At 36.1% G+C, this 1,153,433-nt stretch overlaps 17 protein-coding genes and 4 long non-coding RNA genes across 44 annotated transcripts; 7 read left to right on the forward strand and 14 right to left on the reverse strand.

The window, feature by feature from the left end:
- The first annotated feature begins 47,202 nt into the window (after positions 1-47,202).
- On the forward strand, positions 47,203-50,378 carry LOC150096112 (uncharacterized). The gene is made up of 4 exons (XR_016549931.1): positions 47,203-47,304; positions 48,739-48,872; positions 49,367-49,505; positions 50,247-50,378. It is a non-coding gene; the product is annotated as an uncharacterized LOC150096112 (long non-coding RNA).
- Positions 49,582-83,772, reverse strand: LOC150096113 (uncharacterized). Its single transcript, XM_090409614.1, has 6 exons — positions 83,708-83,772; positions 83,232-83,291; positions 74,026-74,119; positions 67,769-67,874; positions 62,542-62,681; positions 49,582-49,612 (listed from the first exon to the last, which is right to left on the reverse strand). Exons 2-6 carry the CDS (start codon positions 83,287-83,289, stop codon positions 49,582-49,584), a joined length of 429 nt encoding a protein of 142 aa, XP_090265740.1. The 5' UTR covers positions 83,290-83,291; positions 83,708-83,772.
- Positions 83,773-192,563: 108,791 nt separating this feature from the next.
- LOC150096114 (uncharacterized) lies at positions 192,564-196,774 on the forward strand. The gene is made up of 7 exons (XM_090409663.1): positions 192,564-192,700; positions 193,267-193,326; positions 194,499-194,544; positions 194,872-194,965; positions 195,461-195,582; positions 195,861-195,989; positions 196,655-196,774. The coding sequence occupies exons 2-6, from the start codon at positions 193,269-193,271 to the stop codon at positions 195,949-195,951; spliced, it is 411 nt and encodes a 136-aa protein (XP_090265789.1). The 5' UTR covers positions 192,564-192,700; positions 193,267-193,268; the 3' UTR covers positions 195,952-195,989; positions 196,655-196,774.
- A 10,981-nt stretch (positions 196,775-207,755) lies between these two features.
- LOC150096115 (uncharacterized) lies at positions 207,756-234,297 on the reverse strand. 4 transcript variants are annotated; one of them, XM_090409384.1, is made up of 5 exons: positions 234,202-234,297; positions 222,996-223,058; positions 222,063-222,129; positions 220,262-220,403; positions 207,969-208,202 (listed from the first exon to the last, which is right to left on the reverse strand). In XM_090409384.1, the coding sequence occupies exons 1-4, from the start codon at positions 234,287-234,289 to the stop codon at positions 220,298-220,300; spliced, it is 324 nt and encodes a 107-aa protein (XP_090265510.1). In that variant the 5' UTR covers positions 234,290-234,297; the 3' UTR covers positions 207,969-208,202; positions 220,262-220,297. The 4 variants fall into 4 exon arrangements, with proteins under 4 accessions (XP_090265509.1, XP_090265511.1, XP_090265512.1 ...); XM_090409383.1 differs by lacking the exon at positions 220,262-220,403 and having other exon boundaries at positions 207,756-208,202; XM_090409385.1 differs by lacking the exons at positions 220,262-220,403; positions 234,202-234,297 and adding an exon at positions 230,443-230,464 and having other exon boundaries at positions 207,756-208,202.
- A 5,286-nt stretch (positions 234,298-239,583) lies between these two features.
- On the reverse strand, positions 239,584-249,247 carry LOC150096116 (uncharacterized). Its single transcript, XR_016549955.1, has 5 exons — positions 249,093-249,247; positions 246,852-246,906; positions 244,441-244,525; positions 243,593-243,692; positions 239,584-239,684 (listed from the first exon to the last, which is right to left on the reverse strand). It is a non-coding gene; the product is annotated as an uncharacterized LOC150096116 (long non-coding RNA).
- Positions 249,248-250,125: 878 nt separating this feature from the next.
- On the forward strand, positions 250,126-255,548 carry LOC150096117 (uncharacterized). The gene is made up of 6 exons (XM_090409382.1): positions 250,126-250,465; positions 250,573-250,693; positions 250,866-250,980; positions 252,560-252,683; positions 253,329-253,373; positions 255,444-255,548. The coding sequence occupies exons 1-5, from the start codon at positions 250,417-250,419 to the stop codon at positions 253,346-253,348; spliced, it is 429 nt and encodes a 142-aa protein (XP_090265508.1). The 5' UTR covers positions 250,126-250,416; the 3' UTR covers positions 253,349-253,373; positions 255,444-255,548.
- Positions 255,549-263,053: 7,505 nt separating this feature from the next.
- Positions 263,054-339,019, forward strand: LOC150096118 (uncharacterized). Of its 15 annotated transcripts, none has more exons than XR_016549896.1 (9): positions 263,054-263,226; positions 263,684-263,842; positions 274,066-274,189; positions 290,755-290,824; positions 297,723-297,867; positions 298,070-298,160; positions 306,487-306,601; positions 317,738-317,838; positions 338,731-339,019. It is a non-coding gene; the product is annotated as an uncharacterized LOC150096118 (long non-coding RNA). The 15 variants fall into 15 exon arrangements; XR_016549892.1 differs by lacking the exon at positions 298,070-298,160 and adding an exon at positions 310,029-310,110 and having other exon boundaries at positions 297,723-297,834; XR_016549897.1 differs by lacking the exon at positions 298,070-298,160.
- LOC150096119 (uncharacterized) lies at positions 284,792-288,913 on the reverse strand. Its single transcript, XM_090408825.1, has 6 exons — positions 288,812-288,913; positions 288,204-288,258; positions 287,610-288,003; positions 287,033-287,129; positions 286,774-286,906; positions 284,792-285,919 (listed from the first exon to the last, which is right to left on the reverse strand). Exons 2-6 carry the CDS (start codon positions 288,250-288,252, stop codon positions 285,810-285,812), a joined length of 783 nt encoding a protein of 260 aa, XP_090264951.1. The 5' UTR covers positions 288,253-288,258; positions 288,812-288,913; the 3' UTR covers positions 284,792-285,809.
- On the reverse strand, positions 330,601-343,462 carry LOC150096120 (uncharacterized). Of its 2 annotated transcripts, XM_090408826.1 has the most exons (7): positions 343,358-343,462; positions 339,420-339,521; positions 339,272-339,326; positions 338,364-338,451; positions 334,664-334,892; positions 331,250-331,376; positions 330,601-331,034 (listed from the first exon to the last, which is right to left on the reverse strand). In XM_090408826.1, the coding sequence occupies exons 3-7, from the start codon at positions 339,318-339,320 to the stop codon at positions 330,868-330,870; spliced, it is 660 nt and encodes a 219-aa protein (XP_090264952.1). In that variant the 5' UTR covers positions 339,321-339,326; positions 339,420-339,521; positions 343,358-343,462; the 3' UTR covers positions 330,601-330,867. The 2 variants fall into 2 exon arrangements, with proteins under 2 accessions (XP_090264952.1, XP_090264953.1); XM_090408827.1 differs by lacking the exon at positions 331,250-331,376 and having other exon boundaries at positions 343,358-343,460.
- Positions 343,463-343,641: 179 nt separating this feature from the next.
- Positions 343,642-344,158, forward strand: LOC150096121 (uncharacterized). The gene is made up of 2 exons (XR_016549904.1): positions 343,642-343,703; positions 343,903-344,158. It is a non-coding gene; the product is annotated as an uncharacterized LOC150096121 (long non-coding RNA).
- Positions 344,159-349,174: 5,016 nt separating this feature from the next.
- LOC150096122 (uncharacterized) lies at positions 349,175-485,153 on the reverse strand. 3 transcript variants are annotated; one of them, XM_090408823.1, is made up of 12 exons: positions 485,028-485,153; positions 377,657-377,698; positions 375,210-375,288; positions 372,538-372,655; positions 371,502-371,631; positions 364,111-364,207; positions 359,850-360,159; positions 358,433-358,559; positions 357,978-358,197; positions 352,827-352,941; positions 351,982-352,111; positions 349,175-349,503 (listed from the first exon to the last, which is right to left on the reverse strand). In XM_090408823.1, the coding sequence occupies exons 2-12, from the start codon at positions 377,688-377,690 to the stop codon at positions 349,319-349,321; spliced, it is 1,545 nt and encodes a 514-aa protein (XP_090264949.1). In that variant the 5' UTR covers positions 377,691-377,698; positions 485,028-485,153; the 3' UTR covers positions 349,175-349,318. The 3 variants fall into 3 exon arrangements, with proteins under 3 accessions (XP_090264949.1, XP_090264948.1, XP_090264950.1); XM_090408822.1 differs by lacking the exon at positions 485,028-485,153 and adding an exon at positions 410,490-410,636; XM_090408824.1 differs by lacking the exon at positions 485,028-485,153 and adding an exon at positions 379,316-379,456.
- On the forward strand, positions 411,036-426,125 carry LOC150096123 (organic cation transporter protein-like). Its single transcript, XM_090409616.1, has 7 exons — positions 411,036-411,043; positions 411,607-411,754; positions 415,438-415,532; positions 419,626-419,840; positions 422,055-422,236; positions 422,571-422,781; positions 426,088-426,125. The coding sequence occupies exons 1-7, from the start codon at positions 411,036-411,038 to the stop codon at positions 426,123-426,125; spliced, it is 897 nt and encodes a 298-aa protein (XP_090265742.1).
- LOC150096124 (organic cation transporter protein-like) lies at positions 447,314-552,212 on the forward strand. Of its 2 annotated transcripts, XM_090408820.1 has the most exons (11): positions 447,314-447,424; positions 451,367-451,783; positions 503,717-503,820; positions 521,111-521,265; positions 521,523-521,691; positions 527,759-527,906; positions 532,961-533,049; positions 536,015-536,229; positions 537,678-537,859; positions 537,976-538,115; positions 551,696-552,212. In XM_090408820.1, the coding sequence occupies exons 2-11, from the start codon at positions 451,367-451,369 to the stop codon at positions 551,709-551,711; spliced, it is 1,635 nt and encodes a 544-aa protein (XP_090264946.1). In that variant the 5' UTR covers positions 447,314-447,424; the 3' UTR covers positions 551,712-552,212. The 2 variants fall into 2 exon arrangements, with proteins under 2 accessions (XP_090264946.1, XP_090264947.1); XM_090408821.1 differs by lacking the exons at positions 447,314-447,424; positions 451,367-451,783 and adding an exon at positions 485,295-485,459.
- Positions 552,213-557,951: 5,739 nt separating this feature from the next.
- LOC150096125 (organic cation transporter protein-like) lies at positions 557,952-685,900 on the reverse strand. The gene is made up of 11 exons (XM_090408946.1): positions 685,644-685,900; positions 653,067-653,477; positions 652,161-652,264; positions 651,213-651,367; positions 643,194-643,362; positions 627,427-627,574; positions 611,208-611,302; positions 590,403-590,617; positions 573,324-573,505; positions 560,847-560,986; positions 557,952-558,248 (listed from the first exon to the last, which is right to left on the reverse strand). Exons 2-11 carry the CDS (start codon positions 653,475-653,477, stop codon positions 558,188-558,190), a joined length of 1,680 nt encoding a protein of 559 aa, XP_090265072.1. The 5' UTR covers positions 685,644-685,900; the 3' UTR covers positions 557,952-558,187.
- Positions 685,901-690,175: 4,275 nt separating this feature from the next.
- Positions 690,176-846,180, reverse strand: LOC150096126 (organic cation transporter protein-like). 2 transcript variants are annotated; one of them, XM_090408869.1, is made up of 11 exons: positions 846,133-846,180; positions 818,296-818,399; positions 808,586-808,740; positions 787,285-787,453; positions 780,174-780,321; positions 767,275-767,369; positions 743,790-744,004; positions 730,133-730,314; positions 714,629-714,762; positions 700,836-700,988; positions 690,176-690,922 (listed from the first exon to the last, which is right to left on the reverse strand). In XM_090408869.1, exons 1-11 carry the CDS (start codon positions 846,139-846,141, stop codon positions 690,856-690,858), a joined length of 1,431 nt encoding a protein of 476 aa, XP_090264995.1. In that variant the 5' UTR covers positions 846,142-846,180; the 3' UTR covers positions 690,176-690,855. The 2 variants fall into 2 exon arrangements, with proteins under 2 accessions (XP_090264995.1, XP_090264996.1); XM_090408870.1 differs by lacking the exons at positions 808,586-808,740; positions 846,133-846,180 and having other exon boundaries at positions 818,296-818,361.
- A 34,197-nt stretch (positions 846,181-880,377) lies between these two features.
- On the reverse strand, positions 880,378-924,520 carry Fdx2 (Adrenodoxin-like protein 2, mitochondrial Ferredoxin 2). 2 transcript variants are annotated; one of them, XM_090408872.1, is made up of 4 exons: positions 924,210-924,520; positions 914,532-914,641; positions 902,122-902,254; positions 880,378-882,417 (listed from the first exon to the last, which is right to left on the reverse strand). In XM_090408872.1, the coding sequence occupies exons 1-4, from the start codon at positions 924,428-924,430 to the stop codon at positions 882,312-882,314; spliced, it is 570 nt and encodes a 189-aa protein (XP_090264998.1). In that variant the 5' UTR covers positions 924,431-924,520; the 3' UTR covers positions 880,378-882,311. The 2 variants fall into 2 exon arrangements, with proteins under 2 accessions (XP_090264998.1, XP_090264999.1); XM_090408873.1 differs by lacking the exon at positions 880,378-882,417 and adding an exon at positions 901,541-901,592.
- A 46,344-nt stretch (positions 924,521-970,864) lies between these two features.
- Positions 970,865-990,720, reverse strand: LOC150096128 (superoxide dismutase [Cu-Zn]-like). Its single transcript, XM_090409657.1, has 5 exons — positions 990,568-990,720; positions 979,680-979,776; positions 973,969-974,038; positions 973,083-973,200; positions 970,865-971,151 (listed from the first exon to the last, which is right to left on the reverse strand). Exons 1-5 carry the CDS (start codon positions 990,718-990,720, stop codon positions 971,041-971,043), a joined length of 549 nt encoding a protein of 182 aa, XP_090265783.1. The 3' UTR covers positions 970,865-971,040.
- Positions 990,721-1,005,241: 14,521 nt separating this feature from the next.
- On the reverse strand, positions 1,005,242-1,017,143 carry LOC150096129 (putative superoxide dismutase [Cu-Zn] 6). The gene is made up of 5 exons (XM_090409656.1): positions 1,016,982-1,017,143; positions 1,010,989-1,011,085; positions 1,006,088-1,006,157; positions 1,005,775-1,005,892; positions 1,005,242-1,005,645 (listed from the first exon to the last, which is right to left on the reverse strand). The coding sequence occupies exons 1-5, from the start codon at positions 1,017,108-1,017,110 to the stop codon at positions 1,005,541-1,005,543; spliced, it is 519 nt and encodes a 172-aa protein (XP_090265782.1). The 5' UTR covers positions 1,017,111-1,017,143; the 3' UTR covers positions 1,005,242-1,005,540.
- A 32,146-nt stretch (positions 1,017,144-1,049,289) lies between these two features.
- Positions 1,049,290-1,064,335, reverse strand: LOC150096130 (superoxide dismutase [Cu-Zn]-like). The gene is made up of 4 exons (XM_090409617.1): positions 1,064,311-1,064,335; positions 1,062,722-1,062,791; positions 1,053,856-1,053,973; positions 1,049,290-1,049,412 (listed from the first exon to the last, which is right to left on the reverse strand). Exons 1-4 carry the CDS (start codon positions 1,064,333-1,064,335, stop codon positions 1,049,290-1,049,292), a joined length of 336 nt encoding a protein of 111 aa, XP_090265743.1.
- Positions 1,064,336-1,091,439: 27,104 nt separating this feature from the next.
- On the reverse strand, positions 1,091,440-1,140,009 carry LOC150096131 (superoxide dismutase [Cu-Zn]-like). The gene is made up of 5 exons (XM_090409284.1): positions 1,139,767-1,140,009; positions 1,126,800-1,126,896; positions 1,103,528-1,103,597; positions 1,099,675-1,099,783; positions 1,091,440-1,091,683 (listed from the first exon to the last, which is right to left on the reverse strand). Exons 1-5 carry the CDS (start codon positions 1,139,956-1,139,958, stop codon positions 1,091,579-1,091,581), a joined length of 573 nt encoding a protein of 190 aa, XP_090265410.1. The 5' UTR covers positions 1,139,959-1,140,009; the 3' UTR covers positions 1,091,440-1,091,578.
- Positions 1,140,010-1,147,544: 7,535 nt separating this feature from the next.
- On the reverse strand, positions 1,147,545-1,148,546 carry LOC150096132 (uncharacterized). Its single transcript, XM_090409618.1, has one exon. The coding sequence runs from the start codon at positions 1,148,544-1,148,546 to the stop codon at positions 1,147,545-1,147,547; it is 1,002 nt and encodes a 333-aa protein (XP_090265744.1).
- Between the last annotated feature and the right edge of the window lie 4,887 nt (positions 1,148,547-1,153,433).

Here is a 1,153,433-nt window from a genome sequence, read left to right on the forward strand (position 1 = left end):
TGAGCTGCAAGGAGAATAGAAGTTGAATTGCAGGATAGAAAAAAGAGCACATTTGAGGCCATTTGGTGTGAGATTGTGGCTAGCAGAACAAAATATACAATGGAAAAGATGGTGGAGATAGTATGCACAAGCAAATAGAAGAAATGAATGGAAGGAGGGTAATTATTATGGGAGATTTCAACTATGGTCACATTGATTGGAGTGAGGAGAGGACACGGGAGGAAGGAATTGGATTTTATGCAGTTATTAGGGGATAACTCTCTGTGACAGCATGTAATGGAAAATACTAGGGGTCAGAGAGTGCTTGATCTAGTAATTGCATCTGAGGATTTGGCTGTAACAAATATGACCACATTGCCACCAATTGGTGAGAGTGATCATAGGGTCTTGACTTGGGAGGTGGCTAAAGGTGTGGAATTTACAATTAAGACAGGGTACATGTGGAATTATCGGGCTGGTAAGTATAACAAGCTTAGGAGTTTGATTTGATTAGTTCAGTGCCATGGCATATACGACTGCAAGGGCCAGAAGTTGATAGTGCATGGGAGGCAGTTAAGAAGTGTTTGCATGAAGCAATGGCTGACTGTATACCTAGAGTCCGAATAATAAATCAAGTAGGGGTTAAATGGATGAATAACACCATTAAGCTTGAGCTGCAAAAAAAGAAACAACTATGGGAGGAATTTAAGGAGAAAGAGACCTGCAGGCACATGAACGGTATAAAGCTCAGGCCAGAAGGGTAACGAGTGTGGTAAGAAAAGCAAAAAAGGATTATGAAAGAACATGGCCATGCAGGTTAAAGAGAATCCTAAACAGTTTTTTCGATATGTTGCAAGTAAAAGAAAAAATGTATATGGCAGAATGATTTTAAAGAACGCCAATGGTAGGGAGGTAACTGAATCAGTTGATATAGTTAAGTTACTGAGTGAGCACTTTGCAAGAATATATCATCCAGGTGGCGACATTGCAGAAATGAATGAACCAATAGATTATACAGGAATTGCGGTGAATGAAGTGGAGGTGAGTAGTCTATTGCATAACCTCAATGTCAATACATCTGTGGGATTGGATAGTATACTAGCTCGTGTCATACGTGAAGCGGCTAAAGAATTATCAGTACCCTTGACCATTTTGTTTATTTTGAGTCTTGGGTCTGGGTTAGTCCCGAGGGGTGGAAAGAGGGGAAAATAGTTCCACTGCTTAAAGGAGGTTCCAAGACTGCTGTTGTAAATTACCGACCAATTAGCATATCAGGAATCGTTGTCAAGGTCTTGGAGAAATTAGTCAAGAAAAGAATACAGGATATAATAGATGAAAATGGGATATTGTGTGTGGGGGGAACAACATGGTTTTGTGAAGGGTAGATCATGCCTCAGTAACTTGCTCACATTTTATAACACATAGATGGCTGAAATGGATAAGGGTAATGGGTTTACAGTGATTCTACTGGACCTTGCAAAGGCCTTTGACAGGATACCACATGGAACTCTAATCAGTAAACTGGAGCAGATGGGGATGGATATAGGGTTGGTGTGATGGATAGGAGGATGGTTGATGGAGAGATACCAGAGAGTGGTTTATTCAGGAGTTGAGTCCAAAAGATGGCTTGTGACGTGGTGTGCCGCAGGGCTCTGTTCTTGGACTGATATAGGAAAGGATCTGAGAGGAAGTGTTCATGTGTTTGCTGATGATGCAAAGTTGGGTAGAGCAATTGTGAGTGCACAGGATGTCAAAATTTTACAGGATGATTTGGATAGTTTGGAGGACTGGGCTAGGGAAAATGGATGTCAATTTAATGTGGCAAAGTGTAAGGTTATGCATTTTGGGGTGAAAAGAATAGCAGCAGTATATCACATTGGTGGAACCTTACTCTAGGAGATTGACGAGGCCAGGGATTTGGGAGTGTTGGTGGATAGGGAATTGAAGTTTAAGGGGCACATTGCAAAAGTGACTAAATCAGCTCATCAAATCACTTGGCTTCTGAAAAATACTTTAACAAGGAGAGACAAACAAGTTATTGTTCCTCTATATAGAGCCTTGATAAGACCCCATCTAGATTACTGTGCCCAGATATGGGCGCCAGGGTTTCTTCTTGATGTGGAGGTGGGGAGGATCCAGAGACGAGTGAACAAGATGATAGCAGATCTATGGAATGAACCTTATAACAGGTTGAAGATTTGTGAGTTGCAAAAATTGGTCGATAGGTGGAAAAGCGGTGATATGATTGAGACATTCAAATTACTGAAGGGTTTCTATAAGATTAATCCAGAAGATATTTTTGAGAATAGGACTGGTGGTGGGAGGACTAGGGGCCATACATGGAAGCTGGGCAAGAATGTGGTTAGCAGGGGTGTTAGAGCTAGGTTTTTTACTTGGAGAGGTGAATGAGTGGAATAAGCTGCCAGAGTCTGTTGTGGGTGCTACAACCGTGAATGAGTTCAAGGCGAGGTATGATAGATACTGTGTGAATGTCGAATAGTTGTTCTTGACATGATGTTAGGGCCTCCCTCGATGAGTGTGTAGACTCCTTAGAGTTGCCCGGAATAATAATAATAATAATAATAAACTTCGAAATTTTGACCAGAGTACGTATGAGAATATAATCATTGACATTGGAGTTGCCTTGGCTTGCACTACTTAAAATACACGAGTGCTGCCAGGCGTTATAAGTAGTATAAAGCTAGCGCAACTCTGAAGCCAAAGATTATATTCTCATAACTACTACTCTGGTCAAAGTTTCGAAACTTCCGAACTTTCTACATATATTCGGCTTTGAAATAACGTTGGATCATAATATCCACTATTTTTATATAATATACGTCAACGAAATGAAGCCATATGACTCTTTCTTTGATAATTTCTTAATTATCATTTTCTAAAAACTATTCGCTGATTTATATTTCACATTGCTATTAGTCTTTCTAAGTTGGATTTTATACTATTGAGAGAAAGCACAGATATCAGTTGACGAAATTCAGTTAGTTTTATTAGTTTTTAAATTCATTTGTAATAGAAATGTATGTAATATGATATGATATGAAGTTGCCGCACTAGGAAATGAGTTCTTAACCTCAGCCTCGTAAAAGCAGTGTTTTATTATTATTAATTAATTAATCCACGGAAACAACACTCGGATCATTTTCCGATAAAAAAAACAAACACATACGATATGTATTAGAAACCCAAATGACACTGCCAACCAAGAGCTTGCCCACTTTTACCACGAGTTGCCATTCACAATTGTAAAATATACACGTCAAGGCAACTCGTAGCAAAGGTGGTTCTGGCTCTGTGCACTATCGCTATAATTCGTCCGCCCTCCCACAAAATAAAAATAAAAAAATTAAATAAATAAATAATAATAAAATCCCACGAACTGCTGTACTTGCATCTGCAGCAAATGCCGAAATCGTCTCCACGGGCGCACCAAACCATCTAATCATAAGCCTCATACATGGAGGAGGTGGTGGTCAAAACCAAGAAACCGGAACCACAGCGCCCAACTAAATCTATCAAAAGCTGCATTCATCAAGACAAAATGTTCAACGAATCAGTAAAAACAAATTCCAGACATGGCTCCACTAAGAGTTTTGTAAGGTATTGAAAGAGCAATCCTTACTGCATCAATCAATGGTTAACATACATAGAAGGTACGAAATTCACTTTCAATCAGCTAACAATGCAAGGCTCAAAGACACTTATATTACTTTCCAAACACTAGAGATGGATTATCTAAAATTGTAGACATACATGCAGAACCACAAATCAAAATGCTAAAGTCCCCAGCTATTTTGCTACTTCCAGGAACATTGCGATCCTAGGATCTCCAGAACCACAGTACAGGACTTTTGATATCCTAGACATAAGGATGTGTTCAAAATATTGCACAGCAATACTAAATAATCGAGATTGACAACCTCGGCTCCGACAATCACATTTTGCTCTAACGAACACGAAAATATCCTAGATCGGTTTTCAACCTTTAAATGGACAAAACTAACAACCGCCCTGCATGAAACGATTCGCTCAGTTCCCACCATCATCTCAAAGAAAACAATTGATGATACAATTTCGAGCCTAGTAAAGAAGATAACAACTGTCCTTGCAGCTGCAACAGGCGTGCAAGCGAACACTCCGATCGAATCTCAGGTGCGATTTAAAACAGTAAAATGAACAGAGTTGGATGCCAATACCATGGAAATTCCTAGCCCCAAAACACAGACAAGCGTTCAACAGAATCACGTTATATATGCTTTAAAACTATCAGAATGAGAAAAGAGAAACGAATCTTTAATACTTAAATGAAAATGACCAGATGATTTGGATAATCGCATAACGTTTATGTACAGACAAAGCTGAAGCTTTTCTCCATGGCCTAAGAAGAGTGTAATCCAAGCTATCTCCACGATGACAGACTTTATCAGTAAAGTACACACCTGGTGCGTTGTAGCTAAAATGCTCAGACTATGAAAAAAGGTTACTAATCCGACCGACTTCTTCCACTGAAGCATGAAATCATCACCAAATTAAGAATAGGAAAATATCAGGCCCCAACGGGATCTGTAATAAAATCAATCTTGCTGCATAAGGCTATAATGCAGCAAGATTGATTTTGTTGTTGTTGTTGTTGTATTGTTGCTATCATTGAGGCAATATTAAGATTGGAAGTTTTATATAGTGGAAAGTAGCTGACACTCCTGGAATGAGAAGAAGGAGTACTGTTTTTCCCAAATCTATCGCCCAATCAGCCTGCTTTGCTATCAAGGAAAAATAGCCTACATGATAATATTAACTAGAATGCAGAAAATCAAGAAGTAATTAAATCTCTTCCCAGATATGCGACTTAGATTCCGGGAGAATTACTCCACCAAACAAGTTCTCAGAATCATGAAACACATCAGCGTAAGTTACAAATGGAGGTAGCAAGACGCATTATTTCTAAATATTGCGAAATTATTCGCCAACAAGTGACACAACAGACTTCTTTCAAACTGAGGCCAAATTCCTTCTCTTCAGGTCAAACTCACCAAATCATACATTCAGACAATGACATTCCCTGAAGATGCTGGGAATGCACACTGCAAAATGCTTCTCAAATGCTGTTATCTATCCTAACCCAGTAGGCAGATTGTGAGCAGATGAGTTATAAACTTGCTACCAGCAGCTCACAATCGGCTTGCCAAAGGCTCCACAATATCGTAAGTCCATTGTGGTCTACCACCTAAGAGTAGATTACAAGAACAAATACAAAGCAAATACCATCGGGATAAACTTCCAAAAACCACATCGAAGAGATAAATTTTTAAAACACATTCGCCAACAGCTTACAGAGAGCGAGCCATTCTCCATAATTAAAGTGCTCAATAGCCCCCTGATCCAACTATTTCTTTTACATATCCGACAATAAGTAAGGTCATTGATCGAAAGGGTTAGTTCCTAGAAAAAGGCTGTTCCATACAGTACACTTCAGGACGGCTGATTTTTACTACTTTTCCAAACAAGGATAGATGGAGTTTGGAATTTTTGTTAGTTAGAGATTGCGTTTACGTTCTTTCCCTTTCATTTATTAATCAAAGAGAAATTTGTTTATTAGGAAAACATTTATGTAGTTACATCCGTCTTGGAATGTGACATTCTTACACTGTCATTATTAAGAGGCAGGATATTAATGTACTTTCCAAACAACAGCATTAAATCGATAAACTATGCAATGTTAAGAATTTCGATCGTTAAAGACAAATTAAAAAAAAAAAAATTCCGTTTACAATTTTAATCATTGATCTTTCCCAGGAAAATTCTATCAGAAGCAATCTGAAGATTCTAAGAGAAGTTTGAAGATTATAGAAAAGAGGAAGGAGTGCGTTCTGACTAAAAGACATGTGATAGGGATTCGTTGATAGTAATCCCGTTATCTGAATAGTAATTTTTGTAAAAGAAGAAAATGTAGATACGACAATATTGGAATGTCGACAAGTAGTAGACGAATTTGGAAGAAAATTGTTGACAAGAGATTAATAACGTAAGCTTAATCATGTAATGTTGTCTTGCCTGAACATTCCACGAGGGTACATATGAGGAAAGTGATGATGAATATTTCTGATTGGTATTTCTTAAATGATTTATAACATGGATCGCTGGTTAAAAACTAAAGGTTTGTAACGCACAACAGAAAATGGTGAAGGAAATGAAAATGATTATGAGAATAACTGTATGAAAGAACACGATGCATCAAGATCAAACATGTGTAACAAAAGCAAAAAATTAATTTATTATATCGCAATTATTAAAAAAATAAATACCTTTATAATTAATCTCATTTGAATGAAATAATATTATAACCTCATAGCCAGAGGCGGGGGTGCGCGCTTATAGTGGAAATTTGGAAAACACTACTTTAAATTATTACAATGTCTTTGCTGGAGAAATAATTACTACCACAGAGTAGAATAAACTCCAGCAATAAAAATTCATAATTTTTAGGATAAAGTGCAGAAAATTATATTATAAAGACGATAGCTTGTCTCAGCCGGAATCTCAAGCACCTCAGCCAGCCTTCGCCAAATATGCTGTACTAGTGGACAATGGCAGAAGAGGTGCCCTATAGTTTCGACTGCACGACAGACATCGCAAAAGGGGTCACAAGGTCGCGAACTATATCCTGGCTTAACTAATTTCACATGGAGTCTGCTGTAAGCGATTCTCCATGCCAGGTCCCGGTGAAAGGTTGTCCCCAGCTGTTTTTAATGTTGGCGAAGAGCACCTCTTCATTCGTGCCCAGATCGGGCTTTTCCCAGCCAAAAACATCAAAGAATTTCCAGTACAGCTTGTTTGGGCTGAATTGAAGCACCCGAACTTCATCTGTTATGAATCTTTTTACCATTTTGCATACTGTGTAATGACACTTTGGTACTCACCGCGCATGGTCCGGCGTGGCCAATGATCCCGAAGTAGGGTAGGAAATGCCCTATGAAATATCTAATCAGATTGCCAGATGTGTGGTTTGATGCCAATGCTTTCCGTATAGTTTGAACGGTGTTGGTGAGGTAGCAGTATTTGAGGATAGGCAGGGCAATTAGTTATTAGTTTTTTGCGTTGGTAACACCGGGGTCGCGAGGAAAAGAATCCCTATTATCATTAACGGACCGGGTAAAGGTGTCAAACCATATGGAAGATTAGTAGGGCCGAATTTTCCGAAAATTTTGATTTTTGTTTTGTCGGGATTTGCGCGAAGACACTGAACACGCTAAACTGTCGCAGTAGTCAAAAAAGATGTAGATGGAATCGGAATTCGGAAGGGCTCCGACAATATCATCAGCATACACGACAGTCTTGCTCTGTTTGGAGCGTATGGGCAGCGGTATTCCTCTCACTGCGTGTGAGTCGTCGATTTTTTTTAAAAGAGGTTCAAGTACTGAGAGAAAAGAAGGGGGATGGGGGGGGAGGCCATGCCGAAACCTTCTGCGTACGGGAATGGATTCAGAGAGAAACCCATTAACGGAGATACAGGCTGTTGTTCTGTTATAAATACTTTTGATTGTTTCCCTTACGCTTGCCCCCACACCGACTTTCTCTAGGATATAGTGCAGGAAGTTGTGCTTTGCACTATCGAACGCTTTTTCCAAGTCAACTGACACGAGTGCTAGTGGGAGTTCCTTGTTCGTCACGAGGCGAATAAGATCTCTTATCAAAAATAGGTTGAGTTCCATCCACCTGCTCGGAACTCCATATACTTGAGTGCTGGTTAGCACAATCCCAATGTCCAACTTCAGATGGTTACAAATCATCTTGCGAATAGTTTGTAATCCGTGTTGGTCAAGGAAATGGGCCTCCAGCTACCCATGCTATTGAGGTCTCTCCCCTTTTTAGGGATGAAGATTGTGTACCCACTGACAAAGTCAGCAGGAACGTGTCCGGTGGTTAAAAAGGTATTGAACATCGAGACCATAATAGGCAGGATGAAATTCCAGACTGACCGGTAAAGCTCAACGCCTAGCCCATCTAGGTCGGGTGTTTTCCCGACCTTAAGTTGTTTATAAGCCCGAGTAACTTCTTCCGAAGTAATACGTCTACTCTGAAGTGTTCAAGGATGCTGGTTTATTCCCAGCGTCGAAATCGCCTGTCTCCCCGGCTTCGTCGGAACAGGCTCTCGCATAATGGTGAGAAAATTGCTGCAGGATGTCTCCCGTAGTCTTGAGAATTTGACTGTTGGCGTGGATTTGCCTAACTGTTTTTCTCGTCATATGCTGCTATGCGCTGCCGATTGTAAAAGGCGGCCGAGGGCGTTTCCGCCTGTCTCAGAAACAGCCTGGTGCGGAAATCGAGCTCATCAACTCTTTTTCCAGCTCGATTTCCACGGCTTTGATTAGCGAATTACTGGGAATGCCGTTTCTATGGTTTGTGCGGTACCATCCTAGTTCTCGGTACAGATCTCTCTTTTTTTTTCTCTGCGAATAAGCCCTTTCTCTCGAGATGTTTTGAAAGAACTCTTTTGCCTCGGTTTTGAACCGGGCCCAAGCGTCCCAATCCCAGTGTCGGAGTTTTTCCATTTTTCACATAGCAGCTGCAAATCCTTGTTATAAATTTTAGGTATGCTTGGAGGCAGTTTCCAATGCCCTTTCCATGTGTCCACGACCTCGGGTAGTTCGATGTTTAACAGAACCATTTTGTGGTCTGTTGTTGAACTGCCAACCGCTATATGCCTCACTTTAACAACTTGTGGCTCTAAGTTTCTGGAGATGTAGGAGCGGTCGAGTTCGTTGAGACTCTTCCTCGCGACCATGTGTTACCTACTGTGCCTGGATTATGCTCCCTCCAGATGTCAATGAGGTCGACATTATCGCAGCACAGTTACAGTTACAGTCTCCCCCCCCCCGCGATAATATATTGAACTCCATAAAGATAGGGTTCTAGGGAAATAAAGAACGTGCTTCGCTGGTGGCTATTATTAGAGGTATATACATTAAGGAAGCGGATGGTTCTACTCCCAAACTTCCAGTCTATAGAGACTAGACGTCCTGCAGCATCTTTCTGTACATTGAAAAACCCGCCTAGAATAGGCTGACGAACAAGGATCCCCCCCCCCCCCCCTCGCGCAGGGTTCTCCAAAACACCAGAAGCTCTGTACGGGGAAGCTTCTGGAAAAAATTTCTGTCTCAGAATTGATAAAAGTGCGTCGCCTGGAGAAATAGTACGTGAACCTCATGTAGTAAAAATAGTCTCCAGACAGCGAGTTGTGAGGAGATAGAGCGTAAACCGTTGATGTTTAGAGTGGCGATGCGAAAATGGATGTTGTTATTCAAGTCAGTAATTAAAAAATTAATATGGTACCCTTTAACCATATCAACTAGTGTCTTGTGTAGTGTCATTTTCATGTAGACCCATATTGGCGGCTAGGATGGGGTTCTGAAAGGAGTCTTGTTGCACAGTTAAGATATCGGTCACAGAGAGAGAGTGGTCCATTCCACATTGACACAGAGGTCGGCCGAACCTTCCTTGTAGAAGGTGTAAAAGATTGACTCGCTGAACCTGTCTATTGCGGAAAGAAGCCTTTCCAATTCGTCAGACGTTCCTTGGTAGGAGCAGATTATAATTGCCCCCCCCCTTTTATCGTGCTGGGGGGGTCCTGCCTATTTCTCTTTTAGAGGAGGTGGTCGTGTTTTCGCCGTTAGCGGGTAGTCTTTTGCATGTAACATGATCTTCGTCTACATGCTCACTTTGTCTCTTAACTGTGGGTGTCACGTGTTCTGCAGCTACTGCGTCGGTGTTTGTGGGGGGGGGGATCTCACTCTCTGTTTTCCGTTGTGGCCTATTCCTCTTCGTTTTGTCGAGAGAAGTTTTCTTGAATTCTGTCTGTTCCTCCCCCCCCCCTTCAGGTTTAGCTGTTGTTGTGGGTAGAGGTGGAAAGGCAGGAGCATTTTCTTTTTGTTCTGACGTTTCCATGCTGTCTGAATTGGGAGGGTGGTGGAGAAGTTGAGAGTGCTTCTATCGCATTGCAGTTGCGACATTTGGCTTTCACGCATTCTGCTCCTAAGTGGTCATCGGAGCCACCTAAAGCACTGTCTCCTGACACCTGGATAGCTCACCATAACTCTTGCGGAACCAACTGACACGAAATTTGGAACAGGAGTTTTCATTTCCATGCTGAAAATGACTTCTCCTGATTTCCACTCTGGATTGTCATTGTTGATGCCTCTTTTGATATCTTTCACAGCTCCCCATTTGGAGAAAAATTTCTGGATGATGTCGTCACTGTTCTCCACACATTCCAAGGGGAACATGTCGATTTTTACACTTCTTAATAAGCTGCCTACAATGAATGGGGTAATTTGAGTCCCTGCGCACTTGAAACCTTACAAGAGCTTGTCTCTTGTTTAAAATTTTTTAACCATTATCTGGAATCTTCCCGCCCCATAAGGGGTAAAACTATAAATGTTTTTCGAGCCTACTGCCTCGCACAACGCTTGGCAGATAAGCCACTTCTCAAGCTTGGGGTCTGTTTCAAAACCCAAAGCTCTGACCCTAGGAAGGACCGAAGCCATAACTAGAGTCTTAAACTTTTATAAAGGGAAAAGTAAAGAAAATATAAAAAGGGAAAAGGAAATAAAATAAAATAATCGTGGTGGTAAAAACTAATAAGGTAAAATCTTGTTAGCAGGATACTTGTTAACAGATTTTTGCTTTCTCTTTAGCCTCTATCCCTTACAGATGTCATATTTCTGTTCTGCAACTTCTTATGTAGTACGCAGTTAAAAAATAATGGAGGAAACAAAGTAGGGACTAGCATCTTTCCCTAGGGAGAACCATCTCTAATTTAAACTAGATTACGAGGGATGTGAAATTTTCTATCCTCCCTACCTCTATTTTATCCTACTCTGAACAAAATATCCAGTCATCGTTCTCTTTATCGAAACCCTAGTCTTAACTACGGTTTCGATAAAGAGAACTTCTAGTCTTATGAAGAGCCAAAGGCTTCATTAACGTTTCCGGATGAATCTTTTGGGAGAAAAGCTATTACGTAGTTTGTACACAAGTTCATAATAATTGCTATTATTTTTAATTAATTAATGAAAGGAGTCTCATGATTGAAAAGAATTCGCTTCGGATATTTATTTCAACCCGTTATTTACTCAAAAAAAAAAAAGAAAAGAAAAGACAAAAGAAGATAATTGATTTTAAAAAGTATAGAAATTAAAACTGTACCCCGTTGTCATTTGTCAGTGTAAGTGGTTTTAAAATTTCATCTTATCACAAATGGGGCTCTGGCTAGGCGACTATTGCCGCCTTAAGCGCATACTTCCTTAATTGGAGGAAGTGTGATGGATGGTGGATGGTAGGTGGTAGATGTCCTTCATCGACCGGTGAAATACCACTGCTCTGCTTTTTTGGGGGTATGAAGTGGCTATTGTCATGTTTTATTTCAAAAACAGGGTCTCCGATTTCTGTTTCTCTTTGTTCCCATGATAGCCTTGCAGGGCATGCTCAACGTACACTGTAATTATTAGAACTACACTGATGTCCAAAAAGTAAGGATGAATTCTATTTCTGAAGAATAGAACCGCAAATTCAGACCAACCAGCTTGTGGCAGTTTGTATAATTAACGATTTCGAGTAGAAAGCGGATACACATTGATTTCGAATCGCGAGCAAAGGGAGTTACGTGGTAACACTCAACAGGATAAAAAACAAAAGGCTTTTCTGAGCGAATTGTGTATGAAGGAAGCTCTTTTCGTGAAGAATAAAGTTTTGCAAACTAGGATGTCTTGTAATGTCTCAAACACATCATCTAGATGATTTCACGCTGGGAAGAACTATTGGAAAGCTTCAAGAAGGCCACAGAATTACTAATATTGCCAAAGAGTTTGGAATCTCACATAACGTTGTATGCAGGTCTGGGAAGCCATCAAATCAATGGAATCGCTCTACCACGGAGCACAAAGAAAGAGTTTTGGTTATGACAGTAAAATGTAATCGACGCGCCACGACAAGTCAGCTTGCAAGTCGGCTCCGTTCAAGCACAGATATAGTCTTGACAAACTGTGTCAAGACGTCTACAATAAGTAAGCCTGTACCCCGAGAAGGACTGTAGTCTTCGACTCTTTATCAACAACTCATCGTAGAACACGTTTTCAGTGATGTCGTATTCCATAAAAATTGGACAAGACGCCAATGGGCTAATGTACCCTTTACAGATGAGAGTCGTTTAAGTCTTTCCTCCGATTCTAGAGGACAATTGATCTAGCGTGAAAGAGGTACTGCTTACCATCTCGAGAATGTTTTTAAAAGGGATAGATAACGGCACTACTGAGGTCATGGTGTGAGGAAGCATTATTCTTAATTGACGCACCGAGCTAAAAGTGCTGGGAAAAGGGACTATGACTGGCGAACGACATTGTAACGAAGTTCTTCATGGTCATGTTCGGTTGTTCTGTGGTGCTGTAGGAAAATTTATTTTTATGGATGACAATGCCACACCACATTGTACATGAGCAGTGGAAATACTTCTGGAGACCGGGATATTAATCGAAATCGAGTAGCCAGCACACTCCCCAGATCTCAGCCCCATAGAACATGTTTAGGATACGATAGGCAGATGCTTTACTGTTCGAATTTCTCCCCCAGAAAACTTTATCTTTGCTCTGAAGGAGAAGAGAGCCAGTTTCTCTCAAGAACTCCTGAATCACTTGTATAGTACGACGTTCTGAAAGCTGCATCGCAATTTAGGTGGACATATTCCATACTGAAATGTCTCTCCGTATAGTTTTCTATAAGCACTCTACATTAATTCCTTAACTACGTCCTCAGGAAATTTCTAACTTTTGCCAAAAACGTATTGCAATTTACTTGGTACGAAATTTATTACACATTTTTGTGTAATATAATTTACTAGTATGCTGGCAATAAATTTATGCCCGTATTTGGTTGTACTGATGAAATGTTTTTCAGTAGTTTGTCCTTAGCTTTTAGACACCAGTGTATGTAACCAGTGCAGTACACGGAACCGAACCCAATGGTAATGCATCTGTTTAAGGTTTCCCAATCATCTTGCAACTAATACTGCTGCCGCTTACTCTTCCAGGTGTTGCATGGAGCGAGATCAATTTAGTGTTGTGTATGCGTACTGTCCGAGGCCATCATAGAATTGAAGTCTTGGTACTCCCTGTGAGGGAGTTGTGTGCACAGGTCCCTCACCCCAGTTGCATTCCCTTGCTGTTTAAGTTTCCTGAATCAACATCTCTAATATGAAAGACAGTCATAGAAATACTAGCGCTTTTACGACGGATATAAAAAACCTGCCATAAAAATAACAAAATAATAACAAAAATATGAAAATTAGAACAAAAAAAAAAATAAAAAATACGAAGCATTTAGTGATGTCGGGCATCAAGACTTGCTGAGTAAATTACTATCTTTTGGTCAACTTGCCACTCGTTGTGATTGAGTAGCTAGCTTTCTCTCGGGTCATCATTTTTCACCTTTCACCATCTCAATTCTCCCTAACTTTATCCGGGCTAGGGACCGGCATAGCTGACGAATCAGTCCTATGGCTGTGGTCTTAAGTATTCCTGACTGTAATCCGTGTGCATGATCCCAGGCCGGTTTGCCTGGGATCACATAAGTGAGCTTCATTAACAACATCATTCTCATACTGTATGTTTTCGGCTCAATCAAGCTTGGTTCCGAATATCTAATCATCTCCACCTTCTAAAATACACAACCAGGTATATATTTTTAATTACTGTCGTTTAACTTAGCCTGTGGTTAGACAAGTGGGTGAGCTCAGTTGCACGGCATCTTTTTTTTTTTTTTTGGTTCATTTCGAAAATATACACAAGAGACACAGTAATTGATCATTATTGATAACCAGAAGGTTGTTAATGCTTGATTTTTAAGATGAATGATAAGGTTCTTTCTGAATTCCAAACTGAATAAATTTGTTAATATCGAATACGAACACTTGCAGATTATCGTCAAGTATAATCTGAGATTGAGGAAGTATAATCTACATGTAATTGACGATACGTCTGTATAGAACATCTGACGGACAGCAGTTAGAGAGAATGAACGAAGAGGAAGAAATATTTGTTGTGTGTTTCGAGACAAATTGTAAAGAAGTGTTCAGTAGCTGCTTTAAGTATTTTAACAGATTTATAGGAGAATATATAAAAACCCGTGGTGACTAAAAATATTAAACTGGCAGGGGAAAAAATAAATGAAAATTTGGAAAAATATTAAATCAGCAATGAAAATCTTAAGACATGAGGCTTTTCCACAAACTACTGTATTTTAATCTAAAATCCAACAAAAACTTCACTAGATGGCGCCACTATTCCTTACATTAGATTATACGAATTTGTAGGATCATGATCTGCACGATGACTGAATAAATAAGAGATTATACTAAATTATATTAATAAATTACTATAAAATAATAAATAAATCAGCTAATGCATATTACTCCCTTATAGGCAGTAGGCGAGGACTTTATACCCTATCTAGCTTTTTGAGACTGAGTGGGCAGTTCAATCTCCACACGCAGCCAATCAGAGATGGCTTCCCCATGTGTATTACTAATTATAGGCGGCCACCGATGAAGAGATTATTATTATTATTATTATTATTATTATTATTATTATTATTATTATTATTATTATTATTATTATTATTATTATTATTATTATTATTATTACGGGCAACTCCAAGGAGTCCTTAGACTTATCGAGGGAGGCCCTTATAAGGTTCGGCATTCCCACACTATCTATCATACTTTGCTTTGAACTAATTTACAATCATGGCACCAACAACAGACTCTAGCAGCTTATTCGACTCATTCACCACTCTCTAAGTAAAAAAACTAGTTCTAACACCCTTGCTAACTACACTCTTGCTCAGCTTCCATGGATGGCCCCTAGTTCTCCCACCACCAGACCTGTTCTGAAAACTTTTCTCTGAATTAATCTTGTAAAAACCCTTCAATAATTTGAATGTCTCAATCATATCACCTCTTTTCTGCCTATCAACCAATTTCTGTAACCCACAGATCTTCAACCTGTTCTCGTAAGGTTCATTCCATACACCAGCTATAATCTTGGTCACTTGCCTCTGGATCATCTCTACCTCCTCCCCATCAAGAAGAACCCCAGGGGCCCAGATCTGGGCACAGTAGTCAAGATGGGGTCTTATCAAGGCTTGATAAAGAGGAACAATAACTTGCTTATCTCTACTCGTCAAAGTATTCTTCAGTAACCAAGTGATCTGATGAGCTGATTTAGCTACTTTTGCTATGTATCCCCTAAACTTCAACTCCCTATCCACCAACACACCCAAATCTCTGGCATCGTCAACCTCCTGGAGTACCGTTCCACCAATGCGATATACTGCTGCTAATCGGAAAACAAGTGCTGCCATCTCTTGGTACCTAACCCTAACAGGATATGTTACTGTCTAAAATAATGTGAGTACTACGGTCGATTTTCTTGAGTTTACGGGACATAAAACCCAAGTTTCCGGGAGAAAAAAACTCGCTTGCCCGTGCCAGAGATCGACTAACTCGGGAACCGGTCGAAGATAGGGTTAGAAAAAGTCAGTCCAGTTGGCGACTAGACTTGAACCTAAGTTTGACTTCGAGCGACCAAAAGCAGAGGACGCAGATTACGATAATAGTACTATATATTGAAAGAAAAATTTTTGTTAGTAATTTCGCTGTGCTAATTAACGCACTGCATGTTTGGTTTTTTCTAGAGCAGTGCTTCTGGTTTATGTATCTCTTAATTCGTCCATGCTGTTAAATGTATTGCCAGTTTAAAACTTGTAGTGGATAGGATTCACATTTAAAAAAAATTTCTTTCGTTTTTATATGTTTATTTTTCAATCCCAGATTTCCATTTGTACATGTAATCAGCCACCTGTTTAAACACGTCTCTTGAGCACTAGATGGCGCTTGTGATCTTGTTAAGCAATTCATACTTGTAGCCACATCTAACTCATCGCTCATGATGTCAATTAATTCGCTGATGATATTAATATCATTAAATAATTATTATTTATTTCAGTAATTTTACAATCGAAATCTTATTTAATGATGTTGATTACAGATGTAGTTGATAGAGATGTTCGTTGTTTTAAGAAAAATATTTTGTTGGTTTTATGAAACAGTTTGGGCCCAATCATATCGAAAAGAATGAACAACTAACATATCTACTACCGTATGTTCGTATGACGTCAAAAACGCAGCAGTTCAAAGATGTCATTGCCAATAGCAATGACGAACACAGGACGTGACGCAATAATCAACTTCTGGTAGGAGTTACGTATTCTCATATGAGGAAAAACTATCCCAAAATATCATCTACCACTGATTTGAATTGGTTAAATTAATTAATAACAAGCTAACTGCTGATTAACCTGTTATTTATATTGTAATTATTCATAAGCGCTTTTTTTTTCTTCCGTTTTACTAGACAGTGGAAATGAAACGTGTAAGATATTTCACACTAATGCGTAATCACAGATGTTTTATATAGTTAAACAGATGTTTTATATCTGGTTTTGTAAATTCTAAATTGTAGTACCGGATTAATTTCCCTTAGGACTATTGTATCCAATTTCATTATGATAATGTTTATTTACTAACAACGAAATGTTTGTAAAGATTACTAGTAAATACTCGCTGTAATGTAACGGAAGGAAGTTAACAAAAAAAAAAAAAAAAACGATTTCAGTAATAAAATACAAAGACAATAAATTTACATTATATTTTGAAAATGAGATGTACAAACATCAGGGAACATTCTGCTTCTCTTCTGCAAGGCATCCCATTTTTGTGAAACCTATTTAAGTCTGGCGACAGACAAGCTTTAATATTAAAAAATAATATCGGGAGATCATTAGTCACGGATCACATGGGAAGGACGGGTGGAACTTTCCATGCCTTTTTGAAAAGCACGATTAAGTTAGCTAGTCTCAGGGAAATATGATAGTCTTACTTTCATAAACTTCAGGTCTTTTCCTTGCAAAAGCGAAAAACTTGCTAAGAGCACCCACTTAGTTACTTTACAGTAATGTAACTACAACTAACCCGCCCACGTGTTTATAATTATTATTAGTAGTAGTCGCAGTATTAATATTATAAGTAATATCATCACCAAGGCTTTGAGTGAAATAATTCTCACCCTACTTGATGCTTTCTTTTTGCAAGAGAAATTTCTAAATAATTTCCCATGCATTCCCAAACGGCACGATGTCCTATTGTAAAAAAAAAAAAAAAAAAAAAAAAAACTGCGATTATGTATAGTACATTAAATCCCAACTTTTTTTTTTTTATTTAGTTTAATGTTTTATTTATTTTTATATAATTATTTTTTTATTATTTTTATTTATTTTCTTTTAAGTTATTTTTTTATTCATTTATATTTTTATTTATTTACATGTTTTTATTTTATTTTTATTTATTTATGGTAGGTGGCGTGTTATTTCGACAGCTGTTGTTGTGACCCTTGAATGAATTATTTCTTTTTCTCTAATATTTACTTCTATCATATCATAATCATATCAATCTCCATTACTCTTTCTCTCTACCCTATGTTTGCTTTCTATCCCATTCAAAACGCCTGCGTACTCCATATTGTACTCCAGATGTGATTTCCGGAAGTTGCGCACAATTACTCCAACTTCATCCTGCATGTTATAAAATGTTTCACCTCAGCTGACTGTATTTCCATCTCTGGAGCTGTTAACAGGTAAGAATTGATTTTCTCTTGTGACACCGAAGTTTTTATAATAGACGGCATTAAAACAGCGATACTAATGCTAACAATCGAATTGTAAATTGAACCAATTCACTCAATCAAATAAACCAGAATAGTCTACATAGAACACAGAGAAATATTATAAGCAAAATAACCAGAACTTGTCTCTTTTTAATGGTTGTTTTAAACACCAATTGAATAATAGAAAATGCTAGCTGAAGATAACATAAAAAATATAGTAAGAATAAATAATAATAATACAATTTCTTGTAAAGTATAATATGTTTCTTAATTATTTAAAATTCTTTAGATAAAATTTAATGATTCTAGAGTACAACCAGAATACGTTGATATACCATTCTAAATATAACATATTACTTTTCCAAATAAAATTATTTCCCCTGTATGGCAGATCTATATCTATAAGTATAATCTCTCTGTGACGGGCGAAATGTCAGCGGTATCTTCAATACAAGTGCATGATGAAAGATAGTAAAATTCAACTAGAAGAATGTAAAACGCACCTCCACAGTTCTAGTAAAACAACAGTCATATATATATATATATATGTATACATATATATGTGTATATATATATATATATATATATATATATATATATATACACGTAAAAACATCTCCTCACTGAGGAAAACAATTCATGATGGAATTAAGAACTGTTTTTCAGCTTATCTCCCTCGATTCTTCAAACAGGAAAGATATCCCTTGGGTGAAGGACGGTTCCTAAAGAAACGGTGTAGGCCACAAACAATTTGGCATATAACAAGGAAAGATTTGTTCAAAGGCCTTTTAAATTCAGATTTTAATCTCATTGTCATTTTAATGTAATCTAAACTGATTTTATTCCAAAGTAGGGGATTGACTGAAATAAGCCTTGGCTGTGAAGGCCAACACTCTGCATGCAAAAAATCTACTCCTCACCCTATTGGTCACGCACTCCTTATACAGTTTCCAAGAATGACCTCTTGCTTTCCCTTTGTTCTTCCCCGTTCTATGTAAAACATCATCCGCATTAATCTGGTAACAACCCCCTTAATAACTTATATATTCCCCTCCTTATACCCACTGCTCTCTGCAATTTAACATTTCCTGAATCTGTTTTTATACTCAACATTTCAGAGACTAGAAACCACCTTAGTCAATCGTTTCTGGACATTTTCCACTATCTTCTCATTCTTTTGAAAACCAGGTGACCAAATTTGTGCACGAAAGTCCATATGTGGCCTAATCAAAGTCTTATATAGTGGAACCATAACATTTTGACTTCTGCACGTAGTGTTCTTCGCATCATCGCCATAATCCGTTGTCCTATCTTCACGATTTTAGCAATGTGTCCCCGAAATTTTAGGTCCTTATCTACAATCACTCCCAGATTCCTCACCTCCATCACTTCCTCCAAGATATTGCCATCAATTGTATACTCTGCATTCCATCTTTGCTTCCCAAAATTTAAAACTTTACACTGTGCAACACTGAACTGGCAATCCCAATTACTTACTCATTTAGCCAGCGCATTCAAGTCCTCTTGCAAAGCCACAACATTGGCTTCCTTTCAGATTGTTCTTCCCAACTTTGCATCATCTGCAAACAACTAAATATCACCATTCAGACCGCTCCAGATATCATTAACATACAAGTTGAACAGCAACGGCCACAAAACAGACCCTTGGGGTACATCACTAGTAACTTTCCTCCTCTGGGATATCGCTCCTCCATACACAACTTGCTGATAACTATCAGACAGCCAATCATTTATCCAACGTTATGTTTGAGCACAATCGAAATACTTAATTCCTTGTCATACGTGACTATATTTTAATAAATATTCATAACCACTGATCATGAGAAGCAATTTCGTGCCATTCTTAACTGATTTTAATTTTAATAAAGGCGAAAACGATAATCAGTAATATATATATATATATATTTCAAATATTTTATCAATATTTTTAAGTTAACGAGTTTACATTCTTAACATTAATATTATAAGCGAACATTTTTAACAGGTCAGCCATGGTTTGCAAAAACGTTCTGAAAAATATATTTTTATGCGTTGTTGGTGGCGTCATCGCAATATCAGCAAAGGGTGAGTGTTATAAACTTATTTTTAGTGAGTTTCAATAAATAAACTTATAAATTAAATGAATCTAAATATTTTGGATTTGAAAACTATTTATTTATAATGAATTAAAGTCGAATAATGAATTAAAATAGAACACGTCTTATGAGTAAAACAAAAGCTTCACATAGACAGCAAAGTATTAGATAATGTTCAGTTTGTATCCCGGAAAAAAAAAAAAAGTAAACCAGAAATACCATTTATTCTATAGCATATTAGTGTGTACAGAAAAACAACATGTTTTTGTCATGGGGTAGAGTTGTTTTTTTAGCCTATTTTGATGCAGGAGTGGGGGGGGATGGCGTAATGACACATTTACAGATACAACAGATAGCTCTGCAAACAAGTATGGAGAAATGAATGTGTGTGTGTGTGTGCCCTTTCATAGGTAGGATTCACATGTAAAAACATTTTAAGCCTTTCTATTATTTATAATTATACTACGATAAAGAAATCATAGTTAAAGTTCAAATAAAACGAGTTATAAAATGAAATAAATAATTACATTAGAAACGTGCCTAAATTTAAATCATTGAAGTGAATGCATTGTACCTTTATAAAAAAAAATCTTTAGCCCATCTACGGTATGAAATGTTACTGTAGCAAAAAACCTTCCGTGGACCGAAGCAACATAAAAAAAAATAAAAAAAAAACTCGGCTTTTTTCATCCTAGGAAACAATCAAACAGGCCTTGGAACAAACATAACAGACTGGTCTTATAGCGTGGCATGGATTCTTTAACTTTTTCTGAGATTGCAGGGAAAAAAGAAAACTTATTTTCGTGCACAGAAATGAAAGAAATAAATACTTATATATAAATATATAGAAGTGGAGGAACCGTAACTACAATTTATTTAAAGTATTATATTTTTGACAAATATTCATAAACGTAAAATATTCATAATCTTCAGGCATTTGTTCTGCATCCTTTGCCGTTTTTGAATATTTGTATTCGAGGTATGACTTCATGCAGGAGATGAGTAAGTGATGACCGGGCGTATTACCATGTTATACATAAGTAGTTTGTTACGTACATCCAGCTTGCTTCTGCTGTTGATCATGGGATAGAGTTGCTCGATTGCTTTAGATGTCTTCGAGCCAATGCGTTGTATGTGATTGCTGAATTGAAGTTTTTTGTCAAGCAGCGCGCCGAGGTATTTAATTTCAGTCTGCCATGGAATCTTGACTCCTAATAGGCGTATGTCCATGCTCTGGATCTTCTTTTTGGAAAACATTATAGCTGTACTTTTTCGGGGTTTACTTGAATCCTCCATCAGCCACTTTTCTAGTACATGAATACTGCTTTGGAGTCTTCTGATTGCCAGTTGAGGACTGAAAGATCTTGCTAGCAGAGCGGCATCATCTGCATATAATGCAGTGATGGTTGTACTAGGGTTTTGGGGGATGTCAGCTATGTAGACTGAAAATAAAAGGGGGTCCAAAAGAGAGCCCTAAGGCACTCCAGGCAAAACTTTCCGTCTTGTTGATGGAAAATTTTGCCTGGAGTCATATAGATGGGTGAAACAAGAATGCTCTTCATATTCCTCGTTATCTGTAGAAGAAATACAATCGAAATACTTAATTCCTTGTCATATGTATGGATAGGGTAATATAGGGCTATAAAAGATATGGATAAGGTAATATAGGGCTATAGGATCTAATCTCTAATCATGGCAGGAGGGTAACAGCAATAGGGATAGCAGCCACAGTATATAATATTCTATTAAGATAACTGCTAGTGTACATTATTATAGTAAGAAACTTACCTAGTATAAACATATAACTGAAGACAGCTCGAGCGAATGAGTTGCAAACTTGTAACACCTCGTTGTTTCCATAGGGTGAAAGGTACTCGATACAGTTAAATAGCAGACTTCATCTTTATGTCTTAATAGCTTATATGTCTTAATAGCTAACAGAATATCAATAGATTCATTCTTTCTTAACTCCTGTTCACACACAACATTAATATACTTCTGTTCTGTAGCCTTTCATTAAATTTATGTCGTTGATTTATCTTCATTGATTTATGTCATAATGATCAAGTAATGTATTCACCAATTCACCAATTATTATCAAATTCTATTTTTGAACTAAGATTTAATCATTGGCAAATTATTAATTATTTTAAAGTTGTTTATGATTTTTTTGGTAATATTTTTTCTCTCCGTTCAGCTGGATTAAACCAAACTTAAAAATTCAAGTTTCTAATATATAGTAACCACAATAACTTATCAAAAAGTGTTAGTTTTTATTCTATGCAGTAGGAAATTGAATTAAATTTTGCAGAGTATATCAGCATAAACAAAAATGTTATCCTGTGTCAGATCTTAAATTATTGATCGAGCTGTCGATGTTATCTTTCACATTCGATTTATGAATCATAATGCTATATTTTGCTCCTTCGTGAGCGTATTATTGAGTGACATTAGCCTACCGATGAACTTGTTACGCTTACATAGCATTGTATTAAAGAGAGAGAAAAATATCATAGAACAAGAGAGTAGAGGTAGCGCTTTTGCAAACATAATCTCCAACTGTGATTTGAGTACTTGTTATACTACCACCTGTTTTGACGTCTGGCTCCTGTGTGCTAACAAATCCAGATCCACCACTGAAAATCATCAAACGTAACTCATTTTTATAATGGCATTCATTTAACCACGAGTATCTGTTAATTTTAAACTACGATTAATTTTAATACAGTGTAATCTTGCCAAAAACGTTAGTTGTTTATGCATTTCGAAGAGCATAATAGCAGACGATAGCATTCAGTCTAATTTGCATTACGTACGTAGTGAAATACCCCGCCACCTGGACATAGTTATGTTTAACTGACACGTCTGATTTATATTTTGAAAGAAAACGTAACACAAAAATGTCTGACGAACACATAAGCCTATCCACGCGTAACACAAAACGGAAAGATTTACAATATAATTAATATCCTACTGTAAAATTTTGAATTTAATTTATAATTTCCTCGATAAGTATCTATAATCATACATTAAAACTAAGATTCATATGTAATTACAATACCAATGTATATTGTTGATTTTTTACATAGATATAATTTTTTTACGCAATCATATTCATAGATTTCACTTACACGCAGATGCAAATGAGTTTATAGGGGGAAAAAAATCAACAAAATTTTATCGATTTTTTTTTTCGTAATTACATACAGACTGAGAAAATTCAGTATAATATTTTAAAAAATTATTTTCAGAGCCCAATCTACAGAAAGATGCTCGTAATTCCAGATATTCTATGAATGCGATTGATGGACCTGGTAGAGATCATGCCGAGGCTTACCCGTATGTATAATTGTGTGTATGTGTGGAAAGGATAAAGTCCCAATTCTTTATCCTTTCCCTTTGTCCTACCATTTGAAAGATTTTTTTAATGGGAGCATGTGGTGAACTAAATCAGTCTGTTTTCAGCAATGACAATCAGATTAATAATAAATTTTAATTTAACCAATCTTTTTTTTTTCTTTCTCTCCTCCATTTCCCCGTCCACACACCCAAATGCTATATTGTTGGATTAAACTTATTGAAAGGTCATTTCTCTTATAGGCTTACCGATTTCAAAGTCTGTATTTTTAATTTGGCCTCAGTTATTATGAAATTTATTCAAGACGAATCGTTCCTAAACACGAGATCTGTGGTAAGTGTGTTCAAACTGAAGATATATTTTATAGAACTTATTTCTGTTATATCATATAATAATCTAATACCTAATTCTAATAACATGTAGTCTAATATACTGTAATATTTAATTTAAGTTTAATAGTGTGATATGTATATAATTGCAATTTATTTATTTCGGTGTCTATGTGGGTGTGTGCCAGTACACGAACTATATATTGCTATATGAACTACAAACCACTGGGATTTCTTAACGGTTAACATGTTGAATGCTACAATGTATAGATCTGTTATATTTTTAACTGATTTCACTCTTTGTTTATAGTGAAATAACACGATGTACAAATTGTAACATAAAATTACTGTGCACAGTTAGTAACTCCACTGTACAGTAATGTGATTATAACTAATTTCAGTAATAAATAATGAAACAAGAATGTACAGTGCCTCTGTGTAATTACAAGTAAAATAATCATAGAAACACAAGGTGCAAAATTAATTCTTCAAAGTTGCTCTATTAATTGAACCATTCATCAGTAAAGGAGAGGAGCTATGTGATCAAGAGAAAATTCAGAAACTGCAACAAAGTGTGCTGAGGATGGTTTCCTAGATCTATAACTTGTAAAAGATCGAGGCTCATCTTCGAGAGGGGGATAGGGAGGTAAGCGCAGGAATGGGCTTCTTTAAAAATCTGTACATCGCGTACAACTTAGTTTTTAGTTTACGTTTCTTTCTCTGCACAAATTTCTCTTTAGCAAGTAATTGCAGCTTGCTCTGTGTACTTTGCTAAATCTTTCTCCGTGTTAGGATTCATTTCTTCAAACATCCGAACTGCTGTATTAAGAGAGGCAAATACCTCTGCCAATTTTTCATTATAAACTTTCTTGGGGCTCAGCTTCTTCTTCTTCTTCTTCTTCTTCTTCCTCAACTTTCTTGTGCTTCCGTAAAGTCTATAGAAGCTCTACATCTGCTCTACATTTTAATTTTCAACCTCAACTCCAACTCTTTAGCTAGTCAGAAGGTTCTTTTGCAAGGCTTTGTCTCTATCGGTTCCTGTGAATGTAGTTTTCAGTTGCTTCTTCCAAACCCCACACATTCCATTACTAACTCACTCCAAGCTGTGCTTAATTCTTTGTGCAATGCAAAATATTATATTCCTTTCAAAGTCCTTGAGAGATCTCACCCTCAGCAACAGTAATAGCATCATGGTCCATGGGCTGTATGAATGAGGTATTCGATGAATCTTAGGGTGTCCATCGTAAGTTAAGGACGGAGTATATATAATTTATTTATTTGTATAACATATCAGATTTAGTACTTCTGCATTACGTATATTTATATTACACTTTTGAGCTCCACCTTGTGTTTTTTTATCATTTATAGGTTAGCGGAATAAAAGATCTGTTTATCGAACTAGACAAGATTCTTGGAATAGACCCTTCCTCGTTGGTAGATTGGGCAAACAGCTTGGTGGTTACATTTTATAACCAGCTTCTTCTAGCTATTTATAAAGTTGTGTAAGTTGCAAGTTTATTGCTATTTTACGCTGGTGAAATGAAGGCATGATGTGTTTATTTCAATAACCTTTACCCTACTCGATAGGTAGGACTACAATAATAACTTGTCTGTAATCTAGCTAATATCATGATAAACTTGAAAAATAACTTAAAACAAAGGAATCAAAAATGTCGTTAATATTTTTTTCATTTTTTTATATCTTGTCACGATAAAATTTCACGCATTATTTCATGGTTACGTTATTACTAATAAAGGATTTTATATTTTATATTTTATATAAAGGATTTTATATTTTATATGCAAATTAATAAACGCATAGTTAATATTTTAATTTTTAAATAAATTTTGGTTTTCTTTGCAGGACTGGAGTACCTTTTGGAATGGCTGCGGCATCTTTTCTCAATGGCATGATGGCATTTCTTCTGCCCTGAAACCTCAATCTTCCACAAAGTAAGATTCAAAGCGTTTGGAAAATTTTAAAATAACTTCGGTTGTTAACTAACTCTTCACAAATGAGAATAACTTATTACAGAACTCCGTAATGAAAAGACGAGAACAAATCTGAAATTTCAACACACTATCTCCTTTTTTTTAACGAGATAAGCTCGTTAACTTGTCCCGCCCAAGTAATTTAGCTTATATACACTTAATTAATACTACGAGAGGGCGTTTGTTTCTATCTGCTTAGTCTGTTACGTCAGTCAATTGCGAGGTTGCTGGCATCATTTGAGTTTGAATGTTAATTTCTATTGTACTTGTACAGTGGCGCTCTCTACAGTTTTGGAAATAATAATTCCAACCTTTTTTCTACCTCTGCTTTAACAAAATCGCGGTCTAGTCCGAAAATATCATATTTTTTGTTTCAAATAATATACAACTAATTAATAATATTTATTAAAATGAATTTTCGTAAATTTAAAATTAAACGAATAGCTGAGTATACTGAAAAATATTTATTTTAGATTTATCAATGATTTTCTTATAATTAATTTCAATTTAATGAGAATAATTGCGTCATTAGTAATAATGAGTCAATATCAGTCATTGAAAAATTATTTAATCGTGGTGATCAAGTATGAATTCCGTCTTTTATTTATTTCGAGATTAACAAAAAGTGAGAAAATTTGTTCTCTCAAACTTTTTGATTTTCAGTGAGATTATTTTTGAACCCATCTTCACAAATGTTTTTCATGTCCAAATTTCTAGTAAAATAATAATAATAATAATAATAATAATAATAATAATAATAATAATAATAATAATAATAATAATAATAATAATGTTTTTTTTATTGATCTCTCAAATATTTACATATATACAATTATCATCTTGAGTAACATTCAGTATATTATTTTACAAGGTTCAGCACTAAGTGCTACATATAATGAGATTTCAATAATAATGATGATAACAGTTTTTTTTTTTTGCTATTTTTTGAAATTACAATCACAGTAATAATTTACAATTATATAGTTCAGGGTTACACAAGTCATATAATATTACATGTAGTTTACTATTTTTCCCCCAAATTTTGAGAAAGATTGATTATACAAACAGTATTTACACATATGGAATTAAAATATTATATTTCCTATTTCCCACAAACGTACAATGTAAACTCATTATTTACATAACTTTTTATTGATAAGAATAGTTTATTACATTATTTTTTTCATGTTTCATAGCAATATTATATTAATGATATTATCACATAATAATCAGTATCTTCTTTATTGTTATATACTTTACTGACTGTTTTGTTACATAATTTGCATTCTTTGATTTCTCACTCATCTACAAGGATTACTTGTAGATGAGTGAGGCGTTTTAATCCCACCTACTTCGAAGCTTGGGTTAGCTTTTATGAAGAGAGTGGGATAAATTAATATTATTAATATTAATAATTTAATTATTATTTTTTTTTATTTATAATATATAAGTTTATTGATTTCTAAAATATTTACACATATACAATGATCATCTTGAGTGACATTCTAACTTGAAGTTGAGTTGATCTCAAGTTGATCATCGTATAAATGTAAATATCTGAGAGATCAATAAATAAAATATAATAATAATTATTATTATTGTTATTTCTTTCTTTCTTTCTTTCTTTATTTATTTTTATTTTTTAACATTTTATTATTTCTCAGATAAATTACATACATACAATAATAATTTTTTTTTCTTTAAAATTATGATTAAATATTGTGAGTACATATTTAAATTATATATGATATATACATTACATACATTGATTATTATTTTTTATAAATTCAATCCTTTTTTATTATTAAAATTATGATTACATATTCACCAAACATATAATTACATATTTACAACAGGTTTAGTTTTTTTTTTTTTTTTTTGTATAATGTATTAATAATAGTTACTGTAGTTGGTAATTTATTGTTTCTGCAGTTGAATAATATTTTTTTTTACAGCATTTATACATTAAACAGTGAGTTATATATATTTCTCAGATTTCATCCTCAAAGCTTATTTATGAAGCTTATCTGAGAATGACACTGGTTAGTTATTATTTATTGGTTTGTTTGTTGTGTTGGGATGTAGGCTGATGTTTGATTAGGTCTGATTTCCACTACAGCTATAGTTTCAGAAATTCACACACACACACACACACACACACACACACACACACACACACACACACACACACACACACACACACACACACACACACACACACACACACACACACACACACACACACACACACACACACACACACACACACACACACACACACACACACACACACACACACACGATAATGTGGAATATCTTGAAGCGTCGCTGAACTGGAAAGCCTTAACTAATATAATATTGTCTTTCATTAAGTTTGTATGGTACATAGGGTTCGTGTTTCTTGTTCATAGAATGTCCGCTCTTTTCAAGCTATCGTATTTGTAAGATTCCTGTATTCAAAAGGTAATTTAATTAGCATATCTGGGATAATCATAATAATAAAAATAATAATCTTACAATCGGGTTGATGACATCTATTTCTTATATTGTAATTCTAAACCAGTAAACTCCTACTGTCTCATTTCAAACTTTTTAAAGTCCCTTTTTCAGCCAGCCAATTTCAGATTTAGTCAATTTTGAATAAACTAGGATTTTTTTTATTTTTTTTATTTTTAAACCTTGTAACTCAAAACCGGCCACTTATATTTCCAGGTACCTACAATTCATGGACCTTCACTGAAGTAATGTAGAAGAAACTTATCTGAATTGTTGCAAAATAGTTTAAATTAATATTGAAGAAGGCAGTCTACACGATGTGGATATTCTTGGTCTGAGATCCCAGTACTCTGAATGGATGATGTATTGCTAAACATCCTTACACCTGTCATTTCCAAATAATTAATTTACATGTTTGGAATTGTATCTCTGCTAAATAAACCGTTCTGCAAAAAACTGTTTAGTAAGAAATTTAAAAAAAAAATCTGGTATAGAAAGACAAATGTCTTTTCATTTTTATCTTTGTTACAATACAAATAAAAAAAAAAAAGATATATTTAAATGTTGAATGCTAAACTTCAAGGTGAAAATTTTTAACTATTTGAAGCTCTAATTTGAAATAAAAATTTGAGCTTAAAACACTCATTTAAGATGATAAAACTTACTTAAAACGTTTAAACGTATCCAAACTATTTTTAAAACAATTGTAGAAGGAAAAAAAACCTGGATTAGAAAAAATATAGGGATTATGGTAAATGGGAAGGAACTAAATCACCTATGATTTGCTGATCACATTGTACTTTTAGGAAACTGCAGAACTTCGACAAATGATCACTTCGTTGAATGTAGAAATTAAAAAAAGAAAGGATTAAATATAAACAAAGACAAAACAAAAATAATGTAGAATAAATACATTACCAAAAAGCCAATTCAAATGGAACACTAGGAAATTGATATAGTAACCTGTTATGTTTACTTAGGAGAAAAGATCGCAATACAGGGAGGCTGTGAAGAAGAAATTATAACGTGCAATTCCATTTGCATGGATAGCCTTTGGAAACGTTGGGAAGCACGCAAAGTAGACATCCTAATCTGCCTTAAAAGAAAAATATCAGGTAGCTGTACACTTCCGGTTATGATATATGGAAGCGAAACGTGGACTTTGATGAAAAAATTAACCAAAAAAAGTTGAGGATTATCCAGAGGAAAATGGAAAGATCACTACTCTGTATTACCATTCTGGACAGTAAGCTCAATATTTGGGGCAGATCTCAAACTTGAGTAAGAGACATTATAACAGCCATTAAAAGATCCAAATGGCAATGGGCAGGTCATATTGCATGAAGCAACACTCAAAAAGGACAAAGTTGATATCAGAATGGTATTCTAGAGATGGAAAAAGACCTACAGGAATACCAAAGAGACGGTGGGAGGACGAGATTAAAGAGATAGCTGGAACTCTGTGGCATACAAAAGCTCAAATAGAAGACTTTAGGGGAGGCCTTGGTCCAGCAGTGGATAGATAATGGCTGATAAAGAAGTAAGGCAATATCTGTCTCTTTCATTAAAAGCATTGACTTTTCTGTTAGCCTTCCACCAGAGAATTATCACTGAAGCATTTTGATTCAATACTTCAGTAGTCAGTAACTTTTCTAAAAAAATAAATAGTCTTTTCCAGACACTTTTAAAAACTCATATTATATTTTAATAACTAGTAATATTTATGATGTGAAAAAATTACTTTGGTTATTAATTTAGTCTTGGAATAAGTTTAAACCGTCTCTATAAATCTGTCTTAGTAAAAGAGATTACAAGCCATTATACAACTTCAGGGTATTTGCTCTGAATAGTAAAACAAACTTGAATACAGATTCATCGTCAAACGAGGTCTTTCAAAAGTTATTATTAACCAGTTATAACCAAGAGGTAATCATTGCTCTCCACTTTTTATACGCATATAACAGCGTTATTTCTGGTTGAATAAAATTGATAATAAATTTGGTTAAGTTGACTTAGCGAAGTGGTTATGATTTGTTATGATCACCGATGTTCTTGTTTAAATCGGTGACAATTAAATTATTTCTCTGGAATACAAAAGTAATAATAATATAATAACCACAATAATAAAATTCAGCACTCACTTGGTGCGATGACTATCGCATATTTGCAATCTATAGATGCATCGCATTATTGTGTCATCCCCTCCACACGAAAGATTTTTTTTTTTTTCATCTGAAAGCGAGTAATTCCTCTCTTTAACGAAAGTCATACTGGTTTTTCAACAAGCATAGCATGCAAACCGGCCATAACACACAACGTATAAACCTAAAACGCTGGCCTCATTGCCTAAGTTGCTTAGGCCGGAATTCACACCAATGAGCCAAATTGTCGATGCAGCAATTTAAATCAACAGTTAAAAAGAATTCAACTGTAATCTTTTGCTTATATGGTAAATAAATAAATAAATAAATCATACATGAGTCAGAATAATCAATATCAATTATTATTATTATTATTATTATTATTATTATTCGTGACACCTGCAAGGAGTCCAAAGACTCATCGCGGGAGGACACTTACAACTGTCTCAACCACTACACCGAACCTCTGCTACGAATCATCTCCATCAACGCCATCTACCGCCCACCCCCACCATTACCACAACTAGTATTTTTTGTCTGTAAATTGCGTGTGTTCTGAAGGGCCGATTTGTCTGTATGCGGGATGAAAAACCCGAGTTTCCGGGAGAAAAAATCCTGCTATATATTCCAAGTTGGAATTCTTTCTCTTTACCCTTTATTTATATATTAAATAAAACTAATTAAGAAAATAAATATCTACTACATGAAAAAAGAATCAGAGAAATTAGTTAAAAATTCCTTAAAGCCGAATTTGCTTCATGGTTCACGTCAAATTTCTGTCACATGATTTGTGGAAAAGATTTTAGCTGACGCACAAGTATCTGCTGCTCAATTGTTTTTAGTGCTAAATTAACTAATGATTTATTATTATTATTTTAGCTTAATGCGCACTAAGGAACTATAAAAAGAGAACTTAAAAAGAATTCTTAAATCACTAACTAATAAAAATACTTAAGATGATTGCAAAATATTTTCTAAAACCGTTTTCTTATTTGTATAGCATTATTAGTTATATAGCCACTAAAATACAATGAAGCTTTAACTGCTTCATTGGCTACAGCTTTAACTTTAATTCAGATGACGGGATAAAGAGTCAAGGATTCAGTCCACTGCCCATTTCTTTTTATAACTGTTTAGAAAATCGAACAGCTTTGATTCTTTCTGTGCAGGATTGAAGTGCTTGCTCATCGCAAACTGAGGGCTGAATGCTGTAACCAATGAAGTTCTAACTGAGGCTCGGCTATTGCTAATGCAAATAATATGAGTACGCCCTCTTAAGGTTTTTGCCCTAAGGGAGCAACTTCAGTCTCCGGGGAAAGTGTTTTCCGGCACGGCCCAGTGAGGGGCTTTGTCGGTGAATGCTTTTCTTCGGAATTTGAGCGGTTCTGCTCGGTGGTGGTGGTAGGTGGAAAGCCATCACTGAGTGGAGCCACCGCTGAGATGGACGGTCTTTCGCCCATGATTGAGTGGCTTAGGGATCGTCCGAATTTTTAGAGACGGCTTTACCTTTAGATAGTCCTAAAAGACCATACAGAGTGTGGTCTTTTAGGACTTCCAGGGTAACGAATGGCAATGCTGTAGCCAATGAAGTTTTTACTGAGGCTCGGCTGTTGCTGTTATCCCCCGGGCTGAGTTTTGAGAGGTTGAGTTTCGCTCTCTTAAGGTTTTTGCCTTGAGGGAGCAAATTTGAGTATCCGGGGTGGGTGTTCTCCGGCACAGCCCAGTGAGGGGCTTTGTCGGTGGATGCGTTTCCCTGGAATATGAGCGGTTCTGCTCAGTGGTGGTGGGAGGAGCCTGTCACTGAGCGGAGCCAACTCTGAGTTGGACGCTATGGAGTGGTCTAGGGATCGTCCGAATTTTTAGAGTTGTCTTTACTTGAACATCGGCTCTGTGTGGTCAGCAAACAGTCCATAATTATGGAGACATACTACCATGTTAGCGAACTTTAATTATGAATTATGTTAAAATAAATTCAGCATTTCGATCTTTGTTTATTTCCGGGGAAAAATACACACACACACACACACACACACACACACACACACACACACACACACACACACACACACACACACACACACACACACACACACACACACACACACACACACACACACACACAAAGCTGCATTTGTACATGCTACAGTGGACTGAGAATAACTGCTTTGGTCAACCATTGGCCTTAACTTTGGTAAAAAAAAAATTAAATAAAATCCATAATAACATTGATAAAATGACATTAGCAGATACTAGTTTCCTATAGTCTTGTTATTTTAAATTTCTGTTTGTTAATTGAGGGTTCATTATATCATTTACTATCCATTTAAATTGCTTTTTTTTGGTATCCGCTATGTAGATTTTCTTCTTTTTCCGGATGATATGCGGGTGAGCCCTTCAAATCCTTAGATCCTTTAGGTAGTCATTTTTGTTGAGATTTGATTGATTGATAAACATTTCACAGCCCTCCTTGGATTTACGTTTATATCATGTTTTGGTGAATGTAACGAAATGAGTGCCTTTTCAGTCAATCCGCTGACACGTTTTAAGCTGATGGCCAGAAAGTCCTGCTTTTCGTTAACTAAGGTACTGTACTTCATATGTGGTTTATATATATACTCGTTTATATATATTTTCCGTTTTGGAATTGTACGACCCGTTTCACCCATGTAAGGTAGATTACGGGTGCAAAGGACGTTATGTTTAATGTTGTATTTTTGCAGTGTGTTGTTTTTCTATTCTTTCAGAGAATCCTCGTAACGTTTAAAAACACAGTCCTTTCTTAACGTTCCCATGTTTTTTTCTGTCAAAATCGGTTTCGTCTTTTTTGGGCTGACTTTCACATTTAGCTTATCCTAACATGCTACATCCTTTCCCCTCCAAGAAATGTTGTATTTCTTTCGTTCAAAAACTACGTCTGTTTTGCTCAACTCCTAAACGCTTCATAAATCTCAGATCCAACCAACTATACAATATTGTTTCTCACATTTGGAGAAGTCCATTCAAACCTCTCTAAAATTCTTGAACGCAAATCAGCCATGAGAACATGCAATTTACAGACAAAAAAAAAAAAAAAAAAAAAAAAAAAAACCTATTGTTAGTGGTGGTGAAAGAGGACGGTAGATGGCGTTGTGTGTAGTCCATTGGAAGATTGTGTTGTGAGATGTGTGTAGAGGAGTAGAGTAGTGCCCTCCCACGATGAGTTCTTAGACTCCGTGGAGGTGTTATATTTTTCTATTAATTGGGGAGAAGGCGTTTTCCTTTCGTTTCATTTATTTTAGAGATTTACAAACCAGACGGCCTATTTAAATTCCATTTTCTTCGTTAGTAACAGTGCAAATGCTATAGGCTGTATTTTTTATTTATTTTAAATTAATTAATTCAATTATATCATAATTTCGTTAGTTGATTGTTGTGAGTTGCTGATATCACAAAGAAGTAGCACCCCCCCCCCCCTTGGACAAGTGAAGATTTTGAAACAGCCCAGATAATAATCACAGTTCACACACAGGATTAAACCCAAATGTGAAAAAAAATATATATAAGAGAATATAGGTTTACGAAATACTAACTTGCATACTAATTTACAAATAAGGAAGTTATTTTATTTATCTCTTTATTTCCGTTATCGTTTTTGCATTTCTATACCAAAGTTTCAGGTACCTAAATAAGGAATCTTCAAAGATCCATATACACAGATGCACCTCCCAAACCTGAGCTTTGCAGATGGTATAGTCCTCATTGACTCCAACATTAGAGATACCCCAAACCACTTCAATAGCCTTAGAAGAACCGTAGAAATATTTGGACTAAAAATAAACTCCCAAAAAATAAAGATATTAAAAAATCAGATAGATGAGCACATATACAAAGTCCTCTACTTCGATCTTTTTGAAGTATAGAACGTTGTATACCTGTTGAATCTGAGATGCGTGATCATCACGCATCTCAGATTCCTTAACAGACATTAAAACTAGAAAAGAGAAAGCACTCCAGTTCCACAGAAGTCTTAATAAAGTATGGAAGTCGAGTCTCATCTCAAAGGAGACTTACAAGTGCACCAGCCAGTCTATCTTTCTGTACGACCTGGAACATCTCAACAAAAGCAGCAACCAATATTATAAACAGCTTTGAAACTAGTTGTCTAAGAAATATCGCGATTACTCTTGGGAAGACCACATTCCCAATTCTACTATATTAGATGAAACCCAGCAAGATCCTCAGGTCAGCACTGTTCAAAGAAACCAAATAAAATGGCTCGGACACCCACCCTCTGCACATTTTGATGCTCTGGTCCTCTACGCCCTTACAGCTGGAAAAAGAAAAAGAGGCAGACCCGGACTCAATATTGGAAATACATCAGCAATATTCTCCTCGCTTTCCCCCAATTGTCTGCATCAGAGATCCGTCAAATTGGCATATGACAGAGAAACCTCCTTTTCCTTCATATCATAAGAACCTCGAAGTCCTATCTTCGTGTACACAGACTACTTAATTGTATTGATTGGTTTCCCTTTTTATAATCGCAAAATTATAAAAACAATGATGATGATATGTAAAACAATTAGCTTACATTTACAGTTAGGAGAAATTACTATTTAGATACGATAGTTTATTTTTAGAACGCTATTTGCACACAGCTTTGTGCTTTTTATACTCCCCGTTGTTTGTTGTTTTGGAAGCACTGAAGAGAAAAGGTTTGTGAGCGTTTTAGCTCGCCCTATGGTGGCAGGAGCGGTTATGTGTCATATTTTTGTGTTAGGATGGCTTTAGGTCTTTTGTGTTTCCAGTGATCCTTTTTTTGTTGTAGTTTCCAGCTTGCTGTATCAGTTGGTTTGGGTGCGTGGACGTCCTCATGAAGAATCTCTTCTAGGGAGCGTAGTAGTGAGGAGTTATGAGGGATATTTGTGTCCCGGTTGATCTGGTCGTTTCTGACGAACCATGGGGCGTCCAGGATTATCCACAGTCATTTGTTCTGCAGTCGTTGTAGTTTAAGTATATTTGTTTTGGAAGTATTCCAGGCTGGGGAGGCGTATGTAATTATGGGACGAAAGTAGAATTTTGTTTCTTGTGTTTAGTTTGTTGTGTCTATTGATCAGGGGGTAGAGTCGGACGATTACTTTAGATACCTTGGTGCATGTGTTCTTGATGGTTATTGAAGCATAATCTTTTGTCAAGTAGTTCCGAGTTATTTGGTTTTAGTTTGCCAGGGGATTTTTGTGTTAAACAGAATTGTATCTCCTTTGGGGGATACCATTCTTCTGGTGAAGAGCATGGCTGCGCTTTTCTGGGGGTTGACTTATAGTCGCCAGTCAGCAAACATTTCTCTAGTTTTTGAATTGTGTCTTGGAGTTTTTTCGTTGCCAGGTGCTGGTGGCGTGATCTAGCGAGTACTGCCTGTTATCTGTGTAGAGGGCTAGAGTGGTCGTTATGGGGTCATGTGGGATATCTGCCATGTAGATAGAGAATAGAATCGGGATCAGCAGAGAGATCCTTAAGGAACTCCGGCCAAAATTCGTCGTTGTGTTGAGACTGTTTTGCTTATATTCACTTGCATTTTCTTGTTTATGAGGTATGATTTAATTAAATGTATCATTTTAATGGTATGTTCGAGATGATAAGTTTGTATAGCAGAACGTAGTGCCAGATTTTGTCGAAGGCCTTTGAGATGTCGAGGAAAACGGCTCCGGTGTGCTAGTTCCAGTTATATCCCGTGATGATGTGTTTAATAAGAATGTGGATCTGTTGGAAGATGATGTGATTTTGGCGGAAGCCAAATTGTTCCTGTAAAATGATTTTTAGTTTGTTGACTGATTTATGAAGTCTTGTGAGGATGATTTTCTCCGCAATTTGTCCAAGGTTTGATAGCAGGCTGATGGGGCGGTAATTTTGCGGTAGGTGTGGACCTTTGCCTGGCTTGTGAATTGGGACTATGTCAACAATTTTCCATGAGGGAGGGAAGTGGCTGCCATTTCAGGATTGAATTTATGATATTGGCTAGATGTACAATGGCTTTGCGTGGTAATGCTTTGATGACTTTGTTGGTGATGCCATCGGGTCCTGGGCTTTTTTGTTCTTGAGATGCTTGATGATACCGATTATTTCCGTGTGTGAGGTGGGGTGGGAGTGATTGGACATGAATTATCGTCAGGTTGATTTAGTGTGCGTCTGACATTACGGTGAATTTTGTATATATGGCTGGTGTTTAGGTTTTCATATGCAGGGTTGCATTGCTTTTCTAGATTCCTTACTATGGCTTCTGGTCTGGTTGGGGAGGGGGGGGGGATTTGCGCTTATTTCTGAGGTTTTTTAGGAGTTTCCGGATGGAGTGATCTGCAGAAGAAATAGATGCGAGCTTATCTTCCGACTGTTATTCCTGTAGTTCCTGAGGAGTTTTTTTTTTTTTGTCTTTGAAAGAGTGGGTGTTGTGGTATCTTTTCCTTGCTTTTTTTTTTCCTCTTATTAGGTTCATGATTTCTTCAGGGAGACGATTTTGTTTGTAGGCGGTTGTGATCACGGTGGCTGTTATTATGGCTTTGTTGATCTGGTTGGTTAGATTGTTCTTTTGCATTTATGCGGGGAACCTGTCCTATATATTCTGGAAGCACTTTTGTTAATTTTTGCAAGACTATGAAGGAGTGCGGGGTAGTTGTTCTGTTTTTCCTAGGAAGTAGAATGGGGTTATGGTCTGATGATAATTCGTTCAATGTTTGGAAGCTGTACTGATATTTGATGGTGTGTAGGATTGCGATGTCTAGGATGTCAGCTATGCCAGTTGGGCTGTGATGGGTTGGTTCAGTGGGTTCTATCACAACGGCATAGGTTAATCTTGTATAACTAAAGAGGATGCGGCCATTTTTGTTGGCGTTATGCTGTTCCAAGATGGATGTTTTGAGTTTAGGTCCCCGGCGATGATGACGATGATGGATTCTTTTACAACGAGGATGGCATCCAAATCGGTAAATAGCAGGGTTTTTGCGGGAGAGTTGTAGGCAGCGTATATTTTAAGTTTGCCGGTTGAGTTTGTATGGACTTCAATACTGGTGATCTCTAGGTTGGTGGTTGGAGGATTAGGTATCGAGTTGTGCTTGATGTGATTTTTGATGAATATGGCTGTGCTGCCGCCTCAGTAGTCTAGTTGGTCGTTCTTGTGGAGTAGATAACCTCTACGCTTTGGTTTGTCTGCGGATCTTAGTTGGGTTTCACTGATTAGAATGATGTCTGGGCTGTATCTGTGAGAGAATTCTTGGAGCTATAGTATCTTGGTTTTTAGGCTGTTGGCGTTCCAAGCTGTAGGGAGTCTGGGAGGAGTCTAGTTATGTTCATTTGAGAGTGCGCTGTTGCTGGGGAGGAGGGGGTTGTGTTTCTTGTAGGAATCTTTTTGTGGAGTTTGGTGAAGGGTTTGATTTGCTGAAATTCTTGGAGCATATTTGCATATTTACGAGTGAGGCTGTGATGATTGCAGTCATGTTTGGGTGAGATTGGTCCTGTTGAGTTTCTTTTGACGGGCCAGCTACCTCGGTGCATGTTCTGCTTTGACGGTGGTTTTCCGCTCTTCTGGTGATTTCCGTTTGCGGTGGCGGGGATTTCGGTGTCTTTTGCTGGGCGTTAGAAGGGTGGGGAATCGCAGCTTCCGGTGCTTGTAAGTGGGGTTGAGAAGTGATCTGATTCTTTTTATAGTCGCCATTTTGTTTCTTGGGTAATGGCTGCATCCTCTGTGGTTCGCTGGGTGAGGGCCTCCGCAGTTTGCGCATTTGGCCGGCGCAGTTTTGAGCAGGTGGTTCTGGGGTGGCTTTTGTCATATTTAAGACATCTATAGTCGGCTCTGCAGAGCTTCTGTGAGTGCCCATACTTCTGGCATCTGTGGCACTGGCCCAACGAGGCTCTTTTCCTTAGAGGTTCGGGTGTGCACTTGAATCCACAGATTGTTGTTATGTCATCGATGTTTTTGTAGGCATTGTGCATCTCCACGAGGACTAGGGGCATTGGGTTGTTGTCAGCCCGTAGCATTCTGCTGACTTTAACTGGGGGAAGGTCTTGAAGGCAGAGATCTTCTGTTATTTAAAGAACGCCTAATGCGTTCTTTATAACAGGCACATTAATCGAAAACGCACTAATTATCATACAACGGTCATATATCATACAATTATTATACATACTTTATCATACAACTGACGGTATGGCCCTATTGCCTCTTCTGCAATTTTTACTGGTTCTTTCTTCACCAGGGTCAGTCTCTCAGCATTGCTGCTTAAAATCTTCGATTGTACGAAAACTATTTTCAAATTGTTTCTGTGAAACCTCTTTGGGCTTGTCAGTGATTAAATTTTCTTCATATTCTTCAGGATCTTCCCGCTGTGCATCTAAATTTAGCAGGTTGGAATCACTCAACTTCTCAGAATGAGATTTAATTAACTTAGATTCATTTGAAAAGCCTCCAAAATCATTTGACCAATGTGGAAGAATGTGCTTCCAAATGAATCGCATATTGCTAGCAGAAATGTCATTCGACTTTGAGACTTTATAACCAGGCTGAGATTTCTCTGATTTGGCCAGAACAGTCTTGGAAGGCATTCGCTTCCAAAAAAAGGCGTTTCATCGACATTAAATATTTGTTGATCACAATAGTCCCCTTCTTACACAATTTTCTTCAAAATCTCTTGATATCTCCTTATCTGCACTTGCAGCTTCGCCTGTGATTAGAACATTAAGTAGGCTATTTCTCTTTTTGAAACGCTGAAAATCACCCAGCACTAACGTGGAATTCTTCTTCATTTCCATCATTGATAGCCCTTTCTTTCCAGGTTACAAAGAGACTTAATGCTTTTGATTTAATAAGGTCAGTGTTTAGCGGGATCCGTTTTTGGTTACAATCTTCTATCCATGTAGAAAGAAGTCTCTCTAATTCAATCATTATAATACTTTGATTTCGAGTGCATTGCATGATGAACTTGAAACAGCCTTACCTTTCTCTTTGTATTCAGCAGTTGATTCCCCCATTTTTGTGTTCTTGTCCTATCTTTGCTCTGGACTCGCCTCGTTCATTTTTCTTTATCATTTCAAGTTTTTCTTCCATTCAGATTACTTTTCGAATCATTTTCACACTTTTATTTTTTGCTCACTAATTCTTTTACTCATGATTAAAGGATAGAAAAATAATTTAAAATAAAAAAAGTAAGGAGAACAATTGTACGAGATATGATCAGAAAAACTACGTAAAGCAAACGACATAAATTTTGGCGGTAAATTTGGAACATGGCGTACATGGAAGTAGTGTAGTATGCCATTAAAAAATAACTTTGTAAAATGTTTCAAATCGGTAACTAAATTATTTCATCTTGGTGAGTGATTATTTTAAATAGTTAGCCATAAAATATGTATAGATCGAAAATTTTTAAAATCGGTAACATTTACTTAAATATAAAGAGCCAATAGGCTTCATTTCGGCGATATAAATATTATTTAAATTAAGGGGATATTAAATCCCACATTGTTTTAAAACAATTCGCTTTTAAAACAATGTTTAAAATTAATATCCCCTTAATTTAAATAAGGTAACATTTACTTTTAAGATGTATATAGGCGCACTAACACTAATCGAATTTGGGTATCGAAAAAAATTGACGCACTAATCGGGTGCGCATTAATCGAGGGATTGCAGTATTTTATACCGTGGTTGTCCATTGATTTGGTTAGTTCCCGGTTGTCTCCCATTGTAGCGGGCTGAATTTTTATTCCTTCGTCCACGTTTTCTGCCCATGTGTAGGTTATCTGTTGGTCTTTCATGATTGAGATAAGGGTCGTCCATTTGTCTTTTTCTCGTAATACAATAAGGGGGACATTTTCATTGTTGGGAGTAGAGGGATCAGTATTGAGGGATGTTTTCCTCCATCTCCTCGTTCCGGTGAATCTTCGCTGTTTTGCGTTTTTTCCCATGTGGGTATCTTTGTAATCTGTTGGTGCGGGTGGAGAGATCACCAAGTCAATATATATATTTTTATATATACAATTTTACACCATTTTATGGTTCTTTAACAAGAACAGATGAATTTAACAAATTAGTGAATTTTATAAATCAGAAATTAAAATTATAATCTTTCCATCTCTTTTATATGGAACTACAAAAGATACAGAGAGTATATATACAAACCAAATACAGGATATGAGAGAAATTTTAATTTCGCATGTGATTATTTTAATAACTACAGGTGACTGAGTTATTTTTAAAGGCAAATGTTTTTTTTATTTATTATTAATTAATTAATGAAATAGTTTCTAGATTAAAAAAAATTAAACTTGTACGTAGTAGAGATAATGTCTATGTGAAACATCGTGGAGGCAAAATGAAGTATTGAAATAAGCGAGGTAAATCTGTCCAATCAGAATGGAGTCTTTTATATGCGTACAAAAAAAAAAAAAAAAAAAAAAAAAAGATGGAAAATTGTTAAAAATTCCATTATGAAACGAAATTTATGAAGTGAGCGGATTGTCTGCATTGTTACAAGTTGTTAATTCTTCCAAGTTAAGAATTTTCGTATTCGCAATTAACCAGATTTTACTCTCATTAAACACGCGTCAAGTATCTGTAGATAAGAAGGAAAACGTTTATATTGTCGGTTTATTTATAACTGATATGATCTGAATGGGATACAAACAACTTCTTTTAAGTTGTTTGGTTTGAATCATCGTTCTTATTATATAAGTATGATGCCAGTAGATGGAGCCACGAGTTAGAAAGTAAATAATTTTAATTTTGATACAATACTATCCAGCATTATTTCAAAGCCTTTTAAAAATTTAAATTGTTATTTAAATGTTCACCATTAAGGATGATTTCTCTGGACTCCACAAATTGTGAACATTTAAATAACAATTTGAGCTACAACATTCCTGATAGTCACTCTGCTGTTGTTCGGTACTGGCGTTCGCGAGAGTTTGCAAGCACGCACTCAACAAACAATGGCACGTTTGTAAGAACAATTTAAATGTAAATACGACGTTTTTTCATGTCAATTATGGAGTGCAATTTTCCTGTGCTTCACAGTTTTAAACTTCAGTGTTTTTATCACTGTTTCCTATTCTTAGAAGACACCCGAAGAGGGCTATCAAAAGCCGAAACTAGTTGTGTTTTTATTTCAATAAAGCCTTACTATTATTCTCGGTTTTAGTCATTAAATCCTTTTATTAAATATATATATATATATATATATATATATATATATATATATATATATATATATATTTCAGACATATATATATATATATATATATATATATATATATATATTTCAGACATATATATATATATATATATATATATATATATATTTCAGACATATATATATATATATATATATATATATATATGTCTGAAACCATTTTGTTCTTCTGCGAGTAGATTGTTTGCGATATTTCAAAATCTTTTACTCAAGATTTTATTGTAATTAATACATGTTTTTTTTTTTATTTCTAAAACAGGACTTTTACCATACTTAATGCATAATATACTATTTATTAGATACTACTAAGGGCCAAGAAATAATTTTTATTGCTACCGATTTTGGTATTGCTAGCATCGAAATATAAAAATGCCACCTAGGCAACTATTTAAGTTTTGAAAAGATACGCATGCAGTTCTTAAGTTGTCGCTAAGTTTTGGATGATCATGTGCACAGATGGTGGAGTAAACCTGCCTTTTGACAATATGTTTTTGGGCGTAATCCTGACAGGATGTGCGCAAGGTGGTTTCCTGGAAGTTTTACGTCATTTTACAATAACAGATGTGGTTAGACATAGTATGGTAAATGAAGCTTAGGATGATCAAGACGTTATTTTTTTATGACGTAGACTTTACAGCTAACGAATGTACTTTATTGAGGTAAGTGAATAATTACTCTTGTCTACGTGTATTAATATTCATAAAGTTGAGAGAAATATGTGGAAAGCTAAACTAGTTTTTGTTTCGAAATTCGTATAAATGGGCACGTTTTATATATCGAAATTATTTTAAATCTTTTTTTCATTAATAAATTATTTGCGAAAATATTTTCAATGGCATTGTTTCTTAGGAAGCAATTTCTGAAAGGTTTAGCAATTGATAAAGATGCGCCCTCCAAACTGTTCTGGGACTCCTACTGCAATCAAAAACACCCTCAACAGGCGATGTACAAAAGTCATATGGTAGATATAGAGACTTCTGATTAGATGCAAATCTCTCTCTCTCTCTCTCTGGCTAATTCATTTAGTTAATTATACAAATAGGATAGTTTACCCTCTCAAGAAATCGACCACAGAACACGAACACACACACACACACACACACACACACACACACACACACACACACACACACACACACACACACACACACACACACACACACACACACACACACACACACACACACACACACACACACTGTTTTGGACAACAATACAAGTTTTAAGGTTTGGGATTATTAGATGACGATGCTTGTCTGCCTTACTCTTAGATAGATCCTCCATAGCTCAGTTGATACAAACGAAGCGCCCTTTGGTCGGAGGGATCTGGATTCGATTCTCGTCTATGCCGCGCGAGGAACTATTATCAGACCTTTTCGACTAAACATGATCAAAACTCGTGATAAAAAATCAGGTTTTTATCCCTCAAAAACAAGCAAACCGGCTGGCGACCACACAAATGTATAGACATAGAGCACTTCATGGAATGATGGCAACTTGCACTGGCCCCCGGCTAAGAAGTAGTAACTTCCGACCAATACTCATCTCAAATCTAAATGCCAGTATTGGTCTCATGGATACACCCATATGCTAGCAACAATCCAGAGGTATTAATAATCATTGAGAGCTTATTGAATGACTAAAGTTGAAACTGGCTGCTAACCGATTTCGAAAAAAAGTTTCTTAGACTAAAGTAATTTTCATTACTCCCTTTTGGGTACAAAAAGGGGGTGAGATGATTTATTTATTGGATAGGAGTCTCTTGCAAATATTATATTTGGAAATATCCTATGGAAATAGAATCCACTCAATTTTTTATAAAATAAAATAAATAAATAAAAATCAGTCTAAAAATAAAATTTTAGATTATGTTTCTTTTATTTATTATTATTTTTTTTCGTAAATAAGCCATATTTCTGTTCTTCTTAAAATCAATTTTTTAGTCTTAAATTTCAAAGAATTAAATTTAAAAAAATTAAGAAATAAAATTAGAAAACACTTTTTTTTAAAGAAATTTAATTAAAATCGATACTCTATTAGAATAATACAGAAACATTTTTTTGTAATCTAGATATATTTCTGTCTTCTACTGTATCATTTTCTAACATGGTCTTATCTTCTATCCTTTTATTAATGTTTCCTTTGTTCTTACTTCTGAGGCAAACGAAAACCCAGAATGGCATTGATAACTGCATTTGTAACATTTAAAAATACAGTCATTATTATTATTATTATTAGCTAATGTTTTTATTATTAAATGAAATAATATCATTTATTTATTTATTTATTCTTATGGCAAAAGGAATACTAAACATCTACAGGTCAATGTCCAATCTGGAAAGTCAATCCAGGGCCTCATCAGTCACCTTGTGGATGTCGTGAAGGCAACCATCATTAAATTTGCATCTTGGGAAGTCGTTCACAATATGAGTAATCGTCTGGGCCACGAGAGAACAATCACGATAAGGGTGGTTTAACAGCCTCCAGTTATGTAGTAGGTAGCCACATCCGCCCTGGTTGGTTCTGATCCTGTTGATTGATGACCAAATCTTCCTAGGAAGAGCAAAACCAGGCTGCAGAGCACAGGGATCTTCTACCAGGCAGCCGTTTGTCGGAAGATTGTTGGACCAGTATCCTCTCCACATGTCAGATGTTGATGGCAGTGCAGCTGAAGAGAGTTCGTCCATGGACCAGAAAGGCTTTCTAGATTTTAGGCGAAGACCAGGTGGATTTATGAGAGTCTATGCAGGGACAGTAGTGGGTTACTCATCACTTTATTAAATTCTTTAATCGACGCTTGTCTTCTCCGTATGTTTGGTGGAGCAATGTTAGATAGGACAGCCAAGAGAGAGAGAGAGAGAGAGGGGTGCTTCTCACTGTCCCACTAATTGAGCACATGGTAGAGTTTAGCTGGATGTCTATAATGTTAGTGTGTGTACTTCTTTCCCAGACAGGGGCACAATATTCTACTGCAGAGAATGCGAGGGCTAGTGCAGACGACTTAGAACTTCTTCACTACAACCCAAGATTGTTCCAGCAAGCCTTGAAATGATATTGTTTCTCGTTTTAATTTTGTTGGACAGGTTGGTGATGTGCCTTTTATAGGTTAGGCTTCTGTCCACATACCAGCTTGAGCTGGTATGTGGTAAGTCGTACACGTAGATGTTAAAAAGTAAAGGGGATAACACAGAGTCCCTCAGGACTCTGTGTTATCTCCTTTGGAGAGAATGGATTCAAAAAGCTGGAAAGGTTTTTGCACCTTACATATTTCCTAGCTTTAGGAGGAGGCCCCTGATCCAGACTGTGTCATAAGCTGATGTTAGGTCAATGAAAGTGGCTCCAGATTTAAGTTTCTTTTGGAAGCCTGCTTCAATTTGAGTTGTCAGGGTCAGGACCAGGTCACAGCAACTTCTTCCTGGCCTGAAGGCAGCTTGTTTAATCGGGAGTGCTCTTTCGATGAGTGGTGAAATTCTTTTAAGGAGAATTCTTTCAAAGAGCTTAAAGGTTGAGTAAAACAAGGAGATAGGTCGTAGATTTTTCACATTATTTGGATCTTTTCCCTTGTTTGGGCACGGCAATTATTTTTGCTTCCCACCACAGATTTAATAGTTTACCAGTCATTATAATTTCTGAGAAAAGGATGGCCAGCCATGTTTGGCCTTGTTGATCGAGATGTTTTAGAAACTCAAGGAGGATGCCATCCGCTCCTGCAGCCTTGTCATTCTTGGTGAGTTTTAAGGCTACCTGTACCTTAAAACTCACCAAGAATACTGGATGTACAAGTTCAGAAAACTCGGGGCCCGTCTCCAGGATTTGTCCGATGAAAGATATTAATTTTGTGGAACCAATATGTTAAAACAACTTTATTCGCCATTTTTGTGAAACTTATGGTTATAGAAGGGGGGGTTAACTTTATGAAGTTTTCTAACGGAGGCGAAGTGAATAAAAAAAATAGTATTAAATAATTTGTAGTTATTGTTATCTATTGTGTTCATACTTAGGTGTTTATAAAAATCCTCTTCTATCTCCCTCTGAGACTTTTTACATTACTTTGAGGTTCTCTTATCTTTGTGATTCGAACCCAGGTTAAAACTAAAAGGCACGTCCTCTACCTGCTACGCCAGAAGATGCATGGAATACATCTGTTGTAATTGCTGAAATTCTTATAAGGACCAAATTGTGAAGATATTCTCCAAGAATATCTTGCCAGATACGAAGATGAGGGAAAATAAAGTGTTCGTTTTCAAGATCTTCCATAAAAGAATCACTTAAAATTCGTGGGATAGGACTACCCATAGTCCCTGCATTGATGGTGGATTAGAACAAAATAAGAGTGTCTTCAAGGAAATCAACTTGTAAAAATTGAAACTCCAATTTTTACATGCTTTCGATGCCATTGACTCATCTGTTCCTTGAAACTTAAAACCTTATGATATTCAATATGTATAGCTCAACAATGAACGAGACACATGCTAGTCAGCACATGCTACGCGACTCATATCGTGTGATTGATGTTTGGAATACAGTTTACTATTCTTCCATTTCCTCCCTGACAATGTCCATGTCACAGTGGACAAAATATAGTTTAATTTTAATAAATTTTATTTTTCACGTTTTAACAATCGTAAATTTACAGGTGTTTCTCATGGATATTGATAGAAAATATATATAGATAGAAAATATCAATAGAATGGAAAGAAACAGGGCGATATTCACAGGCGTAATTGTAATGAATAATAGATTATTCTTGATTACAAGCGAATATTTTCAATTCATTCTTCAGTCTAGTTTACTTATGGTAATTTATATCCGGTTCCTCCCTCATTCAATGATTATAATACCACAACCCGAACATTAACTATAAGGAAATGATAGTGCAAATAATTTTATTATTAAAACATTTTCGTTCATAATGGTACCGTCATGATGACATGCAGAGCAAATGATTGACAGCGATTAACTTTTATTAAGTAGAGTCAAAGACCAACCAGCTTATTATTAACTCATAGTTGATGTATCTCATATTAACGTGTAATCTTTCTGTGTTCTCTTTCAGCCATGAAAATATCTATCTTCTTATGTTTAATTCTGTTTGTTGCAGTCGGTTCCTTACAAGGTAATGAATGCTATTTCTTTTCTTTAACATTAGATTTTATAACAACGCATGTTTCCATTTACGTGGTTTAATTTTAATAATTGTGTTATTATTTTGAATAATATTTTGTCCTATTTTGAATTTCTAATAATTTTTTGTTAATTTACATCATTTTAATCTATGGACGTTGATTTTTATAACATTTTAATCACCCCATTGTTATGTTACTAACCTAAAATATTTTAAATACTTAATTTAATTATAATTATATTTAATTTTAATTTTCAATTTATATACTTTAATAAAAATAGATTTTGTTAATATATTAATACGTTTGAATAAAATTATTATTTTTTGAAAGTATTTATATTAGATAAATTATTAATCAGATCAGTATCATTAATATTTGATCATATTAAGCGTAAAACTTAAAGAGATTATTGATATTTTTATCGCGTTGTTAGTTTTTGACGAAATCAAAATGGCATTTACATGTATGTAGCTGCAAGACTGGCGCATGTGCAGAACGTAGAAAAACGAATGAAAAGAGCAGAGGCTTCTGGGTAAGTCTGATTTTTATTTTCAATTAGTTTCATTAGTGTAGCATCTAAACAATTTTGTACGGTTGGATTGTGTTTACTTTAATAATTGCAATGCAAAATATTTGATTTCTTTATCGGTAGTTATTATTCCTATAGATTCAATGAGCTCAAAGAAGCAATTCAAGGGTTACTCCAAAGTCTTAAGAAGATTATACAGGGCATACCATGGGACGGAAGTGAATATAAGTTCAACTACATGCAGCTATTGCTACTGGTAAGGCTTTCCATTTTATTCTTTATTCAAATTTTAATTGTATTATTATTATTATTATTATTATTATTACAAAATATTATCTACTTTTTTTTTAACATTTAACATTTTATTATTTCTCAGATAAATTACATACATTATATGAAGACAATTATTCATAACAAATACTTTCTCGTACATAACGTTTTTTTAAATAATAATAATAACAATAACTGCTTACAACGTATATTATTATAATATTCAAATGAGGATTATTACAGATTTTTTTTAATTATTAATTAACATTTTTTTAACATTTTATTATTTTTTTTTATTTTTTATTTATTTATTTACTTAATTTTTTTAATTTTTTTTTTTTTTTAGTTTGAGAAAGAATGATTATACATACAAATTTCTGCATTTGCTTATAAGGATTACTTGTAGATGAGTGAGGCAAGTTAATCCCACCTACTTCGAAGCTTGGGTTAGCTTTTATGAAGAGAGTGGGATTTAGCTTTCACTATTTTGTGTTGTTGCTACTGTTTACGTATGGGATGTAGGCATTGGATGCTAGTGATTTGTGATGTGTATATTATTGTTAATGGTTTCTTAACTTTGTTGGTATATTTTCCAGAGTTCGTTTTTTAATGTTCTGTAGTTATCTACGCGTTTTAACTTTCTTCGTAGGTTGTTGAGTTGCGTGGGTATCTGATGTGATCTCACAAGAGAACCGTATGAGTTGTTGAAGGGTGTGGGGATGTAGAGGGTTGTTGTAGGTCGTGTTATACGATGTGTCTCTGTTGTTTCGATAGATGATATTGAAGTAATTCCTTGTTAATGTCATGTTGTGTTTCAGGTTTTTAATGCTCAGAATTCTGTGTATCGCCATGTGCTTGTCGGATATTGGTTGTTGCGTGTAAGGTGTCCAGATCACTGTTGACACGATTTTCCTGTGTAGCGTTTCTAATTTTGTTAGGTGGCCGTTTGATGTATTTGCATAGACTGTTATTCCGTAACGTCTTTTATTCCCACTATAAGGGAATAAAAGACGTTAGCTGATTTATTTTATTTATTTATGTTATTCCGTATCTGAGTAGGGATTCGCAGATACCGTGATATAGAAGTTTTTTTATGTTGGGTGGAATGTAAGTAATAATAATAATCGTATGTGATACACGGCCGTGAGTCCCCTTTACGGGGAGGTTCGGCATTATCTCAGTCCCCCCAAATTTTATCCGGACTCCGGAACCCGGCATAACTGACGAATCAGACCTATGGCTGGGTCAGTATTCCTGGCTGTAATCCGTGTGTGTGTGTGTGTTCAATGGACCGGTTATATATATATATATATATATGTATATAATATTTGAAAAATTAATAAATAATTATACTGACTAAGAACACCGAAAAATAAAATAATATAAATAAATAAATTCGTTTCTTTTTCTTGCCACACAGGTTGGTGATATCAGTAAAATAGCTGCAGCTTCGAGTAACCTGCAAGTTTCGGAAGACCAACGTCCTGCTCTCATTAACACCAGTGTCAAGTTTCTTTTGTCAAGCTTGCAAGATTTACTCTTCAGATTAGCTCGGTGAGTATTGGTTCTATTCAGACCTAATGGTTATTATTTTTAAAATCATAAAAATAATTTATGATTTTTATGATTTTTGTTTTAATATTTAATATCTATATTTTAATAATTTTGTACGATAAAACGTAAAGATGACAAATAGCCGTTAGTTTTATAATTCAATTTATTTATTCTACACATCTTTTGTGATTTTAAATAGATTCGATTCTCCACAATAGTTTTATTTCCACAATATAGATTTCCACAATAGAATACGAACATGAAAAGTTTTCTCATTTATTTAATGAGAAAACTTTAAATAAATGAGAGAGAAAAAAATTCTCTCTCATTCTCTCTGAATCTAGTTTCAAATGCACATTCTAATGTTTGAAATATACAAATCATAAATTAATTAATGCATTTTGATTTGATACTGAAAAAATAATAATGTATTTTAATTTTTAAAATATTATGTTTATTTGCTTTTTATTATTATTATTTTTTTCCCCCAACAGAACTGGAACTCTGACGCAATCGGATGTTGAAAATTTTATAGATGAGTTGAGTAAATCACTAGAGAATTTGTCACTGTCTTCTTCAGAGCAGATGAATATGATTTCTGACACAACTTCTCATTAGAGCGTTTCTATTTAGGTGAGTTAGGTTGCGGAAATATTGGAAACCCTCCCATTTTTTTTTTCCGGAAAAAAAAATTAATTATTGACGTGCTTCATTGGTTTGTTTTGCGTTCGTAATCATACCTAAAAACAATAAAAAGTAAACATATGAAAAAAAATAAACAAAAGGTAATAATAATAATAATAATAATAATAATAATAATAATAATAATAATAATAATAAGAATTTGCAATCCTCTAATTAAAATCGTTTTTTGTTTTTTTTGATTGTTTAACTAATTTATCTCTGTGTGTGTGTGTGTGTGTGTGTGTGTGTGTGTGTGTGTGTGTGTGTGTGTGTGTGTGTGTGTGTGTGTGTGTGTGTGTGTGTTTAAAAATGGAAAGTTGTAAGCACCCTCTTTAGCGATGAAAAAAAAAAAGACTAAATTTATTATGGTTAATAATAAATGTCAAACGCGTACTTCATTGGTAATCTGTGCTCTGTACCGTTTGGTCCAAAATTCGAATTAAAAATAATCCAAAACGCTATTGGTGAGCGGTAGCGTAATGATGGTGTAATGCGCAGAGGGCGTGATGTAGTGTGTCCTTCCGCGACGAACGCTTGGCAACGAGAATCACGTAATAACATTATTCATGTAAACACTCCATGTAAAGCACTTCAGTAGTGTGTAGGAAACCAGTTGAATAGATAAATATTTTTTCATTTACTTATACCGGAATGAATCATTAAATTTAATTGTATTTCACTTATTTTCAGTAACTTCATACGCATTGCAGAGATAGCACTATGGCGACATCTAGCGGAAATTGGATAATTTAATATTGCCGTCTGCTGAAGAAATAAGTCGAATACTCGATGTGTACAGAAAATTTTATCGTTTGAATAAAGAGCATTTGCTTCTAAAATAGGATTTTTGTTTGTTTGCTTATTTGCAGCTATTGATTTTTAGATTATCTAACATGGAAGGCTGTTGAAACTAAAACATTAATATTATGAATAGGTTAAGAGGCGAGTAAAAAAAAAATCTTTTACAATGAATTTAAATATCTGTAGGTTATAATTTTCAGTAAAAAGAAAGGTAATTGTTCCAGGCGGAAACCGAAGGAATAAATGAGAAAGAAGAAACCTAGCATTCGAATATTGGGAATTCAGTGGGAAAGGAATGGCTATTAGCACTGTTTTAAGATTTATGAGATAGATAAATGACTTACCATAGTGTGAAATTAAATCGTCATAGTTTCATCATAGTTTATTGACAATATGATACAATGTGAAAAGGGAAAAGAGATTTATATTAAAAATTAAATATTGGAAATTATGATTTTCCAAGGCTCTCTATCTTGAGCTAACTGGTTAATGTCAGATGGAGTTTTACAGTTCAGCCTACTGTTGAAAGGAGATAAAATGGAAATGATAGAGGACCTGAATGAATTGTTTGAGGTAGCAAAAGAAAAGAGTGAGAGAGTTAGGATGATTAGTCTTTTCCGCCGTATGACAGTGAAGAGTTTAGAAGGAGAGCCATAATTGCAAATGACTTTATGCGTGGGTTATGCAGGATGAGTGGTGTGGAATTTGTGGACGTGTGGAGTGAGTTCGATGGGCGAAAGGATCTATATAAGATGGATGGTTTGCATTTGAATGGATTCGGTGTAAGGAGACTTGAAAAAGAGTTGTTGAATGAAGTGGATATGCAGAATCAGGGAAACTAGATTTATTAAGGGGGGGGAAGAAGTATGCAGACCTTAGGGAGGCAGTTGAGTGTATGAATGAGTATAATATGCCCGAGCGAATAAGGACAACAAATCAGAATGGGACAGTTAGTATAAGCTTATACTAACTGTCCCATTCTGATTTGTTGTCCTTATTCGCTCGGGCATATTATACTCATTCATACACTCAACTGCCTCCCTAAGGTCTGCATACCTTCTCCCCCCCTTAATAAATCAAAGTAGGGATGGGGCTAACGGGGGTTTGCAATTCATGTACACTAATGCTAGTAGTATTAGGAACAAGAAGGAAGAATTTTTGACCTTAGGGAGGCAGTTGAGTGTATGAATGAGTATAATATGCCCGAGCGAATAAGGACAACAAATCAGAATGGGACAGTTAGTATAAGCTTATACTAACTGTCCCATTCTGATTTGTTGTCCTTATTCGCTCGGGCATATTATACTCATTCATACACTCAACTGCCTCCCTAAGGTCTGCATACCTTCTCCCCCCCTTAATAAATCAAAGTAGGGATGGGGCTAACGGGGGTTTGCAATTCATGTACACTAATGCTAGTAGTATTAGGAACAAGAAGGAAGAATTTTTGGCCTTCGTTAGCACTTCCAGACCACAGGTTATTGGCATTAAAGAAACATGGCTGACTGAAGATGATATAGCTAGTGGGATTGAATGTGATGGGTATAGTGTGTTCAGAAACGACAGGGAGAATAAAATGGGGGGGGGGTATTGTTGATGATAGCTGATGAGCTGCAGTCAAGCAGAATAGAAGTTGAATTGCAGGATAGAGAAAAGAGCACATTTGAGGCCATTTGGTGTGAGATTGTGGCTAACAGAACTAAACTAAATATACAATTGGGTGCTGCTATAGACCAGGTGATGGAAAAGATGGTGGAGACAGTATGCACAAGCAAATAGAAGAAATGAGTGGAAGGAGGGTAATTATTATGGGAGATTTCAACTATGGTAACATTGATTGGAGGGAGGAGAGGACAGACACACGGGAGGAAGGAATTGGGTTTAATTCGGTTATTAAGGGATAACTATCTGCGACAGCATGTAATGGAAAATACTAGGGGTCAGAGAGTGCTTGACCTAGTAATTTCATCTGAGGATTTGGCTTTAACTAATATGACCACATTGCCACCAATTGGTGAGACTGATCATAGGGTCTTGACTTGGGAGGTGGCTAAAGGTGTGGACTTTGCAATTAAGAAAGGGTACATGTGGAATTATCGGGCTGATAAGTATGACAAGCATAGGAGTTTGATTGGTTCAGTGGCATGGCATGTAAAACTGCAAGGGCTGGATGTTGATAATGCATGGGAGGCGGTTAAGAAGTTTTTGCAGGAGGCAATGGCTGACTGTATACTTAGAGTCCGAATAATAAATCAAGTAAGGATTAAATGGATGAATAACACCATTAAGCTTGAGCTGAAAAAAAACGAAACAACTGTGGAGAGAATTAAAGAAACTCATGAACCGTATAAAGCCCAGGCAAGAAGGGTGACAAGTGTGGTAAGAAAAACAAAAGCGGATTATGAAAAAACATTATCCATGGAGGGTAAAGAGAATCCCATACAGTTTTTTCGATATGTTGCAAGTAAAAGAAAAAAATGTATACTTCAGATTGATTTTAAAGAATGCCGATGGTAGGGAGGTAACCGAATCAGTTGATATAGTAGAATTACTTGAGTGAGCAGTTTGCAAGAGTATATCATCCATGTGGTAACATTGCAGAAACGAATAAACCAGTAGATTATACGGAAATTGTGGTGAATGAAGTGGAGGTGAATAGTCTATTACAAGACCTTAATAGACTATTAAGGTCTTGTAATGTTAAAACCAAGATCTTCTGTGTCGATGGTCAAGATGTCGTCCAACCATACTAAGAACAAATAAGGTACATCACTTTGCAGGACTCCTGTTGTCACCAGAAAGCATTCAGATGTTTCTGTTTTAAAGATTACTGTAGCATTGTAATCTTTATAAGGCGCTGAGATTGCTTGTATGAGGTCCGAGGGTAGACCAAAGCAGCTGAGTATTTTAAACATTGCTTCTCTATTAATGAAGTCAAAGGCTTTTTTGAAGTCTATAAAGGTTAAAATGAGGCAAGTTTTTATCAAGTGAACCTTCCATGATTCTTCTGATGCAATATATCTGTTCTATTGTACATCGTTTTTTTTAGAAATCCAGTTTATTGTTTTCTTAAAAGTGGTGTTAAGTAAGGTTCTATTCTATTGAGTATCATCCTATTGTAGATTGTAACTGCGGTTGATAGCAAAATAATAATACCTCTGTAGTATTACGACTGCCCTTTTTGGAAATAGGGAAAAATAAGGCCTTGTTTCCATTGTTGAGGTGTTATTCCACTTTTTAAAGCTTGATACGTTATGGCAAGGAGATTGTAATATATACTGTATCCCGAATTTTTTGAAAACTTCTGCCCTCATTCCACAAATCCCTGAGGATTTATCTATTTTGGTTTGATCTATGCTATTTTTAGTTCCTTTTCAGTGAAGTCTTCACCATTTATTGGTAGAGCAGTGGTTAAATGCAGGTCCACTAGCTGACTTGAATGTTGGAGATTATCAACATTCAGTAATTCTTGAAAGTCGTTTCTCCATTCTTTCATCGAATATACTGATAGCTGTCTACCGTTTTTGTCATGTTTGACAATATTTCCACTTCTTTTTGTTTTGTAGTGACATATATAACTTATCGTTTGAAAAGTGTTTCTAGTATCCTCAGTTTTATTATAATTTTCAAGTTCTTCGAAGTATTTATTTAGTTGATTTTCTTTGTCTCTGGTCATTAGTTCATTGACTTTGTCATTTAAAATATCTAGTTTATTATTATTATTATTATTATTATTATTATTATTATTATTATTATTATTATTATTATTATTATTATTATTATTACAAGAAAGCACGGACAAAACACAAAATATTTAAGGTGAAACACTTATGCCACTACACAGTCATGTTAAAACATTACTACAGCCCAACCTGTAGAGTAACCAGAACAACATATCAGATAACAAGACCACAGTCAACAAACTAGATAACATATAAGTACAACAATCATACAGCAAAGCCACCCGAAACTTCTATGTACCTGACATCATAAACAAACTGCTGTTCGACAACAGAAACCTAGGAACATACAGAGAGCTGAAACAGGCGCTATATAAATATTATAGCGAGAATGAAAATTAGAGCAATTTTTGTTTTTCTCTCTCCCCCCGCACAAACCTATGACAAATCCCCTCTCAAAAACCATCACTGCAAGAACACAAAGAAACAAATACACCACGTCTAAATCCATCCCTATTTGCAAAAAAAAGTTAAACTGTAATAGCAGTCGAAGTCTTCCAAGCACATACTAACAAACAGTAAAATCAACACCTGGTTTGTGACCAGTATAGGAACATAACCATGAAACCACCACCCTCTATCATCTATTATCTTCCTCAGATAAACTCTGCTAAGCTTCGAGGAAGAAAATTATAAACTAGCAAGTATCTGTTAACACAATTGTAATGTGTTATAAATATTATATATATATATAATTATTGCAGCATCTATGTATGCAATTTATCTGAGACATAAAAAAATTATTATTATTATTATTATTATGTATATTCTATATTCAAAAATTCTGTATAATCTTTATTGTTAATATTAGAAGAACATGTGTTGTAAGTACATAATATAGAGGCAAGAAAGTATTTTTAAACATTTTAATTGAAATCCAATGTAGAAAATGTAGCACTTTGTGCTGAATTCTGTAAAACTATAAGTAGCAATGTCACTCAAGATGTTTATTGTATGTGTAAATATTTTAGCAAATCAATAAATTATTATTATTATTAAAAAAATATTCTGTTAAACTTAAAAAAAATAATAATATTATTACTTAAACATAAAGAGCTAATAAGCTTCATTTCGGCGATAAAAACAATATTTTAAATTAAGGGGATATAAAATCCTCATTGTTTCAAAACCGAATAAGAAACCTCCATAATGTAATAACAGCATGCATTTCCTAGGAAATGTGTTCTTACATTATGGAAAATACCTAAGAATAGCGATCTGAACTTCCCCCACCTTTGCAACGAGTTGTCCGGTTTAGTACTACGTACTAGGGTCACTTGCATTAGCTCACGCTAGTGTTCGCCAATACTTTTATAGTTTACTATATTCGGCATGAAACTCTCTGATTCCAATCTTTGAGCTTCTCATTCGGTTTTGAAACAATGTGGATTTTATATCCCCTTAATTTAAAATATTATTATTATTATTATTATTATTATTATTATTACGGGCAACTCCAAGGCGTCATTAGACTCATCGAGGGAGGCCCTAAACATCATATCAAGAACAATATCGTATTGGCATTCGTACACTATCTATCATACTTTGCTTTGAATTCACTTACAGTCAAGGCACCCACAACAAAATCTGGCAGCTTGTTCCACTCATTCACCACTCTCCAAGTAAAAAACCTAGTTCTAACACCCTTGTTAACTTCACTCTTTCTCAGTTTCCATGGATGGCCCCTAGTTCTCCCATCACCAGGCATGTTCTGAAAAATTTCCTCTGAATTAATCTGTAGAAACTCCTCAGTAATTTGAATGTCTCAATCATATCACCCCTTTTTCCGCCTATCAGCCAATTTCTGTAACCCACAGATCTTCAACCTGTTCTCGTAAGGTTCATTCCATAGACCAGCTATCATCTTGGTCACTCGCCTCTGGATCCTCTCTACCTCCTCCTCTCCCATCAAGAAGATATCCAGGGGCCCAGATCTGTGAACAGCAGTCAAGATGGGGTCTTATCAAGGCTCGTTAAAGAGGAACAAAAATTTACAGATCTGGGCACCTGGATATCTTCTTGATGGGAGAGGAGGAGGTAGATTTTGACATCATGTGCATTCACTATTGCTCTACCCAACTTTGCATCATCAGAAAATAAATGAACCATTCCTCTCAGATCCTTTCCTATATCATTAATGGACAAATTAAATAGCAGTGGTCGAAGAACAGAACCCTGCGGCACACCACTAGTTACAGGCCTTCTTTTAGACTCTACTCCTGAATAAACTACTCTCTGATATCTCTCCATCAACCACCCTCCTATCCATCTCATCAACCCTATATCCATCCCATTATGCTGCAGTTTACTTATTAGAATTCCATGTGGTATCCTATCAAAGGCTTTAGCAAGGTCCAGTAGAATCACTGTAAACCCGTTACCCTTATCCAGTTCAGCCGTCACTGTGTTATAGAACGTGAGCAAGTTACTGAGGCATGATCTACCCTTCACAAAATCATGCTGTCCTTCATACAGTATCCCATTTTCGTCTATCCAATCTTGTATTTTGCTCTTGACTAATATCTCCAAAACCTTGAAAACGATTCCTGATATGCTGATCGTAGGTAATTTTCAACAGCAGTCTTGGAACCTCCTTTATGCAGTGGAACTATTTTCCCCTCTTTCCACTCCCTCGGGACTACCCCAAAGCTCAGACTAATTTAAGCAATATAGCCAAAGGAACTGACAATTCCTTTGCTTCTTCACGTAAGACTCGAGCAGGTATACCATCCAATCCCACAGATGTATATACATTAAGGTTCTGTAATATACTATTCACCACCATTTCATTGACTTCAATTCCTGTATAAACCATTCGTTCTCTCATTCGTGCAATATCACAGCCTGGACGATAAACTCTTGCAAAGTGTTCGCTTAGTAATTCTATTTCAGCTGATTCAGTTACCTCCCTGTCATTGGCATTCCTTAAACTCATTCTGCCGTATACATTTTTTCTTTTACTTGCAACATATCGAAAAAACTGTTTGGGAGTCTCTATAGCTTGCATGACTAATTCCCTTTCATAATCCGCTTTTGCTTTTCTTACCACACTAGTTACCCTTCTGGCCTGAGCTCTGTGCTTTGTACTGTTCGTGTGTCTGCAGGTCACCTTTCTCCTTAAATTTCATCCACAATTATTTCTTTTTTTTGCAGCTCAAGCTTAATGATGTTATTCATCGATTTAACTCCCACTTGATTTACTCTATGGACTCTAGGTATGCAGCCAGCCATTAGCTCCCTCGAACTCTCCTTAACCACTTCCCATGCAATATCAACATTCAACCCTTGCAGTTTAACATGCCATGGCACTGATCCAAGCAATCTCCTAAGCTTGTCGTACTTACCAGGCCCAGTAATTCCACGTGTCTCCAGTCTTAATTGAACATTCCATACATTTAGCCACTTCCCAGATCTTATGATCACGCTCACTATTTGGTGGCAATATGGTCATATTCATAACAATCAATTTCTAAGATGCAATTACTAGATCAAGCACTCTCTGACCCCTAGTATTTTCCATTGCATGCTGCCGTGGATAGTTATCCCTTAATAACTGCATTTCTAATTTAATAATAATAACTAATTTTCTTGTTTTATTTCTTTCATCTATATGTTTTTTCAGTTTCATTTTTGTTGGTGTTTCCAAGAATTTTGTTGGATCTTATGTTTATTGCTTCAATGATACCCTTATAATTTTCATTGACTGGATCTTCAAGAATGTTTTTATTGTCTTCTAATGTGCTGTGGAAATATGATGCAATTTGTGGGTTATTTAGTTTGTCCCAATTGTATTGTTTCTTTTTAGGCCTGTTATTTTTGTTTAGGGACTTTTAGTGAAAGTTTAATGTGGGCACTGATTATTCTGTGGGCAGAGTTCAACCGTATTATATGCTCGACATTTCTTGATCGATCTGATCCACTCTCCATTGATTAGGATGTAGTCTATTTGGGAATTAGAACAGGGATGTAGTCCTAAAAGGAATAGCACCTTGGAAACAAAATTCCAGAGCACGAAGTGCGGCATTATTATTATTATTATTTATTATAATAAATTTAAAAAAGGACCGGGGTGTCTTTTTTCTAGTTTTCTTGAGTGTCCGTACGTTATATGTTGAGAAGATGAGATTAGATTTCCATAATTTTATTTGATCACACTTTCTCGTACCTTTATTCAACCAAGAACTTCCTGGAAGGCTTTGATCCTGGGTATGCATAGTATGAGCAGTTGAGGCACAAGTCTGTGTGGAAGTAGCTGATATTATCTCGTTTCTTTTCGTAATAATTTAATATGCATGTATGGGATGATTGGCCCTAATATGTTTTACCAGTCACGTTAGCCTACTGGGAATTTACCCAGTGTTTCTCAAGGGGCACCGCGAGGTGGTGTGACTTGGATTAACCCCCCGTGAAATTAAACACAACTTGAAATTCAAAATTACTTTTGCCATATTATTATTATTTTTTTTTTAAACTCACACTGAGTAACCTTGTATCACTTTACCAATGTCTTCCGCTTTGATTTAAACAAAAAAACATGCGGATAAATTAATTTCAAATATAATTTAGAATTGGGTTTCTTTATCATGTTTTAATGATCTTGAAGAAGTTTGAAAACCATATTACGGGTGTGTCAGTTAAAAGAGATGCCCTCTTTGAAAACATTCAATACTAGTTTTGTCTTAAGATCAACTGCTTCTAATCCTGAGTTAAGTTCTTCAGATTAGCGACTGAACCACCTCCATGTATGAAATGATAACGTGATATCAAAGTAAATGCATCGATGGGCTTCAAAGTTATTTGTGCGCGATCTTTTTATTCTGCTTTGATTCTCTTCCCTGCTCCCTCTATTCGACTCTCTCATCGTTTCTTTTTGTCTTTCCTCCTGTGCCTCTCTCTCTCTCTGTCTCTCTCTCTTTTCTTCATTCCTAATATCGGCATTATCTCAATCGCACATAAAAGTTTTGTCATTGGAAGAATAAATTAAGAAATAAATTGAAAAAATAAATCTTTCATTTCAATTACTACTAGTTATATACCCATAACGGCCGCTGAATTAGAACCCTTTATGCTGATGTGTGTAAACGTCACTTGCGCAGTGTATATACAAAATATTGGTCACGTGCGTCACTACTCGTTCTAGGCAACTACAGAATGCTGCCGACCGGTCAGTAGTCGTCACTAGTGTTAATCACAATCGGAAAAACAAAGGATCTTTCGGAGTTCGATAAAAGTCTTTTTATGGGTGCCCATCCGACTGAAGCCACGGTTTTAAAAACAGCAGAGCCGACTGGTTTCTCAAAAGGTGAGGTACCGTGTTCAATCAGTGGAAAAATAACCCACTTAGCTTACCGGTAGGTGTATCATTATTGTCTTTAATTAGGATGATGATTCTCCCACTTTTATAACAGTATCATTAAATAATGTGCAGCAAAACAGAATAAAATACTTCTTTTTCTTATTTATTATTATTATTTTTTATTTCATTTTGAGTTCAAAGACATAGCAAAGATATAGCTGAACATAACTATTAGTATCACTAATTAAGCAAATAATTATTACACATATGAGATTATACTTCATTTTAAACATTTAGAAACGGCAAATAAATTCTCAATTTATTTATGGTTTTTAAATGATTCAAGTAATGGCAAAGCATTAAAATTAAGAAAAGATGTGCAGCAATCGTTCTTTCTCCCCAAGAGAATTACAAAACACCATTGAAACAATTCGAGATCTTCTGGGTTGTCTCCTTTATGCCTATAGATACACAAATATTACGCATCGTGTTATATAATTAAAAGAGTATGGATGCATTTAAGATTGCGTATGATTACACAAGTGATTTTTATTGTTGGAATTGATTTCCACTGAAGAAAAACATCCGAAGGTCAAGGATCTTCTTAAAGGAATTGATGACTCCTGTAAAAAGATAACTATGAATATCTAGTTCTAGTCTGACACTTCTGTATTATATAATAAGTTAAAGAGAATCTCTGGAATGGCTGCTTGCGTTTTTGCTTTCATTTGTTTACATTTGGAGGCTTAATTTTAATTAGTAATAATTTGACAACATCAAAATTTATAACTGCGCTCCTGGAGGGTTTTTTTTTTCAGTATATCATAAAGAAATATTAGTAATAACAATATTGTTAACTATCAACATTAAAAAACGCGAAAATATAAATACAATGCTCTGATAACTGAGAACTGTTACAATAGTAGAGTTTATATTGCTTAATAAATGGGAAAAATAAATAAAAATTACGTAATATATATAATCGCTGAAATTTCAAGGAAAGCAACCATACCTACTTAGGGATACCACTGAAGGTTACGATTAAAATTTTCTGTCAGAAGGTCAAAGAATTCCGTGATTATTTTCTCTGTGCTGTCTCCTCTGAAAAACAAGAAAATGTTTTACTATTTTAATGATAAAAATTATAAGAAATAAGTCTATAAAGGCCAATGTATTATTGGGTGTCTTTTTCTGTTTTTTTTGTTGGGATGATAAACCACAGGAGGAAAAACCCTGTCACCTCCGCATGAGACTAGCTAACTCATATTTATTTGAACTCCTCCCATAAAGGTTTTTCGCTTACTACATGGGATCTGAACCCCGATCTTTTCGATCAAATGACATCGCCGATACTTATTAACCTATGAAGGCGCTAACTATTCGTCAGGTATTGTTGTGAGTTTAGCAGAAATGGGAAGGTGGCGGAGGGGGGGGGAAATGGTATGGCTAAGATATTGGACCGAGTAGGGAATAAAGATCTTCATTCCAACATGGATAATTTCTGTAATACGTTCAAAACAAGTAATGTGGATCATTACTTAATTACAATTACAATTAATGTGGATCATTACAAGTAATGCGAAAACAGTACTCTGACCATAGAAACGAAGTCTTGTAGATCTTCCCACTTAGCACTGTTGTCGCGTCAAAGGTCCAAGGCTGGGAATGGCTGAGAAGAGAATGTTCCACTAGAGATGAAATTCAGAAGCGATTGTGATCTGAATTAACATAGCGAAGTCATTTGATTAGTGTACCTGGAAGGAGAACTAATTAAGATAAAATCCAGTGTTGCGTGAGTGATTTGCTTACAGGAATTAGCTTTTCTCCCAGCTTCGTTACCATAACATTAATTTAGTAATTACAACAGGTATTCATATATTCCTATTTACAGTTTAAGTTCTTAAAAGAACTGGGCGATGGACTGAGTCCTTGACTCTTTATCCCGTCATCTGAATGAAGAAAATCTGTGTGGATGGGGTGCTGCTATTGAGCTAAAAGCGCTAGTCATGGCTGGGTAACGGCAATAGCCGAGCCTCAGTTAAAACTTCATTGGCTACAGCATTGCCATTTGTTATCCTGGAAGTCTTAAAAAGGACTCCCTCACTCTCATTTACAGTTTATAGTCCTTATAAAGACTGGCTTAAAGGGTCGAAGCAAGAATGCTTTTCATCTTCCCCGTTATCTGTAGAGGACAGTGTAGGGATAAGGTGCTATTGAGCTATTAAAGCTCTGATCATGGCAGGAGGGTAACAGCAATAGCCGAGCCTCAGTTAGAACTTCATTGGCTACAGCATTGCCATTCATTACCCTCCAAAGGTATGGGATTGAATGAATCAATCACCGCATCTCACGGTCGATTGATTATTCTTCCTCTCCTAGCTTAGCCAAATAAGCAAATTGATAACTTAAACTTAGGAATTATATTATTAGGTTTCAGAAGAATATTGTAATTTTTTAAGTATTTTTTTAAAAAAATTTATACACAGAACTTTTATAAAGAAATTAAAAAAGTGAACAAAATATTTTGTTTTATAAATATTTTTACCCGATACATAAATGAAAAATGTCTTTTTTTGAAATATGAAATATTTCATTTATATTGAGTAAAGTAATATTAGATGAAGTGGAACCGTTCACTCTATTTAACACTACATAAACCGTAGGAACTTAGGCTACGAGGCTCGTGTATTATGTCTGCTAATTGCCTGTGTTCTTACAGTCGGTTTGTCTGTTTGGGGGATTAAAGAAAACCGAGTTTTTGGGTTTTTCATCCCGCACAACAAGGAAGGATCTACCCAGTCAAAACGGGATTCGAACCCAGATCTTTTCACCCAAAGGGCATCGTCGAAACAGCCTAAGCTCGGGAAGCTGGCTCTGAGCACAGAAGCGTAACTACCATATAGTTTTCAACGAATGCTTTAATGATGGACGGGGAAAAGAGGGACAATAGAAATTCTCAAGCTCCCCAAGGAGTTACTAAAAGCTTGCACGAAGTTCAAAAATCGTGGTTACTCTTCACTGTGAGATTTGTTTGGGAAGAAAATAACATTTACCACAGTTGAATGATTTAAAAACATAATGACCTCGTTTTATGTTAGGTATATTTTATACACAAAAACTTATTAAAATACAAACAAAAGAGTCTTACAGTAGAAGAGAGCAGATCATATTTTGGAGAGGTTCCCAGATGCACATAACCCAACAGTTAATTTCTCTGGCAATCCCATCTCTTCGATTGAGCGGTGGAAGGGTCATTGCAACCATTGCTACTGTTGTGCCTTGTCCGATCTGAAATAAAGAAACCATTATTAACATACACACCTGTCCGTAGGATGCTTAAGGGTCAAAGCTAGATTAGTGGATGGAGATCTGTCATGAGAACCCATCAGGGCTTCTGACCTAATCTCCCATCCTCGCCTTGTTGTGGTGTACCCTGTTAGTATCTACTTGGATACTGAACGAACTAGGATGAGCTGGTGATTTGGGATTTAGCCAATCAAATTTTATTCTGATTTCGATTGAACTGTAATGAAAAAATGATGGTACAGCATAACAGAATTTCATGGCGGATGGCAAGTTTCAGGGTTAAACAAGACTGTCGTTGTTTTTGTCAGGAAAGCAGGGCCAAAAGCGAAAAGTCAGATACTGGAACAAATCCTAAATCAACGTCCACAGAGATAAAGATCGGCACAATCGACATAAGAACCATCAATGGAAACGAATAATTGGATTAGCACCAAATCGACGTGGCAGGTGTTACCGGAACAAAGAAGATAAAAACGAGTGAGAGCTTTCTAAGCAACAAATAGAAAATGTTATATTCAAGCAATAATAATCAGGGAAAAGAGAAAGTAGCCATCGTATTCAACACCTAAATATGAGGATAAGTTTCTTGAATGGCAGGCAATATCAAGTAGAGTGATGTGGGTAAATATCAGAACGAGATTATTTATGCCTATGGCCCCACAAAAGGAGCCCATAATCATATCCAGAGTAGAACATGATTAATAGATATACGGAAATGTTTTGGGAAGATTTGGAGAAACCCACAAAACTAATAATAATGGTAAATATCTGTTGGATTTCTGTTCAAGACATGGACTGGTTATTACTAACACCATGTTCCAACATAGAAAAGTGCACAAATTCACTTGGAGAGAAATACAAGAAACAAGAAAAGTCTCATTGACTATGTTATTGATGACAGCGATGTTTTCTCACTGGTTCAGTACACTAGAGTGTACAAAGGATTTCAAATAGGAAGTGATCACTATTTAGTTTTGAGCAGGATAAAATCGAATTTCATACTGAACAAAAGGGCATGTAAGAAAGTTTTGAAACGAATCAAAGTTGAACAACTATCAGATATGAACTGTAGACTCAAATACACAAACATTATTCCAGAAAAAAAATGAAAGAGTTTGAAACCAAGAAGCAAACCTTAGAGATTCAATGGCAAACCCTAAAGAAAACATTTATTCAACTGGAAGATAGAAAATCTGCAAGGATAGAAAAATGAGAACTCCATGGTGGAAAAGAAGAAAGCATATCGAAAGTTCCTGGCTAGTAATCAGCTTGTGCTCTTAGAGAATACAAAGAAAAATGTAAGAAACGGAATAACTGGGTAAAAGTAGTTAAACATAAGTCATGGGAAGACTTTGGAAAGAAATAAATATCAGGAAGGTGAAAATATTCTGCAAAGCATTGGAGAAAAATTGGAGGAAAGAATAATTTAAAAGGAATCAGATGAGAAAGGTAGCCTGAAAAAGATAAAGATAGTCTAGATATCTGAAGAATTACTTTTGCTAAATGACATAAGCAGTGACAGCACAATGGTAGAAAACTTCCAACAGGATTGCAGTCAGGAATACATATCCATGTTTAAAGTAGAAAAAGCAATAAAAAGCTTCAAATGTGGAAAGGCAACTGGAGTAGTGATATTCGACCAAAAATGAGCAAGTGTGGAGGTATAAAAGTCTTACAGTTCCTACACTGCATAGTTCAGAAGGCCTGGACACAGGGATGAATTTCAGATGATTGGAGTAGAGCTCTCATAGTACCCATATATAAAAAGAGAAATAAAACTGAATGTGAGAATTACAGAGGTATTTCCCTACTGAGTGTTCCTGGCAAGATTTTGAGAAATGGGCTAAGAAAAATTATAGAGAGGGGGTGAAGCTTGAAGAAGAGCTGACCAACCTCTGTTCGGATCACACCAAACAGAGGTTGCAAGATCAGATTTTCACTTTAAGAGAAGAAGTTGAGAAATCACGGGAATATAACAAGGATCTGTATTTAAGTTTTGCAGAATTGTAAAAGGTATGACAAGATGCCAAGAGAAAAGATCTTAAAACGCTTCAGTTATGTGGTGTAAATGGAATATTATAGTAATTCATGTTCTATATTTGGGTTCTAAGTTCAGCGGTTAGAATTGAAGGAAGTATAGAAAGATGGTTTTAATGTTAAATCAGATGTGGCCCATGGTTGTACATTATCTCCGTTGTTACTCATCACCTATATGGATCACGTTATGAAAGAAAATAGCATTAGGCCTGATATTAGAATTGGGGATGTCAAACTTAGCTCTTTGATTTATACAGATGACCTCTAAGTAAATCCATTACAAGTTTGCAGTATTCCCTGATCAAACTGAATAACGGCTGTAATAAATTTGGGATAAAATCAATAGCAAAAAGACGAATGCAATGAAAATAGCCAGAAATATTAAAAGCATCAACTGCATCCTGAATAGTCAACCTATAGAACAAATAAAGAAAGGCCATAGATATGAGAGTCCTGAGAAAGGTTATAGGACTAAACAGGTGGTCAGTGGCAGCATCGTATTAAAACGAGGTTATTGGAATCTTGATCGATTGGTTAATTTAGAGGAAAATTGCATATCGAAAGTTAGTAATGGTGTAAATGTTTTATGTAAAGCTTTCTTAATATCCTGTGTACACCACACTGAAGGTATATGTCCGTATTCGGATTCAAATACGGAATTACGAAATTGGTGACGATTATGATGATGACACCTCTCCATCTCTGCTTTCTAAATTTGTAGGTTATGGTTTCAAATTCCACCGTGGCATGGAAGTTTATGAACGTGTGTTTAGACGGTTTAGATGATTTTTAACGGAAGGCATGACACCCATCCTTCTACCCTTCTAGAGTAGGATTTCTGGATTATGTAACGCTTATCCCATTCATCCTTAATCCAGAATCTCTGTGAAAGACTTTCGAAGGATGAATAATAAAAAAATAAATAAAGATAATAGTGCCCTATAAATCGAAATTATCGCACGTGGGGGAGAGCCTATTGGAATGATTTATTTATGCCAAAGATAGCAACGCTGGTTTCTGAAATGATATACACTCTTTTTTTTTTTTTTAATCTACATACGGAATTTTTACGAGGTCTATATGTAATACGCATTTTTGACAAATTCTGTAATTATTTTATTTTATTTTTTGTATTTTTCACACTCCAGAACCACCACAAATAAAACGAAATCGGAATGTGTGTAGACTATTCACACAAATGTCTGGTAATGTAATACGCAATAACTAAATGAATAGACTCCTACCACTATCAGCCAATCAAAGAATAGCTGGCCCAAGACTCAGTGATTTTAACTGGCATCATGGGATGAAATTCCTGCAAACAACTACCTCCATCTCCTTCTCCCTAACTTTAACACTATATTTGTTGTCTGCAATAATGTCAGTACTAGATTAGATTTTCTTGAGCTTACGGGATGAAAACAGAACGTTTTATTAGCGTTTTTGGAGAAAAACCTGCTTGGCAGTGCCAAAGATCGACTAACTCCGAAAAAGGTTTAGAAAAGTTTCCCGAGTCGTCGACTAGAATTGAATCTAGAATCAAACTTAGAAAGGTCTTTCTTCAGGCGGCCTAGCACATTGGACGCAAAGCTTTTATTTATTCCCTCCCCAGATCATATACAGTATGTAAACTTGTATGCTATTAGTGCAATTTAAAGTGTAGTCTTCTGTTTCTTTCTTACTGTTTTACCAGTAAGCTATGTTTTATGCCAAAGATTGCATGTCTTGATTGAAAACAATTCCATTTCCATTTGGTATCGTGTTCTTTACTTGTCTTTAACATTTATTATTCTTTTTTTTTATCATTTTTCATTTTTTTGGATCCATTAATTTATTGGCTATATTTATCGAATTTTTCTCATTTTCTTTAATTCCTAATTTTCTTTAATACTTACACCTTCAATTTTTTAAATGTTTTCATGTAAACAGTTTTATTCGTTTGTTGAAGCTTTTTATATTTTCTCATGTAATTCTTCTGCGTAGTTACTGGTGTTACAATTCGCTTGTAGAATCCTATTTTGTTTCTTTACTTATGTTCTTGATCTTTGAAATGAGGCTGTTGAGATATCCAGATATTCCACAAGGTTTTATTGCCTATTCGTGGACTCCGTTTTGTGTGATCCCGTAGTTATTCAGTTTTATTCCTAAATATTTATTCTAATAACTTGTTCAACCATTTCCTTTTGATTTCTAGATTATCTAACAAGTGTCTCATGATTTTTAGTTTTTTTAAATGTTCACGTTTTCTGATCTTTCTAAACCATCTTCACTTTCTGATAGTAAAATTGAATCATCCACAAATCCAATCATTCTTAATTTATTATTATTTTTTTATTTTCATCTGATACTTCTCCATTTTGTTCACTTCTTTTTTTTATTATTTCGACCTAGGTAGTTCTGTGAAAATGACGTTTGCATCCATAGCTCTAGGCCTCGCGGAAAAAAGCCTTCTCAGTTCGAATCTGATTAGTCTCCGACTAAAGGAACTTTTTCTAATCCTTTCTTCGACCGATTCCCAAGATAGTCGATCTCTGACATAGGCAAGCAGGAGCCGGTTTATCCCCCCCCACTTTATTTGTCAATCATTTGGCATTTTTCTTTCTTTAAATACTACATTTAGGATACACACACACACACAATCATTTACTAATTGTTTATCCGTGTATTTTAATATTTTATTTGTATTTTACTTATTTCATTTTCTTTTTTTTTCTTCTATTTTTTTCTTTTTTCTTTTTTCTTTTTTTTTTTTAGTTATTTAAGAATTTTCCGATATCTTTTTTCTGTCATTTCAAAAATTATGTTATTTTAAAACAGTCAATTTTCTTCTACTGTTTATTTATTTATTTTATTTTTTCCTGTTTATTTAATAATCTTCCTCCCCCCTTCAGAGTTTCTGTTTGTTTCGTTGTTCGAAATAAAAATATAGAGTAGATTATTACGCTTCATATTATTTACTTATTAAATAAATAATAGTGTATTACACTATTACATGGTTTATTGTATTCAAGGGATAAATTACAGATACTCACCAAATTAAGTATTTCTGTGGCTTCTACTTGGCTTTTGAGACCATTCAGTGTAATATTCTTAACAGTTTTCGTAATCTGTACTATTGCCAGCCGTATATTAAGAAACCTAGCCGATGGCGAATAAAATGATTGTGTTATGTAAAATAACAATTTTCAAGCATGTTTATGAAATGTCATTCTGAACGTTAAAGTGATACATTGGAATTATGAAGATCTAAAGATTGCCAGAAAACCAGCTGATCTCAGGAAAACTTTTAAATGGAATTTTATTTAAATTAATACAGAAAATTTATTTTATAGCAGATAATGAAAAGTAATTATAAAAAATATGTTAATTTATAGTACTATTTTTTTTTAAGATAACAAGTAAACTAAGAATGATGTTTGGCTTTTAGTTTAGCACACCTAATTTTATTTTTTGTCACTCTGTTATAAAACACCAATTATATACCGATGGGTATACCGATGGGTACATAGGAGGATTGATTCATTCAATCCAATACCCTTGGAGGGTAAGGGATGGCAATTCTGTAGCCAATGAAGTTCTAACTGAGGCTCGGCTATTGCTGTTACCCTCCTGCCATGATCAGAGCCTTAATTGCTCAATAACACCTTATCCCTACACTGTCCTCTACAGATAACGGGGAACATGAAAAGCATTCTTGCTTCGCCCCTTTAAGCCAGTCCTTATAAGGACTATAAGGATGGGTACATAGATTCAATCAGCTTGGATAGAATCAATCGACCGTCAGAGATGGGTACATATGATATATGATAAGGATAATGAAAAGATGGCGGCTTATGTGTTAGTGTTTCGTGTCTTGTATTATTGATGATGAATTGTAAATTTGATTGATATGTTTTTAGAGATTTATTTATGCTTATTCGTTAGTAAGAGTAGTTAATTACTTGCTACCATAAACAGTCACTTTATTTTCCATAGTGCTTTATCCAGGTAAGTCATTTGTAATTACAAGGGCGATACGCTAGTATCGCCTTTGTTTCTTATAGTGACATTTTATTGCTGGTAGACACCTAAGAGTGTCTATGGGATTTGCTAGTAAACCCTCAAAAGTCCACAGGATTATATTTACCTGCTGGGGACACCTGAGAAATCTCCACTCTTTCTCCACCTGTGTCTTAACATATTTTAAATTATTGAAATGGCAAAACTTCTGAATGAGACCAAATTCGAGGAAGTATACATGGAATTCTTCAGACTAGGAAAGCTGCTGAGTGATAATTGGCCGGGAAAAGTGAAATTATATGACACTTCCCCCCCCCCGAATGTGTCTCAGACGTTGTCGCTGAAGATCAGTTAGAATCGGTGCCTTCTACTCCTTCAGACTTTGTAGAAGTGCGCGCACGCAAAAAGTGAAGAACAACAGACGAACCGCACAATGACAATACTGTAATGGAACAGGAGTCTCAGGGTTCGGACGCCGCTATTTCTCCCAAAGAAAAGGTGCCTCCGATCATCCTTAGAGAAAAGCAGAAGTGGGCAGCTTTAAGATCCACAATGTCCAATCTGCACATTGGCTTCATTAAGGCCAAAAACATGGATGAAGGCATAAAGATCCAAGATCCAGCCAGCAACAGTGACAGACTATAGAAGGTTGACCAAATAACTGGACGATAGAGGCATCCAGTATCATACCTTTGCGCTCAGCTCTGAAAAAAACTTAAAAGTAGTCCTTCGTGGTGTCTGTGAAGATATTGACACAGCAGAAATAGCTGCTGACTTAAATTTTCAGAATCTGCCCCCAGTCAAAGTCAGCAGACAAGACTCCCATGCCATTGGTCCTTGTCGAGATTCATAAAATATACAACGATATCTACAACTTAAACACAGTCTGTGGTCTCATCGTCACACCGGAACCACTCCGTAAAAGATCATCTTCTGGGCACTGCCAGAAGTTTGGCCATGCCCAGAATCTATGTAGAGCGGAATATAGATGTTTGAAATGTGGGGACAGCCACCCAACCAATACCTGCACAAAGCCGAGGACCACCTCGGCCAAATGTGCCAACTGCGGTGGCCCTCATCCTCTGAACTACAAAGGATGTACTCAGCACCCAAAGAACAGACGGATGGAAGCAGTCAATCAGCCCTCCTCCTACAGTACAAGAACACCAGAGGCCGAGACATCAAAACCGGAGACTCAGCGGCCACAGTCGGAGACCTCCAATAATAGAGATACCCAAAAGCAAACAAGAAGTTATGCCGATGTGACCCGTACAACTAGATCAAATCCAGAACAAAATCAACCAACAGCACCTAAAAACCTAACAGCTGTTATTACGGCCTCACTAGCAAACATGCTACAAAATTTCAGCCTATCAAACCCTACTGAAACCTCCACTAAAAGATTTCTTCGTGAAACGCAGGTCATTCTCACAGCTCTCATAAATGAATAGTAACAAACACATTCCAGCATCTCTTCAGTTCGTTGCTTGGAACGCAAATGGCCTGAAAAACAAAATTCTGGAACTCCGAGGTTTGACATGTAGGTATCAAACAGATGTTATTTTAATCAGTGAAACTCATTTAAGACTCTCAGACAATCCTACAATAAGGGGCTATCACCTATGCAGAAATGACAGACTACTCTACAGAGGCGGCGGCACTGTTATCCTCATTAAAAACTACATTAAGCACCACTCTGTGAGCAATCCTTCAACCACTAACCTTGAGATCACAGCCGTGGAAGTAGTCACCAGCTCCACTGGCAAAATGAAAATCTACTCAGCTTACAACCTTCCCCAAAAATCTCTACTTGACTCTGACCTAAATGCCATCTTATGCATCAGAGAGCCCGCCATAATTGCCGGGGATCTGAATTCCAAGCATCCTGCTTGGAATTGTACAACCACAAACAAGAATGGTTGCATCCTTTACAATCACTTAGGATCAAGCAACGCTGTTGTGGCAGGCCCCCACCGAACTAACTCATCTCAGTACGTTCGGCACTGCTGACATCCTGGATATAGCTATCATGCAGGATATTAAACTTCAATAGCATCATATCTATGGATGACCTATCATCCGATCGCAATCCAATTCTACTACAGCTGGGAAAACAAGAATACCTGTGTCCTCCTTCTCATTCCTACATTGCATGGGAAAGACTGTCAGCGGCACTCAAGGATTATATTTGACCTGTTCCTCACATACGCACAAAAGAAGAAGTAGAAACTGCAGTCACAAAATCTCACACAACAAATTAATTCTGCTAAAAAGGTAGCTTCCCCCTACAAATCTGCCCGCAAGCCAGATCGTTTGCCTGAAGACATCATGAACTTGATCAGAGACAAAAACACAGCTAGGAAAAGATTCCGTAACACGTGTGCACCACAAGATAAAATAAATCTTAACAGATTAGAGGTACATTTAATCTGTTAAGATTTATTGATTAAAAGTAAGATTAACAAGTAAAAAGTAAGAAAACAGATTAAAGGTAAGAGATGCACTGAAAGCTCATAGAGACCAAGTATGTGATCACTCCATCTGGAGACTACTGAAAAATATCAAAAACAAAGACAGATCCCTTCCCCAATATTCTCTGACCAGGGCCTTGATCACACAGATGTAGACAAAGCAGAAGTTATAGCATACACTTAGAGGAGCAATGCAGGCCTTCGTTTGGAAACCTTGACTTTGACCACACATATATAAGATTCACAGCAAGGTCAGACACTCACTCAAACTTCCTATCACCAGCACTGACCATATTGCACCAACATCACCTGCTGAAATATATGACATTATTAAAAAAATAAAGAGCAAAAAAGCTCCTGGGCCAGACGGCATTACTAATCGGGTGATTAAACTTTTTCCCCGAAAAGCAGTAGCGCACCTGACCAGTATAATAAATGCAATTTTAAGATTTCACTATTTTCCTTCAACCTGGAAACTGGCTGAGGTAATTCCTATACATAAGCAAGGCAGGGACCACCACACCTACCGCAAAATTATCATCCAATCAGTCTCATCTCCAATCTGGGTAAGGTTGCAGAGAAGGTGATCCTCTCACCACTCCAAACCTCAGTAAATGACCTAAACATCCTCCCTAAAGAACAGTTTGGTTTTAGGCAACACCATAGTACTAACTAGGAAATCCACAGAATTGTCGAATACATCACCACCAGCTACAACTGGCGCCAGTGCATAGGCGCTGTTTTCCTAAACTTATCCAAAGCATTTGACAAAATCTGGCATTTTTGACTCCTACACAAACTTATCTCAGCCGGTACATCACTAAAAATGTCTCATCTAATCCATTCATATGTTCATAATAAATCAATGCAAGTAAAAATCAACGGTTCTACATCCTCCCAGCGCCACATCTTTGCTGGAGTGCCGTAGGGATCTCTACTGGCTCCATTACTGTTCTCTATATACATTGCAGACATCCCGCACAATCCGATGTCTTCCATTTTGGCCCTGTATGCGGACGATACGGCAATACTAACCAGATCTCTCTCAGACCCCATTTCATTACCAGAAAGCCTCAAGAAAACATTCTAAAGCTGGAGGGTAACTCCCAGAAAAGCTCGGCCGTTCTTTTCTCAAAAAGGCCATTGTCTCCTGTAGGAGATGTGTTACTATTTAATACTAAAATTCCCTGGCAGACAGAAGCAAATTACCTGGGTGTGATTCTCGACAAAAAGCTATCTTTCAATCAGCACACCAAGTTTGCGTGCACAAAGGCATCTAAAGCCATAGCTCAGATCTATCCGCTAATTAATAGAAATTGCAAGCTCAGCAACAGAATCAAATTGCAACTATACCTGATGACAATTCGTCCTATAATCACCTATGCCTCTCCGGCCTGGAGCCACATCTCTAATACTAACATTATCAAAATACAGCGAGTGCAGAACAAGTGCTTGAGAATGATTCTGAAAGCCCCGTGGTATGTTAGAAACAATCAACTCCACAGAGACACAAATATTCCCTATATTTTCTCTTTTCTACAATCCTTAGCATCCAAGTTTTTCCTAAAGACGTCCATACACCCCCAACGATTTGGTTCAGCAAGCTGCAGCATACGAGGCAACGGACATATTCAAATATAGAAGACGAAAAGCTATATTAGCCTCCTATAGCGATGCATAATCACCATGCCCATTCAGGGCGAGCAAATTGCTCGTAAATTTTACCCTCACTGTAACTACAACAGATAGCAGGGAATATGAAAATCATCTTGCTTCACCCCTAAAGACATAAATGTCAATTGTCAAATGGGTACATATAAAATTATTAGCTATAAATATGAAAATGAGGAAATATTTTCCTCACTTTCAAGAAAAATGTTATGAAGTTTGGTAACATGTTTATGTTATTCAACGAGATCTACTGAGTGGTGGTACTTTGTTTAAGATAAATCCTACTAGTATGTTAAAATTAATAATGAGGTTTGTTAACTTTTGGTCTATCTTTAGGTGAGTTTCGCAAAAATGCATCAAGTAACTTATAAGATTACATTTTTTATTTTTGGCATTTCAAATTCAAAAAAAATTGTCTAATCATTAAAGTTTTTAGTTCCATCGCACTGTTTTCAAAGACATAGAGAAACACAGTCAAAATTATATATTGCAATAACTCTGCTCGGACCTGATGGTTTTTAATCTAACTTAGTATTTAGAAAGAACATAAAATCTGTTTACGTGGTTTTATTTTGGTTTGAAGTGGCGCATTTTTGTTGGTGAACTTTATCGAAACGTTTCAAAATAATATTCATAATTCCTTATCAACTGGGTTAGTTTATTTTGGCCTGGAGAATATTTAATACAATTGGTTAAGTTATTTCAGTTTTAATCGTGTCATTTGGAGCAGGAAAATTAGGTAAAACAAAATTACTTCTGGAATACAAAAAAAAATAATAAAATAAAATAAAATAAATATATATTTTTTTCATTTGCGTACGGAGAAGGGGAAGAAATAAACGGTGTACTTAGCATTTTTGCATTTAGTTTCCAGTCTCTTGCTAATTTAACCATTCTTTTTTGTGTTCATTATGTTAACATGCTTACTCCATCGTTATGTTTTTTTAATCCACATTTATGAGCTATAATTGACATTCTTCTAAATATTTTCATTTTTTTATTCTATCAAATTTTGTTTTATTGACTATTATTCTTAGCGTTTCCCTTTCGCACGTAACATTTATCTATCGTATTAAATGTTTTTGATGTACGAAAGATAAAGAAACCGATTCTTCCATGATGTCCAAAACCTCATTTTGTCTACTTACGAATCTCCTTCGGTATTGACAGTCAAAGCTCTTTGAACACTGTCGACCAAATGTTGATAGTACGTCTTGGTATGACGTTCTACAGTATAAAACTCTGAAAAGAAACGAATATTGGTTTAGAAAACATCAAGAAAGCGCACTCGTGTAAGAAAGAAAGTAAATATAACCATTACCTTGCTCATAAGGTGATTTTTTCCCCAAGAGCTTAAGTCAGCCTATCCCAAGCTACTTCTAGTTATTACTGAGTTGTTCAATCTTTAGTGCAGTTAAGGAAGGTTCCCCTGCGCGTACGCACGCACGGACGCACGCACACGCACGCACGCACGCACGCACGCACACAGCACCGACGTGCTATAGGTTTCGCAACTTTATGTTGCGAAATAAAGAAAAAAATAAATTTTTTCTTTATTTCTGAAGAAATTGCCTCTCCTATTCCCCAAAGGGAATAGAAGAGGCAATTTTTCCCCAACGTTTTGAAAACTAGTGAGAAGATGCCTCCATTCTTGAATAATCACAGGATAGGTTGCCCACGACTATCAATGATTTCAGTTGCCACTCACGGAGGAAAGCACGATAGACAACTACCATCATAGCATTTCATCTAACGATAACACTCTATATTATTGTCTAAAATAGTGTTGACGTGGGATTAATTTCTGAACCTTCAGTTTTCGTATGGTATAGAAACTAGCTGTATTTTATTGAAAACATTAATAATAATAATAATAATTATTATTATTATTATTATAATAATTATAATTATTATTATTATTATTATTATTATTATTATTATTATTATGCACAGACAGATGCACATACGCTGTATCGCTGCTCCTGGTTTTATAGGTTTAAAGTGTTAATTAACTCATGTTTCTAACTTGAAAGTGCTACTGTTTAATTCTACTAGTCACGCTGAAGACAGGGACGTTCAAATTACCAAAATCGGATAAGTAAGATTCAAATTTTCAGTGTTGGAATTCCATAGAGTGTACTGCAGTCACCAGCCAACGAAAAACAAAGGACGTCGCCATTTTAAAAGTCGCACTATAGTCGCTAACGGGAAGAAAGGCCAAAGGTCACCGAGACAGCGAAGTTCAAGCAAAATGAGCTGTAACAAATGCAATAAGCCATTAAGCGATGAAGGGGACGGGCCGCAGTGTTCCGGATTTAACAAAAAACAATAGTTCCACTGTTCAGGGATCTCAGAAAGCACGTGGAAAGCAAAAGGAGCTGTGAAACGGACCGAATGGCGATGTCAATAGTGCTGTGAGAAAACGAAGAACAAAGACCAGACACCAAAGAAAAGTAACGACGCACATCAAGGTAAGCCGCTTCCGGATCCTAAAATTACAGATAACTTTGATTCATTTAAACTCATAGTGAAAGACTTATTAAACACACATGGAACAAATTAACAAAAAATTCGAGGAGTATGAACATTACATACAGTTCAATAACGAGACCTCTGAAGAAATGTTAGGAACCGTGCGAGAAATAAAGACGAAATTAACGGTAGCGATAGAAACGCAAGAAACACTCCAACGCGAAAATCAAGAATTGCGGAAAGAAGTACACACATTCAAGTGTTAAATGGAACACATGATACAAAAAGAAAGAAAAAAAGAACTTCAAATTGAGGAAATAACGAAAGAAAATACAGAAGACTTAAGCAACATAATGCAACTGATCGGCAGCAAAATTGGAATTCAAATCGCAACCACAGATATCACCTATATCAACCGAGGCCCACAAAAAAATAAAGAGAGACCGCCACCACTCATCGCTCGTTTTACTAACAGAAATCTGAGAGACTCCATTCTTAAAGCAAGCAAGAAAACAAGGCCGACAACAACGATCCTAACTGATAAGAAACTCCCAACACCAATCTATATAACGGAACACTGGACTCCTACTTCAAAAATCTTCTATACCAAGCAAGGAAGACAAAAACAGAGAAAAACTACAAGTTCCTGTGGACAAAGAATTCCCAGATATTTTTGAGAAAGAATGAAAACACTCGAGTATACATAATTACAAGTGAATCCGACTTACACAGCCTACCAATATAAAACACTAACTCTTTACATCCTTAAGAATAAGATTAGAACTCATTTAAAAACTATAATGGAGATCTCAAACATAGGCGAACATATCTAGTCAGACAACATAAACCTCAAGGTCTCTGACTCTTTGAAGAAATGGTCAGACAACATTTCCACCAGCACCAACTTCACAATCATACACCAAACATAAGAAGTATAAAAAATCACTGGCTTACATTGATAACACAGCTCAATTATACCATGATAAACATAGACGTGCTAATACTGACCGAAGTTGCAATAAACGACACAGAAATTTACGCATAGAACATAAATAATTATAAAACATACAACTTATGCAGACCAAACAAAAGAGGAGGTGGAATTGTGGCATTTATTAAAGAAAAATACAATGTGACAGAAAAACAAACAAACTTCGAACATGCGGAAACACTAATTTTGGAACTCACAAATAGCCACAATAGTATCAAATACACAATAAACACAATATACAGACCCCCAGATAATAATCCACTCAGTTTTCTTCACGAGTTAGAAATATGGCTAAGCGGCATCGAACCGCGTACACCACACAGGCTCATCCTAATAGGAGACATTAACATAAATACTTTTGACCACGCTTCTTCAACCGCTAACACATATCTTGATATACTAAGTCAGTACAACATAAACCCTACCATTAACTCCCCAACAAGAGAAGAAATGCTCAATAATTCACTAACACAATCATGCATTGATCATATCAATATACGGGCTCCCATCCATACATATACATCATCAGTAATTAACGTAAAAATTGCCGATCACTACTTTGTCTCAACTTCGTTTTATTACGTTTCCTATCCCCCCTCTCCCACCACCACAAAAGTCGACAAAACTCGATCATACTAAAGAGCATTGTCGATAACCAAGTAAAAAATACAGACTGGAATTCTCGACTTAAAGTAAACAATCCTGTAACATTATACGAGAATTTTCAACTAAAGTTCACAGAAATATACAAAAAAGCAACAAAACCTACACAAACGAGGCGACAAACAGACAACAATCCATGGATAAATGACGACATACTAAATACTATTACTGAAAAAGAAAATCTATCGGAAAAAAGTTAAAAAGTCACCCAGTAATACACATTTACAAAAGTTAATACAAAAACACAAGAAATAAACTAACAACAAAAATTCGTAGGGCAAAAAGACGCTACTACTTCCAAAAATTCATGGAATATAACAACAACATTAAGCAAACATGGACTACACTCAACGAATTAGTAACCCGAAAAAAGAAAACCTCAGCACAAGATTTTATTGCAAAAAGCTTCGGTTAGGACACAAACCAAGAGGAACTAGCAGACTCATTCAACCATGCTTTCACAAACAACATCACACAACTCAATAAAGACAAACTACCAACGATCAACAAAAACTACCAACACAAAGTCAACAAACGCTGTATTTTCCACCCATAACAAAACAGGAACTGAAAGAAGCACTCCTAAAACTAAACCCAAAGACCACTCCAGGAATAGACAAAATAAGACTCACAGACCTTATAACACACTTTGAACAAATAAATCCAATACTTTTGAAACTCGTGAACATAATATTCGACACAGGCATTATTCCCAAACAACTAAAAACTGCAGTAATTACGCCAATATACAAACATGGCAAAAGAAACGATACTCAGAACTACAGACCAATAGCTACACTACCAGTCATCTCAAAAATCCTAGAAAAAATAACACACACCAGACTACAGAACTATTTACAGAAGTACAACATCATCTCACAAAACCAATACGGCTTTCAGAAAACAAAAAGCACCATTACTTTATTAGAAGACATCGCCGACACAATGAACAAAGCTCTTGACAAAAACAAGTACGCCGTCCTTAAACTGCTGGACCTAACCAAAGCATTTGACACACTTGAACATGACATACTACTCACCAAACTATACTCAATAGGTATAAGAGGAACACTGCATACATGGTTCAAGAACTACCTCTCAAACAGAACAGAAGTAACAAAAATAGGTACATGTCACAGTCGGAGTATACAAGTAAAACACGGTGTACCTCAAGATGCCATATTATCACCCACTCTATTCAACATATACATTAACGATGTTCATAACATATCCATAAGAAGTCAAATATTTCAATACGCAGATGACACTGCATTACTAGCAATTCACACAGACATTAACACAGCTCTCTGCAAAGCACAACAAGACCTGAACGAAATCACAACATACTTCCACCAAAACGCAATTCTAATCAAAGGCAGCAAAACACAGATGCTGATAATACACAACCCAAGAATCATACGCCCCGCATCACTGTCGATACATTGTCACACATACCGCTGCATTAACAACAAAAATACCTGCCAATGTTCCGAAATCAAACCTGTAACACACGCAAAATACCTCAGTCTGTATATAGATTCCCACCTTAAATGGACAAAACATATAGAATACCTACACACCAAACTCCGGATCATCGCAGCAAAACTCTTCCAAGTTAAAGGCATTATTCCACCCAACATAAAAAAACTCCTATATCACGGTATCTGCGAATCCCTACTCAGATACGGAATAACAGTCTATACAAATACATCAAACAGCCACCTAACAAAATTAGAAACAGTACACAGGAAAATCGTGTCAACAGTGATCTGGACACCTTACACGCAACAACCAATATTCGACAAGCACATGGCGATACACAGAATTCTGAGCATTAAAAACCTGAAACACTACATGACATTAACAAGGAATTACTTCAACATTACCTATCGAAACAACAGAGACACATATCGCATAACACGACCTACAACAACTCTCTACATCCCCACACCCTTCAACAACTCATACGGTTCTTTTGTGAGATCACATCAGATACCCACGCAACTCAACAACCTACCAAGAAAGTTAAAACACGTAGATAACTACAGAACATTAAAAAACGAACTCTGGAAAATATACCAACAAAGTTAAGAAACCATTAACACTAATATACACATCGCAAATCACTAGCATCCGATGCCTACAGTATCAACAACACAAATGGTGAAGGCTAAATCCCACTCTCTTCATAAAAGCTAACCCAAGCTTCGAAGTAGGTGGGATTAACTTGCCTCACTCATCTACAAGTAATCCTTATAAGCAAATGCAGAAATTTGTATGTATAATCACTCTTTCTCAAACTTAAAAAAAAAAAATAAATAAATAAAAATGAAATAAAAAATTATACAAAAAATTCTGTTTAATCTTCATTGTTAATATTAGAAGAACATGTGTTGCAAATACATAATATAAAGGCAAAAAAGTATTATTAAAAATTTTAATTGAAATCCAATGTAGGAATTGCAGCACTTAGTGCTGACCTCTGTAAAATTATAAGTTACAATGTCACTCAAGATGTTTATTGTATGTATAAATATTTTAGCAATCAGTAAAAAAAGTTTATTATTATTATTATTATCCATTATTCAAAAAAAATATTCAGATAAGCTCACAAATAAGCTTCGAGGACGAAAGCTGAAAAAAAAATACATGTCATCTCATCTAAGATAAAAAAAAATAATAAATAAATAAATAAAAATAAATGTATCATATGTAATCAAATGCATGTAATGTTGTACATATGTAATGATAAGTATGTAATGTAGGTATCATATCTTATAAATTATTATTATTATTATTGCGAAACAAAAATTATTGTTATTATTATTATCAGAATACATGAATGTATCAAATGTAAAGAAAAGTATGTTATATTGTATCATACGTAAACAAATGTAAGTAATGTTGTTTCATATGTAAACAAATGTATGTAATGTTGTATCATACGTAATCAAAACTATGTAATGTATGTATTATATGTAATAAATTATTATTAACATATATTAAAAAAATAATATTATTATTATATAATTATAATAATTAAAATTTCCCATCTATTGTATATGGATGACTTGAAGTTATATGGAAAATCGGCCCAGCAAATAGTCTCTTTAATGAACACAGTTCGTATTTTCAGCCAGGACATCAAAATGAAATTTGGTTTAGATCAATGCGCAATTTTATATATTAAACGAGGAAAATTAATGACACTAGCAGTTTTAATTTTGATCAAGAGCATAAAATATAAAAGATACATGATATAAAAGCAATTTCAGCTGACGAACACTATAAATACCCAGGAATATTAGAAGCGAATGATATTCTCCACTCGAATGTTAAACAAGAGGCAGCATCAGAATACACCAAAAGAGTTAGAAATATTCTGAAAACAAAACTAAATGGATTAAACACACTTAGAGCAATGAATTCTTGGGCTCTACCAGTGATCCGATACACAGCTGGCATGATAGATTGGACAAAAGAAGTCCTGGACAAACTAGACCGCAAACTAGAAAACTAATGACCATGCATCATGCATTACATCCACGAAGTGATGTTGACTAGGTTGGATGGGGAATGCTGCAAGTGAGACATATTGTGGAAGAAGAAGATATTGGTTTAAGAAATTACATCGACAATAGCTCTGAGCCAATGCTTCGAGCAATTACACAAGTGGGCCTTCTAAAAGCAACAGGAAACAAATCAGATTACAAAAAGGAACAAAAAAATATCCGATATGTGCGCTGGAAAAATAAACCCTTGCATGGCCAATTTCTTCGGGATACCGAGGACAAAATTGATGTGAGCAAGAAGTGGCAATGACTACAATATGGATATATTAAAAAAGAAATAGAAGGATTTATTCTAGCAGCTCAAGGACAGGCATTACAAACTATGCGATGAAAGCAAAAATGTTGAACATCGAAAATAACAGCCAATGCAGATTATGCGATCAGAAAGATGTGACTGTAGAACATCCAATCAGTGCCTGCAGCAAAATAGCTCAAACTGACTATAAATATCGCCATGATCAAGTGGCCAAAATAGTTCATTGGCATGTATGCAAAAAATATGGCTTTTCTACATCTGATAACTGGTGGCAACATAAAATAGCGACAGTATTGGAAAACGAAACAGCAAAAATTCTCTGGGACTTTAGAATACAAACTGATCGGCATTTGGAACATAATAGACCTGACATCACAATTATCGAACATCGACAGGTTTGGATTATTGATATCACTGGGTACAGTGATAACAACATTAACAACAAAGAACTGAAAAAAAAATACTAAATATCCAGATCTGGCAATCGAAGTTGGCCGACGTTGGCTTAAACACATCAAAGTCATTCCAATAGTTATCGGTGCAACTTCAAAGAAGCTATCCAACTATTTATAGCAATTAAACATCAACGAAGTGATCCCATATGACCTACAAAAAAAAACAGCATTACTTGGAACAGTCCATATTTTACGATGCTACCTGACGGACTATTCTTAGATTCTTGGGTAGAATTTGAATTGTTCTGCATCATCAGTCAAATTTTTGTTTATATGATATCTTGTTTTGACGGTGTATCAATTATGTGAATTATTATTTATTATTATTATACTTCGAGGGAGAACCCAATGTATTCACACAATCTATCATACCTTTCCTTGAACCCATTAACGAAAAATCGCTCACAACTGACTCAGGCAACCCATTTCATTCATTCACAACTCTCAAAGCGAAAGATCCAGTCCTCACACCTCTACCGACCACACATTTATTCAACTTACAGGGATGACCCCTTGTTCTGGTCCCTTTTGCCAAGTGCTGAAACATTTCCCCTGCATCTGCCCTGCAAAATACTTTAAGTAACTTAAATGATTCTATCATATCGCCTCTTTTTTCTCCTATCGTCCAACCTCTGCAGTCCACACACTTCAATCTATCCTCATAGCGAACATTCCACAGACCACTCACCATCTTGGTTCACTCGTCTCTGAATCATCTTCACCGCTACCTCATCAACAAGAAATTTATAGGACCAGACCTGAGTACAGCAATCCAGATGTGGGTGTATCAAGGTCTTATAAAGAGGAATTATAACTGCCTGATCTCTACTTGTTAATGTGTTCTTCAATAGCCAAGTAATCTTTTGGGCTACCTTAGCAATATGTCCTCTAAACTTTAACTCTCTGTTTACCACCGCCCCTAAATCTCTAGCTTCATCTATTTCCTGGAGTAGAGTCCCATCAAAGTGATACACAGCTTGTAATCCATTTTTCCCAAAATGCATAACTTTACATTTTTCCACATCAAAACTGGTACACATTAGCTTTTGCCCATATTGACATCCTGTTTAAATCGTTCTGCAATCTCTCCACATCATCGCCTTGATTAACTCTTACTCTACCTAATTTCTCATCATCAGCAGACAACTAAATATTTCTTTTCAGGTTATTTCCAATATCATTTATGTATAAATTAAACAGCAATGGTCCCAGCACTAAACTTGTGGCACATCACTAGTCACTTGCTTTCGCCTCGATTCTGCTCCTTCTTATACCACTTTTTGATATCTGCCCAGAAGCCACCCTCTTATCCACTTAACCAGTGTCATATCCATCGCCATTTGTTCTAATTTGTGTAACAGTTCCTCGATGTGATATTCTTTAAAATGCCTTTGCAAAATCATCGTGTAGCCATTTCCTTTATCCAACTCAAATGTTACTCTATTATAAAAAGTTAGTAAATTACTAAGGCATGACTAACCCTTCACATAATACATAAACGAAATAAAATAAATATCTTATCTACATGAATGCCGCTAACATGAAGTATAAAGCGTTTTTTCTTCGGTCCTAGAAAACTTGGGAAATCCGTAGGTTACCATCTTAGTCGTCATCTATAAAGACTTGAATTCATGCTACCAGAAATTTGAATACTTCGGATGCAAGATCATAGCAGAAAACTGTTATCTCATATATCTAAACCTAACTAGTATATTACCTAATATAGTGTGGATTGTAAGGCTAATAAAGCTTATAAATCAAATTTATAAGCTGGTCTATCATTATAAAGGATGAAGTGATACCATCAGGTGCACAGACATCTGATGAACTAAACCTTATTAAAATTTCTGTACTATACGACATTCGTAATTAATATTAATAATAACTATTACTACTACTACTGCTACTGCTAACAACAACAAACCATTGATATAAGTGCACTTACCATCTTCGACAGATGCCCGAACATACACCAGCATACACACGCACATAATTATCTTCATGGCTAAGGGAAAAAATCAAATAAAAATGGACAATATTAATACTGTTAAGAAAATTAAACGAGAAAAAAAATTTAAAAAAAGTATTTTCATTATCTTTAAGCCCTTTAGGCCATATTTAAAAGTACCTTATTGAAAGTATTTTTTCCTATCAAACAGTCTGCTCAGATTTCTCTGAAATCAGTAATCTTATAGAATATTAAGAAGCCTGATTATGTTATAAATACGTTTAAGAATCTGATATGCATTCACATGATAATAAACTTCTTCAGTTTAATATGCCAATGTGTAATAATAAGCTAACATTCGATACTTAAGAACTTTATTAAGGTTTATTCTCCAAACATAAGAATAGAAGCGGAGAAAACAAAACAAAACAACAAAAACAAAAAACAGCAACAACACAACTACTTTTTCTTACCTGCTTAGGAAACGTTACCGCTATCAGCGAAGGGTGTGTATAATCAACATTGTCGTTGTAGTTCATATGTTGCTATGATTACGTATTTGGTTTTAAAACGTCACTAGCAATAACATATGTCTTTTCCTAAAACTAATGGAAGGCATAAATTATGATCTTGTATATACTCAAACGAAGCCATCATTCAGCATATTTTGCAGGTATATATCTATTCATAAAAATTTTAACTGTGAGGTAAATTTAGTCAATCTTTATTAACGGATACGTACATTAATTAAAAATAGTAGTGGAAATAATAACTGTAGTAGTAATTTAGTAGAAATAAATCTGTGTATTAGTATATTAGTATCTAATACACCATAAGTGTATTAGTATTCTGTTGTAACAGTTGCAAGTTTGCGTCATAACTTAATCACGAGATCGGCCACCTGTTAGAGAATTTCCGTCGTCTGCTTTGCTCGCGAACAGAATCATCACGTAATATTTTAAATTTCAACCAATGACAGAACTGGAAAAACGAAAGCTTCGATTAGTTTTTTTGTAATAATTCTTTGTTTTTTGTATTTTTTTCATTTATTTTTGTTACAAAATTTAAATATTTTATAATTTTACCCCTTTTCTTTCAACAAAGCAAATATTAAGGAGGTAAACACAATCAATAGACCCTAATAGGCTGGTCATGTGTAATATATATCCTTTCTCAGCTTTAGACAACTACCTTTTCGCAATGCGGACTTTTCCATGTGTCATGTTTTCTAAAAAAAGCGGTAGATATTTCCGTTTAAAAGGCATAATATAATTTTTACTACACTGCATACTCTCCACTCTTTAGTAAATAAATTATATTAGCATCACTGCGTAAAAAAAAAAAATCAAAAGCGAGCGCGCGCACACACACACACACACACACACACACACACACACACACTCCATATCAAAAGACACTTCCATAACTACTTTAATAACCCCGTAGCTTTAACATAATGTGCACCGCCGATTAATTACTCACATCTAAACCCGACCTTTGATTTCACTTCTTTATAATATGTTCTAGTTTAATTTTTTTTTTTTTTCGCATTTCGTTGTATCCACTGCAGCCTTCAAATTCTGATAACCACAATATTATTGATTATACAGCTTTCAGGACCGATGTAGTCTAAATTGGTCTCAACTCAAACTCGCTTAAGAAGTTGTTGGCCTTTATTAAGTTAATTAATAAATACTGTTGGCCTTTATTAACTTAATAAAGGCCAACAGTAATTAACTTTAATAAGTTAATATGTACATTATTAATTTAATAAAGGCCAACCTTATAATGTACATATTAATAATAAAATGTTATATAAGAAAGAAAATTCTGTATTTAATCTTAAAGAATAAATTGTTAAAATTCTTAGTGTATTTGCCTCTTAATGTCATATTAAGAAATTGTATAACTAATACCAATTGTTTATAAACAAAATAAAATATTAAAAATAATAAACTTTGCATTTATGTTAATTGTGTATAGTGAAAAATGATTCATAATGTTAGAACAACGAAGAATAGTTTCTCTTATACAATACCAGATGGCAGTACACATCCTAATTAACTTCGATTTACAAATATCAAATAACGATTTGATATATATATATATATTAAACTGATTTTTCGTGCAAATTAGAAATAATTGACACAGAATTTTAATACTATTATTTTAATTTTTACACCTGTTTTAATCCAACACTGACAAGGCTTTGGGATGTGCTGAGTTTACAGGAAGAGCTGTTTTTATTTTGCTACAGGTGGTGATATCCTCTAAATATAGTGCAAAGTGTGCTGCACCATACAAGTATAAAAATTACTGCAGTGGGAATACTGTTCTTTGCATTTCGAGCGCCTTGCTGTTAATACGGTAAGTAAAGTCTTTCGTCTTTTTGTCTGTGATTACATTTTTCTTTTCTCGAATGTTCCGACGTCGTATAAATGTTTTGCAATGTTCACAGAAGCTGCATTTTTAAAGTTAAATGTATGTCATCTCTAAAATGTAATTATATATGAAAGCACTTGAATGTCGAACGTCGAGACAGTATGCAGAACTGGTATCAAATAATTAGTACCAAAGCAACTCATTTCAAATCTAGTTTATGTAGTGTATAGAAAGAAACAGTGTATACTGTATTTCAAATTAATAATTTTAATTGTTTTATATATTTTATAAATTAAATAAAAAAAAAATTATCTTAACGAAAAAATAAGTAATTTCTTATAGATTAACGAAGTAATTAACTTCGTTAATCTATAAGAACAAAGAATAACGAAGAATTAAAAACTTGTGAAAACAGAATAAAGAAATAACAATTCCTATAGTATTAGTGGTTATGAATTTTACGTATTTTAAGTAACGAATTTCTTATTTGAAATTATAAATAAAACTATAAGGTGTAAAAGAGTTTATGAATGTTACTATTTATAATTTCATTATTATTTTAAAAAGACCAAGATTTATGATATAGAATTTTTACAAAATTAATTATGTTATGTATTTCTTTAGTAAATATGAAGATTATCATGTTTGTCGCTGTTCTAGTGTTAGTTGAGGCTACGGGGTTACAAGGCAAGTATTGTTTATATACTGTATATAAAACTAGTCTGTAATTAGCACACTGATGTCTTTTTTTCAACTATTTCTATTGCTGCCAAAACAAGAGAGAGCAGATAAATTATTTTCATTTTTTAATTAAAATTAATTGAGTTGTAAAAATGTGAATGTAGGTATAATGCACAGATCTTTATTTCGGCCTTTATTCCTGTATGGTCGACATATTTGAATATAGTATAACATATATAGCGATATTATTTTGATCACTATTTTCTATTTTTTTTTTTTTAACTTAGAGAAGTTACTTGAGCTAAAGGACAATACACATTTTCGAGAACTTGTAGATACTGTTGAAAGAGCTATTGATAATAGTCCCGCTAGAGCAGGGTAAGTGGATACTACATTAGATTCAGGAATTTTAATGAGTAATATGATAATATATATTTAAATGTGCAGAATTTTTTTAAACTTCGTTTAGCATTTTATTTATTTTTCGAAATATATATTTCGAAGATTTATTTAAATATAATATAAAATTAAACATCATAATATTTTCTTTATATATTTATTTTGTTTAAGTATGCGATTTTATTCTAAAATTATCTAAGTGGTAATATTAATACATTAATATAATATAAGAAACATTTAAATAAACAAATCGTGGCTGGTACTAGTCATTGGTATACTTCTTAATGATTTTTTCTTAAAATAAACACTCTTTAAAATAATATTTGTGAATAATTTATAATGACATTAAAATTAATTATTAAACATTTTATAAGTTAAAAAAAATAAAAATTAATGGTTGTATTTCAAAATAGACTAGGCAAAGCTTCTGATGCATGATACATGTTCGTTTAATAAATGTAATAATTTATATTAAAGAAGAAAGTTCGAATACATCTGCAATATCTTGATATTGCAGATGTTTGGAACTTAAAAATTACTTTATTTTCAATTAATTGTGCCTATATTTTCTATGACAAACGGGACTGTTATTGCCTTATTTATTTATTTAAAAAAAATTTTTTTTTTCAAAATCGTCGAATTTTAATCTCAAGATCCATATACACTTGTTTTTCATACACTGTTATTATTATATAGTAACAATATCCCATGTAGCGATGAGTTTGAGAGTATCTTGTGTGAAGTGGAGGCTAAAGAATGAACTATATGATGGAATGTTGCTATAGACCTGGCGGCTCACTTGCAGGGGACGAAGAAATGCATCGCCAATTTAACCTTATGAGTACTAAAGGAGTGATCGTTATGGATGAGTTTAATTATCCAAACATTGAATGGTAGAAGAGAAATCTCATGATAAGAAAGAAGAGGAATTTATTGAATTGTTTCGAGACAATTTTCTCAAGCAGCATATGAAAGATGGAACTCGAGGTCAAAGAGTGTTGGATTTGTTCATAGCGCCAGAAGGGGTCTGTTATGAATATGACTATTTTACCACCAGTTAGTGACAGTGATCATGCTGTGTTTTCTTGGGAAGTATCTAATTATATTGATGTTCCCAATAGAACAGGTTACATGCTGAACTACAAAGTTGGAAATTAGGATCATCTTATGAGAATACCATCTTTGGTCCAATGGTATCAGTTACTGAATGGGAAAATATCAGCAATGCATGGGAATCTTTGAAAAAGTGCTTGAATGAAGCGGTATTTCAATGTATCCCTAGTGTTCGAAGAATAAATAGGTTGGGAGTGAAATGGATGTGCAACCTTATTAAGCAAGAGATCCACAAGAAGAAGTTGATGTGGAAAGAATATCGTGAGAATAAGAGTGAGAGGAGTTATGAAATATATAAAGCTCAGGCCAGAAAAGTAACGAGTATTGTGCGAAGCTAAATCGAAGTATGAAACGAAATTGGGCATGCAAGCTAAAGGCAATCCCAAAGAATTTTATCGTTATGCTGCAAGCAAAAGAAAGAATGAATGTGGAAGAATAACTTTATTCAATGCAGATGGTACTCGAGTGTCGGAAGATAATGAGATTGTTCAGCTAATGAGTGCTCACTTTGCTAAGATGGTGTATGTGACATGGTGCACAGTGCTACTGCTATTTTGTATGAAGAGTTAGAGGTTCATGAAAATGAGATTGCATGCCCAATTTCGTTTCATACTTCGATTTAGCTTCGCACAATACTCGTTACTTTTCTGGCCTGAGCTTTATATATTTCATAACTCCTCTCACTCTTATTCTCACGATATTCTTTCCACATCAAGATGATGTGAAGATAGGCAGGGCAATCAGGGATGCTACTGATAGTCAGCACTTACAAAATGATTTGAATATGCTGGAAATTGGGGTAAATGAAAATGGCTGTCAGTTTAATGTTAGTAAGTGTGAAGTTATGCACTTTGGCGTGATGATATTTCCATAAGCATATTATATTAGCCAGGTTATGCTACAAGAAACTGATGAGGCTAGAGATCTTGGCTTAATGGTTAATAGGAAATTGAAGTTCAAAGGTCACATAGCAAAAGTTTCGAATACAACTCAGAGGATAATTGCGATGTTGCAGCGAACCTGGGCTTGTAAGGATAAGGAAGTCAGTTTGCTTCTTTATAAGGCCTTGATAAGAACACATTGGATTATTGGGCGCAGATTTGGTTTCTCCAAGGGGATGAAAAATCTATGGAAAGAGTGCAAAGAAGAGTTACAAAGATTTTATCCAGATTATGGGATTTAGATTATGAGGACAGATTGCTAGTATGTGAATTACAGGCTCAGGTTAACAGAAGAAAGAGGGGTGATATGATAGAGGTGTATATAAACTTCTGAGTTGGTGTTATAGGACATCGTTTGATGAAATTTTTCGTTATATGGAAGGCAGGGAGAGAACGTGGAGGCATCCATGGAAGTTGAGGTTGTTCCCAGTCAAGAAAGGGGTACAGCTAGGTTTTTCTCCCAGAGAGCAGTGAGTGGAATAATTTGTCCTTAGGGGGTAGTGAGTGCATCTAGTGTGAACGAATTTACGAGAAGGTATGTGAGCTGGTTTGGGGAATTTATAGCCTCTCTCAATTACTCTTTAACTTCTTGGATGTGTCATATAATAATAATAATAATAATAATAATAATAATAATAATAATAATAATAAATTATTATTATATGCCCATATGCTATGTAAAAGACTGAAAAAAAATTGGGGGAAAAATCTTATTTCATTTTCTTTTTTTCAAATATTTCAATATATATTTTTTCATTGTTTCTTTACACAGAACGACTGAATTCAAAGCAGCTGTGTGTCCTCTGTTTCAATCACTGGGAGACATAATATACAAAGCTCTTATGAGAGAATACCCCGTGGAATATTACATTGAAGTTGTGAGTAATTATGCGTGCGCGTGTGTATAGCTCGCGTGAAACTCAATTTAGTATCAAGTATGGCTATTATAATACATTAATACAGTATTTATCATATTAATAAAAATTTTAAAATTTAAATGCTTTATTTATTAATCTGGTCACTACTATTTTTTAATTTATCACTTTTTGCATTTCTTTGCAGATTGGAAAGTTAGTGTCATGCATCATGACTTGCTTGAAGCTTCCTCCACTTAAAGCCGATGGTTGGGAATATTTGGTGACCGATTTTGTAGCCATGCTTCCAGAATCTATCACCTATCTGGTGTTTTGCTTAGTCAAGTAAGACTCCTTAATTTCATTTACTATTCGTAAATGGTATTACGCGAAGGAATGGGTAGATTTTTAGTTTCTTGAGAAACTGTAGTTCCAAAAGATTAAGAATTTTTCGGGTTCGGGTGCATTGTATTCCGTTAATTCGACAAAACAAATTGCATAAATTCAATAATATTATGAAAATAGTTATAATATATTAAATGTAATATAAATTTCCATAATTATTTATAAAATAAGGTTGTAATTTATATTTAAGAAGCAACACTTACATATATATATATAATCATCCATATTAGTCATATTATGAATTTGAAGTGTTATGTAAATATATATAAATATATATAAATATAAATATAAATATGGGTGGGAAGGAAGGAGAGGAATTGATCGACCGTGAGATGCGGTGATTAATACCCTTGGAGGGTAATGGATGGCAATACTGTAGCCAGTGAAGTTCTAACTGAGGCTCGGTTATTGCTGTTACCCTCCTGCCATGATCAGAGCTTTAATAGCGCAATAACACCTTATCCCTACACTGTCCTCTACAGATAACGGGGAAGATGAAAAGCATTCTTGCTTCGCCCCTTTAAGCCAGTCCTTATAAGGACTAAGGATTCAACCATGAGCTAGGGAATCCAATACCCTTGGAGGGTAATGGATGGCAATGCTGTAGCTAATGAAGTTCTAACTGAGACTCGGCTATTGCTGTTATCCTCCTGCCATGATCAGAGCTTTAATAGCGCAATAACACCTTATCCCTACACTGTCCTCTACAGATAACGGGGAAGATGAAAAGCATTCTTGCTTCGCCCCTTTAAGCCAGTCCTTATAAGGATATATATGTAAATGTATGTATTTTGATGCGCTTTAATCTGTATCAATCACCAGAGTGCATGTACGTTTATTGTATTATAACTGCATTTTGTTTAATCATTAAAATGGTAACTGTTTTATTATCATGTAGGCAAGCTGTCCCCAGCGCGGAGTGTGTAACTCCTTTCTTTCAGTTGATGAGTGCAAACTGTCAACAATTGCTTCAATGGTATCCATAAAGGTAACGTATTTCGTTATTTCGGTTTAATAAAATGTTTGATTTTATTCGTTTTAATTATATTTCTGCTCCTTGTATTCATTTGTAGGGTTTTAGATAATTCCAGAGGAACTAAAATTTAAATACGAGTCAGAAAAGACTTCATTTTGACAACTGCAACAAAATTAGTTGGGTAACAGAATTTTAAGTTTTTCATTTTATTTTCCCGAGCTCATGCATTCTATCACCAGTTGAAAGCTAGGTTTAATTCTTGTCTAAGAACGAGGACAATTTTTAATGAGAAATACAAGGCTATTTTATCCTATTAAAAGAAAGATAACAATTTAGTCTTTGATGAAAAGGGAAATTATATCAAAATTCTATCTGATGAATACGTCATTGTTATGATCAGCGCGTACTCAAAAACCTCTGATTCTACCTTCGTTCTTGTGTATAAATATAGCCTACAAGCATGGTGAAATTGCAGAGAAATTGAGACATACAGTTAAATACTATATCACAAATATGTCCTCCTCAGCATAAAAGAAATTTAGTTTTTTCTTTCGCTCCAGGTGTTCCATTACATCTGAGTATTCTGAACAGAACAAAATTGATTAGTGGTCAGCCACTCACTAAGATACCGCTGTTCATCAGAAATGACATCAATAATTCCCTCATCATCCCTAAATAACTTAAGATTCGGCTATTGCTTACTAGTTATCTGTTCAGTTGCAAACCCACCAAACCTTTATTTAGTCTTTGTTCATTACCTAAATAATTTTTCGTTCCCACTTTTCTGTCTATACGTTACGTTACCACCGCCCTCTTGCAGGAGATTACTATAGAAGCAGCATATAACTACAATAATTAAATTGGATTTCAACCTAATATTTGGAGTCATCCACCAGATGACTCTGGTGGATGACTCCAAATACTTGTTAATAGTATTTTATTTCCCTTCTCTCTTCCTTATTACATTTCTTCAAATTAGTTTTTGTACTGATTACTAATAATTATATTTCCACTTTTCTTTTTTTTTTTTCCTTGTAGGAAGACACTCCGATCTGGCTACAGTTATTGACAAATGAAGAATGTTGGCCAACTTATCGAAATATACTCAATATATAATCCATAAATACTTCAATAAATTGTTATATGCTATTAAAATGAGATAATTACCAAGCTTTTAGTTCTTGTCTTAGTCACGTAATATTCTTATTATAAATATTTCGTTTTATTTTTTATTTTTTATTTTTTAAATTCTAATAAATTTTATGATGAAAAGTAGTCAAATTCTGAGTCTCAAAAAAAGTTGTCATGCATAAAATAATTGGTGAACAATTTTCATAATAAATATTCATTAATTCAATATCCAAGATAATCAGAAGAAAAGACAGAGCGAGACTCACCATTGTGCAGATAATATTTTACATTATAAAGTTTAAAAGATCTTTTCGGAAATTTTACAACTGTTTATAATATTGCCACATAAATGGTCTTGCAAACTACACTATTTTCTAGAATAAAAGCAATATTAAAGTAACGAGAAATGTTTCCAACTGCATTGTATTTTAATTAACTGAAATGTATGGTATTTAAAGATTACAGTAACATTTAAATATTCCAACAACTACAACCGACTTTATTTTTCCATTTTTTACACAATATGGAACTTTTTCATGCCATTTCAATCCTTATATATATATATATATATATATATATATATATATATAAGGACTGGCTCAAAGGGGCGAAGCAAGAATGCTTTTCATCTTCCCCGTTATCTGCAGAGGACAGTGTAGGGATAAGGTGTTATTGAGCTATTAAAGCTCTGATCATGGCAAGAGGGTAACAGCAATAGCCAAGCCTCAGTTAGAACTTCATTGGCTACAGCATTGCCATCCATTACCCTACAAGGGTATTAATCACCGCCAACAGCGCCAACCATTTCAATCTTTATAGTCCTTATAAGGACTGGCTTAAAGGGGCGAAGCAAGAATGTTTTTCATCTTCCCCGTTATCTGTAGAGGACAGTGTAGGGATAAGGTGTTATTGAGCTATTAAAGCTCTGATCATGGCAGGAGGGTAACAGTAATAGCCGAGCCTCGGTTAGAACTTCATTGGCTACAGCATTGCCATTCATTACCCTCCAAGGGTACTCATCCTCATTTTCCCATTTCAATCGAACAACAACAACAACGTTACCGGCTTGCTGGGTGAAGCATAAAATGCTTTTTATTTTCCCCTTTATCTGTGTCGAGAAGCTTGATGGGGGGAGGTTGTGAGTCTTATGCTCGCACTTTGTGAACTATGGAGTTAGCTCTGTTCTGCTGAAAGCAGGATTGCCTTAGGTCTTTTATGTTTGTGATAGTCATGTTCACTATAACTGGAAGCTTGTCTGATTAGTGAGTTGGGATGAGAATGAGCCTTGCTGAAGAACTTTTCCGCATGGTCATGAAGGAGAGAACGGATGTCAGGGGTTCCAGTTTCTCTGTGGATCTGCGTGTTTCTGACGAACCATGGGGCGTCCAAGATCATCCGCAGGCATTTGTTTTGTATACTCTGTAGTTTCCGGATGTTAGATTTGGATGTGTGACTCCATGCCGGGGATGCATATGTGATTACTGGTCGTGTTACCATCTGATATAATAACAGTTTGTTGCGTTTATCCAATTTGCTGTTGCGATTGATCAGGGGATAGAGTTGGGCTATGGTTCTGGATGTCTTTGTGCCTATGAGCTTGATATGGCTGTTGAAATTTAGCTTTTTGTCTAGCTGTACTCCAAGGTATTTGGTTTCGGTCTGCCATGGTATCCTTTTACCGAGGAGTTGAATATCATCTTAGATGAAGGCTTTGTGTCTGGTGAATAGTATAGCTGAGCTTTTGACGGGGTTTACTTGTATCCTTCAGTCGGAGAACCATTCCTCTAGCTTTGTGATGGTATCCTGGAGACGACTGATCGCCAGGTGTGGGCTGAGAGATCTTGTCATTATGGCTGTGTCGTCAGCATATAGGGCTGTGATGGTAGTCCTCTGGTTCTGAGGAATGTCAGCCACGTAGATTGTGAAAAGTAAAGGAGCCAATAGAGATCCCTGTGGTACTCCTGCCAGGATTTTGCGCCTAGTTGAGATGGTGCCATTTATTTTTATCTGCATGGATCTGTCAGTGAGGTATGATTTTATTAGACGGGTAAGGTTTGTTGGAATGTTGGCCTGAATGAGTTTATAGAGTAATCCTTGATGCCATACCTTATCAAAGGCCTTGGCAATATCCAGAAAAACTGCAGCTGCGTGAAGGTTCCAGTTGTATCCTTGAGTGATATGCTCCACTAGTCGGTGTATTTGTTGCACTGTGCTGTAATCACGGCGGAAGCCAAATTGTTCGTTTGGAATTATTCCTAATTGGTCTGATTTTTCTTGTAGTCTCGAAAGGATAATGTTTTCAGCAATCTTTCCTAGGTTGGAAAGCAGGCTTATTGGACGGTAGCTTTGCGGGAGTTGTGGATTGTTTCCTGGCTTTTTTATTGGTAATGATGTCGGCTGTTTTCCATGCAGTGGGAAAGTGTTGTAACCTCAGTATTGCATTGGTTATGTTAACCAGGTGCATAATAGCCTTTCTAGGAAGTAATTTGATGATTCTGTTAGTAATTCCATCTGGACTTGGAGCTTTTTTGTTGTTTAGATGTTTTATGATGTTGGTTATTTCAACTGGAGTAGTGGGGGTGATGCTGGCGGGTTTGTCTTCGGACTGTCTTAAGGTACGCTTGACCTGCTGGTGGACTTTATATATGTGGGTGATGTTTATATTGTCATATGATGGGCTGCATTGTTTTTCTAGGTTTTCTGCAATTGCTTCTGCTTTTTTCTTTATCAGTGTGAGCCATTCCATGAGCAGTTTGCATGGGCGGTAGGGGGTTGTGTTTGGTGCGCAGAATCTTCAGAAATTTCCATATTGAGTGATCTTCTGGGTTGAGTGATGATAGTTTATTGTCCCAATCCTGATTCCTGTGGATTTGAAGTGCTTTTCTGACTTGGTTGTTCAACGTGTTCAGTATTTTCTTGTCCTGTGGGGCTCTTGTGTTGTGGTATCTTTTCCTGGCTTTGTTTTTTGTTCTGATGAGGTCCATGATGTTTTCTGGGAGCCGACTGGTTGAGTGGTTGGTGGTGGTTTTGGTGACTGCTTCATCTATTTCTTCTTTTTTGTGGATGATGGGTACAGGACCAATGTATTCTGGTAGGATTTTAGCTAGCCTATCCCATGATATGAAGGTGTGCTGGTGGGCCAGTTGGTCTTGCGTGCCAAGTTTGATCAGGATTGGGTTGTGGTCAGATGAGAGTTCACTGATCGTCTCTAGTTTGTATTGATAACTGATGTTTCTAAGTATAGCTATGTCAAGTACATCTGATATGCCATGAGGTCTGTAATGAGTGTGCTCAGTGGGTCCTGCTACCACAACTGAGTTAAGTGTTGAATAGCTGTGTAGTATGCGTCCACTTCTGTTGTTGGTGGTGCTGAACCATGCTATGTGTTTGGCGTTCAAGTCTCCTGCTATGATGGTGGGGTCTGTGGTGCCAAGGACTGCATCCAGGTCTGTTGTCAGTAGAGGGTTGCTTGGTGAGTTGTAGGCAGCAAATATCTTGAGGCTTCCAGCATTGTTTGTGTAGACTTGTATTCCTGTGGTCTCCAGGTTTGTAGTCTGTGGGTTGAATATGGCATTGTGGTGGAGGTACGGTTTGATGTAGATGGCAGTGCCTCCCCCTCTGGTGCTGAGTCTATCCGTTTGGTATATTGTGTATCCTCTCACTTTTGGGTTGTTGGCAGGTCTTAGGTGGGTCTCGTTGATCAGCATTATGTCCGGGTTGTGTCTTTGTGCGAATTCCTGTAGTTTTAGTGTCTTGTTGGTGAAGCCATTGGCATTCCAGGCTGCAATTAGAAGCGAGTTGGGTTTTACCTTTGTTTTATTCATAATTCAGTGTTGTGAGTATGGAATGGGTTCCTTGCAGGAATCTCTTTGTGGAGGATGGAGTTGGGTTTGTTCTGCTGAATTCCTGCAGCATAGTGGCAAGCGAGGCAGTCAGTATTGCTGTGATGTTGGAGCCTATTTGATTGCTTTGTATTGTGTCCTTTGGGCGGGCTGCTTCTGCATAGGTCTTGGTGGAAGGTTGAGCCCTTTCCTGACTTTTCATGATAGGGTTTTGTTGGTTTGATGACTGTGCAGCAGAGATGCTTTGAGTGTCCAGATTGGGGGAGGTTGGATTGGTCTTGTAGTTCCGTGATTTCTGGGGTGGTGGTTGCATCCTTTGTAGTTTGCTGGGTGGGGACCTCCACAGTTGGCACATTTGGCTGGTGTGGTTCTTGGTTTTGTGCATGTAATGGTTTGATGTTTCTCGCCATACTTCAGGCATCTGAACTCGGCTTTACACAGTCTTTGGGCATGTCGAAACTTTTGGCAACGATGGCATTGCCCTGCTGATGCCCTTTTCCTGAGTGGTTCTGTTGTTATCTTAAGTCCACAGACCGCAGTTATGTAATAAATTCGTCTTTGAGTGTTCTGGATCTCGACCACTACTAATGGCATCGGTTGTTTATCGGATCTGAACATCCTGCTGACTTTGATTGGTGTTAGGCCCTGCAGGGTAAGGTCTGCCGCGATCTCCTCAGAGGTAATGCCTTCGGTGACACCTCGCAGTACAACCTTTAGATTTCTTTCGCTGCTTAGTGCGAAGGTGTGGTACTGCAGTTTGTTGTTATCCATCATTTTTGTTATCCCTCTGTAGTTTATGACTGTTGTTGGTTGAATTTGTACTCCTTCGTCGGTGTTTATGGCCCAGGAGTATTCAATTTGGTGTTCTCTCAGGTTTCTTGCAATTGTGGTCCATTTTTCCTTTTCACGGAGAATTACCGGGGGGGGGACCTTTTCCCTTTTTTCCGGGACTGTTTGTGAGGGTGTTTCGTTTTCCATATGATTATCCTCGATTCTGCGTCTTTTATTCGTTTGTTCTTCTGTGAAGACTGTCTGACTGTGGCTCTCGGGTAGGGAGATGGTCGTGTCGTTGATCTCTTCTACTTCATCCTCTATATCTTCGGATTCTTCTGGTTGTGTGTACAGGTTTAGGAAACCTGGCCATTCCGTATCAAATTTTTTAAGCAATAATTTAAACAGTTTTAGTGCTTGCTGTTTGTTTAGATGCTCTAGAAGATCAGTAATATTATCCATGTCTGTTTTATTCGTTGTTATATCTAGTAGGTGGTGATTGGGGAATTGCTTATGATCGCAATTAGAAATCCCGCAGGTCTTGAGACCTGCCAGCAGAAATTTTGTAGCGGATATTGCAGATTAAAAGGATTGCCAGCAATATCGAACGATTAGCTAAATGCGCAAAGCAATAGCATATGAAATTTCAGAAAATGAAGAACGCTTACCTCTATATAAATATAAATATAAATATATATAAATATAAATATAAATATAAATAAATATCATTCAAAACTATCGCACTGATCAAAACGCGTCACTAACACGCGAGCCGCCATTTGCATTTTTTCACTCCCCATTTCAATCCACTCGTTATGTGTATTATATATATAATATTTCGATAATCATTATAAAGGTGTATATGTAACACTTCAAAAATATTACATATTAAAATTCATATATATTTATGAATTAAAATGTTAATTTTATTTTACTATAAACTTTATTTAAATAATAATAATAAAAAAACATCCAATTATTAAAATGAGTAGACTAAAACATATGCAATTATATCAACAAAGCTGGAGAACTCAACGTTCAGATCTATAAATAAAAATTATCAGTAACCAATGAAAAGTGGTTTTATGATCTGAGACCGTAGCGATGAATTAATACTGTTTATAAAAGTTAAAAATGTGTTTTATTTATATAAAAATAATGATGTAACTATATTTTACTAATAACTTAAAATAGAAAATTAGAAAAAAAATTAAAACAGTTAATTTTTTAAAAAAATATTAAATATACCTTAAAATATTTTATATTATAGTACTACAAGTTTTATATTATGTCTGCTAAAGTGTTGCGTTGGAATTTAATTTGGGAATCAATCGACCGTGAGATGCGGTGATTGATTCACTCAATCTGAGGGTAATGGATGGCAATGCTGTAGCCAGTGAAGTTCTAACTGAGGCTCGGCTATTGCTGTTACCCTCCTGCCATGATCAGAGCTTTAATTTAATAGCTCAATAACACCTTATCCCTACACTGTCCTCTACAGATAACGGGGAAGATGAAAAGCATTCTTGCTTCGCCCCTTTAAGCCAGTCCTTATAAGGACTAAAGTGTTGCGGCGGATGGTAGCCGGTAGGCTTTAGACAAGCCAAAAGTCCTTTTTAGGACTTCCAGGGTAACAAATGGCAATGCTGTAGCCAATGAAGTTTTAACTGAGGCTCGACTATTGCCGTTACCCAGCCATGACTACGAGCTTTTTAGCTGAATAACACCCCATCCACACAGATATTCTTCATTCAGATGGGTTAAAGAGTCAAGGACTCAATCCATCGCCTAGTTCTTTTAAGAAATTAAGATTAAAGTGTTGCGGCGGTGATTGGAGGGTAATGGAGTTCGCTTTCTTAAGGTTTTTGCCTTCAGGGAGCAATTTGAGTCTCCGGGATAAGTGTTCTCCGGCACGGCCCGATGAGCAGGGTGACCACATCTAGTACTTTCGTACGTACTAGATCTAGTACGTTTTATAAATTTTTAGTGTTCTAGTACGTTCACCAACAGATCTAGTACTTTTTCCCTTCCGAATAATAATGATAACAATAGCAACATGACAGTTAGACTTATTAGACTTATGAGTTTAATATTTTCTCTTCTCCCATATACCACATTCAATGACACAAGAATATGATTTATTTAAATTAAGGGGATATTAATCCCACATTGTTTTAAAACCGAATAAGAAACTCAAAGATTGGAATCAGAGAGTTTCATGCCGAATATAGTAAACTATAAAAGTATCGGCGATTACTAGCGTGAGCTAATGCAAGTAGTCCTAATACGTAGTACAATCTCGGGCAACTCGTTGCAAAGGTGGGTAAAGTTCTGATCGCTGTTCTTGGTATTTTCCATAATGTAAAAACACATTTCCTAGAAAATGTATGCTGTTATTACATTATGGTGGGAGGTCACTACCCAGACCGGTTTCAGCCTTTTTTGAGACTTCATCAGTGCTAATGCAAATAGTCCTAGTACGTAGTACAATCTCGGGCAACTCGTTGCAAAGGTGGGTAAAGTTCTGATCGCTATTCTTGGTATTTTCCATAATGTAAAAACACATTTCCTAGAAAATGTATGCTGTTATTACATTATGGTGGGAGGTCACTACCCAGACCGGTTTCAGCCTTTTTTGAGGCTTCATCAGTGAGTAGCTAAACCAAATGGATACCAAAGGGTATAGCGAAAAGAACTTACATACTCTACTGTACGAGTTGTCAGAAAGGTGCAACCATTAAGTTACTTAAATATAAATAAAGAGCCAATAGGCTCTTTATTTATATATAATCGCCGAAATGAAGCCTATTGGCTCTTTATTTATATTTAAGTAACAAGAATATGATTTCCCTTTTTTTCCCTACCCCTCTCACTGTTCATTAGTCTTCTCTCCCCATACGATCCCGCATACTCACGCAATCCGACTGGCATTAGTCAATGAAAATATATTCTTCGCTATTCAAACACAAGAAAAACTTTCTAAATTTAAATTTGATTCTAAATCTCAGGGAAAAATGTGTGGTGTATTCAGTCAGTCAAGTACATAAAATTGAAAGTGAAGATCTCAATGCCAGCCCTTCCCACTCACAAAAAAAAAACACTTCTGACACAGGTAATTCAGATAAAAGAGAAAGTGATAATAGTTATTATTCAGATTCAGGTTTACAAGGTTCATCTAAAAAGATGAAAAATTCATATAAGCAAAAATTCAAAGAAGAATGGTTGGAGGATCCCTTTCTTAAATCCTGGATCAGTTCAGGTAAGAGTAAAGGACACACTGCTTATTGTAAATTTTGTGATATAAGCATTAATGGTAGCAAATATTTATTGATTCGTTATGCAAACACTCCAAAACACAAGCAGAACGTAGATTCTAAAAGAAGTCGCCAGGTATAATGTCATTGTTTAAATCTCGTTCCAAATTCTAGTCTGGAAAATAAATTCAAGAGGCAGCATTAAGAATATGTGCATAGATGCAGACAGGTCCCTTCCGTACAGGGGTGCAAACAACCCGGTGTATTATCCAAATATGCACAAACAGTTCAGTCTATTATCCAAATAATACACTGAACTGTTTGTGCATATTTGTCACCTTCGAATGTGAGAGATTTCAGTGAGGGGCTCAGTCGCTGGGTAGTTAAATAAAGGGTATCAGCTTCAACACAACTTACTTTAATCACAGCTCTCAACACAGTGAACAAACATTCTAGGAGTTTCTTGAGTTTTCTTCTTGAGGGACCTGTGTTTCACTCAGGATTTCTCCATGAGTGCAGGTCACAAAGGTGCCTCCAACGATCTCGATCTTGATAATCTCTCTTCCATGTTATACCCATAGATTTCACTAGTGGATCTTCTCATCTTGTAAACGGTCTTCCTGGTTTTCTCTTTATTCTTGTTGCCCGTTGAATATTCTATATGTCCCTCTGTTATCCCTGAGACTGGCTATGTGACCTGCCTATCTAATCCTGCTTTCATATACCGTAGTTACCACATCTTTTATGCCTGATCTCTTTCTTAGTTCCGTGTTTCTAACATGTTCCGTTTTCCTGATGTTACAAATCTTACGTTCTATTGCACGCTGAGTTATTCTGAGAGTCTCTTCATCTTTTCTTGTCGTGTTCCATGTTACATTATAGGAGTATGTTTGTTTATTATATAAAAATAAGGTTTCTTTTTTTTTTACTATTTGTGTTTTTTTTTTTTTTTTAATATACATTCCTCTTAATGTGCAGTATAATAAAACGATTCGTAACGTGTTATTGTACTTTGGGATTCTTTAATTTTTAATGGAAGCGGGAGGGGACACAAAAATTTTGCACTCAGGAGGCGCGAACCAAAGGAACGACCCTGGATGCCGAACACAATCTGCTTTTGTGGCTTATGGATACTCTTCCAACTCTATTGAAAACAATTGCTCCTGATAGTGAAATTGCTAAGAAAATACAGTGTGGACGCACTAAATGTAACTATCTTATAAAAAATCCTTTAGATTCACGCAATGAAATCTCAAAAAAAAAAAAATTCCTTTGATGAATGGACTCCTTTTGACAAAAGAAAAATCGAAACATTCATCGGCTACAGATTTTACTATTTCTGAAGAGTTAATTAATTTTGCAAAATCTGATAAAAATAATGAAATACTTCCATTGTTTTTCTTGTGGGTTGGAACCCATGTATATATGTAAATAGCATATTGAATAATTGAAAATTTAATGTTACATTATTTTAAACACTAAAATGAGACTAAAAATTATATGATAAATTGATACACATGTGAAGTGCTAGAGTTACAGTTGGGACGTCAGTTATGATGATTGACAACTGCAGCTCTTGGACTCATAGATGACTACGGTGAGATGACGTTTGACTTTGTTCTTTTCATTTTTGTCGTACATGTGTTAATTTAGGTTTTACATTGAGTTCGTCTATGATAATAAGGTAGTGATATCGTAAAATGCCCTACATAGAGTGAAACGAAAGCACATGAAAATTTAGTACTTTTTTTTTCAGATCTAGTACCTTTTTCCTGCATAAGTTAGTACAAAATATTTTTGCTGGATGGTCACCCTGCCGATGAGGGGCTTTGTCAGTGAATGCTTTTCTTCGGAATATGAGCGGTTCTGCTCGGGGGTGGTGTGTGGGTGGAAGGCCATCACTGAGTGGAGCCAATGCTGAGATGGACGGTCTTTCGCCCACGATTGAGTGGCCTAGGGATTGTCCAAATTTTTAGAGACGGCTTTACCTTTAGATGAGGCAATGCTGTAGCCAATGAAGTTTTAACTGAGGCTCGACTATTGCTGTTACCCTCCTGCCATGATCAGAGAATTAATAGTTCAATAATACCTTATCCCTACACTGTCCGCTACTGATAACGGGGAAGATAAAAAGCATTCTTGCTTCGCCCCTTTAAGCCAGTCCTTATTATAAGGACTGGCAAAGTGTTGCGGAAAAGTGTGAAACAATTTGTACGAATATAAATATATACAGTGGATTAGTGAAGACATTGAACGCAGTTTAGGCGACAAAACCGTCGTTCTGACTATTTGAGTTTGAAACTTTTTATGCAAATATTTCAAATCATGCAGTGTTCGAATGAAATCGTGCCGTCACCCAAAAAGAATTTAAAACTTCCGTTAGATTTTTTACTTTTCAAAAATTAATTGAAGAATAGATGTTCACTTAAATGCAGCAAAATATAAAACTTAAAAAAAATAATAAAAATTACAAAAACAGAACAGCGAACCTCATCGCTACAAAATCATAATTTGTAGTGGTTTCATGAACATATTGGTTTAATTCTCAACGTTTTATTTTATTCTCCGATGTATGAAAGGGGTCACGTGAAAAATCAAAGATCTGAACCAAGTTTCGTTTTAAAATCGATAAAACTACATCAGAGATCTTTGAAATATTCCAAACAGCATTTACAGCTCATCTATAAACATATGTAAATACCAAAAGCTTCAACTTCCTGTTCACTAACATTCTCAAATCCCCGATGACTGTATTCTAATTTAAATTATTATACAAGTTAAATAATTCCACCTGTTCTCTGAATATGCTTAAAAATCTTACATTTGTCAATACTGAACCATGATCTTAACATATCCAAATGAAATCTAGATAAAAATATCCAACAAGTGGGTTTTGCATATGGAGAAACCAAAACGTAACATTCGGAGGATGATTAAATGATACTGGTTAGAATTTATGCGCAACTATACTACGAAGAGAGAGTATATGTCATTCAGTGTGTTTTCCGGTTGGTTAGTCTATTTATCTTTAGATGATTCTGGAAGGAGCCATGTTTTCTACTTAACCAGCATTAAAGTGAATTCGTTTTTTTCTTCTACAAACTCGGGTGTTATATTCTTGAAGAAGACAGACAGTGCGAGTTTCTTGATAATATCATACATGAATATCTCATGTTAGCCCTTACATAATTCTGTGTAGGCTTTCAGAAGAGAAAAAGATGAGCATGATACAAGTGCAGTTATTATAGTTTAAATAATTATTACCCGATTGTAATCGTTATGAGCAGCCATGAAGTTTCTCGTTTCTACCATTGCAGGAAATATCATTTATCAAATTACGTTCTTGTGATAATCTGGAAGTGTTTTATTCGAAATTTGTTTGTTGACTTGGACTTCATCAACACTTTTGTCCTCTCTAAACTTTCTTAAAACTTCAGAAAAGAAAAATCATAATAAATGAAGTAAAATTCGGCAAATATGGTGTGAAGGTGTATTTCTGATGTAACGTTTTTGACCAAAGACTTCTGAAGAATTGACTCAGATAATCGATTGAAAAAATGAATCTCACGAGCCTATAAAAATCCAGCAACTTCTTTTACTATATATTAATAATTAATCATCGATCATGTCAAACGAATGCAAGTTTTATTTATTTTTTTTTACACACGATTTCGATATTTGTCAATGTTGGTATTTATCAAGAGGGAGGGATTGTAAATTCGCTCCAAAACATGCACAGACATGTTCTGCATTGTTTATAAACAGGATCAGAAATCCGCAGGTGGTACCAACTAAAAGAGGTATTTAGGAATTTTTCAACAGATCTCCGACGTGCCTATTTCTTCGTTATAACACTACATGTATTACAACGAATGTTGCAGTGGATGAGATTTTGAATGGTCAAAATAAACATTTTGAGAATAAGAAATTCACCTTTACACTCTGTTCATTTTAAGAACGTTTTAACAACAACCTATTCATATGTGCTATACAGTCCGTTAAAACATTAATAATTCCAAAGCACAAACTGAACTCAAAATACCATACTAAAAAAAAAAAAAAAAACTTTTTTTTTTTTTTTTTTTTTTTTTTGAGTATGGTAAAATGAATTAAGTGATTGTAGGTGAATGGATTTATATAGCTTTCTTGTCCAAGAAAGCTATATAAATCCATATTACGTATGCCAAGTGTAAAGGGAGAAAATGCAGATTTTATAAGGAAAACTGAGAAAGATTTAGGACATTCTTCGATGAATAATCAGAAGTGATTGCTGTTCTTTCAGGATCATACTGAAAAAACAGAGTAAGCGAATAGCTAATCTTCGTTGCCAATTGGATGATGACACTTTAGGCACATTACGAAAAATTTTAAAAACAACGCCCTCTTGCTAATGCAACTTGTCCGCTTTTTTTTTTTTTTTGAAACCAATAACTACAAGCAAGAACAGCTAAGAAACGACATGAACATTTGGATCTATCAAAGAGTCAACATTAAATTATTGCATTATAATATAATAATGTTCCATAACTACTATAATATGATATAATATAATATTTAATATTCCTTATAGTCCTTATAAGGACTGGCTTAAAGGGGCGAAGCACAATGCTTTTCATCTTCCCCGTTATCTGTAGAGGACAGTGTAGGGATAAGGTGTTATTGAGCTACTAAAGCTCTGATCATGGCAGGAGAGTAACAGCAATAGCCGAGCCTCAGTTAGAACTTCATTGGCTACAGCATTGCCATCCATTACCCTCCAAGGGTATTCATCAGTTCTTACTCCACTAAAATAATATAATATTGACAATTGACATTTATGTCTTTAGGGGTGAAGCAAGATGCTTTTCATATTCCCCGCTATCTGTTGTGGTTACAGTGAGGGTAAAATTTATGAGCGGTTTGCTCGCCCTGAATGGGCATGGAGATTATGCATCGCTATAGGAGGCTAATATAGCTTTTGGTCTTCTATGTTTGAATATGTCCGTTGCCTCGTATGCTGCAGCTTGCTGAACCAAATCGTTGGGATGTGTGGACGTCTTTAGGAAAAACTTGGATGCTAAGGATTGCAGAAAAGAGAAAATATAGGGAATATTTGTGTCTCTGTGGAGTTGATTGTTTCTAACATACCACGGGGCGTTCAGAATCATTCTCAAACACTTGTTCTGCACTCGTTATATTTTGATAATGTTAGCATTAGAGGTGTGGCTCCAGGCCGAGAGGCATAGGTGATTATAGGACGAATCGTCATCTGGTATAGTTGCAATTTGATTTTCTGTTGCTGAGCTTGCTATTTCTATTAATTAGCGGATAGATCTGAGCTATGGCTTTAGATGCCTTTGTGCACGCAGACTTGGTATGCTGATTGAAAGATAGCTTTTTGTCGAGAATTACACCCAGGTAATTTGTTTCTGTCTGCCAGGGAATTTTAGTATTGAATAGTAACACATCTCCTGCAGGAGACATTGGCCTTTTTGAGAAAAGAACGGCTGAGATTTTCTAGGGGTTGACTTCCAATCTCCACTTAGAGAACCAACCCTCCAGTTTTAGAATGTTTTCTTCAAGCTTTCTGGTAATGAAATGGGGTTTGAGAGATCTGGTTAGTATTGCCGTATCGTCCGCATACAGGGCCAAGATGGAAGTCATCGGATTGTGCGGGATGTCTGGCATGTATATAGAAAACAGCAATGGAGCCAGTAGAGATCCCTGCGGCACACCAGCAAAGATGTAGTGCTGGGAGGATGTAGAACCGTTGATGTTTACTTGCATTGATCTATTCTGAAGATATGAATGGATTAAATGAACCATTTTTAGTGAGTTACCGGCTGAGATAAGTTTGTGCAGGAGTCCAAAATGCCAAATTTTGTCAAATGCTTTGGATAAGTCTAGGAAAACAGCCTCTGTGCACTAGCACCAGTTGTAGCTGGTGGTGATGTATTCGACAATTCTGTGGATATCCTAGTTAGTACTATGGTGTTGCCTAAAACCAAACTGTTCTTTAGGGAGGATGTTTAGGTCATTTACTAAGGTTTGGAGTCGTGAGAGGATCACCTTCTCCGCAATCTTACCCAGATTGGAGATGAAACTGATTGGACGATAATTTTGCCGTATTTGTGGACCTTCGCCTGGCTTATGTATAGGAATTACGTCAGCCAGTTTCCAGGTTGAAGGAAAATAGTGAAATATTAAAATTGCATTTATTATACTAGTCAGGTGCACTACTGCTTTTCGGAGCAGAAGTTTAATCACCCGATTGGTAATGCCGTCTGGCCCAGGAGCTTTTTTGTTCTTTACTTTTTTAATAATGTAATATATCTTAGCAGGTGATGTTGGTGCAATATGGTCATTGCTGGTGATAGGAAGTTTGAGTGAGTGTCTGACCTTGCTGTGAATCTTATATATGTGGTCAAAGTCAAGGTTTCCATACCAAGGCCTGCATTGCTCCTGTAAGTTGCATGCTATAACTTCTGCTTTGTCTACATCTGTGTGAGCAAGGCCCTGGTCAGAGAATATTGGGGGAAGGGGTTTGTCTATGTTTTTGGTATTTTTCAGTAGTCCCCAGATGGAGTGATCAGTAGGTGAAATGGAGAATAACCTTTCATCCCATACTTGGTCTCTATGAGCTTTGAGTGCATCTCTTACTGCCCCATTTAATCTGTTTAGATTTATTTTATCTTGTGGTGCACCCGTGTTATCTAATCTTTTCCTAGCTCTGTTTTTGTCTCTGATCAAGTTCATGATGTCTTCAGGCAAACGATCCGCCTTGCGGGCAGATTTGTAGGAGGAAGCTACCTTTATAGCACAATTAATTTCTTGTGTGAGATTTTTACCTGCAGTTTCTACTTCTTTTGTGCGTATGTGAAGAACGGGTCCAATATAATCCTTCAGTGCTGTTGTCAGTCTTTCCCATGCTATGTAGGAATGAGAAGGAGGACACAGGTATTCTTGTTTTTCCAGCTGTAGTAGAATTGGGTTGTGATCGGATGATAGTATAATATTAAATATTCCTTATCCTTATAAGGACTGGCTTAAAGAGGCGAAGCAAGAATACTTTCATCTTCCCCGTTATCTGTAGAGGACAGTCTAGGAATAATGTGCTATTGAAAGCTCTGATCATGGCAGGAGGGTAACAGCAATAGCCGAGCCTCAGTTAGAACTTCATTGGCTACAGCATTGCCATCCATTACCCTCCAAGAGTATTGGATTGAATGAATCAATCACCGCATCTCACGGTCGATTGATTTCGCCCCCTCGGCTCTATAATCTATAATATAATATTCTTAGTCCTTATAAGGACTGGCTTAAAGGGGCGAAGCAAGAATGCTTTTCATCCTCCCCGTTATCTCTGTAGAGGACAGTGTAGGGATAGGGTGTTATTGAGCTATTAAAGCTCTGATCATGGCAGGAGGGTAACAGCAATAGCCGAGCCTCAGTTAGAGCTTCATTGGCAACAGCATTGCCACATTTAAAGGTAAAGCCGTCTCTAAAAATGCAGACGATCCCTAGGCTACTCAATCGTGGGCGAAAGACCGTCCATCTCAGCGGTGGCTCCACTCAGTGATAGTCTTCCACCCACACACCACCACCGAGCAGAACCGCTCAAATTCCTAGGAAAATAATTCACCGACAAAGCCCCTCAGCGGGCCATGCCGGAGAATACTCCGGAGACTCAAATTGCTTCCTTAAGGCAAAAACCTTAAGAAAGCGAACTCAAAAACTCATCGCCCAAAGGGGTAACAGCAACAGCCGAACATCAGTTAAACTTCATTGGCAACAGCATTGCCATCCATTACCCTCCAAGAGTATGATCAATATAATATTCCGTCTTGATAGTTTCTATAAATAAAGATTCATTATTATATCTATTTGGTGTATAAATATAAATTTTCTTTGTTTATGTAAAATTAAAAATTTTCAATAGCTTATCAATTATGATTTTTATACTTTTTTTATATATCATAGTTTTATAGTTTATACTTATCAAATTATTATTATATTAGGTTATTAATTATCTCAATGCAATCTAGCATTCTGAAGTTAGCATTTAGGAATCAGAAATGGAATAAATTTGTAAATATGCATTAAACTTCCCCAGACTAACTTTCGTAATCACAATGTTAGGAAAAGGTGGTTACTATAATAAATTTAGTTTAATCCTTTATCCAAGTGTGTGCAAAGAAAGTTTGCGCCTGAAAGTATCTTCAGGACTGGGGTAAGGTGGTACAACACCAGGCAACTCGTTGCAAAGGTGGAGAAAGATCTCATCACTCCTTATCTCAGTTTCTCCCATAATGCAAAGCACATCTCCTTGCGGATCTGTGTAATGCTATGCATTAAGGCAAGGGCCACTACCCATACCGGTTTCGACCTTTATTGAGGTCTTGTCAGTGGGAGCCAGGCCCAGTAGTGGAGATACAAAGGCAGAAGCAATGAGAGGTCATCCTAACCGATAGGAGTTGCCAAAGGGTGTGCAACCTTATTAATAAATTACTTCGGATTCAGAGAAAGATGTTGAGAGTTTATTTTTCACTTGGTTGCACACACTTGGATAAAGGATTAAACTAAACTTATTATAGTCTGACCAAGTGAAAGATAAACTCTCAATGTGGTTACTGTTATGTCTAAATATATATTTTTGTTTGTAAAATTGCGTGTGTTCTTCTGAACGCACGAAAAAGTACCTGGGTTACGGAGGCTGAAATAATAATCATGTACGTAAAATAGCAACATTTCTGATGAACGCATAAGATGCAGAAGTTAAATATGTGTTTCTATATAACGTATATTTAAATTTCATCTAAAAATACCACGGGTGCATATTTAGGAGAAACGAAAGGAGTAAATAATATGAATACATTAAAAGAAACTGCAAGAAAATCATCGAGGGCTTCTCTGAAATAATTATCGAATTAAATCAATATTATGTGGTACAGAATATTCACACAAAAACAAGCATTTGCAGAGCTATAAGAAATTAGAGAAAAACATTTCACAAGTCTCCAAGAACGGATAATTAAGCAATTTTAAAACATTCATATAATGCAAGAAAATGCATTATTATTATTATTATTATTATTATTATTATTATTATTATTATTATTATTATTAGTGAACATTTTTTAGCAAAAAAATATTATTTTTAGTGAAAAAATTTTTATTATCATTATTATCATTATCATCATCACACACATCAGAAGCCACAATGCCTATAGCAAATCAGTGTATTGTGTGGCAAGGGCCAGGAGAAAAATAATTTGTCCATATTCGTTTTTTGAGGAGTTGGAGGTTTAGTCTTTGGAGAATCCTTCAGCTCTTCAAAAAGAGATTGTAGTTGGCATTTGGCAGTCTAGTTGGGATTTCCATCAATTAGGAGGGTATCCTTTGACATTGATCCCCGTTGGTGGAAATGAAGCTACATCTCGAAAAGGTGGTATTGACTTTACTGGGTACTGTTTAGATTTAGGAGCATTTCGTTCGTTTAGAACAGTGGTTTCCCCACCTTTTTTTTTTCGCTTGCGTACCCTTAGGCAGCTCATTTCCATAAATTGTGTCATTCATATTAGTAAAATGTTTGTAATTAATATAGTTGCTGTTATTTCAGATTTATATGGGATTAAAAAAACAATGGAATAATAAGGTGAACAGAAAGTGCATATATATTTACATTCAAAACTCAAAAGATACAAAATTCAAGCAAACACATCACAGATTACATAAAACGACTTTAATATGTTTTGAAATAATATTTATAAAACACACAACAAATATTTTATACAAAACAAATGTTCAGTGCGATCCTTGACCTTTGTGATACACTATTTTAATTCTGTTACTGTCCCATCAACATCAACAGACATATCCTGAATTGTTCGAAAGACGGATACCGTTTTTTTTTTTTTGCTCACATATTCGTCTTCTTCATGTATACACCATCTTTTACACAAGGAGAAATTAAACTCTCAGCTAGAGTATGATTCTTATCACATCTAGCAATACGATAGGAAGCTTCAAGCGCTTTTTCGTTATCTTTGTTAGCCAACGACAAGAACGATGTCATATTCTGATGTTTCGCTAGGCGGTGAAAACAAAAAAAACTGCATTCCTTGTTTGTATAGCTGCCATGTTTTGTTTGTAAATGCCGTAAGAGTAAATTGGATACTACTTCTCCACACACACACACACACTATACACTGGGGCTGAGGACAGTCCACATGTCCTATATACGATAATAATACGATAATCCATACTTTATGAGTTCATCACAGTATTTTCTGTTTTTACCTGTTCGCAGAACTGAAGACTGTGCCTTCTCACTGTTTTGCGATAAGGCACAGTCTTCTCTAAAGTGTTACACGTGTCCTGAGAAATTATTGGTGATTGGTCACTATGCACGTTATGTCTCACCTTTGTTACTGCGTCAGTTTTCAACCACTGATCCATATCTGATAACACACGAATTGGAATTAATTTAAAACTTAAAACAGTCACAAAGAGAAGAGATGTAGAGAAGACCCAGAAGAACTCCCTCTCCACTCAAAAAAAAAAAAAAAAAGAATAGAACATTGCAGGCGTAGACTTCTGTAGCTAATTGGTTCAAAAGATATATTTCGTTGATTACACCACATTTTTTTATTATTCAGTTCTATAAACCACTGAAATAATAGTTCCCGACAAGTTTCGTAAATCGTAGGATTTACATCTTCAGGGGGTAAATAGTATAACTTGAAGTTTAAACAAGAGAATTAATAAATACAAATCATAACCGTCTGACTAGTCATAAACTCAAACAACAGAATGCAGATATATAACGTTATTGACGTTGAACAATACTGGACGACGTCACGTGTTCTTGTTCTCGTTCATACAGTCCGAGCTCAGATTGAGGTAGATTTTTTATTAGAGCTGACCACACTTGATGGAGAATTAAACCTTGATTTTTATTGCATTGGGTTGGGTTTTTTAGCATATTATCAGCTTCTTTAAATTTTCTTATATAACTGTTGTTTTCTATGTATGACATCGTCTTTTTTGCCAGAGTACATCGTGTCCAGTGGAAGTGGTATGGAAAGTAAGACCCGTTTTTTGTTCTCTTTTGTATTGTACGTCTTTTTGGTGTTCAGCCATGCGTATTTCTCCAGATCTTCCTGTCTGTCCTACGTAGCAAATCCCGCAAGAGCAATGGATTTTGTAGACTCCTAGTTTTTTAAGAGATTGATGAGGTGGTTTTGGTGGATGTAGGAATCTTGAGATTTTTTCCACAGGAAGGAAGACTACTTCCTATGGAAAAAAATAGAACATGACAAATATCGAATTCGCTATCACAATACTATCGCATATGAAGTAGCCATCATTAGACTAGAAATTTCAGCCTTACTTAAAAGCACAAGCCCTATAAGAAGCAATATTATCTCTAAAGATAATATTGCTTTTCAGAGCAATATCACCCGAATATTGCTTCTTCCGAATAATATAAATGATCAGGTATTAATCATCAATATTATTAATAATCACAAATTATCAAACTATTATTATTATTATTATTATTATTATTATTATTATTATTATTATTTATAGACATTCAAAACTTGGCCTTACAAAGTCAAATGTATCAATACACAGACGACATAGCACTGCTAACAATCCACACTGACGTAAGACTGCACTCTTTAAAGCACAACATGACGTGAACAAAATAACTGGCTACTTCTTCCACAGTTCAATCACAGTTCTTTGTTATTAGCATTTGCGTTCTAGTGTTGTTTACTATGATTGAATTGTGGTAGAAGTAGCCAGTATCCAGAAGTAGCCACCCTGCACCACTAACAATATATAGTCACACGTACTATACAATATACAATACAAAGTTTATTATTCTTATCACATATACATAATATTTATAAATATACAATTCACGTATCATAATGTCTGTTAGTTTTTACGTTTATTTCTGGCTGATTATTTTGTTAAAGACAAATAAATATATTTAATTTATATATACAAGTAGAATAAAATAAATTATCAGATAATTTTCGTAGTTTATCAAAATGTTTAAAATCAGTTAGTGAGTTTTTACAACTTTTTATGTGTGCAACCAAGGGCCGTAGCCGTACTGGTTAATTGAGAATTAAATTAGTTAGATACAGTCACCACAAAATCCTGTGACTGTAACTATGAGGGTTCACAGAACATGGTATATACATCTTAATATATTAGAATCATAATTGGACATGATATGTAAGTTATAGTGATCTTATACGGTTAAAATAAATGTCGACATTATTTAGTCCCATGAGGTAGTCTCTCAATCTTTTCTGAAAGCATATTATGAGGTTATTGATTTTTATTTTATTTGGAGTTTACTGCAGCTGCTTGTGGCTAGGTGTTCAAAAGATTGATGAAAATTTACTTTGTTTACCTTGGGAACTACTAGTATCAAATTGTATTAGTACACTTAGAACTGCAACAGTTACCATATATTCGACATAAAACTTGTTAACCACACTAACAAACGCTAATAAAAAGAAAAAAGTTAGTTAATCGTTAATTCCACTGGCTTCAGAAAAGCTAACTTAAGCTTCGAAGTCAGTGGATTACTTCGCCTCATCATCCATTTATTGCGAACATTAGCATCGAACTCATTAACTCATTCATTAATCATTTTTTTTCTTTATTTTATGTATGTTATTTACACAAAACCATATTCTAAATGAACAAAGAAACGAAGTATTTCTTGCATAAAACATAATTAAATGAATACTAATACTAAAATTGCTAAATGCAATGTAATGATATTATTATGTAAAAATATTACTATTACTATATACACCCTCTGTCCAAAAAGAAACCGAACTTTTCGTAAATAGAAGAAACTAGTGGAGCCACCTGTTGTATCTTTTTGTTGTCGAAAGCTGCAACCTTCATTAGTGTTTTGTCAACTGTTTATGACATTTTTTTTCATTAAAAGCCGAGTTATAGTGCCAAGAGTGACAGTGTGTTTTGACAAACGGTCGGAAAATGAGTTTCAAACAGAGAGCTGCGATTGACTTTTATGGTAAGCTTGATAAATGTTTTACCGAAAAGCATCAAATGTTTCAAAAACATTGGGTGATGAATGCTTATCCCGTACTCAAGTTTACGAGTGGTTTAAGCGATTTCAAAGTGGTCGTGAGACGCTTGAGGACGACGAAAAGCCGGGCCGTCCAAAAAGTGGACTGAGCGAAGTTAACATCCAAAAAAAGTGCGTGATTTCTTCAAAGAAAACCCGAAATCATCCGTGGGATTGATTGAAGATGAATTGGGGATTCCAAAAATCAACTCTGCACAACATTTTGACCAAGCGGTTGGGCCTTCGTAAATTGAATTCGCGACTTGCTCCCCACAAGTTGACCGACGACCAAAAAATGTGTCGAATTGAACACTGCAAGCCTGAAGGGGAAAAAAAAATTCCTCTCGTAGAACTTATAACACTCTTTCTTCTGTCGTGTGCCTTCCGCTGTCTAGGGTCGCGGACGGCACACGCTACTTTCACTGACATACACAGACCTCAATTATATTATACATTATACGAGTATACGAATTATACTAGTATATGTTAAATTATCACTGTGATTATCATTAATAATAGCAACGCATGGATAAATATACCAATTAGACGTTATGCAAATTATAAGGATATTTAAACATGTAGTGTCATTGTTGTCTAAAAAAATGTATTAATTTTACTTATTGTAACAGGAAAGTACTCAGCAATGAAACTTTTTTATTAAGATATTTAAAAAATGTGTAACTACTCTGGAAGACCAATAAGATTATTATTATTATTATTACGAAACCGAACTTTTCGTAAATAGAAGAAACTAGTGGAGCCACCTGTTGTATCTTTTTGATGAGTCTTCGATGAGTCATCGATGAACCTTCGATGAGTCTCTGACTCCAGGGAGTCAGAGACTCATCGAAGGAGGCCCATACCACACACACACACACACACACACACACACACCAGCTATCATACTTATTCTTGAATTCATTCACACTGTTTGCACTCACAACATCCAATGGCAGTCCATTCCAATCACAAAAAACACCTGCGTTTCTTCATTTAGTGAATATTATTGATATTGTTATTACAAATTATTGTTATTCTTTTACATATATCAATTATACCTAATGTAAAAAAAATTGTATTACAGTGTTAATTTTGTTTAAATACTTTTGTGCACATGTCATTTCCTTGAAGAAGTATAAAAAAATATTATTACCTACACGCATCAAGATTATACAGCTACCTAAGATCCAGAAATTTGGAATCTGATGGTGGATGCCATAAATTATGCTATGTATATACTTGATCAGTTTGGATGCTACATTGCACATGCTACTTCACCTTATCTCCCTGCGTGACACTTGTAAAAATACCCTACCCGTCCCAAACCAGACAGTACATAAACCCTATCTTACATTATAACCATAACAGACTGGGCTCTATGCTAAAATGCTTCAGATTTAGAGCTTTATAAGCCGCTAAATAAAAGGTTCACCTTCTTAAGGCAAATCAAATCAAATACTGCCAGAATCCTCTCTCTTTTTCTGGGAGTCTACAATATCTCTTGTCGGTATGATACCAATATTTCGGACAGACAGACAACACTGACACTTTAGTCAGAAAAAAAAAAGAACGAAAAAGTACAATCGGTATACAAACAATTTGAAAACTGATTAGCACAACATACGTTGGCATAAAAACCATTTTATTCAGGTGTACGAAAGCAAAGCGATCTACTCCAAGCAGTTCTAGTTCTATAGAACTCTGATAACTACAACAGAACTGATGGTGTGATCCTATACAAACAGATCACACGAGAAGCACTAATATCGCCTCCATGCATGCGATTGTTTTTGTTCTCAAGGTTATTTCATTTTTATTCTTCTGGCTGAGTATCTATGTTTAAAGTGTCTTTGATAATGCTAGCTGGGATTGTAAATAATTAATTTAGATAATAAATGGTTTATTTTAAATCCGTCCTACCTAGATTCCCCCCCCCAGAAAACGTCGACATATGGAAATTTGAATATGGGAACTTCCTTATAAACTATGTTTTGGTGTTGGAGATGCATTTTTAAATAAAATTAAACATTGGTATTAGTTAGTTTTATAGAAAACAATATTTAAAAGACTAAATAAGCCAGTTTCTTTATACTGCAGCCATACAGGGGTCTAATTTATTTTATTTACGCGAATTGTAACATAAGAGTTGCAACACATACGAGTATAACACTGTGCATTCCATTTGAAGCATATAATTTTTGATCGCTATGCGACAGAAATGGTCTTTTTTTTTTTTAAATTTAACACACTCTAGTAAAAATCTGGAAAACCAAATTTCATCAAAATCTGTCTATTCAGAGCGGATTCTTTTCATGCGGAAACAAATTCAAATACACTGATTTGCAATTTCCTGCAATCTGCAAAAAGCACAAGTTATACTCCAGTATGACATTTGCTAAAATACATGATTTCATGCACAGGGAAATATGCATCCAGATGTATATTTCGCTACATCTGTTAATCTGATGATACTCACCGGATATGACATTTGATATTCACAGATGGATCTAAAACACTTGTTTCCTATTGCCATGTACAGACTCAATATTAGCTCATTCAGAAAATAAAACACGTGGCTTTGTCTTGCTCTGTCCCTCAGGTACAACACTGAAGCAAGTTCTAGATAGAACGGTAAGTATAATTTGGTTTTCCTTGTAGTTCTAACATCATAAGTAACTCTTGTTTTAAGAACCTATCTCAATAGATTCATTAACAATTAATGTAATAAAAGGTCACGACTTTTTAGGCGTCCATAATAATTTTATGGAAACGAATATACGCAATAAATTCGTATGATTATTTTTTCATTATATTAAAAATAAGATAAATAAATTCATATATAACTGTTTTGAACAGTTCATGTAATTCTCCTATTTATTATATGAATTAATATTACTTTAAATAGTTATATTACACTTTAATATTGCTTTAAATGATTGTTTTATTTGTCCTTATATATCCTTATAAGGACTGGCTTAAAGGGGCGAAGCAAGAATGCTTTTCATCTTCCCCGTTATCTGTAGAGGACAGTGTAGGAATAAGGTGTTATTGCTCTATTTTAAAGCTCTGATCGTGGCAGGAGAGTAACAGCAATAGCCAAGCCTCAGTTAGAACTTCATTGGCTACAGCATTGCCTTTCAAAGGTATTAATCATTAATCACCGCATCTCACGGTCGATTCTTCCACTCATTCACCACCCCTTGTTTTTTATATATCCTTATAAGGACTGGCTTAGAGGGGCGAAGCAAGAATGCTTTTCATCTTCCCCGTTATCTGTAGAGGACAGTGTAGGGATAAGGTGTTATTGAGCTATTAAAGCTCTGATCATGGCAGAAGAGTAACAGCAATAGCCGAGTTAGAACTTCACTGGCTGCAGCATTGCCATCCATTACCCTCCAAGGGTATTGGATTGAATGAATCTTACCACCCATTGTGTTTTATGATACTTTTAAAATATCCAGAAGATATATTATTTATTTTGGTGTATTAGCCTAAGAATAGTACACTAGTCAAAATATTTTTGTTTTTCTAGATCTAATTATTAAATAATATTAAAAATACAAATATCAATATTTTAATATAATTTGTGATTATTAGTTACGAAATATTTCTATATTAATATAAAATGTTAGCAATACTCACAAATTATATCTCATCTTCTCATCTTCCTTTTTTCTCTCTTTTACCTTGCGGCGTTGAGGATTTTTTTCTATTCATTTAACCACAACCGTTATACGAGGATAAGGTGGACAGCCCTACACCCGGTGTATCCTATGTTTGTAGTGTTGAGTTCTCAAGGTCGGTTTGCCTGCTTTGCGGTATGAAAATCCCACCGATAAACTGGGAGAAAAACCCTGCTGTCCACGCCCAAGACCGGCTAACTTGGCTATGGCTGAGGAAAATCCTTCAGCTCCTCACATCACCGACGGGAATCGAACTTAGGACACTCCTTGCCAAAATATTGGCAAGTAACCGTCTAGAAATGATAATATTTAATTTCTTCTACTACATTTTAATATTGGTAAAAAATAATTAAGCATCAAAATAAGTAGTTATAAAATTGAAAACTTTGTTGTTAAAAATTTAAGATTCCTTATGTGATTAATTAAAATTTTAGACACCTGTTTTTAGTTTGTATTAATCTAAATAAATTGATGTAATTACCTTGGTGTGCTTCATTCAATCCAATACCCTTGGAGGGTAATGGATAGCAATGCTGTAGCCAATGAAGTTCTAACTGAAGGTTGGCTATTGCTGTTACCCTCCTGCCATGACATGATCAGAGCTTTAATTGCTCAATAACACCTTATCCCTACGCTGTCCTCTACAGATAACGGGGAATATGAAAAGCATTCTTGCTTCGCCCCTTTAAGCCAGTCCTTATAAGGATATAAGGTGTGCTGTTCGAGGGTGAAGATGAACATCCCAGTCCTTTTTAGGACTTCCAGGGTAGGTGATGGCAATGCTGTAGCCAATGAAGTTCTTACTGAGGCTCGGCTATTGCTGTTACCCTCCTGCCATGATCAGAGCTTTAATAGCTCAATAATACATTATCCCTACATTCTCCTCTACAGATAACGGAGGAAGTTGAAAAGCATTCTTGCTTCGCCCCTTTAAGCCAGTCCTTATCCTTATAAGGCGGTGATGATTAAGCACCCTTGGAGGGTGATGGATGGCAATGCTGTAGCCAATGAAGTTCTAACTCAGGCTCGGCTATTGCTGCTACCAGAGCCGGCGCTAGGGTCTTTGGCGCCCGCATGCAATTTCTATCTAAGCGCCCCTGTAACGATCTGGGAGTGTGTGGTTCTTTTACGATAATAAAAATTTAAATTATTTGAAATTTCTTAAATACATTTTTACAGAACACGTTGGTTCGCTAAATGTAACAAACCGGGGGTGTTGACTAGGCAGGATAATGGTTAAAAACCAGAATATGCAAAAAATTCTCAAAAGTTAAAGCTAAATTTGATAAAATCCACTTCACTTTAATCGTTGAATATAATGATACAGGGATTATAGCCTTCTCACCGACCCGAATCGCTAACAAAATTAAAATGAATTTTAATTAAAGTTAAAATTTATTTGAACTAAATTTTAAAAAATTCTTGCATTTTACAAGTTACTAAATTCTTAGTAACTTGTAATAATTTTTATAAGTGGAACTATCTTTTAGGAAATTAAAAGAAACTCAAGATAGATAAAAAAATAAGAAAAGAATTCAGAAATGATCAGAACATTTAATATAAGTATTCAAAAATGACATCTTTACAGAATGACAGAAAATAAATTAAATTACATAAATATACTTAAAATTTTTTTTATTAAAATTTCAAGGTTTTTGATTTCATATTCACAAAATTAGAAATAATGGTCTTAACGTCTAATTCCGCACATACATCATTTTCAATAGCTACGCCAAACTAACACGCCTTTTTTTGTGACACTTGTTCTTAAGTAGCTTTTAATCAATTTCAACTTGGAAAAGGAACGTTCACCGCTCGCTACACTAACAGGTAAGGTTAATAGTATTCTTAAAGCAATCGAAAAGTTAGGGAAAGATAAATTATTGGACACAATAAAATTAAGAATATCGAAAGGGTTTTGAATATTTAAATTATCCTTCCGAAAAATATCCCGGAAAGCACATAACTCGTCATATAGTTCTATTGCATTTACGTTTTTATTGTCGCAGTCCTTCAAGAGAATCTCTAAATGGTCATAAATTTTTCCTGAAACTTCGTTATTAATTTGTAGTAATCTATACAAGAAATTAAAATTATCATATCTTTTAGTTGTTCAAAACGTTCTATTAACGAACACATTGCAACGTCTAGAAGTGTATAAAACACATTCACTCTAAATTTATCTTCTGGCGATTGTGGCGTTTCGTCATGAAGCTCGTAGTCAAATTGTCGTGTCTTCTTTAGTCGTCAAACTTCCGTGCCAGTTTTAAATTCTTGTTCTCCACCCACCTCTTCACTCAGTTCTTTTGCCGTTTTTAGAACTTCTTTAAAATTTGTATCTGATCGATACTCTTGTAAGAATATTTTTAAGTTTTCGATAGATTCTAAAGCAAGTGTAATGTTCATATTTTTGTCTTGAAGCATTTTACTCACAGGGTTTATTCTGTTAAGTAAATCATGCCAAGTTATAAGAGAGCAAATAAATTTGTAGTCCTTCATTTTAGCACATAATGTTTGTGCTTCATGCTGAGTTTCTTTATTAAAATTTTCAAAAAGTGCATCGTAAATTTCTCCTAACTGATATCGTAGAGGGCGGATTGCATTAATTTTACTTTCCCATCGCGTTTCTGATGGCTGTTTCAATGTTAATTTTTTTACGAATTTTAAAAGGATTGCCTAACGTTTGTAAGAGAATCAAAAGAAATTTTATATTTCTTGAATAACTGAAAAAGAAACTAATTGTATCTGCATCGTTAATGATTAAATTCAGAGTATGAGCAGCACATGGCACGTAAAACACTCGTGGATTTTTGTTCAAACGCAAATTTTGGAGCTCATATTTTTTCCCTTTCATATTTGCCCCATTTTCATACCCTTGACCTCGCATGTCTTCAATGGGGATGTTCCATTTTTCCAGTTGTTCCACTATTGTTGCACATAAACCACGTCCGTTCGAATCTAATAATCTGATATCTGCAAAACCTAAAACGTTTTCTCTGATCTTGACAATTCCATCGTCACAGGAAACAGAGCGAATACTAATGGCCATTTGACCTGTTTTACTTGCATCAGGTGTGCAGTCTAAAATTATGGAATAATATTTTGATTTTCGAATTGATAATAAAATTGTATCCCTGATTGCGTTACTTAAAGTTTCCAATATTTCATTTTGACTGTCTTTACTCAAATAGTGTACTCTATTGTTTTTGTAGGGCTCTTTCAATATGATTTTTCATAACGGGATCAAACTTCGCAAACAATTCGACTAATTTTAAAAAATTGCCGTTATTCCTTTCATCTAATTTATCAGATGATCCGCGAAAAGCTAAATTTCGACTACCAAGGAATTTTATAATTTCAATCAAGCATTCTAAAACACTCGTCCAATGTTTCTTTTCCATTTCATACATGCTTTGAGTCTGGAAATCAATAGTAGTTTTGTTTTTTTAAATTTTTATCAAGTTCCTTCCATTTAAAGAAATTTTTCATGTGAGTTAAACTAGTCTCATGTCTATGTAAAGTTGTACTTACATTTCTCCAATCGTTATAACCTTCTACTAGACTCAGTGGGTGATTCAGTTGATTCAGTAGGTCCGACAAGTTTGCAACAAAAGCAAAAAACAGAATTTAAAGTTTCGGAATAAATGTGCCATGTTCTTGACACGAGCTCCCTGTTTTCCATTTTTCTATTATAATACGTGTCGCCAAATTTACGACCATATGTATCTCTGGGATATATTATATTTTTATTTTGAACAGGCCCCATTTCAATTAAACCAACTCGTAATTTTTCATCAATATTTCCCCGTTCACATGGATCTTCTAAATTTACAGAGACTGACAATGTGTTAGTTTCGTGGTCAACTACAACTAAATCTTGTTGTAGTTGACTAAATCCTAACTATTTTTCACTTAAATCATGTTCAATTATCTTGTTCAATAGTTGCAATAGTACTTTCATGCAAACTGGATGATGTGCACGGTTCTTCAACTCTGATTTCTGATGTATCGAGTTGGTTACAATCTGCATCAGAATATTTTAATATTTTAACAAATTTATTAAGAGCCCCAGTTTGTTTCTTAATATCTGCTTCTTTCGCAGCATGACGCTTAAGATTTTGTGCACCGAATAACTTTTTTTTAAATTTTTAATTTCATTTCTATTTTATACCCACAAGAAATTATTACACAACACGACACAGAGACGAAGAAATAGTCCGCCCTGCGCTACTGTCAGTAGCCTACTGAGATGCGTACCATATGACTGGTTAACTAGCAACAAATGTTTTGTACGAAAATTCGTTTCTGCACATAGAAACCGTTCACCGTTTCACTTTAGATAGACTGCAGTAGACACAACATTCTTTAGGCAAGCATTTAGCCTGCTCTCGCTGCAAATTGTAAACAGCCGGCTGATCAAAGAGGTGGCAATATACATTTTTTTTAAATTTTTATTCGGTGTATCCGGCCTTATTTATTTTAATATTGATCATTCTAAGAATTTTTTGTTTTTATGATAAAAATTTTGTTTCTTAAAAATTAACTTATGAACCGCTCCCTGGCGGCGGCGCCCGCATGCTCTGCATGCCCGCTTCCGTCGGCCCTGGCTGTTACCCTCCTGCCATGATCAGAGCTTTAATAGCACAATAACACATTATCATCACACTGTCCTCTACAGATAACGGGGAAGATGAAAAGCGTTCTTGCTTCGCCCCTTTAAGCCAGGTCCTTATTATAAGGACTATAAGGTGTACTGCTGAATCGACCGTGAGATGCGGTGATTAATACCCTTGGAGGGTGGCAATGCTGTAGCCAATGAAGTTCTAACTGAGGCTCGGCTATTACTGTTACCCTCCTGCCATGATCAGAGCTTTAATAGCTCAGTAACACCTTATTCTTACACTGTCCTCTACAGAGAACGGGAAAGATGAAAAGCATTCTTGCTTCGCCCCTTTAAGCCAGTCCTTATAAGGACTAATAAGGTGTACTTCTGGAGCTGGACAGAAAACTAATCTTCAGCTCATATACAAAAGCCTCATGTACAAAGGCAGCAAAAGTCATAGCACAGCGCTATCCTCTTATCAATAAGAATAGTAAACCAGATACCAAAATCAAATTGCTCCTCTACCAGTTGATGATTCGTCCCATTATTCTTATGCGTCTCCCCCCCCCCCGCCTGGAGCCACACTTCAAGCACAAATATCCTCAAACTGCAGAGATTACAAAACAAATGCCTACGAATGATTTTAAATGCGTCATGGTATATAATGTTATCTGATGCCTATAGGATCAACAGGTAAAACATGCAGCTTTGACGTCGCTTGGATCAACAAGATCCGCGATACCAATCGAGCGATCGGGGTTGGATCGATAAGTGGGATACCGAAAGGAAACTGAAACTAACAGAACTGTTATCAGTAGAAACGTGGAATGTGTAGACACACTGGATGTCAGGAAAAATTAGAATTACTTCGTGAGAAATTGAAGAGACATCGGTGTGATATACTAGGATTGGCGGAGATGAGATGGACATCATCTGGTGAGATGAATCGATGCGAAGTAATTTGGTGTCAGAACATGACACCGAGCACGAAGCAGGAGTTGGCTTCCTTTTTAACAAAAGAGCTCGAGAGGCACTGTTAGGCTACAAACCCGTTCATGAACGAATCATAGTAGCAAGATTTCAGACAAAACCATTCAACATATCAATAGTCCAGGTATATGCACCCACGCCTGACAGCACAGATGAGGATATTGACTTATTCTGCAAAGATCTGACAGAGATAATAGAAACAATAATACCAAAGCAAGATGTGCTAATTATTGAAGGAGATTGAAATGCCAAAGTCAGAATACATAATGATGGTTGAGAAAGAGTTATGGGAAAATATGGTTTCGGAGAAAGAAATGAACGAGGTGAAAAATTGTTAGAATTTGCTGTGGACCACGAGATGATGATGGTGATCTGTAACACAAGATTCCAAGAAAAGGAGTGTAGAAAATGGACGTGGGAATCAAATAATGGGAAAACCAAGAACATGATTGATATGATTATGATTAAACGAAGATGGATAAAATCAGTAGCACAGCAGTGTCGAACTTTTCAAGGAGCAGATATTGACTCGGACCATAGTTTAGTGATTGCAAACATCAGCTTGAAATTAAAAAAGAAAATATAAACTCCAACATCAGAATAGAAGGGATACAGCAAGAATAAATGAAGCAGAAATAGGAAGAAGGTAGAGAACAGTGCTAGAGGAGAAATTTAAAAGTATGGAGAAAGAAAAAAACTCGAATTTAAGAGTGAAAAGAGTAATGAAGACGATAGAAGATGCAGTTGAAGAAACAGTACCAGAAGAGAGAAGATCAAGAAGAAAGGGATTATACAAGAAACACTGAAGTTAGTACAGGAGAAAAGAATGTTGAAGGTAAGAAGGGATACATCAGAACAAATAGAAGAGAAATATAGCAGAAAGTATAATGAGGTGAAAAAAGCAGTCAGAATGGATAAGATGAAATGGTTAGAAGCCCAATGCAACAATATAGAACAGTACTATGGAGAGCATAAAACAAGGGAGGTGTACAAAATGATCAGAACCATTAATAGAAAGTGGCAACCCAAACAGACCACAATTAAAGATGAAAATGGCAAAGTATTGATGAATAAAGAAAAAATTGTACAGCGGTGGACAAGATACTGTAGTGAGTTATATGAAGAAAAACTAGATTCAGATAGCATTGGGAAACTCACTGAAGAGTTAAAGCAGATATCACCACCAGGTAATGAGCATGATGTGGACATTTTAAGAGGAGAGCTAGATAAAGCAATAGGACGGCTAAAACACAACAAGAGTCCTGGTAACGATAATATTACTGGAGAAATGATTAAATATGGTGGTGAAAGTATGGTTACAGAAATGCACCAACTATGTAATATGGTATGGAAAGAAGGGAAAATGCCAGAGGAGTGGGTGAAATTAATATTAGTAACATTATGCAAGAAAGGAAATAAGCTACGAGAATGTAAAAATTATAGAACAATTGTTTTGACAAGTCACCTTGGTAGTGACCATGATTATATTGATAGAAGGATTGAGAACATAATTGCAAGCATACCTTGCAGACGAACAAGTAGGATTTAGGAAGGATAGAACCACAATTCAACAGGTTTTGATAATACGGATAATAGCAGAGAAAGCTAGGCGAAAAAACAAAAACATATATACTTGCTTTGTTGATTTTCAGAAGGCATTTGACAGTATCGATTAGAAAGTGAAATTAGCAGTACTAGAATCCTATGGAATTGATAAAACAACAACAACTAATAGCTATATTAAAAGATGATGTTTATAAGAATGCAGTTGCAGCAGTTAGAATAGGTGATGATTCGGGGAAATGGTTTTAAACAAGCAGAGGTATACTAGACAGGGAGACCCAATATCACCAAGCATTTTCATCGCACATTTAAAAAGAGTAATGGATGAAATGAAGGAAGAAGAAAAAGGAATATCAGTACACGTGATGAGAATTAACAATCTGAGATTTGCAGATGACATTGTTAATATTGAAGAAGACGAAAGAGAACTACAAAAAACACTGAAACTGTTAAATGAGGAAGGGAAGAGATTTGGACTTGTTATGAACTTGGAAAAAACAAAGACAATGGTATTTGGTGAGAAGAACATGAAACAAAAGATACAAGTGGATGGAATTGATATAGAAAATGTAGAACAATTCACATATTTGGGAAGTAAAATGACATATGAATTGGACTGTAAAAAAGAAATAAAGATCAGGATTGCAAAGGGAATAACAAATCTGAAGGAAATGGATAACATCTGGAAAAGTAAAGTGATCAGTCTGCAAACAAAACTAAGAGTACTGGAAACATGCATCTTCAGCGGTGTACTGTATGGATCTGAAACGTGGGTAATAAATAAGGAATCAAGAAAAAGAATTTTGGCATTTGAAAGAACTTGTTACAGGAAGATTCTAAGAATAGGATGGGTACAGAAAATCACCAATGAAGAGCTCTATCTGAAGATACAACCAAAAGAGAATCTAATGCAGAAAATTATAAAACGGAAGCTGCAATTATTTGGACACATCTGCAGAATGAGTGAGGACCGGAAGATAAAGAAGACATTCATGTTTGGTATTTTGGATGGTTTAAACAGAAGAGGTAGACCATACAGAGAACGGATAGACGATATAAAGGAATGGGTGTACAGAAACTACGACAATGTGCACTGGACAAAGAAAGGTGGAAGAAGATAGTGAAGGAGGCATTGGACACTAACGGGCAGTTAGCCCATGATTCGTGATGATGATGATGGTATATCAGAGATGTTCATCTTCATCGGAATATAAATATCCCTTATATCTACTCTTTCCTGCAATCTTTAGCAGTAAATTTATTCTCAAAATCGTCTTCATATCCAAATGAACTGGTTCAACAAGTAGCAAACTATGATGAATCGGATTTGTTCAAATATAGGATACTTAAAGCCATCCTAGTTCCTAAGGAACTAGGATAGATTTATATATATATATATATAAGTAGGAAACGATTTTTTATAAATATAAATATGTTGGGAAGTTGTTCCCGTCACAGGGTACTTTTTGTGATGGAATTTGAATTAATTAGCAAATGAAACAGGATAAAACATTTGCTTTTAGTGCCAATGTATTAAGAAATACGAATTGTATGCTCATTGTTTATGTTTTCTTTCAGGCAAAATGAAGTTTCTAATGTTCTTGTGTATATGGGTTGTAGTTGCTTCCCAGGAGATGGAGGATGAATACGCAGGTGAGTGATAGTCTAAAACATAGGTGGCCAACAGCAGGCCCGCGGGCCGCATACGGCTCGTAACGTGATTTTGTGTGGCCCGCGACAGGATAAAAACTATATTAAATCATATGTATTTTAATTTAGCTATTAGTTTCGACCGCAGATTTTCTGATTGATATACTAGTTATATTTATTATTTCTGATGACGGAAAGAATTTATATTCTCACCACGGAATCAAAATAGCTTTAAAAAGATTACTCAATTTATAAAATCTACTGCTTCTCTGTGCGAGTTGTAGTAGTGGGAGTGGTAGATGCATATAACTAGGATTACCATATTTTAAAATGCCAAAATGCTGACACCCCCCCCCCCCATCGCTTGACCAACTCGTTCCGGACTGAAACATCTAACACAAAAATAAATACATGTGTTTGAAATCTTTACCTTTGTAAGCTTTTCATTAATTAGATGTGATGAGTATGCTTATTAGAACACACAAAATATGAGATCTTAAGTGTTATCATAAGTCTTATGAAACAAGAGTAGGCCTACATGAAAAAGAATTTGACTTATCAAACTTTTTTACCCCAGATTTGAAGCCATCACGTTCCATTATCTTCAACATGTCCTTTGCTTTCAATGGTACGAAATGTTCATTTTTCCTTTCTTGAAGAGGATCATGTAATGAAGATAGTATTTCCATTACATCAATAAGGGAATTGTCTTCTTTCTCTATAGCCTACAAATATGCGAAGGGAACCCACCAATTAGAGACTGCAAATGCCATAGATAGATTTCACTGAAAGGGTCTTCATAAAGTTTTTTCTTACAGCTGATGGTCTATTTTGAGATAAAAATAATGATTTAAGAGCTGAATACATTTGAATTATTCTTTGAACAGCAGGGTACAAGGATAGCCATCGTGTTTTACTGTGATTTAAAAGTTGCTGGTATTCTATATGCGCAAACTCACACAACTCCTTGAGAGACACCACACCGACAGTGTATATACTGAAAAGTAATTATATATTTTAACTATTAACGCAGTGTTACCAACAGAGGAGAAACGTCTGAGGAAAAATCTAAAATGCTCCCAGAGAAATGCGGACAAAATGTTTTTTTTTTCGAAAATGTATGCGGACAGATATTTTTATTATCAAAATGCGAATATGTTCGCATAAATGCTGACGTATGGTAACCCTACATATAACTATTTCCTTGAAAAAATGCAGATTTTATTTTTATTTAAGTTCTGTCTAAAAGTGTGCGGACCGTGACGCTACCACTCATCATGTATTGGCCCTCGTCTAAATTGAAGTTGGTCACGCCTGATCTAAAGCAATAAAACATCAGTATGCTTGCTTATTAAAATAGATAATCTGTCTTCGCTCTTACTTCGCATCAAATTTCATAATTAACACAAAAATAATTTAATATACACGTTTCTTTTTGGACAGAGGGTGGTGTATTGATACAAATTATCAATATAAGTGTATTAATAAAGTTTTTTTTATTATTTATAAAAGTATTTATAATAATTTTTATTGTACTCAAGTTTACTATATTTTCCCCATTTTATTTCAAAAATAAACTCTTTTAAATTTTTCTTATGTCATTTATTTGCCTAGACATCAAAATATCTACTGTCTTCGCATCTATAATCATAATTTATATAGTCCTTATAAGGACTGGCTTAAAGGGGCGAAGCAAGAATGCTTTTCATCTTCCCCGTTATCTGTAGAGGACAGTGTAGGGATAAGGTGTTATTGAGCTATTAAAGCTCTGATCATGGCAGGAGGGTAACAGCAATAGCCGCGCCTCAGTTAGAACTTCCCTGGCTACAGCATTGCCATCCATTACCCTCCAAGGGTATTGGATTAAATGAATCAATCACCGCATCTCACGGTCGATTGATCCGGGATCGCTCCTTAATCCTAACCATAATAATCATAATTAACACAAAAATAATTTAATATACACGTTTCTTTTTGGACAGAGGGTGGTGTATTGATGCAAATTATCAATATAAGTGTATTAATAAAGTTTTTTTTTATTATTTATAAAAATATTTATAATAATTTTTGTTGTACTCAAGTTTACTATATTTTCCCCATTTTATTTCAAAAATAAACTCTTTTAAATTTTTCTTATGTCATTTACTTGCCTAGACATCAACGAATCCCCATTAAATGCTAATGTGTTACTGCAAAAGATTTTGGATCGCACCCGACGAAATGCACAACAACCATCAACACTAACATCAGATACACTTCAGGATCGCGCTATAGGAGATGCTATTGCTAATGGCATTTCAGGCATTGCAAATATTGCCGGTAGTATTGCAGGAGCACTTAACCCATCACCATCAGGAACTGCTGTATCAAATACTTGCATCTCAGCACAGAATCCTCAAAGGTAAATTACATTAAAATCGAACCCAGTTTAGCCTCTCTCTCTCTCTCTTTATTATAATTTGTTCCCCTTTATGTATATTCTCTAGATGCCTAAAATCTTACCATTAGGAACATATTAATTCATTATTATTTTACGACCATTCCTTAATCCTCTGATAATATAATGATTTTCAAACTAATGACTGTTTTTTTTTTTTAAATTCCTGGTTTTCTTTTTTCTAGCGTTATTGCTTTCAGCCAATCTCTTGGAGAGGTGCTAAAAGATATAGGAAAAATCACTGGATGTGCTTTGACTGATCCTCCATGCTATCCTATTGCTGTCTATACTCAATGTGTAAGTATACATTTACTATTCTCTTCATTGTTTTAGTAAAATAAACAAATAAAGTATAATTGAATTTATTTAAATTTTAACAAAATATAAGTAAAACATATAAAAAAATTCTGAGCATACACTATGTTGATATTTCAGAACAGAACAATGATTCTCTCATGATCCGTGGACTATTGCTATATAATGCAATACACAAGTATATCAATGTCACATTGAGGAGAACATATGGAGTTTGGAAGGGATCTTGCATAGGATGCCCTGCCAGTGATAATTCGTTTGTGACATTGGTAAAAGCCTGAATCGTCAACTTTAGACAACACTATCAGCTCACGAAAATGTGAGGGTGGTTGTGACGATTTATTAATACAGAAGACCTATTAAGTTCTCATCAAGATACCAGAGGAGATTGAAAAAAGTTCAGAAATATGGCTGTCCAATATGGTAACGTTTATCCAAGAGTTATGAGTTTACAGAGGTTTAGGTCAGTAATGGAACACAATACAAATCATTAATTCTCATACGTTTCGCAAGTGAAATAGTACATAAACAAAGCATCTTCTATGGCTAATCAACACTGGTCTTTGTAACATAACTAGTTTGTAGAATATAGGATCCCTGATATGAAGCAAAAATGACTACACTCCATCAAAGAGACAAATGTGGATAAAATTTAATATTATAATATTTTATATTTTATTTTCATTTTATGTCGATATTTTGAGTGTTTAAATAATTATAATATTTTCTATAAAAACAGCAATTTTTTTTTAAAAAAAATACAGATATTTATATAGTTAAAAATACACTAATAATATGATGAAGACAAGTACTGTGTTGTTAAATTTCTAACTTGATTATTGGTGGATTAATTAATATTGGAAATGTTTTAATTAATTAATACAGGTGTCGAGTCTTATCAGCACGGTGATGGCTGGTCTACAGTTGCCGTCGTGCGTAGATGACTGTTGGAAATGTTTAGTTGTGTCCTGCGTACAGTCTATATTGCCTGCTCTTACAAAGCTAATATTTGACCTTGTCGAGTAAGGCAAACGTTTTCTATAAAACTTTAATTAAAATTAACAAAAAGTGTTTAATCATTTTAAATGGTGGTGGTGGTGTTGTTTTTGAATGATTTTGAATTTTGAATTTAAGGAACAATTGAAAATCACTTTACTCTTAAAGAAAAACGTCTAAGTTATGAGAAATAAAGTAATTTTTTGTATATCTAAGAAGATTGCATTTATTTCTAATTGGAACTGACAAAGATTAATATAAATATATAACATAAATGTGAAAAATTATCATTTTATTTATTTATTTTTTTTTAAGGAAGGACATCATCAAATCTCTTCCCGTTATTCTTGATGAGTTCTTCTGCACGTTTGGTTCTGATTTCCAGAGATATTTTCACTGGTCTCCTTGTTAGGTATATATTAAATTATAATCTTAATAATGTCTAGTATTATAACAACAGTTATTTCAAAAAAAGAAAAAAAAACACGATAAAAAACTATTAGATAACTTTTATATATCAGTTTGATTCTTAGGAGAACAAACTAAACAAAACAAGATTTCATCTTATGACAATTTCATCTATTCCTTACTGTTTTTTGTATTTAGTATGAAGAGACAGAAAGAATTAACTTCAATATCAGATATCGTCCACTCATTGATGTTAATACTTAATACTATGAACAAATACAGAAACAGCTGATACTGAGTTATTTCCTTATAATAAATTTAAAGGTATAAAAATTTTAAACTTAATTTGGGATATGAAGAGAGTAGCGGTACAGTTAAAAGAAGTAAATACTAATCTGATCATATGAGTTTAATAAATATTAACCACTAGAGGGCTGTTCGTTTTACGTGACAACTAGCGCCGAGTGTGAGAGGTGGCGAAAATCGTTACTAAGCATCATCATCATCATCATGTCTATCAAGGATTTAGGCCTAGAGCGGCCTGTTCCGGCCATAGAAGTAATCGTTGAATATTTTAAGACGAGGTTCTGGCTTTCTTTTCCCTAATGGTTTGTAATTTAAGGCTGGTTTTGGTAATCTTTCTGTTTTCACTCTTTCAACGTGTTCCATCCGTTTATGTTTATATTGTTTCATAATTTACTGATTTATTACCACGTGAATTGTATTATAATATGACAAAAATATAGCAGAATTTTTGAGCAAGGAATAATTATGATGTATTGAAGAAAACGAACCGTACAATTGGAGAAAATTTCTTTCATCGGTAGCTGAGAGACGTTTTCTCCAATAACCAATGAATTCTGTAATTCTCGTGCATGCGCATCACGCTTCGAGGAAAAAAGAGATGCTTCCAAAAGAAATCATTTCTTCGGCTATCTCTGATTAGTTAGATGGATTTCTGGGAAATTAGCTAACAGAAATCAAATATTTGTTATTTCGTTTATCGTTTAAATGGACTGTTTTGAGAGACATAAGTTGGAAAAGGGTTTAGAATTTATATAAAAATTTTATCCATAGAAGTTCTATGTATTCCTCATACATGTATACTATAAACGCATAACGCATAACGGTACTGACTTGATGGGTGAAGCATAAATGCTTTTCATATTCCCCTCCATCTGAAAAGGAAAGGTCTTTGGGTGGAGAATTATTGAGCTTTAAGCTCGCCCTGAAAGGGCAGTGAGGTTAACTGTGTTCAGCTGAGCATAGAATTGACTTGGGTCTCTTGTATTTGCAGAAATCTGCTTCATTATAGTCTGATGCTTGCTTGATCAGTGGGTTCGGATGATTAATTGTTTTATTGAAGAACTATTCAGCTAGGTCATGAAGAAGAGTTGTGATGTAGGGAATGCTGATGTCTCTGTGGATTTGGGAGTTTCTGATAAACCATGGAGCATCTAAACTCATTCTCAGACATTTGTTTTGCAATCTCTGCAGCTTCTGAATATTTGCCTTCGAAGTGTGACTCCACGCAGGAGATGCATAAGTTATGACTGGGCGTATTACCATCTTGTATATGAGCAGTTTGTTCTGAGTATCTAATTTACTTTTTCTGTTGATCATGGGTAAAGCTGCGCTATTGCTTTAGACGTCTTTGAACTTATGTGTTCTATATGGTTGGTGAATTGTAATTTTTTATCCAGAATTACTCCAAGATATTTGATTGTATTCTGCCATGGGACTTTAACACCTAGTAAATGTATATCTTCCTTGATTTGAGGCTTTTTTTCTAGTGAACAGTATGGCTGAGCTCTTCTGTGGATTGGTTTGAATTCTCCAGTCCATAAACCATCTTTCCAGCGTGTGAATGCTGCTTTGGAGTCTCTTAATAGCCAGTTTTGGGCTGAGAGATCTGGCTAATAATGCAGTGTCATCAGCATATAATGCAGTGATTGTTGAGCTTGGGTTTTAGAGGGATATCAGCAATATAGATAGAAAACAGCAAGGGGGCCAAGAGTGAGCCCTGCGGTACTCCCGCCAGAACCCTGCGTCTGGTTGATACAGTTTCATTTATTTTGACTTGCATGTATCTGTCTCTGAGGTAAGAGTGAATTATTTTAACCAGATTAATAGGTATATTGAATGTGATGAGTTTGTAGAGAAGACCTTGATGCCACACCTTATCAAAAGCCTTTGCAGCATCTAAAAAGACTGCAGCTGTATGAAGATTCCGGCTGAAGCCTTCGGAAATGTATTCGATAAGCCTGTGGATCTGCTGAACGGTAGAATGGCTTTTTCTGAATCCAAATTGCTCATTTGGGATTATATGTAGTTGGTCCGTTTGTGATTGAAGTCTACTAAGGACTACTTTTTCTGCAATCTTTCCAAGGTTAGACAAAAGACTGAGAGGTCTGTAGTTTTCAGGAAGTTGGGCATTTTTCCCCATCTTTTTGATTGGCGTGACATCTGCTATTTTCCATGTTAAAGGGAAATACTGGAATCTGAGGATGGCATTAATTATGCCCGCTAGATGTACAATGGTTTTTCTGAGGAGAAGTTTAATTATTCTGTTAGTAATTCCATCTGGGTCTGGAGCTTTATTGTTGTTCAGGTGGGTTATAATGTTTATAACTTCTGTTGGAGAAGTGGGTGTGAGAGATTCTAGATCATCTTTTTGTTCTGTTATGGCCTGCCTAACTCGGCAGTGAATCTTGTAGATAAGATTGATTTTCAAATTTTCATATGAAGGGTTGCATTGACTTTCAGATCATAATTCATCAAACATATCAACATATCATCATATCATCAAACATCAACATATCAGACCAATTCATAATTCATCAATAATACACGACACTAAACACTAACACGCGATCCGCAATCTTTTCTTTAACTCCATGTATACTATACATAATTCAGAAACGGATCAAGGTTCAATTGTTGTGACAATAAATGGTGTCTATACATATATATCATTTTCATAAAAAAAATTAAAATTTTCTCAATTACTTTAAAAAGTATTAAGTTTATTTTATTCTTTCCGTTATTTTTCTTTAGTAAATTAGTTATATAGATTTCAATTGCATAATTGCGTAACAAAGTATATTGATACTAATATTGTAATTTCTTCTGTTTCAGTGAAATTTCAAGACTTCGCTTTTCAAGTATTGATCAACGATATTATTTGATTCAGAATTATTCAACCCTTTATATATATGCACATATTGATGTTATATTCAAAATAAATTTGCAAAGAAAATAAATTTAATTATGATTTATTTCACAATTGTTGAATAACATTTCTATAATGCAAACGAATCTGCAAATGTACTCGATAGAGAATGTAGAAATCGCTGTTTATTCAGTTTTGCCATTTGTAATTATTTACTAAAATTCAATTATTATTTATAATAATTCTTTGATGCATAGTCCCATTGGGTGGACCAATAATTATTTATTGACTGTATGTGAAACGACAGTTCAACACAACTACAGCAACTAGATACTCTGAGAGAGAGAGAGAGAGAGAGAGAGAGAGAGAGAGAGAGAGAGAGAGAGAGAGAGAGAGAGAGAGAGAGAGAGACTACTGTATGGGCAAGCAGTCCAGCCAACGATCTCCACCTATCGAGATCTGAAAAATACCTTGTGGAATATCTATACAGAAGTTATAAAGCAATTAAACACCCATGATAATCAATTAATAATAAACAACCCGTTATTACAGTATCTTAATAAAAAGCCATCGAAGTAGTATATACTAGTACCAGTTACAATGGTGGTTATAATAATCTTACCTTTAAAATTACAAATTATTATTATTATTATTCATAATTATCAAAAATTAAAGTATTAATATTTTATATGTAACATAATATAACATTTTATATAATATAAATATAATATAATATAATGTCTTAATTATATACATGGGAACACTCTTATGATAAGCTTTTCATTTATTATTGTTATTATTATGGCACACCTATGAATGGAATAGAAAAATTACATTCAAAATTGGTTTGTTCATTGTGCACAAGATAAGTTTTCTATAAGCTGGTGTGAATATTGGTGGTCGCTAGTGAGTCTTCACTGATACGGTTGTGAACTTTCTTCTCTGTAGAACGTGGTAATTAAATATGATGGTTTTGAAGTGTAGCTGCTAGATTAACTAGCAGAGACGCGTTTATTTAAAGTCATTAAATTGCGGACTATACTGAATCTAAGAACATCAGCAAAGGTAAGTGGACGGTAATTGCAACGAGGGCGATTCGTTAGGCCTAACAGCCGATAGAATCGCCATTGTTAGCATATCTATTCCAGATACATTTACTTGCGTTTATACGCAAACTGTCAATAATGAATGTGTCAGATTTGGACGCCCTCACAGATTCGCTGGACGAAGAGCCAGCGTTCATACTTGTAAATAAACTTCAAAGGAAATTTAAGCTCAAATGGCCATCAAACTTGATAGATCCTGATACAATTATAGACTCTCTAGATAAAGGATTGGCTTTCAGCTTCATAAAGAAACTCCTTAAGAAGTTCGAGCGTGAATGGCCCGGCTTCCTGAATCTTTACTCTTCACCTGAGACTGACGATGATCCAAATGAAGACACTCCTCAAATGGAGGAAAATTTAAATCCAGTCACCTCTGAATCTACTCATTCAGATCAAGGAGAGAAGCACGTGCGTAAAAAACGCAAAACTCTCGCCTCGGAGTCAGCAAACGAAAATGGCATGGATGAAGATGCCCCCGACATAGATTCCTCTGCCTCCACCAATGAAAAGGTGCCTCCAGTCATTCTTAGGGAAAAACAGAGATGGACAGCCCTAAGAACCACCATGGCCAACCTGCAAATAAATTACTCCACTGCCAAGAACATAGAGGAGGGCATCAAAATTCAGCCCACTACAGTGTCTGACTATAGAAATCTAACCAAGGAGTTGGACACAAGAGGTATACAATACCATACCTTCACACTTACCTCGGAGAAAAATCTTAAAGTGGTACTCCGAGGAGTATCTGAAGACATTGAAACAGCTGAAATAGCTGCTGACCTCAACATGCAAGATCTGCCTCCCATCAAAGTCAGTAGAATGTACAGATCTAACAAGACCCCTATGCCTCTAGTATTGGTAGAAATACACAACATCTATAAAGATATTTACAATTTGAAGACAATCTGTGGGCTCAAGATCTCACCAGAGCCACTTAGGAAGAGGGCCTCTTCTGGGCAATGCCATAGATGCCAAAAATTTGGTCATGCCCAGAAGTTGTGCAAAGCCCAATACAGATGTCTGAAATGTGGTGACACCCACCCCACATATACCTGCTCCAAGCCAAAAACCACCCCGGCTAAGTGTGCTAATTGTGGTGGCCCCCACCCTGCAAATTACAGAGGATGTATATGCCACCCAAAAAACAGACAAACTGAGTTAATCAGTCAGTCTAGCTCACTGACAGAAACGAAAGCCCCAGAAGCCCAAGTTCATCAGGCTCCTATTAGCTTGAACAAGATGACAGGTGTTCACCCACCATCAACTGAGCCCCCTAAGAAAATAAATCTTCAACACCAAACAAGAACATATGCTGATGTGGCCCGCCCCAACAAAGCAATCCATGACCAGAATATGAAAAATCCACATTCAAATATAACAACCATCATCACCTCTTCTCTTGTAAATATGTTACAGGATTTCAGTAACGCAAATCCATCACTGAGCACTACGAAAAGTTTCTTGCAGCAAACACAGCTCATTTTATCTGCACTCTCCAATGCATAGGAAAAAATTTACCCCAGATTCTCTAATGATTATCTCATGGAATGCCAACGGCCTTAAAAATAAAATACTAGAAGTACAGGAATTCAATGACAGATATAATCCGGATATATTATTAATTAATGAAACTCACCTGAGACCTGCTGACAATCCTAAATTCAAAGGATATCAGCTCTAACAGGAATGATAGACTGGATTACAGAGGTGGTGGCACAGCCATCCTCATCAAAAATCACATCAATCAACATTCTGTAGCCATTCCTACAACCACCAATCTCGAACTTACAGGTATCAATGTCATCACAAACTCTATCGGAAACATAAAAATATATTCTGCTTATAACCCACCATCAAAAACATTGCTGACCACAGATCTGGATGCTATCCTCGGCATTAAACTGCCGGTTATTATTGCAGGAGATTTTAACGCAAAACATCACGCCTGGAGCAGTAGGTCTATAAATAGGAATGGCCGCATCCTCTATAACTACACAAGCTCAAATTGCGCAACTGTGGCTGGTCCCTCAGTGCCAACTCACCACAGTCCTACTGGCTCATCCGACGTCTTGGATATAGCTGTCCTTCAGAACGTTAACCTACAGTACTCCCTGGAATCATTGAATGAGTTATCATCAGACCACAATCCTATTCTGCTCCAACTGGGTTATCAGAGGGATCTTCCCCATTCGCCTCATACCTTCATTCCCTGGGAAAAACTATCCAAAATGCTTCCAAACTACATTGATCCCATCCCTCATATTAATTCCAAGGAAGAAATTGATTCTGCAGTCAATAAACTTACTGATCAAATCAACACAGCCATAGCATCTATCACCTCAAATTCAGTTGCCTTCAAGCCTAAACGACTACCAGATGACATAATGAACTTAATCAGGGAGAAAAATAAAGCAAGAAAAAGATACCACAACACCAGAGCACCCCAAGACAAGAAATATCTCAACAAAATGAACAGTGCAGTGAGAGATGCACTTAAAGTCCATAGAAACAAACTATGGGAAGATAAATTAGCCTCCATATCACCGGTGATCAATCCGTTTGGAAGTTCCTGAGAAACATCAAAAACAAAAACAAATCTCTTCCTCCTCTCAAATCTGACCTGAACATTGTTTACACAGATGCAGAAAAAGCCGAAACTATAGCTAAAAATTTAGAAAAACAGTGTAGCCCTTCATACAATAATCTAAATTTCAATCATATTTACAAAGTCCACCGCCACGTCAGACATGTGTTAAAACGGCCTGATACCTGTACTAGCCAACTCACACCTATTTCCCCAGCTGAAATTTATGACATTATAAAGAATTTAAAGAATAAAAAAGCTCCAGGGCCTGACGGCATCTCCAACAAAGTTATTAAACTGCTACCCCGAAAGGCCATCGTATATCTCACAACAATAATAAATGCTATGTTCAGGTTTAAGTACTTCCCCTCTGCATGGAAGTTGGCAGACGTAATTCCTATATACAAACCAGGCAAGGATCCTCAGCAGCCTCAAAGTTATCGTCCCATAAGTCTGATATCTAATCTGGGCAAAATAGCAGAAAAAGCTATCCTTTCCAGAATTCAACTTTCAGTAAAAAAATTAAACATCCTTCCTTCAGAACAGTTTGGTTTTCGCCAATTTCACAGTACCACCCAACAAATTCACAGACTAATAGAATTCATTATCACAAGTTATAATTGGCATCAATACACCGGGGCAGTTTTTCTTGATTTAGAGAAGGCGTTTGACAAGTTATGGCACTTTGGACTACTATACAAGTTGATTTTAGCTGGCATTCCATCAGATCTAGTTCAAATTATAAAGTCATTTCTTAGTGACAGACGAATGCAAGTCAAACTAAATGATATATTATCTACCCAACGACGCATCTTGGCAGGAGTTCCTCAAGGGTCCCTTCTGGCACAGATACTTTTCACGATTTACATGGCGGACATTCCGCACAATCCAATGTCATCCATCATTGCCCTATACGCAGACGACACAGCTATACTAGCCAGATCTATTAAACCTCACCTTGTCACCAAGAAACTGCAAGAAAATCTGCAGAGATTAGAGCACTGGTTCTCGGAATGGAGACTGCAAGTAAACCCTCAGAAGAGTATTGCCATGCTCTTCACTAAAAACTCAATACTCCCCAAAGATGATATCTTCCTATTTAATACCAAGATTCCCTGGAAAGCAGAAGCCAAATATCTGGGTGTACTGCTGGACAGAAAACTAACTTTCAGTTCACATATAAAAGCCTCATGTTCAAAAGCATCAAGAGTCATTGCACAGCTTTACCCTCTTATCAATAGGAATAGCAAGCTGGATACCAAAATAAAACTGCTCCTTTATCAACTGTTGATTCGACCCATTATCACTTACGCATCCCCAGCCTGGAGTCACACCTCAAGTACAAATATCCTCAAACTACAGAAAGTGCAAAACAAATGTCTCCGCATGATATTAAACGCACCATGGTACGTCAGAAATGTCCAACTTCACCGGGATACAAATATCCCCTACATCTATTCTTTCCTGCAGTCTTCAGCAGTGAAGTTCTTCTCAGTGTCCTCTTCACATCCAAATGAATTAGTGCAACAAGCAGCAAATTATGATGAAACAGACTTCTCAAAATATAGGAGACCGAAGGCCATCCTACTTCCAAATGAAGATCTCTGAATCGCACCCACTCAGGCAGAGCTCTTAGCTCATAAACTTTTCCTCACACAGTAATCCTTATCAGATAGCAGGGAATAAAAAAGCATTTTGCTTCGCCCTTATAGTCAGCAACGTCTTGCGTCTTGCTTGCACAAGATAAGGGATTAGGTGGTGAATCAATCGACCGTGAGATGCGGTGGTTGATTCATTCAATCCAATACCCTTGGAGGGTAATGGATGGCGATGCGATGCTGTAGCCAATGAAGTTCTAACTGAGGCTCGGCTATCGCTGTTATTCTCCTGCCATGATCAGAGCTTTAATAGCTCAATAACACCTTATCCCTACACTGTCCTCTACAGACAACGGGGAAGATGAAAAGCCTTCTTTCTTTTCATCTTCAGTTAAAAAACATTCCTCAGTTAAAACTTCATTGGCTACAGCATTGCCATTTGTTACCCTGGAAGTCCTAAAAAGGACTTTTGGCTTGTCTAAAGCCTACCGGCTATCATCCGCCGCAACACTTTAGTCCTTATAAGGACTGGCTTAAAGGGGCGAAGCAAGAATGCTTTTCATCTTCCCCATTATCTGTAGAGGACAGTGTAGGGATAAGGTGTTATTGAGCTATTAAAGCTCTGATCATGGCAGGAGGGTAACAGCAATAGCCGAGTCTCAGTTAGAACTTCATTGGCTACAGCATTGCCATCCATTACCCTCCCAGGGTATTAATCACCGCATCTCACGGTGGTTTCTATCATCCGCCCCCCCTCAGGAAGGAAGTCTTTCAATAAGAAATTATTAGATCTTATACCGGTTGTATATGGAATATATTTGGGTTTAAATGCTCTTTTATTAACACTAATTAATAAAATGAAATAAAACTATTAATTAAAACCAAAAGAAGTAACAACAACAACAATAATTATTAATTAAACTAAACTAAAAATCCATTGAACCAATAGAAATAAAATAAAATATCAAAATAATCAAATAGTATTAAATATTATTAAAATCTATGCACTAACACATTTGATACTATTTTAGGAAAGCGGTAAAAAAGAAAATTTACTCTTGTAAATTTTCTTCAGTTTCTTTTTGATTGTTCTGAACTAAAATGTTTATAAATTGTTAATGCGTTACTGATAATACTCACTTGAAAATTAATAACTGATTTGTTCAGATTAATTCAATATCCTAATTTGCGAAGAAAATTTAAGTTTTCCTTCTGATTAATTAAATATTGATTTGTAAAAAGAACCAAATAATATTTAATTCTTTCTGGAAGCCTGAATGATTTGTAGAATTCCTTCTACAAATGCGAAGTTGTGGAAGTGTGGAGTGAATTTGAGGAAAGATTGGATTTGTACGAGTATAAGAGGGATGGCCTACACTTCGAATGCGTTTGTTATCAGAAGTTAGAAATATCATTAATTGATATACGACCTAACACAGAGTCAGGGAAACTGAATTGTGATGGGAGGAAATGTGACAATCTGTGTGTAAGTCGACAATGTTTGGTAACTGTCTTAATGATGGGAGCGATTATTATTATGGAAATGATTATAAAGAGAGAGAACGATTTTGTGTTCAAGTTCGGACCTATCAAGCATATTCGAACCTATCACATATTTATTATGTCTGAACACGAATGCTAAGAGTATCAGAAACAAAGGAGTAGAGTTTGTTGACTTGGTTAATATATTGGGAGCTAATGTAGGCATTAGTGAGACTTGGCTATCAGAAGAAGACATACTAGCTGGTATCGAGTGTAACGGGTACAGTGTTTTAGGAAGGATAGACAGGATAAGAGAGGAGAGGGCGTACTGCTAATGATATCAAATGTCTTGAATCCAGTTAGAGTTGAGACCTATGATTGCAATATTAGTAAGAATTTTTCATGTGGCAGAGAGTTTGAAGTCATCTGGTACGAAGTGGAGTCTATCAAGATTAAATATACAGTGACATGTATTTACAGATCTGGTGGATCGGTTGCTAGCGACGAAGAAATGGATTAACGAATAAACACGATGGAGGCGAAAAGAGTAATCATAATAATGGGGAACTTTAATTTTCCTAACATTGATTGGGAAGCTATGAAATCGTATGAGAACAATGAAACTGAATTGATTGAGCTATGCCGGACATTGTCATTTTTATTTTCAAAACTCACTACATGGGTCCAATACTGCAGTAAACAACTATCATCAAAAATTATTTGTATTTTATCTACTGAAAGAGCTATTCCGTTCCCTACGCACTATATCCAAACTAATAGATTAATAGATTCACTCAGCCCCAAATCATGGACTTTCTTCTCAAAGAAGCACACTAAAATCCCATGTAGCCTTAAACTTCTTATAAATCCATGACATTTATAAAGCTATGATACAGATTTTTAAATAGACAAATTAAAAAATTGTCTTCATCATCTGCAACAAAATTTAATAAAAAAAAAACACAGAATCATTACAGCTCGGACCAACTTGTTATTATGGTATAATATTGTTTATAAGTTCAACTTCCAATCAGGATGTAATACCTCTTATATTGGTTCTACCATTCGTTCTACTAAATCTCGTTTAATTGAATATTGTCGAGTTTGCAATATTCCTATACTAGACCACTTACTTTCCACCACTAAGAAAATACACTAGCTGCAACAAAATTCCCGTACCACTGAGATATCTTTACATGCAATAGAATCCAAACACACCCCTGAAGTTTACGGATGTATTTGCATTGTATTCCATGTTCGGAATATCGATTTCCAAGAAAATGAAACAAAATTACGTTGCTCTCAATCTGTTTTCTATTTTAACCCTAATCTAATTCTGAATCTCAGGATTACATGCGTTTGTATGCAACCCTGCTCAGACGTCACTTAAAAACGCAATTAGGATTTGGGGAAAGCAAGTAAAATGCACTGACATTGATGACATCGGATCTCCAACTTTCAGATATCCCCAAACCCACGTAAGACAGATTTCTGAGCAATAAAATTAAGTTTGGCATCAGGTCTGGAAAACTAATAACTGGTATGAGAGCTAAAGCAGAGAGTCAGTGAAAGTAAATTATAAATGGTGTGAATGTGAGTGTAAGAGCGAGAATGGTATATAATTGTGTTAATGACGGGAATGGGCTTTATCATTTCCATGATAAAGCCCATTCATTATTGCATAAAGCTTCCCAAACCCATTCATATTGCATGAAGCCCATACCAGGAGACTACGATTTCGACTTTATGTTCGTCCGGTTCGGACCCATGACGCATGTGCGTCATGGGTCCTTTGGTTTGTGACAGAGATCATGCGAAACTCACTTGCGAAGTGACTAAGCTTATGAATGTCACATTCAGAAAAGCTTACATGCTGAACTACAAAGCAGGAAATTATGACCAACTGAAGAGTATGCTGAGTTCAGTGGAATGAGATCGGTTGATGGATGGAAAGAATATCGAAAGTGCATGAGAAGCATTTAAACAATACTTAAATGATGCGATATCAGAATGTGTCCCAAGAGTTCGAAGAATAAATAGAGTAGGAGTCAAATGGATGTGTAATCTTATTAAGCAAGAGATTCGTAAGAAAAGGATGATGTGGAAGGAGTACCGTTTGCATAAAGATGATGTCCGTTATGATAATTATTAACAGCAGGCTAGAATAGTCACAACTGTTGCAAGGAAAGCAAAGTCTGAGTATGAAAAGAAACTGGTTCTGCGTGCTAAAGAGAACCCACAAGAATTATATCGATATGCTGTAAGTAAAAGAAAGAATGAATATGCAAGAATAACTCTTCTAAATTTAGATGGCTTGAGGGTAAGAGATGCAGAAGAGGTTGTTCAAGTAAGGAGTGACCATTTTGACAGCGAATCTCTACAAGGGGAATGTATCATTGTAACATTGTCATTGAATGTTACAACTGAACTTGTTATAACTTGCTCACATTCAAGTCAGAAAGCAGTCAGATAAGGGGGAATGGATGCACCATGAAACTTTCGGATTTTGCTAAGGCTTTTGACAGAATACAGCATGATAGACTGTTGCATAAACTGAAGAATATGGATTTGGATTATAGAATTTTAGCGGGGATAAGAGGATGACTGATTGACAGATATCAAAAGTAGTATACGGGGGATGTGAATCTGCAAGATTTAAGGTAACCATTGGTGTACCACAAGGATCAGTGCTTGCTCCACTGTTATTCAATCTGTACATTAATGATATTGGAAAGGATTTGACAAGATAAAGATATTTAATTAAGATGCAAATACAGGTAGGGTAATCAGGAATGCTGCTGATATGCAGTCTTCTTCTTAAGTATTCTGCAATTTCAGAATACATAAGGACTGCAGGTTCTCCTTTTAGTAGCAGAAACTTTCCTTCCACTCTCTTCTGTTCTGAGCCTCCTCTTTCAAGGTTGTGTACCTGTCTCCATTCAGAATGTCATCTGGCATTTTTTTTCTCACTCTTCCTGTTGGTCTTTTTCCCTTTTATTTTTCCTTCATGGCATCTCTGATTATTCCATTCCTCTCAGGATATGTCCAATCCAATTTTCCTTTCTTCTTTTTGTCCTTTTTAACAGATTCCTTTCTTTCTTCTTTTTGTCCTTTTTAACGGATTCCTTTCTTTCTTCTTCTACTTTTTTAAAGACCCCTTCATTATTTATTTTACCTGTCCATTTTATTTTTTCCATCCTTCTCCAAATTTACATCTCAAAGCTTTCCAACATTTCAATTTCTTCTTCCCTTAATGTCCAAGTTTCAGCTGCATATAACACAACACTCCACACATAACATTTTATTTGTCTTTTCTTTAACTTTCTATCCATTTTACTTCTGAATAAATTCCATTTTCTATTAAAGGCATATCTTCACATCGCTATTCTTTCTCTTATGTCACTTGTGCATCTTCCATCACTGCTAATCACACTTCCCAGATATTTAAATGTCCTTAGTTGATTCAATTGTTTCCCATTTATTCTTACATCCATAGTTGTCTCTTTCTTTGTTACTTTTGTTTTGCTTGTAGCAATTGTCATTCCATAATTGATACAGGATTCCAGTAATCTATTCAACAAATGTTGTAATCCTTCCTCGGTGTTTGATAATAATGCCTTGTCATTTGTGTATCATATTGCAAATATTGGTCTACCTTCTATCTTTATTCCTTCTTCCAAATTCTCCAGTGCTTCTCTTAACATTGCTTCGTAATATGTTGAACAAAACTGGTGACAGAGCAGCCTTGTCTTACTCCTCGTCCAATGATACCTCGTTCTGTTGCACCATATATGTCTCTGACCATGGCATTTTGTCCCATATATAGTGAAATAATTAATCTTCTATCTTTCCAATCTATACCAACCTTTTCCATTACTTCCTCCATCTCATCCCATTTTACAAAGTCAAAAGCTTTCTCAAAATCTACATAACAGATGTTAACTTCTATGTTCACTTCCAAACTTCTTTCACTTATTATTCTTAATAGTCCAATCGCATCTCTTGTTCCCCTACCCTTCCTGGAACCAAACTGATCTTCTTTAAGAATTTCCTCCACCTTAGATGCAATTCTCCTTGTCAAGATTCTCATAAGTATTTTTGATGTATGGGAAATGAAGCTTATTGTTCTAAAATCCTTGCAGTTCACTGCATCACTTTTTCGTTGGTATAGGTATAAATATTAAGGTCATAAAATATTTTGGTAGTTCTCCTTTGTTATAAATTAAATTTATTATTTTGGTTATTTCTTCAGTTCCTTTCTTTTGAAATTGATTCAGGAATTCTGCGGGTATTTCATCTATTCCTTCTGCCTTTCCACATTTCAGTTTCTTCAATGGCCATTTCTACTTCTGTCTTCAAAATCTCTGGGCCTAAATCACTTCATTTACCTTCTTTATATCTTCTAAAAGCAGCTCATTTGGTCTATATTCTTTGTCGTATAGATCTTCAATGTATGCTTTCAATCTTCCTCGGATTTTATTTCTTCTGTTATAATTTCATCATTCTCATTTTCTATACCTCTAGCTCGAATTCCATTTCTCTTGTGATTCATACTTCTTGCTTTTTCGTACAAAAGATCATGTCTTCCTTCTCACTCATAATTTTCCATTTCGTCACATTGTTTTTCAAGCAATTTTGTCTACTTCTTTCTGCTTCCCTTCTTTGTCATTCAAGGTTCTATATTGTATTTTCCCCTCTCGGTGTCTTTATTTTTCATTTTCTTCTTTCTTCCATTATAGAAATCATCTCATTAGTTATCCAAGTTTTTTTTTATTATTCTTTTACCTCTTATATATCTAATGTCTTCTTCTTCTGCAATCTTCTATATTTTCTCTTTGATTTCTTTCCATTTCTTTTCTTGATCATCAATCTTAATATTACTTGTTTTCTCTAATTCTTTCTCCAATCTATTTGCAAATTCCTTGAACTTTTTCAATTTCTCTAAGTTTCATTTTTTATTGTTCACATCTTCTTTTATTCCCTTTAGTTTCACATTTATTTCTATAAATAGTAGGTTAGAGTCAAATTAAATATAGGCTTCTGGATACGTGCATGCATTTTCACAATGTTTGTATCTTTGCTTTACTATTATTATCATTATTATTACAAGACACCTCCAGGGAGTCCAAAGACTCATCGAGGGAGGGCACCTATTCCACAACTCTCCATCTCCACTGCATTCATCTACACCAACGCCATCAACTGCCCACCACCACCACCACTGATATTTTCACAGACAATCACAAACATCCATTCCCACGGCGGGATTCGAACCAGCAGCCTTTTGGCTGGAGAGCAGATACGCTGACCACTCGGCCAACCTTGCTGACAGTATAATGTAATTTACTATAATGTAATCAATTTGGCACGTGTCTGTATCCTCCTGGTTTTTTCCATGTATATAATCTTTTCTTATCCTTTTTAAACCAAGTATTCATAATTATTAGCTCATTTACTTTACAAAATTCCCTTAACCTTTCTCCTATCTCATTTCGATTTCCTAGTCTATGTCTTCCTACTACACTCCCATTCTCCTTCTCCTCCCACAATTCCATTCCAGTCTCCCATTATAATTACAGAGTCTACTTTTTTTTTTATCCTTAATTAGTTCTTGTAGTTGTTCGTGCATTTCTTCTATTTCCTCACCTTAATGGCCGCTTTTTGGCATATAAACCTGCATTATTATTACGTCTACCGGTTCACCCTTCAATTTTACCATCATAATCCTCTGTCATTCAGACCTTTTATGCTAATGATGCTCTTTGATGTTCTTTTATTAAAAACAATTGCGACTCTTTTTTCTTTTTTCATTTCCACCTGAGTAAATTATTCTTACTTCGTCACTATAAAAATCGCGTATTCCTTTCCATCTCACCTCACATAGTCCTATAATATCAATTTTTTCCTTCGTCCTTTTCTCGTTTGATATTTTATAATTTTCCCCATCTATTCATTGTTCTCACATTCCATGTTGCAATTTTGATTTTCTGACGATCTTTCAGTTTCATTTTTTCTAATATCTTGTTTTCAGTCCCTTTTAAAGATTTTATCGGGAAGAACATCAGCTCCAAGAGCTGATGTTCTTTCCGATATTATATCCATTCTCGCTTGCACCTTCTTTTTCTCTCTGTTCCACGCGACGCCATCTTGGTTTGCCGGGCTAGCAGCTGCTTCTTTATAAATTGTATCCATTGCTACTAACATTTTCAAGGGATGGGATGTTAGTGGAGTGGTTTCCCGTTGCCTTCAGCACCGCAGTATTTCATCAAGTACTGGTAGAGATGCTGCTCTCTATCAGCTGGGATAGAAATAGAAAAGAAAAAGACATCCTCTGGCCTTGATATGCAGTACTTGCAGAATGATTTGAATAGGCTACAATTGTGGCCATGGGAAAATGAATATCATTTCATTGTCAGTAAATGTAAAGTCATTCACTTTGGCGTGATTAGATATCCAATGTCGTATTATGTTGGCGGGATTAGGCTAGAAGAAAATGATGAGGCTAGGAATCTTGGAGTGTTAGTAGATAACAAGTTGAAGTTCAGGGACCATGGAGTTCGATTTATGGAGGGTGGATAAAGGACAAGAGGGCATCCTTGGAAGCTGAGAATGAATGCCGCTAAGAAGGGGGTGAAGGCTAGATTTTTTTCTCAGAGGGTGGTGTGTGATTGGAATGGATTGCCATTGGATGTTGTGAGTGAAAGAAGTGTGAATGAATTCAAGAATAAGTATGATAGCTGGTGTGTGTAGTATGTGGCCTTCTCGATGAGTCCCTGACTCCCTGGAGGTCTCTCTTAATAATAATAATAATAATAAACGTGTCGGATATCCGCGTACTTCAGATATCCAAACTTCAGATATCCGCGTACCCCTTCTTAAATTTTCATTATTACCAAGTACCCCTAATTAATTAATTAAAAAAAATTAAATTAATTGATTAGTTAAAAATTAATTAATTGAAAATAAACGAAAAATAAATGAATTAATTAATTAAACAATAAAGAAATTAATTAATTAAACAATAAAGAAATTAATTAATTAAACACTAAAGAAATTAATTAATTAAACACTAAAGAAATTAATTAATTAAACACTAAAGAAATTAATTAATTAAACACTAAAGAAATTAATTAATTAAACACTAAAGAAATTAATTAATTAAACACTAAAGAAATTAATTAATTAACAAATAATTACTTAAAATTAATACATTAATTAAAAATGTTGATTAAAATTAAATATCTATTTTATTTGAATTTATATGTTCATAAACAAAAAATATGATTTATTTTTAAATTTTGGTTCTCTAGAGATGTCAGACGACACACTCTTATCAATTTCATTTGATCCAGGTGCAGTATCAACGTTTTCTTGTTGCTTACAGCTACTTGTATTTGCTATATTGCTCTCTTTTGGAGGTTTTATAAATTCAATCTTTAACCAATAATCCATACGTAAGAATTGGAAAGCTAAAAAAAAATACTGTACTTACTCGAATATAACTCGAACTTTTTTCTCAAAATTGAAGCTAAAAAATATTGTTGGGAGATATGTGCGGGAATTTTCGGAAACTAAAGTTTTTAGAAAAAAACTGAAAATGGTGCGACTTACCAAGAAGCTCCTACTCGCTATCACTACTTTTGGCATCGAGAACAGTTTGTTTGTGTGCATCGTCAAAGTCATCTTCCCAAATAGCGTCATCTTCTTTCCCATTATTTCAAGCAAAAATTACTAGATTTTTGGTAATTTAATTTACAAAGACTTGAGATACGTAGAGCAGCGAAGAACTGCATATGATTGGTGCGGCATTAACAAAAGATCGCGCGAATCAAAGACAAATTAACATTTCAACAGTTGAGTTGAAATGCTGATTCCCTTCAACCGAATTCCATAATATCTGAAACACATTCACTATATATTTCTTAGTTTTAACACGATAACGACGGGGGTGGTGTCAAGCAAAACCATATGTTCCATCGGTAACACATGGTTTTGCTTGGTCAATACAGCAGTTTCTGTTGGAGAGGGGGATGCGATTCATTAGTTAGTGCCGTTTTATCCCGGTTGTCTGTAATTGCACTGTTTGTTGAAAAATATAATGACTCCTTTAATTATGCATAGCCGTAAATTGCCACGTACCCCCTAACGACCTTTCGCGTATCCCCCGGGGGTACGCGTACCACACTTTGAGAAACACTGATCTAATCTAACATTCGAGAAGTTGGCCGCTGTTCATTTGACTGTTTAGCCATATAAATACAAACCAAACTAACAAAATAAAAGTGATTATTTATTAAGCTGCGAATATTTCGCTGGATACACAACTTGTCACAATGCACAAACTGACAATTTAGTTATGGAAATTTAAAGTAGAGATAATGTGTCTAGAAATGGCAGCTGCTTATTTGATTATTTTTCTATTTATTGCAACGCGTATTTTAAGAAGTTCAGGGTTGTGCCAAAATGAATACAACTTGTTTTAGCCCTAGTGTCTACCTCTATCTCTTCAAGATTAACACTAACAGATTCCTTTTTCTTCTTCTTCTTTTCGTTCTCTCTCTCTCTCTCTCTCTCTCTCTCCAGGTTTTGAGACTTCACATGAGTGTGTGGTTCGTATATGTATACACAAACACATATACACTGGCAGATACATAATCAATCTGTTATCACCCAAATCAACGTAATATTCTCGGAATGTAACTCACAGAGTTAGGATTATTTATTCCAAAAGTACAGCCCCTGTCACAGAACTCAAATAATTTGGGAGATAATTTTAGCCACTGATTACAACCCTATAAAATACATAAAATACAACATTTCCACAATTCCCTCCCCATATACAAAACTCAAAATCAAAACTATTGCTATCAGGATTTTCAGATCGCTCTATGGATACTCTATCACACAGGATTAGTTGAAAGAAAATTTCAGTGCTCCAGATGTCGTTGCAAGTTGGAAGGCTTAATACTGAAGTTAGCGGCAGCAAGAACACTTCGCATACTCAACAAGTACAGCTATATTAATTTAACAAAGTTTTGAGAGATAGTCATTCTAAATGACTTTCAACCTCACAGTTGTAATCCTCCTTCGGAGACTTCTGTGCATTGGGATTATGTTGAAAATTAATGTCTACCATATTTATTACATGTAGACTGTTCCACGGTTTAAGTTTTACTCTTTGCTAGTTGCGTGTGCATTATACTACGCTACTTCAAGCGGATGAAGTAAAAAAAAAACTAAAAAAAACCCCCGGATATTACACTTGTTTACAACAAGCAAGCCAACAGTAACAGCAATACAGAATATTTGACATACACCAACAAGATTGAGCATGCGCAGTTCACATTGTATCGTGATCATTGAGTCATATGGTTTTTATCTAAAATTTAAAATTTTCATTTGTGAAAAAATATATAAAACTTGACTTTCCGAAGTAAATAACATTTGTATAATCTATAGTAATCCAGTTTTAGGTTTCCGATACCATTTTGGGTTTCTTTCTTTCTTTTTCCCTTTTCTTCTTACGTTCTTTTCTTAGCATTTTGAAATATCTACCTCGTGCAAAGGGATCACAATTCTTTTAGGAAGGGTTTTTGTTTGGTTATGGAATTACTAAAATGGACGCTACTGCTCTGTAAATATATAACAATTTTACATTTAATTATTCTCTCTTAAATTGCCATTTTAATAATTTTCAATTTCTTTATGCCTGATGGATGGTTGTTTTTCAATGTGGTATGTCTTATTCTCTAAATATTAATACTAATATCGGGCGTTTTAGAGCATTTTAGATTGTACAAACCGTCTTTGCTACAAGATATGCACTATTACTCGTGTTTGTATTTTTAAATGAGATAATTACGCTACCATTTTACATTTTATGTGAAAAAGTTTATAGAAAACTCAAAGCATATTTTAATATTATGGATGGATTAAAGATTAAATAATCCCCCCCCCCCAAAAAGAAAGAAAGTTGCTCTAGAAACCAAACATAAAACTTTTGAAGGTCACTCTTAAACTCTTAGATAAGCAGAGTGGTCTCACATCGGAAGATGAAAATCATCAGCGGCCGAAATTTAAGCAATATTGAACTACACGTCTTCAGATAAAAAGTAATTGGGAATAATTCAAGAAAGGTGGATTCAAGTAGTATCAATAAAACTATCATATTTAGCTTCGATTAAAGTTTAAGGTAATAGTTCTTTCTCTCTCTCTCTCTCTCTCTCTCTCTCTCTCTCTCTCTCTCTCTCTCTCTCTCTCACACACACACACACACACTCCCCCTTTCTCTCTCTTCATTTCCGTCCTTACATGTGGCAGTCACATGACAAACTGAGTTACCGGCTATGTCATCATATGTTCGTATACCAGCATTTGTTTCAAACGCGTAACAGCTTTAAGTAACATACATATTCCATGATAAGTACTGTAATTTAGCACTTTCTTCTTGATTCGTAGTTTCAGATTTTGTAGACTTAAATAAACGTAAGTGTTCTGTTTGTTGTTTGTATATATAGCATGAAATTTCGTTTAAATTTAGTGTACTATATAACAAAAGGGGAAAAAAAGCATATCGCCCTCTTCTTACTATTACGAATAATAGTTAATGTTATAATAAATAATAAATAAAAACCTGAAAACATCTTTTATGAGGACGTTTTAGGTACTATAAGAGTACTGTATATATAATTAGGCTACTAATGGTTTTATGCTAAATGCACTTTACTTTCCATGCTTTATACTATTATCCATTATTGTTATAATGTGTATTGATGTATGTCCAATTAAGGTATTATAACTATCTTTCTGGTATCTTTATTAGAAAATTCTGAGGGCATTCTTCGCCAATGGCTACTTTGATATCAGGCATTGTATTGTGTTGAGTACAGGGACTCAAAGCTCTCTTTAAGACAGCATATGAAGTTAGGTTCTTTATGTTGTATGGAAGCTTATTTAATCCATTTAGAGTAGTAAGAGCATGACTCTATGAATTACCTAAAATATTATTATTCATATTTATAATATAATATAAATTGATATTTATACTTGATGGCGAATTTAAATGATTATGAACGTTAGCCTTAACCAGAAGTCATATCGATTATTTCTAAGTCATATCAAAGTGACATCTGCCACTTCCTGATCACAACACGTCTCACATCATGGGTTATTTCATCAACAGATTTCACCAACTACGACCACCACTTCGCATCTGGGGTAACTGAAAAGGAAATACAATCATTCCATTTGTATTACGTCAATCAAAACAGATTGTTAACTTTCCACCGATGCGTAAAATACTTTCTAATAGTCCCACTTTGGTGGTTTTAGATTTGAGCATGGTGTTCCTAAATTATATCTGGCAGTACCACTGAAAAAAAAAACATCAGAACGATGACATTTTTAACGGCGTGTCAAAAAGTTCCACTCTTCACAAGTCTAAGTCTGGTCAAATTGCCTGAACAATAAAATATATTTGCATATCATGCATATATGTAATTAATTCCATTTGTTAAATTAATACATTACTTTATTAATTCTACGATTTTTTTTAATGAATCATAATAATTGAGCCTAACCTGTTAATAATAATATCACGATACAATATGAACTGCGCGTGCTCAATCTTCTTAGTTTGAGAAACAAAATTATTATTAGTCACAGAAGAAAGAAATTTTACATCGAAAGAATGAAAATTTCCATAAAAAAATAAAATAAAATAAAATATAAAAAAGTCCTTATAAGGACTGGCTTAAAGGGGTGAAGCAAGAATGCTTTTTATCTTCCCCGTTATCTGTAGAGGACAGTGTAGGAATAAGGTGTTATTGAGCTATTAAAGCTCTGATCATGGCAGGAGGGTAACAGCAATAGCTGAGCCTCAGTTAGAACTTCATTGGCTACAGCATTGCCATCCATTACCCTCCAAGGGTATGGTGGTTCTCCTCCCACGATCATAAAATAAAATATACTAAACGTGTAATTTAAATGTAAAATTATGATATTAAAAACTAAAAGGTGTATGAACTATTTTTAGATTTTTTTATAGATATTTACATAAATATTTCAAGAAATTAAGTAATCAAAAACTTAATTATTTTTTAAAAAACAAAACAAAATTTCATGCTAAACTGAACTGATAATGCATAGTAGTACCAGTTATCAAACAAATTTTGCTCAAACAAAGTAAACTTTGAAAATCATTCTGTCATTGATGAAATAATTAATATTTATTAAGAGAATGCTTTGAAATGCTATGATATTCCTAACCCATTTGTTTTTACTTCTTACAGCCATGAAGATTTTTATATTGATTTGCCTGTTTGGTTTGGTGGTAACTGAAGAGTTGGACGGTAAGTTTTGATTAGTTCTTATAATTTTTTTTTTTTTCATTTTATCAGTTAGGATAAGCACTAGAATTAACATAATCCAGTAGATGGCGCAGTAGGAATATGCTACACAACAATTGTTTTCCAAGTTGAGATTGTACTTATACAGAAATGAAAAAAAAAACTGAATCATTTATATTAGTATGTATTTTTTGCTATTAAATTTTTATGAAAAAAGTAATGAAAAAAATAAAATTAAATATATAATGAAAAACGATCTTTTTTTCACGTCATATATTTATTTATTTTTATTTAAAAAAGGAATAACTAACTTAATTTATGTGTAGGTTTTTCTTCATTTACTTTTTTTTTTTACCATCATTAGCCATTCCAATTGAGGCTCTAAGCAATGGACAACTAGAACAGAAAATACTGCGCAGAATTAAAAGAGGATTTTCACCTAATAATCCAACTGGTTCGCTAAGTGATAGTTCTAATCAGGATCCTCCAGAGTAAGAAAAATTGGATTTATACAATTCTTGTTTAAAAAAAAAAAAGGGAAAAAAAAAAGTCAATTTAAACTTTTCGAACGTTCTTTATAAGTTCCACAGTATACACTATACTTTTTCTGAATTTAAATCGATACTTCTTAAACATAGATCGATTAACATAAAATTAATCTTACTTTATTCACAGACTTATTTCTCTCAGATCGTCCATCACTGGTATTTTTGATGACATCCAAAAAATTATAACGAATTCTGTGACAGGCCAAACTTCTGGAACAGATATTTACATGTCGATTGTAAGTATACTAAGTAAAAAAAAAATCTTTTAGACATAATTAAAGCTAAAACACATTTATATTCGGATGTAATGTTTTATGCGATATCATTATTATTTCAGATTGGACAGTTAATTACTGTAGCTATGAATGTGATGTCGTTTCCCCCACTTCCTCCTGGTTGTTGGCCGTATTTATTGGATGGTTGTTTAGCACCACTGTGGTCTCCGCTAGACATATTGATTTTCCACCTAATACAGTAAGGTTTTATTATTTCACATATTTTATTAACAGACTATATTTAAAGTAAATGGATTTAAAAAAAACTTAAAAGTTCATTCTTATTTCAGTGTCTGTTATTAACACACGAATCTCCGTATTCATATCTGATAGCGTAAATTATATCAAATAGTCGGAAATAATAATAAAAATTATGATCATTAATAAAACAGCAAATAACAATAATAAAAAAGTATAACGTATGGGGAAACCCATTTGTTTTTACTGATCTCTTCCATGTATCTTCTTAACCTAAGCTGAATTTAATATTATTTGTATAGACACAAATCACTACATCGGTAATGTAATATAGATTTTCCACTGTACAGCCAATTATTCAATATATTCGAAAAAAGTCAAACCGGATGTTTGATGAGATCAAGAAACATATTGTTTTAAAAATATTTATTTCATTTTTACAGAGAGTTCTATTATAAATTATAATAAACTATAATATATATTTTTTAATTAATTAAAATTATCTATGAATTTCAAATTCTTTTTTACATTCTAAGATTTAAAAATACACCAGCTTAAATTTACAATAATAAAAAAATAACAATAATCCGACTGAAATGTTTTTCAGAACGATGATTACTCTCGGTGTGGTGGCCAGGAAAAAAATAGCTTCACCGCAACCATGCGTGTCGTAAGAGGCGACTAAAATGGGATGAGCTTCGAGAGTTCGCTCTCTTAAGTTTCTTCCAAAATTTTGCTCCCGGTGTGTGTGTGGGGGAGGGGGCGTATTTCGAGGAAGTTGCCCTGGGAGAGCATTTTGGGTCTCTGGGGAGGGTGTTCTCCGGCATGGCCCGTGAGGGGCTTTGCCGGTGGATGCTTTTCCCTGGAATATGAGCGGTTCTGCTCAGTGGTGGTGGTGGTGGGGGGGAGTCACTGAGTTGGACGGTCTTTCGGCCACTATGCAGTGGTCTAGGGATCGTCCTAATTTTTAGAGACGGCTTTACTTATATATAAGCTCCACTGCAGCTCATGCATGTCGTACGAGGCGACTAAAGTGGGTACCTAGGGAGGGTAATGGATGTCAATGCTGTAGCCAATGAAGTTTTAACAGAGGCTTGGCTATTGCTGTCACCTTCCTGCAATGATCAGAGCTTATTATATTATAGCTCTATTTTGCTGTCCCCTCCTACTATGATCAGAGCTTATAGCCCTATAGTACCGCATCCATACATTTTCTTCTACCGATAACGGGGAATATGAAAAACATTCTTGCTTCCCCCATTTAGCCAATTTTTTTTTTTTAGAATCATGAGGCGATTTCACTAATATATACCAGAATGAATTTCAAATTTGTATATTTTATATTTACGTTATTTACATATTTTATGATTTATATAATGGTGGGATGTGTTCACTAAATAATGAATGAGGTGAATTTTATTAATTATATATTTTATGTTTACGTTATTTACATATGTGTCTACAAGAGCATATGCGTAACAGATCAAATGCTTCCACATTAAATTTTTAGATAAAAGTTTAATATGAATTTTATGGCTACCAATAATATGTTGCTCATAGAATTGCATTTATAATACTGTAGTTAGAAGGAATAAAATGTTTTTCATTTTTATAACACTGGATCTCGATAACATGCAATGCAACATCACGTCCTCAAAGCTTCAGTTAAGTATATCTGATTACATTTATTATTTATTAATTCGTTTCTGTTGCTGCGATGGCAATAATTCGTATAGGATAATAATCGTAAGGATGTCATTTTTATAATACTGCATTTGTTTATAACTAGACTAATTTTATAGTTGATTTTTTATTTGTTTTAACAGGAAAGACCAGACTGGCGCCGAGGCTGCTATAAGCTTTTTAAAAGAATATGGTTTCCTTTTCAAAAGATATTTCCATTGGTGTCCTGCATAGGTACGCGTCTGGTTTTCATATAAGTTTTTTTCTAAATAGATTCAGCATATAAGTGATATCATTGTAGAGCTTTGTAAGTGAAATCAGGGGTGTTTGGGAACTTCATACAAATCGGATTTTGATTTCCTTTTAAAATGTTCTTAATTTAATTAGCACAAGTCAAAGATCTACAAATACATCCCATTTCTTCATTAGTATAAGTTACATTCTATAAGTAACAAAATTTTATTAAATAAAATAATATTATGAAATTATCGTTATCTTTTGATTTCACTTTCTACATTATTATTATTATTATTATTATTATTATTATTATTATTATTATTATATTTTTCAGATATTTATCCCGCAGTGAAAGAAAATTATCGACAAAAAAACTTCCACCAGCAATACCATGTCGACCACATTTGGATGATTTATCCACCTCAGTTTGGATAAGGGGAGCTTTCATTTCTAATAACTGGAATAGTAGATTTGACTGAGAAGTGTAAATCAAGGCTAAAGAAAACTCTCGATTTTTTATGTTGAAAATTATTCATACGAATAATGAATAAATGTATTATTATTACGTACCTTTTGAATTTTTGAAATGCTATCTATTAAACTTTGAATTTAGCAATATGTGTTTGCTGTATTTATTCAAATCTTCAATAGAATATTTATGGGGAGTATGAACATATGTCCGAGCGGTTAGCCGCTTCGCAACCATATGCCTGGGGAAGGAGTGTCCTGGGTTCGATTCCCGTGGCCGACGTGAGGAGCTTAAGGATCTTCCTCAGGCATAGCCAAGTTAGTTGGTCTTGGGCGTAGACCGCAGGGTTTTTCTCCCCAGTTTATCTGGGGTTTTTCATCCCGCAAACAGGCAAACCGACCCTTTGAACACACGCTTCTACAGACATTGGATACCTCCAGGAATAAGGAGTAACCAACCTATTCCGTAGGATTTCGGTTCCGAATGCGTACACAGTAAAAAGTGTAGGTCTACGCGTCAGCGTAAATCAAGGTAGGATATATGAACATACATTTAGTGGATTTAAATATAATATAATTAACAATCTCGGCTAAAATAATGTAAAAAGAACGTTAGCGTATATCGAGGTATATTTTATTCATGAAAAAAAAAACTCAATCTCATATCACAGAATATATATATATACTCCTTTTCACTATTTATATATAGAAAGTACATGAATTCGGCATACAGATATTTGAATTTACTGAATTTGGTTCCTCTTATCACATTTAATAAAATGTCCATTTTTGAGCTTGTTTACTGAACCACCGCGGTTTCCTGTTCTGGAGCGATGAGTATAGTTGTGATCCATTAGGGTCACTCAGTAAGATTTAGAGTGATCTACAAGATCATTCAGAGTTTTTGAGAGGTACTTAAACAGTATCTGAATATAGGTCGAAATCGGTCGCCCCCCTTCCCATAATGCATATCATTATGCATGACCGAAAGGATGTGCACTTTACATTATGGGATACTAAGACAATTGATGGGAAGTCATTAGCCTCTATATACAAGTATCCCAGCCGATAGTGGCTTTACGCGCAAACTTTGCTTAAATTTGAATAAAGAATAAAAATAAGAATATAATTTCTTGACATCTTAAATTTATAGTAAAATTACATGAAAATTATTTCAATATCTTCCTTTAATCCAAAGTATTTTAGTAATAAGCTAGAACACGTTCTAATTATTTGTATATGCAAATATGACTTCTGCATTACTTCAAGCTTGATATCACCCAGGTGGATGGTGGACTAGTTGAACATTCAATCCAATACCCTTGGAGCGTAATGGATGGCAATGCTGTAGCCAGTGAAGTTCTAACTGAGGCTCGGCTATTGCTTGTTACCCTCCTGCCATGATCAGAGCTTTATTTAATTGCTCAATACCACCTTATTATCCCTACACTGTCCTCTACAGATAACGGGGAAGATGAAAAGCATTCTTGCATCGCCCCTTTAAGCCAGTCCTTATAAGGACTTGATATCACCTGATAGTGAATGGATCAATCGACCGTGAGATGCGGTGATTGATGATTGATTCATTCAATCCAATACCCTTGGAGGGTAATGGATGGCAATGCTGTAGCTAACATTCAATCCAATACCCTTGGAGGGTAATGGATGGCAATGCTGTAGCTAATGAAGTTCTAACTGAGGCTCGGATATTTCTTTTACCCTCCTGCCATGATCAGAGCCTTAATAGCTCAATAACACCTTATCCCTACACGGTTCTCTACAGATAACGGGGAATATGAAAAGCATTCTTGCTTCGCCCCTTTAAGCCAGTCCTTATAAAGACTTGATATCACCTGTGGGGTTTTACTTCCACTTATTCTTTTACATTTTGCGTCCAGGATTTTCTTCAATGTTTGCCACTGAATCAACAAGGTTTAGTTCCTGTTCTCAAACTCTTTCATTTTTTCTTCAATAATCTTCGTGTTCCCCGTTATCTGTAGAGGACAGTGTAGGAATAAGGTGTTATTGAGCAATTAAAGCTCTGATCATGGCAGAAGGGTAACAGCAATAGCCAAGCCTCAGTTAGAACTTCGTTGGCTAACAGCATTGCCATCCATTTACTCCAAGGGTATTGGATTGAATGAATCAATCACCGCATCTTAACCACAAGTAGCTGATTACTTTTCCTGAGAAATTACTATCCTTGAGATATGAGCGAGTCTGCTGTGGTGGAGTGAGCCTGCCATTTGGCAGAGCAACCACTAAGGATTCTTTTCGGTGACTGGGTGAACCTGTCACTGAATTAAATGATCCTTCAGATTACTCATTTTTGGTTAATCTGAGGGATCGCACGAGTTTTTGGAGAGGATTCCCGCACTTAAACATACCTCCATAAAGGTTAAAACCAGTCTAGGTAGTGGCTCCTCTCATAATGATTAGCATTATACATGTCTGTAAGGATATGTATTATGGGAAATTAGGCAATTGTTATGATGTCGTTAGCCTCCATATAGAAGTAGGTCAGTCATGGAGTTACTTCACACGCAAATTTTGTTTGCTTACACTTGGATAAAGGATGAAACCAAGAATATAATTTCTTGCCAGCTTTAATTTAATTTCTAAATATATAATGTCATAACTTGAAAAAATTATTAACCCATTAGCAGACGGAAGCATTAATTGCCACAGTAGTGGAAGCAAATTTCTTGTGGGAGTGTGTGATTAAAAATCTTAATTTTCAAGAATCCTGAGTTCACAAAAACTAAAAACACCGAAGTTAAATAAAGGCTTGCTTTCGTAAGTTTTAGATTTCCAAAAGCTCCTATTGGTCATTAGTGCAGTCACCACGTTTGCTCTTCACTAGGTTCGAATCTTTTCTGTAATAAAATAACTTTACAACTTAAACTCATACGGAAATGTTTTTACTCCCGTAAAGTTCGATTTTTGTTTACCGTCAAAACGTGACACATTGCCATAATAGCCTAGTTAATTTGGCTGTAGTTGCAAACAATCTAACTCAACTCTCTTCAAAGCAAACGGTTTAAAAGACCGAAGGCAACATTAGCCAGATCCAACCAATAACCTCTCGACCACGCAGTTCCTTTAATAAATCTGATACATAATTTTTTGAACGATAATTTTCAGTGAGGGGTCATAATTCATCAAAATTAAAATCTTACTCATTCTGTGAAAAAAGTTCTATTTCTCAAAACTCACTGAAACAGATCTGTTCTTAGCAATCTGTATGACCAATCACCAGGCACCTCACATGATAGTTAACTCCATTAGTGTGCGAACATTACTGATAATAAACAGTAATTATTATGAACCCCCTAACACTAACAATTTCAGTGACTAAATATTCAGTAATTTTACTATTAAAATCATTGAATATTCAGAATAAGTTTTTTGGCCTTTTTTTAATATTTGGAAGTCCTTTACGTAGCACTTAAAGAATCTGTGAATTTCTTTATAAGCACAGATTAATTCTACCTGTCAATGTTATTATACTTTGTTCACCGTATTGAGAAAATCTAAAATGCATTGGATTTTCTCTGAATCCGTACAGTGTTTTGCATTCACCAGGGCAATGATGGATGCTAATTCTTCGGAGCGGTGCCTGTAGGACTTCCACTATATTTATTTGAGTGGCCTTTTTTGAAAAGAGAACACAGGCTTTTGGATGTCTCCATGCCATAACATCGTCTTGATTATTCCCACATATACCGCACTACCCACCCTGTCTGCATGCATGATCTGAAGTGTAAGGTGGTAATAGGATTATGAGCTAGCGATCAGCAGATCTCGTAATGTGTCACGATCAAATTCGATCTAGTGATTGGCTTGTGGAGCCACTTTCCCTCCCATGAGACTCTGAATCCCAACATATTTCGCATGTCTTTGAAAGGTATCATCATCAACACCACATTCTGAAGAGAGGGACAATAAAAGGAAGAATATCGGTTCTGGTGACCAAGCCAGCACCAACCATTTCAGGCATCCAATAATCAAAGTGGTGGTGGCGAACTTTCATGGCCAATGAGAGCAAGGTACCATCCAGTAGTTACCATTACCATTGGTGGAAACAGGTCACATCTTCCAAAAGCGAGATTGACAGTTGACCTGGAGAGACTGCACGTTGAGTTTTTTCCGGCCCAAGATATCGCATTCTTTTTTTTTAAATAAAAGATCATAAGTGAATCTTCTTTGAAAATGGGAGTCAAAATTTCAGGAAGAAATCGATCAAGACGAAAGTCTTGAAATAACTCGCATATTTGTTTATAACAAATTTTGGTTCCAAAAATATCAAATATGGCCACCTGATCTGAAGAATGTATACCATGTGGTCCAATCCCGCGCTACATCATACTAATTGAGCCTCAGCAGCCCTTCCATGAAAACCGAGGTCATGAAGTTCTATAAGTAATTTTCTGCAAACCTCTACAGCTGTGGATTCTCTTAACTGTTAAGAGAATATCGCCACCTATGATAACCTCGCTGGAAAGTGGTAAACTCCAAACTATGCTGTTTCTTTCAGCAACTACAGTCATTTAGTATGTCATATCTTTCCTCTGTATCTTGCTCTATTTTACAGTACTGATTCTTATGATAGATAAAGACATGCAGAATCTTCTCTACTTTCATAGCAAGACATTAGTTTATTAGCAATGAATTCATCTGGACATGTTTAGAAAAAATAACATCTGTCTATGAAATGAAACTATTACATTATTGTAGTCGACCATAGGGCTGACACTGTTTCATATATAGTGTTAGGGTTAGGGACACCAGATGGCAGCAGTTACCTACCGTACTCTCCCGATGCTTATGAAATCATTGATAGCCTTGAACCCGTTATGAGTGACAGTTTAAGGGTAGAACTGGCTACTCATGCTTTTCAAAAAAGTTAGACAGTACTGCCTTTTCCCATTGGGGAATAGATGACGTTAGAGAATTTATTTTGTGGTTTATTATATAACATTATTATTGGCGCATTAATAATTGATAACCTTTAGAAAAAAAGAGAAAGCACGATCATTAATGTATCTAATGAAGAAATAGTCTTTTATGACGTGCATAGGGAGACTTGCCACGCAACATAAACGTTTTTCCCGGTCGATGTAGATTGTAAGCAACAGGTGTGACTTAGTGACAACTGCTACTGATCCGTTGCCTTGACAACCTTCGAGATTTGTGATTGCCATGAGTTCATAGTATTCCGATTTTCCACGCCAACTATTTGTTGTGGCGATCTTAATAGTATTGTGTGACAGCGTGACAATTCGTTAATCAGGTAAATTGTCCTATTTTTTTTTTTTTTTTTACAATTGGACTTCTATAATGACTTTAGCAAGTATAATCAATAAATTAAGATTCAATTATTAAACCATCCCAGCTTTTACGAAGTGTCCCAAATTTATACAAAAAGCCTTGTTTCAACCAATGTTTAACTAATCAATTTAAAAATAAACATAGCATGAAAACGAGCAAATTATGTTGAGAAATAAATGACGTCATGCATGAATGATATTTGCATTGTTGTCTATTGAATTGGCGATCAAAATAATTAATTCCATGGAAAACAATACAAAAAAGCGTGAGCACTTATTATTATTATTATTATTATTATTCCTGATACCTCCAAGGAGTCCGAAGACTCATCGCGGGAGGACACCTACAACTGTCTCTACACCTAACCTCTACTACGAATCATCTCCATCAACGCCATCTACCGCCCACCTCCAACACCACCACAACTAGTAATTTTTGTCTGTAAATTGCGTGTGTTCTGAAGGGCCGATTTGTATGTATGCGGGATGAAAAACCCGAGTTTCCGGGAGGAAAAACCCTGCTACCTCCGTATGAGATCGGCTAACTCACCTTCGATTGAAATCAACCAGATAAAGATTCCTCACTTGCAGTATGTAAGAAATATGTTTTTACCGGTGGTAGATTATTATTATTATTATTATTATTATTATTATTAGCAGGGATGAAGACCTATCTTGTTCAGTGTTTGTTTCTCTGTTTCGTTCTATTGGTTCCTAAGCAAAGTAAGACACCAAACGTAATTCTTTGTGTATTTAAAGCTGCCATAGACTGTTTTTTAAATTACAAATTTATTCATTTTTTTTCCTTCATGCCGTTTCTGTCTCAAGTCTCTAAGACGTCATTCTTCAATATACACTTTCCAAGGGGGGGGGGGGGAGTGAAACATTTTGTGATTGAGACAGAGTGTTTCTAGAAAGAGATTAACATCGCAGAGGTCAAAGCATTTTCAGAATAAAAATTGAGTGCCCGATTATAAAATGCAGCATCTTAATACATTTTAAAAACAATAATTCGAAAGGCGCACAATCCACTTATTAATTTATGTTAAGATTTCAAGATATGGTAGCGTGGACATTAAATTACTAAAGTTACAAAATATACATATTTATCTAGAAATTTTAAAGGTAAAAGTTTATGTAATTATATAAAATCTTTATTATTATAATTATTTTATTTATTTATCTTTCTGAGAGTGAGTGGAGGTATCGAGTATTACTTTTATCGTAGAAACTGCTATAAAATTGACATTTACTCGTATCTATAATCTTTAAAATTTAAGTACGACCTATAGTTCAAGTGGAACATTTAATTTAATTCATATAATAATTTCAAAGATTTATTTATTTCTACTGATTGTATCAGAGCCTCCCGAAGCACATATCGAATTCAACAAATATGAATTTTCCTGCAGTTCATCTTAGAGTTAAACGAGCAGACGAGATTTCGATTACACATCCTATAACAGACACTTCAGCAGCGCCACCAACGGAACTTTCTCCAGAGCAGCTCACAGATCTCTTTACAGAAACCACGAACCGTATACAAAATCTCCAGTGATTTTGTATACGGTTCCATTATGTCTATGTTTGTTGCAAACAAACATAGACATAATGCTCTCAATATAATTTCACTTTACAATACTGTAAAATCGAATAATTATACCGTCTTTAATTGTGCATATTGTTATTAATATTCTGGCAATCAGTTATACCTTACAGTTTAATTCTTTAATGTTGACCGGAAGCCATTATTGTTAATCACATTGATATGCATTATTAACTACGAAATAGTTCATAATATAATTATTTCGATCTTTATTATATATATATATATATCATATTATTTTATTTATTGAATCTATAAATCAATAAAAAATACTTTGGGTTTTGGCTTTTTCATATTGATAACATACACAGTTCTTATATATCATGAACGATAGTTCTAGCACATGACGTCATGCGCAGAACCAGCGAGTTTTAGACTCATTTTGTAACATATTACGCTCAACTACTAACAGAACTCGTTTATTAAAAAATAATAATTTAATTTAATTAAAAAAAAAACTTTTTTGACTATTGCTTAGGCAAATAGGACGCTTTGACAAAAAAAAAATAAATTTTATATTAAAGAAAAGTTGTGTTCGAAATACTTTTAAAACACGAATAACATGTACAAATAATTATTGAGACAATATAAACGAAAATCATAGATTTTAATAGTAACAACTAGTAACATTACTGGCTTAACGGGTGAAGCAAAAGCTTTTCATATTCCCGGCTATCTTAACAGAGACTGTGAGTAGAAAGAATTTATGAGCTATATTGTTCGCCCTGAGTGGGCTAGGAGATTAATCCTCAGTGAGGGGGTTTAGGATGGCTTTAGGTCTTTTATGCTTAGAATAGTCCGTTGCATCATAGTCAGCGGCCAGTTGGATCAGTCTGTTAAGATGCACAGTTGCCTTTGAAAAGAATTTGGTTGCTATAGTCTGCATGAAGGTGTAAATATAGGGGACCTCCGTGTCGCGGTGCAGTTGGACAGTTCGGATGAACCATGGAGCGCCCAGGATCATTCTAAGACACTTGTTCTGAATGAGTCTAAAACTCGCTGGCTCTCAGGCCGGTGAGGCATAGGTGAATATTGAACGAACCATCAGTTTGTATATGAGAAGTTTGATTCTGGTGCTCAGTTTACTGTTTCTGTTTATTAGCGGATAGATCTGGGCTATGGTTTTGGATGTGTTTGCACAGAGAATCTTGATATGGGAAAATTAATAATAGAGAAAAGAAGAGAATATAATTTAGAAACACATATTGCATTTATTGAATTTGAAAAAGCATTTGACAAAGTTAAAAGAAACATATTATTCAACATATTAAAAGAAAGACAAATACCAAATAATATCCTAAAAGCTATCACAAGTATATATGAAAATAATCAAATTCAAATAAGAATAAATCATGAGCTATCATATAAGAGAGAGAGAGAGAGATAAACCAAGGAGTTCGACAAGGATGTCCCCTCTCAGCAAATCTTTTTAATATTTACTTAAATGAAATAATAATAAAATGGAATAAAAATTTACATCAAGGAATTAAACTTTCACCTACAGTTAGCTTAAACACTCTCCTCTTTGCAGACGACCAAATAATAATTACAAATTCTATAACTTACAGAAAGCTATTTTACATCTAAATGAGATATCCAAAGATTATGGTATGATAATATCAACGGAAAAATCAAAAACTATGGCCTTTAAAGGACAAGATCCAGCAAGAACTAAAATAGTAATAGATAACAAGATCTTAGAACAGGTGAATTAATTTAACTACCTAGGATGTATGATCACATATGAAAATGAAAAAGATAGAAACGTAAAAATTGCAAAATATTTTAAAATAACAGGTGTAATTAACTCTATATTTAAACCAAACCTAGTTCAAAAGCAAACCAGACTAAAAGTATACAATACATTAGCCCTACCAGTCTTAATGTATGGAAGCGAAATCTGGACAATAAAACAAAAAGACAAACAAAGATTAACAACAGCAGAAATGAAGTTTATGAGAAAATTGCAAAGTATACCCTATTTGATCCTAAAAGAAACTAAAAAATTATGAAAGAATTAAACCAGAAATCAGTAACAAAAAAAAATTAAAAAAATATAAACACAAATGGATGGAAGATGTTGAAAGAGAGAAAACGGAAAGATTACCAAAACAAGCCTTAAATTACAAACCAATAGGGAAAAGAAAACCAGGACGTCCTCTTAAAAGATTCAACGATGACTTCTAAGGCCGGAACAGGCCATGCTAGGCCTAAATTCTTGAAAAGCGTGATGATGATAATTCATTTTTACTTTTTCAGATACTTATACATATTTCAAGATTAACAAAATTAATAAATAATTAATATATTTAATAATACTAAAATTAATTTAAAGTAAAGTGTTACAAATTATGTTTTATTTCAGATTTTTTGCGTGCTATTCGCAGATTAAAATAACAAATAACAGTAATATCACTAAACCAAGTTACTTCTGTAATTAGTTTGTAGGGAAAAAAAATTCTAAATAATTTTTTGTTTAAAGTTTTACGTGAGAAAAATTTTAATTGTATTTAATATTTTATATTGCAGTACTGGAGATAACGTCGAGATAATTCATTCACATGGTATGGTAGTCTTCATATTGAGAATTGTTGAGGTTTTCATGGAGGTAACAACTGCAAAATGATGCTTTAAAACAAGCACTTTTTTCATTTGTGTTGTATAGCAATAAAATATATAAACACTTACCAAAGATTAATTGATTTATTCATTTATATTTTTCAGATAGTTTCGATAGTACAATCTTCATTGTACATTGTCTACAATTCGTAATCCTAAATATACGTAACTTTTGGGAGATGGCAGCTGCTTGGAAGAGTAACCAAAAGAATTGTCGTTGCCAAACAATGACTATGTAAAGAATGATTGTCGATGTATAACAAAAGTGAAGTTTTATTAAATAAATTTATTTATTTTTAACACGTGATTCTGATTTTCATTAAGAGGAACCTGTGCCGGTTCTTAACAAATATCTACATTTGAACATATAGACTTGGCGAGGAGCGTACAAATATTACTGACTGGACCTTTTCCTCTAAATTTGATTATTTACCATAATATATTAATGATACTTAAGAACAAATATTCCCTCTTACATCAGCCATGTTTTTGTATAGGCTAACTAGCAGCGCATAACATTATTAGAGAGATAATTTAGAAAATACAGAGTCAAATCAAAATATTATGACCTTCCCATTATTTTATAATCGGCCATTTCATCCCACCAGGGGGCGCTCGTGTTATAATGAAAGCCAGTATACAAGATACTGAAGGTATGTGACGTACTGTACTTTTGATTCCATAAACGAAAAAAATATGGAATAACTGACCATGAATTTAATTGGGGGGGGGGAATGAAAAAGAAAAATAGGTACCTTAGTACCTATGCTCTTATCATCGACGATTACAATTTTATAATATGCGTAGGTGTGTTCTAGCACGACAGTGGCCATAATATTTTGACCACACTATGTATATAATGGGACATCACGACATATTTTCTACTTATGCTTTTTATTTTATTTTTATGGGTCTTTCACTAATCTTACTTGCAATTGGGTATGAAAATCAAATCCAAAACAGTCTCTGTTGGTTTGTTTGGTATGATATTCCAGCCTAAGCAACCAAGGTAATGAGACATATGTATTCTGTCCGTTAATAGCAGTTCTTGTAGCTTTGTTTGTTTTTACAGGAAATAAAAAATAACCAAAGTTTCTGGTTTTTCACCAGTAAAACTTCCGCCTTTTTTATGAAATAATTCATACCAATGCTGAAAAAGCCGAATGAAGGTTTTGTGTGTCGTAGACTGGATTGGAACAGAATTTCAAGGTTGCTCTTTCCATCTATAGGGCATTGTCGTTACCAATTGAATATAAACATATTCCCCTTTTGTCTGTGAGGGAAGTTCTTTGAGTGGAGAGTTATTGAGCTTTAAGCTCGCCCTGGAAGGACAGTGAGATTAGTTGTATTCAGCTGAGCATAGAATTGACTTGGGTCTTTTGTACTTGTAGAATTCTGCTTCACTGTAGTCTGATGTTTGCTTGATCAGCGGGTTAGGATGATTGGTTGTCTTAGCGAAGAACTTTTCTGCTAGATCATGAAGGAGGGATGTGATGTAGGGAATGTTGACTTGTGAATCTGGGAGTTTCTAATAAACCGTGGGGCGTCCAGAATCATTCTCAGTCATTTATTTTGTATTCTCTGCAGTTTTTTGTTTGTATCCGAGGTATGACTCCATGCAGGAGATGCGTAAGTGATGACTGGGCGTATTACCATCCTGTATATGAGTAGTTTGTTCCGAGTATCCAGTTTGATTTTTCTGTTGATCATGGTGTAGAATTACTCGATTACTTTGGATGTCTTCGAGCTTATGTGTTTTATATGACTGGTGAATTGGAGTTTTTTATCTAGCATCACGCCGAGATATTTGTTTTCATTCTGACATAGAATCTTGACTCGATGTATGTCCTCCTTCGTCTGGACCTTCTTTTTTGGAGAAAAGTATGGCTGAACTCTTCTGAGGGTTTGCTCCGATCTTCCAGTCCATCAGTCACTTCTCCAATGTCTGAATACTGTTTTGGAGTCTTCTGATAGCTAGTTTGGGGCTGAGAGATCTTGCTAATAAAGCGGTATCATCTGCATATAATGCAGTGATTGTTGAACTTGGGTTTTGAGGGATATCAGCTATGTAGATAGAAAATAGCAGGGGGATTCAGAAGTGAGCCCTGCGGCACATCTGCTAGGATCTTGGGTCTGGTTGATACAGTTTCATTTATTTTGACTTGCATGAATCTGTCTTTGAGGTATGTGTCGATTATTTTTACTAGATTAATTGGTATATTGAATTTGATGAGTTTGTAGAGACGACCTTGATGCCACACCTTATCAAAAGCCTTCGCAGCATCTATAAAGACCGCAGCTGTGTGGAGATTCCAGTTGAAACCTTTTGTGATATATTCGACTAGCCCGTGTATTTGTTGTATAGTGCTATGGTTTTTTATGAATCCGAACTGCTCGTTTTGAATAATACCTAATTTATCCGTTGCTGATTTAAGCCTTGTAAGGACGACCTTTTCCGCAACCTTTCCAAGGCCGGATAGGTCTGTAGCTTTTGGGGAGTTGAGAGTTCTTTCCAATCTTTTTTAATTGTCGTGATATCTGCCGTCTTCCAAGTTATGGGAAAATGCTTGAATCTGAGGATGGCATTGATTATGGTGACTAGATGCGCAACATTTCTGGGGAGTAGTTGGATTATTCTGTTTATGATTCCATCTGGACCTGGAGCCTTGTTGTTGTTGTTCAGATGGGTTATGATATTTGTAACTTCTGCTGGAGAAGTGGGTGTGATAGGTTCTGAGTTATCCATTTGTTGTCTTAAGACCTGCTTGACTCCGCGGTGAATCTTGTAGATAAAATTGATCTTCAGATTTTCATAAGAGGTGGCTACGTTTAGTTTCCAAGCTGTCAATTAGAGCTTTGGCTTTTTCTTTATCTGTGTGAGCAATTCCTTCCTTGATCGGTATTGGGGGTATAGGTTGGCATTTAGTGCGGAGCGTTCTCAAGAAATTCCAGATGGAGTTGCTCTCTGGATTTAGATTAGTCAGTATGGTTTCCCAATATTGGTTTCGATGTTTTTGTAGAGCTTCGCGGACTTGTCTATTTAAATTATTCAGAGTTGTTTTATCTTGTGGGGCTCTTGTATAATGGTAACTCTTTCTGGCTTTGTTTTTTAATCTGATTAGGTCCATGATTTCCTCGGGGATCCGACTGATCGGGTGAAAGACTGTAGTTTGGGTGACTGATTTTATTGCTTTTTTGATTTGGCTGGTTAGGTTGTTTACAACATAGTCTATCTCCTCTTTATTGTGAATAACGGGTTGGGCCGATGTGCTCTGGGAGAATTCTAGAGTTTGTCCCAAGGTAAAAATGAGTGCTGTGGAGTGATTTTCTCGAGCGTTCCGAGCTTAAGCAGGATGGGGTTGTGGTCGGAAGACAGTTCATTTAGTGTTTCCAGCTGAATACTGGTATCTAATGTTTCTGAGGATGACTATGGCAAGTACATCTGAGCTTCCAACTGGCAGTGATGAGTGGGCTCTGTAGGTCCGGCTATGACTATTGAGTTTTGGGTTGAGTAATTGTTTAGTGTACGACCTTTATTGTTGATTGTGGAGCTGAACCAAGCTGTATGCTTGGCATTAAAGTCTCCTGCCATAATAATGGAGTCAGAAGAGCCGAGAATGGAATTCAAATCAGCTACTAACAGTCGGATGCCGGATGGATTGTATACGGCGTAGATTTTGCTGCTGCCGGTATTGTCAATGTGGACTTCAATACCTGTTATCTCAAGTTTCTAGGTTTGTGAGTTGGTCAGGACGTTGTGTTATGGCTTAAATAATTTTTGATGTATACTGCTGTGCCTCCTCCACCGGCGGTAAGTCTGTCTATTTTACACATCACACGAAGGGTTATTTGGGGCTATTAGGTGGCCTAAAATGTGTTTCGTTAACTAGCATTATATCAGGATTGTATCTGTGAGTGAACACTTGCAGTTCGAGGATTTTGTTTAACAGACCATTACCATTCAATGCTATTATCATGAGTAAGCTTGGTTTAAGTTTTTTATACATTGTATAGAGCTGTCAGTATGGATTGGGTTTCTAGATAGAATCTCTTTCTGGAAGATGGTGAGGAGTTTGCTTTGCTGAATTCCTTCAGCATGGTGGCAAGAGACGCAGTTAGAACTGATGTTAAGTTGGAGCTTGCTTGCTCATGTGATGAAATAATCTGACTTCGAGCCGTCTCTGCATATGTTTTGATCATGGATGAAGATCGAGTGCCTTCCTGTGCTGCTGAAGGTGAGGTATTTCGAAAAGGAGGGCAACCTGCTTTGTTGCTTGTGGTGTCATTACGTGGAGGAGAAGGGTTCACTCTTGCAGCGATTTTTTGGGTGGAAAAGGCAACCCCTTGTAGTTTGCAGGATGAATCCTCTACAATTGGCACAACAGTCAGGTGTAGTCCTTGGTTTGGTGCAGGAGCTGGTCTGGTGTCCTTCACCACATTTTAGACATCTGTAGGCTGCTGTGGACAAATTTTTGGCATCTAGCCTTGGTCTGCTGATGCCATTTTCCTTAGAGGGTCAGTAGTAATTTTAAGCCTGCAGATATCTGTCACTTCGTATATCCTTTTCTGGGTGTTTCTGATTTCTACTAGTACTAAAGGCATTGGCCTTTTGTCAGGAAACCCCCTTTGAGGACAACTTTAAGATTTTTCTCGCCTAATAGTGCGAAGGGGTGGAAGGTCAATTTTGAATTGTCCAGCATTTTTGTCATTTTGCGATAATCTGAGAGAGTAGCGGGATGAATCTTAACTCCCGCATCTGTGTTTTTGACCATGGCGAAGTTGATGTGTTGTTCACCAAGGGTCCTTGAAACTGATGTCCACTTTTCTTTGTCTCAGAGAATCACTGGTGGGACTTTTTCTTTTTTGTCTTCTGAAACTGTGGTGTTAGATCTTCCATAAGATCTTCAGAGATCCTCCGTCTTTTGGTTGCCTGTGCATCCTGGGAGTCGATCTGTCTAGGGATCTTGGGCGATGGGACCGTTGTGAATTCGTCCTCTGTATACTCATCCTCTCCGTCGTGATCATTGACCTGGCAGTATGTGTTTATAAATCCCGGGAATTCTGTATCAAACCTTTTTAATATCTTCTTGAATAGGTCAAGCAACTGCTCTTTACTGAAGGCTTGAACAATATCGTCAGTGATGTCCATACTGAGATAAAGAGCGCCTTGGTAGATATACCTCTTGTTCAGTTATGCCTGTTTTGGCAATCCTGTAGGCTTATGGCCTACTCTTTGTTCTTGTAGACTCACGTAGAAAGTCTACTAGCTACGTAAAGCAAGTTTGTGATGCTCTACTAAAGGAGTGTCAAGAACTCACTTGTCTACAGAGTGAAAACCTACCTCCCTAAAATACCATAAATCTACCACTGGTCCTCGTTTCGGGTGGGACCTACACGGCCATCAGACCTCGTGCATTTTTCATGCAGAGGGGGAGACAGTAGGAATCAAACTGTGTCAGCACCAGTGCAATGTGAGATTTCTGAAAAACCTTGTATGAAATCTAATCTCATCAGGCTCAATCTAAAATAATGCGTCTGTTCACGTCATAAGTTTAAGCGAAAACTTTCACACTGATGGGCAGAACGTAGAACGATACTGACTTGATGGGTGAAGCATAAATGCTTTTCATATTCCCCTCCATCTGAAAAGGAAAGTTCTTTGGGTGGAGAATTATTGAGCTTTAAGCTCGCCCTGAAAGGGCAGTGAGGTTAACTGTGTTCAGCTGAGCATAGAATTGACTTGGGTCTCTTGTACTTACAGAAATCTGCTTCATTATAGTCTGATGCTTGTTTGATCAGTGGGCTCGGATGATTAATTGTTTTATTGAAGAACTTTTCAGCTAGGTCGTTGAAGGAGGGATGTGATGTACGGAATGTCGACTTTTCTGTGAATTTGGGAGTTTCTGATAAACCACAGGGCATCCAAACTTATTCTCAGACATTTGTTCTGTATTCTCTGCAGCTTTTGAATATTTGTGCTCGAGGTATGACTCCATGCAGGAGATGCGTAAGTGATGACTGGGCGTAGTACCATCTTGTATATGAGTAGTTTGTTCTGAGTATCGAATTTACTTTTTCTGTTGATCATAGAGTAGAGCTGCGCTATTGCTTTGGATGTCTGAACTTATGTGTTCTATATGGTTGGTGAATTGTAGTTTTTTATCGAGAATTACACCGAGATATTTGACTGTATTCTGTCATGGGATTTTAACTCCTAGTAAATGTATATCTTCCTTGATTTGAGGCTTTTTTCTAGTGAATAGTATGGCTGAACTCTTCTGTGGGTTGGTTTGGATTCTCCAATCCATCAACCATTTCTCTGGTGTGGGAATACTGTTTTGGAGTCTTTTGATAGTTAGTTTGGGGCTGAGAGATCTTGCTAATAATGCGGTGTCATCTGCATATAATGCAGTGATTGTTCAGCTTGGGGTTTGAGGGATATCAGCAATATAGACAGAAAACAGCAAGGCGGTCAAGAGTGAGCCTTACGGCACTCCCGCCAGAACCTTGCGTCTGGTTGACAAAGTGTCATTTATTTTGACTTTCATATATCAGTCTCTGAGGTATGAGTGAATTATTTTAACTAGATTAGTAGCCATATTGAATGTGATGAGCTTGTAGAGAAAACCCTGATGCCACACCTTATCAAAAGCCTTTGCAGCATCTAAAAAGACTGCAGCTGTATGAAGGTTCCGGTTGAAGCCTTCGGAGATGAAATCGATCAGCCTGTGGATCTGCTGAAGGGTGGAGTGGTTTTTCTAAATCCATATTGCTCATTTGGGATTATACCTAGTTTATCCGTTTGTGATTGAAGCTTAGTAAGGATTACTTTTTCTGCGATCTTTCCAAGGTTAGACAGAAGAATGATAGGTCTGTAGCTTCCAGGGAGTTGGGTGTTTTTTCCAATCTTTTAGATTGGTGTGACATTTGCTATCTTCCATGTTAAGGGGAAATACTTGAGTCTGAGGATGCCATTAATTATGTTGACTAGATGTACAATGGCTTTTCTGGGGAGTAGTTTGACTATTTTGTTTGTAATTCCATCTGAACCTAGAGCTTTATTGTTGTTCAGGTGGGTTATAATATTTATAACTTCTGTTGGAGAAGTCGGTGTGAGAGGGTCTAGGTCATTTTTTTTTTGTTTTATGGCCTGCCTGACTCGGCGGTGATTTTTGTAGATGAGATTGATGTTCAAATTTTCATATGAGGGGTTGCATTGACTTTCCAAGCTATCGGCCAGAGTCTCTGCCTTTTCTTTATCAGTGTGAGCTATTCCTTTCGAGGTTTGAATTGGGGGTAAAAGTTGTCTTTTGGTGCGGAAAGGTCTCAGAAACTTCTATATGGAGATGTCCTCAGGGTTTAATTTTGTTAGCTTAGATTCCCATTCTTGGTTTCGATGTGTATGGAGGGCTTCTCGGACTTGTCTGTTTAATTTATTCAAATTTGTTTTATCTTGAGGGGCTCTTGTGTTATGATACCTCTTTCTCGTTTTGTTTTATGAAAGAGTGGGAGGGGAGAATTGTTCTTGTGTACCGAGTTGAAGCAGAATAGGGTTGTGATCGGACGAAAGTTCATTTATTGTTTCCAACTGATATTGGTATCTGGTGTTTTTGAGGACGACTATATCAGTACATCTGAACTTCCAGCTGAGCTGTGATGGGTGGGCTCCATGGGTCCGGTTACAACAATAGAATGTTGCGTTGAGTAATGGTCCAGAGTTCGACCTTTGTCGTTGATTGTGGAGCCATGCCAGGCTGTATGTTTGGCGTTAAAGTCATCAGCTATGATGATGGAGTCTGTGAAGCCGAGAATGGTGTCCAAGTCAGATACCAGTAATTGAATGCTGGGTGAATTATATACGGCATAGATTTTGATATTGCCAGCATTGTTGGTATGAGCTTCAATGCCTGTTATCTTTAGGTTATTGGTTTGGGGATTGGTCAGAACATTGTGGCTTAAGTAGTTTTTAATGTATATAGCTGTTCCTCCTCCGCTGCTGGTGAGTCTATCTGTTTTGTACATAGTATATTTCCGTAATTTGAGGTTATTATCTGGCCTGAGATGTGTTTCATTTACCAGTATTATGTCAGGATTGTGTCTGTGAAAGAACTCTTGTAGTTCTAGGATTTTGTTATTAAGTCCATTGGGGTTCCATGCATTGATCATGAGGGAGTTGGGATGGAATTTTCATTTATTCATTATTGAGGGCTGCCAAAATTGAGTGGGTACCTTGTAGGAATCTTTTCGTGGAGGACGGCGAAGGATTTGTCATACTGAATTCTTGTAACATGGTAGCTAGTGAGGCAGTTAGTACTGATGTTAGATTTGAGCTTATATGATCATGAGAGAGCCTGTGTAGCTCAGTGGATGTGGCGTTTGCACACCACCGCACTAGGCCGCACGAAGGAAGTCTTGGTTTCGAGTCTAGTCGGCGACTAGAGGAAATTTTTCTAAGCCTTTTTTCGACCGGTTCCCGAGTTAGTCGATCTCTGGCACGGGCAAGCAGGTTTTTCCTCCCGGAAACTCGGGTTTTTCGTCTTGTAAACTCAAGAAAATCGACCGTAGAACCCACATTATTTCAGACATTAAATATATTGTGTTAGGGTTAGAGACCACGAGATGGCGGCACATTTGAGCCGTCTCTCTTCACTGCGTACCGCTTAATTAGTGATAGCCTTGGGCCATCTGTCTCTGATTGGGTACCAGTGGAGATTGGACTGCCCACTCAGTCTCCAAAAAGTTAGATAGGGCTAAATGGCCTCGCCTACTCCCGTATATACGGGAATAAAAAGGCGTTAGCTGATTTTTTTTTTTTTATGATCATGAGATGGAGCAGCCTTTGTTCGTGCAGCCTCTGCATAAGTTTTAGGCATTTGTTTCCTTTCTTGAGTTGTCCAGATGGAGATAATTTGGTCCGGGGTGTGACTTGCACGGCTGTCTTGAGCATCGCTGAAATGTGTTGGAAGGGTCGTTTTTGCTGACCCTCGGTTCTTTGGGTATGTAATGCATCCCTTGTAGTTGGCGGGTTGAGGTCCTCCACAATTGGCGCATTTAGCTGGAGTGTACACATGACGGTCTGGTGGCCCTTGCCACATTTTAAACACTTGTAATTTGCCTTGCAAAGTTTTTGGGAATGGCCAAACCTGTGGCGCTGCCACAGGTTTGGCCATTCCCAAAATTCCTTAGTGGTTCAGTAGAAATTCTGAGGCCACAGATCGTTGTCAGTTCATGTATCTCTTTCTGTGTCTTATCAATTTCTACGAGTACCAATGGTATTGGCCGTTTATCTGCCCTGAGAATCCTGCTCACTTTCACTGGTGTTAGGCTCCGACTCATAAGGCCTGCAGTGATTTCTTCACAGGTGACATTTTTTTTTACCCCGCGAAGTACTACTTTGAGATTTTTTTCACTGGATAAAGCAAAAGTGTGATATGGAAGACTTTTGTTATCCTTTAATCTTGTCAGCTGTCTGTAGTCAGTGACTGAGGCTAGCTGGATTTTGATTCCTTCATCTTGATTTTTAGCCCAGGAATATGAGATTTTATGTTCCCCAAGGGCTGATGTGACAGTGGTCCATTTGTTCTTGTCTCTTAAAATAACAGGTGGAACCTTTTCGGTCTTCCTCGGGACATCTGATGTTGGTATGTCTTCCATCCATCTGTTCTTCTATAATTCTTCTTCTTTTGTTAGAGTGCTCCCCTTGAGAGATGTTCTGACAGGAGGATTTTGGTGACAGAGCAGCAATGAGTTAATCTTGTGAGATCTCACATCTCCTCCTTCTCTCCATCCTAATCATTAGAGTGAATATATTGTTTTATAAATCCTGGCCAGTCAGATTCTAGCTTGCCTATTATGAGTTTCAGTACCTCTTGGGACTGCTCCTTATTAAGGATCTAGATCTGTTCTTTGTTGTTTTCCATGTCAAAGTGGCGATATAAATAATCCCACAGGGCTTGAATCCTGCCAGCAAGTGTCCTGTAGACTGAGTTGGTCTACTAGCAAAGTCTTGTTGCAACCTACTAATTGGGGAAAAGGAGTATCAATATCTCACTTGGCCACAGTTCAGAAACCTATCTCCCTATAAAACCTTAAATCCACCACAGGTCCTCATTGTGTGTGGGGCCTGCAGGCCATTTGACCTATTGCACGTTTCGTGCAAAGGAGGAGACAGTAGGAATCATGCTGTGTTAGCACCAATGCAATGTGAGATTACTGAGAAACCTTGTATGCAATATAATCGTGCTCAGTCTAAAATAACACGTCCGTTCTCATCAAAATCTCCATTCATTCCATTCACACTGATGGTCCTTTTCCTTATCCAAGGACTGGCTTAAAGGGGCGAAGCAATATTGCTTTTCATATTCCCCGTTGTCAGTAGAGGACAGTGTAAAGATAAGATGTTATTGAGCTATAAAGCTATAATCATGGCAGGAGGGTAACAGCAATAGCCGAGCCTCAGTTAGAACTTCATTGGCTACAGCATTGCCATCCATTACCATTACCCTCCAAGGGTACCAATTTTAGTCGCCTCATACGACATGCATTAGCTACAATGGCGCTATTCTTATCCCGGCAACCACACCGGGAGCACACTGATTGGCCTTAGTCCTTATAGTCCTTATAAGGACTGGCTTAAAGGGGCGAAGCAAGAATGCTTTTCATATTCCCCTTTATCTGTAGAGGACAGTGTAGGGATAAGGTGTTATTAAGCTAATAAAGCTGTGATCATGGCAAGAGGGTAACAGCAATAGCCGAGCCTCAGTGAGAACTTCATTGGCTACAGCATTGCCATCCATTACCCTCCAACGGTATTGGATTGAATGAATCAATCACCGACTATGTAAGTAAAGGTGAAATCTCAAAAATACGGACGATCTCTAGGCCACTCCATAGTGGGCGAAAGACCGTCCTAATCTCAGCGTTGGTTCCACTCAGTGACGGGCTCCCCGACCACTGAGCAGAACCGCTCATATTCCGAGGAAAATAATTCACCGGCAAGTACCCCTCAGCGGGCCGTGCCGGAGAACACTTTCCCCGGAGACTCAAAGTGCTCCCTTAGGGCAAAACCTAAGAGAGCGAACTGATTAACCCAGGATAACAGCAACAGCCGAACCTCAGTTAAACTTCATTGGTTCAGCATTGCCATCCGTTACCCTATATGGGCATCTCATATAAAATCAATCACCGTATGTGTAAGTAAAGGTGATATCTGAAAAATATCGGACGATCTCTAGGCCACTCATTCGTGGGTGAAAGACCGTCCAAATCTCAGCGTTGGTTCTACTCAGTGAAACTCGAGTACCGAGCAGAACCGCTCATATTCCGAGGAAAATAATTCACCGGCAAGTACCCCTCAGCGGGCCGTGCCGGAGAACACTTTCCCCGGAGACTCAAAGTGCTCCCTTAGGGCAAAACCTAAGAGAGCGAACTCATTAACCCAGGATAACAGCAACAGCCGAACCTCAGTTAAACTTCATTGGTTCAGCATTGCCATCCGTTACCGTATATGGGCATCTCATATAAAATCAATCACCGCCTATGTAAGTAAAGGTGAAATCTCAAAAATACGGACGATCTCTAGGCCACTCCATAGTGAGCAAAAGACCGTCCTAATCTCAGCGTTGGTTCCACTCAGTTACGGGCTCCCCGGCCACTGAGCAGAACCGCTCAAATTTCGAGGAAAATAATTCACCGACAAAGCCCCTCAGCGGGCCGTGCCGGAGAACACTTTCCCCGGAGACTCAAAGTGCTCCCTTAAGGGAAAAACCCTAAGGGAGCGAACTCAAAAACTCATCGCCCAAGGGGGTAACAGCAACAGCTGAACCTCAGTTAAACTTCATTGGTACAGCATTGCATTGTTGCCATCCGTTACCTCCAAGGGCATTAATGAACCAATCGACCGACTATGTAAGTAAAGGTGAAATCTCAAAAATACGGACGACCTCTAGGCCACTCCATAGTGGGCGAAAGACCGTCCTAATCACAGCATTGGTTCCACTCAGTGACGGGCTCCCCGACCACTGAGCAGAACCGCTCAAATTCCGAGAAAAATAATTCACTGACAAAGCCCCTCAGCGGGCCGTGCCGGAGAACACTTTCCCCGGAGACTCAAAGTGCTCCCTTAAGGCAAAAACCCTAAGAGAGCGAACTCAAAAACTCATCGCCCAAGGGGGTAACAGCAACAGCCGAACCTCAGTTAAACTTCATTGGTACAGCATTGCATTGTTGCAATCCGTTACCCCCAAGGACATTAATGAACCAATCGACCGTTGATTAAGTAAAGGTCAAATCTCAAAAATATCAGACGATCTCTAGGCAACTCATTCGTGGGCGAAAGACCGTCCAAACCTCCGCGTTGGTTCTACTCAGTGAAACTCGATTACCGAGCAGAACCGCTCAAATTCCGAGGAAAATAATTCACCGACAAAGCCCCTCAGCGGGCCGTGCCGGAGAACACCCTCCCCGAAGACTCAGATTGCTCTCTTAAGGCAAAAACCTTAAGAGAGCGAACTCAAAAACTCGTCGCCCAAGGGGGTAAGAGCAACAGCCGAACCTCAGTTAAACTTCATTGGTACAGCTTTGCGTTGCTATCCATCACCCCCAAGGGCATTAATGAACCAATCGACTATGTAAGTAAAGGTTTAATCTCAAAAATATCGGACGATCTCTAGGCCACTCATTCGTGGGCGAAAGACCGTCCAAATCTCAGCGTTGGTTCTACTCAGTGAAACTCGATTACCGAGCAGAACCGCTCAAATTCCGAGGAAAATAATTCACCGACAAAGCCCCTCAGCGGGCCGTGCCGGAGAACACCCTCCCCGGAGACTCAAAGTGCTCCCTTAAGGCAAAAACCTTAAGAGAGCGAACTCAAAAACTCGTCGCCCAAGGGGGTAACAGCAACAGCCGAACCTCAGTTAAACTTCATTGGTACAGCTTTGCGTTGCTATCCATCACCCCCAAGGGCATTAATGAACCAATCGACTATGTAAGTAAAGGTTCAATCTCAAAAATATCGGACGATCTCTAGGCTACTCATTCGTGGGCGAAAGACCGTCCAAATCTCCGCGTTGGTTCTACTCAGTGAAACTCGAGTACCGAGCAGAACCGCTCATATTCCGAGGAAAATAATTCACCGACTAAGCCCCTCAGCGGGCCGTGCCGGAGAACACTTTCCCCGGAGACTCAAAGTGCTCCCTTAAGGCAAAAACCTTAAGAGAGCGAACTCAAAAACTCGTCGCCCAAGGGGGTAACAACAACAGCCGAACCTCAGTTAAACTTCATTGGTACAGCTTTGCGTTGCTATCCATCACCCCCAAGGGCATTAATGAACCAATCGACTATGTAAGTAAAGGTTCAATCTCAAAAATATCGGACGATCTCTAGGCCACTCATTCGTGGGCGAAAGACCGTCCAAATCTCAGCGTTGGTTCTACTCAGTGAAACTCGATTACCGAGCAGAACCGCTCAAATTCCGAGGAAAATAATTCACCGACAAAGCCCCTCAGCGGGCCGTGCCGGAGAACACCCTCCCCGGAGACTCAAAGTGCTCCCTTAAGGCAAAAACCTTAAGAGAGCGAACTCAAAAACTCGTCGCCCAAGGGGGTAACAGCAACAGCCGAACCTCAGTTAAACTTCATTGGTACAGCTTTGCTTTGCTATCCATCACCCCCAAGGGCATTAATGAACCAATCGACTATGTAAGTAAAGGTTCAATCTCAAAAATATCGGACGATCTCTAGGCCACTCATTCGTGGGCGAAAGACCGTCCAAATCTCCGCGTTGGTTCTACTCAGTGAAACTCGAGTACCGAGCAGAACCGCTCATATTCCGAGGAAAATAATTCACCGACTAAGCCCCTCAGCGGGCCGTGCCGGAGAACACTTTCCCCGGAGACTCAAAGTGCTCCCTTAAGGCAAAAACGTTAAGAGAGCGAACTCAAAAACTCATCGCCCAAGGGGGTAACAGCAACAGCCGAACCTCGGTTAAACTTCATTGGTACAGCTTTGCGTTGCTATCCATCACCCCCAAGGGCATTAATGAACCAATCGACTATGTAAGTAAAGGTTCAATCTCAAAAATATCGGACGATCTCTAGGCCACTCATTCGTTGGCGAAAGACCGTCCAAATCTCAGCGTTGGTTCTACTCAGTGAAACTCGATTACCGAGCAGAACCGCTCAAATTCCGAGGAAAATAATTCACCGACAAAGCCCCTCAGCGGGCCGTGCCGGAGAACACCTTCCCCGGAGACTCAAAGTGCTCCCTTAAGCCAAAAACCTTAAGAGAGCGAACTCAAAAACTCATCGCCCAAGGGGATAAGAGCAACAGCCGAACCTCGGTTAAACTTCATTGGTACAGCTTTGCGTTGCTATCCATCACCCCCAAGGGCATTAATGAACCAATGGACTATGTAAGTAAAGGTTCAATCTCAAAAATATGGACGATCTCTAGGCCACTCATTCGTGGGCGAAAGACCGTCCAAATCTCAGCGTTGGTTCTACTCAGTGAAACTCGATTACCGAGCAGAACCGCTCATATTCCGAGGAAAATAATTCACCGACTAAGCCCCTCAGCGGGCCGTGCCGGAGAACACCTTCCCCGGAGACTCAAAGTGCTCCCTTAAGGCAAAAACCTTAAGAGAGCGAATTCAAAAACTCGTCGCCCAAGGGGGTAAGAGCAACAGCCGAACCTCAGTTAAACTTCATTGGTACAGCTTTGCGTTGCTATCCATAACCCCCAAGGGCATTAATGAACCAATCGATCGCATCTCACGGTCGATTGATTCTGGCCGCTGATTGACACTAATGGTCCTTATAGTCCTTATAAGGACTGGCTTAAAGGGGCGAAGCAAGAATGCTTTTCATCTTCCCCGTTATCTGTAGCGGACAGTGTAGGGATAATAATGTGTTATTGAGCTATTAAAGCTCTGATCATGGCAGGAGGGTAACAGCAACAGCCGAACCTCAGTTAAACTTCATTGGTTACAGCATTGCCATCCATTACCCTCCAAGGGTATTGGATTGAATGAATCAATCACCGACTATGTAAGTAAAGGTGAAATCTCAAAAATACGGACGATCTCTAGGCCACTCCATAGTGGGCGAAAGACCGTCCTAATCTCAGCGTTGGTTCCACTCAGTGACGGGCTCCCCGACCATTGAGCAGAACCGCTCAAATTCCGAAGAAAATAATTCGCCGACAAGTACCCCTCAGCGGGCCGTGCCGGAGAACACTTTCCCCAGAGACTCAAAGTGCTCCCTTAGGGCAAAACCTAAGAGAGCGAACTCATTAACCCAGGATAACAGCAACAGCCGAACCTCAGTTAAACTTCACTGATTCAGCATTGCCATCCGTTACCCTATATGGGCATCTCATAAAATCAATCACCGTATGTGTAAGTAAAGGTGATATCTCAAAAATATCGGACGATCTCTAGGCCACTCATTCGTGGGCGAAAGACCGTCCAAATCTCAGCGTTGGTTCTACTCGGTGAAAATCGAGTACCGAGCCGAACCGCTCATATTCCGAGGAAAATAATTCACCGGCAAGTACCCCTCAGCGGGCCGTGCCGGAGAACACTTTCCCCGGAGACTCAAAGTGCTCCCTTAGGGCAAAACCTAAGGGAGCGAACTCATTTACCCAGGATAACAGCAACAGCCGAACCTCAGTTAAACTTCATTGGTTCAGCATTGCCATCCGTTACCCTATATGGGCATCTCATATAAAATCAATCACCGTATGTGTAAGTAAAGGTGATATCTCAAAAATATCGGACGATCTCTAGGCCACTCATTCGTGGGCGAAAGACCGTCCAAATCTCAGCGTTGGTTCTACTCAGTGAAACTCGAGTACCGAGCAGAACCGCTCATATTCCGAGGAAAATAATTCACCGGCAAGTACCCCTCAGCGGGCCGTGCCGGAGAACACTTTCCCCGGAGACTCAAAGTGCTCCCTTAGGGCAAAACCTAAGAGAGCGAACTCATTTACCCAGGATAACAGCAACAGCCGAACCTCAGTTAAACTTCATTGGTTCAGCATTGCCATCCGTTACCCTATATGGGCATCTCATAATAAAATCAATCACCGTATGTGTAAGTAAAGGTGATATCTCAAAAATATCGGACGATCTCTAGGCCACTCATTCGTGGGCGAAAGACCGTCCAACTCTCAGCGTTGGTTCTACTCAGTGAAACTCGAGTACTGAGCAGAACCGCTCACATTCCGAGGAAAATAATTCACCGGCAAGTACCCCTCAGCGGGCCGTGCCGGAGAACACTTTCCCCGGAGACTCAAAGTGCTCCCTTAGGGCAAAACCTAAGAGAGCGAACTCATTTACCCAGGATAACAGCAACAGCCGAACCTCAGTTAAACTTCATTGGTTCAGCATTGCCATCCGTTACCCTATATGGGCATCTCATATAAAATCGATCACCGCATCTCACGGTCGATTGACCACCTCCCTGACACTAATGGTCCTTATAGTCCTTATAAGGACTGGCTTAAAGGGCGAAGCAAGAATGCTTTTCATCTTCCCCGTTATCTGTAGAGGACAGTGTAGGGATAAGGTGTTATTGCGCTATTAAAGCTCTGATCATGGCAGGAGGGTAACAGCAATAGCAGAGCCTCAGTTAGAACTTCAGTAGCTACAGCATTGCCATCCATTACCTTCCAAGGGATGAATATATATTGGATGAATCAATTATATCTGATTCCTGACACTAATGGGGATATATTTGTAATCCTCTATAGGCGACAGATGAATTTAGTTTGCTGGTGTGAGAATATTACTTCGTTTATTAGAGATTTCAAGCGATCTTTAAATTTTATTTTTGGTATTTATAATAATCTTTATGAATCATATAAAATTATATAAGTGTTATTAAAATATTTAGCTCAGTCATGGAAGTAATATACTGTACAACCTTTCGTGAGTAGTGGGAGTCACATCAAAAAGAAAATTGTATCATGTGGCATCTTTTTTTTTAAAAAAACGTTTTGGAACAACATGATAGTTTTTTTTTGCCCTCAACGATTGATTACGACGTGATCAACGTACGTGACAGTATAAACGCGAAGGAATTATAATATATTCGAATACATGACAGGTTTTTAGTTGAAAAATGGTTCCTAAACTTAACCCAATTGCAAAATAAGCGCATGTGGCTACAGATTGGGAAACCATCTCTGTTTAACCTTTCAAAAAGAACACGACGATCTAAAAATAACTTTAAATTGCCAAACATTTCACAGGTTTTGAACAGTAAACCTAGGATGAATCACAGAAAGGAAAAATACGTATTATGCGAACAACTGATCATTTGATCACTTAAAGGATAACTTTGGTATGCAACAACTAAATGTTGCGTAAACTGTACAAAAGTCGTATTTTCAGATCCGTGGTTTAATGTTCCAATGTAGATATTTAATCGGGTTTTCCCTAAATGACCCCAATTTCTCCGTAACTGTTTATGGATTGTGAAATATCCCGTGAATCAGTCCTATAAAACTTTTTTGTATAACTTATCTCGATTAAATTTTATATTTTTATCCCATAATATAATATAATAACACAATATAATCGTATAATAATAAATAATTTGTGAGTTCAACAAATCTTCATCATCAGCCTGTAGAGTAAGATAGGCTGAGAGTCAGCAGATAGTAGGAGAGGAAATAAAGATAGAATGCATAGTGGTAGAGTATGTGAAAGAGGCCTCGGTTCACCTGATTTAGCTGTTTGCCCACCAGTGGCGTTTCTAAAACGGTCGTTGATTTTTCACTTTGCAAAAAAGGAAAAATCCTAAAAAGGAAACATGTAACAAAACAAAAACAAAAAAGTACACAGAAAAGCAAAAATTGAAAGTTAAACTTAGAGGTGGAGGAAGGATCTGGCCCGAGTGATGCAGCTCACAAGGAACTGCACCGCCTCGCTGTAAGCCTTCGCCGCTCGGGTTCTCAGGTCCTCCCCCATCTGTGATAGCTGAAACCGGTGAAGCTGTGTACAGAAACCCCACAAGGTGGTTACTGTGTCTTTCTTTTGTTGTGGGCAGTTATTATTCTTTTGGCCACCTCACTTCCCTTGGCCATGTCTAATTTGCAGAGAGCTATGAAGAACGCCGAAGCTGCCTCCTCGTCTAAATACTGGGCTACCTTTACTTGCTCAGGGGTGATTTTGCTGATGTCATCAACGAAAATGTCACCCCATTTTGCACTGACGATGTCAGATACATGTTCTCGTGTGAGGAGGAGTTCAGGTTCTCCTATTTTTTGTATCGCTTCTTTGAATTTTTCCGCCATCCCTGGGATACCTCTGATGAGATGGCTGAGAATCTCCCCTGCTTTCGCGTGAGGGACTTCTGGGTGGGCGGTCTCAGATACTTTTGCTGTTTTGGGCGTTACCAACTCTTCTTCCTGTGGGCTTAATGGCCGTTTGGAGGTGTTGGTGTTCACCTCCACCTTTCCTTCTTCCCTATCTATATCATCTGTATTAGTATATATATTGGTATTGATGATTGATGGTTTCAATAGCGACTGTTTCTTCTTGTTGGATTTTACTGCTTGTGGAAGTTTTTTCCCCCTTCCGGTTTTTCTTAGACGTGGAGGTATGGATTTCTGTTATATCAGGAGCAGCCTCGAAAGGAGGAGAAGCTTCCTGTGGTGTGTCATTTCCATTGCTTGGTGGAGTTGCTGGCGTGATTGCACCACCCATCCTCTCAGCAAGGGTTCTGGATGGGCATGTGTCCACTTTGTGGTCAATTACCCCACATTTCAGGCAAGTTGACTCACAGTTTTCTTGGTTGTGGCCTGCTTTGAGGCAGTTTTTACATTTCACTCTAGGACAGTCCGCCCCAAGGTGAGTGAAAGCACCACATCTAAAACATTGTTTTTTTACACCAGGATAATTTATCATTACTCTGGCGGATCCAATAATAATGAAGTTGGGAACAGGCGTTTTCATCTCGAGGGAGATGTGGACTTCACCCGACTTCCACCTTGTGTATAACGCCCCATTTCCCGAATATTTCGTGGATGATCTTTACATCCGTTTCAATATATTCTAAAGGGAATTTGGGGATTCTAAGTAGTTTGGTAATGCTCCCTACCAAAAATGGAACTATTGTTTTTCCATTACATTCGAATCCTGCAAGTAGTTTGTCTCTTGTTTGCTCACTCCTTACTACTACTTGGAAGCGGCCACCACCAAAGGGAGTAAACCCAAAAATCTGCTCAGCGCCGACGCTTTCGATGAGGGCTTTGGCCAAACATCGAGGTAGTAGATCAGCTTCGACTTCGATTCCAAGGGTCCGCGTACGCGGCAAAGCCATGCTGGTGAGGGAGGACCTAAGCTATTCCCACCACCGAGTGTGTTGTTCTTGCCCCAGTCTGGGGTTTATTCTGTATCTGCTGCTGTAGTTTATTATCAAGTGCCTCTATGAGACGCTTTGCCGATAATAACTGAGCTAACATATACTATACTACAATTTGCTAATCACTTATGGGGAAAGTTCACAAAAATGAACTACACACTTGACGTAAGCCAAAAGGCCGAGAAGCGATCCATCACCAAAGGTTACAACCGGAACCTTCATACAGCTCATGGTATCAACATAATGGAAACAAGCCCAAATACATACACAAGAAACACTTAACAGTATGTCATTTATAAGAAATAGAAAATAATTTAAAGATGGTGTTTATATAATAAATCAATTATTAACTTTTTTCCTAAGATTATTTAAGTTATTTTAAAATTTCTCTTTCATAAATTTAATTTTAAATGTTATTTTATAGATTATTAATGAGATTTCAAAATACATTTTAAATGAATGTAACTGGTTGAAAGAACTCCGTTATGTGTATCTAGAACAAATATGTAATTGCTTCAGCTCTCTATTAAGCAGAGGTAGTCTCAAACCGGGTGATAAAAATAATGTCGAAATCGTTGTTACATGTTAACGGATGTTATTGTTTTTGATTTTTTTGCTCTATAAATCAATTCTTTTCATTTAAATTACCAATGGCAGTCCTGTGGCTGTCACAGTGTAATGATCGCGTCTGGCGATGAAAATCACCTCGCACGTAAAGATTTTCTGAAACGTCCATGATCATAATGGGATTGGTAGGATTTGACACTTTTAAGAACCAAAAGTAGTGACGGGAACATACTCGCTATTAAGTAGGCGAACCTAATAAACTGGCAAGTCAGTGTAGATCAAAATCTCTACCTTGCACCTTTTCGTATTATTTTTAGATTTCTAGATAGCCGTTTGGAAATCAAGACGCAGATGGTATGCTTCCTGTTATGAAACACACGTGGAGAGAGAGAGCCACGTCAAATATGTTAGTCATGTGATTTACAACAATAACCACATCAGCCTGATATTGGCATTATTATTAGGAGCAAATATTATTAACTGAAAAAGATAAAATAGAGGTGAGCTTCAGTTTTTACTTTCATATTTAAGAAAATATTATTATATATCCCTATTAATATGGATTAATTACAAATTACTTTTATTAATGTTATAGCAACATACCTCCATATTATCTTAATTATATCGTTCGTAATTGTGAACATAAATATGTTTAAATTTTACATTTGTGATTATGCTGTCATCTCTGAAGAAGTCACAAGATAGGTGACGAAACGAGAGTTGGGTTTCTACAATTAATGTAATATGGTTAGTTTTTTGTCAAAGAAACTTTGACATAAACTAACCATATTTGACAATTATCAACACTATAAAATATAAATGACAATAATTTTTCGTGTTTAAATTAATTTTAAATATTTAAATTAACTGAATTTCTTCCTAGCAATCATGAAGACATTTCTTGTGACTGCCATCCTTACAATTCTTCTGACTTTTGTCCTTACAGGTGAGTACAATCATATGTTCAAACAGCTATGATTTGAGAAATGCTATGATTTATGAATGATTCGTATTTATTTCTGGTAGAAGATTTGCTGAGGTCTGATGACAACAGGAACTTGAATGAACAATTGGCTGACATTGTTGGGAAAAGTAAACGATACATCCAAGATTCGTTTTATGGGCCAATAGTAGAGAATGTGCTGTAAGTGAAATAACAATATTTGATTGTCCTTTTCATGATTTGTTATGTGTTCATTATTAGACTAAGTCATTGTTATGATACTTAGTAACATTAACTCATGACAGTTATTTCGTTTGCAGTATCATTTTATTTTTATTGTTACAGTTTCACTTTTTTTTTCAGTGAAGAAGCAAAAGCCACTGGAAGAGTTAAAAGAAACAGCGGCGATACTAATGTAGTAGTGTTTGCCATGAGAATAGTTGATATTATAGTAGCGGTAAGGGTTTTTCATTTATTTTACTTTCACCTCTAATATTATAACAAATAAAGAGTAAATAATAAATAAAACAACGAAAGTAAATATAAATAAATAAAATAGATATAATAATAAGATATAATCAAATAGATATAAAACAGAGGGGAAGCCACTATAATTCCAGTCGTCAATCAAAGGAACTTTTCTAGTGTTTGATTCAATAATCTATAAAACTATTACTATTAAACGATACCTTAATTTTATTTCTCAAATATACAGACTTCACTCCTGTTTTTAAAACTTTTCAGATAATCGAAATTGTGAAGTCAGCACTGCTAATTTTTTTTGATCCTTAGAACGAAAATGCATGGAGAATTTAATAGTCAAAGTAAGTATCCAGATTTTGATTATATTTTTCGTACAAAGAGTGATTTTCACTTGGAAAGTGTGAAGTGTGTGTGTGTGTGTGTGTGTGAGAGAGAGAGAGAGAGAGAGAGAGAGAGAGAGAGAGAGAGGTAATGCAAATAAAACTTTATTATTATTTTCAGATATGTTAAAAGTTTTGTACTGAGTTTTAAAGATATCGCCAAGATGTCTTGTCATAAATGTTATTCAAACCTCCACCTACAATAACTACACCTTTTATAAATAATAATATAAAAAGCAAACTTGTGTTCCTTGTTCTCAATACTGTAATACTTTGCACTGCGTGGTTAATAGGCGCAGAAAAAATTTCCATGCTATGCAAAATCGCATTGTTTAAACCATTATTATAATACGTTATAGTATAAATGCACTTCGAACAACTACAAAATTATTTTTTCATTAATTCTTTTTTTTTTGTCGAAAAGTTATAAAATTTATATATATATATATATATATATATATATATATATATATATATATAATTTATATATATTTTTTCATTAATTCTTTTTTTTTTGTCGAAAAGTTATAAAATTTATATATAAAATTTCTCCATTATTACAGTAAATATTACATTACAGTAAACAAATATGATGCTGTACAGCCAAGTTTATGTATTTAATTGATTCTTTGTTTTTTATAATGTAGGAACGAAGAATCATATTTTACTCAAAAGAAGTTAGAAATAAATACTTCTCTGCAACTTTGAAAACAGAAAAATAAAATACAATATTTTTTTATTATTCTTTGACGCTTTTATTTAATAATAACTGCAAAGTCTAAATTTCAATAACGATCCATCCGATCACGTGCTTTAATGTGTCATGCAAAAGGATAAAAAATAAGATAAGAAAATGACGTAAATCTGGATTTACATACAATACAATAAAACATTCGAATTTTGAAATACATTAAAAAGATAATAATGTTATATAGAGATCAAATGAAAATTAAAATAAATATCTAAACTAAAATACTAAAAAATATATTTAAAAATTAAAAATAAAATAAAATGTTTAATGAAATTTTAAAAATAAAAAAACACATTAAAATTACATTACAAATTAAATAACAAAAATAATAAATATTACAAATAAATTTAGAAAATAATAAAAATAATTAAAATAACATTCAAAATAAAAAAAAATAAAAATGTTAAATACATTTTAAAGCTGCTATGATTGTTTACAATAAAAGAAAATCTACAGAAAAATCTAGGAAAATCACCATATACACCAAACTGAATTTAGTAGATGAACAGTCTATCTGTGGTTGTGAATAGCTCAGGATTATTAACGGATAGCGGGGAATTTGAAAAGCATCTTGCTTCACCCCTAAAGACATAAATGTCAATTGTCAATGTCAGGATCATTAAATGACAATCGTGAATATAAAAATAAAAATATAAATATAAATATACATGCACTGTAAATATAGAACAACAGCGGGAGCTACAACCTCTTCTCTCCACCTCAGAAAAAAAAAAAATATATATATGTATATATATAAATATATATACGGAGACACCCAAAGAACTCACCCCACCCCTTCCCCTCCAGCCACAACAACAGCCAAATCCAAACGGGGGAAACAGGATGAGCTTAACCAGACCACACTGGGGACAGTTAAGAACTCAGGGACTAAAGAAAAGCAGAAAGCAAGACACCCCCACAAACACAGATGCAGCCAAAGACACTGCTGTAGAGGAAATGGAAACCTCTACAGTCAAACGCCAAAGGGAGCATGTAGAAGAAGAGCAGGCTACATGCAAGTGGCTGCCCGACGGCAGAAACCTAACCAGCTCCCCCTACAACCGAAACGGAAATATACATACACTATAAATACAGAACAACAGCGGGGGGGTGCGGTGCAACCACTTTTCACTCCTCTTCTCCCCATCCCAGAAAAAAAAAAAAAATATATATATATATATATATACGGAGACACCCAAAGAATCCACCCCACCCCTCCCCTCCATAAAACAAACCTACCCCCCTACAACCGAAATGGAAACCCCCCCCCACCACCACCACTAGTTCCTAGAACAATAAAAGGGGGAGCTGCTATTCTCCACTTCTTCCAAAAAGACCACTAAGCTTATGAAAGGCTTGCCTTCTCTATAGAAAGGTGCGACGAGCCAGTTTTCTATACCTTTTACAACGAGGGTTCATCCAAACCCTGTGTTAGCTTGGAATGGGCCAATCTCGCCATGCCAGATATCAATGAACAACAAGACTCCTTCAGGAACTCCATCCTAATCGCCAATATGGGCTTACACGACAATGACATCATAGTACTACGCCAAGCACTAATTAATATAGTTAACAGCGAAGCACTACATATTAACCTTGCCTTTTAAACTCTATCATCAACATGAATAACAATTTTCGCGTAGCAACTCTAAACATCAACGGTCTGCGCTCCATCTCCGCACAAGGTGCTGTTTGGAGATGGAGCGCATGTAGTGAACCTCATGTAGTAGAAATACTACATGAGGTTTCCTTCAGGAGACGCACTTCTATCAGTTCTGGGAGATCGAAAACTTTTTTCAGAAGCTTCCCCCGTACAGAGCTTCTGGTGTTTCGGAGAGCGCTGTGTGGGGGGAAGGGGAATCCTCGTTCTTCAGCCTATTCTAGGCGGGTTTTTCAATGTGCAGAAAGATGCTGCAGGACGTCTAGTCCCTATAGACTGGAAGTTTGGAAGCAGAACCATCCGTTTCCTTAATGTGTATGCCACTGACAACGCCCACCAGCGAAGCAGGTTCTTCACGTCCCTAGAACTATCTTTACGGGTTCAATATATTATTGCGGGGGGAGGACAGGAACTACATCGCAGACATAAGATACGACAAGGTTGGTGGCTATAACTCCGGTACCGGTGGCTCTAGGGAACTGTCACTGTGCTGTGATAATGTCGACCTCATTGACATCTGGAGGGAACATAATCCAGGCACAGTCGGTACCATATGGGCGCGAGGAGGAGTCGCAACGAGACTCGACCGACTTTAGATCTCCAGGAACTTAGAGCCACGAGTCTTTTCAGTGAGGCATACAGCGGTTGGCAGTTCAACAACAGACCACAAAATGGTTCTGTTAAACATCGAACTACCCGAGGTCGTGGACACATTGAAAGGACCTTGGAAACTGCCTCCAAGCGTCCCTAAAATTTATAACAAGGATTTGCAGCTGCTATGTGAAAAATGGAAAAACTCCGACACTGGGATTGGGACGCGTGAGCCCGGTTCAAACCGAGGCAAAAGAGTTCTTTCAAAACATCTCGAGAGAAAGGGCTTATTCGCAGAGAGAGAAAAAAAAAAGAGAGATCTGTACCGAGAACTAGGGTGGTACCGCGCAAACCATAGAAACGGCATTCCCAGTGATTCGCTGATCAAAGTCGTGGAAATCGAACTCGAGGCACTTCAACGGAAAAAAGTCGCCGTGCTCGATTTTCGCACCAGGCTGTTTCTCCGGCAAGCGGAAAAAACTGTCGGCCGCCTTTTACAACCGGCAGCGCATAACAGCACAAGACGAGAAAACGCTTCGGCAAATCCACAGCAATGGGCAAACTCTCAAGACCACGGGAGACATCCTGCAGCAATTTCCCCAGTATTATACGAGAGCCTATTCCGATGAAGCTGAGGAGACAGGCGACTTACAAACAACTTAAGCTCCGGAAAAAACCCGATCTAGATGGGCTAGGCGTTGAGCTTCACCGGTCAGTCTGGAATTTCATCCCGCCTATTATGGTTCTCTATCTTCAATACCTTTTTAACCACCGGACACGTGCCTGCGGACTTCGTCAGTGGGTACACAATCTTCATTCCTAAAAAGGGGAGAGACCTGAATAGCATGGGTAGCTGGAGGCCCATTTCCTTGACCAACACGGATTATAAACTGTTCGAAAGAGTGATTTGTAGCCGTCTGAAGTTGGGCATTGGGAATGTGCTAACCAGCACTCAAGTATACGGAGTTCCGGGAAGGTCGATGAAACTGAACCTTTTTTTTTTTTGATAAGAGATGTTATTCGCTTTGTGACGAACAAGGAACTCCCACTCGCATTCGTGTCAGTTGACTTGGAAAAAGCGTTTGATAGTGCAAAGCACAACTTCCTGCACTCTATCCTAGAGAAAGTCGGAGTGGCGGCCTGCGTAAGGGATGCAATCACCAGTATGTACAACAAAACAACAACACATCTCGCGATTAATGGGTTTCTTTCCGAACCCATTCCCGTACGCAGAGGGGGTTCGGCAAGACTTCCCCCTAAGTCCCCTTATTTTCTCTCTAGTACTTGAACCTCTTCTGAAAAAATCGAATTCCAAATGAAGAAGTGCTCTTCACCAATATAAAAAACAGCTGGGGGACAACCTTTTCACCGGGATTTGGCACGGAGAATCGCCTACGGCCAGGTCATCTCCCATCTTGTTCCCGGTCTTGCTGTTCTCTTTTTGTTCCTCTGCAATTTCTTCTCTAGAGATGTCTTTGCACAGTCCTTGTGATCTATATTTACTGTTGTTAAGTTTTTCTGAGTCTCTTATATTTTTCCGTTTGGGATTTTTCCTTTTTAAAAGTGAAAAGTCAACGACCGTTTTAAAAGCACCCCTTGGTGGTCAACGGCTAAAACTGGTCAGCTGAGGCCTCTTTCCCTACTCTCCCACTATACACCTCGACCTTTTCTTTCCTCTCCTACTATCCGCTAAATCTCAGCACCTTTTTCTCCATAGGCCGATGATGAGACATGTGGAACTCACAAAATATAAAAAAAAAAAAAAATATATATAAATAAAGAAGCCAAAAATATTAATCGAATAGGATTAATATTTTCCCCGCTTCTTTAGTTATTATTATTTTTTTTAGTTACTGCAACGAACCACTTGACTCCGTGTGTCATATTCATGGTTCATTGCTAGCAGAGTGTTTGGTTTCGAATCGCCCATTTTTGTTATGTTAAATTGCTTCATCAGTATAGACAGATAAAATTAATTGTGATCATTCTAGATTCTTGTTGCATGATGTGGGCTATGTAGCCCCTCGGCAGATTTTATGGATCTTCTTGTGTAACTGTTGCATGCAATAAGAGGCACTTGTGTCTCTTTCCGAATGACATTCGATTTTTCTTTCATTGTATGGAATACTAATTCTCACTTTTGTGAACTATTTTTTTTCTCATAACGTCTTTCATGTGTTCACTTCCGAGATTTTTCTCTTCACTCTTTTCGGGCTGGCTTCAAGATTACGGCTTCAATCAGCATCAAATTTAACCAAATTTGATCCACCTTTTAGCTATTACGTGTATCTAGAGCAAAGCGGCGCCGTCTGGTGGCCTAAGTTAAAATTCTGAGCAAATTATGAACTAAAGAGGCTATCTTGATGTCTCTTTCTAGGCAGGCGTCTAACGAGGCTATGGTTAAGGATATCAAATTTAACACACTCCTGAACACGTGTTTGGAATTAAACAGATAATGTCAAATTCGTGAAGTAAATAGTATAAAGTTTAACTGTTTTTATCAACATGATTGATAAAACAGATCCACCGAAAGTTTTTTCAGAAGGACGCTCTTCCCATATTGATACATCGGTACATATAAGTACTGAATGGCAGTAAATTAATATTATTATTATTTTTAGTTTTAGGGCAATTTAATTATTATTTTTTAAAAATGTATTTTAATCACCATGCTTCTTGTCTTAATCCAGTTCAACGAACAAATAATGTTATTGGACTAGAAAGAATATCTTGCCAGAAGATGGCGCTGCACATCCTGACCAGGAAATTTTTTTGAAACTGTGTACAGAGATAAGCATTTCTCTCTCTCTCTCTCTTCATCGTTGTACACGTGGAAAAATCTCAACCATCTGTTTTCCACAGGTGGCTTATACTCTGATGTATGGCAACTATTATGAATACATCAATCTACGATCATTCTATCGAAGCAGGAGAGAGAGAAGTAAATCTGATTGCCACTACACTTCTATATTCCAGGTATGGCGATTTTTTTAAAAATTCAAATTGACCCACGAATGACAAAATTCGTATTAACTATAATCACCAAATGCTAATGACTTAATTAGGGAAGCCACTATGGTTTCTCACAAGGAATTAAGATCGATTTTTTTTAATACTTACGCCTCCCTCCCACACCCTACCTGGAGAAAGAAATAACTAAAAAACTGGTGATAATTCTCTGCATTATCAAACGATAAATAAAAATTCTAATATTCAGCAGTGACATTTTTTTTGCGTAGATCTCATCACTTCGTACACAGAAAATGTTGGGATTTTTGAAGACACATTTATTTGTTTATTTCCACTTGGGAAGAAAACTAATCTGGAACAACAGCAAAGAATTGATCACGATGAAATGTTTATCATATAGTTCAACTTTAATTTTTGCAGGTTGATTTACATAGTGAATCATTGTGTAATATATGAGATGTTTGTGATATCCATTGAACTACATATTATTCTGTTTGTACTTTCTCATATGTGTATTCGTATGCTAGTAAATTATCAATTGTTAATGAGATATTCAATGTTTCCTTTTGTAGACATGAATGTTGCTATGGTAATACATTTATTGGTGGTCGCCTCACCTGTGTATATAAATGGTAGGTAATATCTTAGTGTATATATATATATATATATATATATAATGTGTGTGTTTACGTTTTTGTTTATTAGCTGAAGAATAAGGCTAATTACGTCATTCATTCATTCTACTATTCACACAGTATAAAAGGAAAAATTGTAATATTTTTCTCTGAAAACATAACGTAACTTTTATTTTACTTCAAGTTTTAAGTGTTTAATCTAAATATTTTTAATACCTTTTTCTAAAATTATGAAATATTAAATACACTTCTAAATATTAGATATCACCTAAAAGATCATTTCTTTTGCGTTATGATTATGATATGATATGTATTAGTGACATTATGTGATACCAGATGGATACTCAGGGAGGGTAATGGATGACAAAGCTGTAGCCAATGAAGTTCTTACTTAAGCTCGGCTATTGCTGTTATCCTCCTGCCGTGATCAGAGGTCATTGCTCAATAACACCCTATCCTTACATTGTCTTCTACAGATAACGGAGAATATGAAAAGCATTCTTGCTTCGCCCATCTAGCAAAAAAAAAAAAAAATTAGTTACCCCGTGTGGTGGCCGGGATAAGAATAGCCGACTGTAGCCCATGCATGTCGTAAGAGGCGACCTAAAATGGGACGCAGAGTTTTGCTCTCTTAGGTTTCTTCCGAAATTTTGCTCCCGGTGGGGATCGTCTTAATTTTTAGAGAGGGCTTTACTTAAAAATCCCCGCTGTAGCCATGCATGTCGTACGAGGCGACTAAAATGGATAACCAGGGAGGGTAATGAATGACAATGCTGTAGCCAATGAAGTTTTAACTGAGGCTTATAGATGTATATTTATAGTTATATTTAACCGAAGCTTATAGCACTATATTACCCCATCCATACATTTTCTTCTACGGATAACGGGGAATATGAAAAGCATTCTTATTTGTGAAGTTTGATATTATGAGTATTCTTATAACATGAATGTTGTGGGTAATACTAAGCAAGTAATTCAACATTCAGTAAAAATCAACGATAATATATAATTCCCAGAATAACCTCCCTTCTAATACTTTCTTTGTAAATATCGACTTTTAAGATATTTCATTAGAGACTTCATATTGAAACTGCGAGATTATGAAGGTGCAAATTTGTTTAATTTTAGCATTTCTGTAAAGCGTTTTATTTATCATTTTTATTTGACAGGTTATACCGATGAAAAGCAAACGTCTAATATCAAAAAAACTACACGGTGAGTTTCTTTGAACATTAATTATTTTTAACAAATTTTAATTAGTTTCACATGATTTCAATGTTTTTTTTTTTTAAACATTAATTTTTAGTGCGTTGATTGTGTTACATATGATATTTTCACGTTTATTTCTTGCTTTAGTAAAATGAAAAGCAAACAACAGCACCCTCTGTTAATTATTTTAAGAATAATTCCGGTTTTAAATTCTCAGAACTGGAAAAAAAAAAAAGAAATCGATTACAAATTCGGGATCGTTAACACATTACGTGGGTTTTATATATATATATACTGTATATATATATATATATATTTTTTTTTTTTTTTCAGATTCCAGACAAATAGCGAATGTCTAGGTTCTTGTGAGAATATAATCGATTTATTAAAAAGCGAAAATTATGACGTAGAGACTGTTATGGCTGAAGTAAGTATGGCGTTCATAACTGATGAACTATATATCGTCATGACAACGAAACTTACAATTTATATTATATTTATGTTTTGTTAATTAGTTAACAAAATTTATGTATGTTATTTAGACGATTGCTAATTTTATTAGTAAATTATTTAGACGATTACTAATTAGTTGATTTTTATTTAATTAATTAATTATTTAGATAATATTCCATTTTTTTAATATTAAGCTTTCCTACAAAACATTGCTAGCTTATAGTACATTAAAGCCGTTAATTAAGCTAAGGTTAAATAATGTTGCTGTAGACATCAAACATTGCACTTTTTCTCGAAGTATGTTTACAAAAGCGTATGCTAAGTAGCCATCGATTTAAACACAGACTCTCTGGTGGTTTCTATATTATTTCTGTATTAGTATGTATACTTAAAATCACTTATTAGAGTATGACAGTATTGTGAAACTTTCAAAAAGATGCGTTTGTTATATTTGGTGTGGTTTTTACAGATTTTCAAACTTGTGGAGAGAATTGTTGGAACCCGTGAAGGAGAGAACCTCAATAATCCTTACCAACTGATCCTTGAAATGGTGAAGCAAGCGACTACAAGAATAAAAACAATGAGAGAGCGGTAAGCTTGATCTTGTAGGAAATAATTTAATTTACGATACAGTCCTGTTAAAAAGGTAACACCTTGTATGTGCTATTTGTAGATATTCAGATTCCAGTTGGCGACATATTAAGGGAAGCCTGAATTTTCCCTGGGTTGTTAAGAGATTTTCTTGTCTCCTAATAATTTCAAGGCACTTTACAAAAAAAAAAAGAAAAAAAAAGTAGTTATTATAATATGACTTAACAACCTGCCCATCCCATCCCGAATAATGAAATAATCCTTTTTTTTTTTTAAAGACATTTCCATACTTCACCTAGAAAGTCGAATTCTGCTGACAATAAAAAATACAGGGAGGTCGAGGACGATTTATACAAGGAAGAACTGTAGACACTAATCGCTATGGGAGAACTCAGCAAATAATGATAGTAAGTCTGGTTTCTTCATAAACAATCAAAATGACACGAGTTTTTATGACTTTTTTTTAATGCTAATATCAGTGTTGCAAACCAAACTCAAATTTAAGGACTATTCGTAAACGATGTCTGTTAAAATATAATTAACGTAAATATACCCAGAATTTTCATAATTGCTTCAGGCCGCAAGAAAGTATTTTTCCAAATTCATGGAATATAATTATTTTTCGATTGTCTTTTGATATGGTTTTAAGAAATTTAAACCGTTTAACCTTACAAGGAAAGTAATTTCAAGCCAGTTACTCTCTCATCTTTTATATTTATTTTTATTTATTTCTTAGACTAATTTATCAGAAGTAACTACGCTAACTAAGTTCTTTCAAAGGAAATTCTCGAATGATTGAACACTTTTTAATCCGAAACTAAATATTGTTCAATTTGGCTAAAATAGCAATTTAGTAAAGATGTGCTTTCGTAAAAAATATAATAATAATAATACAAATTAGAGAAATATACGTTCAGCAATATTACATATTCATTAATAATTCTGTTCTCTTATCTAGATATAATTATTTTACTTATAATATAAAAAATTCAATCACCGTTTAATATATTATTTATTTTTAAGCATTTTCATTCCATACATATTTTGATCGATTTCTGTTTTTATTTCACAGAGGGCGCCACAAGAAGGTGACTCATTACATTTCCACGAAGAAATCCCGGTTAAAATTTTGCAGGATTAATAATTGCTGTGTAACTTGCTTTTATTTGAAATAAACCGTTTTTCCTATTTCTAGTGCGTGTAATTTTGTATTTTGGAGAGAATTTTTTTTTGTATATCCCACCAAAAACTTCTTTATGCTATATTAAGAAAAAAATGTTAATCTAGGACAGGGATGGGCAACCTTTTTAAGTGTGCGTGCCAAAATCGCGCCAAATCTTTGATGCAAAATTTTCTCAAGTGCCAACCGAAACTTTGAGGGGAAACACATTCTTATTTGTTGTGTTTTGAGTATTGGGAGAACCTTTTCAAATAATAAAAATCACATCAGAGCGATAAAATCAAAGAATATTGTGAGAGTGATTATTGTAAGTCATGTAAAACTGAATGAATGTAAAAATCAATCAGGCATACTGTTCTTTCAAGCTTTTTTTTTTTTTTCAATATATTATGCACAATCTCATAATCGTTTTACTTGACTAAAACACAATAAAAGAAAAGAAAATTAAACATATATTTTATTAATTCTTAATACCTTAAGAGTAATACATAAATATTACAGATAAAATAAAATGTTATTTTACTACATAATATATTAAACAGAAGTTAATCTTTACCATTTTTTAACAGAAAACATCAGATCAAAACTGCAGAAAAAAAATAATGGACGTTTTATTTATTTATCATCAATGAGACTTCTGCTGCTGCATCACTGATGACAGACAATTTACATCGCGTTTATATTTTGTAACCTTCAGCGATGTGCATGCACTACTAGTTTCATCTGTAAGGCTACTATTATTACGAGACTTAACGATTAATCACAAGAATATGTACATGCAAAAATGGATAGTAATGCTGTTGCAAGGGTTTTTAAACATACAAAAGTTTCTCTTCTAATTCTTTGAACGCAACAAATCGTGGAGAGAACTGCTCAACAGTTGACATAATGACGTTTAAAAATAGCTTTTGAAGTCATTGGCAGTCTGTTTTGTCATTCTTTTGGAGATCATTGATGTATTTCTTTAGGTTTGGAAAATATCTAAATCTCTCACTGTCTACATCCCTCTTTAAAAAAACCCTAGATTAATTTCAGATGCATTTATCTCATCAAGAGTTTTTACCAGAGCCCTGTAGTTTAAGGATCAAGTCATTTAAATGTTCGCAAAAATCTGCAAAAAACATCAGTTTACAAACCCACACGATGTCTTATATTTCTTTATCAGGCATTTGTTGATTAGTCAAAAAGAGATTTATCTCATCCAGGCATTCAACAAATTGTTTTTGAACAAGATCGCGAATAAGCCAACGAACAATGTTGTACATTGTTAGTACTTTGTACACCGCATCCACCTCATTCAATAGATTCTGAAATTATATTTTATTCAAAGCACGTGCAGAAATGTGATTAACAACTATGGTTACTATTTACATTACTTCTTGAAGTTCGTTTAGGCCAGCTTTGCATATAAAGTCTCCTCATGTGCGATTCAATAAAAACCTATCAGAAGATGTTTGATATTTACTTATTTATTTAATTATTTTTAAGGTGAGCCCTGGGTTGCGTGCCGGGAAAAAAAAGTCGTTGGTGTGCCACGTTTGGCACGCGTGCCAAGGGTTTCTCACCCTTGATCTAGGATGAATATCTTATTTTTCGTTTGTTTGGTGGTAGTACGGTTGTTTACTAACCAGGTATGTTCTGCAGATAACATCGCTCATTCCTTGCGGCGAATTTTCAATTGGTGTTACGGATTTGTTGATTTACTATTAAATCAATAATATAACCTCTGCTCTGGTCAAGTTCTAGTACACATTTTTCTTTTATTTTATGGCATTTGGAGAGAGAGAACTCTAGAACTAAGATTACAGTTCGTAACATTAAGTCGTAGCTTCTGATTATTATTGGTATCCCAATAATAATCAGAAGATTATTATTGGGATACCAATAATAATACCCCAGAGTAAGAAAGAAAGGAAAATAACAATGCCTTCTACTCAAATTTACAAAAACAAAACATGAATAAATATATATATATATATTTATTTATTTATTTATTAATTTATTAATTTATTTTTAGAAACCTCCGATCACTTTCCTTGCATTTTTAGGTCTGGATTCCACCGACGAGACCTCAATAGAGGTCGAAATCGGTCTGGGTAGTGGTCCTTGCCTTTAATGCATAGCATCACACGTCTCCGTAAGGGGATGTGCTTTGCATTAGGGGAAAATACTAAGGAAAGTGATCGGAGGTTACTCCACCTTTACCACGAGTTGTCTCAGACTTGAACTACGTTCAGGCGTAAACTTGACTTACTTGTCTGTTTGTTTACCTGGGAAAAAAGGATTAAAACCTAGCTTATAAAATTGCTTGGTATCTTTAATATACTATTTATCCAAGGTTGGTATCAGAGAATTTCCAGCCATTTCTTTTAGTTCCTTAAAACTGAAAATGTCGAACGAACAATTTTCTCTTCTCAAAGGAGGTCCTAACAATGAAATAAGTATTGAGGCAGTCCTGTATTTCACAGAAAATTATTTGCGTCAAAAATCCAATAGCAAACAGTCCTCGTTCCCTAATCGCACTTTTCATCATAGAAGCAAACTCCTCCCCAATAGTTATGATTAGTCAGGTATTATTGACACTTGTTTCTTGAACATGATCATTAGTTCATGTGCTGTTCTTAGAAGGACTGATTTGACTGCTTGACTTTCAAGTTTGCCTAAAGGTTATTCTACTGGGTTCCGTGAAGGGTCAATCAAGTTTTTCTACATCATTTTCCTTCAGCCGTGTCGCTGCTGCACTTGTGGTATGACCTGCTACAGGGGTGGAGAACCGTTGGCAAGCGTGCCAAACGTGACACCCAACGACTTTTTTCCAGCACCCAACCCAGAGCTCACCTTAAAAAATAATTAAACAAATAAATACATATCCAACATCTTAACCTAAAGGAACTTCAAGAAGTAATAGAAACAGTAATCAATGTTGTTAATTGCATTTCTGTACGTGCTTTGAATAAAAGACAATTTCAGAATCTATTGAATGAGATGGATTCGGTGTACAAAGGACTAATAATGTAAAACAATGTTCATTGGCTTAGTCGATGTCTCGTTCTGAAACTATTTGTTGAATGCCTGGATGAGATAAATCTCTTTTTGACTAATCAACAAATGCCTGATAAAGAAATGTAAGACATCGTGTGGGTTTGTAAACTGATTTTTTGCAGATTTTTGCGAACATTTAAATAACTTAAACCATAGGACTCTGAGAAGGCTCTTGGTATTACGTTTGATGAGATAAATGCATTTGAAATTAATCTGGGACTTTTTAAGAGGAATGTAGACAGTGAGAGATTTAGATATTTTCCAAACCTAAAAATACATCAATGATATCCAAAAGGATGACAAAATAGACCGCCAATGACCTCAAGAGCTATTTTTAAACGTCATTGTGTCAATTGTTGAGCAGTTCTCTCTAAGAATTGTTAAGTTCGGAGAATTAGAAGAGACTGCAAAATTTATTAAGATTCCAGACACTATAAAACTATGAATCAAACTTGCAGATGTTTTCGTGGATAAATATGGAGGATTTTGAAATGCAGTTGAATTGATTTTCGAAGTAGCTCAATTTGTAGGCAGAAATTTGTTGTTCTCAGAGTTAACTTGGAAAATATTGAAAACGAGCGAGCGATTAGGGACAGTAATAACAGAGAGAAGGGCGGAAAACAAGGACTTGTAATACTATTCCAGAAACTTTTGTATGTTTAAATACTCTTGCAAGCATTACTATCCATTTTTACATCTTCATATTCTTATGAATCATTCTTCTCAATGATGAACTTTGTTAAGCTAGTAATAGGAGTAGTAGCCTTACAAATGAAACTAGTAACTAGAAACTAGCAAAATATAAACCTGATATAAATTATCTGTCATCAGTGATGCAGCAGAAGAAGTTTCATTGATGCTAAATAAATAAAGCATCCACTATTTTTCTGTCTCTAGTTTGGATTTGATGTGTTCCGCTAAAAATGATAAAGATTAACTGTCTTTATTATATTATGTAGATAATATAACATTTTATTTTATTTCTAATTTTTATGTATTACTCGTAAGGGATTACGAATTAATGAAAGAATTCTTTAATTTTCTTTTCTTTTATTGTGCTTTAGTCAAGTTAAACGATTATGAGATTGCGCACTGTAATATATTGAAAAACAAAAAAAAAACTCGAAAAAACTGTGTCTGGTTGATCTTTATAAAAAAAAAACAAAAACAAAAATTCAGAATTATTGTTTACTCTGTTGCTTATGTCAAATATTGCGGCTTTATATGGCAGTAGAATTACACTTAAAGGCAAATAAAAAGTATTCACGCTATCAACAGGGCAGAAGGACTTTGAAGTAAACATTCCGTCACTAATTTTTATATTCATTCAATTTTACATGACTTACAATAATCACTCTCACGATATTCTTTAATTTTACAGCTCTGGTGTAATTTTTGATTATTTGAAAAGATTCTCCTAATACTTAAAAGACACCAAATAATAATATGTTTCCCCAAAGTTTCGGTTGGCACTTGAAAACATTTTGCATCAAAGATTTGGCGCGATTTTGGCACGCCCACTTAAAAAGGTTACCCACCCCTGACCAAGTACATTGTCGTGGTGAAAGAGATATGAACCTGTCCCATAAAACCACTACAATTAAGGAAGTATCCAATTTATTCAGAAGGATCTATCCTTCAGCATTCGTCTTTTTACTATAAGTAAAGGTCCATGCCAGAAGAATTAGCACAGGACCATTACACCTCTACACCAGTCTTTACGGCTAGGATGATGCCCTCAGGTACAAGGGGGAGCGTTTCTATCTCTACCAAACTAATACTTTTTCATTCAACAGTAAAAGGGCGTAGCTTAATGCTCTCTTCTATAGAACTGGCTTCCGATGTACATTGGGTCATTCATGATGTTCTTGGTCTTTAGTATGGTTGCTCTTCAGCAGACACGAATACCACACAGCTACTTTCAGGTGGTAGGAAAGAGGCAAATGAATGCACAGGAAATAACAATTTCTTAAGCAATCAATATACTATGGTGTACATTCTTGACGGAGTTTATACTATTGGAAAATGAGGTAATGAGGTGAATTTAGATAGAAAGAAAGTAAAGAGATAGTAGAGATAATAAAATGTTTTGCAAGAGCTTTATACCGCACTACAGTGAGTTTCGATGATATTAGCATGTTGGCTAACGGAATTCTGTGGAATTATCTGCGTTCCTAATGTGGTTGTTCAACTTGAGCCTCAACACAAACACAACTTCTAATGGGGGAAAGGCAGTTCCAGCATACGAGGGTAGAGCTAGAAGTAAAGCAAACAATTATAGGCCAATCTGTAGAGTAGTTATTGTGGTATTACAGACACTAGTGAGAAATTATGTAGAGGTGAGTGAGTAGATGATACTTCGTTTCCTTTAACAGTAGATAGAATGATTTTGTTAATTAAAATAAAGTTGTCTTATTCAAAATTAAGTGGATATTGAATACCACATTATTTCTTAGCAGAATAAGAAACTCAAAGATAGGAAATCTAATCTAAGCGTTTCATGCCCGGAGAGTTTCATGTGGTATTCAATATCCTTAATTTTGAATAATTTTACTTCGCCAAAGTGAAGCGTATCGGCTCTTATTTCATTAAAGTTGTCTTATTTTCCCAATCTATTCATTAGGGGAATATATATACAATATATGATACTTTTGGATTTTATTATTTTATTTTTTATAATTATTATCTAAGATTTACAGGAACCTATAGCACCCGACCCACCTGTCATACATCCTCTTAAACTTTTTATATTAAATTCATTCACCACTTCAAGAGATCACCTATTGCACTCACTTATCTGTGAGAGGAAAAATTTGGTTCTTACTCTTTTCTCAGTTGGAAACAAATTTAACTTACATGGATGCCCTCGTGTTCTCTCCCCGCCTTCCATATAACGAAAACTTTCATCAAACGATATCCGATAACACGCATTCAGAAGTTTAAAGACCTCTATCATATCGCCCATCCTTCTCCTGTTAACCAGAGTCTGCAAATCCACATGCTCGCAATCTGTCCTCATAATCTAAATCTCATAATATGGATATAATCTTTGCACGGCTTCTTTATCCCCTTGGAAACTGGGAGACCAAATCTGCTCACAATAATCCAGGTGTGGTCTTATCAAGGCCTTATGAAGAGGGAAAAAAAACCACTTCTTTATCTTACATGTCAAGGTTCGCTTCAACATTGCAATTATCCTCTGAGTTGTATTTGCAATTTTTGCTATGTGACTTTTGCACTTCAAATCACTATCTGCCATAACACAAAGATCACAAGACACATCAGTTTCTTGTAACCCCGCTAATATATCTATGTTGTTGGAAATCCCATAACACCAAAGTACAGCATAAACTCATGGGGATGAGTAATAAAAAATGGCTTGTGATATGATCTGAGAGGTCTCAAATAATGACGTATGGAAGACTGAATCTAAGAGATGAGATTGACTAATGGGGGGTACCACAAGATTCAGTCCTTGGATTATTCCTGTTTAACTTGTGTGTTAATGACATAGGAAATAGTATGAAGGAAAATGTTCTGCTACATGCAGGCGATTCGAAGTTTGGTGGATTTCAAAGGAGACATATCTGAAATAGAATTCTTGTAAACTGACTTGAAAAGACTGATTGTATGGGCAAATATTAATAGTGTAATATAGTTTAATGTTTCTGAGAACAGAATGATTCTCAGACATTTTGGACTGACAACATTGGTGAAGCAAGAGAACTAGCTGTAATGATGGTCAGTGATTTAAAGGCCACATTGCTAATTGATTAAGACATCACATCGGATGAATGCAATGTCGAACAGTACACTAATTTGTAGGAATAAGGAAGTCATGATCCCACCTTACAAGGTAGGATCATAGGTTTAAGAGCCCATTTAGCATAACAAAACAAAGATAATATCTGGCTTGCTGAAGTTTGCATATGAAGATGTGGAGGAGTTTGGTAGAGTTTGAGATTTAGGAGGATGTGAACTATGATAGAAAGAGGTGAGATTTATGGTGAGTAGGGGAAAACTCACCATAGGTTTCAAAGTTTCAAAGGCTCTCTACCAATGAGTCTTGGATTCCCTAATGCCTGTATAATAATAACAAAAACAACAACAACAATAATAATAATAGAATTCTCAGCTCAAGAATACGAGCTTATCTATTACAAGATTAATAAAATATTTTTATCTAACAAAAGATTTCCAAAAAGAAACTAATTGCATTTTTTTTTAATATTTTCACTTTTTTCTTTTAAAAAAAAAGAACAAAGCGAATTAATGTGATATAAATTAGAAATTATTATCATAACATTACAAAACAAAGTTTATATAAAAAGTATCGTGGTGTGTTTTTCATACGAAGTCTACATTATTTCAAATCATTCTCCGCGGCATCAAAAAGGTGTTAAAATCTTCATATGTAATAAAAGATTAATCGTTGACTTTAATATATGTAATAAAAGTAACATTTTAATCTGATAAAAATAATTTCATTCTTCTTCTTATTATTTATTTATTTTATTTTATTTTTTTCAAAAATATAGTAGCAAATTCATACATGGGAATTATTCGGCCGATTATATTATTGAATTTTTTAAATTATGCTTTCAAGGTTAGTGGGCGCTGCATACTAAAGTAGCAGACGATAGAATATTTAGAATATAATCCTACAACTTCTTTTCTTGTTTCTGCTTCGTATAGAAATTGTGTCGTAGTTTGAAAATCCTGTTATGTGTCTAAAAGTAGTCTATTCATATGTAAGTCTTGCTCAATTATTTTTTATTCTTCTATTATTCATAAATTATAAATGAGTACATTTAATACCGTTTATTCACTTGGTTAATTTAGTCGAAAACGTCATTAGGTGATACATCAAAGCTCTTTCAATGAACATGATTTTTACGTTGGTCTAGGCTTCAGTAATTTATGTCTAAACCAACATAAATTTGTCTATATAAGTAAATTCTGTTTTATCACTTAACTATGTTAAAAAAAACTTGATGCACGAGCCATTTTCATTTACATGAAGAAAAAAAAACATTCGTTAATTCTCTGAATCTTAACATAAAATTTTATTATTATTACTATATTGGTATTAATAATATAAAATCGTTATGGCATAAAATGAATATTGCAAATCCAATTTCTGGTAGGAAATTGCGTCATCAGACGGCAGAATGTGTTTGAAAAGATAAGTAACAACACTTATGTCGTATAGTTTATGCACGATGTAACATTACATGAACTTTACTTTCTTTCAAACAAAAATTTAATCCGTATTACACGAATAGATACCAGTTATCAAACTGAGAGAGAGAAAATCAATTAGTATACCAAATACCATTTATTTATTAAGAATATTATTCACTGAAACTTGTATACAGTGCTGGCTGTAGGGGTGCTAGCGCCCCGAATCAATTTTAAGTTGAGAGCATTTTATTTCTTTTTTTTTAATGCAGTTAAAATTTAAAGGTTGCAAATTAAAACACATATATTTTTATGAAAAACTGTGTACTTGGAAAAATATGTATATTAGTCACACAGCAAAAATTGCAGTGCATACAGAAATGCACAAAGACTAGAATTACAGATACATAATTTGCCGATTATTGGCTATGAGCTATGATATTTAGAGATGTACAAGCTAAAAAAATTACAAAATGACAAGAATCGTTTAATTTTTAATGGAAAAAGAAATGTCGGAAAAAATTAAGTGATTTAAAAGTTTACTTTTCTGGATTTTATGGAATCAAATTCATCTAAATTTTCACTGGTTTCTAGTTTTTCGCAGATATCGCTTTCTGTTGTGATCATTGACAGTTCAACTAATCTTTCATGTGAACTAGATCTTAGAGATGTTTTAATTAGTTTCAGTCTTGAAAATAATCGTTCGCCACTTGCTACTGAAACTGGGAGTGTCAAAAATATTCGAAGAGAAAAAATTGTTAAATTAATAAAGACGCTTTCAAAATCATTTGCGTATAAATATATTTCAATATTTTCAGTGGGTCTAAACTGTAACTATCCTGTATGATGTCCTTTAGAATTTGTATTTCTTTACATAATTCGGTGGCACAAATATCCTTTTCTTCACCATCAGTCAGTGTAACTTGTAAATTATCAGAGTGTTTTCTTAACCTGTTCTCATCCATATTCGAAATTTCCTTGAAACTGGATAGAAACTGAAATATGTTAAAAGTGACTTGTCAAGCGATCGAACCTTTCAGCCAAAAAATTAATAATAGTATCCACAATTGGAGGAAAAAATCTAACTTTAAAGTGAGATTGCGGATCAACTGGATCGTCAGGACATTTCTAACAGAACAATCTTTTCTTACGTCTGCGTAATATAGTGCTTTTGAAATCAGGAGAAATTTCTAAATCTAATGCCAAATCATTTGCCGATTGAAGTATAAATTTTCATCCGATCTAAATTATTTAGTAAAGTCGGTTACATTATTAAATGCGTATATAGATTCACTTAAATTTGTGTCAATGTAAAATTGTGATCAATGTAGTGAGTAAAATCTGAAGCATTTTACTACTACATTGATCTTGCAAAATATTTCATACCAGATTACAAGTGAGCACAAAAATTCGTAAGCTTTGTTCAAAGTTAATGTTTTTGCTTCATATTTTGTACTATTCAATTTGAGTACGATCATAAATGTCCAAAAAACAATCTAAAACTTCTCCAATATTACACCTAAGCTAACGAAGAGCGGACTTCCCATCTAGTATCTAATAAAGTGCAATTTTGGTGTATTTTTTTTCAGTACATCCCATCGTTTAGTCAAAGCACTAACGAAATTATAAATTTCTTGTATAGTGCTTAAAAGAACTCACTGTTTCGGTATTAACTTCAGCAGCATCAGCAATCACCAAATTCAATGTGGGTACTGCGGACGGGACAAAGAATCCTCGAGGGTTAATATTCGAGAAGTGTCTCCGAACACCGCTGTGTTTTCCTGCCATGTTCTCCCCGTTATCGTTATCCTCATCTCCGCAAAATTTTAATATCTAAATTTAAATCTTTTAATTTATCCACGAGGTACATCGATAAACCTTCAGACTTTTTGAGAAATTAGTTAGCTTCCCTTTCTGTTTCCTTTTTTTTATTTGCAGATCCGGATAATATTTTTCCTTCTCCATTATATCCAAATTTATTCTGAAGTAAAAAAAATATCTGTTGAACAAAAAAATTTGATAAGACATAAAGAATAAATGTAAATAAAAAACAAAAAGAAATACTGAAAGAAATACATAAATGTTTCGCTAATTTGTCAAGCCTCAGGTCAAATTTTGAATCTACTTACCTCAGTACGAATTAACTACACATTCGCTGTGTTTAGCAATCAACAATTCGATGACTTACAAACAACGCGTAAGGTCTGTTCCACAAAAAATGCCCAAATGTCACTTCGTAATAAAGGTGAAGCCAAATACACGTGAGAGCCTCACTTTCTAACCGGTGAATGCGCGCTGTACATAAAAAACAAAGTCGTAGTGTAAGGAGCCCCTGTAAAAGAACGCCTCGGGCGAGCTCCCGCCTCGTTTAGTGCTTCCGCCAGCTCTATACTACACATAGCGAAAACAAATTGCAGTTTTGGCTAAATGTAATTAAAAGTCGCAATATTTACTACAATATATTTAGTGTATATCCGCATTTAATAAACGCTAATATTAAAACTCGCTTTTATTTTATTTTTTCTACTCACTTTAGCGCCCCTTGAAGAAGGCGCCCCGATGTGACGCATAGTCTGTTTACCATATCGAGTCGGCCTTGCTTGTATATAGAAAAATTTAAAAAATACAAATACTGTCGCTAAAGCAATATAACAATAACAAATGGTAATCACTTGCGTTATGTTATCCCGTTAAAAAGATCTTTTCACTGAGTTTATTGTTATTCTTGTGAAATAAATGAAAATTAATTTTCATTTAAATTTGACTTGACTGCATAGGCAAACAACTGAAATTTATTATTCTTAGAAAATAATATATTTGTGGAGAATGAATATAGTGCAATATTTCTTGATAAAACACTCATTACTTCCATTAAAGAAATACTAGATAAGTTCTTTTACAGGCTCTACCAATTTCAGGTACATATAGCAATTTCGTTATTAATTACTTGGCTGCAGACACGTATTTAAGACACAACTTTGAGTAAATATAATGAGATATTTTTATAAGTCATTCTAGTTTACATTTACAAGGCCAATGAACAGTGAACAATTATTGTCATTATACCTTTATAATTATTTCCATATTTTAAGAAAGTAAGGAAATGATAAACCATAGGTACATATATATTATCAATAGGTTTACAGAATAACAGTTTTTCCAAATTACTGGTTCATGTCTATGCTCATGTTTTTCATCCAAATATGCTGGGGTGGCACTGTAACGAAACGAAAATGAAGCATACAAATGAAATTAAATCAATTAACAGCTGTGAAATATAATCTAAAAATCTATTAATATACTACAAATATAAATACCAGTTTTTGATTATAAACTGTCTGTCAAAGTAAAATTTCTACGACCAATTAAACTGATCAGTTTCCCATTCATAATTTATATGGCACTGCAAACGAAACGAAATATTTATACAGGTACACCATACACCAACGCCACTACAAATTAATTTCTTTAGAGTGGAAAAGTACATGCCACAAAATGTTCTCTTTCTTCTTCCCTTCTTATTTCAAAAATCCTACTTGTTTGACCTATGTATTGTAGAGAGCAATAATAGCAATTGCGTAACAATTTGCTATCTATAGACAAGGAGGAGTTTCGAAATCAGAAAGAAAATATCTCCACGACATGTAACACTGAAGTCGAGAAAAATCTGAACTTGCACATCATACATCCACCACAAATCGCACCGCCGATTGAGACATAAACGCCGTGACTAGAAGCCGTGCCTTTCACTTCGCATCAAACAATCCACTTCTATCATTCAGTCACATAGTCTCTCAATAGAAACCTGGGGTACATCTTAAATGATGCCTGGGAATTGTTAATCACATCATTGTGCATACTTGATTTTCAAGGAATATCTAGAAGACTTGGAAAGATATTCCTATAAAACAGGTGACACGTGCTACGCATTTAGTATCTTGTCTTTGAGTATTGTTAGTATTATTATCTGAGTTATACTTTAATCTTTGCTTATCGCCACGCAGAAGCGTGGCGATAAGCAACTATTATACACTCAATAAAATCATTCCCACCCCCCTATCACTGATCTCGTAATCGTAAATTTCATTAACAAAACTCGATTATCATTTTAAATATATAATACTCTAAAATGAAACAGAAATCACAAAAGAAGCCTATAACTGAAAATCTTTGGGTCTTCGATAGTTATCTCAATTTCGTCCCAGAATCAATCCATATTTTGCGTTGTTCTTATTCACTCCCTTGTATCCATCATCAGCTATTTTACGTGTTGTCCAGATTCAGCCCACTCCTAAAAAGAAAAATCAGCATCTATCTTGGAATAAGTGTCTATCTACATATTAATCAAATCACGATCCTCTTAAAATAATGGGAGAAGGTTATCAACATCTATTTTCATAATTATTTCATCATTATCTGACAGTCCATCAAAAACCAGTGCTTAGTTTTTAACATTTCTCTGGGTATTTCTTCGGGTCCGACAAAAACATTACAAGATCTTATCTTGTCTGCTGTTTTTAGTGGCTAGATGGGCTATGCCTTCTCTAGTAACGTTGTCTTTTAATTTATATTCTTTAATGTGAATCTCAGTCATGAAAGGTTATAAATTTGCATATCCAAAAATGTAGTCTAACGATTAAATAATCTCGAAACCTATTCTAGAGACCGAACATGGAATTTTCTCAATCTACTTCAGGCCTCGAATACGAGGAGCGGTGGTTTCATACCTTGGTAACTTATGGTAACTTGTTTTGGTAAAATATTTATAAGCTCTGTATTACTTAAAACTTAGTATTTCTAACCTGGCTCCCACTGATGAGACCTCAATAAAGGTCGAAACCGGTCTGGGTAGTGGCCCCTTGCCTTTAATACAAAGCATCATACATCTCCTCCAGGAGATGTGCTTTGCATTATGGGTAAATATTAAGATTAGTGATCAGAACTTATTCTACTTTTACCATGAGTTATCTTGGTCTTGCACTACCTGCAGGGTCAGACTTGCATTACGTGCAGACGCAAACTTGACTTGTTCGTCTGTTTGCTTACTTGGGAAATGGAGTAAAACCAGGTTTAAAATAGCTGGGTATTTTATATATATTTATATTTTTTTTTTATTTATATTTATTTATATATATATTTATATATATATATATATATATATAAATATTTATATATATATATATATATATATATATATATATATATATATATATATATATATATATATATATATATATATATATATATATATATATATATCTCAGGGGACCCTGTAACCCCTAGAGAGCGCGTCCCCTGATTGGCGGATAGGGAAGCCCACCATGTGTGTGTGTGTACATGCGCGTGCGCGTGTGTGTATATATATATATATATATGGTGGGGTGGTCCGAATATACTGAATAAGGACTCGTGGACCAACAGGGCCATAAGGGGCAATCATCTTGATAGTAAAGGAAGCGGCACTCCCATGGACCCCTAGCTGGATCTATCCTCTCCTTCTTCTACTTTGAGGAAGACCCACTTACTTTAATCTTTCCTATAAGGCCTTATCAGCCAACTCTTCTTACTTTATGACCCTTGTGATATTAGAGTACTCGAGGGCCATGGGGTCTTTTCATTTCTGGCCTTACAACTATGTCCTCTCTATAAACCTTACTATATTTCTTCTATAATCTACCCTTTCCCCTTCATTATACCCTATTCCTCCTATGGGTTTAAATTCGGAAGAAGGCGAGTTCAGAAGCCTTAAGGTAGCAGCCCTACCACTGAACTATTCCATCGTCAGGCTAGTCCCCTGACATGGAAAACATAACCATACTTGTAAGCTGACAGAAAAAGATAATCGGATTGAATCTATGGGAAACGACCCTGGAATGGAAAAGGGAAAACGAAAATGGAAACGATAAAATATAATACACATAGCAAACTGGAATGTAAGAGGAATAGCATATAAAGAAATAGAATTAGACCAGTTATTAAATGAAAGAAACTTTAAAATAGCAGTAATCACTGAAACAAAAAAGAAATTAAAAGGAACTATGAGAACTGAAAATTTTAATGTGATATACAGTGGAGTCGACAGAGACCAAAGAGCACAAGCAGGAGTCATGATTTGGATTCATAACTCCTTTTCAAAACGGTTAAAACATTATAAATTATGGAATGAAAGAATAATAGAAGCTAGAATAAAAATAGATAGAGGCTATTTAACAATAATTGGTTTATATGCCCCAGAAGAAGGAAGAGAACAGGATAATATTGATTTTTATAATCAGCTACAAAACATATATAATAAAATAAATAAAAATGATTACATAATTTTAGCAGGAGACTTAAATGCAAGAAATGGAAACACAAAAATTAATAATAATATAGGAATACATGGAGAACACACTCTAAACAGAAATGGTAAAAAATTGATTGACTTTGTAGTTTATAATAACCTAAAAATAATGAATTCTTTCTATAAACATAAAGACATACATAAATATACTTGGGCAGCAAGAAGATGGAAATCAATATTAGATTACTTCATATTAAATGAAAAGACATCAAAATTTTCACTAGATGTTAGAGTTCACAGAGGATATGAAATAAGCAGTGACCACTTCCTTGTTAAAATAAAATTAAGATTACTACCTAAATGGCTACAAGTAACAAGAACAGAAAGAAAAATTGAAACATTTGTTTATAAAACTAAACTATTGAATGACACAAATGTACAATGGCTATATGAACAAAGAATTAACCAGTATCTAGATAAAATAAAACAAAATGAAGAAATAGAAATAGAATGGCTTAATATAAAAACGATACTAAATGCAGCAGCAAATGAAAGCTTTGGAAAGACCAAAAAATTCAATAAAAGAAAAAAACTGAAGATCTGGGATGATACAATCACAGAAATAATCAAAAAGAAAACAGAAGCCTATCACAAATGGTTAAGCAGTAAAAGATTAGAAGATGAAATAGAATATAAAAGAATAAGAGCCATAGCTAAAAGAGAAGTCAGAAAAAGACATAGAGAATCACGGAATAAATTTCTTTCTAATTTAGAACATGATTTATATAAAATAAGACCCAATGTATATAAGATTTTGAAACACCTAAATGTAGATACCAAAGAAAACATAAAATTAAACACTGAATTGAAATTAGAAGAATTTCTAAATTACTACACAGAGCTGTGGACAGACAAATATTTTAAAAAAGACAACTGGCAAACAGTTAACGAAAATGAAAAGGAAATAACTGAAGAAGAATTAGAAATCAGCCTGAAAGAAACAAGAAACGGAAAATCACCTGGAGAAGATAAGCTAGGTTCAGAACTATATAAATACGCAGGAACAAGATTCAAAGGAAGACTTATTATTTTTAAATAAAATTTACTCAACTGGTATCCCCCCAATAGAATGGAAAAAAGCAATTGTCATTCCTATCTTTAAGAAAGGTAATAGAGATGACCCTAAAAACTATAGAGGTATCAGTATACTAAATTCATGTTACAAAATATACAGCAGAATCTTAAATAACAAACTAATGAAATATTCCGAAAACTTTATTCTAGAGGTACAAAATGGATTTAGAAAAGGTTGATCATGTATAGATCCAGCCTTCTGCCTAAAATTAATAATAGAGAAAAGAAGAGAATATAATTTAGAAACACATATTGCATTTATTAACTTTGAAAAAGCATTTGACAAAGTTAAAAGAAATATATTATTTAACATATTAAAAGAAAGACAAATACCAAATAATATCCTAAAAGCTGTCACAAGTATATATAAAAATAATCAAATACAAATAAGATTAAATCATGAGCTATCATATACAAGAGAGATAAAGCAAGGGGTCCGGCAGGGATGTCCCCTCTCAGCAACTCTTTTTAATATCTACTTAAATGAAATAATAATAAAATGGATTAAAAATTTACATCAAGGAATTAAACTTTCACCTACAGTTAACTTAAACACTCTCCTCTTTGCAGACGACCAAATAATAATTACAAATTCTGAAGATAACTTACAGAAAGCTATTTGAAATCTAAATGAGATATCCAAAGATTATGGTATGATAATATCAACGGAAAAATCAAAAACTATGGCCTTTAAAGGACAAGATCCAACAAGAACTAAAATAGTATTAGATAACAAGATCTTAGAACAGGTGAATTCATTTAACTACCTAGGATGTATGATCACTTATGAAAATGAAAAAGATATAAACATAAAAATTGCAAAATATTTAAAAATAACAGGTGTAATTAACTCTATATTTAAACCAAACCTAGTTCAAAAACAAACCAGGCTAAAAGTATACAATACATTAGCCCTACCAGTTTTAATGTATGGAAGCGAAATCTGGACAATAAAAGAAAAAGACAAACAAAGATTAACAACAGCAGAAATGAAGTTTATGAGAAAAACTGCAAAGTATACCCTATTTGATCACAAAAGAAACGAAGATATTATGAAAGAATTAAACCAAGAACCAGTAATTGAAAAAATTAAAAAATATAAACATAGATGGATGGAACACTTCAAAGAATGAAAACAGAAAGATTACCAAAACAAGCCTTAAAGTACAAGCCATTAGGAAAAGAAAACCAGGACGTCCTCTTAAACGATTCAACTAAGGCCGGAACAGGCCATACTAGGCCTAAATCCTTGATACGTATGATGATGATGATGATGATGATGATGATGATGATATATATATATATATATACAGTATATATATATATATATATATATATATATAGAAAGTTTAAGCTAAAGCGATAATAAATCCCTCATTATTTTAAATTTAAAGCCGGATACGAAACTCGGAGATCGAAATCTAAACGTTTCATGCCGAAGAACTATCGGCGAGGCCAAGCAACAGCACATCATCACCTAATGCACTGGAGACAAGTGGCCAGTGTCAAAACAGACTTATCCAAAAGTATTACTCAGAATTAATTAAATTTGCCAATAACATCACTTTCCAGTCATCTTAGTGTAAAATAAATTGCACTAGTCATTCTAGTCTAGAATAAATTTTAAGCTAAAGGGATAATAAATTCCTCATCATTTTAAATTTAAAGCCGGATACGAAACTCGGAGATCGAAATCTAAGAGTTCCATGCCGAGGAACTATCGGCGAGTCCAAGCATAATCAACACCTGGGTAGTACAACACTAGGGCAACTCGTAGCAAAGGTTGAGCAAGCTCCATCACTATCCTTAATATTTTCTCATAATATAAAACACAGCTCCTATGATATTTATTACTGTTTTACATTATGAGGAAAGGTTTCTACCCAGACCGGTTTTGACCTATATTGAGGTCTCACATTCGACCTCTTTATTGAGGTATTTATCATCCCCTTAACTTAATTTATGCCCCGGAAAAAAATAGCCTCTTGGCTCTTTATCGCAACCTACAAAGTTTTTTACTTTGGGTGTAAAATACGTTAAAGATACCAAGAAATTTTATACATATATATAATTCTCCATTTACACGGTAAATTGCTTCCAGAAAAATCGTGTAAATAAAACCGTGTAAAACGAATACAAGCGGGTGCTGTATATATATTAATAATTAATAATTTATTTATTAATAGAATTAATAATTTACTGACTAGAAACCGAGGAGTATAATAAAAAAACTTTAATGAATCACAACTAGTTTCATCGGAGTTCCGACTTCTTCAGGTGAATAAGAAATAATGAAAAACTTACAAAACTAATACGGTAAAAAACATGGGCTTTTCAGTTTAACACAAAAGAGTTACAAGAATAGTAGCAGTCATATTTGAATTAGAGACCGTGTGGCATTATTAGCGTGAGTTGATGTTGAGTGACAGCTGATTTTAGATCGCCAGTATTGGATTACTGCGCTATGGGAATCAGGCAAACTGTAACTTAGATTGCTGTTCATGTGTGAAGGATCCAGGACTATTTCTTTAGATTCTGCAATGCGTCTTTCAAACTCATCATTGCATATATACAAATTGGTCGTGTGATCCCAATCGATTTGGTGTTGACGCTCTTCAAGATTAGAGTTGGCGGAGAAAAGAACATGACTGGAGAGTTATTTTATAGGAGACGTGACATCTCCTACAAAAGAACCTCGCTTGGGTTCTTTTATAGGAGATGTCACATCTGTGTTCCTCAAGACGTAGTAAAATAGATTTATATATATATATTTTTTTTTTTTGTTGATTTTTTTACCACAAACTCTGTAATTAATCGTTGAAATCCTGTTTGACTAGATCTTTGTGTAATTCTTTATATCGCACTATACATGACTTCAGTTCACGTTTAAACTGTTCAACTCTGTCAGTCTCAGTGGTCATGTGTAAGAAAATGACTTTGCAATTTTACTAGCCATTTGAAGCCCTTCCTTAATTAATCCTGTAGTAAGTAAACTCTCTTCTTCATCATCATTATCACTTTTTTCTTTTTCATCGAGATTCTCAAGGACAGCTTCTATTATTTCGTCATCACCGACAACTTCTTCAATATCTGCAGACGAAAAATCATCAAATCTTTCTCCACCAACTGCATGTGCTAATCTGATGATATTGGGATATTCAGTTGTATGCAAAGGTTTTTCTTTTTCACATATTCCGGTCAAGTAGCTTTCTAGCATTCATTTAAAGTTGATAGTTTCAATTCTGATAACGCCAACTCAGCAAGTTTGATGCAATCCAAAATAGAAAATTTCTTCCACACATCAATAATTGTCAATAAATTATCCTTACCTAGTTTATCCAAAATGTATTGGGATGTTCTTCTTATGTAGTAAGTTTTGAACGTAGCGATCACACCCTGGTCTAGTGGTTGTATTAGGTGGCAGAAAAGAAAATTCCACATTCAAGTGTTCTAAAACAGGATGACCAGGTGCATTGTTTATAATCAATAAAACTTCAAAGTCCAAATTTTTTCCATCAAATAGCGTTTAACTTCTGGAACAAAACATCGACGGAACCAGTCATTAAAATTTTCTTTTGTAACTCAATCTTTTTTTGTTTGCCTTCCAGCGCATTGGTAACATATTAAAATCCACACCTTTCATTGTCCGTTGTCTTAGAGATCGATTAATGAGTAATGGTTTATATATATACGATCTCCTGAAGTATTGCGGCAAAATAATAGAGTCACCGATCCTTAGCTGCTTTAAAGCCACCAACACTTTTTTGTGATTTAGTATATAAGTTCTACTTGGCATTTGTCTACATTCTGTAGCGTAGAGTAATCCCTGATATTTAAAACATCGAGGGGGGGGGTTCCCCAAAATTCAAGTTTAAGCACAAAAGTACCGTACTAGGAAATGATAATTATAATGGAAATACCCTTTTAAACAGACCTGAATTCAAACAGAAATTTTAAAAATAAGCGCCATTTGAACCGTGTTAAATGAAAATATGCAGTGTAAAAGTAGAATTGCTTTTGTTTTCTAAACCGTGTTATTTCGAAATTGTGTAAAAAGAGAATTCTTCTTCTTCTTCTCTTCCATCTAAGATGGTTTGAGTCTTCCCTTGAGCAGAATTTTCCAGTCTTCTCTATTCCTTGCTGTTCGAAAAATTTCCTTATATGTTCTGCATCCCGAAATGTTCTTTATTAATTTCAGCCAGGTAATTCTTGGTCTTCCAGGTCTTCTTTTTTCAGTTGGAAAAGTATTGATTAGGAAGTTAGGAAGTCTGTCTGCGTCCATGCGTAAAGTGTGGACAAACAGTCTCATTTGTTGTTTTCTATTTTTTTCTGTTATTGTCTTTTTATACAATAATTCTTGTCTGAATGTGCTGTTTGTTTTCTTTTCTGTCCAACTCGTTCTATTTATTTTTCTTAAGCATTTCGTTTCAAATGCCAGCAGTTTTTTCTCCTCTCTTTTCTTAACCGTCCATGCTTCTGCTCCATAGATGACTGCTGGTATAATTATTGATTCATATAAGTTGATTTTGGCTTGCTTAGATATCTTATTTGTTTTCCAGATTTTCTGTAATTTTCCCATGGTGGTCCATGCTATCGCTATTCTGTGTTTGATTGTTTCGAGTTCATCTGTTGTTTCTGTTAGTTTTGATCCAAGATATATGTAGTTGTCTACTTGTTCTATTTGTTCTCCATTTAGGGTGGCTGAGATGGTAGTTATGTTCCTTCTTATTTTCATCACTTTTGTCTTTTGTATATTTATTGTCATGTCATATGTTTTACAGGTTTCGTTTAACTTGTTTATCAAACTTTGTAGTTCATTTGGGGTTCTTGCAATAAGGAGGACGAGATCATCCGCATATTTGATATTATTTGTTTTTATTATAAATAATATAAAAAACAGTATAAATATGATATTATTTATTATTTATATTGACATTGATTCCAGGCTCATTGTCTATTGCCTTCTTTACAATTTGTCTAGATATATTTTGAATAGGCATGGGGATAATGGGCATCCTTGCATTACTCCTTTTTGGATCTCTATGGGTTCTGTTGTGAGTGTGTACTTTTTAATTATTGCATTTGCCTTAGAGTAATATTTTATCAGAAATTGTATTACATATTTGTCTATTGCTTTTTATAGTAGAACTTTAAGAGGAATTTCTCTATTGATGCTATCGAAAGCTTGTTTAAAGTCCACAAAACAATATAGTTCTTTATGGTCTTCCCAGCTGAGATCTGCTAGCTGGTGCAATGTGAAAATCTGGTCTATTGTTGAATAGTTTCCTCGGAAACCAGCTTGTTCTATACCTATCAGTTCTTCATAGGTGTTTATTAATCTATTTTGTATAATTCTTACGAATATGTTATAGGTGTGGGAGAGTAAACTGATTGCACTGTAATTTCTGCAGTCTCTTTTCTTGTATTTCTTGGGATGATATTTTCAATTCTCCAGTCATCTGGGATCTCTCCTGTTTGTAGTATTTTACTGAATAGGGTTGTTAAATATTATATTGATGTGTTGTCTTCATACGACCATAGTTCAGTAGGGATTGTATCAATGCCTGGTGCATTATTGTTTATCTGTTTTATTGCGTAGTATCTTCTTGTAAAATTTTTGGGTGGTCATTAAAATCGTTTGACTAGATTTTTCTTATATCTTCAATATTCCCGGTTTCAGTCAACTTGTTTATCATTGTTACTTCTTTTTCTGAGAATTCCTTTGTAATTTCTCTTATAGTGCCATGGAAGACTTTTAGGTTGTTTTGTTGGCATGCTTTTTGGCATTTCTTAGCTTTTTCTTCTAACCATTTTTCTTTCGCTTTTTTGCACAGGTTATCAACTTTATATTTTAGTGCTCTGTATTTTTCTCTATTCTCTTCATTGTTTTTTGTTGGTTTACAAGTATCTTAGTATCTTGGCATCTCATTTTTCTTCTATTGTAGCTAGAATTTCTTGGGTTATCCACTGTTTGTTTATTTTGGCTTTGGTACCTAGAGTGTCTTTTGCAATTGATAACACTGTTTCCTTTCCTTCTTCCGAGTATTTTCCACTGTTCTGGAAGATGGAGGGTTTTAATTTCAAACACATCTGTTCTAAAATCGACTTCTGCTTGAGCTATCTTTTAGTTTTGATAGGCTAATGTTTTCTTCGTTTCTGATATTGTTTTTCCTGTTGAATTTTATCTTCACTTTGGCAGTTAATATTTCGTGGTCAGTGTCGAAATCAAAGCTTCTTAATGTTTGTACATTATTTACTGATCATTTCCATTGTTTATTTATGATGATATAGTCTATGCAGTTCTTTATATTACCATCTGGGGATGTCCATGTATATTTATCATTAGGGCGTTGATAGAACAATGTGTTTGTAATCATTAGATCGTTTGCTTTACAGAAGTGAAGTAATTGTTCTCCTCAGTCGTTAAGCTCTCCGTATCCAAATTTCCCCATCACATCTTTTTTGTCTGCTGTGAACTGTCCTATTTTAGCATTAAAATCTCCCATCACTATCATGAGCTTTCTATTTTTGGAATTATCTATTTTCTGTTGTAGTTCTTCATAGAAATTTTCTATTTCTTCTTCTGAATGGTTACTGTCTGGTACATATATTTGGATTATTTTAATTGTTTGACCTTTTTCTTTTGCTTAAAGTTTGGTTGTGATTATTCTAGGAGACACTAATTTTATTTCAATTATTGAGTGTGCAAGTTTCTTCTCAATTAATAATGCAACTCCTTCTCTGTGTATGTCATCTTTTCTTCCTGAGAAGTACAGTCTTCCTTCTGGTAAATCCATGAATCCATCTCCGCACCAATGTGTCTCTGATAAACCTAAAATACTCCATTTCAGTCTTTTTAAATTTTCCTGGACTAATTCAAATTTTCCAGGTCGGTGTAATGATCTTATGTTGAGGGTGACTACGTGTTTCACGTCCTTGGCTGACCACATTGCTGATTTCTCACCTACTCTATGTGGTCTTCGAGTAGGCGCGTCGGCTGTCCCGTACGCAGTTGCACTATCTCGGTTTGTAGACTTTCTCCTGCTCATGAAAGTTACTGGCTTAATAATGTAGCCAGCTTGCCATGCCTCTTCTACATCCTTTGATCCGCCACTCTTTATTCCCTATTCAGGGCAACCCATTTGAGTTTCCCCCATCCGCCACCCGGGGAACGCGCCTAGTAGGAGTGTGGTCTCCCCAAGGAAAAAAAAGAATATATATACAGTATATATATATATTGGAAATGGAGTATTTTAGGTTTATCAGAGACACATTGGTGCGGAGATGGATTCATGGATTTACCAGAAGGAAGGCTAGACTATACAAAGTAGCAAAACAGAGTATTCTGTCTGAAATAACTTAGAAGTTTTCAAACTAGAACTTGGATGAAGGGCTGAGCCGATTTTGAATAGGCGGTGGACAAACCAAGGTAATTACTCTTCATAATCAGGATCTGCATATTATATGGAAGTGAAGTGTGGCAGTTACCAGGAGAATAGCATAAAAGTCTGTTTTCTAACACTGAGTGTTAGAAAACAGACTTTTACATCCAGGAATGGGAGAGAAACATTAACTTCCAATTCTGAGATAAATTGTGTTCTTGGGTGTTGATTGTTGAAATGATTAATTTGCAGCCATAGACAGGATTGTTTAAAGGATTTCCTGAATCATCTCAACAATCAATCCCTGTCTTACTTTCAGTTGAAGAAAGTGTTTGTAAAATAATACTTGATCAGTGATATTTTAACCCTTCTAACTGGCACTCTTATAATGTATATTCACTGTTGCCAACATTTTCAGAGGTTTCTTGAATTCAAACATCATTCTCCAAAACGGATAAAGTTGTCGTATTTACTCACCTATTTTTCGTAACTGTCTTCTCTTTTGTTTCCCTTTTAGTCATTTTTCTTTGCTTTGCTTTTCTTACAAATATTGACTTTGCATAGTTTCCCAGTTAGAGATTTTTGTAGAGGTGCTGCTTCATCAACTTCATCATCAGACCTAATAAAATAAAAGAATACCGAATTGTATAGAAAATTGATCTCAATAATACTCACGGTTAGGAATTTCACTGCAATGCCGCCAGGGAAAAGAACTGTGAAGTCTAACATTCAGACACGGGATCGAAAAATGGAAATACACAAACAAACGAAGTAGCAAAACAGAGTATTCTGTCTGAAATAACTTAGAAGTTTTCAAACTAGAACTTGGATGAAGGGCTTTGCCGATTTTGAATAGGCGGTGGACAAATCAAGGTAATTACTCTTCATAATCAGGATCTGCATATTATATGGAAGTGAAGTGTGGCAGTTACCAGGAGAATGGCATTATATTAATATTTTGGAACAGTTCTGTGTTATTTATGCTGCGACCTTTCTATATATGGAAACGAGTATCAACATGACAGTGCACCATAAATATGTCATTGAACTTTAGGAGCTAAAAAGAAAGTTCAAGGTAGAACATCCACTCATCTCCAGATTATAGAGAGAACCAAGATTTTAAGAGATATAATCCAAGTGCTCGTGAGATGGGAGAAACTTATTTCTTTGGAGAATAAAATGAAGGGCGAAAACTAAAATAAGACGAAAGTAGACAAATTAACCGACTTACTTCCCGATGATTCTGCATTTTTGGATAAAAATGATGTATCCTATAGGATTGTGTATAGAACAGAAAGTGATAGACTCGAGGCAAATTCAGAAGGAAAAAACAGCAGAACGTAATGAGGATAAACTGGAAACAAAATCTTCACAGTCTAAATAAGAAATATAGACTAAACGAAAATAAATAAAATGCAGCAAAAATTAAAATGAGAAGGAAGCTACGAAATAGAAAAATATCATTTTCTTGATGTCATCGGCTTGGTAAAATAAGTAGCATTCGCCTGGTTCTTATGTACGCGTTTACCAAGCCGATGACATCAAGAAAATGATATTTTCTATTTCGTAGCTTCCTTCTCATTTTAAAAGAAGTAAAAAAAAAAAATTTTTTTTACTTCTTTTTCTTTACTTGCTCTCATAGTGGAACCAGAGGAGTAAAATAAAAGAAGTGGATAAGATTTGTCTCTAGATGTCCCAGTTTCACGATTTATGTAGTAAAAGCGGACAGAAGTTCGAATTTTATTACGTTTATTACTTCATTAATTTCTAATTTCATTTATTCTCTTTTTCATTTAAAATCAGTATAGTTCCATTTTTTAAACGGAACTAAAACGAAAAAAGGAGATTTCATCAAACCGTCTTGATAGGACTACTTTTTAATTTGAGTTGCAGTGTACACATTAAATAAACATTAAGCCTGGTGGCTATTATAATTGTTCACACTGCCATTTGAAATTGTTCGGAAATGAATTTTCCGATATCTTGAACTACCATGATGTCTGTAACGTGTTATTCGAAAAAAAAAAAAAATCATTAAATGCCGAACAGTGTTGACAATTTTTAATGGATAGGATTGTCCTTGTAAATCGACCATTTGCAGAGATAGACAAAAACGGACTTTTACTCCTTTGCAAACGATCCGATTGAAGCAATGAACTTCTATTTTTTAAAAGGAATTCCTAAAACAAAACAAAACAATCATTGCATATACATTAAAATTGAAAATATGTTAGCTCATTTTGCTTAAATAAAGAGTAAAATTGATTTATGTACTCACTTATCTCTTTTCACTCTGAGAATAAGATTGCCAAGCAATGGCTTTTTAGCTTCAATTTGTTCTATCACTGTAGAAGTAAATAAGTAAAAAAAATGTAAAAGTGTCTTTAAAAACTGTCTGTAAAATTACTTTAAAACAGAAAAAAAATCTTTAAGGAATAAAGTGCATAGTAAAAAGAGTTTTTATATATGAAATAAAATATTACAAATAATAGAAAAGTATTTTTATCCGACTTTTTTTTATCCGACAAACTACTTAGCGCTCATGGCAGGATGTCTGGAAAGAATTATTGTCATGCACAAAAAACCAGATCTAATTTGTACACTTTATAAAAAAGTTACATACAAAAACTAAGCGAAAATCTATGCGATCCAATCTATCAAAATATGACTTTGGTCGTATTTTGATAGCTTCGATCGTGTAGCTGTTGTACATTATGTTTTATAATACTTAGCATGGCCAAATCAATCACTAGTGTGTACCGCCCTTGAAATTGTGGACACATCTTCATATAAATGCAGAGCGCTGAATAAGTGTGTGAAATATATATATATATATATATATATATATATATATATTCCATAGAGATACCAAAATAGCTTTTAGTAATGGCATGGATTTTAGAACAAGTGTTTATATGCACAATATGCATAATCCCATTTAAATTGGATTAATCTCAAACCTGTGTGTGGACAACAGCTTGATTTTCACAGCTTTATTTCAATAGTATTTTTATTTTATTTTATTATTATTGTTGTTTTTTTTGAGCAGACCTATGTAGCTTCTTCGGATAAATTTCCTTTATTAACTACAATAACCTTTTACTGTAGAACTACTTTAAAAGTAAAAGAAATGTGAAATATCCTGGGTTTAGTGTATTATATACATTTATTTAAATTTTGGAATACCACCAAATCGGAAATATTTACTTACCCAACTGGACAAGGAAGCAGAGCAGTCCTACAGTTATCAGCACTTTCATGATCACCTCTAAAACTATTTTAAAATGAATGGTTAGATTTAAATATAAAGCACGGCGATCTGTTAATATCAACGCAACATATATATATATATATATATACACATGCATTTTTGTAATCTAATGGTTTTAAGTAATGAAGTAATGCTCGTTATTCTGGAAAGAGCTGGGTTCGAATTATATCTAGGATAGAGAACCTTATAAGTAATTTTATAAGTAATATGTCACTGGCTACATGAATTCTGTGTCCTATAGAAATAACAGAAATTTTTTAATCTCATAAACTTGGGTATTTTGTTCCACAACACAGACAAATTGTCTGAAGAATACACGCGATCAACATACATTATACGCACCGCATAACTTTATTGCTTCTTCAGTAATTCAACTATCAACAATCTTATCAGTTATTCAAATTGCAGCCGACCACTTTGTTTTTCGAATATTCAAGGGATGCATTTGTTTCTTGTGGAGTATGACAACTCAGTTCTGTTCAGAACTGAGAGAAATACTCTAATATCGAAATACTAAGTACAATTTGGGGAAAAAGTGATTAATCTCCAACAGATACCTATTGTTTTCTTAAAAATTTCAAGTATTAATTAGCCGTATCATTTCAATCAAGAAGCTCCCATATCTGATAATGTGATAATGTATATGATAGTATTGGAAATATTAAGTATGTGGAGTACAAGGGTGATCTGAAACGTTCTCGGCCTAACAATGAAAAAACGAATTTATAATTTCAAAATAATTTCAAAAATAATTTTTATTTTTCAACATTATCTCCCTTAAGACTAATACATTTATTCCAGTGATGCTCCAGCGCCATTATATCGTCCCTGTAGTGGTTATCAGTAAGATATGTAAATACCCCTCTACAGCTACAATCACCTCTTGATTCGAGTTGACCAGCGAGGAAGGGTTTTAGTTTGGGGAAGAGATAGAAGTCAGAGGGAGCCAAATTTGGGGAATAGTGTGGATGTTCCAACAATTCATAGTGCAGATCCCTTAATTTTCCCATTACCAAAACGCCTTTGTGGGCAGGTGCATTGTCCTGATGAAAGATGATATTTTTCTTCTTTTCTCACGAGTTTTTTCACCTAGTCTGGTTAAAAGATCGAAATAATATTTCCCGGTTACTATTTTACCCTTTTCAAGATAATTAATAAACAAAATGCCTTTAGCATCCCAAAACACCGGTGCCATGATATTTCCTGCTGATGGAACCGACTTTGTCTTCTTTGGCACTGAACAAAGAGGTTTCTGTCCACAGTTTTCACTGCTGTTTGGATTCTGGTGTATAATGGCAAATCCAAGTCTCATCCATAATAATAAATCGACGCACAAAATCAGTTTTATTCTTCTTAAAACGCTCCAAGCACTGTTCAGAGATTTTCATGCGAGTGCGTTTTTGATCTGCTGTGAGCAAGCGCGGCACCCATCTTGTGCAAAGCTTTTTCATTTGCAATTCTTCGTGCAAAATATATCCTACACGTTCTTTTGAAATGCCTATAGTCTCAGCACGCACTTTGACTGGCTGATCATCCAATACCATATCGTGCACTTAATCAATGGTTTCTGGTGTTGTTACACTTTTTGGACGTCCTTCACGTGGATCATCTTAAAGGCTGGTATGGAAACTCGGCAGCCCATTTTTTAAATGTCGAAAACGAAGGAGAAGAGTGCTCATAATCTTTTGTGAACTTCGAATGAATTTGGTTTGGCGATAAACCTTCTTTTACAAAGAATGTAATAACCGCACGGTACTCAATTTTATCCATTTCAAGGGATACAGGGAAAGCGTTTCAAGGGAAACACTTTTTGTTCAGACAGCTGTATAGAACAAACTACTTGATAGAATGACTTGCAATTTAACATGGATGCTTATGAAAACTTGCAGCCGACTACTTTGTTTTTCGAATATTCAAGGGATGCACTTGTTTTTTGTGGAGTGTGAAAACCCATGCCTTAAGTAAATTCTGTTCAGAAGTGAGAAAAATACCGTAAAATATACTTCATACACAAAGTAAAATTTGGAGAAAAAGTGATTAATCTCCAACGAAGTACTCGCTTTCTTCAAAATTTCAAATATTAATTAGCTGTATCACTTGAAGCAAGCGTTCCAGAAGTATGTGATAGTACCTGAAATATTAGTATGTGAAGTATGTGCAGTAGTACTTGAAGTCCTTAAAATTTAAAGCCCATAAAAACGTTTTAAACATTCTTTTATGATGCATTAATTCTACAGCAAATTAATTCTACATTAATTCTACATTAATCATCAGCGAGCCATGGGCCAACGAGAAAGCAGAATCCTGTTTATTGGACTTTTTAAACTGTTACTGGTTGTAATCTTTGTGCAACGTAGTGTGAAGAAGGTTGCACTAAACAGCTGATGTCGATTACAATATTGAAGTAATGTGAATTAAGTTGTTTACTTATTTATTATTGGTAAAAGAATTCTAAATTTTGTATAGGGTAAAATATCGAAGTATGCTGAAAACAAAAACCAGATATGTGTCACTCAATCGTTTATTTTTATTCCTTTTTTCCTTTGTATCAAGTGCATCTGATGATTCTCCATTGTATGCCGTTACTAGAAAAACATAATGAAGAGCAGAATTTTCTTTTCAAACGAAGTGTCTTAAAAATTGATTAAGATTCTTTTTAGTTTTTTTCTTTCTTTCTTTCATCTTCTTTTGCTGCATCCTGCATCGTTGGAATTTTCATTTCAACTACGAGTCCTATGGTAGCTGTTCTTTTTTCCCCATTAAAATTGCAGAATAAATAGTTATTGTACGAATTAAAATTTTGAGCAATCAGTGGTATGAATTTCACTTAAAAATGAACTCATGTATTCTGATGATTTTTTTTTCTACGGCTTTACTTTACAGGTTCAGCAAATGGATTTGGAAATTACATTTATAAGAAAACCTATAAAACCATTATTTAGTGATCATTCTGCACCCCCATTCGTTGAAAACGAAAGATGACCACTACACAAGATTTTTGTGCTAGTGCTCGAATATATTTGTTCCAATCCTTTAACTATTAATTGCTGTTATTTAAAGTTCGTTTCTTACATTAAGGTCAGTTATCTCTGTTTAAAAAAAGCTAATGAAATATCTCAGTTAATTACAAGCATTCAGTTGGACGACCTAAAATTTGGAAATTACTTCTAAGTTATTATTTTGTTTGACAAATAGCACACAGAATTAGACAAAAATATATATTCAGGCGTAAGACTACTCACCGTATCCTAAAATTTTGCTTCAGTTAATTTCAATTTTATTTTAATTAATAATGTAAACTAATATCTTTCTTTATTATCTTTTTTTATCATGTCAAAATGAATGATTACTGAACGAAAATCTTATTGGCTCACACGTTTCACAGCGAACTTGCTTTTGTGTCTACTCGTAAAGTAATAAAATACAATTAATCAGATTCTTTGTATTTATTTGTTATATTATATTCATTCTGACTTTTGATCGAATTATATTCGTTATTTCATGATATTTCTATTTTTTTGTGTCACTTTCAACGATTCTCGCGGATACAAGAACTGAATCTTCGAAGCAATAATCACTGAAAGGTGACGGTTGCACAATACCGTTAATAATTCCTTATTAAACTATTTCTTAATTCCTTATTATTCCTTAATTATTCCATATTGTGACCGTCGAACCTGAAGTTCGTTCGTCCCAATATCCACGTTTCCACTTCCGATTTCTATCTTCAAAACGTTATCTTCTCGATACACTGCGCAAAACAATTAGCGGGTATTTCGGTTTTCTTGTAAATGATAAAGTTATAAAAATAATTTACAAATGTAACACATTTATTTTAAAATATTCATAACATACAACAATGTAGAACATGCAAATGCGTACAAAATCATGTTAAGACTTGTCAAAATGGGTCTTAGCCGTATTAGCATGTGAGGGGTAGCGTGGCTTGTTGCCCTCACCTCCACAATGCATAATTATCACTTCAGTTGTAAACTTTTGTAACCTACCATCCATTATTGCTCTGCCATTTTGTTAAAAATGGCAGAGCAACATGATACCCGGAAATCAATGGCTTGGAGAGCCATTGGTCGATTAGAAGCTGGACAAACGCAGCAAGTTGTCGCTCAAGTGTGTCGTGTATCTCAATGCGTAATTTCACGACTTTGGAATCGCTTTCTGGAGATGGGAAATGCTTGCCGAAGACAAGATCAAGATCGCCCATCGTCATCAACATTTCCAAGAGACGATCAGTATTTGTCATTACTTGCCAGAAGAAATCGAACGCTTAACAACTTCGAAGTGAAAGAGCCCGAAGCATTTGGGAACAGGAACACGGCAATTGGTCAAATAAGGATTCGGCTCGTGTACTTTTCAATGACGAATCCAGGTTCAATCTGAAACGAGATAACCGACGTACTTGATATGGCGTGAAATTGGAACAAGAAATAATCCACATTTCTTCTTGAAAGATCCCAACATCAAGGTGGGAGTTTGAGGGTATGGGCTGGAATAAGTATAGGTGGCCATACTGATCTCTATTTCAACAGAAACGGTTCCTTAACAGCCCAAAGGTGTCGCGATGAGATTTTGTAACCTATAGTTTGTCCATATGCTGCTGTAATTGGCCAAGAAGAAGGTATTTAACGAATGGACCGGGTTACCTGGAATGCTTTAGATAGGCGCGTTTCTGCTCGACTGGTTCCACCACGGTCGCTTCAAAAGCTTGAACTTGCTCTCACAGAAGGGTAGGGGAAATAGCCCACAAGAATGTTTTGATCATCTTATCCGTTCCATGCAATCAAAATGTACCGTTGTTTTGGCTGTTAATGGAGACCATACGCCCTATTTAAAAATGAACAAAACGCTTTGGGATATTCTTGATGTTATTCTTGTTAACATTATTTCACGCTAAAACGTATAATTTGTTAAATTTGTAATAAATATCGATTACTTAAACAATATCTCATGAATTATACCCTATCCATAAGTAAGAAATATTTATTCATGTATAAAGTAGCCAGTAGTTATAATTATTTGCAGAAATTTATAATTATCCGACAGAAACTAAATTATTAATATACTTGATAATAATAGGAGACATTAATATAAACATTAGGAACATAAATAACCACACAGAACCCCATCATAACCCCATCCATACAGTCGTATACACGAGAAGAGATAGTCGGAAACACAACAACCTCAACCTGCATTGATCATATAAATATAAGGGCCCCTCCAAACAGCCACACAGCAGCGTCATAACATGCAAACTAGCAGACCATTATTTCACAGCATGGCAGTTACACACTGAACCAGAACCCATAAAAATCACTGAAACTACAAAACAGTATCATAGCATTGTAAACGAAGCAATAGTGAACGATGAAATCAGAAAAACAGACTGGATGCAGATAGCATCTCTAGACTCTGCTGAAGCTGTATATAATAATCTTAAACTTGCATTTAACAAAATATATAACAAAGCATTAACAAAAATAAAAATACGCCCCCAAACGAAACAAAATCCATGGATAACAGACAACATACTAACAGACATACAAAGAAAAGATGCCCTATGGAAACAACTTAAGAAGTCGCCAAACAATATCGCTTTAAAAGCTGAATACAAAAGAAAACGGAATCTCCTAACAACCCAGATTAGAACGGCAAAAAGAAACTATTACAGCAACAAATTAACAACAGCGCAGAATGACATAAAGGAAACCTGGCACCTGATTAATGAAATGCTGGACAATATACACAGAACCACTGCCTCAGAAACAATAAAACACAGCTTTGCCTGCGATCCCAAATCTCAAACAGTTGGCAAACAACTTTAATCAGCATTTCGTGAACTCTGTCCAAAAGCTACAAGAAACAACCTTTCCTCACATAAACGAACATTCTCCACTAGGTCCACGAGCAACCCAGTCGATGTGGTTCCCCACAGTAACAAAAGAAGAACTATCACTGGCAATTCAACAAATTAATCCTAACAAAGGACCGGGGATAGACGGAATCAGACCAAAAGACATCAAGAAACACTCAACCGACCTACTTCCAGTTATACAAAAACTGTTAAATAAAATCTTCGAAACGGGACACATACCTGAAACACTGAAGACTGCATTAATCACACCCATACACAAACAGGGAAAAAGAAACATAATAAGTAATTACAGACCTATCGCCACGCTGCCTGTAATCAACCAAATCATGGAGCGCATTGTACATCAGAAACTCTCCACATACGTTGAAAAATTTCAAATCATACCCAAAACACAATATGGCTTTCAAAAAAATAAAGGAACAGCAACACTCCTGGAAGATTTCACAGATCTAATAAACGCTGCATTGGATAAAAACAGAATAACATTAGTGGTCTTCATTGACCTAACAAAAGCATTTGACACACTAACACATAAAACCTTGTTAACGAAACTTACCCATATCGGAATTGGAGGTCGTCTACTCCAGTGGTTTAAAGCATACACGAAAAACAGAAAGCACATCACACGTATAGGATCAGCACACAGCAAAGACGTACATGTAACCTGTGGAGTACCGCAAGGAGCTGTCCTATCTCCCATTCTATTTAACATATACACACACGACATAAGCCAGCTCCCCCTAAAAAGTAAAATCTTCCAGTATGCAAACGACACGGCCATAGTATCCATTCACAACAATGCAAATATCGCTTACAAAAATATGCAACACGACATCAATCAAATCACTAACTGGTTAACCGAAAACGGCATATATATAAACCCTGGAAAAACAAAGCTAATGATATTCAAAAACCCCCAAACCCTGCCCATAGAAACTAAATATCTCACTATCAAACATTCATCCTCCTATACACAAAGTGCAGAACCTAAAATCACAACCATCACACAGGTGAAAACAACACGCTATCTTGGACTTCACTTCGATGCTGATCAAAGTTGGAATAGCCATACAAACTACCTACATACCAAGCTTAGGATAATAGCAAGCAAACTATACAGATTAAAAGACATTGCCCCAACCCACATAAAAATACTAATCTATAAAGCATTATGTGAAAACATTTTAAGATATGCGATCACATCATACGCATTCTGCGCAGACTACAGACTTAACAGGCTACAATGGTTGCAAGATAAAATGATAAAACTGATATTCTGGGAACAACCCACTCTTATGCAGGAATCACGGACAAAACACAAAATATTTAAGGTGAAACACTTACGCCACTACACAGTCATGTTAAAACACTACTACAGCCCAACATATAGAGTAACCAGAACAACATATCAAATAACAAGACCACAGTCAACAAACTACATAACATATAAGTACAACAATCACCACACCAAAGCCACCCGAAACTTCTACATACCTGACATGATAAAAGAAACTGCCGTTCGACAACAGAAACCTAGGAACATACAGAGAGCTGAAACAGGCACTATATTAATATTATAGCGAGAATGAAAATTAGAGCAATTCCTGTCTCTCTCTCCCCCACCACACACACACACACACACACACACACACACACACACACACACACGCAAACCTATGACAACCCCCCCCTCTCAAAAACTATCACTACAAGAACACAAAGAAACAAACACACCACGTCTAAATCTAACCCTATTTGCACAAAAATAAAAATAAAATAAAAAAAGTTAAACTGTAATAGCAGTCGAAGTCTCAAGCACGTACCAACAAACAGTAAAATCAACACCTGGCTTGTGACCACTATAGGAACACAACCATGATACCACCACCCTCTGTCATCTATTATCTTCCTCAGATAAGCTCTGCTAAGCTTCAAGGAAGAAAATTACTAACTTGCAAGAATCTGTTATACACACTTGTAATGCGTTATAAATATTATATATATATAATTACTACAGCAACTATGTATGCAATTCATCTGAGACATAAAAAAAATGATAATAATAAATAAATGAATAAAATAAATAAATTATTATTATTATTATTATTATTATTATTATTATTATTATTATTATTATTATTAGTATTATTATTATTATTATTATTATTATTATTATTATTATTATTATTATGTATATTCTAAAATCAAAAATTCTGTATAATCCTTATAGTAATTACTGTAAATATTATTATTGTATGTAACTTATACTGAGACATAATAAATTGTTGTTGTTGTTTTTTTAAATAAAAAAAATTTTAAAAAAAATTTAAAAAAAAAATTTTTACTATTATACTCAAGATAACTATTGTATATATGTATGTGTAAATATTTTAGCAGTGAACAAAAATATTATTTATTTAAAAAAAATTATTATTATTATTATTATTATTATAAAGAGACACCTCCACGGAGTCAGATACTCATTGAGGGAGGCCACATACTACACACACCAGCTATCATACTTATTCTTGAATTCATTCACACACTGCTTTCACTCACAACATCCAATGGCAATTCATTCCAATCATGCACCATCCTCTAAGTGAAAAATCAGCCATCATCCCCTTCTTGGCGGCATTCATTCTCAGCTTCCAATGATGTCATCTGGTCCTTTACCAACTCTCCTTAAAATGAAAAATTTAATCAATTAAAATCCTGTATGACCCTTTCAGAAGTTTCTAAGTCTCAATCATATCACCTCTCTTTCTCCTGTTTGCTAGTGTTTGCAGTCTACAAATTCTCAATCTGTCTTCATAATCAGTATTCCATAACCCTCATATAATTTTTAACACTCGCCTTTGTACTCTCTCCAATATATCAGAATCCCAATGGAAACCAGGAGACCAGATCTGCGCACAGTAGTCCAAGTGAGGTCTTATCAAGGCCTTGTAAAGAGGCAAAATAACATCCTTATCTTTACATGTGAACGTTCGTTTCAGCATTGCAATTAACTTTTGAGTTGTATTTGCAATCTTTGTAACATGATCCCTGAACTTCACCTTCCTATCTATTAACACCCCAAGATGCCTAGCCTCATCAGCGTCTTCTAGCCTAATCCCACCAATATAATGCGACATTGGATATCTAATCACGCCAAAGTGAATGACTTTACATTTACTAACATTGAACTGACATCCATTTTCCCATGCCCACAATTCCAGCCTATTCAAATCATTCTCCAAGTACTGCATTTCAGAAGTATTCCGGATTACCCTTCCTATCTTTGCATCATCAGCAAATAGCTGTATGCCGCCTGTCAAGTCCTTCCCAATATCAGTAATGTACAGATTAAATAACAGTGGACCAAGCACTGATGCTTGTGGTACACCACTTGTTATCTGAATCTGCAAGGTTAAACCTTGCAGACTCAGATCCCCCATATACCACTTTTTGATATCTGTCAGTCAGCTATCCTCTTATTGATGCTAATATTATATATCCCAAACCAATTTTCTCCAAATTATGCAAAAGTCTACCATGCTGTATTCTGTTAAAAGAATACAGCATGGCAGAATACCTTAACAAAATGCAAACGTATCATGGCGTATCCATTTCCCTTGTTTAGTTCACAAGTAACATTGTTATAGAATGTGAGCAAGTTGCTAAAACATGACCTTCCCTTAATAAACCCCTGCTTAAATAGAGTTGTTAGTGCTCGCATTCAGAAATGGGTTGACAGTTTCACTGTCAACTCATTTCTGAATGCGAGCCCTGACCAATTTTTCCAAAATCTTCACCACCACTCCTGTGATACTAATTGGTCAATAGTTGGAGACATCGGTCTTTGCACCGCCCTTGTGCAATGGAATTACCATACATTCCTTCCATTGCTGCGGAATCTTCCCTGTTCTGAGACTCATATTAAACATCCTGGTCAAAGGAATGACCAGTTCAGCTGAACACTCTTTTAGCACACATGCTAATATTCCATCAGTCCCTATTGCTGAATTCTTATTCAGTTTGTGCAACAGCTCTAATACCTCGGCCTCACACACCTGCGTTTCTTCATCTAGTGAAGAGGTAGCAGTGAACTCAATGTTGCGTTCACCAGGTTGATAGCTTTTAACGAAATGGGCACTCATTAACTGAACAACCTCTTCTGCATCTGTAATCTCACGCCATCTGGATTTAGAAGAGTTATCCATTCATATTCTTTCTTTCTTTCATTTACTTGCAGCATATCGATAGAATTCTTGTGGGTTGTCTTTAGCATGCAGAGCCAGTTTCTTTTCATGCTTAGACTTTGCTTTTCGTACAACATTTGTGACTATTCTAGCTTGCTGCTTATAACGTTCATAACGAAGTCATCCTTATGCAAACAGTATTCCTTCCACATCGTCCTTTTCTTACGAATCTCTTGCTTAATAAGATTACGCATCCTTTTGACTCGTAAAAAAAAAACAAGACATTTGAGTATTGTTTCAATGCTTCCATTCCTTGTCGATATTTCCTCCATCCACCAACCGATCCCATTCCACTGAACTCAGTGTAATCCTCAGTTGGTCATAAATTCCTGCTTTGTAGTTCAGCATGTAACCTTTCCTGAATGGAACATTCATAAACTTGGTAACTTCCCAGGTGGGTACCACATGATCACTGTCACCAACCGGAGGCAGAATAGTTACGTCTTTAACTGAAACGCTCTAATCAGATCTAACACTCTTTGCCTTCGAGTTCCTTCTGTGACATGCTGCTTGAGGAAGTTGTCCCGCAGCAGTTCAATAAATGCATTTTCATTCTTTTCATGAGATTCTACTGCTACCCAATCAATATTTGGTGATGCATTTCTTCATCACTAGCAAACGACCCACCAGGTCTGTAATAACACCCCACTATGTACTTGATCTTGTTAGATTCCACCTCACACCAGACGGTTTCAAACTTACTGCCACATGAAATATTGTTAGTAGTAGTATTACAATCATAGATAGAAACTCTAACTGGATTCAAGTCATCCGATATCATTAGCAGCACACCCCCTTCTCTCCTACCTCTCTCTATCCTTCCTAAAAATTCTATACCCATGACACTCGATACCAGTTAGTAGGACTGATTCTGATAGCTAGGTCACACTAATACCTACAATCTGAGGTCGCAACATATTGACTAAGGCAACAAACGCTATCCTTTTGTTTGTGACACTCCTAGCATTTGTGCAGACATAATAATCTAATAATAATAATAATAATCTACCTATTTGTTCTTTTGTATTGCCTTGTCTGCAATCTGCCTGACACAGTTGGACAACTTGCTGATCTCTATTCTCTAATGCCTTACACATGTAGACATCTTTGCACACATTTGACGAGTGAGAACCGGACGAGCACAAACCCGAAATCGTACTCTCCTCGTCAATATTACATTACCATGACAAAGCCATTCCTCATTAACACAGTTATATAAAATTGTCGCTCTTACACTCATGTTCTCACCATCCTCCAATTATAATTTAGTTTCCCTGACTCTTTGTGTTAGGTCTCGTACGAATGATTAGTTTTTCAAGAATCCTGATAACAAACGCATTCAAGTGCAGGCCGTCCCTCTTATACAAATTAGATTTCCGACATTTTTATCCCGCTTATTACAGTGTTATGAATCTAGACTTTCCGAAAACTCACTCCACACATCCAAAAACTCGCGTCCATTCCTTCTACACAGCCTATGCAGCGAATCGTTTGCCATCATAGCCCTTCTTCTTAATTCATTAATTCATTTTTATCATAGCGAGGTAAAATACTGACGATTTTCACTTTCTTACTCTTCACTCTCGCTTCTTCCAAAAACCCTTTCATGTCCTTTCCTAATTGTCCCCTAATTGTTTTGAGCAGCCCTCCGTAAATGCAACTTTATGATAACATCTGCACGATGCAACCAAAGGTTTACCGACTTTCAACAAGATTCCTTACAATACAGTAACTCGTATATCTTTTTTCGAATTTCCGGATATTCTCTGATACTGTAATGACTGATATGCTTTTTATAGTTGCTGATATAAGTTTTTGCAAGCTTTAATTATTTACAAAAATCTAATTATAGTACGCATAAAAGTGTAATAAGTAATAGGTAGCTTATAAATCGAGAGTCGAATTTTAAAAGGAAATTCTCTTTTGATAGTCTGCATGCAGAATAGAAAATTGCGAAAAAATTCAATAAGTAAATTCACATTTTTTAAATGAAATATAATTACGCTTCTTATTAACGTTTTGTTAATAAAACCTTGTCTCTTATCTAAGACTCTGTGGGAATGTACTCAACTTCGGCGATGGCAAGAGATTGAGACAGACCATCTAATTTTTTTTTTTAAAGGACGAATTTATTGGAATTATTCAGAAGCAGATAGCAATATTAAAACACGAATTTCACTACTTACCTTTCTAACAAATGCTGGAAATGCAACTAAAACAAAATGAGATTCTTTTCATTGCTCGAGTTAAATATGAGTAGATCTTCCTCTCCTGTTTCAGTTGGAACAATGGAATCTGCTCGTAAGGGATCAGATCAAGTGTCGCAGCTCATATATCATCATAGTGAACATTATTCACTGACTGGACATTTCTTAAGCATTCTTGTAGAGAAATGTATATTTTAATGGGAAATCCAAATACACGCATGTTTTACGAGATTGAAAGCAGCAAAATCAAATTCTCAAGCTATTCTATGACTTTCATTCTGCATTCTTGTTACGGGTTTATGTTTGTGAATAACTGCAGGAATGCAAGAATTTCTTTCCTTTTTTTTCATCTTGAGTCTCGAGAATAAATTATTCAACTGTTATTTGTAGTGGATGGATTTGTAGTGGATGGATGAATCATTACGTAGTGGATGGAACAAGGATTGGAGACATAAACAGTTTAATCTAACTTATACGCGTTATAGCTATGTAATGTTTGAACACAAAGTCATTTCTGATATTTTACATCCCGCTTATTACAGTGTTATGAATATTAGAGAATACACAAATAAAAGAGCAATCGTTGAGCTATTTTACATAACTTTCAAAACTTCTTTTTTACTATTAAGTATAAATGCTTGCAATGCCTCCATTTTCAAAGACCATCCTGCTATCCTTTCATTGATCATCCTCTACTCTCTTTGCCCATCTGTTATCCTGTTATTCTTTCCATATGATATTTTTCATTCTTTTTTTCCGTTTTTGATACTTTTTTCAATTATTCTATGAATTTATATCATTAGCAATTGCTTTGATTTTCAGCTGAAGTGGTTGGTAGCGTTTGGACTACGGACACCACCTATTTATCACTCCTTGTGACAGGTAATTTGTCCCTGTGTCCAGCTGGCATCTGTCGATAAATGTCACTTGATTCTTGGATCATTAGAATTACACAGCACTTCGTTGTTCCTCAAATCTGTCACGTCTATAGATGATCCTTCAGGCTACTCTCTGAACAGGAGTCTTAACTTCCGTACACGATATTTGACATATATCCTGTCTCATTATAGTACACCATGTGAGTTTCATTAGAAAGATATAAACAATCTTCACAGACAAGATATAGCAGGACTCAGTGATACATTTTCGACTTCTAAGTGAATCTGCAAATTACTGCAGAGGCTTATTGGCAATATGATTTCAGTCCACAAAATATTGGTGTATAGCTTCATGATGAGTCAGTGTATTGGTTCTTGCCGTTATAGTTTTTTCTTTTCAAGTAAACCCTTTTTATGACAAAACAGGTGTCGATATTTCTGTAATTTTCTTGAGACAATTATGATGTATGCGTGAAAGTTAAATTATTGTTATTAATACTATAACATGGCATCTCCATAAAATCATCGTTGGAGGCATTCTAGGATACCATCACCCTCACATCCGGTCACCTCTCCTAATGACAAAGACGACTTACTGGTATTACTCTTCTCTCCTTTTCCAATTCCTGCATTGATGACGGCAAAGTTCCCTCCATTCCAAGAAAAATTATTCAAGTCAACCAACGAACTACTGTCGAATTGCAATAACTTCTGTTCTCTCTCTCTCTTTCTCTCTCTAATTATGGAGAAGGTCATCAAGAACCATCTAGAGACCAATCAACTAATCAGTGACCAACAGTACGGATTCCGCCACTGGTGATTTACAGGATCATCTAGCTTTCACTAGTTATGTATCTGTTTAGCCTTCTGTCAACTGTCTTGGTTCGATAATTTTAGAAGAAACACATATGTAGGGTTCTATTCTAGTCATGGACTACAGAAACATTTTAGGTTTTCCATCCAGTTCTCGAGTTACTCTCGATCTTTGAGAGAGAGAGAGAGAGAGAGAGATAGGATTTTTAGACTCTAGTTTTGAACCCCGCAACCCAAAAAACGTCGGTAAAACTTACGCTTTTCGACATCAGTACGCAAATTAGAGTGCAGGATCACGAAATGGCGACAGTTGTCTACGTACGTCACCCCACTGCATTCAGAATGATCGGTGACATGAGATGAGCTATTATCATTCACGGCTAAGGGCGGCGAACACTTCCCACCAATTTCCAAAAGTACGTTGGGAATAAAATAGCTCCTCCTATTCCCTTTAGAAAATATCATTGTCATCATAATCAAATACAACAGGTTTACAAAGTACTCTGATAGTACTATATGCAAAGTATACATCAGTACTGACTTCCTATCGATACCTTTCCTCCAAAGTAGTCTTTCTATCTATTAGAGACTCCAATCTTGTCAGATCTCATATTTCAGTCTTCTAAAATACATCTATCTATGTCTGTCAGCCTCTCCAATATTCATCTTCCTCTAGGTGTTCTTTTTATTCTTCTACTTCTTCCTCTTCTTTTTCTGGAGCATCCTAGGAAAAGACACCAGTTTGTATCTTTTCCTTTCCCACTGATCATACCACCTTAAATTCGGTCTGCTAACGCATTCCTGAATGCTAACAATATCACGTTCCTTTCTAATATCTTCATCTTTAATACGATTCTGTCATTCAAGCCATCGGTTCACTTTCCTATATTACTCAGAACTTTCATATCTGTAATCACCAGTCTTTGGTCAAGTGTTTTATTTCTAGCCCAGTGCTCAGAACCACAAGTTAAAATTGGGTTGAACATTTCTCATATGCAGCTAGTTTAGTGTTGTGACTAATTTCTCTTTTATTCCATATAAATTTGTTCATTTGACTCCCCACCATACCCACTTTGTTAATGTTGTTGTCTATTTTCATAATTTAATTTGCCATCTTCTCTAAACTTTTGCATAAACAGCTCAAATGTTTTGCTTCTTCTAGATTCGCCAATGATGAGAAGAAAATTAATATTTTTTCTTTCATAGTTTTTGTCTTTTCACTGCTGATTTTCATGCCATATTTGTTCAGTTATTCAGTTTAGTTAAGGAACCTGCAGATGCGTACTGGATTTATTTAGGAGTATAACATCAGCTGCATAAAGTAAGGAAGAAGCTGAATATCTTCAAGTTTGATATCAGGCCAGTTTCTTTCATAATGCCAACCATGTAGATAATGAATAACACTGGATATATCACATAACCATCTTCCTGCACTGTCTTCAATTCTAACTGCTAATTTTCAACTTAAACATAGACTATGTATCATCGATATAATGTTCCCCTTAATGTTCCACAAACTCATGCTATGTCCTATTATTTCTCATATATTTCTCTTAAAGTGGAAATCTAATCCTCTAGTTAGCTAGAGGATTAGATTTCCAACATTCCTTGACATTCTCGTAAACAACACAGCCACAAAATTGTCCCCAATAATAGAATCCTCAAAAACAAGTAATTTGGTAGACGAGTGGAAGGTTTAACAGAGGAAATGTGTCTTTAGTTTTCTTAACCTTTCTCAAGTATAATTGCATAAATCTTACTTGGAACATTGAATAAGAAACTGCTTCTGAAATTCTCACATTCAGTTTTATTTTCCTTTTTAGTGATGGTATCACGAAAGCATTACTCCAATTATCCGGAATTCGACCACCTGCCGAAACCTTTTAATTATGCGGCGTAGCCACTGTAAAACTTTTATACCCCATACTTGAACATTTCTGGTCGGATATCTATTCAAGCTTCCTTCCCACATTTCAGATTTCCGATGGCGTGTTCTACCTCAGGTATTAATATGTATTCCTGATTGCATGCCGGTTGAGTGTTTTCTACCACTGTGCTGTTAGTGCTTATTTCATTTAGCAATCTTTCAAAGTAATTACTTCAGATATCTAGAATACGTTTATTTTCCGTTTTCATGTCACAATTGGCATCTAAAAATGTACTGTTTAACATAAATATGAATTTGAGTGATTCATAAAAGAGAATATATCTGATGGTTATTCTAGAAAAGATCTATACAGAATGTTTTCAAGATAATCCAGCCTCAAGCAAGCACAGTGGATTTCACACCGCACCGGGCGATAAAATTCAGCTGTCATCTTAAGGATATTTACAAACATTCACACTCACAACGGGATTGGAACCTACTGCCTGTAGACTGAATGAGCAGAAACTCTATTCACTTATCGGACCTGGCCATAAGAAAGCATTGTAAACTGCATCGCTATAACACATTTAATTACTATGAGACAATCAAGTAAACAAAAGACAAAATAAATGCCAATGTTTTATTTGAACATTTACTGCATTAACAATTCCATAATAGCGAAAGTTATTTTTCCATGTCTGTCAACCACAAGTTTGGTGGAGGTGCCCTAAAATAATAAAATAAAATCTAAATTAATTTATATATTATCCCTTGAAAGATAATGGAATTTTAACTAGCTACAAATATAAGTTTGTTAATATAAACTAATTCTGAATAATATAATAAATTTGGAACTGATTAAATGATTCAGTTTGATACTTCGTGAATGATTATTTATTCAGATAAACGAGTTGTTTTAAAAATACTCTAATTTTACAAGAAAATAAATGAAGCATAGCTCAGAATTTAAGACAGTTACGAGCGAAGAAAATTGTTCATAAACCTGTTCAGAAGTGACAAGTTCATTACTTGACTTTTTTGATGAAAACCAAATAATTATTAGCAACACAGCATGTCGTAGGCCTCCATGCATTCAACAAGTGACCAGTTTATTAGGTGTCCTCCCAAATTAAAAATGGATCCACTGCTTCATCAAAGTCAGTCATACTACTGGTCCATGTTCACGAAGTAAACGCGAAGATGGACCATTAGCGCTAACTCACTGATTATAATTGTAACATGTTGGGACCAAAAGTGTCGGGGAAAGTATTCACAAACTTCCGCCTATTAAGATGTTCATGCACATTGGATACTACACTGCGAGTGCAGCTGTCAGGAATCATGTTGCCAATGGCAGTCATACTTCTAGATTGTTAACATGAAAGACCTAAAAGTAGTAAAATATAGCGTTAAGGAGTATGTTATTGGATAGGATATAGCAGTCGACGATCTCAACGAATTCCACTCTTTCAAGTAAAAAAAAAACGAGTCTGTGGTTATAATGGACAATAAAGAAGTAGGAAACTTAGCCTATTCCGGAGAAATCTGCTACTAGACGTTACAAATTCACGGCAGAGTAAGGGATGGGATATTGAATGTTCTTGTTGTTACTGTTGTTGGTGGTGGTGGTGGTAGTAGATACAGTGTTTCCTTGCACGTGATACACATACCAGCCATTGAATTAGAAATCTTATGACGATGTACATAAACGTTCCTTACTCAGCTTATATATTCAAAACACTTGGTCACGTGCCTCATCTACGAATGTTGTTGGTTAGCAATCGTCAATAGTGTTGATCACAACGGGAAAAACAAAGGATCTTTCAGAGTTCGGTAGAAGACTTATTGTGGGTACCCGTCTGGCTGGAGTCACGATATGGAAAACAGTAGATTACTAGTTTCTCAAAATGTGAGATATCCCGGTGTTTAATCAGTGTAAACATAACCCACATTGTTTGTCTGTGAGGCCTAACTGTGGTCCTAAGAGAGTGTTTCAGGAACCATCGTTTGACAAGACTTGTACGGACAAACAGAACTTTCTGTGTGCAGTAATGGACCGAAGAAATCAGTGGTTTCCGTATAAGGAAACCACTGATTTCTGCAAGGTTTCTATTTCAGTTGCCGGTACGTGTAGGTTTGCTGATATAGGAAGCGACATCAATGCCTCAGCCAATCTAACATTGCTGCCGACCAAGTATTTCAGTTTTTACTTGCAGTTTCTCTGTCTCTAAGAAAAATCAATAAAAGTGACTTATAGATTAGACCAAGCAAATACTCAATCAACAAGACACGTTCCGAATACATATAACTGGAATGGGTTTGTTAGTTGGAAGGTGGTTTTACCATGCCTTGTTTTTTAAAATAGCAGAGTCATTTTGTTATAATCAATAAAAGACGGGAGACTTACGTCGAATTAAATCTTGGTTAGTAGAATTTTCGCCTAAGTACCATAGGCATCATAGGTACAGAAAAAAATGGAACATAATAATACAACTTAACAGAAATAAAAATCAATAAAGAGCTAACAGCTCTGATAAGGTAAAAATGGTCAATAAATGCCTCAAGTTTAAAAAATAGGAAAGATTAGCAGATTGAAGAAATGTAAGAAGTGTTTTCTATAACAGATATAAACGTAGACCATCAGACCTGTTCAAATTAGGAGGATGTAACGTGTTTCACAGCTTTATTTTATCAATCTTTTCATTAATGAAATCTACTCTTATGTAGAAAATTGTGTTTTCCCAAAAGACGCTGTGTTTTGTAGAGATGGTTCTTCAAAGTTAGAATGTTCAGGTTCATGATACTTGATGTACGTTTTATGGTTCTCGTAAACAACACAGCCACAAGATTGTCCCCAATAAGAGAGTCCTCAAAAACAAGTAATTTGGTAGACGCGTGGAAGGTATAGAGGAAATGTGCCTTTAGGTAAACAAAGAAAAGTTATTTCTTTTCTAAATATAACCAATGCTGCATGAATGCTAAGCTGTTTGAGAATTTTAGCAATACATTCTAATGTTCCTTTGACATATGGAATTGGAAAGCGATGAGCAAAAGAAACAGGAATCACAAAATTATTGATAAAGGCCTCGCTTTGTTTTGTTGTAAAGGTCTCACGGAAGCCATTAATTGGAAAATTTGACTTAATGTTTTGTAACTTCTGATGTCAAAGAGAAAGATATCTATCATTCTATTGATAGAGAATTAACGGATAACTGTTTATATTTCCAATATGAACTGTATTCTAGTATGAATTGCATTAATCTTGGAAACACAAAATTCTGAATTCTGGATATTTTATGGTTTATAATAAATTGTAGAAACAAACTGCAGGTACCATGGAAGTCCCTCTCCCACTCTTCCAAACTATTTCATAGAATGATATGAACAATATCTCCTGCCGATATTTCTGCCAAACCTACTGTATAGTTCCTATATAGTTCCTATATGATATCTTCCGGGTTTGAAATGGTTCTTCCTTTGATCTGGATAGTTTTTTGGTCACGATGTTCATCACAGAATACAATTCACATTAGATAAATTAAGAAATACATCAGTTAGCTGTTTTTTTAATCTGTTTGTCAACATGACAGCCTTCACTTCTGTGGATTTCAGAAAAAAAATACAAGATTACATCATCCTTGTAGGAAAAGTGTGACTATTGAAACCTTAATACATCGTGCCCATGCGTGATGCTCTGCATATGGCTTGTTACATTAGGAATTACAATTAAGTCAACTTTTCGAAATAATTTTCAGGAAGACCTTTGTCGATAAATCATTCAGTAATTATAGGATTCCTTCTCAAGAGGAAATTACTCACGTCCCACAACCATATGTCAAATGAATTTAAGATTTAAAGAACTTATTGATAAAACTCACAAGAAGCTTAACGTTTTGTCCATTTTAGAAAAAAAATATTTTTCTTTCTTTCTTTCTTTCTTTAACTAAAGACAAGTTTCCTCCAATAGGGATGGTTTCTTCTCTAGTCTTCAGGAGGAACCATCTCTACGAAACACAGGATCTTTTAGAAAAACATACATTTCTAAATTAGAGTAGATTTCATTCATGAAAAGCTTGATAAAAACAAAGCTGAGAAACATTACATCCTCCTAATTTGAACAGGTCTGATGGTCTACCTTTATATCTGTTATGGAAATAGTATTTATTGAATCTGCTTTATTTTTCATATTTTTAACACTATCAGTTTATTGACCATTTGTTATCTTACCAGAGCTGTCGTGGCGCTTTATTGATTCTATTTCTGTTAAGTTGTATTATCATGTTCCATATTTTTCTGTACTGATGATGCCTGTGATACATAGGCGAAAATTCTATTAATGAAGGTTTAGTGTTGAGTAAATAGTAAATATTCCGTCTTTATTCAATATAATTTATAATACTTGATTAGCTGCTTCAGTCACTAAGCGAACTCTATTACGATAAGGATTATTCGCATGATGATCTGACCGTTTTTTGCACCTTGTGGAGTCCATCTCAAGATGAAATGAGAGTATGCTCAGCACTGATGGCTACTGGTTATAAGTTGATATGCATATTGAACTGGTCATTCATATTAGTGTTGTAATTTATTTTCAAAATTCAATCAACAAATGTATAATGCAGACGTGATGCTTACCTGTTTTCATAGCTATCGTCATCAGCTGCTTGAGGAGTTAGTTAGTGGAATTATTGTGTCTTTGAAATCCTCGACTGCCTTGCTTAAGTCTGACATAAGCCTATTTAAATAAAATATATCAAGCTAAGTAGTACACTGTTAAGATTAAAATATTTCAATAAGTAATTGAAATATTTTAATTTCAATTACAATAAGTAATTGAAATTAAAATATTAATTTCAATTACAATAAAATTGTAATTGAAAGCAAGTTTTTAACTATGAATGCTTGTTTATTTTATTTGTTTTTGTCATGTTTAGTATTATCTGTTGATTTTGTCATTGGAATTGTGGGAGAATCGTTTGCCTCTTGGATTGATTTTTCTATTGCCTTCCCGTCATGTATTCTTATTTCACAAACAAATAAATGCCAAGCATAGCAAACTAATTTTTCAACCTCCATAACATAAAAAAATCGTATTTACCATATATCCTAATTGTAATTTTTGTTTACTGTCTTCTTATTCTGGAGAAATCACGCTGAAAATAAGAGCCAACGCAAAACTCCTTGCAAAATCGGTGTAACTTCGTTACTGTAGATGAAAATGCTGATTTCGCCCACCACTTAAGGCTAAGTATATAATTGTGTGAATTCTCTCGCTGGTTTTTCTGGTGTTGTTCAATTGCTGTGATTTGGAAACCATGGAACACAAGCCTTGTTTAGAGAATGATGTCTGATTCACACGATTAGCATAATATTCGAACTTGTATAACATTATTACGATAATCAGTACACACAAAACATTTACTTAAAATATTTTTGCATCCTTCTTTGCCCTAAAAGCTTAAATATTCAATTTAGGTACTCACGTATCGCCAATGTTATCCCTTTTCTGTCTGAACATATGATCGTGTTGTACATTCTCATTTTTCTTAACTTTACTTCCTTCGACTGCTATAAGAGTAAACATAAAGACATATAGTGATTATTATTACTTTATTATTAATCAATACTCAAGTAAAAAAAGAAACAGTTAATACAGTCTCTACAAGATAGGAAAAATAATAATATGCATCGGCTGAGACGCTCATAGTTGATTGCAGAAAAATTAAATTATGACTTGAATGTTTCTTTTTTTTTTCTGTTGTTTTTCTCCTGTACTACTATTGATAGTCACAGTTACTAACAGTTAAGTAAATTGTTATTAAATGGTTGTGTAGCACTAAGTGAGAAAATTACATTTGCGATTTAAAAATATATAGAGAAAATACGTGTTCTAGAAAAAAAAACGTAAAAAAAAATCTAAAATGTCGTATTATCTCCCAGTCTTCTACTTAATTGGATTTACTGCATATATAAAATCGCGTTTGGAGTTGTATAATTTGGGCATATTTTTCCCGTTCTGGTTTTATTATTTTCATCATATATAAAGCGAGTATGCAAAATACATGCAGGCAACTTATTACGTATGTACATGAATGCTATGTGTTTCAAAAACAAAAGCATAGAATTTATCCTTGGCGAACTTGTTGGACATCAGCATGTAGTCATTGGTGATGATTAGTTATTAGTGGCAGATATACAAACTGGTATCTAGTGTAAACGGTACAGTATTTTTTAGTAAGGATAGGAGAGAGAGAGAGAGAGAGAGAGAGAGAGAGAGAGAGAGAGAGAGAGAGAGAGAGAGAGAGAGGGATGTTCTACTAATGATATCGGATAGTTTGAGTCCAGTGAGGATAGAAAGCTATGACTGCATTACTAATGGCAGCTTTCCATGTAGAAGTGAGTTTGAAGCCATATGGAATGAGGTGTAGCATCACTATGGATTTAAGAAGATTAAATCTGATTTAATCTTGTTAAATCAGATTTAACAAGATTATCTTTGGGATATCGACAGAGAGTAATATAATTCGTACTAATTGAATTTCTAAACAGAGAAGCCACAGGAGTGGAAAAATATATGATAATTCCATTGACAAGGGAGGTGCAAAGCCTAATACGTCCAAATGTCCATCTATCACTATCTCTGGAGTGGTAATGAAGATTCTTGAAAAGTTAGAGCTCCTATACAGAAATGGGTTGACGAAGAATCTCTACTTTGCAATGAACAGCATGGGTTTACTAAGGGAAGTTCATGTTTGAGCAACTTGCATACATTTTATAATAATATTACCACTGAGTTAGACAAGGGGGGAATATATATATGATACTTTTAGACTTTACTACGGTTTTTGACAGAATAAAGCATGGAAGGCTGTTGCAGAAATTGGAGAATATGGGTTTGGATATGAGTTTGCAAAATTTGGGGTGACGAGTGGTGTACCAGAGAGATTAGCCATTGTCATTCCGTCGTTACATTAATGATATTGGGAAGTATTTGATAGTTGACCTACAAATGTTTTCTAATAATGCGAAGATATGCAGTATTTGCAGAATGGAGTAAATAGGCTAGATGGATATCAGTGGAAGTTAGCAAATGTAACGTGATGCACTTTGGTGTGATTGAGATATCCAATATCATATTATATTGGTGGAATTATACTAGAAGAATCTAATCAGGCTAGGTATCTTGAAAGACAGGAAGCTTAAGTCCAAGGGACCATATAGCAAAGATTGTAAGCACAACTCAAATGATAATTGCAAGACTGAAATGAACCTTAACATGCAAGAATAAAAACGTCATTTTGCTTCATTACAAGAGAAGCAGGTCTTGTCTCTTGGTTGCCGGGTGATGCTAATAGAGTGAAAAGGAGAGTGTTAAAGATGATATCGGGATTGTGGAATATAGATTATGAAGACCTATTGAGGATTTGTGAACTGCAGACACTACGAAACAGGAGAAAGAGGAATGATATTGTAGATACATAAAACTTCAGAAAGGTTCATTCAGGATAACAGTAGATGTAGGTCTCTATAATATCATTTTCTTTCTCCTGTTTGCTAGGATCTGCACTCCAAAAATTCGCGATAGGTCTTCATAATCTATATTCCACAATTCCGGAATAGAGGTCAGAAAGAGGACAAGAGGGCATCCATAGAAGTTGAGAATGAATGCAACGAAGAAGGGAATGGGAATTTGAGTTTTGTCACATATAGTGATGCTTAATCGGAAGAGATTATCGTTGGAGATTGAGAGTGTACGTAATGCGAATGAATTCAAGAAAAGGTATGAAAGATGGAGCGGGGGTGAGATATGTGGTCTCATTCGATGAGTCCTTGACTTCTTAATGGTCTCTTGTAATATATATATATATCCAAGAATCCAAGAATATTCACTTACCTAAAATAAGGAAACAGATCACTCCTACAGCTATCAGCATCTTCATGACGATATCCTATTAATATTAATAAGCATGTTGAACTCTCAGAATGGTACAAGACCTAAAATAATTCAGTTTTGAATAAACATTAAAGTATTATACTTTTCTCTTCACGTTTTAATCAGAGGCATAAGATTAATATGAGCAGCAATTATTCTCCATAAAATGCATTAAAGGTCTTAGTCTATAGAAAAAGTTCCTGAATTAAATTTTATATGATACTAATACAAGAATTCTTATTAATTTACATCATCTACGAACCTGATGTATGCAACATTGCTACTTTACTTAGACGAGTAAAGTATGAATATTTACAAATAATTGTAAGTAGTGGGAATGACGCTATTCGGTATTATTCACTTATATAACTCATCTGGTGGTGAATTTGAGTCTTAATACTAGCTAGGATCCCTAAGAAAGAAAGAAAAATAAATTAGTTTCACTGCATATCAGTGGCTTCAAACCGAGTCAATAAATTATTGGCCGGAGGTTTGGAGATGGCGCATAGGAATGTGATACCTGACGAAAAGAATGACATCATTTATGAGCGATTTTGTGTTAGTAATTTACTCATATATAAGGTGACATTTGAATTTTGTATGCGAAATGTCTTCAGATGCTAGAAACAATAAAGCGAGTGATCCACGGTTGGTTGAATCATCTTAAACAATGAGAGCAACCAGTGGTGGGCTGCGAGGCTCTTTTTTTGTGTGCTGTCGCCATTTAATTTGCATGTTAATGATATGGAATGGAGATATTTGTAGGGATATATTTTATTCTTTGTCGATGATGATGAGTTAGAAAAGGTGATAAGGGATAATTCTGATGCGGAGTCCTCGCAAGAGAAGAGAAGTTGAATTGTCTTATGTGCTATGAAAAACTGATAATTTCACCCAATTCAGTGTTGCCAAATGTAGGGTTCTGCATTTTGGACCGATAGTTATAATGAAAGTTGACATTTGGGGGGAATAAAATATCTGGTAATGATCATACAAGGAATTACACTAATGCTGAGAAAGACAGACAATATAAATAAGGCTGAATAGAGAAAAAATGCGACATGTTAGAGATATTCAAGTAACAAAGGGATTTTATAGCACAAATGTAGGAGAGATTTTTAACACATGGCTGATGGGAGAGAAAACAAGGGAAGGAGGTCATCACAGGTAGGTAGTAGAGTAAAATGTAGGTAGCAAGGGTATGTCAGCTAGAAAGAATGATGGACTAGAATTGATCTCCCTGGAATGATCAGTCGCTGAGTGAGTTCAGAGAAATGTACAGTATATGGTTACATGACACGAAACAAATTTTCAAACCGACTATTACACGTTACTTTGGCAGTTTATGCAAAGGTCATTTGTTAGGTATACATAGAGTAACGTTTAAGGGATCATTCACTGCTGAAGTTGTAGTTTAGGTTACTGAGCAGTAGTGTTTGCAAGATGCGAATGTTGTGCTCTTTGCAATTTAAACTTTGTCAAAGAATGACAGACTTCAAATAACAAAATGTTCTGTGATGTTTTTTGAAGTATGAAGTAGTGTAAAACAGAATGTGCCCACAGAATGAACTGGACTAACAGAATTTAAACATCTGCTTTCGAGGTTCAAAACTTAAATTATGTTTGTTGATTGATGATACGGAATACCGAGGACGCCCATCAACTGGCAAAATGGATGAAACACATGACATGGATCAAGGGCTTTGATCCATGCCAAATATCTTCATCCGCAACATATTTTCAGGGAGGGAATCTTATTTGGATTCCTTCCAAAACATTTAAACATAAGATCATAGTAGACAACGATAGCTGTGATGTAATTTCTGGATAAACTTCCTAAGACTGATGATTGATTTTCCACATTCTGCTGACTCCTCTGATCTAGCATCCTGTTTTTTTTTTCTTTTTTTCAAAACTCAAGTTGGCACCAAAGGTAATATATTTGATGATGTCGGCCATACTTTGCCAGTTGAAAACACAGATCTTTTGCAGATGCTTTCGACGAACGCGAACGATGCGACTTCTGTATTTTTTCCTCTTCATACTTCATTATTTTTCATCATCATATTATTATTATATGGGTACCTCCGTAAATTCCACAGAGGTACTCATAACAACAATAATAATAATTTCGTAATTAACGACTAACTTATGCGTGTAACACAATAAAAAGAAAATACTAACGAAAAAATGCTTGCTTACCTTTTCGATTAAATGAGAAATTCAAACTACCTGCGTAAGCGATAAATTTTTGCCCATAAATTTTTGCCTATATATCACGTTTTAATGTTTTTGGACTTTAAAGCCGAAATCAGAGTAGACCTACTGCTGTATATTCTTAATATATTCTAGATATAGCTCCAGGATTTATAAAGAAAGACTCAGCCACTTGATCACTTAGAACATGACACTAATCTGTAACACGAGCAGGCAAGTGTATGTCAAACTGAGAGTTGTATCAAATTATATGTTCTTACACAGCAGCGGTCACTTCAACATCTGGTTTGTGGGAAGACAAATGAAGATTCCGGTTATTTGTTCAAGTAGACAAATAGTTTCAATTATCGTTATTAACACTTTAAAAACGATTAACAGAGCTGTTAATCTCGCAGTATTTTATTTCAGAAGTGCATTGGGGGGGACGGGAGGGGAATACAAATGTTCCGTTAGTGTGAACGCAGGAAAATCATTACGACCTTGAATTAATTAGAATATATTATGAAAATTTTATCAAAACCTTTAAGAGAAGGTTTGGGAAATCACTTTCTTGTGTATTTCAAAATTACATTTTGAAATGTTCAATTTAAACTTCGTCGATACAAAGTCACCAGTCAAGCCATATTTACATTAAATTACTAAGATCGATAAGTAATGGGATCAGTATTCCACGGGATTCTTTCTCAAATGACAACAGTCATTCGAGATGAAAAACCCCCGGTTTGGAATTCCCACCTTTCTTATTTCTCAATGTTTTAGTTTCTAATTTAACACCATGACTTAAGGTAAATACTGGAACAACTGAGTCCTTACCCGGATGCAATACGAGCTAAATATTTATGAGCTAATAAACCTGTCTCACCATGATTGAGTTCATAAGATGATAAATTGTAACTGGAAGAGGCAACACATTATAGGATCATTAGTATTCTTCCTGGTAAAGCATCACCTTCCTATTATGCCATTTGAACATGATACCGAAATGAATGTTTTATGGGACAGTTTCACTTGACTACTCAGTCGATTTAGAGAGGTGAGCAGTAGTCCTGCCGATCCATCTTCGTTCTGATTTCCTGCAATGCATGACTGCTTGTTAACTGATCATCCTTTCCTAGACGAATCAACTAATCAAGAAGAAAGACCAGTTATATTGCAGATTGAAATTCTTTATTAAATTAATGATCATTTCGGATAATTACATTCAGTATTAATACTTCAGTTAACTGAATACATTTTTAAATTCTTGGTTATAATAAATTTAAGTCAATAAGTCATTACAATAAAAAAAGACTATTATTTACACAGGTCCATGACGCTGTTGCAAGTTGCATGTTTGTTCTCTTTTGTTTTTGTATTGGGTAAGTAGTCCATGAGGTGTAATTAGCAGATAAATTTAACATGAAACTAACGAATCTCTGTAAGTATGCATTAGGACATTACTGCATTGCAAATTATTATTTTTCAGATGGTTTCCCAACAATAAACGAAAAAGAAACGAATATAGGAAATATATTTAGTCAGATTTTGAAATCATTAGTCGATAAATACGTACACAGAATGGGAAAGAGAGAAGAAGACAAAGGAGAGTAAGTAAAGAATTTATGCGCATTTATTTGATGCATGAAACTGCTAAAGACTATTCGAAAAAAAAAAACGTTTTTTAAAAATAACTGATGTTAACGAAAATTTAATTTTAAAATATATTGTGATAATATTTCACATTATAATGAAATGAATAACTAAACTTATGTTAAACAGACTTGAAGATAATGATAAAGAAGGACTCATTAAAAATATGGAAAAGCAGCTGGAAAAACTTATGAAAGGTGCTGAAAAAGGAAATTCCAAAGAAAATTCAGAACTTGTGAAAGAGGTAAAAAAATTATTTCATAATCGCATTTAGTTTAGGTTATGTTTGGTCATTCAAATATATAATTAAATTGTAATATATTAATCTTTAATTGACCATGATTTATAAACATCTCATACTAACGAGTTTCGCCGAGGGGGGCTTTCCGGCCCTGAAGAAGCTGGACAGCCTCCTCGGCGAAACTCGTTGGTATTAGATGTTTATAAATCATGGTCAATTAAAGATCAATGTATTACAATTTAATCCCATTTAGTATTTATCGCAGCTTATGGTAATAAGCTAGCATTAAATCGCTTATGGGAAAGAACATAAATATATATTTTTTAATTATTGATTAGATTGATCTCTTCAGTTTACCTTCAGAAGGGTAATAGTACAGACAATAAATAAATAAACAATATAATATATACACTATGAGATGTTCGATCTGTCTTTTCTTGTTACTTTATTAAGCCCCCTCTTATATCTCTTTCTGTTTGCTGTGACAAACAGATCGTGATGTATTTAAATTTGACGGTTTATATACACAGAAAATAAAATAACAAATCACCTAGCGACACAGTGGTGAATTAAATTCAACTTCAGTTTTTTTATGTAAGAGGGATCGATTAATAACGTACTCCAGTGCTTCAAATACTATAAAAGACTGTTGTTCAATGCACGTATTATTTCTGAATCACATTATTCAGAAACATCTGCATTATTAATTGTCACACGTAATACCCTATCTGCGTAGTATGCACCATCTGCACGATGCACTACGTCCACTAAATATTGACTTGAATAAATTCAGCTCCTTTTTTGTTGCATGCTTAGCTCAATTACTAGAAAACTTTGAGAAGTGCTACGACCCTTGAGATTCTTTCGTTATTAACACTAACTGTATCATGCATCTACCACCGTTCATCCATTTCAGTCATTATATGGTTAAAATGGAGTATCGAACTCCAATCAATACTAAATTAAGCAGATATTTTTCTTAAAAAAAAAAAAAGTTTCCATAACATCGAAATTGATTTTCAAGGCATTGGGGAAGAACAACATGGCAGACAACTGCCGCCATCTCGTGATCCTGTCCCCTAACATTTCTATTGTTTGAAATACCGTGATTTCTATGAGCGTTTCTTCTTAGTTGTGAGGTTACAACCCGACGTTTTTAGTGTGAAAACGATACTTGCCTATGCTAAGATTCACTAGCTCGGGAATGACTAAAAAACCTAGAAGAGATTCTTTTCATAGTTAGCGACTTGAATCTGAGCATTATTATATCACAGACAGTGAAAGTAAGGCTACACAAGCACGTAATATTTTTTATTGAAGCCAAAATGGTACTTTTCAGGTTTGTTTGACCTGAACAATCTGATAAAATGTGGAATTTGGGACTGCTACTAAACGTTTTCATAGATTTCGATAACTTTTAAACACACATCGTATGTTTTTTTTTCCATCTTAACCATTTGTTTATACATTTAATTTATATATACATTGCATAACCAAGAATACTTAATATCTTTTCTCTATTTGCGCAGTATTTTTTTAACAGTGTGTTTTTTAAAATACTTTTGTTTTGTTTTTCTTATAGGTTACTTCACTGTGGGGTAAACTGAAAGAAACTGGACAAAGCTTAAGCAAATCAGCAAAACAAATGCTGTCATCTATTAAAAAGAATTCTGCGAATCTTTGGGAGACCCTTAAAGGTCAATTCAGTAAGTTTAAAATTTATTGCATACTGATTCCATATGAGCATAATTCTATATCTAAGTATAAATATATCATAAACACACAGCACTACCATGCTCTATATCTAAATACTAGTTATATTGGCAAGTTTCATGTAGGTGTAAAAATGCAGTGTTACAATATTTTTTTGTAAATAATATTAACAGTATAACTACCTTCGTACGCTATTTTTATTTTTAAATTATTGACGCTCTAATTTCCGTTACTATAAAAAGGATACATCTCACAGTACAGTATAAAAATTGAAAAAAAAAATATGAAAATGAACAACAACAAAAACGCCAACTGGTTAAAAATTGAGACACAAGTTTTAGTGTAGATGAATAGTTGAATATGAAATAGATAATAGTTTTTGAATAAATTTATACGGGCAGTTCTATAAATTTATATGAAAATAACAAGAATCGAAATAAAACATTAATTAAAGACTGGAGACCATTATGCATGAAGTTATAGTGCAAAAAATCGAAAGTAAACAGTTTGAGTGTTTATTTTGATGAGTGTAAACCTTGAAAGGTATTTTTTGAGTAATTTTTAAAATTATTCTCTTTCTGAATGTTTTTATGTATATATTAGTTCTATAGAAATTCATTTCAAATGATTATTTTCAGGTACTGATGGCGAGAAATGAAAAAAAAAATGGACCGACAAAAAAAGTAAGTGACAATTTGAGACAACACAAAAAAGTAATTGATTTATAACTATCCCCTCAATAGGTGTAAAACTGAATTTGAATTTGAACGTAAATTACTATAAACAAACCTGTGTTTACGATAACAACGCGTAGCACATTATGAACTAACTTAACCAAAATTAAAAGAAACACACGTATTAACCACAGTGAAAGTTATTTAATTGTAAATATTTCATCCTAAGTATCTTAGGACATCATCAGTACAGTATTTAAACAAAAATTAGGAATAACATACAGTTAGGGCGCATGATTACAATAGAATCTCATCAAACGTGCGTAACGTGTTGCAGAAGTAAAAAAAAAAAAAAACTAATAATAATTGCTTTGCACAATTTTGTATGACAATTTTCCATACTTTAGGAATAGTAAGAACGTCTTTGCGGTTTCAATTTGGTCTATGTAGTAGGACTTCAGAACTTTCTTTGTATAAACGTTCATGTTTAAATAAAGATCTATGTAAAAGTTTAGCCTTTTCCCAATGGATCCTATGGTTTGGATTTTCAATTCCGTGTTGAGAGAGGCCAGATTTCTGCGGTTTAAGAAGACGAATGTGGTCTTGATGTTCCGAGATGCGTTTCTGAACAGACCTACCTGTTTGTCCAAAGTGAGACAATTTGCATGAGCATGGAATTTCATAAACGCCAGGCAACATCAAAATAGCGAAATTTTTTTAGACAAGCATAATTATTGTTTTTTGTTAATCAGAGGTTCTAGAACTTCTACATTATGTTTGGCTCATCTCCACTACACAAAACTGTGGACGAACAAAAAAGTTGAGGAAAAAAAGAAACTATTTAAACTGAATAATTTTTATAAATAAAACTGTTTTAGAATAAATTACTTGAAAAAGACTTGGTAAATCAAATAAAAACAAAAACAAAAATATTTATTAATATTAAATAAATATTAAACAAAAATAAACGTAAACAAAAACAAAAATAAATATATAAGAGAATTTTAAAATTAGAAATTAGAATAATATATTGCCAGAAAAAAAAAGAATAAAAATTGTAATGTTAGGTTTTTTTTATGGGACATGAGAATATTATGAGCCGTGTACTACATTCGATGAAACGGACTGCAGGAACTTGCAAATGCCGGAGGAGTGTGAGTTCAGAAGTTCAGAGGGCATATTGCAAAAGTGGCTAAAATTAGCTCATCCAATTACCTGGTTATTGAAGAACGCGCTTACAAGCAGAGATAAGGATGTTAGCATTCCTCTTTATAAGGCTTTGATATGATTTCTTGGACTGTGCATGAGCAGATCTCGTTTTCTTGGGGATGTGAAGGGATCGAATCCATATCAGTGACCAAAAAGGTGGCGGGTCTCCCTACGAGGATGGACTGAAGATTTGTGGGTTGCGGAAATTGCTCCACAGGTGAAATGGTGGCCTGGAAAGTTCTGATAAACACCTAGAAGGGAAATGATATTAAAGGAACTGATATAACCACAAGAAACGACATTTTTGTTTTATAATTAGCCCATACACGAGAGGTTGGTTGATCAACCTATAGTACATTAGTACTGTGTACGGGTAACATTTTCGTATGTCCTTTCCTATAACCACAAGAAAGGACATACGAGGATATAAAATATAATAAGTTACCTTTAGAACTTTACTACTAAGATTTAATGAGACGTTTTAATAAATCCATCTATCTGTTATTTTCTTTCATATTTACTTGTCTTTTATTGGTCTTATCTTCTCCTAATTTTGAATATTAATATCACATCATTTTGACAAGTTACACTTCATCATGAAGGAAAGATTGGATATTACCACTGCGGTCCAGCAAGTTTTGTTTTGCTATTAATTCTAAACACTGAAACAAATCAGTGTCGCATACAAACGTAGCATTGTGTTTTGTTAGTTAAAATGTAATATTAAAACAAGTTTGAAAAGTTCTTTTTTCATACTCAAATAATAAAACAATCAAAATACCATAACAATTATCAAATGTCATTTATAAAATAATTTTGTAAGTAATATTTTCAGTTTATTATAACATTTTCTTTCTTTTGGACTATTAGGGAATCAATGAAGGAACAACGAAAATTGTACATTAAATGCGCATTGCTTCAAATATATTGTAAGAAATGTGAAACTAGAATAAAATGTACAATTATTCAAGTCTACTGTCGTTGTAATGCATTATAACTTTTCCAATGAAATCATGTTGTATAATATTCCAGAGATATATGAATATAGAAGTAATACAATAATCCCAAATTTATATAATGCCGTTGAAAATGATACACGTTCATTACACTGTTTGTCCGACATTTTTATTATGGAGTACTACTACGACAAGGATTTAACACCGCTTGCTCCATGAATTGAAGATTTTCATCAATTTCTCCTTTAAAGGCGATAGTATCACAATTCAAATTTATGTTAGTTTTTTTTTTTTGGCTGTTATGCATTTGCGATCACATACGAGGATGGCATTATTCAAAAGACTGAAAGAGGCTACGTGATATTACACTCAACATTAAATCGCTAGAAATATGTAGAACCACATTCCAAAGACCAATGAGAACTAGGTCGCATCAAGTAGATACAGCTCGCGCAAGGAAAAAAAAGCAGGATGCTACAGTTATTTGGACTAAGATGACTATTATACTCGTAATTTAAGAATGATGAAACAAAAAGACAAACAGATCTACCAAAAGAAAGAATTCAGTTGAAAACAAATGTTTACGAAGGCAGAGTTAAATCTGAATAATGCCAAAAACAAAAGTCTGAAACTTTGCTATTCAGATTATATACTGGGTGGTTCATAAGTCACGAAGGGGTTTAAACATTTAATAACTTATTAATTAATTATTTTTATTCATTTTTGTTAAAATGAAATACAGAGCCCGGAGATTTTTTTAATAATAAAAAAAGTTTTTTTTTTTTTTGAAATTTTAAATTTCAAAAACTTTTAACACATTTTTAATCCCTTCGTGACTTATGGTTGCAACTCCTGCTGCTCACTTGCGCTTCTACCTCTCTCTCTCTCTCTCTCTCTCTCTCTCTCTCTCTACAACAAACACTTTCCTCTAAGTCTGTTGTAGCGCGCACAGTTGCTCCTTATCATTCACAATAGCGTCTCCTTAGCTCAGTTTCCTTTTATTTGGGAAGTGTTGGATTTGAATCCCATGTTTGGAGACTACATGCAGTTAACAGAAATATCACAATGGCTTCATATACTTAGTAATTTCAATAAATTCTATTAAAAAATTCCAACAGCTAGTCCATCAAGTCTACGTATATTCTCGTTCATCTACCAGTATTCTCTAGAATAGCATTCCACATGCAAGATTCAAGGACCAAATTTTCTAGCTTTTCGGAAGACCATCACCAGGTTCCTTGTTGCTTCTCAATCTCCGGCTCACAGAAGGCTTGTTACAGGCTTTGCTGCCATCAGTGTGCACGGGATTAATATAAAAAGTAATCAATGTTTAAAACCTTGTCATTTTAGTGAGTAACGTCATAAGATTTTAGCAATGAGTTATAGTCTAATAGCGTAAAATATAATTGCTTGATAATAACCAATCCAGTATTGATAAAAGGGTACTACAACTGGATTGGCTTATTTGCTTTATACGTTTATCGAATTGAAAGAACAAAGAAAAAAGCAAGCAAAAAAAAAAAAAAACTATCAGACCACAATTAAGAACATTACTAAATTTGGATCTTATGATTTTCTTAATACTGTCGAGGCAATGCATAGTCTGTGGCTTCATTACTAGCTTTCATTCAAATTCATCATTTATGTGTAGAGAATTTGAAACCTATATTGTGCTTTTCTAACACCTTCACTGTGGCAGAAAATTTTATGTCAGTCTAAAGACAAAGTAAATTAGTATACACTAGAAACACTCTTCTTTTTTTTTTCATTGTGCAAGTAGTAAGCAGATTTCCAGCTCAAGAAGCATTATTGTGAATCATCATCAGTTTACAGCGATACTGCGCACATTTGAACCGTTTAAGATAAATAAATTTATCTTAAACGGTTCAAATATAAGAGTCACATTTGAGTAGTCAAGCTGTCTTGAAGTATGTCAGTGTATGATGATGCTACTGTAGAAGTGATAATAACATCATTAAAAGGGCTCTGTAAACGTTAGAATTGCCAGATACCCCCCCCCTCCCCAACACACACGCACAACCGAGCTTTTCCACATAATACCAGTTGCACATTAAAAAAGAAATAACCAGTAAAAACATGGAGGAAATAACTGTAAAACACACTGAAAAATTAGTGTATATATATTTCAACGTTGAAGTCTGTGCATTCAAAATTGTTCCCTCGCTGGCTTCATTGTTGAACGTATGCATGCGTATAACATCTCGCGAACGCCAGTATTTGATCGTAGCACAATGACAGTCTGAAAGGTAACTCAGGTTGTTGTTGAGATGTGGGGGGGGGGGGGGGGGTTGAGAATGATTTCCTTTGATTCTGTTATCTTCATTTCTACTTCATCATGGCAACGGAAAATGTTATTAGACTTGTCCCATAGGACTGTATGGACTGTATGGTTTTCTTCATTAAAATTGGCCGAGAACAGAACATGACTAGACAAAGCACAGACTCGTGTTCTCGTTTAAGTGACGTCTCTCTTGTGCTCCTCAATGCGTAACTCGATTGACTTCTCTGTTTGGCCAAAGTAAGGAATGTCGCAGTCACACCAGATCTGATAAACACCAGGATATTTAAGATTATGATGACTAAGTTTTGGATGGCTTATTAGAGAACGGATTTTTGGAAGAGGAGTCAATAAAGTTCTTATGTTGTATTTTTTAAGAACCTTGGCTAATTTGAGTGAGACAGAGCTTATGTATGGAATAGAAATATTGCCTTTTACACTATTAGTCTCTTCATTATGGCGACCGGAAGGATTAAATAGGAATTTATCAGTAATTGTTTGAAAAACATTTAGTTGAAAAGTTGACTTGAGAAAATTGAGTTCTTTATTAAGTTCTATCTCATCATCAAGAAGAGAGCGAGCAAGATGTCCTAGAGTAGAAATGATTCCAAACTTCTGAGGAGGATAATGATGGGAATGACCGTGGAGATATCTGTTAGTGAGCGTAGGTTTTTCTGTAAATCGAGATTTTAAGTTTTTCTGAGGAACAGGTCAGTTTTACTCCAAAAAAGGAAGAGAACCATTAGCTTCAAATTCAGCCGTAAATTCTATGTTTTGGTGTTGACTATTTAGATGTTCAAGGAAGTTCAGGAGAGATTCACGGTCATGGCTCCAAATCAGGAAAATGTCGTCAATACACTATATCTTCTTCAAATTCTTGGTTTTAAAGGATAGGAAGTGATGGCTTTAACTTCCAGATCTTCTTCTAGATAGATGATTGCAAGTACAGGAGACAACGGATTACCCATTGCAAGACCATGATTCTGTTTATTGATGAATTAATTGGTGAATAAGGATACTATGTCAAAGCTTGCCATGATTTCATTGGAAAGGTTGTATGTTGGAGAGTCAATTACGTCTACGATAGGTTGAAGTGGGATATTTACCTTGTGAATTTTAAGGGGGGGATTTTGGAGAGAACGAAGAGAAAGGCGAATGTTTCCAGGTAGTTCAGAGGTAGTTCTCAGTAAATTATTGGTCCGGTTGTGGAGCTCACGAGTGGGATCTCTCTCGAGATTCGAGTAAGTGTCACTCCGTAACAATTCCATCATATAATTTTGATATTCATCAATGTTAAGAATAATTATTCTTCCTGCGGATAAATGCAACGCCACAGTTGTTCTTAACATTGATAAATGTCAAAATAAGATGATGGAATTGTTACGGAGTGACAATTACTCGATCCTCGAGAGAGACACAATAAATGAGTTTTCGTACTTGTATAACTTACAGATGTGGTTAGGGGTATGTCCTCTGAAAACTTGAAAGGAGTTCTCCTCCTTTCAGATATTCTAAAAATGGAATCTGTGAATGACTTTTTCTACAGCCGAACGCAACAGATCTGCATTGATTTGCCTCACATGCTGCGTTATTCTATCTTTCAAGGTTGCTAAATCAGGAACATATCCTTCATACACCACACGGTTCAGATGGCTCCACAACCAAAAAGTCACAGGGGTAAAGATCAGGCGAATGAGGTGGCCATGCTGTAGGAAATGCACGATTAATTAATGTGTTCTGTGAAGTGTTTTCGTAACATTCGCTGTAAAGGCAATCCAATGTTAGGTGATGCTCCATCCTGTATGAATATGGTAGAGTCAAGGCATCTTTGCTGCTGCAGTTACTGCAGCAGCGAAGATTCTTAAACGATACAATGAAACCACAGCATACACTGTAACTTTCGGTGAGTGCAAAGGGGTCTGATGGAACATATGAGGGTTATTCGCAGCCCAAATGCGGCAGTTTTGTGAGTTAATACTGTCATTCAGATAAAGGTATGGCAGATAATGTAGGCGAAAAACCTCAGCATTTGACTTAGAATTTTCAGTTGAGTATGGCACGCCCTGCCTTGATATTATTCAAGCACTGCTGGACCCTTGTGCGTTATTCATTCGTGTTCCCCTACGGCAGTTGCCACTTCGTTGTTGAGGAATAATCTGTTTGTGCCTCGTCCTGGCAACACTGCTAAAGATCTGCTATTTTCAAATCGTAAAATGATTTTTCTAAGATTTGTTACTGTCATTGGACCTTTTCTCTTATCCTTCAAACGCCAAATTCTCGAAGCGCAGCATTAGCGTTACCGCGTTGTTAATAGTAAAGCTTAACTAGCAACTCACGTTCCGGTAAGGTGAAATCCATAGAACGTCAGTCTTATCAGAACGCGAATCCGTTTCGGTCTTCCTTATATCCATCAATCTGTCAGTATAAAGTGAGATTATAAAGTGAGACTATGCAAATATCAGCTCATTAGTGCGAATTATCCCCAGTTGGCAGCATTTGGTACTATTTTGTATCTTCTGTAAATCAAAACCCCGTGTTTCAGGTTTACACCAAGTTTGGTTGAATTTCGTCCAATACATTTTTAGGTACAGGGCTCTGAACACTTCCTTGCACCATCGTCTTAGCATTGACCCCACTAGACAAAGAAAGTTGTTTTCAAGTATTCTGGATCAGGAGCCAGAATAAGGTCCCGTACATTAGCAATCGAGCGAGGAACTAGCGTAGACCGGATGCTGCTGCTGCATTTCACATAATCCCACAACTGTTTATTCCATGGAATTCAAATCAAGAGAATTAGGTGGCCAGGGTAGGGAAAGAAATGTCCGGATATTCTCTTTGAATTACTTCGACAATGTGGGCCTTGTGACATTGAGCATTGTCTAGCTGGAAAGAGTGCAGAACTGTTGGACCACAATGTCACCAGGTAAGACAATCCCAAGGAAGAATTATCAGTAAATTCTGCAGTGTATTCAATGGAAATGACGGGATCCAGTGATGTCCGAGAACAAACCCCATTTCGGGATATCGCCACCACCGGCCTGTCCACTGCGAAACGTGCAATTTGGTTGGTTGGAGTAGTCATAGTGTTTTGGCCCATGAGTGTGTATAAATTAAGTATTTCTAGCTACATTAAAGGCAGTATCTTGTCTTTTTCCCTACTGTCATATTTTGACATAATATTGGACTGACTTATATCCGAATTAAGTTTTCTACTTTTCTTAATAGTTTATCAAATACTAGGGACTCCTCCCCCTGACGCCTACGGCGCCCACCCCCGTGTTCCGGACTGGTAAGCCAGTTCTCCTTGAATTCTGATGACTCGACAACAGGGGGTTCCTCTCCCCCCCTGGCGCCTAACCCCCCAAGTTCCGGACCGGTAGGCCGGTTCTGAATTCTGATGATTCGAATTTCGAAAACTCGAAAGGGGATTCCGCCCCCCCCCGGCACCTACGGCGCCCAACCCCCCGAGTTCCGGATTGGTAGGCCGGTTCTCCCCTTAGTTTCAAAACGTTTCAAATAACTTGAAAAAAAACGTGACATAAAAACGTTACACAAAAAGCCTTATCATTTTATATATAAAGGATAGATATCTGAGGCCCTCTCTTGACTGGCAATCTCATTTGTGCTAATATGGATGATCACATGTTCGTTTATACATTTCAAGGAAATTAGTCTATTTATCAGATCCACAATTCCTTCTCTGATGCTGAAAAACATTCTGTTTTATTCCACGTCTCTATTTTCTTTGCATCTAGCATATCCATTTTTCTCATTAGTGAGTCTCTATTGATATTCGCTGCTCACTCAACTTATTAGATTTACTGTCGGAGTCACTATGATCAACTCACTGTTTTCCCTTTCTAAATAAAGCAGTTTCTTTATACTACATTCTCGCCTTTAAGAGATGCCATTACACTCTGTAGCATTTCTACTTCGTATACACTTTGAATTGGTCCTATTTGTTTTTTAGATCTACGATTTCTTTACACTCAGCTCATGTGTACAACTTTTTAGCTTCTCTTCATTGTTTTGCTACTTGGCCGTTTTCCTTTTTTCCTTGGTGCACACTACTCTAATAATTTTATACAATACTATTTGGATAGGAAGAGAGTATGGACATAATAAAAATATACGTAGTCGCACTTGCGTTGCGTGTGTTCGAGCTCACACTCTTGTTCATATCACTAAAAGATGTCGGAATTACTACAACAATCCAGAATCCAAGAACAACTCTGAAAATTCATACTGATCGTGGTGTATAACTCAAGGAAATAATCATCCATCAATTCTATGCACAGCCAAAAACGCGAAATTAAGAATGCTGTTTTTCTTTCAGCTTGGAAATCTCTCAGCCTCACCCAGTTCATTGGTTTCAGTTTAAGGGAGAACGGTAAAATTCGATTGACGTTTTTTAGTAATATAGATGGCCTTTTGATTGAAAAAGAAGAAAACGAAATGGACGCATCGGTCTGACTGAATGGCTTTTGCTGCAACAGCATCAACAGCGTACATCGACAATGCTGCTATAGTGTCCAAGTTCCGAAAATGTGAGTTTGCAATCTGGTGGCGAACAATCTTAACTTTTATATTTGCTTTATGTATTCGTTTGATCTCAATCCAGCGAAGCATTTGTGGAATGAATTAGGAAATTTATGAAACAAATTGCTGGGTAACTTTGTCGTTGTCTTGTTAAGTCTTTCGTGAACATGATTTCCCCTTGACTCACAGAACATGACACGGCATAGAGTTACCCAATAATTTGTTCCATCTCGAGCTGAACTTTTACATCTCAAGAAGTCACCTGAGATGTAAAAGTTCAGCTCCGGGACGGCTACATTTCATACGTCCTCGTCTTGTCCTTCGCTTTGACAGTTTCGAGTGAAATCCGAATAGCTTATTTCGTACCGTTTTCGCAATACGAACCTTGCCGCAGATATGTAGCCTGCATATCTTCATTTTATGAACTAATAAAAGTAAACATTTCATAATATCAATGCCAAACGAGGTATATTTTATTAAGCAATAAAATATTCATGTGATACCTTGCATTTCAAATGACAATCCCAATTCTTGGAAAGGTATTGATTTCCTTTTGCGAATTAAGTAATACGATATAGAAATGAATGAGATGAGATATAAATAGATTCATCTGGACTACTAAGTTATTTCTAAGATGTCAGAAAGCCATCGCATCTGTAATCCTGATCACATGAAATAAATACGATGTAGGGTTGCTTGTTTGTTATCACCTAAAAGAAATCTGTTCCGCCTCATGCATTGTAGTAAATGTAAATAACTTAAGCCTTGCAAATATATAAACGAAAATTACTCTTTTATGCAGGCTCATCATGAAATAATTGCAAGTTGTATGCCCTGATGTCCTCTGTATTCTTATTTGGTATGTCTGAGTATTTTTGTTTCTTGATCTTACTTGTATTGTGGTCGGACTGGTTGAATAGAATATACCCGCTTTGCAAAAACTAATGCTACTGTCTTGAAAGCAAATACAGTGGATTCCAGTCGATTGGGCAACATTGGGAAAGACATAATTTGGCCCATTTAAGCGACTTCCATTTGTTTATGACAGGACCTGGTTCTTTCCTTTAGATGTTTTTGATTACATAATCTCCTAAACAGTATTCTCGCGCATCTTGTGTCCTTAAATTGAAACAAATGAAATAGGGTCAGTTAAATATTTACATTTCGAAATCCGCAATATTCTACGTGTCACTGAAAAGTTTGTGATTGTTTTAACTGCAATAATATAACAACTTTTATTATCTCAGTTGGCTCAACTGAGTTGATTTCCATTTTATGTTTACACGTCATAAATAGGAATTTTTTTTGGCTTTCAGAAGGCCATCTAGTAAAAAAACGAAGAAGACAAAGGTGTGAAAGGAATAATTAGCCAAATTTTGGACACATTAATCAACGAATACGAACGCAAAATACGAAAGAGAGAGAAAGAATGAAAAAGATAGCGAATACACAAAGCTAGCAAAACTTGAAGAAATGTAAGTAGATGTTGTTCACTTTTCAGACATACTATTCAATAATAAGTGAATTGTCAAGCAACAGAAGAATCTTCTAAATTTATCTTTTTAATTCTTTTCTAAACTTTCTTTTTCCTTTCTTTAAACCTTCCTTTTTTAATTTTCAAATTTTATGTGTATTGTAACCTGGACGATCTCATTACACCTGTGAAATTTAGAATAAAATTATCTGCCTGTTAAGCAGACTTTGCAACTCACACCAGTCTATCTTCTTTTGGAGCAGTTCTAAGACTGTCACTAGCTTTGTCTCTCGTCTTTGTATCACCCCCCCCCCCCTGATCCTTAAGAAATTGAGGTAGCCGAATCTGAGCACACTAGTTAAAATGCAGCCGAATCATAGCGCAATAGGATATAATAACCTCCCGCTCTTTATGAGGCTATGATTCGACCTTGTTTGGGTCAAACACAGAGGGTTTGTATTTGTGTATGTCTTACTTTATATTTTAAAACACTTACTAAAATTAAATAAATTAAAATATAAATATTATTTGTTTTATCTAATTAGATAAAAAGGAACCTAATTAATAAAATTGAATAAAAACAGTTTTATAATCCTCTTAAGATCAAGTAGTCGTGTCTAGTAAACTGATTCAGCTATCATAAAGATATCATAACACTTCATTTATATTCCTGTCTGGATATCATCCTCATTCAAAGTTTCACTGATTGGGAGGCGAATAGACTCGATCAATGCAACGATTTCAACCCTCCCCCCCTTATTTCGGATACTTCTGGCATTGGTATGCAAACATAATATAGACTATTTCTGACTTTAAAACAAGTGTTACCTAAACCGCTTCGAATATGTGTCAGTTAGGCTTACTGACGAAGCAATTCAGTGAAGCTAAGCCTATTATTCTCTCAACAACGTGGTTTGTCATGCGAATTCGTGAAATAGGTTTTGCCGTTTTAAATGAGAGAAAACAATGATTTTTAGTAAACACAACCTTTCATATTTTACTTGTGCGTTCTGTCTAACTAGGCAAAAGTTGTTCGCATTCTGTTTGTTAATATAAGTTTATAATAATGATATTTTTCCTTAATTATATTAAAGTGACTTACAAGTTTGGTAATATTCGCACGTTACGAGTCTTTTCAGAATAGAAATTCTTCGATTACATTTTTGCGAGCTGAGTGAAGACAGGGTTTTTTTATGACAAACAAATAACCTCAGAGTAGTAGAATTCATCAATTAGTTTCACATGTTTCAATAAGCAAATCAGAGACTTTCGTTCGGGAAGTCATACGATATCATAAGCACTAAACGCTCATTCTACTTCGACGTTGAGTGCACAATATTTTCCTAATAGAGAAATTGCAGATGTACAAAATTACTCATCTACGAAACTATCTGAAATGTAAAACGACCAAAACGTTCTACCTCCCTCCAAGGTTCGCATATCGGTGATGTGTGTGTGTGGACAAGTGGATAAGGAAAGCGAAGAATCCTGTTGACGTGTTTCTGAAACAGTTGGAGGTTGTATTCTTTGAGGAAAACTATCTGAGAGAGTGACTCAACTAAAGAACAAATCCTCACACTGTTTGAAGTGGAAAGAAAGGTCCGGAAAGTTGGTTCATAGGTTCGAAACTGGACAATGAATGTTGATTTTCTTTTCCGTCATTTAACAACCATAAACGAAAGTTGAGTAATGAATGACTTGAAAATACCTATCAAAGAGGCACAAACTGAAAGTGATTGGAATGAATCTGTGGGAGTTGGGTCAGATGTAAGAGAAATATCTTCTCTTAGGATTACATCAATTTCTAGGGAGATTATTTTTTACCCACCACAAAATGGGAGAACAGTATTATAAGGCCGAAGAGATTTATAATTTGTAGTGCTAGCAGTAATACAAGTGGAAATAGCTTAAATGAAAAAGGATACCAAGTGTGTCAAAGGTCGAAGAGGGAGGCTGTAGATGTGATACGTTTGAAAGGTTGCAGATCCAGCAAGAGAAGTTTGATCTTGCCTAGAGATTCGATTATCAAAGACAAAGAAAAGCGAAATTAGTTTTTTTTTGTTTGAGGGTAATAAACAGTACTGTATGTTTGGGTAGTAGCACAGAAATTGATAAGTCGCTTTTCGCCTCTTGGAGTATGGCAAGAAGATGAGCTCATTGGGGAAAAAACATGGGTAAATGGAACGAAGGAAGATTATAAGAAGATGGTCCATTTGTTTGACGTTGAACTGTGTACGGATGTTGACCAGCGGATGCTTATTCTTACAGGATTAAAAGGAATGGTAGTAGCTAGTTCAGTGGGGCATTGTCCATGAAAGTATCCGTATAAGAGATGTATAATGCAGAAACAAAGCGAGTATGACAAGTGACTGGGAGAGGTTAGTTAGTGATAGAGAGAGAGAGAGAGAGAGAGAGAGGTCACCTGTTAAGCAGATTGCCTTCTTCTGTATACAATCAAGAATTTTTTATCAAGGTTTTCGTTGAACCAGTGGGCCAGATTTGGGAATAATAATATGAGGGGTTTTCAGTAGGCGAGAAGTAATGTTTTAAAACAAAAATAATACCCTAATTTTTGGAGCTCAGGAGCCCATGGATGTGTGACATATTTGTAACATATTTGTAAACTAGATGTAGCAGAGAGTCCAAGAAAGGTAAACGGATATTGTTTCGAAATCGGAACATTATTAAAAGTAAAAAGGAGGGAAGAACAGAAGTGGAATCTTTCTTCGGGTAATGTGCTTTGATGGGATAGAAATTTACTACCTTATCCTCCTTAATTGATAATAGTAAGACGATCAGTGTTTAAGATATTAGTTATGGAATATCGTCAAGCCCAAATAATGTAAGTATTTAAAAAAGTATTTAATATTTAAGGTGTCTTTATTAAAAGAAAAGGAATGGAAAGTAGTGCCATTAGCTAAACCATGAATATATTTCAAGTTAGACAATAAGAAAGAGAAAGAGGAAGATAGGAGGAAGAGATGGAAGAGAGTAGAGGATAATGAGTTACTTCATCATCGATAAAGAAATCTGATGAAAGGAAAACATCTACCATCTCATGCAGTGAACGATCAGAGAAGAAACTGGCAATCCAGTCACAAAGGGTAGAGGGAGACCACAAAATGGTACCTTGGTAAAAAGACTTCGTTTCCAGGCAGGATATAATGACTTGGAAATATCAAGAGCTATGGCATGAGTTTCTCCCAATCTTTCCATGTTCTGAGTTCAAAGGTAGGTAAGGAAGGTCAGTTGAAAATGACCCATCAGTTAATTGGCTACCACCAATTAACTGATGGGTCTCCATAGTTAAGAAGATGGCTCTTGATGACTTTCTCCATAACTTTCGAGAATTTTGAATTGAGAAAAGAATGGGACAATAGTTTGATGGCTGACTCTTCTCTCGCTCTTTAAGGATAGACTTTATAAAGAGTTGTGTACTTTGATGACAACTTACACAGAGTCTTTCTAAATTGTTTGGCCAAACTCAGGGCACTTGTTCTACCGCCAATTCTGATGACATAATGTCATATAGACTTTCCCACAGAGATATCGCACGTTGTCGGAGATATAACTGCACAGGTAGTCGCACGACATTCTGCTGTATGGTGTATTTGCCATCAGGAACAATGGCTCAATGTTTTTTGCAAGGTTATACCGAACCCCTTTTTTACTATAGCATGGTGCTTTTTATAAATAAATCTCAATCTATCTCCAATGGCATAGTGAACATTCGCAACATGCATGACTAGAGACGGCGTCATCGGTCCATAGTTTTTGCTACCCACACTCGATGGCATGGTTGTCAACACTTCTTGGAGAAGAAACTAATGTGTTGTTGGAGTCATTACCTACCACCGACATTCTGGACAGGTAGAGGCATGCCAGATGAATGGCCACCACGTTTATGCTAGACAGGTTCCTAAAGGATCTCAGTCAGAGGATCGTGCACAGTTGTACGGCTAAGTGGAATCTTCTGGGACTGCTGGAACGTGTAGGGCACTCAATCAGAGATTGATTGCTGTGCGGTTGTATTGCTACTCACACACTCCATTTAGAACATTTGCTGTAATGTAGCCGTAGGTAATTTCTCTCATCTGATGGGCGTTGTTTAATTCTCGAGCACAAGCTTTGATTACCAGTGGAGTATTATCATATTGACCAGGAGACTTATTAGTACCCAATACTAATGCGCATTTTCTGATGTCATTCTGGCGTAGGATCCCTGAAATTAAGAATTCATTATGATGGTTATAAGTGTTTCATTAGTTACTTAATTCAACCTTAAACAGAAGGTCATATCAACGTAGAGAGAACGTGTTATTTTGAATACGCTAAAATTGATTCCTTAAATGCTGTTGTTATTTCAGAAATATCGCTTCAATGATTCCCCCCCCCCCAATCATTCCCCCCCATTTTAGATGGTCCTTCACGGAACTGGTCTGTAAAAGGTGGTGTTAAGATATTGCAAGCTTAAAGCTATAAATCCAAATCGATTACAATAATATATAAATTACTTTTTATGTTCTTTCATATTTGATGAAATTTGGATTATTATCGGTACTAGTTCTCTTAATCAATATTTCTCCGTCTGCCTTTTTTAAAAATTTATTATTGATTATTATTCTTTTTTTTTTTTTGATTGCATATCCAGGAGACCGCTTCGACCATTACATAAATACTTTCGCAACTTTGCAAAAAAAAACCAGATTATTAGAAAAGATGGCGGCTCGCATAGTAGTCTCGCATGATGGTTGTTGTTGCTAAGAATGTTTTTTGATTTCAGTGGTGATTAGTGAGTTTTAGATATTGTGAATCTGCTTTGTTTGCGGAATAGAAGGTAAGAATTTAACTTTTGATACAATTTTCTGGCCCTAGCCCGTTCTATTCGCCATCATACCTATCCGAAATATATCTTAATATTTCGTACACAAGAATGGAGAATGTAAACGATATCAAGGACGCCATTCAACAGCTAAACAATGATATGTCACTTGACATTCTCAAATTCATCCTTAAGAAATTTGATACAGACTATCCTGGTTGCTTTAATCTCTTCACTCAAGTAAATGACACTGAAGATGATGATTTGGACATAGAAGAGGACATTACACTTGTTCTATCTACAAAGATTCCCCGACAGTTCGATTGTTCTCATGAGGAACAATCTAATAAAAGACGCAGAACATCGGGAGGTGAATTGGAAGATAATGTAACAACTCAACAAAATCAGATCTCCCAAGACAGAAAAGAAAAGGTCCCTCCAGTTATCCTTCGAGATCAAGACAAATGGACCTCAGTCTCAAGATCCCTAGGAGAACAAAATATCAATTTTTCCTGGGCAAGAAATACTGAAGAGGGTGTAAAGATCCACCCTACCACTGTCACTGATTATCGCTTGATGACGAAAATGTTTGACAACTCCAAACTGCCCTTCCACACCTTTGCGCTAGCAAGCGAGAAGAACTTAAAGGTAGTTCTAAGAGAAGTGGCTGAAGGCATCACAACTGATGAGATCACAGCTGACCTCATCAATCAAGGACTGACTCCAACCAAAGTCAGTAGAATGTTGAGGTCAGATAAAACACCAATGCCACTGGTGTTGGTCGAAATCTCCAACACACAAAAAAGCATATATGAAGTAACGGACATCTGTAAGCTTAAAATCACAACCGAACCTCTAAGGAAGAAGGCATCGGCAGGGCAGTGCCACAGATGCCAGAGGTTCGGGCATGCCCAAAAACTGTGCAGAGCTGCATATAGATGCCTAAAATGCGGTGAGGGTCATCAAATCAACTCCTGCACCAAACCCAGATCGATACCTGCCTGTTGTGCCAACTGTAGAGGACCACACCCCCCTAATTACAAGGGTTGCCTTTTCCATCCAAAAAACCGTGGATCATTAAGAAGTAACCGCGCTCCTCCAAGAATTGACACAATGCACATCCAAGCAGTTCGCCCTCCAGATCATATTACCTCACATTCGACAACACAGGAAGGCACTCGACCTTCAACCATGTCCAAATCATATGCGGAAGAGGTAAGAACCCAGACTTCTTCATCGCAAGAGCGAACAAGCTCTAATCTCACATCAGCTTTAACCTCGTCACTTGCAACAATGCTGCATGAATTCAGTAAAGCAAGCACCTCACCATCCTCCAGAAAAAGATTCTACCCAGAAACCCAATCCATATTAACAGCTCTCTATAATGTTTAAAAAATTTAAACCAAATTCTCTCATGATAACAGCATGGAATGCCAATGGCTTAACAAACAAAATTCTCGAGCTGCAAGAATTTGCAAAAAGATACAATCCAGACATAATCTTGATCAGTGAATCCCACCTCAGACCATCAACTAAGAGGTTATATTTTATACAGGACAGACAGACTTAACTCTAGTGGAGGCGGAACAGCTATTTTTATCAAAAATTATTTAAGCCACAACTCGCTGACCAACCCCCAAACTCTAAACCTTGAGGTGACGGGTGTGGAGGTGCACACTAATAACGCTGGCAAACTCAAAATCTACCCAGCGTACAATCCTCCCAGTATTCCACTATTGACAGCAGACTTAGAACTATCCTCGGCTCCACGGATTCCATAATTATAGCTGGAGACCTTAACTCCAAACATACGGCCTGGTTCAGTTCGTCAATCAACACCAAAGGCCGTACCTTATACAACTACACATTACTCAACTCATCAATAGTAGCTGGACCCACTGAGCCCACCCACTACAGCCCATCAGGAAGTTCTGATGTATTAGACATAGTTATCCTCATAAACATCAAATATCAATACCAGCTGGAGACAGTAGAAGAGCTTAACTCAGATCAAAATCCCATCCTACTCAGGTTAGGACTTCAAGACCAGCTCTCTCCCCATCATTCTTTCATACCATGGGACAAGCTCTCTAAGGTTCTTCCAATCCACATCGGTCCTCCCCCCTGTCATTCGTAAAAAAGAAGAAATAGATCCAGCTGTAAACAATTTAACTAGGCAAATCAACACAGCAATAGCATCAGTCACTCAAACCACTGTCTTCCACGCTCCTAATTGGATCCCAGAAGAGATAATGGACCTGATTAGGGCCAAAAACAAGGCCAGAAAGCGATATCACAACACCAGAGCCCCGAAGGACAAACAACCTTAAACACTTTGAACAGACAGGTTCGAAAAGCCCTCCAGGTCCACAGGAACTCCAAATGGGAAACCAAACTGAAGGAAAATCAACCCAGAAGATAACTCCATGTGGAAGTTTGTAAAATCTCTTCGTACCAAAAGACAACCACTTCCCCCTTTAAAGACCAATCTTGGAGTTGCACACACAGATGAAGAAAAAAGTAGAAGCCCTAATTGACAATCTGGAAAATCAATGCAGCCCATCTTATGCAAACTTAAATATCAATCTTATTTACAAAGTTCATCGTAAAGTTAGAAATGCACTAAGTCAGCCTAAGGATGATTCAGAAACCATCACCCCCACATCTCCAACAGAAATAATAAATATCATTTCCCATCTGAAGAATAAAAAGGCCCCCGGCCCTGACGGCATTACCAACAGAATAATAAAGCTACTCCCACGGAAAGCCATAATTCATCTAGTTAATATTACCAATTCCATTTTAAGATTCCAATACTTTTCCTCTGATTGGAAAATCGCGGACATTATACCTCTGAAAAAACATGGTAATAACCCACAACTTCCCCAAAGCTACAGACCCATCAGTCTTCTTTCCTGTCTTGGCAAAGTAATAGAAAAGGTCATCCTATCAAGACTACAATCAGCAGTGGACCAACAGAAAATAATCCCAAATGAGCAATTTGGGTTTCGCAAAGCTCACAACACGGTGCAACAAATTCACCGACTAACAGAACATATCACTCATCGTTTTAACTGGCACCTTCACACTGCTGCTGTGTTTTGGGATGTTGCCAAGGCCTTTGATAAGGTCTGGCATCAAGGCCTTATCTTCAAACTAATTGAAAACAATATCCCAATTAAACTAGTGAAACTCATATATTCATATATCAATGAAAGATACATGCAAGTAAAACTCAACGGAATTGTTTCTTCAAGGCGCAAAATCCTGGCGGGAGTACCTCAAGGTTCTCTTCTGGCCCCAATACTTTTCACAACTTACATGGCAGATATTCCTCTCAACCCAAAAACAACTACTACGGCTCTTTATGCCGACGACACCGCTATTCTAGCTAGATCGCTCAGCCCTCACCTAGCAATCACTAGACTCCAAGGAAGTATCAATGAGCTAGCAAACTGATTCACCAACTGGAGAATTCAAGTAAACCCCCTCAAAAGCTCAGCCATGGTGTTTTCAAGAAGAATGATCTGCAACAAAGAAGACATCCTGCTCTCTGGTCAAAAGATCCCATGGCAGTCAGATACCAAATATCTTGGGGTATTGATGGATAAGAAACTCCTTTTCAACAAACACATCAATCTCATTTGCTCCAAATCTTCCAAAGTCATAGCTCAGCTCTACGCATTGATCAACCGCAAGAGCAAATTGAACCTACATAATAAATTGCTTCTTTACCGGATGGTAATACGTCCAGTCATTACCTATGCCTCATCAGCATGGAGTCACACTTCAAGATCAAACATTTCAAAATTACAGAGAATCCAAAACAAATGCCTTAGGATGATCCTGGATGCACTGTGGTTCATCAGAAATTCACAAATTCACCGAGAAACCGGCACTCCATACAACTCCTCCCTTCTTCGTGATCTTGCAGTCGTGAAGTCAAGTTCACATTCAAACCCTCTAATCGTACAAGCTGTCAATTACAATGAGACTGATTACTCCAAACACAAAAGACTGAAGGCTATTCTTCTCTCAACCGATCATAGCTAACACAACTGCCCTCAGAGGGCGAGCTTAATTGCTCACAAATCTCCCATTCCCAAATAACTCTCATTACAGATAAAGGGGAATATGAAAAGCACTTGTGCTTCACCCATCCTGTCAGTAACGTCAATGGTCAATGGTCAAAAAAAATCATGCTTTGTTTAAGCAAAAATTGTCTTAGAATAATTCATCTGTTAAACCATTTGTTAAATACAGCAAATTGTATTCATTTATATGATTTTTCGTTTAAAGATGCTATTCAGAGTAAACAATTTTACTTTTACACATTCTCCTGTTAAATTTGTTATTTTTGTCGAATTTGTTTGATTACCGTTGCCGAGAATTTAAATTTCGTAGCGAATGAAATCAGAACTATTTGCATAAAGCAAACGTTGTCCACCTAGCGGCAGATTTAGTTCTGCCATTTAATTTATAAAATTATTTCACCCTAAACTGCTGACAATAAAAATACTCTGCATATAGTCTTATTCTTTAACTTGGAATCTTGTTAACACAATGGAAATGCCGTATGATTACAGTAATATGATCTTTAAATCTGAATAAAGTTGGATTATACAAAATCCTTTTTATTATTGTAATGTCCATTTATAAATTAAATCCAATTACTCCTTCCTGATTTTAAATCAGTTATTAGTTTTGATTATTATTAATTTTAATCTTAATTTTTGTTTGATTCTTCCTCCTGAAGATCTTATGATACAAACATCACCCATACGAAACAGGTAAATGGTTTTTCCAGTTTCATGTTACCCGATTCATTTTGTTAACGCCAATTAATCATTGACTCCAAACTAGAGTCAATGAATCACAAGGTGAACCACTTTTCAACTGTTAATCACAATTTTTTATTAAAGAAAACAAAGTAGTAATCCCTCTTTAAATATTTTGCATCTACGCATGAATTGCCCACGCATATCATTTTTGAATTAAGAAGTTCTGTTTAATTTCAACGTAATTTTAGATCAATCGCGTTGAGATAGATGTTGATAGCTGATCATATTACTGTAATCTTACTAAAGAGCACCTGTGGTATTGATAGAATGTGATATAATGTCTTTTCAAGTGAACTGCACTTCTACTCACGTTGTATCTTTTTTTTTTTCTCTGCTATAGACAAGGAACAGTTCAGCATCCAACATTTGTTGGTCGCTGAACTATTTCATTCTATATGGTATGATGATTTAAGCATCATCATAGTGTATATGTGTTATTGCATATGCATTTAACCTTTAAGAATAAATTAGGGAATCTTATGTCATCTAATATTTGAAACTGAAGACATTGATAAATCTTTAACTTTGCACATTTATTTTTTTTGTGGATGGTTTTAATAGGTCGGTGATACATGGACCCAAATGAAGACAATATAAGACAAATTAAGTAACACAGCAAGTTTTATTATGCACAGTATCCAATCGTATTCAGGCAGAATTTGGACGTCATTTCTTGATCAGTTCCGTAAGTGCTAAATCCGTTTTCTCTCGTATGAACAAGATTAATTACAGTTTTCAAATAGAATGTGTTCAGCCAAATATCGTATTTACATATTATTGCTTTTTTTATCATAAAATTACCGCAAACTAATAAAATGCTGATGGATTTATTAAGACTTTCTTTTGAAAAACAGCTCACTGTGCGAATTCTGGAAGATGTTGGAAAGAATCTTGATTATTATCTTCCTATTTTGTCATTGATAAAGTTTTCAAATCCTGAGGTGATGTTTGTCAGGTGATTATGTTAACCGATATGTTTTTATAGTTTATTCTTTGCACAAATGAATGATTCCGGAATCAAGCGACATCAGAAAAGGTAAAGTTATTTAAATTTACCTTTTGACAAATGATTCACGATCATTCCTTAACTGTTTTAATAAGTGCTAATGCATTAATTACCAAACTTCTTCCATCCTTTCCAACACTTAACTTTTATGACATTACGCCAGAATTCATTTCCTTTCCATTATTATTTTGTACCCAGTTGGCAGTAATGTGTATGCAATGTAACTTTCTCACTGGAAGAAAGAGGTAAAAAAAAGAGAGAAAAGGTACAAGTGTCCTCAGGAATTCAGTGTCATAATTCTAATCGCAGCGCTGACGAAACTGTCCTGCAGAACTACACTAAAACCTTATACCAAATATGAACATAATCAGAACTCAATCATAAAAAATGCAAATCAATAAAGACTCACCTCAAAAAAATCCCACATTTTCTTGTATTTTTCTGCAGCTAGTCATGACAAGCAAACGTTCGAAATCAGTAGTTGTACAGTATGTCCGATATTTTTATTTGTTCAAATAGCTGGTTTAATACACTACATGACTCTAATATATAAATGCTTACATTATTTACAAGTTCAGATCTGTGCTGGTTACTATAACAATTCCTCAAACAACAGGAAGTGCAGTTTGATACAGTGCATTATCGTATCAGCATATCGTATATAGTTTTAATATTCATTTTTTGTCACATAAAAAAGTTCTAAACCAAGAAAATCATATCCAATATTGTGACAACACCACACTGTGGTTAATACACGAGATAAGTACATTCTAGTAAACAGCATTTTCCTGATAGTCATCATATCCAAATATTTTTAATTGATTTGAAGAATGTGTCTTGGTCGCTCCATAACAGCGCTCCATAATTCAACATCTGCTGTTCAATTACCGCAAGCAATTCACCATGCAACTTGAACCCGAGCAGTCTTGGAAATTAATCTATGGGAATTCCGTATCCCCTGTAACACACAGTATCCCTTGTTCATTACCTGACTATCTTTTTTAGTTTATTTTCATCATCAGGTTTCCACACTGTAATGACTCATTCTCAGTTGATGTTCGATGCTCAAATTGCCTTTGCAGTCTTATAAACTAACTAGTATTCAATATGGAAGCCCATGATAACATGTTTCTGAAGTCGTTCACTCTAACCATACTTCATTTCCAGTAGGCTACAAAAAGACAGTTATTTACTATTCTTCCCATTATATTGACAGCTTCCGCTGTTTTGCGGTTCGTGGTACACACTATTTAGGAAAACTGGGATTGCTCAATTTTTTTTTAATGTGACTCCCACCCACAAAAGGTTGTACATGTAAAATACATTATCAAAGTAACTGGATTAAAGAACGTTTTCTTATTTTTATTAATTTTTATATTGATTTTTTTACCTTATTTGGAAACCCTGCTCTAGAGAGCCAAGCATGGTAATAAAATGGCTGGCGAAGCGTGAATGTGCCTGACATTCTTGTATCAGCTCCTTTATGTCTGTGTAATGTGAATCATACATCCACCCTATGCTGCGTATGTTGTCATTTGGTCGGTCCCATACGGACGTAGCATTTTTTTTTTTTTTTATCCCATAAAGGATGCAAAAGTTTAATATTAGCGTTATAATAACGCTAATGTTAAAAAATAAATACCATTATAATTATTCGTGTTTGAATGAAATAATATTGGAACTTCTTCCAAATTGCCTTTTCCTCATGGGGGGGTGTTACTAAAATTTATAAGGGGAGTACGCAGATACCGATGGATTTTGTAACGTTGGGTTAGAAAATGCAAGAAGTCTGTTCTGCAAGCTGCCTGAATCCTCTAATAAACAGGATCAAATAACAGCTATGCAAATAACTGTCAAACCATACATGCGTGTGCAAGCGTGTAAAAGTACTCTAGTAAGACAGTTAGATAACATCTCTAGTACATCTCTAGTAAGACAGATAGCTAGACAAACGGTATTAACACACGTACTGGGATTTAGCTTTACTACAAGTCTTTTCTTCTTCATTCTCTTGAGTTTCTTTTTGGATTTTATTACATAGGATATTAGAATGAAGAGCAACTTAAAAAGGTTTAAAAATTATCAGAATGCTTATGCGAAAATAACCTTCGAAATCTGTTCTTTTTTTGCCTTAGCGCAATGTGTTCAATATGAGTTTTGAACGCTTCTAATTCCAATGAAGATTCTAGTGGCTCAGACTCATTTAACAGACTCTCGCCCAGAAGCTGTTCTCAGAAATACTTTTCGAACTGTCTGTTCTCGTCAGAAACCAGACAGAAACCTAGAGAAAGAGAGAGAGAGAGCGTGTGAGAGAAAAAGAGAGAATTGTCACTCAGTACCGCAACGTCAATGCCAGAAAGTACCTAATAATAGGTGGACATAGAAGCTCCTGGACAGAGCTTTTGTGTCTTTCAAGTAGTACATTCCAAAGCACCTCTATGCTAGTTTCTCATAAGCTGTCTTGCAAATATTTGAAACGTTTCCCCTTCATATATTTGGCAATAATACACTGCTTGTAAAGAACTCAATGGACACCATAGTGCTAAGAACACTATGGTGGCACAATCAGCCATTGTGCCCACCTTAAGATGTAGGATTTCCTTTCATTGCGATGACTGCAGCAGTCAAACGGGGAAAACTTTCCACAAGCGTACGGTAGCGATCAATGGGAACTTTGGACCATTCTTCCTGTAGGCATGTAATAAGCTCCACGACTGTTGTGGGGCAGACGTTCCTAGACCTCACCAGACGCTCTAGTTCATCCCACAATGTTCAATAGGATTGAGATCGGGTTCTGTGGAGGCCAGTCAAGTGTGGTGACGTTCCTGTCCACAAACCATGCAGTTGCAGTAGCCTTATGACACGGTGCATGAAAGAGAAAATGGTCAGTTCCGTAGAAACACCACAAAGTAGGAAGCACTGTGTTGTCCAGTGCTTCCTACTCTGTCTGGAACATTGCTTCTTTCTACTCATGGAACATTGAACGCCCAGAGTTCAATGTTCATGGAACAACAAACAGAGGTTCCGAACCCAAACTAGGACCATCACACTGCAATCTCCGAATTTCACAGTTAGAGTTACGCACTCTGGTAAGAGATTTTAACTGGGTATCTGCCACACACACACACACACACACACACACACACACACACACACACACGCACGCACCTCTCCATCTGCTCGGTAGAATGTGTAGTGTAATTCATCGCTCAATAACTACAGCCATCTAAGCTTCCGAGTCCAACTTTACATGCTATTTGTGCATGACGACGATGCATTCTGCTTCGGATAATGTGGGGGTTGAATATCACGGTCCTGAGAGGTTGTGAGCGTCGGTTCTGAATGTTTCTGTGCATATTCGTGTTCCAGTCGATGCCCGGAACTCTGCATTCAACGTGTCGGCTAACGAATGGCGATTTTTACATATTATCCTTCGTACGACCCTACTATGACATTCGGTGGGCGTCCACTTGCAGTGGAATCGCTGCGTTTCTATCTCAGTATAGTATCACTGATTGTTGACTTGGGTGGCCCAATTTGTCAACAATTTGCCGAACAGATAAGCCTGCAACATGGCATCCCATCGAAAAGAATCTTTTAAACTCCACCACTTCCATTCTCGCAGCAATTTCACCCATACGCAGTTGCACAGACCTGGGATCATCATATTATCATCATTACTCCAATATATATATATACCGTCAAGAAACACGTGACTCGTTACATGGCACGATGAATTTTCCCCACAGGGATGTCCATTGAATTCTTTCCAAGCAGCGTATCTTTCTAGATTCATACATCAATTATTATTATTATTATTATTATTATTATTATTATTATTATTATTATTATTATTATTATTATTATTATTATAGAAAGCATATCACACGCATCGGGTCAAACCGAAGTTCAGAGCTACCAGTAACCTGTGGAGTACCACAGGGAGCTGTACTCTCCCCAACTCTATTCAACATTTACACGCACGATGTTAATCAGCTACCTCTCAAAGGTAAGATATTCCAATACGCAGATGATACAGCAATAATATCCATCCATAATAACGCAAGTATAGCCCTAACAAATATGCAACACGACATGAATATGATCTCAGACTGGCTCACGAAAAACTCCATACACCTAAACTCAGAAAAGACAAAATTAATGATATTCAGAAATCCACTGACTCGACCAGTTGATAACAAATATATAACCATCCAACATCCACTTTCCAACATAAAAAACACACAAAACAGCAAAACTACTACAATCACTCAGGTTGAAACAATACGATACCTTGGAATTTACTTCGATGTAGATATGAACTGGAATAGCCACATAAACCATCTACACAACAACAAACTCCGAACAATAAGTGGCAAACTCTACAGGTTAAAAGACATAGTTCCCATACGACAAAAAACACTAATATACAAAGCACTATGCCAAAATATAATAAGATACGCTATAACAACCTATGCTTTCTGTGCACCCTACAAACTAAATAGATTAATGTCGCTACAGTACAAAATGATAAAACTGATCTTTTGGGAACAAAGAGAAAATAATGACCTTATATACATTGCAATGTCAGAACACAAAATACTGACAGCAAAACATTTATGTCACCATGCAGCTTTGCTGAAACATTATTTCGATGCGAACTATCAGAAATACATACCGTATAACAAGACCTCAGACAACTAATTGTATCACATATAAATACAATAATCACTACGGAAAGACCACGCGAAACTTTTACATCCCAGACATGATAAAAATATTACCTTTTGAATACAGAAACCTTACAAACTACAATAGCCCGCAAAAGAGCTCTGAGGACATACTATGAACAAGAAACACGCTCCCAAAATACCATACAAACTTCATGAAACACAATATATTCAGGCGTCCAGTTCAGCGACGCATCAATACATTCCAAATCATTGTGTGTGTGTGCGTGCGTGCGTGCTCGTGCGAATTTTTCACTCAACGGCTGTAGTGGAAATCAAGCCAATTAAACATAGATTTGATTTCATAGCTTCCCAGCACAGCGAACAAACCAATAAATAATAACTAACTGGTGTCATCCTCAGATAAGCTCACAAATAAGCTTCGAGGATGAAAGCTGAGAAAATACATCTCATCCAAGATTAAAAAAAAATAAATGTATCATATGTAATCAATAATAAAAGTATCAAATGTAAAGAAAAGTATGTAATGTTGTATCATACGTAAACAAATGTAAGTAATGTTGTTTCATATGTAAACAAATGTATGTAGTGTTGTATCCTACGTAATCAAAACTATGTAATGTATGTATCATATGTAATAAATTATTATTATTAAAAAAACCGTTATTACTACAAACCCGGTTAGCTTGCGAACATAGAAAATAAACATGAACACTTTTCGAGACAACAGACAAGCGGCTGTCTGAAACGAATAAGGAATTGAATGTGATCGTGTTAATGAATCGCATATCATCCTCTGAGCTAAGGTCAAAATGAAAGAGTATCCAAAAGGAATATGTTTCGTTAGGTAAATGAATAAATAATAAAAAAGGGGAAAACTTCCGCTGTGGGTTGAAACGCAAATGCCATAATGTACAGTAGATCGTATTTGATAGATGAGTTTTGGACGATCGGAAGTTCCTGTTGGTCTTTCAGAAATAGACCTCAGACTAGATGGGACTCTTTGACCGAAGCATTGAGATTTACTAAGCTTCTAGTTCAGCAAAGGAGAAACAATGCATGTGTCATGGAATATCAGATTATTTCACTTTTAGAATCAAATACTTTTGCACACGTGCCATTGACATTGCTAGAAAATACAATCAGGGACAACTCACCAAATCGTGTAATCTGATGATCCGTCAGATCACGTGACTTCACTACTTTGTAGGACAGTAAAACCAGTCTATAAGTGAGCCTACAGAAGTGGAGAACAATTTGTGAACAACAGCTTGGTTAGTATACATTACCATTATACTACTTTTTAACTTTATTTATTTAATATTGTTTAGTTATGTAGTACTGTTCATCTTACAGTCCAATACTAACACCATTTTGCTGTATTAAACTGGAATTGCTGTTCTTATATGATGATATCTAAGCTGTTTCTTTTGTCATTGCTGGGCGAAGGTCTCGCCCATTACCAGGAGGGTTAAATCCACTTCTCACATTGTAATCCCTCCATATTAGAAGAGTATATTCACACACATAGTGTTGGAAGGTGAAAAGCAATCACAAATATCTGTACCGTTAGGTTTCGAAGCTGTATCTGTTTGGTTTGAGAGTTGACACGCTAACCATTTGAATGACCAGGGCGGCTGTTATTATGTATATAAATATAATTTTTTAAAGATATTTACTAAGAGTAAACATTTTTAATAAAACTGATTTTGAAAGGGTATCCATAATACGATACCTGCTTTAATATCTCAAGAATTCAGTGTTTCTCCAATTTTTATTCTCAGGGAAAAAAAAAACTTCGCAATGTGTTGCCTTAGGCAGGAACGATGTTGGTTCTAATTCCGAGTAAAATTCTAGGAATCTTTATAAGAACTTTCTTTTCATCGGAAGATAAGTTAGTCTGATATAGACAGTAAGCATTTTTTTCTTCATTAAATTTCTGTTTTGAAAACATTCTCGTGTTTTAAGTAATGAGAAACAAATAAACTTTTGGAGAAAACATACACTCGTGTCTGAGTTAGTCCATCATCATACCAACTAACTGCACTCCCGTAGCTAACCTTTCTTTGAATTATCTGCGCTGCACATATTATTTTTTGCTTTTCCTATTCCTTTATTTTTTATATCAATCACACACACGACTGTTTCAGAAACTATAGCAAATTGTTGACGAATGTCGACCAAAGTTAAGAAACTACTATCTCCACCTGTTCAAAAAAGGGAAGCTTTCAGAGGACAGGTTTTCAAAAAAAAAAGAAAGAAAAGAAAGAAAGAATGAAAAAGAAAAGGAATGTAACGTGCTTAACAAAGAGTAGAATATCAATATTTTTTGAGAACAAAAATGCTATATATGTGATGGGAATATTCCAGGATAGGCTAGAGGACAATATTACTCCAAAAATATAGATCTGCTGTTGACTGTCGAGTTCAACATTATCAAAGAACTTGAAGTCACTGAAAGAATATCGCTTGTGTACTTGAGGAGAAGAGAAAGATATAATAGACTCTTGAGGAGCGCTTTGATTTCTGATGGACATTTGAACATATTCTCAGCAGCTATGTATGCTAGTCCTTTTCAAATGATTTGGTAAACGATAAAAGATATCAGCTCTGTTTCTCCAAACCTTTCCATGTCACGTGTCCACAAATAGATGGGTGATGTGGTTCGGAAGATCAGCTGCGCAGCTTATGTGTCAGAGTTCGTACTGGTGGTCATTGATTAAATGACAACTGTTCAGGTGATGATGAAGTTGATTAATGTTTACCGTCTGTATTTCATTAGACAGAACTACTTTAAGAGCAAAGATGGTTATGTCAATGGCAGACATTTATTTCCTTTTGTTTTTCGAACAGAGGAAATATGAGTTTGCTTCTCTGCTGTGTGATGGATGCCATATAAGTATAATACAATGTGCAGATGAGAGATTAAAGTTCTAGAGTTCATCTCTTAAAGCCTTGTTCGTTGTCTCCTCCCCCCTGTGAACAATACAACTAGTCATAAGGTGTATTGTAATAACTGTCATACTTGTAGGTGATTTGCTTCGGTCATCTTTGTAGGAGATGAAAGAAAATAATGTCCGCAGGTTTGTCTTTAGGTATCGTCACAATATCTTGGGCGCTGTCATCTGGAGGAGGAGGAGGAGGAGAGAGAGAGAGAGAGAGAAAGGGGGGGGGGATAATAGGAAGCGAGATTATTGATTACTCTAATTGCTTTGTAGCAATATACTGTAACATTTTAGGAAAATTCTGTACAGAGGTAACATCTTCTAGAGGGTTCGGAATTGTTCATATGAGTAACGGCTGAAGAAACGTGAAGACTGAAGTGGAATATTGAGACGAATGTAAAATGTTTCAGCCTCAGACAAGTTATTAACAAGAAGGGAGTTGAATTCTTTGATTTCGGACCTGGATGGGATCAATCGTAATAACAGTTTGTTTTTCTCCCCTTTTTCATGAGAAATGATAAAGGATTCAATCTAGATTTGGATTGAAATCTGAACATGTTCCTAATACGAAATGGAATAAATTCTGTTTAATTCTTCGAGCATAAAGCTTCAGACTTCAACGAAACAATAACGAGAGCTTTCTTCCATCCTCATAATAACCGAAATATTCTATTCTAAATACAATTTTGCGTTACAATACAATAAAAAAGTTTTTTTAAAATAAAGAACTTACTAATGTTTTAGTAAGGTCAGAATGTAAAAGCTACTTGTCGGAGTGCAAATTAAAAACACAATACACACCTGAAATAAGTATTTGACCCTTCACGCTTTCTATCCTACTTGGCATTCTGGACTCCTGTTGTGTGATAATATGAGTGAGACAGTCCTACTGAGACTATCACCAAAACATACCGCTAAGCGTTTTACAGCTGAGGTGAACCTTCGCAGTTCCATTGGCTAATAACGTTGCGTTCAGTTCATGTTAGATTAAGTAAATAGTTCAGTGATCCTCTGATAGCAATTCTTTCCAAAGTCCAAAGTCCAAGTCCTCGGCAAGTCTCCGACAAATATAGATGCACAGTTGGACTCTATGGATGTGTGTATTTGTTCATATGGCAATATAAACCAGGTGCGATGGCAGAAATATGTATTAGTATGTTTTAGTTTAAACCTGGGAATATTCTTACTCTTATTTCAATTAGTGTGCGTTGAAATAATAAATGTGATTCGTAATATAAAATTTTCTCAACTTGTATTGCGTGTGTGTGTATCTGGGTAAATGGGTGGGTGCTCGACCAAAGTACAGTTTCCTGTAGGTAAAGTAAACGTTTTAGTTATGAACTAAGGTTTATTATTATATTTGAGTTACATTATAAGTTCAGAGTTATTTAATAAATTCATCTGTCGATATTACTCTGATAGAAAATCTAGTATCCCGTGCGTCCATGTTCAACGCTTTATTATTTTTTATATTCTCAGCATTCCTGTCCTTGTTACTTCTGGCAAAATCTATTAATTGCGATGCTTGAGACGTAAATGCATTCCTGAATTGTACATCTAATTGTGTATGTCTTTAATCCCAAAAATCTGTAGATCAAATCTCTTCAATCTGTAGAGATTAGATTAGAAAAAAAAAACAGATAGTGTGGAAATATATCTAAAAACCAAATGTTCATTTAAATGGCTGCTTTTATTCTCAGTGAGATGAGCTTATTTACATTCCTTCAATTGGTCTATTATGTGTTTAAAGTTTATCGCATCTAAAATAATTAGTTATCATCTTTTGATTGTTTTTCTTTTAAAAGCATTGATCCACTTTTGCTATTGTTACGAGTATGTCCCTTGGTTGTGATGTCCATAGCTTGCGTGGACATTGAAGTCAAGGGACTTGGTTTCCTTATAAAACCGTAAAGCATTTAAAAGTAACTCAATTTAAAAAAAAAGGAACAAATTTTACACTACCATGGTAACCATTGTATATTCCAAGGCAGATTATTACTCGCCTTTCATCTAAAAAAAAAAAAAAAAAAATCAGCTAACGCCTTTTTTATTCCCGTATATACGTAGGCGAGGCCATTTAGCCCTATCTAACTTTTGGAGACTGAGTGGGCAGTTCAATCTCCACTGGTACCCAATCAGAGACAGATGGCCCAAGGCTATCACTAATTAAGCGATACGCAGTGAAGAGAGACGGCTCAAATGTGCCGCCATCTCGTGGTCTCTAACCCTAACACAATATATTTAATGTCTGAAATAATGTGGGTTCTACGGTCGATTTTCTTGAGTTTACAGGACGAAAAACCCGAGTTTCCGGGAGGAAAAACCTGCTTGCCCGTGCCAGAGATCGACTAACTCGGGAACTGGTCGAAAAAAGGCTTAGAAAAATTTCCTCTAGTCGCCGACTAGACTCGAAACCAAGACTTCCTTCGTGCGGCCTAGCGCGGTGGTGTGCAAACGCCACATCCACTGAGCTACACAGGCTCTGCCTTTCATCTAATTGTAATGATATTATCTTTTCTAATTAGTGGCTATCCACTTGCCATATTTTTGGCAAGCGGCTAATTAGAATCTTTATAAATTATTAATTCAAATTACAAAACGTCTGAAGAGAAGAACAGAAAGACCTAAATAAATTAAACAAAAAGTGGTGCTGAATAAAGAATTTTGTTTATTAATAGAGTTATTAATAAACTTACAGAAAAATTGAATATTTAGAAAAAAAGCAAATTTTAATATTTTGTTGGTCTCAATGAAGATGACTTAATATTAATCATTTACAATACTGTGCAAGTAGTAAACATAATGTTTGTAAAGAATCAATGTGTCCGAAATTTCTTGTATTGTTCCCATATGTCCATGTAATGTACATATGGGAACAATATGTTCCATCCACTCCATCTTGCTCATCTGGTCTTCGGGTCATTCTCGTGCGAAAAGTCAGGATGTTGTCTCCAAGAAAAACTTGATTTTTTTTTTTTGATCACAAAACTGCTCAGAAAAATGTGCGTAATTGACAGACATAATACTCTGTTAATTACAAATGAGTGTGTTGAACTCTCGTTCTCAACACTTAAATGAATAATTATGCAAAAGAAGCAACATTCAATCCATTCAGGATTTTTTTCGCATCTTAAAAAAGATTTATATAATGCATGCATAAAATAATAATAAAACAGTATTTAATTATTACTATTTTATTAATAAGCAGTCATGCGCACTTGTATAACTAAAATGTTATTCCGTTATCACAAGCTTTATTTTCAATATTTAATATGCTAGAACGCCATTCAAATATTTTTGCTTTAATGTTTTTGTAACATCGAAATTATCTCTTTGTTGTTGTCATTTATTCTAGCTTCTGTAATATTTTTCTTCACTTGTTTTAATGGTTCCCCTACGACACTAAAAGAACTCCTTGGGAACTGTATAGTCAGAATTTTCTTGGATCGACTTCTTTTTTCAAAGAAATAAAAAAAAACTAAACTCAAGTGTGAAATGTGAATTATGTATTAACGTCAATATAGATGTCAGCATTTATTGCAGTTGACAATATAGCAGTTATTAATAATTAACATTATTATTAATTATTATTAATTCATTAATAATAATTAATAATTCTAATGCAATTTAATAATAAGTAAGTTATAAAAGCTTGATAGAAACTTAAGAAAAAGTCACTAATCTGCAGTCGAGGGTTGATTCATTCTTTTTGCATATGTCTGGTGCTTTGATATCCTCAGGATCTCCAAGGACTTCAAGGCTGATTGAATCATCTTCATCGTCAGCGTAGACAAGCAAGATTTTAAGGGAAAAAATAAGAAGCAAATATTAGCATCGATTTATTGACCAAATATAATTAACTTACTGCACTAAACAATTTTATTTTTGTTTAGATCCTGTACGAGGTGCGATCAAAAGTAATGTTATTCAGAGAGACCACCAGATGACGTTACTGATGTTAGTACAAAGCTCTTCCTATATAAAGGAAGAGCTTTGTATTAACAGTCAATAAAAAATTATTTCAGAAAGTGCACGTGCATTAAGTTCTACTTCATACATAGAATTATTGTACAAAACCTCGTATAAAATTGTGAAACACATTTCGTGATCCCTTCCATGTCTTAAGAAATTATTATCAATGATGCATCTCGCTATATGAATAAACTTGAAAAAAATTTTGATCTCATCTCGTATTTAGTTTATGTTATGTATCTTGTGTATACTCCTTATTCCGTAAATATTACAGACATCACTAATGTTCATGAAAAACAATTTCTATGAAATATTCACACAAAGATTCATCACAGCCAAAGTGAGGCATATTAATCGGATGAAGTATGTTTTGAAAAGTAGCAAGCTGGTTCCTATTGATATACCTCGATTGACGTTGATACATCATTACTGATATATACCAAACAGCATTCTGCTGACATACTTTGATGTTTCATGTACACTCGAATATTTCTTAAAATTTATATTGTGTAAGCCTGCGAAGAGATCGGTTTATAACAATTCGTATACGATAATACGAAGTTAAATTTGTATAAATAACAGACACGCAAAGAATTCTCAACGGGTGCTGCTAGTTTGAAATTTTTCGTGTTCTGTTTGAGAACTATAAACTTACCAATTTTTGTTTTCAATATTTCCCAAACAGCTTTGTATGACGTCTTTATATCCGATAGCAAAGTTAGTACTCTTCCTTGAAGATTCTTTATAGTTGCACCATTCTGTCTAAGTTTTATGTACAACTTCATAGCCTAAATAAAAGTGGTACAACGAAAAAAATATTAAGTTGATTTAGTCCAAGTGATTGACTCGAAAATGTGGTGTAATATTGAGGTAATGTAAATTAGAATACGTGACTAAAAGGAAATATAGTATACCCTTTTGACCGGACGCACTTTAACTTTTGCTCCACTGGAAGCTAATTTGTATATCTCTTCTAATGATTCAGTAAAAGGCTTTTGAAGTGCTTCAACTCTGCTCAAGGAAATATGCATAATTAGTATTTTAAAAATAAATAGGATTTAATTCTAACTTAATAGAATTATCATTTAAATAGCTTTATATTCTAATAAAAATCCTTATATTTATCAAATACATTCAATTAGATAATTACACTCTTATAATAACGTTAATAGGTTGGAAACATACTGTAGTTCTTTCGTGTTGTTGTTGGGCTAACGGTTAGACTGGAGTTTCCCGAAGTGTGTCAAACGTGCAATCAGTGCTAGGGCAAAATTCTTTGGTGAGATGCGAGGCATATTTTTAAAAATAATTGAATAAACTGGGTTAGATAATAGAAGACTTCTGTGCTTGATGCTATCTGAAGCTTCTAATAATCAGGGAAGTGTGATTAATTATTACAAAAAAAAAAAAGCGTCGCAGTATGCATGTGTTTGCATGCGTGTGAAAATACTATTCTCTTCTAGTAAGAGAAAGAGAGATTAATACACTTACTCTGGATTGGGTTTCTTCGTTGACATTTTCCTAGGTTTACCTTTCCTTCTGGATTTCTTCTTGCCTTTCTTTTTTTTACGCCTGGACTTGCTTTTGGCTTTGGGTTTAGCATTCGATCCCTCATCTGGGAGTGGTTCTGGCTTGCTTTCAGCTGCTCGTACGATTTTATCATTGCTTACAGCTTTCTCTGGAGCTAACATTGGCTTACTATCGTCCTCTGCTTTGAGTTCATCCTTGTCATCATCTTTTGTGGCTGTTTCACTTTCTGCAATGTCTACAGCATGACGTTTGGAGTGTCTCTTTTCCAGTGAAGATTCTCGTTGCTCAGACTCCTTTATCTGATTCTCAGCTTTCTGAACAGCGTTCTCGTTTTGTTCAGATCCCGTTACACATCCTGAAAGAAATCAATAATTTTGAAAGACATTAGCGATTACACCAATTTCGTAAATAATCACAAAATTTTTTGTTATTGCAGTTAGTCGATACGTTTACAATAAATTTGATTTCGAATTAGTTTCCTGTTTTTATTACGAAAAAAAATGAACATGTGGTTATGAAATAAACACGTGATTATCTGTTGAATATAAAATTTACCTGCCAATAGTCCAAAGGAAAGAAGTAACAGGACATTCAAGAATTTCATGGTAACCTGGAGAAATACAAAGTTCAAACAAAGTGATTAATGATATTCTAACAATACATTTATTATAAATAGACTGGTGAATAATTATGATATAGAAGTAATATTTTTCTCACATTTAAATGATGTTAGCAAACACAGATTCATACATTTTAATAACTCACATTATTCATTAAATCCATTTTTAATTTAAACTCGTATGCTTATTTAGAATGATAAAATTGCAGTTAATCATTTTTTATTTAATAACTTAAAATATTAAGTTAATAATATTTTATTGTTTTTATGCTTATATGACAATAAAAGAGAGTAACAGTTGAAATTGTAATTATATTGATACTAATAAATCTAATTGTTCAGGAATATATGCTCAGGAACACATATATTCCTGAACATATTAAATCATGTCAGAGCACAATACTAGCATTGTCAGACACTGCAATCAATGGATGAATAAATTATCACAAATCCAGTAATCAAAAATAGAAATTTCTGTTTCATCAATAAGGTTATCTAACGCAACAACAACAAGAAAAAAAAAAACTGAATAAAATCCACTAACCTGATTTACTTCTAGAAAGCCTATCAGAAAATAAACTACACCTCCTTCCTCGAAACAGACCAGCGGCTCTGGAACAAATAAGGAACCGAACGTCTTCGTCTTACTATATCACATATCATCCTCTGAGCTAAGGTCAAAATGTAAGAGTATCCGAAAGGATACGTTTTGTCACGAAAATTAATAAATAATAATAATAAAGGGAAAAGGTTTCTCGGTAGCTTGAAAAGCAATTTGAACGTGTGCTGCATGAAAAAGGTATTAGGATTGCTTTGAAACGTGGCCGAAGTTGGTGTTGATCGAAAGGAATATCATTCTACCTTTCGGGAATTAGAAATCGCCAGCAAGGTAAATAGTAAATGATGTAGTTTTTTATGTGTTTAACAACTTTATCGATATGGGAACACTTAGGAAAACACGATACATATTGAGGTGAATTTTCCTGCTCATTTCATATGGTTTTTATGTGTCTAAGAGCCTACATTCTTTTCGGAAGGTTATTTTTCTTATCTAAATAATTCTTATCTTAGTAATGTAAAGTTTCGTTATTAAAGTTAATGCTGCAAGTAGTGCATTTATTTTTGGAAAGAAATATTGAAACACACACGCGCTGGTGTTGTGTTACATAAAAGGTACTCTGTTCAGAATGCACTTACGGGCAACTTGGATCATTTGGAACTTTGGACTAACAGTGGCTCTGGAACTCTTGAAGAAACTATCAATTCTCGCCACGTGATCAAGAGAAGAGTTTTCTTAGAGTTAATCTTGTGTCATAATGTACAGTAGATCATATTTGATAGATGAGTTTTGGAAGATCGGGAAGTTCCTGTTGGGCAATACATTCAGAAACAGACCTCATGGGACTCTTTGACACCGAAGCATTGCGATTTACGAAGCTTCTAGTTCAGCAAAGGAGAAACAATGCATTACGAATATATGAGCGTAAACATACGTACTATAGTTCACTTTCGGAATGAAATTCTTTGGCGTATGTGCTCTTGACATTGCTAGAAAATACACTCAATACGAACTCACTAAATCGTTTAATCTGATGATCCCTTAGGTCAGATGATTTCACTACTTTGTAGCAGTACAACCAGTCACTGTATAAGTGAGGCTACAGAAGTGGTGAACATTTTGTGATAAACAGCTTGGTTAGGAAACATTATTTACTATTGTTTATTTATTTAGCATTGTTCATCGTACAGTTTAATACTAACACGATTTCACTGCATTCCACTGCAGCGACTCTTCTTCAAATGTGGTAATTAACTCCTTGTTTCATAACGAGCATAGATGACATTAGAAACGCTTCCACTTGCAAGGTTAGCCACCAATTTTCTATGAGCTTTTTCACTGACGTCTCTGGTATAGTTTATTCAAACTTTATTCTGACAGAGTTTATTCAGATGGATTGAAATCTCGTATTCCAGAATGAATCTTTACATGACACATGTAACTTTTATGCATACATGCAAAAGAATATTTTTGTCTAAAACATTAAATACGAACCACAGTGAGTACTGTGGTTCGTAATGACCAGAGTGACTCCCAGTAATTTTTCCACATGCATTTTGGTTCAGCTACTAGAATGGTCTTTTCTTTGTAACAAATGATCTGACATTCATCATTTGTTACAAAGAAAGAGTGGAATCTTCTTTGTCAAGGTTAAGACAATTTTTTCAATGTCTGTAATTAATTAATTTATTACGGATCTGAAAACATGACAAACAACCTTTCAATTACTGTTTTACTGTTAGTAGTTGAACAAACTGTTTAAGAGACAGACGTTTACTGCTTTACAATTGTCACAGTAATTGCAAATTAAATAGTTATAATTTTCACACACATTAATGTTATCGCATGTAAGTCACATCTTACATGCGATAACATTAATCCAATACATATCGATGCTATCAGAAACTTATAATTTTGCTTCCCCTTAGCCCAGAATAAAACTTTCAACAGGATCTACATGAATGTGGATAGCAATCTTTTACTGACTATAGAAATAATGTAAGTTATCACTGACTTTTTATCCCATTTTTGTTCTTTCTTTGTTGATTGTTAAAAGATTATAATACAGAATTCTTTTCTTAAGTGTTTCTTTTATGTTTATAACTGTGGAAACCGGGATATGCTTTTCTGCTAGAAATAGGGGAAGCACTTGTGAGGAAATAAAGATAACCATATTAACCACCAGCGTTCAGAAAGCAAATCTACACTGTTATATGCTTACCATATTAAATAGTAAGCATATAACATTTTAATATTGAAATAGCTTTCCTTTTCTGAAAGATTTGAATATCAGAAATATTGAACATATACAAACTTGTAACTGGAACATTAAAAAAAATAACGCATATTTATATATATTAGTTTATAGGCAAAAGCAGATTGTCTTTATATGAGAATAATATCTAAGCTGTTTCTTCCTCACTGCTGTGCTAATGGACTAATGTGACCCTCTCCGCATTTGGAGAGTGTACACGTGTGTATACATATAGTGTGGTAAGATGAAAGACAATCACAAACATCTACGTCCTCGAGAACCCGCATCCATACGGTTTGATAGCGGATATGCCAACCACTTGGATAACTATTTACTAAGAAGAAATATTTTTAATAAAACTAATTTTATTTGGAAGGGAATCCATAATATGAGACATGCTATCATACATCAATGAATTCAGTGTTGTCTCCCATTTCTATTCTCTGCACATCGCTGTAGAAAAATGGAACTCAAATCTTCCCTGCTGTAGACAGAGAAAATCTGAGTTCGAGTATAACGCAGAGGAATCTTTATAATAACTTTCTTTTCATCGGAAGATATTTCATCATACAGATAGTAAAGTTTTTCAGTTCATTGAATATCTTTTGAGAAAAAAAACTGGGTATTTAATTTATGGAAAACAGATTTACGTTTGTTGAAACTTGTACACGTACCTTAGTTACTTCATCGCAATTCTCCTTCCAGTCCCTTAGCTTTTCCGCTGCACCTCTTGTTTCCAGTTTTCCTATTCCTTTCTTTTTTAAATCACTCTCAAACACACGACAGTTTCAGAGCCCATAGCAAATTGATGTCGAATGAGGATGGGAGTTAAGAAACTACAACCACCAGCTCTTTATAATGACAGATATTGATGCTGGCGTTGAAGAAATCGAGGATGTAATTTTTGGGAAACGCGCCATAGGAAAAATTATTTTAAGGAAGAGACGAAATATATAAGGGGGAAAAAGAACGTAGGAGAGTAGGTTCATTGGAATAGCAGTTGAATGTACACGGATGTTGGGTGGCTGCTGTTCGTGTTTTCGTAAATTTAGCAGAAATATGAAGACGAAGAAGGGATGCCTGTTCTGTTAAATAATCCCATGGAAATACATGAAAAAGGAACAATGCAGAAAGAATAGACCGTGTGTGTGTTTGTGTGTGTGTGTATGTGTGTGTGTGTGTGTGTGTGTGTGAGAGAGAGAGAGAGAGAGAGAGAGAGAGACAGAACTACTTCGACGTTCGGACAGAATTAAGAATTTTTAGCGAAATGTTTGTTGTGCTATCCGATATGTTAACGCAGTCTTGTAAAGATAGCTGGATGTGCTATTTATACAGAGTTATAGCTGGACAGGTAAAAAGTATATTCTAATAACACACATAGTTGTAGGTGATTTGCCTCGGTCATTTATGCAGGAGGTGAAAGCGAATAATGCCAGGAAGTTATCTTTGTTTTGGATATAGTTACTATATCTGGGTGCTGCCATCTTGAAGAGAGAAAGAGAGACGAATTGCACACAACAGTCTTCTCAAGTGCCACTTGTACAAGTGGTGAGTTTCTTGTATTTAGCTAATTCAAGGTCTGATTCAAATTCACTAATCGTTGTTTTTATACAGATTTCAGTCATGCAGTGAATGAGATTAGAGTTTTTGTGTCAAGTGACTTGCAATATGCTCTTTCTTCTCTTTCTTTTTATTTGTTAGATTACCTTCTTATATTTATTGGAAAAATTATAGCTTGGATATGGAGAATAAATGTTGACTGCTCTAACGGGACCTTCATTACCAACATGGATAATATTTGTAACTGAAACAGACCAAGAACTGGAGTGGTAACGATAGTCTGATATTGGACCGAAGAGAATAAGTCATTAAGGTCATCCCTCTTGACCCCGGTAATGTCAAAAGAGAATAGGTTGATAACGGCTCATAAAAGAAGCGCGCACACACACACACACACACACACACACACACACACACACACACACACACACACACACACATGATGTAGCGATGAACATCTCGCCACTCATGTAAGTTTCTTGTTGCCTCATCTCTACATCCTTTTGCAAACCGATATTGTCCGATATTTACTTTGCCAATTAAAATATATGAGTCTTCTTAGAATATACAACTTTCTTATGGAATAATAGCGAGTTTTAAATTGTATCTTGTAAAATGTATCATGATTTGCAATATTACTTATTTTTTTATTATACATCAGTATAGATGAATCCATCATCTATCCAGTTGGTAAATGGAACTGAAATGTTTCATTTGTTTTTCAGACCCCTAAACGACAAAGGAGGATAAAAATAGGGAATGTCGGAGACTCGATGTAAGGTGAACTCAAAGACGTTGTGTTCCATTTCTCATCGTGATTAATTCTGGACAAGGAAACACTTAATGTTAAATGTAGAGTTCTTCTAATTTGTTTTTATTGATAAAAAGTGATTTAGAAAGAAAGGTGATTTCGATTCAGATAGCAAGTTGAAGTTCAGGGGACCATGTGACAAAGAATGCAAACACAACTCAAAAGATAATTGCAATACTGAAACGAACGTTCACATATAAAGATAAGGATGTCATTTTGCCTCTTTACAAGGCATTGATAAGACCTCACTTGGACTATTGTGCGCAGGTCTGGTCTCGTAGTTTCCGCTGTGATTCTGATATATTGGAGAGAGTGCAAAGAAGAGTGTTAAAAATGATATCAGGATTGTGGAATACTGATTATGAAGACATTGAGAATTTGTAGATTGCAGATACCAGAAAACAGAAGAAAGAGGGGTGATATGATTGAGACTTACAAAAAAACTTCTGTAAGGATCATACAGGATTTCAATTGATGCAATTTTGCGATTTATTGAGAGTGGGGAAAGGACCAGAGGGCATCATTGGAAGCTGTAAGGGGTAGATTTTTCTCTCAGAGAGTGGTGCGTAATTGGAATGGATTACCTTTGGATGTTGTGAGCGCAAGCAGTGTGAATAAATTTAAGAATAAGTACGATAGCTGATGCGTGTAGCATGTGGCCTCCCTGGATGAGTCTCTGACTCCCTGGAAGTCTCTCTTAATAATAATAATAATAGTAATAATAATAATAATAAAATCTTTCATGCTAATTCATAATATGTTTTTATCAAATATGCTATAAACATATCACTTTTATAACGCCAGTAAATTTCATCATCCGAAAGTCGAAAATTTTATCTTCTCGACAATAAATTAATAAACGCAGTTATTTCTAACGTTTTGTCTTCCTTTTATATTATTAGTGACCAACGTAGGGACTACATCAGGATAGAATGTGCAAGAAATATAAACTTAAAGAGAAATATAGCGTTGAATATTTTGTGAAAAATGTGAATGATTTTTGAAATAAAATACATAATTTCAGGAGTTTGTTTGTTATTGAGCTACTCCTTCATTTCCTGATTCGTCGGATCTGCAAATCAAAAACAATCCCCATTTGATCATAGGTATTTGACCCTGATCATACTTCCTCCTCTGATGCTCATCTCCTGTGTGCGATAATATGAGTGAGATATTCTGCCTTCAATAAGACTACCAGTGCAAATACAGTTAGTAGACGCACTGGTCTTCCTAGCCATCTGACGTTTTTGAACTGATCCCAGACGCCTAAAGTTGTTTTGTTTGGTGGAAATTAGGACCAGTTCATTAAAGCATGTTGCAATAGTTCCTGCAGTATGACAAGGTGCACTTGTCATGTGGAATGAGACCCAATTCAGTTCCGTGAAAAGTTCTGCAGTGTGTAAAGCATTTTATTATTCAAAATGGTTTCACATGCGTTGGTGTTCATCCATCCATCGATCCGTGTACCGAAAACGAAGATCTATGTCCATATGAGAAAAAAATGCTTCAGACCGTTATAACCCCTGCTTGCAGATTTCAGATGGAATGTTGTACTTGCGCTTATGTGAGCCGAAATAAGTCAACTCCACTTTATATGCTTTTCGAAGGAACTTACACACTTTGCACACTAGTATACTCTGCGAAGTTTACTGTCATTGCCTGTAATTCTCTTATATTCAGGGTTCCTTCGTAGAAACTAAGAGTGCAGCTCTTTTACCTGGTGTTTTCTTATTTCCAACTCCTATATACTTCATGAAGTTCTGAAGGACTATTTGTACATCGGACTGTCCTAATTCTGTACCATTCTTCCGAACACAGTTAAGTTTTTCCGGGATGTGACAAAAGCCTTCTGTCACATCCGCTAGACTTTTTTTTAGCTGAAGCAAAACCCCCAAAGTACAACTGAGTGATAATGTTGCGTTCTATTCATTTGGGATGAACCAGATAGGTCAGTGATATCGAATGATGACAGAAATATGTATTTCCATCTAAAACTGGGAATATTATAACACACTTATTTCTTCGAACTTATTAATAATGATCATTCGTAATGGCACACTTTCTCAAATTCGCCTTGTGCGTGTGTATGAGTGGATGGGGTGGGTGCGTGAGCATGTGGTAGATTCCTGAAAGCTTTGGTAGAACAGATATGGACACCAAATGCTTAAAACAATAGTCAAATCAGAAAATGGTTTTCCACAAGGTTCAAAGATTCACAATGGCCGAGAAGGAACTTTAAGAAAGATAACAGAAGAATTTAATTGCCGAATGATCAATTGTCAGCAGATATCAGTAGAAGGTTTGGAGATTCATAAATTGCTAGAAAAATTAGTCCCTAGGGTTTTCGTCGCAGATTTCATTTAGAAAATTGCTTGCTTGCAGTGACCTCAAGGTTGAGTTTTGTGAGTGTAAAAATGACTACAGAAACAAGGCGTGGAGTGGTACCATTCCATACCTTGTTTCTGGAGATTGCAGGGTACATTGGAATCAGGTTTTAGGTGTAATAAATGATAAGTAGATAGCTAAGTTTCACTTTTCACGACATTTTTTGTCATTTGCATCAACTGTTTAGTGCCTTACGTACAGTGTTAATTGCTATCACGTAATCTATCGATTGGATACCTTCACTGTAAAAGAAGGATTCAGCGATATCAATACAAGATTAGAGATAGTATGGAAATATAACTATAACCAAAGAACTGTTTGATCATTTTCTTTCTGTCACCTTTCATTTAAATGGTTGCTTTTATTTTGTCTTTTATTCTCTTTTATTCTTAGTCTGTTATGCGTTTAAAGCTATCGGATCTAAAATATTTATTTTTCATACATTTAACATATATAAATAAATAAACCAATAAATCTGATATGATGTGATAAAATTCTCTTATAACATAAATCAGAATAAACTTCGTTATGTCTATAGCATGGATATGGACGAAAAGATACGACGTGTGCAGTTTTGTCAAACCCAGCGATGTTTCATCACAGCCGGAAATACATTTCTCGAAATGTTAATTAATAGACATGGGCACATTTTGGTCTATTGCTCTAGCAGAATTGTAGTTAGACAGGTATTGAAGTTGGATTGTTGTTGATTGAGACAAAGACCTCATCCTATAAGTGCTTTACAGGATTCAGATCGATCTACATATGTTGTTATGAAGTCCCACTCAGGGTAGAGTGTACATGTGTAATACATAAAAATGAGTTGGCCAAATGATTTTTCTGTTTTTTATTAATTTTTATATTCATGTTGTAACTTCTTTGCAAACTCTACTCCACAGACCAAAGATAGAACTTTTTTTAAGACATTTCAGGCCACCATTAAGTGAGAAGGTCGTCTAACACCGGGCAATGCTATTTATCTTCCACCTACAACTACTCACAAACATCCATATGCACAGGAGAATTCCAAACCCTCACTCTATCTGTTTAAGTGCTGGTACTCTAACCACTAGGCCAACAAATCCTACAATACTTGCAGCAATGCACGAGGGACGTCCAGAAAGTAAATTCCGATGGGCTGTCAGAGAAACAAAAATATATTTGCAAAAAAAACTTTATTGGAAATTAAAGTAGACATCTTTCACTACTTTTCTAAATAATTTCCGCCATTGTTCAGGCACTTATCATAACGGGGCACCAAGAGTTGTATACATTCGTCGTAGAAGGGTACGCAAACCACGCATTGACTGCTTCTTTGACCTTGTCGTCTTGAAACCGCCGACCGCCAAGGAAAGATTTCAGATGTTTGAACAGGTGAAAATCGCTTGGCGCGAGGTCAGGACTATATGGGGGATGATGGAATTGTTCCCAGCCGAAGGTGGCGAGAAGTTGTTGTGTTACGCTGGCCCATGGGTGGGAGAGCGTTATCATGAATCAAAACAATGCTCCTGGAAAGCATGCCACGTCGTTTATTCTGGATCGCACGACACAGTTTCCTAAGGGTTTGGCACTTTGTACATGCGACGGGCGATTCGATTTTCTTAGATATTATAAACACACACCAAGAAGCATACGCACTGCGTATCGTTCTTGGTGTGTGTATAGTAAACTGTTGGTAAAATGAATATGGTAAACTGTTGCTTTCTAAACCCAACATTCAAAGCACTTGCATTTGAATAATGTGGTTTAATGATAATCGAATATATATTTTAGAACTTATTGATTTTGACAATCCATTCATGTTTTCCACATCTTAAAAACATTTATGTAAGGCGTTTAACAAATAATAATCATATAGTATTTAATTATTACTATTTTATTAATAGGTCATGTACATTTGGATATCTAAAATGTGATCCAATTATCACGACTTTACTTTCAATATTTCATGTGGAAGAATGTCAGAGGCTGATGTTGTCAATTTCGAAATTCTCTGGAGTATGAAAGAGTTTCAAATTATCCTAGTTACAGGTTATTTATATAACATCCTAGTTATTATTTGTTGTCATTATTTATTTTTTGTAATCAATTTCTATTCTTTTTTAATCTCTTTGGTTTGATTTATAGTTTCATAACTTCAGTAATAGTTAATGAAATCGAAATGATCTCCCTGTTGTCATCTCGTGTAGCTATTTTAAAATTTCTTCACTTGTGTTGATGGTGGCTTCCGTAGGTGCACTTAAATAACTGCTCACGAACGATATGGTCAGAATTCTCCTGAATAAAGTTCCAAGAAATAAAAAACGAAAACTCAAGTGTGGAAGGTGAGTACTTGACGTCATTGATCTTAATCGTAAATGCAGATCTCTTAGCATTTTATTACAATTGACAATACAACAGTCTTCTAATAATTCTAATGAACTTTAACAATAAGCAAGTTATAATAGCTACAGCGAAACTTAATAAAAGGCCAGTGCACTGCAGTCAAGTTGTGGTAGATTCATTTTACACATGTCATCTATTTTGATATCATCAGAATTTCCGAGAGCATCAGGACTGATGCTATCATCTTCACCATCATCGTGGACAAGGAAGAGTTTAGGAGAGAAAACGAAGAAAATATTAGCATCGGTGTTTTCGTAAAACATAATTAACTTACTGCACTATACAATTTTATTTTTCTTTAAATCGTGTAAGAGATACGATCAAAAGTGATGTCATTCAATCAGACCACAGAACTCTACTGCAGTTGTGTAAAGCACTTCTGATACGTGCACGTGTAATAAACAGGTAGAGATGCATTGGAAGTGGATGGAAGCAATGAATAGAACTCAAATTGCCACTGGAGGGAAGGATATTTAATGGAATAATAATTACTTAAGAGTAGTCACCAATTGTTTCTCACAATGTTATCAATGATGCATCTCGCTTGGTACGAATCTGTTTGATACGAACAACATGGCATAAACATATCGTACAAATATATAAATAAATAATAACCTTCAATAAACATGTTGATCGCATCTCGTATTTACTCTATATCATGTATTTATTATTTATATTGTCTCATGTATGCTGTGTATAATCTCATCTTTAAACTATTACAGATATCATTAATGTTAATGAAAAATAATTTCAATGAAAGATTCACCTACGATCTTTCGTTTACATTGGTCTTTTTCCAAGGATTGCTTACCAGTTTCTGATATCAGACTGCAGAAATATCACTATTTCCTTTTTTGGTTGCAACTTGCTACGGAATGGTCGAAGTTTAGGCCTGTTTTCTCGCTACCGTTTGGCGTTCAAACCCCCGATAAAAGTGTAATAAGAAATCCAAAACAAAGCTTCAATTTTGTATTTCTTTCATTTTTTGCAAATGTTGTACAGACGTCTTGCTTTTTGCAATGGAACGTGCAAGTATTATAAGTACAACTCGACGCCAAAATATTAGCATGACGTCGATGTGTATTTACTCAAAGGTCTACTAAGGAGTGCACAAACACTGCCAGTTCGATTCAGAACCTTCAGGAAGTGTGTCACGCCGCCATGTAATCTCTTAACACACCTCATTTTTTTGGATTATAGATTGGGATAGAAATCGTCTTCAAATATTATTCAAAACCTCATTACGATAATGAAATAATTTATACTGTAAAAAGAATATGTCCAAAGACAAAAGCGCTTGATGTTTTGAATCTTTTCAGTTTTTTTTATTTCGTTTTTTATTTTAAATATCGGTTACTTTCGAAATTGACTGATTTAAATAGTAGAACTCTTAATCATTTGCGTGCAATCTTTTGAAAAATGGCAAGCTGTCTCCTGTTGATATATTTCAATTGTGTCGTCAATACCACACTGGTTTCTCTTGGTATACTACTATGTGCCTTGTACACTCTAATATGTAGTTAAAAATGTTGTATATGTCTGGGAAGAGATATGTTTACAAGAAATCATAAGCGATGCTATCAAATTCACTAAATAATATAGATGCAAAGACTGATCTACGGACACTACAGTTTTGAAAATTTTCACGTTCTATTTCAGAACTTACCAAATTTTACTTTCAATCCATCCCCACAGATTTGGTACTTTTTTATCTATAAGTGATACCACAGATTTTCTTTTTCGGATAGAGTACATTCAGTTGTTTTTCTAAGTGTTATGTAGCGTTTCATAGCCTAAATAAAAGTGGTACAAAGAAAAAAACATTAACGTAATTATCAGTCATTGAGTACAAAATGGATAATACCGATGTAATCTCAATTAAAAGAGTGCGACTAAAAAAATAAAGTATACCATTACGATTTTATGAACAGGAATTTTACTTTCACAGGCCTTTCAAGCCTCTTCTAAATTCGTTGTCAATGTGTTTTTCATATCTACAACACTGTTCAAGGAAATACGCATAATTAGTATTTTAAAATAATTATAATTTAGATGTATTGAATATAATTCAATTGTTATTCACATCGCTTCATCATTATAAGAAGAATTCTTATTGTGTCAATTACATTCACTTAAATTATGTTTTTTGTTAACCTGATTAAACACCCGGGATATACTCGTATGTTGTCTTTTGAGAAACCCAGGCAGCTCTACTGTTTTCGAAATCATGGCTCCGGCCAAGGGCTTACAGAAGTAGCCCTTTATCGATCTCCGAAACATCCTTTGTTTTTCCCACTGTGATCAACACTCTTGACGGTTACTGACCAGTACCGTTTATTACATAGTTGCACAGAACACGTGTGAAGAACTTGACAATGTACTTTGCATTTCAATGACCGGTATGTGTACTTTGTGGTAAGCCATCCGTCTCTCATTCTATCTCTCTCATTCACCAGAACACACTGTACTGTCACTCGACTCCTTAACGCATCATTCAGTTGTTTAATGGCATTAAGGACCTTCGTACACGATCATCTACATCTTTCTCACATGTTTCTGACTTATTATTAATAGATCCAAAGTGCACTATCTACCAATCCGGGCACTTGTGTTATTTGAGATTATGGAACATTCAAGGTATGTTAATAACAGGTACAGTAAGAAGCAATATTTTATCGCCAACCGTTGAATTTGGATGCTCCATTTGAGCGGCAATGGCACGTATGGAGCATCCAAATTCAATGGTTGGTTGATTAACAAACCGAGACGTTCTGGCGTCACTAGTGAAGGAAAATACCCAGGGAGCCGTCGAAAATGTCTGACAGAGACATAAGGGCGTTAAAATGGGTGGCACGTAAAAACTGGTTATAGTCGGCATAGACCATCCGTGATGAGTTCCAGAGCGCCAGTCACACGATGGTGAGCACTCTAATACTGTATAAAAAGAACTTCATTTACTGGGTTTCCATGGAAGAGCAGCGGCACAAAAGCTGAACATGGCAGCTATCTGGCCTGGTGCAAAGAAAATGTGAACTGGATAATTGACCAGTGAAAACTGATACTCTGGAACCATTAATCAAGGTTCATCTGTTTCCAGTCTAATGTCGCTGTCCGTGGTTCCATGAAAGTAGCTCAGTACCTTGATATTTTGGATAATCAGGTGCTGCCAACCATGTGGAGTTTTTATGGAACGGATCCGTGTTACTATCAAGACGATAATGCTCCATGCCACAAAGCTGCACCTGCCATGGAATAGTATGAGGAGATGGATGATAAACGACTGCCCTGGCCTGCGCAGAATCCTGACTTCAACTCCATGAAACACCTGTGGGACGAATTCGAGTCGCGATCGAGATCCAGAGCAGCACGTCGTCGATCTGTCGCTGAACTCAGTGCTTCTTTGATAGAGAAATGGAGATAAATTTCACCTGATGTCTGCCTCCCATTGATGGAAAGCCCCTCTCAAAAGGTGCAGGAGGTAATCAAAGTCAAAGGTGGACATACCCGATATTAAAGTTTGCCTGCTGGTATCAGTTGTAAATTGCTAAGTGTCAGGACAGTTGGTAGATAAGGTATCTGAAGTGATCTATTGCCTTGACTCTACCAACTGGAAGGTCTAAATCTCTGCCTTCTCCACCAACGATGAAATATTTTGCTTTGGTAAATACTTTCCGACCTCCCATTCTGTAAACATCGACCACAGTCCTTATCATAAAGTCAGTGTCATCTTCACCTCGGTTTTCAATCTCAATTTCAATTTCTCCACAAGAAGCTTTCCTACACGTCATCACTACATCAAAGTAAATCTTAAACAAGGTTAGCGATGTCATCCTTATGTCTATCCTTTAGATGATACAAACTGTTTTACAAACTCATTTGTTTTTGTTACAAACTGTTTTTAACAGCTAAGAAATCTAGAGGAAGTTTAAAAGAAATTATATGTCTCTTGGCAAGCATCGACTGACGTTCGTAAGGGGCCTCATCTGTTAACGGCATTTCAATCGATTAGAATTCGAAACATTTCCTTCAAAAAGTTAAAATTCAAATAGGTCGAATCACGGTTCGGAATTCTGCACTAAATTACTTTCGTCACGTTAAACTTCTGTTTATTTAAAATTTACATTTCAAAATGGATTCATATAACTAAAATATAATAACTAAAAATTATTTGCATGTTTTTAATTTATTATAAAGCAAATGTTAAAAAACAATACCTTTATAATTATTCATGTTGGAATGAAATATTATTAGAACATTTTCTCGAACTGCCTTTACTTCGGGGAACGGGGGGGGGTGGCTATTCTATTCTATCAGTAGCTCTAACAGACATTTAAGCGCCCATGGCCTTCCAAGTATCCTTGGATTTCCTAACCTGTAATGCGATGATAAGGTGGTTAACCCTATTCCTTTAAGTATTTTATTTGTAAGTAACGTGTGTTCTACTGACCAGTTTGCTGTTCTGAGGGACGAAAAATCCGATTTTGCAGTGAGGAAAAAACCCTTCTATCTCCGTAGGAGACTGGCTAACTGATACTGGTTCTTCTCGTTCTAAACGAGATTCGAAACCAGGTCTTTTCAACCGAAGGACTTCGTAAATTTTTAAAGGGAGGACGGTGATACTGAAAGCTTTTGTAACGTTGGTTTTGAAAATGCAGGACATTCTGTTCTGATAAAACAGTTAGATAGATAGATAGAAAAACGGTATTGACACACTTACTTGACATTCACTGTAGGTATCCCATCCTGACAAGGACCCCTGCACCCATGCCTTCCAAACCATGACTTTTTTCCATGTTTGCCTAAATGCCTAAATCGCTTCTCTCTTGTTTTCATCGCCTTATCTGGGGGCATCTCTTTGTTGCTTTCAGCTTCTCGTATGAATTTTTTATTCTTTGGCTTACTATCATCATCTGCTTTGAGTTTATCCTTGTGATAATCTTTTGCGGCTGTTTCACTATCAGCAATGGCTTCAGCATGATTTTTTGAGTGCCTCTTTTCCAGTGAAGATTCTCGTTGTTCAGCCTCCTTTACCTGACTCTCGCCTTTCTGAATAGCGTGCCTATTTTGTGTAGATCCCGTTACAGATCCTGAAAGAAATCCTGAATTTTGTAAGACATTAATGATTTCATTGATTTCACAGTTCATCAAAAAATTTATTATATAACTGTAGTTTGGAAGTGCGAATATAAAATTTACCTGCCAGTCCAGGGAGAAAAAGTAATAGGGCGATCATTAATTTCATGATAATCTGAAGAAATACAAAGTTTAAACAATGTGATTAATGATATTATAACAGTACATTTATAATAAATAGGCTGGTGAATAATTATGATATCGAAGCCATTTGTAACATTCATTTCAGATTTAAATGTAACCTCAGCTGATTTTAATGAACACAGATTCTTACATTTTAAACTTGCATTACTTATTAAAACCGTGCTTAATTTTAAAGTACTGAATCCTGGTGCTTATTTACAATGATGTGATCGCAGTTTATCACTTTGATTTTATAACTTTTATGGTTCAATAATAATGTCTTAATTGTGTTTCATAGTGATATTGTTATCGATGCCCATTATATTCTGATAAGACCACTTTTAAGTTTTTGAATGTTTTTTTTATATTTATCAATGAAATACGGCTGTAAACATAATATCCTCCATTTTAACTATTAATATTATTTTTAAAAAATATTCACCTAAAATTTTTTAATTATAGTAAATTATTCACCCATTTCAATGATAAATATTATTTTAATAAAATATTTTATCATTACAAAATAATTACAGACAAGCCAGATCGTTTACCTGAAGACATCATGAACTTGATCAGAGACAAAAACAGAGCTAGGAAAAGATTCCGTAACACGCGTGCACTACAAGAAAAAACAGCTCAAACAGGATAAATGGGGCAATAAGAGATGCACATAAAACTCATAGAAAACCAAGTTTGGGATAAAAAGTTATCCTCTATCTCACCTATTGATCACTCTATCTGGGGGATTACTGAGGAACATCAGAAATAAGAAACAGTTCCCTCTCCCCATAATCTCAAATGAGGGCTTAGTTCACACAGATGTAGATGAGGCAGAAGCTATAACTAAAGAATCTCGAGGAGCAGTGCAAACCCTCTTATAACAACTTACATTTCAATCACTTGTACAAAATCCACAGACAGGTCAGACACGCTTTAAATCTCCCAGATACCAGCGCTTACTATATTGCACCCACATCACCTGTTCAATTATATGATATTATTAAAAAACTTAAGAACAATAAAGCACCTGGACCAGACGGCATCTCAAACAGGGTGATCAAGCTGCTGCCTCGGAAAGCTGTAGTGCACCTGACCAGTATAATAAATGCAATCTTAAGATTTCACTATTTTCTTTCCACCTGGAAACTGGCTGATTGGCTGATGCAATCCCTATACACAAGCAAGGCAAGGACCTCCACACCTACCGCAAAATTATCGTCCAATCAGTCTTATCTCCAACCTGGGTAAGGTTGCGGAGAAGGTCATCCTCTTACGACTCCAAACCTCAGTAAATGACCTAAACATCCGCCCTAAAGAACAGTTTGGTTTTCTGAAACACCATAGTACTACCCAACAAATCCACAGAATTGTGGAATACATCACCACCACCAGCTATAACTGGCGCCAGTACACAGGAGCTGTTTTCCTAGACTTATCCATTTGAGAAAATCTTGCATTTTGGACTACTACACAAACTTATCTCAGCTGGTACCTCACTAAAAATGGTTCTTCTAATCCATTCATATCTTCAGAATAGATCAATGCAAGTAAAAATCAACGGTTCTACATCGTCCCAGCGCGCCATATCTTTGCTGGAGTGCTGCAGGGATCCCTACTGGCTCCATTGCTGTTTTCTATATACATGTCGGACATCCCGCACAATCCGATGTCTTCCATTTTGGCCCTGTATGCGGACGATACAGCAATACTAACCAGATATCTCCGACCCCATTTCGTTACCAGAAAGCTTCAAGAAAATCTTCTGAAGCTGGAGGGTTGGTTTTCCAAATGGAGATGGGAAGTCAACCTCCAGAAAAGCTCAGGCGTTCTTTTCTCAAAAAGGTCAATGTCTCCTGCAGGAGATGTGTTACTATTCAATACTAAAATTCCCTGGCAGACGAAAACAAATTACCTGAGTGTGATTCTCGACAAAAGGCTCTCTTTCAACCAACACATCAAGTCTACGTGCGCAATGGCATCTAAAGCCATAGCTCAGATCTATCTGCTAATTAATAGAAATAGCAAGCTCAGCAACAGAATCAAATTGCAGCTATGCCAGATGACGATTCGTCCTATAATCGCCTATGCCTCTCCAGCTTAGAGCCACACCTCTAATACCAACATTATCAAGATACAACGAGTGCAGAAGTGCTTGAGAATGATTCTAAACGTCCCATGGTATGTTAGAAACAATCAACTTCATAGAGATAACAAATATTCCCTATATTTTCTCTTTCCTACAATCCTTAGCATCCCGTTTTTCCTACACATCCCAACGATTTGGTTCAGAAAGCTGCAGCATACGAGGCAAAGGACATATTCAAACATAGAAGACCAAAAGCTATATTAGCCTCCTTTAGCGATGCATCGTTATCTCCATGCCCATTCAGGGCGAACAAACTGCTCATAAATTTTACCCTCACTCTAACCACAACATATAGCGGGAATATGAAAAGCATCTTGCATCACCCCTAAAGACATAAATGTCAATTGTCAACAATTACAGACAATTTTTGTATTTTTTTAAAAATATTTTATTATTACCAGAAAAATAATTGTAAAATATTACAAGATATTTTATTATTACCAGACAATTAAGTACATATCAGCGTACGTAAATCTGGCATACTAGCCTCGTCAGACACTACGATCAATGGATGAATAAATTATCACACTTGTAGTATATAAAAATATAATTTTTCTGTATCATAAATAAGGATATCTAAAACAACAAAAAAAAATCCTGAGTAAAATCCACTAACCTGATTTACTACGAGAAAGCCAATTAGAAAATAAACTACAACACCTTGGTCGAAACAAACAAGCAGCCTGTCTGAAATAAATAAAGTTTTGAACATCGTCGTGTATTATATCACCTATGATCCTCTGAGCTAAGGTCAAAATGCAAGAGTATCCGAAAGGAATATGTTTCGTCACTTAAATTAATAAATCCTAATAATAAATCAATAAAAACTATGAATCATAATAAAGGAAAAACTTTCGCTCTAGGTTGAAACGTGTGCTGCAGGATAAACGGTATTAAGATTGCTTTGAAACGTGGTTGAAGTCAGTTGATGGGAAGGAAAATCATTCTACCTTTCAAGAATTGGAAATCGCCAGCAAGGTAAATAGTAGATGATGTAGTTTTTTATATGTGTTTAGCTACTTTATCGAAATAAGAACACATAAGAAAACGAAATAAGGTTAATCATCAGAGAATAACACGATACATGTTGAGTGAATTCTCTTTCTCATTTCATAGGGTTTTTTTTCTGTTTCTAAGAGTCTACATTCTTTTTGAAAGGTTATGTCTTTTTGAAACATAATCTTTATGTTGGGTTACATAAAAGCTGCTCTGTTCAGAATGCTCTTACAGGCAACATCAATAAATTGGAACTTTGAACTAACAGCTGTTCTGGAAATTTTCACGAAACTATAAATTCTCGCCACATGAACAAGGGAGGAATTTTCCCAGGGTTAATCCTGTCTCTCTCTGATGCACAATAGTTCATATTTGATGGGTGAGGTTTGGAAGTTCCTGTTGGTTTTTCAGAAATCGATCTGGGACTACATAGAGCTTTGCTATCTTAGCTTTGGGATTTAGTAGGCTTCTGGGTCCAACAAAGGGCAAAAAATTATATTGGAAATATAGAACATAAGTATACTCTACAGCATCATGGAATGTCAGATTATTTCATTTTTGAAATGAAATATTTTGGCGCAAGTGATATTGACATGGCTAGAAAATACAATCAAGGAAAACTCACCAAGTCGTTTAATCTGATGGTCAGATCACATGACATTTTCAGGACTTGCTGATTGTACTGAGCTACTTGGTAACTCACTGAGCATGCAGAAGTGATGAACAATTTGTGGAAAACAGCTCCGTTAGGATATATTGCTATTTATTATTGTTTACTTTATTGATTTACTATTGTTTGATCTTACAGTCCAATACTAATAGAATAGGAATCTGTTCCACTTGCAAGGTAAGCAACCAATCTCTATGAGCCTTCAGATGCATTGAAATCCCCTATTTCAGAATGAATCTTTATATCGCACTTGTAAGTTTTATGCATACATGTAAAGGAATATTTTAGTCTAAAACATTGAATAGTTTTAGTTGATACTGTTATTCGTGGTGATTACTTTGGCTTCTGTAAGTTTTCCGGATGCTGGAACTAGTTGCTGTTTGAGCTTGTTCCCAATTCAAAACAGCGATCATCATTTTGTTTCAAACAAAGAGTGGAATCTTCTTTGCGGTGGTTAAGACAAGTTTTTCCAATGGCTGTAATTCACTAATCTATTACGGATCACACAACACGACATACAACTTTTCAATTACGGTTTAACTGTTGGTCATTGAACAAACTGTTTAAGGAACAGACGTTTACTGCTTTACAATTGCCAGAGTAATTACAAAGTAATTATAATTTGCATACACATTAATGTTATCGCATGTAAGTCACATCGTACATGCGACAACATCAATCAAATACATTTTGATACTATAAAAATCTTGCAATTTTGCTTCCCCTTTGCCTAAAATAAAATTTCAACATGACCTGCGTAAGCGTGAATGTGGATAGCAATCTTTTACTGACTATAGAAGTGATGTAGGTTGTCACTGAACTTTCGTCCCATTTTTGTTCTTTCTTTGTTGTTAGTTAAACGATTATAATACAGGATTGTTTTCTTAAGTGTTTCTTTTACGTTTGTAACTGAGAAACCTCGGATAGGCCTTTTTTGTTAGAAACAGGGGAATATATATATATATATATATATATATATATATCAGTTTATGGGGAAAAGCACATTGTTCTTAAATGATGATATCTAAGCTGGTTCTTCCTCACTGCGGTGCTAAGTTCTCTTCCATTTGCCGGGACTGTTATGTGTGCTTTTCTCATTGTGACCCTCTCCATATTGGGAGGGTGTACATGAGTATATGTACATATAATGTATGAAAATGATCACAAACATCTTTGCCCTTAGAGAGTTCGACGCCGCATCCATTTAGTTTGAGAGCGATTATCAGCGGCGCATCGCTGTACAAATAAGGGAACATCGCGATATGTTGCCTTTAGACATGAACAATCAGAGCTCTTGTACTGACTAGAACGCAGAGGAAGCTTTGTGTGTGTGTGTGTGTGTGTGTGTGTGTGTGTGTGTGTGTGTGTGTGTGTGTGTGTGTGTGTGTGTGTGTGTGTGTGTGTGTGTGTGTGTGTGTGTGTGTGTGTGTGTGTGTGTGTGTGTGTGTGTGTGTGTGTGTGTGTGTGTGTGTGTGTGTGTGTGTGTGTGTGTGTGTGTGTGTGTGTGTGTGTGTGTGTGTGTGTGTGTGTGTGTGTGTGTGTGTGTGTGTGTGTTAGTAACTGGATAGGTTTCAGGTTTTCGCAAAAGTAACGTGCTGAACAAGGAGTAGAACACCAATTTTTGAAGTCTAAAAATGCCATGTGGTGAGAATATTACTACATTTATGTATTTATATTTTTTATAATCAAAAAAAGACAAAGATATGTAAAATGATATTTTAGAAGCATTGAAAGTAACTTAGTTATTATTGTCCTGTTGCAGAATGGTGATTAGTGTTAAGGATATTTATTGTTGATGATCTTGGAGCTTGCGATATTTGAGTACTACATTTGTCGTGCGACTAAGAGGAATGGAGATGAATGGTCATCAGCAAAACTAGAAACAGAACTTGAGATCAGTCAGTGACGTTCGTTTCTGTAGATTAAGAGGAAAAGGAGAAAATATAACAGAGCCAAGAGAAGCACTTTCATTGGTGAAAAAATTTGATGAGAGAACACGATTACTATGACACACACACACACACACACACACACACACACACACACACACACACACACACACACACACACACACACACACACACACACACACACACACACACACACTGAACGACCAGAAAGAAAACCTTCTGCCCAATTACCAAAATGAAAGGACACCATAACATTCTCAGATTTTCTCAGATCACCATAATTTTCTCAAATGCCACGATAAACATAAAAGGTACCAGCTCGAGTTCTTCAAACCTTTCCATGTTCATATGTTTAAAAATAGATGGGTGACGTCACCCATCTATTTTTAAGTTTCGAAGATCACACGCAGAACTAATGTGCCAGAATAATGTTTACTATGTATATTTCTTTAGAGAGAAGTAAGTTAAGAGCAAATATGGTTATGTCGACGGTAGACATTTATCTCCTTTTTTTTTTTTTTTCGAACTGACTCAATATGGATTTCTTACCCGTCTGTGGGTTGAATGTATAATAAGTATAGTGCAGTGCATACTTGAGAAATTAAAGTTCAGGAGTTCATCTCTTAAATGCAAGAAGAGAGAAACGAACACACTGTTTCGATATATAGCTTCTTCATGATTCTTCCGATATATTCTTTGAGTAAGGTCATAGTCACACCCTTAGGCTTGATGAGTATTGTAATAACTGTCATAATTGTAGGTGATTTGCCAAAGTCATCTATGCAGGAGCTAAAAGAAAATGATGCCCGCAGGTTATCTTTGTCTTTAGGTAACGTTACTAATTTGGGCGCTGACATCTTGAAGAGAGAAAGAAGAAATTGCAGTCTTCTGAAGTGCCGTTTGTAGAAGTGGTGAGTTTCTTGTATTTAGCTAATTCAGAGTCTGATTCAAATTCATTAATCGTTGTTTTAAAATGTTATAAGGTTTCAGTGCATGCAGTGAATGAGACTGGAGGTTTTTGCTAAGTGACTTGCGATATGCTCTTTCTTTTCTTTCTTTTTATTTGTCAGATTACCTTCTTACGTTTATTGGAACAATTATAGCTTGAATATTGAGCAGAACTTTTGAATGCACCAAAAAATAAAAGTCTTTATTCCAACAACAATAATATTTGCAACTGAAACAGACCAAGAACTGGAGTAGTAAATAGTCTGATATTGGAATTGGGGAAAAAAGTCATCAAGATCATCTCTCTCTTCACGCGATTGTAATGTCGGAAGACACGATGTTGGTAATGGCTCATAAAAGGACGTTCTTATTACAGCTGATACTCCTCCATTTCGTGTTTCGTCGAATATGTAAATGAAAAACACAATACTCACCTGAAATAGATATTTGACACACTTCTACTTTACTAGGGATACTCACCTCCTGTGTATGATAATACGAGTGAGATATTCTTCCTTCAATAAGACGTCAGTGGACCAGCTGGTCTTACTTCATCAAATGATGAAGGAAATATTTGATGAAGTAAATTTCCATCTTACTTCATCAAATGATGGAAAATTTTTGAACTCATCCCAGACGTCTAAAGTTGGTTTGTTCGGTGGAAATTAGGACCAGTTCATTAAAGCATGTTGACATAGTTCCTGCAGTATGAGATGCATCGTCATGTAGAATGATTTGGTTCCGTTAAACTGCTCCAGTCTGTAAAACATTGTATTATTCAAAATGGTTTCGCATTCGTTGGTGTTCATCCATCCATCAATCCAAGTACTGAAAACAAAAGTTCATGTCCATATGAGGGAAATTAGCTCCAGTTCTTTACCATCCCTGCATGCAAATTTCACAGGGAATATTGCACTCGCGCTTATGTGAGCCGAAATAACTACAGTCATCCACCAGATGAGAGACTGATGCAGAATGATCGATCACTCTCTATATCAAGAACTTCCATTACACTATTCACCTCTAAGGATGTTCCTTACACCCTGCGCTGTTTATTCAAAGAACTCTAAACATATGTTTAAAGTTCTTTCCTGGGAACAAAAAATGCAGCTCTTTACCTAGTGTTCTACTTCTTATCTCAAACTCCTGCACACTTAGTGAAGTTCTGATGGACTATTTGTACATCGGACTGTTCTTATTCTGTACCATATTTCCTAACATCGTTGGGTTTTTTCCATCGTTAGAAGCTTCTCTGTCACATCCGCCATGCGTTTTATAGTTAAGGTGAAATCCTGAAAGTACAATTTTTTTTTTACAATGACGATGTTTATGATTCTCCTCACATATACATAATGTTGATAAATATACTCAAGTATACTTTAAACATTTTCTGTTGGTTTTGCATTTATTTTAGGCTAATCGCTTCTTATAAACAAATGACAATATGTTCCTTATATATATAAGGAACATATAAGGTAAATACTAAATAAAAATAAAATACATAGGGTAAATACATTATTAGATACTTTTCATAGTCTGTATAAATGTTTAAAATAAATTAGTGAGTTTTTACAATATTTTATTTTATTTATTTGTGTGTGTGTGTGTGTGTGTGTGTGTGTGTGTGTGTGTGTGTGTGTGTGTGTGTGTGTGTGTGTGTGTGTGTGTGTGTGTGTGTGTGTGTGTGTGTGTGTGTGTGTGTGTGTGTGTGTGTGTGTGTGTGTGTGTGTGTAAGAGCAGTAGCCATATTGGTTACTAGAAAATTAAATTTGCGCGATTCGGTCACTGAAAACTCCAGTGTCTGCATCTATGATGGTCCACGTATGGTATATACACTTGGTCATCGACTTACGACCGACTTCCGTTCTGGCTGACAGGTCGTAAGTCGATCTGGTCGTATGTCGGCCATATATTTATTAACAGTATTCTTTAACCTTTCTACTCTTTTTATCGTCTTTATAATTTATTTTTATAATCGTTTAAATTTATAATTATGTATATTGTACATAATGTGAAAAATAATACTGTACGTACTGTACTGTAAATAAACACAAAAATACAATCTAAAATTAATGTAAAAATTAATACAAATGAAATGTTTTTTCTTCATATATCTCACGATTACAACGCACATCATCTTGAATGATACGTTTAACTTTTGTGAATCGTTCGACATTAGGGTCCATTGCTTCGAAACTGGAGAGAGCTTTATTCAGCTGCGAAAAAGAATCTGATAAACTCTTTGCAGTGAATTTCTTTTCTGGCTCCTCTTCTTCTTTCTCTTCTTCCTCTCTCGCTTTTTCTTCTGACACTCTCTGTGCTTCCAATTCAATCAACTCTTCATCCGAAAGTTCTTTTATTTCACAGTCTAGCAACTCCTCTACGTCTTCTATTTCACATTCTAATTTAAGATTTTTTGCAAGTTTAACCATTTTTTCTGTAATCACTTCCAGTTCCTCTCCTTTTTCAAATCCTTCAAATGTATTCGCATAACATTTTAGACACCTTTTTCCAAATTCCTGACATACAATTCTTTGTTACACATTTCCATGCGGTCGAAACATTCTTGATACACTGAAGAATGTTGTACTGCTTCCAAAAGTCTCGCAAAGATAAATCAGCATCAGAATCTATCGCTTCGATGGCTTGTGCGAATGTCGTTCTGAGGTAATGCGCCTTGAACGCTGAAATAGCACCCTGATCCATGGGTTGAATGAGAGCGGTTGTGTTGGTGGCATAAAAACCACTCTAACATCATGCTGAAGGTCATCTAGATAAGGAGGGTGGGCAGGGGCATTGTCCATAATCAATAAAATCTTGAAAGGGAAACCTCTCTCTGCACCAAATTCACAAGCCTGGGGAATAAAGCAGTTCATGAAACAGTCTTCGAACAGTTCTTGAGTCATCCAAGCTTTAGGGTTTGAACGGTAGTAAATGGGAAGTGTGGTCTTGTTGATGTGCTTAAATGCACGAGCGTTTTCTGAACGATAAATGAGAAAAGGCTTCTTCAGCTTAAAACCCGCGGCATTCCCACCAAGGAACAAAGTCAACCGATCCTTTAAAGCTTTGAATCCTGGCATCCGTTTTGCTTCTTGGTGTATGTACGTACGATTAGGCATGCGTTTCCATTGCAAGCCGGTTTCATCTACGTTAAATATTTGTTCCGGTGATAACCTTCTTCTTTGATTAAAGAGTCGAAACTATCAACGAATTTTTGGGCTTCATCTTCGTCTGCACCTCCTGTTTCTCCTGTGACACGTACATTATGCAAAGCAAATCTTTTTTTTAAAACGCTTAAACCATCTAGTACTAGCCTGAAAATCTTCCGTGTAATTGTCTCCGGTGCGTGATTTTAAACTCTGAAACAGACTTCTAGCCTTCGCTTGTACTGTGCAAAGGCTCATGGATGAATTTTTCTGTTAAATCTTCCATCCACATAAACAACAATTTCTCCATTTCATTGTCGTTGTTTGGTTAAAATTGTAGACTTCATAGGTGCGGAACCTTTCACAGCTTCCGGAATTCTTTCTTTGTCCTTAAGTATCGTCGATACCGTGGAATGTGATAACTTCAAGTCACGTGCTATCGTATTCACTTTCTTTCCGCATTCATACTTCTGGATAACTTTCATTTTACACTCTAAACCAATAGTTTTCCTTGACTTCTTAGCTGGCGTATCTGTAGATTAGATGAAGGCATTTTCCTTTTACTAGACATTTTATGGGTAGTATTTCAGTAGAATTTTAATTAATAGACCACACGCAACAGATGCTTGAAAGCGACTGAGTGTATGTGAGAGATAGTTATCGTATACGGATTATCGTACGATGACTATCGTATCCCATAGTTATCGTACGCGCAGCTGCCTGATTTATTATTAATTTATTCATTCATTTTTTTTTTTTTTGTGGTCGTAAGTGCGGACGGCCGTAAGTCGACGACCAAGTGTACTTGTCGTAATACATGAGAATCATAATTGGACGTGATATGTAAGTTATAGTGATCTCTTATAATATACGTTTAAAATAAAGGTCAACATAATTTAGTCGCAAGACGTAGTCTCTCAATATTTTTCTGAAAGCATATTCTGAGGTTATTGAGTTTATTTCATTTGGGAGTTTCTTGCAGCTGCTTGTTGCTAGATGTTCGAAGGATTGATGAAAAAGTTCTTTGTTGCCTTGGGTACTACTGACTGACAAGTTCCAGCCACAGTGTAAACAAGAGTCTACATTATGTTCCGAAATTTTTAAGACGTTCTTTCTTACATATAATAAACAACAATAAAGATAGAATTTTCTGTAATAATCGCAAAATATTATGGATGCCAAACAGATTGTTGGTTGAATGTGTGAAGTAACTAATGGCTATATCACTACTATTGTTACTATTACGTGACACCTTCAAGGAATCAAAAGATTCGTCGAGGGTGGGCACCTACTCTACAACTCTCGGTCATCAACTACAGCGAACCGCCCCATCTACACCAACACCATCTACTGTCCACCACCACCACTAGTATTTCCACAGACAATCACAAACATCCATGCCCACGGCGGGATTCGAACTCGTAGCCTTTTGGCTGGAGAGTAGATACGTTAACCTCTCGGTCAACCAGGCCGGCATATCTAATTATTCTATTTTGTATTCGTATCAAAGGAAGCAGATTGTTGTGATAATCTTCACCCCAGCAGGTGATACCACATTGCAGTGAGGAATTTACCCAGGAATAATACAAGCATCTTAAGAATGCTGCATTTACAAATTTTTTAACATAATATATTCTGTTAATTACGAACTTTAACTTATTTGTTAAAATGTGATGTGGGAGTTCCATTTCGGATTGCTATCGATGTGGAGACCCAAATATTTGACTGATTTTGTTTTTTTGATAAGCTACAGTTACAATTGTGGATATCTTTACATTTCATGCGATTTTATGGCTATATTATGATCTAGCTTATCTGTTAATGTGAAGTACATAGATCTCGTTTTATCGGCATTCATTTTAGGACCATTATTGCTAAACAATAATGATTTGAATCTGATTTTCTAGCTCCTCAAGGGTCGTTTCGGTGTATTCTAATGCCATATCATCAGCTAACGATATCATTCAGACAAAAAAGTTTGTATTTACGCAGATCATTAACATATATTAAACATTGGATGGATCATCGCACCGAACTCTGCAGAACACCTTATTTTATTATTTTTGTTGTGCTATTGAATGTGTCGTAGCTGGTATATTGGTATAGGATTAGAACCAGTCTTTAATAACTCCTCTAATGCTTATCTAGACATTTTCAGTAGTAGTGGGTCATGATGAACACAGTCGCACGCTTCAGATATATCAAGAAAAACGACTGCTGTGTACATTCCTTTATTTATGCCATTATAAACTGTTTTATGGAATTCCAATAGCATTTTTTCGGTTTGGAGATTCCTAAAGTGCTAGAAAAGATCTCAAAAAACTGTTAATAGAACCTTATGTTACATGTTATATTTGTGTTACATTCCAATTTTAGAAGTTATTTAATAAATTCGTCTGTCGATCTTACTCTAATAATAAATCTAGTAGTCTGCGTATCCATGTTAACGATACTTTTTTTTCGTATATTTTTAATGTATTCATTTCGATCTTAAGACGTAAATACATTTCTGATTTGCTGGATTAATGTTAGGTCAATTACGCCGATGATTCAGAATTTTAGTAATAAATTTTATTATCTTTACATTTAGTCTTGTATTTCTTCAACGGCGCAAATCTGCAAAGGCTGAATCTCCTAATTCAAGTTACAGATATTCAATTACAAGATAATATTGAGATATATCTAAAAACGAAAAAACTGTTTGGTTAATTTCTTTCCAATCATGGTTCGTTTAAATCGTTTATTCTCGGTGAGCAAAGTTAATTTGCATTTCCTAAATCGGTCTGTTATGTCTTTAGACTTATTGCAAAATATATACTATTATGCTCCTTGGCTGAAATTTCGATTCTTTGTTTTTCAAGGAAATCTTTCTTGTCTTTAAAATCCATCCATATATACTGAGGCATATACTGTATCACCTCTCTTTATAAGTCACTTACTTAAAACAAGAAAACAAAACAAACTATAGCCTAAACGTTTACTCTTGATGGAAACCATTGAATAATCAACTGCAAATTCTTACTCAGCATTTAAATTATAATGCTACTATGTTTTCTAATTAGGAGCTTTATACATGGAATATTTGACGTGGCTGATAATGACATTATTCCTAAATTATTATACGAACAAATAGGAACGATAAGAAGGCTCGAGCTTCTTAGTTACATTTCTTAATAGAATTAAATAGAAAAAAATTGTTGTTCATTAAATAACGTGTTTTATTCAACATCAGATTTGATAAACCTTTGGAGACTGAGTGGGCAGTTCAGTCTCCACTGGTAACCAATCAGAGATAGCTGGCCCAAGGCTATCACTAATTAATCGGTATGCAGTGAAGAAGGCGGCTAACAAGCGCCGCCATTTCGTGCTTCCTAAACCTAACACATTATTTTAATGCCTGAAAATAGTGTGGGTTCGAAGGCCGATTTTCTTGAGTTTACGCGACGAAAAACCCGAGTTTCCAGGAGAAAAAACTCGCTTGCCCGTACCAGAGATCGACTAACTCGGAAACTGGTCGAAAAAAAGGCTTAGAAAACGTTCCTCGAGTTGGCGACTAGAATTGAACTTACAAGTCTTCCTTCGTGCGGGCAAGCGTCGTAGAGTGCAAACGCTACTTCTACTGAGCTACACAGGCTCCCTAACATAATCATTTATAATAATGTGCAGTTAGTAAACATAATGTTTGTAAAGAATCAATGTGTCTGAATTTCTTGTATTGCTCCCATATGTCTATGCAATGTAAAACATGCGTCCACTCCGTCTTGCTCCTCCTGTCATCTGCTCAGATTCGGGCGAATGTCAGGATTTTGCCTCCAAGAAAAACTCGAGTTTTTTGATCTCACAAGAGAGGCAAATCGCTCAGTAAAATCCTCGCAATTCAGAGACACAATATTTTGTTAGTTACAAATGAGTGCGATAAACTGTCGTTCTCTAAACTTATATTAATAATTATGCAAAAGCAGCTGCATTGAAATAAATTGTTTCATTGTAATCAAATATCCATTTTACAACTTATTGACTCGAGCAATCCGTTCGTGACTTTTTCACATGTTATGCATGCTATAAAATAATAACGAAATAGTATTTAACTATTACTATTTTATTAATAAGCGCTCATGGGCACTTGGATATCTAAACTGTTACTGTATTTGTATTTGTTTTCAATATTTAATGTGGTAGAATGTCAGGGATTGATGTTTTACGTTGAGGGTCAATTCCATAATATTTTGGACTATGTTTTAAAATACTCCTAGTTATAAACTTTATTTATTATCATTTGAATATATTTTGCATCATAAGTTTTTTCCGTCTTTAATCTCTTTGGTTTACTTTAATGTTTTATAAATTCAGTAATAGTAAACGAAATTGAAATTCTCTCCTATTGTTTATCGTTTCTTCTAACTTCTCTATTTTTCATAACTTCTGCTGATGGCGGCTTGCGTAGGTACACTGAAATAACCCTTCTTGAACGGTATGGTCAGAATTCTCTTCGATCAACTTTTCTTCTTTCCCAAGAAATAAAAAATTCAATCTCAAGTTTGAAAGGTGAGTTCTTTACGTCTGTGATATTAAGTGTGAATGCAGATGTCTTAGCATATATTACAATATATAATATAACAGTCTTTTAATAATTCGAATGCACTTACTTCTTTTTAAAGTGTCATGCTATTAAGTTATAATAGCATGACATAAATTTAAAAACGAGCCATTAAACCCCCCTGCGTTCTCCAGTTTACAGGCATATTCTTCGTTGATATCATCAGGATCTAAAGGTTCATCAGCACTGACGTCATCATCTTCGTTATCACGTGGACAAGGAAGATTTTAGAGGAGAAAACGAAGCAAATATTATCATGGGTTTATTTGCAAAATATAATTAACTTACTGCACTACCCTTTTACACTGTACATTATACATTATACTCACGAGGTGCGATCAAAAGGATGTCATTCAAACAGACCACCAGATGACTCTACTGCAGTTGTGCAAAGCTCTTCTGATAGGTGGACGTAGACCAAACAAGTAGAGATGTATTGTACAGAGTCCCTTTTGTGATTTAAGTTCCAACAAAAAATGACTTCAGAAACCACATGTCCGTCAAGTTTCTTCACGCGTAGAAATCTCTTGCAGAACGTAGGATATTAAACTCGCTTTGCGGATTGAAAGCATTGAACAGAACTCAAATTGGCACTGGAGGCTTCGAAGAAGATACTAGTCCAAGGGAAAGAAGTAATACACCCGCTGTCCAAAAAGAAACCGAACTTTTCGAAAATAGAAGAAACTAGTGACGCTACCTGTTGTATCTTTTTGTTGTATTTTTTGCGGCAACCTTCATTAGTGTTGTGTCAACTGTTTATGACATTTGTTTCATTAGAAACCGAGTTATAGTGCCAAGAGGGATAGTGTGTTTTGACGAACGGTCGGAAAATGAGTATCAAACAGAGGGCCGCGATTGAATTTTGTGTTAAAATTGGTGAAAGGTTTACCGAAACGCATCAAATGCTTCAAAAAGCATACGGTGATGAATGTTTATCCCGTACGCAAGTTTACGAGCGGTTTAAGCGATTTCAAAGTGGTCGTGAGACGCTTGAGGACGACGAAAAGCCCGGCCGTCCAAAAACTGGACTGAGCAAAGTTAACATCCAAAAAGTGCGTGATTTCATCAAAGAAAACCCGAAATCGTCCGTGAGATTGATTGAAGATGAATTGGCGATTCCAAAATCAACTATACACACCATTTTGACCGAGAGTTTGGGCCTTCGTAAATTGAATTCGCGATTTGTTCCCCACAAGTTGAACGACGACCAAAAATTGTATCGAATTGAACACTGCAAGGACCTCGTTAAAACCGCTCATAAGGACTCAAACTTCCTTGAAACGATCGTTACTGGTGATGAGGCGTGGTGTTTTGAGTATGAGCCTGAAACAAAGCGCCACAGTGCTGAGTGGGACACCAGAAGAGGGACATCCGAAAAAAAGTCGCTCGGAGAAGTCCAAAGTAAAGATAATCCTGATTTGTTTCTACGATTCCAAGAGCACTATGCATAAAGAATTCGTTCCGCCTGGCCAAACAGTCAATGGTAAGTTTTATCTCGACGTTTTGAAGCGATTGATAGCGAGAATCCGTCGCGTACGGCATGAATATCGTGACGATCGACGGTTCGTCAAAACACACTGCCACTCTTGACGGCAGTGTGTTTTGTTTCATTCTAATGAAACAAATGTAATGAACAGTTGACACAACACCAATGAAGGTTGCCGCTTTCGACAAAACGACACAACAGATGGCGCCACTAGTTTCTTCTATTTTCGAAAAGTTCGGTTTCATTTTGGACAGAGGGTATAGAACGATCCGTAGTGTCATGATAATCTGAATCAACACAAAGTTCAAACAAAGTCATAGGCTGGTGAATAATTATGATATCGAAGCCATTTGTGACATTATTCTCAGATTTAAATGTAACCTCAGCTGATTTCAATGAACACAGATTCTTCCATTTTAAACTTACATTACTTAGTAAAACCGTGTTTAGTTTTTACGTACTGCATCATTGTGCTTATTTAGAAAGATTTAATTACAGTTTATCACTTTATCACTTTGATGTTACAAATGATTTCGTCGTGTTTTATAGTGATATGACAATGAGAGAGTGTAAAATTTGAAATTCTAATTGAATTGTTTGATAATTATGAAAATAATTGTAGTATACATATTGATATTAATATACTAACGTATGTTAATATCAATACGTATACCACAATTATTTTCATAATTAACTAATATTAATATCAATAATATTAATATTAATATTATTGATATTATATACTAAAGTATAGAACCCAAAGGCTTCTTCACCTTAGCACAAATACGATACTAGATTGGAGAACTCAGCGAGAGTTTATAGTCAAATATGAAAATAGAGTTACAAAATTCCAAAAAATTACCAGAGGCTTTATGAGAACATCACCAAGGGAATCAGAGTTGCCTTGGTATGCACTACTTGAAAGACACAAGCTCTGCTCAGAAGCACTTATGTTTGTCTTTTGTTAATGCTTAATTAGGTTGGTTATGTGAGAGCCGTTTTGAGTGTTGGTTCTCAGAAAACCAGACAGAAGCCGAGAGAGAGAGAGAGAGAGAGAGACTTCTGAACTTCCTAGACACACAAGACTATCTCTCCGCTCTCTCTCCATCCCCTCATTCCTCGGTTGTACGGCCTGCCTAAGCTCCACAAAGCTGACACTCCTTTAAGACCTATTGTGGAAGGTATTGACTCACCTACGTACAATCTGTCTAAATATCTTGCAGCTTCTCTAAAACATCTAGTTGGCAATTCCTCCTCCTTCATCAAAAACTCTAAAGATTTCATCTCAAAAATACAAAATTTGAATCTTATAGACTCTGACAGAATGGTGAGGTTTGACATCGTGTCTCTTTTTACGAATGTACCTACAGATGAAGTTCTGACTCTTCTTAAGGACAAGGTTTCTAAAAAAATGTTTGCTCTTCTAACTCACTGCATCAATTCCGGATATTTCTGCTATGAAGATAAAACATATAAACAAACTAGCAGGTTAGCTATGGGCAGCCCTCTATCTCCACTGTTAGCTAACATTTTTTTAGAAAATTTTGAAGAGAGAGCTATTTCTTCAGCTACTTTAAAACCTAAACTGTGGTTATGCTACATTGATGATGTCTTCCTTATCTGGGAACATGGTTTAGAGGAACCTCAAAACTTCCTAAACCATTTAAATAATCAACTTCAGAACATTAAATTCGCATCAGAACTAGAGATTAACGGCATTCTCCCCTTTTTGGATTTAAAGATCAACAGTCTGACTGTCTTAAATTTTCAATTTTTTGAAAGACCACCCACACTGATAAATATTGGGCTCTTCTCATCACTTCCATCCTCAGAAACTTGGCATCATCTCCACCCTCGCCCATCGAGCAAGATGTCTCACTTCCACAGAAGAAGACCTTCAAACAGAGCTTAACTTCCTGAAAAACACCTTAAATAATGGATATTCGTCTCGTAGCATCACTAAACGTCAACATAAAGACCGACTATACTACCCTGCCAAAACTTCGTTCTTTTCTGAGTCGACCAAAACCAAAACACAACCAACTGCATTTTCCTAGTGTTTATAAAGTTTTGTGCGACTGTGGTCGACCTTATTTTGGCCAGACAGATAAATCTGTTTCACTTCGTCTTGAGGAAAATAGACGTGACATCTCCTACAGTAGAACACGAGCGAGCGCCCTTTCCAGTCATGTCCTCTTCTCGGCAAGCTCTAACCTTGAAGAACAGCCACATCAAGTTGACTGGGAACGCACTACTAATTTATATATATGCAAGGATGAATTTGAAAGAAGAATTATCGAATTCTTCTTTCTAATCAAAAGAAATAGTTCCGGACCCTTCACACTTGAACAACAATCTAAGCTACAATTTGCCTGATTCCCATAGCGCAGTAATCCAATACTGGCGCTCTAAAATTAGCTGTCACACATTCTACTCATGCGAACGGTAGCACGCGGTCACCTATTCAAATATGACTGTTACTATTCTGCTTCTTTTTATTAAGCTGGAAAGTCCATGTTTTTTACCTTGTTTTTTTTATATCTTATGTTATTTCTTACTCACCTGAAGAAGTCGGAATACCGATGAAACTAGTCGTGATTTATTAAAAGTTTTTGTTATACTTCCTCGGGTTCTAGTCAGTTAAATTTTAATCTTATAAATGTATATAGCCCGAGTAAATCCTAATTTCAATAATATATATAATGTGTGTGTGTTACAAGTCTGATGAGCAGTAAGCATCTAACATGAGTTTTTCCATGCGCTTAAGTCTTAAATGAGAAGGATTTTAAAGAGAAGAATTTTTATGATAAGTTACAGAAATGTGTGGAACAAGTAGCGAAACATGACATGGTTATTCTTATGGGTGACGAATGCTAAAGTTAGCCAAAGAAAAAAAATGAAGATGAGAGAGCAGTCGGATACAAAGCATGTGGTTTAAGAAATTAGAATAGTGACCCGCTGGTAGCATTTTGCGATAGGAGGGAAGCTGTTTATTTAAGCGTAAAGACATACACAAAATGACCTGGATATCACCTGATGTAAAATCCACAAACCAAATTGTTCATATTACGATCAAAGGGGAATTTTAGGAGCGCACTCTTGGATGTTAAAGTAAGGCAAGAAATTGATGTAGTATCCGATCGTTACTTAGTAACAACCAGAATTAAATTTAAACTGCACGGGATTAAAAATAAAAATTCGAAATCAGAACCGAAGGATAAAATACGACCTGTCTAAATTAAAAATGAATGAAATAAAGAAAAAGTTTTGTATTATGATAAAAAATCGATTTCATGGGGAGAACGTAGAAAGCCAGGAAGACATTGAAATGCAATGAAAAAGTTTGAGGTTGCAAGAGACTGTTAGGGTGCTAAGAAGAGGAAAGAGGACAAGGATGTATTATCAGATAAGCCCTGGAAACTCATAGAAGAAAAAGCATAAAGTTAAAATGACGTTTGAAAGTGCTGAATCCAAGAGAGCTAAAAAAAATCATTTCAGCAATTATAGGCAGAAAGACAAGTTCGTTAAAAGATCTTCAAGAGAGGTTAAAAGGAATGACGTGGGCAGTTTGGCAAAAGGCTGTAACATCAGGACAATTGGAAGATTGTATGACAAGGAAAATACCCTTCTGAAAGACAGAAGCTAGTAAAAATTATAACAGACAAAACGGGAAAGCACATTTTGATGAGATTTTAATGTGTCTTTTTTTAAACATATAACTAATGACGTATTAGAAGTTGAGTAATGGAAGAACCCTCCTGTAAGCATATATTTGAATATTGCATCAGAATCTACATATAAATATGAAGTAACGAACGTAATAGAGAAAATGAAAAGCGCAAACGCTTCGAGCAATGATAATAGAGGAATGGAAAATTTTAAGACAACTAAAGAAACTGCTGATAAACTGCAATTGATTTTAATGTGTTAGAGACTGATATGTAAAAAGGAAAGAAGCAATGATAATTATCATCCCTAAGAAAGGCGATCTCACTAGATGTGAGAATTGGAGGAGAATTAGCTTACTGTCAGTATCTGCAAACGTGTTCTGTAGAATAATGAGAGATAGAATAAAAAACGAAGCACAGAAGTTTGTTTCAGAACAGGTGGAAGTACTGTGGATCAAACTTTTACTTCAACGAACATCATTGAACAAAGCATAGAATTTACAAGCCCATTATACCTGAATTTTATAGATTTTGCTAAAACCTTTCACAATATTGACAGAGAAACATTATGGCTAATTATTAAGTTATGGAATTTCCGACAAATACGTGAGAATTGTGAAAGAAATGTACACTCAATGGACAAAATATTAGAGACCTACCTAATAGCGTGTCGGTTCTCCACTGGCACGATAACAACCTCTACTCTCCAAGGCATTAACTCCACCAGATGCTTGAGTAATTCCAGCCACGCGTGTTGCAGCACTGTCCACAACAGCGCCTTAGATTTCAGTCCCGGATACATGGATCTGAGGGCTCGCTCTACGGCATCCTGATGGCATTTAAATTTGGGGATCTTGGACCACTGGATTGCCCCAAACTCAGACGATTGTTCTTCGAACCATGTCTGGGTGGTTGCTGCCCGCCGGGGCTTGCATTATCTTGCCGAAACAGATCATCGGCTGGGATGCACGAAGGCAATGAAAGTGTGCAGATGATCAGCGCCACCACCTTCTTGAACAGAGCTCACCTGGCACGACCGGGCCATGCCCTTCTGCTGTCAACTCCACACCCGCCTCCTCCAGTCAGCTCGGTATAAATGATAACGGAATTCATCAGACCACACGACTCTGGTCCACTCTATTGAGGTCGAGTTTTGATGGTCCCAACACCAGACGAAGCGCAATGCCGGTGACGAGCTCTCAGTGCTACCCGATTAGGGCGTCGGCTACCGTAGCCCATGGTGGGCAGGGCATTCCGTATTGAACCTGGATGTGATTTGTGCCGTCGTTGCCTTGCGATTAGTCTGTACGAGACTGGACCGTCTACGTCGACCCCAGTCATCAATAGTGTGTGTGTGTGTAGTCGGCCACCACTTGCTCGCTGGTACTTCCGTTGATGGTATACTCGCGGTAGATCCTTGATGCGGTTGCCTTCGAGAACCCTAGGGTCCTGACCACTTCGGTAATAGAATGACCCATTTGTCTTTCGCCGATAATACGTCCAAGATCAAAGTCGCTAAGATCGCCATATTTACCCATGTTCGTCGATTACGATGCACAGTTAGGAAGTCCCGATGTCTTCCTATTTACAGTCTACGCTAGGTTTGGGTACGTTTCACTCTGTGCGGGGGATGCCAGTGTCAACTTCCCATCATTCTAATGTTTTGTCCGTTGAGTGTATAAAGGAAGTAAAAGTGTGCTATTGCATAGCAAAACACATCCGTATGGTTTGAGATAATATCTCATATGAGGAGGGTTGTGCAATATCTGCGTTATTGTTTAATATAGTCATCGATTGGATTACGAGAAAAGTTCCAGGTGCAAGAAGAAGAATGAAAGAGAATTCTAATTCTATGTCAGTCAGAAGATTATGCTATTGACATAGTTTTAATATCATCAAAATACAATGGCATACAAACAAAATCGGAATTGTGTAAAACAGCTGAAATGGTTGGACTTAAAATCAATAGGATTAAAACAAAAGTGCTTAAACTAAACATCCACAAAGAGATCAAAATCAATCAGCAGAAGCTAAGAATTTTATACTTACTTGGGAGCAAATGTAGATACTGAAGGTGGAACTGAAGGAAAAAACGAACGACTGACAAATGTTTTAAATTATCATAATAAAACCAAAACAAAGATCTTCAATAGCAATATTAAGGCCATATTATTATATGCATCAGAGACAAAAAAACAGGAAGCTAAATTAAATGGTTTTCAAAATGCCTGCATAAAATATTTAAAATATTTTAGCCTCAATATATTACAAATGATGACTTATATAAGCTGATTGTGCAAAAACGAATTACCTGTTAAATAAAAAAAAGATGCAGATGGAAATGTATTGGACACATACTGAGGATGGACAGCAGAGAGATTCTTAGAAGCTTTGACATGAATTCCAGAAGAAAAACGACAAAAGGGAAGGCCTAAATTAACTTGAAAGATAATGACAGTAAAGGAAAGCAGGCTGGCTGACTGACAGAGATGGAGAGAAGCTGAATTAGTGGCTCAGGACAGACATATCTGGATGAAACGGATCTCGAGTTTGTGCGCCATGAAACACCAAGAGGATTAGTAAAGATATCCTCCATTTCAGTTATTAATATTATTGTATTAAAATACTTTATTTAGTAAAATATTTTTTATTGTTATGCTATTACTAATAAACTATTAATTCTAATGCCGAAAATGAGTAAATAATCTACCAGACATTAACAAGAATATTCGTATTCTTGTATATTCGAATATATCAGCGTATGTAATCCTGGCATGCTAGCTTTACCAGACAACGAGATCAGTGGATCAGTTAATTATCACACTTCCAATATTCCAAAATAGAATTTTTCTTGTTCATTACTAAGGTTATCTAAAAAAAAGCGTAAATTCACTAACCTGATTTGCTGCTAGCTCAATAGAATATAAACTCGAACACCTTTCGAGAGAGCAGAAAAACGGCCGTCTGAAACAAATAAGGAACTGAATCCTCGTGTTACTGAATTACAGCTCATCCGCTGAGCTAAGGTCAAAATTCAAGAGTATCGAAAAGGAATACGTTTCGTCACGTAAATTAACGAATAATAATAATAAAACAGGGAGGACCTTCGCTCTAGGTTGAAACGCAATTTGATCGTGTCCTGCACAATATCTGGATTGCTTTGAAATTGCATTGAAGCTGTAATTTGTCGTGCTGAATACCATTACAACCCTCAAGAGTCTGAAATTGTAAACAAGCTAAATAGTAAAGCTATCAAATGATAACTATCAAACTCATCTATCAAATGTTAACATTTCATAGACGAGTTATGAAAGATCTGAGAGTTCCCTTTGTTTTCAGAAACTAACCAATGACTAAATAGACCTTTCTGATCGAAGCATCGTCATCTAGAAGACAATCTATTCTCAACAAGGAAGAACCATTGCATTATGCAGATCGTAGCAGGAAAATATACTTTACAACAGTTAAAACTATTGGAATCAAATACGTTGGAAATGCTGGACATTTGCCATTGTCCATCTTTAGAAAATACAGCCAAGGACAACTCACCAAATGGTACAATCTGTTGATTTGCCAGATCCCATAACTCGACTACTCGGTACTCAATAGTACAAGTCGTATACAATTTGTGAAGAACAGATTCGTTACATCGTTATTTACTTCTGTAAATAATTGTTGGCCTAGTTGGTCGAGTGGTTAGCTTATCAGCTCTCCAACCAACGGGGTGCGGATTTGAATTGTGTCATGGGCATAAATGTTTGTAATTGTCTTTGGGTGAGAGATTAACTTCATCGCCGGGTGTCAGACAACCGCAACACTTATTGGCGACCTAAAGTGGCTTGAACAATTCCATGTTTAGTCTCTAATGCAAGTTTTCGGGACAATATAAACATACGAAAATATATTATCAATAAAAATGGGAGAAAATCCTTATTTCGCCCTCATTAAGTCTACTATACTGTAGCTTTACAGATAAACCTTTCGTGGGTGGAACTACCTGAAAAAATAACTAAGAAGTTCCGTTATATTCTGCTACAATTAATCTTCTTCAAAAATGGTGATTAGCATTCGTTATTTTTTATATTAGCCCAAATCACATTGGAAGTTGTTTCATACGCAAAGTTAGCAACCAATCTCTGTGGGCTTTATCACTGGCGTCCCTGTTATACTTTGGTAAAACTAAATGTTTGCAAGCTGGAGTCTTTATATCATTTATTGGAGACCTAAAGTGGTCTTTGCATCTTTATGCATAGATGCAAAGGACTGACGAGAAACAGTCGAAAAAAATCTTTGTGTGTGTGTGTGTGTGTGAGAGAGAGAGAATGAAAGAGGTGGGAACGCAGATGAGCAGAAATTCTCGTCCAGTATCAATCATTTCTAAGGGACCAGAATGCCAGACTGCCATTTGTATAAGAGGTAGATTTCGTGCATTTAGCTGTTTAAAAGTTAGATTCAGATTTATTACTTGTGGTTTACAAACGTTGGTTACAGTGGAGAATGAGAATGAAACCGGATTTATTGACTCAAGTGATTTGTAATACTTTGTTGTTGTTGTTGTCGTTCTTGTTTCTTGGATTACCTTGGCACATTTACTGAAAAACCATTATTTGAATGTTGAGAGGAAATTTTGAATGTAGTGAGGAATAAAAGCCTTCATTCCAACATGCATAATTGTTTGACTTGGGCAAATCAAGAACTTGAGAGTAGAAACAATATCAGTAGTCTATCCATTTAAAGTAGGAAATGAAGTCATAAAGGTCATCCCACTTATCTCTGTTGCAATGTCAACCGACACGAGAGTGAGAATGGCTGAGAGAATAACGTTACATTACAGATGAAAGGACAAGATTATGTCCTAAAGGAAAAGATTCGACTTCAACTGCGCACTTAGATGTAGAACTGGTCGAGAAAGGATTTATTCCAGTTCTTTTCAGTAAATCTTTCAGTTTCTCTAAAAGCTTGGCGGGTGATTTTTTTGTGTGTTCAGATGACAGGCAGATGAAGTATTGATAAGTATCTCCCTAGCTAAGTCTTCTTGACTCCTCTCTACATCTCATTGCAGACTGATAGTAGTGTTATGTTTGTTATATTTCTAAGTTGATATCCTTTGATTGCCAGTTAACTGTACGCCAATCTTCACAGAATAGGCATTTACAACCTCCTTGGGTATAATAGCAGATGAATTTAGTTTTCATTTTTCTCTATGAGTAAGGGATATTTGATTTAGTTGCCAGAAACTTTCGATATGATTTCTTCTTTTATAGGACTGTCATTTTAACTTCTAGAATCTACAACGAAGTTTTGGTTTTCTATCCCTTTAGAAAACTTCCCCAAATACCTGTCTAACTGAAAAACTCACTCAGATTCTATTACAGAATCTCCAGGGTTTTGGTTTGTTTTCAAACGCTTGCAGTTTTATCTTCAATAATATTTGCGTTTACACTACTCCTCAGAAAGGCTTCTAGACTTTAATTGTTTTTTTATACGTTCCACATATTTTATTTTTATGTTCAATGTGATACTCATTTTAACCTTTTCAAAATTACACTGTAGTCACTTCTTTCTACTATACATCCGTATATATGTCTTGGACCACTTTGTAGATATTATTTAAAAAAAAACAATTCTTTTGTCTCTCCGTGCAAGTTTATGCATTTATGTTGGAACAAAGTATTAGTAATGATTACAGACCCTTAAAGAAAGATTATTAGTTTGTTTTCGGGTTCAGTGTAAATTACTTTGATTAGCTACCTTTCATTTTCTTTTTCACTATTACGTTAATCCCATACTTATTCAGAAGTGTCTAACCTGTTTTATTTATTTATTTTTGCCTTCATCTTGGTAATATCAATTACGTTGTAATTTCTGTAATTATTCTCAAAGCTTCAGCTCGTTTCCATTGATGATTCATAATGCTTAAGCCACATATCTTTGATTCAGTTGAGTTTAAGATTGTTCTAGTACGGCTCATTTATCTGTTCTTGCTGGCTCTAGGGGAGCTTGGAACCTTGTCTAACCAGTGATGTTGGGTTTGTTAAACTGAGTTTAAGCCAATACAGAATAAACTTTTGTCCACTAAACCCCGAATTGCCAGCCCATCCTCGAATCGTTCAGTGTCCAGGTGAGTATCATCTAGTAGCAGAGAGCTGTACGTAACGGTGTTGCTCAATTCTCTGATAATTTTTCAAGGACGCATATTGATTTTCTAGAGATATTCATCGCATTTATCTACTATAGAATGTTCAAAGATAAAGAACTAGCAAAATTTTCTATAATAGTTTAATTGCTGAAAAAATGCTCGCCTAAAATGGAACTGTGGATATTTTCCTTGAAAATAGTCAAGGGTCAAGAGAGATTTAAATTTTAAATAGAGTGCTGTTCCAGACTTAGCTCATTCTTGGAAAACTACTAATGGAACACGGATAGAATCTATGTCCTGTTAACCCACAATCTGTATGTTTCTGATTTTTTTCAGTGATATTTATTCAGTACACTTCAAATAAGCGTCTGCCTCCATCTTTAACTTAATGATATTAAGTAGCCTTGAATATACTTCTGAGAGCAAACATAAATTAAGTCATCTTGTTGGAATAAATTCTTGTTGGAGTGAATCAGCGTAGGCGGATAGAGACATTGTGAGTGAATTTTCTGTCTCAGTCTTTCTCCGGTCAAAACCAGTTTTGAACTCCAGAACAAATTCCAAGATTACTTTTCACATTGTACAATGCGAGTGATGATTTTAGTCACTGGACATGTCATGAAGAGGTACACTATTTCCTCTTTTCGAAAGCAACGTAGAGACCATAGTGTGCACAGCTGTAATGTGCAGAGCCAGAAGATTGGGTACGCTTCGAGCAGGTTTCCAGGACAGCTATTGAATGCTTTTGAGAGAGATCAAAATGGAAATATGATGACTTCACATTTCCATCATCTAGTAAAGTTGTCTGTACAGTTAAATCCATATGAGTCCTTCATGTTTACCAATATCAAGCAGTCAGATAGATTGCTGATATAGCTGGTCAAAGTCCCTAAGTTCTTTTCTTTACACATTTAGTCAATAGCATACAAAATGTACATCAGTTGAAGGACACATCGAGGAATATATATAGCAGCACATTACGATAGTGAAGATATAGCTAGATTAAAACTGTGAGCTATACGGCAGACCGAATATTTGTACAGGATATGTCATTTCTCTTCCTCCTACAACCTTAGAATTTAGTTAATTTCTAATTTAATAGAAGTGAATAAAATCTAATTTCATATAAATTACTGTAGTTAAAATGTAATCTCAGAAAGCAATAATCCCAGTGATACAATTCTAGATCAAATCGTCTTGCAGACGGTTCTACCACTCACGCCACCTATCGTTCTTGTTAAGCCTAAGCGTCATTCTACTTCTACAAATGGCTCTACAGCCCAAATCGAGCCTTAGCCTCTTGAATTTGTTGCCTCTTACCCTGTCTGTAATGCCTATAACTCGTAAAGGTCACAGTAGCGCGCACGATGGATGAATATGTATCTTCATACTTTCCGAATCCAAGAATGACACAAGGTTTTGAACAGAATTTTTTTTTATTATTATCTCTCTTGTATTAATGTTAACTACAGCTTTTTCTAGGCCTAAAAAACTATGACGTAAACGACCTTCGATGCCAGTATATTTGAAGCAGGAAATTTCTTAATCAATAATTTCACTCTTTGATAACATACTATTGAAGAATGTAAATACAAAGTCTCTTTTTGAATTCGAAGAAACAAAAACAATTTGAAAAACACGTATAAAAATACATTTTATCACATTTTAATCAAAGTCATCAAAGTCATTGGTTTTCTTTTGCAGTTTTACCATCTCCACCATTTTTTCTAGCATCTTCGTCACTATCTCCATCGTTCTCACCATGTTTATTAGGGTCTTCCTTAATTTGTTTAACTTTTTTATATTTGTCATCTCTTCTACGAGCAGCTTTTTCTTCAGTTTGAGGGGATACTGAAATTAAAACACAAAATACCAATTCAGTCACTATTATTATTATTACGTGGTAAAATATATATGTATAACAAGCTACATTTCAGTTGGTTAACTTTAATAACCATATCCTATCGTCGCTGTCAAGCATATTCCTAATATAAATATTGCCACGGTCATCTCTGAACAATAACTGTCGTGTTCTAACACGTATGAATTATTGATAAAGGACCTACCAGTGAACACGTCCTTTATCCTATTCCACACATCGCGTGCAATGTTTCTTATCTTTTTCACCAGTTCTATTGTTTTATTACCGAACCCTACTCTTATCTTTTTTAAGTCCATTGCGAGTTCTCTAACCTGCAAGAAAAGTCAAAAATGAGTGCTGAACTTTATTGACACCCCAAAAAAATGAAATGTGATCATGAAAATGCTACCGATGTAGCTTATCTCAACTCTATTCAATACGTATATAATTGGAAAACATATAACATAAAAAAGGCATCCATTTAACCAGAAGAATTGTAATCAATACAATACTGTATTCTGATGGCCAAATTATATTACAGGACAATGATGATGACTTTCAAAAAATCAGTTTTATGAATTAAAATAAGCCAACCATTCAGTTTTTCAATTTCACCAAAGAAAAGATATGTCATGGCATTTAAAGGATGAGATCATGTTTGATATAAATAGTCATAGAAAATAAAATAAAATATTAGACCACGTGACATCGTTTAATTATTTCGGCTGAGTAATAATATATCTAAAAGATAAAGATATAGATAAAAAAATTAAGAAATTTCAGAAACTTCAGAAAATGTCACAATTAAAAGGACACTGACCGGAAAAAAAAAGATGAGAAACTCAACTGAAATTTGATAAAGTAAAGACCACTCCCACTTTACTATATAGTTCAGAAACATGGACGGTTAGAAAGAAAGATGAAAGTAAAATACTAGTTGCAGAGATGAGATTTTTAAGAATAATAAAGGATACACAAAATTGGACCATATAAGAAACGAAGACATCAGAAGAGAACTCGATATTTACGACATAAATGAAAAGATCAGGGAATATACACTGAGTTAGCCTTTGATTAGGTACCCCTCATTTATATATTTGGTGCGATAACCAAGTTCTACGTGATATCAACGTCACATGCGGCTACTATAAATGGCCACACGCCGACTATCCTCTGGGCGTAATCAGTCAACATTTGCCAGGAATGGGAAACATGGCGATGTAACCCAATTGGACGGTAGGCAGATAGTTGGGGTCCAGAGGGGGAGGTACTAGTAATTCGGAAACAGCCGCACTCGTTGGTTGCTGTTGTTGAACCGGGAGATGAGCGTCGGGTGTCACGACTGGTATCTCAGCAACGACGTGCAATTCACACAGCTCACTCACCAGTACAACAGACGGGCAGTTCGATCCATTTCCACATGTCGTACCTTGCTTCGCCTGGGGGTTTCAAAGCCGGAGAGCAACAAGGGTACCCAAGTTGCTCTTTGTGATGACGGTCAGGCATCGCGAACAACGGCTTGCATGGGCCAAGGTAACGTCTGCAATTGACCCTGGACAGATGGAAGAAGGTCGTTTGGAGTGATGAGTCCCGATTCCTGATGCACCATGATGAACGGGTAGAGTTGCGCATAAAGGATGTTCGACACTTTGTGGAATCTTTTCCTAGGCGTCTGCGAGCCGTGATTGCACAGAGAGTTGGACCAACAATTATTTGTTTGTTTATCGTTGTTCGCAATACCAGGCTGTCATCGTGGCACCCTTATTGTTCTCTGGCTGTGGAATCCTAGGCGACGCAAGGTACGGTGCACGTGGAAATGGGTCGAATTTCTCCGCTGTCGTACTGGTGGGTGTGCTGTGACTGTTGCACGTCGTTACTAAAATACCAGATCAACCACGCGTGACTGATCCTGAGTAACCAACAAGTCCGGCTGATTCCTAAATACTGGCACATCCCATCCGAGTCCCAACTATCTGCCTACCATCAAATTGGCTTACATCGTCACTTTTCTCATTACTGGCAAATGTTGAATGATTATGTACAGAGGATAAGTATACCCGTTTATAGTAGCCGCACGTGACGTTGATATCACGTGGTACTTCGCTATCGTGCCGAATATGTAAATCGGGGAGAGGGTCCTAATTCAAAGCGAACTTAGTATAGTTCTCAGTTTTAAGGCATCTGAAAAGGATACTGTTAATTCAGTGCAAATCGAGAGACAATATACCCGTATGTTATACAGCTAGTTTGAAACAAACTCGCAATGAGTAATAACGAACATTTCGACAACTTAACAACAACGACAACAACAGAATGACAGCGGGGGGGGGAGTCCTGTGTGTATTCTAAAAATGCTCACTCTTACAGAAATTAAGGTTCCATGAAAATTCATCGAAAACACAGTTAATCGAAAGACAATTCGTCGAAAATGCAATTCATCGAAAAAACAATTCGCCGAAAAATTAAAATTTTAAAAATTTAACTAAAATTTCATTAAATTGATCCAGCCAAAGTGGAATTGCTAATATCATTTCGAAACGTTTTTTCGAAAATGTTATGATAAAAGTGATCCATTTAGAACACAAACTGAACCGTGCAGACAGCTTCTTGTACCAACAACTTCTACAATTCCGCTAAGTCAGAGAGTTATTGTAACACATAATTTGGACACGCTGTTTCTTTGTCGCCCCGAATATAGCTGAACTGAAAAGTAGAAGGGTTCGACATTTTCTTGTAAAAATTTCAAATAGCGAATCTGAGTAAAATTCATCCCATAATAATTGCTGTATTGAAGTCGCATATTACTACCAGCAACAATAATAATAATGGAGCCTGCGTAGGCTGGGCATTTCCTCCAGGAAACAGGCAAATCAGTTCCATGACCAGACATGAAACAGTAATCCGACAAGAAAGACAATAAGAAAAGTTAAACTTTTCGGTGAATTGTCTTTTCGATGAATTGCCTTTTCGATAAACTCTCAGGATACCGAAATAAAAGTGAGAGAAAAGGTAATACCTACAGTATATTTTGTTTATAAAAATATGAGATGTGAGAGATTGTAGTAGCACGAGCACAAGAGCGAAGAAATTATAAAACTTACAACTTTACCCCGAAAGTTGAAACTATAAGTTCCATCTACATAATAGAACCTACACTTCACCTCGAAGCCATAGTGGAAAATGTCATTCTATAGATTTCTGTAGATAAGTGGAAAGATGGTTGTATCGTGAATTTAGTAGCGTGGGTGGGTTCACCGGCAATATAATCAAAGAGCCCTGCTCAACTAAGATGACATTTTTCATGCCGGTTTAGATGTCCGATAAACACTGCGGACGTTGAAAATCATGTACCACTTAAAGACGTATCAAAAACATCTGTGCAATATGCAATAGTGAAATTCCAACCTAAAGCTTGTTGAGTGCACAGTAGAGCGCTATGCAGTCGGTTAACAAAACTGGACAGAGGTTACGTAAGAAGGACCCAACTAATATTTTCTTGAGATTATTAAAGAGGTCTTGATTTCATATTAAAATATCAATTACAAATAGACACCACACTAACTACGAAAACTTAAGTTTCATTTTTGACGAAGATTGTCATGTAAACTGTTTATCTTACCTTTTTAATAGTCATTAAGCTGACTTTTTTCCCTTCCTGAAGTGTCGAATATATTGATTGCAATCCAGTTCGAAGTCTTGTTTTGGTGTTCTTCACCGCTGCTGACACAAGTTTTTTACCTTCTGTCTCCTCTTCCTCAGTTCCTGGGTCTCCCGTCATCGTATAGCGTGGTGACTCTCCTTCTTCTTCGTCGCCATCTGTCACTAATGACGACAATTTTTCAGCGGGCCTATTGAATCAACAAGATTATCATCATCAATAAATTCCAGAACATCTACTTAGGATTCCGAACATCAACTTTTAATACATGATCATAGGACGGAAATGATACAAAGACATGATACCATAGGACCAATATCTTTGGTCCCATGGTATCAGTTAATGAATGAGAAAAATGTCAGCAATGCATGGGAATCTTTGAAAAAGTATTTCAAGGAGGCAGTATCTGATTGTGTCCCTAGTGTTTGTAAAATAAATAGGTTGGGAGTTAAATGGATGTGCAACATTATTAAGCAAGAGATCCACAAAAAGTCGATGATGAAATATACGTGGATGGTCTGAAATGTTCTCGGCCTTGATCATAGATGGCAAAACAATTGGCAAGATTTTTGTTCTAAGTTGGTACATCTGTCTTAAGTATCCGTGTGAAATTTCAAGTCATTCCATCAAGTAGTTTGTTTTATACAGCTGTCTGAAGCAAATGTGTTGTCTGTATCCCTTGAAATGGATAAAATTGCGTATCGTACGGCTATACAATTCTTCGTAAAAGAAGGTTTACCGCCAAACTAAATTCATTCTAGGTTCATAAAAGTTTATGTGCACTCCTCCTTCGTTTTAGACAATTAAGAAATGGGCTGCCGAGTTTAAACGTGGCCGAACCAGCCTTGAAGATGATCCACGTGAAGGATGTCCATGTCCAAAAAGTTAACAATACCCGAAATCATTGATCAGTGCACGATATAGTATTGGATGACCGTCGAGTGAAATTGCTGAGACTATAGGCATTTCAAAAGAACGTGTAGGATATATTTTGCATGAAGAATTGCAAATAAAAAAGCTTTTCGCAAGATAGATGCCGCACTTGCTCACAGCAGATCAGAAACGCACTCGCATGAAAATCTCTGAACAGTGCTTAGAGCGATCTAACAAGTATAAAACGGATTTTATGCGTCGATTTCTTACTATGGATGAGACTTGGATTCACCATTACACACCAGAATCCAAACAGAGTCAAAGCAGTGGACAGAAGCCAGTTGTTCAGCGCCAAAGAAGACAAATTCGGTTCCATCAGCAGGAAATCATGGCATCAGCGTTTGGGGATGCTAAAGGCATTTTGTTTGTTAATTATCTTGAAAAGGGTAAAAATATAACCAGGGGAATATTTTTCCGATCTTTTAACCAGACTAGACACAAAATTCATGAGAAAAGACCCTGTTTTCAGAAGAAAAAAATCCTCTTTCATCAGGACAATGCACCTGCCCACAAAGGTGTTTTGGCAATGGCAAAATTAAGTGATCTGCACTATGAATTGTTTGGAACATCCACCCTATTCTTCAGATTTCGCTCCCTCTGACTTCTATCTCTTCCCAAAACTAAAACTCTTCCTCGCTGATCAGCGTTTTTCTTCGAATCAAGAGGTGATTGCAGCTGTGGAGGGATATTTTGCAGATCTTACTGAGAACCACTACAGGGAATGGGATAATGGCGCAGGAGCATCGCTGGAATAAATGTATTAGTCTTAAGGGAGATTATGTTGAAAAATAAAAAAATAAAAAAATTTTGAAATTATAAATTCGTTTTTTCATTGTTAGGCTCAGCACTTTTCAGACCACCCACGAATAAAGCTCAGGCCAGAAAAGTAACGAGTATTGTGCGAAAGGTTAAATCGGAGTATGAAACGAAATTGCCTATGCCAGCTAAAGCAAATCTAAAGGAATTTTATGTTATGCCGCAAGCAAAAGAAAGAATGAATGTGAAAGAATAACTTTATTGAATGCAGATGGTACTCTAGTGTCGGAAGCTAACGAGATTGTTCAGTTAATGAATGCTTACTTTGCTAAGGGTGTATGTAACATGGTGCACAGTGCTACTGCTACACTGGATGAAGAGGTAAAGTTTCATGAAAATAAGGTTGAAGAGCTCTTGCATAACCTGGATAAGAATTTGTCAATAGGGACAGGTGGAATTTCAGCATGTTTGCTAAAGGAATGTTCAGCCGAATTGGCTACGCCTTACATATGTTTGTATAACTTGAGTCTCAACTCAGAAATGATACCACAGGAATGGAAGGAATGTATGATAGCTCCATTGTGCAAAAGGGGGGCGGGTACAAACACTGATGTGTCTAACTACCGACCCATCAGTATCTCTGGTGTGGTAGTGAAGATATCTGAGAAGAATTCGCATTCAGAAAGTTAGGAAAACAAGCTATACTCTGCAATGAGTAGCATGGGTTTGCTAAAGGAAGGTCATGTTTTAGCAATTTGCTCATATTTTATAACAATGTTACGGCCCAGTTGGATGAAGGGAAATGGATACACTGTGAATAATGTTGGATTTTTCTGACGCATTTGCTAGGATACCACACGAAAGGCTGTTGCATAAACTGGAGAATATGGGATTTGAATATAAACTCTTGACCTGGATCAGGGGATTGTTCACAGACAGATTCAAAAAGTGGTATACAGTGGATGTCAATCTGCCCGATTTATGGTAACCAGTGGTGTATCTCAGAGTTCAGTCCTTGGGCCATTGTTGTTCAATCTATACATTAATGACTTCAAGCAGGGTCTATCATCAGATTTGCAATTATTTGCTCATGATGCAAAGATAGGCAGGGCAATCAGGGATGCTACTGATTTTCAGCACTTACAAAATGATTTGGATAGGCTCAAAATTTGGGCAAACGAAAATGGCTAATCAGTGGTTTAATGTTAATAAGTGTAAAGTTATGCAATTTGGCGCGATTAGAGTCCCAGCGGCATATTATATTAACTGGGTTATGCTGCAAGAAACTGAAGAAGCAAAGGATTATTGGTGGATAGGAATCTGAATTTCAAAGGTCAGTCACATAGCAAAAGTTGCAAATACAACTCTGAGTAATTGCGATGTTGAAGCGAACCTTGACATGTAAGGATAAAGAAGTCATTTTGCCTCTTTATAAGGCTTTGATAAGACCACACCTGGATTATTTTGTACAGATTACGAAGATTTCCGGATTATGGGATTTAGATTATGAGGACAGATTGCGAGTATGTGGATTGCATAACTCTGGTTAACAGGAGAAAGAGGGTTGACGTGATAGAGGTCTATAAACGTCTGAACCGGTGTTATAGGATATCGTCTGATGAAATTTTTCGTTATATGGAAGGTGGAGAGAGAACACAGGGGCATCCATGGAAGTGAAGTTTGTTCACAGTCAAGAAAGGAATAAGAGCTAAGTTTTTCCCTCACAGAGCAGTGAGTGAGTTCCTTTAGGTGTAGTGAGTGCATCTAGTGTGAATGAATTTAAAGAAAGGTATAATAGCTGGTTTGAGTGATTTACAGACTTCCTCGACGAGTCCTGGACTCCTTGGAGGTCTCAAACAAAAAAAAATAATAATAATACTTTTCAAATAATAGTAAAGAAAAATGCATTAGTTTTCCCACAAACAGAAGATAATTAATTCATAATTAGAAAAAAACAAAAAGCCACTCTTACTTTTTATCATCTTCTCTTTTCTTCAGTTGGTGGTCAACCTGATTGACAGCGACATCCTCCGCCTTCGCATAATTTTCATTTGCTTGTGCTGTTGGTGGCAACGAAATCCATGAAACAAAATAAAGAATATTGCGCTAAAGGACAAATGAAAGTGCCTGGACATATTTTTCGCATGCATTTTTATTAATCTAAGAATAATACCATTATCTTCAGAAGCAGTAGATAACTAGTCTTCATATTTCGCATCAGTAATGCGAAATATGGAGACTAGTTATCTACAGTAGTTTATGTTAAAAATTCTAACATTAAATGATGTTTATACGACCTAAATTAGGGGCTTATTTGGCGTTTCTAATTGTCTTCTAAGGAGACCCAACGACCCTGAAGCAGTGCTGTCGCAGTCGGCGGAACTCTAATTACTATTAGGGAGGCATCTGTTGTCGCAGGAGTTCGTACGCACGTTGTAACTTTATTCCTCATCTGTATCAAAATGTAAATGTAATGTTACATCTTTATACAAAATACGAAAATTGTATGTATTTTAGTAATATACTTTAGCTCTCTGTACTCGCCAGTCCTTACATTGATTTTAACTTATCTATCTTCTCATAGAATTGGTTCATGGAATTTTGCTAATAAATAATCGATATAATTAATTTGTTTGGTTGATCAATAACGAGAAATTTTTTCATAAATGAGAAATTTTTTGTCCAATAGATGGCGGTTTTATCATACACTTTTTGGGCTGCTTGTTTGTGTCATACAGATCACGTGTTTTTTTAACAGTTTTTTCAACATGGGAACCAATGCTTCAACGAGTGTAAATTTCTATTTTTTTTTTTAAATCAAGGCTTATTATTGACATTTAATATGACATAATTATTCTCACAATTGTACGTTACACTTACCAGTTAAAAGTGCTGCAAATACGGTAAACATGCTTAATAACAGATTCATAGCGACCTGAAATTATGCAACAAATGAAAACAGTTGAATAGGTATCATTTCTTTAATACATAATAAAAATTCACCCTTTATTAACCTTATTATACTCACTTGGATTTATATGCCTGAAGGGTCTGCTCTTTATCGGCGATTAAGTAAAATCCTACAAGAACGGTCTTTTTTTTTTTCTTTTTTTTTTTTCTTTTTTTTTGACTGAAACGATCAGGTACGTTTGATGAAAATTATACGACAATAAACAACCACTTTAGAAAGATAGAACATTATTATTATATGCAGGGCTAAAATAGAAATATTTTATTAGAAAAAAATTGAAAATAATTCTATTTTGAAATTTTCTGTCCCCAATGGGAAAAAAACAGAAGAATGTGGAGCGGACTTAAAAATTGTTAACGAAGTGAGACACATCCATGTAGTAAAATATAAAATATAAAATAATAATTATAATTAAAAATAAATATAATATAATTTATACTTAGATAATTGGCTATTCAAAAAACCATTTACAGAAAACAGAACTCACCTAACTGCAGTTGCGTAATGATATCTCCGAAAAAATAAGGTCCCCTAAGACACTCCGCGCGGTTAGCCTAGTGGCTTTGCGCTTCGCAACCATATGCCTGGGGAAGGAGTGTCCTAGGTTCGATTCCCGTCGGAGACGTGAAGAGCTGAAGGATCTTCCTCAGCCATAGCCAAGTTAGCCGGTCTTGGGCGCGGGCAGTAGGGTTTTTTCCGCCAGTTTATCTGGTGTTTTTCATCCCGCAAGCAGGCAAACCGGACCATTGAACACACAGGGATACAGCCAAGAATACCTTGAGGCATAGGAGTGACCATTCTATCCTCGTATTTCGGTTACGAAATCCAAGCATGCTTGGAAGGTTGTGGGCCTTAAAAAGGCCTGTTAAAGCCATTGGGATAGATGGATAGAAGACAATTCTACAGTGAGTATCCAATTTATTAGAGATACCTACCCATCAGCTTTCGGAACAGCTTCGACATGATGAGAAATATCAAACGTATCCTATCGTAAACATGTTGAAATCCTTCCATTCAATCAGATTTTCTTACAATGGATCTTTCAACAGCCTATCCTTTTCCCACATTCCGGAGATACATAACTACATTGAGTCAAGCGAACGAGTCATTCAACCAATTACAACACGCCTATTGATACAATCCAGACTGCTTCTAATACCGACACGAATTTGATGTTTTCTATTTACCACACCATTCTAGGTATATCTGAACACTAGGTATCTAATTGCCTGCGGCTGTCCTAGTAGATGAAGATAGCCTGTCTACCGCTTATTTAGAGAGCTTCCGTAGATCAATTAGTATGACGATGCCGTTTGGGTGGAAAATCCCAAGTTCGAATCCAGTGTAAAACGCAAAGAACCTTTAAAAGAACTTTTCATCCGAAAGGTGAATTATCCGGTCTCGATTAGAGGTGGAGGAATTTTCTCAGGAAACTCTAGGTTTTTTGTCCCTGAAAACAGGCTCATGAACACGCATACCCCTAGACAAAGAATACTGTTGGAAGGCAACAGGAAACCACCTTTTTCAATAATACTTTCCTAGTAGAGTAGCATGGTTATCCCCACCAACCATTGGACACACACCTAGTATGTATCCGTGTGCATGAATTCCATTTGGCGTGAGGATGTCTAATATTTTGGCTACTCAGTGTAAATCATATTAGTTTACTTATTTTCAAATGAGGGAGGTTTTCGCCCAAAAAACTTACACTCATATTGGTGTTGTAGAAAAAAAATACTATACTGCACCATCGGTTTTAATTTAAAACTAATCGTAAACATTGAAATTTAAGTGAAAATAGTCCATCAAACTGCTTCATCGTGGTGGAGGGATGACATGGAACGAAATAAGCGAATCACATCGGGAGTATTCACACCCACACCCACCCACCCCTGATGGGGCCACCCTACCAGCATACATGAGTATTCCTGAACGTTGTTCCACTTTGTCGCGCTAAAGCTTGCACGCGAAGACAGAGGAGATGGGTACTCCTTGTCTGATTACCCACTAGACAAATGGAAGAACTCTTACACAAGTAAGGTTTCATACCGTCTCGGTCTTCCTGGACACAGGGTCAACGTTATCTTTTGAATACACCATTAGAGATGGAAGTATGCTACTAACAACGAATTCTCAGAGTACAAACATTAAAACGTGAATTTCGGTTGAGAAATATTTATCATTAGATCATATGACAGTCAGATCAATATATGAAAGCGGCCAACTTAAGATATTGAAACAAGAACATGCTCGTTTTGAATAAGAATGTTCTTGTGTTCATCGAGAAAAGAGGAACTCCAGATGGAGGGCACAAAGCATTTCTTGATCAAAAAAAGAACTAAGCTCGGTGTTATAGACTTTAAACCTGTAAATAGGAGATTTGCAGTATAAGATCAAAGGGTAACTACTAAATATGTTGTTAAATGAAAGAAGAACGATTTATAAAAAAATCAATATAATTTTTTCATCAACTTTCCAATGCTGATTTAGTCTCAATGGGTCTGACCACCAACCAACTTGGCTTCATGAGGAACTTAAATAATACTATGATTGAACGGTTGAGAGGGAAAACTATAAAATCCACGAAAAGATTTGGCTGAAGAGATTTAGGTTCAAATATCTCTAGACAGGATTCAAAGCTAAGTCGTACGAACCATGAGGATTCATTTACTCAGTGAGCTAAATAAGATGATATACATCCTGGAAAAAAGTTTTCATATTATGTTTTTGTTTGTCGTTTCTCATGCAATTCTCGTCCTTCCTTCGACAGGTTGAATCCACTAATTAGACGTTTTAAGAAATTTAATGCAGTCTGCTTGCAAAATAGAAGTTCACATGGAAGAATGTTGAGTACACGGCATTGTCAAAAACTATGACTCATGGCATCAACTGTATGCTAGATTGTTGTGATGCAGCAGGATCATTGAAAAATGTGTTTTTTGCGTGCACTGTTGGAAGGGGAAGCAATACGCTGTTTTCCACTATCTTTCTATTCATTGATTTGGTTCATTTCCACACATCTACGCTTCTTTATAAGTGCATGTGTGAATGCGTTATTCAAAAGAACATACGAGAATTTGGTCTAAAGACATTTTGTTTATTAATTATCTTGAAAAGGGTAAAACAATAACTATGGAATATTATTCCGATCTTTTAACCAGACTAGAAAAAATTCGTGAGAAAAGATCTGGTTTGCAGAAGATAAAATCCTCTTTCATCAGGACAATGCACCTGCCCACAAAGGTGTTTTGGCAATGGGAAAAACAAGGGATCTGCACTACAAATTGTGGGAACATCTACCCTATCCCGCAGATTTGGCTCCCTCTGACTTTTGTCTCTTCCCAAAACTTAAACTCTTCCTCGCTGGTCAGCGTTTTTCTTCGAATCAAAAGGTGATTGCAGCTGTAGAGGGGTTGCAGTTGCAGATCTTCCCGAGAACCACTACAGGGATGGGATAATGGAGCTGGAGCATCGCTGGAATAAATGTATTAGTCTTAAGGGAGATTATGTTGAAAAACAATTTTGAAATTATAAATTCGTGTTTTCATTGGTAGGCCGAGAACTTTTCAGACCACCCTCGTACGTTTATTATAAACAGGTGGGTTCTAATTCATTCCATCTAGAATGCCAGAAATATATTTCTAAATGCTTTTAGAAATATTAGAAATGGAAAGAAATATGCCCAAATTGTACTTATATGGCAAGGTTCTGTTTTTGTTTTTTGTTTTTTTCCTTCCATAAAACACAGCATTGAAAGAAAAATAAAATCCAGGCCATAGTAGAAGCATGTACATGCTGTCCCTGGGAATTGGCTAACGATGCGAAACAGGTCATAGGAATCATTTTCGTCCGACAAAGAAACAAAAGAAGATGTTTGCTAATAAAACGGATTAAGTTATGAAATCCAATCTGTTTATTTATTTTGTAATAACAAGATCTTTTTCGCAAATAAAAGAATGTTTGAACACGAATGAAAAAATGATAAAGATTCTTACCTGTTCCGGTGACGAACTAATCCAATATTAAGCACATTCTCTTGGGAAAAGAATTTTAAGAGAAATATCTTCTCTCTCTCTCTCTCTCTCTCTCTTGTAGATCGTTTTTCACTGGAGTGCTAAATTCCAAATGATACGAAGGATGAAATTCGAACGTAACAAAAGCAAAGTATCCTAACACCACGAACGACAGAGTTCGAAGTGCTCTTCGCCTGTTCTAGTGGTAATTCAATCTATTCCAAGAAAAATAGTAAGATCTAAAACAAACCACTTAACAAATCTTTCGCATAGCGATCAGCTATGCCACTTCACGCCGAGAAAATGAATACAAAGGGCACTTCATTGAGTAAGTACTTCGTAAAATTTCTCCTAACACGTTCGTTCAAGTATAGGATCGTGGTAAGATTGTTGATAAAATACATCCTTGTTTCCTGAAGAGTTTATATTAAAATTTGTCTTTTAGTTCTTTATGTGTATGGGTAAATTATCCTCGCAATTTCCATGTCTCCGTAGGTTAAATGTTCTTTTCATTTTACGATGTTTAGGAAACGGATCTCAAGACCTAAAAGGGATGAAACATCGAACAGGAATTCATAGATTTATTAATAGCGAGATAACTAAGGCTACGAAGGGACTGTGATTGTGTTTTCTTTGGCCTGTTTGTCAGTTTATGGGAAGGAAAATACAACTGTTATTCGCATCTGGTGGGATTCGAGTGTAATTCTTTTTCAAGCAAGGGGTATGTATCCCTTCTTACTGCCCTACAATGGTCGGAAAAATAAAAAAGTGGTATTAAGCCGAGGTTTATGGTATTTTTTTAACAACAATAAATATAAACGGTTTATTGGAATATTCAAATGATCGTATTAACACAGGATTGTGCAAACTAATGGAACAGTGTTTTCCATTTTTAATTATAAGGTTATCTTATGTTTTGAGCTATGCTTTCGATCACTCAGCAATGTGGTTATAGAGGGAACTTGTTTGCCATGATAAAGTATACTACTGCAAGAAGTCAACAAAAAAAAATAGTAATAAACATTTGCTTATTATAATGAGACGTATATTGGAATGGGTGTTGTAGTAATATTTGGTTTGATAAGAACACTCTGAAAAAAAATTAACAATAAGCTACATAGTTAATTCGAAAGGTTGAAATACATATATAAATATACATTACTATTGATCTTTTTAATTTAAAAAGTTTCCGGATTTTAAACAGCTAAGTAGAGGGATCTTACTCTTTTAAAAATAGCTCAGTATTTTCTTTTGACGTTGATCCAACAGATGGAGAGAATTCATTTGCTATTTGTGACGAAGTCTGAGTATGACCAACTTCATTCAAGGTGAGATTGTTCCTGGGAACCTTCCTTGTGTTTTGTTGTTGGAGAGAAGTGGAGGAATAGTCATGGCCAATTCTAGAGTACTGTTTATCGAAGTATATAGAGATACTGGAGTCTTTTGGAAAGTTATTGGAGACTTTGTCGGTGAGAGAAGGGCCATCTATTAAGTGAATCGCTCTCGTGTGAATACAATTAAGCATTCTGAGGAGGACGTTTGACTTGCCATCCAAGATTTGAGAACAATATTCCAAGGTTCTGTGGATTTGGAATTTAGAAAGTGTTCAGGATGAAGATATCGTAAACCGTGATGTGTTTATGTCAAGTAGGTTAGATGTGAAAATCATGCTAAGAAAAGAAAACAAAGATCATTAATAAAGAACTCTTCGTTGCTGAGCAAAATATTATCAAACGTGAGTGAGTGAGGCATGATGTTTCTTCTGAAAATTAAGGTGTCCAAACGTGGTAAGGTAGTTGAGGAGGTCTACTATAGATCAATGACGTCAAAATCGATATCGGTAATTACTTACTGACTGATGAGTCTCTATTTAATGTAGAAGCTGGTTTTTGATGAACTTCTCGATCACTTTGAGAGTATTGAGGTGAGGGCTGTGAGACGATAGTTGGTTGGATAAGTTATATCTTTCTTTTACAAGATCGAAAAACGCTTGCTTCTATGTGGTGGATAGCCTACAGATAGTAGGCTATCTGTAGGCTATCCAGAATGTAAAAAGCGATACAGGGGAGGATCTTAGTTTAGAGCACAAGTTCTTACTACAACTGAAAGGTACCATCTTGACCAGGATATTTATTAGTATCAAAGTTATGGAATGTTTTTTCTGATATCTTTCCTTCAAAAGATCAGGCGAGACGTACTGTGGATGGTTTGAGGAATAGTAGGAGGAGATTTGCATTGGCGAATTAAACAAGATTAGAGGGAAAAGACGGTTCTCTGAGGTCTGCATTATCTTTAGGAGACGTTGTCATTTCTCCACCAGGAGATGTGAAAGAGAGAGAGAGAGAGAGAGAGGTGGAAAATGGACAGAAGTTTTACCCAATAGCCTTGAATTCCAGAAGATCCTCATCGGGATGATGAGGATCTTCTGGAATTTCGGTAGTTTGTGTTCGATCATTAATGAAAGCAAACAATTGTCTTCTATTCCAGATTGGTTTGTGAAGTTAGCAAAGTGGATCGAGTCAGAATTGTGAACATTGAAATCTTCAAGGAAGATTATCTCAAATTAGATTAATTAGACTGTATGTAATCAATTTCAGCGATAGCTACTTAAAAGGGTCAGTATGATAATCAGAATTAGAAGAGCGATGAAGTTACAAATGAAGGCAGCAGAAAATGAGAGAAGGAAAGACCTGACAAAAGCGCGTGATCCACCCTCCTTAAGTAAGGCAGGATGTATGGTGTACTATGGAAAGTTTAGGAAGCTGTTGTCGTAAAGGATGCCAATTGAGGTTCAATGATGAATGACAGGTCGGTTTGAATTTCCATAAGTGGTGATGGTGGTGATTGTGTGTGTGTGTGTGTGTGTGTGTGTGTGTGTGTGTGTGTGTGTGTGTGTGTGTGTGTGTGTGTGTGTGTGTGTGCGCGCTGAACCACGGATATTAGTAAAATCTATGTCCACGTGGTTAGCCTAGAGACTGTGCGCTTCGCAACCATATGCCTAGGGAAGGAGTGTCCTAGGTTCGATTCCCGTCTACGATGTAAGGAGCTTAAGGATCTTCCTCATCCATAGCCAAGTTAGCCGGTCTTGGGCGTGAACAGCAGGGTTTTTCCCCCAGTTTATCTGGGGTTTTTCATCCCGCAAGCAGGCAAACCGGCCCCGTGAACACACACGGATCTACAGCCATAAATCCTTAACCTCCATGAGGGGACTCAACTCGCCCCAATAGGGATGGGGGAGAAAAGGGAGAAAACTCCATATGAATAAATAAATCAATAAGTAAAATCTGTAAGGAAGTATTTTTTTAAAATATGTTGAATTTTTTGTTGCTTTTTGATATTTTTCGAAATTTCTTGTTGAAGACACTAATGTTTATTATGTCTATCATAATAATAAAATACTGAGAATAGTTATAGAGTTGGGACATGCAATAAAGTTGGAGAACGTACGGACATGATGCATATATAAGGAATGCCCAGACTCCATTCCAAGCTGGTTTACTCGGACATACAACCTGGTAAATTAAGCAAAAGCAGGAAGAAAGGGAAGTAAAAAACCGACCGGAGACTCTACTCTAGAGACATAACACAATAGTAACCAGGTCATCTAAAATTCCTAATTGGCATTTCTGCCTTAAAAGCATACCTTCCCTTAGACAAGGTATGCTTTTAAGGCGGCAATACACGCTTCGCTGGCCATAAAGGCAACTTGTTAAAAGCTTGAAAGCTTATATCAAGTGCTGGACTTGGCTGTGAGAGGCTATATAATGTTCATTAGTAGCACTATCCTATTTATGGCTCAATGATTGCAATATTGGTGATATCTTAACTTTACTATCTATGAAGATATCTTTGGTAGAATCAATCATTTGATTAAGCTACTTTTCTATGGGTATCCTGTAAATAAAACAAGTGCTAAATTATGTATTATAATCAGTGACTGTTTGTCATTCGTAGCAATTTACCTCATTTATAACTAATATCATTCTTAGTGCGTATTTACACTAAACGTTTGGGTAGCAAGGTCCATTTTGTTGCTTTTCTTAATTTGTTCCTTTACTTACATGTTGAGATGTAGTGTAGATCTCTAGGTCAATGTATCCGAGATATTTTCTCCATACCATCAAATTGATTTATATTTTTATATTAGTCTTATTGATAAATTCTTAAGATGGCCTAAATCACAAGAGTTTCAAGACATGGTTGCCCAAGGATGACAGACAAATTTGATTTTCTTCACACATTGGGATACTGCCTTAATTACTAAAGTGGCATTTTCGAAACAGTGAAGATCTAATACTAACAATAACAAAGAAAATGGTAAAAAATACTAATTTTGAATCCTTAAAAATATTTTGTAATGAAAACATAATAATTGTGTTACCATCCCTGTTTACATAACGAATGAAGACAAGAGTAGCATTCCAAAAATACTATACCATAGTTTACTTGATGAGCGTTTAATTGATTGATGATTGTAATTAAAGAGATCAGACAGAATTACATTTTATTAAATGCCGATGGTATCCTGAATACTGCTCTGTTATTGTAGAAAGGCATTTATCTAATAAATATTACAATAGTAATATTTATTAGGTAAGATATAGCTTAAATGTTGCCTGTTAATAGAGTTCATTATTTTACAAGGTGTATCACAGCGTGACATTACAATAAGCTATACGCTGGAGTTATACCTTAAAGACTATTTACTTTCAAACGTAGATAGTTTTTAATCTTCTTCTTCTTTCGCTATGCCTTATCCCGAGTTAAACGAGGTCGGATTTCCCATCTTTAAACTTCTTTCAGATTCGATTTAAATCCAAACTGCTCCTCACCAATTTTTGTTTCCTGCCGTATCCTTCCTTCAATCACTCTTTCTCATATCTTCAAAGTGCGTGACCTCAGTTTAATCCCTCTATAGTCTTTAATATGATACATTAATTCAAAAGACCAATTAAAATTTTTTTAAAAAAGTAATGTAATTATTTAATGTTTATGATATCTGATTCCGTGTAAACAACATAATTTCTTTTCTGAATCGATAGCGATAAAAAATATTATAGCAAAATGCATAAAAAGAATAGATGCCAATTAATAGCTGATTCAGGAGACAAGTATAATTTGCAGTAATAAACTTGTTCATGATCATAATTTATCAGACTAGTTCGTAATTTGGAAATGACTTTGTCAATATTTCATACCTTAAGTTCACACTAGAGGTCGCTAAGAGCTGCATATCAAGTTGTTCATATCAATTTAATATATCTGAGTGAAATCATTTTTTTTTTTGCTTTATTGTCATGTTTTTCTTGACATTTTAGTTACGTTTAGAGCAGTTCATTGTTTACAAACATGCATCTACAAATCCTTTTATGATTATTTGTATTTTTAGTCCGTTTTCATGCATTCCAAACTAGTGACGAAGTATACGCATGCGTAGAACGTTTCATGGCAACTGAAAATCAATTTCTCGTCTGCTAACGTAAATAATTAAGATTCAAATCTTTTCTTAATACAAAGAAATACAAACATTTTTCTGCCTTTTATACAGTTAATTCTTTCATATGCCATTATTTAAAATAATGATTATATTAAATGCTGAAATATACCAAGAATATGACGTGTAACTGATAACTTAGAAATTGAAGCTAATATGCATTTCGTGAAATATGACGTCGAAGCTTTTCCAATTTTGACATATGGAATAACAATTTGTCACACTACAATTTTGTTAAATACAAAATAATTAGTAAATGCAAGAAAAAAAAATAAAAGAAAAAATCAGTCCTCAAAAACAAGAAAAAATTTAGACTCAAAACTTTATTTGTTATTTACTGAGGAGCAAAAATATAAATGAAACAGTTCTAAAAATTATGTTCACATTCGTCGATCGTTATTATACCATAATTTGATTGCAATTTAGTGCTAAATGAATAGATATGTGGGTCATTTGTACAATGATGGTGGAAACATCTGGGGCTCCAATGGCTCCATCATTGGATGCTCAAACGCTGGCTCCATCATTAGATTATCGAGACCACGTGACTCAATCATTGGCTTGCGGCGGCGTCCATTCAATTGATCCAAGGGATCAAATGATTCAGACTGGTCTAGTATCAAATTATCAGGTACTGAAAAAGAAACAGTTATTAAGCAATATGAAATTTCCCGCTTTATAAGTCAAATCTTAAAGACTGCATATATTTAATTATATTAATAATTATGGTGTACACAATGATATATATATATATATATATATATATATATATATATTTCTGAAACTGATGTGTGTGTATATATATATACACACATCAGTTTCAGAAATTATTAATATATTATGAATTATGATATGATATAATATATTAATATATATAATTGATAGCTGATAGCGGAAATATAGGGAGAGTAACATATCCTGTTAGGGTTAAGAGTTTAGGTTAGGAACTTAGGAGTTAGGGTTGGTTCACGGGACGAAAAAACTGTTTGCGTATGCCAGAGATCGACTCACTCTGAAACCGCTCGAAGTATAAGTTTCTGCAGTTATCGCCTAGACAGGAACTTAAGTCTATCTTCGGACGGCCTAGCACAGTGACAAAGCCACTTCCACTGAGCTACACACAGGCCTCACTCGTTTGCTTATTAACAATTGTTATGAAATAGGCTTGTTGATAGCTGACAGCTCTTTATTCTTAAACTTTTTTCGAATTGTACGGCAATGCTTATTTATTGTTTTCTTTAGGTATATCAATGATATTCTTCCACTATTTACAGCTCTCCATGGTTTCACTGATTAGCACATTGGATTGTAATTATGGCGGAAACTTCTCCTTAATTAGAATGTGAGGTTCAGTGTATTATGTCTGTTATATTTGGGTGTTCTTTTGGCTGCTTTTTCTATTTTTGCGTGATGAGAAAAATCCCAATTTCAGGGAAGAAAAAACTTGTCTCTTTTTTAATGAGATCAGCTAAGTCATCTTAGCTGATCTCATTAAAATTATGGTCGCGTCCTGTACGTAATTTGAATCCAGGTTTTCCAACCAGAGGGCATCGTCATTACCAACTATAGAAGCTCCTTTGACAAAACAATTCTCATAAAAGTAACACATCAAACCTCAATGTCATATAAATAGTCTGCTTTCTTTGCAAGAGCTCATGGTTTTTGAGTAGTATGCAGTTTAATTTTCTTTTTTTACCAGTTACTGCAATTTTTATAACCCTTACGCAAGGATCACTTTCATGTTTGAAGAAAGTAGTAAATGCTGGGAACGTGCATTAAAATCTACGTATTTCAGTCTGCATCGACGATACCTGGGTTCAAATCCCGTCTACGATAGACGAATTTTTATAAGGGTTTTCAACAGACGAAAAGTAGCCAGTTTTGTGCAAAGATGGCATGGATTTGTTTTCTTCCCGAAACTCTGATTTTTCATCACACATATCAGCCAGGAGAACATATGCAATTATCATACAATATAATAATAATAATAATAATAATAATATAAGGGTAAGCAGGGCTTGACAAATACGCTCGTCGTGGCGAGTAGCTACAGACTGGACCAAATGGAATATTGTTTATTTAAGAAAAAAAGAACTTTCTGAGCAATTTGTTTAACCCTAAGAAACAGAATAATATGCATAATATAAAGTGCCGTTCCAGTAACAAAAACTAATGTAAAAAATTATATTTATCGAAAAAATTCGATTGCTTTGCTGTTCTTTCTGTTCTTCTTATTTCTTGACGTCTTCTTAGAATGGTTATCACACAGTGGAGATGTTCTCCAAACAACAACACCAATACAGTATTTATATCAATAAAAATGGGTGGGTCTAGGGCGAGTAGGGTTTTTGCATAATTTGTCGAGCCCTGGGTATGAGATTAACTAGATTAATCTCATCCATCCATCCCAGCAGACAATTTAGATAGGTTTAGCTGCCCTATCATCTGCAGTTTAAAATGCCAAATTACTTGACAGACCATTAGCCTAACACGAAAAAGATGATAAGGTCAAGTATAAAATTAACTTCTTAATCCTATTAAAATGTTATGATTTGGAAATCAAGAATATCTGAGCGGTCGTAGGCTTGTACGCATCAGTAAGGACGATGATGATGATGGTGGTGGTGGTTCTTGAATCTCCACTTGCCGACTTCATTATAATGTTAATACAAGATTGACGTTTGACATACTTTGGTTTCGGTAACTGCAATGCCATGTATAAGGCAGTTTTTGGTTGTCGTTTCAAAGCACACGCATATTAGTCAGCCCCCCCCCCCATTTTTTTTTTATTTCGATATTATTTCATCCAATAGAATGTGATCTACATTTTGACTGCAGAACAGCAAATAAAAATAAAACTTTCGCTTTTATTTTTCACCTAAAGACATTTACCACACACCCATACCCTCAGCTGGATTCCAATACGCAACCTGTTAATTGGAAAGCGAGTAGGTCATCCACTCGGTTAACTGGATGCAAACCTAAATCAAAGGTAATGGCTTCCAGAATAAATTGCTCGCATGGTTCTGAAGACATCCTAAATTTTCCTGAAAATACTGATAACAAAACTACACAGAAAATAATTCTATATGTATTTAATTATAATTCTTACTAAGATCCAGGGAAATCAATAATCTCTTGAGTTGAGGTCTAGCCATTGACCATATGGTTGAAAGTAAGGAATCAATTTCTCGACCCATGTCTTCATCAAACGCTACGAAAAGTTCTTTACTCTTGGCCAGCTGCATAAAAAATAAGCATCGGGTTGGGTTTACAAAGAGTCACTACTTATTTAATTCGGGATTTATTTATTATTTATAATACTTAATAAATATTATTAAAATATTAGGTGAACAATATTATTCCATATTTTTTAAAGTTAGAATTTAAGTAATATAAAATTTATAATTAAAAGTAATTAAACTTATTAAAAGTAATAATAAGTAATACAAAATTCGAATATAATATGAATAATCATATTTCTCGATTTAATAACTAATATAATAATCTAGAACTTTTCATTATTATAAATAAGGTATTAACTTTCAACTTTAACTTTTTTTTTTATCCTACTTCAGTGGTTACATTTTCTATGCATATAATCTCGAAATAAAATTCTACGATTGTTTAGCTTAATAAAACTATGCAGAAATCACGCCAATAAAAAAAAAATAATAATAAAAATTAATCTGTAACCTAGCAACGGAAATCTAGAATATCACTAAGCAACGACCAATACGACAGGTGCCGAGCCAATCAGTGTTTGCCTGATATCTACCAATCAGATTGTGTGTAATGGATCGAATAGCGAAATGGACTATTTCACTGGTAGAATATTATCTTTAGCTGAGTATGCACATCAACCAAAACTTTTAAGCCTGGTAACTACTTATGAATGTTGTAATACATATATATTTAATCAGGTAATGAGATTATATAATAACTTGTAGTTCTTACGTGAATAAAAAATGATGTGTCAGGTTGCATTCCTTGTGTGAGATACCTTAACGCTTCCTTTAGTCCTGTCGATAGTTTATATCTCAGGTAGGCTAAAGCTTCGGCTTTGGATTGTCTACAAAAATAAAATAAAATAATATAAATGGCATGAAATATACATATTGAAGATTTTTAATCATCCGCATCTTTCACAGGATTCATCAAAACGGATGTTTTAAAATACAGACCAGTTTGCATATAGAGGTCGTATGGGTTTGTTAAAGGGAGGTCTTGTTTTAAAATTTTGTTTACATTTTATAATAAGGTGACTACCGTTCTGGATAGGGGTGATTCATATACAGTGATACTGCTGGATTTTACAAAGGCATTCGAGAGGCCGCCACATAATAAACTGGTGTATAATTTACGCAATTGGGATTGGAAAATCAGCTGGTTGTTTGGATAGCAAACTGGCTTTCTTATCGATATCAAACGGTGGGGTATGGAAGTGCCATGTCTCTCGGGAGGAGAGTTACTAGTGGAGTCATACAGGGTTCTGTTCTAGGACCACAGCTGTTGAATTTGTTTGTTAATGATATTTCAAGTGGTCTGCAAGTGGATATTCAGCTGTTTGCTGATGATGCTAAGTTGGGAAAAGTTATCAGGAATGATGCAAATTTACTGGTGTTTCAGAGCGATTTGAATAAAGTGGCTATGTGGGCAGCCAAGTGGGGATGTCAATTTAACACCAGTAATTGTAAGGTTTTGCGTTTTCGATCTTAAAAAAGTAAAGCTGCGTATCATATTGGAGACGTATTACAAGAGGTGTTGGGATATTGGTGGATAAAGAATTGAAGTTCAACGGACATATTGAAAAAATAATGAAAACAGCACAAAGAAATACCAGTATACTTATAAGAACACTGACAAGTAGAGATACGAATGTGGTCATTCTGCTGTACAAGGCTTTGATTAGGCCACCTCTAGAGTCTGCGCATCATTTGGTCACCTGCGTTTCTGGGTGAGAAGCAAGCTGTGGAAAAAGTTCAGAGAGGAGTAACAAAAGCAATATCAGGGTTGTGGAATACTGACTATGAAGACAGGTGGAGACAATGTAAATTACAGACTCTAGTCAGTAGGCAAAAGAGGGGCGATATGATTGAGACATAAATTGCTAAGGGGTGCTTATCTAATAGATACCGAGGATATTTTTCAAAGGGTTGAAGGAAGGAAGGGGATACAGAGAAGAGGTCATTCTTGGAAGATGTATAAAGGTGTGGTACGTAAAAGAGTGCGACATGACTTTTTTTATGGAGAGTGGTTGGTGAGTGGAATTTTTGCCGAGCACAAACATTGAACCAATTTAAGATGAGGTATGATAAACATTATCTCTGTTAGAATGAATCTTACTCTTGCCTCCCTTGATAATAATAATAATAATAATAATAATAATAATAATAATAATAATAATAATAATAATAATAATAATAATAATAATAATAATAATAATAATAATAATAATATATTTTAGCCACAAAACATTGGAAACCCACAGCGTATGTACCTGGTATGGATGTGCCAAGGAATCGAGCATCTTTTGAACTAATATAAAGTCTCCGGTAAGAGGATGCTGGTGTCCCACCAGGTGATGACAATTATCTACCACTTGGTTTTCTTAGAATCGGATACGCTTTTAAAGATGTTATAAAAAGCTTCACAAATATCGGTGGGACTTGAATCTACAGCCTACACAGTAGTGAAGGAAAAATCCATTGCTTCACAGAGACTTTAACTGACTACTCCACCAAGCAGGAATATGAAGCGAACTTTTGTATTCTAAAACATTTATAGGCTAAATTGTGGTTAGACAGTGAGTTAGACAGACTAACTCACGCCCAGATGAAAGTGTCCTTATAAAGAGTCTTCATATCCTTGACAAAATTCGAACCCAGGTCTTTCCACTCGATACCGATCGAGCTATGGAAGCTTCTATAATTTATAATCTATATAAACCTTTGCTTTTTTTTAAATTAATTATACAAAAATAACCTACAACATACGAAAAAGAAGACAAAAAAGTATCTTTAATTTTGTAGAAATAATACACGGAATGCAAATCCTCTGCACCTATTCTGTAGATAATTCCATAGTTAATTATTTACAGATGTGATTCTCATCAATACCCGTAGTCTGTAATTGCAGTCTTGTAAAACAAATATCAGTAAATACTTAAATATTGCACACATTTAAAGGTACTTCACTACTATAGGAAAAACATTACAATTGTTAAACCAATTATAATTGTAAATATCTGAAACTCTCTTCGAAGCGCTATTGAAAGTGACTGCAAAAATTATAAAGGATGTGATCGGACTTCAGGACGTGCGAAGAAGAGGGAAGCACCTAATTAAATTAGAGAATGGATATTGATTATATACCACTCCAACTGTGATAACAAATCCAGTGGTGCTCTAGGTTTTCTAATACTTACAAAAATTAACACAATATCCATGAAAGAAATAACAATTCAAATGATAGAAATTGGAATATCTAAATAAAAGATATCCAATTAAAAGTTTGGAGCAAACACTTTATTTAAAAGAAAAAAATCACAGAAGCAGTGCGAATAAATATTAAAAAAAAATCAGCTAATGCCTTTTTATTCTCATTACAAGAAAAAAAGCACGTGTAAAGGAGAATATTAAAAATTATAGGTCATTTACTACTAGCAGTATATAAAACATTTACACCAAGCAATAAACAAAAGAAAAAAACAAATAAACAAAGCAATTGATGAATACGCCACCAATGCTTGAGTATATGCAATCAGAGGAGTAGGCCGGGATTAGACGTAATGACAGTCACAGTGATCACACCATAGTCTTAGGAAATTGTAGAAAAGACAAACGAATATAATAAACCTCTCTGATTAGTCTTTGTGGACTTTTAGAAAATGTTTGATTCTGTCCTCGGCTATTCTAGAATACAAGAAACATACAGAGAAACCTTGAAAAAGAGTGTCAATGCCACCTCGTAGAAATAACTTATAGGTTATGGCGTAGTTATTCACCAGCGGACATAATTTAGCCTTTTTTTTCCCCTTCATTACATTCCGGAATTAGGTTTTCGCACGTGTGTCTTCTTTTTGGAAGAAATTCGCGACTTTTGACTGGAGGAAAATCAACACTCACAAAACACATGCACTACTACCAATAATTGTCCGGACACTTTAGCAATTTACAATTGATACTAGCAGGCGAACCCTAACATCGGGTATGTCCACCTTTGGCTTTGATTACCTCCTGCACCCTTTGAGGGAGGCTTTCCACCAATGTGCGGCAGACATCAGGTGGAATTTATCTAAATTCTTCCATCAAAGAAGCACTGAGTTCAGCAACAGATCGAGGACATGCTGCTCTGGACCTCAATCGCTCCAATTCGACCCACAGGTGTTCGATGAGGTTGAAGTCAGGACTCTGCGCTGGCTTGGGCAGTCGTTTAACAACATCTCTTCATACCATTCTATAACAGCTGTAGCTTTGTGGCATGGGGCACTATTGTCTTGATAGTAACACGAGTCCGTTCGATAAATACTCCACAGTGTAGGCAGCACTTGATTATCCAGAATATCAAGGCACACTGAGCTGCCTTCATGGAACCACGGACAACAACAAGTGGTCCCACTCCAAACCAGCTGAATGCATCCGACACCTTTACTCCTCCACGACCAAACTTTATGTGGGTACAACACACTGTGGTAACAAGCGCTCACCAGGGTACCTTCATACCCATACCCTGCCATCAGACCGGAAAAACAGGTGAACCTTCATTCATCGCTCCAGAGTACTCCACTGGTCAATTGTTCAGTTCACACACTGTTTGCACCAGGCCAGACGAGCCGCCTTGTTCGTTGTTGTGATGTTCGGCATGTGTGCCGATGCTCCGTAGATACCTAGTAAATTGAGTTCTGTGCCGATTGTAGCCAGATTATATACCACCCATTTTAACACCCCTCCCGTCCCTGTCAGCCAATTTTGGCGGCCGCCCTGGGTGTTTTCCTGCACTGGTCATGCCAGAACATCTATATTTGTTGGTGGTCACATCGCCAACCGTTGATTTTGGATGCTCCAGTTGGGCGACAATGGCACGTATGGACATGCCACCAATGTGACAGCCTACGATTACACCTCTCTCGAAGTCACTGAGTTCACGTCGTGTTGCTAATCCACCTGTATTGAATTGCTGCGATGAAATATTGTTTACCACCATCTGTACACCGCTTTTTATGTTATTAACAAATAACAGAGTTGCGCGGACAATTATTGGTAGATAGTAAACATAAGTGGTTATTAGCGATTATAACGACTAGCCTAAATGCACTACCACAATAGTCTGCTGTCGTTCTCATTTGGAGAATTAAAAAGCTTTAGAAGATTTTTTTGATAGCTGCTTTTTTTTAAAATAAAGTTTCATAAAGATATGATAGATTGAAGTGCTTCGATTTTAATGCTAATTTAGTAAATAAATCCACTGACGCCTTTTATTCCTCAATGATAAAGCGAGAGTGGCGGCCGTATAACCCAAACTAACTATTGGAAACTCGAGGCAACCAACTCCACCCTTATCCTATCATAAGTAGCAAACCCAAACTTATCAATGATTTTAAATGGCATTCTGGGAGACGAGAGAGAGAGAGAGAGAATCGAACTTTGAACGGTCTCTTTTGGAGCGGCCTAGTACTAAGGAAGCAAACGCTATTTTCTACAGGCTACACAGGCCTAATAATTTCAGCATAATAATTTGAAAATATCATCTTTCCCATCAAAGAAGCAATTTTTTTCCAGTCATAAATTGTCGCCACACCCCCTGAGTTATGGAAATCACTATTTCATAACTTAGCTTACTATAAAGCAATCGATGAATACGCCACCTATTGTGAAATTTTAACCAATGAAACTTTGTACGTAAATCTTGTATAGTTAACAATAAAATATGAATCATCGTTCTCAGCATTCAAATAGTTATTGCATACACGTTTTACAGGTATGATTATTCTTTTTATGGCCATTTAGCCTATTTTTGTAATATGATTGATATGATTATTATTATTTATGCAACTAAAAAAAACACGTGATTTATTATAATGATCAAAAATGTGTATTTTTTATTTACAATTCATCCGAAGTAAGAATATTTCCTGTATCTACTTCGAATCCTCTTCCGAATTGATGTCCTTGTCCGTTGATGAATCGTTCTAAGCCCTGTTCTCTTTCTGCATCACCTATTCCACCTCCAAATGCATAAGCACCTCCTGGAAGTCCATCTTGCCGATACCCTCCTAATGCGAGAGCTCCCAATCCTAATCCTCCAGCGCTACGCGAATTTCGTCCAACTAAGTTAAAATGAAAAGGGAAAACAAAATGCATAACCTACATCTGATTTATTTATTTATTTTTTGCATAATAATGCTACTGAAAAATGCCTTACAAGACGTGGTTGTTACACTTCCAAATGATGTAATACTTCATCGAAACAGTTCACGAGTAAAATATAATTTTTTTTTTCATTAACAATGCCATATCAGAATTTTCAATAAAGGAATTATTAATAACAGAAAATCAACTTACCAATACCATATTGTTTAAACAGTGATTTGACTTGGTTGGGGGATGTCCTAAAGGTGATGGATATCTGTCTCTGTATGACTGGATTCATCATACCACTGTTTCGGACCTTCTGTAACAGGTCTCCAAGCTAATAAAAAATATAATAAAATACTAAGCGAAACTTTGTTATAAAAATAATCGCAACAGATTCTGTTATTATTCTGATGTAGCGTGTTACATTTAAAAGCGAAGTATTCAAATGTACTTAATAATATAACTTTGCTGTGCAATCAATCGGGTTTATTACAAAATGCTTGCATGGTGCATTCAGAAAAATCATGCATTCTTCAGTGTAAAAGGCTTAGATGTGATTCTCATCCATAACGTCAATAATATTTGTATCAATTAAAGGACATTGTCAACTGAAGGAACAAATTAGTCGATCTTATACGGAAATGACAGAAGTTTTCATTTTGTAAACAGACAAACTGACCTTAGAACCCTAGTCAAGAAATTTGTAAATATCGAAAATAGAAGTCGCCTGTGAAAATTATATGGAGAAGAAGTTACGAAGTGATCCAATCGTCTGGTCTAGGAAGGTACTCAAACCTGAATTCTGGACTCAGAGATTGATTAAAGCAGGCATCAACCTGGACTCAGAGAGTAATCTGAACATCTTTTGCAGCAGACAACGAATTCCATGGCATTTATTCTTGTAAAAAGGAATCCTTGAATGTCTGCATTGTAGATAACGAATTCCACAAAGCCTCCGTTAATTCAATAGTTCCTGAATAGTGTATGATGTCATCCCACAGGCCACCTAAAATGACATAAATAATGTAATTTATTTATTTAAGTTAAGGGATATTACATCCCATATTGTTTCATATTGTAATTAGTAATTTATTTATTTATTTGAATACTTGAATAGCCCATAAGACCAACGTTTTAGTTGATGTGACGCCAACTTTCACGTCAGTTGGAACTTAATTCCACGTCTTTGTATGTTTATTGTTATTATTATTTATTTATTTATTTAAGAGTGATACTTGTTTAATCAATTCTCATATGGTTTGAAGGTTAAATCGATCAGTAATGGATATTTGAAATCATTGATGTACTCTATCCTGGTGAGGAATATTGATGAACTGCAGCAACGTATCGAATCTGTGTATGCATCACCATCAGACACTAGCCAGGAATTTTCCAGCATGTGAGACTGTGTTTTTTCATCCTAGAGGGTTTATTTTTAGTAGTTAACAAGGGGGGGGGTTAACTTATTTCTTGACATTTTACCTTTGGTTTGCATTGCACTTTGACGATTCTGTTGTTGAAGTTTTGGAAATGCGCGAGGTTTCGTTGGTTTTTTGAAGTGTAAAATATGCCTTTAAAACAGACAGAGAGAGAGAGAGAGAGAGAGAGATTTCAATCACCTTACCTTTTTAATCATTCCTTCTCTTACTGGATGACCCTCTCGAACATCTTTCCTTATATGGGTTAAAAGAGACATTACAAATTGTGTTAAAGAAGATCCAGACACTCCCATGCCTTGGTCCATTCGTACGACTGGACTTATTCCCATACCTCGGGGTAGTTCCATATCTGGTGGAATTCCCATTTCTAGTGGCATTCCCGTTCCTGGAGGCATTCCCATTCCTGGGGGCATTCCCATTCCTGGAGGCATTCCCAGCCCTGGGTTCATTGGAAGTCCTGATAAGTAGTGGGGCAACCTTGGATAATTCTGATGTCTATAAAAAAACAGACAAAAACATTCATTTAAATGCATGATTATTAACAACTGAAAAATAAATCCGTGACACGTCAAAAAGGTATAATTATTTTTTTGTTGTAATCAGAACGTTATATAGAAACAGTATTGATTTTAACAAAAAATAATTATACTTTTTTGTACCAAATATAGTACAAAAAAAGTAATAATTTAGCTCCAATTTCTTTCCCCATTGGAGATCCATCATAACGATGATACCCTTTTGGACGGAACGACTGGGATGGAATCGCATCTTGGACGCAATCAATTTTATAGGAGTTATTAACAGAAGTCACCCGCACTCCTTGAAAAACAAACTCCCTAACAGGGAACGCACGCACTGACAAGTAGTTAATCCTATTTTCCTGGTAGATTATACGGATATGATTTACCATCCAACAGTGAAAAGCACGTTCGTAGCAGATTAACAGACTTTAATACATAAATCAAGATTGAAGTGCCACTGATCTATTTTTTCACCAGTAAAAAAAAAAAATCTCATGTTCTTTATATTATTTCTTATAATATTTGATCGCATTGACTTCTTTTAAATATTTGAAATGGCTTGCATGTAGACTTCTCATATTTCAAGCAAAAAGGAAATCGAAATACATGTCATAACATGTCTCGGCACCCAATACTCCTTATAGAGACCATTCGTTAAAATCAATCTCATACACGCTGGTGTACAAAATCTAAGGACAAACTACATGTTTACCTGTATAGGAAAAAGATTTCGTGAGTACAGCTATATAGGGACATAAATTTATTGTCAGCATATCAATAAATTATATTACACAAAAATGTGTTACAAACTTCATACAAATTAAATTAGAATACGTTCTTGACGTGTGTAGCTCAGTGCTTGTGACGCTTGACCGCACAAAGGAAGACTCGGCTTCAAATCTAGTCGGCGACTAAAGAAAATTTTTCTGTCTTTTTTCTACCGATTCCTGAGTTAGTCGATCTCTGGCACGAGCAGGCGGATTTTTTTGTCGCGTAAATTCAAGAAAATCGACCGTAGAACCCACACTATTTCAGACATTAAATATATTTCAAACATTAAATATATTGTGTTAGGGTTAGGGACCACGAGATGGCGACCCTTTGTTGACCGTCTCTTCACTGCGTGCCACTTAATTAGTGATAGCCTTGGGCCAGCTATCTCTAATTGGGTACCAGTGGAGATTGAACTGCCCACTCAGTCTCCAAAGTTAGATAGGGCTAAAACGGCCTCGCTACGGGAATAAAAGGAGTTAGCTGATGTTTTTTTTTTTTTTTTTTACATTTTTGGCAAAAGTTAGAAATTTGCTAAGGACGTAGTTAAGAATTAATGTACAGTTCTTACAGAAAACTATGCGTAGAGACATTTCAGTATGGAATATATCCACCTTGAACTGCAAGGAAATGATGCTCCCACAAAATTGTGCCACACTTAGCACCAAGTGATTCAAGAGTTCTTGAGCAAACTGGCCCACTCCTCCTTCAGAACAAGGATAAGGCCTCGTTTGTTTTCTGGAAAGAAATTTCGAGCACCAATGCGTCTCCCTATTGCGCTAATAGTTAATATCCTCGATCTCCAGAAGTATCTCCACTGCTCGTGTGCGATGTGGCTTGGTATTATCATCCATAAAAATGAATTCTTCACCTACAGCACCACGAAAGAATCGAACATGACGTTGAAGAACTTCGTTGCCATATCGTTCACTAGCCATAGTCTCTTTTTCCAACACTCGTAGCTAGTTGCGTCCATTAAGCATAATACCTTCCCACAGTAGCGCACTCAGGATTTAATCTTGAGGGGGGGAGAGAGAGAGAACGAGTTGACTAGACGATTTCAGAATATACTACGCATCGCATACGACCTATGACTGAACATTGCAATGATTGCTAATTCATAAGTAGTATAGAAATAGAAGACACGACACGACATAAATAAAAAAATGAATTTTATTAATTAGGAAAAGATTTTTGGAAAATTTTCTAGTGTTTTTTTCCTTTTTCTTTGGGGAGCCAGGGCCACATGCCCCCCTCCCGGGTGCGCCACTGCCTTCCCACACCATGACCTCAGCAACGCCGTATCTATCTCTTTCAAGAACACTCCAACGATGCTAAGCAGTTTCTCTTTCATGTTAGATCCAGAATCAGGTTCTTAAATCTGAGAAAAGACTAAAATGGCTCTCATGTATAAAGAGTGCATTAGTCCATTGTGTGTCTTATCCAATTTTTATGGACACGTGCTCTACGATGAGCTGTGGATAAAGGATGCAGATGAAGGCCTTCTGGCCTATTGGGCCTACTTGTTGCAGAGGTCTTACCACAGTTTGTCGAGACGTTGAAAGTTTATTTTTCACTAGGTTAGACTATAATGAATAGTCTAACCTAGTGATTAGACACTAGGTTATACACAACACTATATTCAGGACTGAATATAGTGTTGTACTGTCTTACCTGGGTAAGACAGTACAACATTTATTATAGTCTAACTTAGAAAAATAAACTTTCAACATCTTTCTCTAAATCCAGAGTAATTTAAGAAAAAAATTGTGGCAAACCTTTTGGCAACTCCTATAGGTAAAGATGACCTTGCTACTGCTTCTGCCTGGTATCTCCAACTCTGGGCCTGGCTCCCACTGACAAGACCTCAATAAAGGTCGAAACCGGTATGGGTAGTGGCCCTTGCCTTAATGCATAGCATTACACATATCAGCAAGGAGATGTGTTTTGCATTATGGGAGATACTGGGATAGGAGTGTTGGCATCTTTCACCACCTTTGCTACGAGTTGCCTGGTGTTGTACTACTTACCAAGGTAAGATAGTACAAAACTATATTCAGTCCTGAAGATATTTTCAGGCACAAACTTTGTTTGCTCTCACTGGGATAAAGGATTAAACTAAATTTATTATAGTTTGTCGAGACATCCGCGCATCAGTGTTTGAACGGAACCGATTTGCAAGATGACCTGCCGTGGTGCATCGATTACGTTTTGCTGTTATAACCGAAAATCTATCTTTATGCTCCGTATAGACCAAGGGCGACCTCTTAGGAAACGTCTGGAGCACATTCCATTGATTCAGAATGCTGCCCAGAACACGGATACAAGGTTATGTGAGATTCCAACTCTCTGGAAATATCAATAATTCTGCGACCTTCTTCAAGCTTTCCAATAATTCTTGCCTGCGTGAAATCATCCAGATGATGCCTTTGAGACATTACAAGACATCGAAGTTTGCAACTTCATTTCTTCAAGAAATGAAGAAATGAAGTTGCAAACTTCGCTTATCGCAGCCTTTTGTCTTTTATCCTGTTGAGTGCTACTACGTGATCCCTTTGTGCGCGCGATTCGAAAATTCGAAGGCATACTCGAAATCGTCAGTTATACAAATTGCCAGAAGCTGATTCGTCTGAGTTTGCGGTTGTAATCTGCAGAAATCGTGTTCGTCCTTAGGTTTTGGACATCGGTGTATTTATAACCATGTCCTCATATTTTTCATGATACTTAAACAGCTCTCCATTTTAAATATTCACCGATTGTGTTGTTCATGTTTTGTTATTTATTTCCTTTTTTAAACACTGGGTTTGTTTTTAATCTAATTTGGTATTTGAGTATTGATTGTATCACGTAGATTCAACATGAGCCATGCCCAGTTACGATTATTGGGCTTTTACACAAAACAATCGGTTTTGGAGAAATTATACAGTATTAGATGCTCATTTATAATTAATTTAAACTTTTTGCTCTTTAGTTTCTGTCGAATAAATTCAGTTTCAGATATTTTGAACTTCCACACGTATGGATCGCAAGATTTATTACCATACTCAGTTACTGCTGTTGTCTGAATTTTACCTGCGTGTGTAGATATAATTGAAAGTATTTTTTTTAGATGCCCTTTGAATTGTTCAAATAAAGATCAATAGAATTAACTTACGGGACTGGAAATGGTTGTGGCAATCCAGGCATTTCGTCACCTATGTAATTACTCACGAATGCTTGTCTTCGGAATCTGGGACTACGAGATGATTTGCCTACAAAACAGACAAATCAATATTAAGAAGATTATTTCAGACAGAATCTTCAGTTTGTTGGCATTGAAATACAAACAGACAATTGATAATTTGATTTTGCTCGAGTGTTGATCATTTTTATGATTTCAGACAAAGTCCCGTTAGCAAATTGCCTATTAATTACTTTCGTAAAATTACACTTTACGATGAAACAGAGTTTCACAGGAATTTGGAATGACAAGTGTGAGATTCTTCTAATAAATAACTCAAGAAACATTTTCTTACTACCTTGAAATAAATAGGAAGCATACCGATGGGCCGTTTCTCTACGCTTACATATAAATGTAGAAAACGATGCCAATAAAAATGAAAATCGATTTTTCTTCTTTAGTTAAATTTATTTTATAAAATATAATTCTCTTTAAAATTATCTTTCTAAATCTATTTAATCCTAAAATGTTTAACAACAGCTATATATTTTATAATACACCATTATGTTTTTAACATAAATTATTATATAAGACTGTGTAATAGACGTATTGAAATTCCCAGCCTGCTATCCAATTTAGGAAAAACAACTGAGAAAATCATCCTCATCAGACTCCACAAGAACAATTTGGCTTCCGTCAAAATCACAGCACCACCCAACAGATCCATAGACTGGTAGAATACATCACCACAGGATTTAATTGGAATCAACACACTGGAGCCGTCTTCCTAGACATCTCAAACGCCTTCGATAAGATCTGGCACCAAGGCCTCCTCTAAAAACTTATCATCGCTAACCTTCCACTAAATATAATACACCAGATCAAATCATACCTCTCCAACAGGAGGATGCAAGTCAAAATGAATGAAACAGTCTCAATCCAATGGAAAATCCTCGCAAGAGTTCCTCAAGGATCACTGCTAGCTCCGATCCTGTTCAACATCTATATGGCAGACATCCCTCAAAATCCTCTCACATCCACCATCGCCCTTTATGCAGATGACACGGCTATTCTAGCCAGATCTCGCCAACGATATCTCGTTACCAAAAAACTACAAGACACCATCCTGAATCTAGAAAAATGGTTTAAAGACTGGCGACTGCAATTAAACCCCCAGAAAAGCAAAACGATACTCTTCACAAGAAGACGAGCATCCCCCAAAGGAGACATCACCCTGATCAACTCCAAAATTCCCCGGAAAACCCAAGCAAGAGCACATGTACCAAAGTTTCAAAAGTTATCGCCCAGCTGTACACTAACATCAACAGACACAGCAAACTAAGCTCAAGAAACAAAATTCTACTGTACAAGACAGGGATTCATACCACAATTATATACGCCTCCCCAGCCTGAAGCCATACCTCCAAGACAAACATCCTCAAGCTACAAAGATCACAGAACAAGTGCCTGCGAATGATACCGGACGCCCCGTGGTTCATCAGGAACGCCCAGATCCACCGGGACATAAATATCCCCTACATCTCTCCACTACTACGCTCCCTAGCAGAAAAATTCTTTATGAAGACATCTACGCATCCAAACCAACTAATTCAGCAAGCCTGAAACTATGACGGTAATGACTACGGGAAACATAAAAGACCGAAAGCCATCCTAACACCCAACGACGAATAACCACTTCTGCCCACTCAGGGCGAGTTAAAATAGCTCACAAATCTCTCCCATCACTGCTCGCGAAACAGACAACAGGGAATATGAAAAGCATCAAGCTTCACCTTCTGCGCCATATATGTCCTGCGTCCTGCGTATTGAAATTCCGCAGAGACCTGGAGGAATGGATGCGGTGGTTAATACCCTTGGAAGGTAATGGATAGCAATGCTGTAGCCTATGAAGTTTTAACTGAGGCTCAGCAATTGCTGTTACCCTCTTGCCATGATCAGAGCTTTAATAGCTCAATAACACCTTATCCCTACACTGACCTCTACAGATAATGGGGAAAATGAAAAGCATTCTTGCTTCGCCCCTTTAAGCCAGTCCTTATAAGGACTATTGAAATTCCTTTTTAGGACTTCCAGGGTGATGGATGGCAATGCTGTAGCCAATGAAGTTTTAACTGAGGCTCGGCTATTGCCGTTACCCAGCCCAGACTAATGCTTTTTAGCTCAATAACATCCATCCACACATATTTTCTTAATTCAGATGACGGGATAAAGAGTCAAGGACTCAGTCCATCTCCCAGTTCTTTTAAGAAGTTTAAGAACTCATTCGTGGTGGTGGTGGTTTCAAATCGACCGTGAGATGCGGTGATTTGCCATTCATTACCCTTGGAGGGTGATGGATGGCAATGCTGTAGCCAATGAAGTTCTAACTGAGGCTCGGCTATTGCTGTTACCCTACTGACATGATCAGAGCTTTAATAGCTCAATAACACCTTATCCCTACACTGTCCTCTACAGATAACGGGGAAGATGAAAAGCATTCTTGCTTCGCCCCTTTAAGCCAGTCCTTATAAGGACTTGTTGCAGGAGTCCTTATAAGGACTATAAGGTCATTCTTGGTCAGTTCCTGATTAGAAAAGGAGTATTTACCTGGAAGTCAAGTAACTAGTGTTGCGTTTTGATTAGTGTAATATATATTTTTGGGGCTTTCCGAATGATTTTTAGAGGTAAGCTTTCTTCATTTTCTCTATTTTTGCGCCTACATATTGTTTAGCTGGTAGACTCTTGCGTTAGCCAACGCTCGGCATTGCTGGCAGTCCTCTTAACGGCTGCAGAATTCACAACAGAATTTTTGCTGGCAGGTCTCTAGACCTGCGGGATTTCTATTTGCGCTCATACACAATTAAATCGATATGAGCGTGCCTGACCCAGACGTTGTCACTGACTTGCTTGATGAAGAGCAGGCTATCATACTCATTAATAAACTATAAAAGAAGTTCAAGCTGAAATGGCCTACTGACAAATTGATCCCGACATCATCATCGACTCTCTTGCCAAGGAGCTAGCACTCACTTTCATTAAAATAAGCTTCTTAAAAAATTTGACCAAGAATGGCCCGTCTACTTAAACTTATATTCTTTACTCAGGGATAATGATGATGATGAAGAGAATGAAGACTTTCCTCAAATGGAAGAAAAACTCAATCTACTGGTGTCTGCCTCTAATCCCTCTGATTAAGCAGAAACTCACGCTCGTAAGAAGCGAAAAACTCTCGCTTCTGAACCAGCAAATGATGTTGGTGTGGACGAAGACGCTCCCAATTCAGACTCCTCCACCTCTCCCAATGAGAAGGTTCCACCGATCATCCTGAGGGAAAAGCAGAGATGGACAACCCTAAGAACCACCATGACCAACCTACAAATAAATTATAGATTGGCCAAAAATGTAGATGAGGTCATAAAAATTCAGCCTGCCACGGTGGCTGATTATAGAAATCTTACAAAGGAGCTGGACACAAGAGGAATACAATTCCATACATTTTCACTTACCTCCGAAAAAAATCTGAAAGTGGTCCTCCGAGGATATTGACACGGATGAAATAGTCACTGACCTCAACTTACAGGATCTACCTCCCATAAAGGTCAGTAGAATGTTCGGATCAAATAAGACACCTATGCCTATAGTTTTAGTAAAGATTCATAACATTTACTAAGACATTTACAATCTAATGGCAATCTGTGGACTTAAAATCACCCCAGAACCATTGAGGAAAAGATCATCTTCTGGGCAGTTCCACAGATGCCAGAAGTTTGGCCATGCCCAAAAGTTGTGCAAAGCTCAGTACAGATGCTTAAAATGTGGAGAGAATCACCCCCACAAACACTTGTACCAAGCCAAAATCCATCTCGGCTAAGTGCTCTAATTGTGGCGGTCCTCACCCCGCTAATTATAGAGGGTGTATACATCACCCCAAAAACAGATGGACCGATCCAAATAATCAAACTACCTCGTCATCTAGTGCGAGAGTTCCTGAAATTCAAGCTCCTTAGTCCTCCAAAAGTGAGAACATGACAACAGGTGCTTGCCCACCATTAACTGAGCCCCTTAAGAAAATGAATTTTCAACATCAAGCGAGAACATATGCTGATGTGGCCTGTTCCAAACAGATAGTACAAAACCAGAACCTGGCTAATCCACATTCAAATCTGTCAGCTATTATCACCTCTTCTCTTGCAAATATGCTGCAGGATTTCAGCAACTTAAACCCATCGCAAGTGTTACAAAAAGATTTTTACAGCAAACTCAATCCATGTTATCTGCACTCTCTGATGCATAGGAAAACAATCACTCCAGATTCGCTTAGGATTATCGCTTGGAACGCCAACGGTATCTAAAACAAAGTGTTGGAAATCCAGGAATTCAATACTAGATATAACCCAGATATATTTCTAATAAATAAAACTCACCTGAGGCCTGCTGACAACCTAAAAATCAGAGGGTATCAGATTTACAGAAACGACAGACTTGGGTATAAAGGTGGAGGTACAGCCACCCTTATCAAAAACTATATAAATCATCATTCAATAATCAACTCTGCAACCACCAACCTCGAAATCACAGGCATTAATGTCCTCACAAACTCAATTGGAAACCTAAAATTTTTTGCTGCTTACGACCCTCCATCAAAAACATTGTTGACCTCAGATCTGCATGCCATCGTTGGCGTAAAAGGACCGGTCATCATCGCTGGAGACTTCAGTGCAAAACATCCCACCTGGAACAGTAAATCTACCAACAAAAATGGCCGCATACTGTTTACCTATTCAAGTTCCAATTGTATAGCTGTGGCTGGTCCTTCAATACCAACTAATCTCAGTCCAATTGGCTCCTCCGACGTCCTAGATATAGTCGTCTTCAAAATGTCAAATTACAGTACAATTTGGATTCACTTGACGAATTAACCTCTGACCACAACCCTATTCTGCTCCAATTAGGCAATCAGAAGGGACTATCCCCCCCACCTCACACCTTCACGTTGGGAAAATTATCCAATGTGCTCCTAAACTACTTTGGTCCTGTTCCTCATATTAACTCTAAAGAAGAAATTGATTCTACAGTCAATAAATTTACTTAACAAATCAATGCAGCCTTATCATCTATTACCTCAAATACGCCTACTTCTTAGCCTAAAAGACTTCCAGAAGATATTATGAACTTAATCAGGGGAAAAAATAAGGCAAGAAAAAGATACTTTAATACCAGGGCTCCACAGGATAAAAAGTTACTCAACCGGTTGAATAGTGCAGAGTGAGAGATGCACTGAAGGCCCACAGAAACAAACTATGGGAAGATAAATTAGCTTCCATTTCACTTGACGATGAAACCGTTTGGAAACTGTTAAGAAATATCAAAAATAAAAATAAAACCCTTCCTCCTCTCAAATCAGATTTAGGCATAGTTCACTCAGATGCTGAAAAAACCGAAACTATAGTCAAAAACCTAGAAAAGCCGTGCAGTCCGTCTTATGATAACCTGAACTTCAATCAAATTTATAAAATCCACCGCCACGTCAAATACGTGCTAAAACAATGTGATCCTTGTACCAGCCAACTCACACCTACTTCTCCAGCCGAAATCTACGACATCATACAAAATTTAAAAAATAAAAAAGTTCCTGGACCTGACGGCATCCCAAATAAAGTTATTAAACTGCTACCCAGAAAGGCCATTGTACACCTTACAACAATAATAAATGCCAAGCTTAGATTAAAATACTTTCCCTATGCTTGGAAGTTGGCAGATGTGGTCCCTATTTATAAGCCTGGTAAGGACCCACAGCTGCCACAAACTTATTTCCCCATCAGTCTGATTTCCAATTTGGGCAAAATCGCTGAAAAGTCATCCTCTCCAAAATTCAAGTTTCTGTTAACAAGCTGAATATCCTACCTATAGAGCAGTTTGGTTTTCGCAAACTCCACAGCTCTACTCAACAGATCCATAGACTATTTGAATACATTACCACCAGCTTCAACTGGCATCAATTCACCGGAGCAGTCTTCCTTGACTTAGAAAAGGCCTTCGACAAATTATGACACTTTGGACTCCTATACAAGCTGATTTTAACCGGCATTCCACTGGATCTGATCCACCTCATTAAGCCCTTTCTTTCTGGAAGACGCATGCAAGTTAAACTAAATGGGGCGGTATCTACTCAGTGGCGGATCTTGGCTGGAGTGCCTCAAGGATCCCTCCTGGCGCCGATACTTTTCTCGATTTACATCGCGGACATATCGCATAACCTGATGTCACCTATCATTACTCTCTATGCTGACGATACAGCAATACTGGCCAGATCTCCAAAACCGCATCTTGTTACAAAGAAACTACAAGATAACCTTCTGAAACCGGAATACTGGTTCTCCATTTGGAGACTGCAAGTAAATCCTCAAAAAAGCAGTGCTCTTCTGTTCACAAAAAATTCAACATCTTCCAAAGAAGACATCCTTCTATTTAACATCACGATTCCCTGGAAAACAGAAGCCAAATATCTCGGCGTACTGCTAGATAGAAAACTAACCTTCAGTCCGCATACAAAATCCTTATGTGCAAAGGCATCAAAAGTTATCACTCAGCTCTATCCTCTTATCAATAGGAACAGCAAACTAAAATCAAACTGCTCCTCTGCCAGTTGATGATTCGTCCCATTATCACTTATGCGTCCCCCGCCTGGAGCCATACTTCAAGCTCAAATATCCTTAACCTGCAAAGACTGCAAAACAAATGCTTACGTATGATCTGAAATGCACCATGGTACATCAGAAATGTTCAACTTCATCGAGACACAAATGTCCCTTATATCTACTCTTTCCTGCAATCTCTCGCAGTAAAGTACTTCTCAAAATCGTCCTCACATCCAAATGAATTAGCCCAACAAGCAGCAAATTATGATGAATCGGAATTATGCAAATATAGACGACCTAAGGCCATCCTAGTTCCCTTTCAAGATCTATAATTTGCCCAACTCGGGCTGAGCACGTAGCTCAAAAATTTCTTCCTACACAGTACATCAGATAGAATTTCTTCCTACACCTTATCAGATAGAAGGGATTAAAAGCATGTTTCACCCTTATAGACAGTAACGTTCTGCACGTCATTCCTCGTTGTTTGGTTTTAACATTTCAATATTTAAACTTCATAATTAATTACATAATTTTCGTAATTAATTTTATCGTATTATGAAAAGAGCCACCACCTTTCAACATTTAGGCATTTGTTTGTCATAAATGAATATTTACTATATTTACTATACTTAACGACAGAATACATAATTAATTATAATTTGAATTAATATTATTACCTTTATATTACATGCGGTCGTATTATTAAATACAATTAAAATGAATGAATATAAAGACAAATCCACGCACCTTTTCCCAACACTGGCAGTTCTAACCTGAGTTTCTTAGGTGCCAATCTGTGGACATAAGCAAGCAATTGGGCAGCTTCGACACCCATTCCACTGCCTGTGTGATCCAGTTTCTTTTTGGCGTCAACTAACTACAGAGAAAAACCACAATTAAAACCTATATATTCAAAAAAGGAAAGAAATAATTATAAACACATAACTCATTTTTATCTAGGGGTTGTTGGGTATTGCCTAACGTGGAGGCAATGTGGCCCGACGGATCTAAGCGTTTTGGCTCATGAGTTGACATGAGTCGAAACATTAAGACGGTTTACAGCTATCCCTTTTCTTAGTTGCTTTATGAGGTGCGATTCATTGCTTCTCAATTGTCAGTCATCTTCGCACTTCCATGAATTGCAACAGAAATATACACTAGTCCTGAATATAGTTCCATTAACTAGAAAATAAAATCATTTCCTAGAATTGGCTGCGAAGGAATCTTCATCCAAATATTAGAATCTGATAGAAAATGTGATAAACGTTTGAGTCATTTACTCCTAATTAATATTTTTACGGAAATAGAATGCAAAAATAGTGTGCGCGTGTGTATGTGTGTGTGGGGGGGGTGCCGGTCGAGCACAGGCAAATCAGCCAGACAACACACATAATTTACTGGCAATAATATTATTAATGGGTGGTAGATGGCGTTGTACGTAGATGGTGGATAGTGGCGTTGTGGAGGATCGATTAGTGCAGAGGGAAGCATTGTGTATTTTATAAATTCGATTCGAAGAATTTCATTTTTATAACTAAGAAAATTAAGTAAAATTATTGCTTTACTCCAATATTAATTAATCAGAAATTAATTATACACATATTTCTAAACAAACTGGAGTTAACAATGTTTTAAATAAATTGAAGGGAAAGTGCTCATGTGAGACATCGTAACACGACTGGTGATGACTCGTTAAGAAGTTTAACTTAATTGATTTATGACTGAAGGAGAATAAACTACACTTCAAACATTACTCAATATCTACTTACTGATTTATGCTTACCTCCCTCACTAACGATTTGTTGACATTCTTTCCTTCTTTCAGCGTCTTGTGAATTTCACGCAAAGCACTTAAGACTGTGTTTTTGAGAAGTGCTGTTTCTTCTAACTCTTTCGCTGAACTTTGAAAAAAATAAATAAATAAAATAAAATATACACCACTACCATTAGATGTTTAATTTACGTTTACATATTTTAGTTGAAATTAAAATGAATTTTTTTCCGATTAAGACTGATCCAGACATCCGAACTTTATGTATTAACTCCATAAAAGAATACGTGGGGGGGGGGGGGGAGGACTGCTTCGCTTGCATATCTTGAGACCCATTCACTTCGTGCTTCAGGAAGAACCATCTGTGTGTGTGTGTGTGTGTGTGTGGCTGTAAGCTGTGACCTAAATAACTGTTCACCTACTAACCAGAGTACTGGACAATCCTCTTAACTCATCCAACACCCTGGATCTCTGCTTAACATTCTCCGTATAGGTACATTGTTCAGTTACCTTCTCTTAGTAATTCAGATCATAATTCGGATTAATACATGTTGATCTTGTTACAGAAGTTATCTATGTTGGAATAAAATCCTTCATCCCCTCTATTCACAAGTTGTCCAATATCGAATCCATGATTTTCCAAGAAGTGAGTCAGGGCAGTCGAAAAAGCAAAACACAAAAAACTCCCGTTTCATTCCAGCCTACATCGATACACACAAACACCTACAAAACCTCACCCAAATGGCCGTAATTAAATATTATCTAAAACTGGCCTCATGGCATAATTTTTTCCATCTAACTTTAGCATAGATGGCCAAAGAAAATCCCCTCCATCTTTACCTGAAACATTGCAATGCATCCCTCTTATGGCCTTCTGTCAGAAATCCATCAGAAGAATATTGGGAATATTGAACAACTTGGATACCAAAGGGGGATTCGGGTCTTGATGGTACACCACTAGTTGCGTTGAAGAGATATGCTCCTAAACAATCAGCTGACCTTTGTTATGTTATCCCTACAAAGGGCAGCTGGTTGTTTAGGAGCACATCTAATGAGGACATAGAACGGCAATACTTGGCTTGCATTTACCACACATAAAAAAAAGAGAATTGTCTATTATGAAACTATCAGCTTATCACTTTCCTCGATGTTGTCTGAAGTGATGGTCCTTAACGATCAAAATCTTTAACACCTAGAGAACTATCAACCAATCAGTGACGACAAATGTAAATTCCAACGGTCAAGTTCCACAGTAGATCACCTCAGTGGCGCACCCAGAAGGGGGGGGGGGGCAAGGGGCCCGGGCACCCCCCCAAAGAAAAGGAAAAAAACACTAGAAAATTTCCAAAAATCTTTTCCTAATTAAAATTCATTTTTTTATTTATGTTGTGTGCTACTTATGAATTAGCGATCACTGCAGATGCTCAGTTATAGGTCGTATGCGATGTGTAGTGTGTATTCGCAAAACGTCTACTCAACTCCCCCCCCCCAAAGGTTAAATCCTGAGCGCTCGGCCCCCTCCAAGATTAAATCCTGAGTGCGCCACTGAATCACCTTGACCACATCACCGCCTCTGGACATGTGCCAAGTAAAAAAATTGGAAAAACCTGCACTTTAAACTCAACATTTCTAAGGTATCTGATAAGGTTTCGCATACGGATATTACTGAAAACCGTTCAAGATGGAAGACAGATACTTACGATGCGAGCGAGCGAGCGAGCGATTCCGGAGGAAACTGGCACTCCAATTAGAAAGAATGGGAGAGTACTTGCTCTTCTTTGTTTCCTACCAATGCAGGCATTTCTATTGGTGCTACTGTTTCACCCACTCTCTTCCTCATATAAATAAACGACCTTCCAACCAGTGAGCAAACCCCAACCAGTATTTTACAACAAGTGCTCTCACCACTGATCTCCACACCATCCATTCAATTGGCAGTTTCCAAAAAACGGTCATATTGGAATAGAATGTTAATATTGTCCAGAAGATTTTCTAAAATAAGTCAATGGAAGGCTTCTAGTCCTATCAGACTTTTGAGAATTGGTGGGTAGCCAGTGTTCGCCATTATTTCTTATAGGTAGCTGAGCTCATTACATCTATGATTTTAAAAACACCGGAACGAAAGTGTGGCAGACAAGTGGTACACTTTCGCTCCGATGAGAGTGGAATATTGCCTAAAATTGCATGAGTTCTGCTATCGATATTTATGGGGAGAAAAAATCCCTTACTTGACTGTAAACAAGATGTCGATCTTGAGCAAAGGAAAGGGAATCGTATGAAAAATAAAAGTCCTACGATATAAACCCTATAGTACATTAGTGTTAGCACTAAGAGTAGACTAAGGATTACATCACTGAGATGTCCTGCTCTGGAGACGAGGCCAAACATGAAACTTTTTTCAAGGTACTTCAAGACTTCAGAAAGCAATGTAGTGGTGTAGAGGTTTCATTGAATCAGTTCGAATTATGTACATCGAAGTTCTAGAAAAAAAATGGCTTTATGGGGGAGGCCTAGCGAGGCTGTACTGCATCATCATCTAATATTTGGGCTCCAGTTATATAATCTTTATTTGAAACCATTATCGTATGAAATGCGTAAGGTAGTTAATTTGCTGTTGAACTTGATATCTGAATTTGTAAGCCAAATCACTCGATTGGGCAATCAGGGCCCACTAATTTACTTACTTCTTTGGATCGAGAACATTCATGTGAAAAGAGTCTTCGCTGTTTTGGCTTGTAAGAGCTTCTAGCATTCCAGACAGCACTAAATTAAAATTTAATAAGAATAAAAAAAACGAATTAGATTCGAAATACTTTTGCTCAGGCTAAAAGTACAAACCAAGATTTAATAAATAAACATTGTCAATAAATGTCTTATTTAATTTAATGCCGAATGTATAAGATTTCTTGCACAAATCTTAATGACAGTATCTTTTTGTCCTAAGAAGTGCTGAGTCAACACACACACACACACACAAAATGTAATAACTATGATATATTAATTGTACATATATCACTTCTTGGTACACATTATAACCAAGGGCGGCTTGTGCATAGGCACTGCGGAACTGCAGCACCCCCAATTTTTCTCGATATAAATATATTTATTAATTTATTTATATTCGCTTGTAATATTTAATTTTATCATCAACAATCCTATACAATTCTCTTATTTTGTATAAAAAAATAATAAAAATCCATCTTGTAGCACTTAGGAGCGCGCAAGCATATGCACGTCATAGTGAGATGCGAGCTATTAGCGTAATATGTGGCACTGTACTTCACGCAGTTCCACTGTTGTTTATATGCAGTTTGCGCCAGTAGTAGAGTGTTCGTAGTGCTTATCGTGTTTACTCCGTCTCTTTAAATATTTGGACATTACAATTAAAGACATAACATTTGTTATAGTTTTTATTTTAGAACATTATTAGGATTATGATAGTAGATTTTATTTTTAAGTAATTTTGAATTATACTAAACTGTATAATTTTGATATTTTTATCCAAACACGTATACACTGTACTTACTGTGTGTATGTATATTTCGAAAGTTGCAGCACCCCCACGATTTCAAGCCACGAGTCGTCACTAATTATAACAGTAATTACTATTAGCATATTAGTATTTGTATGCATATTCGTGGTCATGCATATATTGTGAATAGTATAAATAAATTTTAAGTTTGAGTTTTTAAAAAAAATAAACACTTCGTGTCACTTCCAAAGCGTTATCGGAAAAGACACTCCACTACGCACATCTACAACCTCCAGTATTTAATTCTATGACTGCACACACAGCGGCACCATCGATCATCTACGCACAATGTAATTTGCATCGCATGAATAATATATTTTTGTTGTCTGTAATTGGTGTGAGTTCTTTGACCGATTTGCCTGTATTATCATTCTGTTATCAACATGATTAGCAATTTTAACTTGATCTCAATGCACGCTATTTGGATCGGAGTTACATTTCATCGTACGGTATGAGACCACCGCCATGTATATATAAGATGGAGATGTTTATAACAAGTCTCATAATATTTTTGATTTCTTTCTTGAAGGAAATGCCTAGAAAACTTCAATTTGGCGTTGTAAAGCTATTAACCATTTATTATTCTTTCGTTGCCAGATATTCTGAAACTTAAAAGTTTCGAAGACCAAAACAGCTTATGAGAAATCAGCTGTAACATTGAGTTACTTTGGTATTGTACTACTTAAAAGATACGAGCACCTAGGCGGTGTATGTTCGCATTTTACTAAGCGCATTTAATCCACCCATAAATCTCCATTTTAAATCTTAAATTTAGAAATTATATGTTTTGGCTTTTTTGTGGATTATTGTAAAAGTCAACTGAATTTTTTTGCGAGAACTTTTAATATCTTAAACACGTTTTCTTGAAGGACACTCACTATTTCCAAATTTCTGTTGATTGCCCATCGAATGAGATCTTTACCTGATTTTCACCAGCTCATTTAAGTTCGTTATTCACTTTAAATTGCAGTTAATTTTTTTTTTAAATTATTATTTCTGCGTTTTTGGATTCTAGTTCTTTTATTTCTTCCGTTAGTCAGACTATGGCGGATAGGAGACTACACGCTTGGATACGTGTAGTCTCCTATCCACCTACACGCAGAGGCACTTGCACGCGCTGTTGTATTTTGCTGGTTACTGAATTTATATGCAATACGTTTCCAGTTCTGCTTTCTCTCTTTAGGTCGTTTTTAACAGTAAAATGACAGTTGTTGTTAAAATTACCCTACACACATTTTATAAGTTACTTGTCAAAAATGAAATAGGCGAACGATCAAAAGTTTCCGGACAAGTTGTCGACCCCTATATCCAACATTTTTAAGTTCGAGTCGAACTCATGACACAAATGACTGTCAATTATTTTAAATCAAATTAAAATAATTGACACGCGGTGTGTACGTTTATCTAAGTTCTTGTTTTATCTAAAAATAAAACGTATTCTGCTATCGTTTCAGGGCATTTAAAATTATATTTAAAGAAATTTCGATTAGCAAATAATATCGAGATGTATCATATAAATATAATAATTATCCATCATCGTAAACATATCAAACTGTTAAATAATATTAATTAACTACTTAATACGTTTCTTCTACTTACCTTGGAAGATGACGTAGGACAACAGGAAATTCATTCTGCAAGCTGATAAAGATAAAAAGATAGAAAAAAAAATTACAAGGATGTTTTCAAACAAGATAACTTCTTAAATGTTCTTCCGCACATCTCTAAATAAAATTAAAAATACTTTCTGTAATTTTTGTTTATTGAAAAACGTACAATAGTTAAAAAAAGTTAGTGAACAAAAGCTGTCATACATTAAATCAGACTAATGAGTGGATAATTAGTATTTTGAGAAGAATGCCTATGAAACAATCTGCATAACATGTAGAAATCATTCACTTGTACGGAATACGCTACTCAACCTTTCTTCATGCTCCGATGATTGATGACTTTTATTCAGAGGAACGGTAATACACAAATCACTAGACATCAGCAGATCTCTCTTCCTTGCGTTAACGTTTACCTCCGGTCTCTCCTGGCATAAACACGTCACATCAATATCCCCCCCCCCGTCAGCATCCAAGAAACTAGGCATTCTCTTTCGTTGAAGAGCCTATTTTACACCCAATCCACTCTTAACCATTCGTAAACAACTCTTATGAATGTAATAACTTAATTTAATTTAAAAATGATAGTTAAACTAAAAGCATATTCAATTTAAAAGTACATTTAAACACAAATAAATTAAATTTAAAAAAGTTACATTAAATCAAAAATTAAAGTTGAAGTACATAAAAATTAAGATTTTAAAATTGAAAGCATCGTTAAAATATTTTTAACATATTACAAAAAAGCCTCAAAATATTTAAAAGATTTTGAATACAAACCAAACTCAGTTTTAAAATCAAATTATTCCTAATTTTCGAAGTTACCGATATAAAAATAAATATATCTAAATTTTATAAGATCAAGTAATTTTTAATGCACTTCTATGTTCGTTTTATGTTTTATTTTTATTAAATTTGATGTTTATTAAAATTTTTCAGGTGATATGAAAGTCAAAAGGAAGTTATGATGTTCTCTGGCACTTTTAACCAAGGAAAATTCGAAAGTCCCGAAAAAAAAAGGGACTGGGTGGAGACAACCTTTAAGAATGACATCTAAGACTAAAACAACTTCAGAAATTAAGAAGAGAACGCAGCATAATGTAATCCAAGATGTTTTAATAAAATAGATAAGTCTTTCAATACTTTCACCATAGTTATAATCCATAATAAATTTAGGGGAAAAAGGCTATTTAGCCTCAAGTCTTACTTCGTTTTATGAACATGCATACCTTTATTTATAGGCCTTTCTTTTGAGCTATTTTACCAACATTCGACTTCATAAAAAAGATGCTACAAACTTATCATTATTACAATATTTAGTTGTTTCTAAACAACCCAGTCTTCCGGTTTTTATGTTTGCTTTGTTCATTGGAATTATTTTCATCGCAACCAATGATAATGCGAAATAATAATCCAATGCAAACAGCGATTAGTATCAACCCGATAACAATAACTTCTGCTAGACTGACATAAGCACAAACACCGCATGCGATCGTGACGTCACTAAACGTTAATGTCAATTATTAAATAAAAAACCTGCACCGCTGATATATTAAGCGTTATCACCTCATATTCCAATACTTACATATATATTTAAATAACGTAATAAAGGAATAATAACGAGCCAAGAAATACTACTTTTTCTTCTTACCTGGTTCTGAAATCTGAAGCTCTACCCCAGGATAGCAAAAGGAGTTAAAGAATGCTTTTGCTTGTAAGTGATACTGAAAGTGAGCACGTTATACTATACTCGCTATCAGATGTCAGATACTTCACCGACGATTGACAAACAATTATTACCCATTAGAAATGATATAAAAAATATAGAAAATATGATCGTATATGATAATTAAACCTACCCGGATATAAATATTCACCTTCATTTCGAATCAACGTATGCAAACAAAACAAAACAAAACAAAAAACTGAATTTTTAGCGAATGCTTTACTTCTGCATATGATATATACTGCTGCGTGCTCTATTCAGAATATAAAACAACACAACACAGTTGAAATCGTCTGCCTGCGATAGTTGCTAATAAATTTTAAGTTACCCTTTCGTCTGCCTTTTATTACGTCATAATTTAGGTCATAGGTACTTCAAAAGACAGCTCAATAACTATGGCAATGTATGACTTCTGAAAAGTAGTTGAATTTATTGTTAATACGAATTAATGTTAATATTGCTAAGGATTAAACAAAGTTATTTACCTCAATAGCTATATTTCATATCTCACTGCATGATTTAAAAGAAACAAGCTAATATGGCAAGTTTTAAATCGAGCTATGAGATTGGTAACCTGTTTCTAGGAGATTTATACATTTTAAGAGCATATATTAAGAAATGGCCTGTTGTTAAAGCTGCCATGGATGTGAATATCAGAAGCATTGAATGTCAGAAACATTGCCGTTGATGTTTAGTTATTATTATTATTATTATTATTATTATTATTATTATTTATTTATTTATTTATTTATTTATTATTATATTTGCATTAACAACAAAAAATACCTGCCAATGTTCCGAAATCAAACCTGTAACACGCGCAAAATACCCCGGTCTCTACATAGATTCCCACCTTAAATGGACAAAACATAGAGAATACCTACACACCAAACTCCGGATCATCGCAGCAAAACTCTTCCAAGTAAAAGGCATTATTCCATCCAACATAAAAAACTCCTATATCACGGTATCTGCGAATCCGTACTCAGATACGGAATAACGGTCTATACAAATACATCAAACAGCCACCTAACAAAATTAGAAATACTGCACAGGAAAATCGTGTCAACAGTGATCTGGACACCTTACACGCAACAACCAATATCCGACAAGCACATGGCGATACACAAAATTCTGAGCATTAAAAACCTGAACTACTACATGACATTAACAAGGAATTACTTCAACGTCACTTATCGAAACAACAGAGACACATATCGTATAACACGACCCACAACAACTCTCTACATCCCCACACCCTTCAACAACTCATACGGTTCTTTTGTGAGATCACATCAGAATCCCACGCAACTCAACAACGTACCAAGATATTTAAAACACATAGACGACTACAGAACATTAAAAAACGAACTCTGGAAAATATACCAACAAAGCAAATTTAAGATACCATTAAATTAACACTAATCACAAATCACTAGCATCCAATGCCAACATCCCATACATAAACAGTAGCAACAAAATATAAAGACTGAAGGCTAAATCCCACTCTCTTCATAAAAGCTAACCCAAACTTCGAAGTAGGTGGGATTAACTTGCCTCACTCATCTACAAGTAATCCTTATAAACGAATGCAGAAATTTGTTTGTATAATCACTCTTTCTCAAACTTTGAATTATTATTAATAATAATGTACTGAATCCTTGTAATGTACAGAAAATATGCCTCATGTATATATACGTAAATACTCTGTATGATAATAAACCTTATCACTGTCAAAAAAATTACTATTATTATTATTATTATTATTAACATTATTATATTAGTCATTCATTATACAGAAAATTCTGTACAATCTTTATTGTTAATAATAGAAGAACATGTGTTGTAAATACATAATATAGAGGCAAAAATTGAAATTTTTAATTGAAATCCAATGTAGAAAATTAATCATATATATGCAGCACTTAGTGCTGAATTTTGTAAAAATTATAAGTTGGAATGTCACTCAAGATGATCATTGTATATGTGTAAAAATATTTTTAGAAATCATTGGCTGTACTGCGTTTTTTCATAAAAGATAACCCACGCTTCGAAGTAGGTGGGATTAAAACGCCTCACTCATCCACGTAATCCTCATAATCCAAGACTGCAAATTATGTAACAAAACAGTCAGTACAGTGTATTATAATAATAATGAAGATATATATATATATATATATATATATATGTGTGTGTGTGTGTGTGTGTGTGTGTGTTTGTGTGTGTGTGTGTGTGTGTGTGAAAAGTGTTTTACCTTGGGGATAATATATATTAAGGATACCAAGTAATTTTATAAACTTGGTTTTTTACTCCTAAGTGAGCAAAACAGTTAAGTTTGCACCTGAATGTAGTTCAAGTCTAAAGGTAGTGCAACACCAGGGCAACTCGTTGTAAAGGTGGATAAAGCTCTGATCACTATTCTTAGTATTTCCCATAATGTTAAACACATCTCACTAAGAGATGTATACTGCAATGCATTATGGGTGGGGGTCACTACCCAGACCGTTTTCAAGGTTTTTTGAAACCGGTCTGGGTAGTTTTGGAGGTCTCCTCAGTGAGTAGCTTGACCGAGTTGCAACAAGTTGCAACCCGGTTGCAACAACGAGTTGCCCTGGTGTTGCACTACCTTTAGACTTCAACTACGTTCAGAAGCAAACTTAACTGTTTTGCTTACTTGGGAGAAGGAGTAAAAAAACCAAGTTTATAAAATTACTTCGTATCCTTAATATATATATATATATATAAATTTGTATCTAAAGAAAAAAAATATTGAAAATAATTAATGTGCCTTAAACTGTGTACAGTATAATGTACAGAGCATCAAGTGTAATATGCATTAATTGTAAATATGTAAAGTACTCTGTACGATGAAAAGAGAAAAATTGTTATTTTATACATAATGTGTAGACATGCAAAAAATTTCTGTATAATCATCAAAGTTATTATTATAATAATATACACTGTATACAATTATTATTATTTAAAAAAGTATTATGTACGCGCAAGTAGCAAGTATCTATTATGAACAATTGTATTCGTGTAATGTATTATAAATATTATAAATAAATAAATAAATATATATATATATATATATATATATTATTATTATTATTATTATTATTACTATTAATATATGTATGTAATTTATCTGAGACATTATCATATTATTATTATTATTATCCATTATTCAAAAATTCCGTGTAATCTTCATTGTTAATATTAGAAGAACACGTGTTGTAAATATAGATGGAAAAAAGTATCATTATCAAAATTTTATTTGAAATGCAATGTAGAAAATTAATCACATATGCAGCACTTAGTGCTGAATTTTGTAAAAATTACAAGTTGGAATGTCACTAAAGATGATTATTGTAATTGTGTAATTGTAATTTTAGAAATCAATAAAATTAATAAATAAATTTTAAAAAATATATTATTATTATTATTATTATTATTATTATTATTATTATTATTATTATTATTATTATTATTATTCTAATCAACGGTACCAAAACACAGATGTTGATAATACACAACCCAAAAATAACGCGCCCCGCATCACTGTCGATACACTGTCACACATATCGCTGCATTAACAACAAAAATACCTGCCAATGTCTGAAATCAAACCTGTAACACATACAAAATACATTGGTGTTTACATAGATTGCCACCTTAAATGGACAAAACATATAGAATACCTAGATACAAAACTCCGCATCATCGCAGCGAAATTCTTTCAAGTAAAAGACATTATTCCATCCAACATAAAAAAACTATATCACGGTATCTGCGAATCCCTACTCAGATACGATATAACAGTCTATGCAAACACATCAAGCAGCCACCTAACAAAATTAGAAACATTACACAGGAAAATTGCGTCAACAGTGATTTCAACATCTTACACGCAACAACCAATATCCGACCAGCACATGGCGACACACAGAATCCTGAGCATTAAAAACCTGAAACACTGAATGACATTAACAAGGAATTACTTCAACATCACCTATCGAAACAACAGAGACACATATCGTATAACACGACCTGCAACAACTCTCTACATCCCCACACCCTTCAACAACTCATAAGGTTCTTTTGTGAGATCGCATCTGATACCCACGTTACTCAACAACCTACCAAGAAAGTTAAAACACATAGACGACTACAGAACATTAAAAAACGAACTCTGGAAAATATACCAACAAAGGTTAAGAAACCATTAACACTAATATACACATCGCAAATCACTAGCATCCAATGCCTACATCCCATACATAAACAGCAACAACACAAATAGTGAAGGCTAAATCCCACTCTCTCCATAAAAGCTAACCCAAGTTTCGAAGTAGGTGGGATTAACTCGCCTCACTCAACCACACGTAATCCTTATAACCAAAGAATGCAGATTATGTAACAAAACAGTCAGTAAAGTGTATAACAATAATGAAGATACTGATATTAAAAAAAAATGTGTATATGTAAATAGGCTGTATATAATAAGCTATGATATTGATATTGAAAAAAAATTGATGTACATTTATATTTTAAAAAAATCACTGTGCTCTACATTTGTACTGAACAGAAAATGTAAAAGTATACATTATTGTATACATGTAAATACTCTGTATGATGATAAATCAAATGTTATTAGAGTTAAAAAAATATTATTCCAGTTTCTGAATGCAGCTCAACATTAACTTGAGATGTTATTGTTATTGAAGTACCGATATTTAACATTCATAAATCAATGGTCTTGCTGATCCGTTTTTGGAGGCTGAAAATGCGTATCAGATACAGAACATTCATCAGACTTACGAGATAAGACAACAGTGTCTTGCTACAGCAATGCACAATACAAGTGCCTGATTCACAAGTACCTGAGGGCAAGGTAACATACAGAGATGCATGTTACAGACCTTGCTCCGTCGAGCTATCATCTGCTCCGTGAAAGTATTCGAAAAGGTTCGTTTTGCTAGTGGTTAAACGAGGAAGTAGACACATATGGCTTACCACCCAGCTGAAAAACAATCCTTAGATATTCAAGTTTGTATACCACTAAATAAACTATATTTAGAACTAATGGGATTACGATGAGGAATGTGCATTCACACGCAGGTCCATACAATATTGTTAGACTTTTTTAAAATGAATTCCATTTTGGATATGATATGTGGTTATTCCCCACAATGAATGGTCACGTGGTTGGTTTAAGAATTGCATAGTTTGTAACGATAACCTGGAGACATTTTTCTTGAAATAGCTCATGAAGGAGTACACCTACCTGAATAAAATGCCTAGGAAAGTGATATTGAGACACTGAGGTCTGTACAGTATATTTTGATACAGCAACGTAGGCTAGCAAACTCTAAATCGTCTACCTGCCGCTTGAAGTGGATCGGCCTGTTAAGACTCCTAGATTGCAGTTTCCTACGCAGGAAAAGTTTACGTCTGGAAAATAAGCCTTTCAGGGGAATAGCCAAGCTAGTATGCTACAAGGTGGATTCATCGTCCTGTTAATATGCTACGATACTTATCCGTGGTGTCATGTGATCAAAAAAACGTCTCGATTTCAGACTAATGTCTATAATATATTATGAATAAAGCTTTTCTGGAGTACGTTTGCACTTTTTTTTTTACTTCTTTTAAGTGGTTGTTCCGCAAAATCGTTCGTTAACAAGTATCGTATACTTGTTAACGAACCAAATATCCAACCAAATGCTAACGATTTGATACTGATGATGACAGCAGATGAATTGGAGCCAAAAAGAATAAGTGCTTGGCGAGAGAGTGGCTGTTCATTTGAAGAGTCTGGTGTGAGATTAATGCCAGTAAGTCAAAATTCAGAGTTGATTGTTGCTATAGGCCAGGGAATCAAAACGAGAATTCAAGATTGGGTGGATAAAAATATGATACTGTATGAAGGGCAACTTGACTTTGTGAATGGTCGCTCATGCCTTAGTAATTTACTAAGTTTTTGTAATATAGCAACAGAGTTGGATAAAGGAAATGGCTACACGATAATTTTGTTAAACGTTCAAAGACATTTGACAGAATACCACATGGAAATCTGTTTCGGAAATTAGAACAAATGGGGATGGATATGACACTGGTTGAGTGGATAAGAGGGTGGATGCTGGACAGATATCAAAGAGTGGTATATGGAGAAGCAGAATCGAGACGAAAGCAAGTGACTAGTGGAGTACCACAAGGTTCAGTGCTGGGACCATTTTCATTTCTTCATAAATGTGGAGACCTTGCAGAACGACTTAAATAGGCTGTCAGTGTGGACAAAAGATAATGGATATCGGTTTAATGTCAAGTTATGCATTTTGGGATAAACAGATTACGAGTTCTGTATTCAACTCATAGATGATTCAATGAATCTTGTCCTAAATTTCATAATTTTATATGATTATCCTCTACGTTTGCTCTTCAGAATGTATTTCTGTTTTCGTGTTGTATTTTATCCTCGTATTCCACTGATATTTATACCGAGTCTTTGATATCAACCCATATTCAATTTCCAAGATCGCTAAGAACAGTAACAAATTTTTGCTATCAAGTTACCCTCCAGTTACCACCCTGGATTTAATCCTCAATAAAGTAATACAGAGATCCAAGAATGGGGTCCAATTCTGCGCTGCATTCGTCTCAATTATTATACCGTCTCCTCTATGGATTCCACCGTTGTTGATCAACATAGGATCCTGGCTTGATTAGCGATGTGTGGACAAATTCCATGGACAACTTTCGAGAGCTTTGTGGTTGATTTTAATAACTCTAAGACATTCGTTAGGATTTGGCATAAAAACTTGCTTAGTAAGTTATTCATTTTATAGTTTATTTATCTTTTGCAATTTCTAGTTTTTCTTGTCACATATTAGGTGATTGTAGATGGATCTTTTTGTCCAAACTTTACAACTCATGCTGGATACTACCGGACCATTCTTTCATGCACACTCTTCATATCAACTATCTTCTATGTTTGATAGAAGATGGTTGATATTTCTTCCACAAATGTCGATGAAGTCATTGTCAATTATTTTAATAGAAACTGTCAGATAAGGTTCAGATGGATTAAAGTTCTTCACTTCTGTCTATCCTCCCATATTCTTTCTTCATGTACACCAACTCAGGTTTCTTTTTTCCAAATCTTCTCGTATCCAATCTCTATATTTTTGTTCTGTTCTCTTTCCTGGAACTTTTCTCCTCAATATTCATTTAATAGATTCTTCTTGGTATTCATTCTAAATATCTTTTCATTATATGTCCAACTACTTCAACAGGAAGTCACAAATACTTTAAAAAAAAAATTCTATTCCCAAAACATTCATAATATTCTCTAAACTTATTCCATCTTTCCTTGCTTTTGCCCACGTTGTCCTCAGAACTTTTATTTCCATTGCTTTTATGTGTACTCTGTGATATTTCTGTCCCTTAGGCAAAAATGGACAGAAAGTAACTGCTGTTAGTCAAAATCGTACACTACGGTGGATTTCACCATCCCAATGTAGACACACTGTTATAAATCATTGGCCCAGAGGTTCGCAAATATTTGAAATCTTTCATTACTTTTCAGTAATTGTGTGTTTAGTATAACACCGTTAACCTTTTAGATTTTCTCTACGATTTAAACCCTCACTCTTCTTGCTATTAATATGTAATCCATACTTCTGTATCACACTGTTCAATTCGCTCTAGTTTCCTCGCTAGTTCTGAATGAGCGAAACATTGTCACATCATCCCCTAACACAGTCGTTTCTCCTTTCTATTAACCATATCTAAGACATCCCCAGAATGAATAGGAATGGAGATATACTTCTTTGTCGCAATCAATTTTAAGTGTAAAATTACTAAATTTAGTTTTTACACAGTTTTATACATTTAAAATGCATATTCTTGTTCAAATGTAAGCAAAAAATGAAGAATACAAAAACATACAAAACAAATTAAAAAAAAGAGACTATCCTTGCCATATTCACGATATGAATGTACTGTAGGTTTACAAAAATCTTTTTGTGGGTGCGAACCACATAAAAAACAAAACTATATCATCTTTTCTATAACTAAGAAGTTCGAAGTTTCTCAGGACCAATCAAATATTTTTCAAATATAGAAAACTATAAATACACTTCTTTCAAATTCCCAGTGTCTCTCTGTCATTCCCCTCATCAAAAATTAAAGCAAAAGTTGATCTCTGTTTTATAAAAGCAAACTGATCTTTGGGCATTCCCCTATTTTATTCCTTGCCCTCATCAGTATCCTTTCATAAATCTTTGCACAGTGACGCGATAATGTTATCCCTGTATAGTTGTTACACTCACTCTTGAGCCTCCATTATAAATTGGAACAATAATCCGCTTGGAGTTTTGTCAGGCTAATCATCTATCTCTCTTTCAAAGGGATTTTCCATTCTTCATATTTTTTAATGTCTCTATGACTTCTTCCAGATATAAATCCCTATTATTTCTCTCATCTCCACGTTCATTCCAATTTATTCCACTAGATTTTTCTTCTTTCTATTATCATTATTAAAGAGCTAATGATATTCAAAATATTCCCAGACCCTACCCACAGAAACTAAATATCTCATTATCCGACATCCATCCTCCTATACACAAAGCGCTGATCCTAAAACCACAACAATCGCACAGGTGAAAACAACATACTATCTCGGACTTCACTTCGATGCTGATCAAAGTTAGAATAGCCATACAAAGTATCCACACAACAGACACAGGAAAATAGCAAGCAAACTATATCGATCAAAAGACATTGCCCCGACATACACAAAAATACTAATCTATAAAGCATTGTGAGAAAACATTTTAAGATATGCGATCACATCATACGCATTCTGGCAGACTACAAACAACGGTTGTGGGATTGCAATCGCTGCAAAATAAAATGGTAAAACGATATTCTGGGAACAAAGATAAAATCCCACACGCATACGGGCAGCAATGACAGAACACAAAATAGTTAAGGTGAAACACTTATGCCACTACACAGTCGTGCTAAAACATTACTTCAGTTCAATCAACAGAATAACATATCAGATTACAAGACCACAGTGAACAAACTACATAACATATAAGTATAATAATCACTACGGAAAAGCCACCCGAAGTTTCTACATACCTGACACGATCAACAAATAGCCATTGGATGAGAGAAACCTAGGGATCTACAGAAAGCTGAAACGGGCTATAGAGATAGTATAGCGAGACTGAACTTTAGAGAAATTCCTCTCTCTCTCTCTCTCTGTCACACACACACACACACACACACACACACACACACACACACACACACACACACACACACAAACCAATAACAAAGTTTATAAGTCTCAATCATATCATCCCTCTTTCTCCTGTTTACTAGTGTTTGCAGTCTACAAATTCTCGATCTGTCTTCATAATCACTATTCCACAATCCTGATATCATTTGAACACTCATCTTTGTACTCTCTCCAATACATCAGAATCACAACGGAAACCAGGAGACCACACCTGCGCACAATGGTCCAAGTGAAATTTTATCAAAGCCTTGTAAAGAGGCAAAATGACATCCTTATCTTTATATGTGAACGTTCGTTTCAGCATTGCAATTACTTTTGAGTTGAATTTGCAATCTTTGCTACATGTCCCCCTCCCCTTATCTAATACTTCAACATCTACTAACACTCCAAGATCCCTGGCCTCATCAGTTCCTTCAAGTGTAATCCCGCCAATATAAAAATACATTGGATATCTAATGCCAACAAAGTGTACGACTCTACATTTATTAACATTGAACTGACATCCATTTTCCCATGCTCACAATTCCAGCCAATTGAAATCATTCTGCAAGCTGCATATCAGCAGCATTCATGCTTACCGAAGCTATCTTGGCATAATCAGCAAATAGCTGTATGTCGCTTGTCCAATCCTTCCCAATGTCATTAATGTACAGATTGAATAACAATGGTCTGACTATACTGTCAGAGGGTGTTTCAGTTAAAGACGGAACTATTCTGACTCCGGTTGGTGATAGTGATCATGTGGTACTCACTTGGGAAGTGTCTGTCTCAGTTTATGAATTTTCCATTTAGAAAAGGTTCCATGCTGAACTACAAAGCAGGAACGTATGACCATATATGGGGTATGCTGGGATCTGTGCCATGGTATCGGTTGCTGGATGGGAAGAATATCGACAGTGCATGGGAAGCATTGAAACAATACTTAAATGATGCGATATCAGAATGTGTCAAGAGAGTTCGAAGAATAACTAGAGTAGGAGTCAAATGGATGTGCAATCTAATTAAGCAAGAGACTCGTAAGAAGAAGATAATGGGGAAGTTACGATAATTATAAGTAGCAAGTAAGAGGAGTCACAAGTGTTGCACGGAGAGCTAAGTCCGAGTGAAATGAAATTGGATCCGCAACTAAAGAATGAAATTGAAAGAATAACTCTAATGAATGCAGATGATATGAGGGTGACAGATGCAGAAGAGGTTGTTCACCTAACGAGTGCCCATTTTATTAAAAGCTATCAACCTGGTGAACGCAATATTGAGCTCACTGCTACCCCTTCACTGGGTGACGAAACTCAGGTGTATGAGGACGAGGTACTAAAGATTTTGCACAAACTGAATAAGAATTCAGCAATAGGGACTGATGGGATATCAGCACGTGTGCTAAAAGAGTGTTCAGTTGAACTGGCCATTCCTTTGACCATGCTGTTTAATATGAGTCTCAGAACAGGGAAGATTCCACAGGAATTGAAGGAATGTATGGTAATGCCATCGTATAAGGGTGGTGCAAAGACCAATGCATCCAACTAACGACCAATTAGTATCTCAGGAGTGGTGGTGAACATTTTGGAAAAATTGGTCAGGGCTCGCACTCAGAAATTTGTTCACAGGGAAAATCTACTTTGCAATGAACTCAATGAGTTTACTAAGGGAAGGTCATGTTTTAGCAACTTGCTCAAATTCTGTAATAATGTTACCACTGAACTAGACAAGGGGAATGGATACATTTTAAGGTAACCAGCGATGTGCCTAAGGATCAGTCCTTGGTGCATCTTCTTGCAACTTATGTGGACACTTAAATCCAACTGTTTGTCTTTCACTGTTTCATTTCACTTTAGTATTTGTTTTCATGGCTCTTTCTGTGATTATAAACAATTATTTGTTCTAGTCTTTATGAACTTCCTGCTGCTACATGCTCTTTCACACACCTCTTCGTCTGTTTCTACTGTTATATCTAGAAAAGCTTTGTATATTTTTGTCTTGGCACATTCACGGTGCCAACACCTTTTGAAGTGCAGTCAAAATAACTAACAGTGGGTTTATTGGTCGTCAAGATTTGATACTACTTTACGACCAAAAAACCCAGTGTTAGTTATTTTTATTACATTAATTTTGTGGTCAAAAATAACATACTTATAACCTTTAACTAATTAATCGGTAATGTTTATTTGAAGGAATGTTTGTGCAAGAGTTTTTGACGTCCAAGTCTTCGTCACTTCCGGTTATACATTTCATTCCAATAAAATGCAAGTTCACATTTGCTAACTGGTTTTATCTGTTGGCAAATTTACGGTTACCATGACAACTATATTCGCGATTTGTTAATTCAGCAGAACTGAACAAAACAAATTGCACATAATATTGTACTTTTTTTCTTGCTATTTATTGACAAAATAGTTAGAATTTTTATCACTTAAAATTCCAGGGTATGCAGTTACATTTTCTTGTTAAAAACATTATTTGAAATTAGTTTCATTGAAAGGTTTTATTTCTAAATTTAAATAATCACATATGGAAATTAATCAAGACAAAAGAAATTGAATTAAATATAAATTTTAATTTAATAAACGTAATCACCAACGTTTACGTTCATTCTTGATCTTGTCGTAAACATGAATGTATACGAATCAAGTCGATTTAAGATGTTTTAAGAACACCTAAGTATAAAGATCTGAAGTGTTTGCTAAGCTCGCTTTAGTTCAACACGATAGTTAGTTGTCAAGTTGTGATGGGGGGGGGGGGGAGACACTTAAACCTGCAGATGTATAACTCATACCAGTCACGGAAAAGCAATTATAATAATCCTCGCAATAACTCGATCGTCTAGCACTTATTTTTGAAGTTGAGGTTCGTATAATAAATGCATACTCGCATAAATTTCTACATTACTTTTGACAGCTTTTGATAATTATCTCAATGAATGCAGTTATAAATGAGACTCAAACTCTCACAATTTCGAATAGAATGATAAATTTATTCTTATAATATGAGCATTTGAGGACTCGTATTCAAGTGTGCTTCTATAACATGCTATGAATGATGATGTATATACAGATGTACAACAATTTACAGAGCTGTTGTGAATTTAAATTATAAATACGTTTCCGGTTTCCTATTTCCGGTGGCATGGTTTGCTCATCCGGGATATTTCGGATGTTTACCCCCCCCCCCGAATCTTGTCAAATGATGAGGTAAGTTCAAAATAATGAAAGTTAGCAAATTTTTACGACGCTAGTGATGTTAAGTCATGCTTCATACTTATGGAACTACACATATAACAAAAGAAGTCCGCGCTTGTAAAGAGTGTAAAGTCCAGTGGCGACCCGTACATAAGCACTGCGACACTGCAGCACCCCCAAGGAAAAAAAAAATGGAAAAATTAAATTTTGTTTGTGTTTATAAATAATAACAATGCTTACAACATTATATAAATGCAGTATAACATGTTAAAAGTTACAGTTTATGTTTCGACAGTGATTGAATAGTTAATAATTGGAATTGTTCGATTAACGATTTATATTACGACACAAATGCACTGCGATCTAACGCAGCGTCAGAATTATCGCGCCAATTGCAGCTAGACTCGCCGATATTCGTTTACGCTTGTCATTGCACGTTACAAGTGATTCCGACACTGCTCTTTTGGGCAGTGTATATCGTATGCATGAGCGCGTTATTTCTGTGAGCTACGAAACTTTTATTATTGGTGTTTGTTCGTGGTGAGAGTGAAATATTTTTAATAAAGCAATTTTTTAATATGCAATTTTTTTTTTTTTTTTTAATTTTGTATATGCAGCACCCCCACTTAAAATTTTCACCGGCCGCCACTGGTAAAGTCACTAAATGTAGAGGCTATGAAATTAAGGAAAAAATAATTTTATAGAGCTCTGAGCATGAGAACTCCAACAGATTGAATTGTGTTACAGCATTTTTTGATGTCAGACAGGTTAAGATGTGTTCAGACATGTTAAGATGTGTTCAGACATGTTCAAACATGTCTGAACATGTCTTACTAACTGAATGAAATTATTCAAAGTCGTAATATACTGAATTTTAATGTTTTAGAGATCATGACTCCTGAATCTGTAACTGAATCAGAAGAACCCACTGGTTCTGTTAGGGTTGAAAGAACTAATGGTACTCGAAGAATCTTCAGAATGGATTAATTAACTAATTTTTTTTGTCCCATTCGGAGACTGTGACGTCCGAAGAAAGACTGTTTTACGTTCTAATCTAACCGCCTACTAAAGAACTTTATCTAAGCCTTTCTTCATCCAGTTTCCGAGTTGGTCGATCTTTGGCATTGGCAAGCAGGTTCCTTTACTCAGAAACTCTGGTTTTTCGTTCCATAAACTCAAGAAAATCGACTGTAGAACCCACATTATTTCATACAATAATATGTTGTGTTGAAAGGTTACAGACCACGAGATGGCGGTACTTGTCTGCTTCTTCACCAGATGCTATTTAAAATTACTAATGGTCTTGGGCCAGCTATTTCAGCTGGCACAAGACCATCAGTAATTTTAAGTAGTATAAGTGACAGTAAGAAAGTAATCCTATTGATGTTGTTATTATTATTTCTGATTGGCTAATGGAGATTTATATTTGTTTGTTCATGTCTGTATAAGTTACTACCTTTGTGTGTGTATTATCTATATAACTGAATGAGCAATGTCAAACAGTTCATGTGACCGATCACAGCGCCACTCACTGTGGTGACACTAGACAATTATAGACAACTATCCACATATAAACGCGCTCAAATAAAAATAAATTAATTAATTAAATAAAATAAAAAATAAATATAATAGTAATAATAATAATAATAATAACATCAAATAGGATTACTTTCTTACTGTCACTCATACTACTCTTAGTACTTTTAAGAAGTTAGCAACAAGCATTTAATTTTTTCAATAGTATATTTGAAGGTATTAGATAACAGTAACCGATATCAACTTGCAATAGCCAGAATAATGATGATGTTTCTGTTTATTTTAAATTATTTGTTAATCAAGTAATATAATTGCATTTATAAGACGTATGCAGCTCATTTTGTATTTGTATGTAAAGTAGGTTTTTTAAAATGAAAATCTGATTCACAAAATATTGTAAATCCTGTGATGAGTCCTTCAGTTACTTGGAGATGTCACATGATGATGATGATAAAAATAATAATAATAATAATAATAATAATAATAATAATAATCGAAAGGTTTGATTATAATATCATATATAATCTACACGAGTTAGTCGATCTCTTCGGTTTTTTCTCCTGAAAACTCGGGTTTTTTGTCCCGTAAACTCAAGAAAATCGACCGTAGTACCCACATTATTTCAGACAGTAACATATCCTGCTATGGTTAGGTACCAAGAGATGGCAGCACTTGTTGCCGTCTCTTCATCAGTGGCCGCCTATAATTAGTGATAGATATGGGCCAGCTATCTTTGATTGGCTACCGGTGGAGATTGAACTGTCCACTCAGTCTCCAAAAGCAAGATAGGGTATAAAAACCTCGCTTACTCCCTATAAGGGAATAAAAGGCGTTAGCCGATTTATTATTTTTTTATTTGATACTGGAATCTAATAGCAAATTGTGGAACTACCTCAGTGATGTCTAAAGCAACTGAGAAAAGTGGCACTTATTAATTATTATTATATATAGCCATCTTGGGGGAATCAAGGACTCATCGAGGAAAGATCTTCGATGAGTCCATAAAAAATAAATAAGATTTTTCCTCCCTCTAAACATTGATAATGTGCAATCGTATATCTTAACGGTAACTTAAAAGTATCTAGCAGCCAAACAAAATATGAAATTGACAATGTGGCGCCATCTGCTGATGCAGGAATGCTAACAAATGATAAAAATAAAAAATAAAAAAACCGTAAGACTATTACACTTTTTTATAAAATCTTTATCAAGTAGCTTTATTTTTATCCTCCTACATGTTTCGCCAATCCGTTTCTATTGGCATCCTCAGGGAATACAAATCAGTAAGCACAAAATGAAGGTTACAGACTAGGTTATAACCGATGGTTCTAAATCATACAAAAAATTGGTATTGTGCGTGACAATGCGCGTGTCTCGTTAACGTGATTTATTCGTGATGACACATGACGTAATTGTTATGAAAGTTCATTTCTTTGATGTTTAATGATCTGATAAAAGTTTTCCAAATTTCTGGTAAAATTAGACCTTGATTCTTGTTTAGGTTTTCAGTTTTACGGGCGACTGTAGCTGCTTCTTTAAAGGCTCTTGAATGGTAGTTATCTTCTATGTAGGGCATAAGGCTCATATCCTACTCAATGTGATGGTTAGTAGAGGCAAAGTGGCATGAAAGGCCTGAAATGTTTTGTCTGTTATTTCTGACATATCCTCTGTGTTCTTTCTTTCTCGTTTCGAAGCTTCTAGATGTCTGACCTACGTAACTAATACCACATGAGCAAGGAATATTATATACTCCAGAGTATTTGTAGAATGGGTGAGGATCTTTCGGTGATCTTAAAAATTTCCGAATAGTATTGATTGGTTTGAATGCCACTCTGATCTTGTATGGTTTTAAAAGGTTAGCTAATTTTTTGGAAAGGTTGTTGACAAAAGGAATTGTAATTGTACTGATGTATTGGACGTCATCGCGTTGTCAACCAATGTATCAACCTATCTGTATACAGAAAACCTACAAATACTGGACGTTACCTCCATTTCAACTCAGCCCATCACATAGCTCAGAAACTTAGCATTATCCATAGTCTCAAGAAAAGAGCTATATAGTATACGACAGACAAGGATGACCTACTAACGGAATTAACCACAATATCCAGAGAACTTTCTTTAAATGGTTAAAAGACTCTATAACAAGATTCTATTTACTGATATACCACATCGACAACGTGATGACGTCCAATACATCAGTACAATTACAATTCCTTTTGTCAACAACCTTTCCAAAAAATTAGCTAACCTTTTAAAACCATACAAGATCAGAGTGGCATTCAAACCAATCAATACTATTCGGAAATTTTTAAGATCACCGAAAGATCCTCACCCATTCTACAAATACTCTGGAGTATATAAAATTCCTTGCTAATGTGGTATTAGTTACGTAGGTCAGACATCTAGAAGCTTCGAAACGAGAAAGAAAGAACACATAGGATATGTCAGAAATAACAGACAAGACATTTCAGGCCTTTCATGCCACTTTGCCTCTACTAACCATCACATTGAGTGGGATAAGAGCCTTATGCCATACATAGAAGATAACTACCATTCAAGAACCTTTAAAGAAGCAGCTACAGTCGCCCGTAAAACTGAAAACCTAAACAAGAATCAAGGTCTAATTTTACCAGAAATTTGGAAAACTTTTATCAGATCATTAAACATCAAAGAAATGAACTTTCATAACAATTACGTCATGAGTCATCACGAATAAATCACGTTAACGAGACACGCACATTGTCACGCACAATACCAATTTTTTGTATGATTTAGAACCATCGGTTATAGCCTAGTCTGTAACCTTCATTTTGTGCTTACTGATTTGTATTCCCTGAGGATGCCAATAGAAACAGATTGGCGAAACATGTAGGAGGATAAAAATAAAGCTACTTGATAAAGATTTTATAAAAAAGTGTAATAGTCTTATGAATAATTGTCAAGAAAAAATTCAACATAAAAAACCGTAAATTTTTATGTTATTGCTTGACATGAAATAAGAAAGATAAAATCTTGGCATTTCTGACCTTACTATTTTTGTCAACAGGTTCTAAACCTAACATTTTTATTATTAAATATTGGCATCCTATGTCTGCTATTAGAGTATAATAATCGATCGCTGTCTTCTTAAACACTTGACCAAAAAAAAAAAAAAAATTGGGGAGGAAAAAAATGGAAATGTTGTATGGGCAAGCTTTTTTGCTGCCTGTCAGTGATCTTTTTCAACGATAATAATAATAATAATAATAATAATAATAATAATAATAATAATAATAATAATAATAATCAACTCATAATGGAGCGAAAATCTGAAAAAAATTCTTTCGGATATTATAAAATTTTCGTTTATGCATTTCAATTAGAATTTTGGCGATTTTTTTCAAAACTAAGTACAGTATTTATTCAAAAAAAAAAAAAATAAATCTACTTTTGGTTTTCGCTGCTCTTCAGAAGACCAAATGTTGGAAATATGTCTTCAGAATATACGACATGCACTGAAACTGAAATCGCTTTATATATATTGTTTATTTTATTTATTTTTTCATGTGAATGGGAATGCGGATATAATCTATGATTGGTGTTGACGGAAGAATGAGATAAGATATCGTGCGTCCTATTTTTTTTTTTTTTTTTTTTTTTTACATAACATATTTGCACATACGTATTCACAAAAGTTCAATGTCCGTTGCGAAATCACGTGACACACTCCTGAAACTAGATGTGTTTCTACACATGCGTAACTGCAGTAACAGGTAATTCAGCGGACATATCTTATTTTAAAACTAAACGAAAATTTAGACGATAATCAATCTTGGAGTTTACATAGATCACAAATATTAGAATATAGAAACCATAACTAATACGTAGTAATTTATCTATACGATGGAAGTGTCATATAATAAAGAATGATAATAAAAAAAACGTTAACAGAAGATATTCGGACAACCGCTTTACATGTTAAATAGTAACTGAAAAAAATAAGATGTGTGGTTATGTTCGTTTGGTTTAGTTTCGTATTTTACTTTTTACTTCTTTACCTCTATAATTTGAACAGTAACTCGGTATAGTAATCTTTTTTTCTGTAAGACATTTTATGAAGATTTCAGCAATAGCGGAGAATTTTTTTTAATATATATAAAAATTACAGAACTTGGACAGATTGAAGATGAGAGACGCTGTTCGTTTGTATTTTAATTTCTGAAACAGTTTCATTTTTAATCACGAGATGTCAGAACAAGTCACCTATCATATATATATATATATATATATATATATATATATATATATATATATATATATATATATATATATATATATATATATATATATATATATATATATCATATACTTCGGTTTCTAAAACAAACACGTGTTGAGTTTTTTTTTTTTTTTTTTAATGTACATGTACGCGAAAGCCGAGATGCTGCGTGGGAAGTTCTTAAACTTAAATAACTTTATAAAAGGGTGGATGTTTCTGGGTAAAGTGTAGCCAGAAGAGCTATGACAAATATAGAAAAAGTTACCCTCCCAGTGAATCTTTACGTGGGATCTCTTCTTGTGATCTGAATGACTATTTTCTGCATATAATTTCCGTAAGATGATAATCTTTTATTTCAGATTTATTTATTCTTTTATTTTTTTTAAGTTAATCTAATAATATTAATAGCACAAAAATTGATTTAATTAATTGTTATCGTAATAAAATATAGTTATATTTTATAATCATTTCTGGCTAAATGCAAAATATGTGATGTATTTCCGAAGTAGATGTCCTTCTTGTCGTAGGGAGTTCTAAAAAATGGAATGACCAATGGAATATTAACTAAAGGTAATTTTAATTCTTTAAGTAAATGTAAATATCAGATTAAAAATTACATCAAATTTCAGCCTTGAGGTTAATTCCATATAATTTATCTCTCGGATAAATAAATATTATTGTAAAAAAAAAAAAAAAACGCTATATATCCATTTTTAGAAATCATTTTTTAGTTTGTATTCTTGCACCGATAAAAAGTAATGCTCTGGCCACGAAGATAAAATTGATATATTTAGGAGATACTTTTTCTTTTTTTTTTTGATGATTTAAAGCAGGGGTCTCCAAACTACGGCCCGCGGGTCAGATGCGGCCCACGATATGATTTTATCCGGCCCGCCAATTGAACTAATTTTTCGATAAGAATCCGGAAAAAAAAAAAAAAAAAAAAACACGGGGTGTTGATAGATTTCAAATGCATTAATTAAACTGTTACGGTCTCTCTGACTGTAAAAGGTCGGTTAAAATGGACTAACGAAGAAAAAAAATTGAATTTTACATGTAAATTTCTTCAAATTTGCTTGTAAATTTATCTCTATTTTTGGGACAACGTATCTTTGCGAACAAACTTTTTCCCGAATGAAATATATCAAGTCAAAATACAGGGCAAATTTATCTGATGAATTTTGAAATCGCTACTTGTAATTAGCATTTTAAAATTTGAACCTTGAACCTGAGTTTAAAGTTTAAAGTTCAAACACAGTTACATCATTCACATTAATGGTTTTATTGTGATAAAAATATGAGAATTTGCTGATAGTGTTCGTTGTCATTAATAGACAATAATTTAATCTCGCATACTCTGTAATCAGTTTTTATCTGCTTTCAATAAAATTCACATATCTAGTTCTAGAGTTTTTTATTACTACGGCCCGCTTGAACAGTGCTGAAGTCCCCAATGTGGCCCTCACGGCGAAAAGTTTGGAGACCACTGATTTAAAGGATCAGGTTATTTCTCTAAGAGCTGTTAGTATGAGCTGTATTTTATGTTCTGTAGTATTGGTTACTAACATACAAATATAAATACGATGCTTTTGAGTGCGCATGAATATCAGTTTGCTATAAGGCATTGCAGTTTGTTTTGTGTATTCGGAAAATTTGTTTGTAGTTCTTCTTAAACCTTATCATAAGGTATTAATTAAAGAACAAATAAAGATGCTACTAATTTTATTATTGTAATTAATTATTGTTGCTAATTTATGCTATTATATAAATATGATAAAAAATATATAATACAAATATATCTATGCCGTATGCGAGCAAGAGAATAAAAGAAAGAAGAAATATGTTGACGTGTTCTAGAACAGCGAGTTCAGCTGTGATAACGTATTTATGTCAGGAAGGGATGGAGGTGGAAATCAGCCAAAAAATGAGAAATCTGATCATGGAAATCGGATATTACTGAAAGTAAGGGAAGTGACGTAAGATGTGTCTTGTGATAAATTAGGTTTTGGTAGAACTAAAAGTCGCAGAGTTATTTTTTGCCCCATTCAAGAATAGCAAGGTGATAAAAGCGTTTAAGACGTGGCTGCAAACTCGGTCAACCAGGCAGGCAGATGAACAAGATGAAGAAATGGATGGAAAAATTCGTCAGATGCTTAATAGAATGAAACAAAAAGGATTAAAAATAATATAATATTTATTACTTCAATACTTCGTATCAATCACAGAAACATCTTCGGATGTACAATGGGCGGACTTGTAACACATACAAAGGGCAACACAGACTAAGTGAAACACATGGATGAAAGACCAGAGTCCTAACTGGATGGGGCGCCCTCTATGGACAGCTTAGGATGTAAACTGGGATCACGAAATATTGATTCTTTCTGTTCTTTTTCCAATTGATTCTATGAGCAATATCCGAAGCATCTGCAAGGACTGGTTGACCATAGGTGGCTACTCTTTCTGTCTATCCATGGCAGGCCAATTTGCAGAAACAGGGAACTGTATATACACCAGGAACTCAAAGAGTAGGGAGTTGATCCTTAGTAGAGCAGATAAAGGTGGCTAGTTTCAAATAGAGCTTGAAAGTTGTACAGAAGCTGAATTTCTTTAAGATTCTAGTTATTTTTTATGACGCGCCTTGGACACAGGGGATGATGTAGCATTATCATCATCCTGTAAAATCTGTTTGAAGAGATTGTGGATTGAGAAAAGCGTCTATATTATGATTATTTTTTTATTAATTTCATTTTATTTATTTTTAATACTTTGCATGACAGTTTATTATAAAGAAAGAGAAAATTATTCATGACGTGTCAACACTAAAATTAATTTTAATTATTTAAAAGCATTTCATGCAAAACTGCAATGAGTTCTGCTAGAAAATATCCCATTAATTGGAATAAAAAAAAAATTGATTTCAAGATTCATTTTAAAATCCAGTAATTAAAATAATTAACTGCATTTTTATTTAATATAATAATAAATAGGAATGATAAAGGAATAATAAATTGAAACAATGTGTATTCTACTCTATTTAATGCAAGAAATAATACGCACGGATACATTTTGCTGTGCTAGCAGGAACAGCTTGACACACACGCCGCACTTTGGCCACTACTTCTGCACCATCATAGAGGATACATGCGCACAAAGTGTGACATTCATTGATTTCCAGAGGAACCAAACAGCTGTCAACAGTTGGTTTATTTTTTGCAGTTTTCGTTTAGCGTCAGAACAGTTTTCGAGTTGGCTGCTTGTATGTTTAAGTAAATCAAGGTAAGGACGGTGCATTTGTTTTCTTAAATAATATACAGTGGTGCGGCTTTTAAAACTTAAGAAGGCAGGTCCCCAATGATCATAAAATAACCCTTTCTCTCACCCCCCAAAAAAATGAAGCGAAAAATCTCAAATATTTGCATCGAGGCTTGATGTTTAGAATTATGTTTATAGATTTAAATATTAAACCTATAAATTTAATATAATTGCGTATAATCTAACAATTTATAATTCATTAAGCTCACAATTTATAATGTTTTGGTCCTTCGAATAACTGTCCTATCGGTCGGCATTTTTACTTTTGCTTTAGCGAAATAAGATTTGTTAACTTATCTCAGCATTCGTTTTTATTGAAAAGTGCCTTATTTTGTGCGTTTCACAAAAATATTTTGAAATTATGCAGACTAAGAGTGTAACATGGAGTTCCCGCATCAGATATTAAGTTTATCTAATACAAAAAGCTGATCAGCCTAAAATTTGATACGCGCCCCAATACATTAAACAGATTTTTGCAAGGCGGCGAAGTGTTTGGAGATTGTTCTACCTTTGTCTCAAGTTTCCTAGTATTACACTACCTCTCGAGTTAGCTCCCTCCCCTCAGGGAGAAAACGTCTCTATTTATGGCTTCACCCCCTTAGGCGGGGATATCTCAGATAATGGTTAATAATATGTAAATGAGAGACAAGCATGCCACAGGCTTTCGAACTCCAATCCAAAATAACCCCAAGAATGATAGGTAACCTTTTAAGAACAGTGAAGATAGATTCCTATTAGAATAGGCGGAAAATTGTGACGTCGTCCACGAAGTTTGCGTCTTTTTTTTTTTTTTTTTTCTTTCAAAATGAGGGGGTTATCAAATACATTAAGAAAATCACTCATAACATCCCCATCGGATAATTTGGAAAGCATGGACACGTTAATACATATAAACGGGACTCAATGCGTTTCTATCGCTGCTACCAACAATAGCTGATCCTGGGAGGTTTGGGGAGGGGGCAGACTTCCTGAAAGAACCAAAAAGAAAAAAAAAAACTTTAAACAGAACCAGAGACTTTCTCTACTACGACTGCAGGGGCAACACTATCATTGTCTATTGAAGAGGGGGAGAAACTGTGGTGTGGAAGCAATTTTTGGAACAATGGGATGAAGGTGACGAAGAAACGAGAAAATCAAAGCGTCAATCTACAGAATTCACAGCATCTATCGGCAAGGAAGAACTGTCCCACCCCTCCACAGACACTTCATCCTCCGAAACAGGTAAAAATCCACAGAGCCCAATACTCAAGTAGCAACAAGAAGTCCCTCCAGTGCAAGTACCATCAAGGAAAGAGTGGCCATAATCCCCCCCTTTCTGGAAAGGCTTCTCTTCCCCAATAGACAAGTTCGGCGAACTCTTCTTCTACATGTTTAACGAAGGAGAGTTTGGCCGACACCTGTGTGAACATGGGATGGTCTAGTTTCTCAATAAATGACATTAACAATCTCATTAGAATCATTTCAGAACTCTCTCTCTCTCGGTTATAGACATGGATCTTCATGAAAAAGACGTAGCATCTTTATATGACACATTAAACAAATTGTGAAAGGGGAAGAGGACCATCCGCTCCTCATTGTCTATGATCCCAATAATACCCACAAGCGACGTAAGGTCTTCACGTCCTTTAGGAATCCTACTTCTACGGAGTTCAATATATCACTCCTGAGGGGGGGGGGGAGGAGAAAGGCAAGAGAACTGTATCGCAAACACATGTTACGACAATGTGGGCGACGACAACACCTGTAGCTCTATAGAAAGATGTTATCACGGCAATTCTACTGTGATTTACGTTGAACCTCAATTTACATCTGGCGGAGACAGAGTCGGTACCACTTGATCGAGGAGGGGGGGATCCCGATGAGCCTCGACCGCTTTTCTATTTTCCCCAACTTAAAGCCACTCGTTGAAATAAGGCATACAGCGATTGGCAGTTAAATAACAAACCATAAAATGGTTCTGTTAACTATCGAACTGCCCGTGGTCATCTACATATCCAAAAGACTTTGGAAACTTCCGCGAGACTTCTCGAAAATGTTTGAGGATTTACAACTACATTGCGAGAAATGGAGAAACACACCCACTGTGACGCATGGACCACCTTTAGAAACGGAGCAAGCCATCTGTTTCAAAGGAGAAAGAGCAAATAGGCGTGGCTCCTAGCATAAGACCAATTATCAAAAATCTACGATAGAACGACATCTATCGTCATTAATCGGTTCCTATCTGAACCCATTCTGTACGCAAAGGGTTAGTGAGGGCTCTTCCCTTTTTGTTTAGTATTGGAATATTGTTTAAATACCTGATAATATTAGAAATACTCATCCTAGAGAGCCGTGTGCTACCGACACAACAACTGTTGGTATCCTGTCGCGACGAACTCGTCCCCTTTTGACGACAAGTTATCCGTCTTACAAAGAAAAATCAGGTCAATAAAACCATTTTAGTTCCACTGTTATTACTTAAAATTAATTTCGTGATGTTTCTTATGTTGAGCCCATGCACGAGAGGTTGGTGGATCGACCTCTAGTATATTAGTACCGTGTATGGGATGTGCGTCTGTGATGTTATTTGCAGACATCTTATTGATTTCTTCTGGAGTTAAAGGAAACATAAGATACGCAGGGCTTTTCGTAGCAAACCCGGTCCGGACACCTCCACTTACAAAAACAATTATATTGGAAACTTTATTTATTTTTTTTTTTATTTCTTCAGTTTTTGTAACGCCAGATCCGGGCACGAACGAAGAGGTGCTCTTCACAAAGATCAAAAACAGGTTACAATCTTTTCACAGGAATTTGGCTTGGAGGATCGATGTCGGCCGATTCCTGATAGAATCTTAATGTCACTCTGAATCTTGTGACTCTTTTTTGTAACCATGGAATTGAATACCATGGAATTGAAACTGTAGGGTACCTCTAGTACAGCGAGGTTGGCTGACGTGTTCAGGATCCCAGTGCCAACTTTCTTTCACGTGATCCTACTATATATACGAATGGCGTAGACTCTAAACCTGCTTTTCTATTACTATGCATGCTGTCCAACGGCATAGCGCATGTACTGAAGGGGTATGTCGAAGGAGTGGGTATTCCACCATGACCCACCTTCAAACCTTGATGAACTAAGGGATAAAATTACACGGTGTGTCCAGCAGATGTGCCAACCCTTGTTCTCCAAGATGACAGAGAACCTTCGCATGTGCTACGAAACCTGTCTTGAAAGACGAGGTGCCCATTTCGAGCACTTTATCTACTACTATTAATGCTTTATTCGACCAAGACTCTATGTCTTGAAAGACGAGGTGCCCATTTCGAGCACTTTATCTACTACTATTAATGCTTTATTCGACCAAGACTCTATCGATAGTTGTGGATGTACATATCATGTGTGTAAACGTGTATATGTGTGTGTGTGTGTGTCGCTGTAGTTCTTCAGTACTTTTTCGTGCCATACTGTAGAATGAAATCGACCGTTACAGAAGGAAAAACAACTAGACTGTGTGGGTGTAAACTTTATAAGAATTCTCCTGCTCAACGTAATATAACATCTGGCGACTTCCTGCTTGCAGCGAAACACGAAATCTCCCACCACCAGATGGAAACGTGTACGTGCTACGAAATCTGTGAGATACACTGATATTTTCCTTGTTATTTGATAGAAAATAAAAAAATGCAATAATTTATCATCATCATCATACGTATCAAGGATTTAGGCCTAGTATGGCCTGTTCCGGCCTTAGAAGTCATCGTTGAATCGTTTAAGAGGACGTCCTGGTTTTCTTTTTCCTAATGGCTTGTACTTTAAGGCTTGTTTTGGTAATCTTTCTGTTTTCATTCTTTGAACGTGTTCCATCCATCTATGTTTATATTTTTTAATTTTTTCTATTACTGGTTCTTGGTTTAATTCTTTCATAATATCTTCGTTTCTTTTGTGATCAAATAGGGTATACTTTTCAGTTTTTCTCATAAACTTCATTTCTGCTGTTGTTAATCTTTGTTTGTCTTTTTCTTTTATTGTCCAGATTTCGCTTCCATGCATTAAGACCGGTAGGGCTAATGTATTGTATACTTTTAGCCTGGTTTGTTTTTGAACTAGGTTTGGTTTAAATATAGAGTTAATTACACCTGTTATTTTTAGATATTTTGCGGTTTTTACGTTTCTATCTTTTTCATTTTCATATGTGATCATACATCCTAGGTAGTTAAATGAATTCACCTGTTCTAAGATCTTGTTATCTAATACTATTTTAGTTCTTGCTGGATCTTGTCCTTTAAAGGCCATAGTTTTTGATTTTTCCGTTGATATTATCATACCATAATCTTTGGATATCTCATTTAGATCTAAAATAGCTTTCTGTAAGTTATCTTCAGAATTTGTAATTATTATTTGGTCGTCTGCAAAGAGGAGAGTGTTTAAGTTAACTGTAGGTGAAAGTTTAATTCCTTGATTTAAATTTTTACTCCATTTTATTATTATTTCATTTAAGTAGATATTAAAAAGAGTTGCTGAGAGGGGACATCCCTGCCGGACCCCTTGGTTTATCTCTCTTTTATATGATAGCTCATGATTTATTCTTATTTGTATTTGATTATTTTCACATATACTTGTGACAGCTTTTAGGATATTATTTGGTATTTGTCTTTCTTTTAATATGTTAAATAAAGTATTTCTTTTAACTTTGTCAAATGCTTTTTCAAAGTCAATAAATGCAATATGTGTTTCCAATTTATATTCTCTTCTTTTCTCTACTATTAATTTTAGACAAAAGGCTGGGTCTATACATGATCGTCCGCAATAATTTATAAACCTAGAAAGATTTGTTACAGCTTCTGTAGCTAGCAGTTTCAAGGAGACCCTTTAGTTTAAAAGATCTGGGTTCAAATCCCGTCTAGAAAACGAAGACCAGGACTTCCATCTGAAGGTAAGTTAGCTGGTCTCGTACGGAAGAGGGGGGAGAAGAGATTTTCCTCCCGTAAACTCCAGCTTTTCGTCGCAGGGAGAACCCACAAGTTGCACACAAAATATTGTATTTAGGCATAAAGCTAACCTGTTTATCTTATAATTAGGGTTACGAAAGTGAAGTATACGTGGCAGATAGTGTGCCTTAAGTACCACGGATTGTTATCATAGATATTTGCCAGATAAATGTTCCCTCAAAAAAAAAAAAAAAAAAATTAGAAAAAAATCTTTCTTTAGATAAATTTATTAGCTGTTAGAATTTTTAGTTGCGAACAATACCACGAATCCAAGATGCTCTGATGTATCTTCTTTTTGCAGATGACTAAAAGTGACATCGAAGAGGAACCAAGCGTTGACGAATTCATCGATATTATTGGTGGGTGCGGACGATGGCAAATTGGAATATTTTTCTTATTCTTTTTTGGTGCTTTCCCTGCAGCATGGAATAATCTCTCCATTACATTTTACGCTCCAGAAATCAACTATTGGTGCTCTTCCCCATCAGATGGTAATAGTGACAGATGGAGAAATTTCAGCATCCCAAGGACCAATGTAGATGCAGAGGAGAAACTGAGTCGATGCGAACAGTATGATTTTGGTAACACAACCGGTGTTTCGAACTTCATGCCAGACCAACTCAATAAGACCGTGCCTTGTACAAACTGGACATACGACGATTCATTCTACTCATCCACAATAACTCAGGAAGCAAGTATTTCTTTTCAGACATTTCGTAAGATTAATTTGCCTGATTGATTTATTTTTAATTTATTTTAATAGGAACTAATATGTTCAATAAATAATTACTACATGAAAATAGTGTAGCGTGCTTCATTGGTATTAGTATTTCTACATATTAATTACGTCATGTTGTTTACAATGTTATTTCTCCTATTTTTTTTTTTCTATCCATAAATGACCTTCCACTTAAAGAGTTACCATAGCCGAGGTAACGATGATGCCTCCCTTGTTTGAAAAGACCTATGTTGAATCCATTTTTAGGACGCAAACCATTTATGAAAGATTTTCAGTGGAAGGCGCGCTTACGGAGTTTCCCCTACGGAAATACAGATGTAGTTATTATTAATCCTGGCAACTCCAAGGAGTTCTTAGACTCATCGAGGAAGCCCTAAATATCGTGTAAAGAAATATTCAGCATTCGCACAGTATCTATCATACTTTGCTTTGAACTCATTTACAATCATGGCGCCCACAACAAACTCTGGCAGCTTATTCCACTCATTCATCACTCTCCAAGTAAAAAAAAACCTAGTTCTAACACCCTTGCTAACCACACTCTTGCTAAGTTTCCATGAATAGTCCCTAGTTCTCCCATCACCAGACCTGTTCTGAAAAATTTCCTCTGAATTAATCTTGTAAAAACTCCTCAGTAATTTGAATGTCTCAATCATATCAACCCTTTTCCGCCCATCAACCAATTTCTGTAACCCACAAATCTTCAACCTGTTCTTGTACGGTTCATTCCATAAACTAACTATCATCTTTGTCACTCGCATCTGGATCCTCTCTACCTCCTCCCCATCAAGAAGAAACCCAGGGTCCCAGATCTGGGCACAGTAGTCTAGATGGGGTCTTATCAAGGCTCGATAAAGAGGAACAATAACTTGTTTATCTCTGCTCGTCAAAGTATTTTTCAGTAACCAAGTGATCTGATGAGCTGATTTAGCCACTTTTGCAATGTGCCCCCTAAATTTCAACTCCCCTATCCACGAACACACCCAAATCTCTGGCTTCGTCAACCTCCTGGAGTACGGTTCCACCAATGTGATATACTGCTGCTAATTTTTTCATCCCAAAATGCATAACCTTACACTTTGCCACATTAAACTGACATCCATTCTCATTAGCCCACACTGCCAATCTATCCAAATCATCCTGCAAATTTAAAAAAAAAAAAAAAGTATTTGCTCTTTCTATAAAACCACCGTCCACAAATAATACTATTGTGCTATGATAAAAAATATATACATATGATAAATTGCATTCAAGTTATTAATACCTAAATTTATATATGTAATAACAACCCAATACTCATAAGTCCGTAAAACCAAGTTCAACTATCCTTGGCTTTCGTAACCATCATTTTAGAAGGTATTATTTCTTATATGTAAATTCGCGTGGATTCTCTTGCCTGATTGTGGGACGGAAAACCTGAATTAAGGATTTTCCGTGAGGGAAAAATTCTCTCACTTCTGTATGAGAGGTGAGAGCCACTTCAGGCCTCCAGTAAACAGTGATGGATACACACCGAGTGACGAAGAAAAGTGTCCTTCGACACGGCCTAAACAGTGTTTAAGCTAACGTAACAATGAAATAACTAATTTATTTAATTTCCTATTATCTTTGAAGGATTTTTTGTGCTAAAGAGTAAAACTTCGAATAATGGTCTCCTTGATGACTGTTTGAAATAGAAACGAAACATGCAGGAGATAATAAAAGCTCGTTCTTCTGAAATAGTGATTAGGTAAGCCACGGTATGCTAAGGAATAATCTCATTTGATTATGATAGTAGCCCATTTGATAGGTTGTTAGTAAAAGATGATCCTGTAACTTAAAAAAAAAAAAAAAAAAAAACATGCACGAAATCGTCAGTTGATTTTAATTGCAGGTGGCTTATGAAAATACAAGTGTTATTTGCAAGCCCATTTAAGCTGACGAAAGATCAATGACCTGGAACAAGAACAGTTTTTCCACAGACGAGCTTTGGAAAAATTAAAAGAAAAAACTTTAGAAGGAAAGGATGCAGCTGGATCCACTTTTAAACCCACAAGCTGTGGCAAACGAATACATGGGATTATCTAAACCCCGCTTTACCCACCCCCACTGCTAACATACTACAGGTTTATAGCCTTTCGTTGAGGAAATGAAAATCTGAACAGACTGTTTCGAGTTTCCAAGCGCTAAATATCAGTAATTCCGTTGTGAGATATTCTCATCTTCCTCTCGAAGCTTATAATCCCGCATCGAACCTCATATTTCAGTCAACATGGGCATCCCTTGGTTGGAAAGACCTGGGTTCGAATCTCATCTAAGATATGCCCGAGAATCCTAACATAGAACATTTTTTATAGAGATTTTCAGTCTACAATGATTCATGTCATATATCGGGAGAACTTTTTACGCGACCCTGGGTATATAAAATAGGTATACAAATCAAACATTTACTAATAATACAGTAAATCATAAATAAATTTATTTTAAAGGTATACTTTAAAATAAATACAATTCTTTGGTATACTTTTACCATTTACATAAAGAATTACAAACAATAGCCTCGAATTTGAATTAACATTTCGTCGTTGCACGTTCCGAAACCTTCTACTGTTGCCAGATTTTTCGCGACCATTTGGGGTCGCGACCCACAGTTTAAGAAGCTCAGGGTTAGTGTATTGGCTGGTACTTCGGCCGTAATCTCAAAACAGTTCCACAGTACATAAAACCAGGGTGGGAAGATTTAGTTGACTGCTAAACATCTTGTCTCCTATTCATAAGTTTTTTTTTTTTTTTTTTTCTCATTCGGACCTTAACTCTTGTATTCCAATGGGATTCTTTTTCGAACTCAAGAGACGAAATTCATCCACACTGTTTGTTTGCAAATGCACTTCTACCTATTTATTCTTTCTCCATTTTCGTACTAGACGAAACTGAAGAGTTTTTTTTTTTTTTTTTTAAATCTTAAATTCAAAATAGCTCGCTAAACAGCATGTACAAAACCTTTAAACATAGAAATAAATTTAACTTAGGTAAAATCTTCTATTTTACTTAATCTTTTGAATTAAGTGTCAAATTACCCATGTATTGTGACACAATTCTTGCCTTGCTAAAATACTGCCGAATCTTTGGCATCGCATCTTTTTGTCATAACATATAACTATATTGGTTGCACTTCAAACCAACTCTAATCGATGAATTTTATTTTTCAGTGGAACCTTGTGTGTGATCGCGAGTGGTTAATTTCTGTGACCAAATCGGTGTATATGGCGGGCTGTTTAGTTTCTGTGTTGATTTTTGGACAGCTTTCTGACAAGTAAGCATACATATATCACAAATTGCATCTCCTATACAGGTTAAGGTGACGTTCATAATTTTTTTATGCACATAAACACCTTTTTTTAAGATTTTTATGTATTTATTCAAAATCAAAATGCCATAATAAAATACTCGCACATTTTTGAATTCTTAAAAATAAGGACAAGCGACATTATAACATTAGATTCTAACACGTTAATATAAAAAAAAAAAAAAGTAAATATAACTGTGAAAAAAAATAAAAATAAAATAAAATAAAAAATAGGAATTTTTTTTATAATGTATAGACTGATTTCTTACGTTTTAACATGTTAGTTTAAACTTATAAATTTCTTAATGAAATGTTTTTTTTTAACCTTTGTGTAATGAAAAAAAAAAAGTTAAACTGATATACAATATTGTGTACAATAAAAAGTATTTTAATGATAGTAGTTTTAATTATAATTTCATTCAAAACTTAAGTAACTGTTATATAAACGTTTGCAATTTTTATATACGTATATTTTCCTGAATTTTCAGATATGGCAGACGACCAATCATATTATTCACCCTCTGCTTATTTCTATTTGGAGGAACGATTTGCGCATTTTCGACATCTTTTGTTATGTTTACAGTTATGCGTGTTTTTATTTCTCTCGGCTGTTGCAGTCTATTTACGACGGGATTTGTAATGTGTAAGTGTTATTCCACCCTTTCTAAAACAGTTTGAATTATTTGCAAATTGATATCCAAAAGATCTATTAAAATCTCATTCGCTTTTAGCTTATTTAGCCGATATTTCGATTTTTTGTTTTATTTAGCCGATATTTCGATTTATCATTTCATGTACTGCTTTGTTTGCTTGTTTATTCATATTGTTCTACTTGTTTTGTTTTTATTTAGTGATGGAAATCGTTGATGCGAAGTATAGAACAATCTTCGGTATTTGTATCGAATTCGGATGGGCAACCGGTTATGTGATTTTACCGGGTATTGCGTATCTCTTACGCGACTGGTCCCATATCCAATTGGCAATTACCCTTCCTTGTTTATCTTTAATTTGCATGTACTGGTAAGTGTAATTAAAACTATATATTAAAATAACGATGTTGAAGTGCACTAATTTAGTTTTAAACAACTGCTGGCCTGGATGATATTTCCTGCGTAATTACTAACGTCACAACAGAGATTAAGCGCGATCATATTTATTTTCAGATAAGTCGTCTGCTTACGAGATTCAGACATAAATGGCGATGAGAACGATATTATAGAGGGCTCTAGTGTCTCAGCTACTGAAAAACAAACAACTAAAGGACTGGTAGTTAACGAATACGATCTTCGATTAATTTTGAATGTTTTTTATTGAAAAAAAAATTAGATGGTGTAAAAAAAATGAGAATACGCTGTTCTCTTAACTTTTATTTCTCTATTTTTTGGACGAGAAAATTGTATTTACTATTGTATTAACTAAAGCCTCAAAGGATTGTTTTATAGTCAGTTTGTCTTAAAATACAAACTTGCTTTAAACATACACCTATTCTATTTGCTGCGAAATACCTTTTCAGAGGTATTTCTGGCATACGGCTTACACTACTGTAACTGTATTTAATCAACTTAACTTTTCTTCTACAATAGGTTAATTCCTGAGTCTCCCCGTTGGCTTCTAACTCACCAAAAACACAAAGAAGCAAAGAAAGTATTAAAACAAGCTGCTAAAGTAAATCGTCGGCAAATAGACAACATAGATGCTGTTGTGACTAAGCTGTGCTGTCGTTTGAAAAAGGTGAGGTTTATTTTCTTATTTATTAATTTCTAAACGAATGTTAATTGTTTCCTACATGAATACAAACTTGTCGAGTCTCCCTTTTCAACTGTATTCTGAAAAACAAATTTATTCTTCACTAAAAAAAATAATAATTATAAATTCACTTATTTACTGTTTTTAGTATTAAATATCTCATGTTGAAGGTTACTTCCAGCAGCAGTGCTGCCATTTACGCATGCGCAACATATGGAAACTTTCCTTGATATGAAAGGCTCTAAATAACTTTAAAGTCGTCTAAGTTTTTTTTTTTTTTATTCCCGTAGGGAGTAATGGAGTTATTTAGTCCTACTTTTGGAAAATCGGGTGTGTGTGGGGGGGGGGGGGGGGGGATTGTGAGGGAAATCAGCTGGTGTTCACCTTTTAGCCGTCACCGAATTGCTGAGCCCATGGCTGCAGATGATTTTTAGAAGCATAACTGCAACCATCTCGTGATCCTAAACCTAACACTCGTACATTGATTTTTTTTTTCCCCCTGAAATGCTGGATTAAACACCAGGAGAAAACCATTATTACAGTTCAAAGTTCGATTGAATCATGAATGGCAAGGTAAAAAAAAAAAAAAATTCTTTTATTTTCGCCTAGGATCAACCTAGTCGAAATTATAACATAAAAAATTCTATTAATTAAAAAAGTATATACAGGTAACCCTCGTATAACGCGGTTTCGATATAACGCGGTCTACAATTTCTAGTAACCCTTTATTTATTTATTTTTTCATATTTTTCAATGCGGGACTTAAAAATCAAATTTATCTTCGTTAAATTTGTGTCTGCCGGTATCGCGCAAGTAGTTATAAGTATCAAATTTAGTTTTATTGCATCACTGAATAAGGTATACTGTACAGAGGCTTTTGCAGTCTGTGTCATTCTCAACAAATAGTGCAATTAGAGACAGATGGAATAAAAACGGCGCTAAGTAATAAATCACATGTCCCCTCTCACAGAAACTGCGCTGTATAGACTTAAGCAAAACCATGTTGCACTGAAACACAGTATCTAACTAAAAATTATTGTCCAATTTTTCAGTTATGAAATAAGTCTTTGTTGTATTGCATTTGAAATTCTCGATGTCATCATGACAGATCACAAAGGCTAACTTAAAAAAAGACTACCAAGAATTGAAACATGCCATATAATGAATGTGCGAGTTCGCCTGCCACCTCAACCGCAAACAAGAAGCCATAAAATTCAACCAAGGGTTGAAACGTTTGTGCGAGTTGAGCCCGCTGGTAACGAGAATTTTCATCGGAACGATAAATGACACCCTGTTGTGAATGTGTTAAAACTAATAGCGAATGTTGTTATGACAGTTTCAGATGTTATGGAATTCGATTGAAGAGAATTAGCATTTCAATCCAACACTTGTCGGTTGCTTTTGTCTTTGGGTCGCGCGATCTTTTGTTAATACCGCACCAGTCATATGCACGTCGTTATAGCTGCTCTCTCGTGTAAAATAAAATTTAACTTGTGCGTATTGTAATAATTAAAAAAAAAAACTTGAATAATTTATAAGCGTATAAAAGGATATCGGAAAAAGCGTATAAATCGTTGACGTGCCAGCAAAATTCTCAGACGTGCCACCTCTGGCACGAGTGCCAGAGGTTTGCCATCTAGGGTTTACTGTATAAAGTGTTTGTTGTTGAAAATTGTCTTCGTTTTCTGCCAGGAAAGAGCATTTAAAATCATAAGTGGGTTAATCTTAAGCTGAGCACTTTATTTTCTGGTGAGTTACATACATATGAGAATTATACAAATGATATCCAAGAGATTTCGAGTGGTGACGACCTCTGGACACTTAAAGAACATCTACGAAATGTTGTTTCTGAAGACAGTGATGACGATTAAAATATGCGCTTTATTTTGTGTCTAAAACATTTATGCATTACGTGCAATGAAATTTATGTATAATTTGTAATGTTTATAATTTTATACTACGTATTATTTGTCTTATGGTTTATGTTTTCTTAACTTACATGAATTAGCAGAATTAAATAAAAATATTGTTTTAGTTGGATATGTCATTGTTGTTTATATAATTAAAAAAAAACGATTTCGGAAACTAACCCTACTTTTTCTATGTGATCTAAGTCTCGTATAACGCGATTTATATAACGCGGCATTTCTATGCAACCTAACATATAATAATACAGGGTTACCTGTATTATTAGACATGTTACCCACTTAAATCTGTTTCTGCCCATTGGTGTTAGGAATGGCGGACCATCAGTTAAAACCCAAAGCAAGCATAACCAGAAATTCACGTTTTGGTTTTTACAACTTCTGTCCCAACACTCTCTCGCTAGATCTCCGTTATATAACGGTGTTCCAAAACAGAAAAAGGTCTCGATAAAGATTCCTATCTAATATATAGTCCCGAGAAAATGGCATTTGCTTCCCTAGCGCTAGAACTACCACCCCAAGCAGAAGAAAAAACAAAATTACTTTCCAATCACTGACCACAGGAACTTTTTCCCTTTGTAAACTCGGATTTTTAACCCTACAACTCAAATCGACTGTAGAATTCCCCCATTTCAGACAACACGAATGTTAGAGTTGAAATGACTGTAGTTATTGCTTACAGCACTTGTACATCATGGAATCAGAAACTACCCCTAGACTGTATTTGGAATAAATTTCTCATATAAATTTTTGTACCCTTAAGTACAATATGATAATGGAAAACTAAGGTTCCTGAAGGATCAGTCTTTCAGCAAAATTATTAGACAAAATGATCATAGCGTGCTCAACATCGAAGGCATTACAATTCTAATAGGCATTTATTAAATTATTTAATCATTAAAATTATTAGACAGTTAAGTTAAATTAAAATACACATTGCTTAAATAGATTAAATGTATTTATTAACTGAATAATTCTAATATAGGCCTGTGTAGTTCAATGAAGTGACGTTTGCTTCCAGAGTACTAGGCTGCCCAAAGAAAGACCACAGTTCGATTCTAGTCGCCGACGAGAGGAACTTTTTCTAAGCCTTTTTTCGTCTAGTTCGAGTTAGTCGATCTCTGGCACGTGTTTTTTTTCTCCTGGAAAACGCGGGTTTTTCGTCTCGTTATCTTAAGAAAATCGATCATAGAACCTAGTATTTCAGACAATAACAGATTATTTTAGGAACCCCGAGATGGCGGCACTTGTTTTTCGTCTCTTCACTAGATGCCGCGTAAAATTGGTAATAGTCTTGGGTAGCTATGTGACTGGCTACCAGTGGAGATTGAACTGCTCACCCAGTCTCTATAAAGTTAGATAGTACTAATATGGCTTTGCCTACTCCCTAGAAGGGAATAAAACATGCCCTTCGAAAGTTCACCTTCAGATAGTTGACAGACATATTAATCTTCATCTTAATTGTTTCGGATATAATTCCAACAAAAAAAAATGCATTCAGCGGAAAACTTTAGATTCTAATTCCATGAAGGATACAAGGTACAGTTCTACGCAATTGTTATCTAGGCTGAGTCGGGTAGTCCCAGACATTGAGATCATACAAAACTGATAGACGTTACAGACGGGCGTTTTATAAATTCACTTATTTTAAACCCAACTGCCCTTTTTTTTCTTTTTTTTTTTGAAAACCACTCCGTTCTTCAATCTGCATTAAATTTATTAATTGCTATCTTACTATTTTAGGAAGAAAAGCATAAGGAGATCAAAAAGGTAACAATACTTGATCTAGTAAGAACCCGAAAGCTCAGAAAATGGACTTTGATACTGTACTTCAATTGGTAAGGATCGAAAAAATAATAATAATAAAAATTGATAGTATTTTTTATTGCAGATCGCAAACGAAAAGTATCACTGCTGCTAATTTTTTTAATCTTCTCTATATATTATTTAACAATGTTTTTTTTTCTTTTTCTGTCGGTGACATTGGTGTTAACGTTTTATTTATATTAATAACCCCAAATTCTTATTCTATGATAATAATAAACTCATTAGATTTGAAATTGCAGATAATGCTCCCCCCCCCCCAACTACCACAATTGAAACGACTGACTTGCTCACAGGATCGAAATATATTTGTGCACTAAAATTTTGTCTTCGAAGGTGTCTGCTGCGTATCCTCGGTAAATTCCACGATGCTGTATGGTGGGGGGGGGGGGGTTACTCAAATAGATGCTTCTGTGGATTGCGGAAACACCTAAAGTCATATCTGATCTCAAGAAAAACAAAGATATACAAAGTACTGAAACCAGTGTTAACTCATGCCTCTGAAAACTGGGTATTATCAAAGGCAGATGAAAGATTGCTGGGTATGTTCGAAAGAAGAGTTCTCAGATATATTTTCGGAGCAGTACAAGAGAATGTTGGGAAAGATATAACCATGAAGTATACGGATTATTTAATGAGCCAGACATTAAGTACATAAAAATAAATAGATTAAGTTGGGCTGGACACATTATATTCATGGATAGTAATAGAATGGTTAAGAAGATGTTTAATGCTAAACCGGAAGGGAAAAGAAAAACTGGAAGACCTAAATTAAGATGGGAAGATTTAGTGATGCAAGATATTAAGGTTTTAGGAGTCAAAAATTGGAGAAGTTTAGCATTGAATAAGAAAGACTGGCAGAAGTTTCTGGAGGCTAAGGCCCACAAGGGTTCTTGAGCCTACGATGATGTCTGGGGGAGGGGCGGAAGCCATTTTAGGATCGATTTTAGTCATCGATAAGGGGACGAGGTAATTTTTCTAGTCCTGTTTTTTACCTTTTAAGAACAAATCTTGCGTTTTTAAGTCCGAAACTCAGATACAGAATACCAAACTACAGTACATGCAGATAAATTTTAGTTAAGAAACCTATACCTTATCCTATCTAGAACATTAGAGGGAATACACACAATCTGATTGGTTACAGGTCGGGATATCATCGCCGCCGGCTCCTCCCATATCGTAATGATTAATCAGTTATAACCAGTGGCGGCTCGTGCCGTGAAATCGTGGGGGGGTGCTGCAACTTTCGAAACATACATACACACTGTAAGTAGAGTGTATACGTGTTTGGATAAAATATCAAAATTATGGTAAAAATAAACATGGAAAAATATTGTTTATTATCGATAAAATTATACAGTTTGTATAATTCAAAATTACTTAAAAATTACTATAACAAATGTTTGTCTTTAATTGTAATGTCCAAATAATTAAAGAACGGAGTAAACACGATAAGCACTACGAACACTCTACTACTGGCGCAAACTGCATATAAACAACAGTGGAACTGCACGACGGACAGTGCCGAATTACGCTAATAGCTGGCATCTCACTATGATGTGTATATGCTTGCGCGCGTAGCTATATGACACTGGTAAACACAGTGCTGCTAAAGTCCTTTGCCCTCCTAAGTGCTAAAAGATGGATTTTTATTATTTTTTATAGAAAATAAGAGAATTGTATAGGATTGTTGATGATAAAATTAAATATTACAAGCAAATATAAATAAATTAATAAATATATTTATGTATCGAGAAAAATTGGGGGTGCTGCAGTTCCGCAGTGCCTATGCAAGAGCCGCCCCTGGTTATAATTATAAAGGCTGCTTACAATTTGTGACTAGGTGGTTGTTCAGGAAGCTAATGCCTTAAGTGTAGAGTGCAAGTACGTTTGAGACCTCATGGGATTACAGTTAACGTCAGGGATAAACAATATAGATGACCCTTTTTTTTTTGGAATGCTTCAAGAATTGAATTAATAAAATATTTTTATGCTATTGCATCACGTAAACGTGTAATACAATTGAAATTAATATAATTTTTAACGTCCTATAATTTTATTTTAAAATATTTTCATTCATTTTCATTTAAAGACATTCATTTTCAACTGATATAATCACAAGAAATCATGTTATCCGGTAAATAATGATATCAACGAGTTTAGTTAGCCCTAGTTTGGCCAATGAAAGTTCTTGCCGTATCCAGCGGCTAAAGGTCGCCCAGCAAGATCAAGAAAGGTTACACTTATTTTAAGTGGTGTTATAAGAGAATCTCAAAAACATCCAGTGATAATAATGATGGAAGCCGATAGTATTTTATTATTCGCTACCGTTATCAGGTTCTTATTAGATTAAAAAATTCAGTGGAGAAATTACTTATAGTTATGTGCAACTGTACTTTAATTGTGAAGGTTCTTTTGCGTTTTAAGATTGAATAAAGTAAAAATTCAGTGTTGTAGTGAAAAGTGTAAAATTCGGTGTGTATGTGTACGAAACTTGTTAATTTTATTTTTAGTATAGAAATTGATACCTTGTTTGCATTCTCGCCGGTTTAAAAGAAAAAGAGAATTTCCTCATCCGGTCCCCCTAACAACAAAAAAAAAAAAAAAAAAAAAAAAACTCGCAATCACTATTATATGGGTATAACAATTTTTTCGATTTATCTTCAAATGTTAATTTTTGGAGAATTTATATCAGTATTTTTTAAACTACCATAACACTTAAATTCTTCTTTAGTTTTCTGCAGACTTTAATTCCTGAATAATATAAATTTACTTTAAATATTAAAATCAGTTATCTCTTACAAAATGCCCCGCGAACACGTCTGATCAACTACTGCGTCATTAAATGTTTTTTTCATAATTACAGTTTATTCCGCTAGATGGCAGCCACAATCAGTTTCTCGAAATCAATTTTTTGTGGAGCTAATACTATATTTTTAATTATCAAAGAGCCATAAAATGGCAGCCATTTTTACATTTGAAATTTTTTGGGGGGACGGGGGTGATAAATTTTCTCCTTTCCTGATAATCATGTTTAGCCAATACCAACTTCATTGCTTTATACTGTTTTGAAATAAATTACATTGACAATTTATTTATCACTAGGTTAGACTATAATAGATTTAGTTTAATCCTTTATCCCAGTGAGAGCAAACAAAGTTTGCGCCTGAAAATATCTTCAGGACTAAATATAGTGTTGTACTATCTTATCCAGTAAGTAGTGCAACACCAAGCAACTCGTGGCAAAGGTGGAGCAAGCTACCAGGCACTTCTAACCCAGTATCTCCCATAATGCAAAACACATTTCCTATGTGGATATGTATACTGTTATGCATTAAAGGGATTGGCCATCTACCCAGACTAGTTTCGACCTTTATTGAGGTCTCTTCAGTGTGAGCCAGGCCCAGAGCTGGAGATACCAGGCAGAAGCAGTAGCAAGTCATCTGTGCCTATGGGAGTTGCCAAAAGGTTTATCACCTTTTTTAAGTCCTGAAGATATTTTCAGGCGCAAACTTTGTTTGCTCTCACTGGGATAAAGGATTAAACTAAATCTATTATAGTCTAACCTAGTGATAAATAAATTTTCAACATCTTTCTCTAAATCCAGAGTAATTTTTAAAAAAGGTGATAAACCTTTTGGCAACTCCCATAGGCACAGATGACTTGCTACTGCTTCTGCCTGGTATCTCCAGCTCTGGGCCTGGCTCCCACTGAAGAGACCTCAATAAAGGTCGAAACTAGTCTGGGTAGATGGCCAATCCCTTTAATGCATAACAGTATACATATCCACATAGGAAATGTGTTTTGCATTATGGGAGATATGGGAGATACTGGGTTAGAAGTGCCTGGTAGCTTGCTCCACCTTTGCCACGAGTTGCCTTGGTGTTGCACTACTTACTGGATAAGATAGTACAACACTATATTTAGTCCTGAAGATATTTTCAGGCGCAAACTTTGTTTGCTCTCACTGGGATAAAGGATTAAACTAAATCTATTAAATTACATTGAACTGAATTTCTTTAAGTTATCATACAAAACAACACTATAATGATATCGTTAATTAGTTTATATACTGATGTTTTTTTTTTTCTTTTTTTTTTTTCCTAGGTTCGTTAACTCGTTTATTTTCTATGGCTTATCTTTAAACACTAATGATTTTGCTGGTGATCCGTTCGTTAATTTTATCGCATCTGGTGCAGTGGAATTTCCAGCCTACTTCGCTTCTATATTTAGCATCAAATACCTTGGTCGAAGAATATCATTAATGGGAACCATGGTGATTGGAGGACTTGCCTGTATGCTGACTTTAGCAATACCACAAGGTAAATACATGAGTTATTGTGTGTTGTACACTAGACTAACATAATACTCTAAAACTAGCGTACTGATTGAACTTCGTCAATGGAGAAGGTAAGAGAAAGAACAATTAAGTTAGCTGAACAAAAAAGTAAAATAAAATAAAAAATATTATATACAAATTCTGCTTAAATGTAATGATGTTGTAAGTTGATCATTTCTGGATTACTTAAATGGGCATCATCATTTTATAACTCATGATACATCAAGAAAAACCAAATGCGTCATGGATTCAAATTGGAGATGAGATGGCCGTATTTCAGTTTATAATACAAGAAGGCCTGAATTATTAACAGAATGGAAACTTGTTGGTAGCAGTAGGCAAAGGTTAACAACAAAGAAGAGATAGCCAGATGAAATTTTTAGGAATGCGGGAATTAATTGGATGAGAAAAGCAGAAAAGAGAATGCAATGGAGAGATCTTTATCCTGCAGTGGACTGATTCAACTTGAGAAAAAACAAAATCAGAATATTTGTTATATCCTCCATCGTACAGAAAACAGGTAGTGTAATAGTATTCCGTATACAATTTTGTTAGAAGCGAAAAAAAAAAAAAAAAACGAATAGGTGAACTCAAATTGTAATGAGTGTGTATTGATGTCCATGGGCCTCAAGTGTCTCCATAATGCAAGAAAACTACGTTTTGAAAACAGCTAGTTCAAATTCTCTGTCTGGGATACAAGGGCAACCTTTATAGACATCGTTCAACTAAAAGCTGGTGTCACACAGAGCTGATAACGTTTTTGCTCTCAGAAGTTTTTTTTCCTCTCTTTTACAATACAAAACACACCATAATTAATACAAGATATACTTCCTTCCCTGTAATCATAAATAGAATACCTTTTTTGAAGGTCTAAATATAAATTGTGAGTTCGTATTGTTGTTCACAGAATATTTCCTAAGAATGAGAACCGATTTCTGATTCTGTTTTCTCACAGAATGCGACGTATTCTGTGAGATGCTGGTAACAGTTGGGTATAGTTCGATCACAGATGAGAGAACTCTCGACAGTTCTGCGCATGTCAGAAGGCGAATCCATTTGGATAATAGGATAATCAATCCGTTGGATTGATTATTCTATATAATCATTGGATGAGTTTATTACACGTCGGAAAATTAGGTTTTATTTTCTGAACATTCTAGTTTTTAAAGTGGTAACTATTTTCCTTGTACAACAGTTGTAAAATTTTACGTATGAAGCACGTGATTTCGTATGTTGGTGACGAATCTTACAACCCTTATTCTTTTCTGCCATTCAACATGAATTGACAGATCCACCGTAGCTCAGTCGGTATAGACGAAGCCCTTTATATATGTTTATTAATCTAACCTAATCGAACCCAGGTCGGAAGGACCTGGGTTCGATTCCCGTCCGTTACGTGAGAAACCTGGTCTCTTTCGACTAAAGGTGAGTTAGCCGGTCACATATGGAGGTGGGGGATTTTTCTTCCCTCAGAAGAGGAAAATCGGCCTATGACCACACACACACGGATTACAGTTCATAAAATACATACTTGAAATACCTCACTGGAGGACTCAACCGATCCTAAGAGACGGTTGAGGATAATTGGTTGGACGTACCCCCACACGACAACAATATGAATTGACTTTTCTTGGCACTCTGCTAGCTACGGTTCTCTCAACTGTGAGCGGTTGAGAGAACGGTATATGTGTATTTATAAGTAGCATCAAGCTCCACAATGATCACGCATTTTATGGTTATTTTAATTCAGTTAATTTTAACTCCAAATCCTCCAATTTTAGGAGGATTTTGAGTCGTCGAGTAGTGTCGTGATGGTTTGAAATGTTTTGTGAGTGCTCATCAGAATTTCAAGAATCTCAACGTTCACTGTAGTGAAATGCTTTGTAAAGAGTTTGTAAGCAGAGAATGACAAAACGATTTAAAAATAAATAAATAAATAAACTAATGTCCTGTCTCTGAATTGAGAAGCATGTCCAAGTACATATCCAAAATACTTATTAATAAAAACTGAATTTCGTTTAACCAATAAGTTATCGGATACTCCAAGTACTTCTTTATAAAGGATAAAACTCTAAAAGTATATTCAAAACAATGCAGTTAATTTTTTTTGTCCAACTTAGCGCTGCTAATATTACCATGACGTCCGCAATGGTAATATTGCGGACGTCATATATAACTTTTAATATTTGTATTGCAGACATTATTTGGGTGAAGAATGCCTTGGCAATGTCCGGAAAATTCTGTATCACAGCATCCTTTGCGATTGTATATGTTTATTCTGCTGAAATCTTTCCTACGGTTGTTCGAAATGTCGGTCTTGGGTCCAGCAGTATGTTTGCCAGAGTGGGATCGGTCTTGGCCCCTTTTGTGAAGGAAATCGTAAGTTTTGTTTTTCCATTAACAATAAATATTTGGTCTTTGGAATTAACGTAAACGAATTCATAATTCATTCATAATTAAACTTTTTTATCATTAGTTTTAAAAAGTATATAATCACTGTATTTTAACTGCAGTGCATGAAAGTAGGTTCACCTGGAATTTTATAAATACAATGGCGATGTTTGATGAGCGACAGAGAATTGTGATGAGATTGTTGGATTTATTTTAAATCAAAAGTATGTGAGATTTTTCTGAAAATGTTTAACTGTTATATTTCCTGTATAATTATCAGTTAGAAATAAGCGTTTATTTATTTATTTTATTATTTTTGTAGGGAAAAGCTACTCATCCATCTGTCCCTCTAGTCATCTACGGAACCATGTCTATAATGAGTGGATTACTCGTCTTATTTTTGCCAGAAACCAATGGTAGAAAAGTGCCAGACACATTGGAGGAAGCTGAAGGATTTCAAAGGTCAGCACATCTTAACACAGTTCGGCCAGAATATATGTACTCTCTCATTTATATTACTTTCCTTGACATAAGTAAGTTACTCTTGCAGTCATAGAAACGTAATTAATGCTAACCACTTTTCTGAAATGCCCATAAGAGGCCTCATTGGCATATGAAGATTGCACGGCCCTTGGACTTGCGTTGAAGACATTCTTAAGGTGGTAGCTAAATTAAGTACTCATTTTATTTTTCTCTTATTTCTTTGAATTAATATCTCGAGACTCGTCAGAAAATCTCCTGATGATACTACTGGTGTAAATAACTGACGTGGGAGACAATTGCCCCTTAATTTTGCTGACATTACAATGTCCTATTGAAAGCCAATATTTGTACTTTTACCCAAGTTCACTCCACAACTCATCTATTTTCCTTATTTCAAAAAAAGTTTATATTCTTTTATTACATTTTATACCAAACTCACGCACCAGAGGGTGCGGAACCTATAGCATATTAGTGCTGTAGGCAAAGTTTAATGTAGGAACCGATTGCTAATCTTTTGTGTTTTAAACATTTAATAGGAGTTAACAAATTTGGGCTTGTTTGAGTTGGGTTAAACATTTTAATATTGGAGAATAAAGTATATCTATATAAATACGTGGCTGGCCAAAATCTTAGTGATATTATAGGCCTTTCCCAAGGAGACTGTCCATCGACGGTGCCAATAGCAGGAACTCCACGAAATACCGAAATTCATATTTATACCAGAATGTACACTTACTAAACCAAAATGTGTTCAGAATTCGGTTTAGGAAAATCTGACCATTCGGAGGACTCCCACAGGCCGAGATCAAGTAACTCAATCTTGAGGTGGGAAATGAGCAGGTGCACTTTATACGAAGCTACACGCGTATATGATGGCCTGTGCAAATTCACTCAACTTATTTTTTTATTTCTCGTTCATTTTCTCACCGTTATTTTTTATTTTCTGTTTCTTTTATTATTTTTTTTTTCATCCACAGACGATTAATGCCAGTGTACTCAACAGTAATAAATTAGATAATTATTACACACAAATATTAATGAATCCCGTCTCCAACCACAATAACTACTTTATCCTTTCTTCAAGTTTTAATGCATAGCATTATACATGTCCGCAAGGAGATGTGCTTTGCGTTATGGGGGATACTAAGGCAAGTGATGAGAAGTCATACCACCTTTACCACGAGTTGCCCCAGTCCTGAAAATACTTCAGCCGCAAACTAAACTGAACGAAACCTAACACTAAGAAACTGTTCGGCATATAAGCTTTTCTTAATGTCCCATTCAGAAAAGGTTGCATGCTGAACAGTAAAGCGGGAAATTATGACCAACAGAGGAGTATACTGAGATCGGTTGCTGGATGGAAAGAATATTGACAGTGCATGGAAAATATTTCAAAAATACTTAAAGATGCGATAGCAAAATGCGTGCTGAGAGTTCGAAGAATAAATAGGGTAGGAGTGAAATGGATGTGTAATCTTATTAAGCAGGAGAGTCGTAAGAAAAGGATGATGCGGGAGAAATATCGCGTGCATAAGGATGATGTCAGTTATAATAATTATAAGCAGGAGGTTAGAATACTCAGAACTGTTGTAGGGAAAACTATGTCTGTCTAAATATGAAGAGAAACTGGCTCTGCAAGCTAAAGACAATCCACAAGAATTCTATCGATATGCTGCAAGTAAAAGAAAGAATGAATATGAAAGAATAACTTCTAAATGCAGATGGTGTGAGGTTGACAGATGCAGAAGAGGTTGTTCAGTTAATGAGTGCCCATTTTGTTAAAGGTTGTTATCAACCTGGTGTACGCGACATTGAACTCACTGCTACCACTTCACTAGATGAAGAAACGCAGGCGTGTGAGCCCGAGATATTAGAGCTGTTACACAATCTGAATAAGAATTCAGCAATGGGGACTAACGGGATATCAGCATGGATGCTAAAAGAGTGTTCAGCCGAACTGGTTATTTCTTTGACCAGGCTGTTTAATACGTGTCTCAGAACAGGAAAGAATAAATAAATTGGTCAGGGCTCGCATTCAGAAATCAGTTGACAGTGAATCTCTACTTTGCAATGAACTAGAGAAGGGGAATAGATACACGATGATACTTTTGGATTTTGCTAAGGCTTTTGACAGAATACAGCATGGAAAATTGTTGCATAAATTGGAGAATACGAGTTTGGGTTATAAAATATTAGTGTTGATAACAGGATGGCTGGCAGAGAGAGATATCAAAAAGTGATATACGGTGAATGTGAGTCTGCAAGATTAAAGGTAAGTAATGGTGTACAAAAGGGATCAGTCCTTGGTCCACTGTTATTCAATCTATACATTAATGATATTGGGAAGGATTTGACAAGCGATATACAGTTACTTGCTGATGATGCAAAGATAGGTACAGTAATCAGGAATGCTGATATGCAGTACTTGCAGAATGATTTTAAATAGACTGGAATTGTGGGAATAGACAAATGAATGTCATTTCAATGTTAATAAATGCAAAGTCTTGAGCTTTGGTGTGATAAGATATCCAATGACGCATTATGTTGGTTGGATTATGCTAGAAGAAACTTTGACATGTAAACATAAGGAACTCATTTTGTCTCTTTAAAAGGCCTTGATAAAGCTTCACTTGGACTATTGTGCAGTGCACAAGTCTGGTCTCCTGCTTTCCTTTGTGATTCTGATACAGTGGAGAGAGAGAGAGAAAGAAAGCAAAAGAGAGTGTTTAAAATGATATCAGGATTGTGGAACACTGATTATGCAGACAGATTGAGAATTTGTAGAACTGCAGACGCTAACAAACAGGAGAAAGAGTGGTGATATGATTGAGACCTACAAGCTTCTGAAAGGCTCATACAGGATTTCAATTTATGGAGGGTGGGGAATGGACAAGAGGGCATCCTTGGAAGCTTAAATGAATGCCGCTATGAAGGGGATAAGGGTTAGATTTTTCTCTCTGAGGCTGGTGTGTGATTGGAATGGATTGCCATTGGATGTTGTGAGTGCAAGCAGTGTGAATGAATTCAAGAATAAGTATGATAGCTGGTGTATGTAGTATGTGGCCTTCTCGATGAGTTCCTGACTCCTTGGAGGTCTCTCTTAATAATTACTTGCTGGCGTATAATTCTCAACTTTGTGGCGAACTACCTCCCCCCTCCCACTCCTTATGAATTGGAGTAATCCTTGTAAACTTCCAAATCAGAAAGGTTATTCCCATTCTCAGCGACACATTTAATACTACTAAAGTATAATTAGCAATTCGAATGGATTTTTTTTATTTATATACATTAGTTCATCTAATGATAGAATTGTTTTATTCTAAATGACTTCATTATTTTTGTTATTTATTGACTAGCTTACGGTGGAATAATTGAATCACCTATACCCAATTAAAAAAAATGAGTACGCGCCTTCAGATGTATTTTAATTTGATGTCTTAATTTCATGACTTTTATTCATTCTTCTCCTTTCAGAAAAAAATTACTGAAGGATGGAAAGAAGAAATCAGAAGAGGTCTTTTTATGACAAGAAGAAAAGAATGAGAAACGTGAAAGAAATTTAACTAGAGGGTTATATTCCCCTCTCGAATTAAAAGATGATAAAACTATAGAGGGTTTCACGTCTGCACCCAATACAATGATGCATAAACGAGAATGGTTGCAAGTGTGATCTGTGAACATCAGGGAAGTGGGCTGATAGTGTCGATCAAAATTTTTTTTTCTTTCTTCCAATCTGTTGCATCCCTAAGTTAACACCACTTGGTATAGCAATTATTTTTGTCGAACAGTTGCCAGAAAATGACACTAATTAATTTCTTCATGGTGTTGTATAGCCGTTTGGTACATAATTAAAACGATTTTTATCGATTTAGGTCTAGCAATTTGATTTTTCTTATCCTGATTTCTTTTTGGACGTTTGACCTGAATCCATTAGAGTGGAAGACAGCATTAGTAGTTCGGATTCAAATTCTTCCATATGCACTTATGTCATTTATAGAGTATTTTTGGAGATTTTACTATATTGGTTACATTTTACTTGGCCATTTCTGTTAAACAAGACATTCTTCAATTGTGGAACTTGAATCCGAACCACTAATACTGTCTTCCACTCGGTTGGATTCAAAAATGTAATAATATTATCTGGAACTGCATTGAAACAAGATAGAATATTATGCTATGTTTCACGTAACGTACGGTCTTTTGCAGAGAATGACAGGTACCGATCGAGGTAATCCTCGAAGGCAGGAGTGTCAAACTGACGACCCGCGGACTGCTGATACCCCTAAAGCAATTTCTTGCGGCCCGTGACGCCTCAAGGAAAGATACGAAAAAAAAAAAATGAATGATATTGGCTAGCAACTGTTCGCATGACGCAGCATGCGTGCCCATGTGAATCCAGGCTACGCAAGTTTATAATTGCCTGCTACATTCAGTCAGCGATCTCTGAAGCACATGTCAGTGCGCCAAACACGAATAAATTTAGTTATAATAATGTAAGTAATTATATAAATACATTGTTATAAAAAAATTGGTATTAATCATATATTTATTCACCCAGACAATGTCGCTTTTTAAGACAACAGGAAAAAGAAAAATTGCTGATGAGGGGATAAAATTGCAAGGAAAATTCGATTGGAATTATTCTGCACTGAAACAATGGGCAAAATTGTGTGCATTATTTGTAACGAAACAGTTAATGTCGTCAAATAATATAATATAAAAAAGGCACCACGATAAAATTCACAAAGAACAATATGCACACTTTAAGGGTAAACTGAAAGAAGAAAAATAAAAAAGTATGAAGAATTCACTTCAAAGTCAACAAGTATTTTCAAAAATTATGAAAGATAATGAATCAGCAGTGAGAGCCAGTTATGAAATCAGCTATTTATTGGCGAAACATTCCAAACCTTTTAGTGACGGTTCCTTGGTTAAGGAGTGTATGATAAAAACAGACGTAAACGTCTGTCCCAAAAATGTGCACGCATTTCGCGATATTTCTTGTCCAGAAATACTGTGATGGAAAGAATAACCGAAATGACAGGATAATCCCAGTTGCAATAAATATCCACAAACGTACGGTTCTTTTCAATTGCACTTGACGAAAGTTTCGATATTCACGACGTGGCTCAAGTTGCTTTGTTTCTTCAGGCTTGCGACGACAATATGAATGTTACTGAAGAGTTCTTGGAAATGATTCCCATCCATGGAACCACTACAGGAGAAAGACATTTTTTGACGCCGTGTGGAGCATTTTGGAAAAATACCAACTTCTTCTGAACAGGCTCATAGCAGTGACAACCGATGGTGCTCCAGCGATGACAGGTAAAAATGAAGGTGTTTACGAAGACACACCTTCGGAGAACCTAGTGATATCAAGGAAACAATCTCCATAGCAGGAATATCATCATCGGCCCGTTTCCAGCTAACCGTTCAGTTTGGTTGGTCATGATGTTTTCGCTCATGAGTGTATGTCTGATAATGCAGATTTTCGACTAGTGTGGTATCCTTCTATTCCGTTCGAGGACGGGTTGAGTCCCCTCCTAATGAGGGATTACTGGCGTATTAATGCAGCCGGTTCCACTGATCTGCTGCATCCCCGTAAGGGCAATATTCGTGACTGTATCCGTGGGTGTTCATCAGGCCGGTTTGCGGGATGAAAAAACCCAGATAAACCAAGAGAAAAACCCTGCTGTTTACGCCCAAGACTGGCTAATGGCTATAGCTGAGGTAGATTGTTAAGTTCCTCTCGTCTACGGGTACCTAATTAAAATTAAACCAGATTTATGACACGATAATGAAACATGCCAAAAAATAAATAACCAATATTGGAGAAAAACGAATAAGTACTACACTATTTTAACTTTAATTTGGAAATCGGTAGATTAACAAACTTTCATCATCGTGAAAGTTGAGTGCATTTCTGCCAAGTGTGCGATTCTATACAGGAAAGAAAATACAATAGATAATCTGCATCCATCTCATGTTATTTTTCTATATCTCATGTACGAGGGTGGTCTGAAAAGTTCTTGGCCTCGACAATAGATGGCAACACAATCGGTAACAGTTTTCTATTCTAAGTTGTTACATCTGTCGTAAGCATCCATGCGAAACTGCAAGTCATTCTATCAACTGGTTTGTTTTATACAGCTGTCTGAAGCCAAAGTGTTGTCTGTATCCCCTGAAATGGGTAAATTTGAGTATAGTGCGGTTATAAAATTCTTTGTAAAAGAAGGTTTAACGCCAAAAGAAATTAAATTCATTTGAAGTTCATAAAAGTTTATGGGCACTCTTCTCCTTCGTTTTCGACATTTAAAAAATGGGCTGCCGAGTTTAAACATGGGCGTACCGGCCTTGAAGATGATCCACGTGAAGGACGTCCAAAAAGTGTAACAACACCAGAAATCATCGATCAAGTGCACGAAATGGTGTTAGTTGAACGGCGAGTTAAAGTGCATGAAATTGTTGAGACTATAGGCATTTCAAAAGAACGTGGGATATACTGTATTTTGCATAAAGAATTGCAAATGAAAAAGCTTTGCACAAGATGGGCGCCGCGGTTGTTCACAGCAGATTGAAAATGCACTCGCATGAAAATCTCTGAACAGTATTTAGAGCGTTCTAACAAGAATAAAACTGATTTTGTGCGTCGATTTATTACTATGGATGAGACTTGGATTCACCATCACACGTCAGAATCCAAACAGTGGACAGAATCCGGTTGTTCAGCGCGAATGAAGTCGGTTCCATCAGCAGGAAATGTCACGGCATCGGTGTTTTGTTTATTAATTATCTTGAAAATGGTAAAACAATAACCGGGGATTATTATTCCGATCTTCTAACCAGACCAGAAGAAAAAATTCGTGAGAAAAGAAGAAAAAATCATCTTTCATCAGGACAATACACCTGCCCACAAAGGTGTTTTGGCTATGGGAAAATTAAGGGATCTGCACTATGAATTGTTGGATCATCCACCCTATTCTCCAGATTTGGCTCCCTTTGACTTCAGTCTCTTCGCAAAACTAAAACCCTTCCTCGCTGGTCAGCGATTTTCTTCGAATCAAGAGGTGATTGCAGCTGTGGAGGGGTATTTTGCAGATCTTACTGAGAACCACTACAGGGACGGGATAATGGCGCTGGAGCATCGCTGGAATAAATGTGTCAGTCTTATGGGAGATTATATTGAAAAATAAAAATAATTTTGAAATTATAAATTCGTTTTTTCATTGTTAGGCCGAGAATGTTCCAGACCACCCTCGTATACTTTATTGCTGGCCTGCTTGGGCGAATGGTTATTATAGCTTCTCTTCGACAAACAATCTGTAAAATCGAAATCCTACCCCCCCCCCCCATAGGCATGAATGTTTGACTGTTTCACTCACACAAGATGGAAGGGAGAAGTAGACCCAACCTTTTTGCATTTTAGAAAGGCTTGTCTCAGCAGTTGAATTGTACAGGATGATTATTATCGCAATCATAGTGCTTTATAGGATTATTATTATTTATTTATTTATTTTATTTTATTTTATTTTATTTTATTTGCGGAGGTGAGATTTAATTGGAATTATGGACGAAGCACCTAGAGCCATTGTGTCCGTTATTTACGTGTCATTATTGCTGGTTAGCTTATTTAATAGACGAGACATGGCTACTCAGTATGCGACCTGCGAACTCAACTTCAGTTAAAAGTGCCTTTATGAATTTCTTTGCGCCTTAGCCGGAAATCGAACCTATGTCTTTCCAACCAAAGGAAAGGCAGACATCCTTAAAAAAAATTACAACATTTAACCCTTAAGGAGTACTTCGCTAAGATCAGACAAAGAAGGTATTGAAATAGCATCGAACAGCATATTTTTTATTATTTTTTCTTTTGAAAGCGTTATATGAACTTCGCATGTTCATCCGTAACAGGCTTTTACAAACATTATGGAGTAAATTGAAATTAAAATAAACATTATGGAGAGGTACGTGCTCTCCAACCCATGGCCTGTTGGTTGGAGAGCAAGTACGCTATTCAGGTCGGCAAACCTACTCTTAACATTGAGCTCTCTGCGTTTCAGGATTCTTTGATCGTTAATGTTTTTTTATGTCATTAAGATTCTGGATTTACCCCAAACACAGTTTTATTGGTAAAATAAAACAAATTCTCAAAGGGAATAGGTGAGCTCGTTTACCCTAGCTTTTTTTTTTTTTTTGAAGATTGGTTGCCAGCCGGTCTCCACCCTTCAGTAGTCACTGATAGAGAGTTGAGGCTATCAATACTTAGAGGGAAGAGATTAAGGCAGAGACATATGTTGCCATGTCGTAGTCCTAAATAGGCATATGTCTGAAATAGTGAGAGTGTTGTGGTCGTTTTATTTTTAGTTGTTCGATTTAAAATCCATTTCCTGAAGGAAAAATCTTATTTTCCTGTTTCAGAAATCGACTTTGTAAACAGCCTAAGAAATGTAATAAATTTAGTTTAATCCTTTATCCAAGTGTGAGCAAACAAAGTTTGCGCCTGAAAGTATCTTCAGGACTGGGGTAAAGTGGTACAACACCAGGCAACTCGTTGCAAAGGTGGAGCAAGCTAACGTCACTCCTATCTCAGTATCTCCCATAATACAAAACACATCTCCTTGCGGATATGGATAATGTTATGCATTAAGGGAAGGGCCACTACCCAGACTAGTTTCGACCTTTATTGGGGTCTCTTCAGTGGGAGCCAGGTCCAAGTGGAGATATCAGGTAGAAGCATTAGCAGGTCATCTCTACCTATAGGAGTTGCCAATTGGTGTGCCAGCCTTTTTTAATAAATTACTCTGGATTCAGAGAAAGATGTTGAAAGTTTATTTTTCACTTGGTTAGACTATAATAAATTTAGTTTAATCCTTTATCCAAGTGTGAGCAAACAAAGTTTGCGCCTGAAAGTATTTTCAGCCTAAGAAATGCTTATAGAAAAATTTCATCTAGGAGTAGAATGGAATTTGGCTTTCTTCAGGCGCTAATAAAACATTCCATTTTCACAGGTACGTTTTATTCGTATATACAACCAATTAATCCCATAAACACTGGTTTTGAGTCATAGCATTCGATAGATTAGTCTTTCCCTTGACTCAACGTCCACTTGAGTTTGAAGTATTAAATGTCGTTTTAAATGGACACAAATGCACACTGAGATTCATAGTATCCTTTGCAATTACTGGCAAAATTATGACTTCAACTTTTGCACCTGTTTCTTTCATTGTATAAAGGGTAAGCATTATCTTTGGAAAATCCCCTGTTTTATTCTAGATTAATTTGGACAGAAAGAGGATGTACAATTAAGTCTTTGAATCAAATAACAGGATCGCAGGGGAACTGTCAACTGTAGCTATTAAGAATATGAATGTCTTTTAAGGATTTCTGTGAATCTTTACTGAAGTTGCATTCTACGCTTATTTCCAGGATAGGAAATGGTCCTTAGAAACTGTAACATACAATTATTTTTGCTTGTTCCTTGTATCTGGATTAACAGTACTCTTCCGTGGCATTCTTTCTCATCACAGCCTTCTCTTTCGTTCTCCATACTTCGCATCCTTAACTGCTTTGCCATATTTTGTAGTACAACTACTTTTTTTTTTATTTTACAATATTGATGCATCGATGTATTCGTGCTTCCGGTATATCTGAATTAGTGATTAAGGTTATTAGAAAAGTTAGCAAAAAAAGAGCATCCGAGAGATAGCACTTTAATGTTTTTTAGAGGATAGTATCTCTTTGTTAAAAGGTAGGTATTGTTTACAGTAGAGGGACAGAAAAGTTGGATAAGTGGAATGGATACGCCGATTCTTTTAGATTTCGCCAAGGCATCTGACAGAATTCCTCACATGAGGCTATTATACCGACTACGCAAAATATACTTGTGGTATGCGCTGAAGTTTCTGTTAGACAACCACGCTAAAGATCTAAAAGGCGACCAGTGGGGTATAGTGAGGGTTCTGTCTTTGGATCATTCCCGTTTACTTGTATGTCAATGACTGGAAATGGTCTGGAGGGAAACGTTCAATTATATGTAGACGATGCTAATTTCGGTCGGTAATAAAGGGACATTTCTGATGCAGAATCCTTGTACATAGACTAGATTGACTTGAACAAACTGATTCTTTGGCCAAATGTTAATGAGTGTGATTTTAGGTTTCATTGCAAAGCATGCATTTTTGGTTGTAGACATTGCAGACTAAGTATCACTGGGTATATTGATGGGACGTGCTGCTAGTGGTTGAGGACGTTCGAGACTTAAACCTCATGTAGTTAACAATGAATTAAAGCTTAGAAGCTACATTACTCAGGTGACTAAAACATCACGTCGAATAACTGCAATGTTAACAAGACTAGAGGATTACTGTGCTCGGATATGATTACGTAAGTTGTTTTATAGAGATGACGAAACTGCCAATAAGAATCCAGCGAACATGAGTACTCTAATATTTTGTCTGTGGAACTTTGTATATGAATATATGAAGCCTTCATATTTTGAGAATTAGACAGAGGGGAGATTCCATAAGAACATGCAAGCTAGTAAGGGTTCATAGAGTATAGATACAGGGGAAAACTTTGCAACTCATGGTACGTGTGTGGTGTGGAGGAGAGAACTTGGGTTCATCCATGGAAACTGAGCAAGTATGTTGGTAGGAAGAATAAGCGGTCCAGACTGTATTCATGGTGAGTAGTGTGATTGGAAGAAGCTATTATTGGACACTGCGAGTGCAATTTCGGTGAATATTTCAACGAATTATACCTTACAGTGGGAGTATCAAGGCCTTGTAAAGAGACAAAATAACATCCTTATCTTTACATGTGAATGTTCGTTTCAGCATTGCAATTACTTTTCAGTTGTATTTGCAATCTTTGCTACATGGCCCCTGAACTTCAACTTCCTATCTATTAACACCCGTCCCTGGCATCATCAGTTTCTTTAAGCATATTTCCATCAATATAATATGACATTGGATATCTAATCATGCCGAAGCGAATGACTTTACGTTTACTGATGTTGAACTGACATCCATTTTCCCATGCCCACGATTCCAGCCAATTCAAATCATTCTGCAAGTACTGCATATCAACAGCATTCCAAATTACCCCTATCTGTCTTTGCATCATCAGGAAATATCTGTATGTCGCTTGTCAAATCCTTCCCAATATCATTAATGTACAGATTGAATAACCGTGGACCAAGCACTGATCCTTGTGGTACACCACTTGTTATCTTAAATCTTGCATACTCACATCCCGTGTATATCACTTTTTGATATCTGTCATTCAGACTTCCTCTTATTCATACTAATAGTCTATAATCCAAAATCTATATTCTGAAATGTATGCAAAAGTCTTCCATGCTGTATTCTGTCAAAAGCCTTAACAAAATGCAAAAGTATCATGGTGTAGCCATTTCCCTTGACTAGTTCAATGATAATATTGTTATAGAATGTGAGAAAGTTGCTAAAACATGATCTTCACTTAGTAAACCCATGTTGTTCATTGCAAAGTAGAGATTCACTGTCGACCCATTTCTGAATGAGAGCTCTAACCAATTTTTCCAAAATCTTCACCACAACACCAGAGATACCAATTGTTCGATAGTTGGATGTTGGTCTTTGCATCACCGTTATGCAATGGAATTACCATACATTCTTCCCATTCCTGCAGAATCTTCCGTTTTCTCAGACTCATATTAAACAGCCTAAGGAATGGCCAGTTCAGCTGAACACGCTTTTAGCACACGTGCAGATATCCCATCGGTCTCTATTGCTGAATTCTTATTCAATTTGTGAAACAGCTCCTCCAATACCTCTTCCATTTATCATTAAATTTATTGGTCCAAAAAAAACCAGTGTAATCTTATTCTAAAATTAATTCAACCTATAGTGCATTAGTACCGTGTATGGGTAGTGGGTTGGGAAAGGAGGAACTTTTTTACATTTGATTTAAATGATTGTAAATTGTATTCCTTTGGAAATATAACAGGGGGGGAGACTATTCCACAGTGCAGCAGTTGAAGGGATGAAGATGGAGGAAAAGAAACTTGTTCTGTTTTGTTTGTTTCTAGGTGTACTGTGAAGGAATGTTGTGCAGTAGCTGCACGTGTTCCAACGAGCTTAGTGCTGAGTGGAGGAATTATTTGATGTTATATCAGATGGGCATTTTCCATGGAAATCTTACCGACCCCCCCATATGCGAAAGTGGTGGGGGGAGAGAGAGAGTTGGTAAGACATTAATAAGTCTAATTGCTCTACTCTGTATTGAGTCAAGCATTTTAAGAGAGAGTAGGGGGCTCCCACCCCATATGTGGGAGCACTATTCAATAGCTGAACGGATTTGAGATTTGTATAATGTTAGCAGCTGTTCAGGGGTGAAGTAACGTCTTGAGTAAAAGAGAAATCCTAGTTTGTTTGTTTTTTTTTTGAAGCTGAGGATACAATGGTTGTGATGTGTTTATTTCAAGAGAGGTTTAGTGTGAGGGTAATTCCAAGAAGAGAGATCTCAAAGTGTCTGAAAATTTGGGTATCGTCAAAAAAAAAATAGTGAGAAAAATGGTTCTTTTTATGGGAAATGGTACAAAACTGGGTTTTATTGAAAATGAAAATTGATGAGGTTATCTGAACCCCTTTGCAGGATGGCTTGGAGGTCGGAATTGAAGATGGTAGTGGTTGATGTTCTGTAGGTTGAGGTTAGTTGTGTAGGGTAAGGTTTATCAAATGAAATCGTGGAGTGTGATGTGGTCTGCAAAACTGTGTATTGGGTTGAAGGTCAACTGAACTAGATCGTTGATATATGACAGAAAGAGGGTTGGTGAGAGAACAGAACCTTGTGGAACCCCAGCATTAGTTGACAAAGTCATCAATCCAACTACAGAAGTCCAGGGTTAGACCAAATTATGGTAGTTTGCTTAGCATGCCTTTGTGCCAGACCAGGTCAAAAGCTTTGGAGATAATCAAGTGTAACCATTTAAGATTCGCCAAATTTCTCCATGGCATTTATCCAGAGATGGGAGACATATATGAGCAGATCTCCTGTTGATCGACTGCGACGGAATCCATACTGGGGGTCGTTTATTATTTGAGTACCTTCAAGGTAGTGTAGGAGTTGGGAATTGATGATCTTTTCCATTACTTTAGACAGGATTGAGGTAAGCGAGATAGGGCGGTAGGTGGACGGCAGTGACTTGTCACCCTTCTTGGGAATGGATTGGATATAGGCCAATTTCCAGTTTATAGGATAGATTCAATGGAGTAAGAGAGTATATAGAGGCGACATAGGATAGGAGTCAGTTCTGGTGTGCAAATTTTAGGACAGCTGAGGGAATGCCATCAGGGCCAAGAGACTTTTTTGGGTCTAATTTGCACAGTATTTTTCTGATCACATCCTTTCAAAAGGATACAGGGGCATTTTATTTTGGGTGTCTGGAATGGTTGGGAGACATTTACCATCGTCAGTTATGCATGCATTGGAAGCAAAGTGTGAAGCCAGAAGATTGGCTTTTTCTGCGAGTGATGATGCAATAGAGTCATCTGGGTATGATAAGGGTGGGTTAAGGCCAATTGCTTTGGCAAGAGGCCAAACAGCTCGGCTATTATTTGAACATTCTGCTAGTTTCCTGCTTTTTGATTTTTTTAACTCTGTTTTGGAAGCATTGATTGTTTTTTTTTTTTTTTGCATATCTTTTGGGCTTCGATATAAGCTCTAAACGAGGATGGGGTTCTTGATTTCAGTCAATTATGGTATGTCTGGTGTTTCATTTGTACAGCCTTGGCATATCTTTTGGAGTATCAGAATTTGGTTAGGGAATGGCAATTCAGAGAATGTGTGGAATGTATGTTTCCATGCCGGTGAGGATTACTTTGGTAATACGTTCGGTGCATATGTTTGGGTTAGAAGGCCGGAAACAATAGTCCAAACATCGGAATGTGGCATAGAAGTTGGGAAGACTGTCCCACTTGGCACTATTATAATGCCAAACTATTCTTATATGGGAGTGTCTGTATAAGAATTGTTGCCGGGGAGGGGAGATGAGCACTCGATTGTGGTCAGAATTACCCAGGGAGCTCACTACTTTCACTGTGTATTTGAAGGGGTCATTGCTGAGGAAGAGATCTAGGGTGTTTGGGGAGTGGTTTGGTTTATCTGATATTATGGTTAGCATCTGAAAGAGTTGTGTAAGGTCGTTAGTAATGGCAAATGTTTCAGCATCTCTGTCTGCAAGATCTGTACAACTGCAAGAGAAAAGCCAGCTGGTGTTTTGTACATTAAAATCTCCTAGGAGGATAATTTCGCTGTTGAGAAAGTGGGATTGGAGAAAATCAATATTTAAGGAGAGGAAGTTAAAGAGCTCAGAGTAGTCGGTTGCTTTGGGGGGGGGGGGGGGAGGGCGATAGAGACAGCAAATGATTTTGATTGAGTGAGGGGAAGGAAGATTTTCAATCAAAGAAGGTCAAAGTTGGGTGATTCTAGGTTGGGTACTCTCTGGCAAGGTATGTCAGAGCGGATATATGCGCAGACACCACCCTTAGGACGAAAGTTGTTAAACAGTCACTAGTTTGGAAGGTTGAGATAAACAGTGCTAGTGAAGCGTAACTGTGAGCTCAAAGTTGCATACACCAGATTGATAGCTTTTAACAAAATGGGCACTCATTAACTGAACAACCCTTCTGCATGTGTAACCCTCACGCCATCAGGATTTAGATGAGTTATTCTTTCGAATTCTTGTGGATTGTCTTTAGCACGCAGAGTCAGTTTCTTTTCATACTCAGACTTTGCTTTCCGTACAACAGTTGTGACTATTCTAGCCTGTTGCTTATAATGTTTATAAGCAGCAGGCTAGGTCATCCTTATGCAATCGGTATTCCTTCCACATCGTCCTTTTCTTACGAATTTCTTGCTTAATAAGATTACGCATCCATTTGACTCTTATCCTATTTATTCTTCGAACTCTAGGGACACATTCTAATATCGCATTATTCAAGAGTTGTTTAAATACTTCCCATGCACTGTCGATATTCTTTCAATCCATTAACTGATCCCATTCCACTGAACTCAGTATACTCCTCAGTTGATCATAATTTCCTGCTTTGTAGTTCTGAACGGAACACTAATAAACTTAGTCACTTACCTGGGAAGTGACTAAGTACCGTATGATCACTGTCACCAACCGAAGACAGAATATTTATATCTTTTACTGAAACGCCCTCTGACTCTGTAATCAAATCTAACACTCTATGACCTTGAGTTCCTTCTGTCACATGCTGCTTGAGGAAGTTGTCCCGCAACAGCTCAATAAATTCATTTTCATTCTTCTCATGAGATTCTACTGCTATCCAATCAATATTCGAATAATTAAAGTCTCCCATTATGATTACTCTTTTCGAGCTCACCTTTTCTATTTGGCGATGCATTTCTTCATCACCGGCAACCGATCCACCAGGTCTGTAACAACACCTCACTATGTAATTAGTCTTGTTAGATTCCATCTCCCACCAGTGAGCTTCAAACTCACTGCCACATGAAAGATTGTTGGTAGTAGTACTACAATCATAGGTCTCAACTCTAAACTGGATTTAAGTCATCCAATATCATTAGCAGCACGCCCCCTCCTCTCTGTCCTTCCTAAAGATACTGTGCCCTCTACACTCGATACCAGTTAGTAGGACTGATTCTGATAGCCAGGTCACACTAATACCTACAATCTTAGGTCGCAACATATTGACTAAGGCAACATACTCTACCCCTTTGTTTCTGATACTCCAAGCATTCGTGTACAGACATAATAATCTACCTTTTTGTTCTTTTGTATTGCCTTGTCTGCAATCTGCCTGACACAGTTGGACAACTTGCAGATCTCTGTTCTTCTCTAATGCCTTACACATGTAAACATCATTGCACACATTTGATGGGTCCGAACCGGATGAACACAAACCAGAAATCGTTCTCTCCTCGTTAACATTTTCACGACAAAGTCCATTCCTCATCATTAACACAGTTTTCCGACATTGTCGCTCTTACTCAAAGATTCTAGAGATTCCTTTCATCAGAATTCAGTTTCCCTGACTCTTTGTGTTAGGTCTTATATCAATTTATAATCTTTCAAGATTCCTGATTCCAAACGCATTCAAGTGTAGGCCGTCCGTCTTATACAAATTCAATCTTCTCTCAAACTCACTTCACACATCCAAAAACGCATCCATTCCTTCTGCAAAGCCTACGCATCGAATCATTTGCCATCATAGCCCTTCTTCGTAATTCATTTTTAACATATCGAGGTAAAATAATGACGATTTTTCACTTTCCCACTCTTCACTCTTGCCTTTTCCAACAACCCTTTCATGTCCTCTCTCATACTGAACTTATCGCCAGTTAGGTCGTTAGTACATACTACAACTACGATTTTGTTAATTTTCTTTTCTATGGGGTCCAATGAATCTGGACTCTTTCAGAAAGGCAAAACCCTATGTCGTAAGGCTTACATTATGGAATCATAGTTCGAGATTATTTGGAACGTAGCATCCACCGATTGACGTCAGTGCCTCCTTCCGTCATTGACCTCCAGGATATTATTCAGTCTATTTGATTCAGAATTCCTCAGTATGCATTCCATGGTCTAGTGGAGTCAATACTAAGCCTGGTGGAAGGAGTTATCTCCGTGATCGCTCAATATGCTACTAAGTAGGTAGGCGGTCGTAATGTTTGGGTCCATGAGTGTATTATACAAATCAGGATCGTCTGCTTCAGTTCTTCTAGGACACGTGAATTTTGGGTATGCCTTCTTCTTCAGTGCACTTGGAAAAATTCGCTAACCTCTAAATAATGCAGTTGCTAAAAAACACCATAAAATACTCTTAGTTCTTTTTTTCTTGAAAGGACAAACTTTTCCTTAAGATTTCAAAGATTTCATGTGGACTTTCTGTGTGTGTGTGTGTGTGTGTGTGTGTGTGTGTGTGTGTGTGTGTGTGTGTGTGTGTGTGTGTGTGTGTGTGTGTGTGTGTGTGTGTGTGTGTGTGTGTGTGTGTAATGCAATCATTCCAAGTTCCACCTTGATAGCTCTTGACATAGCCATCGAAGTCTCAGTTTTTGTCAATTTCCATATGAGCCACATTTTTTTTTTTTTAAGTCTTGGTAGTGATTTTTATGTAATAACGAAAATACCTAAATTTTGAAGAAAAAAGCTTTATCAATAGTAAAAGACATAAAACAAAACGTAGCAATCGTTGACCAAAATAATGCATACACAACTTAATTACAAAAATATAAAGGTAGTGCTTACAAGTTCAAGAATTCGCAGAGTTACATGTACGGGTAATTTGGATGGATCGTACTTGGCATGCGTTTTGTCATCGAAGATTATTTCTTTAACAATGCAGTTGAGCATGTAAATAATCTACTATTGAATGCGAAATTAATTTTTCTTTTTATTTATTTAGTTTTCGAATATATTTATTCCAATTAAAATGAAATTCAGTGTTATGATTATAGCAGTTTGTTAGGTATAGTTTTCTCTCTTTTACCGGCAATTGCCAAGGAACTTTAGACTCAACTATATTCAAGCTTTGGTCCTAATCGATTGAACATATAACTTGAAGTGTCTACAGTAGAAGCACGTTACACTCTTTCCTTTAATTTTATTCATGTTAGACTCAATATTTTCAGAGGAGTATAAGCAAAGTCTGAAACAGCTCATTTTAAACGTAGTTTCTGATAGAACGAATGCTGCAATCTTTTGAGATGTCTGTTCAGAAGCATAAAGAGGGACGAGAGAATTATGGTGGGGTTTTTCTCTTTTCAATTTTTCTTATATTAAATTTAACGCCTCAGATTTGACAAGCAGTATTCCATCGAATAAAAATGGCGAACCATTAATATTCAACTTCGAACCGGACTTACAGCTGCTTGAATATTGTTTCTAATAATGTTTCTAATAATGGATTTCGTATTAAGGGTAATCAGTGACCCGGAACGTGGTGTGGCTTAGAATGTGCCGTCACTGTTGAATGATTTGAACAGCTAAACAAACAGTGGATTTAACACGAGATTTTTTGGTCCCAAATGTATACTCTTTCTCCTTCCAAAAATTAAACAAACCATACAGCTATTTGTCATCTTTAATACCCTAAAATCTGTAGTATCACTATATCCACTATCTCCAAAACTTAATGCATATCATTATGGGGATCCTTCCGAGTTCAACGAAATGTTGCCCCCCCCCCTCTTTGAACTGTAAAAAACAGCTGTATTAACGTATCCAGGAAGAAGAAAAAAAAAACGCGCAGTTTCTCTTACAAAATATAAACGGCTTATTTGACCTTTACTCCGAAGAAAAAGACGTCATGGTATCCCTACTTTTAAAGAGGTCATGTATTATCAACGTCTTATTTTCTCGTTACAGTGAGAAAGAACTCCAAGGTCACGAGAAAACAACCGGCGCGGAACTGGCTGCCTAACACAAATAAAATGAATCAAGTTACTTCGCTTTCTTCTTCAACTAAGAAAGCCGGAATTACAGATGACATTTTTTTTTTTTTTTTTACCATCCGTTGATTTATTCCCAAACGTTTGCTTTATATATGTGCAGGTGTTTTAATTGGATAATCCAATTCATTGCGAGTAGAAATTTCCTTTTGCACAAACTCCAAAATTTGGTATTAGTTTCGTTTTTTTGTGTGTCGTTTCCTTCTATAATATCAGTGGCAATATACTTGACTTAAGCAAGTCAATAAATCCATTCTATATATATAAAAAGATAAGCCTAAATTTGAAACGTTTTTATGTCGCGTTTTGAAACGTCCAACAATGTGTTTGCCTTCATGAGACAACAATTTGTTAAGCAGATAAGCCGAAATTTGTCAAGTTTTTATGTCACGTCTTCATTGTTTTGAAACGTCCAACAATGTGTTTGCCTTCATCAGACAACATTTTTATCATTTCAGGATTACAACCATCAAACTCATTGTCGACCATTAGAACAGTACGTGTGTTAGTATTCATTACTGAAATTAGCATAACGCACATGTCATGACTGATTATATAGTAAATATTTTTTTTTCATTTCGTAATTCTTAATAATTAAAGTGAGGTTCATAAAGAACCGGCCTACCAGGAACTCGGGGGATTGGGCGCCGTAGGCGCCAGGGAGGAAGATCCCCCCCCTAGTGTGTATATATATATGTGTGTGTGTATATATATATTAATATATACACACACAATAATATATATAAAAAAATATATATATATATATATATATATATATATATATGTATATATTAATATATACACACACAATAATATATATATATATATATATATATGTGTGTGTGTGTGTGTGTGTACACACACACACACACACTATGTTCAGGCGCAAACTTAACTGTTTTGCTTACTTGGGAGAAGGAGTAAAAAAACCAAGTTTATAAAATTACTTGGTATCCTTAATATATATATACACACACACATATATATATACACACTAGGGGGGGGGGATCTTCCTCCCTGGCGCCTACGGCGCCCAATCCCCCGAGTTCCTGGTAGGCCGGTTCTTTATGAACCTCACTTTAATTATTAAGAATTACGAAATGAAAAAAAAATATTTACTATATAATCAGTCATGACATGTGCGTTATGCTAATTTCAGTAATGAATACAATTAAGTTTGCGCCTGAAACAAAGTTCAAGTCTAAAGATGGTACAACACCAGGGCAACTCATTGTAAAGGTGGGTAAAAATCTGATCACTATTCTTAGTATTTTCCCATAATGTAAAGCACATCTCACTAGAAGATGTATACTGCAATGCATTATGATTGGGGTCACTACCCAGACCGGTTTCAACCTTTTTTGAGGTCTCCTTAGTGAGTAGCTAGACCCTAAATACCAAGGTTATAGTAATACGGAGCCTTATCAACTTTACTTATAGGAGTTGCAACAAGGTTTTTTATTTTTAATAAAAATCTCTGGAGGAGATATAGATGTAATAAATTTAATAAATGTAATAAAAAAAAAAATAAAAAAAAAAATATATATATATATATATATATATATATATGTATGTGTGTGTGTGTGTGTGTGTGTGTGTGTGCGTGTGTAATAAATTTTTTAACTTGGGGATATTGTATATTAGGATAACCAAGTTATTTCATAAACTTGGTTATTTTAACTCCTAGCTACTCACTGAGAGACCTCAAAAAAGGTTGAAACCGGTCTGAATAGTGACCCCACCCATAATGCATTGCAGTATACATCTTCTAGTGAGATGTGCTTTACATTATGGGAAAATACTAAGAATAGTGATCAGCGCTTCGCCCACCTTTACAGTGAGTTGCCTGGTGTTGTACCATCTTTAGACTTGAACTTTGTTTCAGGCGCAAACTTAATTGTTTGCATACTTGGGATTAGGAGTTAAAATAACCAAGTTTATAAAATTACTTGGTTATCCTAATATACGATATCCCCAAGTTAAAAAATTTATTATATATATATATATATATATATATATATATAATATTCATCAAAGCTTGATTTGCTTCCTCAGTCTTAAGAAAAGGCTGGTTATATTTCACAAATTCGAGCCCTACCCAAGGGCCTATGAGTTGTGGAAATACTTTCTGAAAATGAAAGCTGTGCCGAACAAAGCGGCCTTTTGCAGCTGCCCAATTTTTAGTCCATCTAACTCGAGTGCTTCTAGATGTTTTTTCAATGTTTTCGGGATGGCGCCTATTATTATGGGAACAACTTTCGTTTTCTTTTGCCAGATTCGTTCAACTTCGATTTGCAAATCGCGATATTTTGTAATTTTTTCGTTTTCTTTTTATCAATCCGACTATCTCCTGGTACTGATATTTCGATAAACTTAACGCCCTTGTTTTCACTTTTTTCAACCACTGTGATATCGAGTGTGTTACATTCCAAGCTTTTGTCAGTCTGGACTTTGAAATCCCAGAGTATTTTAGCTTTTTAATTCTCAGCCACTTTCTGGTGATGAACTTTATGCTTCCAATAGTCTTTAGATACTTCAAACCCATACTTTTTACATAAATTGTAAATTGTATGGATTATCTTAGCTACGTTATCATGTCTTTTACGGTACTCAATTTGTGGATTTTGCTGCATCCACTTATAATGTGGTCTACCGTTTCTTCCTTTTCTTTGCACAATCTACATTTACTGTCTTCTTGAATTTTTTTTTTGTATTTTAGCCTTCATTACGTTGGTTTTAATGGCCTGTTCTTGTGCTGCAAAAATTACCGATTCTGTTGCTTTCTTTAGTGCTCCATTTCTCAACCATTGCCAGATCAAGTTGCCGTCAGCGCCGTCCTCTATGCTGTGAAGGTATTTTCCATGCAATGCCTTATTTTTCCATCTTTCGGTTCTAACTTTTACTTGGTTGGTTTTGTATTCCAATTTTGTCTCCATGGGTTTAAATAAACCCTCTTTCCTTACCTCAGTTAGAAAATTCTCCGTTGTTTGCTGCAGATAATCATTTAGATTTCGTTTTTCTTCTTGAATAACTTGCTTCTTGTAATAATCCTCTACCTCCTTTTTTGCGTGATAGATATAGCCTATCAATGTCAATCTTCCACCTCTAGCTGGGTCCATTCAACAATGCCTGCTGAATATCTCAGAACAGATATGGCCAGGTATTAATTGCTTTTATCAAATTTCCAGCATTAAGCATTGACTTAAGGAGTTTTCTTAATCGTCTTATATATTCTGCTCTAGTTCTTTCTTTGATCTTATTGTGCAGAATTTGTGATGCTTCTAAAATTCCCAAATATTTGTAGCTGTCTTCGAATTTTATTGCCTTGATTATTTCACCGTTGAGCAGCTCGATTTCGTTCATATCTTCAAGCTTTCCTCTTGTTATTCCAGCAATTGCACATTTGTCTAAGCCAAAATCCATTGATATATCTTGACTGAATATGTTCACAATGTTTAGCAACGATCCGAGTTCATTCTCTGATTTTGCATACAACTTCAGATCGTCCATTTATAAAAGGTGAGATATCTTTGCACTCTTTTGCTCATTTTGATAACCATGAGCAGTTTTATTTAACATTCTAGTTAAGGGGATCAGTGACAATATAAACAATAGAGGAGATAATGAGTCTCCTTGAAAGATGCCCCTTTTTATGTTTACCTCTCCGATTTCTTCTCTATTTATAACCAACATTGTTTTTCAGTTTTTCATGCTGGATTGCAAAACTTTTTGCACGTTTTCGCTAATACCAAATAGTTCTGTGCATTTTAAAGTCCAACTATGTGGCACCGAATCAAACGCTTTTTTATAATCTATCCAATCCATATGAAGGTTGGTTTTTCTACGTTTGCAATTTTTAAGAATCATTTTATCAATCAGCAATTGGTCTTTTGTGCCTCTTGAATTTTTGCTGTTACTTTTTGTTCAATTGCGAAAACAGAATTTGCTTTAATATAGCTGTATATTTTATCAGCTAGTATGCTTGTGAGTAGCTTAAAAGTTGTTGGCAGGCAAGTTATTGGTCGGAAGTTTTCTGGGTTTGGACCTTTTTCTTTATCCTTTATGATCAAAAATGTTTTCCCTGCTGTGAGCCACTCTTCTTTGCTTTTTCCTTCTTTGCTTTTTCCTTCAAGTCTTTCATGTAAGCCTGTTCGATATTTCAACCAGTAGCCATATAATTCATCCTTCCTGGGTGTTGACCAATTTTTTATTTTTTTAGCTTGCTTTTGAACCATTTCAGTTGTTATTTTCAGTTGGTCAGTATATATTTTCAGTATATATACATACACAATGGCGGCTCGTGGCTTGAAAGCTTAAGGGTGCTGCAACTTTCGGGATATACATACACGCTGTGAGTACAGTGTATACGTACTAGTTTGGATAAAATATCAAAATTAGGGTAAAAATTAAAAAAAAAATTAAACATGAAAAAATATTGTTTATTATCGATAAAATTATACAGTTTAGTGGAATTCAAAATTACTTTAAAATAAAATTCATTATCATAACCCCAATGATGTTCTAAAATAAAAACTATAACAAATGTTATGTCTTTAATTGTAATGTCCAAATATTTAAAGAGACGGAGTAAACGCGATAAACACTACGAACACTACTACTGGCGCAAACTGCATATAAACAACAGCGGAACTGCACGACGGACAGTGCCGCATTACGCTAATAGCTCGCATCTCACTATGACTTGCATATGCTTGCGCGCGTAACAATATGACACTGTGGTAAACACAGTGCTGCTAGCGCCCCTCCCCCCTCCTAAGTGCTACAAGGTGGATTTTTATTATTTTTTATAGAAAATAAGAGAATTGTATAGGATTGTTGATGATGAAATTAAATATTACAAGCAAATATAAATAAATTGATAAATATATTTATATATCGAGAAAAATTGGGACTGCTGCAGTTCTGCAGTGTCTATGCACGAGCCTCCCCTGCATATGAATATATATATATATATATAAATTATATATTCAGCTATATATATTATATATATATATATATTCATATATATATATATATATATATATATATATATATATATATATATATATATATATATATATATATATATATATATATATAAATTATATATATATATATATATATAATTTATATATTATATATATATATATAATATATATAGCTGAATATATAATTTATAGCTGAATATATATATATATATATATATATATTCAGCTAACGCCTTTTTTTTATTCCCGTATACGGGGAGTAGGCGAGGCCATAGGCTAAACAGTATGGTTTATATACATGATAGCCCAAGGCTATCACTAATTAAGAGGTACTCAGTGAAGAGAGACGGCTCAAATGTGCCGCCATCTCGTGGTCCCTAACCCTAACACAATATATTTAATGTCTGAAATAATGTGGGTTCTACGGTCGATTTTCTTGAGTTTACAGGACGAAAAACCCGAGTTTCCGAGATCTCTGGCACGGGCAAACCTGCAGAAATCGACTAACTCGGGAACCGGTCGAAAAAAGGCTTAGAAAAATTTCCTCTAGAAAAAATCGCCGACTAAACTCGAAACCAAGTCTTCCTTCGTGCGGCCAAGCGCCGTGGTTGGCAAACGCCACATCCACTGAGCTACACAGGCTCTATATATATATATTATCGATATATATATATATATATTTTTTTTTATGTATATATATATATATATATATATATTTTTTTTTTTTTTTATGTATTCAGTTTAATTTTGGAACTTTGTACATAATTATTTTATATACATATAATCATGATGCAACTTATACATTATTATAAAATTTTAGTTTTAAAAAAACAATTTTAAAATGTCTTCTAATTCCGTCATCACATATATACGTCACACAATTATTTAAAGTTAAATATGAAAATATTATTGATTGTTATCTGTCTCTATTAATATAAACACTTGTGCTATACATTAAAAAAAAAAAAAAAACTTGGAGAAACCCATACTGTTTAGCCTATTTTCTCTTAAAGTTCACCTTTATTGTCCCACATAATACAAAAGTATGCGTGCGCACGATTCCTCCCCCCCCCCTCCCTCTTCCCCATCTAAGTAGTCTACAACAGTCAAACAAGTTTCAGCTTTTCCGTTTATTTTCCTGCTTCATAGAAGTATGCTAGCAGTTGAACGACACACATCGTGCTCGCTTATTTGCTGTGCTGTTGAGTTGTCCAAATAATTAAAGGTAAGAGATTTACAACATTGCAATTAAATTCTATAAATGTGCTAAAAAAAAAGGTTATAAACATAAATTTCCTATTAAGTATAGATGAACATCTTTTTTCTATCTTTAGAATATAGCAAATCGGTTTCCGATATATTTTTCTGTAAATGGCGATACTTTTGGAAACCAACCGACACGATTCTAGTTATTTTTTTGGCAGACGCGTAAATAATTCCACGTTGTGTAATGTTTGCTAAACAATTTAGTCTTTTGGTAGCAGTCGTGTGTTACTGTATGTTATATTCTAATAGCATAGGCTATTAATATAGGATTGCAACTATTCTTGTCCGGTATTTATCGTTAATCCTATTTTATTATATTTACATTCTACAGTTTACAAAATATATGAATGAATGGATATTTCAAAAGCATATATTTTTATATTGTATTGTATTTTTAATATATTAAAATACAGATATTAAAACAATTAAATCCTAATAATTTTAGACACTAGTTTTATTTATGAAATAAAAATATTTATTTTATGTATAATAATTGTAGTCTGTGATATTCCAGCGAAAACATCAAACATTGGTTAGTGCAAAGTTTACAGTGCGAGCAGTGATGGCTATTTATTACGCCATAGAAAAAGGAATGTGTTACAACAGCGTCTCTTGTTTGTATGAATTTCTAGACAAACTAAACATGTTTTCCATAAATTTCTAGTTCTCTTGATTGGATTTGAATTCTAGCCCTTTTTTCTTACTGAGTAAACACGTGCCTATATCAACAAAATGGCGCGTGTCCAATGTATAAATAAGAAGTTAAATTCATTAAATAATTCGAATGTATGGCATATACATTATTTATTTATTTGTTTATTATTCGCGACATGATGTGGGAAGTTTTTACTGTATATTTTAAAACACCTTGGAGAAATCCATACTGTTTAGCCTATTTATAAACTGATTTAGGTATGTTTGTGAATGATGTTTGGGGACTCATGAGTCTTTTTGGGGATTCCACGGGGGGAGGGGGGACTCGTTTAATAATAATACTAATAGTGACTTCCGGTAACAGATTCCACTTTAAGCCGTTTGGATCGAAAGGGCCCAATCAGTCCCGAAACAAAACAATGAAAATTTTGTAAAATATTTCAAGATTTTACTGAAAAAAAAATCTATTATTATTATTTTTGTAAAAGTATAATCAGCAAATATATTATTTAATTTTAATATTGTTTAATAGCATATATTCCTAATGCTTAATTAACTTAAATTAGGTTTTTCATCCAAAAGAATCTAATTTTTTTCATCCAGTCATACTGAAGCGATTTAAAGTTTATTTATTTGTTTTATTTCGTTTAACTTATTCCTAAAATATTGCTAAGAATGGTTTTTTGTTTTTGTTATCGTTTTTTTCTTTTGTTTATATGAACTATCTTTTTTTTGAAATTTGAAATTAGAAACTATACTCTTAATAAGTTCATGGCATAATAAAACTTTGTGGTTAGTTGCTTTCTTTCCTTCGTACATAACATCTTAAACTTGTAAGAGAATGCGACAAATCAAAGTAAAGCAAAACGTTAGTAATAAAACGATGTTGTCTAACCTATTAATAGACAGGACGCAAGCCCACCAACGATTTTAATTCATGCTACAAACTTATATCGATAAAATGGCATAAAAGCAAAGATGCATGTGTACATAAATTCGAACAATGAAAAAAAGGGCACGCATCCATTCAGTCCCCTATAGCAAATCATCTCTGAAACTCGAATTAAGAAAAAAAAAAAATCTCCCAAATGCACAATCTCAAATCATTGATGTATTTTTCATAACGCAATAGTAATAAGTCATTGTTATCGAATTGCGTTTTGACATATTTTTAAATACGTACGTTGTATTGTCAGCTTTCTTCGGATGCATTTGCCCCCCCCCTCCCCAAAAAAAAGGCTAAACATCACTGCCTTAGAGAGTAACTCTAACTCATATACTGAAGCTAAATGGCTACTCTTATTGTTAAAATCATTAAGTCTCACATTCAACCTATTGCAACTCCAGCGCGACTTTCTATATTATAGATACGTCACTTTTATTCGATAAAGCTATCGAACACGACAAGCTTACAAAATCTAAAGTATTCAGATCGGATTTTGTAAAGGATTAATTGGCTTTGAAAGTATAAAAAAAAATCTCAGGTTGCACTGTTCGACGGATTTTGACCACATAAGGATTATACTCATTTTTCACACTGCGAAATTCCCAATGAACCTTGAGTAATCGGATCTCACCCATTTTCGATTCCTTGACTGGTCTACCTACTTCTAAAAACAAATAAATATCACCTTAAAGTAGGTATAAAAATCTGAGACAACCCTAAAAGAATTAAATTTCATTATTGAAATACCTAGTGGGTATGTAAAGGAAGATCATCATGCCAATCACAGATAACACAGATATTCCATCCTTCTCGATCCACCTGTTGGACACGAAGGAAAGAAGTTAGCAACTCTAAAATGTCTAGTGAGGGCAATGGATGAAGGGTATCGTTTTTCAGTTTTTGTGCGTGTAGAAAATGGCGGAGAAAAAGAAGATCAAGATATAGACGAGTTGATGGAAGATCTTACAAAAAATGTGAGATCAGAATCAAATTTGAATGAAAATTTTGATTAAAAAATAGTAACGAAGTGTTAACTAGATTTTGCTATCATAATATTCCGTACATTCAGGAAATAGCGATTTATTATAGACTTTAAGTTGTTTTTTTTTAAAGTCAACATATCTTCCTTAATTTCAGTTAAATGCACCAGTGGATTTTGAAATTGTCTACTAATTAATTTAATGTGTTTTTCTAAATTTGTTGACTATTTATTTTACAATAATGGCGCGTTAAGGTGTGCAGTTTTTGTGGCGAAAACAGTTGAGAGATAGAGGATGGCATCGTTAGTTTGTAAAAGCAACTCCACCAAGGCCGGGCCAAGGTAGACCACCACCAATTAAGGTGACAGAGTGTTTTTATTTATTTGTGTCACAAGGAAGGAAGTAAAAATGAACATTGCTTTTATTTTCCAGTAAATAAAAAAAGCGTTAAATATTTTTGTTCCAAGCTAAGAATAGTTCCAAGTTCTGGTGGGAGGGGGGGGGGGGCTTAATATAATAATTAGCATATTTTATACCATGAATACATTTTAGTTGCTCATTATCCGCGTCTCTCAGGCTTAATAATTCATCAGTTAGCCAAGAGTTGTCTAATTATTAGTCTTTTTATAGAAATTATTAATTTCTATAAAAGACTTATGCTTTATTTTATTTATATTTTCTACCACGCAAACGAGAAGGAACATTGTTGGAAAAAGTGTTGTAATATATTTCAATAATTTTCGCAATATTAACTTTCTGTGTTTCGTTTCCAGTGCTTTCATAAATTATCCGTTTATGCAAATGAATGCTTATTTATTTTAAATCACCATATGCTTATTTTCGTTGTAAATATTCCTTCATTTTAAAGCACATCATGTAACGACGACTAGCGTCAATACATCACTTTGTTCGTCTGTGCAAATATTCTAGCGCCCTCTAAGTAAAAATCACGATTTAAAGGATATATTATTTTTACAATATGTATTTTTCTATCCTTCTGCGTATATTATAGAAGGTACTTTCAACCCGAGCAATCACATGTTTTTAACACGCTGTCTTTTTGATAACTTATCTTGTAATGTATTGTGTAAAACATTTTTTTAAATATTTATATATAAATATTTAAAAATTAAATATTTATTAAATTAATTAATATTTAATATTTAATAATTTAAATTTAAATATTTATAAATATTTATATTTAATTTTTTAAAATTTATTTTAAACACTATATTGCATTGATTATTATTACATTTATGTATTTTAATTTCCATTCTGCTTGCTTCCAATTCATTAACTTTAATGCACCAATTTTCTTCAGATGGTCCTGAAAAATGACACCAATAAGGAAAGAGAAAAAGAAGAAAGTGTGGAGGAGTTCACTGATATCATAGGCGGTTGTGGGCCTTGGCAAATTGGAATATTTTTTATATTCTTTTTTGGTGCCTTTCCTACAGCTTGGAATAAGCTAGTAGTTACATTCTATGCTCCGGAAATCGACTATTGGTGCACTCCACCCCCAGATATGGTCAATGATACTGAAAGTTGGAAAAACTTTAGCATTCCAAGGATCACTGTGGAAGGAAAAGAAAGATTCAGTCAATGCGAACAATATGACTTCGGCAACACGACATTAGCTTGGGATTCTGATTCCATCCTGAACGAAACCAACAAGACTATACCTTGCAGAAGTTGGGAGTACGACAATTCGTTTTATTCATCCACCATAATTCAACAGGTACGTATTTAAAATTATTTCATTTAAAATGTCTCTCTGTATTTAAGAGGCTGTGATCAAAACACAAATCCGGATTGTATTTTTCCACTCTAAGTTAACGTACTAGCTTCAGTAGCGTCATCTAGCAGTTAGTCATTATAAATATATAACTTCCGAATTCAGACGTATTAGCAATTTTTAAGAAACCATTTTTAAGTGTTCAAACCAAATAATAACGTAAACATACGCATGTAACATTAATTACGAAATCATATTTCCAAATAATCTCGAAACCAAATATTTAATTACAAGATTAAACAGGAAAACGAATCGCGCAATAATGTGAGTAATGATAAAATCAGCTAACACTTTTTTATTCCTGTATATAGGGAGTATCCGAGGCCGTTTTAGCCCTATCTAACTTTGAAGACTGAGCGGGCAGTTTAATCTTCATTGGTACTCAATCATAGATAGCTTAATTAGTGATAGCCTAATTAGCGGCACGTAGTGTAGAGAGACGGCTCAACAAGTGCCGACGTCTCATGGTCCCTAACCCTTACACTCGTATTTAATGTCTGAAATAATGTGGGTTCTACGGTCGATTTTCTTGAGCTTACCGACGAAAAAACCCTAGTTTCTTGGAGAAAAAAACCCGCTTGCCCGTGCCAGAGATCGACTAACTCGGGAACTGGTAGAAAAAAAGGCTTAGAAATATTTCTTCTAGTCGCCGACTAGAAGAAATAATTCCTTTGTACGGTCGAGCGCCGTGGTGTGCAAACGCCACATACACAGCTACACCGGCTCCATAATGTAAGTTGCAAAATAATATCCATCGATGACATGAGTTTGAAAATTCCATCGAACATGATTTCCAAGCTAATGTCCTCTATATTTAACCAATCTGTGAATCCATACAAGCGATTTTTTATTAGCTAAGTATTTCCAGTTAGCACAGAAGCTGATTCTTAATGGATTTATGAATTATGGTAGAAAAGATGAAAGCAAGAACAAGATTGTGGTTGAATGGTAAAGATGCTATAATTTCCAAGTTTTAGGTAAATACCATTGGAATATACGTTAGTTATTTTCAACTGACGTCAATAGGCGCGGTATGGTCACTCCTGTACATCATAGTTTGAGGAGTGAAGCCTTTTGCTAGAAGTGATATGGTGGCCGTTTACCCTTTCCGCACAAAGTTAGTAGGACAATCACATACATCCATACCCATGATGGGATTCAAATCGTTTGGCTACAGAGCCACTACGCTAAACCTTCCTTCAACAAGGCCAGCATTGCAATAGAAAGAGTGTGAAAACAACACTAAAAATATATTACCCATAAAGTACCACCCTTGCAAATAAACAGAGTAATGCCATCGGAACCATGATACTTATCTTTTGCACCCGATGGCATTTTCTTGTGAAACGTCAAAACACTCTGAGACTAATATGGTCTGGAAAGATCTGCTGGAATCATCCGTGCGATAACTGTAAGTATAAAAAAATTATAACGTACTGTTCTCAACTGTTACGATTCAAAAGAGTTCTCCAGATTTAGGGGAAAAAGACAGAAAGGGAAAAAAATGTTACATCTTAGTTGCTGGCTATGGCTTGAATCTGCAAAAACAACTTCTGTGAAGATGGAACAAATTTTCTACATTTGGCTTTCCTAGAAATACGTTTTGGATTGACGTATTTATGACTATTGTAGACATTGGATGATTTACTGAGGATTACGATAAAAGTTGGATCCTTCATTCCTTGTTGTTCTGAAGAACTTTAAAATATTTATTAGGGTGGTAAAACTTCGCTGTGGAATGAAAGTTTCATTTTAAAAAAAGACAGTTGTCATACCCTTAAAAGTTTTTTAGTAATACAACCGATGCTGGTGTTTGTAGTAGAAGATTTAAAATAATCTAGCAAATGTGAAGATTGTCCCACCTGGAGTACGTATAATTCTCCTCTGGCAGTGAAGATTTCGGACAAAAGAAAAGTTGTGATCTGAATTGGCAAGAGTACTTAGAATGATCAGTGATTTCATCTAAAGGGGAAAAAAGTATCGAAGAACCTATGAAGACTGGTTATAAGCCTTCAAGTTACTAGGATTTCTGTTTATTCACCTGTTTCGAATAAAGAATAATCGATCTCACTTTTTTTTTATGTTTTAAAACATTCCTACTTGAACGCATTACTTAACTTACAGAAGAACACGTATAAAAATATTTGTTGAAAATCGACTAAAAGCAAGTAGGTTTGATGCAGTAAAAGGATTATACAGAAACCATGTATTCGTGACAAAGGTTGTATACGAAAATTGGTTGATATTATTACTGTCAGGTACTGCAGGCGTATCCTGTCTATTTCTGTCTCTCTCTCTCGTGAATTTTAAGCATTCACTGACTGCTGAGCTCAGGGCTATTACTGAATCAGGAATATCTGGGTGGAGAGTATAGAAGACAACTCTGCTCATTTCGTGTCCCTAATACCAACAGGTATTTATTATTGTCTGGAATAGTTTGAGTACTTTGATCGAATTTTTGAATCGTAGATTAGAAGTCAGAGATTTCTCGAGAAAGAAAAAAAAAAAAAATTCGTGAGCTAAAGATCACCTTATTCGGGAATCACCGAAGGAAGGCCTAAAAACTGTTCCTCTGCGAATCGCTCCTGTAAAAATTTATCTTCCAGCATTCTAGTGGTGCTATGGAAGAAAATTGCCATTCCCTGAGGGCTACACAGGCACTGTTTTTTTTTCACTGATATGTAGAAATAACTAAATTAAATAAATCAGCTAACACCTTTTTTTAGTAGGCAAGGTCTTTTAAACCCTACCTAGTTTTTGGAGATTGAGTGGGCAGTTCAATCTTTACTGATAGCCAATCCGAGGTACCTGGCCCATGTCTGTCACTAATTATAAGTGGCAACTGCCAAGAGATGGCTAGGTACCATTTCTTGGTACCTAACACTAACAGGATATGTTCTTGTTTAAATTAGAGTGGGTCTACAGTCGATTTTCTTGAGTTTCCAGGAGAAAAACCCACTTGGCCGTTCCAGAGATCCACTGACTCGGGAATCAGTGTAAGAAAGGCTTAGAAAAGGTTCCTCCAGTCAGTAACTAGACTTGATTCTTAAGTCTAGCACAGAGGATGGAAGCTTCATTTCCACTGAGGTACGCAAGCTATGTACAAATACCTCTATAATTTAAATGATCTTTTATTTAAAAAAATCAGTTAACGCCTTTTAATTCCTTGTAGGGAGTATGTGAGGCCATTTTATCCCTATCTATCTTTCGAGACTGAGGATACAGGTCAATCTCCACTGTTAGCTAATGAAAGATAGAAAACCCAAGACATCTAACTATAAGCAGCATCCACTAAAGGGACTATTGACAACTGTTGCTATATCACCATCCTTAACACAATATGTTATGTTCTGAAATAGTGTGGGTTCTGTGATCGATTTTCTTGAGGTAACGGGAAAAAATCCCCCCCCCCCTGCTGGTGCCAAAGATCGACTAACTGGCACAAAAACATATATGGATATGTGTTTAAGTTTTGTAGATTCATAAAAAGACTATTGAGAAGGTGAGAAACTGTTGAAAACGATACAAATATATGCTGTAATTGGGACATTATTTATAGCAATACATGAGAAGCCAGTCTTTATATTGTATCGGGAATTATCCACACAGAGTTAGCAGGACAGTCACAAATATATATACCTCTAGTGGGATTCAACCTATTAACTGCAGAGCGATTACGCTAACACTCCAATCAGGCCGGCAATGGAATGGGAAGAATGTGAAGACAACACTAAAAATATTACCCATAAAGCGCAAACCTTACAAATAAACAAAGTGATTCCATCAGGAGCATGAGACTTATCTTTTTCTCCCAATGGCATTTGCTGGAGAAACATCAAAACAGATACCATGGAACTAATAGGCTGAAAAGATCTCCTAAAATCACCAGTGCGATAAATGTAAGTATAAGAAATGATAAATGATAAATTGGTACCTAACCTTAAGAGGGTATGTTCTTGTCTGAAATTGTATGGATTCTACAGTCGATTTTCTTTAGTTTACTGGTGAATAAAACTGCTTGTCCATGCCACAGATCAACTAACTTGGGAACCAATTGAAGAAAGACTTAGAAAAAGTTCCTCCAGTTGGTAACTAGACTTGAACTTAAGTTCAGGTGGCATAGCTCAGAGGGTGCAAGTATCACTTCCACTGAGCTACACAGGCTAGGTAGAAATACTTTAAATGATATTTTATTAAAAAATATTTTATTAAAACATATTTCCTTATAGGGATTTTTTTTTATTAAAAAACTCCCTATAAGGAAATATTATTTCCTTATAGGGAGTAGGTGAGGCCATTTTAGCCCTATCTTGGAGACCAAGAGGACAGTTCAATCCCCACTCGTAGTCAGAGATAGATGATGCAAGGTATCACTAACTATAAGCAGCATCTGCTGAAGAGACTATTGATAATGTTGCTGTCTCTTCATCCTTAACACAGCGTGTTATTTTCTGAAATAGTGTGGGTTCTGTGATTGCTTTTGTTCAGTTAACAGGAGAAAACACGGCCTGCTGGCGCCGAAGATCGACTAACTGGCACAACAACATATAAGGATATGTGTTTTAGTTTTGTAGATCATTAAAAAAAGAACATATAAGAAGGTGAGAAACTGTTGAAAATGATAGAAATATATGCTGTAAATAGGACATTATTTATAGCAATACATGAGCAGTCAGTGTTTATATTGTCAGGAATTATCCACACAGAGTTTGTAGGACTATCACAAACACCTGTACCCATAGTGGGATTCAAATCTGTTGATTGCAGAGTGATTATGCTAACCGCTCTTTCAACCGGCTAGCATTGGAAAGGAAGGTGTGAAAACAACTAAAAATATTACCCATAAAGCACCACCCTGGGAAATAAACAAAGTCATGCCATTTGGACTATAATTCTTATCTTTTTTCTCCCGATGGCATTTGCTGGCGAAACCTCAAAACAAATACCATGTAATTAATAGTCTTAAAGGTCTGTTGAAATCATCCATGCGATAACTGTAACTATAAAAATGATAAGAGATTGTTCATGACTGTTACAGTACAAAAGAATTATCCAGATTTAGGGAAAAAAGGCAGAAAGAAAATTGGAACAGTTACACATTAATTGCTGGCTATGGATTGAATCTGCAGAACAATTTCCATCTAAATATGCCTCAATTTTTGGCAGATTTTCTACATTTGGAATTGCATTTTGGACTGACGTATTTGCAACTATTGTAGACATTGGTTGACTTACTGACGATTACAATAATAGTTGCATGCTTGATTCTTTCTTGTTCAAAACAATGTCATACCCTTAAAAGTTGTTTAGTGATACAACCGATGTAGGTTTGTGGTAGAAGAGAAAATTGAATTATCTTTTGTCACAAATCCCCACTCCAAAGGAGTGGGGATTTGTGACAAAAGGAACGTTGTGATCTGAATTGGCAAGAGTACTTAGAATAATCAATGATTTCAAATGCAAATGAATGCAAAGTTCATCAGTCAGGTCGAGAAAAAAATTTATTTTTTCTAAAACTCATGGCAGAAAATGCTTGTTCGCAAATGTATGTGCTTCCAAATGCGACTCTCATCTTCTTTGCGAAACTGATTAATCCTTCAAATTCTTTTAGTAAACATCAATAAAATTTTTAGACATTTTCTAACCAAAATGCGTTCTTTAATGTTTCATTGTGTTTTAATTCCAAAACTTCCATCTGTAGTTGATTTGGTGCGTCATCAATGTCGACATTAAAAGGATTCAAAAATAATCGCATTTGGATGCTATTTTTATGAATATCCACAAATCTTGTTGAAAATTTCGTTTGTAAATCTTCAATAGTATGAACAAAAAAAAAAAAAACTCTTTTTGTGTTTGCTAACTGTAGTTGCAAATTTGCAACAAATATATTGATGTAGATTTTCTTCCACAATATATTTTTTCAACAGACATAGTTTGCCTTCAAAAGCTTTTATGTCAGGAAACATTTCTGCTAGTAATTTACCTTGGTCCTGCAGGTTCAAATTAAGTTCATTAAGGTACGTTGTAATATCTACCGTAAATGCAAGAGACATAATCCATTTTTTATTTGATAGTTGTGGGACAGTATTTTCGTGTTCCGTCATGAAAATATCTATTTCTTCACATAAATTTAAAAAATATTTTTAGCACAGCACCTCTGCTTAACCATCTAACAGTTGAGTACTAGATAACGTCCTCATACTCCAATTCTATTTCTATCAAGAATTCTTGAAATTGGCGGTGTTTCAGACCATTACGTCAGATGTAATTTTACAGTTGATATCACAATGTCCATAACGTCTTTCATTGATCACAAAATTTTGCAACAAAGTGCTTCCTGATGAATAATGCAACGAAACACCACTGGATTATCATAAAACCTAAATTCTGTAATTCCGCACAAATTCGATGTACTGCACTGGGGTTAGAGCCACAAATCCATCGGTTATCACACTACATAATTTTTTTCCAGTCCAATTCTAAAGAATCAATATTTTCTTTTATCTTTATGAACAAATCATTGCGGGTTGTAGTACCTTTGAAACCACACAAACTGGCCGATTCTTCATGAACATCAAAGTTATCGATGCCTCGAATAAATATCATTAACTGCGCAATGTCTGTGTACTTTCATCCTTTTCTTGAGCGTAACACTCAAATGATTTTGCTTTAAATTTAATCTGCTCAAATAAATTGATACCGATTTCTTCTTACTCGTCTTATACAAGTCCTGTCAGATAACTAATATTTTGAAATAACGTCTTCATTTCTGGGCATATTTGTTCATTTTCAGGTAATAAACATCGTTTAATAAATTCTGAGTCTGTATAACACCTTCCTTCTTTCGCAATAAGTTCCCTTACGACAGGACTAGTACGAACAATCGATTCATTATGAATACTTCGCTTCCTAAATATGTTTTGCTGAGCAGTCAAAGAAGTCTGTAATTTATTAATTTGATTTTTTCCAAGTTCACGGTTCGAATCCGTGTATTAGGTTTCATTCTCGTGATGACGTCTGATATTATATTTAAATAATTCAAGATACGGGCCACATGCCATGTAAGTATGGTCAACCTTTCATGGGCCCGTATCAAGGTTGTATGTGAAAATTGGTTGATATTGTTACTGCAGGTACAGTAGGTGTACTTTTGTTGCACATCCTCTCTCTCGTTTCCTCTGGTGAAAACAAATTCTACTAGAATTTGTTTCATTATAACGATTTAGCACGATTTACTGAATTAGTTGCATCATCACCATCTAGTCACTCAGCACATAGCACGATTTTGCCAATAAACAATGTCAGTCGTGATATATAATTGTTGATGGCAGACATTGGAGATTTCATTATACAATACGTTTCTTTATATAAATATAAAGTATCAAATTTATTACAATTTTCAACTTGGAAGTTTAAAATTGCTTTGAGTCACTGAAATTTTGAACTTGATTGATAAGAATAATAATTTTAAGATATGAATATATTTCTTCATGCTTTTCAAATAGAGAGAGAGAGAAAGAGAGTATGTAAACAAGACAGCTTCACTCATTTCGTCTCCCTAAATACTAATACGGATATATTATTGTCTGGAGTAGCGTGAGTTCTTTGATCGATTTTTTAAGCCGAAGAAAGGCTTAGAAAACGTTCCTCCAATTGACTAGACTAGAACTTAAGTTTAAGTGGCGTAGCTCAGAGGATGCAAGTGCCACTTCCACTGAGCTACACAGGCTAGGTAGAAATACCACTATGATTTTAATTATCTTTTATTAAAAAATCAGCTGATACCTTTTATTTCCTTATATATATATACTGTATATAAAAAGGCAAGGCCATTTTAGTCCTGTCTGTCTTTGGAGACCAAGAGGACAGTTCAATCTGTCCTCTTGTTCTGCAAGATGATGTTATAATTACTAATGATGCAAGATATTAGTAATTATAAGTGGCATCCGATGAAGTGTTGATTACAACTGTCGCCAGCTCTTGTCATTGACACAGTGTTGTTATCTGACAGTGTGGATTCTGTGATCGATTTTCTTGAGTTATCGATCACAGAATCCACACTATTTCAGATAATAACATATAGGTGCATATAAGAATATAGGTGTTTCTTGAGTTATCGGAAGAAAAAGCCACGTGCTAATGTCAGAGATCGACTAACTGCGGATCCCTTCGAAGAAATGCTTAGAAAAAGTTCCTCTATCGATTTTCTTGAGTTGTAGATCACAGAATCCACACTATGTCAGATAATAGCATATAGGTGAATATAAGAATATGTATTTAAGTTTTGTAGATCCGTAAAAACATATGACAAAGTGAGCAACTGCTGAAAATACAAATGTAAATGGGACATTATTTATAGCAATTCATGAAAAGTCTGTTTAAATTGTGTCAGCAGTTAGAATTGAATAATAAATAGGGAAATAGCATGCAGTTGATTTATATTGAACTGAATGTAAAATTGGATGGTATCTCTTCTATTATTAATCGTCTGTATTGATCACATGAAGGAGGAAGATTGCATTAAACATGATGTGAAAATGGGAGATATCAAATTCAGCTTTTTGTTTTAATCAACGAGTGTTGTACTCTTAAATAAATCTAAAATCTTCAGGATTATTTAACTCAAGTGAATAAATAAGAAATATGACATGAAATCCTGCAATAAAAATATGAAGGCCTGAATAATATAGAAGAACATGAAAACTACATTTTCAACAAATAACTTATAGAAGTAAAATATTTCAGCTATTTAGGAAATCAATTTTAGTATAAATGAAAAATTATATATTGAATTATATAAGAGAATAAGCAGATTCACAAAAGTTCATATATATATATGAAATTTTGTGAAATTATATATGAAATCTGCATACAAATATATATGCCGAGTTAGTCGATCTCTGACATGGGCAAGCGGGTTTTTTCTCCCAAAAACTCTGGTTTTACATCCCGTCAATTCAAGAAACTTGACTGTAGAAGCCACAGTCTTTCAGACAGTATATCCTTAAGGTTAGGTCTAAGAGATGGCAGTGCTTTTTTTGCCTGTCTCTTCATCAAACAAACGCTAACGCCTTTGATATCCTTAGTGGGATTAGGCGAGGCCGATTAGCCCTATCTAACTTTTGGAGACAGGGGGAAGTTCAATCTCCACTGGAGGCCAATTAGAGATAACTGGCCCAAAAACTGTCACTAACAATATCTGGCATCCGGTGAAGGTAGGCGGCTGAGAAGGGCCTCGATCTCGTGGTCCCTAATGCTAACATTATATATTTATTGCTTGAGATAGTGTAGGTTCCACGGCCGATTTTCTTGAGTTTACGGGACGAAAAACCCGAGTTTGCAGGAGGAAAAAAACCCGCTTGCCCGTGTAGGAGATTGGCTAACTCGGGAACCGGTCGAAGAAAGGTTTAGAAAATGTTCCTCTAGTCAGGGAGTAGATTTGAACGTAGGTCAAGCGCTGTGTTGTGCATAATGCCGGTTTGGTTGGCCGAATGGTTAGCGTATCTGCTCTTCAGCCAAAAAGCTGCGGGTTCGAATCCCGCCGTGGGCATGGATGTGTGCGATTGTCTTTCACCTTCATACATTTATCCAGACAAATATGTATACACTCTCCCAAGATGGAGTGTGTTGCCATAGGAGAAGCAGAACCTACTCTCCCATAATTGGGGAGGCCTTCATCCAGCAGTGGGAAAGTTACAGGCTGTTTTTTTTTTATTCATTCATCACATAATAAAAAAAAATTAGACCATAATATTAATGTTAATATTAATTAATATTAATGAACATCTCTATATAATTATACCAATCATCTTTACGTCACAAAACCTCTTTTTTTGTCATGAATAAGCAAAATTAATGCGGAAGTTGTGTGTTAAATATCGTACGCAGAAAATGAGTATCACTTTCGAGATTCAGCATCATGTTCTGCTGTATGAGTTTAACAAGGATCTTGTCATTTGTCACCCAGTTAGGATCTGATTTAGCACTTTTATTATGAGAAATACCAGCTACTGTAGCAAGGTTGAAACGGCTGGATGGTTGCCAGTCGTTGTCATTGCTATCTATTTCTGTGTATCAGTTATATACACTGACGTGCGTCATATTTTTCTGTAAAAAATAGTTGATAATTCATTCATAATAATGAATGCAATCGATGGATTGCATTCGAACACGGAAGGACGCATGCAACTGGAGAGGTTATTGTTCTATGGGCAAGTAAGCATATTAGGATAGAGAAACTAGAGTTGTCAGGTTGAAGGATGGCGGTAGTGATGGCCTCTTGTAGACAATCATTTGGGAAAATCTATGGTATACCGCGGAATCAAATAATCCTGAGAGTATAACAATAAGTTTTGGAATAGTGATAATGCATCGATGTTTCTCTATACAAATGGTAGGAGGAGTATCACAAATAAACTGGCGGTATCAATAGCCGCAGCCTGTCCGAAGACTGCTGGAATCACTGAAACGTGGTTGACAAAAGAAGATGTCCTAATTGGAATAGAAGTAGAGGTACAGCAAATGTCAGGATAGTAAGGGTAAACAGATGGTAATGTATAACTTATGATAAGTGATGAGTTGTGCCTCTGCGAGCGGGGAATTTGTTGGTAAACGGTTGTAATGGTTTTTCAGAATATGGTGGGAAGGACAGGATATTTAATGGGATGTTGCTATAAGCCAGAGAACAAAGAGCGAAAGAAGCAGATATTTAGGCAGTTGAGTTTGGCAAGTGCAGAACGATGCTCATTATGGGATATTTTATGAGCTATATTAGTATAAATTAGGAAGAGGAAACAGCATATAGTAGTAAGGGGACGGAGTATCTAGAATTCTTGAAAAACAAATCCCCCAGACACATGTAGTAGGGAAACATCAGATTCAAGAGTTTTAGATTTAGTCCTAGCATCAGAGAATGTGATTGTAACTGAGATATATGGTCATTCTCACCTTACCACGGTAGGTGAGAATGACCATATAGTCTTGACTTGGAGGATGAAAAATACACACAGGGATATCAAGTAGAAGCACCTTTATGTGGAATTATAAAGCAGATGGATATAATAATCATAGAAATAAGCTAGGGGTGGTTCCATGGATGAAAGAAGGAAGGGATATATCGCTAGTTCACGAGAACTAATGAACAATTTATTAACAGCAATAGAAAAGTTGTATACCTCAAGTGGAAAGTACTCATTTTGGTGTGAAGTGGATGAGTACTGAAATCAAACCAAACTGCAGCTGAAAAAGAGATTATGGATAAAGTATAAAGGGAGGGTTGGAGAGAAGTTGCAAGAGGAATATAAGATTCAAGCCAGGAAAGTGACTAGTATAATAAAGAAGATAAAACAAGTGGAATAAGAGAAGAGATTATCCATTAGAGCCAAGGAAAAATGCAGTGGACTTCTTTCGTTATGTGGCTAGTAGGAGGAGAAATGATTATGAAAGAATGAAATTGTTAGACGAAAATGGTAGCAGAGTGATTGATGCAGAAGACATAGTGGAGCTGTATATTGATCACTTTATTGGGGTATTGCATCCTGGAAAAGTAGGTTTTATTTCTAGCGGGATGGAGAGAGCAAGGCATAGAAGTGTATGAGATTGTGTTTCGAATTCTAAGTACCATGGATCTCCTTTTATTTATTTAGCGTCTGATGATACAAAGACTGTGAGGCCCTTTTTACAGGGAAGTACGGCACCATCTCAATCCCCTTCCCCCCTAATTTTATCCGTGCTTGGGAGCATCATAGCTGACGAATCAAGTCTATGGCTGTCTTTGGTATTCCTGACCATAATCCGTGTGTGTTCACGAGGCTGATTTGCCTGTTCTGGAGAACGAAAAACCCGAGTTTCCGGGTGAAAAAACCCTATCGTATGAGACTGGCTAACTCACCTTCACTTCGAAAGAGACCAGATAAAGGTTCCTCACGTCACTGACGGAAATAGAACCCAGGTCTTTCCGACCAAAGGATTTCGTCTATAGTGACTGAGTTACGGAGGCTCTATGGATCTGAATAAGGCATCGGGACTGGATGGGATTTCTGTTTTGAGAGAATGTGCTAAGGAACTGATAGCTCTGTTCAGTTGTCTTTTCAGTGAGAGTCTGGCTATGGGAGAATTGCCCAAGGAGTGAGAGGACAGTGAGATATTGCCATTTCATATGGGTGGTGGTATATTAAAAGTGTTAAAATAATTTCTTCTGTAGTTAAGAGTTTGGATAACTAGAGAGGGGAAATGTTATCTGTGAGGATCAGCATGCATTTATTTTGTTTTATTTTAGTAATTTGTTTGCCTTTTATATTAAAATAACAAGTGCAAATTTTATTTTATTTTAGTCATTTGATAGGGTGCCTCATGATAAGCTGATATTTAAGTTATTAAGTTACGGCATATAGGTTTAGATAACAGGTTAATGAACAGAATGGACATTGCCTGTCTGATAGATACCAGAAAGTCATGTTCGAAGGAATGGTGTCAAGGAAGTAGAAAGTAACAAGTGGGGTCCTACACGGCTCAGTACTGGGACCACCTGCTTCACCTTTGTACCAATGACATTCTCAGTGTATTGCAGAGGATATTCAATTGATATAAAGTGAAACAGGTGGTCCCAGTAGATTTAAATCCTGAAAGGCCACCGATGCGGTGGCCCTTCAAGATTTGAGTAAGCTGGACTGGACAGATTTGCAAAAAGAATAGGTGTCTGTTTAATGGAACTAAATGTAGGATTGAAATTTGGGATACACCAATGGAACAAGACTGCATACTCTACTGGTGGAACTATACCAGAAGAGGCAAGTACTCTTGGGTGATGATCGATAGAAATTTGAAGTTTGAGGGATAATATAGCAGAGATAGTAATGATACCCTAGAAGATTGGTACCATGTTCAGAAGAACAGTCACTAGCAGAGAAAGAAGAGTGGTGATTCCATTGTATAAAGTTCTGATCACAGCTCATCAGTTATGGTACTCAGATCTTGTCACCTGGATTTGAGGAGGATAAATTAACGTTGAAGAGCGTGCAGGGTATGATAATATCAGGACTATACAATATTATTATTATTATTATTATTATTACTTGACACCTCCAGGGTATCCAAGGACTCATCGCAGGAGGGCACTCTACTCTAATTTGCTAAATACATCTCACCCTCTCCACTACTACTTAATTCTCCTACTACGACACTACTACCATTAACACCATCTACCGTCCATCATCACCACCAGCGACAGTATTTTTTGTGTGTAAATTGCGTGTCTTCTGAAGGCCGATTTGTCTGTATGCAGGATGAAAAACCCGAGTTTCTGGGAAAGAAAAAAAAAACATGCTACCTTCTATGAGATGAGATCGGCTAATTCACCTTCAGTTGAAAAAGCCTATAAAAAGATTCTCCTCGTCACTACTAGAATCGATCCCAGGTCTTTTCCAATCGAAAGCCGCAATGTTCTGCTGTTTTTCCAATTTTGCTAGGGATAAAATAATAATAATAATAATATTTTTTAACATTTTATTATTTCTCATATAAATTACATACATACAATAACTTTTTATATATAATATTTATGATACATTACATGAACACAATTGTGCATAAAAGATACTTGCACATACATGATGATATTTTAAATAGTAATAATAATAATAATTGTTTACGACGTACGTATATTATTATTATATTAACAATGATGATTATTACAGTTTTATGCATTTTTTGCACTCTATATATACTATAAAAAAATATATTATTTCTCTATATAATATTTTTAATAATAATATTCCCCATTATCATCATACAAAGTATTTACATATGTACAATTAAGATATACTGCATTTTCTGCTCTGTACAAAATTCTGTACGCAGTTTATGTACCTTATTTCTTTTTAATATTTTTTTCTTTAAATATAAACACATTTTTTTTCCATATCAGTATCATCATTTATTATTATACACGGTATTGAACATATACATTAGAATAATTTGCATTCTATGATTATGAGGATTAGTTGAATGTGGCGGGCTAATATCCCCCCCTACTTTGAAGCCAGGGTTAGCTTTTATGAAGAGAGTAGGATTAGCCTTCACTATTTATTTTATTTGGTACTGTTTATGCACGGGATGTAGGCTTTGGATGCTGATGATTTGCGATGTGTATATTAGTGTTAATGGTATATTAACTTTCTTGGTATAGTTTTCATACTTCGCGTTTTAAGGTTCTGTAGTTATCTATGTGTTTTAAATTTCTTGGTAGGTTGTTGAATAGCGTGGGTATCAGATGCGATCTCATAAAAGAACTGTATGAATTATTGAAGGGTCTAGGGACGTAAAGAGTTGTTGTGGGTCGTGTTATGCGATATGTGTCTCTGTTGTTACGATAGGTGATGTTGAAGTAATTCCTTAGTAACATTATGTAGTGTTTCAGATTTTTAATGCTCAGGATTCTGAGTCCGCGCGGTTAGCCTAGTGGCTTTGCGCTTCGCAACCATATGCCTGGGGAAGGAATGTCCTAGGTTCGATTCTCGTCGGAGACGTGAGGAGCTGAAGGATCTTCCTCAGCCATAGCCAAGTTAGCTGGTCTTGGGCGCGGGCAGTAGGGTTTTTTCCGCCAGTTTATCTGGCGTTTTTCATCCCGCAAGCAGGCAAACCGGCCCCGTGAACACACAGGAATACAGCCAAGAATACCTTGAGGCATAGGAGTGACCATTCTATCCTCGTATTTCGGTTACGAAATCCAAGCATGCTTGGAAGGTTGTGGGCCTCAAAAGGCCTGTTAAAGCCATTGGGATAGATAGGATTCCGTGTGTCGCCATAAGCAGTTCGGATATTGATTGTTGTGTATAAGGTCTCCAAATCACTGTTGACACAATTTTCCTATGTAATATTTCTAATTTTGTTAAGTAGCTATTTGATGCGTTTGAGTAGACCGTTATACTGTACCTGAGTACAGATTCACAGACACCGTGATAAAGGATGTTATGTTAGATGGAATCCTGTCTTTTACTTGGAAGAGTTTTGCTGCGATGATGCGGAGTTTAGCATGTAGGTATTCTATATGTTTTGTCCATTTAATGTAGCAATCTGTGTAAACGCCAAGGTCTTTTGCATGCGTTACAGGTTTGATTTCGGGACATTGGCAGGCATTTTTGTTGTTAATGCAGTAATATGTGCGACAGTGTAGCGATAGTGATGCGGGGTACGTGATTCTCGGATTATTATGTATTATTAACATCTGTGTCTTGGTGGTGCCGTTGACTACAATTGAGCTTTAGTAGAAGTATGTTGTGATATCATTTAGGTCTTGTGCTTTGGCAAGAGTCTTGTTGATATCTGTGTGAACTGCTAGTAGTGTGGTGACATGTACCTATTTTTGTTGCTTGTGTTCTGTTTGAGAGGTAATTCCATATATGCAGTGTTCTTCTTATCACGATTGAGTATAGTTTAATGAGTAGTAGTGGCGGCCGGTGAAAATTTTAAGTGGGGGGTACTGCATATACAAAATAAAATTTTTAAAAAAATCTTTTTTTTTCTAATCAGTAACCAATTTATTTATAAATAAATTTACATATTAAAAAATTGCTTTATTAAAAATATTTCACCCTCACCACTTACAAACACCAATAATAAAAGTTTTACGTCTTACTTCATTTATATAATGTTATAAGCATTGTTATTATTTATAAGCACAAACAAAATTTAATTTTTTCATTTTTTCCTTGGGGGGGGGGGGGGGAGTGCTGCAGTCTCACAGTGCTTATGTACGGGACGCCACTGGTGAGTAGTATGTCATGTTCAAGTGTATCAAAAGCTTTAGGACGGCGTACTTGTTTTTATCGAAGGCTTGTTTATGGTGTCGGCGATGTCTTCTAATAAAGTGATGGTGCTTTTTGTTTTCTGAAAGCCGTATTGGTTTTTTGAGATAATGTTGTACTTCTGTAAATAGTTCTGTAGCCTGGTGTGTGTTATTTTTTCTAGAATTTTCGAAATGACTGGTAAGTTAGCTATTGATAATATTAATGATCAGAATCAAAATCATGATCATGATAAAAAATAAAAAATTAAAAAAAATAAATTAATTAATAAATAATAATAATAATAATAATAATAATAGGAAGCAAAAATTCCATTAGGTAAGTAATCCGTATTTAATTTTTTTATTACTTTATTAAAAAAATTATTCCTACACAACTAATTTATATTGTTAATATCATAAGAGTCATGCCATAAAGTGTCCGGTAAAACCTATTTCGTGTTATTTTTTATTTTTTGGTCCTGATGAAAAAGGCAATGTTTTCAACGTTATCTTATTACAGCATAATTATAATTGCCGTTGTGCGTGTAGTCCTAACTAGCGCTTGTGACGCATGTTAGAAGATCCGTTGCTTTGCATATTGTTTATTTTTGAAATTCTGAAAACAGGTACTCCATGAGACAATATCGATGTTGGTATGCAAATGTTAAAGGCGTAACTAATTTCTGAATTATCAAGTGCTGTTTATAAAGATTAACACATCAGCGGATATGAACATATGTATGGAAACAACCGGTTTTCTTTTTGCTTTGTTGATAAGGTCACTTACGAATATCCCTGTGTTATTGCAATATAAATGTAAAGTGAACCTATCTCTTAAAGTTAGATTTAACAAATAGGTGAACTGTAAGCAATTAATGCAATTGTCTAGAATTTTCAAAAGAGCTTTATTATTGCATTTTTTTTTATTTTTTATTTTTTTTAAAAAAAAAAGCATTTGCAAAAATGCTATTCGGAGTGAATAACATTTATGAGATTATACATAAAAAACGAACAATCCCCAGATCACGATAAATTTCATTTTTGTGTATAATGAAAAATGAAAAGAAAATAATCCCTTATTTTTGATTCACTCTTAATATTTTTTTTATTTAAAAATGCGGAAGAAAATAATTATGTATTACGCTACCTGTTGGTCGTTTTTAGAGGTTTTTAAAGCAGCTCATGATGTCACAACACTTTGTCAAGATGGCTTATCATTCATATTTACGAAAGACATGATTTAAATATTGTGTTTACATTGTCACGGTCTACGATATTGCGTGTGATTGCTACTTTGTTACTTGCCTATACCCTCCAACAACAAGAAACACAGCAGTTCATCAGGATGTATATGCTTGTGAAATCCTTCATCAACTTAAGGGAAAACCACTCTCTTTTTATACTCTATATGTACATATATAGCAAATTGCTTACACAACCTATACAGTTTTAAGCATATTTTTATTATTATTGTTATCATGCATAGCTGCTAATGAAATATTCGTATATATTCCACAGTACAGAAAATAAAATAAAGAGCAACACACACACAAAAAAAAGAGCAATGCTTGTAATTCATTGATTCATAAACATTATTTAGTTAAATAAAAAACTGAATCGATTCTAATTTATTATAACTAGATTATGTAAAATGGTAGGGAAATTATAAATCTGGACAAACTGGTTAGATTTTAGTGATAGATTTAGTATTCATTTTAATAACTGAAAGAATCTACATGAGCTATTTATAAAACATTTTTTTGGCCTGTCACTATTACCGTTTTAAGTTTTAAATCTAATTAGAAGCTACGTTTAATAAAACAACATATTTCATTTCGAATTTTATATACGTTATCTTCCCATTCTATAAAAGATTTATAAAACAATGAACTCTCATTCTGAGGGCGCTGGTGCGTAATGGCGGTTGCCAAGTGTTTATATATGTGATCAGTGATTTAAATAGTTGTTATGAGCGTTCTTCATTTTCTGAAGAAAAATTTATTTTGTAAAATATTTGCTACTGATGCTGGTAGATCGATTTGATCTACGGGATATTGATATATAGAGGTAAGTGTTCTTCATTCTGTGAAACATTTACTACCTTTGCTGGTAGATCGATTTGATCTACGGGATATTTACATTGGGCTCTAGGACCCAATTCTCAAACTTTATTCTAATAGAGTTGTTGCCTTCTATCAGTCATGACAAAACCTCTCAATGAAAGCATATTCGAAGAAGTTTACAGAGAATTCCTAAGATTAGGAAAACTATTGAGCGACAACTGGCCAGGGAAAGTAAAGCTGTTAGATACATTCCCCCCCCTACAGCAGTCACAGAAGATAGGATGGATGATTTTAATGAAGGAAGTATGCTGACTGAACCAGAATCAAGTCACTCCACGAATATAGAGAATGCTGCATCTCTGGATAATACTCCGCAGTTTTTGGAAACCAACACAGAATTCCAAACAGTCAAAAAGAAAAGGGAAATCTCCTCTACTGCAGATACACCCAAAACAGCGGAGATAGAACCAGATAATGTAATTAAAGAAAGGGTACCCCCAGTCGTCCTAAGGGCCAAGGAGCACTGGACGTCCGTTGCATCCACACTGAAATCTTCAGATATCACCTTCATTAAAGCCACAAACACAGAAGAAGGGATTCGCATACAACCTAAAACATCATCAGATTACAGAAAAATGACCAAACTTCTAGACAACAACAATTTGCCATACCACACTTTTGCACTCAACAGTGAAAAAAATTTAAAAGTAGTGTTAAGGGGAGTAACTGAAACATTACAAATAGAAGACCTCACTACAGACCTCCAACTTAAGGAATTTAGCCCAATTAAAGTCAGCCGAATGCGGAGAGCTGATAAAACACCCTATCCCCTAATTCTAGTGGAAATAAGTAAAGACCAAAAACATATATACAATCTCCAAACCATCTGTGATCTAGTCATAAAAGTTGAGGCATTGAAACAAATCAACTACAACCCAGTGCCATAGATGCCAGAAGATAGGGCATGCCCAACGATGCTGCAAGGCTGAATTTCGTTGCGTGAAATGTGGTGGCAAACATGCATCAAATGAATGCCATAAACCTCGTACACTTCCAGCAAAGTGTGCAAACTGCGGAGGACCACACCCTGCAAACTATAGGGGCTGTATAGCATTTCCCCAAAACCAAAAATTACAACTCAAAACCAGTAAACCTCTTCAACAACAAGCGTCTTCCCATCAAACCATAGTCTCCACAACGGATGGAAGATCGTATGCTGAAGTTACAAGATCAACCTTCCAAAAAGACCCAAAACCAAAGCAGTCACAGCAAACCAACAAACCTATCCTACTGAACATAACAAGCCACTTAGGTGAAATGCTTGCTGAACTACAACAAACCAACCCAACTCAAGAAGCCAAAGATATCATCTTAAGGCATACACAATCACTTTATGGAAATTCTTAATGGATAAGTCTAAAAGAAAACCGAAATCATTACAAATTGTTTCATGGAATGCAAATGGTTTATCTATTAAATTACAGGAGCTGCAGGAGTTTGCAGCAGAAACTCAAGCAGACATCATCCTCATAAATGAAACACATCTTCGTCCAAGTGACAAAATCAGAATCAATGGTTATAGCACTTACCGTACAGACAGATGCTTTGCTAGAGGTGGAGGCACTGCCATCTTTGTGAAAAGAAACATAAAACATAATTCAATAGCAGAACCCCAAACAGAACACATGGAAACTACAGGAATAGAAATACATATGGAAAACACAAGCAGCATTACGATATATGCAGCCTACAACCCCCCAAATAAAAAACTCCTTGAATCTGACTTAGAGGTGATACTAAATACAGGCAGAGCAGTGATTATAGCCGGAGATCTTAATGCCAAACACTCAGTCTGGAACAGCAGAAACTCAAATATTAATGGAAGAATACTCAACTCTTACACCACTTCAAGAAATATAACAGTAATAGGACCCACTGAACCCACACATTATGGAGCTACCGGACGTCCTGATGTACTAGATATAGCTATATTAAAAAACATAGCGCACAGCTATCAGATACAAGCAATCAACGACTTAAGTTCTGATCATAACCCCATCATTACAACTAGGCACCATACAAGATTTAACAGAAAACACCACCACATTTATAAATTGGAAACAACTTCCCTCAACCTTCCAGGAAAACCTTGGTCCAATACCGCATATAACATCTGCTGAAGATGTAGAAAAAGCAGTGAAGACTCTTGAAAAACAACTGCTGACAGCTATAACACAGGTAACAAATATAACCAAATGTACACCATCAAATAAACTTCCACAGGATATAAAACGTCTTATCCAAGAGAAAAACAGATTAAGAAGACAATATCAGAGAACAATGGACCCAGCGGATAAACATGCAGTCAATAGAGCAACAAACCAGGTTCGATATGCCCTAAAGGACCACCGTAACCAACTCTGGAATAACAAAATTTTCCAATTAAACACAGAGGATCAATCATTATGGAAAATGATGAAATCACTCCGTTCAAAGCGTTTTACATTTCCTCCAATCCAAGGTGAATCTAATGTTGTCTACAACGACGAGGAAAAAGCTGAAGCATTTGCTGACAGTTTAGAAAAACAATGCAGCCCCAATTATATCAATACAGATATAAATTTCATAAGTAAAATTCACACCCAAGTGCGTAAAATAACTCAAAATGCCTCAATCCAATCCAATAACAAATCCGTGTCACCAACAGAAGTATATGAGATTTTAAGAAAACTAAATAACAAAAAGGCTCCGGGTCCAGATGGAATAACAAACAAGGTATTCAAGTTACTTCCTCGCAAAGGGGTTATGCATCTAGTAGCCATCATTAATGCCATCCTCCGGCTAAATTATTTCCCACAACGATGGAAAATTGCCGACGTTTTTCTAATTCCCAAACCTGGAAAAAATACACAGTTTCCTGAAAATTACAGACCAATCAGCCTTCTTTCATGCATAGGTAAGATAGCCGAACGTGCTATTCTCACACGGCTTCAAGAGGCAACAGATATCAACCATATAATTCAAGATGAACAATTCGGCTTTAGGAAATATCACTCCACAACGCTACAAATTTACAGAGTTATCGAATATATAACCCAAGGGTATGAATGGCACCAACACACTGGCGCAGTTTTTCTAGACATCACTCAGGCATTTGATAGAGTATGGCATCATGGACTAATTTTTAAACTACACGAAGTTGGTATTCCATTGCCACTAGTGCTACTTATCAAATCATATCTACACAACAGAAAATTTAAAATAAAACTCAACGGTATCAGATCCACAGAGAGGAGAATCACGGCCGGAGTACCTCAAGGCTCTCTACTCTCTCCCCTACTCTTCTCCATATACATGGCAGATCTCCCCAAACTGTCTCCAGCTATCACCGCTCTGTATGCCGACGATACAATCATTATAGCCAGATCCCTCCGTCCACACCTGGCCACAATCAAGCTGCAGAGAGCAGTCAATGAAAATTGGAGGATTGGTACACCAAGTGGCGTATCGCAATTAATCCAAACAAAAGCTCTGCAGTACTTTTCACCAGACGTAAAGCAGAACCGAATACAAGCATACAAATGTTTGGTAAAATCATCCCTTGGCGCAATTCTACCAAATATCTGGGAATTCATCTTGATAGACGTCTAAACTTCAAGTCACATATGGATAGTGTTGCCACTAAGGCAAGTCAGACTATAGCACAGCTATATCCACTTTTGAACAGGAACAGCTTCCTAAGCATAAGCAACAAAATCCTCCTTTTCAAATCGGTAATCAGACCGCAACTAACTTATGCCTCTCCAACCTGGGGTCACACGACTAAAAGCAACATCAACAGACTTCAGATAATACAGAATAAATGCCTAAGAATGGCATTTAATGCCCCATGGTTCATCAGAAACATCCAGTTACATCAAGAAGCCAATCTTCCAGATATTAAGACCACCATGACAAGCATTGCAGAGAAATTCTTCACAATCACGGATAATCACCCAAATCAGCTAATTCGACAGGCAGCGGACTGCAAGCCATCAGATCGTTTCAAACATAAAAAACCGAAATCCTCCATCGCAAGAGAAAGCTGATACAGCCTCAATGCTCACAATGAGCGGGTAAATTACCCACAATAATCTCATCACCCACAATCTAAAATCCAGATGAAGGGATAAAGAGTCAAGGACTCAGTCCATCAACCAATTAAGTTCAAAGTTCAAAGAACTCTCATTCTGTCTCGATCTGTGCATATTAGCAGTGGCGCTTTGATTCGGAAGATTTTAATTAAATTTGGTATTTGTGATATTTTTCCTGCTTCGGTAATTATGTGTCTGCGCGTTCGGGCAGTTGACAGTTTCACTCTCAGATAGTTTTTCATTATTATTAGTTTTTTTTGAACAGAATTGAATTAACCGCTGTAATGGAGGCTAATTTTGCTAAATATGTGTAACACGATTTCAGTTGATACCAAAATCCACATTCCGTTCTTTCCAAAACATTGCTCATGCGCATTTTGGTTTGTCACGTATTGTCTAAAACATTACGCACTTCTGAAACCAAACGACAAACTTAGTCGCGCCCTCTATCTTCTAAGCGTTCATTGCGTTGAGTCCCCATTTAATGATTTTTTTTTTTTTTTTTTTTACAAATACTACCTTAATACTCATTTACCTAAGTTTAATTATAAAATTAAGGGACATAAGATTTCGATTGACCTTTAAAACTACTAATGGTGGTTGCGGCGATAGATGGCATTGGTGTAGTTGCGGTCAGTTGGTGGATTGTGAGTAGTTGAGGGAGAGCTGTAGAGTAGATGTCGTCCCTCGATAAGTCTTTGGACTCCCTGGAGGTGACAAATAATAATAATAATAATAATGATAATGATAAACTTTGAAAGATAGGACAGAGCAAATACTTTATTACCAAACTCTCGTGAGATTTGCATTGTTTTTATACTTGACTAAAATCCTGAATAATATTTATTATTCAGGATTTTAGCCTAAATATTATTCAGGATTTTAGTAAAATTTATTATTTCTTATCCTTTCTTTTATTCAAACGTAATACATTTTATGTCCGAGGTTTTATAAAGATATATAAATAAGACTAATGCAGAAAATTTAATCAATCCGTATTTCGAATAATTATGAACATTATGATATATGTTAAATTGTGTCCATTTACTAATAAGTGTCCATTTGTTCTTGGCAATTTCAGGGACGGAGACAGCATTTGTAAATTATACCCCCCCCGCCCCTCTAAATAAACATTTTATTTGTACATAGCTAATTTATGCAGCTTAAACAAGATACGTTATTAACAGGAGATGGAATATTTTCTCGAAGATGTATCTTTTTACACATATAGTAGGATTTGTTGCCAGTTTCTCATAATGATAAGCAAATATTGATTTTAACTACTATGATAGCTTACACGTAATGGCGAATATAATCCAGAAGGCAAAATGAAATAAAAAAAGGAACAAAAATAGCATGGGACATGATAACCCATATACCTCTTGAAGGTACATATCAGGAATTTCATATCATATTTAGATATATTTTAGTTTGTCAGAAACACTGATGCAAATCGCAGCCCGCAATGCAAATTTATTATTATTCACGTGATACTTCCGGGGAGTGAAAGGACTTATCGCAGAAGGGAACGCTACTCTGCTTCGCTCAATATATCTCACCCTCTCCTCTCCACTGCTACTTAATTCTTCTAGTATGACGCTACTTCCATCAACGCCATCTACCGCCCATCACCAACAACAGTATTTTTTGTCTGTAAATTGCGTGTGTTCTGAAAACCTATTTGTCTGTACGCGGGATGAAAAACTCAAGTTTCCGGGAGAAAAAATCTGCTACCTCCGTATGAGAACTGGCTACCTCACCTTCAATTGAAAAAGCTCATATAAGGATTCCCCTCGTCACGCCGAGAATCGAGCCCAGGTATTTTCCAATCGAAGAGCGCAATGTTCTGCTGTTTTTCCAATTGCTATGCAGGAAAAAAAAAATAATAATTAAAAAAAAAAAACACGTTTGATCGCAAGAGCGGGATTTCTGAATCTCCTCTATGGTCATCTACAGAGTGCATGAATTATGAAAGCAATAACCCCACAAAATTGGGTATAATAGGAGACAAGCTATTATGAGGACAGAAATATAATTGTGGATAGAATGATGAATTTTAAACGAATCGGTGATGTGATTAAGACATTTAAATTATCAAGGGACAGTTATAGGATTGATATTGAACGTATATTTTGTTATTTGATAGAAAAAGTGGAAGTAGAAGAAGAACGAGGGAATTCCTACGATAAACATTATCTCTGTTGGAATGTATCTTACTATAGCCTCCCTCAATGAGTCGTGACTCCAGGAGGAGGAGTTTGTATAATAATAATAATAATAATAATAAACTAATGACCTACGAGGGTTAGTAAAAGACATTTTAAAATAAATAAATAAATGCATATTTATTTATTTATATGCAATTTTATGGTAATTTTAAATTTCATCATTTCCCATGACCAAAATAAAAGTCACGCATCAAATCATTTGCGATTGTGCTATTGTTTCAAATGAAAGAAGATAAACACGTCATACGCGTCATAAGGTGAACGGGAAGATACTTTATGAAACATACGGATGTGGGATTCAGAGGTGAATGTATAAGCTAGCAAACACAGATGGAGATGGCCCGTGATGGCTGGGAAGAGTTTAGGTGTGAGGAAAGTTGTAGAATTGGTGGCAATATAGAGGAAGTAACTGGGGAAGGTATTGAAGAGTCACATCGGAGAAGTGACGTTCGTAGGACTGCTAGAAGCAGTAATGATTTCTTATGTTTATTTACTAGTGCTAGAAGTATTCGAAATAAGGTGATCGAAATTGTTGCTTTGGTTGAGTTTATTCGCCCCAAAATTGTTGGTATAAGCGAGACATGGTTAGATGACGATGACATCCTGACAGGAATAGAAATGAACGGATATGATACTTTTCGTGAAGGCAGACCAGGAAGAAAGGGAGGAGGAGTACTGTTGATGGTAGCAGATGAGTTCTGCCCATCTAAGGTGAATTTGCAAGGTCAAATAATGGCAGCGGTTTTGAGGCAATATGGTGTGAGGTAGAAGTAAGGGATGAAATATTTAGTTGGGTGTTTTATAAACCTGGTAATGTGGAGGGTAATGAGTAGATAATGTATAAGCGAATTGGCCTAGCTATCAAGAAACGAGTGATCATTATGGGCGACTTTAATTATGGTAATATAGACTGGAATCAAAAGACTGCATCTGGGGGGTAAAGAAAATGAATTTTTGGAGTTTTTAAAAGACAGTTACCTTAAGCAGTACGTAACTGAGGGTACACGAGGATCAAGAGTATTGAATTTGATCATCTCATCAGATGATGTTTTTATAAGTGAAGTGTCAAATCTTCCACCAGTTGGTGAGAGTGACCACGAGGTGATCCCTTGCAGGGTGACAAGTCATTCGATGACGTCTGTTAGAAAGGGATATATGTGGAATTATAATACTGGTAATTATGAAAAGCTCAGGAAAGAGCTTGTGATAATAAATTGGAAAGAGGAACTGGATGGAAAGGATATCAATGCTGCTTGGACCCTACTCAAGAACTATTGGGTGGAGGCAATATCAGAATGTATTCCAAAGTTTAAGAGGGTAAATAGAGTAGGTGTGAAATGGATGAATCAAGAGATAAAGTATGCAATCTGGAAGAAGAAGGTATTATGGAAGAAACACAAGATGAGTGGTTATAACAACCAGTTGCATGACAAGTAGAAATAGCAGGCGAGGAAGATGACTCGTTTGATAAGGCTAGCAAAAGTGCAGTATGAGCAGCAGTAAGCTCATGCTGTTAAAAAAAAAATCCTAAGGAGTTTTTTCGATATGTGGCCAATAGAAGAAAGAATGATTATGGTAGGATGGGATTGATGTAAAAATGGAGGAATGATAACCGCTGCGGAGGATATAACTGAGATATTTAATGAGCAATATATAAAGGTATTTCATTCTTATGAATGTGACATCATACAGACCTTGAAAGCAGTGAGAAAGGAGGAACTGTTAGTAAGTGAAAGGAAGTATATGAGGAATTGAATAGACTTGATGTAAATAAGGCTGTAGGATTTCATGTTATTTCATCACGTGTTTTGAGAGAATGTTCCAGAGAGTTAACGACAGCTTTTGCATATCTTTTCAACATGAGTCTTGCACTGGGTGAAGTTTCAAAGAAGTGGAAAGAGTTCCGATTCACAAGGGAGGTGAAAAGAATAGGGCTTAGAATTATAGACCAGTCTGTGTGTGTCTGGATTTGTGGGAACTAACTTCTTTAATTAAGGTATTAGAGAAGTTAGTTAGGACTAAGATTCAGAATTCGGTTGACAACAGAAAAATACTCTTTAGCAGCCAGCATACTATAGGAAGATCGTGCTTTAGCAATTTGCTTAATTTTTATAATAAAGTGACAAATGCGTTGGATAAGGGTGTTGCATATAAAGTGGTATAATTTAGATTTTGCAATGGAGTTTGATAAATTGCCACATGACAAGCTGGTAATTAAATTGGAAGGTATGGGGCCGAACAGTAGATTAGTTCGCTGGATTGGAGATTGGCTGTCTGACAGGTATCAGCGAGTTGTCTATGGAGGAGCGATATCCCACAATAGAAGAGTTACTAGTGGTGTACTCCAAGGGTCTGTTTTGGGTCCATTGCTGTTTAATTTGTATGTAAATGATATTTGAAGAGGTTTGAATCGTGATATGCTGTTGTTTGCAGATGATGCAAAGTTGTGAAGAGCTATCAGGAGTAGAGCGGATGCCGTAGCTTTGCAAGAGGACTTGAATGCACTGGATAAGAGGGTAAATGAGTGGGGATTTAAATTCGATGTTGCAAAGTGTAAGATTTCGAAATTTGGGAAGCAGAGATGGAATGTAGAGTACACATTCCATCTCTGATATGATTGATTGAGTCATATAAGTTATTAAGAGGTTACTATTAGATTAATGTAGGGGAGGTTTTGCACAGTATGGGTGAAAATAGGAAGAGAACAAGAGTTTATCCCCGGAAGCTGTATAAGGAGGGTGTGAGCAAGGGAGTAAGGAGTAGGTTTTTTTGCATGGAGAATGGTGAGTGATAGGAATGCCTTGTCTGAGAGTGCGGTGAGCGCAGAGACAGTGAACATATTTAAGGCGCGGTATGATAAACTGTGCGTATAACAGTGGACTTCTCACAAGATGAGTCTTTGACTCCATGGAGGTTTTTTTGATAATAATAATAATATGAAGCAAAAATTCTATAAATAAAGTGTTATAGTTTTAGATAAATAATCCATATTTAATTTTTTATTACTTTATTAAAACAATGATTCCTACACTAAAAACCTATCTACTAAAAACTTACTAAAAAACCTAAAAACCTACACTAAAACCCGTATTTCATGTTATTTATTTATTTATTTTAGTCCTAATGAAAAAGACATAATGTTCCAACGTTATCTTATTACAGCATAATTATAATTGCCGTTGTGCGTGTAGTCCTAACTAGCGCATGTGACGCATGTTAGAAGATCCGTTGCTTTGCATATTTGTTTATTTTTGAAATTCCCCAAACAGGTACTCTATGAGACAATTTCGATGTTGCTATGCAATTGTTAAAGGCGTAACTAATTGCTGAGTTATCAAGTGTTGCAAAGATTAACACATCAAAGGATATGGAAGCAACAGTTTTCATTTTTCTTTGTTGATAAGGCCACTTACGAATATCCCTGTGTTATTGCAATATAAATGTAAAGTGAACCTATCTCTTAAAGTTAGATTTAACAAATAGGTGAACTGTAAGCAATTAATGAAATTGTCTAGAATTTTCAAAAGCGCTTTATTATTGCATTTTATTTTTTTTTTTAAAAAAAGTATTTGCAAAAATGCTATTCAGGGCGAATAGCATCTATGAGATTATACATAAAAAATGACCAAATCGTCACTCCCCAAGCGTTTGCCGAGATCACAATAACAATTTCATTTTTATTTATAATGAAAAATGAAAAGAAAATAATCCCTTATTTTTATTCACACTTACTTTTTTTTTTCTTTACTTACAAATGCGTAAGAAAATTTTTATGCATTTTATGCAACCTGTCGTTCGTTTTTGCAGGGTTAAAGCAGCATATCATATTACTGCGCCTTGTCAAGATGACTGATTATTGCATATTTACGAAAGACATGATTTAAATGCTGCGTTTACATTGTCAAGGTCTGCAGTATTGCATGTGATTGCTACTTTGGTACTTGCCACCCCCCCCCCCTCCTTACATCAGGAACCCCAGCAATTCAGCAGGCTGGATATGATAGGGAAATCTTTCATCATCTTAAGCAAAGACAACTCTCTTTTTGTGGTGTGAGCTCACTGTATTCAGTTAATGTACATAGATATCAAAATGCCTATTCAACCTATACAGTTTTAAGCAGATTTTTTTTATTATTATTGTTATCATGCATACCTGATAATTAAATATTGGCACATATTCTACATTACAGAAAATAAAATAAAGAGCAACACAAATTAATTAATAAGGATTATGAAATTAATGCTTATAATTCATTTATTCATAAAGATTATTTATTTAAAAAAATGAATCGATTCTAATTTCTTATAACTTAATTATGTAAAATGGTAGAGAAATTGTAAATCTGGACAAAGTGGTTAGATTTCGTTGAATTTAGTATTCAATTTAATAACTGAAAGAATCTACACGGCCTATCTATAAAACTTTCTTTCTTTTTTTTTTTTTTTTTTGGCCTGTCAATATTACTGTTTTAACTTCTGTCTCGATCTGTGCATATTAGCAGTGGCGCTTTGATTCGGATGATTTTAATTAAATTTGATGTTTGTAATATTTTTCCTGCTTCGGTAATTATGTGTTTGCGGGTTAGGATTGCTGAATTTAACAATCAACGGGCAGTTGGTTATCAGTCTGTTTTCACTCTCAGATAGTTTTTAATTATTTGTTTTCTTATACAGCATCAGCCGCCGTAATGGAGGCTAGTTTTGTTAAATATGTAACGCGATTTCAGTTCATAGCAAAATCACATTTCCGTCCTTTCCGAAAGATTGCTCATGCGCATTTGGGTTTGCCATTGACCATTGACCATTGACGTTACTGACAGGATGGGTGAAGCACAAGTGCTTTTCATATTCCCCTTTATCTGTAATGAGAGTTATTTGGGAATGGGAGATTTGTGAGCAATTAAGCTCGCCCTCTGAGGGCAGTAGTGTTAGCTATGATCAGTTGAGAGAAGAATAGCTTTCGGTCTTTTGTGTTTGTAGTAATCAGTCTCATTGTAATTGACAGCTTGCACGATTAGTGGGTTTGAATGTGAACTTGACTTCACGAAGAATTTTTCTGCAAGATCACGAAGAAGGGAGGAGATGTATGGAATGCCGGTTTCTCGGTGAATCTGTGAATTTCTGACGAACCACGGTGCATCCAGGATCATCCTAAGGCATTTATTTTGGATTCTCTGCAATTTTGAAATGTTTGATCTTGAAGTGTGACTCCATGCTGGTGAGGCGTAGGTGATGACTGGACGTATTACCATCCGGTAAAGAAGCAATTTATTATGTAGGTTCAATTTGCTCTTGCGGTTGATCAATGGGTAGAGCTGAGCTATGACTTTGGAAGATTTGGAACAAACGAGATTGATGTGTTTGTTGAAAAGGAGTTTCTTATCCATCAATACTCCAAGATATTTGGTCTCTGAATGCCATGGGATCTTTTGACCAGAGAGCAGGATGTCTTCTTTGTTGCAGATCTTTCTTCTTGAAAACATCATGGCTGAGCTTTTGAGGGGGTTTACTTGAATTCTCCAGTTGGTGAACCAGTTTGCTAGCTCATTGATACTTCCTTGGAGTCTAGTGATTGCTAGGTGAGGGCTGAGCGATCTGGCCAGAATAGCGGTATCGTCGGCATAAAGAGCCGTAGTAGTTTTTGGGTTGAGAGGAACATCTGCCATGTAAGTTGTGAAAAGTATTGGGGCCAGAAGAGAACCTTGAGGTACTCCCGCCTGGATTCTGCGCCTTGAAGAAACAATTCCGTTGAGTTTTACTTGCATGTATCTTTCATTGATATATGAATATATGAGTTTCACTAGTTTAATTGGGATATTGTTTTCAATTAGTTTGAAGATAAGGCCTTGATGCCAGACCTTATCAAAAGCCTTGGCAACATCCAAAAATACAGCAGCAGTATGAAGGTGCCAGTTAAAACCATGAGTGATATGTTCTGTTAGTCGGTGAATTTGTTGCACCGTGTTGTGAGCTTTGCGAAACCCAAATTGTTCATTTGGGATTATTTTCTGTTGGTCCACTGCTGTTTGCAGTCTTGATAGGATGATCTTTTCTGTCACTTTGCCAAGACAGGAAAGAAGACTGATGGGCCTGTAGCTTTGGGGAAGTTGTGGGTTATTACCAGGTTTTTTCAGAGGTATAATGTCCGCGACTTTCCAATCAGAGGGAAAGTATTGGAATCTTAAGATGGAATTGGTAATATTAACTAGATGAATTATGGCTTTCCGTGGGAGTAGCTTTATTATTCTATTGGTAATGCCGTCAGGGCCGGGGGCCTTTTTATTCTTCAGATGGGAAATGATATTTATTATTTCTGTTGGAGATGTGGGGATGATGGTTTCTGAATCATCCTTAAGCTGACTTAGTGCATTTCTAACTTTACGATGGACTTTGTAAATAAGATTGATATTTAAGTTTGCATAAGATGGGCTGCATTGATTTTCCAGATTGTCAATTAGGGCTTCTGCTTTTTCTTCATCTGTGTGTGCAACTCCAAGATTGGTCTTTAAAGGGGGAAGTGGTTGTCTTTTGGTACGAAGAGATTTTACAAACTTCCACATGGAGTTATCTTCTGGGTTGATTTCTTTCAGTTTGGTTTCCCATTTGGAGTTTCTGTGGACCTGGAGGGCTTCTCGAACCTGTCTGTTCAAAGTGTTTAAGGTTGCTTTGTCCTGCGGGGCTCTGGTGTTGTGATATCGCTTTCTGGCCTTGTTTTTGGCTCTAATCAGGTCCATTATCTCTTCTGGGATCTTGGAAGCGTGGAAGACAGTGGTTTGAGTGACTGATGCTATTGCTGTGTTGATTTGCCTAGTTAAGTTGTTTACAGCTTGATCTATTTCTTCTTTTTTACGAATGACAGGGGGAGGACCGATGTGGATTGGAAGAACCTTAGAGAGCTTGTCCCATGGTATGAAAGAATGATGGGGAGAGAGTTGGTCTTGAAGTCCTAACCTGAGTAGGATGGGATTATGATCTGAGTTAAGCTCTTCTACTGTCTCCAGCTGGTATTGATATTTGATGTTTCTGAGGATAACTATGTCTAATACATCAGAACTTCCTGATGGGCTGTAGTGGGTGGGGTCAGTGGGTCCAGCTACTATTGATGAGTTGAGTAATGTGTAGTTGTATAAGGTACGTCCTTTGGTGTTGATTGACGAACTGAACCAAGCCGTATGTTTAGAGTTAAGGTCTCCAGCTATGATTATGGAATCTGTGGAGCCGAGGATGGAGTCTAAGTCTGCTGTCAATAGTGGAATACTGGGAGGATTGTACGCTGCGTAGATTTTGAGTTTGCCAGCGTTATTTGTGTGCACCTCCACACCCGTCACCTCAAGGTTTAGAGTTTGGGGGTTGGTCAGCGAGTTGTGGCTTAAATAATTTTTGATAAAGATAGCTGTTCCACCTCCACTAGAGTTAAGTCTGTCTGTCCTGTATAAAATATAACTTCTTAGTTTTGGATTGTTTGATGGTCTGAGGTGGGATTCACTGATCAGGATTATGTCTGGATTGTATCTTTTTGCAAATTCTTGCAGCTCGAGAATTTTGTTTGTTAAGCCATTGGCATTCCATGCTGTTATCATGAGAGAATTTGGTTTAAATTTTTTAAACATTATAGAGAGCTGTTAGTATGGATTGGGTTTCTAGGTAGAATCTTTTTCTGGAGGATGGTGAGGTGCTTGCTTTGCTGAATTCATGCAGCATTGTTGCAAGTGACGAGGTTAAAGCTGAAGTGAGATTAGAGCTTGTTCGCTCTTGTGATGAAGAAGTCTGGGTTCTTACCGCTTCTGCATATGATTTGGACATGGTTGATGGTCTAGTGCCTTCCTGTGATGTTGAATGTGAGGTAATATGTTCTGGAGGGCGGACTTCTTGGATGTGCATTGTGTCATTTCTTGGAGGAGCGTGGTTACTTCTTAATGATCCACGGTTTTTTGGATGGAAAAGGCAACCCTTGTAATTAGAGGGGTGTGGTCCTCTACAGTTGGCACAACAGGCAGGTGTTGACCTGGGTTTGGTGCAGGAGTTGGTTTGATGACCCTCACCGCATTTTAGGCATCTATATGCAGCTCTGCACAGTTTTTGGGCATGCCCGAACCTCTGGCATCTGTGGCACTGCCCTGCCGATGCCTTCTTCCTTAGAGGTTCGGTTGTGATTTTAAGCTTACAGATGTCCGTTAATTCATAGATGCTTTTTTGTGTATTAGAGATTTCGACCAACACCAGTGGCATTGGTGTTTTATCTGATCTCAACATTCTAGTGACTTTGGTTGGAGTCAGTCCTTGATTGATGAGGTCAGCTGTAATCTCATCAGTTGAGATGCCTTCAGCCACTCCTCTTAGAACTACCTTTAAGTTCTTCTCGCTTGCTAGCGCAAAGGTGTGGAAGGGCAGTTTGGAGTTGTCAAACAATTTGGTCATCAAGCGATAATCGGTGACAGTGGTAGGGTGGATCTTTACACCCTCTTCCGTATTTCTTGCCCAGGAAAAATTGATATTATGATCTCCTAGGGATCTTGAGACTGAGGTCCATTTGTTTTTGTCTCGAAGGATAACTGGAGGGACCTTTTCTTTTCTGTCTTGGGAGATCTGATTTTGTTGAGTTGATACATTATCTTCCAGTTCACCTCCCGATGTTCTTCGTCTTTTATTAGATTGTTCCTCATGAGAACAATCGAGCTGTCGGGGAGACTTTGTAGGTAGAACAGGTGTAATGTCCTCTTCTATGTCTAAATCATCATCTTCAGTGTCATTTACTTGAGTAAAGAGATTCAAGCAGCCAGGGTAGTCTGTATCAAATTTCTTAAGGATGAATTTGAGAATGTCAAGTGACATATCTTTGTTTAGCTGTTGAATGGCGTCCTTGATATCGTTTACATTCTCCATTCTTGTGTACGAAATATTAAGATATATTTCGGAAAGGTATGATGGCGTATAGAACGGGCTAGGGCCAGAAAATTGTATCAAAAGTTAAATTCTTACCTTTTATTCTGTAAACAAAGCAGATTCACAATATCTAAAACTCACTAATCACCACTGATATCAAAAAACATTCTTCACAACAACAACCGTCATGCGAGACTACTATGCGAGACGCCATCTTTTTTCTACTCCATTTGGGTTTGCCACATATTGTCTATTCTAAAATATGCCGCACTTCTGTAACCAAACGACAAACTTAGTCGCGCCCTCTATCTTAGGAAGATGCTTTCTGTTTCTTTTTTTTTCTTCAAGAGTTCATTGCGTTGCGTCACCATTTAATGATTTTTTTACAAATAGCTACCTTAATGCGTATTTACCTAAATTTAATTATAAAATTAAAGAGCATAAGACTTCGATTTCCTTTAAAACTATTGAAAGATAGGGTAAAGCAAATGCTTTATAGCCAGACTCTCGTGAGCTCCCCACAATTTCGTAAGTTTTAAAAGCCAGCATTGTTTTTCTACGTGACTAAATTCCTTAATAATATTTATTACTCAGGATTTTTGTCAAGGTTTTATTTGATATCATATTTAGGTACATTTTAGTTTGTCAGGAACGCTGATGCAAATCGCAGCCCGCAGAGCAAATTTAGTCAGTTAAATTTGATAGTGTGTACTGTATTTTGTATTTTAGGTATTGAGCTCTAATACCATCGTTAACTACATTACTGCATGTGTCAAATAAAATTTTAAAAAAAAAAAAGTTAAAATTGTAAGAGTAATCTCATCTGTCATTTGAAATATGTAAAATTGGCAAAGATATAGTTCAAAATATGTTGCTGTTTATTGCAAACACCTAGTGTATGTTGGAAATGATCCGTTTAAAATTTCCTTGAATGTTGACTTTTTTTTTTTTTTTTTTTTTTTTTTTTTTTTTTTTTTTTTTTTTGAGCCTTTAGTGTACTGGATAGACTTTATCGACTTATGATCTCGCTGGACATTTTTTTTTTTTTTTTTTGACACATAACATTAGTGAGATGCTAATAACCATTCGGCCAACCAGGCCGAGTGGTTAGCGTATCCGCTCGCCAGCCAAAAGGCTGCGTGTTCGAATCCCGCCGTGGGCTTGAGCGTTTGTGATTGTCTGTGAAAATGCTAGTGGTAGTAGTGGGCGTTGGTGTAGTTGTAGTTCATTGTAGTTAGTGGATTGTGGGTGGTGAAAATAGAGAGTTGTTGAGTAGATGCCCTCCCTCGATGAGTCTTTGGACTCTCCAAAACTCCTCCATACTTGACCAAAGGTAATCGTTAGGTCAAGAATTACTAAGAATATTAAATTGAAATTTTCTGCTCGACGTCAAAGTTAACCTCCTCCCCCCACCAAAAGAAAGGGGAAAAAATTACCTTTGAATTTGATCTGTAATTTTCGTCATTTCTGCTAAGTAACGTAGTGAATTTGCATTATTCTTGCGCAGTCATCTCATATTTCCCTCCACCAGCAATAATCGCACTTTGGAAGACGTGCATAGGCATACCGCAAGTTGGTACAAATCCCTAGAAGTTAAGAAAGTCGGTAGAACGGCGAGAAATTATTTACTTTTTTAGTAAAAGAAGGCTTAAAATAAGTTGATGTTTATTACAAAGACTTAAGTGGATTTTGGAAATTACACACTCGAAATTTACTTTAATGTTATTTTTATTTATTATGAACCGTAAATTGCCATTTATCAAATTGTATTTAACAGTCAAGGAAATAAGTGTATAATAGTGATATTATCCATTATAATTTCGTTAAATTGTATCAAACCAGCGAGGAGTTATAATTTCGAACCGTTTTTTCCAATAAAAACGGAATAATAATAATAATAATAATAATAAATCATCAAACAGTCTTGAACGTAGGACAACAATCACCAACTTCCTGTAGTTGGTATTTTAGGCCAACCGAATATTTTTTTATATACAATACAGTTTTAAAAATTTTATAAGTTGAGTTTTTGTCCATTGTTTTTTCTGAAAATTATCATGATGTATGCGATACTTATTTTATTCAAATAATATCGACTGGTATTTCTTGGTTTATCAAACCTTTACGGCTCGATTTACGAAATTCGGTCTAGTTTTGGGCTTATTACTATAGACATACTATGCAACCCCAAAAGTCATTCTAATAAGTGTAAGCATTGTACTACGCTCACTTATAAACTCCTTATTTATGTAAATCGTTAATTTTATTAAAAATTACCATCATTATTTCTTGAATATCTTCAGTTATATCTGAAATGATAGAATAAATGACTTCCCATCTCGTCTAGGACGCGAATAAAGGTGATTAGTTGGTCTCATACTGATGTGGGAGGGTCTTCCTTCCTGAAACTCGGGCTTTTCAACAGGCAAACCGACCATTAGAACACACGCAGTTAACAGACCGAATAACACTGGCCTCATAGCCTGAGTTGCTTCAGCGTAAATCCAAACAAACGAAACTAAAGTACCAAATGTCTTCAAGGTGATTATAAAAACAAGAGCACTGAAGTAAACGAACTTCGCAGTCTTGGGACAGACTAACTTAATGCTGGGAAAAAATCAGATGATCAACATACTAACTAATCATTAAGGTAGTGGCTAAACCGATATGCGTATTCATATGTAAATATGCATATGGCTTATGCGTATTCACTCAGCTTATCTTCACTCTCGCATTCATTCTCTTAGCTTTTTATTTATTATTTCCTCATACATATTTATACATAAACGCGTAACAATATCGAGATGTTCAATATTGTCAAATTAGATAATCATTATACATAAATGTTAATTTATTTTCCAGCCACATTTTTATTTTTACAACTATATTTTTCTTAAAATTATTCATATTTTAATAACCCGATTAAACCATTATTATGATCACATATATATATATATATATATATATATGTATGATCATAATAAAACCTTTTTTACTTAAATCTCGGTTCTAGTCATTTAATTCTTCATAAAACGATATATATATATATATATATATATATATATATGTGATCATAATAATGGTTTAATCGGGTTATTAAAATATGAATAATTTTAAGAAAAATATAGTTGTAAAAATAAAAATGTGGCTGGAAAATAAATTAACATTTATGTATAATGATTATCTAATTTGACAATATTGAACATCTCGATATTGTTACGCGTTTATTTACGCGTTTCCAGCCACATTTCTATTTTTACAACTATATTTTTCTTAAAATTATTCATATTTTAATAACCCGATTAAACCATTATTATGATCACATATATATATATATATATATATATATATATATATATATCGTTTTATGAAGAATTAAATGACTAGAACCGAGATTTAAGTAAAAAGGTTTTTAATATAAACACACTACTAGTTTCGGCCTGTAACAGCCTTCTTAGGTGAACATTATAAAAGAAGAAAAAACACTAAACATTGAGGGTTAAAAGATTATGAACAACATAGACAGTCTTTAATGTCCCTCATGTGTTTTTCCATGTATCGATATTTTGAGTTTACCAGAAGAACGGGTCAGTTTGACATCAAGAAAAGGCAAGGAATTATCCGTTTCAAGCTCGGCAGTAAACTTAATACTTTGATGTCGGCTATTGAGATGTTCGAGGAAAACCATAAGGGATTCATGTCCATGGCTCCAAACAATGAAGACATCATCCACATAACGTTTCCAAACTTTAGGTGTTAAAATAAAGAAAGAGATAGCCTTGGTTTCAAAATCTTCTAAGTAAATATTTGCGAGAACAGAAGATAAAGGATTACCCATAGCCAGTCCATGATTTTGTTTGTACATATTATCTTGAAATTTAAAGTAACCGGACCTGATGCAATGTGTAAGCAAGGCTAACATTTTTTTGGATAACTTGTCCTTGAGTAATGTTAGGACTTCATCTGTTGGGACATTAGTGAACAAAGAAGTTATGTCCAAGCTAGCCATGATGTCATTTTCATCAACTGTAATATCCTTGATGTATGTAACAAATTCTGAAGTGTTCTTGATAAAGGATGGTAACTTTCCTGAAAAACATTTTAGGTATTTGGCAAGGTATTTTTGGCAAGGTATATATATATATATATATGAGGTACTTGTACTGTATATGAGGCTAATGACTTCATATCACTTGCCTTAGTATGCATCCCATAATGCGAAGCACACCCCTTTCAGTCGTGTGTATAATGCAATGCATAATTGGACACTACCCAGACCAGTTTCGACCTTTATTGAGGTCTCTTCAGTGGGAGCCAGGCCCGGGAGAGATACCAAGGTTGAAGTAATGCAGAAGTCATATATATCCCATATACAAGTAGACATTTCTGTACGCAGAGGAATACTTGAGCTTTGTTGTTGAGCAACGGATAAAATTATTGGCTTTTGTCACAAGTGCAGTTCACCCCTGAATATCGTGTTCAGATTTTAGGATTGTAAACGGAATTGTGTACTCACAACATTTTGGTGATCATAATAATGGTTTTATCGGGTTATTAAAAATGGTTACATGTGAATTTCACAAGCATTATCCTGAGTCGTGAGTGATTTTAAAGTTTGTTTATACTATTTTGCTTGTATTTTACTCGTACTTGTTTATACTATTCGAAATAATCGCTTTGCTAGGCCTAATTATATCAATGTTGATTATGGGAATTCGAGTATTCAAGTATGTGTATCTTTTGTGAAGATTACTTTGGAGGAAACAGTTCGCTGAATTTAGGCTAAAAATACGGAATCCTAGCAAATTTATTTGAAATGGGCTAATGATAAGCCGAATATTTTAGCAGTATTTGCGCAATTATTTTTTTTTGTGAAACTGGTGGATGTAACATTATTGTGTGAGGGCTTTAATCTAAAGGCTCATAAAATAGTGTTGCCTCTGTCAAGTTCGTTCTTCTTTAGCTTATTTCTAGAAAATCCTTATTAACAATCGATTGTAACTTTGACGCATATGGCATCCGCTGATCCGAAAGCAATTGTAAGCTTTATGTACAATGGTGGAATTAACGTATCAGAGGACAGCTTTCAACACTTTTAAAAGCAGAGGAAACAGAAACTGAAACTAATAGAACTATTATCAGTAGGAAGATGGAGCATACAGATAATTTGGGTGGCATGAAAACTAGAATTACTTCTCGAGGAAATGAGCTATCGGTATGATATACTTGGACATCATCGGGAGAGATAAATGGATTCGAAGTCATATGGTCAGGGCATGACGCGAAGCAGGAGTCGGTTTCCTTCTTAACACAAAAGAGCTAGAGATGCACTGGTAGGATACAAAAACAGTCAGTTAACGAATCACAGTAGCAAGATTTCAAGCAAAACCATTTAATATATCAATAGTCCAGATATATGCACCAACATCTGACAGCACAGATGAGGATATTGACTTATTTTACAAAGATCTGACAGAAACAATACCAAAGCAAGATGTATTATTGAAGAAGAATGGAATGCCAAAGTTGGAATAGATAATAATGGTTGGGAAAGCGTCATGTGAAAATATGGTTTTGGAGAAAGAAATTAACTAGGTGAAAAAATGTTAGAATTTGCTGCGGACCACGAGGTGATGATCTGTAACACAAGATTCCAGCAAAAGGAATGTAGAAAATGGACGCGGTGATCAAAACCAAGAACATGATTGATATGATTACGATTAAAAGAAGATGGATAATATCAGTACAATAGTGTCGAACTTTTCAAGAAGTGGATATAGATGCGGATCATAGTTTACTGATTGCAAACATCAAGTTGAAATTAATAAGAAAATATAAACCCCAACATCAGAAAAAGAGATACAGCAAGAATAAGTGAAGCAGAAATAGGAAGAAGGTACAGAACAGTGTTATAAGAGTAACTTAAAAGTATGGACAAAGAAAAAAAAAATTCGAATCTAAGAGTGAAAGGAGTAATGAAGGCAATAGAAGACGCAGTTGAAGAAACAGTACCAGAAGAAAAGATCAACAAGAAGTGGATTAGACAAGAAACACTGAAGTTAGTTCAGGAAAAGAGAAGAGAATGTTGAAGATAAGAAGGGATTCATCAGAACAAATAGAAGAGCAATATAGAAGAAAGTGTAATGAGGTGAAAAAAGCAGTCAGAATGAATAAGATGAAATGGTTAGAAGCCCAATGCAAGTATATAGAACAGTACTATGGAGAGCATAAAACAAGAGAGGTATACAAAATGATCAGAACCATTAATAGAAAGTGGCAACCAAAACAGACCACAGTTAATGATGAAAAAGGCAAAGTATTGATGAATAAAGAAAAAATTGCACAGCTGTGGACAAGATACTGTAGTGAGTTATATGAAGAAAAACTAGATTTAAGCATTGGGAAACTGACTGAAGAATGGAAGCAGATATCACCACCAGGTAATGAGCATGATATGGACATTTTAAGAGGAGAGGTATAAAAAGCAATAGGACGACTAAACACAACAAGAGTCCTGGTAACGATAACATTACTGGAGAAATGATTAAATATGGTGGTGAAAGTATGGTTACAGAAATGCACCAACTATGTAATATGGTATGGAAAGAAGGGAAAATGCCAGAGGAGTGAGTGAAATCGATATTAGCGACATTATACAAGAAAGGAAATAAGCTACGAGAATGTAAAAATTATAGAACTATTGTTTTGACAAGTCACCTTGGTAGTATGATGATTATATTGATAGAAGGATTGAGAACATAATTGCAAAGCATACTTTACAGACGAGCAAGCAGGATTTGGGAAGGATAGAACTACAATTCAACAGGTTTTGATAATACGGTTATTAGCAGAGAAAGCTAGGCAAAAAAACAAAAACATATTATTATTATTATTATTATTATTATTATTATTATTATTATTATTATTCCTGACACCTCCAAGGAATCCGAAGACTCATCGCGGGAGGATACCTACAACTGTCTCAACCACTACACCGAACTACGAATCAATGCCATCTACCGCCCACCCACAACTGGCATTCTATGTCTGTAAATTGCGTGTGTTCTGAAGGGCCGATTTTGTCTGTATGCGGGATGAAAAACCCGAGTTTCCGGGAGAAAAAACCCTGCTACCTCCGTCTGAGATCGGCTAACTCTACTTGCTTTGTTGATTTTCAGAACATTTGACAGTATCGATCAGAAAGTGAAATTAGCAGTACTGGAATCCTATGGAATTGATAAAAAAAAAAAAAAAACGAATAGCTATATTAAAAGATGTTTATCAGACTACAGTTGCAGCAATTTAGGTGATGATTTGTGAAAATGGTTTAGAACAAACAGAAGATAGAGGGACTCAATATCACCAAGCATTTTCATCCCACATTTAAAAAGAGCAATGGATGAAATGAAGGAAGATGTAAAAGGAATATCAGTACACGTGATAAGAATTAACAATCTGAGATTTGTAGATTATTTTGTTATTATTGAAGAAGACGAAAGAGAACTACAAAAAAAACATTGAATCTGTTAAATGAGGATTGGAAGAGATTTGGACTTATGAACTTGGAAAAAACAAAGACAATGGTATTTGGTGAGAAGAACATGAAACAAAAGATACAAGTGGATGGAATTGATATAGAAAATGTAGAACAATTCACATATTTGGGAAATAAAATGACATATGATTTGGACTGTAAAAAAGAAATAAAGATCAGGATTGCAAAGGGAAGAACAAATCTAAAGGAAAAGTAAAGTGATCAGCCTGGAAACATCTTTAGCCGTGTACCGTATGGATCAGAAACGTGGGCAATAAATAAGGAATCAAGAAAAAGAATTTCGGCATTTGAAAGAACATGTTACAGGAAGATCTAAAAATAAGATGGGTACAGAAAATCACGAATGACGAGCTCTTTCGGAAGATACAACAAAAGGAGGATCTAATGCAGAAGATTATAAAACAGAAGCTGCAATTATTTGGACACATCTGCTGAATGAGTGAGGACTGGAAGATAAAGACATTAATGTTTTGTATTATGGATGGCGTAAACAGAAGAGGCGGACCATACATAGAATAGATAGATGACATAAAAGACTGGTGGGAAATGGATTTACAGAAACTGCAAACTGTGCACTGGAAAAGGAATGGTGGAAGAAGATAGTGAAGGCGGCATCAGACACCGACAGGCAGTGAGCCCATGGTTCATGATGATGATGAGAGTCTAATGGTGAATGGTTTAATTGAGGTCATAGGCAAACATTGGAGTGTTTCTGATGTAGTGCGACAGGATTAAGAGTCTTTGCATTCTCTTAAGTATTTATCAACTAGTGTTGAGAAATACACAAGTAGAGGAATGTTGTTGCAGGTAAGAGAGGACTGAGTAAAAGATACTCTTGGTAGAGCCAGTTGTCGGATATCAAAGATCCAGTGTCATCATTATTTGAAGATATAGTAGGGAAGTAAGGTCGGATGGTAGTGAATTTAAGCAATGTTATCAGCACTTACTCATCCACAAAATCATATTCCTCAATCAAGTGAGCATTATACTATATCTCAGAATTCATTCCATACAGAGAAACAGCGATAGTTGATGTGTCACTACTGTGTGGTAATCCGAATTTAAGAGGGTGCAATTCGCAGTAACCGACATAGTTCCGATATCCATGAGGCCTCTTGTCTTGGTCCTATGTTAGCTCCAGTCACCACTCACTTATCCTTTTCTACTAATGGCGGATTATTTAACACACAGTCTTTCCTCAGTTTACCAGGTTCTAGTGATGATGCATAATCTCTGGTTCATTTGTCTATTCCATCCAAGGCATCTGCATTATGCAATATTACACAGGATATAACTGACATCAAGCTTGGTGCCTTGGCATTTGGTGGATATTCTCTTGCATCACCTGTTGATTGTTCTTCACACGGTGCTCATAGTTCTAAGATAAAGGATAATACATATGGATTGTCTAGTTACGGCGAAAACGTCAGTTAAGCAACGTCAGTAAGCAGCAACCTTACTCATATATTGCTAATGTGCTACTAAAGGGCATCTGGAACGAGTTCGATGTTGACACAAAGGAGAATAAATCACCGACAATTGATCGCAAATCAGTTCTCGTGTCTTTTGAGATTTCTGGGTTGAAGAGGAATGGTGTACCACTGAACTGTTCAACAAGCAGTGTCGGATTGCCCATTAAGGCAATGAGGCACATGCCTAGGGGCCTCAAGCTTTGGGGAACCCCCAAGCCAAGACATTTTCCTATAGTGTTTTAAAATAGATTAATGTTTTTTCAGTAAACATCATAAAAATCTTGATTATTTTAAGCGAAAATTTTTTCAAAACAATTATTACGTTTTAATATGTATTTTTAACAGCACATACTATCTATGCTTTAAATAATGCCGCAATACCAATGTGGGCGCTAGTTGACAAGCTTCGTGTTTTGTATTTTGAACAGCGCGCGCTATCTACGCTTTAAATTAAACCGCATTACCAATGTCAGCGCACGGCGCTGTTGACAGCTTTGAGGTCACGAAAACTGATTGCATTGCTGAGATAGGAAGTTTCGCCTGGTTGCTCCTTAACTTCATTTGTTATTGAATCGTGTACGAGTGAGGTGTTTGTTTCAAAAATAACTTTTTAGTGTGACTTTTCGTGTTTTCATTGTTTGAGTGTAGTGCAAGTAAAAAAAAACTGAATAAAAAAGGTGAAAAATAAAAAGTTTTATTATTTATCATCCTTTAACCCTTTAACAGGCAGAAAAATCCAGAAGTTCAAAAGCAGAATTGAAGCCGTGATCGATGCTAATGGTGGTTATTTTGAGTAAATCTTGTTGATAGTATTGTAATTAACTCTGCCTGTAATGTTTTTTTGTCAATTCATTAAATTTAATAGATACAAAGAAGATTTTCTTTTTCCTTACGAAACTGTCAAATTTATCCCGAACACCCTGTATTTGTCACCTAACTTTTATATTTTATTATTATTATTATTTTCGGGAGGGGCCCCAAATATAATTTGCCTAGGGCCCCAACTATCCTTAATCCGCCACTGTCAACAAGTACTTATTCTGCTTATTCCATTACTTTTAAACTGCTTTAAGCTACAAACAATTCTTTTGCTACGTGGCAAGTAAAAGGAAGAATGACTTTGGAAGGATAACTTTAGTAGAAGCTGATGGTAGCAAGATGATTGAGTCAGATGTAATAGTAGAGTTACTGAGTGACTACTTTACAAAAGTGTATTATCCGAGTGAGGATATTTCTGTCTCTTATGTAGCAATAACTGATATGAGAATTGAAGTTAATGAATCAGAGGTATTTAGGATATTGCAGAATTTAAATGCAAATACTGCTGTAGGTTTGGATGGAATATCAGCTCGGATATTCCATCCAAACTCGAATGTGCAAAGGAATTGTCAGTGTTTCTTACTTGGCTGTCTAACTTACGTCTGAGCTCTGGTAAGGTCCATAGGGAGTGCAAGGAAGGTAAAATAGTTCCTTTGCATAAAGAAGGCTCTAAGACCGCAGTAGAAAATTACAGATCAATCGCTCTCGGGAGTGGTGGTAAAAGTATTGGAAATGTTGGTTAATACAGAATTCGAGAATGGGTGGATAAGAATATGATACTCTAACGGGGAAAACATGGTTTTGTTCAAGGTGTGTCTTGCCTTAGTAATTTATTAACTTTTTATAATGGAGTGATAACTGAATTGGACAAGGGGAATGGCTACACAGTGATACTGTGGGATTTTGTTAAGGCTTTTGTCAGGATATCCCTTGGAATACTGTTGCACAAATTAGAACAAATGGGGATGGATATTAAACTGGTGATGTGGATAAGAGAATGGCTCATGGATAGATACCAAAAAGTAGTGTATGGTATTCAAAATTTAATCTTGCGCCTCATTTCACCGAAAAAAATAGATAAATAAATAAATAAAATAATAATTATCCATCTCACTTTTCCTTACAGTTAAAATCGCCTGCCAAGAAGGATTTTTTTTTAAATAATAATAATTATTATTATTATTATTATTATTATTCGTGATACCTCCAAGGAGTCCGAAGACTCATCGCGAGAGGACACCTACTGTACAACCCTCCGTCTCCACTACTACACAGAACCTCTATTACCAACCATTACCAACGCCATCTACTGTCCACAACCATCACCACCACAGCTAGTATTTTTTGTCTGTAAATTGCGTGTGTTCTGAAGGGCCGACTTGTTTGTATGCGGGATGAAAAACCAGAGTTCCGGGAGGAAAAAAACCCTGCTACCTCCGTATGAGATCGGCTAACTCACCTTCAATTGAAAAAGTCCATATAAAGATTCCTCCCGTCACGACGAGAATCGAACTTAGGCCTTTTCTAATTGAAGGGTGCACGATACCATCGTTCTTCCAATTGCGCTACGTCAAATATTTTATTTTCTCAAAAGCATCTATGCACATTCGGACGAACTATTTACATATATACAATAAGTACATAGCATGCTTATTTCAGTTAATGGAGGTGCTTAATGGCTGCTTCAATACGAGTATGTAGAGAACAAGACTTTCTTTTCTACTTCCAAGGGTATTTCTCATCAGAGCAACTGCAGACTATCAATCTCCTAGTACAGAACACATCGGTATCGAGAATTGTCCCTTAAGCAAGGTTTGAAATGGTTTCAAACTGAAATAAAATGTTCCTCTTGCAACAATTCAAAAGGATTTTTCCCCCTAATCGCACGGATTAATTAATCCCGGATCGAAAATTTTTTGTTATCGTGAATTTTCACGTCATCGTGAATATATCTTCGGAGTTCCAATCTGGATAGATAAAAAAAATTCACAGTGACAAAAAATTTCTATAAGGGATTATTCATTTGTGCGATTAGAAAAAAAAAATCCTTTTGAATTGTTCATTCTTTATCTATTGCCGGCCTGGTTAGCAGAGTGGGGAGCACAGCCGCCCTCCAACTAACAGGCTGCAGGTTCGAATCCCGCCTTGGACATGGATGTTTCTGATTGTCTTTAAGTGGGAGATGAATTTCATTGCCCACTGTGAGTCCATCTCTTCCGCTTAATGGAGGCCTGAAGTGGTGGCTTGAAAAATTCCATGTTTAACTTTAAAGCAGGATTTCTGGACTATGTAAAAATAAATAAAAATAAAAATTGCAAATATATATATAAATGTGGCAAGTTTTTTACCTTGGGTATATTATATGTTAAAGATACCAAGTAATTTTATAACCTTGGTTTTAATCCTTTTCCCCAAGTAAGCAAACAGATAAGTTTGCACCTGAATGTAGTTCAAGTCTCATGGTAGTGCAACACCAAGGCAACTCTTGGTGGTGAAACACCAAGGCAACTCCTGGTAAAGGTGGAGCAAGCTCTGATCACTATCCTTGATATTTCCCATAATGTAAAACACATCTCCTAGGAGATGTAAGATGTTTTACATTATGGGTGGGGGTCACTACCCAGACCAGTTTCAACCTTTTTTGAGGTCTTATCAGTGAGTAGGCAGACCCTGAAATGCCAAGGTTTTAGTAATACAGAGCCTTATCACTTTTACTTGTGCAAGTTGCCACAAGGTGCTTTGACCTTATTAAGTAAGAATCTCCAGATGAGAGAAAGATGTAGCAAGTTTTTTACCTTGGGTATGATATATGTTAAAGATACCAAGTAATTTTATAACCTTGGTTTTAATCCTTTTCCCCAAGTAAGCAAACAGATACGTTTGTGCCTGAATGTAGTTCAAGTCTCATGTTATGCAACACCAAGGCAATTATGGGTTTCACCCATAATGTGAAACATCATACATCTCTTAGATGTGTTTTACATTATGGGAAATATCAAGGATAGTGATCAGAGCTTGCTCCACCTTTACCATGAGTTGCCTTTGTGTTGCACTACCTTGAGACTTGAACTACATTCAGGTGCAAACTTATCTGTTTGCTTCCTTGGGGAAAAGGATTAAAATCAAGGTTATAAAATTACTTGGTATCTTTAACATATATAATATATATATATATATATATATATTTGCAATTTTTTTTGTTTTTTTACAATAGTATTTATATATAATTGATAAAAATGGGAAAAAAATCCTTAGCTCACCCATGGTATAAATGAACTATAAGTTTACTGATGATCTTTCATGGGTGTCAGTATTATATATATATATAAGCTCGGCATCACTTCAACCATCATATTTCAGGTCTGGCTCCCACCGATGAGAACTCAGTAAAGGTCGAAACCGGTCTGGGTCGAAACCGCTACCTTTAATGCATAGCATCATACATCTCTGCAAGGGGATGTGCTTTGCATTAGGGGGAAAATACTAAGGAAAGTGATTGGATCTTAATCCACCTTTACCATGAGTTGCCCAGTCCTGCACTACTGGCAGGAGTTGCCTCAATCTTGCACTACGTGTAGGTGCAAACTAGACATACTTGTCTGTTTGCTTACTTGGGAAATAGGATTATAAACCAAGTTTATATAAAATTACTTGGTATCTTGAATACATAATATTCCCAAGTTAAAAACTTTCTACATATATAGACTATTCAGGATTAATTTAAGAATTATGATAGTGAAAAAAATATGATTCAAAATTAGTATTGCCTTGCTTATTGTTGTTATTAACAAGAAAAAAGAATATTGATAATTTAAATTTGAAATACAAAATGGAAATAAAAGTTTTATTTATAGAAAAGATATAAGCAGTGTGTGTGTGTGTGTGCATGTTTCAGATGGAGCATTATATTCTGAGAGTAAAATTTTTTGCTCCGAAACGGAATGATTTACTGGAGTGGAAAAATATTTTATTCCTCTGAATAAAATCCTCAGAGATAGATATCCTAGAACTCAAACATCAAGTGTTTTAGTAGGACAGAAATATATTTACAAAAAATATTTCATTCCACTCTGGAATAATTGCTGGAGAATGAAAAAGGATTTATTCTTTGGATATTTATTTCAACCATTGCCCCTAAGACTCTTGCACAGTAGGTAACATCTGCTGAGTGCCTATTCTACAGGTGTATTCCAAATTTTGTTATCATCCAAAGTCTCATTTGTAATTCCAAATATTTTCTGCAAATCTTTTCCAGCTTGAGCTGCAATCAGTCAACATAAATATAGCCAGCCTGGCTATATTTTTCTTTGAGGCCTGAGTAGCTCAGTGGAAGTGGTGCTTGCATCCTCTGTGCTCGTCGCTCGAAGTTAGACTAAGTTCAAGTCTAGTTGCTGACTGGAGGAAAACTTTTTCTAAACCTTTCTTCAAGCGGTTCCCGGATTAGTCAATCTCTGGCATGGGCAAGCGGGTTTTTCTTCCCATAAACCCAAGAAAATCGACCATAGTATCCACATTATTTCAGACAGTAACGCATCTTGTTAGGGTTAGGTACCAACAGATGGCACCACTTGTTTGCCAGCCTCTTCATCGGTGGCTGCTATAATTAGTGATAGATATGGGTCAGTTATCTCTGATTGGCTACAGTGGAGACAACTGCCCACTCAGTCTCCAGAAAGCTACGTAGGATTAAAAGGCCTCACCTACTCCCTATAAGGGAATAAAAGGCATTAGCTGATTTTTTTTTTTAACTGTATTTTGGTCTGTAAGTTGCATATGTACTCTTGCTGATTTGATTTTATATGGTATGAGAAATCTGAGTTTCTGGGGAAAAAAATCACAGCTACTTCTGGTATGAGATGAACTAACTCACCTTCAACTGGAATTCCTCTTGTCACATGAATCAAGATCAAAATCCTAATTGAATTGTGAATGCCATGTTGTTTCTCCATATGCAATAATTGAGGAAAAATAAAAAAAAATGAGTTCCAATATCCTATTTCATATCCAATATCCCGACTGAGAACCAAAAGTTCTCAGTCGGGATATTAGATATGAAATTACATAATTTAGTAAAAAACGTAGATTTACATAATTTCTTCATTATCAATTATTTTAATTAATTTATCTTATTTTAATTAAGTGTTATTAATTATTAATTTTATTATTTACTATTAATTTTATTATTAATTAAAATTATTAATTATCAATTTTTTATTAATTTATTAATTCTGCCTATCGTGTTAAAAATTGTACCTCAGAACTAACATCTATCCTGTATCGCCTCTGCAATCGATCCTATTCAACTGCCATCTACCCTACAACATGGAAACAGGTCCACATCCAGCCTGTCCAAAAGTAAGGTGATAAAAGTCAACTAATCAACTACCATCCAATTGCTCTCACTTCTGTTCTCTCAAAAATTATGAAGGTCATCAACAACCAACTCTTGAACCATCTAGAGACATAACTAACTAATCAGTGACCACAGTATATGGATTCTGCCACTCGTGATCTACAGCTGATCTTCTTCTTTTTGCTTTCACCACCCACTCACCTATGGATTCAGGCCATGGAGAAATTTGGAGAAACTCGTGGTTGCCTTCGACATTTCAAAGGCATTTGATCGGGTTTGGCACAGGGGCCTACTCATCAAACTTCCATCCTATGGTCTGTCTTCCTCACTCTGCAACTGGATTGCCAATTTTCGCACTGGTTGCTCACTACACGCACCATGGTGGATGGTTTACTCTCCTTAGGTTTCCCCAACAATGTAGGAGTACCCCAGGGTTCTGTTCTTTCACCCACTCTCTTCCTCTTGTATATAAATAGCCTACTCTCACAGACTTCCAGTCCTATCCATAGCTCTGAAGATGACATTACACTCCATTCCTCCTTTTCATTCGACAAATATTTTAGTGCTCAAGTATTAGAATCCTCAGGGTGTACCATGACTGGGGACCTGAACTCAGATCTCCTAGCTATATTCCAGTGGGTCAAGGACAACCTTGTAAATTTCAATGCCACCAAAACTCAGTTCTGTCTGATCTCTCATAAGAAAGATCTTGCATCCCACCCTTTATCTTCAATATTACTGAGATATCCAAACACAATCAGATTTCTCTTCTTGGACTGACCTGCACCTCTGATCTTTCCTGGCACAGCCATATTTCATCTATAGCTTCTGCAGCTGCCACAAAACTTGGTGTACTTTTTCACACTACTTCACACTTTTTACAGCTGCTAACTCTATACAAATTAGCCTGTGTAGCTCAGTGGATGTGGCGTTTGCACACCACCGTGCTAGGCCGCACGAAGGAAGTCTTGGTTTCGAGTCTAGTCGGCGACTAGAGGAAATTTTTCTAAGCCTTTTTTCGACCGGTTCCCGAGTTAGTCGATCTCTGGCACGGGCAAGCAGGTTTTTCCTCCCGGAAACTCGGGTTTTTCGTCCTGTAAATTCAAGAAAATCGACCGTAGAACCCACATTATTTCAGACATTAAAAATATATTGTGTTAGAGTTAGAGACCACGAGATGGCGGCACATTTGAGCCGTCTCTCTTCACTGCGTACCGCTTAATTAGTGATAGCCTTGGGCCATCTGTCTCTGATTGGGTACCAGTGGAGATTGAACTGCCCACTCAGTCTCCAAAAAGTTAGATAGGGCTAAATGGCCTCGCCTACTCCCGTATATACGGGAATAAAAAGGCGTTAGCTGATTTTTTTTTTTATAACTCTATACAAAGCCCAAATTTGCCAAGCCATGGAATATTGCTCCCATATTGGTGGTGCACCAAAATCCCCTCTAAGGTTGCTTGATCTTATCCAGAAGAGGGCATTCCAGCTAATTAATGATCCCTCTCTCACAAATCCACTTCAATCTCTTTCTCTCTCTCACAGATGTTCAGTTTCTGCCTTGTGCCTCTTCTAGATAATTTCGTGGACAGTGCTCTGCTGAATTGGCCACTATCATTCCTCCACTCTTCAAAAATCATTAAACCAAGAGCCACTGCTAACCAACATCCTTTTGTAGTCCATCTTGAAACTCACTGAACCAACTTCACTGCCTCCTTTTTTATTCTATCTACTTCTGTCCTTTGGAACAGTCTTCCCCTCTACCTTCCCCAAAGATAGCAATTCTCAGCTGTTCAAGCAAAATGTGAACAGAATCCTCCTTTCTTCTATTTCTCTTGCCTACAAATGGTACTAATGTGCTATTCTGGATCAGATATATATATTAAAAGAAAGAGGCAGGAGATAAATTTCATTGTTCAATGTAAGACCACCACCCTGCTTATTATAGGCCTAAAGTGGCTTGTAAGTTCATGTTTGGTCTCTAGAGCAGGGTTTCCGGCCTATGTAAAAAATAAATTGAAAATAGGAAAAATATATAAAATTGATAAAAATAGAAAAAAAAGTCCTTAGCTCACTCATGGTATGAAATGTGCTATAGGTTTGGAAATAACCTTTTGTGAGTGGGAGCAATATAAAAAAAAAACGTTTTGGTGATATCAATATTTCATTTCGTTTGCCTTATGATTCAAAAATGATTTGAAGCAATATAGAAATTCGTTTCAGTAGTTTTAAAGGACTACTATCTGGTAATGTTTTACATTCCTTTTCACAGTGGATAAAGCTCTTATTAAGTGCAAACATTTTGTTTTGTATGAAAATTTGTCATGTCAAATTTACAATCATCATTGCGATATTTGTTTTTGCATATTTGTGTCTCAGAATACAGAAGATTATCCGAATCTTGAGTTTGCTCATTAATTACATTCATTTTTTTTTTTTTTTTTTTTGCATATATAGCCTATAGTTTTGGGAATGACAGTTGACAAATTCTGGGAAATAAGATTACCATATTAGGGAAGGAGCAATTAAAATATCAATTAATATTTTCTTTAATTGTTTTATTAATATAATTTATTTCCATGCATAATAATATCTACATCACATATAAATTGTAGTCTAATTCAAAAGTGGTAGAAAGAGATCAGTAAAATTATTATTTTTTGGGGGGAGGGGGTATGTAAGAGCAAATGTATGCTGTTTTATGCATTATTTCATAGAGAGGATAACATCCTCCTCTGAATCTACCATTATTTGGCACAGTAGGAGGAAGAGCGGAAATTTTTTTTCTGATGGTAAGCCTGGAGGAGCATACCTTGCAGTTTAAGACAGTGGGAAGGAATATAAAAATATCAAGAATAATGTTAACTAATAGACAAGTCTTTTGCATATCACTATGACAAAAGCAAATCCATCTGCAAGGATTTGATATCAATAAGATAAGAACGAAGGCAAGGATAATTAGTTCTGGTAGAGAATTACTTTAGTGGCTTTTAACCAAAAATGATAAGAAATTAATACTATTTTCTTTATACTTTACATTCTATATACTATTCACTTAACACAATATAAAAATATAGACAACAGAAGTGATTTGTCCAATAACTTAAATTTGAATGAAGTATTATAACTTATTGCAAAGTATTATAACTTACAACACACAAAACTTACTATCACAATTCGCCATTGCATGATGGATAACAGCTTCAAGAAGATTTTATATAGCATGTAATTTTAATGTTTCAATAATATATGAATTAGCAATATTCAGTAAGACGATATATAAGTCCCCCCCCCTCAAACACACAAAAAGAGACCCTGACCTTCAAATGTCAGTGAAATTACCTTCATGACATTTCTAATATCAGTTAGAAAAAACTGATTTTACACAATTCAGTACCTTGGGTCCTAAAATTTTAGCATTTCTTAAATCAGTCACAAAACAGCTTCCTATAGATATGATATACTCATTATTAGAGCAAAAACCACAAAAAAAAAAAAAGATTTTATGGAATAATATAGCATGTTCCTAGTAAATTACTTTTATATATGAGCATATAAAACCTAGGTCTCATGAAAAACTGTATTACAGTGGAATCTGGTTTGCACCTGGGAACATTTAGTGTCTGTTACCAAAGCAGTATATATGGCGGGCTGCCTGTTTGCCGTGCTAATTTTTGGACAGCTCTCTGACAAGTGAGTATATTTATATAGTTTGTAAATTAATAGATAAAATTAAAATAAGATATTGGAACTAAGTGTAAGAAAATACTTACTTTATACCTTACAAGATATGGAATAATTGCTTAATCGAACAAAAAGTTATGTAAATCTTTATTAAGGTAAAAAGCACAACAGAATAACAATTAGAAATCAAGAATGTGCATGCCATAGTATGAGGAAAGCTAGATTCTTAATATTATTAGAATCCAAAGTAAAAAATCCAGTTGAAAAAAAAAAAAATACAAATGGTGTTTTTTTTTTTTTTTTTTTTTTTTTTTTTTTTTTTTATCATGGTGGTCTAAGCTTACAGTTTGCAGATCTTCTCTTCCAGTGTGAAAGACCACAAGTTTAATAGTTTAGAACTCTTTATTGTCAGTTTATATATTTTCCTTCAAAAAACGAAATCACTTCATCAAAGAAGCAAATTTGCTCTGGAATTGGAAACCAGTAATAACAGTTATTATTATTACAATGCATTATTTCCATGGCATTTAACAACTCATTGTTGAAGGGCACTTTACATACCAAAAACTCACATTGTTTAATCCTCTAGCAGGCAAACTTCACAAAACCATCCAAACCACACATATTTCCCAATTATAATCTTTTTTTTTTTTTTTCTGTTAATTGTGCATGTTTTCTGGTTGATTTGCCTGTATGTGGGATGAAAAACTCAAGTTTCCCACAAAAATGCCCTGCTGCATCTATATGAGATCAGCTAATTCATATTCAATTGAAAAAAAAAAAAGTCCATATAAAGATTATTTTTGTTATGATGAGATTCAAATTGTGTTTTACAATTGAAAAGTACATTGTCCTGTCATTCTTCCAACTGCATTATGGAGGCACTAATAGCTTTGCTTTCCTGGTTTCAAAGGAAGTTCCTTCCCTCCTGAGTTCCCCAGGAACTGAGTTTTTCATCTCACAAAAACTAGCTGGACAACACAGATTAACAGACATAATATACTAGCTTCATGGCCTTACATGTTTCAAGGATAATTACATTCAGGGCTTCTTTCCTGGATTCATTTTCCTTGGAGAACCAGATGGTAGCTTCAGTTCTGTTTACGAAAGAAAACCATCACAGAAAGACATATTGAAACTATATCTCATAATTCTCCATAGTGAGGCCATTTGGTTAGAAATACCTGGATTTGAATCTCATGTTGGACTTATAGAACCTTTATTATAGCTCTGCAAGTGGCAATTATTTTTCTCCTGAAGCTTGGATTTTTCATCCAGCAATAAAGGCAAACCAGCCAGGAGAATACACACAATTTACAGACAGCAAACAATACAGATAGGATTAACTGCTGTATCATAAGTGATAATCAGGTCTCTAAGAAACAAGTTATTTGGCTATAATAGGCCACTGAGCTAACATAAAAGGAAGACGGAATGGGATATATCTCATCATCATTCTTCTTAAAAGTTAAGAACTATCAAAATTTTGGTTCATCATGTAGATGTGCTATACTATACTGAGATCTTTTAAAACAAGAACTGTATGAAATTAAATTCATATTTTCTCCAATACCTGTAGCTTCAGTCTCATTGCAAAGATAATAAACAGCTGCAGTCTTCATCCTCAATCCTTGCAAAAGGATATTTTCAGAATTTCTATTCTGTACATCATATGTGGCCAGAAAAATTGTATATGCCTCTCTGTATTTTGAACCTGCATGGTTCCTTCTGTCTGTTTCACAAGTTTGACTACCCTGCACTTTCTGAAGGATGAACTTTTTCCTTTATCCCAAAGTTGGGTTCTGTACTTGCCCATGTTATATAACCCTTCTTATACAGCTTCGATGGATGGCCTCTTGTTCCTCCTCCTACCCCATTCTATGAAAAACCTTATCCACATTAATATGGTAGTAACCTCTTGCCAAATTATGACTCGACCATATTTCTTTCATCTTCTATCCACTAGATGACTCTGTTTGGTTTTGGTGTCCATAGCAAATTCTTAGCTATGTTGCTTCTTTTTTTATTGTGGCAGTTATTATTGTTATCATTATAATTATAATAATTATTATTATTATGCGACACCTCCAAGGAGTCCAAAGACTCAGCGAGGGAGGGCACCTACTCTACAACTCTCCATCTTCACCACTCAATCCAACAACTACAGCAAACTGCAAATACACCAACAACATCACTACTAACTAAAAATTCCACATACCACAGTGATTAAATTTTTAATAATATGTAGATATTTCATCTTAAGTGTGTTAAGACATCATCAGTACAGTTATTATAAACAATACTAGGAATTACATTCAAAGGAACAGATAGTGTGCATGGTTACATTGGAATCCCTCTATACATATAGTAGCGTGTTTGAAGACTTAAAAAAAAAAAATTCAGCTATAATTAAAATTAAATTAAAATATATCTGCTAAATTTCTTTTATACAATTGAAGATAATTATTTCCCAGACTTTTGGGATAGTGAGACAGTCATTACAGTTCAGGTTGGGTCTGTGACATAAGGTTTCAGGCCTTTCTTTATATAAACGCTCATGTTTATATAAGGGTCTATGTAGCAGCTTGGTGTTTTTCCATTGGATCCTATGGTTAGGGGTTTTCAACTCCATGTTATGTGAGGCCCAGGTTTGTGTGGCTTGATAAGACGGATGTAGTCTTGATATTCAGAGATGTGTTTACTTATAGATCTTCCTGTTTGCCCATAGTAAGACATCTTACAAGAACATGGAACTTCGTATATGCCAGGCAGCATCATAAGTGAGATTTGTCTTTTGGAGAAGGTTGCAAATTGTGGATATGGTTGATTGGTTTATAGGTAGTAGCGAGATTGTATTTCTTCATTTTTGACAGCCGTTCCGAGATGCTATGGTATATGGTATAGGAGTCCTATGGGCTTCTTCTTGTCTGGGTTTATGTGTAGGAAAGTGACTGATGATTTTTGAGTTGATTTTGGATTGTATCCATTTAATAAAGCTGTATCTTTAATAATTTCCAATTCTTGTTTTAAAGATCTGTGTTTTAAAATCCTTGTTTTATAGGTCCGTGTTTTAACATGGACCAAGGAGTCTAACATTGTGTGCAAATCATTGGGTCTTGAATTTCTGGCTTGGCTGGTTGAGTGGTTAGCGTATCCGCTCTCCAGCCAAAAGGATACGGGTTCGAATACCGCCGTGGGCATGGATTTGTGATTATCTGTGAAAATACCAGTGGTGGGAGATAGATGGTGTTGGTGTAGATAATGGTAGTTGTGATTCATTGTAGTTGGTGGAGACAGAAAGTTGTAGAGTAGGTATTCTCCCTCAATGAGTCTTTGGACTCCCTGGAGGTGTCACGTAATAATAATAATAACAATAAAGATTCTTCGGAAAGTTTAAACATTCCTCAAAGATTCAAAGAGAGATTAAAAGATTCAAAGGTCTTCAAAGATTCCTCTGAAGAATCTTTAAAACGAGAATTGGAAATTTTTTAAAAGGTTATATGTGGAACTACAAGGATAGTGATTATGAAAAGCTCAGGAGACAGCTTGCAGGTGTAGCATGGAATGAGGAGTTAGCAAAAGAGATCAATGCAACTTGGGGGATATTCAAGAACTATCTAGTGGAAGCAATGTCTAAATGTATTCCAAGAGTCAGAAGGTTAAATAAGGTAGGTGTAAAATAGATGAATAAAGAGATTAAGTATGCGATACAGAGAAAAAGGGCATTATGGAGGCAGCATAAGTGAAGTGGTGATAACCAATTCCATGAGGATTACAAAGACCAGGCAAGGAGGGTGACTTGGTTGGTAAGGGTAGCAACAGTGAAGTATGAGCAGCAGTTAGCTAACGAAGCTAAAAAGAATCTTAGGGAGTTCGTTTGATATGTAGCCAACAAAAACAAAAAGAACGATTATGGAGGGGGGGATGACATTGATTGAAGAAAATGGTATAAGGACAGCTGTTGCAGAAGATATAGTGAAGATACTTAATGAGCAGTTCGTAAAGGTCTTTTATTCTTGTGAATGTGACTTCATGGAGAGATTGAGAGCAGTTGATAATGAAGAGGAGAGACTAACTGTAAGTGAGCAAGAGGTTTATGGAGAATTGAGCAAACTAGATGTTAATAAGGCTGTGGGGTTTGATAATATATTACCATGTATTCTGAAGGAATGTACCAGGGAGTTGACATCTGCTTTGACATATTATTTTAATACGAGTCTTGCACTGGGGTCAAGTTCCTAAGGAGGGCAAGATTGTGCCACTTCATAAAGGAAGTGATAGAACTCAAGCATCAAATTATAGGCCTATCTGTGTGTCAGATGTTGTGGTTAAGTTGGAGAAGCTTGTGAGAACTAGGATCCAGAATTGGGTTCACAACAATGGTATTATCTTTGATGGACAGCATGATTTTCATAGAGGGAGGTCATGTTTTAGTAATCTACTTACTTATTACAATAAAGTAACGGCTTCCTTGAACAGAGGAGAGGGATACACAGTAATATACTTAGATTTCACAAAGGCTTTTGATAGATTACCGCATGATAAGTTGATAGTTAAAGTAGAGTGGATGGGGATTGGATATTAGATTAGTGCATTGGATCAGAGACTGGCTATCTGATAGGTATCAGCAAGTTGTGTATGTGGGAGCAATATCCTGGAAAAGGAAAGTCACTTGTGGTGTACCTCAGGGGTCTATTTTAGGGCCATTACTGTTTAACTTGTATGTTAAAGATATTGGCGAAGATTTGGATGGAGATATTCAGTGCAGATGATGCAAAGTTGAGATGAACTATGAAGAGTAGAGAAGATGTATTGGCCTTACAAGATGACTTGTATAAATTCAGTGACTAGGCACAGGAATGGGGATGCGAGTTCAATGTTGCAAAATGTAAGGTTTTAAAATTTGGGAAAACAAAGATGGAATGTAGAATATATGCTTGGTGGGGTTATGTTGTTGGAGGTGGAGAAAATAAGAGATCTTGGGGTGATAGTGGATAAGGATCTGAAATTTAGGGCACACATTGCCAAAATTGTGAAGATAACACAAAGACTTCTGGGAATGATGCAGATGACACTGACTTGTAGAAATAGTGAGATTCTTGTTCCATTGTATAAGGTTTAGATTAGGCCAAACATGGACTGCTGTGCCCAGATTTGGTCACCTGGTTTTCAAAAGGATGAAGAGATGTTGGAAAGGGTCCAGAGGTGACTGACTAAGGTAGTTTCTGACCTCTGGAATGTTGAATATGAGGAAAGATTGAGAAGATGCAATTTACAGAGTGTAGTGGATAGGAGGAAGAGGGGGAGATATGATAGAGACCTACAAGTTAGTAGGGGGATTGTTATAGGATCAGTGTTGGAGAAGTTCTACAGAAAACAGTGGAAGATCAGTAGAGAACCAGAGGTCATCCCTAGAAACTGTATAAAGAGGGGTGTGAGTAGGGGAGTGAGAAGCAGATTTTTTTGCATGCAGAGTTGTGAATGATTGGAATGCCTTGCCTGAGTGTGTTTAAGGTGCAGTATGATGAGTGGTGTGTATGATAAAAGGACCTCCTTGATGAGTCTTTCACTCCATGAGATCTTGGGTAATAATAATAATAAACCAATCAACCAGATCCATAATTTGCTACCTTCTCCAAAAGTCAAACTCTCACCTATGTTGCTACCTGGGATATACGAATTTCTATGTTCTTATGAGATGTCTTACTACGGACAAACAGGATGATCTATAAGTAAACACATCTCTGAACATCAAGACCACATCCATCTTATCAAACTGCACAAATCTGGCCTCACACAACATGGAGCTGAAAACCCTAACCATAGAAAGCAATAGAAAAACACCAAGCTGCTACACAGATCCTTATATAAAGAAAGTCCTGAAACCTTATGTCACAGACCCAATCTGAACCATAATGACTGTCTCACTATCCCAAAAGTCTGAGAAATTATTATCCTCAATTGTATAAAATGAATTTAGCAGATATATTTTAATTTAATTTTAATTATAGTGAATTTTTTAAGTCTTCAAACATGCTACTGCATGCATATAGGGATTCCAATGTAAGCATGTGCACTAACTGTTCCTTTGAATGTAATTCCTAGTATTGTTTGTAATAACTGTACTGATGATGTTTTAAGTATCTTAAGACGAAATATCTACATATTAAAAATTTAATTACTGTGGTATATGTGTGAATTTTTAGTTATGAATACTTCACAGGTTTCATTCCTCAATAGACCAATAACATCATCTACACCAACACCATCTACTGCCCACCACCACCACCAGTAGTATTTTCACAGAGAATCACAAATATCCATGCCCGCAGCAGGATTCTTTTAGCTGGAGAGCGGATACTCTAACCACTTGGCCAACTAGGCTGGCTAATTAATTGTTATAATAATTAAGATGAAAAGGCAAACGGCTATTTTTTTCTGGCGAAGTTGATAAATTAAGGGGATAAAAATCCCTTATTGTTTTTCAGCCAGTAAGCGAAACCCTAAGATCGAAAACTACGATCTAAGCGTTTCATGCCGACGAACTATCGGCGAATCCATGCGTAAGTGACCACTTGGTAGTACCACACCAAGGCAACTCGATGCAAAGGTGGAGCAAGATCCCTCACTATTCTTGATATTTTCTCATAATGTAAAAACACATAGCTCCTATGAGATGTAATACTGCTTTACATTATGAGGAGAGGTCACTACCCAGACCGGTTTCAACCTTTTTTGAGGTCTCATGAGTGAGTAGCTAGACCTAAATGATATCAAAGTTTAAGTGAAAAGAACTTACATACCTTCGTTATACGGATGCCAGAAAAGTGTGCCACTATATTATATTATAACATATTATAACTAAGATGAAAAGCCAAACGGCTATTTTTTTCTGGCGAAGTTGATAAATTAAGGGGATAAAGGATGAGGAGCTGTGTGTTTTTACATTATGAGAAAATATCAAGAATAGTGAGGGAGCTTGCTCCACCTTTGCATCGAGTTGCCTTGGTGTGGTACTACCAAGTGGTCACTTACGCTTGGATTTGCCGATAGTTCGTCGGCATGAAACGCTTAGATTGTAGTTTTCAATCTTAGAGTTTCACTTACTGGCTGAAAAACAATAAGGGATTTTTATCCCCTTAATTTGTTATAATAATTGTTATATCATTACAAATATAATAATGAGTTTTTTTTTACTCCATGAAGTCAAAAAACTCATTGTGGATGACTTATTATTCACACAGTACCTCCTCTCAACTGACTAAGCTCTCACAATCACCTCTGACAACTCTTTCCACCTATTCACTACTTTCGTAGCAAGAAATCTAACCATGCCTTTACTAATGATGCTCTTACACACTTTTCAGGGGTGACTCTCATGCTCTCCCTTCATGCTATGTGCTGAAAAAGTCTTGAGTGTCAATTCTATAAAACCCCTTTAATAACTTATATGCTTCTATCATGGCTTCTCTTTTTGGCCTATCAATTAATTTTTGAAGATCACAGACCTTCAATCAATTCTCATAAGGAGCACTCCATACACCTGCAACAATCTTTGTCACTCATTTCTGGATCCTCTTCATCTCTCACAGAACCATGTAACTAGATCAATCTGTTCACATTAGTCCAGATGTGGCCTCATTAAAGGCATATACCTTCAATCTATTTTCATAAGGAGCATTTCATAGACCTGCCACAATCTTTATCACTAACTTCTGGATCCTCTTCACCACTTCTTCATCCCTTACAGAATCCATGTGACTAGATGTGACTAGTCTGCTCAAAGTAGTCCAGATGTGACCTTATTCAAGGCTTATTAGAGGAACAGTAAACTCTCTATCCCTGCTTATGTTCAACACCCACATAATCTGGTGTATTGTTTTTGCTACCTTTGCAATATGCCCTCCGTACTTAATCTCGCTGTCCATAATCATCCCCAAGTCCCTTGCCTCATCAATTGCTTGCAGTTCCATCAATATAGTACACAGCTTGTGATTTCTTCTTCACAAAGTGCATCACCTTATACTTGACTACATTAAACTAACAGCCATTTATTTTGCCAAGACCACTACTGATTATTGCTCTTCCCAGTTTTGTATCATCACCAAACAACTAAATATTTTCTATGAAATAATTTCCTTTATCATTGATTTACACATTAAACTTTACACATTAAACAGCACAGAAGAAAGTACTAGGTCCTATAGTACACCATTAGTCATCAATCTGCTTTCTCCTGCACTAAAGTGTCTTCCATAAACTGCACTTTGATATCTCTCCATCACCCACTCTCTCTAATATGAATCACCAGGTTCTTAGCACAAACTTTGTTTGCTTACACTTGAATAAAGGATTAAACCAAGAATATAATTTCTTGGCATCTTTAATTTATAGTATAACCAAATGATAAAGCTTTCAACATCTATCTCCAATCCACAGTATTTTATTAATAAGGTGTCAATGAGTGGAACTTCTGCTGAATAAAATGATCCTTCAGGTCATTCATTGTTAGGTAATCTGAGGGATCACATGAGGTTTTGGAGAGGTATTCAGCAAATTAAACATACTTCAATAAAGGTCGAAAGTGGTCTGGGTAGTGACCCTTCCCATAATACATAGCATTATACATGTCTGTAAGGATATGTGCTTTGCATTATGGGATATTCTATATGAGTTGCCCTACAGCCTTTGTGAAGTTACTTCATGTGCAAACGTATATGGAAATATAACTTCTGCATTACTTCAACCTTGATATCATTTCTGGGTCTGGTTCCTACTGATGTGCTTTTGTGGTGAAGTGGTTGTGGTAGCTCTGTCCAACCATTGGGCAGTGCCACCACTGAGGATTCTTCTTGGTGGCAGGGTGAGCCTGTCAATGAGTGGAACTTCTGCTGAATAAAATGATCCTTCAGGCCACTCATTCTTAGGTAATCTGAGGGATCACATGAGTTTTTGGAGAGGTATTCTGCAACTTAAACATACCTCAATAAAGGTCAAAAGTGGTCTGGGTAGTGATCCTTCCCATAATACATAGCATTATACACGTCCATAAGGATACATGCTTTGCATTATGGGATATTCTATATACATTTCCCAGTTATGAAGTTACTTCATGTGCAAGCTTTGTTTGCTTACACTTGGATAAAGGATTAAACCAAGAATATAATTTCTTAGCATTTTTAACTATTTTAATTATTAAAATCTAATATAAACAGACATACTTTCCACACTCACAAAACCATGTTGTACTTATATGTTTTACCTTATTTTTTTTTCATTCTACACCCTTTATGAATTTCTCCCGTCTGTTTATAAGTTATAGATTTAATGAATACTAGGAAGTTACGAAAGGAAACTGTGAGCAAGAAGGTGAGGAGTGGTTTCTTTACATGAAGGGGTGGTTGAACCATGGAATGCATTGCCTGATAGAGTGGTGAGAGTGAGAACGGTCTATGAGTTTAAGGAGTGGTACGATAGACTTTGTGTTTCCTAGGAGGGACCGCCCACGATGAGTCTCGATAGACTTTGTGTTTCTTAGGAAGGACCTCCCACGATGAGTCTTTTGACTCCATGGAGGCCTAAATAATATTAATCATCATCATCATCATCATCATACGTATCAAGGATTTAGGCCTAGTATGGCCTGTTCCGGCCTTAGAAGTCATCGTTGAATCGTTTAAGAGGACGTCCTGGTTTTCTTTTTCCTAATGGCTTGTACTTTAAGGCTTGTTTTGGTAATCTTTCTGTTTTCATTCTTTGAACGTGTTCCATCCATCTATGTTTATATTTTTTAATTTTTTCAATTACTGGTTCTTGGTTTAATTCTTTCATAATATTTTCGTTTCTTTTGTAATCAAATAGGGTATACTTTGCAGTTTTTCTCATAAACTTCATTTCTGCTGTTGTTAATCTTTGTTTGCCTTTTTGTTTTATTGTCCAGATTTCGCTTCCATACATTAAGACCGGTAGGGCTAATGTATTGTATACTTTTAGCCTGGTTTGTTTTTGAACTAGGTTCGGTTTAAATATAGAGTTAATTATTCCTGTTATTTTTAAATATTTTGCAATTTTTATGTTTATATCTTTTTCATTTTCATAAGTGATCATACATCCTAGGTAGTTAAATGAATTCACCTGTTCTAAGATCTTGTTATCTAATACTATTTTAGTTCTTGTTGGATCTTGTCCTTTAAAGGCCATAGTTTTTGATTTTTCCATTGATATTATCATACCATAATCTTTGGATATCTCATTTAGATTTAAAATAGCTTTCTGTAAGTTATCTTCAGAATTTGTAATTATTATTTGGTCGTCTTCAAAGAGGAGAGTGTTTAAGTTAACTGTAGGTGAAAGTTTAATTCCTTGATGTAAATTTTTACTCCATATTATTATTTCATTTAAGTAGATATTAAAAAGAGTTGCTGAGAGGGGACATCCCTGTCGGACCCCTTGGTTTATCTCTCTTGTATATGATAGCTCATGATTTAATCTTATTTGTATTTTATTATTTTCATATATGCTTGTGACAGCTTTTAGAATATTATTTGGTATTTGTCTTTCTTTTAATATGTTAAATAATATGTTTCTTTTAACTTTGTCAAATGCTTTTTCAAAGTCAATAAATGCAATATGTGTTTCTAAATTATATTCTCTTCTTTTCTCTATTATTAATTTTAGGCAGAAGGCTGGGTCTATACATGATCGTCCTTTTCTAAATCCATTTTGTACCTCTAGAATAAAGTTTTCGGAATATTTCATTAGTTTGTTATTTAAGATTCTGCTGTATATTTTGTAACATGAGTTTAGTATACTGATACCTCTGTAGTTTTTAGGGTCATCTCTATTACCTTTCTTAAAGATAGGAATCACAATTGCTTTTTTCCATTCTATTGGGGGGATACCAGTTGAGTAAATTTTATTTAAAAATAATAAGAGTTTTCCTTTGAATCTTGTTCTTGCGTATTTATATAGTTCTGAAAAATAATATTAATAATAATAATAATAATCAAGCAATAGTATAATAATTAGTCAGTAGACTAATTAAGAAAAAGGGTGCCACAAAATAGAAACAGCTTCTGTTCACTTCATCCTGCCTGCTGGCACAATACTACTAGATATAGAAAATTACTCCTGCTTGGAAAGATAAAGGAGAATAGTGTGACAGGAAGGGTGGTCAGTGTGTTGCCTAGGTATGATTGTGGTGAAATGAGGCGGAGAGCAAGGATTATGAATGATATTCTGGCTGAAATGTGTGAGGAGATGGGAGTACAGTTTGTTAATGTGTGGAATGAGTTTGAGGGACGAAGTGAGCTGTATGGGAGCGATGGACTGCATTTGAGTGGTTATGGTGTGAGTCGCTTGGAGAGACTGCTGCTGGAAGGTAGAGAAGTGAATAGAGAGAATGAATCAGATCGAGAGGGGAGTGATGTGGAAGAGCAGGAGAGTAAGACGGGAGAGATTGAAGGAGTGGAAATGAATGTGAAAGTGAGTGGTATGAGTATAGAAAATGAGAGAATGGGTGTGCAAGAGGAGCAGGGAAACGGCGAGGCTCAGGGTGGACAGGGATACACAGCGTGAGAAAGGTGGATGCTCCAAGAGGAGGTGAGAGCATGTGTAGGCAGGAAAGTAATGGGATGATCAGGGATCAAAAGGAAACAGATGGAATTGCAAAGGGTTCTAAAATGAAGAAGCAGAAAGGGAAATGGCCCCAGTCCAGCATGGAGAGATCACATCGAGTGAGTGGTATCAGTGGAACTAGCTGTAGATCCAGAAATGAGTTGTTGTGTTTGTATACCAATGCTAGAAGTATAAGAAACAAGGCAGATGAAATGGTTGCACTAATTGCGTCTGTGCACCCAGAGATTGTCGGAATAAGTGAGACATGGTTAGATGAGGATGACATCCTGACAGGAATAGAGATGGAAAGGTATGATGTGTTTCGTGAGGATAGAAGGGGTACAAAGGGAGGGGAAGTGCTATTGATGATAGAGAAAGAGTTATGTCCATACAAGGTAGAGATGCAAGAGGGAAATGGGGCCAGTGGTTTTGAGGCAGTATGGTGTGAGATAGAGGTGAATAGAATCAAATACTTGGTGGGATGTTGTTATAGACCTGGTAATGTGGATGGTGGTGATAGTGAAATGTATAGTCAAATAAGCCAAGCAAATAAGAAAAGGGTGATTATTATGGGTGATTTTAATTATGGCAACATAGACTGGAATGAAGAGATAGCAACTGGAAGTAAAGAAAATGAGTTTCTTGAGTTTTTGAGGGATAACTACCTCAGACAGTATGTAACAGAGGGCACAAGAGGATTAAGGGTCTTGGATTTGGTCATCTCATCGGAGGATGTAATTATCAATGAGGTATCAAATCATCCACCAATTGGTGAAAGTGACCATGAGGTGATTACTTGGGTGGTTGCCAGCAGTGCAAGGACCCCTGTGAAAAAAGGGTATATGTGGAACTACAAGGGGGGTGATTATGAAGAGCTCAGGAGACAGCTTGCAGGTGTAGCATGGAATGAGGAGTTAGCTGGAAAAGAGATCAATGCAGCTTGGGGGATTTTCAAAAAATATTTAGTGGATGCAATGTCTAAATGTATACCACGGGTGAGAAGGTTAAATAAGTTAGGTGTGAGATGGATGAATAAAGAGATTAAGCATGCAATACAGAGAAAAAGGGCATTGTGGAGGCAGCATAAGAGAAGTGGAAGTAACCAATTTCATGAGTTCTACAAAGACCAGGCAAGGAGAGTGACTTGGTTGGTGAGAGTAGCTAAAGAGAGGTATGAACAGCAGTTAGCTAATGAAGCTAAAAAGAATCCTAGGGAGTTCTTTCGATATGTAGCCAGCAAAAGAAAGAATGATTATGGAAGGATGACATTGATTGGAGGAAATGGTATAAAGACAGCTGTTGCAGAATGTGTGGTGGAGATACTTAATGAGCAGTTCATAAAGATCTTTCAATCTTGTGAATGTGACTTCATGGAGAGATTAAGAGCAGTTGATGATGGGGAGGAGAGACTGACTGTAAGTGAGCAAGAGGTGTTTGGGGAGTTGAGTAAACTAGATGTAAATAAGGCTGTGGGACTTGATAATATATCACCGCGTATTCTGAAGGAATGTGCCAGAGAGTTGACACCTGCCTTGACATATTTTTTTAATACGAGTCTTGCACTTGGTCAAGTCCCTAAAGAGTGGAAGGAGGGCAAGATTGTGCCACTTCATAAAGGAGGTGATCGAACTCAAGCATCAAACTATAGGCCTATCTGTGTGTCAGGTGTTGTGGTTAAGTTGTCGGAGAAGCTTGTGAGAACTAGGATCCAGAGTTGGGTTGACAACAATGGTATAATCTTTGATGGACAGCATGGATTTGCTAAAGGGAGGTCGTGTTTTAGTAATCTACTTACTTATTACAATAAAGTGACTGCTTCCTTGGACAGAGGAGAAGGATACACAGTAATATACTTGGATTTTGCCAAAGCTTTTGATAGAGTACCTCATGATAAGTTGACAGTCAAACTAGAGCAGATGGGGTTGGATATTAGATTAGTGCATTGGATTGGAGACTGGCTATCTGATAGGTATCAACAAGTTGTGTATGGGGGTGCGATATCCAGGAAAAGGAAAGTCACTAGTGGAGTGCCTCAGGGGTCTGTTTTAGGGCCATTACTATTTAACTTGTATATTAATGATATTGGCGAAGATTTGGATGGAGATATTCAGTTGTTTGCAGATGATGCAAAGTTGGGATGAACCATAAAGAGTAGTGAAGATGTTGTGGCCTTGCAAGAAGACTTGAATAAATTGAGTGATTGGGCAAGCAAATGGGGATGTGAGTTCAATGTTGCAAAATGTAAGGTTTTAAAATTTGGAAAACAAAGATGGGATGCAGAATTTATGCTTGGTGAGAATATATTGTTGGAAGTAGAGGAAATAAGAGATCTGGGAGTGATAGTGGATAAGGATCTAAAATTTAGGGGACACATCGCCAAAATTGTGAAGACAACACAAAGACTTCTGGGAATGATGAGGAGGACACTGACGTGTAGAAGTAGGGAGATTCTTGTTCCATTGTATAAGGCTTTGATTAGGCCACACATGGACTATTGTGCCCAGATTTGGTCACCTGGTTTTCAGAAGGATGAAGAGATGTTGGAAAGGGTCCAAAGGCGACTGACTAAGGTAGTCTCTGACCTCTGGAATGTCGAGTATGAGGAAAGATTGAAAAGATGTAATTTGCAGAGTCTAGTGGAGAGAAGGAAGAGGGGAGATATGATAGAGACCTACAAGTTGGTAAGGGGTTGTTATAGGATCAATGGTGGAGAAGTTCTACAGAGAATAGTGGGAGATCAGGGGATAACCAGAGGTCATACCTGGAAACTGTATAAAGAGGGTGTGAGTAGGGGAGTGAGAGGCAGGTTTTTTTCGTGCAGAGTTGTGAATGATTGGAATGCCTTGCCTGAGAGTGTGGTGTCTGCAGGGACTTTGAATGTGTTTAAGACCCGGTATGATGAGATGTGTGTGAGATAAAAGGACCTCCTAGATGAGTCTTTGACTCCATGAGGTCTTGTTTAATAATAATAATAATAATAATAATAATTTGCCTTTTCTTGATCCCCCCCCCCTTTGCTATCCACAAAATACAACAGAGTCCATCAAAAAAATGTATACACACTTTAACAGATGTCATCTATGAACATTGGATCGAATTACAGTAGCAATGTGTAGTATGATGTTCTCCCAAAAGATGTCGTTACTCATATGGATACTGGCATCAACATGTGACCGGTAGGACAGTTAAACAAAATGGCTGAGGCACGATTATCATTCGAGGAATGCAAGACCATTTTAAGTTCCACCCACATTCACCTGATTTAACACCCTTGGACTTCTACCTATTGGGGACTCTAAAGGATGTATTGTATCGTAGAAACCCAGCTACAGGTGGCCCTTCAGAAAGAAATTGAAACAGCATGCGCAGCAATCCCACTGGACACTTTGGCCAATGTTGTCCAAGCAGTAGTTTGCCTTAATAATAAGTGTCTGGATGCTAATGGTAACCACTTTGAGCACCTCATGTAATTGTAGAAGTCAAAGGTAACTTGTATTCATCCCTTGATGTCTGTATAAATATAGTATTACAATTTTTATAGAGATTTTTATTTTGCTGAAGTGTATATACATTTTTTTGACTGACTCTGTATAACACATTAATGGGAAAAAGAGTGATAAAAATTATGTGTAACCTGGTTCATTTTGAGTCTGCACCTATTGCAATTTTTTTATATGAGATGTTTGAAACATAAACAAAGCTTATGTTTCAACATGACAATAGGTCGAAGTATTCTATTCTTCTTCTTATTATTATTATTATTACAGGAGTCTGAAGACATTGCAAGAGGCCATTGAATATTTCACCAAATGCTAATTATCATTCACATAATACCCAACATAATTCTCTTTGAACTCATTCAACAAAGCATTCATGACAGACTCTAGAAACCTATTCCACACATTTACCATTCTCCATTCAAAAAATCAAGTGATGACATCCTTTTAACCCCAATTTCCAGGGATAATTTCTCTTTCTCCACCCACACTAGTTATGTATATAAAAATTTCACCTATATTAATCCATAAAATCTTTTTTAGGAACTTATGCATTCTCTATCATATCCCCTCACACACTCCCCTTTTCCACCTATCAAACCAATTTTTGTAAATCATACATCTTCAATCTGTCTTCAAGGAGCATTCCATGGACCAGTCACCTTCTTGGTCACTTGTCTCTGGATCATTTCCACATCTTCCTCATCCTCAAGAAACTTGAGTGAGTTTCTTGAGAATGAGGAAGAACACACACACTGACTAGCTTACTTATCAGAAGTAATTATTTCATGATGATATGAGTTAAAAATTTTGTTTCCAGTGATCGCACAAGCAGAGATAAAAAAGATATAATAACCTCCTTATCTCTATCAGTGTGTTCATCAATAAACACTTAATCTTTGAGCAGTTTAGCCACTTTTGCATATGCTCCCTAAATTTCAACTTCTGTCTGCTGGCATTCTCAGATTCTCAGCCTCATTAGTTTCATGCATTCCAGTTCAATCAATGCAGTACACAGCTGGTAATCTTTCCATCCCAAAATACATAACATTACATTTTACCACATTAAACTGATATCCATTCTCCTTTGCCCATACCATCAGTGTATTAAACTCATCTCTGTATCACCTTATCAATATATCTATAATACTGTATATTGTTCTGTATCTATAACTATTGCTCTACCCAGTTTTGTATTATCAACAAATACCTGAATATTTCCCCTCGTATAATTTCCTATTTCTGTTTGACTAGCTTACTTATCAGAAGAATTATTTCATAATGAGATGGATAAGCTAAATATGTTTCCATTGATCACAGCTACTAATAACAACATGAAGGTCATACACAAGTATGAATGTACTTGTTCATAGGTAGTGAATATTATTATTATTATTATTATTATTATTATTATTATTATTATTATTATTATTATTATGTGACACCTCCAAGGACTCATTGAGGGAGGGCACATTATTCTCCCCATCTCCACCACCACTTGATCCACTAACTACACAAAACGACACTACCACATCATTTACACCTTAATGCCATCTTCTGCCTAGCACCACCACTGTTTTCTGTCTGTAAATTGCATGTGCTATCTTGCAGATTTGGCTGTATGCAGGATTAAAAAAAAAAACTTCCTACTACATCCATATGAGCTCAGCTGACTCATCTTCAACTGAAAAATTCCTCTCTGTATAAAGATTCCTCTCATCACAACAAGAATCAAATTCAGGTATTTTTTTCAATTGAAGGGCACAATGTACCATCACTCTTCCAATTGTACTATGGAGGCACTAAATGTAATCAGTCTTTTCAAGTAAATATACTTTGATTCAAAAAAAAAATTATTTATAGTAACTATGCTTTTAACTAATTTGGTGATTCCAGAAACAGATAGCAAAATAGAAATGTCTCTGCTTGAATTTTAAATATGAATAAAAAAAAAAAAAACTTTAATAATAAGCTTTAGTCAGAGCTAGTGTTAATCTTTCTTGTGCATGGTGCGAAAATAATTTTGTACTATCTTACATTATGTTATTTTAAAGCAGAACTTTTTTTTTAAATTGCTTACTCACCTTTGGTGCTGGCCTTGGCTGTAGTTCTTATATATATATATATATATATATATATATATCACAATCAATGTTTGATATTTGTCTTCTTTTCTGATTTTTCAGATATGGCAGACGACCTATCATACTACTGAGTGTGTGTTTATTATTGTTTGGAGGAACCCTTTGTGCCTTTTCCTCAACTTTCATCATGTTTACGATTATGCGTATCATTACTGCTCTTGGCTGCTGTGGAATATTTATGACAGGATTTGTCATGTGTATGTTGACATAGCTTTTTTATTTATTTTTTTGTCATTTCCATAAAATGTAGATATTACTGTAATTGCTATTTGCATAGAAACATAATATACAGCATAAAGTAGTTTCATCTGTTTTAACTTTTTTTTATGATTTTGACTTCTTACAATTTTTGAATAATTGTTGGTTTGTTGGTAGTGATGGTGCACAATATTAAAAATAATATACTCATTTCATATGTCTTTATGTTTCATGCTTATTTAATTTTATTTTTCAGTGACAGAAATTGTAAATACAAAGTATAGAACGATTTTTGGCATCTGTATTGAATTTGGGTGGGCAACTGCATATGTTGTATTACCAGGAATAGCCTATGTTTTGCACAATTGGTCTCATATCCAACTGGCAATTACTCTACCTTGTTTTTCTTTTATATGCATGTATTGGTAAGTATTTTTCAATTACTAATAAAAAAAATGTAAACATGGTATACTGTATGTGAGTGTATTAACTATATTCAGCAATAACTTTATATTATTAAAAGAAAATATATTTTTTAAACATGAGTTAATATAATATTCTAGGTTGCTTCCTAGTCACTGATGAGACTTTGAAACAACTTTCAGGCCATCAACCTTTTAATCAAAAGCACTAATAAAAGACAGGTTTCAGGGCACATTATATTTGCATAAGAATTTGTGCAAATATATGTTGTATTTGCTTAAGTTTTGAATCACTTTTGAAATTTTTTAGTTTCAAAAGCAAACCTAGTTTTGTGCCTATAAAATAACTTCAATGTCCATCATCCTATCTGATTTCTAATCACACTAACAAATTGATGTCGGTGAATATTATTAGTTCAGTTGTAGATGATTTTCATCACCTAGTATTAGTTATATTTGAGAGAAATTTCTGGGTAGATGAGCTCCTAAGAAAATGCTTCATATGTATGGATGACAATATGCGGGGTGTTTCTAAAATGTTTGGCCAAACTCCAGATACCTGTTCTGCCATTGATTCTGACAAAAGGTCATAGAAACATAGAACTGGAAATGCTTACTTACTAAGATATAGCACATTGACAGCAGTATGAAATGTAGCACAAGATGGAGCATAACCAGCATCCCTTTGTATGAATGACTGTGATGCAGGCATGGTGCTATGGAAATTAACATCATTTACATATCACTTATCATTAGGTGTCATGCAAATTATGTTTTTGTCACACTCTTAGAAAACATCTGAATCTTGCCCATCCCAGCTCTTGGATAGATAGAGGTGGAGCAGCTGAATAGCTACCATGGAGAAACTGAAACCCAATGTTTATACTACACTGGTGTTTAATTGAAGAGGCTCTTCATCAAAGGAGCAACAACATGGAATGCTCTGGGACTCCTTGGTGTACAGCACCAAGGAGTCCCAGCAAACACAGAGTCCACAGAGCAGCAAATCTACTCACATCGCCCATTTTGAACATTTATTGTGATGTGGCTATAGTTGCTCTCCTCGATCATTTCCTAGGTACAGTTACTGGAATACCTGTTGCCTTCTCAGTGTGTATAATGTGCAGTTTCACACATGCTATATCTCTGTAGGAAAGCATTACCAGCCTTATGTTTATTAGATCTTTTGCTATCAGAATTGGCATAAGAATAAGTACCCCAAGTTTGACCAAACATTTTAGAAATACCCTGATCAATTATTATTATTATTATTCAGGCCTCCATAGAGTCAAGAGACTCATCGTGGGAGGTCCTTGCTAGAAAACACAAAGTCTATCATACCACTCCTTAAACCCATTGACCGTTCTTGCTCTCTCACCACTCTATCAGGCACTGCATTCCACAGTTCAACCACTCTCCATGCAAAAAATAAACCGCTCCTCATCCTCTTGCTCACAGCTTCCTTTTGTAACTTCTATCAATGAATAAAAAACTAATAATTTCCAATATTTCACCAAAGGTAAATTAGGAACTTGGGGTAATTAATACACTACTATATAGATATGCACATGCGGTCATAATGTGGGAAAAAAGACTTAGGCATGAAAGGAGAATCAGAACCTACAGTCCTAAAGAAATCCTCCTAGCGGGCATAGTTGGGCATTCTCAGCTATGTGTTGAAGGCCTGAGGATATCTTCCAAATATGGTGATTTCCTGCAGCCAAATTTGGAATGGTTGAGGTAATTCTTGCAGTGGCCAATTCACAACAGTCTTTGAAATTTTAGGATCTGTCATCTAGTGAAAATAACATGGTACCCCTTGACGCTATGGAGAAGATAGAGATGATGGGATAGAAGAGATTTTTAAGGATATTAGAAAATGTTAATGGCAGTAGATTGGAAATAGAATTAGAATGTCAGCATATATCTTAAGGATTGTGCAAGCAAATCGGTAATGCTTTTGACTTGTTTGAGTTTTAACACAAGCAGGATCTAAACTGAAAGAGGAAAATATAGTCCAATTGCATAAGAGTAGTGTCAAAAGAGATGCAGCACATTATAGGACAGTATCTCTGTAGTGGTTACTAAGGTATTGAGAAAAACTTCAGTCTGAATTTGGAAATTTGTAGAAGAGTCAGTACTCTGTAATGAACAGAAGTGCTTTATATTGCAAAATTCTGATCTCAGTAACTTGAAATAATGTTATGATGGAAATCAATAGTTTCATTCAGTCACTGTGCGGCTTTTGGAGATTTTCTGCATACAGAGGTTTTTTTTTTTTTTTTTTTTATTTCAGGAACCTGAAGTTAGCTTACTAGTGACCAAACTTTCAGGGTGAGTAATTATGTTTGATTAGAAGGAGTCAGTGATGATTTGGCAGTCATCAAAACTTCCTCTAAAAAAAAGTCAAAACTGCGGGAGTGGCCCTTCTGATACCCTGATAGCTGTGTATTTCGGTGATAACATTATAGGATCGGTACTGGCAATATCGTGAATTAATGTTATTCATAATATTCCTTTAAAAATACATCGTAATGCTCAGAAAACCTCAGTGTAAATCAGTTTCAATGGAAATTTTTCAAAAATCAATGGTGATACTGCTAGACTGTGCTGAGGAATTTGACAGAGTACTGCATTGAAGGTTATAAACTGAACAAACAGGAATGGAAAATAAATTAGTGATATAAACGTGGGAGAATTCTTATCAACAAATATCATAACTTATATGAAAGAGCAGTCAAAGAGACAGGATGATAATCAAGTGCCATAGACTTCTTGACTCAATGTAAAAGAGCAACTTGGTTGATTAATAATCTTTCTCTCACAAATTCTGTCAGTCTGGTTTGCTGCATGGATAGTACCTTTGCTTTCCAACTAACAGGCTGGTCTGGTTTGAATCCATGTGGCTTGAATGATCATGAATGTTTTCAGGTAATAGATATTTATTGTCCAGTGTGAGACCAACATCCTACATATTGAAAATCTGAGGGTCCTTGAAAAGTTTTCTGTCTAGTCTCTAGAGCAGGGTTCAGATTATCTATCTCATAACCTACTATTAGATGAGAATGAAATTTAAAAAAAAAAATCACTCCATTCTCTTTCACACAGATGTTTAGTTGTTTCTGTGTCTGTTTTCTACAGATATTTCCATAGATAACTTCCATAATGATTACTGACATTAATAATTCCCTCATTCTCTTTTAAATCTTTTAAGACATATGCAGCAGCTAGGCCTCATACTTTCACAGTTCAACTACACACTCACAAAACAAGTTTTTCTTTCTCTTCATTCATTCAGGTGGTGAAGAGAGGGCTATGTTCATTGAGATTATGGTAAAAAGATAAGTTTAAAATTTAAAATTGTGTGTGGCATTATCAATAATTAGTTTTATAAATATTTTATTATATTTTAAATATAATAGATATATTTTTAAATATATTTGGTCGCCAGGTTTTCAAAAGGATGATTAGATGTTTGAGAGGATCCAGAGACGATTGACTACATTGGTTTCTGGTCTCTGGAATATGGAATCTGAGGACAGATTGAGAGAATGCAAATTATAGAGCCTAATGGATAGAAGGAAGAGGGAAGGCATAATCAAGAAGTATAAATGGGCAAGTGGTAATTACCGCATTAGCATGGATGACATTTTTCATAGAATATCTACAGACAGGGAGAATGAGAGGCCATCCCTAGATGTTGTATAAGGTGGGTGTGAGCAAGGTTGGTGAAGAGTAGATTTTTTTCATGGAGAGTAGTGGTTGATTGGAATACATTGCCTGAGAGTGTGGTAAGTGCAGAGACAGTGAATGCATTTAAATTGAGGTATGATGAGCTGCGCATGTGAGAGTGGGACCTCCCATAATGAGTCTTTTGACTCCATGGAGGTCTGTTGATGGTAATAATGATAACAAGAATACTTTCCACAGATGATTATATTCTGTGAAACAGCTTCATTTCTTATGTATTTCCTAAAGTGTATCTGCAGATTTCTAAATATAATGTTAACAAGTTTCTTTTTTTTCCTCAACTTTAGCATACCCACTCTAAAACCAACAGACTGTAGGCATAGATATCAGCAATTGTCTTTAGATGGGTGATGAATTTTGTTGCCCATTGTGAGAACACTATCCCCCACTTACTGGATGCCTGAAGTGACTTCATGTTTAGTCTTTAGAGTAGGGTTTCCAGTTTATTTAAAAAATAAATAAAAAAACATAAAAAATTAAAAATGATAATTAAAACGCCCTTTGCCCACCCATGGTACTAAAGGTTTGCAACCCTGCATGGGTAGGAGTCCAATAAAAAATATGTTGAACAGTCTATTGTATGTGAGATCACCATAAAAAATAATCAGCAAATTTTATCATGTGAAAAGTGTGTACTAAAGTTGACTCATTTATCATACGTAGAGTATTTGTTATGTTATTTTTTGAAACAGCCTTATGCTTCATTCAACAAACCTTAGTGCTCAAGTATTAGAATCCTCAAGATCTACCACAACCAGGGACCTGAACTCAGATCTGCTAGCTATATCCCAGTGGTGTAAGGACAACCTTGTAAACTTCAATGGCACCAAAATTCAGTTCTGTCTGATCTCTCACAAGAAAGAGCTCACATCCCTCTCCCTTACTTTTAGTAATACTGAGATATCCAAACATGATCAGATATCTCTTCTTGGACTGACTTGCACCTTCCATCTTCCCTGACACAACCATATTTCAACTATAGCTTCTGCAGCCTCCAAAAAATTTGGTGTACTTTTTCACACAGGACGCTACTTCACACCTGCTAACTCTGTACAAAGCCCAAATCTACCCAGCCATGGAATATTGCTTCCTTATTTGGAATGGTGCACCAAAATCCTCTCTAAGATTGCTTGATTCTATCCAGAAGAGGGCAATCTGTTTAATTAATGATCCCTTTCTCACAGACCCACTTCAATCCCTCTCACATAGACATTCAGTTTCTGCCTTGTCCCTCTTCTACAGATACTGTCATGGACAGTGCTCTGCTGAATTGACCACTATTATTCCTCCACTCTTCTCTAAAATCATTAAAACAAGTTCCACTGCTAACCAACACCCTTTTACAGTTCATCTTAAAACTCACTGAACCAGCTTTGCTGCCTCCTCTTTTATTCCATCTACTTCCGTCCTTGAATAGTTCCCCCCCCCGCTCTGCTTTCCCCAATAATTACAACCATCAGCTGTTCAAGCAAAATGTGAACAGGCTCCTCCTTTCTTCTATTCCTCTTTTCCACACATAGTACTATTGTGCTAGTATAGGTCTTGCAGCCTTTCGTGTGTGCACCAGATTTTTTTTTAAAAAAATGTGATATTGTACATTTGTGCTGAAATACAGAAGGTCCAGAGGGGTGATTAAGACTATCACAGGATTGTAAAATGTTATGTATCATGAAAGACTGAGGAAATGTGCTTTTTAGAGAAGGAGAGGTGTTATGACTGAGATGAAGAAGTGAGAGCAGCCTCTCAGACATATATAGAGGAAATAGAAATACTGCACAAAATAATACATGGTGGGGATATGAGAGGCATCTCTAGAAGTTGTATATAGATCATATGGATAGGTGAAAAGGGATAACTGGAATGCATTAACATAATGTGTAATGAATAAGCTCAATATGTGGTATGACAGGTGTTTTGGTCTATAGAGAGAATTTTGCCTATTATAGTGAATTTTATGACATCATGGAAGCCTGAAAATAAATAATGCTGTAAAAATAATACTGATAAAAATATGGACAAGTAATCACCAATAAATGAAACCTTAATATTCAATACATAGTAGGTATATTAAAGTGATAAGAAATGTCTTTTTTCAAATGCTACATGGTAATGTTTTATTTTATATGCAATTCCATAACACTTTTGGTAATTTTCATCTCTCCTCATGCTAGAAAACTGATAACTAATTGCTATAAAATATATTGTTATATATCTATTTGTATAATACTATAACTTTTTTGGTTTAGTATTGATATCTTATATCACTGTTTATACTGTAGTTGCAGTAAATGAATTCATATCAACTTTTTTCTATGATGAGGCTTGTTCCTGAATCTCCGCGCTGGCTGCTTATTCACCACAAAGAAGAAGAGGCCAAAAAAGTATTGTTACAAGCTGCTAAAAAAAACCATCGGCAAATTGAAAATATTGATGCTGTAGTGGCAAAACTCTGCAGTAAACTGGAAAAGGTGATATTCTATAACATGTTCTAACAAACTTTGTTTATAATTGTTTAAATCTAGAAATTAGACCAGTATCATAACCAACTTAAATGTCTCTATCACATCATCTTTCTTCTCTGCCTGTCCACTAGTCTCTGTAACTTCTCTTCATAACTAAAATTCCCCTGATATCACTACAGAAATTTGGCAACCAGATTTGAATACAGCAGCCCAAGTGTGCTCGGATCAAATCTTGCACAATAATTGAACTACCTACTATTTCTGCTTTTTTATGGTCATCTGTCTCATAGCAAAGATAAGCTGTGTCTTTACAACCCTTGCAGCATACTCTACTCCCATACAATACAATACAATACACTGCATTACACTACTTCTGCACATCGTCATCATCATCAAATTCCTGATATATACCCTCAAGGGGTGTACAGGATATGATAAAACTACATGAAAAATTTACATTCATTACTGACTTCCTATCTACAATTTTCTTCCAAATCAGTCTGTTACCTGTCTCAAGACTCCAATATTATCAGGTCTTATATTTCTGTCTTCTAAGGTACTTTTTACTGTATCAATCCACTTATATCTTGGTCTTCCTCTGGGTCTTTTTCCTGCCAACCTGGCAGAGAACACTTGTTTTGCTAATCTTTCCTCTCCCATTCTGTTTAAGTGACCATACCCCCTGAGATTAGCTTTGTTAATGCATTCCTGGATGCTGACAATGTCGAGTTCTTTCCTAATATCCTCATTTTTAATATGATATTGCCATTGATGCCATCTGTTCATGCCCCTAATCTTTCTCAGGACTCTCATATCTGCAGTTTCTAGTCTTTGGTCAATTTTACTTCTAACCCAGCTCTCGGATCGATAAGTTAAAATTGGTTTGAACACTGTCTTGTATACAGCTAATTTAGTGTTTTGTTGACTTCCTACCATACCAGCTTTGTTGATTCTGTTGTCTATTTCCATATTTAATTTGTTGTCTATTTCCATATTTAATTTACCATCTTCACTAAAAATCGTGCCTAAATAGCTGAAATATTTTACTTGTTCTATATGTTCTTCATTCACAATACATTTTCTGCCTATTTTCATTGTCTTTGTCTTTTTAATGCTGACTATACCATATCTATTACAACAGTTATTCAATTTAGTCAGGGAATCTTGCAGACTTTGTAGACTTGTGAATTTATTTAGAAATATAACATCATCCGCATAAAGCAAAGAGCTGAGATTGACATCTCCAATTTTGATATCAGGTTTAATACCACTTTCCTTCATAATGTGATCCATATAGATAATGAATAACAGAGGGGGGGTAATGTACATCCTTGTCTGACACCAGATTTAATATTAAATCACCTTCCTGTACTTCCTTCAATTCTAACTGCTGACTTACAACTCAAATAAAGACTAAGTATTGCTTGATATAATGACCCATTAACACCATATAACTTGTAGCGTTTTTAATAGCTTTTCTCTTGGCACCTTGTCATATGCCTTTTCCAGATCTACAAAACTTAAATACAGATCTTTGATATATTCTCATGATTTCTCAACTATCTGTCGTAAGATGAATATCTGATCCTAACAGCCTCTATTTGGCCTGAATCCAGCTTGTTCTTCACCAAGCTTCTCTTCCACAATCCTTCTCAACCGTTTCTCAAGTATACTTGCATATATCTTACCAGGAACACTCAGTAATGAAATATCTATGTAATTCTCACATTCAGTTTTATTTCCCTTTTTATATATGGGTACTATGAGAGCTCTACTCCAATCATCTGGAATTTGTCCCTCTGTCCAGGCCTTCTGAACTATATGGTGCAGCCACTGTAAGATTTTTATTCCTCCATACTTGAGCATTTCTGGTCGAATATCATCTACTCCTTCTGCCTTTCCACATTTCAGGCTTTTGATGGCTTTTCTACTTCACGTATGGATGTATTCCTGACTGCATGTTTGGTCATTGTTTTTTACCACTGTGCTGTCATCACTGTGGTAAAGTGTTTTTTACCACTTTGATATGTTTTTTGCCAGTGTTTTTTTACCACAGTTTTTTAGATATTTGGCAACTAGAAGGAAGAATGATCACAGTAAGATAATGTTAATGGATGAAAATGGTAGAATGGTAACTGCTGCAGAAGACATTGTTCAGGTATTCAGTGATCATTTTATAAGGGTGTTTCATCCTGATCATGGTGGAATCATGAGGAACTTATGTGAACAGGGCATAGGAGATGATGACTTAACTGTGAGTGAGCAGGTGTTATTTGAGCAAATAAACAAACTTGATGTCAATAAGCTGATAGGATTTGATGTCGTATCACCACTCATCGTAAGGGAATGTTCCAGGGAATTGGAACTGGTATTGGCATGCCTGTTTAATAAAAGTCTTACAATAGCACAAGTTCCAAGGAAGTGGAAGGAGGGTAAAATTGTTCCACAGCACAAAAGTGGTGATAAGGCTGTAGCTTCAAATTATAGGCCAATCTGTATATCTGGGGTTGCATTGAAGGTACTGGATAGATTTGTGAGAAGTAGGATACAGAAATGAGTTAACGGGATAACAGCAATATTTTCTGTGGTTATCAGCCTGGGTTTGTTAAGGAGAGATCATGTTTCACTAACTTACTTATATACTATAACAAGGTGACAAATACCTTGGACAGTGGAGAGGCACATACAGTGGTGGACTTAGATTTTGCAAACGCTTTTGATAGACTGCACACGACAAGCTGGTAAATAAATTGAAACAGATGGGATTGGATAACAGACTTCTGAGTCGGATGAGTTACTGGCTGTCAGATAGGTATCAGAAAGTTGTATATGGTGGTGCAGTATCCCAAAAGAGAAAAGTCACTAGTGGTGTACTGCAAGGATCAGTTTTCGAAAACCATTGTTGTTCAATATGTATGTTAATGATGTTGGGATGGGTTTAACTAATGATATGCAGATGATGCAGAACTGGGGAGAGCAATGCAGAGTCAAGCAGATGTTATGGCCTTACAAGAGGACTTGAATAGATTGCATGAATGGGCAGGTAAGTAGAACTATCAGTTCAATGTTGCAAAGTGTAAGGTTTTGAGATTTGGTAAGCAATGATGGGATGCAAAGTACACACTTGGTGGGGAAACTTTAAAGTTAGCAGAGGAGATAAGAGATCTAGGAGTGATGGTGGGAAGGACCTGAAATTCAGGGCCACATTGCATAAGTTGTGAACACATCACATTAGATAATGGCAATCATGCGAACGACCCTGACATGCAGAAATCAAGAGGCTGTGATGCCATTGTATAAGACCTTGATCAGGCCTCATATGGATTATTATGCACAAATTTGGTCACTGGGTTTTCGTGGTGATGAGGATATGTTGGAAATGGTCCAAAGAAAATTCACAAAGTTGTTCAGTGGTCTTTGGAATGTGGAGTATGAGGCAGATTGAGAGAATGTAAGTTGCAGAGCCTTGTGAATAGGAAGAAGAGGGGAGGTATGATTGAGACTTAGAAGATAGTCAGGGGTTGTTATCAGGTTGACATGGAAGAGATTTTTCATAGAATGGGAGTCGAACAAGAGGCCATCGCTGGCCTCTTGTTCAACTGTATAATGGGGGGGGGGGGTATGAGCTGAGGAGCGAGGAGAAGGTTCTTTGCATGGAGAAAGTTTAGTGAGTGGAATGTATTTCCTGAGTTTGTTGTGAATGTAGACACACTGAATTAGCTTAAAACATAGTTTAATGAGCATTGTGTGCAATAGTGTGTACTTCCATTGATGAGTCTCTGACTTCATGGAGGTCAGATGTTAATAATAATATTCTGAAATTGTAGTTGATATCTGTGGAGAGTTTAAATGTGCACTATTGATATTTTGCAGTCTTATAAATTGTAGCATATGCTTCAGTTGTGTATGCTAAAGTAAAAAACTATTTAAGTAATATTTTGTCGTGTTTTTTTAAGACGACTGACACTGAAGTCATCTTTTATGTAAGGCATGGAGCTCTTGTCCCATTCAATAATATTGTGGTGAGTGTGAGAGAAGTGGAAAATAGGCCTGAGCTGTCTTCTCTGTTGTTATTAATGTCTCCAACATGCTCTTTTTTTTCTAATTTCCAAACTTTAGATGTTTGCCCTATGTTAGCAAGGCCACAAAAACATGGAATATTTGTAAACTCCAGGATGTTTGTTGAAAGTGTTGTGGTCCTGAGGTGAACATAACTTAAAAAAAAAATATATATATATATATATATATATAGGTTTTGTTAATCCATTCTATCTTATTTGCATGTTTAGTCATCCTCTTATAGCTAAATAACTTGGATTTTTTTATATAAACCTAATTTTGTCATTATAGGGTAACTTAATCAAGCTGCTGAGTGTCTCGTGTGTGTTCTTTGGGTGGTTTGTTTGTTTGGTATTATTATTATTAACAGTAATAGAATGTTGTGGAGTCAATAGACTCATACTTCTTGTGATGAGTCTATGTTAACTTTTAATTTATGTTAACCTAAGGACCACAACACTTTCAACAAACATCTGATCTTCCCTTGTTTTTATTAGATCTCTATTGAAGTATGTTGTTCAGTAGACAACAGTTTCCACATTGTATTTATACCAGGTTTGTAGAACACTACTGTTCTAGTGATATTAAGAAATTGTGATTGATGACAAGCAGTGTGCTCACTAAGGACAACATATGGATCACAACTGGACGGTAGAATCTCCAATTGTGATCTGTGCTTCTCTTTCAGCAGTTCAGTAGATGTCACTGTCACTTTTCAAATCAGCTGTTATGAATTGGTTAATTCATCATGGTTAGTTTTTAGCTTATATACCCACCCCCCTAAAGTTGAATGATTCTTCTATCACTCTTATTTATAAATTACAAGAAAATTTACAAATGTGGATGTTTTCTTGTATGTTCATACATGCTATCCATTTGGTTATCAATTTTTATATTTCTTTGAGTTACAACAACTGCATTTATATCTTAAAAAAAAAAAAGAAAGAAACTCATTTTTAATATCACTAAAACTTACTGATCTTTGCTTTCTTAATTTGCAGGCAGACAAAACAACCAATAAAGGAACACTGTTTGATTTAGTTAGAACTCCAAATATGAGGAAAATGACTTTGATTTTATATCTAAATTGGTAAGGAAAAGTTTTTTTAATCATTTTGTTTTCAGTTTCATAAACTGATATTTTTTCCAAACCATCAGACTTAGAAATGTTCTGTGCATGCATTTTTTAGCTGATGAGCCTCCAGTTTAGCAAATATGTTAATCCTTCGGATCAGCATGACAGACTTAAAGGGTGTTTTATTTTATTGTGGAGATTATCACATATAAAGAAGAAACTGATAGTGGGTGAGCAGGAAGCAAAATTGAAATTAATAAGGCAGTAAGACTTGATAATATAACTCTGTATCTTGAAGGCTCCAGAGTTAGGGGCATACATATGTTGTGATTTTCTGAATTTTGCAAAATATTTCTAAAATATTATCAGTCATTTTTAGAGAGATATTCACTTGTTTGAAGATATGAAAACTTGGGAGGGTTAGTAGGAATGGTGCTAATATATGCATAGAATATTATTATTATTATTATTATTATTATTATTATTATTCAAAGACCTGCATGGAGTCAAAGACTCATTTAGGAGGTCTCTTTGTCATACACAAAGCTCATTATACCACACCTTAAGCACATTCAAATTCTCTGCAGACACCACACTTTCAGGCAAGGAATTCCAATCATTCACAACTCTGCATACAAAAAACTTCCTTTTCACTCCCTTGTTCACATCCTCCTTAGATAGCTTCCAGAGATGACCTCTTGTTCTCCTCTGATCTCCCACCATTTTATGAAAAACCTCTTCAGCACTGAACCTATAACAACCCCTTACCAACTTGTACATCTCTATCATATCACTCCTCTTCCTCTTATCCACTAGACTGTAAATTGCATCTTCTCAACCTTTCCTCATATTCAGCATTCCAGAGATCAGAAATTACCCTAGTCAGTAGCCTCTTCCAACATCTCTTCATCCTTATGAAAACCAGGAGACCAAATCTGTGCACAGTATTCCATGTGTGGCCTAATCAGAGCCTTATACGGAACAAGAATCTCCTTACTTCTACAAGTCAGTGTCCTCCGCATCATTCCCAGAATGTGTTGTGTTGTCCTCACAATATTGGCAATGTGTCCTCTGAATTTTAGATCATTATCCACCATAACCCCAAGATCTCTTATTTCCTCCTCTTTCAACAATATATCCTCACCAAGTGCAAATTAGTAGGAATGGTGCTAATATATTATTATTATTATTATTATTATTATTATTCAAAGACCTGCATGGAGTCAAAGACTCATTTAGGAGGTCTCTTTGTCATACACAAAGCTCATTATACCACACCTTAAGCACATTCAAATTCTCTGCAGACACCACACTTTCAGGCAAGGAATTCCAATCATTCACAACTCTGCATACAAAAAACTTCCTTTTCACTCCCTTGTTCACATCCTCCTTAGATAGCTTCCAGAGATGACCTCTTGTTCTCCTCTGATCTCCCACCATTTTATGAAAAACCTCTTCAGCACTGAACCTATAACAACCCCTTACCAACTTGTACATCTCTATCATATCACTCCTCTTCCTCTTATCCACTAGACTGTAAATTGCATCTTCTCAACCTTTCCTCATATTCAGCATTCCAGAGATCAGAAATTACCCTAGTCAGTAGCCTCTTCCAACATCTCTTCATCCTTATGAAAACCAGGAGACCAAATCTGTGCACAGTATTCCATGTGTGGCCTAATCAGAGCCTTATACGGAACAAGAATCTCCTTACTTCTACAAGTCAGTGTCCTCCGCATCATTCCCAGAATGTGTTGTGTTGTCCTCACAATATTGGCAATGTGTCCTCTGAATTTTAGATCATTATCCACCATAACCCCAAGATCTCTTATTTCCTCCTCTTTCAACAATATATCCTCACCAAGTGCAAATTCTACATCCCATCTTTGCTTTCCAAATTTTAAAACCTTACATTTTGCAAAACGAACTGACATTCCCATGCACATTCACTGAATCTATTCAATTATTATTATTATTATATCACACCTCCAGGTGGGAGTCCAAAGACTCATCGAGGGAGGGCATCAACTCTACGACTCTTCTTCTCACTACTCCATCAACCTTCATCATCTAACACCAACGCCATCTACTGGCGACTACCACCACTAGTGCTTTCACAGACAATCACAAACATCCATGCCCACGGTAGGATTCGAACCCACAGCCTTTTGGCTGGAGAGTGGATACGCTAACCACTCGGCCAACCAGGTCAGCAATGAGTGAGGATAATAATACTAGCTAAGTGTAAAGTTCTGAACATTGGAATTCATAGATAAGGCTGCATACTCTACTGTATTAAGTCAACTGTACTGAAGAAACTGGTGGAGAAAGCAAGAGCTCTTCAGATGATGGGAGGTAGGAAGTTGAAGTTTAGGAAGACACATTGAGAAAGTGAAGACAAAGGATTGTCTTCTACCTTGTCAAGGTGGTGAAGGACACTGAGTAGTGGAGATAAGGATGTGATGATTCCATTTTATAATGCCTTGATACAATATTAACTCAATTATTGCACAGATGTGGTCACCTGGATTTGAGGGAATTGGGAAACTTTGGGTGAGAGATAGAGTGAAGAGGCAAATAACAAAGAAAATATCAGGGCTGCAGAACATCACTAGGATAGATCAAGAGCAGGTAATTTGCAGGCATATAATCTGCAGGTGAAGAGAAGTGTCCCTCCATGGAAGTGTGAAAGTAGTGGTGGTAGTGGTTACATGAGATGCATAGCCTTACAAGGAAGTGCAAATGATAAACGAGTTTTAGGAGTAATATAATATACTCTGTGAGTTCTAGAGCAGTTCTCCAGCAATAACTATCTTGACTCTATGGAGATGTCACGATAATAATAATAAAACAAAGAAAATATATATATTTAAGCACTTTTATTTATTTTTTCCCTGTTTGAAATGTAATAATTTCTCATAATGACATTCTATGAATATTTTAAAGAGTATTTATGTTAATGATGGTTTATTTTTACTAGGTTTGTCAATGCATTCATTTACTATGGCCTTTCTTTAAACACAAATGATCTTGCTGGTGATCCTTTTGTTAATTTTGCTGCATCTGGTGCAGTAGAATTTCCAGCATACTTTGCTTCTATATTTAGTATCAAATATCTGGGTCGAAAGATGTCATTAATGGGAACCATGGTGATTGGAGGACTAGCCTGTATTCTGACTTTGCCAGTACCAGCAGGTATGTGGATATTGCCATATGTAATTTTTTTTAATCATTATCATGTGCTGCTATAACACAAACAGATGCTATATTTGAGTTACATTTGTCAGAGGGTGAATATTCTGTTGGACCACAACAGAATATTGCGATCCAATATACTGAATCAATCAATTTCACTATAGCTGCAACATCTATTGGTATATACTGAAAAATAACAATACCACATACTTTATCATATTAAATCAGTTTGAATTTAATTATATTAAATTTTTTTAATTCAGTGATTGAGTTGTGTTGACATGATCATTGAATCATCAGCACATTAGGTGCTAATGAAAACTTTATATTTTATGTACTCAAGTTTAAACTTGAGTGTCTGTGAAGTATAGTGTATTAAATTTAATGATTTGACAATAATGTATTAGGAAAGAACAATTAGGGTTTATAAATAAACTTATACATTCATATTTCTCTAGTATGATGCTAGAATCATTAGAAAATTTTATATGATTTATGTTAATTGTTTACCATATAACTCTGATGGTGTTAGTGTGCCAATGCTGGACACTGATGGATGATGGAGACTTTGTTGAAAAATGATGGAATGCTTGAGAAAGATGGAGGATTAATTCATGTAAAAGTCATTGTTAAATATATTAGATTTTCTGAAGGAAAAGTAAGATGTATTACTTTCTTACAGGCTCTCATATTTATTTCATTTCTAAAAAACTTATTGTATGCTATACACTCATCGAAAGAGTTATTACATATTATGTTATTCTCACATAATAGTCTTTGGACTCCATGGAGGTGCCCATAGAATAATAATAAGGAAACATGCTGCACTATGAATAACATTGATAATGGAGCAGTCGTGGAAGTTATGCAGTAAGGAAGGATAATTGGTTTGAATTCATGAATAGTGAAAATGGAATATATTTTCCCATTTCATTTTGGGCTGGCCATGGCCAAGTAACTTGGTTTCTTTGAAACCTAATTAATGCCCTGATAAGGTGGTTTGTCCTGTCTGCATAGTGTATTATGGCTTGCATGTATTCTTCTGGCAGGTTTCTCTGTGTTTGTAGGATAAAAAACCCTGCTATATCCATATGAGACTGGTTAACCCATGTTTTCACTTGAAAGCCCATGATAAAGGTTCTTTGTGCCTACATGGGATTTGAATGCAGGTCTTACCAACCAAAGGGCATCATTGAAACTGACTGAGCTATGGAGACTCTTGGGTTGAATTCTTTTTAAGCCTTAATAGGCATATATGCATCCTAAATTAGATGTTTTTCTGTGAACTAGTGAATTTCACTCCTTAAAAAAATTACAATAGTACTAATTTTATTATTATTATTATTATTATTATTATTATAAATTATTGTTATAATTATTATATTAGAGATATTATAAATCCATTAGAAGAGCACACTCAAAATTATTCACAATAATTTATGTTACAGATCTCTTCTGGATAAAGAATGTCTTGGCAATGATTGGAAAATTCTGCATTACAGCATCCTTTGGAATTGTGTTTGTGTACTCAGCTGAAATTTTTCCTACAGTTGTCAGAAATGTGGGCCTTGGCTCAAGTAGTATGCTTGCCAGAGTAGGATCGGTTATAGCTCCTTTTGTGAAGGATATTGTAAGTTTCTTAAATGAGATTAAACAAACTATATTTTCTCATGCTTCTCGGCATTATAATGCTATTAGAAAAAAAACACTTCAGCAGTAACAATAATCATGTTGTTGCTTTTTCAGGGAAAAGCTACTCATGCATCGGTTCCTTTAATTATCTATGGAGCCATATCAATAATAAGTGGTTTACTCATCCTCTTCCTACCAGAAACAAACAACAGAAAAGTTCCAGATACATTAGAAGAAGCTGAACAGTGTCAGAGGTAGGCAATAATATAATGATTATCCTGAATAAATCATTAATAGTTGGATCAATAAGAATTTACATTTTTTTATGATATAATATTGGTGAAAGTTACTAGATGAGTGCACAAGCATTTGCTAGTGCAAAACTTTCAGCATGAGAACTTAATTATTTAGTTAAGAAAACTACTACACTTGAGATGTTAACATGTTAAATATGTGGTTTATGGGAATAGGATGGCCTGGGATGTACAACATGTAGTTGATTCTGAAGAGATAGAGGTGAAGTAAATAAAGGCAACTGGAAATGGTTGGATGTGGGAAAATCACAACCTACAAGTGGCATGGGCAGGATCAGTTATAAACCTACAAGTGAATTACCGTGTTTATTTACAAATGCCAAGAGCATCAGAAATAAGGGAGATGAAATGCTTTTGTTGACTGAGTTTACCCATCCAGAAATGATTGGAATAAGCAAAACATGGTTGGATAAGGATAATATCTTGATGGGAATAGAAATGGAAGGGTGTGATGTTTTCCATGAGGAGAGAAAGGACAAGAAGGGGGGGGGGGGATGCTGTAAGTGATAGAAGACAAATTATGCCCATGCAAAGTGTAGATATGAGTTGTAAATAGTGGCAATTGTTTTGAGTCAATATGGTGTGAGGTGGAGGTTGACAGGAAGAGATATTTAGTTGGATGCTGCTATAGGCAAGGGAACGTGAAGGGTGGTGATGAAGAAATGTATAACATGGGTTAGTGAACAAGGGAAGGATGATTGTTATGGGTGAATTTAATTGTTGCAGTATAGATTGGAATGAAGAGATAGCATTTGGGAATAAGGAAAATGAATTTCTTAAGTTCCTGAGAGAGATAACTATCTCAGGCAGTATCTCAAGGAGGACATAGGAATTGAGAGTTTTAGATCTAATCATTTCATCAGAGAATGTGATTGCAGGTGAGGTTTTGCACTTTGCTCCAGTTGGTGAGAGTGATCACCTGGGTTGTGATTAGCTATATGAAAACTTCTCTGAAGAAAGGATATAGTGGTGCCTCGTAGTTCGTATTTAATTCGTTCCAGAAACCCATTTGAACTATGAATTGTTCAAAGTCCGAATCAAGATTTTACATAAGAAATAATGGAAAGCGAAATAATCCGTTCCGATATCCAAAAAATTTCAAAATATTTTTTTTTAATCTATTTTAGGTGTTTTAATGTTAATAACTTAGAAAAAATTAAACAAAATAATCTTATATTTATTTTATTATTACAACATAAAAATAACAGTGAAGAATATTTTTTTTAATATAAAAACCGCAAAGAAGAAAATAATGCTCCCATTGTTAAGTATCTTCTTTCTGCTTCTTAGCTGGAGCTGAGAATGCTGATTCACGTTCTCTTTTTTCTGCAGAGAAGAATCTATCTAATCTTGTTTGGCGCTGACGATTTTCTTTGATATTTTTAAAATAACCCATCACGTTGTCATTGTAAATTTAGTTTAATCCTTTATCCAAGTGTGAGCAAACAAATTTTGCACCTGAAAGTATCTTCAGGACTGGGTTAAGGTGGTACAACACCAGGGCAACTTGTTGCAAAGGTGGAGTAAGCAACCAACTCTCATATCTCAGTATCTCCTATAATGCAAAACACATCTCCTTGCGGATATGTCTAATATTATGCATTAAGGGAAGGGCCACTACCCAGACTAGTTTCGACCTTTATTGAGGTAGAATGGGAGTTCATGCCTTTCATCACTGGCCTCTTTAGATTTAAAAAAAAAGTTGTGCTGAGAGTCAGATTGATAGTGAGAGAGGAGGAGAAAGGTAGAGTGGATAGTAGCAGATAGTTAAAAGAGGCCTCAGTCGATCTACTTGGCCTGACTTAAATGTCAGCACCAAGCAGATCTCCGACATTATCTCCCTCCATCCGTTCTTTTCAGCTTTCCTCGGTCGGTCACCTCTTCAGATGACCGCCCGAGGAAAGCGGGGGAAAAACAAATGAAAGAAGCAACACATGAAAAAGGAAACTGGTAAATAACATTAAAACGTACATATAACAATTTGTAAGACAGAACCAAAGAAATAAGAAACTAGGTGAATGAATTTCGGAATTTCAAACTAAATGACCAGAAGAGCAGGGGAAGAGCCTGGCCTGAGTGATGCAGCTCACAAGGAGCTGCACCGCCTCGATGTAGGCCTTCGCAGCCCAGGTTCTCAGGGTATCCTCTCCTGTGGAATAGACAAATACCTTTTCATAACAAAACTTCTAATCTGAAATGGAAAGAGAAAAGGGGGAATTTTTTTTTTTTTTTTTTTTCCCCGAGTCTGGTTGCTCAGTACGACGAATCTACTGACTTGTCTGCCTGTTAAGCAAGGCTTACATCCTCCTGCTTTCTGTTGTTGTGGGTTTTGAGGATGTGATCTGCTAACTTTTCTCCGCGGGAGTAGTTTAACATTCCTAGGCCTCTGTACAATGCTGCTCCTGCGTCATCCTTTGCATCAATAAATTCTTCGATTTGTTCTGGAGTGATTTCGTCTATGTCTTCAACAAACATATCGTTCCACTCTGCGCTTACCACTTTAGGCCCGTTTTTCCCTGTGATGATAAGTAGGATATCCCCGAATGCTTCTATACCATTTCGTAAAGCCTTCTCTTCCTCGGGGAAGTCTTTTAGTAGATGTAGTATTGTCGCATTGGCTTTTGCATAAGGGTACTTTGTGGGTTCTGCTATTACCTTTCCAGGTTTTATTGAGGTTTCTTCAGTGGGAGCCAGGCCCAAGTGGAGATATCAGGCAGAAGCATTAGCAGGTCATCTCTACCTATAGGAATTGCCAATTGGTGTGCTGCCCTTTTTTTAATAATTTACTCTGGATTTAGAGAAAGATGTTGAAAGTTTATTTTTCGCTTGGTTAGAGTATAATAAATTTAGTTTAATCCTTTATCCAAGTGTGAGCAAACAAAGTTTGCGCCTGAAAGTATCTTCAGGACTGGGTTAAGGTGGTACAACACCAGGGCAACTCGTTGCAAAGGTGGAGTAAGCTACCAACACTCATATCTCAGTGTCTCCTATAATGCAAAACACATAATGTGGCAAGTAGAAGGAAAAATGATTATGGTAATATGATTTAAAGGATGAAAATGATAGAATGGTAACTGCTGCAGAAGACATCATTGATGTATTCACAAAGTGAATACATCAATGATGTCTGATCAAAAACAATATATAAGGGTGTTTCCTCCTCATCAGGGTTATCTCATGAAAAACTGAAGTGTAGAGGACATAGGAGAAGATAGCTTAATTATGAGCAAGTAGGAAGTATATGAGCTATTGGTGAGAACTAGGATACAGAAATGGGTTGACAACAGCAGTATTCTCTGTGGTTGTCAGCATGGTTTGTTAACGGGAGATGTATATACAGTGGCATACTTAGATTTTGCAAAAGCTCATGATAAAAGTTTAAAGGAGTGAAACAGCACTAGGAAACGATTAAAAATAGTATTTAATGCTTCTGATATTTCATCTCAGTTACACAGACATCATCGGGAAGTATAAAAAAGGAGACTTTACAAGTCTCATATTGTATTCCCCCCACCACCACCACCACCACCAACACACACACACACACACACACACACAGTGTGACTTGTAGCATACATACACACAAAGGCAGCACAAAAGTAACTGAAATACATGGACAAAATACTAGAGTTTTATGCATAAAACTTCCAAAAATATGGGAAACAGTAATACTTCGAGATTCCAGTTTACATCCTAGGCTGCTAACAGGTGTTCATAGAGGGTGCTTCACCTAGTTAGAACTCTAGTCTTTCATCCGTGTTAGCAGCCAAGGATGTAAACTGGGATCTCAAAGTATTACTGTTTCCCACTAACTGGATGTGACACTTTTTCAATTTAGAATCATATCCTCTGATGAAATGATCAAACTCAAACGTTCAATCATTGAATCCCCTCTGTTATGTACCACCTATGTTAGTTGTTTTTCAAAAAGAGAGATTCATTCTCTTTTCCCCTGGATGCCATTTCTTCATTCCAGTCTATATTACCATAATTAAAATCACCTATAATGTTTACTCTCTCTTCTAATTTGCCTGTACATTTCCTTATCCCTCCCTCCACGTTGCCAGGTGTATAACAACATCCAACTAAATATATCCCACCCACAACTCAATACTGTTTTAAAAACTGCTGCCACTCTTTGCTCTTACACCTCCACTTTGCATGGGCATAACTTCTCTATCAACCACAGCGTCGCCCTCTTCCTTTCTGTGCCTTCTATTTTCATAAATTGCACCATAACCCCACCATCCCTATTTCTATTAGGATGTCATTTTCATCTAACAGTTTATTCCAATAATTTTTGGGGAAGTGCATATTATATTTTAAACTCATTCACACTTCACTTTTACAGTTCTTTCTGGCAGTATATCCTACTTATCTTCCACTCTTTTCATAAAAATAGTCTATTGCTTTTCTTGTTCACTACACTCTTGTACAGCTTTCAGAGATGGCCTCTTGTTCTTTTCTTTTTCCCCTTCACTCTATAAATACTCCTCTCCCCCCCCCACACACAAACTTAAATCTCTCCATAATATCATATCATCTCTCTGCTTCTTATTGAACAAACTCTACAAGTGGTGTTCTTCCTCTATTCATAACCAGTATGAGTGAGTAATGCAGTATCTGGGTTTCCTCATTCTGGTGGAAACCAGATGATGAATTATGTGCAGGATAATCCTGATATTGATCTGTTTTAAGGCCTTGCTGTAGTATACAGCTAGGTATTTAATAATGATAGTTATTAGTATAAACTAATAACTATCATTCCAAGATTCTAAATCTCTTTCATCTCTTGGAGCACAGTTCTACAGATGCAACACACAGTATTACACTTTTGCACTGTGAAATATATAACTTTGTACTTATCAACATTAAAATTGCAACATCTCTCATCAGTCCAGGCTGCCAGTCTCTTTAAACTTAATTGAAGCAACACACATCACATCATTTCTATAACTTTTCATTTATCTCCCAAATAAATGGGAAACTAATGGAAAATTATTATTATTTTTTATTATTATTGTTCTGGGCAACTCCAAGGAGTCGACAGACTCATCGAGTGAGGCCCTAACATCATGTCAAGAACAACTATTCGACATTGACACAGCATCTATAATACCTTGCCTTGAACTCATTCATGGTCGTAGCACCCACAACAGACTCAGGAAGCTTATTCCACTCATTCACCACTCTCCAAGTAAAAAAACCTAGCTCTAACACTCTTGTCAACCACGCTCTTGCCCAGCTTCCATGCATGGCCCCTAGTCCTCCCACCACCAATCATATTTTCAAAAATATCTTCTGGATCAATCTTATAGAAACCCTTCAGTAATTTGATTGTCTCAATCACATCACCCCTCCTTCGCCTATCGTCCAATCTCTGCAACCCACAAATCTTCAACCTATTCTCATAAGGTTCATTCCACAGACCTGTTATCATCTTGGTCACTCGTCTCTGGATCCTCTCTACTTCCTCTCCATCACAAAGAAACCCTGGTGCCCATAATTGTGCACAGTAGTCCAGATGGGGTCTTATCAAGGCTCGATACAGAGGAACAACAACTTGTTTGTCTCTGCATGTTAAAGTATTTTTCAGAAGCCAAGTGATTTGATGAGTTGATTTAGTCACTTTTACAATGTGCCCCCCTAAACTTCAATTCCCTATCCACCAACACTCCCAAATCCCTGGCCTCATCAATCTCCTGGAGTACGGTTCCACCAATGCGATATACTGCTGCTATTCTTTTCGCCCCAAAGTGCATAACCTTACACTTTGCCACATTAAATTGACATCCATTTTTCCTAGCCCAGTCCTCCAAACTATCCAAATCATCCTGTAAAATTTTGACATCCTGTGCACTCACAATTGCTCTACCCAACTTTGCATCATCAGCAAACAAGTGAACACTTCCTCTCAAATCCTTTCCTATATCATTGATGAACAAATTGAAAAGCAGTGGTCCAAGAACAGAACCCTGCGGCACACCACTAGTTACAAGCCGTCTTTTAGACTCCACTCCTGCATAAACCACTCTCTGGTATCTCTCCTTCAACCACCCTCCTATCCATCTCACCAACCCTATATCTATCCCCATCTGCTCCAGTTTACTGATTAGGGTTCCATGTGGTATCCTGTCAAAGGCCTTGGCAAGGTCCAGTAGTATCACTGTAAACCCATTACCCCTGTCCAGTTCAGCCGTCACTGTGTTATAAAATGTGAGCAAGTTACTGAGGCATGGTCTACCCTTCACAAAACCATGTCCTCATACAATATCCCATTTTCATCTATCCAATCCTGTATTCTTTTCTTGACTAATTTCTTCAAGACTTTGACAACGATTCCTGATATGCTAATCGGTCAGTAATTTACAACAGCAGTCTTGGAACCACCTTTATGCAGTGGAACTATTTTCCCCTCTTTCCACCCCCTCGGGACTAACTCAGACCCGAGACTCAAATTAAACAAAATGGTCAAGGGTACTGACAATTCTTTAGCTGCTTCTCGTACGACACGAGCTGGTATACCATCCAATCCCACGGATGTATTGACATTGAGGTTATGCAATAGACTACTCACCTCCACTTCATTCACCACAATTCCCATATAATCTACTGGTACATTCATTTCTGCAATGTCACCACCTGGATGATATATTCTTGCAAAGTGCTCACTCAGTAACTTAACTATATCAACTGATTCAGTTACCTCCCTACCATTGGCATTCTTTAAAATCATTCTGCCGTGTACATTTTTCCTTTTACTTGCTACATATCTAAAAAACTGTTTAGGATTCTCTTTAGTCTGTTCTCTATAGCCAATGTTCTTTCGTAATCCTTTTTTGCTTTTCTTACCACACTCGTTACCCTTCTGGCCTGCACTTTATACCATTCATGTGCCTGCCGGTCACCTTTCTCCTTAAATTCCCTCCATAGTTGTTTCTTTTTTTGCAGCTCAAGCTTAATGGTGTTATTCATCCATTTAACCCCTAGTTGATTTATTATTCAGACTCTAGGTATACAGTCAGCCATTGCTTCATGCAAACACTTCTTAACTACCTCCCATGCACTATCGACTTCTAGTCCTTGCAGTTGTACATTCCATGGCACTGAACCAATCAAACTTCTAAGCTTGTCATACTTTCCAGCCCGATAATTCCACATGTACCCTGTCTTAATTGAAAATTCTACACCTTTAGCCACCTCCCAAGTCAAGACTCTATGATCACTCTCACCAATTGGTGGCAATGTGGTCATATTTGTTACAGCCAAATCCTCAGATGTAATTACTAGGTCAAGCACTCTCTGACCCCTAGTATTTTCCATTACATGCTGTCGCAGATAGTTATCCCTTAATAACCGCACAAAATCCAATTCCTTCCTCCCGTGTGTCCTCTCCTCACTCCAATCAATGCGACCATAGTTGAAATCTCCCATAATAATTACCCTCCTTCCACTCATTTCTTCTATTTGCTTGTGCATACTGTCACCACCATCTTTTCCATCACCTGGTCTATAGCAGCACCCAATTGTATATTTAGTTCTGCCAGCCACAATCTCACACCAAATGGCCTCAAATGTGCTCTTTTCTCTATCCTGCGATTCAACCTCTATTCTCCTTGGCTGCAGCTCTTCAGCTATCATCAACAATACTCCTCCTCCCATTTTATTCTCCCTGTCATTCCTGAACACACTATACCCATCACATTCAGTCCCACTAGCTATATCATCTACAGTCAGCCATGATTCACTAATACCAATAACCTGTGGTCTGGAAGTGCCAACCATGGGCCAAAACTCTTCCTTCTTGTTCCTAATACTCCTAGCATTAGTGTACATGAATTTAAGACCCCCATTAGCCCCAACCTTACCTTGATGCCTTATATTAACTATCCCACTCTGATTTGTTGTCCTTATTTGCTTGGGCATATTATATTCATTCTTACATTCAACTGCCTCCCTAAGGACTGTATATCTACCCCCCCCCCAATTATGGCCCTCCTTTTAAACATTTCACTGTCATGCCGTGGCAAAAGACTAATCATTCTAACTCTCTCACTCTTTTCTTTTGCTACCTCAAACAATTCATTCAGGTCTTCTATCATTTCCATTTTATCTCCTGTCAAATCATTCGTACCTGCCACAACAATCATTTCTTTCACCCTTTCCTTTTGCTCTCTAATAGACACAGTTACATCCTTTATGGTCGCACCAGGTTGGTACGATTTTGTCAAATCCTCTACTAACACACCTTGTACTAACGAGTCTCCATACAGCACTCTATCCTTCATTTTGTTCATGTTCACACTCAAACGCCTATTTTTCCTGTCATACTTTTTATTATTGGCTGGTTCATTCAGTCGACTTTTGCTCATATGCTCTTGCTGCTGTTTTGCCCTTTGTATCGCGCCATTCAACAACGTGATCTCACTCATTGCATCTATCTCATCTTTTTTATTCTCTGTAAAACCATTAATACTATCATTCACACTTTCTACATTCACACTCTCACAATTCTCTGGTACAACCTTGCCGTTTCTTGTCATATCCCTATTATCTTCATTCTGAAGTTTGACAAAAATATCACACTCACGATCCGAAATACACTTCAATTCCTCATTCTCCCTACATTTTCTACACACATTCACTCCTTTATTATCATCTAACCACACCCTGACCGCATTCTGCAAAGCATACATTTCGCAGATAGTACACTGAATCATCTCCTTTACATTACCATTCTTGAAAGAAGATGGCGAACTCATTACTGGTTGCCATTTTCCTTCATACTGGAGCCATACTTACTAGCAACATATTTTATCAAATTGTAAATTATAAACACCAAAAACACACAAACAGACGCACTAAGATACGCAAGGCAAACAAAACTACGCAATATTAAAGCAAATTTATCAACGATAACTGAAAATAATTATATCTTATCAGGAGCTTCACGAACACTACACACTACGAATCCCTCTAGCGGCGACTTCCCAACATAGATTATGTTGTAAAACACTTTAGTACACTAACTACACTAATAAAACTACCGATTCAACTAACGATTATTCAACATGCTTTTAAATACTAACATTTAGTATTTATTTCCTTCAGGACATTGTAAAATCACCCTTCCTAGTTTGAAATATACTAACAATGTCATCATAAAATATTAATATGAAAATCACTTATGTTTGATATTTTTATTTGTAAAATTTTTCAGCTATGTTTCATAACCATTGTCAATACAGTTATAAGAAAACTAAAAAGAACAACAATTTAATTGAAAGCATGTTATATTATGTGCACTATAGGCTGCAGGAGAATAGCTCTATCTGCATTAATAGATATTTAAAATAAATTACAATAAATTAATTTAGTTAATAATTATTTTTAAATAAGCAAAATTTAATTACAATTAAGGAACACATGAATGATGAGTATTAGTTAATATCACTTCCAAAAATTGAGAAAGTTTTAGGCAATTGCTTTTGTTCAGGTTCGGGTTGTGAATGTGTGCTTCACAGCTTTCTTTGTAGAGTCTTTCCAGAAGAAAGTTTGTGTAACATTTTGTTTTTGTTCCACTGAATCCTGTGTTTTGTAGATAAAGCATGGCTTGCTAAACCTGATTTGTTGGGTTCTTTAAGTGAAATGTATTCTTTGTGTTCTTCAAGATGAATTTGTACAGATCGACCAGTTTGTCCATAATAACGTAAGCCACAAGAGCAGGTGATTCTGTAAACACCAGGATAAGACAAATACTAACAGCCAAAGAACAAAATCTTGTGGCATGTCCAAATCACTTATCAGAATAGTTGATTATTCATGTGCATCTCCCTCAGCTTGTACATCGACATGCCATCTGGTAGTCTATTAAATGCCTTTACAAAATCCAAAAATACAGTATATCACCACATATGAATCTTCCTAATCCAGCACATTCACCACTTCATCATAAAATGCAAGCAGAATGGTTAAAGTAGAACTATTTACAGATCCATGAGGACTGTTATAGCAAATACAGTAGCTATTAGCTGTCAAGGACACAGTTGACTATTTACACATTCTCTAAAAACAGGCATCAACATATCATTAATACCAAGGATACTCACAACATGCTTTTAAACCTTTATTATTCATTTCCTTCAAGACATTGCACAAAATCACCCTCCCTAATTCGAAATATACTAACAATGTGTTTATGAAAGAATTCTTTCCCTTCCTCTGCTCTGATCACTTGTCGGTATCTTATAATTACTCTCAGTAACTAGTACTGAAACTTCATTCGTAATTACATCCCCTGAGGTTATTAAATCCAACTCCCTAAAACCCTACAGTTCTTTCATCACCAATGTTATCTTTCTGTAATTGCTCTTACCTGCTGCAAAGCAAAAAAATTCCCCCGCACTTCCTTTAACCTAATTCTCATTCTCCTTTTCATATTGCACTTTTTCTTTCCTTACCGTGCTTGTTACTTTTCTAGCTTGCATCTTATGCTCACTATATATCCCTTCATTTTTTGCTGTCTTATACTTCTATAAAGTTTTTTTCTACAGCTCATGCCAAATTTCACTGTTCATTTGTATCTTCCTACTATATTTATTGGCAAGACTCTACAAAAACAAGCAGATATGAGGTACTATCAAAAAGAAACCGGACTAGGCTGATAAAATCTTTACAACTTACCCAATTTAAATTTAGACTCAACCCCCTTCAAAGTAGTCCCCTTCCAAGTTCATGCAGCAATCCCACTACTTTTGCCATACTCCAAACGTTTCCTGGAAGTCTTTTTGTTGAAGCACATCAAGCACCACTTGCAGTACATCTTGTATCTTCTTAACAGTGTCAAACTGCCACCCCATCAGCTTCAATTTCATTTTGGAAACAAAAAGCAGTCACATAGGGCTAAATCTGATAAGTAAGGAGGATGTGAGATGACTTCCAAAAACTCTCACGTTTTTGAGGTGCTGTGGGAGGGAGCGTTATCATGATAGAGGCAGTTGCGACTTTGCCACAGTTCCAGTCTTTTGTGACAAAAAACATAGTCTCTAAGCCATCTTGAAATGTTGCAGTAGAATTCTGCACTGACTGTATGATCAGGTGGGACAAATTCTCAGTTCACAATTTCCTTAACATCAAAAAAGATGATCACCATGCTCTTCGTCACACTCCTGACTTGCCTTGCCTCTCCGGTCTTGGGAAATGTGGATGCTTCCACTGTGATAATTGCTGTTTTTTCTTTTTTTCTTGAGGTTGTAGATTGTAGATGAAAACCCAAGTCTTGTCCCCTGTGATGACCCTTAAGATCAAGGTTGGGTCATCAGTGATGTTTTGATGAAGATCTTGACAGATGTTCACAAGGTACTCCTTCTGGGCAAGTCAAGAGATGGGGAACAAACTTGGCAGCGATGTGGTGTATGTTCAAATCTCTTGTGATGATCGATTGCACTACACTACTCCATATGAAATCCCAACTCTGTGATATCAGCAACTTCCTGGATGGTGATGCATCTGCATGGATGATTTGTTGAATTTTTTTTGACAAATTTGTGGGTTGTGCTGGTGGACGGTTGTCTCAGCTTCTTATTGTCCTCCAAAGTGGTTCTGCCCTTAAAATAAGAGTGCCACTCAAAACACTTAGTTCAGCTCATGGCTTTGTTTTAATATACCTTATGAAGTAATTCAAGGGTCTCTATGGCAGATTTCCCTAGTTTATGCAAAATTTTACATTTTCCCTTTCTTCTAATTTTGCATTCATGGCAAAATCACAGAATTGGCATAAACATGTGATGAATATGTTTTACATGAGTTCCAATGTGCACAGCTCAATGCCATGTGGTGGACTGACTCAACAATGTCTATGCCACTGATACCTGATAGCATAAGGCTGTAACTCAATTTGTCGCTGAGTATCTGGCACAGTCTGGTTTCTATTTGATAGTACCTTGCAAACAATGTTTGAACTACTTCTTTAAATCTCATCATTGTAGCTGATCACCCCATGGTTTTTAATCCACAGAGCTTTCTATAATCACTCATTTTATAACAGATATGCATATCCCTTTTCACTGAAATCTTCTCATGCTTTCCCACCTTCTAAGTTTGTATCTCATGATCACTCTCGCTAAATAATAGTGGTGAAATCTAATTCATAACTACATTATCTGAGGTTATCATCAAAATACAACACCCTAAAACCTTACATTGCTTTCATCACATGCTAAGGTAATAATTGTCTGTCAGGAACCACAAAAAACATTTAGGGACTTTTCAATTTGAGGTGAGTCAGCTAGACTCATACAGAGAGACCGGAATTTTTCCTCCTGTAAACCTAGATATTTCTTCATCCTTCAAAACAAAAGATGGCCAGAAGAACTGGTTGCTTCAGATCCCCAGAAACTACAGTTGCCAAGGCAGTAGGGATGGCTTTATGTGGAGACTAATAGCTTAGATAGTAGGTGGTTCTGTAGGGACTGATTAGCAGTAATGGAGATAAGACTAGTGGGCTCTAGGTACACTGATTCCCCCTGCTGCTCTTCAATGGGCAAAGTTAACCATGTGAACTTAACTGCTACTTAAACACTGTCTTATTGTTTACAAAAAAAATAAAAAATCTTACTTCACTGCTTTCATCTTACCTTTGATTATACTTAGATTTCCAGTCAAGAGCAGATCTTTCCTTTGGAAATGGCATCTATAGCTTTCCTAGCACAAACATGTCATAACCACAGCCTCTTCAACTTTAAAAAATTGGTATCCTTTTCTGTTCAATTTCTCTATTTTTCCTTTTCTGTTCTCATCTGGGAAACTGTTAAAGACTATAAATCCCAATCTTAGAACATAGTTCTTACATTTGAGAGCTGTGCACCAAATCTTTTTAAAAATGCTCAATGCTGTCACAGAGAGGCATTCTAGTTAACAGATGACTTCTTTTCACAGACCTGCTCCAGTTACTTTCTTAGATGTCCTGTTTCTACTTTGTGCTCTCATAGTTACCTATCCATTGAAGTTACCAACATCATTCCTCCAATTGTAATATGTAATAATATGCAAAGAAAAGTGGGAATATACTCGCATTGTCAGAATGATTATTGTTGGATGGCTGTTGGTTAGGCTTTGTAATATTTCATTGATCATGTTTAGGTTGATCACCATAATGTCTGTAAAAAGCAGAAGTTATTGAGAACAATCTAGTTCTTTATTGTTATTGTTTTGAATTACTGTTCAAGTAACTATGGTACAGGGCTAGCATATCATGTATATTAATTGCACTTGATCGTCTGGCTAGTTTAACCTGTAGTTTTAAGTGAGAAAAAATCCTGCCATCTTCCTAATTCACCTTCAATTGAAAGATCCATGTAAAGGTTCTTCATGTCTTAGACAGGATTAGAACTCATATAATTTCCAACATCTAATTGTGTAGAAGGGTTATGAAATTGTCATGAAAATAGAATAAAATTTGTTTCCTTTTTCTATTATACAATCTCTCATTATTACATTAATTTAATCATATGTTGTTTCAGGAAAAATTGTGACTAATGTGACAAATGTGTTAAAGAAACTAATGGGAGAGCCAAAAAAGCATGTTTAAACGCAAGGAAACTCAAAGTGCCTATTGTGGACAATGGTGATGGGGTAGACTGGTGCTGTAGCCAAGAATGAGGAGGATGTGCTACATCTTGTTCATGGATGAAGATTCCAAGTGAAAGATAGTGGATGTGTCTTAGTATATATATATATATATATATATACTGCTCAAAACAATTAGGGGATATTTTGGTTTTCTTGTAAATTATAAAGTTATAAAAATAATTTACAAATGTAGCACAATTTATAAATATATTAATATTAATAAATTAATAAATATCGATTATTTAAACAATATCTCATCAATTACACCCTATCCATAAGTAAGAAATATTCATTCATGTATAAAATACCCAATAGTTATAATTATTTGCAGAAATTTATAATTATCCAACAGAAATTAAAATATCTCCTAATTGTAACTTGAGATTTTTTCTTGCTTTATTGGTAGACCATATATTAATAAATGATATACACAAATTGTCAACAAGTTTCACCAGCTATTCTGTCTGGCTTCTTCAAGACAAGTATGACAGTACAATAACGTTTGCTAGTAAAAAAGAATAGAGTAACATAGTCAAATAAATTAAAATTAATATCTACTAGCTAAATATCTAGCCCGTCTTTTGAAAGATAATATAAAAAAATTGGATTCCTTCATAAAAAATTCTAAGCATTTCACTGAAAAATTTAAAGGCATCACCATCTTAAAAACAGACATCCTTGCAAGCCTAGATGTGGTCTCAATTATTCACCAACGTACCTGTTGAAGAAGTTATCAAGATCATAGAAAATCTCTATCCACATGACATAGCTCAGCTTTTTTGCCATTGCCTCAAATCGAATTATTTCAAAGTGAATAATACAGTTTACGAACAACTTGATGGCTTAGCCATGGGCAGTCCCTTATCACCTCCCTGCACTGATCTGTTCATGGAAAAACTAGAAGCTGACATCCTTTCCAAAGTAAATCCAAAGCCGTTGGTTTGGTGGAGATACGCTGATGATGTATTCATTATCTGGAAAGGCACAGACAATATCTTATTTGATTTCCTTACAAAAATAAATTCCTTTCACAAAAACGTCACAAAACGTCACTTTACACTTTACAAAAGTGTAAAGTCCACTTTACTTTTGTAAAGGCAATTGAATAATCAATTGCCTTTACAAAAGGCAATTGATTATTCTATGGAAAAGAATAATCAATTGCCTTTTCTAAATACAATAGGGGATATTTTGGTTTCTTGTAAATTATAAAGTTATAAAAATAATTTACAAATGTAACATAATTTGTAATAAATATCGATTATTTAAACAATATCTCATCAATTACACCCTATCCATAAGTAAGAAATATTCATTCATGTATAAAGTACCCAATAGTTATTACTATTGGGTACATAAAGACACAAGAGAATGGACAAATCCAGCTCACAATCTATCGGAAACCAACCGACACTGAACGTTACCTTCACTTCAAATCATCTCACCATATTGCACAAAAACTCAGCATAATACATATGCTTAAAAATAGAGGGACCAATATTATCTCAGAAGAAAAAGATCTCCTTGATGAACTCGCTCTCATATCTCAAACACTAGTAAACAATGGTTACCCAAAAAATATAATCAAACAAAAAGATTCTTCATAGAAACCCTCCAAAGCAACAACCTCCTGTCATACAATATACATCGTCCATAGTCATCCCTTATGCAGGCTCAGTTTCAACAAAAATAGCCAAACTCATCAAGTCTTTCAATGTTTGAGTTGCTCTCAAACCTGTCAAAACTATACGCCACATTTTAAGATCTCCTAAGGACATTAATGCCTTCTTCAAATACGCCGGTGTATACAACATCCCATGTTCCTGTGGATTAAATTACATAGGCCAAACATCAAGAAGCCTGGAAATTCGAAAAAAAGAACATATAGGAGATGTGAACAACAACAGAATAGACACTTCAGGATTAGCCCATTACTTCTCGATCTCTAACCATACCATCGATTGGGATAACAGCTCCATGCCTTATATAGAAGAAGATTTTCGATGTAAAACTTCGAAGAAGCCACGGTTGTACTCTGTTCAGGAGAAAATCTAAATAGGAATCAAGGAATGATTCTGAAACACATCTGGAAAAGCCTAATAAATTCACCCAGCTTACCAGAATTTCATTTCGCTAAAAAACTATACAATGCGCTCAATAAACAATGACTAAGACACCCGCTCCATGCTTATGATGTTACGCAGCAGTTTTTAATTTTCATTTATTTGACTATGTTACTCTATTCTTCTTTTTTACTAGCAAACGTTATTGTACTGTCATACTTTCCTGAAGAAGCCAGACAGAATACCTGGTGAAACTTGTTAACAATTTATGTATATCATTTATTAATATATGATCCCCTGATTGTTTTGAGCAGATATATATACACAACGCAACAAAGGAATTATTTCATGCAAAAATATTTGTCTTGTAAATATTATCATTTCTGATAATGATGCATCATATATCTTCCACTGATCATTAAAATTTAAAATTATATATATATATATATATGTTGCTAGTCAAAGTTACTATTTTTTAACATATTTTTTTTAACATATAGAAAAGTAATATTTTCAGCTTGCTGTAATATTTTATATTTTTAAAAGGAAATGGATTTGATTTCACAGAAATTATTATTTTGGATTTTCACAGAGTCACAGAACTCATAAGTCCCCATTAACCTTCTCAATACCTATCATATCATAACTGCCCTTGGGCTCATTTGCTGACAGTGCACTTGCTTCAGGCACCCTTTCACTCTCCATGAAAAAAATCTGGTGCACACATTCCTCCTGAACCATGCTTTTATTCAGTTATAGAAACAACCACTTGTCCTCTCACCTTTGTCATGTACTGAAAAATTCTCCTGCATCTGTCCTATAAAATCCCTTTAGTAAATGATGTATTCCTGTCATATACCCTTTTTTCTGCTCACCAACCAAATTCTGCACAAACCTTTATTCTGTTCTTATAACAAGCATTCTATTGATTTGTTACCAGTTGTAAATTATATTTGACAAGAATTTATATTCTTGTTTTCAATCTAATGAGCAAAGAAAAGTTTGCACATGAATTATCTTCATAAGTAGACTAGTCATGAATATACTTAATATGCAAACTTTTGTTTGCCCTTACTTGGGTGAAGAACAGTGGCAGCTTGTAAGAATTTGTAGTGGTGGGGCTGTAGCAATAAAAGTCAATATGGATTGAAAAAAATTATATCATTAATAAAACTAAAATATATCAAAATTTAACAATATTTTGACAGAATTCTTCTCTTCGTTCATTTCTACAAAGATATAAATTAAATGCTAAAATTAAATAGAAAAAAGAAAATATGCACAATATTTACCTACGACAATGATGTTAATTTGTGTTGTTTGTACTCGTGTAGTAGCAATGTATCTTGGGCTGCAATGCTACCAGCCCAAACTGCACATGTAAATCATGCGTTATCCCCCAATATGCTATCCCTATAGGTAGCAGTTTGGTGAGGTCTGCATTGAATGCAGCTCCGTTGTTGAGTATACTAGCCCTAGCCCGCACAGCACATTGACTATTGCTACAAAATGAATTATATACTATATACTCGATAGTATATATATTATATATTATCGAGTGGTATTGTATTACAAACAAGAAAACAACAGTTTTTAGATAAATATATAAAAATTTAAGAACGGCAATAATAAAACAGGACCTTTCATTTTATACTGGAGGGGCTGCAGGATGAGCTGCTACTGACAAAAAATGAAAGCCAAAATTTAAATTCTTCTCAAGTATAATTTACTTCTGACCCAGTGGGAAAAACTTGCCACAGCTAACTAATTTCAGAGTATTGTAATAATATGGAAATACACAATTTTGCCATTTGGATATGATAATTTAATTTCTTTCATTGATTTAGCTCTCAGTATATCCACATTTCTCTCACTGGTGCAGCCTTTTTTTTTTTTTTTTTTTTTTTTTTTTTTAAGGTGTTCCAGAGGACACTTGTGCTAGGAAAAAAACAGATATCCTGGCATGGTTAGAGCCAAGATTTGGAACATAACATTGTCCAATTCTGGAATGATCAAGATTTAGAATGATTGTTTAGATCAATCATAGTTTTAAGGGAACTCTTTGAGACTTTTTAAAGAAAATTTGAAATTGGCTTGGGAAATGACTCTTCCCACTACACACAGTCTAGTCTGATATTTCACTTGCAACTGTTGTTCGCTTTTGTTAGTAAAAGATGAAAACAAGAATATAATTTCTTGTCTTGTCATTTACCATCTGACCTAGCTAAAAAAATTACCTCTTAATTTGTTGCTTGCCTGTTTATGAACTTCATCACTTCCTCTCTGAACCAATTTGTGTAGTCCAGATGTGTCATATCAAACTTTTAATAACTTCTTTTATCAAGTTGAAAAGCACATCAGTGATTCTTTGTGCTATTTTGCCCATTTTTAATGTATCCCCCCAAACTTCAAGTCTTTGTTATTCCTCGATCCCTAGTCACAGCAATTTCTTGCAATTCCATTAATTAATTTCATAAATTAATTAAGTACATGAATAAAATACATAAATACATACATAAAAACATAAATTACAGAGAGTGCTGAAGTGCTACTTCATTGCATCAACTTGAACTGTAATGATTGCCTTTTGTTACCTGAAATTTGGCAAAGTTTTATTCTTATTTAGTCATAAGCAGTAGTGATTTTTTTTTTCAGGGATTGCCAACTTTTTCTGAGAAGGGCTAGAAACATCATGTGGAGTTTGAGTGCAGTGGGAAGGAAGGAGGAGAGACTGACAGTGAGTGATCAAGAAGTATATAGAGAATTCAGTAAACTTGATGTTAATAAGCTATGAGACTTGATATATTACCATGTGTCTGGGAGTTGATATCTGCCTTGGCATGTAGTACTTGTTTAATAAGAGTCTTATGATGGGCAAAATTCCAAAGGAATGGAAGAAAGTCCAGACTGTACCACTTCATAAGGAGATTATAAGAATCAAGTTCCATATTATAATGCCAGTCTGCATGTAAGTTGTTGTGGTTAGAGTATTGGAGAGGTTAGTGAGGACGAAGATCTCAAATTGGATTTACAACAGTGGCATTCTCTTTGATGGACAGCATGGTTTGATAAAGAACATTCATGTTTTAGTAATTTGCTTACTTTTTTCACAAAAAAAGTGACAGGTGCATTATACATGGGAGATGGATACATAGTGGTATACTTAGATTTTGCAAAGGATTTTGATAGATTGCCCCTCATCACTGGAGTAATAGCATCAATGGCAGAATTATATTAAAAATGAGGATATTATGAAGGAACTTCACATTGTTAGTCTTCAGGAATGTGTGAAGAGTTAATCTAAGGTAGTATGGTCAGGTAATCAAAATGGTAGAAGAAGAAATGTCAGCAAAACAGGTACTTGATGGAATGAAAAAGAGTCGAGAAAGACCAATATCTAGGTGGATTATAATAAGAAGTACTTTATTAGACAGAAATATAAAATCTGACAGTCTGGAAGTCCTGACAGATAGCAGATTAATTTGGAGGAAAATTGTCAATAGGGAGTTAGTAATATTATTATTATTAACACCAGACCTCCATGGAGTCAAAAAAAAGACTCATCACAGGAGGCAAACACTTTTAAACACAAAGTCCATCAAACTGTGCTTTAAACTCATTCAATGTACCTGCATTCACAATGTCAGGCAATACATTCCACAGGCCAGCCAATCTCCATGCAAAGAATCTACTCCTTATATCCCTGCTCACACTCTCCTTATACAACTTCCAGGTATGTCCCCTTGTTCTACTCCCATTCTATGAAAAATTTCTTCCACATTTAATTTAAATTATATCCCATAATTATTATTATTAATTACATGATACCTCCAAGGGGTCCAAAGACTCATTGAGGGAAGGTACCTATTCTATAATTCTCCATCTCCACCACTCAATCCACCAACACAATCATCTACACCAGTGCCATCTACTTGAGGGTACATTTCAAGAATTTGATGATGATAAATTCCTATTTCAGTGTGGTTTTGCTTTCCTCTAAATTTCCTTACTTTTCTTTTCCAGTTGTTTAATATTCTCATCACAGTGTTTACTAAGTGTACCTATTACATATGTATCACATAAATGGAGATATATATTGGTATTTTATTCAGCGTGTTCTGCTCAGAATGTGTACCATCAGAATTATACATGATATTGTCGTGTATAAATGAATGCTAGTTATTTGACAAAATTTGATTTATGTCCCTTCTCAGACCATCATCATATTTACAGGTGTGCTTGTATAATTTACTAGTTCCTCCTGCTAGCTGCTTATCCCAGTTACACTATCAAATAAGAATTTAAGTTCTTTAGCACTCCTCAAGACTTTAGAGATAATACACAGATTCCATCTTTCATTCCATTTTCTGAAGGCAGCTTTCTGAAAGAAAAATGTTTACATTAGCTAGGACAAAATAAAATTTCTATTAGTCTGAAGCATTGAAAATAAACAAAAATAGCCATTCTAATTAGGATTCTCACACACACACACACAGAATTAGCTTTGCATTAGGAATATCTCTCCTCTCCCGATTTACATATTCGGTGCAATAACGAAGTACCATGTGATATCAACGTCACATGTGGTTATTATAAATGGGCACACCTATCCTCTGTACATAATCAGTAAAAGTTTACCAGTAACGGGGAAACATGGTGACGTAAGCCAATTTGACCGCAAGGCAGGCACCAGCATTTTGAAAACAGCGCACTTGTCGATTGCTCCCATACTACTATATCAAGGGTGTACGAGAACTGGATTAACCATGAACAGACATCCAGCAGAAGGGCTCACACTGGTCAGCCATGCATGGTTGATCCTAGACATGAGCATTGGGTATCACAACCGGTGTCTCAGCAATGATATGCAATGGTCATACAGCACACCAACGAGTACAACAGTGGGGAAGTTGGACCCATTTCCACATGCACCATACCTTGCTTCACTTGTGGTTCCACAGCCGGAGACCAACAAGGCTACCCATGATGACAGCCAGGCATCACAAATGCCTTACATTGGAAATGGACCTTCAACAGATGGAAGAAGGTTGTCTGGAGTGATGAGTCCCATTTTCTGCTGCACCATGCTGCTAACCAGGTTTGTTGGCATAAACAACATGAAACCCTTCCCTGGTTGCAGAGTTGGTGTTCAACAGGCTGGTGGAGGTGGTGTTATGGTATGGGGAGCTTTTTCTTGGCACACCCTGAGTCTATTGGTTATCATCCCACAAATATTGAATGGTGAAAGCTACAGGCACCTATTAGCCGACCATTTCCATCCATATCTACAGGAGGTCAACCCTGACCAAAGTGCCATCTTTCAACAGGAAAACGCACCTTGTCATCGGGCTCATACAACTACTGAGTGGTTGGAGGAATATGACAACAAATTCATCACATTGCCTTGGTCCTCAAACTTCCCTAACTGTAACCCAATTGAACATGTGTGGGATATACTAGAACAGGGTGTGAGAACTGCTGATCCTCCACTACAGAATGAGTGTGAACTGACTGAGTTGCTGAAGCAGACATGGGTCAAGTTACACATGGAGGATGTTCAGCACCTTATGGAATCTGTTCTTAGGCATCTGCAAGCCTTGACTGCATAGAGAGGTGGACCATCACATTATTAGGTGAGTGTTCCTAATGCAAAGCTAACTCAGTGTGCACACACACAAACATTTTGTTTGTTTAAAGGCCTGGTGGCTTGCTAAATTTTATTACTGCTTTAGTTAAATTGAGTTACTCAATTAGAAATTTATTTTTTGATTAATGTAATAATAATTATTCTATGAGAATTTACTTTCTTACTCTAACAAAGATAGAGCAAATCTTCATCATTATTTTGAGGAGAGAGAGAGACGGGGGGGGGGATGAACTGGATAAATAAAATATCCACAAATATATTTGTATTCCAAAAAAAAAAAAAAAAAATTAATATTAAACATAAAAAAAGCATAGAGGAACATTTAATAGATGTTAACACTAAGTAATGAACAAAGTGGAGTATCTTCATAGCACAAGTGAGAAAAACTTGTAACCTTTGAAGATTTGGTGCAAATTCTGTACGACTTCAGGAACATTTGCAAGTCTTTTTCAACCAAATGTGAGTTTATGTCTCATGTAAAGGTAGTAGTAGTAGCAGTTTTCCTTTAAGAAATTTCTTCCTAAAATTTCACCTTTGAAACAGACACATTAGCCAGAGTAGTTTAGGCAATAAAATTTGGTTAAAAAGAAGGTATATGATAGAAGCATATAAGTCACTAAGAAGGTTTTATAGGATAGATGTCGAAACATTTTTTCAGTACTGGTGATAGGAGGGAGCAAATAAGGAGGTTTATTCCAGAAACTAAGTTTGCAAAAATATGAGGACTAGAATTTTTTTTTTTTTTTGCATAGTAAGTGGTGACATGAATGTTTATTAGAGGTAGTTATGAGTGCAGTGTAAATAAATGAGTTTAAGGAGAAGTATAATAGTCCCTGTGTAAATAATGGTTAATATAGACTTCTTGATATGAGGCTTCAGACCGGAGATGTCTAAATGATAAGATTTATGCCTTTCTTTCTTTTTAACTTTATTGTTATCGTGTTCTTTAAAACTACCTTAAACATTTTTGAAGTTATCAATATTAATCCTAACTGAACTGAAGTGTATGAAATATCTCATGCATAGATGGAAAGGTTGTTGATAACTAAATAATGTTGACATAAAGATTCCACATATAAAGACAGCAAATTATGAACAATATAAAACAAAGTTGGGGGGGGGTGTAGTAAATAACTGCTGTGCTGAAATTTTTATTAATATGAACAACATAAATTTCAATAAAGAAAGAAAACACAGTATTTATACCATTATTTTAATTCTTGGAAGAATATTCTTATCCCTCAGACAGAAACCATATAGTGATAAACATCACTTACATAATAAATTTAAGTTTGCATAAATTATTTGAGTAGTAGTAATAATATAACCAACCTTCCAAACTGTTCGGCTTCCTCTAGGGTATCAGAAACTTCCTGATTGTGAGTTTCTGCCAGCAAAAGAATTAGCAAACCACTAATTATAGATGAAACTCCATAGATAATAAATGGCACAGATGGATGAGTTGCATTGCCCTGTAGCATGAAACAAAGTATTAGGAACTTTTAAAAACCAATGCTATTGTGCTGTTGTGGTAGAATAATATTATGCTAAGACCATGGATTTCTCACCTTATCGTTAAACATAGGAAAGATGAAGTCTATTGCTAATGTTTAATTAATCCTATCTTGCCGTGCCAAACTTTGTCTAATTTACTTTATATACTACTATATTTAATTTACTATATATATATATATATATTATGCTATATATATATATATATATATATATATATATATATATTTATAAAATTTAATATAAAAAAAAAAAAGAAAGCTTCACTTAATACAGCACACACCTCTATAAGACTAGAGTAGAGCCATACAAGTACAATGCTATGTTAAAAAATTCACTACAGCAAACTAACCACCATAACAAACCATTCCTGCAGTTTGTTATGGTGGTGAGTTGACTGCATATAAATTACTGACTTATTACACACTTATATACTCTTTATAAATATTATTATTACATGACCTCCAAGTCTTTCTTTTTTAAAAAGAAAGGCATCAAGTCATCATTATCATTACAGGAGAGCATTTCAGTCTACACACCCCACCATCTACTCTCCACTAATAGTACAGGGTGGCCCATAAGTCATGAAGAGGCTTAAATATTTAATAACTTTTTTATTTATTAATTATTTTGATTCCTTTTTTATTATAATGAAATATAGTATCTGGATATTTTTTTTATTAGTTATGAAAAGCACATCATGTAAATGCCTTCCATGTTTGGCTTCACAAAGATGAGCCCTTTCTACAGTATGTTCCATGACAGCTGATAATGTTTCTGGTTGCAGTGCTAATTTTTGCATCAATGTTTTCTCCTTCAGCTGTTGAATTGTCTAGGGCTTGTTTACATATACCTTTTCCTTCAGGTAACACCATAGGAAAAAAAATCAGGAGCCATCAGATCTGGAGAACATGATGGCCAATTGATTGCAGATCTTCACAAATTTTGCATTAGAATAATCAAATGCTGATTTTCAAAATAAAATTGCACAATTTTAGTTTATTGTTGGGTTGTGCTTTTCCATGATTAATTTCCCAAATATTCCTTAGAATATTACCTGAAAAAAAAAAGAAAAAAAAAATCATAATAATAAAAAAGTTAATTCACATTTTAAACCCTTTCCTGACTTTGGGCCATCCTATATTTTTTATTTTGATAAATTGCATATGTGCTCTGGATAATTCCCTCATATGCAGGATGAAAAACTGAAGTTTCCAGAAGAAAAAAGCCTTGCTTTCTCCATATGAGATTAGCTAACTCACCTTCAATTGAAAAAATCCATATAAAGATACTTGTGACCAGAGTCAAACTCGGATCTTTTCCAATCAAAGGGTCCGAGGTCAAACTTCTAATACATTTCATATAAATAAACTGGATTGACAAAGATATACACATCTAACTCCAAGAAAGAAGTAAAAAAAATATTTATGAATGCAAACAAATCCTGTCTTTCATTGTAAATCTCTTCCTGGAGATTTTTTGCGAAGTTTCAAAGTTAGCATGTAGCAGGTTCAATTGTTATAAATTATTGCAGAAGCATTTATTGCAAATTATTGTTATTATTAAGACCTACAGGGAGTCAGGGACTCATCAAGGGAACCCACATACTACACACCAGCTGTCATACTTGTTCTTGAATTCACACACTACTTGCAGACACAACATCCAATGGCAATTCATTCCAATCACAGCCCACTCTATAAAAGAAAAATTTAGCTCTCACCCCCTTCTTGATGGAATTCATTCTCAGCTTCCAAGGATGCCCTGTTGTCCTTTCCCCCCACCTTCCATAAAATGAAAAAATTCCATCAACTGAAATCCTGTATGACCGTTTCAGAAGTTTGTAAGTCTCAATCATATCACCCCTTTTTCTCTTGTTTGCTAGTGTCTGGAGCCTACAAATTTGCAATCTGTCTTCATAATCAGTATTCCACAATCCTAGTATCATTTTTAACACTCACACTCTCCTTTACACTCTCTCTCACTCCACTGTATCAGAATAACCACAGAAACAGGAAGACCAGACCTGCATGCAATAGTCCAAGTGAGGTCTTATCAAAGGCTTGTGAAGAGACAAATTGATTTTGCATGTCAAAGTTTGTATGGGATTGGATTATAAAATATAAGCATGACTGACTGACAGATATCAAAAAGTGGTATACTGGGGATGTGAGTCTGCAAGATTTAAGGTAACCAGTGGTGTACCACAAGGATCAGTCCTTGGTTCACTATTATTTAATCTCTCATTAATGTACAGATTAATGACCTCCTGTAATGAGTCTTGTGACTCCATGAGGTCAAAAATAATTAATAATAATAAAGTATTTTTCATTTTCTTCATTCAGCTTTTTTTGAACAAAGAATTCTTCAAGGGAAATAAAAAAGAATGGTAGCAATGCAGCAAAATACTTATATGCAGTTGCAAAGAGTAATTACAGTTCTGTATCTGATATGCAGAATACTTAAAAACAGAATTCTAGATCAGCTTATAAAAATGACTTCAATTATTTTTATATCAATTTCACCACACAAAAAACGGTTTTCAAAGTATCACTTTTGAAAACATAATCAGTCTCTCGTTATGCAAAACTTAGGCACAGCAACATCTATTTCCTTAAATCTTTGATTGTTCAATAATAGATATTCAAAATATGCATTTTTGGAAAATGTCTCTTCTTTTCTCTCTGACAATAAAAAAAATAGCATTTAAAAGCTGATGAAAATAAAATATTGCAGCAAAACTTCTAAAAATTGGAGAAACGTCCTTAACAGTTGAGATTTATGAACTCATCAAGCTAATATGGCTAAAACAAAAATCACAGTTAATTGGAATACAACAATACTCTGCCATATTTTTAAAAAAGGGATCTCCTTTTTTAAAACACTTGCTACAAAACACTATCTACTCTGATCAGGATAAGATTAACGCCGTGGAGGTTGTGGTTGAAAAAATTTCAGCATAGGTTGCATGTATCTGAGAGATACATTTTACTAGTATGTGCTAAAATGCAATAAAACTTAAAAAAAAAAACACTGCAAATATAACACATGATGTATTAATGAAATAAAGAGCCAAAAGGCTTCACTTCGGCGATGTTAAAATTATTTAAATTAAGGGGATATTTAATCCCAGATTATTTCAAAGCCGAATAAGAAAACTCTAAGATAGAAATCAAAACTATAAAAGCTCGGCGAGTCCAAGCGTGAGCAAACACCTGGGTGGTACAATACCGGGCAACTCGTTGTAAAGGTGGATAAAGCTAGGATCGCTATTCTTAGTATTTGCACTAATGTAAAACTCATCCCCTAGGGATGATGAAATAATGTGGGATTAAATATCCCCTTAATTTAAATAACACATGATGGTTTATTTATTTTCAGTTACAATCTAGAAATTATTGCACAAAGAAACAATTAAAAAAACAACACCTGAACCAATACTATACTGACATCGGAGTTCGCATATCTCTCAGATACAATTTACTATCAAATATCACTTTCACAGTCGACTCTATCATTCTCATCATCATAATCGAGTAACAAAATCACTGAATCTCTTCAACATCTGATGGATTATCCAATCGATATATTTTTCCAGCCATTTTCAACGGTAAATAAAAAAACAACTAAACCAATACTATAATGACATCGGAGGTCGCAGTATCTCTCAGATACAATTTACTATGAAATATCACACACCTTCACATAACATGTTAAACTAAAACTGACCGCATAAACAGTTAGGAATTTCACTCGTAATATATGCATGCACAGCTACTCATGACCTCCAAGCTATACATTGTATATGTGTAAGAATATTTATATTAAACAATTTGTATCTGTCAAATCAGCCGCAACCTCTGCAGGGTTAAATAATATCTGGACTCCACCAAGGAGAATACTTTCTCACCAGTGGCGTAGCTAGAGCTTTTGCCACCCAGGGCAGTCCCTGAGTTTGCCACCCCCCTCTCAATAGACACCAAAAATATTACAAAAAGTCAAACGACGTAGGGAAAGAAATTAAAACACTATGTTTATTTTAGTTGTAAGTATAGTTATTGAAAACTAATTATTAATTAAGTAATAAAATTACTTAAGTTAACATAAATAGAAGAATCGCCGAAAAATAAAATTGTGTCTCACGTGAAAAGTCAAGGGGGCATGGAGGCGGATAGAAGAAGGAGAGGTGATATGACTGAGACTTTTAAACTGTTGAGAGGTGGTTACAGGGCTGACAATGGGGAGTTCTTTCTCTTGGTTGAACAGTGGAAGGAGTGATGGAGGCGGCGGTCCGCCCCCTCCATGCCCCCTAGCTATGCCACTGTTTCTCACTGACCCTGTTCAACCTATTATTAGGGTAAAAAAAAAAGCCATTAGAGATCTAAATGAACAAAAGAGAATGTAAATGAATAGGAAGAACGTACTATGGGATTATGCTGATGGCACTGTTATCCTTGGAGACTTGTCAGGATATTATACAAACTACATCTAATTTAGTTAAGGGAAGTAAAGAAGCCTATGAGTTTTGTCATCAACAAGGAAAAAGCTTAAATATATGTGGATTTCAAGGACTCATTAGGATCAATCTAACTTGGTTGGTGACAATTATATCTTTGCGCAAGTGAATAATTTTAACTATTCAGGAGTCCATATTAACAGTTATAATATATATCAAAAAATAGAGAAGAGAATTGAGAAGGCCATGGATATTATGCAATTTCCAACTCCTAAAATCTAAAATGTTATCAATAAAATCCAAAGAAAAACTATTAAAGCTATCCATGATGGACACTGCATACTCTATTGGAGGAAGTAGGGGAGACAATGGATCTGGGGTTGATGATTGATAGAAAACTGAAATTCAGGGGACATATCACAAAGGTGGTGAAGGTAACACAGAGAATTGCTGCAATAATGAGAAGGACGCTGACCTGCAGAGATAAAAGAGTTATCATTCCGTTGTATAAGACCCTGATCGGACTACACTTAGACTATTGTTTTCAGATTTGGTCCCCAGGATTTGAAGGGGATAAATTAACTGTGGAAAGGGTACAGAGGGGGGATAACAAAGATGGTTTCAGGACTGTACAATGTTAGTTATGTGGATCAGATCAGGGAATGGGGACTGCAGAGTTTGGTGGATAGAAGAAGGAGAGGTGATATGACTGAGACTTTTAAACTGTTGAGAGGTGGTTACAGGGCTGACAATGGGGAGTTCTTTCTCTTGGTTGAACAGTGGAAGGAGTGATGACAAGGGGGTCATCCCTAGAAGTTATGAAAGGAAACTGAGCAAGAGGGTGAGGAGTGGTTTCTCTGCATGTAGGGGTGGTTGAACCATGGACTGCATTGCCTGATAGAGTGGTGAGAGCGAGAATGGGCAATGAGTTTGAGTGGTATGATAGATTGTGTTTCCTAGGAGAGACCTCCCACGATGAGTCTTGATAGACTTCGTGTCCTAGGAAGGACCTCCCACGATGTCTTTTGACTCCTTGGAAGCCTAAATAATAATAATATTAACTTACAGTTGTCATCATGGTCAACAAACAAAGGGATATAACAGAAACCTTATCATTTGAAAGAAAAGCACCAAGAAAAATTTTGACTATCTTACAATCAGAATACTGGACTGTGTGAATGAGATATAATGAGGTACTATGACATCAGTCTCAAAGTCCCAACATTCTGTCATTTATAACAAGTAAGAGAATTAGTGGATGTAATGAAAGACCTAAGAGAGCTGGATAAACACTTTTCACCAGATGTCTATGACAGAGAGAGGTGGAGAAACCTACTGATGATAGCATCAGACCTAAATGATCCATTAAGCTATTGAGGAGGAGGATAGTTTCACTTTCTTCACTCAATTATGAAAGTTCTCATCATATTTATTATTGATAAAGTAAATATCATCTGTAGTAGTGGTTAACTCCAGCAAAAACATAAAGCCAAGACCTGTTCGATGATTTAAAAAAAATTTTTTTATCATTATTCATGAACTTCATAGAGTCACAAGACACTGTGGGAGACCTATCTTAGACAACACAGTCTATCATACCATTCTTCAAACCCATTCACCATCTGCTCTTTCATGCAATGTATTCCATGGTCCAGCCATCCACCATGGAGGAATGGGGAGGTCACTTCTTAACCTCTTGCTCACCATTTCATGTGACTTCCAGGGATGGCCCTCATTCTCATCAATGTTGTTCTAGCATATGAAAACCTCCTCAGCGTCAGTCCTGTAAAAACCTCTCGACAGTTTAAATATCCCAATCATATCACCCTTTTCTCTTTTCTACCAAACTATACAATTTGCATTTCCTCAATCTATCCTCATAACCAACCTGATATCATTTTTGTTATCCATCCCTCCATCTCTGTATCCTTTCCAAAGTACTTCAAATGGATGAATAAAGAGATTAAGCATGCGATACAGAGAAAAAGAGCATTGTGGAGACAGTATAAGAGAAGTGGAAATAACCATGAGTTCTACAAAGACCAGGCAAGGAGGGTGACTTGGTTGGTGAGGGTAGCTAAAGAGAGGTATGAACAGCAGTTAGCAAATGATGCCAAAAGAATCCTAAGGAGTTATTTCGATATGTAGCCAGCAAAAGAAAGAATGATTATGGAAGGATGACAATGATTGGAGGAAATGGTATAAAGATGGCTGTTGCAGAATGTGTGGTGGAGATACTTAATGAGCAATTCATAAAGATCTTTCAATCTTCTGAATATGACTTCAATGAGAGATTGAGAGCAGTTGATGATGGGAAGGAGAGACTGACTGTAAGTGAGCAAGAGGTGTATGGGGTAGTTTAGTAAACTAGATGTTAATAAGACTGTGGGACTTGATAATATATCACCACGTATTCTGAAGGAATGTGCCAGGGAGTTGACACCTGCCTTGACATATTTGTTTAATACGAGTCTTGCACTCCGTAAAGTTCCTAAGGAGTGAAGGAGGGAAAGATTGTGTCACTTCATAAAGGAGGTGATCGAACTCAAGCATCAAACTATAGGCCTATCTGTGTGTCAGGTGTTGTGGTTAAGTGGTTGGACAAGCTTGTTAGAACTAGGATCCAGAGTTGGGTTGACAACAATGGTATTATCTTTGTTGGACAGCATGAATTTGCTAAAGGGAGGTCATGTTTTAGTAATCTACTTACTTATTACAATAAAGTGACTGCTTCCTTGGACAGAGGAGAAGGATACACAGTAATATACTTGGATTTCGCAAAGGCTTTTGATAGAGTATCTCATGATAAGTTGACAGTCAAACTAGAGCAGATGGGGTTGGATATTAGATTAGTGCATTGGATTGGAGACTGGCTATCTGATAGGTATCAACAAGTTGTGTATGGGGGAATGATATTCAAGAAAAGGAATGTCACTAGTGGAGTGCCTCAGGGGTCTGTTTTAGGGCCATTACTGTTTAACTTGTATATTAATGATATTGGCAAAGATTTTGATGGAGATATTCAGTTGTTTACAGATGATGCAAAGTTGGGACGAACCATGAAGAGTAGTGAAGATGTTGTGGCCTTACAAGAAGACTTGAATAAATTGAGTGATTGAGCACGGAAATGGGGATGTGAATTCAATGTTACAAAATGTAAGGTTTTAAAATTTGGAAAACAAAGATGGGATGCAGAATTTATGCATGGTGAGGATATATTGTTGGAGGTGGAGGAAATAAGAGATCTTGGGGTGATAGTGGATAAGGACCTAAAATTAGTGGACACATAGCCAAAATTGTGAAGACAACACAACACAAAGGCTTCTGGGAATGATGCAGAGGACACTGACGTGTAGAAGTAGGGAGATTCTTATTCTGTTATATAAAGCTTTGATTAGGCCATACATGGACTATTGTACCCAGATTTGGTCACCAGGTTTTCAGAAGGATGAAGAGATGAAGAGATGGAAAGGGTCCAAAGGTGACTGACTAAAGTAGTTTCTGACCTCTAGAATGTCGAGTATGAGGAAAGATTGAGAAGTAATTTGTAGAGTCTAGTGGAGAGGAGGAAGAGGGGAGATATGATACAGACTTACAAGTTGGTAAGGAGTTGTTATAGGATTAATGCTGGAGAAGTTCTACATAAAATAGTGGGAGATAGGGGGAGAACCAGAGGTCATCCCTGGAAACTGTATAGAGTGTGAGTAGAGGAGTGAGAGGCAAGTTTTTTCCGTGCAGAGTTGTGAATGATTGGAATGCCTTGCCTGAGAGTTGTGGTGTCTGCAAGGAGTTTGAGTGTATTTAAGACATGGTCCATGAGGTCTTGGGATAATAATAATAATAATAATAAATCCTGGTGATCAGATCTGAGCATAGTAATTTAGATGTAATATGATTAGGATTTTATGAAATGGAATAACCACTCTTTTATCTCTACTGGTCGACATCCTCAGTATTGCAGCAGGTAATCATCTGGGTTATCTTCATGATCTGTCCCATAAACTTCTAATTTCTATCAATCATCTCCCCAAGATCCCTTGCCTTCTCCTCCATTTCTCTAGTTGCATCAATAAAATATGCAGATTCCCATCACTGGATCCTAAATTTGAAGACCTTACATTTAGTTACATTAAAATGACATCCCCATTCATTTTTCCACCTCTGCAGCTTATTCATATTCTCCTGAAGTGCCACAATATTTACACTATTATTAACCCACCCAAGTTCCACATCATCTGCAAACAACTGAATATCTCTTCCATGCAGTCACAATATGACTGATGTAAATGGTTAAGCAGAGGTCCTAGTACTGAGCTCTGTGGAATTCCATTTCATGACACTGCAGTGAACCAGATGGGAAATTGGCTCTGCAGTTTCCAATCCAGTTCACTAGCCTGATATCTAAACCCATATGTTGCAGCTTAAACACTTATCATGTGACACCCTATGAAATACTTTTGCAAAATCCAAAAAAATCACAGTATGTAGCTTTCCCTCATCAGCTGCTCTCGTTACTTTATTATAGATAGCAAGCAGATTACCAAAACGAGTACTGCTTAACAAATCCATACTTACTCTTCGTGTATAGAGACTTAAGTGCTGTGAAGACATAATGATGGAGGTTTAATGGATTTTTTACAACACTCAGAAAGGATTAAAAAGAATTTAATACTTCCTATATTTCGTCCTAGTCACTAGGACATCTACGGGGATTACAAAAATAACTAATGTAACATAACACAAATATCATACAATACTAAGCCCAACCACATGGGTGACAACAAAGTCCTATCTAGGTGGAGCACCTTCTAAGGGCCGTTGTAGGTGGCCTGGAATATAAAGTAGGACTCTGGTGATGAGTGTTTCCCAAATTTTCGGAAGCTTAATGCAACCGTATTTATTAAGATTTGGTTGATTTCTAAGAGCTGCTGCTGCTTCCAAGAATAGTCTCTCTTTCTTGAATTTGATGGAGCATGGTGGTTTTCTTCCATGATACTCTGTGGGTGGTGTCCAAGACATGGTCAGCCAAGCCTGAATGACCATAGTTGTGTTTACAGATGTAAGACTTGTGTTCCTCTAGGTGGATGGATGCTGATCTGCCTGTCTGTCCAAAGTACGCCAGCTTACAGGAACAGGGTACTTTGTAAACTCCAGGCAGAGAGAGAGGAGGGAGCTGATCTTTCGTAGAATGGATAAGGGTAGCAAGTTTGCGGTGGGGCTTATATGCTGTGTGTAGGTTGTACTTTTTTAGAATCTTGGCTATTTTTTCGGATGTGCCACGGATGTAGGGTATGGTGATGGCATTTTTAAATTCTTGTTGACGAGAAGGACCGGGAATGGGAGAGGAACTGATTATTTTTTTGATACTGTGATCACTGTAGTCATTGGAGAGGAAAGTGTTGTGTATGTAGTTAAGCTCAGTAGTGAGGGCGGTTCCACTGGAACAAAGATTGTGGGCTCTCTTGGTAAGAGTTTTAATAATGCCATATTGTTGAGCAGGGTGGTGGTGTGAGAGTTTGTGAATGTATCTGCCTGTGTGTGTGAGTTTTCTGTATACAGTGAAGGCAAGTGTATCATTAGGCAGGTGTGTGACTAAGGTGTCTAGGAAGGGTAAACAATTGTTCTTTTCCTTTACCATAGTAAACTGGATTCTTGGATGTAGGCTATTGAGATGACTGAGGAAGGAGTCTAATGTGTCTGGGCCATGAGGCCAAATAGAGAACACATCATCTACATATCTTAGCCAGATAGAAGGTTTGAGTGGGGGTGAGTCTATTTCTCGTTTTTCAAAATCTTCCATATAGAAATTAGCAAGGGGGGGAGAGAGGGGGAACCCATGGCAGTTCCCTCTATCTGCTTGTAAATTTTGTTCTTCCAAGAAAAATACCCATAGTTAATGGCAAAGGAAAAGAGATCTAAGATGTCAGAAGGGAAAACTTTTTGTATGAGAGATAAGGTATCAATTAAAGGAATATTAATAAACAAAGAGGAGATATCAAAGCTTACCAATATGTCTGCTTTATTCAAGGTTAAATTTTCTATGAGGGCTTTAAAGTGGGTCGAGTTTTTTATATAGGAAGTGGACCTTCCAGTGAGGGGGGGTCAGAGAGTTAGCCAGCTGTTTAGACAGTCTGTAGCAAGGTGCATTGGTGGCATCTACTATAGGTCTGAGTGGGGAACTGGGTTTGTGGATTTTTGGTAAGCCGTAAATTTTTTTTTTGGGGGGGGGGGAGCGGTTTTTTTTGTGATGTCGGGGGGCCAGGAAGATACTTTTTTAAGTAAGATTTTTAATTTTTTAACTTGTGTTTTTGTGGGGTCATGTTCTAGCGGGATGTAGGTAGCACAATCGCGGAGGATAATATTCATTTTGCGATTGTATTCACTGGTATTAAGAACGACTGTGGCATTACCCTTATCTGCTTTGGTGATGACGATACTTTTTTCTTTCCGTAATTTAAGGAGAGCTGTGCGTTGGGCATACGCATCACCATCTCAATAGCCTACATCCAAGAATCCAGTTACTATGGAAAAGGAAAAGAACAATTGTTTACCCTTCCTAGACACCTTAGTCACACGCCTGCCTAATGATACACTTGCCTTCACTGTATACAGAAAACCCACACACACAGGCAGATACATTCACAAACTCTCACACCACCACCCCGCTCAACAATATGGCATTATAAAAACTCTTACCAAGAGAGCCCACAATCTTTGTTCCAGTGGAACCGCCCTCACTACTGAGCTTAACTACATACACAACACTTTCCTCTCCAATGGCTACAGCGATCATAGTATCAAAAAAATAATCATTTCCTCTCCCATTCCTGGTCCTTCTCGTCAACAAGAATTTAAAAATGCCATCACTATACCCTACATCCGTGGCACATCCGAAAAAATAGCCAAGATTCTAAAAAAGTACAACCTACACACAGCATATAAGCCCCACCACAAACTTGCTACCCTTATCTGTTCTACGAAAGATCAGCTCCCTCCTCTCTCTCTGCCTGGAGTTTACAAAGTACCCTGTTCCTGTAAGCTGGCGTACTTTGGACAGACAGGCAGATCAGCATCCATCCACCTAGAGGAACACAAGTCTTACATCTGTAAACACAACTATGGCCATTCGGGCTTGGCTGACCATGTCTTGGACACCACCCACAGAGTATCATGGAAGAAAACCACCATGTTCCTTCACAGCAAATTCAAGAAAGAGAGGCTATTCTTGGAAGCAGCAGCAGCTCTTAGAAATCAACCAAATCTTAATAAATACGGTTGCATTAAGCTCCCGAAAATTTGGGAAACACTCATCACCAGAGATCCTACTTTATATTCCAGGCCACCTACAACCGCCCTTAGAGGGCGTTCCACCTAGATAGGACTTTAGTGTCACCCACGTGGTTGGGCTTAGTATTTTGTGTTATGTTACATTAGTTATTTTTGTAATCCCCGTAGATGTCCTAGTGACTAGGATGAAATATAGGAAGTATTAAATTCTTTTTAATCCTTTTTGAGTGTTGTAAAAAATCCATTAAACCTCCAACATTAAACCATACTTACTCTGTATGCTGATCCTCACATGTCTAATTTTGTAAATGATCTCAAAAACTATAGAAGAAATACAAACTAGTATGTTAGTTTCATTTGTTTCTTTTTTACCAGTCTTGAACCCAAATGAAATTCAGACCAGCAGCATACACATTTGTATTTTCAAGTTCTTTTAATTGTTTAAATTAAAATGAATCAATTCTACATTCTACTTAAGTTAGAAATGGAATCTTAAAAATATTACATTATTAAAAGGTTGATTGACACTTAAGTTGAATACAAAATCAGCTTACAATTTCTTTCACAAATGGAGCTATAACAGTTCCTGTTCTGGCTACAAAACTACATGATCCAACTCCCACATTCCTTACTACAGTAGGGTAGATTTCAGCTGCATAGACATACACAATTGAAAATGAAGCTGTTATACAAAATTTTCCACTCATTGAAAGCCCATTTTTTAGCCAAACAAGATCTGAAATAAAGTATATTAATTAGCTTTTAATTTACTTAATAAAAAAACTAACTGCCTGTTTTTATTTATTAACAAAATTGGACAACATTTAATCTGTACACAGATCATGCTGAAATCTTTTCTTTAATGAAAAAAAAGAACAGTTGCTTTGACTTATATTAGCATTGTTTCTAGGCCTCCACTCAGGTCAGTATATTCATCATGGGAGACCATGATGAATATACTGACTAATACAGTTTCTGAGGATGACCTCTCATTCTCCCACCTCATCTCGATTAGTATTATTAACATTTGACCTCCATGGAGTTAGAGACTCATCATGAGAGGTCCACACTATTGCATACAAAGCTTATCCAACAATGCCTTAAATTGATTCAATGTGTCTACATTCACAACATACTCAGCCAATGCATTCTGCTCACCAACCACTCTCCATGCAAAGAATCTGCTCCTCACTCCTCTGCTCATACCCTCCTTAGACAATTTCCAGCAATGGCCTCTTGTTCTACACACTCTCCCATTCTATGAAAAATCTCATCAATGTCAACCTGATAATAACCCCTGACTAGCTAATATGTCTCAATCAAATTCCCCTCCCCCTCCTCCTATTCATGAGGCTTTGCAATTTACATTCTCTCCATCTGTCTTTGTACTCCACATTCCAAAGACCACTGACCACCTTTGTGAATCTTTTCTGGACCCTTTCTAACATATCCTCATTGCCATGAACATCCGGTAACTAAATCTGTGTACAGTAATCTATATGAGGCCTGATCAAGGCCTTATACAATAGCATCACAATTCTTTGTTTCTGCATGTCAGGGTCCTCTGCATCATTGCCATTATCTGATGTAACATCTTCACAACTTGTGCAATGTGGTCCCTGAATTTCAGGTCCTTGTCCACCACCACACCTAGATCTCTCATATGTTTACATCCCTTCATGGGTGAGCTTATACAATAGCATCACAATTCTTTGTTTCTGCATGTCAGGGTCCTCTGCATCATTGCCATTATCTGATGTAACATCTTCACAACTTGTGCAATGTGGTCCCTGAATTTCAGGTCCTTGTCCACCACCACACCTAGATCTCTCATATGTTTACATCCCTTCATGGGTGAGTGTCGTAGAGTCTCCATGTCTCCTTTGCATTATGGCCTAAATTTTCTGAGTAACCACAACTTTTGCATTACTTTTTCTGAACTTTAGCTCTCTGTCCATAATTATTTGTTATTATCTATTATTATTTTCATTTATTAAGTTATCTAAATGATAGTGCATACCATCTAAATAAAACTTCTTGCCATGCACAAGAATAATGGCCTTGCCTTTTGCTTCTCATTTAATATACCTGTAATTTGACGTATCAGGTTCTTGATTTTTTTTTTTTTATTTTAGATTATTAGTACCTCTGATGATTAAAAACAAAATTAAGTGATCTGAACACAGAGAGAGAGAGAGAGAGAGTGAGTAATCTACAGAATGCTAGCAGCTGGAAACAAGAAATGCATTAATGTTAGACTGGAATACCTGTGAATTTCAATTTGTGAGAAATGCATAAAAGGGATGTATTGTTGCACAAACTAGCTATAGCTCCAAACATAAATTTTGTGAGTTTGGAGCTGAATTGTAAATGGGTGTAAGTTAGTTGTTACACATTTTTAACTTATTAAGAGACAAAAATGGTAAAATTGCAGATGACAGTTTTGATAACATCATTGATTTAGCAATAATATGGAAGTCAACAGAAATTGTCTTCTACAGAAACTGAACATTGTGTAATAGAAATTGAAAAATCTGCAAGTGATGAGTTAATAACCACCTTAAATGTTCTCTTTTCTTACCTAAAGCAAGAATTTTTGGGAAAGCTCTTAGTGTCACTGTTCCAGATTAAAGAACAGTATTACAACAGTTTTCCAGAGAGAAAGTAATGCCTACAGCCAAAGAGAACATTAGTTTCTTAAATGCTGAAGAGAAAATAGATACAATATACTTTTGCAAATAAGGTATTGGAGATTCAAGTTATTGCAAGTTCAGAAATCTCATCAGATCTGGAATACCAGTATTATTAAGCATTGTGTGATTTATTATTATTATTATCCTAAGACTCTCATGAAGTCAAAGAGTCATTGTGAGAGGTCCCTTTGTCATACATACAGCTCATTATACTGTGCTTTAAATACATTCAAATTCAATGCAGATACCACACTCTCTGCCAAAAGCCTGCTTTTCATTCCATTACTTACACCCTTCTTATATATTCCAGGGATGACCTGTTGTTTCCCCCCCCCTCACATCTCCACCATTTTATGAAAAAACTTCTGCAACGTTAATTCTATAACAACCCCTTACCAACTTGTATGTCTCTACCACATCACTCCTCTTCCTCCTGTCTATTAGACTCTGTAAATTGCATTTTCTTAGCCTTTCTTCATACTCAACATTCCAGAGACCAGAAACTACCTTATGTAAATTACCTCTGGACCCTTTCCAAAATCTCTTCATCCTTTTGAAAACTATATGACCAAATATCTGCACAGTAGTTCATATGTGACCTAATCAAGGCCTTATACCACTATAAACCATAATTTCTTTACTTCTACAAGTCAGTGTCCTCCACATCATTGCTAGTATTCTTTGTGTGGTCCTGACAATTTTGGCAATGTCCTCTAAATTTTAGAATTTTATTTGCCATCGCTCAAAAATCTCTTATTTCCTCCACCTCTAAGAATATACCCCCACACATGTAAACTCTATATCTTTGTTTTCCAAATTTTAAAACCTTACACTTTGCAACACTGAATTGTCATCCTCACTCCTGTGCCCATTCACTTAGTCTATTCAAGTCCTTTTGTAAGACCATGACATCTACCCGATTCATCATTGTTCTTCCCAACTTTGCATCATCTGCAAACAACTGAACATCCCAATTCAAATATAATTCAATATAATTAACATACAGGTTAAATAGCAATGACCCTAAAACAGACTTCTCAGGCACATCACTAGTCACTCCTCTTGTGGGGTATTCTTCTCCCATACATACCTTGCTGATAGATAAAAGGGTTATGATTCCGTTGTATAAGTCTCTGATCAGACTACACTTAGACTATTGCTCTCAGATTTGGTCCCCAGGATTTGAAGGGGATAAATTAACTGTGGAAACAGTACAAAGGCAGATAACAAAGATGGTTTCAGTACTGTACCATGTTAGTTGAGGATCAGCTGAGGGAATATGGACTGCAGAGTTTGGTGGATAGAAGAAGGAGAGGTGATATGATTGAGACTTTTAAACTGTTGAGAGGTGGTTACAGGGTTGACACTGGGGAGTTCTTTCACTTCATTGAACAGCAGGGAGAAGTGATGACAAGGAGCCATCCCTGGAAGTTACGAAAGGAAACTGTTTGCAAGAGGGTGAGGAGTGGTTTCTTTTCATGGAGAGTGGTTGAACCATGGAATGCATTGCCTGATGGAGTGGTGAGAGCGAGAACAGTCAATGAGTTTAAGGAGTGGCATGATAGACTTTGTCAGGGGAGAAACCTCCCCTCGATGACTCTTGATAGACTGTGTTTCTTAGGAAGGACTTCCCACAATGAGTCTTTTGACTCCATTGTGGGAAGATTTTGACTACCAGATAATAATATCTACCAGATAGTCTATCTCCAGTCAAATGCACTAATCTTTTTATATTTTTTTTATTATTATTATCCAGGCCTCCATGGAGTCAAAAGACTCATCGTGGGAGGTCCTTCCTAAGAAACACAAAGTCCATCGACTCATCAAGGGGAGCCCCCCCCCCCTGAGAAACACAAAGTCTATTATACCACTCCTTAAACTCATTGATCGTTCTCACTCTCAGCACTCCATCAGGCAATGCATTCTATCGTTCAACTACCCTCCATGCAAACAAAACCACTCCTCACCCTCTTGCTCACGGTTTCCTTTCATAACTTCCAGGGATGGCCTCTTGTCATCACTCCTTCCCTCTGTTCAAACAAGTGAAAGAACTCCCCAGTGTCAACCCTGTAACCACCTTTCAACAGTTTAAAAGTTTCAATCATATCACCTCTCTTTCTTCTATTCCCCAAACTCTGCAGTCCACATTCCCTCAGCCGATACTCATAACTAACATTGTACATAATAAATTTAGTTTAATCCTTTATCCCAGTGAGAGCAAACAAAGTTTGTGCCTGAAAATATCTTCAGGACTGAATATAGTGTTGTACTATCTTACCTTGGTAAGTAGTACAACACCAGGCAACTCGTAGCAAAGGTGGAGAAAGCTACCAACACTCCTATCCCAGTATCTCCCATAATGCAAAACACATCTCCTTGTGGATATGTATACTGTTATGCATTAAGGGATTGGCCACTACCCAGACTAGTTTCGACCTTTATTGAGGTCTCTTCAGTGGGAGCCAGGCCCAGAGTTGGAGATACCAGGCAGAAGCAGTAGCAAGGTCATCTTTACCTATAGGAGTTGCCAAAAGGTTTGCCACCTTTTTTTATTAAATTACTCTGGATTTAGAGAAAGATGTTGAAAGTTTATTTTTCACTAGGTTAGAATATAATAATAAAGTTGGCAAACCTTTTGGCAACTCCTATAGGTACAGATGATCTTGCTACTGCTTCTGCCTGGTATCTCCAACTCTGGGCCTGGCTCCCACTGAAGAGACCTCAATAAAGGTCGAAACTAGTCTGGGTAGTGGCCAATCCCTTAATGCATAACAGTATACATATCCACAAGGAGATGTGTTTTGCATTATGGGAGATACTGGGATAGGGGTGTTGGTAGCTTGCTCCACCTTTGCTATGAGTTGCCTGGTGTTGTACTACTTACCAAGGTAAGATAATAACACACTATATTCAGTCCTGAAGATATTTTCAGGCGCAAACTTTGTTTGCTCTCACTGGGATAAAGGATTAAACTAAATTTATTATATTCTAACCTAGTGAAAAATAAACTTTTAACATTGTACAGTCCTGAAACCATCTTTGTTATCCACCTTTGTACCCTTTCCACAGTTAATTTATCCCCTTCAAATCCTGGGGACCAAATCTGAGAACAATAGCCAAAGTGTGGTCTGATCAGAGTCTTATACAAAGGAATGAAAACCCTTTTATCTCTGCAGGTCAGTGTCCTTCTCATTATTGCAGCAATCCTCTGTGTTACCTTCACCACCTTTGCAATATATCCCCTAAATTCCAGGTTTCTATCAATCATCAAGCCCAGATCTCTTTTCTCCCCTACTTCCTCCAGTATAACTCCTCCTATAGAGTATGCAGCGTCCCATCGATATTTCCCAAACCTCAAGACCTTACATTTTGCTGCATTAAACTGAAACCCCCACTCATCCGCCCATTTATCCAGCTCATTCAAATCCTCCTGCAGGGCCACCACATCTGCACTATTACTAATAATCCTTCCCAGCTTCGCATCATCCACAAACAACTGAATATCCCCTTGCAATCCACTGACAATGTCACTGATATAAAGGTTAAACAATATAGGTCCCAGTACTGAGCCCCGTGGGACCCCACTTGTAACCCTCTGCTTCCTTGAAACTGCCCCACCATACACAACTCTCTGATACCTATCGGACAGCCAATTCTGAATCCAGTTGACTAATCTGACATCCAGACCCATGTGCTCTAACTTAAATATCAGCTTATCATGTGGCACCCTGACAAATGCCTTTACAAATCCATGCTGACTCTGACAGATAACATTACTCTCATCTGCCCAATGTTGTATACAGTCCCTCACTACTTTCTCCAAGATCTTAACAACTACTGATGACACACAAACTGGCCTATAATTAGACACTTCCAGTCTGCTACCGCCCTTATGCAATAGCACTATCTTACCTTCCTTCCATTCCATGGGCACCTTTCCCACAGCCAGACTTTCTTTGAAAAGCCAGGTCAAAGGCACTGTCAGTTGCCTAGCACATTCTCTCAAAACTAGTGGTGAAATACCATCCAGTCCCACAGCTTTACTGACATCCAGAGTACTCAGTATATGAAACACCCTCTCCTCTCCTGCACCTCTAAACCTGGAACCTGCCCTATCCCTCTAGTATTAAAAGTGACTCCTCCAGGATGAAATACTCAAATAAAGTGTTCATTGAACAATTCCACTGTGTCCTCTGCATCAGTCACTTTATTCCCATTTTTATCCCACAATATCATTCTTCTAGTCATTTCTCCTCCTACTGGCCACATAACTAACAAATTCCCTAGGATTTTCTTTGGATCTTAGAGCCACTGTCCTCTCATATTCCAGTTTTGCCTTCCTTACCATACTAGTCACTCTTCTGACCTGTGTCTTATATTCTTCATGCATCTTCTCTTCACCTGTCTCCTTATACCTCTTCCATAGCTTCTTTTTCGCATGCAATTCCTGTTTAATATTGTTTGTCATCCACTTTACTCCAAATTATTAAAGTAAGTTTCACAGCTTACACATGTAGCAAAAATTATATATAATTTATTCAAAAACTCCAGTATATTTCATCCAATGTTACATGGATATCATCAAGGCAAATCAAAATAATCAGTCAGAAATCATGCATATATGACATTAGCTCATGTCTTGGTTGCAGCTCAAGTATATGATATTACACTATTGGAGTTCAAAGGAAAACAATTGTAGTAAGTTGCTTATTGTAAAAAAAAATATTTAAAATAATTATTAATTTCAAAAATTAAAAAAAAATTATGAGCAATTAATAGTGATCACTTAACAAAACTTGGATATTGGCATACAGTCTGATTGGTTCAGGTTTGGATGATTCTCCAGCAAGTTCAAATTCAATCTTTTTAACCTTTCTTCATACTCAACATTCCAGAGACCAGAAAATACCTTAGTTAATTGCCTCTGGATCCTTTCCAAATTCTCTTCATCATTTTGAAAACTATTGATCAAATTGTCTTTTCCTTGAAACATGTGAAATGCTAAGAAATCATCCGAATCTAAATCAATCAGAATGTAAGCCAATATCCAAATTTTGGGAAGTGATCACTATTAATTGTTCATAAGTTTTTTAATTAATAATTATTAATTTTTTTAATCTACACAACTTACTATAATTGTTTTTTTGAACTCTAATAACAGCGTAATATCATATACTTCAGCTGCAACTGAGACACGGGGTAACATACACATGATTTATGACTCGTTATCTTGATTCATATTTTGAATGTAGTTAATGGTCTATCTCCCTGATGATGTCCATGTAACATTGGACATCATAAGAGATATAACATTGGATATATAATTCTAATATTCATCAGTTCCATCCACTCCAGTTTGACTATCAACCTATCACATGTTAATCTATCAAAAGCTTTTGCAACATCAAAGTAAACTACTGTGTATCCATTTCTCTCATCCAATGCAGGTGTCACCCTATTGTAATAAGTAAATAGATTACTAAAACATGACCATGTAACCACCCTTTAGAAAATTTGTGCTGTCCATCAAAAATAATACCACCATTTTTGACCTGATTCTGGTTCTCACTAATCTCTCCAACACTTTAACCACAACACCTGATGCAGATCGGCCCATAATTTGATGCTTGAGTTCTGTCACCTCCCTTATGAAGCAGTACAATCTTGCCTGCCTTCCTTCCACTCCTTTGGAACTTGACCCAATTGTAAGAGTCATATTAAACAAATATTTCAAAGCAAATGTCAACTTCCTGACACATTCCTTTAAAATACGTGATAATATATCAACTCCCACAACCTTATTACATCTGGTTCACTCAATTGCACATATACCTCTTGCTCATTCATAGTCAGTCTCTCCTCCTACTTATCATCCACTCTCTCAAACTCTCCATGAAGTCAAATTCACAAGAATGAAAGCCTTTTATGAACTGCTCATTAACTATCTCAACTATATCCTCTGCAGCAGTTATCCTTATACCATTTTCTCCAATCAATGTCATCCTATCATAATCACTCTTTTTTTTTTCTTTTTTTTTTTTTTTTGCTTGCTACATATTGAAAGAACTCCCCCTAGGGTTTTTTTTTTTTGCTTCGTTAGCTAACTGCTGTTCATACTGCACTTTTGCTACCATTACCAACTCAGTCACCCCTCCATGTTGCCATATCTATATCAACATCTGACTGTTTCATTCACCTCTATCTCACACTATACTGCCTCAAAACCACTTCCACTATTTGCCTCTTTCATCTCTACCTTGTATGGGCATAACTCCTTTTCTATCATCAATAGCACTCCACCTCCCTTTTTACTCTTTCTGTCTTCACAATAAACATCATACCCTTCCATCTCTATTCCTATCAGGATGTCATTTTCATCCAACCATGTCTCACTTATTCCAACAATATTTGGGTGACCCATCTCAATCAATTTATCATCTCATTTTCCTTTTTTCTGATACTTCTAGCATTCATATATGGACATAACAGCTCATTTCTGAATCTATCTATCTATCTATCTATCTATCTATATATATATATATATATATATACTTTAGTCTCCATAGGTCAGTCAGTATAGACAAAGTCCTTTGGTAGGGAAAAAAACTGGTCTCTTTCAACTAAAGGTGAGTTAGCCAGTCTCATGTGGAGGTAGGGGATTTTTACACTAGGAAAGTTGGGTTTTTTCATCCCCGAGAACAGGGAAACCAGCCTGTGAATACACACATCTACAGACATAGGACATACCAGGAGGCAAAGGGCTAACCACCTTATCCTCGAGATATGGTAACAGTTAAATGTAGAAAATCCTCGACACTACAAGGTAAAGGAAGAGGGAAGGAATAATAATAATAAGATATATATACATATTATGTATGTAGTAAGTGGTAATAAAGGTGATTGGGCAAGGAAATGTGGTGAGGAAATCACAACCAACAAGTGGCTTGGATAGGACTGGTTTTAGACCTAAAAATGAACTGCTGTGCAAACACATTTACAAATTCCAGAAGTATCAGAAATAAGGGAGAAGAAATGGTTTCACTGATTGAGTTTATTTATTTATTAATAATTTAGTTTATCTAAACTGCTTGGATCTCATCTTCAACAGGAATAAATAATTTTGTTTGTAGAAATAGTGTGGTGTGAAGTTGATATTAACAGGCGCTAGTATATCTGATAGAATGCTGTTATAGGCCAGGGAATGTATAAAGCAAGTGATTATAGGAAGCACTCTAGTCAGTTAGCATCAGTATGTTGGATAGATGAGCTGAACAGCAAAGATGTTGACAGTGCATGGAAATTCACAAGGCAATGTATCTGACACAAGTAATGTATAATTGAATACCAAGGGTTAAGTGAGTAAATAGAGTAGGAGTGAAATGGATGAATAGTGAAATCAAACAAGCTGTCCTGGAAATGAAAATGCTATGGAAGAGATACAAGACAGTTGGTGGTGATCGAATCCATGAAGAGTATAAAGTGCAGGCTAGAAAGGTGATGAGCATGGTAAGGAAAAAAAAAAAAAAAAAAAAAAAAAGTGCAATATGAGAGGAGATTGGCTGCTCAGGCCAAGGTTAACCCAAGGGAATATTTCTGCTATATGGCAAGCAAGAGGAAGAAAAATTATGGCAGGTTGACACTGGTGGATAGTCACGGCAGTAGAATAACAGTTTCAAAGGATATAGTGGAGTTATTGAACGAGCATTTTATCAGCGTGTATCATACTGGTGTAAATGATGCAGCACAATTTATAGAAGGGAGGCAAGTATTAGGAGAATTGGAAGTGAAAGAATCAGAGATTATTTCACTCTGTCAGGTGTTGTATTGGGTTAGATGTTGATAAGGCTGTGGAAATGGATGATATATCACCACGTATTCTTAAAAAATGTGCATCACAGTTGGCTGTGCCCTTGACCTGGTTATTTAATGAATGTCTTTCTGTGGGTAGGGTTCCTTAGGAGTGGAAAGAAGAACCACAAGCATGGTTCTTGGACAGAAGTTTCCACTTATAGACCAGTCTGTATAACTACATGGATCGGAGCATGGCTCTCTGAACAATACCAGCAGGTTGTGTATGATGGAGCAGTGTCTCAAAAAAGAAGGGTAACGAGTGGCATGCCCCAGGATCTGTTCTTACACCCCTGCTGTTTAACTTGTTTATAAACGATATATCATGTGGACTGACTGAGGATCTTCACTTGTTTGTTGATGATGCAATGTTGCGTAGAATTATAAGTAGCGGTGCTGATGTTAATTCCGTTCAGGAAGATTTCAACAGACTTTTGACTTGGACAAAAGAGGTCATAGTTTTAATAAGTGCAAGGTGTTGCATTTTGGAGTACAGAAATATAAGGCTATGTACTATATTGATGGTGCCATACTGCAGGAGATGGATGAGATTAGAGATTTGGGAGTGATGGTTGACAGTAGACTGAAGTTCAGAGGACATATTGCTAGTGTTGCACATCATAGTGTTGCTATGATAAGAAGTACTCTAACATGCAAGGATAAGGAAGTGGTTGTGCCACTGTAGAAGGCACTGGTTAGACCACACTTGGACTATTGTGCTCAGATCTGGTCACCTGGTTTTCAGTGTGATGTGGAGACATTGGAGAGGATCCAGAGACGAGTAACTAAGACAATATCAGGACTTTGGACTGCTATGGAGAGAGATTGAAGAAATGTGGATTGCAGAGTGTAGTGAATAGGAGGAAAAAAGGTGACATGATAAAGACATTTAAATTAGTGAGAGGATTTTATCGGATTAATCCAGATGAGATTATAAAAAGAATAGAAGGAGGGAGGGCAAAAACGAGAGACCGTTCCTGGAAGTTATGCAAGAGTGTGGTGAAGAGAGGGTATGAGGAGTAGATTTTTTACATGGAGAAGTGTCAGTGAATGGAATGCATTACCAGAATGTGTTGTTAATGCATGAAGTGTTAAGGATTTTTAAGAGTTGGTATGATAAATATGTTGTCAGTTGAATGAACCTCTTACGATGAGTCTGCCGACTCCATGGAGGGTGCAATAATAATAATAATAATAATAATAATGATAATAATTTCTTATTCTGTGGTATAGCTTTTTTAGAGAAATGAATAAAGTTCATTAGCTAAGAGATTAGCACTTGTTTGCGGTTTTCAAAATCAACTTAAAAGTAGTTTTGTTTCATAATAGCAATATGAAGTCTTCCATACTTCTCATGCAGACAATACACATGAAAGAGACTTGAAAATACCTTTATTATTTCTATCAGAACTGATAGAAGTAATAAAGATATAGTAATTTTAACATTAGAACATATGTGGAATTTAATTAAAACCAAATGAGAGAGGACTTGAAAGTATTGTTAAAGGTAGCGAAAGAAAAGAGTGGCAGAGTTAGAATGGTGAGTCTGTTGCCGTGGTATGACAGAGAGGAGTTTAGAAGGAGGGCCATAATCGCAAATGACATTATGCGCAGGTTATGCAGACGGTGTGGAATGAGTTTGACGTGGACGTGCGGAATGAGTTTGATGGGCAAAAGGATTTATACAAGATGGATGGCCTGCATTTGAATGGATTTGGTGTGCAGAGACTGGAAAAAGTGTTGCTGAATGAAGTGAAAATGGATGTGCAGAACCAGGGAAACTAGAACTACCAAGGAGGGGGGGGGGGGAGAGTGGATATGCGGACATCAGTAAGACAGTTGAGCGTAAGAATGTATATAATGTACCCGAGCCAGTACTAAGGACAAAAAATGGGAATGGGATATTTAGAATAACGCATCAAGATAAGGGTGGGACAAAGGGATCACTGCATTTCGTGTATACTAATGCCGGGAGTATTAGGAACAAGAAGGAAGAATTTTTGGCCTTGATTGGCTCTTCCTGGCCACAGGTTATTGGCATTAGTGAAACATGGCTGACGGAAGATGATATAGTTAGTGGGATAGAATGTGTAGGTTATAGTGTGTTTAGGAGGGACAGAGAGAATAAAATGGGGGGAGGGGTGTTATTGATGATAGCTGATGAACTGCAGCCAAGGAGAATTGAATGGTATCGCAGGATAGCGAAAAGAGCTCATTTGAGGCTATTTGGTGTGAGATTGAGACAGGCAGAATAAAATATATACAGTTGGGTGCTGCTATAGACCAGGTGATGGAATAGATGGTGGAGATGGTATGCATAAACAAATTGATGAAATGAGTGGAAGGAGGGTAATTATTATAGGGGATTTCAACTATGGTAACATTGATTGGAAGAAGGAGAGGACACATGTCAGGAAGGAAATGGATTTTATTCAATTATCAAGGGATAACTATCTGAGGCAGCATGTAATTGAAAATACTAGGTGTTTGAGAGTGCTTGACCTGGTAATAGCATCTCAGAATTTGACTGTAATGAATATGACCATGTTGCCACTTATTGGTGAGAGTGATCATAAGGTCTTGACCTGGGAGGTGGCTAAAGGTGTGGAATTTTTGATTAAGACAAGGTATATGTGGAATTACTGTGCTGGCAAGTATGACAAGCTTAGGAGATTGCTTGGATCAGTGCCATGGCATGTACAACTGCAAGGGCTGGATGTCGATAGAGCATGGCAAGTGGTCAAGAGCATTTATAGGAGGTTATGGCTGATTGTATACCTAGGGTCTGAATAGTAAAACAAATAGGAGTTAAATGGATGAATAACACCATTAAGCTTGAGCTGCTAAAAAAGAAACAACTGTGGAGGTAATTTAAAGAAAGGGATGACCTGCAGGCACATGAACGGTATAAAATGCAGGCCAGAAGGGTAACGAGTGTGGTAAAAAAAGCAAAAGCGGATTATGAAAGGAAACTAGCTATGCAAGCTAAAGAGAATCCCAAACAGTTCTTTCAATATGCTGCAAGCAAGAAAAAACTGTACACGGTAAAATGATTTTAAGGAATGACGATGGTAAGGAGGTCACTGAATCAGTCGATATAGTGGAGTTACTGAGTGAGCACTTTATTATACTTCATTTTATTATACTTCACTTTATTATACTTTATTTATACTTCATTGAAAAAATGAAGGAACCATTACTTTATACGGGAATTATGATGAATGAAGTGGAGGTGAATAGTCTATTACAGAACCTTAATGTGAATACATCTGTGGGATTGGATGGTATACCGGCACGGGTCTTGCGTGAAGTGGCTAAGGAATTATCAGTGCCCTTGACCATGTTGTTTAATCTTAGTTTCAGGTCTGGTTTAGTACTGAAGGTGTGGAAAGAGGCGAAAATAGTTTCACTGCATAAAGGAGGATCCAAGACTACGGTTGCAAATTACTGACCGATCAGCATATCAGGAGTCATTGTCAAGGTCTTGGAGAAAGTAGTCAAGGGAAAAATACAGGAATGGATTGATGAAAATGAGATACTGTACGGGGGACAGCATGGCTTTGTAAAGGGTAGATCAGGCCTCAGTAACTTGCTCAAGTTTTATAACAAGGTGACGGCTGAACTGGATAAGGATAATGGGTTTACAGTGATACTGCTGGACCTGGCAAAGGCTTTTGACAGGATACCACACATAATTCTAATCCGTAAACTACAACATATGGGAATGGATATAGGGTTGGTGAGATGGATAGGTGGGTGGTTGATGAAGAGATATCAAAGAGTAGTTTATTCAGGAGTAGAGTTCCAAAAGACGGCCTATGACTAGTGGTGTGCCACAGGGTTCTGTTCTTGGACCACTGCTGTTTAATCTGTTCATTAATGATATAGGGAAGGATCCAAGAGGAACAGTTAATTTGTTCGCTGATGATGCAAAGTTGGGTAGGGCGATAGTGACTGCAGAGGATATCAAAATCTTGCAGGATGACTTGGATAGATTGGAGTTCTGGGCTAAGGAGAATGGATGTCAATTTAATGTGACAAAATGTAAGGTTATGCATTTTGGGGTGAAATGATTAGCAGCAGTATACCACATCGATGGAATTGTACTCCAGGAGATTGATAAGGCCAGGGACTTGGGAGTGTTGGTGGATAGAGAGATGAAGTTTAGGGGGCACATTGCAAAAGTAGCTAAATCAGCACATCAACTCACTTGGTTGTTGAAAAATACCTTGACGAGCAGAGACAAGCAAGTTATTGTACCTCTGCACCGAGCCTTGATAAGATCTCATCCTGACTACTGTGCCCAGATTTGGTCACCTAGGTTCCTTCTTGATGGGGAGGAGGTGGAGAGGATCCAGAGGCGAGGGACCAAGATGATGGCGGGTCTATGGAATGAACCATATGAGAACAGGTTGAAGATTTGTGGGTTGCAGAAATTGGTTGATAGGCGGAAGAGGGGAGATATGATTGAGACATTCAAATTGCTAAAAGGTTTCTATAGGATTAATTCAGAGGATATTTTTGAGATCAAGACTGGTGGTGGGAGAACTAGGGGTCACCTATAGAAGCTGGGCAAGAATGTGGTTAGCAAGGGTGTTAGAGCTGGGTTCTTTACTTTTAGAGTGATAAATGAGTGGAATAAGCTGCCAGAGTCTGTTGTGAGTGCTATGACGGTGAGTGAGTTCAAGGCAAGGTATGATAGATACTGCGAGAATGTCGTATAGTTGTGTGGACATGATGTTTAGGGCCTCCCTCGATGAGTCTAAGGACACCCTGAAGTCGCCCTTAATAATAATAATAATAATAATAATAATAAAAATAATAAATGAATTACTTCTGGGCAGACAAAGAGAATTTAAAAACAATGCTACTTTTGTGCTTATAGGACTCTTTTTTTATGCAGGACAATGATTAAAAAAGTATGTCAAAAATATATGGCCTGGAGTTGTAAGGAGCAATTCAAAAAGAGCATCATCACCAAAACAGAACTATAAGCCTGAAAATCATTTCACTTAACTATAAGGAGTATTAAATGCTACAGTTACATCAAGGCATGTCTTGATTCCATAAACCTGAATGATGAGTCCTAGTACTCCAAATGAATTGAATCTGAATCTTTAGATTAGTGTTGTCAGGAGACAGAGAGAAAAAAAAATGATGGAATCCTAGAACTTTTGCTCAACTCTGATTATCCAAATATCAATCTTTGGATTGATTTACTAAATAGTTATTTATACATAATACAGATGTTATACCAGCAAATTTAATATTTTTGGCATAAATACCATAAAAAGAGCTATATAAATTTGTTAGCATAGTATATATTTAAACTGTAATAGTGTTAATTTTTTTATATGTATATATTGTTCTGTATTGTATGTTTTATCGTAGTTATTGTAAATTGTTAGATAGCCAAACCTTACTTATTGTACTAGTTAAGTGATTATATTTAATACTTTATATGTTTTCTCGAGCTTGTTTCTACCTTGCTATCTCTATCAATTCCAATTAACTTCTAAATACTTTGTGGCCACTACTATAATTGTTAGTGTGTGCAAAACTCGGTAGACAAAGAAATTGCCTCAGGCCAGTGCCAAACTTCTTTGTTACAATTCTGGAATTAACTTCATATCAGCATTTGGAAAAATTTATTTCTTGAAGTTGTGCCATCCAAATTCTTAGACAAGAGAAACTTCTTTGCCAGGCAGTTAATTCTCAGAATGACACACTTAGTGACAATCAAGCAATTAATATTTCCAATTACAAAACTTTATATGTATAAATTTTCCTTTACTGCAGTCGTAGCTATCCCCGACTATTGATTCGCTCAAGTTCTATTTTAATGAGTGGTGCATTGCGATTTCAGATCAGGCAATTTTGTCAGGCAAAAAAACGGTTTATTCATCGCACTAATACAATATACAATTACTAAGGGTTACTTAATTAAGCTAAATCTCTTCTACAAGTTAAATGGGTTAAATAGACATAACCTTAATATTCCTAATCTTTCTCAACATTAGACAATATCTGCAACTAATTTAAATTACTGACTTCTTCCTACAACATTTGACAATCCTATATAAGCATTTACCTTATTTAATTTCAAGATATACTGGGCTATGACATACATTAGTACAATATCTCATCCTCAGAAATGACACAATTTACAGGTTGGTTAGATTCTAAAGTCCTGTTTCAATTCACGTGAGTCCAATCACCGAGCATATCCACACATTATTGTTTTCTAACTCTTTCTAGTATACAAGGAATTAAAAAGTTCCTACATTACCAAGTAACTGGATCTCTTTGGTCTTCTCTCTCTCAATCTTTCATTAAATTCACATGGCTTGTTACCTTCTCCTGTGGTTTGCTTCAGAACAAACTGGCAAATACGATCAGGAATCGCCTTCTCCGATGTGGGCAAAGCTGCTCTGCTGGGATCGGTCGGTCCACGTGGTTCCGCATGTTGTTTCCGTCTGCACTGACTTTTCCGCCGTACTGATGATTATGCTCACACTGGATTGCTATCTGGCTGCATAGCTGCCACTGGACATCGTTCTTCTCGACCGCGCTCACATATTCATCATTTCGTCCGGGAAAGACTGGAACAGAAAAAATCCAAGGAAGAAAAAAGCAAAAAGCCCCAAGTTCGCATCGCCAAGCTCTATATATCCTTCCTGAGCTGTTCTCCCTACTACGTCACCCTTTCTGCCCGACACCTAAATCTCTTGCGCTCAGTACTGTTCTCTCCTCGCTGAGTTCTCCACGGGGACTTTCACGCAAAACGTAGACTTCGAGTAAGTGACTGCCTCGGGTCATATCTATAAGCTGATTATCTCATTGTATATGTCAATCTAACGTTCTCATGCTAACATATTTTTCACTAAATTTCAACCCTTGTCGGTTTTACAAGGACACATAGCAGTATAATACATAGGAGAATTTACAATTAAAAGACTACTTCGTTTTTTCATTAACAATTTCACTTATATACAAGTATTCTTCCGGAAATTTTGTTGCCTGTTAAATCTGAATGAAATATTTTTACAATAAATTAAACCTTTTATTCAAGATTTAACAATAGCTACTTACCCTCAGGTACCCAAAAAATTAATATGCATGCTATGCCTCCCGTCACCATAGTTCCCATTATCGATCTTCTCCGACCCAGATATCTGATGATAATGAAACAGAAAAAGTATGATAGAAATTCAACTGCTCCAGATGCAGCAAAATTAACAAAAGGATCACCAGCTAGATCATTTGTATTTAGAGCTAATCCATAGTAAATAAATGCATTGATAAACCTAGAAAAAATAAAATTATGTCAAGTTCATTATAAACTGCTCTGTTCTCTGATTATATCAACAAATTGAATTTTATATAATGCATAAATTATTACTACACTATCATAGAGACATTCTCCTATTCTTGTTTTCACCTATATAATACCTAGTCATGAGAAAATAGAAGTTTGAACTTAATATTATATTAATGATAGTACTTTTTTGTACACTAAAATAGTACTTTTTTTGTACACTTTGTTTTCATTTGAGTGAAAACATGTCCTCAAGAAAACTACATTAGTCTCTGATCAGGGATGGGTAAACCTGTGGACTGGACTTTAGGCCACTTCCAGCCTTTTTGAGGTGTTCAGTGCAGCCTATTTGCATATTTTCTGAATTATGTATTTTTAGCATTTACAAATTATACATTCTCCAATGGCATGTATGTTAATTAATTATATTCAAAAAGCATTATTTTTAAAGCACAATGTTAAAAAATCAACTGCTATTATCGATCTATGGTTGGCATTTCATCCTTATCCATTGTTCAACAGTTAGTGAATTATCAAATCATATTAATTTGTCACTAGAGGAGGCCACTATAAGTGCTTGGCACAATGTCAACTTGATTTTAAATAAAAAACAGGCTTGTTTTACATGTCTTTTACTATATGCCCATGGAATAGAAGGAAGGCAAGATAGTGCCATTGCATAAGGGCGGTAGCAGACTGGAAGTGTCTAATTATAGGCCAGTTTGTGTGTCATCAGTAGTTAGTAAGATCTTGGAGAAAGTAGTGAGGGACAGGATACAGCATTGGGCAGATGAGGGTAATGCTATCTGTGAGAGTCAACATGGATTTGTGAAGGGTGCTCTTGTTTTAGTAATATGCTAGCATTTTATAATAAAGTAACAAGAGCATTAGATGAGGGGAAAGGCATATACTGCCATTTTCCTAGACTTAGCAAAGGCATTTGACAGGGTGTCAAATGATAAGCTGATATTCAAGTTGCAGCACATGGGTGTGGATGACAGATTGGTCAACTGGATTCAGAATTGGCTGTCCAATAGGTATCAGAGAGTTGTGTATGGTGGAGCAATATCAAAGAGGCAGAAGGTTACAAGAGGGGTTCCACAGGGCTCAGTACTGGAACCTATATTGTTTAACCTTTATATCAATGACATTGTCTGTGGATTGCAAGGGGATATTCAGTTGTTTGCGGATGATGCAAAGCTGGGAAGGGTTATTAGTAATAGGGCAGATGCGGTAGCCCTGCAAGAGGATTTGAATAAGCTAGATAGATGGGCAAATGAATGGGGGTGTCAGTTTAATGCAGCAAAATGAAAGGTCTTGAGGTTTGGGACACTTTGATGGGATGCTGCATACTCTGTGGGAGGAGTTAAACTGGAGGAAGTAGGGGAGACAAGAGATCTGGGGTTGATGATTGATAGAAACCTGAAATTTAGGGGACATATTGCAAAGGTAGTGAAGGTAACACAGAGGATTGCTGCAATAATGAGAAGGACACTGACCTGCAGAGATAAAAGGGTTATCATTCCATTGTATAAGTCTCTGATCAGACCGCACTTAGACTATTGTTCTCAGATCTGGGCCCCAGGATTTGAAGGGGATAAATTAATTGTGGAAAGGGTACAAAGGCAGATAACAAAGATGGTGTCAGGACTGTACAATGTTAGTTATGAGGATCGGCTGAGGGAGTGTGGACTGCAGAGTTTGGTGGATAGAAGGAGAGGTGATATGATTGAGACTTTTAAACTGTTGAGAGGTGGTTACAGGGTTGACACTGAGGAGTTCTTTCGCTTGGTTGAACAACAGAAAGGAGTGATGACAAGGGTCATACCTGGAAGTTGCGAAACAAAACTGTGAAAAAGTGGGTGAGGAGTGGTTTCTTTGCATGGAGGGTGGTTGAACCATGGAATGCATTGCCTGATAGAGTGGTGAGAGCGAGAACAGTCAATGTATTTAAGGAGTAGTATGATAGACTGTGTTTCCTAGGAGGGACCTCCCTCGATGAGTCTTGATAGACTTGTGTTTCTTAGAAAGAACCTCCAACAATGAGTCTTTTGACTTCATGGAGACCTGAATAATAATAATAATAATAATGTTGCAGTGCTGGATGTATGTATTATTGTTTTGTAACAAGCTGAACAAGTAGAAATTTTTGTTTAATTCATTTATTAATGTTTTAAAATTTTATTTGATATCCCAAATATGAAGAAAAGAACAGTTAAGGAGGAGAAGAATAGAGTATTTAATGAAGAATTGGAGTTGTAGTACTACATGTTTGAGGTCAATGATAAAACAGTGTGTTTACTTTGTGATACTGTAATTTCAACAGTTAAAAGATACAATGCTTATCACCATTATGGTACACGTAAGGTCCACAAATATACAAAATTGGAAGGAGAACAAAGAAAATCTATACTTATAAATATGAAGTTCAAAAAAAAAAACAGCAATAAAAATTATTTCAGGTAATGATGCAGGACAAAGTAATGAAATTGCATAAGCAACTTATAAAGTACCATATACAGGGTGTTCGGGATAAATTTGACATATTTATAATTAATTATATTTTTCCGTAAGTTACATGTATTAACACACACTTCTCTTCATTTAAAAGTTTGGACCCTTCTTCATTCATATACAAGATGTCAGAAAGGATGGATAGCTGGAACCCACCTGAATCATGGAAGAGAATAACTTGTATCATGATGATTCGTGCCCGCCATCAAAATAAGGATATTACGACTGCTGCCCAATGCTCCCTGAATACAGTAAAAACAATCAGGCATGAACTAGAGACTTGCAATGGTGACTACGAGGATGTAGCAAGAAGAAAGATCCCTAGCAGACGATCTGATTGCGTTCGTACAGCAGAATTCCTCGCAAATCTGCAGGAACAGGTGTTGAAGAACCCTGGCATTGGAATTCGGGCTTTGTTCGTGGAGTTGCTAACTGTAGTCAAGCCCTGGATAACAAGGGTAGCCAATGGTAGGCCGTATGTATGGCAGCAGGATTCGGCCCCTTGCCACACCTCTGGGAAAAGTCAAAAATGGTTGTCTGAAAATTTCTACGACTTCACCAGTCCAAATGTTTGGCCTCCAAACTCCCCAGACCTTAACCCCATGGATTATTTTGTATGGGGCGCAGTTGAAAAAGACACCAATCGCACTTCCAGTAATACAAAAGCCCAGTTAATGGATAAAATTAAAACAGTTTTTGCGGCCCTTCCCAGGGAGACTGTAGCATCAGCTTGTTCGAGGTTCCGAAGCAGAATTGAAGCTGTGATCGATGCTAATGGTGGTTATTTTGAGTAAATCTTGTTGATAGTATTGTAATTAACTCTGCCTGTAATGTTTTTTTGTCAATTCATTAAATTTAATAGATACAAAGAAGATTTTCTTTTTCCTTACGAAACTATCAAATTTATCCCGAACACCCTGTATATACTTGGGAGAAAAGGTGAGCCAAATAGTGATGTGAAGAAAAAAACATAAAATGATGCATTGTCAAAGTTGTAGTATATCTGGATTCAGATAAAGTTGATAAACATAAATACTTCTGAAGACAATATTCTGAAATCTCTATCTGACAGTAAAAATATATCCAATTGAAATATGGAAGAATGCTGTTGAGTATCTAAACATGCATCAAAATGCTTGACATGTGCTGTCTTGTTTTGGCACAATCTACTGTTGTGAATCAACGTTTTCACATATGGTTCAAATTAAGATGAGCTTGAGATTACAAATTATAAACACTCAGTAAATTCCAGCTTTAGCTTCAGCTGGAAGACCAATTGAAGCTAAAGACAACAATGCTGAAACCAAATATCCACTTCTTATCCAGCAATCCCAAATAAATCGTTAAGTTATGTACCACTTAACTCATTGTGGGTGGGCATCTACTCTACAACTCGCTGTCTCCTACAACGAACCACAACTACACCAACACCATCTACCACCCACCCACCACTTTCAGAGACAATCACAAACATTCATTCCCATGGTGGGATTTGAACCCACCAGCCTTTTGGCTGGAGAGTGGATATGCTAACCACTCAGCCAACCTATGTAATAAAATAAAGTGTTCGTTTAACTGTTGAGATGTTTAATTTGTAGAACTCATTCTTGGATTATTAATTTTTTTTGTAAATAAATAAAACTTTTGAGAGTTTTAATAGATTTTTAATGTTGCGATATGGATTACTGTGTACAGATTTGGTCACCAGGTTTTCAAAAGGATGATGAGATGTTTGAGAGAGTGCAGAGACAACCGACTAAGTTGGTTTCCTGTCTCTGGAATGTGAAATTACAGAGCCTAGTGGATAGAAGGAAGAGGGGAGACATGATCGAGACATATAAGTTTGTAAGGGGTAATTACCACATTAACATGGATGAGAATTTTCATAGAATATCTGGAAACAAGGAGAAAATGATAGGCCATCCTTGGAAGCTGTATAAGGTGGGTGTGAGAAAAAGGGTGAGGAGTAGATTTTTTGCATGCAGAGTGGTGGGTGATATGCATTGCCTGAGAGTGTGGTGAGTGCAGGGACATTGAATGACACGTCCCAAATTTATGAAACAATTTTTAGAAAAAAAAAATTATTATATAAAAATATTCAGAAACCTTAAATTTCATTTATTATTACCATAACTTGTACCAGCATCATTCAGTTCATCTTCACTCATCTCATTACTGTCACTTTTTGTGTTATTGTCTGAACTATTGTTATCACTCTCTTCAAAAACTAAGTCATCTTCAGTACCATCTATCGTGTTACTTATGCCACATTTTTTAAAAGACTTAATAATAGTCTCATCTTCAAAACTGAATATGCTCACCCACTAACTACTATTGATGCTGGTAAAGTTTTTGTATAAATCGGGAATTCCCACATGTGCAGCAAAAGACATATGTTTAGCTCGCATCAAAAATGTGGGAGTCCAAGACACCCGGTATCACCTACCTTCGGACCATAAGACACACCTCAATTCTAAGTCGATTTCTCTAAGTAAAAAGGTGCATCTTATGGTCCGAAAAATACATATGAAGTGTGGCCTTATGAGGAATCTGTGAATATGCAGTCCTCCAAAGGTCCCTCCACACAATCTAGATAATTTAATCCATGTTTGGATTTTGTCTATAAATGGGTAAACTACCTCTGGATATTATATCACAGATTAACCCAAAAGCAAAAATCATATGGCACTATACAGAAAAGAAGCGTTAATATATTCTAACTAAACTAAATATTAGAATTTTGGATATATTTTTGCTTCATTAAGCAAAATATTGTAGAATACAAAATTTATATATTTAGAATAAAAATGCTAGCCTCAACAGCTTAGGAACAACAATGACCTTTGGTTGGAAAGAATTGGGTGTGAATCTGCCCTGGATGGAAATATTATAATGGCTTTTCAACTGAAGGTGATTTGGCTGGTCTCATACAGAGGATGACCGTGTTTCTTCTCCTGACAACTTGGGTTTTTCATCTTGTAATAGATAAACTAGCCAGAGAGTGCAGATAGGATTATCTCCCATATCATAGCACGAACTGGGTTTTTTATGATGCTATGTTACTTGGCCATGACAAGTTGAGCTAAACATACAAAAGGAAGATGATAAAATTTATATACATTTTTGAAAATTATGGAGACAACTACCATGTTTGAATAAAAACTTTAGTTTAATATAACTAAAATCTACATTCGACGTTTCGACCTTTATGTCAAGATCATCTTCTGGAGCATACAACTATACACAGACAACAAGCTACACTACAATCAAACTGGTTTGTTAAAGTTACTGACCAACTGCTACAACAATTGTTGGCCTGACCTCTGGTGAAAAAAATATATATAAATAAAATAAAATAAAATAAAAAAATAAATAAATGAATAAATAAAAATTAATTATACATCAACGCTAGAGTCCTATTATTAGTGATATCTGTTGTTTGTAGAAATACATTGGGCACAACAAGTTTATGTATCTATCTATATACATATATTAACATCATGATTATAAATGTACATTCCAGCCAGTTGGTATGGAATGGTTTCTAATACTAGCTGAAGATTGGCTAGAGTCCTGACTTATGCTGGATCGCATATATTAGGTAGGCTGAATGTGTGCCATCCAGATCCTTGGAATTTTCATGCCATCTTTGTTGTTGATATTTGGATGGTTTATCAGGATTTCACAGGCTTCCTTAAATTTCCTTTCATATCAGGTTTTTGTATGGTGTAAAGAGAGGGTGCTTTTCCAGTTGATTTGGTGTAAGGTGTTGAGCACGTCATCTGAGAGGCCTGCTTCACCATAATGGTTATATTTAATGTGTTCTTTCTTATGTATAGGGATTGTCCGTCCTGTTTCACCAATGTACGGTAAGTTACAAGACTTACCGGTAAGTTATTGCAGCGAATGCAATAGACTCCAGGATGTGCCAATGGGAGGAGAGGATCCTTAGAGGAGCTGAATATGGTTTTAAGTTTAGTGGGTGGCTTGAAGGTGGTATTAAGGTTATAATGTTGTAGGATTCTGTTGATTTTTTCTGATAACCCTTTAATGTATGGGATGACTATGATTTTACTGTAATCTAGATTCGTTTTTGTTGTTGTTTTATGGAGTATTTTATTAATAGTATTTTTGTTATAGCCATTATTTATGAATGTGTCGCTGATGATTTTTAGTTCTTGTTTCAGAACTTGTTGGTTAGAGCAAATTGTTGTAGCTCTGTTTTTAAGGGTGTTAATGACTCCATATTTTTGTGATGGGTGGTGGTATGAATTAGCATGTATGTATTGGCCCGTGTGTGTGTCTGTAGGTTTTCGGTAGACCATGAAGGATAGACTGCCTGAAGGAAGACGTGTGACTAGTGTGTCTAGGAATGGGAGCGAGTGATTTTCGATCTCGATGGTAAATTGTATGCATTCGTGTTGTTTGTTCAGGTGGCTAAGGAATGTGTTTAGCGTTTGTCGCCCGTGCAGCCAGATCGCGAACATGTTGTCAACGTATCTAAGCCAGACGGTCGGTCATAGCGTGGTGGAATCAAGAGCCCTTTGCTCAAAGGTTCCATGTAGAAGTTTGCGATTGGGGGGATAGTGGTGAGCCCATGGCTGTACCTTCTTTTTGTAGTTAAAATTTGTTTTGCCACACAAAGTAGCTTAAAAGAAAGGATTTCATTCATACCTAAAATAAGAAAACACATAAGTTCACAATAAAATTATTATTATTATCTATTATAAAACACTTCATGGAATCAAAAGAATCATCATATCAGGTGTATCCTAAATGCTACAATAACTGTCACACCACATCTTAAATTCATTACTAATACTTATGGCACTCCGGCAAAGCAATCCAGTCACCTCCTTACTCTCACACATACCTTATGTAGCTTTCAGGGATTATCTCTAATTTTTATTCCTTCCATCTTTTGAAAAATCCCTCGAATATCTATCTAGTAAGGTCCTCTCAATCATATCATATCTTCTCCTTTTCCTCTTTATACTTCTTCACTCCATCTTCAACACTTATGGAAATTAACTTATTTACCTGCCTCTGCACCCTTTCTAAGATTTTTACATCACCACAAAAACTATGTCACCAGATACACATGCTCACCTTATAGTAGTTCAGGTGTGTGGTCTGATCAAAGCCTTATACAAAGGAACAATGATCTTTTCTCTGCTAATTAATGTCATTAGAGCACTATTCTGAGTTCTGTTCGCCACCTTTACAATGTTCTCTCAGAACTTCAAAGTCCATTCACAGTGTTTGGATTGCCCTTTTTCCCTGGTGTAAAAATTAATAATATTAGTAAATGTCAGAATGCAGAAACGGAAGGTGAAGAAATTGATTGTTTTGACTGAAACTAATGACCTGAAAGGTGAGAAGTATTGTATGAGGGAGAATGTGGAAGGGTTGTTGGAAGAAGTGAAAAAGAAGATTGTGAGGGTGAAGTTTGTGAATCTGCTGCCGTGCTATGATAGAGGCAACCTGAGAAGGAGGATGATGATAGTTAATAAATCAATATGCAGATTGTGCAGAAAGAATAATGCAGAGTTTCAGGACCTATGGCTTGAGTTTGATGGATGATCCATTAAATGCAGTCCATCAGCATATTAATGGACTGCACTTAAATGGATTCCAAGTTAGGTATCTGGAGACAGCTTTGTTCACTGAAAATGTGGAAGTGCAAAGTCAGGAAAACAAAAGCATTTAGAGCAGATGCAGACAAATATGTGTGAAGGCACCCATGAAGCAAATGAATGTGTGAATGATCAAAAAATGTAGAATCTAGTCTGTCAGATAACAATATCGAATGGGGTAGTCAATTCAGGATGTAAAGGTGGTTGAGGGCCTGAAGGGATGCTACATTTTTCTATATACTAAAAGCATCAGGAATAAGAGCGAAAGAGTATTTGCATTGGTTAGTGCAACCTTACCAAAAGTCATAGGCATTAGTGAGACTTGGCTAACAGCAGATGAATAGTTACAGGGATAGAATGGTCTGGATTTAGTACTTTCAGGGAGGATAGAGTAGACAGGACAGGGGTGGAGTAATGCTGATGATGGCTGACGAATTGCAGCTAACAAAAGTAATAGTCAGTCTGGCAGATGACAGTTCTTTTAAGTAAATCTGGTGTAAGATTGAGACCAATAAGGCACAATATAAAATTGGTTGCTAGTATAGGATGGGGGGGGGGGGGTGCCAGGACTGATGTCGAAGACATGTATCAGCAGATTAGTACAATGTGTGTAAGTTAAGTAATCATCATTATTATTATTATTATTACACGACACCTCCAGGGAGTCGAAAGACTCATCGAGGGAGGGCACCTACTCCACAACTCTCTGTCTCCACAGTAATACATTCTACCGCTGACCACCACCACTAGTATTTTCACAGATAATCACAAACATCCATGCCCACAGCCTTTTGGTTGGAGAGCAGATACGCTAACCACTCAGCCAACCAGGCTGACATGGGACACTTTTAACTTAAAAGACAGATTGGAAGGAGTAAAGATCACATGGCAGGAAGGAAATGGAATTTATACACTTACAGAGAGATAATTACTTGAAGCAGAATATGATAGAGGGAACTTGGGGTACAAAAGCGTTGGATCTTGTTATAGAGTCAGAAGATGCTATGACAAGGGATTAGATGGGACATCGACTCTCATTTTAAGAGAATTTGCGGGGGAACTGGCAATGCCTTGGATTGGACTGTTTAATTTGAGTCTCAGCTCCGGAAAAGTTCCAAGAAAGTGGAAGGTGCGCAAAATAATTCCTTTGCATAAAGGAAGATCAAAGTCTGTGGTAGCAAATTATAGACAAATTAGTATCTCAGGAGTTGGTCAAAAAGAAAATTCAGGAATGGGTAGATATGAATATGATATTCTGTGAGGGGCAGCATGACTGTGTGAAGGATAGGTAATGCCTTAGTAATCTATTAACTTTTTTTTTATAATAGGGTGACAGCTGAGTTGGATAAAGGGAATGGTTACACGATGAAACCTGGATTTTACAAAGGTGTTTAACATGATACCACATGGAATTGTATTATGCAAACTGCAACAAATGGGGACGGATATGAAACTAGTGATATGGATAAAATGGTAGCTGATGGACAGAAATAGTAGTATAGAGGTAGTGTAGAGAGGAGCAGATTCCAGAAGAAGGCAGATGACTAGTGATGTGTTATAGGGCTCTGTGCTTGGACCACTGCTGTTTAATTTGTACATAAATGATATAGGAAATAATTTGAAAGGAGATATTCAGTTGTTTGTTGATGATGCAAAGTTGGATAGGGTGATGTAGAGAGCTTGAAGGATGATTTGAATGATGTCAGTTTAGTGTGGAAAAGTGTAAATTTATGCATTTTTGGGATACAAAGATTACAAACTGTGTACCACATCAAGGAAACTGTACTCCAGGAAGTTGATGAAGTCAAGGAGTTGGAGGAGGGTTAGTAGTTGTAGTAGTCCAAAGGCAAGTGACCAAGATGGTGAGTGATCTGGGGAATGCTGAACAAGAAGTTATCCCTGGAAGTTGGATGAGAGTGTGGTTATCAAGGGCATGAGGACTAAATTTTTCACTTGGAGCATGCAATAATAATAATAATTACCCAGAAGTAACTGAGAACTGGATTACTAACAAACTAAAACAATAACCCCTGTTCCACCATGCAGCCACAAAAGGGATTATCGTTTTAATTTGTTAGTAATACATTCCTCAGTGACTCCTGCAGTAACTAAGACTGCATGATGAACAGAAACTAGGAAAGGGCTGGTACCTTTCACTAGAGAGAACCTAAACCCCACAGATGATTAAACAGAACTTGAAAGGAAGGAATAATAACTCCCACTTCTTCATGCCAAAAAAAAGCATCCTCTTTCCTATCATCTTCTCCCTTCAAGCTATAGTCTCAATAGGATCCTTAGGCCTGTGGTCAAGAGGACTATCTAAAAAGACTAAAAAGACATTGGGAAATTCAAAACGGTAGAATGATAAGCAACAAAAGTTATAAAGTATAGTTAAAGAAGAGAAAGCCTAAGCTAAAATTTTGATAATTATAGTTTATAAGTGAGCATATCCTCCATAGACCTTGGTGAATTTAAAAGCTCTATACCCTAGTTGGGGAGGATGTCTAACTATAGTTAGAATAAACAGTTATGCACAGTTAAAAATGTCTTGACATTACTCAACTAGCAGACATATGGAGGAGTACACCCTAATCTCTAGGCTTATGCGTACATGAATTAAGTTAATGGTTCCCATATTGATTGAATTTATCTCTCTTCTTCCTTTATAAACAGAGTGATTCAGATAAAACATCTTGATATCAACATGTCAGATCATAATCCAGTCATACATGCCTAAATTCCACTGCATGGAATAAACAGAGATCAGTTCTGGACCATGGAGACTTCCACCAAATTTCTCACTGATCTTTTCAACCAAACTCGAGACTGTTTCTTCTGTTTAAACTAGAATAATGTTACCTGGAACTCAGATACATGGTGTAAATTCGAAAAGCAGTAAAACAGAATATGACTGAATGGGGAAAGGAACAGGCTTTCCTCAAAAGGAAAAAGTTGAAAGACCTGTGTAAGAAGAGAAACTGGTTCATATCACACCGATGCAATGGTAGAGAATGCAGTAACATTATTAGAAACATCAACATAGAGACAGAACTTGAAAGGCAGAAACAAGTAGAAGAAAGAAATTTTAAAATAAGAATCCAGCAGCAATTAGTGGATAGCCCTTTAGCTGTATTCTTCAATGCACAGTTTACCCATTTTGGCAAAAAAAGGACTATCACCCAAATCTGTGTGGATAGTGAAGATATGTATGCCATACAAAACATCCTTGACCTCTTTCAAAAACACTATAAAAATCTGTTGAAGACTGTAACTCTTGGAACATTAATGCCTTTTCTGTTCACATCTAAGATGGGCTTGACAGACCCATTACAGCAGCTGAAGAATATAGTCATATATAGCCACAGCCTATAAAGAATGCCAGACAAGAAAATCTGCAGGACCTGATAGTCTAGGGATAGAACTTTACTGTGAGGCCTGTGATTTTATTATTACCATTCTAGTTATACTCTTCAATTCTTTTCACTCTATAGGTCACATACCAAGTGAATCTGTAGCAAGCTATACAGTGCTCATTCCAAAACCTAATAGAGATTATACTAAAATCAACAGCTGGAGACTTATTTCTCTACCTACTACTGATAAGATATTTTTCCACATTATCAATAACAGGCTCAAAGTAGGAATGAGACAGCATCATGAAAAGCAAACAGGTGTATGAAGTTCCCATCTAAGCAGTTTGATCTGCTTTTGCCATCTTGTGATTTACTCTGCCTAGTTAATGTGAAAAGCAGCCAGTGGCAGTACCCTTGGTGGATCTTACTAAATCATTTGATAATGTCCAGCATCCTTTTCTGTTCCACTTCCTCCAGCAAACTGGTGTGAGCAAAATGCTGTTGTCCACCATCAAAGGAGCCTATGCGAATACAGCTACAGTCAAAATTCAAAAAGAATCAAGCAAGGTTGCCCTCTTAATCCATTGCTCTTTGCATTGGCTCTTGAACTTTTTGGGGAAGGGGGGGAAATAACAGTTCCCTCAGCTATAAAAGAAAATAAAGTTATTATATAGACAATGATGTAGTAGAAACTTTGAGGTATAATGATTCCATATACATCTTTTTTGGTATTTTGGAAAAATTCAGCAAAATCAATGGACTAACTGCCAATGCTGACAAGATAAAATTAAAAGTTTTTGGAAAGTGTGATCTCGGAGGTATTCCCTTTGGACTAACCCCTAAGATGCACATGTAGATGCACACAGACTAACCCTTCAATTATATAAATTAAAGATTATTATAATGTAACTTTTCATGTGTGAACCATATGCTAAATAAAATAAATAACCCCTAAGAGAGAGAATCTCTCGCCATACTTGGAATTCCCTTCTCCACGTATCCAATATTACCAGTTCAATAATTTATATACAAAAACATTGAAACCTTAGAAGACTGGAAAATTGGGCCACTTTCCTTTTCTTCTAAAGACGTAGTATTTAAAACTATAATCTTTCCTACTCAGCTGTACATAATAAATATTGCAGACATTACAGAAGTTAAGTAAAACAATCATATAGTACACCTGTACAATTTGTTTGGCTTAGCAGATATCAAGAAGTTAAAAAGGAATTTCTTCAACAATCAAAGAAGCATGGAGATTTTGGGCTTCCAGTATTAAAATTCTGCTATTTAAGTGATACAGCTTCAAAAATTGGTAAAAATATTGCAGACCAATCACACATGTGCAAACCTTCTCTGGTACTACCTATTGTTTCATATCTTGCTATTTGGAATAAATGATTACAATGACTCAAGAGCTGAGATTGTTCCTGGATACAACAGAATTCTGTGCTTAACTCTAAGACTGTTACAGCATTCTGGCACTGATGTTCTTTCCATTAATAACAGCAAAACTTCGTCTAAGGAAATTATTAACCTCTTCTACCATGAACGTCTACAGTGAGTGCTAACAATAACATTGTTTATTCACTTACTGAAGTTCCAAGTATACCCTAACAGGAGAAATCTTGCTTTTGAAGAAATCCACCTTCCAGTAAATGCTTGAAGTACTTCAACATCAGAAAGCCAATCTGTGATATCTGTTAGAGATTGGGAATGGTAGAACATGCATTCTACAGGCTGCTCTCTTGCCTTGTGTACTTGGAACAGATTATGTAATATGCTGGGCATTCCATTACTTTACAATAGAACAAGTTCTTTTTTTGCAATATCCCCAGCCCGTCAGCAATGAGAAGAGAATTTTGATTTTTATAATTAATAAGTTAAAATAGCATTTATGGAAAGTTAGGAAAAAACATGGATTTGAAAACCAGCAATATGAATACAGCTAGCTGTGAATATTGCATAATTGTTTAGCTGCATGAGACTGGTGAAAAAGGAAAAAGTATATCATTTGGCTACATGATGATACAAAAGAGCTAAAGCTATTTTTTTCTATCTCTCATACTATTCATCTATCTGTCCTTTCTCCAATACTATCAGGTTCTCTTGCAAATCTATACTTATTACTCTAGGCCTATGATGAACACCCCTCTACCTTTCCACCTCAATATAGGATGAAACCAGTCTGGGTAGCAACCATAATACATAGCAGGATACATATACATCTGAAAGGGAAACTGAGAATTGTGAGATACTGAGACAATCAATGTAAAGTTAACAACCTCTAAGTAACCTAGTCATGAAGATATTTTACAAGTAAACTGCAAAGTTTTTTGCTTACACCTGGGTAAAGGATTTAACAAGAATATAATTTCTTGTCAAGTGTAATTTACTTTGTAACAAATGAAAAACTTTCTACAACAATCTTTCTTGGCATAAACAAATTACAAATACATCCTCTCAGCACCCACAGACATTGGTCTGTGGGTGCTGAGAGGATGTGTTTTTGGAGGTGCTATGTAATAATAATAATAATAATAATAATAATAATAATAATAATAAGCACCTCTCAGACATTGGTGTTTTTTTTTTTCTTTTTTTTTCCAAGACACTCAAGACAGTACTTCACATTTGGAGAGCAAATCACAAATTCATCCAGCCATTTAATATTCTTGTCACATTTCAGTTGTGCTCCTGAAGAGATCCCTAAAAATAATTGACTTAATACAGAATTCTGGTGGTAATTCTTAACTGGCTAATTCTTATGTTGGCTATTCTTAACTGCATTTTTTTAAGCAAATTACAACATAAACTAAAATAAATTGAAGTAATACTTCCAATATTTTGGCAAAGTCAAATTGCCATCATCAGGGAACATAATATATAATAAGAGATATGTGCATACAGGCATTACAATAAATAATGAGGCTGAAGCATGTCAACTGGGAGTAAACCTAAAGTCCTAAATAATTGCCCCCTGGTGGGATAAAAATAAGCATCCATGGCTCAAGGGCATTGATTCAAGGAAAACTCTTTTTTATTTATATTTGCCATAATGGAGTAGAGCAGCTTTCTTCCTGCATATCCTATGGCAGTTGTCCAAAGCATAGTCAGCAAGTCCTGAGCAGCTGTAGTGGTGGAAACAGAAAGTCTTAGGTGTCACCGATAATTCATAATAATGTTTTATGTTGTAAACGACACCAAGAGAGGAAAAAATATGTTTTTAGTAAACTCACTAATATTTCACTGGTTTTCTAACCATCGTTATCAGACCACAATTGTAACTGTAATAGGCACACAGCACTCAACTATGTAACTAATTAAAACAATTTAAATTGCAAGTGACAACAAAACTAATGTCTTTAATTTACCAAAGATCTGGTCAAACAATAATTTTAAGATCTGACAGCTTGACTTCTCTAAATTAACTTTGTAGTTATCCAACCCATAGAGGATGCCATATAAGGACATTAGTTTTGTTGTCACTTGCAATTTAAATTGTTTTCATCGATTACATAGTTGAGTGCTGTGTGTGCTTATTATTATTATTATTATTATTACATAGCACCTCCAGGGAGTCCGAAGACTCGTCGAGGGAGGGCACCTACTCCTCAACTTGCCATCTCCACCACTCAATCCACCAACTACTACTATGTTCAACATCTACATCAATGCCATCTATCGCCGACCACCACCGCTAGTATTTTCACAGACAATCACAAACATCCATGCCCACGGCGGAATTTGAACCTCCAGCCTTTTGGCTGGAGAGCGGATACGCTAACCACTCGGCCAACCAGGCCGGCATTACAGTTATAATTGTGGTCTGATAATGCTGGTTCGAAAATCAGTGATTTTAATAATTATATTTTTTTCATCTCTTGGTGTTATGTATACTATAAGACAGTATTATGGATATAGTCCTTATGTTCGGCAATTCTGATGTTGGCTGTCCTGCCTATGTGGCCATAATAGGATAGTTTACAATTACAAGGGACCTAGTAAACATCTGCCAGGTCTAGGGACTGTGGCTGGTCCTTGGTGGAGTGGATAAGGGATGTTAATTTTTTTAATGATCTATAAGTGAGTTGGAAGTTTGTATTTTTTTTTTTTTTTCAGATGTAACTTGGATATATGGAATAGTGATAGCTTTGATGAGGTTTTGTTCTGGAGAGAGGGGGGGGGTAATTTCAGGGTTTTAATACTTTTTTAGATATGGTGAGAATTGTGGACATTGGCTAAGAAGATTCTTGTGAATGTAGTAAGTTCAGTGAAGTAGAGTTTTAATAATTCCATACTGTTGGGAGAGGAGTGGTGTGACTGTTTGTGAATGTATCTACCAGTGTGTGTGTGGGGGGGGGGGGTTGATGTTAGCAGAGAATGTCAGAGATCCATCAGGCTGGCATGTAATTAAAGTGTCTAGGAAGAAAATAATTTAGCGTTATACAGAGTTTTAATAATCCCATACTGTTGGTACAGGAGTGGTGTGACTGTTTGTGAATGTATCTACCAGTGTGTGGGAGGTTGATGTTAGCAGAGAATGTCAGGGATCCATCAGGCTGGCATGTAATTAAAGTGTCTAGGAAAGGGAGACTGTTATTATTTTCTTTTTCTAAGGTGAACTAGATCCTGGGATGCTAATTATTTGCATGTATTAAAAATATGTTGAGAGCATCCAGACCATGTGGCCAAATGGAAAACACATCATCAACAAGCACAACAAAACAATGAATCTATGTAGGGCAGAGTTTAAAGCTTTCTCTTCAGAAGTTTCCATGAAGTCAATAGCCAGGAGGAGAATGGAGAGCCCATGGCTGTCCCCTCTATTTGTTCGACGAATTTTCCTTGAGAAATGAAATAGCCCAAGTTCATAGAAAACTTAAAAAAGGCTGAAATATCAGGAGGAAATTCAGCTTGAATAAGGTCCAGATTGCCTTTAAGTTGGACACTGGTGAACAGAGAGTAGACATTACTACACAAAAACACGTAATAACCACAGTAATAAGTTTTAATAAGTAAATATTTCATCCTAAGTATCAAAGGACATCGTCAGTACAGTTAATTCAAACAATACTATAAATAACATACAGTTAGGGGTGCATGATTACAATGGAATCCCAATATGCGTGCAGTAGCATGTTATAGAATTAAATTAAAATATGTCTAGAGGAAAAAAAAATAGATTACATTAAAATAAGATAACATATATAAAAATTATTATTTTACACAATTTAATTTTGTATGGCAATTTCCCATACTTTAAGAATAATAAGACTTACAAATTATCAAGATTTTTATCTAACCTTCTCCATCCTCACATAGGCCACTCAGCCTCATCAATTAAAAATTCAACAGAGTTTCACGAAAAAATAAAAGACATTCAACTGTTGAAAACTGACATGCTAATTAGCTTCGACATTGTCTCCCTCTTCACTAATATTCCCCATAAGGAAACAGTAGACTTGTTAACTCAAAAATTTCCATCTGATATTGTTGAATTATTCAAATTTTTATTGCATCTGGTTACTTCACCTGGAAAGAGAAAATTTACAAGCAAGAGGAAGGAACAGCAATGGGGTCTCCCTTATCACCAAACTTAGCCAACCTGTTTCTAGATAACCTTGAAGAAAAAATTTTCACGTTTAAACCCAAACCAAAAATTTGGCTATGATATGTTGACGACGTCTTTGCTGTCTGGGGTCATTCCGAACAAGAACTACACCTGTTTCTAGATAAAATAAACCTTCTTCATCCTCGCATCAAATTCACGATAGAAAAAGAATCTCCACAGGATATCTCCTTTCTGGATTTACACATCCAAAAAAAAAAGAAGATGGTTCCATCTCCACTTCTGTCTATCGCAAGCCAACATTTTCAGGTCACTACATTCACAATTCTTCTGCTCATCATCCATCTCAAAAATTTGGCATCATTAAATCATTAGCAACCAGGGTGCACAGATTCTGCTCCTCTGAAGAATTTCTAAACAAAGAATTGGAAATAATCAAAAATACAGCCATACTAAATGGATTCAATCTTAAAACAACTCAAAAAATCATCAGTCACTTCGCCACACATCACCCTAGGCAAGAACAAGCCCATAGGATCCCCATACCTTATGTCAAAGGTGTCTCTGAACATCTTTCAAAAATTATGAAGAAATACAAACTTGCTACTACCTACAAACCAATTAACCAGATCTATAACTTGTTACCTTCTCCTAAAGACAAACTCTCACCTCTGATGCTACCTGGCATGTACGAGGTTCCATGCTCCTGTAAATTGTCTTACTATGAACAGACAGGTAGATCTGTTCATAAACGCATTCCGTCTTATCAAACCTTTATATAAACATGAACATTTATATAAAGAAAGTGCCAAAGCCCTATATCACAGACCAAATCTAAACAACTGTAATGACATTCTTGCTATTCCTAATGCATGGAAAATTGTCATACAAAATTGTGCAAAATAATAATTTTTTATATATGTTATCTTATTTTAATGTAATCTATTTTTTTTTTCTCCAGATATATTTTAATTTAATTCTATAACACACTACTACACACATTTTGGGATTCCATTGTAATCATGCACCCTAACTGTTATTCCTAGTATTGTTTGAATTAACTGTACTGACGATGTCCTTTGATACTTAGGATGAAATATTTCTTATTAAAACTTATTACTGTGGTTATTATGTGTGTTTGTTTGGTCATGAATTTTCCACAGGTTTCATTGTACAATAAAGAGTAGACATTAAAACTGACCTTAATGTCAGTGTGTTGGAGTATGAGGTTTTCTATACTGGCATTAAAATGGACTGACTTTTTTTTTATGTGTGAAAGGTGTTGCCAGTATATTGGGAAAACATTTTAGCTAAATGTCTGGCTAATTTGTATGTGGGTAAATCAATGGCAGTAACAACTGAGTGTAATGACACATTCTGTTTGTGGATTTTAGGTCGTCTATATATTCGAAGGTGAGGGGGGGGGGATTTGCTGGAATTGTATAGTTTTAGTTTATTAGTAATTTCAACAGTTCAAGAGGTGAACTTTTTAAGGAGTCTGTGAAGTGATTTGATCTATGTATTGGTAAGATCATAGTCTAAGGGAAGGTAGGTTGAGCGATCTTTAAGCAAAGAGGCAAATTTTAACCATGCTACCAACCAAGACATATATATACGTGCAGGTTACCATGGACGTGAAGTGCATATTGCAATTGTAATACCATTGAGATTACATTAAAATATATGATGGATACGAAGTGTATGAGGATGTGTATTTGATTCATAATGGCCGATAAGGTGGTTAATGTATAATCGTTGTGGTTTAGAACAACTGTAGCATTTCCCTTATAAGATTTAGTGATTACTATTTTATGGTTTATCTTTTTCATTTCCAGTAGTGCATCATATTCTTTATAGGAAAGGTTACTTTTGGATAGTTTTGCTTGTGTCAGTACACTGGCAATATCCGATCTGATATTGTTAGCAATATGGATAGGAAGGCTAAGAATTCTACATTCAATCTGAATTGATCCTTTCAGACATCTCTGAAAAAATAAAATAAAAAGTTGGCACACCAACAAGTTTGCTAATCTTCTAACTAAAAAACCTCTACTCTCAAGCCTCAACAATGCAAAGAAAACACTGTAATAAACTTATCTTCCTTCATCCTCAAACCAAGAGCGATTAGTGCCACTTGCACCTAAAAAATTCCTACAGAAGAAATTATGATTCAGATTGAACATGGAATTCTTAGCCTTTCTCACCATACTGCTGACAATATCAGACTACATTCACAAAACCTTCTTAGCCAATGGCTACAATTCCCACCATATCCAAAAAATATTAAAACTCTGAAACCACAAGCCCCCCCCCCCTCTCCAGAACACAGACTTTATTTTGTATGGGGTTCTCCCCTTTCCTCCCCCTCATCCCTGGATGGGTTGAGCCCTCCTAATGAGGGATTAAGTATTTTTATGATTGTAGACTCATGTGTTCATGGAGCTGGTTTGTCTGTTCTGAGGGACAAAAAACCCGAGTTCCCGGGTGAAAAACCCTCCATCTCCGTATGAGACCAGCTAACTGACCTTTGGTCGAAAGAGACCAGATAAAGGTTCCTTGTCATGGACAGGAATCGAACCCAGGTCTTTCCGATCAAAGGGCTTCGTCTATATTGACTGAGCTATGGAGACTCTTAGAACAGACACTACACCAAAGCTATCACCATTCCATACATTCAAGGAACATCTGAAAAACAAACTAAAATATCCTAAAAAAATACGACCTTCCAAACATTTACTGACCATATAAAAAATTAGCAAACCTTATCCACATGAGAGGCAGCAGTTGTGTGCTATATTCCCTGTGGATTCAGCTATTGGTGATGGCTAAGGACATAGATATGGAACATAAAAAATTCAATGATTTAATTTTATTTTTTATATAAGTTGGTGGAATGAACTTATCATATACAGAGAAAAATTTGTATACATTAACTGAAGAGGATAAAATAAGTAACAAAGTACACACTCGAGTCACAGTGAAATAAGGAATAGATGCTCTGTACAAAGTAAATGAGTGAAACACGTTTCCAAAGAATCTGATACATAATGGTGACTAAATTTAAACTTGAGTTAAGGCAGGCAAATAGTGAACAGAGGCACAGCCCAGTGTAACTATCCATAATTATTTGTGACTCTATGAAAATCAGGTGATAATACAATAAACTAATAAGAAATTAAAGTTGGGAAGGGAAGGAATCAAAATTCACATATGTTAAACTACAGGACTGCCATATACAAATGTAAATTTGGTTCTAGAAATAGATCACTGAGTTCATTAGGACATAATAAAAAAGTACTATATTAAAATTATATTAAAATATTTATATACAATATTTTTTTCAGTGTTCACAAGTACTGCATAGTTTATCCTTCTCTTTCTCTCTCTCTGTCTCTCTTTCTCCCTCAAGTTTTATGATTTTGATCTTTGTGCCCATTTTCGTTTCAACTTGAAATTTTCTTAAATTTATTATTATTTGAACTGAATCTGCTGTTTAATACTTGCCAATTTAAATACATGATTATAGTTGTCTTCCTAAGTCTCTGAGTCTTAAATAGATCTAATATAGTTCCCTTGCTAACCTTCTTTAGCTCTTCTTCCTGAAAAATGAAAGTCTGCATGAGGATGGAATGGTAGAGGAAGGGCTAGTAGCATGTAAAAAAGCTGGAGGTTACACAAGAAATTAGTGAACTGGATGTTAACATGCAATTAGCATCAAGATAACTGCATGTTAATAGTGGGGTCAGTGGGACTTGTTATAGAATCATAAATAAGGTAGTATGTATGTATTTTTACAAATCCCAGAAGTATTCAAAATAAAGGAAATAAAATTCTAGCAGTAACAGAGTATATTCACCCAAAAATTATTGGAATAAGTGAGACATGGCTGGATGATGATGGTGATATTCTGACAGGAATAGAGATGGATGGATAGATATGATGGTTTTCATGAAGGTATACAAGGCAGAAAGGGAAGAGGAAGTGTTGTTGATGGCAGCAGAGGAGTTATCACCATCTAAGGTGGAGATGAAAGGAGCAAATAGTGGCAGTGGTTTTGAAGCAATATGGTGAAAGTGAAGAGAATGAAATATCTAGTTGATTGTTGCTATAAATCTGGTAATGTGGAGGACAGTGAGAAGTAAATGGATAGGCAAATTGGTCTGGCTAATAAGAAAAGGGTGATTGTTATCAGTGTGAATTATGGTAATATAGACTAGAATGAAGAGAGAACATCTGGGAACAAAGAGAATGAATTTCTTGAGTTTTTGAAGAACAACTACCCGAGGCAGTACGTAATAGAAGGTACACAGGGATCATGAGTTGTGGATTTGATTATCTCATCAGAGAATGTTATTGTAAATGAGGTTCAAATCTCCCTGTAATTGGTGAAAGTGACCACAAAGTGATTACTTGGGTAGTGGCCAGCCATATGAGGACTTGTGAGAAAAGAATACATCTGGAACTATAAGGCTGGTGATTATGACAAACTCAGGAGACAGCTTATAGCTATATCATGGAATGAAGAACTGGATGGAAAAGAGATCAGTGCTGTTTGGGACTTGCTGCAATGTCTGAATGTATTCCCAAGGACAGGGGGTCAGATAAGGTAGGTGTGAAATGGATGAATGAAGAGATGACACATGCAATTTGGAAGAAAGCTTATAGAGGTAGTGCAAGATGAGTGGTAATAATCAGTTGCATGAGGAGTACAAAGAGCAAGCAAGAAAGGCGACTTGCTTGATAAGGATAGCATAAGTGCAGTATTAACATGTTACTTAATGAAGCCACAAGAAATCTTAGGGAGTTTTTGATACATAGTCAGTAGAGGAAAGAATGATTATCGAAGGATGATAATGGTTGGAGAAAATGGTTGGAGAATAATAAACACTGAGGAGGATATAATAGAGATGTTAAATGAGTAATTAATAAAAGGTATTTCATCCTTGTGAAAACTTGAGGCCAGTGAGGAGGGAAGAGGAGCCACTGATGTTGAGCGAGCAGAAGGTATATGAAGAATGAGTAAGCTTGATGCCAACAAGGCTGTGAGACTTCATGGTATATCACCACATATGTTTTGGATAGTTTACGGAATGTTCCAGGGAGTTAGCACTGATGTATCTCTTTAACATGATCCTTAGACTGGCCCAAGTTCCAAAGGAGAGAGGAAAGAAAGCAAAATTGTTCCAAAGGGGATGATAAGACTAAGGCTTTGAATTACAGACTAATCTTTGCCTAGAGTTATGGTCAAGGTGTTAGAGAAGATAGTGAAATCAGCTGCATGTAGATTACTGTGCACAGATTTGTTCACCTGGCTTTAAGAAGAGATGTCAGAGAAGGTTAAAAGATGATTAACTAAGGTAGTGTTTGGTCTATGGAATGATGAGGATGAAGACAGATTGAGGGAATGAAATTTGCAGAGTCTAGCAGATAGAAGGAAGAGGGGAACACAATTGAGACATAAGTTGGTAAGGAGTTATTACCAGATTAATGTGGATGCGATTTTTCATAGAATGGGTTGAGTCAGGGGAGAACAAGAGGCCATCCCTGGAAGTTGTGTAAGCATGGGAATGAGGAGCAGATTTTAACTAGTAGGCAGTTGTTGGAATGCATTGCCTGAAAGTGTGGTGAGTGTGGAGACAGTGAATGCATTTAAGTTATGGTATGATGAATTGTGTGTGTGGATCTCCCGTGATGAGTCATTTGACTTCAAGGAGGTCTGATGATAGTTTACTAATTCCAAAGGAGTAAAAAAAGAGGTAAAATTGTTCTCACAAAATGTTTTCTGGAGTGATAGTTAAAATATTAGAGATACTAATGAAGGATGAAGTACTGGAAGTGGGTAGGAACAACAGGATCATGCGAATGAAACTGGGTCTTGGAGAAGAGCAACTGGTCGTCTTATGTGTATACACCCCACAAGTTGGCTGTACAGCAGAAGAGAAAGATGAATTCTGGAACATGCTAGATGAAGAAATGAGGGAACTGGAAGAAAACAAGATGGTGATTGTCAGAGGAGACTTGAACAGACACATAAGGAGTCAGAATAGAGACTGTGAAAGGGTGCATGGAGGCCATGGAGTGGAAATGATGAACCAGGAAGGAGAGAGGATTTTGGACTTTGCAGTAGTGTTTTATCTGGCAAATGTGAATTAAGTGATTTCACTTAAAAGAAGAGAGTGTGAGGAAAGGTTTTAAGGAGAAGGTGTTAGAGAGGATTTTGGATGGACTAGAAAGTGTACAAGACTGGTGGAGACATAATTCAAAAGTAATTCTATGCTGTGCAATTGAGGTGCTTGGTGAAACATCTGGAAAGATTAGAGAGCAGAAGGAGGGTTGTGGTGGAATAATAATGTACAAGAAGCAGTGACGGCTAAGAGGAAGGCAAAACAGAAGTGGGACTAGTCAAGAGTGGAAGAGGACAGAGAGGAGTACAGAGAGAAAAAGCGAGAAGCCAAGAGAGTTGTTGCACAGGCGAAGGCCATGGCATATCAAGACCTTTATGATCAATTAAAAATAAAGGAAGGACAGAAAAAGATTTATCGATTGGCAAAATGTAGAAATAAGGCATCAAAGGACATCATACATGTGATGCAGATCAAAGACTCTGGAGAAAGGATATTAAGGAGGGATGTGGATATAAGAAACAGATGGCGAATATACTTTGAAGGGCTTTTGAATGAAGAAAATGCAAAGACTCACAGAGAAGATGGGGAGCCTTATGAGGGGATGGTACAGAACATTAGTAGAATGGAAGTGAAGGAAGCCATAAAGAGGACGAAGAATGAAAAATCGGTGGGCCCTGACAGGATCCCAGTGGAAGCATGGAAGGCACTGGGGGGGGGGGGGGGAATTGACCTTCTGTGGAACCTGTTAATAAAAGTTTGTCAACAGGAAAATATACCTGAGGAATGGAGGGAAAGTACTCTAGTCCTAATCAACAAGAGTAAAGGGGATGCCCAAGACTGTAAGAATTACAGAGGAATAAAGTTGATGTCCCAAACAATGAAAATCCTAGAAAGGATTCTTGATGGAAGACCGAGGATGGATGTGGAAATTGCAAAGGAGCAATTTGGCTTCATGCCTGGTCGATTGACAACAGATGCTATCTTTGGGTTACGACAGATGACGGAAAAGTTTCGAGAGAAGCAACGGGAGCTACATCTGGTATTTATTGATCTGCATTAAGTGTATGATAGAGTGCCAACTCTATCATACACTTAATACACTTAATAAATGCAAAAAGTCTGGAGGTGTCTGAGGGAGAAGGTACCAGAGAAATATGATAGGTTGGTGCAGGAGATGTACAGAAATGTGAAGACTAGAGTTTGAACCTGCCTGGGAGAGACAGAAAGTTTTCCAGTGACAGTTGGCTTGAATCAAGGGTCAGCATCAAGTCTGTTCCTGTTTAATATTGTGATGGAGGTGGTGACGGAGGAGGTGAGAGAAGATGCATCTTGGACTATGTTGTATGCAGATGACATCGTGCTGTGTGCAGAATCAAGAGAAGAAGTGGCAGCTAAACTGGAAAGTTGGAGGAAAGTACTGGAAGAGAGAGGTATGAGACTGAGCAGAAGTAAGACAGAGTATATGTGTTGCAAAGTGGATGGCAACTAGGAGACAGTTCTGGAGCTGGAAGGAAAAGTCATCAGGAAGGTCAGTGACTTTAGATACTTAGGTTCAACAATAAAAGAGGATGGTGAGGCTGAGAAGGAAGTGGGATGCAGGATACAAGCAGGATGAAGGAACTGGAGAGAGATGGCTGGAGTGCTATGCAATCAGAGGGTGCCGATCAATCTAAAAGGCAAAATTTAAAGGACAGTAGTGAGACCAGCTATGACATATGCTATGGAAACTGTGGCCCTGAGGAAAAATAACATCAGCAGGATGGAGGTAGCAGAGATGAGAATGCTTAGATGGATGTGTGGTGTGACCAGAAAGGATCATCTGAGAAATGACTATGTAAGGGGAATGGTGAAAGTTACAAACTTAGGAGCAAAGATACAGCAGGCAAGGTTGAGATGGTTTGGTCATGTGATGAGGAGGGAGGTAGAGTATGTGGGAAGAAAGGTCATGCAGCTGGATGTGCAGGGGAGGAGGAAGCATGGATGGCAAAAGAAGAGATGGAGGGAGATAATGGAGGAGGACTTGAGGATGAAGAACTTGGATGTGGCTACAGCCCAAGACAGGAGGTTGTGGAGGAGACTCACCACAAACAGCGACCCTACTTAAGTAGGAAAAGCTGCAGAAGAAGAAGATTAATGAAGGTTAGAATCCAAGATAAGTTTGACACCAGTAATACTTGACAAAGGTTAGCATGTATTTGTTAAGGGATGGTTATACTTTAGCAGAATATTAACCTATTACAGTGGCATGACAGGCATGTTGGACAAGCAGAATACAGTAATTTCTCAACTTTCTGACCCTCAAATACCCAAACTATCAGTTAACTGAATCAGTAAACTGATTTCTGTTACATTTATTAATAGATAACTGTGTGTTATTCATTCTGAATAAGTAACAGTTATAAGATGGATTAATTACAAACATTTTGATTCTCATATTGTGGATCATCATCATCAGTGTTTCAGTGTTTTTTATTTCAAACTGTTTTACACTGATACATGATATGTGATCCACAATATGTGAACTGAAAAATTCATAATTAATCCATCTTAATTAAATATTTTCAACTGTGCCTATGTGTTACTTATTCAGAATGATTTCTGTTACCTGATCAGATAATTGAGAGATTACTATATAGATATTTTGTAAATGTCTTTGACATAATAATAACAACAACACCTGATATTTAAGCAGGAGCAGATGAGATTGGATAATAGATTAGTGATGTGAATAAAAAGTGACTCTCTCACTGATATAGTAAATTGTGTATTGGGAAGCAGTATTCTAGAGGAAGAAAATCACTAGCATTGTTCTGCACATCTGTTTTATGGCCATTATTATTTAATTTGTTTGTGATGAGTACCTCCTTAAATTCATTCACAAATGTTGCACTCATCATTTTCAACTAACTTACCAATAAAAATCACTTTCATACCCTTGCAAACACACTTTTTTTCAACTTTCAATGATGAAGATGATGATGATAATGACACCTTCCTCGTTCTCTTACCCCTCCTGCCACACATACTACAAAATTTCATTATAACTGTATTGAATACTTGGTTTCATTACCTCAACCCTATAAAATGCTTATGCTAGTTTGTATATCTATCATATTACCCCTTCTCTATCTGCTCATCAGTCGTCGTTGTAGCCTAGAGCCACTGCAATATGATCTGTGAACTTAAATTTTCTGTTCACTATCATTCCAAGATCCCTAGCCTCATTCTTGAAGGAAAATCCCATCATACAGTATGCAATGGAATTTCTCTTATCACAATGCATATGACAACACTGACTAGCATCTATTATCATTTGCCTATGAAACTAGTCTATTAAGATTCTCTATGGTGACTCCATATTGGATATTCCATATCACCCTACTCAACTTTTAGTCACTGGCAGACAAAGCAATTTCAAATTGGCAAACACGCAATTTACAGACAAAAAATATTAGTGGTGGTGGTGGTGGGCAGTAGATGGCAGTGGTGTAGATGATAATGACAGATGGAAGTGGTAGAGACAAAGTGTTGTAGAGTAGGTGCCCTCCCTCGATAAGTCTTTGGACTCCTTGGAGGTCTCACAAAATAATAATAATAAATAATAATAATAATCGATATCTCATTTTAAACTCCATCTGTCATTCAACTATAATGACAGATGGAGGAATAGTCATAAGAAAATGATACAGCTGCTAAGAGATAATCACCTAAGATAGTATGTGATGGAGGAGATTCAGAGTTCAAGAGCACCAATCTGGTGATAGAATCAGTGGATTTGTCATCAACCAAGGTGATGTCAATCCTATAAATTCTATTAACCAAGTCTTCAGTGTCAATTCTATAAAACCCTTTTAATAACTTATATACTTCTATTATCCACTCTGTTTTGCCTATCAATTAGTCTATGTAATCCACAGTTCTTCAGTCTATCCTCATAGAGAGCACATTCCATAGATCTGTCAGAATCAGAATCACATCTGAATCCTCTCCACCACTTTCTGATCCCAAGGAATCTGTGCAACCAGATCTACATGCAGTATAAAGAGAAGTGTTATAAAGGGGAATAATGACCTCACTATCCCTGCTCATCAATGTGTTTTTTCTTCAACATACAAGTAATTGGATATGCTATTATGTCCACCTTTGTAATATGCTCTCTAAACTTCAACTCCCTCATCATCCCCAAATACCTAACCCCATAAATTTTTATGGGGTTAGGTATTTGGTATTTACAGTACTACATTATTACATTAATGTAGTATGCATACACAGGTTGTGATCTTTTCATTCCGAAGTGCATAACCTCACACTTCACTATGTTTAACTGGTAACAATTATCCATGGCCCATATTTAAATAGATGACAGACTGTTTAAATTATCTATGGAATTGCTGTCATCGTCAATAGTTCTTCCTAGCTTTACATCATTAAATAGTTCCTTTAAACAATTACCTATATCACTGATGTAAATTAAACAGTAGCAGATTAATCACTGAGCACTGCAGAATACTAATAGAGTATCCTGCCTTTTCATAGATTCAGTTCCCTATATACTATTCTTTGATGTCTGTCCATTAGCCATTCTCTTATCCAAATCACCAGCCTCATATCCATCCCCATTTGTTCCAGGGGATGGATATGAAAAACCATAGAATATGATACCATATAGAGTTCTATGTGGTATCATATCAAATGCTTCTCAAAGTCCATCAGTATCAATGTGTAGCAATTTCCTTTATCCAATTCAGATGTCACTTTATTATAAAAAGTGAGCAAATTACTAAGGTAAGAGACCCCTTCACAAAACAATGCTATCATACAGAGATATTCCTGTTCACTGTTTTCAAATCCTGCAAAACAAATACAGAATTCAGGAATAGAAAATTAAGATATTTCTTGAATATCTTATCCACCACTCTTGAGATGATGATTAGCCTATAATTTGTTATCCTGTCTTGGAGCATCCTTCATTATCATCATCATCATCACGAACCATGGGCTCACTGCCCGTTGATGTCCGATGCTTGCTCCACTATCTTCTTTCACCTTTCTTTTTCCAGTGCACAGTGTCACAGTTTTTGTACACCCATTCCACACCAGTCTTTTATATCATCTATCCATTCTCTGTATGGTCTACCTCTTCTGTTTAAACCATCGAAAATACCAAACATAAATGTCTTTATCTTCCGGTCCTCACTCATTCTACAGATGTGTCCAAATAATTGCAGCTTCCGTTTTATAATCTCCTGCATTAGATCATGTTTTGGTTGTATCTTCTGATAGAGCTCTTCATTGGTGATTTTCTGTACCCATTCTATTCTTAGAATCTTCCTGTAACAAGTTCTTTCAAATGCCAAAATTCTTTTTTCTCAGTACTCTTTATTACCCCACGTTTCAGATCCATACAGTACACCACTGAAGATGCATGTTTCCAGTACTCTTAGTTTTGTTTGCAGGCTGATCACTTTACTTTTCCAGATGTTATCCATGGCCTTCAGATTTGTTCTTCCCTTTGCAATCCTGATCTTTATTTCTTTTTTACAGTCCAAGTCATATGTCATTTTACTTCCCAAATATGTGAATTGTTCTACATATTCTATATCAGTTCCATCCACTTGTATCTTTTGTATTATGTTCTTCTCACCAAATACCATTGTCTTTGTTTTTTCCAAGTTCATAACAAGTCCAAATCTCTTCCCTTCCTCATTTAACAGTTTCAGTGTTTTTTGTAGTTCTCTTTTGTCTTCTTCAATAATAACAATGTCATCTGCAAATCTCAGATTGTTAATTCTCATTCTGTGTACAGATATTCCTTTGGCATCTTCCTTCAGTTTGTCCATTGCTCTTTCTAAATGTGCGATGAAAATGCTTGGTGATATTGGGTCTCCCTGTCTAGTACCTCTGCTTGTTTTAAACCATTTTCCCAAATCATCACCTATTCTAACTGCTGCAACTGCATTCTGATAACTGCATTCTGCATTCCTTCATTATACTTAACAAGAAATTATATTCTTACTTTGATTTATATTTGATTCTTGCATAAGCACACAAGGTATGCCAATGATATTCACAAATGTAGGTGTAAGAGAACAGCATCAGAGAGGAAAGCGAGAGAATGGAGAGACAGTGGAAGAAAGGAAACTGTAGAAAGATGAGAGAGAGTGTATAAGCAAGGGATAGAGAGGTGAGAGAGTCAGGGATGCCAGTGAGAGAATGATGAATGAATCTATTCAGAGTGCCATGCATGGAGATTTGATGATTCGAGATGTACAGAGTAGTGTGCCAATGGAGTGGTGCCTGGTGAAATGATAGAGAGTGTGACAATGGAAGTGAAAGGGGGGGGGTGAAAGTGTAGAGGAGATTATAGTGATGGTTGGGAAAAATGACTTGAGAGGTAGCGTGAAACATATAGCACAAGATTTGAAGTTGATGTTAGAGACAGTGAAGCAAAAATGTGTCTGAGGAAAGACAGTGAGCGTATGATTATATTACATTATGATAATATAATATAGCATAATTGGAAGAACAACAAACACAGTGCCTTTTGACTGGAAAAGACCTGGGTTCGATTCTCGTTGTGACAAGAAGAATCCTTATATTAGCTTTTTTAATCGAAGGTGAGTTAGCTGATCTCATACAGCGATAACAGGGTTTTTTCCCCCAGAAACTTGGGTTTTTCATCCTGTGTACAGACAAATTGGCCTTCAGAACACACACAATTTACAGACAAAAAATACTGTTGTTGATGATGATGGTAGTAGTGTCGTAGTAGGAGAATTAAGTAGTAGTAGAGAGGTCGGGATGTATTTAGCAATGCAGAGTAGAGTGCCTCCCACGATGAGTCCTTGGACTCTCTGGAGGTGTCATGTAATAATAACAATAATAATAATAATAGTAATGATAATGAGGAGTGGAGGAGAAGAGCAGTGATGACATGTGAAATGATAGCTAGAATTTACAGGAAAAGCTGTCTGGAATATGTGGATGTGTGGAGTAGTATGTTTCAGAATAGAAGAGAGCTGTTGGAAGAGATGGATTACATTGAATGCAGAAGGGCACAGGCATTTGGACAGAATGTTGTTTTCTGGGTAAGTGAATGTTTTGGGACAGGGAAACTATTCTTGCACATGTGAAATGTCACAGCGATAGTGGCTTGAGAAATGAAGGGGGTGTACACTCTATATTACAGAGCCAGGCGGAGTATGGGGGGGGGTAGTAATAATGGCTATAAGAATACTGGTAAGCCTCTGTAGTTCAGGCCTTATAGACGAAACCCTTTGGTCAGAAAGACCTTGGTTTGATTCCAGTCAGTGATGTGAGGAACCTTTATTTGGTCTCTTTCGATGAAAGGTGAGTTAGCCAGTCTCATATGGAAGTAGGGGGTTTTTCACCTGGAAACTTGAGTTTTTCATCTCCATCCCCCCCCCCCCAGAACATGCAAACCAGCCCTGTGAACACATGCATCTATCTACAGACATAGGACACACCAGGAGGCATAGGGCTAACCACCTTATCCTCGAGATGGTTGCAGTTGCAAGAATGAAAAACTTTGATACTGTAAAAAGGTAAAAGAGGAGGATTAAGAAAGAATAGAAGAATACTGGCAGTACACTGGTTTTTCTGTATACAAATGCTAGGAGGATTAGAAATAAATGAAATAAGTTTGTGGCATTGATTGACTCAGTCTCTGCAAAGATTGTTAGTATCACTGAAACTTGATTAACTAGTTTCACAATTCATCTCATGATAGAGAGGAATTGTGCACTCTCAGAGTCGAGAATTTCAGTGGAAATAACACTATGGCTTTGAGAGTATATGGTGTGAGATCAATGTTGCTACAGACCAGGAAATATAGATGGTGATATGCAGGAAATGTTTAGGCAAATTAGTTTGGCAAGCGATCATTACGGGGAACTTCAACTATAGTGATATAAACTGGGCAAAGGACAGCATACAGTAATAAAGGAACCGAATTTTTGGATTTCTTGAGGGAGAACTGTCTTAGGCAGCATGTGGTGAAAGGGACCTGAGGATCAAGAGTTTTGGATTTGGTCATAGCATCAGAGAATCTGATTGTGATTAAGATGACATACTTGTCCATCGTTTGTGAGAGAGTGACCATGTAGTCCTGACTTTTAGAACAGGCATAGGAGTGGTATCAAAACAGAAGGACGTTATGTGGAATTATAAGACAGATGACTATCATAGACTTAGAAACCAGATTGGAACAGTGCAATGGATGAAAGAATTTAAAAGATTAGGGGTTGATAGTGCATGGAAGATACTTAAGAAAAAAAAATTATTGACAGTAATGACAGATTGTGTACCTCGAGTGAAGAAGATAAAGCAATTTGAAGTCAAATGGATGACAAAAGGAATAAAAAGGGAATTGCAGAAGAAGAAGAGATTATGGAAGGCATATAAAGAGAGAGTGGAGAACAGTTTTGTGAGGAATATAAGGCTCAGGGCTAGGAAAGTGACTAGTATTGTAAGGAGAGAAAAATTAGAATATGAGAGGAGACTGGCACTGCGATCCAACTATCAATCATCCACTAAACTCTAACCAATAGAGTTTATGATCTTTGTTCCAGTGAAACCTTTTCTCGAGAGACTTCAACTATATACACAACATTTTCCTATCCAATGGCTACAGTTCCTACAGGATTAAAAGAAATCAATCCTTTTCTCATTCCTCAACTATCTCTTCAGAAGGATTTTAGGAATGCCATCACCATCTTTTGCATCTGGGGGTACATAAAAAACAGCCAGGTCCTTAAAGTAATACAACCTCTGTATAGCTTTTAACCCCACCTAAAACTAGTTACCCTTATCAGTTCCACTAAAGACCAGCTTCCTCCTTTCTCAGTTCCTGGTGTATCTAAAGCTCACTTTTCTTGCAAGTTGGCATACTTTGGGCACACAGGTAGATCAGCCAATCATAGACAACACAAAAAAATGCATCTACAATCATGACTATGGTCAGTCTATTCTTGCAACCCCTGCATTGGATACTACTCATAGGATCAACTGGGGAAAATCACCATGCTTCAACAAAGCAAATTTAGAAAAGAAAGAGTGTTTTTGGAATCTGCAGCTGCTCTTAAAAATCAGCTTGTGTATGTATGTTATAAATGTTATTTTATACTCCCTGAAGATGTCTCTGTGACTGAGACAAAACATTTGAAGAATTAAAATAGTTTTAAATCCTTTCCCAGTGAACTGCTTATATTCCATTAAACCATCACCATAAGTCAAAAGACTCATCATGGGAGGTACACACAGTTATACAAAAGTCCATCGAACCATGCTTTAAACTCATGGCTCACTGCATTCCACTCACCACACTAAGAGGCAATGCATTCTGCTTACCAACCACTCTCCATTCAAAGAACTTGTTGCTTATGCCCTTGCTCACACTCTCCATATACAGTTTTCAAGGACATCCCCTTTGTTCTACCCCATTTTCCCTATGAAAAATTTCTTCTACATTAACCCAGTAACAACCCTTTATCAACTAAAACATCTCAGTCATATCCCCTCTCTTCCTCCTATTCACAATTTGCAAACTGTAATCCCTTCAGTCTGCGTTCGTATTACACATCCTAAAGACCAGTTCCACCTTAGTCAGTCTTTCTCCGGATTTCTTCTAATATATCCTCATTAAAATGAAAACCAAGGGACCGAATCGATGCACATTAATCCATATGTAGCCTGATCAAGGTTTTTTATGTATGACTTTATATATGTAATTTTGTTATCAATTTTTATATACTTTTTTTGTTACGTCACACAAAATTTTTACATACGTAAGTCATTTATTGATATTCATACAATACTTAGGATTAGTGACATTATTCCTGGGTATAGTCTTGCAATTTTCCTAAAAGACTAACACATTCTTGTCTCAGAGTCATATAAATGCCCTCCACAGACTACTGGGGAGTACTGACAGGACTTATGCTCTTTGATTTCAAATAACTTAGGTTTGATTCTTGCTGTGACAAAAGAAATCTTTATATGGTATTTTTTCAATTGAAAGCAAGTTACTCAGTCTCATTCAGAAGTTTAATGTTTATCCTCGTGCAAAAGTGGAAACTGGCTAGAGAGAACATATGCAATTAAAAGGCAAAAATATTGTTGTGTTGATGGTGGATCATCTAGTGTTGTACAATGTAGAATGGCCTCCTATTAGTCCTGTGACTCTATGGAGGTGTTACCTTAAGGCTTACATAAAGACTTATCACAGGAGGTCCTTCCTAGGAAACACAAAGTCTATCATACCACTCCTTGAACTCCAATTATATATTGAGATTAACCCTTCATTCAAGTGTAAGCAAACAAAGTTTGCACCAGAAGTATTTTCAGGACTGGTGCAATTCGTGGTAAAGGTGGGATAAGTTCTGATCACTTGCCTTAGTATCCCATAATGCAAAGCACATCTCCTTGTGGATATACTGCTATGCATTAAGGGAAGGGTCACTACCCAGACCAGTTTCAACCTTCATTGAGTTATTGTCAGCGGGAGCCAGACCCAGAGGTGGTGATACTAAGGTGGAAGTAATGCAGAAGTCATATCACCATATACCAGTTGCCAAAAGGTGTTAACACCTTATTACTAAAAATTCTCTGGGTTAGAGATAGTTGATGGAAGTTTTTTCTCTTGGCTATGCTACCAGTTATATATTTGGTTTAATCCTTTATCCAAGTGTAAACAAACAAAGTTTGCATCTGAAGTATTTTCAGGACTGGGGCAACTCGTGGTAAAGGTGGGATAATACTTCAGGTTGGGAAATACTTCAGGCACAAACTTCGTTTGCTTACATTTAGATAAAGGGTTAAACCAAATATATAATTGGCAGCATAGCGAAGTGAAAAAACATCCATGAACTATCTCTAATCCAGAGAATTTTTAGTAATAAGATGTTGACACCTTTTAGCAACTGGTATACAGTGATATGACTTCTGCCTTAGTATCACCATTTCTGGGTATGGCTCGCACTGACAAGACCTCAATAAAGGTCGAAACCAGTCTGGGTAGTGACCCTTCCCTTAACGCATAGTAATATACATGTCTGCTAGGAGATATGCTTTGCATTATGGGATACTAAGGGAAGTGATCGGAACTAATCCCACCTTTACCACGAGTTGCCCCAGTCTTGAAAATACTTCAGGAGTAAACTTTGTTTGCTTACACTTGGATAAAGGATTAAACCAAATATATAATTGGTAGCATAGCCAAGTGAAAAAACTTCCATTAACTCCTTGAATTCATTGACCATTCTTGCTCTCACCACTCTATCAGGCAATGCATTCCATGGTTCGACCACCCTCCATGCAAAGAAACCACTCCTCACCCTCTTGCTCACAGCTTCCTTTCGCAACTTCCAGGAATGGCCCCTTGTCTTCACTCCTTCCTGCTGTTAAACCAAGCGAAAAAACTCCTCAGTCTCAACCCTGTAATCACCTCTCAAACAGTTTAAAAGTCTCAATCATATCACCTCTCCTTCTTCTATCTCTACCAAACTCTGCAGTCCATATTCCCTCAGCTGATCCTCATAACTGATATTGTACAGTCCTGAAATCATCTTTGTTATCTGCCTCTGTACCCTTTCCACAGTTAATTTATCACCTTCAAATCCTGGGGACCAAATTTGAGAACAATAGTCTAAGTGCAGTCTGATCAGAGTCTTATACAACAGAATGATAACTCTTTTATCTCTGCAGGTTAGCATCCTTCTCAGTATTGCAGTAATCCTCCGGATTATCTTTGCCACCTTTGCAATATGTCCCCTGAATTTCAGGTTTTTATCAATCATCAACCCCAGATCTCTTGTCTCCCCTACTTCCTCCAGTATGACTCCTCCAATAGAGTATGAAGTGTCCCATCGATGTGTTCCAAACCTCAAGACTTTACATTTTGCTGCATTAAACTGAAATCCCCATTCATTTGCCCATCTGTCTAGTTTATTCAAATCCTCTTGCAATGCTACCACATCTGCACTATTACTAATAACCTTTCGCAGCTTCACATAATCTGCAAACAACTGAATATCCCCCTGCAACCCACTGACAATGTCATTGATATAAAGGTTAAACAATATAGGTCCCAGTACCTGTGGGACTCCACTTGTAACCTTCTGCCTCATTGATACTGCACAACTCTCTTTTACCTATTGGACAGCCAATCCTGAATCCAGTTGACCAACCTGACATCCAAACCCATGTGCTGCAACTTAAATATCAGCTTATCATGTGGCACTCTGTCAAATGCCTTCACTAAATCCAGGAAACTTGCAGTATATGCCTTTCCCTCATCAACTGCTCTTATAACTTCATTATAAAAGGCTAGCATATTACTAAAACAAGAGCACCCCTTAACAAATCAATGTTAATAAAATAAATAAATTCCGTGTGATGACACAGCGTTCCCCCTTTTTTCGGGAATTCATGGTACCATCTAGTCCCCCCCCCCCAAATTTTATCCGTGCTCCGGAACTGGCATAGCTGACAAATCAGACCTAAGGCTGTGTCAGTATTCCTGACTGTAATCCGTGTGTGTCCTCGAACTGGTTTGCCTGCTTGCGGGATGAAAAACACCAGATAAACTGGTGGAAAAAACCCTGCTGTCCACACCCAAGCCCAGCTAACTTGGCTATGACTGAGGAAGATCCTTAAGCTCCTGACGTCGTTGATGGGAATCGAACCTAGGACACTCCTTCCCGAGGCATATGGTTGTGAAGCACAAAGCCACTAGGCTAACTGTGCGGACAACAAATCAATGTTGACTTGTACAGATAACATTACCCTCAAAATGATTGACTTCGTAATGATAGAATTTTTTTTTTCTTTCAGTCATATGTTTTCTGGCTGTCAGAGATAGATAGCTGTGAATTAAGTTTTTTTATTTATTTTTATTATTATTTTTTTATTGCTTTGAGTAATAGGTGTCAGAAACAGTTTCCTTGATTTTCATTTGCATCCACTGAAAATTCATTGTCTTTCAAATTTATTTTCCATTTGGCGATTTTCATTTTACTGATTTCTAACAGTTCTGCACAGTATAATGAGTTGGACAAAAATCTTTCTATTGAAATTCTGGAACTGCAATGTAGAATGTGCAACCATTCTTTCTAGTTTCACTTTGTAGTTTTTCTGCTCAGGAGAGTTTTTAATTATTTCATGCAAAGCATTATCATCATCTTATTAATAGCAGCGTTTATGTGATAAATTATTTAACAGCTTTTGAATGTATAAAAACAATAACAACACAACAATAATGAAACATAGACCCTATTATTCTTGAAAAATGGAAATACAGTGGTCTCTTCATAAGTAATGCAGTATCTTCCATTTTGAGGGAAGATAGTTGAACACTTTTGACAACAAGGTGTGCAAAAATATATTGCACACCTGGAGGTTGTTGTTATTATTATTATTAATCTTAATATATGACACCTCCAATTGCTCACTACTAGGGGAATATACTACATTACACACCACCGTCACAATACTTTGTGACAGATGATAGGGGTCTAAAATCCAAAATGTGGCATTCTGTAATTGATGGATTGAATGTAATTTAGTCTGATCAAGCTTACCTTTTTTAACTGACAGCATAACTTTTCTACAACAGCATCTATGTTTTCAACATTTCGTTTATTTCTCTTAGCTGCCTGCTTTAGTATCCTTTTTGCTTCGTCATGTCTTTGTTGAATTAATAGCCAGCGGGGTGATTCTGGAAGAAACCTCATAATAAAAGTAAAAACATAAATATGTATTTATGCAAATAAAATAAACAACAAATATAAAAAAGTGTTGTAATAAATAAACAAAACAAACTATCTTCATACATATGTGGCTTGTTAAAGAGAGTGGAGAGCGTATGTGCGCAAAATGCAGGCAGTTGGAGGAAATAAGTACATTATATATATCGATATCCGACTTTGTTGCTCCAGGAACGGGGAATGAATGTAGGAAGACAAGTAGTATGATAGGAGAGAATGAGAAAATAATAGTTGATAGTGTGGAAGGTGTGAGTGACTGTGGAAGTTTAGGAGATGGTTTTGTTTGGGAGAGTGAATTTAGATTAAGAGTGACTGACCTGCAAAGGGAGATAGATGAGTTGAAAGAGGAGGTGGAATGTCTTGTGAATGAGAGCATAAGTATGAAAGATAAGATTAGGAGAATGGAAGAGATAAATGCAAGGCGAATCAGAGTAGGAGAGAGAGAGAATTTAGGGAGTATGAGTGAGAGGTATGGGGGTGCTAGAAGAGGAGAGAATGGAAACAGTAGAAGAGAGGGAATGAGAGAGAGGTATGGGAATGCTAGCAGATGAGAGGATGGAAACAGTAGGAGAGACGGAATGAGAGAGAGAGATATGGAAGTGCTAGAAGAGGAGAGAATGGAAACGGTAGGAGAGATGGAATGAGAGAGAGGTATGGGAATGCTAGAAGACGAGCGGATGGAAACAGTGGTAGCAGAGACAGAATGAGAGAGGGATATGGAAGTGCAAGAAGTGGAGAAAATGGAAACAGTAGGAGAGAGGGAATGAGAGAGATGTATGGGAGTGCTAGAAGAGGAGAGAATGGAAACAGTAGAAGAGAGAGGTATGGGAATGAAAGAAGAGGAGAGAATGGAAACAATAGGAGCGAGGGAATGGTAAGAGGTATAATGTATGGCGACTCAATGATCCGTGGTGTTCAAGATAGGATGCGTGAGGAGTGTTTGCCAGGAGGAACAATAGAAAGGGTGGCTATGGCAATTAAGAGAGGTGAAAGGGTGGATGAGATGATTGTGATGGTAGGAACGAATGACTTGAGTGGTAATGTAAGTCGGGCAGCGAGAGATATGAGATTTTTGCTTGAGACTGTACGGAAGAAGACAGAGAGAGGAAAAATAGTGTTCGTGTTGCCTAGGTATGATAATGATGAGCTGAGCAGAAGAGCGGTGATATTGAATGGCATAATAGCGAGAATGTGTGACAAGAGAGGACTGGTATATGTGGATGCTTGGAGTGCGTTTGAGGAAAGAGAGGAGTTGTATGCAAGAGACCATTTACATTTGAATGAGGAAGGACGTAGGCATCTGGAGAGATTGCTGTTCTGAACGAGTCAGTGTGTCCCAGGGAGGATGATAGCAGGGGTGGCCTCTTGTGGGAATGGATACTTGGGAGAAGGGAGACGACATCAGGTAACACTGAGCCCAGTGGAGTCTAGAAGGGATAATGTTGGGTATAGAAACAATGGCATTTATATGCTTTATACTAATGCCAGGAGTATCCGGAATAAGGGAGAGGAATTGGTGGCGCAGATAGCATCAGCCTGGCCAAAAATTATTGCGATCACTGAGACGTAGTTGACAGAAGGGGATATAACAACAGGAATAGAAGTCGCTGGGTAGAGCATTTTTCGTCAGGCTAGGAGGGGAAAGCGTGGTGGTGGGGTACTGCTTATGATAAGTGATGACCTATGTCCTCTAAGAGTAAAGAATTTCGAAGGAAGTGAGACAAATGATTTTGAGAGCGTATGGTGTGAGGTAGAGGTAGGCAAGACAGGATATTTAGTGGGGTCTTGCTACAGACCCAGGAGCACAGAGGATGGGGACCAGGAGATGTTTAGACAGCTAAGTTTGGCAAGTGCAAGAAGAATGATTGTTATGGGAGATTTTAACTTCAGTAGTATAAATTGGAGAGAGGAAGATGCATGTAGCAATAGGGGAATGGAATTTCTAGAATTCTTGAGGGACAAATGTCTTAGGCAACATGTAACAGAGGGAACAAGAGGTTCAAAAGTTTTGGATTTGGTTATAGCATCAGAAGAGTTGATAATAACTGAGTTGACGTCTCTCCCACCAGTTGGAGAGAGTGACCATATGTTGACTTGGAAAATGAATAGACATGCAGGAGTATCAAAGAGACGGGAACAGAACTTATGTGGAATTATAAGGCAGGTGATTATAATAGTCTTAGACGTCAACTTCGGGAAGTTTCATGGAGGGAGGAATTGGAAGGCCCGGATATTACCAGTGCATGGGAAATTGTGAAAGAATATTTGTTATCAGCAATGGTAAGTTGCATACCACGAGTGAAGAAGAGGACGCAATTTGGAGTAAAGTGGATGACAAACAATATTAAACAGGAATTGCATGCGAAAAAGAGGCTATGGAAGAGATATAAGGAGACAGGTGAAGAGATGCATGAGGAATATAAGACACAGGCCAGAAGAGTGACTAGTGTGGTAAGGAAAGCGAAACTGGAATATGAGAGCAGATTGGCCCTAAGATCCAAAGAAAATCCTAGGGAATTTTTTAGCTATGTGGCCAGTAGGAGGAGAAATGACTGTGGAAGAATGATATTGTGGGATAAAAATGGGAATAGAGTGACTGATGCAGAGTACATAGTGGAATTGTTCAATGAACACTTTATTGGAGTATTTCATCCTAGAGGAGTCAGTTTTAATGCTAGAGGGATAGGACTGGTTCGAGGTCTGGAGGTACAGGAGGAGAGTGTGTTTCAGATACTGAGTACTCTGGATGTCAGTAAAGCTGTGGGACTGGATGGTATTTCACCACGAGTTTTGAGAGAATGTGCTAGGGAATTGACAGTACCTTTAACATGGCTTTTCAATGAAAGTCTAGCTTTGGCAAAGGTGCCCAGGGAATGGAAGGAAGGTAAGATAGTGCCATTGCATAAGGGTGGTAACAGACTGGAAGTGTCTAATTATAGGCCAGTCTGTGTGTCATCAGTAGTTGTTAAGATCTTGGAGAAAGTAGTGAGGGACCGTATACAGCATTGGGCAGATGAGGGTAATGTTATCTGTGAGAATCAACATGGATTTGTGAAAGGACGCTCTTGTTTTAGCAATATGCTAGCCTTTTATAATAAAGTTACAAGAACGTTAGATGAGGGAAAGGCATATACTGCAATTTTCTTAGACTTGGCGAAGGCATTTGACAGGGTGCCACATGATAAGCTGATATTTAAGTTGCAGCACATGGGTCTGGATGTCAGATTGGTCAACTGGATTCAGGATTGGCTGTCTGATAGGTACCAGAGAGTTGTGATGGTGGAGCAGTTTCCAGGAGGCAGAGGGTTACAAGTGGGGTCCCACAGGGCTCAGTACTAGGACCTATATTGTTTAACCTTTATATCAATGACATAGCCAGTGGATTGCAGGGGGATATTCAGTTGTTTGCAGATGATGCGAAGCTGGGAAGGATTATTAGTAATAGTGAAGATGTGGTAGCCCTGCAAGAGGATTTAAATAAGCTAGATAGATGGGCAAATGAATGGGGGTTTCAGTTTAATACAGCAAAATGTAAGGTCTTGAGGTTTGGGAAACATCGATGGGATGCTGCATACTCTATGGGAGGAGTTATACTGGAGGAAGTAGGGGAGACAAGAGATCTGGGGTTGATGATTGATAGAAACCTGAAGTTTAGGGGACATATTGCAAAGGTGGTGAAGGTAACACAGAGGATTGCTGCTATTATGAGAAGGACACTGACCTGCAGAGATAAGAGGGTTATCATTCTGTTGTATAAGTCTCTGATCAGACCATACTTGGACTATTGTTCTCAGATTTGGTCCCCAGGATTTGAAGGGGATAAATTAACTGTGGAAAGGATACAAAGACGGATGACAAAGATGGTTTCAGGACTGTACAAGGATAGTTATGAGGATCGGCTGAGAGAATATGGATTGCAGGGTTTGGTGGATAGAAGAAGGAGAGGTGATATGATTGAGACTTTTAAACTGTTGAGAGGTGGTTACAGGGTTGACACTGGGGAGTTCTTTCGCTTGGTTGATCAGCGGGAAGGAGTGATGACAAGAGGCCATTCCTGGAAGTTACGAAAGGAAACTGTGAGCAAGAGGGTAGGGAGTGGTTTCTTTGTGTGGAGGGTGGTTGAGCCGTGGAATGCATTGCCTGATGGAGTGGTGGGAGCGAGAACGGTCAGTGAGTTTAAAGAGTGGTATGATAGACTTTGTGTTTCTCAGGGGGGGGGACCTCCCCTCGATGAGTCTTGACAGACTTTATGTCTTAGGAAGGACCTCCCTCGATGAGTCTTTTGACTCCTTGGAGGCCTGAATAATAATAATAATAATAATAATAATAATAATAATAATAATAATATGAGCAGTTGCAGAAAACATCTTAAATCATGAGACCACACCTGTATTCACAACTATTGGTTAATTTCCAGTCACTGATTATGTGATTTTTCATTTTGTTTTTATTTATTTAGCCATTTAAATTTTATTTGTTTATAACTGATCCATCATCCATTTTTCCTCCGAGTAGGAAAATATGATAGTTCAGTGGCTAATTCATAGATGATCATTTATATTTTCTATTCATATAAAAGCAAAGCATATAATTACATTATGATGTCTTCCTGGAAAGCCTCTGGAGCTCAGTCAGATTTGACAATGTCTTTTGATTATTATTATAATGTGATACCTCCAAGGAGTCTAGGGGCTCACAGAGTATTTATTGTTTGTAAATTATATGTATTCTCTGGCCAATTTGCCTGTATGCAGGATAAAAAAACCCAAGTTTCTTGGAGGGGAATAACTGCTACCTCTGTATTATTACTATTATTATTATGTGACACCTCCAGGGAGTCCAAAGACTCATCGAAGAAGAGTATGCCAACAGCATTGACCCATTACAACTACTAACCACGCTCAAACTTGCTTAACTTTTTGCTGAGCCATTAGTAGCAGAGGCGCTACCAATCAACCAACCTTTGAGATAACAAACTCACCTTCAATTGAAAAAACTGTATAAAGATTCCTCTTTTTACAACAAGAATGGAACTTAGGTATTTTCTAGTCAAAAGGCACAATATTCCATTGCTCTTCCAGTTGCGCCATAAAGAAAATAAATAATTTGAGTTGGAAAGACCTGCATTCTAATCCTGTCTGGGATGCAAAAAAACATTTATCAGGGCATTTCGGTTGAAAGTGAATTCATAAAGAGGTAACAAGGTTTTGTTCTCCAGGAAACTTGGGTTTTTCACCCTGAAACAGACAAATCTACATGAACACACAATTGGTAGCTGAAATACAATATACAAATAGGATTAATCACCCTATCCAAGAATATGAAAATTTCAAAGAATATGAGTTACTAGGCTGTTATAAGCCACTGAGTCTAACATGCAAGGGGAGAATGGGAATAATGGCCACTTTTTTTATGGTAATGCAGGCCTGGTTGGCCGAGTGATTAGTGTATCCGCTCTCCGGCCAAAAGGCTGTGGGTTTGAATCCTGCATTGGACATTGATGTTTGTGATTGTCTGTGAAAATACTAGTGGTGGTGGTGGTCGGCAGTAGATGGCATTTGTAAATATGATTGAAGGTAATGTGGTTGGTAGAGTGGTGGAGACAGAGAGTTGTAGAGTAGATGCCCTCCCTTGATGAGTCTTTGGTCTCCCTGGAGGTGTTACATAATAGTAATCTCATATAAACTAGCTTTTTTTATGATAATCTGTAACACAGACTCAATGATAAGTACATGTCAATCACACCTAAATAAAGTAGAACAGCATGGTCCAAAGTCCTAACGATATTGTTGAGTTTTTAATTTTTTTAGTGTTTTTTTGTTTAGTTTTTAATTCATATTGAAGATACACTTGATACTTGTGGGAAAAACATGATGCCATTAAAAATTCTAACATAAATCTTCTGTTGCATTAATTTTTTAATTTAAATGTTTCAAGTAGTCAACATATTTCTGAGCTTTACAGAGAGCATAATTCAAAGCAGTGTAATCTCTATGACAAATTATTAGTGAAACAGCCAAGTGCCTAAACAAAATTAAATTCCTCAAAATGTGCAAATCAGCCTAGGTAATTCCAACCTGCTGCATGATTAAAGAGACTTTTTGGTCTCTTAAAGCTCATCATATACAAGATACCAAACGTTAACTTTTATGTCAACGTAATGAGACCAAAAAATCCTTAGTTTTTATAAAGAGAAATATTCAGTCAATTCATAAAGAAGTGGTCATGATATTATCTCCAGAGTTATAAATCTATAACTCTGGAGATAATATATCTCTGGAGTCTTCTGAGAGAATTTTTTCACTGTATGAAGTAACATTATACCAAAGTTTAATATTCTAGTTCATCATCTTCCATCATCTTTTTCTACTGTTAGAGAAGACCTTAATAAAACCATTATTAATATTTCTGGATAACCCTCACTACAGAAGAGATAAATGCCTTATGCAGAGATCTGATTTGGCCAGCATGTCTAAATCAGTTCCAGTTATTTATTATTTATTTTTCTCCTTATAAATCTCTACATAATATTTTTTCAGACACATCTACCTGCCTTTTTGTTTTGAAGTGTCATAAATTCTCTACACATCTAAACTTCCATCATCTAATCTGCCAAAACTTAGGCTGTCCTTAAAGAGAAATATGAAGTTTGTTTATCACAAAAGATGAAGAGAGTAAAGCAATTATTATTATTATTATTATTATTATTATTATTATTCAAGCCTCCATGGAGTCAAAAGACTCATCTCGGGAGGTCCTTTCTAAGAAACACAAAGTCTATCATACCACTCCTTAAACTCATTGACCATTCTCACTCGAACCACTCTATCCGGCAATGCATTCCATGGTTCAACCACCCTCCATGTAAAGAAACCATTCCTCACCCTCTTGCTCACAGTTTCCTTTCGGAACTTCCAGGGATGGCCTCTTGTCATCACTCCTTCCCACTGTTCAACCAAGTGAAAGAACTCCCCAGTGTCAACCCTGTGACTACCTCTCAACAATTTAAAAGTCCCAATCATATCACCTCTCCTTCTTCTATCCACCAAACTCTGCGGTCCACATTCCCTCAGCCAATCCTCATAACTGATATTGTACAGTCCTGAAACCACTTTTGTACCCTTTCCACAGTTAATTTATCCCTTTCAAATCTGAGAACAAAGTCTAAGTGTGGTCTGATCAGAGTCTTATACAACGGAATGATAACTCTTTTATCTCTGCAGGTCGTTACATGACTACATTTATTATCCTCTTTCTCATGATCTAACTTTTAATTAGACTAAGAAGCTTATTGATGGTGACACCAATTACGATGAAGGAACCAAAAAAAAAAATCCAAATTTATCACCATCACCTTCTGGATTGTGTGGTCTCCCCAAAATCCAGAAAGCATGTTCAATTATGACCTGTTGACTGTATAGGTTCAACTTCTTAAAAGTCACAAAACATCTCTCTAATTGGTGAATATTTTTCACAAGTAAAGGCCTTTTCATCAAAAACACTCTCCATTTTAAAGAAAAAATCTTGGAGCTTCTTTGTCTTAGCCCAATTGACTTTGTAATTAGTCTTGATATTGTGTCTCTCCTCATGAATGTTCTGCTAGATCAAACATTAGTTACTTCCACAAGATGCTCTCACAAGTATCCTTGTGATGCTTGTTGCTTCAATTTTCCCATCTACTTGAACTACTTCACTTTTCAGAACAAAATTTTACCAGCAAATAGAAGGTACTACCATGGCTAGTCCTCTTTCTCCTATCCCTCACAAAATGTTTTATGGAATGGTTTGAATAGTGACTGCTCTGTAACATCCATCCTATATGGATGTTACATCCTTTGGCACAGATACCTTATTATTATTATCATCATCAGCATACCTCCAAGGAGTAAAGAGCCCATCGTGGGAGGTCCCACTCTCACAAGCACAGCTCATCATATCTTGACTTAAATGCATTCACTGTCTCCACACTCTCAGGCAGTGCATTCCAATCACTCACCACTCTCCATGCAAAATATCTACTCCTCACCCCCTACTCACATCCTCCTTATACAGTGTCCAGGGATGGCCGTTTGTCCCCACCCCATCTCCAAACATTCTATGAAAAATGTCATCTACATTATTATTATTATTATTATTATTCAGGCCTCCATGGAGTCAAAAGACTCATCATGGGAGGTCCTTCCTAAGAAACACAAAGTCTATCAAGACTCATCGAGGGGAGGTCCCCCTAAGAAATACAAAGTCTATCATACCACTCCTTAAACTCATTGACCATTCTTGCTCTCACCACTCCATCAGGCAATGCATTCCATGGTTCAACCCACCTCCATGCAAAGAAACCACTCCTCACCCTTTTGTTCACAGTTTCCTTTTGTAACTTCCAGGGATGGCCTCTTGTCATCATGGACAAGAACAGCAGGAAGGAGTTCAACCAAGCAAAAGAACTCCCCAGTGTCAACCCTGTAACCACCTCTCAACAGTCAACAGTTTAAAAGTTTCTATCTGGTAATTACCCTTTATCAACTTATATGTCTTGATCATGTCCCCCCCCCCACTTCTTTCTTCTATCCAGTAGTCTGCAATTTGCAATTCTCTCAATCTGTCCTCAAACTGCACGTTCCAGACACCAGAAGCTGACTTAGTGAATCATCTCTGAACCTGTTCCAACAACTCATCATCATCCTCTTGAAAACCAGGTGACCAAATCTGTGCACAGTAATCCATATGCCATCTGATCAAAGCCTTGTACAATGGAATCATAACATCCTTATTTCTTCATGTCAGTGTTTTCCACATCCTTCCAATAATCTGCTGTGTTGTTCTCACAATTTTAGCAAAGCATCCACAAAATTTCAACCCCTTATCCACCATTATCCCCATAATCTTTCATCTCCTCCACCTCCCTAAGATATCCTCACCAATCCTATACTCTGCATCCCATCTTTGCTTCCCAAATTTTAAAACCTTACAGTTTGCTACATTAAACTGACATCCCAACAAACTTACTCATTCAGACAGTCTATTCAAGTCATCTTGCAAGGCTATAACATCTGCTTTACTTCTCATAATTCTCCCCAATTTTTTGCACTATCTGCAAAAAACTGTATATCACCTTCTAATGTCATTTACATACAAATTAAACAACAATGGTCTGTTTTGGGATCATTGTTTAATTTGTATGTACCAGTCACTAGCGGCATACCACAGGTGTATGCCGCTAGTGACTTTTATCTTCTGGGATATCAGTCCCCCATATACAACCTGCTGATAACTATTAGACAGCGAATCTCCAATCCAACCACAGAAGAGAGAGCTGTCACTAGCAGATTGCCAAGAAGAGTCAATTCATGTTGAAGGGGAGAAGCTGTCACTAGCAGATTGCCAAGAAGAGTCAATTCATGTTGAAGGGGAGAAAGGAATAAGGCAATGTACGAATTCGTCACTGACATGCATAATCATGCTTTATACGTAAAATTTTCCAACTGTACAAATAAAATAAAACACTTTAAAAACTAGAATTTTCATAAAAGAAAACCTAATTTTTTGACATATAATAATAAACACTCATCCTATGAAACGCATTGATTACCCTATTATTGGAATGGATTCGCCTTCTTCTGTCATGCACGGAAGTGGGCGAGGGGTCTCGCATCTGTGGTTGTACAGTACTATTCAATCCCATCTGTTCCAATTTAACTACTAGCTTGTCATGTGGCAATTTATCAAAAGCTTTTGCAAAATCTAAATATACTACTATATATACATCCCCCTTTGTTCAATGTATTTGTCACCTTGTTATAATAAGTGGGTTGCTAAAACAAAATCTTTCTTTAGCAATCCATGCTGTCCATTAAACAGAATTCTGCTGTGAACCCAGTTTTGAATCCTAGTCCTCACTAGCTTCTCTAACACCCTGACCAATGGAAGATATATGGAAGCTATATTTGCATTAGGGCAGGGTTCCCTGTTTTTAAGTTCAAGGCTTTCTCACAAAGAACAATAATGTTCATCCTCGTATAGCATTTACTCTTGAAGCTGAAAATCATCTATGAATTTCTTCCTTATTCAGCCTGATGAGATCCTTTCAGTTTTCTGCTTTAAAATAATAAATTAAAAAATAAATAAAACACTGTACTTTATATCCATTCTCAGTCACATTACTATCCTTGTGACAATTCAAGCACAATTAAATCTCCTATTCACCAATTTTAGACTCTGTGGTCTATTTAGGCATTATTAACATTATTAACAAAATACATATTATCAAAACCATCTTCTTTTCTAACATGATCACAGAGGCTTTTTGTTAACAAAGTCATTAACATTTAGAGTTTCTCTGTTACATATCTCTCTAGAAGTTGTCAATCTTATCGCCATCTATGGGATGAGATTGAATAGTACATATATCGCCATCCCATATGCCAAAGGTGTGTCTGAACAAATCTCCAAATTACGAGGTTGTTCTGAAAAGTTCTCAGCCTTGACCATAGATGGCAACACTATCAGCAAGATTTTTTTCTTCTTAGTTAGTACATCTGTCATAAGCATCCATGTGAAACTACAAGTAATTCTATCAGGTAGTTTGTTTTATACAGCTGTCTGAAGCAAAAGTGTTGTCTGCTGTATCCCTTGAAATGGATAAAATAGAGTATCGTGCGCCAAAAGAAATTCATTCGAAGTGCATAAAAGTTTATGGGCACGCTTCTCCTTCATTTTCAACAATTAATCAATGGACTGCCCAGCCTTGAAGATGATCCACGTGAAGGACATCTAAAGTGTAACAACACCAGAAATCAATGATCAAGTGCACGATATGGTATTGGATGCCGACAAGTCAAATTGCATGAAATTGCCGAGACTATAGGCATTTCAAAAGAATGTGTAGAATATATTCTGCATGAAGAATTCCAAATGACAAAGCTTTGTGCAAGATAGGTGTCACGCTTGCTCACAGCTGATCAAAATCACACTCGTATGAAAATCTCTGAACAGTGCTTGAAGCATTTTAACAAGAATAAAACTGATTTTGTGCATTGATTTATTACTATGGATGAGACTTGGATTCACCATTACACACCAGAATCCAAACAGATGTCAAAACAGTGGACAGAAGCCAGTTGTTCAGCACCAAAGAATACAAAGTCGGTTCCATCAGCAGGAAAGGTCATGGCATCAGTGTTTTGGGATGTTAAAGGCATGTTGTTTATTAATTATCTAAAAAAGGGTGAAATAATAACTGAGGAATATTATTCCCATTTTTTAACCAGACTAGACAAAAAAATTTGTGAGAAAAGACCTTGTAGAAGAAGAAAAAAATGATCTATCATCAGGACAAGGCACCTGCCCACAAAGGTGTTTTGGCAATGGGAAAATTAAGGGATCTGCACTATGAATTGTTGGAACATGCACCTTATTCCCCAGATTTGGCTCCCTCTGACTTCTGTCTCCTCCCAAAATTAAAACTCTTCCTTGCTTGTCGGCATTTTTCTTTGAATCAAGAGATGATTGCAGCTGTAGAGGGATATTTTGCAGATCCCTTAATTTTCCCATTGCCAAAACACCTTTGTGGGCAGGTGCCTTGTCCTGATGATAGATCATTTTTTTCTTCTTCTACAAGGTCTTTTCTCACAAATTTTTTCTGAGTTGGGTAATTTACAGTCTCCCTTGATGAGTCCTTGACTCCCTGGAGGTCTCAGATAATAATAATAATTATCCCACCAATATAATATGACATTGGATATCTAATCACTCCAAAGTGAATGACTTTACATTTATTGACACTGAACTGATATCCATTTTCCCATGCCCACAATTCCACTCTATTCAAATCATTCTGCAAGTACTGCATATTAGCAGCACTCCTGATTACATTTTAGCATTGAAAAAAATAATCTTCCTGTCGTTTGGTCAGGTGATAAGTGTCAGTGAGGGATGGGATAATGCCGCTGTAGCATCACTGAAATAAACGTATTAGTCTTAAGGGAAATTATGTTGAAAAATAAAAATAATTTTGAAATTATAAATTCGTTTTTTCATTGTTATGCTGAAAACTTTTCGGACCACCCTCGTAAAGCCGTCTTTTCTAAACGGCAGCCAATCTCCAATTTTAGTACTTGGCTCCTTTTTTTTTTCTGTATGAGATAATAACTGACTGACACTTATCAACTGACCAAACGACAGGAAGATTATTTTTTTCAATGCTAAAATGTAATCAGGAGTGCTGCTAATATGCAGTACTTGCAGAATGATTTGAATAGAGTGGAATTGTGGGCATGGGAAAATGGATATCAGTTCAGTGTCAATAAATGTAAAGTCATTCACTTTGGAGTGATTAGATATCCAATGTCGTATTATATTGGTGGGATAATTATTATTATTATCTGAGACCTCCAGGGAGTCAAGGACTCATCGAGGGAGACTGTAAATTACCCAACCCAGCTATCATACCTTCTTTTATATTGATTTACACTAAATGCACTCACTACCCCTAAGGGCAAATTATTCCACTGACTCACTGCTCTCTGAGAAAAACTTAGCTCTTACCCCTTTCTTGACTGAGAACAACTTAACTTCCATGGATGTTCCTGTTCTCCCCCCCCCACTTCCATATAACAAAAACTTTCATCAGTTTAAGTCCTATAACATCCTTTCAAAAGTTTATAGACTTCTATTATACACCCCTCTTTCTCCTGTTAACCAGAGTCTGCAATCCACATACTCACAATCTGTCCTCATAATCTAAATCCCATAATCGGGATATAATCTTTGTAACTCTTCTTTGCACCCTTTCCACAGCTTCTTTATCCTCTTGGGATCCGGGAGACCAAATCTGTGCACAGTAATCCAGGTGTGGTCTTATCAAAGCCTTATAAAGAGGCAAAATTACTTCCTTATCCTTACATGTCAAGGTTTGCTTCAACATAGCAATTATTCTATGAGTTGTATTTGCAACTTTTGCTACATGACCTTTGAACTTTAAATTCTTATCCACCAATACACCAAGATTCCCTTGCCTCTTCAGTTTCTTGTAGCATAACCTGAGTAATATAATATGCTGCTGGAACTCTAATCACGTCAAAGTGCATAAGTTTACACTTATTAACATTAAATTGACAGCCAGTTTTGTTTGACCAGATTTCCAGTCTATTCAAATCATTTTGTAATTGCAACTGATGATGCAAAGATAGGAATATTCAGCAATTACAAAATACAATTGCAAATCTAATGATAGACCCTGCTTGATGTCATTAATGTATAGATTGAACAATAATGGCCCAAGGACTGCACCCTGAGGTACACCAGTTACCTTAATTCTGGCAGATTCACACCCACTGTATACCACTTTTTGATATCTGTCTGTCAACATTCCCCTGATCCAAGTCAATAGATTATATTCCAATCCCATATTCTCCAGTTTACGCAGCAGCCTATAGTGTGGTATGCTATGAAATGCCTTAGAAAAATCGAACCTTATCATAGTGTATTCATTCCCTTTATCCAACTCGTCTGTAACATTGTTATAAAATATGAGCAAATTGCTAAAACGTGACCTTCCTTTAGTAAACCCATGCTGTTCCCTGCAGAGTATAGAATGGTTGTCTATCCATTTCTGTATGCAAGTTCTTACCAACTTCTCTAAAATCTTCACTACCACACCAGAGATACTAATAGGTCGGTTATGCTAGAAGAAACTAATGAGGGATCTTGGATTGTTAGTAGATAGGAAGTTTAGGAGCCGTGTAGCAAATATTGCAGATACAGCTGAAGAGATAACTGCAATGCCAAAATGAACTTTAGCATGTAAAGATAAAGATGTCATTTTGCCTCTTTACAAGGCCTTGATAAGACCTCACTTAGACTATTGCATGCAGGTCTAGTCTCCTGGTTTCCATGCTCATTCTGATACAGTGGAGGGAGTGCAAAAGAGAGTTAAAATGAATTCAGGATCGTGGAATATTGATTATGAAGAATTCTACAAATTCTTCATAATCAATATTCCACATAATCATCTAGAATACAGACTGAAAAATTGTAGAATTTGCAAACAGGAGAAAGAGGAACGATATGATTGAGACTTACAAACTTCTGAAAGGGGTCATATAGGATTTCAGTTGATGGGTTTTTCATTTTATGAAACGTGGGGAAAGGACAAGAGGATATCCTTGGAAGCTCAGAATGAATTCCACTAAGGAGGGTGGTGAGAGCTAGATTTTTCTCTCGTAGGGGTGGTGTGCGATTGGAATGGATTGCCATTGGATGGAGTGTGTGCAAGCAGTGTGAATGAATTCAAGAACAAGTATGAGAGCTGGTGCAAATAGTATGGACTTCCTCGATGAGTTCCTGACTCCCTGGATGTCTCAATAATAATAATAATAAAGATCAGTTCGATGTGTTGGGATATGGCAGATATGAGAAAGATGTTATTTACAAGAGTACATTTTTTTGTATGTTGTTGTCTCTATATCTTTAAATATTGCTTTTCTCTGTTCATAACAGTGTAGTCATCTTTCTTGGAGATTTTAATTTTCACAACTTCATTTGGCTTTACTGCTAGAATCAGAGGAACTTTGGGTAATATGAAATACCGTTTTGTGCATAAAATAGTACTACCTATAATCAAAGTTTCTCTGCCGTTAATCTTTGGGGAGGGGGGGGGGAGATGAATTTCATGACTGGGTACGAGACTATTATTCTTCTTATCACAGGCCTGAAGTAAGGGGTTTCTAGGTTATGTAACCCCAGAGGAGGTTCGTACATAGGAACTGCAGAACTGCAGCACCCCCAATTTTTCTAGATATATAAATATATTTATTAATTTATTTATATTTGCTTGTAATATTTAATTTTATCATCAACAATCCTATATAATTCTCTTATTTTGTATAGAAAATAATAAAAATCCATCTTGTAGCACTGAAGAGTGCAAAGGACGCTAACAGCAGTGTCATATTGCTACGCATGCAAGTATATACACATCATAGTAAGATGCGAGCTATTAGCGTAATACGGCACTGTCCATTGCGCAGTTCCACTGTTGTTTATATACAGTTTTCTCCAGTAGTAGAGTGCTCATGGTGCTTATAGTGTTTACTCCGTCTCTTTAAATATTTGGACATTACAATTAAAGGATTTAATTGTAATGTCCAAAAATTGTAAATCCATTCCTTTAATTACAATTAAAGGAATTGATTTTATTTTTTAAATAATTTTTAATTACTAACCTGTATAATTTTATCAATAATAAACAATATTTTTTCATGAAACAAAACAAGAATATATTTTATTTTTAAGTAATTTTGAATTATACCAACCTGTATAATTTTATCAATAATAAACAATATTTTTTCATGTTTAATTTTTTTTTAATTTTTACCACAATTTTGATATTTTATCCAAACACGTATACACTGTACTTACAGTGTGTATGTATATTTCGAAAGTTGCAGTACCCCCACGATTTCAAGCCATGAGCCACCACTGCATAACCCTTAGCCTTCCCATGGTATTCGTGTATTATTAGGTTTACAATATTTCATGGGTGAAGTCACATAAAAATAATAAATAAATAAATAATTACTTACCAGTATATACAAAATAGAATAAAAGACGGAAGTGTTATAGCGAGTTGAATATGGGACCAATTTCGCAAAAGATATGCAATTCCTGGCAAGAGAACGTATCCAGTAGACCAACCAAACTCAATCAGAATTCCTAAGATGGTTCGGTATTTGGCATTTACGATTTCAGCCACTGCAATAATAATAACAACAACAACAACAATAATAATAATAATAATAATAATGATATTTTCATAGAGCAGCCTACTTTATTTTCTATTCGATAAATAAATGAAAAATAACAGTATCTACTATACAGATAATTATTAACTTATTTCCTGCAATCCAGAAGTGAATCTCCATGCTGTTATTAGTAACTGCCAAATCTTCGATAATTTGAAATTTCGTACCAAATCGATTTTTTATCTTTGAAGTTTGAATATGCCAAATAACAACAGACTGTACTTCCAAACTCTGGAGCTGCAGTCTAGCACATCAATTAACAAACAGTAGTTGATCCAGAGGGGATTCCTCTGGATCAACTACTGATCCCTCCCCTCAAGAAATTAGAACAAATATGCACTACAAACTTTTTATTTTCATATAATTATTTCATAATTACAAAACATGCAGATAGATATCTGTATGTTTTTAATAATGAAATAATTATATTAATAAAAGAATAAATATTTAAAAAACCTTTATAAGTCCTCTCCTACCAAACAGCTCTGCTGTTCTTACCAAAACTGAAGTCTGCATCCGTAACTCATATATATACTCCCGCCCCTTTTTTCCGGGGAAGTGGGGGGAGCAATGATGTTACTTCTAAGATGAAAAGTGGATTGTGATGCAGTCGCTGTACTCAGCCAGGAGTTAATTCCAGTCTTGGTGGAAGAGATCTACGATGTTGCTCTACTTGATGATGATGCTCATAAAGGAGATGGCTTCTCACCTTTTGTTTAAAGGCTGCAAGAAGATAGTTAGCTGCCTCTCTCAGTGAAAGTGTTGTCTACATACTCTGGTGTGTTTCAAGATAAAAACTGTGTTGTCACTGATTTTGCAGTGATAAAGAGTTTTTTGATTATGCATGTACAAGACTGAGATGTTCCTCTTCTGAATGAAGGCTGTTTTTTCTCGAGACAAATGGATTAATTTGCTATTAACTGGCATTCTACTTTAAGTAGATATGCTGGACTGTTCTTGTCCAGTAGTATAAGATATTTTATCGGGTTGAATTTCTGTAATATAGCAGGAGTGGAAGGGCATTGTGCCACATTCTCCACTGAATATCGGATTCGGGCTTGGTGGCTCTAGTGCAATATGCCAGGTCCCAGTGAAAGTGTTTTCTTGGATGAACAGGATTATCCAATGAAGTACTTTTCACTGGACTGTTGCATTGCAGTGCTATTGATTTTGTTTACATTGGAGGGTGTAATTCTCTCCCATTTATTGCTGGTTTTTATCAAAAAGATAGGAGGAGCCGGATCTTCTCTCTCGGGAGGTCTGAGTCCCTCTTCCATTATGCTATCAAGTATAGCCGCTAGAAAAGCAGATTTCACGGTATTTATATACTCAGCCCGATTTCCAAGTTGATCAGTGATTTGGGAAATTGCCAGGCAAGGCATGGAGAAAAAATGTCACCCAAGATACTCCATGCCTCACCTGCTCCATGGAGGAAAGAAAATCTGTCTCTTAGTGATGAGGTTCCTTACCATAGTGTTGTGTAAGATAGGTTCGATGAGGAATTCAGGAAGATACACTGTCGTTCTTCACTGTGTGCTGGAGGTTTAAGTTCTTCCATCATATTATTATTATTACGTGACACCTTTAAGGAGTCTAAGGACTCGTTATAGGAGGGCACACAACTCAATGTCTCCTCTACTTAATCCTACAACCACATCTCTGTAGTTTTAAGATTAAGTTGTAGGATCTAACATTGGCTCATGTGCCAATGTTAGACTCATTGGCACATGAGCTGTTTTCATTCTTAAGGTTGTGAAGAAAGAGAACCTCTAGTAGTAGAACTAGAAAATATATTCGGTGGTGCGTTTGTGTGCCATTTTCTGTTGTTGGGTATTAAGGAAAAAGCGAGTGCAAAATATTGTTATCCTAAGTTCAATGGATATCAATTTTTGTCCTTCTTAAAGAGAAACACTTCGCTTAGAGTAGGAAAGCAAGGTTGTTTGTTCCATATGAATCGATAGATAGTTGACTGTATTTGTTTGATAAATTCCACTGGTGGCGTGAGAATCTTGAATGTATGCCAAAGGACATTGGTAGCTATTTGATTAACAAGTATTGTTCTCTCTCTTTTGGATGCACAGCCTACATTCCTAGTACTTGCTTAAAATGTTTAATGGGTGTATACCAGTTCTATTCTATGAAGAGGGCATGTTTCCTAGGTAGACTCCCAAGTATTTGTTCCCCTATGCAGACCAGTGGCTAGACATAGGAGAGTTTATTAACACTCTCCTATGTCTAGCCACTGGTCTGCATAAGGGAACAAATACTTGTTGATAAAATTTACTGTTGATAAAATTTCTTTACGTAGTGTAAAGAAATTTTATCAACAAAATTTCTTTACAATACGTAAGTATAATCCATGATACTAAAGTACTGATTCACATATAAAAAACATACTCAATCTCAACAAAACCGCGAATTATTAAAGATATCGCATAATGGCATCATGGCATGACACATCTACACAACCAGCAACTTTTAGAGCAGTTGAAAAAACGATGGAACATTTGGCTTTCGTTTAGAAAGACCTCAGAAATACCGTTTAGGAAGCAAGAAACCTTTATATAAACTCTTTGACTCAAAGTAAGTTAGCCGGTCTCATACCATGGCCGTAGGTTTTTTTTTCTTTTTCTTTTCCTTCAAAACAGACAAACAGGCTACAGAATAGCACATGTAATAATTTCTTGGCAAGTATAATCTACTTTATATTGATTCGTGCTCGAGACTGCGGTATGGTATTTAAAATACTGGTTCATAACGTTAGTTGCATAGGCCCCAAAAGCATGTACTATTCCACTGGAAACGTTTGATCTTCCGGAGAAACAAAGTCACTCTTTATAAATTTTGAACATATCATGTAGTTATGGGATTATAAATAAGGACATCACACTTTCTTGGGAACTTTTGAACCCCTACCGGACTTCCACGTTCCTATCACGAAGTACAGCAGACTTTCGGTCTTCTCCTCCTTCCAATATCAAGTCACAGTTTATTATTACTTTTTTAAAAGTAAATATCTAAATTTTGCCTTTCATAATTATTATAATTATTGAAGTTAATGCTACTGGGCTCTATTTGTATTCATTATAGCCCAGTTAATGCTACTGGGCTATAATTTTCAAGATTATATACATTGTACTTACCGTGTTTTTAATGTACAATTCAAACTTTTCTAAGAAATTACTTCTTCTCCTTTTCAAATTTATATAATTTCAGATATACTTCCTTATTGCACTTACTCGAGGATGAGAAAGAGATATATTTATTCCTTCAACCAATAGTTGCCATTTTCACATCAGTTATAAGCCAGACTGAGTAAAACCATGTTGTGGTTCTTTTCTAGTAGTTCTTGTTTTAGCAAATAAGACTACAAAATGGCTGTGTGAGATTATCAAGAGTATTTTGTTTTGATTTTGATAATCTTGAGGATTTTGTTTGTGCTCTGACGTGAATGCCTGTATATACATATTGTAACATATACATATTGTAAGCGATCCTTCGAGTGCTGTCTATTGCTGGATGTCCAGAACCTTTTCTTTCCTATGTTATGGAGTTATACTTGGGTAGCTCGATCACTATCACTACAGGGTCCCGTGCAACTTCTATTCCCGCAGTGCGGGGTGTTCGCCAGGGTGATCCTCTTTCTCCTCTTTTCTTAAACTGCATCATAGATGAGTTTCTTCATTCTCTTCCTAGCCATATAGGCTATTCTCTAGGCACTTCTTCCTTTAATGCTATGGCCTTTGAGGATGATCTTATTCTCGTAGCCTATACTAAGATAGGCTTGCAGGAACTCCTTGACCGGGCAGTTGACTTCTTCTCTATTTGAGGTCTTTCTGTTAATGTAGAGAAGTCCTGCTCTTTAGCTCTTGTTCCCTCTGGTTGTGACAAGAAGCTTAAGGTTGAGACTATAGAGTTTTCCCTGCATGGGATGCCGTTGCATGCTTCGACCATCCTGGAAGAGTGGGGATACCTCAGTATCATGTTCACCCCCAAAGAGAAGGTCTTCTGTCCCTTCTATCCTAGAAACTGGGATCGCTTCTTTGAGGAAAGCTCCTCTCAAACCCCTGCAAAGACTGTTTCTCCTTTCCTACTATCTCCTACCTCGCTTTTACCACAAGTTGGTGCTTGGTAGGACATATATCTCGGTACTGTCCCGAATGGACAGGGCTATCCGTTCAGCCGTGAGATCATGGCTCCGAGTGACGCCTGACACTCCTACTGCATATTTCCATGCGAGAGTGAAGGATGGTTGGCTTGGGGTTCCATCACTTAGATGGCTGATCCCATGTCTGCGACTGTCAAGAATTGCACAGTCAGAACTATCTTCTTCCCCCATCTGCAGAGAGGCTTTCTATAGCCCATTAATACAAGAAGACTTTAGGCAGGCTAAAGGCTGGTCCCATTATCAAGGTACTTTAATCGAGTCAGCACCCGCAGAACACAAGAGATGGGCATCTCTGTTGCACTGTTCTGTAGATGGTGCTCCTTTAAAAGAGTCAAATCTGGTGCCTCCCCAGCATGATTGGGTAAGGGATGGCACCAGACTCCTCCCTGAGTTCGAGTATATTGACCTTATCAGGAAGAGGATTAATGCCCTGCCTACTCAAGCCTGCACAGCTCATGGGGTAGTGACAACTCCAAATGTAGGGCTGGCTGCCACTACAGTGAGACATTGTCTCATATAGCCCAGTGTTACTTCCGCACCCATGGGATCAGAGTGAGAAGGCATGATGCTGTGGTCTCCATTCTAAACAAACGCTTTAAGAACAAAGGTTAGGAGACTGCAGTGGAACCACATTATAGGACCTCCATAGGTTTGCGTAAGCCAGACTTCATGATTAAAAGAGAAGGTGACATTTGGGTAATTGATGCCCAGGTAGTGGGAACAGGGCGCCCGCTAGCCTATAGCCATAATAATAAAGTAAATTATTATAAAAATAACCAAGATCTAGTTAGTAAGATACGGGAGGAGCATGGGGCAACTCCAAGATTTACCAGCGCCACCATCTCTTTACATGGCGTATGGAGTGCAGATAGTTATAAGGACTTAAAACAGCTTGGGCTTATGCAGAAGGATATAAAAGTTCTTTTCTTGAAGGCCCTACAGGGCACACTGGTAGTATGGTGTTGCCACCAGAGAATGACTACAATGATAACTAGAACAGGCATAGGGTAAAATACTTGTAAAGGCTTAGGCCTATATGAAGTCTGGATGAAATGTCTGGATGTGATGTAAGGGTAGTACTGCCCATAACCAGTACAAAGATTACTAAATTAAAAAAAATAAAAAATAACCAACCAGTGGTGTACCACAAGGATTAGTGCTTGGTGCACTATTATTCAATCTGTACAATAATGATATTGGGAAAGATATGACAAGCGACACACGGCTATTTGCTGATTTTTATCCTATCTATCTTTGTTGATGATGTAAAGATAGATAGGGTAATCAGGAATGCTGTTGATATGCAGTACTTGCAGAATGATTTGAATAGGCTGGAATTGTGGGCATGGGAAAATGGATATGTTGAATGTCAGTAAATGTAAAGTCATTCACATTGGCCTGATTAGATCCAGTGTCATATTATATTGGTGGAATTATGCTAGAAGAAAGTGATGACGCTAGGGATCTTTGAGTGTTAGTACACCATCTGTCCAAAAAGAAACCGAACTTTTCGGAAATAGAAGAAACTAGTGGCGCCACGTGTTGAATCTTTTTTGTTGTCGAAAGCGGCAACCTTCATTAATATTGTGTCAACTGTTTATGACATTTGTTTCATTAGAAGCCGAGATATAGTGCAAAGAGTGACAATGTGTTTTGACGAACAGTCGGAAAATGAGTTTCAAACAGAGAGCTGCGATTGACTTTTGTGTTAAACTTGGTAAAAGTTTTACCGAAACGCATCAAATGCTTCAAAAAGCATACGGTGATGAATGCTTATCCCGTACTCAAGTTTACGAGTGGTTTAAGCGATTTCAAAGTGGTCGTGAGAGGCTTGAGGACGACGAAAATCGGGGCCGTCCAAAAACTGGACTGAGCAAAGTTAACATCCAAAAAGTGCGTGATTTCATCAAAGAAAACCAGAAATCGTCCGTGAGATTGATTGAAGATGAATTAGGGATTTCAAAATCAACTGTGCACAACATTTTGACAGAGAGTTTGGGCCTTCGTAAATTGAATTCGCGATTTGTTCCCAACAAGTTGACCGACGACCAAAAAATGTATCGAATTCAACACTGCAAGGACCTCGTTAAAACCGCTCGTAAGGACTCAAACTTCCTTGAAACGATCGTTACTGGTCACAAAACGTGTTTTGAGTATGAGCCCGAAACAAAGCGCCAGAGTGCTGAGTGGAGACCACCAGAAGAGGAGCATCCGAAGAAAAGTCGTTTGGAGAAGTCAAAACTAAAGACGAAGCTTTTTTGTTTCTACGATTCCAAAGGTATTATCCACAAAGATTTCGTTCCACCTGGCCAAACGGTCAATGGTGAGTTTTATCTCAAAGTTTTGAAGCGATTGATAGCGAGAATTCGTTGCGTACGGCATGAATATCGTGACGACCGACCGTTTGTCAAAACACACTGTCACTCTTGGCGCTAAAACTCGGCTTCTAATGAAACAAATATCATAAACAGTTGACACAACACTAATGAAGGTTGCCGCTTTCGACAACAAAATGATACAACAGGTGGCACCACTAGTTTCTTCTATTTTCGAAAACTTCGGTTTCTTTTTAGACAGAGGGTGTTGATGGAAGTTGAAGTTCGGGAGCCATGTAGCAAAGACTGCAAATACAACTCAAAAGATAAATGCAATGCATGCTGAAACGAATGCTCACATGTAAAGATAAGGATGTCATTTTGCCTCTTTATAAGACCTTGATAAGACCTCATTTGGACTATTGTGCGCAGGTCTCCACTCCTGGTTTCCGTTGTGATTCTGATATATTGGAGAGAGGGTGCAAAGGAGAGTGGTGATAAAAGGATTGTGGAATACTGATTACCAAGAGACGTCGAGAATTTGTAGACTGGAGACACTAGCAAACGGGAGAAAGAGCGGTGATATGATTGAGACTTACAAACTTCTGAAAGAGTCATACAGGATTGCAATTGATGGAATTTTTCAATTTATGGAGGCGGGGGAAAGGACAAGAGGGCATACTTGGAAGCTGAGAATGAATGCCGCTAAGAAAGGAGTGAGGACTAGATTTTTTTCTCATAGAGTGGTGTGTGATTCGAATGGATTGCCATTGGATGTTGTGAGTGCAAGCAGTGTAAATGAATTCAAAAATAAGTATGATAGCTGGTGCGTGTGGTATCCCTCGATGAGTCCTTGACTCCTTGGAGGTCTCTCTTAACAACAACAACGGCAGGCAAATGAGAACATTACTTGTCAATGTGCTTACACATCTAAAGTCCTCAATCCCAACTAGTAAGCGTATGTATTCCTGTCAATTTCTGTGAGTTGCAGGTTTAAAAACGCTCCTTGCTCTTGCTCCAGTAGTTGACCATCTGGCTGAAAAAAAAAAAGTATACAACAAATTCATCCAGTCAGTGACTAGAATCCAACGTATTTTTTCTGCTGATCTTGGTTCATGCATCTATTATGGAGAAATGGTACATAGAAGTAGCCACCTAAAATATTAACATACTTTTTGATTTAGCAATGTTCGGATATTAAGTAAATCTAATTATAACAATTGTTTTCTATCTTACGTATTTTCATTCTATCTAGACTGTAATACAAGTCCAACCACATTTTGTGTTTAGGATTACTATAAAATAAAAATTACTTACACATCACAAATGCTGTCGTAAATATAGGCGCAGCACCCATAGAAATGATCACCCTCAGGACAGTAAACATGATAAAAGAACTGGAAAACGCGCAAACTGTACCTCCTAATAGCACAAGAAACATACTTAGAAGCAAAACAGGTCGTCTGCCATATCTGAAAATTTGAGTTAAAGAAATAAAATACCAACTTTTGAAAGAGTTATTTCGATAATTATTTTAATAGTAACAATTTCGATTATCCTAGAATAGCAGTTTTTGAAAATTGCCTTTAAATGCCCTAATATGTCCACGGAATAAAGAATATGCACTTTGTTCTGTTTGTCATCAAGCAACGATGGAGAAAGGGATGATGCAGTTTATTCAATGTTTTAAATGGGGCAGAAAGAAAAACAAACGGAATCAGTAAAAATAAGCGAGAGTAAGCTAAAAAAAGCTTGTACAATACAATAATGTTTAGAATTTTTTTCTTGACATGAGAATAATGGTATTTTACCTTATTTCAAACGTTGATTGCAATGCTTAAAAATATCCACGTAGTCGTGACAGTTATTCCGAGAGATACTCTTTAGAAAATAATACATACGAAGTGTGTGATTATGCAGAATTAAATAATATCAAACAATACTGCAACACAAACTACTGTAACACCGAATCGGTCGATTCTCATAAACAGTCCATCTTCGTCGCATATATAGAAAGTTTACTGTGATCATTATTTATTTTAAAATTGTATGAATGGATATTTTCGATAAAAGCGAAAAACAAACAAAGACAGGAAGAATAAATACTACTTATTCCATAATTTATTGTTATTTTAATTAAAATCGATGCTTAATTTTTCCCATTTAGATATTTCAGCTAAATAATATACTGAATATAAATATTAATTTCTTAATGAATTATGTTCGAAATATCAACAAAAGATATTGGATAATTTATGTACTTACTTATCAGATAGCTGTCCAAAACAGATCTCAGAAAGTAAACAACCAATCAAATACAAGGCTTTGTTGACTGATATTAACCATGTTCTCTCACAGACGAGGCTCCACTAGGGAGAGGGGGAAGTCTTAGGCAACAGTATACAGTATAAATATGGTTGACATTTCAATTAAAAACATGCGACATATATTAGTAACTGAAAGAAACTTTCTTATTATACATTAAAATCAACAGCGACGTTTATAATTTGGTAGATAAAATCGAGAAAAAAAAAAAAAAAAGAAGAAGAACGGTTAGCACCACAGAGTCGTAACTTTGTCCTGTGCAGGATTTTCTTATGAAAAAAAAAGTAATAATAAATAATAAACGAAGTAAAACAGTAAAGTTTATTAATAAATTATATATATATATATATATATATATATATATATATATATATATATATATATATATATATATATAATTAACAACAGTAGCCGATTAAAGCATGGGTGAATTTGTAAATTAGAAAATATTATTATAATTTGAACTATTTGCTACATTTGAATAAATAAGTAACGAAAAAGTGAAAGAAATAATATTATTTACTGTAGAATATTTTTGATGAGTTCGGTGGATTGGATTTTACAATTTTAGCATGGCAGTTGACATTTTATTTATTTATTTATTTTTAGATTGTGTGTTTTTTTTCCCCCACCTGGGCCCTATGCATCTATTGCGCCTGTCTAGTTACGGTTCTAGTTAGCACACATTTTGCTTGAACTGCTCTGATACCTTGTAAGAACTGCAGTTAAAGCATAGAAAATTAATTTTTTCACTTTTCAATGTTTACATGTTATGCAATTCTTGTTTTATTTTAGCTAAAAAAATACACAAAACTGGTATGATTCACCTAGTGGTCAGTTACTTACCTCTTCTATTATCGTCGATGAGTAAAATGATTTGTCAAATTCCCAGCTTTTGCATGGTAATAGCTTGCTATTGTTCTTTTCTGAGTTAGGCTGTAATGATGCTGTCATATTTTCAAAATCATAATACTCACATTGTCTGAATTGTTCCAATCCTTCTGCCGTCTTCGTTAAGACAGTAAAATTCTTTCGACTTGCGTTATTGTTGGTAATATCTGGAGTTGTAGTACACCAGTGGTCGATATTGGGAGCAAAGAAGGTGATAACTAGACTGTTCCATACTGTAGGAAATGTTGAAAAGAAAAATATAATAAAAAGGCACCGCTGCCAAGGACCGTAGCCTCCGATGATATCTAAAAAATCATTTGAATCATTTTCTTTCTCTTGCACATTCTGTTTACTTTTAGGCCTCATCTAAATAAGAAATAATATATTAATATAATCGTTACTGAAAATAATAAATTGAAACTTTGAATATTAAGCAAATTTAAACAGGGAATATGAAAAAATAATCAATTAACGTATTTTGGGTTTGATATGGAATTGGATACCAAACTCAATTATATGGATATCATTGAGTATCTTTGAAAGGATCTTTCAGTTTTCATTAATGTTGTGAGATCATTGTATCTCACAATGTATGAGGGATGAAAAACCCGAGTTTCCGGGAGAAAAAACCCTGCTACCTCTGTATGAGATCGGCTAACTCACCTTCGATTGAAATCGTCCAGATAAAGATTCCTCCCGTCGCGACGAGAATCGAACTTAGGCCTATTCCAATCGAAGGGCGCAATGTACCGTTGTTCTTCTAATTGCGCTGCTTCCGTAGCGCAATTGGAAGAACTATTATACCTCGTATTACGTAGTGTGTTACAAACTACGTGTTTGTAACACACTACGCTATATAAAGCGAGTCCTCAAATGATAAACGAAAAACCTTTTGCACGGACAACGATGATTTTAGCCTACTTCCAATATCTTATATATCTCATAGTTCCTTGAATTAGTTAGCTTCCCATTAATTGAAAGTCTCTTTATTTTGATGAGTAACATTTAAAAAGTTCAGTTAAACGTTTTGTTACCAATCTCAAAATATTGAAAGCAAATGTTTCATATTTTGAAAAAATATATCGGTTAATAAGTGTCGTTTTTGTTACTAATGAAGGATTAAATGTGCAGTGTAATTTAAACATTGCCTATAATGATTTAATGATAATTGATAAGAAAATCAATACAAATGTATACTGAAATATAACATTTTTTTTAAATTAATTTTCGGCTAAAGTGATCGGGCACATGTACGGTACAACAAGTTACATTCTAACATAAAGAAAAATGAAGAACATGAAGAAACTAATTGACAGGTGGGGACAGACGGAAGATGGCGGCTCGCGTGTTAGTGTTTTGTGTCGTGTGTTATTGATGGTGAATTGTGTATTTGACTGATAAGTTTTCAGAGATTTATGCTTATATTCATTAGTAATATCAGTTATTTGCTTGCCGCAATAAACAGGCATTTTACATTTTATTTCCCATACAAGGTAAGTCAACTGACTTCGCAAAGGCGATACGCTAGGCCTACTGCCATTAGTGTCGTTGTTGTATTTTAACATCTTGTTGCTAGTTGACGCGCCTATGCTTGATATTGCTGGTAGTCCTTTGCGGCTGCGGGATATTTTACAAAAACTTCTGCTGGCAGGTCTTTAGACCTGCGGGATATTTTATTAACGCACATACGCAACTAAATCGATATGAGCGTGCCTGACCTGGACGTATTTGCTGATCTGCTCGAAAGAGAGCCAGCTCTTGAACTCATTGATAAACTACAAAAGAAGTTCAAGTTGACATGGCCTACTAGCATGATTGACCCCGACACTATTATTGAGTCACTCGATAAAAAGCTAGCACTCAGTTTTATTAAAAAGCTCCTCAAAAAGTTTGAACGGGATTGGCCCGGCTACTTAAATTTGTATTCCTCACCTGAAGTTGAAGTTGAGGAAAATGAAGACTCCCCACAAGTGGAGGAAAAACTCAATCTAGTTGTCTCTACCTCTAATCCTTCTGATCAAGAAGAAACTCACGCACGTAAGAAGAGAAAAATTCTTGCTGCTGAATCAACAAATGTTGTTGGTATGGAAGAGGATGTTCCCATTTCAGATCCCTCTGTTTCCCACAATGAAAAGGTGCCACCGATTATCCTAAGGGAAAAGCAGAGATGGACAACACTCAGAACCATCATGGCAAATTCACAAATTCATTACACGTCTGCTAAAAATGCAGACGAGGGAATACGAATTCAGCCCACCACGGTGGCTGACTATAGAAACCTTACAAAGGAACTGGATACTAGAGGAACCCAATATCACACATTTTCACTTGCCTCTGAAAAAAATCTGAAAGTAGTCTTACGAGGAGTCTCTGAGGATATTGACACAGATGAAATAGTTACTGACCTTAACCTACAGGAACTACCCCCCATAAAGGTCACTAGAATGTTTAGATCAAATAAGACACCTATGCCTTTAGTCTTAGTAGAAATTCATAACATCTACAAAGACATTTATAATTTAAAATCAATCTGTGGACTCAAAATCACCACAGAACCATTGAGAAAGAAATCATCTTCTGGGCAGTGCCACCGGTGCCAAAAATTTGGCCATGCCCAGAAGCTATGCAAAGCTCAGTTCAGATGCGTAAAATGTGGCGAGAATCACCCCACAAACACCTGCGCCAAGCCAAAAACCACCCCGGCTAAGTGCGCTAATTGTGGGGGTCCCCACCCTGCTAATTATAGAGGGTGTATGCATCATCCCAAAAACAGATGGAATGATCCCAGTCATCAATCTACCTCGTCATCTAATGCGAGAGTTCCTGAAGCTCAGGCTACTCAGTTCTCCAAGAGTGAGAACATGACAACTGGTGCTCGCCCATCATTAACTGAGCCCCTTAAGAAAACGAATCTTCAACATCAAGTAAGAACATATGCTGATGTGGCCCGCTCCAAACAGATAGTACAAACCCAGAACCGGAATACTCCACACTCAAATCTATCAGCTGTTATCACCTCTTCTCTTGCAAACATGCTCCAGGATTTCAGCAACTCAAATCCATCCTTAAGTGTCACAAAAAGATTCCTACAGCAAACCCAATCCATATTATCTGCACTCTCTGATGCATAGGAAAAAAATCGTCCCAAACTCTCTTAGGATTATCGGTTGGAATGCCAACGGTATAAAAAACAAACTATTAGAAATCCAGGAATTTAATAATAGATACAACCCAGATATACTGCTAATTAATGAAACTCACCTGAGGCCTGCTGACACCCTGAAAATCAGAGGGTATCAGATTTACAGAAACGACAGGCTTGGGTATAGAGGTGGAGGTACAGCCACTCTTATCAAAAGCTATATCAATCATCACTCAATAACCAACCCTACTACCACCAACCTCGAAATCACAGGAATCAATGTTCTCACAAACTCAATTGGGAACCTCAAAATTTTTTCTGCTTACAACCCTCCATTAAAGACATTATTGACCTCAGATCTGGATGCCATCCTTGGAGTAAAAGGACCGATCATCATCGCTGGAGACCTCAATGCAAAGCATCCTGCTTGGAACAGTAAATCCACTAACAAAAATGGTCGTATCCTTTCTAGCTACACAGGATTAAACCATGCTGTTGTGGCTGGACCTACCGAACCAACTCATCTCAGTACATCTGGCACTGCTGACATCTTGGATATAGCCATCCTGCAAGACATTAAACTACAGTACAGCCTTACATCACTAAACGAGCTGTCGTCGGATCACAACCCAATTCTACTGCAATTGGGAGAACAAGAATGCCTGTCTCCTCCTCATTCAGGCATATCGTGGGAGAGATTGTCTAAAGCACTTCGGGATCAAATAGGACCCGTCCCACACATATGCACACCAGAAGATGTGGATTCTGCAGTGACTAGCCTCACCCAACAGATTAAGTCCGCTATAATGGTTGCAACCTTCCAGAAACCTGTTCCCAAGCCTGATCGTTTGCCTGAGGACATTATGGACCTGATCAGAGAGAAGAACAGAGCTAGGAAGAGATTTCGTAACACTCGCGCTCCTCAGGATAAGACAGTGCTTAATAGATTGAATGGAGCAGTAAGAGATGCACTTAAAACGCATAGAAACGAAGTTTGGGATAAAAAGTTAGCCTCTATCTCACCTATTGATCACTCTATCTGGGGCCTACTGAGAAACATCAAAAACAAAAACAGATCCCTCCCCCCTATAATCTCAAACCAGGGCCTAATCCACACAGATGCAGATAAGGCAGAAGCCATACTTAAAAATCTTGAGGATCAGTGCAAACCATCTTATAACAACATTGATTTCAATCATCTGTATAAAATCCACAGACAGGTTAGACATGCACTAAACCTCCCGGATACCAGTGCTGATCATATTGCACCCGCATCACCTGTTGAATTATATGATATTATTAAAAAACTTAAGAACAATAAAGCTCCTGGACCAGACAGCATCTCAAACAGGGTGATCAAGCTGCTGCCTCGAAAAGCTATAGTGCATCTGACCAGTATAATAAATGCAATCTTAAGACTTCACTATTTTCCTTCCACCTGGAAACTGGCTGATGTGATTCCTATACATAAGCCAGGCAAAGACCCACACTTACCGCAGAATTATCGTCCAATCAGTCTCATCTCCAACCTGGGTAAGATTGCAGAGAAGGTCATCCTCTCACGACTCCAAACCTCAATAAATGACCTAAACATCCTCCCTAAAGAACAGTTTGGTTTTCGGCAACACCATAGTACTACCCAGCAAATCCATAGAATTGTGGAATATATCATCACCAGCTACAACTGGCGCCAGTACACAGGAGCTGTTTTCCTAGACCTATCTAAAGCATTTGATAAAATCTGGCATTTTGGACTCCTGCACAAACTTATCTCAGCCGGCATCTCACTAAAAATGGTTCATCTAATCCGTTCATATCTTCAGAATAGAACAATGCAAGTTAAAATTAACGGTTCTATATCGTCCCAGCGCCATATCTTTGCTGGAGTGCCACAGGGATCTCTACTGGCTCCATTGCTGTTTTCTGTATACATGTCAGACATCCCTCACAATCCGATGACTTCCATTTTAGCGCTGTATGCGGACGATACGGCAATACTAACCAGATCCCTCAGACCCCACTTCGTTACTAGAAAGCTTCAAGAAAACATTCTAAAGCTGGAGGGTTGGTTCTCTAGGTGGAGATTGGAAGTCAACCCCCTGAAAAGCTCAGCGGTTCTTTTCTCAAAAAGGCCAATGTCTCCTGCAGGAGATGTGTTACTATTCAATACTAAAATTCCCTGGCAGACAGAAACAAATTACCTGGGTGTAATTCTCGACAAAAAGCTATCTTTCAACCAACATATCAAGTCTGCATGTGCAAAAGCATCTAAAGCCATAGCTCAGATTTACCCGCTAATTAATAGAAATAGCAAGCTCAGCAACAGAATCAAATTGCAACTTTACCAGATGACGATTCGTCCCATAATCACCTATGCCTCTCCAGCCTGGAGCCACACCTCTAACGCTAACATTATCAAGATTCAGCGTGTGCAGAACAAGTGCTTGAGAATGATTCTGAACGCCCCGTGGTATGTTAGAAACAGCCAGCTCCATAGAGACACAAATATTCCATATATTCTCTCTTATCTACAATCCTTAGCTTCCAAGTTTTTTCTAAAGACGTCCACACACCCCAATGATTTGATTCAACAAGCTGCAGCATATGAGCCAACGGACATATTCAAATATAGAAGACCAAAAACTATATTAGCCTCCTATAACGATGCATAATCTCCATGCCCATTCAGGGCGAGCAAACTGCTCGTAAATTTTACCCTCACTGTAACCACGACAGATAGCGGGGAATATGAAAAGCATCTTGCTTCACCCTTAAAGACATAAATGTCAATTGTCAATTGTCAAATTTCATTGATTTATTACTAATCTTGATCTGGGAGTTGTTGTTGTTTTTCAGTGAGTTCAGACGTGTTTATCAGCGTTCCTTGTAGTAGTACAGCGTGAAGTTAAGTTTTGTTTTTAATTGATTTAAATGTTTAATTCAGAGTTATTCAACACTGAAATTAAATAGTGATTATTTGATGCGCCACCAGCGTGCTCGAACATCAGAGCAGGTAAGACTTTTTCCTTTCAACTTCAAAAATATTTTCCAGGTTCTCTCCTGTTTCCCGCCCAGTACAACACTCGGTGGTTGAAGGGACAAGGCAGGTCCTTTCCCCCACTTCAAGTCTACATTATGGATTCACCATATGAAGATCTCTCCTTCAAGGAACTTCTCGCTATCTTTCGGCAAATAGGCAACATCTTGCACACAAAATGGCCAGGAAAGGTAGAAATTCACCAGATTATGGAGGTCGAGAATGAAGACCCTCGAACCTCCGAACTTTCTGCTCGCCCTACACATGACAGCGTCAATTCCACCGCTACAGCTGACACAGACGATAACGATTACCAAGAAGTCAGCAGAAAGAAGAGGAAGAAAGAGTCTCTTGCTGCAGAACAAGAAATTGTCGCTCAAATGGACACATCAGCACAATCTAGTGCAAGCACTAAGACAACTATACCAATACAGCCCAAAGAGAGGATCCCACCAGTAGTACTGCGATCTAAAGAAAAGTGGTCGTTGCTTGCAGAGACGATGAAGAAAAGCAACATCAAGTTCTCGTCAGCCAAAAACACAGATGACGGAGTACGTATACAGCCTGAAGGAACAACGGACTACCGCCAGTTAACCAGACTTATGGACGATCATAAATTTCCATACCATACTTACCAACTTAAGAGTGAAAAGAACCTCAAGGTAGTGATCAGAGGTTTGGTAGAAGACATAACAACAGACGAAATAGCTACTGACCTCAGATTACAAGGCTTGGAGCCAGTCAAGATTTCGCGAATGTATCGCGCAGACAAGCGTCCCATGCCTCTGGTCTTAGTAGAGATCAGTAAAGACCAGAGGGAAATTTACGATCTTAAAATAGTCTGCAACTTGGTCATCAAGACCGAGCCACTACGAAGAAAGGCATCGGCTGGTCAATGCCATCGCTGCCAAAAATTTGGGCATGCGCAAATGCTATGCAGAGCAGACTACAAATGTGTGAAGTGTGGTGGCAACCATCCCTCGCACACTTGCGTCAAGCCAAAGACCACACCTGCTAAATGTGCGAACTGCAGTGGCCCACACCCTGCAAACTACAGGGGTTGCACTCTCCACCCATCCAACCTTCAAAAGCCTAGACAGGAATTAACTCAGCCCACTCAGACAAATATTATGAGATCCGTGCCTGAATTCCAAGGGCGGAAAGTTACACCAGACAAATCCTATGCTTCTGCGGTTTCCTCGAGTAACACTAAGGTACTCTCTACAACTAGCAGTCCAAATTCTTCAGCAATACTCGCTGCCTCACTTGGGGAGATGCTAATGGCCTTCAGCAAAACAAATCCAAGCCAGGCCGACACCAACAAATTCCTTCGGAATACACAAGTCATCTTCTCCATGATTAATGACTAATCCGGCTTTAACATCAAATTCTATGCAGATAATATTCTGGAACGCAAACGGTCTCAACAGCAAAATTTTGGAATTACAGGAGCTTACAGATCATTTACAAATTGATATTCTCCTCATTAACGAAACACACCTACGTCCCTGCGATAATCCCAAACTCAGAAACTACTCGTTACTTAGAAATGACAGACTTAATGCCAGAGGTGGAGGCACTGCCATCTTTGTCAGAAGAAACATTCGCTATAATGAGACTAAGAAGATTACTACATCTAACCTCGAGGAGACGGGCATAGAAATTCTTACCAACAATGCAGGCAGCTTAAAGATTTTTTCTGTATACAACCCCCCTGGCAAACCTCTACTCCCCTCTGATCTCTCTCAGCTACTAGATACAAATGAAGCAGTAATTGTAGCTGGAGACCTCAATTCCAAGCATCCTTTATGGAACAGCAAAAGCTTTAATAACAACGGAATGATCCTCTATAACTTTTCCTTGAAGAGAAATATCGTTATTGCAGGCCCGATTGAGCCAACACACTACGGAGCGATCGGCAGACCTGATGTTTTAGATATTGCTATTTTTAACAATATTTCTCATCAATTCCGACTTCAAGTGAGTGACGAGCTAAGCTCAGATCACAATCCAGTACTCTTAAGTTTAGGGGAGGAGCCTGAGCTCATTCCCAGCCATTCCCACACAAACTTTGCAAAATTCAAGACTAAAATGAACACTATCATAGACTCAGTACCGACTATTTCCACCCGTGAAGAAATTGACGCGGCAGTCAACAATCTTGAATCTAAAATACAGGCTGGCTTATCCGCAGCTTGCTCTACTTCTACCCCAGCTCAAGTCAACCTACTTCCTGCAGAAATCCTTGCTCTGATAAGGAACAAAAACAGGCTCAGACGCCGCTATCACAACACGCTATCTCCGCAAGACCGTCGAGAACTAAACAGAGCGTCCAACCTAGTCCGTTACGCTTTAAAAGATCACAGAAACCAGCAATGGGAAAGAAAACTCTGTTCTCTCAAAACTGAAGATAATTCTCTGTGGAAGTTGACTAAAGCTCTCCGTACAGATCGCTCTAACATCCAGCCCATTCACGGAGAAAGAGGCCTTGTTTACAGAGATAACGAAAAAGCGGAAGCGCTTGTTCAAGCCCTGCAACTTCAGTGCCGTCCTAATTATGCACAAGCGGATCTAGTCTTCATAGAAAAGATACATCGTAGGGTACGTTCTGTACTTCGGCGATCTTGTAGCTGTGAAAATATCCGCCCCACCTCACCTAAAGAGGTCTATTCAATTATTAGGAAGCTTAAAAACAAAAAAGCCCCTGGCCCGGACGAAATTACCAAAAAAACAATTAAAGCCCTCCCACACAAAGCTGTCATGCATTTAGTAGCGATTATCAATGCAATTCTGAGAATTAATTATTTCCCCTCAAGATGGAAACAAGCCGATATTTTCCTTATTCTCAAGCCTGGTAAAGCGCCTCAGATGCCACAGAGCTATAGACCCATCAGTCTTCTATCATGCCTAGGAAAAATAGCAGAAAGAGTCATTCTCAACCGACTTAATGAGGAGGTGAATAAAAATCACATAATTCCGAAAGAACAATTTGGCTTCCGTACTGGACATAGCACTACACAGCAAATTCACAGACTGACTGAGTTCATCACTACAGGCTTTAACTGGAAACAGCACACAGGAGCTATCTTTCTTGATGTTGCAAAAGCTTTCGATACTGTATGGCACAAAGGTCTCATCTACAAATTAATTGCAGCCAACATCCCTCTTTATCTTACCAAAATTATTAACTCCTTTCTACAGGACCGTAAAATTCAGGTTAAGTTGCGTGGAATTAGATCATCACTGAAAAAAATCACTGCTGGTGTCCCTCAAGGTTCGCTGCTCTCACCGCTTCTTTTTAACATCTTTGTTTCTGATGTTCCTAGCACATCACTAACCACTATAGCTAGTTATGCAGATGATATGGCTATTCTCAGCAGATCTCTCAGGCCTAATATAGCTACTCAGCGATTACAAACTGCAGCAACAAATTTAGAAGACTGGTTCAAAAAATGGAGAATATCTGTAAATGCCGATAAAAGCACTGCCATTCTTTTCACAAGAAGACAAGCATCTCATGTTGGAGAAGTTAAACTTTTTAACACAGCCATCCCATGGAGATCTAGCACCAAATATCTAGGCATTCAACTTGATAACCGTTTAAACTTTAACTCCCACATAGTTTACGCATGCAAAAAAGCAAACTCTGCAATAGTACAACTCTATTCTCTGCTCAATAGAAGAAGCCAAGTCAGTACTGATAACAAACTACGGATCTACAAAACAATTATCAGACCATCGTTAACTTACGGATCGCCGGCCTGGAGTCACACTTCCGCCACTAACATCCAAAAGCTACAAGTTATACAAAACAAGTGCCTCCGTATGATCTTCAACGCTCCGTGGTTTGTAAGAAATACTCTCTTACATCGAGATGCCGATATTCCAGATATTTCCACTTTCCTCCATAACAGTGCTGCTGCTTATTTTGCCAAAGCAGCTGTTCATCCAAATCAACTCATTCAAGAGTCATCTAATTATGACGAACACGATAGGTGGAAACATAAGCGCCCGAAAGCTGCTTTGCTTATCGATTCTGGTACCTCCGTACAACCCTAAATAGGGTGAGCCAGGTGCTCGCTAACACTTAATACAAGACTATTCCATACCGATTAAGGGATAGAAGTCCAAGGGACTGTAATCCATCAAGCCATATCAGGTTATCAGGTTATCACAGTCAGTCAGTCGTGAACAGTGTGATATTTGTGTATAAGCGCACGCAGGTTCGTCGTGCCAGACGAACCTTCACCTTCCATCGCTATGGCGTTTACGAGTAAAAAGCGTAAATCAAGTGATTCTTGTCGGGCTTTTAATGAAAAGCAGACCAATTTGTACTTTTTTTTGTGCAGATCGACGAAAAGCCAGCGTGTTTAATTTGTCATGAGTCAGTGTCAGTATCAAAAGAATACAATGTAAAACGACACTATGAAACAAAGCATGTTTCCATATGAAGCCGCCCTTTAAGGTGGTCGAAATTGAGCTGTCTCCAAATTGATTTTAAATGCCAGCAAGGTACGTTTAAAAGGCAGAGGGAAGAGAGCGAAGCGTGCGCCAAAGTAAGTTATGTAATAGCTGAAAAAATTGCTAAAAAATCAAAAGACTTCTTGGACGGCGGGTTTGTGAAAGAGTGTCTCATCGCTACTGGGGTCCGCGCGGTTAGCCTAGTGATTTTGCGCTTCGTAGCCATATGCCTGGGGAAGGAGTGTCTTAGGTTCGGTTCCCGTTAACGACGTGAGGAGCTTAAGGATCTTCCTCAGCCATAGCCAAGTTAGCCAATCTTGGGCGTGGACAGCAGGGTTTTTTCCGCCAGTTTATCTGGTGTTTTTCATCCCGAAAGCAGGCAAACCGGTCTGAGGACACACGGATTACAGTCAGGGATACTGACCCAGCCATAGGTCTGATTCGTCAGCCTATGCCGGTTCCGGAGCCCGGATAAAATTGGGGGGGGGGGGCTAGATGGTACCGTGAACTCCCGTAAAAAGGGGGAACGCAGTATCATCACACGGAATTTATTTATTTATTTATCGCTACTGGGGTAGTCTTACCATATTTCCTTGAGACCAAAACAGGACATCGGGATTTCAAAAACGGGACGAAAGTTATGTAATATTCTGTATTCATGAAAAAGTAAGACGATAAAAAAGTTTTATTACATAAACATATCGAGCTTACCATTATTCTTCAGTGACAGAACTCATACAAAAATTTAGGTAGATGTAGAGGGGGACTGTATTTTCAGGTAAGGAAATAAAGTCTATAATTTTGTCTTGAACACCACAATTTGGCAAAGAGTTCCGCACAACGATTGGAAAAAGTTTGCTGTATTTTTTTTTGTTTGATGCATCTAAACTGACTGTAAGGCTTTTTGTTTTATTCAAATCCTCTATTACTTTGCTCAATATGTACGGTGATAAAACGTTGGTAACTATTGCTTCTGATTTGCTACGTACTGAAGAAAATTTTCGTTCATAAATTTTATTCATCAATGTCGACAAACATTCATTTGCGTGAAAACTTTGGCCGTGACACACAATATCATAAGCAACGAGAGCTTCACTTGCAATTTTATCGCTTTCATTATCACCATCACATCTCACCATAAACGAGCTGATGTTTATAACTGAAGCCAGAGTCTTTTCAGATCCTTATGTTTCTGGTTACATAGATGTTGGCTGATGTCGCTTCTGCCTCCATGAGGAACGAAAAAATAGACATTACAATGTTGGCATACCACTTTTGTTCCATCACTACACAGCTTGTCCATTTCAATAAATTTGAATTCTTTCTGGAGATTGTCATTAAAAACTACACCTCTTTGACATTGCAAGGATAGACTTAAACTTTAAAAAAATATGAAACTTAAACAACCGGCATTGTATATAACAAAGCCACTGGTTAGCATACAGGCAAAACAAAACACTAAAGCTACAGCAAAACAGACGGTGCGTTTGAGACGCGCAAGTGTTGCCAACATGCTTCTTTCTTCTTTTTTTTTTTTTAATTTCTCTGGATAAATTACTGCAGATATTGATATTTGGTATCGAACAATGTGACTCCATGGTTATACAAATTACTGGTATCCATGATATTGATATACGATTATAGATTATGAATAATAATTTATGATTGACCAATATTCAAGTATATTTAGAGGTTTTATTAAAAACGGGACAAAATTGACATTTTTATGAAAACGACGGGAAGGCCGGGAAATACGGGAAGAAAAAAAAACGGTACTGTCCCGTTCAAAACGGGACGTATGGTCAGCCTACTGCTGGGGATATTCTGTGCCCAAATATAAGGAAGTGTTTAAAAAAACCGAGTTTGTCTGGGGTAACTGTAGCACGACGTGTCGAAGAACATTGAAGGAACTTTAAAAAAACGGTCGTCCGAATTTACGTCATATTCACTTGCTTTAGATGAGAGCACAGATGTGAAGGATACAGCACAACTGGCTATCTTTGTCCGTGGCATTGATCAACAATTCAATGTGACAGAAGAACTGCTAGCGCTCGTACTTATGAAGGGAACGACGAAAGGCACTGATATTCTTGAAGCCGCCAAGAAAAACGCTTCAGCGTTTCGACCTCAGCTTAACCAACCTCGAGGGTGTGGTAACTGATGGTGCCCCTGATGGTGAGAAAGAACGAAGGGTTTGTTGCGCTGCTTTGGAAAGAATCGACACTAGAAGGAAAAGATTTCGCCCATTACCGCTGTTTAATCCACCAGGATAATTTGTGCGCGAAAACTATTGGATTTGAGAGTGTCATGAAAGTTATTGTGACTGTCGTCAACATTTTTTGGGCAAGAGGATTGAATCATCGTCAATTCCAAGAGTACGAATCGGATCACGGCGATGTGGTTTTTTATAGTGATGTGTGTTGGTTGAGCAGAGGGAAGGTTCTTAAAAGAGTCTTTGACTTAAGGAGCGAAATACAGCAGTTCATGCTAACCAAGGGGAATCGTTAAATTTCACAATCGGTTGCGGAATTTAACGATCCGGAGTGGATGACAGACTTTGCCTTTCTGACCGACATCCTGTTGCATATGAATGACCTAAATACGGCTACAATCCAAAGATCAATTGGTGCACACTCTGTTTGATCAGATCAAAGCTTTTGTGGCCAAGCTCAAACTTTGAGACGCACAACTCGCAAAAAAGGACTTAACTCATTTTCAGCTTCTCGCTGAGTCCAACTGTTCGTCTCTTGATGAATACGTTAAAAAATTAGCCGTGTTGCGAAGTGGGTTCGAAGAGAGATTTAGTGATTTTCGTAACCAACAGTCTTCTTTAGATTTATTTTCAATGCCATTCAGTGTAAATGCTGCCGAAATGCTTGGCTCAGTATGAAACTTCTTGAACTCCAAAACAACTCTTCTTTGAGAGAAAAATTATTCAATGTGCACTTGCTTACATTTTACAAAGACCACATTTCTGAGGACGCATTCCCTAATCTTCGCCGGCAAGCTTTGAAGATGTGCACTTTTTTAGGAAGCACATACTTATGTGAGCAGTTCTTCTCCAGAATGAAGCATATGAAGTCCAAGACAAGAACTCAGATTACGGACCAACATCTGGAGAATACTCTGCACATAGCGACTTCCAACATTGAAGTCAACATCAACAAGCTCGTCAAGGAAAAATATTGCCAAGTTTCCCATTGACATTGTAAAAAATTAATGTTTTCTTCATTAAATCATCTTTTTTGTATTGATTGTATTTAGTTATCATGAACCCGACTCCTACCTACGCTCTTAAAGCTGAATTTGTTTACTTTTATAGGATTTTATGTAAAGTATCAAATGCACAGCGTTCGTTGTGAATCTGGAAAGCATCTTACAATTCTAAATACTGCAGTATAGCTTAGTGACCCGCGGGCTTCATTGAAATTTTTAATGCGGCCTGCACTGTCTGAAAGGTTGAAGACCCCTGGTCTAATATCTTTGCAAGAGGATGTTAAATCTTAAATCTATAATTTTTAACCTTCTCTGGCTTAAGGCTTCCTAGCTCTATTATGTATCATTTGTTATCCTGTATTATCATTGAAGACTGATTTCCTGCAACCCAACTACCAAAGAGTGAAGTTGTTTTCTTTGAAGAATTAAATGTTTATTTCAAATGGCTTCCTCTTTTTCCAATTTTACTGACCAAGCTGGGAGAGAGGCTAAAGCATTTAGCACTGTTAACAACGATCTAAAACAGTTTATATTATAAGTGGCATGATAACAACACCAAGTGAGGATTCTGGGACTCCTCCTCCTCCTTTCGATGGTCTCACTACTGTTTCTACTCTCTAGATCCAAATATCTGCGATCGTGTTATAGAAATCATGTTAGAATCAGAGTTCTCATTCTCTCCATTCAAATACCAGCCCAATATCATTTTTCTAATATGTGTGCCAAGGCAGTTCAAAAAAAATGAGTAAAATATAATAAATAATAAAATCTAATAACAGCATATAGCAAGCAGCCTCTAAAAAAAACTTCAACATCATCCTCAGCCTATACTGAAATCTCCAACTACTGCAAAACACTCATTAACAAATTCGAACTCTGAAAATTTAAATGCAGAAAACTCGCTTCTTGTACAAATAACAATCATATTTTCTGGCCCATTGCCAGGGCTGTACTTATGCACAGGCGCACGAGGCTCTGGCTGGGGCCCTTGAGAAATTATAGCCAATTTAAGGGCCCCGAAATGAGTGGGCCGTGGAGCACTCTAGCGACTCGGGAAAGATATAAGTACTTCCCTGCCCAATGCAAAGACCACTGAGCGCAATTTCTGTCCATCTGTGCTCCCACCTCTCCCAAATGCGCTATTACAATAATACTTAACTTTCTGATATCATTCTTCTTTTGCAACTCTTAGATAAATGACCATGAAAAATCATCTCCAACTATACCAGTAACAATGTACTGTAATTCCTGTAGTCTTCTACCAGAAAGACATCACAGAAATCTTGAACAAAAGAACCAGATAGCAAAGACGCATAAGAGAAATGGTATCTAATAGGCGAACTACATGCAGTTTTTCACTCAACAAGAGATCTCGCTACATAATCCACTTCTGGATATCTGGTATGGTAAGGTTTAGAGAAACTTGTCCTGTTACACTTGACATTTCCAAAGCATTTGAGAGGGTTCTCCTTGTTCAGAGGGATTCTCAGTAAATTGTCATCTTATGGTCTGACTTCCACTCATAATAACTGAGTTACCAGTTTTCTCTAATGTCATTCACTGCGTTTAACGGTGAATAGTGTTTTCTTCAGATTTCTCTACTAATGCGAGCTCCACAGACATCTGTTATATTACCCATTCCTCATATACAAAAATGATCATCCCTCAGGTCCCTGAAATCCTATCCATAGTTTTGCCAACGAGAGCACTCTCCATTCCTTCAACAAACTTTGCAATGTGCAACATTCCAAGCTTCAAAATCGTCTAGTGCCTGTGATGTCAAGACCATTCTTAAATGGATGTGAAGATAATCTAGTCATTTTCAATGCTTCCAAGACATTTTTGTCTTTTTTTTTTCTCTCAAAAAACACCTTAGGTCTCCCATTATGACAACGTCCTGTCCAAGGTTCAAGACCTGATATCTCATCTCAGACTGATGCTTACCTCTGGCACTTCTACAGCACCTCCTTGAAAACAGCACCAGCTTGAAAACAATACGTTTGATCTCCCAAGAGCACTGTTTCGATTTTAACATAGGTTTATTGCGTTCACAATATTTCAATGAGGAAGGTTATTCATTTTTTTCTTTCTTTTTCGCACTGCAAGTTTATTTTATTTTATTTTATTCGTTTTCCACTCTTTCTTACTAACATTGTTTTTGAGTCCGTTCTATTAATATGTTCATTCCATTCTCATCTTTATTCATTGTTTATATTACATGTAATTAACATTCTTTAAAAATCTTTTCATTTTTCATTTCAGTCTCTTATAATAAGTAATATTATAAGAGACTGAAAAACAAAATAGATAGAATGCGCAGATCTACCAAAAATGCTTGGTTGGAAGAAAAAGCAAAGATGTGTGAAGAAGTCAATAAAAAGAATGATAGAAAGATTATATAAAATTATAAAAAAATAAACAAAAACCACCTCAAAACAGACCACTAAAAACGAAAGACAAAAATAATATTGAAACTAGAACAATTTAAGATATTTAAAAAAAATTGGAAAGAATATTACCAGATACGTTTTCCGGAGGAATGAAAAAACACTAATAAAGACACGGAAAGAGAAAAAGCACCATTTATGTAACCCTCGTATAACGTATAACCCTCGTATAACGGTACTTATACAACGCGGTCTAAAATTGTAGTAACCCTTGTTGAACGCGGTACTTATACAACACGGATCCGATAAAAACACGGTCTACAAATTGTAGTAACCCTTTATCTTTTCATATGTTTTTCACTGCGCGACTTAAAAATCAAATTTTATCTTCGTTAAATTTGTGTCTGCCTGTATCCCGCATGTAATTATAATTAGCGAATTTATATTAGGGGAAATACCCTTTAGCACGCATGTACCTCAATTGTTTACCGTATAAAACGTTTATTGTTGAAAATTGTCCTCGTTTCTGCCAGGAAAGTGCATTAAAAATCATAAGTGTGTTCATCTGAAGCTGAGCACTTTATTTTCTGGTGAGTTACATACAATATGTAATGCTTGCTTTTTTGTGTAAAAAATTATTTTTATAGTTGATGGCCACAAACTGCAACGATAGGAAAAAGCCAACATTGAAAACAAAATTAATTTCTCTCGAAGAAAAATATTCCAAATCTTGGATCGGTTGAAAAATGGAGAAAAACCAGGCGTTTTTGCAGAGACTTTGAATTTCAATGAATCAACAATTCGAACAATCAAACAAAATGAACATAAAATCCGAGAAAGTGTTTATTGTTGGGTCAACGATAAGTGGAAAGCGCATTGCTCATGTACGCGATATTCTAATAGAAAAATGGAGAAATCCCTAATGATTTCGATAGAAGATTGCACCTCAAAAGAAATTTCCTATGGATGGAAATCTTATTAAACAAAAAAACTCTCAAAGTTCATAAACATTTATAGTGCAGACCATGTGTTCAATGCGGATGAATCCGGGTTATATTGGAAAAAAGTGAAAAAACGCACCTATATTTCGAAAAATGAAAGATCAGCTCCTGGATTCAAAGTTTCCAAAGATAGAATTGCTCTACTGTTTTGTAGTAATGCATCAGGTGATTACATGACAAAACCAATGTTTATTAACCAATCCTCAAATCCTGGTGCTAGGAAAGATTAAAATATGCACTATTTTATTTTGCGTAAAATATTTATGCATTATGTGCAATGAAGTTTAAGTACAGTTTGTAATTTTTATACTATGTATTTGTTTCTTAGTTTATATGTTTTCTTAACTTACATGAATTACCTGAATTAAATAAAAATATTTTTTTTGTTGGATATGTCATTATTGTTTATATAATTAAAAAGAAAAAAAAAACGATTTCGGAACATAACCCTACTTTTTCCATGTGATCTGAGACTCGCATAATGCGATTTATATAACGCGGCATTTCTGCGGAACCTAACATCCGCGTTATACAGGGTTACCTGTATATATAAAAGAAATTTTGAATGCAATAAACTAAATTGTCTAAGTCACCTAGTTTTAATGAACTTCCTGCTGAACTGTGGAAATATGGTGGCACAGCAGACGTCAGTTTTCAGCTTGAATTTTTAGACCAAACTATATCTACTGGTGAATTCCAGAGGATTGGAAGACAGGCATCATAATACCAATTTTCAAAAAGGGAGAGGAACAAAGGTATCAAAATTATAGACCCATAACATTGCTAAGTCACAGCTACAAAATCCTCACATGCATTATACAAAACAGAATCCAGACTTCGATGAATGAGACAATAAGAGAAGATCAATTAAGCTTCAGACCTGGAAGGTCTACTATAGACCATATGTTTACAGTTAATAGCCTAGTTAAAAATGTACTGGGCATACAACTTACTTATGTAACGCAGTTTATTGACTTCAAACAAGCATTTGATTCCATTGACAGGAACAAAATGATAAAACATCTTAAAATCTATGATGTTAGATTCAGAAATAGAAATACAAAAAAATGCATTTATTATGAATCATTATAAAGATACCAAATCAACTTTCAAATTTAATAAAATAAAAACAGATAAATTCAAAGTAGAAAAAGGAGTTATGCAGGGTTGCTCGCGCTCATCAAATTTATTTACTATCTATCTCGAAGAAATATGCAAAATCATAGCAGAAAAACAGGTCTACAAAATAAATGGCATGAATATTAAATAACATTAAACAAGCAGATGATAATATTACTCTTGTAGAATTGAGAGTGTAATTGGGAAATACAGTAAAAATTTCGAATGAAGAGTGCAAAACCTGTGGGATGAAAATCAATCTAAGCAAAACTAAAACAATGAAAATAAGAAGAGATGAGGAAACAGTTTTGATAAACTTGAAAAGGAAAAGCAATTTACATATCTTGGCAGTGTCATTACTCATAACCTCGACAACACAGAAATAGTAAAATGCAGACTTATTAAAAGATGGTCTAATATCAATAAGTTAAACAAAATATGAAAATAAAATAAAATAAAATAACAGCATTTCAAAAAGCTTCAAACTAAACTCTAGTATCATTATTATACCTACGACAACATATGGACCCGAGACATGGAGACTCAATCAGAAAGAAATACAGAAAATGAGAACATTCGAAATGAAATGCTTAAGAAAAATAATAAGACTCACTGGTCAGAACACAAAACAAATGAGTAAGTCAAACGAGAATTAAATCTTAGAGAAGATATCATAGACATAATTCTTAAACAGCAATTAAGATGGATTGGACACGTCCAGAGAATGTCCTCTGGGAGATTACCAAATATAGCCTTAAATAGAATCATGGAGGAAGACGATCAAAAAGAAATTGGCTACGGTCATTGAAGGAAAAGTCGCAATTATCGAGCTTCAGAGAGAACTAAAAGAAATGGCCAGAGATAGAAATCTTTGCCAAATGGCAAAGATTTCTTATTCATAGGGGACTCAACCCGTCATCTAACGGATAAGAAAAAAGTGGGCGGTTTGATAATTTTCTTGAGAGAACAAAATATTACAATAGAGAAAAATACCACAGGTAGCAGAATTTTCCTATCTAGTAATAGCAATTAACAGTGAATATGCGCTCTTTTACTTCTATCACTTATATTTCCCCACGGCAGCGAGATTTTAGTGAGTCTGTTTAGATATTTAGATGAGCCCTACTTCCGACCTACATATAACAGATGAGTTTTAGATCCGTCCTATGTGCAACAGTAAACATAAGGGTTCAAACGTTCGAAGTTCTGGAGTAGGATCACTCTGAAACGATATGTTTTTCGCGAGAAAGTGGATTGGCATTTTTACTTCGTCACAACATCAGAGATATTGAGATTATGCACTATGGTACATACATGTTACACTTTTTATATTAAAAATTGATTCAGTTAAACTAATAATATTTCGATTAATATATTTAAAATAAATTCTGAGAGTTTCTGATTTGAAATCCTCAAAGTTTTTAGGGAATTGTTTGAACTTCATGGCATAATATAAATTTTATGATCTATCTGTCTTTGTCAAAAGACTGTCACAATCTCAACCTTTCATTATTCCCAAACAGCATGACATCATTCAACGATGATGTCTATAATAGGATACCTTTGTCCACATGCACAATACGTACTGTACATGGTTGAAGAAGACAAGAATTTTGTTATATTATTAACAAATTCAATAAATAGTTATTGATTATAAGTATTAATCACTGTGTGTGTGTAAAATTGTGTCCGTATTTTAAAATGTATTATTTTACTAATGTTATTAACTTTACGCTGTACTGAAAAGGGAACTACAAAATGCAAAAAATCATACGAGAACGCTCTTTGGCATTTATACATTTACACTAAAAACCTCCGTGAGGTAATTAATATGCCTTCTAAACCATGTAAATATTTGTCTATAGGAGTCGTACTGAACTGATGTAATGAAAACTGCCAGAAGCTCCGCTAATGACAAGGAACAACTTTTCTTTCGAGTAGTTCAGGATAAGTTATTGACGAAAATAAATGTTCCTTTTTAATTTTCCCCCATTTTATTCTCTAAATTCTACACTAAAAATAAGTTCTTACATACTACTAAGTTGGATTATCCCAAACATAGTTGGAGAACACGGGAAAATTAGAAAAACGTCTAAACATTATGCTAACCAGTGCTATTAGGCATTTTAAAATAAACGTACCTGAATTAAAAAGAAATGCACCAATTCCTAAAAATACCAGATCGCCTAAATGTAAACCTAGCGTTTGGTCAGCATAACATAAATCAATAATTTTGTAAGTGTCCGAAAGGAGATGAGTCTTCTATATATAACCTTGACTCCAGCTTTTACTGGCAATCGCTTTCCTTATCCCATGTATAGCAGAAGAACCATCGGTATGATAAAGGTTGTTAACAGCTTCATGACATCGGTCATCGCTACGTAATCTCTTAGAGGGGAAAGAAAATCTGAAGACTGAGTTTCTTTCCTGTTTAATAACAGATATATGATAGAGTAGTGATTTATGTAATACATAAAAAAAGAAGAGGAACTGAGTGATTACATACTTAAATGAAAGTATTGTTCATTTAAGTATTAATCATTCAGCGTCCTCTGCTTTTTCAATGTTTTTATAATAATATAATCATAATCCATAAATAAATAAATTACTGTACTCAACTAAAGTTCAGTGGTGCAAGTTTCAATGTAATTTCGAATTTATTTATAAATCTGATCCAATTTCAAATGCAAATTTCATAATTTTTATGAATTTATACCAGTAAAACTTATATCTTTCATTTTTATAGAAATTATTATTTCTATAAAAATGATTTTTTTTTAAAACCCCCTTCCTAACCTAAATTACTTACGACCATCTCCGTTGTAATATTTCTATATTTCTCACTTAATTCTTTTCATTGCGGTTTCTGCGCCATGGCCAATAGCGATATGGGCATCGGGAAGTAGCGCACTCAAGATTGAGTTGAGTAGACGATTTGAAAATACACACTACGCATCGCATACGACCTATGACTGAGCATCTGCAATGATCGCTAATTCATAAGTAGTATAGAAACAAACGACGCAACACAAGATAAATTTAAGAAGGAAAAAAAAAAGAATTTTAATCAAGGAAAAGATTTTGGGGAAATTTTCCAGTGATTTTTCCTTTTTCTTTGGGAGCAGGACCCCCTGTCTCCCCTATGGGTGCGCCACTGGCATTGGGTAATATCTGAAATATTTCTTCAGTGTGAACGTAATTTTTAATCAAATTGCCATATGCATATCATAATACCCGTATACGATGCTTATATGTTATGGGTCAAGTCGCTTTGGTTTTTGACTGTTTCACTTTTTCTATCATTGTCAAATACGCTGATTTCGTAAAAATTTGGGTGACCTGGGCAAAGTTCCCTTCACGTCTCCCTACAAAAAAAAAAAAAAAAAAAAAAATCTGAAGAATCTCTCCTCTATCGCTTCTAATACTGTCAAAAAGATATCACTATTATCACTTTGCCCGATAGATGTTAGCAGTAGCCATACTGACCCGTCAATGTGATAAATTATGATAAACAACGTGAAATTTATTACAGTGTCCGATTTTGTTTGTTATTAATCATAATGACATTTAGTCATTTAGTCCATAACATATACACATATATTTCATTCCAATGACTGATTTTTTTTACTTCCTTTTTTTACTTTTTTTTTTTACTAACGTTTTACTTCCTTTGAGGAACGAAAGGAGTTAGAGGATAATTATAATAAAAATACGAAACTGAGTGGATGTCAAATTTATCAGTGATGAGGGTGACGTGATCCTAAGCTGCATGCGAAAAATAATAATAAGATATTATTTCTTGACTTTCATCCGGTCTGCGTGTTCTACATTTTATTAACATATTATTATTATCGGATCCATGATATGGCACGAAATTTTAATAATTATCTATACAAAATATATGGCATGATATAAAATGCCATCGTTGTACCTATTTTTTTTTTAATCTATTAAAATTAATACTGTAAGAAAGTTCATAAAAAAAACTGAGAATAACTTTAAAGGAATTTTTTTTTATTGGCATTACGTAAAGTATACATTTCAACTTATATAAAGTACGCGAAGAAGTCATCCTGGTAACTGCTGTATTTATCCCACCGTGATAATAAGTTCATTAGTCAATTGAAATAAAAAACAAAAGATAGCAGTGTTTATTTAACCAAACTTTACGTTCATAGAGTGGGGAGAGTTTTGACTTATAATATTTGATGAGTTTTTAATTTTATTTGGATTTTTTTGAGGAAAGTTTTTTTTTTTTTTTTTTTAATCACAGGGGCATATCTATTCGTGTCATGTTAGTATTTCAAAGATCAAGAGAAAGAAAAGAAATTATCAGCCATATACCTTATCCGAGTGAAATTACTGAGAGTAAGATTTGGACTACAAGGCGGGTGCTGTAAAACCAAATATGAAAACTGGCAATTTTTTGTGCAACTCCTAAATGTCTTCTTAACCGAACACGAGTTTCTCGGCACTCTATCATGATTATTCTGTTACCGAATTAGAAAACTTATTAATTCAAACAGCACCGCAAATACATCAGCTAATCCTAGCATTCGAAATCCCTTCTTTATCAGTGTGTAGAATATTCGCATCTTAATAATAGCTTTAATCCAACGAAGAAAGAATTCCACTAAAGTCTGAAATATCCTGGATAATTTAAAGTCAATCATGTAATGCTTCTGGATCCTTCAGTAATTAGGGTGATGAACAAGTATCCATTTGAAGATGGATAGTTAATAAAAAAGACAAATTTTGTCATCACGTTATTCCAACTGATGATAGATTTAGTACCATGGACAGATGCATTATCACTTTGAAATTATCATCACCTTCATGGTAACAGAAATTCTGTACTGTAGCGTGTTTAAAACTGAAAATATTGATACATTGTAGCAGTTGGTAGTCTTTCTAAAGCGTTGATAAACGGAAGATTGGAAGAAAATATCAATCTCCTCATTACTAACGTATGCTCTATAACCTGGTGAGATTTGCAAATGAAAGTGATCGCATATTGTAGAGCAGTTATCGAGAAGGTACATTGAACACATGACTGCCATACTGAAACGATTACAAGTTTTACTAATTTTGTGTGCCAAAATTTGTGAATTTTTGTCTTAAGAAGATGTATATACGGAACTGCAGGGTAGGTGATTATAACACGCTTCGGAAGCAACTTACAGCTGTCCCACTTCATGTGAAATTGCAGGGGAAAGATGTTAGCAGTGCACGGGAAATAGTCAATGGGTTCTAGGGAAAGCGATATCGAATGTATTTCCATGGTCAGGAAGATATATAAGGTCGATGATGGATGGATGTGTAGTAGCATTAGGGGTGATCTACAAAAATAAAGAAAATGGTATAAACAATTTATAAGGAGAAAGGTGATCAACAAGCTCACGAGCAGTACAAAGTTCAGGTTAGAAAAGTTAAGAAAGGCTAAATCAGATTATGACAAGACCTTAGCCAGGCAGGTCAAAAGAAATTCCAAAGCATTCTTTCGCTAAGTAGTAAGTACAAGAAAGAATGATTTTGGAAGGATAACTTTAGTTGGTACACTTTTCAAAGTCTATCACCAAAAAAAAAATCACCAAAGTAACAATAACTGACAGAAGAATGGAGGTTCAGGAATCAGAGGTACTTATTACAGAATTTAAATGCAAATACTGCTTTTGGTTTCAATGGGATATCAGATCGGGTATTATGTGACAAAGGAATTGTCTACACCTCTTACTTAGCTGTTTAACTTAAGTCTGAACTCTGGTAAGGTTCCCTAGGAAGAGGAAGGAGGATAAAATAGTTCATTTGCATAAAGGAGGCTCTAAGACTACGGTAGTAAAATAAAGACCAATCACCATCTCTGGAGCGGTGGTGGAGGTAAAAGTATTGGAAAAGTTGGTCAAAGATAGATTTAGGAATGACGGATAAGAATATGATACGCTATGGGAGGCAACATTGTTTTGTTAAAGGTCGGTCTTGCCTTAGTAATTTATGAACTTTTTATAATAGAGTGACAGCTGAGTTGGACAAGGGGATTGGCTACATAGTGATACTGTTAGACTTTGATAAGGCGTTTGAGAGGATATCCCCAAGGAATACTGTTACGCAAATTGGAACTAATGGGATGGATATTAAATTGATGATGTGGATAATTTCGCAAAATTGAGAAAGAATATGATATTTTTGTTAAGGTTCGATAGAGTTGTGAACGTGTACTTCACAGCTTTTTTTTTTTTTTATACAGTCTTTCCATAAGCAAACAGCTTTTGTATTGTTCCACTGAATTATGTATTTTTTAGATAAGGCATGGCTTGCTAAATAAACAGTTAAGTGATTTCTATCATTAATTAGCATTATAATAATCCAATACTAGAAAATTACAATTAGTCAAATGACCATACAACCAGGTGCTTCAAAATTATATTTCTGAGTGCATAACACATGGAACTGTTGTGAATAACAGTATAGCAGCAGGCAATTAATGAGGATATCTCGAGTGCCTAGCTAAAAAGCAAGCGGCTACGACTTAATGTGTGATGAATCTCAGCTGTTGTAATTCATGTGAAGTGGGCAACAAGGATATGACATCAGACTGATCATGATTGGTTGCAAGAATGCAATGCATGTAGGTAAGCCTCGCCGTTTGGTCCTTAACCTATTGGATTAAAGGCGCCTAAGAAATGCTAGAAAAACTTGCCCCAGGCTATCACTCCACTATTCAATGATGAGGCCTACCTGAACAACCTTGCTACAATGCCCACATGGTAAGATACGAGAATTGCCACTTCCAGCAAATTAGAAACCTCTAGAGAATTTATCATATCGAGAGAGAGAGAGAGAGAGAGTACTTAACTTTATTTTGCTATTTCACACAGTTGTTCCCCACTCATGCAATTCATGTACTAATACTAATTTAGTACATGAATTTTTAACACTAATTTACTATAACTTTACAATTTTCGTGAGTAGAATTTTCATGAAATAAATAAATAAATAAAAGAGTTTCATCTATTCGCACGACTGAACTGTGTGCCTTGGCAGAACCTTCAACAAGAAGCTAACTTTCTTTAATACGAAGAGAAAGAGATGTTTTTTTTTTCAGCTTCGAAAAGACAGAAATCAGTTATAACCAAATGTGGCCTGTCTGGTCATGAGTCATGATAGTGAAATTGAGATGAATCTCCGCAGTCACTCTTGTGATTGTAAGAGACCACGCATTATGTTTTCCCCCCCCCTCTCTTCTTCTCCTGGAAGTGATTAAGTAGACCCCAAACGGGCGATATTTCTATTCTTCTATTCATGCCACCAGTCACTGTCTGGAAAAAAAGAGTTAATAAAATAAAAATAACATCAACCATCTACGAGAGACCGTTCATTAACCGTCAAAACCGAAGAGATAGTGGACAAAGCGCAATGATTTAGTAGGGTAAGACAGAGTATTGCTTCTTTCCACTGAATTAATCACACGTTCTCAATCCAAAGCTAAAAAGGTATTATATAGTATTTCATCAGAACAATGGGCTCTTTCACAAGACACTGATGGCAATGGCTGCTGTGAATAACCGTCGCTTTGGAATTATGAAACCTTCACCCTGTTTATCATCATATTTCATCAGGTTATTTTCAAAACCTAAGAAAAACAATTAAGTGACATACATTATGCTTCAAATGATAACATTATCTCTTGCAGAGGATTCTCTTTTTTTGATATTAAACAAAAAAGAGTATTTTTTTGTTTAACATCGATATTGGAAAAGGGTCCCTGCATTTCCCTATTGAAGGATCTGTCCCATGAATTCCTCAAACATATCCTATGCATAACAAATAAAAGTCAATATATAAAATAAATAAATCCTCTAAAGAAAAATTCATTTCCGAAAGGACTAGGCAGAGCTCTCTTAGTCTGAAGTAATTTTTGGAAATCAATGGGCAGCTGGTCTACACAATTAATTGTTGCCAACAGTTGAGCTCATGGCCACTGATAATTTTGAGCATCAAGGGAAAAGAGAGAGTGACAGACAACTGGTGCCATCTCATAATCCTAAATTCTAGTTAATATATTATTTCTGTCTGAAAAGTGTGAGTTTCATAATCGATTTTTCTGAGTTGTGGTAATAATAACCAGCCTCTGGAGGGGGAAGAACCCTACTCGTCTGTGCCACAATTCGACTAAATTGGGAACTAGGTGAAAATAATAGTGAAGATAATTAAGGTTTAAATTTATTTTTGTAGAATAGAAGCAAGTGTGGCTTGGCTCTGTGGAAGTGACGTTCACATACATAGCACTAGGCTGTCTGAAGAAAACCATTCTGCATTCAATGGAAAATGTATTTACAGACTACAAGACCTTCTAGCCCTTTCTTAGATTGGTTCCTGAATTAATCGATTTCTGGCACTGCGCTTTTTTTTTCTTTAGCAAAATTTCGTCCCTTAAACTCAACAAAATCAACTGCAAAACCCACACTATTTCAGACAATAATATGGTGTGTTATGAACTGTGAGATGAAGACACTTGTCACCTCTCTTCATCTGATGGGCTGACTGTCTCTGATTGGCTACTGGTGGAGATTTAACTGTCATCCTTAAAAATCTCCAAAAGTTAGATAGGGATAAATTGGTCTCGCCTACTCCATACAGGGAATAAAAGGTATTAGCAGTTTTTTTGGGGAGAGAGGATGAGTCTTGAATAATAGACTGAATATCAGAAATTTTTCTTTTGTGATAGAGCGTTTTTAACACAAATGAATTATATTGATCATATTAAAGTAAATCAAATGAAAATACTGTTATAGATCTCATACAAATGACAGCCTTTAGAATTTTAGGATTGCTAACAATCCTAAAGAAGAGCAAACACTGTTTGTCCTATCAATTCATTTGAAATATTGTGATGGCCCAAGGGCAAAGACCTGTCATGTAACTTGTCACTGACATTTTCTTTGACTATATTGCAACTTTGCAAAAGATTCTCTTCTTGATTTGAATTACATGTAATAATAAATGAAATAGATTCTTTTGATATGATACTACATGGAATTCTAATCAGTAAACTGCAGCACATGGGGATGGATATAGGGTTGGTTAGGTGAATAAGAGGGTAGTTGATGGAGATATATCAGAAGGCGTTTATTAAGGAGTAGAGTTCAGAAGGCCTGTGAAAAGTGCATTTGCAGTGCTCTGTTCTTGGGTCACTACTGCTTAGTTTGCACATTGATGATATAGGAAAGGATCTGAGAGGAAGAGTTCAGTTGTTTGCCAATGATGCAACGTTGGGTAGAGCATTAGTTAATACAGATGATTTTAAAATTTTAAGGATGATTTGGATAGGCTGAGCAAAAGAGAACATGATAGTGTATGGTTAAGCATTTAGGGGTGAAAAGATTACCAACTGAATACTATATTGATGGAACTGTACTCCAGTAAATTGACGAAGCCAGTGATTTGGGAGTGTTAGTGGATATGGGGTTAAAGTTTAGGGGGAACATAGCAAAATAGCTAAAGCAGCTCATCGGATTACTTGGTTACTGAAGAATACTTTGATGAGTAGAGACAAGCAGGCTAGTGTTCATCTTGATTACTGCTTGCAGATATGGTCAAAAGGATCTCTTGGCAATGAGGGAGAGGATCCAGAGGCGAATAACCAAGATGGCAGCAGGTCTATGAAATGAATCTTACAAGAACAGGTTTAAGACTTGTAGGTTACAGAAACTAGTTAACAGGAGGAAATGGGTTATTACTGAGGCATACAAATTACTGAAGAGTTTTTACAAGATTAATTCACAGGAAATTTTTCAGGACAGGTCTGGTGGTGGGTGAATTAGGGACCATCCTTGAAAACCAAGTAAAAGTGTAGTTAGCAAGGGTGTTAGAATTAGATTCTTTGTTTGGTGAGTGGTGAACGAGTGAAATAGGTTGCCAGAGTCTGCTGTGGATGCCATGACTGTGAATACGTTCAAAGCAAAGTATGAGAGGTACTGCACAAATATTGGACAGTGTTTGACATGAGGTTTAGTGCCACTCTCGAAGAGTTTAAGGACTCCATGGAGTAGCCCATGATAATATTTTTTATGGTCGACACCAGGAAAAATTTACGAAAGCATGAATGAAAAAAATTCCTTTAACAGCTTTTTTTCCCCCATTCCATAAAGACATTTGACGGCATGCTTCCCTTCTTAAGTTTAATGGAAATTGGTAGACAGCCGGTTTACCATTTGTGAGGTAAACTTCTTTCTCGTAGCATGCTGTGAGATAAGTAAGAGTTCCTAAAACTCAGATAATCATTTCGGCACAGCAGTCTAGATGCCGTCTGATCGAGACCTTACAAAGAGCAAAAATCTTTATTCCTACTAGTCAGCTTCTTCTGCACAAAGCAGTTATTCTTTATATTTACTTTTTGTCTCCTGAACTTTAACTCCCTTTCCACTACCACACCTATAATGCCCGCTCTACACACTGCTTATCCATTTGTTATTCTGGAAATGAAGTGTCGGACTCTTATTGCTCTTTAAACAAACAGCAAACAATTGTCTGTCCTTTCAAATCATTTGCAATATTGCGATGATCCAAGGACAAAGACATGTATCCTCTAACTTTCCCCCATCATTTTCTTTGACTATATTCTTTTTGATATGAAACAATCAGCTCTTATTCACCAGCTTATTACTCACCCCAGTTTTTCCTAATATTTCAAAGTCCAGTAATGTCACCTTGCATCAGTTATCACTTTATTATAAAATGTAAACAGATTACTAAACAGGATTGCTCCTTACAAAATCTATGAATTCCTCTATAAAGTTTCTTGAGTTCATTTTTATGGTGGCAATGCTTTGAATCGTTTCAACTAGAAGTCTGAAAAAAAAATTAATAAAATACAAAAATAAGTATCGTGTTTGGTCTTTCAAGTAGAATTTCCAAATTATTTTATTTTTAGCTACCTACTGTGTTAACATCACAGTAGGTTTACCTATCGCGGGTGGAATTGTCATATATTAAAAAAAAACATAGGGTGTTTCTTGGTTAGTAAGCCTGATAATTTTTAATTACTAAGCTCAAAAATGTATCCTGTTTGATTTCTAGGGTAGAATTTCCAAATTACTGAAACCTTACATACCACACTCTACTAACATCCTAGTAGGTGAGTGGGATGGTAGCCTAATTAATTAAGCGACCTGTTGTCTTTTTAATTTTTTTAAAATTTAATATTAATATAAGCATAATTAATTGATGATTAATTAGTTATTATGTGAGACCTCCAAGGACTCATCGAGAGAGGGCACCTACTCTACAGCCCTCCACTACTCATCATTGCACAACTACGAGTCACAACTACCATCTCATCTGTACCATCTACCGCCCACCACTACTAGTATTTTCCCAGACAATCACAAATATCCATGCCGGGATTCGAACCCACAGTCTTTTGGGTAGAGTTGGATAGCTAACCACTCGGCCAACCAGGACAGCATAAAAATCGTAAATAATTTCTTCATATCTTCATAATCAAAGCCTGTGTAGCTCAGTGGAAGTGGTGCTTGCATCCTCTGTGCTTGGTCACTCGATGTTTGACTTAAGTTCAAGTCTAGTCGCTGACTGGAGGAACTTTTATAAGCCTTTCTTCGACCAGCTCCCGAGTTAGTCGATCTCTGGCATGGGCAAGCGGGTTTTTCCTCCAGGAAAATCGACCGTAGTACTCACATTATTTCAGAGAGTAACATATCTTGTTAAGGTTAGGTACCAAGAGATGGCACCACTTGTTTGCCAGCCTCTTCATCGGTGTCCGCTATAATTAGTAATAGACATGGACAAACTATCCCTGATTGGTTACCAGTGGAGATTGAACAGCCGACTCAGTCTCCAAAAGATAGATAGGGTATAAAGACCTTGCCTACTCCCTATAAGGGAATAAATCCCTGTGTGGTGGCAGGGATAAGAATAGACCCACTGTAGCCCATGCATGTCGTACGCGATAAAATGGGTACCCAAGGAGGGTAATGGATGGCAATGCTGTAGCCAATGAAGTTTTAACTGAGACTCGGCTATTGCTGTTACTCTCCTGCCAAGATCAAAGGTTATAGCTCAATAATACCCCATTCATACAGTTTCTTCTACAGATAACCTGGAATATGAAAAGCATTCTTGCTTCACCCATGCCATTAAAAAAAATAAATAATAAATAAATAATAATAAGGGAATAAATGGCAATATTATATTATTTTATCTTTTATAATCTTCATAATAATTTTAAAAATAAATAAATTGTTTTTATTATGAGATTAGCAGAGCTATGTTTCTAAAATTGATAAATCATCTTATTTAAATATTTCATCATAATCTCGAAACCAAGTTTTTCATGAGAAATAAAAACTGAAACTTGAGTATTTCAGTAAAACAGTCATCTTAGTTTGGTTGTTTATGCGAAAGCAATTCACGCTAGGAGTTATCTGTCTGTTAAGGGCTGGTTGAAAAAGTGTTTCACTATTAGACATATGAAGAGCCAAAGGCTTCAATTCGGCGACATATAACTTGTTTAAGTGAAGGGATATATATCCCATATCGTTTCTTAGCCGAATAAGAAACTCAAAGAGTTTCATGCCGAATATAGTAGAAACTATATAAAGTTAGCGATTCCAAGCGTAAGCAAATACCTGGATACGCAGCAACTGACCCTAAAGGTAGTGCAAGCTGAGGCAACTCATGTCTAAGGTGGAGCAAGCTCCGATCACTATTCTTGATATTTACCCATAATGTGAACTTAGCTCCTAGGAGCTGTATTACTGTTCAACATTATGAGAGAAGGTCACTACCCAGACCGGTTTCAACCTTTATTGAGGTCTCATCAGTGAGTAGGTAGACCTAGCTTGCACTACCTTAAGGGTCAGTTGCTGCAGTATCCAGGTATTTGCTTACGCTTGGAATCGCCGAACTTTATATAGTTTCTACTATATTCGGCATGAAACTCTTTGAGTTTCTTATTCGGCTAAGAAACGATATGGGATATATATCCCTTACTTAAACGTGTTTCACTATTTTACTTAGACTTGCTATTTACACAACAGAATGAATGCATTTTCATACACGAAGGATTATATCCATACCCAAAAGTTTCGGGCTTTTTGCGTTAGCGTGTTGTTGATGACGGGTTTTGCGTAGCGTTATAGTAAAAATCATTGCGAATTCCAACATGTTTTTTTTCAGGAAAGTATCCCAATCGAATTTGTGCATTGCTGTCTGCTATCCGCTCGTATATTTACATTTAAATGACAATCAAAAACTAAGTTCAGCGCAATTTTTCTAAAAATACTTTCACCAGGGTTTTTATGAAGAGATCACAAAATAATGTTTCATCGAAAATTCTCATCATTGTGGAGATTTGGCAAAGTTGTATTGCGACACACACACACACACACAAAATTTAAACGCATGCATTTGTTCATAAAGAAAACCATTTGGATGGACTTGAGAGAGAAATGCGAAAGGAAATTTGAGTGAGATGGGGTACATTTATTTTTAACCCATAGGAAAGCACGCTGTAAAAAACTGAAAGGCAGCCACAACAAAAAAGCATCGTTTCCCTCTCACTCACTAGGCATAGCGCCAGTCAGTTCTGTAGGATAAAATCATGCTTCTTTCGATAGCATCTTCTTTTCTTGGAGGAACACTAGACCTTCGGAGAAGAGTTTTTTTTTTTTTTTTTTTCCAATGGCCTAAATCAGGCTACCGCTTTATGACGAAATCGCAGTCGAGAAAAAAAAAAATAGTACCTTGTAAGAATATAGCTTATTAATAAATAATGTTTATGTTCATTATATGGGAAAAAACGCAACTGTTTTATGTACTGCAGCAATATTTTCATTGAAATTATATCGGTCAAGCTATTAATAGTGGGTAAATCAATGTTTTAACAACTTAGTAGCTCGTCTGCTTATCCGAAATCGTCTCGAATAAGTAATATTACTGCATGATAATTAATTAGAAGTTATAAGCGTATTAAATGTTAATTATCTGATTACTTATGATCTTTTAAACGAAATATCAATTACGATGATACTAATAAGACACGAATGATACTGGCTCAAGATCTGAAACTAACGAACTAAGATTTTTAATCGGTCATATTTCATTATACAACAGTAGTAATTAGATTTATAGATTTGGAAATATTAACGATACCTCAAGCCACGAAACTCAGCGATTCGCATAATTCTGGAAGACTTGGCATTTGATACATAAGATTTTAAGTAAGGCGGTCTGGTAGTTTTGGAAGGCCTATATTTATTCTTGAGGTGATGGCAGATATATCACTAAGTACGGATTTCAGCAGTAAACAAAAATCGCACTCAGTTAAATTACGTATAAAGCCTTGCGGGGATTGTTGGCATAAATGGTGCGTATTCTTAGGGCTAGCAAAAGCATTTGCTGCCCCGGATACAGCCAAAATGGGTTATATTTTACTATCTAAGATGCTTACTAAACACGGTTAAGGCCAATCCAACCGAAACAGATGCCTTAACAGTGAATTATACGCTCGATAGATGGGACATAAAAATAAACATTGTTTTCAGTACTTTAGATATTCTTGAACCCGGTGCTAATAAGAAATGATGCGCCTCCTTTTAGCTGAAAAATGCTTCTTAGTTTTTAATTTTTATTTAAAATTCGTTCCTCCAAGAAATAATACATTAATAAAAAAATGTAACGGAAATACTTTTTTGTTTTATATATATATATATAATATTAATATTATGTTACCCTATTACATTATGTTACATTAAGCACGAATTTGTGAAAGGAAGATGGCGTTTTAGCAATCTCTTACTTATTATAATAAAGTGACAAATGCATTGGATAAAGGTAATTGCATACACAGTGGTATATTTAGATTTTGCAAAGGTATTTGATAAATTGCCACATGGCAAGCTAATAATTAAATTGGAACTGAACAGTAGATTAATTCGCTGGATTGGAAATTGGCTGTCCGATAGGTATCAGTGAGTTGTCTATGGAGGAGCGATATCCCACAAGAGGAAAATTAGTAGTGGTATACCCTAAGATTATGTTTTGGGTCCATTGCTGTTTAATTTGTATGTAAATGATATTGGAAGAGGCTGAACGGTAATATGCAATTGTTTGCAGATGATGCAAAGTTGAGGAGAACTGTCAGGATTAGAACGGATGCTGTCGCTTTGCAAGAGGACTTGAATATACTGGCTGAATGAGTAAATGAGTGGGAATATCAGTTGAATATTGCAAAGTGTAAGGTTTTGATATTTGTGAAATAGAGATGGGATGAGAGTACACAGTCAGTGGAAATATCTTGGAAGAGGTAGAAGTGAGAGATCTGGGAGTTATTGTGGACAATGACTTAAAATTTCTGGGACATATTGCTAAAATTGTGAGGACAGCACAGCAGCTAACGGGAATGATGTGGAGGACACTGATTTGTAGAAGTAAGGATGTTATGCTTCCCTTGTATAAGGCTTTGATCATGCCACATATGAATTACTGTGCACAGATTTTGTCATTTAATTTTCAAAAAGGTGAAGATGTATTGGAAAAGGTCCAGAGAATTGACTACGGTTACTGGTCTCTGGAATGTTGAGTATGAAAAACAGATTGAGAAAATGAAATTTGCAGAACTTGGTGGATAGGAGGAAGAGAGGAGATATGATTGAGACATATAAGCTGTTAAGAGGTTATTATCAGATTAATGTTGGGGAGGTTTGGCATGAATGGGTGAAGATAGGGAGAGAACAAGAGGTCATCCCTGGAAGATGTATAAGGAATGTTAGCAAGGGGGTGAGGAGCAGGTTTTTTTTGCATGCAAAGTGGTGAGTGATTGGAATGCATTGCCTGAGAGTATGGTGAGCACAGGGACAATGAAGATGTTTAAGGCATAGTATGATTAAACTGTGAGAGTGGGACCTCCCATGATGAGTCTTTTGGTTCCATGGAGGTTGTGTGACAATAATATTTGTAAGCACCCCTGTGCACATCTTGTTCTAATGATAGCACAGAATGTATATATTCATTTTTACTCTAAGAAATTTCATTTTTTAATTTAGGAAATTCCATCAATGTATACACCCTGTAATCTTTTCAATCGAAAATGCATAACTTTACATTTCTCCACATTAAACTGACACCCATTATGTTTTTTCCATGCTTTCAGCCTATTTAAATCATCCTTCAAGCTTTCCACCTTGATTAACTATTACCAGTTTTGTGCAAAGATAAACAACAGTGGTCCAAGCATAGACCCTTGGGACACATTGCTAGTCACCTCCTTTTTTTTTTTTTTTTGTGCAATCTGCTCCTCCATATACAATGCCTTGATCTGGCCATCAGCCACTCTTGTATCCACATCACCAGTTTCATATCCATCCCTATTTCAATTTGCATAACAGTATTCTGTGTGGTATCCTGTCAAATGCCTTTGCAAAATCCTGCAGTGTCATCAGTAGCCATCTGGAAGCAATGGAAGACAGAGACTTGAATTTTAGGGCCACATTGATAAAATTCTGCAGCGGCTACTGCATAATTCAGAGGGCCTGGTCAGAAGGTAAAATTCCCAATGATTGGAGTTTATTCATATGGAGTCTCCTGCCTTTTCTCCTCCGTCCCTATTGGGGCGAGTTGAGCCCCCCCCTCATGGGGGGTTAAGTATTTATGGCTGTAGATCTGTGTGTGTTCATGGGGCCAGTTTGCCTGCTTGCGGGATGAAAACCCCCAGATAAACTGGGGGGGGGGGGACCCTGCTGTCCACGCCCAAGACCGCCTAACTTGGCTATGGGTGAGGAAGATCCTTAAGCTCCTCACATCAGCGACGGGAATCGAACCCAGGCCACTCCTTCCCCAGGCACATGGTTGCGAAGTGCAAAGCCAGTCTAACCATGCGAACTTATGACTGGAGTAGAGCTCTCACAGTACCATCTATAAAAAAGGGAATAAAACTGAATGTGAGAATTACAGAGAAATTTCTTCAATGAGTTTCTTAACCTCTTTTCAAGCACACTTGAAAAGAGGTTAAGAAAGATTGTGGAAGAGAAACTTGAAGAAGAACAAGCTGGTTCAGGGCAAATAGAGATAATTAAGATCAGCTTTTTACTTTAAGACAAATAGTTGAGAAATCATGGCTGGGAATATGACAAGGATCTGTACTTTAGTTTTGTAGATGTGGAAAAGGCATACAACAAAGTGCCCAGAGAAAAGCTTTTCAAACACTACATTTATATGGAATGAATGGAACATTATTTAAGTGTCAGTCAGCAGTTAGAATTAAAAGAAATACAGGAAGATGTTTGATGTAAAATCAGGTGTAAGATAAGAGAGTACACATTATCTCTGCTCTTGTTCATTATCTGTATGAATCATATTATGAAACAAGTGGCATCAAGCCTGATGTTACAACTGGAGATGTCAAACTTAGCTTTTTGCTTTATGCAGATAATGTTGGACTCCTAAACACATCTAGTGCAAGTCTCCAGAATTCTCTAACTAAATTGAATAACAACTGTGACAAATTTGGCATGAAAATCAGCAATATAAAAAAGACCAAAACTATGAAAATAGTCAGGAACATAGAAAACTTCTGCATTCTGAATGGTGATATCCTATAGAACAAGTAAAATATTTCAGCTATTTAGGCACAGTTTTAAGTGAAGATGGCAGATTAAATCTGGAAATAGACAACAGAATAAGCAAAGCTGGTATGGTTAGTAGCCAGCTGAATAAATTTATTATATGGAATAAGAGAGAAATCGGCCAAAACACCAAACTAGCAGTATACAAGACAGTGTTTATGCAGTTTTAAGTTATGGATCTGAGAGTTGGGTTAGAAATAAATCACTTGATCAAAGACTAGAGACCACAAATATGAAGGTTCTAAGAAAAATTAGGGGAGTAAACTGATGGCATCAATGGCAGAATCATATTAAAAATGAAGATATTAGAAAGGCACTTGACATTATTAGCATTTAAGAATGTGTCGGTAGAGCTAATCTAAGGTGGTATGCAACTTAAACAGAATAGGTGAAGAAAGATTAGCAAAAATAAGTGTTTTTGATGCCAAGATGGCAGGAAAGAAACCCGGAGGAAGACAAAGGTCTAGGTGGATTGATTTGGTCAGAAGTGTCTTAGAAGCATGGAATGTTAGACATGACAATATTGGATTGCTCACAAGTAATAAATTGCTTTGGAGGAAAATTGTTGATAGGAGATTAATAATAATGTAAACTTAATCATGTAGTGCTATCATAGTAACCTGAATATCCCTTGGGATACATATCAGGAAATTGATTATTATGATGATGATGATGATTGCAAAAATTGTGAGTACATTACAATGAATTATTGCAATGATGAGGAGAACCTTGACATTCAGAAGCAAATAGGTTATGATTCCCTTGTATAAGGTATTGATCAGACTGCATATAGTTTACTGTGCACAGACCTGTTTCCTGGTTTTCGAGGGGGATAAGAATATCTTAGGGAGGGTTCAGAGAAGATTCCAAACATGCAGAAGACAGTGGCACATGACCTTAAACTTATTGCTGGAAGGTTATTGTAAATTAAATTCTTATTTTCCTTGAGTGCAATGTTACAAATACAAAATTCATCCCTTGACACCATTTCATACTATAAAAATATCAAAAATGACTAAAGAAATGGAAAACATGAAATTAAAAAAAAACAAAAAAACTATATGTCTTAGAAACATTTATTAACTAAACACCAACATTCAATATGAAAATAAAATACATTTGAAAATTAGTAAGTATATTTACAGTATTGCACATATGAAATCTCATATTTTCATTTCAGGAATGAGCTCTTCATTTTCTGATCAGTGTTGTTTGCACTGGCCTTGTGTTCTTCATTTTCTTTAAATATTTACCGTTGGCCTTCAAAATTATACTTAAGAGTTGGATGAGACAACTTGAATTGTGAAATTTCAGAATTGCCCTTTCTAAAATGAAGGTTTCTCCTGGCTGCTTGACTGATTTTTCACTCTGTACATCACTTTTCCTTTTCTCAGATATAGTGAACAGAAGAAAAATTCAGAAATGCACAAAAATAACTATAAAATCAAGAGCAATGTAGAAGAGAAGCAAGCAGTCAAAGCAGCAGTAGCGATAGACTGGCAAGTCTGATTTTACGTACATTTTTTTCATTCGAATGATATGTAGAATCTGCATTGTATGACATCAGAAATGTAAGCTGGGAGATTTTTAGGCATCTCCTATGTACAAAAAAAAAAAAAGTCATAAATGCAGGGGAATATGAGGTGTGATAATTTAATGAAAAAAGTCTCCTGCCTATATCTTTCCTGTGCAAAAACATTTTCATTTTATTACTCAGAATGAAATTTACTGTGTTTATCCTTTCATTCTTCATGGATTGTTGGGCATACTGAAACTGCTTTTAACATCTTATTTTTTGTATGCTGTTTTCTGAAACAGTACATAAATACAGGTAATTATTAAAAGAGATTTAATGCTTTTTTATTTTAATTAAGATAAAAGATAATCTCAGATATAAATCATACAGTATGGTGCATAACTATAGTGACAAATTTTTAATAATAATAATATTATTATTATAAATATTATTAATAATAAATATTTCTACCTCTCCAGTAAACTAAAGTCAGTCTTGCATACTTTCTCATTCTTCTACTAACCACATAACTGTACAGTTCTCTAGAATTTTTCTTTGCTGCCAATTTATGTATGTATATCATATGCCAGTTTCTCCTTACTACATTTACCACTTTCCTCCTGATTTGCACCTTATATATACTCTCAAACAGATGTTGAGTATTCCCCCCTCCCTCTTTATATCTTTTACATAGCATCCTGTCCTCTATAACTCCAACATAATTTCATTATTCATCCATTTTTCCCCACTTGATCCTAACTTTAGAGGAAACAGTTTAGCATATTCTTCTCCTCTGTAGTTCCACATTCTTCTCTTCAGTGAAATTTGCACCTGCAGATTTCGCTGAAGCCACCTCCCTTATCAGAACCACATGATCCCTCTCATCAACTGGTGACATCAGGATGACTTCTGTTATCACCATGTGAAATATTATTATTAAATCCAACACTTGTGCCTCACAAAGGGATACCTTCCTAGTTGGAGTAAATGCCAACTAGACCTAGGTGGTAGGTGACTTTCATTGCTCAGCCACCACTTTGATTATTAAGAACCTGTTGTGGTTGTTGCCTAGAGCGAGGGTTCCAGTCCCCCCCCCCAACCTTCTACATGCAGTGTGAGTGATACCCTCAATGGATATCACTCACACTGTATGTAGAAGAGGGGAGGTACTGCAGAGATTCAGTACCTTCCCCATCTCTGAAGGTATGGCAGTAAAGCAGATTCCACAGGCTAGCCACCAGTTAGTGTACAGGGCTGAACCAGATGGTAAAGCGTATTTTTAGGAGGTGTTCTGATAAAATAAAGATCTAATCATACTCCATCTACACTGCCAGATCATGCCTGGAGGGAGGCTGTGTAAGGGCATGTGGGACACTGTTAAGGCCACAGTGACGAAAGCATGTTTTTCCAGGCATGAAGATAAAGGATGTTAGTGAAGCTTTAAGTCTGCAGAAGAAAGAAGTGAACAAATTAATTGCTTTGGCAGGCACAAATGATTTGAAAGGTGAGAAATATGCAATGAGAGAAGATATGAAAGAGTTGTTAGAAGAAGCAAAAAATGAAGTGTAAGAAAGTAAAGATTGTGAATCTACTGCCTCAGTATGATAGGACAAAACTGAGAAGAAGAGCCATGATTGCCAATGTGTTAATGAGAAGTTTGTGCAGAAGGAATGGTGTGCAGTTTATAGATGTATAGAGTGAATTTGATGGATATAAGGACCTGTGTATGCCTGATGTAATGCACTTAAATGGTTTTGGAGTTAGGTGCTTGGAGAAAATGCTGTTCAGTGAGAGTTTAGAAGTGCAAAATCAGGGAAACTAGAGATAGGTGGAAAGCAATCAAGCATGTGTCTAACCACACCTGAGATAGATAAGTATATATGCAGGAATGATTATGAAGAGCTGAGTGCAGTTTCCCAAGTTTTGAATCTGAACGAACAGGTAATGAGATTATGTAAGGGTAACTGTGGGCACAAGGAAATGTAGAAATGCATGTACATGAATGCTCAAAGTAAAGTACCAGAAATAAAAGAGAGTTTTTAGCATTGGTCAGCTCAACTTAGCCAAAAATTATTAGCATCAGCGAGACCTGGTTGTCAGAGAATGATGTAGTTATAGGGATAGAATGTAATGGATATTGTGTTTTCAGAGAAGATAGAAGAAATAAGGCAGGAGGAGGGGTATTATTAATGATAGCTGAAACTTCAACCAACAAAAATAAAAGTAAGAAAAATAAAAGGAAGATTATAGATCTGATGGAAATGGTTCTGAGGCTGTCTGATATGAGATAGAGGCCAATAGCACAAAATATATTGTTGGTTGCCGTTGTAGACCTAGGGATCCAGCAGTAAATATGGATGACATGCCTCAGCAGATTAACACAATGAGTGCAAGCCATGCAATTATCATGGGAGACTTCAACTATAATGATATATTGTAGATTAGGAGGAGGAAAGGGCACATAGCAAAATGAAAATGGAATTTATACAGTTACCAAGGGATAATTACCCAAAACAGCAACATGATGGAAGGAGCCAGGGGTTTCAGAGTGTTGGATCTGGTAATAGCATCAGAAGATCTATCTATAACTGCAGTAGTAACTCTACCTCCGATTAGGGGAAATGGCATGAAGTCTTGTTCTGGGAAGTTACTCAACAAGTGGAAATTTCAGTCAAAAAAGGGTTTATATGGAACTACAAAGCTGGCATTTATGACAAACTTAGGAGACATCTTGGAGCAGTGGCATCGAATAATAAACTACATGGAATAAATGTCATTAGTGCATGGGAAGTGATCAAGGATTGTTTGAGTGAGGCAGTATCAGAGTACATATCCAAAGATCAGGAGGATACACTGAGTAGGGATTAAGTGGATGACTAGCATTATAAAGCAGGAGCTACAAAAAAGGAAAGCATTGTGGAAGGAATATAAATAACAAGGTGATCAGTATGCCCATAAGCAGTATAAAGCACAAGCAAGAAGGGTGACTAGTATAGTAAGGAAGGCTGAATCAGATTTTGAGAGAAAATTAGCTAAGCAGGCCAAAGTAAATCGAAAAGTGTTTTTTTACTACGTAACAAGCAAGTAAGAAAAAGAATGATTATGGAAAGATAACTTTACTCAGTGCTGATGGTAGATGAACTGGAGGTACTCAGTAGATTGAAAAAATCTCACTGCAAATACAGCAATGGGCCTGGACAATATATCTGCTCATGTGCCAGGAGAATGTGCAAGTGAACCAGCAGTGCTTCTGATGAAGTTGTTTAATCTAAGTTTCAGCTCTGGAAAGGTTCAAAGAGAATGGAAAGAGTCCTTTCTTTTAGGCTTACACAGTGATCAGAATACATTTTGGAAAATTATGGAGACAACTACTGTGTTTGAGTAAAACTTTAGTTTAATATAAGACAAAATCCACTTTCGATGTTTCGACCTTTATATCAAGGTCATCTTCTGGAGCATATATACTATATACAGAGAAACGAATCTGCACTACAATCTACATGGTTTGCTAAAGTTACTGACCAACCGTTGCAACAATTATTGGCCTGACCTCTGGTGGAAAAAAAAAAAAACCTTACTTCATCAATGCTAGAGTCCTATTATTAATAGTCTCTATTGGTTGTAAAATTACATTGGGAGCAACTAGAGGTCTCTCTCTATATATATATTAAGACCATGATTATACATATAAATGCCAACCAGTTGGTATGGAATGGTTTCCAATACCAGCTGAAGGTTGCCTAGAATCCTGAAGTATGCTGGATACTAAATGTTGAGTAGGCTGAATGTGTGCCATCCAGATTCTTGGAATTTTCATGCCACCATTATTGTGGCATGAAAATTCCCAAATATTACCAATATCAACATCCAAATACCCACATCAACACCCAAATATCAAGTGGCATGAAAATTCTTGGAATTTTCATGGCACACATTCAGCCTACTCAACATTTAGTATCCAGCATACTTCAGGACTCTAGGCAACCTTCAGCTAGTATTGGAAACCATTCCATACCAACTGGTTGGAATTTATATGTATAATCATGGTCTTAATATATATATATAAACTTGTAGTTGCTCTCAATGTAATTTTACAACCAATAGATAATATTAATAATAGGACTCTAGCATTGATGTAGTAAGGTTGTTTTTTTTCCCCACCAGAGGTCAGGCCAATAATTGTTATAATGGTCGGTCAGTAACTTTAGCAAACCATGTAGATTGTAGTGCAGCTTGTTTCTCTGTATATAGTATATATGCTCCAGAAGATGACCTTGATATAAAGGTCAAAATGTCGAAAGTGGATTTTGGTTTATATTAAACTAAAGTTTTACTCAAACACAGTAGTTGTCTCCATAATTTTCCAAAATGTAGAATTGAAAGAGCATAAGATTGTTCCATTACATAAGGGTGGCTCTAAGACAGAAGTAGCAAATTACAGACCAATTAGTATCTCTGGAGTGGTGGTTAAAGTATTTGAAAAGTTGGCTAAAAGTAAAATTCAGGAATAGGTGAATAGGAATGTGATACTTTACAGGAGACAGCATGGATTTGTAAAAGGCAGGTCCTTCCTTAGTAATTTATTCACCTTTTATAATAAGGTGACAGCAGAATTGGATAAAGGAAATGGCTAAATCATGATACTGATGGACTTTGCCAAAGCCTTTGACAGAATACTGCATGAAAAAGTATTACATAAGTTTGAGCAAATGGGAATAGATATGAGGCTGGCAGCATGTATGGGAGTGGTGGTTGATAGACAGACATCAGAGGATGGTGTATGGTGGAGTGGAATCAAGGCAAATGAGGGCAATTAGTGGAGTGCCCCAGGGCTCAGTGATAGAACCATTACTTTTCAAATTGTATGTTAATGATATAGCAGAAGATTTGAAGGGGGGGACATTCAGTTGTTTGCCAATGATACAAAACTAGGGAGGGCCATAGTTGATAAATGTGATGTAGATATCATACAAGACGTTTTAAATAAATTAGCAGTGCGGGCAAAGTACAGTGGTTGTCAATTCAATGTCGTAAAATGGTAATGTAAAGGTAATGCACTTTGGGGTGAAAAGATTACACACTGTATCATAGGGGTTAATTACAGGAAACTGATGAGACTAGGGATATGGGGGGTGATGGTGGATAGAGATCTGAAATTCAGAGGACATATTGCAAGAGTTGGCAAAATAGCTCAGAGGATTGCTTGGATGCTGAAGAGCACATTGACAAGTAAAGATAGTGAGGTTATTATGCCTCTTTATAAGGCTATGATTTGGCTACATGTTGACTACTGTGCACAGATTGGTCACTTATGTTTCTTGGGGATTGGGAGGTTGTGGAGAGGATTCAGAGATGGTGACCAAGCTGGTGAAAGGTCTGTGGAATGTTCCCTATGAGGACAGATTGAGGGTGTGTGGTTTGCAGAGTTCTGATGATGGGAGGAGAGGGGATATTATAGAAACTTATAAGTTACTAAAGGGATACTATAAGATTGAAACAGAAGAAATTTTTCAATATATGGGGGAATAGGAAAACAAGAGGGGAGGGGTCACTTGGAAGTTGTCTAAGAGTATGTTTGTAAAGGTGTGCAGACTAGGTTCTTTTCTTGGAGAGTGGTGAATGAGTGGAATGGGTTACCAGAGGTGGTTGCGAGCATCCCAACAGTGAGTAGTTTTAAGGAGATGTATGATAGGTATTGTGTAATGAATAGAGTGGTCTCCTGTGATGAGTCTTTTGGCTCCATGGAGTGCCCATATAAAAAAATAATAATAATTACTATGGTTTCGAGACTGGATGCTCTCCATATGGACAACACATTCAAGAGTCTACTTTTCTCACCCTGAATGTTTCTCTTCTGTTTTTCTCTTCGCCTTTTGAAATTAAATATGAAACTAAGCTAGAATAATTATGTATAGTGTCTCTGTGGTTAAACTAAAAGATAAATCTCCTTCCAAAATTCCAAAAAAGTCATCATCATCATCAAATTCCTGCCATGTACCCTCAAGGGGTGTACAGGATATGATAGTACTACATGAAAAATTTACATCATTACTAACTTCCTATCTACAATTTTCCTCCAAATCAATCTGTTACTTGTCAAGACTCCAACATTATCAGATCTTACATTTCTATCGTCTAAGGCACTTTGTACCACATCAATCCACCTATTTCTTTGTCTTCCTCTGGGTCATTTTCCTGCCAACCTGGCAGAGAACACTTGTTTTGCTAATCTTTCGAGTGAGTGGTATCAGTGGAACTAGCTGTAGATCCAGAAATGAGTTGTTGTGTTTGTATACAAATGCTAGAAGTATAAGAAACAAGGCAGATGAAATGGTTGCACTAATTGCGTCTGTGCACCCAGAGATTGTCGGAATAAGTGAGACATGGTTAGATGAGGACGACATCCTGACAGGAATAGAGATGGAAAGGTATGATGTGTTTCGTGAGGATAGAAGGGGTAAAAAGGGAGGGGGGAGTGCTATTGATGATAGAGAAAGAGTTATGTCCATACAAGGTAGAGATGCAAGAGGGAAATAGGGCTAGTGGTTTTGAGGCAGTATGGTGTGAGATAGAGGTGAATGGAATCAAATACTTGGTGGGATGTTGTTATAGACCTGGTAATGTGGATGGTGGTGATAGTGAAATGTATAGTCAAATAAGCCAAGCAAATAAGAAAAGGGTGATCATTATGGGTGATTTTAATTATGGCAATATAGACTGGAATGAAGAGATAGCAACTGGAAGTAAAGAAAACGAGTTTCTTGAGGGATAACTACCTCAGACAGTATGTAACAGAGGGCACACAAGGATTAAGGGTCTTGGATTTGGTCATCTCATTGGAGGATGTAATTATCAATGAGGTGTCAAATCATCCACCAATTGGTGAAAGTGACCATGAGGTGATTACCTGGGTGGTTGCCAGCAAGGACCCCTGTGAAAAAAGGGCATATGTGGAACTACAAGGGGGGTGATTATGAAGAGCTCAGGAGACAGCATGCAGGTGTAGCATGGAATGAGGAGTTAGCTGGAAAAGAGATCAATGCAGCTTGGGGGATTTTCAAAAACTATTTAGTAGATGCAATGTCTAAATGTATACCATGGGTGAGAAGGTTAAATAAAGTAGGCGTGAGATGGATGAATAAAGAGATTAAGCATGCAATACAGAGAAAAAGGGCATTGTGGAGGCAACATAAGAGAAGTGGAAGTAACCAATTTCATGAGGTCTACAAAGACCAGGCAAGGAGGGTGACTTGGTTGGTGAGAGTAGCTAAAGAGAGGTATGAACAGCAGTTAGCTAATGAAGCCAAAAAGAATCCTAGGGAGTTCTTTCGATATGTAGCCAGCAAAAGAAAGAATGATTATGGAAGGATGATCACAACTATTGGAGGAAATGATATAAAGACAGCTGTTGCAGAATGTGTGGTGGAGATACTTAATGAGCAGTTCATAAAAATCTTTCAATCTTGTGAATGTGACTTCATGGAGAGATTAAGAGCAGTTGATGATGGGGAGGAGAGACTGACTGTAAGCGAGCAAGAGGTGTTTGGGGAGTTGAGTAAACTAGATGTAAATAAGGCTGTGGGACTTGATAATATATCGCCGCATATGCTGAAGGAATGTGCCAGAGAGTTGACACCTGCCTTGACATATTTTTTTAATACGAGTCTTGCACTTGGTCAAGTTCCAAAAGAGTGGAAGGAGGGCAAGATTGTGCCACTTCATAAAGGAGGTGATTGAACTCAAGCATCAAACTATAGGCCTATCTGTGTGTCAGGTGTTGTGGTTAAGTTGTTGGAGAAGCTTGTGAGAACTAAGATCCAGAGTTGGCTTGACAACAATGGTATAATCTTTGATGGACAGCATGGATTTGCTAAAGGGAGGTCATGTTTTAGTAATCTACTTACTTATTACAATAAAGTGACTGCTTCCTTGGACAGAGGAGAAGGATACACAGTAATATACTTGGATTTCGCAAAAGCTTTTGATAGAGTACCTCACGATAAGTTGACAGTCAAACTAGAGCAGATGGGGTTGGATATTAGATTAGTGCATTGAATTGGAGACTGGCTATCTGATAGGTATCAACAAGTTGTGTATGGGGGTGCAATATCCAGGAAAAGGAAAGTTACTAATGGATTGCCTCAGGGGTCTATTTTAGGGCCATTACTGTTTAACTTGTATGTTAAAGATATTGGCGAAGATTCAGATGGAGATATTCAGTTCTTTGCAGATGATGCAAAGTTGAGATGAACTATGAAGAGTAGAGAAGATGTATTGGCCTTGCAAGAAGACTTGAATAAATTGAGTGATTGGGCAAGCAAATGGGGATGTAAGTTCAATGTTGCAAAATGTAAGGTTTTAAAATTTGGAAAACAAAGATGGGATGCAGAATTTATGCTTGGTGAGAATATATTGTTGGAAGTAGAGGAAATAAGAGATCTGGGGGTGATAGTGGATAAGGATCTAAAATTTAGGGGACACATTGCCAAAATTGTGAAGACAGCACAAAGACTTCTGGGAATGATGCGGAGAACACTGACGTGTAGAAGTAGGGAGATTCTTGTTCCATTGTATAAGGCTTTGATTAGGCCACACATGGACTATTGTGCCCAGATTTGGTCACCTGGTTTTCAGAAGGATGAAGAGATATTGGAAAGGGTCCAAAGGCGACTGACTAAGGTAGTTTCTGACCTCTGGAATGTCGAGTATGAGGAAAGATTGAAAAGATGTAATTTGCAGAGTCTAGTGGAGAGAAGGAAGAGGGGAGATATGATAGAGACCTACAAGTTGGTAAGGGGTTGTTATAGGATCAATGGTGGAGAAGTTCTACAGAGAATAGTGGGAGATCAGGGGAGAACCAGAGGTCATCCCTGGAAACTGTATAAAGAGGGTGTGAGTAGGGGAGTGAGAGGCAGGTTTTTTTTCATGCAGAGTTGTGAGTGATTGGAATGCCATGCCTGAGAGTGTGGTGTCTGCAAGGAGTTTGAATGTGTTTAAGACACGGTATGATGAGATGTGTGTGAGATAAAAGGACCTCCTAGATGAGACTCCATGAGGTCTTGTTTAATAATAATAATAATAATAATAACTCCCAAGTATTTTTTATATACTGTATTTTTCCATGTATAAGATGAAACTTTTTTCTAACATTTTAGACCAAAAATTGGGGGTCATCTTATACATGGGGGGGGTTAACCAGTTGAGAGACCTGCGGTTGTCATGGTGAAACTGCTGGTACCTTGTCTCTGCAAACAGGCTTCTGCCGATCACTAGCCTTTGTTAACTCTGTTGATTGATGTCATTAATGGCTGATTCTGCATTCATGATAATGCATTATTCATATGCATTGGCAAGGTAAGTTAATGCATTAACAATATTTTGAGCACCAGCCCATAAAAATGTCCAAAAAGAAAAAACAATTGTCATATTCTTCAAATTACGCATAATTTCTTAGTATGTATCTTAAAAATATTACCTAATTACTAAATATACTTTGAATATTTTAAAAAAAATATCAAATGTGTTCTGTTTTATGTTTAAAATATTGATTTCTTAATTTTGGGTTCGAAAAAGTAGGGTTATCTTATACACGGAAAAATACAGTAATAATAATAATCGCATGATGCTACACGGCCGTGAGTCCCCTTTACGGGGAGGTACGGCACCATCTCAGTCCCCCCAAATGTTATCTGGGCTCCGGAACCGGCATAGCTGATGAATCAGACCTATGGCTGGATGTAGTATTCCTGACTGTAATCCGTGTGTGTTCACTGGACCGGTTTGCCTGCTTGCAGGATGAAAAACCCCAGATAAACTGGTGGAAAAACCCTGCTGTCCATGCCCAATGGACAGCAGGGGATAGTCTGCCCTGGGCAGCACTTTGAACTTTACCCTATATGTCATTTGACTTTTTGTAGTATTTTTGGTGTGTATTGAGAGGGGCAGCAAACTCAGTGACCGTCCCGGTCAGCAAAAGCTCTAGCAACATCACTGTGAAGGAGCAAGTAAATTACATAAGAATTTAGAAATTTTTATAAGTGGAACATCCTACACAGTCTATTATCACTAGTCTAAATAAATTATATTTAGTTTTCTCTTACATGTGTGGAGCTGTTATTCAAAAAATATAGTATGTCTAATGCACATGTCTCTATTAGAGTAACATATTTTCATTTATTCTTTCAAAACCAATTAAATGAAACTTACTTATTCATAACTAAATCTCTTGGATATGTCTCTTGCTTTTCATGCTTTATTATCATCTTTGAATTGGTGGCGATAGATATATTCATTTGGGTCTTTCCATTTTCAATCCTGTATGGTGTAAAAGCTCCTTCTGCACTTGCTGGAAATTGTTGCCTGTGAAAGAAATCACATGGAAAAATATGTTAACAGATACTGTGTCATTTTCTCTACACTTATTACTATCCAAAATCATTTTTAATATTTCAGTTTGTGGCTCTAGTGGTTTTAGAGATCACTGTATTTCTAGAACTAGAAGTATTTTAGAAATATAGTGATCTCTGAAATCAGTTCTAGCATGCGAGTTTTTTTTGTAGAAGTTCATGTGAAAGAATGAACTTCCACTGCCAAGAATGTAAGTTGAGATGGTAGTTGCTTTGTCCTTGTCAGGTGCACATGTGGATTTTTGTTGCTTTGTGGCATGTGTTAGCCCCCTCAGACTGTAAAGTCACCTCTCCCTATAGCAAACTTGTAGGGGTAACAGAAATAATTTTTATAGCAGATACAATTTGATATATAGAGAATTTCCTTTAGAATATCATTGTATTTGTGAGAATTTGGTCAGAACCTTTGGATAGTTTATTCTAGTGAACAAGATTATTATAACAGTGTTTGCTATAGTGAGAGCTGACTATAACAGCTTCTATGTAATACCACTGTTTTCTTCCATTTATGTGTGAAAGCAAGTCCAAATATCAGGAGGTGAACAAAGTATATACTTTGGTTTAGAAGTTCACATGGCATATTCCGGTAATTGGACCACATTTTTTTATAAAGTTACGCAACTAGAGAAATTATGTATTAATTATCTTAATTTCATCAACCATTTTATATTTTTAATCCGATGCAGAGATAACGAAATCAAGTGTGCATTCCATACAAATAAAGCCAACAGAATTTACCGAAGAATGGAACTAGCTATTCTGAGAGGAAAGGATTGCAGCCACTAGATCAGATCTGAATTAGCACAAATAAGCCAGGATACATTTTCTCTACATAGTGAGGTAGCCACATCTCTTCTGTCCAACCTATGGAACAATATTGACATAATCACATATAACAAGGCTACGGCAATCTCTGATCGGAAGAAGCATACTTTAATCAGAAAATTCAACTTACTTCTTCACGAAAAACAAAAGCAAAGAAAACACCTAGATTATGTCAAAGTAGTTATCAACCTTTCTTCAAGAGTCCTATCAAGATAAGAAAATAATCTACTCCTAAAAGGTTTTAACTTTGCCTTAATGCCACGTTTCATCCAAAAAATTGACATAATGGCTCAAATAAAAAAAGGAATAAGAAATTTACCTGGTAATACAGATCTCATCTGCATACAAACCACAGCATTACTATTGCAAAGTAAACTACCTCAAAGGAATCTTCCTTATACGGAATACACTTCCCTCAAAGAATTAAAATCAGACAAAAATATTGTTATAATCAAAGCAGATAAAGGGAATGCAACAGTAGTTTTGAACTCTGAAGATTATAATAATAAAATGAAAACTCTTCTTGAAGATTCTAATACTTATAAACCTTTAGACAGAGATCCCACTTGGCATGCTCACAATAAAACCAATAATCTAATCAAAAAGATACCTAATTGGATTGAAGAAACTCAAAAGAACTCTACATTCAAAACACCCATTAGTCTCAAGAATTTATGGTGTACCAAAAATTCATAAGATAGGTATTCCCTTAAGACCAATAGTAGATGGTAGAGACTCTCCGACCTCTAATTTAGCAAAACATCTCACCGACATGATTTTACCTCATACAGGAAAAACATCTTCTTTCATCAAGAACAGTACACATTTTATTGAAAAAGTAAAAGATATTTATATTGGACCTTCAGACATCTTAGCAAGTTTGGATGTTATCAGCCTATTTACAAATGTTCCAAGAAACGAAACTGTGAATCTCCTGGAAGACCTTTTTCCTCCGGACATCGTAGATCTTTATAAACATTGTATAAATAATACTTTTTTCATGTATCAAGACAAATTTTGGGAACAAAAAGAAGGATTAGCTATGGGATTTCCCTCTCTCCAGCTTTAGCTAACCTATTTATGGAAAACTTTGAAAATAATGCTTTAAACAATTATCATAAAAAACCAAAAATATGGCTACGCTATGTAGACGATATATTCATCATATGGCCAGGAACAACAGATGAACTCTTTGCTTTCAAAGATTACCTAAATAATTTGCATAATAATATAAAATTTACTTTAGAACAAGAAGAACTTAGGAAACTGCCTTTTCTAGACATTCTATTAGAAGTGAATGAAAAGGATAATAAACTTTCTTTCTCAATATATAGAAAACCCATCAACACAGGAAGATTTCTTAATGTGGCCTCACACCACCATCTTCGCAAAAAATAGGTCTAATAAAAACCCTAAGGGACAGAGTGTGTAACATTTCCAGCACAGAAAAACAGAGAAATGAAGACTTAGAATATCTAACACAGATCTTTCAAAAGAATGGTTATGAAACCAAGACTATCAAAAAAATCCTCCACACACCTCCTACAAGCATCTCTCAGAAATAAGATTTCAAAAACGCTATCACGCTTCCATATATCAAAAATGTTGCAGACAAGATGGCTAAATTACTTAACAAATATAACATCAAAGTAGCCTTTCAGGCTGGAAAAAAATTTCAAGATTTCTACATCCCCCGAAACCTCCTCATCATCCTTTAAAAAAACCAGGTGTTTACAAAATTTATTGTTCTTGCGGCATCTGCTACGTAGGACAGACAGGAAGATCTGGGGAAATTTGCATGAAAAACACCAAAAAGATGTGCAAAACAGAAGAGAACACAAATCAGGTCTAGCTTTCCATACCACTTCCACTGGCCACAATGCACTCTGGCAGAAAACAAACATGTCGTACATAGAAAAAAATTGTTACATAAGGAAATTTAAAGAAGCTGCAAACATGCTTAAAATACCAACACAATGCAATAAAAATCAAGGATTAATTCTCCACCAGGTTTGGTCAGCTTTAATAAAAAATACACCTCAATCAGACCTCGGACATTATGAACGTGAACAGCAGAACGTGGCATCATCCAGCATTGTTTAAACTCAGCACTGCTTTGAATCTGCATTCTGATTTTTAATTTTATGAATAGTCAGATGGCTACAACTGTATAGTATGAACTATTACTAATAATGTCTCTTTTCTTTGTGTTTTAAACTTTAAGTTACCTTTTACCCCTGAAGATGTAAGTCAAACGACTTACGAAACTTGTCGGGTCTTTTATTAATTCATCGTGTTTTATATAGCTCATTAAAAAAAAAGTATATACTTTATTTTGGTTTTGTATGGTATTGTGAATAAATATCATTAAAATGAATAAGAGCCAAATCCTAAGTCTTGCTATGTGACTGACTACTCTACATGGTGGTGATATTAAGTGAAAGGTACCACTCAATGGTTTTCCACTCAGTAAGTGGAAAACAAAATGAATTTGGCATATCAACTTAACAGGATAGCTTTCCTTTGTTTTCACAGAGGCACATTGTCTATGTGAAAACAAAGCAGAAGTTTTAGTCAGCAAAAGCCCAGTGCATAGACAAAGAAGCATGTCTAAACATGCTATCATGAGAACAAATCATTGCCACTTACACAGTGTTTCAAACAAATAATACTGTTAATATTCTACAAGAGGAACTAATTGGAATTTGGAACCAAGAACTGCAATTTATCCTTTATGATGATGAAGCAAAAAAGAAAAAAAATTGAGAAAATTGAAAGCCATCATGCTATATAAATTAAAACAAATAGGAATGGACATGAAGCTAGTGACATGGATAAGAGTGTCAGATAGACATCAACAGATAACCTGCAGATGGTGAAGCAGAATAAAAGGATACAGAAGTTAACCAGTGGTGTGCAACAGTGCTCTGTACTTGGACCAATATTGTTTAAAGCATATGTTAATGATATCTAGAATGATTTCAAGGGGAATCTGGTTGTTTGCCAATGAGTTCAAAATAGGAAAAGCAAAAGTAAATAAAAGATATGTAGAGATATTGCAAGATGATTTATCGTATTTGCCGGCGTATAAGATGCACTGGCCTATAAGATGCACCCCCTTTTTTGAACACATTTTTTAGGAAAAAAACTTTATCACTGAATATTATAATGAATTTACAGTATTTCAAATATAAAGTAATAAGTACGTCTACTTTCAACAGGAAACTTTCAACTAGGAAAGAGTACCTTTAATGTTCTTCATCAAAACCGAGAAATTCATCTCCAGAGCTAAATAAGAGACACTTGAAACCCCTTCAAAATCAGAATCTGAGTCCTCACACAACAAATTGTCCTCTGTACCATCCAGTGCATTACTAATGCCACACTTCTTAAATGATTTAACCACTGTCTCAGTTTTCACAGCATCCCATGATGCTTTGACCCACTCACAAACTTCCAAAATGCTAGGCCTCTTCCTTCTTCCTGATGGCATAACCTCAAAATCTGAAGACTGCATCCAGCAGTCTTCTGGATGCATTCAGTGCTCCACTTCTTCTTCATAAATCCCTTAAATGGTTTACTAAGACATCTTTACAGACATCTAAAGGTTGAGGCTGACTACTTAGACCTCCTAGAATTACAGCTAACTGAGTTTTCAATTCCTTGAGTTTATTTTTAACATCTTCTGTTCTGTGAGAGTGAAACTGATCCCATACTCTAGCAGGACAGGCTTCTTCGACAGTCCACCAGAGCGCCTAGACCAAATGTTATCTATCCATAACTGGAATACTGCAATGTATTCCAGTAACTGGAACACATAACTAATGTAACTGGAATGCTCTCACACACTGCAAGGAAACAAGAAAGAAATCGCATAACTCGGAACAGAGAAAATTTCCAGAAACAAAATTAATAAAAAACTGAGTATCAGCATATAAGACGCACCCTGTTTTTCAGACCTATTTTCAAAGAAAAAAAAGTGCATCATATACTCAGGAAAATATGGTAATTTATAAATATCACAATTTTGGTTTGGTTTATCCTTGATTCAGAAACAAATAGATTAAAGTTCTGCATGTCATTTTATTAGGGTCAGGATTTGAAGGGTTTAGTATTTTCAGGGGAGATCGAGAAGATATGATGGGGGGGGGATAGGTGGTACTCCTGATGATAGTGGATTGATTGCAGCCAAAACAAATAGGAGATAGGCAGGAAGCAAGCTGTTCATTTGAAGCAGTTTGGTGTGAGATCAAGGCCAGTAAGACAAAATACATAGTTGGTTGTTGCTATAGGCCAGGAGGCTATCTTGTTGCTATAGGCACAGATGTTCAGGAAGACAAGCATCGGCAAATTAGTACAATGAGTGAAGGCCAAGTGATTATTATGGGGGACTTCAACTATGAAGATATAGACTGAAAGGAAGAAAGATTACATTACAGGAAGGAAATGGAATTTATACACCTACTGAGTGATAATTACCTGAGACAACATGTGATGGAGGGGACTAGGGGTGTGAAAGTATTATACCTGGTCAAAGAATCAGAGCTGGCCTGGTTGGCTGAGTGGTTAGCATATCTGCTCTCCAGCTGCGGGTTCAAATCCTGCAATGAGCATGGATGTTTGTGATTGTGATGACTTCACGCCCAATACCCAGTGAGGTATGGGAGTGACCATATGGCATCTGAAGGCATTAAATGTGGAAAAAAAAAAAAAAGAATCAGAAGAGCCATCCATAACCATGGTGGCCACATTGCTTCTAAATGGAAAAAGACCATGTAGTCTTGACTTGGGAGATTGTAAAATATGAGGAATGTTCTGTCAAGAAGGGGTATATGTGAAACTACAAGACAGGTGATTATTATGACAAGCTTAGAAGGAAGCTGGAATTTGTGCACATGGCATAAAACGTTGCAAGAGAAGGATGTTAGTAGCATGGAAGATAGTTAAGGGATATCTACATGAAGCAATATTAAATTGTATACCTAAAGTAAGGAGGGTTAATCAAGTAGGAATTATATGGATGAGTAATATCATTAAGCATGAGCTACAGAAGAAAATGCTGTGGATGGTATATAAGGAGAACGTACTTGTACTCGTCATGAGCCTAGCAAACTCATGAAGAGTACAGGGCTCAGGCAAGAAATGTGATCAGCATGGCAAGGAAGGTAAAATCAGATTATCAGAAGAATCTAGCCAAGGAGGCCCAAGGAAATCACAAAGAGTTATTTTGTTACATGGCAAGGAAGAGGAGGAATGACTATGAAAGATTAACATTAATGAGTGCTAATGATGACTAAGTGACAGAAGCAGTTAAAACAGTTGAGTTACTGAGTGGCTACTTTGCAAGGGTGTATCATCCAAGTGAGGTTGCTGCTAACATATGCGACAGAAACTGATGCGGGAACAGAAGTGGATGAATTCGAGTTCCTTAGAATATTCCATAATCTCAATGTAAATACAGCTGGGATTAGATGGGATATCAGCTTGGATTTTGCAAAGGAACTGACAATGTCTCTCGGTGGACTCTTGAATTTAAGTTTCGTCCCTGGTAGAGTTTCAAGAGAATGGAAAGAGCACAAAATAATAACAATTTATAGACAAACAAAATAGCAAATTATAGATCAATCAGTATCTCAGGCATGACAATAAAAGTACTGGAAAAATTGGTCAAAAACAGAATTCAAGAATGGGTAGATAAGAATATGATATTGTATGAGGGGCAACATGGCTATGTGAAGGGTCAGTCATGCGTTAATAATTTACTAACGTTTTTTTAATAGAGTAACAGTTGAGTTGGATAAAGGAAATGGCTATACAATGATTATGCTGGATTTTTCAAGACATTTGGAGAATGGAACTCTGTTAAGCAAATTAGAACAAATGGGAATGAATATGACACTGGTTATGTGGATAAGCCGTTGGACAGATATCAAAAAGTGGTATATGGAGAGGCAGAATCAAGGAAAAATAGGTGACTAGTGGTGTGCCACAAGGTTCAGTGCTGGGACCACTACTGTTTAATTTGCACATAAATGATATAGGAAATATTTAGTTGTTTGCTGATGATGTGAAATTATGTAGAATAATAGTTAATAAAGGCCATGTGGAGAGCTTGCAGGTCGATTTAAATAGAATGTCAGTATGGTAGACAGAAAGTAAAGTTTGAAGGACATATTGCAAAGGTTACTAAAATAGCTCATGAGATTACTTGGCTATTGAAGAACAAACTAACAAGTAGAGATAAGGAAGTAATTATTCCACTATATAATGCTTTGATATGTCCACATCTGGATTAGTGTGCTCAGGTCTGGTCTCCTGAGCACACTAATCTGAGATGACCTGACCTGAGTACACTAATCCAGATGTGGATTAGTGTGCTCAGGTCTGGTCTCCTGGGTTGCTTGGGGATGAGGAAGTGGTGGTGAAGATTCAGATGCAAATGACCATGATGGTGAGTGGGATGCAGAAGTTGGTTGATAGAAGAAAAAGAGGGTAATGATAGAAACATTTAAGTTACTTAAAGGGTTTTATAGGATTTATGTAGGGGAAATGTTTCAACACTTGGCTAAAAGGGCCAGAACAAGAGGTCATTCCTGGTGTGGTTAATAGGGATGTGAGGACTAGTTTTTTTTTTTTGCTTGAAGAGTTGTGAATTGGTTGCCATAGTCAGTTGTGACACTCCGCTCTATGCAACCCAACATCAACAATACTTAACCTCTATTTACACATAATGCCACTCTTTACCTTCTACACCATAGCTATGTGCAACAGCATCTACCACTACCAATAGTATTTTTTGTCTGTAAAGTGCATGTGTATTAGGGCTTATTTTTCTGGATGTGGGATGATAATTTGTGTTTCTTGGAGAAAATCCTATATGAGATAGGCTAACTCAATTTCATTTCTTTTAAGCTTACATGGTGATCCGAATGCATTTTTGAAAATTATGGAGACAACTACCATGTTTGAATAAAAACTTTAGTTTAATGTAACTAAAATCTACATTCGACGTTTACGTCAAGGTCATCTTCTGGAGCATACAACTATATACAGAAAACAAGCTACACTACAATCGAACTGGTTTGTTAAAGATACTGACCAACCGCTACAACAATTGTTGGCCTGACCTCTACTGAAAAAAAAAAAAAAAAAAAAAAAAATTATACATCAAAAATTATACATAAAAGGTGGCATTGAGGTTATAATGTTGTAGGATTCTGTTGATTTTTTCTGATAAGCCTTTAATGTATGGGATGGCTATGATTTTACTGTAATCTAGATTCATTTTTGTTGTTGTTTTATGGAGTATTTTATTAATAGTATTTTTGTTATAGCCATTATTTATGAATGTGTTGCTGATGATTTTTAGTTCTTGTTTCAGGGCTTGCTGGTTAGAGCAAATTGTTGTAGCTCTGTTTTTAAGGGTGTTAATGACTCCATATTTTTGTGATGGATGGTGGTATGAATTAGCATGTATGTATTGGCCAGTGTGTGTCGTTTCGTTAGACCGTGAAGGATAGACTGCCTGAAGGAAGACGTGTGACTAGTGTGTCTAGGAATGGGAGCGAATTTTGGTTTTCGATTTCAATGGTAAATTGTATGCGTTCGCGTTGTTTGTTCAGGTGGCTAAGGAATGTGTTTAGCGTTTGTCACCCGTGCGGCCAGATCACGAACACGTCGTCAACGTATCTAAGCCAGACTATTGGTCTTAGCGTGGCATAAGATTCGTTTTTGTTGTTGTTTTATGGAGTAAAACCATAGCCATCCCATACATTAAAGGGTTATCAGAAAAAATCAACAGAATCCTACAACATTATAACCTCAATGCCACCTTTAAACCATCCACTAAACTTAAAACCATATTCAACTCCTCTAAGGATCCTCTCCTCCCATTAGCACATCCTGGAGTCTATTGCATCTGCTGCACCTGTAACTTACCATACATTGGTGAAACAGGACGGACAATCCCTATATGCAAGAAAGAACACATTAGACACATTAAATATAACCATTATGGTGAAGCAGGCCTCTCAGACCACGCACTCAACACCTTACACCAAATCAACTGGAAAAGCACCCGCTCTTTACGCTGCACAAAAACCTGGTACGAAAGTAAATTTAAGGAAGCCTGCGAAATCCTGATAAACCACCCAAATATCAACAACAAAGATGGCATGAAAATTCCAAGGATCTGGATGGCACACATTCAACCTACCTAATATATAAGATCCAGCATAAGTCAAGACTCTAGCCAATCTTCAGCTAGTATTAGAAACCATTCCATATCAATTGGCTGGAATGTACATGATGTTAATATATGTATATAGATAGATACTTGTTGTTGTGCCCAATGTATTTCTACAACCAACAGATAACACTAATAATAGGACTCTAGCATTGATGTATAATTTTTTTTTTATTCTTATTTTTTTTTTTCACCAGAGGTCAGGCCAACAATTGTTGTAGCAGTTGGTCAGTGTCTTTAACAAACCAGTTTGATTGTAGTGTAGCTTGTTTTCTGTATATAGCTGTATGCTCCAGAAGATGACCTTGACATAAAGGTTGAAACGTCGAATGTAGATTTTAGTTATATTAAACTAAAGTTTTTATTCAAACACGGTAGTTGTCTCCATAATTTTCAAAAATGCATTACTCAATTTCAGTTGAAAAAGTCAATATAAAGATTCCTCCTGTCACAACAAGAATTGAATGAAGGTCTTTTAAAGTTGAAGAGTGAATGTCCTTTTTTTTTTCTAATTACACTATGGAAGTGCTTATTGAAATGCACTTATTGTTTTATTGAAAATCTTGCTGAGTATTTTCACAATTTTCACACTTCAGCTATTGTATAGTTTTCAAAAGAAGGGTATATATATATATATATATATATGTGCAGGGCTGTTGCTAGATTAATTGTGCCCTGAGGCAAGCAATTAAATATCACTTTGATAGATTATAAGACAAAAATATAAGAAAATCTCTAATTGCTATTGGTTTTTATTACAAGAGAAACATTAATGCAAAATGATTACATAATAATATTAATTAAATGTTTGCTGTATGGGGATATCACACAATAGAACTGTTTATAAGTTTTTAAGTTTATAAATTTAAATTATAAGCTATGTCTGCCTCTATGGATATAGTTTCTAGACAACCAATCTTTATTGGGTCATTGCTGTTTGCAAGTAATTTTTAATCAGTTTAAGCTTGGAAAACTTCTTTCTGCACTTGCTATGCTAACAGGAATTGTTAGTGTAGCAAGTGCAGAAAGAAGTTTGAAAGAAATAAACCACCACCACTAGAATTTCACAGATAATCACAAACATCCATGCTCATGGCGGGATTCAAACCAGCAGCCTTTTGGCTGGAGAGCGGATATGCTAACCACTCGGTCAACCTGGCTGACATGAAACTTCTGTTATTTAATTAGGGTATTTAATTTGCTGCAGTCAAGCTTACATGATTAAGTTCGGGTTCAAAAACAGCTGAACATTACTGACAAAGAACAATTATGTCATTCATCAGTAACTAATGAGAACATTTAAAAAAACTCATGCAGTTATTCTTGATAACTGCCAATGAAACAACAAACTAGCTGAATGTTAGTTAAAATAATGCTTTGAAAGCAGTCATTTTGGAAGTGATTAAGAGATGAAGGATGAAAGAAAGCTCTGCATTACTGCTTGGCAAGTTTTTCTCTTATTTTTATGTATATTAGTATACAACACACTTATATACCAATGGATTTAGCTTGTTTCAAGTCTAAGGAGACTATGTTGTGGAAACTAGCAATACACTTGAATATTTTTTATTACTCATACTAATTTTAACAAATAATATGTGGATACTTTTTTGACTTCGTTTTCCTAAAATTCTGGCATATCTACTTGGAATGCCCAGTCAACACCCAATTAATCAGTTTGTCTTGGGAAATGGCAGCTCTCACTTGTGGTAGTCTTTATACAGAAGAGGAGTATTTCAATCTCATTCATGCAGAGTCAAATAATCATTCATTCTGCAATTACCTCTTCATCTCTGTGAAAGTGGCAATATACAGCTTCTACCTCAAATATACAAGACCAGACAGCACAGCAACTTTACAGAGAGAGGCAGCTGACCAACTCCTTGCAGCCTTCAAACAAAAGGTGAAAAGTTGGACCCTACACAAGTATCACCTTATACAGTATCATGTCAAATCACCACCACAGGTAAAACAACACCTTAGATCTTTTCCACAAAGACTGGAATCCACGGAATCAACTCCTGACTGAGCAGGGCGACTGCATCATAGTCCACTTTTCATCATAGAAGTGACATCATCCCCTCCCTCAAAAAAGGGGGAAGAAAGGTTTTTTGTGCTTAACAGTGTGAATATTAATCAGCTGTCACCTTCATGTAAATAGATAATATTGTCCTATTGTAACTGTTATGTTCTTCCACATACATGGCAGATTTTATGTTCTTATACAGTATCATGTCAAATAACTGTTAATGACTTTAATTTTAAAAAAAAATGTACTTCACCTTATAACTTAAATGGGTTAAATGGATGAATAACACCATTAAGCTTGAGCTGCAAAAAAAGAAACAACTATGAAGGGAATTTAAGGAGAAAGGTGACCGGCAGGCACACGAATGGTATAAAGCGCAGGCCAGAAGGGTAACGAGTGTGGTAAGAAAAGCAAAAAAGGATTATGAAAGAACATTGGCCATGCAGATTAAAGAGAATCCCAAACAGTTTTTTCGATATGTTGCAAGTAAAAGAAAAAATGTATATGGCAGAATGATTTTAAAGAATGTCGATGGTAGGGAGGTAACCGAATCAGTTGATATAGCTGAATTACTGAGCAAGCACTTTGCAAGAATATATCATCCAGGTGGTGACATTGCAAAAATGCATGAACCAATAGATTATACGGGAATTATGGTGAATGAAGTGGAGGCGAGTAATCTATTGCAAAACCTCAATGTCAATACATCTGTAGGATTGGATGGTATTACCAGCTCGTGTCGTACGTGAAGCGGCTAAGAATTGTCAGTACTCTTGACCATTTTGTTTAATTTGAGTCTCGGGTCTGGGTTAGTCCCGAGGGGGTGGAAAAAGGGGAAAATAGTTCCACTGCATAAAGGCGGTTCCAAGACTGCTGTTGTAAATTACCGACCGATTAGTATATCAGGAATCATTGTCAAGGTCTTAGAGAAATTAGTCAAGAAAAGAATACAGGATTGGATAGATGAAAATGGGATATTGTATGGGGGACAACATGGTTTTGTGAAGGGTAGATCACGCCTCAGTAACTTGCTCACATTTTATAACACAGTGACGGCTGAACTCAATAAGGGTAATGGGTTTACAGTGATTCTACTGGACCTTGCCAAGGCCTTTGACAGGATACTACATGGAACTCTAATCAGTAAACTGGAGCAAATTGGGATGGATATTGGGTTGGTGAGATAGATAGGAGGGTGGTTGATGGAGAAATACCAGAGAGTGGTTTATTAAGGAGTTGAGTACAAAAAACGGCTTGTGACTAGTGGTGTGCTGCAGGGTTCTGTTCTTGGTCCACTACTTTTCAATTTGTTCATTAACAATATAGGAAAGGATCTGAGAGGAAGTGTTCACTTGTTTGCTGATGATGCAAAGTTGGGTAGAGCAATTGTGAGTGCACAGGATGTCAAAATTTTGCAAGATGATTTGGATAGTTTGGAGGACTGGGCTAAGGAAAATGGATGTCAATTTAATGTGGCAAAGTGTAAGGTTATGCATTTTGGGGTGAAAAGATTAGCAGCAGTATATCAAATTGGTGGAACTGTACTCCAGGAGATTGATTAGGCCAGGGATTTGGGAGTGTTGGTGGATAGGGAGTTGAAGTTTAGGGGACACATTGCAAAAGTGGCTAAATCAGCTCATGAAATCACTTGGCTTCTGAAAAATACTTTAACAAGCAGAGACAAACAAGTTATTGTTCCTCTGTATCGAGTCTTGATAAGACCTATCTAGACTACTGTGCCCAGATATGGGTGCCAGGGTTTCTTCTTGATGGGGAGGAGTGACCAAGATGATAGCAGGTCTGTGGAATGAACCTTATGAGAACAGGTTGAAGATTTGTGGGTTGCAAAAATTAGTTGATAGGTGGAAAAGGGGTGATATGATTGAGACATTCAAATTACTGAAGGGTTTCTATAAGATTAATCCAGAAGCTATTTTTGAGAATAGGACTGGTGGTGGGAGGACTAGGGGCCATACATGGAAGCTGGGCAAGAATGTGGTTAGCAGCGGTGTTAGAGCTAGGTTTTGTACTTGGAGAGTGGTGAATGAGTGGAATAAGCTGCCAGAGTCTGTTGTGGGTGCTATGACTATGAATGAGTTCAAGGCGAGGTATGATAGATACTGTGTGAATGTCGAATAGTTGTTCTTGATATGATGTTAGGGCCTCCCACGATGAGTCTGTCGACTCCTTGGAGTTGCCCGAAATAATAATAATAATAATAACTGATATTTCGATGTAACATACCTCAACAAGAGTATGAGCATGTAATCTCTCTGTCTGACTGCAGAGAACCAAAAACCGGTTAATCCCGTACATAAGATTGTTTCGTTTATAATTTTAAAAAAATCTATCTATCTATATCTATCTATCTATCTATCTATATATATATATATATATATATATATATATATATATATATATATATATATATACATATATACACACATATGCAAAAATGAGTACTAATTATCTTACAAAACAAACAAACACTAACTTTTGTTTAATCTCCTCTAATGCATCTGGAAGTTTTTGGGTGCTTGTTTCTGGAAGCCAAAAGATGAGCAGACCACTAATTATAGATGCAATTCCAAATATAACACGAAATATTACTGTTAAAGAATGGAGATGCTGAAAGCATAATAAAAAGTGTATTAACAAATTTCATAGCATAAAAATATTATTATTATTATTATGTGACACCTCCAGAGAGTCCTAAGACTCATCAAGGGAGAGTGTGCCAACAGCATCAAATGATTGAACCTTTCCAACTACTAACTGCACTCAAACTTACTTAACTTTTTGTGAGCCATTAGTAGCAGAGGCTCTACCAATCGACCAACCTTTGCTGGCAAATACACCAGTGATACATATAAAATATATATAAAACAGATGAAAAAACATATGGACTTTGATCCTATCACCAGAATGTATAATATTGTTGGATGAAACACAACACAGGAGATTATTATCTTGGCTTTGGCATTGGTAGGGGAGTAGCTCATTAATTAACATGTATCAGAAAGCAGCATATACAGGGGCTATACCCTCACAAATAACTATATCTTCACAAACAACATCACACAACTAAAAAAAGATAATCTAACAATCAAGAACAAAATTATGAATGCTAAGTCAATAACAAGCCATGTATTTTTCAGAACTGAAAGATACTTTTTAACAACTAAAACCAAAAATTATTCGATGCTGGACAACTAGTTGAACAACTGGTTTGGGAATTATCTCTCAAACTTCTAGATAGAGTATATAGATAAAATATGGACTCCCTTGAGATGATATATTATTATCTACTCTGTTCAACATATACATTAATGACATTCACAACTTAGCCACACAAAGTCACTAGTGTGCAGATGACACCACCTTACTAACAATCCACAAAGACATCAACACTGCTCTCTCCAAAGTGCAATAAGACCTAAATGAAATAAAAACCTACTTATACCAAAATTCAGTTATAATAAACAACACCAAAACATAGGCTAATTATAAAAGAACCCAAGAATCATGAGCTCTGCTACCACTTCATTAACTGCAACAACAACAACAACAGCTGCCACTGTCTGTAGTACTTGGATGGAACACTAATAAAGTGATCATTAAATAGCTGAACTATATCATCTACTTTGGTCACTTCATTCCCATCTCCACCCAACACAGTAATCTGTCTGATATAATTTTTCTTCTTACTTGACATATAGTGAAAAAACTCCTTGGGATTCTCCTTGGATTGTAGTGTCAGTCTCCTCTCATATTCTAATTTTTTTATCCTTACAATACCAATTACTTTCCTAGCCTCATGCAACTGTTTTTATGTTTATATCCACCTCTCTCTTTATATGCCCTCCATAATCTCTTTTTCATCTGCAATTCCCCTTTTATTCTTTTTGCCATCTGTTTGACTCCAAATTGTTTTATCTTCTTCACTAAAGTATATAATCTGTCACTACTGTCAACAATTTTTTCTTAAGTATCTCCCATGCACTAATGATCCCTCCTCCTTCAAATTCTTTCATTTGTTGTATTACTGCAAGCTGCTTCTAAGTTTATGATAATTCCTTATAATTCCACATAAATTCTTTCTGTTTTTAATACCTCCACATGTCTATTCATCCTTCATGTCAGGACTATATGGTCACTCTCACCAATTGGGATTCAAGTATGTCATCTCAGTCACAATCGGGTCCTCAGATGCTATGATCAAATCTGAAACTCTTAATCCTTATGTTCCCTCCACTACATACTGCCTAAGACAGCTGTCCCTCAAGAAATCCAAAAATTCAGTTCCCTTATTACTCCATGCTGTCTCATCTTCCCACTTTATATCACTATCGTTGAAGTCCTCCATAATGATCACTCACTATGCACTTGCCAAATTAATTTATCTAACTTTTATATATCAAACTTTGCATCACTGCAGCAAAACTCTCTCTTCCAAGAAAAACACACGATTCCATCTAACACACACACACACAAAAATAGAAAAGTTACACAGAAGAATTGTTTCAACAGCTATGGAGACCTAATATACATCAGCCAATTACAAATCCCTTATGGTGATACACAAAATGCTGAGAATTAAAAAACTGAAACACTCCATGCAGTAACGAACAAATTAATCCCAACACTCACATTTTAAATAAAAAATTTCATTTTACGAGAAAATAAGTACAAAAATTGAACTCCAACTTTACCTATTCATTTATAAGTGCTCCTCAGTTCCTAATAAGTTCATTAATTCGCTTAGGCATGGACTCTACCAAGGTAAAATACACTTTTCTTATTTCTGCATCTCAAAACCATACTTTTATAATAGATTGTATTAAACTATCCTTTGCATCACAATTAATTTTCCAAGTCGCTTTTTAACTATGGCCCACAAATTTTCTACTGGGCAAATGGCAGGAGAGTTACCTGACCACTGAAGCAGTATATTGTGATTTTTGAGGAACTCTTTCACTTTTTTTGAAGTGTGGCACGGTGTGAGATGAGATCCTGTTGGTTGATGAGTTATTTGTCTTTCTGGATCTGTGGGACCACTCCTTTCTCCAATATATTTATGTATTGGTCACTTTTCATCATACTGTCAACAGGCACAAGTGATCCTGGACCATCACGTATAAAACAATCCCAGAACAGCTTTTTAGCTGGGTGTTTACGAGTTTGTTGAAGGTGAGTGGAAGAAGTCTGGTCAGCCACTGATTTCAGAATATTAGGTACTTGCTCTCCTTGGACAAAGAAATGGCTCTCATCTAAGAATACTTCTGTCCACTGGAGCTTCTTTTTCTTGCATAGCCTTCAGCAACAGTTGTTTCTTTTTTGGTCTGTGGGCAGTCTTCCAAGTCTCTATTTAAGTATACAGCAGACAATCTTCGATTCATTTTGCTTTTCCTAACTAATAAATAATCTTGAGTAAGAATAATAAATTTAGTTTAATACTTTACCCAAGTGTAGGCAAACAACGTTTGTGGCTGAAGTATCTTCAGGACTGAGGCAACTCGTAGTAAAGATGGACCAAGCTCTCATCACTCCTTGTCTCAGTATCTCCCATAATGCAAAGCACATCTCCTTGCAGACATCGATAATGCTATGCATTAAGGGAAGGGCCACTAACCAGACCGGTTTCGACCTTTATTGAGGTCTCGTCAGTGGGAGGCAAACCCAGAAGTGGTGATACTAAGGCAGAAGCAATGGAGAAGTCATATTTACTTATACGAGTTGCCAAAAGGTGTATCACTTTATTATTAATTTACTCTGTATTTTGAGAAAGATGTTGGAAGTTTATTTTCCACTTGGTTAGACTATAATAAATTTAGTTTAATCCTTTACCCAAGTGTAGGCAAACAAAATTTGCGCCTGAAGTATCTTCAGGACTGAGGCAACTTGTAGTAAAGGTACATATACCTATACGAGTTGCCAAAAGGTGTACACCACTTGGTTAGACTATAATAAATTTAGTTTAATCCTTTACCCAAGTGTAGGCAAACAAAATTTGCGCCTGAAGTATCTTCAGGACTGAGGCAACTTATAGTAAAGGTACATATACCTATACGAGTTGCCAAAAGGTGTACACCTTTTGGCAACTCATATAAGTAAATATGACCTCTCCATTGCTTCTGCCTTAGTATCACCACTTCTGGGTCTACCTCCCACTGACGAGACCTCAATAAAGGTCGAAACCGGTCTGGGTAGTGGCCCTTCCCTTAATGCATAGCATTATACATGTCTGCAAGGAGATGTGCTTTGCATTATGGGAGATACTGAGACAAGGAGTGATGAGAGCTTAGTCCACCTTTACTAAGAGTTGCCTCAGTCCTGAAGATACTTCAGGCGAAACTTTGTTTGCCTACACTTGGGTAAAGGATTAAACTAAATTTATTATAGTCTAACCAAGTGGAAAATAAACTTCCAACATCTTTCTCAAAATCTTGACCTTTTTTTGCCAACATTTTTCTTTTCTGTCAGGAGAAAAGGTACCTCTCTCTCTAAACCTCTTTAAAATCGCATTAACAGTATCCAAACCAACACCACACTCATTGGCAATTTGTCTTTGAGCCATGTTTGTGCTGAGAAAGTGTACATATTTTTGAATGCTTTCTTGGAGATGTATCCATTTCATAGCTACACAAAATAAATAAAGCAAAAATAAAAGCAATAAATAAAAAAAATAAAGCACTACGAATATCAACTTGTTTACACTATTAAAAACACACAGCACTATTAATAAACATATAATAATAAACAAAACTATTAATAAACCAAAAATAGTACAATAAATTGAAACCAAATCTAAAATTATCGTGAAATAAAACAAAAATCAAAAACCCACCAAAAACTTGACGAAAATTTTCCTTGTCATCATCATCATCATCATCAAATTCCTGATGTGTGCCCTCAGGTGGTGTACAGGATAATTATGATAGTACTGCACAAAAAAGTTAAACATTACTAACTTCCAATCAGTAATTTTCCTCCATATACATTAATGATATCTGTCAGATCTTATATTTCTGTCTTTTAAGCTGCTTTTTACTATATCAATCCATCTACATCTTGGTCCTCCTCTGGGTCTTTTTCCTGCCAACTTGGCAAAGAACACTTGTTTTGCTAATCTCTCCTCTCTCATTCTACTTAAGTGACCATACCACTAGAGATTAGCTGTACTAACATATTTCCAAATTTGCCGTCTTCACTAAATGCAGTCATCAATCAACTTACGTCAGGGTTCTGTTCCATCTGGCAGGATGTAAGTCAGTCGGACATAAGTTGATACATTAAATCAACAGAGTTATAGAAGTTGGGGACTTAACCATAATAAGTATACAGTGATACCTCGACTTACGAACTTAATTCGTTCCTGACCGCGATTCATATCTTGAAAAGTATGTATCTGGAAACCTAATTTTCCATTATATCTTATGGGAAATCAATTAATCCGTTCCTAGATTCAAAAATAAAAATAAAAATTCAAAAAATAAAAAAAACTATTCTCAACTAAATGAAGAAAATGCAAAGAAATGGAGAAGGAATGAAAAGGAGCATTTTTATGCTATAAATATGCATTTTGTATACCATTACATATTAATTTTTATTTATGAAATCTTTGGTTTTACATGATTAGTATGAAAATCATCTTCCATTAAATTGTAAAAAAAAAATCGATTTTCTTGTGGCTGGTTTTGTGGTTCAGGAGTTTTTTGATTTGTTGTCATCAGTTGCTTCTTTTTGCCTCTTAGGTGAGGGAGGTTTAAAAAACCTGTCCAATGTTGATTGAATCTGTTGTTTCCTTAACAATTAATAATAAAGTGATTAATGACATTGTCATTGAAGATATTGGTGGCTCTAGAAGAACACCTTGATTTGGACGCCACTTGTTAACCAATTCTTGCAATTCGCCTTAGTGCTGCAAGATTTTTTTTACGTCACTTGTTGGAATTGCTTCCTTTTTGTTGCTGTCTTCTTTGTCCTCTGAAGACATTTGCTTTTTCTCCTCATCCCTTTCTTTTTCTCCCTTGCTCTCTTCTTAACTCCTGTAGCTCTTCAGTGGTCAGCTCAATGTTGTGCTCCTCGTCTGCTTCATCAACTTCCAAATGCATGGTTTTTGCCCAGGGAGACAACTGTATCTACAATGTCAATTTTGCTTTCAGGTCCTTCCAGTGCAGTTCCTTGGACACAGTCGGCCATAACGTTTTCCAGGTTGATTTTAGAGTTCTCACAGAAACATCTTCCCATGCCTGACTAATAACATGCAAATAATGAAGTGATTCTTCCAGAATTCCCTGAGGGTTAATTCTGTGTTGGTTATAGTGCAATCTCACCAAAGTTGTAGGCATTAGTGAAACTTGGCTGTCAGAAGAAGATGTGGTCACTGGAATTGAATGTGATGGGTACAGTATTTTCAGGGAGGATAGTGAAGATAGAACAGGGGGAGGAGTATTGTTGATGATAGCTGATGTGTTGCAGCCAAAGAAAGTAGTATATCAAGATGATAGAAATGTGAATGAGAGTTCATTTGAGGCGGTCTGGTGCGAAATAGTGACCAATGCAACCAAATATACAGTTGGATGCTGCTATAGGCCAGGAAGTACAGGGAGAGATATTGAATTCATGCATCAGCAAATTAGTGCAATGAGTGCAGACGTAGTGATTATTATCGGGGTTTTTAATTACGGTGATATCATTTGGAAGGAGGAAATATCACGTAGTAAAAAGGAAATAGAGTTCATACATCTTCTATGAGATAATTACTTGAAACAGCACATAACTGAAGGGACACGTAGTGTGAGAATGTTGGACCTGGTTACTGGTTCAGAGGTTATATGCAAAAGTAAGGTGTCCTCGTTACCTCCAATTGGTGAAAGTGATCATGTGGTATTGACTTGGGAGGTTGCAAAATCTGTGGATTTTTCTCTTAAGAAGGGGTATATATGGAACTACAGGTTAGGCAATTATAACAACTTTGGAGTGAGCTTGCAGCCATCCTATGGCATAACATATTGCAGGGGAAAGATTTTAGCAGTGCATGGGATAAAATCAGCAGGTATCTGAGGAAAGCAATATCAGATTGTGTCCCCATGGTCAGGAAGTCAAACAAGGCAGGCATTAGATGGATGAGCAGTAGTATCAAGCTTGATCTGCAAAAAAAGAAAATGTTACGGAGAATTTACAAATAGAAAGGCGATTAGTACACCCATGAGCAGTACAAGGTTCAAGCTAGGAAGGTTACCAACATAGTAAGAAAAGCTAAATCAGATTATGAGAAGACCTTAGCCAAAAAGATCAAAGGCAATCCCAAAGAGTTCTTCCACTATGTAGAAAGTAAAAGGAAGAATGACTTCGGAAGGATAACTTTAGTGGGTGCTGATGGTATTGAGGTGACAAAATCAGATATAATAGTCGAGTTACTGAGTGATCACTTTTCAGAAGTCTATCACCCAAGTGAGGATATCTCTGTACCTGTAGCAATAACTAATGTGAGAATTGAAGCTAAAGAATCAGAGGTATTTAATATATTGCAAAATTTAAATGCAAACACTGCTGTAGGCTTAGATGGAATATCAGCTCGGGTGTTGCGTGAATGTGCAAATTAATTGTCAAGCCCTCTTACTTGGATATTTAATTTAAGTTTGAACTCTGGTATGGTCCCTAAGGAGTGGAAGTTAGGCAAAGTGATTCCTTTGCATAAGGGTGGCTCTAAAACTGCGGTAGTTAATTACAGACCAATCACCATCTCAGGAGTAGTGGTAAAAGTATTGGAAAAGTTGGTTAAAGACAAAATTCAAGAATGGATGGATCAGGATATGATACTCTATAGAGGCCAACATGGTTTTGTTAAAGGTAGATCCTGCCTTAGCAATCTATTAATTTTTCATAATAGAATGCCATCTGAGTTGGAGAAAGGAACTGGCTACACAGTGGTACTTCTGGATTTTGCTAAGGCTTTTGACAGGATACTCCATGGAACACTGTTATGCAAATTGGAGCAGATGGGAATGGACACTAAATTGGTGATATGGATAGGAGAATGGCTCAGAGAGAGATACCAGAAGGTGGTGTATGGAGGAGCCGAGTCCAGGATGAGGCAGGTGACCAGTGGTGTGCCTCAGGGCTCTGTGCTTGGGCCATTGTTGTTTACAGGGAGATATTCAGTTGTTTGCTGATGATGCAAAGTTGGGGAGCACAATAAAAAATCAAGCTGATGTTGAAAGTTTGCAGGATGATTTAAATAAGCTTAGAATGGGCAAAAAATAATGGATGTCAGTTCAATGTGGAAAAGTGTAAAGTCATGCATTTTGGGATTAAAAGATTACCAGCTGTGTACTACATTGATGGAACAGTACTCCAAGAGATTGATGAGGCTAGGGACTTAGGGGTGTTGGTAGATAGGGAGATGAAGTTCAGAGGACACATTGCTAAGGTGTCCAAGATTGCATATAGGATTACTTGGTTGTTGAGGAACACACTGACATCCAGAGATAAAGAGGTTATTATTCCCCTTTATAAAGCATCGATACTTCCACATTTGGATTACTGTACTCAGGTCTGGTCACCTGGATTCCATGGAGATGGGGAGGCTGTGGAGAGGGTTCAGAAAAGAGTGACCAAGTTGGTGAGTGATGTAAAAAATGCTCCCTACATTGATAGATTGAGAGTTTGTGGATTGCAGAGGTTGGTTGATAGGCAGAGAAGAGGGAATAGGATAGAAACATTTAAATTACTGAAAGGTTTTTATAGGATTGATGCAGGAGAAATGTTTCAACTGTGTGATAGTGATGGAAGAACAAGAGGTCATAACTGGAAATTAAAGAAGAGTGTGGTTAATAAGGGTGTCAGAACAAGGTTTTTTGCCTGGAGGGTGGTGAATGAGTGGAATTCATTGCCTGACTAAGTTGTGAGCTCTTCATCTGTAAATGAATTCAAGAAGAGATATGACAGATATTGTTTTGCTAGTTTGGGTCTCCTGCGATGAGTCTACTGACTCTGTGGAGATACCCGTAATAATAATAATAATAATAAATAATTTCAAAAGATCTTTGGAAAATATCTTTGGAAAATATCTTTGGTATAAAGCTTTTTGAAGTTGGAAATAACATATTGGTCCATTGGTTGTAGGAGTGGTGTGGTATTAGGAGGCAAGAACTTAATTTTGATGAAATTAAACTCTTCATCCAAATCTTCTTCCAACTGTGGTGGATGTGCTGGAGCATTGTCCATTATAAGAAGAACTTTCTTAGGAAAGATGATTTCTAAGGCCGGAACAGGCCATGCTAGGCCTAAATCCTTGATACGCATGATGATGATGATGATTAAGAGAGACCTCCAGGGAGTTAGGGACACCAGCTATCAAACTTATTCTTGAATTCATTCACACTGCTTGCACTCACAACATCCAATGGCATTCCATTCCAATCATCCACCACCCTATGAGAGAAAAATCTAGCCCTCACCATGTGCAGCCTTGTTGCACACCTGATTTTACTTCAAACCATCCTCCTGTACCTTCTTCAATTCTAACTGCTGACTTACAGTTTAAATAGAGATTATGTATTGCTTGATATAATGTCCCATTTACACCATATAGTAGCTGTAACATTTTAAAGAGCTTTCCTCTTGCACCTTATTATATGTCTTTTCCAAATCAACAAAACTTAAATACAAATCCTTGTTATATTCCCAAGATTTCTCAACTATTTGGTTTGTTTGGATTAATTTGTTCACTACTGTGAACAATTACTAAGAAATTACTTCAATAACATTTATCATAACAGAGACAAATATTGCCTAACACAACTCACCACGACTCTTTACACAATTAGAAACAACAACCCATATAGTGGAGCTGTGAGAGCATCTCATGAAATCATGGAAACTACAATCTTCAATGCCTGTGCCCTACATCCATAAAAAAAGTACCAAACAACATAAATAATGTATAGTAATCTTTCCTCATGAAAGTTAATCCCAGCTTGGAAGTTAGTGGGATTACACTGCCTCAACACATGTTCATCTCCTTATCCTTACTATTGTTATTATTACTGCTATATTCATGTATCAAAGAATGAATCCACCTAGCATTTCATATATTGAATTCTTTAAACTGAAAAGAAACTGCCCTGCTGTAAAAATGGATATTCATCAAAAAATATATATTATTTTTACTGCAACATGTAATATTGTAAATTATTACCGAAGCTATTACTATGATTACTACTATGATTACTATGGAGGTGTCTAATAATAATAATAATAATAATAATAATAATTACTTATTAACTGTATAATTATTTACTAAATGCAAATTAATACTATGATTATTGTTAATAACAATATGCGTGAATTGTATTAATTGCATCATACATGAATTGATATACAATTGCATCAATCAATTATTATATCCTTTGCATCAATGTCAAATATGCAAATTATAACATTAATTCCTTATAATCTGTATAAAACCACTTGTAAGAAATATAGTAGTGGTGACCTAAATTTTACAATATCTGCATGTAATTTATTTGAGAGATAATAACCTGTTAGGGTGAAAAAAAAAAGCAATATTACTAGAGAAGAAGCTCTAGCTCTCAAGAATATTGACAATAATGAACTATCATGATACTTAAAGGTGACAAGGGAAACACAAAGGATTTTAGACACAAATACCACATATCTAAGATAAATATCTTATCAGGGACTCTGCTACCTACAGGAAGTTGGGTGTATACCAGTGGTGTAGCTAGAGCTTTTGCCGCCCGGGACAGTCCCTGAATTTGCCGCCCCTTTCAATACACACCAAAAATACTCCAAAAAGTTAAAATGACGTATAGTGAAATAAATTAAAACACGATGTTTATTTTTGAAGTAAAACTTTAATTTCAACATTCTAAAATGTTATTTTTCTTGCTTTTCTGTTAGCATAATCGTCGATGACATTGGCAAAGTATATTTCATAGTAATGTAGGTAATTCTTAGTCAATTTTATTTAGAAAAACTCCTCTTACAACTAGCAACACTTACAGCAATTGTGAAGAAAATTCGTAGTAGTATTACAATATTTGGAAATGAGTTCTCCAGACTGTATTTTAGAATTAACTGCAAAAGTTCAAAAAGGTTCAAAGTGACGTCCAGAGAGAACCATCCCCTCTGCCCCTCCCTAGCAATGCCTCTGGTGTATACCACACATAAGAAGATGAAAAGGAATGACAGATGAATGACACATAAGAAGACAAAGATTTTAGAAAATGAAAACGAATGATGTTGGTATGAAAGATCCGTGAATGGTACTGTATTGCGATTCAATTATTAGAGGTGTAGTGAGCGAGAAGATGCACAAGGTTTGTTCTCCTGGAGGTAAAATGAATAGAGTGATTGAGAAACTGGATATGAGGAGTAAGTGAGCAAAACAGTTGGTAGTGATGCTGGTCTAGTTGGCCAAGTGGTTAGCTTATCCGATCTCCAGCCAGAAGGCTGTGGGTTCAAATCCCACCGTGGGCATGGATGTTTGTGATTGTCTGTGAAAATAGTAGTGGTGGTGACCAGTAGATGGCATAGGCGTAGATGATGGTTTGCTGTAGTTGGTGGACTGGTGGTGAGTGGTGGAGACAGATAGACAGATGGAGCTCGATGAGTCGTTGGACTCCTTGGAGATATCACATAATAATAATAATAGGGACAAATGACTTGACTGGGAACAAGAAATATGTAAGATTGGATATTGGGAGGGTGCTAAGACGGGTAAAAGATAATAGTGTGAAAGTAAAGGCAGTCCATGTGTTGCCCAGATAGGACAGTGATGAACTGAGACAGAGAGTGTAGATTGTAAATGATATCTTAGCAGAAATGTGTGAAAAAAAGGAGTGCAGTTTGTTAATGTGCAGAATGAGTTGGAAGAATGAATTGAATTGTATAAGAATTTGAATGGTTTTGGTGAGAGTCATTTGGAGAGACTGGTGCTGGAAGGTAGAGAAATGAGTGCAGAGAATGAATATGATCAAGTAACACGTGATGTGAAAGAGCAGGTGAGTAAGGAAGGAGAGATTGAAGTGGTGGTTATGAACGAATGAATGAATAAAAAGTGGGCAGTATAGAGAAGGAGAGAACATGTGTGCAAGACAAACACAGAAACTGAGAGGCTCAGGATAGACATAGGAACACAGCATGAGAAAGGTTAATGCTCCAAGAGGATGTGAATGCCTGTATAGACAAAAAGGGAAAGGAATGACCTGGGATCAAGGGAAAATAGTTGAATTTGAAGAAGGTTCTAAGATGAATAAGGAAAAAAAGAAATGGCTCAAGTGAAGTATGGAGAAGTCACATCTAATAATTGGTATCAGTGAAACTTGTTATAGATCCAGGAATGAGCTGATATGTTTGTATACAAATGCTATAAGTGTGAGAAGAAGCAAGGCAAATGAAATGGTTGCATTGATTGAGTCTATTAACCCAAATATTTTTGGAATAAGTGAGGACTTAGTTGGATGAATATGACATCTTGAAAGGAATAAAGATGGAAGAGTATGATGTATATTTGTGAAGATAGAAAGGATAAAAAGGGAGAGAGAGTGCTATTAATGATAGAAAAAGAGTTATGTTCATACAAGGTAGAGATGCAAGAGGGAAATAGTGACAATCGTTTTGAGGCAGTATAGTGTGACGAACAGAATAAAATACTTAGTCAGAGGTTGTTATAGACTTGTTAATGTGGATGGTAGTAACCATAAAACGTATAATCAAATTGGCCAAGAAAATAAGAAAAAGTGATCATTATGGGCAATTTTAATTATGCAAATATAAAGTGGGATGATGAGATAGCAACTGGAAGTAAACAAAATTAGTTTTTGAGAGACAACTACCTCAGGCATCATGTAACAGAGGGCACATGAGGATTGAGGATTCGATTATCTCATCAGAGAATGTTATTATAAATCAGGTGTCAAATCACCCTCCAGTTGGTGAGAGTGACCATAAAGTGATTATCTGGGTGGTTGCCAATCATGCAAGGATTTCCATGAAGAAAGGGTATATTTGGACTACAAGGAAGGTTGGTCGAATGGTAGAACCTCTGCTACTAATGGCTTGCAAAAAGTTAAGCAAGTTTGAACGGGGTTAGTAGTTGGAAGGGGTCAATCGTTCGATGCTGTTGACACACTCTCCCTCGATGAGTCTTTTGACTCCCTGGAGGTGTCACATAATAATAATAATAATAATAATTATTATTATGAGAAACTCAGGAGACTGCTTGCAGGTGTAGCATGGAATGAAGAGTTGGCTGGAAAGGAGATTAATGCTGCTTGGGTGATATTCAAGAACTATCTAGTAGAAGCAATGTCTAAATGTATTCCAAGGCTCTCAAAAGGTTAAATAATGTAGGTGGGAAATGAATGAATGAAAAGATTAAACATGCAATACAGAGAAAAAAGGCATTATGGAGGCAACATAAGAGGAGTGGTAATAATCAATTTCATGAGGATTACAAAGAACAGGCAGGGAGGGTGACTTAGTTGGTAAAGGTAGCAAAAGTGAAGTATGAGCAGCAGTTAGCTAATGAAGCCAAAAAAAAATCCTAAGCAGTTCTTTCGATGTAGACAGCAAAAAAAAAAGAATGATTATGGGAGGATGACTGATTGGAGAAAATGGTATAAGAACAACTTTTGCAGAGGATATAGTTGAGGTATTTAATGAGCAGTTCATAAAAATCTTTCATTCTTGTGAATGTGACATCATGGACAGTTTGAGAGCAGTTGATGATGAGGAGAGACTGATTGTAAGTGAGCAAGAGGTATATCGAGAATTGAGCAAACTCGATGTTAATAAGGCTGTGGCATATTTTTTGATAACATATCACTGCATATTTCAAAGGAATATGCTGAAAGTTGGCATTTGCCTTGATATATTTGTTTAATATGAGTCTTGCATTGGGTCAAGTTCCAAAGGAGTGGAAGGAAGGCAAGATTGTGCTGCTTCATAAGGGAGGTGAGAGAACTCAAGCATCAAATTATAGGCCTATCTATGTGTCAGTTGTTGTGCTAGAGAAGCTGGTGAGAACAAGGATCCAAAATTGGGTTGTCAACAATGATATTATCTTTGATGGATAGCATGGATTTGCTAAAGGGAGGTCATGTTTTAGCAATCTACTTATTTATTACAATTAGGTTACAGCTTCATTGGACAAAGGAGATGGATGCATAATAGTACACTTAGATTTTAGAAAAAGCTTTTGATAGTTTACTGCATGGTAAGTTGATAGTCAAACTAGAGCGGATTGGGTTGGATATTAGACTAGTGCATTGAATTGTAGATTGCTATCTGACAGGTATCAGCAAGTTGTGTATGGGGAGCAATATCCCGGAAGAGGAAAGTCACTAGTGGTGTACCTCAGGGGTATGTTTTAGAGATATTGCTGTTTAACCTGTATGGTAATGATATTGGGGAAGTTTGGAATGGGGACATTCAGTTATTTGCAAATGATGCAAAGTTGGGATGAACTATGAGGAGTAGAGCAAATGGCCTTAAAAGAAGACTTGGACAGATTGAGTGAATGGGCACAGGAGGGGAGATACAAGTTCAGTGTTGCAAATTGTAAAAACAAAGATGGGATGTCGAATTTACTCTTGATTAGAATATACATATTGTTGGAGGTGGAGAAAATAATCAATCTTGCAGTGATGATGGATAAGGATCTAAAATTTAGAGGACATATTGTGAAAATTGTGAGGACAACAACATATTTTGACAATGATACGGAGGACACTAACTTATAGAAGTATGGAGATTCTGGTTTCATTGTATAAGGCACTGATTAGGCTACATATGGACTACTGTGCACCACAGATTCACCTGGTTTTCAAAAGAATGAAGAAACAAGATCCAGGATCCAACTACTAACCCCACTTACTTTCCAGCCAACTCTTTTCTACATCAACAGGACTCTGGACTATACATAAATCCTAGTCTAGAAATTGCAGAAGTAAGGAGATTCTGGTTTTATTGTATAATGCTCTGATTAGACCATATATGAACTACTGTGCACAGATGTTGGAGAGGGTCCAGAGGCGATTGATCAAAATAGTTTCTGATCTCTGGAATGTGAATATGAGGAAAGGTTGAGACAATGCAATTTGTAGAGTCTGGTGGATAGGAGGAAGAGGGGTGATATGATAGAGATGTACAAGTTGGTAAGGGGTTGTTATAGGATTAATGATGAGGAGGTTTTCATAAAATATAGGAGATTGGGGAAGAACAAGAGGTCATCCCTGGAAGCTGTATAAGGAGGGTGTGAGCAAGGGAGTGAGAAGAAGGCTTTTTGCATGGAGAATTGTGAATGATCAGAATGCATTGCCTGAAGGAGTGGTGTCTGCAGAGAATTTAAATGTGTTTAAGGCATGGTATGATGAGGACCGATTAAGGACAGCATGATAATAATAATAATAATAATAATAATAATATATTAATTTTATTATAATATTAATATAATACTAATAATAATAATGGAACGATGGAACAGGACTCTATGATGTCTTGGGTTACAATAAGATAAAGGGAAGGATTAATTAGTTAATCATAACAGGACTACAGGAGATTTAATACATGTTCTAACAGTTAACTTTTAATTTCTGAACTGGGCTGATTTAATTTGTTTTTCTTCACCAGAAGAGGTTCAGCTAGACATACCACAGCTAACAATAGTACACTGTTAAAGTTGCTTTTGTTTAGTGTGTATATATATATATATATATCAGGAATGTGAAAACTTGAGTTTCTTGGAGAGAAGCCCTGCTATATTTATATTAAATCAGGTACATCATCTTCAACTGAAAGAAGTTTTAAGAATGGTTTTCACATTCCTCGGATGGAAGATAGAATTTCACTGGCCAGAGCAAAGCGGCAAAACCACATCAAGAGCAATATTTCATGTTCAATTGGTCTGACCAACAAAAAAAAAGAAAGATAGTAAAAAACAACAAAAAAAAAGCCAGCAACTTACTGTTATATTCATATATGGAGCAACAATTAATCCTATGTGACCAATCATAATGCATGATCCAATGCCTACACCTCTGATAGAAGTTGGAAAAATTTCTGCAGAATAGACTAAAACAATGGAACGAGATGATATCATGCACAGTCTTTCACCAATTGAAAGAGTATTCATCATCCATAAGGTTCCTGAAAGTAGAACAAATTTGAATATTTGTATGTAATTTTTTATTCTGATACTCAGAAGGTATATGCATTTATAATAGCAGCTGCACTCATTCAGTAGAAGGATTGGCAGCTGAATATTATACATGATACTTAAAGATTAAAACAACATATATCTAGGAAAACAAAGAATTTTATTTACAACAGTTCCACTAATAAAAGATTGATGATGTACATCATAACATGTTTATTAGCATGGACAAAGTTGTGGGTTTAATAATTTGTGAAAAATCAATCAAATTCAATCCATGAGGAAAGAATGTGTGTGACATTACAAGGCTTGTGATTATGAAACACTTACAAGACAACCTGGAGTATATCATGGGATAAGGAGTTAGGAAGAAAGGAGATAAATGCTGCTTGGACACTGATCAAGAGCTATTTAACATCAATAATAATGTCTGAATGTATTACAAGGACCAAAAGACCAAATAAACATGCAATTTAGAAGAAGGCATTGTGTAGTCAGCAAAAGTGCAGTATGAGTAGAAATTAACTCAAGCTAGGAAGAACCTAGAGTCTGTTTTCAATATTTAGTAAGTAGAAGAAAGAATGATGTTAATGGGTGAAAATGGTAGAACTAGTAGCTGTTTCAAAGGATAGTTGAGGTATTCAATATTAGAAATTCATCTAAGTAAGTGTGATAACATGAAAAACTTGAGTGTAGAGAGAGAGAGAGAAAGAATGGGAGAGGATAGACTGATAGTGAATGAGCAGGAAGTATACAAAGAATTGAGCAAACTTGATGCCACTAAGGCAACAGGACTTGATGATATATTATTGGGGAATAATATGTCATCAAGGGAATGTTCCAGGAAGTTAACAGCAGCATGGTGTACCTGTTTACCAAGGGGAGTCTTTCAATTGGATAAATCTCAAAGGAGTGAAAAATTGTTCCATTTTATGAATGTGATGCCTAATCTAAAGCTACAAATTACATGTATATCTGTGTGTTTGGTGTTGTGGTTAAAGTGGAGAGAGAGAGAGAGAGAGAGAGAGAAGATGCATATGCAGTGATATACTTAGATTGAGTGCCGTTATTAATTCAGTGCTGCAAAGTGTAAGGTTTTGAATTTAGGAGGCAATGATGATATGTGAAGTATATAATTCATGAGGAAATTTTGAAGAAGTTGTGATGGGCAGAAATATGAAATTTACAAGTTGCATTGCTAAAATTGTTAAGACATTCCTTGGAATTATGGTAATGATGAAGAGAACCTTGACATGTAGAAGCAAAGAGGATATGGTTCTATTATAGAGTGTTCACATTGGGCCTCCCTGGTTTCACATGTTACTACTACTCAAGTGTATGAACCATGGTGTTGAAATTGTACAAATGAGAAGGAACACTCACCAAGTTTTTGTAAAAAAAAATTTGGATGAAACTTGTAGCATCTCTGGAACGTTTGAACAACCCAAGCCTTACATATTTCCACAATTCGATTTTTTACCATTCTTTTAAACTAGGGAGGTCCAATGTGGACACACACACACCCCGTATAATACTCTGTTCAGGTGACATATGGATTATTGTGCACAGATTTGGTCACCTGGTTTTCATAGAATGAGGATATATTGGTGAAGGTCTAGAGATGATTGATTAAGGGAAGAATATGACTGAGAGACATAACTTGGTGAGGGGTATATGTGAGTATCACCCATGAATAGTTGTAGCACGTTAGTATTGTGGAAAGGCTAAAGGTTTGATAATCTAAAACATGGAATGTTTTCAATTTACTTTTAACTTCCAAATTCCACTGTGGCATGAACTCTTGTGAAAAAGTTTAGGTGATAAACTATTCTTGTCATCTTTTGTTAGACCACCATTGTTATGAAGATCTTCCACTCATGTTTACTGAAGACTTGATATGGCTTTTAAAAGTTTGGTGGTTGTTTCTAAATTTCAGAAATAAACACTGAACATTTAAAAAGCCACATCAAGTCTTCAATAAGCATGAGTGGAATACCATCACAACACTGTTGGTCTCACTAAAGATGACAAAAATAGTCTACTGCCTAAAGTTTTTCACAAGAGTCTATGCCACAGTAGATTCTAGAGGCCTAAAGTAAATTAAAACATTCCATGTTTCAGAATATCAAACCTTTAGCCTTTCCACAGTACTAATATGCTACAACCATTCAGGGGGTGATACATATTTTTTAAGTTGCAAATTAAAAGAAATATCTATGTATTGTAATATGTGACCTTGTGGTTTCTTGACAAAGTGAAGAATTATTATTATTAATCAGGTCTCCATGGAGTCCAAAGACTCATTGTGGGAGGTCCTTCCTAGGAAACATAAAGTCTATCATACTACTCCTTGAACTCATTGACTGTTCTTGCTCTCACCACTCTATCTGGCAATGCATTCCATGGTTTAATCATCCTCCATGCAAAAACCACTCCTCACCCTCTTGCTCACAGTTTCCTTTTGCAACTTCCATGGATGGCTCTCTGGCATTGCTCCCTCCCGCTATTCCACCAAGCGAAAGAAGTCCCCAGTGTCAACCCTGTAACTACCACTCAACAGTTTAAAAGTCTCAATCACATCACCTCTCTCCTTCTTCTATCTACCAAACTTTGCAGTCCACATTCCCTCAGCCGATCCTCATAACTAACATTGTACAGTCCCAAAACCATCTTTGTTATCTGCCTCATACCCTTTCCACAGTTAATTTATCCCCTTCAAATCCTGGAGACCAAATTTGAGAACAGTAGTCTAAGTGTGGTCTGATCAGGGTCTTATACAATGGAACGATAACTCTTTTATCCCTGCATGTCAGCGTCCTTCTTGGGATTGCTGCAATTTCAGTTTTCTATCAATCATCACCCCCCCCCCCAGATATTTTGTCTCCCCTACTTCCTCCAGTACAACTCCTCTAATCGAGCATGCAGCCTTCCGTCAATGTATCCCAAACTTCAAGACCTTACATTTTGCTGCATTAAACTGACATCCCCACTCATCGCCCATCTGTCTAGTTTATTCAAATTCTCTTGCAGGGCTGCTGCATCTGTACTATTACTAATAACCCTTCCCAGCTTCACATCATCTGCAAACAACTGAATCCCCCCCCTGCAATCCATTGACAATATCATTGATATAAAGGTTAAACAATACAGGTCCCAGTGCAGAGCCCTGTGGGACCCCACTTGTAACCTTCTGCCTCCTTGATACTGTCCCACCATACACAACTCTCTGATACTACCTCTCAGACAGCCAATCGTAATCCAGTTGACTAATCTGACATCTAAACCTAAGTGCTACAACTTAAATATCAGCTTATCATGTGGCACTCTGTCAAAGGATTTTGCAAAATCCAAAAAAAAAATGGCAGTATATGCCTTTCCCTCATCAACTGCTCTTGTCACTTTATTATGAAAGGCAATCATATTATTATTATTATTATTATTATTAAACAAGACCTCATGGAGTCAAAGACTCATCTAGGAGGTCCTTTTATCTTACACACACATCTCATCATACCGTGTCTTAAACACATTCAAACTACTTGCAGACACCACGCTCTCAGGCAAGGCATTCCAATCACTCACAACTCTGCACGAAAAAAACCTGCCTCTCACTCCCTTACTCACACCCTCCTTATACAGTTTCCAGGGATGACCTCTGGTTCTCCCCTGATCTCCCACTATTCTCTGTAGAACTTCTCCACCATTGATCCTATAACAACCCCTTACCAACTTGTAGGTCTCTATCATATCTCCCCTCTTCCTTCTCTCCACGAGACTCTGCAAATTACATCTTTTCAATCTTTCCTCATACTCAACATTCCAGAGGTCAGAAACTACCTTAGTCAGTCGCCTTTGGACCCTTTCCAACATCTCTTCATCCTTCTGAAAACCCGGTGACCAAATCTGGGCACAATAGTCCAAGTGTGGCCTAATCAAAGCCTTATACATTGGAACAAGTATCTCCCTACTTCTACATGTCAGTGTCCTCCGCATCATTCCCAGAAGTCTTTGTGTTGTCTTCACAATTTTGGCGATGTGTCCCCTAAATTTTAGATCCTTATCCACTATCACCCCCAGATCTCTTATTTCCTCTACTTCCAACAATATATTCTCACCAAGCATAAATTCTGCATCCCATCTTTGTTTTCCAAATTTTAAAACTTTACATTTTGCAACATTGAACTCACATCCCCATTTGCTTGCCCAATCACTCAATTTATTCAAGTCTTCTTGCAAGGCCACAACATCTTCACTACTCTTTATGGTTCGTCCCAACTTTGCATCATCTGCAAACAACTGAATATCTCCATCCAAATCTTCACCAATATCATTAATATATAAGTTAAATAGTAATGGCCCTAAAACAGACCCCTGAGGCACTCCACTAGTGACTTTCCTTTTCCTGGATATTGCACCCCCATACACAACTTGTTGATACCTATCAGATAGCCAGTCTCCAATCCAATGCACTAATCTAATATCCAACCCCATCTGCTCTAGTTTGACTGTCAACTTATCATGAGGTACTCTATCAAAAGCCTTTGTGAAATCCAAGTATATTACTGTGTATCCTTCTCCTCTGTCCAAGGAAGCAGTCACTTTATTGTAATAAGTAAGTAGATTACTAAAACATGACCTCCCTTTAGCAAGAACCTCTTCTCATATTACTAAAGCAAGAGCGCCCCTTAACAAATCCATGTTGGTTCTCACAGATAATATTATCCTCATCTGCCCAATGCTGTATATGGTCCCTCACTAATTTCTCCAAGATCTTAACAACTGCTGATGAAACACAAACTGGCCTATAGTTAGACACACCCAGTCTGCTACTGCCCTTATGCAATGGCACCATCTTACCTTCCTTCCATTACTTGGGTACCTTTTCCATAGCCAGACTTTCATTGAAAAGCCAAGTCAAAAGAGCTTTAGCACATTCTCTCAAAACCCAGGGTGAAATACCATCCAGTCCCACAACTTTACTGACATCCAGGGTACTCAGTATTTGGAACACACTCTCCTTTTGCACCTCTAAACCTCACTCCTGCTCTATTCCTCTAGTATCAAAACTTACTTCTCCAGGATGAAATACTCCAATAAAGTGTTTATTGAACAATTCCACTATGTCCCCCTGCATCAGACACTCTGTTCCCATTTTTATTCCACAGTGTCATTCTTCCACAATCATTTCGCTTTCTACTGGCCACATAGCTAAAAAATTCCCTAGAATTATCTTTGGATCTTAGTGCCAATCTCTTCTCATATTCCAGTTTCACCTTCCTTACCATATTAGTCACTCTCCTGGCATGAGTCATATATTCTTCATGCATCTGCTCTCCACCCCTCTCCTTATATCTCTTCCATAACCTATTTTTCACCTGCAGTTCCTGTTTGATATTGTTTGTCATCCACTTTACACCAAATTGTGTCCTCTTCTTCACTCGTGGAATACAGCTTACTATTGCTGCTAACAAATATTCCTTCACAATTTCCAAAGCACTAATGATATCCTGGCCTTCCCCTTTATGGAACTGCCCCAAGTTGATATCTAAGACTATTATAATTACCTGCCTTATAATCACATACCTTCCCATTTCTTTGATACTCCTGCATATATATTCATCTTCCAAGTCAAAACCATGGTCTCTCTCTCTCTCTCTCTCTCTCTCTCTCTAACAGGGGGGAGAGATGTCATCTCAGTTATTATCAGCTCTTCTGATGCTATGACCAAATCTAAAACTCTTGATCCTCTTGTTTCCTCTATTACATGTTGCCTAAGACATCTGTCTATAAAGAATTCCAGAAATTCCATTCCCTTATTACTACATGCATTTTCCTCTTCCCAACTTATACTGCTGTAGTTAAAATCTCGATAACAATCATTCTTCTTGCACTTGCCAAGCTCAACTGCCTAAATATCTCCTGCTATATATATATAATTTGCCTAATGACTGAATATATATCTCTTTGATATGTGTTAATCAATTGCACCGTAGAGCAGAATTTCTTAGTCATTCATGAAAAAAATAATAATAATGATTAAGATCAGCCTCCCATTTCAAAGCCTCTAAATAATTAAGATAGCATTACTTATTTCATTTACTGTTTTTCAGTTACAATGATTGCTCAAATGATACACCTCAAATTATATTATTGAAAAAACTGAGTTTTTATTAAGTTGTCATGATACAAAGTTAAAATAAATGAACTAGTTTCACTGCAGATTATATGTGACTTAATTGGGATAAAAACAAAATATAAATATGGCTAGCAATTGTAAATTATAAGCTAACAAGTGAAGCTTGCAGGTGGGGTCTTGTGATGGTAATAATAATAATAATATGGAGACAGTGGAAGGTTGCAGGAGTCATCCATTTTCCAGCATTGTTTAGAAATAATTAGCTGAAAAGTTGAAATCTGGTTTATGAAAAAATCTGATAAAAGATTTAATTTTTTAAATTTAAATTAAACTTAAATTAAATAAAATTTTTATATTTAATTTTTGATATCATGTGATTTGAGGAAATTATGAAATGTTGCTGAGAGTCAGTCCTTGGATCTTATTGATAGAGCCATGATAAAAAATTACCATGGTTGATTCCTTTATCTGATGAGAGAGAGAGAGGAAAACATTTACTAAATAAGACATGGAGCTCTTTCCCAATCAATATCATAATGTGTATGGCAAGAGTGATGAATTAGACCTCCTCTTTGTTTCTGTTATGAGCTATGTCTCCAAGATGTTCTCCTTTTCTTATCTCAAAACTTCTAGAAGTCTAACCTATATAGGGAAGGCCAGAGGAACAAGGAATTCTGTAAATCCCAAGATGTTTGCAGAACAGGTTAATGTCTTTGAGAGAGTGGAGGAGGCTATGGATGGCGAAAATAGATTTGTATGCCACTTGATATCATGTGATTTGAGGAGATTATTACCTCAAATCACATGATATCAAGTAGGGCATATCAGGATTTGGCTGCAGATTAGGATTAGAGAATAGCATTTTTTGGATCAGTTTTCCTAGGATATCTATTAAGAGTGAGTTGTTGGAGTAGAATTTACAGTTTGTCATTTTTCTCATCATTTTTTAGGACAGAGGTAGCATGCTTTTTAAGATTAATGATATTCCTATCTTTTGTGAGGGGGTAATGCAGAGATGAAAATGGAGGTAACGTCCAGTGTGAGTTGCTTGCAGTAAATATCTGATGTGAATCTATTTTATTTTCAGAATATTTTAAGATGAGTTTGTTAAGAAAAGGTATCGTCCTTTGCTTTCCAATGTGAATTTTATTTTTTGATAGAATGATTGCATGAAGTAAGGAAGCTGGTGAAAATTGAAAGCAAAGGATGCAGAAACTCAGACAACCAAATCTGAGAAGTAGTCCAGTCCAGATAAAGAGTAGTGGTCCAGTACGTTAATGATATAGGAAATTACCTGAAATGAAATATTTGATTACTGATGATGATGCAAAACTGGGTGGAGAAATAGAAGGGAATGGCTATCGGTTTAATGTGGCAAAGTGTAAGGTTATGGATTATAGTTAACAGCTATATACTACATTGAAGGAATAGGGCTGCAGGAAATTAATGAGACTGGGAATATGAGGTGCTGATGGACTGTTGGTTACAGTTCAGAGGGACAAAATAGTTTGCAGGATTATTTGGTTATTGAAGAACACACTGGCAGGCAGATGAAAGAAGGTTATTAAATCTCCTTATAAGGCTTTGATACAACTCGCATCTGGGCTATTTGTTGAACCTAGTTTCTTGGAGATGGGGAATATGTGGCAAGGATAGACAAGTTGTGGCAGATCTATGGAGAATGGTCCTTATGAGGAAGGTTGAAGATATGTGGATACAGAAATTAGTTTGCAGGTGGAAAATGGGGGAGGGTGAATATGATAACAACATATGTTACTTGAATGATAGGACTGATGCAGAGGAAATTTTAGATAGAGAACTAGAAGTCATCTCTGGAAACTGAGTTTGTCAGCACAGGGGCATGAGGACTAGGTTTTTTGCTGGAAGAGTGGTAAATGAGCAGAACAAGTTGTCAGAGTGAGTGGTAAGTAGTATCTCATGAATGAGTTCAGAGCAAAGTAATGATAGATGCAAATGATGATTAATGCTTAACAAAATGTTATTAGGGGCCTTCTGAGATGAATCTATCAACTTCATGGAGTCACCGAATTAGAAACCTTTATGGAGATGTATGTAAATATCACTTATGCAGTGTATATGCAAAATATTTTGTCACATGCATCACCAGTAGTTCTAGACACCTATTTAAGAATGATGCTGATCAATAGTTATCAATGGTGTTTTTCACAATGAGAAAAACAAAGGATCTTTCTTTTAATAAAGGGCTTATTGTGGTTGCCTGTGTGGCTAGAGCCATGAATTTGAAAACAGCAAAGCTGACTGGTTTCTCAAAAGGTGAGATATCCCAAGTGTATAATCAGTGGAAAAATAACTCACATTGTTTATCTAAGAGGCATAACTGTGATCTTAAGACACTCTGTCAGGAACAGGATTGTCATCATCTGAGAAGGCTTATGCAGAACAAATAGAACTCCTGTGTGCAGCAGTTGACTGAAGCATGTTCCTGACCCATATTTAACCTAACTATGCACAGGGAATCGAAGAGGATCGGTACTGGCAGTCACATGCCTATATGGTAACTACTTTCTGCAAAGAACCAGAAAGTTCATCTACAGTGGTGTCGGGAACACTGCAACTTGATCCTGGAAGACTGTACAAAAGTCATGTGGCCTGATGAGTCAGGGTACACCTTGTTTCGTTTCATACCAACAGTAGGCAGAGAGTTGAGCAGAAGCACCATGAAGCAATGAACCCAGTTTACCTTATAAACACAATGCAAGGTTCTGGAGGTAGGGGGGGGTCATGGTGTGGGACATGTTCTCTTGGTATGGAATAGGTTCCTTGATATTGCTGGAGGGTAGGGTGTCCTCCAAGGAAAATCTAAAAATAGTTGCTGATTAAGTTCATCCTGCAGTGTTAACTTTTTATCTAGCAATGTCATCCATGAAACAACCATCACCTGCCATCATGCAAGAATTCTTCAGCAGTGGTTCAGCAAGCATAACATCATCTTCCACCATCTTCTCTGGCCACAACAAAGCCTGGATCTGAACCCCAATGAGAATGTATGATACATGTTAGAAAAATAGATCTGGGAACAAATTCCTCTTCTGTCAAATCTGGGCCTGCTAAAGAACCGTCTGGTGAACACTTGGTATGTTATAGATGCAGATGCAACCCAACACCTCATGGAATCTATGAAAACCTGCATACGTGCTGTAATTTGGACTAAAGGAGGTTCAACACGGTATTAAATAAAAATTTCTAATTCGGTGGCTGGTATGTGTAGAATACACAGAGTAAATGAAAGAAGAGAGTCTTATGGCATATTAGGATTATATGCAAAATTTGAGGATAAAGATCCATCCATTATCACATGCACATTGCATGTGATAATGCATGTGATCCATCCATTATCACATGCAATGTGCATCCATATGGAGAGAAAGCTAGCAAACCACTTCTGGAAGTCAGACAGACCATATTATGGAAGCTTACTTAACAAACCTTTGTGCTAAACCCAATCAAATGGCTTGGAGATATTGAGAGCAACTATCTGAGACTCACCAAACATTTCCATGCCATTTGTCCAAAGGTAGGTAACATAAGCAAGATGATCCCCTGTTGATTGACAGTGGCAAAATCCATACTGATAATCATTCATTAGTTGAGATGAATTCAAAGTAGACCAGAAGCTGAGTGTTAATGGTTTTCTCCATTACTTCAGAAAGAAATGAAGTGAGTAAACCCAAACAGTAATTTGATTGTATCACACATAAAATTAAAAATGTATTTAAAAAAACATAATTATGATCTCTTATTTGATTTTACCACCAAATGGTATCACATTCTGCAAATAGTTCTGTTTTTCTGTCTGATCAAAAATTCATCCAAAAAAACACCATGATTAATCCAGTGCTTTATTTAAATATTTTTTAAATATTTCCTTTCTCTAATACAGTGGTACCTCAACTTACGAACCGCTCAACATATGAACTTTTCGAGATACGAACTTTTTTCATATCCCATTTTGACCTCTAGATACAAACCTAGACTTGAGATACGAACTGTGATGCTTTTCTTTTCAAATGAACTAAAGTCTGTTTTACATTACACTTTTTTTAACTTTTTCCCCTAGTACTAGGAACAGGCTTAATGCAGAGTACAGCACCAGCATATATGTATGCACGTTTAGCTGAATGCGTGCTGAACCGCCTCTAGTGTAACGATTGTTGTTACTATGTCATTTTATCTGAAATATGCCGAACGCTGCACATATTTGCTTTTTTGTGTATCTATTTCAGTATTTGTGTAAACAACAATACACTTCATGCAGATTTTTTTAAGTTTTTATTTATTATGTGAACTGTATGTATTTCTTTTTATAAGTGACGTGTTCTGAATAATCTACCAGATAAGCGTCATTTCACTGATCGATCAGCATATTATTTTCAACATGGGACTAAAGAAAACTAAGAAAGAAGAGAAGAAGAAAATCATAATAGAAATTAAGAAAGAGATTGTGGAAAAATATGAGAAAGGAGTCCGGCAAAGTGATCTGCGCAAGCAGTATGACTTGTCCAAATCCACCATAGCTACAATTGTCAAGAAAGCAGATTTTTATAAGGAACTGGACGTGGCCAAAGGAGTATCTATCGTGTCATCTCAAAGAAATAAAGTTATGGAAGAAATGAAAACTTTACTACTCATCTGGATTAATGACATGCAACTGAAAGGAGATAGTGTATCTCAAAACATGACATGTTTACAAGCTCAAATTAATTACAAAGATCTTTCACAGAACTTGCCATCCACTAGCAGTAGCAAAGACATTGGCAAAGAGTATAAAGCTAGCACAGGATGGTTTGAGAAATTCAAGAATAGAACCGGTATCCATAGTTGTTAGACATGGAGAAGGTGCTAGTGTTGACAAAGAAGCCGCTGATAGGTTAATGAAGGAATTTCAGAAACTGATGAAGTCAGAAGGTTACAGACCAGAACAAGTTTTCAACTGTGATGAAACTGGGCTTTTCTGAACGAAAATGCCTAAGAGAATGTTCATCACTAAGGAGGAAATGGCATTGCCAGGACACAAGCCAATGAAAGACAGACTAACTTTGTTTTATTTGTGCCAATGCCAGTAGTGACCTGAAGATAAAAACCTCTGTTGGTTTACCACTCTGAAAATTCTAGAGTCTTTAAAAAGCAAAAAGTTAACAGGCACAAACTCAGCATTATGTGGGGAGGTAACAGCAGAGCCTTGGTAACCAGGCAATTCTTCTGGGAGCAGATGACAGAGGTCTTTGTTCCCACAGTGAAACAGTATTTACAAGAAAAGGGTCTATCTGAGAAAGTTCTTCTTATAATGGACAATGCTCCAGCACATCCACCACAGTTGGAAGAAGATTGAAGAGTTTAATTTCATCAAAATTAATTTCTTGCTTCCTAATACCACACACACACACACACACACACACACACACACACACACACACACCACTCTTACAATCAGTGGATCAATATGTTATTTCCAACTTCAAAAAGCTTTATACCAAAGCTCCTTTCCAAAGATATTTCAAAGTTATCACTAACACATAACTAACCTTCAGGGAATTCTGGAAGAATCACTTCAATATTCTTCATTGTTTACATCTTATTAGTCAGGAATGGGAAGATGTTTCTGTGAGAACTCTAAAATTAGCCTGGAGAAAGTTCTGGCACAACTGTGTCTGAGGAACTGCATTGGAAGGATCTGAAAGCGAAACTGACATTGTACATGCAGTTGTCTCCCTTGGGAAGACTATGCATTTGGAAGTTGATGAAGCAGATGTAGAGGAGATGGTAGATGAGCACAACGTTGAGCTGACCACTGAAGAGCTACATTAAGAAGAGAGGAGGAAAAAGAAAGGGATGAGGAGGAAAAGCAAATTTCTTCAGAGGATGAAGAAGACAGCAAGAAAAAGGGAGCAATTCCAACAAGTGACGTAAAAAAATCTTTCAGCATTGGGGTGAATTGCAAGAACTGGTTAACAAGTGGCATCCAAATCAAGGTGTTGTCTCTAGAACCACCAACATCTTCAATGACAATGTCATTAATCACTTTAGAAGGGTGTTAAGGAAATGACAGATTCATCCAACATTGGATAAGTTTTTTAAACCTCCCTCACCTAAGAGACAAAAAGAGGCAACTGATGACAACAAATCGAAAATTCCTGAACCACAAACCAGCCACAAGAAAATTGATTTTTTTTTACAATTTAATTGAAGATGATTTTCATACTAATCATGTAAAACCAAAGATTTCATAAATAAAAATTAATATGTAATGGTATACAAAATGCATATTTATAGTGTAAAAATGCTCCTCACCCCTCCATTTCTTTGCATTTTCTTCATTTAGTTGAGAATATATATATATATATTTTTTGAATCTGGGAACGGATTAATTGATTTCCCATAAAATATAATGGAAAATTGGGTTTCGAGATACATACTTTTCGAGATATGAACCGCAGTCAGGAAGGAATTAGGTTCGCAAGTTGAGGTACCACTCTGTGTATGTATGTGTGTGTGTGTATATATATATATATATATATATATATATATATATATATATATATATATATATATATATATGTTAAAGATACCAAGCTATTTTAAACCTGGTTTTACTCCATTTCCCAAGTAAGCAAACAGACAAACAAGTTAAGTTTGCACCTGCAAGTGTTACAAGTCTAGCTGACCCTGCATGTAGTGCAAGACCAAGCAACTCATGGTAAAAGTAGAATAAGCTCTAATCACTAATCTTAATATTTACCCTGAATGCAAAGCACATCTCCTGGAGGAGATGTATGATGCTTTGTTAGTGATCAGAGCTTATTCTACTTTTACCATGAGTTGCTTGGTCTTGCACTACATGCAGGGTCAGCTAGACTTGCAACACTTGCAGGTGCAAACTTGACTTGTTTGTCTGTTTGCTTACTTGGGAAATGGAGTAAAACCAGGTTTAAAATAGCTTATCTTAAACATTTATTATACCCAAGGTAAAATACTTTCTACATACATACATACATATATATATATACACACACACACATACACACACAGAGAGAGAGAGAGAGAGAGAGAGAGAGAGAGAGGGTTAATACTTTATGTAAAGGAATACTAATCCTTTGATTAGTATTCCTTTACATAAAAGGAGATACTAATCATTTAACTCATGATATTACTGTCCATGTTAATGTTACAATATTAATCCCATGGGTAGAATTAGTCAAGCAGCATGAATCTCTCAGGTCATCTCTTATGTACAAATGTAATATTTTAATTATAGAAAGAGCAAATATTTCATAGAAAATACAATGTACTTACCTTGTGGTACTGCTAGTATGAAAATGCACAACAGGCCTCCTATTATCATACTTATCAGTAGTGATACTCTGCGACCCAAATAATGTACAATACACAAACTGATGAAATATACTGGAAATTCGACTGCTCCAGAAAGAGAAAAGTTAAGAAAATGATCTTCAACCAGTTTATTTATTCTCAATGAGAGGCCATGACAGATAAAACTGCTAATTAGCCTGCATAATAAAATGAATTATTCATTAATACATACAATTTCTTTATACAAAAATGATCCAGTAAATAGCATATTTCAATGAACAAAATGGCAAAATAAAGAGGACTATATATAAATATCCCATTCAAAAGTTATTACCACAAGAAATGGCCTTGAGACATGATCTAGACTATATTATTATTATTTTAATGTTATTTCTTCATGGAGTCAAAAAAACTCATTGTGGAAGGTCTTCACTGTGGCATACAAAATGCATTGAACCATGTTTGAAACTCATTCACCAACCAGTTCATGTAAAGAACTTATTCCTCATTTTTGCTCACATCCTCCATACTCAGCTTCCAGGGAAAGGCCTCCTCTCTCTCTCTCTCTCTCTCTCTCTCTCTCTCTCTCTCTCTCTCTCTATTCTATGAAAACGTTTCTTCCACATTAAGTTGGTAACACTCCTTACCAGCTTATATGTCTAAGTCATATCCTCCTTCCCCATTTCTTCTTCACTAGACTCTGCAAATAGCATTTGCACATACTGGCTTCATACCCAACATTCCAGAGACCTAACACCACCTTAGTTATCCCCTTCCAAGCTGGTTTCAACTGATGGTGAGTTAGCTGGTCTCAAACAGGAGTGACAGGGGTTTTTCCTCACAGAAAACTAGGTTTTTTTTTTATCCCACAAAACAGGTAATCAGATTTTAAAACCATGTAACAAGATCTGTTACATATGTGGCCTTATACAGTGAAACCATAACCTCTTTGCATCTACATGTCATGGTCCTCATCATTGCCATAATCTATTGCAATATCCTCACAATTTCAGCAATGTCATCTAAACTTTAGGTTCTGTCTGCTTGACTCTCAGATCTCTCACTCCTCTGCCTTTGTCAAAGTTTTCCCCACTAATTGCACACCTGACATTCCATCCTCATCTAGAAAAAATTAAAACATAATGCTTTACAACATTGAACTGCTAGCACAACTCACTTACCCATTTACAAAGTCTGTTCATATTCTTCTATAAGGCCACATTTGCTCTACCTCATCATAGTTGTCCCCCAATACTCTACCGTCCACAAGATAACTACTTATCTATAATTAGACCTGTGTGACTTGTATTATTAACATACATGCAACAACAGGAAGAGGAAAGTAACTGGTACACCACCAGTTACTTTCCTCTTCCAAGCTGCTGCACTTACATAACTTGCTGATAATACCTGTGTGATAGCCAATTGCCCCATCCAATTCATTATCACAGATGTGAGACCAATATTCCAAGGTTGGGTGGATTTGGAATTCATAAAGTGTTAGGAGTTGGGCAAAAGATAAGTAATGTTTAGAACCAAAAGAATACCAAGCCTTTTGAAGATAGAAGAGGTTGACAAGATGAGTCTTTGACTCCATGAGGTCTTGGGGTAATAGTAATAATAATAATAATAAGATGTATTTTTGCCAGGATAAGCTACATGTGAAAGTCAGCTAAGGAAGAGAAACTAATCTTTGTTGGTGAGTGAAATGTTATCAAAAGTGAGAGAGAGTGAGGCATGTCTTTCTTCTGGGAAATAATACAGGACAAGACTGATTTCTTGTACAATTAAAATTTACTAAATTATCTTCATCTTGCTTAGAGTCAGAAGATCAGTGCTTAAGGCACTGGCCATAGAAGATTTTGAAGGTTGAGTCATCAAAGCACTATGAGGTTTTGTGAATGACAATGAGATGAAATGTACTGTCATCAGCAAAGTTATAAAGAGGATTGGATGTTAGTAAGAGAAGATCATTGCTGTATAAGAGAGAGAGAGTGTAGGTGATAGCACAGAGCCTTGGGTATGGTACTTCAAGCACTGATGGAAAAATAAGATAAGAAGAAATCATCCACCATGATTTCTTCTTTGGAGTGAAAGCTGATGATCCACTCATAAAGGGTAGGATGGAGACGATAAAAGAGCAGCTTGGAAAGAAGTCTGTGATGTCAGACTCAATCAAATCCTTGAAAATATCAAGAATCAGCAATGAGATTTTGCAAATCTTCCATGACCTGTGTCCAAAGGTAGGTAAAGTTAATGAGAAATTTGCTGTAGAATGAGAAAATGACAGAATCTATATTGGTGGTTACTAATTAAGTGATGGGTCTCTAGGTGCAGAAGCAGATTGCTGATGATCTTCTCCATCACTTTTGTGAGGACAATGGGATAGTAGTTTGATGGCTGACTTTTATTTCCTCTAGCATCTATCCAACAACAACTCGTCTAGCATCTATCCAACAGTATGAAAGCAAGCTTTCATCCAATGCATGTTTTATGTATACATTGGATGAAAGCTTGCTTTCATGCTGTTGGATAGATGCTAGATGAGTAGGGAAGATTGTAAAGGTGATACCGGTGATACCGGATGGATGTTGCTTCTGAAGCCCAAGATCTTTACACAACTAGAGGAATACCATCTGGGCCAGAGGATATACTAATATCAAGGCTATTGAGTATTTTCCTGATGTCTTTTCCTTGTTTAGATGCCTTGGTCATCTTAACAAGATTTGGAGGAGAAGACTGATGCCAAGGTCTTTAGGAGATGTTATCATTATAACATCTCCTATAGACCTTGGAGTGAGAGGTGGAAACATGGAAGGACAGAAGTTGCATCTTTTAAATTTATATATTTGTATGATATTCAAATGTTAGAAATTCATGCAAATCCATATGAGGCCTGATCAAGGCCTCATATGGATTTGCATGAATTGTGCAAAGATTTGATCACCTGGTTTTCATAGTGATGAGGACATATTACAAAGGGTCCAAAGAAGTATGAATAAGGTCTTTGAAATGTGGAAAGTTTTAAATATGGGGTATGAAAGCAGATTGAGGGAATGAAATTTGCACCTCTTGTGAATAAAGGAAGAAGAAACGATATGATCGAGATGTTTAAGTTGTTAAGGATTAATGCAGAAGAAATCTTTCATAGAATGGAAGAGGGAGAGGGTTGAAAAAGAGTCTATCCCTGGAAACTGCATAAGGAGAGTGTAAGCAAGTGAGTAAGGAGTAGGTTCTTTGCATGGAAAGTGGTTGGTCAGTAGAATTCACTGCCTGACAGTGTGGTAAATGATGACATATTGAATGAGCTTAAAGCACAGTTTAATAAGTTTTGGGTTTAACAGTATATACTTCTTGCAATGAGTCTTTTGCCTCATGGAGATCTGGTTTTACTACCACCACTAATATTATACAAAAATAAGTCTTATATGTTAGAAATAACTGCACATTATAAATAAAGATTATAACATTAAATATCAGTAGAAAAGCTATTTCTGAGCTCTCTGTTAAGAGAGTTAAAGATTCTTGGTGCGAGAAATAAAGTAGAACTGCAGGATACTTTTCTTGCCCCTGAGATAGCTGGTTAAGTAGACCATCTTGCCTGAGGATACAGTGCTGGTCATGTCTCAATGACCAGCACTGTATCCTAATCGAAGAAACACTGCAGCTAATAACACTAATTTAATCCTCTCATTGTCAGGCAGTAATAAGGCATACTTCTCTTTTTACATTGGAAAAAACATTGGCTTAATGTAAAAAGAGAAGTATGCCTTATTACTGCCTGACAATGAGAGGATTAAATTAGCGTTACTAGCTGCAGTGTTTCTTCGATTAAGATTCTGTTGTGCAAATTGTTTAATTTGCCAAGGATATATTTTTGGCACTAGTTGGCATGAGCTAAACATTGGTCTTCATGTGGGCTGCACCAAGAGAAGTAAATTTGATATTTAAATGCATGCTGATATTGTCTAAATTGTAGATAAATACATTACTGTGAGACATATCAGTGTGCAACGTGGTGTTTACATAAATTTCTTACATCATATTATCATAAATGCACTGCTTTTGTTAGCCCACTGATGCAATTATTAATATTATTATTATTATATGACACCTCCAGGCAGTCCAAAGACTCATCGAGGGAGGGGTACCTATTCCACAACTCAATCCACCAAGTACAATGAACCATAACTACTTTCATCATCTGCACCAATGCCATCTACTGCTGACCACTACCACTAGTATTTTCACAGACAATCACAAACATCCATGCCCATGACAGGGTTCGAACCCGCAGCTTTTTGGCTGGAGAGTGGATACACTAACCACTCGGCCAACAAGGCTGGCAATATGGCAGTAAAAGGCAAATCATTGCATAGGTCTGCACAGAAGACAAATAAAGTAAAAAGCATGGATTTCACAAAAATGATACAGTGCTATGAATGTAGTATGTATGAGTGGGAAGATGTCACGGATATTTATGTGGAGAGCCTGAATAAAAGAAAAAAATGAGTTTCGGTATATAGGAAATGCAATATTCTGATGGACCATGAGGCATGCTTAAATATGAGTTTAAATAGTTTAAATATGAGTAGGGAATATGGCATCATAACTGACGACAGTTGAAGATTGTGTGAATGTTCAGAGAATGTGTGGAAGTGATAGCGAGAAAAACAGAGTGCAATTAACAGTAAGGTAGCAAGCAGGGTTAATTTTATCGCCATTCACACACAAGTGTGTGTGAATGGCGATAAAATAGCGAGAGCGAACAATAGTGAAAAAAGGATGCAAGATTTGATAGATGAAGTGGTGAAGATGTGGTGAAAGATAAGGCAAATGCAGAGTGAAATGAAGAGAACTGTAGATATCTGTGAAAGAGTGAAGAAGACAAAAACAAATGATGTCAGTATGAAAAAGGTAACGAAAGACACGCGAGTGGCATTGTATGGTGAGTCAATTATTAGAAGTGTGGTAAACAAGAAGATGCAAGTATTGTTTTCCAGGAGGTAAATTAATAGAGTGGTTAAAGCATTGGATATGATGAGTAAACGAGCAAAGGAGTAGCTAGTGGTAGTAAAGACAAATGACTTGACTGGAAACAGGGAGAATGTAAAATTAGATATCAGGAGGGTGTTGAGAAGGATAAAAGATAATAATGTGATAGGAAAGATAGTGGGTTTCCCAGTATGACAATGATGAGATGAGGAGGAGAGCAAGAATTATTATTATGATGATGATTCAGGCCTCCATGGAGTCACAAGAATCATCATGGGAGGCCCATCCTAGAAAACACAAAGTCTATGATACCACTCCATGAACTCACTGACCGTTCGTGCTCTCACCACTCTATCAATTATTGCATTCCATGGTTCACCTATCATCCATACAAAGAAAGTACTCCTTACCCTCTCACTCACAACTTCCTGGAATGGTCAGTTATCGTCACTGCTTTCCCTGTTCTACCAAGCAAAAGAACTAACAAGTGTCAACCCTGTAACCACCTCTCAAGAGTTTAAAAGTCTCAATCATATCACCTCTCCTTCTATTTACCAAATTCTGCAGTCCACATTCCCTCCACCTATCCTCATAAGTAACATTGCACAGCCTGATATCATATCTGTTATTTGCCTCTGCACTCTTTCCACAGTTAATTTATACCCTTCAAATCCCAGGGACCAAATTTGAGCACAGTAATCCGGGTGTAATCTGATCAGGGCTTTATACAATGGAATTACAACTCTTTCATCCATGCAGATCAATATCCTCAGTATTGCAGCAATCCTCTTGGTTACAATAAATTTAGTTTAATCCTTTATCCAAGTGTAAGCAAACAAAGTTTGCACCTGAAAATATCTTCAAGACTAGGGTAAGGTAGTGCAACACCAGGCAACTCCAAGCAAAGTTGGACCAAGCTCTCATTACTCCTTGTCTCAGTATCTCCCATAGTGCAAAGCACATCTCCTTGCAGGCATATAATTCAATAATAAGGTGGTACACCTGTTGGCAGCACCTATAGGTAAATATGACCTCTCCTATTGCTTCTGCCTTAGTATCTCCACGTTTGGGTCTGCCTCCCACTGACGAGACTTCAATAAAGGTTGAAAACGGTCTGGGTAGTGGCCCTTCCCTTAATGCATAGCAGTATACATGTCTGCAAGGAGATGTGCTTTGAATTATGGAGATACAGAGACAAGGAGTAATGAGAACTTGGTCCACCTTTGCTTGGAGTTGCCTGGTGTTGCACTACCTTACCCCAGTCCTGAAGATATTTTCAGGCACAAACTTTGTTTGCTTACACTTGGATAAAGAATTACAGTAAATTTATTATAGTCTAACCAAGTGAAAAATAAACCTCCAACATCTTTCTCTAAATCCAGAGTAATTCAATAATAAGGTGGTACACCTGTTGGCAGCTCCTATAGGTAAATATGACCTATTGCTTCTGCCTTAGTATCCCCATGTTTGGGTCTGCCTCCCATGCTGGATATATATGAGAGCCTCTGCTTGGGGTAGGTTTTTGCCTGTCTCTGAGTAGAGCCACTTCTGAGATTATGGCTCTGTCTGGTGGTGGGGGTGAGCCTGCTGCTGGGTAGAGCCAATGCTGAGAAGTTCTTTTTGGTAATAGAGTGAGCCTCTCACTGAGTGGAACAAAGCTGAGTTGGACGATCTTTCGGGATCGTCTAATTTTTAGAGAGGTCTTTACTTAAATACACCTCAATAAAGGTTGAAACCAGTCTGGGTGTGGCCCTTCCCATAATACATAGCGGTATACATGTCTGCAAGGAGATGTGCTTTGCATTATGGGAGATACTGAGACAAGGAGTAATGAGAGCTTGGTCCACCTCTTGGTTACCTTCACCACCTTTGCAATATGCCCCCTGAATTTCAGGTTTCTATCAATCATCACTCCAAGATCCCTTGCCTACCCCCACTTTCTCCAGTACAGTTCCTCCAACAGAGTATGCAGCCTCCCATCATTGTATCCCAAACTTCAAGACTTTACATTTAGCTGAATTAAACTGAAACCCCCATTTATTTTCTCATCTGTTCAGTTTATTTAAATCATCTTGCAGGGATACTACATCTGCATTATTACCCTTCCCAGCTTCACATAATCTGCAAACAACCGAATATCCTCTTGCAATCCATTGACAATGTGATTGATATAAAGGTTAAACAATACAGATCCCAGTACTGAACCATATGGTACCCCACTTATAACCTTCTTCCTTAATACCACTCCGTTATACACGGCTCTCTGATACTTATCAGATAGTCAATCCTGAATCTAGTTCGCTAACCTGACATCTAAATTCATGTACTGCAATTTAAATATTAGTTATTATGTGGTTCCCTGTCAAATGCCTTTGTACAATCCAAAAGAAGAATATGCCTTTCCCTCATCAACTGCTCTTGTAACTTTATGATAAAAGGCAATCATATTATTAAAACAACAGAATCTCTTAACAAATTGATGCCGACTCTCACAGATAACATTACCCTCATCTACCCCACACTGTAAATGATCCCTCACTAATTTCTCCAAAATCTTAACAACTACTGATAAAATACAAACTGGTCTTTTCATCAGTTTAATGAAAACAAACTGGTTTGATACTTCCAGTCTGCTATTACCCTTATGCAATGGCACTATCTTACCTTCATTCCACTCCTTGGGCATCTTTCCCATGCCTAGACTTTCAATGAAAAGCCAGGTCAACAGAGCTGTTGGTTCTTTAGCACATTCTCTAAAACCTGTAGTAAAATCCCACACAGTTCAATTGCTTTATTGATATCCAGAGTACTCAGTATTTGAAACATTCTCCCCTTGCACTTCTAAACCCTGAACCTGTCCCATCCCTCTAGTATTAAAACCTACTTCTCTAGAATGAAATACCCCAATAAAGTGTTCATTGAACAACTCCACTATGTCCTTTACATCAATCACTTTGTTCCCATTTTTATCCAACAATGCCATTCTTCCACAATCCTTTCTCCTAATACTGGCTACATAACGAAAGAATTCTTTAGGATTTTCTTTGGATTTCTTAGCTAATCTCTTCTCATATTCCAGTTTTGCCTTCCTTAACATACTAGTCACTCCCTTGGCCTGCATCTCATCTTCATGACTCTACTCTCCACACCTCTCATTCCCATTTGATATTGTTTGTCATCCACTTTACATTAAATTGTGTTCTCTTCTTCACTCACAGTATACAACTTGATATTGCTGCCAATAAATATTCCTTAACAAGTTCCCAAGCACTGACAATAACTTGCTCCTCTAATTCCTCCCTCCATGCAACTGACCCAAGCTGATATCTAAGACTATTATAATCACCTGCCTTATAATTCCACATGCATTCCTTTCTCTTTGATACTCATGCATATCTATTCATCTTGCAAGTCAAAACAACACAGTCGCTCTCTCCATCTAAAGGCAGAGATGCCATCTCAGTTATAATCAGATCTTCTGATATCATGACCAAATCTAAAACTCTTGAACCTCGTCTTCCTTCTACTATATGTTGTCTAAGACATTTATTCCATTCCTTACTACTACTACTACATGCAGTTTCCTCTTCCCAATTTATACTATTGTAGATAAAATCTTCCATAATAATCATTCTTTTTGCACTTTCCAAACTCAACTGCCTAAACATCTCCTGCTCTTCACTCTCTATGCTCTCTGAGTTATAGCAACATCACACTAAATATCCTGTCTTGCCCACCTCTACCTCACACAATATGTTTTCAAAACCATTAGTGCCACTGCCCTCCAAATCCTCCACTCTGAGAGGACATAAGTCATCACTCATCATAAACAGTACTCCACCACTGCATTTGCCCTTCCTATCCTGTCAAAAAATGCTATACCTTGCTACTTCTATTCCTGTCAGTATATCATCAACCATGTGTCAGAAATCCCAATAATCTTTGGACAGGCTGATGCTATCTGCACCACCAATTCATCTCCTTTATTCCATATACTCCTAGCATTAGTATAAAGAATCAAGGCACTGTCACTGTTTCTATACCTGTCATTATCCCCTGCAGACATCACTGGATTTAGCATTACCCAATGTATTCCCCTAACTCATCTCCCAAGTGCCTATTCCCACAAGAGGCCACCTCTTCTACCATTCATCCTGATAATTCTAGTTTCCCTGCATTGATGCACTGACCTCAGAGAGCAACACAACATTCCCTCCTGATGCCTACATCCTTCCTCACTGAAATGCAAGCTATCTCTCTTGCACATCCTTTCTGTCCTCAAATTTCTCCCCTATAAGCATCCACATAATCCAAGCCTCTCTTTCTACACATTCTTACTATTATACTATTCATTATTGATTCTCTTCTCTGCAGCCCTGCATCATCATACCTGGGCAACAAACTAATTATCTTCCCTCTCTCACCATACAACCTCAAGCTTGAACCTCAGATCTCTTGCTGCCCGATTCACACTGTCTCTCAAGTCATTCGTGCCAACCATCACAATCATCTTATCCATCTTGCTTATTAGTCCAGGCAAGCACTCCTCTGACATTCTATCTTGTACACTGTGGAATATCGAGTCTCCATACATCACATCTCTTACCACTCTTTTTTTTGCTTGTTCACTTGCATTCCTCACTCTCTCTCCTCTAACATTTTCTTTCTTTGTCCTCCCACTTACCTGTCATCTCATCATTTATCCCGTTCCAGCACTGCTTCGCCTTTCTCTCATTATGAATGATATGTTAGCAGAAATGAAAATGAAAAAGAAATGTGTGAAGGGAAAGGAGTGCAGGTGGTTGATGTGTGGAATGAGTTTGAAGGATAAATTGAACTGTATAAGAGTGATGGACTGCATCTGCATTGTTTTGGTGAGAGTCATTTGGAGAAACTGCTGCTAGAAGGGAGATTAATGAGTGCAGAGAATGAATCTGAGCAAGTAAAAAGCAATGTGAAAGAGTAGGAGAGTAAGGAAGGAGAGATTGAAGTGGTGCTTATGGATAAAGAAGTGGGTAGCATGAGTGTAGAGAATGAGAGAACAAGTGTACAAGACAAACAGGGAAATGGGAAGACTCTGGGTGGACAGGAGAACACAGCATGAGAAAGGTAGATGCTCCAAGAGGATGTGAATGCAGGTGTAGACAAAAGCGGAATAGTATGACCTCGGATGTAGAGAAAAAAAGTTGGATTTGAAGAGGGTTTGGGATGAGTAAGGAGAAAAAGAGGATAAAAACAAGGGAAATTAAAAGGTTGCATTGATTGAGTTCATGCACTCAAATATTGTTGGAATAAGTGAGACATGGTTGGATGAATATGACTTCCTGACAGGAATAGAGATGGAAGGGAATGATATATTTTGTGAAGATAGAAAGGGTAAAAAAGGAGGTGGAGTGCTATTAATGATAGAAAAAAGAGTTATGTCTATACATGATACAGAGATACAAGGGGGGGGGAGATAGTAGAAGTGGTTTGAGGCAGTATGGTGTGAGACAGAGTGAATAGATTGAAATTCTTCGACATATGTTATTATACACCTGGTAATGTGGATCGTAGAGACTAGGAAATGTATTAGCAAATCAGCTAAGCAAATAGGAAAAAGAGTGATCATTATGGGTGATTTTAATTATGGCAATATAGACTGGGATGATGAGATAGCAACTGGAAGTAAAGAAAATGAGTTTCCTGAGTTTTTGAGGACAACTACCTCAGGCAGTACATAACAGAGGACACAAAAGGATTGAGGGTCTTGGATTTGATGATCTCATCAGAAGATATTATTATAAATAAGGCATTAAATCTCCCTCCAGTTGGTGAGAATGACCATGAAGTGATTACATGGATGGTTGCCAATCATGTGAGGAAAGGGTATATGTGAAACTACAAGGCTGATGATTATGAGAAGCTCAGGAGACAGCTTGCAGTTGTAGCATGGAATGAGGAGTTGGGTGGAAAGGAGATCATGTAGTAGAAGCAATATCTAAATGTATTCCAAAGATCAGAAGGCATTATGGAGGTAACATAAGAGGAGTAGTAATAATCAGTTTCATGAGGAATACAAAGAACAGTCAAGGAGGGTGATTTGGCTGGTAAGGGTAGCAGAAGCAAAGTACGAGCAGCAGTTAACTAATGAAGCCAAAAAAAAAAAAAAATCCTAGGGAGTTCTTTTGATATGTAGCCAGCAAAAAAAAAAAAAAAAAAGAATGGCAGCTGCTTCAGAGGATATAGTTCAGATATTTAAAGATATTTATAAAGATCTTTCATTCTTGTGAATGTGACATCATGGACAGTTTGAAAGCAGTTGATGAGGAGGAGAGACTGACTGTAAGTGAGCAAGAAGTATATCGGGAATTGAGCAAACCTGATGTTTATAAGGCTGTGGGAGTTGATGATATATCACTACATATTTCGAAGGAATATGCCAGGGAGTTGGCATTTGCTTTGGTATATTTGTTTAATATGAGTCTTGCATTGGGTCAAGTTCCAAAGGAGTGGAAGGAAGGCAAGATTGTGCTGCTTCATAAGGGAGGTGAGAGAACTCAAGAATCAAATTATAGGCCTATGTGTCAGTTGTTGTGTTAAAGTGTTGGAAAGGCTGGTGAGAATCAGAATCCAGTATGGGTTGACAACATGCGGCTCGTTCTATTTGTGAATGATCAATTGTTCGTATTCCACCTTGTTTTTTAAAACTATTCCTATGTAGCCACTGAAGATGGTCTGTAATATTCAGACTGAAATATTTGGCAAATTAAATAATATTCTTGTGTAAACGTGTATATATTTTATAATAACAATTCTATTATCTTTAATGGACAGCATGGATTTGCTAAAGGGAGGGCATGTTTTAGTAATCTACTTACTTATTACAATAAGGTGATGGCTTCATTGGACAAAGAAGATGGATACACAGTAATATACTTAGATTTTGCAAAGGCTTTTGATAGATTACTGCATGATAAGTTGATGGGATTGGATATTAGACTAGTGTATTGGATTGGAGATTGGCTATCTGATAAGTATCAACAAGTTGTGTATGGGATAGCAATATCCCAGAAGAGGAAAGTCAATAGTGGTGTCCCTCAGAGGTCAGTTTTAGGGTCACTGCTCTACTGTTTAACCTGCATGTTCATGATATCAGGGAAGGTTTTAATGGAGGTACACAGCTGTTTGTAGATGGTGCAAAATTGAAATGAACTATGAGGAGTAGAGCAGATGTTGTGGCCTTACAAGATGATCTGAGTACTCTGAGTGAATGGGCATGGTGGTGGGGATGCCAGTTCAATGCTGTGAAATATAAGGTTTTAAAATTTGGAAAACAAAGATGAGATGCAGAATTTACTCTTGGTGGGGATATAATGTAGAAGGTGGAGAAAATAAGAGATCTTCGAGTGTAGCTGATAAGGATCTAAAATTTAGAGTACATACTGCCAAAATTGTGAGGACAATACAACGAATTCTGGTAATGATGCAGATGACACTGAAAATAAGGAGATTCTAGTTCATGAGGTAGCAGGGTTTTTTCTCCCAGAAACTCGGGGTTTTCATCCTGCATACAGACAAATCGGCCCTTCAGAACACACGCATTTTACAGACAAAAAATACTATATGTAGAGGTGGACAGTAGATGCCGTTGATTCATAGTAGAGGCTCAGTGTAGTGGTTGAGACAGTTGTAATAGTAGGTGTCCTCCTGCGATGAGCCTTCGGACTCCTTGGAGGTGTCAGGAATAATAATAATAATTTATTTAATAAGATAAACATGTTCATGATATCAGGAAAGGTTTTAACGGAGATACACAGCTGTTTGTAGATGATGCAAAGTTGAAATGAACTGTGAGGAGTAGAGCAGATGTTGTGGCCTTACAAGATTAACCTGAATACTCTGAGTGAAAGGGCATGGGAGTGGGTATGCCAGTTCAATGCTGTGAAATGTATGATTTTTTAAAATTTGGAAAACAAAGATGAGATGCAGAATTTACTCTTGGTGGAAATATAATGTTGAAGGTGGAGAAAATAAGAGATCTTCGGGTATTAGTTGATAAGGATCTAAAATTTAGAGTATGTATTGCCAAAATTGTGAGGACAATACAACGAATTCTGGCAATGATGCAGATGACACTGACTTGTAGAAGTAAGGAGATTCTAGTTCCATTATAAGGCTCTGATCAAGCCACATATGGAATACTATGCACAGATTTGGTCACCTGGTTTTCAATTTACAGAATCTAGTGGGTAGGAGGAAGAGGGGTGATATGATAGAGAGAGAGAGATACATTTTGGTAAGGGGTTGTTATAGGATTAACATTGAATAGATTTTTCATAAAATGGTGGGAGGACAAGAGGTCATCCCTGGAAGCTGTATAAGGAGGATGTGAGCAATGGAGTTAGAAGGAGGTGTTTTGCATGGATTGTTGTGAATGATTGGACTGCATTGCCTGAGAGCATGGTGTCTACAGAGAATCTGAATGTGTTTAAGGCACAGTATGATGATCTGTGTGTGTGTGTGTGTGTATGAAAAAAGGGACCTCCTAGATTTGTCTCTGACTCCATGGGGTCTTAGGGTAATAATAATAATAACTTTTGTATTCTTTCCTATCTCCTCACCAGCAGAAAATTATATATGAAATTTTTGAATATATCATTGTTTAATAGAGTGTCTGTATAAGTTTATGAGACACAACATGCTTGATGTAGTGTAATCTAATGTGTAATATGTAATATGGAGACTAATATGTAATGCAATAGAATACATACATTAATTTATCTATAACCAGTTAATTTGTTTGCAACACTGGTCAATGCAGTTTATCTCACAACTAAAAACAAATTCACAAGAATCCATGTCTTGTAGTGAGAATTGAACCCATGGCTTATTGGCAGAGCAGGAATGCTAGCTACTTAGCCAACAGGCAGGCAATGAGGCTTGAAATATTTATTCCTTAGTAGCTGGCTGTATTACTTTCATTTCTCTATCCCATGTTTCTTTTTCTCCTTTCAATCTATAGTTGAAGGTGCACATATTAATTAATCACCCTGTGATCATTGAGCTAATTTGCCAAAGCACATCTTTCACATTTTTGTTTTTTCCACCCTCTTTCCTTTAGCAGCAACTGGCTATATAATATAATGCCCCTGTTAGCCTCAAATGCACTGTCTCTCATGTTCATTAACAATACTCTGATTATCAGCATCATCATCATCATCAATAACCATTTTAAAAATAGAAAAATTCAGAATGTTTGATTTCATGAGTTATTTTTGCATCGAGACTATATTTCTTCTCTGTTTCATCCCAATTTTCATCCCAATCATGTGATGACCTGCATTAGAACTAATAGTGGTGTCAAAGGCATCAAAGAAGTGTAAGAAACATACAATTTGGATGAGTGTGTGATATGTTATTCAGGATTTTGCATACTTTCCAACTGTATGTTTTTTTTTTTCAATTTAAAAATGAATATTATTCTTAAATTGGAATGATGCATTTTTTTTTTTATTATTATTATGTGATACCTCCAAGGAGTTCAAGGACTCGTTGTGGAGTGGAGTGGAGTGCAATCCACTTCACTCCACACAACCAAACACTTACATTACTTAATCCTTCATCTAATGCTAAAATACTATTTTTATCTGTAAATCGCATGTGTTTCTGTCTTATTTTTCCTCTACACAGGATGTACTTCCTGCTGAGTTTTTGGGAGAAAAAAAGCAAAAAAAAGCCCACATAAAGATTCCTCTTGTTATAATGAGAAGGATGGAAGGGAGTTAGTTAATCTCATACAGAATTAGCAGGGTTTTCTCTCTTAGAAACTGAGGCAGGAAGTAAATCCTGCATATGGGAAAAACTTGCAAGAAAACATGCATAATTTATGGACATAAAAATACTATTTTTGTGTCGAGTGTAGATGGATTAAGTAATATAACTGTGGGGTTATGTGGTGTGAAGTGCAGTCCAGCAATGAATCCTTGATTACATTAAAAGTGGTGATAAGGCTGTAGCTTCAAATTATAGGCCAATCTGTATATCTGGAGTTGTGGTGAAGGTACGGGAGAGATTTGTGAGAAGTAGGATACAGAAGTGGGTTGATAACAGCAGTATTCTCTGTAGTTATCAGCATGGGTTTGTTAAAGGGAGATCATGTTTCACTAACTTATTTATTATAACAAAGTGACAAATACCTTGGACAGGGGAGATGCATATACAGTGGTGTACTTGGATTTTGCAAAAGCTTTTGATAGACTGCTACATGACAAGCTGGTAAATAAATTGAAACAGACGGGATTGGATAACAGACTTCTGAGTTGAATCAGTGACTGGCTGCCAGATAGGTATCAGAAATTTGTACATGGGGGGTGCAGTATCACAAAAGAGGAAATCACTAGTGGTGTACCACAGGATCAGTTTTGGGATCATTGTTGTTCAGTTTGTATGTTAATGATATTGGGATGGGTTTAACAAGTGATATGCAGCTGTTTGGAGATGATGCAAAACTGGAGAGAGCAATGTAGAGTCAAGAAGATGTTTTGGCCTCACAAGAGGACTTGAATAGATTGCAGGAATAGTCAGGTAAGGAGAACTATCAGTTCAATGTTGCAAAGTGCAAGGTTTTGAGATTTGGTAAGCAATGATGGGATACAAATTATACACTTGGTGGGGAGGTAGTGGAGATGAGAGATCTAGGAGTGATGGTGGAAAAGAACCTAAAATTCATGGGCCACATTGCACAAGTTGTGAAGACATCACATCAGATAATGACAATGATGCAGAGGACCCTGACATGCAGAAATAGAGAGGTTATGATGCCATTGTATAAGGCCTTGATCAGACCTCATATGGAATTTTGTGCACAGATTTGGTTGCTGGGTTTTCGTGGTGATGGGATATACTGAAAAGGATCCAGAGAAGATTCACAAAAGTGGTCTTTGGAATGTGGAGTAGGAGGACAGATTGAGAGAATTTAAGTTGCAGGGCCTCGTGAATAGGAGGACGAGGGGAGGGAGGGATATGATTGAAACATATAAGCTAGTCAGGGTTGTTATCAGGTTGATATGGAAGAGATTTTTCATGGTATGGGAGAGAGGGGAGGAGTAGAACAAGAGACCATCACTGGAAACTGTATAAGGAGGGTGTGAGAATAGAGGAGTGAGGAACAGGTTCTTTGCATGGAGAGTGGAATGCATTGCCTGAGTGTGTTGTGAATGTAGACACATTGAATCAGTTTAAAGCACGGTTGGATGAGGATTGTGCGCAATAGTGTTCACCTGCCACGATGAGTCTCTGACTCCATGGAGGTCAGATGATAATAATAATAATAATAATCTTTTTATAAATTGCACAATGGTCTTCTATATATCAGATTGCTACTGCAAATATTTTACAAATGGTAGATAAAGGAAGGAAGAAAGGAATGAGAGGATGGAACAAAGGGGAAGATGTTAATTTCTGGAAGTAGTATAAGGATGAGCAAAAGTTAGAATAAATTTTTTTTGCATGGCAAATGAGTGGGTGTATTACCAGAGTAGATGGAGAGTGCATAGAGGTAATCCATTTAAAGTGTCATATGATATCACTGAAAGTTAGAGTGGGCCATCTACAATGAGTTTTGGCTCTGTGAAAGTGTGATAGTAGTAATGATATTAATACAGTTTTAGCATGGAATGTGATAAGTGAAATTTGATAGATGAAATTCAAACTGATTTTAAGTTAAATGTGTGTGTGTGTGTGTGTGTGTGTGTGTGTGTGTGTGTGTGTGTGTGTGTGTGTGTGTGTGTGTGTGTGTGTGTGTGTGTTTATTTTTATTCCCTTTAGGAAATTTGCTTTACATAAATTATTTGCTTTCTTCACCCAGTGAATGTGCATTATAAAGAGTAGTATCAAACATTAGTTAGATACTGTGTTTGGTGCTAAAACAAAACTGTTTTGCTTGCATGTATGAGTATAATATCTGTGGGAGGGATCCATTTTTTATTATGTTCTTTTCATCCTAGTTGTTTCTAATTACACTAATTGTTATTAAATATACTACACGGACTGTAAATATTTCAATACTGTAATACAGTATTGAGATATTTACATGTGTTTAGTGATACATTAAAAATCTACTCATTTTCTTGCATCCATCTACAATATGGTATCTATTAGGGGTGGGATGTTTTTCACCATATACGGACATTTTCATTTTAGTCATTGGAAAGAATAGATGTAATCTCCAACAAAATACTAGCTTATGTAGGATATCTATTATTGATAAGATAGAAGAGCTGCTGCCAAAAACTCACGAAAAGTAGAATTGCGAATAGGTGGATAATTCCTATGATTATTGGAAATTATTTAGAAAAATTCTTAGAGAACAAAGTGAAATATAAATAAAACATAGAAATAAATAACACAAGTGCAACAAACTGTACAAAATGATTTGTTGCTCCATCATCCTACATGTATTCTTGCCATGCCACAGATAAATCACCAGATCAACATCATTAGTTCGTGGGATAATAATCCCCTCCCTATTGTTATTTATTGAGCTACTAATGTCTATAGCTGCTGTTTATTTTTGGTTAGTTATTTACAAAAACATCTCTTTCCCTCTCCTTATATATATATATATATATATATATATATATATATACTGTAAAACCCCGTTTTTACGTTCCCACAATCACTGTGACTTGCACGCTTGCAGCAGTAATGAAGTGATGAGTGATACCATGATTTTTCAATCACAGTATGAATTGATATTGCAGAATTTTTGCTATGTAATTTAGCATGTGAAAGTTACTTTCAAGTTGCGGTGGTGGATTATCCATGTTAGTAACATGGAGCAAAAGGACAGAAATGTATTTTGGTAGAAGAAAAGATGGCAATTCTGCGATGTGTAGATTGGCATGCCGGAATACGTGTGCACATAGCAAAAGATCTTGGATTCTCCGTGTCCACTTTGAACACGATAGTAAAAAACAGGTCAAGCACTGAACTCAATGCAAAAGCAATCTGGCGCTATGTCAAAAAAAAAGAAAGAAAGAAACGAAAAGCAAAAGCAATCGACAATTAAAGATTTTTTAAAATAGATAAATGTAATTGTAAATTCATTTATTTTCAGTAATTAAATTTTGTAATCCAGTATGTAGATCTTTTAGCTTTTTTTTTAATGTTTTTTTTTACATTGCCTGCTATTTACACTTTTTTCCATCTGTCCCCTGAAAAGTGTAAAAAAGGGGTTTTACTGTATATATATATATATATATATATATATATTTTTTATTTTTTTTTTCATTATGGCCATCAAAAATGCAAATATGCATATCTAGGTTTTATAGGATCATATGTAACTCCACCCCAGAAACCTTATTATTAATATTATGTAACACCTCCAAGGAGTCTAAGGATTCATCACATGACCTTATTGGACAGAAAATTTAATAACACAATTGTAAATTATTAAGAATTCGTTTGCCAGTAATGAAATTATTTCTAGAAAGTATTTTTAACTTGGGTATAATTATGTTAAAGATACCAAGCAATTTTAAACCTGGTTTTACTCCATTTTTCCCAAGTGAGCAAACAGACAAAATGTCAAGTTTGCGTCTGCAATTGATTCAAGACTAGCTGATCCCACAGGTAGTGCAAGACCAAGGCAACTCGTGGTAAAGGTGGAGCAAGCTCTGATCACTAATCTTAATATTTACCCTTAATGCCAAAACACATCTCCGAGAAGGGGATGTATGATGTTTTGTATTAAAGGCAAGGGGCCGCTACCCAGACCGGTTTCGACCTTTATTGAGGTAGAATGGGAGTTCATATCTCATCATCATTGGCCTCTTTAGAGTCAAAAAGTTGTGCTGAGAGCCAGCTTTGATAGTAAGAGAGGAGTAGAAAAGATAGAGTTGATAGTAGTAGGTAGTTAAAAGAGGCCTCAGTCGATCTGCTTGGCCACACTCAAGAGTCATCACCAAGCAGATCTCCGACATTTCCTCCCTCCATCCATTCTTTTCAGCTCTTGACGGCCAGTCATCTCTTCAGATGTCTGGCCGGCGAAAGGAGTGAAAAACAAATGAAAGAGGACACTTAAAAAAGAAAAACTGAGAAAGGACACAAGAAGTTACATATCACTAATAGGAAAGACAAACCGGAAAAAAAAAAAAAAACTGGGTGACATGAAAGACCAATTTAAACTGAGGAGAGTGGGGGAAAAGCCTGGCCTGGGTGATGCAGCCCACAAAGAGCTGCACCGCCTCGGTGTAAGCCTTCGCAGCCCAGGTTCTCAGGATACCCCCTCCAGTGTGGACAAAATTTAAACGGAAACAAAACTTAAAGGAAATTTTTTTTTTTTTTTTTTTTCCCCTCTCTGGCAGATCGATACTAGGAGTCGACTGACTTGTTAGGCGAGGTTTAAATCCTCCTGCTGTCTATTGTTGTGGGTTTTAATGATGAGATCTGCTAATTTGTCTCCATGGATGTGGTTTAGCATGTAGAGGCCTCTGTGCAGTGCTAGTCCCACGTCGTCCTCTGCATCGATAAGACCAATGATCTTTTCAGGAGTGATTTCATCTATATTATCGACAAACACGTCGTTCCATTCTGCACTGACGACTCTTGGCCCGTTTTGTCCTGTGAGTATCAGTTGAATGTCTCCGAATGTTTCTATTGCTTTTTGTAGTCTCGCCTCCTCCTCGGGGAAATTTTTAAGAGATGCAATATAGGTGCATTGGCCTTTGCGTGAGAGAACTTTGTGGGTTCTGAAGTTGATTTTATTTTTCCAACTTCAGCTGGTTTTGGTTTTTTAATATTTATCTTCAGGGCTGGCTGGCCTCTTTTATGTGCTTTCTGCATTGTTGATTTCCATATCTACTGCCTCCGTGTCCTCATCTATTGTGACTGCAGTGATAGTTCCTTTTTGTTGGTGCTGCTGGTTATTTTCGGTTGCTACATTTGTAGTGGCGGTTTGCTCGGTGGCTGGTTCTTTCTGCCTTTTGTCTTTCCTGGTTGTAGGTTTCTCTATTGGTGTATTCGGCAGTGTTTCAGACGTGGCGGCATGATTCTTTCTTGTTGTTCCCTCATGCGCTGCCTTCAGGGTAGGGAACTCATTCGGTTCTGCGCCAATGACATTTTTGGCTGTTCAAAACGGGATTCAAGACAAAACGGGCCAAGAGTCGTCAGTGCAGAATGGAACGACGTGTTTGTCGATAATATAGATGAAATCACTCCTGAAAAGATCATTGGTCCTATCGATGCAGAGGACGACATGGGACTAGCACTGCACAGAGGCCTCTACATGCTAAACCACGTCCGTGGAGACAAATTAGCAGATCTCATCATTAAAACCCACAACAATAGACAGCAGGATGATTTAAACCTCGCCTAACAAGTCAGTCGACTCCTAGTATCGATCTGCCAGAGAGGAGGAAAAAAAAAAAAAAAAAAAAAAAAAAAAAAAAGCCCCTTCCACGTTTCTTGGTTCTGTTTCTGTATGTTCACGCTTAATCCACATGGGAGGGGACAGACCTGAGAACCCGAGCGGCGAAGGCTTACAGCGAGGCGGTGCAGCTCCTTGGCGGGCCAGGCTTTTCCCCCGTTCTTGCAGTACTTTTCTGTTAATTCACCGACTTTTGTTGTTCTGTTTATGCGTGTTCTAGCTCCTTTGTTGTTTCTGTTTATGTGTGTCTTAGTTCTTTTGATTTTCAATTTATGTGTATCTTCCTGCATTTGTTTTTTCACTTCTTTCATCGGCCAGACATCTGAAGAGTTGGCTGTCCGGAGAACGGATGGAGGGAGATAATGTCGGAGATCTGCTTGGTGCTGGCATTTAAGTCAGGCCAAGTAGATCGACTGAGGCCTCTTTTAACTATCTACTACTATCCACTCTATCTTCCTTCTCCTCTCTCACTATCAAGCTGACTCTCAGCACAACTTTTTTAAATCTAAAGAGGCCAGTGATGAAAGGCATGAACTCCCATTCTACCTCAATAAAGGTCGAAACCGGTCTGGGTAGTGGCCTCTTGCCTTTAATACAAAACATCATACATCCCCTTCTCGGAGATGCGTTTTGGCATTAAGGGTAAATATTAAGATTAGTGATCAGAGCTTGCTCCACCTTTACCACGAGTTGCCTTGGTCTTGCACTACCTATGGGATCAGCTAGTCTTGCATCAATTGCAGGCGCAAACTAGACATTTTGTCTGTTTGCTCACTTGGGAAAAATGGAGTAAAACCAGGTTTAAAATTGCTTGGTATCTTTAACATAATTATACCCAAGTTAAAAATACTTTCTACATTTAGATCTCCTCCTGAGATTTTTATTTAATAAGGTTAAAACACCTTATGGTAACTTGTTTTGGTAAAATACTTATAAGCTCTGCATTACTAAATCTTGGTATTTCTAGCCTGGCTCCCACAGATGGGAGGCGGACGCTGGAGATGAGATTCGAGAGTTTTTGAGTTCGCTCTCTTAAGGTTTTTGCCTTAAGGGAGCAATTTGAGTCTCCTGGGAAAATGTTCTCTGGCACGGCCCGGTGAGGGGCATTGTCGGTGAATGCTTTTCTTCGGAATTTGAGCGGTTCTGCTCGGTGGTGGTGGAGGGTGGAAGGCCATCACTGAGTGGAGCCAACGCCGAGATGGATGGTCTTTCGCCCACAATTGAGTGGCCTAGGGATCGTCCGAATTTTTAGAGACGGCTTTACTTATTCATAAGGTCGAAACCGGTCTGGGTAGTGGCCCCTTGCCTTTAATACAAAACATCATACATCCCCTTCTTTCGAGATGTGTTTTGGCATTAAGGGTAAATATTAAGATTAGTGATCAGAGCTTGCTCCACCTTTACCACGAGTTGCCTTGGTCTTGCACTACCTGTGGGATCAGCTAGTCTTGCATCAATTGCAGGTGCAAACTTGACATTTTGTCTGTTTGCTCACTTGGGAAAAATGGAGTAAAACCAGGTTTAAAATTGCTTGGTATCTTTAACGAAATTATTTCTGTTCACACCTGTTCTGTCTTGCCCTTACATTTGCTATTCTCACGTGGCTCATTAATGTTGGTTCACATATTTATCTTTTAGTGATTCAAATATACCAGCCAAATATAGTATTTTCTTTAATTACTGTTTTCCAATATCTCCTGTAACAAACACATTCCTTCCCCCCCCCCACCATGGAGATTGGGTTACAATCGAAAAACATGTTGTGATAGGTGGTGCATTTGCAGAGTGAGATGTATCCTCTCACTCTGCCCCAAGGTCAAGGTGGCAGTGAGAGTTTCTTGCTCACCCCAGCATGAAAGTATTAATCACTGGACACTAATATATAGCTGAGATTTATTTTATTTACATAACAAAATGAAGATTCTTTTATTTTCATAATAAACCAATCTAGCTGGCCAAGTGGTTAGCGTATCCGCTCTCCAGTCAAAAGACTGTGGGTTCGAATCTTGCCATGGGCATGGATACTTGTGATGTCTGTGGGAATATTAGTGGTGGTGGTGGTCAATAGATTGCATTGGTGTAGTTGTGGTCAGTTGGTGGACTGAGTGGTGGAGACAGAGTTGTAGTGCAGGTATCCTCCCTCGATGAGTTGTTGGACTCCCTGGAGGTGTCAAATAATAATAATAATAATAATAATAACCTGTTTAGTGTGATGACCTGCATCAGGCCTAATTTCTAGTGATGTTCAAGAAGTCAAAGGAATCCCAGTTAAGATGATGTTTTAATATTCGTGTGTAGAGGCTTAAATGCAAGAGGACATCATGTTGGAGTCTTAATGGATTTTTTACAACACTCAAAAAGGATTAAAATAGAATTTAATACTTCCTATATTTCGTCCTAGTCACTAGGACCTCTACGGGGATTACAAAAACAACTAATGTAACATGAACACAAATATCATACAATACTAAGCCCAACCACGTAGGTGACACTAAAGTCCTATCTAGGTGGAGCGCCCTCTAAGGGCGGTTGTAGGTGGCCTGGAATGTAAGGTGCGACCTCTGGTGATGAGTGTTTCCCAAATCTTCAGAAGCTTAATGCAACCGTATTTATTAAGATTTGGTTGGTTTCTGAGAGCTCCTGCTGCTTCTAAGAAAAGTCTCTCTTTCTTGAATTTGCTGTGGTGGAGCATGGTGGTTTTCTTCCATGATACCCTGTGGGTGGTGTCCAAAACATGGTCAGCCAAGCCTGAATGACCATAGATGTCCTAGTGACTAGGACGAAATATAGAAAGTATTAAATTCTATTTTAATCCTTTTTGAGTGTTGTAAAAAATCCATTAAGCCTCTAACATGATGTTTTAATATATTATTCAAGTTTATGACAGTTTCACTTTTAAGAATGGTGTTCATATAATGAATGGCATATTTAAAACTTCTTATTACTAAATTATACATGTATCTTTCTACATGTATGCTGGAGAGCATTGCCCACATGAAAAATAAATAAATAAACAGTCATAATAATTAAAAAAGAAACAAATTTTTATTTCATCATTACCAGCAAAAGTAAAGTATTAAAATCATCTTCCTGAGACGGTAAGTCCTAAACAAATTCAGTATTGTAGTTTTACAGAACCTGTGTTCATCTTTTACCTATTACAATAGCAAAATATTAAATCTTTATTATTCACTAATAACCACTACAACTTTTATATTTATGAAATTCAATTCAATAATTGATAAAACTTTCAGTATTTAAGATTTAAATTTTTATGATAAAACTAAAGACATTTTCATGATCACTAGATGAGAAAGATCTTAAGAAATGCTTCTTTAATTACTAGAGTGCTATACCAAAATTAATCATGAATATAAGGTTTACTTTCATATTTGAAAGTAACCCCCCAACAAAAACAGCAAAGAGATGAATAAAAAAATACAGAGGAAATGTATCAATTAATTAGCTCAGTTCCTTTAATTTAATGATTTATAATTATTCACTAATAATCACTACAACTCATTAATTTTACATTTATCAAATTCACTTCAATAATTGAGTTTTTACTTAAGAAAAATGTAATTCTAAGAATTGTAGATGAAAGTATATGGGCATTTTTAACTAGTATTTATTTATTTATGGGTATGCTGTTCTTCTTCTTTCACTATTAAGCCTAGTTGCTTGCTTCTAGTGCTGCTGTTTTCAAAACTATCCTGCCATCAATTTTATCTCAATGATTTCAATAATTTATCTAATTTTTGAAGATAATGTGCAATTTTCTGTTACGTATGTTAGTACTGGTCTGACAACACCTTTGTGTATTCTTATTTTTGTTTCTTTACTTATGTTTTTATTCTTCCAGATGAGGTTGTTATGACATTCAGATATTCTATTATTAGAAGAAACAATATTAGCTTTTATTGCTTGCTCTTGTACTTCATTTTGTGTAATACCAGTTGTTTAGTTCTATTCTTAAATATTTTATCTTACTAACTTGTTCAATTATTTGCCCTTTGATTAGTGCAATGAGTGCAGGGTTAGTGATTATTTTGGGGGATTTTAATTATGGTGATATCAATTGGAAGGAGGAAATATCACATGGCAAAAAGGAAATGGAATTCATACATCTTCTAAAAGATAATTACTTGAAACAGCACATAACTGAAGGGACACATGTTGTGAGAGTGTGGAACCTGGTCATTGGTTCAGAGGACATATGCATAAGTAAGGTGTCCTCGTTACCTCCAATTGGTGAGAGCGATCATGTGGTATTGACTTGGGAGGTTGTAGATTTCTCTCTTAAGAAGGGGGTATGTATGGAACTACAGGTTAGGTAATTATAACAGGCTTCGGAGTGAGCTTAGAGCCGTCCCATGGCAGAACATATTGCAGAGGAAAGATGTTAGCAGTGCATGGGATAAAATTAGCGGGTATCTGAGGAAGGCAATATCCAAATGTATCTCCATGGTCAGGAAGACAAACAAGGTAGGCGTTAGATGGATGAATAGTAGTATCAAGCTTGATCTGCAAAAAAAGAAAATGTTATGAAGAATTTACAAGGAGAAAGGCAATCAGTACACCCATGAGCAGTACAAGGCTCAAGCTAGGGAGGTTACCAGCATAATAAGAAAAGCTAAATCAGATTATGAGAAGACCTTAGCCAAGAAGATCAAGGGTAATCCCAAAGAGTTCTTCTGCTATGCAGCAAGTAAAAGGAAGAATGACTTCGGAAGGATAACTTTAGTGGGTGCTGATGGTACTGAGGTGACCAATTCAGATGTAATAGTAGACTTACTGAGTGATCACTTTTCAAAAGTCTATCACCCAAGTGAGGATATCTCTGTACCTGTAGCAATAACTAATGTGAGAATTGAAGTTAATAAATCCGAGGTACTTAGTTTATTGCAGAATTTAAATGCAAACACTGCTGTAGGATTAGATGGAATATCAGCTAAGGTGTTGTGTGAATGTGCAAAGGAATTGTTGATGCCTCTTACTTGGTTATTTATTATTATTATTATTATTATTATGGGTATCTCCATGGAGTCAGCAGACTCTTCGCGGGAGACCCAAACTAGCAAAACAATATCTGTCATATCTCTTCTTGAATTCATTTACAGATGAAGAGCTCACAACTAAGTCAGGCAATGAATTCCACTCATTCACCACCCTCCAGGCAAAAAATCTTGTTCTGACACCTTTGTTAACCACACTCTTCTTTAATTTCCAGGGATGACCTCTTGTTCTTCCATCACTATCAATCACACAGTTGAAACATTTCCCCTGCATCAATCCTATAAAAACCTTTCAGTAATTTAAATGTTTCTATCATATCCCCTCTTCTTCGCCTATCAACCAATCTCTGCAATCCACAAGCTCTCAATCTATCAATGTAGGGAGCATTTTTTACATCACTCACCAACTTGGTCACGCTTCTCTAAACCCTCTCCGCAGCCTCCTCATCTCCAAGGAATCCAGGTGACCAGACCTGAGCACAGTAATCCAAATGTGGAAGTATGAATGCTTTATAAAGGGGAATAATAACCTCTTTATCTCTGGATGTCAGTGTGTTCCTCAACAACCAAGTAATCCTATGTGCAATCTTGGACAGCTTAGCAATGTGTCTGCTGAACTTCATCTCCCTATCTACCAACACCCCTAAGATTTAACTTAAGATTTAATTTAATTTAACTTAAGTTTGAACTCTGGTATGGTCTCTAGGGAGTGGAAGGAAGGCAAAGTAGTTCCTTTGCAATAAAGGTAGTTCTAAAGCTGCAGTATTTAATTACAGACCAATCACCATCTGGGGAGTGGTGGTAAAAGTATTGGGTAAAAGTTGGTTAAAGACAGAATTCAAGAATGGGTGGATCAGAATATGATACTCTATAGTGGCCAACATGGTTTTGTTAAAGGTCAATCCTGCCTTAGTAATTTATCAACTTTTTATAATAGAATGACATCTGAGTTGGACAAAGGAAATGGCTACACAGTGGTACTTCTGGATTTTGCTAAAGTTTTTGACAGGATACCCCACGGAATACTGTTGTGCAAATTGGAGCAGATGGGAATGGATACTAAACTGGTGATATTGATAAGAGAATGGCTCAGGGAGAGAGATACCAGAAAGTGATGTATAGAGGAGCAGAGTCCAGGATGAGGTAGGTGACCAGTGGTGTGCCTCAGAGAGAGAGAGAGAGAGAGAAAGGAGTGCAAGTTATGAAAAATTAGTTGATTCATATGGAGGAGGAGATTAGGAGACTTGAAAGGCTAAGTGATGTGATTACCAGCTGTGTACTACATTGATGGAACAGTACTCCAAGAGATTGATGAGGCTAGGGACTTGGGGGTGTTAGTAGATAAGGAGATGAAGTTCAGAGGACACATTGCTAAGGTGTCCAAGATTGCACATAGGATTATTTGGTTATTGAAGAATACACTAACATCCAGAGATAAAGAGGTTATTATTCCCCTTTATAAGGTGTTGATACTTCCACATTTGGATTACTGTGCTCATGTCTGGTCACTCACCTGGATTCCTTGGAGCTGAGGAGGTTGTGGAGAGGGTTCAGAGGAGAATGACTAAGTTGGTGAGTGATGCAAAAAATGCTCCCTACATTGATAAATTGAGAGCTTGTTAATTGCAAAGGTTGGTTGATAGGTGGAGAAGAGGGGATATGATAGAAACATTTAAATTACTAAAAGATTTTTATAAGATATATAAAATCCTTTTAGTAATTTAAGTGGAAAATATAGAAAATATACAGGGGAAATATTTCAGCTATGTGATAGTGATGGAAGAACAAGAGGCCATCCCTGGCAATTAAGAAAAAGTGTGGTTAACAAGGGTGTGAGAACAAGGTATTTTGCCTGGAGGCTGGTGAATGAGTGGAATGCATTGCCTAACTCAGTTGCGAGTTCTTCATCTGTAAATGAATTCAAGAAGAGATATGATATTGTTTTGATAGTTTGGGTCTCCGACGATGAGTCTACTGACTCCATGGAGATACCCATAATAATAATAATTTCTCATTTACATTTTATAGGTTCTGTAGTAGCTGTCATAATTGGTTTTAGTTTTTCCATTGATATCTTCATATTTTTCTTTTCTGCTGCATTATCAGATGTATTTAGTAATCTTCTCTGTAAATCATCTTCATTTTCCACTAGTAAGCATATATCATCACCATATCCAATTATTCTTCATTTCATTTTTAATTAGTATTCTAGACTTTTCCCTTTTATTTATTTCTTTTATTATTTCATTCATCAATAAATTAAATAAGGTGAGACTTAATGAGTCACCTGGATAAGTATGCTGTTCCAGATTAATTTCATTTCTTTTCCCCATGTGTCTTTTCCCTCTTTCCAATCTATAGTCAAAGTCCCCACCCCAATAATAATTACTTGCCCTTTAATCATTGAACTAATTTGCTAAAGCATGTTAATGCATTCAAATACTTAGATATAGCAGTTTTATCAGTTGTAATCCTATCCACTGGCTTTAATCTAGTATACTAAGTTGTGATATCTGGCTAGTGTATGTATTACATTAATATTATGCTAATAGAACTTGTGCCAGAAACTAACAAGCTAAGGATTTGGAGTTAATGATGGACAGAGATTTGAATTTTTGAAGGCTGATTTGCCTGTTTTGTGTGTGTGTGTGGGGGGGGGGAATTCAGGAGAAAAAGCTCTGCATTAAGTTCCTACTTGGAATTTTGGCCGAAGCAACTAAGACTGTTATAATGATATGCACTGTGTGTTAAACTATTCTCTACTAGTTTTCATTTCATAAAATGAAAAACTATAGTTTCCCTGTGAAAAAATCTTTCCACCTTCCATATGAAACCAGCTCATTCACTTTCACCTGCAAACTCTTATAAAGGTCTTCATACCCTAAATGAGATTGATTGATTGAGCTTCTCAATACCAAGTATATACTCAGCTGTGCACTCACATTGATACATATTAATTAAAAAAAAAAAAAAAGATTTTATCAGTCAAAAATCAAAGACTGCCACTAGAGGACAAATAATGAAGTATTGTACAGGGAGGTGAAAAGAAGAAAGTTTTGATATTAAAAATGATTGATTAATTATTAGGAAGTTATATTACAAATTTTTCATAAATTTAGCCTGTGTTTCTGTTTTGTAGTATTTGAATTTGAGCACGTGGCAGTGAATTTGAGTTGTGCAGAAGAAAGTGATTTTTAATCGGTGAATAGTCCGTTTTTTCCCCCCCGTTTTTCTACGTTTTTGAGTGCCTAAATTGTTTCTCTGAATAGGAGTGTACTTCAGTGGTTATTTTTTGGAAGTTAGTTGCTGTCGCGATATAATATATTTTGGTTACCATCGGAACCGAATGCATAATGGTGGAAGACAAAACGAAGCTAAGTTTTCATTACTGTATTTAGTTATATTTCATTTTATTTAGTGTACTTAAATGTTTTGTTTTGCTTGTAATTCTTTGTACTTTTTTTCTTATTTATTTAATGGAATTTATTAATTGAATAATTAACGATTATGCTACTCAGCATTAAGGAATGATGGCAGATTCAGCTGCAGTCGCAAGTGGCGTATCGCCAAGTCCTCCACCATTTAAGAACTCTATTATAAGCAATATCATAAGGGACTTTGTGGCATGCAGTACTTGCGGCATGTATGCATCTTGGGAATTGGATATGTGGCTTGTGAAAGAGAGCGGAGAGCGTATGTGCGCAAAATGCAGGCAGTGGGAGGAAATAAGTGCATTCGAAATATCAATATCCGACCTTATTGCTCCAGAAATGGGGAATGAATGTAAGAAGACAAGTAGTGTGATAGGAGAGAATGAAAAAAATATATATATATGAATGAGAAAATAATAGTTGATAGTGTGGAAGGCGTGAGTGACTGTGACAGTTTAGGAGATGGTTTAGTTTGGGAGAGTGAATTTAGATTAAGAGTGACTGACCTGCAGAGGGAGATAGATGAGCTGAAAGAGGAGGTGGAATGTCTTGTGAATGAGAGCAGAAGTATGAAAGATAAGATTAGGAGAACGGAAGAGATAAATGCAAGCCGAATCAGAGTAGGGGCGAGAGAGAATTTTGGGAGTGTTAGAAGAGGAGAGAAAGGAAACAGTAGAAGAAAGGGAATGAGTGAGAGGTATGTGGGTGCTAGAAGAGAAGTAAATGGAAACAGTAGAAGAGAGGGAATGAGAGAGAGAGGTATGGGAATGCTAGCAGACGAGAGGATGGAATGAGAGAGAGATATGGAGGTGCTAGAAGAGGAGAGAATGGAAACAGTAGGAGAGATGGAATGAGAGAGAGAGGTATGGGAATTGCTAGAAGACGAGAGGATGGAAACACAAGGAGAGACGGAATGAGAGAGGGATATAGAAGTGCTAAAAGTGGAGAAAATGGAAACAGTAGGAGAGAGGGAATGAGAGAGATGTATGGGGGTGCTAGAAGAGGAGAGAATGGAAACAATAGGAGAGAGGGGTATGGGAATGCTAGAAGAGAGAATAGCAGTAGAGGAGAGGGAATGAGAGAGACCTATGGGAATGAAAGAAGAGGAGAGAATGGAAACAATAGGAGAGAGGGAATGGTAAGAGGTATAATGTATGGTGACTCAATGATTCGTGGTGTTCAAGATAGGATGCGTGAGGAGTGTTTGCCAGGAAGAACAATAAAATGGGTGGCTATGGCAATTAAGAGAGGTGAACGGGTGGATGAGATGATTGTGATGGTAGGAACAAATGACTTGAGTGGTAATGTAAGTCGGGCAGCGAGAGATATGAGATTTTTGAATTGGAAGACTGGGATATCATTAGTGCATGGGAAATTGTGAAAGAATATTTGTTAGCAGCAATGGCAAGTTGTATACCACGAGTGAAGAAGAGGACACAATTTGGAGTAAAGTGGATGACAAACAATATTAAACAGGAATTGCATGCGAAAAAGAGGCTGTGGAAGAGATATAAGGAGACAGATGAAGAGAAGATGCATGAAGAATATAAGACACAGGCCAGAAGAGTGACTAGTGTGGTAAGGAAAGCGAAACTGGAATATGAGAGGAGATTGGCCCTAAGATCCAAAGAAACTCCTAGAGAATTTTTTAGCTATGTGGCTAGTAGGAGGAGAAATGACTGTGGAAGAATGATATTGTGGGATAAAAATGGGAATAGAGTGACTGATGCAGAGGACATAGTGGAATTGTTTAATGAACACTTTATTTGAGAATTTCATCCTAGAGGAGTCAGTTTTAATGCTAGAGGGATAGGGCTGGTTCGAGGTTTAGAGGTACAGGAGGAGAGTGTGTTTCAGATACTGAGTACTTTGGATGTCCATAAAGCTTTGGGACTGGATGATATTTCACCACAAGTTTTGAGAGAATGTGCTAGGGAACTGACAGTGCCTTTAACCTGGCTTTTCAATGAAAGTCTGGCTGCAGGAAAGGTGCCCAGGAATGGAAGGAAGGTAAGATAGTGCCATTGCATAAGGGTGGTAACAGACTGGAAGTGTCTAATTATAGGCCAGTCAGTGTGTCATCAGTAGTTGTTAAGATCTTTGAGAAAGTAGTGAGGGACCATATACAGCATTGGGCAGATGAGGGTAATGTTATCTGTGAGAGTCAACATGGATTTGTGAAAGGGCGCTCTTGTTTTAGCAATATGCCAGCCTTTTATAATAAAGTTACAAGAACATTAGATGAGGGAAAGGCATATACTGCAATTTTCTTAGACTTAGCGAAGCATTTGACAGAGTGTCACATGATTAGCTGATATTTAAGTTGCAGCACAATGTCAGATTGGTCAACTGGATTCAGGATTGGCTGTCCGACAAGTATCAGAGAGTTGTGTATGGTGGGGCAGTTTCAAGGAAGTAGAAGGTTACAAGTGGGGTCCCACAGGGCTCAGTGCTGGGACCTATATTGTTTAACCTTTATATCAATGACATTGCAAGTGGATATTCAGTTGTTTGTGGATGATGCGAAGCTGGGAAGGATTATTAGTAATAGTGCAGATGTGGTAGCCCTGCAAGAGGATTTGAATAAGCTAGATAAATGGACAAATGAATGGGGGTTTCAGTTTAATACAGCAAAATGTAAGGTCTTGAGGTTTGGGAAACATCGATGGGATGCTGCATACTCTATGGTAGGAGTTATACTGGAGGAAGTAGGGGAGACAAGAGATCTGGGGTTGATGATTGATAGAAACCTGAAATTTAGATGACATATTGCAAAGGTGGTGAAGGTAACACAGAGGATTGCTGCAATTATGAGAAGGACACTGACCTGCAGAGATAAAAGGGTTATCATTATGTTGTATAAGTCTCTGATCAGACCACACTTGGACTATTGTTCTCAGATTTGGTCCCCAGGATTTGAAGGGGATAAATTAACTGTGGAAAGGATATAAAGACAGATGACAAAGATGGTTTCAGGACTGTACAAGGATAGTTATGAGGATTGGCTGAGGGAATGTGGATGGCAGAGTTTGGTGGATAGAAGAAGGAGAGGTGATATGATTGAGACTTTTCAACTGTTGAGAGGTGGTTATAGGGTTGACACTGGGGAGTTCTTTCGCTTGGCTGAACAGCAGGAAGGAGTGATGACAAGAGGCCATCCCTGGAAGTTACGAAAGAAAATTGTGAGCAAGAGGGTGAGGAGTGGTTTCTTTGCATGGAGGGTGGTTGAACCATGGAATGCATTGCCTGATGGAGTGGTGAGAGTGAGAACGGTCAATGAGTTTAAGGAGTGATATGATAGACTTTGTGTTTCTTAGGACCTCCCATGATGAGTCTTTTGACTCCATGGAGACCTGAATAATAATAATAATAATATTGTGTCTAGATGTTGTACTATTTCTTTCTATGATTATGATGTCTGTTGTACTTCCATTTACTGACACATTGCTGCCTAGCCTGCCACCTTTTAAAGAGTATATTTTGTGCAATATCAAACAAGATTTTTGTGCCATGCTGTGCCCTGCAGTATGTATACACTTCCCATTTTTAAAATAAATTAAAAATGTACATATACAAAATGCTATGTCTGGTTTAAATGGTGGTGATGAAGGTGTAATGGAAATGAATGAATGCTGGCAGAGAGATACTATCAGTATAACTGGGGGGGGGGAGAAGCATGAGGTGGTGATGGACCTGACATTGGAGATATTCCAGTTCTGACAGCAAACTTCTCTTGAGAGTAGGATGCTTGGTAGGGGAGAGAGAGAGAGAGAGAGGAGTGCAAGTTATGAAAAATGAGTTCATGCATATGGAGGGAGGAGATTAGGAGACTTGAAAAGCTAAGTGATGTGAGATGAGAGTAGGAGAAAATTATGAAAAAGAATGGAGAGATAATGGGAGAACCAGGGAAAGAGAGGTAATGAGAGAAAGTAAAGAGAGTGGAACAAGAGATAGATAGATAGATATAGAGAGAGAGAGATAGAGATGAGAGAAATAAGAAAGGAAGCTAAGTGAAAGAACAAGAAGGGAGAATATCAGAGGAGAGTGGGGGATGCAAATTATCAAGGAGTAAACAGATTTGTGAGGGGGAGTGATGTATGAAGATTCAGTGATTCATGGTGTGCAGAATAGAATGTAAGAGGAGGAACTGCTGCAGGAACAACAGAGAATGTGATTATGGCAAGAAAGTGAGGTGAGAATGCAGAGGAGATGAGTGTGATAGTTAGTACAACTGAACTGAGATGTAGCATCAAGAGAACGATGAGAAATCTGAAATCTCAGGTTCTTCTTCATCAAATTCCTGATATGAACCTTCAAGGGATATACAGAATACTATGATAACACTACATGATGAGTTTACATTTATGACTAATTTCTTGTCTACAATTTTTCTCCAAATTAGTCTGTTATTTGCCAGGACTCCAATACTACTTTATTTTATATTTTGATCATCTAAGGCACTTTTAACTATATCAGTCTACCTACATCTTTGTCTTCCTCTAGGTCTCTTTCCTGCTAACCGTGTTATTAACACCTGTTTTGCTAGCCTTTCCTCTTTTATTCTGTTTAGAGGATTATAACTGAGATTAGCTCTGCTTACACATTCTGGAATGGTGACAATATCAAGTTCCTTCCTAATATCTTCATTTTTAATATAATTCTGCCATTGATGTCATCTGTTCACTCACCTAATTTTTCTCAGAACTCTCATATCTGTGGTTCCCAGTCTTGGATCAAATGATTAATCTGAGATTAATATTAGGAAGTGTGCAGCAAAAAAAAGTATAAGAGAGAATACAGTAAGTGTATTGTCCAGATACAATAATGCAGAATTCAGGAGAGCAAATGATAGCGAGAATGCATCAAAAGTGAGATCAAATATATAGATGCTTGAAGTGCATTAAGATAGAATATAGCTATATGTGAGAGATGGACATGGAAGGGGTAGGTATGTGGAGGAATTGTTGCTCTCTAATCAAGTGAGAGTATTAGGACAGGAAAATTAGCATTGTCATGTGTATTATAGCAGGGTGGGCTTCTTGTAGGGATAGTCAATTGGGAGAATGTATAATATACTGCAGAGTCAAATGGACTCTGGAGGGAATAATAATAGACATAGAAATAACAATAATGCACTGATGTTTCTTTATATAAATGCCAGGATATCAGGAATAAAGGAAATTAATTGGTGACACCAATAGCCTCAACCTACTCAGAAAATTGTTGAAGTCAGGAATATGGTTGACAGAAGATGATATCCTTATAGGAATAGAACAGTATAGTATATTTCAGCAGGATGGGAAAGAGTGCTTATCATAAGTGTTACTTATAATAAGTGATGAATTGTGTCCTCTCAGTGTGAAGAATTTGGAGAGAAATGGCCCTAATGGTTTTGAAAGTTTATGGTGTGAGGATTAAGAGTTTTGGATTTGGTCCTAGCACAAGGGATCTGACGGTAGCTGAGATGTTATTCTTGTCCTTATTTGGTGAGAGTGGCAATACAGTCCTGACTTGGTAGCTGGATAAACTGAAGAAGTATCAAGGGGAAAGGAATTTATGTGGAATTATAAGGAAATCTAGTATAATAATCTTAGAAATCAGCTAGAGGCAGTTCCATGAATCAGAATGGAGAAATATCTGCAGTGCATGGGAGCAATTATGAAATATTTATCAACAGCAGTTGCAAATTGCATGCCTTGAGTGAAAAAGATAACAAGAATTTGAAATCGAAAAGGGAGAGAAGTGAAAAGCAATTGCATAAGGAATATAAGAATTAAGCCAGGAAAGTAACTAATATCTGCCAGATATTAGTTACTTTCTTACTATTATCTGCCATGACAATAGTAAGAAAAACAAAAATGGAATACAATAGGAGACTACACTGCAATCCAAGGAAATTCTTACAAAATTGTTTTATTATGTGACCAGTATGACCAGTAGGAAAAAGAAACATATATGGAGAAATGATCATATTAGATGGAAAAGGGAGGGGATCCAAAGATCAATACAGATAACATAGTGGAAGAAGATTTCTTAATGATCACTTTATTGAAGTATTTCATTCTGGAAAGGAATATTATATTCCTGGAGGGACAGAGAAGATTGAAGGTTTAGAGGGTGCAAGAGGCAAATGTATATCAAATACTAAGTACTCTGGAAGTCCATAAGGCAGCAGGACTGGATGAGATTTCACCATGTCTTTTAAGAGAATATGCTAATGAACTAATAACTCCAGTGACTTGGCTATTCAATGAAAGTCTACTGGAAAAGAGCCCAAAGTTTAGTGAGACAGTGCCACTACACAAGGATGATAGTACAATGGAGGCATCAAAACATAGACCAATTTCAGATTTTGAAAAATTAGTGGAAAATCATATATAAAATTGGGCAGATAAAGATAATATTATCTATGAGTATCAGCATGGATTTGTTAAAGGACATTTATTTCAAGCAAGCACACTTGTTTGCTTACAAAAAGATCATCAGTGAAGTTTTCTATAGGACTTAGTACTGGGACCTTTACTGTTTAACCATTTATGTCAATGATATTGTCAGTGGTTTAAGGATATATTCAACTGTGAAGCTGAGAAGAGTTATTAGTAATAGTGCCAATGTGTGGTCTTCAGAAGGATTTGAATAAGTTGGACAGGTCAGTGAAGAAAAGGGGCCATCAGTTTAATGCAACTAAATGTAAGATCTTGAAATTTGGGTTCCACCAACAGAAGGCTGCATACTGCGCTGGTGGAAAGAGGCAAGGGATTTTGGGATGATGATTGATAGAAATTAGAAGTTTAGAGAGCATATTGTAAAGGTAGTGAACTTAAACCAAAGGAATGCTGCAGCCAAGGTATGATGAGCTATGCGTGTGTGGGGGAATGGGAACTCCCACAGTGAATCTCTTGACTCCTTGGAGGTCTGATGATAATAAATAAAAAGATCTTTGTGGGCAGAGATAAAAGAGTGGTGATTCCATTGTATAAAGTCCTGATCAGACCATATCTGGATTATCGTGCTCAAATCTGGTAATGAGGATTTGAATGGGATGAAGTAAACTTGGAAAGGGTGAGGAAGCGGATAACAAAAATAATATCAGGACTGTACAATGCTGGTTATGAGGATTGATTGAGGGCATGCAAACTGCAGTGTTTGATGGACAGAAGATGAAGGGGGGGGGGAAGAATGATTGTGACATTTAAATTGTTGAGAGGTATTTACAGGATTGATACTGGGGAGATTTTTTGTATAACAGAACAAGGAGAAAAAACAAGGATGTAGGGCCATCCTTGAAAGATGGGAAAGGAAGTGGTAAGTAAGAAAGGTGAGAAGTGGCTTTTTTTGCATGGATGTTAGTGGATGATAGAATGCATTGCCTGACAAGGTGGTGAATGTGAAGATGGTGAACAGGTTTAAGGAAAGGTATAGTAGACTGTGAGTCTGGTGACTCCTTGGAAATCCTGAATAATAATAACAATAATTTACAATAAGAATATGCTACTTAAAAGTCACTACTCACCTTTTCAAAATAATGACATAATTTTTCCAGCTTGTTATCAATATTGTTTATTTCATATTTATTTTTCTTGGCTATATATTTTATTTTTAATTTGGCTTCTTCATATTTTTGATTTACCAACAGCCATCGTGGAGACTCTGGAACAACCCTCATGATACATGTAAAAGAAGCAGCATAAAATTTATTTCAACAGTAAACCTGGAAGTGCTAATATATATAAAATAACTTGTGAAACACAAATTAAAATGTCATTGATATTTTACTATATGTATAGATTTCTAATTAGTTATTAATTGAAAAAAATCCTTTGAATTGTTTCTTCATGGTATTATCATCTAGTGCAGAGTTATGGCTTTGAGAAAAAGTGGAGAAGATAGATACTGCACTGATGGCACATTTCCAGTACATAGACACTGAAGAATTCAATACAAAACTGGAAATCTGTGGCTGCTTAAGCACTTATTTAAAAGTATATCTACCTACTATAAAGTGAAATGACAGTAGGTAATCAGGTCAATCATTATTCTGTATCTTGTTTCTTTCTTTCTTTTTTTATTTTATTTTATTTTGCTACTTCTCTGAGATATCTGTTGATAGTAGCCATATTCAAATAAGTTAGCTATACTGTTGACTGTTTTGCACCAACAGTCAACAGTTGTTTTCAAATGGGATATATATATATATATATACACACACACACACACACACACACACACACACACACACACACACACACACACACACACACACACACACACACACACACACACACACAAGAGATGGATTGCATTTTAATGTGGAAGGATGCAAGCTTTTAGAGAGACTGTTGTTTTCTGGGAAAGTGAGTGAGTTAGGACAGGGTGGAAGATAGCATGGCTGGCCTCATGTTGGGACAGTGGTTTTGAGAATGAGAAGATGTATAGCATAGTAACAGTTATAGAAATATTGACAATGCACTGGTTTTCCTATATACACAAATGTGAGGGGTATTAGGAATAAATGGAATGAGTTTATGACATTGACTCAGACTATCTGAAGATAATTGATGTATCACTGAAACATGGTTGACATACTCTCAATTTCTGGAATACTGCTATAGGCTGGAAAATATAGAGTGATGAGCAGGAAGTGTGTAAACAAATTAGTTTAGCAAGTACAAAATAAGTGATCATTATGGGGGCTTTAGCAATATAAACTGAGCAGAGAAAACAGCATTAATATTGCTCTTTTCTCTTCCCAATTAATAAAGCAATGTCTGTAATTATTGATGGACAAATGTCTTGGATAGTGTGTGTGTGTGTGTGTGTGTGTGTGTGTGTGTGGCAGAGTGAATACAAGGATCAAGAGTTTTGGATTTGGTTATTACCCCACCCAAACTTTATGTCCCTGTTATGGATTCTTCATCCCATCCACCTCATTTAAAATTTCCATACCAGTTGCATACTCTGCATCTCTTCCTTGCCTATCAAATTTCAAAACCTTAATTTCACTGGTGTGCTGCATTTGTCTGTTTTAGTGCCATTATTATTTGACTTGTATGATAATGATATTGATTTAAATGGCGATCAGTTATTTGGAGATGATGATGATTCAAAGTTGGAGAGAACTGTGAGGAATAGAGTAGATGTTGTAGCTTTACGGGCGGATCTGAACAGATTATGTGAGTTGAATTGTCATTTCAATCTTGTGACATTTAGGAAGCAAGGAGAATGCTCTGCATCTCATTGTTACATCTCCCTTTCCTACCAAATTTCAAAACCTACACTTCAAAACACTGAACCAGTATTTCCATTCACTTTACATTCAAACAGCCTATCCAGATCCATCTGAAAGACCACAAAAGGTACTTTATTTTACTTCTAATCACAAGTCTCCTTAACTTTGCATCATCTAAAAGTAACTGTATATCTTTATTTAAACCTCTTCCAATATCATTAACATGGAAGTTACCTTCAATAACAATCATGCCAATATACGAGGCATGTTCAAAAAAAGAGTGAATTTTTAAATAGTGTGCCAACCAGCACAGAGAGTGCACTGCAGCTACTGAGTACACCTAGTGGCAGGTTTTGACAACAAACTGCCATTTGCAGTTTCTCTGCTATGAGCATTAGTCGTCAAGTTACATCTGCTGAAGTGAACATGTGCACAAGCTGTTCATTGGATTACTGACAAATTGACAAGAAAGAACTTGAAGAACAATGTGTGTGTGTGTGTGTGTGTGTGTGAAATTTGCTGCAAACGTGGTAAAAATTTGGATTTATGGCTATGATGTTGAAACCAAGATGCAATCATCACAGCAGGTGGGGAAAGCGCCTACTCGACCAAAAAAAAGCATGGATGAGTTGGTCAAAGATCAAGGTGATGTTGGTTGTGTTTTTTGATTGGAAAGGTATTGTTCATTACGAATTTGTACCATGTGGTCAGATGGTAAACAAAGATAGATACACATTTGAGGAATACTGTGTGCAGGAAGAGGCCTAAATTGTGGGAAAACCAGACTTGGATGTTGCACCACGACAGTAAAGGTGCATTGTCGTGGTGCAACATGACATCCGTTGTGCCCCATCTACCCTATTCTCTGGACTTAGCCCCACCAGACTTTTTCCTGTTTCCCAAACTTAAAACCATTTTGAAAGGACATCGTTTCCAAATCATAGAGGAGATCCAGGAAAATGAGATAGAGGGAACTGCACACTATCACAGAAGGTACATTCCAACAATCGAGGAAATGTTGGGAATGGTGTATCACCAGTAGAGGGGATTATTTTGAAGGGGACAGTGCTTAAAATGTTGTAAAATGGGCAATAAATCTTTATAGCAAACGTTTGGTCTTATTTTTAACATGCCTTGTACTTGCATGCAGCACAATACCAGTGATTTTATTTTTTCAGGATGCCGCTTTTCATATACAATTTGCTGATATCTATCTGACAGCCAATTGCTTCTCTAACTCATTAATCTGGTATTTAACCCTATCTATTCTAATTTAATTACCAGCTTGTCAGTATGTGGTGGCGGGGTATACTAGTTGTTTGCTAATATTATTATTATTGTAATAATAATATTTATAATATATAATAATAATAATAATAATGATAATAATAATAATAATAATAAAAATGTGAATCAGTAGAAGTCCATTCTACTCATTCACAACTCTCCAAGCAAAAAAAAAAATCTAGTCCTCACATCCCTACTAAACCACATCTTTATGCAACTTCCAGGGATGATCCCTTGTTCTGGCCCCTCTAGCCAAGTGCTAAAACATTTCCCTCTGCATCAATCCTATAAAAATTTTTAAGCAACTTAAATGTTTCTATCATATCCCCTCTTTTTCTCCTGTCAACCAACTTTTTTCAATCCACACACCCTCAATCTATACTCATAGGGAACATTCCACACAACCATCTTGGTCACTCACCTCTAAATCTTCTCCACTGTTTCCTCATCCCAAAGAAGCTGAGGACACTTGACCTGAGTACAGTAATCCAGATGTGAACATATCAAGGCCTTATAACGAGGAGCAATTATAAGGCCTTGATATCTCTACACATTAATGTGTTCTTCAATAGCCAAGTAATCTTATGGGCTACCTTAACAACTTTAGCAATATGTCCTCTAAAATTTAAATCTCTGTCTACCACCACCTCAAAATCTCTAGCCTCATCTATTTCCTGAAGTACAGTCCCATCAATGTGGTACATAGCTTGTAATCTATTTATCCCAAAATGCTTAAATTTGCACTTTTCCACACTAAACTGACATCCATATGACATATGGATGTCAGTTTAGTGTGGAAATACTGACAGCCTATTTAAATCATAGCTATTACTCTACCTAATTTTACATCATCAGCAAACAACTGATTTCCTTTCAGGTTATTCCCTATATCACTTATGCAAATTAAACAGCAATGGCCCTAGCACTGACCCTTGTGCACACCACTAGTCACCTGTTTTTGCCTCCATTCTGTCCCTCCATATACCACTTTTTTGATATCTGTCCAGTAGCCACCCTCTTATCCACTTAATCAGTGTCATATCCATCCCCATTTGTTCTAATTTGCCTAACACATTACGATATGGTATTCTGTCAAATGCCTTTGCAACATCCAGCAAAATCATTGTGTAGCCATAACTCAGCTCTTACTCTATGATAACAAGTTAGTAATTTTCAAATTTTCCAAGGCATGCCCGACACTTCCGACATGACCAACAAAGCCATGTTAACCTCGCACAATACCATATTTTTATCCACCAATCTTGAATTCTCTTTTTGACCAATTTTACTAGTACTTTTGCCACCATTCCTGAGATACTGATTGGTCTATAATTTGTTACTGCAGTCTTAGAACCTCCCTTACGCAAAGAAATTATCTTGCCCTTTTTCCATTCCCTTGGACTCCACCAGAACTTAGACTTAAATTAAAGAGCCTAATCAGAGGCACTGGCAATTGCTTTGCACATTCTCGCAAAACCCTAGCTGATAATCCATCTAATCCCACAGCTGTATTTACATTGAAATTCTGCAATATCCCAAGAAGCTCCAATTCATCTGCCTCTTTTCCCACATATATGTTAAAGAAGTAACTCATTAGGATGATATATCCTTGCAAAGTGGTCACTCAGTAACTCAACTATTTTATCTGCTTCTGTCTCCTCGTGACCATCATCACTCATTCTTACTTGAAAGAACTCTTTGAGATTTCCTTTGCCCTGCTTGGTAAGGAGGGTTAACCAGGTAGCAGTTAGTTGGATAAGTAATATCATTAAGCATAAGCTGCAGAAGTAGAAAATGTTGTGGAGGATATAACTTATCCAAAAAACTGCTACCTGATTAACCCTCCTTACCTTAACTAGGATTAATCAGGTTATGAGTTAGATGGATGAGTATACAACTGACTATTGCTCCCTCTAGATGACCTTTAATATCTGCCATGCACTACTAACATCGTTACCCTGCAGTGTTTTATGCCATAGCACTGATTTAAGCTTTCTCCTAAGCTGGTCATAATCACTTGTCTTGTGATTATGACACCACATATACCCCTTCTTGACCGAATATTCCTCATGTTTTGCAATCTCCAAGTCAAGACCACATGGTCAATGGAAGCTTTTTCACTTGGCCTATGATACTTGGCTTTCAATTACATATTTGGTAAGCAAACAAAGTTTACATCTGAAATATTTTCAGGACTGGGGCAGCCTAATGGCTTTGCGCTTCGCAACCATATGACTGGGGAAGGAGTGTCCCAAGTTCAATTCCCGTTGTAGACGTGAGGAATTTGAGGATCTTCCTCAGGCATAGCCAAGTTAGCCGGTCTTGGGTGCGGTCAGTAGGGTTTTTTCCGCCAGTTTATCTGGCGTTTTTCATCCCGCAAACAGGCAAACCGGCCCCGTGAACATACACCTCTACAGTCAAAAATATATTCTCCCCCCCCCCCAGCGGCAGACCAGGCGACGGGTCGGTTGGGAGTAGTACTAACAAGTAGTCGCATCTAAGTAACACGCGGACCCTGCATAGGAAGCGGGAATAACGCGAAGAAGAAGAAGAAGATAGCATTTTACATACCAATGAGGATATATGCTTTGCATTATGGGATACTAAGGCAAGTCATCAGAACTTATACCACCTTTACCACGAGTAGCCCCAGTTCTGAAAATATTTCAGGTGCAAACTTTGCTTACAGTTGGATAAACGATTAAACCAAATATGTAATTACATGGTCACTTTTTGCCAATTGGAGGGAATGTGGCCATCTTGGTTATGGATACCGCTTCTGATCCTATGACCAGATCTAATACTCTCACACCCCTAGTCCCCTCCATCACATGCTGTCTCAGTAATTATCTCTCAACAGGTGTATAAATTGAATTTCCTTCTTGCCATGTGATCTTTCTTTCATGCTAAACTGCTGAGCACAATAGTTTATGAAGATAATGTAGAAATCCTACAGGAGAATTTAAACAGCCTAACATAGTGGGCAAGGGATATCTGCCTGTTTAATATGCAAATAGTAAGGTCATTGAGTTTTTGCTGAAAAGATTACAAACTGTGTATTGTATATGAACTGCACTATAAGTAATTGATGAGATTAGGGATTTGGATGATGGGTAAATATTAAGAAAGGCGGGAAAAATAATACAAAGCACAGCTTGATGCTAAAAAACACTAAGAAATAGAAATGAAGTTCTTACCACTTTTTATAAGACTTTGATACTCTGATTGCTACATATGGAGCAATTTGGCTGTCTGGGTTTTGTGGAGAAGATTCAGAGGATATGATCACAATGGTTTTGTGTGTGGAATGCTCCTATATGGAGAGATTGGTGGTGGTGGTGGTGGCGGTGGTGGCGGTGTGTGTGTGTGTGTGTGTGTGTGTGTGTGTGTGTGTGTGTGTGTGTGTGTGTGTGTGTGTGTGTGTGTGTGTGTGTGTGTGTGTGAGTTTGATTAAAAATTAGCTGACAGGCAAAAAAAAAAAGAGAGAGAGATATAATAGTAACATATTAGTTCAGATTTTACAGGATAAAGATGCAGAAGAAACATGGCAAAAGAAAAGAGAGCAATGAATATACTTCAAAGTAGATTAATAAGAGTATGGTTTAAGTATGGTTAAAGTTTGAACTAATTCATTTTTAGTGAATTAGTTTAAAGAAAGACAAAATAGAAATTGGTACATGGTAGCATAAGTGTTTGAGTGATGCATTTCTGGAACAGAAGCAACATGTGGAGGATCACATAATATCATATTAGTAATACAGTAACTAAAGATATGGGATATTAATGTGGTATGTCTGTCGTGTTAACTGAATTGCTTGTGCATGTGAATGTTTTCTCTGGTTGAGTTTTCTAGTTGTAGAAGGAAAACTTGGTAACTCAGAAGAAGAAAAAAACCCTACTGAGAAAATCTCTTGTTTTCCATCATCTAGTTCATGAAGACAACTAGCTTCAACAATGGATGACCACAATGATAATAAAGCTGCTCATCACAGTAAGAAAGTTGATCATCTCTTCATCTTATATGTCGCTAATATTCAATCTAATTCAAATATGTAACAATATCAGATAAGATTATAAGTTATTCAAGAAGTATTTAACTAGCTCTTACCAATATATACATATCAAAGAAAAGCATGGAAGTGTTACAGCCAACTGCATGTACACCCAGTGACGTAATAGATAAGCAATTCCTGGTAGCAAAATACTGGCTGTTGTTAAACCAAAGTGTAGTCCAATGCCAAAGATATTTCTATATTTGTGATTGACAATTTCCATCACTGTAAAAAAGCATAACAGGGACATTAATCATAAACAAGCATTCTGTATAAGTTGGTTAACAGCATCTAGAAATTAAAATGATATTTTATTAATTGTTCCTGTAGTTTTATTTCATGGAGTAATATTGTCTGTTTGTATTCTAAAGTCATCTTGAAGAAGTATGTGCATTATGTATGTAAATCAAACTGAAACATGATATTAGATTTTGTGATTTGCTGAGGCATAAATCTAAAAATTATAAATGACTAAAGTTCCATCAGCCATTCAAATGTTTTCATAGATGACATTCCTTTTCTCTATGATTTTCTTTTTTAACTTTCAAAATATATTGCTGTTTATACCACTACAGAGCCTTCGTAGCTCAGCCAGTACAGACAAAGCCCTTTGGTTGGAAAGACCTGGGTTCGATTCCCGTCAGTGATGGAAGGAACCTTTATCTGGTCTCTTTCGACTAAAGGTGAGTTAGCCAGTCTCATGCAGAGGTAGGGGAATTTTTCACCTTGAAACACGGGTTTTTCGTCCTCTAGAACAGGCAAACCGGTCCAGTAAACACAAATGGATTACAGTCATAAATACATCCCAGCCAAATGCCAGTCCTGAGCCTGGATAAAATTGGGGGATTAGGGAAAGCAATGGTGAACTACCCTCTAAAAATCTCACCAGGAATACTTTGTGAGCAATGCCTACAAAGTTTCATCAGCCATTCATATGTTTTCATCGATGACATTCCTCTTCTCTGACTATAATTTTCTTTTTTTAACTTCCAAAATATTCCAGCCTACGAGTGAAGAAAGCCAATAAATAAAACTATTGAAAACACCAATGAGTTTGAAACATTGCTAAGGGTGAAAACTTTAAAATGCACTAATAAAAGGCAGATGTATATGGGCTCTTTAGACTTTGTGTCTTTTATATCATACAACACTATGATAATACATACTGAAGGTAGCAACATTCATGATTATTATGTTTCAGAACTGCCATCATTATTTTACTTCACACTTTAAATACTAAAATGAAAACTATATATATTCATAGAAAATCATAAGATCATAGCATTTCAAATGAAAAGGTTTCAGTGATCTATGAAACAAATCGAGATGTCCCAACTCAGCAGAAATGATCATCATCTAGGTCATAGATGGCGAACCCTATGGCATGTCCGAGAATTTTGCTGGCATGTCAACGATTTACAGGTGATATCCTTTTATATGCTTATAAATTATTCAACCTTTTTTTTTAATTGTTACAATACATACAAGTAAAATTTTGTTTTACACCAAAGAGCAACTATTAAGATGTGCATATGATTAGTGCGGTATTAACAAAAGGTCGCATGACCCAAAGGCAACCTACAATTGTTGAGTTGAAATGCTAATTCTCTTCAACCGAATTCCATAACATGTGAAACTGTCATAACAACATTCACTATACATTTCTCAGTTTTAACACATTCACGACATTTATCGTTCTGACGGAACTTCTCTTTATCGGTGGGCTCAACTCACACAAAGTTTCAACCTTTGAATGAATATTATTGCTGCTTGTTAGCATTTGAGCTGGCACAGGAACTTACACATGCATTATATCGCATATTTCAATTCCTGGTAGAATTTTATTTGAAGTTAGCCTTTGTGATCTGTCAATGACATCGAGAATTTCAAATGCAATAAAACAAACACTTATTTCATGTAATTGAAAAACTGGACAAGAGTTTTTGGTTAGATACTGTGTTTCAGGTGCAACATATCGTTTTGCTTGAGTCTATACAGCGTAGTTTCTGTGAGAGGGGACATGTGATTCGTTAGTTAGCGGCGTTTTTATTCCAGCTATCTCTAATTGCACTATTTGTTGAGAAATATATTACACAGACTGCAAAAGCCCCTGGACCTTATTCAGGGATACAATAAAACTACTTGTTTTTCTTGCATCTGCAGTATAGTGGCTGTTGGGAAGGGCGTGTTGTTTAATTATCACCTCGACGTGAACATGTTTAAACATTTTCCATGTGCGAGGCATATGCAACACTTTTTAATGTCTTTTTCATAAAATAAAATCAGGGGTGACAGTTATACGTGAGAGCGAGTTATTTTCAAGTAAATATGGTAAGCATTTCGTCGACAAGTTGACATCCTTCTGCTGCTTCCCTTGCTCAGCTAACTTCAATGGTGAGTTACAATGCATAAATATTTTTCTCACTACTATTTTTTTTTTTCACACCAATATAATGAAAATCAATTTAATAATACAATAATCAATTTTACACTGAATAATATTAGAAATGTATATATAAATAAATATATGATCATCATTATCATCATAACACTAATTACAGGTATAGACCATATTGGTCTGTTCTGGTCTCATTATCCATCCAATATCCTTTTTTGAGGCCTACCCTGCCATATCTTTCCAATCGGCTTATATTTTAGTATTTGTTTAAGATGTTATAAATCTTCTTCTTCTTCTGCAGCTTTTCCCACTTAAGTGGGGTCACTGTTGATAATGAGTCTCCTCCACACCTTCCTGTCTTGGGCTGTCACCATATCCAAGTTCTTCATCCTCAAGTCCTCTTCTACCAGCTCCCTCCATCTCTTCTTTGGCTGCCCATGCTTCCACCTTCCTTGCACATCCATCTGCATGACCCTTCTTCCCAGATATTCGTCCTCCCTCCTCATCACATGACCAAACCATCTCAACCTTGCCTCCTGTATTTTCGCTCCTAAGTTCGTAACTTTCACTGTTCCCCTGACATTGTCATTTCTCAGACAATCCTTTCTGGTCACACCGCACATTCACCTAAGCATCCTCATCTCTGCTACTTCCATCCTGCTGATGTTATTTTTCCTCAGGGCCACAGTTTCTATAGCATATGTCATAGCTGGCCTCGCTACTGTCCTATAGATTTTGCCTTTCAGCTTGATCGGCACCCTCTTATCGCATAACACTCCAGCCATCTCCCTCCAGTTCCTCCAACCCGCTTGTATTCCTGCATCCCACTTCCTTCTCAGCTCCTCCATCTTCTTCCACTGTTGAACGTAAGTATCTAAAGTCTCTCACCTTCCTGATGGCATTTCCTTCCAGCTCCAGATCTGTCTCCTGTCTGTTGCCCACTGTGCAACACATATACTCTGTCTTACTTCTGCTCAGTCTCATACCTCTCTCTTCCAGTACTTTTTTCCATCTTTCCAGTTTAGTTCCCGCTTCTTCTCTTGAATCTGCACACAGCAAGATGTCATCTGCATACAACATTGCCCAAGGTGCATCTTCTCTCACCTCCTCTGTTACCACCTCCATCACAATATTAAACAGAAACGGACTTAATGCTGACCCTTGATGCAAGCCAACTGTTACTTGAAAACTTTCTGTCTGTCCCAGACAGGTCCGAACACTTGTCTTCACATTTCTGTACATTTCCCACACCAACCTGACATATTTCTCCAGAACCTTCTTCTACCTCAGACACCTCCAGACTTCTTGCCTTGGCACTCTATTGTATGCTTTCTCCAGATCAATAAATGTCAGATGTAGCTCCCTTTGTTTCTCTCGATACTTTTCCATCATCTGCCATAACCCAAAGATAGCATCTGTTGTTGATCTACCAGGCATGAAGTCAAATTGTTCCTTTGCAATCTCCACCTCTTTCCTCAATCTACCATCGAAAACACTTTCTAGGATTTTCATTGTGTGCGACATCAACTTTATTCCTCTGTAATTTTTATAGTCTTGTGCATCCCCTTTACCCTTGTAGATGGGGACAAGAGTACTCTCCCTCCATTCCTCGGGTATATTTTCCTGTTGGCAAACTTTCATGAACAGGTCCCACAGCAGGTCAATTCCCTCTTCCCCCAGTGCCATCCATGCCTCCACTGGAATTCTGTCGGGGCCCACCGATTTTCCATTCCTCATCCTCTTCATGGCTTCCGTCAGTTCCACTCTACTGATGTTCTGCACCATCCCCTCAGAAGGCTGCCCATCTTCTCTGTGAATCCTTACATTTTCCTCATTCAAAAGTCCCTCAAAGTATATTTTCCATTGTTTCTTATGTCATCCCTCCATAATACTCTTCCTTCAGTGTCTTTGATCTGCCTCACATGTAAGATGTCCTTTGCTGCTTTATTTCTACATTTCGCTAGTTGGTAAATTTTTCTCTGTCCTTCCTTTGTTTCTAATTGATCATACAGATCTTGATATGCCATGGCCATCGCCTGTGCCACAACTCTCTTGGCTTCTTGCTTTTTCTCTCTGTCCTCTTCCATCTTTAGGATGTTATAAATAAATATTATAAATCATCATCATCATCATCATGCATATCAAGGATTTAGGCCTAGCATGGCTTGTTCTGGTCTTAGAAGTCATCGTTGAATCGTTTAAGAGGACGTCCTGGTTTTCTTTTTCCTAATGGCTTGTACTTTAAGGATTGTTTTGGTAATCTTTCTATTTTCATTCTTTGAATGTGTTCCATTCATTTATGTTTATGTTTTTTAATTTTTTCTATTACTGATTCTTGGTTTAATTCTTTCATAATTTCTTCATTTCTTTTGTGATCAAATAGAGTGTACTTTGCAGTTTTTCTCATAAACTTAATTTCTGCTGTTATTAATCTTTGTTTGTCTTAGCAGGTGATTATGAGAGACCATAGGAAACAGCTTGAGAATATATTGTAATATTAGAAACTAGGAGGAAAGAAAATCATATCTTCAAAGACACTGGAAAGCAGCTATGCAAGCCTGCATTTGTGTGTTAGGAGGATAGAGAGAGTAGACATAAAGCAGATGAATAAACAACATTTATCAAATACTGCATAGAAAGAAGTGAAATAAGCAGGAAAGCAGTCCAGAGAGCAAATGGAATATGACAAGAAGTTGCTAGAATAGACCAAGTACAGTTCTAGGGAGTTTTGTTTCCAGTAGTTAGGTGGCTAGTAAACGAAACGGTGAATAAGAAATAATGTTAATAAAAAGTTGATAAAGATGCCTAAGATGAACTCAATCATGGGAGATATAGATCTCCCATGATGAGTTCTTTGAATCCATGGAGGTCAGATAATAATAATCATAATAATTAATCAGATTGTGTGACTGATTAGGATATCACACGTATTAAGAGAATGTGGAAGGAACTAATAGGCCTAAGTTTAGGAATAATAATAATAATAATAATATAATAATAATAATAATAATAATAATATACCTGGGTGATTGCCAGCAGGGTGAGGACCTCTGTAAGAAAAGGGTATATATATATATGAAACTACAAGGGGGGAGTGATTATGAAGAGCTCAGGAGACAGCTTGCGAGTGTAGCATGGAATAAGGAGTTAGCTGGAAAAGAGATCGGTGTAGCTTGGGGGATTTACAAAAACTATCTAGTAGATGCAATGTCTAAATATATTCCAAGGGTGAGAAGATTAAAGAAGGTAGGTGTGAAATGGATGAATAAAGAGATTATGCATGCAAAGTGGAAATAACCAATTCCATGAGGACTACAAAGACCACCAAGCAAGGTTGGTGACTTGGTTGGTGAGGGTAGCTAAAGTGAGGTATGAACAGCAGTTAGCTAATCAAGCCAAAAAGAATTCTAAGGAGTTCTTTCGATATGTAGCCAGCAAAAGAAAGAATGATTATGGAAGGATGACACTGATTGGAGAAAATGGTATAAAGATTCATGGAGAGATCGAGAGCAGTTGATGATGGGGAGGAGAGACTGACTGTAAGTGAGCAAGAGGTGAATGGGGAGTTGAGAAAACTAGATGTAAATAAGGGTGTGGGAATTGATAATATATCACCACGTATTCTGAAGGAATGTGCCAGGGAGTTGATGGTAGCCTTGACATATTTTTTTAATATGAGTCTTGCACTGGGTCAAGTTCCTAAGGAGTGGAAGGAGGACAAGATTGTGCCACTTCATAAAGGAGGTGATGGAACTCAAGCAACAAACTATAAGCCTATCTGTGTGTCAGGTGTTGTAGTTAAGTTGTTGGAGAAGCTTGTGAGAACTAAGATCCAGAATTGGGTTGACAACAATGGTATTATCTTTGATAGACAGCATGGATTTGCTAAAGGGAGGTCATGTTTTAGTAATCTACTTACTTATTACAATAAGGTGACAGCTTCCTTGGACAGAGGAGAAGGATACACAGTGATATACTTAGATTTTGCAAAGGCTTTTAATAGATTACCACATGATAAGTTGATAGTCAAACTAGAGAGCATGGGGTTGGATATTAGATTGGTGCATTGGATTGGAGACTAGCTATCTGACAGGTATCAACAAGTTGTGTATGCAGAAGCGACATCCAGGAAACGGAAAGTCACTAGCAGCGTGTCTCAGGGGTCTGTTTTAGGGCCATTACTGTTTAACTTGTATATTAATGATATCGGCGAAGATTTGGATGGGGATATTCAATTGTTTGCAGATGATGCAAAGTTGGGATGAACGATGAAGAGTAGAGAAGATGTTGTGGCCTTACAAGCAGACTTGAATAAATTGAGTGATTGGGCACAGGAATGGGGATGTGAGTTCAATGTTACAAAATGTAAGGTTTTAAAATTTGGAAAACAAAGATGGGATGCAGAATTTATGTTTGGTGAGGATAGACTGTCGGAGGTGGAAGAAATTTGAGATCTGGGGGTGATAGTGGAGAAAACACTATCACCCCCAGACTAAAATTGTGAAGACAACACAAAGGCTTCTGGGAATGATGCAGAGGACACTGACTTGTAGAAGTAGGGAGATTCTTGTTCCATTGTATAAGGCTTTTATTAGGCAACATATGGACTAATGTGCCCAGCTTTCATCACCTGGTTTTCAGAAGGACGAGGAGTTGATGGAAAGGATCCAGACTGACTAAGGTAGTTTCTAACTTCTGGAATGTCAAGTATGAGGAAAGATTGAGAAGATACAACTTGCAGAGTCTGGTGGACAGGAGGAAGAGGGGAGACATGATAGAGACCTAAAGTTAGTAAGGGGTTGTTATAGGATAAACACACTCTCATGCAAGGCATTCCAATCATTCAAAACTCTGCATGAAAAAACCTGCTTCTCACTCCCCTACTCACACCCTCTTTATATAGTTTCCAGGGATGACCTCTGGTTCTCTCCTGATCTCCACTGTTTTCTGTAGAACCTCAGTGTTCTACAGAAATGCTGAAGAAGTACTTCAGCATTTCTGGTCGAATATCATCTATTCCTGCTGCCTTTCCACATTTCAAGCCTTTGATGGCTTTTTCTACTTCAAGTATGGATATGTGTTCCTGACTGTATGCCTGTTGAGTGTTTTTCCGCTTTGCTATCTCTGCTTGTTTCATTTAGCAATTTTTCGAAGTAATTACTCCATTCTTCAAGGATATCTTTATCTCCAGTTTTCATGTCACCTTTATCATCTTTAATTCCTTTTACCTCTTTCCTCCATTTCTGAGCTTCTTCAACAACCTCCAGAATATCTTGCCACTTTCTTGATATTTATTTTCTATGTTCTTACCAAAGTCTTCCCATGACTTTTGTAAGAAACTTCCCATGGTGTTTAGCTTTCTTACATTTGTCTCTGTATTCTCTAAGAGCACAAGCTAACTTATTTGCCAGGAACTTTTGATATGCTTTCTTCTTTTCCTTCACTGCCTCTTTAACTTCCTGTGTCCACCATGGAGTTCTTATTTTTCTATCCTTGCAGACAACCTCACCACATGCCTCTCTGGCTGAATCAATCAGAGTTTTCTTCACAACTTGCCACTGAATCTCAAAGGTTTGGTTCCTGTTCTCAAACTCTTTCATTTTTATCTTCAATAATCTTTGTGTATTTTATTCTACAGTTCACATCTCTGAGCTGCTCAACTTTTATTCGCTTTAAAACTTTCTTACATGTTCTTCTTTTCAATATGAAATTCAATTTTATCCTGCTCAAGACTAAATAGTGACCACTTCCAATTTCAAATCCTCTGTACACTCTGGTGTCCTGCACCAAGGAGAAAACACCACTATCGACAATAACATAGTCAATGAGACTTTTCTTATTCCTTGCTTCTTTCCATGTGAATTTGTGCACATTTTTATGTTGGAACATGGTGTTAGTAATAACCAGTCCATGTCCTGAGCAGAAATCCAAGGTATTTGCCATTATTATTAGCATTGCTCTTTTCGCCAAATTTTCCCAAAATATTTTTGTATGTCTCTGCTATTTAGATCCCCAACAAGGACCAACTTTTCATTTTTCATTGTGTCAGTTTGCCTCAAAAAATTCCTCCACTTCTACCTTAGTAGAACCTTCTGTGAGACCATAGGCACAAATACGTCTCATTGTCCGGTTCCCCATTCTCATATTTGCCCACATCACTCTACATGAGATTGCCTGCCATTCAAGAAGATTAGCCTCTTATTTAGTGTGGAATACTATGGCTAATCCTTCTTTTCCTTGATTGTCATTACTTGTATTTTGTATTTATTGCTCAGAAAGATCTCACCAGTTTTTGTGTTTTTTGTTTCAGTCACCCCTATTATGTCGATCTGGTACTTATCTAATTCGCTCCATTAGCTCATATCATATTAGCTCCATTTCTTTGCCATTCAGGCTACTTATGTTGACAGTACTGATCTTTAACTCTGGGAATGTTGAGTTGGGGTGTGTTTTAGGATTTTTCCCAATAGCTGACTTTTCTCTGGCAAAACAACGGGGCCTTGTTTAACAGGGCAATGCCCCAGCTGGCATGAAATTCCATCATGTTGTATAGTTCACGCACCGGTTTCAGGTCTCTCCTTGGAATTTTGCCAAGAATGGTCAATTAATGCTGAAGGGGAGAAAGAAATGAAGGATGTACGAATTGGTTGCCAACATGCAAAATCACGCTTTCTTGTCTGTCACTGTATTAGTACTAGCTAGATTTTTGTTGTCGCTTTTTTGCATTATTTTTTTATTATTAATTTGTATGATGGATCCAGTACAGTCAACAAGTTCTCTTGTTAAATGTTTCAGTAGCTCTTGCTAAAGAGTATTGAATAATGTGCTGACATTCTGCGAAAAAGAATCGTCAGAAGGCCATCTCCTTGTTCCTCTTTCTCAAGTCATAAAACGTGCAAGGGCAATTGCAGGTGTATCGGTGTCTACTGTTAAAAGAATTTTAAATCTCCTAAAAAAAAAGCGGCAGAGAAAGAAAACCATCGAAACCATAGCTTTGGATGATTTTGAAGAACTATGATTAAGAAGATTAATGATTAAGAAGAACTATTCACGAATTTTACGTGGTCGAGAAAAGAGTGCCAACTGTTCTTCTTTGGAAAAGAGAAACTTTAAAGAAAAAACTTCATGAAATCTGATTTTGTTTTAAAAAGTCCCAGAATAAAAGGAAACTTATCATGGAGCAAAGTGACATTGTTTTATCTAGAATGCAGTATTGGAGAGCAATAAGACGTTTCAGGAAGGAGAAAAGACCGATTGTGTATCCAGATGAAACTTGGATTGATAACGAACCTTTGATAGCGAACCTTTGGTGATCAGTTTAAGTGAAAGTGATGGCAATTCGGACACCGATTCAGATGACTCTGAAGATTAAAAAGATTTGACAATGGTATTTTTTTCCAACATTTTTTTTGCATGGGTTTGTTAAAAGAGTCATAACAAGTCATAAATAATTAATCGGTTTAAGACATTAAAGTGTCTCAGTTCTCTCAACTGTAAGTTTAGAATATCTAAGTTCATTTGAAAAAATTTCTGTTTTTCTGTATAATTATTTTTATTTTATAGAAACTTTCTTAAAAATAAACTAAGTTAAATTTTTGTTTTATGCTATACCTTTTTTAATTTTGTTAATACTCTACGTACATTTTTCCAACTGTTACACAAGCAAAATAGTTACACTTTAAAAACAGCAATGTTCGTAAAATAAAAGCTAAATTTTCCGACCTGTAATAATAAACAAACTCATCCCAGAAGACAGAATGATTACCCTAATATCGGAATGGATTCTCCTTTTTCTGACATGTGCAGAAGTGTCGAGGGATCTCTAATTGGTGGGTGAACTATACCATCATTTTGTATTTTGGTTTAAGCCAATAAGAATACAATTTGGTCAGCTAAATCCCAAACTGCCAGCCCATCCTCGTTCATTCAATATCCAGGTAGATACCCAACAGGGTGCACCACAAGAAGGTGAGGAAGCTGACCTAAATATAGATTGTATGTATTGCTCTGTATATAGCCTCCATAGCTCAGTCAGTTTTCACAATGCCCTTTGTTGGACAGACCAGTTTGAATCCCATCTAGGATGTGAAGGACCTTTATTGAGGCTTTCTATCTGAATGATGAGTTAGCCGGTCTGATATGGAGGTGGCAAAGTTTTTTACTTCTGCAAAGTCAGTTTTTTCATCCTGCAAAACAGGTGACCTGGCCAGATGAATGCATGCAATATACAGACATAAGAGACTATGAAAATAAGGATTAACCGCCCTGTTCTGTCATAGGCAGTTTTAAAAGCTGCATGATATAGTATGCTAAATGTAAAACAGGAAGAAAATAAAAACTGCTCTGTATAATGTTCATTTACACCATATAATTTTAGCAATTATTCAAAACAGCTTTTCCTTTGGCACATGGTCATGTGCTTTTTCCAGATCTACAAAAATTGAGTACAGATCGTTGTTATTTTCTCAGGATTTCTCAACTATTTCTTGCAAAGTGAAAATCTGATCCTGACAACTTCTATTTGGCGTGAACCCAATTTTTTTGCCTCCAACTTGAATTTTCACACATTTTTTTGGCCTCTTCTCGATTATATTTTCATACATCTTACTAGCAACACTCAGCAGCAAGTAAATTCCTCTGAAATTTTCAGTTATATTTCTCTTTTTTATAAATGGGCACTATGTTAGTGCCAATCATCTAGGTTTAAACCCTCTGACCAGGCCTTTTGAATTATGCAGTGCAGCTACTGTAAAATTTTTATACTTCCATATTTGAGCATTTCTGGTTGAATATCATTTACTCCAGCTTCCTTTATACATTTCAGGCTTCTGATATCTTTTTTACTACCTCAGGTATTGATGAAGTATTTTTGACTGCATTCCTCTTGAACTATTATTCTGTCACTGATTGTTTCATGTAAAAGTCTTTCAAAGTAATTACTCCAGATATCAAGAATATCTTTGGTTTCAGTTTTCATGTCATCTTTATCATCTTTGATTCTTTTAAAGTACTCTTTCATGTCCTTTTCATCCAACTTTCATGCTACAGCTCCAAGCTATCTCCCAAGTGTTCCATAAGTACCAGTCTTGTAGTTTTACATACATCCTTTCAACAAAATTAACTTTCAAGTAAATCCTTGAATTTGGTCTCTATCCAATATATATCAAAACCAGTAAATTTCATTATGATGCTGCCCAACACAGGCATGTGGGCAGATATTTTGCTGTCTGAAACAAAGAGTCACTAGTAAAAACATATTACATGTTATTCTTTGAAGGTATCATTTAATTAGAGTAAACATTTACTCTAATATTATGATATATATATATATATATATATATATATATATATATATATATATATATATATATATATATATATATATATATTCTTCTATCTGTTCCTGCAGAGCATATGAAATGCAGTCTGATTTCCTCACTGCAATTGACAAATATGAGGATAAAAAAAGCTATTTTTCTACTTTATAAGGCCTTATATGGAGTCTCCATAGCTCAGTCAGTACAGATGAAGCTCTTTGGTCAGAAAGACCTGGGTTTGATTCCTGTCCATGACATGAGAAACCTTTATCTGGTCTCTTTCGACTTTAAAGGTGAGTTAACTGATCTCATAGGAGGTGGAGGGTTTTTTCTCCCGGTAACTTGAGTTTTTCATCTCTCAAAACAGGCAAACCAGTCCCACACACACACACACACACACACACACACACACACACACACACACACACACACACACACACACACACACACACACACACAGCTACAGTCATAAATATCTATGGCAAGGAAGGCAACAGGAAACCTCCTTGCATCATATCTCATTAGTAATCAGTTGCAACCCTCTCAAAGAGAGGAGGCCACAGGATTAGGATTAGGAAGACCTTATATACTTAAAGAGAAACCTGCAGGCACAATGAAACAATGGCACTTTATACATAATTCACAGTATCAAAAGGAAAATTAGTTAGTAAAAAAAAAAACAATGTTTATAATTTTTTTTTTCTTTTCTAAATCACTTAGGGAATTGAACAACGTAGATCCAAATATAAATTAATAAATTAAATCCCTTATCTGCTCCACCAAAGACCAACCACTTCCCCTAGACCTACCTGGTGTATACCAGGTCCCAAACAGGCAGGACAGCGAATATCAGAATTTCGGGACACAAGAACTACATCCGGTTTCACAAGCGCAGCCATTCTGGTCTTGCAGACCATGCTCTGGATACACGTCACAGAATACGGTGGAAGAAAGCTACAGTAATACACTGTAGCAAATATAAATTTGAAAGACTATTTATGGAATCAGCCTCAGCACTAAGAAACTCCCCAAACCTCAACAAATTTGGTTGTATGCGACTGCCCCAAATTTGGAAGGCATACATCAGCAGACCTTCAGCCCAACGGCCAAGAACACCTACTTAGCCCGTTAGAGGGCACCATCAGGACTTCTAGGAGAATGATAGCTTCATATCTTCATTCTCAGTTACTGTGTTGTAGTGCCTGCATGCACGTGCCTTTTTGTAAGTTCCTTTTGAAAATGGCAATGTGACGTTTACGAAATGTCGGAAATATTTATTAAAGTATAATTTTATTATTATTATTATTATTATTATTATTACGGGCAACTCCAGGGAGTCATTAGACTCATCGAGGGAGGCCCCAAATCATTTTCATCACAACTATTCGACATTCATACAGTATCTATCATACCTCGCCTTAAACTCATTCACTGTCACAGCATCCACCACAGACTCAGGGAGCGCATTCCACTCATTCACTACTCTAAAAGTAAAGAACCCAGCTCTAACACCTTTACTAACCACACTTTTGCCCAGTTTCCATGGATGTCCCCTAGTCCTCCCACAACCAGCCCTGTTCTCAAAAATATCTTCTGAATTAATTTTATAGAAACCCTTCAGTAATTTGAATGTCTCAATCATATCTCCCCTCCTCCGCCTATCAACCAATTTTTGCAACCCACAAATCCTCAACCTATTCTCATACGGTTCATTCCACAGACCTGCTATCATCTTGGTCACTCGCCTCTGGATCCTCTCCACCTCCTCCCCATCAAGAAGAAACCTAGGTGACCAAATCTGAGCACAGTAGTCGAGATGAGGTCTTATCAAGGCTCGATACAGAGGAACAATAACCTGCTTGTCTCTGCTTGTCAACGTATTCTTCAGCAACCAAGTGATTTGATGAGCTGATTTGGCCACTTTTGCAATGTGTCCCCTAAATTTTAATTCCTTATCCACCAACACTCCTAAATCTCGTGCCTCATCAATTTCCTGGAGCACGGTTCCACCAATGCAGTAAACTGCCTCCAATCTTTTCACCCCAAAATGCATAACCTTACATTTTGCCACATTAAATTGACATCCATTCTCCCTAGCCCAGACCTCCAATCTATCCAAATCATCCTGCAAAATTTTGACGTCATCTGCATTCACTATTGCCCTACCCAACTTCGCATCATCCACAAACAAATGAACTGTTCCTCTCAGATCCTTTCCTATATCATTTATGAACAAATTAAACAGCAGTGGTCCAAGAACAGATCCTTGTGGTACACCACTAGTCACAGGCCGTCTTGTGGACTCTACTCCTGAGTAAACCACTCTCTGATATCTCTCCGTCAACCACCCTCCTATCCATAATTTAATTTATATTCAGATCTACGTTGTTCAATTCCCTAAGTGATTTAGAAATGCATAACCAATGTATAAGCCTGTCTACGAGAATGTTTATAAATGGTTTAAAATTCCTGGAGTTATGACAAGTGGAGCATAAAACTTGAATGACCACATTCAGACTGCTATGAGCTAATCTACTAGCTTTCAGAATAACAAGGAAACTCTAGAAAGAATCCACAGATAAGTGGATCCTTGACACTTAATTGTGGAAACTACTTCCTGGAACTAAGGCAATATCTGATCTTTGAAGCATTAGCATTAGCTAGAATGACAAATTGCGGGAATGTAATCTGTGAGACAGCAGACAGGAAGGAAAGGGATAATATAACAGAGATGTACAAGGTAGTGAAAACTTACCAGATTAACACACAAGATATTATTTATAGAATGGAGGGAAGCACATTTCTGGAAGTGAGGATATCAACGTTTCCACAAAGGAAAGCCAGTATTTTAAATGGGCAATATTTTTCACATTCATCTTTGATTGTCAATTAACCAAACCTAAGATGGTTGATCTACTCAAACAGCTTTGGATCCACTCATCCAAATCAGTAGCTGTCAATATTATCATCACCAGATCTCCACAGAGTAAATTACTCATTGTGGAAGGTACTCAAGATGATGACAGTAAACAAAAAAATTATGAGTTTATGGTATACAAAACTGGAGTTAGTAATTTGTGGGGAATAAGAATTTTGGTAAAGTCTATCAACCTAATCCATCTGATGATAAATATATTAAGCAGTGGTATAATACATTTAAAGAAACTGGGAACAGTGAAAAATAAAGTCTACAAGATACACAAGAACTCTAAAATAAATGGTTAAACATAAAATAAAAAAATTCCAATCAATCTCATGAGTATGATCTTAGTCTTTAGTTTATGGGAGTTATGTAGAAAAACGATAAAGAGCACACATCAAAATGACTTTACTACAAGCATCAGAAGACAAAATTAAGATGCTATAACTCCAATTACTCTGGATATACTGCAGCAAACACAGAAAGAGCTGAGTTACAGATTAGAGGTAGTATGCTGGACTACACACACAGAACTCCTGCTGAACGTATTTATCTCAAATAAATAAATATATATATAAAACTTTACACATAAAATTGATTTCAGATTGGCAGCATTGTAATAATTGTACATCACTTCATAGGGAATATGTAGACTAATGTATAAGTTACATATTTCTATCTCAATTCCTTCATGGTGATTATCACACCTTTTCAGCACACTCTCATATATGATAAACTGTGATAAAGATGACTGGCCAAGGGCAGGTGTGATGGAGAAATCACAACCAACATGGCTTGGATAGGATTGATTATAAACCTAAAAGTGAACTGTTGTGTTTATTTACAAATGCCAGAAGTATCAGAAATAAAGGAAATGAAAGGTTTCACTGATTTAGTTTATTTGTCTCAAAATTGTTGGAATAAGTGAAACATGGTTTAATGAAGATTATTATTATTATTATTTCGGGCGACTCCAGGAGTCCTTAGACTCATCGAGGGAGGCCCTAAACATCATGTCCACACAACTATGCGATTACATTCTCACAGTATCTATCATACCTTGCCTTGAACTCGTTCACCGTCATAGCATCCACAACAGACTCTGGCTAAGATGATATCCTAACAGGAACAAAAATGGAAGGGTACAGCGTTTTATGTGAGGATAGAAAGGACAAGAAGGAAGGGAAAGTGCTGCTGATGATAGCAGGGGAATTATGTCCACATAAGGTAGACATGAAAGAGTGGAAATATAGTGGCAATGATTATGAGGCAAGGCGATGCAATGTGGAGGTTGACAGGAAGACATATTTAGTTGGATGTTGCTATAGGCCAGGAATGTGGAGGGTGGTGATTAAGAAATGTATAAACAACTTGGGTTAGTGAACAAAGAAAGGGTAATTATTATGGGCAATTTTAATTATGACAGTAGAGATCTAAATGAAGAGACAGCAATTGAGAATAAGGAAAATGAATTTCTTGAGTTCTTGAAAGACTACTTTTGAGGCAATGTGATGCAATGTGGAGGCCATGCATCTTAAGAAAATGTTCCAGGGAATTGGCAGTAGCATTGACATGCTTGTTTAATAAGATTCTTTCAAGGGAGTTGAAAGAAGATAAAATTGTTCTACTGCATAAAGGTGGTTATAGGTCTGTGGCTACAAATTATAGGCCAATCTGTATATCTGGAGCTGTGGTGAAGGTATTAGACAGATTGGTGAGAAGTGGGATACAGAAATGGTTTGATAATAGTGGTATTCTCTGTGGTAATCAACATGGGTTTGTTACAGGGAGATCACGTTTTACTAACTTACTTATGTACTATAACAAGGTGACAAATGTTTTCGACAGAGGAGATGCATATACAGTGGTATACTTAGATTTTGCAAAAGCTTTTGTGAGACTTCCACATAACAAGCTGTTAAATAAATTGAAAATGGTGGATATGAATAACAGATATGGTGGAGTTGAATCAGTGACTGGTTGCAAGGTATTAGAAATTTGTATATGGGGATGCAGTATCTCAAAAGAGGAAGGTCACTAGTGGTCTGCTGCAGGGGTCAGTTTTGAGATCATTGTTGTTCAATTTGTATGTTAATGATACTGGGATGGGTTTAACTGCTGATATGCAGCTGTTTGAGGACTTGAATAGATTGTATGAATTGACAGGTAAGTGGAACTATCAGTTCAATGTTGCAAAGTGTAAGGTTTTGAAATTTGGTAAGCAATGATGGGACGCAAAGTATACACTTGGTGGGGAAACTTTAAAGGAGGTAGAGTAGATGAGAGATCTGGGAGTGATGATGGACAAGGACGTGAATTCAGGGGCCACATTGCAAAAGTTTTGAAGACATCACATAGGATAATGGCAATGATGCAGAGGATCCTCACATGCAGAAATAAATCGGTATGATGTCATTGTATAAGGCCTTTATCAGGTCTTATATAAGATTATTGTGCACAGATTTGGTGTTACTAAATTACTTATGTACTATAACAAAGTTTTGGACAAGGGAGATGCATATATAGTGGCATACTTAAATTTTGCAAAAAGCTTTCATTTGCAAAATTTCTGGGTTTTCCAACATATCCTCAACACCGGGTTTTTAGGTAATGGGGATATGTGAGAAAGGATTTAAAGAACATTCACAAAGGTGGTCAGTCGTCTTTGGAATGTGAAGTATGAGACAGATTGAGAGAATGTACGCTGCAAAGCTTTGTGAATAGGAGGAGAAGGGAGGATATGATTGAGACATATAAGCTAGTCAGGGGTTGTTATCAGGTTGACATGGAAGAGATTTTTCATAGAATGGGAGGGGGGAGGGCAAAACCAGCAGTCATTCCTGGAAACTGTATAAGGAGGGTGTGAGAAGAGATGTGAGGAGCAGGTTCTTTGCATGGAGAGTTGGTGAGGGGAATGAATTGCCTGAGTGTGTTGTGAAGGTGACACATAGAATCAGTTTAAACACAGTTGGATGAGCATTGTGTACATAGTGTGTACCTGCCATGATGAGTCTTTGACTCCATGGATGTCAGAAATAATAATAATAACGGCCCTGTGAAAACACACACACACATATCTATGGACATAAAACATTTATTGGACAAGGAAGGCAATGCGAAACCACAATGTTCTATAATTATCCCCTAGTCAAGTAATATTGCCAACCCCAGCAACCATTAGGATGAGTATAGAAAAAGAAACACATTAGGATAGACTACCCATGATGAGCAATGTGATTGGGATATGGTAATTATCATTGTTAGTAAGTGATCTGCAAGGACCCAATGGTGGAGGGCATGCAACTTCACACAACCCACTGGCTGCACTACTTAATCCTCCATCTTTATATTATGCCAACATCCAACATCTACACATAATTATTATTATTATTACATGACACCACCAAAGACTCATCAAGGGAGGGTGCCTACTCTACAACTCTCTGTCTCCATCACTCAATCCACCAACTACAGATAACCGCATCATCTACACCAACACCATCTACTGCCCACCACCACCACCACCACTAGTATTTTCACAGACAATCAAAAACATCCATGTCCATGGTGGGATTCGAAGCTGCAGCCTTTTGGCTGGAGAGCAGATACGCTAACCACTCGGCCAACCAAGCTGGCAATAATGTCATCTACCACCTGCTAAAAGTACTTTTTTTGTCTGTATATTATATATATACCTGACTGATTTGTCTGCATGCAGGATGAAAAACCAGAGTTTCTGGAAAAAAATAATCCTGCTACCTCCATGTAAGATTGGCTAACTCACCTTCAGTTGAAAAAGTCCATGTAAAGATTGCTTTTATCATAACAAGAATTGAACTTGGGTTCCAATTGAAGGGTTCAATGTACCATTATTCTTTCAACTGTGGTATGGAGGTGCTTACCGAAAATATACAAAGTGAAGTATGTATATCAGCCAAGTATTCTTTGAATTGCAAAGAAAGCACAGTGATTAGATTTGGGAATATATTTCTATCAAGGAAAAAATTTATTGCTTTTTTCTGTAATATGTAAGGTAAGTCTGTTCTGGTGAGGCTGTGATGTGACTACCTCATTCATATTTTTGAGAGGTGACAAAATTTGAGATAATAGTAGAGGGAGCTATGGTAATGACTTACATTTTTGAGAATTTTTTATTTTTTCAGTCTTACAAATCAATAAGAAGCTAATTTAAGAGGCAATAACATGCACTATGTTAAAATTAGTATTGGAACAGTACTGTATTTCATAGAAATCTAAATTGCACATGTGTCACTGGTGTGCTGAGGTCCCAATCACACTTTCCAGTCTGCAAAGGCATGTTCTTCAGTTTGTGAAAATATGAGTCAGGTATTACCACCAGACCATGAACATTACATTGTAGTGTTCAAAGAGACATGAGTCTACTCCAAAAAACTGCCACAGTGTAAGAAGCACTGAATTATACAAAAGTGCTGCATATCCACTGATGTTCATCCTTCCAGGAACTACAAATAAAGATCTGAATCCATACCATAAGTAATATCGCTAGACTTCGAGAGATAAGCCATTTCTCAGCCATCCACCACATTCACACTAACTCATCCAATCATAAAAAAAAGTGTAGCACAATTCACCACATCATGTAATGAAGTGCTTCACACAAGTGTAGTCTTATGCTGTTAATTGTCATGATTAATGTCCATCTTATGTGCAGCTACCCTTCCATGAAAACCTAGACTCCAAACCTCTTTACATGGTCCTACTAACCCAAACCCAGTGTAGCAGCTCTGAATCCTGAATGAGTATTTTCATATTGGATTGCTGTGATTTCTGTACTACCCTTGATCTTCCTGTTCATTTTATGGCTGAAGTGTTAGCCTCATATTTCCATTGAGTAACTGCATTGCCTAGAGTTGAGTGATTAAAGTATTCAGCCAGTGTTTACAAACCGATAGGCCACTTATGACATCCTATGATAATACCTATTTTGACACCTATAAGTTCTCCATATGTTATTTTTACAGATTTAGAATCAATTTTATAGGTATACTTAGTTCTTCACCTTGTCCAGCAGCATAAGCCACATGTGATGAGACAGGAATACATGTATCATTTCATTCTAAAACAGGGAATGTCATAATACTTATTTCATACATAGTCTAATTTGCATTTTGGAACAAAATTAATACCAATGATCTTTCACCTATTCAGAGATCAAAAGTCTCAGATTGATTTCAGTGCTCCAGATTATGTCACTGCTAAGAAATTCTACAATAATAATATAATAATTCCCACTCATGAAGAAAATCTACATTTTGCTTCCTTATTCAAATGGCCCTTTACAAGAATAACCTACTGTTCTCTCACAATCTATTATTTGCTGTATTTACCCTACATCTATCTTATTATCTAGCCTGGTCTACTTAGTTTGAACCTCCTTAGTTCAGTTGATATACGAAACTTTGGTTGGAAAGACGTGGGTTCGATTCCTGTCAGTGATGTAAGGAACTTTTATCTAGTCTCTTTCAACGAAAGGTAAGTTAGCTGGACACCACAGGAGGCATAGGGATAACCACATTATCCTCAAGTTAAGGTTGTAGTTGCAAAGTCCAAGAACAGTTGGAAGGTCATGGGCGTTTAAGTGCCCATTAGGACCACTGATGTATGGATGGTCTACTGAGTGGATAACACTTCTGCATTCCAACCAATAGGCCTCAGGCTTATATGCCTAATGTGACAAAGCTGTTTCTGAATGTTTGTCTTCAGGTGGTAGAAAAAATTACATCACTTGGTGTGAGACTACCACCTACTTAAGACCTTAATTGACTTGTAAAAGATTTGTTCTCTCTGCAGCCGGATTTCCAGATTTCATTATTATCCCAAGATCCTCATGGAATCAAAGACTCATCATGAGAGGTCCCTTGGTGATATATACACACATGCACACACACGCACACAGCTCATCATACCATGCCTTAAATACATTCAAATTCTCTGCAGACACCACACTTTCAGGCAGTGCATTCCAATAATTCTGAACTCTCCATGCAAAAAAACTTGCTTCTTACTCCCTTGCTCACACCCTCCTCATACAGCTTCCAGGGATGGCCTCTTGTTCTTCCTCCATTTTATGAAAAACCTCTTCAATGATCTTATTACAACTCCTTACTAACTTGTATGTCTCTATCTTTGGGAGAAATCTTTATATGTGTTTCTTTCAATTGAAGGTGAGTTAGCCGATCTCATACAGAGGTAGCAGGGTTTTTACCTGGAAACTCGGGATTTTCATCATGCATAATACAGAGAAATCAGCCTTCAGAACAAACTCAATTTACAGACAAATAATACTAGTGGTAGTGGTGGTGGTGGTGGTGGTGGGATGTAGATGGTGTTAGTGTAGATGATGATGGTAGTAGTGATTAGTTTAGTTGATGAATTAAGTGGTGAAGATTTGTATAGTAGGTGCCCTCCCTCAATGAGTCTTTGGACTCCTTGGAGGTGTCACAAAATAATAATAATAATAATAATAATAATAATAATATCACCCCTCTTCCTAGATTCTGCAATAATCCTTAGCCCATTCATAGTGCTAATGTACAATAGGTTTATAACCTTTCATGGGTATGATTCACATTAAATTTTTTTAAAAATTCTTTATATTTGTAGTATTCTGGAAGTTCTGCTTTAATAAAAAATGTTATTCTTTCATCATTAGCACTAGAGTTAAAAGATGAATTACATACACAGCACCAAACCTGTTGATTGCAGCCCAAAACAACCAAAGCCAATAATAAATCTAAATGCTAAAAACATTTTGATGGAAGATGAAAATGCTGCTATCGTTCCTCCACATAGTAATAAGAAAAGGCTGAGTAGAATAATCGGACGTCTACCAAACCTGTAAAAGAAATTAAAATAACCAAAATACTCTTGAACTGCATTTAGTAGACTACAAATGCTTAATAGTATATATTTAAAAAAAAAACATTAAATGATATTAATGCAGCAATACCTCAAATGTAATAGATCAAAGGTGATTTGGCGTAAATATTACATGAGACTGAAATGTTGTGCTCTAGCCACAAAGGCATTGATCAATCTTCCCTCCTCTCTTGTGAGCATAATAATAGCATATATACAAAGGATATAACAACATGCAAATATTATCAGAAATATTATCTAGCCAAGTGCTGAAATATTTCCCTTGCAATAAATCCTATAAAACCCCATAAGCAACTTAAATGTTTCTATTATATCCCCTCTTTTTTCTCCTACCAACCAACTTCTGCAATCCACAAGACCTCAATCTATCCTCATAGGGAATCTTCCACAGACCACTCACCACCTTGGTCACTTGCCTCTGAATCCTCCCCACTATTTCCTCATCCACAAGAAACCCAGGGAACTAGACTTGAACACAGTAATGAAGATGTGAGCATATCAAGGCCTGATAAAGAGAAATAAAAATTTCCTTATCTCTACATGTTAATGTGTTCTTCAATATCCAAGTAATCTTAAGGTTACACAAGTGGATCAGAGTAGTGCTACTTCAGGCACTTGTGTAAAACTTCTCACATTGATCCTATAATAACCCCTTATATCTTATAGATATAAGGAGTTGTTATAGGTCCTCCTTCCACTCCTTGTAGGTCTCTATTATATCACCCCTCTTCCTCCTATCCACTTAGACTCTGTGAATTGAATCTTCTCAACATTCCAGAGATTAGAAACAACATTAGTAAGTAATTTCTATCCCCTTTCCAACATCTCTTTGTCCTTTTGAAAACCAGGTGACCAAATTTCTGCACAGAAGTCCATGTAGCCTAATCAAAGTGTTATGCAATGGAACAAGAATCTCCTTACGTCTACAAGTCAGTTCAGTGTCCTCCACATCATTTCCATAATTCTTTGTGTTGTCCTCACAATTTTAGCAATGTGTCCCCTAAATTTCAGATCCTTATCCACTATCACCCCAAGATCTCTAATTTCCTCCACCTCCAACAATATATCCCCACCAAGCATAAATTCTACATCCCATCTTTGTTTCCCAAATTTTAAAACCTTGCATTTTGCAACATTGAACTTGCATCCCCATTTCTGTGCCCATTCCCTCAATTTATTTAAGTCATCTTGTAAGGCCACAACATCTTCTCCACTCTTCATACTTCATCCCAACTTTGCATCATCTGCAAACAATTGAATATCCTCATCGAAATATTTGCTAATATCATTAACATACATGATAAACAGCAATGGCCCTAAAACATACTCCTGAGGCACACCACTGGTGACTTTCCTTTTCCTGAATATTGCTCCCCCATACACAACTTGTTGATACCTACCAGATAGCCAATCTCTGATCCAATGCACTAATCTAATATCCAATCCCATCCATTCTAGTTTGACTATCAACTTATCATGTGGTAATTTATCAAAAGCCTTTGTAAAATTTAAGTGTACTGCTGTGTATCCCTCTCTTCTGTCCAAGGAAACCATCATCTTATTGTAATAAGTAAGTAGATTACTAAAACATAACTTCCTTTAGCAAATCCATGCTGTTCATCACAGATAATGCCATTGTTGTCAACCCACTTCTGGATCCTAGTTCTCACCAGCTTCTCCAACAACTTAACCACAATACCTGACACAGATTTGCATCATCTCAAAAAGATTGGCCTATAATTTGATGCCTGAGTTCTATCACCTCCCTTATGAGGTAGCACAATCTTGTCATTCTTCCATTCCTTTGGAACTCGACCCAGTGAAAGACTCATACTAAAAAAAAACATGTCAAGACAGATGTCAACTCCCTAGCACATTCCTTCAGAATAAGTGTTAGGGAGTTGACATCTGTCTTGACATATTTCAACCGATTCCAATTATATTAAACAAAGAACAGTGCACGTACAATACATTCATAGAGCGTGGATGATATCACTTGTTGTTATTTAGGAACGTTCTATAGTTGGCACTGTAATTCAGTTCTGGCGAGTTGAAGGATCTGATAAGGGTCTTCCAGATCACGGGCAAGATTAGTCCTTGGTTCCTGTTAAGGTTTTGTATACAGCGGGCAACTGTTGTGCTTTTATCCCACTCTATGGTATGGTTCATTCTTGAGAAATGAAAAGCTAATCCCGATTTTTCTTTTCTGTTATTATTGACGTCACCTATGTGTTCTTTTTGCCTAATTTCAAGGCTCCTTGAAGTTTGGCCGATGTAATTCAAGCCGCACAAGCATGGTAAAACTCCAGCATATTTGGAGAAAGGATGGCTATCTTTTGGAAATCTTAAGAATTGTCTAATCGTTTCTGTGGGTTTAAAGGCCACTCTTATTTTATGTGGTCTAAGGAGTCTAGCAATCTTATTGGAAACTGTCCCCATGTATGGAATGACGATAGTAGAAATATGACGTACATCATCTTGTTGTCTTTGTCGTGGTTCAGAGAAAAGTATCTTGTGGACGAGTGTTCGAGGAAAACCATTCATGGTAAGGTTGGTGGATATGAGGGATAGTTCTTCCTGGAGGTCTTGTTGATCTGTTGTAAGGAGAGAGGCACGGTTCTTCGACATATGTGCAATACTAAGTTTCTGAGAAATGTGGTGCGAGGAAGTGAAATGTAAATAACGTCCTGTATTGGTAGGTTTGCGGTAAACTGAGAGGTTGATACCACCATTCGGAAGCTTCTTAATTAAAGTATCCAGAAATGATAATTTGTTATCTTCTTCAAGTTCTAGAGTGAATTTGATTGTGTGGTGTAGAGAGTTGATTTTGTTAAGAAAGTCAAACAAATCCTTTTTTGTGCGGTTCCAAACGATAAAGATATTGTCCACGTATCTCCACCATACTGTGGGTTTAGAGTCTGTTTGAGTTAAGATTTTACTTTCAAAATCCTCCATAAAGAGATCAGCACAAGATGGAGAGAGGGGGACTACCCATTGCAAGGCCAGTCAACTGTTGATATATGGTTTTATTCCATAAGAAAAAGTTTGATGCTAAACAATGACGGAACAGAGAAGTGATGTCTTGTGGGAGCAAACTTCCTAAAATGTTGATGACTTCCTCCACAGGGATGTTATAATTTAGCTATCATAACTTTATTTGTTGTTATTCTACATAAAGTAGAATAAATGCAGAACAGTTATCTTAAACAGATTACAGTTACTTATTAAGTCAATTAGATGTAAGATGCAGAGAACATGCTCCCTTACTCACAGCCCCTTATTCAGCTCCCAGGTATAACCATTAGTTCTGTCTCTGTCTCAAAATCATCGAAATTCTTTCAGATTAACCTGGTAACAACTTATATGTCTCGATCATATTTTTCCCCTCCACACTCCTATTCTTGAGGCTCTGTAAACGGAATTCCTTTAATTTGCCATCATAGTCTAGAAACCTGGTTGGCCAAGTGGTTAGTGTATCTGCTCTCCAGCCAAGAGGCTGTTGGTTCAAATCCTACCATGGGTATGGATGCTTGTGATTTTCCTACTAACTCTGTGTGGAAAGGGCATCTATGACCCTACCACTTCTTCTAGTAAAAGATTTCATTCCCAAAACCCAGTGAGGTGTGGGAGTGACCATATGGTGTCTATGGATGTCAAATGTGAACTTTTTTTTTAGTTCACAGACTGGAAACCACCTTAGTCCCTTTCTAATATATCCTCACCCAAATGAAAACTAGGTGACCAATCTACACAGTAATTCATATGTAGTCTGATCAAGGCTTTACAATGTAAATATAATATAAACAACTTCTTTTTTCTGCAAATCAAGGTCCTCTTGATTGTTGCCATAATCTTGTCCACCACCACACCTAGATCTCTCATCTTCTCCCCTTCAAAATTTCCACACCAACTGTATACCATGCATCCTATCCTTGCCTAATTAATTTCAAAACCCACACTTTTTTCAATAATGAACTGATAGTTCTCCTCACTTGCCTACTCATAAAATCTATTCACATCCATCTGTAAGAACATAACACATCAGCTGCTTTTCTCATAGTTCTTCCCAACTATGCACTATTCACAAGATGACTGTATATCTGTAGTTAGTCCTGTCTCAATATTATTGACATACAAGTTAATAGTCCCCAGTCAGGACCCTTCAGCACACCACTAGTGACTTTTCTTATTTATGATACAGCCCTTCCCCCAACACACAACTAGCTGATTCCAATCTAACAGCCAGTGACTCATTGATCTGGTATCTTAACAACTCCATCCGTGTCAATTAAGTTACCAACTTGTCCTGTGGTAATCTATCAAAGGCCTTTGCAAAATTTAAGTATACCATTACATATACATCTCAATTGATTTTGTGCATTGATTTATTACTATAGATGAGAATTGGATTCACCATTACACACAGAATCCAAATAGCAGTCAAAACAGTGGACAGAAGCCAGTTGTTCAGTGTCAAAAAAGACAAAGTCGGTTCCATCAGCAGGAAAGGTCATGGCATTGGTGTTTTGGGATGCATTTTGTTTATTAATTATCTTGAAAAGGGTAAAACAATAACCGGGAATATTATTCCGATCTTTTAATCAGACTAGATGAAAAAATTTGTGAGAAAAGACCCATTTTGTAGAAGGAAAAAAAATTATCTTTCATCAAGACAATGCACCTGCCCACAAAGGTGTTTTGGCAATGGGAATATTAAGGGATCTGCATTACAAATTGTTGAAATATCCACCCTATTCCTCAGATTTAATTCCCTCTGACTTCTATCTCTTCCCAAAACGAAAACTCTTCCTCACTGGATAACTTTTTTTTTTCTTTTTTGCAGCTGTAGAGGGGTATTTTGCAGATCTTACTCAGAACTTACAGAGATGGGATAATGGTGCTGGAGCATCACTGGAATAAATGTATGTCTTAAGGGAGATTATGTTGAAAAATAAAAATAATTTTGAAATTGCAAATTAGTTTTTTCATTTCAGACCATCCTTGAATGTATGTATGAATGTATGTCTGGAGACATGTGGGAGATGCGTTTGTAGAAAGCTTGAACAAGAGAAATTAGAGTATGGATATGGAGATAGTATGATATTTTGATGGATTGTTAAATGAGAGTCAAGAGTGAGTCAGGATGAGTCATTATTGATTGACTTGAATGCCAGACAAAACACGAAAGGGGCAGTGGGAAGTTCAAGATTGAGAACAGTATCAGTTAGAAGGGTAAACAAAATGGACTGTTTCAAAAAAGTTTACAAACGTGAACATGACTGTGGAAATGGAAAAGAGAATGAATAACAGTGCAAAAGCAAGCATGACTGTTGATAAGAAAGCACAACTACCAGAATGCAAGACTTGAAGAATGAGATGATATGATGAGAAACATGCGATATTCAAAATGAGATTAGAAAATTGGTGGATATGAATGGTAGAGTGCAAAAAAAAATTAAGTGAAAAACAGTGAAGAAAAAGAGGCACCAAAATGACTCAAGAGTGATGCTGTCATTATTAAAGTACTGGAAGAGAGGGTGCACATGGGTTATTGATGCTATAAAAAAAATCAGCTAATGCCTTTTTATTCCCGTATGTACAGGGAGTAGGCGAGGCCGTTTTTAGCCCTTCTTTGGACACAAAAAGTAAAAATGAAAAGAAGCTAGTGGTGGTTGTGGGAACAAATGATTTCAATGAGTATAGGGAGAATGTGAGGGCTGATTGGGAGACTACTGAAGAGAGTGGAAGACTGGAAGATGACCGTATGACAGGAAAGGCAGTTAGTGCATTGCCCACCAGATATAACAGTGAGTTGAAACACATGCAATATTCATAAATGTATGCTAGCAGGGCTGTGTGACAAGAAAGGGATGAAGCTTGTTGAAGAGTAGAATGCATCTGAGGAATTAATAGAATTATATAAGAGATGGGTTGAATTTAAATGGATATGGTGTGAATCAACTGGAGAGACTGTTGTTAGACAGAAGTGTGATGTTTAACATGAATAAAAGGGATTGAAGAAGTCAGGGACAATGAGAAAGAGCAAGAGAGTGAAACATTACATTTGTGAATAATCTGTTTGTAAATGGAATAGTTTGAGAGATGAGAATATGAGAACAGGAATGCAAGAGAAATGGTGGGAGCAGTAGAGAGAAAGAGAGAGAGTAGGAGAGTTATTTTGGAAGTTGCAATGAATACATATATAGGGATAGTCAATATAGGAATTGGATGGCCTTGAATGTATGGAGAGTAACTGAGTTTGGGAAATATATGGAACAAGAGAATGTAAAAGTAAATGGGCAGCAGGACCAGTTATAGACTAAGAAATGTAATGCCAGGCTTTTGTATGAATACCAGGAGAGTCAGAAATAAGGCAATGTCTACCATCTACACACAATGCTATTTACACCATCAATAATATTTTCTGTCTGTAAATTATGTGTATTCTCTGGCTGATTTGCCTGTATGTGGGATGAAAAACTGCGATTCCAGGAAAAATAAATCTCACTATCTTCATATGATGGAAGTTTTTTCCCACTTGCTTAGACTATAATAAATTCAGTTTAATCCTTTATCCAAGTGTAAGCAAACAAAGTTTGTGCCTGAAGTATCTTCAGGACTGAGGCAACTCGTGGTAAAGGTGGACCAATTTCTCATTACTCCCTGTCTTAGTATCTCCCATAATGCAAAGCACATCTCCTTGTGGACATGTATAATGCTATGCATTAAGGGAAGGGCCACTACCCAGACCAGTTTTGACCTTTATTGAGGTCTCGTCAGTGGGAGACAGAATCAGAGGTGGTGATACTAAGGTGGAAGCGATGCAGAGGTCATATTTACCTATACAAGTTGCCAAAAGGTGTCTCACCTTATTATTTTTACTCTGAATTTAGAGAAAGATGGAAGTTTTTTCCCACTTGGAAAATTTGGCAACTCGTATTACCACCTCTGGGTCTGGCTCCCACTGACGAGACCTCGATAAAGGTCAAAACTGGTCTGGGTAGATCCTTTCCATAATGCATAGCATTATACATATCTGCAAGAAGGTGTGCTTTGCATTATGGGAAATACTAAGACAGGGAGTGATGACAGCTTGGTCCACCTTTACCACGAGTTGCCTCCGTCCTGAAGATATGAGATTGACTAATTCACCTTCAATCAAAAATGCCTATATAAAGATTCATGTTGTCGTGACAATAATCGAACACTGATATTTTTTCATTCAAAAGAAGCAAGATCTCATACTTTTTTCATTGTGCTACAGATAGGTAGTATAATTACTAATCAACTTTCATCATTAAATCCTGGACTAGGGATGGAGAGAGAATTCTATCTACTTCTCTTTAAAGTCATTCAATATCAATCACTTTCCAAATCACTTGCCACTTTCATGAGAAAAATATGCTTCTCTCTTTCTTTCTAACTATACTTTACTCAACTTCCAGAGATAAGTCCTCAATCTTTTCCCTTCCTCCAATAATTGAAAAATCTGCTGTGTATCTATCCTTAAAATTCCTTTATCATATCTCTTTTTCACCTATTCTCCCCCCCCCCCCACAGTGGCGTATCCATGTTGGCAAGGACCCTTCCCCCCCTCCCCAAAAAAAGAAGGAAAAAAAACTAGAAAATTTTCCAAAAACCTTTTCCTAATTAAAATTCATTTTTTTATTTATGTTATGCCCTGTCTTATATTTCTATACTACTTATGAATTAGCAGTCACATAAGGTGGGAATACCCTATAGCTCTCGGGAATCATGGCCGCTGTGAAACCAAGGCAAACGAAGTAGCGCTCGGTCTGCCCTAGCTGGGCCAGAGGAGATCATGAGTGACATGTATTGGCGATCACTACAGATTCTCAGTCATAGGTCGTATGCAATGTGTCTCAAATCATCTTTTAAACTTGACCTCCCCCAAGCTTAAATCCTGAGTGCACCACTGCCCCCTCCCTCTCTATCTGCTATTCACTTTTCAGCATATGCAGTAGTCCATGGTTTTAACATCACCTTCATTGTTTGCCTCAGCACTCTCTTCACTTAAATTAGGTGACAGGCCTGCACACAGTAGTTCATATGTAGTAGGTTCAAGGCCTTATAAAAATGAACGATAATTTCTTTACTGCTACTGATGTCCTTTTTAGAATAGCATTATCCCTTTGTCTTGTCTTTACTACCTAGAGGTGGTAAAGACAACTTTAGCTCTCTGCCCACCATCACATCTAGAACCCCAGTCTTCTCAATCTCTTGAAACATGGTCTCACTAATCTGCAATCTTTCAGTCCGAAGGGAAAATACAGATATCCATTTTCCTCTAAGCCACCCTTAAATTATATTCAAGTCATCCTAAAATCTATGTCAGTCATTTATGTCAATCTATGTCAGTCATTTATGTTAATTTATGTCAGTCATTTATGTCAATCTATGTCAGTTATTTATATTATCAATCTTCTTTTGTATGATCAGTAAATAACTGTCTGTGTTTTTAAAATCATCCACAATTGCACCTCTCTCAATATAAAAACACTCTACAGTACTTGATCACCCAAAGGAAGACCTAGGTTCAAATCTGGTCGCCAACTAGAGGAACATTTTCTAAGCCTTTCTTCGACCGGTTCCCATAACAAAACTCATAAAACTTGTTATTTCATCCCTATAATCCATGATCGTTTGGAGCCGAAGGCTATTATCTCATTATATTACCTCCATATTCATAAAGAAATTGGTTGAAAGGCAGAGAAAATGTGATATATTTGAGGTATACAAATTACTGAAGGGATTTTACAAGACTAATACAGAGGAAATTTTTCAGAACAGGTCTGGTGGTGAGAGAACTAGGGATGATCCTTGGAAACTATTTTTAGCAGGGATGTCAAGTCTAAATTTCTTGCTTGGAGAGTGGTGAATGAGTGGAATAGGGTACTAGAGTCTGTTGTGGGTGCCATTACTGTGGGTTCAAAGCAAAGTATGACAGATATTGCACGAATGTTGGATGGTTCTGGACATGATGTTTAGGGCCGCCTTTGATGAGTCTAAGGACTCCATAGAGTTGCCCATATAATAATAATAATAATAATAATAATAGTAGTAGTAGTAGTAGTAGCAGTAATGTCATCTGCATTAAGTAAAGAACTATGCAGAATATCTGTTACTTGAATATCAGATCAATGCTACTTTTCTTATAAATTAATGCCCTATTTTAAATTTAGTTTCTGTAAATTCGCATTTTTTGCCTAGGAATTTTATTCTCCAATTCCTAATGGCAGTCTTGAATAACATAAATCAGTTAAAATAAATTTTATTATGCTACTGAAACCGCAGTCTAACATCTCCAAGTTTTGTGTAGAATAAAACTTGGAGATGTTGCCATCTTTTACCATCTTGCTAGAACAAGGTTTGGCCTGACTTTGTTTCTCTGGTGCATCACTCTCGATAATGTTTAAAAAAAAAACGATATACGTAATGTATTATACAAGCATTGCCTAAATTTGAATGATGCAAATAATTAACTACTTACTGATCGGAAAGCTGTCCCAAAATCACTGCACCACACACACCACCAACAGTGAATAATGTGCTAACAATGTCCACTAGCCACTCCCTGTTGCATACGAGATCCCACTGCAATATCAAAAGAAACAAAGTATTAATATGAGTATTAATATGAATTTGGTCTTTGTGACTTTATTTTTCTTTCTCGTGTACGTTTAGGCAATACGTGGCCCAGGGAGAGAATTTTCTATTTCTTTCATGATAAGCTTTAAACACCCCACTATCTTAATTCACCATCAGCGAAATTGTGGAAAAATCGGAGGCTCTATCACAAAGCACTTGTATGATTGGGCCTCCAGATGAAGACATATACTGTAGTTAATGAAAAATTATTTTTTACTGTTATTAGCTAATATTATTATTATTATTATTATTATTATTATTAGCTGTACTCTCCCCAACTCCATTCAACATTTACACGCACGATATTAATCAGTTACCACTCAAAGGTAAGATATTCCAGTACGCAGACGATACAGCAATAATATCCATTCATAATAACGCAAGCATAGCCCAAACAAATATGCAACATGATATAACTCTGATCATAGACTGGCTCACGAAAAACTCCATACACCTAAACTCAGAAAAGACAAAATTAATGATATTCAGAAATCCACTGACTCAACCAGTTGATAACAAGTATATAACCATCCAACATCCACTTTCCAACATAAAAAACACACAGAACAGCAAAACCACTACAATCACTCAGGTTGAAACAATACGATACCTTGGAATTTACCTCGATGCAGATATGAACTGGAATAGCCATATAAAACATCTACACAACAAACTCCGAACAATAAGTGGCAAACTCTACAGATTAAAAGACATAGTTCCCATACGCCTAAAAACACTAATATACAAAGCACTATGCCAAAATATACTAAGATACGCTATAACAACGTATACTTTCTGTGCACCCTACAAATTAAATAGATTAATGTCGATACAGTATAAAATGACAAAACTGATCTTTTGGGAACAAAGAGAAAATCACGACCTTATAAACATTGCAATGGCAGAACACAAACTACTGACAGCAAAACATTTATGTCACTATGCAGCCTTGCTAAAACATTATTTCGATGCCAACTACAGGACAGTTAGAAATACATACCGTATAACAAGACCTCAGACTACTAATTATATCACATATAAATACAATAATCACTAAGGAAAGGCCACGTGAAACTTCTACATCCCAGACATGATAAACAAATTACCTTTTGAATACAGAAAACTTACAAACTACAATAGCCTGAAAAGAGCTCTAAGGACATACTACGAACAAGAAACATGCCCCCAAAATACCATACAAACTTAATGAAACACAATATATTCGCTCAGGCTTCCAGTTGCATCAGGCTTCCAGTTGCATCAGTACATTCCAATTTATTGTGTGTGGGGGGGGGGCGTGTGCGTGCGCGTGCGCGCACGCGAATTTCTCAATCATAGATTCCGTAGCATCCTAACACAGCAAAAAAAAAAAAAAAAAAAAAACATAATAACCAACCGGTGTCAACCTCAGATAAGCTTACATTTAAGCTTCGAGGATGAAAGGAGAAAAAAATTAGCTCTCATCCAAGATGTATCATATGTAACCAAATGCATGTAATGTATGTATCACAAGAAAACCACTGTATGTATTATATGTAAACCAATGTATGTAATGTAAATATCATATGTAAACAAATGTAAGTAATGTATCATATGTAAACAAATGAATGTAATATATATAATAATTGTAACAAATGTATGTAATGTATATAATAATTGTAACAAATGTATGCAATGTAAAAAAAAATTATTATTATTATTATTATCTATATATATCTCTTCACTGTGTACCACTTAATTAGTGATAGCCTTGGGCCATCTTATCTCTGATTGGTATCAGTGGAGATTGAACTGCCCACTCAGTCTCCAAAAGTTAGATAGGGCTAAATGGCCTCGCCTACTCCCGTATACGGGAATAAAAAGACGTTAGCTGATTTTTTTGTTTTTTATTATTATTGTTACGGGCGACTCCAGGGAGTCCTTAGACTCATCGAGGGAGGCCCTAAACATCATGTCCCCACAACTATACGACATTCTCACAGTATCTATCATACCTTGCCTTGAACTCACTCACCATCATAGCACCCACAACAGACTTGGACAGCTTATTCCACTCATTTACCACTCTAAAAATAAAGAACCCAGCTCCAGGGCCGTATTCATGGGTGTGCAAACGTGCGGTGGCACAGGGCACCGCAAAGCGCAAAAATTGAAAAAAGAAAATTAATTTTTTAAAATTGTTATATAAATTAATATTATAATTATTATATAAAAATATTATTATATAGAAAAATATATGTATATAATTTTACAACCAACTATTGTTGTTATAGTAAGTGAAATAAGATCGTAGCACTAGAGCGGTAGTATTTGAAACTACTCTAAGATATATAACAATATCATACAACACGGGCGGCAAACCTATGGCACGCCCGAGAATTTTGCTGGCATGTCAGCGATTTACATATGGTATCCTTTTATACGCTTATAAATTATTCAACCTTTTTTTTAATTGTTACAATACATACAAGTTAAATTTTGTTTTACAGGAGAGAGAGCAGCTATGAAGACATGAATTCTATTGGTGTGGTATTAACAAAAGATCATGTGACCCTATAAAGACAAATGGAACCGACAATTTTTGAGTTGAAATGATAATTCTCTTCAACCGAATTCCATAGCATCTGTCATAACAACATTCACTATATATTTCTTAGTTTTAAGACATTCACAATGGGGTGTCGTTTATCGTTCTGATAGAACTTCTCATTACTGGTAGGCTCTACTCACACAAAATTTCAACCCTTGATATATTTTTATTGCCTTGTTTGAGTTTGAGCTGGAAGGGGAATTCACACAAGCATTATATGGCATGTTTCAATTCGTGGTAGAATTTTATTTGAAGTAAGCCTTTGTGATCTGTCATAATGACATCGAGAATTTCAAATGCTAACAAACAAACAAACACTTATTTCATGTAATTGAAAATTAGACAAGAGTTTTAGTTAGATACTGTGTTTCCTGTGCAATATATGGTTTTGCTTGCATCTAATACAGCCTAGTTTCTGTGAGAGGGGTACATGTGATTCATTAGTTAGCACCTTTTTTATTCCAGCTGTCTCTAATTGCACTATTTGTTGAGAAATATATTACACAGACTGCAAAAGCCTCTGTACCTTATTCAGAGATACAATAAAACTAATTTTTTTTTTCTTGCATCTATAATGGCTGTTGGGGAAGGCGTGTTGTTTTTGTGTGGGAGGTATATATGCAAAACGTTTTAATGCCTTTTTTTTTTCATAAAGTGACGCCAGGGGGGCCAGTTATACGCGAGGGCAAGTTATATTCTTCGGTAAGCGTTCGCCGACAAGTCGACATCCTTTTGCCGCTTCCCCTGACTTCTATGGTGAGTTATAATGCTTAAATATTTTTCTCACCACCGTTTTTTTTTTTTTTTTTTTTTCTTCAAACTAACATCATCAAAATCAATTTTATACTGAATAATATTATAAATTTTTGGTGATCAGAATGGGATATGTCAATGAAACTTACCAAAAGTTAATTTAATAATGTTGGCCTGAGGAAACTACAATATTGTTAGTCCTGTGATTGATAACTAATTTAAATGCATACTTTTATATTTCTCAATATGCTACACCGTATACATAAGTGTACTAATACTCTTTATTTTATTTATTTACTAAAATAAATAGCCAAAAGGTTCACGTCGGCGATACGAAATTATATAAATTAAGTGGATATTAAATCCAACATTAAACGTTAGTTTAATGTATGAACTTTAAAAAAAAAAATGGGAACGGTATTTACGAGTACGTTTGTTGGGACTGGGCCCTCTAATACAGTAAGAATAAATAAATATAAATACAGTAAAAATACAGTCTTATAGAAAAAGAATTGAGAACAACTGGTCCTTAGGATTCCCAGACTTTTTCCCTTTTCTAATCGCACGTGCGTTCGTTATGCATTTCGCACCGAGCATCCGCCAGTAGGCAGAAATAAGCAACGGCAAGTGCATTATTGTTGCGCATGTGCACTGTTTTGTTTTTGCTACTGTAAATGGGAATTATAAAGATAATTTAATTTAGGCATATAATAAAATGTTGATTTTTTTTAATTATAAAAAATGCATTTGATTTAAGTTTTGAGTTATTTTGTGACAGTTCTACTGAACATGGCTGGCGAAAATAGAAAACGAAAAGTATCACAGTCAAGCAGCAGAGAGTTCCAAAGCTGGTGGACCGAAGAGTATGAGTATTAACAAAGACAATAAAGCAATATGTGTTTTATGTTTCGGACAGTTGTGTGCAGAACGTCGTCAGTAAAACGGCATTATGAGACAAACCATAAATCGCTCCTTGAGAAAAGCAAGGACGAACAGAAAGAATTTATTGTTCAGGCAATTAAAAATATGAATATCCAGTCAACAACCCTAATGAAATTTATCGGCAGTCGTTCAAATATAACTGCTGCTAGTTTTTTGGCCTCAAATGTAATTTCCAAACACGGGAAACCTTTTAGTGATGGGGAATATATAAAGAAGCATGGGTAAAATGCGCACCAGTTCTCTTTGAAGATTTTGAAAACAAGGAAAAAATTATTCAAAGAATAAAAGATATGCCTTTGGCTAGAAACACTGTGAAAGATAGAATCATAGAAATGGCTAGAAATATAACTCATCAGCAAAAAATAGATATAAAATCTTCTGGTTTAATTTCTCTTTGTCTTGATGAGACTGACATAACTTGATCAGCTCGTTTAGCAATTTTTATTCGTTATTCTGTTGGGAATAATATCAAAGAAGAATTGATAAGTTTAACATCATTAGCAACAACAACAAAAGGAATAGATGTTAAAAAAACGTTTAATCAAAAGGAATAGATATTTGAAACGCAGTTGTAAATGCACTTGCTGAAAGAGATATAGATCCTTCCAAAATTGTATCAGTAACTACTGACGGTGCTCGCAGTATGACTGGAGAGGAAAATAGGTTCGTCAATTTATTTACCAAACGTATGGGACATTCAGTTCTGAGTTTTCATCGTATTATACATTGGCAGGTTTTATGCGCAAAGGCTAGTTTCAAGCCACTGGATGATATTATGAGTATTGTAATAAAATTGGTCGATTTTATATCGGCACACGCATTAAATAAACGAAAATTTATAGAATTATTAAGTGAGGTAAACTCGGTGTACAATGGTTCTTATGTGCAACAACGTCCGATGGTTAAGTCGGGGTTAAGTTCTTCAAAGATTTGTTGAGTCTTTAGATGAAGTCAGACTTTTTTTACATAATGAGAAAATCATTGAAAAATACAATTAATTAATGAACGTCGAATGGCTTTCGAAATTAATGTTTTTTACTGATTTGTGTTCACATTTAAATGGATTAAATGTTAAACTGTAAGGTGTTAACAAGACAGTTATTGTCATATTTGATTTAATCAAAGCATTCGAAGCTAAATTACCAGTTTTTAATCGTGGCGTTATTTCCAATACCTTCCGATATTTTCCAAATACAAAAAAATTCTTTGCAGATCTAGAATCCCATGAAAAAACAGATCCAGTTAAATTCCCAAAAGAGTTTTCTACATAAATATAAAGACCCAATAGGCTTCGATTCGGCGCTGCAAACATTATTTAAATTAAGGGGATATTAAATCCGACATTGTTTTAAAGCCGATTAAGAAACTCAAAGATAGGAATCAAAGAGTTTCACGCCGAATATAGCCAACTATAAAAGTTTCGGCGGATTGTAGCGTACGCTGACGCAAGTAGTTCAACACTAGGGCAACTCGTAGCAGAGGAGCATATAGTTCTGATAATAGTGATCAGAACTATAACCTCCTCTGCTACGAGTTGCCCTAGTGTTGAACTACTTGCGTCAGCGTACGCTACAATCCGCCGAAACTTTTATAGTTTGCTATATTCGGCGTGAAACTCTTTGATTCCTATCTTTGAGTTTCTTATTCGGCTTTAAAACAATTTTCTTCAAGAGATTTTTGAGTGGCTGAATTTGGAAGATATAGAAATGCAATTAATCGATTTTCAACCTAGTTCTATATGGAAACAAAAGTTTGTCGATTTGAGAAATGACTTGGAAATAATGGAAAATGATCGATTATTGGGCGCAATTAAAAAGAATGCAGAAGAGGAAATATTGAAAAGCAGGCATGCCATTCCTGAAACCTTTTGTTGTTTAAAAAAACTAGCGATGGCTATATTATTAATTTTCTCCTCTACATATGCTTGTGAGTCATTATTTTTCGAAATGAAGTTTATAAAAGACAGTTCAAGAAATAGAATGACTGATGAATCTCGTTCTGCGTGTGTATTACTAACAGTGACAAAATATGAACCTGATATAAAGCATTTGGGATCTAATGTACAACAGCAAAAATCTCATTAATAAATTGATATATTGATATTGATAAATTAATAATAGGTTGATATTGATTTGTATACGACAATGTGTATGCCAAATTATGAGTTCATTTTTATGAAATTCTATGTTAATTTTTAAACTTGTCTCAATAAAATTCTGCAATTAATTTTGTATTAATTTTCCCCCAATTAAAAATTTCACGGCACGTCAGCAACTTGATTTGTAAATATTTCGCACGCGCCGGCACGTCAGCAACTCTATTTGTAAACTTTTGGCACGCGCACATAAAAAGGTTCGCCACCACTGTCGTACAACATAGCGTTAAATAGGGAAAAGTGCATTTAAAAACAAGTGTTTTTAATAATTTTAAGGAGTTTTTTTTATTTTAGTTTATGATTTTATGAACAAGTATATACACGTACTGTCATGGCAATTTTTGTTTATGTGACATTACTTGCAAAACATCTTAAAAAATATATTTTGTAAACTGGTTTTTGGTTATCCGACATCAGAATTTTTCTTCAATAGCAGTTTTCAATCTATATTGGATTTATTTATTTTCTAATATTATCCATTATACATAAAATTACTTACCTGATAAATAAAATATGTTTTAATTTATTAACTTATTTTATAATTAAATCTATCGTATTTAATTCTAGCGTATGACTAGTCGTGAGAGAGATTATTATGGAAGAAAATACCCAAGTGGGCATGAAAAACGAAAGCGAAAACAAGAAAAAGAAGCGGCTGAGGAACGGCGAAGAAATTCACTGTTTAAATTTATGAAGTTGAACTCGTATATTTGTTCAGATATATCAGTTGATAACGGGAGTTCTGAAATAACTACAAACAGTTCTTCGGCTTCAACATTAATTAATAATGAGAGCTCTGAAATACCCAAAGGAAGCGGAGAACATGACGGGTTTGGTCAAACAATGAGTATTGAAGATCCTAAAACTGAGACACCAGAGGAAGGTGAACTATTTACTATTGATGATCCAGCAACATGGCCCAAAACTTTGAACAACGCAACACTAACACAAATTGTACAACGTGGTCTGCCGTCTCCTTCGACTGAAAATGATTTTCCAAAAGATGACAACAAGAGGTGTTTTTCCACAGGACAATTGCAAACGGAGAGAAGCAAAACAGAAGATGGCTTGTATATTCAAACTCTTCCAACTGTATTTTTTTTTGTTGCAAATTATTTTCTTCTGGTGATAATTTTTTATCTAATAATGGCTTTTCTGACTGGCGACATGTAAGCGAAAGATTAAAGTCGCACGAAATCCAGTGCACATGAAATGCATGTATTCATGGACACAAATGGAATCTAATTTAAAAAATCACAATACAATTGATCAGACAAATCAAAATGTCATAAAATTTGAAGCAGAACGGTTAAGAAATGTTTTAAGACGAATAGTAGCAGCAATTCTTTATTTATCCGAACATAATTTAGCTTTTAGGGGTAATTATGATACTTTGTACACAGCCCATAATGGTAATTTTTTTGGAATCATAGAATTAATTGCAGAATTTGATCCACTTTTAAAAGATTATTTAATGCGAAAAAAAATTATAGGTAAGAAACAAAATTCGTATCTATCACCTCTTGTGCAAAATGAATTAATTGTTGATATGGGAACCAAAATTCAACAAAATATTGTAAATATGATACGACAGGCAAAATACTATTCAATAATTCTCAATTGTACTCCTGATGTTAATCATCAGGAGCAAATTTCAGTAATTTTTAGATTTTTACATATATTTGAAGCAGATATTGAAATTCGTGAACACTTTATGACGTTTTTAACAACTAATGACACTACTGGTAAAGGTATATATGAAAATATAAAATCACTTTTGAATAAATTAAATCTTAAATTGTCACATTGTAGCGGGCAAGGGTATGATAACGGAACGAATATAAAAGGAGTGTATAAGGGAGTCCGTGCTTATAATTTAAATGAAAACGAAAAGGCATTTTATACTCCTTGCGCCTGTCATAATTTAAATTTGATTTTAGGGGATGTCGCAAAATCATCAATTATAGCAATACATTTTTTTAATGTTATACAAAAAAATATATACATTATTTGCTGCCTCAACTTCACGTTGAGACATATTAAAGAAAGTTGTTAAACAATTAACTCCAAAACCGTTATGTGATACAAGATGGGAATGTAGAATAGCATCAGTTAGATCTGTACATTTTCAAATTCCAGAATTTTTAAATGCACTAAAAGAATTATTTAAAACTGCATCGGATAATACTATCAAAGTAGAAGTGGTTTCAATATATGAACAAACAGATTCATTTGAGTTTATACTAAGCCTTGTAATTTGGTAGGAGCAGTGGCGCACTCAGGATTTAATCTTGGAGGGGGCCGAGCGCTCAGGATTTAACCTTTGGGGGGGGGGGGACGAGTTGAGGTAGACGTTTTGCGAATACACACTACACATCGCATACGACCTATAACTGAGCATCTGCAGTGATCGCTAATTCATAAGTAGCACACAACATAAATAAAAAAAATGAATTTTAATTAGGAAAGGATTTTTGGAAATTTTTCTAGTGTTTTTTCCTTTTCTTTGGGGGGTGCCCGGGCCCCTTGGCCCCCTCTGGGTGCGCCACTGGGTAGGAGCTTTTGTCAAAAGTTAATTTAGTAAGTAAAGTATTACAAAATGCAAAAATTCCCATAGACGTAGCAACTAAGCATATTAAAGAGTTAGTGTGTACTTTGAAGAGCAGAGAATATCAGGATTTGATAGCTGTTTTGAGATTGCTAAAGAACTGTCAAATCTATGAGAAATAGAAATTAAATTTAAAGAAAGTCGAGTACGTCGAAGAAAAATATTTTTTGATTATGAAACGCCTGATGAATGACACATAGGTGATAACAAAGATAATTTTAGGATAATTTTTTTTTTTTTTTGTAATTTTAGATACTGCTCTCAATCTGTCAAAAAAAAAATTGAATTGTATGAAATTCAGCAAAAATCATTTGAATTTCTTTATATGAAATTAATAAGAAAAATGACAGAAAATGAATAAAATTTTGCTGCAAACAGCTGCATCAAAAATTAAATACAGATATTGATGAATCTGAATTTTACAATGAATTAATTATTTTTAGAAATATTGTTCCAGAAGATGCACCCATTAATATTTCAAAATTCATAATTGCAAATAATTTGTCGGATATTCATCCAAATATTACTACGACATTTAAAATATTATTGACCAATCCAGTTACGGTCGCATCAGCAGAAAGGTCATTTTCCAAATTAAAATTAATAAAAATCTATTTGCGATCTTCTGTCTCAAGAACGTTTGTCGTCCCTGGCCATAATATCTATAGAGCAAGAAATTACAAAAAAAAAATTTGAATTTTGATAGCGTTATAAATGATTTTATTGATAAGCGCATTAGATTAAATAAAATTTAATATATTAAGATTTCTCTTAAATCTTATAAGTTGTTATACATATATTTCATTCTTTATAGTAAAAATGGATATTTTTTTCATATTTTATATTATTAGTTATATTATTAAATAAATCATTGTTCTGGCGTATTTATATGATAATGTGTACTTACATAATAAAATAATATACATACAAACTCATTTATTTTTTTAACTAATTTTTTCGCTTTACATAAATTGATGCTAAAGAGCATACTTGTTTATTTATGTGCATAAATATTTTTCGTATTTGATTTAATTAATTAATTAACAAGATATCCATAAAAGTTACTAACTTTCAGGGGCCCCACTTTTCCATTTCGCACAGGGCCCCTCAAAATGTAAAAACGGCCCTTCCCAGCTCTAACACCCTTGTTAACTACAGCTTCCATAGGTGTCCCCTAGTTCTCCCACAACCAGTCCTGATCTCAAAAATATCCTCTGAATTAATCATATAGAAACCCTTTAGCAACTTGAATGTCTCAATCATATCTGCCCTTTTCTGCCTATCAACTAATTTCTGCAACCCACAAATCTTCAACCTGTTCTCATAAGGTTCATTCCATAGACCTACTATCATCTTGGTCACTCGCCTCTGGATCCTCTCCACCTCCTCCCCATCAAGAAGAAACCTAGGTGACCAAATCTGGGCACAGTAGTCGAGATGAGGTCTTATCAAGGCTCGGTACACAGGTGCAATAACTTGCTTGTCTCTTCTCGTCAAAGTATTTTTCAACAACCAAGTGAGTTGATGAGCTGATTTAGCCACTTTTGCAATGTGCCCCCTAAACTTCATCTCCCTATCCACCAACACTCCCAGTCCCTGGCCTCATCAATCTCCTGGAGTACAGTTCCACCAATGTGGTATACTGCTGCTAATCTTTTCACCCCAAAATGCATAACCTTACATTTTGTCACATTAAATTGACATCCATTCTCCTTAGCCCAGAACTCCAATCTATCCAAGTCGTCCTGCAAGATTTTGACATCTTCTGCATTCACTATTGCCCTACCCAACTTTGCATCATCAGCGAACAAATGAACTGTTCCTCTTAGATCCTTCCCTATAACGTTAATGAACAAATTAAACAGCAGTGGCCCAAGAAAAGAACCCTGCGGCACACCACTAATCATAGGCCGTCTTTTGGACTCTACTCCTGAATAAACTATTCTCTGATATCTCTCCATCAACCACCCACCTATCCATCTCACCAACCCTATATCCATTCCTATATGTTGTAGTTTACGGATTAGATTTCCGTGTGGTATCCTGTCAAATGCCTTAGCCAGGTCCAGCAGTGTCACGGTAAACCCATTACCCTAATCCAGTTCAGCCGTCACTGTGTTATAAAACTTGAGCAAGTTACTGAGGCATGATCTACCCTTCACAAAGCCATGCTGTCCCCCGTACAGTATCTCATTTTCATTTTTCCATTCCTGTATTTTTCCCTTGACTACTTTCTCCAAGACCTTGACAACGACTCCTGATATGCTGATCGGTCGGTAATTTGCAACAGTAGTCTTGGATCCTCCTTTATGCAGTGGAACTATTTTCCCCTTTTTCCACACCTTCGGGGCTAAACCAGACCCGAGACACAGATTAAACAACATGGTCAAGGGCACTGATAATTCTTTAGCCGCTTCACGTAAGACCTGTGCCGGTATACCATCCAATCCCACAGATGTATTCAGAATAAGGTTCTGTAATAGACCATTCACCTCCACTTCATTCATCACAATTCCCGTATAAACTAATGGTTCCTTCATTCTTTCAATGTCACCACCTGGATGATATACTCTTGCAAGGTGCTCGCTCAGTAATTCCACTATATCGGCTGATTCAGTGACCTCCTTTCCATCGCCATTCCTTAAAATCATTCTGCCGTGTACAGTTTTTTTTTTTTTTTTTTTTTTGCTTGCAGCATATTGAAAGAACTGTTTGGGATTCTCTTTACCTTGCATAGCTAGTTTCCTTTCATAATCCGCTTTTGCTTTTTTACCACACTCGTTACCCTTCTTGCCTGCGCTTTATACCGTTCGTGTGCCTGCAGGTCACCTTTCTCTTTAAATTCCGTCCACAGTTGGTTTTTTTTTTGTTTTTTTTTGCAGCTCAAGCTTAATGGTGTTATTCATCCATTTAACCCCTACTTGTTTTACTATTCGGACCCTAGGTATACAATCAGCCATAACCTCATGTAAATGCTCCTTTACCACTTCCCATGCTCTATCGACATCCATCCCCAATATTATTATTATTATTATTATTAATTATTATTATTAAAAAGCTCGGAAGATATAGATAGGTTGCAAGAGTGAAATAAAAGACTCCAACTTAGTTCAAAAAGAAGATCTCAACACAACAAAAATGAATGTGAACCATCAGATATGTAATTACACCAATATATCCAATACATCAGTAATTGTACTTTTCGAATCGCTTGATGCATGGAAACAACACATAGTACAAGCGAGAGGTCTCTCAATCTTGCATATTAATATCAGAAGCATCTGAAAACATTGGTTATTGTTACAGGCTTATCTGAGGAATTACCCTGATATTATTGATATATTGATTCTTACAGAAGTATCCATAACTAATGACGAAGCGACTGCTTTCCAAATTCCAGGCTTCCAACAACATAGATCACGCCGCCAAACAAAAAGAAGGGGTGGAATATTAATATTTATCAAACAAATTAATAGCAAAAGAAACGGCCTATCAGTTTGAGCATGCTGAAACCCTTTGCCTCGAAATCACTAATACCACAAATAGACAGCATCCCATAATACTAAATGCAATTTACAGGCCACCAAACCTAAACATGATAAAATTCTGGCACGAAATCATTTGCTGGCTTTCATGCCAAGAAATATGCTCAACCGAATACCTAATCATAATTGGCGACATAAACATAAATATTGCAAAGGAAAACCAGAACAACACTGTGCAATACCTAGACACGCTATCCATGTATAATCTAATACCAACAATAACATCATGTACTAGAGAAGAAATATTAGGAAATACTATCACTGCCTCCTGTCTAGATCATATAAACGTCCGAGCACCACCAAACAGTTACACTGCATCAGTCATAACGTGCAAAGGTATAGACCATTACTTCACCGCTCAAAACCTGCACACAAAGACAATATCCATGCAATATCCCACAGAAGAAAAGCGACAGAAAACAATAATAGACGAAGAAATAGTCAGCCACGAAATAAGAAAAACAGACTGGGAACACCTGGCATCAGATATCTTATACAACAACATTAAACTCACACTGGAGGAAATATATAAGAAAGCTGCAAGGAAAGTCCGAATTCGATCAAAAACAACACAAAATCCTTGGATAACACAAAACTTAATTCTAGAAATATACAGAAAGGAAACTTTATGGAAACAATTAAAGCGTTATTCAAATAACACAGCTTTAAAAACTGAATATAAGATAACAAGGAATCGCCTTACAACACAAATCAGAAATGCAAAAGGAAGCTACTACAGAGACAAACTAATCTCTGCACAAAACAACATGAAACAAACCTGCCATCTGATCAAAGAGATGCTAGATTGTGTTCCCAACACCACCACCTCCGAAACCATAAAACACAGCTTCATGAAAGACGCAAAACCTATCCAAGAACTAGCATATGACTTCAACCAATACTTTGCAAACTCAATTCAAGAACTGCACAGAAATATTTCCCTAATCACGAAACGTGACCCTCCACTTGGACCACAATCAAACCAGACATTATGGTTTCCAACCATAAAAGAAGCAGAACTTCTCTCTGCGGAATTGATGGTATAAGACCTAAGGATATCAAGAAACATGCAACTAGCTTAAGTCCTATCCTACTAAAATTAATAAATAAAATATTTAAAACAGGACAGATACCAAGTATGCTAAAGACCGCCATAATCACACTCATATACAAACATGGAAAAAGAAATTTAATCAGCAATTACAGACCCATTGCAACATTAACCAATTATCGATCAAATAATGGAGCGGATCATACTGAAGAAACTCACAGCATACACAGAGACCTTTCATATTATCCCCAAAACACAATATGGTTTTCAGAAAAATAAGGGAACAACATCTCTCTTGGAAGACTTCACAGACGTAATTAATACCGCCTTAGACAAAAACAAATTTGTCATGGTAGCCTTTATTGATCTAACTAAAGCATTCGTTACACTCACACATCAAACCTTGTTAGAAAAGCTGAGGCACGTTGGAATAGACGGGCCTCTGCACAGGTGGTTTACAAACCACCTTCAAAATAGAAAGCATATCACGTATCGGATCAAACCGAACCAGAGAGCTACCAGTAACCTGTGGAGTACCACAGAGAGCTGTACTCTCCCCAACTCTATTCAACATTTACACGCACGATATTAATCAACTACCTCTCAAAGGTAAGATATTCCAACACGCAGACGATACAGCAATAATATCCATCCATAATAACGCAAGCATAGCCCAAACAAATATGCAACATGACGTAAATCTGATCATAGACTGGCTCACGAAAAACTCCATACACCTAAACTCAGAAAAGACAAAATTAATAATATTCAGAAATCCACTGACTCGACCAGTTGATAACAAATATATAACCATCCAACATCCACTTTCCAACATAAAAAACACACAGAACAGCAAAACCACTACAATCACTCAGGTTGGTTGAAACAATACGATACCTTGAAATTTACTTCGATGCAGATATGAACTGGAATTAGCCACCTAAACATCTACAGAACAAACTCCGAACAATAACTGGCAAACTCTACAGGTTAAAAGACATAGTTCCCACACGCCTCAAAACACTAATATACAAAGCACTATGCCAAAATATACTAAGATACTATAACAACATATGCTTTCTGTGCACCCTACAACCTAAATAGATTAATGTCGCTACAGTACAAAATGATAAAACTGATCTTTTGGGAACAAAGAGAAAATAACGACTTTATATACACTGCAATGTCAGAACACAAACTACTGACAGCAAAACATTTATGTGACTATGCAGCTTTGCTAAAACATTATTTCGATGTCAACTACAGGACAGTCAGAAATACATACCGTATAACAAGACCTCTGACAACTAATTATATTACATATAAATACAATAATCATTACGGAAAGGCAATGAGTCACTTCTACATCCCAGGCATGATAAACAAATTACCTTTTGAAATACAGAAATCTTACAAACTACAATAGCCTGAAAAGAGCTCTAAGGATATACTATGAAGTAGAAACGCACCCAAAATACCATACAAACGCAATGAAACACAATATATTCATTCAGGCTTCCAGTTCAGCGACGCATCAAGATATTCCATGTGTGCGTGCGTGCGCGTCGTGCGAATGTGCGAATTTCTCAATCAGCGGCTGCAGTGGAAATCAAGCCAATTAAACATAGATTTGATTTCATAGCTTCCCAACACAGCAAATAAACCAATAAATAATAACTGGTGTCATTCTCAGATAAGCTCACAAATAAGCTGATGAAAACTGAGAAAATACATCTCATCTCATCCAAGATAAAAAAAAAAAATAATAATAAAATAAAATCATAAATAAATAAAAAAAATAAATAACTAAAAATAAATAAATATATCATATGTAATCAAATGCATGTAATGTTGTACATATGTAATGATAAGTATGTAATATATGTATAAATGATAAGTATATGATAATATAAATTATTAATTATTATTGCGAAAAAAATTATTATTATTATTATCAAAATACATGAATGTATCAAATGTAAAGAAAAGTATGTAATGTTGCCATACGTAAACAAATGTAAGTAATGTTGTTTCATATGTAAACAAAGGTATGTAATGTTGTTTTACACATAATCAAAACTATAATGTATGTATCATATGTAATAAATTATTATTATTAAAAAATTATGTATGTAATGTATTTTAGACAATAAAATGTTTTAAAAAAATTATTATTATTATTATTACATCACACCTCCAATGAATCCAAAGACTGCTCTCGAAATACATCTCATCATCTCCACTACTGCTTATTACTAATACCACCAACGCCATCTACCATCCATCATGATCAACAATAGTAATTTTTGCCTGTAAATTGCATGTGTTCTGAAGCTCGATTTGTCTAATTTAAAAGATAACTTTTTAAAATTTATTAGTATTATTCTGATCATCAAGGATTAGATATTTGTCTGTTCTGGCTTCAATGGGCTTTCCATCTTGCAGCTGGCCTCTCTCTCTCTCTCTCTCTCTCTCTCTCTCTCTCTTTCCCTTTAGTCTATATTTATTCCCTTCTTAGCCGATATTTTTCAATCCGATATAAATGCTGTTTCCATTTCTTTCTATATTCCTTGATTCGTTTCATTTAAATTGTAAATACCTAGCTTTCTTTTAATGTTTACATTTTTATATGATCTAATTTTGTGCGTATTTTAATTGTTTTTAAAATCGCTTCTGCTGCCTGTATTTTATATTGATCTTTCTTATATATAGTCTGTATTTCTGATTTCTGAACCACATAATAGAGTGGAAGTGTTTACATTATAAAATTTAAATTGGGTTTCTTGTCTCGTCTTCATTTTTTCTTGTTGTTTTAGTTGTTACGTAAATTTTCTGAAATCTATTTTTTTCATCTATATCTTTGTCTTTTAGATTAATTATACAACCCAAATGATTGCTATGCTATCTGTGCTTTTTTTAAAATCTTTTGACTATTTTGGATCTAATATGATCTCGACCTTTAAATGCTTTTTATTTTATTTTGTGAAATCTTTAATTTTATTGTTGGCTTATTTTATTTAATTCATAAACTGATTTTTAAAGGTCATCTTTATTGTCTTATGACATAATCTGATCATCTGCACGCAATATTGTACTAATAACAATTCTTCTGGTAAGTTGGATACCTTGTTTTATTGTTGTTTTCAATATTTTTATGATTTGATCGCGAGAGAGAGAGAGAGAGAGAGAGAGAGAGTTGAATAGACTTGAAGATGAACAACATCCCTCCCTTATATCTTGATTATTTTCAATCTCTTCTGTTAATTTATTGCCTAATTGTAACTTTATTTTTGTGTAGTTATATAAACTTTGTATGGCTTGCATTAAATCAAAAGCTTTCTCATAATATATAAAGGCTCAATGCGCTCGAAAAGATCATTATACTCATAAACATATTATCATACTGTATATAAATAGCATTCATTGTAGACATACAATTAAATATACTAAATAATTATATTTGAATTTTATATTTTGAATTTCGATTCTCGTCGTGACTGGAGGAATCTTTATGGACGTTTTCAATCGAAGGTGAGTTAGCCGATCTCATACGGAGGTAGCAGGGTTTTTTCTCCCGAAAACTCGGGTTTTTCAGTCCACATACAGACAAATCGACCCTTCAGAACACACGCAATTTACAGACAAAAAAATACTAGTTGTCGTGGTGGTGGGAATTAGATGGCTTTGATGTAGATGATCGGTTGTACAGTGGATGATTGTAGTGTGAAAACGGAAAGTTGTACAGTGGGTGTCCTCCCGCGATGAGTCTTCGGACTCCTTGGAGGTGTCACGAATAATATAATGAAAAGTGTCTAATTCTAAACCATTGTTATTTCAAAATAGGTTTCTTTTTAAATATACTGTTATTCTTAAATATATGATAAAGTCTGGAAAAGGGAAAATTAATTAATTCATTCATAAATTACAAAAAAAAGTCTAATGCTTCCTTTTATTTCTTTATTTGTAATCTGATTTATTAGTTGGTTGAATTATTGAATTATTAGCGCAAGGATAGCAAACGGCATACTACGCCATAGCAGAAGTTAACCGGCACACAATGTGTTAAAATAGTCATAAAAGGATAAATTAGTAAATAATATGTATGCACACGAAATTAAGTTACGCAGTAGAGTATTCACGTATAAATAGAATTTATAATCAAAAGTGTTTGTATAAATTAATTCTTTGCAAAAAAAAAAAAAAAAGTTTATAAAGGCATGAAATTTGTCCGAGTCTGATAACATCTGCCGGAGTGTATATGGCTTATCCCTCTATCGTGTGACGCTGACACTCCATCGGAATATGACAAATAGTAAGATGCGTGTTGCATTTTTCACACATAGGTGAGTCATCAGCCTTCAGGAAATAAGAAAGCGTAAGATGATGTGACCTATGCGAAGCCTAGCAAGAACAACTTCCTCTCTTCTGTTTCTACGTTGTCTAGACTGCCAGTGCTTAATATCATGCACCTCGTTTGTCAGTGCTTCCTGTCATGATGACTGACACTGTGCAATGTTTGGTGAAAGTGTTGTTTAGAATGAGAGTGTGGTAATGCAAAACCAGGGAAACAGAGATATTAGGGTATTTGAAATCAAGCACATGTCTGGCCACCCATGCGATAAATGAGCATGTATACCGCAATGATTATGCAGTGACGAATGAGATTTCACACGTTTCCGGTTTGAATGGGTGGGTAATGACATTACACAAGTGTAACTATATATACAAAGGGATGTTGAAATGCATGTACATGAATGCGAGAGGTATCAAGAATAAGGATGAGAGTTTTTGGCATTAGTCAGCTCGACTTGGCCAAAAATTAAAGGCATCAGTGAGACCTGGTTGACTGAAAATGATATAATAAATTTAGTTTAATCCTTTATCCAAGTGTGAACAAACAAAGTTTGTGCCTGAAAGTATCTTCAGGACTGGGTTAAGGTGGTACAACACCAGGGCAACTCGTTGTAAAGGTGGAGCAAGATACTATCACTCCTAATCTCAGTATCTCCCATAATGCAAAACACATCATCTTGCAGATATGTCTAATGTTATGCATTAAGGGAAGGGCCACTACCCAGACTAGTTTCGACCTTTATTGAAGTCTCTTCAGTGGGAGCCAGGCCCAAGTGGAGATATCAGACAGAAGCATTAGCAGGTCATCTCTACCTATAGGAATTGCCAATTGGTGTGCCACCCTTTTTTAATAATTTACTCTGGATTTAGAGAAAGATGTTGAAAGTTTATTTTTCACTTGGTTAGAGTATAATAAATTTAGTTTAATCCTTTATCCAAGTGTGAGCAAACAAAGTTTGCGCCTGAAAGTATCTTCAGGACTGGGTTAAGGTGGTACAACACCAGGGCAACTCGGCTCCCACTGAAGAGACCTCAATAAAGGTCGAAACTAGTCTGGGTAGTGTCCCTTCCCTTAATGCATAACATTAGACATATCCGCAAGGAGATGTGTTTTGCATTATAGGAGATACTGAGATAGGAGTGTTGGTATCTTGCTCCACCTTTGCAACGAGTTGCCTGGTGTTGTACCACCTTAACCCAGTCCTAAAGATACTTTCAGGCGCAAACTTTGTTTGCTCACACTTGGATAAAGGATTAAACTAAATTTATTATACTCTAACCAAGTGAAAAATAAACTTTCGAAAATGATATAGTTACAGGCAGGGCCTCCCTGTCCACTGGGCTAAATGGACTATAGCCCAGGGGGCGCCATCAATCCAAGGACGCTTAAGAACCGAGTAGCTTTTTTTCTATTGTGTGTATTTTCATAAATACAAATAAACTACCTTTATTATATCATAAATGTTAAATTAAATAAAAATATGCAATGCCGATATTTTTAACATAATTTTTTTGCAATGAAAGTTATTTAATTAGTTATATATATTATTTAATTAATGCTCAATCCAATGTGATCGAGACGCCAAATTATTTTAGCCCGGGGTGCTCAAACTTGTTAAGACAACCCTGGTTACAGGGATAGAATGTAAAGGGTATTGTATTTTCAGGGAAGATAGAAGGAACAGACAGGAGGGTGGGATGGGATATTGCTGATGATAACTGAAGAATTACAACCAACAAAATTAGAAGTTAAAGAGGATTTTAGGTATCAGGTGGGGATGGTACATTTGAGGCTGACTGGTGTGAGATATAAGCAAATAGGACATATGTTGTGGGGTGCTGCTATGGACCTCCTGGTCTATTTAACGATACCATGTATTGGCAGATTAGCATATGAGTGTAGGCCAAACAATTAGTATTACTATGGGAACATCGATTGGAGGGAGGAAAGAGGACGTGGCAAGATGGAAATGGGATTTATTTGAGAGTGTTGGATCTGATAATAGTATCAGAAGATGTATCCATAACCAAGGTAGACACTTTATGCCCAATTGTGGAGAGTAACTATGTGGTCTTGTTCAGAGAAATTGCTACTAAACATGTGGAATTCTCTCAAGAAGGAGTTTATGTTCAACTATAAGACTGGTGATTATGAGAGACCCAAGAGTCTTGGAACAGTGTCATGGCTTCAGAAGCTACAAGGAAAGAATGTCAGCAGTGCATGGCAAGTGGGCAGCGATTGCTGGAGAGCAGCAGTATCAGATTGCATTCCAAAGGTCAGGAGGATAAACTAAGTTGGAATTAAGTGGATGAGTTGAGATATAAACCAAGAGCTGCAAAAAAAGAAAACATTGTAGAGGAAATATAAACAAAAAGTGATCAGCATACTCGTGAGCAGTACAAAGTGCAAGCGAGAAGGGTGACTATTACGGTAAGGAAGGCCAAATCAGAATATGATGGAGAATGAGCCAAACCAAAGTTCATCCAAAAGACTTTTCACTATGTAGCAAGTAAGAGGGAAAATGACCATGGTAGGATGCTTTAAACAATGCTCATGGTAGGAAGGTGACTGAACTAACAAAAATAGTTGCACTGCTGAGTGATCATTTTGCAAATGTATTATCTAGGTGGTGACTTTACAGTTGCTGATGCAACAGAGATACATATCAACATTGAGGTAGATGAACAGCAGATGTTCATCATATTAAAAAATATGAATGTGAACACAGCAGTGAGACTGGAGGGCATATCAGCCTTTGTACTGCATGCATGTACAAGAGAATTTATTCAATGAAGTTATTCAATCTAAGTCTCAGCTTGTAGGATTCCAATGGAGTGGAAAGAAGGCATAATAGCACCACTGCATAAATGTGGCTCCAAGACACCAATTAATATATCGGAAGTGGTTGCTAAAGTATTGGAAAAGTTAGTGAAAGGTAAAATACAAAAGTGGGTGGACAGGGATGTGATACTCTATAGTGGACAGCATCGCTTTGTAAATAATTAGTAAATTATTCACATTTTATAATAAAGTGACAGCAGAATTGGATAAAGGTCAAGCCTATACCATGATACTGCTTGCCTTTACGAAGCCATTTGACAGAATACCGCATGGAAAACTATATTACAAAAAGTAGAGCAAATGGGAATGGATATGAGGGTAATAGCATGGAAAGGGGGTGGCTGACGGACAGACACCAGAGAGTCATATATGGGGAATTGAGTCTAGGAGAATGATGGTGACTAGTAGAGTACCTCAGTGTTCAGTACTAGGGCCACTACTCTTTAATTTGTATATCAATGACATTGGAAAAGATTTAAGAGGGGATATTCAGTTGTATGCTGATGATGCAAAACCGGGGGAGAGCAATGGTTGATAAAGGTGATACAGATATCCTTCAGGATAATTTAAATAAATTGGCATTGTTGGCAAAGGATAATGGTTGTCAATTTAATGTTGCAAAATCTAAGGTTATTCACTTTGGGTGAAAGGGTTGCATATGGTATATCATATTGATGGTATTGCACTGCAGGAAATTGATGAGACTTGGGGATAATGGTGGACAAAGACTTGAAGTTCAGAGGGCATATTGTAAAAAGTTGGTAAAATAGCTGAAAGGATTACTTGGATGTTGAATAACATGCTAACAAGTCAAGATAAGGAAGTTATTATTCCTCTTTGTAAGCCTTTGATTTGGCCACATCTTGACTACTGCGCACAGATTTGGTCACCTAGCTTTCGTGGGGATCAGGAGGTGGTAGAGAGGATTCAAAGACGAGTGACCAATATGGTGAAGGTCTGTGGAATATTCCATACGATGATAGGTTGAAGGTTTGTGTGTTACAGTTTGGTGGATAGGTAGACCAGAGGGGGGGGGATATGATAGAAACTTTTAAGCTATTAAAGATTGATTTTATAAAATTAATGCAAGTAAATTTTTCAGTATATGACAAATGGTCTGAGAACTAGGAGGCCATTCCTGGAAGTTGTATAAGCGTGTGCGAACCAGATTTTTGGAGAGATATGAAGAGTGGTGAGTGAGTGAGTGGAATGGATTACTGGAATTGATTGTGAGTTCCCTGACGGTGAATGGTTTAATGAAAGGTATGATATGATTTGTTTGAATAAATTAATCAGTTTCTCCCACGATGAATCTCCGGACTCCATGGAAATATCGGGAAAAAAAATAATAATATGCACAAGTACAAACAAACTGAATGGTATGCAACTCTGCAGTATATTTACTGCAGTCGAGTGGGATGTTGTTGGAGACAGTAAATTCAGGAAACACAGAAGCACAGCCAACATGTCTCAGATCTTGAGTATAGATGGGCAAGAAATCAAAGTGGGCTGCTCGATGTGCATTAAACAATTGAAGATAGACGAATGATGGTGTATGAGAATTTAGTAGTTGACAAAGTCTCATATCATCATCCGTCTATCTTCGGAATGGAGTGCAAACCTGCCATGGAGGAATGCTGTTATATTTTAAGTGCAGGTAATGTTGACATTCATACCAACAGCTTCCATAATCTCTTCACGCGCATACTAAAAGAATGTGTGGCAGTTTAATGTGTGAGATATCGAGCCTCCCAGCATGAAGAAAAGAGACTAGTCCACGTAGGATAGACTTTATTTTTAAGCCATAGTTAAGAGATGATTGTTTCCGTCTAAGTGATAGAACGGCTCATTTGCTTCAACATAAAGGCCTTCAGTGGGCTATATGTGAGGGATCCAACCATCGCAGATCACTCTGCTTTGTCTGCTTTGAACGTGTAAGCAATGAAGATCGATCAGCACCTCATTCAGTAGAAGATAGAGTGCAAAGAAGAATATTCAACCATTTACTCCCTTGCGAGTAAAAAAGAGCAAAAATGATAAGGGCTGGTACCATCACTGGGAGTTCCCTCCACCACGAACAGGTGTCCAACGGAGAGGGGATTTATTTGTTATCTTTCGCTGAATGCTTAATTGTGAAACAAGCATGTAAAATATAATACATTTTGCCATATGCTCTTCAAATGAATGCCTTTTTCCTGGCCCTTGCATTGAAGTCTATTCGCTACTTTTTAGTGAATAGACTTCACTACTTTAAAAGTCCGCGCGGTTAGCCTAGTGGCTGTGAGCTTCGCAGCCATATGACTGGGGAAGGAGTGTCCCAGGTTCGATTCCCGTCGAAGACGTGAGGAATTTGAGGATCTTCCTCAGCCATAGCCAAGTTAACCGGTCTTGGGCGCGGGCAGTAGAGTTTTTTCCGCCAGTTTATCTGGCGTTTTTCATCCCGCAAGCAGGCAAACCGGCCCCCTGAACACACGGATCTGCAGCCATAAATACTTAACCCCTCATGAGGGGATTCAACTCGTTCCAATAGGGACGGGGGAGAAAAAAGGGAGGAAACTCCATACTAATAAATAAACTACTTTAAAAAGTAGTGAAATCTATTCACTACTTTTCAATCTGAGATTAACCTCCCCCCCTCCCCTATATACTCAAAAGTTAGGATATACTGCAGTAATTTCAGAACGTTGAAGAAGATTAGTTTTAGAAAATGGCATATGCTTTCTGTTTTATCTAACGTTTTTGGATTAAAAGAAACTTTCAAGTAGCAAGGAAACTGAAATAAATAAAGCCTAAAATCATGGCAATTAGAAGATGGATAAAGAACATAAGACAGTTTTATGGCATAGAAAAAAATTATTTACAGATATATATTGATCTAAATACGTAAGCTTTAGATCAATACATTCAAGACTCCAAACCTAGTAGAGACCACCTACTTAGTAGTTTGATGGCCTTGTTTGGCTGAGATAACCCAAACCTGTTAAACTCTTTTCCATTCGTTTTATTACTGACTCCACTAGATTCCTTGAAGGTGTCCTGGACCAACTAGACAGAATAATATGCCGGAGGTAAGCGACTGACTAAGGCTGTCGTCGACTGGCGGATGTTGCATTCCACATGATCCCACAAATGTCCCACTGGATTCAAATCGGGAGAATTGGGCAGCCAGAGGGGCACACGGAATACTTGGATTTGTCTTCGAACCATGTTTTCACAATGTTATATTATTATAATTTCAATATTATTTATAATGATAATAATAATATCAATGATCCGATACACAGCTGGCATAGCAGATTGCACAAAAGAAGACCTGGACAAACTGGACTGCAAAATACGAAAATTAATGCCTATGCATTACATCCACGAGGTCATGTTGACCAACTGTATATATCAAGAAGAATAGGCGGACAGGATTGCTGTGAGTGAGACAAACTATTGAAAAAGAAATTAGTTTTTTTTTTTTTTTTTTTTAAATTACATCAGCAATAGAACTGAGCGGAATGCTTCAAGCCATTTCACCAGAAGACCTTCTAAAAGCTATAGAAAATAAATTCGATTACAAACAAAAAGGGGGTGGGAAAGAACAGCAAAATAAGGGATAGTATGTGCTAAAAAAAATAACCTATTGCATGGGCAATTTCTTCGATACACCGAGGAAAAAATTGACCAAAACGTGACAACAGTTTTGGTTAGGTCCATATTAAAAATGAAATGGAAGAATTCATTCTAGTAGCTCAAGAAACAAAATAAAGCAATCAAAGCAAACATTGTCTGCTTTGATTCTGCATCTGATTCTAAATGCAGATTATACGTCTGATCGTATAATCTGCATTTTATGAGATTAAATGCATATTAAGCGATCAGAAAGATGACACTGTAGAACATCTGATCAGTGCCTGCAGTATGATGGCCCAAATTGACACTGATACTAATGGCAGCAAAAAAAAAAAAAAATACAGACAGTACCCGAAAACGAAACAGCAAAAAAATCCCTGGGACTTTAGAATACAAACTGATTGGCCTTTGGGACAGAATAAGCCTGACATCAATTATTGAACATCAACAAGTTTGGATCATTGACATCGATGTACCATGATAACAACATCCACAACAAGAAATGGAAAAAATTACTAAATATCGAAATCTGGCAATCGAAGTTGGCCAGCTGTGGATTATATACACTATAATAATCCCAACTGTTATGAGTGCACTTGGTGCGATTTCAAAGAAATTATTCAACTATTTGCAAGGAAGCTGTGTAGCTCAGTGAATGTGGCGCTTGACCGCACGAAGTAAGGTTTCTTGGTTTCGAATCTAGTCGGCGACTAGAAGAAATTTTTCTAAACCTTTTTCGACCGGTTCCCGAGTTAGTCGATCTCTGGCACGGGCAAGCGGGTTTTTTTGCCCGGAAACTCGGGTTTTTCGTCCCGTAAACTCAAGAAAATCGACCGTAGAACCCACATTATTTCAGACATTAAATACGAGTGTTAGGGTTAGGGACCAAGAGATGGCAGAACTTGTTGAGCTGTCTTCACTGTGTGCCGCTTAATTATTGATAGCCTTGGGCCAGCTATCTCTGATTGGCTGCCAGTGGAGACTGAACTGCCCACTCAGTCTCCAAAAGTTAGATAGGGCTAAACGGCCTCGCCTACTCCCTATATACGGGAATAAAAAGGTGTTAGCTGATTTTTTTCATTTATTTATTTTAATTAACCACATATTATTATTACGTGATACCTCCAAGGAGACGAAGGACTCATCGCGGAAGGGCGTTCTAATATCCGGTATACACATCCCACTGTACCTTCCACTTAATTCTATAAATACACATGATACTATTACCATTAACACCATATGATCTACAAAAAACGGCATGACTTGGAACAGTCCGTATTTTACGATGCTACGTGACAGACTATTCTTAGATTCTTGGGTAGAATCTGAATTGTTCTGCATTACCAGTCAAATTATCGTTTGAATGAGAGTGCACGAGAAAAATTTGAATTTTGTGTTTTTTTAGTGAAGAGGTCGATCTTTAGGAATCAATGTTTTCTTTGTCCCTCCATCTTAAGATATTTTCATAGTTCATTAAAAGTGTTAAAAGAAAAAAACCTTATTCACTCAAAGCCTACATGTACCTCTACAATTCACTACTTTTTTTTTTTTTTTTTGGAGGGGAGTCTACTTTTAAGCACATTCGAAAGTTAATGCCACCTGTTGGCTGTCTGTTCTGCTCATCTGTCCATCACGAAATAATTCGAAAACAGACGAACGAATTCTAATGAAATTTAGCATATTTAAGAAGAGGCAAAAATAATCGCGATTAAAATCGGAAATCATAATAAACATCACTGGTCTAGAAACAATAACTACCACCTTATATGAAGATTAAACAGCATCATCGTCGATGTGGATGAAACTCTTCGTCCACTTGGTGTCCATGATATGGCAATGTAATATCCATGGTATTGCAATTTTAATATGCGCTTCGCATCCATGGCAACCTTGATGTGTAAACACGTTGGGAGATAAAATATTCTCTACTGTGTCATTATTTCAGTACGTGAGTGATACATGCAGTCAATTTATCCTTGGATGTGGTGATTTTAATCGCATTGGGAATATTAATCAAGCCCAGTGAGCATAATCTCGCATTAATTTTCTTGCCTTCTGCTTATTGCCAATAATGTTTTTTTCCTTACTTTTTATGCTTATTCATAAGTGAGAGTTATTATGTAACATAAGTATAACCAACACTACGTATAACAACGTTAAAGGCGTTCCTGAGATGTTAATCATACATGTGTAAACAACTCATGCACGAAAATTAATATTCTTTACATGATATTTCCACTTCAGTAAAATGATCTTTGTTTTCCATTAGTAACAACATTTGGTAAATACAGTAAAGCCGCGTGGTTTAAACTCTGCTCACCGGAAAACAATATTGACTAATAGCCGAAATGCTGACAAAATTAAATAATACCATTAGTACTTAAATAATACCAGTTTCATTCCTAAGGTAGAAAATACTAAAATTATTAAAAAACGTGAAATGATTTAGCAATAAACTTTTGTTTTGTATAACACTATATTTACATGATAAGCATTTTTATACAATTATTTTCACCAGTATTTCAATTACGGTACTTATCATGAGTTACGTTAGCAAAAAAAAAAAAGGCTTAATGATTTTGCTTCTAATCTGCTAGGGGGACTTTCTAAACCAGTGTTAATTAAGCTTTTTTTGAGTTGCAGAATCCTACATAAATAAATTTCTTTTTTCGCGGAATTCCTATGAAAATTTTCATAAGAAATTATCGGAAAGTAAATTATAACAAGGAACAGTTACGTACAAAATATTTTAATCAAGAAAATATATGATACATGATATTACAAATAATAAAGTAACATAACTGTTCTAGAAATAAGATGATTTAATTAAAATGAGTATTTTCCCCATTCATCATTATTTCTCCGAATCTATATCTGATACTAGTTATAAACGTCTGTATGCTCTGGTAACCCTTACAAGTTTTCGCGAAACTGTAGGATTCGAAAGAACAGGTTTAACAAACACTGCCTAAGAATAAAAGACCGTAGTAAGATCTAGCAGGTTACGATAAAAAATTTAGTGTCCGCGCTGCGCTGTAAAAGGTGGAACTAGGAAAGTCGACCGATTTCCAAGTGTTCCCTTTGGGAATAAATCTATGGATAAATATTAAACATAACATAAATTATAATGACTTTTTTTTTCCCCAAATGAATTAGACTATGTGTCTCATTTCTGAATAAATGATACTCTAAAGAAACGCGTTTACCTCCCAAAATAATTACCTCTTCCATAATTGTCAGCGAATACGAGTCATCAAATTCCCAGGTGTCACATGGGACAGTCTTAACATCTTCGTTGGGAGGAAGGGATAGTTCCTCTATTATGTTACTAAACTCATATCGTTCGCATTTCGCAAGTAATTTTTTCCCTTCTACAATCTTTAAAGGAATACTTAAGTTTTTCCATTTGGCTTTATCCTCGACATCTGGGGGTGGAGCACACCAATAATCAATATTCGGAGCATAAAATGAAGTACTTAAACTGTTCCAGGTGTACGGAAATGTTCCAAAGAAAAATATACAAAAGATTCCTAATTGCCAACGGCCATAACCTCCAATAATGTCTAACAGTTCAACTTCTTCTTCTTCTTTTGATATTTTCTTTCTTGCTGACATTGACGGCATAACAAATGCAAGAAAAGTCAAATGTTCTATAAAGAATTAAATAAAGAACAGATTCGATGTAGAATCTAACAACTGTAATACCAATGGTGATAAATGTTTACATGAAGAAGTCCAGAAAAGAATGACGTTTCCTCCTAGGAAACGTCATCTTAGAGCTAAAATAAAATAATGCAATGGCATATAACGAAACTGTTTAGCGGAACTAAATACCTATGGCAGTATTATTAATTAGCAAAACAATGATTCGACAGAAAATAAACACACTGTAAGGAAAGTAAAACCGTAGGAAGAAAATATCAAACTGGTAGCAGTGCATAATTACGAAGGTGTTTTGGATCTGATCACTAAAATCCTATAAACTGTTCTGTTGAAGTTAAATATAAAAAGGTCAGTCATATCAGGTTTAATAACCCATTTATTGTTACATGAAGCGCCGGCGGGGCTTCATGTAGTACATAATACATGATACGTGGAATTACAATTTAGAGGTTCGATTCTAATCGCCAATCAGGGACACTTTTTCTATACGTTTTTAACTCCCCTTTCCCAGTCGATTATAGTTAGTTGTTTTTGGCGCCAGTAAGCAGGATTTGTCTCTAAAGAACTGGGCTTTTTAATCGCACAACTCAACAAAATCAACACAACTCGTGTCTGTTGTTCTACAGTCTTTTCAATAATAATAATAATACACACAAAAAAAATAATTAAACCATATAAATATCTTATAAAGTAAACAATACTGAAAATATTAAAAAATTCAACTGAACATGAACTGGAAATTCGGTTTTATTATTATTATTCTAGCTATCAAGCTATAAAAATCTATATTATTATTAAAATAATTCATTTTTGTTACATTTCAATAGGAATGCAGGAGAGATTAGAATTCTCTTTATCTGGATATGTTGATACAGGGCACATAAAAAAAAAAAATAATAATAATAAAAGGATCAAAATAAAGAATTGGTCCCTGGCGTGACAGGGATCATTTCTTTATCATAATCAGTTGGGAACCATACTAAATACTTCGTGACTTAGAATGATGGACCATTTTCTCAGGATTTAAATGCACCCATGCACCCACAATTGACACTGTGGAAGTGGAGATAGAGGAAATATTGTAAAAAAGGGTCTTAATAAGACCCTTTTTTACAGTAGTTTCTTGAAACTGGAATAATTTTTTCCGTGTGCAAAGTCTGAACAGTTTTGTAAAAAAGTCTCTTCTGTTTTTCAAACTGTCCCGAAAAAGGGATAGTTTGAAAAACACTATTTTCTTATACTTGTTTCAAAACAAGTATAAGAAAATAGCAGAGAATTATATAACTAATAAGTACGAGTACGTTAGTTTTTTTATGATCCATATACCAGAAATGTCAAAAATGTAATAGCTGAATTTTATTTATTTATTTATCAGCTAATGTCTTTTATTCCCTTATATGGAGTAGGCAAGTCCATTTTTAGCCCTATCTAATTTTTGGAGACTGAGTGGGTAGTTCAATCTTCGCTGGTAGCCAATCAGAGATAGCACAAAACTTTCACTAATTATAAACAACACCCGATGATCAGACGACTGTGGTGTGTCGCTATCTCTCGTTCCCTTACAATATGTTATTGTCTGATAGTGTGGGTTCTACGGTCGATTTTCTTCAGTTTATGGGACGAAAAACCTCGAGTTTCTGGAGAATAAACCGGCTACCTGTGCCAGAGATCGACAACTCGCGAACCGGTCGAAGAAGAAAAGCTCCTCTATTCGGCGACTAGAATTGAAACTAGACCTTTCTTCGGGCAGCTTAGTGCTGAGGAAGCAAACGCCACTTCTGCTGAGCTATACAAGCCTTACCTGAATATTATTGTTATTATTAAACGAACATCTCTGAGGGCTAATGATGCATGGAAGGTCGCCAGTAATAGTCATTGTTCATACAATTCCTATCATACCTCTCCATGCACTCTCAACACCTTAGGCAATCTTTTCCACAACTTTCAAAGTGGCCAGATTTTTAGAATCTGGTCGAGCTGAGATCGACCGATGTGAGTTATTACAGAAACTTTTGTTCCGCAAATCAGTTCGTGTTGATTGTCAGATTTTTTTACTACATATATCAGGGTGTCCCACAAAATGTATACACACTTTTACAGCCCCTTAAATTTTCGTTATTTTCAATGTAACTGATTTGAAATAATGGCTAAAACGAGACTAAGCTTTGAGGAAAGGAAATTTATCCTAAAGTGGTACTGGAAGTGCGAGAACGTAAGTGAAGGTAAGGGAGTTTCAAAGAGCTTCACCAAAGTGACTCACCATTACTCGAATTAGAGATAAATTTGAGGCAGGTGGAACTGTTCAAGATGTCCAAGATGTTCAGAAGACCGCAGACTTCCACAAGAGAAAATGAGGTATGTATGTATGTATGCAAACTATTGGAAACTTGCCACTAATCTCCAAGAAAATCTCTTCAGCAAGCAGCTTGTGAGACAGGAATTTCAAAATCGAGTGTTCATCGCATTTTGAAAAGCACACATTAGAACAGTTTTATTCCAACATTAGTCCACATCCTCAATGAAGATAATTCTGACTGAAGAGTTGAATTTTGTGAGTTCTACCTGGCTAAATGTGCAGAGGATGCACAGTTTTCAAACGAGATTGTTTGAAACGATGAGACCATATTTAAGTTAAATAGCTCATAATCTCTACAACTGCATGTTATGGTGGAACACCCTGTGAAAGTGTTACTGGAATTAACACTTTCGTGAAACAGGAATTTCAAAATCGAGTGTTCATCGCATTTTAAAAAGTGCACATTAGAACAGTTTTATTTCAACATTAGTCCACGTCAAAATGCTGCAGGTTGGAATCCTGCCATGGGCATGGATGTTTGTGATTGTCCATGCCACACTATAACCAGCATTGGGCTTAATTGGACTATTCTTTTTTGGCAACACTGTCACTGGTGCTGTTTATTTGAACTTGCTGCAGGAATTCGTCATACCAGGCATTCGAGAGAAGTTTGAGGATGAGAAGGAATTTTATTTCCAGCACCTCTCCACTATCACTATCGTGATGCGAGGGCTTATTTTGACGGTAATCTGCTGAACAGATGGATTGGACAAAGAGGTCGAGTGGTTAGTGTATCCACTCTCCAGCCAAAAGGTTGCAGTTTGGAATCCTGCCATGGATGTTTGTGATTGTCTGTGGAAAGGCTAGTGGTAGGCTGATGGTGTTCATGTAGTTGGTGGAGACAGAGTTGTAGAGTAGGTGCTCTCCCTCGATGAGTCGCTGGACTCCCTGGAGGTGTTATGTAATAATAATAAAAAAGAATTGAATATCCCCAGCGTTCACCAGACCTCACGCACACTGGACTTTTTTTATGGGGACACATCAAAGATAAAGTTCATGGCACAAAATGTATGCGTATGAATGTATGTATGCAAACTTTTTGTCTTGTACTTCTCAAATACATCATCTAGATCAGGGGTTCTCAACCTTTTCCAGTGGCGTACCACTATATTAAATTCAAAATATTAGATGTAACAGTAAGGCAGTGGCTCACGTACCACCAGTGGTATGCGTACCATAGGTTGAGAATCCCTGATCTAGATGATTTCACGTGTAGAGAAATTATTGGAAAGCTTAACGAAGGCCGCAGAATTATTGATATTACCAGAAACTTTATGATCTCACATTGAGTATTGAGTCATAGCCAGGCTCTTGGCAGCATTTCAAACCAATGGAATGTGTTCCAGACGTTTTCTAAGAGGTCGCCTTCGCCTTACCATGAAGACAGATTTTTTGGTTATAACAGCTAAACGTAATCTACGCACACACAGTAGGTCAGTTTACAAGTCGACTCAAACTGTGACAAGTGGCCCTATACTCCTGAAAGCCTAGTCTGCATCCCATTATCCAGTGGTGCTGTATCCACAAAAACTAGATAAGACACTGATGTGCTAATGTACTCTATAGATGAGAGTAATTTAAGTATTTCCTCCGATTCTACACGACATATCTGGCGTGAAAGTGATAGATATGAAGGTACTGGAATCATGGTGTAAGGCGGTATCAGGCTTGATTGAAGCACTGAGCTACAACTGCTGGAAAAAAGGGGCTATGACTGGTGAACGATATTGCAACGAAGTTCTTCAACGTCATGTTCAATTGTTCCCTGGTGATGTAGACGAAGAATTCATTTTTATGGAGTACAGTGCCACACCATATCGTAGACGAGCAGTGTAGATACTTCTGGAGACAGAGGGTATTATTAATCAAATCGAGTGACCAGCACGCTACCCTGATCTAAACAACAAAAAACACCTTTGCGATACAATAGGGAATCGCACTGCTTCTCGAAATTCTCCCTCACGAAAACAAAGCCTTATCTTTGCTCTGTAGGAGGAGTGGGCCAGTTTGCCTCAAGAACTCCTGAATTACTTGGTACTAGGCATGGTATACGAGGTTGGGAGAGCTGCATCGCAGTTCTGGGTGGACATATTCCATACTGAATTGTCTCTTCGCATAGTTTTCTGTAAGCACTGCACATTAATCCCTTAACTACATCCTTAGGAAATTTGTAACATTTACCAAAAACGAATTGCAAAATTTGTGCGAAATTTGTAACACATTTTTTATTTAATATAAATTACTAGTATGCTGACAACAAATTTATGTCCACATTTGGCTGTAATCATACTTTTTTTTTTATATACAAGTAAAAATGTAGTTTGTCCTTATCTTTTGGACACCAGTGTACTTACATATTCACTCACATTAATAGTTTTTACATAAATTCTCACAACAAATCCCTTAATGTATAATTAGACAAGAATGGAGGGCATCAGGGGGAAGAGCTGACGGCTGAGTATCGAGTTTTCCTCCGAAAGTCAAATTTAAATATCTGATTAACACACACACACACACACACTATTCATTTCCGCGAAAGACTGAGTAGAACTGTTTTCATCCTTACCTTCTGGAAAGTGTCCCGTCTTAATTTTTCACCATCTCCATCTCAATTAAAGTGCTAAGCGTACGCGACGAGAATATTGAAGACAATTGCCATCATCTCATGTATGTAACCGTTTAGTTCAATTTTCTCCATCCCCATTAATTGCTGGTTAAAAACCGAGTTTATTCCGGCAAATAAAATAAACACCTTCACTTTCTCCAAAATCTATAAACTCAGGAATCGGCCACAAATTATATATATATATATATATATATATATATACACATATACACATTAGGGGGGTCCCCCCGACGCCCAACACCCTCCCACCGAGTTCCGGACTGGTAGGCCGGTTCTCCTTTAATTCTGATGACTCGAAAGGGATTTCCGCCCCCACCCCTTGCGCCTACGGCGCCCAAGCTCCCCCAAGTTCTGGGCTGGTAAGCCAGCTGATTACCAACACGTACTGTTATTTTCATTGTTTCATTTGTAGCATGTAGGTTTTTTATTGTTTAAAAGCCTACATTCGTTTCCAATTTCAGCTTATCATTTTATAGTATAGAGTTTTTTTTTTAACTTGGGTATATTATTATCTATTCAAGATACCAAGTAATTTTATATAAACTTGGTTTTTACTCCTATTTCCCAAGTAAGTCAAGTTTGCGCTTGCATGTAGTGCCAGTTTGAGGCAACTCGTGGTAAAGGTGGATTAAGCTCTGATCACTCTCCTTAGTATTTTTCCCTTAATGTAAAGCACATCCCCTTATGGAGATGTATGATGCTATGCATTAAAGGCAATGGTCACTACCCACACCGGTTTCGACTTTTATTGAGGTCTCATCAGTGGGAACCAGACCTGAGCATGCTAAGGTTGGAGTAATGCAGAGCTTATGAATTTTACCTAAACGAGTTGCCAAAAGGTGCTTTGACCTTATTCTCTCATCGTGAGATTTTATTTAATAAGGTCAAAGCACCTTATGGCAACTTGTTTAGGTAAAATTCATTAGCTCTGCATTACTTCCACCTTAGCATTGTCAGGTCTGGCTCCCACTGACGAGACCTCAATAAAGGTCGAAATCGGTCTGGGTAGTGGTCCCTGCCTTTAATGCATAGCATCATACATCTCTGCAAGGTGATGTGCTTTGCATTAAGGGAAAAATACTAAGGAAAGTGATCGTAGCTTAACCACCTTTACCACGAGTTGCCTCAGTCTTACACTACGTGCAGGCGCAAACTTGACTTGTCTGTTTGCTTACTTGAGGAAAAAGGATTAAATAAGATTTTATAGTGACTTTATCTTAACAAATGATGGCACACCTTATATGGAATATTTGAAAATTTTAAATGTTTAAATTCAAGACTAGCTTAACAAAATATTTCTTCTCCATCGAGTTTTCCGCGTCTCTCCCCGAAAACAATCATATCAATCAAGCTTTTAATTGATATTAACATTTTGCATCCCAAAATATCATACGAGAGAAATAAAACGTGTGCCGAGATTTTAAAATAGTCTGAATGGTTTTTGAGTTCTACCTCTCCTTCCCTAAATCTATATACATTTCTGAGTGCACCTCTAGGGGAGACTCCGCTTATTATGCGACATTAAATATAATGTTCGCCCTCTTTCTCCTCCTCCTTTCGCGGATCTAGGCCAGGTGTCTGTTTCAGCCAAGTCTTGTTTCCATTATTAGTTTTATTAACCAAATACCAATAATTCCATTATTGGTGTTTGGTTCAGTTCTTGCTATGTCTTCATTTAGTTTTTTTTTTTTTATTTTTATAAATCTAGTCTTGTATAACCTACTGTTCATTTCATATATTCTGCAGCGATTTCTTTTTATCTCCTTCTCTCATCCGTGCTTCAATTTCAAAGTAGAATATTATATTACACATCCTTATTCATTTTTTTTTTTTTTTTTTTTTTTTTTTTTTGTGTGCGTGTGTGGGTGTGTGTGGGGGGGTTGACCTGGTTTTAATGTTTTATTTATTACTCCATTTACATTAGAGAATTTATTTATTCTGTTAGATCTTTACTGTAATATGTTATAACTCAAGTCATTAAAATTACTGACTAATTATTTTGTTGTCAATAGTTCAATATATTCGTTAAGGGGATAAAAATCCCTTATTGTTTTTCAGCCAGGAAGCGAAAACTACGATCTGAGCGTTTCATGCCAACGAACTGTCAGCGTATCCAAGCGGAAGTGACCACTTGGTAGTGCCACACCACGGCAAGTCGTGGCAAAACCATATTAACTGATCAACCTCGCCAGAAAAAATAGCCGTTTGGCTTTTCATCTTAATTCAATATATTGTTTTATTGCTAATTTATTCTTTTTTTTTTTACGGTGCCCTCACTTACTTCAAATACCAGCTGATCATCTGCAAAGAACGCCTATTTTTTCCCCCTCCTCTCTTATTCCTTCAGCCATACGGCTGGTGGGGTAGCAATATGCTACCATATTAGGGAGATGATCATGAGCGAGATGGTTTCCCGTGGCCTTCCTTGCCGTACTATATCCTATGACTGTAGTAGTAGTGTGTGTTCACGGGACCGGTTTTCAGGGAAGAAAAACCCGAGTTACTGGGAGAAAAAATCCTCCACCTCCGTATGACACCTTTTAACTCGCCTTCAGTCGAAAGAGACCAGATAAAGGTTCCTCACTGACGGGAATCGAACCCAGGTCTTGCCGACCAAAGAACTTCGTCTATATGGATCCGCTTGGTGTCGCACTGATTAGATCGTCGGCTTGTCGAGAGCTCCTGAAAAGATTTGTATTATTTTGTGTTAACATTAGATATTTTACTAGAATTTTAAGTAGTATTGTTTGCTTTTTGTTTCTTGGTGTGTCTGTACAATTTTTGCGTGTTTTCTGTTATTTTAATTATTATTTTTAAGAAAAGATAGCGTACACATGGCACCAATAAAGAAAAAAATGGCGGCCAGATCGCCATGTTTGTTTAAGAGTTTTGATGTAAACGAATTTATGCAATGTGCTGTCTGTGAGATGTATGCCTTGCGAAGAGCGGTGGGAGTCTGGTTAGAAAGTGATAGTGGAGTTAATATGTGTAAAAAGTGTAAAGAGAATGAGGACTTCAAGCGTTTCGTGTATCGAGAGCGATATCGTGAACGATAGTCAGAATGTAGAAAATGACGGTGTGCTAGAGAATTGCATGGTAGTGCCAGATAGGTGTGAGAGCGTCGCCGAAAATGTAAATGAAGGTAGAAACACAGAAAGAATGGATGATTTGATCGATAATGAAAATGGTGAGATAAATGCGAGTAGCGAAATTGCCCGTTTGAATGGTGCCATACACAGAGCTAAAAGACAACTGGAGCGTATGGAAAAATGTGTGTCGAACGTACCGACAAATAACCAGCGGAAGTCTGTGACGGCAAATAATAGAATGTTCGCAAACGTCAATAAAATGAAGGAGCGAGTGCTGTATGGGGATTCGCTATTAAGAGGCGTAATAATTGAGAGTTTAACGAAGTCGTACTAGCCGGGTGCGAACATAAAGGACGTCAGCGAATCTATTCGACTGCAAAAACAGAGGGTGAAAGAGATGATAATCGTGGCAGGAACGAATGATTTGAAAGAGGACAAAATGGAAATGATAGAGGATGTGAGGGAGTTGTTTGAGGTAGCAAAAGAGAAGAGTGAGAGAGTTAGGATGGTGAGTATCTTACCGCGGTATGACAGTGAAGTGTTTAGAAGGAGGGCCATAATTGCCAATGACTTTATGCGTGGGTTATGCATGGAGAGTGGTGTGGAATTTGTGGATGTGTGGAATGAGTTCGATGGGCGAAAGGACTTATATAAGATGGATGGATTGCATTTGAATAGAGTTGGTGTACGGAGACTTGAAAGAGTGTTGATGAATGATGTGGAAGTGGATGTACAGACTCAGGGAAACTAGATTTATTAAGAGGGGGGGAGTAGATATGCAGACTTTAGGGGGGAAGTTAAGTGTATGAATGAGTATATTATGCCCGAGTGAGTACGACGGACAACAAATCAGAATGGGATAGTTAGTATAAGGCATCAAAGTAAGGATGGGACAAATGGGCTTCTGCGATTCATGTACACTAATGCCAGGAGTATTAGGAACAAGAAGGAAGAGTTTTTGGCCATGGTTGGCACTTCCAGGCCACAGGTTGTCGGTATTAGTGAAACATGGCTGACAGAAGATGATAAAGCCAGTGGGATTGAATGCGACGGGTATAGCGTGTTCAGGAGTGACAGGGTGAATAAAAAGGGGGGAGGAGTGTTATTGATGATAGCTGATGATCTTCAGCCAAGGAGTATAGAAGTTGAACTGCATGATGGGTAAAAAAGCACATATGAGGCTGTTTGGTGTGAGATAGAATCCAGCAGAACAAAATATACAATTGGGTGCTGCTATAGACCGGGTGATGGAGTGGTGGGGATAGAATGCATAAGCAAATAGAAGAAATGAGTGGAAGGAGGGTAATTATTATGGGTGATTTCAATTATGGTAACATTGACTGGAAAGAGGAGAGGGCACATGGGAGGAAGGAATTGGATTTTATGCAGTTATTAAGGGACAACTATCTACGGCAACATGTTTTGGAAAATACCAGGGGACAGAGAGTGCTGGACCTAGTAATTGCAACCGAGAATGTGGCTGTAACGAACATGACCATGTTGCCACCAATTGGTGAGAGTGACCATAAGGTCATGACTTGGGAGGTGGCTAAAGGAGTCGAATTTACAATTAAGACAGGGTACATGTGGAATTACCGGGCTGGTAAGTATGACAAGCTTAGGTGTGTGCTTGGCTCAATGCCATGGCATGTAAAACTGCAAGGGCTGGATGTTGATAGTGCATGGGAGGTGGTTAAGAACTGTTTGCAGGAGGCAATGGTTGACTGTATACCAAGAGTCCAAATAATAAATCAAGTAGGGGTTAAATGGATGAATAACACTATTAAGCTTGAGCTGCAAAAAAAAGAAACAATTGTGGAGGGAATTTAAGGAGAAGGGTGACCATCAGGCGCAGGAACAGTATAAAGCTCAGGCCAGGATGGTAACAAGGGTGGTAAGAAAAGCAAAAGAGCAGATTACGAAAGGAAATTGGCCACGCAGGCTAAAGAGAATCCCAAACAGTTTTTTCAATATGTTGCAAGTAAAAGGAAAAATGCTCATGGTAGAATGATCTTAAAAAATGCTGAGGGTAGGGAGGTAACCAAATCAGTCGATATTGTGGAATTACTGAGCGAGCACTTTGCAAGAGTATATCATCCAGGTGGTGACGTTGCAGGAATGGAAGAACCAACAGCTTATACTGGAATTGTAATGAATGAAGTAGAGGTAACTAGTCTATTACAGAACCTCAATGTCAATACATCTGTGGGATTGGATGGTATACCAGCTCGTGTCGTAAGTGAAGCGGCCAAAGAATTGTCAGTGCCCTTGACCATTTTGTTTAATTTGAGCCTCAGGACTGGGTCAGTCCCAAGGGGGTGGAAAGAGGGGAAAATAGTTCCACTGCACAAAGGTGGTTCCAAGGCTGCTGTTGAAAATTACCGGCCAATCAGCATAACAGGAATCATTATCAAGGTCTTAGAGAAAATAGTCAAGAGGAAAATACAAGATTGGATAGAAGAAAATGGGATACTGTATCGGGGACAGCATGGTTTTGTGAAGGGTAATGCCTCAGTAACTTGCTCACGTATTATAACACAGTGACGGCTGAACTGGATAAGGGTAATGGGTTTACGGTGATTCTACTGGACCTTGCCAACCTTTGACAGGATACCACATGGAATTCTAATCAGTAAATTGCAGCATATGGGAATTGACATAGGGTTGGTGAGATGGATAGGAGGGTGGTTGACGGAGAGATATCAGAGAGTGGTTTACTCAGGAGTAGAGTCCACAAGACGGCCTCTGACTAGTGGTGTGCCACAAGGATCTGTTCTTGGACCACTGCTGTTTAATTTGTTCATAAATGATATAGGAAAGGATCTGAGAGGAACAGTTCATTTGTTTGTGGATGATGCGAAGTTGGGTAGGGCAATAGTGAATGCAGATGACGTCAAAATTTTGCAGGATGATTTGGATAGATTGGAGGTCTGGGCTAAGGAGACTGGATGTCAGTTTAATGTGGCAAAATGTAAGATTATGCATTTTGGGGTGAAAAGATTGGCGGCAGTTTACTGCATTGGTGGAACCATGCTCCAGGAAATTGATGTGGCACGAGATTTAGGAGTGTTGGTAGATAAGGAATTGAAATTTAGGGGACACATTGCAAAAGTGGCCAAATCAGCTCATCAAATCACTTGGTTGCTGAAGAATACGTTGACAAGCAGGTTATTGTTCCTCTGTATCGAGCCTTGATAAGACCCCATCTAGACTACTGTGCTCAGATTTGGTCACCTAGGTTTCTTCTTGATGGGGAGGAGGTGGAGAGGATCCAGAGGCGAGTGACCAAGATGATAGCAGGTCTGTGGAATGAACCGTATGAGAACAGGTTGAGGATTTGTGGGTTGCAAAAATTGGTTGATAGGCGGAGGAGGGGAGATATGATTGAGACATTCAAATTACTGAAGGGTTTCTATAAAATTAATTCAGAAGATATTTTTGAGAACAGGGCTGGTTGTGGGAGGACTAGGGGACATCCATGGAAACTGGGCAAAAGTGTGGTTAGTAAAGGTGTTAGAGCTGGGTTCTTTACTTTTAGAGTAGTGAATGAGTGGAATGCGCTCCCTGAGTCTGTGGTGGATGCTGTGACAGTGAATGAGTTTAAGGCGAGGTATGATAGATACTGTATGAATGTCAAATAGTTGTGATGAATATGATTTGGGGCCTCCCTCGATGAGTCTAATGACTCCCTGGAGTTGCCCGTAATAATAGTAATAGTAATATACTGAGCTACGGAGGCTCTTTTTCTCAGAAAATATAATTCATTTACATGCATTTAATCCTCTATCTTTCTCGAGCATTCTTACACTTTTGCTATCACTGAGTGAGATGCCATATGATGACTTTGTGTCTTTATTCTGAAGTGGGGGCGCTTCACGAATAGCTTGATTTAGACCTTTGCGGGAAATAGTGTACTCGGACTCTCCAGAGGACCAAACATGAGTGGTCAGAGGGTGCAGATGCAGACTATGGGGAAAGAGCAATCTGGCCAAACGTTGCAATTTCATCCTTTCTGTACAACCTTATGTCACCTCGGATTGATCACTTTTAAGATCTTGCGGATCCTTTGACCACCTAGGAGCAAACTGCCAAAAAACGAAGTGTAGAAATTGCCTTACAACAGGCCATACACTCGAACAATGTCCATCAACATGTTTAAAATGTGGTAGCAAAGAGCACAAAGTCAACGCCTGCCCATCAAGAACATATGATGAAAAGATGGGTGGCACTATCATGCCTGCCACGCAGCTACCATCAGAAAAAACATAGAACAGGAAGTCTTCCCGACCCTGCAGGAAACTGCCACTATTATGTTATGACAACCACAACAGGAGTTGAAACTACCAATCCACACTCAGAAGACACAGAAGAAAATGCAATAGAGGAGATGGAGGCAAACTCCGACTCTATCAAACGGCCTCTAAGCCCACAGGAAGAAACGCTAAACAAGACAAAAACAGCCAAAGTCTCGAAGCCCACCCAACAAGAACCCCCCGAAGCAGTAGCAGAAGAAGCTACAACTAGAGATAGTATTACCTGAGATACCAGAACGTGAGGCACCACAATCTGAGACAACAGAAGAAATAGAGACCACAATAAGATATCTAGGCGACACTGAAGAAGAAACCACATCAGAACAAGAAAGTGAACCAAGCGACGAGCAGGAAACAGAACTTGCGGATAATATTATCACAAACGGGTCTATAATCTTGAAATACTATCAAGGAGCCCAATATGCGAAAGACAAACTGTTCAAAAAAATGACTAAAGACGGGGAACCGTCGTTCGTACTCTCAGACTTCATGACGGGATTCAAATGGGGGAAACTCTTCCTTGATGACATAACTAAAGTCGAATTGTATCAAATAAAAGAGCACCTAGGACTAAACAAACTCCACTGCAACGTGTTTATCGAATTGTTAAGGATACTATCACAACACGAGACACCGGAGCAACACCCACGAATCCTTGGAATATGCCAGAAGATTTACAAAAAAAAAAATAGCCCTTTCTTTTAAGTTTTATCTAGTCCACATAGGAGGGGGCAAACCTGAGAACCCGAGCGACGAAGGCCTACTGCGAGGCGGTGCAGCTCCTTGTGGGCTGCATCACTCGGGCCAGGCTCTCTCTCCTTCCTTTCAGTTCCAATCTGTTTTACCTATTCTTTGTATATGTGTATGTCTGCACCTTCTTTCATTTGTTTTTCCCCACTTTCCTCGGACAGCCACCTGAAGAGGTGACTGGCTGGGGAAAGCTGAAAAGAACAGATGGAGGGAGGAAATGTCAGAAATCTGCTTGGCACTGGCTTTCGAGTGAGGCCAAGTAGATCGACTGAGGCCTCTTTAACTACCTACTCCTCTCTTACTATCAAAGCTGGCTCTCAGCACAACTTTTTGACTCTAAAGAGACCAATGATGAGAGATATGAACTCCCATTCTATCTTACCAGGGCCGCATTTACACTTTTCTAGAGGTAGGCGGGGTCTGGGGCGCTACATTGCTCATGGGGCCTCTTCCTCATTGTCTCGGGTCCTTAAATTGGCCCTAATTTTTTGAAACCCTAGCTAGAGCCTCGTGCACCTGTGCAAGTCAAGTACGGTCCTGTGTCTGTCATCAAGTTAACAATGTCGTTTCCATCCATATTTTCAGCGATTATGAATCTCCATCGGACTCGCATCTTTTGCAGTAAGGAATTCAATCGCCAGTCTTCTTAATACTTGACTCTATAACAACCGTCATTTCGAACTATTGTATTTGTGTGCGCCCTCATGTGAGCAATCACAGTACCACTCATTATAGGGGAACGAATAAAGCTTTCTGCCTCCTCGAATAAAAAAAATAAAATAAAAATAAATTAAATAAAATAGATGTATTATTTTCGTATTTTCGAAATATTTTAATATTTCGTATCGCCATTCGCAAAATAAAATCATTTATTCTACACTATGTGGATTGTTGCTTCTTAATTTATAATTATTTAAAGAATAACACCGATTCTGTTTTTCAATATATTGACATGTATTTCATAATCTGCGTTTAATCAACTTATTCCTCTGTTTTCGCAGTTGTTCTTATTCCTTTTTTTAAAAATGGAAATCACAGTTGTATAGTTCATCACGGGGTACTTTACTGAGTATGATTTAAATATATTTCCCACATATTTTATAAGTTTTTAAATGAAAAACGGAAAATCCAGGAGGATTTTCCGTTTTTCATTTATTTTAATGTTATTTGGAAGAGTGTTATCACTACAATTTCTAAAAATCTTTTAAAGAATAAGTCTGATAGGTTATTATTATTATTGTAAGCTTTGGCAAGGAAATAAACAACCTAATGCTGGTCGTCTGTCTCTCCATTATCTATTTATTATTATTTTTTTGTATATATATATTTTTCTAATATACTAATATAATTATCCCAAAATTTTCTCGTCTCTCTTCCTTTTGGTCTTCCAGTTTGCATTCATATTTGAGGTCTGTTATTTCTATGTTTTTTTTTTCTCTCTGTTGATTTATAATTAGTGTCAAATTTTCCCATTCTTCTTCTTCCGTCTCTCTCTTTGCTCATTCTGCGTCATTGTAGTATTTATGATTCCTTGATATGCGTTTTTTCTTTTAATTATGTTTGCAGTAATAGCTCTTTATTTTATAAAGTCTTCGTTTATCATTTGATTTTCTTTTCCTTACCAAATTGGCGGTATTGTAATATTTTCTATTATTAAACTGTGATGTGAATCAGTATTATAAAGTATGTGAACTTTTACATCATTTATTAATTTTACTAGTTTATTATCTATAGAACAATCCATTACTGGTATTTGATCACTAGTTACTCATGTAAATTTATGTCTAAAGAAAGCTATTCATTATTTTTAAGTTGCTGTAAGATGCAGTGTCTATTAATCGTTTCCCATTTTCATTAAGACTGTTTTCTTATTATAGATTTGTATTAATTCATTACCTATGCTTAAACTATACCACTTGCTATTAATATGAAATCGTTTGGGTTCTTTTTATGTAATGTGTTTCGTAACGACTTGTAGCATTTTTCACTTTCTTACTGGGGCACAAGTTCTTATATTTGTTAGATGGCGATTTAAACTTAAAGAATAATATTAAATTTTAAATCTGATGATCAGTTTCTTATATTTCCCAGTCAACCGAGGCTGCATTCCTATGGAATATCATCTTATACATTTTATATATAAGAACAGCTTAGTGTTTCAGCATCGAAACGAGAAAACTGTTGGTAAGTTAGCACATGACAGTAAAATAGTTGGGCACACATTCTGTTTTCAAAATGTTTTCTGACATACGTCAGAAAAATTTTTGAAAACAGCTTGTTTGTGTAGCTGTAGTTTCTGATCGTATCATGTCATGTCATGCCTACGAAGCAATTTGCAAAGAGAAAGAAATAGCAACAACACAGACTGGAATCTATTTGTTTAAGTATAATAACAAATAGAAGTTTATATTAAAAAAAATAAAATAAGGGTTATATATATATATATATAACCCTTTACAGTGTATTTATAAAAATTAGATTTATATAACAGGTTCGAATTTTTCATCGAGAGAGAGAATCCAATTAGAGCATTAGTTATATTTCTATGGCTGTTAATAGATTACAGTCATACAAGCCACTGAACCTACTAACAACAAAGGGAAGAAAAACACAAAATGTCTCTGCAGATATTTTAAGACACTTCTAAGACGTCCAAAGTCTCATCATAGGAGGGCACCCCACTGTCTCTCCACTTAATCTTCCATCTACTCGAAGGTATTAACTATCGCCAACACACAATGGCATCTGCTTTCTTCCAAGAGTTTTTTTTTTTTTTTTTTCCAGCGAATTGCGAGTTTACTGTCCAATTTGCCTGTATGAGGAATGGAAAATGCGCATTTTTGGAAGGGATAAACTGCTACATCCATATGAGATAGGCTAACTCACCTTCAATTTAAAAAATATGTTTAAAAAATCCCATATAAAGTTTACTTTCGTCACAATGAAAACTCGAACTCAGGACGCTGATAAGGGTTTTAATGCTGCATCACCGATGTCCGTGATGCATGCGAACGATTCTACCATGAGAAACTGCATCAGGCTGGTAATTGGATTCAACGAAGTCAAATACTATGTAGAATGATAAGATGAGGTACATTGGTGTGCAAGCTTCATATGCCCATCAGTACACAAAAGATTGTGTACTGATGGGAATAGAATAACATGGATATAGTCATTTTTGAGGGGAAGACAAAAAAGGATAAAAAAAAAGGGGGATTACAGATTATCTCCAAGTAGCTCTTTCTCCTCCAGGTGGAATCGCAGGAAGCAGTAATAATAATGGCTCTGAGGCCATTTGTGCAAGGTTGCAGTGAGTAGTAATTTTAGATATTTAGTGAATGTTGCAGCAGGCCAGGAAATATTGAGATGATACTAGTGGGCGATAGAAAGTGATAATAATGGGTGACTATGGAAGCAGGAAATAACATGCAAAGAGAATGAGTTCCTTGAGCTACTTAGAAATAACTACCTCACAGCACATAACTGAAGTATCAAATGGAATACAATCGGACTTAATATCATCTCATAGAGGGATAACAAAAGCCATCAGAGTATCACCAAATGAGGAGAGTGATAATGTGGTTTTGATATGGGAAATGGCCAGATGAATGGCTAGGTTTGAATGACTAAACACTGAAATAAAAGATACAAAAAATGAGAGCCCACATATTCATATTCTACTGATTATAAGAGGGCATTTATTTATCAGTTTACTACACTGGTTTCCATAAATTAAGAAACAGAGAAAAATCACAATACCAAACTATATAATGAATTTTTCCAAAATTCGGTGAAGCGGTATATGAGATAAATAGCTTAATTCAGTAACAAAAGAGTACATGAAGATAATAGTCAAAAACAAGACATCAGAATGAGATGATGATTGTCAAAATGTCTCAATAAGGAATGTGGTCATCCTCTCATAGCAATACAGCACTCACAATGTTTCATACTGTCTGTAATGGTGTCCAGGAGCTCAGTTGGCAATAATAACCATTGCACCAGCAAAGCTCCCCTAAGTGCAAGGTTTTGGTCAGGAGACCTGCCTGACCAGTTTATGCGTACAATAGTCTCTTCTTGAAGATTGGTCCAGGGACTAGGTTGAGAGCAGCCACACACATCTACCCCTAGAGCATCCCAGACATGCTGAATAGGATTAAGGTCAGGAAATGTGTCCATACATACGATAGCCTCTTCTTGAAGGTGCTTGTCCAAGTATTCTTTTCACAGATATTAGAGTGGTGATAATGTGATCCTGGTTATCTCCAGATCAGACCACACCTAGTACTACTCTAGAGCAAATCAAGATGCATCTGTAAACAATACCCCACCCTCCAAATTGGTCTTTGGTCCAGCTAATGCAGAGCCTATCTGATTTTAAATGTTTTCTCCTGTGGACTTCCTTCATTATCTCCAGGATGCTGTTTTTTTTGTGCTGTTGTGGTTGTTCCATTGTTCATAGACTGAGGAATCAGTCTATGAACAATGGAACAACCATCTGGCTATCTATGCCTGATTCTGGCCTGCCTTTAGTCTTATGATGGTTTGCCACCAGAATTCATTTGTTAAATGACATCTTACAGCCATATTCAAGAATTCTGCTTTCACAAAATGCCTTGTTAAGCCACAAAAATGCCAGCTTTGTAGCTCATTTGTATATACTGCTGACAGTGTTGCTCATTTGTATACAATAATCAAACTCAAATTCTTATTTTATCTTTGTTCCTTAATTTATGGAAATCAGTATACTATATTTAAATATTTAATTTATATTCATACAAATGTACACATATATCTGATTTATATTTAATTAAATATACATAAAAAGCATACAGCATTACTTAAAAAAAAAAGCTCTAAAATATTATTCTAATACCAACTTTCATAGTACTGTCAGGCACTCTTTACCACAAATCATAAGCATGTTTTATGATTGTAGTTCTTGTAGATTGTAGATATACACCTTAAACATGGTTTTAAATTTTTCAGGAAATGACTAACGTATACTAGAATATTAATTAAAAAATTTTATGATTGTGCCTATCCACTTGCAGATTCTCTTGAATGTGTTAATAAGTTTTGGCTTCCCTCCCAAATTGCTTTTAATGCACCTGAGAATTTTCAGAGACAAGGAGCAAACCATAAGTACTTCACCGAGCTTTTCCCCATCCCTCCAAGTATTTCATGGTTGTTGAGCCACTAAGGTGGGGGAGGGGGAGAAATTGTTACCTGAATATTCAGTTTAGTCTAATTGTATAATCTGAACTCCTATTTTGCATACACTACAGAAATGGGCTTATTTTATGATAAACTGATTACTTGTGTATGTTTCAGTTTGCAAGTACAGGTATCCCTCGATTAACACGGTTAATTAATCCCTGGATGTTACTGCGTATATCAAAACTGTATTAATCAAATCTAATAATCAATGGTAAAAATTACAATTTGTCCATAATCAATTACTGCATTAATAATTCATTTTATATGGTACTCTTTTAGGAAAGATAAAATATGAGTGCAAAGTAAATGTTTAATAAAAATACTTGTACCCACATTATTTACAGCATTTTTTTTTTTTTTTTTTTTTTTTTTTTTATCAAAAGTGGTTATCAAGAGTCCTTTGAACAGTTTTAGTTTTTTTTTCTTATCAGCATAAATTCTATGATAACAAGCAAAATGATTCTCCAAATTTGGCAAACAAATAACAATAAAACAAAGAAAAAACACTGCAAATATAATACATGATGGTACAAATTAAGTGGATACTGAATCTAACATTATTTCATAGCCGAATATAGAAACTACGAGAATTTCGTGTCGAATATATAGAAACGAAAACTTTTGGCGGATGCAAGCATAAGCAACCTTATGGGCAACTCATAGTTAAGGTGGAATAAACTCCCGATCACTTTCCTTAGTATTTTCCATAATGCAAACCACATCTAGAGAACATATATGATAAATAAGCCCTTGGTTCTCTATTTTAGTAAAATACATGATGGTGTATTTATTTTCAGTTACAATCTAAAAATTATTGAACAAAGAATAATAATAATAAAAAAAAATCCCAACTAAACCATACTATGCTGACATCAGAGGTCATGGTATCTCTCAGATACAATTTACTGAGAAATATCACCAACCTTTAGATAACATGTGTTAAACCAAACTGGTAGCAAAAAATAGTGCAGAATATCACTCGTAACATATGAATGCACAGCTACTCATGACCTCCAAGCTATACACTGAACTGTGCAAAAATATTTATATTAAACATTTTGCATGTATATGTCAGATCAGCTGCGAGCTCCGCAGGGTTAAAGGCGTGTTAATCAAAATTCTTGCCGCATATATCAAGGGATTGCCGATTAATTTCGCCGCATTAATCAAATCCGCGTTAAGCAAAACTATGTTAAGCAAGGGATACCTGTACTAGTTTATGATTTGCAAGCATGGGCTTTCTTGTATTATTCTAATGCGTTGCCTTCAAAAACTAGGTAACTAAATTTACCAGCAATTAGATCAAATAAAAAATAAATGTGCACCTTGTTTACACGGCACTTTAAGGCGGGGGTAAATATTTTATGATCAGGAGTATCTTTTGAGTATGGTGATAAAACGTCCTGGAATTCTCAAGAGTCCCTTTTTTTTTTTTTTTTTAAATGTCTAGATAGTTTATTATTAACAGTAAATGAATACCTGCATATGAAAACCTTTATCACTATAGACAAATTTATTGCTGGCAAATAAATAAATGCTGGCAAACAAGCTATTACAGATCAAGAAATTGCAAACACACTGGCAAAAACCTATTCAAACAACTCCAAACTTCAGTATAACAGAGAGGACAAGCCCCTCAATAAACTCACAAGTCAAATGCTAAAACAAGCAAGAACATACCAAACTAATGACATCTTCTCCGAAGAATTTACACTAAGTGAACTAAATTCATCAATCGAGAAAACTGCACCTAATAAATCCCCTGGTAATGATCTTATCTTTGGTCATATGGTCAAACACCTTGGCAAAAATGCCAAAGAACAACTTCTGGACATTCTCAATACCTCTTGGCGAACGGGCAAACTTCCAAAAGAATGGAAAAAATCAGTTATTGTACCCATCCTGAAACCTGACAAAAATGCTGCAGAATGTCAAAGTTACAGACCTATCGCATTAACTAGCATACTTTGTAAAATTACTGAAAGAATCATACACTCCAGACTTATGCACTGGCTGACAAAAAATAAGAAAATCAACTACTACCAAACTGCTTATAGAACTTGTCATTCGACAACAGATCAATTATTCCATTTCTGCCAAACAATAATAGACTCATTTCAGGAAAAACCAACAAAAAAGACAACTGCCATATTCCTTGATATGACTGCTGCTTTTGATCGTGTTTGGATCAAAAAATTAATACAAACAATACATGATATTGGAATTAGAGGAAACGCTTTAATCTGGATTGCTGATTTCATCAGAGGAAGAAAGATCAAAGTCAGAATCAATACAGCAATATCAAAAGAGCGGAGAACCTGGGCTGGTGTTCCCCAGGGCTCAGTACTCAGTCCCTTACTATTCCTTCTATATGTCAATAATATTCATCCCTACCTTACAGAAGACACAAAAGTAACTTGCTATGCAGATGATATAGCCATCTGGCACACTAGTGCTAAAATCAAAGAATCAGAGGAAATTCTAAACAAATCCATGAGAGGATTAGAAAAATGGTCAAACGAACTCAAACTTAAAATCAACCCAGACAAAACAAAACTAAGTACATTTAGTACAGACAGGAAAAATAGACATTCCTACAATCCCAAAGTCATGATCAATAACAAGCTAATTGAAAAAGTCACAAATCCAAAATACCTTGGTATTACGCTTGATCAGGAATTACGTTTTGCACAACACATCTCTAACACTTCCAACAGAGCTCTAAAAAAATTAAATATACTGAAAAGGCTTTGTGGAACAAATTGGGGTGCAAAGCCAAAAATCCTCAAAACTACTTACACTACACTAATAAGGCCAATAATGGAATATGCAGCACCTATCTGGTCACCTTCGGCTTCATCGGTAAAGAAAAACCTAGACAAAATACAAGCAAAAGCATCCAAGATTATCATTGGTGCAGTCTCATCCACTAACAACATCAGAGCCCAACAGGAATGTGGGCTTGACCTGCTGGAGGACAGACGAAAATTTGCCACCATAAAATTCATAAATAATATCAGAAGCTACCAAAGTGATCATGTCTCCCTAAAAACCTATGAACATTGGAACCAAATTTGCAGACTTCACAGATCATCGACTTTACAATATGATGACACTATCAGGAAAGAAATAGGTCTTGATCAGCTAAATGTCCACATAAACAAAGAACCTCTATTTTCCAGTCCTTTACCTTCAAATACCTTCATAAATCTAAACCTTACCAAACTCTGTACAAAAAAAGTAACCAAAAGAAATGCTTAAAGAAAAAGGCCTAAATACCATCAACCTTCTTTCATCCTCCAAACAGGTTATTTGTTATACCGATGGATCATCAGACACCAATATGATTAATGGAGGCGCTGGTGTTCTCCTTCTACTCCCGAAAGGTGAAAAACTTTCAATAAAAGTTGGATCTGGGAGAATCGCTTCCAATTTTACCAGCGAACTCTACGCAATAATTAAAGCACTAGAAGCCTACTTAAATCTATCATCATCTCAACAATCTGAAGGAATTATAATTTACAGTGACTCAAGATCAGCTATGGAGGCAATCAAAAATGGCAATACCAAGCTCACACAAGACATCCATAAACTCTTAAATCATCTAAAGTGTTTAGGTAAAAGTTGCATTCTACAATGGATTCCTGCTCATGTAGGCATTGATCACAACGAAGCAGCTGATAAATTAGCAAAAGAGGCCAGAGAACTCAACCAAGAAACTCATATGATAACTCTTGCTGATGCCAATGCACTAGCAAAAGCTAAACTAATTCCATTGAAATCAGTGATACAACATCAAATTCCCGAGATCAATGCTGACAGAAGGACCTCCACTACGATAGCAAGACTACGAACAGGACATTATAGAGGAATGAAGATCAATACAGATGATACGAGAACATATAGAAACTGCAACAACTGCCCCAATACGGAACTGACACCCACTCACATCTTTACCTGTCCAGCAATTACAGCAGCCTTGCAAGAAATAGATCCTAATCCTGAACAACAGCTCTATACAAACAAAATCACAGACATAGCCAAAGCAGTACAAAGAGCGCACGGAAACATCTAAGACTCTTCAAAGGACAAGACAACAACAACAAATTTATTGCCAACATACTAATAAATTATATTACACAAAAAATGTGTTATAAATTTCGGACAAATTAAATTGCAATATGTTTTTGGCAAAAGTTACAAATTTCCCAAGGACACAGTTGAGGAATTAATTACAGTGCTTGTGGAAAACTATGCAGAGACATTTCAGTATGGAATATGTCTATCCAGAACTGCGATGCAGCTCTCACACATCGTAGCATGCTTAGCACCAAGTGATTCAGGGATTCTTGAGACAAATTGGCCCACTCCTCCTTCAGAGCAAGGATAAGGCCTTGTTTCTTTTCTGGAGGGGAATTTTGAGTAGCAATGTATCTCCCTATCTCCCCATTGTGTTCTATGGGTGTTGAGATCAGGGGAGCATGCTGTCCACTCGATTCGATTAATATCCTCAGTCTCCAGAAGTATCTTCATTGCTCGTGTACAATGTGGTGTAGTATTGTCATCCATAAAAATGAAGTCTTCACCTAAAGCACCACAGAACAATCAAACATGATGTTGAAGAGCTTCGTTGCAGTATCGTTCACCAGTCAGTCAGTCCCTTTCTCCAGCACTTATAGCTTGGCCTGGCCATTAGTATAATGCTAACCCACACCATGACCCCAGCACTGCAGTATCTATTCCTTTCAAGAACATTCTTGCAATGGTTATCACTTTCATGCCAGATCAAGTGCCATCAAGAATCTGCAGAAAGACTAAACAGTTCACCTGTAAAGAGTACATTAGTTCATCAGTCTTATCCATTTTTGTTCATTAGTTCATCAGTCTTATGCAACATCACTGAAAACATGCTCTACCATGAGCTGTGGTAAAGGGATGCAGACCACAGGCCTTCGGGCGTATAGGCCTACTTCTCATAGATATCTTACCACAGTTTGTCGAGATATCTGCATATCTATGCTTGAATGGTGTTTATTTGCAAGCTGACCTGCATCGATTACATCGAACTGTTATAACCAAAAAATGTGCCTTCATGCTCCATGGTAGAGTGAGGGCAACCTCTTAGAAAATATCTGGAACACATTCCATTGGCTTGAAATGCTGCCCAGGACCTGGATATGATGCTATGTGAGATTCCAAACTCTAGCAATATCAGTAATTCTGCAGCTTTCTTCAAGGTTTCCAATAATTCTTCCCCATGTGAAATCATCTAGATGATGTCTTTCAGACATTACAAGACCTCCAAGTTTGCTACTTTATTCCTTCACAAAAAGAGGTTCCTTCAAACACAATTTGCTTAGTGCAGCCTTTTATCCTGTTGAGTGCCACATGACCCCTTTGAGCACAATTTGAAAATATCAATCTGTACCTGCTTTCTACTGGAAATAGTCAGTTATACAAATTGGCAAGCTGATTAGTCTGAGTTTGCAGTTGTAATCTTTAGAAATAGTGTTTGTCCAACAGTTAGTCCAATAACGTACTTTTATACACTGTACCAGTGTATAAACAATATGAGAACAAAGGAAATGGGGAGGAACCAATGATGGTGAGTGAACAGGAGGTATATAAGGAATTGAGTAAACGTGATGTCAACAAGAACATAGGACTTGATGGTATATAACTGTGTGGCTTCTGAGAATGTTACAGGGAGTTAACAATAACTTTAACTTACATTTTTTACCATGAGACTTAAATTAATCCCAAGGAGTGGAAAGATGGCAAAATTGTTCCCACTTCATAAAAGTGATAAAACTAAGGCTTCAAATTATAGGCCAATCAGCTTGTCTGGAGTTGTGATCAAGGTATTGAAGAAGCTAGTGAGGAGATGAATTCGGAACTGGATTGACAGCAGCAGAATTCTCTTTAACTGACAGCATGGATTTGCTAAAGGAAGATTATGTTTTAACAATCTTCTTATTATAACAAGGTGACAAATATATTGAACAAGAGGGGGGGGGATTCATATACAGTAGTATGTTTATATTTTGCAGTGAGCATGTGGGATATCAGCTTAATGTTTTAAAATTTGGGAAGGAAAGATGGGATGCAGAGTATAGTATTGGTAGGAACATTTTAGAGAAGGTGGAGGAGATGAAAGATCTGGGATGAGGGTGTAGATAGGGACTTGAAATTTTGTGGACAATTTGCTAAAATTGTGAGGACAGCAGAGCAGATTATGGGAATGATGCATAGAACACTGACATGTAGAAGGATATTTTGATTCCACTGTACAAAGCTTTGAACAGGCCGCATATGAATTACTGCACAGATTTGGTGGCCTGGTTTTCAAAAGAATGATGAGAAGTTGGAGAAGGTTCAGAGATGATTGAATAAGTTGGTTTCTGCTCTCTGGAATATGAGGAATGATCGAGTTAATGCAAAATTACAGAGCCTAATGGATAGAAGGAAGAAGTGAGACATGATCGAGATGTATAAGTTGGTAAAGGGTAATTACCAGCTTAACATGGATGAAATTTTTCATAGAATATCTGGAGACAGGGGGAAAAACAAAAAGCCATCCATGGAAGCTGTAAAAAACAGATGTGAGGAGTAAATTTTTAATATGGAAAGTGGAGGATGATTGGTATGCATTACCTGAGAGAATGGTGAGAGCAGGAACAGTGAACGCATTTAAATCAAGATATGAGGAGCTGTGCATGTAAGGGGTGGGACCTCTTGTGATGTGTCTCAACTCCAAGGAGGTCTGTTGATGATAATAATACAGTAATAGTAATATAATTTCTTGTGGAATATATTAAACTTCCAAAAATAAATAAACAAGTGACTGTTTTGTAAATTCCCTATTATTAGTAAGACGACTTCCAGGGGGTTACTCATCAGGGAAGGACACATACTATCCACATAAACTGTCATACCTATTATTGAATTCATTCACTCTATTTGCACACACCATATGAAATGGTAATCTGTTCCAATTATGCACCACTCTTATAAGAGAAAAATCTAGCCCTGGCCCCTTCTTGACAGCATTCATTCTCAACTTCCAAGGATGCCATCATGTCCTTTTCTCACCCTCTGGAAAATGAAAAATTCCATCTAGTGAAATCACATATGATCCTTTCAGGAGATTGCAAGTCTCAATCATTTCATCCCTTTCTCCTGTTTGTTAGTGTCCTTGCTAGTGCAAGGAAACATGTATGATATACTTTGGAAAGTTCAGGTAAGCTGTAGTTTTGAAGATGCCAGTTGTAATTCATTAATGAATAATAGACTGGATTTGAATATCTAGGTGATGATGCACATTGTTGATGCTGATATTAAGCACATTCACTGGTAAAGTGCATTTTTTTTTTTCAAGGAGTTTCTGTTGTATTTTTAGATAGTACATTATATAATAATTTTTTTTTTCTTGAAATTTATTTCGTATATTTTTGTAAAACTTTTAACCACAGAAACACTAGTTTTTATGCTCTCTTTCATGTTAAAGTAGGGACATACAGTAGGGGTGAAGGACTTGGGGATATACCTCCCACACAAGGGTGCCAAAACTTCAATTTAAGTAAAGCAGTTCCTCCAAATTAATATCTTTAATTGTCAGAACTTACACATTTCAGTGTTCTAAGGTCTTTAAACTGCATTAATCCAGATCACGCTTTTTCTGAGGCTTTCTGGTATTCTGTTTTGTTAACCTTTCTTCTCCCATTCTGTTTAAAATAACCTTACCTCCTTAGGTTAACCTCTGCCCACACATTCATCATCATCAAATTCCTGCCATGCACCCTCAAGGGGTGTACAGGATATGATAGTACTACATGGAAAAAATTACATCATTACTAAATTCCTATCTACAATTTTCCTCCAAATCAGTCTGTTACTTGTCAAGACCCCAACATTATCAGATCTTATATTTCTATCATATAAGGCACTTTGTACCGTATCAATCCACCTATATCTTGGTCTTCCTCTCGGTCGTTTTCCTGCCAACCTCGCAGAGAACACTTGTTTTGTTAATCTTTCTTCGCCCATTCTGTTTAAGTGACCATACCACCTGAGATTAGCTCTGCTAACGCATTCCTGGATGCTGACAATGTCAAGTTCTTTCCTAATATCCTCATTTTTAATATGATATTGCCATTGATGCCATCTGTTCACGCCTCTAATCTTTCTCAGGACTCTCATATCTGCGGTCTCTAGTCTTTGGTCAAGTGTTTTACTTCTGACCCAGCTCTCAGATCCATACGTTAAAACTGGTTTGAAAACTGTCTTGTATACACCTAATTTAGTGTTCCGACTAATTTCTTTCTTATTTAATATGAATTTATTCAATTGACTTCCTACCATACCAGCTTTGCTGATTCTGTTGTCTATTTCTATATTTAATTTACCATCTTCAGTAAAAATCGTGCCTAAGTAGCTGAAATGTTTCACTTGTTCCACAGGTTCTCCATTCACAACACAGTTGACATTTTCAATGATTCTGCCTATTTTCATTGTCTTTGCCTTTTTATTGCTGACCTTCATACCATATCTATTACAACAGTTATTCAATTTAGTCAGAGAATCTTGCAGACTTGTAGCGGATTTATTTAGAAGTATAACATCATCCGCATAAAGCAAAGAGCTGACATTAACATCTCCAATTCTGATATCATGTTTAATACCACTTTCCTTCATGTGATCCATATAGATAATGAATAACAGATGGGATAATGTACATCCTTGTCTCACACCAGATTTAACATTAAACAATCTTCCTGTACTTCCTTCAATTCTAACTGCTGACTTACAACTCAAATAAAGACTAAGTATTGCTTGATATAATGCCCCATTGACACCATATAACTGCAGCGTATTGAATAGCTTCTCTCTTGGCACCTTGTTATATACGTTTTCCAAATCGACAAAACTTAAATACAGATCTTTGTTATATTCCCATGCTTTCTCGACTATTTGTCGTAAAGTGAAGATCTGATCCTGACAGCCTCTATTTGGCCTGAATCCAGCTTGTTCTTCACCAAGCTTTTCTTCCACAATTCTTCTCTACCGTTTCTGAAGTATACTTGAATAGATCTTGCCAGGAACACTCAGTAGGGAAATACCTCTGTAATTCTCACATTCAGTTTTATTTCCCTTTTTATATATGGGTACTATGAGAGCTCTACTCCAATCATTGGGAATTCCTCCCTCTGTCCAGGCTTTCTGAACTATGCAGTGCAGCCACTGTAAGACTCTTATACCACCATACTTCAGCATTTCTGGTCGAATATCATCTACCCCTGCTGCTTTTCCACATTTCAAGCCTTTGATGGCTTCAAGTATGGATATGTATTCCTGGCTGCATGCCTGGTCAGTGTTTTTTACCACCGTGCTGTCATCACTGCTTGTTTCATTTAGCAGTTTTTCGAAATAATTACTCCATACTTCAAGGATATCTTTTTCTCCCGTTTTCATGTCACCTTTATCATCTCTAACTCCTTTTACAGCACTCTTTCCTCCATACCTAAGCTTCTTCAACAACCGCCAGAATATTTTGCCACCTTCTTGATATTTATTTTCTATATTCTTGCCAAAGTACTCCCATGACTTTTCTTTAGCTAGTTTTACACAGTGTTTAGCTTTCTTACATTTGTCTCTGTATTCTCTAAGAGCACAAGCTGACTTATTTGACAGGAACTTTTGATATGCTTTCTTCTTTTCCTTCAATGCCTCTTTAAAACAAGCTTTACAGGCTTGTTTTAAAGAGGCTTTAAACAAACAAACAGGCTTTAAAACAAGACTTAAAGTACAAGCCATTAGGAAAAAGAAAACCAGGACGTCCTCTTAAACGATTCAACGATGACTTCTAAGGCCGGAACAAGCCATACTAGGCCTAAATCCTTGATACGTATGATGACGATGATGATATTCTTGCCAAAGTCCTCCCATGACTTTTGTTTAGCTAGTTTTACACAGTGTTTAGCTTTCTTACATTTGTCTCAGTATTCTCTAAGAGCACAAGCTGACTTATTTGACAGGAACTTTTGATATGCTTTCTTCTTTTCCTTCAATGCCTCTTTAACTTCCTGTGTCCACCAGGGAGTTCTCATTTTTTTTTATCCTTGCAGATAACCTCACCACATGCCTCTCTGGAAGAATCAATCAATGTTTTCTTCAGAGTTTGCCACTGAATCTCCAAGGTTTGATTCCTGTTCTCAAACTGTTTCAATTTTTCTTCAATAATCTTTGTATATTTTAGTCTACAGTTCACATCTGAGAGCTGCTCAACTTTCATTCGCTTTAAAACTTTCTTAAATGTTATTCTTTTCAATATGAAATTCAATTTTATCCTGCTCAAGACTAAATAGTGATCACTTCCAATTTCAAATCCAATGTACACTCTGGTGTCCTGCACCAGGGAGAAAACATCACTATCAACAATAATATAGCCAATGAGACTTTTCTTATTCCTTGCCTCTTCTCTCCATGTGAATTTGTGCACATTTTTATGTTGGAACATGGTGTTAGTAATAACCAGTCCATGTCCTGAGCAGAAATCCAACAGATATTTGCCATTATTATTAGCTTTGCTCTTTTCTCCAAATTTTCCCAAAATATTTTGTATGTCTCACAATCATTTCCTACTCTGCTATTTAGATCCCTAACAAGGACTAACTTTTCCTTTTTCATTGTGTCAGTTGCTTTTTCTAAAGCCTCAAAAAATGCCTCCACTTCTAACTTAGTAGAACCTTCTGTGGGATAGGCACAAATCAGTCTCATTGTCCAGTTCCCCATTCTCATATTTGCCCACATTACTCTACTTGAGACTGACTGCCATTCAAGAAGATTAGCCTCGTATTTTGTGTTGAATACTATGGCTACTCCTTTTCCTCGATTGTCATTGCCTGAATATAACATTTTGTATTTATTGCTCAGAAAGATCTCACCAGTTTGTCTTTTTTGTTTCAGTCACCCCTATTATGTCGATCTGGTACTTATCTAATTCCTCAGCTAGCTCCATTTCTTTGCCATTCAGGCTTCTTATGTTGATAGTACCGATCTTTAACTCTGGTGATGTTGAGTTGGGGTTTGACTTCAGATTTGTTCCAGTAGCTGACTTTTCTCTGTTTGCCTTGGTTCACTGACAAAAACAACGGGGGCCTTGTTTAACCGGGCGACACCCCAGCCGACATGAAATTTTGTCATGTCGTACTATCATTTTTTATTTTGGTTTAACCAATAAGAATACAATTTGGTCGGCTAAATACCAAATTGTCAGCCCATCCTATTTCGTTCAGTTTCCAAGTTGATATCCAATAGGGTGGTGGCCCATGAGAAGGTGAAGATTGGACATTAGGTCAGAAGCCCTGGTTGGTTCTCCGCATTCCTTTAAAGGCTATATGGAGGTCTCCTCTCAGTTATACAGCTTTGACCATTCTTCAATATCAATGTCAAGTTCCTCTCTAATACCTTCATTTTTTTTATAATGCTTTGATTCCATCTATTCACTAACTTTTTTTTCAGAATTCACATATCTATGGTCTAATTTTTGGTCAACCATTTTCTTGTAACTTAATTCTCAGATTCATAAGTTAAAATTGGTTTGAACCTTACATTTGTCTTATATAATGTTGCTTTAATGTTTTGGCTAATTTCTGTCTTATTCCATATAAATTTATTCAGTTGGCTCCCTGCCATTAATTTGTTTGTTCTCTCTCTCGCTACTGAAATATTCTCTCTCTCTTCTACAGGCTCCATTGAGAATGCAGTTATTTTCAATTCTATCATGTTCTCAGCTTGTCTTTATTGATGATTTATAGCAGTTAATTTAGTTAAAGAACCCTGAAGACTTACACTGGATTATTTAGAAAATTAAACTGCATGCAGTAAAGGACTTGGACTAAATAATATCTTTCAATTTGTTTGATACTACTGTTTTCAATCAAAAAATAAAAGCCAGGTTCCACATTTTTTACAACTATGCAGGCTGTGTTATTTTCACTTTCTTTTTCATTTAGCAAACTAACAGAAAACAATGACAGAACTTCTCATGGAATTGTAGCAATTTTTTAAAAAAAGCTGCTGAAATCAATGTTTCCTTTTGAAAAATTCACATTTAGGTTATGTTAAGAAAGTTGAGATATTAAAATGTTTTAATTATGCATTTTCCCATTTTACATGGAAGAAAAAAATGAGTGAGATTATAAGGATAACAAAAATTTAAGATATTCTGAATGATTTGCAGTAATTACTCTGAAAAATTGTTAAATGAGAGCACAGATCAGTGGTAGAAAATACTTGACAGGAATGCAATTAGGAATATACATCTAGATGGGGGGGGGGGGGGGGGGGAAGCCACTAGAAACCTATGTGGAAAATGTAATTCAGAAGACTTGGTCAGAATGTCTAATTTTGATGTAACAGAGCTCTCATAGCATCCATCTATAAAAAGGAAAATAAAAATGAAAACGACCAGCTTCTCACCTCAGTTTTTCTCCCAAAATGTGGTGCTCCTTCAACAAGATGCAAACCAGATGGCATTACAGGTTTAATACTGGCTGAGAATGAAAAAAAATTTTCATTCTCAGCCAGTATTGTTGTAAAAGATTAAGCAGTCAAAAGATCTATCAATGAAATTCAGGGATGCATGCAAGAGTAACAGACATGGTAGTGATGTAAAGAATGTTAATGGATAAAAATAGTATATAAGTAACGAAGCATTTCATTAGGCAATATGAATTAATGGATTCAGAATTTGCCACTTGCATTTCTATGAAAACTGAGACCATGGTATGCTACAACAGAAAAGTTTAGTAAGAATGTTTTCTAACGTGTAAAGCAATTTTTTTTTTTTTTTTTAAATCCAACAACTAGGTTTTATGTCACAAAATGTATACATATGTGCATTAAAAAAAAAACCTAGTCATTGTGTACAGATCATTGTGCAGGTGCAGTGAAGAATTAGACTACAGTTTACGGATGTAGTAAGCTGCTATAATTCGTGTTGCATTTCATTTATTAGTAGTTTAACTTAAAATTATTTACAACACAATGCATATTTGTACTTGTCAAATGTCCAGAAAGAGGAAAAGTGAATTTGAGAATACAAAATACAGTATGAAGATCCTAATTCTATAAATGAATTTACATTACAAAGAGAGAGGCTTCAAAAAACTCTGGTCTAAGAAATGGGGAAAGTGATGATCCATGGTGAGGAAGGTTAAGAAGCTGTGAAAAAACAGTAAATCATGTAACATTAACATTTTAAATGCCGTATTTTAGTTTGGTATTTTATAGTCCAAACTGTCTTTCTGGAACCTAAACCTCAATTTAGGCCACTGATCCTATGGTAAATTGGGTTCAATTTATGATGATTAAAGACCTTTCCAGGAACTGATTAGTCATACAAAAAGGGATCTATTGTATTAATAAATGCTACAGTTATCTATAATTAACATATAATTTCAAAGAACAAGAGGATCTTACTCTTTTCTGCTTGCATATATGCAAAAACTGTTTATGGGAATATGGCTGTCCTTACAGATAATTCCATTAATTTTCAAGCTAAAACTGTCATAACCTTACAAATTCTGATAGTCTATGAAAGGAAAAAAGTATATTTCAGGTATATTTATGCAAAAAGGTGCCAGACTATAGAAGTCGATTATGATAACATTTATATATCACTCTCCTTGAACAATTAGCTATAGTCATTTGGGAATATTTACATTGAGTTGCAGAAATGAGTAAGAAGAATTCACTAAAAAAACTTCATCCTAATATGTTTGAGAAGTCACTCATGACTGTCTTTGTAATATAGATGGTGGCATCTATGCCTTCACTTGGAAAAATTGTTGTTCAAATGTCATCCAGATGTGAACATTTTATGAAAGTATTTAAAGAGAAGGTGAATAAGTGTTTCATATAGAGGGGGGTGGCAGGTGTTCTTCCCCCATACTCACAAAACAGACAGCTTATCTATCGACAGAAACAGGAAACTATAAAGATAGAATTAAAAACCTTATTACCAAAACAAGTGTTTATGAGAAACCATATTATTTTGCCATAACAAGAAAATAAGCCTATATGAAGGAAAATGACATGAAATTATATTAAGGCATTCCAAATATACTATGTTGTTTTAACACAAGCTTTAATTATGTTTAAGCATCTCTGTTTTTTAAAGCCAAGTTATAAATAGTTATTTAACCAAGCATTATTTGCTATGGTATAAATGGTCAACCTGAAGAAAAGTTCTATTTCTAAGGTATTACAATTTTCTGTACTCGAGTAAAGTGATGAAGTCTATTTGCCTGTCTCTTCCATTCTAGTTACATCTATAATAATGAAAACTAACACAAATAACAAGGCAAACAATCTATTATTTTTGATAAATTATATTACTGTTTAAATCCTTTACCAAAACATTATGTGATACCTCCAGGGAGTTCAAAGACTCAAGGGAGGGCACCTACTCTACAACTGTCTCCACCACTCAATCCACCAACTACATTGAACTGCAATTACTATCATCATCATCTACTGCCCATCACCACCACTAGTATTTTCACAAACAATCACAAACATCCATGAACATGGTGGGATTCAAACCTGCAGTCTTTTGGCTGGAGAGCAGAAACACTAACAACCAGGCCGGCAAAAAATTTCCTCTAATTGGTGACTAGAATTGAACTCGCGACTCTCTTTCTTCAGCTGATAAAGAGAGCAAACACCACTGCCACTGAGCTACCCAGGCTCTACATGAATAAACAAAATTCTGCACATGAAGTACCTTTATAACTAGGTTACTTGTATATAGGGAGGCTACTGATTTCATATCAAATTGCCTTGGTATGAGATTTCAATAACTTAAACAGTCTGGGAAGTGACCAATCCCATAATACATTGCAATAAACATATCTGAAAGGATGTCTACTGTGCATTAAAGGCAATGCAATGTGAAGTAAACACCTAGATGAGAAGATATTTTCATGTACAGACTTTTTGCTTGCACATGGTAAAGGATTAAAACAAGAATATAACTTCTTGTCAAGTATAATTTAATTTCTAACCAAGCAAAAAAGCTTCTACAACTATTCCCCATCCCCATATGGAATCTAGTATCACAGCCTTTTCATTTTTAGTGGAGGTCTGTTTGCTATAATGAATTTCCTTAGAATAGTACTGATGTTAGGCTGTGGATGGGATGTTTTCCTGGTAATTTTTTTTTTTTTTTTAATTCATTATTTTAAATATACAGTCAATTTACAAGTATGATTTGAAAATGCAGATTTCAAACTTTGTTTTTCCTGTTTGTGTTTAGTACTAGAAATTGTTTGATAAATACTAATTACAATAACACTGAGTACCACTTAATGATTGTCACCATCACAAAAATGAAATATTTTTTTCTGTGATGGCTAATGAAAATGTTTCAAAAAATAATAACTCATGTTTTATAAAATATATATTTTAATCCATAATTCAGGTTAAAAGCTAAATGAAATCCATCTACATTCATCTTCATAGAAACCACATCGCCTTACATAAATATAGTTTTTAGTAGTTAAATGGTTATTTTCATTATTTATCATTAGATATTTCATTGTATTGCATAATGTATCATTCCCACAGATTTCTATATAATGTAGTAGTTGCTGCGGATTGCATCAGAATTTTTTATGCTATAAATAGACAGCAAGAACTAGTTTTCACATTTTCGTGCTGAGATCACTGACTAGTAAAGTGCAGTTAACACCTTGCAGAAAATGTGCGATTGAAGCTTTGAATAGAGAAGGCTATTCCTCTCGTGAAATAGCTAAAAGTGTGTCCTGTAGTCAATCTAGTGGTAAAGCTGCTGCTGAAAGTGAAGGAAAGTGGATCTGCTGTAAGGAAAAAGGGGACAAGAAGAAAGCCACTGTCTACACCATGCCAAGATTACGTTCTAAAGTGCCTCTGCCTCAAAAATCACTGTGCATCATCCAGAGAACTGAAAACAGGACTGGGAAGAACAAACGAGAGTTATGGCAAGCTCTGTAACTGTCAGGAGAAGACTCATTTGACAGGGACTGATAGCCAAGCACCATAAAAAGAAGCCTTGTAAACCAAAAAAAAAAAAAAAAATGAGATTGGCTCGGTTAAATTGGTGCAGAGTGCATGCCAAATGGAACCCCTGATCAAGGAAGAAAAAGAGTAAGTTTTTTCTGCTGAGAAAAAGTTTAACCTGCAGGGCACCGACAGCAGACAGACAGTTGGAAGACGATCAGGGAAAAAATTCAATCCTGACTGTCTGGTATCAGCAGTCAAATTCTCAGCCAATCAGATTATCTGGGCTTCATATCATGTGTTGGCCACTTGCATTTCACACGAAGTTCAGTGAATGCATAAGTGTACCAAAAAATTTTAGAAGTATTGCTGCCTACTATCAGAGACTGCTCTGATAGTACCGTAACGACGACCTCATCTTTCAGGATGACTCTGCCCCTTATCATAGAACAAAAGGTGTAAATAATGCTATTATAATCCTAAAATGTATACAAATTTAGTTTAGTATTTAAAAAAGTTTTAGTTTTTGTTGTGGATTAATAAGTGGTTCAACGAACACTCGATTCAGTGACTACCGTTGCCAGGAAACAACCCAGATCTCAATCCCACTGAGAATTTGTGGTACCAAACAGAGATTGAAATACACAACAAGCCAAAAATACTCAGGGAGCTCCAAGAAGCCATTATAAAAAGGTATGGAACCATGAATTGAACCACTGCATCAGAAATTGATTTTCTTAATGCTCTGCCAATGCCAAGCTGTAATAAAGGCAAAGGGGACCCACAAAGTACTAAACATCAAAAAGTGAATTTTTAGCTCTGAATATTAGTAAAACTGAATATCTGAACTAAATTTTGATACTGGTATTTGTTTTTCCACTGAAAATATCACTGTCCACTCCATTTTGAAATATTTGCAAATTTGTCAAGTTTGTTGTCATTTCCTAATTATGTCATATCTTGTACTATTATAAAAAGTCAAATATTAATCAAAAATAAAAATGTTATATTGCCTTCATTATTTGTGACAATCATTATGTTATTGTCCATTTCGAAATAGGCATTCAAATTTAATTACCAAAAAAAACCACGATTACAGCAGGCAGGTGATGAAGTTTCTATAAACATGAGTAAATATGAATACCAAACCAAGTGTAACTTTTGTAGCTTCACAAGTAAAGCAAGTGTAGCTTCACAAGTTTAAATGATTATTTTACAATGGAGACAATGAAATATGCACAGAGTGCTTCTTTCATGCATTTAAGCTTATTCTGAATTAAGCAACCTTATACAGCCTATTTATGAATTAAATTCTACAAAGTTTGCTCAATTTTTTAAGATGTCTATGTATTTGGAGGATGATCTCTGGCATCATAGACACTAACTGGTACAGTTATCTCCATTCCGTCCAAGTCCCTTGTTACCACAACTTGGCACCCTAGTCTAGACCTGAAACAAAATTTATATTATGACTAACAATTTTTATCAAAGTTCATAGGGCCTTTTATCACTGCTAAGAATGAACAAAAATGCCATACAAGAAGTGGAAATAAATGTTCAACTAATTCTATTTGAGCAGAATTTATACTGGATCCTACATGGCACAGCATACTATTATGCAAATTTATCACCTTTTCAGCAGGCACTGCATGCTGAAATGCAGTCCCTCAGCACATTGTTGTCTATTCTTCTCATCAATACAATTTACCTAAAAAGGGGAAAACATTTATTGATACTATCTTCAGACAACAAAAAATATGTGCTGATTACTGTGCATGTGCAGAACCTATTGTTGCTATGGATGTCATTCTTAAGTGACAGCAAGAAAAACTGTCTTAAACTGACTGGCCTACATGCAGGACTTAAGATACTCAGAACAAGGTTATGACAGACATTACACAATGTGTGTCAATGACTCACATGTATGAGATCTAAAAATGATATACATTAGTTTAATGACAATTTTATCAACAGAAATTTATAGATCAAAAATCATTTTGCTACTATATGCCTAAGTTACAAATATTTTTATTCCTGATGAAGCACACTATAGTGCATAAGAAACTAGTATAATAAAGAGAAATGTTTATTTTGTAGTTTTCATTTTGATTTGGATCCAAAAATAGTGCTACTAATGATACAAAATACTAAAGCTTGACATTAAAAAAAAGCATTACACAGAGAAACATTATAATCTATTCTTCCTATAGCAAACACTATGATCAATGTACTATAACGAACTACCAAAGAGTCTCAATCTGCCCTATACACACATATATATAAATATATATATAATGCTGTATACAAAGAAATTCACTATAACAAGCCATTCCTGTGATCCCACATGATTTTGCTATACAAGAGTCAACTACATAATTTTTGCTTCTGATAATTTGCCCACTCCATGTCATTAGCCATGGATGGTTGTGCTTAATTCAGCAAGTGGTCAGAGGAATGAAGATCATATCTGATCATCATCATCAAATTCCTGTTATGTACCCTCAAGGGGTGTACAGGATATGACAGTACTACATGAAAAAATTACATCATTACTAACTTCCTATCTACAATTTTCCTCCAAATCAGTCTGTTACTTGTCAAGACTCCAACATTATCAGATCTTATATTTCTATCGTCTAAGGCACTTTGTACCGTATCAATCCACCTATATCTTGGTCTTCCTCTGGGTCGTTTTCCTGCCAACCTGGCAGAGAACACTTGTTTTGCTAATCTTTCCACTCCCATTCTATTTAAGTGACCATACCACCTGAGATTAGCTCTGCTAACGCATTCCTGGATGCTGACAATGTCAAGTTCTTTCCTAATAACCTCATTTTTAATATGATATTGCCATTGATGCCATCTATTCACACCTCTAATCTTTCTCAGGACTCTCATATCTGCGGTCTCTAGTCTTTGGTCAATGGCTTTACTTCTGACCCAGCTCTCAGATACATAAGTTAAAACTGGTTTGAACACTTGTATACAGCTAATTTAGTGTTCCGACTAATTTCTTTCTTATTCCATATGAATTTATTCAATTGACTTCCCACCATACCAGCTTTGCTGATTCTGTTGTCTATTTCTATATTTAATTTACCACCTTCACTAAAAATCGTGCCAAAGTAGCTGAAATGTTTTACTTGTTCCACAGGTTCTCCATTCACAACACAGTTGACATTTTCAATGATTCTGCCTATTTTCATTGTCTTTGTCTTTTTATTGCTGACCTTCATACCATATCTATTACAACAGCTATTCAATTTAGTCAGAGAATCTTGCAGACTTGTAGCAGATTTATTTAGAAGTATAACATCATCCGTATAAAGCAAAGAGCTGACATTAACATCTCCAATTTTGATATCAGGTTTAATACCACATTCCTTCATAATGTGATCCATATAGATAATGAATAACAGAGGGGATAATGTACATCCTTGTCTCACACCAGATTTAACATTAAACCATCTTCCTGTACTTCAATTCTAACTGCTGACTTACAACTCAAATAAAGACTAAGTATTGCTTGATTAAACCATCTTCCTGTACTTCAATTCTAACTGCTGACTTACAACTCAAATAAAGACTAAGTATTGCTTGATATAATGCCCCATTGACACCATATAACTGCAGCATATTGAATAGCTTCTCTCTTGGCACCTTGTCATATGCCTTTTCCAAATCGACAAAACTTAAATACAGATCTTTGTTGTATTCCCATGCTTTCTCGACTATTTGTCGTAAAGTGAAGATCTGATCCTGACAGCCTCTATTTGGCCTGAATCCAGCTTGTTCTTCACCAAGCTTTTCTTCCACAATTCTTCTCAACCGTTTCTCAAGTATACTTGCATAGATCTTGCCAGGAACACTCAGTAGAGAAATACCTCTGTAATTCTCACATTCAGTTTTATTTCCCTTTTTATATATGGGTACTATGAGAGCTCTACTCCAATCATCGGGAATTCGTCCCTCTGTTCATGCTTTCTGAACTATGCAGTGCAGCCACTGTAAGACTTTTATACCACCATACTTCAGCATTTCTGGTCGAATATCATCTACTCCTGCTGCCTTTCCACATTTCAAGCCTTTGATGGCTTTTTCTACTTCAAGTATGGATATGTATTCCTGACTGCATGCCTGGTCAGTGTTTTTTACCACTGTTCTATCACTGATTGTTTCATTTAGCAGTTTTTGAAAGCAATTACTCCATACTTCAAGAATATTCTTTTCTCCAGTTTTCATGCCAACTTTATCATCTGTAACTCCTTTTACAACACTCTTTCCTCCATTCCTAAGCTTCTTCAAAAACCTCCAGAATATTTTGCCACCTTGATATTTATTTTCTATGTTCTTTCCAAAGTCCTCCCATGACTTTTATTTAGCTAGTTTTACACACTGTTTAGCTTTCTTACATTTGTCTCTGTATTCTGTAAGAGTAAAAGCTGACTTATTTGCCAGGAACTTTTGATATGCTTTCTTCTTTTCCTTCACTGCCTCTTTAACTTCCTGTGTCCACTAGGGAGTTCTGATTTTTTTATCCTTGCACACAACCTCACCACATGCCTCTCTGGCAGAATCAATCTATGTTTTCTCCAGAGTTTGCCACTGAATCTCCAAGGTTTGATTCCTGTTCTCAAACTCTTTCATTTTCTTTTCAATAATCTTTCTGTATTTTAGTCTACAGTTCACATCTGAGAGCTGCTCAACTTTTATTCGCTTTAAAACTTTCTTACATGTTATTCTTTTCAATATGAAATTCAATTTTATCCTGCTCAAGACTAAATAGTGATCACTTCCAATTTCAAATCCTCTGTACACTCTGGTGTCCTGTACCAGGGAGAAAACATCACTATCAACAATAACATAGTCAATGAGACTTTTCTTATTCCTAGCCTCTTCTCTCCATGTGAATTTGTGCACATTTTTATGTTGGAACATGGTGTTAGTAATAACCAGTCCATGTCCTGAGCAGAAATCCAACAGATATTTGCCATTACTATTAGCTTTGCTCTTTTCTCCAAATTTTCCCAAAATATTTTTGTATGTCTCACAATCATTTCCTACTCTGCTATTTAGATCCCCAACAAGGACCAACTTTTCCTTTTTCATTGTGTCAGTTGCTTTTTCTAAAGCCTCAAAAAATTCCTCCACTTCTACCTTAGTAGAACCTTCTGTGGGACCATAGGCACAAATAAGTCTCATTGTCCAGTTCCCCATTCTCATATTTGCCCACATCACTCTACTTGAGACTGACTGCCATTCAAGAAGATTAGCCTCGTATTTTGTGTTGAATATTATGGCTACTCCTTCTTTTCCTTGATTGTCATTGCCTGAATATAACATTTTGTATTTATTGCTCAGAAAGATCTCACTGGTTTTGGTCTTTTTTGTTTCAGTCACCCCTATTATGTCGATCTGGTACTTATCTAATTCCTCAGCTAGCTCCATTTCTTTGCCATTCAGGCTTCTTACGTTGATAGTACCGATCTTTAACTCTGGTGATGTTGAGTTGGGGTTTGTTTTCAGATTTGTTCCAGTAGCTGACTTTTCGCTGTTTGCCCTGGTTCCCTGGCGAAAACAACGGGGGCCTTGTTTAACCGGGTGACGCCCCAGCCGGCATGAAATTTTGTCATGTTGTACCATCATTTTTTATTTTGGTTTAACCAATAAGAATACAATTTGATCGGCTAAATCCCAAATTGCCAGCCCATCCTCGTTCGTTCAGTATCAAAGTAGATACCCAACAGGGTGCACCACGAGAAGGTGAGGATTGGACATTAGGTCAGAAGCCCTGGTTGGTTCTCCGCATTCCTTTAAAGGCTATGTGGAGGTCTCCTCTCAGTTATACAGCTTTGACCCTTAAGCATCTGATCATAGGTACTCTATTCTTTTTTTTTTTTTTTGCTTTTAAAAACATTGGTAATTACATTATTCATTTTTTGAAATTTTTTTTTTACAAGCTTAAATCAAGAAGAAACTGGATAATCTAGTAATTATTAATCCTATATTCAAAACAAAGTTTGCTTGTGAAATATCTTCATGACTGGGCTACTTGTATGTAGAGGCTAATGACTTCACATCAACTGCCTTGTATCCCATAATGCAAAGATGCCTCTTTTGGGTGTATGATATTATGCATTATGGGAAGGTACAACTACCCAGATGTGTTTCAACATTTATTGAGGTCTCAGCAGTAGGAGCCATACCAAGAAGAGATACCAAAGTTGAAGTAAAGCAGAAGTCATGTATTTCCCAAACACAAGTAATGAAACTATGTATCATTAAAATATTTAGGATCAAAGATAAATGTTGCAAGTTTTTTCATTTGGTTATACTGTAAATTAAACATGCCAAGAAATTATATTCTTGGTTGAATCCTTTATGAAAGTTTAAGAAAACAAAGTTTGCTTACACTATACTGCAATAAAGTATGAATCTCTTAACCTAATGCAAGCATTTGCAACCCACTTCAAACATGACTGCAGCCAAAACCATGATGCTTTCAGTTGAAAATCACAGATATAATGCTATCTTTATGAAAAATCGTATGGTTTAGCTGGTACAGAAAAGAAGTTAAAAATAATAAAAATGCAACCTTTTCAAAATTTATGAGGTGCTTTCATAGCTACTATCAGTACATTTCTGTTAATTTAAGATTCCGATAAAGTTATAATGCTTAAAAAAATTAATTATCTGACTAGACATATGAAACTTTATATCATCTAAGCTGACAACTTAACTTATAGACACTCAGCAAATCATTTATTATTATCCATCACTACTAAATATTATCTGGTAAAAATATTTAGTACATCTCTCCCTCCCACATACTCACTTTTTTTTTAATCTCTAGAAGCTTTTTTATTGGTGGTCAATATTGTCTATTTTTGTAATATCAGTGTGGTAAATGCTTCATGTTATGCGAGTGAGATGGTCTCGTCTGCCTGACAAACTACATATGCACAAGGTTCAAAATGCATTTTTATGAATGTTTAGCATTTGTTCATTGCAATTAATGTTCATGTGTTTGATTTTCTTGATATTTGGAAAAAAAAACAACTTGTAAACCTGGGAACTTGTAATTCAAAAACTGCCTGTATCACTGCAATATCATAACATACACAGTAACTACACAAACTTTTTGTATATATACAAGAAAGAAGGCTATGTTTAAAATAATGCAAACTACTTAAAACAGATGGCTACTCTTGATAAGCTTCCAAAAATTACAGATATCCTCAGATTCTTGTACTTGATTTTTTTTTTTTTTTTTTGTATTTTTTGAAGATTTTGTTTTCAACATTCTTTTAAATTTTTAAAAAATTACTTTGATAAATTATTAACCAGACTTATTTGCCTCTCTAATACTAGAACTTACTTGAGTCTGATAATTATTCATCTGTCAGATGGTATTTTTTTTTAAAATATTTTTTACCTAATTAAACTGTTTTTGCTAGATATGAATTAATCAGAATGGTAACAACTAAAATATTTTTAATTAATGAGCAACTTATACTGTGATCATCTTTAATCAACAACACTAATGTGTGCTAACAGCCACAAGTAATGGTGAGAAAAAAACATTTTGATTAAGCTTAACTTTGTGGACTGCAATTATTGCTTTATATGATCTCAAGGAGTCATCAATACAAGAGATCCAGCTTATCCTTTTACATCTGTTAAACATTTCCTTAAAAGAATTTACACCTTCTGGTCCAATAATCCATTGTGATCCCTTCATTATTATGAAGTCAGCATTATTTCTTGCTCCATTTCTCATTATTTCAATACATAATTTCCACAAACGTCTTGGCATTCTATTGCAATGTGTCCCCACTGAAAAGTGCAGTTCATGCAATCTTTACACAAGGTTAGCTGATTGATCAATATGAGATTCCATAACGATGATAATAGCTTTAGTGAGTTGTCTCAATACTCTAAAAAGTCTTAGAGTATCTTTAAGTCTTATACAGAAAAATTATAATTTCTTGAGCTGGAATTTTATCAGAAATCATTATTATCAAGTCCATTATGGACCATTTGTCATATCAATGGTCATTAATGCTGTTTAATTAAAATCTACCAGATTTAATGTGACAGCATGACTTATTTAATTATAACATTTCATGATATTCTTTAATGAAAAATACCAAAATGAAACTTTTTTTTAACTCTAACAGTCTGCATGGTTAGCCAAGTGGCTATGCACTTCGCAATCATATGCCTGGGAAAGGAGTGTCCTGGGTTCGATTCCCATTGCTGACAGGAGGAGCTTAGGATCTTTCTCAGACATAGCCAGTCTTAGGCATGGACTGTAGGGTTTTTCTCCCCAGTTTATCTGGGGTTTTTCATTACACAAGCAGGCAAACCAGCCTTGAGAACTCAAGGCTTCTACAGATATAGGATACACTGGGCAGCACATGGCTAACCACCTTATCCTTGTGTACGGTTGCAGTTAAACGAACAGAAAATCCTCAAAACCGCAAGGTAAAAGAGGGAAAAAGTAAGAAGAGATTCTTTAACTATGGAATAATTTATTCATACCATAAGATCAAGGAAAGGACATAACAATATTAACACTTAATATTATGATAAACTTCTCAAAAGGGAGGCAGTTTGAAGTAGTGATTCATGGCAAAACTCAAAATGAGAAAATTGATATGACTCATGCTTATCCTATTAAAAAGGTATCAAGAGTGTTAACAAAATGGAAGAGGAATCATTTCTATGAATGGAAAGTGCAAATGATAAAAACAAAAAAGCAAGAAATAAAATAAGAAGACAAAAATAAGAAAATAGCAAAGTTTTTTAGAGAACAAGAAAACACTGCATATTCTTGAATCTTCTGATGAGTTTTGTTTTCATGGTGGTTAAGTATTCTCTTTGAGCAATGCAAAGGTTCTAAGATTAAAACCATGGAGAAGAGCATCTATGCTAATGCGTGGAAAACTGCAGCGATAAGAAAGACAAGTTTACAGGGCCTCTTGTATAGCACTATCATGCATGAAGCTAAGAGATCTTTCTTCTAGTTTATGCATTTATGTCTGCAGCACAGTAAACATTCTGAGAGAATGCTTCTCTTGGAAGTTAATTCCTTTTGCAAATTCTTCACTTTGAAGTCCTCTAGCTTTAGATAACAGACCTCAGTGATGTCCAGCTTCTTGTCTATAATACAGAAAAATAGGTATGTAAGTAGTGATTTGTGTAAATTGCTTTTCCTGCATGTGCTTGTATCAACAAGGCTCCATGTTCAGTCTTTATCAGTAATCATTCAAAGAATTTTGTACTCCTTAAAAAATTCTTACTCTTATGTATAACTCAATTAATGAGTAACCTATACTGTGAAATGAAAAATTTACTAATAATAATTAGTAAATATTAATTTCTGTCCGCATATCACAGGCACTGTTAGAACTTCTCTGGTCTAACAATCTTTCTTAGTTTTTTTTTCTCCCCCTTCCCACTCTATGTGGGAAGGGGGAGAAATTAAATGACCATTTATAATTTTACTAAAGCTTTTGTGTTGCACTGAATTTGTCTTCTGTTAATAGTCCAGTTTTTGTAACTGACAGCTGTTACACATGGACAAAAATTATTAATAGTTTTTCATTTTCACATAAGTTCCCATCCTATCTTCCCTTTTCATGTTAAGCTCAATTGCCTGTCAAGGCCAAATTTTGCATCTTAGAAATCTGCATAATGCTCATGATAGAGCAGTTAATCCTATCTGCATTGTCTGCTGTCTGTCAAATGACATGTTCTGGCAATTTGTCTGTTCTGTGCAATGAAAAACTTAAATTTCCAGGAGAGAGAGAGAACATGCCACCTCCATATGAGACTAGCTGACTCACCTTCACTTGAAAAATCCTGATAAAAGGTTCATGGCCAGGCTAAGGATTTCATTTCTTATTTATTTATATGTTTAAATACTCTGAAAAACCTGCTCTTACAGACCAAACATGGAACTTTTTCAGGCCACTTCAGGCCTCTAAAACACAAGATGGGAGCTATCACACCAACAACAATGTAATCATCTTTCACCTAAAGGTGATTAGAAACCTCTATGCCACAACACAATTCAATCCTGCAGCCTGTTGGTTGAAGAGAGAAGGTATGTTTGAACATTTGGCCAACCAGGTTGGCAAATATAAATAAACGTGACCTTACATCAAAACTTAAGGCATTAGTACTTATTACTACAAGATCTAATTAATGCAAAAAAGTGATTGGAATTTTTAATATATGACATTAGCTTTCCTATGTAGTACAGTTCTATATAGGTTTGGCTTGATACTTTGACAAGTTGTATGTGGGTCAATCCTCAGCATTTAATTAGTCTCAATGGCATGTTTTCTTTTAAATAATTATAGTTCTTTATAATCTAGGGAGTTGAGATTGGAGAAAGTGCAAAAAAGGCCTAGAAAAAGACTAAAAGCAGTGAATTAATTTCTTTCTTCTTTAGGTCTATCATTATGAAACAAAACAAAAAAAAAAACATTGCCACAAAGCCACAGGTACTTCTCCTAATCCCCTATACGAGGGTGGTCTGAAAAGTTCTTGGCCTAACAATGAAAAAACGAATTTATAATTTCAAAATTATTTTTATTTTTCAACATAATCTTCCTTAAGACTAATACATTTATTCCAGTGATGCTCCAGCACCATTATCCCATCCCTGTAGTGGTTCTCAGTAAGATCTGCAAAATATCCCTCAGCAGCTGCAATCACCTCTTGATTCGAAGAAAAACACTGACCAGCGAGGAAAAGATAGAAGTCAGAGGGAGCCAAATCTGGGGAACAGGGTGGATGTTCCAACAATTTGTAGTGCAGATCCCTTAATTTTCCCATTGCCAAAACACCTTTGTGGGCAGGTGCATTGTCCTGATGAAAGAGGATTTTTTCCTTCTGCGAACCAGGTCTTTTCTCACAAATTTTTTTCGTCTAGTCTGGTTAAAAGATCGGAATAATATTCCCCAGTTATTGTTTTACCCTTTTCAAGATAATTAATAAACAAAATGCCTTTGGCATCCCAAAACACCAATGCCATGACCTTTCCTGCTGATGGAACAGACTTTGTCTTCATTGGCACTGAACAACAGGCTTCTGTCCACTGTTTTGACTGCTGTTTAGATTATGGTGGGTAATGGTGAATCCAAGTGCGGTACCCACCTTGTGCAAAGCTTTTTCATTTGCAATTCTTCATGCAAAATATATCCTACACGTTCTTTTGAAATGCCTATAGTGTCAGCAATTTCGCACACTTTAATTCGCCAGTCATCCAATACCATATCGTGCACTTGATCAATGATTTCTGCTGTTACACTTTTTGGCCATCCTTCACATGGATCATCTTCAAGGCTGGTATGGGCATGTTTAAACTCGGCAGCCCATTTCTTAATTGTCAGAAACGAAGGAGAAGAGTGCCCATAAACTTTTATGAACTTTGAATGAATTTCTTTTGGCATTAAACTTTTTTTTTACAAAATTTTATAACTACACGATACTCAATTTTATCCATTTCAAAGGATGCAGACAACACTTTTGCTTCAGACAGCTGTATAAAACAAACTACTTCATAGAATGATTTGCAATTTCACATGGATGCTTACGACAGATGTACCAACTTCGAAAAAAAAATCTCTTGCCAATAGTGTTGCCATCTATGGTAGAGGCCGAGAACTTTTCAGACCACCCTCGTAAATTCCAGATACACCCAAACTTGTAATACTATATCTAGATTTAGGGATCCAGAGGAAAGTAATCCATTTAACTGATGACCCTTCTCTCAAAGATTCATTCCAACTAATTTTGTCATATCATTGTTTCTTCTGTTTAATTTTACTGTCCAGCTTCAAACCTACCAAACTAACTTCCTGCCTAATCCATCTCTTCAAGTTGTTCAAGAATACGTCAAATTCCTATTTCTCTTTAACGTACACCTGGCAATGATGCTAAAGATTTTTTTTAACCTCTTGTATGTAGAACTGATATACATATAAAATTTCCCTTATTTATGTGAAGGATTACAATATGAAAAGACTTAACATTGCTCTGAAGCAATGCTGCTTTTGAGGGTTTTACTTTGAAAATCCAAACGAATTAAACGTACTATGGTATGGTGCAAAAAACAGTACTGAACTTCAACACCTCCCTTCAGATGTGCCATTCAACTGCATGTACATTAGCAGAAGAGCAAGTCTAGTCTCTGCCATTACATTTAGCTGCAATTTTGTTGATGTTGGAAGAAAAGAAATTTATTGTTGAGTATTATTTTTGTTCAGACAGAGTTGATAGAGCAAATGGTCCAAGCTTATGACATGTTTGTAGCAGTCTGTTCATTTCCATAAGCATGTCCCAAGCAATAGTATCATCATTGCCTTAATCGAGAAGTTCCAATGTTCCAGGAGTGTTTTGCCACAATGCAAAGGGAATTCAGGGAGAGAAACTGTTAACACAAACGAGAATCGTGGTGTGTGTTTGTGTGTGGAGCAAGTGTTATCTCCGAATGCCTTTTAGTGTCATTCAAGTGGGTCAATGTTTAACAGCAACAGATTACACTACATGGCAGGAATAATGTGCACATTTGCTGGCCAACATCTATGCAGATCCATCCTTCCTCCATAATGTCTGGTTCTCGGATGAAGTGCATTTCCATCTAAATGGTCATGTAAACAGATGAACCTACATATTTCTTGAGTCCTGAATTTGTCTAAGAGAAACCTCTTCACGGCAAGAAGGTCACTGCATGGTGTGTTTCCAGCCATGTCATAATTGGACCCTGCTTCATTGAAGTTTTGGTGTAACCATGATCTTGAATAGCAAACCACACTGAGAATGTATTTGTTCCATTCACTAAGGATTTGCATAGGATGTACTTGCACAATAAATATTCCATTTCATGCATAGGTATTCCAATAGGATGGAGCAACCCGTCACACATCACGTTGTTCTAGAGTCTATTTATCAGAACACTTCCCCAGGAGACTCATTTCAAGATTCACAGAATTTCCATACCCCTTCATGTTCCTCTGATCTCACATCACTTGATGCCTTCATTTGGGTATGTTGAAGGAATGGGTATTCCAACATGACCCACCTTTAAACCTTGAATTAAGAGATAAAATTAAATGATATGTCCAGCAGATGTCCGAACCCTTGTTCTCCAAGATGACAGAGAACTTTCGCATGCACTATGAAACCCATCTTGAAAGACAAGGTGCCCATTTTGAGCATGTAGTCTACAGTCGTTAACGTTTTATTCAACCAAGATTCGACTCATAGTTGTGGATGTACATATCACCATGTGTAAACATATTTCTTTGTTAATAAACCCATTTACCCCATAACATATATTGTAGTTATTCAGTACTGTTTTTACCATACTGCATAACTGATAAGAGTGATAGTCCAAGACATGTACATGTTTCCTTGACTCTGGTTAATAGTAGGGTTTGGAGAAATTACCATGTTCAAATTGCCCAGTTCTTGCCATCTTGAAATTAATTTATTAATGATAGTCTCTTCTTATGTTAGGCATTGCAATATTTGATTCATTTTGCTTCTCTTTTAAGAAAATATTGAAATAAAAATATATCGTTACTAGCTTATATGGTGAGGTCTCTCATATCACAAGATCACCGACATGCAAGGAAACAATTCAGCTGAGAGCACATATATACTTGTGCTCTGTAGCAAAACATGTGCTTTGTTTAGCAATGAAATTGGGGATCAAACACAAAAATAAAATCTAAAAAAAAAGTTTTCACCTTGCTTAATAGAAGATGACTGATTATAATTACTGAATACAATGCATTACCAACAAATAAAGTTTGTTAGTTTTTCTTCAACTGATTCTGATTAGTTTTATATGTTAATCTTGTTTCACCTTTAATATGTTCCCTACAATATGAAAAGATTATGAATAAATCTGACTACATATAAATGTATCAAGAACTTAGCACTGCTGAGTAACTGTTTCAACTTTTCTATTCTTTTAGAATAATTGTTCAAAAATTAAAATTATTAACCAGAATTAAGGAAGTCTTACACAATCAATATATAAAGAATCAATCAATCAATCAGTCTTATTAATTACAGTTTGAAGCTGCTTGGACATTAAAAAACAAATCTCCTGAAAACATTTCCCTTAGCAGAGGAATGTATACAACTGAGTCAAAAGAGATATCTTAATATTTTGTGCAAATCAGGAGAAACAATACTAGAGCATTTTCATGTAAGCACATATGAAAGCATAGACTGAGATCCTTAAAAAAAAAAAACAGAATAGATCAATCTTGAAGACATTTGTCAAAGAACATTCTCTCACAGTCTGCATTTTCTCCATCTTCTGATCCTTAGATAAATTCAGTTCAGAGATAAGAAAATAAACATAAGAATGGTATATTCTGTATGTCATGAATCATTAATGTATGGAAAATAGGGTAAGTGCAACAGTTAAAAAAAAACAGGAGAAAAAAAAAAAAAAAAAAACTGGACTGAAAAAAGAAGACTAATGGGGGGAAAGTTTGGGAAGATATATTAATGATATACAAGGGTGGTCTGAAAAGTTCTTGGCCTAACAATGAAAAAAAAACAATTTATAATTTCAAAATTATTTTCATTTTTCAACGTAATCTCCCTTAAGACTAATACATCTATTCCAGCGATGCTCCAGCGCCATTATCCCGACCTTTCCTGCTGATTGAACCAAACCGACTTTGTCTTCTTTGGCACTGACTGGCTTCTATCCACTGTTTTGACTGCTGTTTGGATTCTGGTGGGTAATGGTGAATCCAAGTCTCATCCACAGTAATAAATCAATGCACAAAATCTGTTTTATTGTTGTTAAAAACGCTCCAAGCACTGTTTAGAGATTTTCATGTGTGTGCTTTTGATCTGCTGTGAGCAAGCATGGCACCCATCTTGTGCAAAGCTTTATCATTTGCAATTCTTCATGCAAAATAAATCCTACACGTTCTTTGACTTGCAGGTCATCCAATACCATATCATGCACTTGATCAATGTTACACTTTTTGGATGTCCTTCACGTGGATCATCTTCAAGGCTGGTACGGCCACGATTAAACTCGACAGCCCATTTCTTAATTGTTGAAAAAGAAGGAGAAGAGTGCTCATAAACTCTTATGAACTTCAAATGGATTTTTTTTGGTGTTAAACCTTCTTTTACAAAGAATTTTATAACTGCACGATACTCAATTTTATCCATTTCAAGGGATACAGACAACACTTTTGCTTCAGACAGCTGTATAAAACAAACTACTTTATAGAATGACTTGCAATTTCACATGGATGCTTATGACAGACGTACCACTTAGGAAAAAAAAACTTGCCGATAGCGTTGCCATCTATGGTTGAGGCCGAGAATTTTTCAGACCACATTCTTAGTTTGGAAGAAGCTGTTATATTGATGATGGCAAGAGATGAACAGAAAGGAAACTCTTGAGTATCAGAATAGACTGGTAATTTAGATAAATGACAATAAATGCCAATTCAAGTTTGGAAATGAATTATGAAATTGTAAAGCCAATACATTTGAATGATTACTGTGAAAAAGAGAACATGACAAATAGGATCTCTGTAGTGTCTGTTGTTATAATCAGATTCATTTTGCTACTTGGATTTCTGTAGTTAGAAAACAGTGGAAAGGAATTCATGTGTTGGTAATTCCAAAAAAGAGTAGTCAGTATGGGGATAAAGTAGGAGAGACAACAATTAATTGTTTTAAAGGACCAGCACATACTGTTCCTTTAAAACAATTCCTCTTCTCCAACAGAAGACAGATCTATTTTTCAAGGAAGCTCATTAAAGAAAAAACATTTGGACAGAAATAATCAATGGACATTGAGTACCACATGGCCTTTACCTATTAAACTAATAAAGAATGCAGACTTTGCATTTCTAACCATTACCAAGTCTTCATTCAAGAAACACATGGAACTATGTAGCAAACTCGAGTTTTTTTTGTTTGTTTGTTTTTTTATCTTGTGTACAAGCAAATCTGCCATGAAAACACATGCCATTTACAGACAAAAAATACTATTATTGTTGGCAGTGGACAGTAAATGGTATTGTATGTTGGTGGTAGTAGTATAGTCAGAGGATTAAGTAGTAGGGTAGATGATGGGATGCACTTAATGGAATATAGTGTCCTCCTGTGATGAGTCCTTGGAGGTGTCACATAATAATAAACATAGGACAAAAATAACACATGAACACAAGGATAAGGATGAATAAAATATTAAATTTTCAACCTGAAATTTACAGATATTGCTGGTATGAGGGTAAAAGGTGAACAAAAGAACACACACACACACCCAATTTGTATGAGATTTCCCTATATCTTTGGTAAAGAAAAGCAATCATTCTGATTCAGGTTCAGATGATAGAGCAAGGTTTCAGCACTCTCTTTAAACAAACATTCAAACTTGTGTTAGCACTGATAGAGTATGCATGTTCCAGATCAAAGGATATTGTGGTTAGTATCAATTCTGTGTTGTGCTAGGCCAGATGTCTCAGATTTCTTATTAATGATTTATTAGTATTGGTGTTCTTATAAGAAGACAAAAACAAGTGAGATCTTTCCAAGCAACAAATACAAGATGTTATATTCAAGAAATAACAATCAGGGAAAAGGATTAGCTATAATATTAAACATGAATATGAGAATAATTTTTTTGAATGGCAGGCAATATCAAGTAGAGTGATATGGGGCTAATATCAGAATGGGAAACTGGACAATGAGACATATTTGTGCTTATGGTCCCACAGAAGGTTCTAATAAGGGAGAAGTGCAGGAATTTTTCGAGGCATTAGAAAAGGCAGTTGACACAATGAAAAAGGAAAAGTTGGTCCTTGCTGGAGATCTAAACAGCAGAGTAAGAAATGATTACCAGATATAAGAATGTTTGGAGAAATTTGGAGAAAAGAGCAAAGCAAATAATAGGACATGGACTAGTTATTACTAACACCATGTTCCAACATAAAAATGTGCACAAATTCACATGGAGAGAAGAGGCAAGGAATAAGAAAAGTCTCATTGACTATGTTATGGTCAACAGTAATGTTTTCCCACTGGTTCAGGACAGAAGAGTATACACAGGATCTGAAATAGGAAGTGATCACCATTTAGTGTTGCGCAAGATAAAATTGAACTTCATATTGAAAAGAAGGATGTGTGAGAAAGTTCTGAAATGAATCAAAGTTGAACAGCTATCAGATGTGAACTGTAGACTCAAACCCACAAACATTATTCAAGAAAAACTGAAAGGGTTTGAAAACAAGAACCAAACCTTGCAGATGTAGTAGATACCCTAAAGAAAACTTTGACTGATTCAGCAAGAGAGGCATATGGTGAGGTAATCTGCAAGAATAAAAAAATCAGAACTCCATGGTGGACTCTAGAAGTAAAGAGGCAGTGAAAGAAAAGAAGAAACCATATTGAAAGTTACTGCCAAGTTTATGCTCTTAGGGAATATAGAAAAAAAAAAAAAAAAATGTAAGAAAGCAAAGCATTGTATAAAATTCTTGGCAAGAACATTAAAAATAAATATCAGAAAGATGGTAAAACATTCTGAAGGCTATTGAAAAAGTTCAGAAATAGAGGAAAGAGAACTGTAAAAGGAATCAGAGATAATAAGGGAGAGAAAAAATCTGAGGATAAATATATTCTTGATGTATGGAGTAATTACTTTGAAAGATTGCTAAATGAAACAAGCAGTGACATCATCGTGGTAGAAGACGCTCAACAGGAATGTCATCTAGAATATATATCTGTACTTGAAGCAGAAAAAGCTATCACAAACCTGAAATGTGGAAAGCCAGCTGGAGTAGAAAATATTCAACCAGATATGATAAAATATGAAGGTATAAAAGTTTTACAGTGGTTACACTGCATAATTCAGAAAGTCAAATTCCAGATGACTGGAGTAGAGTGTTCATAGTACCCATCTATTAAAAAAAAAAAAAAAAAAAAAGAGGGAAGAAAGCTGAATGTGAGAATTACAGACGAATTTCTCTATTGAATGATCCTGGTAAGATTTATGCAAGTATTCTTGAGAAACAGCTAAGAAAAATTGTGGTGGAGAAGATGGATTCCAGTCAAACAAAGGTTTGGCCTGAACCAGGCCAAACAATGAAAACATCAACAGCATCCTGAATGGGGAACCTATAGAACAAGTAAAAGATTTCAGCTATTTAGGGCACAATTTATAGTGAAGATGGCCAATTAAATTTGGAAATAGACAGAATTAGCAAAGCTGGAATGGTAAGAAGTCAAATGAATAAATTTATATGGAATAAGAGCGAGATTAGTCAAAATACTAAGCTAGTTGTATATAAGAATGTTTAAACCAATTTTAACTTGCAGATCTGAAAAAAAAAGAAAGAAAAAATTAAAAATTTTTAAAAAAAAGGAAAAAAAAGAGAAAAAAGGAAAAAATAAATAAAACTCTTGATCAAAGACTGGAGACCACAGATATGAGAGTTCCCTAAGAAAAATTAGGGGACTGAACAGATGGCATCAATGGCAGTATCATATTAAAAACGAGGCTATTAGGAAAGAACCTAACATTATTAGCATTCAGGAATGTGTTAGAAGAGCTAATCCCAGGTGGCATGGCTACTTAAACAAAATGAGAGAGGAAAAATTAGCTAAACAAATGTTCCTTGCCAGGATTGCAAGAAAAAGACCCAGAGGAAGACTGAGATGTAGGTGGATTGATATATGCCTTAGAAGTCAGAAATATAAGATGTGATATATTGCAATGTTGGCAGATAACAGGCTAATCTGGAAGAAAATTGCTGATAAGAAGTTAATGATGTGACTTTTCATATAGTACTATCATAAGATCCTGTACCCCCCCACCAAGGGTATATGTCAAGAATTTGATGGTGTTCTTGCAATTTTTCTCTACAGAATATCCAGTCTGTCAGAAGCAAGAAAGGAACTTGGTAGATGGATAAAAGAGAAGATCTTTTATCCTTAGAAAATGGTAAACAATAGGAGAGTTTGTTGAAAGGAATGAATGTAACTACTACACTATTTTTTAAGAATTTTTGCTCAGAGATGCGAGAAATGTATGGGATTGCAACCCTCCATATTATTTCATGGTTGTTTGAGGTAGGTTTGTAGAAATAAAAAATATGTTGTATATACCATTTTGAGAAACCATCGAGTTGCATAAATGCTTGATGTTCAGAAGTTCTCGCCTTAGCTGTTGGTTTAGAACATAAAATATGAGCATGATATAACAGTGTTTATGATTCTAGTTTTTTGAAAAAGAAAATAAGTCGCCTTTCCTTACTGAAGTTATGAGAAAGTCTCATTCAAACCAACATTATTAAAAAAAAAAATCTGATACTACTTTTGTTGTTCTACTTATACCATCATGCAGCTCTTACTATCTTAATTAGTGGTGTAAGGCTAGATGTACTCAAATAGCCTTATACCCCTCTGAATTATCACTCAATCATGCCACTGGAATGCCTAACAAGAGTATGCATATGAAAGCAATATGTACAATGTAATTTTGTGATCTGATTTATAATCTTTTAACTGTACATCTACTTTTGTCATTTGGAAGAAAACTTCTTTATAAGGGAAGCTTTCTTCCTATGGGACCTCCATATTTAAATGGAAACGTGACAAAAAAGTCACTCAATCATAAATATTTAATTTTACACAGCATAGAACATCAGTGCAAGTTAAAGAACAGCAGAAATTTGAGCAGGAGAACAGAAAAATAAGCAAGTTACAGCAGGAGGGAGGGAGTACCACACACACAAATATGTTTTATCCTAGCTACTATGTGAATACAGCAGAATCCTTAACATGCAATGTAATTGGTTTTCTGTGCTCTTGTATTCAAATTTCTATTATTGTTCATCTCACTGATGTCTTCCAACATATAAAATGAAATATTTATAATGTGGTACATGCATTTGCCTTTAAATAAAATTGAAAGAGAGGACTATGAAGGAACAAACACATTACCCTGACGATGAGTATAACTGCTTTTTAAGAGTCAATTCATTTTTGTGTAAATCCTAAAAAGGAATCTGGATTTCTCAATGGCAAATGCTGGTAATTATGAATAACATCATGCAGAAATAAATAATTAATTATGTATTTTATTTGAAGAAGCAAATGTACAAAACATGTTTTATCCAAGAATATTTCTTGGATAATTTTTTTTTTTTTTTTTTTTTTTTTTTTACACATCTATATAGCTTTGTGATGATTTCCTCAATGGTAGCTCTGCAGAAGACCTTTAGGGTCCATTATATTCAATGACTAGAATTTTTCTAGGAATTATTTCAGCAGGCATACATACTGCAGAAGGACCTTTAAGGTTCAATGCTATTCAGTGAATAGAATTTTGTTTCACTAATTTTGTTTCTGTAGTAAACTATGTGATAAATAATCAGGAAATCCTGCACTGGAAAACAAACATGGAATTTCTTTCAAGAAACTTTACGCCTTCAATAGGATGGTGGTCTCACGGTACGCAACGAAATTCATTGCAACTTAAATACAATAGTGTGTTGAGAGAGAAAAGATTGCAAGCACTATCCACTCAGTTAACTCAGTCTATCAGTTTCTTCTCTCTGGAAAGAAACGGGTTTCAGAATTAGGACAATGCCTTTTATCTAGCATACTCTGAGAATGCACTCAACCTTAGTGAGAGTAAGAGGTGAAGACTGCCTTAATGCAAATTTTCGCAAAGAACGATACCTGATCTCAGAGCAAAAAGAAATTAGAGGATTGTCCCTGCCCTCTGTCCTTGCTTAATGCAAAAAAAACCCTGCCATCTCATTTCTTGCATGAAGTATTCTGAATTCTACACATATTTCCCACATGTTAAAATTACTTATACTTACACACTTTAGCAGTTATGCTGTTTTTTTAAATATGAACTAATGTAGTAAATATTAGAATTCTGTTTCACCCCCACCTCCTCTTATGCCTAACAATAAGGATCACTGAAATGCAGGTATATTACATTTCTTATTCCTCTAGCATGTATTAACCTTAAAACAAGCTGTCTAATGAGTATGCAAATTTAAAATTTAAAAATGTCAGATAAAAATGTTATTTTAAAAGGTGTTAAATTACAAATACTATTATAAAACTCACATATCTGTAACTCCATAGGCTAAATCCAACATGTCCAATTCTTCTACTGTTGCCTTTTCTGGCAATCGATCAAAATCTTCCTTTTTAAATATTAAATGGCATGTTGTGCACGACAAAGTTCCTTCACATGCTCCTATATAAAAATTTTTTTATTAGCTAATTTTTCAAACTTACTATTTAAAAAAAATTCAGCATGAGAAATTGTTTATTAACAAATGCAAACCATAAAAATGTCCATTTTATAACATCATTCATTATCACAATAACTTCTAGTTGCCCCCCCCCCCTTTGGAATACATACTGCAGACAATTTGTTCTGCCATTAAAACAGTCCCAACTGAAAGAACTAATTTTTATTAAATTCTAATCATGCCAAAGAGATTTACAAATCATCATTCATAAAAATGCAATTTTGCAAAAAAATCTTGAGCTTAACACTGGCCAAACAGAATGGTTATCAAGGTTAACTGTGGGAGGTCCACACTAACTATTATTCATACAATTATTGCGCTTCTTGTGCTCATTCACTAACAAAGCACTCAACACTGTTGGCAGCCCATTCACCACCCTTAGTCCTAACATCTTTGTTAAGCCATCTCCCACAATTTCCAGGTGTGATCTCTTGTTTTTTCCTTTCTTACCACAAATTGAAAGAAAGTCTTTAGTGTCAATCCGATAAAACCATTTCAATAACTTATGTTTCTATCATATCCCCTCTTTTTCATCTATCAACTAGTCATTTGCTTATATCTTAATCCTCTTCATTGCTTCCTCATTCCCATGGAATCTAGGCAAATTGGACTGCAGAAATTGATAATGACAGGGAATTGATGTTTATAAGGCATATTGCAAAAGTGGCCAAAATAGCATATCAGATTATATAGTGGTTGAAGAATACACTGACAAGCAGGGATAGGAAGTTATTGTTCCTCTTTAGAAGGTTTAATAAGGCTATCTGGACTGCTGTGTGCAGATTCCAAAAGGTGCATGACCTTACACAGTTGCCCACATTAAACTGGTGGCCATTACTCTTTGTCCATACTGCTAGTCTAAGTCAACTTCATTAGCTATCACTCTTCATAGCTTTGCATTATCAACAAAGAACAGAATATTTACCCTTAAATCATTTTCTATATTACTAATGTAGAAATTAAACAGCAGTGAACTAAGTATATCGAGCTCTGTGGTCCACTACTAGTCACTCCTTCTGAATTCTCCCATATACTACCTCTTAGATATCCATCCATCCATCCAGATCTCCCATTTGCTTCACTTTATGTAACAGTGTTCATGTGGTATCCTATTCAAACACATTTTCATAAGTCCAGCAGTATCACCATATATCTATATCCTTTACCCAACTCAATAGCTCACTTCATAATAAAGGGCAAGACTTACCTTTCACAAAATCATGTGCTGTTCCTATAAAGGATCATATTCCTATCCAAGTTCAAAATTGTCTTTTACCAACTTCTCTAATGCCTTAACAAACACTTCTGAGATACTAAATGGCCTAAAATTTGCAACCTCTGTCTTGGAGCCTCTTAATTTATACAATGGACTATTTTGTCCTTTTCTACTCTCTTTGCCCTTCCCAGAGTGACATGCCATCTAATCTAATCCCATAGCCTTTTCTGTGTTAAGGTTCTGCAATACTAAATCCATAATGGTAGTTCAAGAATCTCCAATTCATCTTTATTTTCATATCAGTTAATGTGAAAATCAATCTGGTACTGCAATATCTTCACTTAGATGGTACATACTTGCAAAATAATTGCTCAGTAACTCTACTTTTTTGTTTGCTTCTGTTACTCCCCCCATCAGCACTTAATGAAATCATCTTTCTGTAGCAATTCTTCCATTTACTTGCAGCATTTGAAGAAACTCTGACTTTATCAGCTAACTTCCTTTCATAATAAGTTTTAGTCTTTCTTATCACACAGGTCATATTTCTTGTCTCTGCTCTGTACTTCTCATGGGTTTGCTGATCATCTTTTTCTTTATATATCCACAACCACTTTATTTTCTTTAACTCCCACTTAATGATGCTGCACTTCCATCTAACTCCTACTTGATTTTTCCCCGACTCGTACTTTTTTTTTTTTTACCCCCAATATCTTTTCACCATTTCCCAGGCACTGCTAACATCTTTTTCTTCCAAATTACATTTGCCTCATGATCTTTACTCATACTCTTATTCATTTGTAACTCTTTATATTCTATTCAGAGAATAGCAGAATAGAAAAGAGTTACTTCCACTTGATGTGTAACATGCATGATTTACAGCTCAGTGAGAGTGCTAATGAAATTAGATATTATCAGGGCTTGAAAAATTTTGTTCTGGCCTACCAGTAAGGAAAATATGTCACTAGTCCTTGTCAAATTGAGTCACATGATATATCACAGTCAGGTGTTCTGTTGTGGACCTGGTTAATTGAAAAGCTTATGTTAAACACAAGCTTTTCAATTAACCAGATAAAAATCAGCCATAGCATTTACTACCAATACTGAAGCCAATATACTAACTACTTATATATTAATGTATCCATCTATGAGACATGAAGAAAAAAAAACAACTCACATTTTATCAGTGACACATGACATATATTTACTAATAATATATGATAATTTTCACAATGCTTATAGTATGTCTTGAATCACTTCTACTGAAAAGTCAAACTCCTGTTTCATTATAAACAGATGTTCAGGATAAAACACATTTGAAATCAACATAAAAAACCTCTCAATAAAATCAAATCCTTAGGTCTAAACTCATATTTAACTACACTAATAGGTTTTCTGTCCGCGCGGTTAGCCTAGTGGCTTTGCGCTTCGCAACCATATGCCTGGGGAAGGAGTGTCCTAGGTTCGATTCCCGTCGGAGACGTGAGGAGCTGAAGGATCTTCCTCAGCCATAGCCAAGTTAGCCGGTCTTGGGCGCGGGCAGTAGGGTTTTATCCGCCAGTTTATCTGGTGTTTTTCATCCCGCAAGCAGGCAAACCGGACCCTTGAACACACAGGGATACAGTCAAGAATACCTTGAGGCATAGGAGTGACCATTCTATCCTCGTATTTCGGTTACGAAATCCAAGCATGCTTGGAAGGTTGTGGGCCTTAAAGGCCTGTTAAAGCCATTGGGATAGATAGAATAGGTTTTCTGAATTCCGGCTGCCTGCAAAACTTGGTGAATGGACAAGACCAGTGATGTTAAATGTAGTAACAACTAACATCACTGAAATTTAGAAAATATTCAAAAATATTTGGTTATATTTTTAGAATCAATAAGGAAATTACATATTTGGAGAAAATATATAGACATATAAAAATCTGCAATATATCTGTGTTTTAATATCCACAGTTAATGGTTCAAATTTTGAATATTCCATCATTGGTACAAAATAAACCAACTGCTAATAGCAGCATGTGGTTTATTTCTATTTTGCATTAGTAAATATGAATAAAATGCATGTTACCAAGAAGCAAACAGCTGGTTATTGGAGTTATGGCTGAGTGCTCTTTAAATATTTACTTATCACCTACAAATTCTCACTTGTCACAGACAAGCACATTTTTTTAAACACAGTTTAAGTCTTGGGTATTATAGGAAAACCTCGCTTAACACGATTAATTAATTCATCAATTAATGCGCATCAAGCAAAATTGCGTTAAGCAAATACAATAAACAATAGAAATAATTATAATTGATCCATCAGTTGGTGTGAATTTGGAAAAAAAATTACAGTATAAGCTATATTAGAGGATATAGCTTATACTGTAAGTCATCAAATCATCAAATCATAATCATCAAAGTTAATAAAAATCAATTGCTTAAATTTTTATTTGATGTCTAAACATTTGATTGAGGTACTTTTTTTTTTTTACAAAAAAAAATTAAGTAAAGATGTTTGAATCGTGCTCAACCTTTTCATCTTGTCATGCAATTTGTGATAGCTGGCAATCACTTAATCAAGATTTCGGCAGACTTCGAAGCTTCATTCCATATCAGCATCAAACTAAATATCCTTAGCATACTCAATGTGATTGCAAACTAGCTCAAGTTCTTTTGCAGTTAGCTTCTTAGTCGTAACATTCTCTTCTTGTTTGCACTCCTTATCTTTTTCTTCTTCATATGTGTTGTTCTTCAAGTTGAAGGAGATTAATCTTGCTTAAATGTTCTGAATGGGAATCAAGCAAGTTTCTCACACCTTCATTATCCAGTTCATTAAATCCAAGTTCTTTTCCAATTGTGCTGATTTCTTTTCCTTGTATTCTTTGCTCTTATTTAATATAGTCCAAACTATACACTTGCTGTATCCCAGGTCTTGCACAATCATTGCATTACTGGGGCCACTTCATGTCTCTTAATGACTTCCAGCTTTTCCGTTCGCTGCGGATTGGCGACAACAAATTTTGCATAACAAAAAAATTGCATTAACTGATTAACCATTCGCTTAAAGCAGGAAACAGTATCATTTCACTCAATCACACTAACTGATTATCGTGCATATCGAATTCGCATTAAGCGAGGTTTTCCTGTATTTATGATATGAATTAAAGTTGTCAAACTGCTTCAAATTAAACAATCTGCAGGAGCAAAATTAGCAAACCAAAATTACTTGTAGGGTACATATGCCAAAACATGTTAATATGTGATAACACTGACTTCAGATGTAGTTTTTTTAATGCCAAAGTGCCATCACCACTTCAAGAAAATGACAGAAATACAGACTATACAAAAATTCATCTTGAATTATTCAAACTGTATTATACATAAATTATAACAGCCTGCTCAGCTAATTTGTTTATCTGGTCTGATGCATTTGCGGAGATTAAAACAAGAATATAATGTCTGGTCTATCATAATTTGACAAACAATGGAAAAAAAATTTCTACATGTCTAGTTAAAATTTGATGTGGTAACAGCAGAAACTATCCATACTAATAAGTCATCTTAAGTACATAAACATACTGAAGATTACAACTGCAAATTCAGATGAATCAGCTTGTGGCAATTTGTATAACTGACGATTTTGAGTAGAAAGCATGTATACATTCAAATTTTCAAACTGCATGCAAAGGTGTCGTGTGGTAGCACTCAACAGCATAAATACAAAAGGCTGTGCTAAGCAAATGGTGTCTGAAGAAAGCGCTTTTCGTGAATGAATAAAGTTGCAAATTTAGATGTCCTGTAATGACTCAAAGACATCATCTAGATAATTATTGGAAAGCGTGAAGAAGGCCACAGAATTACTGAGTTTAGAATCTCACATAGCATTGTATCCAAGCTCTGGGCAGCATTTCAAACCAATGGAATCTGTTCTAGCCGTTTGCTAACTGGTCGCCCTCACCCTATCACAGCAAACGAAGACAGGCTTTTGATTATAACAGCAAAACATAACTGACACACAATAGCAGGTCAGCTTGCAAGTCAGCTATATTCAATCACAGATACGCAGCTATCTCGACAAACTGTGGCAAGACGTTTGTGCTAAGTAGGCCTATATGCCTGTGCTTTGTGTCTCTTTATCACAAAGTATTGTAGAGCAAGTTTTCTACAGTGTTGTAGCCATAAAAATTGGACAAGACACAGTGGGCTATTGTACTCTTTACAGATGAGTTGTTTTAGGACACTTGATCTGGCATAAAAGTGGTACTGTTATATCTTGTTTTATTCTTCTTACTCAATCGTACGTTCCTTATATACCTTCTCTCTCTCTATCACTCTATATTTTGCAGTCATAATATTTTTACCTAGACTCTGGTTCTGTCTCCTTTTTGGACATAGACAAATTTATATTTTATAGCTGTGCCAGCCTATATCCTATAATAGATAATAAATACTATTCAGGAAAATGTTACCATTAATCTTACACATATATATTAATTCCTACTATCAGTCGTGGCCAATATTCTAATGTTTAATTCCCTCCCGCTTGTTAGGTTCGAACTTTAATGAGTGGTGAGTTGACTCATTATCAGGCAAGACTCAGATTTGAGATAAAAATACATGTTTATTATCCACTCTATATACATCCTATAACTATATCAAAATACACATTAGATAATTCACTTATACATATTAATACTAAATTAAGAAGGTTACTTCAATTTTAAGAGCAGCTCAGTGGATGCTTTAAGTGACATTCAAACACATTGCTAACCACTGCATTCAAACATACAAAATTCTCTTACAGATATTCCTCTATATTCTGGGATTACTATGTAAATTAAGGTTCGATAAAATTCTAACTAGTATTCTTATATATGCACACATTTAGATTCACCTCCTTCTAACAATTCAATCTAGTTCAAATTGACAATGGATATCAGGTCATACTAAGTTGCACTATTCACTTAAAGTTCTCTATATTGCATTGTCCTGACATAAATTACATTACATATTAATTTCCTTCCTTCCATACGATCTCGTAATTAGGTAACAAAAGTCTACATTACCTTCACTAAACCTTGATTAGGTCTGCAGGTCTGGCTTGCCTTTGTTATGCCCGAGTGGTGGTTCCTTCCTTATCCCACGTGCAGCGTTGTATTGTTACTGGATAGGCTTTCTCATCCGCAACATGGCTACTTCAATCTTCGGAGATTTCATTGGGGGACATCTACGAGCTCACGAATGCTTATTAGGAAAACGTTCGCTCACTCGTGCTGGAATTCCGTCTGCCGTATCGCTGGGAGACTACTTCAATTTCTTGCCGCCACTCATCTCTGCCTATCGCACTGCTCGCACGACCAGGAAGCTCCAGGCACACCTCGGTGAGACGATCCAAAACCAGGAAGTCAAAGAAAAAAGCCTCGTTTGTCCTCGCGGAATCCCTTTTATTCTCCTCGCACAATGCCCTCTTTTTTTCTCCAGGAATTCCTACGCGCCGCTGTGATATTCTAGTCCTCATGAATTTCTCTCAACTTTCTCTCTGCTACGTCAGCGTAATTTCTCAGAATCTCCATACACTTCGCTTTCTGTGAACTACACTGCCTCGGGTCATATGCCAGCAAATACAAGACCTTTGTACCTAATCTTATAAGTCGTCCAGTGATTTAGACTTGTTTAAGCAAATTTCATACAGTGATAAAAATACAATATTTTCTGCTCATTAAAATAAACAAATGACATGCTGCTTTGATACATTACTATAATTCATTACCTTATAAGATTGTAAAAATTCCTGTGTGTTTTGCCAAGTGCAAGCCGTTCTTTTCATTAATTTTTTTTTTGTTATTATGTTAAGCCCTGAATGATTTTTTTCCTTTCTGAACCAAAACCATTCAGGGTGCAACAAAGGTCCCCCCCTTTCTAGAAAAAAATTTTATCTTAACTGAAATTTTTTTTTTCTTTCCGCCTTCCTCTCAAAGTGAACTAGGTTCATACTTGTTACATTTGCAACACTCCCGGTTTCAGACAGGTGGGTACTCTTTAAGTCTGTCTGTGTTCTTCCCCCCTTCACAATGGTCTTAGTATCCGAGGTGTCTTTTAATATTGAGACTGTCTCTTGCTCAGGATCACTTAGAGTGCAGAAATTAGTGTCTCCCTCAATCGGCTTACGATAACCACTTTCTTGATATTCCCGGTGTGAGTGGGCTCCTTTATCTATAACTTGGTCTTGCTCCAATTCCTTATTACTCCCACCTTTTGTTTGAAAATGGACTTTCTTCCTATAATAGTCGCATTTGAAGTTAAATTTTGTCAGGAAATCATCCCCTAGAATTACTTCTAAATTAGAGAGAGAATCTTTTGACTATGAAAAGGACTATGAAATTGTGCCAGACATTTAACCTATGTTGGGGCAATCCTATTCTCAACCTAACTAATTTAATTGCATGGGTAACCAAATCAGATATTCCTAGTACTTAATCGGATCTTTCAGATGTTTGACTTTTCCTTTTACATAGGAGTCTAATCCCCTAAAACACGTATCTGATATGATTGAAGCTTGTGAACCTGTATCAATCTGACCCCTCTGCCGCAGATTACACCATTTACTGTAATACCCTTATCTTGGTTTTGATCCTTATTTACCCCCCCCCCCCCGTGTTTGCTTAGTGCAAAGAAATTTTACCCTCTGTACAAAATTTTGAATTAGCGAATCTTTACCTGCTAAAACAATCTCGAGCTAGATGTCCTAATTTATTAAAGCTAAAGCATCTTGGGAGTTGTCTGTAACTGCCTCTTGCTATGTCTCCGTCTGATGACAAAGGAGAGTTACTATGGCCATTAGTTGATAGTTCCGCTAGTTTCTGCATAACTAAATCCATTTTTTCAAGCGTCGGTCTTTGCAGTTTCTCGAATTCCCTGTGAATCAATTCAGTTGTCCTTTCTTCCTGAAAGGAAGAGCTCTCTTGATTTAATTTTGAGGCTGTTGCCAACTCGTTGATTACAGTATCTAGGCGCTCCAAGACAGGCCTTGTAATATTTCCACTTAGTGTTTAATGAGTGAGCGAACTTCGCTAAGACTCTGAGTGTTAGTGGTCAATTGGCAAACTGTCTCGGTTCTGCCTTCATCCTTGTTTCTCTCTACTCTGTTTTTCTCCCTTAAAATTCTGACCTTTGATATTACCTTTCTCTTCTCTTATCATGTTAACGGATCCTACGGTGGCTGTGGGACATATATCAAGTAGCTGCTCTCTCTCTCTCACTGCTTTATAACACTCATCTAAATTTGATATCCCTTTTCCGAATGCATTTTCTCGACTCTTAAACCTGTTCTAAAGTGTTGGAAGACTGCCCAGCTGAGATGGTGTTGGTCAGTGCTAGAGACACTTAGTGTGCTGGCAAGGGCCAACATACGGTTATAATAATCCGTTACACTTTCCTTCTCTCTCTGCACTAGTTTCTGAAGCTTCCACAAATTGGGTCCAACACTTCTCACTCCCGAAAATCGAGATACTAGAGCATCTTTAAACATTTTATAATTTTGGGTTTCTTTTAGAACTGGTGAGGAGTAGAAGTAGGTTTTAGCCCTTCCAACTAGCTTGCTGTGTAGCAGAATAAGCAGTTGGCATTCACTCCATCGACCAATTCTTCTTAATTCCTCAACGTATTCAAAGAACGCTAATACGTCATCAGATTCTTCTCCCGAAAACTGGGGAGAAACCTGTTGCGGATTAATAGTTCTGAAAAATTCAGAATCATTAATTTCTGAAAAGGTTGGGAGATCATTATTCTCTGAGCTTACTGGGATAGACATACTTGCATTTAGTTCACAATAATGCAAAAAATTCACTAATTCAAATCTCTACTACTATCAAAATGTTGTTTGCCTGACATGAATCAATACCAACTCACTGTGATTCCCAATGAAATTTAATATAGTTTAAGGGGGCTAATCACATCCTGCTGGCTGCGCCATTTGTTATATCTTGTTTTATTCTTCTTACTCAATCGTACGTTCCTTATATACCTTCTCTCTCTCTATCACTCTATATTTTGCAGTCGTAATATGTTTTTACCTAGACTCTGGTTCTGTCTCCTTTTTGGACATAGACAAATTTATATTTTATAGCTGTGCCAGCCTATATCCTATAATAGATTAGAAATACTATTCAGGAAAATGTTACCATTAATCTTACACATATATATTAATTCCCACTATCAGTCGTGGCCAATATTCTAATGTTTAATTCCCTCCCGCTTGTTAGGTTCGAACTTTAATGAGTGGTGAGTTGACTCATTATCAGGCAAGACTCAGATTTGAGATAAAAATACATGTTTATTATCCACTCTATATACATCCTATAACTATATCAAAATACACATTAGATAATTCACTTATACATATTAATACTAAATTAAGAAGGTTACTTCAATTTTAAGAGCAGCTCAGTGGATGCTTTAAGTGACATTCAAACACATTGCTAACCACTGCATTCAAACATACAAAATTCTCTTACAGATATTCCTCTATATTCTGGGATTACTATGTAAATTAAGGTTCGATAAAATTCTAACTAGTATTCTTATATATGCACACATTTAGATTCACCTCCTTCTAACAATTCAATCTAGTTCAAATTGACAATGGATATCAGGTCATACTAAGTTGCACTATTCACTTAAAGTTCTCTATATTGCATTGTCCTGACATAAATTACATTACATATTAATTTCCTTCCTTCCATACGATCTCGTAATTAGGTAACAAAAGTCTACATTACCTTCACTAAACCTTGATTAGGTCTGCAGGTCTGGCTTGCCTTTGTTATGCCCGAGTGGTGGTTCCTTCCTTATCCCACGTGCAGCGTTGTATTGTTACTGGATAGGCTTTCTCATCCGCAACATGGCTACTTCAATCTTCGGAGATTTCATTGGGGGACATCTACGAGCTCACGCACGCTTATTAGGAAAACGTTCGCTCACTCGTGCTGGAATTCCGTCTGCCGTATCGCTGGGAGACTACTTCAATTTCTTGCTGCCACTCATCTCTGCCTATCGCACTGCTCGCACGACCAGGAAGCTCCAGGCACACCTCGGTGAGACGATCCAAAACCAGGAAGTCGAAGAAAAAAGCCTCGTTTGTCCTCACGGAACCCCTTTTATTCTCCTCGCACAATGCCCTCTTTTTTTCTCCAGGAACTCCTACGCGCCGCTGTGATATTCTAGTCCTCATGAATTTCTCTTAACTTTCTCTCTGCTACGTGAGCGTAATTTCTCGGACTCTCCATAGACTTTGCTTTCTGTGAACCACACTGCCTCGGGTCATACGCCAGCAAGTACAAGACCTTTGTACTTAATCTTACAAGTTGTCCAGTGATTTAGACTATTTTAAGCAAATTCCATAGAGTGATAAAAATACAATATTTTCTGCTCATTAAAATAAACAAATGACATGCTGCTTTGATACATTACTATAATCCATTACCTTATAAGACTGTAAAAATTCCTGTGTGTTTTGCCAAGTTTTCATTTTTTTTTTTTTTGTTATTATGTTAAGCCCTGAATGATTTTTTTCTTTCTGAACCAAAACCATTCAGGGCGCAACAGTACTGCTTACCATCGCAATAAGTTCTTGAAAGGGATAGATATGGCAGTGCTGAGGTCATGATGTAGGGAGGCATTAGGCTTAATGGAGGTACTGAGCTACAAGTGCTGGGAAAATGGACTATGACTGACGAATGATATTGCAACAAAGTTCAACGTCATGTTCAATTGTCCCATCATGCTATAGGCAAACAATTCATTTTTATTGACAATGGCACACTACATCGTATATGAGCAGTGGAGATACTTTTGGAGACTGTGGATATTAATCAAATCAAGTGGCCAGCACACTTCCCAGATCTCAACTCCATAGAACACCTTTGGGATGCAACATGGGACTGCTGCTTGAAATTGCCCTCCAGTAAACAAACAAGACCTTATCCTTGCTCTGAAGGAGGAGTGGGCCAATTTAACTCAAGAACTCCTGAATCATTTGCTGCCAAGCATAGTACAACATTATGAGAGCTGCATTGCAGTTTGGGGTGGATATATTCCATGTTGAAATGTCTCTCCGTATAGTTTTCTGTAAGCACTGTACATTAATTCCTTAACTGCATCCTTTGTAACATTTGCCAAAATGTATTGCAATTTAATTTGTATGAAATTTATAACAGATTTTTTCAGTAATAATAATATTTATTAAAAATTAAGAGCTTCCGTAGCTCAGTTGGTATAAATGAAGCTCTTTGGTTGGAAAGACCTGGGTTCAATTCCTGTGCAAGACATGAGTTACCTTTATCTGGTCTCTTTGGACTAAAGGTGAGTTATCTGGTCGCATATGGAGGTTGGGAGTTTTTTTCATCCCCCAGAACAGGCAAACTGGCTCTGTAAACACATGCATCTACAACCATGGAATTGTTCCCCCTTTCCCACCCCCAATGCCCGACTCTGAGACAAGTCAGTTGGGATTTTCCATTGTCACATAATCACAGTGGATCCTGCATCAAGCGGAATAAAAAAGTGCTATAAAGAAGAAGAAGTATAATAAATTTAGTTTAATCCTTTATCCAAGTGTGAGCAAACAAAGTTTGCACCTGAAAATATCTTCAGGACTGAATATGGTGTTGTACTACCTTACTGGGGTAAGGTAGTACAACACTAGGCAACTCGTAGTAAAGGTGGACCAAGCTAACACTCCTATCCCAGTATCTCCTAGTTTGCTCACACTTGGATAAAGGATTAAACTAAATTTATTATAGTCTAACCAAGTGAAAAATAAACTTTCAGAGGAAGAAGTAGTTATTAATAGTTAATTATTATTAAATATAATTATTAGTATGCTGGCAATAAATTTATGTCCACTTTTGGTGGTTGTAGTCATGAAAATTTTTTTCCATATACAGGTAAAAACGTAGTTTGTTTTTAGCTATTTTACACCAGCGTACATTACAGGAGACAAACAAGCATCTTAAAAACTTACCAAAGCCATCAATATCGACATTATTGTTAATTACAACATCAAGCAAAGTATCTCCTTCTTTGGCTATTGCAGTAATGCGTTCACCTCCTTTTACAAAGGTAATATTTACTCTATAATAAAAAAAAACAATGTAACTGTTCTTTTACTTAAAAAACATTTTACTTAAATCTTATGTAAAATTATGCTAAGCAAATTGGAAGAGGCAAATGTGAGAAAGTGAAAATCATGAGTATATTATCTGGTTATGATAAAAATGAATTAAGAAGGGCTATGATGGCAAACAATTTAATGTATAGGACTGTGTAGAAGAAATACATGCACATTTTTGGATGTACGGATTGATTGAACGAAGAATGGATTTGTATAAGGACTGTCTCACTTGAATGCATTTGGTTTCAGTAGTCAAGAAATTATTAATTAGTATGATATCTAACAAAGTTAGGGAAACTGGATTATGATGGGAGCAATACTGAAAATCTGAGCATAAGAGCAACCATGTTACGTAATGATATTAATGATAGGAATGTGCACCGTCATGGAAACAATTATGAGGGAAAGAATGCGTGTGTTCATACCAGCTCAAACTTATTAAACATGTGCAAGCATATATGGATAAGTAAAGCATTACATAATAATTATAAATAAGAGATCAAGTTTGTCAACTGGGTCATACAGACCACAGAAGAGAGTATACAAAAAAAGAAGTATGTGGGTAACTTATGCCTGTATATGAATGTCAGCAGTATCAGAAACAAAGGGTAGTGTGTTGCCTTGGTAAATACTTTGGGGCTCAAACTCTAGGCATTATTAGACTTAATTATCAAAGGTATGTATACTAAGTGGTATTGAGTCTAAAGGGTGCAGTATTCTTAGGAAGGATAAACAAGATAGCAGAAGAGTATATGTGCTGCTAATGGTACTGGTTGATTTCAGTCCAGTCAAGGTAGAAAGCTATGACTGCAAATATTAGTCATAGATTACCATGCAGCTGTGAGTTTGAAGCCATATGGTGTGAGGCGGAGTGTAATAAGATTAAATACATGGTGGAATGTTGTTACAGACTTAGTTGCTAGTAATGACAAAATGCATTACCAAATAAACATGACCAGTGCAAAATAAGTAATCATCATGGTGACTAATTATCCAAACACTGATTTGGTAGTAGTAAAATCTCATGAGAAAAATTAAACTGAATTTACTGAGCTGATGCAAAACAATTTCCTTCTTCAGAATGTGACAGTTCCTGTCACATTCTGATGAAGGAATGTCTAGCTCAAAGCGTATCTGACATAATTATAGTTTCAGAGGGGGACTTCAGTAAAGACGTGACTGTTCTGCTTGGGAAGTGGCTAAATTTATAAATGTTCAATTAAGAAAAGGCTGGTACTGAACTACAGAAGGAGAAAACTGATCAACTGGGGAGTATTCTAGGTTCTGTCCCATGGTATTGGTTGCTAAATGAGAAGGATATCAACAGTGCATGGGAAGAATTTAAAAAACTTAAGTGATGCAAAATGGTAGGAGTGAAATGGATATGCTATCTTATAAAGCAAGAACTTCTTAAGAAAAAACGTGGAAGGAATACTATATGCATAAGGATGATATCAGTTATAAAGCAGGCAAGAAGTTACAAGTATTGTACAGAAAGCCAAGTATCAGTATGAAAAGAAACTGCAAGCTAAAGAGAATGCAAAAGAATTGATGGATAAGCAGCAAGTAAAAGAATGAGTATATCAGTGACAGATGCAGAAGAGATTGGTCAATGGAATGCATTTTTATTAAAGGTTATAACTTGCATGCATAATTTAAAAGTTATGCATGCAACACTGAGTTCACAGGTAGCTCCTCACTGGATACAGAAACTCAGGTGTATAAGGAGGTACCAGAGCTGTTGCACAAACTGAATAAGTCTCAGAACAGAGAAGACTCCATAGGAGTGGAAAGAATGCATGATAATCCCATCGCACAGGGGTAGTGCAAAGAGTAATTATCGGCCCATCAGTATCTCTGGAGTGGTGATGAAGATTCTGAAAAGTTGGTAAAGCTCGCATAAAGAAATTGGTTGACAGAGAATTTATACTTTGCAATCAACAGCATGGGTTTATTGAGACAAGGTAATGTTTCAGCAACTTGATCACATTTTAGAATAACGTTGTCATTGAGTTACAAGGGCAATAGATACATGACACTTTCAAACTTAGCAAACATTTTTGACAGGATATGCCGTGGAAGACTTGCATAAATTGGAAAACATGGGATTTGGTTATAAAACAGTTTTTGGCTAAGAGGATACCTGCCTGACATATCAAAAAGTGTTGTCTGATGGTGGTGGGGGATGTAAGTTTTCAAGATTTAAAGTGACCAGTGGTGTACCACAGGGATCAGTTCTTGGTCCATTGTTATTCAATCTTTGCAACAGCTGTTTGATGATGCAAAGTTAGCTAAGGTAATCAGGAATGTGGCTGATATTAAGTACGTGCAGAATGATTTGAATAGGATGGAATTGTGAACATGTGAAAATGACTATCAGTTCAATGTTTGTAATTGTAAAGTCATGCACTTTGGTGTAATGAGATATCCAATGTCATACTACATCAATGGGATTATGCTAAATGACTGATCAGGCTAGAGAAGGGTCATATAGCAAAGATTGCAAATACAACTCATGTAAGGATAAAGAAATCATTTTACCTCATTACAAGGCCTTGATATAATCTTACTTTGGCTACTGTGCATAGGTCTGGTCTTCTGGTTTCCATGGTGATGGTGTAAAAAGAGAGAGAGAGTTCAAAAGATATTAGTATTGTGGAATACAGATTGGGAATTTGTGGGCTGCATACAATTAATAAACAGGAGAAAAGGGGATGATATGATTGAGGCTTACAGATTTCTGCAAGGTTCATACAAAATACCAGTATATGGAATTTTTCACTTTATAGAAGGTGGGGAAGGACATCCATAGAAGCTGAGAATTAATGTGGTTAAGAAGGGAGTGAAAGAGCTAGATTTTTCTCTCAGAGTGGTGCATGAATTGCCTTTGGGAGGTAGTGAATGAATTAAAAAAAAAAAAAAAGCTATGATAGCTGTTGCAGGTGATATGTGGCCTCCCTCAATGAGTCCCTAACTCTTTGGAGGTCTCTCTTAACAAGTGTTATAGAAAATGTACTTAAACCACTTGATGGGCTAAGTAAGAGAATTTTAAGTCACAGGAATGTCAGGCTGATTAAACAGAAAAACAATCCATTATACAGGTGTACATATAAAAATCTGTAAACTGATTTTGCAGCCAAATAACTTTTCACTGACCAAGCTTATCATACCAATTTAAAAAATTATCTCCACATTTTTTTGAGTGATGTGAAGTTTTCAGAAACTGGAAAAATATATAGCAGGTTATTATTTCAACCTAATGACTCAATAAGCATTGTTTTATAAAATTATGAATAAAATCGATTGCAGCAAAATAAAATTAAATGTTTACAGAAATGTTTACAGATAGTGAAATGGAAGAATGAGTGGTAGAATTGCAAATGGATGGTCAAGGTATGATAAGGAGGTAAGAACAGAGACAATTACGAATGATATGATACCTACACATGAAAGAAGATGTTTGTGTATGTATATGAGGCAAACCTGAGGATGGGAGAGTTTGCTGAAAGGTCTACATCTTAGTGAGAGCAAAAACATGGAACAAAATCTATTGCTAGTGAGGAGGTGGGGTGGAGGTCAAGCCATGGAAATGTAGGCTATCAGGATAGATGCAAGACAAACAATGGTGATATGAGAGAGTGCAGGAATGGGAGCAACAAAGTCGAATGTCTTGTGGAATGATGGCATGTTTGACATACCATCTGGCCTGATTGGCTGAGAGATTTGCATAAGTGCTCACAAAACAACCAGTTGTGGGTTCGAATCCCAGCATAGACTCAGATTTGTCTGTATCTTTCATTAATAGATGAATTTCATCACCCACTGTGAGACCACCACCCAGTTATTGGAGGTCTAAAGTGGCTTGAAAAAGGTATGTTTGATCCCTAGAGCATAGTTCCAGATCAGATGAAAAATGAATAAAAGTACAAAAAATACCATATTTTTTGCCTTATAAGATGCACCATTGTATTGGACACAACACAATTGCCTGTAGTATAGCAGTACAGGTCTTGTGTGATGATAGGAACATATGTACTATATGCTTCATTGCATGTTTCCTTCTGAAACAGGAATCAGTACTTGTTTCAACATGTGCATGTCTACAACTAAACTAGTTACATGTCCAGAAATATCATTACAATGTATTATCTTCTGTTGAAAGAAAACAGTCTGCAAAAATTACAGTATAAGCTCATTCACATGACTTCTGAATCAAGAAAAATGAAGTATCTAGAGAAAGCTTAATTTTGAGTCCAGAATATGTATATTTGTTATATCTAAATATGAATATGAAGATATTTGGATAAGAGTGGCTGATGGACAGATATCAAAGATTGTGTATAGAGTGTTGAGTCTGGGAGGAGGCAGATGACTAGTGAAGTACAGCAGGGCTTAGTACTTGGTCCTTTGCTGTTCAATTTGTACATCAATGATATAGGAAATGATTTCAGGGTTTGGTTGGTTATTCTGAATTTACAGCTGAAGCAGCTCAGGCTATAAGGCTAGTATAAGGGGAACCGGAAAGTAATAAATTTTTTGAACTACATTTTTAATGTAAATTTTATTAAAGAAAAAATTAACATTATTCAATTATATAATCCAATCATTAATTATAACCTTATTCCAATGATCTACTAAGTTTAGAATTTCATTTTTGAAAAAAATTTTTTCTTTGGAGGCAAAAAATGATATCAAACTCCTTTGTACATCATCTTGCGAACGGAAGGTTTTATTTCTTATGCTGTGTTCTAAGGACCTGAATAAGTGATAGTCACTAGGGACAATATCCGGCGAATATGGAGGATGTGGTAGAAGTTCCCATCCTAACTGCCTAATTTTTTCTTAAGTCATTCTTGCAGAATGTGGTTTTCCATTATCTTGCTGCAAAATTACCCCTTTTCGATTGACAAGCACATGACATTTGATTAACAATGCTTGATGTAGTCGCTCTAATTGTTCACAGTAGATGGCTGCTGTGATAGTCTTACCTTGTTCCATGAGTTCGTAATGAATAATTCCATGAATATCCCACCAAACGCACAACAGAACATTTTGTGAATGAAGTCCATCTTTAGGTGTTGGAATTGGAGTGTGATTTGGAGAAAGCCACTGTTTTTTGCATTTAATATTCTTATACAGCACCCATTTTTCGTTACCAGTTACGACTCATTCCAAAAAGGGGTAATTTTGTTGTCTTATATATCTGTTAATTATGTGTGTGTTCTAATGGCTGGTATGTCTTTTTCAAGATTAAAAAACCTGAGTTTCTGGATGAAAAAAGTTTTGCCACCACCATATAATTTATGGGGAAAATATTAAATTGTTTGTTGATGAGGTAAAAGCAGGAAGAGTGATAAAAATGAAGATGTAGCCATGACTTAAAAAAGACTTTAGAATGATGAGATTACAAGCTATGCATTATGATGGAAATGAACCAGGAAACTGATGAGGCTAGAGATTTGGAAGCGACTGTGAACAGAGAATTGAAGTTTAGTGGACATATTGTAAAAGTGGTCAAAACAGCACATCAGATTAAGTTGTTGAACACATTGGCCAGCAGGGATAGGGAGGATATTATTAACTTGTATAAGGCCACATCCAGACTACTCCACACAAATCTGGTAACCTGGATTCTGTTGGAATGAAATGGGAGAGAGAATCTAGAGGCAAGTAACCAAGACTGTGGCAGGTCTATGGAATGCTCCCTATGAAAACAGATTGAACAGAGTGATGGTATATGGTCTTCAACAACTAGTTTATAGGCAAATAATGATAGGACATGATAGAAGCTATTAAAGAGGATTATAGGATTGATAACAAAGACATTTATAAGTACATGGCAGGATGGATGGAAAGAAGAGAAAAAGGTATAACCCCCTGGAAAGTTATAGTAAGCAAGGGTATTAAGGGCTAGTTTTTTTTTTTTTTTTTTTTTTTGCTGAGGGTGGAATAGTTGTCAGAGGTAGTTGTGAGTGCTTCATTGGTGAATGAATTCAAGGAGGGGTGTGATGGGTATTGTGTGAACGATGGTTAGTGTAGGATTCTCATGATGAGTCTTTGGCTCCATGGATGGAGATGCTCGAGAAATAATAGTCTTCAGATAATTGAATTATTTTTGTGTGAACTGTAAATGTTGCAGTTCACTTTTCAGGTTAGTAAGTAGCCTGTATTTACATCAGGTAGATTACAATGATGAGCCACAAGTTTTTGGAAGATTTGGATTGGATTTTTCTATTCTGTGTGGAATCTCCCACAACTCAAACATGAGGAAGTTGCAGTGTTTCTTGCAAACCCATCATAACAACAACAACAACAAATGCAAGACTCCTTTGTTCATTTCCTCAATTGCTAATGGCAAACTTTACATGGGGCTATGGCTGAAAAGCAGCTTCATCCAAACTCTCCACAAATTTAGACTGTCAGTCTGCACTAGAACCCTATTATATAACAGAGTTTCACAAGTCTAGGTTCAGAATGGCCATTTGTAGTCCAATTACTGACAACACAACCTGTGGAATGATTCAAGCTGCCAAGGGCCTGTTGCATGCCTGCCTGCTTATAATAATCAGAGAATCTGAATGCATAATTGTTTGTAATCATGAGAAAAAGACCATTATTGAATAAGTTGGTTGCATTCACTACTACCATTACTGAAGTTTAAGTGTTGGGTTAAAGAAATAGCTACTGCTTCAGAGTGAAAACAAAACGATTTTGAGCACTGAAATGCCAGAGATGTTACTGAAGAATACAAAAAGGTACTAAATCGACCATCTACAACGTTAAACAGTAACATAACATGTTTTAAAAGTGTATGAAGCAAACAAATCTTTATCATTATGACTGTGCCAAACTTATTTGAAAAGGTATGCTAGATTGAATTAAATTGAAATACGAACAATTAGTTTTGAAAACTTAAAGCAAAAGACAACTGACAGCTCTTTTGGTAAAAACTAAAATTTTTCTGTGTCCAAACATATGCTTTATGTGAATCTTATTTTGTTGGCTGTGTAAGAAGTCTGGAAATCTAACTTCAATAAAATTATGTTTGTTTCTCTTTTGAAGTTTCAGAAATCCAGACTAATTGTTCAGTCTAGGTTATCCTGAAATTGATATTTTGCTGTTCGTATTTTTGAAAATTCTGCAAATGTTATGTCACTTTTTTCACTACAATACTACTGCAGATATTAGTTGTACCTGAATTATTTACGTAAGATTTTGTAACATCATGAACACAAAATAAATAATACCTAATAAAAAATTAAACAAAATAAAAGACTGTTCAAGCACAGGACTCAAATAACACATTCAAGCCTCATCCATTACTTACTTTTACTTATTGCTAAGTCAGGAATGTTCTTTTAAAAATTTCAGATACATTAATTTCATTATATATGCAACTCAACTTTGCCAACACAGAGAAAAATTATTTTAACAATTTTAAATATATATAAAAAAGGAAAAAAATTTTTCCTCTATATGATACAAAAAAATAATTTCATTTTAATGTTCAATACACTTGAAGTTACCAAATAACATTTAAATCTTTTCAAACTACATTATGGGATTTAGATTATGAGGACAGATTGCGAGTATATGGATTGCAGACTCTGGTTAACAGGAGAAAGAGGGGTGATATGACAGAGATCTATAAACTTTTGAATGGGTGTTATAGCATTTCAAATGATGAAATTTTTCGTTATATGGAAGGCAGGGAGAGAACACGGGGGCATCCATGGAAGTTAAAGTTGTTCTCAGTCAAGAAAGGGGTAAGAGCTAGGTTTTTCTCTCAGAGAGCAGTGAGTGAGTGGAAAATTTTGCCCTTAGGGATAGTGAGTGCATCTAGTGTAAATGAATTTAAGGGAAGGTATGATAGCTGGATTGGATAATTTACAGCCTCCCTCGATGAGTCCTTGACTCCCTGGAGGTCTCAGATAATAATAATAATAAAAATAAACTATGTAGACATCCACAGTTAGCTCAACTTTTAAACAACCACCCAATTCAAATCTGATTTTGACCTGTATATAAGTATGGACTGTATTAATCTTTATAAATCCAGCTTGTGTAAATAGAAACAAGTGGATCATAAATTTAACTCAAAAATCATTACTACCATTCTGCACATCACAGATACTGAAGTTGAGGGATGGGGAATAGTGCTGAACATAACAAAGAGTTATGTTCAGCACTATTCATTATTAATAAAAGTTTATTAACCTTTTATTTGTAAGTAACAAATAAAAGGTTAATAAAGGTGTGAGACTATGTTAATAAGGGAATGTACAAAGGAAATCACAATGTCCATGAAAGTTTTTCAACAAGAGTGACAAATAATTCAGAAGAGTGGAAGGAGGGAAAATTTTGCCACTGCATAGAGAAAATCTAAGTCTCAATCGAAGTTCATCTCCAACATCTTTACCACCATTCATGACATACAAACAGGCTTAGAGTGTCAAACCATAGGCTTGTTTGTATCATGAGTGGTGGTGAAGGTGCTGGAGATGAACTTCGATTGATAAGAACAGCAATCTCTTAGAAAGCATGACAGGGTTCTTAATGTAATGACTTGTCATGCTCTCTAAGAGATTGTAACAGAACATAAGTAACATCTCTAAGTAACAGAACATAAGGGCATCATCCAAATATCTTGCCTTTCTGAGTGATAGAATGTGCTTCTGAGTCTATTCTCAGTTAAAGGCAGCAGACAGGACAGATTGTGCTACTTAGCATACACCTTAAGGCAACCATGCATAGGAGTATTATACCTACAAATTTCTTGTGTTCTAGTTAGAAAAGCTTTTCTTTTATTAAAGGGGTGTAGAGGGTCACATTTATCAGGATTATGCTATTTATGATTAGATCCTAGTAATATAATTTTCGATTGCATAGTAATTGACGAGCGATATAAGAATAAAAATTGAAAACATGAGATACTTTGAGATGTTTCATTCATATATATGGTTTTATATATACATAAACTAAACCCACTTCATAAAGTCAATTTATCAAGGAATGAGCCTCACGTCGGGATATATTTTATCACTCATTTTCCCTTTAATTTTAACTTTTCCCGAAATTAACCTAAGGCAACATTTACTCCATAATTCATGCTGAAGAATACTAGTGAACGATCACATTAAGAAATAGGATTCAATTAGGGTTTTTCGTTACATATTTGGTATGTCAAACTGCATAGGCTACAGTGAATATTTATACATAAAGTGAAAATGTTTTAGTACAAGTATTTATGATGGCCAAGTATAAATAATAATAAACTATTGAATTACTTAACATTTTTTCTTCCTGTTCTTTAATCATATCTCCCCCCCCCCCGAACATCAGAAGAAATTCAAGAAACTTTCACTGCATGCTGACTGAATTTGTGAAATTAAGCATATTTGGGCATTATATAACATATTACATAATATCATTTGCTTTTAAGATAACAGCAAATCTAATACGGCATTTGCTACTTATTCTAAGAAATAATAATACTCATGAACTGTATACCATGTTGTATTCACTTACGGATTCCTCTGCAATTTCGGAGCAGATGATGATATTGTGTTATTCGAACTGGAGTTGGCTAAACTATTACTCCTTGCATGAATATTTCTATGGGACGAACACTGCAAAGGAAAATAGCATCTACGTAAGTATCGCAAAGGAACCCTTAACCTAGGAAACTGCAGTTTCACAGATGCTGTCCAACATACACTTAACATTTGTTTATTCATAAGACGCAACATATCATAAACTGCTATTTTTGTTGCGTAGCTACAAAAACCTATAAACAAAATAGTTCGGCACAAACTCTATAAAAACATAGAATAATCGCTGCTTACTCTTTAAAACGCGTAGTTATTTAATCTGATCGTTTGCTATTTGTCACAAGCGGAAAGAATTCGAACCAATCAGAACTGCCCAAATTTCTATAATTTTAAATTCCATGTAAAAATCAAACTTTGTTTTTGTATTTCTGATGGGAAAATGTAATAAATTCATACAACAATCGTTTATCTTCTCAACACAGTGTGTGTTTAATGAAAACCATAAAGTTTTTTTTTTCCCCTCCAGCGCCCTCTCGATAGAGCTTGTGCAGGTGAGGAAACCAATATAAGTAAACTGGTCAGACTATTGCATATAATAGGGCGGTCTTAAACTTTTTCGAGATTTATATGCGAAACTTTGCATATAACTATTTCATTTTTTTTTTTTTTGGAACCGCTATGAAAATTTTCATAAAAATATCAGAAAGGAGATATGAAAAGGAATGGTTACATGCAAGATATTTTAATCAAAATACTATTCAAAAACTTCGGTCGTTTTGAAAAGAAATCTAACTTACACTGTTTGCTCATATCGGTAAATAAATATAAAAAATAATTACAGTAATATTAACACCTTCACTGCGCCATAATAATTGGTGGGAGCAACGATAGAGACCATCCTCGCATATAAGCGTGCGCGCACACGCTCACGCAGTTTCACCGGATAGTATTTTCCTCCATTCACCATTATTATTATTATTATTATTATTATTATTATTATTATTATTATTATTATTATTATTATTACAGTACAAAATGATAAAACCGATGTTTTGGTAACAAAGAGACAATAACGACTTTATATACACTGCAATGTCAGAACACAAAATACTGACAGCAAAACATTTATGTCACTATGCAGCGTTGCTAAAACATTATTTCGATGCCAACTACAGGACAGTCAGAAATACATACCATATAACAAGCCTCACAGAACTAATTATATCACATATAAATACAATAATCACTACGGAAAGGCCACATGAAACTTCTACATCACAGGCATGATAAACAAATTACCATTCGAATACAGAAACCTTACAAACTACAATAGCCTGAAAAGAGCTCTAAGGACATACTATGAACAAGAAACACGCACCCAAAATACCATACAAACTTAATGAAACACAATATATTCATTCAGGCTTCCAGTTCAGCGACGCATCAATACATTCCAAGTTAGTGTGTGTGTGTGTGTGTGTGTGTGTGTGTGTGTGTGTGTGTGTGTGTGTGTGTGTGTGTGTGTGTGTGTGTGCGCGCGCGCGCGCGTGCGCGTGCGTGTGTCTGTGTGTGTGTGCGCGTGCGTATGCGTGCGCGAATTTCTCAATAATAAATGTCGTAGCTTCCTAACACAGCAAGCAAACCAATAAATAACAACCAACTGGTGTCATCCTCAGATAAGCTTCGAGGATGAATGTTGAGAAATTACATCTCATCCAAAAAATAAAATAAAAATAAAAATAAAAAAATAATAAAAATAAAAAGTATGTATCATATGTAACCAAAGGCATGTAAAGTACGTATCACATGAAAACCAATGTATGTAATGTATGTATTATATGTAAACAAATGTACGTAATGTAAGCATCATATGTAAACAAATGTAAATAATGTTATATCATATGTAATCAAATGTATGTAATGTATGTAATAACTGTAACAAATGTATGTAATGTAATAAAAATAAAATAAAATAAAATAAAAATCTGTAGTGGCTCGTAGCTTGAAATCGTAGGGGTGCTGCAACTTTTGAAATATACATACACACTGTAAGTACAGTGTATACGGGTTTGAATAAAATATCAAAATTATGGTAAAAATTTAAAAAAAAATTAAACATGAAAAAATATTGTTTATTATCATTAAAATTCTACAGTTTGGTATAATTCAAAATTATTTAACAATAAAATATATTCTTCTTGTTTTGTTTCATGAAAAAATATTGTTTATTATCGATAAAATTATACAGTTTAGTATAATTCAAAATTACTTAAAAATAAAATCCATTCTTCTTATTTTGTTTCGAGCGAAAAGGTCAATAACTTTTTCCTTGATGTTTGTGTGACTGTTGAAGAATTTTTTTCCCGTTGACATCATCGCAAGTACACTTAACCTATCCTGATTTATAGTGCTCCTCAGATATGTTTCTATTCTCTTTAATGTTGAAAAACAGCGTTCATGCTTTGATGTAGTCACAGCAATTTCCCTAAGAACACAATCTAAATTATTTTCTGTTATAAATTTTAACAAGTTAGTTAATTTACAATAATTATGCATATCGGATCTACTCATCGCATCTCATGCTGCATCGGCTGTCGCGCAGAATAATCAAAGCCGCGTTCAGGGCTTAACCAGAGGGTCCTGTTCGAGAAGTATATTACAGTCTACATCAAAAGTCATTGATACTGTGAATGAGCAACACAGAATGTATAAGATTAATCTTAGAAAGGAATTTTACTTAGGCACATGGAATGTCCGGAGTTTACAGATGGGTACTCATGAAATTGTCTGTAAAGAGATGGATAGGTATAAAATTGCATCTTGGGAATTACAGAGACCAGATGGAATGGAGAAGGTCACTTCAAAAGACAGGATGGTAAGCTAGTTATTTACTCAGGTGGTGACTCAAAACATCATGGGGTAGCTGTGATACTGAAGACAGCTCAGGCAAGAAGCCTTCTTCGTTATAATCCCATTAATGATAGGATACTCTCCGTTAGACTTAAGGCTAAGCCTACCAATGTATCAAGTGTGGTAGTTTATGCACCCCACACGGATAGGCCTGAAGAAGAGAGTGAAGAATTCTATGAAAACTTACAACTGTTTTGGACTGCCTACCAAGGAGAGACATACTATACATCTTAGGAGACTTAAATGCAAAAGTGGGAAAGAGTATGAGAGTCAGGCCAGAGTGTGGCATGTTTGGTCTGGGTGAACGTAACACCCATGGTGAAAGACTGTTGGAATTTGCCCATGCTAACAGATTAGTTATTACCAATACCTTCTTCCAGAAACATCCACGATGGACATATACTTGGACATGTAACATCGATAGGTCAAGGCACCAGATTGATTACATCCTGGCTCTTCAGCGGTGGAAGACAAGCATCTCTGATGTGCATACTTGTCCTGGAGCAGATTGTGGTATAGACCATCAACTGGTAAAAGCCAAAGTAAGACTAAGACTCCGAAAACTTCCAGGTCAGGCACATTCCACTAGATTGGCTGTTAGAGTAATTCCTAGTGGATTCACAGAAGAAACATCAACTCGGCTGGATAATTTTTTGGAGACCAATGAGGAAATCTCCAGAAATGCTTTAGGAAGGAGTCAAGATGATAATACAGGATACAGCGAAGACGTATCTCGGCCCAATAAGAAAACCAAGAGACCCACGGATATCAGATTCAACATGGGAACTAATCAAAAGAAGGCGGTTGGAAAAACAAAGAAACACAGGGACCGAAGAATACAAGAGATTACATAGAGAAATCAGAAGAGCCATCAAGCAGGACAAGGAAAAGTTCTATACTAATAAATGTGAAGAAATAGAGTTCCAGATGAGAAGGTATAATTATAAAAGGATGTTTTATTTAGTTCGTGACTTAAAGCACAAGTTTAAGCCTAAATTGAATGTCATCAAAGACAGGAATGGATGTTTACTAACAGAAGAGTTGGAAATCAAAAACAGATGGAAAGAATACTGTGAGGAACTGTACAGCAGAATGGATAAAGAAAATGTGGAGTTCTCCCACCAAGAAAATTTTGATTTCGAACCTCTTTCACTTAGGCATGAAGTTGAAAGAGCAGTTAAGCCGCTCAACAGCAATAAGGCCACAGGTGCTGAAGAAATCCCAGCAGAGTTAATTAAGACCACAGGGGATGGAGGGATAAGTGTTTCATAGATCGATTACAAGGATATGGGAGACAGGATCATGGCCTAGAGACTGGAAGAAGTCAGTTTTCATACCACTACACAAGAAAGGTGATATGAAGGCATGCAAGGATTATAGAACTATTAGTTTGATATCTCATGCAAGCAAAATTTTATTAAAGATCATGCTAAATAGGATTGAGGGCAAGTTCAGGCAGAGATGCCTGAGGAACAAGCAGGTTTTAGGAAAGGTTAGGGCACCAGAGATCAGATCCTTTGCCTTAGACAGATCATAGAAAAATATAAAGAATTCAGACTCCCTCTGGAAATGTGTTTCTTAGACCACTCTACAGCTTTTGACTGTGTTGAGCATGTGAAACTGTGGGAAGTAATGAAAAGAATGGGTTTTCCTCAACACACTATAAGGTTGATAGCCGACTTGTATAAGGAGCAAGAAGCCACAGTAAGAACAGGTGCTGGATTGACTGACTGGTTTCAAGTTCGAAAAGGAGTTAGACAAGGATGTTTACTTTCTCCTCACTTGTTTAGTATATATGCAGAGGACATCATGCGTGTAGCATTGGATGAGCTCAGGACAGGAATTATGATAGGAGGTAGATTGATCAGTAATCTGAGGTACGCTGATGATACAGTACTCCTTTGTAATGACATGGAAGAACTAGGACTAATTCTTGACAAAGTTAACAAGATCAGTAATAACAGAGGATTTCAACTCAATTCTAGCAAGACAAAGATCATGGTTCTCAAAGCAAAAACAAACAGAGAAGCTCTTGAGAAACAAGTGTATCTTAATGCAGAAAGAATTGAGGAAGTCAGCAAGTTTGAGTACCTGGGATCCATTATTAATGTGAAGAATTGCTGTTCAGAAAAATGTCAGAAAAAGGTTAGGAATGGCTAAAACAACAGTCAGAGACCTGTATAAAATCTGGAAGGATGGATCTATCTCCATGGGAACAACTTTTAATATTTTAGATGCAGTTGTTTTTCCAACAGCGACTTATGGATGCGAGACTTGGAACCTAAAGAAGTCAGATAAGAAACGGATATCTGCTTTTGAGATGTGGTGTTACAGAAGGCTGTTGAGGATATCATGTACTGAAAGACGTACACATGAGTGGGTGTTAGAAAAGATTAGTAGAACTTTAAGGCTCATTAAGGATATTGACAGAAGAAAGTTAAGATATTTTGGACACATAGAAAGGATGGAAGGAGGACTTCTCAGAACAGCAGTAGAAGGTAAAGTTCCTGGAAAAGAGGCAGGGGTAGACCATCAATGAGATGGATGGATGGCGTGTGTGGAGTGACTGATCTTCAGAGAGTTGAGGCTGTCAGAAAAGCAAACAACAGGACTACATGACGAGGCCTGGTGTGGAACATCACCGAGCATCGGAGTGATCATACGGCATCTGTAGATGCCCAGTGAACATAGAGAGAGGGTCTACTGTAGAAAACTCGAAGTTTAGTTTCAAGTTTTTCTTTGTTGATCATGGGATATATCGTGCTTAAGGAGTAAACACGATAAGCACTATAAACACTCTACTACTGGCGCAAAGTGCATATAAACAACAGTGGGACTGCGCAACGGACAGTTCCGCCTTATCCTAATAGCTCGCATTTCAGTATGACGTGCATATGCTTGCGAGCGTAGCAAATACTAGCAATATTACACTGTGGTAAACACAGTGCTTTTAGCGTCCTTTCCCCCCCCCCAAGTGCTACAAGATGGATTTTTATTATTTTTTATACAAATAAGAGAATTGTATAGGATTGTTGATGATAAAATTAAATATTACAAGCAAATACACCCTCTGTCCAAAAAGAAACCGAACTTTTCGAAAATAGAAGAAACTAGTGGTGCCAAATGTTGTATCATTTTTGTTGTAGAAAGTGGCAGCCTCCATTAATGTTATGTCAACTGTTTATGACATTTGTTTCATTAGAAGCCTCTTCAGGAGCGCGCCGGCCATATGTGCAATGTGTGTGATGCACACAGGCGCCAGGATAGTAAAGGCGCCAAAGAGGAGAAAATACTTTTAAAAAAACGTTTTTTTTAGTGATTTTTTTTATTGGAGGTGGGGAATAGGGACGCGAACTAAAGTTTTGTACACAGACGCCGGACACTACTGGCTTGCTACTGGGTATAGAGGCGCCAACTAGAGTTTTGCACACAGGCGCCGGACACTACTGGCGCGCCCCTGAGCCGCGTTATAGTGCCAAGAGAGAGAGAGAGTGTGTGTTTTGACGAACGATCGGAAAATGAGTTTCAAACAGAGAGCTGCGATTGACTTTTGTGTTAAACTTGGTAAACGTTTTACCGAAACGCATCAAATGCTTCAAAAAGCATACGGTGATGAATGCTTATCCCGTACTCAAGTTTACAATTGGTTTAAGCGATTTCAAAGTGGTTGTGAGACGCGTGAGGACGACAAAAAGCCGGGCCGTTCAAAAACTGGACTGAGCGAAGTAAACATCCAAAAAGTGCGTGATTTCATCAAAGAAAACTCGAAACCGTCCATGAAATTGATTGAAGATGAATTGGGAATTCCAAAATCAACCGTGCACAACATTTTGACCTAGAGTTTGGGGCCTTCGTAAATTGAATTCGCGATCTGTTCTCCACAAGTTGACCAGCGACCAAAAAATGTATCGAATTGAACACTGCAAGGACCTCATTAAAACCGCTCGTCAGGACTCAAACTTCCTTGAAACGATCGTTACTGGTGACAAAACGTGGTGTTTTGAGTATGAGCCCGAAACAAAACGCCAGAGTGATGAGTGGAGACCACCAGAAGAAGGGCATCCGAAAAAAAAGTTGCTTGGAGAATTCAAAAGTAAAGATGATGCTTATTTGTTTCTACGATTCCATGGGTATTATCGGCAAAGAATTCGTTCCGCTTGGCCAAACGGTCAATGGTGAGCTTTATTTCGTAATTTTGAAGCGATTGATAGCAAGAATTCGTCGCGTACGGCATGAATATCGTAACGACCGACCGTTCGTCAAAACATACTGTCACTTTTGGCAATATAACTCGGCTTCTAATGAAACAAATGTAATAAACAGTTGACACGACACTAACGAAGGTTGCCGCTTTTGACAACAAAAAGATACAACAGGTGGCCCCAGTAGCTTATTCTATTTTCGAAAAGTTCGGTTTCTTTTTTGGACAGAAGTTGTATAGAAAAAATGGGGGTGCTGCAGTTCCGCAGTGCTTGTGCACGATCCGCCCCATTATTATTATTATTATTATTATTATTATTATTATTATTATTATTATTATTACCACAGAAGACCCCACGAAGTCAGGAACTCCTACAAGTTTTCATGGAACCCCCCTAGGATTTAGCGGAAAGCAGTTTAAAAAACACTATCACACGTGGTTAAAGGCATCTGTAATTAATGTGCTGAAATGAGAAAAGAGTCACTAACAAGTTCAAAAAATTCTCCTCCATCCTTCCTTTTCACATTTCTGATTTAATAAAATCTGAAAGGCGAATAAAATCAGAAACCAGCTTAAGTGGATGACTGAGAGGCTGCGAAAATCATTGCGAAAATCATTTTGTCCCGAAAACCCATATTATGAAGGAATTACATAGTCTTACAAAGTCTAATGAAAGTGTTAATGGTTGGTGGATGGTAAAAGTTTGAATGAGCTGAAATATCGCACTTTTCCATTGACCAACTTATGCCTAGTTCTCCAAATATATGGATCTCATAATCTAATTTTTTTTTCTTTGCTGATATAGAATTTTGTGGCTTAAATTGCTCAGGGTGAAATTGTGATACATATTTTTCGGATTCTGAAAAAGCGAAAAAAATATTTTATAATAAAATTATAAACTATTTTTGTCAATACATTTTCTATACCAGTTTTCTTTGCACATTTTGCGATGGTCCAAAGAAAACTTCTATGAGGGGTACTTAAAGTTCCTGCGCTTAGGACTGCAGAAAGTTTTCATATGCCACAGAGAGGGGAAATTAGGTTATTCCGTTTTTAGGCCCTGAAACTTTATTTTTAAAGGCAACTATAATCAGTGGAAGTTTTAAGTTTTGAAAATCGATAATTAAATATAACTTCTAACTCCTTTTATTTTCTAAAGAGAGAATAGGCAGAGCTCCTTTATTCCTATCAAACGTTTTGAAGACAGGTGGGCATCTAGTTTCCATCCCTCATTTTTTTCACTGAATGATAAGCTCAAGCAATCAATGAATCAATTGCATTTCAGGGGAGAAAAAGAGAGAGGCAAACAGCTGCTACCATCTCGTGGCTCTGAACTATAACTAATAAATGCATTATTGTCTGTAATAGTGTGAGTTCTACAGCCAAAGGAAGGGTTAGAAAAATTTCCGTCTGTTGGAAACTAGAATCGATTCTAAAACAGTATTTTTTTGGATGGGCTAGCACTATGCACGTAAACATCATTTCCACAGGGACAGTTATTATTATTTTTTAATCAGCACTTCTTTCTAGATAAAATTTTATTAAGCAGAATCTTTCATAATTTGGCATCTGCAATATCGTATTTTTACTTACACAGGCAGATAACGATGATGTCATATTATGAAAGATGCCACTTTATTTCTAATAAAGTACAATTTTAAAATATTTAGTATGGTACTTTTAAATTATTTGCATCTATAATGATTTTAAGATATTATTTTTATTTATCTATCATCTACGAAAGTCTGTAAACCTATGATCAAACCACAAATTTTTTTTTAAATAATTTTTTTTATTATTGTTTTTTTCTATTTGTGTGTTTACGTATTAGTCCGGAGCCCTGCTCAAGAGAATAAACACAGAAATGTTTATTCATAGACGCCGGAAGTAACTTTTTTCAAGCTACTTCAGGCGGTCTAATAAGAGGAGTGGTGGTCTCACAACGGGCGACGAAATTCATCTTCCACGAAAAGACAAACAATACCACGGCAGGATTCGAACCACAGTCCTCTAGTTTGGAGAGCGGGCAAGTTAATCACTCTGCCAAACAGGAGGTGAATTATCCACCATAATCCACCATATACACTCTATGCCATCTTCATTATTATCATCACCAAATTCCTGTTATGTACCCTCAAGGGGTTTACAGGATATGATAATATTACAAGAAAAATTCACATCATTACTAACTTCCTATCTACAATTTTCCTCCAAATCAGTCTGTTACTTGTCAAGACTCCAACATTATCAGATCTTATATTTCTACCGTCTAAGGCACTTTGTACCGTATCAATTCACCTATATCTTGGTCTTCCTCTGGGTCGTTTTCCTGACAACCTGGCAGAGAACACTTGTTTTGCTAATCTTTCCTCGCCCATTCTGTTTAAGTGACCATACCATCTGAGATTAGCTCTGCTAATGCATTCCTGGATGCTGGCAACGTCAAGTTCTTTCCTAATATCCTCATTTTTGATATGATGTTGCCATTGATGGCATCTATTCACGCCTCTAATCTTTCTCAGGACTTTCATATCTGCGGTCTCTAGTCTTTGGTCAAGTGTTTTACTTCTAACCCATCTCTCAGATCCATAAGTTAAAACTGGTTTGAACACTGTCTTGTATACAGCTAATTTAGTGTTCCGACTAATTTCTCTCTTATTCCATATGAATTTATTAAGCTGATTTCCTACCACACCAGCTTTGTTTGGATCTGTTGTCTATTTCTATATTTAATTTACCATCTTCAATAAAAATTGTGCCTAAGTAGCTGAAATGTTTCACTTGTTCCACAGGTTCTCCATTCACAACACAGTTGACGTTTTCAATGATTCTGCCTATTTTCATTCTCTTTGTATTTTTATTGATGACACCTTCATACCATATCTATTACAACAGTTATTCAATTTAGTCAGTAAATCTTGCAGACTTGTAGCGGATTTATTTAGAGGTATAACATCGTCCACATAAAGCAAAGAGCGGACAATAACTTCTTCAATTTTAATATCATGTTTAATACCACTTTCATTCATAATGTGATCCATATAGATAACGAATAACAGAGGGGATAATGTGCATCCTTGTCTCACACTAGATTTAACATTAAACCATCTTCCTGTACTTCCTTCAATTCTAACTGCTGACTTACAACTCAAATAAAGACTAAGTATTGCTTGATATAATGCCCCATTGACACCATATAACTGCAGCGTATTGAATAGCTTCTCTCTTGGCACCTTGTTATATACGTTTTCCAAATCAACAAAACATAAATATAGATCTTTGTTATATTCCCATGCTTTCTCCACTATTTGTCATAAAGTGAAAATCTGATCCTGACAGCTTCTATTTGACCTGAATCCAGCCTGTTCTTCACCAGTTTTCTTCCACAATTCTTCTCAACCGTTTCTCAAGTATACTTGCATATATCTTACCAGGAACACTCAGTAGGGAAATACTTCTGTAATTCTCGCATTCAGTTTTATTTCCCTTTTTATATATGGGTACTATGAGAGCTCTACTCCAATCATCGGGAATTCCTCCCTCTATCCAGGCCTTCTGAACCATATTTCAGCATTTCTGGTCGAATATCATCTATATCCTGCTGCCTTTCCACATTTCAAGCCTTTGATGGCTTTTTCTACTTCAAGTATGGATATGTATTCCTGACTGCATGCCTGGTCAGTGTTTTTTACCACTGTTCTATCACTGATTGTTTCATTTAGCAGTTTTTGAAAGCAATTACTCCATACTTCAAGAATATCCTTTTCTCCAGTTTTCGTGCCAACTTTATCATCTCTAACTCCTTTTACAGCACTCTTTCCTCCATTCCTAAGCTTCTTCAAAAACCTCCAGAATATTTTGCCACCTTGATATTTATTTTCTATATTCTTGCCAAAGTCCTCCCATGACTTTTGTTTAGCTAGTTTTACACAGTGTTTAGCTTTCTTACATTTGTCTCTGTATTCTCTAAGAGCACAAGCTGACTTATTTGACAGGAACTATTGATATGCTTTCTTCTTTTCCTTCACTGCCTCTTTAACTTAGTGTGTCCACCATGGAGTTCTAATTTTTCTATCCTTGCAGACAACTTCACCACATGCCTCTCTAGCTGAATCAATCAGGGTTTTCTTCAAGGCTTGCCACTGAATCTCCAAGGTTTGGTTCCTGTTCTCAAACTCTTTTATTTTTTCTTCAATAATCTTTGTGTATTTTAGTCTACAGTTCACATCTAAGAGCTGCTCAACTTTTATTCGCTTTAAAACTTTTTTACATGTTATTCTTTTCAATATGAAATTCAATTTTATCCTGCTCAAGACTAAATAGTGATCACTTCCAATTTCAAATCCTCTGTACACTCTGGCGTCCTACACCAGGGAGAAAACATCACTATCAACAATAATATAGCCAATGAGACTTTTCTTATTCCTAGCCTCTTCTCTCCATGTAAATTTGTGCACATTTTTATGTTGGAACATGGTGTTAATAATAACCAGTTCATGTCCTGAGCAGAAATCCAACAGGTATTTTCCATTATTATTAGCTTTGCACTTTTCTCCAAATTTTCCCAAAATATTTTTGTACATCTGACAATCATTTCCTACCCTGCTGTTTAGATCCCAACAAAGACCAACTTTTCATTTTTCACTGTGTCAGTTGCTTTTTCTAAAGCCTCAAAACATTCCTCCAATTCTATCTTAGTAGAACCTTCTGTGGGACTGTAGGTACAAATCAGTCTCATTGTCCAGTTCCCCATTCTCATATTTGCCCACATTACTCTACTTGAGATTGCCTGCCATTCAAGAAGATTAGCCTCGTATTTTGTGTTGAATACAATGGCTACTCCTTCCTTTCCTTGATTGTGATTGCCCGAATATAACAATTTGTATATATTGCTCAGAAAGATCTCACCAGTTTTTGTCTTTTTTGTTTCAGTCACCCCTATTATGTCGATCTGGTACTTATCTAATTCCTCAGCTAGTTCCATTTCTTTTCCATTCAGGCTTCTTATGTTGATATTACCGATCTTTAACTTTGGTGATGTTGAGTTGGGATGTGTTATCAGATTTGTTCCAGTAGCTGACTTTTCGCTGTTCGCCCTGGTTCCCTGGCGAAAACAACGGGGGCCCTTGTTTAACAGGGCGACGCCCCAGCGGGCATGAAATTTTGTCATGTTGTACCATCATTTTGTATTTTGGTTTAACCAATAACAATACAATTTGGTCGGCTAAATCCCAAATTGTCAGCCCATCCTATTTCGTTCAGTTTTCAAGTTGATATCCAATAGGGTAGTGTCCCACGAGAAGGTGAGAATTGGACATTAGGTCAGAAGCCCTGGTCGGTTCTCCGCATTCCTTTCAAGGCTATGTGGAGGTCTCCTATCAGTTATACAGCTTTGACCCTTAAGCACCCCTCTTCATTATTAATATATAGTAAATGCTAAAACAGTAGATATAAAGAAAGTAATACTACTATGATACTCCGGAACGAAAACAAATCGAAATAAATGAAAGACAGATTGAAATATTGAATTTACACAAATATATAGTACGGTACATTTAAATAATTTGCATCTATAATGATTTTAAAATATTATTTTCATGTGCCTACCATCTACAAAAGTCTGTAAACCTATAAATCATTGCAAATGACCATCAACTCGATCATGACAGTTTATATGGAATAGCAGCTGGATGGAAAGTTTTTAAGAAGTAAAAAAAGAAAAAGAAATAGAAAAACTGAAAATGCTACGAAGAAAAATGTAAACAAACATGTTAGGAATAACATGATTAGATAAAAAGAATAATACTTGGATAAGGAAGCAATAAAAGGCAATAATAAAAGACAATAAATTGCGCTAAGCAAAATATATGATGCGATGTCTGACAACAGATGTGTGAAGAGAACAACAAAATGGACACCAAAAACTTGTTATTGGGAGCCAGGTAGACAAGCAATAAAATGGAATGATGAAATAAGATGTTACGGACAGTTGTGGTGGAGAGAGAGAGAGATACACAAAAGTGCCCAAAATGGAAGGAACGTGCAGATGCAGTATATATATATACAGGGTGTTCGGGATAAATTTGACATATTTATAATTAATTATATTTTTCCGTAAGTTACATGTATTAACACACACTTCTCTTCATTTAAAAGTTTGGACCCTTCTTCATTCATATACAAGATGTCAGAAAGGATGGATAGCTGGAACCCACCTGAATCATGGAAGAGAATAACTTGTATCATGATGATTCGTGCCCGCCATCAAAATAAGGATATTACGACTGCTGCCCAATGCTCCCTGAATACAGTAAAAACAATCAGGCATGAACTAGAGACTTGCAATGGTGACTACGAGGATGTAGCAAGAAGAAAGATCCCTAGCAGACGATCTGATTGCGTTCGTACAGCAGAATTCCTCGCAAATCTGCAGGAACAGGTGTTGAAGAACCCTGGCATTGGAATTCGGGCTTTGTTCGTGGAGTTGCTAACTGTAGTCAAGCCCTGGATAACAAGGGTAGCCAATGGTAGGCCGTATGTATGGCAGCAGGATTCGGCCCCTTGCCACACCTCTGGGAAAAGTCAAAAATGGTTGTCTGAAAATTTCTACGACTTCACCAGTCCAAATGTTTGGCCTCCAAACTCCCCAGACCTTAACCCCATGGATTATTTTGTATGGGGCGCAGTTGAAAAAGACACCAATCGCACTTCCAGTAATACAAAAGCCCAGTTAATGGATAAAATTAAAACAGTTTTTGCGGCCCTTCCCAGGGAGACTGTAGCATCAGCTTGTTCGAGGTTCCGAAGCAGAATTGAAGCTGTGATCGATGCTAATGGTGGTTATTTTGAGTAAATCTTGTTGATAGTATTGTAATTAACTCTGCCTGTAATGTTTTTTTGTCAATTCATTAAATTTAATAGATACAAAGAAGATTTTCTTTTTCCTTACGAAACTGTCAAATTTATCCCGAACACCCTGTATATATATATATATATATATATATATATATATATATATATATATATACTGCTCTACCAAAAATATCCGGACATCACTTGTCTGGCAGGACATACATGATGAATGAAGTCAATAACATGTTGGCCCATCCTTTGCAATAACCACTGCAACAGGTCGTGGAAGGTTGTCTACAAGTTGCTGACACTGTTCTGGTGGAATACGTTGCCATTAGGCCTACCAGCGCTCCGATAGTTGACGGTGGTTGATGATAGGTGGTTTGCACAGGTATATGCAGCGCTCCAGAAAATCCCACATCATTTCAATCGGGTTCAAATCGGGACTCTGGGACGGCCAAGGTAAAAAAAGGTTAATGCCAACCTCAGTGAATCTCCTTTGTGTTATATGCACAGCATGGCATGGCGCATTGTCCTGCTGGAAGAAAATATCTGTTGAATCCCATAGAACTCTGTCATCGCTCCACAAAGATGGTTAGTCAGCGCCTCCTAGTACCTAGAGGCATTTAGCCTCGTGCTCAACCACATATGGGACTCACACCTGCAGGACAATATTGTCATTTCCACTAGAATCCTTCACTGTGGGCACGAGACAGTCTTGGCAATATCTCCTACCATATCTGAAGGCGCCTCCAGACCTACATACGTCATTTGATTAGTGGAGAGTAAAGCAACTGTCATCACTTTTACCCACTGGTCACTGGTTCAGTGCTGACGCTCTTGATACCAGCGCAGACGCCTGAACAGATACTGAGACCGATCACTATCTCAGGCGTGCTAGTAAAAGTACTGAACAAATTGGTCAAAAAGATAATTTTTTGACCAATTTTAAAGACTGACCCTTCACAAAATGGCTTTGTGAAGGGTCAGTCGTGCTAACTGCGTTGGATAAAGAGAATGACTACACGATGATTCTGCTGGTTTTCCAAAGGCACTTGACCGAATCCCACATGGAACTCTGTTACGCAAATTAGAACAAATGGCGATGAATATGACATTGGGTTGTGTAAATAAGAAGTGGCTGTTGGACGGATCTCAAAAAGTGATATACGGAAAAGCAGGGATAAATAGATTTCAGGAAATAGATGAAGCTAGGGATGCAGCGGCAGATAGTAGACACAGAGTTGACCTTTAGAGGATATATTGCTAATGTTGTTAGGGTAACTCATAATATTACTTGGCCGTTGAGGAAGATCTATCTCATTGAGTATCTTTGGGATAGAAACGGGATTATCGTGAGAGAACACGGTGTCAGGCAATCGAATGAGACAGTGTCTTGTCTTCCAGGGGCGTGATATCTGTGGGATGTTCCCAGAATGTTGGAATCTATGCCCTGGAATATCAGTTATATTTGAAAACTAATATGGTGCAACACCCACTTAAGGCATTTATTGTGTATTATGTGTAGTCGTGGGCTGTATTTTTTGTTCTAATAGGATATCGCTAAAGCATGTTCACAGACACTTTATGAAGAAAGGGTGGAGTAGAATTTCATCTCATAAAAAATGATTTAAAAAATCTTCAGTTCAGAAACGTAGCAATTTAAAATTATAGAAATACTTAAAAGCATTTTGTTTTTCCAAATTGAGAAATGGTTATTATGAACGGACTTCAATTATTAATTTATTTAGAATTTAAAGGCTAGTGTATGTTGTTTCATGTTTAAGGATTTTATCAACTATGCTTGCATTCATTGAATTTCTTATCATCGTCATCATCATCATCATCATCGTATGTTACGCTTTCGCGTTAGCTTCTGTAACCGATAATCCCGCGGAATTGGTTGGTTGCTCCTTATTGCTGGTAGTATCCCATGTTTGTAGATGCGTGTGTTCACGGGGCCGATTTGCCTGCTTTGCGGGAGGAAAAACCCCAGGATAAACTGGGGACAAAACCCTGCTGTCCACGCCCAAGACCAGCTAACTTGGCTATGGCTGAGGAAGATCCTTCAGCTCCTCGTGTCGTCGACAGGAATCGAACCTAGGCATATGGTTGCGAAGCGCATAGCCACTCGGACGAATTTCTTATATTTATTCTAATCATGAAAACATATCCTCGCGAAATACAGCACACTAGCAATAAATTCTCTAATATCTAAAAGTCCTAAAATTCCCTAAAGCGGTGTTTTTAAGCCTAACTTTTTTTTTCATGTCGATAGATATCAGGTTTCCACTTATAATTGACGAGATTAAGTACAACGACTTAATCTCGTGAAAGATAAGGGCAATGCTTCCTTATGATTAGTATTTGTGTATGTGTGTGTGTGTGTGTGTGTGTGTGTGTGTGTGTGTGTGTGTGTGTGTGTGTGGAGGGGAGAGTTACCAAGAGGCTATGCAGGTTTGGTTGCATGGATATTTCCTGCAATAATTACTGATGTTAAAGAATTTGAAATAGTTTTATCTGGAAATTTGGAAGAAAATGAATGTCGGAAAGAAGAGGAATATCAAATGCACGCACGCACACATTTATTTAACGATGATCCTTTATTCGAATCACCATCCTCCCCCGTCTTCTAGGTTAAATTTAATATTCATTCAACTCTGATTTTTTTCCCCAGTTAGTAGAAACGCATTAAAATATGTGGATGAACTCATAACCCGATCCACTTTTCTTTAAAATAAAATTTATATATATACAGTATATATATATATATATTTAAATAGTGATTATTACCTTTTTTGTTCAGTTTCTTTCTTTTAAAAATAAAAGTTTTTTTTTTCTTATTATTAAGTTTATACTTTATCTACTTTATACCAGTACGTTGCCATTATTTTTATTAAGAAATGTATTTACAAAATACAGGAAAGCTTCAACAAGGAAAAATGTAAATACAGAAATATTATGGTTGCAATTAATATTCAATCATCATTAAATTTTGCTTCGTATACTTGTACACGTTAATTACAATGTTCGGATGAACATTTTGAAAAAATATATATTTCAACAGGTTTTTATGTACATTTATTTTCCTAAGTTAAGATCATTAAAATAACATTTTTTTCCTTATCATTAACCGGGAAAACCTGCGTTATACTTGTAGGTTGCTCATTTTTATTAAAACATGTTTGTACATTTCTTCCTTGAACTACAGGAAAACTTAACCAGTAATAAAAGACTTAAGTCAGTAATAAAAGATAAAAACCATATCTCCTTTTCAATTATGATTGAAAAGGAGATATGGTTATTACGTATTTTACATCATATCCCCCCCCCCACACACACACACAACCCCATCCTCAACCTTTTGGAAAAAATAGAAACAAATGTTATATTGTATATGGCTTAAAATAAAATAAAATAAAGCGTCTCGATCATTAGCATCATCTTACCCAATTATTTATTTTTTTTTTTTACATTTACAAGCTTTCGTGAGTGGAAGTCACATTCAAAAAAAAAAAAAGAAATCAATTCCCAAAGAAAAAGATGTCGTCCTATTTTCTATTCTCACAGATTTGTATCGGATAAATAAACTTAAAATTCTGTATGATCGGATAACGCATATTTCAATTGAAAAATTCATGTAACGTCGAGTGGGATTTGAATGTCTTACAAATCAGAGGGGGCGAATGTTGCTACATCCTCGCAACAGAGTTACGAAAGCATACGTGTGAATACTGTGATAGTATTAAAGAAAATGAAAAATGTATGCTGCTGAGGCTAGAAGGAAAGAATTAATTTGAAGGAAGAACCTTCTCAAAATAGGCTTAAAATTTTGCCATGAACAAGAATTTTGTAAAGAAGAGGGGGGGTGAGGGGGTAGAAAGGCTTGTTTGTTCATCAACGTACAAACTTTGGCTAAAAAATAGAGGATGTTATAGAATTATTGTGTTAATTCTAACTCTGTTAGTTTGCCTTTGTTGGTGTTAAAAAAAGGATATTTTCTCGCCCCTTGATTAAGTATTCTGCAAAGAACTTTTAAAGTTATTCTTTTAAAATAAATAAGTAAATCCTCAAACGCTTATTCCCCAAAAGGAGTAGTCAAGGCCATTTTAGCCTATCTTTTTTTTTTTTGTTGTTTTTTTTGGAGACAAAGGTGTGTTTAGACTAAGGAGGCTAAGTCTCGATTCTTAACCAATCAGAGTTAACAGGCCCAAATTATGAATGATTGTAAACGGCATATGGTCGGGAGAGTATGCCGTATAACTGTTGCTAATTCTGCTTTCTGATCTTAACGCAATACAATACTGTTTGAAATATTGTGGGACATACGGTAAATTTTCTTGAGTTGCGGGACTGAAAACCCGACTTAGTAGAAAACCAGTTGAAGAAAGACAGAAACAAAGTTAAAAGTTCATCTAGTCAGTGACTGGAATCAAACTAACAATCGTCTTTCTTTGGATGTCTTGGAGTTACGGATCCAAATATTATTTCTACAGGGCTAGGGAGGCCTTAAAAACAGCAGGTGCTTAGGTTCAATGCACCTTCAGACATAACCTTATAAGTGATGAGTTCAAAAGTGAAAAAATATTCACTTTTGAACCCAAACCAAAAATTTGGTTAAGATATGTCGACGACGTATTTGCAGTCTGGGATCATCCCGAACATGAATTACAACTGTTTCTAGATAAAATTAACCTTCTTCATCATCGCATCAACTTTACGTTAGAAAAAGAATCTCCACAGGGTATCTCCTTTTTGGATGTACACATCCAAAGAAAAGAAGACGGTTTTATCGCCACGTCTGTCTTTCGCAAGCCTACATTCTCAGGTTGCTACATTCACAATTCTTCTGCTCATCATCCATCTCAGAAATCTGGCATTATTAAATCACTAGTTTCCAGAGCACACAAATTCTGTTCCTCTGAAGAATCTTTAACCAGGAATTAGAAGTTATCAAAAATACAGCCATCCTAAATGGATATAATCCCAAAACAACAAAAAATCATCAGTCACTTCTGCATACATCAAACCAGACAGGAAGAAGTGCATAGGATTCCCATACCTTACGTTAAAGGCATCTCAGAACGTCTTTCTAAAATTATGAAGAAATACAATTTTGCCACTACTTACAAACCTATCAACCAAATTTACAACTTATTACCTTCTCCTAAGGACAAATTCTCACCCTTCATGTTACCTGGTGTTTATGAGATTCCATGCTCATGCAAATTATCTTACTTTGGACGGACAGGTAGGTCTGTTCAGAAACGCATCTCGGAACATCAAGACCACATTTGTCTTCTTAAACCGCAGAAATCTGGCCTCTCTCAACACGGAATTGAAAATCCAAACCATAGGATCCATTGGGAAAAGTCTAAACTTTTACATAGATCTTTATATAAACATGAACGTTTATACAAAGAAAGTTCTGAAGCCCTACTACACAGACCAAACTTAAACCGCAACGACGTTCTTACTATTCCTAAAGTATGGGAAATTGTCATACAAAATTGTGTTAAATAATTTTTTTTTTGTACTACTTTAGCACGTTATGCACGTTTAATGAGATTCTATTGTAATCATGCGCCCTAACTGTATGTTATTCCTATTATTGTTTAAAACTACTGTACTGATGATGTCCTAAGATACTTAGGATGAAATATTTACAATTAAATAATTTTCACTGTGGTTTATACGTGTGTTTCTTTTGATTATAACAGAAACTAGCTCCCCTTCTGTAATTTCAGAGATTAAGGCAGAAAGGAAGTCAAATCATTTGCAGCCATTCATTATCTAACGAAATCTTTAACATGTCAACTTGAATACCAGATTATCTCATCATTCGTCCAATATTCTGAATATTTTCAATCAGCTCTTCCTCTAAATTCACTGTAAAGGATCTTACAGTGAATTTACATTAACTGTAAATCTAAATATCTTCCTGGGCAATCTCATCCTTCTATCCTATCACAAAAAAAAGTGTGCTAAGAAGATCATCAGGATTGATTTGCCTATTTTACCTGCTTTGATCAAATAACTGTAATAATCCTTAAAGAATGAGGACCTTCACTCTGCAGTCCACTCCACTGCAATCCTTGGACAGCTAAACAATGTAACTCTGCATTTCATGATAAACATGGCATATATACAAAGTTGACTCTGTAATTGCCAAATGCAGTAAGCTTGCTTCTTGCTCCTCTGGTAGTGGAGCCTTCTGAGCCCTCGCTAAGGCTGTTAGGCGTAACCGCTGACTTCTTTACATTTCTCTTACATTCTGATAATACAGTAGTAATTGGTAATCTTACTAAAAGTTTGATCAAATAGTGTCTTTTAGTTGTGCTCAAAACTTATCCTCCAAAATTAATACTCATTCTGTGTCACTCATATAAGCTGACATATTCACCTGCCATCCATCCAGCGGAATTGAAGCAAGCATTCATCCAGTTTCTCCCTTAAAAGTGAAAGAAAATTTCAGCCATGAAACTTTCGTTCCATTATCCTCACCTCAGTACTCTAAAACCGATGAAAGATGATCAGAATCAAACTTCTTCACCTGGAGATCCATCAGTTAATTAGTAATCACAAAATGGATTCTGCTATTCTCCTTGTACAGCAGATCTCTTTACGAAACTTATTTTTGTGAATGCGGGGAATGGGTTGGCAGAGTCAGTTGTGAATGGGTTCAAGGAAAGGTATGATATATTGTGTGGATAGATTGGTTCTCCCGCGGTGAGTCTTCGGACTCCACGGAGCTCCCGTATAAGAATAATCTCAGAATACTCGTATACATTTGATAAGATGTTAGGTTTACATATGAACTGCAATAGACCAATGTTGTTGTTTTTAATTGGATATGGCATTGAAGGTTTTCCCTGCAGAATCGTTAGCTTCATTTAATTCTATCAATTACAGTTTATGCTGTTCGCGTAGTAATTGCCACTTATTAGCCACTGGCCATCTTGATTTTGTTCTATAAGCACAGCTAATCATACGAACAGAAACGTCAATGTCCAGGAATAACATTCTGTTTCATTTTTCTTCACGCTCTGGTTGAATATAATATTCTAGTTTCTGAAAAAGGAAAACGAATGAAAGACAACCAGACATGCGTCAGCCATAAATTAACAATTAATGAATTGTTAAATTTTTATGCAGTTCCACACGCCGAAGGTTTATTAATGAGCATATAATACATTTGTCCCATGGACGAGATAAAGACTAGATATCCACACCAAGCGATGAAACTGATCTCACAACTAAAACAATCACAAACACCAAATCCTTCGGCTGGACCGAAACTCACATCCGCTGGGTTGAAGACCTGACATAATAAACAACTGATTCTCTCTCTCTCTCTCTCTCTCTCTCTCTCTCTCTCTCTCTCTCTCTCTCTCTCTCTCTCTCTCTCTCTCTCACACACACACACACACACACACACACACACACACACACACACACACACACACACACACACACACACACACACACACACACACACACACACAAAATATCTCTTGTATTGGTTGAAGATGCGGTTGCTTCTTGATCGTGTGTGGATGCAGTTAAATGATATTTAACTGCATTGGAATTGGGGAAAAAAAGTAATAGATTTGCGTAAATGTATATTTTAGTAATTCAATACAATATTTGTGTATTAATATTTCATGACCTGTTTTTGAATTTATCCCATAGAATTCGAATCGACTTAAACGAAGTTTCGATTCCCGCTTACCTCTGGTGAATTCTTAAAATGCCTTCAATGGAGGTGAGCCACACACTGTTAATAACAATCCAAATACTATTTTTATTTAAATTAGCATTTGTGTATATACCTACGCTTTTTACTTACAGAGGGTTAGTTAAGATTTAATTTTGATACATATTATCTTCACTGAGATCTCTGCTACGGACTATAATGTTGCCTATAAAGTTCAGAATCTTCTTAGGTTCCACAGAGTGATCGTTGCCAAGTTCAAATACATTGCAAGTAAGACCATGGTTCAGTTACGAGAACGAAAATATGAAAAATATTTCGGCAATATGAAATATACATAAAGAAAAGCAGCTTCACAAGTAACTGTTCTCCTTCAGAACCAAATGTACACTTCAGAATTATTCAAGATATGATTGAAGTTCTAAAATAATGAATTGGGGTTCATAAAAGGGAAGTGGTCGTCCTTTGGTGGTCAGACAAGTGTCAGAGTGAGGGATCGTTGGATATGGTGAGACTGAATTTTGTTTCCTGATGATATTTCCATATCTCGGATTAAGGTATCTATTTTTGTTGTTCGGCGACATATATTTCTGAAGGACATCTACTATTTCCATGGTGCGTAGATGAGAGTAGTTACGTTTTCTCTCTTTCTGAGTATTCTTTCTCTTTGCTTCTGTGTAGAAGACACATGAATGAAATGTTGATCAGTTTTTGTATTTCCATATGTATTTCAGTATGTCTTTCCCCCCCCCTTGCTTTGATTGCTTTTGAGGAGGGAAGGGATTCTCAAAGTTATTTTTGTCCAACTTAGTTTTTGTATTTTTCTGAGGGAAGGGGTAGTCCTTTATTTCTTCTGAATATTCCTTTTATGAGGAGAGGTGTGGTTTTAGTGATTTTTCTAGTGTAACCTCAGTTATTAACAAGACAAATCACACCGTGAAACAAAAAATGACTTTCGACTTCGCCTTTTCAAACAGACAGTAGAAGAAACAAAATTCAACCATAAATACTAATTTTTTCTACCACCTTACTGAGAAAGAAATAATAAAAAAAAACCGTTTTAATTAAATATAAAACGTATCCACATAATCATTGGAAATATGTATTTAGTATTCATGATTTTCAGAATTTTTTAAATCATAATTAACTTAATACAGTATTTTTTTTTAAAAAAGAAAAATATATTAAAATGCATAACAGAATACGCATGTAAATTTTTTTTTACTTCACAACCCAATAGAAATTTCATTCAAAGATTCTTAGAAAATTTAGTTATTATCAGTGGCGGCTCGTACATAAACACTGCGACACTGCAGCTCCCCCAAGGAAAAAATGAAAAAATTAAATTTTGTCTGTGTTTATAAATAATAATAATGCTTACAACATTATATAAATGCAATACAACATGTTAAAGGTCACAGCTCATGTTTTGACATTGATTGAATAGTTAATAATTGGAATTATTCGATTAACGCTTTAAATTATGAAACAAATGCACTGCGATCCAACGCCGATATTCGTTTGCGCTTGTCATTGCACGTTACGTCTTTAGATACACTGCCGCTTTGGGCAGTGTGTCATAAGCTTGCGTGCGTTATTTCTGTGAGATATGAAACGTTTATTATTGGTGCGTGTTCGTGGTGAACTATTTTTTGTAAATCTTATTTTATTTTGATAAAATAACATATAATTATTTATTTATTGCAGATACAAGGCTGAATTATGACGAGTGTTGCTGTTGAAAATATGAAATGAATTATATTTTTTCAATTATCGTTACAGGAAACAAATGCACTGCGATCTAATGCCGATATTCGTTTGCATTTGCCATTGCTATTGATACGAAATTGGTTTGTTCGTGGTGAGGATGAAATATTTTTAATGAGGCAACTTTTTAATATGTAAATTTATTTATTAATAAATTCGTTACTGATTAAGAAAAAAAGTTTTTTTTTTTTTTTTTTTTGTATATGCAGCACCCCTACTTAAAATTTTCACCAGCCGCCACTGGTTATTATGTAAGAAACGCAGGATGACTTTTTGTGAGTACATTGCAAATATTTTGATGATTTGCATAACAGCCAATTTTGTCGTTATTTCTAGAGTAATTTTAATATTTATTTTACGATAATTCATAAAATTGATGAATTATCTCCTTTTATGAGATTATTGAGGATTCATTAAACATACAGCAATTAACGAAATTAGTACTACATATCTCTGAATTATTGTTATTTTTAACAATTATTCACGTTAAATAAATAAATATTTATTAATAATTTAGCGTTTAATTATTATTACCTCTACAACTTTCTGTCTCCTTCACTCGATCCACGAACTACAACTACACCATCGCCATCTACCGCCCACCACCACTAGTATTTTCACAGACAATCACAAACATCCATACCCACGGCGAGATTCGAATTCACAGCCATTCGGCTGAAGAGCAGATACGCTAAGCACACGGCCAACAGGCCGGCAAACTGCTCACTTCAATACTGAAATATTGAGATATCTTTTGACAAAAAAAAAAAAAATCATTGTTTTTGTCATCCTACACAAATTTTTTGAATAACACTCTCAGTATGGTTAACATTATTACCATTATTATCTGCTGAAAAACCGTAGAAATTAAAAAAAAAATTAATAGTGATATTTTTCAATAGAAGGTAAGTTGAAAAATCTCATACGGCTGTGGCACGTGTTTTTGTTTGTTCGGGAAACTCACAGGACATTGGTACATGCGCAGTTTAGAGGCAGAAAGTACTGTTAGTGTCGATAGATAGCGCTGCGTATAGTTGATCGATTGCTGCTTTGACGGTGTTACGTATCAAAAATTATAAAATATTCACAATCAAAAACACTGAAAAATATTGCTTACCCCCCTTTCCTGAGGACTTTTCATACTGAAATATGAAGGAAATGTGATATTGCTGACAAGAACAAACAGGAAAATTATGTTCAAACGAGCAGTACCGTCGACAGGGTGTAGCATATGCCAGCAAAGGTTGGTCGATTGGTAGAGCCTCTGCTACTAATGGCTCGCGAAAAGTTAAGAAAGTTTGAGCCCGGTTAGTAGTTGGAAGGGATTTCCAATTGTTCGATGCTGTTGGTACACTCTCTCTCGATGAGTCTTTGGACTCCCTGGAGGTGTAAATAATAATAATAATAATAATAATAATATAGGTAGCCTGCCTCACAGCGCGGCTTAATCAGGGTGCTCGTTCAGCCATATTGCGGTAGGCGCCGTCGCTGCTAACAATTCCTGTTAGCGTAGCAAGTGCGAAAAGAAGTTTTTCCGAGCTTCAACGGATTAAAAATTATTTGCGAACAGGAATGACCCAAGAAAGATTGGTGGGAGAGATTGCTTATTTTAAAAGATGCATTTATGTGTTGAGGTAGAAAAGTTGTTTTGGCAGTTTTTTTTTCTTTTTTTGAGCACTGTATCTCTTCGTGAAGGAGGTGTGGAAAATGTCTGTGGTGGTTGTGTGCTTGTTTTACTGTGTATTTATTGGTATTTTGGTTTCTTTCTTTCTGTGCCAGATTGTGAGAAAGAGCGCTATTGACGTTATTTCTGTATTTTATCACAACAGAAAATACAGAATATTCAACACAACAACAGGAAAATCATTAAACCCACCTCTCTTAAAAAACGAAACACAAAATCAAAAAGCACAAAAACGGAAAGGAAGACAATAACTTGGAGGAGGCATTTTTATCTTAGGAGTGTCAGCAAGTGGCATTATATATTTTCCTGAAACATAACCATGTTAGAGTAAATATTATCCTCAAAGCAGTTTGCGGTTGCAAAAATAAAAAAAAAATGAAATCATAAACAATATCAAAAATGCAACTACTTTTGCAAACATTTCCTGACATTTAGATTTAACACAATATGAATGATATGTACCATCATCTCTACTTCATGGATCTCAGCTAGATGATATATCACATTAACAAGTACAGATAAAGAAGTTGCTATTCCTCTTTATAAGGCCTTGATACGCCCGCATCTGGATTACTGTGCTCAAGTCTGGTCCCTCGGGTTTCTTGGAGATGAAGCGGTGGAGAGGATTCAGAGGCGAGTATCGAGATGGTGAGTGGCCTGTGGAATGTTCCCTATGAGGATAGATTGAAGATGTGTGGATTGCAGAAGTTGGTTGATAGGAGAAAAAGGGGGGGGATATGATAGAAACATTTAAGTTGCTTAAAGAGTTTTGTTAGCTAGAGGGACCAGAACAAGAGGTTGCCTGCATCAGCTGTGAGTGTTTTGTCTGTTAATGGGTTCAAGGAGAGGTATGATAGATTGTGTTGCTAGATTGGTTCTTCCACGATGAAACTTCAGACTCCATGGAGGTGCCCATATAATGATAATAATAATAATAATAATATTTTTTAAACATTTTATTTCTCAGATAAATTACATACATTACATGAACACAATTGTGCATAACAGATACTTGCACGTACATGATGTTTTTAAATTTATTCTTATTTTTATTTTTTTAAAACATTTTATTATGTCTCAGATAAATTACATACAATAATAATAATTGCTAAAATATTGCAAAAATATTTATAATACAATAAACATCTTGTGGGACATTGCACCTTATAATTTTACAGTTCAACACTAAGTGCTGCAATTCCTACATTGATTTCAATTAAAATTTTTAATAATACTTTTTTGCCTTTATATTATGTATTTACAACACATGTTCTTCTTTAACAATGAAGATTATAGAGAATTTTTTGTATAATTTTTTTTTTCTTCAAAGTTTGAGAAGAGTGATTATACATACAAATTTCTGCATTTGCTTATAAGGATTACTTGTAGATGAGTGAGGCAAGTTAATCCCACCTACTTCGAAGCTTGGGTTAGCTTTTATGAAGAGAGTGGGATTTAGCCTTCACTATTTGTGTTGTTGCTACTGTTTATGTATGGGATGTAGGCATTGGATGCTAGTGATTTGTGATGTGTATATTAGTGTTAATGGTTTCTTAACTTTGTTGGATAATAATAATAATAATAATAATAATAATAATAATAATAATAATAACATATATATATATATATATGTAAAATGATTATTGGAAACAGGATTTCTGCTTTATTATGCATGCAAAAAAATTTAAGATTAAAAAATAACAAATCGTAGTATAAATACAACAGTGAAATTAATGCAGGAATACTTGTAGACAAACTTATACGTTGGTTATGCACTACTAAATCACTTAAGGAATTGACAACATACATAAGAATATAAATTAACACTTTAATAAATATTTCCGATAATTCGGAAACGTCACGTTGCCATCTTCAAAAGGAACTTACAAAAAAGGCACGTGCACGTAGGCACTACAACACAGTAACTGAGAATGAAGTGATGAAGCTATTGTTCTCCTAAAAGTCCTGATGGTGCCCTCTAGCGGGATAAATAGGTGTTCTTGGCAGTTGGGCTTAGGGTCTGCTGATGTAAGCCTCCCAAATTTGGGGCAGTCTCATACAACCAAATTTGCTGAGGTTTGGAGAGTTTCTTAGGCCTGAGGCCGATTCCACGAATAGTCTTTCGAATTTGTGAGGTTTGGAGAGTTTCTTAGGCCTGAGGCCGATTCCACGAATAGTCTTTCGAATTTGTATTTGCTACGGTGTATTACTGTAGCTTTCTTCCACCGTATTCTGTGGCGTGGATCCAGAGCATGGTCTGCAAGACCAGAATGGCTGTACTGGTGAAAACGGATGTAGTCCTTGTGTTCCGAAATTCTGATATACGCTGTCCTGCCTGTTTGGCCAAGGTAAGCAGTTTACGGCTGCAAGGGACCTGTTATATACACCAGGTAGGTCTAGGGGAAGTGTCTTTCTTTCTTTCTTTGACGCGAAAGAATATAATATAAATATACATACTTTTTCTGTATTTTGTCATTTCCATTAATATTTCAAAATTTTTTATATATCATGTATTTAGTACAGATATTTTACAACATATAATTTAGTAATAATGATAGTAATAATAATTCGATATCAATATCAGATTTTTATTAGTATACAATGTATCTACACACTGTCAGTGCCAGGTTATTTTGCGCCCTAGGCAAAGTTTACAAGGGCGCCCCTTATTTCACAAGTTGGATATTTTTTAAATGAAATTTTAAATATAAAAAATAAAAATTATTTTGGTATGCTTTACTAATAATATACAAAGTAATATACAATATGTATAATATATGAATATCAAATTTTTATTTTTCTTGCCTTCAATTTTGCAAAATATTCCACCATTTTCTTTAAATCTAGTGTAGAAGCTAGCTCGTGTTCGATCGAAATTGTTGCCAAATCTGTTAACCTGTATTGGGACATTGTTGAGGGCAAGTATGTTTTAACAAGTTTTAACTTTGAGAAACTACGTTCTCCACTTCCTACTGAAACTGGAAATGTCAGGAGAATTTTTAGTGAAACAAGAATTCTCCTGATATTTTGATATTTTAGTAAAGTATGAATAAAGCATAACTGGAAGTTTTACGCCCCTTCTTGCGCCCTAGGGCGGTAGCCTAGTTTGCTTAAATGGTAACTTCGGCCTTGTATCTACATTTACAGTATACTATCAGAACATTTTCTTGCTACATTTTTATCACAACACAAATTCAGTAGACAGGTTGCTGAGTATATTCGTTTTTGATAAACTTGTAATATATGACAAACTTGTTGATTTTATTTTTATCAATTAATCAAACACACATAATATTTTCACGTGATATAAAAGCATGACATAAGGACGAAAGAAAATCTCTATTATAAGCATAGGAAGAATTCCTACGATTTAATGTTTGAACATGACTATAAAAATTTCGCTAAACACTTACGAGTAAAGGAAACAATAAAGCACACAAAAGAACATTATCTCTTATCAAAATTTCTTTCTTGTATGAATGATATAATTGAAAAAAGTAAAGAATGGGGGGGGGGGTTTGGATAACATGATAATTTAAATACAGGGCAGAAAACACGCGAATTCCCAGAGGGCGATGACATCATCGTTGTACTCAACGAAATGAGCACCCACTTTAAAACTGCGGTAGTTGCGACTTTGATCTTATGGAGAGGATAAAGTACGTCAGTCACCTTCCGTGGATTAAGAATTCCATGTACTGTCCGACTACAGATGCGAGACCCTCCACACTGCTGCACTTCGCAGAAGAAGGCGAATCCATTCCGATAATAGGGTAATCAATGACGAGTGTTTATTATTATACGTCAGAAATATTAGCATTTCTTTTATGAAAATTCTAGTTTTTAAAGTGGTAACTCTTTTGCTTGTACAACAGTTGGAAAATTGTACGTATAAAGTACGTGATTTCGCGTGTCGGTGCCGAATTCGTACATCGCCTTATTCCTTTCTCCTCTTCCACATCAATTGACTCTTCTTGGCACAGTGCCAGCCAAGGTTCTCGCATCTGTGGTCGGAAAGTATCTATCGACGCAGTAAATGAAGATAAAGAAAAGGGTGTAGTAATCTGATTAAAAAAAGGGGAAGGGAATGGGATGCGACCATATAAATGTCGAAAAAGTAAATATTATCATTAAACATAAGTTAAAGTTCTATAAATATAAATAACGAGCATGGTTTAACTTTTTTGAAGGGGGAAGATTTTGAATATGGCATGCTTGTGTCCTTGTATTGGTGTTTGAGAGGAATTCGTTGTAGTTTTTTTTTTTGTGTGAGAGAGAGAGAGAGAGATTTTCCTCTAATTTTCCATCTCTCTGTAATATGTATATAGCGCTTGTTTCAGCTCTCTGTAGGACCCTACGTTTCTATCGTTGAATGTTGAATGGCAGTTTCTTCATAAGTCGGATATGTAGAAGTTTCGGGTATCTTTACCGTAGTGATTATTATACTTATATGTTATATAGTTTTGTTGACTGTGGTCTTGTTATCTGGTATGTTGTTCTGGTTACTCTGTAGGTTGGACTGAAGTAATGTTTTAGCATGAATGTGTGTTTCATCTTAAATATTTTGTTCTGTCATAACTCAGTGTACAATTTGACAATGCCAGAGTGGTTGGAGAATGACAAGCTAAATAACAGGAAGGATAGCAAAATAAATCCAAGTAATAAAGCTGAAGTGCGTTTATTCAGGAAATAAGTCAGTATTAATTTTAAAAATTAATTTTGCTGTTAAGTAAAAAGGAATAAAACTGATATTTCTATTGCATAGGAAAAAGAAGCCAGGAAAGAACGCAGACAAGATGAAAACACCTCTGTCTGATGACTCCACTCCCCAGTGAGTATAAGAAAAATATTAAACTGAAATATTGCATTGAAATCCTTTTTGCATGAATAAGTATCAATGCCAGGATGAGATTTTTGTGTTTATTTTCGTCCATGATTCGACCCTTTTCAATCTTGCAACCGATAAAATGAGTTTCACCCAGGCATTGATACGGAGATATGGGCTGAGTCTGTTGTTTGGGAAATACTGTGAAAGAAGTTTTGTTTGTTTGTTTGTGTGGGTGCGTGGGGTTTGGTTTATTTAGATTTACGGTCGAAGCAACTCAGGCTATTCAGACAGTCTGTTTTGTTCCGAGTGCTTGCATATGACATCATTTTTGGTTTTCTCATGCTTATTACGATTGTAGCAGTTTATTGAGTTCATCTCGAACTCATTCCGTAGGAATTCGCTGAGCTTCTGATCTTTTGAAGAGAATCGACAACTTGTAATCTCATTAGCGAGAATTGAATTTACTGCGGTTGAAGAATCTCAGAATGCAATGGCCAATTCTTCACAGCATTTTAACACCGGTTTTTCAGCAATTTTATCCTCAACATTGGATCGACTTCAATAATTATATTTCGTTCGTTCGTTTTGCTTTCATTTGTCATGATATTTTTTGTAATCTTTGTATCCCCAACGATGCAAATTCGTTTGCATCGTTCGTATCGATTTCATCGAAAATGCCGTAGATTTTCGGTGAAATCGGTGAAATTGGCCTCGGAAGATATTTCTTAGTGGGATTTGCAACCAACATGTCTTTATATTCCTTAGAGATTTCGTTGCGTAGTAAGGCAATGTCTGTTGTTGATTGGGATTCGATTAAGACTCCTCCATCATTAATCCTTTTCACTTTTGTGACTCGTCGTTTATTTTATTAATTCCTTCGTTAGTTCACTCACTGTGATTAATACATCCTTTTTTAAAATAATTTCTTAAATTCCCGTTTATTTTGGCAACGTTACCTCTTAATCGAAATGGTAATAAAGAAATATAATTTTCCAATTGAGCTGCTTAGTTTCTGTAAGGTACAAAGCTTAAGAAAATGTGCTTACAGTTTTGCTACTTTTTCCTAGAACTGACACTTCCATTAACATGACCTTAACAGACCTTGTGATCTTTTCTCTCCCGTGCTGGCTGTACTACAGCAGCTAATCCTATGGTAAGAAGACCGTTATCGTTAAGGGCAGATGGACAATGGATACAGTCTGGCTAATTATGCTTGGCACAAAAGAGTAGAATAACAAATCTTTCATACTCTTTTGAGTAAATTACACACTGTTCGAAATTGCACTGCACAAGCTATTAATTGCATTACGAGTAGATTCAGCCAGTTTTTCCGTTTGATACTGTTACTCTCTCAAGTTGATGCAGAGGTCCAAATTATTGGCAACACAGATTATTAATATTCAATAACTGATCAATGACATTCGCAAATAAGCTTAATCGATGAATGCAACTGGAAACTCTGCAGTTACACTATACCTGGATGAGATATAGTGCAAAGTAACCTGACCAATACTATTGAAAAATCTCAGTTATTATTATTATTATTATTATTATTATTATACGGGCAATTCCATGCAGTCCGAATATTCATTGGGGGACCCAATCTATCGTACCCCTCCTTGAACCCATTAACAAAAAAATCACTTAAAACTGACTCTGGCAACCCATTGTACTCCACATCTCTCCAAACAAAAAATGTAGTCCTCACGTCCCTACTAATCATACTTTATTCAACTTCTAGGGATGACCCCTTATTCTGGTCCCTCTAGCCAAGTGCTGAAGCATTTCCCCCTGCATCAATCCTATAAAACCCTTTAAGCAAATTAAAGGTTTCTATCACATTCCCTCTTTTCCTCCTCTTAACTAACTTCTGAAATCTACACACCTTCGATCTATCCTCATAGCGAACATTGCACAGGCCACTCACCATCTTGGTCACTCGCCTCTGATCCTCTCCGCTGCTTCCTCATCCCCCCAAAACTCTGGGAACCAGATATGGGCGTATCAAGGCCATATAAAGGAATTACAATTTCCTTGTATCTACTTGTTAATGTCTTCTGCACTAGCCAAGTAATCTTATGGCCCACCTTAGCAATATGTCCTCTAAAGTTTAACTATCTGTCTGCCACTACCCTTAAATCTCTAGCTTCATCTATTTCCTGGAGTATTGTGCCATCAATGTGATACACGGCTTGTAATCTATATATCCCCAAATGCATAACTTTGCATTGATCGACATTAAACTGACACTCATGAAACTGTTTAAATTGTCCTGCAGCTCTCTACATCACCTTAATTAACTCTTACTCTATCTAATTTCTCATCATCAGCAAACAACTGAATATTTCCTTTCAGGTTATTTCTTATATCATTTATGTACATGTTAAACAGTAATAGTTCACCCACCGATTAGAGATCCTTCGACACTTCTGCGTATCTCAGAAAAAGGAAGGAGAATCCATTCCGATGATAGGGTAATCAGTCCGTATTGTGGGATGAGTTGTTTATTATTACCGGTCGGAAAATTAACTTCTCTTTTATGATTATTGTAGTTAATTATGTTGCTTGTATAACAGTCGGAAAATTTTACCTATAAAGCACGTGATTTCGCGTCTTGGCCACCAATTCGGACGTCCTTCATTTCTTTCTCCCCTTCAGCATGAATCGACTATTCTTGGAAAGACGCGAATCAGGAACCTACAAACGGTGGGCGAACTATACAATGGTCCTAGCACTGAGCCTTGTGTCAGACCACTAGTCTCCTGTTTTAGCGTCGATTCTGCCCCTCCATCACTTTTTGATATCTGTCCAGTAGCCACCCACTCAACCAGTGTCATCTCCATCTCCATTTGTTCTAATTTGTGTAACAGTGTTCTATGTGGTATTTTTTTAATTGCCTTTGTAAAATCATCGTGTAGCCATTTCCTTTATCCAATTCAGCAGTTATTCTCTTATAAAAAGTTAGTAAATTACTAAGGCAAGACCGACCCTTCACGAAGCCACGTTGCCCCTCATACAGTATCATATTTTTATCTAACCATTCTTGAATTCTCTTTTTTACCAATTTTTCTAGTACTTTTCCTAACTGATTAGTTCTATAATTTGCTAAGGTAGTCTTATAACCTCCCTTATGCAAAGGAGTAATTTTTCCCTCTTTCCACTCCCTTGGAATTCTACCAGAGCTGAGATTTAAATTAAACAGCTTAGTCAAAGGCATTGTCAGTTCTCTTGTACATTCTTGCAGAATCCAAGCTGATATCCCATCTAATCCCAGTTGTATTTACATTGAGATTCTGCAATATCCTAAGAACCTCCAATTCATCCACCTCTGTTCCCACAGTAGTGTCTGTCACGTAGGTTAAAGCAGTAACCTCACTAGGAAGATGTACCTTTGCAAAATGGTCACTCAGTAACGCAACTATTTTATCTGCTTCTGTCTACCCCTGACTATCAACATCACTCGTAAGGTTAATCTTCCCTAGTCATTCTTCCTGTTACTTGCCACATAATGAAAGAACTCTTTGGGATTTCCTTTGGCGGGCTAGGGTAGTTTCTTCTCGTAATCTGGTTTTGCCTTCCTTGCCATGCTGTTTACCTTTCTTGCCTGAGCCTTGTGCTCTTGGTGATTTTGCTGGTCACCTTTGTCTTTATATATTCTCCAGAGCATTTTCGTCTTTTTCAGCTCGTGCTTAATGATATGACTCATCCGTCTAACTCCTACCTCATTAACCCTCCTTAACTTAAGTATACAATTTAATACTGCTTCCTCTAGATGACCCTTAACTAGATAATCTCATGCACTTCTCAAATCTTTATCCTGCAGTGTTTTACGTCATGGTACGGATTTAAGCTTCTTCCTAAGAATGTCATAATCACTTGCTTTGTAGTTCCACAAATATCCCTTCTTGATAGAATATTCCTCATGTTTAACAATTTCCCAAGTCAATACCGCATGTTCACTTTCACCAATTGGAGGCAACCTCGTAGCCTTGGATAGCTCTTCTGATCCTATGACCAGGCCCAATACTCTCCCACCCCTAGTCCCCTCCATTACATGCTGCCTTAAGTAATTATCTCTCAGTAGGTGTATAAATTCTATTTCATTTCTTTTCTGTCATGTGATCTTTCTTTCTTCCATTCTATATCTCCACAGTTGAAGTTCCCCCCCCCCCATAATAATCAGTCGACCTGTACTCATTGTACCAATTTGGCGATGCAAGTCTTCCAGATCATCTTTGGAACTTCGTGGCCTATAGCAACACCCAACTGCATAGTTTGTCTTACTGGTCTTAATCTGACACCAAATTGCTTCTAATGAACAGCCAACCCCTCCCCCCTCGTCTCATATTCGTTTTGGGTTGCAGTTCATCTGGTGTCATCAGCAGTATTCCCCCGCATCATATTTCTCTGTTTTCCCTGAAAATACTAAACCTTTCACATTCTATCCCTGTAACTACATCATCTGTTGTTAGCCAAGTCTCACTAATGCCTGTAACGTTTTGCGAGGTTGCATTAACCAATGCCCCAAACTCCTCCCTCTTGTACCTGCATTACCGACCTATCGGTATCTCTGATGTGGCTGTGAAAATTTTAGAGACGTTGATAAGAACTCGCATACAGAAATGGGTAAGCAAACAAGCTATACTCTGCAAGGAGCAGCATGGGGTTGCTAAAGGAAGGTCATATTCCATAACAGTGTTACGGCCAAGTTGGATAATGAGAATGGATACACTATGATAATGTTTGTTTTTTCTAAATCAGTTGATAGGATACCGTACGAAAGGCTGTTGCATAAACTGGAGAATATACGTTTGGAATATAAACTCTTGACTTGGATCAGGAGATGGTTGAGAGATAAATGTCAAAAAGTGGCATACAGTGGATGTGAATCTGCCAAATTTAAACTGACCAATGGTGTACCTCAGGGTTCAGTCCTTGGGTCATTATTGTTCAATGTACATAAATGACATCAGATGTGCAATTGTTTGCCGATGATGCGAATATAGGCAGGGCAATTAGAGATGCTATTGATATTCAGCACTTATAAAATGATTTGGATAGACTGGAAATTTGTGTAAACGAAAATGGCAATCTTTTTAATGTTAATAACTCTAACCACGCCAAAGTGTATAACTTTGGCGTGATTAGAGTTTCCAGCGGCATATTATATTAGCGGGGAGTTATGTCACAAAAACTGAGAAGACAAAAGATCTTGACGTATTGGTGGATAAGAATTTAAAGTTCAAAGGTCACATAGCAAAAATTGCAAATACAACTCAGAGGATAATTGCAATGTTGAAGCGAACTTTGACATGTAAGGATAAGGAAGTCATTTTGCCTCTTCATAAGGCTTTGATATTTCATAAGACCACTCCTGGATTATTGTGCGCAGATGTGGTCTCCAGGGATTCAAGGGAATACAGAAGCTGTGGAAAGGGTGCAAAGTGTTACAAAGATTTCATCCAGATTATGGGATTTAGATTATGAAGACAGATTGCGAGTATGTGAATTGCAGACTCGGGTTAAAAGGAGAAAGAGGGGGTGATATGACAGAGGTCTATAAAATTCTGAACAGGAGTGTTATAAGATATCGTCTGATGACATTTTTCGTAATATGGAAGGTGGGGAAAGAACACGGGGACATCCATGGAAGTTACGTTTGCTCACAGTCAAGAAAGGGATAAGAGCTAGGTTTTTCACTCCCAGAGAGCTGTAAGTGAGTGGAATAGTTTGCCTTTAGGGGTAGTGAGTGCATCTAGTATGAATGAATTAAGGGAAGATAATACACCCGGTTTGGGCTATTTATAGTCTCCCACGATGAGTCATTGATTCCCTGGAAGTGTCAAATAATAATAATAATAATAATAAGTTGTTGAGATACTTATTGCATGTTTGCTGATCAGGATCTATTTTTCTCTCTCTTTTAAGGTAAAAAAATAAAAAACAAGAATTAAAAAAATTAAACTAAAAAAATTTTAAAAAATTAAAAAAGAATAAAAAATACAAAAAATTAAAAAGATTAAAAATACAAAAAATTAAAAAAAAATTTAGATTATAAAACATACATACATACATACATACATACATACATACATCTTCAAGGCCCACCTTTCCTGATTGGGTTGTGGGGGGCAACAGCTGCAAGAGGAACTTCCAATGGTCATGATCCTCTGCCACCAAGTTCAGGTGTTCTGGTGGGATTCCCAAACGAGCCCACCTAAAGTTTTGGATATAATCTATCCAGCGAGTCCTTGGACTTCCACGTGGCCTCCCACCCTCTGGCTTGGCAAAGAGGGCCTGCTGAGGGATACTCTCTTGTGGCATTCTGACCAGGCGCCCGTACCAACGTAACTGTGATCTCTCAACACGGAGAAGCAGCGGTTGAGTATTGAGGGTTTCCCGAATTGCAGAGCTTCTGACTCTGTCGAGTCTTGTCAGCTCCGCAACCCCTCGAAGGAACCTCATTTCAGCCGCTTGGATTCGTGTCCGCATTCTTTCGGTCATTACCCAACTCTCATGACCATAGGTGAGGATGGGGACATAGACTGTATTGAAGACAGCCAGCTTTGCCTTCTGGCTTAACTCCCGCTTCAATACTACCGAACGGCCAAGCTCCCGCAATATTGAGCTTCCTAAGCCAATTCGCGTATCTAGCTCTAGGTACCACTTTCAATCATTCGTGCATATGGATCCAAGGTATTTAAACTTCTCCACCTGCCTCTTTGGGACTCCATTTACATGTAGAGTGCACTGGGATGGCTGTCTTGAGACCACAAATGTTTCAGTTTTGGGCACACTGATCTTCATTCCGGCGTCTGCACAAACAGCTACAAACCTATCCAGAGTCCTCTGGAGTTCATCTGTGGAAGAGCTAAGCAGAACTAGGTCATCTGCAAAAAGCAGACGTCCAATGCTACGTCTTCCAATTCTGACACACCCTCACTGCTTCGGCTGTGCCTATCAATCCAGTCCATAAATATTATGAAAAGGAAGGGTGACAGAACACATCCTTGGCGGAGGCCAACAGAGACTGTGAAAGGTTCAGACTTTGTGCTGTTTACCCTGACACAAAACTCCGGGCATTCATACAGGGACTTGATGGCAGCTAATAGTTGGCCATCCACTCCATACTCCTGTACTACTTGCCAAAGCGTATCCCGAGGAACCCGGTCATATGCCTTCTCCAAGTCCACAAAACGTGTAGACATTCTTCGCATATTCCCAAGATTTCTCAAAGACTTGCCTTAAAGTGAAGATTTGGTCAGTTGTGCTTCTATCAGGATGAAAGCCACATTGTTCTGTCCTGGAACTTTGACTGAACTATGCTCCTGCATCGTCTTTCCAAGCATCCAGCATACACTTTCCCATGCAGGCTGAGCAGAGAGAGAGAGATGCCACGATAGTTAATGCAATCCTTCTGGTCTCCCTTCTTGAAGACTGGTATTATTATGACTGTCTGCCATTGCTTTGGTGCTCGCCCAGATATCCAAGCAGCCTGACACACTCCAGTCAGCCAGAGAACACCGTCTCGATTTAAGGCCTTTAGCATTTCGGGCCGAATTTCATCATCGCCAGCAGCCTTACCCGATTTTAGCGATTTCATTGCTAAATGGACCTCTTCTGCTGTGAGATTAGTCATTGCTCCGATCTCCACCTCTTGGATGTCCACAAGTGATGAGCCCCCCGGGTTAAGAAGGCTCTCAAAGTATTCCCTCCATCTGTGGAGGATATCCTTCTCGGTTGTTAAAAGTGCACCATCAGAGGCCTTAACTGCCCTTGCTGTGCACGATTTCCTCCCTCGAAGGCGGCGGATGGTCTGCCAGAATACTTTGTTTGCAGATGAGTCTATATATATATATATATATATATATATATATATAATGAAACTTAAAGGTTCGGCAAAAAAAAAAAAAAAGAGAGAAAAGGATAGGAACGAAAGGAGAAAAAAAACTTCAGACTTTCCTCAAAATTCTCTTTACTGTGTTTGAATGTTCTCGAAAAAAAAAAAATAATAATTTTATTAAAATATTATTAATCAGTTTTATTTGTAAAAAGAATTATATAATAAAATTAATAATATTCTAGCCAATTTCTGAAACAAGAAATTGGTTAAATTGATTACATTACAATGTGATCGTCTGGGAAAACTGTGGAAAAACAAGTTTGACGACAGTAGTAGGGGTTCCACTAGTGACCAAATGCTTCAGGTGGGCGTGGCTTTTCCCTGAGGGTATATATGTCAATGGCTTCAGCTCCTAGTAGGGGAGGTTCTTCTGACCAAATGCTTCCGGTGGGCGTGGCTTCATGAGTCATGAAATTCACTGAGGGTATATGTGTGAATGGCTTCAGTTCTTGTGTTTTGGTTCGCGTATGGAATTATGGGTGATTTTTTTGGTTCGCGTATGGAATTATGGGTGATGGTAGAGATAAGGATTTGTGTTGTGATTGGTGGGACACTTTAAACCAAATGCTTCCGGTGTGCGTGGCTTCATGGGTGTGGAATGTTTGGAGCTGAAGCCATTGATACATATACCCTCAGGGAAAAGCCACGCCCACCGGAAGCATTTGGTCAGTAGTGGGACCCCTACTACTGACGACTGAAATGAGGAAATGCAGAAAAATTGCGCCTTATGATTGTAAAGAATGTACAGGAAAAAGGAATGGAAAAATATATTAACGTTTTATGGCAAGCAACATTTATAGTGGATAATCTGAAACAATGGCCTTACTGTTCGGGTAAACGCATACTAAATCAAAGGAACTTAGCAAAAAGAAATAGCAATAATATCATTTTACACACACACCAAGGATGATGTTTTGACAATCTGAATATCTTTTGTTTTTTGCTATTTCTTTCAATTCACAGAAAAACAAAATACAACTTCTTTCTCATACTAAGAAACGATATCTACCTAGTCTCATGTTGTGTTGGGTGACGTCAGTCTCTCTAAATCAATCTTTTACGAAAATAATGAGTAGAAAAATTAGATATTTTTATTGAGTAATAAAATCATATCGAATTATTGAAGTGAACCAAGTATCTCTCTGACATTCAGAAAACGGGAGTATTTTCGTTGTTGCTACCCTTGTGTTCATGTCTTCATCTCACGAACTTCACCTTGCCACAATTGCGAACCATTCACCTCCTCCCCAACACACACACACACACACACACACACACACACACACACACACACACACACACACACACACACACACACACACACACACACACACACACACACACACACACACACACACACACACACACACACACACACACACACACACACACACACACACACACACACACACACACACACAGAGCTCCTCATACTCTGTTCTCACCAGCTAACAGTCGTTTTCTCTATTAGCAATACTTGGCCCACTTGGGTTATTAATCAACTCTTGTTTTTGCTGGTGAGTTGAGTAGAAGGTCAACAGAAATCGGATTTTAAAATATTTCCTATATTACAATGAACAGCAGGTGTTCGAGACTACCAATAAAGTGAAATTAGTGAAATATCAGAAAATTAAAACGACGCTAAACAGCTGCACAACGTGAAAGGGCAGGCAGACAAATTATGGCCCTACCTACAATTATGGCGCCAATTATTATTATTATTATTATTATTATTCCTGACACCTCCAAGGAGTCCAAAGACAAAACGATATCAACGATGAACGAGTTGGTTTTAATGAACAGGTTGCCAATTGCTTTCTAAATCTACTATTTTTGGTGCAGTACTTTTGCATAAGTTAAAAGTTGGCTAGTTTACCAAAACAATGGAAGTTGACAAATTTTATTGAAGATTCCAACGGTGGCCTGCAGAATATATTTAAAAGATGTACACTGTGTTACTCGGTTCTTCACTGGAGACATATGGCAGCATCATACTGCTAACTGATATAAATAACATTACTGCGTATTAAAAAATATATTGCGCCTGGATGATAGAGAATTTGAGAAAAGCAGGTTCAGTAAACGTATTACCATGGAGAATATTCCAATTGAAGTACTTCAATATACCACAAGATGGCAGCATCTTACTACCAGATTCTTACGGTTTCATTTCATTTTTTTTTTGATATATATTCAAGACGCAGTTTAGTATAGAAACTAGAAAGAAGTTATAATAAGTGGGCTTCGATTAGCTTAATACCACACTCCCTTTTTCATTATAATTTTCTCCATTTAAAATGGCTCAATATTTTGATGCAGTGTTCACATCAATTTTTTTCATTATAAAGTCTAATAGCAACATTTTAGTATTGAACCTTATAAAGCGAAGTTTTTAAACAAAACAGTATATTTAGAATTGTTATAAATAAGATATATTTTTGCTTTTATCTATGCCATTTATCATTAAAACATGCACATAATTTCTTTGATAAGTGCACGTGCATTAAAAGACACTAGCACAGTAGCCGTCTCGAAGCCCACGACAAATAGTGTTTGGTGACAATCTTTATTTTTGACTTAACGCAGATTCGTTTTATTTTTCCTCACCGCTGCTGTATTCTAGCCTACTCTGTTTTGTATGTGCCGGAATTTCTATCCAAAATAGCATACTGTTCTTCTCCATCCTTAATATCTACTTGCAGCAATCTGCATTCCCATCTCCAAAACTTTTGCTGGCGCTGAAGAGAAAAGAATTCATGCCATTACTGTAATTCCGAATATATAATTTGTACTAAACATAAAACAGCGTAAATATCATCATTTTTTAGCGATGTCCTAATCGCATGAGTGTATTTATGGCACTTAATTGTTTTCGTTGCCAATAACAAGTGGCACTGCCTGTTTTTTTTTTTTTTTTTTTTAACTATTGTTGCTGTTTAAAACCTAATACTTCGTTTTCGCTGAAGTGTTTTTAGCTTAACATCAAACTGATATACATTAGGTGGCCATAATCTTAGGCATCTCATGCTTTTTTTTTTTAATAAAAAAAAAAAAAAGAATTTCACTTGCCAAACGTTTTAAATCTATAGGTCATTTTAGCACCACAGAGTTTCGAAATAAAAGCTCCATAAGCCAATTTTTTTTTCAGTCCATCATTTTCATCTACCACTTAAGCATCCATACCATATTGGTATTCAAAGTCTGGTCACTAGCTGAGTGATATTCACTCGACCAACGAAGGTAGCATGCGTTAGTCATGCTACCTTCGTTGGTCGAGTATCACGGAAGGAGTCCGTACGGTTGGCCTAGTGGCTTTGCGCTTAGCAACCATATGCCTGGGGAAGGAGTGCCCTGGGTTCGATTCCCGTCTACGACGTGAGGAGCCGAAGGATCTTCCATAGCCAAGTTAGCCGGACGTGGACAGCAGGGTTTTTCCCCCAATTTATCTGGGGGTTTTCATCCTGAAAGCAGGCAAAACGGCCCCATGAACACACGGATCTATAGCCATAAATACTTAACCCCCCTATTGGGGCGAGTTGAGCCCCAATAGGGACGGGGGAGAAAAGGGAGGAAACTCCATATGAATAAATAAATAAAATAAGTGGAAGGCAAAAGCTATAAAAATATCGTTCCTTCCTGGACACTTGTCGGAAAGGCCTAAATTCCAATCCGTGTAGAACGAGAGAAACTTATAAGCATCTTTTCAAGTGAAGGCAGGAAGGTTATCCGATCTGATACGGAGGTGTAGGATGATTATTTGATCCGTTTTGAAGGATGGAAACCCCGACATTTTAGTTTCCATCTTTCAAAACAGGTATACGTGCTCAGGAAACACACGCAGTTAGTATACAGACCTCAGAGCCTTAGCTGTTACGGATGCAATTCCAAACAATCCAACCCAATTTACCATCCCAGATTTTGCGAAATCCCCTGCAATTGAAAACACAGAGTTCGAATCCGCTATGAACTTTTATAAGCGATTCGTCGGCTAGAAAAAGATTAGCCAATGTCATACAGATGTGACTTTTTTAAAATAGCGAGCAGCCTGAGTTTTTCATCATTCAATAGTTTCATCTGCTAGATCTCACGGATTAGCCAAGATACACTGGCATCATCCTTTGTTCTTTCGAACGTAATTCAAACTCAACCATACGCTCTCCCATACAGAATCTACGTTCGCGTATGCTGTGTGTCCTAATGGGAAAAGGTTGCGGATCAAATGAATTCGAAAGGGAGATGATAGTTGGTATGGGCGGATATGAATAACTTAAAAGTCGTTACTTATTATGATAGCCACGTTTAGAAGCGACTGCGAAAAGGGATCTGCTACTGAAAACAGATAGCCAGCTTGTGTCATTAATTAATGCGAAAGTCAAATGAGAAACTTTAGATAACCTGGTTGCGGTTGGGAATCCTCTGATATGAGTATAACAAAGAATGAATGAATGAATCGCGCAGATTACTTTCACATTGTTTCCCACCCTGCACATCCATTTACGTTAACTCTAATGAATGGACACTTTCCTCAAGATAACGTACCATATCCCAGGGTGAGTGTTATTCAGGATTTTTTTTTTTTTTTCGTTCAAAATCTGATCCATGAAAGGGCGTATACACGAGTACAACAGCACTGTGGGCAAGATAAACGCTAGATGATCTCTGATCTTGTTTCCAAACTACAAGCATTTCACCAACATCTATGCCATTGTGCGATTCGAACTCGCAACCTTGCTGGGTGGAAAACGGTGCACTGCCCATTTCTGGCAAGGGAATTAATTGTTACAGGAATAGGAAAGCGATTTTATCTTAATTGATCCTCCACGTCCCGTCAGTCTTCATCTAATCTAGGTCTAACTCGAGCAACTTTGGGGGATGATATAACGAAATGTGCGCGATATGAATCCACTTCCAGGAATCTGAACAGCAAAATTCATCATGAGTTTCCGAAAACAACATAGTGGATGCCGTCCATATCGACGCCCGTGTTCAGTCGCTGTGCTTCAACGCTGAACGAGAATCTAGACTTATTTTAAATGACAAGAAAATCCCTGATCAGCTATTACCTTACTTATATTTCGATCTTGGCTGTTTCAACAATCACTAGGAAGCAATGAGAGAAGTAGACAGCTGACAAGGGGTAGCTGTATGCTACCATACTACGAAGATGATTGTGAGCAAGGTGGTTTCCCGTGGCCTTCCTCGCCGTAATATATTTTATGACTGTAGCCACGTCTGTGTGTGTGTGTGTGTGTGTGTGTGTGTGTGTGTGTGTGTGTGTGTGTGTGTGTGTGTGTGTGTGTGTGTGTGTGTGTGTGTGTGTGTGTGTGTGTGTGTGTGTGTGTGTGTGTGTGTGTGTGTGTTCACGAGACCGGTTTGCCTGTTTTGAGGGATTAAAACCCCTCCATTTCCGTATGTGACCGGTTAACTCACTTCTAGTCGAAAGAAACCAGATAAAAGTTCCTCACGTCGCTGACGGGAATCGAATCCAGGTCTTTCTGACCAAAGCTTCGTCTATACCGACCGAGTTATGGAGATTCAATGCAGTATATGCAACATCAGAACACATGTCATTTCTTCTTCGCTATTATTTTATTACTATAAAATAATAGCGAAGCACATCGGGAATCTGATTTGTATTACAATCCGCACTATTACGCTATTCTAATATAATAGTCGAAGAAATAGTCTAAAAGGCTTGATTTCACCAGCTGTTCTGTCTGGTTTCTTCTACCGTTACACATGTCCTGAAGAAGCCAGACAGAACAGCTGGTGAAACTTGTACACAATTCTTGTATATATTTTACAAAAATCTCTGGTCAACTAATAAAGCCAAAAAAAGCTCCCGTTTTAAAAGAAGTTATTGAATGAAGTGAACCACATAGCTAAGCTAAATTTTTTTCTTCGAATGTTTTGATACACTTTCGGTTGAACCTAGCTTGGAAGGCGGATGAGGATTATGAGTTGAATTGGTCTTCATGCAAGTGAGAAGATGAAATTTCTGAAATCTCACATGGTTAAATTAGCCACCATGTCAGAGTTCAGAAATTCACAGGAGAAAAGAATCGTGGAATGTGCAGTTTGGACATTGAATGTAGACAGTAGTAGATGTAGAAGCAATCTGAGTTTCTGTCAGGAATAAAATATCTAGTCTGGAAGACTAGATATTTTATGTTATGTGTTAGTGAAGTGGATGCCAAAATTATTTTTTTTTGTGATAACATTCTGACTTTATTGTATGTCGTGTCTCTGCTTATGATGTGATTTTTTTAATAGGATTGGTTTATGAGGATACTCATTTTTGTCGCATTGTTATTGTCATTGTTTGTAGGAGTCTTCATAAGTTTTATCGTGATTAGATGGAAGGATATGCAGCGGGGACGGGCAGCGAGAAAACATAGATTCTTGGATATAACTTCCCTTTAGAGAGAAACTAGTTTGCGTGCCATGACGTGGCCTCGACAATTCCTCCACTATTCGGATTCCCTCTCCATGCACGACCTGGCAAGAGTATGATGAGCAGTAGGATTATGCGCAGCTGACCGGGAAGCCTTCGGACTTGTTACTGACAAGTTCGGGTCCGTGCACTAACTAGCTTGCGGCATAACTGTTTTATCCGATGTACCCTCGAAACAGAGAAGGTTTATGGGTTTCTAAGTATGTTTGTCATGGCCTCGAAGGGTATCACTCACATTGCACAGAGAAGAGAGAAAAACGGAAACCGGAATCCCTGTTCTGATGACCAAACATTGCGGTTGCCACTTCAGCTTTCTAAAAGGCCTGGCGATGGTATTTCACTGGAAGAAGAAGTACCACGGATGTCAACTGGACATTGAGAAAATGACCAGTTGTCATTTCCTCTAACTAGGAAGATATCTCTTTGTAGCTGAAATACTCGCTGGTTTCGCTAGAGCCCTATTGTGGAAGGCCACATTGCTGTCCTGATTGCATTGAGGTTCAACATATATTTATTCTGTCAATTATCGTATCATTTAGCAGTGTAATTACTCCAGGCATCTGGAATATCTTCATGTTTCATTTTTATGTCATCTCTAGTTTCTCTCAACGTAATTCGCCCTCCATTTCGAAGCTTCTTCAATAACCTCAAGAATATTTTGCTATCTTCATGATATTTTTTCCTCCATATACTTAACGGAGTATTCCCATGAGTTTTTAAACTTAACTAAATTCACTTAAATTTTCTCTGTACTCTCCCAGAGACTTTTTGACATGCTTTCTTCATTAATACAGGTAACTCTTTAACTTCCGGAGTTCTATTCCTCGCAAACAATCAATGTTGATTGTTTTCAAAGTCTACCATATATTATTGAATAATATTTGTATAGCTGACTTTATAGTTTACCTATAAAAACCAGTTAACTCTTTAATTCTTATTAAACGTTTTTCCGCATTGTTCCTTTCAGAGCGACATTCATTTTTATCCTACTTAGCACTAAGTGACAGTCACTTCCAATTTCAAATTCTCTATACACTCTTGAACCAGAATGAAGCTATAACGTACTCAAGAACACTGTGTTATTTTCAATAGTTAATATTTGGTCGGTAGCACAATTTAAGTTTGTCTTAAATCAACGGAATTCAAGATTGGAACCATCAACGAAAGTCTACATAAAAAGTGCAACTGGCAGAAGAATCAGGTTGATATCATAGGCGTTATTGAAACAAGACAAAAAAAAAATAGGTGAGATTCCAAATATCAACTGTCAGATGTTAGGTTCAAAACAAAATGATCAGGGAAAGGAAGGTAGATATAATGTTCAACACCAAATACGAAGATAATCTTGAATGGCAGTCAGTATCAAAGAAAGTGATGCAGAAAAGCAAAATAGGATTGGACGATGAGAGTTATTTGTGCCTATGTTCCCACCGAAGATTCTACAAAGGAAAAAGAATTTTTGAGGCATTAGAAAAAAAGATAGCTGATACAAACAAACAAGGAAAGTTTGTCCTTGACAGAGATCTAAATTGCAGAGAAGAAAATGAAATTTCCTGCTTCTGTGGTGCCGTGGAATTAACTTCCAGTTGACATCGTATGTGTTTCTTCTCCGGAATGGTACCTTTATATTTTAATCAGCTGGCTGCAGTTGATTTGTTGGGAATGCAATATGTTACCAATGCCGCATACGATAATCCACATTTAACCTGTATTTTGTATGTGAGCAGCTTTACAAATATTGTGCAAATATGTACAGATAAAACATAATTTACAGACAAAAAAATACTATTGGTGGTGATGAGCGGTAGATGGTGTTGAGTCTGTTGATAGCAGTGGTGTCATGTAGTTGGAAGATTAAGTTGGAAAGAGACGGTGAGTTGTATCTTTAGGAACATTTTGGTAAAGGAGATATTTGACCATTTATCGAATGGTCACACTACAAAAGGAGATTAGCTATTAATTTGCCAAGGGTGTTAAAAGCTTAGCAACGCTGCCGTCTTTAGACTCCTTGAAAGTGTCACGTAATAATATTAATAACGTAATGTCTTATTACAAACTACAATCAGATTCATTATTTTTTCTTTTCTATTTAGTGGAATATTATTATATTAAAATCGACGAAAAACTGCATGTACGTAATATCATTTGCCACGTAATTGATGCAGATAATTAAAATTAATTCCCCCGTTTTCCCCAGAACAAAATAGCAGTATCTTCATTGCTATAAAATCATTAGTATAAGTGATGTGTTGATAATTTGATAAATTCTGAAGAAATTAACGAAAATATATAAACTAAGACAATACTGAAGCAAAAAAATTTTATATACACTCTTTAATGGTGCAAAATCTTTTTTTAAGTATTTTTTATATCCTCATCAATCTTTCCTCAGTAAACATCTCTTTGGTCCTCGTATCTTACAATCTTCGCAGTTAAGTCACACATTTCACACGATTCTGGATGGGGAAGAGAGAGAGAGAGAGCGAATGCTTAAGTTATTTTTGGGCAATACCAATGACACAACATGCAAGTCTTCCTCCTGCGTTCCCAGTTGCCTTACTCTCCCGATTTCGACCTCGACCAAGATCATCAGGATTCTCATGAACCTGAAAGAAAAAAAGTAAAGTTTCGATTAAACTAGGGATCTCGTGGCTATTTGTAGAGGAATTTGCTATTAATGAGATTGCTACTTTCAATATAGTAACAAAGTATCTCAAGACACATTTTGACATTTTGCTCAATATGCAAAATTATCACCTTTTTTTTTCAAGTGAAAGATATGGTCGTAATCAATTGGAATCACAATGCAATGATGTAAAATATTTAATGTGAAATGATTACTGACTCTAAAACGTGATGTCTAATTGTGTAACTAGAAATAATAAAATTTGGAATTTTTTATGCTTTCTAATCAACCCAGTAAATTAGAACTTTTGATATTCAAGGAAGTATCATTGAAAACCATGAAAAGGAAATTATAAAGGCTATAAAATTGGAGGATTATAAATTAAGATCAATTAATGTTTTCAGTTTTGAGGGCTGGAAAGAGATATCGAAGAAATGGAAAGGTGATTCCAAAAGTCGATATCTAAATGAAGATATCTAAATATGTAAAAAAATTAGTCATCTTTCTGTTCATCTTAGAGATTTCCAATAAGAAGCCTTTAAATCTCTAAGTGTCGCTTTTTGAGGTAAATCGGGAGTTATTATTATTTTTTTTACTCATCATTGAATATATGCATTTAGTTCCTTGAGTAGTCCTGTTACATTCGATTACAGGAACTTTATCTAAGCCTTTCTTCCAGCTGTTTCTGAGTTAGTCGATCTCTGACATGGGCAAGTGAGTTTTGTCCCAAAACTCAACAAAATCGGCCATAGAACCGATACTGTTTCAGACAATAATATATTGCGTTAGAGTTAGGGAATGCGAGATGGCTGCACTTGTCTGCCTCTATTCACCAGCTTGCTGATTAAAATTAGTGATCGTCTTCGGCTAACTATCAGTGATTGGCTTCAGTGGAGATTGAATTTCTCCCTTAGTTTCTCAAAGTTAGATAGGGCTAAAATGGCCTTGCCTACTACCTATGGGGGAAGAAACGGAGTTAGCTGTGCTAACTTATGGAATATTCAAAATGCTCAAAATCTACCATTATTTTAAATTCCACAGACTTGTGAAAGGCATTGGATTCTGTTCATAGAAGTACGTCAAATACGATTTGGAATTCCTAATCGGATAATGCTCACAATATGACACCACATGGAGACTTCCTTTCAGGCATATGTGTCTTCTTTCCTTTTGTTTCCTTTGTACAAAAATCCCACTCACGAAAAAGTTGTGAAATTAAAGAACATTTGTACAATGGATGGGCTGGGTTGAATAATTGGGAAGCTTTGCTCTAAAGACCAAAGTGTAGATTAGAGTCCCTTCTGACTTGAGCACAAAAATTGGATGGCTTCAGACTCACACAGATTATTACAACTGAAAATTGATAACTTTTGAAAGTGAAGCGTTTTATTTGAAATAAGCTCAGTTTTTATCAATGACGTCCATAGACGCGAGCAAAGTTTCTTGTTAAACCTAAACTCAATAATATTGATTTTAGTTGGAAACATGAACGTATAATTAAATAATAATTACTGGAAAAAGAATCAGTTATATGTATTAATATAATGTTTATATTTCGAAATAAATGGGTCAAGAATTTGGAAGATGTGTGGTATTAGTTGAACACCACAGTCTATAACTGAGTGGGTTGGTTAAAATATGCGTATTAAACGTTTAATTAAAGAATTTAAATTACAATAAAATTTAAATTTTTCTATTTTTGTCTTATTATCTGCCAGTTTATTTGAAAATTTCTTTGTATCATGTTTAACAGACAAGATAAATGCCGTAATTAGTGTTATGTTAGGAAATTTGGTTAAAACACATAGAACCGGAAGAAACTCACTAAGAGTTATCTTGTGGGAATTCGTTCAGTTTATGATGTTGCAGAAGATTTTCACATTCCGTTACTTCTAAATGAATTATACATACCACTAGTGCTCGTCCAAGGACGCTGTTTTCGTGGTATAATGTTACTTGATGGTCAACAATATTTATCTTAGCAAGGCCATGGTAGTCAGCTTCGGCGTTTCCCAAGTCTCCTAAATGTCTACAATAAGAAAAAAAAAGACATTTTTCGTTAGCAGAATTCCTGAAAGTTTTTACTAAACTTATATGTAAATAACTGTTAATTGTTGATTTGAGGTAAATAATCTGATATTACCCATAGAATGAACTTCCCACAATGCTTCCTGGACATGGAGGCCAAGCTACTTAGCCTCTCAAGGTTAAGTAGCTTGGTTCGTTTCGATGGAAATTTTTTCCCATTGAAACGCATCAGTTAAATTACTTAACATTATTAACTGACTTTGATAACTTTAAATTACAAATTATTGGAAACCATGGCAACACAGCTCAAAAATTGTAGTTCATTGGAAAAACACGTTTCTGTTAATCAAAATACCAAGGTTTGCAAATCTTAAATTTATTTCAAAAATTTATTTCTTTGCTATAGAGTAAACCTTGGTATTTTGATTAACAGAAACGTGTTAATCAAAACTCTACTCAACTCACACACATTTAACTGTCCCCCCCCTCCACTATTTAATTCTCCTACTACACACGGTTACCATCAACGCCATATACTGCCCATAATCACCTCACCAACAACAGTATTTTTTGTCTCTATTGATTATTGATTTGTCACTGTTGGTCAGTCAGTAACTAAGATAAACATAGACTACGTGCAATAAGTTTATATTTGCTTATGCAAATGCTTTCTCTGAGAAATGACTATTCCAAACTTTTGTCTGGTTGTTCAGGTCACAGATTCGAGAACTCAAAATAAAACAGTTAACAAAATTATTCAATTACGTACCTGAAATGATCAGAAGGTGCTCCATGGTCGTTTTCGTATGGGTTGAAGTGTGATCCAGCACTTGTACAACCTGGTTATAAATAAAATAAAATAATAATAACAACTAGTGGATCAGTAGCTCGCACTGAGCAAAAATCATTATCTATGAAAGATTGATTAATAGTAATTATGTTTATTATTAAAATTTAAATTATAAAGAATATTAAAATTAAAAATTCTAATTAAAGCAATGTCCCCTTAATAATATGAGCTATGTTTCTAAACGATAATAACATATAAAACGAACGGATTTCGAAGATTTACAATAAATAAAAATTAAAATAAAAATCCTTCGAATTACTATAGAATCGCAAAATTTTAATAGTGCAAGCGAGAGATTTAAGTTCATCTTTATTTTCTACAGAACGAAATAATCATCAAATCTACCGGGTGTTCAGAGCCCTCTAGCGAGTAATGTATTGGACAAAACACACCAATATTCGGTAGTCGTACACAGTGGAACATGGAGATTCGATTTAACGGGAAAAAATAGTAACAAAAGTCGCCAACAGGGGAAATTTTGGCGCTGCCAAATTAACTTTAGTAGGTGTGATTAATGAATGACTAAATGGCAAATGAGCGACAGTACACATCAATTTCATGACGTTTATTGTTAATTACAAATGAGGTTCAATATGACCACCATTCTGATGTTCCAGGAACTGCATTCGGTGCACGACATTTTCCATAGTGGCTCGCAACATATAGGAATTGATTTGTCTCACGTGTAACGTTATTCGATCTTTCAAAGTTGGAATGTCGGGTACATGTCCTTGATACACAATGGTTTCAAGAAATCCCCACTGCCCAAAGTCACAAGGATTGAGATCAGGCGATCTCAGTGGCCATGGCGTGGGAAATTCACGACTAATGATTCTTCTGTCAGAGAAATGTTGTCGCAAAACACGCTGTACCTGAAGTCCGATGTGGGATGGTGCACCATCCTGCATGAAGATGGTCGAATCAAGACATCCTCTCTGCTGCAGTTGTGGAACCACAAAGTTCTGTAGCATATTGGCATACCTGTTAGCATTGATGGAACAGGTCACTGGTGCATTTTGGCAGTTTTCCTCGTAAAAGTATGGACCGATGATAAAAGATGCCGTAAATCCGCACCACACTGTGACTTTGGGGGAGTGGATAGGCATCTGCAGACACACGTGTGGATTAGTTGCAGCCCAAATGCGACAGTTGCGTGTGTTAATATCGCCGTTCAAATAAAAGTGCGCTTCATCACTCCATAAAATCTGCCACGGCCATGCATCATCCACTTCCATGCCCGGTAAGAATCTGAAAGATAAGTCGATTCGTCTGGTCGCATCACCAGGGCGCAATTCTTGAACATGACTGCTTTTCTAGGGGTAAAACTTCAACATCTGATGTAGGATTTTCCACACAACGGTGTGGAAAATCCTACATCTGGTACCCTACTGGTACCCTACACATTCGTCATCTCCTGTTCCACAATAGCAGTTGCAACTTGTTCAACTTGTTGGTGATTGATTGGTTTGCGTCCCCTGCCTACCTGCACTGCTAGAGTTCCAGTAATTTCAAATCGCCGAATCAGTTTTCGTAAGTTTGTTACGCTAATCGGTCCTTTTCGTAAATTTTTCATACGCCGAAAATCACGAAGACAAGCACTGGCATTATTGTTCCGCTGATAATACAGTTTGACTAACAAAGCTCGCTCACGTAAGGTAAGAGGCGTCGAAAAGCAGTTCGTCTACGAATGATTAGAAATCTCACAGGCTTTCCTTTTATTGCATGATCGCTCACAAGAAACGCGATAATGCAAATTAATGCATTTTACTCGGTAAACAGCGCCAAAATTTCCCCTGTTGGCGACTTTTGGTACCATTATTTTTTTTGGTTAAATCGAATCCCCATGTTCCACTGTGTACGTCTACCAAATATTTTTGTGTTTCGTCCAATACATTACTCGCTAGAAGGCGCTGAATACTTCACGTTATTTTATAGTCACCAGGTATATAACGCTCTTTTTGCTCTAATTTTTTTGAAAACAAAGTTAGGTAGCCTGTTTTACTATTTAGCCTTCAGCGATAGCTGAGATCAAGGCTATCGGTGAATGATACTTTCAGGGGAGAGAGAGATTATGGTGAACAAGTGCCACCATCCCTAAAGCTTAACAATATATATAGATATCATAACGATTAATTGCACAGCGATTCATTCAAAGCAAAATATTCGACTATCCGTTATATTAGATAAGTCAGACAAGAAAGTTGCTATGGCACAAAGTTGAATTGGTAGTATGAATATCTTTCATATATCAATAAAATTATAACAGAAAAAAATACATTTTTCATATCTTCTCGTTTCTTGAAGAAACAAAAACACCAACAACCAAATGTTTGATAGAAGTATGGAATATCACATTTGCGACATGCGATTGTGATACAGCAATCCCTCTATTAATGCTCCTAATGCGTTCTATAAAACAGGCGCACTAATCGAATATAATAACCTATGGGGAAATGTATAATTCGTTCCTCAGATTTCTTTTTTGACCATTAATTTTTTTTAATAAAATAATTAGGGTATGTCTCAGGGCCTAGTTAAAGGAAAACCATGAAGCTGAAAGTCAATAAAACGTATTCAAAATATAAATATTTTATTCTGCTTCTTAACAAAAAATTGAGATAACGTAGTTTGACGGGCATTTTGTTTCTTTTTTTATACAACTGACGGTATATGGACCTATTGCCTCATCTGCAAATTTTACTGCTTCTCTCTTCACCAGGGTTAGTCTCTTGCTGCTTAAAAACTTCGATTGTACGAAAACTATTTTCAAATTGTTTCTGTAAAACCTTTTTGGGCTTGTCATTGAATAAATTTTCTTCATATTCTTCAGGATCTTTCCGCTGTGCATCGAAATTTAGCAGTTCGGAATCACTCAACTTCTCAGAATGAGATTGAATTAACTTAGATTCATTTGAAAAGCCTCTAAAATATTTGCACAATGTGGAAAAATGTGCTTCCAAACGGCTGGCATATTGCTGGCAGTAACTTCATTCGACTTTGCGACTTTATAACCAGGCTGAGAGTTCACTGATTTGGCCAGAAACGTCTTGGAAGGCATTCGCTTCCAAAAAAAAGGCGTTTCATCGACATTAAATATTTGTTGATCACAATAGTCCCCTTCTTACACAATTTTCTTCAAAATCTCTGGATATCTCCTGATCTGCACTTGCAGCTTCGCCTGTGATTAGAACAATAAGTAAGCTATTTCTCTTTTTGAAACGCTGAAATCACCCAGCACTAACGTGGAATTGTTCTTCTTTTCCATCATTGATAGCCCTTTCTTTACTGGTTACAAAGAGAATATGCTTATGATTTAATAAGGCCAGTATTTAACGGGATCCGTTTTTGGTTACAATCTTCGATCCATATAATACTTTGATTTCGAGTGCATGCATGATGAACTTGAAACAGCCTTACCTTTCTCTTTGTATTCAGCAGTTGATTCACCCATTTTTGAGTTCTTGTCCTATCTTTGCTCTGGACTCGCCTTGTTCATTTTTCTTTATCATTTCAAGTTTTTCTTCCATTCAGATTACTTTTCGAATCATTTTCACACTTCTCTTTTTTGCTCGCTAATTCTTTTACTCATGATTAAAGGTTAGGAAAATAATTTAAAATAAAAAAGTAAGGAAAACAATTGCACGAGATATGATCAGCAAAACTACGTAAAGCAGGCGACATAAATTTTGGCGGTAAATTTGGAACATAGCGTACATGGAAATAGTGTAGTATGCCATTAAAAAATAACTTTGTAAAATGTTTCAAATCGGTAACCAAATTATTTCATCCTGATGAGTGATTTTTTAAAATAGTTAGCCATAAAAAATGTATACATCGAAAATTTTTAAAATCTGTAACATTTATTTTTAAGATGTATATAGGCGCACTAATCGAATTTGGTTGTCGAAAAAAAATGACGCACTAATCGAAAACGTGCTAATCGGGGACGCATTAATCGAGAGATTGCTGTATATTTCATTTTGCCGCAGCTTCCTGACAAGTCCTTGATAAAAGCGAATTGTTCGTTTTTGTGACATCACTAAGCAAAAATAAACTGTTTAAAATATATAAGCAAAGTGGATATTAGATAAAGTGGATATTAGATCCAGCATTATTTCAAAGCCGAATGTAGAAACTATGAAAGTTTCGTCAGTTGACCAACCAGCGAGCTTACAGGATGACATTCCTCGGCATTCTTGAGTTGTCTTAGTGCGGACTACTCAAAAGACATAGGTGCCTCCAAAGCGTCTACATATTCGCCTTTTATTAGTCCATTTTAATAAGGTTTCACTGGCCTTACAGCTGTTTTAAACTGATTGGTTTAAATTTTTACTGGTTCTCTTCAGAGACTAGGTAGAAAACCTAAGAGAGAAAAACTCTCGTTGTATTGAGGAAGTTGAAATGTCAGAGAAATATATTTTGCGTAAGTGAACTTTTAGTCGGTGCGTAAAAGCAATTACTAAAATAAAATAAAATATTCCGGCAAGCTCTCTGGTCAACTCATGAAACTTTCAGTGTCTACATTCGGCTTTAAAATAACGCTGGATCTAATATCCACTTTGCTTATGTAATTTTAAATCGCCCAACTAAAGTCTTTTGGCTCTTTATTTTAGTAATTGTTTAAAGTATGTTCTAACCTAATGAATTCAGTGGTCTTCATTCAAGAAAGTGAAGATTATACGTAACTGCTATTATATTTGTTTTAATAATGAAATACCAGGAGTTAGCATAATCAAAAGAAATATAAAAACGAAGGAAAACTCACGTAAAAAACTTTATTACTGTAGAATATTCGCCTAAGTATCATAGGCACGATCAGTACAAGATCACAGAACGGCAATTAAACAATAATTGACAATTCTAAAAAGTGCCACCTGGTAGCTAATATAAGCTAACTAAATAAAATCAATAATTTCCTAACTTATTTAATATATATATAAATGGATGAAATATAACTACTCAGGTGGCGCTTTCATATTACGTGCGAGTTCCATGGCTATTTTCAGTTTATTTTATTATTTATTTAGTTACCTGCAGGATTAAACATCCGAGTTTTTGAAGGAAGAATACCGTACTAAAGATTTAACTCAGGAAGTAGTTCAGGAAAGATCCAGAAATACTGTAATTCTCGTTGGCAATTAGAATTGAGGCTAGCGATCGTTCTTCACGTTACCTAACACTGTAAGTAAACGATATTTCCATAGTGCTACATACGCGCCTATGAAATGCCAGAAAAAAAAAAAAAAAAAAAAAAATCAAATATGCTTCGGGTAACCTACTGTGAATCTATGGATTAAAATTCCGCCCTAATTTGTAAACGCTAAATAAGGGACAACGAGTACATTATGGCAATACTAATTTACTACTTACTAATTTAAGATCTCCACATGACTATTTTTTTTTAAATATTTTATTATTCTAGTCCAGGGGTTCTCAACCTTATTTCGATAATGTTTAAGTAGTGATTAATAGGCTGAAATAACTTTTATTCCTTAAGGCTGCCCCAATTGCAAATATTCTATTACTAATGCATAACACTAATCTGTTGCATAAAACTAATGGACTTATAGCAGTACATAACACCTTGTTGTTGTTCAAAGGTTGCTGACCACATATTATATTATTTTTACCTTTGGTTAAATCTCCATACTGGTGCACATGAAACCCATGTAGACCGGGTTTTAGACCGTAGATCTCACCTACGATGTAAGTTGTGTCGTGTGGAGACTATGAAAATAAAAAATAAAATAAAATAATATAAATAATAAACTGTCAACACGTAGATCTAGTTAAGACATTAATTCTACATCGTATTAATTTTACATATAATCTGCATAACATCTGTCATACGCTTTTATACCATTGTCATAAAAATATTCAGATAATGTTTAATCTCTGTAAATACAACTTGAGAACAAAGGCAATTTACAGAAGAAAAAAAAATCTGTTATTGGTGGTGATGGGCGGTAGATGGCGTTGATGGTAGTAATAGTAGTGGCGTTGTGTGTATTTGGAGAATTTATATTATACTGACATTATACTAATAATTTAAACAATACTACATTTTACTACTTGTGGTTCAATGCAATGTTTAAATATTATCCTTATAATTTGCATAACGTGCAAATGGTATAAAATAATCATTCATGTATTGCTGTTATTAATAACAATCCCAGTTCACTTTTTTTTTTCTTCAAAATTTGAGAAAGTGTTATTATACACAGTATTTACATTTACAATTAAAATATTTCCTACTATTTCGTACAATTATACAGTACAAAGTAAATTCATTATTTACAAACATTTTAATAATATTAATTTACTTAAATATAAAGAGCTAATAAGCTTCATTTCGGCGATATAAACATTATTTAAATTAAGGGGATAATTTAAATAATTTAATAATTTATTTAATAATTATTTAATTTAAATAATTTTAATAATATTAATGTTTTATTACATTATATTTTCATATATTACATAATAATATTATTACATTATGCATAGTAATATTGATATATTAATTACATAATAAGGTTTTTAAACTATTACATTATTTACGTAATAATATTATTACATTACATTTAGTAATTTTAATGTCAGTATTAATTTATTTATTCGAAAATACTTCGTTTTTTGGTTCATTTAAAATAAGGTTTATAAAAGATTTAGGGACATTATTTGAGTAATTAAGTATGTCTGAGCCCTTATGTTTATGTGGTCTATGCATGATTGTGTTAGTGAGTCATTTAGAATTTCTTCTCTTGTTGAGGAGTTTATAATCGGGTTTATGCTGTACTGGCTTAATATGTGTTAATGGTTGGAGCCACCATCGAGAGTGTTAATGTTAATGTCACCTGTTAGGATAGGTGTATCTGTTGTGTGATTGTTGATGTCGTTTAACCATGTTTCTATCTGAGGGGGGGGGGGGGGTCTGTATACAGGGCCGGCTCAGACGTCGGTTATTCAGACGGAGGCCTTGCGGTTTTAAATTTCTAAGAAAATTTGATAATAGAATTTTTCATGTTTCAGAGATGGATTGACATGGGAAATATTTTAGTATATAACTATATGTATTTAATGTTTGTAAATTATGTTTATTAAAATTATCTGATTTTTCAAAGAAAAAAAATTATTTTTTGCGAATATTTTTGGACCCCACTAATAACTTTTTCCCGAGGCCCCGTAACACCTCCATCTGTCCCTGTCTGTATATTGTGTTTATCGTGTATTTGTGGTATTGTGTTTATCGTGTATTAGTCATGATTTCTAAACGTAATGTTTCTGCATGTTCGAAAGTGGTTATGATTTGATCACACCGTGCTTTTCATTTACAAATGCGATTATACCACCTCCTCTTTTTTTTTTTTTTTGGTGGTCTACATAATGTGTAACATTGGTAATTGTTAATGTTATACGTAGATGCTTCTGTATCACCTATAGAAATAGAACGTCGCTATATGTCAGGAGGTTGTTGTGCAGGGTCGATAGAGTAAGTCAGTATTTTTTTTAATTTTTTTTTTTATGCTTCTTATGTTTGTGTGTAGTATGGTGAGTTCAGAATTTGTATAAAATTCTGAGCTCACCATATTATTTAAATATCCAATTATTTAAAGATTCGAATACAGCACAGTTAACGTTTTCCTGTTGATTATGTTCGCCGAGATTTATTGCAGCCATATTAGTGTGAGAGAAATAGTGTAAAACTTGCTCTTTATAGTGTGGAAAGGGGGTGGGAATTAAGCACTACATAAGGATTCCCAGGTCTTTGTGCAAAGACCTGGGAATCCCTAGTCCATAGAAACTTATAGTTTTTTTTTTTTTTTAATTCTCCTTGTTTCTACAATATGGGGGTCTAGTGTTCTGTTATGTGGATTGGTGTTGAGGGTTGCCTGTTATTGAGAACTGACGCTGTTGGCTTTACCTTCTTGCTCGCAGCTAGGATGCGATCTCTCATACTTTTACTGGTGAAGCGTGCGATTACAGGTGGTGGTCTGTCTTTATTTCGTTGTGTGTGTCAAACAATAATAATAATAATTACTGTTGGTGTATTTAATTATGTGAACATTACTAGGCAAGTAAATCTTTACCGCACCCTATGTAAAAATACGTAAAAAAAAAAGGAAAAAAAAGGTGTTTATATGGTTGACGTACAATTTTGCATTTGTTTGCCGCCCTCCAAACTTGGAAATCTCTAAGCCCTGCTCAGTGGGTGACGATAGCCTGCCTCGCATTACACCGTTTGTTTCGAAACTTGTCTAAACCAATATTGTTCAATACTTAGAGGTGACATAGAGGCCATAAATTAGTTCCAGATGACCTTCTCAGATTTACAGCAAACGAAACAGATAGGAAGTGTTGATAACTACTTAGCATTCTCTCTTTCTCTCTCTCTCATAAGCACACACACAATCAACTTCATATGGGGAATGTTTCTTACAATATGTGTATATAAAAGATATTTCATGGTCGCAACTAAAAACTTGGATTTTTCATCATACAAACAGTTAGACGAACATAGGCAGTTAACAGACATAATACACAGGTGCTGCGACCGTCCAACAGCTGAACCGCCTTTATTCAGCGTTATTTTTATATTACATAACACCTCCAAGGAGTTTAAGAACAACTCCACCGCGAGAAGGCGCTCCAGTCAACCCAACCGTATCCACTACTTAATCCTCTATCTACACACACACACACACACACACACAACGCCATCTACCGCCCACCTATAGTATTTCTATCTGTAAATTGCGTGAGTTCCCTGGCCGATTCGCCTGTATTAGGGATGGAAACCATAGTTCTTGGAAGAAAAAAATCCTGCTGCCTCGGTTTGAGATCAGCTAACTCCCTTTTAATAGAAAAAGCTCATATGAAAATTCCATTCGTCACTACGAGATCTCGAACTCAAGTCTTTTCCATTCGAAAAGTATAGCGTCTCTTGGTTCTTCATTGGAAGACCAAAGAAACATGAAACTGGGTCTTCACGGAAACGTGTTGTGTATTAGGATTTATTTATAAACTGCTGAAAATTCTACTCACCTATCGCTAGACAAAAAAGAAATATTACAACTTGTAATAATTATATACGTAATTCTCTATAGCGATCGGTTCACTTACAGAAAGCAGATAAATTAAGGAAGGATAGAAAGAAAGAATAAAAGAAAGAATGGATAGGTAGGACGTTTGAGATGTAAGTGGACAAGAATTTTAAAGCATTTTAATATGTTAAAGCATTTTTCCGTTTGCATAGTTTCAAACATTTCACACAGGTTAACCGAAATAATTACTTCACAACATATATAATGGAATAATTATTTGCAATTATTTGAGTTAAATAATTACCTGCATTTCTTTTCAAATATACATAATAGAGTAATGTAACTGTGTTAATTTTTGCTAATACCGTTCTGCGCAGTTAGCTGGAATAGTCTGCTGCATGTAGGCCAAGCCAATACAGCCTCTTCAGTTACGGCTACAATATCGTCTGGTTGTTAGCTTATGCTACGCATAAACGCCCTGAAGGAGAGGAGTAGTTCGCTTTGATAAAATCACTTTCAGACATGTCATTTAACGAACTATATCACGGAACTTTAAAATTAGCTCGCTGTATAAAAAGGTGACGTTATTAGGCAGGTTTCTCGCTCGCTATGTGTCCTACTTAATTATCATTACCGGATCTTCAAATGAACACACATTCAAAGAAGTACTTTCATACAAGCGAAAATGAAAAGTGGAGCAAGCAAAAGAAAAACGACGTCTTGGAGTGTGTGTGGTTTCAAAGGTCGCCTTGAAAATAGAACACCAGACGGGGACACTGGATTAGGGTTAAGAGAAAAACAAAACTAATGTACCTGAAAGCAATATGAAGATGAGAAGGTATTTTGTAGAAAGTTGTTGCGAAAACGGTGTTTTACATGCGTAGGATTAAAACAGGAAGTGGTGAGAGGTGCCGGAAGAATAAGTCGCTTCTTGTCAGATAGCACGAAAAAACAAGTAACAAAACGAGAGAAAGAGAGAAAAATGGAAGGGGGAAAAGCGATTTCTTTAAAGATTATTTTTTTTCAGTCATCCTTAAATAAAGACCAGTTATCAAAATGGATTTAAATATTTAATAGTTAAATATTATAAAAGTTTGATTAAATCGGATTAAACTAAAATCTTAAATATGAGAAAAAAACTAATATTAAAATATTAAAAATATTATTTTAAATTTTGGTGGTGGTAGGCGGTAGATGGAGTTGTGTGCTGATGGTGGTTGTGTCGTATGTGTAGATGGCGGCTTAATTAGTGAAGACGATGGGCTGGGTGTAGTGAACCAGGAATATTGTGCCCACCCACGATGAGCCCTTGGACACCTCGAAGGTGTCATGTAGTAATAATAATAATAATAATAATAATAATAATAATCTGGGAAACTTATTTACTTCAAAATGATAGTATTAACTTATTTTTTTTTAAATTTAATTCATCAAAATATGACGAAAATATTTTAGGGTTTCTAAAAGAGAAAATATTTTTAAAAGAAAAAATTGAAGGATTTTTTTGCTGAATAAATAAAGACCACGTATCAACATGGATTTAAATGTTTGAATAGTTAAATATAAAAGAATTATTAAGTCTGATTAAACTATTATTATTGTCATTATTATTATTATTATTATTATTATTTTTTACTTGACCCCTCCAAGGAGTCCAAGGACTCGTCGATGGAGGGCACTCTACTCCACTACAACCCACAGTCTCCCTTATTTAATCCTCCAACTGCCCGACGCTACTACCATAAACACACAGCACCATCTACCGCCCACCACCACTACCATCATCAATTATATATGTTGTCTGTAAATTGTGTGTTCTCATGGCCAATTTGCCTGTATGCGGGATGAAAAACAAGAGTTTACAGGAGCGAAAACTCTGCTGCCACCGTATGAGCGAAGTCACCTTCAATTGAAAAAGACCCCATAAAGATTCCTCTCGTCACAAGAATCGAACTAAGTTCTCTTGGCACGATATACCGTCGTTCCTCCAATTGCGCTATAAAAAAATGATTTTTTAAAAAATAGCCAAAAACATTTATTTACTTAAAAATATAATAGTAGCTTATTTTAAAAATATGCCACTATTTTTTAAAATAAGCTATTATAATATTTTCAAAAATATATTATTATCTCCATGTACAAAAATCAAATATTTCTTGAGATTTCTGAGAAAAAGAAGACATATTTTAGATCTCAAGGATTAGTAAATAATTAAATAAATAAAAAATTCCCATTTAATCTTTATGCGTCTGGCGTCAAAAGTTTTAAAATAACTTTTTCCCTCTTTTATGTTTTATCGAACAGGAAATGCTGTGTAAAAATTACAGTAAAGTGCAAATAGTCAAATACTTATTTAAAAAAAAAAAATACACAATTATAAATAAAATATTTCCATTACTTCATGTTTAGATAATAACAGGAAATAAGTGAGCCACTAATTATTATGTTCATATCGATATACAGTAGTATACTTTCAATTAGTGCTATTTCATTTCATTAATTCCCCCTCCCCCCCAAATCGTTTCAGCGCGATGGTAGGAAAAAACACAACAAACAATCTCTCATAATAACATGTACATTATTAGCAAGCATCAAATAACGGCAATAAAATTTTGAATTATTAAATAACATGGTATAAGGTTCCTTTCGGAATTTAATTATTAAAATAATATATATAGTAAACAACGACAGCCACAAAAAATAATTAAATAAATAAATAGATATGGCACAATATATATTGACTGTTATCTAATTTTCATTTCGCGTAAATGCTTATAAAATAAACCGAATGGATATTTAATGCTCTAATAAAATTATATTTTCGTAAAAAAAAATGTTATACTCACTGCTTGTTATTTCCTCCATGCTTCAAAAATCATCCTGTAGAATTTTTTCCTCATATTCTTTTGACCTTTTAAAAAAAAAAAAAAAAAAAAAAAAGAGGAAGATACTTCCTCAAAAAAAAAATGGGGGGGGGGGGCTTCTCCAAAGGTCGATGTACAAAATAACACCAAACCGGTATGCAAAGTAAATAGCTGTCGCAAACTACAAACTTAGTACTTGTTAGCAAAGTTAAAAGTATGGTTATCAGATTAACCCACTTTCCCACAGGAAACAATGATCAGTTGCATGCTAAAACATTACCGAAAAAAAAGGCTGTGATCAAGGAATCACCTCAATCGAAACGTAGAACACGATAGAGTTCAATGCAATTTTTCCTTGTTAATAATCAGGCCAACTTTGTGCGTATATTTTATATATAAAATATATTTTATATATTATATACTTAATATAATAATATTATATTAAATATATAATATATAAAATATTATATATTTATTTATTATTTTAATAAAATATTTTATTGTTTTATTATTATTACTTGAGTTGTCAGCAAATTTGTTGAACTAGCATCACAGCGCCAGAATGTTGCGGAACACGAAATTAATTACATTTCAATCTGAATTTGCACAACTGAAAGCAGCTATTCAGTTGAAGAATGAAATTGGCCATTTTTAAAGGTATGCTCGCTTTAAAAATATACAAAACTTCTAATTTGTAATAAGATCGTTGGAAGTAAAAATTTCACCTTCAGCGATCTAGATCAATTCACTTCTTTACACCCGGATAACTCGGCAACTGTTAAAAAAATAGGATGCTATTTTAACTGAAATTAGTTTTACTTATTAATTTTTTTCTGCTAACGTACTTTTATTTGCATGTCTTACATGATAAATACTAGATTAACAAATCCAGGAACCAGTGGCGTAATTATTATTTCACCCCCCCCCCACCTATAACAATATTTCAGTTAGCTACATAAAGACATTGAGAATATTTGTTGGGCTGGTGGGAGATTCTTCGTTGTACCAGCTCCATCTGCATTACAAGTAGTATGATAGATCGCCAATCGCAGGGACGTTACATACATCCAAAATTATGACTATTTCAATTAAAGGTGAGTTAGCCGATCTCATACGAAGGTAGAAGGGTTTTTCTTCAGGAAACTTGGGTTTGTCATCCCGCGTACAGGCAAATCAGCCATGAGAACACACAAAATTTGCAGACAAAAAATACTGTTGGTGGTGGTGCAGTGGTGGTTTTAGTATAGGAGAGAAGGTAAGATATGTAAGCGGAGCGCCCTCTCGCGATGAGTCCTTGGACTACTTGGAGGTGTCAAGTCATAATAATAAGATTGATTCGGAAAAATATGGAAGAGATGATGCTGAACCAGGATTTTTATGGAATATTTTATGTTATTAAGCCGGTCTATAATAATATAATGTTATATTATAAAATAATAATTATGATATTAGTGCCTGAAGGCTGCAATTATAAATGCTTTATAAAAAAATTTCATCGAAAAAAATAAATGCTGCAAGTTAACACACGCAAAAGTGTTCACAGAATAATCCATATTAGTATACAGCATATTTAAAAACTCGATATTTTGCAAATAAATCACGTAAAATGTTCTTCACAGTCTTTTATATTGCATATAGGTGGTTTAATTATCCCCCCCCCCACACACACACACCGAATCCACAAAGGTCAAGGTGTCAAATTACTTGCAGCAGTTCTTGGTCAATATCAATTAAAATATAATGTTGTATAACTTAGCAGTGCTGTGTTATTTCCCACCTAATGCCACTAAGACGCAATACGAAAGGTCATCTGGTAGAACTTGAAGTGATATAGTGATACCACTACAATGATCGTCATGCCCCGTTAAGCATATAACACAATGAGGTCATATTTCCATTTCATTTCCCTAAAATAATGGATTTTTGTACAAAGTTTACAGTGGTCTTTCTAAATATTTATTTATCGGATATTTGGAGTTATTACAGCTCGTCGACGAACATCTAGATTGTTCACGGGCCCTTAAAATTCAAGGATAACAAGGTCGGTAGCCACCCTATTAAGTCTTAGGTAACAACAAAAATCATTTACAAACCGCCTTTTCTACCGACACGCCCTCTGAGTTCAGAGAAATAAACCCGTACACAACTTTCTCTTTTTCAGTTGTTTTGTTTATCGTAATGAGAGGAAGAGTCAAAGGGCTATATAGAAAATTAATTTCGGAAATTGGGTGCTAATCATGTTTGTCAAGTGTCTTTTGTTAGCTAGTTACTTCACCTCACTGTGAGTAGCACCACTTTAGTTGTCCTTAATTCGTTGTGGAATAGATTCACGGCGATGTTCGACCATGCAGCCTCTATCGCATCTTGCATTTTGCTCATCTCAGATTTATCTTCGGAAAATCTCTGTCGTGAATCCCCACATCCTACCGATGATCAACTAGGTAGAGCCACTGAAGGATAATAAAGTCGCCATCCACTTCCTTGGATCCATTCCGTACAACTTGTAACACGTCGCATTATCCTGTTGGAAATAACCATTAACAGAAGGGTAAATTGTGAGCATGAAGGTATGCACCTGGTCAGCAACAATATTCCAGTAGCCTATGGCATTCAGAAGTTGCTCTGTTGGTACGCACATTAAGAACCCAGATGTAGCTTGAGCAAAGAAAGTACCTTCCTTACCTGTGGCCTGTAATGTTGCAACAACATAAATCAATGGACCCTACGTGCGTGGCACGATGGGTCAGACAACGCTGATATACCGATCCACTGATTCCTCTCAAGGCTAATATAAATACTGAGGAATTGGTGTGTGTGTGTGCGTGCGTGCGTGCACGTTTTGATTTTTACGAGCGAATAAATAAAATAACAATTTGAATCGAATGCGTATTAAATATTTTAATTCTATCACTAATCGATAATCTCGATGTTGGTAATTTTATTTGGTGTTTTTACATCACTGTATACCCACTTGTTCTTCAAATATTAGATGTGCCAAAGAAGAATTCTTACGCTGTTTTGTTCCAACGCGCATGCTCTGGGCGCTCTCGAAGAACGTGAGCGCGCGATTACTGAGCAATTAGTGTTGTTCGTTTGTTCGGCTATAGAGGTTGTGTCGCTGCTGCTCACCAAGTTACTAGATACACATTGTGATGCGGTCCTTGGATAAATCTGTTTTTTTTTTTTTTAACGAGGTTCTCGGATTACCTAAGTTTGGATAGTCCTGATATACTTACATAACTCCTTGTTTAATACTTTTTCCCCGTTTAACACAAAATCACTCGGATAAGACGATTTCGATAACATGTACAATTATTGCAATATGCATTATTATTATTATTATCATAGAACTTTCTTGGAATCAGACCAGTCTCGTATGGAGGTGGCAGGGAATTCCTTCCGGAAACTTAGGTTTTTCATCCTATAAAACAAACTTGCTAGAAGAAGACGCACAATGAACACGTATAATACATGCACTCGTTTCATACCTTGGAGATTAATCATCATGGAAGAATCTTATCTTCCTTATCTTCCAAAATCCACAGGCAAATAAACAGCATCTTATGTGTCTCAATCTTATCACACTTTCTTCCAACCACCAAGTAGTCTGATCAGAGCCGTGCATAACCACCACATCCTTATATCTGCTGGTGAATGTCCTTCTCACTATTACAACAATCCGCTAGGTTGACTTCACCATCCTTGCAATGTGTCCCCCTGAACTCCAACTTCCCATCCATAATCATCCTCAAATCCTTTTTTCCACCATTTCCTTCGTTTATAATCTCACCGACAAAATATATATACACAGTATCCATCAATGATTCTCGAAGTTTAATACATTATATTAAATTGTTATCCTCACTCATTCTTACACCATTCCAGGACATTAAAATCCTTCTGAAGAGCCAATATATCAACATAATTCCTAATAACCTTCTCTAGCTTTGCAATGTCATTGAATTAAAGATTGAACAGTAATCGTCCCAGTAATGAGTCCTGTAGAATTCCACTTGATAATCTTCCTACTCTTTGATACGGTGTCCTCATACCTATCTCTTTCATATGTCAGATTGCTAATCTAATCCAGTAACCTGATATCTAAACCCATTCTTGCAACGTAAAGATCAACTTGTCATGCGGCAACTGTAAAATGCTTTATTTTTTTTTTTTTATAATATAAATTGATTAGGTATAAACATTGTCCTCATCAACTGCTTTGTAACACGTCTACATTGACTTCCATAAACAATCCCACTCTTACTGTCCAGTTAGGCCTGTGCACACTTTTACTAGCTTTAAAATCTTAATCGCCACTGAAGAAATAAGACAAATTAGGCTTCAGTTTGATGCTTCCATTTCACTATTGAAAACCTCTTCCTGTTACAAAACTTGCAACTGCAGTATACATTATATCCATTATTTGGTCCATTTTAAAAACTATAATAATTTCATAGAAATACATATAAAAAAGAAACATTTTAAATTATGTTTTTTTTTAATTACAAACTCCGAAATTAAAGTAGCGATTGCATATTATGTATTTATTGAAGAAAATATAGCAGGTAATTAATACAAATTACAACTTATTCTTTTAAAAAAATCCTCACCTCTTGATAAAAATAAATAGTCCCCTCTATATTATTTCCCTTCATCACACATACTGCACTTTTTGGTGGTTCATCATAGAGATCATATGCATACGGGACTGCTGCCAGAAGATACAAGACCGACAGGAAAATCCAAGTCCAGTTATGTACCATTTTTCTTTTCTGACTGCGTTTTCCTGGCTTATTCGTCTGCCGTCTGTCGTTGCTGCACTAATATCGGTCTGGTAAAATCAGGTTCGTGACGTGTAGGTCATGTGAGAAACTGTGAAGGTAATTTGACTTTTGTCTGCTAGCGAATTTGTTGGCTTTGTTTCCGCATGTCCTAAATGGAGCCGTTCGGCAATTGTTGAGTAACTAAATATGAAAAATAATGATATGGATTCTTTCATATTTTAACCCAGAAGTTCCGCATAAACATACAATCGTGCCTTACGGTGTTCTAAATTCTTAATCTGCTACTTATTTTAATTTATGATTGATTGTCGTCTGCTTCTACCGGCTGTAAAAACTGAACAATAGCAGACGAAAGTATTTGTACATAATTTATTAGTTCGCGGATTCATATATGACAGAATCATCCACGTCTGTGACAGTTTTAATATACCACCGAATAAAGATAATATTTTTTAAATATTTATTTATAGCACAAAAAAAATTCTAAAAACAGTTTAATCTCTTTTAGGATGAAGCTTGAAAAAAAAAAAAAAATCAAATCGAAAGACTATGCAGAGCCATATTATTATTATTTAGGCATATTGGAAAAAGTAAGTAAAAGTGAAACTGTGTAGATGTAACTCGTTATCTAAGGTTACGATTTTTTCGAGGTAATTGGTTATTTTATTTTACCTTTTTTTTTTTTTTTTTTGAGATTCGTCCCTTTGAGATTCCGATTTTTGAATGGATATGCTAACCTCAGCTTGTGAGAGAGTGAATCATTTTATTAATAATAATTAATTATTATTATTATTACGTGACATCTCCAAGAAGTCCAAAGACTCATCGAGGGAAGGCACCTTCTCTATAGTATAATATATTTTTTGAGATAGAGAAACGGAAAAAGTTTTAATGTAAAAATAATAATACAAGATGAGGATTTTTAAAACGATAGAAATAAATTTCAGAATTAAAAAAATATATAATAAAAAGCATAAGTGCCTATAGACTTTAAATGAATCAATTTTTTCATAACATTTTCGAAAATTAAAAATTTTCGGTGAATTGTTTTTTCGATGAATTGCATTTTCGACAAATTATCGTTCGATGTATTTGTTCATTCGATGAATTGCCTTTTCGATGAATTTTCATGGAACCAACTTCGATCGAACCTGATTGTTACAATCAGGTTGGTCGGATTATCGATATCTGGACGTACATTTTTCTCCATGGAAGATAACTGTCATAGAATAATGTCTGCCAATTACGTTTAAGCTGTTTGCTGCAATCATAGCGAGTTCCATATAACCATTACTCGTTACTTATCAGACTGAACAAAAGAACCATTTAAAAAATACTGAAAGAATATCCTCAAACGTTCAAAAAGATAAGAAACGAGCCAACAAACATTGCGTATCCCGACCAAATTCCGTTTCGATGTCTTGATAAAAATGCGAACATGTTCACTATTAGCAGTGCCGATTTTCCATAAAATTTCGCATCTGTGCTATATATTGATGACTTGACAGTTCAATTCAGATTCAATCAAAGAAGCAAAGAATCGACTGTGAGGTACCATAATAAAATATGGACTGTTCAAAGTAATGCTGTTTTTTTTTCTTTTAACAAATCATATATTTTTTTAATTATCGATGTTTAATGCCTGTAAATATTCAAGCAGTTTCTTTGAAATTGTACCAAGTGTAGCAATAATAATTGGTATGATCTTGATTTGTTTAAGTCATAAACGATGAATAGTTTTAATATTTTTGTAATTTTTATTCAAGTTTTTTTTTTTTTCTATTGATGTTATCACATTACGACGATGTCAATAATCTAAACTTGTCGATGTTCAATAATTGTAATGTCAAGTCTACTGTGGTCCTATGCCCGATAAATTTGTATTCTAAAACGTTAGAGAATTTTTTTTTTTTTTTTTCAGTTTCATTTTTCAATATCTTCATTTTTGTGCTTGGTTATCGGAGTATTTGTAATCAGTCTAAGAAATCTGCAGGCATTGATTAAATGTTCTATTTCATCTTTCTGAATGCATAATTTGCACTCACTTATCAACCTTAGCACACTGTTATCAGCCGATTCAATTTTGCATTAATTTGCATCGCCTGTTGTTTAGCGGCTAGAACAAAACGTACAGTTTCTTTCTCGATATAACCATATTTCCATGTTCACATTCCCCGTAGTTATTGTAGTAGTTCATGTTGATTTTGATGAAAATTACATAAAAGTAGATTCTTGAATAAAAACGACATAAAACTGGAACGAAAATAAATAATTTATTAACTGAATTAATGATTAACTGCTGATAGGAGGGTAGAGGGGTGCCCCAAAATTTAGGTAGGATTGTGCCATCAGCTATACTGCAGCTCAATAGGTTCTAAAAACATGAGCCATTTTCAGTAAAGTCTCTGTGATTTGAAATAAGGTTATTTTCCAGACTATTTTTTCTCCCACGAAGGGAGAAAGTAATATAAAATTCTCAAGTCCTATCTTAACGTTAAGTTCCTAATACGTTAATTCAGGACTTAACCTATTGGGGCTTAAGCAGTGCCAGAAAACATGATCCATAGCTGCATTTTCATGTTTGGCAACCGTGATTGCAATCGATGATCATCTGCTGTTATATCTTATTAGGAACAAAATCCGGTGCATAATACTTCCTCTTGTATCGATCAGTTTTCGATTTAAGTTCCCCGCACTAGTGGTTTTTTTTTTTTTTAATATTATAATCGTAGTCACATCATGTACACGTGGCGAATATCGTTTAAATCATCCATTGTTTGGCATTGTACAACAGAAAACATCATCAAGCATTCTAGCTTCTGCAGTATGGCGTGTAGCGATGTTATTTTAACATATGCACTGTGTTCTAATTATTCTTGACTATTATATTATGTTAATCTAATCAAAATATTAATATACTAATGCATTAATATATTCTGTATAGACACATCTTGTATTTAATAAATGTATTCATTAGGATATATTTTAAGATATCTCATAATAAAAGATTGGTAAAGAGAATATATTTGTTCCACGGGCGAAATAAAAGTTAGCTATGCTAAGATCTCTGCCCCCCCCCATGCCTTCTGTATGAAAGTCCTGTTGGTGATGAAAATATTCTTGTATCAGGCGACTTTCATAAAACATCCCTATGCAGTATGTGATAACAAAGTAGTCTATCCACTCATAATAATACGAGGGTGTGCTGAAAAGGTGTGATAATCACCATAAAGGAATTGAGGTAGAGTCGTGTAACTTACACATTATTCTACATATTCCCCACAGAGTGTTATACACTTTGTTATACAAATGACGCTGCTGCATCATTTGCAATCCTCTGAGAAAAAATTATTTCCCTTGTTGCACAAACCAGTCCTCAGCTGCAGATATGACCATCATCTGTGGTAAATTTTATTCCTTTCAAGTGTTTCTTTAAATTTGGGAATAGGAAATATTCAGATGGGGGATAGGAAATATTCAGTCTTCTAGTGAATAGGGCAGGTGAGGTAGTCATTGAAAGCCCAAGTTGTGTATTGTCTGTTGGGTTTCATGAGCAGTATGAGCAGGCGCATTGTCCTGCCAAAGCAGCATGCCTCTGCTCAGTTTCCTACAGTACCTCCTTCAATTTCTTCAGATCTGTTGAATAAACTGCTGCTGTAACAGTTTCATCTTTTGTTTTTGAGGTACTTGATAAGGATTACACCATCCATATCTCAAAAGACAATGGCAAGAACCTTCCCTACAGAAGTTTGGGTTCGGAACTTCTTTGGCCGTGGAGAACTCTTTTTGTCTCCACTTCATTGACTGTTGTTTAGTCTCTGGGTCATACTGATGAAGATATGTTTCATCCACAGTCACAATACGAGCCTAAACATTTGCACCTGATTTCTCAAAATGACCCAAAATCTACTGAAATGACAGCACACGTTCTCCTCATTGGTCAGCATTCAAACATTTGAGGACCTACTTCTCTGAGAGCTTCTGCATGTCCAGATGATGGTGGATAATGACCCTAACTCGTTCCCTGGATATTTTCAGAGTCTTTGCAATGTTTTTAGCTGGTATTCGTCTATGTGAATGATCATGGCATGCACTGTATCGATGTTTTCAGGCACGATCGCTGTGGAATGTGCCTTGATGATGGCCTGCACGTCTGTGTCTTCGAATTTATTCAAAATCTCTCACATGTTTGCTTATATATCATAAAAGAAAAAGAACAAATTATTACAATTTGATGAAATATGGGATTTAAATAGTTTTAAGATATGTTCTTTTTTGTGGTTATTTCAGTTGTTTAATATCATTTTTGTTCTAGGCGTTTATCAGAAATTTTCAACCTCCCCCTCGTAATAATAATAATAATAATAATAATAATAATAATAATAATAATAATAATAATAATAACAGACAATAGAATAAATAAAGACGATATGTTGAGCAGCCAGGTGAATAAATTTATATGGAATAAGAGAAATTAGCCAAAACACGAAACTAGCAGTATACAAGACAGTGTTCAAACTAGTTTCAAGTAATGGAGCGAAGAAATGGGTTAGAAATAAAAACACTTGATCAAAGATTAGAGACCTCAGATATCAGTCTTCTGAGAAAAATTAGGGGATTGAACAAATGACATCAGTGACACAATCACAATCATATTAAAAATGAAGATATTAGGAAGGAACTTGACATTATTAGCATTCAAGAATGTGTCACTTAAACAGAATGAAAGAGAAAAGGTTAAAAGGTTAGTACAACAGGCGTTTTATTCCAAGGTGACAAGGAAAAAAAACCGAAGGAAGATCAAGATGTAGGTGGATTGATACAGTAAAAAGTGCCCTTAGAACATAGAAATATACGATCTGATAATACTGGAATTTTGACAAATAACAGGCTAATTTGGAGGATAATTGTTGATAGGAGATTAATAATAATGTAAACTCAATCATGTAGTGCTGTCATAGCAGTCTATACGTCCCTTGAGGGTACATATCAGGAAATTGATGATATCAAGAAATTCATAATGACGATGAAAAAAATCTTGAAAATAATCCTAAAAAGATCTTCTCATCTGCAATGTCTCTGAACTTTTGAACGGCTCCGAATTTTCTAAGCAAGAGACATGCTTCCTATCTACCGCACTACCAATAAATTACTGCTAGCATGATTAATAATTGAAAAGTTAAACCTGACATCTCAGTTGGATAGCCAAAGGAACAACATTCAAGCTTTGGTTGGAAGCATACAAGGTCGGAATCTACAAAACTGTCTGGAATATTTTAGAACTTGTCCGTCAAGGTTGGACAGTTGATCTCGAATGCTAGCGGAAAGGTTTTTTCTCCCTAAACTTAGATTGTTCTCTTGCAAACAGACAGCCTTTCCCAAGAACATACGCAATTGACAGACATCGTATACTTGCCTGTCATAACCTTGGCGATAATTCTAAACAACCCAACCCTATAAACATGATTATCACCAGAAGGCGACTTTGTATTCTACCGGAATATTCTTCAAACATAAATAACATCACAATATATTTAAAACTAGTTATGCCAGAAAAAAAAAAATTGTTTTCATTCTCCATATTTTTTTTTAATTGAAGCAATTAGATCCGATATAGTTTTATCTTTCTCAGTTCACTTAAGCGAAAATATATTTTATTTATTAACACGCTAAACTTCAGACGTAAACAGCTAAATACGTCTGAAATATTAGTCAATTTCACAGATTCGTTTTAAAGGCTTTTATTTATATTATTTTATGGTTAATCGTGATTTTTATTGCGACATGACGATGTTTATTAACCTTACTCGGTCACAATGCATTTGCTTTCGTGGTAGTGCGGTTACGACATGATAACCCTTTCTTTATGTACATATTACGGTTATCAGTTTAGTAGCACAGTAGGGCATAAAACACCTTTGAATAATAATGTGACTTAAGTGTCATACATTTAAGTTTCAGTTTACCTACTTGTTAAATGTTTTTAAATACGAAACAAACTCGCAGACGATATAACACCAGTTCTTCAATGTTAAAAGCAGACACGACATCGAAATATATCGACACTTCAGATACAAGGAATATTTTTAAGAATGTAAATACTGCAGAATGAAGTAATCTTTATTCTCGTGGCGTTTGCATTTCTCAGTATTCGGCAGCCCGAAGAATCGACTCGGTTCAATTCTAGTTGCTGACTAGAACATTTTCTCACCCTTCTTTTCGACCGGTTCTCGAGTTTGTCGATCTCTGCCATGGGCAGTAGGTTTTTTTCTCCCTCGAAGTCTGATTTTTCGTCGCGGTAAACTCAAGAAAAACAATCGTAGACCCCATACGACCTCAGATAATAAATGTATAGTGTTAGGATTAGGGACCACGAGATGGCGACACTTGACAGTTGTCTTTTCATCGGATGCCACTTATAATTAGTAATTGTCTTGGGTCAGCTATACTGTCAGTTATCAGAGAGAGAGCTGGCCCAAGACTATCGGCTACCGATGGAGATTGAACTGCCCACTCAGTCGCCAAAAGTTAGATAGGACTAAACAGCCTCATCTGTTCCCTATAAGGGAATAAAAGGCGTTAGGGGATTTTTTAAAATTTAAATTAAAATTTTTTTTTTTTTTTGCAGTATACATTTACATTGTATCCACAACCTTTTGATGAAATAAATAAAATTATTACGGAACTGTTGCCAGTGCAAAACCTTCAAACCAATAATAAAATCAACGATCTTTCTTGGGTCATTGACCAGTAATGACCCAAGAAAGACTGGTTGGTTCAGAAACTATATCCACAAAGGCGGTCATAGCTTATAATTTAAATTTAAAAGAGCTTGTAAACAGTTTTATTGTGCGATATCCCCGTAAAACAAGCATTTAATTAATATTATTATGTAATCGTTTTGCATTAATGTTTCTCTTGTAATAAAAACAAAATAGCAATTCGGGGCTTATCTTATATTTTTGTCTTATAATCTATCAGGAGCGATATTTAATTGTTTGACTCAGGGCACGATCTAATCTGGCGAAGGCCCTGTTTATTACATGTATTTTTCATGATCACCTTCATATCTGAGTCATTTAACTGAAGATCTTTCACCTTCGAAAGGAAATAACAATCACAGTATTCTTCGTGCAAGATGCTTACTTTAATTTGTTGCTAAATTCTGTGAACAGATATTTTAAAAGCTTGTAGGTTGCAGAGCCAATTGTTGTTGTTGTTGTTTAAATGACGTAATGAGCATTAATTGCCAACGCAATTAAAGCAAATGAAGCTAGTGTTGCACGAGTTCTTCTCGTTGATTTGGTAGGATGAAAAACGCGAGTTTTCATGGACGCAAAATCCTCCACTTTATGAGACCGACTAACTCACGTTCAATTGAAAAGTCCTTATAAAGGTTTCTTCCCAACCTAGACGGAATTCGAACCCATGTCTTTACAACCATTTGGTATTGTCGATACCGGCTGAACTGAAGAGGCTCGTTGAGCAGTTAATACAGTCCATAAAGGAGTGCCAACATTGTGAAACCATAGCATAACATAAATGCTAAAAGTGTGAAGCTCGTTGAAGATTGAAACGTCCCAAGATGGAACATTTTCAACAGGACTTTAGTTTATTGATCAGGCTTCTTGTGGCATTTCTGGTAAGAACACATAAGAGGAATTGCAATTTGCTGTTGCATTTAATTCCATAGCTACAACAGCTTGGGGTCATCGGTGACATTATGATTATTGCATAATTCGCGATGTTCTCATTTCTATTACTATTATATGACACCTCCAAGGAGTCCAAAGACTCTTCGAGGGATGGCATCAACAACTTCTCCATCTCCACAATTTCATTGACAACCCCGAACTGCTACTACCACCATCATATACACTAACGACATCTGCTGCCCACTCCCACCACTACTGTATTTTGTCTGTAAATTGCGTATAAATTGTCGTGAAGGCCAAGTTGTGTGTCGGGATGGAAAACCCGAATTTCCAGGAGAAAACCCCTGCTACCTCAGTATTAATGGACTTTTTGTCCAAAATTATTGGACAAAAAGTCCAATAATTTTCCAATGATGAGGGCACTCTACTCTACTTTGCCAAACACATCTCATCCTCTCGACTACTACCATCTATCGCCATCCTCAGCAACAGCAGTATTTTTTGTCTAAATTGCGTGTGTTCTGAAGGCCGATTTGTCTGTATGCGGGATGAAAACCATGTTGCCACCGTATGAGATCGGCTAACTCACCTTCAACTGAAAAAAGCCCATATAAGAATTCCCCTCGTCATGACGAGAATCGAACCCAGGTCTTTTCCAATTGAAGGGCGCAATGTTCCGCTATTCTTCCAATTGCACTACGGCTATATATGAAATAACATTTTTAATTAAATGCATTAAATATATTGCAATAAATACAAACATGATTAAACGCGTATAGATGCTCTCATGGGTGGTGAAACAATCGCTGAGGACCGTTATAATTTAAGATACCAATGATTCCGAGATTTAGCGGAGAGTTCCGACTGCGTCATTCGAACTGTTTGAATAGAAACTTTTAATGCAAACAGTTTGAACCACACGTTTGGAACGCAAACTATATATAAACTGTTTCGGAGTTACAATTCATGTGAGTTCCTTTCTGTATGATAATGCAAATTTGCAGATGGTGTATTGCTTGTGGATGTCAATGAAGAAGTCACTACATTCAGAAAAAAGAAATAACTGATTTAGCAAAATAACTTTACTCTGTAAAATGTGTAGTGTGGATTCATATTCCTAGTAAAGAACGAATATGAGATTAAGCATTTTTTTAGGAGAGCTTTATGTTTGGTAATGCTAAATGTGTTCAAGTAAAGTTAAGCCTCGATTGAAAATACAGAAATTTTAGTCTGTAAAATCTAGTACATTCATATAGACCTGATGTAGTATGTCCTAGTAGCTTAATAACACTAGATCAGTTGAAAAACTGAATATGTTCAAATTTAGTTGCTAACTAAACGAACTTAAAATAATAATATTAATAATAATGATAATAAAAGTTACATCGACGATAGCTCTGAGCAAATGCTTCAAGCAGTTGCACAACATGGTCTTCTGAAAGCAAGAGAAAACAAATCCGATTACAAAAAGGAACAGCAAAATAATCGATATGTGCGCTGGAAAAATAAACCTTTGCATGGCCAATTTCTTAGAGATACTGAGAACAAAATTGACTTGAACAAGACGTGGCAATGGCTAAAACAAGGATACATTAAAAAAGAAACAGAAGGATTATTCTATCAGCTGAAGAACAGGCATTACAAACTAATGCAATCAAAGCAAAAATTTTGAACATCGATAATAACAGCCAATGCAGATTATGCGATCAGAAAGATGAGACTGTAGAACATCTAATCAGTGCCTGCAGCACAATAGCTCAAACTGACTATAAATACCGCCATGATCAAGTGGCCAAAATAATTCATTGGCATGTATTTCATTGCAAAAAATATACCTTTCCTACTTCTGATAAGAACTGGTGGCAGCATAAAATAGAAATTGTATTGGAAAACGAAACAGAAGAATTTTCTGGGACTTTCGGATACAGACTGATCGGCATTTGGAACACAATAGACCTGACATCACAATTATCGAACATTGACAGGTTGGATTATCGACATCGCAGTACCCAGTGATAACAACATTAACAACAAAGAACTTGAAAAAATTATTAAATATCGAGATCTGGCAATCGAAGTTGGCCGGCTGTGGCTTAAATACACCAACGTCATCCCAATAGTTATCGGTGCACTTGGTGCAACTTCAAAGAAGCTGTCAAACTATTTAAACATCAACGAAGTGACCCCATATGATCTACAAAAAACAGCATTACTTGGAACAGTTCATATTTTACGACGCTAACTGACGAACTATTCTTAGATTCTTGGGTAGAATTTGAATTGTTCTGCATTACCAGTCAAATTGTTATTTAAATAATGTTGTTTAAATCTTGTTTTGACTGTGTATCAATTATGTGAATAAATAAATAAATAAATAATAATAATAATATCCCATTTTCTTGAGTTAGTTTATCTTTGTAAGTACAAATAATACACAAATAGTACAGATAAGTACAAATTATACACTGTTTATTATTTGAAGAAACTCAGTTTCTCTCTCTCTCTCTCTCTCTCTCTCTCTCCCAAAAATCGACCACAGAACATCCGCGATCACATACATATAAATTACGAATACAGAATGAATGTAGTTGTTTGATATTCTTTCTGCCTTTCGCACAGCACGCCATTACTAAAGTATCCTGCCACGACACAGAAAAGTGGAAAGAGACTACCTATTTCAAAAAAAAAGTTAGGGATAAAACAGTACTGTTTTAGGGAGGAATGAAATTGCATTATAAAATTGCTTTATACTTTTTATATAAATTTTGGAGAACCTTCAATATGCTGACGTTTCTATATCCACTTTTTCACTTTCTTCGGACCTCCTCTGCATGGAGAAGGAATGATTCTAATATATGACTAGCTTAAAACAGATTACTCCAGTGATAGGTTTGAGAAAGCTCTGTAGACGGAAAGACCAGTTCGAATCTCTATGACGCAAAGAAACTCTATCAGGACATTTTCGATCGAATGTAAGTCAGTTATACGGAAGTTGTGTTTTTTTTCCCCTTTCTAGAAACGCGCGTTTTTCATCCCCAGTTAACATCAACAACAAAATTACTTATTGGGCAAACCACCTTGTTCTATTATTATTCCGTGGTAAAAGTATCATCGCTATCCAACAAGCCATTAGGTTCAGGAGGGAAGAACTCATTGATCAAAGTCGCTGCTTACTTGCACCGGCTGCAACTTAGAAGCATAAATAAAATATAAATTTGTAAAAGTCCAATTATGGATTAACTTGTATAGTTCGTTGACTTTATTATTATTATGTGACACCTCCAGGGAGTCCAAAGACTCATCGAGGGATGAGTGTGCCAACAGCATCGAACGATTGACTCCTTCCAACTACTAACCGCGCTCAAACATGCTTAACTTTTTGCGAGCCATTAGTAGTAGAGGCTCTACCAATCGACCAACCTTTGCTGACTTTATAAAGCTTGTCTTTTTCATGCAGGTTAGGATTCCGTACAGAAATATGCTAGATATTGTGTCGATTGATGTTTGATTATTACACCATCCTGCCAAAGAAAGAATAAATAAATCTGTAGTTATTATTGTACTTTATTAGTTATTGTACCTTTACCGAGATGATATTTTACCATTACCATAAAGACCACTTATAATCTAATCATAATTACTCTGGATATCACCACAAATTGGAGATTAAATAGATTTATAGTACTTATTTTAATTTAAATTTAAATAGATTTATAGTATTTATTTTAATTTTAATTTAAATAGATTTATAGTATTTATTTTAATTTTAATTTAAATAGATTTATAGTATTTATTTTAATTTTAATTTAAATAGATTTATAGTATTTATTTTAATTTTAATTTAAATAGATTTATAGTATTTATTTTAATTTTAATTTAAATAGATTTATAGTATTTATTTTAATTTTAATTTAAATAGATTTATAGTATTTATTTCTCTGCTATAAAAAATAGAAGCACATGATGAAGCAGATACATTTTTGTTCAGTGTAAACATGCACCGATTGGACGATTTCCACTGGGACAGTGATAATAACCAATAAATGTGCATAATAAGGATTATTTTTTGTAAGTAGACAGTTTTCCTGCTTACCTGGACAGTTAAATATCCGTTATGTGACACCATTATACAGAGACCTTTGATACCACTACTAATTCACTAGATAGCAATCTCACGAATCAGTTTCAGCGAATTCTGTATCGTATAACTGTATGATTGTCTGATCCACAATTGTGTTTATATTTTAATTACTTGACCCTTGACATGGTTTTCAGTTTTGTGATTAAATGTATTGGTTTTCTCAATTACTGCTAAAAGCACCCTTTTAGGTATACTGAAATCAGTATGTTCCAACAAATAGAAATTCAAGCTCAATATATCATTTCTTTCTAATTAAATAAATACTTATGATATAAATTATATCATAAATAATTAGGATTACGCCATAATTTATGGTTAAATAAATAAATAAAGTGTTATAAATCTTTTTTTCTAAAAGGCGACTCCTAGGAGATTTGCATTGGAAGAGTCCCAGATGATCCAATCCAATCATCTGATTGTTGTTCTTCTTAGAGAAGATTTTAATAATATGAGAATTCAATTATTATTGGTTTTCGGAACCCTGTTCAAAAAATATCTATGTGTAAAAGATCTCGATTTTCACATATCGATAAATATTTTCCAGGGCCAAACACACAGAATTTACATATCTAATGAAGATTAATATCGCATGAGGGGAAGCATCAGTTGATAATAGGGAACTTTAGGATACCGTGAAGTTCCCTTATTGCAAAAGTAATGATTTGCATAAAGATCAGGGACGGCTCGTGCATGAGCACTGCGGAACTGCAGCACCCCCAACTTTTCTCGATATATGAATATATTTATTAATTTATTTATATTTGCTTGTAATATTTATTTTTATCATCATCAACAATCCTATACAATTCTCTTATTTCGTATAAAAAATGATAAAAATCCATCTTGTAGCACTGAGGAGGGCGAAGGACGCTAGCAGCACTGTGTTTACCACAGTGTCATATTGCTATGCGCGCAAGCATATGCACGTCATAGTGAGATGCCAGCTATTAGCGTAATGCGGCACTGTCCGTCGCGCAGTTCCACTGTTGTTTATATGTAGTTTGCGCCAGTAGTAGGATGTTCGTAGTGCTTATCGTGTTGTTTACTCCGTCTCTTTAAATATTTGGACATTACAATTAAAGGATCCAATTGTAATGCCCAAAAATTGTAAATCCATTCCTTTAATTACAATTAAAGGAATGGTTTTATTTTAAGTAATTTTGAATTATACCAAACTGTATAATTTTATCGATAATAAACAATATTTTTTCATGTTTGATTTTTTTTTAATTTTTACCATAATTTTGATATTTTATCCAAAATACGTATACACTGTGCTTACAATGTGTATGTATATTTCGAAAGTTGCAGCACCCCCCCACGATTTCAAGGCGAGCCGTCACTGATAAAGGTGATTTTAAATCGTCTGGGAAGTATAATTCAACGGCAGTCTATTATGGTGGATCTTTTATTATTATTGTAAAACAATGGGACGGAACAACTGTCCAAAGAGATACTTCTAGATATATTCTCTCTCTCTCTCTCTCTCTCTCGCTCGCTCGCTCTGTCAGCCAATTACATTGTAAAGAGGACCATGTATCGATGACAGTCGTCCTTCTTGCAAGGTTAGGAAACAACTGAGAAAGTGGCGAACTTGTTTTAAGTATGGTCGAGAATATTAAATATATTTAATGCAATAATTATTATTTATTGCATTCATTGAGTAATTATTTAACAATGGCTGTTGTCGCTGTTGTTATATAACGTCTCCAAAGAGTTCATGAAGTGGAATATTCGTTAGCGAGTATCCCCCCCACTTCAGTTAACCAATCGTTTATGCTTATGTCTTCCATCTACACACAAGCTACCTACCGCCACTAATAATATTTTTGCCTGGAAATTGCGTGTGCACTCTGGCTAATTTGCCTGCGCAGCTGAAAAACCTTGTTACCTCAGTATGTGATCGGCTAACTCACTTTCAATGGAAAAAGCCCATATGGTGTAATATAATGAAGAAGCAACACAGGTTATGAAATTACTTGTATTATAAGTTAAGGGGATAATCCCTCATTATTTTAAAGCCGGATACGAAACTCGGAGATCGAAATCTAAGAGTTTCATGCCGAAGAACCATCGGCGAGTCCAGGCGTAAGTCATCACTTGGGTAGTACAACACTAGGACAACTCGTTGCAAAGGTGGAGCAAGATCCGTCACTGTCCTTAATATTTTCTCATAATGTAAAACGCAGCTCCTAGGGGGATGAGAAAATATTAAGGATAGTGACGGAGCTTGCTCCACCTTTGCAACGAGTTGTCCTAGTGTTGTACTACCCAAGTGATGACTTACGCCTGGACTCGCCGATGGTTCTTCGGCATGAAACTCTTAGATTTCGATCTCTGAGTTTCGTATTCGGCTTTAAAATAATGAAGACTTTATTATCCCCTTAACTTAATTTACGCCGCCGGAAAAATAGCTTTTTGGCTCTTTACTTGTATTATGTTCTGTTGTGTGCGTTCTCTGGAAAGTTTATCTCTTTTGCTGGGACTAAAATTTAAAAGTTGCAGTGGGGGGGGGAGGAAATCTGGACAGTATAAGAGGAGACTAGCTAACTCACCTTGAATTAAAAAATCTTTTTTAATTCAAGGTGACACAGTAATAAAGTAGTAAGTAAATACTATTTTCATAGCACTTTTCAAATTGGACAATTTGAAAAGGGATACGATATGTTCAGTTATACGATATTTGTCGCAAAATGCCATAGTATACATAATATTATATTCTTTATTTATATTCAAAGCTAAATACATAGACAACTTCAATAAAGTTAACAGGTCTTGAACAGCTAAGTCAATAAAAGGTCTACACAAAGACAACAAAACTGAACTGTGGTTTGTAAGTCTTTAAGGCAAATCTTTGGACAAATTTCGAGTGGATGGTATAAAGATGAAATGCTAGCCTCTTTTCTTATATGTATATCTTGTGAAGAAAGTTAGTCTCTGTCCAATATATACTATCGGTTACCGGAAGCTCAATCTTCCGTCCTCTATGAGTATTTTACTTTTTCACACTTTGACTATCACACAACAGGCTACTCTTGATCCTGAATTGCCACTGGCCAAACTGCCTTCGTTGCCACCTCTGCCAAGGTCATCCTGGTTGGCATGGATCTATATAAAAAAAGAAAAGAAAAGAAAATTTTGTGCAACTGAAAATAAACAAATTTCATAACGTTTATTTTAGTAAATAATGATAATAATAATAATAATAATAATAATAATAATAATAATGTCACTTACCACCATAGAACGGCCGATGATGGAATATGTACCATACAAGGACAGTACTGGATCCTTGATATGGATAATTGTAATTCCGTTACGGTTAGCTTTCAGATTGCCCATATCACCTACATGTCTGGCAAAAATAAAATCATATTTAAATTGTTTATAATTTTCATCAAATATATTGCTTATGTTAAACACATCTCCTAACATAATATTCGATATAAGGCTTTCACTTATAAAAAAAACAATAAAGTTTATTTTAAAAAAAATAAATACAGCAAAATTTAAAATTTCAACAAATACTTAAATTTGGGAGATCACTTACCTAACTCTGTCGTAAGGGGCACCATGATTTTGTCCCAATGGATTGTAATGGCCGCCAGCATCATTGCATCCTGTTAAAATGTTACGTCAAAGAGATGTACTGTACCTTTTTGTTTATATAATTTTGTAGTAGCAAAATATCATATGCAACAAAATGGTATTTAGGAAACTCACATAATACATTTAATGAATAAAAAATTTTATTATCAAAATGTCTTATTCATTTGTAATTTACCTTACAAATATATTTTTGTTCATTAACTGTATGTGTTCTCTGGCAGGTTTGCATATTTTGCGAGAGGGAAAACTCGACTTTCAGGAGGGGGAAAAAACCTAAGGGTTTCTTACGTCGCGACAAGAATGAACCAAGTGTTTTCCAAGAAAGTGTCGCGTTGTTTTATCTTCCAGCTATGCCAAGAAGTCAAACAGTTTTAAAATACAGTAATCCCCTTTAATGTAGGACAGTTGAGCAAAATAATATTAAGCGAAACATATTCTTTCATTCTGTTACATGTATTATGGATAAGCTGACCATACGCCCTTTATTTCACTGCTTTGTCCTTTAGATTTATTTATTTTTCTAAAATGGCCATAAATTAGTAAATTGAATATTGGGGCACACGGCCCGTAGAAACATGAAATCGTCATTTCACCAGCACTCGCTAGCGGCGCGGCATATATGGCTTCGTCGTTGATGTGGGTGTGTACATATTGTACTTGACTGTGTGTGTGTGTGTAGTGTAGAAGCTGTGGTAGGAGTGAGTGGATGTAAACACGTATCTTTTTAAAAACATTTTAAAAATCGTTGCATTTTACTTGTCTCCCTGGATCTAATCCCCCTAATGAACGAGTATTTTCATTAGTGAACAATATGTGGACCAGTGAAAAAAAACCAATTAAAAATCGAAACATTGAAAGCATGCATTTATACCAAATGCAACTTTCACATGAATTGTCTACAGTTTTATGAATTCTTAAAACACAAACCTGATTTATTGAAAAAAGTTCATTCTTATGAAAAGTATCAAAATTAAAACTTTTAAGTAATAATATGATTGTTTAAAATGCTTATATATATATATATATATATATATATATATATATATATGTAGAAGTATTTTTTAATAAGGTTAAAACACCTTATGGTAACTTGTTTTGGCGAAATACTTACAAGCTCGGTATTACTAAATCTTGGTATTTCTAAGCTTAGCTCCCACTGACGAGACCTCAATAAAGGTCGAAACCGGTCTGGGTAGTGGCCCCTTGCCTTTAATACAAAACATTATACATCCCCTTCTTGGAGATGTGTTTTGGCATTAAGGGTAAATATTAAGATTAGTGATCGGAGCTTGTTCCACCTTTGCCACGAGTTGCCCTGGTCCTGCACTACCTGTGGGATCAGTTAGACTTGCATCAATTGCAGGCGCAAACTTGACTTTTTAGTCTGTTTGCTTACTTGGGAAATGGAGTAAAACCAGGTTTAAAATTACTTGGTATCTTTAACATATATATATATATATATATATATGCTTATATTTTATAATAAATATTATAAAGCTTTTTATTTTAGTGAAACAAATAAACACAGCCTACTTTTTTTTTTTATCATGAAACAATTTTTGATTTGTCCTTTATTTTCTCCAAAAAAATATGGTCACTGTAATTATGAAAAGATTTGCTCCCAGTTTAATAATTTTTTCGGATAAAAATAATTTTCTCTATTAAAAATACTTTTTCATTTAAATAAAAATAAATACATTTACTAGAGCTTTTTTCCCAAAGGAATACTGCAAACATGTGCTGCAATTTTGTGTTCTTAAATCCTAACTTAAAACAGAAAATGGAAAGAATACTGTGAGGAACTGTACAGCAGAGTGGATAAAGAAGATGTGGAGTCCTCCCACCAAGAAAATTTTGATTTGGAACCTCCTCCACTTAGGCATGAAGTTGAAAGAGCAGTTAAGCAGCTCAACAGCAATAAGACCTCAGGTGCTGATGAAATCCCAGCAGAGTTAATTAAGGCCACAGGGGATGGAGGTATAAGAGTGTTTCATAGATTGATTACAAGGATATGGGAGACTGGAAGAAGTCAGTTTTCATACCACTACACAAGAAACGTGATATGAAGGCATGCAAGAATTATAGAACTATTAGTTTGATATCTCATGCAAGCAAAATTTTATTAAAGATCATGCTAAATAGGATTGAGGCCAAAGTTGAGGCAGAGATGCTCGAGGAACAAGCAGGTTTTAGGAAAGGTAGGGGCACCAGAGATCAGATCCTTTGCCTTAGACAGATTATAGAAAAATATAAAGAATTCAGACTCCCTTTGGTAATGTATTTCTTAGGCTACTCTAAAGCTTTTGACTGTGTTAAGCATATGAAACTGTGGGAGGTAATGAAAAGAATGGGTTTTCCTCAACACACTATCAGGTTGATAGCCAACTTGTATAAGGAGCCACAGTAAGAACAGGTGTTGGATTGACTGACTGGCTTCAAGTTGGAAAAGGAGTTAGACAAGGATGTTTACTTTCTCCTAGTGTATATGCAAAGGACATCATGCGTGAAGCATTGGATGAGCTCAGGACAGGAATTAGGATAGGAGGTAGATTGATCAGTAATCTGAGGTATGCTGATGATACAGTACTCCTTTGTAATGACATGGAAGAACTAAGACTAATTCTTGACAAAGTTAACAAAATCAGTAATAACAGAGGATTTCAACTCAATTCTATTAAGACAAAGATCATGGTTCTCAAAGGAAAAACAAACAGAGAAACTCTTGAGAAACAAGTGTATCTTAATGGAGAAAGAATTGAGGAAGTCAGCAAGTTGGAGTACCTGGGATCCATTATTAATGTGAAGAATTGCTGTTCAGAAGATGTCAGAAAAATGTTAGGAATGGCTAAAACAACAGTCAGAGACCTGTGTAAAATATGGAAGGATGGATCTATCTCCATGGGAACAAAGTTTAGGATTTTAGATGCTCTTGTTTTTCCAACAGTGATTTATGAATGCGAGACTTGGAACCTAAAGAAGTCAGATAAGAAACGGATATCTGCTTTTGAGATGTGGTGTTACAGAAGGCTGTTGAGGATATCATATACTGAAAGGCATACAAATGAGTGGGTGTTAGAAAAGATTAGTAGAACTTTAAGGCTCCTTAAGGATACTGACAGAAGAAAGTTAAAATATTTTGGACACATAGAAAGGATGGAAGGAGGACTTCTCAGAACAGTAATAGAAGGTAAAGTTCCTGGAAAAAGAGGCAGGGGTAGACCATCAATGAGATGGATGGATGGCGTGTGTGGAGTGACTGATCTTCAGAGAGTTGAGGCTGCCAGAAAAGCAAACAGGACTACATGGCGAGGCCTGGTGTGGAACATCACCGAGCATCGGAGTGACCAAACGGCATCTGTAGATGCCCAGTGAACATAGAGAAATCCTAACTGATGTTATTGTCTAAACGAGATCAATTTTTCAGGAACAAAAGACCTACGTCCTGCTTCAAAGAATAATTAATTCAGAAACCAACCAAAAAAAAAAAAAAAGCCCAAATGATATTAATGTATTAAAAAGTGAAAATCCAACTACTTAACCAATGTAAGGCATTGTAACCGTTATTGTGATTTATTTATTGAAGAGGATATCGAATGCCATGGATGTGTGTGTGTGTGTGTGTGTGTGTGTGTGTGTGTGTGTGTGTGTGTGTGTGTGTGTGTGTGTGTGTGTGTGTGTGTGAGAGAGAGAGAGAGAGAGAGAGAGAGAGAGAGAGAGGAAAGCATACCATGAGGTTTGCTGAAATATAATGCTTTATAATAGTCAGTGCCTTCTTGATAAAAATGAAGATAAATTTGAAAACATAGTTTAGACATTCAAGATAATTGAGTTACCAGAAGAAGATTCACTTTGATATTATCTTCATTAGAATTATTAAGGGAGGAACATGAAAGAATATTCCACAGCAGCAAAAATTTATAGTGACACCAATGCCTGATGATTTCTCTTCTAGAAATATTTGTTTAGTCAACCATTCTGAATCTTGTTTTCGCAATATTCAGAAACGCAAGAAAACAAGGAACATAAAACCAGCCATGTGATGTTCCTAATCCTAACTAGTATTACTATGTGGAATCATATGATATATTGTGATTTTTCTGAGTTTGGAGTTAAAAATCCGAGTTCCTTCCGGACAAAAAAAAATTCAGTAGTAACATATTGACTAACTCTGAAAAATAGCATAGGAAAAAAATCACTATAGTTGATGACTAGATTCAAGTCCTTCTTCAATAGGTTCAAGTTCTTCTGAGGAGTGATCTAAGATATTATTATAATGTTAAGCAGGCATGCCAGTTTTAACTCTAATAAATTTTATTAAATTTAACATAAAATTTTCTGCAATTTTCTGATTTCTGCAACGCCTCTGCAGGAGAAAGTCATGAGTCGATTCTGATTACTAACTAAAGGCACTTTTTTTTCTAGTTTTTTAATCCGATTCCAGAGATAGTCGATCTTTGGTGTAGATAAGTAGTAGTTCTCCTGGGGGGGGGGTTAAATCAGCTTTTTTGATTTAAAATTCCAAGTCAATTTCGCTAAGCCATAACTCAACTAAATCCACCTTAGAACAAGTACAAACACGTCAATAAATACTAGTTAGGATTATGAAAGCGTTATATTTATGACAGGACTGTATTGATGTTAGGACTAAACCAATACTATCTTATTGGAAATTAAGACTAATTTAGTGCAAATGCTACCTATTCTCATGGGGAACTATAAAAGTATAATCAAATTAATTTTCAAAATATAACTATCAAACAATTTATCTTTCATGCTTATTTTCACCAATGTCATACTTATATGTTGCCATATGTTTCAGAGGAAAATATTTCTTAAAATTACCATTTCCTGTGTTCCCATTTTCGTGAACGTGGAAACCATGGAGACCTGGTGTTAACCCAATAACCTCCCCTCGAATGGTGATCTCTCGGTTTTCCTTCTACAAAGAAACACGAGTTTTAAATATTTATTAATAAGAAAAAATAAATAAATACAAAAGAAAAAGGTATTCTAAAACATGTGATTATTTATTATATTGTCAAGCAAAATTTATGTGAACAGATCGTGTAGAATCTGATGACATAGATTTATTTCATCCATTTATTTTTGTTCCTTGTATTCTGCATATTTTCAGCTACAGTCAGCGATCTGCGTTTGTTGTTATCTGCTTTCTAGCGGTTATCCCCCCCCATCTTCCTTCCTTTCCCCTTGGGTATGTTCCGCCATTATTGTTAAGTAGAGCAGACTACTGTCAAGTGATATTCTCATATTTCAAATTTTATTCTGCCTTTTTTTTCCTTAATTGGTTTTTGAGTTTTTCCTTATGGGTTTTTTTTTATTGAGATGGAATTTTTCTTCAATGTTTTTGCATAACTAACACCCTTATGAAAAGAAACAAGAAAATGTATAGGCAGACGATGTGTGGATCTGGATTTATTTTATAATTATGCAGGAAATAGTATGGCGGAAACTGATTTTTTTATGTATTAATTTTCATATTTCGTCTATGATAGTCTTAAAAAATAAGATACCAAACAGCCAGTGGATTGATGATTTTAAAATTTCTTAAATGATTCCAGCATCAAATTTTTCTTGCTCGTAAACGTAAAGCGGACAACAACAGCTTGTCAGGAAGACCAACATTTCGACCCAAAACTGCGCATGTACTCGCACTGCTCATAACTGCGCATGTACTCACACTAGCCCGCAAGTACAAGCATTTGACATTTGACATTTGGCTAGCAGTTTCATTGTATATAATAGTACTGACTTTATTTTGTAGTCAGTAGTTGCTTATAAAATAAAATGTGAAAATGAAGGTTTTCAGTTTTGACATTTTAAATGGTAGATCACTACACAAAAGGAAAATTTGCATAATGAAACATATTACGGTATGAAGTAAATATTATGACCAGCTTTGAATGTCATAATTTCACGTTTTTTGTTAAATAAAAATATAAACATAAAATTGAAAAAAGATATAACATACAATTTATTTCTGTTGATTTTTATAGGAACATAATTTCGTTTATTTGTTTCAGAATAATTCTTTTTTTTTTTTTTTTTTAGGTTTTAAAATGCTTATAAACTTGTTTATATGTTTATTACAGCCCTTCCATTTTTAACGTCCTGTTCCATTTTGATTAAGAAATTTAATATGTGTATATAGTTGAATATTTTTAAATCCGAAAGCCCTAAAATAATATCACATGTACACCTTTATATATAATATAAACGTTATATTACGACTTTTATCCAATACATGGCGCCACCTGCCAAAGGCCAGTGGTTAATAAAATCTCTTTAACTGAAACAATCTAAAAGATTAGAAACAATTGATGTATATCAAAACAAAAACGGCCTATCTTTTCTTATCAAGGAAGCTTTTCCTGCATTCACTCATGCATGACTTCCGTTCACGAATTTCTCACTACTACCTTTGCAGGGCATTGCCATTATTTCAACTGTACACTGGTATTTGTGGCGTGTGTGTGTTCGAGCGCGCGCGCGCGCACACACACACACACACGCGCGCGCGCGCGCGCTCTAAAGTAGCGTATATTTCGAGTTTATGTTTAGTTTTTTTTTTTTTTTAATTTGTTTTTCTTTTCTCAGTTCAAAATGGATCCAATTCATGTTAGGTTTAGGTAGGTAGGTATTCTCTGCTGTACACATAGGTTTCTGTGGTTATGCACACATTGTTTCATTTTCGACTTTATGCAGCCGAAACGTATTCTCTTCTTGTCACCATTGCCAAGTCTAAAACCTAATTGCTACTCCTGCATTCCCTATAGCTGTATGAAGCAATTGGGCTTCAACCTTGTACTCAGGAAGTTCTGTTTAATTGTGTAATTGCTCTTTTGGATATTAAAATGATTTCGTGTGGCAATTCTCTGTTGTATTAGTCAGAGCAAGTTATAACCATTATTCCGATCTCTCTCTTTCTTCTGATGTTTCGAAAATTGTCAATGTCGCATACTTTACCATCAAAAGCACTGGAATTGCTTAAAGTGAATTGCATGTTTAGATAACGTAGTTCAGGTGGCATAATTTCCTTTCTTTCTCTTTAACATAAATACAATAAGTCCGGTTTCGAGAACCTTGAAACAAACAGCTGGACGCACTAGAGCATTGAAAATAGTGAAAGTTTTCCAGCCATCGAAGGTGGGGTGGCTTTAAGATATTTCGCAAGAAATGTATCTTACAAAAGGAAGTAGGTCGATGTTTAGGTCTTGCAAATGCTTATTTTAGTATTATGGTTGAGATAGCGAAAAACCAACTACCGCACACAACTAAACAGCAACTTTGGGAAGTGTATTTAACTACGACTTTTTCTTTATCGGAGAAATGCTAAACTAACTACCATATCTGCAGGGTTCGACAGCTTAATACGGAAAGTACGCAAAAAAAATCTGCAAAATTATTTTAAAACCACCTAGTTTCCATAGATAACAGAGTGTGTCATTATATTTGTTTCTAAAAAACTGAATACCTAGATAACCAATAACAAGAACCTTAATCTTTTTTGGGTTACACAATAAATCTCTCTGAACACCATATTAATTTGTTTAATGCTACGACGTTTAGAACTCGGATATATTTCGAATTATATTATATTTAGGGATAAAACAATACATCCTTGTTTTTATATTACAATAATGCATGCATATTGTTGTTCGACGATAGTTTATGGATACTTCCTAAGTAATCTTTTCGATTTTCACCCATTCAATTTAATCTACGGAAGCTCTTTCTTTGTCCTAATTCAAAATGAACGAAATGCATGCGTGGCCAGCGCCAGAAGGGAAAAGGTGGCTATGGTAGCTCCTCTAACGTAACCACACCCTTCGATGACAAACCTCGAAAGCATTCACTTTACATACACCTACATTTAACAGTCACGTTCATTAAATAATATATTATAAACAGGAAAATAAGTTAACAAATGCCCTAACATTCTCACAAAACACTCTTCGTGTTTTTATAAACAAGGGAAATTTTCCAGCGAAAATTTTAGTTGGCTTATTTTCAACTGGTGAAATTACTTGGTAAGAAGGGTAAAAACCTAATCTTACATTTCCCCGTTTAAAATGCTTGTGATTGGTGTATTATGCCATACACCAATCCATTGTACATAAGCACTGCGACACTGCAGCACCCCCAAGGAAAAAATGAAAATTTAAATTTTGTTTGTGTTTATAAATAATAACAATGCTTACAACATTATATAGATGCAGTACAGCATGTTAAAGGCTTATGTTTCGACAGTGATTGAATAGTTAATAATTGGAATTGTTGGATTAACGCTTTAGATTACGAAACAAATACACTGCGATCTAACGCCGATCTTTTGCGCTCAAACGCAGTGTATTTTTAGTATGCTTACGCACCTTATTTCTGTGAGATATGAAACGTTTATTATTGATGCGTGTGCGTGGTGAACTGTTTTTTGTAAATCTTATTTTATTTTGTTATATTATAGATACAAGGCCGAATTATGACGAGTGTCACTGTTGAAAATATGAAAAGAATTCTATTTTTTCAATTATCGTTACACGAAACAAATGCACTGCGATCTAACGCCGATATTCGTTTGCGCTTGTCATTGCTATTGATACGAAACTTTTAATATTGGTCTGTTCGTGGTGAGGATGAAATATTTTTAATGAAGCAATTTTTAATATGTAAATTTATTTATTAATAAATTCGTTACTGATTAGGAAAAAAAGTGTTTTTTGTTTGTTTTTTTTTGTATATGCAGCACTCCCATTTAAAATGTTCATCGGTCGCCACTGCACCAATCACAAGACATCAAACAAATTTTGTAATTAAAGTGAAACAAAGACATCAAAAAATATATTCACGTATATGCATTTTCTGGACACCAACAAAGAAACGAAACGACACCAAAGAGTAAACAAAAAGAATCTTATCATCTTCCAAAGTTACAGCAAACTAAATCTTGTTGACGACATATACAAAATCGTCTGCAAATGCGTAACATCTGTTCATGTACCAAGCTCTTAAGTGCAGCTGTGACAGGGTGCATATGCACCAGATAGATGAGAATACATACAGAAGGGGAGATCACAGAATGAAGCTTTGCTAATAAATTCAAAACAGCAGACAACGCAATCAAAACTAACAGTGTGCCAGTCAATATACTCCATGAAATTAGTTAAATCTGGAATAATGGAAACTAATCTACCCTTCTCAATCCAGTTAACTCGCATCCTTAACTTTGTTAGCATTGTATAGAGAAATTGGTATAAACTATTCAACAGTGACATAAGACATGGATTTCAAAGTCTCGGTTGGAATCAGAATGATTAAGACAAATAGATCCCAGTTTCTAATAATATTTTAAGAAGACGTGTTTTTTTTATACTTATTGAAATTAAATCAATCATATAATGTAGTTTAATTAATTTTATGCAATGGCTGCCAGTTCCCAAGGTACCTTCGTAAGTGACGTGAAAGGAAAGTCCAATTTTCATGGGATTGCTGTGTCCAAAACAGCAGAGAACGAACAATTAGGCCTAAAGGATTCCCTAGTCATTCAAACGTCTAGTCACAATATTAATTATCTAATATTGGAAACGAGGAGCAAGCTAATTTCGAAGTCCATTGCCGTTTCAACTATTTAAAAATATGTACTGGAATAAGCATAAAGAGTAAGACTTCCATTTCATAGTTTGTGATAAATGCCTGTATCAACGTTTCTAGTACGCGAATGTCAGAAGCAAGAATGTTAAAAGTTCGATTCTAGTCACCTACAAAAACTATTTTTTAAGTCTTTTTTTTTATTTATTTTCCTCAACCGGTTTCTGAGTTAGTTGATGTTTGGCACAGGCAAATAGTTTTGTTCGTTTGTTTTTTTCTCCTTCATAAACTGGTATTTTAATCCCACATCTCAGAAGATGGAATCAATAGCAGAACTTAAGATGATTACAAGCAACAATAAGAGTGTAAATATTTAGGATCACAGATAGCAGCATTTGTCTACGTACTCTCGTCCCAATGACTCTGAAGTTATTAAATAGCGATATAGGCTCAATTTTCAATGGGTGCCAAGGATGAAAACCGTAGCCCTCCGATTTCAAAGGTTAAAACTAAAGAAGTTCTGCCCACTTCCTTTAGTAAATAAAAATCATTACATGATTTATTCGTTCTCTTATTTCAGTCTTTGACATGTTCTCTACATATTTCTTCACGATGTTTATCGTTAACAAAAAATGAATATCTCAGTGCGAAACACTTTGATAATCCCTACTGATTATATTAATCATACGGCAGATAAATAATTTTTAAAATGTATTATAGTTTAAAAAAATCTAGAGAAATAATAATACAACATAAGGCGTATTTGATATATGCCTTTTGCCACATCAATTCTCATTCAAATATTGCAAAAGGCACCTGATTACGGGTTGTATATAATAATTGCCGATGTTAATAATTTCTAATAATTGTAAATTTTAGATTAATATTCAGTCGCAAATACTGGTATTACTATTCTTGTTATTACCAATGTCTTGGTAATTTTAGACTTGCTATCTAAACGTCATAGACATATGTACCTTTTTGGAGAAAGAGCTGTCAGTAAACCCGAATAAACTATTGAGGATCTGTTATTGATGACGTATGTGAATCCTTTGCATGTCATCAATAAGAGACATTCAATAATTTATGTACTCGGTTTTATTGACATGTTAGGCGCTTAACTTTATACTTTCTAACAAACTACAATAAAACAATAAACAAATGAATTATTATACGTGTAATATTATACGTCATACAACTAAGGTAATTGAGACTTTTTTTTTTTTACTTACATGTTGATCAAGTAGAATCCTACCCTCGATTCCCCTTCCCTTTATAATGCATTCTGCTTTCCTTTTTGCAGAAGCCGACCAAGCTCCCAAAAGAAAGAAGTAAACGAAGATCAAACATGCGCGAGCCATGGTTCTGTTGAATACTCGTAGATCAGATGTGTGGTTGTCGTCGTCTAGTTTGAGAACCTAATTATATGTATGGATCTGTGACGTCATGTTCATTGTCAATTTCCCTTTCCAGAAGGTTAATCTTGCACTTTCTAGGAAAAAAAGACGACAGGGTCCTGTGACACCGGAAGTTGTGCGTAACACAAGTTGTCGACCGTGAAAAAAAAAGGTTAGGGAGGAAAACTGGGAAATATGGAACAGGTGCGATTTGCGTGACAGTGGAGTAGTTCTCAGAAATAGCAATTTCAGCAAATTGTTGTAAATGTAGGATTGTATTTCAGTTTGCAGTTTCTTAGCAGGTAAAATATCACCGATTATTATTCCCAATGGACATTCACCCGCATGATTGATGCAAATTCGTCATACAGATGACGTTAACTGCAAATATATGCGCTCATCCCAGTGACTCATAAAGTGTAGTTTGCGTTTTCATTGTTTGTTTCTTTTCACTTATCTAAGATCTAATGTATTTTTTAGTCCACTCCTATAACTAATCTCTCTTTAAAAATGTTTCACATAATCCATGAATTACTTTATTTTCATGACATCATTGCCTTTCCATTAGTTTTTGTGATATGTTTCTTCTGCAACGGAACTCTCTAATGATATTTCAATGCGCCACTTTTTAAGATTTTGTTGATTCATCTTTGTCTTTACAGCCTTTCTTCGCGGTACGAAGCGGACCATTTTGAAAAATATTGACTTGAGAAATTCTTTACATACATTGCTTTGTATATGCATATCACTATTACTAATCACTTGTTCTTCGTCCTACAAGATCTGCACTCTTTGAAGCAATCGCATTTCGGATTAGTTTAAACAGCTTGAATACTTTATTATACGTCACACCTCCATGAAGTCCAAGCGAGATACTCTACCACCTATCTACTGCATAATCCGCCATCACACACTATTATTTTTGTCTGTTAACCGAGTGGACCGATTTGCCGGTATGAAAACTTACTTCCAGGAGTAAATCCTGCTACCACCCTCATAAGATCAGATAACTCGCATTCAGTGGAAAAAGTTATATAAAGATTCTTTTCGTCATGACGAGAATCGAACTCAGTTCTTTTCCAGTAGAAAGTCGAAATGTCCTTTCGTTTTTCCAACTACGCTACGGAAGCGCTTAATACTTTAATGCAGAGATCAGCAGAGCGAACGCAGTAGAGGGATTTTGCTTTAAAGATAACAGGTAAACATTGAAACAGTAATCAAACGGAAAGCGAAATCATTATTATTATTATTATCAGAGCTCCATAGAATTAAGTGACTCATCGGGGAGAAGTCCCACGAATACCCACAGTTCATTATACCATACCTTAAATATATTCACCGTTGACGCATTGACAGCACACTCAAGCAATGCATTCCAATCACCTACCAAAAATATGCCCTTCACCTCTTGCTTACATCCTCCTTATACAGCTTCCACGAATAACCTCTTGTTTTCCCTTTGCTCTTCTCCATTCTCTGTAAAACATCATCCACATTATTCTGGTAACAATCCCTTAATAACTTATATGTCTCAATCATATCCCCTCTCCTCCTCCTCCTCCTCCTCCTATCCACTAGTCTCTGCAATTTGCATTTCTTCAATCTGTTTTCATAGTCAACATTCCAGAGACCAGAAACCGCCTTGGTCAATCGTCTCTGAACGTTTACCAATATCTCCTCATCCTTTTGAAAACCAGGTGACCAAATCTGTGCACGATAGTTCCAGATGTAGTCTATTCAAACATTTATATAGTGGAACCATACCATCCTTACTTCTACACGTCAGTTTCTCGCATCATTTCCATAATCCGTTGTGCTGTCTTTACGATTCTAGTAACGTGTCCCCTAAATTTTAAGTCCTTATCCATAATCACTCCCAGATCCCTTATCCCCTCCACTTCCTCCAAGATACTGCGACCAATTATATTCTCTGAATCCCATTTTTGCTTCCCAAAATTTAAAACTTTACACTTTGCAACATTGAACCGGCAACCCAATTACTTGCCCATTTAACCAGCATTCAAATCCTCTTGGAAGGCTACTACACCGGCTTCATTCCTCATTGTTCTTCCCAATTTTTCCTCATCTGCAAACAACTGGTAACTATTCTCTTCTGGGATATCGCTCATCCATACACAACTGTCTGATACCTATCAGATAGACACTCCTGTCCAACGTACTAATCTACTACCCAACTGCATATTTTCTGGTTTAATCCTCACCATCATGTGGCAATCTATCAAAGGCCTTTGCAAAATCTAAAAATCTTTATCCAATGCATTAGTCACCTTGTTATAATAAGTAAGCAGATTACTAAAACACAATCTTCCTGTAATAAATCTATGCTGAACTGACCATCGAAGAGAATATTGCTGCTATCAACCCAATTCTGAATCGTGGTCCTTACTGATGTCTGCAATACTCTGACCACAACTCGAGACACACACATTAGTCTATAATTCGAAGCTTTAGTCTTATCACCTCCTTTAAGGATCAGCTGCATTGAAAAGTATAAGCGAAAATGTAGATGTTTATTAGGAGTTTAATAATTATTTTAAACTCCAAAATATGATATTAATTTATTGATATTAGTTGGTTTAATATTTAAATAATATGCATTTTTAAATTTTGTGACACCTTATTACATTTATAAAAATAAAATGACTGCTAGCACCATCCCTCGGTGAATATATTATATTTACAAGAACTTATATTTTTGACTTCACGTCGAGTTGCTCTTTTGTACATCCCATAATGCACAGCACGCATTGTCGAGAATATGTTCTAATATTTAGGCGTAAAAATTTGTTTACTTTCGCTTGCATAAAAGAAGAATTAAAACAAGAATAATTTGGTGTGAAGTATATTATACTTTCCAAACTGGGGAATAAAGTTGTTACATCCATCTGTGAGTTTGTTTACAACTTTAAGTCTGCGATATTTGGATGCATAAGAAGTTTTTGCTGCTGCCATTCTAGGATTTGCAAGTAAATACTTAGTAATTTACAATATTAAGTAAAGTGTATCTGCCTTCATTACAATGTTTTGTAATAGGCTTTTGTTTTATTTAAATATTTACTCGAAAATCGCAATTTTCAAGTAAATATTTGAAATACTGGTATTATTTTATTTTATATTATTTTTTATATTTTACATAATATAAAATATTATTGATATTTTATTTATTTATTATTTATAGATTTTTTGTAAATATTTTACAAGTAAATTAAGGACATACTGCGACTGCCGTAATTTTTTTTTTTTTTAAACACAAAGTATTAGTGAACGCTTTCAAATCTCGTTAACTTCTCATCCCGGTGTCATCAAATACCCGTCAATACCGCATACCGTGTGTGTGTGTGTGTGTGTGTTTCAAAACCTGAGATGTCGATGAGTACTTTTTTGTTAAACGTCTGATTGATATCATATTATGCTACCGGATTCGACAACAAACAATGTGATTCCATGGATCTGAACGACCAGTTGTTCTTGTAATACAGTCGTTCTTCAAGTGATCGTATTACTGCCTACTATATATCCGGATTTGTTACGATTGGATCGTATTTTTCTGATTGTGCTAATGAAAGATCTTCTGGTGATTAATGAAATATAATTAACCGATAATCTAACGCCGGTGAAAATAGTGCGTTGAGTCACTTATGATATTTATCCCATAATCGGAGTGTTATTTATTATCTGCTAACTGCAGATATTAGTATTTTTATCGTGTTTCTCCTCACTAAAGAGGAAACATTGTTAGGCTTCTAATTTAATCGTTGCAGAAGCTGCCATGGGCGCCTGTAGGTTAAAATGTCTGTAGTAAATACATCGCTCACTACGACTGGCACCTAATCCAGATCTTTCCAACTACAGAACAGACATTCTTTATGTTGCGCTTAGCACGCTTTATCCGATAGCAGGACAAAATATTACGGTATTTCAGTGGCGGATTACCCAATAGGATTACGACGAGGCACTAGGCGCGCGCATAGGGCCTCGTTGTCTCGAGAGGCCTCAAAAATTACATAGCAAAAAGATAATATGCGTCTAAAAATTTAGTGAACGTTTATATTTATTATAAATATAATAATGCTAATAGAATAATAATAATAATAATAATAATAATAATAATAATAATAATAATAATAATAATAATAATAATAATAATAATAATAATACAATGCTAGTATGGAACGTTCTTTTTCGGTTTTTAAAAGGAATAAAAAATTATTTAAGAAATAGTTTAGAGCAGACTCATTTAAACGATTTATCTATAATGTTTATAGAAAATGATATAGTTAATATGTTAAATTATGATAACATTATCGATTAATTTGCAGATTTAAAAGCACGAAAGGCAACATTGTAAGTTGTAATACTAACTAGACAGATTAAATAAATAATTATAAATAAAGAAAAAAAGTTGCTATTATTTAAGGATTTTATTGTTGTTTTAATATAAAAAAAAAAAACACTTTTACCAAAGGGCTTTATAACAAAATTGCTCCTAGGGCCTCAAAGGAACATGATCTTCTGCGTACACCTAATACGTATACGTTGGTGTTATTGCAGATGGTTGTTTTTGTTTATAATGTTTACAAATAATTATCATTTACAATAATAATTATTATTGAATTTATGAATTAAAAGAATAATTTCTTTCTTCCGAAGAAACTGTTCGTTTTCATCCTGAAACTTAGAAAAATCGACCTTAGAGTGCTGCCTACTCTTTTTGGGAAGTAAAAAGTAGTCGGAGGAAAATACTATAATAATGTTTTGATGCTTATTATGTCAAAAAAGAAAAAAATGCTATATTCATCACTATTTTAAATTTCAAAGTTTATTCAGTTTCAGCTGTAGATGGCTTTGAGGCTGTTTGCTGTTATGCGGAGGAAAATAAGGCAAATCACATATGTCGCCCTCCCCGTTAATTCATGTTTATATATATATATATATTCTAACTGCTGACTTACAACTCAAATAAAGACTAAAAAAAAAAAAAAAAAAAAGTAGGACTCTTTTAACCCTAATGTTTTTTTGGAACATTGGTACGTACGCGATGAGCACACATCGCTAACAGCTGATTCGAATGGTATCAATGATTGCGTAAGCGTAAGGGCAGAGAAAGAGAGAAAGGCATTTCAACAGGAGCACCCAATGCGTCCAGCGGGAAAAAAAAAAAAAAAAAAAAAAAAAAAGCTAAAATATAAATTCATTTGTGCTTTATGCTAATGATGCTATACTTCTAAATAAGTCCGCTACAAGTCTGCAAGATTCTCTGACTAAATTGAATAGCTGTTGTAATAGATATGGTATGAAGGTCAGCAATAAAAAGACAAAGACAATGAAAATAGGCAGAATCACTGAAAATATCAACTGTGTTGTGAATGGAGAACCTGTGGAACAAGTAAAACATTTCAGCTACTTAGGCACGATTTTTACTGAAGATGGTAATTTAAATATAGAAATAGACAACAGAATCAACAAAGCTGGTATGGTAGGAAGTCAACTGAATAAATTCATATGGAATAAGAGAGAAATTAGTCGGAACACTAAATTAGCTGTATACAAGACAGTGTTCAAACCAGTTTTAACTTATGGATCTGAGAGCTGGGTCAGAAGTAAAACACTTGACCAAAGACTAGAGACCGCAGATATGAGAGTCCTGAGAAAGATTATAGGTGTGAACAGATGGTATCAATAGCAATATCATATTAAAAACGAGGATATTAGGAAAGAACTTGACATTGTCAGCACCCAGGAATGCATTAGCAGAGCTAATCTCAGGTGGTATGGTCACTTAAACAGAAATGGGAGAGGAAAGATTAGCAAAACAAGTGTTCTCTGCCTGGTTGGCAGCAAAACGACCCAGAGGAAGACCAAGATATTGGTGGATTGATACGGTACAAAGTGCCTTAGACGATAGAAATATAAGATCTGATAATGTTGGAGTCTTGACAAGTAACAGACTGATTTGGAGGAAAATTGTAGATAGGAAGTTAGTAATGATGTAATTTTTGTCATGTAGTACTATCATATCCTGTACACCCCTTGAGGGTACATGGCAGGAATTTGATGATGATGATGATGATGATGATGAGAGTCCTACTTAAAAGGCAGAGGTCTTCTTTATTATTTATTTCCTAGACTCAGTTCTTAGAACAAAACAATCAAATGCAATAGCAAATAAGAAAAAGAAATTCTTTCGCCTCATTGACATGTGGCCATATATTGTTCTCTAAAAACTCACTGGCTTTATCAGATTATCAGATCTTTCCTATAAAAACTTCGTTTTTCTTTTTCGTTATTTAGTATGAATCCCCTCATGAAAGGTCTGAACCTATAGTAATTAGTAGTAAGGATGTGCTAGATAACACGGAAACATTGCTTTACAGACCCATCTCCATTATCAGGGTGGTAGTCGCATTCTGACTGATGAAATTCATCTGCCAAATAATCATGTAACACTCACGTCTACAGAGGAATTCGGATCCACAACGTATTGGTTGGAGAGGAGTGTCGAATTGGTCAACCAGACGGCAAACCTGTTTATTTACTTGCTGTGGAGTGACCAAAGAGACACAGTTGACCCTAGCTGTCAAAATTAATTTAAAAAAAAAACAGCTCAATTTACAAGTTTTTTTTAAATACGTTGAATTATTTAAATTAAGGGGATATTAATCCCACATTGTTTTAAAACCGAATAAGAAACTCAAAGATTGGAATCAGAGAGTTTCATGCCGAATTCAGAGAGTTTTAAAACCGAATAAGAAACTCAAAGATTGGAATCAGAGAGTTTCATGCCGAATATAGTAAACTACAAAAGTATCGGCGATTACTAGCGTGAGCTAATGCAAGTAGTCCTAGTACGTAGTACAATCTCGGGCAACTCGAAGCAAAGGTGGTGAAGTTCTGATCGCTATTCTTGGTATTTTCCATAATGTAAAAACACATTTCCTAGGAAATGTATGCTGTTATTACATTATGGTGGGAGGTCACTACCCAGACCGGTTTCAGCCTTTTTTGAGGCTTCAGTGAGTATAGCGAAAAGAACTTATATACTCTGCTATACTAGTTGTCAAACAGGTGCAACCATTAAGTTACTTAAATTATTATACTTGGCTCTTTATATTTAAGTAACGTTGAATTATGTTTGCCACATACTTCAGAGAGTTTAGCACCGTATCTAAATGGAAGCTCTAAGAACGACTCTTTAACTCCTGTACTCTCTTCTCTATCCTACAGTATGAACAAATCATGTTCACATTGTAGAATATATTATATTCAATATAGTTATCGCTTAACTTGCCGTATAAATATATATGATTTAATTTTTTTAAAGTTGGTCTTATGTTACGCTGTTCTTGCATGTTTTAATTTAAACATAAGACAGAAGAAGGGGAAAAAAACAGGATGATCATTTGTAGAGTATTATTTTGCATACACCAGGTACTTTCCACGCATTGGTAGTAAATCTAAATGCGAAATACCCTCCAACTTATATTTTTCGGTATATTCTAAATTGAATTTTTTTTTTTGTAAATTCAATAGAAAATCGACATTTTCAAAATTTTGACTCCTCAGAATTCCTCGCATCTGTTTCGCTTTCACTTTGGTCGATCCTGTCTATAACTGTATTACTATATAGAAAATAACTAAATTAAATTAAATCTTTGTGAAATTACATTTCAGAAAAATTTCTTAAATTGAGGTCATGTTTTTAACGATATCATACTTAACAGTCTGTCATCTTCGGGTCTGTTAATAAAGATTAGCGATTATTTGAGATTTATATTTCTTTGGACATATTTTTATCTTGCATGCAATGGAAAATAGATTCATATAGTCATATACATTTTTTTATACAGTAATTATAATGATGTAAAAGCGACTGCACATAAGTACTCTGCCATCTTATGTCAGTTACTATTATTATTATTATCAGACGCAGGAGAGTGAGTAATGTCTCAGAAACTCACTGGAATAAACACATGAGTGACAACCTTGAAGAACTCAAATCTGGATCAAATCTCTCAAAAGAACGAATTCGAAAATTCAAAAAGAATTAAAATCTGTGACGCCTTCATGGAGTCTTTTGGACTCCCTGGAGGCGTCACATAATAATAATAATAATAATAAAATAATAATATATATATGTAGAAAGTATTTTACCTTGGTTATAATATATGTTAAAGATACCAAGCTATTTTAAACCTGGTTTTACTCCAATTCCCAAGTAAGCAAACAGACAAACAAGTCAAGTTTGCGCCTGCACGTATTGGAAGTCTTTCTATTGAAAAATAGAAAAATACTTATAAGCTCTGTATTACTAAAATCTTGGTATTTCTAGCCTGGCTCCCACTGATGAGACCTCAATAAAGGTCGAAACCAGTCTGGGTAGTGGCCCCTTGCCTTTAATACATAGCATCATACATCTCCTCAAGGAGATGGGCTGTGCATTAAGGGTAAATACTAAGAATAGTGATCAGAGCTTATTCTATTTTTAACATGAGTTACCTTGACTTGCACTACTTTGAGGGCCAGCTAGACTTCCAATACGTGCAGGCGCAAACTTGACTTCTTTGTCTGTTTGCTTACTTGGGAAATGGAGTAAAACCAGGTTTAAAATAGCTTGGTATTTTTAACGTTTATTATACCCAAGGTAAAATACTTTCTACAATTATATCTCATCCAGAGATTTTTATTTAATAAGGTTAAAACACTTTATGGTAACTTGTTCTGGTAAAATACTTATAAGCTTTGTATTACTAAAATATTGGTATTTCTAGCCTGTCTCCCACTGATGAGACCTCAATAGGGGTCGGAACTGATGGGGATGGCTTTGAGAGGCTCTGCTTGGGGATAGGTTTTTGCCTGTCTCTGAGTAGGGCCACTGCTGAGATTATGACTCTGGCTAGTGGTGGGGTGAGCCTGCCACTGGGCAGAGCCAACGCTGAGAAGTTCTCGGTGACGGGGTGAGCCTGTCACTGAGTGGAACAACGCTGAGTTGGACGGTCTTTCGGCCACTATGGAGTGGTCTAGGGATCGTCCTAATTTTTAGAGAGGTCTTTACTTAAATACACCTCAATAGGGGTAGAGTGGGGGCTGGCTTTGAGAGGCTCTGCTTGGGGATAGGTTTATGCCTGTCTCTGAGTAGGGCCACCACTGAGATTATGGCTCTGGCTCTGGCTGGTGATGGGGTGAGCATGCCACTGGGTAGAGCCAACGCTGAGAAGTTCTCGGTGATGGAGTGAGCCTGTCACTGAGTGGAACAACGCTGAGTTGGATGGTCTTTCAGCCACTATGGAGTGGTCTAGGGATCGTCCTAATTTCTAGAGAGGTCTTTACTTAAATATATCTCAATAGGGATCGAAACCATTGGGGCTATTATAAGTTTGCTCTCTTAAGGTTTTTGCCTTAAGGGGGAAATTTGAGTCTCCTGGGAAAGTGTTTTTCCGACACGGCCCGGTGAGGGGGCTTTGTCGGTGATTGCTTTTCTTCGGAATATGAGTGGTTCTGATCAGTGGTGGTGGAGGGTGGAAGGCCATCACCGAGTGGAGCCAACGCTGATATGGACGTCCTTTCACCCACAATTGAGTGGCCTAGGGATCGTCCGAAAATTTAGAGATGGCTTTACTTATTCATGAGGTCGAAACCGGTGAGGGCCATTATGAGTTCGCTCTCTTAAGGTTTTTGCCTTACGGTAGCAATTTGAGTCTCCAGGGAAAGTGTTTTCCGGCACGGCCAGGTGAGGGACTTTGTCGGTGAATGCTTTTCTTCGAAATATGAACGGTTCTGCTCGTTGGTGGTGGTGGTGGTGGGTGGAAGGCCATCACTGAGTGGAGCTAACGATGAGATGGACGGTCTTTCGCCCACAATTCAGTTGCCTAGTGTATCGTCCGAATTTTTAGAAACGGCTTTCCTTATTCATAAGGTCGAAACCGGTCTGGGTAGTGCTGTAGCCAATGATGTTTAACTGAGGTTCGGCTATTGCTACCATGAGTTCGCTCTCTTAAGGTTTTGCCTTAAGGGAGCAATATGAGTTTGTTCTCTTGAGGAGCAATTTGAGTATCCGGGGAAAGTGTTTTCCAGTACGGCCCGGTGAGGGGCTTTGTCAGTGAATGCTTTTCTCCGTAGTATGAGCGGTTCTGCTTGGTGGTGGTGGTGGTGGTGTTGGGTGGAACGCCATCACTGATTTGAGCCAACGTTGAGATGGATGGTCTTTTGCCCACAATTGAGTGGCCTAGGGTTTGTCCGAGATTTTAGAGATGGCTTTACTCATTCATAAGGTCGAAACCGGTGTGGGCTATTATGAGTTTGCTCTCTTAAGGTTTTTGCCTTAAGGGAGCAATTTGAGTCTCCGGGGCAAAGTATGTTCCGGCACAGCCCTGTCAGGAGCTTTGTCGGTGAATGCTTTTCTTCGGAATATGAGCGGTTCTGCTCTGTGGTGGTGGAGGGTGGAAGGCCATCACCGAGTGCAGCCAACGCTCAGATGGACGGTCTTTTGCCCACAAGTGAGTAGCCTACTTATCGTCCGAATTTTTCGACACGGCTTTACTTATTCATAGGTTTGAAACCGGTGGGGACTATTATGCCTGGGTAGTGCTGTAGCCAATGAAGTTTAACTGAGGCTCGCCGATTACTACCATGAGTTTGCTCTTTTAAGGTTTTTGCCTTAAGGGAGCAATTTGAATGCTTGTCTTTGGAATATGAGCAGTTCTGCTCGGTAATGGATGGAAGACCATTACTGAGTGGAGCCAATGCCAAGATGGATGGTTTTTCGCCCACAATTGAGTGGCCTAGGGATCGTCCGAATTTTTAGAGACGGCTTTACTTATTCATAAGGTCGAAACTGTTCGCTCTCTTAAGGTTTTTGCCTTAAGGGAGCAATTTGAATGCTTTTCTTCACAATATGAGCGGTTTTGTTCAGTGGTGGTGGTGGGTGTAAGGGCCTCACTGAGTGGAGCCAACGCCGAGATGGATGTGCTTTCGACCACAATTGAGGGGGCTAGTGATCGTCCGAATTTTTAGAGACGACTTTACTTATTCATAAGGGGCTATTATGAGTTCGCTCTCTTAAGGTTTTTGCCTTAAGGGAGCAATTTGAGTCTCTGAGGAAAGTGTTTTCCGGTACGGCCGGGTGAGGAGCTTTGCCGGTGATTGCTTTTCTTTGGAATATGAGTGGTTCTGCTCAGTGGTGGTGGTGGAGGGTGGAAGGCGATCACTGAGTGGAGCCAACGCTGATATGGACGTCCTTTCACCCACAATTGAGTGGCCTAGGGATCGTCCGAATTTTTAAAGATGGCTTTACTTATTCATTAGGTCGAAACCGGTGAGGGCCATTATGAGTTCGCTCTCTTAAAATTTTTGCCTTATGGTAGCAATTTGAGTCTCCAGGGAAAGTGTTTTCCGTCACAGCCAGCTGAGGGGCTTTGTCGGTGAATGCTCTTCTTCGGAATATGAACGGTTCTGCTCGTTGGTTGTGGGTGGAAGGCCATCACTGAGTGGAGAAAACGCTGAGATAGACGGCCTTTCGCCCACAATTGAGTTGCCTAGTGTATCGTCCGAATTTTTTGAAACGGATTTACTTATTCATATGGTCGAAACCGGTCTGGGTAGTGTTTTAGCCAGTGATGTTTAACTGGGGTTCGGCTATTGCTACAATGAGTTCGCTCTCTTAAGGTTTTTGCCTTAAGGGGGTGATATGAGTTTGCTCTCTTGAGGAGCAATTTGAGTATCCGGGGAAAGTTCCGATACGGCCCGGTGAGGAGCTTTGTCAGCGAATGCTTTTCTCCGGAATATGAGCGGTTCTGCTCGGTGGTGGTGTTGGGTGGAAAGCCATCACTGAATTGAGCCAACGTTGAGATCGATGGTCTTTTGCCCACAATGCGTGGCCTAGGGATCGTCCGAATTTTTAGAGACGGCTTTTCTTATTCATAAGGGGCTATTATGAGTTCGCTCTCTTAAGGTTTTGCCTTAAGGGAGCAATTTGAGTCTCCGAGGAAAGTGGTTTCCGAAACGTCCCGGTGAGGGGCTTTGTCGGTGATTGCTTTTCTTTAGAATATGAGCAGTTCTGCTCAGTGGTGGTGGAGGGTGGAAGGCCAACGCTGATATGGACGTCCTTTCACCCAGAATTGTGTGGCCTAGGTGTCGTCCGAATTTTTAGAGATGGCTTTACTTATTCATGAGGTCGAAACCGGTGAGGGCCATTATGAGTTCGCTCTTTTAAGGTTTTTGTCTTATGGTAGCAATTTGAGTCTCCAGGGAAAGTGTTTTCCGCACGGCCAGGTGAGGGGCTTTGTCAGCGAATGCTTTTCTTCGGAATATGAACGGTTCTGCTCGGTGGAAGGCCATCACTGAGTGGAGAAAACGCTGAGATAGACGGCCTTTCGCCCACAATTGAGTTGCCTAGTGTATCGTCCGAATTTTTAGAAACGGCCTTACTTATTCATAAGGTCGAAACCGGTCTGGGTAGTGTTTTAGCCAGTGATGTTTAACTGAGGTTCGGCTATTGCTACCATGAGTTCGCTCTCTTAAGGTTTTTGCCTTAACGGAGCAATATGAGTTTGCTCTCTTGAGGAGCAATTTGAGTATCCGGGGAAAGTGTTTTCCGCACGGCCAGGTGAGGGGCTTTGTCGGTGAATGCTTTTCTTCGGAATATGAACGGTTCTGCTCGTTGGTGGTGGTGGGTGGAAGGCAATCACTGAGTGGGGCCAACGCTGAGATGGATGGTCTTTTGCCCACAATTGAGTTGCCTAGGGTATCGTCCAAATTTTTAGAAACGGCTTTACTTATTCATAAGGTCGAAACCGGTCTGGGTAGTGTTGTAGCCAGTGATGTTTAACTGAGGTTCGGCTATTGCTACCATGAGTTCGCTCTCTTAAGGTTTTTGCCTTAACGGAGCAATATGAGTTTGCTCTCTTGAGGAGCAATTTGAGTATCCGGGGAAAGTGTTCCGGTATGGCCCGGTAAGGGGCTTTGTCAGTGAATGCTTTTCTCCGGAATATGAGCAGTTCTGCTCGGTGGTGGTGTTGGGTGGAAAACCATCACTGAGTTGAGCCAATTGAGATGGATCGTCTTTTGCCCACAATTGAGTGGCCTAGGGATCGTCCGAATTTTTAAAGACGGCTTTACTTATTCAGAAGGGCTATTATGAGTTCGCTCTCTTAAGGTTTTGCCTTAAGGGAGCAATTTCAGTCTCCGGGGAATGTGTTTTCCGGCAAGGCCCGGTGAAGGGTTTTGTTGGTGAGTGCATTTATTCGGAATATGAGCGGTTCTGCTCGGTGGTGGTGGGTGGAAGGCCGTCACTGAGTAGAGCCAACACTGAGATGGACGGTCTTTGCCACAATTTAGTGGCCTAGAGATCGTCCGAATTTTTAGAGATGGCTTTACTTATTCATAAGGTTGAAACCGGTGAGGGGCTATTATGAGTTCTCTCTCTTAAGGTTTTTGCCTTAAGGGAGCAATTTGATTTCGCTCTCTCGAGGTTTTTGCCTTAAGAGAGCAATTTGAGTCTCCAGGGAAAGTGTTTTCCGATGAGGGGCATTGTCGGTGAATTCTTTTCTCTGGAATATGAATGGTTCTGCTTGGTGGTGGTGGTGGGTGGAAGGCCATCACTGAGTGAAGCCAACGTTGAGATGGACGGTCTTTTGCCCACTATTGAGTGGCCTAGGGATCGTCCGAATTTTTAGAGATGGCTTTACTTATTCATAAGGGGGTGTTATGAGTTAGCTCTCTCAATGTTTTTGTCTTTAGAGAGAAATTTGAGTCTCCTGGGAAAGTGTTTTCTGGCATGGCCTGGTGAGCGCTTTGTCGGCAGTTCTTTTCTTCGGAATACGAGCGGTTCTTCTTGGTGCTGGTGGTGGGTGGAAGGCCATCACTGAGTGGAGCCAACGCTGAGATAGACAGTCTTTCTCCATAATTGAGTGTCCTAGGGATCGTCCGTATTTTTAGAGATGGCTTTATTTATTCATAAGTTCGAAACTGGTGAGGAGCCATTATGAGTTAGCTTGATTAAGGTTTCTATCTTAAGGGATCAATTTGAGTCTCCGAGGAAAGTGGTTTCCGGCAGGGCCCGGTGAGGGGCTTTGTAAGTGAATGCTTTTCTTCGGAATATGAGCGGTTCTGCTAAGTGGTGGTGGTGGGTAGAAGGCTATCAATAAGTGTAGCCAATGCTGAGATGGACGGTCTTTCGCCCACAATTGAGTGGCTTAGGGTTCGTTCGAATTTTTAGAGATGGCTTTACTTATTCATAAGGTCGAAACTGGTGCGGGCTATTATGAGTTTGTTCTCTTAAGGTTTTTGCCTTAAGGTAGCAATTTGAGTCTCTGGGGCAAAGTGGTTTCCGGCAGGGCCCGGTGAAGGGCTTGGTCTGTGAATGCTTTTCTTCAGAATATGAGCGGTTCTGCTCGGTGGTGGGTGGAAGGCCATCACTGAGTGCAGCCAACACTGAGATGGACGGTCTTTTGCCCACAATTGAGTAGCCTAGTTATCGTCCGAATTTTTAGAGATGGTTTTACTTATTCATAAGGTCAAAACCGGTGAGGGGCTATTATGAGTTTGCTCTGTTATGGTTTTTGCCTTAAGGGAGCAATTTGGGTTCGCTCTCTTGAGGTTTTTGCCTTAAGGGAGCAATATGAGTCTCTAGGGGAAAGCATTTTCCGGTACAACCCGGCGAGGGGCTTTGTTGGTGAATGCTTTTCTCTGGAAAATGAGTGGTTCTGCTCTGTGGTGGTGGAGGGTGGAAAGCCATCACCGAGTGGAGCCAACGTTGAGATGGACGGTCTTTCGCCCACTATTGAGTGGCCTAGGGATCGTCCGAATTTTTAGAGACGGCTTTACTTATTCATAAGGGGGTGTAATGAGTTCGCTCTCTTAAGGTTTTTGCCTTAAGGGAGCAATTTGAGTCTCCGGGGAAAGTGTTTTCTGGCACGGCCCGGTGCGGGGCTTTGTCGGGATGCTTTTCTTCGGAATATGAGCGGTTCTGCTCGGTGGTGATGGTGGGTGGAAGGCCATCAATGAGTGGAGCCAACACTGAGATGGATGGTCTTTCGCCCACAATTGAGTGGCCTAGGGATTGTCGGAATATTTAGAGATGGCTTTACTTATTCATAAGGTCTAAACCGGTGCGGGTGAGACTTGGATTCTGAGAGGCTCTGCTTGGGAACAGGTTTTTTCCTGTCTCTGAGTGGAGCCACCGCTGAGATTATGGCTCTGCTTGGTGGTGGGGTGAGCATGCCACTGAGTACTGCCAATGCTGAGAAGTTCTTCTTGGTGACCGGGTGAGTCTGTCATTGAGTAGAACAACGCTGAGTTGGGCGTTCTCTCGTGATCGTCTTATTTTTAGAGCTCCTTTCATTTATTCATAAGGTCGAAACCGGTGCGGGTGAGACTTGGGTTCTGAGAGGCTCTGCTTGGGAACATGTTTTTGCATGTCTCTGAATGGGGCCACCACTGAGATTATGGCTCTGCTTAGTGGTGGGGTGAGCCTGCCACTCGGTAGAGCCAATGCTGAGAAGTTCTTCTCGGTGACGGGGTGAGCCTGTTATTGAGTGGAACAACGCGGAGTTGAGCGATCTCTGGAGATCGTCTTATTTTTAGAGCCAGTTTCACTTATTCATAAGGTTCATTATTCATTAATACAAAGCCCATCTCCTTGAGGAGATGTATGATGCTATGCATTAAAGGCAAGGGGCCACTACTCAGACCGGTTTCGATTTTTATTGAGGTCTCATCAGTGGGGGCCAGGTTTAGAAATACCAAGGTTAAGTAATACAGAGCTTATAAGTATTTTACTAAAATAAGTTACCATGAGGTGCCTTGGCCGTATTAAATAAAAATCTCAGGATGAGAGATAGATGTAGAAAATTTTTTTACTTTGGGTATAATATATGATCTCTCATTCTGAGATTTTTATTTAATAAGATCAAAGCACCTCATGGTAACTTGTTTTGATAAAATACTTATAAGCTCTGTATTACTTAACCTTGGTATTTCTAAGCCTGGCTCCTACTAACGAGACCTGAATAAAAGTCGAAACCGGTCTGGGTAGTGGCCACTTGCCTTTAATGCATAGCGTCATACATCTCCTCAAGGAGATGTTTTGAGGCTTTGCATTAAGGGTAAATATTAAGAATAGTGAACAGAGCTTATTCCACCTTTACCACGAGTTGCCTAGACCTGCACTACTTTGCGGGTCACCTAGACTTGCAATACGTGCGGGCGCAAACTTGACTTGTTTGTCTGTTTGCTTGGGAAATGTAAAACCAGGTTTAAAATAGCTTGGCATCTTTAACATGTTCATTGCCAATCACGCGATATCGCGCGATGCGAGTTCTCACCAGACGGCCGATCACGCGTTATCGCGTTGACGTCGCTAACTAAATAAAAAAATAAAAAAAATTTGGCCACCACACGAAATTCCAATTTTTAGCTTGGCAATGAAAGTGTTAACGTATATTATACCTAAGGTAAAAAACGTTCTACACACATATATATATATATATATATATATATATACAGGGTGTCCCAAAATTCACGCAAGATTTAAATTTAGCGCCATTTGTGCGGTAAAGTGTTGCCAACGAGAAAAAAAATACAGCTTGACAGCTGACAGTTCAGGGTTATTAAAAATGACCGCACACAGCGAAGAGAGTTCGTTGAATGGATTATGGAACAACAACAAGTGGATGCTTATTTTTCGAACAAAATCATCTTCAGCGATGAGGCTCATTTTCATCTTGATGGCTTCGTTAATCGACAAAATTGTCGCATTTGGAGTTCAGAAAATCCACGAATGATTGTTGAGAAACAAATGCATCCACAACGTGTCACTGTTTGGTGCGGATATTGGGCTGGAGGCATCATCGGTCCATTCTTCTTCGAAAATGCGGCTGGTAAGGCAATAACAGTTAATGGTGCTCGCTATCGCGACATGATAATCCAGTTTTTTTGTGCCCAAATTGCAAGATATGGATGTGGACCGCATGTGGTTTCAACAAGACAGTGCCACATGCCATACAGCCCGAGAAACAATTCAATTACTGCATGAGTCATTTCCTGGTCGTGTAATTTCCCGTTTTGGTGATCAGAATTGGCCGCCCAGATCATGTGACTTAACGCCGTTGGACTTTTTTCTTTGGGGTTTTTTGAAGTCTAAGGTTTATGCCAACAAGCCCACGATCACCCACGCCTTGAAGGTGAAAATTGAGCGCTGTATCAACGAAATTCAGCCACATTTATGCAAAACGGTCATGGAAAATTTCGACAAAAGAGTGAGTATGTGCCAGCAAAGCCGTGGAGGCCATTTACCTGATATGCTATTCCATGCATAACCCTATACTGTATACTTTATGAATCAATAAGAAATTACAATTTTAAATTAAAAACCTGTATTTTCTATCAAAATTACTTCCTGTGTGAATTTTGGGACACCCTATATACTCATAGTTTTTGGGTTCTCTTGAACAAGTTTTACTCAATAAAGGTCAAAAGCGGTCCCGATAGTCGCCCATCCCATAATGCATGGCAGTATACGGGTCTTAGAAGAAGAAGAGTGCTGTGTATAATGGAATACTGGGGAGATCAAATATTAAGTCATCTTGATGTGAAAACAAGAATCTAATTATCTCGTCAAATATAATTTGCAACTATATTCTGAGCTGCGCACTATGACTTGTGAACTGACTTCGGCACATGCGATTTTTCATTTTTTATTTTAATGGAAAACAAAATTTCTTAAATTAAGGAGGTAAAGGCTTCGTTCTGGCAATAGTAAATAACTCTGAAGGATATTATATATCCATGTAGATTTTTTTATCCAGATTAAATTTTTCTGGGAACTTTTGAGAATATAACCTTGCACTGTTACTATTGTTGTCAGAATGAAGCCTTTGGCTCTTTATTTTAATAATTTATCTATGCAGCTATCGAGAGTTCACTTATAAAAAATATAACGTCTGATATGAAATGACTGTTATTTGTAGACAGAGGGTTTTTGCCCTCTTAGGCGTCTACCTGGTCTCTGATGAGAACCAAAAGTTCAAACAGCTGTCAGGCCAGTGAAACCTAACCGCACTAAAAAAGCGCGAATACATAGGTTTGTGGGCTGAGTTCATGTCTTAATTAGGGAAGTCCAAGCAACTTCCACGGCGAAAGGTATATTCTCATAAGCTCTCGAGAAAATTTAATCTGTCTAAAAAAATCTAAACGGATATATAATATCCTTCGCATAGCTAAAATATCTCTTAAAACGTAGACGTCTGCCCAGCGGTTACTACATTACAAGAAGTTCTGAGAATATTAACCATTAATAAATTTGTCAAGAAAGGAAAACAGCGTTAGATTCTAGGAAAAGGGCTATTTGACTGGTGATACAGAGCAATTCAGATTCCACCGAACAATCTAAGATAGTCTGACAGGTAGCGTCGTCAAATATGGACTGTTCCAAATATTGCTGTTTTTTGTAGGGGTCACTTCGTTGACGTTTAATTGCTGTAAATAATTGGATAACTTCTTTGAATTGCACCGATAACTATTGAGATAACTTTAGTGTGTTTAAGCCACAGTCGGCCAACTTCGATTGCCAGATCTCGATATTTAGTATTTTTTCCCCAGTTCGTTGTTGTTAATGTTGTTATCACTGGGTACTGCGATATCGATAATCCAAACCTGTCGATGTTCGATAATTGTGATGTCAGGTCTATTGTGTTCCAAATGCCGATCAGTTTTATATTATTATTTTATTATATTATAATTTAATATTTCCAATACAGTCTCTATTTTATGGTACCACCAGTTATCAGAAGTACCTGGTTTTCCTTTCATTCGTTTCCGCCCGTAGGTGACTTTGTGATATTGCTCACAAAGTATACCTGGTAAGTTTTTTTTTTTTTTTTTTTTTTTTTTTTTTTTTTTTTTAACAGGGTAGGTCACCATTGCTTTCCCCAATCCCCCAATTTTATCCAGGCTGGTGACTGGCATATGGCTGGGACGTATTCATTTTGTATAATGGCCTCGCTAACTTTCAAGGATCAGATTGGCTTTAGAAGACCGTAAGCAAAGGGTATTTGCGTCTAGGTGCGCGTGTGTCCCTGGTGATGTTTCGTTTACTTTTCTGCGTGCGTTTGTGTACGAGGGTGATCTGAAAAGTTCTCAGCCTAACAATTTTTTTTTTTTTTTTTTTTTTTAACAGGGTAGGTCACCATTGCTTTCCCCAATCCCCCAATTTTATCCAGGCTGGTGACTGGCATATGGCTGGGACGTATTCATTTTGTATAATGGCCTCGCTAACTTTCAAGGATCAGATTGGCTTTAGAAGACCGTAAGCAAAGGGTATTTGCGTCTAGGTGCGCGTGTGTCCCTGGTGATGTTTCGTTTACTTTTCTGCGTGCGTTTGTGTACGAGGGTGATCTGAAAAGTTCTCAGCCTAACAATGAAAAAACGGATTTATAATTTCAAAATTATTTTTATTTTTCAACATAATCTCCCTTAAGACTAATACATTTATTCCAGCGATGCTCCAGCGCCATTTTCCCATTCCCTGTAGTGGTTCTCAGTAAGATCTGCAAAATATCCCTCCACAGCTGCAATCACCTCTTGATTCGAAGAAAAACGCTGACCAGCGAGGAAGAGCTTTAGTTTTGGGAAGAGATAGAAGTCAGAGGGAGCCCAATCTGGGGAATAGGGTGGATGTTCCAACAATTCAGAGTACAAATCCCTTAATTTTCCCATTGCCAAAACACCTTTGTGGACAGGTGCCTTGTCCTGATGAAAGATGATTTTTTCTTCTGCAAACCGGGTCTTTTCTCATAATTTTTTTCGTCCAGTATGGTTAAAATATCGGAATAATATTCCCAGGTTATTGATTTATCCTTTTCAAGATAATTAATAAACAAAATGCTAGCATCCCAAAACACCGATGTCATGACCTTTCCTGCTGATGGAACCGAGTTTGTCTTCTTTGGCGCTGAACAACTGGCTTCTGTCCACTGTTTTGACTGCTGTTTGGATTTTAGTGTAATGGTGAATCCAAGTCTCATCCATAGTAATAAATCAACACAAAAAATCAGTTTCATTCTTGTTAAAATGCTCCAAGCACTGTTCAGAGATTTTCATGCGAGTGCGTTTTTGATCTGCTTCGAGCAAGCACGGCACCCCATCTTGCGCAAAGATTTTTCGTATGCAATTCTTCATGCAAAATATATCCTACACGTTCTTTTGAAATGCCTATAGTTTCAGCAATTTCACGCACTTTGACTCGCCGGTCATCCAATACCATATCGTGCACTTCATCAATGGTGTCTGGTGTTGTTACACTTTTTTGGACGTCCTTCACGTGGATTATCTTCAAGATTGGTACGGCCACGTTTAAACTCGGCAGCCCATTTCGTAATTGTCAAAAACGAAGGAGAAGAGTGCCCATAAACGTTTATGAACTTCGAATGAATTTCTTTTGGCGTTAAACCTTCTTTTACAAAGAATTTTATAACCGCACGATTCTCAATTTTATCCATTTCAAGGGATACAGACAACAGTCTGTCTATGGTCGAGGCCGAGAACATTGCAGTTCACCCTCGTATATTGGCTTCGCCAACTTTAAAGAAACAATCACAAAAACCTATTACCAGCGAGCTAGCCTGATCATTTATAGTCCATGTAGCCAATATCCAGAAATGCGCACATCACATTTTACTTGATCACAATTTCCCACAACACGTGATCTGATACTATATTTCTTTGGTACCAGAGAATGAATATTACAATGTTTATGCAATATTTCTGTTGATTACCAGATACCTCAATTTAAAAATTATGAAATTATATTTAAAAATAACGAGAATGTAGCGTAGTTGAGAAAACAACGGGGCTTTTGTCACCTTTTATTAGAAAAGATCCCAGTTCGATTCTCGTCGGGATGAGAAGAATTTCTGCATGGGCTTTTTCGGATGATGGTACATTAGCTGATCTCATATGGAAGTAGCAGGTCCCCCCCCCCTCCATGAAACTCATGTTTTTTCATTCCGCATACAGGCATGTCGGCCATGAGAACACACAATTTACAGAAGAAAAAAAAATACCGTTGGTGGTGTGGGCAGTAGATAACGTTGTGTATAGCTGGTAGAGACACTGAATTGTGTGTAGAGGAGAAGAGTGTCCTCCAGTGGCGAATTCTCCATGCTTGCTGCGCAAGCTCATTAATTGAGAGAGAAATAATATTTATTTGTTAATAAATGCATGCATTTATAAGCATTCCATTTAGGCTTTTATTTTTGTAGACAGAAGACGTCTTAAGCTTGCGCGGCAATAATTGAGATTTGCGTTGTGTATCGAAGGCCGATACTTGCTCGTCTAGTCAAAGCTACCTTGGCTTGCTCGGTTGTAGGAGCTTCCAAGTCCTCGCAGCAGCACTGTGATTTCATGCGCGCGTATAGCCATTTCACGTTTCTCACTCTGTTGCTTAAACACGGGTCATACGCAGTCAACGTAGCTCTAGCCAGGGATCTTCAGCCAGCCTTTACAAGCGTGCGTGTTGCTTGGGAAAATTAAATTACAACCAACTTTTTATGACGATGTTATTGACCAGTTCATAAAGAAGAACCGTAGGGTAGAATTTGTATTCAAGTAGCTAAATTGAAAAAGATAGAATATCATTTGTTAAATAAATGTTGTATTTGTATGATTAAATGTCCATAAATTTCTAAATATAAGTTTTAAATGGTCAGTAATTCATTATTCCGCTAATCAGACTTCAATCACACCTCTCACTCCCTGAATGATAACAAGAGCAAGCGTGAATTTTAAGACCAGCATTCGCCCCTGATGTCCTCTCATCATGAGTCCTTGGACTCCTTAGAAGTGTCACGTAATAATAGTAATAGTTGTGATATATGTTGAAGTGGAACGCATAAAATTTGAAAGCAGAAGCGAACATTTTAAAACTCAGTTACAAACGCTTTTCTGTTTTATCTATAATGAACGTAAGCAGAGCTCACTGTTGCCTTGGAAATTTTACGTCACATCCGTTTTAACAAACAAACGAAACGATTATAGCCACACAGAAAGATGAGTATACTATCGGGAACGTGAAAGGACTCAAACTTTCTCAGGTCTTGAACCATCTTATTCCGTTCTTGTATTTTGTCTCATTTAGACAGAAAATGGTCTGAAACCCTTACAACATTTCTTTCTTTATTAATATATTTTAAATGCAATGCTCTGTTCAACAGAATGTCAACCGTGAGATGCGGTGATTAATACCCTTGGAGGGTAATGGATGGCAATGCTGTAGCCAATGAAGTTCTCACTGAGGCTTGGCTATTGCTGTTACCCTCCTGCCATGATCAGAGCTTTAATAGCTCAACGTCAAATTCGCAGACTAAATACTGAACAGCGCCTCATAAATATTTTTCCCCTTCATTTTTCTTTAATTCGTAGAAAATGCAATATTTTCTTCAAACGAAATATATATTTTACTATCATTTTTGTATTTCATTCGTGTGCGTGCGTGTGTGCGCACGCACACACATACACACATTTTTCTGATCTTCCTGTAACACTTTCTGAGACTTTAAATAGCAGTACTAACTGCTATTGCTACATTTCATAGCCAATATTAATATTAATATTAATTCATCATCATCATCATCATCATCATCATCATCATACGTATCAAGGATTTTGGCCTAGCATGGCCTGTTCCGACCTTAGAAGTCATCGTTGAATCGTTTAAGAGGACGTCCTGGATTTCTTTTCCTAATGGCTTGTGCTTTAAGGCTTGTTTTGGTAATCTTTCTGTTTTCATTCTTTTAATGTCTTCCATCCATTTATGTTTATATTTTTTAATTTTTTTCTATTACTGGTTCTTGGTTTAATTCTTTCATAATTTCTTCGTTTCTTTTGTGATCAAATGGAGTATACTTTGAAGTTTTTCTCATAACCTTCATTTCAGCTGTTATTAATCTTTGTTTGTCTTTTTGTTTTATTGTCCAGATTTCGCTTCCATACATTAAGACTGGTAGGGTAATGTATTGTATACGTTTAGTCTGGTTTGTTTTTGAACTCGTTTAAATATAGAGTTTTGGTTTAAATATAGAGGATATTAATTTGTGATACTAATTCTTGTTTAATATTAGTACTGATTAATTGTTTAGGTGATATATGATTTTCGTCGCGCTGTGTAAGACCACTATACACTTAGTGGAAGTCCTCTTTCTTTTAACCTATCCTCTTTCGGTATTCTCTATTATTTCCAGAGTTTTTTTAACCCTTGGTACATTTGTGGTATTTCGTCATCAGTTCAACAACTGCTCCAGCAAAAACTGTCAGGTCAATGGATCAGAGCCCTTAATTTCTTTTTATTCTCCCTTATTCTTTCGTCATGAACACTGTTCCAACTAAAGGTGCCCGCTCCAAATGTTTTCTTATCTGTCCCTGCACCTTTTCCGTGGTCTTTCTCTTGGTGTTTTCCGTTTAGATTTCATTTCAGGCATTCTAAATTTCTAATTTCCTTCTCCTTATGTGTAAACTACTTTAAGAGAAAGTTCAAAAGCATTTCTAGTCCCAAACCATTCCTAATGTCCATATTTCTTATTCTGTCGTTCCTTATTTTGGCCACCACCGTCCTCAAAACTTCCATTCTGCATAAGAATGAAAGTTTTGAGGTTAATCTTCTGTTAACCAAAGTAGACACTATTACTTTTTCCCATTGAAATCCTCCTCTTGCCAATCGATTTTAACCCTATTATCTTGCACATTTACTCTACCATTTAAACTCCATGCTCTGATTCTTTTATTATTAATATGTAACTTTTGTGTCACACTGTTCCACTTGTCCATTTTTTTCTGCAGTTCTTCTGAAGTGCCAAACACCACCACGTTATCTGCAAACACAGCTGTTTCTCCTTTCTATTTGTTATCGTTTTTTTTTTCTCTATTATCTCTTTCGTCTCTATGCAGTTTACAATTTCTCTAGTGGAAAAGACATAATAATAATAGTAATAAACTATCCGGTATTTTTTATAATTTACCTCAATCACATAACATGAAAATAATACCACATTTTCAGCTATATGTCTTTAAAAAAATAAATAAATAAAATAAAAATTAAAAAAAAGGGGAAAAAACTAATTTCATAGCTGGAAATATACCTTAAACTTTTATATTCTAAATTTACATCCCGATACGTGCGCTTCCGACGGTATTAGTGCGATATTTCTTATCTTGAAACTCACCTTCTTCACACCTTTTCCTACCTATCCTCTTTCGGTGTCACCAGATGCTTTTCTGCTGAATCACGTTATCAAAGAGGTCAACCGTTCTTCCTGTGCAAATTCCGGTAGAGAAACTAGGAAGGAAGGAAGGAAGCCTAAAATTAACCATTTTATCTTCCTAAAAACATGCTTTTTAAATTCAAGGGGTTTGTCACGTTCTAGTACATTCCGAGATATCAAAAGAATAAGGGAATTATTTTAATGATAATTCAAAGTCGTTTAGCTTTTTCTGTTATTACTTTAACTGTTTCTTCTTCTGTATTTTATTCCTTACTTTGTACATTTTAAAACAAACCAAGTAATTGGCAGAATGTTTGTTCCAAAAGACATATTTCAGTAAAAATGTAAACGCTATATTAACAGAACAGCAGGTAGAAATGTGCTACTTGTAGGAACTGTTTTCTAGGTTTCAGTCACACTAATTAGCGTTAGTCTTTGCTTGATAAATTGTAAAGTTAACAGCAGTTAGATTTTAGTTTACAAAATGAAAACAATTTATAAAGTAAATAAATAACACCGGGGAATTGGTTTTGTTAAGGATATGGTCAAATTCATCAGAATTGCAAGACAAAAATAAGCTTAAAATTCTCTTGTTGATTTTATGAATTTTTTAAATAAATCCTTTTCATTTCCCAAATGGGGTAGATCGCACTATTTAGCCTATTCAGCATTATTCAGATTCCACCTTTTTCACCGCCAGAAGATTACGATGATCCACCGAGATCGTGTAATAATAATTCATCAGTACACCCACTAATTATACTTCTCTCATGTCTCTAAAGTACCATGCTGCTAGAAACTTATGTACAAAAATGATTAAATTACATACACTACTATAAATTCAGCGCAATTATTTCATTGTTTTTATCATGATTCAGAATAATGTCTGCGATTTTCAGATCCAGTATAATGTGGACAAAAAATGTTTCTTCGGCAATGTTTATCTACTGGGCCAGATTCTCTTCATTAAGCGTTTGTAAACAGGTCCCGTAAACACTTTTAGCATACTCAAGCAACTCAAAAACAATTACTTTCTCCATTTATTTGAAGCCTTTTCACTTGGTTAGACTATACTACTAAAGATGCCAAGAGATTATATTCTTGCTTTAATCCTTTAATCAAGTGTAAGCAAACAAAGTCCCGCTGATGAGACCTCAGTAAAGGATGTGTGCTTTGCATTATGGGATACTAAGGCAAGTGATGTGAAGTCATTAGCCTCTATATATAAGTCGCCCAGCAGTGAAGTTACTTCACGTGCAAACTTTGTTTGCTTACACTTAGATAAAGGATGTAATTTCTCGGTATTTTTAGTTTATACTTTCTCCTTTCCTTTGATACATCCTGTAAAATCATTGCCAACATTTTCATCAGGAGAATTATGAACGTCACTTATGCCAGCATTTCTTTAGTCTTGACGCTCGTGCTTTCTCCCAATAACTAGCACGGAACCAAAGCACTTTTTTTCGTGTTAAATTCCTTAATATAAAGTCTCTACAGCCTTGCCAGTATTTACGACATCTAATAAGTGTTTCATGAAAAGTGAGCGATACGTAACTTTCAGAGAGCATAATATTCCTGTGTCTTGGATAAGGAGTGTACAGTTTAGTGGTATACTCGTATACACTTAGATAAACACACTCCATAAACATATTTTTATAGAAGAGTTCATCTCTGAGGTGAGCCGAACAGTTGTCTAGAGTGAGAAGAATTATGCAATCTTCTTGTACGTCTACAGATGAGCAGTGTGCTTGGACTTTAGATTTTTCGAACTATTCTAACATAATATCGGTGGTAATCCTGTCATTTTATTTGCATAGTATAGCAACGCCCTACTAAGGGCATTTAGTTTTTCCTATCACCAGCGGCGTATATCTGTTTGAGTAGCTTGGAGTAGTCACTCTATCCTTAGATTCTCTGAATCCTGTGGGCCTTTCTTCGTCCTCTGGTGTGCGTCGTCAACATAATGCATCAGCATTTTACACTTTTTTTCGGGACTGAAGCACGCATCAGCTATACGTTTATCAAATTGTCCATACTTGATAGCTCCGTGGTTTGCACCACAAACTTTATGGAGAAAAATTCCATGGTGCTTCTTAAACCTTTGAAGTCTTCCTTCACTGCAATCATACTAATTAAGCGAGTGTGCTTAATTATTTAAGCGCGTCTGTGGCGATTCAGTAAACTAGTCCGGTGGATGCAGAATTTCAAGTGCTCTCTCGTAATTTTGTCCTGATTAAAAACGGTGCCAGCCCATCCGTTGCCGGAAAATCGATGGTGTACTTGTAGTTTATTGCTATTCTCTTACCAATAAAAAAAAAAACCAAAAATGGGGATAATTCATGTTAAGGAATCCGATTCCATTGATTACTTTTTTTAGTTTTTTTTTTTTTTAATGTAATTATATCCAAATTTCTCAGCATGAAGAATAATATTTCAACCATCAAAGCCTATTTCTTTACAACATGCAGGTAAATGAGAAGGGATATTCTCGTATAATTCCTAACGATTTAAGAATTTTTCATTTGATAGTATTTTACCTACTCTAGCTGGACCAGCTAGCTTTTTTTTTTTTTCATTTCGGTATTAAAACTTCTGAAAGTTTCTGTTTTTATTCTCAAGAATGACAAAAAAATTAAAAATGCCTATTTTTAGTGAAAAATCTAATTTGTAAATGAGCTTTTATATATAATTATATGAACATCATTACGATTGAATATTAAAATAAAGAAATGACCTCACGTTAAGAATTAGAGAATAAAGTTTCAGCTTCGGTACTGAGTCAGTCATCAATTTTTGGTGTGGTAAGCAGAACCCCTCTCTCGGAATAAACTTGGATTTTAAACTTTGCAACTCAAAAAGTCGATCTATAGTACACACAATAATGTTAGTTAGGACTATGAACACGAGATGGAAGGAGGTGTCTGTTTTTTTTATTCTCGTCAAGCTAACAGATACATTGGGGGGGGGGGGAAATGGTTACCATCTTTTAATAAGGATAATTTGCCTAGGTGACTGGATGATTTTGTCTAAAACTCTTTAATGTATGTTGGAAATCAGAGCAATGAAAATCCAGTGCATCAGTCTCAATGCAGAAAGTAATATAGACCCATTTTTGAAAAACTAACCGAGCAAAAAAAGAAAACAAAAAAAGCTGCCAATTCCCATAGATTTATTTTTTGGCAATAAACTTATTAAACCCAGTTTTGAGCAATTCGCTATCAATTTTTGCAAATATAAAATTCGTTTTTGAATTGTAAAACAAGCAACGCAAGGTACCACTACATTATTACCCCCAGGAAATATACCACCAAATTGTTCACTTAGCCCATAATTTGTAGATAACTGAAAAGATAGCTTCGCTCGAGAGAACACGCATTGCTATCATTATCTAGATAGCTTATATTTATTACCGCTTTTTATGTTTTTGTAAGATTTAATTGCTTATTGCTATTATTATGTAAGCGATTTCTTAAATAGCTTCGTTTAGTTTTTAGTCCAATAAGAAACCTCAAATCACCCTTTGAAATTCAACGACTAATGCGTATTTTAAGATGATGCAGTTACATTCGGATATTTCATATTTATCTTAAAATTTATTTCTTTTTTCTTATGACAATCACCCAGTGAAATGTTGATCTATGATACATCAAACCTATAAATGCATACATTAGAACCTATAATGTATTATAGGACCCTCCTAGTTATGAGGATTAAACATGATTTTTATACCATTCAATCTTTCAGTGAGCAAAGGGTAGTTATGACCACACGAGTTTTGCAAACGCCCACAGCAGTGGAATCCGAACCCACAAACTGCTGGGGATTAATTAAATTGCAATTAAAATACAACTCATCTCATTTCTCCTTTTTTTTTTTCATGTGATTCACGTACGAAAGGTTATGAACCTGTAATACATTTAATATCATAGGTGTAATTAGGGTTTTTTTCTGTTATTATTATTTATATTTTTAAATTCATTTTTTACCTGTCGGGAAACTCTTCTGTAGAGACAGAACTTTTCAAGTCGTTCCAGGCCTCCGATAAGCGGAGAGGTAGTCTCACCCCTTCTGATGAAATTCATCTTCCACCTAAAGACAATTCAAACATCCAATGCACACAGCGGGATTTAAATGCTCAGACTGTTGATTGGAGAGCGGATATGCTAACCACTTCAACCAACCAGGCCGACATGACTCCTCAAAGTTTGGCTCAAAGTCTTTTCACGGAGATATAACTTGCTTCATATAAACCAATCCATGTCATCAAACTGATTAATCCCATTTAAGTAATCCAATGTTCATCAACTGTATGTCGTTTTGGCCGTTTAACTTTTTTTTTTTGGAAGTGGAAACCGAAGTTTACAAATTATTTATAGTTAATATTTATAAAAGTTCCTTGCGTCCAAGATTCGGACCCGGCTTCCGAACCAAAGAGTATCGTCACTAACTGTTGAGCTACTCAAATATTTGTACAAAACGTGTACTACCAAATTCGATTTCTCTCTCTCTTCTTTATATTACTAAACATTACTAAAGGTTTGCAAAATGTATTGCCCTACATGCAGTGATCTTAAACATTACGATGCCTAACATAATAATTGATTATTTGCTATTTCTAATAATTACAAGCAAGATAGGTTAGAAAGACTGGAACATATCTATATATATTACCTGACCCTACGTCATCTATAATAAGTATGTTAAAATACTCATTTAAATTAAACACTAAATCAAAAACAAAAAAAAAGTTTTTTTTGTAATTATCATACTGGGTTTCTATTTAATAGTCCGTGCGTGGTACAATAACAAATCCCTGGACGCTCTGTCCTGGCGGAACTGCTCATTGGAAAATCCGTCCTCTGATAGGCTATTCTTGCAAGGAATCTCAGTATCTTTCGTCGTCATTTCCTTCAAATTGTTCTTTACTGCTGAGCCAGCACCCAGTCATTTCTTTGTCATCAAGAGGAAGGGCGTGGACTTTGGGATTTCTAAACGCCCTAGCACATTTTTAAAGAAGTCAGTCTTGAGTAATCAGACCATTGTTTTTAACTATTCACTGTTACGCGTCAGTGTTTCTAAACGGGCCCTGATGATAAATGTGTATTTTGTTCAAGGTCACGTTGCTATAGTAACAGAAAACTGGTCGAGGCGTCTGACTGCATAATATGGTGATGTTTTGTGGTAATGGCTTCATTAATGTGATAAAGTTCGACTGCGTTAATGGCAAACACATTGTAAGTTGGAAAATACTTTGGATACACAATTACGATAATAACTGACGTGCCCTTTAGTTAAAAAGTCGTTACATTCTAGTTGGAATTGCAAATTTATTTGCATCCTTCCCACCTTCCCTGCAGTTCAGTAATAGCCGCCATAGCCGGCTATTATATGCGGCACTTTATTTTATTTATTTATTTTGTTTTTTTCAGATAGTTATAATTTAATGCTTGTTACTTGTCTTATTAGGTTCTAATATGGGCATTGTTGAATCTTTTTATTACAAAGCAATAACTCAAGTATTTATTTATATTATAAATACTCACTTTTAACTCGCTACTGAAGCTTTTGACAGTTGCACAGTTATGTGCAACGCAGAACAAGCAAGAGCTAAAAATATAATGGAACCATCAGCGTAGAGTACAAAGTGGTCAGTGCATATTTAGTTCGAATTAATTTGAATCACTAAATAATACATAAAAAAATTTTATGTTTATTCATTCCGATTAATGATGGTTAGCCAGCAATCTTACGTGTAAAGAAATATAAAATCGCCGATAAAATGTAATTATAAAAAAATATAAATAAATAAATAAAACTCCCAGTTTTGTTTAAGTGTTTGTACTACTGAGCCCAAATTTGGTCTTCTGAGTATAAGGGGGGATAAAGACAAGTTAGTAAGGTGGCGAATAATTAAGGTGTTTACAGGATTGTAGAATGTTCACTATGAGGACAGATTAAATGATTGAGGGTTGCAGAATTTGTCAGTAAGCTGGGGATACGGAAGGAGTAGTTATTGTTATATTGATTATAACATGAATAAGCTGAATTCTATATGTACAGATGACCACCCATGATGAGTCCTGGATACCATGAAGGCACCATTGTAATAATAACGTAAGCAGTCATCGCTTCCTGCTGCAAATGGTATACATTATTAAATCGAATTTCTTTTTCTTTTTTTTTTTCCATTCGACGGAAAATGTCCTTTTAGAAGTACTTTTGTTTATAACTCATTGCACTTGCGCTATTATTATTATTATTATTATTATTATTATTAATTAATTAATTAATTTTTTTGTGAATTTCCATTTATAAATACAGTACTTGAATTTATAAAAATAAACTCTCAAAAGTTAACGGATGCGAGATGCGTTTAAAGAAAATTACGCATTCAGCGCACCATGCGGCCGTTTCTGTAACTATCGCTTCAGAACATTTCGCTTGTCATTCCACTTGAACGTACAGTAAAGAGTGTGTGAGAATATACTAAAAGCAATTTAAGCTCACTTTTGCCTTATTTATGCTTTTCAGGATTGGAATTCAAACACTTTTAAAACATGCTTAAGAAGTTCCTCATATCCTAGTTATTGTAATAACTCAAATCCTGTTTAGTTTGTTTGTTTTTTAAGATTCAATTATTGACTGAATTACAACTTATTGTAAATTATTGATAAAAGTACGACCCTTTTCTTCCTCCACAATATGATAAGTCCTGATGTACACTTAGATATAAATCAAAAACGGAAAGAAAATGACTGTTTTCTTGGAAAATAGCACCTCCCCCCTCTTTCTAGCGACATTGCTTATATTAGTCTAAGAAAATTTCCATCAGCAGAGCACAACTGTAACTTTCTTCTGCTTCATTTGCAGAAGAAAGTTACATCTAGCGGCGGCGCTAGTTGTAACCTTCTTTTCAGATTTTCTTATATTTTCATATTTTGCTGTTTCGTTTGTATGCTGGAATATATATAGTTTTTTTTTCTCCTTTTTTAACGCTATACCGTCATTATTCGTAAAAGTTTATTCAAAAGGTACATTATATGATGGAGTCAGTTCTTATTCCAAATTTCATATCTTTCAGATTCACAGAAAATTCCCAAAGCATTTCAGATGCACCCATGAAGCATTTAAAAAATAAATAAAAACGCGCCACATTTCATTCGATGCAAATGCATAATTTTTATTAATTATATATCTGTTGATTTGGTGTTATTCGACTTGTTGCTTAATATTTAAGATTTTACATTTAAAAACTACTTTCTCGAAAAAGGAAATTTATTTTTTTTATATTTAATGCTCGAGTCAGTTAGTCTTAACAAATATAAATGAAGTAAAAGAAATCGAGTTCTGATTTTTTTTTTTTTTTTTTTACGTGATTGTACAAGAAACAGGCATGTTTTTGGTAACCACTGATAGAGTTTAATACTGCAGTGCAGAATTTCAAAATACCATTTTGTAGAATAATGATTTGGAACTTTTTCAATTACATACATTCGGATTACATTAGTATTTCTCGCCCACACCTTTTTTTCCTTTCTTTTAGCAAACCTGTTTTCATGTTGGAAAACCGATTGGGTGAATTTATTATTTTCGTTTCAGGAAAAATCTGAAGGGCAGGAAAAATTACCTGCAGTTTCTGAGAATATTTCGTACTTATATGGGGCTTTCCTGTTACTCATATAGCTGTTCAAACACAAGATGTTTATGTTTCAAATACTAACAATAAAAAAAAAAAAACCTAAAGAAGTCATTTGACCTTTTCATGCGGGTATCTGATAACATTTTATTTAAAATAATTTATTATTAATTTAAATACATAAATATTCTGTTTTCAGTTCTATTTATATCAAATTCGTTAGTTGTAAATAACCACATTATCTAATGTTATGATATGAATTTGTAATAAGCCCAATGACACAGCATGCGATCTGTTCTCCATTGTCTCTAGTGCTACTAGTAGCATTGACATTGCTGATGTTATCCGGGTTCGCATCCACCTGCATATATAAATACATAAATAAATAAATAACAAAATAAAGATTAATAATTGCAGTAATAATGAAATTTATAGCAATCATTGTGCTACTCATATAACTGCGTTTATATTTATTCATGATGATAAATGTTATATCTGAAAAGAATAATCCCTGCAGCAGATAGCAATTTAAGTAAATTGGGTATATAATGATCCAGAAAATGTGTTTCTAAGGTTAAAGCTGCAGCGGTCCTCTTCTTTAATTCAAGGCTCACCTTTGATCGTTCATCCAAGGAAACATGAATATTGCGGTTCTCATTTAGAATGATCAGTAATGAAATCATAATCTTCTGATTATGAATAGAAATCCGAGCAACAATTTAGGCAGATCATCAAAACTCAAAGAGAGGAACAAGAGTGCTGAAAAGAGTTTTGTTCCTGTAGAGGTTTGTCCCAGAAATTACGTACTGAACTCAATTTCTAGTCTGGAGTAGGATACTAGATATATATATAATTAGGACATAGGACTTTTCGTAAGGATTAGAATGTCAGTTAATGATGAGTCCAACACGTTCATTTTCATTACAAAAGGTGACTTACTCATATATATCGTGTTAGGGTTAGGGACTTCGAGATGGTGGCAGTTGCCTGTCATACTTTCCTAATCAGATGCCTGTTAAAGACATCGAGCGTCTTGGGCCAGCTATCCGCCAGTGACTAAGGGTGGAGATTGACTACTCCTTCTCTTCAAAAGTTACTCTCAAACGACCTCTCCTACTCCCATTGCGGAATAAAAAGGCGTTAGTGGATTATATCCCTCGTTTTTGTTTGTGAATCTATATTAACGTGATAATCAATTCGGTTAAACACCAAAGTTATTGTTACTTGTTGTGTATTTATATGTGCGGGGTAATACAAAATTATCATGCATGAGAAATGATGTACGAAAAAGAAGTAATAATAATAATAAAAAAAAATTGAAAGAGCTTCGCTTTTCAGTGCAATAAGGAATAAAGTAGACTGTTGCATCATTTATTACGAGGAAGGAAACAAAGAAAGAATGAATGAATGAGAATGACTAATTTTAGGTTGAACACCCTTCAATTTTATGTTTATTACTACAGAAATCATTTGAGCAATAAATATGCAACTCTGGTGTCATATTTATAGAGTCACATTATCTTTTAAAACATCGCATAATATTTAGAAAACGCTCATGATAGGAAAGGGATAAGAATTCCACAAAAGAGATGGGGGGGGGGGGGGTATAATTCAGAGAAAATAAAAGCCAAAGCGTTGTTACTTTGCTGTAAGTCTGTGAGGTTCGAACTTCAGTGTGGCACTGGTGCTTTTGTTGAAGTCTGTAGGTGACAGATTATGTTTATCACCAACGTGTGACACGGAAAGAAGGGTTCTCGATTTAATTAATCTTTGGTGCTTCCGTTAGGTAAAAAATGCATTATTATAATAATATATTGTACATGAGAAAAAGACGTATATGTGGATTTCAAAAACTTAAATGCAATCCTTGATTATCCTAGACTAATACAGACAAATCCAGAGGTGTAGCATATAGACTTTGACATGATGTCATAAAGATTTCAGCATAGGCTTGTTTACCACTATTGCAAAGCCAATTTAGCACGAGAATATGCGCCTCAATAAACTCCTAATTAGAATTTTGTGCTAGTGTGTAGAATGCCAAAATTTTGGACAACAAAATATATTTTATTATATCAAGATATAATTTTCGTTATATCAAGATTATTTAAACTTTTCAATAATATCCGGAAATGGCAAAAGATCCCAAAAGAATGGGAAACTGGAGCAGTAATAAATATTCACAAAAAAGTTCCAAGGAAAAATGCGGAAATTACAGAGCCATTACTCTCTTAATAACAGCATCTAAACTATATGCAAAGATTTTAAAGAACAAACTAATTAAACATACAGAAAATTATTTAGAAGAAGAACAGTGAGGTTTTAGAAGAGGGAGAGGATGCACAGATTCCTCTTTCACAACGCAACAGATCATGGAAAAAAGAAAAGAATTTAATATGTCCACTTTTCTTCTATTTATTGACTACGAAAAGGCGTATGATAACTTGAACAGAAATCTACTCTGGAAAATATTACAAGATGATAAAATACCTCCTCAGTTAATTATTGCAATAAAAAGACTATACAGAGAAGCAAAAATTTGCATCAAATTTGCAGGTAGAACATTATCAGAACCTATAACTATAAATAAAGGAGTAAGAGAAGGTTGTGGCTAATCCCCAATCCTATTCAACATTTATATAACACAGAATCCTAAAAGAATGGAAAACAACTGTCAAAGATGGAGTTAAACTAACAAATAATATACAGCTAAATACAATACTTTTTATGATGATCAAGTACTAATTTCAATTCGGAAGATAAACTTCAAATTGCAACTAACCATCTAAATGAAAATAGCAAAACATTTTAAATAAAAATCTCTAAAACAAAAACAAAAGCTATGGCAATGTGTGGAAACACCATTCAAAAAGTCAAAATTATGCTTAACAATAAAATAATAGAACAAGTTACAAAAATCAAATACTTGGTTTTTGATTTCTGTAACTTGTAACAATTGGAAGCAAGACTACAAATTTACAATAGAATGAAAATGAATGGCATAATTAAAATAAATTTTGGAAAACAAATGACTAAAGAAACTCAATTAACATTACATTATATGATCTCTAATCTCTCAAATTTGGAAATGAAACTTGGATTCTAAAACAAAGAAACAAACAAAGACTAGAAGCAGCAATGAAGTTTCTAAGACCTCTCTTGGGACTCACTAGGTTAGATAAAAAGAAAAACACAGAAATAAGAGAACGATTAGATACAAAAAACATCATACAAGAAATAGAAGAATATCATCAAAATTGGCTACACCACATAGAAAGGATAAATAACAACAGGATCTCCAAATTAGCATATAAATATAAACCTACAAGAAGAGGAGACCGCGGACGTCCAAGATGAAGGTGGGAAGATCAACTTCATCTGCAGAGCAGGAACAGGACATAAAAGCCTATACCTGAATTGCTCAGACGACGACGAAGATATAATTTTAACTCTAATGTGCATACGGCTAGCATGTGCTCTGCTAAAAGGGTGTTTTCATTTCTTAGGAAATTCAAAACAGCTCATTTAATACACAGAGATCTGAGCCAAATAAGAAAGGTTAATCTTTAATCTACGCAGTCACTCATGAAGTTATGTCTCAAGTGATTTTTTTTTTAATTTTAATCATTATATCGTTTATGCGAAATTGAGTACTAGAAAAAAAAAGTCAAAGATGGCCTTATAGGAAATGGTGGATATCTGAAATTTTTCAGATAATAAAAAATTTTATTATCTGATAAAAATTTCTAATACAAAATAACCTCTAACCCAGTATTTCTCAACGTTTTTTGGATCATGCCCCACCTCAACACCTCAAAGATTTTGATGTCCCCCCCCCCTCGCCGACAATGGTGAGTGTTTTGAGTATATCAGTGATGAGGTGACGAATGCAACACCATTTTCTAATTGCCCCCAAAATATTCAGATTGCCCCCCCCCCGTGGGGCTTATACCCCATTGAGAAACACTGCTCTAACCCAAGTATGAAATGTTTGTACTGACGTCGGTAAGAGTCATTGCTATACTTGATAACAAGAACTTTGTAAAGAATAGATTTATCAATAAAACCATCTGTATTTCGTTTAGTTTTCTTGTTTGAAAATCGAACTACTCATTAATCGTGATATTGGCCTTCTATTTTAAGAGGAAATACCGTGTTTCATCCAATTCCTAGAAAAAAAAAAACGCAACTTGCTGTAATAAGCTTGTAACTAGTTTTGTTTGAGATCCGGGGGCATGGAATTGTAGTAAATGGAAAAGACTTCTTTATTGGTTCACGCTGATCATACATTTTGTTCAGCAGCTGTGGGAGTGCATTACTTCATCCCTTGTACTACCTCGAACTAGAAAAACAATCACGTCAGTTGACTGGAAAGACTACCTGAAGCATAGAATTAAATTGTCATTCTTAGTAGGGTTGTTACAATATTTGTTGAAATGGAATAGCAAGTACACTTCCATTAAAAAAAAAAAGTTACCTGTCATATGTACGGTGGTTGAAGGTTTTTTTTCGAAATGTAGTTCCAAGAACTCAAGTGAAGCGTGAATATACTCGTATCTCGAAAAATAACGATCTAATCCTAGCAGATTTTAATGCAATTTTTATAACGATGGGAAACATTATATAAGTTCATATATAGATTTCTCTCGTCTTTTCTTTTTAATACAATGTTTCAAAATACCTGCGAGTATTAATAATAATAATAATAATAATAATAATAATAATAATAATGCAGTGAAATTCAGAGGCAATTAAATCAATTTATAATCGTGTATATTCGTAACCAATGAATGCCTTTACTTACCGCTAGGGAGCGTCCGAGAATACTGAAGAAACTGAACAAGGATATTCGATAATCAACTAAATTAATTTTTGAAATCCCTTTACTGTCTACTTCAAGATTGCCTAAATCGCCAGTATGTCTAAAAAAAAAAAAAAAAAAAGATTATCTATGTTTACTATAAATAAAAGAATTACATAACAATTGTACAAACGATAATTAATACTATATACTGTAAGCATAAGTAACGATGAATCATTAATAGGGATTAGAACATTGCTGTGGAAGCCGAGTGGTTTTAACCACTCGGCCACCCAGGCCGGCGGTGTAGATATGTTGTAGATATGTGGGTAAGGGTTCACAGGAAAAAAGAAAAAAAAAAAAACTTGGAAAGAATATGACAAAAATGTATAGCATAAACGTCACTGTTACACAGTTATTTCTATTGCTATATATGAGTTTCATATGTAATTAAGCCTTTCTTGTACTATTTTGTACATCAAAGAGCTGTCAATTCTTTAATTGTAAATTTTCTCATCCCAAATATTGATCTAAAGTAGCTTCACTTCCTAAGGTTAAGAATGTTAGCAAAGGAATACATTTCGAAATAAGATTAGCTTACGAGTAAATTCTTTTCATTCATTATTATCATTCTTATCAAGCAACTCCAATAAGAATAGGACTCAAAGCGGGCGGAGTCGTGTTCCATACACCTCAACTTTTTTACTACTTAATTTTCCATCTATACACAACAGCACATCCACATAATTTCGTTTATAAGTATTTGCTGTATTTAACTGTACTACTAAATATTATTTGTACCTTAATGTGAAAATTTGTTCATCAGAACTAGGTTTCCATAAAATAATGCCTTCTTTTCAGTGCAACTGTTTATCAATTTATGCTCGCACACAAAATTTGAGTCCATTTCTGTGCAGCGAGAAAATTGAACGAATCTATCAGGCTGATAGATTCGTTCAATTGCTCCAGATGATTAATCTCTCAAACAGTTATAGAATTAGAAACGTAAAGATGCCTAAGAGTTTTGATGAACACCAAATACATGGATGGATGAATGAATGGATAGAAGAGGACTATTTTTCTGACCACCTCGCAATGTTATTATTGCTATTAGTTATTATTATTATTTTATGGAGTTAAATAAAGGATAAAATGTGCACATCAGAGTTGACTTCACTACAACAGTTAACAGAATAATTAACTTAGAGCTACCTTGTTATTATTACTACTCTGGAAATACTAGCGTGTTCATGGCAAGAGCTGAATTTGCAAGCTGAATATATAGGAACTACACATAGAGAGCTCGCAATGAATTTATTCATTCACCCCCCCCCGAAAAAAAATTATATTCCAAATCCCTGTGTACAATATATTTTTGCCGCTGGCTGTATCATATTTTCTCCCAGTAAGTAGCTACATTTAAAATAATGACAATCTGGAAATCTTGTATAATCAATTGATATTTTTCAAACACTTAAAAAAAAAGTCTGTATTGAATTTAACTTAAAAATCATCCATTCCTCGACCATATTCTCTGTATTGGGGGCGGGGGGGAGACAGCGATGTTTCTGTTACGCCACTTTATCAGAATAATAGGCTATCGAGTGTAATGGGTCAAATGAAGGACAAAAGTACTTAGGCTTCCTCGGTAACACCCACAACTGGCCACGTAGATGCACAGCCTTTCAAACAGGTACTCGGCAAATTTTACAACATAAAAGCAGCATCTTCATTCAGGTTTATCATAATCAACCAGATGACTGCGAGTGTAGTCTGGCATATCTTCTAAGCAGTGGTGAGCTATAAGGGGCTCGCACGAGCCCTTTGTTAAATTCTTCTCAAATTTGCGAGCCCTCTTGTTCTTCTTGTTTAATAATCTTGTACAACTAGAAAATACCACCGTGGAATGTATACATGCTACTGTAATTGCTACTTTAAATTCATGTGGATTTTCTGATAACTATTTAAAAAATCATCTCATTGCATTTTGTTCTCATGGCGCTAGTGTAATGTTAGGAAACAAATCAGGTGTTGCAATCAAACTTCTACAAAAATTTCCCAACGTTGTGATTTGGCATTGCGTTCATTGTTTACACGTAGCATTAGACGATTCGATAAAAAAACATTAAAGAAATAAATCATTTTGAAATATTTATGGATAAATTATATGCTTTTTATCATCAATCACCAAAAAATTAACGAGAATTAAATACGATTGCAAAAGACCTTGGTATCGAAATTTTAAAGATCGGCCGTGTGTTTGGACCACGATGGGCAGCTTGCAGTTAACGAACGGCTCTTGCTTTGTGGAGAAATTACCCAGCTTTATGCAAGCATTTTACATCGAACGATAAATATAAGGGCTTTTTAAATCGACTTCTCAATTTGGAATTTTTAAAAGATCTAGCATTAATGATTGATATCCTACAGGAATTATCATATCCGTCAGAAGCTCTACAAAGTGGCAATATAAGTATTATAAGGGCTAAATTATGTCCTTTTTTTTTTCTTTTTTCTTTTTTTTTTTTTTTTGCTAGACGATGAGAGCCCTTTGTTAAAATTTCCATAGCGCACCGCTGCTTCTAAGTATTAACTCCCTCCTCTCCCCCCCAAAAAAATTCTCCATTAGATACAAAGGTCAATCACATGGTTCGTCTGAAATCAAACCAAGTAACCTATGTAGCACTCTGCAAGCAACGCAACAAGGGAGACTAGGGCCTATTCTCCATTGGAAATATAATCACATAAATTAGGGTTGCTTTTCTCATCAAGACACTTCGGACCAATTAGTCCTATAAAACAAATGTTGCACATATCCTGAAAAAATCAGTCACAGGATACACATTCATCCACAAGCATAGTTCTCCATTGTCTGCCAAACTAACTTCATTCTATAGAATTAGTATACTATGTTGTAAAAGCGCAGAAGTTCATCACGCAGTGACTGGATCATCAGTGCTCAATTGAGCGTCTGTTTTCAAACAGAAACATGACAAGTCAAAATACTCGCAAATTCTTTTGGTTCCTGCATGGAACTAGGCTGGAATACGAACCATAGGAAACTTCTTAATCCATAACATGAAATGGAAAATTCGAATAAAAAAAATAGTGACTTAAGTTGGATTCTAACACAATAATAGTATACATCTAACCACTAAGCTACTAAAAGCAAAGCCTGCTATCTTGGTATAGTTGGATCACTTTCATTTGTAACAAACGCAACTATTTTACAATAAATTATGTCTCCCCACACATAGTCTATGTAGGCTACTGGCTACACAAACTGTGTGTTGGGGGGAGCGGATTATTTGAAATAATATGATATGTAGTTCTCGATGTCTTCACTTTAAATCGGAATGCTAGTTAATATTTAGCTATACATTTCTATTATGCAAAAAAAAACACGTCATGACTAGAGAACACATGCATGCTTGTTGTGACATCTATTGACTAAGAGGAAAACTATTATATACTTCATATACTCTATATCAGGGGTGTTCAACCCGTCGTTCGCGGAGCGATTTTTGGTCGATCTCTTGTGTATTCCTCCTTACTTAGAAATTTAATTAAAACTGAAAACATAATATTTAATTTATCATTATTTTTTATTATTTTTAATTCGCTTTAAGTATGTTGCTATTGTTTATTTTTCGTTAAAATTGTCAAATCAGTAATTTTCTTATAAGTTAGGTTAAATGAATTAATTTGGATCAGTGAAAGTCAAACAGCGAGCCGAGTGAATACGATTATGAGCAAAGTGTAAAAACTCGATTGTAGCTTAAATATCAGATATTCCAAAGCACATTACATCGATTTTTTACTTAGGTTAAGTCCCATGTGAATATTGTAAAAAACTAAACTTTGTTTGTCTCGGTATAGTTTGTATTAGATGTTTTTGTAAATAACTCTTTTGAAGCTAACTGTATATACTGCTTTAATAAGAATACGTTAGAGTGTTAAAAACAAAGGCAATGTTTTTGTCGCCGAAGCTGTACATGGCGGCATTATAAAGATTGTTATTGAAACTTGTATGTATGTATGAGAAAGGCTTGCAGGCTCTAAGTGTAAACATCTCCGAAGTCAGTCAGAAAGAGTTCAAACAACTTTCCAATGGCCGGCAACTTAAGATGAAAGACTCATACCGATTCTTTTGGGGTTGCCAAACTTCATGCGAGGTCTCAGAGGAGGCCTAATAAAAAGGGACTGAAGCAAGCAGAAGGGGTTCCAGTTCCAGAATTGCTGTCAGAGAAGAGGCCGCCCGGTCCAGAGTCGCCGTCAGAGAGACTTCCCGGATCCACGTTGCTTGAGAGAGAGAAGTTTCCCGCTTCCAGAAAGGAGCTTCTCAATTCAAGACGTCTCTAGAGAGAGACTACTTCTAGGCCACAGAAAAGGTTCAAAATTGCCGAAAGGAAGAGTTCCAATTGCTGGAGAAAAGTTTCCAGGCCAGGATAATGTCAGACATTCACCAGTGTGTTGCGTTTTCATTACAATTTGATGAATCAAACGACTTCACTGATATTGCTCAGTTAATGGTATTTCAAGACTACTCAAGTAAAGAAGAACTTTTGAAAATTATACCATTATTGGGAAGTACTAGGAGAGAAGACATTTTTTCGGCATTTGATGAATTTGTGAAACAACACAAACTTCCGCTTTTTAAACTTGTGTCTATTAATACTGATGGTGCTCCTGCAATGATAGGTAATAAATCAGACCTCATTTCATGATGTAAAAACGATGACAAATATCCAGATTTTTTAGCGTACCACTGTATTATTCACCAACAAGTACTATGTAGTAAAAGATTTAACACAAAAGATGTTTTGGATATTACATTTAAAATTGTAAATTCTGTTCGAGGGAAAGCCCTGCAACGGCAGTTATTGAAATTACAGGCAGATGATGATAGGGAACTTCTGTTGTACAATAATGTTCGTTGGCTCAGCAGAAGTCAATTTTTAGAAAGATTTCTTGTATTAATTAACGATATAAAAATTTTCTTGATGAAAAAGGAGATATTTATCCACAATTGAGTGATAAAAGATGGTTGTTACACTTATCATTTTTAGTAGATTTCTGTACGAAATTAAGCAATTTAAATTTTTGAGTTACAAGGTAGAGATAAAAATTTAATTGACATGTTAAGTTCAATAAAAACTTTCCAACAATACTTACTTTTATTAAAGAAAAATATAAATACCGCAAATTTAGACGTCTCCCATATTTATTAACATTTTTTGAACAAAATCAAGAAATGCTTCGCTATGATTTAAAAGAATTTATTCATGAAATAGAATTAGTTGAGGAAGAAATAAATTCAAGATTTAAAGATTTTAATAAAACTGAAATGATTGTATCTTGTATCAATAATCCATTTCAAGAAAACTTGAACATCGCAGAAATTTCAAATAAAATTAGTGGGCTGTTGGATATAAACCAAACGGAAGTAGAACTTGAGATAATAAACATTCGGAATAGTTTACATTTAAAATCAATAAACAATGAAATCATTTGGAAGTATGCACATGAAAAATTTCCAATATTAACTGATATTGCGCTTCTGTCGTGTTTCGGATCGACATACTTGTCAGAATCCGCTTTTTCAAATATGACAGTCATAAAAAAATCAATTAAGAAACCAAATTACAAATGATCATTTGGATGATTGTCTGCGATTGGCCCTTCTTCATATCAACTTGACTATGAAAATATTGCGAGGTCCAAACAATGCCAGATTTCACATTAACTTTTCTTTTTTTTTAATCAACCAGCATTTCCTGTAACTTGTGAGTTTGTAATCAATCCGTTGTTTTTTCTAACTTTGGTTTTCCAAAATAGAGAAATAAATATTTTATATTTATTTCTCTTTATTTTTATATAAATAATCAGATGTCAGGTTGGGGGAACGTGATCTATATAAGAGAGTAGATCACCGAATAACTTTTTATAGAAAAGTAGCTCGCGTAGTAAAAAAGGTTGAACACCACTGCCGTATATGAATACAGCAATCCCTCGATTAATGCGCCCCCGATTAGTACGTTTTCGATTAGTGCGCAATTTTTTTCGACACCCAAATTCGATTAGTGTGCGTCTAAAATTCGATTAGCAAAATTCCAGAGCAAAGATAGGACAAGAACACAAAAATGAGTTAATCAACTGCTGAATACAAAGCGAAAGGTAAGGCTGCTTCAAGTTCATCAAAAATGTACTGAAAATCAAAGTATTATAATGATTGAATTAGAGAGACTTCTTTTTACATGGATCGAGGATTGTAATCAAAAACGGATCCCGCTAAACACTTGCCTCATTAAATCAAAAGCATTAAGTCTCTTTATAACCTGTAAAGAAAGTGCTATCAATGATGGAAAAGAAGAATTCCACGTTGGTGCTGGTTGATTTTGAGCGTTTCAAAAAGAGAAATAGCCTACTTAATGTTCTAATCACAGGCGAAGTTGCAAGTGCAGATAAGGAGATATCCAAAGATTTTGAAGAAAATTGTGTAAGAAGGGGACTATTGTGATCAACAAATATTTAATGTCGATGAAACGCCTTTTTTTTTTTTGGAAGCGAATGCCTTCCAAGACTGTTCTGGCCAAATCGGAGAAATCTCAGCCTGGTTATAAAGTCGCAGAGTCGAATGAAAATTACTGCCAGCAATATGCGAGCCGTTTGGAAGCACATTCTTCCACATTGTGCAAATGATTTTAAAGGCTTTTCAAATGAATCTAAGTCAATTAAATCTCATTCTGAGAAGTTAGTGATTCCAACCTACTAAATTTGGATGCACAGCGGGAAGATCCTGAAGAATATGAAAATTTTAATCACTGACAAGCCCAAAGACGTTTCACAGAAACAATATAAAAATAGTTTTCGTGCAATCAAAGTTTTTAGGTAGCAATGCTGAGAGACTGACCCCTGGTGACTAGATAAAACCAGGGGTCAGTCTCTCAGCCTCTTCTGCACATTTTGCAGAAGAGGCAATTGTGCCATACCGTCAGCTGTATGATAAAATGCAACAGAATGCCCACCAAACTACGTTAGCTCAATTCTTTGTTAAGAAGTAGAATAATAACATTTATATTCTGAATATTGTCTTTCAGCTTCATGGTTTTCCTTTAACTAAGCCCTGAGACATACCCTAATTCTTTTATTAAAAAAAAAAAAAAAAAAGTAAGGGTCAAAAATGAAATCTGAGGAACGAATTATACTTTTTCCCATAGGTTATTATATTCGATTAGTGCGTTTTCGATTAATGCGCCTGTTTTAAAGAACGCATTAGGCGCTCTAATCGAGGGATTGCTGTATACACTTACACACACATATATTTACGATAGTTGGCAGATATAAAATACAAAATTTTAAGTAAATCCAGGTACAAAAGAATAAAACAAAATAGATAATTAAAAACATCGACTGGTGTGAATTAACATTAGGAAGAGTTTTCTAGTATTACATTATTTATTAAAATAAATAATGTAAATTTTTACAATGACTATACATTATGCTGTGTTATTGCAATAGAACGTAATTAAATAAAAATGCATAAATTTAAATTTCAAACTTGTTCATTTCAGTGTAACAACAATAATTATACTCTTTTAACCATAAATATTGCATTATGTTGTATTTTTGTAATACAATATAAATAAATAGGGATGCGTATATTATAAATTTTAAACTAGTTGAGCGAAACGCAATACTGTAATAATTATACAAACATCGATAGCTTAATTGGTTTCAACGAAGTTCTTTGGTTGGTAAAGCTGGGTTCGAATCGCATCTACGGCGCGAAGAAGCTTTATCAGGACTTTTCGTTTGAAGGTGAGTTGGTTGGTCTTGTACGAAAGTGGAGCGTTTTCTCCCGGAAACGCAGGTTTTTTTCATCCCGTAATAAGGCAGATCTACAGGAGAACACCCGTAGTTTACATTAAAAAATATATTTGTAGGCCTAAGACTAAACAACTTATTCTAAAATTATGGTTACGAAACAAACCATTCTGCACAGATCGTATGCTTCAAATGCTTGTAACTAGTATCACGAATTATTATTATTATTATTATTATTATTATTATTATTATTATTATTATTATTATTATTATTGCAGTGATAATTAACAGTACGTCTATGCCGTGTGCTTATTTTCAATGAGTCTGGGTGTAGAGATGAAAATTCATTAAAATGTCGAAATCGACAGGAGTATAGAAGAAATCCCAGTTTTTAATCTTGCAACTCAATGAAATCAACTGGAGAACAGACACTGGTATATACAAATAAATGTAACTTAGAATTAGAAACATCGCCTCTTATGTCTAGGCCTCTTTACTTCAACTCGGCAGTGGTGATAAACGGAAGACTGACAATCGGCCGATTTCCAAAAACATACAAACAAAAAAAAAAGTTAGGGTTAGAAGAGTGTGACCAGCCTTTTGGTGAACAAAAAAAAAGCATTACAGAAGTTATTATTTAATAATTAGCAAAACTGATATATATTTATCAATTTAAAATATATGACACTATTGGGAACAAAAATCTGCATTGTGTGTATATACGAGTAAATAAAATACCCATAATCTTGCATTGACATCCAATACATACTTTCCTGTTATAATACTATAACTGCGATCCCCACGAGGAGTTGCATATTATTATTGCTGTACTTTTTAGGCAGAAATCCCCCCCCCAAAAAAAAACTTATACTACTGCTCACCTTTTGTCGAAAAGCCTTATGAAGATTCTTTGCATCCTACAATGGGATTCGAACAAGAGTCTTTCCAATCAAAACACGTTACTGCGTTATACCAAACTCGTTTTTCTGTATAAGCAAAATAAAAAAATTTAAAAAATCAGCGTAGATATAAAGACACTTACCTTACAGCATCATTGGGACCTCCGTGATTTCTATTCAATGGATTATAATGGGGTCCTACGTAACGACAATCTGAAAAAGAAAATAACTCAGAAAAGTTATTAAACTAGTTTTAGGCTAAACCTAATTTTGATTCTTTAATTTACAGAACAGCCTGTTTGATTGGTTAGATCATTTTCATACTCTTACAAGAAAGTTTAGAAATAGAAAATGAAGGAAATGTTGGCCACTCTTCTCAGAGTGGCCAACATTCTCAGAGTAATCGCCATAATGAGTATAAGCTTCACATAATGAAGCAAGCATATATCCAAAATGAACGAACAGTAATTCGCGAGTCTCATTTGACTACTTAGTCGAAATGTGGCATTTTGAAATGCCTTGTAACACACACACAAATGCGGCAGATAGATCGTAGTTTAGATTAATAGATTTAATTATTTTTTAATATTTATTTTTTTAACTAAATAAATTATTATGAGTCTTTGACACCAGGAGAGTTAAGGTAATAATAATAACAATAAATTATAAATTATTAAATGTCAAAATCGGCCGGTATGAACTCAATTTTAATCTGTATTTTTGCTTACTCTCTTTAAAAACAAAAAAAAAAAAAGTGTGGGGGGGGGACATTTATAAGTTAAGTATTTCTACGTTCACTTGAACAGCTGATATATGCAAATTATCCAGGGACATCCAATCTCAGAAATCTCCCGAAAGTTAAGTTTCTTTAATATTTTAATATGTAATATTCAATTTTTTTTTCTATATTTGTCTCGAAACATGTTACTTCCGCTAGTTTAAGCATAAAATAAAATTGTAAAAAAGTAATTACTTCCGATTTTAAGATTTAAGAAACTTTAAAAAATAATAATAATTAATATGTGTGCGGTTTTACACAATAAATTTACAAATGTATTTTCTCTCTTTACCTCCCAAGTAAAGTACATAACACCTAATCTTACAACTTCGTTATGAAGTCAGAATTAATGTAGCCTATACATACAAAAAAAAAAAAAAAGTTGCCGATCTTCGTCTTAAATTATCAATGTTTAGAATAACGAAGCAAAATGAATTTACATAGAAAGGCATCATTAGAAAATTAATTTTTTTTAAAATTAATTATTTTGGATGAGAGAACAACAACAACAACAAAAAAAAGAAAAACGGTAACATTGTGTAGGTAATGTCCAACCATTAGGAAACGATATCACTGCATTATTAGGCGTGTTAAATCTTGTTTATTTCACTCAAATGTTTACATAAATTATAAAAAAAAATGAGAGTATGGACATCGGTATTCAGGTGGTCTCCGCTCGAGAGAAAGAATACGACAGACAACTGCTGCCATCTTGCGATCGTAAACCCTAATATTGGTCTGAAACAGTTCTACGGTCGATTTTACTCAGATGCTGGGTTAAAACCCGAGTTTTCAGAAAGGGAAACATTATTTGTCAGTGTTAGAGATCAAGCAATTCTGGAACTGGCTTAAAAAAATAATAAAACAACTTTAGATAAACTTCTTGCCGTCAACGAATATAATCGAACATATAAGCCCTTCACTTGCATAGCATTATGCAAATGAAGGACTTACCCAAAATGTTACCACAAGGCTCCATGTATCTTTATTTTTATTTAATTAAAAAAATTACTTTTGGCGTAAATTTTATGCAAAACATTTGAAATCAATGACTGTATGTGACTGTATTATTCTACTAATAAATTAGGAACGGTTGCCATGGAAACATTATATTACATCACATGGTATACGATAAAGTAAAAAAAAAAATGCACTTTTTAAAGAATTGCAATTAATGAATCTTAATTTTATTTAAAGTTAATTATTCAATTAACTATAAATAAAATAACAAAAAATAAATTAACAAAAATATTCAATTCAATAACCTTTTGTTTTGATACATTTATAAATAATACAGTACACGTAATAATTTACATTTAATAATTTAATTATTATGCCTTGATTAATTAATATTTGAATTAATTAACAACCCACAGGTCTCTTTTCTAATTAAAAGTTAGCTATATGTTTATGGAAGATATAACTGCTTATTTAAGGCCTCACCTAGGAATTTTTCGAAGTCTGGCTGCATGTGGCATGCGCGTTTTTGACTAGCCACAATTCTTTTCACTTTATTTATTAATTACTCCAGTTCACTGATATTCCATAGACTATATTAGACAAAATTCCAGTTGTTGCTGATATAATTACTTTTACAATTAGCACATTTCATTCAAGTTCTCAGATAAAAGATGCATCGAAAGATTTGTTTTGTTTTACTCTGGAAGCATTCGCGCATCCCAAGTTTTCGAGATGAGAAAGTGGTGATGCAGTTGATATACCTTATCAAAGCCCTCGAAAATCTATGCTCTATGAATGTATATTTTATAACACAATATGTATAATTTCAGTTTAATCTCTTATATTTTCAAATCATCTGGATCTTCAGTGACATAATTAACAATTATGTCACTGAAAATTAATTAAAGCAGTTACATAACTGAACGCACAAGGATCAAATTCACAATGGACAATTCCTTGGATATCGATAAAAAGATGTCTGCATTTTTCAATATGCATGCATACCTTTTTTGTTTCACTGGGAGATCCCAAACTTTTCTGTAGGAGACTGATATTTAATTTCTGTGTCTTCAATTATAATCTAAGTCATACTAGAAGCCAAGATCTGTGGGTCATAGTTTCAATATGGAAGTCCACAGATTTTAAGTGCCGGGAAGGATTATTTTAATGTTCTTCTTGAATGTGAATGAAATGTCACTCTCTTTTTACGGATTTTTCTTCATGATTTCGGGCAAACTCAATCCAATAATTTCCTCTGTCCGCTTTCGTTCACCTAGAAACTCCTAAAGACAAGTTCGCTCCTTGAATTTGTCGAATCGTCATCTCTTTTCTTTCTTCTTGGAATCTCTTGATCCTCACAAAAACAAACCATTGTTTTCTTGTTCCAACTGCATAAAATTATAGCATTTTAAAAAATGCCTGTAATTCGTACTTTATAAAAAAAAATTGATTTTCTTTTCTAGAAATTATGTTTCAGCAAAATGGATGCAGATGATTTCATTTATTGCTGTGGGTGTTTTAGTTTGAACAGATGTTAAAGATGGTGGATGCAGCCAGTGGTGTTGCTAGAGCTTTTTGCTCCCTCCCTGCTCAATACACACCAAAAATACTACAAAAAGTCAAAATGACGTATAGGGTAAGGTTCAAAGTGCTGCCTGGGGTTGGTCGATTGGTAGAGCCTCTGCTACTAATGGCTCAGTTAAGTAAGTTTGAGCGCGGTTAGTAGTTAGAAGGGGACCAATCGTTCGATGCTGTTGGCACACTCTCCCTCGATGAGTCTTTGGACTCCCTGGAGGTGTATAATAATAATAATAATAATAAAACATTTAACCTTGTTATAAAAGAAAAATAAAGAAATAAATAGATAAATGTCTTTTTACTTTCATGTCAACACTCCATCCTTCGAGAATTTCTTAAAATGAAATGCAGGATTGGAATGTGGCAACACTGAAATTAACAAAAAAACAAAATCTGTAAATTTATGTTAATTAAATAGTTTTTTTTATTTCCATAACTTTAATTAAAATATATTAAAATAGTTTGTTTTTATGTAAACAGTTTTTTTCATCGAATTCAGAAAAATAAATGGAATAAACCATAAGTCAGACTTCATTTGTAACTATAAACAAAATCTTACCATTTGAGACATCTCCAAAACGATGTACGTGGAAACCATGTTGGCCTGGACTGAGACCGGTTATCTCTCCTATAATCGTTACCGGATGCAACAGGGTCTAGAATAGGAAATAACAATATATATTGGAATCAATTTGATCAATTGACTGTCATATGATTGCCTAAAATTACGTCACCCGACTCCCCGCTTCATCCCACGGATGTTCGATAGTGTTGAGATCAGGGTTCTGTGGAGGCCAGCCAAGTGTGTGGTGACGTTCATGTCCACAAACTACGTAGTTACAGCAGCAGCCTTATGGCATGGTGCATTGTCTTACTGAAAGAGACTATGGTCAATTCCGTAGAAGCTCCGCAAAGTAGGGAGCATTGCATTGTCCAGAATGTTCAGATACCTTTCTGAGTTCAGTGTTCATGGCGCCACAAACAGAGGTCCGAGGCCAAACCAGGACCATACCATCACACTACTACCTCTGAATTTCATAGCTGGAGTTATGCACTCTGGTAAGAGACGTTTACCGGGCATCCACCACACCCACACTCGTCCATATGCTCGGTTGAGGGTGCAGCGTTATTCGTCGTCCCATAACACAGCTTACCAAGCTTTCAGGTCGCACTGTGCACTCTCTTTGCACCACTGTAAATGACGCTGCATGTTGGTTCAGGTAATGTGGGGCTTGCATATTGCGGTCCTACCATGGAAACCCAGGTTGTAAACCTCGGTTCTGAATGTTTATGTGCAGATTCGTGTTCCAGTTGGTGCTGTTATTCTTCGTAACACCCTACGGTCACGTTCGGTGAGTGTGGTAGGTTGCTCATTGTGGGTAGAACTTGCAGTTGACTCCAAGCATTTCCATCTCACTATGGTATCACTGATTGTTGACTTGGAATGGCCCAATTTGTCAACAATTTGCCGAACAGATAGGCCTGAAAACATGGTCTATCACAACGCCTCTTTCAAACTCCGTCAGTTTCTTTCTCGCAACCGTTTCATCCGGACACAGTTGCACTGACTGCGGGACCATCATATTCCTCCATTTCATGCCGGCTACAAACACGTGACTCGTTACATGAAACGATGCACCTTGCCCGTGGGGGTGTCCACTGACTTCTTTCCAAGTAGTATATATATTACCGCCAAAGTGTGAAAACCGGCATTCTATAGAATGCCGAAAGTGTGACGTCAAAAGTATGAAACGCTTAGATTTTCACACATTTCCTAGGCATTCCAAATAGAATGCCAAAAGGCAAATCGGCAAAGTATAAAATACTCCCGGCAGTGACTTTTAATGTCGCAAGGCAAGTGACGTGACTTTCGACGCTCGCCTCAAACAGAGAGCGAGAGCACTTCCTAACTAACCTGAAACGTTCATGCCGCCTGTGGACATGAGAGTAAAGACGATGGAAATGAGAAAATAGAAGGTGATGATGTTAATATTTTGTGTACTCTTTGCTTCAATATTGAGAATGCTGTCGAAGGTAAAATTCGATCTAAATTGAATCTGGAAATACAAGCCAAAAAAATGAAAATGGATTTCGACAAAAAATTTCCTCGTGCACCTTTGGGAGTAACTGTGCGGGTTCCTATCCCAGACGTCGACAAAGGATGGGTTGACTTGCGCAATCTGCTGGCGGTTGTTATGAGTGTGACAGACGATGGTTTTTACCGACTTGGAACTGCTGAAGGAATTTTAAACTAACTCTATGCCAGATCACAATTCACTTTATGTCCCGAGGACTTACCGAGAGTTGGAGACGTTCCTGACCACGAAATAGCTCTCCGGTCAGCGGCTTCGCTCCGGGTAGCGGCCAAGGGTTCGTGAGGTGTACTTGCAAGACCAAGTGCCGAAATCTGATGAAGTGCTTTTGTATGAAAAAGTCAGTTAAGTGCAATTCAAAATGTCATTCCAGTCTACCTTGTAGCAACAAGTAGTTCAGCACTGGTGTTTTTCTCTTTTTGTAGAAAAATCCAGAAGAGAAGTACAAAATGTATCTTACATTTTGTACTTCTTACATTTTCACATGCATCTTTTCAATAAAAGCCTTTTTCATACTTTGCCGAAATAGTATTTGTCATTCTATATAATGCCTAGGTATTCTATACAATGCCTAGGGAAAGTATGTAAAATATTAAAATAAAACAGACATTTCATACTTTGCCTAAAAACATCACTCATTCTATAGAATGCCTGCTTTTCACACTTTGCCGGTAACATATATATTAATATATATATTCACTATATTTACCAATTCTGTTATATATATACATATATATAACAGAATTGGTAAAGTATTTGGGCCTCATACAGTAATCTGAAACGAAACTCCCATATCTCCCTTTTAACAAGTCGAGATTTGTAATTAACGGAGTACGAAGTTAAAAAAACGTGTCGATGTAGCATTTTTTAGATTCTTATACTATTCATAGGTAAATTCTTTAGCGCAGTATTATATCACCTGTTCGGGTGGAAAGTACCTTACACTCTACTGTTTATCTCACGAATTCGATACAGAATAATAGAGCATTATATATCTATTTCTGATTTATTTGCATATTCCATAAGTGACTTGTTTGCCATTATTAACATTCTGCCGATACAGAAACTCCTATTTCTATAGTTGTATATTCTTTGTAAAAATCAAAAGCGCCCCCTCCCCAAATAAAATAATAATAATAATAAATAATTAAAGCAACTTTTTCTGTATATAATGTTGATTATGGTTTGCTCTCTATGCGAAGTGCTCAAAAGATTGAGCACTTCGCATAGAGATAATAATCGCTTAATGAAATAAACTCTTAATGAAATAAACTCTGTTAGCTGCAGAATATGCATTTAGAAAAATGTTGAGCGTCTGCTTCATTGGCCTAAATAATGTTTATTTTAATTTAAACGTATATTATAAGATTATTAGAATTGTTATATGTTAGATCTCCCAGTATATGCTGTGTGTTTGGTGAGCTCACGTGTGAAATGAATTTAGATAAGCAGTATTTGATTAACAGCGACTTGTGCCGTATGCATTTATAGTTTTCTAGTAACCACTATGACCATGATTATTATACACATTGTTTCTCTACTCTGTTTCAAGTTTTTTGTTTTTTTTTTCTCTTTAACTTGTCCGTTTCTGTATTATCACATGTACCGTAATTGTGTTATATTTATAGCATTAATTAGTTGTATATAATCACTGTCGTATCATATTTATACGATCGCTTGTAGTCCTTTTTCAGTCTTAACCAATTTCAAACATGTCTGTGTGGCACCATTTCGTAAATAAATTCATCGTCCATGATGTACTTAGTGTTACCTGAATAATAATAACTCCTTCAGATTAGGAAAGCAATATGCATTAGGTCGCCATTATTATCCATGTATTTCTGTCTCTGCTTGCTCAAAGGTACACCTGGGGGGGGGGGGGGGGGAAACAGGAGCTTCGCGCTTACTCCAATTTCGGTTTTTTATTATTTTTTATTTACGTAATGAGTAATTATTTGCTTATTGATGATGAAAAAATGAGTAATACTCACATAAATACACACTTAATGAGTAATACTCACAAAAAAAGAGTATTCCTACCGGAAACTCGAATTTTTAATCCACCTTTCACAAAAAAAAAAAAAAAAAAAAAAAAATATATATATATATATATATATATATATATATATATATATATATATATATATATATATATATATATATATATATATATATATATATATATGGTAGAATACTATTGTACACGAAAATATTACTTAGGATATATATATTGTCTGACGTTCTCTCGTCACCCATTAACTTACAAATCACCAATAGAAATGAACTCAACTATCGAGTGATAACAAAGGTTAAAGACTGAACAAAGGGTAAAGAAGTTTCGGAAATTGGGGACTCTGCAACCGCCAGGTCCGACACCGCTTGATACTCCTATGTTCAGAAGGATATATAAGAAGTTCGGGAAGTGTGTATGTCTTTACAGGAAACGAGAAAAATACTTATAAATTTCGTGTAGCATAAAGCCTGAAGTGACTTGAAAGGTCCATGTATGGTCTTTAGAACTGGGTTTTCGGATTACCTAACCATGAGTTTGAACATGGCACTAAATGTGCTATGGGATTTCCCTCATTTCGTAGGTAGGGTTAAATAATAAATTAAATTAAAACTCAAATTAAAATATGAGTTTTAATTTAATTTATTATTCAACTCTTTTTTTTTTAATTTTTATTTATTTTATGAATCTGTTTAGGAAGAATGCGTATGCTCCTTTCACTTTCTCTCCCTCTTATCCTAAATTTTGATTGTAAATGACCCGGTATTTTTATGGGGATTAGGCGTAATAGGTTTCAATTTCACATTTGCTGAGAGAAAAACAGGAGGAGGATTCATCTTTAAATCATACACCCTCATTTTGATTTTAAATTATTCAGTATTTTTAGGAAATAGGCGTGAATTTACATTTGACTGAGAGAAAACTAGGTGTGTGTGGGGAGGGGTCATCTGTAAATCACGCATTTCCGAGACTCGAGAAGGTAAGATAAGAAATAGTTTAAGAAAGAAAATAGTTTTAAAAAATCTTTAAAAATATCCTTTAAAAAAATGAAAAGAAAAAACTGCTACGTACAAATCATCTTGTCCTGAAGGGACATGCAAAGTTCCATGTTTGATCTGAAGCCTACCCACCTTAGCCTGCCCACGGTGCTATCAGAAAGATCATTTTATTTTAAATACAAAATTGGGATTTCCAAAAAAAAAAAAAAAAGTTTTTTTTTTTTTAAATCTAATTCCAAGAAATGTAAAAATTCTAAAAATTAACTACTATTACACGAAATTGCTAAAATTATAAAGAATAAATTTACCTATGTCTATTAAAAGTTTACTATTTACTGAGTTTTTTTCATTATATATTATAATTCACATATAAATTTCCGCCAGTTAAATGCCCCATTGAACAGAATCATATTACGTAAGGTCTTCATTTTCTAAGGCAGGCACCTGTTTTATGACCTCGTCCTTCTCCCCTGCCTCCTCTTGCTTCCAGGAACGGTCTTATATCGTAAAAAAACTTGTCAGATGCTAGTGTTGCACTATTTATAAAATCCTTTGTACGAAGAGGTCAGTTCACTCGTCTTACGTGTATAATAGGCAGTGTTTGTGGATTAACGCTGTGACGTCACAGTTTGCCAGGACAGTCTCTTCCTCAAACTTTTATATAATGTTATTCGAAATAGTAATGTAACTTATATATTATTTAAATTTTAAGAAATGAAATAGTAAAATTTATTGTGCTTTGTCAAGAGACAAGAAATTATGCTTTCCCAGTCTATAGAGGCCAGACTGATTATGGAATATGAATCGCTACCATCAGCATTTATTTTCAATACTCTGGCAAATAATTATGTAAACTTCATCCTCTCTCTCTCGCTCTCTCTCTCCTCATTATCATTACTTGGAAATATAAGTTATTCCCATAAATGATATTTTCAGTTATGACAGTAATAATATTCTTTATAAATGGCTTTATTCATTTATATTGTGCAAAATAATTTGTAGAAAGGAGTCGTACACTATCTTTCCTTGAAGACAGCAACTCAGCAGAAGTGATCAAAGCTACTGAAGCAGTAGATTTGAACATGAACATTGGAAAAGCTAAATGAGCCTTGATGAACTTAGTTTCGAGGTTTTTGGTGCTTCATCTTGGCAAATATTATGAATATATATTATTATCCAAAGGACATAAAACAGTCACATTTCTTAACCATAATTATGTAAACTTCTTTTAGAAAGCATCCTTTATAAAAGATGGGCATCCCCATCGTTGGGGTAAGGGGATGCCCGACGATGATTCCGTAGCAAAGGTTCTTGGAGAGAGAGAGAGAGAGAGAGAGAGAGAGAGAGAGAGAGAGAGAGAGAGAGACCGTTTGATTAGAAAGATCGACACTCGAAACCTGTCAGATACCAAAGCAACTACAGGGACTTTTCAACTGAAAGTAAATTAGTTTTTTTCTTTCCTAAAATTCGGGTTTTACTTCTAGAAAACGCGAACTTATGGGAAATACCAAACACAGTAGACAGACACAACTATTTGCAACACACGACACAACCGCTCTAAGGAGTCGAAATTTTGATAATGAAACTGGGAATACAGACTTGAACAAACCATTAGTAAGTAGTACGAGAAATTTGTTGTAGAGTAGAGTGCCCTCTGGTGATTAATCTTTGGACACCTTGGAGGTTTCACGTAATAATAATAATAAGTTGTTTTAGGAATACACTAGAAACTTTTATCTTACGTTATTACAGAGATTTCAATCCTTGATCCAAATTTTTTAACTATTTAAGGTATGTGTGACATTTGGTCGTTTAAGCTTCTTTTCGCCTCATTATGACTCGGCATTTCCTGCATTTTCCCTCCCCCATCCCCCTTTCAAACCATTAAGGACATTACTGTAATTGCATATCCTTTAACTTTATACAGAAATTTTAAAAGAAATGCATCGTGTATCTACATACAATTTTCTTTAAAACATAATGATCATTATGATATGAGGAAGGAGCCGGAAAATTGATTACAAAGAGGAGGAGGGAAGAACGAATTACAAGGGTTCGAAAATAACTGACATTATATCTCTGATATGAACTGATTTTTTGCTTTCTAAAATTACGCCGGCAATTTTATCAAAATTTTATTATATACTTGCGGATATAAATATTAATCATTATGTTTTTATACTTCACAGTTTTCTCATATTTGTTGAAATACAGAGTTGGGTCCTACCTGTTGATGGAAATATATGGTACCTCCAATACCGTTATTACTTGTGAGAGAACACATGGCTTTCCTGGGTAAAAAAGCTTCAGAAGGAGGTCGTTGACTTTTCGAAACATAAATCATTAGTGACAACATAAACAGAAAATGCACGTAATCCATTGGGATATTCACAATAAATCCAAACAAGTCAACAGGGGTTCGAGTTGTCCTCTTACATATAATGTCTGTGTACTAGCGAAGTGGAATATTATAGTAACGTCACTGATCACGTGGTTCAATAAACGTTACCTGTGAGACATTGAACTCTGCTCTTTGAAGGATCCAAAAAAGAAATGCGCCCTGAGGCGGATAACATCATGACAGCTAATGCTATTTCACCACTCGGTGCATCTTCTGCAGGTTTGGCGCTTCTTCGATGACGAAATATATGTGTTAAATTTAGTTTTTTATTTTTTATTCATGTCACGTGTCTCACTACTCAACAAGAAATGTTTCACTATTAAGAAGACGTCCCCCCCCCCTCGAACGGCTCTTTTTAACGGTGAAAAATAACGACCAGACAGCTAAGCCATGAGGCGAATGCATTTGTGTCTGTCAAACTTCCCCTAAATTATGTAAAATTATATTTAAGGTTATATAAGTAAAGGGGATATTAGATCCAGAATTATTTCAAAGCCGAATTTAGAAACTATGAAGTTTCATAAAAAAAGTTGATGCGTAAACGAGCTATGTATTAGGTGAATATATAGACCCTTGGGGATCGTTAATGTTTTCTAAGTGGTCCGCGCAAAGGCAACTCGTGAATGACGGTGAGTGTATTCCTGTATGCTCTCTGGTCAACTTTTCTACGGAACTTTCATAGTTTCTACATTCGGCTTTGAAATAATGCTGGATCTAATATCCACTTTACTTATATAATTTTGCATTTATATGCTTTTGGCTCCTTATATTAGTCAATTTATATTTAAGGTTATATCGAACTCTACAGGTGCATGTACATATGAGCAAAACAACCAAACACTATCTGGCCTTCCCTTGGCGCCTTACGAGGGAAACTTGCACGAGAACAAGTGCGGTTCTGACAGGAAGGGAAGGAAGATAATAAAAAAAGAGGAAACTTTAATAGAAAACAGAAGAGGACCTCCAAATCGAGGGATGCTATTTTAGATGGTGGTAGCATCAAAGAAACTGAGTCTACTGTTTTAAATATACAGAACTCAACTGTATTAGCAACATCAAACAAGAAAAGAAATCAGATTGATCGTGCAAATGGGATTACTGAGACAATGTCGGGCAATTCAAAGGACTTTAGTGGACGTGTGCAAAATTTGACTAACGGAGTAACTAACAGTACATCTCTTTTTTCCCATCCACCAGTGCTTAAGGATATGGTGTTCAAAAATAATGTTAGATGTTATGTTTGTCTGATGTATACCTCAGGCTTTAAAAAAAAAAAAGGTGGATGAGGTTAAGGAGGATTTATATATATATGTGTGAAAAATGTAAACTTATTGAAGAGATGATACATGAAAACATAAGGCAAAATGTGCATGAAAGTGAGAAGGATTCTGGGATGAGTGAAGAGCAGAAACGAGATTTTAGAGAGATTTGGGGCACTCCGGAGCTCACTGCAGACAGCACAGAGTGAGATTAGGGGGTTGGATAAGAGATCCTTGGGAATTGGAATGGAAAGGATGAATTTGGTAGGGATGGATAGACAGGAGAGGAAAAAGATGGAGGGGGAAAATTAAGAAAATAATACTAGGGGATTCGATGATTCGTAGAGTAAAACCCGGAGATGTCTTTAAAGAATGTTGGTTGGGACGAATGATTTGGGAAGCAGCGTAAATCGTATGGTAAGGGATTTGAGGGAGGAGATGTTAGAGACTGTTAGAATTTGGAGTAAGAGTGGTAGGATCAGTTGCGCATCCATGGGGCGCCAAGGGGGCCCTGGCCCCCCCCCCCAAAAAAAACTGGAGGAGGTGCCAGGACCTAGAACACTAGAAAAATTTCCAAAAATCTTTTCCTAATTAAAATTCATTTTTTATTTATGTTGTGTCGTGTCTTCTATTTCTATACTACTTATGAATTAGCGATCATTGCAGGTGCTCAAAGCGCCACTGGCTGGGATAGTCAGTATGCTGCCTAGATATGATAGTCGAGAAATGAGAAGAAGAGCATTGATGATGAATGAAATGGTAGCTAGGATGTGTAGGAAAAGAGAGGTGGGATATGTGGATATATGGGAGGAGTTTGATGGGAGAAAGCAATTATATGCTGATGATGGTCTGCATTTAAATAAGTACGTTTACAGAAGTTACTGTTTAATGAAAATATGTGGGTATTAGACGAGAGTTATTAGAATGGGAAGGAATGGGGATGGTTGTCAGAAATAAGTGAGAGGGAGGCTGAAAAAAATGAAGAATCAAGGGTAAAGCTTACAAATACCCTCCTCTGTTTATATACCAATGCGAGAAGTGTAAGGAATAAGTCAGAAGAATTTATAGCATTGGTTATTACAGTCCAGCTTCCGATAAGAGGAATATTGGAAACGTGGTTGACCACAAATGATATCTTGACTGGTATAATAGCATTTTTAGAGAACACAGAAATTATAAAAAAAAAAGGAGGAGGATGTATTACTGATGATAGCAAATGAGTTGTGGAAGTGGGGGGGGAGGGAGAGTGATTCTGGAAGTGTCTAGATATTCCATCTACTCCAATAGTCTTGAAGTATTGGTGTGAATAAGACTATTGGAGTAGATGGAATTTCACCACGTGCTATGAAAGAATGTGCTAAGGAACTGACACTTCCGTTAACTCCGTTGTTTAATGAGAGTCTAATGTCCTCACCAATCCCTAATGAGTGGAAACAGGGCAATAGTGTTCCATTGCATAAAGGTGGAAGCAACAGATGTTTCAAATTACAGACCTATTTGCATTTCTGGAGTGGTTGTTAAGATCTTGGAGAGATTGGTTAGGAATAAAATACAAGATTGGGTGGACAGGGAAAAAAAATTCTGTAATAGAGATTAGCATAGGCCTGTTAAAGGGAGGTCTTGTTTTACAAATTTGCTTACATTTTATAATAAGATGGCTACCGTTCTGGTTAGAAGTAATTCATATACAGTGATACTTCTGGATTTTACGAAGACATTTGACAGGCTACGACATAATAAATTGGTTTTATAAGTTATGGCAAATGGATTTGAGTAATCAGTTGGCTGAATGGATAAGTAACTGGCTTTCTAATCAACATCAAATGGTAGTGTATAGAGGAATCATGTATTTGAAGAGAGTTACTAGTAGAGTCCCACAGGGTTCTGTTCTAGGACCACGGCTGTTTAATTTGTTTAATGATATTGTGAGTGGTTTGCAAGCAGATATTCAGCTTTTTTGCAGATGATACTAAGTTGGAAAAAATTATTAGGAATGATGCAGATGTACTGGTGCTTCGGAGCGATTTGAATTAAGTGGCTATGTGGGTAACCAAGTTGGGGTGTCAATTTAACACCAGTAAATGTAAGGTTTTGCATTTTGGATCTCAAAAAAGTAAAGATGCGTATCATTTTGGAGACGTTGTATTGCAGGAGGTTGAGGAAGCGTGCAATCTTGGGATATTGGTGAATAAAGAATTGAAGTTCAAGGTACATATTGTAAAAATAATAAAAACAGCACAAAGAAATGCCAATATACTAAGAAGAACACTGACAAGTAGAGATAAGGATGTGGTCATTCTGCTGTACAAGGCTTTGATTAGAACACCTCTAGACTACTGCGCATCATTTGGTCATCTGCGTTTCTGGGTGAGAAGCAAGCTGTGGAAAAAGTTCAGAGGCGAGTAACAAAAGCAATATCAGGGTTGTGGAATACTGACTATGAAGGCAGGTTGAGACAATGTAAATTACAGACGTTAGTCAGTAGGCAGAAGAGGGGCGATATGATTGAGACATAAATTGCTAAGGGGTACTTATTATTATTATTTAACACCTCCAGGGAGTCCAAAGACTCATCGAGGGAGAGTGTGCCAACAGTATCGAACGATTGATCCCTTCAAACTACTAACCTCGCTCAAACTTAGATAACTTTTTGCATGAGCCATTAGTAGCAGAGGCTCTACCAATCGACCAACCTTTGCTGGCTCAAATAGATACTGAGGATATTTTTGAAAGGGTTGAAGGAGGGAAGGGGATAGAGACAAACTATTGACGAGTCTATTATTATACAAACATCTTTTCCGAAAGATGTTTGTATAATAATAATAATAATAATTGTCTTTAAAAAAAAAAAAACTTCGTTATTCCTTGCATGCATATAACAATTACATTATAAAATTATAGAAATTACGAAATTTGAAAATTATAAAAATTACATACATATATAATAATAATAGTATTTCTTAATTATTATTTTTATTATTAAAATTATGATTATATATATTATACATTTACCAAACGTGTTGTTCTATTTTTTTTAACAATGACTTTCGTACAAATTTTCCTTTTTTTTTGTATAATGTATTAATAATAGTTACTGTAGATGGTAATTTATAGTTGCAGTTGAATAAGATTACATTTTTAACAGTATTTATAGTATAATAATACTTTATATATATTTTACAATTTTTGCTTTTAATGTATTTAAGCACTGTAACTACAACACTTCAATGTAATAAATGGATTTTTTTAATTTTTTTATTTGTGTTGTTCTCGATTGAGATATAATGTCTCAGTTTGTATCCTCGAAGCTTTTTAGTAAGCTTATCTGAGGATGACACCGGTTAGATATCTTTTATTAATTTGATAGCTGTGTTGGAAGTAAGCTGATGTTTGGGAGGTCAAATGAATGATCTGAAAGGTCTGATCAAAGTGAAATTGCCGATATATTCTGGCGTTATTACATCTGTTTCCTTGAGACAAAAAACGGGACGAGGGTTATGTACGATTCTGTATTCATGAAAAAAAACGATAAAAAATTTTTTATTACATAAACATATTAAGCTTACTATTATTCTTCAGTGACAGAACCCATACCAGAAATTTAGGTAGGGGGGGGACTGTATTTCACCACGATCGTGAATACCATGAATATTTCTCCGATGAAGTGATCTTACGCAGCAAATTTCGGTCTTTCAACACCTTATCATGAAACTTCTAACACTCCATGACACGATTTTGTCTTACAACCAACATAGCCCTCATTGTCTCAACACTTAATCTAGATTTCTCCTCTGACCACAGACTGCTCATAACAGAAAATAATCTCTCAACAGTTGCTGTACTTCCTGGTAGACAAAGAATAATCTACAATATTACAAAAGTCACGAAAGTGTAGGCGTTTTTCGCTGATTTCAGAAAAAATCTGTACCCATCTATCAGATACAAGAATGCTTTCTTTATTCCATGTATCCAACTGCTTCACAATTATAGATCTTATGAGGGTCCGCTAATCGAATACACGAGTTTCTTCTGTTTCTGTGCGTGTGATGAGTTCCTCGTTCAAGGTGTCCTGTATTTCTTTCCATTCAAGTTGTCTTCCTAGTAGCACCCACTTGAATTTCTCAGTGTTTCCTAAACTGCACTTCCACTTGTTGACATATTCTAAGCTGCTTTCATAGAAATTCTCAACTACCTCAAAAAATCTACCATCATTAATTTCTCCTGAATCTACTAACATATTCAGTTGTTTTTTTTTTGACATCAGTAGTTACAAACACTTCACTTTTTCTCGACTCTAAATTGTTGACAAGATTTTCGATATTCATGACTACTTCTGTAGCTGAAATATTATCTGTTTCAATTAAACTAATGTATGTTTGGAACGTAGACACTTGATCTCTTGCAAATAATAACCACAATTTCAATAGGGATCTTTTTCGCAACAGAATAGGGCATTTTTCTTGAGAAAGAAAATAAGAACGAAGCCCATCAAAACATGCTTAAAATTCTGTCAATTGATGGACTCAAGGACAAAATCTTGTATTTCCATGCTCTAACAATTTAACGTAATTGTTTCCTACAAAGTCACAAAAGTTTTTCAGTTCTTCAACTCTGACTTGTGCATATATCGAAGTACTGTATTTGTATACTTTCACTGCAAAAGATTCAATCTCAATTGGCAAACAGTCGACAGCAGCAGCAGAATCCTACAGCAGAACAGACGCCTCGTGTGAGACGCGCAAGTGTTGCCAACATGTTTGTTTTTTTCCCCTCTGAATTTATTTTCACTGCGGATTCGATATTCAGTATCGAACAATGCAACTCCATGATTATACAAATGACTGATATCCATGATATTGATATATAATTATAGGTTATGAATAATAATTTATGATTGACCAATACTAAATTATATTTATAGTTTTTATTAAAAACGCGACAAAAATGATATTTTTATTAAAACGACGGGACAGACGGGAAATATGAAAAAAACGTACGTATGGTCAGCCTAACTATATGTGGCCCCAAGCCTATCGTACTGCTATTTTTAAACTTATTCATTTTGCTCTCCTACATTCCAAAAAACAACACCACAATGCAAATACCATGGCAAACAGTTTTACGTTAAGCGGACATTTACTGTAGATTCATTCCTTTCATCAATTCAACCTGATTACTAGGGTTACCATACGTTCGTATCGTACTTCGGTAAAATAAACAAAATGTCCGGGATTTTTTTTTTTTTTTTGTATATTTTATGTGTGTGTATATATATATATATATATATATATATAAAATGTAATAGGAAAAATAAAATAACACAAAAACCATTTTAGTGGGAATTTTTGTTACATAGAAATAGGAAAATCGCATGAATCACCTGATCTAATTCCTGCACGTATGTCCCTACTCCTTCACCCTACATTTCCAGTTGTATTATGTCATGCATTCTGTGTTGTGCACGGTCGTATTTCAATGTCATTTTAATACAGAATTACAAATGAATTTAAATTTCCGATGCTGGAATCAGGGAATGAAAAGAGTGACACTATTTTGTTCTTTGTACAACAGTATTTTTATTTTTTTTTATTTGGACGCAAGAAAAAATGTCTACGTGTTTAACAATTCTCTTGAATTGTTAAACACATAGACACTTCAAAATATCAAACCGATGAAGAGCAAGTAATATTAGTAAGACTCTCGATGCGTTTTTCAAAAACAAATAGCTGAAATTTAACGACTGTGCTCGTGCAGTTAAGAAAGCTACATTTTTTCACACAGTACATGACCAAATTTTTAAATCACGTGACTGCAAGTCACATGATTTGAAATAAGTTGAAACTTATTTCAAAACTTTACGCTCCAAAATATTCCATTGCCAGAACAAAATCAGAGTATAATAACGTAATTGCGGCTTTTGTAATGGTAAAGTACAAAATTAATTAAATAGTGCCGATTTTGTTACTCTATCTGTAGATGCCTCCAGGCTAGATATGAAACTTGTACCCGTCTTAACTAGAATATTTGTTCCACACTTTGGAGTTAAAGTACGACTGATAGAATTTCATGATTTAACAGGTGAGACAGCAGATGTTTTAACCCAACACGTGACTAAACTCTTAAAACGTTTATAGAATGGGAATTTTGGGGGGAATGAGAAGGCAGGGCAAAACTAACGTTCATACAAAGTTACAACCAGGGCCGCCTCGACCGACGGTGCAAGACATGCATTTGCACAGGGCGACAAAGTCGACATAAGCTATATGAAAAATAAGGGAGAAGGGGCGGCAAAGTTGACATAGGCTATATGAAAAATAAGGGAGAGGGGGCGGCAAGATATGCTACTGCATGGGACGACAAAATTCCCAGGGATGGCCCTGTTTACAACACGAAATGGGCATAAAACTTAGAAATTGAGTGTTGTGCTCATATTGTTCACAACTGTGTTGATCAACTGCCTTTTGATATAGAAATTATTGTAATATACAGGTATTTTTACAGTAAGAGAAAAACTAAAAGAATTTTATGCGTTTGTAGATGTTGAGTACAAAAAAGTATCGTCACACAGTACTATAAGATTTTTAAGTCTGCTACATGCTCTGCAAAGGATTCTTTTGATTTGGGCAGGATTGAAATCTTACTTCCTTTCACAATGTGAAAATTCTTGCTCCAAACTAATCGGATTGAAAATCCCATCAGTGAATTATTTGTTCTTGGCAGTCTTCAAATTTTTAAAGAAATTGTGACAACTTTAAAAAAAAAAAAAAACGAAATTTCAGCTACAGAAGTGGCTTTGAAGCACAAGGAATTGAGAGTAAAATTAATAGCCAAAAGAGACAAGTTCATCCTCCAGCTGTGCAAGCAAAAGCTGTCTCTGAATGCCAATGAAGAGATGTAAATAAAGATTTTGAAAAGCATATTCAGTCGCGAAGGTACAGAGCAGTTTTCTTGGATACAATTAAGTCAGGATTTTGAGTTTCAGTGGCCAGATATTGAAGCATCTGCAGAATTTGTTAATTGCAGCTCCTTCCGAAAAAGCAGTTGTTGACATAGACAAACGTTTTGATGAAGTTTCAATTATAAAAATAATACTGCAAGACTTAAAAAGTAAAATTGAGAAAAACAAACAATCAGATGGAATAAAATATAGAAGAATATCAGAAGGCCACATCAAGTGTTAATTTATGGGTTGAGGTATTCAAAATGATTAAAACAAATGGGAGTGAATGTCGAAACTTTGAAAAGCTTATGGAGTTCATCTTTTGCTTGCAAGGATTAATAGCACCAGTTGAAAGAGTTTTTTTTCTCTGATGAACAGTGTTTGGTCTGCTGATTGAAATAAACTTTTAACAAAAACACTAAACGTCTCCTTCAAATAAAAGTCAATTGCTTGGAGGTCTATGAACTGATAAAAAATGACACAGGTTTTTTAAAGAAAGTTCATTCCTCTCTGAAAAATATGAATGGTACAATTAAAGTGAATTTATTTCAAGGTAAACATTTAATTTTTCTTCACAATTTTTTTGGTAGACATTTTTGTCCATATTTTACTTTCAAGAAATATGGTAACCCTATGATTACTAAAACAGGACAAACCTTTAACAAATCCAATTTCACCTCCATTTGTCCTCTGTTTACAAGGCTGGATATTCATCTAATAAACAACCAGGTAAAATTGTACAGTGACAAAATCCATGCTCGCCACCCTGTTGAATTAGTGTTTTAATTTCATAACATTCATTTTTTGCTTTCAATTCTTCAACTAAGTCCCATATCAAAGATATTTCTTTCTTTATTTATTTTTCTCAACTGAAAGACATACACATGATATACTTCAACTATATACAAACATATCCCCTTCTTGTTGTTATCAGCATGTTGAATTCCACTGCTGTGCAAAGTTCTAGCCCAAATTTCTCCACTCTATCCCTCACGGACCATCCTTATCTAGTTATTTCTGTGATATTTTTACGTGTTATTATATGTTTTTCCTATGTATCTGTTGTGCTCATTCTGGAAATTCAAACTGTATTATTGTGCATTTATTTTTCATCTCTCATCCTGGCTACATGGCCAACCCAGTTCCACTCTAATAGTACCATGGGTAAGCCAAGTCCATTAATCCAAAAACGCTGTTGTAGAAGAATTTTTCAAGAAGCTTTAAGTCTTAAGAGTGATCTTTCATCAGAGATAAGAGAAGTAATATGATAAAATTAGTACTCTTAATTTAAAATTACATTTTAAATTAAATTAGAAAATAAATCAGAGTAAAATATAAATTTGGTGAATAAACTTATGTGTGTTTACATGATGAAGGACTGAGAACTAGAACAGAAATATGTTAAGAAAATATGTCCCAACACAATGCAGTATTGTGCTACCTACTGATATTTCACTGAAATACCAACAGTACTAAAGCCAGGAGCTTCCAGACCTCCTTTCCAGGAGCTTCCAGTATGAGTCCTTTCTAACCAAAGAAAGACCCAGGTTCGAATCCTGTCTATGATGAAAGGAACCTTTATTAGGTGTTTTCAATCAAATGGTGAGTTAGGCAGTCTCATATGGAGGTAGAGGGGTTTCTCTTGGAAACTCAGGAGAAACCTCTACCTCCCAGGTTTTTCGTCCCTCACAGAGGACCCATGAACACACACAGTTCTACAGACAGGATACTAACTGATATCGAAGAGATTAAAGTCTCAGCATCTTATCATTCCACTGAACATTATGGATCCATAATAGTCAACCTCTTGGATGAAGACAACACTTGTTAGGAGAGGACAGGACTGAGGCCAATTTGCATACAAAACATGAAAAGGAAAACATGAGAACACACACAGTTTACAGAAAATATATACTGATGGTGGTGGTCAGTAGATGGTGCTGTGTGTTGATGGTAGTAGTGCTGTGTAGTTGAAGGATTAAGTAAGGAAGATAGGGAGTTGTAGAGGAGTAGTGCACCCTCTATGATGAGTCCTTAGACTCCTTTTAGTTGTCACATAATAATGATCTGTGGTTTGATTGAAGGTCTGTCAAAAAACTAGCCAATAGGCAAAAAGAGGGAAATGATAGACACATATACATTACTAAAGGGTAGGACGCAACAAATTATGCAAACCAACATACTTGCCCATGGCAGTTAGAGAAGAATTCCTATGTCTGACAACCATTCACAGAAGGAAGAGTCAATACATAATAGAAATAGGAAGTATAGTAATAACAACATTAATTTTTTTGGAAAATGTAATTTATTACCTTAATTTGTGTTATCAGAATGGACCTTTACATGATGCATACTTCCAGAAAAATGCCTCATATCAATTGCACATTCTGGTTTAAACAAATCAAATGACTGTCCCTTGTGAGATATTGTCATAAGATTCTCTGAGGTTAAAAACCCAGAAACATATAGGTTTGATTATGTTCAATCATATATCATCATACTAAAACCCCTTTCAAAGGATGCTGTAGAGGTAGGTAATTATGCAAGCACATCTATAACAACCTACTATCAAAGCACAGGACAGCATAATTTTCTTTAATCATGGTGGACAAGAACACTGCCCACTGGTAACAGTAATACAACAAAGAAGTTATTATGGTGGCACTGTTTCTCATTCTTTCTGGAAAAAAACAAAAAGCTATGTTTAAAAAACTGCCACATTTAAAAAAAAAAAAACATCTGTTTTTCTAAATTTAAAAAATTGTTTAGAAAGTTATTTTTCATTACATAAAATACATTTTATTTTGCCCATTCTGCAGCTACTTGTCAGCGGGCAAAATCTACTCACCATGAGCAAGTGGATTTGTGTATTTGTCTAGCCCTGCTAAAGGGGTTTCATACGATTAACATTGAAGATTATTTTCAGTATATGGCAGGAAGGGAGAGAAGAAAGGGTTGCCCCTGGAAACTGTGGTGTGGTTAGGAAGGTGAACGATGTTAGGACTAGTTTGCTTGCTTGGAAGGTGATGAATGGATGTAATGGATGCCAGAGGTCTTTGTGAGTGGTTCATCAGTGATTGAGTTCCAGGAGAGGTATAACAGGTATCGCGTCAATACCAGCTATTGTGTAACTAATGTATTTCCCACAATAAGTCTTCTAATTCCATGGAATATCTATGTAATAATAATATGTTCACTCCACAAAAGAAAACAAACCTTGGGTATAAAGAAAGTAATAAGTAGCCAGTAGCACACTCAGGATTTAATCTTGGAAGGGCCGAGCACTCAAGACATAATCTTGAGAGGGGGGGGGGAAACCGAGTTCAGTAGACGATTTGAGAATGCACACTACATTGCATACGACCTATGACTGAGCATCTGCAGTGATTGCCAATACATGATACCCGTGATCTCCTCTGGCCCGGTTCGGGCAAACGAAGTAGCGCTCAGGCCTTAAGAGCACTACTTCGCTCGCATTGCGTTCACAGCGGCCGTGATTCCCGAGAGCTATATGATATTGCCACTTTATGTGGCCGCTAATTCATAAGTAGTATAAGAAATAGAAGACGCAACATAAATAAAAAAAAAAAAGAATTTTAATTAGGAAAAGATTTTTGGAAAATTTTCTAGTGTGTTTTGCTTCTTCTTTTTTTTTGGGGGGGGGGGGGGGGTCAGGTCCCCTTGCCCCCCCTCCCTGAGTGTAAGTAGCATATAGACAACTTTGTGCTCTGTACATCAAAGAACTTTATATTTTTCTATACCATTCATTTCAGATTTTGCAATAAGCCTTGTTTAGAATATATTTTTGCATCACATACAATTCAAGTAGGGATATTATTATTATTATTATTATCCAGGCCTCCATGGAGTCAGAAGACTCATCGTGGGAGGTCGTGTTTAGGAAATACAAAGTCTATCATACAACTCCTTGAACCCATTAACCGTCCCCACTCCAACCACTCTCTCAGGCAATGTATTCCAAGGCTCAACCACCTTCCATGCAAAGAAACTACTCCTCATCCTTTTGCGCACAGCCCCCTTTCGTAACTTCTGGGGATGGCCTGTTGTCATCGCTCCTTCCCACCGTTCCACCAAGTGAAAGAACTCTCCAATGTCTACCTTGTAACTGCCTCTCAACAGTTTAAAAGTCTTGATCATATCACCTCTCCTTCTTCTATCCACCAAACTCTGCAGTCCACATTCCCTCAGTCGATCCTCATAACTCATATTATACCGTCCTGAAACCATCTTTGTTATCTGCCTCTGTATCCTTTCCACAGTCAATTTATCCCCTTCAAATTCTGGGGAACCAAATCTGAGAACAATAGTCTAAGTGTGGTCTGATCAAGGCCTTATACAACAGAATGATAACTCTTTTATCTCTGCAGGTCAGCGTCCTTCTCAGTATTGCAACAATCCTCTGAGTTACTCTCACCACCTTTGCAATATGCTCCCTGAATTTCAGTTTTCCATCAATCATCACCCCCAGATCTCTTGTCTCCCCTACCTCCTCCAGTACGGCTCCTCCAATCGAGTACGCATCCTCCCATCGATGGATCCCAAACCTCAAGACTTTACATTTTGCTGCATTGAACTAACAACCCCATTTATTTGCCCATTTGTCTAGTTTATTCAAATCCTCTTGCAGAGCTGCCACATCTGCACTATTACTGACAACCCTTCCCAACTTGACATCATCCTCAAACAACTGAATGTCCCCTTGCAATCCATTGACAATATCATTGATATAAATATTGAACAATACAGATCCCAGTACTGAGCCCTGTGGAACCCCACTTGTAACCTTCTGCTTCCTTGATATTGCCCAATCATACACAACTCTCTGATACCTATCAGTCAGCCAATCTTGAATCCATTTGACTAACACGACATTTAAACCCATTTGCTGCAACTTAAATATCAGTTTATCATGTAGCACCCTGCCAAACGCCTTTGCAAAATCCAAAAAAATGGCAGTATATACCTTTCTCTCATCAACTGCTCTTGTCACTTTATTATAAAAGACAATCATATTACTAAAGCAAGAGCGCTGCTTAACAAATCCATGTTGATTCTCACAGATAACATTACCCTCATCTACCCAACGCTGTATATAGTCCCTCACTAATTTCTCCAAGACCTTAACAACTACTGATGACACGCAAACAGGCCTATAATTAGACACTTCCAGTCTGCTACCTTTTAATACCTTTTAATTTTAATATAATTAGACACTTCCAGTCTGCTACCTTTTAATTTTAATAATAATATAGCACAATGAATATATTTGTGCATAATGTGGACATATGTTTATAAGTATACTGTATTAATTTTTTACTTAAATATAAATGAAGTAAATCCTCTAGCCTTTTATTCTCCAAAGAAAGTAGGCTGACCTCTTTTAGCAGTTTCGAAATTGGCTGGCAACTTTGTGCTCTCCACCGTTAGCCATCAGCAGTAATTGAGCACTGACTGCCAATGATTTTGAAGGCATTTGGACAAGAATATGGCAGACTACTACTGCTGTTCAAAGATTGGCTGAAAAAAAATAAAAATAAAAAAACTTAGAAAAATTTTGTTTGACTACAGGAATTGAAACTCGAACAGGTCTTTTGGCAGTCTAGCATTATAAGAATGAGTTAATAACATTACAGTATACCTATCTTCCTCAGCTTTGTCTGTATCTCATGGGCATAATTTTTTGAATGGCAATATACAGCTTGTAGATGATGTAAAGTTGGGAAATACTGTGATGAGTATAACAGATTTACCCTTGTAAGAGAACTTGAATACATCAGGTAAATAAGTGTGGCTACCAGTTCAACATAGCAAAGTGGGAAGTTTGTTTTAAAAATTTGAGAAGCAAAAATGGGATGCAGAGTATAAGATTAGTCAGGATATTTTAGAGGAGGCGATGGTGGACAAGGACTTAAAAGTTTGGAGATACACTGCTAAAATTGTGATAGTAAAGCAGAGGAATTGCCATGTAGAAGTAATAATGTTATGATTCCACTGTATAAGGATTTGATCAGACTGCATATGGATTACTGTGCACAGCTTTGTCACCTGATTTTCAAATGGATGATGAGATGTTGGAAAGGGTTTTGGAGGCAATCAACTGTGGTGGTTTCTGTTCTCTGGAGACAGATTGAGGAATGCAATTTGCAGAGTCTAGCAGATATGAGAGTGGGGGGGACATGATTGAGATATATAAGTCAGTAAGGGGTTATTACCAAATTAATATGGATAGATTGAGCAATTAACACACTTGTGAAACAAGTGTGTTAAAAGGTCCCATTTAAAAATTTCATAGTATTGTGTCACAAATGGTGACACTAAATGAAACACATGGATGTGAATCTAAAGTCATATCTAGGTGGATACTCTCTATGGGTATTTGTAGGAGGCCTAGGCTGTAACTTGGGATCTCAGCAATCCTCAACTCTTTAGCATTGGTTTATTCTCTCAGACATTCTTTTTTAATCCTCTCCTCTTCTACCTATTACGGTGTCGAGGTATATATATTCTTGTAACCGCAATTGTACTTGAGGATAAGGTGGATAGCAATATGCCTCCCAGTGTGTGCTATGTCTGTTGATGCATGTGTTCATGGGGCCAGTTTGCCTGTTCTGAGGTACGGAAAAATCGAGTTTCCAGGAGAAAAAACCCTTTACCTCTGTATGAGACCAGCTAACTCACCTTTACTCGAAAGAGACTAGATAAAGGTTTCTCACATCATAGACAGGAATTGAATCCAGGTCTTTCCAACCAAAGAGTTTCATCTATACCAACTGAGCTACAGAGACTCTCTCAGACATTTAGATGTATTTTCCCAAAAAAGAATTCTTAAAAATAAGAAATAAACATATCAAAAAGTATAAGTCTGTGCAATTCTAAATCTGTGAATTCAATCTCTCCATGGTTGGGAGGGAGTGAATTTCTTCCAAAAGGCTCAAAGAAGATGCCATCATTGCCCTAAGCCTGGGCCACAATTTTGCCATAGCACTGAAGGAAGTGCTGGTGCTAGACTTAATGTGCAATGGAGAATGTGGAATCTGTAACTTATCTTAAGCTTTTCATGAACCACTGAGGTTCTTTAGCTGTGGACTTCAAACCACAACCATCTTGAGGATAACACGGTTGGCCTTATGCCTCCCTGTGTGTCCTATATCTCTGTGTGTGTTCATGGGGCTGGTTTGCCTGTTCTGGGGACAAAAAAAAAACAAGTTTCTGGGTGAAAAAAAAATCCTACCTCTGTATGAGACCAACTAACTCACCTCTGGTCAAAAAAGACCAGATAAAGGTTCCTCATGTCACTGACAGGAATCGAACCCAGGTCTTTCTGACCAAAGGGTCTTTGTCAGTACTGACTGAGCTATGTTATAAGCTCCTGAAATAGCCACAAGAACATCAGACTTGACATTGCCAGTATTCTTTCTTTCTTCGCCTCTGAAAAGTAATCTGGCTTCTGGCCAACTTGCTGCTCTCAGAAAGCTATGAAAAGATAAAACTATAGTTATAACTAAAGTGGATAAGGATAATACTGTGTTGTCCTTAATGCCACTGAATACAATCATAAAATGGACATTATCCAAGACTGCATCCCACTAGATTACAATCCACCAAAATGTAGGTTTAAAAAAAATTAAAAAGCCTGCTTAAAAAAAAAGTATCTTCTCGGTCTTTTGACATACAAAAAACTCAAACCCTTGGGTTCTGGTTCCTCCTCCCCTTGAATATATGATTTAACTAAAATCCATAATCCCAATTCCCCATTAAGATCTATAGTAGATGCCACTGATTTCCCCGTGTAAAAATTATCAAAACCACTAGCAAACTCTCTTACCCCCCCCCTCACTGGTCAATCCACATCCTATATTAAGAAACTCTACCCATTTTAAAACCTCTATTCAAAATCAAACTTTAAATAATACATAGATATGTCAGCTTGGACATCTCCTCACCGTTTACCTGCAAATGACACTTTATCATTCTTAAAAAATATTTTTCTTTCTGATATCTTAATCTCTTTTCCTTTGCCATAACTTTTGGATTTTTCTTGAAAGAACAAAATTTACAAACAGAAGAAAGAACTGCTATGGGGATTCCCTTCCCACCTCTCAACTCCACTTGTTGGATTTTATATGGAAAAATTTGAAAAATGAGTCATAGACTCAGCCTCTTCAAACCTATTTGCCCAAGATATGTAGATAATGTGTTCTCTACTTGGCCTCATTGCCCAGACACATTAGATTCCTTCTTCTGTCATTTCAATAGTCTACATCCAAGAATCCAGTTTACCATGGAAAAAGGAAACTAACAATAGTTTAGCCTTCTTAGAAACACCTTAGTGACGTGCCTTCCAAATGGTAACCTCTCCTTCATGATATACAGAAAACCCACTCACACAGGCAGATACATGTGGATTTCAGAGTCTAGTGGATAGGAGGAAAAGAGGTGATATGATAGAGATATTTAAGTTAGTGAGGGGATTTTATCAAATTAATACCAAGGGTATTATAAAAGGAGTAGAAGGCGAGAGGGGAAACACCAGAGGTCATCCCTGGAAGGTCTGTAAGTGTGGTGAAGAAGGGTGTGTGTGGAGTAGATTTTTTACACGGAGAATAGTGAGTGAATGGAATACATCACTGGAATATGTTGTTAATGTGGGGATTTTAAGATTTATTATGATAAATATGTTGTCAGTTGAATGAACCTCTCACAATGAGTCTGCCGACTCCGTGCAAGGTGTAGTAATAATAACTTCCCACCACCATCATCCCCTCTCAACAATATGGCATCATTAAAACTCTAACCAATAGAGCCTACAATCATTGTTCCAGTGGAACCACTCTTTCAATATAATAATTTAACCACATACACAGTGCCTTCCTATCCAATGGCTACAGTTCCTACAGAATTGAAAAAATAATCAATCCTTCCCCCAATCCTCAGCTATCTCTCCAGAAGGATTTTGGGAATGCCATCATCATTCCCTATATCTGGGTACATCCAAAAGAATAGCCAGGCCCTTAAAAAAATACAACCTCTGTGTTGCTTTTAAGCCCCACTGGAAGCTTGCTACTTTTATCCATTCCAATAATACATGGAAAGATCTAATGAGCAATGTCCATACTTGAACTTTTCAGCCAACATGCACACAACACTGAAAAATAGCTAACCCATGCCGGCTCTCATGCTCCATGTGGTTTATGTTTTCAACTTACGTTATGATAATTCCTACATGTTTTGTATTTTAGTAATGTTATAGTTCATATTAGCCTTTTATTGTATTTAACCCAGACAAAGCAACAAAACTAGCCAGTTATAATTTTTTTTTCATATTATTATGGCCAAATATACCCAATATATTCTCCTTATAATAGGACTCCTTATAATTGGTCAAAAGTCTACATATTCATAGTTTTTAAAATCTTTTTTTTAAATCCTGATTCAATTCTTTGTTCAATTCTTTGTGATGAGAGGAATCTTTATGTGGGCTTTTTCAATTGAAGGTGAGTTAGCTGATCTCATACGGAGGTAGCAGGATTTTTTCTGCCAGAAATTCTGGTTTTTTCATCCTGCATACAGGTAATCAGTCACGAGAACACACGATTTACAGTCAGTATATATGTATACTAGTGATGGTGGTGGTAGATGGCACTGTGTGTCGATAGTGCTAGTATTGTGTAGTCAGAGGATTGTGTAAGGGAGACAGCAAGTTGTAGTGGAGTAGTGTGCCCTCCCATGATGAGCTCTTGACTCCTTGAAGGCATCACATAATAATCATAAATTGTCCAATAAGAAAATCAAAGCTTTATTAGAAATTAAAAATTTTATATTTGCACCTTCTTATTGAAATAATAACATCCTACACAGTATCGCATCTTTTTAATATTTACTAATAAAGACAAATAAAGTGAATCATAGCAGTTTATTTAATCTCTCCACCTTGGGACAATAAGAAGGTATATTTGATAGTTTATGCGATTCCAATAATACAACATGCCACCCTGCTGCCAGCATTTCCAGTGGTTTTACTTGATGTACTGTTTCCTCTACCAAGGTCATCCTCCTTTTCATGAACCTGTTGGAGAGAGAGAGTTGAGAATCATTAAAAGAATTCAGTTTGTGAATTGTCATCCTTACAAAGATTAATAATTAAAATATATATTTATCATTGTTTTTTATTAAGCCTGGGTGTGCGTATGGGGGGGGGAGTTCCTGGCATATCAGTGTGTTAGAATATTATATATAGAAGTCTTAAGGTTATTGTTACTCAACATCAAAGAACAGAAGACACACATCAATAACTAATTTACTGCATATCATTTTTATTATTAGTTTACTTCTGAGGCATGATAAAAGAGCAACAACAGCAAATAGTAATAATGAAATAAGTGGATTTTCAGGATAAATTGATCAGAAGGAAAAATAATAAAGATGAGCTATATGTGAACTGGTTTGACCTTTTAACATTTAACCTGTATGTTAATGAAATCTTACTTAAAAGAAGAGACTGTTAAGTAAGATACTAGCAAGTGATATGCACAAAAAATGAGGCAGGTAAAAAAAAAAAAGATTAAGTAGGAAGGATATTGAAGAAAGAAAAGTTACTGAAGAAAACTTGTTCACAAAAGGGAGAATATACATAAAAGTTGTTCTGGTAGAAGAAGAATTCTGGACTACAAATAAGTTAGGCAAAGTGCAATATGCAGCTTATTCCTGTCAACTTAGATGTTTAGGTTGCAAGTTAATTTCATGTGCAAGTGTGAACCACCCAACCTGCTTACTGGAGGTCTGCATGAAAAGGTTCCCTTTTGGTCGCTAGAGAGTGTGGTTTCAAAATTATCTAGCCCTTAATCTACCCATGGTACTAACACACAATAGGTATATATTGTATATACATTATATATTAATAAGATATATACAATGTATATATCTTATTAATATACATACTGTGCCTTTCATCTAAAAATCTTTCTAGATGGAGGAAATGCCAACATCATTTATATGTAAATTATTTTCTGACAAACTAGTTTTGGCTCTAGAGCAGTATTTCTCAATGGGGAGGGAACAAACGTATATGATATATCATGTGCGTTTAAGATAATGGATATATATATATATATCAAATGAGTTTGGAGTTGGATATTAGATGGAAATGAAATGGGTTGGATATTAGATTAGTGCACTGAATCGGAGACTGGCTATCTGATAGATATCAGCAAGTTCTGTATGGGGAAGCAATACCCGTGAAGAGGAAAGTCACTAGTGGTGTGCCTCAGTGGTCTGTTTTAGGGCCATTGCTGTTTAACCTGTATGTTAATGATAATGGCAAAGATTTGGATCAGGATATTCAGTTTTTGCAGATGATGCAAAGGTGGGACGAACTATGAAGAGTAGAGAAGATGTTGTGGCCTTACAAGAAGGCTTTAATAGACTGAGTGAATGGGCACCGAAATAGGAATGCAAGTTCAATGTTGTGAAATGCAAGGTTTTAAAATTTGGGAAACAAAGATGGGATGTAGAATTATGCTTGGTGGGGATATATTATTGGAGGTGAAGGACATGAGCTCTTGGGGTGATAGTGGATAAGGATCTGAAATTTAGGGGACACAGCCAAAATTGTGAGGACAACACAAAGAATTTTGGGAATGATGCAGAGGACACTATATTGTAAAGTAAGGACATTCTTGTTCCATTGTATAAGACTCTGATTAGGCCACACATGGACTATTATGCACATATTTTGTCGCTTAGTTTTCAAAAGGATGAAGAGATGTTGGAAAGGGTCCAGAGGCAACTGACTAGGGTAGTTTCTGATCTCTGTAATTCAAATATGAGGAAAAGTTGTTATAGGATCAATGTTGGAGAGTTTTACAGAAAATGGTGAGGGATCAGGGGAGAACTAGAGGTGATCCTTGGAGGCTGTATAAGGAGGATGTGAGCAGGGGAGTGAAAAAAAGGTTTTTGACATGCAGAGTTGTGAATGATTTGCCATGCCTGAGAGGGTGGTGTCTGCAGAGACTGAGTGTGTTTAAGGTGTGGTATGATGAGCTGTGTGTATGACAAAAGGACCTCCTAGATGAGTCTTTGACTCCAGGGGGGGGGTCTCGGGATAATAATAATAATAGAATATCCCTTGAGACATTCTGTAAAAGGTATGATTCATAGGTAATATATTCACTTTATAAAGATATATTACTTTTTTATCATCATGTTTCATATATGTTATCCAATAGGAAGAAATAGTAAGTATAAAGTATGCTATTCTTTTAAATTTTGTTAGGAGACGACTAGAAAAACATAAAGTGATTACTAAAGCAAGGTGAGAAACACTGGCTATAATTTCTTTTCTCCACTCTTTTTTTTTCTTTCTTTCATCTCATTCCCTTCTACAAAGTAGGAACGAATATTCTAATTCTACCAAATTAATTATGAATTTACAGGTAAACATTTATAATCTATTAGCAGTGCATCTTTAACATACAGATGATTCATCTAAAATGGAATTGAGTGTAGTTAGGCAATGGTGTATAATGCTGGTACAATGCAAAACTTTATTCTATCCAAAGAAAGGTCAGTTGTATTATCTTTTAACAGTCCATCTAATATATAAATTAGACATCTTATTAATATACATATACATACTGTGCTTTTTTAAAAAAAATGTTTGAACACCTTAGACATTAAGGTAGGGGGTGCTTAAGGGTCAAAGCTGTATAACTGAGAGGAGACCTCCACATAGCCTTTAAAGGAATGCGGAGAACCGACCAGGGCTTCTGACCTAATGTCCAATCCTCACCTTCTCGTGGTGCACCCTGTTGGGTATCTACTTTGATACTGAACGAACGAGGATGGGCTGGCAATTTGGGATTTAGCCGACCAAATTGTATTCTTATTGGTTAAACCAAAATAAAAAATGATGGTACAACATGACAAAATTTCATGCCGGCTGGGGCGTCGCCCGGTTAAACAAGGCCCCCGTTGTTTTCGCCAGGGAACCAGGGCGAACAGCGAAAAGTCAGCTACTGGAACAAATCTGAAAACAAACCCCAACTCAACATCACCAGAGTTAAAGATCGGTACTATCAACGTAAGAAGCCTGAATGGCAAAGAAATGGAGCTAGCTGAGGAATTAGATAAGTACCAGATCGACATAATAGGGGTGACTGAAACAAAAAAGACCAAAACTGGTGAGATCTTTCTGAGCAATAAATACAAAATGTTATATTCAGGCAATGACAATCAAGGAAAAGAAGGAGTAGCCATAGTATTCAACACAAAATACGAGGCTAATCTTCTTGAATGGCAGTCAGTCTCAAGTAGAGTAATGTGGGCAAATATGAGAATGGGGAACTGGACAATGAGACTTATTTGTGCCTATGGTCCCACAGAAGGTTCTACTAAGGTAGAAGTGGAGGAATTTTTTGAGGCTTTAGAAAAAGCAACTGACACAATGAAAAAGGAAAAGTTGGTCCTTGTTGGGGATCTAAATAGTAGAGTAGGAAATGATTGTGAGACATACAAAAATATTTTGGGAAAATTTGGAGAAAAGAGCAAAGCTAATAATAATGGCAAATATCTGTTGGATTTCTGCTCTGGACATGGACTGGTTATTACTAACACCATGTTCCAACATAAAAATGTGCACAAATTCACATGGAGAGAAGAGGCTAGGAATAAGAAAAGTCTCATTGACTATGTTATTGTTGATAGTGATGTTTTCTCCCTGGTGCAGGACACCAGAGTGTACAGAGGATTTGAAATTGGAAGTGATCACTATTTACTCTTGAGCAGGATAAAATTGAATTTCATATTGAAAAGAATAACATGTAAGAAAGTTTTAAAGCGAATAAAAGTTGAGCAGCTCTCAGATGTGAACTGTAGACTAAAATACAGAAATATTATTGAAAAGAAAATGAAAGAGTTTGAGAACAGGAATCAAACCTTGGAGATTCAGTGGCAAACTCTGAAGGAAACATTGATTGATTCTGCCAGAGAGGCATGTGGTGAGGTTGTGTGCAAGGATAAAAAAATTAGAACTCCCTGGTGGACACAGGAAGTCAAAGAGGCAGTGAAGGAAAAGAAGAAAGCATATCAAAAGTTCCTGGCAAATAAGTCAGCTTTTACTCTTACAGAATACAGAGACAAATGTAAGAAAGCTAAACAGTGTGTAAAACTAGCTAAACAAAAGTCATGGGAGGACTTTGGCAAAAATATAGAAAATAAATATCAAGAAGGTGGCAAAATATTCTGGAGGTTGTTGAAGAAGCTTAGGAATGGAGGAAAGAGTGCTGTAAAAGGAATTAGAGATGATAAAGGTGAAATGAAAACAGGAGAAAAAGATATCCTTGAAGTATGGAGTAATTACTTTGAAAAACTGCTAAATGAAACAAGCAGTGATGACAGCACAGTGGTAAAAAACACTGACCAGGCATGCAGTCAGGAATTCATATCCATACTTGAAGTAGAAAAAGCCATCAAAGGCTTGAAATGTGGAAAGGCAGCAGGAGTAGATGATATTCGACCAGAAATGCTGAAGTATGGTGGTATAAGAGTCTTACAGTGGCTGCACTGCATAGTTCAGAAAGCCTGGACAGAGGGACGAATTCCCGATGATTGGAGTAGAGCTCTCATAGTACCCTTATATAAAAAGGGAAATAAAACTGAATGTGAGAATTACAGAGGTATTTCCCTACTGAGTGTTCCTGGCAAGATCTATGCAAGTATACTTGAGAAACGGTTGAGAAAAATTGTGGAAGAAAAGCTTGGTGAAGAACAAGCTGGATTCAGGCCAAATAGAGGCTGTCAGGATCAGATCTTCACTTTACGACAAATAGTCGAGAAAGCATGGGAATATAACAAAGATCTGTATTTAAGTTTTGTCGATTTGGAAAAGGCATATGACAAGGTGCCAAGAGAGAAGCTATTCAATACGCTGCAGTTATATGGTGTCAATGGGGCATTATATCAAGCAATACTTAGTCTTTATTTGAGTTGCAAGTCAGCAGTTAGAATTGAAGGAAGTACAGGAAGATGGTTTAATGTTAAATCTGGTGTGAGACAAGGATGTACATTATCCCCTCTGTTATTCATTATCTATATGGATCACATTATGAAGGAATGTGGTATTCAACCTGATATCAAAATTGGAGATGTTAATGTCAGCTCTTTGCTTTATGCGGATGATGTTATACTTCTAAATAAATCCGCTACAAGTCTGGAAGATTCTCTGACTAAATTGAATAGCTGTTGTAATAGATATGGTATGAAGGTCAGCAATAAAAAGACAAAGACAATGAAAATAGGCAGAATCATTGAAAATGTTAACTGTGTTGTGAATGGAGAACCTGTGGAACAAGTAAAACATTTCAGCTACTTAGGCACAATTTTTACTAAATATTTGGTAAACTAAATATAGAAATAGACAACAGAATCAGTAAAGCTGGTATCGTGGGAAGTCAATTGAATAAATTCATATGGAATAAGAAAGAAATTAGTCGGAACACTAAATTAGCTGTATACAAGACTGTGTTCAAACCAATTTTAACTTATGGATCTGAGAGCTGGGTCAGAAGTAAAACACTTGACCAAAGACTAGAGACCGCAGATATGAGAGTCCTGAGAAAGATTATAGGCGTGAACAGATGGCATCAATGGCAATATCATATTAAAAATGAGGATATTAGGAAAGAACTTGACATTGTCAGCATCCAGGAATGCGTTAGCAGAGCTAATCTCAGATGGTATGGTCACTTAAATAGAATGGGAGAGGAAAGATTAGCAAAACAAGTGTTCTCTGCCAGGTTGGCAGGAAAACGACCCAGAGGAAGACCAAGATATAGGTGGATTGATACGGTACAAAGTGCCTTAGACGATAGAAATATAAGATCTGATAATGTTGGAGTCTTGACAAGTAACAGACTGATTTGGAGGAAAATTGTAGATAGGAAGTTAGTAATGATGTAATTTTTTTCATGTAGTACTGTCATATCCTGTACACCCCTTGAGGGTACATGACAGGAATTTGATGATGATGATGATGATGAGACATTAAGGTTGGCCAAATGGTAGTATACCCATTCTTCAACCTTTGTTAATGGAAGATCATGTTTTACCAACTTACTTATGTATTATAACAAGGTGACAAATGTCTTGGGCAAGAGAGATGCATATACAGTAGTATACTTAGATTTTGCTAAAGCTTTTGATAGGCTGCCACACAAGCTTTTAAAAAGGTTGAAACAGTTGGGAATGGATAACAGACTTCTGAGTTGGATCAGTGACTGGTTGTCATTTAGGTATCAGAAAGTTGTATATGAGGGGGGGGCAGTATCCCAAAAGAGGAAAGTCACTAGTGATGTGCCACAGGGATCAGTTTTGGTACCATTGTTGTTCAATTTGTCTATTTAAGTCCTCCTGTAAGACTGTAACATTTGCTTGACTTTGCATTCCTCTCCCCAGTTTTGCATCATCTGCAAATAGCTGCATATCACCAGTTAAACCCATCTCAATATCATTAATATACAAACTGAACAACAATGGTACCAAAACTGACTCCTGTGGCACATCACTAGTGACCTTCCTCTTTTGAGAAAATGGTTAAGTGGAACTGTCAATTTAGTGTTGCAAAGTGTAGAGTTTTGAAATGTGATGAGCAATGACAGGATGCAAAATATACACTTGGTGAGGAAACTTTAAAGGAGGTAGAGGAAATGAGAGATCTGGGAATGGTGGTGGACAAGGACCTGAAATTCACACTGCACAAGAGGAAGGTCACTAGTGATGTGCCACAGGGGTCAGTTTTGGTACCATTGTTGTTCAGTTTGTATATTAATGATATTGAGATGGGTTTAACTGGTGATATGCAGCTATTTGCAGATGATGCAAAACTGGGGAGAGGAATGCAAAGTCAAGCAAATGTTACAGTCTTATAGGAGGACTTAAATAGACAAATTGAACAACAATGGTACCAAAACTGGAATATTCTAATTGACTGGCTGTCATTCACTGAGTGATTGCATAATGTGATGTCTTCACATTATCCAATGTGAAGAGTGAGGAGATGTAAATTGCAAAGTCTTGTGAATAGGAGGAGGATCGGGGATGGGGGGATATGATTGAGACATTAGCTAGTTGGGGAGTTGTTATCAGGTTGACATGAAAGAGAGTTTTCATAGAATGGGAGGGGAGGAGGAATAGAACAAGAGCCATCCCTGGAAACTGTATAAGGGGGGTGTGAGCAGAGGAGTAGGTTCTTTACATGGAGTGATTGGTAAGTGGAATGCATTGCCTAAGTGTGTTGTGAATGTGGAGACATTGAATCAGTTTAAGGCATGGTTGGATGAGCTTTGTGTGCAATAGTGTGTACCTCCCATGATGAACCTGACTCCACAGAGGTCAGATGTTAATAATAATAATAATAATATTTCATTAAGACTCTTTTCTTAAAATTATCATCAATATTCTGCTGTGATTTTGTATGATTATTTTATTGTACAGTATTGAAGTTCTTATACCACATCCCATATGATGTCTATGACATTTAATATGAGAAATTAACATTTCTCATATTAAATCATAATATGAGAAATGTTGACTGGGCTTGGGAGTAGTAAACAGACCAGGCCAGGAGAATGATAGCCCGAGTGAGGAAGACAAAATCAGATTATAAAAAGAAGTTGACTGAATAGCCAAAGTAAGTGCTCAAATGTGGTCACATGGTTTTCATATTGATGACAAAATAACCTAAAAATTTCAGATCAGGTAATCAAGATGATATCATTCTTGTTGAAATCTGCATATGAAGACAGGCTGAAAGAATATGGTGTGCAAAGTTTGAGAAACAAGAGGAGAGGACATAAGATAGAAGCAGCATACAAGTTGGTGTGGGAATAGTATGGTTCATACTATAAGATTCCCACAGTTATTAACCACACAGCCAAACAACCATTCTGGATATGTATTCTAATATTTTTTTTTATATATCCAACTGAGAGGTTGCAGAATCTACAACATATCAGTATATTATGTGTGAACAAGAGTTAGGAGGAATAAAATTCAGAACCTTACCACAATGGCCCGTCCTAAAACATGACAGAGTGAAAACTTCTTGTCAGTTATATTCACCACAGCAGTTCCATTTTGATCAGCCTGTATGTTGCCAAGGTCACCAGCATGCCTAATAAAGATATATATATTATATACATATTTAAAAAAACAAAGTTGTTCTTTCTATTTGGTCTGAACATAAGTGTCTCATTTGTAACTTAAGAAGGTATGTTATGTATACATATAAATACATAATGTGTTTAAGGCAAAGTTTTTTTTTTAAAAAATTATAATCACACCTACAAAAGAGCTTCTATAGATCAGTTGGTATTGACAGTGTCCTTCAACCGAAAAGACATGGTTGGATGAAGATGACATCTTGAAAGGAATAGAGATGGAAGGGTGTTTTTATGAAAATAGAAAAGGCAAAAAAATAGGGAGGTGTAGTGCAGTGCTGTTGATGACAGCAAAGGAGTTGTGCCCATGCAGGGGGGGGGGGAAATAGTGGCAGTATGGTATGAAGGAATTATGAAATTAGAATTATGAGGGAATATGGAATTAGACCCAACTATAACCGTGTATGTTCACGGGGCCGGTTTGCCTGCTTTGGGGAGGAAAAACCCCAGATAACTGGAGAGAAAAAACCCCTACCACCCACGCCCAAGACTGGCTAACTTGGCTATGTCTGAGAAAGATCTTAAGCTCCTCATGTTGGCAATGAGAATCGAACCCACAACACTCCTTTACCAGGCATATGGTTGCGAAGTGCATAACCACTCAGCTAACTGTGCGGGCAAAGGAGTATATGTGGAACGGTGGCAGCTGGTGAAAATTTTAAGTGGGGGTGCTGCATATACAAAAAAAAAAAATTTTTTTTCCTAATTAGTAACGAATTTATTAATAAATAAATTTACATATTAAAAATTACTTTATTAAAAATATTTCATCCTCACCACGAACAAACACCAATAATAAAAGATTCGTATCAATAGCAATGACAAGTGCAAACGAATGTCCGCGTTAGATCGCAGTGCATTTGTTTATGCATTTTGAAAATATAATTCTTTTCATATTTTCAACAGTGACACTCATCATAATTCAGCCTTGTATCTATAATAAATAAATAATTATATGTTATTTTAACAAAATAAAATAAGATTTACAAAAAATAGTTCATCATGAACACGTGCCAATAATAAACGTTTAATATCTCACAGAAATAACGAGCGCAGGCATAAGATACACTGTCCAAGCGGCAGTGTATCTAATGACATAACGTGCAACGACAGCAAATGAATATCGGCGTTAGATTGCAGTGCATTTGTTTTGTGTAACGATAATTGAAAAAATATTATTCTTTTCATATTTTCAACAGTGACACTCATCATAATTCAGCCTTGTATCTATAATAAATAAATAATTATATGTTATTTTAACAAAATAAAATAAGATTTACAAAAAATAGTTCATCATGAACACGTGCCAATAATAAACGTTTAATATCTCACAGAAATAACGAGCGCAGGCATAAGATACACTGTCCAAGCGGCAGTGTATCTAATGACATAACGTGCAACGACAGCAAATGAATATCGGCGTTAGATTGCGGTGCATTTGTTTTGTGTAACGATAATTGAAAAAATATTATTCTTTTCATATTTTCAACAGTGACACTCGTCATAATTCAGCCTTGTATCTATAATAAATAAATAATTATATGTTATTTTAACAAAATAAAATAAGATTTACAAAAAATAGTTCACTAGGCACACACACCAATAATAAACGTTTCATATCTCACAGAAATATAACGCACAGAAGCATACTAAAGATACACTGCCATTTGGGCAGTGTGGGAATGACGTAACATGCAATGACAAGCGCAAACGAATATCGGCATTACATTGCAGTGCATTTGTTTCGTAATCTAAAGTGTTAATCGAACAATTCCAATTATTAACTATTCAATCAATGTCAAAACATAAGCTGTAACCTTTAACATGTTGTACTGCATTTATATAATGTTGTAAGCATTATTATTATTTATAAACACAAACAAAATTTAATTTTTTCATTTTTTCCTTGGGGGTGCTGCAGTGTCGCAGTGCTTATGTACGGGCCGCCACTGATGTGGAAATACTAGGCGGATGATTATGAAGCTTAGGAGGTAGCTGGAAGCAGTGCCATGGAATAAATATTGGCAAGGGTAAAGATGTTCATAGTGCATTGGGGATAGTCAAGGGATATTTCATTCAGTGAAGAATGAATGAAAGAATAATTTTCATTTATAAAAAATGTATGTTACGTTATGATGTTTCCCTACCATGCTTGGTAAGGGAATTTTGTGAAAGTAATAAAGGGTGTCCCAAAATTCACGCAAGAAGTAATTTTGATAGAAAATACAGGTTTTTAATTGAAAATTGTAATTTCTTATTGATTCATAAAGTATACAGTATAGGGTTATGCATGGAATAGATATCAGGTAAATGGCCTCCACGGCTTTGCTGGCACATACGCACTCTTTTGTCGAAATTTTTCGACAAAAGAGTGCATATGGGTGGTCGTGGGCTTGTTGGCATAAACTTTAGACTTCAAAAAACCCCAAAGAAAAAAGTCCAATGGCGTTAAGTCACATGATCTGGGCGGCCAATTCTGATCACCAAAACGGGAAATTACACGACCAGGAAATGACTCATGCAGTAATTGAATTGTTTCTCGGGCTGTATGGCATGTGGCTCAGTCTTGTTGAATCCACATGGCGTCCACATCCATATCTTGCAATTTAGGATAAAAAAACTGGATTATCATGTCGCGATAGCGAGCACCATTAACTGTTATTGCCTTACCAGCCGCATTTTCGAAGAATGGACCGATGATGCCTCCAGCCCAAAATCCACACCAAACAGTGACACGTTGTGGATGCATTTGTTTCTCAACAATCACTCGTGGATTTTCTGAACCCCTAATGCGATAATTTTGTCGATTAATGAAGCCATCAAGATGAAAATGAGCCTCATCGCTGAAGATGATTTTGTTCAAAAAATAAGCATCCACTTGTTATTTTCTGTTAAATAACTTGTTGAAGGACGGCCAGAGTGTATAAGATCACTAATTGATCCAGTTTCCTTGAATTTTTTAATTAATCTTTTCACAGTTGATGAAGTTAAATCACTATTCTGACCATATTTTGTATGAAAATTGCAAACTGTAGCTGCCAAACCTTCATTATTTTTAAAATATTGCTCAACAATGAAAATGCGTTGTTCTTTCATATAGCACTCCATTTTTAATAACCTTGAACTGTCAGCTGTCACGCTGTCTTTTTTTCTCGTTGGCAACACTTTACCGCACAAATGGTGCTAAATTTAAATCTTGCGTGAATTTTGATACACCCTGTATTTATGATATTTTATCAGTTATTATTATGATATGATAAATGCCTCAGTAGAGTAATTGGAACAACAGGACATTGTACCCTTCAACTGGAAAAGATCTGAGTTTGATTCTTGCTGTGATGAGAGAAATCTTTATATGGGCTTTTTTTCAACTGAGGATGATTTAGTCGATTTTATATGAAGATACGTGTTTTTTTCTCTTGGAAACTCGGGTTTTTCATTCCCTATGCAGGTAAATCAGCTATGAGAAAACATGCAATTTACAGACAAAAATTGTTGGTAGTAGGCAGTAGATGGTGTGTGTGTTGTGATAATGGGGTCATGGTGGCGGCAGTAGTGGTTAGAGGATTAAGTAGGGGAGATGGTAATTTGTATATAGTAGAGAAGAATACCCTCCCACAACGAGTCCTTGGCAGTACCATTAATATTTATATGGTTGTGAAATGTTTACCATGATATTTGCAATTGGACAACATTACCTGATTTTATCATCAGGTCCTCCATGAGTCATTCCCTCTGGATTGTAGTGACCTCCAGTACTTGTACATCCTACACAAGAAATCGTAAGTAAAAGTTAAAGTTAATTACTATAATGTTTTTTTTTTACAAATTGTTTACAAAATGTTTCCTTTATCAAACCTTAAAATGGTATATGCCATATATGCACATTTTCCATACCAAATAGATACCACTTGAATAGAAGAAAGTTTTTATTATTATTTATTTTTATTGGAGTAACTAAGCTCACTAGATCATGTTAGTGATTTCAAGCATGTCAAAGTGAGTTTGTAATCTTAGTATATGTTACTGCAATTACATTAACAATTTAACTCAGTATCAAGGAATAGGAAGGTCACATGCAGTGTTCCACTGAGTTCGTATAGGAACAATTACTGTTCGGTTTTTATGTCAGTAATATTGTCACTGGAAAGGTGGGCTACAACCAAATGTAAGATTTTGAAATTTGGGATCCACAGATAGGCTGTTTCATACTCACTTGGTGGAGTTATACTGGAAAAAGTGAAGAAAGCAAGGAATTTTAGAGTGATTGCAGATGGAAATTTGAAGTTCAGAGGATATATTGCAAAGGCTGTGAGGACAACTCAGAGAATTGCTATAATATTGAGGAGAACATTGAGCAATAAAAGGTTGTGGTCCCATTGTATAAAACTTTAAATCAGACTACATCTGGATTTCCGTGCTCATATCTAGTCACCGGGATTTGAAGGGGATGAAATAACTTTGGAGAGCATGCGAAGGCAGATAACAAAAATCTTATCAGGACTGTACAATATTGATTATGAGGATATATTGAATGCATGCAAACAACAGAGTATGGTGGATATAAGGCAAAGGGGATGGGATATGATTGAGACATTTAAGCTGTTGAAAGGTTATTATCAGATTGACAATGGATAGAGTTTTCATATTGTAGAATAAGGGGATGGAACAAGGACAAGGGGGACATCACTGAAAGTTACAAAAAGCAATAAGTAAGCATTTTGCATGGAGAATTATAAAAGCATGGACTGCATTGCCTGAGAAAGTGGTAAAAGTGCAAACAGTCAATGAGCTTAAGGAATCGTATATCAGAATGTGTTGTCTAGCGTTGACCTCCCACGATGAGTGTTATGACTCCACAGAGGTCACACACACAGATATACAACAGTACACATCAATTTTCCAGCACCCATGGTTGCAAAGCCTTGCCATATTACCTGTTTTGCTGGACCAACTGAAGACGTAATTATAATTCATCAGTATACTAATGGAAGAATCATTACCATAATGATACTATGCAATTTTTTCATTGTTTTTATGATTTAGAACAATATAATTTTAGAGCCAGTAAAGTGATGAACAACAAGTGTTTCTTCATCCACTTGCCCAGATTTTCTTCATTAAGCCTACTTACTATATCAAAGAAGGTCCCATAACACTTTTTGCATACTCAAGCAACACAGTAATTTCTTTTTCCTTTCTTTTGATGCATCCTGTAGTCATTGTGAACATTTTCATGAGGAAAATTATCAAAAGTTAAGACAGACCACAACTTATGCCAACATTGCCAGTCTGGTTGGCTGAGTGGTTAGCGTATCCACTCTCCAGCCAAAAGGCTGCAGGTCAGAATCCACACGTGGGCATGGATGTTTGTGATCATCTGTGAAAATACCAGTGGTGGTGATGGGCAGTAGATGGCATTGGCGTAGATGATGGTAGGTGCAGTTCTTTGTGGATGGTGGATTGAGTGGTGGAGTAGGAGAGTTGTAGAGTAGGTGCCCTCCCTTGATGAATCCTTGGACTCCTTGGAGGTGTCATGTAATAATAATAATAATAATTTCTTTAGTGTTGATGCTTGTACTATCTCCCAGTTCACAAGCACTGCTATTATTATTAACATCTGACATCCATGGAGCCAGAGCCTCAGCATGGGAGGTACACACTATTGCACACAATGCTCATCCAACTGTGCCTTAAACTAATTCAATGTGTCTGCATTCACAACACACTCAGGCAATGCATTCCACTCAACAACCATCCTCCATGCAAAGAACCTACTCCTCACTCCTCTGCTCACACCCTCCTTATACAGTTTCCAGCAACGTCTCTTGTTCTACCCCCCCTCTCATTCTATGAAATATCTCTTCCATGTCATCCTGATAATCCATGACTAGCTTATATGTCTCAATCATATCCTCCCCCCTCTTTCTCCTATTCACAAGGCTCTGCAACTTACATTCCCTCAATACTCTATGGAAAATTATGGAGACAACTACCATGTTAGAGCAAAACTTTAGTTTAACATAAACCAAAATGAAAACTCAACATTTCGACCTTCATATCATGGTCATCATCTGGAGCATATAGATATATATACAGAGAAACAAGCTGCACTACAGTCTACATGGTTTGCTAAAGTTACTGACCAACCGTTACAACAATTATTGATGGAAAAAAAAAACAAACTTTTACTACATCAAAGCTAGAGTCCTATTATTATCTATTAGGTTACAAAATTAAATGGAGCTGGAGAGCAACATGTTTATATATATACATACAAATAAATAAAAATAAAAAAATGTGATTATACATATAAATTTCAACCAATTGGTATGGAATAGTTTCCAATAAAAGCTGAAAATTGCTTAAAGTCCTTAAAGTAAGAAAATCAGAACTTGCTCCCGTTCGTGGATACACTGGTAACATGTCTTCCCTCAGGCAGTCTGTCCTTCATGGTTTACTGCAAACTGACACATACTGGCCAATAGATACATGCTAATTCATATCACCACTCATGGCAAAAATTTGGAGTCATTAACACCCTTAAAAATAGAGCTATAACAATTTGCTCTAATCAACAGGCTCTTAAACAAGAATTAGATTATTAGCAACACATTTATAAATAATGGCTGTAACAAAAATACTACTAATAAAGTTCTTCATAAAACTTCCATCAAAAAAGAATATAGATTACAGTAAAACTATAGCCATCCCATACATTAAAGGGTTATCAGAAAAAATCAATAGAATCCTACACCATTATAATCTCAATGCCACTTTTAAACCACCTATAAAATTAAAAAAAAACATATTCAACTCCTATAAGGATAATCTCCTCCCATTGGCACATCCTGGAGTTTATTGCATCTACTGCACCTGTAACTTACCTTATATTGATGAAACTAGATGTACAATCTCTATACGCAAAAAAGAACACAAAAGACACATTAAATATAACAATTTTGGTGAAGTAAGCCTCTCAGATCATGCTCTCAACACCCTACACCAAATTGATTGGAAAAGTATCTGCTCTTTACATCATACAAAAACCTATGAAAGAAAATTTAAAGAAGCCTGTGAAATTCTGATTAACCACCCTAATCTCAACAATATTGGTGGCATAAAAATGGATGGCACATATTCAGCCTACTTAGTATCTAGCATACTTTAAGCAATTTTCAGTATGGGAACAAACTATGCTGAAGTAGCGTGGCAGCGAACATGTTAACACACAGTATGATGAGCTCTGTATGTGATAAAAGGACCTCCCAAATGAGTGTTTGACTCCATGAGGTCTTGGGGTAGTAGTAATAAGAATAATAAAATATGTATACAAGCTTAAGCATTTCTGATAGCTAACAAAAGTTTCATGAAAAGTGAGCAATATCTTTCACAGCGCATAATATTCCTTGGTTTTGGATAAGGCATGTACAGTCAGTTTGGTGGTAAATACACTGTATAAACATTTTTCTTAGCTGTGAGGGTGAGCTCAACAGGTGTCCAGAATGAGAAGAATATTGCAATCTTCCAGTAGGCCTACAGATGTGCAGTGTGCTTGGGCTTCAAGCACAAGCAAAAATTTTTTGAACCATTTTTATTATTATTATTATTATCCCAAGACCTCATGGAGTCAAAGACTCATCTGGGAGGTCCTTTTATCACACACACAGCTGATCATACCATGTCTTAAACACACTCAAACTCCTTGCAGACACCGCACTCTCAGGCAAGGCATTCCAATTATTCACAACTCTGCACGAAAAAAACCTGCCTCTCACTCCCCTACTCACACCCTCTTTATACAGTTTCCAGGGATGACCTCTGGTTCTCCCACTATTTTATGTAAAACTTCTCCAGCATTAATCCTATAACAACCCTTTAACAACTTGTAGGTCTCTATCATATCTCCCCTCTTCCTCCTGTCCACCAGACTCTGCAAATTACATCTTTTCAATCTTTCCTCATACTCGACATTCCAGAGGTCAGAAACAACCTTAGTCAGTTGCCTTTGGACCCTTTCCAACATCTCTTCATCCTTCTGAAAACCAGGTGGCCAAATCTGAGGACAATAATCCATGTGTGGCCTAATCAAAGCCTTATACAATGGAACAAGAATCTCCCTACTTCTACACGTCAGTGTTCTCCGCATCATTCCCAGAAGCCTTTGTGTTGTCTTCACAATTTTGGCTATGTGTCCCTAAATTTCAGATCCTCACCCCCAGATCTCTTTTATTTCCTCCACCTCCAACAATATATCCTCACCTAGTAAAAATTCTGCATCCCATCTTTGTTTTCCAAATTTTAAAACCTTACATTTTGCAACATTGAACTCGCATCCCCATTTTAACATAAGCTCAGTGGTAATCCAGCCATTTGTATTTGTATGACATGTTATTTTAATGCCGTTCAAGGACTGAGGGAATTTAGTTTTTCCTGTATCACTAACAGCTTACATCCATGCTTGCTACATTTGAGCATCCTAAGACAGAAACTATCCTTATATTGTCTGAATCTTGTGGGCCATTCTTCATTCTCCATCTTTCACCACAAACGTTATGGAGAGAAATTCCATGACGCTTCTTAAATGTTTGATGCTCATCCTCACCACAGTTACACTCACACTAAATAAGCAAGCATGCACTTAATTATTTAAGTGCACCTGTGGTGTCCCATTGAACTAGTTGCATGGTTAAAGGAATTTCAAGTGTGCTCCCATAATTTTTTCCAGATTAAAGGAGGTGTCAGATTGTCCATTGCCAGAAAATTAGTAGTGTACCTGTATATATAATATAATGTGAATCTCATCCATGAATAAAATCTATAGTATAGTGGAAATAATATTTATACTATCTTACCATACCTTTAGAGGACTTCAGGATATTCAGTCTATTGTCTGCTTTCCTTCCTTCCTTGTAAGTCATGCATATGCATAATTTTATTGTGTCTGTGAATATGCCTTTCTAACCAAAGTGAAATATTGTTATAATGAATCACTTTAATTTGAATCCCAGACACTTTTTTTTTTAATTAAGCAACATGAGTTCATCATCATTGTACATTGGTCCAATGCCTGTTGGTGTCTGATGCTTATTTCACCATTCTTTGTCATTTCTCTCTGTCCATTATCATGTGACTCAAATCCTGCAAACTCTTTCCACACCACTTTTACATCATCTACCTACTCTCATCTTGGCTATTCTATTCTATTTATACCATCCATTGTACTAAGGCATCTTTCTACAGTTCTGCAGATATGTCCAAAAAACTTGAGTTTCCTTTGAATTATTTTCTGCATTAGATTCTCTTAGCAGCTTATTTTGCAATACAGTTTTTCATTTGTTACCTTTTGCACCCATCCAATCCATAGCCATCTCTGAGATAAAAAAAAAAAAAAAAAAAAAAAGGCTTTCGGCCATTTTTTTTTTATCTCACAGAGTCTTTGACCATTATCCATGTCTGACAGCTATAGAAAATACTTGTGAATATGCATGTTTCCAACAGTCTTAGCTTTATGGGAAAGTTCACTGAAGTGGGAAAAATGGAAAGAATGAATAAAAGCGAAAGGTTGGATGCATGGACCAAAAGTACAGAAACTCAAAAGGATGAATGAGAGTGAAAGTGTGAAGCAGGAGTTGAGAGTTCAAAAATTAGAAAGATTGAATGATAGAGAAAATATGATGCCAAATTCGAAAGTTGAATTGGGTTGGATGAGGCAAGAGATGAAATGGATGCAAGGTGAAAACTATTAAAACAAATCAAGGTACGAAAGAGTTAACAAAAGACAAGCTAGTGGCATTGTATGGCGACTCCATTATTAGGTGTGCTAGTTGAGAGGATGCACAGGGTATGTTTTCCAGGCAGTAAAATGAGTAGAGTGATTGAGGCATCGGATATGAGTAGGGAGCAAGCAAAGGCGTTGATGGTTTTAATAGGTACGAATGACTTGACAGAGGACAAAGAGCACGTCAGAATGGATATCTGGAGGCTGCTTAGATGGATAAAAGAGAATAGTGTGACAGGAAGGGCAGTAAGCATGTTGCCTAGGTATGACTGTGGTGAGAGCAAGGATTCTGAATGGTATGTTGGCTGAAATGTGTGAGGAGAGGGGGAGTACAATTTGTTAATGTGTGGAATCAGTTTTTGAAGGATAAAGTGAACTGTATGGGAGTGATGGACTGCATTTGAGTGGTTATGGTGTGAGTCATTTGGAGAGACTGTTGCTGGAAGGCAGAGAAGTGAGTATAGAGAATGAATCAGATCAAGTGGGAAGTGATGTGGAAGAGCAGGAGAAATTGAAGAGGTGGTTATGAATGAGGAAGTAAGCGGCATGAGTATGGAAAATGAGAGAATAGGTGTGCAAGATGAACAAGGGAAATGGGGAGGCTCAGGGGTACACAACGTGAGAAAAGTGGATGCTCCAAGAGGATGTGAGAGCATGTGTAGACAGGAAAGAATGGGATGACTGGGATCAAGAGGAAACAGTTGGAATTGAAGAAGGTTCTAAAATTAATAAGCAGAAAGGGAAATGGCCCCAGTCGAGCATGGAGAGATCATGTCAAATAAGTGTCATCAGTGGAACTAGCTGTAGATCCAGGAATGAGTTGTTGTGGTTATATACAAATGCTAGAAGTGTAAGAAACAAGGCAGATGAAATGGTTGCACTAATTGAGTCTGTTCACCCAAAAATTGTTGGAATAAGTGAGACATGGTTAGATGAGGACGACATCCTGACAGGAATAGAGATGGAAGGATATGATGTGTTTCATGAGGATAGAAGGGGTAAAAAGGGAGGGGGAGTGTTATTGATGATAGAGAAAGAGTTATGTGCATACAAAGTAGAGATGCAAGAGGGAAATAGTGCCAGTGGTTTTGAGGCAGTATGGTGTGAGATAGAGGCGAATGGAATGAAATACTTTGTTGGATGTTGTTATAGACCAGGAAAAGATGGTAGTGACTATGAAATGTATAATCAAATTAGCCAAGCAAATTAGAAAAGAGTGATCATTATTGGAGATTTTAATTATGGCAATATAGACTGGAATGATGAGATAGCAACTGGAAGTAAAAGAAAATGAGTTTTTTTATTTTTTGAGGGATAACTACCTCAGACAGTAGGTAACAGAGGGCACACAAGGATTGAGGGTCTTGGATTTGGTCATCTCATCAGAGGATGTAATTATAAATGAAGTGTCAAATCACCCACCAATTGGTGAGAGTGACCATGAGGTGATTACCTGGGTGATTGCCAGCAGTGAGAGGACCTCTGTAAGATAAGGGTATATGTGGAACTACAAGGAGGGGGTGATTATGAAAAGCTTGGGAGACAGCTTGCAGGTGTAGCATGAAATGAGGAGTTAGCTGGATAAGAGATCAATGCAGCTTGTGGGATTTTCAAAAACTATCTAGTAGATGCAATGTCTAAATGTATTCCAAGGTGAGAAAGTTAAATAAGGTAGGTGTGAAATGGATAAATAAAGAGATTAAGCATGCGATACAGAAAAAAAGGGCATTATAGAGGCAGCATAAGAGAAGTGGAAATAACCAATTCCATGAGGACTACAAAGACCAGGCAAGGCAGGTGACTTGGTTGGTGAGGGTAGCTAAAGAGAGGTATGAACAGCAGTTAGTTAATGAAACCAAAAAGAATCCTAAGTAGTTATTTTGATATGTAGCCAGCAAAAGAAAGAATGATTATAGAAGGATGACATCGATTGGAGAAAATGGTATAAAAACAGCTGTTGCAGAAGGTGTGGTGGAGATACTTAATGAGTAGTTCATAAAGGTCTTTCAATCTTGTGAATGTGACTTCATGGAGAGATTGAGAGCAGCTGATGATGGGGAAGAGGGAGACTGACTGTAAGTGAGCAAGAGGTGTATGGGGAGTTGAGCAAACTAGATGTAAATAAGGCTGTGGGACGTGATAAGATATTGCCACGTATTCTGAAGGAATGTGCCAGGGAGTTGACGGAAAGGTTCTACAGAAAATAGTGGGAGATCAGGGGAGAACCAGAGGTCATCCCTAGAAGCTGTATAAGGAGGGTGTGAGTAGGGGAGTGAGAAGCAGGTTTTTTTTTTTTCATGCAGAGTTGTGAATGATTGGAATGCCTTGCCTGAGAGTGTGGTGTCTGCAGAGAATTTGAGTGTGTTTAAAGCATGGTATAATGAGCTGTGTGTTTGATAAAAGAACCTCCTAGATGAGTCTTTGACTCTATGGGGGTCTTGGGTAATAGTAATAATAATAATATCTTGTACATTGCCTGTGGGTTTACTTTAGCTTTTGTTATATGGGATCGTATCTCTTTTTTACAGTCTAAATCATGCATTGTGTTGTTCCCTAGGTATGTGTATTTCTAACCTCTTCCAGTTCTTGTCTATTGACCTTTATTGCTTTTTCATCCTAATCTCCAAATATCATTTTTTTTTTTTTGCATTATCGATATTTATTATCAATTCCTTCTTCACTTAACTTCAGCACTGTTCTTTCTTGTACCTCTTTATCTTCTTCAATAATGACTGTCATCTGTAAATCACAAGTAGTTTATTTTCATACCTGAATTAAAATTCCCCTTATATTATCCTTTATGACATCCATTATTCTTTCTAAAAGCATGATAAAAGATGCTTTGGGATATTGGGTCTCCTTGTCTCGTGCCTCTTATTGTCTGAAACCATCTTCCTATTTCTCCACAGTTTCTCATAGCAGCCTCTGCATTATCATTGGTGTTCTGCAAGAGACATATCAGGTTCCTGTCTGCTCCATAAGATTCGAGTAAGTCCATGCCACTTTCTGATCTGTACTGTCGATTGCTTTCTGAGAGTCAACAAAACAGGTATAAACATTTTATTTTTATGTAGAGCTTTCTCCACAATAAATCTTAACATTAATATTTAGTGCACACAGTCTCTTCTAAACTCTGCTTGCTCATCTTCCAGATTTTCTTCCATTAGTTTCCTTATTCTTTCTGATAATATCATCATAAGCGACTTGGTAGAGGTATTGTTCAGTAATTTTTGCAGTCCATTTTGCTGCTTCCATTTTTTGTGAATGGGTATTAGGATTGATAGATTGATCTTGTCCATTCTTTTGATGTTTCGCCTTCCTCCCATGCCATGTTACACAACTGATACAGTTCGTCTATTATCACCTTGCCACAATGTTTCAACAACTCTCCAATGATCTCATCATTCCCAGCGCTTTTATGTATTTTCAGATGTTTTACTGCCTTTACAACCTCATCTCTTGGTATATTTCTTTCTCCCTCTGCTTGATGGTGATATTTCCCTCAATTCATCAGTTAGCTTCTTTTAGACCTCAACATCTCCCTGTGTCTTATATAACTCTGAGAAGTATCTTTTCCATCTCTCTCTCTCCTATTTCTTCCGTGTTTATCAAGATTTCACCGTTTTAATTTTTTATAGTTCTCTGCTTTAGACTCCATTTCTTGGTTACATTTCTGATCATCTTATATATTTCTCTTGTTCTGTATTCACCATAGTATTTATTGATATCCTCACACTGTTCCTCTAGCCATTTAGATTTTGTCTCTCCTAACTGCCTTCTTCACTTCATTGCATTTTTCTTTATACTATTCTTCCATTTCCACAGAGATCTCTCTCTCTCTCTCTTCTAACCTTCAATGCTCTTTTTTCCCCTTTAATTATCTTGAATGTATCCTGTGAGATCCACGTTTTCTTTGGCTTTTTCTTCTCTGGAACCATTTAAATGCTTTTTTTTTGATTAGACACCACTTTGTTGTTTCTATTCTCCAGTTCCTTTTCTGTAATGGATGCAATTCTTCCTTGAGCACTTTCCTATATGCTTTTCCTGTAATTTCCTCACTCAGGGTACTTATATCTATCTGACTCTACACTTATGTCTTCACATGTTGCTTGAGTTTCAACTTGATATTGGCAATCACTAAGCTGTGATCTGATTCCATCTGTTCCTTGAAATGTGATGGTGCTGAACTGATGTGGCACATCTCTTGCTTGAGTATCGTCTAATATGTTCTTAGTTCTTCCATCTGGTGACTGCCATGTCTGCTCCTGCAGTCTTTTTGCTGGAATTGTGTGTTACAAATTACCATGTCGTGCTTCAAGGCAAATTCCATAAGTTACCTAACCAAAAATCTGAACATCATTGTCACTTTGCACATCACTGCCACATTATTAAGGTTTTGAAAAGCAACACTATGTCCCTGATCCTTCTGTTTAAAATGCTTGTAGCAGCACTCCTGGCTGAGGATCACTATTGTATCAGTTTAAAATTCAATTTTAAAATTAGTATCGGTTGTGCAACGCGACTTTTATTTTCCCTTAGAAGTACAGCCAAATCTCACTAGAGCAAAAAAAAAAATCATAACAAGGTCACCATGTTCATTACAACTTATTCAAATATAAATAGGAAAGTACAGAAATATGCATATAACAACAAATCATGCAGATGGTGTATTAAATAAAGGTGAGCCAATTTGCTCTGTTATGTGCAAACTAGTAAATGTCAGATGGTTCATGAGTCATCATCAAAAGAATTTTATTAATTTATTGCCAGCACTACTTTCTTGGCCTTCCCTGTCTTCATTAGTTGGTGTGCGGATCACTAAAATAGTCCCATAGGCACAATGCTGTGCAAAATAATTCACTATAGCAAACTATTCACTATAATAAACTGTTGCTATGAGTTGGCTATAGTGAAAGTTGACTATAAATGCTGTACAAAAAACAAGACAAGATAATAATTTAGTTTCATTAAAATCATGAGTAGTATCCTCACAGTGATCAGAATTCATTATAAAAATTAGGGAGACAAATGCCATGTTAGAGTAAAACTTCAGCTTAATATAAATCAAAATAATCACTCAAAGTTTCGACCTTCAACATTAAGGTCATCATCATCATCTGGTCAACCATTAAAACTACTGGTGGAAAAAAAAAAAAAAAAACTTACTACATCATCAAATTCCTGACATGTACAGGATATGATAGTACTACATGAAAAATTTACATTATTATCATTATTATTAGACACCTCCAGGGAGTCCAAAGACTCATCGAGAGAGGGCACTCTACAACTCTGTTTCTACCACTCACTCCATCAACTGACCGCAACTACACCAACGCAATCTACTGCCGCCCGAGGAAGGATTCGAATCCACAGCCTTTTGGCTGAATAGCAGATACGCTAACCACTCAGCCAGCCAGGTTGGCCAATTAATTAATGCCAGCAGCACCCAGGGTTCCCAGGTGGGCACCCTCCCACGTACTAACTGGGCTCAGGTTTGCTTAACTTCAGTGATCAGACAAGAACTGGTGCTCTCAGGTTTGAAAACACCAGTTCTTGTCTGATCACTGAAATTAAGCAAACCTGAGCCCAGTTAGTATGTGGGAGGGTGCTACCTGGGAATCCTGGGTGCTGCTGGCATTAATTAAAATTTACATCATTACTAACTTCCTATCTACAATTTTCCTCCAAATCAATCTGTTATCTGTCAAGACTCCAATATTATCAGATCTTATATTTCTATCTTCTAAGGCACTTTTTACCATATCAATCCACTTATATCTTGGTCTTCCACTGGGTCTTTTTCCTGCCAACCTGGCAGAGAACACATGTTTTGCTAATCATTCCTCTCCCATTCTGTTTAAGTGACCATACCACCTGAGATTAGCTCTGCTAACACACTCCTTGATGCTAATAATGTCAAGTTCTTTCCTAATATCCTCATTTTTAATATGATATTGCCACTGGTGCCATCTCATCACAACCCTGATCTTTCTCAGGACTCTGATATCTACGGTCTCTAGTCTTTGGTCAAGAGTTTCACTTCTAACCCAGCTCTCAGATCCATAAGTATAAGTTAAAATTGGTTTGAACAATGTCTTGTATACAGATAATTTAATGTTTTGACTAATTTCTCTTTTATTCCATATAAATTTATTCAGTTGACTTCCTATCATACCAGCTTTGTTGATTCTATTGTCTATTTCTATATTTAATTTACCATCTTCACTAAAAATTGTGCATGAAATGTTTTACTTTGTTCTATAGGTTCTTCTTTCACAATGCAGTTGATATTTTCAATGCTTCTGCCTATTTTTATTGTTTTTGTCTTGTTACTGCTGACCTGCATACCATAACTATTACAACAGTTATTCAATTTATCCAAGGAATCTTGCAGACTTGTAGCAGATTTATTTAGAAGTATAACATCATCTGCATAAAGCAAAGCGCTGACGTTAACATCTCCAATTTTGATATCAGGTTTAATACCACTTTCCTTCATAATGTGATCCATATAGATAATGAATAACAGAGGGGATAATGTACATCTTGTCTGACATCAGATTTAACATTAAACCACTTTCCTGTACTTCCATCAATTCTAACTGCTGACTTACAACTCAAATAAAGACTAAGTATTGCTTGATATAATACTTATAATATAATACCCCACTGACATCATACAGCTGCATCGCTTTGAATAGCTTTTCTCTTGGCACCTTGTCATATGCCTTTTCCAGATCTATAAAACTTAAATACAGATCTTTGTTATATTATCATGATTTCTCAACAATTTGCCGCAAAATGAAAATCTGATCCTGACAGCCTGAATTTGGCCTGAATCCAGCTTGTTCTTCACAAAGCTTCTTTTCCACAATCCTTCTCAACCATTTCTCAAGTATACTTGCATAAATCTTACAAGGAACACTCAGTAGAGAAAATACCTCTGTAATAATTCTCACATTCAGTTTTATTTCCCATTTCATCATTGGGTACTATGAGAGCTCTACTCCAGTCATCTGAAATTCATCCCTCTGTCCAGACCTTCTGAACTATGCAGTGCAGCCACTATAAGACTTTTATACCTCCATACTTGAGGCATTTCTAGTCGATTATCATCTACTCCTGCTGCCTTTCCACACTTCAGGCTTTCGATGGCTTTTTCTACTTCAAGTATGGATATGTATTTCTGACTGATGCCTGTTGAGTGTTTTTTAGCACTGTGCTACCACTGCTTGTTTCATTTAGCAATTTTTCGAAGTAATTACTCCATACTTCAAGGATATATTTTTCTCCTGTTTTCATGTCATCTTTATCATCTGTAATTCCTTTTACAGCACTCTTTCCTCCATTTCTGAGCTTCTTCAACAACCTCCAAAATATCTTGCCACTTTCTTGATATTTATTTTCTATGTTCTTACCAAAGTCTTCCCATGACTTTTTTTAAGCTACTTTTACACAGTCATTAGTTTTCTTGCATTTGTTTCGGTATTCTCTAAGAGCACAAGCTGACATATTTGCCAGAAACTTTTGATATGCTTTCTTGTTTTCCTGTGTCCACCATGGAGTTCTGATTTTTCTATCCTTGCAGATAATCTCATGCCTCTCTGGCTGAATCAATCAATGTTTTCTTCAAGGCTTACCACTGAATCTCCAAGGTTTGGTTCCTGTTCTCAAACTCTAATTTTTTTTTCCAATAATGTTTGTATATTTTAGCCTACAGTTCACGCCGGAGAGCTGCTCAACTTTTATTCGCTTTAAAAGTTTCTTACATGTTCATCTTTTCAATATGAAATTTAATTTTATCCTGCACAAGACTAAAATGGTGATCACTTCCAATTTCAAATCCTCTGTACTCTCTGGTGTCCTGCACCAGTGAGAAAACATCACTATCAACAATAACATAGTCAATGAGACTTTTCTTATTCCTTGCCTCTTCTCTCCATGTGAATTTGTGCACATTTTTATTTTGGAACATTGTATTAGTAATAACCAGTTCATGTCCTGACCAGAAATCCCATGACCAGAAATATATTTGCCATTATTATTAGCTTTGCTCTTTTCTCCAAATTTTCCAAAAATATTTTTGTATGTCTCACAATCATTTCCTACTCTGCTATTTAGATCCCCAACAAGGACCAACTTTTCATTTTTCATTGTGTCAGTTGGTTTTTCTAAAGCCTCAAAAAATTCCTCCATTTCTACCTTAGTAGAATCTTCTGTGGGACCATAGGCACAAATAAGTCTCATTGTCTAGTTTTCCCCATTCTGATATTTGCCCACATCACTCTACTTGAAATTACCTGCCATTCAAGAAGATTCGCCTCATACTTAGTGTTGGCTACTCCTTTTCCTTGATTGTCATTGCCTAAATATAGCATTTTGTATGTATTGCTCAGAAAGATCTTGCCAGTTTGTCTTTTAGTTTCAATCACCCCTATTATGTCAATCTGGTACTTATCCAATTCCTCAGCTAGCTCCATTTCTTTGCCATTCAGGTTTCATATGTTGAATGTACCGATCTTGAACTCTGGTGATGTTGAGATTGGGTGTGTTTTAGGATTTGTTCCAGTAGGTGACTTTTTTTTTTTTTTGCTGTTTGCCCTGGTTCCCTGGTGAAAACAATGGGGGGGGCCTTGTTTTAATCAGGCGACGTCCCAGCCAGCATGAAATCCTGTCATGTTGTACCATCATTTTATACTGTTATATTGTAGTTTAAACCAATAAGAATACAATTTGGTCGGCTAAATCCCAAATTGCCAGCCCATCCTTGTTCGCTCAATATCCAGGTAGATAGCTAAAAGGGTGCACCACGAGAAGATGTGGATTGGACATTAGGTCAGATTCTCTGCATTCCTTTAAAGGTTATGTGGATGTCTCCTCTCAGTTATACAGCTTTGACCCTTAAGCATCCCTGTCTGCTATTAGTATAAATGCAAATTCAAAATTTCAGAGACTTCTTTGAATTTGCATTAACCATCCTAATTTTAACAATAATAGTGACATAAAAATCTCAAGAAATTTGGATGGCACACATTCAGCCCATTTAGTTCAAGTTTTCCAGCAAATTCTGACTTTGCGACAACTAAGCAATTATTTCAGCTTTTATTGGCCACAATCCATAATGTTTTGTTTTAATTTATATGTATACTTATATGAGTAACTCTGTGTGAACATGTTGCTGTCTAGCTTAATTTATTTTGTAACGAAATAGATAATAATAACAACAGGACTCTAGCATTAATGTAGTAAGGTTTTTTTTTTTTTTTTTTAATCTGGGGTCAGGCCAGTAGTTTTAACGGTTGACCAAATCAATGTGACTTTAGCATACCGTGTAGATTACCAATTATGTACAGTATTTGGTTTAATCCTTTATCCAAGTGTAAGGAAATAAAGTTTGTGCCTGAAGTATTTTCAGGACTGGGGCAACTCGTGGCAAAGGTAGTATAAGTTCTCATCACTTGCCTTAGTATCCCATAATACAAAGCACATCTAATTGCAGACATGTATAATGCTATGCATTAAGGGAAAGATTACTACCCAGACTGGTTTTGACCTTTATTGAGGTCTCATCAGTGGGAGCCAGAACCAGAGGTGGTAATACTAAGCAGAACGCTACTGTCTATAAGGGTGAAGCATAATGCTTTTAATCCCTCCTATCTGATAGTTACTGTGTAGGGAAAAATTTATGAGCTACGTGCTTAGCCCGAGTTGGGCAAATTATCTAGATCTTGGATGGGAACTGGGATGGCCTTAGGTCGTCTATATTTGCATAATTCCGATTCATCATAATTTGCTGCTTGTTGAACTAGTTCATTTGGATGTGAGGGCGAATTTGAGAAGTACTTTACTGTGAGAGATTGCAGGAAAGAGTAGATATAAAGGATATTTGTGTCTCGATAAAGTTGAACATTTAAGATCATGCGTAAGCATTTGTTTTGCAGTTTAAGGATGTTTGAGCTTGAGGTATGGCTCCAGGTGGGGATGCATAAGTGATAATGGGACGAATCATCAACTGATAGAGGAGCAATTTGATTTTAATATCTAGTTTGCTGTTCCTATTGATAAGAGGGTAAAGCTGTGCTATGACTTTTGATGCCTTTGCACATTAGGATTTTGTATGCGGGCTGAAGGTTAGTTTTCTATCTAGCAGAACGCCTAGATATTTGGCTTCTGTTTTCCAGGGAATCCTGATGTTAAATAGAAAGATGTCTTCTTTGGGAGATATTGAATTTTTTGGTAACAGAAGGGCACTGCTTTTTTGAGAGTTTACTTAAATTGCAGTTTACTTGCAGTCTCCAATTGGAGAACCAGTGTTCCAGTTTCAGCAGGTTATCTTGTAGTTTCTTTGAAACAAGATGTGGTTTAAGAGATCTGGCCAGTATTGCTGTATCATCAGCATAGAGAGCAATGATAGATGACGCTGGGTTATGCGGGATGTCCGCCATGTAAATCAAGAAAAGTATCGGTGCCAGGAGGGATCCTTGAGGCACTCCAGCCAAGATCCACTGCTGGGTAGAAACCGCCCCATTTAGTTTAACTTGCATGTGTCTTCCAGAAAGTAAGGACTTAATGAGGTGAATCAGATCCAGTGGAATGCTGGCTAAAATCAACTTGTATAGGAGTCCAAAGTGCCATAATTTATCGAAGGCCTTTTCTAAGTCAAGAAAGACTGCTCTGGTGTATTGATGCCAGTTGAAGCTGGTGGTAATGTATTCAACTAGTCTATGGATCTGTTGAGTAGTGCTGTGGAGTTTGTGAAAACCAAACTGCTCTATAGGTAGTATATTTAACTTCTTAACAGAAACTTGAATTTTGGAGAGGATGATTCTTTCAGCGATTTTGCCCAAATTGGAAATAAGACTGATGGGGCGATAACTTTGTGGCAGCTGTGGGTCCTTACCAGGCTTATAAATAGGGACCACATCTGCCAACATCCAAGCATAGGGAAAGTATTTTAATCTAAGCATGGCATTTATTATTGTTGTAAGATGTACAATGGCCTTTTGGGGTAGCAATTTAATAACTTTATTTGGGATGCTGTCAGGTCCAGGAGCTTTTTTATTTTGCCCAAATTGGAAATAAGACTGATGGGGCGATAACTTTGTGGCAGCTGTGGGTCCTTACCAGGCTTATAAATAGGGACCACATCTGCCAACATCCAAGCATAGGGAAAGTATTTTAATCTAAGCATGGCATTTATTATTGTTGTAAGATGTACAATGGCCTTTTGGGGTAGCAATTTAATAACTTTATTTGGGATGCTGTCAGGTCCAGGAGCTTTTTTATTTTTTAAATTTTGTATGATGTTGTAGATTTCGGCTGGAGAAGTAGGTGTGAGTTGACTGGTACAAGTATCACTGTTTTAGTACGTATCAGACGTGGCGGTGGATTTTATAAATATGATTGAAGTTCAGGTTATCATAAGATGGATTGCACTGCTTTTCTAAGTTTTTGACTATAGTTTCAACTTTTTCAGCATCTGAGTGAACTATGCCTAAATCCGATTTGAGAGGAGGAAGAGTTTTATTTTTATTTTTGATATTTCTTAACAGTTTCCAAACGGTTTGATCACCGGGTGAAATGAAAGCTAATTTATCTTCCCATAGTTTGTTTCTGTGGACCTTCAGTGTATCTCTCACTGCACTATTCAACCGGTTGAGTAACTTTTTATTCTGGGGAGCCCTGGTATTAAAGTATCTTTTTCTTGCCTTAAAAAAGTAAGAAGGACCAGCCACAGCTATACAATTGGAACTTGAGTAGTTAAACAGCATTCGGCCATTTTTGTTGGTAGAGTTACTATTCCAGGCAGGATGTTTTGCATTGAAGTCTCCAGCAGCGATGACCGGTCCTTTTACTCCAAGGATGGCATCCAGATCTGAGGTCAATAATGTTTTTGATGGAGGCTTGTAAGCAGCAAAAATGTTTAGGTTTCCAATTGAGTTTGTGAGGACATTAATGCCTGTGATTTCGAGGTTGGTGGTTGTAGGGTTGGTTATTGAATGATGGTTGATATATTTTTGATAAGGGTGGCTGTACCTCCACCTCTATAGTCAAGTCTGTTGTTTCTGTAAATCCGATGCCTCTGATTTTTAGGTTGTCAGCAGGCATGGTTTTGCAACACTTTGTTTTAAATACCATTGGCATTCCAAGCGATAATCCCAAGCGAATCTGGGGGTGATTTTTTTTTCTATGCATCAGAGAGTGCAGATAATATGGATTGGGTTTGCTGTAAGAATCTTTTTGTAACACTTAGTGATGGATTTGAGTTGCTGAAATCCTGCAGTATATTTGCAAGAGAAGAGGTGATAATAGCTGATAGATTTGAATGTGGATTAGCCAGGTTCTGGGTTTGTATTATCTTTTTGGAGTGGGCCACATCAGCATATGTTCTCGCTTGATGTTGAAGATTCATTTTCTTAAGGGGCTCAGTTAATGGTGGGCGAGCACCTGTTGTCATGTTCTCACTCTTGGAGGACTGAGGAGCCTGAACTTCAGGAACTCACGCACTAGATGACGAGGTAGATTGATTATTTGGATCGTTCCATCTGTTTTTGGGGTAATGTATACATCCTCTATAATTAGCAGGGTGAGGACCCCCACAATTAGCACACTTAGTCGGGGTGGATTTTGGCTTGGTGCAGGTGTTTGTGGGGTGATTCTCGCCACATTTTAGGCATCTGTACTGGGCTTTGCGTAGCTTCTGGGCATGGCCCAATTTTTGGCATCTGTGGCACTGCCCAGAAGATGCTCTCTTTCTCAATGGTTCTGGGGTGATTTTAAGTCCACAGATTGATTTTAGATTGTATATGTCTTTGTAAATATTATGAATCTCTACTAAGACTAGAGGCATAGGTGTCTTATTTGATCTGAACATTCTAGTGACCTTTATTGGAGGTAGATCCTGTAAGTTGAGGTCAGTAACTATTTCATCCATGTCAGTATCCTCGGAGACTCCTTGTAGGACCACTTTCAGATTTGTTTCGGAGGCAAGTGAAAATGTGTGATATTGTGTTCCTCTTGCGTCCAGCTCCTTTATAAGATTTCTATAATCAGCCACTGCAGCGGGCTGAATTTTTATGCCCTCATCTACATTTTTAGCCAATCTATAACTTATTATTTGTAAGTTAGCCATGGTGGTTCCTAGTGTTGTCCATCTCTGCTTTTCCCTTAGGATAATCAGTGGCACCTTTTCATTGGAGGAAGCAGAGGAATCTGAAATGGGAGCGTCCTCATCCATAGCAACATCATTTGTTAGTTCAGCAGCGAGAGTTTTTCATTTCTCATGAGCATGGATCTCTCCTTGATCAGAAGGATTAGAGGCAGAGACAACTAGATTGAGTTTTTCCTCCATTTGGGGAGAGTCTTCGATTTCCTCAGCATTGACCTCGGGCGAAGAATATAAATTTAAGTAGCCAGGCCAATCTCGTTCAAATTTTTTGAGAAGCTTTTTAACAAGAGTGAGTGCTAGCCCTTTATTAAGTGACTTGATAATGATGTTGGGATTGATCATGCTGGTAGGCCATTTCGGCTTGAACTTCTTTTGGAGTTTATTAATGAGTATAAGACCTCTTTATCGAGCAAATCAGTGACGACGTCTTGGTCAGGCACGCTCATATTGATTTAATTGCATGTGAGCGCTAGTAGAAATCCCACAGGTCTAGAGACCTGCCAGCAGAAATTTTGTAGAAAATCCCGCAGCCGTAAAGGACTGCCACCAATACCAAGCATAGGCTAAATGAAGCAATAGCAATTAAATTGCATCAAAAATCAAAGTCTTACCTTGTGCTCCACTACCAGTAATCAGATGAGTCTTTTCATTTTCAATCAATCACTAATTTATAGCACCACTCACTCTGATAATCCTGAAGAAAACATCATTCACTAATTGCCATTTCAGATCCACATCTGCCGTAATATTAAGAAGGAAGTAATGGAGAAGTCATATTTCCATATGCCAGATGCCAAAAGGTGTCACACCTTATTATTAAAATTCTCTGGATTAGAGATCAGTTGATGGAAGTTTTTTCACTTGGCTATGCTACAAATTATATATTTGGTTTAATCCTTTATCCAAGTGTAAGCAAACAAAGTTTGTGCCTGAAGTATTTTCAGGACTAGGGTAACTCATGGCAAAGGTGGTATAAGTTCTCATCACTTGCCTTAGTATCTCTTGCCATGATCAACTTAGAAGAATACTATCTTTGGTCCCAGTTACTGAATGGAAAAAATGTCAGCAATGCATGGAAATCTTTGAAAAAGTGCTTGAATGAGGCGGCGGTATCTGAATGTATCCCTAGTGTTCAAAGAATAAATAGGTTGGGAGTGAAATGGATGTGCAGCCTTATTAAACTAGAGATCCACAAGAAGAAGTTGATGTGGAAAGAATATCGTGAGAATAAGAGTGATGGAATAAAGAGTTATTAAATATATAAAGCTCAGGACAGAAAAGTAACGAGTATTGTGAGAAAAGCTAAAACGGAGTATGAAAAGAAATTGGCCATGCAAGCTAAAGGCAATCCAAAAGAATTTTATCATTATGTCTCAAGCAAAAGAAAGAATGAATGTGGAAGAATAGCTTTATTGAATGCAGATGGCACACGAGTGTCGGAAGCTAAGGAGATTGTTCAGTTAATGAGTGCTCACTTTGCTAAGATATATCAACCAGGTGTATGTAGCATGGTGCTACTGTTACGTTAGATGAAGAGTTACTGGTTCATGAAAATGAGATTGAAGAGCTCTTGCATAACCTGGATAAGAATTTGTCAATAGGGACAGATGGAATATCTGCCCGTTTGTTGAAGGAATGTTCAGCTGAATTGGCTAGGCCTTTCACACATTTGTATAACTTGAGTCTCAGCTCAGGAATGATACCACAGGAATAAAAGGAATGTATGATAGTTCCATTGCACCAGGGTGATGCAAAAACTGATATGTCTAACTACCAACCTATTAGTATCTCTGGTGGGGTAGTGAAGATTTTAGAGAAGTTGGTAAGAACTCGCATACAGAAATGGGTAGACAAGCATTTTATACTATGCAGGGAACAGCATGGACTTACTAAAGGAAGGTCATGTTTTAGCAATTTCCTCATATTTTATAACAATATTACAGCCGAGTTGGATTTTTCTAAGGTATTTGATAGAATACCACATGATAGGCTGTTGTGTAAACTGGAAAATATGGGACTAAAGCATAATCTATTGACTTGGATCAGGGGATGGTTGACCGATAGATATCAAAAAGTGGTATACAGTGGGTGTAAATCTGCCAGATTTAAGGTAACCAGTAGTGTACCTCAGGGGTCAGTCCTTGGGCCATTATTGTTCAATCTATACATTAATGACATCAAGCAGGGTCTATCATCAGATCTGCAATTGTTTGCTGATGATGCGAAGATAGGCAGGGCAATCAGGGATGCTACTGATATTCCGAAATCACAAAATGATTTGAATAGACTGGAAATCTGGGCAAATGAAACTGGCTGTCAGTTTAATGTTAATAAGTGTAAACTTATGCACTTTGGCGTGATTAGAGTTCCAGCAGCATATTATATTACTCGGGTTATGCTACAAGAAACTGAAGAGGCAAGGGAATCTTGGTGTATTGGTGGATAAGAATTTAAAGTTCAAAGGTCATGTAACAAAAGTTGCAAATACAACTCATAGAATAATTGCTATGTTGAAGCGAACCTTGACATGTAAGGATAAGGAAGTAATTTTGCCTCTTTATAATGCTTTGATAAGACCACACCTGGATTACTGTGCACAGATTTGGTCTCCCAGATCCCAAGAGGATAAAGAAGCTGTGGAAAGGGTGCAAAGAAGAGTTACAAAGATTATATATCGATTATGGGATTTAGATTATGATAACAGATTGTGAGTATGTGGATTGCAGACTCTGGTTAACAGGAGAAAGAGGGGTGATATAATAGTGGTCTATAAACTTTTGAATGGGTGTTATAGCATTTCAACTGATGAAATTTTTCGTTATATGGAAGGCAGGGAGAGAACGTGAGGGCATCCATGGAAGTTAAGGTTGTTCTCAATCAAGAAAGGGTTAAGAACTAGGTTTTTCTCCCAGAGAGCAGTGAGTGAGTGGAATAATTTGCCCTTACGGGTAGTGAGTGCATCTAGTGTGAATGAATTCAAGGGTAGGTATGATAGCTGGGTTGGGTAATTTACAGCCTCCCTCGAAGAGTCCTCGACTCCCTGGAGGTCTTAGATGATAATAATAATAATAATAATGCAAAGCACATAGCCTTGCAGACATGTATAATACTATGCATTAAGGGAAGGATCACTACCCAGACCGGTTTCAACCTTTATTGAGGTGTTATCAGTGGAAGCCAGACCCAGAGGTGGTGATATTAAGGTGGAAGTAATGGAGAAGTCAATTTCCATATGCCAATTGCCAAAAGGTGTCAGACCTTATTATTAAAATTCTCCGGATTAACCTCAGGTGCAAACTTTGTTTTCTTACACTTGGATAAAGGATTAAACCAATTATATAATTGGTAGCATAGCCAAGTGAAAAAACTTCCATCAACTTATCTCTAATCCAGAGAATTTTAATAATAAGTTGTGACACTCTTTGGCAACTGGCATATGGAAATATGGCTTCTCAATTACTTCCACCTTAGTATCACCACCTCTGGGTCTGGCTCCCACTGATGAGACCTCAATAAAGGTCGAAACCGGTCTGAGTAGTGATCCTTCCCTTAATGCATAGCATTATACATGTCTGCAAGGAGATGTGCTTTGCATTATGGGACACTAAGGCAGATGATGAGAACTTATACCACCTTTTCCACGAGTTGCTCTAGTCCTGAAAATACTTCAGGCACAAACTTTGTTTGCTTACACTTGGATATTGGATAAACCAAGTGCATATTGGATAAACCAGATAGCATAGCCAAGTGAAAAAACTTCCATCTACCATGTAGATGGTAGTGCAGCTTGTTTCTTCATATATATGTGTATACTTCAGATGATAACCTCAATGTGAAGGTTTGAAACATCGAGTGATTATTTGGATTTATATTAATCTGAAGTTTAACTCCAATAGGTAGTTGTCTCCATAATTTTTATAGTGAGTAATATTATGTTTATAATTATATCAGATAGTGAAGAAAATAACATCCAGTTTATCTAAACAGTGAAGATAAATGATACAGTGCTGATATTTACCATCTGTAAGATTTCCATATTCATGAACATGAAAAGCATGTAAGCCAGGAGTTAAACCTATCACATTTCCTGTTAGATGTACTGGACTATGTTTACCCTGAAAAAAAAAAGAAAAAGAAAAGAAAAATGAAAACAAGTGTCTTTAAAGTAAGCAAGAACACATTATTATTTTAATGGAACATATGGACTAGACATATTAAAGTAAGTTTCACAGCTTACGCCTGTAACAAAAATTATATAGAATTTATTCAAAAACTCCAATATATATCATCCAACATTACCTGGGCATCATCAGGGAGATAGGCCATTAATTACATTCAAAAGATGAATCAAAACAATGAGTCATAAATCATATATATTAGCTTGTGTCTCAGTCACAGCTGAAGTATACGATATTACACTATTAGAGTACAGAGGAACAACGCAGTAATTTGTGTAGATAAAAAAAAAATAATAATAACATATGAACAATTAATAGTGATCGCTTCCCAAAACTTGGATATTGGCATACAATCTGATCAACTCAGGTTCAAGTGATTTCTTAGTGTTTCACGTTTCTAGGAAAAGAAAATCAAATTTAAACTTGCTGGAGTGAAGAAGTTTTATTTCGTTCCAAAGAACTCTGTGCATAGTGTCAACAGCATGAGAAACAAGGCCAGAATTGTTTAGATTCCAAAAATGTAATATAATCCTGTTCTTCTTCAATTCTGTTCAAGGTAGAATGGCCAGTCTGTCCAAAATAGGAAAGATGACATGAGCAGGGTACTTGATAGACACCTGGTAAGAAAAGAGGTGGTCAGAAGACCATTTCCAAGCTGGTTTGAAGGAGGCACATAGATTGAGTTTACAAAAAATTCTTACTATTTTTTCCGAGGTTCCTTTAGGGTAGGGTTTTGAAATTCGTTTCACACTGAATTATAGTCTGGTAGAAGGATGATAATAATAATTATTATTATTACATGATGTCTCCAAGGAGTCCAGACTTGCCTCTATCAATAATTTGTTTGAATGGTATTTTTGTTATATCCATTACATATCAGATTGCTTTTAGTTTTATTCAGTTTCACCTAACAAAAGGGAATCAGAAGAGCAGATCATGAGTTCTATGTACAAGACTCTTGATATACCCATGTTTTTTGTGATGAGTAAATGTATCTGGTAGTAAAGGTTGGCTTCCGATAAACTGAAAATTCAATATGACCTGTGGGATTATGAATTGTTATGGTATCCAAAAAGGGTAATTGGTTATTGGATTCATATTAACTTGATATGAGAGTACAAGGAGTTTATTTTCTCTAGGAATTGAAGTAATTCTGACTTAGTGTGAGATATCATCAAAAAAATGTAACCATGTACGAAGGGAATATAATGTCAAAGAGGTGGTTCCCCCCCCCTCCCCCATTGCAATAATCATCTTCAGAACCTCACTGGCCATACCAGCTCTCATATCAAAAAGTCTTCACTTTGAAGAAAAAATAAAAGATCTACATTTGTCTAATAACTAGATTATGGTTTCTTTTGATGTAGTCTCCCTGTTCACCAACATCCATTACAAGAGACTTCAGAAGACATTGTCAACCTATTTAAATTTACCATCAAAGCAGGCTATTTTACATGGCATAATAAGTTGTTCAAACAAATAGATAAAATGGCAATCTATCTCACCATCTTTAGCTGATTATTTCATGGAGCATCTAGAAAAAGAACTCTTTGACATTATATTCCCTGAGACTTGTATATGGTTACATTTTATTGATGATATATTTGCAATCTCATCCATACTGCATCAGGATTACTTCAGTTCAGAGAGAAAATAAACTCCTTGTACTTCTGTATCAAGTTCAGTATTGAACAGGAATCTAATAACCAACTATCCTTTTTGGATACTGTAATAATTCGTAATTTCACAGGTCATATTGAATTTTCAGTTTATCAGAAGCAAACCTTTACTGGCAGATACATTCACTCATACATGTGCAAACCATCACACTCTCACATACAGATGATATCACTGTAATATCACCCAAAGGCAAGGCTAACCTCAGTCTTCACCTCCAATCAAGGCAACATATCCTCCATACACACTTTACCATGAATTTCTCCCTGCTTGCCCCTTCTAATATCTTTCATCAGAAAGTCATTAGAAGAATCCTGAATACTAACAGGTCTTCTGCATTTATGGAAGTTTTTTCACTTGGCTATCCTAGTAATTACATATTGGGTTTGATCCTTTAATCCAAGTGTAAGCAAACAAAGTTCGTGCCTGAAGTACTTTCAGGACTGGGACAACTCGTGGTAAAGGTGGTATAAATTCTCATCACTTGCCTTAGTATCTCCCATAATGCAAAGCACATCTCCTTGCAGACATGTATAATGCTATGCATCAAGGGAAGAGCCATAACCCAGACCGGTTTCCCTGTATTAAGTGCGGGGTTATCTCTTCAAAAACTTGTGAGTACCCCCAGATCACCCAACAATCAGTGACCCAAAGGATCAAAAACTCAGCATTGTTCCCCTCAGTAATAGGCTCACTATGTCACTGAGAACTCTCAGCATTTGGCTCCACCCAGTGGCAGGCTCACCTCACCACCAAGCAGAACCACTCATATTTAATCTGAGGGATAACAGCCATGCCTCAGTTAACTTCATGAGCTACAGCCTTGCCATCCATTACCCCTCTACTTGGGTAAGAGCAATAGCCAAACCTTCATTGGTTGTTGCCAATGAAGGTTTGGCTGTTGCTTCCAACTGGTTTCGACCCTTAGAGGTCTCTTCAGTGGGAGCCAGACCCAGAGGTGGTGATACTAAGGTGGAAGTAATAGAGAAGTCATATTTACCTATACGAGTTGCCAAAGCATGTCACACCCTATTTTTTAAAATTCTCTGGTTTAGAGATAAGTTTATGGAAGATTTTCACTTGGCTATGCAACTAATTATATATTGGGTTTTTTCCTTTATCCAAGTGTAAGAAAACAAAGTTTGCACCTGACGAAACTTATACCACCTTTACCACGAGCTGCCCCAGTCCTGAAAGTACTTCAGGTGCAAACTTTGTTTGCTTACACTTGGATAAAGGAAAAAACCCAATATATAATTAGTAGCATAGCCAAGTGAAAAAACTTCCATAAGCTTATCTCTAATCTAGAGAATTTTAAAAATAGGGTGTGACACCCTTTGGCAATTCATATAGGTAAATATGACTTCTCCATTACTTCCACCTTGGTATCATTGCCTGTGGGGCTGGCTCCCACCAATGTGCTTTTGCACAGAAGTGGTCCCTTTCCTTGAGGTATGAGAGGCTCTGTTTGGGGGTAGGTTTTTGACTGTCTCTGAGTAGGGCCACCACTGAGATTATGGCTCTGTCTGGTGGTGGGGTGAGTCTGCCACTGGGTAGAGCCAACGCTGAGAAGTTCTTGGTGACAGGGTGAGCCTGTCAATGAGTGGAACAAGGCTGAGTTGGACGATCCTTCAGTCACTCGTAGGGAGTGGTCTGTGGGGATTGCCCTAATTTTTAGAAAGGTCTTTACTTAAACAGTACCTCAATAAAGGTCGAAACTGGCTAGTGGCCCTTCCCTTACATAGTTTTATACATGTCTGCAAGGAGATGTGCTTTGCATTATAGGAGATACTAAAGAAAGTGATAAGAAATTATACCACCTTTACCATGAGTTGCCCCATTCCTGAAAGTACTTCAGGTGCAAACTTTGTTTGCTTGGACTTGGATAAAGGATAAAACCCAATATATAATTAGTAGGTCTTCTGCATGCTTAAAACTTGTGCTTCAAAACCCTGTATCATCCTTACATTTCATACTCATCTGCCCTTCAGCATTGAAACAAGCCTAACTCAAACCAAAGAAAGGAGATAAAAGGGCCATCCAACTATCATCCCATTGTTTTCACATCAGTTCTATTAAAAATAATGGAGAAATTCATCAGTCATCTCCTTCCCTATCAAGAAGCCCAATAGTTAATCAGTGGCCTATGGACTTAAGATATGGAAAGGTTTGGTGAGACGCACATAGTTGCTTTAGATATTTCAAAGAGCATTTGATCAGTCAAATTACCATATGATGGTAATTTGAAAATAATAATAATAATATTTTTTTTTCTCTTGTTCCTTACTGCATGTCATAGTGGATGGCTTTCTTTCTTCCCATTTCCCACAAATACTGGAGTACCCTAGAGCTCTTGTACTTTTGTATATGTTATATTTTGCAAATATTTAACAGAATTCTTCTCTTCGTTCATTCTACAAAGATATAAATTAAATGCCAGTAAATGCACAATATTCACCTACGACAACGATGTTAATTTGTGTTGTTTGTGCGCTTGTAGTAGCAACGTATCTTCGGCTGCAATGCTACCAGCCCAAACTGCACGTAAATCACGCGTAACCCCCCCCACACACACACACTACGTTATTCCAACTAGGTAACGGTTTGGTGCGGTCTGCTTCCAGAGTATACGCCAGCGTGAGTGTACTAGCTAGTACTGATACTAATCTTAGCCTGCAGCATATTGACTATTGCTACAAAATGAATTATTTAAATAGTGTCGAGCACTTTTGTGTTATAAACAAGAAAATAACAGTTTTTAGATAAATATATAAAAATTTAAGAACGGCGATAATAAAACAGGGGTTTCATTTTATACTGGAGAGGCTGCAGCCCTAATGGACGAGCCGCCAATGTAATACACAGATTGAAACCTTTTCCCTTCAAATTATGTAACTCTTCACTTTGGCACATTGAAAGAATAACCATTATTATTTACCAACAGTGTCAGTCTATCTGGGTTAAACTGAAAAGCGGACAAATGGGTGGTTTCTGAGAAGGATTGGTAGAATTTTAAGATTGCTTAAGTGCGGTGACAGAAGAAAGTTGAAATACTTATTATTATTATTTGTCACCTCCAGGGAGTCCAAAGACTCATCGAGGAAGGACATTCACTCTACAACTCACCAACTGACCGCAACTACACCAACGCCATCTACCGCCGACCAATACCACCCCTGGTATTTCTACAGACAATCACAAACATCCATGCCTACGGCGGGATCCGAACCCGCAGCCTCTTGACTGGAGAGCGGACACGCTAACCACTCTGCCAGCCAGAAAAAAAAAAAAAAAAAGTTGAAATACTTCAGATACCTAAGAATGGAAGAAGTACTTCTCAAAACAGTAGAGGGTAAAATTCCTTTAAAAAGAGGATGCGGTAGACCCTTAGACAGATGCATGGTAGACCCGGAATGAACGGTCTTTGGAAAGTTGAAGCCCAAGAAATAACGGAGTTAACTGGTCTCATGATGGCAAAGCTTTTCTCTTCCCGCAAATGGCACTTAAGCGCCGACAGCCTTCCAAGTATTCTTGGACTTCCCAACCATAATACGAGGATAAGGCGGTTACCTATGCCTCTAAGTTAGGCCTGCACAACTTGATTGTCTTTGAGGGACAAACCCAACTTGGACCACCTAACCAAGGGCCAGATCACTTCAGACCTAGAATCTCAGACTAGTCTACTGCAGCTAAACTTAAGTAAATTTGTTAGTAGGTCTACAGTAAATACTAATTAATATGCATATTTAAATTTTTTAGAGTTACAATTAAAATTACAATCAAAATTATTTACAAACAGATATAGCTGCAAAATTTCTCAATAAAAACCACTTAAACATAAGCACAAATTTTACTCATAATTTCACTGAGAATATCACACTTATTCTCAGTGAAATATCAGTCACTGAATTGCACATTGTGACATTCAGAATGTCACAATGTGACACATTGCATTTCTTTGTTGCCACTATTTTATCAAAGTCTGGTGTCATGTTTGAAGTGGCCGCTCTTAATATGGCCTCTAAATTGATATCACTTAAAGATGAACGCTGTTTGGTTTTGTTCAAGTTCATGACCGAAAATGTTTGTTCACAAGTATATGTGCTCCCAAACATACAAAATACCTGGTGGGCAGTATCCAACAAACTTTTAAATTTATCCTGATCCAGAATAGAATAAAACTCTTTAAAGTACTCTCCCTATGCTTGACCCGATAGTTTTCAGAACACTGGAGATCAATAACTTCCATCTGGAGTTCGACAGTTAGATTTCCCGCTTCGACAGAAAATGGATCCTCAATCACTTTTATGCGGACTTCGTCTTCATTACTTAATGGCATTCTTTTCTGAAACTCCTCACTTAGAAGTGATATGTGCTTCTTATATTTTCCATCCACCATTGAATTATATTCTGATGGAATATTCTGTTAACAAGTTAAGAAATGTGACATGTCCCCCTTAGCAAGTTGATTTTCAAACAAACTTAATTTCATTTTGAATGCCTTTATAAGAGACATTAACTGAAAAACAAACTTATTTTTTCCTTGAAGCTGTAAGTTAAGGCCATTCGAGTGACCCAAAATGTCACACAAGAAAAATAAATCTTGATTCCATTCTTCATCCATTGTTTCTGGGAATTTTTCCATATCTTCTTGAGATTCCAAAAATTCAACTACGGTAGTTCATTTTTTAGAGCGACAAAGCGTGACAAAACTTTACCGCCTCTCAACCAACGTACATCAGTATGGTATGGTAGATCCTTGTACTCGGCATCGTTTTCTTTTAGAAACGCCTGAAACATTCTGTGTTTCAAACCCCGAACTCGAATATAGTTGACCAGAGCAAATACTACTCTAATCGCATGATCAAACTGCAAACCTTTCAACATAATACCTGCTGGTGAATTAAGCAGTGAAAATTTTCACTGCCTAATTAGGCAGTCAATGGTTTACCTGCATGCTGTTCAATAAATGTTACAGCACCAACATTTTTTCCACACATAGATGCGGCACCGTCAGTGCAAACTGCTACTAAATTCTTGAAATTTAAGGATAGTTTTACGGTTACACACATCTTTACATTTTCTGCGATCTCCTTTCCTGTTGCTCCTCCTTTCATTGAACACAAACCAGCAAGCTCCTCTGTCACCTGAAAAGTCTTCTTAACCTCTCTTACATATATTAAAAGCTGTGCAGTATCTTTCACGTCAGTACTTTCATCCATAGCAAGCGAATAATAGACGAATTCACTAGCCGATTTTTGCAGGTTATCTTTAAGATCCTCGGCAATATCAGCCACCCTGTGCTGAACAGTCATACGGGACAAACTGATATTTTGAAAATTATTTTTCTTATCAGGACACAATTCGGAAATGGCAATCATCAGACACTTTTTTAACAACTCTCCCTCAGTAAATGATTTGCCATCACAAATTATTTCTTGTGATATTTTTAAGCTTAACTTTGTGGCAACTTCATTTGCAGATGTCACTTTTTTAAAGGCTTGTTGCTCACTGCTAAGGACTTTCAATAACTTTGCTGCTTTTATTTGCTTTTCACTTGCATCCAACTTGCCAAGGTTAGGATGTTTCGATTCAAAATGACGTCTCAGATTGTACTCTTTCGGTATAGCGACAGATTCTCGGCAAACAATGCACACTATTTTGTCCTTAAACAACGTAAAAAAAATATTTGTTTGTCCACTCAGGGTTAAATGCTCGATGTTTCAAATCTATGTTACGCTTTTTACTTAAGCTCATTGTGTCGAGATTGACAATATTAATTACAAAAAACTAATGATGAAAAACTCACAATAATGCAGGTTACGTAATGTATTGCTCCATCTATAACCAACCACTACACGGCCAACTTTGTGTAATACGATTCGTTCTCGTTCGTAAACATCAAGTTGTTATCACGGAGATGTATTTTGAATTTCCTCGCAGCGACAGTAGCGCTAACAAAACCTCGGAGCGATTGTAATAATTTGTTATTAAATACGACAGTGGGAATAACTCCAAATGCAATTTATTGTTGAGTTGAAAGAAACATGATTGTGACGTTAATCGCATGAACGTAAACATGCTGAGTCTTAGTAAAAATTTAATTCACCGCTAGGAAAAAATCGTCTAATCCCGTATGATTAAAAAATATTCTCCCGTATGATTAAATAATTCAATCAGGCAGACGGGCCAAAATAAATGGCATTGCGGGCCGCATGCGGCCCGTATGTTGTGCAAGCCTGCTGTAAGTGTTCTTGTCTATAAATTGCGTGCAAGAAACATTAGTGAATATAAAATCAACTTCGTGTGGCCTAGACTATTACGGCAGAAGCAAGCAAGTCGATAAGGCTACCATATTGCCTGTAAATTGTGTTTGTCCTGTGGCTCTTGCCTTCATTAGAAAAAAAAAAAACATTATAAAGATTTTTTCCACCTCTTAGACAGGATTGTAACCCAGATCTTTCCAGCTGAAGGGAAAATAATGTATCGTTTTTCCGGTGCACTATTGATTTGAAGTGCAAGGTGTTGAGAGTACACTAAACAACAGTAGACCTAGATTTATGCCTTGGGGGGGGGGGGGACTAGAGTTGCCTAAGTAGAATATGAACAGAAGATAGAATAGCTGAGACAATGTAAAAGGGGGGGGGGGGATTTATACAAGAAAAATTGCTAGATGACCTAAAGACTATTACTACTTCTGGATCATCACCTCCTTCTGAAAACAGCGCCAACAAAGCTCATTATCCAAATAAAAAGATCCGGCTCGATGTGAGCATCCTACTTGAACCAAACCTTCAAAAAAAAAAAAAAAAATCCGAGTTATTCAATCTTTGGAACAGGCAAGTACAGTTTTTCCCTCCCCGAAACTCGGACTTTTAACTCGCATTTCAAGAAAATCGGCAGTAAAACTTACAATTTTAAGACAATAACACATAGTTAGGGACCACCATATAGCAGCATTTGTCTGGTATGAGAGACCAACGATGGAACTTTTCAAACTTCAGGCTTCCAAAAAAAATATGGCCATGGCTTCTCCCCATCACGTAGTATGAAACCACTGTCCTGCTTATTGGAGGTCTGAAGTGGCTTTAAAAGTTCCGTGGTTGGTCTCTAGAGCTGGGTTTGCAGATTATGAAAAAAATAAAGAATAAAAAAAAATAATTAAAAATCCTTACCTTGTCTTCTGTACTAATGAGCTGTAGGTATATAACCGTTCATGAGCTGGACACACAAATAGAGAATTGATTTTATGCAATCATTCAGGAAGCTATTTAGATCTTCCTAGCTATATTGGCACATATTCTACTTCAAATGGCGAGATATTAATTTTAACCTACAATGTGGTCTGAATGGGATAAATACTGAAGTAGGAGGCATGAAGGCAGTGTTTAGAAAACTTTTGTTGTATCGGTTAGAAACTGATCTTCAGTAGGAGAATGGTTTCTTTTCCTCGTAAGTTGATTGTACAGATTCAACCTGATGATGGTGCTGTTCGGGGGGGGGGGAGGACAGTGAAAGATGTAGGTATTTCGTTTAAATAACAGAGTAGTTCCGGTGTCATGATATATTACTTTCCTTTGTAAAAAATTACTTTTAATTACCTAATATACACAAACCAAATAACCCACTCCAGTGGATAACGAATGCTATGGATTTCTCCTCTTACAGATTAAGCTGGAAACAATTAGCAAAATCCCTCTGCGCTATCACCATCATCACCTCTTTCAAGAACTGCTTCCATTTCAAATCCATCCAAAACGATGTTAAACAACTCGAACCCCATAGTCAATTTCGAAGCACTAATCCTGTTCTGTTCACAAACATATCCCTAAAGGACGTCCTATTACTCATCCAAAATCTCTCTCTCTCCCTCCTGAATCATAATCGTTAGAATTCATCATTGTTTCTTACTTGTGCTACATGAAAGGGAAAAACGTACAAATAACGAAAGACATATGGTTTACTCCTCCCTGTGAATAGAAGATTGTTATGCTTATAGCCACAATTTATCTACGATATGCTCGTGACATTTCTTTACACTCTCAACTCGTTGCTTAACCAATGACTACCATTTCAGTCAATTCACCATAAAAATTCTCCCACATTCATTTGTAGATATCTTAACTTGACTCTTCAATGGCTGGCCTCTTGTGGTTGTTTTAAATTACAACCAAAGCCAATAAGACTAATGAGATCATAGTATTGTGTCTGTAAATTGCGTATATTCTGGCCGATTTTCATTATTATTATTACGGGCAATTTCAAGGAGTCCTTAGACTCATCGAGGGAGGCCCTAAACATCATGTCAAGAACAACTATTCGACATTCACACAGTATCTATCATACTTTGCCTTGAACTCATTTACAGTCATGGCACCCACAACAGACTCTGGCAACTTATTCTACTCATTCATCACTCTCCAAGTAAAAAAACCTAGTTCTAACACCCTTGCTAACCACACTCTTGCCCAGTTTCCATGGATGGCCCCTATTCCTCCCACCACCAGTCCTGTTCTGAAAAATATCTTCTGAATTAATCTTATAGAAACCCTTCAATAATTTGAATGTCTCAATCATATCACCCCTTTTCCGCCCATCAACCAATTTATACAACCCACAAATCTTCAACCTGTTCTAATAAGGTTTATTCCATAGACCTGCTGTCATCTTGGTCACGCGCCTCTGGATCTTCTTTACCTCCTCCCCATGAAGAAGAAACCCTGGCGCCCAGATCTGGGCACAGTAGTCAAGATCGGGTCTTGTCAAGGCTCGATAAAGAGAAACAATAACTTGCTTATCTCTGCTCGTCAAAGTATTCTTCAGTAACCAAGTGATCCGATGAGCTGATTTAGCCACTTTTTCAATGCGCTCCCTAAACTTCAACAGCCTATCCACCAACACTCCCAAATCCCTAGCCTCGTCAATCTCCATTTGTCATTTACCTGCTTTGCGAAATGAAAAGACTGTTATCTATGTTTGAGGCCGAATAATTCACCTTAAAACGAAAAATTTCCTGAAGATTCTTCGCATTCTAGACGAGATTCGAGCTCAGAGTGGTTCCGACTGAACTACGAAGGCTCCTCTCCAATGGTGCCTTTCATTCTAAGTATACATGATATGAAAGCAACACATCTACTAACAATCTCTCTCTCTCTCTCTCTCTCTCTCTCGCCACAATATGAATTTTATCAAGACAATAGGCAAATAGCCAGAAATCTCTATACGACTACTGCATTCCCAAATAACAGAATACAGTACTCAATTTTCACCAACGCGCAACTGCAGCAATGCAGTTACTAATCCCAATAACTGAGCCAGTTCTGAAAAAAAAAAAAAAAAAAAAAAATTCTTTGAGAATTATCACCTCCGCAGTTTGTCAGTTTCAGAAGTGGCATAATTCCCTGTAAGTTTTGTTACTAGCTAAATTATATACATTATATTTATTTATTTTTCTTTCTCGTAAATTGTAAATTATCACGACTTTGCAAGTTTGTGTTTAGCATTATATAGACTTTGTGATTATTACTGCCGAATGAATTTCCCTGAAGTATATAATCGGAAAGGGCTATCTTTATCGTTATCTGGTACATCAAAATTGGTTTTAATCCTTTTTTGTTTTTTTATCCAAAAGAGTAAAAAAATAAATTAATTAAAATTTTGATGTTTGCTGGCATAAAGCTGTTGGCAGCGGAAGCATGATTTTTTTTGAACTTCCCGTTGACCATAAAACAATATACCTATTCGATCTTTTTCTTTAGCCTACTGTTTTCCTTAGGTCCACACAATTTCTGTTTAGTAAAAAATTATATCTGTTGTTTATTCTTTTTACATTTCTGTACACCGGAGGTAAAGGGCACTATGTCCATTTTTTTACGCACCCGAAGTAAACAGCTACTTGTTCACTTAGTGCTCGATACCATGATGGCACATAATGCTCTTTCCAACTGGCTAATCCGCTTATTATTACATACACAGGAGATAGTGCTTTGCACAACTGAAAAGACGCGAAACAAAACATTAAAATATACCTAAAACTCAATTCCGTAAAAAAAAAAAATGGACATAGTGCCCTTTACCTCCGGTGTACAGATTTATAGCTTCAAAACGCATTCCATAGTAGAACATCTGTGAGTGGTTCTTTCACCTGAAGTTTACTTACGTCAGGTTTTAAGTGAAGTCAGATCTCAGTGAATACTTAGGTCATCATATTGATACGTTGCGCCCTTCAATTGGAAAAGGCCTAAGCTGGAGTCTCGTCATGACGGGAGGAATCTTGATATGGACTTTTTGAATCGAAGGTGAGCTAGCCGATCTCATACGGAGATAGCAGGGTTTTTTTCTCCCGGAAACTCGGGTTTCTCATCCCGCATACAGATAAATCGTCCTTCAGAACACACGCAATTTACAGTCAAAAAATACTAGCTGTAGTGGTGGTGGGCAGTAGATGGCGCTGATGTAGATGATTGGTAGTAGAGGTTCGGTGTAGTGGTGGAGACGGAGAGTTGTACAGTGAGTGTCCTCCCGTGATGAGTCTTCAAACTCGTTGGAGGACACTCACTTGTAATCACGAATAATAATAATAATCTTTCCTTTTGTGACATGTTTTACTTGTTACTGTATACAACAATAATACTAATAATAATAATAAAGAAAAAAACAATAATAATAATCAAGATGAATGGTAAACCTATCGTACGTTCATCACCGTGAGAGGGCTAAGGTTAAAATAATCCAGTTCGTCTGCTCTTGCTGTTGAGAATTTCTGCAAACTACTTCAGGCTTGCAATCAACTCCAGTGGTAGGAATAATTTTACGCAGAGCGACTAAAATAATCTACAATGTGTCATATGTTTGTTTGTTCGTCACTGTACTTACAAAAAGAAAGTAAACTATAAAACAAAAATACGAAAGAAAAAAAAAAAAAGCGAACTTGTACGTCTAGATTAAGCATAAAACATAAAGAAAGTAGAACATTCTTCAGAATGAAGGGTTGGATGGATTGTTTAAAATAGATCCATACTATCAAAACTGTAATATTTAAATCACAAGATAAATTTCAGACAGAAATTTTAAGAAAATAATCATTTTAAACATACTTTGACTAAAATCCATGCAAAAAAAATTCACTACCTTCTGGGTTAAAACAATGCGTCCCTTTACGATACCATTGCCACCGCCCAATATGCAAACGCCCGTCAAATTCTTCGATGATACTCTAAAAGCCAACCCAGCTATTAGAAAACACAACAGAAATGCAATATGTAGCACAACCTGCTTCCCAGCCATAGCAAAACCACAGTGTGGAACTCTGATTACGATCATCTCATACTCTATGTTATATATAACTCGATTTCGTCAAAATCATGAACAAATACAAATACGTCATTTCACACGTGACTTACAATTGACTGATACCTGATGTAGAACTACTACAGTTCTTGCACACACACGCGCACACACACATACACACACGCACTGTATATTCCTAAATGTATTGTTTATGCCATCTCATATTTTGCTATTATTTCATCACTACGCAAGTAAGCCGGTATTCAGTGACTCACAATGGAACATATCATTTCCTGTAAATGTGGACTATCTGATGAACCTGATTGGATAATTTTTTTTGGATTCAATCTTTTTCGAAATACTCTTGCTATTAATATACTTTATGACAGAGATAATTGCTGGTAACTCTAAATAATTTGAAATCTAACCTTGTTATTGGCTTCTGGGAAGAATAAAAAGTGCTATTATAGTTGTTTTATTATAGTTTTCAATAGTTTAAAAAAAAAAAATGTTAACAGAGAGTGAGAGTATTGGAGGTGTAATGTAATAATAATAATAATAATAATAATATTACGTGACCTCCATGGAATCCCACAACTGATTGTATTAGGCCACACTGTATAACGAATCCTTACATTTACATCCAAAAACACTAGAAAATTTTCCAAAAATCTTTTCCTAATTAAAATTTATTTTTTAAATTTATCTTGTGTTGTGTCGTTTGTTTCTATTCTACTTATGAATTAGCGATCATTGCAAATGCTCAGTCATCGGTCGTATGCGATGCGTAGTGCGTATTCTCAAATCGTCTACTCAACTCGCCCCCCCCCACCTCCCTAGATTAAATCCTGAGTGCGCTACTGGTCTGTGATTACAATGGGAGTTTCATTTTTATTATATATATATATTTTCGTGCCCTCTAGTGAATGCAATGGACGTGGGAAGAGGCACCTACTGCCATCATTGAGTAAATTACAATAAAACAAGTCGTAATAAGATGATAAAAATAAATAAATAAAATGGTGAATAAAGAGAGAGAGAGAGAGAGGAGTGTGTGTGTGTGTCTAATCAGAATAAGGAAAATTGAATCTCGTCCAGCATGATGCAGAAACACTGAACTGTACCAAAAAAAAGTTAGATTGAAAAAAAAGATTTCCAAAAAAATTTACGGCTAACAGAATTTCATCTATTTACTTTATGTCATGAAATAACTTAGAAGATTATGCATTATTTTTTGATTAAAAAAAAGTAAACTATATGCAAATAAATTCAGAGCGATTTTTTTTTTTTTTTTTTTTTACCAAAACACATGATAATACACAAAAATAATACACTAGTTGGGATATATACTACAGGATGGCAGCAGTTGTCTACATTTATATCGTTTTCTGTTATCCGTGCAGGCTAGAAAACAGACATCCCTGGTAATAATGAAGATCAACTCCCAAAGGTTACGTGATACCATTGGCGCACCCAAGAAGGGGGAAAAGGAGCCCTTGCTTCCCCCCAAAAGAAAAAGGAAAAAAAAAAAAAGACTAGAAAATTTTCCAAATATCTTTTCCTAATGAAATTTATTATTATTATTATTTTCATTTCTGTTGTGTCGTGTCTTCTATTTCTATACTACTGTACTTATGAATTAGCGGTCGCATAAGGTGGGAGTACCCTCTCACTCTCGGGAATCACGGCCGTTGTGAACGCATAGCAAACGAAGTAGTGCTCAGGAAATACTTTGTTTGCCCGAACCGGGCTAGAGATCACGGGCATCATGTATTGGCGATCACTGCAGATGCTTAGTCATAGGTCGCATGCAATGCGTAGTGTGTATTCTCAAATCGTCTACTCATCTCCGCTCCCCCCCCCCCTTCCCAAGATTAAGTTATGAGTACTCGGCCCCCTCCAAGATTAAATTCTGAGTGCGCCACTGCGTGATACCTCCAAGGACTCCTCGAGTCAGGGCGCTCTACAACAACTCTTCAAGTTATTACTAAAGTTCCTTTAGGAAATAAAAAACGAGGTTAAAAGATCTATTTTGTAATTGCTGCAAACAGACACCCCCTAAACATAAAACTGATATGTTATTGTGTATTTGTATTTTTTTAACTTCATTATTTCTGTATAACACTTTTTAAAATAGTTAAATTTTGACATCACTTAAGGCAACTTTTAATGAATTCAAGAATAATATACTATTTAGATATAAAGTTGTGCAGTAATAAAATAACCAAAAACTCATGAAATAAATACTTTTTTATTTCAGAAACTCTCTGACTCCAATCTTTGAGTTTCTTATTCGGTTTTAAAACTATGTGGGATTTAATATCCCCTTAATTTAAGTAATACTTTTTTTTTTTTTTTTTTTTGTTCCCAAAGAGAATTGGCGCAACTCTTTTTAGTTCTAACTTTTGAAGCTTTGTGGAGAACCAGACTCTAACCTGGGTCGTTCCTGATAGCCGATCCTAATGACATCAATGATTTCGGAGACATTAACGGGGAGGAGTGTGCGAGAGATAAAGCGAGAGTACGGCTGACATCTGCTGCCATCTTGCAGTATAGTGTTGTGAAATAGTGTGAGTTCTGCGCAGTGGTGTAGTAGAACTTTTGCCGCCCGGGGCGATCCCTGAGTTTGCCGCCCCTCTTAACACACACCAAAAATACTACAAAAAGTCAAAAGAATGTATAGGGAAATAAATGAAAACACTATGTTTATTTTTGAAGTAAAACTTTAATTTCAACATTCTAAAATGTTATTTTTCTTGCTTTTCTGTAAACAAAATCGTTGATGACATTAGCGAAGTCTATTTCATAGTAATGTAGGTAATTCTTAATCAATTTTATTTAGAAAAACTCCTTTCACAACTAGCAACACTTAAAGCAATTGTGAGGAAAATTCGCAGTAGTATTACAATAGTTGGAACTGAGTTCTCGAGACTGTATTTTAAAATTAACTGCAAAATTTCAAAAAGGTTCAAAGTAACCTCCCTCCCCCGCTAGCTACGCCTCTGGTTCTGCGGTAATATTTCTCTAGTTGAAGAATTATAAACCGGAGTTTCCAGGAAGAGAAGAAACGCCAAGTCAGAAACCTGCTTTAAAAGCAGCAAAGAAGTTTCAGTCAGTCACTAGAATTAAACCTATAATCGGATGATAGAATGCAAACACCATCCCCACAGGGTTACATAAGCACCCGTTGTGTTCTACAGCAATAAGTAATATAAAACGGAGAAACTTTGGATATGTCTTCATAATTTCGCCGTACATTTTAGACTTGTAAAAAAAACAGCAGCTGGTAATCTCTGTCCATAGATTTGGAAACAGTCGAAAAGTGAAGGATGGATTTTAATAAAACTTAATATCTGAGACTTTGAAGAAAATTTGAATTGCAGGACTATTTCATCATCGTCATCATGCATATCAAGGATTTAGGCCTAGCGTAGCCTGTTCCGGCCTTAGATGTCATCGTTGAATCGTTTAAGAGGACGTCCTGGTTTTCTTTTTCCTAATGGCTTGTACTTGAAGGCTTGTTTTGGTAATCTTTCTGTTTTCATTCTTTGAACGTGTTCCATCCATTTATGTTTATATTTTTTAATTTTTTCTATTACAATTGCAGGACTATTTACATGCATAATAATCTTAATCGCTTTACCTCTTATCAAACAGTTCTGCAAACCGTTAACAGATGACAATTGATACTCCTGCAGCAGTATCAATTGTCATCTGTTACAAGATTTTGTCACATTTTTAGAGATGGTCTAGTGTAGACCAGTGGCGCACTCAGGATTTAATCTTGGAGGGGGCCGAGCACTCAAGATTTAATCTTTGGGGGAGGGGGGGGCGCTGAGTTGAGTAGACGATTTGAGACTATACTACGCATCGCATACGACCTATGACTGAGCATCTGCAATGATCGCTAATTCATAAGTAGTATAGAAATAGAAGAAACGACACAACATAAATTAAAAAAAAAAAGAATTTTAATTAGGAAAAGATTTTCTAGTGTTTTTTTCCTTTTTCTTTTGGAGGGGGCCAGGGCCCGACCCCCACCCTGGGTGCGCCGCTGGTGTAGACTAAGATCACTTAATTACGTGGGTAGGTGTACTGGGATTACGTGTATACGGTGCCATAGAATGACCAACTTCCTTTGCATGAAAGCAAAGGAAATCAGTCAAATTCTCGTAATAATATTTTGTTCTGAATGAAATGCAGATATTATGTCCAGTCCATCTTATAAAGTTTGTTTTTATCTTCTACATCTACATATGGCATAAGTTCTGTCCTGATTTGAATATCACTTCCGTGCTCACCTGTATATTCACGTACTTTGTCTATTCACACTCACGCTTGTGCGCGGTGCTTTTTGGAGGAAGTTACTCAATGACAGGTGTACTGGCACCTTTATTAACACTTATGACAGGTTGCGGTGCATTTAGAAATTTGTAATATTGAGTAAAATATTTTTTAATAATTTAGTATAAATTATGTAAATGAATTTAGTTACTTAATGAAATTTTTATTTTTCACTACATCTGTTGTTAAGATAATTGCTATATAAAACTTTTTTTAAAATTAAAATTATCGTATGCATTATACTTATTTTAATTTACTTTTTTTTTTTAATTTACTTTTACAATAAATTTATGATTAATTTGCTGTTCTTATTTCGAAAACATTATCACGCTATGAAGTAAAAATATCAGTGAATTTTTTTTTAAATTCTTTTTTCAAATCCTTTTAATTTTCAAATTTTTTGCTACAGAGATTGAGTACTGGCACCTATTGTTCAATAAAACAAATTGTTGTGTGTGTGTGTGTGGATATATATATATATATATATATATATATATATATATATATATATATATATATATATATATATATATATATATATATATATCCACACACACACACACACACACACACACACACACAGTAAACCCTCGATTTAACGGACTAATAGGGGGCTAAGGAGTGTCCGTTAAATCGCGAATTTTTTAAAATAAGAATATCTGTAACATTATACTGCAGTTTTATCAATATTAGCACTGTAATAACAAAAAAAAATTGTTTTACACACAATTTTCACCCTTTTAGATAAGTTAATGTGAAATTAATGTTCGATGTTGAGGCACTTGGTTTAAGTAATCCTGCTTTGAAAAAACTATCAAGTTTTATTTTTATTTTTTTGAACTTTTGAATTCTGCTATTTTTTTATAATTAACTCCCTAAAATTACGAAAATGTGTGTAATAAAACTGCCGCAGAAAGTCACGCCACCCGACAAATGAATTAATTACAGTGCGATTAGTGTGATCACGTGCTAATCATTCGTCAACCATGTTTTATGAGCGGTGACTCATTTATGTCGGCTAAATTACTACAGTGTTTTTCTAATATATGATGGCCTATTCGCCAAAATTTGTTAAAAATAACAAGAAATTAATAAGAAAAAATAACCTGTTAATTAATAATAAGCAAATCTTGGTTTAAAGCATTTTAAAATTAACGTGGTGTTAATTTTCACATGTGACATACACCCTGAAATTTTGTCCGTTAAATCGAGGGTTTACTGTGTGTGTGTGTGTGTGTGTGTGTGTGTGTGTGTGTGTGTGTGTGTGTGTGTGTGTGTGTAGAGGTACACCATTCCAATAATTTTATCAGTAAGAATCTTTTAACACTGAGTTACACACGCTTTCTTTAACTGGATAATTTAGCTGTAATATATAATTATATAGTTATTCTTTTAATTATAATTTTCCACTAATGTATGCTACAACAAAGAGTTTTAAGAAATATAAACTAAATGGTAACACAACAACAAGTAAATGTCCATACTCTTTACCATTCCAAACACATATTAAAACAATATAAACCGTAAAATCAAAAATAATTACATAAACTAGCAGAATAGAATTAACTCTTGAATTTCTGTTTACAGCCATATATCAATCTAGAAGAACAGTAGCCCAGTCATAACCAGCAATTATTTCCATAGTGGTATTATTATTTTTATTACGTCCGTGCGGTTTGCCTAGTGGCTAATTGCTTCGCAACCATATACAAAAACGGCTTCGCACAATAATACTCTCAAATCTTCCATTAAACTCCATTAACTTATTTAAAAGAGTTTGATACATTAAAGAAAGATAAAACCTGTGCTTGTATTAATTTAAAATTCTGTAGCCCAGTACTAATTTCTGGACAATTGTTTAAATAAGCAAGAATCGTTATATAATTACTATTATATTTATTCTACGTAAATATTTCCAAAAAAAAACTCACGTAAAAATATTATTTAATAGTATAATTTTCCCTGTGTGTCACAGGCATCTTCAGTACATTAAGCTCAAAATTAAACACTAACTGACAATTCCAAAAAGCGCCACCTAAGTAGCTGGTGTAAGATAACTAAAAAGGTAAATAAATTTCCTAACAAAAAAAAAACTATATATACAATAAAAAGTTAGGAAAGATTAGCTGATTTATAAAGTACTATCTCCCATAAAGGGGATAGACGTAAGCCGTCGGATCTGTTTAGGTTAGGAGAATGAAGGAAAGTTTCACATGTTTCTTCATAAAGGCGTTAAACGTGGAACCGACTTTTGTGAAGGACTCTTGTCTTTCTCCAATGAACTCTATGTCTAGTGAAGATGGCATGTTCTGCAAGTCCAGACTTTTCAGGTTTAAAGTATTCAATATAAGATTGGTGTTCTTCTAGCCAAATAGAGGCAGATCTTCCCGTTTGTCGGAAATAAGATAATCGACAAGAGCACGGAATCTGGTAGACACCTGGATGATTAAGATGTGGAAGCTTGTCCTTAGGAGAAGTGAGAAAGGTGGAGATTTTTCTAAACGGTCGAAAAGCAACAAAAAATATTCAGTGGTTTTAAAACTTTTGCTATACGTTCACTGATGCCTTGTACATAAGGGATAGGAATGCGCGTTATTTCTGTATTTGAAGAGGAAGACAAAGACAAGCTATGAGTAGTTTATCTTTGTCTAAATAATCTTTTTACGTGAGTTTTTCCGTTATTAATTTTGTATTTATATGTCTGCTCACGGTTTGCCATTATCAGGGCTGGATTTACACTTGCTGAGGCCCTGAGCTATACAAAACCCAGAGGCCTCCGACTGTTTTAAATTACATCAGCTGGTCTCAGAAAAATTTTAAATATATACGCCTTTTTAATATATGAAAATATATTGCTTTTTAATTTTTATTAAAAAAATAATAAAGTATACGTTTACAAAATCACAGAAATAATTATATAATTAAAGGGTTTTAAAAACGACAAATAAGGCTCATAGAACAGAAAGTTTTAAATTAAAATAGGAAAATAAACAGTAAAAATTAAATTAATATAACAACATAATTGGTAGTATATAAAAAATTAATCTTTTATTCAGGTGAAAATTTGACAGTAGACATCACATAAAATTGGGTATCTAAAATTCCAAATAATACAGGTACATATATATATAATAAATTAATATTGAAAATATGGAGTGGATAAATTGTTATAATACAACAATATTTCATAGAAATAATTATATATAATCCTCTAAAAGGCTCTAAGATATAACTTAAAACATTTTTTTTTGATTTCCCAAAAGCAAAATCATTAATTATATGTCATTAAAAGATATGCTACGTAACTTATCGCTTTCTATACACATGATGCTAAGTGCAGACAATATTTCTTGAGACATAGTTGCTCTCACTTCATTTTTTATTCTTTTTAGCTGTAAAATTGATCTTTCTCCTGAACAATTTGTTACCATTAAACACAGGAATAGTCGTAATATTGCTTCCACATTAGGGACAACTAACTCAATCTTGTCTTGAAAGATGATTTGATACAAATCTTTGTGTTGAAAATGTTTTTTTTCAGGATAATTCTGCTTGACATACTCATCGAAGTGCTTCAGTTCACTCGTGAGATTAATATCAATATCGTGTGGATACTCTTTTATTAACGTATCTACTGCTTTTCGTAGCTGTACCTCTGAAACTTCTAAATCAACTAAAAATGAAAATTTATTTGCAACATAATTGTAGACTGTTGCTTTTCTCGTTAAATTTGCCTCAAGGATGTCTATGATATGAATGAAGGATTTCCCTCGAAATTTGTCTCTTGGAGAAAGCTGTTCATTAGCATCAGGTGCAGCTCCATCATTGGCTTGTTTGTTTCTCATCCTCTTTCTTTTTACTGTAGACTTATATTCTACACCAGGCAATCTAGATTTAACATCTTCAAAATCATCAAAATTTTCTCGAATGTTTTTAACATAGTGAGAAAGTGATTTGTACAGATTTGTACATGTGGTAAGTGCAATCTTTGGATCCTGGAGAGCCATACTGGTTTTGTGAAACTCTGGCAGCAAATTATTCCATAAATGTAGCATAAACACAAACTCTAGTTCCTCCATTTTTTCCAGAAGAGTACCAACTTCTAGTCTTGTAGTTCCCTTTTCATTCTTATCATCATAAATGTGACTTAGAGCATGTACGATGGGCTTATAACTCACATTTATGGCAGACACTGCTTTGACATTTGCTTCCCACCTAGTGTCAGACAGTCTTTTTAGTACTCTGGTATCTGAGTCTGTTTTCAAGAAAGATAACATCACAGACCACTTCTTTGTAGAAGATGAAAAAAATGTATATTTCTTGAACAACAGCAAAAAAGGTTTACTGCATCTAAACAGCAATCTACAGCAGCACGCTCGACAAGATTTAGTGAATGACCGGCACACGGAATATATATAGCATGCTTGTTTAACTCAAGGATTTTTTGTATTCCCTTGTATCTGCCAGCCATATTCGCTGCATTATCATATGACTGTCCTCAGCATTTGCTGAAATCAACTTTGCAGTCCTTACTTAGATAATCCACCACCATACCTGCCATACATTCACCACTGTGATTTTCCAACTCTAGGAAAGTCCGAAAACGTTCAACAGGTAAACCATCACCAGGTGATACATACCTTACTATAACAGTTAGTTGATCTACATGCGAAAGATCTAGCGTAGAGTCCACAGACAAACTGAAGTAACCTGACTTTCTCAGATCATCCAAAATTGATTTTCTTACTTTATTAGACATAAGCTGGATCAATTCATCACATACTGTCTTTGACAAATATGAAGGAGACCCAGATCCTCTGTTTCCATGTTATTTTATGTGAGTGGAAAGAAATGGATCAAACTTAGCAATCAATTCTAACAAACCAAGGTAGTTGCCATTATTTCGCGATTCAAAGGTTTCATTGTCTCCCCTAAAAGCCAGACCACGTTCTGCTAATGTGCATATCACTGCAACAACACGCTCAAGCACATTCCTCCAATAAAGCTGTTCTTCTTTTATTTGTATTGCTAGGCCCGAGTCTAAGGTTTGACCACGCTTTCTTGTCAAGTATGTAAGCAAAGCTCTTCTATGATCTTCAGAGTGTTCATGACTTTGAATTGCAATGGGATTTCGCCAGTCAGAAAATCCATCAGAAGCTAGTACTGCAGTTGACGTTGAAAACAGTTTCCAGACAAAGCGATAAATACAACCTGTTGTTGGTGAGTACACAAGCCATTCCCGATTGTATACTTCACCATTAACCTTTCTATTCTGAAAAAGACCTTTTGAACTTTTCTAACCTGATTTTTGAATGAACGCTTAGAGTTTTCAAATGGACCGTTCTTCCAGTGCTGACTGACACTCTGATGAACATTTTAAGATCCAGTATGAGAGTTCATCCTGTGTGAGGACACCCCCCATTGACCAATATCACTGAGTTTCGTGAATTTTTTTGTTTCAACTGTAGATGTCGGTTCTCCAACAGCAGCAACGCTCACACTGGGATCAGTTACAATATTTCCATCAGCTGAGATTCCAGACTCTATGATCTCAGAGACAATAGGCTGTTGTTTTGGAATTGGCTGCTCACCCTGGGTCTGTGGATCATCTTTCGTTGCTGCGGTGAAATATATATCAAGTTTTGTTGCTTTTTTGAATTCGTCTTCAAGCTGCTGCTTTCTTTTTCTTTTCTGGTATCCGCTTACAAATGTTCGCTTCATTGTATGGTTGGAAATGGAATAGCAGAAGTAAATGCTACAAATTAAAAGATTACAAACATTTTCTAAATAATGATTTTAAAAATTATTTAGGCATTAAAGATAAATATTTTAATCAATACGTTTTGAGAGGGGAAAAAATTTCCTGAAGAAGATCTCTTCCGTGCAATCAGCCAGAATTTATCAATCAACTCTACAACATGTCTCGGCCCCAAGATTGGGCCGCCCCCTGCACGCCGAACCTTCGTTAGTAATTATAAATAGATATTTTTATTTTATATCGATTTTAATGATGTTTCATTCTTGGGGTGGGGGAGGGAGTAAAATAATATTACATACATATTCACTTACCTTTTCAAAATGTATTTTTCTTTTTCAATTTGTTTTTTTAATAAATTTTAACTTCACTTGAGAAGAAACCGAGAGCAAACGAATTGGTTGCCGTTCACAACACAAATTAACATTTTAAACTTTTAAAATGTGTTATATTTATTTTTCTATTTTGGAACTTTGTAGTTTTAATTTTAAAAAGAATGTAATCTTTAATTCTTTTGTAATTGTTCTATTATTCCCCTGGGGGCCTTTTCTCAGGTAAAGTAGGGAAAGCCGAAAGACAATGAATGACCTTGGGGCAAGCCCACTTGGAAGGACTATTTAAGATTAAGAGTAGTCAAAAATTATTGGATAGATACCCTTTGACATTTAAAAAACTCTCAAATAAATGCTTTTGAAAAAAAAAAAAAAAAGAAGAAGAAGACAAAATATTTCAGTCACTTTTACAATGCACCAAAATTGTTTTAATGTTATATTTTGTATATTTAAAATTATTTAGAAATTATCATCGTGATATGTCTGACTTCATTTGAGTGATTTTTCTACGAATATTTTTTTTATCAATTTTTATATATATATATATATTTTTTTTTATTTGAGGCCCTGGGAAGATTGCGAGGCCCTAAGCTTAGCTTTTTTAGCTTATACGTAAATCCGGCACTGGCCATTATTAAAACTTATATTTCGCAACTTAGCTTGCAGAAATATTTCACTACGTACTCTCGGTTATACTATACTTTCTGTGCAGATTGGAGGAGGAGCGATTGAGAAATGCCAGGAAAATCGGTTGATTCTCTCACAAAACAGGCATGCAAACGGGAGAGCACGGGCTGTTAACTCAATAATACACCGAGTATTTCATTTTATTATATTGTATTTCTTTATAAAGATATTTTAATGTTAAAATATATTAAAATAAAACTGAAATAAATATATCTTTACTTCAATTTGAAATATATTTACATCAAAATTAAAACAAAACAACAAAAAAAGCAATTTTTATCTTCAGAATTTAAAGTATTTATATTTACTTCAATTCCGAAATAACTAAATAATATTTATTTAATGTTTTCATTTTTAATAATTTTAATGTATACTTAATACATATTTAATTATATTTATTTGTATTATAATTCAAAAAAGCATATCGATATTTTTTGTGTGTTATTTAGCTAGCTAAAAATGTACATTATTTTTTGTAATGTCTTAAGGGAGCAGTGATTGCCCCTCTTTCTCCCTCTCAATACGCCACTGATGTAGATGAAAAGTAGCAAATGCCTCGAGGATCTACTTGGCATTTCTTTCGACCAGGAAGTATTCTTTTTAAATGATAGTACCGCTTCCAGTACCCTGTTTAAGGGAAACAAGCTTCGTTAATGATAAAGGCGTGTTGACGAGCGATACAGTCAGGTTATATTTTGCAATGTCTGCTTATTTCTGGGTTTTGCCCAGTAAACGAGCAGATCAAAATTTTATACGTACACGTACACAAAGAGAGAGAGAGAGAGAAAATAAGAGTTGTACTTGACAGACTTGCGTAACATACGCCGCTAATACTTTCCTTCTCTGTTGATCTCATATTAAGCACTATCCCGGATGTATTAAGCCTTTCGTTGTAACTCACCTGGCAGAAAGCTGTTGTACGATCTGTATTTAGAAAAGACTAGCGAATGTTAATTCACCGCGGCCCCTATAAAATCTGAAATGGAAAGCTTTTATATTCTACATATCATAAAGATGAAGTAATAAATTACAATTTTACAACATTAAATGTGTCATTTATGATAATACAATACTGTTATAAATGGAGATATTCGGGAGAATATGAACATATCAATTAAGCCGAATATTATGAATTTAACACTCACTTAATGTGATGGCACTGTTTTTCAGACGTCAACTTTCGCATGTCAGCATCAAAAGTGGATAATTTCAGACCTAGATCTGGCTCTGTTCCTGTACAGTATTTGTTTTTCATATATACAAGATGAGAAAATGTTGTCTCGCACAGATATGTAGTGGCAAATAGCAACAGATGTCTTACAGCCCTTTTGGAAATTTCAGGGTAAACAGATTTAGCTTGGAACCAAAACTCCAGTAACGGTAACGAAGGAAACAGCATTTTGAACGTCGAATCACAGGGTAGCTCGATAAGTTATTCTCCTTCGACAGAAGGAAGTTCATATTTCGAGTCTAGAAAGAGAGTTTTCACCCAGTCGTTTTTTTTTTTTTTTCATTGGCGTCTCAACTAGATGTAGCTGAGACGCCAATGACCTCATATGTTCAATCATACTTTCAGCAAACATCACTAGAAAGCGGTTCTTCACTAAAATCAATGAAATCACTCAGCGTGTGAAAGGAATCGTATTTTCCTTTCTCGATACGGTTGCACCACAAATTTAACTTCTTGATTGTTGCCTTTATCTTGTCTTGCACAGAAAACACGGTGACAGATGTACCTTGAAGGCTCGATTTAAGAGTATTCAAGATGTTAAACATGTCCGCCAAGTAAGCAAGAGATGAGAGCCATGTGAAATCATTTAAATAGTGTGTTAACTCAAATTTGGAGTTTATGAGGAACAACCTTACTTCGTCACGATGCTCAAAAATAAAATTAAATCGTCCCTAATTGTATGGGGTTGTTCATTTCTAGCGATCAGAAGGGCGACTTCGTAAGAGGCAAGAACAGTCTTTTCATTTTTTGTTCCACACACACAATGTCCTTAACTAAATTCTGTGAACCACAAATTTGCAGTTTTTTATTTCGAAAATATTCTATTGGGTTATTAACAGATTTGCCATGTTTTGTTTCAAGGTGGCGTCTCAACTTCGACGGTTTCATAGATACATTCGACAACACGTCGCAACAAAGAACACACTGGGGTCTGTCTTCGCCGTCTTTATTCAGAACGGAAAATCCCATTTGCAAATAGGATGGACAATATTTGCGTGGTTTTTTTTTTTTTTTGAGGGAAGGAACTTTATCTGCACTGGTACTATTTTCGACAACACTAGATACATTCAGATTAGCGAGTGTCTTGCGTTTCAACGATCCACATTTTAATCACCGATCCATGTCTAAATAAGATCGTGAACAAATTAAAAATCAGAAG

Source organism: Typopeltis vanoorti, chromosome 19, assembly GCF_054136105.1.
Source record: "Typopeltis vanoorti isolate ZY-2024b chromosome 19, IOZ_Tvanoo_1.0, whole genome shotgun sequence".
NCBI classification, from domain to species: Eukaryota; Metazoa; Arthropoda; class Arachnida; order Uropygi; family Thelyphonidae; genus Typopeltis; species Typopeltis vanoorti.

Excerpts from the sequence above, each read along its gene's own strand:
- LOC150096122 (XM_090408822.1), bottom strand. The coding sequence starts at position 410,532 with ATGATTGGTCGTCTGCCATATCTGAAAATTCAGGAAAATATAC. Across the intron at positions 371,632-372,537 it reads ACAAATCGTTAGTGAGGGAG|TTAGTTGACGCCAAAAAGAA; the intron begins GTAAGCATAAAT and ends TTTTCTCTGTAG. Across the intron at positions 352,112-352,826 it reads ACACATCATTTTTTATTCAC|CTGGCCAAGAGTAAAGAACT; the intron begins GTAAGAACTACA and ends TTTTTTATGCAG.
- LOC150096131 (XM_090409284.1), bottom strand. The coding sequence starts at position 1,139,958 with ATGATCGTAATCAGAGTTCCACACTGTGGTTTTGCTATGGCTGGGAAG. Across the intron at positions 1,103,598-1,126,799 it reads ATATGGAAATCTTACAGATG|GATGTACAAGTACTGGAGGT; the intron begins GTAAATATCAGC and ends TTTCTTGTGTAG. Across the intron at positions 1,099,784-1,103,527 it reads GGACCTGATGATAAAATCAG|GCATGCTGGTGACCTTGGCA; the intron begins GTAATGTTGTCC and ends TATCTTTATTAG.
- LOC150096113 (XM_090409614.1), bottom strand. The coding sequence starts at position 83,289 with ATGAAGATAATTATGTGCGTGTGTATGCTGGTGTATGTTCGGGCATCT. Across the intron at positions 74,120-83,231 it reads TCGGGCATCTGTCGAAGATG|AGTTTTATACTGTAGAACGT; the intron begins GTAAGTGCACTT and ends GTTTCTTTTCAG. Across the intron at positions 62,682-67,768 it reads CCACAGAAATACTTAATTTG|ATCGGACAAGGCACAACAGT; the intron begins GTGAGTATCTGT and ends TCTTTATTTCAG.
- LOC150096114 (XM_090409663.1), top strand. The coding sequence starts at position 193,269 with ATGAATGTTGCTATGGTAATACATTTATTGGTGGTCGCCTCACCTGTG. Across the intron at positions 193,327-194,498 it reads CTCACCTGTGTATATAAATG|GTTATACCGATGAAAAGCAA; the intron begins GTAGGTAATATC and ends TTTATTTGACAG. Across the intron at positions 195,583-195,860 it reads ATAAAAACAATGAGAGAGCG|ACATTTCCATACTTCACCTA; the intron begins GTAAGCTTGATC and ends TTTTTTTTAAAG.
- LOC150096125 (XM_090408946.1), bottom strand. The coding sequence starts at position 653,477 with ATGAGGCCTAAAAGTAAACAGAATGTGCAAGAGAAAGAAAATGATTCA. Across the intron at positions 651,368-652,160 it reads TTTGGACAGCTATCTGATAA|ATATGGCAGACGACCTGTTT; the intron begins GTAAGTACATAA and ends TCAAATTTTCAG. Across the intron at positions 643,363-651,212 it reads TACGACAGCATTTGTGATGT|TGGCTGAAATCGTAAATGCC; the intron begins GTAAGTAATTTT and ends TTATTATTGCAG.
- LOC150096128 (XM_090409657.1), bottom strand. The coding sequence starts at position 990,720 with ATGGTACATAACTGGACTTGGATTTTCCTGTCGGTCTTGTATCTTCTG. Across the intron at positions 973,201-973,968 it reads GCACCTTCTGATCATTTCAG|ACATTTAGGAGACTTGGGAA; the intron begins GTACGTAATTGA and ends TTCTTATTGTAG. Across the intron at positions 971,152-973,082 it reads TCCTTGGACGAGCACTAGTG|GTTCATGAGAATCCTGATGA; the intron begins GTATGTATAATT and ends TTTTTCTTTCAG.
- LOC150096117 (XM_090409382.1), top strand. The coding sequence starts at position 250,417 with ATGACGCTGTTGCAAGTTGCATGTTTGTTCTCTTTTGTTTTTGTATTG. Across the intron at positions 250,466-250,572 it reads CTCTTTTGTTTTTGTATTGG|ATGGTTTCCCAACAATAAAC; the intron begins GTAAGTAGTCCA and ends ATTATTTTTCAG. Across the intron at positions 250,694-250,865 it reads AGAGAAGAAGACAAAGGAGA|ACTTGAAGATAATGATAAAG; the intron begins GTAAGTAAAGAA and ends TATGTTAAACAG.
- LOC150096123 (XM_090409616.1), top strand. Across the intron at positions 411,755-415,437 it reads TGTGCTGTCGTTTGAAAAAG|GAAGAAAAGCATAAGGAGAT; the intron begins GTGAGGTTTATT and ends TTACTATTTTAG. Across the intron at positions 415,533-419,625 it reads TTGATACTGTACTTCAATTG|GTTCGTTAACTCGTTTATTT; the intron begins GTAAGGATCGAA and ends TTTTTTTCCTAG.
- LOC150096119 (XM_090408825.1), bottom strand. The coding sequence starts at position 288,252 with ATGAAATTCTTGAATGTCCTGTTACTTCTTTCCTTTGGACTATTGGCA. Across the intron at positions 286,907-287,032 it reads AAGTGCGTCCGGTCAAAAGG|GCTATGAAGTTGTACATAAA; the intron begins GTATACTATATT and ends ACTTTTATTTAG. Across the intron at positions 285,920-286,773 it reads AATATTGAAAACAAAAATTG|ATGATTCAATCAGCCTTGAA; the intron begins GTAAGTTTATAG and ends CTGACGATGAAG.
- LOC150096115 (XM_090409383.1), bottom strand. The coding sequence starts at position 234,289 with ATGTGTAAGGCATTAGAGAATAGAGATCAGCAAGTTGTCCAACTGTGT. Across the intron at positions 223,059-234,201 it reads CAATACAAAAGAACAAATAG|TTTTAGAGGTGATCATGAAA; the intron begins GTAGATTATTAT and ends ATTTTAAAATAG. Across the intron at positions 222,130-222,995 it reads CTGCTTCCTTGTCCAGTTGG|TGATAGAACAAATTGAAGCT; the intron begins GTAAGTAAATAT and ends TTACTTCTACAG.
- LOC150096130 (XM_090409617.1), bottom strand. The coding sequence starts at position 1,064,335 with ATGGAGCCTTGTGGTAACATTTTGG. Across the intron at positions 1,062,792-1,064,310 it reads GCCTTGTGGTAACATTTTGG|ATTGTCGTTACGTAGGACCC; the intron begins GTAAGTCCTTCA and ends TTTCTTTTTCAG. Across the intron at positions 1,053,974-1,062,721 it reads GGTCCCAATGATGCTGTAAG|ACATACTGGCGATTTAGGCA; the intron begins GTAAGTGTCTTT and ends TTTTTTTTTTAG.
- LOC150096129 (XM_090409656.1), bottom strand. The coding sequence starts at position 1,017,110 with ATGGCTCGCGCATGTTTGATCTTCGTTTACTTCTTTCTTTTGGGAGCT. Across the intron at positions 1,006,158-1,010,988 it reads AAATGGGAACACAGGAAATG|GATGCAATGATGCTGGCGGC; the intron begins GTAATTTTAAGA and ends ACATTTTAACAG. Across the intron at positions 1,005,893-1,006,087 it reads GCCCCTTACGACAGAGTTAG|ACATGTAGGTGATATGGGCA; the intron begins GTAAGTGATCTC and ends TATTTTTGCCAG.
- LOC150096120 (XM_090408826.1), bottom strand. The coding sequence starts at position 339,320 with ATGAATCTGTTATTAAGCATGTTTACCGTATTTGCAGCACTTTTAACT. Across the intron at positions 338,452-339,271 it reads ATTTGCAGCACTTTTAACTG|CACAAGCAAATGAAAATTAT; the intron begins GTAAGTGTAACG and ends TGCCACCAACAG. Across the intron at positions 334,893-338,363 it reads AAAAGAGAAGATGATAAAAA|GCCCGCTGAAAAATTGTCGT; the intron begins GTAAGAGTGGCT and ends TTGATTCAATAG.
- LOC150096124 (XM_090408820.1), top strand. The coding sequence starts at position 451,367 with ATGGTCCTGAAAAATGACACCAATAAGGAAAGAGAAAAAGAAGAAAGT. Across the intron at positions 503,821-521,110 it reads TTTGGACAGCTCTCTGACAA|ATATGGCAGACGACCTATCA; the intron begins GTGAGTATATTT and ends CTGATTTTTCAG. Across the intron at positions 527,907-532,960 it reads TCTGCAGTAAACTGGAAAAG|GCAGACAAAACAACCAATAA; the intron begins GTGATATTCTAT and ends CTTAATTTGCAG.
- LOC150096132 (XM_090409618.1), bottom strand. The coding sequence starts at position 1,148,546 with ATGTTATCTTTCTTGAAAACAGACTCAGATACCAGAGTACTAAAAAGA.
- LOC150096126 (XM_090408869.1), bottom strand. Across the intron at positions 780,322-787,284 it reads TCTTTGATATGTATATATTG|GGTTGTTCCAGAGTCTCCAC; the intron begins GTAAGAGCTAGT and ends ATGTATCATGAG. Across the intron at positions 690,923-700,835 it reads AGAGATTTAGTTATGAATAA|AAAACAGCATACAAAAAATA; the intron begins GTAAGTTTCATT and ends GTACTGTTTCAG.
- Fdx2 (XM_090408872.1), bottom strand. The coding sequence starts at position 924,430 with ATGTTGCGTCTTATGAATAAACAAATGTTAAGTGTATGTTGGACAGCA. Across the intron at positions 914,642-924,209 it reads CCGAAATTGCAGAGGAATCC|AGTAAATATTACCTTTGTAA; the intron begins GTAAGTGAATAC and ends TTTTTATTATAG. Across the intron at positions 902,255-914,531 it reads TGTCGATATTGATGGCTTTG|GAGCATGTGAAGGAACTTTG; the intron begins GTAAGTTTTTAA and ends ATTTTTATATAG.